Below are 1,153,433 nucleotides of genomic sequence, written 5' to 3' on the forward strand. Positions count from 1 at the left end.
TCCCCAGCTTTTGTGCAGGCTCCACTTACGCTGCTTCTGCCTTCTCTGGTAGAAAGCCTGGAGGACTGTGGGCTCCCTTGCCAGTCCCTGGTGCTCACACTTGAGCACAGTTTTTGCTCTTGGCTTGTGTGACCAGCTCTGGTGACTGTATTCAAGTAGTTTGTATTCAATGGCCTTTTCAAACTTTACTGGCATCATTGTTCTGTTTACTGCAGTAACTCATTCACACTGTAATGCAGCAATAAAACTAAAAATGACCTCTTGCTCTCTCTGGAAGGAATTTAGGATAGACCATAGGACAAAGCCTGATGCTGTCCCATAATAATAGGCCTAGCTCCAGTACCTCTGGGTAGCTGTACCAACCGGGCATGCCCTGGACTTTAAGTCCTCTAAGATAGCAGCTCCATGTAATTTGTGTTTGTGTGACTCAGCCTACATTACCGCTGCACAGAGGAGAGGAGGTGTTATGCCCGAGGTAATTGCCATGTTGCGGAAGCGTCTCCCTTATATAGACGCCAGCTGATCCCAAGGGATGCAGCAAACGGATTTTTACTGCAGAGGAGTTATTTCCCCTTGAATCAAGGGCTTGTGCAAACAAGGATGCCTGATCTGATTTTTTTTTCTAAGCCTTTTCTCTCTGCTTATGCGCTCTTCCTCTAAGACAGTGCTTTGCCTTCTTAGCCCCTTCTCCATTCTTGCAGGCTCCTAAATCCTATATAATCAATCCTTATTTCTTCAACATCCTCTTACCTCTTCCTATTGTTCTTGTAAAATAATCCTACACTTTTTCATAGACGATCCTAAGACAATTTATTTGTATCAAGTATAACATTCTCTTGGCATTTTCTCTTCTGCATTCTATCTCTCTGTGTCTTATTCTTCCTCTGCTGAGTTTGGGCTTTTGGTATTTACGTAGGCTGTCCAGTCTCATTATCTCCTTTTTCCCTGTCAGCAAAGTACTGGTGTATGTGCGAGCAGCATACCCTCCCTCTCTTGCTAAAGCATAGGTTGTCTACCTGCCACTGGGGGGAATTTTTCTCCTCTACAAAAATGAATTGACTGCAGTCTCCCCAAAGGAAACTCTTCTCATACTTTTCAAGATAAAGCAATCGTTATACTTGCCTTTCCATTTCATAAATCTTGGAGTGTCTCCATCCTAGGTGTTTTCATATAAAGATGTGTCTTTCAAAGAATATCTGTTGTTGAGGGCATCCGTACTCCACAGATACACTTTTTAGAACGTAGGAACTTTCTGCTGTGTAAGATCTTTGCTCTGACATAGCAGGCATCCTATATGGGGCAGTCACCTATTGATTCTCTGGTTGTTGGAAGTTTTCACCACTGTCTGCAGAGAGCACAGGGCTGCACCACACGTTTCTTTTTCTCTGCAGGAGAGGTTCAGCCAGGGAGGTTGAAAAAGCTGCAGTGCAGGGTGTACCTGAGATGCCTGTATGCTGCTTTCTGTAAGTCTTCAGTGTGGGTCTGTCTGACCCACACAGGCACTAAAAGTGCAATGTAGGAATCGGTCACAGGTACTTTAGTCATATGTCTTTTTTGGCATGTGCATACAGTCTGTCTGCATCATTAAGTGTTGCTGTGCCTTCAGTAACAGTTCCAGTTCACTAAGCCCATTAGGATTAGTTGAGGTGGGAGCCCCTCTACAGCTGGTGAGCATAACTCCTACAGTTATAGCTATGTGAAACGTAGCCTGGTAAAGCCAGTGAAAATGCATAAATGCTCATTCTGTTTAGCTGCTACTAGGCAAAGGGCAGCTTCTACTTTTTCAAAAAGAATTTGCGTATGTTTTATGTAAGAAGTAGTAGTATAGCTCAAAACAGGAGTTATGTCTGGAATGCGAAATTCTGCAGTTCCCATTAATTGCTCAGAAGTGCATTTCTGTAGGTGAGTGGTACTGAAAATTGTTAGCATGGTTTTTGCTAACTGAAATAAAAATACATTGTGGTTGACAGAGCAGTAGGGTCACAAGATTATTAAAATTGTAAAAGAGCTCAGGAAGCCTGTATTCCAAGCTTCTGCTCCAGGCAGGGTCAGCTGTGAGATCAGACCAGGCTACTCAGGGCTCATCCAGTTTGGTCCTGAAAATCTCAAAAGGACGGAGACTGCACAGCCTCTTTGAGCAACCTGTTTCACTGTTGTCTTCACAGTGAAAGTCTCCTCTTAGATCACCTCTGAACCTCTCTTGTTTCACCTTATTCCTTTCCTTCCTGCAGCTCACCACTGTGAAGGCCTGAGCTCCATCCTCTTCCTTAGGTATCAGAAGGCTGCTACCAGGTACCCCCAAAGCCCTTTCTTCCCCAGGCTGAACCTGCCCCATCCCTCTGCCTCCCCTTACAGGGCAGCTTCTCCAGCTCCCTCACCACCTTGGTGGCACTCTGAGGCGCCTGGTCCAACTTAACATCTTTCCTGTATTGGGGTACCCAGAACTGGACCACTACTTATGGTCCCATTATAGTAGACCAGTTTAAACTCTATTGTACAATTTCTTTCACTGGTGGCAATGCGATTCTGAGATTTTAATGTGTTTCTGGAGAGCTGGGGCCTTCCTGTATGCACTGTGCAATGTACTCTGACAACTCTGAGATGTGAATGCAGGCATTGCTCCAGTCATGTGTCAACATTGCTTCTAGGAACAGAAGAGCCCTCTCCATGCTAGTGAAGTGTCCTTACACCGTGTTTCCACCACTAGAGAGGTGGCAAGGGCAGAAGGAAGAAATGATGGTTTATCTCTGGCTGGAAGCTCTGCTCATCTCCTGCCTCTGTCTGAGCGTGAGTTGGCAGCCCAAGTGGCTGACCAGAGCCTACAGCAGAGCTGCAGTCCATATTAACCATTTCCCTGTGACCTGGGGTGGCCCTTGCAGCCATTATTTAGATAATCAAGAGCTGACTACCCTACACATGAACTATAGCATTGCTGGTAAATCCAAATAGCCCCTAACCACTACAAATTCTGTATTAAAAGAGTACTTATCTTCCATCTCAGAGGAAGAGTAATGAATGCTATTTAAAATGCCTAAACTGTGGTAATTTAACTGAGAAAACTTGGAGTTTATTGTTTCTATATGCCTAGGACCACCAGGTGGCAATATAAGAAAAAGGATAAGTCCCTGTCTCTAGCACTTGCCACGTCTACCCGAAAATCAAGTTACATATACAGGTATTTGGTCTCCTCTGAGTTGTTTAAACACAGTGTTTCAGTGATAAGCATTTCTCATCATGAAATGCTGATTTTGAAAGCATTCTTTCTTCTCATTTGGTCCTGGAGTTAAGAAAACTGTACAGTTTCAGAAAATGATGAGCACCTCCTATCACACAGGGCCTTATGGTTTGTTGCACACATTCTTCTTCTCCACAACATCTCAATCTGAAGAGTATATAAAAAAATTGTAATTTTCTTACTTTACCTTGATGAAGTGTAAAATAAGACTTATTTTCCTTCATCTGTTTCCTTTTCTGTGTTTTGTATTCTGAAGGGTTGTGTAACCATGTGGGTGCCCAGGAAAGGTGCAAGCTCATGAAGTCCCATGCACCTCCGGCAGGCAACTGTGATTTGTATGTGAAGAGTGATCATATTGGATCGTATGGTGAAACTCTTCCAGACTCCACTGACTTATCTTTCAGGAACATCTTAAACCAGAGGAAACCTCCTTTTGCTTATTAGTAAAATTTCCTTTTCCTTCCATAGGTTTGTCCAGTTGCTTTTTGAATCCATGCAAGCCTGTAATTCCCCTAGTGATTAGTGAGAAAGAATTCCCCAGTTTAAGTCTGTGCCAATGAGAAGATGTGTCTGTTTTGAATGTTTAATGACTCCTTGTTGTTGTATTAGAAAAGGATTAGTTGTTTTTCACTGTCTCCTTGTCATTCCTGATTTTATAGACCTTTAGCATATTCCCCACCCATGGATTTCTCCTCTAGTCTGAAGAGTCTGCTGTAATTAAGTGTCCCTTTCATGGCAGCTGTACTCTTCCTTTCGTCAAACTTACTGCCTTTTCCTCAGTACTACCATATTTCTACTAAATATTCTACCATATTCAAATAAATAAAGAAGTATTTATTACTCTTTTTGCAACTTTTGATTTATTGATATTTTCCCAGGAGTGTCCAGTCAACTGAACTGTTTATTTAAAGCATTGGCAAATAATTTTGGTTTTGAAACAAGTCAAAACTTGAGGCATGTAAGGCTCGTGATGCATTTAAGGCTTGAGTGTTTGTGACAGACTGTAGCTTCTTGTCTTTGGATTATTTTGTTCTTTCCTCATTTAAGCCGTAAATTGATTTTTCTAAAATCATTCTGCAGTGGCAAGTTGCAGAGGGCTCATAATCACCACACAGTGGGGAAGGATTAGCACTTAGAATCATAGAACAGGTAGGGTAGGAAAGGACCTTCAGATCATCAAGTTCCAACTGCCCTGCCATGGGCAGGGACACCTCACACTAACCCATGTCACCCAAGGCTCTGTCCAACCTGGCCTTGAACACTGCCTAGGATGATGCATTCACAGCTTCTTTGGGCAACCCATTCCAGTGCCTCACCACCCTTACAGTAAAGAATTTCTTCATTATATCCAATCTAAACTTCCCCTGTTTAAGTTTTAACCCACTACCCCTTGTCCTATCACTACAGTCCCTAATGAAGAGTCCCTCCCCAGCATCCTTATAGGCCCCCTTCAGATACTGGAAGGCTGCTATGAGGTCTCCATGCAGCCTTCTCTTCTCCAGGCTGAACAGCCCCAACTTTCTCAGCCTGTCTTCATATGGGAGGTGTTCCAGTCCCCTGATCATCCTTGTGGCCCTCCTCTGGACTTGTTCCAACAGTTCCATGTCCTTTTTATGTTGAGGACACCAGAACTGCACACTATACTCCAGGTGAGGTCTCACAAGAGCAGAGTAAAGGGGCAGGATCACCTTCAACCTGCTGGTCACGCTCCTTTTGATGCAGCCCAGGATACGGTTGCCTTTCTGGGCTGTGAGTGCACACTGAAGCTGGCCCATGTTAAGGTTCTCAACGAACTTGCTGTTATAGGGTAAACCTAATACTACAATAACAGGGTAGCTGCAACCCAAGACCAAAGGTACTGGCAGCTTATATTTGGGATGTCTGAGCAGCAGCTGATAATTATGCCTCCTGCTTCTTTGCAGCTCCATCAAAGAATCAGTTATGGTGTTGAGAGTGAAAATAGAGGAGACCGGTGAGTGACTCCTATGATTCAACAAGAGCCTTTCCAAGCATGTCAGGAGAGAGTTTTCACACTGTATGGAAGGCCTCCCAACAGATGTGGCAGATGCTGGAAACCTTTTCCAGTTGACCTTGCCAACAACATCAGTGGAAACAGTCTCCATAAGATCTTACAGATTTAAAAACAAATCGTTGATTTTTTAAGTCCAGAGGAAAGTGCTCTAGCTGTTCATCTTGTTCTTTTGCATAACATAGGAGGGATTTGTTGTACCCTGCCAAGTTACTGAGCAGTGCAGTAACTTGTAGGTTTTTTCCTTGGCAGCACTTTGTTAACCAGGAAGATCTTTCAAAAAGCAGATCAAGTTTGAAACATCTCCTTGCTCCTTCACAAATCACTATAATGTGGCTAAAAGAGGAAAGAGGCTTGAAAGATTGTGCTGTTTGTCTTAGAAACTGCTGGGGTTGACTGGTCGTCTATAAGACATCAAAACGTTGTCTAATGACCATTAAGAGAAGTCATGTAAAAAAGGTAGTACCTGCTTGTCTCCATGTGTATTGAAGAAGCAAATGGAGGTTTGGTTTTGATATGCCTCTAAGATGAAACAAATATGTAAATACACTGCCCAGAGTTGTCCCTATCCCTTTCTCCCCCAGCGACTGTTAGACTGAGAATGGGCATCCTGGACACAGGCAAAGAGCCATCCCAAACCAGGCAAAAATGCCTGACTTCAGCCCAAGCACAGCTTCAGTGTGGCAGAACAACAACAGATGAAGATCTTGCAGAGTTTTGAAATTTGCCTGAGTGCTCAGTGGTTGCAAACCCTCTGCCCCACCTGGGAGCAGACTGTACTCTGCTGTGGTGATGACGATGGCGTGTGTGGGGGGCCTGTTCTGCGCCTTGTGCTTCTGTGTAGGTGTGGGAGAAAGGTGAGCATATGCTTTTGAAGAAGCTGTGGTATCCCTGTTTTCTCCTAAAGGTACCATATGCGTTCTGTGAGTCACTGGGACATAGTTTATCCTCTGATAGAAGTATGTCTTGACAGCACTGCTGGTGTAGCAGGCTGAGAGGTCAGTATGGAGGCTGATGTGCTTTTGGATATGAGACTCATAGTCTGCACCATCCCCTCACTAGTGGTGGTGAGAAGCCTGGTCTTCCTACAGCTGGGCTGTAGGGGCTTAGAGTCGCTCTTCTCTGGATATTTTTCTTATAGCTATCTTCCACCTTGTATTGCAGCCTGGTGGAAACCCTTTTTTTAGGCATGTACAGCATTTTGTCAACAGGGTGGTGTTGAAACTGGCCCGAGTTATGACCGTGATGCTGTGCTCATGTTCAAATCTCAAAGCAGTTTGACATGTCTCATGGCAGTGTGTCTGCAGACGACCAATTCACCTCTGCTTCAGAAAGCACACCATGTCCCGGGCAGACATTCTGTTTTTTGCCATCAGCTGCTGGCTAATATAAACAATATTCACTTCCCAAGTGGCACAGATATGCAAATGAGCCTTTCATAGGATAATGGCCATATGAAGCTTTGCTAGCAGGCATTCACGACATGTGGAGGCATGTTGGTGCCAGATGCTTGCAGGGTTTTGGCTGTGCTATTCTCTTTTCCAGTAGGATAGTCAGTACCAGGCTATTTTGGGAGAGCCACTGTGGGCCCAGATCAATGATTGGTGCTTCTTTAAAATCTTCAGTCAATATTACTCTCCAGGTTGCCACAGGATTAACTGGCCCCTACACTGTCATTCTGTCTCCGAAAGCCCTTGGCTTGTCTAACTGCTATGAAGTCTTTTACAAACGCTGAACCAATGTCATGTTGCAATATCTCTGAAATGTGATAGTCTTTCATGACACAAACAGAATAATGCATCATTCTCAGTGAAACCTGGGGACTCATGCTGGGATGGTATGAGCAAAGCTGCAACAAAATCATCAGATTCTTTTCTCTTTTTGAAGTAGGGTAAAAATTTGTATTGGTGTATATTGTCTTTTGTAATGAGGTAAGAGCCAGTCGTTTCGGTATACATAGAATCATAGAATAGTTAGGGCTGGAAAGGACCTTAAGATCATCAAGTTCCAGCCCCCCTGCCATGGGCAGGGACACCTCGCTCTAAACCATATCACCCAAGGCCTCGTCCAACCTGGCCTTGAGCACTGCCAGGGATGGAGCATTCACAACCTCCCTGGGCAACCCATTCCAGTGCCTCGCCACCCTCACAGGAAAGAATTTCCTCCTACTGTGCAATTTTTCTTCTTTATTTGTCAGGTTAAAAGTCTGCCAATATATTGAGGTATGTTGCTTTATCACACATAGGAAAACATCGGTCTGCTTTCCCTTTTTCTTCTTTGAGGCTTAAAGCTTTGAGGCTAAAATAGCTGAATTCCGTCTATAGCTTGGCCAGCAGCAGCTGTACAAATGGGATGGTTCTGAGGCTGGTGTCCAAGCCAAACTCATAGTCTTTGCTTGCATTCAAGTTACTTCAGAAAGTGACAAGGTCCCACCTTAACCATGGAAACCTGGCACTTCCATCCCATCCACTACCAATGCTGCAGGGCAGCAACTGTGGCAGGACAAGACAGCTCATTGCTCTGTGAGACCAGAAACTGGAACTGAATCCAAATGCCCACTGCACAGATCTTCCCCTAATGCCCAGTATTGTGCACTGGGAGGGGGAAAGCAGTAGCAATTGTAATGCAGTGTGGTCCATATGGACTTCCTTGGATTAGGGACACCTCCCAAGACATCTCTAGCTTTCAGCAAGTTTGTTGTCAGGAGGATAGGTACAGCTCTTCTCATCAACTGTTTTGCTATTTGAGTGGCCACAGATGAGTTGTCCTGGGTTTCACCTTGCCATTGTGCTCTTTGCAAAGTGGAATTACAAGAGGCAGCAGGGACAGCAGGGAAGCCAAAATGTGTTGTGGATGGCACAGTGGTTTTCAGTATTCAAAGCTATCCAGAGCTTTGGGCTCTTCTTCATTCTGCTCTCCACAGAGCTAACACTTTCAAGCTAAGGGTGATGATTTTTTTTCATACATAAAGAACAGAACTGTGCTACATCACCCTCTGGCTGAGAAGATCCCTGTCCAAACATCTCTGTCCATGGAGCTGGAGAATCAGTGCTTTGCTTGTTTTCATGTGGGATTGCTAGGGACAAAGAAGAGCCCTGAGTGGTCTCTTTTCTACCTAAATCCACCTGCATGGCCTGCTGTTGGGCAGGCGGCAGAATGATACTGCTTGTCCAACGATCGAGTCCTTCTCAAGTGCACTGGTAATACCAGCATTTTCACACTTATTGTTACCCATAGACACCTCACAGTGCCGCTTTTCAATAGATGATGTTTCCTCTGTAGATGCCTATTTTAAATAGAATACAGCTGACTTTAAGTAGACATGTTTGAAGGGCCTTCTGACAATGCACATGATTTTTCCAATGCCAGTATGACTGTTTTGTTTGTTTAATGCTGATCTATCTGTATACTAGCAAGCCCCAACAGCTTTTCCAGTTGTCTGTTATTGTTTTGAACCACAGTAATTTTTTATTTTCTTTGTTAAAAATGTAGAAGGGGAAGAAGAGGTTACTTTAGTGATCAATATTGGACTATTGAGAATAGCCAGAAATTAATCTGCTGTCAGGAAGGCAGAACTGCAGCCTTGTTTTTTGGTAGTGACTCACTACATAAATTAAGCAGGATGGTCCCCATGGCTTAGACTTTTCATGCACTCTGCATCATGTTAGAAACATTAAAATATTAACAAACTTTGATCCCAGTGCAGCTGAGTGCTCGCTCACTCTGTTTTCAAGCTAGAATGCACTCCATCTTTGGAGTTTGTAGTAAACTTTGGAAAACTTAGCCTGAAAGCCAGAGCATCACCATTCAGCAGCATCTACACTCCCTCTTCAATTATTTAAAAGCCACTCTGACATCCTCTTTGGAGTTGTGTTATAGATATTTGTTGGTATTATATTTTTTCATTAGAAGACACACCAGACTTTTGAACTCTGGCCCTCACCAATTCCTGTGAATGAGGTCAGTAGTATTTCTGTGCAGCAATCCCACCACTTCATTCACCCGAATGCATTGAAACTGTCAATGTCCTTCTTGTCTATATATGTCGTAAGGATGAGACCTTAAATATCTCAAAGGCATTAGTAGGTATCTAGTGGTTCTCACACATGAAAACCACTGAGATCAAGTTTCAGAAACCAAAAGAGGTGGTTGAAGGAATATACCTTTTTCTTTCTCTGAATATTCCAACAGGAGCATTGGGTACTGGCCAGCTTGCAACTCCTTGCTCTTTCTCACATGCTCTTCTCCCTCACAGCCCTTCTTCCAGGGACCTCGGTGATGGCGGCAGTGAGGGAGTGCCTGTGTGAGGAAGACAAGGAAAATCACTGCCAGCTCTGCCTGAGCTGCCAATCCAGCACTGACTGCTTTCTTCTCAGGCTCCTGCAGCCCCGTTGCATAAGGCTGTCCTCACAACCAGATCTGAAGGGCCAGGAGAAAACTAACTGCTTGCAATAGCAGCAGTCTTGGTGTTGCCTGACAAGCAGGTAGTGAAAAGCTAGGAAGCAAAGAGATAGGTAGTAGCCTATGTTCCACTATGCTTTTAAATCTTCCCCTTCTCACCCCCCACTCAAGGCTGATTGAGCCATGTCTAAGGAAGTTTGGGCTATTTCCGAAACATACTTTGTTTTGAAAAGGCCTTCTGAACATTTTCCACCAGTTACATCCATGTGAAATCACACATCAGAAAGCTCTGGTGTTGCAAAGCTACATGTCCATCATCTCCACATTTCTCCCTCTGAACGTCTCTCAGCATTTCTCCTTTACACTTCAGCAATGCCCTCACCCTGTTTTAATTGTTGCTTCTCTTTCATCTTTGCGCAGCAAATATTTTCAGACACCTTCACCAGGAAGCTGAAGTATCACCTAAGGGTGATGGAGAAGGGGGAATAAGTGCACATCTGGGACAGGCATTTAGAAGGAAATAGCTCCTGCTGGTGTTTGGGCGTCCTCAAATGACTAGTAGCTCTGGACTTGTACTTCCTTCTGAGGGGCAGCTATTGTTACTCACCGCTGTGAATTTATAGATCATCAGACAGGCATTAAGAAGCCCTTCTCACTATGGACTGTCTGTGAATTGAATGAAAATGAAACAATAATCAAAATAGGCAATTCTGAGTCTTTTGTTGTTGTTGGCAATCAAGTTACTAGCAAGTGGTTTTGGTGACCCTGGGATTAAGAGTCACTGAAGCTGGTGAGATAATTAAGGAGGGAAGGAGATGTGGAGGATAATGCATGCAGACCTCCAGTAAGCTGAATTGAATGCAGATCACAACTTTCCTATATTTGTCAGAAATTTTCAGTGTGTCACTGAACTTGTTCCTCAGTTTCCCTCAGAGAATGTTCCTGTCACATTTCTGCTTCAGGAGATGGACTAGCTGACTGCAGTTTCAAAACACTTCATATATGTATTTCTAAGTGATCACACGATGCTTTAGTTCAAAAGTACTGACTTCCTTACTGTTGGTCGTACCTACAGACTTGATTGTATTCACAAAGGACATCTCCTACCTGCAGAAGGATGAACAAGCAAGTTAAAACTGCCTGAACAAACCAAGTAACATTAATTAAAAGAAAACGAACCTTAGCAAGTAGGCTAAGGAAAAAGTACCTGAAAGAATAAAATCGCTTTCTTGGTGGTTAAGCAGCTGGCCTGCCAGCCCTGTGATAAAGTGTATTTTTCAGCCTTGGTTGGTTCTATTAGCAATTAAAATCTAAGCCTTTTCACAAAAACATAGGTGACAATGCCATGTTCCTGTCATGGGCAGAATAATGCTAATGGCAGCAGATGAACGAACACAAAGGAGCCTGGCCCAGGCTGGCAGCACAGCTTGCTACATACACACCTTAATTTGCTGAAAAGGGTCCTTGACATGTGGGATAACTCCTGAAAGGGCCAGGTGTATGTGCCCAATGGATGAGTGGTTCATGGAGTGCATCAGACATTTAAATGCTGCACCAGGGTGACCAGGAAAAGGATAAAGCTGCAATGCCGAATGTCCATAAGGGAAGCTGTGGCTCTGTCCTCAGGAGTCCGGCTGCCACAATGCCAGCCACCACTTGTCTGTGTTTGGCCATCAATATGCCTGCCCACCTGCCACCTACCTAGGTGAATAAAAACTGAGGATGAATTGGGTACCAAGCTGAAATCAGCAGGTCTGAGGATTCCTGGCTATGGGGAGAGGCAGACCACAGGGGAAAGAGAACAGATGTAGCTGCAACAAGACCTAACACATGGCTTAAACATCTTCCCCAGGGTCAGCTTTTCACAGTGCTTTCCCCACAGGGCGTCTCTCTCTGAAAGCGAGCTGTCTCTGCTACCCTGGATATGGCAAGCATCTGTGGGTTAATGAGAGTTGCACCTGCTACTGAAATGAAGCTGTAATTATCCTGCATTTCTACATAGAGCTGGGTTACCTGACTGCAGGGTGGCTGTGGAGGTGTTGCTTTCCTGGGGATGCTCTGGAAGCTGCTGCAGGCTTTGAAAGAGGAAAAGTATTGTTTATCTGCTGGATAAAGCTACCAGAGGGCAGGTAAAAAGCTGTGTGTTCATTAGGAGCACAGAATGTATAGGGTGCTCTTGATGAATGCTTTTCTGTGCCTGAGCGTCGTCTGGAAAGCCACTTGTCCACCTAAGAAACCCAGTGGAAACTGAAATGGGATTTTGAAAAGAATTGCAGCAAGAAATATGAACAATTTAGTGATTTTGAGAAAGGCAGGAATGGACAGAAGGACTATATCTTGGTACTGCTATCTTATTTGTTCTGGAGTTAGCATAGTTCTTTTAAGTCCCTTCCTAATATAGGGGGACAGAGAGCAAAGGTAACAGAGATTGGCAGGGGAGTACATTAGCAAATAATTTGAAAACCAATGTAGTGTACCGGGTGTCTCGTCACCAGCTGTCCCAGCAAGAGGCAGGTTTCCTTCTCTTTTTCTCCTCCCAGGCCAGGTGAGGACAACAGAAGCAGTGTGGTGAGGGATCAGCACTGGGACTGGTAAAAGCAGCCCTTTCCAAAACAAGGCTTTCCTGATGAAATGTTGTTCTATGTAATTTAAATCATTTACCTGAGTGCAGTGACTGTTTAGTTACTGTGGATGCCCTGAGTTGAACCATCAGCTGATCTTGGGGTAGTATCATCCCAAGTAGCTGACCACTGGTGGTATCTCTATGCTTTGCTGCCCATACTGTTGCCCAGCACATGGTGAAGCAGAATTTTAGATGCTATGTGGAGCTGCTGTGCTGTTAGCAATTCCCCCCTCCTCAGCAGTCTTTCTTGGCAATGAAATTGTCTTGCTCTTCAACAACAAAATCAATCAGCAGGCTCCTCTGGGGTCTCATCACCACCTTGCTGCTTGCATTACATAAACCAATTTTTAATATTCTGACTTCTTTCTTCTGTTTTGCTGCATTATATAGAACAATTCTGCTTGGTATTAAAAATGAAAAAGTAAGGACGATGTTTTTACAGACCACCTAGACAGATACAGAATCACCCATGAGCCCACTCCACCTTCGACCAGCTGTGACACAGTAAAAGTCCTTGATATTTGGTGTGAAATTGCATCAGGATAATCATCCAGGTGGCAACCAATGTCCATTTAGGCAGAAACCAGTGTTTTCCTGGAAGACTGCAGGAATGCCGGTTAGAATCCTACATCTGAACCCCTCTACACCCAATTGTTTTGCTTTTCCTTAAAAATATGTAAACAGGTGAAGTACGCCGAGAATCTTGCTCCTGTAATCTGCAGTCAGGGATCAGAGCTGGTGATGGCTGCACTTTTGCTACAAGTGAGTGAGACACATAGCGGTTAAATTTTATTTGGGTCACTTGTAACATTCCATTATCGCAGCCAGTTTGGTTGGCAGAATATTTGATTATATATTTTTGCATAACGAAGCAATGGAAATCTGCAGCGGCCCTCCTCGGTGAAAGGCAGTGTGATGTTACATATTTAAAACCTCTGCATGGGCTTTCCTGTAAGCATGAGGCTTGGGAAGGGAGGCTTTTCTCTTGTCAAAGGCAGCAGAGTGGAGCTAGGCCTTTTGAAAACTGTAACAACCCTCAGAGGAAAGAAAGAGATGTAAGCTACAGTGACGTGAGGGAGGCAGGGAAAAAAAACTCCACACCCTGAAATTTAAGTGTGTAAAGGCACAAGAGAGCCAGTCCTCTGAAACAGAGAGCAGGCAGGATCCACCTCTTTTGCTGGGGGAGCAAGAACAGATTTACATCTCATTTGTGCAATCCTCTGGGGCAGGAATCAGAGCTAAACCAAGGCATCTTCGGCACTACAGAGGAAATCACCACTATTTACGTAACAGCTATGTTTTCTTCTTGGTGCAGAGGACTGAACTGCACTGTGCCAATAGCATGCTGGCCAGTCAGTCTCGGCTGCTGGCACTGGGGAAATGCAGCACCCGATGCTGGCGTGCCTCAGTGGCTGGGGTCAGCTGCCAGCCGCAGCATCCAAAAGCATCTCACTGGGCTCTTGGAGCCTTCATGGTAGGGGAAGCAGAAAGGCAGCAGGCTGTGTAAATTCACAACAAAATGGGTATACTGAAATTGCAGTGCTTCTATTTCTTCCTTCTGAGCGTGGGCATAAAAAATACATCTTCAGTAGGCAGGGAGTGGGTGCGTGAGAGCGCAGAGTGTTTGCACCCCATTCCCACCATCTGGAAAAGGGTGGACGTTTCAGGGGAAAGGATCCTGACAGCAGAGTTCATCTTTGATCAGCGCATCGTAGAGAGCTCACACATTGAGTTGCCTGATCTTACATGACTGCTGAAGAGGTTATGGTAGGAATAGACAAAGTGAGCATTAACAGATCACCAGGAGTGGAAGATATTCACCCAAGCCTCCTAAAGCAGACTGTGAGGATGCAAAAGCTGATCTGCATGCAGCAGACTCTAACCTCTTGCCTACAACCAGTTTGCTGTCATAAGCCTGTTACAAGCATGATTCCAGTTCTTGAAAAAGGTTTCTAGGAGAGTGAAGGGAAACTGTAAGCTGGTAAATTTGACACTTATACTGGGAAAACTAATAGGACCTATAAAAGTAAGACAATTAATGAACAGACAATTAATGAACAGACAATAAAAATGACAAATAGAAATGTTAGTGTGACTTTGTGCCCAAGTCCTGTCTCATAAATATATCAGAGTTTCCTGAAGGTGGGTAAGGCTGGGCTGATCCATATCATCCTCCTGGATTTCCTAAAGATTTGTTAAGAATTGGATTGCCAGGTTGTAAGGATAACTTCACGTCTGGTAAGAGATGGTGAGGCTGATGTGAGGGTGCAGCTAGTAAAGAAGGAGACTGTGTAGTGGTAAGAGTGGTAGAGTGCAGGGAGAAAGGCATAGCAAAATGGTGACAGGCGCTGGGGGGGAATAATCCAGGAAACAAGACAAGGAAAGAGACAAGGGAAGGGAAAAAACCATGTGGGAGGCAGCTGGGTACTGTGCTTTTAGCTTCGAATTATGAGAAGCTGAAAATGCAAGGGGCAGTAGGAGCAGTGCTGACAGAGGCAGCCAACAGAGTCTGCTGGTGGCCATGTGCAGGTGTCACTCTGAAGGATATCGTTCCCTGCAATGACTCCAGCAAGTAGCTTGGCATGGCAGAGACCTTGACTCAATGTCATCTCCGAAGGGAGGATGCTGATTCCCAGTGGAAGGATAAGAGGCAATGGGCAGAGACTGAAATATGGGAAATTCTATTTATACATCAGAAGGATCTAATTTATGGTGAGAGTCATTAAACATAGGCACAGGAGGACCAGGGAGGTTGTGGAGTCTCCCTCCTTGGAGAAGTTCAATAGCCACTTGGACATGGTCTTGGGCAGCTAGCTTTAGATGGCCCTGCTTGAGGGGGTGGGTTGGACTGGATGACCTCCAGAGGTCCTTTCCCACCTCAGTTTTCTGTGAAGAAGAGGATAGGCCTCTTGTTTGCTTGTGGAAGAGCAATGGGAAGAGAATAGCAATGGTGAGAATAAGACCATACTTTTTCTCTGTAAGATTTAACTTCCAGATTGCTAAGTGTAAGCTTTTAGTGATGACCTCTGAGGATTGAACCAGCCCTATTTTTGCCAGTCAGTAACCAGTACAAGAGTTTTGCTCTTTCTGAAAGTCATTGGTTACCTTTTTTTTTTTTTCAAATCTGCTATTTTTCCTCCTAGGAATGAGCCTATCTGTTAAACTGTGTTTGACCCCATATTCTGCATTACATATTGACCTTGAGTTAATTTCGTGGTGCAAATGGAAGTACTCCAGAAAGCAGTTAAAGTTCTCAAATACATTAAGGCCCAACTTTCCCTTGAGTCATGTGCTGACAACTGGAATTGCCTGAAGCATTAAGGCTGACATCTCACAGTGTAGCTGACGGAAGTTGAGACACAGGTTATTTACAACAGAGGAGACCATAGCATTGGAAATCACTTTTCTGCTTGTCCTTCAGGGGTTGTACTGGTCTGTCTGAAGAGTTTTGCTGCAAAATTTCCTGAGTGAGAAGAATGGCACAGATGAAAAGAGGCTGATGGTTGGGGCTTAATTGGTTCATGAATGGTTGATGATGGTTGATGTCAGCATAATTATTAATATTTTCTTCTTTTAATATATTTTACTTTTGAGCCCAGAGCTTTGGATAACTTTAAATACCTATTTTATGTGTAGTTTAAAAGCAGACAACTTTGTCAGTAAGCCATTTAGCTAGAAACTTTCTTTAACTCCACAGTTAAAGACACCATGTGGCACCTTGTTAGAAAGCCTAAACAGAGTTGATAAGATCTAGGTAGTACTGCCAACATCTTTGTACAGATAACTTATTTTCCTAAATTAGAAAGCTATCTAGAGAGAGCGCATCCTCCCTTTCTTGAGAGTGAGACCTCCTGCCTTAATTTTTCAGACATGGTTGATGGGTTTTAGATGCCTCAGTTTTGCATGTCTGATTACAGACTACTCGAGGGGTCAAGTGGTTTTGAAAACTGAAATCCCTCAAAATATATTTTGGGCAGTCATCCTCTTCAACTGGTTTTCTCATAGCTGTTAGCTCTTGCACTGAATAAGTTACTTTTTCTAGGTATGTGCTCTGTTATTTTTGCTAATTCTGGCTATGGTTTACTGGGGAATTGTTCACTTACCGCAGGTTTTGAAAGTACCCAAAAGGAAGAAAGCTTCTTTAGGTTTGCAAAAGCTAGCCTGCTGCTTCCAGAAAGATACCTTCCTAAAGGCTCAGACAACCTGCTGTACATCTCCAGTGAGGTAACAGCAGAGACCAGAGACACAAACAAGCAAAACAGTGTCAGCAGCACTAAGGGCTGGCTACCTGTCACAGAATCACAGAATGGTTTGTGTCGGAACAGACCTTAGATATCACCCAGTTCCAACTCCCTGACATGGGCAGGGATACCTCCCACTAGACCAGGTTGCTCCAAGCCCCATCCAACCTGGCCTTGAACACTGCCAGGGATGGGGCAGCCACAGCTTCTCTGGGCACCCTGTTCCAGGGCCTCACCACCCTCATAGTGAAGATTTTTTTCCTAAGAGCTAATCTAAATCTCCCCTCTGTTAGCTTAAAGCCATTCCCCCTTGTTGCTGTAGCCAGTCCTCCTGCTAATACAGCCTCTTGCTTTGAGGATGCCTAGTGCTGCCCAAGCAGCATCCTGCTCGCACATTATATTTAGGTGAAGAAAGCGTTGCCTGTGAAGACATCACCTGAGCATCTCCTGCTAGTTAACACTTCTTGATGTGGAGGTGCTTTAGGCTGCAGAGGCTGGGGGGATTGTTTCAGAAAGCTAAGGGTACAAGGCACTAACTGACCTCCAAGCTCTTCTCCTACTTGGTGTTTCTCTTTCATTAGTTTCATTGGCTGTTTCTCATCCCCAGCAAAGTAACTGGAGCCATTGCACTCTTCAGTAGCTGTTGAAAGAATTAAACCTATACACTTTAATATCCATTATGGTAAAATGTCTTTTAAAATACAACAGAAGAAAACATCTGGGCTCACATATAACGCAGCAAACGTGAATGGATGTCTGAGGAAAAACTGCTTCAGTAGTTCATTCAGCTTTCACTGTGCAGTCAGACTGTCTGGTAGGGCCTGCCATCATGTAGAACCCTCCCATCTGGCTCATCCTTTTGGTGTACACTTCTGCTCTCTTCTCTGAATTTGGCCTCTCTAAGTATCTGTAGTGACAGAACCTAAAACTGGTATTTTCATGTAATTTAGAAACCTTCCAGCTGTCTGACAGACTGTTACAGAGGTGAGGATATGTTATAGATCTATAAATACACAGTACTCTTGTAATAACATCAGAAAACCTGTGTCAGTTTTCTTCTCCCATTTGGCAGGACTCCAAGCATGTGCTAACACCAACTTATTGCAGCCAGTTGGTATACTGAACCAGAATAGGTCCAAATTTCTCATTCCACTAGTGACTGGGAAAAAAAAAACAAAACAGAACAAAAATTGCTACCAGACAAGAGAAGATAATGAGAACTATGAGGTCAGATTTATGTTCCTTATAACATGAGATTCTGGTAATAACGCAGACATCACATTAGATTTTATTAGAAAATAACAAAAATCCCAACCCTATTCATTTTTTGAGCTGAGCATCCTCCCGTGATGGGTCTGGGAGTAGCCAGGTCAGGGTGTTCCTCTCTGTCTGATTAGGATATTGGGGTTTGGCTGCCTGTCATCACTTGTCTGTGCTCCTTTGTGTTGGTGGACATGGAGTCTTTGTTGGTCTGACTGCTCTCCAGTGGTGCCTGGGCATTAGCAATGTCCGGGTTCTGTTTCCTTTACTGGCAGTCATCATGGGGATGAATCTTTAATTGCATAACCTAACAGAAATGATACAAAACCAAGCTCAGTTCTGGTAAATCAGCTGTAGAGCTAAGGTTGTATAGCGAAGAAGTTAAGTCTATGTGAAGAGAACTTGCAGCTCTCTCATTTTGCAGGAAGGCTGCACATTCATAACTGTCCTTGCAGTTAACGGGAGGTGAAGCTAATTAAAATTGCTTGGGGGTTAGTGCCAGCAAAATTACATGGAAGCATGGTATTCATTATTTAGTAAGCTTTGTACCCTAAACGTTACCACATAACCTCACCATTATAAATCACAGTACATTCAAAGAGCAGCTAAAAGGGCTTGGATTTTGCCATATGCTCATTTCTCATGCGTTTAATTCTTGACTCATGAAGCTATTTTTGTTTCACACTCTTAAATTAAAAATGAACTGGCTCAAGGAAGTCAATTTGAAGTTAATGATTAAAAAAACCAACAACAACAACAAAGTAAGGAAAATGTATAAAGGCAAGACAATGAAAACTACTGACAAAGTTAGTTATAAATCTTGGCCTGCTGTGTAGTAACAATACAGGAAATTGTAACTACTTGCTGGTGTTGTTCACCCCACATTTCTGCTTTACCAAAATAGTAACATTTATAAAAAATGTATGAGCCCAGAACATTCTGTCAAAAATTCCTTAATGATAAATCATAATAGTATTTCTTTTATATTTGTTATCAGACTATGAATATGGGACTTCAAACTTTTCCAAATTTGGCAGCAGGGAGGTTTAATTCTGCAGTATAAAATCAGTGTCCTTGTATGAATCCAACGTGTCAATACATCCAGACAGCAATTTGTGATATAAATCTTAGGTTAGAAAAAATGTGGACACTTATTCTGTATTTCTTTATAATTTTTCTGGAAGACTAACTGATTTTCTAAAACTGCTTTTAATATATGCATCCGTACATATGTTTTCCCCCTTCTCCAGACTCTGTTTTGTTTTGCAGTAAACCCTCACCCTGCTTTATGGTTTTCCATCTGGGAAACCATATGAAATAACCACGGTTCAATATTGTAGCGTCTTCTGCAAGTAATGTTTTCTGCCTGGTGACTTGTTTGACCAGCATTGCAGCTGGGAGGGTTAAGCAAATGGTGGAAACCTCAGTCTTTCTTACATTCTTTTATATGTGTTTTTTTTGCTTGTTTGTTTGTTTTTACTGTTTTTGAGATGTTGTTCAGTTTGATCTAAAACCTGAGTATAAAATTGTTATTTCCCAAGGAGAAGGAAGGGGGAAAGCATTCTTCTCCCTTATTTTTCTTTTAATTTTGGTTTCTGGATACTTGCCTGTGTTTAGAGTATTGATTAAAAAATGATCATAATAAGTCTGTTCTCCCTTATAGATGAGATGAAGTTGTTTCAGTAGAGTAAACCTAAGATAAATTTACAGTGGCATAAGCACTAGAAATAATGGTGAGTGATGAGGGGGAAGCAGGAAAGTACTTCTCGTTGTTGTCAGCCTTTTTATGGTGATTTCAGGGAGCACTGAATCATTCACTTTATGTAACTCTGAGGATATAGACTTATTTGTACAGAAAACACCTTGTGTCTCACAGAGCTAGTGAAGTCCACGTTCTCTCTCTCTCTGGTGCTAATGCACTAGAGAAGAAGAGCAAGCAGACACATGCTTTTTTTCAGGTAATTGAACCACTTGAGATGAAAGAAGTTTCAGTTTTTATGTGTTGCTTTAGACTGCATGAATTTTTTGTGGGCTTTTATGCTCACCTTTCCTGTGCCTTTCTGGGCCCTAAAGGTCAACAGCGCTAGATGTCCTTTAGAAGAAAGGGTTTACAGTGAGCTGTTGGTCACCTGGATTCTTCACCAGGAGGAGTTCAGTGTGGGAGTGGGCTCCCTTCCTCCAGTCCTGGGTTGGTTTATGGGGGTTACCTTTGTGTCTTCCTAAACCGTCTGTTTAGCCAGTCTTTCTTGTTGACAAGCTAGCTAGTTTTCTTGGATCTTTACTGTATAGAGTTAAACCTTACCACTGCAGTCAGCTTCAGGCTAAAGAAAAGAACAAGTTAATCAGCTATTAGCAGCTCTTTAGTTATTCTGCGGCCATAGCCAAACCGAGATCAGAGCTGCCGAAAACACAACCCGATAGCAGAGCCACTGGTAAATGCAGATAGTGTATCCCACTACTAGGCATAACAACACTGGTCTACTGGCTTACATCTTTGACAGAGGTTTTGCTCTTTGGATTCATGCCATTTCACCTGCAAAAGAAGGGCTCAGCCAGTAGTCTAGCAAACTGTTAGGTGGCCAGATACTCCAGCTGTGAGGAGCAGTTTTGGCCACCAAAGAAGTCCAAAGAGATGAACAAGATTGAAGAAAACCAAGGAGGATGCTAGGTAGGGTAGGAAGGACTAATGTAATGTATAGGTAGCCAAATGACTGCCTGACAGGTGCAAAAGATAGTTAGCAGACTGTGGGATGTTTTGAGGCAGAAATGTATGTCTTTGGGGAAGTGCAGCTCTACCCACAGCTATTGTACTGGGTACAGTGCCAGAAGGAAGGTATACATGACAGAGGACTGTCACCAGCAAAGAGGCTTCCACTCAATGCTAAGCCAGGGATCCGTTTATTAAAGAAAACTGCAGTGCACAAAGCGGGGTGTTGCTTGATGTACCATAAACATCCAAACAAATCTTTGCCCATTAAGTGAACACATCCCTGAGAAGTGTATCAGGCTACTCTACCCTTCTCATAGGGTAATGCTATCTTACTGGGATGTACAAGTTACAGATGGCAAATTTATCTGTCACAGATACAGGAATGGACTCCTATCTCAGACCACTACAGTTTACATGGTGCAGCTTACAACATCATATGTAAATGGAGACATATGCAGATGTATCCCAAAGAGTGTGGGAAGTTCCATAATGAATAAAGTCCCCCTGGCCAAGGGTGGCTGCCCGTTCAGCATGGGGAGTCTAAGCGTAAAACCAACATCTCATCATACCAGCTATGTCAGGAAAGAAGAGAGCAGTGTCATTCATTGTAGCAGAGGAGTCTCATGATAGGAGTCAAGTGGGGTAGTGGAGTCTCAGAAAAGTACTTTTTAAATAATAAGCTGGTGACTGGTATTAACAAAGCTAAAAGACAGCCTAAAGCTTTCGGATGAGGATCACTGATGGCTGATTCATGTAATGAAGTTCCTACACCAGGGGAAGGAAGATGTTTTCCAAAAGGCCAGTTCAAGACTGGAATGGACTTTTGGAGGAACTAACAATCTCCATAAATCTCTTTCCCTTTGTTATGGTGTGAAACATGTTTCTGGACTTCTGCGATTTTATAGCGTAAGTCAAAAAAAAAGCAACTCCTTTCCTTACTCCTACTTAGTTTTCCTAAGTACAAACATTATACTGTAAACACTGTTCCCCTATAGGGATAGAAAAGGGGAAAAATAGGATGAAGAGTCCTTATTTGCATGACTAGTGTAGTGCTAGTAATGTAATCATTATGAAGGTAATATAACATCTATTTAGAACAGAATAAAAGAACTGAATATCAGTAAAAGGAAAGCATTATTCTGAATGAGAGAGAAATTAATGAGAAACATCTTTTCATCATTTTGAATACACCCTGTTAAATTAATTGGAGCAAGGTTGTCTAAATTCTGATATGTTCACAAATGTTTTCATGCATACCAAGCTGAACTAGTTTCTGAAAGAAAGTGCCTTCCTAGACTCTTTCCGTACACACAGCCAGAGCAGCAGGGTATTCATCAAAGCCATAAGCAAAGTGCATAACCAGAGATTTAATTCTTGAAATTGCATTTGACTACAAAACTTTCAAAGCCATGTGGAGAAGGCCTTTATACAGAGTGCCTTACTGTAGCTTTAGAGTGTGATGAACTGAATTAATTCAAGGAATTTATTATTGCTTGCAGTTTGCCTGTGATGAGGGCTGGGACTGTGTTTTCTTTTTGGAGCTTGGATTTTAATCTATGTTAATATTCACATCAACAGGGTAAGTTAATGAGGCCCAAGCTCATTTTATTATCTTTTATCTGACTGAAGCTCTAAGCTTCTACCCGCACAGCCTGAGATACACACTCTGCATGCTGGAGGAGGAGAAGCAGCTTATACTTTAGCATTTGTACTGCACAGACACAACTGCTCTGTGGTTGGTGTTCTCCATATGGGAAAGTTCATTTTGTTTCTGTCTTGCTTGAAAACAAACAAACAATAAATCAGCAACTTGACCATAAAAGAAAAAACAAACAAACCAACAACCTAACCACCAAACAAACAGAAAATAAGGGATATGAAAAAATAATGCAAGCATGCCTGTGAGGTCTGAACAAGGGCTGGGGTGCCCTCTTTTTCTTTGTAGAAGACAATGAGTGGTTGATGATTGCTGGTGTACACTGGGAAAAAAAAAAAAAGAGGTTATTTAAAAGGAGGTTGTATTAAAATAGGCAGTTTTTGATTCTTGAAGTTATTTTTGTCACATTTGGGACTCCTGAAGTGGGTATTTGCTCCTAATGATTTCTCAAGTAAGGACTGACAGCCTTTTCAGAAGGATTTGAACGTATCAGGTATTCCAGCACCCAGTAACAACTACACAAAGCATAATGGAATTCAAGATGGTAAAGAAGTTGAAAAGGTAAAATAAAAAGAGGAAAATAAAAGGAGAGGGTTGCATTGCAGGGAAATGTTCTTTGGAGGGGGTCGTGTTGGTTGCCTAATATCCCAGCCGCTCTGCCTGCCTGTGAGTACACAGGGTGCAGTAGCAGAGTCAAGCAGGCACTTGAGGATGAAGGAGAGGTTTGACCTTCTTGTTATATTTAAAAAGACTCAGCCAGAAGTGTTTATTAAAGTCTGGAAGCAGAGAGGAGTAGTGACTCTTGCTGCCCTGAGATGAGGTTAGAATAAAATGCAAAGAAAACTTCTGTTGTAGAGAATAGATGGACATCTGATGTGACTGCTCCCATCCTGTGACAAAACAAATAACCTAATGTTCAGTGGGGGGTGATGCCTCTGGATTAATCAGTTTGCCACTCCTAATACTGAATTGCTTTGCCACAGACCAATTAAATTAATGTCTTCATATGCCTTTCCACCCTCATTACAGTTTCACTTGTCCTTAATAGGAGTACTTTTATAACAAATGGCAGTATCATAAAGAGCATAATGGGACAGGAGGCGTGGCAGTCTAACACAAAGCAAGGAAATGTCTATGGAGAATTCAGATGTGCTAGTCTGAATATCACAGTTAATTCATTCATCTTCAAATGCTCACAAGCCAGTTTTTGTGGAGGTGAGGGCAGATTTAATTAGCAGTGAGCAAACAGGCCCCAGAGGGTTTAGTAGTTGGGTTTGTTCTTGACTTGTGGCAACCTGAATCAGACGCTGAAGGATAACCGAGAGCTGACTTTGTCCTTTAACTCAATGGTCAATTAAACCTGGGACATATTTACGTGATTTTGCTTGGAAATTTTCTCATTTGACGCAGTGAAATACCTCTGAAAGTCTTGAAATGTAGCAAGTACTGTTCTTATTTGTTTACATGGATTATGCTGGAACAACTCATGCATTTTTTCCACTTTGCTGAGCTTCACTCTCATCATAAATTGCTTATTGATGTTCAAGTGTCAGTTAATTCTTCAGTAAATAAATTCTTGGGTTTTAAAACTAAGACAAAGCAATAAAAATGGAATATTTAGTGGGTAGAGGAGGAGGGGAAAGACTGAAAAGTCCTCAAAGAATCGGGACATTTGTTAGAGAAGTATTCCTTATTACAACAGCACTATGACAGATATTTAGCTGTACTTTTAGTTGAAGTTGGAGAGTCTCTTATAGAATCATAGAATAGTTAGTGTTGGAAAAGACCTTAGGATCATCTAGTTCCAACCCCCTGCCATGGGCAGGGACACCTTGCTCTAAACCATATCACCCAAGGCCTCATCCAACCTGGCCTTGAACACTGCCAGGGATGGAGCATTCACAACCTCCCTGGGCAACCCATTCCAGTGCCTCACCACCCTAACAGGAAAGAATTTCCTCCTTATATCCAATCTAAACTTCCCCTGTTTAAGTTTTAACCCATTACCCCTTGTCCTATCACTACAGTCCCTAATGAAGAGTCCCTCCCCGGCATCCCTATAGGCCCCCTATATCACAAAGGGAAGCTCTGTGCAGGCCTCTGGAAACAGTAAAATGTGTATATGTAGGGAGAACAGTGAAATATGCTCTCTCCCCACACCATGACTAAGAGAAACCAGTTAAAAACCACATTTCTTCTGTGTGTGAGAACCAGTTTCTCTAAGATTTTCATAAGGATTGGCAATGAATACACTTCATGATTCTGCAGCCCTCCAGTAATAAGGAAAGCCTGGAAATAGCTTGGGCTATTGAAGTATTGAACTGAATTTTGAACTTCGAGCCTACTAGAAGTTGAGGTAAAAATCTGGGGGAAAGTTGCTCCCGTTTTAGTGACTAGCAATACTGAGGTAGTTAGTGATGGTTTTGGCTTCAGTTCTGACAATTTTAACAGCTTCATTTGTACAGCTAACTTTGTGGGATGACAGTGACTATCTTTTCCTGGGGGTGCTTATGTCTGATGCTGACAGTGATGTGTCTCCCTCAGAAGTGATTGCAGCTGAATCCCTTGCTCATTTGCATTTTTACGACTCCCAATCCATCATCTTGCACATGTGTATTGGTTGTTTTGGTATTTTTCCCCCTTTTCTCCCATTAGCTCTGTTACTTTGCTCAAATAGTGTCTTCCAGTGACCTAAGTATGAGGCAAGGCAAACTGAAGAGGATTTCTTTCCAGTGTTAAGAGTCAGGATAAGTTGTGACTCTTACAGAATTGTTAACTTTAAGCCTTTAACCTCAATGTCATCACCTACCCTCTGCAACCCTACTGTGAAGGTATTGTCCTTGTCCCCTGTTATTGTTAGTGTCCCTCTACTCCTCTTATCAGGGGACAGTGGAAGTCTTTGGAAATGTGACTGCCTTTAAGATGAGCAACTAAGACTTTGCTTCCTTTTAACTTTCTTGAGGAGAAACTAATCTATTTGGAGCAATTTGCTTTTCTCAGCAGGTCCTGTGGTGGTACCTCCATCTGCAGGTGCCTCTCAGAACACTCTTGGGTGACTGGTCCTGGCACTGCTGTTCCATTGGCTTTATCTCCTGAACCGCTCAAGAGATGACTTCCACCTCTGCTGTTTTGTCTTTGGCTATCTGCTTCAGACACAGCTCTTATAGGGGATAAAGTGATCAGTTTCTCAGGCTGGAGGAACAACAAGAGCTGTGCTGGTGTTGTGTTGTATAGATGTAATAAGATATCGTGTCCAAAGTAATAAGGTTTCTCAAAAAGGGATGTTCACATGCTGGGGAGGAGTGCTTTCTTCTTACAAGGCTTGTACTTGTTTGTCTATCCAGTTGATAGCCTACTTAATAATGTGGACTAATCATTATGTCAGCTAGCTTATTTGGTGAGGATGTGAGGTTTCTCCATCCTGTAGAAAAGATGTCTCCGTTCCTCTGTCTGCTGGGAGGGGTACCTGCTGTTTGGAAATACTTGAGTACCCTTAGCTAGGGCAGAGCACTTTATGAGTACAAAGTCATGTATGTATTTCCTACCTGCTCTTTTCCAGTTTTTCGTTTCTGCTTTATGCTCATTTTTCCTTAGGCTTGGACAAAGAGGGGATGTTCAGCTACAGAGGCTCAGGGGTTTGCATTGTGTGGCAGAGTGGGCCAGGGCCAAGGAACATTAGGCTTTGTGGTATATGTCCTTAGAATGGGTTTTGCTTTTAGATGGTTGACAAACTGACAAAGCAGGAGGTAGCATGGATGTCTCTGCCTTAGCCCTTATGGTGCTTTCCACACCATTAATGCTGGGCTGCATGCACTTGCTCAGTGTCCTGCCAGTGCTCTCTTTAACACTAACACACACACACAGTTTTCCAGTCAAACCTGGCATAATGGATGACTTCATGTTTGTGAGGTGGTTTGCTACCAGCGGCAGCTCCTCTGCTCAAGCAGGCATCACACACTGCTGACTGCAGTAGCAGGTAGGAGGGTGTTCTAGTCTCTGAAGTGGTTACAGCTGAAGGTTGTAAATGTAGGTGATACTTCCTCAGTTTAAATTGCACTCAGTAAGTGTGGGTACAGGGCTCTGCTACATAACCTCTTGCCAGAAGATACACATCCTCAGTTCCAGCCAAAGCCTTCTTTGTGAAGTCATGAAGATGTCTTCTTTCTCCTGAAGCTCAAGGTCATCTGAGCTCCTTTCTGCTATGCTTCTGCGAGGGAGCCAGCTCAGAGGCTGCTTGCTGCTTGTCCCTAAAGCTGGCGCTCCCACTTCCTGCTCCTGTCCTCAGATCTGTTTGACCTCTACTGAAATTAGCCTTTAAAGTTCAGTAGGTTGTTTAAATGCTTTTGTGATGCTTGGCTTTGATGGCATTAGTAGCAGCTGCTTTCCTGCAAGTGGTGAAGCACATAGTGATTGGAGATGCTTCTCCTTTCTCCTCCTATCTGCCCCTCACTCTTTTTCTTTGGCCCACTTCAGCACCCCATCACTGTGGGATGTGTGTGTGTTTAACACAGGTGTAGTTTGCAAAACTGGTGGCTCAAAATGTTTGCAGGTTAAGAGATGTCTGAGACTACACTAATGTGATGGTACTGCCACCCAGGGTTGCCCCAGTGAAAAACCCAGCATGGGCTCAGTCCATCTCTTCCCCATCTCTCCCTTTGCAGCCCCAGCCCCTCTGCATTGCAGATGCTTTGCAATGTCATTTGGTGACTAGCGATAAGCACGGCAAACTGGCAGAATCCCGATCGGCTCAAGAGGCAGTGAGCTCTTGAAAGTGCACTTGTGAATACTATTCATGCATATTAAAGTAATGGCCATAAGTACTATTCGCATCTCAAGAGATGGAAAAGGCAGTCAGTAACTGAGGACCAAACTTGGATAAAAATCATAATGTTTAATCCACTTTAATAAACCTGTCAGTCTTCTCAGGCATAGAGAAGAAAATCCCCATTAAAAGAATCGGTGACAAGGAGAGTGAGTACACTGAATGGGCAGACTGGCCCATCCTTTGGGCTGTGGTCTGAGTGCACAGTAAAGCCCTGCTGATATCCAGAGGGTGCTGTGGAAGTTCTGAGACAGGTCTTGCTGGGCTGGCTTCCAGCAGCTAAGCAAGCCTGAGCAGAAAGGGACAGAAACAGTAATCCAGTCTTGTGGAGAACAAGAACACCATACTGGGATTTATAATGAACAGGCTCTGAAAAGACCAGAAAAGATTTGATAAACATTTAAGAAAAGCTGTTATATCTTTTAGAAGAAATATAAAACTGAAAAAGTGCCTTTTTTGGTCTTCCCTCACCATCCTTGACTTAATTAATTATTTGAAAGGAGAGCTGCAACATTAGTAATCTTCAATAACAGTTTTATGACTTTGAAGAAAATGTATTTGCTGTGACTGTGGAATCTCAATAGTTCAAATAAATCTGCTCCTCTGACCTCTCCCTCTTATTTTTATTCCTAAGACCTCTTCAAGCTATGTCTTGCTTTGTTCTGGTTTCATATTATTCTTGAGCAGCTCTAAGTTGTTCACATCCTCCCACAATTTCTAGTTGAATATAGGTTTCATAGGTTTCACAATAATGTTGTCTAGATTTTTTTTCCCCCCCTTTATTGAATGAGATGTGATGTATCTGAGTTTCTTCTGCCATCTGGTACTGTGCATTGAGAGCCACAATCCATGCTGTTAACTCCTCACTGGTATTTTCTCTTTTGCTTGTGTTCAATGGGACTCATAAGCTGCATTAGAATTCTGCAGAAAACACGTTTGTGGTGGCTCTGAACTCCCTCATCTTGGACTTTATGTCACTTTTTGCTGGCTTGAGAATGTTCCTGTTGAAAAGCAAACTAAAAATGCTCTTTCCTCTAGCTGGCTCATTGCGCTACATTCCTACCCTCCTGTTAATGCCACGCAAAAGAACCTGGTTTAGGACACAAAACCCACCACATGGATGGAGAGGTTTAGTGCTTGCCTTCATGAAACAATGATCAGAAACTCTCATTTGCTGAAGTGTCAATTTTACTGTAAAGCTAAATATTGGCACAACCAATAATTTATGTGAAATAGTAAAATCTTTGTTTTTCTCCTGAATTCATACTCGCTGTTGTGCAAGAGAGAGTAGTGCATGTATTAAGTGTGGTTTGGATGTAAATGTTCAGCATATGTTTGACTATTTTCCCATTTGATAAAGGGCTTAGACTTCACTAATGAGTACAGAAGAAATTGTATTTCAGAGCAAAAGCTCACCTATCTGCTTTCTCTAGATGCGAGCCCTTCAGCTTCTAGGATGTGTATTTTAACTTTTTGTTACAATGTGGTTGTGTAATAGGATTCTTTCTTCGCCAGTGAGGCTTTTATATGTACCTACGTTTATATATCTACACACACATTAAAGATGGAACCAAGTCCAAAAGCTAGGTTTTATATATTTTATTCATAAAAACAGATTTGCAACAATTTATTAAAAATTGATCTCATGCAGTATAAGGTTATACAAGAAATTCTTCATTTACATTTTATTCTGGCAGTTCCAGTCTAGTTTAAAGCATTTGTGCACTAACATAATTGGAAAATGCCATTGGGGCACAGCCTCTTCATAAATTTACAGTACATTTTTGCTGCAGTATAAAAGAACAGAAACATTAAATAGCTATATTCACTTGGTTGGTCTTGTTATCTGCAGTAAAGTAAAAAAAAATGTTATGGGAGAAACTACAGTATCATTGAGACAAAGAATGTACTGCATGGTTTAAACCTAATAAACGTCGCACAGTCAGTATTCACGAAGTTACAGACACACACACACACACTCACCTCCAATGGTCCAATACTTCTGGTTTGTTTTTTTCCTGCTAAGTTGGAATAATATTTCTACAGAGATCTTTGTGTACACATTATATACAATATTGTAATTTTCTCTTTTTAAAAAGTAACATTCCTTTTAAAATAAACCAGGCCCTGATGATATTAATAAAGCAAGAGAATACTGTCAACACACATTGAGTGACAACGTCAGTGTTTAGTGCTTAAACAGAGTAATGAGTTCTATTTTATCTGTGTTTATACTTACATGTTTTTGTTCTAAAAGCTACAGATATTTCCATATCCTCTCTTACTGTATGTGCCAAGTGAAATATTTTGTGATGCTCCTGATTTTAAGATTTAGATACATATTCATGTTGGTTTTGGCCACTATGAGGTGTATTTTATTTTTAATGGAGATTTATGCTAGCTTTTCATAGCTGTGGTTAAGTCCCTCAGCTAATGAACCTCTACAGCTGTGCTTCAGTCATTGCTGATTTGTAATCCTTTATAGGAATGTCATTCCAAAGGTTTGGTCTGAGGTGCACAGGCACTGGTCAGAGAAAACTGAGAGCCCAGTGGGTGCTTCACGTGTATTCCCCCCCCCCCCCCCTCCCCCCCCCTCCCCATACTCTTAGCAAACAGCCCTGGCAGTGGGATGCCACGTTTCCAGCCTCTTGGAAAAAGAAGCTGCATGTCTGTCTCACCTGTGTCTGATGGTTTGGCTCCAGAGCTGGTCCAGACAATATGCCACTATCGTTCATCCTAATTTTTTTTTAGGGGATGGAGCTAATGTATTAAAACCCATTGCTTTTTTACAGTTTTTTTAGGATTCAAATAAAATATTCTATTGGTAAATTTGATTTGTCCTCTCCATTACCCGCTACAACTGTCACACACAGGTACAAAGCAAACATAGTGTATATTCACATCTATGTGTTCTGCAGGCTTTGCCTGCAGCAGCAAAGTGCTGTGCCCTAAGCCCTCCCCCCAAGTCCACTAAATTAATTTCATTGTAATGTGTAACATAATTCAAACAAACTATGAAAAACAATCCATCCTGTGACATTAAGACTTTACTACCCATCTGTCCTCAGCTTCTTGAACTACCATCGCTAGGACTTCCGCTGACAGTTTAGTACAGTACGGTTGGTGGTGTTTATTCTGAAATAGGTGCAACAACTTTGCTATAAATAAAGCTGCAGATGGTCAACAGTCACTCCCATCGTCCCTGAAGAAGGGTGAAGTGCTCTGCTCCCAACCAGCAGCCCTCCAGCTCAGACAGCTCGGAGCTGGAGCTTCAGCCTCTGCTTGGGTTTCACCTACAGCTGCAGGTTAAGGGTGACCCTGCTCACAGCACTGCAGAGTCTCAATGACACCCGAGGAACCATTTCTCACAATTCTTTCCTATCGAACACCGTCCCTGAAATGAAAACAAGCAAGACTAACCAGTGCAGAATGCTTCCAGTGATTTAACACAAGTCTTGTAAAAATGAGTGGATCTATTTCAATAAATATGGTATAGCTCAACTGTTGTATTTTCCTTACATGGATACAGTATAGAATTGCATGTTCTTAGGAGCCACATAAAGCTCAGTGACATTTGATTGTTTTGTTTTTCCCAGTGTCTTATTCGAAAAATCCATATTTCCCATCCTCCTTGTTGCTAGTAGAAATTTGGGAAGAAACGTTTTTTAGTGACTTCTATGTGAAGAAATAAAAACTCCATGGATAAGGCTACAGATCAAACTCCTTGTGTCCATCTCCTTTGCCTTCCCACATGAGTTACACGGGCACTCCTGTGATGACGGCCTCAGCGGTAGTTCCTCTGCAGTAAGAGCCAATGTTGCATGTTTGTAGCAGAGTTCTAGGTCAGATGTTTAGTCCAGTCATTGAGTACTTAAAAGCAGTTCAGGAAGCACTAATCTCCCTTTCCTACAGCCCCGAAACCATTACTCGGAAGGAGGGCGGCACATGTCTGTGCCGAGGGCTGGCACTGGGGCTTACGCAGGGACTGGCACAACTAGCATCAACTCCTCCTATGGATGGCAAGTAGGCATGATGAAGAATGGGCAGCTGCAAAGACAGCCGACGCTGTATGCTGCGGGACAGACACAGGGAGAAGAGTGTTAGCCAAGAGGAAAATGTTATACGTTACATGCTTGATATGTTTGCTGGGTTGCTGTAAGGGTTTTTTCTGTGCCTGCTGCTGTGGTGGAAAGGGTTAATGCCAAGAGAATTACTTTCACTGTTGTTGAGCTGTGCCACCGTGTTATTTCCCCTTGGAGACTTTTTTTCTGAAAGGCTAGACCTGACAAAGGAAGCTAAGTTCTCAGAATCCCACAACCTTCTGAAATTCCCAGGAACTCTCATGTTAATTGTTTGACTGTTAATACCCGAAAAAGGGAAAACCTTAAGTCTGCAATGAGGGCATATGACTTAGCAACCCTCATGGCAAAGTGATCTCTTGCAATACGGAACCCAGCTAACTGTGTAGACATGCATGAGGTCATGGCTGAGTTTTAAACCATGCATCACTTAGCACGAGGATGTTAGAATGAAGGATGGCATTTTTGCAAGTCCAGCTAAGGCAAACATAGGCATTTGGATGGAGGGAATTTGGACTGACAGCTTTTTCCAAGTGGTTGCTCTTTGCAGTTTGGGTCTGTTCTTTTGAGGTGCTGGATGCTCTTGGGTTCCTGCAGTCAGTGTCATGGGACTGAGGAGCTGTCACTCTGAAAAGAGTCTAACCTGCCACCCAAACCAAAATTAAGTGTTAGGAACTCAACATTCTATATCTGATTTTCCAAGCAGATTGACATCATAACTGGTGAGGTTTTGTTTTGTTTGTGTTTTTTAAAAGGGATACTAAACCATGCTCACAGCTAACCCCTCACTGTAGAAAGCATGGTGCCATGAGACAAGGGCTGTGCTACCCCCATGATGTGGAGGTACTAGCACCTTTCACAACATCAAAATCCAGGTAAGGTTTGTTAGTGCAAGAGATATTTCAGTGATTAAGATGTTATCATACCTGAATGGCTTCTGCATTTGGAAACATTCACTCTTGAGACACAGAGGCACTTTTTAAAGCAAAGACAGATGTCAAAGTGGTGGAGATGAACTGAAGATTGGCTTTTTGATTCCAGAAGAAATATGCCAGTTCAAAACATTGTATCAGCACAGTAGTTTTATATTTATCTGTTATCTGATGCAATGATTGTGCATAGACAGACTTTTATGAAAAGTGTATGTTTGAAAGCTTGCCTTTGGACAGCCTTCCTCATTCAAATGACGTTTGAATTCTTTTTTTCCTTTGTCGGGAAGTGGAGACAGCTACCAAGGCATCTATTGCACTACCTTGGGACCAAGCAATATAGCTTTCAAATTCAAACAGAAAGAAATGTGATGTTACTTCTTACTTTCTTCACTACAAACTAAAGCAGTGGAAGTAGTTGTAATCTGCCTAGCTGGGAAATTCTTTCTCATTTCTTCTTCCCTCAAAAATCCCCTTTAAAAGTCTGATGAAATATTAATCCAGAGTGCTGATCATTGTAGTGCTGGCAATGCATTCCTGGGACTAAAAAAAAATCTATTCATTGTTATTTTTCTACTGTTCCTGACTTTTCCTGGTGCTATCAATGAAATCATGCCTCGCTCCCAAGGAGTACAGAAGTGGCAGGACTAGCTGTTTCCATTTGCTGCATCCTTATGAGTCTGACACTGCAGATTGTCATTCTGTCTCTTGTTGCAGGGTCAAATGCAGAATTGCCCATGCTTACTTTCCCACCAGTGGAAATGCTTACTTTGTTCAACTGTTACAGACTTCTCATTAAAGAGCTTTTTGAAGCTATTCCAAGAGAATCCAGTTGCATAATCAAGTGAATGGGATTTTTTTTCACGCATTTAAGTCTTAGCCATACCATGGACAAAGCATGTTTATTTGGCTATGCCGATGGTGGCTGCAGTGGGTAGCAATTTTTGTTTTAACTGTACTTAAAGTTTATTGTCACTTGAAAGCTTTGTTCCTGGAAATTGAAGCCGAAGAGTGCAGCCTGGAGACTTGCACACAATTAAGAATTTAGGCAAAACTCTTAGGAGGGAGCACAAAACAAAACAAAAAAGTAACAAAATCCAAACAAACCTGCTATTTTCTCCGTAAGCAAAAGTAAATCTTGTACCTTGCCTCACTCTGTAGGGTGTTTTTTTATTCAATATCAGTGTTTTTTCTCTTCATCCACCCCTGCCACATTTTGTCAGTGCATTTGGGGCAACCTCTGGTATTAACTACTGGCCAGGGGATGAAGGGATTTAGAGTACCCCAGAGGAGAAGGACTGGAGGGTACTGGTGGATGAAAGATTTGACATGAGCCGGCAGTGCGCACTTGCATCCCAGAAGGCCAGTTGTATCTTGGGCTACATCCGAACAAGCTCATCTACCGGGTGAAGAGAAGTGATTCTGCTCCTCTATTCTGCTCTGGCGAGACTCCACCTGGAGTACTGTGTGCAGCTTTGGAGTCCTCAGTGTAGGAAAGATACGGACTTGTTGGAGAGGGTCCAGAGGAGGGCCACAAAAATGGTCAGAGGGCTGGAGCAGCTCTCCTATGAAGACAGGCTGAGAGAGTTGGGCTTGTTCAGCCTGGAGAAGAGAAAGCTCTGGGGAGACCTTAGAGCAGCATTCCAGTACTTGGTGGGGGGCTTATAGGATGTGTGGGGAGGGACTTTTTAGTAGAGTCTGTTGCAATAGACAAGGCGTAATGGTTTTAAACTAAAAGTGGGTAGGTTTAGACTAGATATAAGGAAGAAATCTTTTACAAGGACGGTGGTGAAACACTGGAACATGTTGCTCAGAGAAACACCAGATGACCCATCCCTGGATGTGTTCAAAGCCAGGTTGGATGGGGCCATGAGCAACCTGATCTATCTGAAGATGTCCCTGCTTGCTATAGGGAGTGTGGAATGATTGGTCCCTTCCGACTCATACAACTCCATGATTCTATGAATTTGTTTCAAGTCCATACAATATAGATGTGTCAAAGCATATATATGGTCAAGTATGTTGGGGAGGTCAAGTATGTTGGGGAGGGAATGGTTAGTATTACTGGTTTTAAAATCAGAGGATAAAAGACAACTGCTGAAGAAGATGGAAAGGAAAGGTGGTGCCACACACAGTACAGTCACTTATCAGGGTATTGTGTTAGAATAGGGCATATATCCTCAGGTCTGTACAAAAATGCCATTTATTAGGGATAAACAAAAGCAAGTCAAAGCTTGACTTTCAAGTCAGTGCTCCTAGGAACACAATGCAATGGACATGGTAATACATGATTCTACATCATGGGTAGAGGTATTTGAAAAACATTTTAGTTCTGCTACAGAAAACCACTGATGAGATCCATCGGTAAGTGGGGGGGGACTGAAACAGCTGCATTAAAGTCAAATATCTCAAGATGTGCAGGAGTGTGTAAACTGTATCTAAACAGTCAGGGATCATTTCAGTTGATTCTTCAGCCCATTAATGGAGAAGTTCTAAAAGATTACAACGAAGCACGATGTACTAGCAAGTAAACTAGTAATTCTATATCCACTTTTAATGACAGACTGAGTAGGATAGACTAGCATGAACCACTGTCAGGGAAGAAAATGAATAATAGAAGCGTGCTCATGCTGAGCCATATGAGTATCATGCAAGAATCGAGTCATAACTAACTACTTTTGATGAGAATTTTGAGTTGCTATAATTGACATAACTGGCTCCAGCAGGGTATTTTACTGTCTTTTTAAATGCTGCTAAAAGCAGAGCTTTAACTCAGAAAAATAAAAAATCAAGTTGGTTTCTGTTATAATGGTTACAAAGTGATAAGCTGCTTTGAAGGTTACAAAAATGACCACATAAAGGAAATAGTCTATCAAAATGGCAGGCTTTAGTGGGGTCTTGCATAAATCTATCATCACCTTTATTCAGAAATCTGGAAAACTGTTACGTATTGTTGCTCTTAAAAAAAAAAAAAAGTATAAATTTTAATGTTGTCAAAACCTAATTCACCAAACTTAGGTCACTGATGAGATAACATGCAGGAATGAAGATGCATAGAAGAAAGTCTTTAAGGTCATGGAAGATATTGCATTGAATGTATTCATGTAGCCATCTTACAGGTAAGCTGTGTGTGATCTAAGATGTGGTCTTTAGATAAGTAAGTAGGACTGCCAGCAAAAAAGAGTTGACTTTGTGTAAGAGACACCCCACCCTCCTGGGAAATGAATAATTATATGTATTCTAAACTGGTTCAAGCTGATCTCTAGACTTGAGATGAACTGGCATGATGCTGCTTCCATCCATGCAGCTAAGCTCCCCCAGACAGGGTTTCTGAATACCAGGTTGGGCCTGAGCATTACCCAGGAAAGCCCAAGTTGATACAACTGTGCTAGGCAGTATGCTAACAAGCACCATGGAAAATCAAAGTGCAGGGCTCGAGCCTGTTCACCAACACTGCTGTGCCTACCAGAGGAAGTGTTAATTTACACTGTGTAGTTGGTGTGAACAGGAGAGAAAACAGCCAGCCCCAGCTTTTTGCTCCTCATATCTGATGGTCTGACTTGGATATGGCATATTTTACATCACACATGGATAACGTACTGAGTCCTGCCCAGCAGGAAAGGGAGGAAGAGGCAAAGGGAATCATCTATAGTCATGCTCTAAGGCTGTCTTACCATCATGCAGACTGCATTTTTCTTAGGTCAAGGTTCTAAATCTGAGCCAAGCACAAACCAAATGTTTTTCACATTCTGACTGAGATGACTACAAGGGCATGTAGTGGTAGGACAAGGGGGAATGGCTCTAAACGGAAAGAGAGTAGAGTTAGGTAAGTTATTTGATAAGTTGTTTAATTCTGTCGTGTTGTTCCCTCCCCCCCATACCAATGGGTTTCATCAGTGTTTTTTTGTAGCAGATAATAAATGTTTTTCAAATACCTCTGCCCCTGATATAGCATCATGTTTTTCCATGCACATGCCCTATGCATGCAGTGAAATGAAAGAGAAAGCACAAACTAAAGCTTGCCTTTAACTTCTTTTCTGTGTATTTGTTTGTTTCTTGACAAAAATGTTATATTTAATAGCCATAGAAGGAGAGAAGTGCTGCCAGAAAAGTTGAAAATATGCCCATGGGAACAGGACAATATTCTTAAAGATCACAAATTTTGGAAAGAGGCAACCTCTTGTCAAAGAGAGGGAATCACAAAACCCTAGTCTTGAAGATAGCTACAGTTCTCCCCTCTGTCAGTTCCACTGTGGCTGTGTGGTGTGGCTGTGGTATCCAAACTACCAGCTCATCCTCAGGGGAGATACTGACCCTTGGACCTGGCACACTCACAGCTGTGCAAGTGCTGAATGACACAGTTTTGATTTACAGGACTTTATTAATTGCTTTCCACAAATGTCGGTGATTGTTCAGATTTGTACTGACTTGCTCTTTAAGACCTTTAGGAAATCTCAGTTTTCTCATCAGTTACCACTAGCCTAGAGGAAGTTCTGTTATGTTGTTTTTTTGGTGTTTTTTTTTTCCCCTGTATTAAATCTGTATTGGGACTACTGAACTAAGCGTCTGTGTTTTTCTTAGCATCCCTCTTAATGTAAGAGGGCCATGTGCAGATGAAGCTGCATTCACACTACGTTATTTCTGACAAATGGTGTTGCAAAAAGACAGACCTCTAATAGCTATGCATTAAAGCACTCTGCTGACCCCATAAAGTCACAAAGCTTTCTCAGTGAGAGCCCTGGTTCTGTGAAATAACCAGTTATTTCAGACAGCTTTTTTTTTGTGTGTGTGTGTGCATATGTGTGCACTTGTGTGTGTATTAGATCTCGTGCATGTTTGGATTAGGGATAATTTTGAGTGCAAGGACAAAGTGAGGAATCCATGTGCTTTTCTGCACCAGGTAGTACAAGGCAGTAACTGCTATCTGCAATCAAGTTTGCTGTAACCCATGTAACACGTGACTCAGCCTAGTAATTAATTTATTGTGTTTTTAAATTAGCTTTTAAGTTGCCTGTGTACAAAACAGGAGTCTGACAGCTGTTGGCCCAGAACCTGATAAAGTGTAACTAGGCTGCCATGGGGAAATGGCTGATCCAAGGACAAATGAGCTCTGGCCCACAGAAGGCCCTATTGAGCTGGAGGAGAGTAGTATGTGATTTTATTGTATAGGCTCCTGGAGAGAAAAGCTGATACCATAAGACTCTTTTCCCTTTATGAAACTAGCAAGTGCTTTGTGCCGTCCTCTCCTTGTAGCCGCAGCATTGTTTCTAAGGGAAACTACTTGGTGCAGGCTTTCCTGTGCCAAAACTCAGGACCAGCTGCTATGGCAACATTGAAGAGCCCTCAGACTGTTTTTATTTCTCAGCTAGTTTATGATTGAAAGAGAACAAAATGGCTATGTACACCATGAACTCCTCTAGCTGGTGTGTGAAATAACTTGAAATTTTGATAATAGCCATGGCACATGTGTGCACGTATCTTTAGACATCATGTTATGGATGTTTCTAACAAGAGAAAAGAATTTGCTAGTCTGCCTTTGGGGCACCTTAGGATCTAGTGCCCTTGATGTCTTTTACATCTGGTGGGGATGGTAAGCTGGTGGCATGGAGGCATTACAGTACGACACTGGTGCCTCAGAAGTTGCCATTCACATCTGTTGCTGATGGGCCAGGCTTTCTCTGTAGCTGGTGCTGACTGAAAAGGTTTACAGTGAAGGTCTTCCCATAAAAATATATGAAAGAGTAATATGGAGTTTGATGAAATGTAATAATTTAAATTAACATCTTATCAGCAAGACAAATGGTGTCCAAGGTGGATTTTATGGCTAAAACAGCAGAAAGTACACATGTCCAAGCACATGTATGGTGACATTTCTTTCTGAGAAAGGAGTGCCTCTTTCTGTACCAGTGTGTAATGATGTATACTTACTGTTCTGGAGAGTTGATGTCTTCTATAGGATCTTTGCTTGTTCTGGAAGGGTCTGATGAGCCCCATTGTGCTGGTGGATTTTGATCAAGATGATTTTTCAAAATGGCTTTCTCACCATCTGGATGGACAACACATTCAATTTTACCTTACTGTGACTGAGGGACACCATTTTTAAATTGCTTCATCTTAAAATTTCCCAGATGTTAATAATGCCATGAAATAAACTCTTTATGCCTATATTCCAATACAGAGTCAGGTTTCCCTGTGAGTCTTTGGTACTCTTATGTTTTTGATGTTCTCCTTCATAGGAACTACCGCGGGGAAAAAGAAAAGGGACAAAACCTCTTTTGCCCTTCATTTGCTCTCCCCCACCCCACTTCAAAAAAGCCAGACACAAACCAAACCTTGTTGCTCATCTCTCTGTAGTTCTATTGTGCTTTCTCACCCATTCGAGGTTGTGTAAAGAATTAATGTAACTTCAGCATCATATTAACTTGCACTCAAACGTTACCTTTTCTCATGAAGAAAACCTCTTATATTAGTGTTTTCCTAGAAGAGCTACAATCTTATTGATGTATAAAACCTTGGTGCTCTTGCAATCTCATAAGCATTTAAGTGCCGTCATTCAACTATCTGTTATCATTTAGCATGGAAATGTGATTCATATCAGTCGCACTGGTCCATAGGCTGCCTGCAGGAAGGACAGCTAGTGATTTCATTAAGCTTTTTCCTGCTGCTCTCATTTCTGCATAGTGATAATACAGAAGATAATAATTTTCCCTGTAGGTAGCTTCACTTGTTTCCCCTGGGTGTCCCAGGAGTCCCGGGCTAGCTGCGCTGAAGCCTGAGGCATTGGTCCCCCTGGGAAATGTGGACGAACACAGTTGTTTTAAGAAGTCTGACTTCACCAGGGATCCCTCCTGTTCCTGCCTGCTTTTCCAAAGTCTCCTCCTGTGTTAAGCCAAATAAAGTCACATGGAAAACATCTGAGTAATGAGGACAGTGCACAGTTTTCATAAATAATTACAGAGCAGCTCCAAATCCATCACAGGCAGTTGTTTGCCACACACACAAAGAAACAGTGATTGCTGCAGGCACTAAGGCAGCATGGATGAGGACTTGAAGGTAAATTCCTGAAAAGGACACTGGAGGATTTGAATGCAAAAAATGGGTATAAGGAGGAAAAGACAGAAAATAGCACAGAGAAAATGAAAATAGCACAAAAAACCCCAGTGTGCATTGAAGGCTTAAGCTGATTTTCTGTTCTACTAATGCTTAGAAGCCTCAAATAATGCGTAGGTCCCAGCATGCTAGGAATATATACGTTATCAACAAGCACTGGTGGGACAAAACAAGCAGTAGAAACAAAGAACAAGGAAAGAAGCTGGAAGCAGAAACAGAAATGTTTTGAGGGCAAACTCCAATATGTAGAATTGCCCTCCCAGCATGGTCATCCCTGCCATTATTTTGTAGTGTTCACTTTCTGCTGTGAAAAATCTAACAAGCAGCCTGGAAATAAGTAAACAGGTGAGGATGCAAAAATGTGCAGGCATGGGGATGCCTATAGCTTAGAAGAGCAGGAGGGATTATTTTTCACTTATGTTGCATGGAAGTGAAGGGTGGGATTATTTTTCACTTATGTTGCATGGCAGTGAAGGGTCTGAGAAAGGAGGCATCCAAAACACATGAAGTTTCTTCTGTTGGGGCAAGAAAATGTCAGTAAAAGAGAGCTAAGTAATTCAGTTGTAGCATGAAGAGTGCTTAAAAAGATGATATGACAGGATTCAGTGATGGTTTAGATGTGAAGGGAGGACAGCAAAGTCTCAAACCTGACAGTGGCCAACATAAGCAAGTCTATCATCTCGGGGCAGCCTGAGGTTTGCTGATGTGGCATTTGCTGTCACAAGGTTTCAGTTTTTATTTTCCATATATCACATTTCTATGTATATTAAGCTTGATATTTGCATAAAAGCCTTGTGATGTCTATAAACAGACACATAGAAAAGAACGCTTTTTACTTCCATGATTAAAAACAACATTCAGTCCTGAGCTGAACTAAGCTGACAATGAAAAATGCTGACTTTATGATACAAATTAAAGTTGAAATTTGAGTAATCCTTGTAAATAGGGATGGAAATGTATATTATTTAACTATTTTAGGATTCCAACTCCTTTGGCCAAGATAAGCAGTTTAATCTTTTACAAAGCCACTGAGGATACAAATCTTCATCCAATGACTGCACTATGCAACTTTTGGGCTTCGGGAGTGTGTTATTTCGTATCTGTATTGTACGCCCCTAAAGGGGTTTCTTTATGCTGTGTGTGTGTGAGAGAGAGAAGGAGGTGGTCCCTGTCAAAAAGGTGGGGGATTTAGCTTAAAGTAGAGCAGTAATCATATGTTCTCTGCCTACTCACCCCTCAACACCAACTGCCCATATATCACTGTATGTTATTCTTAATAGACCCTTTCCTACCACCCTTGCAGATGACTCTCCCTTAATATATTGCATAAATTTCTGTATGTAAAATTACTATATATGAGTTTTAATGTATATGTATAAAATACAGACAAAATCCACATAAAACCTGCCACAATGTTGAGATTTTTTTTTTTTCCCCCCTGCTTCTTTCAAAATACAAAAAATCTAGGCAATTCTTATTTCTTAAGCTTTTTGGGAGAGGAGTTGTTAGATTTTTATTCTGCAGCTATGGAAACAAGACTATCTTTCTCTTCCCTTTTTTTTGTTTTTCATTTACCTTTCATTTAAATAATGAAGAACAAAATTCTCACTTAGTCATAAGCTTCCAGGAGCCGGAGCTTAAAGAAAAAACACTATTACCATACGCACTTCAAAAACTTCAAGAAACTAATTTTATATACTTGAACAACTGAAAGAAAATAAATTAAGGGTAACGGTAAACATTTGAGTTCCCAACTTCCCCTGGAAAGTGTAGCAGTGCTTTTGGTACTTTCACACCTTTTCGCCCTGTGTCCATTAAGTATGCCACTTGAAAAATGCTCTTGGTTCTTAGGCTAGTGTCTGCCACTACAGATGCGACTGAACAAGTTGCACTGGGATGACCTAGCTCCTTTCAAAATTGAATTTACATTAGCCAGAAGCACTTTCTAAGTAATTTTCACCTTCATAGACCTCAATCTGGAACTCAGAAGTCTACATAAGTGATGCCTGAGCACTTTTTATTTGGAAAACTGTTGTGAAAAAAAGGTAAATGGATCTCAAGGGCCTTGCATGACACTCACTGATAGGTTCATTAGAAAACAAAACCTGCTGCCCAATTGTCAGTGAGAGCCAGAAGGCTTTGGCTCAGGACCTTTGCCTACCTGCAGCAGAGAAACAATTTCCAATTACAAAGCTCTGAGCTGAAAGAGCACATCTGATGTTGGCTGTGAGGAGGCTCAGTGAGGAGGTCACTGTTCCCAGCTGCTTGCCTCTCCCTCTGCCAGGGGTGATGCTCGTTTCAGACCTGCTGTATGTATAATCACCCCACAACCTGGTGCTGTCAAAATTACCTGGGCTGGCTCAAATGCACTGTGCATTTTAACACCTCTTCAGCTGCAGGCAGAAAACACCAGGTGACTACTGCTGCTGCTATTTCTTCCTAGATTCTAGAAACTATTTCTTTAACTAGAAGTGTGTTTTGTTGCTGTTTGTACACTGCGGCTTTATTAAACATCTTCATCATTACACTTTAGTGGCAATATTCCTCCCATGGCTTACAACTGGATGGCAGCACTCCTTTTTGCCCTGCATCCTGCAATTCCACTGTTGTTTTCTCTCTGCTAGAAAGCATATTTTATGCTCCACAAAGAAGAAAATGTGGTTTAATAATGGCTTATAAGAGGTGGCAGAGATAACCTTGCTGATTTACTCAAGAACTCTGGAAACTTTAAAGCTAGAGGCAGATTGTTAAAATCTGCTGTAATTTTTCACAGTTCTGTTTGGACTGGGGAACATGACTAGCCAGGCAAAATTAAAATGAAGGGAAGACCGAAAGGATCACATTGTCTGCTGGGTATATTAGAAAAAAGTCTCCTGAACTAAGCTCACAACACTGGGCAGTCTAAATCGTGACATCTGATTGGTATCTTTTGAAAGGAAGAGTTTTTGAAAGAAAAGCCAGCAGGATTCTTCTCTGATCTGTACTACTTTAAATCAGAAGAAACTCCCTTTACTACAGATTTATTCTGTGAAAGGAAGGGCAGGCATTGAACCTCTGGCAGTTTGGTTTCTCTGTTGAAATAGAAACAAGCTCCAGTTTCAGGTTTGGAACCCATTTGCTAGGCTTCATAGAAACTAGTGTACGTATCTCTATATATTTCTATATACAAGGCATATAATGAACTATATCCATTCCTTAAAACAGTGTTCCTTTAAAGGAGTTATTTCTGAAAGCCTTTCCTTTGAATCTGTGGTTTCAATCTCAGGTTTAATGCTTGAATCACACTAACTTCATAGAAGTAATATTTCTCCCCTCTGTCACAGATGAACTCTGTTTTGCTTGACGTTTATGAGCAACATGCCTTTGAAATCTGTTTTCCTTCGAGCTGCTTTTCCATGGGGAAAAACTAACACTAGAAAACATTGGAGTGGGGTGACAACTGACAGTATGTAGGCATATCTGACATGTAAATGAATGCTCCCAGTCCATTTACAGCAATGAGTAAAGGCTGTTTTCAGGCTCAGAACAGGAAAAGCTTTCTGAACAAGCAAGGGTGCCTGCAGAGAGAGAACCTGAGAAAAGGGCTTGTCCATAAGGGGGGACTGTTGAAAGGCTGCCTCTTGTTTCTTATGTACTTTCCATAGGATGGTTGTCATTCTTTAATTTCCCTAATGTGCTACTCTGAAATGTACTGGCAAAGGTAGAAATAAATGGAGATTCTTCTGCAGGATTTCTTCTGAGCTTGGCTTTGTATGAACCCCTTGCAATCTATGAATCATTCATGTAGAAATAATTTCATATAATAAAAAGTCAAATAGAAGTCAAATGGAGTAAGATTGTACGATTCCAAGCACAGCAAAATTATCCAACATCTCTCTGCCCCCCCACCCCCCAACCACATAGGAAATGTGCTTTTTTCTGTATTTTTTCAACTCTTATTTCTGCAAAGACTTGCACAGTGGAAATAACTTCTACCTTCACAAAGTCTCTCCTGCTTCTGGCACACCAGCTACATGAGTGCAGGGAGCCCTTTTAGGAAGCTCTGGTTTGTGCCCGTGCCAGGGCACTTCTTCCCTGGAGCTGTGCAGCACAACCTTCCTCTTTACACAGCATCACAGTTACAAGCATTTGTCCTCCTTTTTCCAAATGTCAGCCTGGAAAACTCAGCCGTGTCTCCAAGCTTGGCTTTTTTTCTGAACGGCACTGGCAGTAACAGAACTGCCCGAACCAAGGGTTGGTCTCACCCACAGCCCATCCCTGCCTCAAACCCAGGCTGTAATGCAGCCCTGCTGCTCCAGCAAGGCAACCAGATCCCACAAATGCCAGGGGAGAAGTTCATGTTGCACTGCTCACAGAGCTGAGGTCACTAGCAGACACAGTGACTTAAAATCATCTGAGGAATGTATTGGAAGTTAGAGGGATGCTCTTTTAAATTCAGCTGAGGAAGCCACTCGATTGAGGTCCCAGAGAGCCAGTTCATGGAGCTTGTTGGGAACTGCTTGACCATACAAAGCTGTCTAGCAGTGCAGATAAAAAGCCTGCATTAAAAAGTAAGCAATCAAACCATAAACTACAAGCCACATTTTCCTAATTGCTTTGCTTACATAGCCAATTGCTATAGATGTCTCAGGGACATTAAGAGGTTTGTGAACAAGAGATGAGTGATTCTGATAATATCTGTCTTTAAATGAGATCTACTGGAATGAGCCATAAGAAGTCCTTGTGTTGGCAAAGACCTCCTGAGCTACACCAGGAGCTGTTGTTGTTAATAACTAATCAGGAATCCTGAAGTTAGGAAAACTTGCCTGAGGTCAGGCAGTTATAGGAGTAAACAGTTGTGTCTGCATATTTTGGTTAAAGTAATTTAAATTTTGTATCCTAAATCCATATTTGACGCAAAGAAGGGTGGTGGGGAAAGAAGAGGAAAATTCAAGTAACCTCCTTTGGCGCTTGGCTATAGAAGTTAGTAATTTTAACTCTGGACAATGTTTACAGATGAGAAACCCACTGAAGTGTACTATGACATTAAAGTTTTATTAGGACTTGTTTGAGATTCATTGCATAAGTCCTGTGCTATTATCAGTTCTCTGAAGTGCAGTGAATTCGTGTAAGCAATAACAATGGAATACACTACATGAAATTGCCTATATGAACTCCTTAAGAACAGCAAGACATTTTATAAAGGAGACTGACAGGATTCAGCTGTGTCCACAATGCAAATGTGGCAAATGATCTGCTATGATTTTTAGCTCCAAGTCACCTGCTATTTCTAACATCTCTCTTCTCTATCCTACTCCCACTCTCTCAGCTCACATTTTTTTACGAGGTCCAAGGTAGGCACAAACCTTGTCATCACCTTAAAAACACCGGACTGGCTTCCTCAGCTTCACGGTGGAGATGAGAGACATGGTCACTTCCAGAGGTCATGCTAATTATTCACAGTTCCAAAGCTTTGCTCAAGTACCATCAAGGACGTATAATTTCAAGGCTCTGTACTTTCATTTACAGAAAGTTACATGAAATACATATCTACAAACAGCATAGTTATGTCAGTCAGAGTTAGCTTTCCTATAGCCGTAAGGGCCAGAATTTTTTTAAGTACCATTTATGTGATGTCTGTTTGCATCTGCACAGAAGCAGCAGTGAGTCAGCAGCATGAATTCTCCAAAGCCTTGTTATTTTGATTGGAATGGCAAATTTAAATTAAGCACAGAGGTTGACTATTGGGAATGGATGCAGTGAAAGAAATAGCAGATTCAGACGTGTAGCTAAAGGACAGGGAATAAAGGAAAGAGAGAGAACATGAGACAGAAGAAATGGAAATGGAGGGACAAGAAAAGGCTAGCAAGGGTTGTGGTCATGGTGGCTTAGAGCTTGTAAGTATGAATATTTAATGTCTCTTGAGTCAGGATACTTCATAATACTCATGCTTGGGGCATTCACCACCCAGTGTGGGACCAAGATTCAACTAACTGCTGCAAATTGGGATCTAGGTTCTTCCTCATTCCAAGATGAATAGATGCTCTAACCTGTCCAGTATAAAGAGGACCAAGGAAAAAAGTCCTTCTTCACCTCCCTCTTTTGTGTGGAGCTTTATGTAGTAGGTCCATTCAGAAAACTGTGCTCAGTGACTTCAGCATGCAGAAGAATATCTACCCTATAAATCCTGATAATACATAGTTACAAGCTACTCCGTACTTCGTACTTACAAGTGATTTTAAATATATACCTCCCAGCAGAAACGTAGAATTTGGGGAACTGTACTGGGGGAAGTTAGGAACACAGACAACCTGGGTTCTGCTGCTTAAATCAGTGGTTAGGCATCAATGTCTTTTGTAGATATAGCCACAAGTGAGTGCAGAAAGGTTATATTTTCTCCTTGATTTCTTTGCCAGCATCCTACTGCTAATGGAGTGCAACCTGCTGTGGGAAGCATCCCATCCTAAATTTATACCCGTTGTATCTCTTGAGAATCATTTTTGTTTCTCCAACCCAAACTCAGATGGGCATTTGGCACAATGTACTGTATCTTTTCTGCTTGAAACATTATTCATGATTTATCATTTTTCCTGGAGCATCTGACATGAGTGGAACATTCTATGTGTTCCTTTCAAACACTTGGTAAAACTGCCTCATCCCACTCACTGATGTTAGTTCTTGCTGCTGATCTCAGCCCAATAATCACACGCCTCCAGCAGCTATTTATGTTTTCCTTTTCCTCCTTTCCCCCCTTCTGTTTTTTAATTTTAAAAAGGACACTGGGAACTCTACGGAGCTCTTCCTTTTTTTTTTTCTTTCTTCCCCCCCCCCCCCCAAGTTACACAACCAATTGTATATCCAGGCTAAAACAAAAGGCGTGTGAAAAAGCAACCTTATCCAACCAAAACTTCAATAGGCTTCAAAAGCATATGTGAACCATTACTGTTGTTCTAAAATTGTTCTTCAACAACTATATTTGCATGAGGAACTTCTGTTCCACTTAACCAAGCTTATGCTGCCACATCAACAGGAAGCCTGAGCCTCTCATTGCAACAAGCATGAAAGTCTATGACCTCCCAACACAGGGCAACTAGTTTTTCACACACTATAGTAATACTCATCTGTAAAAAGTCATTTGCCAAAAGTTACAAAGTAGATACATTCTAGTCAGAAATGGAAGCTGGGTGTCCCGGCTTCTACTTTATTGCACTATGCACCAGATCTTATTGCTTCCCAAAAGCAAAATAGCCTTAATGGAAGCAATTTTTTTACATGTATTTCTTTAGGGAGCAATGCAAGAGACACAGTAGAAACAACTTAGGAATATTACAGTCATCATGAAATCCTTTTTTATCAGTTCCTAGGGAAGAATTTTCATACATGAGTGCTTTCAAGTCTACATTTAGAGTCCAAATCATCTCTGAAATATTTACATGCTTCGCTTCTGTGTGCTTGTTAGCAGTGTCCAAAAGCAGGATTTGAGCACCTTACTCAGACAAGCACATATTAAAATGGGCTCCTGACTGCTGAAGGCTGGCTTGATTAACTCTCACAAGGTTTGAAACATTCTGTGACTTTCCTTCCTCCAGGCAGCAAAGAAAACTTGACTTCTGACCACAAGTACACTTCCGTAAGTTTTCCGCTTTACCATGTGTATTACACACACAAAGCATACAATAGAAGAAAACGTACAGAGAAATAACCACTCAGTGGGTACCATATGGCTTATTATGTGAATCTGCATGCTTTCTCCAACACAACCAAAACATGGATTTACTAACTCTCACCTTTACTGTCTGTAAAGTTCCGTATACTAAGAATGTCATTAAGATCTTGATAGTGGTTCTGCTTAATGTATGTTGTTTTCTCAGGAGTGTCCTGGAGTTGCATTGTGACCTCTTCCAAGTCTTTGTCCAGCTGCAAAAGAGAAAGAACATGAACCCGTAAAAATTCAAGCCTACATTTCAGGTATCTGCAATGACTTCGTGGCTTTCTGTAATTAGACTAGAAGGCAGGTGGCAATGCAATTTCCACACTGTGCCAAATACACCTTTCTTATAGCACTACAACACTACTATAAATCATATTACAACTAACAAGCTGAATTCAGCTGTGATATTGCACACAGGACATGAGAAGAATAGCTTCAGTAGTTGAAAGTTTAAGCAATTCAGATATATTGAAGAATGAGAAAGAAATGGGCATTAGAAAGCCCAGACTGAAAACCTCTCAACTATCTATTATTTATGCATACAAATGTGGCAACCATTTTGTTGAGTCAAATTATTGATCATACAGGAGAATATAAGTGAACTACAGCATCAGGGGCATGTCCAGCCATGTGAGTGACTGCAGTCAACTCTACAGGTATATTTTCTTTTCCTAAAGATTTATTTTTACTCCTTTTACCTTAGAGAGACAGAGTCCTGTTGACTTCTTTTGCTTGTGTCTCTCTATGTGTGAAATTCTGAAGAAAATCCAACTCACAGTTTTTAGTTTTTGATTTGAAAACTACCCTATGTTTTATATCTTGTGTCTTAAACTGTTATCTGATAGTTAGCACTAAACTGCTGTTGCAAGCATAATTTTCAAAGAGTTAAAAAATGGAAATAAGGCATGGAGGAAGAAACAAAAAAGGCTAATTTGTATTCAGTTGGTTACAGCTCTAGTAGAAAATAACCAGATACAAGCATCATAATGGTGTTTTGGGGCGCTCTCTGTGAACAGTTGTATAGGATGTGGTGTTCAGAGTATATCTCACTCATTACTGGCTTATCTGAATTTTGAAGTGAGCCTAAATTTAAATTTACACTGATATGGAACTTGGACATAACAACTCAAGGTAGATAAGCCAAAGAGATGTAGCTGCCAGCCCACAGTAAGGCATGCTTCAAATCCCCTTGTCAATGAAACACTTATTTGGACCTACTGGTGCTGGGTATTTAATCTATTTAAGCAAAGTCTAAAAAGATCAGTAGTGCACTAATATGGCTCAGTTGGCCTGACCAGACTTAACCTGTGAGCCTTGCAAGGCACAGGCTGAGATCTTGTGAGTTAGGAGACTTGGTAGCAAAAAAACCACAGTAGGGTAAAGAAAGTGAAATAGCCAGTAGCCAGCTGAGCCTTCATTAAAAACTGCAAGGCTCTCAAATGAAAGGGAACTGGCAAAGCTGAACTACATTTCTTTCACAAGGCAGAGAGAACCTTTGCTTTTGGGGTCTTTGTTAGTCTGAGTAAACACCTTTTGGTCACCTAGGCAATTGTTAGTTAAGATCCAGATAAAGAAGTAATGGTTGCAATAAGATACCTTTTCTTCAATGTATAAGAATACTTCATGAACTAGGCAAGAGCAGGTTAGCTTTTTGTAAGATATAGATCAGTTATGGTTATCTTGTCTCACAAAATGGGCATTCTTCAAGGTGGATTATCATCCTGTGAGGTCCTGAGCAAGGATGGATATAATTAAAAATACACGTTATAGTGCCAGTGGAATTCATGCACCCCACGTACTTAGCCTTTCTCTCAGTAGAGACTGAGGAAACTTCACAGCTTTTGTGCCAAAAGGATCAGCTTACATGACCGTAAAGGTTTTTTCCACCTTAACAAAATACGTAATTCTCTTTCATGGTAGATGTAAAAATCTGTCTAGCAAGTTATTGAGTGAACTCTCAGAGAAGTTGAGAAGTAACAGCAACAGCAGTCTCTGAGCTCACCCATAAACAGGAACAAAGATAGCTCTTAAGTTAACACTTGCATGTAAAGGTTATACTCCTAGAGCTATTGCTCTATGGTGCTCAGCACGTCCATGTGGAACAGCAGGGTGATTTGCCTGTTACAAATAAATAGGGAAAGTTTCATTTTAATTTGCCAAGGTGCATTTTCATTTTATCATACCTGCCAAGTATCTGCTGTATTAATTAGTTATTCCTGTAAATCATCTGCTTCTTATTATTTCAGTAGCTTTCTGTTGAGAAACAAGGTTGTTCCTCTAAAAAGTAGATCCTTTAAGCAGATTATAGAATTGTAATGAAAAACAATAATTAAAAAAAGCACCTGGGCAATATATACGCTAAACAATACCTCTGTAATTTTCATTCTCAAGCGGTGGTTCTCTGACTGCAGTCCTTCTAGTCGAGATGTGCTGGCCTGGTTGACGCTGGTGACTGATGTTGATGTTTTTGAATCTTCTTTCTTTTGATTTTGAGTGAACTGAAATCGTCTGTTCTGTGTGGCTGCATCTGGATTTGTCCTCAGTGTAATGAGCTGAAAGGTTTAAAAGCCTTAAGAAACCCTGCCCCCAGTTTTATTTTTGCAGCTATTTCTTTTGTAGCTCAAATTAGTGAAAGACAAAGAGTTCCCTTCTGACTTTCAAGTACAAAATTCTGGAAAGTGAGCTCTGCTTGCCATGTGCAGTACTTAAGACAATTTCTGAGTAACTTTATAGAATAAGTTGAACTAAAATAATTTTGCACAGGGAAGTGTTAAAAAATTAGGAAAAATAATTTTAACTATATTTGAATTATTTTCATTGCATTTAAAATATATTTTAATACTTTATCAAACATTTTTTTCACCTTCTTTGATATCTTTATACACTCAAAGGATATATTCCTTCTTTAAGAAAAAAAATCCCCCACCAATACCATCTCTTCCCAAGCAGTTTGATCTGAAATTTCTCCTTTCCTGCTAAACCCAGGACATACTGTTACAAGTAACACTCAAGCAGAGAAAGGCAGGAAGCAGGAGTATTAACCAAAAGAACTTATGGGAGATTGCACTCTGGAGATAACAGAAACTTAATTAGGTTTTACTGACCCAAAATAAAACAAATCTGTTCATATAAACTAAACAAGTCACCTAAGGTTAACCTTAAACACATTTAATTTAAGCAAATATAAGTAAGAACACTCAGTGACAATGTGAAAACATTACCTCTACATGAGGGAAAAAAGCTACTAGCTGTTTGGCAAGGGGAAGTTCTCAGGTTACTCTAGAGAACACAGAATTACATGTCAAGCAGTGTGCATATATATTTATACAGGCAAAGCTGAAGGAGCTCCCCTCCCTGAGAGCATAGGCATGGCAAAAGGTGTGGAGTTTTCTGGAAAGAAGTGTGGGACAATCTGTCTGTAAACACAGCCAGATTTTGTGGTATAGCCCCATTTTGGAATTGGTTCCTCTTGCTCCTCAGAGCATGAAACTGTTCTGTATCTGCAGTGGCATGAAATAAGGACCTAACTTTTGATCAAGTAGTGAAATAATGATTCTCCTGAAAAATACTATAGGCATGTTGGCCCTTAAAATGGTAATTAGACCTAATTAACTTATAACCAGAAAAATATATATAACGTATGCTTGAATTGTGCAGATCACTTCTGCAAGATATCCTTGAACCCAGAAATCTGTAATAGTTTAAAAAATATTTGGACTTTTTTTTGACCAGACAATATCTACAGTTGCTCAGTTACTGTAAGTAAGATGAAGTCTAATGGCTATAATTTGTATTTGAGGATACCTTAAATGGAAAAAGCAATGAACAATTTTCCTCTGATCTAGTTTACTCTACTATGGGATTTTTCTGACACTTTTCTAAGGAATCTGGTGCTGAACAAAACATCAGTGAATGAGGTGAACATTTAACTGGAGAAGTACAGTAACTGCCATGTTATAAGTAAATAAGTTTAGTAGAGCTGACAAGAAGAAAGGTAAAATGCCATGCTTTGTTCGTTAGTTTGCTTACATTATTGAATAGTTGCCTGGTCAGAGTCCTAAAAGGGCTGCGGTACAAAATTAAATTCCAGCACTGCTGACCCACGAGACAACTGAAGAAAAGTTAACAGAATTACATTTTACTCTGTATAACAGAGAAGTAACTCACCTGCCTCAAAGCAACGTTACTGCTTGCATCTCTCTGGCCACAGTTTAACAAATGAAAAGTGCAGTCTTCCTAGATTCATTATCATCTCCCACATTTGATGAGCCACAGACTTCAGTATTGCACCAGCAATCTCCCTGTCTCCAAATTCATAATAATTGACTACACACTTCTTAAGGGTAGAGATCTGGTGCCTGTGTCACACTGACATCTTACCTAGATGTACTTCTGCAGGGTCCAGGCAGGCTATTGTGAAACCTGTGCTGAAGCAGGTTGAAGGAGAGAGTGCTTGCCAGACATCCTGCTGTAACTGTGTCACAGCATGGCGAGAAGAAACGTGGGGCAAAATATACAAACGTGAGAAGAGCTCTTCAGCTGTGAAAGTGCTCACATGAGCATTGGAAGTGCTGCATTCCAGCTCCTGCTTCAAACTCTTCATTTGTTTTTGTTTTTTTTTTTTTTTTTTTTTTTTGTAGCTTATACAATGACCATTTTTAATGCAAAATAGCTGAGCATTTGGAGACCTGACAATACACAGAATGAGATGAAGTACTTCACACTAGAATGCTACAGTTCATGCTTGTATTTTGGATAGAAAGAACTGAGAGTAAAAATAAGGGCAGGGTAACTGGGGTTTAAAAGAAGAGCAGATGAAGGGGTTAAAAAAGGAAACAGAAAAGTAATTTCAGAGCCTGTGGCAGAGGAAGAAGGATGGGCAAAGGAGCATGAAAGCAAAGGGGCAGAAGAGCATGTTGCAGCATTATTAGTATTATCTCTTTGAAGAGAGTTCTGACATTCTGTGGAGGTATTTTTTGACATCAGAGTTTTAATATGCATTTTCATGCAGCTTACACACTTAAGCCTTGCAGTACTTTGAAGTACTCTCCATTGCTGTGTTTGTGAGTGTACCCTTAATTTAGAAAGAAGTTGTGATTCTTCCCTAAAATACAGAATAAAAATATGACTATGCATGTCTACACAGCTTTTTAATATTTGAGAAGTGAATTGCAGAGCTTGTAAAAACATCCTGGCTAGTTGGCCCTGGAGAATGAATTATTTTGCTATTTTGCAGATCAGAACTCAGCTTCTCTTGCTAGTTTGTACGTCTAATTTCTTTCAGAGGGAAAACTTCGAGATACATTTATTAACTTTTTCCTTTTGCACATATATTTCTTGGTCTCCCTGTTAGAACCATCACCAAAGTATGCCATTTAGCACCAGATTTATTTGCTATAATTTGCTCAATACATGATTGAACATGGACCAGTAAAGAGTCACAACATTTTGATCTCTACTTTTTTGAAAACCTATTATCAGATTCCAGAGGTGTGAGGATCTGACTCTTGACTCTTGCCTTGCAAATATTTCATATACCCAATTGTATGCACACCTAATCTGGGGTAGTAAGCTAGGTCTATGGAAGTCACTTAAAATTAATACAATTGCACATTTTACTTAAAAATATCAAATACATTCTCCAGAACTTGAGACCTTATTAAAGTAAGCTTATGTAGAAACCAGTTTCCCTTCACACAAGATGTGTCATCCTCACGTCTAAAGTGAAATGATCAAGCTCCATCCCTCTGTGGGTAAGTATCTTGTCATTTCTTCCAACAATGCACAACAAACACATCTTCAGGGCTCAAAAGAGCAAAAAGAAATGAAAGTTTATGCCTTCCAGTCTTTGCCTCACTTAGTCCATTCATTTCCGTATTAATAAACATAGTCAGTGTCAAAATTTGCAGCGAACATACAGTTTTCCTCTGAAGGAAAACCGTACTTGGATACCTTAGAGGTTTCAACATAGTTGGCCTTACAGCATGCCAGTAAACTAAAAAGCTTGTAATGTTTTCCAGGTATAGAAGCAGAGATCTTGATTATCTTATTTAGGGTATGTAAGAAACATGGCAGAGCAGACAACTGGACCTATCCCTCCTGAATCCCCACTTATTGCCCTTTCCAAAAAGTTCCCAAAAATTCAAAATGGAGGCTACTGAAATTACAGAAAGCAATGTTTGTTTCCCCAGTCATACATTCAGCAAAGATATAGGCATTAGAAACACATGTATTTACATTCCTCTAACTTTGCATATTCCACTTTCTCCAAAACCTCATGAAACTTTATTCTTCTTCTCAGGATCCGTAGACAAGCAATTATAGATGGGCTTGGTTTAGAATTCACACACATGCTCTATACTTGAAAAGGTAACGAACTTTTACATATTAAATCACAATTACAAAACAGAAGGAAAAAAATCCAGACCCATGCTAAACAAATTCACCTACCTTAGGTACAAACACAAGGCAGAGAGTAATGGTGCTGCAGAATATTATGACTAAAGCAACGATGCAGAACTGCACATTGGGTTGGTCCCGAGTAAGGAATGAAACAGCAGCACCAATAATGCACATTATTCCCACGTTGTATACACTCATTCCGATGTACTTGCTGTCATTCAAAGCAGGAATGCTGACATTTCGTGTCTCCCAGGCTAGGAAGCACCCGAATAACTGAAATGGTGAAAGAAGGAAAAAAGATGATAATTATCAGAAGAAGTGCCTGGCATTAGTTTAAAACTGGTATGTTTTCTAGCTTGACAAATATAGATGATATAACAATACAGAGATAAACACCTGTCTTTTACCCAATATCTAATATCCTCTGTGATTTGTTTTGCCCAGTTAGGACAAATTCCTGCTCTCATAAGAAGAAAGTGAAACTCAGAATTAGTTCTGATGGGAATGTGATTCAGATTCCTCTGAATGCTATGGACTTCATTATATCACACTTTCAGTAATTTTTACAGTCTTTCCTGTTTGTTTTCAAGGATTCCAGTAAAGATACGATGTGCATGGTTCTTTTAGCTATTTTTAGCAGCTGTTCTCAATATACTCTTATCAATCCAGTCATTCATTTTATGATTATCACCTACATTAATAAACAGCAGTGTCAAGATGTGTCCCATGGGAGACAAATATACAATGTAGAAAGTGTCACCCTAATTATTCAGACTGAAATTATAATGTCCTTTATTATAGTGTGAGTTGGTAATGGCCTTTCAGTTGCAGTTGTCTAATGATTTCTGGCATAAAACATCCTTGTGGCAATTTTTTGTTTGCTTTTTTATTTGGTGTACTTTTAAGTTTTAGATGCTTTGTTATTTGCAATATGCTTTTTGCAATTCAGCAGGGGAAAGTCTTTAGTACAAGGAAGCTGTCTGCATCCCTTGAAATTTAATTAGATTTTTCTACATCATGAACTGCTGGAAACAATTATTTTCTTTCTCTTGCATTCCTCAGAGAAATTCTGGCAATGCAGTAGAACCAGAATGAACTCCAGACATAAATAGGTAACCCAGCTTACAGTCTAGCAAAGCATGATAAGAGTATATGGTGCCCTGGGTAGAATGGCAGACAGCAGATGGTGTTGGAAGGAAGGAAAGGGCAGAGAGAGAGACCATCACCAAGATTAAAGACATCATTTCTGTGTTTGCTAGCTTTTTCTGATTACACTGTAGGGACCCTGGCAGTGTTCAAGGTTGGGTTGGATGGAGTGTTGGGTGACATGGTTTAGTGTGTGGTGTCCCTGCCCATGGCAGAAGATGATTGGAACTAGATTATTTTAAAGGTCCTTTCCAGTCTTAACTATTCTATGATTCTATGATGACAGGCAAGAAGATGAAAGAAAAAAGATGCACTCCCATTTGCCTTGGTACTCTTCTTCCCAGACTATCACTTATGCCCACTGCCATGTGGGCAAATCTCTTTTCTTCAACTGCAACCTCTGTTGTAATCCAGGAAATTAGAGGTTTATGATGATGCCATCTGGGGATTAGTTGCCGTTGCCTAATAAAGATTTACCTTCTATTTTTTTCTCCTTTGGGAAAAAATGCGAAAAATGTCAAAGGCAAATAACCTGGACTAGAAGAACACTGGTTTCTATGTCAAGTGCAAGAGGGTAGGGAACTGACAGATTTACGTTTCCTGCACAAGCTGTTTTGCCCTTATGTGCTTTCAAGTGTAGTAATAAATGGACATTAATAACTGCAAATTTCCTTGATTATTTGCTTAGTTTTTACCTCAGCTGACAATGGCAACAAACCCAACCATTTGTGATTCAGCTGCTTTGCACTCCCACAGAAACTAGCAGGCTGCAGCCACCTACCTACTCACCCAGGCACTTCAAACCAGGACTTACTGCTGAACTGCCAGCCCTGCCCTCCCATTGCTGAGCTTGTCTGCAAGCCTTATTTCATTCTCTTGCCTACACCACATATGTTACCCTGCCACATGCTCATGAGTGGAGCTGGCATGGAAGCCCATGAAGGATGGCAGGCTGGAGATGCTGCCTAGTCTAGGCAAGCCTTTTGATCACCCACTTGCCAATGCTGCCACTGCTGCCCCAATCCTTATCATGCTACATAGGCAGGTGTGGCCCTTTCCAGAACAACATCAGCAGCTTTCCTTGCAGTCCTTACCCAAGTTTTCCTCAGCACCATTCGGAGCCTGCCCCCTTCCTACCCAGGGCACTCCCATGCCTCCTTGTTGCAGAACCATCTCTTCTGCTTTACCTATCTCCTCTAGTAGGACAAGACGTCACACTTCAGCCCAGCCCCATGCTTCTTCCCCTGCTCTTCCCAGTAGCCTAAGTGCAGGAAGGAAAGTAGTGGATGTTGCAGGTGGAGCATGGGAGGGAGCTGCTCTTGAGAGGCCTGTAGATGTAGACATCTAGCTGGAGCAGAGAGGGGTCTCAGAGCCATTCAAGTAAGGCAGTTGAGGTGGGTAAGCTGTTTATCAAGATAGGTAACTTTGTGCCAGAGAACAGGTCATGCCCTAATACATTTTGAGAGCTCTCACGTAATCAAGATGATACTTTCAATGAGAATAGGTTGCAGGGGGGACTCCTCTGTTGTTGGGTCTGGCACTGTGCACATATGGATCAGGGAATGTACAGACTCCATTACAAGCCCTGCAGAAGCAAATTGTCCCCTGTATTGACCTGTCTGCATCAGTGACACTGTTTTTCAGGATACAAACATACTCCTCCCAGACTCGCCAGTTGCCTGTTGTGCACTTGCTGCACTCTTGGTCCTTCACTATTTAGCTGTGCTGCAAGCTTACACTTTGCCAGTACCTGAACTGACAAATAGGCTGGTCTGGGCTGAAGTGTTTTGAGGGGTAAAAGGAATGCCTCTGTGTATGTCTAGATCATGTTTTTAAAAGGTTGAGACCTTGATTAACTATGGCAAGATTTCTATCTTCTCTTGCTACAGTTAATTATTAATGAGATTTTTAGGGTTGCAGGTCAATCCACACTCTCCCCCACTTCTCCCACTATGAACAGATTTCCTTCCAAAAGCATTATTCTGGGAATACAGCCAACATACTTAAATGAGGCCAGCATTTATTACAAATAATGGGCACGAATTTATTGCTGAGGCAGTTATAAAGTGATATAAAATATCAATTATAATGGAAAAAAGATCATTTGAACAGCATTGTGGAGGTTATAGTTTGGCCCATTCTCATTTATAATTAAGAACAGCATGGAAAATGATTAAGTATCTTCCACATGAAAGGAAGATATCTATTTACAAGACAACCAAAGAATGGGAGAGGCTTTTGCAGCAAGTGGGGTTCCTCAGAATGATGCACTATAAATCTGAGAGCATTGTTTTTGATTTTTATTAGCATTTTGGTTAAAATGCTTGCCTCAGGAAGAGAGCTCTCCTTTTCTAAAAGTCACAGCTCATCTTTGAGAGTCAAACATGGATAAAAGCTGAGTTTTCTGTAGCCTCCTGCCAGGATATTGGTGATTGCAGAGGTGCTCCTCTTTTGCCTGCTACAGATGCCTGCAGGGCTCCCTGGGGTTGGTAAGATTTCTCCTTTGAGAAAGAACTTTCCTGAGGGAATATGACACTTCTCTTTCCCTCCGTATGCCCTTCTTATTTTCCCCTTTCCTGAGGCTCAGCCAAACTGCACAAATAAAGGATTCACTTTTATGACAGCAAAACTCCTGAAAATATGTAAAATGGCTTAATTAAGGAATAGGATGCAGATGTTGTTAGTGAAAGGTCCAGATTTCCACGATTCCTTGACATGTTTTGAATATGAAACTCATAAGCTCCAGTTCAAACCATGGACATTGAGTGCCCAAGTTCAACTGCTCTTCACTCCTGGTACTTTAAACATTAATCTTCCCCAGATATGTAAATCACACTCGTCATTATGCTTGCAGGCACCTATGTCTTGAGATTGCTGTGCAATTTAAGGACTATTTGATATTTAAGGCTGCCTGCTGGGATTTGCATTGCAGCTGTCTCTCTTCCTATTGCTCCTGGAGAGTTCAAACTGGTGAAGGCTTCTCAGAGTATGTCTACCAGTTTAGCCTCGCCCCCATCCGCCAAATACAGTAGCAGACATCTTTGTTCAGGACAGTGATGCTGCTGATGACCATTGCACAGTGTCATGCTTTGATCACATGGTGCAATTTCATATTTTGCCTGAGGTTTAGTTCTTAGCACCAGAGTAGAGATTGTCCCTTTGGGGACACATCAAGAATGAAGCTTTGGAAGGCTTCCTACATTGCTAGTCATTAACTTCACATCTTTCCCCATTTTGGTCTACTAAATACACATCTTATTGATGTAGAAAGCATCATAAAATGTTGGTTTAGGTTTTCTCTGAAGGGGTGAACTGTAAAGGCAGGATTGCTTTGCTTCATCTTTGAAAGTAGGCAGCTTCCATTTGACACTACACTGATACAGAATATTGTCTTTGTAGCAGTCAAAGGTTTGGGCTGTGTTGTCAATGAACCAAAATAGATTGTGAGACAACCATTGTATGAATTTGGGTAAAACAGTACCTGAAGACAACACGATTGTACCACTGTGACTAAAGATAGAAATCTGGTTACTAAGAAGAATCTGTATTAAAGTCTTAGAGGGATAACAGGACTATGGAGAATACAATATGTTCATTAACAGAGTTTAACAGGAAAACTTTATTTTTTATAAATCTTGTACTGACTAAACTGTGATAGCTGGCAATATAATAGAAGAGTTTGTAGTGAAGTACTGGAAAGTGTTTAACACTATTTTTCAAAACTCTACTGGCTAGTTAATTTTAAATCTTGTTCACCAGAATTACTGCTAAGCACAGTAACAACTGCTTACTGATCCATAACATACATTAATACAATCAAGTGTCTAATTTGTTATTGGGCTGCATAGACTGTGAGATGACAGGAGGGAAACTAGTTATCTTCCTATATTCCCTCTTCCCCTGTACTGCATTTAAAGCATTTTGTCTATATGTTTCATTTCAACGTCATGTCTGCTTATACTTTGAACGTGGGTTGTGAGCAGTATTAGGAAAGAAAGAAACAGAAAGAAAATTATACTGAGGATATCAGACAAGAGCAGAAAAATACCAGAGGAGAAGTCTCCAATCACGTCAGAAGTCATGCTTGCCAATAGCTAGAGCGTATGGTTTTGGAAAGACTATATATTGGACCAGGCTGCTAATTACTGTATTGTAATAGCACTTACTGTGCTGACCTGTGGATCATAGCCTTGTTGTTCTGCGTGAAAGAACAAAAACAAGCCTTTACTTCACAATCTTATATCTTGGGATTTTGTTTGTTGCTGTTATTTTGGGTTTTTTTGTGTGTGTTTGTTTCTTGGTTTTGTTATTTTTTTCTAGCTAGATTACAAGGACACTGCCTATCCTGCCACCCCTTAAAACAAAGGCAGTTCTGGACCCTGGCCTGTAAAGACCTCTCAGTCTGAAGTAACTGTGAAGCTGGACTTATGGGTTTCCCTACTCATGTTCATTCATTAGAGCCAGATCATCACAGGCATATTTTTATTTCAGTGAAATAGCTGCAGATTTTTTTCAATGAGAATATTCAAAATGTTTTTGATTTTCAGGTGCTCACTGGAGAATTGGGCAGGAAAAATACTGAGCAGTTTTCAGGAAGATGCAGTGATTTGTTTTTTAATTGCCAGCACACCAAGTAAGTTTAGCAAACTGAAAGATAAACTATACCCTTGTAGGTCTTCTATCTTCACAGTCAATACAATCTGGTGTTAAGCCATCATCACTTTCTCTCTGATCTGGTATGAGTCAGCTGTGTATTTAGTTCATGTTCACAGAACTGCTCTGGATAGACAGTACTAAAGGGAAGCTTAATATTTATATTGAGCATTAGGAAAATAGCTAAATATTTTTGGATTACAAGATGTGATATTAAGCTATTGAGTGACGCGCTTTCTTCTTGAAGGTCTTGGCAGTCCTTTACGCTGCAGGGCACTTGGCATAGTCCTGGCCAAGGCAAGATGGAAATGCAGCTGCAAAAAGCTATACATGTTAACATGCACCCAGACAAAATTTTCCACGTTATACCTCAGCCTCCCAAATCAACAGGTTAATAAAATATTTTCCCTTCTTTCTATTCAGACTGCATTTGACTTTCATCCATGAAAATCCTTCTTAGTCATGAGGCACGTCATAGTAACTAAGCTGAAACACATATGCACCTGGTTATTAGCAAATATCCATTTGGAATACCTTTATTCTGGCATAAGATTACCACAGACAGTCACACCACCATAAATTGATAGATCATCTCTGATAACAATAAGAGTGTGCTATAATTTAAATCTATTTTTGCTATATAAAAATTGATGCCAAGAGACATGTAAGGGAATACTGCAATATCTGCAATATTCCAAGAATATATTTAAGGTTTCCTTATGGTCATAGGATGGAAAAAGTTATCCTACAAAACCATATGGTAACTTATGTTTTGGATGCTAAAACACTGTCAATGATTTATTAAAGTTATACAAATACCTGGTGTCACTACCCCCTCTACCATGTCTCCCCCCACCCCAAGCTTGACTCTCTTACTTTCTAATGACTGTAAGACAAGACAGATGGGGTGGTGCTAAACCCACCAAAAATGTAAGTTGGAATAGTGCAGATTAATTGAGAAGGAGGCAGTCCCTTCTTCTGAGCACTCTTTTCAGTCATGATATCCACTCCTGGAACACTTTTCTGTTTTGGTCCCTGTTATACAAAAAAGATGTGGACAGACTGGAGAGGGTCCAGAGAAGGGCCACAAAGATGATCAAAGGACTGGGAAACTGCCATGTGAGGTAAGGCTGAGAGAACTGGGTATGTTTAGCCTTGAGAAAAAAAGGCTCAACAACATGTGCCAGTATTTAAAGAGTGGCTACGGCTACAGAGAAGGTGGGGACTCCCTTTTTACAAGGACTCACATGGAAACAGTGAGGTATAATGGGTACAAGTTACTCCTGGGGATATCCCAATGGGACACAGGAAAATTTTTCACAATGAGAAATATCAGCCATTGGAGTTCCCCAGGGAAGTGGTGGATTCCCCAGGGTTGGATACGTTCAAGATTTATCTGAACAGGGTTCTGGGACATCTAGTCTGGGTCATGCTTTGCCAAGAAAGGTTGGCTCAGATGAACTTTGAGGTCCCTGCCTCCCAAACTGGGATTCTGTGATTCTATGAAGAGAATTAGGAAAAAATGCAAGTAAACATGTTAAAAATCAAAGCTGTTTTCAGAAAATAATTAGGAATTTTAACATAATCTGGAGACTGTTAAATTTTTCTACATATAGAATGTATTAATTAGACCAAGAAATTAAACAACAACTGAAATGTGTTTGGGTATGTACTGTAAATGGTCTGCACTAAAGTTTGTAACTGTAAAGAAGCTTTACTTACTCGAAAGTTGTTTTGGTTGTTATGCAATTTAAAACAAATAAGCAGTAAGATTGGCCAAAGGCTAGGCAGAATGTAACAAAAGTTAAACAGAAGAAATTCATAATAATGATTATGAATTAAAGTTCTAAAATACAGATAGTGGAAAGGGCAGTTAAACATATGTATAGTAGAAAATGAATGGCTAGCAGCATTAACAGAATTCATACAGATTTCTAAAAATGTATGTAAAAAAAAGGAATTCTAATAATGATTCATTCCTTGGACGATGACAAATTTAATAGTAATGATGCATGGTAAGATATGTTTAATGGGTATTTTTTTCTTATGTTTATATAGAGGTGGAACGATCCATTCATGTCTTGCCTTGCCAAAACAGCAAAATGCAGTTTATTTCAGCAATAAGAGAGCTCTTGAAGACCCTGTCAAGACAAGCTGTTGTAAACAGAGAGATCCAGTAACTTGCATGCAGAACTTCTAGGGATTGATTTAGAAGTTGTCTGGACTTATGGACTTATTCGTTGGTATTTATTGGAATTCTGGCAAAGATCCACTGAAGATAGAAAGAAGCCATATGGAAAAAGAGAAAATAGAACATCTTCAGTGATTACAGAGCTATTACGGTAATTTTTATCCTAAGCAAATTAAAGAAATGGCTGATACATGAACTGAAGCAACAACAACAAAAAAAAAAGTGATATAATTCAACATGCTATTATTTCTTTTTTTTCAGTGAGGTTGCAAGACTGAATAATTGCATTTATGCAGCCTATTTGGATTTCTCAGTAGTGTTTGTCTTAATACTGTTCAGTATTGTTATTTAAAAATAGTATGTCACAAAACTGATAAAACAAATTTAAACTGATTGAAATCTATGTGATAGATCTCCACGTGCAATTAATGAGAAGCTACTGACAAAAGAGATTATCCTGTTCCGACCCCCTGCCATGGGCAGGGATACTTCCCACTAGACCAGATTGCTCAAAGCCCCCTCCAGTCTGGCCTTGAACACTGCCAGGGATGGGGCAGACACAGCTTCTCTGGGCAACCTGTGCTAGTGCCTCATCACCCTCACAGTAAACAATTTCTTCCTTATATCTAATCAGCAACACAACAAAAATTCCAGCATATGGGCACCTTGGGTCTAATGTTGAATAAACGCATATTAGGAAGAGGAAAATCAAACTGTAGACAAGTCTCTCATGGAGTTCAATCATCCTTAATCTGGTATTGTTCTGGCTGAAATAATAAAAATAATTCAAGCCCTGAAGGATTTTAGTGCATTCACTAATAACGTACCACTGGCAAACTTAAGATGGTGTGATTTCTATCATCCTTTGGAATATATGAAATAACTGTCATTTTCAACCGTGTCTACATCATCAGAAATCAAAGCTAAACATACTGCAACTGATGGTAACCATGTACAAGGAGACAGACCTTGAACTTTGTAGGTAGCCTTTTAGGAGCTGAACCTGAGATGGGAAAAAAGCTGAGACCCGTATGTATGGTGGGACTTGACCAGGGTCACTAAGACTAATACAGTAACAAAGGCAAGATTTAGAATGGCTGTCTTCCTATTATTCTCTGCTCTCCAGTCTTGAGGAATCTGAATCCAATAATTGCGAAGCCTTCCTGCAGTTACTAAGCTTTTCCTTACATCCCTTCAAAGACAATTGAAGAATCATGAATCTGACTTTTAATGTTTGCTTACTTTAATATAGAAGGAACAGGTGCATCCTGGGGAGTAATGCCTTCTCTTATACTGCCTTGTCTTGCCTTCAGTGCCCTTTCCTGTCCTTCTGTGCTCTGCTCTACCTTGAATGACTTATTCTCTGTATCAGTTTTAAGTCATCAGAATGGACAGTATTGCTTTACATCTTCAAGCCAAAAAAGAAAAGTTCTTTTTTAGATTAATCTGATCTTCTTATTTTCATTTAGAGATGAGAGGTTGCTATAAATAATTTTGGACTGAGTAAGTCATTAAGCCATTTCACCTCAAGTATTTCACTGTACTGTAATTAGCAATGCAAGCTCTTTATTCTAAAGTAATTATAAAGGTAAGTTAGAGGTATTTTATTATTACAAACGGCAGAATTTTCTATTAGCTAAACCCTTATAAAACGATACAGTAACATGAGAGTTTCTGGTTTTGATCTGAAGGTAAGGTTTGTGTGATGTACAGAAACATCATTAGTGATGAGATTAAAAGCATCAATTCTGTTATCCTTATATAACTCACTGTAGCAATTATTTAAGTGATTCAGGAGAATATCTTCCTTTTAAACATGTATCAGTTTCTGCGATAAAAGGGCACTGGAGTAATAAAGAGTGTGTATTTCACCAGTGGTTATGAAACCCCGTGTGCCTGAAATAAGTGTAGTGAGTAATGCCAAATGGCATTTGCAAACTTGAACAAACTGAGTCACATATTTTGTAGAAAACAGTCCAACATACATGACAACCAACCAATTTTGGGCAAAGGACTAGTGAGAATCAATGCAGCTTGATTACTATCCAGCACAACTCGAAAGAAACTTAAAGAAAACTACCAAAGAATGTTTTTTAAAAATATATGTTATTTTCCCTCTTTGATTTTTAATTGAAAACATTATTGAAGCTATTTTTACAAAAAATCCCTACTGCTTGAATTCTTCAATATTTTCAAAGGAATGCTATTTGTTCATTTACACCTAAGTGAACCAAACATATTTACCTGTTTACTTTTCAAACAGAAATCCCTTGATGCTGTGCTCCAAATTGAGATTACTGTGAATCCAGAGCCACTCAGAGCTGCGTGGTAAGACATGTTGAGATGTGAAAACTCCCATAATTCCTGATCCCTTTGGGAGGATCAAATAAGTACTAGCTCTTGATTTCACAGCCTGCTTGGGCGTTCTCTGAAAAATAGGCATCTACACCTAAAATGGCTTTTCTTTTTTTTTTGCTTTTTTTTAATGGGAAGGCGGGAAGGCTTCCTTTTGGCTAGTCACTCCAAGATCAGAGCTCTCACCTGGGAACTGGAAACACTTGGTGTAGGTGCCTCCTCTGCCTGAAGGCATTCCCCAACAACCCATTCTGACCGCAAGCCTACTAGAATTCAAAAAACAAAAATAGCCCTCATCTCTTCCTGTTGAGTTTCATATTTCATATTTGAAGATCTTTCAGCCTGAAAAAAAGCAGCATGACTTTATACCCCAGCAGAGCAGTCATCTGATGTGGAGAGGGAAAACAAGTACTTCATTCACCAGCAGCTCCCACTCCCCAGCTTCCCCCAGGGCAGCAGCACCAGCTCCTCTGAGAGGAAGCAGCTGACCCAGTCTTTCACGGGTGTCCTAATGAGCAGGCATGCCGCAGACACACAGAACAGATTGAACCCTTCGGGTAGTGTAAAGGAATGTTTATCTAGATTTAGGATCCAGATGGGACTCAACTCAAGATAGGTGTTCAGCTGGTCAGTGCTGTCAAATTCAGATGTTTTTAAAACCTTCAGGCTAAGGAGCTTTTAATTGCTAATAGTCACCATTACAGTGTTTTAATCAAGGTTCAGGATTCCTGGCTCCCAAAGTTTTAGAAATCTTTCTGTGGAGATGGGCTTTGGGGACAAAAGGGTTATTTTGATTCAGGCTCCAAATTAATATTGTGTCTCCTGCAGCTGTTCCTGAAGGACATTTGAAACTCAAATACAAGCATCTAGAATAATCTAATCCCATCTTTCTGGAAAACCTAAAAGAATTCACATGATTGGGCTTCTTTACTGACAAAGTTGGCTCATTCATGGATCCATCTTTTTACTATTGAATTTCTTGGTTTGCCATATATCTATAGTATTATCTTTAAGTGCTGTTAATGTCTTATTTATTTTGCATATGCATATATCCATATATTACTACCGAATGAATTTAGAAATGGTCCAAATATAAAAGATGTATTCCAGGAAGTTTTAAATCACTCCCAGCCATCAGAAAAGCAAATATAATTCAGTTCATGCCTATCAGTAAATAGCAGCTTGAAGCCAGTGTTGTGCAAAACAAGCTATGCTTACCATCAGCAGCCCTTTATAAGCATAGACTATCCCAAGCCATATTGTCATGTGGGTGTTTTCGCAGTGCTCCAAGATTGGTCGGATGGAAATATCTCTGCCAGCAGGGTCCGGCTGGAAGAAGAAAAGGTGAAATATTTAGATTCAGATTTCATTTGTATCCACACCTCAGAGGTCCTTAAATCTATTATCAGTAGATTGAGGATGTGTAGAATACAGAGTGGACATCTTTAAACTAGTGATGACTGCGGACCCATGAACCTGCAAAAGAATACAGTCAGTAGCAAAGATCTGAAGAAACAACTGCATGCTACCTCCAACTGAGGTCACCTTTACTGCAAATCAGAAACAAAATGTCTGAAGTCACTCTGTCTTTAACGATGTTGATCACATTTATCAACTTTAGGACACCTAATTTTTCTACAAGGCAAACAGCTTGAATGCACAGGCATGACGATAAATGTACTTAAAGCCATCTGTCCTTTCACCTGAGGTTCTTGTGTCACTGGCAAATTGCTGATAAACAATGTATGAAACACTGCTGTGGTTCAGGTGTTTTTTCACTGATAACCATGAGCTAAAGCAAAGACCATTTACTATAGAATCCACAGCAACAGCTCAGAATAGAGTAAAATAATCAAAAATCTGGGAAAAACATGTCCTTTAGAGTGAGTGAACATCAATGAAGAATTTAATACTGCTGGAAGCTTTGCAGGTTTCCATTTATTTTGAAAAGGATATTGTATAGAAGTGCAGAATCAAGACAGCTTGTGGGCTATGAGGACTATTTATGTGAGACAAAAGATATAATAAAGACTCAGAGAAACCTGTAAGAACTACCCCCCTCAAACTGCTTTTCAAAAGTGTAGGTTTTATAAGAATAAAAGGTGCTTTTCATATGACATACTAACAGATTCCGCAGAATATTCCGGTTGGCTATGTGTGTACCTACAGTCTGTTTTAATTTACAGAAAACACTGAAATACTGAAAGCTGTATTTTCTTTCCACTTTGAAACACTGAAATTCAGCTCAGCTAAGACCAACCCAGACCTAACTTTCTGTACCGACTGGGTACAGTGGGCTTTGCAAATTTCCCTTTTTGATGAATAACGTCTGCAAAATGTCTCATACAGAAGTATAATGATTATTATATGTGATAAGGAAAAGTCATGTTTTCACCAACTGAAACGTAGAATTGTATGTGGAAGGACTTCAGAGAGATCTGAATAATCTCCTAAAGCTTCCTGCTGCCTCTGATGCTGCTATGAATTTTGCTATGGATTTCAGTGGTCACAGCATTAGTCTGTAACTCAAGTTTCTTTTATCAGTCTTTTTGTATGTGAGGCATTGCTCCTGACTTCATACAGTGTAAAAAAATAATGTAACAAATAAGGAGGGTAGAAAAACACAAACAACCTTGTGCTGTGCACTGCACCATCAAAGGATTCCCAATTTTCTTTGAAAACCCTGCAGTAGGCAAGACATTAACATTTAAAACCTTTTCTGATCCTGGAAATCTGTAGAAACCCTGAACAGGAGAATAAAGATCTTTGATAAAAGGTGTCCTAAATCAAAATAAGATAAAAACCAAGTAGGAGATTGACTCTCCCAGAGAGCTTATGACTCCACCATAATGGTTGCTGATGGCAAGCAACCACCCATTAGCTGAAGAATTGAAATGACTGCAAAGATTAAGTGGCATCATAACATTTAAGATGCTATGAATGTTTGTCTGGGGATCAGTTGAACTACCTCGTTTTCCTTCATCAGTGACAAAAACCCACTGCTAAAATCTAGGTGCACTGAAGGGAAAGTAACCCTTTCATGTTAAAGACACATTCAGCCTGCTAAGGTAAACACAATTTTTGGTTAGTATGAGGTAAAGTTCACTTGACAAATCATTCAAATATAGCTTTGAATGTGTAACTGATGAGTCAATAGGACTGTACTACAGAGAAGTTCTTCTGGAATTCCAAACTACACAAAAATCTGTTATGTGCTTTTGTGAAACAATAAAATAGTTAAATAATGCTGACTTTGGCCTGGTGCGATGGACAATGTGATGTGGTTTGTTTACCTTGTGCCTGCATAGAAATCTCCATTCACACTCCACCACTTTTAACCACCTGCAAGCAACTGGAAGTATTCCTTATTTTGAAAAACATTACTGAAATGAGAGCTCCTATTTGGTGAGTGGCAGATAATATTTTTCATTTTCATTTTCAGTGTGTGGTTATTCTCAAAACTGGAAAATTTTCTATATATTTATTACTCAAAACTGAAAGACCTGGTCAGAAAAATAATGAAATGGAAAACATAACTTGTTTTCAAATATTGTCACAGAGAAAAAAATAGCAGCATATCCTATAGTAGGAAGGTTGCCAGATTTTATTAGGCAATGATACTTTTAAAATTATGTTAATTAAAATGGTGCTTTCAGATTTCATGTCCTGTGAAGTGCCTAGGGGCAGTAAGAAAAGAGAGAATACTGATTGTGGCATCAGCAAAAGTATGTATGGGGTAGCACTCCTTCCAGTGCACTTCCCAGGTCTGCAAGGTGGTGGTATTTTAAACAAAATCTCGCTGTGGTCTTGTGCGTGTGGAGTTAAGCTTTGGCAGGTAGCAGTAATTTTACAGTGAACTGATTTTGCTGATTACTTATCGGTACTGCAAAATGACATTCCTGCTTTACTGCTTTTAATTTGCCATTCTGTTTCTTCACTGATTTTGCATGAATTAACTAATCACAGCAAAAAGCTGGGTTAAAAAAACATACGATATTTTCTGATGTCAAAAGAATTTTTAAAAACTCTACAATTACAGCTGAATGGGGCACTTCACTGACCTCTCTAATCATCCACCATTTGTGCACTTTGTTATTGCTTTAGAGAGGATGACAACATAAATGCTACCAGTGATTATATATGTACTGGAAATTTGCCCTTTCCTTTTATAGAAAACAATCTAAATGCCCTTCAGATGTCATTCCTAAAAGCCTGAAGACCTCCTATCTTGTGATTAGGCTAAAGCTTTCCTACCTCTTCTGAAACCTAATAGGGTTTCTGACATTGACATAAATTTCCGGAGTATTTTCAGCAGTTGAACATAAACAGTTTAATCTGTTCACTTCATAAAAGAGCTATGTATCATCCCCTGTAAAATGCTTGTTTTACATTAGATCTGCTAGGTCTAGAAAGCAACCCAAACCAGTAAACAGACTGCCTACAGAACGTTTATATCTGTTCTCTGTGCATGTTCAAATCCTTATTAGTCAATTCTGTACTTTTGTTGCCTTTTCATTTTCTTTGCTCTTTAGTCTGCTCGTGGGCTGGCAAAAACTCATCGTAATAGGTGAGTGGTGATTTAGGTGGGTACTCCAGAGGGAGGACTGAAGTTTAAAACCACCTGGAACCAACAGGGAAATTTGCAGGAGGGACCCTGGCAGGGGCAATGACAGAGACTGCCAAGTGCCTCCTGCCTTCCTACACGTCCTCAAAATAACTAGGCAGCAATGAGCCTCTTGTTTTCTTCACATATCTGTGGATTGCAGCACAGAACTACAGGCTGGTTTAAGCTGCTTTTTGAGAGTGGCCTGTGTGAGGGAAGCAGAAAGGCCGTGCTTCAGGTGCAAGTGCAGTTTTCATTGAACAATTATCTCCAACTCCTTTAAGGATCTCGCTTTGCCTGAGGAAACAAATGTATGCAGTGTAATGGGCAGCTTTCCTTGTCTCAGGCTAAGGTGTGAGAAGACAGAGCAAATCACCCTGAGGCATCTGTGCCTTCTAGGCATGATGTTACTTGATCCATATATGTCAGCTCCTATCTCCATTTTTTCATCTATAACTACAATTTCTCAGTGGCTATTATACTATCCAAAATCCTTCTGGAAAAGACCCCGTGTGGTGGGAGATATTTATATGAGGATTAATTTATCACTGACTTATTTTGTGTCTTCACTGCTCTTCCTTCCTTATAGCTCCACATAGGTCTTAAAAGGAGAAAGCATCATGAGGCATTTCATCCAGGAAATCACAGAATCATTAGGGTTGGAAGGGACCTCTGAAGATCATCTAGTTCAACCCCCCAAAAAAACTGTCTGTGAAGAACAGATTGGGCCACCACACAGTATTCAGAAGAGCTTGACCTTCCTAAGGTACTTCTTCTACATGGTCACTTCTTCAGGTCCCATCGTTGGTACAGCAGGTGATCCTTATTTATGGACTTGTGGTTCTGCTGTGTAACATATCTCACAGGTGGGAAATCTCAGCAAGCTTTCCGAGAAACGTTGCAGCAGATTTCCAGTGTGACATTTTGTCATTTCTGCAGCTGCAGTTTCGTGAGAAAATCAGAACATTAGGGCTCAGCCTTTTCTAAAGATGGGTACGAAACGTAAGATAAATAGCTGCAGCTTCTGTTTACTAGGTTTAAAATAAACTGTACAGTTCCTATAGTACAGAAAATACAGGATCTTCAGTCACACTGTTAATATGGCCTTCGTATGCATCCCACTCTCTGTTTTATTTTCTTTTTAAACAGCTTCCATCTAACTGGCATAATGACTGTATACTACTGCTAGTCTTCAGCATGAATTAGACATCTCTGGCGTTTTCAGTTCGGCACATTTAACTGTCAAATGGAGCTCCAGTGTGATTTCTTACCTGAAAAACCAGACTTTGCTAAATTAGAAGATCATCCTTAATTCTTTTTAAATTCACACACACCCCTCAGCCCCCCAAGTATAAATAAAGTTAGTTTATACTGTAAATTCTGTAAAGGTGTTCCACAAAAGGATTTAAACAATTTTCACATGCACTTTGTTGTAGGTGGGCTCTCAGATATTGATGAAAAGAGAAAGAGACGGATCAGAGGCTGTCTATTTTTCAATTACTTAATAATTTGAGGGTATTTCTAGAGGAGAACAACTGTGATATGGAAAAGAGATTTGCCAGGAAATGGATCCTTTTATTTATTTATTTTTTTGTTACTTTGTATATTCATACCTGCCATGAATGCAAAATAGCAAATGCAATGCTATCCTGGAGTAGATCACTTGGAATGTCTTCCAATTAAAAAAATGCTAGACAATGTAGAATAAAACATTGTTTGTCTTTGATCAACACTGAGATTGGGTTCAGATACATTATGAATCAATTGTATGTTATATAGTAGCTCAGTCAAGTACAAAATTGTTCCTAGATTCTTGCAGTCCAGTGACCAATTTCATTTATCTTCAAGATTAATTGAGAAGTTTGGTCACTTCTGTAATACTCTAATGATTCAAGACAATGATTGATTTAAAGACTTTATGTATTTTTCTTTGATTCAAAGTCATGGGACAATATGATCATGGGACAGAAATTCAGCTTTTAATAGCCGAGCACAGTACTATTTCATATAAAAAGGGCTGTTTTCCAGTATAGAAATGCAGGATTCTGTTAATAAAAATGCAGCCTTCAAGTAAACAACTATCCTTACACCCAGCCACTTCATGACTCCTGTATAAGAAACAAAAATTCTGACCTCATGAGAAGGTAAAGATGAGGTCCTAAGCAATCACAACGTGCAGTGCATCCAGCATACATGCCTGATGCTCTCTCATGCAGATCCCAAGAAGAAAATTATTTTAGACTTCAATTTAGATATTTTTTTTTTCAAATCGGTTAAATAATGTTATTTATATTTGCAAAAACATTTACAGTTGATGACTATTGTCTAAAAACACTGGTATTATCAGCGCTGTTCCCAGGCTGAAAGTAAAAAACACAGCACTGCACCAGCTACTAAGACTGAGAAAAATGACTGCTACTGCTGAACCCAGGGCAACTATCAATACATAACTGCAGCAAGATAGCATGCTATATCAGTTTCCACCTGAATAGAAAACTTCTCATAAGGATCAAAAGTTTAGGAATGTTACTTTTAATTTTTTTTTTTCCGTAATCTGAGGTGGAAGACAAAATTTTATTTCATGAAATGATAACAGCTGCTTCAGCCCAAAATCTGTGGATTTGTACCAGAGCAATGGATTAATGCTCATGGCATTATCAGGAGAGCTGTTGCCTCATTTCTCGTTTCATTGCCTAGGAAGTCTGAGAGGTATTCAGCCTGTTGTGCCTTACTTCTTTGAGTTAGTTAGAAAAAATCATCTTTCTTTCCAATAACTATGATCACTAAAAATTCTCACTCCAGTTTTTATTGCTCCAGAGTTAGATTCAGTGCTTTTACAATAAATGTCTAATTAGAATTAGGAATTTCTTAAACTTTAATTCTAGTTATAATTTTAAATTGAAATTTACTAGAAAATGTTAAACATTCTCTATTTGATTTTTTTTAAAGGATCAATTCCAATAATTTTAATAACTTGAAATCATATTTAAAATCAGGTTCGTAATTCTTTATGTTATCCCCTTGCAAAGTTGTTTAAAATGAAAATGTGTGATTTTTAGGTTTAAAAAACCTAAAATGACCTTTTAAAACTGTATTTATTCATATTAATTATAGATACTAAAGATAAATTACTGGCATTTTAAACTGATGCAAAACAAAACCCCAAAGTTGCTGTGTTTTGTCATAGTTTTAGAACCTTAATTTTATCTTAAAGAAGATTCCTTTCCACTTCAAATATGTTAATGAATGAGGCTAAGGGTTGCCCTTTACATTTCCAGTGGTTCCACAGTGGTGACGAGTACTGCAGCAATGCAGTATAGCAATATTATTTTAAACTATAGGCCCACTGCTTATGCTCAGGTGGGAGTTAGGTGGGGCATCCATCAGCCTTGGGAGCAGCATACCCCGAACAGGAGTGTGCAGTTCAGCAAACAGTATGCATTCAACAGGAGTGGCTTGGTGGAGTCCTCCAGAGAAGGATTTGCACAGAGCTACAGTATGAAGTGATTCAGGATGCAGGGTTTCTCACACAGATCTCCATACACCGCACCCCGCCCCTGTGATGTGAAGTAAAGGATATTTTGAAGTTACCCAGGGTGATTTTAGGTTACTTTCTGATTCAGTTGTTTTCTTCTTGTACTGAAATTCAGCTCCCACTCCACCTCAGTCAATGGAAACTTCAAAAAATTAGCTCTTCCAACAGCTCAGAAGAAATCCTATTTATACTGTAACTCTTAAAATCTTCATTCCAAGTGGTATTGTAGCATAACATACTTATGGGACAGTAATGGTTGCCTAACTAGAAATCATTGCACAATGAAACAACATTTGACTGAATACCAACCTGTATGTTCCTATTTTTTATCTGATCACTTTTTTTTCAGTTTGGTTTTCTAATACATGGAAAAGGTGTGCCACATAAGCCAAGGAAAAATGTACTAACACATTTTGGGGTTTCAAGAATATTAACTGCAGTTATTTTATATCACTCACTTGCTGCAAATACAGAATTCAAGTCTAACTTTGTAAGTGGATGAGAGTGAAGACAGAAAAAAAAAAAGAAAACATGTTAGAGATAATCACTATAATTTCTGGTAATACAATCACAGTGATAGTCACACTGTAATATCTTTAAAACAAACCTACTTTCTGTCTCTCCATCTGTCTCTTGTACAACTAATTCCATAAAGCAGGAAATATAAATACTGTAAGTTAGTGTGATTTAAAGATGATAAAATGGCAGAACACCTATTTATAAGTCTTTGTATTTTGATTATGTTCATACACTTACTCATAAAGAAAATCTCTCAGGAGCATTATTTATAGCATCACTTAACTAAATGATTTTTATTTTACTGTTGTGGTGCTTCATTTTTGTTTAAATGAAACAGTTTTTTGAGACCCAAAAGGTTCCCACAGATTTATTGATATTTTTATTAATATCATCCCCTAGTCCAAGCAGTTTCATTTTTTTTTGCATTAATGGAAAATGAAAAATAATGGATTAGACTGAGTAAAGAAACCCCTGTGATCCATGTAAACAAATACAAACAAGCAAAGAAAGGGAAAAGGCAAAATTCTCTTGCATCAGGAAGTGGTTCAAATGACTGTGACTAAGTCTTCCCACTCTGCACCCAGCAGTCTCTCCAGTAGAAATTTTACATTGTGTTATTTCCTCAGAGAACGTTGCCCCAGTTACTTATATAGGGACTGGCTAATGAAATGTTTCTGCGTTCTGCATGGAGGCAGACTTAATAAATCATTCTTGGCAGTAAAACATATGTTTTCTTGGAAGAGAAAGCAAAAGGCCAAGATCCATGAGAAAAGCAGGTTAGAGGAATGAAGACCTTTGTTACCACCCAGAACCTCCTGCACTGCACAGTCTTCCATAAATGTGCACTTCCTGGTATCAGCTTTGCAAACTGAGGAAGATTATTTTCCTCTCCTTTCCCGTGAAGGTGCCCAGAGTTGTGGCTGATAAGCAGAACTTGCCGCTTCTTTCATTTGTTTTTTTTTCCTTACGAGATTGCTTTCTACACTGGAGACCATGCCAGCCACTCTTGTTGGTGGCTAGAGCAATTCAATACCTCCTTGCTTACAGTAATGGAAACAGACAGCATTAATGTGGAAGTACAGCAAATGTGTAAAGAAGAACATTAGAGCAAAAATGCAGCAGGCAGCCAAAGACAAAACTGTAAGGGTTGCCCCAACACGAATGAAGGCGGAAGCTCTTTTTGCAGCTATTCTGTCATTGAGTAGGTTTTGACTTGTAATCAAGTATACGACTTAGCGCTCCTTCTGTGGCATTTAGAGAAACAGGTTTTAGCACTTTTCCTATAAATAAGTCAGATTTGCACCCAGCATCTAACAGAACCTGTCATCCCTTGCTCCTCCCAATAAGAAAAATACCTCAGGTCCCCAGTTCTGCCCAGCAGTCTGGGACAAGAAGGGAAACAATCTCACTTCTTATGTTTGTGTTTAGTGCTGTAATTCCTTTGATTTATGGATTCTGACAATATTTATTACTATGCCTATTTGCATTGCAGTGACAACAACAACAAACAGACACTGTGTTCTTGCCAAAAGTGAAAAATCCATTCCTTAAGAGGATTTCAAAACACACATTCAAGGTGCAGGAGAATAAAGGAACATAAAATAAGGTTGTTATGGCATTTTCAGACGCAAACATCAGTTGAGACCACTGTTCCCTTATGCAGGCACTGACAAATATATTCTTGGTTGTGGCAGATAAAAAGGATAACTTCTCAACATGAACGAGATTTTAATTTCCTCACCTATTCTTTTATACTCTCCAAAACGGTTATATGACAGTCCATCATCCCACTAGTGGATGATTTTGCTGATATTTTTATGAATGAACTAAGACAGAATTCATAAATTGTTGTATTAAGTGCAAGCCTTTGTTTTCAGAAATTTTGAGCAAATCTTTAATTCATAAATGCTAAGAGAGCTTAAGCATATTCTCATAATTACATCACAACAGTTGTAGCAGAAGCACCCACATCTCCTCCAAAGTCTTTCTAGAATTAGGTGATTCAACTTCCCCATCACAATAATTGCTCTGTTTAAAAATCAACTCCCAATTTCTTGTTGGCAGTCAAATGTAAGGTGCATCTTAGTATATGAAAGTACATGAAAAGATTTGTCTCATAAGAATTGTGAACATCATTTTTCCCACCCTGCAACAGCAGCAATGTCTCAGGTATAAGCATTTTTCCATACCATCATCCAAAAACTGAATGGATGAATAAATCAATAAAGGTCAGGTCAACATAAATATTTTGATTACCTCAAGATTCAATTTGGTTTTGAACTTTTAAAACTGTTAACCTTATTTGATATAACCTAACTCCATTTTGAAAAGAAAAGTCATTTTGAATGAAGAAGAGATGTTCTTTAGTTAACAAAGGTCAACAAAAACATTTTTGCACTTTTCTTCCAAAACAATTCTGCATGGGGAAGCTCACTGAGACTGCCTTTTTCTTACAAGTAAATAAATCTTAAGACTACTCAATGTTTTCTAAGAAAAATATCTCAATACCTAAATTAAGGAATATTATCAGCAGTAAGATTGTAAATCAATGGTCTTGACAGATTTCTTCTGAAGGTTCACACTTGAAAGTATAACTGATCCTATACTAGAGCAGAGTGACACCAATGAATGAGCCACACACCTTTACAACTTTTACTGGCACAATTTTGCCAGCAAAGCCTACAGTCTGGGGGCGAGTATAAGTGACTAAAGGCACACAAAGCATGCCTTCATCTTTGGTAGAGTCCTGCTTCAGCTGTCAAAGATGTAGCACTCAACAAACTAAAATTACTCTTGGAATCTTAATACTCTCCTGCCATAGGAATCTGAAATGAGGCTTAAGATTCCATAGTTATACTGGCATTACAGTGGAATGAGACTGTTTTGATAATTGTCTCATCTTGAGCAAAACACAGGATGTAGATTTCTCTCGCATTAACTCCAGTTTGAAATGTAACAGCACTTTCAGAAAAAAACCATTTAATGTTGATGAACATATACAACTCTCACTGAGTCAATTCTGATGACTGCAAAAAAAATGGCCCTCATTTTGCTCCTTATTTCTAAAGTGAATTCACTGTCAAGTTCCTTTAGTCCTTACTATGTTTTGTCTAATGAACTGAAAGGCTATGTAATGAAATTTTGTTTGTATGTATATTTTGGCCCAATAAACTCTTAATGTAGTCCTGATAAGCTAAATATTGAGCTCCTACTGTTATTTTAGTCTTGACGTGTTTTATGTCTTTAAAAAAATCTTACTTCTCTTCACTGGGCTATTGGACCAGCATGTTTCCTGAATTCTAAAGAGTGGAACAGAGCACACTGTGCTGGTCGCGGTTGCCCTGGAGCCATACCCAGGATGAATAGCACTGTAACACCCCAGGTTCAGTTAGATCAAACTGTATGTATGAAACCTGAAATGCCAGAATATTTCTCAATTTCTCTTTTCTCTAAAACCTATAGAAAAGAAAATAGATAATTTTGAAATCTTATTCACCAGGTATTTCTTCTTATTTCATAGGAATAGTTGACATGAGTAAGAACCATTAATAGTTGCATTAAGCTACCTTGAAAGTTACATGCCCCCAAAACACAAAAAGAATAGCAGTTACAGAATTTTTTTATTTTTCCATCATGTCTTTCTTCTACAAAATAGCTATTTCAGTGTTGCCACTTCTATTGACGTTATTCAGTGCAAAGCAGCTAGTCATGGGAATTTATTCTTTCTCTCAGTTCAGTAAAACTTTTATGCAACATTTTTCTTTAATAATTTATCTTCTTTCAGCATCTGTCAGGCCAGATTTCGTTTAACACAAGCTTACCACTTTAAATTTTGCAGGTCCTTTGCTCTGGTATACAACAGAAAGATTTTCAAGAAGGCAAGTTGATATGAAACAAAACCCAGCAACCATAAAACCAATTTTATATTTCCATAGAATTGGTTTTTACATTGTAAGCTCCATATTTCTTGGCTTTTGTAGCATATGCTTGATATATAGGTAGTACAAGCAAATAACTCTGAACCTACTCTACCTTGCAGTTTCTGCATCTTCTTGACAAAAGTAGTACATTTGCTTATTTGTAAGATTATGTTTCAGTGAATTCTTATATTAAAGGATCTGGAAGAGACAAATTGCTTATTTTCAAACCAAAGATTTACAGGAAGCATTGACCTGCAACCATTATCTGACATATTTTTGCATTTTTTCTGTAACTAAATATACAATGTATATCATTAGCTATACACTTTTATCACATGAACTTTAAGTTGTCTTGATACATACAGATGATCCTATCTACAAGCATCTTTCCAGTACAGATGTGTCAGACATCAGTATTTTTCAGGAAAAAGGATTGTTTCAGGAAACAGAATTGTTTCAGGATCCAGTACTGGTAGCAAAGTTTGTAACCTTTACTGGCCTTGGTGGCTCATTGAGGTGGTTATTTCTGAAGCAAAGTGTTTACGCCATCCTCTGAACCTATATCCATCATTTTTTTTCTATTACTTTTTAGTAATGCCTATTACATAATTTTATTTTAGCAGGTGAGCATGTGTAATTCTTCTAGGACACTTCTAAAGATGACATGAAAGCCCTCAAGAACTCTTTCTCAGCACAGCCCCCAGCAGCTTACATTTACACCCAAGTTTTCATTTCTGAGATCAAGGCACTGAAAAGAAACAGTAAGTGGATTCGTGCCTTTGTTCTTTATACCATTTTCACTGCTCACTGAAAGACAGCCAGAGGAAAGATATGCACTGGCTGACAGGCAATATCAGCATGAGGGCAGGAAAAGCAGCCTATTTCTGAATGGTGATGGCTGGTGTCAGCTAAGTTTGTCTGACCTGGCATTCACCTCCTTTGTGGTACCCACTGACAGCCAGTAACCTGTAACACATTCCAGGACAAACTTCTGTTTGAGCTACCAGAGCAATAGACAAGACTTGAGGAGAGGCAGAATTTGCAGCCTTCTGACACACTGGAATGTGTGCTGTAGTGCTAGAGGACTTCCTTGGAGTGGGGCCAGCCTAAGTAGCTGGGTAAGATTGAGTGGCAGCAGTACGACCCCAGGAAATCTCAGCTTTGCCAATGTGCTTTAAGAAGCTAAGGGAAACGCATAATGTTCTAACACAGAGCTCTTAGTTGATCTTATCCAAAATAAACCCACACTGAGGATCTTTAGAGCAGCTATGGCAAGAGCCAAAGGAGCCAGCTTGGCAAGGTAAACATCTTAGCTTCTCTGCTGGAAGAAGCTTTCCTTACCAACGAGAAACTGAAGCTTGAGCTTGTGTTCACAACTCATCTGAAGCTTGAAAAAGTGTCAGTGGTGACAATCCTTTGTCATTTGATTATCTATACAGCAGAGCAGACTTTTGGTAAATTAATCAGAAGATGAAATAAGTGCCACAAATACATCAAAAATAGAAACACTGGGAGAAATTATGAGATCTGATGGAACAAACGAAATATTGAAAACTTCAGAAGATTGAAACATCAGAGCACTTTGCTTTAAGAAGACTGTGGGGAAGAAATGAAACAGTGGTGGAAATGTTCCCTCTTGCCTGCCAGACTAAGAAAGAGAGGAAGGGACTAAACCAGAAAGAGGCCAGGTTCATATGCTCCTCCTGAATAGCATCTCCTTCTGCTACTGTCTGCAACAGATAGTGGAGCATGGTCTGACTCAGCATCCTCCTATACAGTCGCCCAGCTAACAAATATAAGCAAAATATACAAAATAATTCTTTCCATAACTTGATCAATATCTAAAAATGTATTTTATCTTTTAATGAACTTTATAGAAGTAACTTTTGTTTTTAAAATGTTTGTGTAAGTAAATGTGTATTTGCATGGAAACAAGGCCTGATGTTCCCACAATCACCTTGACACTATTTTATGAATACATCTGACATTCAATACAACAAAGTAAACAATAGTAACTATCAGTTAGAAATGGAAAACTGCTTTCTTGGGAGGTGGTTGCAAGCTGTGAAACTCACCTTTATATGAATCAGAAACTATATTATTATTTTAGAGATAGGAACTCCTATCAAGGCAAAATACAAGTGCACTGTTTTAATCTTGACTTAACAAAAACTGCCTCTATTAGCTTGAAAAAAACCCATCCAATGTTCCTATCCAGGGAAGAATGGACAATGAAAGACATATGACAGTTATTCATACACTTCTTTATGAATAAACAAGTGTATCCACCATTGAGCAGTGCTGGAATATCATCAGTGGGATGAACAAAAGGAAAAATTTGAGTGGACCATGATTTAGCTAACCTATTAAAACTCCAAGATTTACATGAGTGAATAAGTATCATGGTTTCTTTGCATACAGTATAGGGATTAGAATAGCTATTGTTCATGAAAAATTTTACAAGCAGCACCAAAGAAAAGTTTAAAAGTATTCATATTTTTGATTCTTTTTTTTTTATTATTTTTGGGGAGGGAAGGGAGACAATAAACCGAAAAAAAAAACCCCAAACCTCATTTCAGAATAAGTTTTCATCCTTTTACCTGGACTTTTTACCAGAGTTAGAAGTTATATGAACCATTTCCTTACAGAGAGTTTAAGATAGCTTTTCTCAGTTGAATAGTATGATATTCTACAAATAATTCTCACTGTAGTAATTTGGGCAATGTGTGGAATAAAGTATAAGCAAAAATTAATAAGGATATCTGAATCTAGTGCTTAGAAAGCAGATAGTCCACGTTACCCAATTTGCATGTTAAATAGTACCTTAGTGCTGTATGAGCAAACTGTCACAACCTGGCCCTGTGAGTTGAAATTTTCATGAAGGCATATTAACCTCTAATTCTTCTTTAAATACTTTTTTTTTTCTTTTCACCCATATAAATGAAGTGTGTGGTATCTCGATTACTATATCTGCTATATATGACTAAATAAAAGGTTTTAATTTTCAATGGAGCATATTTAAATACACTGCGTTCAAGTACTGTACCAAATATAGGAGTCGCAATTTGAACTGAATCAAGCAACCACAAATCTAAACATTGAGATGTGCATTGTTCACACGTGAATCAAGTGAAACCCGAGGACCAGTGCTTTGTGACATGCAATAACAGCTTCTTCAAATACACTCTGATCTGTACTAGCTGTGTAAAAGCTTTCTTTTTCATTAAAAAGTATATTTTCATGATGCAGATGTTATAGTTTAGTTTCTATTCTCAACATATTTTCATGAATATGACTCCTGGTTCTCTCTTTAATAGGTTTTATGTCTGCCAAAATAGTCTCAAAAAAGTCCAGTACCATTTCACTCTATGATTAAAATAATTTGCCTATGCCATGGGTTACAACAACACAGCACGTAGTCTACAGACTGAAATAAAACCCACCAGGTACCATTTGTTGCTTTTGGATTTTTTTGCCAGAATTTTTTACTTGGTGGGGACTTAATATAAATTTATATCTGAAATTTCCCGATTAAACATCTGCCTATATGGACATAATACTATCTTTACTGGCATTGCCCAGACCAGGATGTGGGATTATCTGCACATGTGACTGGCTATCTTCAACCTTTAACATTCCAGCATTATTGAAATGAAACAATAAAAATAGAAATGATAAATACACAGATGAAGGACATGACTGAATATCCTCTTTTTTACCATTATCATGTCACTTATTAACAAATGATGAGCACTCACACCTGTACAAAATTGTGTTTAAAATGGCTATGTTAGCAGGTGCGGGCTGTGGCAAACAACCTATGATGTTATTAAAGCTATCCATTAAAGTAACTGCTCAGCATGGTTAATACTAAGAGGTGCAAAAGGGTGCATTTTTTTTTAGCTCTGCAGAAAAGTGTAATTCAGAATATATGATGATTTTGTATCCAGTGGCCATGTCTAAAAAATAGATTGCTGTAGTTATTCATTCTTGTCACCCAGCTGCCAGGACAGGGAGAGTGTTTACTCTAGGTATGATATACCTTCCCTAAACTGGAATCTTATCTTTCACTTTAGTGTAATCAGGATTAACGTGTGGTCTTTTGTGTTTTTCAAGCTAGTGAGGTTCCTACAACTGCAACTACTTTCAGTCAACATCTGTATCACTTTCTGTGCTAAGCATACCTGTTCAAATAAAGTCATGTGGTCTGAATACCCACCAGTGGCTGGAGCACATTAAGCAGACCTTTGGAGCACAGCTGATTTAGTTTCACTGAAAAGGACATCAGTTCTTGTCTTCATCTCTGAGAACTACTCCAGAAGTGCATTCCCAAACCAAAACATTGACGCAGGCAGGCACAAAGTTCCTTGGGGAGGGAAGCCACTTCATACCATAAATAAGTTAAAACGTAGATTGAACTGCATAGCTTGCATTACCAAATGTACATGTGTGTATGTATCTACAGTTTCATATGACATTTCTCTGACTTTTTTATTTAAAGAGGAAATTGACATTTAAAAGGCTGCAAGTTAAAGATTCAGTTTCTCTTTTAATTTGCATTAGAATGCTAAACTATAATTTAACAAGAAGATCAAAACAGAAAACAGAAAACCCAATCACCTTACAAAAGCTCTTTCAAGCATGTAGAGATTCAGAATGTTTCTGTAAATTGCAGTCTTCAGGCTGATTAGACATTTGCCATGACAACATGACCACAGACAGAAACCTGGAGGGTTATTTTAGCTGTATCCTCACTTTAGATCTGTGTTTTTTAGTGTATGCCAAATAGTGATAGCAGTGTATCTTGTATGGTAAGCCTGACTTGTAAGTCTAGCTCCTATGTACCATAATACAAAATAGCAATAGTAATTCTTGGTAGCTCCTTAGAGGTGCTGCATCCAGTCAATCACTCGTGATATGTAGTATGCGCAGGTATACGTGTGCACCTGCAAGAACTCCAGGACTTGCTGAAGATGATCAACAGAGAAGCCAATATGCTTTCTTCTCCTTAGTGTATACAGTTTACACAGTGAACATGTGGAGCACCTAGTAAAAAGCAAGCCCCCCAAGGATTCTTTCTTACAACCAAAAGAGTGTCTTGTGGAGCAACTGGCAAGTTTTTGAGTATAATGCAGAGTGCATACTTTCAAATCCTTAGTCTATGTTAAATCCACAGTGCATGGGGAATGGGGGTAAGGGAGTGGAATTTAGCACAGTGTGCTTTCCTGTCTTTTTCACTTTATATTTACATCTTCTGATGAACATCAGTAGCTCAGTGGACAGACTGTTGGAAGGGCAACATAATACCAGGCTATTCACATATTCCAGTTTCAGGGAATGAGGAGGTCAGCTAGGGCTGGCCACATACTGTGCTCTTTTGTGGTGGTATGCAGGGCCTTTCTAGAAGGGACTCTCTATTCAGTTTGTTTGCCCATAGCTGGCAAAACTGTAGTGCTGTGAGCGAAGATAGGATAGATGGTGGTACAATTAGCTAAGGCCCAAGTTCCTGTCTTGTCCTGAAGTTTGCATAGAAATACTTCAGTATTCAAGTGTGGGCTTTGGTCTGCACTCAAAATATAGATATGCCAGTGGAATATTCCATTAACAGATCTGAAGAAAAAAATCCCATGTCTTATCTTCTGCTCTGTGTTCATGTATATGGCTTTTCCTTCAACATATGTCCCTGATTCCCAAAGTGCTGGGTATACTGAAAATTTATGCATGCTTTACATTTAATTTAAGCATTCCCATAGCAACTGCTAGGTTTCAGGGTGTTTTACTTTTCTTCCAAGATCCAGAGTATATCCTTCTCAGAACAGTTTCCAAGACTGTGTTTAGCCACATTCATATGACTTTCTCCAATTCAATTTTCAATGAAAATTACCATATCAATTACCAGAAGCAAGAGTTTTAATAAACAGACTGTTTTATGACCTCTTCCATCTCTCTCTGTGCTTAAACAGGTAGTTCTGCATCAAATGTAGCCAATGAAGACTGGTTGTTCAGAATCACTGTTTTTGACTGATAGATACATGATTTAATAAGGTCCAACTCCCAGCTGACACGTTCTTCACTCCTGGAATAGCTCAAAGATGTGCCTCCCCCTCTCCTCTCTCTTTCCCTTTCCCCCTGTCTTTTACACAGATCCTCTACTGTCAGGAGAGTCTGAAGGATGAACATGGTTACCAAAGGCCTGATATTCATAATGACATGAAGATAGGTAAAACAAAAATATGACTGTCCGTATGCTGAAGTCTGGAACAAAATTAAAGGGACTTGAAGTGACGTATGGTGCACCTAGCAGTAATGTATTGACCCATACTTCCGTATGGGTGACCTTAAACCACTTTAAAAAACAAGAGATTCAAGTAGGAATAAAAAATACAATACAGGTAAAAAGATAAAATACATATACAAATAAAGGAAAATGGGGGAGGTATGGGAAAGATCATCTTCCTTGCAAATATTCACTTGCTTCTCATCTGCATTTCACCTTTCTAAATTTCACTTCCAAAAAGGATTCCACAATTGCAAGCTATTCTTCCTGCTCCTTTGCTGTCACAATAGCAAACTTTCATCCCATCTGATTCCTGTTCCACAGCCACAGCTGGTCAGCATTCATCTTTTATACTGGTATACCTCCATGAACAGTCAACATAAAGCACAAATCTAATGGAGGTGAATAAAGAATTTAAGTTTGACATCAGGTTACACACACATCACCTTCATTTTGTTCAAGTAGCAATGCCCAAGCCAAGTGGTGAACAAGCAGGCTTCCTACCCTGTTAGGCAGCAACCTGATGCTTTACTTGCCTGATATGTCACACAAACCTGAGCTGCTATGTGAACAGCAATAAATAACAGAGAAGTGGGTGGCGGCACATTTGCATTTGCCACTTGCATGTTTCTTCCAGTCCTCTTACTTTCATACTAGGAATCAAGCGAGGCAGTAAAGAGATTCTCAGTACTCTCAGGATCCTGGCAGGCTCCAGGATATAACCATCAAATAAATCAATTAATTTATCCCTAATGTAATTATCTGCTTTAGATGAAGGGTGATTTCAGCTTGCTGAATTTACTTATAAGATCAAACAGTTATCCTAATAAGTTTATACTGTTCTAAAGATGATAGTATTCTCAGAGGCCCTGGTACAACTCCTGTGGCTTGAGCGGAGCTGCTATACACTTACATAAATGAGAGCAGCTTTCAGTCAGGCAGCAAGAATTTTCTTTCTAATTTATAATTAAACTAATTATTTTTTATAAGTCTTCAGATATAAAGCCTACCATTACAATTAAACTTTTGTTGGATCTACAGTGAGTTTGAAACTGTAACATTAAAATGATATTCAATTTATGGATAGACATTTCAATAACAGATTCAAAATCAAAACTGTTTCCCCTGTTTTTCATGCCCAATCTGTTACTATTGTAAGTTGCAATGTCCTTGAGAGGAGGGACTATTGGTGAGGATCACAGCAAGAACCTAGGATATTAAACGTTACAACTCAAAGATCGGCTGCCTTGGGGTTTCCTTTTTGAAAAACAGGGTAAAAAGGAGGAACAGTGGCAGATGGGGATTTATAAAAACTGACCACTTCATTACAGGAATGTGGCATTCTCAGCTCCTGATCATGTAAAAGAAAGGCCAAGGTACTTTTCCAAGAAATGCAATAAAAGCCAGGAGAAAAACTGATATATGTTCATTCTATATTCCCATACGTTATTAAAGAGACTGCTGCTGCTATGATATCTGTTTTCAGTCCATTAATGCAGACAATGTGTCCAAGAGTTCAAACAGAAGATCAGGTGGAGGAGTGCTCAGACTGTGAGCAGAGGTGCGGAGAAGCCTGGCTTCTCAACAGCAACCAAGGCATAGACAGTTCTCCCTTAGAAATGGTATGTGGGCATCTGAAAAGTGTAAAAACTAGAATTTCGGAAGCCTGAAAGGAGAAGTGGAAACTATACTAAGGTTGTGAGAAGGCTGATTTTCACTTAGGTGCCTATGAAGCATCTAGGCAATTAATAATTTGGATTAATTTGGCATCCTTACCCTCTATTCACACATACCTCCTGCAGTGATTTACCTGTTGCTGGCTTTCCAAGAATAATACACCACCATGCAACAAATAATGCCAAAGCATAACCAATGTGTCTGCAGCCACCAGCCCTTTTTATTCGGCTTCCCTTGCCACTGTCCATCTTTTCCTGTCCAAAGAGATCCCCTTGTTAGCTCTGAACTTTTTCTATGTAGCTAATTGATTTAATTCCTTGCATTCTTGTCATTTGTGGGATCTTCTCTGTTTATGATTTCCTTATTTTGTGGTGGTGGAGGCAAGAACGAAACACCCAAGTTGCTCTGAGGTTGAGAAAACCACATTGGCTGTGATGTCTGGAGTGGGTCAACCCATGGGAAGCCTCCATAAGCTGACAAGCAATCTTTTATTCGCAGCATGTGGGAAAGGGAAATAGATGTCTGAGAGAAGGTTTTAACAGTAAGACTACAGAAACCTGGTAATAATTGCCTACTGCTTCCAGAGCTCCCCAAGCTGAACAGAATATTTCATGTTCAACTTCAAAACTAAATGGGTGTTCAGCCCGTCTGAAACACAAACTTGGCAGATTATAATGGTGTTCTCTAAATCATAAAAAGTACTGAACATGTAATACCAAAGGAGATAAATGGCAGCTGAAGCTAATAAACTGTTAGTAATGTATTATTTCAGCTATCCACATATAGACTGGTCAAAAGTCACGCTGGGACAAAGTTTAGAGAAGAAATTTCCGAACAAATTAGAAGACTGCCTAAAGCAAGACCTAGTTCTAAGTACTGAGAAGGCATGAATCTCGGCAACAAAAGAAGAAATTACTTCAGTTAGAATGAATTTGGACATTATTATTCTAAAATCATAAAGGCTACACAGATTAACAGCAAAAGAACCAAAGGTAGTAATTGATTTAATTATTTCAGTTCGTGTTTATTTGCCACTGAGTTCTCAGTCCTAAAGCTAGAAGCAGAAGTTCATTTTAGCAGTAGCTAGAATTGAACCTTAAATAATAATTAAAAGCAATTTCCTTGGAGGAGAATAGATAATGATACAATGCAAATCCTATTTATATCTATCATGAAAATTCAAACACATCTCAAACACAGCCATTAGAACTGAAGAGCAAATGGGTATATAGACACAGGAATACATAGCAGGCAATTCTTTTTAATATGTTAGATGGAGGACATTTTATAAGACCATTCTAATCAAGGCTAAAGACAACAAAGCAATTAAGGTGGAGAGAACTGTCACAAAGATGCTCAAGGCTGTACTTACAAAGGGAACAGGAGTGCTGTGTTTCAAAAAGATGCATGTCCGTCATTTTGATTTCACTGGTATCTGTAGCAGGTCAGCTCTGCAGGCACCTGATCCCTGCAACATCCCATTTTCCTTGGCAAACATTTCTAGGAGATACAGCTGTTTCTGCAGCTAGGTTTATGTATGGTACCTGAGGATATCCATTCACTTGTAGCTTGTCATATGGTGAGCCTTACCACAACAGTTTCCCAACTGGCTGACTTGTGGGGTTTGATTTAGTAAAGCTGTGGTACCTATCCCTGTGTATAACACAGCTTGTGGGAAGGAAACGGAGGCATCCTTTTCCCTCCTCCCATCCTAGCTCTCATCTATCAGGGCAGAAGAGAGATTTTCTCAAAACTGTCTTGCACCTAATCAAACTTGAATCAGGATCTTTTATTTGAATACTCTAATCTGATTGAGTATGGTAGTGTTTGAAACCTTGTACTGAAATTGGGAAGAGACAGCATGAAAGAAGCTGCCACCTTCTCGTGTACCCTCCACTATGATGTGTAGCTCTCCACTGGGTGATAGGACATGCAGAAATAAGGTACTCCAAGCTCCAGTTTGGGTTCAGTTCTATTAACTGTTGCAAGTACCTGAAAATAGTTATCTGCAGGGCTGAGTAAGGAGAGGAAGGAAGGTGGCTAATTAATGGCAGGGTATGCTGATTAGGAAGGAGGCTGAGAAATTTTGAGATGGTGTACTGGAATATGCAAATCACTGGCCATTAAGTGTCTGTAATCCTCTTCTATTTTTGGTCTAACATTTCATTACATATGGCACAGAAATCCATCCTGCCAGCTGTTTTGCTGGCTTTAAGAAAGAGAAAAACAAATTCAAAATGTGGTAGAAGTCAAGGTAAATCAAACATTCCTTGACGTACCACTGTATGACTTGAATAACTAAAAAGGTAATAAAATAAAGAGGCAGAATGGCTATCAGCACTATGAACTACCGTCAACAGACCTCTTCATACTTTTAAAGTAAAATTATCTCCAGTGCCTGCTTGTGCACAGTAAACATAAAATTTCTAAATGGCAGTAATGCTGTTATACATTTGGATACAAGTCACTTTTTGAAAAGATCTTAACAAGAAAATACGTATGCACCATCTATACTGACTATTTGAAATCATCTGTTCAATCAACAGTCAGTGCCTTTAATTTGTTTCCTGAGGATGAAGACAGCTTCTATGGCTAATCCTGACTTTAAGTCCTTAATATTTTAATCCTTCTCATACATGGACAACACTTGATTAGAGGTAAGCTGCATTTGGTAGAATATGAAACTGCTCAATTATCTGTGTCATCATTCAGTTGACTGGCAAAAAAGAGGACGAAAGGATGTATTTTTCATAGGAATACTGTAAGAGTGACAAGGATTATCTCAAAAACATTTCGCAATCAATGTTATAAAGTAATAAAAAGGAAAACATTTTATTCCACCCCCATAAAAGAAAGCAATGATTCCCTAAAAGAGAAGGTTTTAAAAAATAAGAGTATCTTGTATTGAAATTTTCCGAATCCTAATCCCAACAACAGAGTGCCTTCAATATTTTGAAGAATATAAAATATTCTTTAAAAAAAAATTCTTTGAAATTTTGAAGAAAATAATGATTGTCTGGTTTTAGTGCTAGGGAACTGTGAAAGATTTAAATAGATTGTCCAAATTCACAGAATCATAGAACAGTTAGGGTTGGAAAGGACCTTAAAATCATCTAGTTCCAACCCCCCTGCCATCAGCAGGGACACCTCACACTAAACCATGTCACCCGAGGCTCTGTCTAACCTGGCCTTGAACATTACCAAGGATGGAGCATTCACAGCTTCCCTGGGCAACACATTCCAGTGCCTCATCACCCTCAGACTAAAGAACTTCCTTATATCCAATCTAAACTTCCCCTGCTTAAGTTTTAACCCATTACCCCTTGTCCTATTGCTACAGCCCCTAGTGAATAGTCCGTCCCTCGTTCCCCTGTCCCCCCCCCCCCAGCATCCTTATAGGCCGCCTTCAGATACTGGAAGGCTACTATATATATCATAACTACAGTAACTGCACTCCAGACTTAATTAGAATTCTGCGTTAGTTGTCAGACCATTACGCCAATCTACTACCCTCGTTATCAATTGCTATGATTGAGTTTTGTACTAAGCATCATCAGATCCTACCTGTACCTTGCTGTAAAATAGTATGAATGGCATTTACTGAACTAACATGAAGGACATACATGGTAGGAAATGAAGCTTCAACCTTACACTTTGAAATCTAAAATGCTTCTGAGAACGGAGGGGTAGGAAAGGAATGACCTAACCAGAAGTTTCATGACAACATATAAGCAGCATAAACTTCTACTGTGGTAGCAGACTTGCTTAATTTATGTAAAGAATTGACATATTGCTGCTAGTAAAGAACACTTCATTTAAGTGAACTTCAAATAGAACAGTACAGAAAAAGTTGGGTCTTTTTTATTGTCATTGCTATATAGTAGTGTTCGTCTTTCAAGAAGAAAGACAGGTGTGAATTTAGAACTGCAAAATCAACCAGGTTGGAAGAGAACTTTAAGTTCAGGTCCAACCATTACCCTAGGACTGCCAAATCCACCACTAAGCCATGTCACTAAGGGCCTCATCCACACAGTTTTTTGAACACTTCCAGGGTTGGTTATTCCACCACTGCCCTGGGCAGCCTGATCCAATGCCTGATCACACTTTTGGTGAAGATTTTTTTTCTAATGTCCAGTCTAAACCTCTCCTTTTTTATGAGGTGGCTGCATGAGGCTGTTACTTGGGAGAAGAGATCATCACCTCCTTGCTCTATCCTCCTTTCAGGTAGACATAAAGGGTGACAAGGTCCCCCTTGAACTTTCTTTTCTCCAAATTTGCACTTAAAGACTCTTTTTTTTTTTTTTGCATTTGTTAGGTTTATTAATTTATCTTTTGCAAAAACATAGAAACTGTCACTGTAGGTATGACCAATAGCCCAGTTAGCTGGTTCCTTGTTGCAAGAGGTGTTGTGAAAATGCAGAAAACTTGTCAGCTAACCTTATTTCCAGGCAAAAAAACCCAACCTTTCTCTCAAGGTGGTGGAACTGTTGTTTTCTGTGAAGGAGCAGTAAAATCTTTATTACTTGTATAAGGTTAGACTCTTTATTTTTTTTTTTTACTTCATCTTTTTCTTCTCTATTTCTTACACAAGTGGGTTCACCAGGTTAATTATACATAGTCTACAAAGTACACCCTTTCATCTTTTAAAAATGTGTTGGTAAAATTTAGGCTTCTGCTGGCAGTTTGCTTATGTCACATTAGAAGATGAATACACTGTCTGGCCTTTTCCACCATCTATTATTTTATATACTGCTATTGTATTAGTTCCTATGTATTTTCTGAGTTCTAGAAAGCACCTGAACTGAACTCTTCACAATTTTTATTTTCCTCCTGTTATTTGAAATTTCTTTTTCATGTTTGTTTTCTTGACCTCCTGTATTTTCTACTTTCACCACTGTGTGCCATTCACATTTACCATTGTTATCAGCTCTAAAATAGCTCTTCGGAATGGAAACTCTAACATTACGTTTCTCTTTGCTGCCCTTCCTTAATCTTCTTAAATTGTCTCACAACTATTTAAATTTAACAGGACTGATGAACTCATGGTCAGTTGTAAAGCTTGCTACCTAAATATTCACAACAAGTTTTAAACTTCCAAAGTTACCGTGATCTTCATACCGATTTTGAGGCATTTCACTGTTAAGTTAAATCTACACATTTTTCTATTTATTTCTAAACAATAGATGTACGAAGCCAGCTTTTTCTGAACTGTTAACTGCTTTTTCAGCTAAAGTAGGAAACCATCTGACTTTCACTATTAAAATTTAAGGTAATAATAACACAATCTATTTTTTTGTATTAGATCAATGATTACCTGGATCAGCAGTTTATATAATACATAAAAGTTCTTTGGTGTCTTGTGATAAGAGAGATAGACACTGTAAAAGAACCTTTTGAAAATGTATGAAATTGTTCAAATCTGTATACTTTCAAATTCTGTTGCTCTTCATACTTTTTCTCATGCATTCTTGAGAAGCGAATGTTTCAGTATAACGTATCTATGCACAAAGTACTTTAAAGAAAATATAAAGGACTGGAATGCTTTGCTGGTTTTGTGATGTCTGAAAGGGATGGTAATCTCATATTCTTTCAGAACACCCAAAGGGTGTTTGAAGGCAGGCTGTTTCACCTTCTGCTGTACTTGAAAAGCAAAACTCCAAAGGTATCCTCTTTGACTACTACACATTTTATTTATTAGAATTACATTTCTTTCTAGGCTTCATACTTGAAAGTGGGAGGTTTGTCCTACAAAAGTGTTTGAAAGTTCCTGCCTTCTTCATATATGACTATTAGAGCATGTAGGATATATTTAGGTTTTTTTTTTTTTTTTTACAACTGGATGTAGTGACTAATGCTTTGTGGCTGTTCTTTTCCTTTTCAAAGCAAATATTCCTGAAAGGGCTCATATACTGAGGTTGTCAGCTAAATATTTCTTACATGCCTGAAAAGAAAAGGCATCCTTGCAGAAACCCATCATTTGACAATTTGCTAGAGTTATATTTCATTGAATATTTCAATTTGGATTTCAATAATTTTTGTTTGTAGGTGCTAAATTAATGACATAACAAATCCAGGACCAAATTCATCCCTGATAGAAGCTTAGATTAACTACCTTAAAGCAAGTCTCTGTTTATTAACAAAACCAGCGTCAAGAACAAGAAGAAACCTTCAGGAAGCACTTCATTGAAATGAACTTCCTTATACTGTGTAGTTAAAGCATAGAGAAAAGAGAAGTTACGTTTAGAGCTTCTTCTGTGGTCGCCACAAATAACCTGTATTTTAAATAAGCAGCTCAACGGTATGTGAAATCTCTTAGCGCATCTCATGTAAGATTTTACCCTGGTGGCTGGGAAAGAGAAAACTGACAGCCACAGCAAAGTATCTTGAGGAGCCCTTTCAGACTAAGCAGAAACAACTCCACTTAATGTGAATCTTACATCTAAATAAAATGCAAATAACTCCATAAAAGGCTGCAGAGCTTCAAAGATTTAGATTCTTCAAGCTAAATTCTTTAAAAAGAATGAGAGAAGCAGAAGCAACCTGTTCTAGTGTATAGCCAGCATTACACAACAAGAAGACACTTTATAAGTTCCTCCTGTCAGAACTCCTTATGACCGTAATTCTTCCTTCCCAATGTCAACCTTGCTGTAGACATTTCCATGCCTGTGACCAGGAGAGGAAATAACATTCTCTTGTTGCTTTGGGGATCATTATGTGTAATCACAGCAAAGCTCCTTTATCTGTACAAATCCAGTTTAGCATGACATTGTTGGAGGTCTCTTGTGATGGCTAAACCTTAGAGGTTTGCTCGTGTAACTCTTACTGTGTCAGTATTGCTTCTAAGTATGTTTCTGACATACTGATAGACAGTTTTCCTTTAAAACAATGTACTGTAGGTTCACAGGAAAATTCTAGTTGAAAGGGACTTCAGGGACCTATCTCTAGTTTAACGCACTACTCAAAGCATGGTCAGCTATGAAATCAAACCCAGTTACTCATCCAGTCCAATCTTAAAATGGACAAAAACTGTAAAATCTTTCTGGGCAACCTATTTTAATGCAGGATTGTGCTCACTGTGAAAAAGATTCTCTTTGTGTCTGGGCCAAGCTTCTCATTTCAATTTGTGCCTGTTTTTTCTCATCCTCCACTATCCACTTCTGAGAAAAAGCTCACCCTGTCTTCTCATCCTTGTAGGATTGGAAAGCTGATGTTAATCCACCCTGAAGCTTCCTCTTCTGGAGGCTGAACAAGATCCCTTCCTTCCACATCTCTCAGGTCAAGTGCTCTGGACCCTGCCATGTTAGTGGCTCTCTGCTGAACTTGCTTCAGTAAAAAGCTCACAGATGTTCACAACCTGATAGTGCTTTACTTCAATTCCTGTAATAATACAGGAACTCTACAAGTCAAAGAAATGGTATTCCAAATAAAATTGTAATTTTTGGTATCACCAGTTATATAGGAGGTATGCTGATTGAAATTTTAATAATTTTAGACATTAACAGCAGGAATTTTAGGACCACAAACTGGTCCTGTTCTAGTTTCTTGCTCCATCAGACTGAAGATCACATGTGACCTAGATCACAAAAGAACGTTAATTTTATAACCTCCATTTAACATGAATTATGGTTGACAGGTGGATATGTATGTTTGCAAAATCAGCAACTCTGCTTGAATGCTGACAGTAAGTAGCTGATTCTGTGGGACAGAACTGCAAGAAAAGGTTTATTCTGAAGCTATGGTTTGTACTTTATCTGAAATAAAGTCCAACATAAGAAATTACCTATTTTATGCTGGTAAACACAGGGTTTTTTATTATCGCTAGTATGAAGATAGTTAGTGACAAAGTTATATAATAATTTGAAGCATGATGAAAGGGCGTTGTGAATTCTCCATCTTTTTTTTTTTTCCCCAAAATGATGAGACGTCTTGTTGAAAGACCTTCTAGACAAAACAGCATCTAAGCAGAGGAACTACAGTCACTGCTACTCTGGCCTTCAGATTAGAAATGCCTCTGACATAAAGTATATTGATCAAAGAATGTATTTTGAAAAAATAAAGAAAGAAAACCAGGACTAAAAATATGAAAAAAAAAAGGAAAAGAAATATGGCTAAGGAGAAATATTTTAAAATCAGAGAAATCTGAAAAGTATGGGTGCTAATATTGGACTGATTGTTCTATAAGTCAGGTGTTTACCACTGCTCCTGAGGCTGTGCGCACCCTGCCAGGACACTGATTCAGCCCAAAGTGGCCCTGCATGTTCCTGGGACCATCAATGTACCACAGGCAGAAAATGTGGGTTAGACCTTTATGGTGAATGAGCAGCAATGTCAAAGCAGCCAGATGTGCACAATGCGATTGATCTGAGGATACGCAGCCCACCTGATCCTTCAGGAAAGCAAGTGGTGTGTTATGTAGGCCCAAAATGGTTTTAATATAACCATGCTGTAAAGAAGGGGATGTGGTGAGATAATGGGTAAATAGCACTGTGAGAAAAGTGGATTGCCCTGCAAAAGGAATCTCTCTTCCAAGAAATAAGCCGCACTATCTTGCACACTCTACTATCTCATTACCATTGTGCATAACTTATTTATTTAATTACATAGAGGCGACAATTTAGAACAATAGAAAATAGAATAACTATGCATACCGTTGCTTCCTGCAAAGAGATAGCTTCCTAGATATTTCTCAGACAAAAGGATGTGTCAGAATTCTGAAAGAAGGATAAAACCTCTATCCTAGTTTCCTGCTTCATCAGACTGAAGATCACATGTGACCTAGCTCACAAAAGAATGTTACTTTCATAACCTCCATTTAATATGAATTATGGTTTCACGATAAGGAGGGATTATTATGGACTACAATATGTGCTATTATAGATTATAATTATCGATTTCACTGTAAGTGAAGGATATCAGTGAATTCTGAAATCCAGCGCCTGAATTTCCAGCGCTCTCTTTAAAGTCTGCTTTAAAATATAGGTGGAGTACTTTGTGAATTCCTTTTTTTCAAATGTCAGTAGGAATATGAGTACTTAATGAAGTATCCCTCACTTGGAATTAGGGCTGTGAGATTTTGTTAAATTTAGCTAAATCAAACAAGGCTTGACTCAAACATCCACATTTGACGTGGATCACATCTTTTTTTGTCCTACTGTGCCTAAAAAAGAGTAATTTTCTGTAAAAAATTGTAACAACATTTCATTTGCCCTTAGAGAAAACACTGTTCAGAAACCTGTTAAAAGAACAACGCTAAAGAAAGCCTGGACTCACCAAATCAGGGAGAAAGGATGGGTTCATTCAACCATTCAGGGATTTGCAGCTAAGGGGCTCCAAGCTCAGATGTCTTTGCTTGAGGATATCCGAATTCTCAATTCCTGCTTCTCTAGAAAGTGCCTTACCCTGCTGCTATAATGGGCATCATGCTTTACATTTTACCTGTTGATGTTCTTGCATTGTATTAATAGATGTTAAGTGTATTAGTAGATACTAACTCATGTGAACACTGATGCATATACTGCCTACCCAGCAAATGTCCCAGCCACGTGACTGGAGAATCAGTCACAGGCTGCTCTCATTTTTGTGTAATTATGTCAGTATTTAATAAGTAATAAAACAACCTCAAGGGGGAAGAGTGAGGAAGCCGTTGTTCAGAGTGTCGTATAATTTGATTATCGGTACCACCTCCTCAGCCTTCAGTCTTGCAGCAGGTGGATTTTAACATTGCTGAATCGAGTGCCTTCCAGTCTGTGACGTTGCTGTAATGCCTGAGCCAGCAGACAGACACTAATTCCCCTTGTGCAGCTCAAACTCCCTTGTCTGGCTGAAGTGGGCTTTTTTCGCATAAAATTGTTTGGTGAAATGGGTTTACATCTGTAAGATATGTCAGACCAAGTGAATTTGCACTTCGGAGTCATTTCACTTTTTATGGTTAAAACCGTCTGCCCAGCTCTGTTATAACAATAAGCCTCGTTAATATATAGTTTGGTGAAAAATAACGACAATCACAAGCCTAAAAAACTAAACACAAAAACAACACAAAGAAAAAACAGCACGAAGAATTAGAGGGCCACGCAGATTTTGCAAATAGAAATCCCAAGAATAATAGCCAAAGGAACATTGCAAATAGAGTATTTTGGGTTCTGCACGTGAACATAGCAAAGCACCGCTGCTAATACCCACCAGGTGGCTCTACACTCTGGAGCATAGCAGGTTGTAAAAATCGCTTTTCATAGGAGAAAGGGACTTGTGCCATACCCCAAATTACTGAGGTTTGCTTTTTGCATTTACATATCTACCTCAGCTGTTGAGCAGATGCTCAGCTTGGGAGACAGTGTGAAAGCCTCACACTCAATTCTTCTGTTTATTTTTAGGATGTTATTTTTGAGTTATTGCTCTGAATCTGGAGGACTGTAACTCCCTGCTTACTCAACTCCATATCCCACAGTATATGCAAACACAATGTATGTTGGAGTTTGCTGAGTGCCTGTCTCCAGTAAAAAAATAATGAAACTAAAGTCTTACACACTGCTAATATCCCAATTGAAGGTTGGTACCACCTGACCCTTGAACTGTGTTTTTGTTTCTGTCTGAAATTTGTTTTTCACTTGAAATCTTTCCTACCTTTACCCATGACTGTTTAAACTGTTCCCATGATTTCTCTGAAATAAAGCTCCTATTCCTTATTCATGGACTATACTGTCACTCTGTTATGGTGACAGCCATTTGTAAGGTGTTGTTTTGTTCCCCATCCCTGCTTACCTGAGGTAACAATGATTGTCAAAGTCATCACACTAAACTGAGGTGTTGTCACTTGGTTAGAGTCTGAAAAGAGTGCAGCAGACAACATCATTCTTATGTGGGCCCAAATCCTGCTTTAATTGAAGGGCACAGCAGAGTGGCTGCTGTCTCACTAACTTCAAATGACCTTGGTCTTCACTATTTTAAAGGAAGACAGAGTTCTAAAGTCTGAGAACCTCATTTTTCACACCTCAGGGCATTAAGCCATCTTTTCCACTCTGCCCATTTAACAAGGTTTTACACCGAGAAACAAGCTTTGTCTGAGAGCAACAACAGTGGAGACACAGTTATGTTTATTTTCTTTCTCATCCTAATTTTTCTTTTTGTATTGATTCTTCATAATGCTGTCACCCGGACAAAAAAAGAGCACTTCACAGCCTGGCATTGCTTCTCTGTGGGGTTATTGCATAGTCCTCATTTCAGTCTTTACAGAGCAGCTGCTTTTAATGTAGAACGTTATCACCAAAGCAAGCTAACAGAAAGAGATTAATTTACTGAGAAACCAAGGCTGTTCTTATAAAACCGGGCATACTTGCTGATATTAATGGGATTGCCATGAAATAAGCTAAATTGAGTATATGAGGAGAGAATCTGTGAACTAGGTGGCAGGTGCGGCTTTTTTTTTCCTCAAAATTTAACTCCATGTTTCATGGGTTGGATATATCCTCTAGGTATAATGTATCATATAATAACTATGTATTTAGAGAGAATATATGTTTATAAATACCTTTTTTCTGTTTGTTTTGTTGTTTTGGTTTGTTGTTTTTTTTTTTTTTTAAGTAATAAGACTCCTAAATTAAGTGCTAAAACGAGGAGCACAAACTGCCTGCAGCTGAAGACAAGGTTCTGGTTTGTCCTCTTCTGTAGTTAAAGTCTCATAAACCTGCTATATTTTACTGGGTGCATCACCAAGAATCATCATTTTGGCACGCTGATGTTGCACACAAGGAAGTGGAAAGTACACAGGCAATCTCCTGGGGAAGCAACATGATCACACTCTTTTCCACTCAAGGATGCTGAGAGAGAATGTGGCCATGGCAACAGCAAAGGGATGGATGGGGCCTGCCTCCTGGGAAACGCAGAAAAATCCCTCTGCCAAATAGCACATATGTCACAGATGGTGGTAGCATGGGCAACCCAGGGATGCTTTCTGCCAGCAGCAAGTGTGTTTCCACACATACACCCGAGCTCACTCTATGGAATTACAGCTGACAGGATTTTAAAGAAATACAAGAATTGCCTCCCAATACTCTGTTCTACCTTAAGGTGCAAAGGCCAAAGAAAAATGTAGAACTTAAAAACTTCATTTATGTCTCTAGTTTATCCCTTCTCTAATCTTAGTTTATGTGTTTGTAAAATGTATATGATATTGACTTCATAGGCACTTAAACAAAAGTTTAAATATATTTATTCTTTTAATGACAGGTCTACATATGTCCTAAGGATAATTCAGGGGACAGTGAAAAAAGCAGCAGTCCCACATTTTTTAGAATGTGCAATAAAAAGCAGACTATGTAATGTCAGGAATGAGTTCATTTCTAATTTCAAAGAAGTATGGCCATGACAGACATATTAATCATGAGAAGTATCCAGCTAAAATTAATGCAACAAAGAAACCATTTCAAATAAAAGCAAAATTTTTCAGGAGAGGAGATAAGAAAGCTGAGAAAACCCTCAAAAGCATGAAGCTCATGAGAACATCATCAAAACTTCAAGGCAATAAGCTGATATTTCTATGACTAAATCCAGCTAGACTTATAGATACATACCTAAGCATCTCTAATATTACCTGGTAATATTTCTGAATCTAGAATATTACTTCTTGACTTTCTGCTTTACCAGTGCTTTTGGATTTGTGATACAGATGTACTAGCATAGTTTAAGCACCCATTCTTCTTGCTGCTTTGCATTGCCATGAGGAAAAATATAAGAAAAAACTGTCTGCAATTCTAATCATTACCAACTCAACAACCCATGGGGTTTATGTTCACAAGAATCTCTGGATGTGGGTCAAGTTCAGACTTACCTCTTTTTGCCTTGAGGCATTTTTCTGCAAGGATAATTCTATAGGCCAGAAGCACATTTTACTTAGACAGCTATTTTTAGTAGTTAGATACTTTTTTTTTTTTTTAAAACAATGAAAGCGGCACAATTTGCAGAGTAATTGCTCTATACAGCAAACATTATGCAGATATCCCAAGTGTGCAGAAATGGCATCTGCACTTGTCCTCTGTCCTTGATAGTGACAGTTGTTGGGTTTTCTTTAGTTTGGTTTGGTGTTCAGAGATTCTGGAGTGCCTAAAACACAGTCCTAGTGTTTTTCATGCCAAACAATTCCAGCAGCAGCTTGGTGTGAAAGTTCTTCTTACAATCAGGTCAAACACGAAGAATGCAATATCCTAATAGTGGGAAAGGCCAATCATGTAGGAAGCACTGTTTTGCAGTGTAAGCCCTATTAAGGCAGCAAACGTTAGAGCAAATTACCACAAAGAATGAACAAATCTGGTTTTTGAGCACTTATCAAGTGCTTTTTCCAACCGCTGCTGCCATTCATTATATCTCTGGGAGATGCACTTCTAAAAAAATGGAGCTGGGGAATTTCACATCTCCAGCCAACAGAGGAGTATCAGACAGGCTGATATCTGTCAATAAAACTGATATTTACAGCAGAACAAAACATGATGAAAACTGAGATACAGATGCAGCTGAATTACCCTTGGTATCCCAAGTAAAGAGATAGAGTGGAGCCCTCCTAACAGAGAAGACTTGCCTGCTGATCCAGGAAGATAAGCATTTGAAAAAGAGGCTATCAAAAGCCACTTCTGAGCAGTCTTTTCTTCCAAAGCAATTTTCCTTGAGGATACAGGAAATCAAGTGTTCACTGATAATGTTTACTTTGTAAAGCAGTCATGTGGGCCAGATTATCAGATCAGCTTCACTTACTTTCACAATTCAACCAGTAGCAAGGATTAGAGACACATTTTGTCAGCTTGAGATTCTTTTGGTACAAGACAGCTCATTATCATCACAAATACAGTAGTATCCACGACTCCTAGCAAAGGAAACTGTATTGGAAGGGCTGTAGTTTTCTTGGACTCTGCTTACTTTGGCAAACTCCTTTAAGCCAACTGTTAATCAGCAATGATCAGAACAACAAGAAATTCTACAAATGCCATAGCCCATGCGGAATCATCCCCAGAATCAGGAACCAGACAGTCTCAGCCATAATATTCAAGAATATGAAAACAAGCTTATCACAATAAGTCATTTTGTTGTATGGAAAATATTAGATATTTTAGTTTTTGCTAGCTCAGAACAAATGCAAATGTTAAAATAACTATTTTTTTGAGGCAGTGTTTCCACCACAGCCTCAAAAGAGATCCAGAGCAGGGCCTTGCTTAACAAAGCTGTACAATTCTTCCCTTTGAATTACAAACGTGATTCCTTTTTTTTTTGTTTTGCATCAAGAGTATAACACGCAGGTTACCCATAGACAGAGAATTTTTGTGTGTGTCTCATCTATATCTTAATTATTGATTTTGAAAATAATTTAAATGTGTAACTATGGATTTATTCCTTCCAAGTGTCTGACTTATTGTGTAACTGTCTTGGTCATAATAAAGAGTTCACTGGGTACAATTCATATTTTCAGTGCCATTGAAAGTCATTTTCAGACACCTCTGGTCATGTTCTTGAAAAAATTATGCTGCCACCAAGAACAATTATAGATGACTGCTTCTTTTTGGTGTCATTCTGATTATATTCACTATTTCCCTTTATTTTGCTCTCCTTGCTGCTTCAAAAGATGAAAATTACCCATGCCTTCAATTAATTTCTCACTCTGCAAATAAAACTTCCTGAAAATTGTTCACTTATAAATGAATTTATTACTTTTGCGACCGGAATCAGTCTGCACCCAGATAATCTCATCTTCATTCTCTCTCACAAATATCCACTAGTCCCAGATGGCTGCACTTTATTATGCCCAACTATGGCATTATGATGGTCATTTAGAAATGGGTGAATTTAGAATAAACAGGTATATTTTTTAAAATCTGATCCCTACATGCAAAGTTGGACTCTGCTGTTTGGAAGATAGTCTTTGGCTATGCGGAGCTTCACAACAATTTGTGAGATGCTAAAGGTTATAATTTACTTTTTGTTGAGACAGAAAAGGGTAAGTGACATTTGAACAGCAAGATTACTGACCTGAGCAGACCCTCAATGTTGTGGACATGCAACCTCTCTGTATGATACTAAAAGTAAAGAAATTGTTTTCAGTTTTTTTCTACAAAGGACTGGAAAATGTCCAAAGCACAATAATGTGTTTGGAAATGATTGCCAGGGGACCTTGTTGTCTTACTTGCACAGGGATTAAGGTGATGTTGACTGGCCTGTGTTTCCCTAGATCCTTCTGCTTGCACTTACTGAAGGTAGTGGTGATCTTTGGCTTTCCCAGTCCCCTGGAACTTCCACCAGTCACCACAACCTTCCAAAGATAATCAGGAGTGGTCTTACAATGACTTCTGGCAGTTCCCTTAGTCCTCATGGACACAGTCAGGTCCCACAGATTTGTGTATGTCTACTTGGCTTAATGTTCCCCAATGTTATTCCCCTAACTGAGCATAAAACTTTATTGCTTCAGACCTTCCTACTAGTCTTAGCAGCCTGCAGCTCCTCAGGGCAAATTTTATCAGTAAAGACTGAGGTGAAGAAGGTATTGGATACCTCATCCTTCTCCATGTCCTTGGTCACCAAGTTCCCTGCCTCATTCAGTGTAAGGCCCTCATTTGCCCAAATCTCTGCTGTTACGTTGATGAAACGATAAAAAAAAAAAGTCCCTCATGTTTCACTTTCTGTCTCTCTCAAGATTCAAATGCAGATGGGCTTTAGCCTTCATAACACCATTCCTGAATACTCAGAAAGCTGTTCCAGCTTTCACCTCTTGTACAAGTTCTTTTTAGGTCTGAGTCGAGTCAGGAGCAACTCCCTACTTACCTGTGCAGGCCTCCTGCCACTATGGCTTGATTTCTTCTACTACAATGGTATGGCTCACCATACCTGGAGAAGGCGACCCCTGAAAACCAGCTCTCCTGGTCTGCTCTTTTCTCCATGACCATTTCCTGTGGGACCCTTCCAGGTAGCCGAAGTCTGCTCTCCTGTAATCCAGAGCTATACTTCTCCTATTTGCTGCCTTTTCTTCTCTCTGGATTGGCATCTCTACCACCTCATGGTCACTGCAACCAAGACCTCCCCCACCTTTTATATCCCCAACTTTATATCCTCAAAATTTCCTTGTTTGTGAGCATCCATTCAAATGGACCGTCAGCCACTGTTGGATCACTGCTAGGAAGTTCTCATCAATGCATTCCATGTATCCCCAGGATTTCTTCCTTAATGCTGAGTTGCCATCCAGCATATATTAGTTCCCCTATGAGAAACAGGGCTTTTGAACATAAGGCTTCTTCCCCTGTCTGAAAATAGCAACACCTTCTTCCTGATCAGGCAGTCTGTAGCAGATGTCTGTCACAACATGGTCTGCCCCCTAATCCTAATCCATGAACCACTAGCTGGCTCATTGTCTGTCCCAAGGCAAGGTTCCATGAATTCGTGCTAGTCTCTTACAAAAAACTGAACGCCCCACAACTTTCCTCATTTGTCCTTGCAAAAGAGCATGTGTCCATCCACTGCAGCACGCTGGCTGTGGGAGTCTTTCCACCATATGTATAAGGGGTCATAGTCCTGCAACTGCATACATGCTTTTCATTCCTCCTGGTTTTGTCCCATGCTACATGCATGCTTTAGTGTAAAGGTATTTCAGAGACGTGCTCTAGGCTGTTGATTTCTCAGGAAGTATGAGAGCTTCCCCCATGATGCTATCATCTTGGCACTTCTGTCTTTGTATATATGTGCTTGAAGTGAGCCTTCTCCACCCTGTTTTGTCATTCTGAGGCTCTGTCTTGTCTACCATACCCTTTGTGCTTTCTTGACAACACAGCCCACCAGTTTCTCAATGGACTGCGGGTCATCATCTCCCTTTTACCCCCTCATTCCTAGTGTCAAGGTCTTCTCAGCAGGCTTTGCTGCCAGTCTGTTGGCAGACATATTTTCTCCTGAATCCACCTAAGAGCTGTTTTCTAGAATCCACCTAAATACTAATTTCAGACATTTGCATTACTAAGTAGAAATCACACAAAGCTAGGCTGAAAGAAACCTCTGAGACAGGATGAAGTGCACCCAGCTCACTCTTGATTACACATTCATCCAGTGTGTCCTCAGAAACCTTCAGTGAAGGAGACTGCATAGTTAGCATGTTCCAGCACAATCTGTCCCTACACTTACTTTTCCTTAGCATCTAACTTAACTCTCTCTTGGGTAAATTAAGCTAAATAACTTTGTCCTATCCTCCAAGAAAATTCCAATTTTTTCTCACTATAATAATATTTTCCCCTTCTTTTTATGACAAGCTTTCTCATCTTTGTTTAGTTTAGAACTAAGAAGGCACAACAAATCAGCAAATTCTCAAATCTCCCTCACAAGCCATTTTCTAAACCTCTTATACTTCTTCTGACTTTCTTCTGGACTCTCAGCAGCTTGTTTACCTTTTCCTGAAATCTAAGCATCTCACATAATGTTGTAGTTAAAATGATGTGCAAAATAAAATACCTCCCCTCTCCCACACTTTACATACAAACATTGCTATTCATCTCCTCCTTATTTTTGTAGCAGCAGTATTAAACTCTAATTTCATATCTGGATTGTGATCCACCCCTGCCCCTTTGTATGGTATTATCACACTTACCAAAAATTTTCTGTTTGGACATTTTATTCTTCCTTAGTAACTAACACTTCTTGCATGTTTATTCAGTGTAATTCCACTGATTTTTGATAAATCTTTTGAACTTCCATGACTTTTATATTTTAATCCTGTCCTCCAAAATATTCCCTTCTTATAATTAGAAAACAAAACAAAACAAAACAAAAACCCGCCCCAAAACCCCAACAAAATACCCACAACTTTTTGACGAGCATTTTCTGCTCATTAATGAAACTGGAACAAAACAGAGGAAAAGTCTGTAAAGCATATTATATAAAACATCTTCCCAGTTTGAAAGTGAACTGTCATAACTATTTGTTGCTACATTTCTGCAACAAGTGGGTGCACCCACCAGATGGCAATTTCATTCAGAACAATTCCCTAAGTTGTGTGTGACAATGTAACTGGTAGTGTGTCAAAAGCCCTATTAAAGTCCAAATATGGCACATCCATTGCTTCATTTGAATCCATTAGGTCAGTTATACTGTCAAAAAGGAAAACAGATTGATCTGACTTGGTATGTTCTTGATGAATTGATGTTGGCTGTTTCATATCGTTGTGTTATTTTATTATCTATGTGCCCATAAACTGACTATTTAATAATTAGTTTCAGTAATTTTTTTTTGCTATTGAAAGCAGGGTGACTGTTCTACAATTTTATTTTGTCATTGGCAATATTTTACAAAATGATCATCATTTCTATTGCAGTCAACACATTCTTGAATGCCCAAGTTCAAAGTCAGCAATTTGTAATGTAACTAAATATTATACCTTCTTTAAATTACAAATTCTAACAAGAACTTGTGTATCTCTGTCCTGGCTTTTGTATTTTGGTTTTGCCTTTTATTTCTTCTACTATTGCTACTGTGCCTGCTCCAAGCATGTCTCTTGGTGAGAAAAAGTAATGAGGACTCTACAGGTACCTTTCTGATTTCTTTCTCTGAATTAGGCCACAAATCCCTTTTCTTACTCTCTTTCAAAGTCCTCCTCAGGAAGATCGTCCTTCATGATCCTTATGCTGAATTAGCAAACTAAAAGTAGTTTGCTATAAGCTTGTCTGCAAACTCCTCACAATGGTTAGCAAAACAAAATCATTGATGACATGGTTTGTCCTTCCTTTGCCAGCCGTCTTTAAACATCAAAAGGGTTCAGGAATTCAAACCATCTCACTGCTTGGACAGTGAAGCCTGACTGAACTAAACAAGAAATCCAGTGAGATCTATGTACAGCAATCTCAATTATAGATCTGCTTTTACTTCCAAACATTTCCTTCATGTTCAGCCTGATTAAATAAACACTGAGTGGGGAATCTGTCACTTCTGAGGGACAACACTTTTAATTAGCTCACAGTACAATGCAGTGCAGCAAAGGACTGTGAGAAATAATAAACTAGGTAGTGCTTCAGCCATGACACAATATTGCCTACAAGTGTTAGTCTTGCAAAAACCTTCAGGAAAAAACCCACTTTAAGGTTGCTGTAAAAAATCTGGATGCTCTGAATGGCAGGTTAGACCATTATGTGGTGTGTGACTCCCAGGACTGCTCTGGATAGTGTTGGGAAGGCAAGGAGTTTGCTGTGGTACACAGACCCATAGCTTCATCTTGGTTGAAGATGCTGGACTAGTGGAGCATATTATCCAATACTTGGATGAATTTAGCACTCAGGTGATATACAATTCACCAAGTCAGAGATAACATATCACAATTTATATTAGAACTTGTTTTAAACAGAAGAAACTCCTCTTCGTAACATAGGGCTTGCTTTCGGTTGGCCAGGCTGCTCCTGCACTCTAATGAAGAGACCAGTCCACTCCTGCATGCTGCTTCCTCTCTACTGCAGGATTTGTCAAAATAAGGTCACTATAATGCACTTTTCAGAAAGAGCTTGCCTGTGATGCCTGAGATACTGAAACCTCGTTACACAGAAGGATGAGTAGGAGTTAAGCCCATTACACTACTACCTTCCGCACCACTGTAGTAGCCTTCAGGGAGCTCCTGGGTGGAAGTGAAAGGGACAATTTAAGCCTATAATGTCCTAAATAGTCTGACAAGGATCTAAATAGTAGCAACAAAGCCCACTACCAAAATCATTATTTTGTACTGCAGCATCTGAGCATACCAGAGAAGCAAAATCTCTGCAGAAGATGTGACAGGTAACTAGAATTTTGCCCTGAGAGATCTTCAGTTTTACTCTCCTCACCCATGCCATTTGTCAAACTTCATCATGCTCTAACAACTAATACAATTCTTCCGTATTTCAGAGGAAAAGGCGAGATCAAAGTTAGAGAAGGAGGTGAATAATTGATGTAAGTATACAATGGAGCACAGAATTACAGTCAGAACACAGACATGTGGGAACCTCTAACTATTGCAGCAAATCCATGTGTTCATACTTTCCCATACCAACATCTACGAAAACTATTTATTCAAACCTACATATAGAAGAGTGCCAAATTTAATCCAAAACTTATTCAAACAACTAAAATCACATTAATGCCACTTCACAAGCATTTCCTCAGTCATGCCTTCTCCCTCTTCAGATCTCAGGCAAGTGATACAAAGACAAGACAGTTGATCAAAGTAAAATTAAACTGCCTGTGGCAGAGATTAAAGAAAAAAAGTAATAATTGCTAAATGAGAGAAAGCACTTCCCTGTTAACAGGCACACAAAAACCTTAGGTCTGTATTTGAAACACTGTGGACTTCACAAGTTGGGGGAAGGCTTGCATGACATTAACTGAGCAGTGCTTGGCACTCAAGGGGACAGAAAAGCTGCAACCATTAAGTATTCAAAAGGCTTTTTTGGTAATTTGAATTTGAAGTTGCAATTGGTGTTTAAATCATTATTGATAGAAGACAGGAATTCTTATGAAACAGAGTGCCAGGGAACTGGCTTGTTTTCAACACCCTTCACATTCCTGCTAAAATTGAAATGGGATAACTTCATTTGTCAGTTATTTTACACTTCCTGAGTCCTCTCCTTCCTCTTTCTGCCTCTGCTATTTACAAAAGAAAAAAAGGGAGCACATAGATTTATTTATTTATTTTTTTCCCCTTCATAGCTGCACACTCCCTCCCACCAAAATCTGCAGTTTTGAAATCCATGCAGTTTCCATAGAGGACAATTGAATCTAGTAATTCCTATAACATACTTCAAAGTGTGTTTAACCTGTGCTGATACTATCACTTGTCACTCCACAGGGAATTGCAGGCATTCCAATACAGAGCATTCCTGAAGTGGTTTTTTTTTTTTTGCATGGAAAAGTGGCCTGAGCTGTTTCTCATCCCTCTGCTGTTTAGCACTGGCCTCCATTCTCAGAAGAAGAAACAAGTCCCAATACTTCTTTCAATCCCCTAAATAAACTATTATATCATATAAATGTATTTATGAATGGAAGACATGCATTTTGTTCATGCTTATTTTAAGGCAAACGTCTTCAAAGAGTCAGGTTTGTCAAATTAACGTGTCTCTGCATGCCATGTATTCTAGAACAACTATACTGTGTTTTAGAGACCATGTTATCACGAATAGATCACCTTGGAAAAAATTCACACTCAGTATTAGAAGAAATCCTCTCCTCTCCTCACCCTTTTCCTGTCTCTAAGATGCCAAAGGAGAGGATATTAACAATGCAGGCAGATGGAATTAGAGAAGTTTAAAATGAACATGTTGCCTTTTGAGATAACTAGAACAGATACTTCTTAACTTCTTTCTGACCTTTACACCACGTATTTTTGTTATTGATTTTATTTTTTAATGTTTCTACCCGATATGCTAACTTTGACAGCAACAAGGGTCCTGTTCTTCTTGGAATGCAGTTCTCTGCAGTGCTGTCAGATGCTACATGCCTTTGCCACTTCTTTCCATGCTTTAAAAAGACGTTGTTGAGTGCTCTTTTAGAAAGATACTTTGAATGTCCCGTGGCAAGGAGGAAGATGGGGGCTGGAGGGAGTTGAAGAAGGGTAGAAGGCCTGGGCAGTAAAAATGGTTAAGGAGAGAGCTGAAAATTATTCTTTGAATGTTTGTAGAAGAAAAGAAAACATTACCATGATTCTCTACTGACCCTGGACAGGTTCTCCTTTTCTACTCCTTCCATATGAAAAAGACAGGTATGTGGCACATAAGGCAGAGACAGTAATGCCAATGTTTCTGAATGAAGGGGGAGAAGCCTCTGATCTCCCCAGGATTGCAGTGTGGCTCTTCAGACTCCACCCCAGTCATAAAGAATTTCCACTTAATTAAGGCAACTGAGATGCCTGAATTATGAGCATAGGATTCAGCTACTGTCAACAGACACTTTACAGAATGTCTGAGATAGCACGAATGTCCCCTTAAAAGCTCCTGCCTCATAAGAACTCTTCAAATATGGGTATTCAGATTAGGGCTTGTATTCTTCTTTCACACTTGCTTCACTGTGAACCAACACAAATTCAGGTCATAATCCAGTCACCTGACTTTGACATAAATACCATGCTATATGTGCCACAGTTCTTTACCCATCTGATGATGAACAATGTATTTTCATGAAAGCAGTAGTTTTCTTGAGGAGTATTTTGTTATGATGAAAATTTTATTCCTTTTTTAAAACATGTTAGCATAAAACTAAAGAACTCAAGTTGTTAAAAGGGAGTAATATTTTGGAGGGTGGATATTAACACTGTACACTGTACACTGTGCATTAACATCGATCATTTGCCGAGGTATCTCCAGAGAAGAGCCTTCAACCCCTGAATGAAGGGAAACACCGTGTTCAGAAGCCTCACTTCTGAGCAGCGAGAGGAAGCTTTGAGCCCTTGATGGCCCTTGCCCAGGAGCCAGCAGAAATGCTGAGGTGAGCAGAGAGACTCAGAGACGGCAGCGTCAGGAGGGACGGCAATGCCCTGAGTGGGGAAAACGCGGCCCAGGGAGCACAGCGAACAGGGCATGGAGAGTGGGGCAGGCAAAGGTGAGGCGCGGCAGTCAGGGAGCCACAGACCAGTCTCACCTCTGTGTAGTGCAGGGTCTTGGAGCACATTCTCCTGGAAGGCATGCTAAGGCACATGAAAAACAACAAGGTGCTTGGTGACAGCCAGCATGGCTTCACCAAGGGGAAATCCTGCCTGACCAATTCGGTGGCCTTCTAACGATGGGGCTACAGAACTGATGGACAGCGGTAAAGCAGTTAATGTCATCTGCCTGGACTTGTGTAAAGCGTTTGACACTGTCCCACATGACATCCTTATCTCTAAATTGGAGAGACATCAATTTGATGGATGGACCACTCGGTGGATAAAGAACTGGCTGGACGACTGCATACAAAGAGTTGTGGTCAATGGCTCAATGTCCAGCTGGAGACCAGTAACAAGTGGTGTCCCTCAGGGATCGGTGTTGGGAGCAGTCCTGTTCAACATCTTTGTTGGTGACATGGAAAGTGAGATTGAGTGTGCCCTCAGCAAGTTTGCCGATGACACCAAGCTGTGTGGTTCAGTTGATACGCTGGAGGGAAGGAATGCCATCCAGAGGGACCTGGACACGCTTGTGAGGTGGGCTGATGCCAACCTCATGAAGTTTAACCATGACAAGTGCAAGGTCCTACACCTGGGTTGGAGCAATCCCAGGCACAGCTACAGGTTGGGCAGAGAAGAGATTTAGAACAGCCCTGTGGAGAAGGACTTAGGGGTGTAGGTCAGTGAGGAAATGAACATGAGCCAGGAGTGTGCTCCATAGCAGGGAGGTTGGAACTAGATGATCGTAAGGTCCTTTCCAACCCTAACTATTCTATGAGTATATTCTATGCTAAAAACGTAGCAAGCAGATTTCATGTCAGGGCTTGAGTTATTATTATTTTATTTTTTTAATTTACACTGGTTTTTTGGTTTGAAACAGAATATCAGTTCTGCTCACTGAACACTATGAAGTTAACATCTACAGGCAATTTTTCTGCAGCTTGGCAATGCAGTGCATCCATCTGAACCCTACGTTACATCAATCCTTTGACATTTCTTTATTTTCTTGATAGAGACCACATAAACAAATTGCAGTATTGTGAAGTATTATGATGGTGTAGGTAGGTTACTTCTAACAGCATTTAAGAATTGCATGAAGCTCATTTAGTATGTCTCTCTGTACAGGCATTTAATAAAATAGAAATTTTATTGTTGTGTAGAGCCCTAAAATAAAATAATTGCTCCACTTTTGAAGCACATATTTTTAACCTGACTTACCTCAGCAAAAATCTGCTGCTTTTCCTTTTAATAACTGTGTTGTTCTGAGACATGCCCTTTCATGTGGAAACTGTACTATATAATATTACTGTTGCCTGTATGTGTGCACAAACACACAGCACAGGCAGGACAATCTATGCCTGTGTATATTCATATAGTCCAAAGCATATATGAAGTGTGTTACATAACTGTAGTTTAAAACATAACTAAACCGATAATCACTAAACACAATCAAGCTTAATTAGAATGATAATATCAGTGAGGAGGAATTCTGTAGCTGGATCTGGAAATGGTATCTTGTACCATTGTACTACTCAAAACCTGACCCTCAGTGCTCTACTGAACCACTGGATGGCATCAACCTATAATATAATCAGTTGCTGTTGCTTTTATAGTTTTACAGTTCTACTGATTTTTCTACCATTTGCAACTCCTTTATGTAATCTGTGCATTCTTCATCTAATATCCCAGTTCTGTAAGTCCATCCCTTTGGGAAAAAAATTATTAGAGTTTATTATCCTAAGAGCGATACTAGCTGTGACCTTATCACCATTGCAGTAACTAATTTTAATTCTGATACAACATACAGCACCAGCTGCACAATACTGGAATAGAAATCTTTTGTTCTCATTTATACAGTTCTAATCTGTATCTAATAGAATCTAATAGACTTGTTGAGGACTCATGATCCCTTCATGCTCAACAGACTTTTAAATAAAAAAATAGTTTTAGATTATGAAAACACGCAGTGTCAAAGAAACTTCTTGTTTTATATTTGGCAATATCTGATGGTAAACCAGAACTATATATCTAGTTATATTCTGTGAAGAAGGAATTCTGAAATTCAAATATGGCAATTTTTTACAGAACACTCCTTTCTAATGGCTGTGAAAAGCCATATGTCTCATGTTCAAAAAGTTCCCTCTTGTCAAAGGTATTGATTTCATAAAACCGTACATCTGGCCATAAAGTTAATGCTGTCAATAGGAATCTTTGTATGATGAGTTATTTGCATGCACGTCACACTTTACAGGAATGGGGTCTTTATGGACTCAATCCTGCCTTCAAGTATATCTGAACAACTCCATTTCAAGCCAATGCAAATTAGAAAGAAAAACTGAGCGCTGTTTTTATAGTTTGGCATCACTGATAATCATCTTCTAAGGAGAAGAAGAGTGCTTGACTGGGATGACCAGATTGTTATATATAAATGTTGAAATTCACTAGCTCAGCTGTAATGCAATAATGTTGAATCTGTACATGAATTTGTGCATACTAGTCCAGTTATGCTATATACATTTGCCATGGCCATGACAAAATCCCCCATATAACTGAATAGGACTAACAGCAGTTTTTATGTACTCCCTATAAAATTACAAGTTTTTTCACTGCCCTCACATGGTCTACTGATAGAAACCTCACAGTTCTAATTCATGTTAGAATTTGCCATCTCATGCCCATCAGTGTGCCCATCAGTGTTTATGCCCTCATGCTGTTTGTGCTTCACTTGAGGGCAGAAGTCAGCTTCATTTATCTCTGAAGTATTCAACAATGAGCATCCAGTAACAGTCCCTATAATTCATTTTGTGCTGTCTTAATTAAAATGAGATTTATTAGAGAGAAAGAATCAAATTAAACTTTAAGCAGAGTAAAAACATAGTTAGATTAATGTCATGATAAATTTAACTCTCTAGGCCAGACTCTTTCTCTTTTTTAAGGTTGCAATTTATTAGATAGATAAGAAGGAATTTAAAAACCTGCATTTCATAAAGTTAATTTGCTGCTGCCCCACAGCAATGTGCTCTCAAGGCGGGATCGAATAAATTATGATCCCAAAAGTAAGGACAGGGATGGCTATCTTTCAGGCATTTGCCTTCACAGGTTTGGTGACTAGATTAGATATGTGGACATAGATAGATATCCTCAAATGGGAACCAGAACAATTAGTGTCTTGAGTGGAAAGCTGCCTAGAGTTAGGCAATAGCATAGCAGGATCATTAAATCTTGCCTTTTAGGCATATTACCCAGATTCTTTTCTTTTTTTTTTTTCTTTATTCATCACAAAATTCACTCATCAAACATACCTCTGAACTTTTCTTTAAAAACAAAATTACACAAGAAGTGGTTTTCCATTTCCCCATAAAAATTGATATCTTAGAGCACCAATTACAGAGAGGGAAACCACTTCCTGGATCATTGAATAAAATGCGAAAAAAAAAGTAACCTTGAGATTAGGGATCTATCATCTACAAAGACAGTTTGTGTCTCAAATCCAATAATGCAAAGTGACATAATTTTCTAGGAGACAGAGAAATGTTCCTACAAGGAGAGTCAATGCTTGGTGATTAGGGCATTGATTGATGAACTGCGAGCTTAAATGCTGTGGAGGGAATTGAACCTGGTGTCCCAGTTCTTGGGCAAACAAGCTTACTATCATCTTGTGCTATATAAATGGTTATGTTTTATAAGGAAGAGAACTACAAGAGAGGTGCGATTTTTTTGATGTCTAAGTTTTTCAGAGTGAGTTAAACCTAATGATGTTTGAATTAAGCTGCTCAAGCTTAACAAGGGAAGTGATACTTCCCTTTAAAGTATGGGGGGAAATCAATGTAAGAGTGCCTCCATTTTGCCTGAGCCATACATTGTGTATGTTATCATTCTGGAGGATTTTAAAGCAACAAATGGGAGAGTTTCTGGTTTAGGTGACGGCTGCGCAGTAGTCTTCAACAGTTTTGGATGCAATTCCAATAATTCTGCTCAAGACCCAATTAATGTCCTTCAATTTCATTTTTCAATATGTCTGTAAGCTTTCTAGGTTTTTTTCTTCATCGTACATATCAGCTCAGCGTTGGAAAGCTAAGAACAGAAGAAAGTAATAGGTAATATTTATTCTGTACACTTAAACTTCTCTTCACAAAGCCGCAAGTCTTAAAATTTACTCAATCCTAATATAGGTCAGTCTGTGAAGTTGGTTAGGCTGATGTCTGTACACAAGAATCCAAGATCCTTGGACTTAAGAAAGCATAAAACAGAGCTACTTCAGAACTGACTAATGCAGATATCAGAAAAAGAGAGAAACTGATGTTGCTGGCCCCAGAGGTTGCTGATATGGAGGGATAGAGCCTCAACTTTGGTTTCCTGTTACTTTATCTCATTGCAGTATGGAGATGCCATTGCCACTGCTGGCTTTTTTTACACATACAACTAAGTAATGCCTGAAAGGATCCCTGGATATGTCTACAGCAATAAACTTGTGCAGATACATACTGCTGGAGCAGTGGTGTGCCTTTTCAGTTGAAAGGGAGTCATCTCTCAGAAATAAACCACCTTTTTTAGTCTGACTTGCTATGATGACTGAATTCAGGTGATGTGGAAGAGGCCAATTCTGCTAGTGTGCAATAAAATATCATGTCAGTTGGTAATGTACTTCTCAGTCCAGAATTCCCATGATATTCACTTCTGCAGAGGTGCTCTGGCTAATTGACTGCATATCATGGTCCATAATGTTCCTGTTAGTAACAGTGTGGTTAAAGACATGCCTCTAGCAATGCAAAGACAGTATCAGAACATGTAGTTGTGAGGTTTCTCAGAAAATCCCTTTTTGCCTCAAAAGTAAGGAAAAGGCTTTTTTCTGCACAGTAAGAATACCTCCCTCCATTTCCCCACAGGAGCTATCACTGGGATGGCAGACGTGCAATAGTTTTAGAAAATAGCCTCAGAATTTGGGAATTCAATTTTTAGGCTGGATTTGAGACCATTAAGGAATTATTATGGCCTTGTATTTTCATCTCAGATATACAGTCTTACTCTTATATTATTTATATTGGGTAAGGGAACACAGATTAAAAACAGATTTATACAGGATAGACAGAGACCAGATTAAAATAGCCTGTCTAAATATTTTATGTAGTCTGACTCTCTGGAAGGCTCATATAGATTAGTTTAGTTATACCGAATAAAATATTACTTTTCTAAGAAAACACTTTTTGCTTGCCCCCCTTTGACCCTTTCAATCTCTCTTTCTGTCAGTTCCTTCTGGATTAAATCCACTTTTCTCCTCAAATGCCAGTCTTGTGAGTCTATGCTATTTGCTTGTAAAAATCTGACAGAATTCATCATCCTATCAGAGAAACTGGAACTCTATCACCATTGCAGTGATACAGTATCTGATCAAGTGCTCTGTCTGAAGTAGGTAGAATAGTTTTTTGTTCCTGGTAGATTAGCCCATATGTCTCATTTTTGCTGACATATCTAGCTGCAGTTGTGCTTCCCAGTTCTACCAAAATTTAATATTTCAAGTGCACCTGTCATACAACTGGTATGTTACTCAGAGAAGAGGTCAAGGTGCATGAACCTAGGATGACATTTCGATTATTCTTGCTTGAAGACAGATCACGTGTTTTGTTTCTGTATCTTAAAAGAGTCCATAACTCTAATTTTTTTTTTGCCAGCATGTATTCTTCTCTTTATTAAAGATGAATTATTTATAAATTTCATAGGTTATAAACTGTCATAGTGTTGAGCAGTTTAATGTAAAATATTCTATTTCTACATTTGCTGAACAAATCCTGATAAATGCTAACACCTTCTCTCACACTAAAAATAACCTGAAAACAAATAACAAGCCACTTATCAAAGTAACAAAGAAATTGTGTGTTCTAATTGATATCTTATCATATGAGTACTATTTGAATTTCCTTCATGGATGATTCATATTTTACAAAAAGGAGAATGAATAGTGGACAGTAACCGTGATGAAAAAACAAATTTGCTCTATTAATACATATTAATTTGCCATAAAATTTAGAATGTTTTTAGATTTGAGAAGAATTTTGCTAAGTATTTTAGACTTCAGTCCAGAATAAATAAGGTCCTCACAATTTTCTAACAAGTACAACAGCTGACGTATTATATTACTTATAAAAATGTCAACAGTATAAATGTCTTTATAGCAGTGGTATAACTTAACAGGAGAGACACCAACAATCACAGAGGTAACATTCAGATTTGCATACAGACAGACTTCAGAAGAGGAAGAGGACTTCAAAAAGAAGAGAAATAATTGAGGTTATTTCTCTATAATGCCTCCTCCCACCAACAAAAGCAGCTGACATCCATATAGTCACTGAATTTACTATAACCACAGGTCTCTGAAATATTTATCTCTAGGTTTCCCTTGTACATAGGGATACTTTCCTATCTCTTATGCTTCTGGCTGGTGTGTAAGGACTTCAAATGTCTCATCTCAGAGACACTAGAAACTTGTATTACATCTTTCGATACAACACTATGAAATCATCCTAGAAGCGCAGAGATGTGATGGTGTAGAGAGAAACAAAAACAGATAATAGGGTCCACATGGACAAAACATTTCAAATGACTTTCATTTCTTAAAAGCAAATAGGTGCAGAATCTGATAATGCATGCCTTTTTATAAGGATGTCAAAGGGCTTCTCAGAAAGGGCCTGGAGTGCAGTCTCTTATGGCATGAAATAGTATGTTTTCAACTCATTACTCATTCTGCTTCTTGTACTGGCTGCACTGGCCTTTCACATTAGCTGGCAGCCTGAGGATTGTTGACTGTTTAAAATAGTCTGGTGGGTGGTTGTTTACACCTGGTAACTGCTGTGCTGTGGAAGTTATTTCATGCTGAATGTATAAGGTTGAAAACTGCTCCCTTACACAGTGAATACAGCCAGTGTAACATACACTGTGCAGTCTGTCAGGATGCAAAGTGTGACTTCTATTTTACAAGAATGAAATCTTTGCAGGTGAATGGGATTGTCTGAGCTTCAATTCATTTTCAGGAAGAGTGGACGATGAGGGCCCACATGCCTTCTCTTTGCGTGTGTTGAGGTATATATTAAGACCATACATTTGAAGGAAGGGAAACACGACACTAAGAATGTATATGTTCACACCCCTATGTGACAGTGTTGGAGAAGTGATAACCACTGCTTCGGACTGACAGCTAGCTCTGAAGTAGCATTACGTGAAATCTTGCACGTGAAGCCATGTGAGATAATGAGTATAATCACATTGTGATGCAAATATTTATGTTGACCATACTGAAAATATTGACCTGGAATCTTGCTGAAAATGCTCAGGATCCCAGGGCTGTTCTTATGGCACTGAGAATGGAGCTGAACTCAAGAGCTGCAAAAAAATCCTGAAATCCTAATGACTGTGAGCAAGGCAGATGTCAGCATCCTGAGCTGAAGATATACATATGGGTAAACTGACTGAGTTCTATTGGTTATATCCTCCCATTTTCTCTTGCATATGCAGTAGGAAGTGATACAGGTAGCAACAAGAAATTCTTCTGTAGCTCTGAGATAGAAGTAAGATATGGGATTTCTTTAAGAGGCATTGTTTTAAAAACCTATTTGTAAATTATTTCAGACATGGGAGAAGAAGAAATAGCAACTGCAAAATGTGGGAAGCAAGAGGTAGGGCTAAACATGCTGCTTTTTCTTAAAAGACGTGTTGTGCCTCACTGTTTTTAACAACATGTTGAAGCATCTATGAGCCATGATGAATTACACCATAACTACAGAGGAAGTCAGTGTGACTTTGAGCAATTTCAGAATAAAGCATTAAGAAACAAGGATAGAGACATTAAATGCAGGAAAGCATTCCGCAGTAAAGGTATAATGTCAATATGATTGAAAATTATAGTCAGTCCTGAGCCTAGAGATCTGTAAGCAACAGAACTAAGTATCAGATTCCTCACTGCTAAGGAGTTCGAAATCCACCTCCTTTCTTTACTTGTCTGGTCTGTATTTTCCAAGAAAAAAATCTATTTAACCAAAGCAGGATTCCTGTGGGCCAGAAAAATCCCACTATTCTTTTATGTGGTTTGAATACAGTGACATGTAGAAAGAGGAGAATCCTGATAACTGAATCGCTATACTGAAGGCAATTTTAATGGTAAATCAGAATATGTCTTTCACAGAGATTGAACTCTCTAAGGAGGAAGTTGCAGAGCAATTAGGGATGCAATTACAGTAAGTCATCAGGACCAGATGGTATTTCATTCAAGGATTGAAAGGAATAATGTGAAAGAATGTACTGAAGAGGATATTTATTCTTCGGCTTCCAAGGAGGCAGGCTTCACTCTCTCAGCAGAATGAACAGTGCACTGAATAGTCACTGACAGTTGTCCAAAGGGACACTGGTGACAAAAGAATGAGCTCTGGTCTCTGGGTCCTTGATGCTCCCTGAGTAAAGGAATGAGTCTTACCCTGTACCTCTGAAAATCAACACAACTGGAATGAAGAAAATTTGACTTTCATATAGAGTGATTTCTGATGACAAAATGGGTTTCACGAGGTCAAGATGAAACTAACTTCACCACAACCTCACACAGCAAAATTGGTAGAAATGCAGAAGTATTGTATATGTTCCTTCCTGAAACAGGCAAGCTGTGTGGTTCAAGATGGATTAGTTGTATCTATGAAGTAAGAACAAAACTCTGGCTAGGTCACCAGTGCAAAGAGACAAACTGTGGCTGATGTGTGATGTGCAAACTGCTGCAATGCAACTCTCATGGCAAGAGTATGCTACAGGTTTACAGGATTACCCAAAATAATATTGCCCCATCCCAGAGCAAGCCATATGATTCTTCTAATTAAAACCATTTCTTCCCTGTGAATTAGAATAATAGAATCGTTGAATCAATTAGGTTGGAAAAGACCTTTAAGATCATCAAGTCCAACCATTACCCCTGGACAGCCGAGTCCACCACTAAACCGTATCACTGAGGGCTTCATTTACATGTTTATTGAACCCTTCCAGGGATGGTGATTCCACCACTGCCCTGGGCAGCCTGTTCCAATGCCTGAACACCTTTTCAGTGTATAAATTTTTCCTAATATCCAATCTAAACCTCTCTTGGTGCAGCTTGGGTCCGTTACCCCTTGTCCTATCACTTGTTGGGAGAAGAGACCAACACCCACCTCAGTACAATTTCAGTCAGTTGTAGGGAGCAATAAGGTCCCCCCTGAGCCTTCTTTTCTCCAGACTAAAGAACCTCTGTTCCTTCAACTGTTCCTCATCAGACTTGTGCTCCAGGCCCTTCACCAGCTTTGTTTCTCTTCTCTGTACCCACTCCAGCACCTCAATACCTTTCTTGTAGTGAACAGCCCAGAACTGAACACAGTATGTGAGTTGCAGCCTTACCAGTGCTGAGTACGGGGAGATGACCACTGCCCTGGCCCTGCTGAAACACTGTTGCTGACACAGGCCAGGATGCTGTTGGCCTTTGGCTGACTGGGCACAAGCTGGCTCATGTTCAGCGACTACCAATCATCACTCAGATCCTTTTCTGCTGGGCAGCTTTCCAGACACTCTTCCTCAAGCCTGTAGCATTGCATGGGATTGTTGTGGCCCAAATTCAGGACCCAGCACTTTGCTTTGTTGAACCTCATACACCTGCCTACAGCCCATCAATCCATTCTTCCTAGCTCCCTCTTCAGATCCTTCCTACCTTCAACCAGAGCAATGCTCTAGCCAATTTGTTGCTGTCTGCAAATTTACTGAGGGTGCCCTCAATCCCCTCATCCAGATAATCAATGGAAATATTAAACAATGCTGGCCATGTACCAAGCCCTGGGGGACACCACTAACAATTGGTCACCAACTAAATGTGATGTCATTTACCACCACTCTTTAGGCTTAGCCCTTCAGCCAGTTTCCAACCAAGTGAAGAATGCACCTATCCAGGCCATGAGCAACCAGTTTCTCCAGAACGCTGTGGGAGACAGTGTCAGTGCTTTACTTAAGAACAAATAGAAAAGTCCACAGCCTTTCCCTCATCAATCAGGCAAATTGTCCCTGAAACTCTCCTTGATTCTGTTAAGTGAGATTTTTTTTGTGGCTGTTGACCGTGAAGAGCTTTGTCTCATATGGTCTAGAAGTCTGGGCTGGGTTTTGTGCATTTGCTTTTTTGGCTGCCCAAAATTTAGCATAAGCCTCTTGTCTGAAATGGTAGAGAATAAAACTTTAGCTGAATGTAAAGGAAATAAAAATAAACACATAAATGAATAAAGAAATTTATTTTATTTTTATTTATATCAGTATCATATTATTTAATGTATCATACCTTATCTGTCACAATGATCTGAGAGGGACATTTGGGAGGCATGATATTTTACTTGCCATAGTACCAGCTGTTAAGAACTAAATATCCTTGGGCTACAATGGCTATGATGAAGTGGACCCAAGTCTGTACAGATAACTACACATGACACAATATGACACAATATTATAGTATTTGGTACTAAAGACTCAATAGGTAAAAAGTAGAATAGATGCAAGTGATGTTAATATCTGGAATTCAGACCTTCAAGACCAGTAATGACTAGTTCAACAGGCAGCATACATAGGATTTTACACTGTATGTGCATATATTTCAACTGTGCTATGCTGTGCAGTAAAAACTGATTAAATACTGAAGATGATATCCACCGCTAACATTGAATAGCTAGAAAACATGTTCCCTTTCTTTTTCTATGTACTTCTGCATATTGAGCTATCTCTACCATATATCTGGAAAACATTGTGCATAATCCAGTGCAATTAAACCCACTGTTTATGCAAGTTATTCTTAAAAACAGCAACTGTTTCTAAAGATAGAAAAGCTGCTCCTAAAAAGACAGTCTTATAAGCTGTAGATAGAAGCAATTCAAATCAGAGCCAGCGAAACTGTCTGAGAATGTAGTTGAGAAGTTAGTAAGACACTGATAGATACAATTTGAGATAATTAAATTTAACGTTTGGTCTATCAGGTAAAATAAACAAACAATCAAAGAAGTAGCATGAACTCTGGCACAGGTCCTCCCTCAAGTGTGACTGTACCTAGAGCACTTCTCCTGTGTGAAGCATCTCTGCAGCAATACCCCAGTAGTCTCTACTCAAAAAAACAGTCCCATTCTTGGGTGTCCAAGGTGTAGCTGATAAATCAACAGAGTGACAGAGTGTGCAGCTTTATACTGGGTTAGAGCACACAATAGCAGGAAAATGCCACTTTTACATTATTCAGCAGGGTTAAAGATTAAAAGGTTATATCCTTCAGAGTTAATGTAAGCCACACTTATTTTACATATTTATAGAAACAGAGAACTGGGCTGTGCATTACTGAAGTTTGCTGATTGTACTAAATGGCTTCAGGCATAAAAATACTACAATGGACTTAAACTACAGAAGGATTTGCACAAATTGGGGGGGGGTGGGGGTTGAGCTGTCTTACACCAGATGTTGCAGAAATGAGCTCTTTGCCTTCTCAAAGCACTATGCTAACATTAACTAATCCCTGGAAAAACTCACTTTGGTTTGGGCTGTGCAGGAGTATGAATAAACAAATTTTACAACACAGGTGGGAAAACAGAGACAAAAGATTATGCTGGTAATAGTATGCCAGATTTTTAATTCCAGCAGTTCCAGGGCACTCATCCATACTTTTCAAGAATACTATCCATATTCGTGCCCATATATTTATAATTTTGAATGCATAATTGGAACTACAAGATGGAGCTGTAAGATAATGCACATAAACAAGTCTGCATTTCTAAATTTTATCAACTAGACCCAAATCTGTGGCCTGCTGGAAGGGAAATAAAACCTTGGGGTGGGTAATACAGAATTCACTAGCCATGTAAACTCTGAAGTCAAACTAAAAATTGTGTACTGTTTATATTCTATTAAAATCCTTCTTATCCCCTCATTAAAAATGCTGAATATAAGTGGACAATTTTCAGAGCATCTGGCATGGAGAACCTGTTAGAAAATAACTATCTGTAACCTGTTTCTTTTAACAATTTACCTATGTTTACCTACATGTTTTGCAAGGGCTGCAGAGGTGAGCAGCCAGAATGTTTCTCTGCTTTGATGGTTACTTGGAATGAATCTTTTCTTCAATACGTGGAAAGGCAGAGATGAGTTTTGCCACTCTTTTTTCCAGCCCTGTGACAGGCAGCTTCAAATCCCTTTTGATGGAGCCTGAGCATGGTACTGCATCTATTCTCTGACTTAGTCCTTCCCTATCTTTGCCCAGTTCTTTCAGTTTTTTTGCCTGGTGGGATAGCCTTCAGTTCTGCAGGACAGCAGGCTTATGGATAATTTGTTCAGTTGTAACCTTATTTTGGGTAAAACTGCTGTCACCCCTGGTCTGAAACCATGCTTCCTCAGTTGTCATCTTTACAGTCTTCAGCTTCCTCACTAGATAGGTGAAATACCACTGGCAGTCAGATGAGACAGAGTTATTTGAAAGACAAGAGGATTTTCCACAGAAAGTACTGCAGGGAAAAGACCATGAAATTACCATCCCAGGAAATATTTTCTGCAACATTAGCAGCTCTAAAGGAAAGACTGTAAGTACTGATATTGCTGACTCACAGTGAGGAGTAAAACCACACTGGAAACATCCCCAAACTGCTGCAGAAAATAACCTGACTGTGACTATATTCTTTTCCATTTTCTGGGTTGCAAACTTCATGTGTGGTCCTTGCTTTGGAAGGGGCAACACCTGAGGCTAGGGGTGGGAAAACTGGTAAAGGCAACATGCACTTCTGCCATATCTTAATTTACCCTTCATCAACTCAACTGGATTAAAACAGCAGGGAAGAAAGATAATCAGTCCATCAACCTGGATGAGTAGTTACATATGGTTTCTCTATAGCATGAACTTGAATACTTCAGGCTAGTTCATCAGACTATGAATTGGTATAGGCAAAGCACATAAATAGATATTTTGCCAGCTCCCCAGCTCTTTTGCACAGCAGAAGGTAGCTTGTGATCTTCTAATGTGATCAGCACTGTAAGAGGTCTGTGAGGTGTTTTTAACTGAAAACTAATATAGAGTCATAGAATCACAGAATCATAGAATAGTCAGGGTTGGAAAGGATCTCGTTCCAAACCCCTGCTATGGGAAGGGGAACCTCACACTAGACCATATCTCCCAAGACTGTCCAACCTGGCCTTGAACACTGCTGAGATGGAGCATTTGCCCCTTCTTTGGGCAATATGTTCCAGTGAGAATGGTTAGCAGCATCTTCTGTTAACGTATATAATAATATAAATCTGCTTGTGAATTACAAACAAAAATGATAATATCTTTCTCTCGTATCCCAAAACACATAAATCATTGCCAATTTCTACACAGTCTTGTAAATCTTCGTTCTAGGATTGTTGTGGCTTGGCAAAGGAGGATGTCAGTCTGTATCAAACCATTTAACCCAGTCCTCATATTAAGTTTTAGGGCCACACTCAACCCAGATGCAGAAATACAGCTTACTGTATCAGTCTTCATAGCACCGAGAGTAAAATTTTAGCTATAATAAAGTTAAAATGGCTACTGTAAAGTAATCTGTGAGTAATTTCCAGATTTTGGATGTTCATGCATGCCCCTGAAACAATAATACTGCTTATTTATTTTTCAGGAGTACTGAGAAACAAATAAAATTATTGTAATTCTTCTTGATTTTTTTTCTGTAAGTCAAAAGTTAATTACTTCACAGATGGCAGAATGGTGAATGGAATCAATGCAGTCAACTTGCCTAGAAAACTGGATTCTAGAACATATGCAGTGAAATGAGACATAAAAAAGGGCTGGCAAACAATAAATATCTATTTCCTTTTTGCTTTAAATAGACTAAGAGGTCAAGAGAAATATATGACTGATATGTATCGAAGTAAGTAGCAATTACATTACTAGGTATATTGGTCCACAAGTAATCTCATACAGAGGGATGAGCACTAAATTGCTAGTAAAAGATATTCCTCCATAATAATTTATTTATTTCATATTCTTTAATCAGAATAGATTGCGATAAATAGTCCTAAAGTTCACTGCTATTCTGCCTTATTGCTAACAGTTATAGAGGTCAAGTTCTTATTACACATTTAAGGGATATAAAGAAAATATTTTCATGGGTTTTGAGTGTATTATATGTAGGAACATTATAGACAGTAATTTGCAGCATTCATGGCTGGCACACATTTAGTAGCCATAGCAAAATATTCCCATTTATTCTTTTGTGGCAAAGTTGTTTGACTATCATCTCAACGATTTAATAATGAAACACTACCAGTAAACTATATTAACAATGGGAATGGATAAGGCATCCCAGAATGAGAAAAGTTAAAATATTATGGAGCTAACATTAGAGATGGGGCTCAACATTTACAAAAGTAATCTACCAGTTCTGGCTAAATTAATCAGGTATGTCTACATGACTGCACCAGAAACAACAGATGCAAGTGAGTGCTATGGTTTCCTTAGTCCTTTACTTAATCTGGTAGGTTTAATTATTCCAAATATTATATTGTACAGGTTTATGCATACCCATCAGGGCCTTCCCATAGAAGCCCACCAACTAACTCCCTTACACATTGCCTGAGGTTAAGGAGACAGTGTATCAGCTGTTTGAATAGCCACTAAGCAGCTGATGTAAAGGTGAATGAAACAACTTCTACTGTTTGAATTGCAACGCTTCATCATTAATTTGTTTTAAACTTGCTTGGATAGGCAGAGTCTTCAGTAAAAGTTCTGGGATCATTTGATTTGATCAGTCAATGTACATTAAATATTTTCCGCATTCACTTTACAACATTGACAGTATTTAGATAGCCACCTATGGATCCCTTATGTTACAGTTGGGACAGTACAATTTTTATTTTGATGTGATACTTTGGCAACTGAAATGATATGATTGACACTCATTTCTAGCAGTAAGTTTTTCATATGTGGTAAAACATCTGTTGGACTTGGAAGTGTATGTACTGCTTCTGTTGTGTTCAGCAGAACATGAGAATGAAGAAAACGTGCTATGCAACAAGATCTACACATGAGCCAGTGACAGTGACACATCCCTTCTGAGCTGAACTCTCAGATATGGCAGTGTTTTCGGGACCCATGAAATCCTAATGGCAGGATGTGGCAGGCTGAAGAGTACAGAGATGAAAACAGAATATTCCTGCAGGGACCCTGGGTCCTCTGCTCAGGATTCATCCTCTACAGTCAATCATTCTTTGACAAACACCTTCTAAAAGGGCAGATCACAGTTTTCATTTATGTTATAATCACTCAGTGCAATAATTTCTGCCTACCCTCAGTACAATAATTTGTACCTTAATGTGAAGCCTTTGTCCTGATGTAATTTCACTGTATAGGTAAGACTGCAAAAAAATCTGGCAGATTTAAGTGCCTGATTCCCTTAACTACCAACTGGGACTTAATACATATTTTCTCCACATCCTTTAAATATTGTAGTCTGGGGAGAAAAGAGTCTGTTTTGGAGCGAGATATACTTAAAAAGTAGTTTAAAAAAAATGGAATCTTATTTAAGCATAACCACAGTTATGCTTGTATTTTTAAAAACTCCAGGGCTTGATCTTGGCAATTCTAGGCCAATAAACCTCACGTCTAAATCTGGCAAGTGGGTTGAAATGATAAATTAAGCAGAATGAAAAGAGACCTGAGAGACCAGGCTTGCTGACATGATCTAGTTGGCATGGATTTTGCAAAGGAATTATCTCTTACTGCTCTTTGACTGTAAATAAAATAGTGGCTATGGGAGAAAAAGTTAATATATTCAATTTAAACCCCAAATTTCTACAGAAGAGGTTACTGCAAAACTGTGAGGTGAAGGGGAAAATACATGCAAAATCAATGAACTGCAAAAAGATAGTACCAATATGCACATGACACAAGGGACTTGATTCCAGACACCTGCTTTAAAAACCCTGTAGGGAAGGGTGTTTGTGAGGGTTTTTTTTTTTTTGTTGTTGTTATTTCAAAGACAGAATAATTCAAAGTACCTAGGTATCAAAGTGTGTGAGTTAGACATTTAAATTCCCAGGGCAGTCAGTGACAGCTTTACAATCTCTCCACAGTCTCTGGGAATTCATGAAGATCCAAAAGGCCACCAGTCTGAGCTGTTTACCTCTGACAGAGGTTATTGGCACTGTAGTAGACATGGTAGAACGAATGATATACTTACTGCAATTCAGTGCACACACCTTAACTTAAAATCACTGCTGACATTCTTTTAGGTTAATAACTTAGGTGGAACACTGTGGCAGCTAAAATGTCATTCTGTCACTTCTGTTAGAGATCTGGAGAGCCCCAGTAGGTATCAGGCTTGGACGTTTAGTGACAGTAGATTGCCCAGAGACCGTCCGCTAGAGCACAGCTGATGGTAACTGAGGTGCTTCTAACAGGCATTTCAATGTTCTTCTATAGTTGAAACTCCTAGAGGCATGCTAAGCTGAGCCTCACCACCAACCCCTCCCAGATGCTCCAGCTCTTTGCATGCTGGGCGCTTTGGTCTGTTCAGATCCAGAACTGAGAATCCTCCTCTACAGTTACCTGCCTCTCCTTTCAAACTGGAGAAAGGCTGCATGTACAGTAAGCAACAGCACTAATAACAGCAGACTCAAGAGAAAAAGAGGAATTCCTAGTATTCTTCAAGTTTACATAGACCTGTGTACACACAAATGCCAAAAAGACTTAAAATGCACCGGTTAGCTAAATCCAAGAGAGACTGTGGAGAGAGCACAGCTGGATTTTGATCATGCTTCCAGAAGCCTCTCTTCTTTCCATCACAAAAAATGGGTGATATAAAATACCAAAAAATCTGATTTCATTAATGGGTTATGCTAAATAGATTACCCTAACAAAATCTCATTCATCTGCTACAATTACATATAAGGAATGCATATGAAAGAGAAGCAGCAAGCAATGATAGATTTAAATCTGTCCCCTTCAAAGTTAATGAGTGAAATGAACATTGAAAACCTAGTGCTATTTTGTGACCTGAATAGAAAGTCTTTGTAGAGCTGTACAAAGAAACCTGGAATACAGCATAAAACACAATTCTGGTTAGTATCTATGTAACAAAACCTTGGTTAGTGTACCAAAACCTAGTATTACTCTGACAGTCTTCATAGAACTCAAACAGATTATCTCTGCAAAGCATTAGTAAACTGTTCATCAGGCCTTCCAGTTTTATAATTTGCATGTGGTTGCTACATCAGCTTCTCCTCTAACCTCACACACATATATAGAAAGGAATCCCTCAAAAAATAGCTTCGTGGCACACATACAGAAAATATGGAAATATGTCAGGTGTCCTGCTCTTCCACACAGTACAATAACAGCAGTGTTGTTACATTCAAGCTTTTCTAGCATGATTTTAGATCCAAAGCAGGGAAAAAACTCCACTACTTAACCATATGCTTCTCTTAAAAGTATGAGTCACCTGTTGACTTCAGTGGGACAACCCATATGCTGAAGGTGTACAACATATTGAAATATTTGGTTTGGAGCTAAAGTTAGAAAGAAGATACATCCTTCTTCTAGAGACCTGAAATGGTGTGAAGTTCACAGTGTGAAAGATTTACAGATTGTATCAGGCTACTGAAAAAATAGAAAATAATTATTGGTGTAATTTGGAAGATGAAAAAGAAAGGGATTACAAAAGGACAAGAAAACTTCTATATTCTGGGATGACTAGAAGGAGATTAATTTATGGTAATACAAAGTTGAATCATTATATTTTTTGAGGTTTGAATGCTACAGAGCATGGCTGAAATGAGGGTTGCAAAGAGGAAGGAATTTACTATCAGTATGGTTTAATGGTGCATTTAAAATGTTCTGCCTTCCTTCTAAATGTGGACGTTAATAATTTTATTGTCATTCAGTAAATCACACTCTTCTTTTTTGCCAGATCGGAAGGATAGCTAACTTGTATCTTTTACCTGTGTGTAGGCATTTCTGAATTTACCTTAATATTGTATTTGAAAATAAGAAGCCCAGGTGGCAGCAACTGGCAGATATATTAGATGAGGCTCTAAAGAACTCAAAAATAAGCACCAATGCAAGACAACATGGCTATGAATTGTGTCTATTTAGGCATTCTAAAATTGCAGTTGATACCTTTTCCAACAGCTATTTATAGCTCAGAAGAATATTTACTGAGCTGTGCACTCTCCCACTTACGTATGGTAATATTTCTGAGCATTCAAATTCTTTAGCATTAGTTAAGACCTCTTAGTGCTGTTGTTAATGAGTAAATATGTATTATGCATCTTATTCATAAGGTTACCTAAGGATATGATATTTTAGGCAGAGCTGAACATAAACCCCAGGTTTTTAATGAAACAATACAAATATTTTCCCTTGCTAAACTGCACCACAGAACAAATTTCCTAAAAGATACGCAATATTAGTGTTGTTCCAACTCTAGTGTTTTAATGACATTGAGAATAGTAGGTTTTGTAGGAGGAGAAAATATATCTTGTTAGATTGACTGGAAAAAACAAATATATCTATGGATTTATGAGCTTGTCTTCGGGTCTGAAAAGGAAGCAAGAATTTTGACCTAATGCAGGAAGAGAAAAAAATGTTTCCAGTTAAACTTAATTTTGTTATGTCCTTAAGATAACTTGAGGCAAATAGACAGTTATCACTAATGGCTAAAACAGGTATCACTTCCTGGATTGAGGGAAACAGGGAAAGTTGCTCTCATTACCTTGGGATTCTGCACTATAAAGGACATCATGCTACCCTGTTTTTAAAGCACCACTGAAAAACAGATAGGTTTTCACTAAAGCAACTCTACTCTGTCTGCAAAACACCCAGATCTCTGAAGGACTCAGGTTCTGTTTCCAGCTTTCACCTCTGGTCTCTCCACTAAAAAAGGTTATTCAGTATGGTTATACTGGGAGTATACACTTGGCTGCCCTTCTCTCCTCAGTGCAGTAAACAACCACAATGAATGTAGAAAACCTGCCTCTTATGAAATTCTTTCCCTTTCCAAGATTCTTCCTTAATTCCAAATGACAACTTGCTCAGTCTTAGGATGGGTGAACATACATAACCAGACTTTCTCAGAAACTGCCAGGAGTATGTGCGCGGAAGTAAACTTTCTCCTTTCCTAGAAACAGACCAGATGATTTCTTTATATCCGTATTAATCTAACAGATAGATTTTAAACTTGTGAAAGCAACAGACCTCATAAAAGCAGTTTTGAGAAGACTAATTAACTAGTTCTATGATATGAAGTCTGTGTTTTGTTAGTATATAATCTTACAATCTATTTTAATTAACTATGAAGTGGAATGTTAATTACTGTTGTCATTTCATTTTAGGCAGTCAGATCAATCTCAGAATGGACTTCAGTGGAAGTTATTGAAAACACATTTCAAAATCAAATGTGTGACAAATTAAAGTGTTTTAAATAAGCACCATTCAAATTCTGTTCTGCAAGTAGGTGGGAAAAATAATTTTGGTCTGCAGCCTAGATCCTGAATGTCATGTCACTATAAGGAAAACCTTCTGTGGCAAGGAGATTAATATACACAGTGCTTTATTTTTCTACTTAACCAGAATTTCTGCAGTAGACACAGGCTGCATAGATATATCCTGGAAGGGCAAAAAGAAGAGGGGTGTTTCTAGACAGAAAGCTTCCCTCAAGAATCTTGGAATATTTCCTTGTCCTAGCACATACATTTTCTTATCTGCACTTTGCAGCTGTCTAGCAGACATTAATGAGAGACTTCATGTTCATACCAATTATTTGAAATATTTAATGTTCTTCTTAAGGTGCATTTACACATCAAAGAAATTACTCAGTCCAAGCATGCCACAATGCTGCACGGGAAAATAATAAAAAAAAAAAGTTTCCACTTTATGCTGTAATAGAAATGATTTGAGTTCTTCTGTAGCTAAGGCTACACCATCAGATTTTTTTTAAACCTTAATTTTCAGAGGTTGATAACCCAGGGCAAAAGTGCTGTATACATACAATTCTGGGTAGATAGCATATCAGGTAAACACTGAAGCCATACTCTCCTTTGCCGGGTAGTGACATTTTCAGGTGGACAGCAATCAGGATCCCAAAACCAATTTGGACACAACAATAGTAAAGTTGCAGTGTGTAACTAATAGGCAGCTGAACTCTGAAGCAAAATAACCAATCTTGTGCTATGCAGCTAGGGTGTTGGAGATCAATTTTTAAGGTCTGAGACAAATCACTAAACTTCTCTTTCTGTAAATACACCCTTATGGAAATAATAAATTATTATCCTTTATTGGTTTTACCAGAAATCACTCGATAACATTCATAAAATGCCTCTATGAAGAACACTGGGTATTAATTAACCTTTCATTATTTAAGAAGAGTTACTGAATCAATAAGTTTCAATTGGTGAGAAAATGACAAAACGTGTAGGCTAGGTTGCTAGCAGTGGGTTGCAGTGATGGTTGCCAGTGACTTTGTTAGTAAGTCCAAAATGTAGATCTTTTAGTGCTTCTTTCCTTTTAAATTTTTAATTGAGAAAAAAATATTCAGCCATCTTTACCACAATCTACATGAATGAAGAGAAATCTGGGTTTATTAAGTGAAAGGATCCAATTAATTGTATATCAAACTCATTTTGTGTACTACTGTCTTACTAAAAGATTCTGATCATGCAGTTCAGGGTGGCTGGTTATAGGTCACTGTTGCTTACGTGTGTACTGAATTGCCCCTGCGTAAGCTAGCTTACAACAACAGCATTTCTAGATGATGAGAAAGGATGTGATCCATACAGAAGTCAGCAGATCAGCTGGGTGGCAAGGGGTGAGCCTAGCAGTGCCTGCATGAACCATCAGGCACTGAAGCACCCTCCCTTCACTGCACCATGAGGCGACCTCTGTCTTGCCATTTTCCATCCAAAGAAATTGGTGTTATTGCTAGAGATGGTTGCTCACAAAGACATCTTACCCTCAGTACATAAACATTACCTGAATTTAGCTTCACATCCTTTAAGGTCTTATTAGATCTGTCTCTGGTAAGAAAACATCTTCAGCTGTTAAATTGAATAACACACATATTTCCTAGCAACATATTTCAGGATCTGAGTTTGGTTCACAGCTAAAACCTGTTTCCCACTTTTTACTGTTTTGAAGAGAATTTTCTGTCTAAAACTAAAGTGCTAGTCATTGAAAAACAATACAGTTCAAAGTATTGCAAAACCCCTGCATTTTATTTTGATAGGTAAGAGTTGATATTCAAAACAGTCTAAGGAAATCTTCTTGATACTAAAACTGACAGCTCTGTTTTTAGTAAAATACATACTTGTCATTCCATTTTAAAAAATTAGTTGCTGAATTTTCAAGAGTAAATTTGGTATTAATAGGACAGGCAGTCTCTGTCTGATTTATAAGTCAGGTGAGAAAAAAGGTCCCTTTGACATCATTGGCAAAATTTCTGAGTATTGGCATGCAAAGGAAAGACCCAGCACAGAGAGGGAGCTGTGGTGGAAAGTGACGATTAATGGGCTGTGCCCCCATGACTCAATTAGAGAAGCTCAACAATCCAGTTGGGTAATTTGGCATGCCTGGACATCATCAGCTTGTCGAAGTCCCTCATCTGAAGGAGACCTGCCCTGCTTGCCTGGTTACCAAACCCATGACTGGACAGGGCTGCCTTAACCTGCTACACACTGAAACAGACAGAGCTAAGGCATTTAGTGTGAGCATTCCTCAATGCACTGATGACTCAAGTGCCATCTTTCAGCATTTAGTTTCTGTGTGCCTGAGATTAAAAATGTAAAGGTGCGTTATGCAATAGGACACAGGCAACAGTGTGAGACCCAGCATTGCAGTGCCTGACTTTGAAGTTGTTGGCATCTGCTTCTGAAGTGCAATCCACAGTCCTGCATTAGCTGTCTCTATGGTGTTCCTCCAAATGAAGTTCAAAGCAGCAGCACGCTGAGCAGTGAGCCACAAACACTACTCGAAGGAAGAAGCTAAGGAGAGAAGTATGTTGAAAACCCCACACTCCTTCAGCCTTGGAATCCCCGAAGAGGATTATCGGGGCTGGGGATTCACACTGGAGTCTCTCCAGTACAGTAAGACATCTTCCTAACTTAAGACATCCAGACATCACAGCTGCAATTGTCCCCAGTTGTGTAATATAAGTCTTACTGAGGACACAGGACTGTAGATGTTGAGAAGCTCAATCACCATCATACTTGCAGTCCCACCTGCAGAAACTGCTGTTGGTCCTAACAAAAGCCATCCTGGATATGCTGGGCTACAAAGAGAAAGAAAAAGCTAGCACAGTACAAAAGGTAGGCTGATGGGAACCATCCCAGTTAGCATGGTTGAACCAAGAACAGTTCCTCTACTTTTTTAACAAAAGCATCTGACACTGCTGTGTCTTCAGTGGACCTCATTCTACCTGCATGCATTAGAGTTGCTCTGACAACATACACTAGTATAAATGCCTAAAGAGATATGTGTAGGAAAAGCCCTGAGGTACAGCGTGAACTTCCACTTACATGGGGTACGCACAGATGCAGAATTCTAGGTGCCAAGGAAATAACTAGTGGAACTGAAGTGTCTGCAGACCAGGAGGCAGGGATTTCTAAGAAAAGTATAAATACTGCAAAGATCCCCAGAAAAAGTCCACATCCTTTTGTCTTCTCAGAAGATGAAATCAAATCATGGTTTGATATGGAATCATAGAATACCAGGTTGGAAAGGGCCTTGAGGATCATCTGATCCAACCTTTCTTGGCAAAAGCACAGTCTAGAAAAGATGTCCCAGAACCCACCCTGTTCAGCTGAATCCTAAAAGATGTTGGGGAATCCACCTCTTCCTTGAATAGATTATTCCAACTGATGATTGTTCTAATTGTGAAAAATTTCCCTCCGTGGTCAATTGGAATCTCCCCAGAAATAACTTGTGTCCATTACCCCTTGTCCTTTCCATATGACTCCTTGTAAAGAGAAAATCTCCATGTTCTTTGGAGCCACCATTTACTGGAACATGGTTATAATACTGGAACATGGTGATAAGAGAAACTGAGAAACAGGAAAGAACAGAACTGAAGGAAATACCAAACAAATAATGAAAGGTAATTCTGACTTTTTGTAAATAGCAGAGGTGCAACTATAGTGTTACATGTGAAGTGTGAATTAGTGTACATATATGTGTATGTGAATATAATAGTTGTGCTGAGTACATATAGGCCATCACAGCCTGCCTTAAAGGCTGAAAAGCAAATAAAATAATATTAAACAGAGTAAGATATGACACAGAAAAGTGAATACAAAACCATAAAACAAAAAAAGGCAAAACTCGCCACTATTTTATGACAGCACTTCAGAAACTGATACAGGATTATATGCTACTGTGAAGAGAACTGCACACATGGGCAGAATATTACTCTTGCTTTTGAAGAGTTAAGCCTATCAAAAACCCTAAATCATGTATTAATTCAGATGTGTTGTAAGAAATGTAAGAATTTATGAGTTTTAGATCTCATTCATTCACCTTTGCCTGTTACAGTAACTAACCAACATTACTGTTGCTGCTACTTCATCTATATTCTTCTTAGTTCTCACTTGAATACTCCTGACTGCTTTTCTACTTGTGCAATGAGGCATAGAGATGTGCACCAACAACGAGGAAGACACTGGTCTTCTCGTAATATTCCAGAATCTTAACAACAAAATAGAAATAAAAAGCTAAGGTTGACATTCAAGGACTGCTTTTTCCGAGCTCAAGATCGGAGCATCCCGACACGTAGGAAGTCAAGGAAGAGGGTCAGGAGACCTGCGTGGCTAAATAGGGAATTGCTCGGTATGCTCAAGTGGAAGAGAAGAGTTTACAGGTCATGAAAGGAAGGGCTGGCCACTTGGGAAGAATATAAGGCTGCTGCTAGAGGATGTAGGAAAGCTGCTAGGATGACTAAGGCCTCCTTGGAATTAAAGCTGGCGAGAGGGGTCAAGGACAGCAGAAAGAGCTTTTTCAAATACATGGCAGGTAAAACTAACACCAGAGGCAATGTAGGCCCGCTGATGAACGGGATGGGTGCCCTGGTGACAGAAGATACAGAGATGGCAGAGTTACTGAATGACTTCTTTGTCTCTGTCTACTCTGCCGGAGGCAGTCCTGAAGAGCCCTGTACCGCTGAGACCTCGGATGAAGATAGGTCAACAGAGCGGTCTGCCTTAGTTGATGAGGAATGGGTTAAAGACCAGTTGAGCAATCTGGATATCCATAAATCCATGGGTCCAGATGGGATGCACCCGCGGGTGCTGAGGGAACTGGCTGAGGTCATTGCTAGACCGCTCTCCATCATCTTTACCAAGTCTTGGGAAACGGGAGAGGTGCCTGAGGACTGGAGGAAAGCAAATGTCACTCCTGTCTTCAAAAAGGGCAAGAAGGAGGACCCGGGTAACTATAGACCGGTTAGCCTCACCTCCGTTCCTGGGAAAGTGATGGAACACCTTATCCTTGGTGCCATCTTAAGGCATATCAAGGATAAGAGGGTTATGAGGGGCAGTCAACATGGCTTCACCAAGGGGAAGTCGTGCTTGACCAATCTCGTAGCCTTTTATGAGGAAATAACACGGTGGATGGATGATGGTAGAGCGGTGGATGTGGTCTACCTTGACTTCAGCAAAGCGTTTGACACGGTCTCCCACAGCATCCTTGCGGCTAAATTGAGGAAGTGTGGTCTGGATGATCGGGTAGTGAGGTGGACTGTGAACTGGCTGAAGGAGAGAAGCCAGAGAGTTGTAGTCTATGGGGCGGAGTCTAGTTGGAGGCCTGTATCTAGTGGAGTGCCTCAAGGGTCGGTACTGGGACCAGTATTATTTAATATATTCATCAACGATTTAGATGAGGGAATTGAGTGTACTATCAGCAAGTTTGCTGATGACACTAAGCTGGGAGGGGTGGCCGACACGCCAGAAGGCTGTGCTGCCATCCAGAGGGACCTGGACAGGCTGGAGAGCTGGGCGGGGAATAACTTGATGAAATATAACAAGGGAAAGTGTAGAGTCCTGCATCTGGGCAGGAACAACCCCAGGTTCCAGTATAGGCTGGGGAACGACCTGTTAGAGAGCAGTGTAGGGGAGAGGGACCTGGGGGTCCTGGTGGACGACAGGGTGACCATGAGCCGACACTGTGCCCTTGTGGCCAAGAAGGCCAATGGCATCCTGGGGTGTATTAGAAGGGGGTGGTTAGTAGGTCGAGAGAGGTCCTCCTTCCCCTCTACTCTGCCCTGGTGAGACCTCATCTGGAATATTGTGTCCAGTTCTGGGCCCCTCAGTTTAAAAAGGACAGGGACCTGCTGGAGAGAGTCCAGCGCAGGGCAACTAAGATGATTAAGGGAGTGGAGCATCTCCCTTATGAGGAAAGACTGAGGGAGCTGGGTCTCTATAGTTTGGAGAAGAGGAGATTGAGGGGTGACCTTATTAGTGTATATAAATATATAAAGGGGGAGTGTCACGAGGATGGAGCCAGGCTCTTCTCAGTGGCAAACAATGAAAGGACAAGGGGTAATGGGTACAAACTGGAGCACAAGAGGTTCCACTTAAACCTGAGAAGAAACTTCTTCTCAGTGAGGGTGATGGAACACTGGAACAGGCTGCCCAGGGAGGTTGTGGAGTCTCCTTCTTTGGAGACATTCAAAACCCGCCTGGACACGTTCCTGTGTAACCTTATCTAGGTGTTCCTGCTCCGGCAGGGGGATTGGACTAGATGATCTTTTGAGGTCCCTTCCAAACTCTAACATACTGTGATACTGTGATACTGTGAAAGAAATTCATCTTGATGGCAGAATGACAAAGGTGATGCTTGGTAGATTTAAGTGCATGCATATAATGCTACTACACACTCCCTATGTAGAAAACCTCCCTGCATTATAAAAGATCAATAAAGCTGTAATGTAATATTTAAGGATAAGACTTTATCTCTGTGGGTGTTATTTGGATTCCTATAACAGCTTGAATATTGTAGCAAACTTTCCTGGTACAGCTTGTTCTGAGTTGAAAAGTCATGCTTAAAACCTCAATTCAAGCACTGCTTAGAAACCCACTCCTGAAATCAGGTGTATGCTTGATGATTGATTAATTCATGCAACAATACCAAGAAGGCAGAAGACACAAAATGAATACCCCAGAAGAACAGAAGGGAAAACTATTAACAAATCCAATTACATTTACAGCAGTAGGTGACAGGTCGTTTCCCTCACAAGTTAGACTTCTAAGTCAACAACTGCTACTGTCTTTGGTGAGAGGCTTGACATCTCAGGCTACTGAATAGTGCTGACAAACACTGACCTTGCTTAACCATGGTCATTAACTATCTTCACAACCACAAATTTGACAGCACTTCTGTTTTACACTGCTTTCTCTGACTCTTTTCTTCCTGGCATCTCAAACCTAGCTCAGAACTCTTCTTTGCCAGGATGAAGCCTCAGGTCAAGTTTTCCCAAATGTTTTTTGTCTGATTTCCCCCCCCCCCCCCCCAATCTATGACCTGGCCTGGATGGCTAAAGGGAAGAAGCTCAGCAGTCTGTCAGGTTTGACAGCTCCCACAGGCTAGAGAAGCAGACGTGGCTCTTTCAAAATGTATTAGAGTGCCGAGGGGACTATTAAGAACAGAAAGGAGAAGGGAAAATAGTCCACTGGGTCCTACTTTCCGAGAATGCAGTGTGGAATAAAACTCTTCATGTCCTAAGTTTTGGAGGCCAAACAGAAAAATGAGCTCTCTACAGGAAAATAACAATGATGGGTTTCTCGCATTCATATGTACAGAGCATACTCATCCAGGTAGTTCAGCTTTTCACAATATACATTTTACTTAAGGAATTTTTCCATGTTACCCTAACTCAAGTATTAAATTATTAGATGCATTTGTGCAAGATTCCACACTAAAGAGAGTGAATGTGTTAATTTGATACTGTTGGTGGCAGTTTGGTGGATGGGAAATGTGAGAGACAAGACTCTAGTAAAGGGAAAAAAACCACCATAAAATATAATACATTAAAATACCATTGGTTCACAAATCTCACCACTGTTGGCATAAGCTGATAACAGTGAGCAGTGGAAATTCTATATTTCAAGGAAAAGCCTGTATATCCTTCCCTACATGTCAGATATTTGCACTCTAATGATAAGCGTGAATAGGTTAATGAAAATAATGTAGCTAAAATGTCAAAGACGTCAAGGTCAATTGGCTGTACAATTTATGGGTGTTGCCTCCAAAACTACAATATTTCTTGGAGCACAAACCAGTGTTGCCTGCATCTCAGGAGAGCCTTGCCAGTGAGGAGTCTCAAGTGAATTATGATGTTCTCCCATTCATCAATGAGGAGGAAACCTATAGCCCATTGTTCAATGTTAATAATTATCTTTATATAGCAACAATTTTAAAAAAATAATTACAAGAATATTTGTGAAAAAAGTCTGATTTATTGCACATTGAGAATATGCTTTGCCTGCAGCAGCCATCTGTCTATGCACTTCACAGCTCTGTTTTCTGTAGGAGACATGCTGTCATATGAAATGTTTCTGCTTTTTATTTTGGGGTTCTCAATCTGAAGAAGTTCAAGTATTTTATATATTTTTTCAGTACAAGAAGACGTATTTGAAGGATGGCTTCTGAATCAAAGGCCCAGGGAAGGTGTTAAGCTTGTACAAGAGTTTAAGTGGAAGTGAAGATTGGGTCAGATACTGTCAATGGCTGGAAAAGCTTTCAAGAATAATGCCTTAGAGGAGGGCAATACTCATGTTCAAATCGGAAAGAACCATGGTGATGAGCACAGCAGTCTGGAAAATCAAGTATATTGCTCCAACAACAATTGGTACTCATTTGACACTGCAACTACAGCAAAAGCACCCTTTCATAATTCTCTCCAAACAAGCATTGTTTGCATGTATGAATACTTATGATGGAGATCTGCTAAGAACGTGCATTGTTAATATCAGAATTTTTTTTTTATTTTGTTATTAAGATTTTGGAATTCTGTGGAAACAGGAGCAGTATTTGCACATCTGTATACCTCACTGTTACCTTTATCTACATATAAATGAAAGGCAGGTTCCTGAGGGAAAAAAAAACAAAGGAAAAAAAAAAGACAGTTTCAGGGGTTGACAAAAATCTGACCTGTCTTGGATGTAGATATTTCAGGAAGAAAATAGAGGGGGTGTTTTACAGCTTGTTTTGCAGCAATATGTCCAACTTCAAAACTGCAGCAATAAAAAAAACAGTAATAATGCACCTAATGTTTCTGCTGTCGAACCACATTATGGAGCATTCAGCTGGGTAAAATCAGTGCATGCCTCGCTAGATACAGAGGTAAAGTAGCAGAAAAAAGAAGTACTTGATTTAACCAAGGACAGGTGTGTCCTCAACAGAGAAAAACAAGGATCTTTCCTTGAAGGAGGTGTAAATGCAAGCTTTCAATGGCAAAAGCTGAGATAAGACATGTATTATGTTAAAAATGTATGAATAAAGAGGAAAGGAGTAATCTGAAAAGGAGGCGGCTGAAAGAATGAAAAGTGAAAATGCAAAATATACAGAAAGAGAGGGAGGAAACCAAGGAATGAGGGGAGGGAAGAAGAACATTTAAATACTTATCTGAATCAGTACAAAGCCACTAATTTCTGTAATACTTTTTCACCACTTTCAACAGGAATTGACTCAGGGTTATAACGAGTTTATATTTCTATTAGACATGCAAATGTATGCAACAAAAGGAATAGAATTTGCAGGATCTGGTTGTTTTAAGATAAACAGGAATGGTGGGCTGACAAGCCACGGGAAAAATAATTCTGCCCAAATAAGCAACAAAATGGCTTCGAGCATATTCTAGGTTTATGTGTGTTTCACATGGGTTCAGTTGGAAAGACTGTGCAGATGTGAATACACACCTCACTGCTCCTTTAGTGGTTGTGGTTTCTTGAGATAAAAATCCATTCAGGACAAATTGGTTATTGGAGGAAAGAAGAAACAGCAGAAAATTCTGGTACAATTTTGTCAGATATTTGCAACATAAATGAAGCAGATGCATCTTGAGATGGAAATGTGCACTGTGTTATGAAGTGAAGAAAAGGCTTGGAAACTCCTCTTCAGGGTTTAGGTACAGGAAGTCCATAGTTCCTTCACTTTAGTGACATGTTTTTATGTTTTTTTTCTGCTCAAAGAAGCAAACAGAATCCATAACCCCTAACCTCAGGTACTTCCTTCAAGGTCAAATCAAATAAAGGACCCAAAGGGCCAAATTCTGAGAAGTTTAAAAGACACTCGTTACATTGGCTTACCAAAGTCCACAGTTGCAGAGAACTTAACTCAGGAGCACATGTAACTTCTAGCAACAGTGAGTATTTATTTTATTCAAATAGAAACAATAAAAAAAAAAAACACAAAAGGGAGGAGAAGAAGAAAAGAAAAAAAAAGGAAAAATATAAAAGTAAAAGAAAAACTCACCAAATAGAATAATCTTAACTCAGAATCTGTAGCAAAAGGAATACTGCATGTGTGCTCTGGGTGTTAAGGACAGGAATTTCTACCAGTAGTTTTACCCTATGTCATGGTTTAAACCCAGCCAGACAGCTTGTTCACTCCCTCCCCTCCCCCCCTTCTTGCCTTCCCCCTACTCCTGGAGGGACGGAGAAGAGAATTAAAAAGAATGCAACTCCCACAGGTCGAGATAAGAACAGTTTAGTAACTAAGGTATAACACAAATCACTACTGCTACCACCAATAATAGTAATGATAAAGGAAATAACAAAGGAAGAGAATACAACACCTCACCACCAGCCTGACCAAGCACCGACCGATACCTCCTCCAACCCTGCAGTCCACTTAGCCCTTCCAGGTAACTCCCACTTACAACCAGGGCATGACGTGCTGTGGTATGGAATACCTCTTTGGTCAGTTTAGGTCAGGTGTCCTGTCTCTGCTTCTTCCCAGCTTCCCTCCTCCCTGGCAGAGCATGAGGCTCAAAAAGTCCTTGGACAAACCAAAACATCATTGTTTTCAGCTCTGTTCCCAGGCCGAAAGTCAAAACACAGTACTGCACCAGCTACCAAGAAGGAGAAAAATGACTGCTACTGCTAAACCCAGGACACTCTACTATTTTCTTTTTCAAGTACTAAACGTTAGGTAGAACAAACTCTACAGTTCGCACTGGCCATGTTGGTGATGTACTTCGTTTCACAATGGTCTTCTACCCAATCTCCAGGAGAAATATTTGTGAAGAGTCAATACTTTCTTTTTAAAACATAAGCAAAAAATTACATTGAAATTCAGCTATATGTAGGACAGCCATCAAATTATCTATTTGCTCTTAAAACAAAACCTAAATGATGGATAATTCTACCGGTCTTATTAATATCCTCTGTGCACACAGCAGATTTCAGAAAACATTAAACTGTGTTATTGTATAAAGATGATACTAGCAATAAACCTAAGATAATGGGGAGAAATTACAGATATTAAAAGAGGGTATAAAATACCAACCCATACAGTTTTGCGTTCAGGCATGCTTCTGTTACTTTCTCAAACATTCAGTGAAGTGAGCAATAGTTTTTGTTTTATTTATTATCAATTTACCTTATTTAGTTCCTCATTCCCCTGAGAAACTACTTGTAGGCTACATTACTTGATTTCTTCTGCTTCTCTGCCTTTGGTTCCATGGCAACCAAGGTAAAATTAGTAGGAGAGAGGAAATCCCAAGCAGCCCTGAGCTATAATCTTAGGAAATTCACCTTTTCATTTCAAAGAATCAAAGACTTACAGAATGGCTGAGATTGGAAGGGATCTCTGGAGGTACTCTGGTCAGCAGGGCCTCATAGAGCAGGTTTTCCAAGACCATGTACAGATGGCTTTTGAGTATCTTCAAGGATGGAGACTCCTCCACTTCCCTGGCAACCTATGCCACTGTTCAGTCACCCTTACACTGAAAAAGTGTTTCCTGATGTCCAGAGGTAACCTCTGTGTTTCAGTTTGTACCCATTGCCTCTGGTCCTGTCACTGGGCCCCACTGAAAAGTGCCTGATTCCATCTTCTTTGCCCCCTCATTTCAGGTATTCATATACATAGATAAGGTACCCCTCAGCCCCAGCTCTCTCAGCCCTTCCTCATAGGAGAGATGCTCCAGTCCCTTTGTCTTTGTGGCTCTTCATTGAACTCTCTTCAGTATGTCCATCTCTTTCTTGTACTGGGAAGACCAGAACCGGACACAGCACTCCAGATGTGGCCTCACCAGTGCTGAGTAGAGGGGAAGGATCACCTGCTGGCAATGCTTTGTCTAATACAGCCCAGGATACTGTTAGCCATTTGGCTGCCTTTTCTGCAAGGGCACATTGCTGGCTCACATTCTTGGTGTTCATCAGGACCTCAGGTTCTTTTCAGCCAACCTGCTTTCCAGCTGGTCAGCCTCCAGCATATACTGGTACCTGGGCTTGTTCCTCCTCAGATACAGGACTTTGCACTTCCCTTGTTGAATTCCATGAGGTTCCTGTCAGCCCATTTTTCCATCCTGTGGAAGTCCATCAGGATGCAACACAACCCTCTGGTGTGCTGGCCATCCCTCTCAGTTTTGCGTCATCAGCAACCTTGATAAGGGTACACTGTGCGCCATCATCTAGATCATTAAGATATTGAACGGGACTGGACCTAATATTTACCCATGGGGTACACCACTAGGTACCAGCTTCCAAGTTGACTTTGTGCCATTGATCACGACCATCTGAGCCCAGCCATACAGACAGTTTTCAATTCACCTCACTATCTGTTCATCCAGCCCCTACATCAACAGCTTCTCTATGAGGATCTTATGGTAGATAGTGTCAAAAGCCTTATTCAAGTCAAGGTAGACCGTATCTACTGCTCCCTCCTCATTTACTAGGGCAGTCATTTCATCATAGAAGTTTATCCTCCTTATTTAAAAAGAATGATGTTAGACTGAATGTGTGGTTTGATGAGATAGCTAGTTCTATATCAGGATTTCTGAGGAGTGAAAATTGGTAGTATACCTCTATGCAAAAGCCAGTCTTTAAAGCATCAGTGTACTTAGAGAGCCACTGAAACTACCCAACTATCAGAAGCTACATTTTTGGAAGCACATTTGTTTGAAAAACAAAAAAAAAAAAAGAAAAAAGTAAGAAACAAAGCTAGAATAAATTGAATTGTTACCATTTAAACAGATTAGGATGGAAAATACCATTTAATAAAAAAATATCTGTAAGTAGTTAGTTTTGTCTGAACTTCTCTCTGGCATATGAAGCCACTGTAAAAAGCTTGCTGTTGCCAGGACTGCACTGCCATATGACAAGATAACATGAAAATTTAAGCATGGAGTTCCAGGGAACAGTTTGAAATTTCTGTCCTTTTCATTTATCAGGCCATGAGCTAATTAGTTAGAGTAAGAAAGAAACTTCCCTCATGGCATATTAATTCATAATGCATATTCATGGGGGTTCCTACTCAACCTCTCAAGCATCCTGGACTGCCTACTGAGAGGCAGCATGGTTTGCCCTCCAGTACTGCCCTGCAGAAAAGTGGGTATAACACCACTTACTGTGTTTTGAAGTCTAATTAGCTGTTTGCAAAAAGAACTGAAGCTGGTAGATGAAAAGTGCTTCAGAAATACAAAATATTATTATTACTATTATTAATAATAAGGAAGAACATGCACAAAATAATTATCGTAGCAAAACACCACCAATGATTTTATAAGGTTTCCAAACTATCTGAAATGAATGTTAAAGGAATTTAGGAAAATACCTTATTTTCTTTCAGCAAAACCACTTATATATAATTGTGTTTTGGGTTATTTTTAATATATTCTGTTAATAATACAACTAGCATTAAATCTTATGCATAAACTAGGTGACTTTTCTAAACAGAGAAAATATGGTTAATGTTTTAGAAACAAGTCCATATTAGGTTAACAAATACTGAAAGTTAATCAGGAATTTCTCCAGATTCTCAAGCACTGAGTTGGCTGGTCTCTTGAAAAACATGACCTATTTTTAAACACTGATCTTCAAAATGCTCTACTTACAGTCCTATGTTCAAAGTATTAGGCTGAAAGGTTTGGAACAATCTAAATAATTGATGATCTCCTAATCAAAAGGGATGTACATCAAAGAGAAAAAGTTACAGTTCTGTTCATTGAAAGACTTAGGCAAACATGGAAAAAATGAAAAGGAGGGTAGTGACCAAAAATGTGGGAAAAAAAGAATTAAATCATTATTGAATGTTTTTTTACAGACCACTCCTATCATAAATCCCACAATTTGTTTATGATTAATTATTCAGTTGAAAATATCAAGAAAACACCAAATCCCAAAGCAAACAAATTTTTTACTTGATTTCTGTAGATCAAAATTTTTATCACCTTGTACACAAACCAATAATGGACCCTAATCTAAGTATTCAAATGTTTAATAGACAAGATTCCAATCCTTCAACTTATTCCACCTAGAGTAAATGTGTCTTTGCTCCAGGTAACTTCCTAGCTTAAAAATTCACAGCTTCCATATATAATAAACATCACTGTTTAAATTTAAATAAGTAAAAAATATTTTGGATACACTGGTGAAAAGAATTACAGAATTAGAAAAAGTTTTTATATTAATAACTGCACACCAGCAAGAGTTCTGATACGAATTAAATGGTTATAACCTAGGTCAAAATCAATTTAGAGATGTCACAAAATATATTCACTTCAGAATACACCTTTACGTAAACCCTCAACTTCATATGCAAATCATGTCAAGGGATACTAAGACATCTTAAATCTTTCAGTACCAATGGAATCAAATTTTCATGGATTCTAATAATAAAAGGAAAACAGTATCAATCTACATAGGGGCAGGGTATTCCTAACACAGAAGAATAATGACATCCCAAACCATGCAATTTTCTGAACAGATCTGTTAAGGCTAAAGTTTTCTTTTTAATTAATATTTACTAACTGCACTAAAATAGTCTGAACTCCAAAACACACTCCAAAACCTGCAATTTTAACGGCTAGACTACATTAACCTTTTAAAAAGAATCTATTAAATTACTACTTTGCAGTCTGTGTCTGAGACAATAAAAAATTATCTCGGTACTTTTTTTACAGGTGTGTCTTAGATATGTCCAGGCACAGCTATTTTCACTGATAGCCACATATTTTTGCCTTGTCATCTTTGCTGGGTATTGGGACTCTGATCCAAAAAAATACTTACCTTTTCTCATGAGACCACCCTGACCTTCACTCCTGTTGCTCTTGGTTTTGATCAAGTAAAAACAATAGAAAAGAACTTCTTGTTTTTACATCAGAGCATATAGGCAGCCTTATCATTCAGAAAAGTTTAAAATATTCTGAATCATTCTAATATTATTTTTTTAAGAGAGATGTAGTTTTTGATCTCTTTTATTGGTTAACTCTGCCATTACAAAAGTAATCTTTTATAAAGATAATTTTTTGTCCTTTCTAGAGCTTTTATGCAGAGCTTCATAATAAGGCTGTTTTCTCAGTGAGCTGAATATGATGCAAATATATGCTGGAGAGTCCATGACATGGAACGTAGGATTGCATGAACACCTATCAAACACTTGGTAAGGTGCATTGAAACCAGAGAAAAGGAAGTGTGGATAGCACAATTCATGTACCCTAAGGCAACCAAACCCATAAGTATTAATACAGAAACCTGGAAAAAAAACTTCTTTTGAGGAAAAAGATGATGAAATATATTTTTGTCCTTTATGCCTTCTACTATTTGGATACAAAGACAAGATTTCCTACAACTCTCCCACATCCACCACAATTATAAAAAAACAAATGTAAATTTTATTCTAACTAGAATGTATTACAGGGTGAAAAAAAAAGCTCAGCACCTACACTTGCCACTTTCCTTGATACACACATGCATGTTTTTTACCGTTTATCCCTCTATATCACTGTCTGGTTTTGAATAACACCAAAATAATAAATGGTCACTTCCTCTAGCTGTCTCTTCTTTCAAAACTGGAATATAAAGGAAGATAGTACAAAATTATTAAGCTATTTTAGAATATGGGCTGAATGTCAGATGCTGAAATCAGATTTTATTCCCAGACTTAAAAAAGGAAAGGTCTTGGGAATAGTCACAGACTGGACAGCCTAATAGCTTGGTATTTCCCATGTCTGAATTGCACCCAAAGTCTAAAATAAAAGCTCTCCATGTAAAAGAGCAAGAGTCTGAAGATCTACAAAGTTGCCTTTTATCACATTCTTGAACCTTTATAATAACTTACTAAAGGGAAAGTCAGAGCCAGACTTCATTTGAAAATGGCACATGCTTTCGACTCCTCTTCAAATGAATGAGAATTGGTTGTCTTAAATTACTTACTAGGGTCCTATTTCTATCTAAAGCTGAATATAGAGGGTCCTAATTAAATTGTAAAGTTTCCTTTCACTTCAGGATGTCAGCATGACACTCTTGTTAACAATGAGGGGTGTTGGAAGTGCAGAAATGCAAGATGTAAGAGGAGGATTCTGACTCACAACTCAGCCTCTTGGCTTGCATTCATCCATTTCCCATTAGATCTCAAGGTAGGCAATATGGCTCTTTTCTTCTCTACCTGCTCCAAACCTTGGAAGATAATTGCTTTGTAATGAAAACAATTAGTTTAAAAATCATGCCATTTTCCATAAACTTAATAGTTGTGAGAAGTCGCAGCCATATTTGCTGGTCAACATTAGGTTCATTCACCAATGTAGTTACTAGCTTGTTTCAAATACGAGATTGGTAACAAGAAACTGAAGATATTTTCCTTTAGCCCCTTCTCATGACTCATGTATGAAATCCGTGACACAAATTAGAGTACACTGCTCATACTTAAAACGTGTCAGCTCTTTGCTGAAGGACTGGATGTATCCTGCTTTTAAACAGTTCTGTCATGCAGTTGGAAGCACCTTAATTCTGACTTTAGGTGAACATGCTTCTCTTTCACCAGAGATTAAATGAAACTTGGGGAACAATTTGGTGCAAACATTGACACAAGTCTGTCACATTGTAAGCCATTGTTTAGTCATTGTTTAGCTTCTCCTATTAGTTTCTACAATATGCTGTGATGGTTTGATAGATTCAAATCCCTAACAGTATCTCAAAAAGCCCTCTTACGTAAGATGAAGATAACTATTTCAAATAGGTTAAATATATTTACAAGTGCACATATATATGAAAGAGGTTTTGAGGTTCCCAGATGTGTATTATTCTGTGTTGGCCTATTGAAAAATAGCTGTGATCTAAAAGAGACTTTATTCAGCCATGCTTTTATTTCTCTGCATTTAGTACAGCCTTTTACTTTCCTAGTCAGCAGCATGCCACCTGCTCTTTCATTTCCTCAAAGTAGGTCAGCAGTCAGCCATCAATCTTTCATCTTCATTACAGCTAAATCCTAAAGCCTGAGGCAAATGAACCGTTTTAAAGGAGATGCAGTGATAGCTGTGGTATTCTGTCTCTTGTGTTAGCCACTTATGGGTGAAAAAATATTACAAAATCCAGATGAAGCTAGCCAGCCTTTAACTGGAAAATAAAAGGAATCCATGCAGTTTTCCCAAGGTCGTTGCAAAAATCTGGGGCCCAGTTCATAAACAGAAAGATGGGTCCAGTCTCCCCATCATATAATCCCCTTCATATAGTTATTAAACTCTGAATTTCAAATGTCAAAACATTAGCCCCCTAAATAAGACAATTCGAGATTTTAAACTAACCTAGAGCCTTAAAACCATCTCACTTACAGCTCCTCTTTGTGCATGACCAATTTTTAACTATTTTTCTTGTGTGTCAGCACTGGCATAAAATTTGAATGGCTCATATCCCCTCTTGTTCTTTAAATTTTCCGTGAAATTTAGATATAGAAATCATATATACTACTGGCATCAATTCTACAAAATTAAGCAAGCTGGACTTTTGCAGACTTCTATAATAACAAATGTTTTCAATTTTTTTAATTGACCCAACATTTCTTGCATGTACCTGTTCCTTTGTGAGTTCATTTTTGATCACAGATTTAAACAAAACACCACTACTAAGAATTTTTAAACAAAGTTATTGGAAATTAGATTTTATGTGTAATAATTGTACATATTTATACCAAACCCTGAAGGCAACATTATTATTTCTCTAAGTCAGTGAAGCACTAAACATTTTGCAGAAATATGGGTATCTCACAATTTCACCAGTTACATGCAATAACTCACTGATCTCTTCTTCAACAGCGGAAGACCAGACAGAATGAGATAGACAAGAAAGATCTTTAAAGCAACAAAATAGGATGGAAGGAAGCCCATGTGAAGCATATGCATGCAAATGCCAGGATGACAGGGGTGAAGAGAACAGTGGGGGAAGCATTCACACTTTTTCTGGGAAGTCAGCATGATGAAGCATCTCTTTGAAGTGCATGTACACCAGTCACAGAATCATAGGATCACAGAATGGTTAGGGTTGGAAAGGGCCTTAATATCATCCTGTTCCAACCTCTCTGCCACTGAGCATCATCATGACATTGACTTAAAACTAGGTACTACTGTATCGAGACTTTTTCCATCCCCCAGCATTTATTTACATTCAGTCCCAAGTATCATTTTTTTTTAATTGAAAACCAAAATCTTGCTTGGGATTTCAATTTATGAGATCAGTGTCATAAGGACTTGTGAAAATGACCTGCTAAAGTTCATCATTTTAACAGCTTAAATAATTACCTTGATAATTTCTGATATGACTCTCATTTCATATTAATTTAAATTTTATGAATTTATTAAAGAAAATCCAAAACCAAAACACTAGCAAAATAGGAAAAATATCCAAATTACCACACTCCTATACCTGCAGTGATTTTTTCCACTTTGCTCCAGCCTAATTCCTTTGTAATACCATTTCTTATGATGTTTCTGATGATCTGCCATCACACATACGTTTCCATACTGAATGCATCTCCACAGTGCTTTCTTCTATATTAGTATATGAAAATGAAGAACATGAAAACTTGCTTTAAAACTTTGCTCACAGCATTATTGGAAATTAGTCTCCAATGAAAACATTAAGGATATATGTCTTCAACCTATATAACAAAGCTGAAGAACACCCTCATGTTGTCAGCAAAAAAATTTCATTTTGCTTTGATCTGGTGCACAACATTGCTTGCTAGCTCAATGGTATTATTGCAGATAGAAAAATTCATAGTAAATAACTTTCTATCATTAGCTCTATAAATTTATGATGTAGGTGTTCAGTTTCACTTTTTGTAGCAAAAGTCCCACAGAATAAGAGGACTAATCAATGCTATTAGGTAAAAATTCCTTTTCTGAAGAGAAGTAACCAGCACACAGTAATATGTAAGACATGGTATATCCAGCTTTTTGCCTACACAATCAGAACCATGGGTTGTTTCCATTATGGTTAGGTTCTATACCATTCCATAACAGATTCTTTAATTTCACATGAGCTAGGAGCATATGCATTCAAGACTGCCAGAAAGCAAAAGAAACATACATGTACAACAAGTTTTAGAAAAAGTAGAAACTAAATAAAAAAGGAGTTCTTTAACTGGACACATGGCCATCTGCGTTATCCCTGACCAGATACCAAAACTGAAACATCTACAGTGAAGATGTGGATTGTGGGATTGAATGTGCCCTCAGCAAGTTTGCCAATGACAGCAAGCTGTGTGGTTCAGTTGATACGCTGGAGGGAAGGAATGCCATCCAGAGGGATCTTGACACGCTTGTGAGGTGGGCTGATGCCAACCTTATGAAGTTTAACCATGCCAAGTGCAAGGTCCTACACCTGGGTGGGAGCTATCCCAGGCACAGCTACAGGCTGGGCAGAGAAGAGATTCAGAGCAGCCCTGCGGAGAAGGACATGGGGGTGCTGGTCGATGAGAAAATGAACATGAGCCAGCTTCAGTGTGCGCTTGCAGCCCAGAAAGCCAACCGTATCCTGGCCTGCATCAAAAGGAGCATGACCAGCAGGTCAAAGGAGGTGATCCTGCCCCTCTACTCTGCTCTCGTGAGACCTCATCTGGAGTATTGTGTGCAGTTCTGGTGTCCTCAACACAAAAAGGACATGGATCTGTTGGAACAAGTCCAGAGGAGGGCCATGAGGATGATCAGGGGACTGGAGCACCTTCCATATGAAGATAGGCTGAGAAAGTTGGGGCTGTTCAAGCCTGGAGAAGAGAAGACTGCATGGAGACCTCATAGCAGCCTTCCAGTATCTGAAGGGGGCCTATCAGGATGCTGGGGAGGGACTCTTCATTAGGGACCGTAGTGATGGGACAAGGGGTAATGGGTTAAAAATTAAACAGGGTAAGTTTAGATTAGATATAAGGAGGAAATTCTTTACTGTAAGGGTGATGAGGCACTGGAATAGGTTGCCCAGGGAGGTTGTGAATGCTCCATCCCTGGCAGTGTTCAAGGCCAGGTTGGACAAGGCCTTGGGTGATATGGTTTAGTGTGAGGTGTCCCTGCCCATGGCAGGGGGGATGGAACTTGATGATCTTAAGGTCCTTTCCAACCCTAACTATTCTATGGTTCGATGATTCTATGATTCTAAGATTTTAAATATGTACATATATATGTACTCTATATAAATAGTACATCTATATGCAACATACTTAAATATTCAGAGAAGCTTTTTCTTTTTCCCTCCTCCACAAATATGTGCCTTTTGGAGTATCTAATTCAGTAGCACATATCAGGAGAGATTCTTCCACACTGGTAAGAATTGCACAATATTTTATTAATTACTGAAAAAGAGGCATAATGATTTTAAAATGTAAGCAGGGTATTTCCATAAAATGAGTCTTCTAGCCTTGTAAAACCTAACATGATATAGTAAGAGTAATAAAGGAACTATTAACCACTGAGAAAGTTTCTCTGATCTTTAAAATTCTTACTTGGGTCACAGATGCTGCATGAGAAAGCAGTAAAAATATCTCAGAATGAATAGGAACTGTTGAATAAAATGTCAATACTAAGGAAATTAGTATACTAAGGCACTTAAATCCAAAATGTTATTTGAGGTAGCCAGGAGTCCCTTATAATATAATAGGTTAATACAAAAAAGGTTATGTATTGTAGAAGAAACTATATGAACAAAATTAGGATGGCTAATACAGGTTTTCAAGAGCAAGTAGCTAGAAGACAACATGGAATTTCTTTAAATATATGTGAAAATAAAAAAAATGGATGCATCATATCCCTGGAGTTAAGGTGAGAAGTAAAAATGACAAAAGAATGAAGTTTCAGCATTTTCTGCTGAAGAGACTGTAGGCAAAATTTCTACATCAGATCCTTCTTTGCAGGTAACAAATTATTACTGCACCAAGATCCAGAAGGTTGGTGTTAGAATGGTATTAGAATGGTGCTTAGGAATACATAGAAGCACTTAAGCAAGCTGTGAGATGACTGCCCTTGTGCAGGGATTCACTTAGACATGGACTTCATAAGGTGTTAGGTAGGCAGCTGCTACAGGTCACAGAACAACCCCTGTGGGGTGCAGTACTCTTGCTGCCTGCCTACTTAGCCTATACAAAGAGGAGACAGTGCTGGCTGGGGAGACTACCACCAAAAAACAAAAGAAAAGCAAGGAGGGCTGCCAGGCAGCTACAGCTGTGTGGAGTGGGTCTCTCTCTTTATGAGATACTCTTTCCACATATCTCTGCCACACAGTGACAGCAGCAAGCCCAGATCTCTCATGTCCCCTCCAATTCTCTACTGTTCTGTTACCTTTGGCCATTATCATCTTCTCAAAGTCTTCAAGATCTTCTTCTCAGGCTTCATCCCAACCTCATCCACTAGGAACTAGATCCACCACTTCCACATAATTAAGTCAGTAAACATTAATATTTGATTCTTACTACAAAGATTAAATCAGGTCTTACTGGGAAGCCTTGAGTTGACTGTCCACAAGCACGCCAATACCAGCCAAGTTGTACCTAAAATATGGCTACCTGCAGTCAGGTCATTGCCAGTCTCAAATAGCTTCTCATGTGTAGGTACCGATCTAAAACTGTTGACAGAAGCCACAGGTTTGCTGTCCTGTCACACAGTTTTAACAATGACCAGCAGATTATGTGGCAGTGAAAGTGAGCATGAGGTAAGATTTGATAAGCATGAGAGTTCATAGACAGGTCCAGGAGAAAGCATTTCAGGAGGGTAGAGAGACATGGAAGGCAGGCATGTACTTGCCAGAGTACAGATGCAGCTGCTGAAGGTATAGGAACAAAGTCTGGAAAGTAGACTTTAGGGTGATTCAAGCCATTACAAAGCAAAAAAAGCCTCCTGTTTTTCAGCTGTTAAGAATATATGTATCAATGAAGCACTGCTGATGCATATTGGCCCCATTAACAATGCGGTTAACAGCCATTATGTGTTTCTTCTCTTTTCTCCAGGGAAAGAAGGATATGCACTGAGATGTTTTAAAATAAAAATACATATGCATAAACACATTCTGCTGAATACTGATACTGGAAAGAACTAATTCAGAAACAGTCCTTGCTCTTGTAGGAGTGTCAGGAGATTTGTGACAATCTGCATTTTTTGTAGAAAAGTTCATTCTAGTGTTTGGCAGGTACCAGAAAAGCTTTTTCTCACTTATGTATGACATATACATTTGAATTTTTAGAGTATGCTTATCAGAGAAGAAATAATTTTACCCTCTAAGGCAAAGCAATCTATGCATACATAAAATATAGATATCCAAAGGTCTTGATTTTCTACTGTATGAGAAATGCATGCAAAGGATGGCCTAAGCCACTTGCAGTAAATATCCTGTGCTGGTACTTGCAGGTTTTTAAAATAGTTCCCTAAATGTCTGTCTTTTCCTGTCCAAATATATTGTATTGGTGCTTTGCAGATGGTAAGATATAAACAACTAAGAATGCATTGCTTTGTCACAGTTGGACAGTCTTCCAGTTTTAGGTACCAATATGGTATAGTATTACGTACGGATGCTGCTTTGTAAGAGTGCTTAGCAGCAATGAGAAACCCAGAACCAAATATGGAAGTGAAATGACCTGAAGTGCATAGACATAAAGAGGATGTCTTTGTGCATGCAAGTTCTTCCTCAGACCCTCTCTCCACCAGCATGAAATCTGTTTTACATGGGTTAAGTTTCGAGCACTCTGCCATCTGCTTATTGCATGCATGTGTGTGCCCATGCTAACTAGTTTATTGAGCGTCTCCCTGTGTATGCTAGAACAGAAGTGCTCTGCATGGCACTTTGCCTCTAAGTAAAAGTGCATCAGTACCTATTAAGCTTGAGCAGCACTGAGGAGATTTCAGTGCTAAGCCAAGGTGTGTCTTTTAGATCTTGCAGTAGCTGAGTAGATGGCTTGCTTCTCCCCATGACAGCAGGACTAATCCATCACTGCCATTAACATGTTTCAGCACAGTGTCTTGGCCACAACTCAGGAAGTTCCAAATAAATGATACTGACTACAACCACTTACAGTATAAGCTGAGGCTTGCCATCTCCGTAAGATTGCTCATGACTAAAGGTATAATTTTGAAGGAGGACCAGGATACCCAGGGTGTGTCTTTTTAGTATCAGCCTATTAAACTTTTGAAGGAACAAGGGAATATTCTTCCCCAAAGAAACATTAAGTACATCAGACACTTTGTTATCCTTAATAGCTATTTTAAAGCAGAATTTGCTACCTTCAGAGAAGCCTGATAGAAGATTTTATTGTCGCTATTGCAGCCTCAACGTATTCTTCAACTAACTCATTGTACTTAGTTTCATCTGAACATCAGCATTTGTTTCCTGACGTAAGCATTAATGTCTTTCTCTATACAATGTTGTTTAGTTCCAGAAAACAACAGGTAGATGTTACAGGGCTAGAAAGTGCTGAACACTGAATGCCCAGGACAGAATGCAACAAGGCAGATTAATTAGATCACAGTATCACAGTATCACAGTATGTTAGAGATTGGAAGGGACCTCAGAAGATCATCTAGTCCAATCCCCCTGCCGGAGCAGGAACACCTAGATAAGGTTACACAGGAATGTGTCCAGGCGGGTTTTGAATGTCTCCAAAGAAGGAGATTCCACAACCTCCCTGGGCAGCCTGTTCCAGTGTTCCGTCACCCTCACTGAGAAGAAGTTTCTTCTCAGGTTTAAGTGGAACCTCTTGTGCTCCAATTTGTACCCATTACCGCTTGTCCTTTCATTGTTTGCCACTGAGAAGAGCCTGGCTCCATCCTCGTGACACTCCCCCTTTATATATTTATATACACTAATAAGGTCACCCCTCAATCTCCTCTTCTCCAAACTATAGAGACCCAGCTCCCTCAGTCTTTCCTCATAAGGGAGATGCTCCACTCTCTTAATCATCTTAGTTGCCCTGCGCTGGACTCTCTCCAGCAGGTCCCTGTCCTTCTTAAACTGAGGGGCCCAGAACTGGACACAATATTCCAGATGAGGTCTCACCAGGGCAGAGTAGAGGGGAAGGAGAACCTCTCTCGACCTACTAACCACCCCCCTTCTAATACAACCCAGGGTGCCATTGGCCTTCTTGGCCACAAGGGCACAGTGTCGGCTCATGGTCACCCTGTCGTCCACCAGGACCCCCAGGTCCCTCTCCCCTACACTGCTCTCTAACAGGTCGTTCCCCGGTCTATACTGGAACCTGGGGTTGTTCCTGCCCAGATGCAGGACTCTACACTTTCCCTTGTTATATTTCATCAAGTTATTCCCCGCCCAGCTCTCCAGCCTGTCCAGGTCCCTCTGGATGGCAGCACAGCCTTCTGGCGTGTTGGCCACTCCTCCCAGCTTAGTGTCATCAGCAAACTTGCTGATAGTACACTCAATTCCCTCATCTGAATCATTGATGAATATATTAAATAATACTGGTCCCAGTACCGACCCTTGAGGCACTCCACTAGATCCTGGAGTTTGTTTTCTGGAAGTTTTTTATCAGGCTTTGGCATTTGATGGAGGGAGTTTTCTTGTCTTTCTTACTTCTGATATTAAAAGCAACTCAATTCAGTGACAAAAAAAAAAAAAGCAAAAAATGTTCCTGTCTGGTTTATAGTGCCTCTAAGTCTTGACATTTAATATGTAGTTCAAGTAAAAATGTGTCCAGAGATCCCTCAGAGATTTACCTCTGAAAGAACATACTTTAAAGCTTCTATGCTATAGGAAAAAGAGCTTAATAAGATATAAAAGACAGAAGAGGAAAATAAGATTCAATAGTAAGCACACAGATATATAGTAATGAATGGTACTGTAAAACTAGATGTGGAAAACTTGGTTCTTCCTTTCCCTAAAAGAAAATAACGTACTTTCAGTGGGACTGTAAAGCAACATTTCCAAATCTGAAAAAGCAAGTTCTTCACACAGTGCCTAACCATCAATTACACTGACCTGTGAAAAGTTAGCAAGAATCAGAAACAACTGACATCTATGGGAATAACAAAAGTATTCAAATACTGAATGTATAAACCAGTTATGAGGTATGCACAACCATACATTTGAAGTCACTGCTCAATGTGAACCACAGCTGATATAAGCATGACAGATGAACTCTCAGATGTGCACTGCACATTTCTAGCATCCACCTCTGAAAGTATTTGTGTCAGTCGTTCCTATAACCAAGATATTAAGCAAGAAAAATAACAACTCTTGTCACCAACCGTGGTTCCTATGTTTCTGAGGTTGGAAAATAGTGTCTATTGGGAAGTGAATAATGGAGGCAGAACTAAAATTCCGGTTGCTTACTGAAGAGGGCCAAATACCAGCAAGCCTCATCTCATTAAGTAGCTGAAGCAACAGCCATTCATCCTGCCATTTTGGAACTGACCCTGCCCTACTTCTTTTTTTTTGCCAATTTGATACGTGTTTCCATAGAAACAGAAGCAGGACTAGCCACCAGCTGAGTCAATCTCAGCTGCTGGCTCCCAGTTCTCACGTTTTGTTCCGTTTCCTTGGAAACTGATGTCAAACAAGAAAGGGAAGTAAACCAGCTTTTGCTCTTTAGTATTTACTCTTTCTTTGGACCTGCTCTAGATCCTCTGGGCTGGTGGAACGTTTACAGATGACTCTAATGGCCATTCATTTTCCTCTTCTCTGGAAAGGCTGACAGCCACTGGTGGGCCCTAGCAGATGCAAGTAAGAGTTCTCAGTTTCAGCAACTGCTGGCGGCTGCCTGATGTGAGCTACAATGGCAGGGTTTGAAAGCAGGCTACAAATTTCAGGAGACATTTGGCTCCCACAGTCTGTAATATTTCAAATTGGAAGGAAAGAAATTAAATTTATTTAAAAAATAGTAGGGGAAACAGATGTATGTAATGATATTTAGAGAACAAATTGACTAACAGACTCTGACCTGCATTAGGCTGAACACCCCCAGAACCTACTTTAGCCAATTATAGTCTTCATTTCATAATGTACGTTTGACAAAGTTCTCTCTAATCCAGCTGTTAGCTAACAGAATAGCCCAACAGCACAATGTAAACACCCCATAAACACATCTGTTTATGCATATATACATATGCAGAAAGAGAAATTAACATGATTTGATTGTTTCAAAATGGCAAAGAGTCTGCATAATTCTACTTAAGCAAGTGAATGTGAATCAGGCGTCTTTACTAATTCCAGACCTATGTTACTCCCATATATTTATCATGTGTATACAAACACACCCATCCCTCCCCCTCTGTATGTAATTTTTGGCCAGAGTATTTTTAGTTCTTACAGCAGCAGTATGATTGAAGATGAATATAAAAGAAAAAAATACAAAAAATTTTAAAACCATGTTAAAGATTATGAAAGAACACTGGAAAAGCAAGGGGGCAAGTAATCTATGGTTTAAGTAATGCTTTCTATGAAAATGATACTTGATCTACATCTGTGCAGTTGAATCCAAAGTTTCACATATTTTCTTGTTTAAAAGTGTATAGACAAATCAATTTCACAGGACAAAAAGCTGTCCTAAAGAAAAGATTTATATTGTATGGCCTCTGATCTTAGTTAATTAGCCTAACTATTAGGGTACTGCACCATGCTCACCTTAGACAAGCTTTTGCCCTTCCTTTTCTTCCAGTGTTTTCATTACATCACATCTCAGTCACATTCAAACAACTCTCACTTATCAGTGGACTGGCATTACTACTGTAAGTAACTTCTATATCTGCTTATTTAGATGAATTCACATGTAGTCCAAATAATATCTCTGGAATGTTCATTTCTTCAGGTACTACACTATGAGAAGTCTCACAGAAAAGACACTCAGATACTCAGGAACAACATTTATTCCTCCAGACTTGTTGAACTTGCATCCATCTACTGTGAATAAGCTGAAATATCTCAGGGCACTCATAGAGTTGTGTCAAGTCAGCTCACACTGTGAGTTTTTTTCTGCATTAATTACTTGAATAAAAAACTTAAGCAGCTGTGATTGTTTTAAGCCAGGCTTATTCTGTTTTATTCAAAGAGATATAAGACATACTAAATTTATCTAGTATTATTTATGGGTTTCCTCCATCTGAATTTAAAATCAAAACCTGAAATCCCATCTTCCTCTATATCAATAAACTTTGCATAGCAAATGAGATAATAATCTTTAGGTTTGTTGCTGCAGCCGCAATTAGGAAAGACCATTTAACTTTATGTTGAGTTTCACAATGTCCCTCCAGAATTCTTCACAATCAATCCTCATTTTTATTTTTTGAAACAACTTCCTATAACTACTAAAATATTGTCATTTCATGATTCACTTCCTCTTCCACTGAACAGCACAAACCTCAGCACAGGGACTTCTCCTAAAGGACTCTACAGGCTACACACCTTCTTGGAAAATTGATATTTATTTATTCTTTAATCTGTTTCCTTGTTCTAAAGAATTTTATATCCGTTTGAGGGCTTCACTCTTTCTCCATGGCTATTAATTTCCATGACAGCCTTTGATGAAAGAAATTGCTGAGTCTTTTTTGGAGGTCTTGCAGGCCTTGTCAGCCTCTGTTCACATGCCTGCTGGCTTCTTCAAAGGAGTTCACTGAGTTTCTGAATAATTTGTTCCTTCACAAGTGCCTTGTCAACCCTTCCCCAATGTAGCATTTCAATTTTTAATTCCACTCCTGAGTTTAATTTTTCTAAGTTGGCCTGCTACAGGCATTAACTTACAAGTTTGAGGCTTCTATTCTGTCTTAAAAACATGGCAAGACATTTGCAACTTTTCACTCAGATATCAAAGCAGTTTTGAGCTAATGATTACATACTGCTCTCAGTAGTTTGACTATTACTCCTCTGAATTTCTTTAGAAAGCCTGGAATAATGCAATCTGTTTCCAGTGATTTATTTCTGATCAGTTTTTCTGTTCCTACCAGCAACTTCAGTTACTCCTCAGTGAGTTCATCAGAAGGCTTCTAGCATAGCAATCTCCACAAGCTCTTCCACAAAGAATTGTGCTGAACAAAGCAGCAAAGCAATCATGTAATCATTTTACAATTGTTTTCTGCAAGTAATGCTCTTCTATTCTGATCAAATATTGTCCCCAAAGATTCCCTGGAAAACCTCCTGCTACCAATATTTAGAGAAGGATTATTTTTTTTTTCTTTTGTTTTGCAAGATTTTTTTTTAAACTGCTTTATTGTGTTCTGCATTTAACTTACTAGAATTTAAGATCCTTCCTATTTTCCCCATTTGGATACAACTCCGTGTTTTTGAAGGATGTCTTCCTGCTGTTTCTTCATGCTGAACCTCTTCTTTTTCAAGACTTACTTGATGTGTGGCATGCATTTACTCTGTGTCTCCAATTTGATATTGTAATACTCTCTAGGCCATCTGCAAAGATTTAACTCTCTACAGTGTCCTCTTTAGCACTGATTTAAGAGGCTTCCTCAGGTTTATGTTGTTCCCCTTTTTGAAGTTGAGTACCACTCTACTGATCTTTTTTTGTTGTTGCTTTTTCAAAGCTAAGAATGATGTATTTGCAGGTACAGAAAAGTCCTTCAGAAACCAACACTTTGGAACAGATTCTGGATGCCATTCAGAATGAAGTTGAGGGTTAATTCTCTTTTTGTGGGTTCTCTGATACGTCGAATTAGAAAGCGGTTGCTGCTCCTAAATGAGTTAAGTCTGAGCAGCAAATTTGTCTAGTTTACATAGCCATTTTCGCTTTTGCAATGTCTATGACTCCCTCGGCATATCAGTCAAAGCTGACATTCTGGCTTGTTGGTTACTAATATGTGTCCGACAGCACAGTCATATCTTTGGAAGTCATAGGAATTCTGCTTCACTCACTGAAGTGAATTATTTGTTAATCTGAATCAACTCCTAAGTTTTCTTTAACAGAATGCACTTAAAATGCCACTAGCATGGCCTACTCAATCTTTCTTTCATATTGATTTTTTTTGTTATGGCAATGTCCTCATATAAAGTTGGACATTCTTAGTTTCTGCATTTTATTTCTTTATCAATGATAGAAGCCCAAGTAGGATGTCTCATTGATCTGCTTTTCCCTTCTGCATCTTCTAAAATGGCACTGTCTCCTCTGTTTTTCTCTCCATTTCACGTTTCTTACCATCCCAGGACAATTCAGTGTGAAACCTTAAATACCGGTATTCCAGATACCACAACAATGTTTATTTTTAAATATCGGTAATGTTATCATAGGATTGCATAAGAAGGCACACTACAGAGACAAGCCAGTCAGAGGCTTTCAAGTTAAAGAATTACTACACCAGTGTATTATGAGCAAGACATGAGTGCGACTATCTATGTCTGTATGTCTACATACAGACTTACTGAACTGTAGTAAGTACCTAACGGAATTCTGATACGGGTATTTCACAGGAAGAAACCGATTCCACTTGCAAAGGATTTTGCTATTTCACTGTGGTTTCATTCCAACACAGGTGTATCAGCCAGCGACTGGAATTAGGGAAAATTGGTTTCCTATGTATTTTTTGTCTTGTGGCTGGATTATCTGTGTCTACTTAAGTGTGAAGACCCCCATACCAGGTAACTTATAGAGTCTGTCTTTAGACAGAGGGATAAGCTCACTCTGTGACCCTTTCTTATGGGACACATTACCAGAACCTCACCTCCACAAAGCCAGCTGTTTCCATCAAATGTCTATCAGTGCTAGGTACTTGAGAGCTGTATCTGATCTGTCAGGTTTAATTGAAACTGGCAAACAACATTTGTCAGGCAGTAGGAAAAAAACACACAGAGCACCCTCTCACATAAACATTGCTGTCTTGAGAAATGAGGACAAAATCCAAACAGTTGGGAAAAGGTGGTAAAGCCTTGCTGCTGGGGTAAAGTTATTCCACAACCACATACACAGAAGCATCAGAATTCCTCATGGCCTGTCGAGCCAAAAAACTGGTTGGCAGGATGGTGGGAGAAGATGTACTCCAGTTCACATAACTGAGAAACTCTTAGTCTGGCAGGAATCTAGTAAAGATTTGATCATATCTGTAGAACATCCTGATTATGACAAAAATGGTGAATTAAGATGAAAAAGAAAATTTAAAGTTCAGCATAGGAAGAAGGAAGTGATAGGTCTCATCACTGGTCTCATCAGGGAAAAGAAAAACAGTTGCAGTTGGTGCAAGAAGTAAACCAAGTGAACAGTGGTAACTTTTTGGACTAATACCCATTTTTTACATTGCTGTTTGAAGTTGAGATGCATTTTGTGTTAGAGTATATTTCTGTGCTATGTGAGAATCAAACCTACAGTACACTTTATGAAGTGTATATAGGGGGAACCTTACAGTTCTTCTGTAGGTGATTAGTGTACAGCTATAGAAATTTTAAAGTATTTCCTGCCTTTATCTGTAAGCTGTTTGCTTTTATCCAATGATTTTACTGACTACTGACTATATATCTTATACCAAATAACTGGCGTACTTGTTTGGAGAATCTGAATGCTTTATGGCTCAGTCATTAAAACATTTAACATGGTCTCTTATGGCAGCCATAGATATATTTTTCATAAGGATACCTGACATTTAGGGTAAGGATGCCAGACACCACTCTGCAAATTTACATACTCAACATCCCATCTGATTTCTTCCTTCCGTCAGGGGCAGAGTCACCACAAGTGCCTTCACTTCCTTTTGTACTTTTAGATGCAGACTGTCCATCCTCAGCTTTTAACGCCTGGGTAGGATGACTTCACAGAAAGCTCTGGAAAAGGAGTCTAGATTTTTAAAAAGTGCTTGGTAATTTGCTGGTGTTTATATGCAAATAAACAATTTTGTGAACAATGCCTAACAATTAAGGACACTGTCAGTTAGCAGAAAGCCACCCAATAGTAGCCAAATGCAGAACTGTCACATAGGAAGCTGATGAGCATTAGTAGCTAAATTAGCACTCTCATAATTCATTAGCTAGAATGGCTAAAAGCGTTTATACCTTTGGAGCCTACATTTAGTTTAGTCTCTATCACTTAGATCAACTTTAACAGAGAAGACATATGCCTTTAAAATTATTTCATCAAAGCAACTGGAACATGGAATATAAGTGACACCTTGTTCCTGAAATAAAACAGAAACTTGCCTCCAGTAGTGTTTACGATGTGGTAAGCACTTTTCAAACACACAAAAGATAGTACCTGCTCAGGCAACATCAATTAAAGAATTCACCATTGCAGAATGCACTCAAAAAACACTAAAACTTAAAAAGGCAAACTAAAATAACAATGACAATAAAAAAAGCAAATAAAATTGTCATTTGCTTTTGCTAAGGAATTTCTGAGATGTGAGGAGGCGTACCTCAGGAAAGCAAATGGCACTTCACCTCACTGCATATATAACATAAAAACATATTTACAGTATTTTAATGACAAAATTTTCTTGCATAATACTTTTATTACCTTCCCTCCTCGAATCCATCAGCTTAAAAAAAACATCCTGCACATCTTACAGCTAAGAGCTGAAACAGCAAGTTTTAGTTCTATGCTGAGTGTTCAAATCATTAAACATTCTTGTGTGTGCAATCATTGACTGTGAGTTTGCATGGGCTTACATAGTTCAGAGAGAATTTCAGTTCTGAATCAAAGTTCAGGCAACTGGTGTGAAGCCCTGTAGTCTAGATAGCACCAAATGTGGAACAAACATACAAGCATGCTATTTTAGTTGTATACATCACATGACCAAAGAACATGCACTGGTATGTTCAGATGGAAACTGCGGTCTTTAAGAACTACAGTAAACATTATTTTCCAAATAAATGATATTTATGGTTTGCTAACTTCACGGTTACTGCTATTGTCAACAGAAATTTCACTCAAGTGATTCTGACAAGACCAGATACCAGGATCTTTAGATATGGTTTCCCTCTGATCAGGGAAAAAAATGTAAAAGTCCATCTAACTCATTCACCCACAGTATTAAAATGAGCATTATTTCAATTGGATTTTATGACTACTTGTCATAATATGTTTGGTTTTATATAAGCAGTGAAACTGTTAAGACCATTAACAATTGAAATATCAGTTCCAGTACAGCTGGAATAAAGTTAAGTAAACAAGGCTATTGACAAGCTGCTGTTTCAAGCTCTGCAAATATAGAGCAGAAGCGTCTCACATGGCAATTTCAGTTACATTTTCCATTTTTTTTGACAACCGTGGTAACTGGAGAGTCTCTCCAAAACGAAGTTTAAACTCTAGGGAATGACTGAGAAGTATCTTTTCAGACCCTAAAATGATTTTTTGAGAGGCATCCCATGCGGTTTGGAAGGCGTCATTATAAGATATCTTCTACAAATTATATTAAAATAATGTATTTCTCTTAATATAATTAAAATATTAAAATAATTTTATTTATCCTAATAATATTCCAGAGATATACTGCAAAATAAAGACAAAGTGAAAATAATGGAATAAAATAACATATCTTTTCTTTCAGACATTAACATCAGAAGAGAAAACTACCATTCTTTCACTTTCTGGTTGCCAACTATTGGAGAATAGAATAACACTTCTAGATTGTCCTCATTTAATCTAGCTTTTAGATATCACCAGTTTCCATGTGGGAGTTAATAAACTCTCAAAGACTGCTGATCCGCATACAAATAGATTTTTTCCCCATAGTTCTGCATTGTTGCTTTCATGTTTCTTTCTGTCAGTTTGTCTATAAAACTCTACTTCTAGCAACCTACCAGAATGCTGGAAATCTTGTACAGGTGGCATTAAGCTATTATCTTTTCCGTATCAAAATCTCTAAGATGACCTTTCTGGGAATGACGGAATGACATTAAAATAGGAACAATCAGCATGTGTGTATGCACATGCTATTACTGAAAATAAAGATAGCAGTAGGCAATGTAATTCCAGAACATATCCACAAAGAATGCAGTCTAAGCAGAGACCTCTTCTGCACTTATCTTGAATGAGCTCTTACTGAAATCTGCTAATGGGTTCTGATAATCTATTATTTATTGCAGCAGACTCTAATAGAAGTCTTAGCAGAGGAGTCTCCTGTGTTTACTACACTTTCATCTAAAATCCCTCACAAGTGACAGAAATGTAGCACATTTAACTGCAAGTACAACTTCTTTTGGTTGCAGTTATTTCATTTCTACTTGTTTTTAAAAAACAAAACCCTTCTTCCACCCCCAAATACGCAGCTTTACCTGCTTTCATATAACCTAGTGCATGTTTATATTGGTCTTATAGAAAGCTGTAGGTACTAATATGCAACCATAAGGATTAGTTGGACTTGAGGACATACCTCCATGTTATACTTTTCCACTGTCCTTCTCAAAGGATCCACAACCTGCCAGCAAATCAGGATGCAAAGATCAATCAGTAGCATCCCTCCAACTATCACCAGTAGCTTCTGGTCTTTAATGATCTGGAGACACAAAAAACAAAAAAGAAAAAAAAAAAGGGGGAAGATTCCCATGAGCCATAGACAGATCCCTGTACAGCTTTATTTATAGGGAGAAAAACACAGGTTGCTAACAAAAAGGTTTTTAACAATGAACAAAGAAAAGTTTCAGAAATATCAAAAGATGAAGGCAAGAGGACACAAATTATTTCTGTTTCATGGTTATTAGAAGTATCTAAAGTGCATTCTGATTTCTAAAAAGAAATTGGGAGGACTCTTAAATATTAATATTGAGGTCCAAGTTTAATATTAACTCCTGGAAAGTAAAAAATACCCCGATTCTAGAGAGCCACTACTGTGATTGTGCATGCAAATGTGGAAACATGTTCAGTACATTTCTCAGAGGAGTAGGAGTTGAGATGGTTTTCAATAAGATTTACAGTGTTCATTTCTTCATAACTTTCTTGGACGTAGAAAACACACTTGCAAGGTATTAAAAGCTAAGTTAATTTTTGAGGTTTTGTGTCTGTGTGTTCAACATTTGCCTCTGTTACCCAGGGATCAGGAAGGGATGTATTTTTTCTATTTTACAAAGGTTAGACACACTTCTATGCACATGCAACTTAAAAAGTTTTTAATTTTGCATGGATTTTAGGCTCAAAAAAGAAAATAAGAGTTGCTAACAAAAATAACAAGCCAAACCATGTATTACAGTCTTGCATAGCTGCATGCAATCCCAAGTTATTGCTACTGTTATACACACAGCAACACAGAAAAAGTACACTGCAAGTACAGTATTTCAGTTGAAATTTGTAAGCATGTTCAAGTATCAGGCTTAAATTAACTTTGTCAGTCCTTTTGTGCCTACATTCATGTTTTTTAAGTTAATATGTACTTTTATTGCAAATGAGCATTCATCTAATATTCAAAAAATTTTGCCAAATTGTTTTAAAATGGACAAACCCGCATATTTTCCCTAGTTTTGGTTCTCAGAAACAGCTGGTTTAATCCAAAGGAAATATTAAAAAATGTTAAGCCTGAGCAGCTTAATGAAATTGTGATTATTTCAATCCAATTTGATAAATTTGTTAGAATTTCGAAAACGCATTTCAAACCCAGAAGTGTCAGCTAATCTTAATACAGGAGAGGCTGGTATTCCTGCCTAGAATAAATTATATTTACACCAAATTCCTACCGAGTTTAAGGAATTGATAAAAATTAATACAATTTGAAATAATGTAAAAGGAGCTTTAGAAAATTTGTTTTTCATATTATTCACTGAGGTTTTTTTTTTTTTTATTTTGAAAGATGTTTCTGCAATATTGTGCCCTGCTTTGTGTTAATCAGCTAGTTTCTTTTATAAATCATTTGGAGTAAACTAAGTGTAAAACAAAGGCTTGCAATCAGAATGACTTAAAGGACTTGATGCATTATTTTCATTTCCTGAGACCAGTTATTTAAGTACATATAGCTACCATCACCATAAAGAAGCAGAAAATCATGCTTTCCACATGTTTGCAGCCGTAATAAAGCAGTACATCCATCTCATCAGAGATAGTATAGCCATGCCTGAAGAGGGCAGGTGAAGGGGAAAGGTGCAGCTTTCCTGGTCTGTCTCACTGATGGTTGATTTAGCAAGGAGAACTTCAAAAGGAAGAGGTGTCTTAGTGGGAAGTGCAAGGGAAGGAAGACTGTTCCAATGTGTTTCTTCATTAAGCTAAAAGGAAAGTGGATATTACACAAAGATTCTCAGGCATAGTTTGGTCCCTTGACTTCTTTGGGAAAATATTAACTATGCCTAAACTTTCATTTACCAATCTGCAATTAAAACTGAAAAGGGACTGTTAATCACTCAGGTTCCCCTCTGTAGAAGCAGCCCATCCATTTTTTATCTCTTTTCTAGTGCCTTTAAACAGGATTTAGGTGAGACATACCTAGTGCTGTTCCTAATATGAGTGGAGATAGGAGAGAAAACCATGGAAAAGCAAGTTCAAAGAGAATTTGGATTTAGGTGAAATATAGACACCTTAACCCAAATTTCTTTTTTCCCCCTCTTAAATGGATAGGTAATTTATCTTATTGGCATATTCTTAGTCTTTCTTTACAACTGATAAGATTTATTTTACTGAAGTGGGCTGTTTAACTGTTATATGTCTAGCCTCTTCCAATACCCAGTGGGCAGATGCAGAAGCCTTTAAAGGACAATTCATCACCATCTATCTTCGGTACAATTTAGGATTAGAGAAATTACTATTCCAAAACATCTCGCTCTTCTCCCTCACCCCCTCTGAGAGGTTGTGAAGACAATTAACTTCTACTAAAAATATGCATTTGAGAAACTTACAGCTATGTGAATAGCTTCAGAAACAGAAATGTTTCCCTCTGCTCTACTGAAACATGAAAGTTCCTTGTAAATCCATGAAATATCAGTAATAATGCCTTAACTTTTCTTTCTCATAAGAATAATGAACATTTTATCTAGCACAGGTAAAACTTGGCAGCTAGCCCACTGTATTCCAAATTTATATGGACTATACTGATAGTGAAGGTAGGGTTATATTAGATGCAGTTTTGCCAACACCTAGAAATATTAATCAAACTTGTACAGTAATGCCAGAAGCAAGACTGAAAGGAAAGGATTCTATTAAAAGAAGCATTACTGACAACCCAGTCACTATCAGGGTCAAAAAAATCTCATGCCTATTCACCCTTCGTTGCTTTTGTGCATCTTCTATTTGTACCTGACCTTGCAATACCACAGGTCGATATTCATGTTTTAGTTCGCTTGTAAGTGTGGCAACCTTTTTGGGTGGCATATAATTATTAGAATGAATGAAAGCTGAAAGACAGCAAACAGTGGAGCTCTTCCTTGAATACCTCTTTGAACATTTTTTACTGCATTGCATTGTGAATGGCCCTTTCAGGGACAGAAGGGGAGAGATGCATAACAGCAGCTGTCACTAGCAGCAGGTATTATTTATCTTTTACTTCTGCCAGCCAGCCAGGAGGAAGGCAAGCAAAAGAAATGCCATAAGATAACCTGAGGAAGTGATTTGTGCTGTTGCAACGAGCTCTGCAAAATCCAGTGCTACCAGTGCTGCATGCAGGGTGACCGGGCTGAAAGTAGGGCTCCCAAAGCTGCCTCACACACTCGTCACAACACTGGTCGGTCCCTTACAAAACCATTGCAGTAGTGCAGCTCTGAAGCAGAACTCTTCACATAAATGTTAGCTTTTCAGACTGAGACATTGGAATTCAATTATTTTTTTCATTTCTGCTAGTGATTAGCAGTTTTTCCTAACATAAATTTGCTCTGACAAATGCTGCTGGGGTATCAGTAGCAGCATTTCTAAAGCCTTGATGATCTCCCCCCTCTACCTTCAGGAAGCCCAGCTTTCCCTATCCCCAGCCATCACTCCCACCCACAGGCACTCCTTAAGATCAGTACATTCACTCCTTGGGAAACACCAGATGCACTGAAGGAGTCTTGACTCAGATCTTGTGAATTCAACAATTTCTGTCTGACAGAAGAAAGCTATGAGCAACTGAGGCTCCTTACAATCAAATATTCTTCTTTCACAGGAAGATTCTTGTTTTTGCCTTTTCATCTTCCTTCTAGTGTAGAGTAAATCAGCCTTGGAAGAAATGCTAATAAAATCCATTTTTTTGTGACTGCTCCTGACTCCTTGCTGAAGCCAAGCTCTCTTACAGCAGCTTGTGAATAATATTTTCTACCATCTGTAGTTGGATAGGTGAATCTGTCTCATCCTGGCAGATCTGCCCACTGTTATAAATGCCACTGTTACCAGTCTGGACTATATATCTGGATATGAAGCTATCTGTCCTCAAAACAAATTCACTCAGAAGAGAAATTGGTAGGCCATTTTCTTCTCAGCAACATCACTGTATGAGCAAAGAAACATGGACCTTGAAGTTTGATCACAGGAGATATAAAATCTGTCTAAAGTTCTGAGGTGAAGTTTCTGCTCATGGAACTCTTGGGCATTTTCTAGAGCTATCACAGCCTGTACTACCTGCCACAGCAACATCAACTGTTCATTTGGTTATAATTTCACAGACCTTTTGTGGGGCTTTTTTTCTTTTGCTTTCTAAAGCACATTCATCGTGCCCCGCGGTATTGTATCTTCAACCAGTTGAGGATAAAACAACAATAATTAAACATTAGGCTTGCTTTTTGTAGCTAAGCTGAGGAAAACCTTTTGTTATCTCTTACATTACTAGAAACCAGCACTGCAAATGTGCATGACCTGGGCCTTAAAGCTGAAATCCATTCTAAACCTTACATATGAAAACTTATCCTCTTCTCCAGGATGCCACATTACTCTCTGAGTATAAATAGCTCTTCAGCATGGACTGAATAGTTCATTTTCTCTTGCCTTTTTTTTAGAGTTAGTCTTTCTTATGAAGAACTTCACCTCTCTTTTTCAGAATAAAATATCTTTAAATTTAAAGGAAGATCTATTAGCTAAATCTTGGTGCTCTATATGCTTGCTTCTTTGTTTGTTTAATTGAATTCATAGAAGCATATCAAGGCCAGGAGTATTTTTGCATCTATTTATAGGTTTTGAGATTTATTTATTTGTTTGTTTTTTACTTGAAAATTTTGGGGTACTTTTTTTTCTGTTTAAGAAAGAAATTCTGTTTTCTCTTATGTAGATCAACCCTTTCTAGTCTCACTGACAGATATGGCCCTTGCCTTCTGCCACTATTTGGATAAGCATTTAATATTATTCATCAATTTATTTTTTTTTCCATTTTCCTCAGATGTAATCTCTAGAGAGAAACCCTCTTTAAAGGATCTCTCTGTGAAGCTTCACAGACCTTATTCCATTAAATGAATAGCACTGACAGCAATTATTGAAGCCCTCACAGTTTCCAGGAAAAAATTATGAAGTCTGCAAGGCTGGAAAAAGGGGCCATACAACCACTCTTAGCTCAGGATATTCTCACCACTGCATAAACTACCCTTTCATTTCTCTCAGTATGATTACTAGGCATCTCAGGGTTGCTCTCCTACATTTGATGGGTCAGCACAAGTAGGATGGTGCCATGAGGCTGATGATACAGAATCAGTGGTAGATTGGTGAACTTTGCCATACATGGGCCTAAAGAAATATCTATCTTAGAGTTATTAAAGCCATTAATATTTTAGGGAACTATTCTGTAATACATTCTTAATTTCTATTGTGTAATGGAATGAGGAAAAAGGATTATTGAAAACACATTATGCGCTGTTCCTAATAACACCACAATGTTTTTTTCAACAGCTATTACAAGTATGTCTTATTAGAGGTTCTATGATTAGTATTGGGAACACTTTTCACACTACAATTACATTAGCTTTAATGCCTGAACGCTAACATTTTGAAAAGCATACTTTGTAGTTGCTAGCATTATTGACCAGTAAGTCACTGGTAGTAAAAATGTAAGCTTAAGACATTTTACTCTTTTAGAGGTATTTTAATTAATTTTGGTTAATTATTTTAATTAATTTGAATTAATGGTAATTGTTTTCTATATCTACTTACAAATTAAAAAATAAATTTGCTTTCTGTGAGGATCTATGGTGACACCTGCAGTCTGAGAACTTGATGATTGTTACTGCTTTCCAGGATAGTGGAGTGAAAGGTATACTAATAGTAATGGACAATTAGATATGATCAAAAAGCTGCAGTCACTAGCCTGCTAAAGCACATATTTCTAGAATGTGTCTTTTCTGACTCATGCTCAGGATAATTGCAAGGCGTTTTTGGGCAGACTCACCCTCTCAGTTACTGCATTGCAAATGTGAACGTGCTGAGTCTACGCCTTGCTGCCTGGAGAAGCTATCCAATTAAAAGACATTTCCAATTCATATAAAAGAAAGAGGGAATATCCTATGGGTATGTTCCCTAGGGGGAGCAGAAGACAAAAACTTTACAGAGATTAGAGAATGTGACAAATTCAGTGGCAGCTTAAAAAAAATATAAAAATCTTCATATTTGAAAGCCTGAGCCTCTATTCTGGCTACAATGCATTAGAGAATTGGAGAGATGACTGTTTTACTAACACTGCTAATTCAACCATAAGGAGCACACAGAGTTATAAAACATGGCTAGTTTCACAAAATCCTCTTGAAAGAAGAAAAATGAAAACCATTGTAGTCTTAAAAATCAAAATGGCACTAAAGAAATACAGCTTGACACCATTAGAACCAATCATTCCTGCTGTACAAGGTTTTGGAGTCTTAGAAACAAACCTCAACATCATGTTAAATTCTACTCACTACCACAAGTAAAGCAAGATATGTTGCCTCAAGAGAACTGCACATCCCATCAGCACAGCAGGTCAAATTCACATTTGAGAGAAATGTATCTGCTGAGACCAAGATTCCATGGGCCAGAAGTGTGGAGGAATTTCTACCAGGGATGTAAATTCTCATCTTTAGTGCTAAACAGGATCCCATCTTCAGGAGAAAAAATGCACAAAGGATTTGAATGGTGTGGAAGAAATATTCTGATTTTGTTTGAGATAACATTAAAATACCTAGACTTTAATATTTTCTTTAATGAACAATTCTGTGGGAAAGCATACTGAATCGTTACCAAATAGCTGGGGACATCAATGCACTTGATTACATTTACAATCCAATTTCAAGCTATTCAGGAATAAATTGCCTCATACTGTAGAGAGACATGTTCTTTATTTCTCTGTCATCCATTAATCTCATAATACATAGAAATTATGGTTGTAGAACCATTTATGAGCAGTTATATTTCGCACAGTTTTCATTGTTTCCATTGCTACTGAGGTTTTGCCTTATCAAACTGTACCATGCAGAAATTTACATACATAAATCACTTCAAAAGCATATTTTTCTACTAGGTGTACAGTTTATTAGCCCGAGTTCTTTCTGTGACATGAGCTTGAGATTTATCTCCATGATCCACATTTATATGAATGTAAATTATAGAAATGTGATTCCTATTGTTCCCTGCCTAGCATTTTGGCTGATTAGCTCTTATGAAAAACAGGATGCTTATTTTACATCTAAATATGGATTCTAGGATTACACTGACTATTTTTGAAGTTTTGGACTTAAAATATATAGTTAGAACTATTTCAGGGGAAAAAACTTATTAAATAATCAGATTTCCACTTAAATCACTTTAGAAAGTACTATATATATATTAATAACACATGAAGCTTTACCTGAATAATTTACACTGCACTATAAGTATTATGGATTACTTGGTCCAGTGGTAAATGTTCATAATGAAAAAAAAGTCTCCCAAACATAAGCAAATTTCAAATCTCTGTTGTCTTTCTTATGCTCAAAGACTGAACAATAATGCTGAACATTTGTTTAGGTATCCATATGCTGGTTCCTTTTCAGCAGATGGTCCCTAATAGATTGTTGCACTGTTGATATGGTTACCCAAAGCACATTTTTGGATCCTGACACATCTCCTTTTCAGACTTATGATCTCTCATACATATTTAGTGAAATACATGTGTATCCTAGGGGAAATCCAGCATATAGCTTTTTGTTGTACACACAAAAACCTCTAGCTAGATTGAAAAAAAAAGTCCTGAAGGAGTATAAATATTTACAGTCTGAAAACTGACCTGGAAAAATATTTTATAGCAGTAATTACAGAAAGAACTAATGAGGTAATATGAACTACATTTATGCTAATACAGAATTACACCTACAAAGGCATTTAAGTGAGTAAATAAGATGTGGCCTGTGAGGTTCTGACTTAAACCTTAAACAATATAATCTGAAAAACTTTCTTCATCTATTTTTAAACTATTAAGATAGTAAGTAATTTTTTAAAGACCTCTTTAGGATTTTTGTGAAAAAGATTATAAATTGCAATAAATTCTAAATTCCATAGGTGGCTTAAAAACCTATAGAAAAATTTACAACTAGAGATTAAACTAATTTTATAAACTTAGTTGCAGAGGTTTAAAAATGAGGGATGGGGATAGCAATAAACAGAGCCAAGTTGTGAGGAGAGGGCTGCTGTGCATAAGCTTGTAATCATGTGGCCTCCAGCTGTTTTCTTCCCAAAGCTCCTTCATCCCCCGGGGATGCTGTGCCATTGCAGCTACTGGCAGCTTCCCTGCAACTGGTTCTGCAGGGTGATAGCACACAGCCAGCTGCTTCTTATCCCGAATGGAGGGGCCGGGACTGGGTGCTACTCAGAGCAACCCACATGCCCCATACTCCAGAAAGAGCATGGATGATTTCTTACCCTTCCCAGTCTTCCATGTGCCTCAGCTTATGGACCATAAAGTATGTGGATTAGGGAGGTGGGGTGGCCAAATTTGTGTTAAAAAAATAGAGTGGGAAGGCAATGAGGTTAAAAGTTTGAGAATTCCTGCACTGCTTCATCCAGGTAATAAATCAGCTTCTCAAAAAACATGTGCTATATTTTCCTGAAAACTGTACTCATAGACACTTTTAAGCATAACAAACAATTATGGCAATTAATTATTTCTCTTCATGTTGGCACTTAACTGTCTTGTACACGACACCACCTTTCTCAAAACTCCTACTGCCTTCTTCATTATGTATTTTTTTCTGGTTTAAGTGAAAACTACTGCAACAGAAAACTGCCTCTTTTATTACCCTTTTCTATTGCATGCCCAGAGCAGGCTGATTGTGCCTGATCCATGACACTGGTATCCTGTAGGGAACTAAGGCTGCACTAGTGTCCTAATAATGCACATGGGGAAACAAACATACACTTCTAGAGATCCTAGCAAGCTGTAGGTTTTCAATTATTAACTTCTTATCCACAACGTAAGCCTTTTAACATTTCCATGAACCCATTCTTTTTAAAGAAAATGAAAAGAAAGAGAATTCAATCATAGAGAGCTGCACTCATCAGCAAAAGAAACCTTTAGATCTTTGCACACCTCATCAGCTGGAACTAAAAGAGTAACTAGCAGCTATCATGAGCTGTACAACAGCATAATGGGACAACAAGGCACATATTTTGCCTCTAGGTTTTACAGATACATAGTAATAGAAAAAAGAACAGTGAAACTCTAAAATCCTGTGTTCAGTTTCTATGCTTTGCCCAGACTTTTGTGTAACCATTCTCGCCAGTCCTAATTTCAACTTTTCCTGCCTGTTATTCCTTTCCCATTCCTATGTTACTTTCCCAGTCTATGTCACTACTTTTCAGCTCTACCACTCTGCCTCAAAATTCCAATCGTAGTCTAATTTTAAATCAGACCTAGTCCCTCAACGAGAGTTTGCCACTTGAATCCCAAGCTCAGGCCCTACATCCCACCATACACAGCTTTTTTGAGGACTGCTTGCAACCCTTTCTGCCCCATTCAACTCTTTGCTGGCTCTCAGTTTTCCTTTAACTCTCTGGGAATTCTAAATTCAGTTCCCTTTTCAACTCTTTCTCCCTGTCTATAATCCCAAGCTTTTCCCTATTCTTTTTATCTGGACAGGCTCCCGTTCCCTCCAAAGCCTTTAGCAGCTAATCTGATTTCTCATTCTCAGTCTCTCCTTTGCTCCTGACCTCTTGGCCCTGTGGCTCCTTTTCAGTGCCAGACTCCCTTCACCCTTCTAGTGTCAACAAAGTAGGCTGTACAACCTCCTATCTGTCTCTGCAGTGCCTGAAGACCACAGGTCCCTTCAGAAGTCTTTTAAGGACTTATTAGGCTGAATGTAAGAAAAGAAGTTTGCCAGACGGCAGCCTGACAGGCATAGTTAAGTCAGGTTAGACTAGTATGTCATTTTTCTGTGTTGCTAAGTCTGTGATAGTACCAATATCTCAATATTTGTTCAAGCTCTTTAACTCCTTCTCGTCTGTGAGGACTCTACAGTCACATAGTAAATTTATGAACAGAGAAAATCTTATGAAATATCATTGATGAGCAGAATAATGTTGGCAAAACTACAGCAATCTTAAAAAAAAGATGCTATGACATATCCCTTGTGCGATTACATTCTCTATTTACCTTGCAACAGCTGTCAACATAAAGACATATGCCACCAGAAGTCTACAGTCGTAGTAGTAACTGATTAGATAATATTTTCAGTGAAAATTAAACATAAACCATCCCTCTCCTGAGGTCATAGTTAAAGAACTAAGTACAAGTAGACAGAGCTTGAATGTATTATGTTAAATGTCAATGAGCTTATAACAGCATCAGCTAAGAAGTATTGAACTTTGAAACACAAAGTACAACAAGCAGCATTGTGACCCAGATCATCATGCATTATTGCATTCACTTACAAATGGTCAAATATATGTCTCTGAATAGAATATATAGGGTTTATAGAGGTTTTAAATACCACTGCTTTGAATTTATTACTATTCTGGTTATTTATTGAAAGCAAACAGTCTTTATTTGACATACTAGAGTTGTGCAGGAGCAGTCACTATGCAGGGCTGTTTTAATGCTCCCTAAAATCTAAGATACTGCAGTTCCCATCAAAAAAGAAGCTTCACAGCTTTCTAAACTTATGCTAGCCAGGGCTTTCACAGGACACCACATGCTCTCCTGCCACTGATATTCTCCAGTCTCTCTCCTTACCCACAGGCAGTCCTTCTGCTGGCAAGGGGAGCATAGAAGTACTCCCCATCTCTCATTGATGAGAGTCCCCATGATCTCAATAGGCAGCAGAATATCTTCTGCTGCCTAGAAAATCAGCAAAAAGGAGACGTATCAAAACCAGAATTGCACCTCAATTATAAGTGTTACGGTTATTTTTAATACTAATTCTATTCCACTTTCATTATCTCTATTAACCTTTATAAAACTAAGATATAATTTATTTCCCCTACTGATTTTGTCATTTCCATTTGACAAAAATTGATTCCTTTGCACCCCTCTGTCTCAGATTCAGCTAGAATTAATACATTTTAATTTGCTTCCTTTGAGACCTAGCAGGATCAAAAATGGTAACAGAGCTCTGGGAATTTTGCAAAATTTGTCTGTTATTAGCCTGATAAAAGAAGGAGTGTATTCTGAATTTTATTGTTTATTTTTTTTCCAATAACAAAGGAGTGGATGTATTAAAGGGTGAAAATGAAAGAGATTTTTGACAGCTTTATAACTAGAAGTTAATACAAATTTTCAACTAATTCAAGACCTTCGAAATCATTTAGTTCCACTTTCCACTGCACTAAAATATAGTGTATTACTATTTATAATTCTATACATTTTCTCACAATGAGAGAGAAATCCACTCATCTCTTCACAAACCCATGTTGTACACTTAAGATTAGTGTTCAATAGAAGTTTGGAAGCAAGCTTGCACTATCTGATGAAGATAAACAGATTCACTCCTAATACCCAGTTCCATGAAATGAATGAACCAATATTTTCAAAAGCTGTACAGACAGTCTTTGTGAAGAAATTGCACTCTTTGGAAATTTTTCCTGATGAAAATATTCAGGATAACAGGCAAAAGTGGTGTATATAAAGGTGAGATTTTACTGTTATATACAGGTAGAAACTGAGGCGATGAATATGATGAATAGGATCCAAGTACTTACTTAATCTTGGAACTTGAAATGACAATCTGTTCTGTTATGACATAATTAGTTCAAAAATCATAAATGTGCTTCTTCATGCAGCACTAACTTTGCTTATTTATCAGTTTAGATATTGTTTCTGAAAATGTCTATTACCTTCCATAGATACAAAATACTTTATCTGTAAACTACATCTGCTGAAAATGAAATGTCCTTCTTGTAAGCGTAAGTAAAGAACGCCATGGTTTTCAATAAACTCTTAAAACCAGCTTTATCTGCCCTGGCAAATCAAAGACAGGAAATGTATGACTAGTAAACATTTATTATGGATAGCTAATTTGTTTTGCATTAAGAAAACTGTTGTCTAATTGATGGTCACGTTCTGGAGTGGGATATCCAAACAGAGCAAATAAAGACAATTCTGTGGAAAAGCCATTCTTTAAAGTTTACAGAACAAAGATGTGTTATTTACTTAATCACAGAATGTTGAATAAGGTGTCCGAATATACTTGACATTTCTTGTATAACTCAGAGTAAAGCATCTCATTGGTTAGCATCCAAATGTCTGAAAATTTATCTCCCTTATGACAGTCAGTGTCTTTTTAACTGATCTAAAATAAACTTTAAAGTCCAGCTGTGAATGAAGAATTGAAATTTGCAGTTGTTGATGGGCTTGTTGAAGAATAGACACTATGTAGAATTTGAGAATTATGCTTAATTTACAGACAACAAAATTTATTGAGTAGCAACTTGAAGCTGTAAAATGAAATGTTTTCTAAAAAACATTAAAGAAAATACTTAGTGACAGCCTACTGAAGTACCTGCTCATTCCGATTTGGAATAGTCTGTATTGTAGAAATGATAAAATTCGCAGGATAATAAAGGTTATAAAGTAAAGGCTTTTATGTGTTATACTGTCAGTCTCTTCTGTAGCTTCACTAATTTACAAAGATTTGTACTAATATAGCTGAAAATATATTTGCAATATAAAATATCATTTTTCAAGAAGGTAAAATACTGACTTAACTTTGGTTAACAATCTTTAACACAGGAAGTGTAAGATCCTTGAAAAATGCACACTGGACTATGGTAGCATAAACTGTATTATGGTGGGTTCTTTGCACAGGTGCAGAAAGTGTCATCTCCACTTCCCTCCATTCAGAGTATCCTGTTTGTAGTGCAGAAACTTCTTATAATCTTAGTTACTTTTAAGTTATTTGTTATTTACTCTTCATTATTTTTTATAATGAAAGATTTTGGGATTTAATTAGCAAAAATTTAAGCAAACTTGACATGAGTAGAAGTAAACGCTAGGTGGTTGTGTTGTTAAGGTGCTGAAGGGGTAGACCCAGTTCCAGCCACAGCATGTATTTCCTTAATTATGTAAAAGATAAATCCTCTTAGAAACTGAATTTGCTCTCTGTCTATCTGAAGTCCAAACCTTTTCAGGGTAATGTGTATCTTGTGGTGACAACAACTCCCTACATGCTGCAACTGTGGAACAAATGACATAGTACAACCAGAAAAATAGTAATACAGCTCTTCCATGACCACACACTGAGGGAAATTAACAGGAATCTGAAGAGGTTTTGGAATATTGTCGCACTCATTTTGAATGTAAATTACTTTTTAACACTTATTAGAATAAATCTATTCAGCTGTATATAGGAAATGCATTTAGCACTACTTTTCTCTCTAATAATAATTTAATTTCTCTGTTTCATGCACATTTCTCTTAATGTTTTTCCATCAAAATGATTTCTACTTACCAGTTTTCCCTTTTTTAAATAAAACCATAGGATTAAAACCATTTCATGTGTGAAAAGAAGCTCCACAGGAAAAATATCAAATGAACAGTACGTACATGAAGTGTTGTACTACTCCTAAGCTGAGACTAACATTTTACAGAAAACGTGCTGTACCAAAAATGCTGGACACAACTACTGTGGTTCAGAACCTATCAGTCTTAGGGTAAGTTTATGCAATTTCAATCCAAATTACAAAGCAAGCTGTATAAACAGCACTTTTTCTGGCCTCCTCCAACCAATCCATGAGAAATGTGTGCGTAATAACTGTATCCCAAACAGACATACACATAAAACACTTCGTAACACCTGTGAATCTACCAGGAGATACCTCTGGATGCTGAAACAACATAATAAATAAGAGGATCCAAATTCACTTTGACAGTTAATAGCCACCTCCACTGTCTACCTCTCATTATAAAGACTGAAGGGCTGATGATCAACTCCACCTCTCAGAGACTGAAAAGGAGACCAAGAAAGCTCCCATCTCAGACCATTCAGGATCTTTGAATGCGACACATGAACAGAGTCAGCACAAGCATGGCCATGTAGGAAAGGCAGAAAACCAGAAATTTATATTAACAGGGCAATAAGAGTTTACTTCCCCTCACCTTCTTCTTCATTTTTACATTTTTGAAGATCGCATGAACTCTCCACGTTTTTGCAAACATTGCTCCAAATGCAGTTGTGTATCCCACTGTAAGAATCCATGTTCGAACCTAAACAAAAAATACATATATATATAAAATAAGACAAAGGTACTTAATTTTCAGTAGATAATATGGATATCATCATTTCAGCCAAAGTTTTTCTCAAGCCCTTGGGAAAAAATATTCAAAGAACTTCAAAACATGTCATTTCAGAATTGTCTCTTTCTTGCTATTTTCCTCCTCCCTCCATCCCCTTTCCAGGTGCAACGAGTCTGGATACTGGATTAACAATCTCTTCCTTGTTAAAATTACAACTCTTACAATATTCTACCTTTTTTTTTTTTTTTTTCCAGCTTTATTGTGTTCTGTGGAGATGGGAAAGGAACTAGTGGAGGAAACCAAAAGACTGAGATGATAAAAAGTACCCAGGGAGCCAATATTAATACTTTGAACAGAAATGGGCAGAGAAGTAGAGATGCTATTCAGACTAAATAAGATGAAATTATACTATCTGAGGTATGCATCACTTAATGCAGACCCTGAGCATTCTGAAAAGAAAAAAAGACTTAAATTTTCATATAGGGAAAAATGGCAAGACAGGAACATAGCCTTGGTGAGCAGGCCTCAGTGACAAGACGTGAATCAAAGATAACACCTGCAATGTGGGCCTAAGAAAAAGCAGACGGTGAGCTTACACAGGACAATGGAGTAGTGGGATCTTGAGCTGGCCACAGCTTTGACATAGACCTATCTAGATGTTTTTCTCATAGAGGGCTTTAAGAGAAAACCAGATTCTTAAATTAAAAATGACTTGATTTCTTTAAAGACTAGAATGACTTCTTTTTTTATTTTTCTTTTTTATTTTGAATAAAAAACCCTCAAATTTCCTAGGAAAGACAGAATATAAGTCATAAAAGCTATTTGTGGAATTTCCCACCTGCCCATAGCATGCTTGTAGGTAGCCCTCACTTTCATACTTGGTTTTAGCTAAGCCAGTGACTGACAGTTATAGTAAGCTCTGCCTGCACAGCCCCTTCTAATTCTGTGGAAGTTTCTCTTTTTGTTTCCCTGGAGGTTTGGCTGTTTGAAGTCTATTCTGCCCTGAACAGACTATTTCCTTCTCCAAAGAGGGACTACAGAGTGTAGCAATGTTGCAAGTGGAAGACCATGAGAGAGGCACAGCCGGGGAGCTGGAAGCCTTGCAGCTGAATCTGAGAGCTTGAGAAATCACAAGGAGGATGAACAATTTCCTCTCCCTCTAGAGATTCCACATGGGCTGGCTGTCAAAAAAGGGAGACTGCACAAAAGGGAACAAAGAAATAAAAATGAAATGCACTGTATACTGCAGATGGAAAAACAAGGGGAAAAACAATGGCTAAAGACAGTGAAGGCAAAGCTAGAAAAAAGGCAAGCCAGCCTTCTTTTAGCCATGTTGACCATGCACCTTTGGCCACTAGAGATAAATTTTGCTATCAAAGAATGTGATTTATGAAAATCAGCACATTCTGAAATAGGATTAAAAAAAAATTCTTTGGATGACCTAGAGGCAGTGTTTTTCACTGGAAACCAGCCTAGTTTCACATCTGACTTCTGCAGTGTTTGGGATTTGAATTTGTAACTTTAGGACATGCATATTGATGAGAAACAATGTGGTGCAGTAGGATGCAAAATTTGGGATCTATTATAAATATTAAGAGTAATCTCAATGTTTCACTTCTAAATACATGTTACCTAGTTTTTGCCTTTCCACACATCTTCAGAATTTCAATTATTTAAATTCAAAATGTGATTTCCTCCCCCCCCCCGATTTTCTGTGGAATAGAAATTCTGATTTTTAGTAATCATTAGTATCCGGGTATCAAGGTGAAAAATAAAAAAAAAGTTATTTGACTCACTCAAAAAGTATTAATAAAGCAATAACAATATAAAATGACTGCTATTCCTTAAAATAAATATGTATGATCAAAAAGGGTGAATCAGTGAGATAGAAGTAGACACAGCACTTGGGTCTTGACAAATAAGAATGTATATGAATTGACAACCAAAAACTGTCTGCAAGGAAATATGCTCAGATCTGGTAACACTCTGCACCACGCAGGGACACCACGCTTCAAGTGTGAAGTGTGAACTCAGGAGGTGTTGCATCACCTGTGTGGGCATTATCAGTTTGCAGAGATACATACCAGGGCACAGAATCCACATGTCTCACAGAATGTGTGTCTGGGGGAACCTTCACCCCGAGAAGAAAGGGTGTGCTGGTATGCATCTTGTGAGAAGGAGGTTCCTGCTTGTAACTCGGCCTGTGTTTTTATCACAAAATTTTGGGATTGCTCGTAGAAGACTCTTTAGATATTTTTATGTATGCAGTAATGTTTTATTAGCATCTAATGGTGTGGTTTATCTGTTACATTGCCAATACTGATCCTGAACATATCATTCACTGACTGCTGGTTAATCTTGTTAATAAAAGCAGTAAACCAATCGCAATTAGATTCAAACCACTTTGTAACATTTTTGAATGTGGTATTAGAAGAAAACCCTGTAACCCCCCCAAAAATGGGAATAGATAAGTCAGTGAAGTATTATTTTGAACAGTTTTTCATGTTATTTTCATGTTAATATGTTAAATATTTTTTTAAGTCTTGCTTGTTATTCATTATCATACATTACACTAATAAATTCAGTAAAACCAAAGTTAGATCTGCTCTGAGGGATTTAAAAAATATGTTTCATATCAACATTTTCATATTAGCCAGTTACATCTTTTTTACTTCACATCAATTGAACACTGATAACCGTACTTAGCATTCAATGTCTTTGCTGCTATTAATAAGTATTCAGCTCTTTTGTGTACAGTTTAGTGATATATTTGGCAAACAGATACATGGTATTTTCATGTCTCTAATAAGACACTGTTTTGTTCTCAATGAAACAGTAATTGCCTCTTAGGAATAGTAATAAAATCAATTATGGTCATAATATGTTTCTAACCCAATATTCAGAAAAATGTTATTTCTATAATTTTTGGTTGAAAAAGTGTTATGTATTCCTGATCTGGATTGTGTAAATTAAAATAATATAACTATTGGCTATATTGGAAACATTATATTTTAAACATACCAGGAGATTTTGTAAAAATGATATCACTGCTGCTAAGAATGAGACAGTAAGGTTCAGATGAAAACAAATCTTTAGTTTTGAAGAAAATGACCTCGAATTTGTCTGCTATAATTCATTAATGCATGTAGCAAAATGAAAAATTTAGAAACCAGCAAAAACCTCTGAAATTCATATATCTGTCTATTTATAATGTTAAATGTATTATACCTACAAATCCCACTCATTTGAAAGAATATGATAAAAATAACACTAATAATTGGAGTGCATATCCATGATGTTATACAGTAGATCAGGAATTCTCTCATGTTGGAAGCTTTAATGATGCATTCCAATAGAAGAAGCTGAGGAAGATCACCCTCCCCTAAATACTTACCAAAAGAACAGGAAGAACATCTCCTTAGGAGATGGGAAACTTGCATTCAAATCCCTACTCCAAACTAGACACAAAAACCTGAAAATATTCCTGTGTTCCTATAGAAGGATAATTTGTAAAAATAGGTTTGGTCATTACAAAATTTCTCCTGCCTGCACAGAATTTTAGGATATGCCTTCAATTATCTGCTTATATTCCTTTATTACTACTATTTTTTTTTTAATAAGATGTCTTGGCTAATCAAACATCTCCTCTTACAAGTGTCAAAGGAGATAATACTGTTTGGTATACAACAACCAAGTATGTCTATGCAAATGCTAAAACGCAGTTTCTTCTTTTTCTTTCCCTTATACTTCTTACACTATATTGGTTTGGGGCCTATTTATGAAAATACTATGTATGCACCCATGACTGGAATTTGTGCTTTTTACAAGTTACGTGATTGAGATCTTGCAAGGTGCATTACTTGTGATAACTGAAAAAGCTAGAAATATATTTTTTTTATTAGTGGACATCACAGTTGAAAACCACCAAAACCACTGAAAGTGTCTCTACAGAGAAAGAGAACATTCTGGGTTATTTCCAGACTTGAAACAGTTATCATGTTTATTTTAAACAAACAAAATTTGCCTTTTTCAAATATTAATGTTTAAACAAATGTTGTAAGGTGTTTAAACAAATGTTGTAATTGTCAGCTAGAATCACTGCATTTATGAACAAGATACTCCTTATGTCCTTACATCCTGCAGGATCCTTTCTTTTCAATTTCCCTTTGCAACAAAAGGCCTGTTTTAAATGTACCCATAAGATACTAAGTAAGACTATTCTTCCATCATATAATAAACACTTACAGCTTAACAGCCTTCTATAAAGTTACTTCCACTGGAATCATATTTCCTCTCAACCTTGAAATTTAGCTGTTCAACCTAAGTTTTGAATGCTGTTATTTGATATCTTCACATAAATCTACCTGCACCTTTCCCATCATCTCGTTATGTGAATGGTGAAATGGTTACTAATTATATATCTGTGTAACAGACCTATAAAGTTATTTGATATTACAACTCTTTACTAATAAAAGAACTCATCTAATTGTGAACAATAAGTTGTTAAGGGAAAATTAGAAAGTGGTGAAAGCATTAGGAACATCCTGAACAAAAACGTAAAAGTCTGTCTTTGTTTATGTACTGTTAAGAATGAAGTTTACAAACAAAACCACTATTTTAGGCACTGCTGACTTCCAGACAAACAGTAATATTTATTTTAAAAATATTTAAATACAACTAAAACTCTACATTAAATTATAAAATAAGGTTATCTTGGAAAACAGACTGAAATGATAAAAAAGTTTCACTTTTAGAGAAGTGTCATTAATTTCCCAGGTTTCGCCACCACTGCATACACATTCAGAAGACCACGGTCATGAACTCACAGGATATGCCTGGGAGGGTACCACACTCATGAAAGCAATAACATTTTCAAATGCAGTTGATTAAGAAAGTGACGTATGATGTATTTTATTCCTGTGTTAAACTGCAAGAAAAAAACCTCAAATCTAGCCTTCTAAGCTGAATATGCTAGAGATTCCTTTTTTTGTTGTTGCTACAATTTTAAAATTGAAAAAAAAAAAAAATGGAATGAAGAATAAAGAAAAACATATGTCAGCACAAAGAACTTCCATAAATACTTGTATAAAAAGCTACAAATTTCTTATCACCTCTCCAGTTAGCAAAACATTTAGATTATGTTTCTGCAAAGAAATCATCCAAATTAAAGATTCTTGTAAGCATTTTTTTTTACCTTCTCAAGATCTTAATTTTTATGGTTTCTTTTAAACAAAAATTGTCAAATCTGTCTTTCATAGGACTTCACATTCCACTCTCCAGCTCAGTTTATGAGACTCAGACTGAATCCTTTGGAGAATATCAATAATTAGCTAGTTTTGCACATGCCCTGGGTTTGAAGCTGCAGTGCCAACAGGGTTAGGCTGCATCTGAACATTAGTGCTGAGTGGCTTGGTGGCATCTTAGTACTAAACTTAGATGCTTAAAAGTGACAAACACAAGAATAAACCGTGCTGTGCATTTGGCCCCTGAGACCACAATTATCTTTAACTAGACAATTCTGTTGATTTCTGTGGACTACTCATGAGCTGAAAATTAAGTGCCTTATATTTTTCTTGGCAAACTGGGAACATAAAGGGTAATTATGATGAACAAAAATGTGTCATCTCAAGAAGTTTTCACAGGGGTTTGATCCTGCTTCTACTAACCATGGCAAAATCCCCTGTGTGAGCACAGGCAGGCACCAAAGTATGAGTTCATCCATTTGAATTATACTTTTCTCATTTTTATCAAACAGTTTTTGACATGTGTTTATGACTTTTAACTCATTCTTCCGAATTTGTGTGGCAGTGGCACAGTTCTTGTAAAATGTAAGTGGCAATAACATTAGAGAATTGAATCCTGCTGTTTTCACATAAATTAAGTACAGCAGCACTTCACATGCTGTGAGATCTCCTGTAGTGATTTCTTAATATATTTCAGATCATTTTTCAGAATTAATCCATGGGTAGTGTAAAAGATACTGCAAGTGCTCCTGATTCTATAAGGGGGCTTTAAAATCTGTCTGTTGTCCTACTGAAGGAGAGGCAAAATCTTCTAAAAACATTATTTTACTAAATAAATCTCTGGCAAGGTTGTGGTGCATTTGCCTCAGCATGTGAATTAATTTTATTTCAAGGATCCATTCAGTGTTGTAACTTTTGTCTCTACTTTTTTAATTTTTCCCCCAAGAAAAATGTCATTTACTAAAACAGAAGCTGATCAGGCTCATGTTAAACGCAGTAAGAGGACTGCCTTTGAATTAAATAGGAGTGAGATCAGTCTCAGACTGAATGACAGCAAGGACAATTATGGAAGCGATTATACAGAAAAGGGAGATTAAAATTAACAGCTAAACAGTCAAGAAGGAAACAAACTAAAGAATACACACAAAATTAAAGTCCAGACTAAAAACACAAAAAAAGTCTATGGTCTGGAGAAACAAAGAAATGGATTAGAGGTCCAGATCCTTTTTCAGTTCAGTAGGAGCTGAGACTCTTATCTGCTGTTTTTCTAATTCCTGGCCAAAATTAAACCATTTCAGGAAAATAATTAGGTCAATATAAAGTCTAAAGAGGGAAAAACCCCTCCAAAACCAATGTCGATGTCTGAAGAGCATAAAGGGTACAAATAAGGAACACATCCTCAACTGCTAACCAAATACCAAGGTCAGATGGAGTTTGGTCACACAGGGTTTTATTCCAAGTGTCACATAGGGTCTTATTACCCAGAGTACACAAAGACAGCACCAGCTTTGAGATGGCACTGCCCAATTTCCTTTTAGTCAGTCCCCACAAGAATGGTCATAAAAAGAAAACTCAAAATGACAAGGGAAGACAAGGCATAAATAAATAAATAGGAGGTTCATACATCTTCTCCCTTTGCCTCCTCTACCATTAAAGGCATGTCCTTTCTTTCAGAGTTACTTTCAGCCACTATGTTCAAATTGCCCAGCATCCCGCTCACCCTGCAGCCTGTCCCCATCGCTAGGAACCTGCTCCACAACCTCTCACTCATGGCTTTTCCTTCCTGCTCCTCACTGCAGTCTCTCAGTCTTTGATGTTGTTTTCAGGATGTCTCTCTACTCTTACACTACCCTGGAGTCTTCATCTTGCACAGGTTCAGGGTTTCACAAGACAAGGTGCAATGTGGACCATGGAGTTCCACCTTGCCTAGCTGTTCTCTCAGTGGTGCAGACACAAGACTATGAAAAGTCAGTAAAGACAAAATCTGCCTTTCACATTGCTACAAGACACAGTGTATAACATATGCCACATGTAGATGTAGGTGTAGAAAATTCAAAAAGACTAGATATTGCAAAGCACTTCACCCTCCAAAAAATGTTACAAACTCTGTGCTATAGGCGAAGTACAAGCAATAGGTTTACAATGTAATAGCTACAGTCTGGAAACCATTTTTCCACAGTTTTGTGGGTTGACTCAGGAGTATTTAAGGACCTTCTATAAGTGTTGTAAAAAAAAATCAAAAAATAAAACAAAGACCATATATAATATATCTAATTATATAAGCTTGCTATTGTGTTTGCACTGCAACTGGTGAGATCTAATAGCTTTTGAAATATAGAAGACAAGGAGGGTGATTACTTGGCTTAGAGAGGGGATAACACTACTGACAGCTTTTTAGTTTTGCTTCTGCTTTCAAAAGCTGAATCAAAATTTTTATTTCCACACAACAAAAAAAAAAGTCTCCCTTCATTTTCATGACTCTTCTCTGTGCCTGAGATGTAGTTGTTATATGTTTTTGGCTCAGTTGCTTTTTATGATCACTCTCCATTGTAGCTGGTTCTTTTAAAAACTAAGCCAGTCTTGCATAAAAAGGGAATTTTAAACTAATCTCTAATATGGGTAGAATGGGCAATCAAAGTAATGCATTTTCAGGGAAATGGATGATCAAGACAGATTTGTGCTGCCCTCATCCTCTAAGAACTGGTATCTGTAAGTAGTCCTTATGAAACCACTAAGTATGTTGCCCAAATGGAAATACAAATGTTCATGATATGAAGCCAAATGTTTATGTTGCACCCAGCACTTGGCGGATGTTTCTGGGGAGAAAGGAGTAGAGACAGAAGAGTTACTAAATAAAAAAGTGGGTTTGTCTCCCATATTTACGAATTCTCCAGCAATACTTCAGAGTTTTCTAGATGCAAGGAAAGTGCATTGCCACAGTCAATGGTGGCCATATAAATGATTTCTAAGAGAAGCATAAGCTACCCCACTGAAAAAATTATAATTGGAGGAAGAAATTTTACAAGAATTGTTTCAATAAGGGGGAAGTTAGAATAGAATTCCCTGGTAGGTTGATTCTGAAGGGTTTCTTGTGTTTATAAGTGTAATACTAATCACTGACAGAACTGGGATTCATAAAGTAAATCAGTAGCCAGGCACGAGAAAGTACAATCAGAAATGCTTCTGTACTGGGCTGAAAAACCTAGAAAACCAAGACTGGGGAGAAATCTCACAGGCCCTGCTCTGTTTAACATAGTGAAATATAACATTTCACTATGTGAAAAAAAAAAAAAATCTTCTTTAAGGCATATGACAATACTTCTTAATCAAAGTTTGGCTTTTGGCTTTAAGAACACAGTATTCTGCCCTACTTCTTTCTTTATTGGTCAGTTAAGTAGTTAGCTTACTTGAGCGCCCATTCAGATATTTCCCTCTCTGGCAGACAGAAAAACAGACTTAACATAATGTGCCAGATATAAATTGAAGAAACAGAAAAAAAAAAAAGGAAGAGATATGTAAGATCAGACAGACCTCACTTAAATTTTGATGTAGAATATGAGAGTAGCAGTTAAATTTTGAGAAGCATATCAGAGAAAAATCAGATAGCAGAAATGTTCTAGCTCAGAGGCACAAAATTTAGGATGATGGTTCATTTTTCAGAGTAAATTCTGAGCTGTTTCACATTTAAAGTATGACATAAATTTAGTTTTATGTAGCTAAATCTGGTTGGAAACCTGTTCCTTAGAACAGCTCCATGATAAGTACCCTTGGTTCCCACTTTCTTTCCTTCTGTTCCACAGGGCTTGGCTGCTTCAAGAGGAGGGTTGTAGGATAGTCATACAATGGCCTATATCCTGACAGTGAAGTCAGGATCTCTGAATACAAGACCCTAAAGACTGAGTATACACCAGGAGCTAAAATTTGCACCTCCTGCCACTATATTGTACAAGAGAAAGCCAGAAAAGAATGGAGATTGACGCCAACAGCTGGTTTCCTGATGACACTTTTGCTCCATTAGAAACTGTTTCACAAAAAAGGCCATAATTGCTAGATAAAAAATGGATGCTGGCATCTTCCACTTCCTATTGTTCCCTATGTATTCAGACAGATTTATACTAGTTTGGGAGAGGTGAACAGGATCACCCTTTTGAAGTCTTTGAGCATCTCTTTCTTCTAGCTCTACAGAGAATTTGTGCTCTAGCTGTAGGAAGACTGGGTATTTTCTCCTTTCTTTTGCTGCTAACACTTAGGTGTCTAAAATACAGCTGTTTTCAGGCCTAAATAAGGAAGCTAAAACTTTGCACAGAAAATCCTATAAGTTCACCTATACTATATCTTCTAGTGCATATTAGCATACACTAAAGTGTTCTCCAGTGTTTTGAAATGGTATAACCGAACAAGTCACATGGTACTTCACTTCTATATCGGTTCTAGTCAGTATGAAGAATTTCAGTTGAAATACTGGGATGTGTCTGCACCACCTAGGTTTAGGCATCAAACTTTCATGCTCTGAAATATTCTCTGGAAGTAAAGTTTCTCTTTCTCTAATGCCACCATCAGAAATTCAGACTCCTTAAGAAAAGGTGCTGTGAAGTGCAGCTTTCTAGAGACTTGAATTTGATCCTTGTTACTCAGGGTACGTCTGAGGCAATAGGCCAAGCATAGTCTTAGAATTTTTTGAGGAGAAAATATTTGATACATTCAAATGATGCTTGTATTGGCTTTGGAAGGAATAGCCTTGCAGTGAAGTTCTTTTCCTTTCTTGGCAATGGCCTCTGTAAACCAAGCTACTTATTACAGCATGCTATTAAGACAAGCTTCTAGGTGGACATGTTTAATTTGGTTTCAGAATAGCTTGTTTGGATTTAACTAGAATATATTTTACATGCATCTATGCTTCTGTGAGTGTATAGTGTAGCCTAGAAATAGTAGAAGTCTTTGGAGATTCAGCCAAAAAGACCCAGACAACCAGCTGTCACAAAGTTTAAAGTAATATGGAGTCCATAAAGAAAATGTAGAGGCTTCACAGATACCACTAGTTGTCATGCTACAAACACAACCTTTAACAAATCATCTTCATATGTAAAATTTCAAACCAAGAAACTACATTTATTCTTTTAGTCTGAGGCCAAATCCCAATGCACTTGAAGCTTTCAATAATAATAATAGTAATATTACTAGTACAGCTTTGTGCATGTTTCAGAATTTGGACCCAGAAATATCTCAAGGAAGAGCTAAGAGAATCAGTGATTAAACAGAATGAGATGTCCAACTAATGAACGTTTCTATTTGCATTTCTTGCAGAGCTTCCTGCAAGACTATCTTCAACTAGAATATATGGAATTACTTACTGTGCAAAGTGTCTCAAATGTCTTTTCGGAGACAAAGGATCCATCAAGACCAAAAAGAAAAATAGATGCATAAGAAAGCATCCCTCCAAGGATAATAAGGTTGTTCATGTAGGGACTGGACATCTTTATTAGTCTATGGACAAAAGGTGATAGTGCATTAAAGAGGAAAAGATTACTACTAGGCTATTAAAAGAATAAAGAAGAGATTTTTGTAACCAGGCAAACAGATAACCTTTCCTGCAGAAATCTATGAAATCTATAGGCATGCACTATAAAACTATTTGCAGTTTTAGAAAGTCTAGCACTGCTTCAGGTTTTTGAATGTTTTGTAAAAAGACCTCCTATTTTACTGATGTATTAATTAGTTATGGTTAATGTGACTAGCAGACAGTCAAACATAAATTAAAATAAATCCACTTTCCAGGTAGTATAAAAGAACTTGTCTTAACACATAGGCAATCTGTTTCAATGTTAATATATTGCAGGGTGATTTCAATTAAACAGTTCTAAAATATCATCTTTCCACATCTTTCCTTATATACATGGCATTTAAATACAAAAGAAGTAGTGATACAAGTAACATGAATGTCTTACTTCTGATTTCTGTTTTTAATGTTAAAGAACAAGAAAGCACTGGCCATTATCATTCCTAGGATGGTGAGGGCAGAGAGGATGCTGTAGAGAGGCAGGGAGATCTTGCGTAGCTCCTCCTGTATAATTGTTTTGTCCTTTGGAGGCTCAAGTCCTAGAATTACAGTGAGAAAAAAGGCTAAAGCTCAGCCAGATTTAGAATTTCCCTAAGAAAATTTACCTCTCAAGTACAATACTGTGATCTGCTAGATTTGGCAATTGTGAGTCATATCAGGAGCTGACTAAATCACTGACTTTGACAGACATGTGTTAGTCACATTGATTTAAAAGAACGTTTGTGGTTCTGGAGCAGGTGAACAACTTCTTTGGAGGAAAAAAAGACATCAATACCTTGATACAGAGCCTCATAAAAATATATTCTAGCCATCCCCATTTTAAAGTGTAAATAAGAACTAAAACTCATACTATGACTTTAAAGCTTACTAGGAGGTTATGCTTTCCTGAAATAAGTGACAAAGCATTGAGTAGAAAACAGAGAGTATTGTTTCTCTGCATAGTGCCAATATTACAAGGGCAAATCCAAACAGCCTGTCTAGATACCTACCACAGCTGTAGGCAAGCCTTGGGGTGGCATCACTGGGACAGGAACTGACAGACCTGGGGGGCTGATATAGGGTCCTGAGCTGTGGCCAGGGTAGTGGAAGGCCTAGGACAGGGGGAGGCAAGGCTGCTGGTGCCCTTAGGACTTTACAGAGTAAAATAATATAGAAAAATGGATAGCAAAGGTTTTATAGGGACAGACCCAGTTTGCAAATCCCTGCAGATGTGGACTTGGATGTCTCAAGTTAGAAACTATGTTTAAAGCCATGTTCTTGATTGACAGTCTGGTCCCACTAATTAAAGGCTTCTCAGTTTAATGAGAATTACTTTCTGATGATTGCAATAAAGCTCTGCATCCCCTAGTTCCCACACTCCATTTTATCTGCTTACTATTTTTTTCCTTGGTACAGGGGAATGGCAAAAGGCCTTTTGCATCACTGTCTTCCTTCAGAAGGAAATTTGTGTACCCTACAACTCATAGCCTATTCTTTCACATCAGACTTCCATGGAGCTGCAAGAATGATCACCCAGGGCCAAGAAGCTTCTTATCACAAAATGGGTCCACAGGCAGAAAGAGCTCTGTTGACCAAATGATCACAGAGTTGTACATACCTGACTAGCACCTGCCAGCACTAAATTTTATGTCTGCTCTTCTGGTTTTCACCTAGAAGAGCATTCAAAGATTTACACAATAAAGTGGGTTTATCCATATAAGATAAGCTGAAACAATTCAGGTAATGGAAACGTGTCATACTTTGGTCTTTACACCCAACATTTTCTGCAAAAATATTCCTTTTAGGTGATCACAATGAAGTGGCATTCAAGTCAGTTACTGATCTGATATTAAAGTACCTGAGATTTCCCCCTTTTCCCTTTCCCACCACAGAGCATGCATTTTCAGGGCAGATGGACAAGCAGTCACAGATAAGATCACTTCTGTGAAACTCCAGTCATGTTCATGTGGACCCTGGGTGTTAGGACACTGGAAGCAAGTGTAGCAGAGTACAGGGTACAGAAGCTTGATACTTATCCATTACTGCCAGGGGCAACCACACAGATCTCACAAAGCTGATTTTTCTTTCTGTTACTAAATTGCACCACAGCAGAACTTCAGATTAAATCTTAATTATTAACTTTAAAAATAATGTATATGCCTATATTCAACAGGAAAGACCTTTAAAAATAATTTCAGCTGAGGTCTGGCTGACATGATCATAGTTTCAAAAGGTCGTGTTTATGCCTGTGCTTTAACTGCTATGAGAGCAGAGTAAGTCCTCACAGTAACTTTGGAGCAACGTGGGATAAGAAATAGTAAGAAGGTAAAACAGCACATCCCATAAGCCTGCCAGGGACCGTGAGAATGCTTCTGGGCTCAACAACCTCTGGTCCTCTTTCACACAGGCCATCTTAAAGCTATCTTTGGTATTTGGAAACCTGTTTTCTAACTGCTTAACAAACACTTCCCAGAGAAAAACAGACACCTTCTTCTTGTTTGTGCAAACACAGCACACCAGAGCAACCCTCAGGTGTGATGAACTGGGAGACTGGGAAATGGGGATGAAATCAGAGCATTATTCATTGGTGTAGATGAAGAAAAGCATTTGTATCCACATATAAATTTGAATTTGTCCTAGTCATTGGAATGAAAAACAAGTATACAATATTAAAATGTTGCAATTTTCTGTTCAGAATTCTCCTATTTTTTTTAAAGCACAGCTCAGTTCCCTTTCACTTTATACAGTGTCATATTTTTTGATATTAAAAATCCTAAACCAATTCTTTACACAGCACACAGTCTTATAAACTACATACAGCTACCCATGACAACTCTGTACGTCTTTCCAGTTTTCCCTCCTACCTTGGAACCTGATGCTGTTGTTGATTATTTCCAGTGTGTCAGCCACAGCATTATACTCTCCCACCTTCACTTCCTTTCTTTCTGCAGAGAAACAAACAAGAGCAATTGTTTATAGCAGTTCACATATTCTCAATTATTCAACAGATTTTGCCTTCTTTTTTGACAGTATGTCAAGAAAACTGCATGAGTTATTAAAGCAGAACGCCAGACAGCTGATATCATTAAAATAAATATTTTCTTTGAAGAAATGCAAAGTATTTCTGAGAACTCATTTACGTACTCAGGGAATTGTGTTATTGGGCACAGACATCTCCAGCTTAAAGATCACATACCTACTTACAGGCTCACACCATGCAGGACATTTTGCTGGGAGAAAAGACATAGCTAAATCAGACTTTCTGCTCTCATTTAAACCACTGGGACATCTTTCTTAGTGAAGTATTTCCCAGGGGAGTCATAGTGGCAGGCTCCAGTCAGTACAGAGTAGACATGCTCTTTTAATACATATGCTGGGAACCTAATCTTTTATGCTGATTAGGAATTAGCAACTCATTACTACCCTGACTGCAAAACGTACTATGTTATATAATTAAAACCAATGTGCACTTGAGCTAAAATCTTACTGTTACTCTCATCTGCTATTTTAGGACTATTGTCACATAGGTGGCCTTCCTGTACCTAATGGAGTAGAGTAATGCAGATATAGGAACTTAATTGGTTTGGCTGCTGCCTTTGCCACTATAGCTGAAACTATATATAGCTATATAGCTGACTCTTTGTTACACCCTCTGAAAACATCTGGCATCAATTAATTTTTGTTCGGGTGCAAGAAGTTAATAAAGTATCACTTCTACACTAAAAGTTTTGTATTTTGAACAGAGCTTTATAAATCACAGGCCTATCAGCTAAAGTTTTGTTTGATGAGCTGTCTCAGCAGAGCCAAAAGATTTCTGTTCACGCCTCTGTGTCTGGGCAATCACAACCCAATTTAGACTTAAATTTTGAGCTCATGACCCTATTTGTGACACTGATTTTGGTAGCTGATGATCTTGAAGTAGATGACAAATTTGAAAAGACTATTTCACCAAACAGTTCCATATTAACCTTTTCTCCTTTCTTGCTTAAAGTGATCGTGCTCATTCAGCTCTGTTGAATGGAGCAGCTACCTCCATTTTAGTAAAATCTACAGGCTGATTAATCCTAATCTGAGAATTTACAGGAGGCAAAACTTTTCCTTATATAAACCGCACATATTATGTTAAAATTGTTTATGCAGAATTGTAGAGGGGGCAGAGATAGCTAGGCATTTGCTGTACCCCTGTGAAAAGATGGAGTCTGTGGTTCTGAAACCTGATTTGTTTTTCACACGAGCATCATCCATCTGTGGGGCCCTAAAACCAGTTTGGAATAAAATCGCAATCCCCTGGTCTGTAGCAAGTTTCACAAAGCACGTTCACATACATACTCTTAGAAGTAAATGTCACAGGCGAAAAATCCTCAGTGAAATAATTAAAAGCATAAATGCTTCACAGTCTTAAACAATAAAATCTTCCCAGAAGTCATCTAAAAGCTAAAATCGTTACTGCAAAAAAATGGACCAATTCACTTCCATCTGTATTTGTAGCATGTCAGCTATCACATGTAGTTCTAACACATCACAACCTAGAGAGGAGACAAACACCTGAATGCATACCAACATACACTTTGCACATTAGATGCCAGATTGTCCACAGCATCTACTTATAACCAAACTGAGAGGACATGCACCTTGGTATTGGTCTAGCCACAACATTACAGCAACAGGCCAAAATCTGATAGCTCTGATGGACAAAGAAGAGAAAAGGGCAATTGCTCCAAAAACATTTCTGTATGGAATACTTACCGGGACTAGACACACATAATATGTGCGGACGCATACACAAAGAGAATCTGTGGTATGCTTGAAGTCCTGCAATTGAGAAACTTTTCTTGTGATTGCTTCATGTGACATACAACATTATTCCTTTTCAAAATTTATAAATTCTTACATGGCTTCCATTACAGTTGAAGCAACATTGAGAATGTGCCTATGATGGTCAGGGGTTGGAGCACCTCCTGTATGAAGACAAGCTGAAAAAGCTGGGGTTGTTCAGCCTGGAGAAGAGAAGGCTGCGTGGAGACCTCATAGCAGCCTTCCAGTAGCTGACCGGGGACTATAAGGATCCTGGGGAGGGACTCTTCATTACCAACTGTAGTGGTAGGACAAGGGGTAACAAGTTAAAACTTAAACAGGGGAAGTGTAGATTTGATATAAGGAAGAAGATCTGTACTGTGAAGCTGGTGAGGCACTGGAACAGGTTGCCCAAGGAAGCTGTGAATGCTCTGTCCCTGGCAGTGTTCAAGGCCAGGTTGGACAGAGCCTTGGGTGACATGGTTTGGTGTGAGGTGTCCCTGCCCATGGCAGGGGGGCTGGAACTTGATGATCTTAAGGTCCTTTCCAACCCAAACCATTCTATGATTCTATGGTAACTGCATTGTAGTGCAGTATAGATAAGGTAGCCTACAGCTAGCCAGCCTGGGTGCCAAGAGCTAGCCCTTATAGGAATAGAGCTTTGTAGAGCTACTTGGAGAAACAAACTTTCATGACAGACTGAACTTAAGAGCAAGAGTTATTTGGACTTTGAAACTTAAGAGTGTGGGAAAAAAAGCATTTAGTACCTAGGAACCACATGATCAATGTCTCATCCCTTACAAATGGGAAAGGACAGTTCATAGAGCACATACCAATGCTTATTAAAGTCAAGAAAAGCAATAAAGATATTTGATATCTTAAAGTAGTTACAGTGGTAAAAAATAGTAATTGAGGGAAATAAAACATATTTTTATACAGCAGAAGTATATATCATCCATACAGGGGTGTTGAGAGGGAGACACAAATAGTCTTTGTGCTCTTTTGTACCTCCAGCAAGGGATACCTCAAAGTGCAAGTGCTGAGCAGTGACAGCCAGCTCCAAATATTAATTGAAGGAAGCAAGAAGGAAGCACTATGGCTCTTTGCTCTCTTGCACAAGGCAACATAGCTAAGGATGGGACAGCAGTCTCTACTTTTCTACATGTCATTCCCTTTGGAAATTCTGAATTATTCAAGTCAGTATACTCTTTGTATAATGTATCTCATATCTGTCAAAATCTTTCCGTGTTCAACAACAAAAGGACAGGAGGAAGTGGAACTCCTTCAAATAAACACACCAATAAAATACTTTGCACAATATTCAGAATATGATGGTTTTTTTTCTGTAGAGCTTTCATTATTTTTAACTTATATTTCAATGCTCATGATCAACAGACTGTATTGAAAGCTGCCTGCTCAGGTTAAAATGTGAAAGAAAAAATATGAGGGAAAATGTATTTGTTTTGTGAAATAGTGTTTGTGAATACCATGACAGGGGTGTTGCAGTTTTAAAACTTGAATCTGCAGCTGTTCTTTCACTCAGGAACAGAAAAGTATGAAAAATAACCAACCCAGAGAAAATTGGTCCAGAATGATATGACTCAGTTTTATGCTTAAAAGAATTATAAACAACTAATCCTTGTTGTTCATTAATTGTCACAGAATATGTTACTTACATGGCCAAGATTAAAGTCTTCTGCTAACAAAAAACTAAACTACTCTTAAATGTTAATTAAAATGTTTCCTTCTTCATGTTTTATAACAGAATTGACAAAAGCGTGACGACACACTACCACTTCATTAATTGGGTCACATTTCACAAAGTTAATTCAACAGATGCTTAATTGTGTATCAGGTAGCTACATGTTCTTGTTGAATATAAGCAAAAGTAATCGTGCAACCGACATCACCTGAGTAAATGAAACTTACCAAAAAGCACATCAGTATTATGATTGCCAGTATTACTGTTACATACTCACACTGATTTTCATATGAGACTATGCTTGGTTTCAGTTCTGTTCACTACATATCATAATTTCTATTTCTACTACATTTTTATAAGTGTGCTTATTCACACCTCATGAAGATATTTTCTACTAAAAGATATTTAAGGATGAGAGAAAACACTTGTAATGTGTACAAGATAGGACAGATGGATTTCCCTCATTTCCCTGTTTAGACAATACTGGCCAGCTCCTAATGACACTAAGACTTTGTATATATATAAAGCTTCTGATGGAAATCGTACAAATAACCCTAGCAGTGATACAGTTGAGCCAACATAAAAATGCTTACACCAGTATAATCACTGCACAAGTCCTCGCATGTTCAAAGACACATCCGTCCTATTTGACAAGTTAGCATTCACAAGCTATTGGCAGCTCATTGTGAGTTTCAGTCCAGAGACAGAGTGAAGGGTGCACACACAGAACTAGGTGATCTTAAGGTCCTTTCCAACCCTAGCTATTCTATGATTCTATGATTATGGTGTCCTGAGGCTTGCTTTTCTCAATTTTGCTTTCTGGTCACATTCTCTTTTAAAGAGTGAATGTTTTCTTCAGCACTTTATCAGTCACCCAGCAATCGTCACTGAGAGGTCTTAGCTCTTCATTCTCCTTCTTTCTATCACCTACCATAAAGGGGCCTGAAGAGCTAATGTGCCACACTGAACAGCAGGAATCGTGTGACCAAGGATATTTAGAGAACAAGTCCAAGCAAAGAAGATGAGGCAAACACAGGTAGTGAAAAATCTAAGCTGGAAACTGCAAATTGATGGCAAATCTGAGAACACTTTCCATATTTCAGTAAATCCTGTGCAAATTGCCTGAAAAGTCTCTTCTAACCTGTTTTGTCTTTGTCTCACTCATTTTGAAAGCTGTTTCACAAAATAATGATCCACCACAAAAGCTGGAAATGCTGTTTTAAATGCCTTTACATTGCTGAAGAAAACCAAGACTCATGAAAGCTAATTTTCTTCAGTATAAATACAGAAAAATTTCATGTTGTGGGTCCTGTAGAAACTCTTAGAAAATTAATGTACTCTTAAATTTCGTAATATATTCTTGTCAAACAGGATGGGAACCTTTTCAGTTTTCCTTATCACATGTCAGCAATAAGCAAAACAAGTTGAAAGTTTCCAATTAAAACAAAACACTAACAAAAAAACAAATCACAAGAGAAGCTTATAAATAATTAATGATCAAAGCCTTTTTCATGAATTTCTATCTACTTGTAGGCAACCATTTCTTTGTTTAAAGACAGAAATGCTGAGATTAAGAATAGCAGTTCAAATAAGGAAGAAAATGTCAGGTCAGATAGAAGATTATTCCTCAGCAGAAGCTGCCAGAAAAGAAAGAAGCAAAGAAGAAAAATATGTTACCTTTCCAAGGATTTGAATTACCTGAGTTTTTTTACCCTTGTAATTAGAGTTAAAAATCTGTTTTGCCCAAAGAAATATTACCTTCAACTCCTGAATAACTACTTCCTTCATCTGAAGATCTGATGTTTTATTTCTGACATCCAGAATTCCAGGACACACAACATATAGAAAATCCTGGTTTATGAAAGTAGTATGTACAGCAAGTAATACTTACTCTTCATAACCAGCTCTCAAGTCCTACCTTTCATTCATCCATAAATCAAAACAGATTGAGAGATAAAACCAGCCAAAGACCAAATAGTGTATGCCAACCTTAGAGTCAGGATAAAAGCTAAGAAGTCTTAACCCTGGGCTTATTTCACTACACTAGTAATGGTATTTAGCCAACAAGACATAGCAAGCAAGTAGCACATAAAATGTCATTAAGTATCCTGAATTCATAAAAAACCTAGTTGTTTTATAGCCAAAGATTTTTCCATAAAAAGTTCAAGCATCTGCATTCTTAAAAGCTTATAAAGTTTATTTTACTAATTCTTTATAACCTTTGTTTTTACCTCCCTGATTTTACATTTGTCTCTTATTTTACTTGTCAGATTGGCTTCTAGCTCCGCATAGAAATTTAGTAATATAGTTCATGTGGATTAATAGCTAAATATCTTGGTTATTTATATATTATCCATCAAACAGCTATAAAATGCAATAAAATATTTACTTTGAGTTTAAAACAATTACTTCTTAAAATCTGAATTGCTAACACCATCATTATACCTTTCATTCAGGAAACTGAGAAAGATTTAAACAAATATACCATAATGAAGGCAGATTATCCATGAAGTATAATGAATGGTGTGATGAAGCAAGTGTAAAGAGATTACATTAATTTTTCTAAAAAGAAATTCCTAGTTTTTAGGATGCTTAATATATTCCTTCGTAGTTTGAAATGAAGTTGCATATAAGAACACACTTTTGGGGGGGTTTAATACTGCTAGCATGAAATCTTAACCAAGAATCATAATCAAAATGTATAACCACTGAAACATATGTCAGTAATACGAATTATCTTCAAATCCCCTAAGGAAGTTAATAGATTAAAAAAAAAAAAAAATCACATAGGTAGGGTATGATTATATTTTAGGATACATGCATGTGCAATATCTGCAACATCTCAATCCAGCTAAGGGTTTTCTGATGCTATTGTTTGTCCTTTTTTTATGAGTAATTAACTTTTCATAGAATTAAAATCCTCATTATTCTGAGAGTTTATTTGTCGTAAGTTACTCATTGAAGTCATCAGCGTCTCAGAGTGCAAGTATACATATGGTGTTTAATATTAATACATGTCTAAATGTAATATGGTCTACAAACAAAAAATGGTATTTATTTCACTTATCACTTGGAATCACCACTTCCTAGCAGAGTCCAAAACCAATGTGCTTTTCTTAACCCAGAATTTACAAGTGGGAAATAACACTGCCTATGTAAAATTACAGGTATCCACCACGAGAATGAATTTTCTCAATTATTAAATAATAACATAATTTTATTAATTGTTGTGTGCCTTTAAGTATCTTTACTGTCATACACTCATCTACTTTCTACAGTGGATATGGCAGGAAATCAACCTGTGCAGACACAGTCTTGGGCTGGCTTCCCGGGAGACTGCCCAGGAGCTTCCCAGGTTTGAAGGAACATCCCGACAGTGACAGGTATGGATATGGATGCCACTGATGTGGGAAGAAGTCCCCTTGGCAGCAGCCCACGGCCCAGCAGCAGCTCCATCTGTCAGAGTCTCTCCAGGAAAGGGACAACTGAAGCCAGGACTGCACAGGAGGTGAGGGTGCCAGTGAGAGAGGCTGTGGCCACGTTTTGTTGCCTCTTGAGCTTGATTACAGAGTGCTGAAATGTCAGACTGAGAGGCACAATTCAAGACATACCATAATACTGTACTAACTCAAGCACAAGGGACAGCAAACCATAGGATGGCAACATATATATTTTGACAACCCAAGATGTCAGAGCAGTAGTGTTTCCAGACCTCTTATCCAAGGAGAAAAAATGCAGTTACTGTCTCTCTGGTGCTGAGTCTAATTAGGCACAGTGCTCAGTATAAGGAGAGTCTGGAAAAGGGAAGATCTGAATCATTAGCAAATGGCCAAAAAATGTTGGTTGGTTGGTTGGTTTGGGTTTTTTTGTTGTGGTATTTTTTTTTTTTTTTTTAGTTAACCCAAAAGCTACTCATGAAGTAAACTTAAATTCACCAAGCAGTGTTATTTAGGGAAGAAACACTGGGAATAGGACTGCTGTCACTCTCTTCTGACTCACCAGGTTAAAGTCTGTCAGTAGCTGAAAAATGCAAAACACCAAGCCAGCAGCCTAACCTCAGCTTCCACCTGCTGGCTCAGCATTTAAGCTTTCCACACAAAGCTGACAGAATTTGTGACTGGCCACCATCAGGGGATGTCTTGATGGGAAAGACAGCCCTGGGAACCTGGATGATCCTGACTCCAGCCTGGTTGCATATGTTTGAATCAGACAGAAGATCAGAGTGATCTTTTCCTCCTCCAGTATGTTTAATATTCTATTTAATTTTAATGTTTCACTGTGTTTGCCTCAACACATTGCTTACCTAACTGAAATTTTAAATTCAATTCAATGTGGAGTTTCGCTCAGTTTTTTGCAGTTGAGAGGACAAATAAAAAAACCCCCAATCAGTAACTTAGAAAACCTCTTTCCCTAGAGACACTTTTCTCATCAGTGTGGTGATGCACAGCACAACCACTGACAGCAGCTCCAGTCTGTGGACAGCTCCAGTTGACCCGAACAGTGCCACCAAGTCTCTGTTGCTGGGATTTTGGTGGCTGCTCAGACATACAGACCAAGCTGCATGATGCAGTCCTCCTTTTGAGGGTTGGGTGGGCCTTCCTGATTAATTTTATAACCAGGGTTAAATGCATAAAGTGACAGGAATAAAAATGTCCCCTGCCACAGAAGAGCCATGCTTGGCCAGAGAACACAAGCAGAGCAGCATGCCAGCTGTTGCGCAGACATGGCGAAGTGACTGAGTGGCTCAGAACAAGGTTGTTTTCCCTCTGCTTAGCAAGGCATGCTTGCTTTCTGGTAATCTCACACAACACAGAGACAAAACAAAGTCTCTATTATAGCACATTTGGATGCATACCTACGATTATATGATTAGGGCCTTCCCTTCCCATCTGTCAGGGTTGTGTTTCCCCTCCCCTGGGAAGCGAGAGCTCAGTACATGCTGAGCAGCTTCACAGCAGCCTGTGCCTGGCCTGCTCCAGCTGAAAGGTCAGAAAACAGCATGCTCCAGCTTCTTCCTTGTGTTCTGCACCCTTAAACTTTTCCAGAGTTAAGAGTGCATTACTTAGAGATTGGAATTTCACAGTTACCATGCCTGAAATGGGAGGAAAGCAGCAGCTGTTGTGTATATTACGAGCGTTGGATCTGAGCTACTCACTATGTCCTTGAATATCTACTCTTGCCATAATGCCAGGTGGCCTGTGAAAACACTGTAGCATGTAAAGAGCTTTGAATATCTTCTTCACAATTCAGGGTCATACCCAAAGGCACAATTCCCACTGCCCTCACCCTGAGACAGAAAATAAGGTAGCTGAGGCAGTGTTAAACACATTTATACAAAGCTACAAACTCCATGCTCTTTTCTGTCTTGAAATTTATACAGTGACTGCCAGGGCTTTTTCCTGTAGAAAAAAGCCAGGTTTGACTCACCCAGGCTGGTTTATTCCAGATACTTTGTTCAGGAAGAACAGTGGAAGGATTACAGGAGAAAAAGATTCAGAGCAACAAAAATCCCACCTGTGTAACAACCTGCATCTGCAAGCGACCTTTTGCAGAAATACAGGAGAGACTATAAAGGCACCGAAGTAGTGATATTCACCTAGATCTCTCTTCCAGCTTCCATTGCTGAGATGAGCAAGAGAGCTGTCACTCGAAGAGGCACTAAAAGCCACAGACATCGAACCTTTCAAGCTCTAATCGTCCCCTGACAATCAGCTCCCCATGCAGAAGCCTAGCTAAGGGGTTAAAGCCACATGGGATCACAGATTGTATTTCCCTGTCCTCAGGGAGGTTTGCTCCCTGTCGGGGTCACTGCTACATTTAGAGACAGCACACCAGGGAGTGAGAAAACAATAAATGTTATACAACCCCAGGATGCCCATTTAACCGAAGAATCGCATGATTCATAGGGTGAGAAAAGTGTGTTCAGGAGTGATACTTTGAGTGTTTTTACAAGTACAAGTGGCTGCTGGGAAATTCCATTTTGAAGTCTGCATTTCTTGCCTGTCTTTTTGACCCCCAAGAGGCTACCTGTTTGGGATACCCACCAGGAGGAGGGGTGCTTGTGAGAATGTAGGCACATATGTGAGGAGCCTAAAGCCTGGGGCACTGGCCGAAGGGTGCAGGTGGTGAGTCCGTGTAGCCTGACATGAAATCTCTGTGTGAAATATTGGCAGCTAGAGAAAATGATTGTGCCCTGCTCAGTTGTCAAAGGCTTTAAGAGACTGATCCAGGACATGAATCTACTCACAGGAGACTGCTGGCCTGCGACAGAAGTGTTGGTTTTTTGAAAACCAGTGCTTGAAATTTTCTGTCTACCCCAATAGACCCTTACAATGATATTTCTCATTTTATGAATTTCAATTTGACACCCATTTTGTTTAGATGTATGTGAATTTTATGTCAGGATGAGGAGGCCAAAACAGTTTTGAAATATAAAATGATATTAACAGGCAAATCAGAATTTAACCCACCCTGATACACATTTCTCATGTTGATAGGGCTCTTTGGCTTCCTTCAGTAAATACCAGTACATTTTAGTACAATACATTCTTATCTTGAACTTCAAAATTTATCACCACCACTATTTCTTTATTTTTCCTTTAAAATTCTAATGGTGTTAAAAAAATCACAGGAAAAAACACCCGAATAATTTTTGCAAAATAAAGCTTATTCAGGAACCTATTTTGGTTTGGTTAGATTTTTTTTTTTTTTTTAGCCTGTAATCTAATCTTGTATTGAAGAGGAGAGGGAACACACTACAACTCGAACTTGTCAAATGTTCCAGAGAAATACTCTATTTTCCTGGTATTTCAGCAAACCTCCACCTGCTTTAAGCTGTTTTGAGTAATCTGTTTGCACTACTAAACCCCCAGAAAAAAAAACAAACAAACAAACAAAAAAAAACAGAAAGGAGATAAAAGCCAACAGTAATCTCTTCTTAGTACTAATTAGGAACAACATGTATTTTAATAAAAGCAAAACAAGTGATGCAGAAGATTGATTAAGATATAAAGAAGAGTTTTGAAGTGATAGTCCCTGATTTTATCTTTAATGATGTCTTCAAAATTTTCCTAAAATATGGTCTGCTTCATTGTTGTGGTGGTTGATTTTAAATTCTTTTGTTTCTTGATGAGATTTTGAATATTAAAAAAAAAAAAAAAAACACAGGCCTGCATTAAAGGAAAAAAACCTCCCATGGAAAACTAGAGTCATTAAACTATAATTACTCTAAATAATAAAAGACTTAATAATTAATATAGAGCTGCTATATAATAAACCTGACAGACAGCTCTAGAATAAAGCTGCCTGACAAAGCACAGCCAGAGCACACAAGCATTTATACATAAGCATAGCATTGTTTCTGTGCATAACATTAAATACACTTATCTAAGTTTCCAGAATCAAAACAGACACGACAGGTACCAAGAGAAAACAGTCTGAGAAAACATCCGTAGTCTGAAAGAAACTATTCTGTCCAGAAAATTGATAGCAGACAGCAATGATGATTTTAGTTTCTACATTAACTTGTGTCATGGTTTAAGCCACTTGCAAATTTAGAAAACTGGGCCCTTCAAGTTCTAGCTACAGTCATTTTCTTATTCTTAATGCTTTCCTCATCTCAACAGTACATCTAGCACATCCTGACTTTCTCAGAGGAATGGAGATGTCCTACTCTTCGTCCTGGTAAAACCAGGACCAGAAGAGAGAAGGGACAACAAAAAGGCCTGGATTTATGGTCCATTTTACATGCCACAACACATGCTAAGATGGGGCTTCCCAGTGCCAAAAGCCCATGCTGCTTAAATCACTTTTTCACTCAACTAGACCATGCTATTCCTCATTTCATCAGTAGCATGTGTAAACATGGGGGGAAAACACAGCTGCTAAACAGAACAGTGCTCATGTGGCATCCTCCTCTGCTCTGGCCTTGCTGCAAGAGGAGTCGCTGGCACCTTTTCAATCACACCATTCAGAGGAGGACACCGCTGCTTGGCAGTGCCCCTGTTTCTCATGTACAGCATTAACACTAAACTGTATCTTGTTTTGCCTCGCTCTGCTGAATAATCCCTGGAACATGTAAGTGGATATACACCTAGAAACGGAAGTTTCTCACTTAAATGGAAAATATTCTGTAACTTCCACAGCCTATTCCATTAGATAGACTGTTACTGCTGATGTTTTTCATACCTCAGCTGCAGAGGATAACAGTGTTGCAATTCATGTAACAACACAGTCCTTTCCAGTTCATCCTCCTAATCTCAAAATACTGAATCCCTTCACAACTTTCACACCCCTCCCCTCCACATACATGAAAAATATCATGTTTATAATGGAGCAATATACCTCAACTATCTCTAACAAGAACAACAAAAATCTTTACCTGTGCCAAAATTTCATTGTTTTTCATGGTCTGTTTTTAAATTCCAGCAGGGTTATAGGGCTGAAAAACATTATAAAGGACCAGGAGGACTGACAGAGATACCAGAGACCATAAAGAGACCAGAAAGCAGCTAACTCATGTACAGCTGCATGACATACACAGCTCAGTGGCCATGCAGGGCAACCACGCTGATTCCAATGACCAGAAGGCACAGGTGGTGGGAGGTGCAGAGAAATGGGGTAAGGACAAGGACACTGCCTTGCCATGCTTCATTACCAAAAGTTATAGCAGCTAATCTTGGAGTGACAAGAGCCCTGAGGTGCATGGAGGTCCATGGTCCTGGCCATGCAGATCCATAATCCTTGTATACCTATCATTACGTCCTTCTCACATGTACAGAGTCGAAGTTCCTCAAAACTAATCAACTGTTTTGGGCTTATCATTATCATTTTTAAGTTTTCCAGAAAAGTTCCAAAGAGTTACAGGTCTTGTTCAACGAGGTTTGGGTCAAAACAAGCAATTCACCAACAAGAACTGTGCACCTTGTGATTTTTCTTTATATATCTGTCCTATTGAGTTACCGATTTTGCTTATAAAAATGAAGTAATGAACAAACAGAATAAACTGATATTGCTTTTTGGATAATGTATAAAATTGGTGTGATTTTCTTAAGTCGGAATGTGATGCTCGCAGGTGTACTGCTTATATTTCCTTCAGTGGGACTTTCCCTGCCTTAGAAGGTTTCTACAGGAAATGCTGTGTAACCTGAAAGGTAAGTGCATTCAGCTGAAAGCAAACACTAAATCCGTCTTACGATCTAGCTGGCACATTGTCTGTTACCTTCAACAATACTTTTTTGTGAAATCTGCCCACTTATTTTAGTAGGTCTGGTTTGAAATTGTCCAACTTCCTGCTCCTATTTTTGTAATAAAAACCTCCTTCTTTGCACCTCATCCAAACCTTTCACTAAGCTTAAACACAAAATTACTTGCTATGTGAAACCCAATAATACGCTTCTTAATTATCTAATACCTATTCACTTAAAATAAATGATAATCATATATTCTATACCTTGACCTAGCACAAAGTGTAATTTAATAATCAAGAGAGCACTATACACATAATTTGAGATGTAAAAAATCCATTTGAAGAATGTTGAATTTCTCTGCCTCTTGCATGAGACATTTTCATAGAAGAATCTGTGTATGACTAATTTAACTCTATATTGGAAAGAAAACAAGTCTTTTATAGATAAAGTTGTACAGAATTGTTACAATTAATTTTTGTTAACAGTATTCCAGCTCAGATGATATTTTTTTTAATTATATTACTATAGCTTTTATAGCAATCACAAATAGTTTTTAAATCCAATCTTAAAAAAATATTCAAATCAAGTTACAAATTTTCTCAGTATTTCAGTGGAATTATCTCATGAAGTAACAAAATCAATTTATAGTTCTCATTACTGTATAAATGATTTTTTCTTTTCTTACTAAAAATACTTCTCTAAAAATAGTTTTCTTCTACTTTTCTTCAAACAATAAATTAATCTTGTAACTTTTTTTGAGCAAAACCAAAAAGTGCAAAACATAACTTAAAATATTTAGCTCTCTTCCCAGATATTAAAAAGGATTACTAAATTTAGCAAAATTTAGTAAACTTTAACAAATAAAAAAATTTCAGATAAGAAAGATTTAAAATTGCATATTTATAGCCAAGCATAGTGGGTTGGTTTGGGGTTTTGCTTAGTTTGTTGGCTGTTTTGTTTTTTTTCCTGCAGAGATGTGATGGTCAAAGTATTCTATGTTGATAACAAATTTGATAAAAGAGAGAAAGACACAGGAGGCTGTACTCATGCCACTAGGCACCAAACTGGCTTCCTGCACTGAACAGAAGGTATCACAAGGGAACATGTCAGCCAGCAAGACCACTCAGAAATGTATGAGAACACCTAGTTTGTTCTGAGGTACTAGGGATTAGATGTGCTGTACTTTAGTGTGAGTTTAGAGCAGACGAATGTTTGTGTAAATATGGGCATGCAGGGAATCAGGCAAATGTCTGAGGAACTGCTCTGAGGATCTACGTTCTTAATCCCATGTAGTAGGATAAAACAAAGTCTCTTTCCATGAACTCCAGTTCATTGAAAATCAAAGGCTCTTTCAATAGCACTCAGTTACTGAATAAAACAAATTTATCATCTGAATTTAGAAGAGCATTTTCACCTGGCAAGCACAGTCAACTTGTACATGTGTCAAAACTAAACCCATCCAAAACCACATTCAAAATGACATGTGATTAGCTGTACAGGTACTTTTGCAAACACTGAATTCTAAACGCACCTTTTGCATTAGTTCTCCTCTGAGGAGGCATTGCAGCAGACTTTCACATGCCTGGTATATCTCTGCATTTCAGGGAAATAAGGATTTGGATTTCATATGTCTCAATAACATAATTTCTATAATTGGGTACTTATTAATATCAGTGCATTTTTTTAGTGTATACAGTGATATAAAAGTAGGCTGTGGAACAATTCCTCAAAAATTAAAATTAGCTATAGCTCCAGATGAATGTTTAAGCCATGTGCAAAATGAGGTCTCTTACATTGTCTGTCAGATTACAGGTCTGACTGCATGAGATGCTGCAAGTCCTGAATGTCTAACCGATTTAACATTTCAGGATCTACTCAGAACTTTGCTGGCTCAGAGTTTACAATGGTGCAACTACAGTGCCTTCCTAAAGCACTGCTTAATTAAAGTATTTATATACACAGCAGTAATTCATCATACCACAAACTATTGCTGATTAAAACCAGTAAGCTGGTTTTAAAAGCTTGTGCACTCATTACAATCAACAGTATGGAAAGACTCCTAAAGGCTTGACCCACTTCCAATGTTATTTGACCCAATTCAGCGTGATGCAGCTCCATTTATGTTTTATTTGTTGATTGAGTTTTATCCAACAAATCAGCTATAGATTTCCACAGAACAACATAATTTATAGAATTGTCTGAGACGAAAAGGAGAAACACCTGTTGCTTGGTTTTGTTTGTCCTTGCCCACTCCATCAGGATTAACTATCTAACATCATCTTTAGTAGAACAAAAGGCAGGCTAGCCTGTTCTGAAAAAAGAACTGTAGATGGGATAAACTTCCTGACAGCTTGTTCTACTGCTTGACTATTATGTAGAGTTACCCAATGACTTGGCTAAAATTATTTCCTGATTTTGGCTGGGGTAGAGTTATTTTTCTTCCTAGTAGCTGGTGCAGTGCTGTGTTTCAGCTTTTGTCTGGGAATAACGCTGATAACACACCAATGGTTTAGTTGTTGCTCAGTTGCGCTTACCCTGATCAAGGACTTCTCAGTCTGTTATGCTCTACCAGGGAGGAGGGGAACAAGAAGCTAGGAGGAAGCAGGGACAGGACTCCTGACCTAAACTAGCCAAAGCGATGTTCCGTACCACAGCACGTCATGCCCAGTATATAAACTGAGAGGGAGAAAGCTGTGAGGAGCTAATCGCTTCTTGGGGACAGGCTGGGTATCCTTCAGTGGGTGATGAGCAAGTTATTGTAAATCACTTGTTTTTTGTTGTGGTTTTGTTTGTTTGCTTGTTTTTGTGGTTTTTTTTTCTCTGTCTCTTTGGTGTCTTCCTTTTTATTGCAATTATAAAATCATTATTATTATTATATTTTATTTTATTTCAATTATTAAACTGTTCTTATCTCAACCCACAGGTTTTACCTTCTTTCTGATTCCCACTTAGTTGTCGGCTAAGGTTAAACCACAACACAGTTAATCTAAATATTCCCTTTCATCTTCATCTAGTCTCATAATAGTGGGCTAGAGGTAAAAATTGTATCCTTAAGAATGGCAACTAAACTGTAGTAAAGGAAGGGAAACCTACCAGGTGTACAAGCCAGGAAGCTTTCCTTCTGTTTTAGACTTCTATGAGGCAGCCACATCTTTTTGTTTAGGTAATCAGTGGCAATTTCATGACCAGCAATTCACAAATCTTAGATGAGGACAATTGCCAGCAAATCTTATCATCCGAGAAAAAGGGATACACAGGAGAATATTCTAGTGAAAGCACAAAGGAGTTTGCCAATATTTCAGTGACTGATTCTTACTGGCCCTCTACAAAGACTGGAAAATACACACATGATGTTGACAGAGGGAATACTATATATGGTTTATGCTGAACCTGAAACAACAGTATATGTAAATCACTATTTTTAATACAAAATTTAACCAATTGAGAATTTCTCAACATTTTTGCCAAAGGAAGAACTGAACCTAGTTTTCAAGGTCTAATTTTCTAGCAGTCCTCTGCTCTGGGAGGGTATCAACAAGGAGGAATGCAAAAGGATTGACACAGGGGAAATTTAGAGAGCCCTGTAATTTGCTTTCCTTTCTGCTCATCTTGTGCAGCCTTCCTGTTTCTATATTAGTCAATGCTGTAAATGCTAAGTGGCAAACCGTTTGACTGAATTAGATGAGCATTATGAAACACTTCAACTGTGTGTTTCCATCTCCATCCTTAGCAAAGTAAAACATGGACAGGATTTCACTTTGTTAATGCAAAGTGACTAAAATCCACTCTATGACCTAATCTTTCACCTAGTTAAAATTGGGTCTGTCAGCATAGAGTATTCCAGTTTCTTTAACTGGACCTCGAATGAGCTTACTTCAGCTGCTTGTAACTTTTGAATTGCTAGAGATTATCAGCATTAGTCTTCTTTATACTTAAAAAGAGAAGGGGAAAAAAATACTCGTGAGCTTTTATGTTTGATCCTGTAATTGCTGACTTTTGAGTGCTTGGTTCATGTCATGCAAATGTCACATCTTCTCCCTCACTCCTGTCTCCCCCTTTTTTGCTTGTTTTTAATAATAGTTGCAAAGCCAAGAAGATGAAAGGAAAGCAAGCAAACGGAATATACCTAGTCTTAAATAAAGCATTTCATATTTCTCTCTAAATTTATCCAAAATGATGAGAATACAAATGCCACCTGGAATGAATATTGCCTGAATGAGTGTAAATTAAAGGCAGTCATGAAATCAATAATATTGTAATGAAGGATATTGCTGAGCCACTTTTATACCTGTTCTTTTAGTGAGCTGGTGAAAGCACAAAGCAACAGGTACTGCTCGGGCTAGAAATCTCTCGCCATCCTTTGCATCCACAGCTTGTAGTTATCTAAAGTTCAGGAAAAGCACTGTGAAATCTGGCCTTCAAACAAGCATCACTTTACTGCATGCCAAGAGTCCATTACTGGCATCAGCTCCTGGGGTAAGTGCACCTTTCCATAGCCCATGCCTGGCTATGACAGAGCTGTTTGAGGGAAAGAGGCTGTACATAATTCCTCAGATCTGTCATGAAAGGGGTAGCGTGCATTTCTGCTAGTATCTGATGCCCGACATGTGGAGGTACGTATGCAGATTGTGAAGGCTCAGAGTTATTCTTCCATGGACATCTGCCCATGGCCCTATAGCATAGGAAGTCCTGCAAGGGGTGCTAGCTGAATTGCTTTGCATAGGTGCAACTGTAGGCAGCAAAAAGAGCCTTTTCTTCTAACTTGTCTGCCCATGCAAAAGCAGCCAAGATTTTGCAAGTGGCAGAGCCCCAGGCCAATTACTGCAAATAAATTGAAAGTGATGGATCATTTATGACAAACTTTTATTCCTTTTAGGATCTCATGCTAGGAAAGTCTCAACATAAAGTTCCACAGGGCAGAGCTAGGAACTTTGCAATGCTCTTATGTAGACTGTTTTTCTTTCTTAAATCAGTAAAAACCCAAGAAAACTATCAATATTATGGCAAGATCTTCTTCATTATCACAACAAATGTCTAAAGGGAGAAAATCTTGGAAAACTGCTTACACACTTAAATCTTCAATTACGATAATGAGAGAGACATTTATCTGACTATTTCATCTTACAAAACAGTTATGTTTCAGACTTGCTCTAGTTAGGGAGAATCCAGTTTGGGTAGCGTTTTCAAAATAACAAGGTGATTCAGGAATGTAAGTCTTATGACTCAGTTGTCTTTCCACCTAACATCTCATTTTTTTATATTTCTTAGATTTAGTCAGCTTCTTCCATACATATAGAAAGATTATAGAGGGCTAAAATTGGAACTTTGGTTAAAAAAAGATTATTGAAGTACTAATCAATAACAGAAACAGAAGCACAAGTCCAAGCCAAGAGTAGGGATATAATATTCCACTGGTCCATGGCATCAGTAGGGCACTCTGTATCCCATAGACACATGTTTATGACTTGTGAGACAAGAGTCCTTCCCAGAACTCATGCTTTTGTAAACACCACTAATTCCAGAGCCTGCCCACAGTCTGAGTTACATGCACCACCGATTTTAGCTATCAGTACATCATAAGCTCGCTTAAAGCTGCCTGAGTCTTGGGAGGTTTGCAGTGGTTAAAATAGGCTTACAGTGCTGACAAATGAACCTGTAATGCACAGGCAATAACCTAGTAGCATTTGGCTGCAGGTTATCACTTAGATTGTCAGATGAATTTATCAAACCTGGATATGAGCAGTTAAAAAGCTTTTGATGATCTATAGCTTCCATATACAGCTGCAACCTTAAATTCAACTTAACATTTCCTGGGTGTGAAAATTCATGACTGATTTTTCAAAAATTTTGCTCTCTTCTCTGAATTCAACAAGTTCTTCATGGTTTTACTGACCCTTGCGATTCACACTTCACTGCTTTTCAATAGTCTTTCTTTCTTGAGGGGGGAAGCACAGACTAAATATATGTGAACAACTTCCTCCTTTTTATCAGGCCCTCTGCCATTTACTAACACAATACAACGTTCACTTGCTGTCACATCAGACTGCCACAGCCATGCTCCAAATGTCACATTAGCAAAGTCAGGTTAAAATCACTTTGTGTTATAACACTTTCCGCACTGACCTTTTGAAGGGGCAGAATGAGAGGAAGGCTTAGTTCCCCTTGCTCTGCACAGGGAACCTCTCCTTATTTTCTGTCCTAAATGATTCATATTGAAGCACTTGCTGAAGTTGCTGGCTTCTATGAATATGCAACATCCCTGTAATCCACCAAACTTTCTATGGCTCCATCCTATAACCTATGAGGCACAAGAAGTCTCGTAAAAGAGTAAAATTGATTGCTCAAGGATTTGGGTCTCTGTATATGTTAGGCCCCTCATTCTTTACAATATGCAGGTTGAGGAATACAGGAGTTTGCTTCCCCTGATGTACTGAGCTTTTCATTTTAACACAGTTTAGGGCAGCCTTCCAGTATCTGAACAGGGACTATAAGGATGCTGGGGAGGGACTCTTCATTAGGGACTGTAGTGATAGGATAAGGGGTAATGGGTTAAAACTTAAACAGGGGAAGTTCAGATTGGATATAAGGAAGAAGTTCTTTAGTGTGAGGGTAGAGAGGCACTGGAATGGGTTGCCCAGGCAAGCTGTGAATGCTCCATCCCTGGTGGTGTTCAAGGCTGGGTTGGACAGAGCCTTGGGTGATATGGTTTAGTGTGAGGTGTCCCTGCCCATGGCAGGGGGGTTGGAACTTGATGATCTTAAGGTCCTTTCCAACCCCAGCTATTCTATGATTCTATGATTCTATGGTATAACAGGAAATCTGCAGTACTAATTTGGATTTATAGCATACTTTTTCAAGGACTCACCGTGGCTTAATTATAGATGGGAATATGTTTCCCAGGGAAAAGCTACTGAGGCTGATCAGTTCAAAATCTGGTGTGCAGCTATGCAGGAGGACTTTAGGGTATACCCTTTCAGTGAGGTATTGCTCTTTTCCTCCTCTTTCAAACTGGCCCTTCTTGGTAGCCCAAGACAATTTGCAGTGGCCCTGACACTGATAAAGTAGGCTGTGCCAGAGCTTTCCATGTCAAGCGAGGCTTCTGAGCCCTCCTAGAGAGACCAAGCAAGTCCCAAATCTGGAAAAAGTAAAGGAAATTGATTATTATACATATATGCTCCTACACAACGGATTAACCAGCAAAGACTGTATGGAGTCTGTCAAGGTCGAGCAAGGCCTGGATAGCTCTGAATTGGATATGCAGAAAGCAGCTCAAGGAGGAAAAACGTGCCCATGGCATAGAGGTTAAAAAAAAGGAGTGAGGATGATTGTGAGGACACAATAAGGTGTCAAAGAGCTTTGTCTCATTAGTTAGGAATCGCATAAAATAACAGTATTATGTACAAATGAAAGTTCCCTATTCCTCTGGCTGACCCTGTTTCTTACACATACAGTATTAATTCAGTGCATTTTTCATTCTGGCAGTAGCTTAAGCCAAATTACTGCTAAATCATCTGTGGTGAAATCAATTCTTTACAGGTAGATGTACTAGATCAATCTAATGAAATAATTTACTCATGAAGAATTCATCCATCCCTTGTGCTCCATAATCATTTAAGAAAATAATTATACATGCACTCCAGTTGAAGATAACAAAACCCAAGATGAATGGAATTGTAAGCAGACATTTTTCTCAACAGTCCACATTCATGTTCTCTCTTCCGTTTCAATTTCTGAACCAATGACTCAAGAGTAAGGAAAGTATGACTCAGTCCTTTTGTTCCAGGGGCAAGAGGAAATTAGGATCCATAGTGAGCTTTTTAAAGATATTTTGCTAAAGTTCTAAACGTCTGGCCTTTTTTTTGACTCCCAGTGTCTACAAGAGAGAACTTTGAAAAAAGTTTGCTGTCAGTCAGCTTATGTGACTAACCCTTTGTGCATACTGCACCAGGAATGAAGAAATGCAAAGCTACTATTTCCTGAACTGGCATCTGCACTTCCATTCCTTTTGAATGCTTGTCAGCAAGTCAACAAGATTCACTGAAAACAGAGAAATGTATAAAACAAACAGAGAAAAGTATAAGGAATTTAATATAGTTACTTCAAGTAACATGTTTTGAGACAGAAAATGACACCTGTGCTGTTAGAGAGCATTACTTAAGGTCAGACATATAGAAACAAAAGTAATTTTTTTTCTCCTTCTAAATCTATTAATTAAATGTGTTCATTTTCTATTACCATGCTTGCATAATCAGAAATCATTAATTTCTGAACTCAACTCCAGTGATCATGTACTGAAACAGGTTGTTTTTACAGAAACTAAAATGTCAGCTTGGAGAACAAGATGCCAATACAATGACTGCATGATCAGGTATGATTTGAAATTAAATTAGCAGTTGTAATGACAGAACAAAAAGAAACTATGATTAGGATGCAAAAAGCGGGACTAGGAAATTTGAAAAGCAAGTTAGTCTTTTTATACGTTTAATAAGGAACTAACATCTGGATTAATCCTGTTCCTGTGCTCTAAAGGTTTAGTACCAATGACTGTATGGATTCTGCAGCATACGATCCACAGCTGTCTTTGGTCACTTATACAGTGAACAAACCAATCTTCACTGTTTTTCAAAGTGCTCCTTCTTTATCTCCCTTATCTATGACAGTTCTGCCTGTCACATCTGTTTTCTCATAACACTGTGGTAATACTGCCGACCATCCCAGAAGTAGTTATCTAAAAGGAATTTTTTGTCAAATATTCTGTTATAAAATTCCATTGACTTGGAGATCTGTCAGGTGTTTTAATCTTATCTCAGTACCTTCAGCGTGCAACTACACAAATCATAATAAATAATATTCAATTTTTTCAAATGCCATAATGTGAAACAATAAATCTGCCTTTTTAGTGACCCAGATAAACTTAATTTTCTTCTCTTCCATTCATTAAGAATTAAAATTGTTCTATTTCATGGGTTTGTATCTCTTGGGGAAATATTTGAACTACAGGTTAAGGACAATGGGTACAAACTGGAACACAAGAGGTTCCACTTAAACTTGAGAAGAAACTTCTTCTCAGTGAGGGTGACAGAATACTGGAACAGGCTGCCCAGGGGGGTTGTGGAGTCTCCTTCTTTGGAGACATTCAAGACCCGCCTGGACACGTTCCTGTGTAACCTTATCTAGGTGTTCCTGCTCCGGCAGGGGGATTGGACTAGATGATCTTTTGAGGTCCCTTCCAATCTCTAAGATACTGTGATACTGTGATACTGTGACAATGCCACTGCAATAGACTGCCCTCTCTATCATTACCTTAAATGAAATCTTTTTCCCATAATATATACCAGAATCTGATGAGCTTCTCGTAATTCTTATGGCTCCTTTAATCCCCCTGTAGCTGTATTACAACTCCTTCCACAAAAAAGTACATCTCTCTGAGATGCTGAGAGGACAGACTCACCAGGACACAGCTCTGTATAGAGTAGCAGGTTGGGGCAGCTCCACAGCCCTCAAGAGATACTCTGCCTCTCTTCAAAAGGTGAGGAGGACTGGGTGCTGAAAAGGCACTGCACAGCACTGTACGTTACCTGAAATGAAGCACCTGAACGAGTTAACTCTAGTAGAGGTAGGATTCTGAATACTGATTGCAAAAAGTTAGGTGTTTTTTAAATCGCACTAAAAGAGCTCTGAAGGAGACAGCTATCAGTTCTTTTAGGCCCTTTCCTGACACCATTTCTTTAGTGATTTTTGTTAACATTCTGGAGCTGGATACTTCAAAATTTGTATCGGTTAATTATTGCAAATTTATTTTCTTATTTCTTATTGCTTTTCAGCCTTTTTTTTTCTTTGATGCTACTTTTGAAACAGTCCTTTTCCTTGGCATTTAAGGCAACTTGTAGGACATTTTTGCACAAAATAGAGAGACCTTTATCAGCTCCTATGAAACACTGTGCCTCAGAGTATGCCAGATAAATTGAAGTGTAACCCTATGAAAACTACAGCCATTTCTATAATGTGTGCACTTGTCCCAGTAATAATTGTTTGCACAGTTCAGACCACTTCTCAGTGGATGAACTTCTCTATAAAACACAAGCACAGACACACAGCAATAAATAGGTCTCCCCTGCTCCTCACATGTGCCTTCCTCTCATGCCTGGGGGGAAATAATGAATCCAAGTCTTCCCAACGGCCCTGTCACACTTACTGCAATTTTGGGTGGTGCAGAAGTACCCAGCTAGCCTTACATAGCTGGCTCGAACGCCAACATCTGCCAAGTTGTGCTCTCCCACAGCCATGCTCCCAAGGGAAAGGCTACCTACCAATATGCTTATTTTGGTCCTGGGCAGATTTCCAGCTTACAGTGTGCCCCATGTTATTGTTGTCATGCTGCTGTTAGAAACGACAGACTGCTGATAGAGAAGGTAGTCTATTGCAATGACATTGTCCCTAACCCTTAGCTCAAATATTGCTCCAAGAGATACAAACCCATGAAATAGAACAACTTTAATTCCTAATGAATGGAAAAAAAAAAAAATTAAGATTATCTAAGTCACTACAAAGACATTGATTTATTACTTGACATTACAGCAATTGCAAAAACTGAATATTATTTAGTAGTACAGCATGCCAACATGTACAGATTTGTGTAGTTGCTAGCAGCACCCCAGTTATCCTTTTTAAAGATAAAACAAAATCAGCTACTGTGAGAACCAGCAGCTGCAGTATCAGTGTACCCTTTAGTATGTCCTCCCTGGCCTTGCAGTTTATATCCACACAATATGGCTTGCTCCAAATGAGGCAACTCTATCAACTCCACACACAATCCCGTTAATTTTCCTTTATAAGCAATATCCTAAGACCACAACAGCTTCTCTCCTTTTTTCAGTTGACAGTACACGTGAACAACTTGGGTACCTGAATCTCAATACATTATTCTGTGCTTATTTATAAAACAAAATAAACAAACAAACCCCAACTACTAGTAAACAATACTAGTAGGATAGATTACAAAAGCAATAACTGGCTCAGGGGAAAACACTGCTGCTAGTACGTATAGAACAAAAAAAGAGAAACTGAACCCTAATCTGACAATAAAGGGGAAAACAGCTATAAAAGTTCATAAAAATACAATCTCCTTTATGTTTACATCTGATAGAGGACTGGTATAAAGGTACCTGAGATACTGATAGCAAAATGTCAAGCAACTTTAGTGCTAGTTAAGGTACAGAGTAACATACAAGAGAAAAAGAATATCAAGTATACATATATAGTGGCTGGTCCTAATTAATTAGTAGCGTCCAGGATGAGACCATAGACTTATGATGGTTTTTTTCTTTAAAAACATCAGTACTGTGCTCACTGGCAGCCAAAGAAGTGAAAAGAGGATGAATGTGGTAGAACAGAATATTCGGAAAGCAGTTAAAATAACACAGAAAGGTCACTCAGCAGTGTGAGGTATAGAAGTGGATATTTCAAAGCTATGTGTGGCTCTCATTAAGCTCTTGCAAAAAAGGGAAAATGAATATCAGGAGAGGTAGGGGATTGTTAGAATTACAAAGCAACTTGTACATGATGAAGAAACTAAAAGGATGACAAGGACTCATATTTCTAAAACAAAGTCATTGAAAGAGATCTGTAAATTGTGAATGATATAAAGAAAATTAATAAGACACAATTATTCATTGCTTCTCACATTACAAGAATAGCGTATGCCCAATGAAATTGTGAGATAGCTAGTTTAAAAGAAACAGATGGGAGGGTTTTAATCATTACATGCATAATTATTTTGTGAAATTCATTGTGTTGAAGGCCAAAAGTATAAATTAATTCATAAAATATATGTCAAATTGATAGAGAATACACATGCAACTGTTAGATCTGACGGTCCAAAGACAGCTTGCAGCTCAGAAAGTCATGAAAACACTCGCTTTGGGAACTCAGAACGTAAAATAGAGAGAAAAAACCAATTATATAATTGCCTGTTTTGATACAGACACCCATTACTTCCCTCAGTATCCACCACCTAGTACATATTGAGCTGGACAGAGCTTGTTAGCTGACCCAATACTGCAATTCTTTACACACTAGACGTACAAATAATTATGGCCAGATTCAAACAGGTTATCAGGTGTTACATCATTAGGCAATGAAGCACCAAAATCTCTGCACTCCAAATACCACAGCTTGGTACAGACAAGGGATAAATTTCACTTGTCTATTTGGGGTTGTCAGGAGGTAAATAGTGTCTTTTGATAGATTTCTTCATATTACGCAAATGCTTTAGCTGAAATTCTCATGTATTTCAACCATCTGTTTTCAAAGCAGCCTAGAACATCTCCTTTTCATAATGAGGTATGTTTTTAATCTTTATACATTTTCCTTATATCAGCATTGGACACAGTAGTTAGCTATGGGATTTTGGCACTGGGTAGTTTATAAAGATACTATTATTTATACATCCCAGTACAGAATTTTTGTTTTTTTTTTCACCTGTTCTTGTTTATGCTTATTCATGTTCAGCCCATGACCCAATGTAACCTCTACTTCCTTTTATGCATAAATGTGGCCTAGTGAATTGCTCCTCTCTTTGTACAGCAGTTTATTCCCAGTGTAGCACCAGACATTTCACCTCAGTAAACAGCATTTTCTTTTTTTTTCCCCTGATTACTTCTTCAGTTTGTTAATATCTTTTCAAATCCCTGTCATCCTTGTCGAGTTTCCCTTATGTTTGCTGGCTCCCTCAGAGACTATATTAGATTTGATAATCACATATTCTAGTTCAGCTTCTTAATCAGGAATGACAATATTCAGTGACTTCAGATTTAAGGCACACCCTTTCAGGACTCTACTTGGTATAACTCTCCATATTAGGAAGCTATTCTTTTTTTTTTTCCTATTTTTTTAATCAGTTTTATGGACACTTTATAGTTTCATATAGACTATGCTATTGCAAGTTGCTCAAGAAATTCTCATTGCTAACTAAAACGCAAAGTGGTAATCTACAGAGGTAGTGTTACTGAAATGTAATGCCCAAAATTCTTGTTGAATCAGCTTGCTCTACATGACAAGTTATAAAACAAGATAACACCAGTGGGTTTTTGCATACCACAGTTCTGACTATCAGGATGAACTGTACTGAAACATCCAGTAGCATGAAGAAAACCATAATTTAGAGGAACTTCAATTTGGAGGGACTTACTGGAGTTCCCACATAGTTGCCACTAACCTCCATGGAACTGAAAAAGCAGTTCTGGGGAGGTGTAGGCAGGTGTGTTCACATGTGTGGTGTGCTGGAAAATTGCTAAAAATCACTTTGAGTACCGTTTAACAGACTTAATTCAACAACAAATTGATCACAAAGTTGAAAAAAAAAAGTCATTAAAATATGAAGGGCAACAATCTAAGTACATGACTCATGCAGGTAAAATTGAATGGATATGGTACACCAAGAAGTCTACCCAAACACACAATTTTGTGATTGCAGCCAAGCACTCCAGTTAGCATGTACCAGAAGTAAGCTTCCTGACTCCTTAATTAATTCCCTTTTTGTGTGCAAAATGCTAGTCCTTAGTGACAGAGTGATCCTATCCAGAAGAATCCAGCTGCTCAGGATAAACAGCATGCAGTTTGTTTTACATCTTTATTGTTCATCACATAACACTAGAGATCATTTACTGTTCGCTATTCAAATTCTGCTCACCCAAAAGAATTCTGTACTACTTTATTTACTTTCCCCTTAAATTCATATGTGGCTATTCAAAGGTACTTCTTAATCTCTGAAAAAAAAAAAAAAAATTTGTAAGGAGATTTGATTCTGATTTTGTAAGTATGCTGCAGAAGCAGAGAAATCTGAATCCACTGATTCTGAATATTTGACACCACAGATTCCAGGTATCTGACACGAAATATTTCAAATTTGAATTTTCAGAGTTGTCACTAAATATTTTCTCTTTATTGGATTATATTCCTTCAACAGTATAAGATACTAAAAATCCATAAGCTGATTTTGTGAGGTATATACTGGACAGACATTAAAATTAGAAATAAACAAACCAAAACAAAACTGAAAGGCAATTAGTCTCATTATTTGTATGAATGTTTATGGAATCAAGAACCTTCAGTAGTTAAGAGTCTGCTGGATTGTATTTAGAATAGTAGAATGATGCTTTTCCAATGTTGGACTGATGTCCCTGGAGAACAAGCTATTGTATATGTACATGATTCTGCAGAATTGCTTCATTAAAGCAGTTGTGGACAGCAGACAAGTAAAAACTAGATAGATGAACTGAGGCTCCAGGAAAGTAATTCTGGATTCTTACGTACATTGCTATTGACTGTACAGTACTTAGTTATCTATTTCTGCTGCGTACACTCAGAGAAGAATAATCACTGGGTTTACTGCAGAAGTTCAGTAAAGCCTTTTCTAAGAAGATCTATGGTGCTACACTTGACAAGCCACGCTCTCAGTCTTGCTTGGCACCCAGATACAATTTCAGCACTAACAAAAGTCGTATCATGTTACCTAGCTAAATGAGTTGAAACTATTAAATTATTCCCAGAAAGACACAGCAGAAGACCACCCACTTTATTCAGTTTTTCTCAGTATGCAGTACTACAGACACTTGTTCTTGTCTACAAGAAGCACGATTTATGCACATTTCAAAGGTGTTTGTTTATAATTCAGCTTTATTTTTCCCTTTTTAACTTGTTCCACCACAGAAGTCTCTTAGGTTTTCTCTAATGCCTGACAGAAATAAGAATATGACTGAAAGCAAGGTGCCTTTAAGACTCCTGTCGGATTCATCAGAAAAGTTCTGCCAAAGAGAGTTACTCTGAAGGACAGATATGTATCTGTTCTTGCAGCCTCCTGTACTACAGCAACATACAATCTCAGTTTTATTCCTGCCCTTCCTGCTCCATGATATACACACAACAGTTGCCAGGACTCTCTTTCAGCTCTCAAGAGCCAAAAGATTTTGGCCATCTACTCTAACTACATGTTTGACAGTGACAATAGTCCTTTAATTGCACCCATGGAAAAACTGCCGTTCATTTGGAAGGATGCCAGCTTCAAACAGCACTTGAATATTTGAGCTAGACTGACAGACTGCTTTTTATTTGCCAGTAAGGTAGGTGAAGAAATGGCTATTACATGTGTTTTGTATCCTCTGCTGCATACTAAATCATTCCTGGGTGGTATTCACGATCCATAAAGCAGTAAGTACTTCGGCCACAGCTATCTCTGGCACCATCTGTTTGACCACTTGCAAAACTAACAAGCTGCACAGAAGCTGGAAAAGAGACATGACTGGCATGAGTCTGAGGGAAATGACATCTAGATTCAGAACTAAACCAGCTATTCAAAATTTCATCTGAGCATGTCAGGCATACTGTGGTTACCCCCTGAACCCTCACAGGCTGGTCTTCCCTTGCTGCTGGCAGACATGGCTGGATGCTTTTTCCATAGCTAAAATGTTTGCAGATAGTCTCGTTAACACAAAAGTTTCCAGCAAAGAATGGAAAATGAAGCTCCTGAGTCTACTCTGATGATTTTCTACCCAAGAAAATGAGGAAGGGTGGTTTTAGCCAAGAAATCCTACTTCAGATATATTTACCTGACTTATTTTTCTGCATTGAGTTATTTGTGGTAACTGTGCATTTTCATCCAAATTGTTAACAAAACTATAAAGCACCATAGATGAAGAAATGACTCTCAAGTTATAGCACACTAAAACTGATGATTCCTAACTATTATGTTGGGATAATAAGCTTCTTTGAATATATGCTGTACTCAATTACAATTAATATCGTAAAAGCATTTACAAGACATCTTGTAATGTAAAAAGACCATTTGGTATGGTCTTTTATACCTCAAAATCAGCATGATTGGTACTGTATTCTAAAAAAAAGTGCAAAGAGTGAGGTTCATCTCTGTCTCAAGGTTGATAGCACCTAGCAGCTCTAACTACAAAAGAAGAGCTGGACTTAATTAACTTCTTTTCATTATAAGGAACATCCCCAGTAGTCTGAAATTTATTAAAAGTTAATAAGAATGTTTCAGGAAGCTTCCTAAACAATAAAGAACTCTTTTGAACAAATTAATAATTTCTACAATTATACCACAAGTACTGAATATAAAAGCCCTGTATAAAAAAAGTATCAATGAAATAACAGAGAAAACATTTGTTAATGTTTAGAATAGAATTTGCAGTTAAAAAAAAAAAAAAAGGTGATTACTTATGGTGTTATATTGTTCCTTAGTTCAGGTTCTCATACATTTTTTTTTCATTTCCAAAATTGGTAAGAAACCAAACAAAACTTAAGGTCAGGCTTCAGATGTGTTGACAGACTATTGCTTGCGTGAGAGGTAATCCAGCCCTCCTCCTGCATGTCTCCGTAGGATGCCTGGGCTATTTTTTCCTGCAGGTTACTTGGAAACCTCTAGTTGGTGATCAAAGTCTTGTGAATGTGCCTGAATCAGTTCTGAAATTTTGTAATTGCAAGGAATTAAAAAATGGGCAGCTGTCTCCTATGTTCTTATTGACCAAACAGTACTTCAACTGATGGTAAAACATTGGTGTTAAATAACAATTGATGTGAACCTAAAAGCATATAAAGAAACTCAATCTGAATGGTTGGGAATAAAAATCTATACAAAATCAGCTATCCTGTAGATTAGTTCAGAAGACACAGGTTGCACCTCCCCACATCACCCCCTTAATGCACAGAGGTAAGGTGCCAAACTTTCTCCTCATTCAGGTCCTCTAGAGGGGTACACATGGCTTCCTTAGGCATAATGCACAACGGCTCCTTCAGACTTCTGAGGAAAAAACACCTCTTGTAAAATCCCCTTACAATATTTTCTCATTATTCTTTCATGTATCTGTAAACACTGCTACTATGAAAACAAGTGGGGAGGGGGAGAGGACAAGGAAGAAGAGGAAGAAATTGATATTTATCACTAATGTTGAGCAAGAATTTCTAAACTCTATTATCATGAGATGATGTCTGCAAAGTTTTAGTGCGTAGAAATGCTTCAGCCAACATGAGTTAATAGCATCGGTTATAGTTGCAAAGGCAAGAGCAATCCTACAGATGGCTTAAGTAATTTAGAATGGGTAAAAGATCCCCTCAAGTGCATTGCTCTTCGTTAATAATAATACACATACAGTAAACAATTTCTGTGGAAAGGACGAGCCTTTGGTCAGCAGGATTATGTTTAAAGTGATCTGAAGACAAAGGGAGTGCAAGCTTCTTTCTCATGCATTGTCTGAAAAGGTTTGTCACCTTTCTCACTACTACTCTTACGAGACCATCCAAATGCAATCATCTCCGGTTTTATCTCAGCCTCAGCTTAGGAAAAAAAACATGAATTGCATTCTATGAACTGTAGGCAAAACTATAACGTCTCCTCTGAATCACTATTTTTGCAGAAAACTCTCCCAAGCAAACACCTCATCCTGGCTGCAAACAACCCTTGACAGATCCCTACAGCTGCATTTGTGGCCTCTGCTGGTGAGACCGTTCCCTCAGGGGCAGCTTGTGCTGAGAGGATGCAGCAGGCTTGGCAGTTCACAGTGTGGAGTGTGTTGCCTCCAAGAGATGGGGTCAGCAGCTTGTGTCCTCTGCACACTGAGGGACTGACTCCTGAAGCAATTTTTTAGCAAGCAGTTGTAGAGTGTCGAGAGCAAGTCTTCAGAGAGCATAAACACTAACTCAAAAGAGCTTAACAGAAAAAATCCTCTCTAAATTTCTCTTCAGATTCAGTTTTCCAAAACAACTGTATTAAGAACTGGGTTCTTAGCTGACCAGTAGAGTTTTTGCAACAGCTATTAGCTGATATAGATCAGTAGTTCCTATAAATGTATAGATTTTCTTCCAGAAAAATTCTCGGAAGTATCTGGGTATACCTCAGAGCACTCAAGTTTCAAAACACAGTATTTGAAACAAGTAACAAGTATATCTAGGTACCTTGCTGCATCTTCCAAGCACTTCCTTTTCAAATTAATTGCACATATTTGAAACATCTTGAAACAAATACAACTGACATACAAGTTTGAAACTGCACACATAACAAATAAAATGTCATAATAATGAAAATTAAACTGTTTGCAACCTACCTTGGAATTGCGTAAATTTGATGGTTCCCATCCTCTCTCCATTTCTGAAAACAACTTGACCCTAAATAAAATAAACAAATAACTTAAAAGTTTTATAAATTTCTCATAATATAGTTTAATTAGCACTGCAATTATTTTCCATTCACTATTAAAATTTTCCAAGCAAGGTTTAAAGTTTGAAGATAGCAGACTCAATAATACACCCTTAAAGCTTTCTTCCACAGACTTCAAATGGCTTTAGAAAGCTGACCAGTGTTATCACTCTGTTTTCATGGTTGGAAATGTAGGTACTATAAAGCCAGAAACTTACTGAATCTCAGATTATGATAGATATGCAAACAATTGATTTTTACTCTGTGACTGTTTTTATCAAGGATATGTAAAAGCTATCAAGACCACACAAGAAAAGCATTCTCCATTTTATTCATCATATTTTTTTTTCAAATGGCTCTATAACCCACTTTTATTGTTTCTTATATACTTACCCTATCTGATTACGGATACTAGTTGCTCCTGTGGCTTGGTTTTGTACTACACCAACACACATGACCTACTATCCTATTTACATGCAATGACTTTTAAAATGTAAACTACCCTTTGTTGTCTACACATTGTCACTCCTCAAAATATAGGTCAGGTAGTGCTGAAACCTCCTCACATATCCCTAGCACATTACTCCCATCTTCCACCCCGTCCTTCCGATTTAATTAAGAAAAGATCTTGCTAAATTTCTTCCTTACTTCAGCTATTTCATAATTGAGGATGAAAGAAAAGTTTTTTATTCATTTATGCTAAGAAGGATTCTTAATATTTTGAACCTGTAGTGGAGTGTTGAGTGCTACTGATACTGTGTTGATGCTGTGTTACTGCATCCCCAGTTTGCTTTATTATTATCTCCATTAATCTTTGTTTTAGCAGATGTAAGGGTAAGAGAAAACAAACAATAAGCGTGTAATGCTACAATATATTTCTCTATGCAAGCCAGCCCCTTTGTGGACAACCCCTTCTGGTCACTAAGAGGATGTACTGAAGGTGACCATTACTGAAGTCACCTCTCTGAAAAACCCTAAAATATAAGTGTAGTACAACAACTCACCCCCCATTTCCTGTGAAGCAAAAAACACCATTTCCTTCTGATAAATAGAAGACACCCTTCAAAAAGTTTAAGCAACCTTGTGCTAAGCATTAAAAGCCAAAAGCCCCAATCTGTGTGAAAAAGATAGCAAGAGAAACGAACACTGGTAATGGGAGAGCTTCTGGCCATAACTGCAGAAGGACACAGGAGCATCTACTGAAATCCAGTTGAGCTAAATCTCATTTAGTGGCTGATAACATAGCTCCAGGAGAAAAAGTAAAACCTTATCAGGAAGTTTTATGTGTGCACCTTAGCAGCCTTCATCCAGATCTCCTTTGGCTTGGAGAAGTAGTTTTTAATATCCCTTAATTTGTTTCAACATAGTTATAATGCATTTGACTACTTGGTTTAAATAAAAAATGGAATAGTAGAAAATATTAAGGAAAAGACTAGTGAATGTGCTATGCAAGTGTCATTGCAATATATACCTATGGCAAATCCAGTCAACCTTGCTAAATTCTTGGTTCTGTGACCTGTATTGGAGAATTCTGTAGCTAAATTTTTCATTTTGTTGAACAATCATATTTTCACTTGATTTTGAATTTACTGCCTTTTAATTTAGTTCTGCCTCTTCTTATTTTTTTATTACAAGTTAATAGGACTGTAAGCTGTAGTCTACTAGAGTGCTATTCTTAGATAAAAGTACAGCAAGCAACACTGATATCATCTTTGATACCAGTCATCTATAATTGGCCCCTGTTACTGGTAGTACAATATACAGCTCACAAAACTTTCTAGATCCAAGTACAACTGGTCTGGAGTATTATCATTGCTTCTTGCAAAATCACTTCCATTTTCATCATTCAGTAGTACAGATGTATACCATATGCATAGTCCACTGACTAGAGAGAAATACATACAACATTATTGACATGTTCTGAAACTACAGATGAAAAATAAATCAGATTTGAATGCTTTAAATAAATGTAAAAATTTGAACTCAGAAATAGAAACAAAGAGAGTCTAGATCAACTTCCCTTTGCTCTAAGATTTTTAGCTTGTACTGATCTAAGCAGTAAATAAATGAAGAGATGATGGCGATGAAAGAGTTATGGAACAACTAATATGAAAATTTCCTTCTTATCTGCAAATTATTCAATCATAGTGTTATGCAGATTACCAGAAAATGTTACAAAGCCAAATGGGTTACAGGCATAACAATTTCTAAATACTATCTGATGAGGTCTGACAGTGTCCTGGGCATTGTTCACAAACTACAGAGTCTGTATGTTACGCATGCAGATACTAACAGGAAACAAAATAACAATTGCGAGAAATTGAAATTGGTTATTTATTCCATGTTCTATCCAATGGATAAAACTACATTTTTTTGGTTTTCAAAGGTAAAATGAACAAAAAACGTGTCAGCAAGGAGCCTCAGAGTGGGAATCCCTAATACAATCCATGATGGTGACAGTACGTATTTATTACCCAGGCATCAAAATGCAACTGCAACAGCAGTTACCGTTTGGTTCTTTGCTCTTTTCTAAAACACACTGCTTTATAATAACACGTGACACGTAGCTACAGCATCTTGAGCACCTTAAAACTCTCATGACTTTAAAATTCCTGTGTGCTGGGTGAGGAAACATTCCTATATTTTTACAGGGGCTTTAGGAAGCCATGGACATAGTGTCACTGCTTTAATATTTGGGTCTGCCAATGTGGCAGAATGGAGCGCCTCTCATGAGTACTGACAAATTGTATAGAGCGATATCTGCATTTCTTAACAGAAGAATAGGAAACAAATTAATGAGAGGCACTCAAGTTCTATGCTTTCACCATTATTTTATGAAAAATAAGACAATTGCATTTGGAGGAAAAAGTGTTCTAAATATATAATAAAATAAACTTACAGCAATGATAGTAAGAAATAAGCTAAATAGTGTTTCAGAAACTTGTTTCTAGAAATTATGTGCTGATTTATGGCATGAGCAATGAGTTATAATATGATGATGTTCTATGGGTCACACCAAGTCATTTATTTGCCATCAAGGTAATATACTATAATATTTAGCTAGAGAGATATCTTCTAGCCTTGAGATTCATAAATTACTAACAGTGTTTTTTCTTTATTTAAAGTAGCATATGTTTGAATAATAAATATTACTAATACACACATTAAGCTCTGAGGTTGCAAAAGCCAATCTTAGTACTATTACGTTTTTTATTTTTACCTCATCACATACTCCAGCACATGTGCTGGTACAGGCTGCAGCTTATGGTGTGACCCACCATAAAATCTAGATCTTATGAAATCCACATGAATATAACAGACAAAATCCTCTTTTACCTTCTACCATGTTTTGGTGTCATTGCATAGGCTTATTTAGATACTTACTAGCAAAAGGATCAGTGATTGTATGGATAAGTAATTTGTTAAAGAAAATAATAGAAGAAATGTGGATACTAACTTCTCCAGAACTTAAATGTCAGACTCAAACAATATTTCTCAGTCAAGTAATTATTTTACTCCAACAGATGTAAAATATAATCTCTGTCCTTAACAAGCATTTAAGTCAACTACACAAGTGAATTACTTGCACTTGATCAAACCACATATTTTACTATGCATTAAATTCAACAAAGCTTTCCTCTTCATTACACACATTACATCCCAGTGGAGACCAATAGAAACCACACTGGTACCTTAGTGTCTATTTTATTTTCTACGATCTACCATGTACAGGGTTTTGGGTTTGGGTTTGTTGTTGTTTTTTTTTTTTTTTTATTTCTTCACCAGTTGCAAAAGTGATGCTAGAGTAAATACCAATTCTATAACTGATCTGCCCAACTTTGAGATGTGGACAAGCAATTTCACACCAGCAGTTACCCTTGAAAAGTTGATGGAAAGGAAATCACATGTAGTTTAGAGTCCAATAGACAGCGATGTGAACAGAGCAGGGAAAAGAAGGGGAATGAGCTCAGTCTGGCACAGTGTGGTACCCACGGATGATGGTGATGGTTTATACAGTGACTGATGCACAGAGCATCCCAATAGCCTATATTTGGGATCCACCACACCTGCATAATTCATAATGCTGCCTTACCCAACTTAGCTGGTTTAGCCAATAGAAATACAGAAGCGTATGTTGTGGGATTTCTAGGTTTTTGTTTGGGTTTGCTTTGGAGTTTGTATTTTTTTCAGACACATCTCTGAGTCCAGCTGCTTTTCCTGCAATTGGCGCTTTTTTTTTTTTTTTCTTCCTTAAAAGCTGCAGTGCTTAAATGTCCTTTACAAACAATTAAAACCAGAACTTGAACAAACATTTAAATGATGTTGGTCTCACAACTGCCACATGCAAGGACATCATCTCCCTGTTTCTTATGCATAACGTCTTCTTCTAGGTACTCTATTTTACAAGCCTAACACTGATTTTTATCCTTCTCACATGTACTTTGTTGTACAGCATAACTGCATTTCATTACTAGAAAGACAGTTTCTAACTTCTCTGGATGTACAATTTTCACCTTTTTCCTTGAGCTGATGTTCCTGAAGCCACCAATCCTTTATCTGTGGTCAGAATAAGAAGTCCACAACAGTCATCCATTTGCACTAACAAAATATTAGCCAACATTAGGTTTATTTTAGACACATGGACCTTTCCCTGTCTTTATAACAGCTAGTCATTTGTGTACACTTAGAAGCAGCTCTTATATTTTATTTTTTCCTGGTGGATAAAATATATTTATCTTTGTTATATCATGAATATGTCATGAAGCTTTTTTTGAGCTACAAATCACTAGCATTTATTAGAATTTGGGTTTTTTTGCATTGTCACTGACAGTATCATTATTCAGCTCTGGACATAGGCTCATGCCAAATTTAGAATTATTTCATTCTTCATCCACTAAAATCCACAGAAGACAGAATTTTCATTCATGTCATCAGCTTTCTTCATCAGTCAATACAACCAGAGTTGAGAAGATTCTTAGCTGCTCTCTGTCAGGGCCAGGTCTGACCTTTGACCATAATTTCTCGTACTGTATATTTTCTTCTGCAAAGTGTCTCAAATACAGTAAATAGATAAATACATAAATAGCATTTATTTCTGTGATTTTCAGTCCTATATCTAGAACAAAGGTCAGCTTTAGACCATGCTGGCTTCCTTCTCCAGCAGTCTTCACCCACATGGTACCAAATATTTTTTTATTAATTTGGATGTGTATTATATACTCAGTTTACACTTGGTACATCATTATTGATTTCAAATGCCATATTATATATTCAAGCTAAATTAAGAGAACAAATACCCCTTCATCAGAGAGGAGATCACATATTGACACACATATCGCAGCTGGATACAAAACAGCTGCATGCCACTGGACTCATGTCCATGACTCATGAGCACCTTCAGGGATTCTGTCTCAACTCCAAGTCACTGTCCAGGAATCTGGGTTACTTTCTTATAGACAAGCTATCTTCCCATATAATAGTGTTTACTCCCAGTGGCTTTCTCTGAAACGCCTGAGCCTACATGGTCAAACTAGTTCCAAAAGTGACTGTCAGTATTTTTTCCAACATAAATTAAGTTGGTGACTTTAGGGGTTCTTGAGTTAGATATTTAATATAAGGAAACCACTTAAAAAAATGTATGCAGAAATTCATGAAAAGCAGTGGGATAACTAAGGCAACTGAATCTATATTTTTAATTTAAAACACAATGCATTGTTCTCAAAGAATAATGAGAACACAATGAGAAATGTCCCTTTAAGTTCTATGACATCTGCTGAAATGACTTGTGATCCTGTAGTGTCCTTAGTGGACTAAGACCAATAAAAGTAGGAGTCAAGGAGGCTGACACATCACAGGGCAGCAAAACTAAGAGCTTGCTAACACTCAAAGAGCAGGAATTACCCTCCCACGTTGCCCCTAGCTGTACAGTCCTACACTGAATGATGGTAACTCAGCATTCGTGAGGCCCCTGTGTGAGCTGTAGCAGCCTATTAAATCAGCAAAATGTATTCATGCTTTATTTTGCATTGTTTTAGGCAAGTGGAAGAGACGTTTCTGAATTGCTTTCCAGTGCCAGAATGAAAGCCAGCACAAAGGAGCCCTGGAAGGATGCAGGTGCTAACAGAAAGACCTAGGAGGGAGGGAGTGAGACATCTCTGTTAGTTCCAGCTTCCTTCAGAAGCTTTTCTATGTTATCGTGCAATCCACACAGCCTGCTACTTGTGTTACACCTGTATTGACTCACAGAGGACTCCTTAGTTACAGACATGCATTTCCTGACAGGCACAAAATAGCAAGCTGACATTCTGTGGGTCTTGTCTCTGCAACTTCTAGATGGTGAAGAGATACACACTGTAATTCACAAACTCTTCCACCCTTCAAACATCAGGTCTAAGCAGTGTTTATAGAGAAAGGGAATATTGTTTAGTCTACCAAATTATATAGTTGAGAATAAAGCAACAAGATTTTAGTTCTGTAAGTCTAACTTCTCTTCTGAAACAAAAAAAAAAACCCAGCTTCTTTTGAAACCTCCAAACACCCAGCTGAGGGGAGCTTGTGCACGAATCATCTGTTTTCAACCTAGTTACATCACTCAGTTACCCAGAGACAAAGAACTAAGCACAGGAGATAAAAGCACAGTGCAAGAGAAGATGCTAGGGTGACAACAATAAAGTTGTCACCCCCTGTGGGATAAAGAGGTAATCGTCACCTTTGCAACAGTGGGAGGAGAGCAGAAGGTAGAGGGTGAGGGAAATTAAAATGCCCCATAAAATCAAGAATGCTCCTGAATCCATGATTTTATATCCTTAGGGCTCTGTGGACAAAATGTTTGTAGAACGTTTGATCTAAGCAGACTCAGTGACTGCTGTTTTTCAAGCTTCGAGATTATTTTCAGAAAAGGTTTTTTTTGTCAAAATTTTCAGTATCAAAGATTTTAATTTGAAATATTTTATGATTTAAAAAGATTTCTTCTCCCTGCCTGTCTTCTCTCTTACTACATTTTCTAAAATATTTAGGTAACTGAACACTGGTGTCTGGAAAGCAGCATTAGAGCAGCTCGAAGATCAGGTATGAAGCACAGCTAAAAATCTGACGTTGGCTAACATTGTCCAAATGAAGGAATACCACCATTCCCATCTAAAAAGATACTTGGGTTCTAGCTATGACACAGCAGGCATAAAACTTCATGAAAAAATGAATACGCTTACCTCATGGGTTTTGAACAAAGAAAGTTAGCAAGAAAGAAGATATAGGGATGGAACAAAGTCCCCAGGAAAAAAAAATCAGAAAATCTGGTAATAATGACAGTGATGGAAAAGATGAATGAAGAAGTGGTGCTCATCAAATCCCATAATAGTGGAACTAGGAGGCACTCATCAAAACTGTTAGGACATCAGTCTAAACCAGAAAAATCAGCGATGTTTTCCAGGTAGTTGCTTTGCACAGTAGGTAGCGAACTTCTGACATTTCCATTGAGTGGGGATTACTTATTTATTTGTTTTACTTAGAAATAGAAATCTGGGAGGTGAACGGATCTACTGAACTCATGGGACATATATTCTTCATCTATTCTTATGTAGCTTCTGTGAACTCCTGGTAGACAGAAAAGTAAGTGGAAAATCAGCTTTATCTCAGAGTTCAGGAAACATTCATGATTTTTTAAATAAGTTACAGAAAGTGCTTCAACACAAGTGAAGTACAGGATAAGCAGATGTACAGGTTCACATCAGAGGCCATTTGGAAATAAAAAACCAGAAGAGAGACATACAAAAGTGATGGGAAAAAATATCCAGCAATTTTAATGCAAAAAATGGTGCCTAATATCTGCCAAGAGAAGATCTCTGTTAATAACAGCTGATGCAAGCAGTCTGTGGCATTGACCAGTTGTGCTTTTTTGGCACACATCTCCCTAAAGGCCTACAGAATAAGTAACACAATTCCTAGAAATTAAAAGAAAATATATAAAAAAAAAAAAAAAGACATAAATATTTCCCTGACTCCATTACTTTGAACTATCTTAAATTAGAAAAATTCCCAAAATGAAGATTCCTCAAAAAAATGGCTGCACCGTGCATTTCCTAATATCATGACACAAATGACAGACTTGTATTCTGCAGCTGAGCTGGAAGAAAAGGCAACTGAAGACCAGCACCTTAAGTTTCAAATTCTGGGAAAAGATGATCAAGTATAACAACATCTTTATCTGCCTAATATTCACACACATCCTGAATCTAGAGTTACGTGAAAATATGAAGTACTGTAAGAATTACCACCATGATTTTATTATGCTGTTGCTTAACTGTCTCCTAAATAAAGACCTCCAGTCCATTCAGGCTCTTCCTCGTAAGTAGAGGGCATTTTTTTTTCCCTTATCTCCACTAAGTTCCTTTCTTAATTTTCTTGTTTCCTGTGTAGGGCTATCCATAAATGAAACACAGATGCTGTCACGGTGTAGAAGTGTGCCTCTATTTCCAACTAATATTTTTGCTATCTGAACTTTACCATAGTTTTGACAAAAGTTCATCTCTCTTTTTTTTTTTTTTTTTTTTCAGGGAAGTGCTGGAATCAGGTGGGGGATTGACAGAATTTCTTTGGATGAAATTTCTTCCCTTCATCTCAGCAGTGTCCTCTGTCATCAGTTGTCTTTGCATGAAAGCATGCTGTTGCCAACACAATGACATAAGCCCAGACTCAGCTGTTCCATTAAATTAGCATTTAGATGCATGTACACAGTTTTACACAGCCATGCTAAAATGAGACAGCACAATGATAGCATTTTTTTTCAGCACAGTAAGCAGAAGTATGATTTGTGAACATCTGAGCACTCTGTTTTACATGGAGAAGCAAGTCCAAGGGATTAATGTTCCTAACTAGGTACCAGAAATGCATAAGCAGGTGAAGGTGGAGAAAAAAGGAAATCATGCATCAAACAGTATTGCACTTGCTGGCCATTGCAGGTAAAGAAAGATGCTTTGTCACTCATTAATGTGGTTTTACACATTCAGCTTATGTTTAGCACAGGGCAAAAAAGTCCGATGCTCTTTTTTACAATTCTTTCTTGCCATATCATTTTAAAACAGTGGTAGAATTTTTCTGCTATGTGAGCCATGTCTTCCAGTACCCATGTAAGCTCTTTGTTGGCTGTCTAAAAAATGATCATCGTTAGTGATTTTAGGTTTAAAAGCATGAAAGGAAAGAAATTAAAATGAAAGATATATACTTGACTTCTTTAATACCTTGGAAACAAAATGTCAGGCACTGGAATTGTTTGCAACACTTTCAAATCCCGTGATGAATGTGACCAAGTCATGACTACTAATAAATAGCTGTTCTCCTGATCTGTGTTTGGCCTCTGAAGCATAAGCAAAATAATTCCTTTACTCTTGCTTCAATCTCTTTCAGATGTGTGTAAAAATGATGTAAACAACCTGCCTTTCAGGGTGGCAAGAGAAGAGGAAACAGAAGCACTGGGACTAGGAATTCAAGCCCTTTTCAATGTCTATTTAAAAGTAAATACTAACTGCCAAGGTGATGTTCAGAATTGTTCTTTTGAGGTTGAGTCCCTGATGATTTCAGTTTCTAGCTCTGTGTGTCTGTAGAAACAGCATAACAGCATATTACAGTTTACCATCAAGAGTTTTTTTCATTGCTTTTGTGAGAATGAATCAGAAGAGATGACATAAAGACTTTTAAGGACACCACATTAAGAAGCAGTGCTATCTCTTCAACAGTGCAATTTCAGATGATGTTCTAAAGTAATTTCTTCCATTTTCTGTAAACTACATTAATCCCAGCAGAGAGCTCAACCACAGAGGCTGTATTTCATTTGTTCTGATGATGACCTGAAAGACTGCAAGAGCCACTACCTCCTCTCCACGCACTTCACCCTGCCCAGGCTCTCTCACACTGGCTGTTTGCAGGAGATTACTTCGTTTACTATGTTATTTCTAATGAGCAGATAGCCTATGCTATTAGGAAGGTCTTTGCATCCAAAGCACAACATATTGGCATTTTTCACCTGCAAGTGCTGAGCACGGTATCTTAAGACTACTATTTTTCTAAATGAGCAACTTTAATTCAAAACTGCCTTAATGGGAGAGAAAGATAATAATAATTAAAAAAAAAAAAGCTTTACAAATCTCTTTTAGAGTACAAATACCTGTCAGTCTTGGAGAATTCTTGCTACTGGCTAGAGAAAAGGCTATGACAGGAGATTCATTCCCTGTGTTATATGGCTGCTCCACATCTGAAAATTCCCCTGCAGGCAGAAGTGTGAGCTGATGTGGATCAGAAAGAGTATTTGGAATCAGCTATAAACGGCTGGGTTTTTTAGTGAACAGCTCTCTATGCCTAGAACAAAAGCCTTGATTTTTCTTCTTTATTCAATATAAGATCTTACACTCAAACTCTTATTCAATACTTATGAAATGTTTCTAGTGATTACAGGATTTTAAACTCTTTTTTGGCAAATTAATTAAGGCAGTTCAAGGTACACAGGAACTGTCCAGGAGTGAAACTTTCTAATATGTATTTCCAGTGACAGTCACTGAAACGGGCTGGTTTTCCATTTCATAACGGAACAATAATTTTCATTCATCTAAATTTACAGCTCCAAACACCCCTTTATTTTAGCCCAGTTGTAGTTTTGGCTTTACTTGAGAACCGTTAGAATTACTATGACATTTCAGATGGTTATTTCTGTAATGCTAAAAAGCCTAGGCTAAACCATTTCTAATCCTAGGACTCTTAGAATTACTTTTCTTTAAAATTTCAGGTTTTGTCTATATAGCTTTCCATCACAAAGCACTCTTGAAGACAGCTCTGTTTGATGACAATGAAGTAGATGTTTCATCCTCTTCCACTTCTTTAGTGCTGCATGCCTCCAGGTGATGCTTTCATCAGCATCAAATTCTGACCAAAAGCTGCAGAGAAGAGCATTAGCATTGCTGGGCACGAGGTTTGAACAGGCTTGGTAGTGGCAGGAAGAAGCCTACCCAACGTATTCTTCATAAAATCAAATCCAACCCTTTTCATTGTCCATTTTAATCCCTCAGGCTATTCTAACCCATGCCAACAGCCTGCAGAGAATCAGTGAGATACGACTGGCATAGTTTTGACACTTTAAAAATTCTCTATTTATATCCTTGTAGCAGTTTTACTGAGGAAAGACAGCAGTCTCTCCACGATCTTCAGAAAACAGACAGATCCAAAGATGTTGGAAAAGGCTCTTTTTGGTTTCTGAGTTGTGAGTGATCATCATCATATACCATCAGATCCTACACAGCATAACAGCTTTCCATCTGGCATATATCAAAGCTCTCAAAGGTATAGCTGTCTTCACTCTCCATAAAGCAATGCTTAAGAGTAATGGTGTTACTTTGGGATCAGTTTTCTTACATTTTCAGAGCACTGAAGTTAAGGCTTACTGATATTTAAACATCTTCCCACTGTGGTGGATGCTTTCAAAAACACTTGTGAAATATTTTGTTGTTTTAAATACATTTGCTGCCTGATATTAATTTAAAACCAATATCATACTAAAGAAAATTGAGACATATCTAGAATGCACACTTACTTAATAGAAAAAGATACTATTTGTAAACTTTGGAAGCTTTCCTACAGACATGATGATGGACATAAAAACATTGTCACCCCTGAAGTCATAGTAGCTAATTTGTGGAAATAATAAGAAAAGCAAGTTATTGGTAAAGTGAGTCTTCTTCTTGCTTTTCTTCTAATTTAAGGCAGTGTGCAAAGTCCAATTAGTGACATGAAATAGCTAAGGACTAGAATCTTCTTTCTCCACCCTCCTTCCCCCTCCTTTTCATACTGAAATCGTACCTACCGCATGTCAGGCAAACTAATTCAGATGCACCCAGGCAAGTGAACTGGTAAATTTATATAGGAAAGCATGATCAGTTTGAATCTGGAAGTATGATCAGATTCCCAGGCTATCAAGCTTGGTCTATTGAATTCCCTTTCTCAGCTCAGACATTATTAAACTGCTCCTGAACCAAAATCTAAAAAAAGCCAAAACACACACACACACACAAAAACTCCATGTACCTTTAAGGTACTGCTCTCAGTTCTAACTTCAAGAGGAGCACAGGCAGAATCAGAGACAGTAAATTTGGAACAGGAAGGGAATTACTACTCACCAATGAATTTGCAAGAGGCTGTATTTATATCAAAGCCCTTTCCTGAAGGTATAAAACTCATCACAGTCATTTTTTCTCTTCCATCATTCGGATAAGAAGACTGCTTCTGAACCTGAGTCTTCTGATCATTTTAAGTTTTCCTGTAGCTTTCAGGTTCCTCTTATTTTCAGTCACATACTTTTAGGCTTACGGTACAATTTGGACAAAACAGCTTTCCCTCTATATCTTTTGGTTAATATTTATGCAGAGAACACATAGTTCTCCTCTCAGCGTACTAGATTTTCTCCAAGCTGCCACTGGGAGCCACAGATATTGGCATTATATCAGAGGTAGACTGTTACCTGCCCATTCTGAAATGCCTCTCTTGTGCACAAAGTGCATAGAGAACTTCATGTTCCAGAATGGAGGTAGGGATTAACTCCAGGGTACTGAAGGTGAGACTAGGGAGGAACCATCCTGGGCTGCTGCAGCTGCCTGAACTTTGGATGTCTACATTCTCTTTAAATGGCTCTGGTATATCTAAAGCAGACAACTGCCTCAGTTCAAATGCTTGCATTTTTTACTTTTATTTCCTCCAGCGTCTCTTACTGGAGCCTTGAAGATCCTTCAGCTCTTCCTACACAATATCTTAATTGTCCCCTTATTTAAAAGCACCTTTCAAATCCATGTTATCAACAACTTGCATGAATAATACCTCTAGTCTAGTCTATCTTAATTCTAATTCTATTCTATTTATAGTGTGAGGCATAAATGAACATATTCATTACTGTAAATTTAAGAGCTGATATTGGTGTCTTGGAGAAGCTGCTGGAAAAGCCCCCGCTCCTAGCCCTTGCAGCCTACCCTAGGGTTACCTCTCCTACAGCTATATTCTAGCTGCCTTTTTATCACATTTTTCTCATGACCCTGCGTTAAAAGACTATGTGAAACCCAGACAGATATATTCTACTACATTTTCCACGCACTCAGGCCTACCATGAGGTAGAGCTGGCTATGTATTGGGTATAGTCCAAAGAACAAAGACCCCAAACTTCCAGACTTGGGCCTGCTTTAGTATGTCTTAATAACACGTAGTTCAAATTATGGTATTTGGACATTACTAATTCAGTTGTTTTGGTAAGGTTTATATCTTGTCACTTGCTCATTGAGTTTTTTGGACATTACTAATTCAGTTGTTTTGGTAAGGTTTATATCTTGTCACTTGCTCATTGAGTGACTAAGGCTGTGCTCTGATAATTTGGCAGAATAGCACAATTTAGTTATTTAATACTTAAAAGACTTTGAAATTTGTATATTTCTCACTGTTACTTAGTTGCAATACAGGGGGAAAAATACATTTCAAACAAAGTACAAAAAATGCTGTAAAACAGGAAAAAAACACAGAATATTCTCACATGCAAAAAGAACTAAAGATCAATTTTCAGATTTCAAAAATAATCTATCTGAAAATAAACAGTTAAATATTTTCTTCTGAAAATGCAAAACCAATTTTCTACATTTTTGCAATATTGAAATATTCAGATATAGAATCATAGAATCATAGAATAGTTAGGGTCGGAAAGGACCTCAAGATCATCAAGTTCCAACCCCCCTCCCATGAGCAGGGACACCTCACACTAAACCATGTCACCCAAGGTTGTGTCTAACTTGGCCTTGAACACTGCCAGGGATGCAGCATTCACAGCTTCCCTGGGCAACCCATTCCGGTGCCTCACCACCCTAATAGGAAAGAACTTCTTCCTTATATCCAATCTAAACTTCCCCTGTTTGAGATTTAAACTGCTACCCCTTGTCCTATCACTACAGTCCCTAATGGATAGTCCCTCCCCAGCACCCCTACAGGCCCCCTTCAGATACTGGAAGGCTGCTACGAGGTCTCCATGCAGCCTTCTCTTCTCCAGGCTGAACAGTCCCAACTTTCTCAGCCTATCTTCATATGGGAGGTGCTCCAGTCCCCTGATCATCCCTCGTGGCCTCCTCTGGACTTGTTCCAACAGTTCCATGTCCTTTTAATGTTGAGGACACCAGAACTGCACACAATACTCCAAGTGAGGTCTCACGAGAACAGAGTAAAGGGGCAGGATCACCTCCTTTGACCTGCTGGTCACACTCCTTTTGATGCAGCCCAGGATACGGTTGGCTTTCTGTGCTGCAAGCGCACACTGAAGCTGGCTCATGTTCATTTTCTCATCGACCAGCCCCCCCCCCAAGTCCTTCTCCGCAGGGCTGCTCTGAATCTGATCGTTCCGACCCAGGTATAGGACCTTGCACTTGACATGGTTAAACTCCATGAGGTTGGCATCAGCCCACCTCACAAGTGTGTCAAGGTTCCTCTGGATGGGGATTTTTTAAATTAAAAAAAAAAAAAACCAACAAAAAGCCAACTCTGTGTGTAACAGAAGGCCGATGTTGGCAGAATATCTCTCTAAAGAACAGATAATTTTTGCTTGATTCATAGCTGCACTCTTTAGAGTATAATATACACAAATGTACATCAGTTTCCCTAACATATTCAAAAAGGGCAGCACTCATTTAAGTACAAAATAAGGTTGTCTTTCCCCAAATTACTGTCTCAACAGCAGTACCCCAGCCCCACACTGAGCTGAGCCAAGCTGAATTGCTATTAGAGCCCCAGCAGTGTTGCTCGAGCAGCCAAGCAAGCCAACACCAGTGCAAACTCACTGGGACAACTTCTGGTGCCGCCTCAGCTCATGCTGAAGGAGGTCCTGAAACTCTGTTCTGTGGAAGGTGCTGAATTGATTTTAAGGTAAGATCTTTGAAGTCCAGCCCGGCAGCCCAGTCCTTGCTTTGCTCATTTTTCTGTTCCCAGAGAAAGAGCAGGTTGCTTCATACTCAGAAGCCTCCAGGGTCGGTGTCAATGTAGAAACTACTATTTTATCAGATTAGCTGCTTTCTTCAGCCCTGTTTCCGAGATATGACCTTCAAGTTCTGGGAAACATTATACTTGAAAGGACCTCACTAGAAAACAATGAAGCCATTGTTTAAAGATGCATTAATTTTCCTACAAAAGATTAAAAGCTACAAGTTGAAGCTCACACTGACACCTCCATAATAAAATCATTCCAGCACCATGCACTTGGATTCTGGGAGAGGGGTACATGAAGATAGATAGCAATAATATCTAAACAGCCTGAAGGAAGACAAATGACAGATTCCATTATTTTCTCTTGCTATCCCCAGTGTTGTAGCCTTTTCTTTATCTTGGTCAACACACTCCCACTGACTTGAATTTCTTTTTAATATTTTGACAAACTGCACTGTTCTGTACAATATCAACAAACCTGGTATTCGCAGCTGTCCTTAAAAATCCCTTAATTCTGTTTTTTTAATACATACTTGTTATCAATCATCTATGCTAATTGTCTAAGTATATGGTATTCCTATAGTGTATTGAATGTCCCAAAATAACTAATGACAAGTCTTTTATTTCATCTGACTCAAATGAAGTGATATTAAAAGAAGAAAGTATTTCCTTCTCTGCCACTGGCATTCAATGAATATTTATGATGTTTTGCACTATGTTGCAGTAATATGACAATGTTGAATTCCAGCTAGAATGAGGATACAGCACTTAAAAGGAGATTCTACTCTCTTTTTATCACTCATAAAAAGAATTAATAATTGCAGAACAGCTAACACAAACAATTGTTTCTCAAATTAGATCTTATTTTATCTTTGTATTCCAAGATGGAAAAGGAATCTCTTAATTTGTAGCAACAACAATCCTTAAAAATATTAATAACATGAACCCATTTATTTAATATTTGTAAAACTATTTTATGCACAGTACTAATGCTGACCGATCAAAGTGCACATAATTAATGGACAAGAAAGCAATCATTTCGATAATGAAATCTTATTAGCATATAAATTATCTTGTTTTCAAAAGCTTGGAATATCCATACAAGGAATACACTGCTCATATTAGGCTGTTTTTCTGAAGTCATTAAACCAAGACAATCTCCCTGGAAGGGCCATATTGTTGTGGCTTATAGTAACTGAAAAAATGTTATCCTCTGGACAGGAATTTGTAGGAAATTATTAGGAAGTTCAATGCAGAAGTATGTACCAGGTGGTACTGTTGGGCTATATTACTGCCCAAGTTAGATAAACAAATTTATGCAACTCTGTTTTTCAGTCCTATTTTTCTTTATTACTAGCCATCAGATAACATGCACTGGTAACCTCTGGAGACAGTGAGCTTCATCTATCAGGCTCATTTTTTCTCATGAGAAACCTTTCCTCTGCAATGTGGCAGGGGGCCTACAGAGGAATGCAAGAGGTGAGACATTTGCTGATGAGGATGTGACTTTTTTGACTCAATGTATTCGGCAGAAGGAACTTTACTTACTAAACTCTGACAATTTCTGTGGCTAAAGCTAGGAAAAATTTCCAGTGCTCTCTAATTTATCTGCCAGGGTAGACACAGTCTGTCCTACAGATGAAAACACAATGTTCATACTCTTTACAGGGTATGTTCATACTCATGAAGAGAGATACAACATTCATATTATTACATTTAAAAAATGCTGAAGACTTACATTAAAAAGACATTTTGCTCCTTATACAGTGGTGCGCACACAGGGAGTAGTGGATGCAGTGATCAAGTTGCTCCTAGTTGCAAATGATAAAGTTGCTCCTAGTTGCAAACCTTTTCATATCTAACCCAAAAAAGACTAATGTCTCCAGTCATTCTAATCTGTATTCGATCAACAGTATCAGCAAAAATATAGGAAGTCCTGTGAAGCCAATTTAATAAAAATTTCTGTCTCAAGACAGCATCTATCTTTTCTTCACATTTTTTGTCAAAATGTGTCTAAATGATAAATATTATTACCTAGAACATGCACTACTTATAAATAAAGACCATAATTTGGAGGTTTTCTGAGCCTCTGAACCTAATTTATTCCTGGCAGTCAAGCTACTACTCAATCCATCAAGATTTTATTCATGGAAGTATTCCCATGGAACATAATGGACTAAATATTCTAGATTACATCTAAACAAATGAAACTTTCTTATTAACTGTTCTCAGTGAGAAAGATGAGACATTTTATTTTACTGGATGGTATATAAAAACCACAAAGTCACACATTACGGCTATACTGAATATTATGTATAGGTGAGGAATAAGGAAAAAGCAGAGAAAGTTATGTTTATAGGTAATGAAATGATTGTAAATTCCATGTTTTGATAGTGTAGTAACACAGCACTACGCTATCATAAAATAAATATGATCTAACAACTACTATGCTATTTTAGGATTGCAAAGTTTTCACAGTATCACAGTATCACAGTATGTTAGAGATTGGAAGGGACCTCAAAAGATCATCTAGTCCAATCCCCCTGCCGGAGCAGGAACGCCTAGATAATGTTACACAGGAACATGTCCAGGCGGGTTTTGAATGTCTCCAAAGAAGGAGACTCCACAACCTCCCTGGGCAGCCTGTTCCAGTGTTCCGTCACCCTCACTGAGAAGAAGTTTCTTCTCAAGTTTAAGTGGAACCTCTTGTGTTCAAATTTGTACCCATTACCACTTGTCCTATCATTGTTTGCCACTGAGAAGAGCCTGGCTCCATCCTCGTGACACTCCTCCTTTATATATTTATATACACTAATAAGGTCACCCCTCAATCTCCTCTTCTCCAAACTATAGAGACCCAGCTCCCTCAGTCTTTCCTCATAAGGGAGATGCTCCACTCCCTTAATCATCTTAGTTGCCCTGCGCTGGACTCTCTCCAGCAGGTCCCTGTCCTTTTTTAACTGAGGGGCCCAGAACTGGACACAATATTCCAGATGAGGTCTCACCAGGGCAGAGTAGAGGGGAAGGAGGACCTCTCTCGACCTACTAACCACCCCCCTTCTAATACACCCCAGGATGCCATTGGCCTTCTTGGCCACAAGGGCACAGTGTCGGCTCATGGTCACCCTGTCATCTACCAGAACCCCCAGGTCCCTCTCCCCTACACTGCTCTCTAACAGGTCGTTCCCCAGTCTATACTGGAACCTGGGGTTGTTCCTGCCCAGATGCAGGACTCTACACTTTCCCTTGTTATATTTCATCAAGTTATTCCCCGCCCAGCTCTCCAGCCTGTCCAAGTCTCGCTGGATGGCAGCACAGCCTTCTGGCGTGTCGGCCACTCCTCCCAGCTTAGTGTCATCAGCAAACTTGCAGATAGTACACTCAATTCCCTCATCTAAATCATTGATGAATATATTAAATAATACTGGTCCCAGTACCGACCCTTGAGGCACTCCACTAGATACAGGCCTCCAACTAGACTCCGCCCCATAGACTACAACTCTCTGGCTTCCCTCCTTCAGCCAGTTCACAGTCCACCTCACTACCCGATCATCCAGACCACACTTCCTCAATTTAGCCGCAAGGATGCTGTGGGAGACCGTGTCAAACGCTTTGCTGAAGTCAAGGTAGACCACATCCACCGCTCTACCATCATCCATCCACCGTGTTATTTCCTCATAAAAGGCTACGAGATTGGTCAAGCACGACTTCCCCTTGGTGAAACCATGTTGACTGCCCCTCATAACCCTCTTATCCTTGATATGCCTTAAGATGGCACCAAGGATAAGGTGTTCCATCACTTTCCCAGGAACGGAGGTGAGGCTAACCGGTCTATAGTTACCCGGGTCCTCCTTCTTGCCCTTTTTGAAGACAGGAGTGACATTTGCTTTCCTCCAGTCCTCAGGCACCTCTCCTGTTTCCCAAGACTTGGTAAAGATGATGGAGAGCGGTCTAGCAATGACCTCCGCCAGTTCCCTCAGCACCCGCGGGTGCATCCCGTCTGGACCCATGGATTTATGGATGTCCAGATTGCTCAACTGGTCTTTAACCCATTCCTCATCGACTAAGGCAGACCGCTCCGTTGACCTATCTTCATCTGAGGTCTCAGTGGTACAGGGCTCTTCAGGACTGCCTCCGGCAGAGTAGACAGAGACAAAGAAGGCATTAAGTAACTCTGCCATCTCTGTATCTTCTGTCACCAGGGCACCCATCCCGTTCATCAGCGGGCCTACATTGCCTCTGGTGTTAGTTTTATCTGCCATGTATTTGAAAAAGCTCTTTCTGCTGTCCTTGACCCCTCTCGCCAGCTTTAATTCCAAGGAGGCCTTAGTCATCCTAGCAGCTTTCCTACATCCTCTAGCAGCAGCCTTATATTCTTCCCAAGTGGCCAGCCCTTCTTTCCATGACCTGTAAACTCTTCTCTTCCACTTGAGCATACCCAGCATACCCTATTTAGCCACGCAGGTCTCCTGACCCTCTTCCTTGACTTCCTACGTGTTGGGATGCTCCGATCTTGAGCTGGGAAAAAGCAGTCCTTGAACGTCAACCAACTATCTTGGGCCCCTTTACCTTTAAGCAACCTAGCCCATGGGATTTCCCCTAGCAATTGCTTGAAGAGGCCAAAGTTTGCCCTGCTAAAGTCCAGGGTTGCGATTCTACTTGCTATTCTACTGAACCTACCACACAAGATCCTGAATTCTACCATCTTGTGGTCGCTGCAACCAAGGCAGCCCTCAACCTTCACTCCTTCAACCAGACCCTCCTTGTTAGTGAGGATGAGATTCAGCAGCGCACCTCTCCTGGTTGGCTCATCCACCATTTGCATGAGGAAGTTATCATCTATACACTGGAGGAACCTCCTGGACTGCGGCTGGGTTGCCGAGTAGTCCTTCCAGCAAACATCAGGGAAGTTAAAATCCCCCACAACGACCACGGCCTGTGACTGTGAGGCCGCTCTCAGCTGCCTGTAGAAGGCCTCGTCAACTTCCTCACCCTGATCCGGTGGCCTGTAACAGACCCCCACAACAGTATCGCCCCTGCCAGCCTGCCCCTTAATTCTCACCCACAGACTCTCGACTCGCTCATCATCTGTCCCCGGACAGAACTCAACGCGTTGTAGCTGCTCTCGCACATAAAGAGCAACCCCACCACCCCGCCTGGCTGGCCTGTCTTTCCTGAGAAGGACATAGCCCTCCATGACTACACTCCAGTCATGTGAGCTGTCCCACCACATCTCTGTAATTGCCACCAGATCATAATCTCCCGACTTAACACAGGTTTCTAGCTCCTCCTGCTTATTTCCCATGCTGCGCGCATTGGCGTACAGACATTTCAGGGAGCGAGCCGAGCACACCGATTTCACCCTAGGATTACAGGAGGCCTCCCAGTCTTCATCAGTTCCAGAGCGCTGTCCCACTGAGGCAAGCCCAACTACAACCCCATCCCTCTTTGAATCTAGTTTAAAGCTCTCCAAATGAGCCCTGCTAATTCGTGTCCCGGCATCCTTTTGCCTCTGTGCGATAAACCTTTCCCACATGCCAATGTCCAGACCGGTGCCCTATAAAACCAGCCGTTATCAAAGAATCCAAAGCCCTGCCTGCAGCACAAGCCTCGAAGCCAATCGTTTATGGACTGAATTTTCCCATTCAGTCCCACATCATCAACAGAAGATGGAAGGAGCGAAGAGAAGATCACCTGAGCCCCAGAGTCTTTCACCATCTGCCCCAAGGCCCTGTAGTCTTTCTTTATCTCCCTCAGACTGCGGGAAGCAGCTTCCCCCTCACCCGTCTGGAAGACCAGCAGCAGGTAGTAGTCTGTCGGGTGCACCAGGTTGGGGAGCGCCCTGGTGATATCCCTGATCCGGGCTCCAGGCAGACTACACACTTCCCTATGATGAGGGTCAACTCTGCATATCGGGCCCTCTGTTCCTTTCAGAATGGAATCACCTACTGCAATGACCCTTCTTTCTTTCTTCCCAGAGGCAGTCTTGGAGTGCGAAGTCGACCGCTTTTTCCTATGTGGCCTTGTAGGCGGGCCTTGCACCACATCCTCACCTACCTCTCCTTCCAGATCCAGAGCCTCAAACCTATTACAGAGGGACACCTGGGGAAGCGGGGCAGGAAGGGAGGAGGGCTGCCCACGATGCCGAACCGGAACTCGCTTCCAACCCTCATCATCTTTTTGGTCCCCTACCTCCGGGTGACAGCTACATGACAGGGGCTGTCTCAGGCCATCCCCCTCTGTCTGAGAGGGCAGGGGATCCATCCTCTTTTGGGGGGTATCTCCCTGGAGCCGTTCCAACTGGTCAGCCAGGGAGTTACTCCAGCAGTCGATCTCCCTTTCACACTCCCTGATGCTCCTCAGCATCTCAACCTCCTCCTTAAGTTCAGCCACCAAGCTAAGCAGATCTTCCACCTGCTCACACCTCACACAGGTGGAATGCTGTCCTCCCTCCCCCGGCATTAGCAGGCTCTGGCACTCCTTACATCCAGAGACCTGAACAGCCACGGTTAGGGCGGGGGTCTCTGTCTGAGTTGCTACAGCCCTCTTACTGCTAGCTCTCTTTCTGGGGACGACCATATTGGTCAGGCAACGACCTACCTGTTCTTCCCTGCACCTGGTGGGCAGCAACGTGTCGCTGCCCTCTCAAAGGCTTTTTCAAGTCAAGGGGCAGGGGAGTGGTTGCTGTTCACCGTGGGAACGCCCCCCGCCACGTCAGCTGCTCTTTCGCAAAGGGCTGCTGGAACTTCGGGAATCTGGAAGTGTTGGGAAATGTCGGGAATCGCGATGGCTCCGCGCTATCCCCTCTGATTTTCCTGATCTCGGTAGAAGGTCGCGGTCGCTGTAGTGTGCCGGCTGCGGCTCTAGCTGGCTAGCTCCAATCAGATGACTGAATTTTCCTCCAATTTTATTTTTTTTTAATCAGAAGCAGTTTCCTAAAAGAATATCTGCATGCATGGCTTGAGATGAAACATCTTGAGTTCCAAATTTGTGTAAGGAATCTATGGTAGGAAAAGCAAGTACGTTCCAAATGCACAACCTCCTACTGGAGTCTTATTTTAAATTTTTCTGTACATCAAATAGTAGAAACTTCTTTCTCCTAATTCTCTTCTCTGCAACAGATATTAGTTATAATAAAATTTTACTTTTTGTTTCTATGCATATTAATTCAAGTCAAGACTGTTCGGTTACTGCAAGCAGTCAAGCAAATTGGTGTTGCAGAATGGTGCTAATCAGGGACACATTATCATTCCACAACTTTAGCCCACTCTGCAATGACTTTAGAGTACTGTCGTAGTACACTCTTTGTGACTCTTTAGTCATTTTGGTTCTTTCCCATTACTTATCTGTTTTACCTAAATGGAGAAACAAAAACATGAGTGAAAATACTGTAGTTCAACATTTAAAATCAACTGCAGATTTCCTGGAACAAGGTATATTAAACAGAGCTAAAGTCTTTGTTAGTTACCCTTTCCCTCCTTTTCCCCCTTTTCCCATTTCACCCACAACTACTGCAGAACTTCCACAAGCATGAGATCCAGCAAAAACTGTCAAGTTTTTCTTCAAGTTTTGTCAATTCTGGCTGTTCATTTCAATGAGAACAAGTGCAAGTAGTTTTCATGCAGACACACTGCACAAAAGACCATTCATTAAAAAGAAAGATCCTTCAGATGTAAGATAATGGGTTTAAATTGGCTGCTGGGTACACATGTAACACACTCAAAAACTCTTAGAGCTGATTCTTGTGTCTGACCTTCAAAACAAAGCCATCCCAACATGCAATGAGTAAATTGTCAGAGACTATCAGAGAATATCCCTTCAGGCAAAGTTGGAACTGGTGCTTAATCCACAGCAGGCTTGACTAGAGTGCTGCCTCTGTAGGTGCATGATTCAAATATACCAGCCCAAGTCTACTGCTGCTGGGTTACTGTACTTCTACATGAAGAAACACCTTTGCGAGTGACAAGAAAGCAGTTATATACAGACTTCCAGTTCTCATTTTACTGTCCATCATAGTGGGTTTGCTGATATCACAAAAGTGAAAAGGAAACAGTAAGACAAAATGGAGGGAGAGTTGAAGAGCAGGCCTGAAAAAAGAACATGAGACACTGTCGTTTGAGATGAATCATCTTTCCTTCTTTCATGTACTGGATGGCTAATATGAAGAAGAATATGACCCCTCCTGCTGAAGCAAACAGTACCATCTGTTTCTAGAGCAGATTTTATTTTTTTCTTACTTTCACTTTTTTTAGCAGCTTGGGGACATATGGCCCCCCAAAAATGATGGTTTGCCAGTTACATTATCTTTAAACTTATACTTAACCTTTGCTCTAGAGTGAAATCAAGTCAGGTCAGGTTTTGTTTTTCAGATAGTTTGTAAAAACCAAATCCATCAACAACTTTCAAGAAGCTGTATTCATTATGTAGCTTTCCTACTTATCGTGTAGGAAGAAGCTTCCATGTTGCTCCTCTTACTTTACGATAAATCTTGATAACCTATCTTGGAGTTTGGAGAGTTTTAAAAGTGGTTTCCACTTCAATCATACTTCAAATAAAAATACCTTACAATTTCTTTCTGCTGACACAAGTAGAAATGTCAACAATAGCACTGTCAGTTTTTTGGGGAGAAATTTGACACATCCCAGTTTGGAAGAAATGTTAAATGTTTAGTATTTTTGGTGTTAAATGTCTGCAATTAGTGAGTACAGATTCATGCTAATTACTGTGCACTTGCAAAGTACTATATAGCAAATATGAGAATCACTCAAAGACTTTGCATGGCCTTTATTAACATTAGGGAGAGATAAACTGAACATACTGTCAGTAAAGGTGTCCTTGTTACCCTGTCTGCAAAGAAACTGCACAGAGGAAGGCCAGGAGGGGATGCCATCTATTCCCACTTACATCAGTACTACTCTTCTGCAGTTAATTACAAGATTAAGTTAACAAAACATGCAGGCTTCAAGAGACAGAAAAATATTCAGTGTTCACAATAAGATACAGTAGATCTAAGCAAACTAATGTGCAATCTGGAGATAACAAGGAAAAATGATGAGAAGAAGTGTGTGTGTCTGTGGAGTAAGCTTTGGAATAACACATATTGAGAAGAGCCCTATCACTTACAAACACTGCCACTGCAGAAAGATGTGAATTAATGAAGCCACATGTGAATCCAGAAAGCCACAAAGCAAAAGCAGCTTTTGCCAACATTATGCATGTCAAATATTATTTCCCCTCTCAGATCACATCATTTAAATCAATGGCCTGCTCACTGCCACATGACTTCTTAACATATGCATTTGTAGAGGAATTAAAATCAAATTAAGTACATAGGGATTAATTTGCTGGGGAGGATTAGGATATTCCCATCTATACAGAATGGTTGAAAAACAAGTGAAAAGAGATACTGCCGAAAATATCTGAAAGAGGCAATCAGCAAAAAAAGCTTTTTCATTTAGGCACTGCAAAGGTAAATAAAGAACTAATGCAGGAGAAACAGATTAGATCTACATCACAAAGAAGGCTAGGAAAGAGAAATATGTCTTTAATAAAGACTTCAAGCTTTGGTCATGACCATTCCATTGCAGGTATAGAAATAAAAACAATAGACAGTGCCATCTTGGAGTGGGAGAGAGATGGTGGGAAGGGCAAATAAAGCGTGCAAGGCTTCAATGCTGTGCAGCACAGCATCTGCAAACTGTGCACATTTGATTAATTAAAATCAGTGTTTTAAGACAAACAGATAATGTAGTCCTATACACAAATGTACACTGTGTCTCATTTTGGCTGCTAATTAACAAAGGTTAAAGAGACATGAACTTGCATTTACCTAAAAGACTGTGGTTATTACAAGCAACTTTTCTCCCCACTATAACCAAAAGACAATTGAAACAACAATAACAGAATATTGTGAACCTAAGAGAGCTTAAATATTTTGCAATGAATTAATTTTACAAAAGTGGAGAAAATAATTTTTACTTTGGCAGAGTAAGATACGCATTCCCATTTTCCCTTCCTAAAATTTCATTAAAACATAATGGAATTGCTGTGTATCAGAATTGTGTACTTATTCTCCCATCCACTGCTGAATAAGATGATACTAGGTGACTCAAAGGGCACTTAGAACAGGTCCTTTCCTGGCTACCCTTATATTGCCAGGTGCTACTGAGCATTGTAGAGAGCAGCCTAAGATGTAGCTGCTATGAAAGACACAAGAGAAAATGAGGTTGAGGTGTTATGCTGGGATTGCATCACATACAATGAGTGAATGGTTTGTACATTTTTTAAAGCATTTGCAGACCTCAGTGTGTAAAGTCAACCTAACACTGACGTTATTATTGTAATTTTATCTCTATTTGAAATTATTATTTATAACTTAAGATCATAAAATACATGCAGTCTGCAAAAGCCTAACACATTATATCTCTGCTAGCACTGTAGTTTGGGTTGCAGCACTGCCTACCATGTCGCTCAGAGAAGTGAAAAGCGTGTCACAAACTAGATATTCAGGCATGACAAGCCCTCAGGCTATATGACATGCCTTTATAGAAGAACCTAAGTCTGACATGCCTTTAATTTCACTGAGATGCACATTAAAAATTGTATAATGCTCACATTTTGTATAAGAAGTTTATTCTCTCTTGTTGATAGCATTTGGGATATTCTAAAACAGTTCCACAAAGAGGATATTAAATGTTAACTCTATATGGAAAGTGTTTCTTTTACTTGGCTAGAACCTACCCTGGAAAACAAGGAACATACTCTTTTAAGAGTTGATTCAACACAACCCTTCACCCTTTGGAACACACATGATTAATATTTAGTGTGCTCTTAAGCACTTTACTTAATCAGAGCCTAAGAGAAAGGTCAGTATAAACAGTTTGAAAGCCTCAGGGAAAATATTTTTGAGAAATAAAATATGAAATTCAGTTATTTTGTCCCCAATATTTTTAATTATCTGTATTAAGAAACAGAGAACGAATATTGCGCAGTCTTTAAGCATTTGGTTACTCATTACATGTTCCCTCAATTTACAGTGGAAAAAATACACAGTCTGAGATTTACACAGGCAATAGTTAGGATCTTCCGTGTTTATTTTTTATGGAGTTCTTTCTAATATTACACTTTTTTTGTCATTCATCATTAGTGAGCCTTTGACTAATTTCCCAATTATTCAAAATACTTATCAAAAATTCCCCAAATGTATAAGGCAGAAAATATAATTATCAGGATATATGTAAGGTGCATCATTCATTTTCCAGTGGAAATATCCCATAGATTTATTTCAATCAGAAACACAACACAGTATGCTTATGTTTAAATACATTCTATATAATAAGTTGCACAAGAAAATCAATATTCTAGGTGCTTAGCTGCATATTTACTTGCTTGAACATTTTTAACAGCTGACATTTACTCATTGATGCACCGTACAAATAAAGGAAATCTAAAATGTCCAGATCTTAAAAACCCCAAATGCCCAAATATAAAAACCAGATCTGAAAAGAAATAATTGGCAAGGTAGTTAAACATTTTCCTTCCTTTCTTCCATATGCTATTTGCAGTAACAGGCAAGGAAATTTATGGGCCAGTGACTCAGATACCACTACTTAGGTTTTAAGGGAGAGCACGCTTAATATTCATGACCCATAACGCTTACTTATCCAAGTGTTTTCTAAACCACATCTACAGGGATTTCTGCTCCCCATGCCACAGCTTTACCTGTTGCCCAGGAGCAAGTCATGCAGGATAGAACTACTTTGGACCATGTTCACTCCCCTCCCTCCCACATTGGGGGTTACCTCTAATAAGAAAAATAGCCCCTGCTGCGTCCCTTGAGGCTTAATGGCTGTGTTATAGAAAATAGACATAAAGTAAAGAAAAAGCTTAATTTGCTCTACTGCACTGTTAGGAAATACCTAACAAAGGATGTCTTCCCATAAAATTTTGCCTTACTTTCTGCAAGAGGTAAAACTGGATACTAACACATACATTAGATCTGAAACATTAGGCTGAAAACTAAGCACTGAATCTTTCCTACAATACTAAATGTAGCCCGTTGACCTCTATAAAATAAACTGCATCTTCAACATGGACACAAGCAGAAAACATTGCCTAGATACAAAGAGATCCAAAGTTCACAGAGCCACAGTCCTTGCATTCAAAAAATAGGCTAAAGGATAAATCCCATTAAAATCAGTAGCTTTAAAATCATACAGAAATTCACAAATCAATAAACAGCTTCAGAGTTACAATGGAAAGGTCCTTACAATGACTTTGTGAAACTGCTGAGATCTGCATACGGCTCACAATGGTCGTTACGTTACCCAGTATTTAATGCTGTGTTGACTCATTTTGCACTCATCCAAAGGGACCAGCAAACAATTATTCCTCAGCTGGACTAATTTATTTCTAGATGCAATTTAACTGATCTATGTGTTGTTACCTGAGGCAAATTATGTGTTTAATCCCCTATAGAGTTTTGTGGTGTCATACTTGCCTTTTTAAAATTTCCACCTTGCTTCTATATCAATGAAATTGACACAATGGGGAAGAAAATGTGTAGCCAGGACAGGTTTCCACTTAAGAAAAAAAAAAAAAGAAGGAAACAATTTTGGGTCTTAATGTCTTCAGGGTCATTCGTAACAAAAGCACCAATAACAAGATTTCTGAGATGTGACTGTGATGACAGGAAACTCAGTGTTAAGAAAGTCAAAAACTTCCAATTGGAAAATATCATTGCTTTTTTTTTTTTTTTTTTTGATATGCTCACATTCTTCTCTGGTATGTAGAAAACATGTGAATCAGTTCTCAAGTCAAGAGCCTCCAGGATACAGAAATTTACCTGTCTCACAGAATTCACATTCAGCTGAGACATGCACTTCTGACCACTGTAACTTCTTCTCCCCTTTGTAACTCCAGAACACTTTAACCAAAGTCTTTCAACTGAACATGCTGAGGTTGCAGTCCCACAGTCAGCATGCAGATGCAGCAGCCCCACCACAGTGCATTAGAAAGCAAGTGGTGGCATGCATGACTAGAAAGCCAGGTGAGGCATGACCTTCAGTTCATGAGACTGCACAAATGATTCAACAAGCTATTTCTTCCACTGCATGAAGCAGGACCCTGTCCTTCTCTGAGGGTGGCTGAGGGAAGGAGGGAAGGACAATTGTCAGGTTCTGCTGCTGTCTCTCACTTCTGAGGCAATATTCTTTACAGCCTCTAGCTGTGTTTTTAAGCTCTGTATATTTTGCAGCACTTATAATGATGGCTACTTAGACACAGCACTATTCTAATTACATGATCAGACACAACGGAACCGCTGTCTAATTCAGCAGCTAGAATGAATGAGGCAGAACTGAAATTGTACAGCAGAAGAATTGCACCAGAAGTTTTGGGGGCACAATTTACAAGGTAGAATCACAGAATACCAGGACCAGATGATCCTTGAGGAAGGGACCTCAAGGATCATCTGCTCCAACCTTTCTTGGAAAGCATGACTTAGACTAGACAGCCCAGCACCCTGTCCAGATAAACCTTAAAAATGTTCAACACCAGGGAGTCCACCACTACCCTGGGGAGATTATTGCAATGGCTGGTTGTTCACACTGTGAAAAATTTTCCTCTTGTGTTCAATCAGAATCTCCCCAGAAGTAACTTGTGCCCTTTACCCTGTCTTTCCCATGTGATTCCTTTTAAAAGAGAACTTTCCATCTTCTCTGTAGCCACACTTTAAATATTGGAACATGGTAATAAGATCTACCCTGAGCTTTCTTTTCTCAAGGCTGAAAATATTCAGAATTTACAAGATATAATCCATAACTATATTTTTCAAAGTTTTCCGACTAAACAGTTGGCTTCTATATAGCTAATTTATGCCTACTGATAGCAGATTTGGCAAAAAACCCTATGTGAATACGTCATAGATGGAAAACCACTGTAGGTCCATGGCAGCTACAAAGCTGGGACTCGGCACAAATAGAGCATGTTTTCCTAGACTGAAGGGGCTCCAGCAAGGACCTCACTGCACTTTCTGCATCCTTATCTTCCATTTTTTGTTCATGTGAAGAAATCCAAGAGGAAAGTCCATATACTGTACTGAAGTGCAAGATCTCTGCTGCGTTATGAAATCTTAGAAAAAGAATACGATCTTAATGTTGCTCTAGCAGAGTATAAATAATTCAAAAACCATCCTCATCACCAGCAACAACTGAGGTAACCTGCTATGAGAAAATACAGCAAAGAAGAGCAGAGAGTAACAAACACAGAAGTCTTAAAAGCTGACTCCAAAAATAATAGAAAACCATTTGAAAATGTACTTTGCATCTGTTTACAATAAATGCCATTATAATACTTTAATTTTTCCCGTGTTTTACTAAAATGCTTGCAGGCTCCAAGAATCCTATTTGCAACTGGAACACCTCTCCAAGGAAGAAAACTAGTTCATCATAGAAATCATGACAGCCAGAAAAGAGGAGCAGTGATGTATGAAAATATAATCCATTGAACATCAGACCTGACAACCTCAGAGCATTTCCAAGCTAAGTCAGCTAATAACACCATTTTTAACATTACAGGTGGATTCACAATCAGCAAAATGCTATACTCAAGTTAAGGAATATTTTTGTCTTGAGCTGTTATAAAGATTAACAACAGCAGACAGTATGCCCAAATGTCAGAAGTACTGCAATGTGAGTAGAGAATTAAAATAATTTTTAAAGTTTTTTTTTTTTTTGCTGGCCAGAAAGCAAAAATGTCATAGTGCAAAATATTCTCTAAGGGAAAATTTTGTTCTTAGGTACACACAAAAATTCCCATGAGGCTGAACTCTAATTCTTGTATCATCAATGTGGGTCACTTTCACTGAAGACAAAAAAAAAAGACTCATTTTAAAAGCTTCTTAAAATTGCCCACTGGTGGGGTAACCTAGTTACCATGCAACTATTCAGCAATGGAGAGAAATAGTCCAAATAACCTAAATCAACAAATCTTTGGAAGCGTGGTATCAAAATTATCATAAAAATGCATTTCTTTTTTTTCTCTTCGTAAAGTTCCAGATCAGTGATGCAAAGGATAAAAATAAGCATAGCTGATTTTATACCTCATAATTTATTTATAATTTCCTAAATTAATCTGGTTTAGGATTTTGGCATATTGAGAAATATATTTATCATTTACGTGTTTTAATCACTCTCTAAACTCCCAACACTTAACATAAAGCAAAACAGATGTTTAGAACATTTTAGAGCTGTATGATAACAGCGCTTCAAACAATAGTAGAAAAGATATTCTTAAGATTTTCATAAACTTGTTTATAAATAATCGTCCTATTTCTTCAACTTTCATAATATAATTCTTAAGCTCTCTGAGATTTCTCCTTTTTTAAAATTCCCAAATATCTGATATCCAGTTAAGAATTTGTTGTGTCATGAGAATATATATAAAGAGCACAACTGATCACTAAAATATTCAGCATTTCTTTGATTTACATGATCTGCATTAGAAGTTTCAGTCTTTTATAGGCATCACTATATGTTACTTTTAAAATTGCTATAATTCACCACATTATTTCAATCGCTCAAAGTTATTTGACATCTGAGTCATGTAATTCCGCATAGTACACTATCTAAAGTCACTCTCCAAACATGTTTGAACAAGTTCTTGTGTCTAATCATTCATTAATAATTTAAAGCACTACAACTGATCAGCACTCTTAAAATATACTTGTTAATTCTAGAAAGCATTTCAGAAGTTTCTTCTAAATTTTCTGTGAGCAAAAATGATTTTAGAATAACATTTTGAGTTATATCCATATATATCCGTTTATTAAAGCTCTCTGCTAGGTAAAGACCTCCTCCTGCTCATGATGAACAGAGGTTTGCCACTGACTGAAACAGGAACAGGATCAAATCAGTTAAATCTTACTATACTTTGCCTGTATAGTGAAATAATAATAAAGTGCAATGCCTACTAAAATAAGGCAGAACAATAATGCTAAAATTTTGCATCTTTATGGCATTTACTGTCCCAGCAGAGTCTTGGTATAAAGCTAGTAAATAATAACTTCCTTATCCATCTGAAATCTCAGTGAGAGTTTTAGGTACACAGAACGGAATTACCAGAGCTGGAACGACCCCAAGGCAGCAGGGCTAACATCTGTTCCCTTGGAAAATAAAACAAGAATTGTAATACCCTCTAGCACTCAGAAATTCCGTTTTATACCATTCCTAAAATATGTCATCTCTAAAATCATAGTGGTTTTTAACTCTAGAGTCATGACTGAAAGGCATTCACTTTTCTAACCTAACTCAGGTACTTCTACAGTGTTGTCTTCTAGGAAGGAAGGGAGCTAAATCAGAATCAGGTCTCAGAAAGTCTGTAGACTGAAGCTGATGCAGGGTAACTAACCTTGCTGCTCTGACCACTGTGCATATCGAGAGAATATGCTGCAGCTGAAGTCTGTACTATGGTGAACTTCATCCTCAAGGCAGCTGAGGGCTTGGAACATGAAAGAAGTCTGCTTGCTGTTTCAAATGGAGGTGTAGCAGATAGAAGCAGTAGCATATGTGAATTTGCCATGGTTTTTTTTCCTCTCTTAGTGACACCAGATGCAGGAATTAACTATACCACTGAAAAATACTGTTACTCTGGATTGTCCATAATTCATAGATTTTTCCCTATATGTCATTGCATCTGCACTCACCTGGAAGCTGTGCCTGTACTTGTTTGAATCACACACCACACAACAATGAAAGAGCCTAGCTGGCTCTTCAGGACCACCATGCTCCATCTAGTAAACATTCACATGGCCCATCTGGGCCCATGGCCCAGTAAAAACATGACCTATGCATATATATCTGTATCTGGACACATTTCTATGGAATGAATATTATCTGTTAGCGATCTGCTCTTCAACAAGGATAAAATCTGTTTCAAGAAAAGCACAGGCAGGTGGAGATGTCATTAAACTCTACATGCTATTAAACAAATTACAAGAACAGGAGGCACTGGAGACTGGAAGTTCAGAACTGCTCAGTGATGCAGATTATATGAAAGCCTTTCAGGAAATCTTTTCCTTTCCCATTATATTCTCCTAAATACACATTTTCCTGCAGTATTCCTTTCCAGACTCATTGCTTTTAAAAAACAGGTGTGTGGGGTGTAAAGACGTAGCTATGGATTTAATTCCTCTCCAAGGGCATGCCCATCCAGAACCCAGAACCTGCAGACCCTTCATCTTGCCCTGTCTGCACTCAAGATTTTTCTCTCTTGTAGAAGGAGCAGGCTTCCCCTACAGGCAAAAATACTTGGAAGGGGCTTGGACTAATTTTAACAGAATTATTAAAGCAGACAGCTACAAAACCAATCACACTTCAGAAAAAAACAAGGGTGGTGGAACTACTGAAATGTGCTTTGCTTCTTCAGAACCTTGAAGAACTAAGCTGTGAAACCTGCACCACCACTTAGGCAATGCAATCGCCTTCACTACAGCTTTGTTTCTTTATTATTTGCAGGGATAGCAACAAAGCAGCTTCTAGGGTGTATTATGTAGTATGTTAAACACTGTCTAGGAACAGACAACATTAAATATAGAGCAGAGAAAGCTAAGAGATGTTAGCCAGATCTGGGAAATATTTCACTAGATTTTCTGTAAATCAATGTTGTTCATTTGTTTTCATCAAATATTGACCTATTAGAATGACAGATGCAGTAATAAGTGTCCTACAACTCCAGACTAAATCCTTTTTCATTTGCCACCTACTATATCTATTAAATCATCAACCGCTGATTAGCTGGAGGGCTAATCTTGAAATGTCACAGTTAATCTCAGTTCTCACTTTTAAAAGTTCGGATTTCCCTCTGCATGCAGTTTTACATTGTTGGCAGATGAAAACATTTGCACTGAATTTTCCTAATGAGCAAACACTGTTTATGACCCTGTGTAAACTTGCTGATGGCTTACTTTATCAGCTATTTTGAGGAGTCTCCTAAATGAACTGGCCATATAGAGAGCAAATTATTTCACCAACCCTCTCTAAAGCTTTTAGTTGCTGATCTGAGTGGATAATGTACTGCAAATCAGGAGGGAGTAAGGAAGTGGGAGATCCATCACATTTATATCCACTGACAGAAGCTGAGATTCAAGGTTCAGAAAAAGCAAAAAGAGATGCAGGAGGTCTTGCACACAGCTAGACCCAAAGTATTTTTCTTTCTTGTTGTAAATATGAAACCCTGTAAAAGGAAGCAAGTTCTGAAAAATCAAAAGGAAACACAGAGCGTCAAGCTCAGAGTAGTTGGGGTCAGGTGTGGAAAAAAAAGATTTGCCAACAGGCACATGGGATTGCAAGCACATGCATATGTCTGCATACATACGTACATATATATAGTTTCCTGACTATGGATTTTGCTGCTTACTGAACTTCCTCATATCACCTGATTATGGATAATGCAAATGCTCAAAATTAAGACCAAGTCAAATTTGATGGAATATTTAAAAGCATTTCTCAGGAAAAGGTATCTCTATAGTATTAGGTATTTCACTGCACAGTAAACCTGCACATCTTCCCCTTCATGTACTTTAACGTATGGAAAATAATTTTAAAGCACTATTCTATATTAATAAGAAGATACTTGATTTAAAATTTCTGCCTTCCCCCCAATACTTTTACTATCAATCAGAAACAAAAAATAAGAAAGTTTAACTCCATATATATATATATATATATAGGGAGTTAATTTAGAGCTGTAAATTGAAAATTAACTGCACTGATCAATGCCACTACAGAAATGTTTGCTAGACCCCCATATTAATAATAAATTGACTCTGCTAAAGTCCCAGACAATTCCATCTGATTCTCTGCCAAAGACCAATGTATTCCTGAATTTACCAGTCTTAGGTTTTGTTGTTTTTCCAGGATGGATGACATTAAATAAATATTTTCTCCCTGTTCCTATTCTGATGATAATTCATCCTATATTCTGAGATTCCTGTACAGCACAGTGACTACTGAAGCCTAGGAAGGAGAGGAAAGCAGCTAAAGTCAATATTTAGAAATAATCAGCATCAAAATATGAAATCAACTACATATCAATAAACTTTTTTCCAGTTATGAAACATGACTGAATCCACTCAAATGCAGGATGCCAGGGACACACTTGAAAGCTATCTCATGGCTGTGGCTTCAAATGTGTAGCAGGTACTGTGATGAAATTTTATCCTACAGTGCTTGAACCTCTGGCTGACAGAAAAGGAAAGACAACACTGTTTAATTTTCTATCTCCTCCACTGTACTTTTTAATTTTTTTTCCACAACACACAAATAACAGAAGGCCATAAGAATGAGAAATAAATTAACAATTCTAAAGCCTGATTTATAATCACAGATAAGAGCAATAAACTCAAGTATGATACCCTACTGCAACAACTGCAAGACTTCAGGCATAAACCAGGGATAATGGTAACATTCATGATATTTCATCAGTGACAAAGGTGAAGTGATTAGAAAATTAGAGGAAAACTTTTTTAAAAATCATTTCATGCTCTGCATAAAAAAATAAATTGAAAATTATGCCCAACACTCGTATCTTTCCTACCACATGGCTACCCCATGGAAACAATACAAACTTTTACCATATACAAACAAATGCGTCATTTAATATCTTTCCAGTTGTAATCAATATTTTTTGCTAACAAATATAAATATTGTTGTAGTTGTAAGGTACTATGTAACCATCCATAGTCTTTACAAAGAGTGAAAAAATAGAAAAAAAAAGCTGAACCAAAATCTTTCTGTTCTCTAGATGTGTTTTGATTTAATATGCGCTAAGTATGACTCAGTATCCTGAGAAGACAGCATTAATTCTTCACTAATTATAAAGTCTACAAAATTGTTCTATGGTAATATTACACAAAATAACCTTTTTGTTTTAATAAAAAAGAAATTTAATTTTTTTTTCACGTATCTGATGGACATGCTACAGGTAGCATGTTACAAACTGCTGTAAAATTTAAATGCAGATATATAGACATCTCATATATATATTGTTTCCAGTCACTTTATCACTCTCTACTGATTCAAAGTAGTAACACTCCAACAGACACCTTAAGAGATTCTCCAACTCTAAATTATCTCCAGTGGCTCTACCAACTACAGAAGGGGACTCCTCAGACACCTAGACTGTCAAAATAAACTGTGTGAGCACTTCTTATCTTTCATTTTATGACACAGGTTATCAGAATGAATGTGTACTACTTGAGAAGAGGGATATATTTAGCAAGGAAATAGGAATCTGGCAGTTTATAAACCACTAGAGTGGCAGGATTGCATTCAGTTTACAAAACTGGCTTTATCTGGATTAAGAGAAGTGGAAAAAATTGTTCAGAATCCTTGAAGAATCTGGGTTTTCTTTTTGTTTGTTTCAATAACTTTCCCATTAAATAGTAAGAGCTCTTATAAGCAAGGAATTAGAAAAAATGAAAACCATGGAAGCCAAATCAAAAGAGCTCTTGTCCTGAAAACTAGTAATTGCAGATGCATCTTTCTAATCATACTATACCTTACACAATTTGAAAGCAGTCAATATTCTGGAATCTGACTGCAAAATCAGGACAGTGATTAACAAAACTCTAGGAACATCCCTGCAGATCTTTTGTTGCTTCACACTGAATTTTTGATCTCAAACTCCCTTCTTAAAACAGTATACATTTTACCTTTCAAGAAGTGTAGCAGATAATTATATTGTTTTCTGATAAAATACCAATTATATGTTTCCTTGCTCTATATTCAAAATATATGAGAAAATTATATGATAATCAGTTTGACTGTAAGTCAGATAAGCATGAAGGAAAAATAACAGATGAAACCATTTTGCTAAGAATAAAAAATATAGGAAATTAGCATAACCTTCAGGAATGTTTAAGGAATAGCTATAATTTTCTTTCCAGTAGATTTCTCACAGTAACATTATAGTAAGTAACACCTATGTACTGAGTTTCTGATGTACAAAACTGGATTAGTCCTTTCAAGTCTTCTTTTTAATAACCTAAACTGTTTTCTAAGTGGTGTGTCCTAGGAAAAAAATAAAGTTAGAATAAAGAATAGAAAATTGAAAGAATGACATTCTGTGTAATCAGGAACTGGCACATTTCACTCCCAGCAAGTCTTCTCAAAATTGTTTTAAAAATTCCACAAAATCCACTAAATAGAATTTTTTTTTTTTTTTTGTGGCTTGCTATAAATAATTGCAAAGAAAATCAAAACTGAGTAAAGGGATTTATGATTTACCACATGACTGTGTTTCTGATACTATATTCACAGAAAGCATAATGAAAGATTCCTCTTAGCAGATTCTAAATATTTAGATTCTAACCTACGGATTCTTGTCTACCTTCTCCTCTTTCCTAATAATTAACAACATAGTTTATTATATCATTAGAAGAGTTTTTGAATATTGCTAAGATTTAGTTCTTCCTTTTATTTCTTCTTTTTTCCAGAAATTCCTTTTGTCTTTGGCATAGATACCCTAGAATAAAGGAAAGCTCTTTTCCTGTTAAAAATATTTTTAAAAAATAAATTTTGCACTAAAATCCTTTTTCTGGGAAAAGAAAAATAAATAAAATGAGATTTGGTACTCCAAGACTTAAAACTTATGTTCCAGTGGAAGTTTTAAATTAGGTCACAAATGACACCAATCTATTAGACTGAAGAATAAAAGGTTTAAAAATATTTCTGGTAAGAAACAATCTGTTCCTTCAATGTTCTGAATACTTCAATACAAAATATTTAGTATCTCCCTGTTAAGAAGTCTTCTTCACACTATCTGGAACTTTGGGTATTGTTTGTTCTAATTATAGCATAAGAAAATGCAGGTGCTACAGATTTTCTTCTTTTCATACCTTTCTGATTAAAATGCATTCTGTGAATGTATTGTAGGAACAAGAAGCATGAACATTGCAAATACCAGATACGGGCTGTGCATTGTCACGATGATTGGTGACAACGTTAAAGAGAAACATTTTACAAAATGCCTCAGACAAACACTAAATGCAGTGAATAATTGTGCAGTAATTTCTTTTTAAAACATTATAACTGAGGGAATAAAGTAAATAAACACGGCTGAGTGCGTTGGTGAAACATTGATTCATTCCTTCCCTAAAGGGGTGCAGTTCATATATGAGGTTTTGCTTGATCTCTGAAATTAATATATAAGAACCTTAGCTTTTGGACGGTTTTTTGAGTTTTTTTTTTTTTTTTTTTAATGGTGGAGCAGTGAAGGACAATTAAGCAGTGCAAATGAAACCTATAAAATTTAATATAAGTGGCTGTCAAGACTAAATAGCAGGAAAAAAGGCTAAGGGGAAAGAAAAAAAAAGGAAGTAAATAGCAGTGTATAATTTCAGCCTTATAACTGTTATAGTTTTATCAGTCCTGCTATGGATGTAGTGGGATACCAGACTCTTTTACTGAAATCTTCAGTCAAATTCAGTGTAAAAAGGAAACAAAACACATACTCTACAGGTAACTAGATTCTAGTACTGTCTTGCCATGTGTTTTTTTTTTTTTTACTTGCAAATCCTAAATTAGTTTCAATTGCATTATGAAACAAAACATAGATTTCTTCAGCAATTAAGAAAGACATCAAAAACTTGAGCCTGCACTCATTGTTGATGTCTACAGGTAGGCATTTCCTCCTTGAACCAATTTGTAATATGTATGACAACCTTAGTTCTGCTACTTCAACATCTGTTTTGAGGGTAATTGATAGGAGATTTTCTAACTGATTTTCAGGTCACATTCCAGCTACTCCTCAACTACTATAAAAAAAATCACTTAAAAGGTCACTGCCACTTGCAGTACCTCGGGTTCCCTTGAGATCACTCTGAGTTGTTAATTCAGACGACATTCATGCTTAAAAATCTGATAACTGGCATCAGAAGACAGGTAATGAGCAAAAGCCTCAAGGCACTAACATTAATTTCCAAGGTAAGGTAGAACTATGGAAGCTCTGAAGATACAAGAAACACACAACAGTGTTTCTTTAAAAAAAAAAATAATTAAAATTTAATACTTGTTTCAGATTCTGACATAAATTCACAAGCCTCCTGCACCCCACAGGTATCTGTTCAGGACTTACCGTTACCCCGAAGAAGTTGGTTTCATTCATAGCATCCAGAAAAATTTTTCCAAGTTTGTGATTTGTGTAGTTAAAATCTTCAATTTTTTGGTGCTTATTGGTGTTATTCAGATACTTCATTGCCCGCTGCAGAGTCTTGGCAATCACCCATATTCCATCATAGGCATACCCATGGAATTTGCTGGATTGACCATCACCACGCTTAGCATTGTATTCCTTTTCATATTGCTGTGGAGTCTGCAGAGGAGAAAAACTTCAGTTTTACTTCAATATTCAACATTTTACAGAGTTGCATCTAAACATACACCTCAAACTGCACCTTCCAATTCAGAGACATGCATGGTTAACACAGAAATGGCCACCAAAATAAAAATTAAGAAACTAAAATTTCAAAACCATGTGCTGCCTAACTTACAAGACTGATGGTGAAACTGGGAGGGAGGTCTAGGAGATAGAGAGACTGAAATGCAGTTGTTGTGCTTGTCTTTATGAAGGACAACTTGCTTTCCTTTTAGACAAAAGGCTTCAGTTCAACAAAGCTACCAGAACACTGGTAAGCCATAACACAAGAACAGAATTAGTCCATATCCTTGCAAATTAGTGGTCTGATTACACTTTATAGGAAATCAAATAGACTTTATTTGAGCAACTATTTGCTTAATATGAGATCACGTGAGTGGCAATTTATGTTTTACAAGTTTCCTATGCTTTTTATGGTGTTCTATCTTATGATGAGTTGCCTTTTTATAAAGTTGCCTTTCATGCTCACTCAGCAAGGCATGAAAGACAGATGAAAAACAGATGAAAAGCAGCAAAATCAGGCATGTTTATTCATTGGTCAGAGTTTGCATTAAATGTTCTGTGATAAAACGTTATGCTCCTCATGGAAATACCGCATATTTAGATTGGATATAAGAAGGAAATTCTTTCCTGTTAGGGTGGTGAGGCACTGGAATGGGTTGCCCAGGGAGGTTGCGAATGCTTCATCCTTGGCAGTGTTCAAGGCCAGGTTGGACGAGGCCTTGGGTGATATGGTTTAGAGCGAGGTGTTCCTGCCCATGGCAGGGGGCTTGGAACTTGATGATCTTAAGGTCCTTTCCAACCCTAACTATGCTATGATTCTATGATTCTATATTTACATACTTAAAACAAGTGCCTCCAGCCCCTAGTTCTGAGAGGCACAAATCACCACTGAAATTAGCCTGGATTAGGTTTAAATATGAAAGTTTCCTGGTTTTGTGTTCAACTAGTGAACCTGACATGACACAGTGCATACTACTGCAGACAATAATTCAAGCTTTACTGTACATTTAACTGTAATGTTCATACAGGGGGAAGAGGACAGATGTGAGGCAAGGGACTTTACTGCTTCCTTACCCTATAGAGAATTCAAATTGACTTCTAAATATTTAAAATTTGAAAAACAGTGGAAAAATAAGACTGACCATGATGACTGCCAGCTCTCTTTGTAGAAGAACCCTTTAAGCTTCACCTCCTTCCTCAGTGCTTTGCCGTGTCAAGACAGTGGTGAGACAACTAACAGTTATAAAAAAATAGATGAAGGAAAAATACAAACCCTTCCTGATATGGTCTTCAACATTTTTGAGCTGAGAGGCTCAAAGTCCACTCCAATATAACCTTCCATGGCTGCAAGAAGATTTTTGCTGAGACACTGTGAGGAGTTAATCCAGGATTCCCACCAAAGATTTTCATACCACCCTGGAATAATCCACTGATATTTGCTGCCATACATTTCTTCTTCATAAGCCTGCAAAGAAAGCAAAATAGAAAAGCTAATAGACACTACAATAGACATAGCGAACATAAAAGTGACTGTTTTCTGTTCATTTTTTTTCATTATTAATGAAATTATGGCGTAATAAAAGGTTACAAAAATATTTTGAACAGTTTAGGATAATTACTTGCTAATAATGAAGACTCCTTTGTTGACGACTCTTTTCTTTAAAATTCAGGTTATGAGAAGAGAATTTACTAAAACTTGTTTTACTTTCAATAGACCATTTATTCAAAAACAGAAAAATAAAATTATGGATTCTAAATCTGCAGGAGATAAGGAAGAACATTAGCAGAAAGCGTAGTATTAACATATAAAATTCTCTATAAGACAACTATTATGTGAGTGGTAAGACCACCATGCTGACATGTTTAAGTTATTATCATCCTAACATCACACCGAAGACCACACAAAAACAAGTAAACTTGGATATTAGACACCACCAAATTATAATGTTGCAAATATGAATTACGTGACTGTGCTAAAACAGAGACCACAGGGATGTTAAGTAAGCAGTTTCTCCTGGGGAGCATGAATCAGTAGTAAATTGATACAGCAATCAAATCTCCAATTTCTTTTCAGCAAGAAATTTCTTCAGGTGAAATTCTATATTGTTTGGATACTGAATACAACCCACTGTACTCCAAGATGCTGAGATGATGGTTATCTCCTTTCAATACATAGCAGATACATATAAAAGGTAACAGAAATACTTTATTAGTCAGGCATACATGTTGTGCCTAAAAGCTTATATATTCACAATAGATATTCTGTTCCGTTGTGAAGAGTGCTCTAGGATAAAATTAGCAAATTTTCTCTCAATGTTTCTCTCACCATCTTTTAACTAGATATTTCTCTTTTGACATTTCAGTCAGACTCCATTTCAAAACAGCAGGCTTCGTGCTTCTTGGCTCCTAATAGAAGCAATACTGGAGATACAAGACGTACAATAAAAATTGCAATTTTTAGAAATACATGGTGCAACCTTAGAGCTCTTAGCTCTTACCCTAACTGCTACATCTTCACAGAAAATGTTACAGAAGGAGGAAATTATGAGAATGCAAACAGGACATATTAGTCATACAGAACACAATCGTTTTGAAAAGTATCCCAAAGATCACAGCAAAAGCCTATCAGGTACATAAAGATGAATAGTAAAAAATACAAAAAAAAAGCCTCCTAAATATGTTAATATCCAAACTAAAATTGTGATTTAAATCTGTGAAGGCTATTATAATGATGCCAACTCAGTTCATAAACATATTGTGAACAAAGCAGTTTTGTTTGGTTCCTGGTTGCAGGAGCTTTTGTTCAGTCAAAATCGAATTTAATGCATTTTCATATGATGTCGCTTGAAAGTGCTTCTGTCTGAAGCCCAATGTCTTGCATCTCACATTTTACTTATTCCATGTTCCACATAAATTATTTTTCTTTCTTTAGATTATTAGTTCTACCTTCCAGAATCACCTCTGCTTTTGCTTCTTGCCCATCTCCACTTCTGCTACAGCTATGGTGACACTGTCCCTCAGGTCCAGCTGTGAGGAAAACTGCAAACCCTTCCTGCAATACTTCCTGATTCTAAAAGAGTTTCCATTACACAATTAGGTCGATCAAGAGCTTTCAGTAATATGGTATCTTTCATTTGACAGTTTTAAAGTCACTGAGGACACAAACTGATATAGAAAAGTGCTTACAGAGAAGGAGTAGCTTCCCTTGTTCTATACAGAGAAAAGTATCAAATCGTGTGTTGAAAGAAAATATTGGCTGTGAACTTCCCTGAAATAGCTGGTACAATTTTTCTGTTTGCATAAGCACTTAAGCCTGTTTCCTGCGTAACCTGCAAATGTCCTGGGATACAGGATAAAAACTGAAAGTTTCAAAATAGCTGGAAATTCCACCCTGGAAACAAGGGATCACTCCCAAAAAAGTTGCACTCAAGCTTTCACCTTCCTGCAAGAATGTGCTCAAAATCAAAAACCAAAGAAACAAAAATTAAACCCGAAACAAAAATTAAACCCAATACAAACAGACAAAAGCCAACAACAAATGCTTTAAGAGCAGGCAGCTCTTCATCTGCTGGATAGGGCTTGAAGGGTAGTCTGGGAAAGACAAAAGGACCAAAACTATCTCCTCCAAAGCTGAGCACCATGAGCATGAACTCATTTTTTGTAGGGACAGCTGCTAGTGTTCAGGCATTTCAGTGTCTGGGTCCCAGGAGATTCATTTCGAAACAATGGGGTTTTGCCTCTACTTCCTTCCTGTTGATTCTGCTAAACAGAGATGATTTTGATGCTTTAAAGATACGTTTCCTTGAAATATGCAGATCTTTCATGAAATGTTTGAATGCAGACACAGAGCCCTTCTTACAGGTTTTACTTTCTAAGGGGAAGATTTGTTGGCACACTAAAGCAGGGCAAAGAAGGTTTACAAGTGCTGTGTGCCATTAGAACAGCATAAAGTAATCACATATCTTCCCTAATCTTTCCCAAGTGCCCTATCTAGGCTGCAAAACACTGAGTTACTACCAAGCAGCCAGGAAATTGTCCTGGACATTTTTTTCCCTTGAGAGACTGAAGTTTTTTGGTTTGGTTTTGTTTTTTTTTAAGTTTTCATTCTTGTTTGAATCCATAAAAAGATGCATATTTACAACAAAGAAATTTCTGTGAGAGATCTTGCTATGTGTAGTAAACAATTACTGGAGTTTGTGTAAATAGGCCTGCAAAATCTTACTCTTACTGAGTTTCTGTTATGTCAGCATGGACACATTCTATATACCACCCTTTAGAGCAAGCCTATAGAGTTCTAAATTGCAATGAATGTCCATCTGTTTCTCATTAAAAACCAGTAGTACTTTTAACTCCCAAACTCAGGAATAAAACTCTACCTGATCAAGGAGAGCAAAGACCAGTTCTGTTGTATCAACAACGCTGATTAATTCTGGCTTTAGTTATTACTAAATGTTTACTAAAAGAACCACCTGAAGCTCATGCAGTGACCTACGGATAATAGTAATCTTCTTTAATTGTCTTCAGACAGATAACTGTATCAGGCAGGCATCAGTCTTGATATGCGCATGGCTGTACTACAATATTTCTATGGCTTGAAGATCAGCTATTGGAAAAATTACTGCTAAAAACTTTTTAAAAATTTCTGCAGAACTGGAGATTTCATTGGGAAGATGAAAAGTCATGTTAATCCAATTTCAAATGGAGAAAAAAGTATGTCTATACAACACAGTTAATCATTTTGATTGTTGAAGCATTAAGTTTTGAGCAAAATAACTTAATTTTCATTCCATGAAAAACATCACATCCATCCCACTAAAATGAAAATAAATTTAGGAAGCCAAGATTTACCATAGAATTAAAACTGCGAACCGTTTACGACACTAGTGGTAAATGAATGGCTAAGCTTATTTAAATCATCAAATCATAGAAGAGTTAGGGTTGGAAAGGACCTTAAGATCATCAAGTTCCAACCTCCCTGCCATGCGCAGGGACACATCACACTAAACCATCTCACCCAAGGTTGTGTCTAACTTGGCCTTGAACACTGCCAGGGATGGAGCATTCACAACCTCCCTGGGCAAATCATTCCAGTGCCTCACCACCCTCCCAGTAAAGAAGTTCCTCCTTATATCCAATCTAAACTTCCCCTGTTTAAGTTTGAAGCCGTTACCCCTTGTCCCATCACTACAGTCCCTAACGAAGAGTCCCTCCCCAACATCCCTGTAGGCCCCCTACAGATACTGGAAGGCTTCTATGAGGTCTCCACGCAGCCTTCTCTTTTCCAGGCTGAACAGCCCCCAACTTTCTCAGCCTATCTTCATATGGGAGGTGCTCCAGTCCTCTGATCATCCTAGTGTCCCTCCTCTGTACTTGTTCCAACAGTTCCATGTCCTTTTTATGTTGAGGACACCAGAACTGCACACAACACTCCTAGTGAGGTCTCACAAGAGCAGAGCAGAGGGGCAGGATCACCTCCTTCCACCTGCTGGTCACACTTCTTTTGATGCAGCCCAGGCTAGAGTTGCCTTTCTGGCCTCTGAGTGCACACTGCTGGTTCATGTTAAGTTTCTCATCGACCAACACCCCCAAGTCATTGTCCACCGGGTTGCTCTGAATCTCTTCTCTGCCCAACCTGTAGCTGTGCCTGAGATTGCTCCAACCCAGGTATACGACCCTGCACTTTTCATGGTTAAACTTCACAAGGTTGGCATCAGCCCACCTCACAAGTGTGTCAAGGTCCCTCTGGATGGCATTCTGTCCCTCCAATGTATCAACTGAACCACACAGCTTGGTGTCATTGGCAAACTTGTTGAGCGCGCACTCAATCCCACTGTCCATGTCACCAACAAAGATGTTGAATAAGACTGCTCCCAACACCAATCCCTGAGTGACACCACTTGTTACTGGTCTCCAGCTAAATATTGAGCCATTGACCACAACCCTTGGCATGCAGCCATCCTTCCAGTTCTTTATCCATCGAGTGGTCCATTCATCAAATTGATGTCTCTCCAATTTAGGGACAAGGATGTCATGCGGGACGGTGTTGAATCCTTTTCACAAGTCCAGGTAGGTGACATCAACACTACCCCTGTCCATTTGTCCATCAATTCTGTAGCCCCATCATAAAAGGCCACCAAATTGGTCAGGCACAATTTCCCCTTAGTGAAGCCATGCTGCCTGTCACAAAGCACGTTGTTGTTTTTCATGTGCCTTAGCATGCCTTCCAGGAGAATCTGCTCCAAGATTTTGCCAGGCACAGAGGTGAGACTGACTGGTCTGTAATTCCCCAGGTCATCCATTTCCCCTTCTTCAAAATGGGGGTTATATCTCCCTTTTTCCAGCCTTCAGGAACTTCACCTGCCTGCCATGATTTTTCAAATATGATGGCCAGTGGCTTAGCAACTTCATTCACCAGCTCCTTCAAGATCCACGGATGGATTTCATCAGGACCCAGGGACCTGTACATGTTCAGGTTCCTAAGATGGTCTAGAACCAGATCCTCTCCTACAGTGGGCCCAAGGTCTTCGTTCTCACAGTCCCTGTGTCTGCCTTCCAAGACTTGGCTGGTGTGGTCAGAGCCTTTACCAGTGAAGACTGAGGCAAAGAAGTCATTCAGAACCTCAGCCTTCTCCAAATCCACCATAAATCATCATAAAAAACACCAGGAAATTCTGCTTCAATTAGTCCTGTCATTGTTTTAAATTTTGACACCTAATTAGACTATCTTTTAGTCCATTTATCTTTTTGAGTTACATGCTCTGCATCTTTTCTGTGTGTGTAGTCAGGGGGGTGGGGAAGGAAATGACCAGGCAAAATGAGAATGAACACATTGTGTGCAAAGAAGATCAATGAAGCTGATGGAGTGTCTAGAGTATAAGTATTAAGAGGAGCAGCTGAGGAAACTGGGATTGTTTAGCCTGGAAAGGAGATTCAATGGAGACCTTATCACTCTCTAAAGATACCTGAAAAAAGGTTGTAGTGAAGTGGGGGTTGGTCTCTTCTTTCAAGTAACAAGTGATAGGACAAGAATAAATGGCCTAAGGTTGTGCCAGGGGAGGCTTTGGTTGGATATTAGGAAAAATCCTTTCACTGAAAGGGTTGTCAAGCATTATAGCTGCCCAGGGAAGCAGTTGAGTCACCATCCCTAGAGATATTTAAAAGGCATATAGATGTGGCACTTTGGGACATGGTAGAATTGGCAGTGCTGTTAAATGGTTGGCCTCAATGATCTTACAGGACTTTTCCAACCTAAATGATTCTATGATTCTGTATGAACTCCAATGGATGTCCTGAGGAAAACTCATGGCATATGATTGTTTAATCCAGACAGAAAACTGAGGCAGACTTTAAAGATTTTCCCACCTACACAAACCATCAGCAAATACTATTCAAGTTATAACCACAACCAGAAAAAAAAACCCCACCCACAGAAACCAAACAACCAAACAAAACAAATGTTCACACTAGTACAATAGCATCTTACTTTAACAAACTCGAAGTTTTTCTCTGGCTGACATCAGCCACCCTCCAAAATCTAATAGGGACCCAAAAGTGCAACCTCTCCTAAGATACACCTGAGGAAGGGGGTTAAAAAATTTAACATGTCTAAATTATTCTGCTTTTGGGGGCACATAGCTATAAAAATGTATGAGCCAACAATATATTTTATGACTAATAACAAGCTTACTGACATATTGCAGTGCATTAATATGTAAATGACCTACTTTGAACTGCCCTCTCCTGCAGTCTTCTGCTGAAACTCTCATATAAATGCATTAATATAAACTGAAATAAGTGATCTCTCAAATTTCTCCAGGTTCCAGAAAAATATGCCTTATTATTTTTGGCACTAATTTAGGAGCAACCATCATTCTTTAAACTGTTCTGAGTTACACACACTTCCCATGTAACTACCAAAGCGTTGCCACAAAAAGATGCTGCGGGTATTTGTATGAAAGAGACATCCCCCACTTAAGGAGGTGCAGGGAAAAGAACACTCTTCTCTTCAAAGGAATTCTAGGATTTCTCCAGTAGCCTCACATGCACACGAGCTTGGAAAAGAATTGTAGAGGAAGGCAACTAGATACTAAGGGCAGTGGCATAAATGAAGCCAATCTCTTGTCTAACATTGGGTCTGACTAAGACCACTCAACTGGGGAAACACAGCCCCACTGCAAGAGATCTGAGGAAGAGCTGGACTGCAGAAGGACTATTCTTTCTTCCAGAAATGGAAAATGGAAGATTACTCTGTCAATCCAGTTTAAATGCCAGAACAGAAAAATCTATATACAAAGACCTATCAGAGATGAGAAGAATGAAAAAGAAAATAATACCATCCATTTCCTTTTGGATGCAAATGGATTTTGTTCCTTCCAAATATACTCGACAACCTCCTTTCCAAATTTTGCCAGCAACTGGGACAGCTGCTGAGTATGAGCAAACGTGTATGATACATATGTAGCACTCAGATTTTGAACGTCTGCCTTTCCTTTGTTTGCTTGGATAGGAAATTGTCTCTCTAAGTGAACACTACAAAACACCCTCTGAAATCAATATTGCTTTTCCATTATATTGTGTTCTGCTCATACAGGATTAATAAGGTTACTTAGACTAAGAATTCAACACCAATAAAAAATTTAGACCACTAAAATCTACCTGTTGTTTTGGTTTGGTTGGTTGGTTGTTTTGAGCAGGTACAAATAAAGATCCATATTTTAGGCTAGATTCTTTCAATGGGAATCATATTGTGTGGTTTTCCACCATATTCACACACATAAACAAATGGAGAGAATTATGTATGCTGGTCTTACTATATTTCCTTTAATTCAAAACGCTTTATTTTTTACAAACTAATATTCACTTTCATGTAAAACATACAGCAGTCAGAAGTGAATGACAAGTGTACAATTAGCAATATTTTGACTAGAAGATATTATTAGGGTTGCTTAGTTAGCATGCATAGGAACTGCTTGAATTTCTTATTCTCTCAAAACAAACCATGCAAAAATCACACACATGCAGACATCACCACCAGAACACAACTCTTGGATAGGATTCAAATCTTACATGTGTCTGTATCTGCTGCTACTATACAAATGTTTCCCTGGATCTGATAAATGCTCAAGATTTATTTGGCATTTAATTCCACTAGAAGAAAAAATGTAAGAAGCTGCTAACCATACAGTCAACACCTAAACTAAGCTGAAGTCAAGTACAAAGTATTTTATTGAAAGAGAAATGGAGCTAAGCATATGTAACCTCTCTTTAGAATATAAACCTTGACTGAGCTGAACCACATGAAGATATTTTTATGCTCAAATTATTTTTTTTATTAAAATGTAACATATTCTTTATTCTGATATGAAATGAAATATATTTACTTACACAGCAGAAAACTTTCACAGCCATTTCCTCATCAAACTGGCCAAGGATTATTCGAACATCATTACCCTGCAGATTGAATAAAATACGTGGCAGTTAAATGCAGTCACAGACTTTCTAGAAACCACTTCAGTTGGACATTCAAATTGTGCAGAGAATTTGCACAAAATACAGCTGCAGACAGCAAAATTAGTTCAGAACTATTCCATTTTCTACAAGTTCAAGAGTTTAAAATGCTTCAAGAGAGCAACTGATGTGTTTGAAGAAAAGGATTAAGCAATAGCACTAATGAGAACAAAACTCCTATGTTTAACTTGTCAAATATTATGATTCAATAACAGTAAAGTGCCAAATATTCATATGATCACTTTCAAAATTTCCCTAATTTCTTTTAAAACTTTGCATATTAAAACCATCTGAAAATATATGCTTTTCATTGCTTACATGAACTAGTGATGTAAAATTGTGAGACAGGAGATTTGAGATAAAATGTCTTGGTATTATTCCTGCTTTAGTAATTTTAAAGGTTTTAATCATACCGCATCTTCTCTACAGTCACTATAACACATTGTCAGTCCCTCCTCTCCTCCTCCCTCCCACCTCCACACATTAAAAAAAAAATTATCACACTTTAAGAATCTATGACTGAAGTCAAAATAAATCATTTTACTTTCATGCTGAGAAATGTATTTAGAAAATATTCCTAAATTCAGGAGCATATACAGAAACATATTATTTCAGGAGCTGGGTTAGCCTTTTGCTCATGTGAAAAATTGCTGCTAACGTTTATAAAACACATAGCAGGTAGCATTTTATGACTTAATATTACCTTTTATTTCACACAAAAGCCAAGTTCTCAAAAAAAGTTGAGCAAATCTAAGTTTTCATTTCTTTAATAAAACACTTAGTTAGAACTACTAATAGCTCTTTCCTTCTCAAAGGAAAAGGGAAACATATGATTCAGTGTGAATTTTGATGTTGAAAAACATTTCACTTTTAATTAAATCAATTTATTTAATATTTTAAATTTAGATAATTTCAATGTTTTGGGGTTTTTTCTCCTGTTCAGCAGAAAATAGTATGATGGACATTGCAAAAAGGTACTAGAATTGTTCTGCAATTAAATGCATGATATTAGTATCATTTTTAGCATGGTTAAATTCGAAAATTGCTTTGCTTCCTTTATTTTTGTATTTAGCCACATATTTATAGAGTAATGTAAATCTTACATAAACTGCTTAGATTCATTTTAATAAATTGGACAAGGTCACACAAAACTAAACAGATTACACAGATTTGTCCATCTAGAGAAGGCCACGAGCATGATCAGAGGGCTGGAGAACCTCTCCTGTGAAGACAGCTTGTGAGAGTTGAGGTTGTGCAGCCTGGAGAAGGTTCCAGGGAGAACATAGAGCAGCCTTCCCGTACCTAAACGGGGACTATAAGAAAGCTGGAGGACTTTTCACAAGGGCAGGTAGTGATAGGACTAGGCAGAATGGCTTTAAGCTTAAAGAGGGTAGATTTAGATTAGGTATGAGGAAGAAGTTCTTTACCGTGAGGGTGGTAAGGCACTGGCACAGGTTGCCCAGAGAAGCTGTGGCTGCCGCATCCCTGGCAGTGTTCAAGGCCAGGTTGGATGGGGCTTTGAGCAACCTGGTCTAGCGGAAGGGGTCCCTGTCTGTGGCAGGGGGGTTGAAACTAGATGGTCTTTAAAGTCCTTTCCAAACCAAACCAGTCTATGAGTCTATGAAACTGCAGCAGTGGTATTACAGTTTTTTAAGGATGATAAAAAGAATTAGGAATTATTTAGTAAGAAATACCTCATCAATTATTTCTATTTTTCACATCTGAAAGTTAATTTTGGTCACTTTTGGAACTCCAACTCTGAATCTCTTGACCTCTCTGAATATAAAAATGCAGATTCAGTGTTTGAAAAAAAGAGCAGGAAAATTTGGTTAAAAAGTAAAAGACACATCACCTAATTATTACAATTGAATAAATTATTTTTCATTTTATAACATGATGAGAACCAATTTTAGAAAAACAGAAGATGTGCAGCTTCATAGATTATGAGTACTGGAGACTGTAGGCAGGGTGTTAGTGAACAACCCAATAGTGCATGTTCAGCAACTGGCTGTTGCAGAACTGCCCACTGGCTGTTCAACAACTTCCATACTGAAATCACAATGCCTGTGATGTGTGGTTCCATGCCTTATGACACTGTTTCCACCCGCTTATCACATAAATCACAGTACAATTCCCATAGTAACTGTTCTGTTACTATAAAGCTTTACAAGAACATATAGTTCATGCTAATTTTTTTCTCAGATATATCCTATGACATTTTAACAGCCTTACTGTCTGCAAAGATTGTCTTATAGCAATATCATTGTGCAATTAGTTTGGCAACAGCACTCAGACCCAAATTTTGCACTTTCAGCCACATAATTATGTGGCTCTAAATTCCTTTGTAGAATCATAGAATAGTTAGGGTTGGAAAGGACCTTAAGATCATCAAGTTCCAACCCCCTGTCATGGGCAGGAACAACTCGCACTAAACCACGTCACCCAAGGCTTCGTCCAACCTGGCCTTGAACACTGCCAGGGATGGAGCATTCACAACCTCCCTGGGCAACCTATTCCAGTGCCTCACCACCCTAACAGGGTAGAATTTCCTCCTTATATCCAATCTAAACTTACCCTGTTTAAGTTTTAACCCATTACCCCTTGTCCTGTCACCACAGTCCCTAATGAAGAGTCCCTCCCCAGCACCCCTACAGGCCCCCTTCAGATACTGGAAGGCTGCTATGAGGTCTCCACGCAGCCTTCTCTTCTCCAGGCTGAACAGCCCCAACTTTCTCAGCCGATCTTCATATGGGAGCTGCTCCAGTCCCCTGATCATCCTCGTGGCCCTCCTCTGGACATGTTCCAACAGTTCCATGTCCTTTTTATGTGGAGGACACCAGAACTGCACACAGTACTCCAGATGAGGTCTCACGAGATCAGAGTAGAGGGGCAGGATCACCTCCTTTGACCTGCTGGTCACGTTCCTTTTGATGTGGTTGTCTTTCTGGGTTGCAAGCACACACTGAAGCCAGCTCATGTTCATTTTCTCATGGACCAACACCCCCAAGTCCTTCTCCGCAGGGCTGCTCTGAATCTCTTCTCTGCCCAGCCTGTAGCTGTGCCTGGGATTGCTCCAACCCAGGTGTAGGACCTTGCACTTGGCATGGTTAAACTTCATAAGGTTGGCATCAGCCCACCTCACAAGCATGTCAAGATCCCTCTGGATGGCATTCCTTCCCTCCAGCGCATCAACTGAACCACACAGCTTGGTGTCATTGGCAAACTTGCTGAGGACACACTCATTCCCACTGTCCATGTCAGCGATGAAGATGTTCAACAAGACTGGTCCCAACACCAATCCCTGAGGGGCACCACTCGTAACTGGTCTCCAGCTGGACATTGAGCCATTGACCACAACTCTTTGTGCAGCCATCCAGACAGTTCTTTATCCACCGAGTGGTCCATTCATCAAATTGATGTCTCTCCAATTTAGAGACAAGGATGTCGTGTGGGACAGTGTCAAATGTTCTACACAAGCACAGGCAGATGTCATCAACTGCTCTACCCCTGTCCATCAATTCTGTAGCCCCATCATAAAAGGCCACCAAACTGGTCAGGCAGGATTTCCCCTTAGTGAAGCCATGCTGGCTGTCACCAAGCACCTTGTTGTTTTTCATGTGCCTTAGCATGCCTTCTAGGAGAATCTGCTCCAAGATTTTGCCAGGCACAGAGGTGAGACTGACTGGTCTGTAATTCCCCAGGTCATCCATTTCCCCCTTCTTGAAAACGGGGGTTATATTTCCCTTTTTCCAGTCATCGGGAACTTCACCTGACTGCCATGATTTTTCAAATATGATGGCCAGTGGCTTAGCAACTTCATTTGCCAGCTCCTTCAGGACCCGCAGATGGATTTCATCAGGACCCATGGACTTGTGCATGTTCAGATTTTTAAGATGGTCTCGAACCAATTCTTCTCCTACAGTGGGCCCAAGGTCTTCATTCTCACAGTCCCTGCGACTGCCTTCCAAGACTTGGTTGGTGTGGTCAGAGCCTTTGCCAGTGAAGACTGAGGCAAAGAATTCATTCAGAACCTCAGCCTTCTCCAAATCCTGTGTAGCTAGTTCACTTGAGAGCTTCCTGAGGGGGCCTACATACTCCCTAGTCTGTTTTTTATTTGCTATGTACCTTTAAAATCCCTTCCTGTAATCCTTAATATCTCTAAGCAAGTTTAATTGTAACTGGGACTTAGCTTTCCTAACCTGGTCCCTAGCTTCCTGAACAACATCCCTGTACTCTTCCCAGGCCGCCTGTCCTTCCTTCCACTTTCTGTAAGACTTTTTTCATTTGAATTTTCCTCAGCAGCTCCTTATCCATCCAAGGAGGTCTCCCGACCCTCCTGCTGCACTTCCTTCTAGTTGGGATGCAACACTCCTGAGCTTGTAGCAGGTGATGTGGTATATCAACCAAGAGTCTTGGGCCTCCCTGTCCTCTAGGGCTATATCCTATGGAACCTTACTAAGCAGGTTCTTGAAGAGGCCAAATTTTGCTCTCTTGAAGTCCAGGGCAGTGAGCTTGCTGCACGCTCTTCTCACTGTCCTGAGGATCTCAAATTCAACCATCTAGTGGTCTCTGCATCCAAGGCTGCCCTGCACTGCCACATTTCCAATGAGCCCTTCCCTGTTGGTGAGCACAAGGTCAAGCATGGCACCTCTCCTTGTTGGTTCGTCTACAATTGCAGAAGGAAGTTGTCTTCCACACAATCGAGGAACCTCCTGTATTGCTTGTGCCGGGCGGTACCGTCATTCCAAAAGATGTCGGGGTGGTTGAAGTCACCCATGAGGGTGACTGTGAGTGTGAGGCTTTTCCTATCTGCCTATAGAGTGCTTCATTCACAGATTCCTCTTGATTCATGCAAGAATCCATTGCATTCATGCAAGCAAACAGACACACAGCAAACTCTTCATGAAAATGTTTTTTTACACAAGGCATAGCTGACTATCCATTTTAATACTGACAGTCAATCCTATTTTCCAACATATTCTGCTCTTATTCAGGCGCCCAAGCAAATGGGTGTATTTGCTGATTTGTCCACTTGTCAGCAAATACCAGTTCTGAATAACTGACTGTCTCAATATCCGACTAAGGATTTTAGGGAAAACAGATTTTCTGTCAGGCAGGAATCTGCATTTTCAGTGTGGGCTGAACTTCAAATGCCAGAGCAGAAAATCTGCAAAGTGTGTGAACCAGTTCTGAAACAAGATCTCAAGAATCCCTGTTGCTCAACTAGAAAGGTCTACAATACAAATGCAAAGATCAGCTATGGCTCTATAACTTGATGATCCATGATATTGTGTCATCTTTGGGATGTATGATTGAATCAGAATGTGATATCCAAATGTTTGGATTTTCTTTGCCTAAACTTAATGAGTTTCCATGTTAATAGATAAATTAATGGTTTTGAAGTACTCAGTACAGTAAGGAGGACATTAAGATGTCTGTGTTCACGAAAAGATTTGGATGATATCCACCACAAACTGACTGAACAAGATCTAAATATGTGTTCTTCCTCTGTGCAATGACACACTCCTCAGCAAGCCTCCTTCTCGTCAACTCTGCTTTTTGCATGCCCTTCCACATTTTTCCAAATTTGTTCCTGAAGAAATGTATAGGAAGTGGTAAATAAGCACATATTCATTTGATGCCAGGCTTGGGTCTGTTGGCTATATCCTCCATAAGAGACACTGAAGATCCAAATTCAGGCAACTGGACATAGCTCAAATCTCTAAAAGAGATTTTTGTCTAGATGGATAAAGGAATCTGTACTGAAGTTTACCGGAGCTGGGTATATGTCAGCACTTGCAGAACAGGATAATATGTCCACTTTATAGTCTAATGCAGAGATACATCAGACATTTACTGAAGCATGATACTTGCCCCCTTCAGTCACACTGTTAACTATCAATCACTATGATTTCCTTGCAAGGCTATGCTATTCCTTTACACCAGCCTTTATAGGACTGATGCAAGTTAACACAGTGTAACTCTCTTGTAAGGATCAAAGAAGCCACCCACTGGACTCCAGCAAGCATCAAGTACTCTTTGTTTCTCACAAGTTGTAAATTCCTTGCATGAAGCTAAAGCATATTTGACAGGAGACATTTGAAACTAGGCAGGTGATTTATGAGATGATTAAAAATATTCTAGGGGGAATGCAACTCCCAAAACCACACTTATATAAAAAGACCAATGTTTAGACCATTTGCCAGATGGTGAGCTGTCATATTTACTCTTCTCAGAGATCAGAGTAGCAATATCAGCATTTAAGCTTTGCCCCTCAGTAAGCTACACATATGTTCCCACATGGACTAAAGTTCAAACAAGAAAATGAAGAACACTTACATTTCATTTACCCACAGTTGTGGCAGACTCTCCATAAAAACGTATTTTATAAATGAAGACTATAGCAGAATCTCAAAAATGAATGAATCTCTTGCTCCCTTCTTTCTTTCATGTAGGTGAGGATATTATTCACCCACCAAAGTGCCTTTGGTATTACTGACAGCTGAGTAGTATAAATCCTGAAGACAGTGAGGATCAAGACGTCTAAGATGTTCCACTGAGGGATGAAGAACAACTTGTCTCTTCCACTGTCATTTCCAACAGCCTCAGATATGAAGCATTCTTTAGCCTTTTCAAAGTTTTTGAGTGATGCACATTATGCAGGAATAGGCAGCTATTTTATTTTTTTTCCTGGCCTGCAGAGCTTCCCTTCTGTGATTGGATTTTAATCTGTCTCATTTCTAATGAATAACACCACAATGTTGTACTACACAGCTTTCCAGAGAAGGATTGCTACAATATCTCATCTGCCAAGAAAAGTCAATGTCTTGGCAGGCTCTTTATGAAATATCTAAATTGAACAGCTCGGATGCTCTGTCTTATTCTCTACCATGTATCTGACAGCCAAGATGTTATCAATAAATGTACTTAATGCTGGGTAACTTTGTCAATAGAGATATCCACATGTTCTGCCTTGTGAATGCCTGGGTGTCCATCTGAAGAACTACAGACGAGCCTCTGACGTCAGCTATGGAATCACTGATGGTGAAGGTGAGCTAGAGGATATTAGCTCCCCTATCGTAACGTTCTGGCAAAACTTGCTGATGTCTGTTAGTGTGCATGGAACCCACTTAGGCTGAGTCCATATGCAAACCTGTCCATGGCCCAAAATTTTAAAATTTAATTAACTTGATTGTTAGAATGAGAGATCAGGTTTGATCAGTATTCAAAACACCTATTATATTGGGGAAATCAGATGGAAACTGTTTCATTGAATTGGAATTCATATATTGCATTTTTTTTTGTCCTATGGACAAGATATAAGAAAATTGGAAGCAGAAGTGTTACTGCTCATAGAAATTGCCTGTGCATGCTCAGAATCTTTTAGACATTAAACTTGATATACAAATACATATCTTCCAACATCATTTTCTCTGAACATAAAAATGAGTTTTAAAGATATCCTTAAGCCTAAATGTTCTTTCCAACTGTAACTCAAAGAGGCTGGAGTCGATGTAACAAAAAGTAAGATGTTGCTGGGAAAAAATATAAAACATGTATTTCTGGCAAATCATACCAGATATTTTTATTGTGCAATGCATAACCATTAATTCATCAAAGCGTGTTACAAAAAAAAAAAGATATTTTATGTCCATGGGAATCACAAGTACAGTAAGCAGATACCAGTTTACTATATTAGGTTCACATCTTTAAAAAAGGAAAGAACATTTTTAGAATTGGATAGCTAAGTTGTGCCTGATGTGTACCTAAGGATTAATAACCTTATATTAATATCAAGAATAAACTGTTGTCTTGATAGTTGCATATTTATTGTTGTAGTAATTTGTTTTGAAGAAGAAATCAAGAGATAACTTTAATACATTGTTTGTTAGAGTCTTCGCATCTTCCCTATAAAACAGTGTATTGTTAGACATACAGGAAGGCTAGGATCAAAGTGCTTCTTCATTTTTTCATGTTTATAAGTAGTTTAAGATTCATATCTCCTATGTTTAGATTATTGTTGGTTGCACTACTTGGTAATGCTAAAATATAGTTTTAATTTTATGAGTTGCCAGGAGCCTCATAGATCATTATAAGAAAAGGAAGGTAGATTATTCTGCTATCAAATTTATTCTTTTTTTTTTCTGTTATGATTCATATGAAATAATGCAGATGATATAAGCAAGGAATTCAATCTAAAATGTGTAATGAAGCTAATGGAAAGATGCTCAATGCTTTTGCTATGTGATAGTTTACCTTAAAGGGGTTCTGGTGCCAAGCCTCAAGAGCTTTTACATGTATATCACTAAGACTGGTGCAATAGGTACAATCATTAAGCCAGCAACAATTTTCTCTACTTAGTGTCCCTATCAGGAACTATAAAAATATTTGTTATATGTATATATATTCATTGATTTTAAACAAGACTAGGCTCTCAAAAAGCCTTTGGTTGACCTTATTATGCAATGGAATTTAGCAAGATATCATTTTTGAGCAAATTTGATTTTATTAGCATTCTTCATAGAAAAAAAAAAAAAAGAATCAAATGCATTGATATAATCATCACTTTCAAACAGCAACACATACCTTAAGCTTCTTTACACTTGTGCAAGGATCATTGGAGAAACTCTCTGTATCCGAAATCTCAATGTCTTCACCGTACAGGACACCAGTCAGATCATTCCTCACCTGTCAGAAGTTGAGAAAAAGGCAAACTAGTGAACTGAGAGTCAGTGAGGAGGAAGCAGATGGACTATATTTATCACTTTAATGAACAAGAAATGACATTAACAGTGGTATAAGCATACACATCTTTTTTTCCATTTCACCTAAAATCTGATCAAGGCACTATTTTTCTATGGCTGTAATCAGCTGTCAATGGGTGTACTCTGTAAAGAGCTTTGCTTTTTGTGATGAAAATTTCACAGCAATGTCCATCCCCCTTTGTATCACTGAGATGGACAATTCTTGTGTATTTCCAGTGCTGTTTAGACCAATAGCTTTCTTGTAGCCTAAGCGATGTCTGAGACTCTATATAGGGAAAAGACTCATCAAGGAAGCTCTTGCATATACTTAGTGCCGAGTACTGATTTGAAAACACTGTCAGCTGGTCCTAGCATGAATCAGCAGAATTTATCTTACATCTGTTAGGGATTATAAAAGCTTAATGAACATCTCTGTATTCTCACACTTTCTTACAACATGCGTCTTATCACAGGGTAGTGAATGGTATGGTTTGCTTAAAGGTAACATATGCAACCATATACCAGCAGATTTTCTCTGGTTTTTGTTTTTTTGTTAGTAGCAAGACTATGTCCTCTTTGTGCTGCCTAATAGCACAAAGAAACTAGATAACATACGATCTGTTTTAAAGATTCAGGGTTTTTTTCCATAACTATTCTAAGGTTTTCTGTCTTAAACATTGCTGGCTTTCCTGCAGTCACATGACTGCAAAAACAGAGTTTCACATCACTCTTCCTAATAGATGAACAAAAATAATTTTAGCTGTATATAACATGGTTACAGACTGAACAGAGTGGCACTTCAATTTTAATTTAATAGAATTACAATCACATTCATTGTACTGATTGTGGTTTTTATGTGTTATAACAGAAGTAGGAGAAGCAAATCATAGCATAAAAGAGGTATACTGAAATGCAAACACAGAAAATACAGTACTGGGAAGAGAAAGATATATGATACTAAACAGGAAAATTTAGAAGTCTATAAATCATACGCAGATACTTTCCAATAAAATTATGTGTGGATTGCTGGAATTACATATTTTAAATATCCCTACTAACTCTCCTTTTCCTTGACCTCCTTTGAGAGAGAAGCACAGTCCATTCAAACCAATCTGAAAATATTTGATATACAGTGATGTGGTGAAGTAAAGAAGAGAAAGTGATCTGTCAGGAGTAGGAACTTCTTAATTTGATTTGAAATAACCATAAAGTTTATATAATGAGAAGACATTTTATCCATGCAAAAGTAAGGTCCAGCTATTGCAAAAATTCTTCTGCTTAAAGTCTATCACACTCCTGCCTAAGTATAGAGTAAAAACAAGCTGATGCAATGAGATATGAAAGGCCACAGGTGAGACTTCTATGTTCTGTTGACAGCTTTACTTTCAAGACAAACTCACCTCCTCATTAATCATTCAGCATTTCATCAGTGTGTGTTTGCGAGCATCCTCCTAATCTATGCATGTCAGGGGTTCTATTAGGTGATTTCATGCAACTAACTTTTTTTTTTCTTTTTTTGTATGCTGTTTAATGTTTTAGGTAGCAACAGAACTTTTTGTAAAAAAAGAGGAACATTATCTTTGTGCTTTTGCAAATTTACTCAAGACAGAGAAGGGTAATCTGGTTCCTGCATTACAGTAATTTCACTACTTGATTCTCAAACACCATTCCACCTTCTTGCTGCTCCCTTTAAGTTGTTTCTGCCAAGTTTCTGGATTGACCAATGAAGTATGTCCTGAAGACCATTACTACACTGGTTGCCCTAATTACTTCTTTCATGGCCACTTTTAGGCATGCTTTAAAACTACAAATACATATTTTTACAGGATAACTTTTTACAATGATTAAAACAACTGGATATATAGCTATTTTTTATTAAAAAAAATATTTTATTTTAAAGAAGCAGCAGTCAATGTTCAGTTCATCAAGATTTAATTATATCTATAACTTTTGTGATGTTATATTCAGCTTTTAAGTTCATTTTGTAAAAATATAGTCACTGACAAAAAATGATCAGTAATGACTCCTTTTTTTATCAGTATACTAGTAAAATGAATGATTGATATTTTAACTCCAGCAATGCCATTAACTGCTCCTTATGATACAGGTCTTGATAGAAAGAAAAATTGCTTTTCTGAAAGAAAAAAAAGACAAACAAAAACATCAGCAATAATAAAATAAAAGGAGACCTCTCTTGATCATAGTTTAGCTAACGTTCAAAATCCTTCTATCTAGTATGAAAGTTCCCTTGGAAAAATTAAAATTTTCCTTAGCTAATGGAACCGTACTTTCCAAAGTCCTACAACTTATCATATAGCTTCTACCCGCTCCTGTTCTACTTTCTTCTGTAAAACAAGATATCTTTTAGTTGCATGTTTGCTTTTCTGATATATTCTTGATTTTCTGGAGACATTTGTAGTCCTTATTTTATCTCAGCGAGACTAGATTAACATTACTCAGCTGATCTGAGTAGAAAACAGCTGATTCACCAGTGCTATTTAGTCAAATTAGACTATTAAAATGAGAAAAATCATAAAAATACACATTAAGTATTATTAAAATAGACTAACAGAGATAGGGTTCAGTGGAGGGTACAAGGCTGACTCGATTATAAAAATTACACTTCAGACTGTCTACTGACTTGCTGTGGTTCCTTCCTTTTAGAACTTGTTCACAAACTCTGCAACTGAGGTATTCAGTTGCAATGATTTTTTTCTGATAAATTATATGATTTTTTTCTAAGCAACACTTACTTAAATACTGAAAAAATACTGAAACAGTTCTTTGACACCTTCCTGCCCCATCTGCTAGAAGCCCAATACTTTGCAGCTTTCAGAGCTCTTATTTTCATTGGACTACTGATTAACCTCCCAAAGGACACACCTTATTAGATTTGGTGCCAGAGAATTTGGCAAACCTTTTCCTCCACTGCCACAAGCAGATGCTGAATGCTTCCCAGATTGCACCTGTGGTAGAGATTTTGTCAAAAGAAAGGTGTTTCTTTCCCATTATCACAAGAAGATATTAGGAGATTTATAAGAATTTACAAGGTTTGTAGTGTTTTTCCAGATAACAATATTTTCTTTTCTCTTTCAATTCTATGACAACTAGTCTCACACATCTCACCTTGTGCCTGTCGGTGAGGTATTTTCACTGGGGGTATTCCAGTCTTTTTTTTCTTATTTCCATACCTTCTTTCACCATTCTCAGGTTCTTTCTTTCTAAATAAGCTAAATACCTCCCAGGATTTAAACTTGTGTTTTTCTTCCTGCAGAAGTTCTTCAGTTCTTTAACTACAGTATCTTCTGATTTGGATCCAATGTCAGAATTTGAAAAGCCTCACCTCCAGTTCTAGAAAATCTTGGGGAGCAGCATAATCTGGCTGCTCCCTAAGAGGAACACAAGCGCAATAGCACAACCTCTGGACTAGGGACCTTATCAGCCAGCATCCCAGAGAGGGGAGCAGGACAGGCTTGAAGAAAACAGTTTCAGCCATGAGGTTATATCTCCAGGTAAGTTTACAGCGATAAGGCAGGTGCAGGGTAAAGCCGGGAAGTCCATCCATGAGTCTGGGACAGGATTTTGTCTGGTGAGAATATTCAGGGTCAGACAGAGTCCCATGATTGCTGGGCATGTCTGTACTAGTCAGAAAGGCCTGAGAACAAGCCAGGAAATGAGTCCAAACGAACATAGTCTGTGCCAGGCACAGCTGTGATGGAGAGGGAGAGAGAGACCAGGAGTCCTGCAGCATCTCTAGGGCAGGGAATGATGGCACCAGGCTGAGCTGAATCAGGGTCCTGGGTCTAGGAAGTGGAAGCTTCAGTGGGCTGGCGAGGGGCAGGAAGGGGAGAGCTCTGACACTGGATTTTGTTGTTGGCATGTTTTTTACTTCCTATATAATCTCTGTATGATGATTCTCTGCATATAATATATATATGATGACCTACCTTACAAGGATACAAAAGCTGCACACATAGTGATTTTGGTTTAGGTTAACAGATACTGCTCACTTCAGTGGGAATACTAGTGAAAGCACCAGCTCACCAGTAGCAAATATCTAGCATCTATTTGGCCACAATATCTTCTTTTTATCAAGACAGCTTTATTCCTTTTTCCCAGGAATATAGTAAAGAAAGGTGATATTCCTGGTGAGTTGATAATCTAATGATGATAGTGGATTCAGGGGTCTCCAACAATCAGTGTTTCAAACAAGGTTTCAGCTTATACATTTAAAGGCACAGTTCGTTCATTTAATCCTAACTCTGCCAGTTACAAAATAAATGTAATAACTTCCAGATTAATCATACTATGTTGCTTTTAACAGGTATTTCTGATGACTTTTTGGTTCACTAAAGCTGCATGTAAATACTGCAAGCTAAATCCTTGTTGTTCAGAGCAGTCTGATCCTACCAAATGTTGATTATAAGAGACTCCTAATGAATGAGAACTGTTGAGATCAGATGGATTTTACAGTCAGGTATTTTACTAAGAATTCCTGTGGCTGAGATTTATACTGTGTACTTTAAAATGTTGCTCTATAGGAGTTTCAGTACAGAGATATAAACGTTTGGTGTACAAAATAAATGTATTAATTATTAGAAAAAATATTTCCTCATTTCATAGACAAGATGTAAATTCTGAGTAATTGCAAAGGGCACATTATAATTTCTGGGATTAGTAAAAATACAGAGATCTTACCATTACAATACATTGTAAGCATACATAACTATCCTTATTTTCATTCCAATGAAACAAGCACATTATATTTAGAGGCTTAGAAACATTGAGTGAAACTTATTTTCAAGAAATATCTGAAGAAGAGAAATTGTGTAATACTGCACCACACTGATGTTTGTCATTGCATTTAGATATAGAAGAAAATTGAGGTATATTTTCATTGATATACACATCACTTTGGATTACAAAAATGAAAGATGAACACAAAACTTATTTTAAGCAGAGAAACAGCACAAAAGATAAATTGTAGATAAACCAAAAGAAAACAGAGAGATATTATTTTAGGTATTATGAAAGAGTTCCATTTATAGGAAAACTAAAAACCTAAATATACCTTATTGCATAAAGGAGAAATAAAACCAGAGATGAATTGGATTTCTTTTTTTTGTTCAAAAGAAATCAGATTTTTTTTTTTAAATGACATATTGTCTGCAGTTTTCAAGGTGAGAGCAAGGAAAAAAGGAACCCTGGGATATTGGGACTTTTAAGTGAGAAAACTGTCAGTACTGGTTTTCAAGAAAAATATGACATTTTTCTTCATTGAAGTAGAACTCCAGCAAATGGATTTAACATGGAAACAAATGACAATATAACTCCTGCCTGCAAAAAGTGTCTGAATGGTTCAGACTGAGTATTTTTGACCAGAGTGATGTTACTACTACTAACAATAATAAAAAAAATAGGATATTGCATTATTTGTATATATATATAACTACATCTTCCAGTTAAGAAATAATAATTTTCCTAATTTCTGCCTGGAATGTCAATGTGGTAAATATGGTTTCACATAAAACTTACATATGTCTGACTACCACACAGATCATACCCCTTTAAACACAAAACTTTGCAAAGTTATACACAAAATGCTCTAATTTTTCCCCATGTTCTCTACAGTAGAAAAATTTCCTTCTGTGTTTTTTGGTCTCAGAAGTTAAATACAATCATGAACTCTGATGTTAACTATAGTTGTAGGTAAGCAGATTTAATAAGAATTTACGGTTCTTATGGTACAGTGAATGTTTATTACAGGTTGTTCAGGTGACATACAGACTGATTGAGTTAGAAGCTGATATCTGTGTAACAAAAAGAGAAAAACAACCCATCTTACCAAGAGGAAGATCACCTGCTATCAGGTATTCCAAGATGACAGCATATTAGAATAAGTAAAAAATTTAGCTAGAAAAAGAAACAGGGAGTTCTGCACTATGACAATGTATGAACAGATTAAGTTCCACTTAATCTACAAGCACATTAAGGACCTACACAACAGGGTCATCAGGATTTTGAGTAGTTTGAAGGTAAAAACTCTCTTCAGTAAGACTGGATCTTAAGACTTAGAGATATCTGCTATCTTAGAGATAGGGCAGAGGGTCAGGAGGTTGTATACAACAGTAATTTTCATGCCAGGAATTATGGAAGTGAATAGGAGACATAGCAAGAATATATTATTTAATAATCTGTAAAGAAATGCCAGAAGTAAAAGTAATTAAGCAAGAATTCAAAATGCTTGTTTATTAAATCAAGTGAATGTGACAGGACTACTGAAAGTTGGTGCAAGTATTCAACTAGGAATGTTGAAATACTGAACATCTTTATCTTGGAGGGAATGCAGAGGCAGAAAGGTGAAGGCACTCCATATTATTATGTGTGGAGTGTAATTATAGTATGCAAAATACAGAATGTATCTGGATCTTCTTAAAAAATGCAATTTTACAAGGTTTAGAGTATGCATTTAGAAAAATATTACTTAGAGAAATAAAAAATCTTCTAAAAACTGTGAAGTACTTGTTAGTATTTCTTATATATGCACAAGTTTCAAACATATTTATTACTCAGAAATAGTCCATTTGCTAAAACATTTTCTGAGCAGAATTCATTGAGAGGGATAATTCAAGCAAAGCAACATGAACAATAATTAAATCTTATTTAAGAAAATATGACCAGTGTCAAAAGAGCTATGATTAAAAAAGGAAATGTCTTTACGCAAAATCATAGCATAGCATAGCAAAACCTTCTTGATTAAGCAGAGTGAAAGCAACAGTAACATTTACACATTTACAGTCTCTCCATTCATGATGTATGAAATACTTTTTATTCCAACACTAACTAGGAAAGGTGTTACACTTATATTGCCAAAGATAAATGAGAATTTCTAAGGAATGAGTCATCTCATCCATAAGTAAATGTCTAAAACAGGTGAGATGAATTGCACTATGAGAGTGTCTCTCTCTCTTTTCTTCATTAACTATAAATGGAGCTTAGGTGACTCTCAGATACCAACAGTTGAACTGTAGTTGAATCCCAGGCCTCAAAATCTAACCGTGTCTCAAAATGGTACTCCAGTACTGGTAGCATCCATTGAAACTTGGAAACCCCAAAGATCCCATACCTTCATAAAATTTTCTCAGGAAAAGTTCAGAGAAGTGGGACTACTTCCTTGCATTCTTTCTCAATCTGACAACCTAAACCTTGAGGGAGAGCAAACAGGTTCTTCTACTTCTTAGCTGGTAGAGAAAGTTTCTACAACCCAGGGGTTTTGTTAAAAGTGTGGAAGTCTTTATCTATATGGGATTTTTTCTGTCTGGGCCAAATCTTAAGTTTTACCATGCAATCAAGTTGCTGTATTGAAGTTATAGTTATTTATTAATGATTTAATTGCATCAGACTCAGGGGACTATGACAACATTTATAAAAACACCTCTGTATCCAGGAGTAAGTGTTGTTAATAACTGAAAACTATGAATACAAGTCTCAGTGGAAAGCTAAACAGAAAGAAACATTTACCTAATATGAAACTTGGATGACATTTTGATGAAGGGGAGATTATAGAAAACATACCTGTGAGAATACAGACAATAAGAAATTATTACTATTTCGATAATCCTCCAAAATAGCAATCCACATTCCCCAGACTTCCTAAGTGTGCAAAGGTCAGCAATATCATGTTAAGATTTAATTATTTTCTATGCTTGAACTATGGGAATAGTTATCCTTATTGCAATACTCTGGGGTGTTTGGGCTTTAGGCCAGTTAAGAGCGGAAAGACAGGTTTGCTTGAAAGTTGAGAACAGTTTAATAAATCATTTTATTAACTTACTCTCCACTTGGCAACACACTGCTCCAAACAGTTTTGTTTAGATCAACTTGTAAAAAAATCCCTTTGGTTTAAACTTTGTAAATGTCGTGGGTTTTTGTTTTTTTTTTTATTTCAGGTGGAAAGGGGAAAACAGACACCACTTCAGAGGTATAAGATCATCACATGATATTGTTGCACGTAATGATAATGCTAATAAAAGAGATGTGAAAATTTTACCACATGAACCATGCTTCAACCCCATGTTCCTTCCTTCTGGAAAAATACAGAAGTTATCTTCTATGGCTTATGTCCGAAATAGGTTCTGCTATATTAGAGAACTAAATTAGATGCTAATTGGAGTGATACTACTGAGCAGAGGCATGTAATCAGGAGATTTAAAAAAACATATAGTTTTTTGTCCTTTTCTTCATTGTCTACCATTTACATTCAAAGAACTTATTTCACTTGCACTGGTTCTTTTAAATTGTGCCATCATTTTCTGTTTTTTCATGGCTGGAATTTTGTAGTGTTTTGCACTGAGTGTAACTTTAATCCATTTGGAAACTAAAGTTAAATGAAACTAAATTGAAGGTACACAATAATGAAGTAGTAATGCATTTCTTACAGTGTTACATATTGAAATATCATAGTAATATTTAATTTTCAGTAAGAATTGAAAAAAATTTTGGAGTCTTTAAAGTAGGAAGCATAACGTACTAATTAACTTTCCTCTGTTTATACACTTCAATGCTCACAAATACCATTCCTGTGATCACTGGGATTATTATCTGAGGAAACAACTGATTTACAAAGCTGATGGTCCCATTCTGCACATGCAAACACCACTGATTGTTCTGGTCAAAATGCTTCAGCATCAGCTCTGTGACAGACACCTTATTTCCTTTATTCATTTTTATAATTCATAAAAATTAAATAATTTCACAAAAGTTTGTGAAACATAATTTTCTTTTGCATCCTTTCTGTTCCTGGGACCCAGTAAATCAGCATCTTCCAAAGCAGTAGTGTAAATCTTCCTATAATTACTGGCACCAAGAGTCTGCACTCATCTGTACTGGAGGAACTGAGGAGTTATGAAACCATAAAGAACTGGGATACTGTCAATGTTACAGAAAAATCACTTTCCTTCTCACTTTCAAGCCTACAAATACATAAAACTGAAATTCAGTTTTAGAAGTGGCAGTCTTCACAATGGGAACCATACCCTTCCGTTTGGATCTCCTCACACTACTCCATATTTCAAATAATATACATACTTTCTTACAGGCTAGCTGAAAGGCTACATAACCTGGGATATATAAGAAAAACAGATCTTCCCTAGATGCCCAACCAAGTTTTACCTACAAAGAAAAAGGAATCTGTAAATCCCAACTGGTGCCCAAGTCTGTTATCTGTTACTACATTCTGACCTATACATTTTACATTACTTTGTACAACAGTCTCTAAAATTTCTGATAATACTTAATAAGTTCAATTTTATTGCCATTTGATGCTGCAAGAAGGTTCAAATGGCCAGACATACCTAATACTTGTTCTGTTTGGGGAATTATTATTCAGTGCGGTAACCTCTGACAAAGTGTTACTTTAGTATATACTATTGTGAATATTCACAGAGCCTCCTATGACGTTCATTCAAGTAAAAATGTTCTCTATATCTTTTGAAGACCTCCTGTTTAAGAACTTAATGCTACAGTTAAAATTTTTGTAGGATGCAGCTGGTGCAGCCTTTACCTGTATGAAAAATAAATCCCCTAACAAGTATTTTCATCAGTTGCAAACAGAAAATTTTGAAACAGAACACTTTTAAGAATGAGTCCTTGATGACTTGACTGTACTGAACAGACATACACATGAGTATGCTGTCCCACTTGAAACTACTATACTTCCTTGAAGATGGGTCTTAGATAAAAATATGGACTTCTTAAGAAAGTGGAGCTGCTTACACGTATACTAATACACCCTTAGTATTTCATTAGTTATCAAACAGATTCTAAGGGCTAAAGATGAATCTCCTGTTCAAGACAGCACAAGAATGTGCAGGAAAATAATACACAAACAACAATTATTTTTAATAAAGTATATTCATATGTAAGATGTTCTATGCCACAGCAAGCAGGCCAGGGGGGTTGGGGGTGGGAAGTCTGGGAAACAAAAGAACAAAAGTATTAGGATCTATGCTCTTCATATAGGCTTAAAGCATACTGCAACAGAATATTTTTTTCTAAGCAACAGCTGAAGAGCCAGATACCATTATGATCTGGCAAAAGTAAAAGTAACCAGTATGACCCATGCCCTTAATTTTCCTTTTTGGAGCCATGAGTGCGCACAACGATACCAGTTGAGATTTTAAATAAATTAACATTTGAAATAAATACTTCTAAATAAATTCTGTGTATACCTTCAACAGCATTTTTCCTCTATCTCACCTGCAGATTAAAATCAACACTTTGTTGAATTGTTCAATAAAGAGTTGTTAAACACCTCTTTGAGGAAGAGGCGTTAACCTCAAGAACATTGCAACATTGATTTCTGTGGAAGCTATCCCTGCTGAACGAAGTAGCAGCCATGTAGGAGCTATATGGTGGCGATGCCCACTAGATCTTTGTCTACTGTTGCCACCAGGTAAGGACAGCAGTGGCCTAAATCTGCCCTACTATTAATCCACAAACTCTTAATCATTGCAGGAAACTTCACTTGAGTTAATGCTTCCTGAAGAAATATTTTGATTTTACTATTGTTTCCAAACCAAAAAGAGGGCAAGCAATCCTAGAAAATGTTAGAAAGACATATGAAGTGGATCACATGCAAAATTTATGATATCTAACATTTAGTTAAGCATGATAATGCCACACATTGCTCAGGAAAAATGATAAAAAGAAAAATAAAGCTGTCAAATTCAAGACTACTAGATGACTCCCAGGCATATGACTTCGTCTACTTAAAAGTATTTTGAAAAGGTGCCATGCACTTCACACGAGATCATGTTCTTTTCTGGAAAGCACACAAAGTTGTCCCCTTGTCCCTTATATGTAGTACCACATTGAAGTCCAAGGCTGCTTAAAGGAGTGAAAGTTGCTAAAAGTCTGCAACAGAAAAAATAGTTGATGTTTAAATAGCACTCTCTGGCAAAAGGTGAGATACAGTGTTTTCTGTCACCCGGGGAGAAGCAAGCTACAGGCTATTGGTTTTGTTTCTAATCTTTCCTTCTTTTGTCCCCCCCCCCCCCTTCCCCCTAGGAACTCATAATGGCACTGTCATCTATCACATTGCTGATTCTCGCAAAATCATAATGAGAGACACAACTGCTGAAGGCTTTGGAGAGTAACCACTTCTGTTAAAAAAAAAAAAAAAAGTAACTTAAAAATGTGTAGAAGCCATAACCACATTTTTTTTGGGTAAAGCAGGAATTTAGATAAGCAAGCTACTTAATAGCTCAGTTAACCCATGCTAGTTAATTAATACAATTAATATATGCTATGAAAACTTTAGATTACATTCACTTTTTAATCTAAGTAAAAATAAGTCAAAGCAAGAGCATGTAGTGGCTTTATTAGAGCATTTTCATCCTATTTTCTAAGACTCCTAGATTGTTACACGTTCTTTCAGAGTTTGGGGATTATCCTTTAGTCCTTCAAGTTTAAGGAAAATGCAGAAACTATATTTAACTTTTTTTTAATATTGAAGAAAACCTTGCAGCAGCATTTCCTGCAATGGCGTATGACTGTTATTTCACACTTTATTTACTTCAGAATCCTCAGAAGGATGCCATATGGTGGTGATAATTTACTGTACTTGAGCACCTCAGTTTGATTCACATACTTCCTCCACCGAGATTTCAATTGTCAGCTGAAGCAATACTCCAGTTACCTGTGAAAGGTCCTTCTAGAAAAGGAATTTTCCCCCAGCTCTTGCACATACCTTTTTGAACCCTTTAATATCTTTAATTGTTCTTGCTCTTTTTTCTTCTCCTTTGGTAGACTTCTGTGTCTAGTATCTTTTCCTGAAGCTTCTTAAATCACAGCAATTCTTGGTGTATCTCATATCAAGTCCCCAATAAATTAATTTTGCACATTATGTTATTCTGAATGGGATTATGAATAGGCATTATGCTGCTTCTTGGCAGCTTGTCTTAAGCAGCCTTACTGTGGTTTGCACTTGTTCTTACAACAGCATAGTTAAAAATGCCATGGTGGCATTTTTTCATTTCACTGGATTCACATTCTCTTTTCCTGCACAGGAATCCTCCAGGGTCACATTAATACAAGCTATTTGGTTAAGAAAGTACAGCAAATTTTATCCATGACTGAAAAATGATAAGAAAACCAGAAGCAGTTTATCATTACTGTCTGAGATGAAGTCCTTAATGCAGTGTGGAAACCAGAAGACGAAATCTTCTAGGTTACCTGAGAATTACTTAAAATATTTTATGCTACAAATTAAGCAAGGAGGTTCATTCGTGTCTTTGGACAAATTGTTGGCAACTTGACATGGTGAGAGTTATGACTGTTTCTTAAGAACAAATTGGCAACCATCTCCATGTGTGCTAACCCTTTTTACTGTCACTGCCCTTTTCATTTTAACATTACAGATTGTGCCCGGAATTCACAGAACACCTGGAATCAGACTTTACCCTTCTGTATGCCCACAAGAACTAACAACAATCTGGCATGAAAAAATGTTCTGTGCCTTCATAAGCATACATAATGTTTTGTTTTAGCTGCCTTAGGGAGGAGAGAATACACTTAGTGTCATTAAATGTTATGTATTTGACTTCACCAAATTGAACAATCTCCTTAAAATTAAGTTCTACCTATTTCAGTTTTAAATAAATTCATTGCCATTTATTATATGCTTTTAATTGGTCTGAAGGATAATACCTATTTATCTTTTTTCTTTTTTTAACCTAACTTTAATACTCTGTAGCATTAATCTCCCTCCTTTAAAAAAGAGACCTAGAAGCACTGGGAATGATCCCAGTAGCCCATACAAGCAGACTCTGTTCAGGCAAGAAGCAGATGTACTGGACTGGTGCTTTGGAGGAAGGCATTCATTTTTTTAGATGATGTATTTTTATTTACAGAGCATTTCTGTGAAAGCTCTATGCAGGCATTTTAAAATTTAGAATTACTGACCTTGAAATCTGAATAATTCTTTAAAGTTTCATCTATTTATAACTTTAGTGCTCAGAGTTTAATAGATTAATTTTCAGCTTTACAAGGGCAAGTGACATGCAAGTGTCTTCATTCAGTACCTAGGTGTGAACAGAACTTGCAGGAACTGAGAAGGGCTTTTCATTAAGGCTGTTTATCCTAGTGAAAACAACATCCAGAGGCAGAGCAACATCCTCACATATGTTGGATTTAGGGGTACTGGATCACGTAAAATATGGAGCCCTTCCTGTGAACCTCTATAAAATTTATGATACATAAACATAGTTTCTCATGTTAGCGTTCTGACAAAAAGCGTTAATGTATTTTTTGGATTTATTAATAATGTAAAGAGGTGTTAATAGTCTCATTATATAAGACAAAGTATAGTGTTGGAGTTTCTGATCTGCCATGGGGATTTCCAAGGTATCTTTCAGAAAGGTATGAATATGCTCTGACCATTCTTTTAGGGAACCAGCAAAACCTTCAACCTCTGTATTTACAATGAGTTGCAGCAGGGAACTAAGCTAACATGCTCTATCTCTATGGCAGTAGTCTCCAAACTCTTTTGATCATGCACCCCTCAGTAAAAAATTGTTGAGCATGCACCCCAAAGGTATGCATGCATATTTATTTTTTACACTATATACATGTTCTTGATACTGTAGTAATATATTATGCTTATTATAAATCAAACAAAAATAAATTAAAAAGGATGACATCAAGAAAACAGTATCTTAAAATACAATTTATTAGAGCTATAACTTCCCCCCTGTTTGGTCTCACTAGAGCAATATAACTGAATGGTCTTCATTATTTTTTAAACTCTTGGTTTAACACTTAGCAATGTGAAGGTCTGGTTTATTTCAATAAATTGGTCCAGTTTATTTCAATACTCAGTTTTAATGGCTGCCAGCTGAAAGCAGTACTTCAGAAAGATATGTAGATCCAAATGGAGGACATACATCGCTGCCTACACTTACTAAACCATAACGTTAATTTTAAATTAAATTATTTAAATTAAAATCATTTAAATTAAATTTAAATGAACTGGGGTTCAGCAGTAGAAGTCATTTTTTCTCCTTCTTAGTAGCTGGGAACAGCACTGACAACACTGATGTTTTTAGTTATTGCTCAAATGTTTAGTCTGACCAAGGACTTTCTGAGTCTCATGCTCTGCCAGGGAGGAGGAGAAACCAGGAGGTAGCAGAGACAGGACACCTGACCCAAACTAGCCAAAGAGGTATTCCATACCACAGTACATCATGCCCAGGATGTAACTGGGAGTTACCCGGAAGGGCACTCACTGCTCGGTCAGGCTTCGTCGGCGGGTGGTATCGTCTTCTCTTCCCTTGTAATTTCCTTTATCATTATCATTATTGGTGGTAGCAGCAGTGGTTTTGTGTTATACCTTAGTTCTGGTACTAAGTACTGGACTGTTCTTATCTCAACCTGTGGGAGTTGCATTCTTTCGATTCTCCTTCCCATCCCTCCGGGACTGGCAGGGAGGGAAGAAGGGGGGAGTGAGCAAGTGAGACTGCGTGGCTGACACAGTTTAAACCATGATTTATTTTTTTTTTGACGCCCACAGCTCTGCACCAGCTACTAAGAAAAAATGACTTCTACTGCTGAACCCAGGACAATCGCATACACCAATTATGCTAAGTCTAGTAAATTTCCATCTTCCTTGATGTCAATCAGTTGTTCTTGCAAGCTAATCAGAAGGTGTTACATTTTTATATACTTAACAATTGGGTTCAAACCCCACTGAAACTCTTGTTGTGAAGATTTTCAAACAGGCTAAAAAATTAAGTTTCCATGTATTTTACTGTGGGGATATAAGAGTTTATATTAGGTGGCTGTCTTACATCATTTGTGAAAATGAAATCACATTATGATCAACACATTTCCAAAGTGTTTTCTCCATAGCACAGACTTCTTCTGAAAAACAGTGACTTTCTCACTCCTTGTTAAAGCCTCACTTTCATGCTGAAGGGACATATAACTGGGGTTTGTTTTTTTTAAAATATCTCCTAAGGACGGCTTCTGTTCATCACAGATAAGGTCAGCAAGTTTGGAACATTTCTCTTTTTGTAAAACCAAAATGCATAACATCTTAAAGTTCACCAACTCTTTTAGGACTTCACCATAAGAAAAACAGTGGACCTATGTGGGGTACAAATGATTGTCATAGTCACTACTCATCTCATTACAGAACATTAGAAGTGTTCTGCTATTTAAAGGGTTTTGAGTTGTTTTTTACTTTAACATATAAAAAAAAATAATAACATCATTAGCACCCTGTAGCACTTCATGCACTTTTGGCTCCAGCTTCTTTGCTGGAAGAGCTTGTTTTGTTTATGAGTGACAGAGTAAACTAATTTCACATGTGGTGCTAGCTCTGTAGCAGTACCCTGGAATACATTTTTTATTCCAGAGGCTCCATCAGTGGTTACACTTACACAGTTTTTCCATAAAACATTACTCTTATTAAAGAAGTCATTTTTGTGAAGAATGCATGTTCTGCAGTACATTTTCCCTTCAGTGGCTCACAAAAAAAATAAGTACTTTTTACCTGATTCATTATTGAAGCAGAATTCAGCAAACGCTGTAAGCTGAGAGATACGGAAACATCTGTACTTTCACCTAGATGTCTTAAATCTTCTCCACTGCAGGACTTGTTCTAATATCTGTTTCTTCAACTCTTTAACTCTTCTGTGCATCTTCCAACAGTATTTACTGACAAAAGAATGGACTTCAGTTTGTCGCAGTGTTGTTCTCCATTTATTATTTCAGCCGTCTTTACAAGAGTGGGAAGCATATATGCTGCCCCAATAGTATGGGGTGGTTTTTTTTCTTTGCTATTAAGACACCTCAGATTGAGTATCTTATGACTTTAAACTTCACTGAAAAAACTGCAAACATTTGTCTTCATGTTCTGGATGCTTAACTTTTAAATGTCTTTCTAATAGTAATGAATTCATTTATTATCAATAGCTAACGTCTTAAGGCACAATATACACTTCATTACTACCAACAGCAGCTATAAATCCATATTTCAAACAGTCTTCTTGATAAGTTTGCCTTTGGGAAGTGGAGGGAGGCAAATTCTTGTCAGATCTGGTTAGCTTGTCATTGTTTGGCTGATGAAGAGCTTGTACTAGCAGCAGGAGAAGTGTCAGCTCTGACATTTTCTTGTTTGCTTGTACTGGCATTATCAGTACTATCTTCAATCTGTAGTTTCTTTGCAGAAATCTTGTTAAGACACTTGTCCGTTTTGTAGCTTAGTAAAAACTAGATAATATGATCCATAAATCTACTTAACTGGGCACATGTGAGTCAGGATGCCACTGTCAACCCCTCCACATTGCGAAGTACCCACACTTTTTTCAAGGAAGCCCATAAACCCAACATGGCCATGTGAAATATGGACTGACTAAATGCAGCAGTGTCAATCTGATACAGACCGCCTGATCAAGGAGAACCTGTGGATGAAACACTCTATAGACAGATAGGAAAAGCCTCACGCTCACAGGCCCTTGTTCTCATGGGTGACTTCAACCACCCCAACATCTTTTGGAATGACGGTAAGGCCCAGCACAAGCAATCCAGGAGGTTCCTCGATTGTGTGCTCCTTCTGCAAGTAATAGAGGAACCGACAAGGAGAGGTGCCATGCTTGACCTCGTGCTCACCAACAGGGAAGGGCTCGTTGGAAATGTGATGCTCCAGGGCAGCCTTGGATGCAGCGACCACTAGATGGTCGAATTTGAAATCCTCATGACAGTGAGAAGAGCGTGCAGCAAGCTCACTGCCCTGAACTTCAAGAGAGCAGGCTTTGGCTTCTTCAGGAACCTGCTTAGCAAGGTTCCATGGGATATAGCCCTAAAGGGCAGTGGGGCCCAAGACTCTTGGTTGATATTCCAGGATCACCTGCTACAAGCTCAGGAGTGTTGCATCCCAACTAGAAGGAAGTGCAGCAGGAGGGCCAGGAGACCTCCTTGGATGGATAAGGAGCTGCTGAGGAAAATTCAAATGAAAAAAGAGTCTTATAGAAAATGGAAGCAAGGACAGGCGGCCTGGGAAGGGTACAGGGATGTTGTCCAGGAAGCGAGGGACCAGGTTAGGAAAGCTAAGTCCCAGTTACAATTAAACTTGGTTAGGGATATCAAGGATAACAGGAAGGGATTCTACAGGTACATAGCAAATAAAAAACAGACTAGGGAGAACCCTAGTAGGCCCCCTCAGGAAGCTATCGGGAGAACTAGCTACACAGGATTTGGAGAAGGCTGAGGTTCTGAATGACTTCTTTGCCTCAGTCTTCACTGGCAAAGGCTCTGACCGCACCACCCAAGTCTTAGAAGGCAGATGCAGGGACTGTGAGAATGAAGACCTTGGGCCCACTGTAGGAGAAGAATTGGTTCGAGACCATCTTAAAAATCTGAACATGCACAAGTCCATGGGTCCTCATGAAAACCATCTGCGGGTCCTGAAGGAGCTGGCAAATGAAGTTGCTAAGCCGCTGGCCATCATATTTGAAAAATCATGGCGGTCAGGTGAAGTTCCCGATGACTGGAAAAAGGGAAATATAACCCCCATTTTCAAGAAGGGGGAAATGGATGACCCAGGGATTTACAGACCAGTCAGTCTCACCTCTGTGCCTGGCAAAATCTTGGAGCAGATTCTCCTAGAAGGCATGCTAAGGCACATAAAAATCAACAAGGTGCTTGGTGACAGCCAGCATGGCTTCACTAAGGGGAAATCCTCCCTGACCAATTTGGTGGCCTTTTATGATGGGGTTACAGAACTGATGGACAGGGGTAAAGCAGTTGATGTCATCTACCTGGACTTGTGTAAAATGTTCAACACTGTCCCACACAACATCCTTGTCTCTAAATTGGAGAGACATCGATTTCATGAATGGACCACTCGGTGGATAAAGAACTGTCTGGATGGCTGCACAAAGAGTTGTGGTCAATGGCTCAATGTCCAGCTGGAGACCAGTTACGAGTGGTGTCCCTCAGGGATTGGTGTTGGGACTGGTCTTGTTGAACATCTTCATTGCTGACATGGACAGTGGGATTGAGTGCGCCCTCAGCAAGTTTGCCGATGACACCAAGCTGTGTGGTTCGGTTGATACGCTGGAGGGAAGGAATGCCATCCAGAGGGACCTTGACATGCTTGTGAGGTGGGCTGATGCCAACCTCATGGAGTTTAACCATGCCAAGTGCAAGGTCCTACACCTGGGTCAGAGAGATCCCAGGCACAGCTACAGGCTGGGCAGAGAAGAGATTGAGAGCAGCCCTGCAGAGAAGGACTTGGGGGTGCTGGTCGATAAGAAAATGAACATGAACCGGCTTCAGTGTGCGCTCGCAGCCCAGAAAACCAACCGTATCCTGGGCTGCATCAAAAGAAGTGTGACCAGCAGGTCGAAGGAGGTGATCCTGCCCCTTTATTCTGCTCTTGTGAGACCTCATTTGGAGTATTGTGTGCACTTCTGGTGTCCTCAACATAAATAAGACATGGAACTGTTGGGGCAAGTCTCTGGCAAGTCTTCCCGTATCTGAAGGGGGCCTATAGGGATGCTGGGGATGGACTCTTCATTAGGGACTGTAGTGATAGGACAAGTGGTAATGGGTTAAAACTTAAACAGGGGAAGTTTAGATTGGATATAAGGAGGAAATTCTTTCCTGTTAGGGTGGTGGGGCACTGGAATAGGTTGCTCAGTGAGCTTGTTAATGCTCCATCCTTGGCAGTGTTCAAGGCCAGATTGGAAGAGGCCTTGGGTGATATGGTTTAGTGCAAAGTGTCCCTGCCCATAGCAGGGGGGTTGGAACTTGATAATCTTAATGTCCTTTCCAACCCTAACTATCCTATGAGTCTATGAAACCTTTATTTCTTTCTTAATTTTTTAGATAAATATAAATATAAATGGAATTTCAACCATTTTCTTCCTGTAACCCAATGAATCGTCTTGTGCACCCACTGGGGTGCACACACACCTGTTTGGAGACCAGCTCTCTGTGGGATCCTTAGTCCTACTCACTCTTTAGCTGCGCAAATTTTAGTTTGCCAGAATCTATCTGGATGACAGCATGCATTGAAGGCAATCTGTGCCCACCTGCAAAAAGACATACACTTCAAAGCATATGCCTATAAAAAAAGACATATGCTTAAAGTACCTAGAGTCCCTATACACTTCCTCTCCCATGACTGAACATAGAAATTCTGTCCAGTTTTCCTACTGGAATGGGAAGCAATGCCAAGAACAAAACCCTTAAAATTGAGAAGAAAACTATAAGATTGATTTGCAATTTGGGAATAGACGGTACAGTAAGAGACCAAATGAGTTCTAAGATGGATTAAGACAGAACCAAATAATGATGATACAGTCTGTACATGATAAATTGTCTACTTAAGGAGATTTTTTAACTCCAATCTCTTTAATCTAGTAGGCAAAAATACATAAAATATAGTGACTGGAAGTTAAAGATGAAACAAGAGACATTTTTTAATGTGTATCGCTATCCCTTAGGACAATGACAAAGAGTATAGTAAATTTCCCAGCCTTCTGGTTTACTTGAGCATGAATACATGACAAACAACAGTATTATATGAATTAGATTCTGTGGCATTTTTATTTAGCAAAGCAAAAAAATACCTAATGTTTGACTATGAAAAAATGATTTCATGCTAGAGATATAACCAAGCTTTCATATTTTGAACTCCTTCCTGGTATCCTCTCTAATCCGCACTCCCTTCATTTATTTACACCTTTGTGTCTGTATTGACAAATGAGAATAAATACCCATAGATAATAGCTACAGCTGAACTCAGGACAATAATAAAAATATCAAGTTCTTTTTAACTATTTAAAATCTACTGATGGAAAACCACCACTTTCATTTCACTGGCAGCAACCTGAGCACAAAGCAGTATATGGTATAGCAAGTCCAGTTGGAATGAAGTTATGAGGTCAAGTTCCTTCAAAGCAGCCTGTATAGTGCTGTGCTTTGCATTTGTGGATAAAACAGCAGTCACAACCCACTAGTGCTTTAGCTATTGTTCAACAGTGCTTGCAGAGTGTCAAGGATTTCTTTCTGCCTTTTGCCCAGAAAAGTTAGTAACTAAGGAGTAGGTAAGATGTTGGTAGAGGACACAGTGAGAACAGCTGACCCAAACTGATGGAAGGGATATTCCATACCGTATGGCATCATAGTCAGCCATAAAATCCTAGGGAAGGATTTTTACATTATATTACCCAACATTGGATTAAGAGCTACTGGTATATAAACAGGATTTTTAAAGAAAAAATACAAAGATTTTAACACCCAAAAGAAATGTATCAGTCAATCTGAACTCCTGCAAAATACAGGGCATAATGCTTCAGTCAGAAAGTACTGCACCAAAACCATGGGACGAAGGTTGACAGATACTCAGCCTCAATAAATATCCTTTTTGAAAGTCCTTTCTGTCTCGGAGACAGGTGAGAACTTTTACTTTTTGCTGCAGAGGTATTCTTAGGATCAGGGTTAGAATCCCAGGTCCCATAGAGCTTAGCATTTGCTTAACAAGTAATCATATTTAGCTTTCTTTTTGCTTAGATAAAAGCTTGCAAATAGGCCTAACTAGAGCTGAGAATTTTTTCCTTCCTTGCACTGAAATGCAAACATCCATACTGTGTACATTTGCAAATACTTGCATTGGTTTTCCTTGTCCATCTTTCATTCTTACACTAAATTTTAGAGGAAAAAGGTCTTTCATACTGATAATAGAAAATGAATGTGAACTCAGTACTATTCCACAGTTTCATTTTAAATTGACACAGAATTTCTACCATAGCATCAAAGGATCTGTGAGCCTTGTTTAACTTGCACCACAGTATCATCCCTACAGCCCTCTCCTCGGATTCTGCCAAAAGCAATTTCTCCTGAGGAGATCTTTTTGTCCAAGCTACTGCAGCACGAGGGTAGCCCAGTCCTCCTCATTCTTTGCCTGTGTTTTCTGTTGAGCTTACTTGCATTCATCCAACACAGCAAACCAACCATGTAAAAACTCTCAGGCATTCCACTGATGAAGCTTGATAACTGCATGTGCAACTCAAGTTCTTCCTGCTTGTTTCCCAGTGCATGCATTTGTGTATCTTTGAGTCAAGTGTCCCTTCACCCTGCTTTATCGTTCCTGAATTCTCTCTTGTTCCCGTCACCCTGCACCGTGTGCTTTTGAGCCCTGCCTGCCATTATCTCATTCAACTGTGGGTTATCTGCCTCCCATGCAGTTAGTAGGTTCGTAGTTTTAGTTAGACAATGGAAAGCAGTATGAATCTGGACAGTATCATCTATTTTTTTTTCTATTGAGACACCTCAACTTGGGGTGAGACATGCCCATGGGCTATGAAAGTAACCTTATCTGCCTAAGGGTATTTGTCAAAAATATACAGGAATCCTGCCTGAGAAATAAAGGCTCAATCAGAGGTAAAATTAAGAAATTGATGACAAGTATTTTATATGGAAAAAACTAAACAAGTTATGCAAAGCATTTTAAGGACACAATATTTAAGCTAAACAAGGCAGTCAAGGTGATGGGATTTCTTTAGTTTTGTCTAGTAGAAGTGCACAAAGGAAAAGCAATTCCAGGAGAAGAGAAAAGCTAAAAAACACTATCTTCGAGGCAAAAGGTTGTTGATAAGCTCTTGGTTTTGCCTTTGACAAGCATTTGTCCTGAGGTGTCTAATATTCATATAAACAAAAGCATCCATGAAAACTATGGGTGATGAAATCCGTCACAGAAAACTTCCTAGTAAATACCATGTTTCTTCATTTCAGCAAGCTGGACAAGCAAATTGAAACTGGTCTGAGGGCAGACCTCAGGACTGACTGCGGAAGGCTGACAAGGGTAACACAGAGCACTTGTCTGTTCCACCAGTGCAAGAGCAAACACTTTTGCAATCATTCGACCCGACAGATGCAACAAAACGAGATTTTTACTAGGCTGTAGGCAAATTTGCGTGCTAGTACATCAGAACATCATATAGGCTGAAATTAAACAAGTAAAGCTAAAGTAAGGAAAATGACTGGAAAGCGAAGTAAGAGCTGAAGGCTACACTGCAGCACATCCTAATCAAAAGGTAATTCATATATTCCCCTACCCTCCTTCTCCAGGGCATACCATTTCAATGTGATGCAGACAGCGCTACAATCTCTCATACTGCAAGGAGTATAATTTTTCAGTATAGCCAAAGAAATATATCAAAGCTGTGAACTCCACAAGCAGCACACTGCATTAGCATGGCAATTTGGATCATCACTAAACTAGGGGTCTCTGAACTCTTCTGAATTCTTACTGTGATTGTCAGGACTGAATACAAAACCCTACAGGAAAAATGAAGATTTCTGCAATTTATTCTAAGCATTTTGAAACAGATTTTCCTCCCTTTTCCTTCCAACTAGTGATTTTAATACTGATATAAATTGCTGTTTATAGTCTTAGAGAAAAAAGACATCTTGAAATGATATGTGAACATCTTGATGAAGCTAGGCAATGATAAAAATTACTTGGAGAAAACAAAAGGATACACTCTTCATCGATAAAGTTGCTGCAGCAGGATCCTGCTGTCCCATTCTGTTTAAAATTAGCATCTCACATACAAAATCGCTTCAGATAAATGAAGCATAGGGTAGATCATACCTCTACTATATACAACCTCAAAAGGCAGAAGGATCTCAGAAGTTTTCAAACTGGAGGCATAACGAGAGCCAGAGTTCAGCATAAAGCAAGGGGGGAAAGTAAGCTAAGTAAGTAAGGTCGGGGGAAAACATACCTGATGCTTCATAGTGACTGCAAATGAGCAGATAGTTATATCCTTTGCTTGAAGGCAAGAGGAACTGTGGAGAGTATTTTTCTATATTGAATAGGAGGGATATTTTATAGACAGATTCTTGCTTCTGTAGGAAGCTGTGGCTTCAGCGATCAGCATGCAAGCACCGCTCCCCAGAACTGCAAAACCACATCCTCCTCTTTCTCATATATGTACGTGGAGTAGTGCATATTCCTAAATACTTTTGTTTGTTTACTTGTTAGAAAAGGCAACTATAATCTATGGTATGAGCTGGCTTTACAGCTTCCCCCGGTCCTTGATAACTGTTTGTTCACTCTGGCAAGCTTCACTTGATCACAGATTATTTTTAAGGAAGATTTGGCCTGATTGTTAGGATCTCCTATATAATGCCATATATCGTCTTGTCTCTCATGGTGCAGTTTTTGTTTCTCTTAGCAACCCCTATTTAGATCAGAGAGGCAAATGTGTCAGAACAAATCTTCACTATGTCTCTAAACTGCAAACAAAGAAAGTAAAGACACTCCTGCTTATGCCACATTACTAAATGTGTATCTAAGGAAGACAGTGTCTGCAGAAGAAAGACCAACATCTGCTCATTTCTCATCATCCAAACAACTGCCAGCTCAGTGTCTATATACAGGATGAACCTTAAAAAAATTTTGTAAGTGAAACAATCGCTACAACACTATCTAATTCTGTTCTGTTATCCTCCTCCCTTCAGTACATGTGTAATTTGCAGAATGAAGTACAGGAATTCACCACCCACCTTCCTCCCTCAAAGCAGTGCAGTGAAAATTTAAGCATTTCTTGTTATGCATCAGTTTAAGGGTATCTGGACACATTCCTTGTTTCCTACCTACTCTGTACCCTTCTGGAACGGGTTGCACTCCATTTATTATGGTAGTTCAAGTAGTTGGAGTTACTGCTAGGAAAGGATGCAGGTATCTGCCACTCTACTGATTAGGGCTCCATCCTCATCATGGGCTGATGTGAGTTTGACCTCCAAAGAGAAGGGAACAGAATTTCCACTTCCTTGGTGTGTTCTTGAAAGAGAAGGTAAGGAAAAAATGCCATCATCGCAGAAGTAGCTCTTCAAGAGTCAGGACTGACTTCGACTCTGCCTTTGAAGTACAGACAGTAGCACTTTGGGGTCCAGGAAATTAATCAGGAATGCAAACGCTGCATGTACAGAACCACATCTCTATAGGCCCATAGGAAGGCTTTAACTTCCTGGAAAGTGGCAGGATTTATAATACACGGAAATCTTGGTGCTGAGTCTTTGCTACCTTTATTAGTTCCTTGGTTTGTGTGCTGTCGTCTCTGATTTTGGGAATGTATCCAAAAAGTACTCCAACAATTGCATAAGGAGGAACAACTAAACTCCACAGGTCTTGAAGCTAGGGACAAGGAGTCTAAATGCTTTTACAGATCTAGCTTTATGAGTCTCCTTAAAGCTTCCTCTAGTGTCACAGCAACAGTAAAGAGCTCTGGAGATGAAGTTAAAACAGACACTGCAATGTTTTTAGTGAATTTATCTCCTATTTAACACGTATTCAATTTAGGTTTTGACATTTACAAAAAAAGTTGTCTCAATTTCTCTTTAGCTGTGTTGACTTAGCCATATAATACTAATACAATATCTAAGTAGTTTGTCTTATTTGGATTAAAAAAAGAGGCATTTAGCAAAAAATTACTCAATATTATAATTATGATTATTATCTTAACATTTGCAATAATCATCAGGTTGATTAATTCTGCATTTTCTAACAAAAAGAAATAAATATATTTTTATTAAATATGTCAGTCGTCCACGAAGTGATGGAACACTGAATTAACAAATCAAATACATTCACTTGTAGAAGAAGCCCATAGTTGCAATTCTGTTTTATTAGATCAGGGGGGAGGGAGGGGGAGGGGGGGTTGGGACAGGGGATTCTTGTAAAGAATGGGGTGTATCTAAAATCCACAAGAATTTATCACTGAAGGGACTGTCTCAGACAACCAAACAGTCGATACATAGAGTAAGATAATCCACACAAGGGAAGTCTCTTCATATGCTGTAGGCTCTAAAACACTTTCCAGAACCAAAACTTAAATCTGTAATAAAATATTAAAGGCTACAGCTATAATTTTCCAAAAGAGTTTAAAAGTGAGAGAATCTGAAAGCACCAACAATGTCTTAAGATCCTGTAGCATCTGGGATCTGTTAAATTCAAATCCTTGAAATTCTAGGAAGTGTAGCACATGTAAAGACCTACCACATGTGAAGCTCTACACTTCATTTTCTGATTTAAGTTAAAAAAAATCATACCAGCTACCCTTTATGATGATCTGCTTCTTCTTGTTATGGGAATTCCTTTATTCCCTTTGTCGTCTACAAGTTTATACATTGTTCTCCTCAAAGTAATGAATTAATACACTGAAAACAATTGGTCTTTCCTTCTAGACTTTGCTATTCCTGCACCCCATACAAACAAAGCAGTCTGTGCAGCAGTCATGGGCTTTGCTTTGGGCTGCTCTGGAGACAAGGTCCAGGATCATCAGGGAACTCCCGGAAACCCTCAGAGGTCACTTCCAACCTCAATCTTTCTGGAATTATCTGAACTCCGAAAAGTGTGCTTCAGAGTAATAGCTGAGATTTCAGAATGCTGCTATAAAATCCATAGATATGTCTAAACTGCCTTGGAAAATAATGTTTTCCTGGGTCTTGGAATTAGAATTGTGCTGTGAATTTTGAGGGACTTTTTTGGTGAAGATCTAAGCCATAAGATTTGGAAAAAGGAAATACCCGGTTGATGTGTCCTGTATTTCTAAAAGTTTTGATACAGGTTAGTAGCTCAAATTATTCTACTGATCTGCAACAAGGTTGATTTTTGTTCACCACAATTTGGAGCCATTTTCCAAATTATTTAATGGTTTAGAAAGTAGTTTTCATGTACTCCATTACTCTTCTGCTAGTCACTGGCACCAAACAAGCTCAGAATATGCCAATGGCAAACAAAAATTCTTAAGTAAAGGGGTAGCAATAAGTAATGTCATTAAATTTACCAGGTCACATCTCGCAAAGAAATTTTCTCACAGGGAAAAGACATTCTGTTCAATGGTTTAGGACACTTCTCACCAACAAATGAACCCCTACTCTGTAGTTGAATGTGCACACACCATTTCTTATATAGATGGACAAACCTAAACTAAAGTTCTATCTCTCTGCTTTCTCCCCATTTCCTGTCCTATAATTGTATAACTTTCCCATAATCTCATGGCCTCTAAATATTTATCAGAACTCAGAAGAACCATGTTAAACCTAGTACTTCAGTAGTGTTCAAAACCTCTAGAAGTCCCACTGTAACTTTGACAACTCCTCCTTATTTAATTTTCATTACATTGTCACAATTTTTGCAAAACAGGAAGAGAATTCACCATATAAGCACTGTTTCCTGGCAAAGTAGAAATGCCTCCATCCACTACATGCCCCACTCCCTCCTGGAGGTGAACAAACATCTCAAAGCCAAAAAAACCTGTTTTCATAATGGTTTTCACACTCTCACAATGCAAAATCTGCACTTTGCACTTTGAGAGATATCCAATAACTCTCCAAGAAAGTTAAGGTCCTTCTTTTCCAAAGGGTATGAGAACTACAAGGGAAGCTATAACCACAGAACCTGAGTCACCTTTCAAACGGAAGATTACCTTTGGACAGATGAGCTGATTCATGACACAGTAGAATGACTGCTAAGAACGTGTGCAACAGAGAAGGCAGAAACTTGGGTGGGCAGCTGCAGGGGGAGGACTGCCCCTTTCATCAGCAGTCTGCATCAAAAGTGGAGTAAATAAAACATGGAACTGCACTGGAAGCCTAACTGTATGGGGATCAATCTGCCTGCTCCACACAAATGAACAAAAGAGTGGCCAGATGTTAACAGCTTAAATTCTTACTTCTCTGGGAGGCTGTCTGCCTGAGACATATGCTACAGAGTGATTCACACTACTGTTTCGCTAAAGATCCCCAGTACAACACTGTAACACAGATAATCAGAGGACAAATGGCATTGCACTAACGACACAACAGATACATTCAAGGGATGACTGGGAATATGTGAAATTTCCTTAGAATTTGGACCCTTTCTTCTTTTTCTATAGAGTGAATTATTAACATGAAAAGAAGGCAGAATTGTGACTGTGTGACACTACATCATACGTTCTCCTACATTTCTAGATTTGATGTCCAAGAAGGTTGACTGATGTCTTTTCTTAAACCCTTTTCTTAGGGAAAAGGTATTTCCAGATTCCATTTTTTACATCAGTAATTCACAGCTTTGAAGTATATATCCGAGCTTGCTGAAAATTTGTTTTTGTTTTTCTTTTAAACCAGCGAAAGAAAAATAAGAAACCTCTGTGTTTAATACAGAATATATTTCAACAAATGCTTAAAGGATATTTCAGGTCATATCAAGGCATCTCAAGCAACCTACACAAATGAGAAGAATAGACTGTGTCAATAACTATTCAGTAATGACGACAAAATTTACAACTTTTGCCTCATAAACTGGGCAGAAGTTACCTGTTTGTTTTGCCCTGACTATAGAAATCTATGTTAGGAAAAGATTGCTCTTTCCCCAAAAGCAGATGAGCACAAGAAGATAGGAGAAATTCCTGGGTGGGACCAGGAAAGGAAAGATCTAGCAGAAATTTTCATTTCCTTTAGAGACAAAAATATGAACCAGTAAAAAGAATTTGAAAGGTGCTGCTGAAGGAATGAAATGATACAGAAAACAAGCAAAAAGATGGAAAGAGTACAGGAGGAAGACACAGCATGTTGAAAAAGTAAGACACAGTAAGAAAGGATTGTTAGGGAAAGTTCTACAGTTAAGCAATTATCTTTGTAATGTCGCAGTTCTCCTGCTCTCGTTCTTTTCTCTCCATGTATCTTCCCATATTTTTTCTTTTACTGCCTCCTATCTCTCATATGTGTTATTTTCTGCCTCTCTTTTCTACTCCTCTGCTCTCAGAAAAGAAGGTGCAGGGGTCCTTCTAGGATTAAATCACTGGGCACTATGCAGAGCTTCCAGCTTAAATATTGCTGTTACCTGGTAAATTATATCCTTCCAAGCTCATTCTTGAAGGAAAAGTACCATTTTTCTTGCTGCATTAATACCTGTTAGCAACTGCAATGGAGAGTGCAAATCTCTGTTCTGTCTTTTCTCAGAAGCCAAGCCTGAGAAGTCAGGGTGTAATCACACCTTGGGAGTCTCCCCAGGGCAGTGGTGGAGTCACCGCCCTGGAAGCATTCAAAAACCATGTAGATGAGGCTCTTAGTGACATGGTTTAGTTGTGGCCTTGGCAGTCCCGGGGTAATGGTTGGACTTCATGAGCTTATGGGTCTTTTCCAACCTAGCTGATTCTACAATTCTATAATGCATACCTACATCCATCAAGCACTGGTCATATTCTGGCTGAAATTTGAAAGGTCACCAGACATTGAATTTCTTTTCCCTGCCTAATTTCTCCCAAACCCTCAGTAAATCTCTCACTGCATCTGCTTATCCAATGAATTAACTGATTGCTAACTCAGATCCTAGTTCACAGACTCCAAAGAGAGAGAACAAAGATACAATAAGAAACATCATCAGGAACTATAGTGATAGGAAAAGAGGAAAAGAGGTAACAGGTTCAAACTTAAACAGGGGAAGTTTAGGTTAGATATAAGGAAGAAGCTCTTTACTGTGTGGGTGGTGAGACACTGGAATGAGTTGTCCAAGAAAGCGATGAATGATCCATCCCTGGCAGTGTTCAAGGCCAAGTTGGACAGAGCTTTGGGTGACATGGCTTAGTGTGAGATGTCCCTGTGCATGGCAGGGGGGCTGGAACCTTTCCAACCCAAACCATTCTGTGATTCTAGATTAATAAGATCTCTACCCTGCTTTCTCTACAGGTCTAGACATATACTATGCTGAGAAAGCTTGTTTACTAGCTGCTTTTCTTTGGAACAATTTTATTTTTTCCAGTATTACATTTCTGGGGATGAGAATTGGAATTTATAGGTGCTAAATGTTTTTAACATGGGTAAAAAGGACCCCGAGGTCCTGCTGATTTTGAAGTAGATATCGGTGCACAAAATGCAGCACAACCTTAAGAAATCCTGAGTGTTAATCATGTCAGCCAGAAAAAGTGCTATTTTGTCCACTTACAAGGGTTTTTTCTCTTTAGTTTTTGTCACCAAAGTACTTTTAGGTTATTAAACTCAATAAAGATCATCAGAGAGTCACAAGAGAGAAAATTTTATCTTTTATTTTTCGTATTGTTAATCTATTTCATTAGCTTACTGCACACTTCTCATTTCTTCTGACTTTTTGAAATGCCACCTACACTGATAAAATTGCATTAGGAGTTCTCAATAGTTCCAGGAAGAAGCAGAGAAATCACATAGAGAGATGACTATTAAGAAGTAGAGAAAAACAGTCACTTGAGACGATCAGTATTTAATTTATTTTAAAAACAATCCCAGACAAGATACTCAGTGGGAGGGAAATACATATTTTTAAAAATCTAGAAATAGCATGAATATGCCACCAAATATGAGGAAAAAATACAGTTTCACTGAATTTTAATGCAAGAGGGAGCAAAGAGAAACTGAAGCCAGCCTAGAGGAAGTGTCCTATCAAAACAGAGAATCCTTCTTGTTGTACCAGTGAAATCAAGTGCCAACTTTCAGTTTGCAGCATGGCATGAACAAAAAAAAGTGCATAAATAAATAAGCAACGTGCAGAAAAGAGCAGTAAAATACTGAAGTAAGGCAAACTAGAATTACTAATTAGGAAATACAGCATTATCTGAAAAAAAGTAAATAATTATGCAATTTTCTGTTTCACAGTCATATTTTGAAGGCTTCAGATCTTCTATAATACTGGTGACTCCCAACAATTTCGAGTTATTCACAGTTAAGTATGACTGTTTTCATGACTCTTACCACTGAAACATTAAACACAACAGGAGTGTTGCTTGTTTTGCCTAAGTCAAAATACAATCCCAAACAGGTAGTGCTAGACAACAACAAAATTGGACATACTGGTTGCTGCATAATTTTCAACCAGCTGAAAGTTCATCAGGGAACTAGAAACAGGACATGGTCAGGACTTTTCCAAGAACTGTGTATGCAACAGCTATAATTCTTCAGGGATGACAAATATTAAAGCTAGCCTTGCTTTGAGCAGCAGGTTGGACCAGGCAACCTCCTGAGGTCTCTTCCAAACTAAATCATTCTATGATTACATGCCATAGCAAATACTTAAAGCTGAAAATCGTGAATATATTTTGTAACCTCATTAACAAATCTTTGCCACAGAATTAACCAACAAGAGTCTTCTCCCAGAGGATGAGAGCAGAGCACAGCAAGCCACAAAATATAAGACACAGGAGCAGAATAGGCATGAATTTGTCCTAGTTAAGTAACAGGATGTATATTACCCTTATACCAGGATGACTTATACAATTTAAAAAATAATCCAATAGAAGAGACCATTGATTTCAGGTCACTTGAAAAGCCATAATCCTTGGGATTCTCCCAAGAAAGGAACCTTCAATACATCTAGATATAAGATACATAGGTATCAGCATCATATATATATACTGGCTTTGTGCTTTAAGAACTGAAAGCATGCTGGCATAAACTTCTCCATTCTCTCTACACACATTTTGTCTCCCTCAGTTACCTGGAGAATAAGGAAGATAAATTTTTTTTTTATAAGAAAGAGGTTTTTCCACCAGTGAAAGGAAATGTATGATTGTGATAACACAAAGCCTCTGCAGGAAGGGTTCCCAAGGGAAATGGCTAAAATAGAAGCAAGAAATTCATTGATATTTTGGCTCCAGAGATAAACTGGAGTAAGAATGACAATCCAAGCGACTGAGGCAACTGTCACATTACAAAGCAAGGTAAACCAAAAGAAACAGCTTTATGACTTTCAGAGGTAGATACCTTGCAGACAAGTTAGGTGAGCTTTAATTATCAACATATAAGATCCTAGTAAAAAATGCAGAGAGACAAGACACAATGATCCAGCTAAAGAAAAAAAGTGATCAGCCCCCAAAACAACAGAAGTTAGATGGCAGCTGAAGGATGCAATTGGAGTTCCTGTTGACTAAACTCTATGAAGTCTTCTTTATATAGCATGAAGAAGGCAATATCTATGCCTACGTGTGTTTAGGTGGAAGGTCATCTGGAGGAAATTAAGACAGAGATCTGCCAAACTGATACAGTCTTTCTGTGTGGGACTTCCACCCATGCCTTTAGTCCTGTATTTTCAGTCTCTGCCATGGACCTGCCCAGCTATCATTATACCTGAACCTGACCTGTGAAATGATTTCCCAGCTTGGCCCTGGACCTGCCTCATTGCCATGGACTTACTTGCCTGACAGTCTGCACCCTTGTCTGAGCCTGGCCTTGAACTCTGGGCCTGCCTTTCCCCTTTGCAGTGAAGCTGGGCCATCTGGCCAGCCATCACATGTGCCCCTCCACTGCTGCTGGCTCCCATCCCTGACTGCTCCTAGACAGACAATTAATTATTTCCTCCAGTTTTTCCTGTGGTTTCACATGGAATGGATAAAGTCTGCATGGAGCTGAAAAAGGAAATGAGGAGCTGTAATAATTTCAAAGGCTCAGGATTCAAAACACTCTACAAAAATCACCTGATCTCAAGGAAGTTTTAACTAGATCTTTCATTACCTGAAAGCTTTAATGAATCACACTAAATTGAGTTTGTAGTCTGACACAGACAGTTGCTTACATTTCAAGAGAAATTGAAAGACTTTGAAAACGAGTGTATTACTCTAGCAAATCCTCGAAAGCTTCAGTTTTAACATTTCCTAAGTGATTCCAACAGACATGAAGTCCATCCTGCCCCAAAGGCAAACCACGAATTCCTATGTTGCACTTATTTAGCCTTATCTTAGCAAACCCTATGTGATGTTCAACAACCTATCCGGTCTATTCCACTGTTTCCCACATTTAATCTTTCGCATAAACATGTTTCTAGATTACTGAACTTTTTTATAGACATCTCTCATTAATTCCTTCTCAAAGACAATACTAGACCTGATGTTCCAAAGTACCTCTAATGAGCATTAATTATTGTTAACATTTAGTCTGTGTATCATAAGTGTCAATATTGCATTATACCAGGGGTGGTCAAATGAGACCTGCTTTCTTTCTACTTTCTACAGTAGGTCAAGCAGTTTGAACTTCTTGACCCTTATTCAGTTTGCAGTTCATTGTGTTGCTTCCCACATGTTTCTCTGGAGATGTGCTGCCTAGATAGCCGTGTTGCAATTTTTAACTTAGCATATTAATTATATTGAAACCTGTCTCTACTTTTCAAGATCATCCTGAAACCTAATCCTGTCCTCTGCAAAGTGCTTGAAGCTTTTCCCTACTAGGTATCAACTGCAGATTTAATAAACATTTTCTCTATCCCAGTATCTAAAGAAAACCTCATCTTTCTAGAGAACACCACTTGACAGCATCTCATCCTTCTTGTTCGACAGCAAACCACTGATAACTATTCTTTGAAATTATAATTCCAAGACAAAGAAAGATAAAACATATCATAGTTTTGGGTGACTTTTTCCTTCAGCATTTGTTTTAAAAACTAATATTCAACATATCTCATGTCAGTTAACCTTGGTGGCAGAAAGACTGGTTAGAGACTGTTCTTACAGAGTCTTCAATATTAAGTTTCCTTACTTTTATTTAGGAATACCTTTAACATTTTTATAAGTCATAAAACATCACACTTATCACCTATGCCATCTCTTTGAAACCTGTTATCTTGTCATAGAGGGAAATCAGATTGCTATACAGGATTTATTCTTGACAAATCAGTTTTGGCCACTGCTTAGCATCTTTTTGTCTTCTAGGTGATTCCAAATAGATTATCTGCCCAAATGTCTTTCCAGGAATTAAATTCATCTTGACTAGTCTATAATTCCCTTGGTCTTTATGTGTTTTTTGGAAAGACAGACACAAAGCTTTCTTCCTTCCCCCTGCAATTCATCTCCTTTTTGTCCTTTAATTCTCAAAGCCCATAAGGGAAGGTTCCAAGATTTCTTAAGTACATTATGACAAACTAATTATGCCAGATGTTTTGAAAATATCTTGCTCATCTAAGCAATTGGCAACCTGTTCTTACCCCTCTTCGCTAGTTTAATTATGCCAGTCTTCAGAACACAGCCATCTTTTTTAATGAAAGCTAAGAAAAACAAAACAAAACAAAACAAAACCCACCACCAAAAAAAAAAAAAAAACAGCAAAAAACCAAAAACCTACAAGCAAGAAACTGGTATGCTTCTGTTAGTTAGCCTATTAATGGGCAAAACTCTTTCCTTTGTCTTGCTTCATTTAATTACTTCTAGGATCTTTTAACTACTCCATTGTTAAAAACATGCTTAAAGCACTTGGCCCATACATTATTGTCATTTCTATGATCAAAATGTTGTGCAGGGTCAAACTCAGAGTATTTGGAGGGTACATAGTATTTGGTCTTATCAATTCTTAGGGTTTCGGTCATTTCTCTCTCAGTAAACTCCTCCAATATTTTCAGCCATAGACTTACCAGACTTTGCTCCCCAGTGTTCAGACTGATGCTTATAATATATCAGAGTGCAAAAGGAACACGATGAAATTAGACTCATTCTCTTTTAAGTGAACCAGTGTTAGGGTACAAGACTCCTTCAAAATCATACACTTTGGCAAGTCACAAAAACATGATTATTTTGCACTTCAGTGCAATGATCATGGGTGTTGGAAAACAGACAAGGAAAAGCATGGGTAATCTTTATTACAAACAGTCAAATATTCCCCAGAAGGGAATTAAGTGTATTCAGTACAGTGAATGTGACCGAGTAAGACAAAGCCAAACACCACTGAAACAGTGTGTCTGTTTCTTTTTACTTAATTGCCATCAACAAAGAAACCAGCTCCTTGGAAGTCTGATATTAGTAGCTCTCTTTGTATAGTGGAAATTATGCAAGCCTTACCTCAGAGAACCTTTGTACATCCTGAGTTAAAGTTCCTACTCTCTTCCACTGATAATATTTGAGTAACTTCAAAATTGCTGGATTCACTGCATTATCAGATGGCACTGTCCGGAAGAAATAAGGATATTTTTTCTTATCAGCCAACTCTGGGGTTGTTGCTGCAAATGAGAGCTGAAAAAAAATGAAACAACAAAAAAAATGAAAGTCACCATAAGTCATCTAGCAGCCAGAAGAAAAACTGTTCTTCTCAATGCAACAAAACACAATCCACACATTACGGTCATGCAGAGAATTTTCATCATCATACAGTTTGGGAGTGCTACAAGCACCATTTACTCATTTACTTTTAAAGGGATTTTTGGAATATCTTAGCCCTACAAAACACCTGCTACAAAATTAACCTAGGGGATGTTCAAAGTCAGGGGTGTAAAATCTTCTGTTTGAGATCACGCATCTTAGAGCACAAAGCAAGAAGCTCTAAGGGAATAAAACTCTATGATGACCTTACCAGCTTCCTTCCACATTCTCTTCATAAAAGTTGAGAATAGCTCTAGGGGGATATTCTCAAACTCTTATATATCTATCTTTAAATTAGAGGACGAACCTCTAGTAGCACTTTTTTCCTATCTTCAAATGATAAAACTGCCCCAGGTAGCAGAAAAAGAGAAAATAATAATGGCAGCCAAGGCTCCAGCTGAGAATTTTATCTGGCTCCCAGTTTCCTCCACTGAAGCAGGCCCCTGTGACCTGTGTCATCAAAGGGAACTCAGTGGTTAATTGTACATGTCTGAAAACATGAGAATTTGTACATGGTTTGAAAATGCTTATAATTAAAGAAAAGATAAATCTCTCAACACACACATACAAGCACAAAACCAAACTGAAAACTTCACTGAATTCTTCTGCCCAAGTTAAAGGCAGTATATCTTTGTCAATGTTTTTCAGGCAGTGTCAGGAAGAGAATGACTGAATATTCACTTTTTGAAAATACTCCTGTTCCAAAGACACTTGTGGTTGTTCCATCCAGTATTTTTAGGTTACTAGGAATATGTTTCCCAAGTGGGTTTTTTTCAGCTCTGGATAGCAGTTGAGGGTTTTTTCTAAGTACTGATTTAATGCAAATTGGTGTGACTGTCCACAAATGATATCCTTAATGCAGTTATATTAAGTCTGTCCAACTCAATAGAGAGTCAGAAATGCAAGCAAATTCAAGACTATATAAGTACATACAACCGTAGTATTAGCATATACGCTATACACATTTTCTTCAATCAACCATTCAGTATATTTGGGATAGATACTCTTTTAAAATTCCAAATAGACAAGTTTAATCTGCAATAACAGTTCTAACCTTTTCTTCATCTTATAAAGTATAGATTTAGCCTGGCAGAGGCAGGACTCATTCTCTGTTTGACAGTTTGCCCAGAGAAGTTGTGGCTGCCACAACCCTGAAGTGCTCAAGGGCAGCTAGATGGGATTTTGAGCAACCTGGTCTAGTGGGAGGTCTCTCTGCTGTGGCAGGGGGTTAGAACTATGTGATCTTTAAGGTCCCTTCGAACCCAAACCATTCTATTATTTTATGATTTTAGACTCAACAAAAAACATATTGCATTGCTATAACCACCTGAATATAATTTGGTTTCCAGATTAAAAACCCTGTTATCCAAACAACTTAAAGTGTGCGTAACTGGAGAGTTTATACTATACTATTGAAAAAGAGATTCTTTCTGTTCACGAATCAACAGCTAGAGAATATTTTTTAAGACATTCTACTGCTATGTAATTCCAAGCTAAAGCACTTTTAGTAAAGCAACTGCTCTTTTACTAGATTTTATGAAAAAAAAAAAAAAGTGCAATATGAGGTACTGTAATACCGTCTTCTTGATTTTCCAAAACCATATTGGTTGGCTCACTTAGAGTTTTATAACATTCAGTATTAAGCAAAGAGTTTGCAAAGAGTCAGTTTCAAGAGAAAAAGAATGAAGGTCTGCCAGGTAGACTTAGCCAGCTTTTCTGTCTAGCCTTTTAACGCTGAACTCCATGTACCCATTGACCAGTGAAAGTGGACACAAGGACCTCTATCTGTAATAAAGAAGACTTTAGAAACCCACCATGAAGAGGAACGTCTCTCAGCAGCCTGGTGACTGCAAAGGACTTGCTTTTCAAGTTATTATGGTTTTGGATCAAATGTAATTTGATTGTTTCTTAAGAAAAAGAAGTAAGGAGCGATGCTGAAATAACAATAGTGACAAGTAACGTCATAAAGGTTCACCTAACTCAGGTTTACAGATTGAACAGTAATTTTTTCTTATCAGAAGTACAAAAAGCCTTAGTAATGAAGAGCATCTCTGTATCTGTGAGCTGGCTTTAGGATGAAGATCTGTGATATAAGCAAGGCAATTCAGATCCATCCTTTGATGTTTTAGTGGCTTAAAGTACCTAAATTAGTATTTTAATTGCCCAAGTTTCCTTGGGAAACAGTGAAGCAAAACCTTACCTCTTCTCATTGATTAAAGAAAGATGAAGAAGACTCATAACTTAGATTTCTGAGCCACGTAAAGTGAAATGAGTTGAAACCAGATTTATGCGTAATACTAATGGCACCTGAATTACAAAAGAACATTCTTTATTTTCTTTTTCAAGGAAGGTTTTATTAAAATATAAAATGGGAAAAATTCATCCTCAAGCAATTCTTGGAATGTAGGTTATGTTCAGAGGCCTTTCTTTCAAGTATCACATATACCACGGTTGATCTCATTCTGCATCACTTTGTCATATTAATAAGAAACTCATGAGAGATGGACAGATAACCTAAAATAGTTATGTCAGTCCTTGCCTTTTTTTTTTTTTTTCTCCTTTCTCACAGAAGTTAGGTCATCGAAAATATTGAACTTTTCACAAAATTGTCCCTATGACAGTTTGGAGACATGCAATGAACTTAAAAAATCATCAGCACTCAGTATTCTGCTTTGAGAAGAAAGAAGGAGAAGAAAAAAACTCATCATATTTCTTAAAATGATAATGAAAGACAAAAAAAAGGTGGTTTGTTTTTTTTTTTTTAATTTACATAAAATAGAGGACACAGTGGACATATACCAGGTAATATATCAAACTGTGTGTGTGCTGTTTGTGTATATGCATATGCATAAGCATAAGCAAACTGGCTTCCTGCATGTGTGTACACAGATCTATAGAAAAATTTATAATATACATATTATAGATATCTATCAGTTTGAATACTGTCACAAAAACTGAAGCTTTTTCTCAGGTTACCCCTGAGAAATCTCTCTTTAAAACATCTGCTTACAGCTGGATACAATTTGTATACACTATGACTCACATGGAGATTTTGGAGATTAAACAGTTTAAAACTTTTAAATGGAAAATAAGCTTTACCTTTTCAAGTAAGAATATTAACTGTACTACAAAAAGAGAAACAAATAGACAAGGTATTCAAAAATGAAAGTTTATTTCTTCATAAAAGGTATAATTTAGTGAAATCTCTGTTGCCTTAATATCACTATTAAGTCTGTTAAAATTCTGAAATGAAATACGAAATATTTTAACAGCAAAAATGCACTGTTTGTGACTTTTAAATTGTTCTTACTGTTTGTGTGATCACTATATAAGTGGATTATAGTTAGCAGAATTTCATCAGAGTGCATTTTGTCTGCACATGTTAAAGAAAAACAAGAATGTCAATGCATACAGTCAATATAAAAGGGATCAGTGCAAAAGACTTCCGAGTACTTCACCTGAAGTTACTTATGCAATGTTTAGCTTACCATGGCATTCTCCCTGTAATATGCTACACAGACCATGCAGGAGCAAAATCACAGCTAACTAGAAAGGTCCATAAAGCCCACTGAAGTTAGTGCCAGAATTTCCACTAACTTAGAATCCAGATTTCAAGCCTGTTATCTGAGTACCTGGAAATCAGATCTAGTTAATGAGATTTAACTACACTAGTATAATTTTAACTCTGTAAGTCATTGTGACATTTTGCAGTATGTCTAGACTCAGATCTGTAGTCTTGCAGATTCTTCTGTTCGAAGGATAAATGGATGGCTGGCTAAACAGTGAGCTGAGCAGTTGTGCTTCATTTCTAGAAAAGAAGAAGCAGAGCAGAAACACAGCTAATGGCTTTATCCTACTCTGTGAATAGAAAGGAAGCAATTAATAACAGTTCTGGAATGGGTCCAAAGCAAAATAATTCAGGATATGGTGTGACTTAGAAAACAACAAAAGATTAAAAGTGATGTGGAAAGGACTCAATAACATTGTGTGTGTAGAAGAATGCCTTAACGGTAAAGAATTATGAAGTCATAAAATGTAGGATATTTTTGTACTAAAAAAAAAGAAATTATCCAAAATTGAAAAAGACAATGAGACAGATTTTACTTTAGAAAACAAACACACACAAACAAACAAAAAAAAAAAACACAAATCCACAACAAAAAACAAATGCAAACAACCAACCAAGCATTATTCCACAGAAGTCAAGGAAATTTCTTTAGCTCCACACTGAGAGTGAAAGTAGAATGTGATAATAGAGAGGACAGCAGGGAGACAGTGTGATAAAACTATTATAAGAAATGCTTCAGCCTATTATGACAGATGGCCAGGCTAAGGAATTTGAACTGGTGGACTTTGCTGAAAAGCTGAAAAATATACAGAAGGATTTTATTAAAGTGTTGAGGGGTTTTTTTGTTTGTTTGTTTTGTTTTGTTTTTGGTTGGTTGGTTGTTTGGTTTTTTTTTTGTTGTTGTTGTTGTTTCCATGTACATGCTTGGATCAATCAGATTTTCTTCAGAAAGATGATACTTTTTGAAAAAGGAAAATCTTAATTTTGCTGTAAATCCATAGTTTCATGGAAGGGACAGCAGACAAAGTGAGATGGAAAGAATAAAACTATGCTAAAGTGTAGAAAAGAACAATTTTGCAGAAGGGGAGTAAAAGCTCTATAACCCTGTATTAAGCTGAAATTAGGTGTGGCAGATTAAACTAAGAACTAGTCTATAGTGCTTTCCAGTTAAAGCAAGAGTGCTCCCATTTGAGGAAGTAACAGTGAAAGAAAGACATTATAGAAGCAGGAAGGGTTAGGTGATAAGAAAATGGGATGCAACACTAATGAAATCAGTGAGAAAGACGAGGAGTTCTGAAACAGAGGATGGGTATTTAGAAAGCTGAAACAAAATTAGAAAAGGAAGGAACGTTATATACATAGTGTATCTATGGCCTGTAGAAGTCCAAGCAGTCGGAAGCTGGAGGGCTGAAGGCACACTGCTGCCTCATGAACTGTAGAGGGAAGGGAAACCACCAGAAATGGCAGACAGTCTTCTGGTATTTGGTTGTTTTATTACCTCTAGGAAGCATTTATGTGCAAGTTTTCACACCGTGATGGTGCACAGAGGCTTGGAAAAATAAGCAAGCAGAACTATCCCTGGGATAAACAGTCACTCTCATCTAAGGCAACAGGTCTGCTCAGGAGCCACATTTATTTAAGACTGTATTAGCTAAACCTAAATCAATAACAGAAACCCTTAGCAAACCTGTAGGTCTGTCAAACCAGTTGGGCAGGAAACCGCACTCTCCTCATAAGGCAGAGTGGCCCTTCGAGCAGGCTAGAGGATCAGAAACACCTCTCTCCCACAGCAAACTCCCCAGCAGCTCAAAGGAGGCACCTGCCATCTGGCAGAAGGTACTAGAGCATCTGGATTTGTCAATCCCACACTGAGAATGAGGTGTCACTCTCCCCACTTGTCTCTCTCTCCAAAGGAGAAGGCTATGGAAAAAAAAAGGTACACTCTGCATTTGTGGAGTGCTATAAGTTTGGGGGGCATAGTGCGTGGGGAGAAGCACCTTAAGTAACAGGGTAATCTCCCTTTAATAAAATGTCATCTGTTGTGACAACTGTTTCATGTTTGCAGGTAGAGAGAATTATATTACTGAGCGCCAGAGGGATTAGCTTAATTTTCCTAGGCGTCTGCATTGTGGCTTGTACAAGTATATTAATAATGGTCCCTAGAAATTCAAACCAGCCCCTAGCTGCTGCAAAACTAGTCTTGATGGAGGATTTCTTATATATGGCAGATATCACCTGTATTTCCTGTAGCTTTTCTAGAAAGCTAGATTTTTCTGATAAATCAGCGCTACTAAACATGAGAGACACTCCTGATTCAATTGGTGGTATGAACTATTATCATTGTAACTAAGATACGAAGCAATATTTTCTGTGAAAAAGGCAAATATAAATAATTAATTCCAAAATGAAGGCAGAATGTCATAAAGCTCTACTGAAAATACTCTTACAATGGCATAGGATTGCACCCATATAAACTTGCCATAGGAAAATAACAAGGACGAAACTCAGGAAGAGGATAATTTGAAGCAATGTGTACTTATGACATACACCATTCCTTTGTGTGCCTTGCCAGGAGCTCTAGTGCTTTGACAAGCCTGTGCCAACAATAATAATACTCGAGAGTGGACACGTGATGACTTGATGGTCCCAGGAGCTACAAGGACCAGAATGGCAACTAATGAATAACAAACGCTTAAAGAGATTTGCCTACTGCAACTCTTGAGACAGCATTAGATGATGTCGCATACAAGTTAAACAATATACTCTTAACTCAGAGACAAAGATCACAGCATAACAATTAAATTACATTTTTATTTGAATAGTAATTGATGTTTTGTAATAAATATTAAAATACACAAAATATAAAAATCTAAGTTAAATGTTAATTCACTACTTAAAGTTTAACAGTAACCTTAGTATAGAAGCCAACTTGCCCAGGTGTGCAGAACTACCACTGACCTTGATCTTACCACTAGTCTAGTTATGAATAAATTTTAATACAATAACAGTACTTGGAATAGGAAAATAGCAACGTAAAATTGAGAAGAATATTAAAGAGAACCTTAAAAAATACATGATAGTATGAGAAGTATCAAAGTGATATATTACACTGCTCCTTCCCATCCCAATGCACAAATGTATCATCTACTTTTAATGGATGATTTAGAGAAAAGGTATGTGAAAATAACATTGCAAAGGTGGTCAAAACCACCTATCTTTTTGGAAAATATTTCAACACAAGAAGCTAAATGAAACAATTTCATTGACAGAAGTTCTGCATAGATCTTCAAAGAGACTGAAAGCAACACAGTAATAAGGATCAAGAAATGAAGATAAGTTTCTTGAGAATCTGCACGCACAGCTGCTGGTGTGAAGAGTGTCTGTATATAGACAGTAAATTAGCTGGTTTTGAACCAGACCTACGAACCAAGTGGCAAGCTGTACTCTGATCCTGACCCCTAAATAGAACAGGTAACACGCTAACATGAATTGAACAAAAAAAGAAGAGGGACTAAAGAAGAAACACTAAGAAGAAATTATACTTTTCCAGCAGTGGTAAATCAGGTACCCTTTTACCTGTCATAAACACTTTTAAATATTTACTTGAATGAAAGCTCTGGAGACTCCACTATACTTACATTCAGAAGAGTTTATGGGATTGGACAAACTTCAGTGCTATAACAAATACAACTAATGATCATTGAAAAAATGTTCTGTTAACTCTGTATGGGCTTTCATTATGACACTTGCAAGAGCAAAATGGAAGTCTGGGAGAATATGTATGATGGCTTACTAGCTGGGTCATGGGCAGTATGCCTCAACCAAATGGGAACCATAAAAATTCACATTGTATTAAGTACACTGGACAAGAATGGATCTTGTGCACGAACATCCCTTTCATCACCCATAACACATTACCCATCTGATTAGAGCTACTGTTCCTTTTAAAAATCAGATGTTTCGCCAAATATTCCTGCCCAATATCATCTGCCGTTACCTTCATTAATTCTGTGTCTGAAATTGCTTCCACTGACTGTCTTTTGGCACCTGTGAGTTTCCAGAAAAAGCACTTCCAGCTGGTCTCAAGGTTGGAAGGCACCCGCCTCCACACTGATGGCATTCCAGTGAACTAATCCAATCACAATAAGACTGATATTCAGCTGCATGCTGCTCTAGAGACATTTCAGGAAGCAATTCTGGCTACTGAATGAATCAATATTTTTGGGGATGGAAAATGATTTGGATAAAATAAAATCCATATGAGGAGTACTTCAGATAAAAAATGTGTGCCTATTGGAAAGGAACATCCAGCCCTGTTTGCTCCCTGCTTGAGTAGCCTTACCTACTCCCAACACGACTCAGTAGGAACTACAGGTGTCTGAATGCAAGAAGTAAAAACCAAGCGAGAGTTTGGTCTTTTGGTGTTAAAATGCTCTACTCTAATAAAGTCCGTGGGCGATGTTGAAGAGTAGTGATTGAATTGTTCATCAGTTGAGGGCTTTTTATTGTCTTCAAGCAATTGAGAGGATACATACTAGCTAAAAATTGTAGCAGATGTGCTGAAAAAAAAAATGAAGAAAATTATCTAGACATTAGTATTACTGCTTCACCTGCCTCTTGGGCTGAAAGATTAAAATATCCACCCATCTGTTCATACCAGCCAGAGCCTACATTTAAGAATTTCTTAGGAAAAAAAAAAAAAAAAGAAATGTTAAATGAATTCCTAGAACAACTTTTCAGGTGAACAGAAAATAGAACAGTTATTAGTGTTCAGAGAAGATAAAACTTACAGATCAAATCCAAGTCATGGGATCCACTGTAAGGTCTAATAAATACTGCCTAACAAACTTAATGCATCCAACTTACTCCTGAGATGTGCCAAGGAAGTATATCGTGAAGTTATGGAGTGTGTCCTTCAATTCAGTGCAACCAGTACTTGATAGAGACTACGATTTATTGTTTCTGTAGGTAGCCAGCTGAACAGCAGGTAGAATGATCTCATACAGATTACCCCATCCGAAAGTAAAAGTTCAGCATTGAGCTTAATGTGATTCTTTCAGTATTAATGGAAAATAAACAACTGCTATCCCCTTTTCATTGCTCTATTTCTTCTGACCACACATTTAGAAAAGGTCTATCACAGTCTGAAGCAGACGGCCAAAAACAACAAAAAAAAATATACTTAAGGAATAACCATGGCAATTCTTAATTCCTTTTTCACTCTCCAGAAAATATTTTCAGATCCATGTTGGGCACAAATCATTTACACCTAACACACATGTCCTGCTTACTGCTAGAGGTTGACCAGAATATTGAAATTAAATGGCAGATCTACAGAGTTGATGAAAAATTTGTTTTCATTTCCAAACTGAATAAAAGACAAAACCTTTTGAGCATTTTCATAAATAAAACTGCACTGCAAAAAAGGGCTGTATATCACTGTCTGTCACAGTCAGTTGCTTAGCATTTGGCTACTGGCCTGGATTAGACCAGAATTCAGCTTCAAATCCCAGCTCTGCTTCAGTCACAGCACTGTTGTTCAACCCAAATCAAGCAGAATCTCCTACACTCTTAACCTCTTCCTTACCTAGCCTCCTTGTCTTTTGCATATAACAGATCATCCTCAAAATTTAGTGAAAAATGACAACTTTGTAAAACATTTCACCTTTGATAAGAGAGGCTATATTGCCATTATCCATTAAAAATAAATAAATAAAAAAAATCTTTCCAGACCTATTCACAACAGAGTGTTCCTGGCTGGCTGCCAAAAGCTATTATCATTCTATAAGTATTGTTTTTTTGTCAGACTTCATTCAGCTAACACGTTAAAACTACAGCTGTTCTGTCTACATTTAGATTTTAAATATCGATTTTACTATTTTCCTCCCCTTCAAATGATGAAAAGGAGGGTAAAACTTCCCCAATACAAAGATACCTTAATTGTGCAATATGGGTGTGTCTTGTTCTTGTGAGCAAATGAACCCTGTACTCTAACGGAAATGGGCAGAATGACCATTGCTGAGATTTAAGATGAGAATTCTCCAGTTCTTCTGTAGAGTGTAGACCCTAATAGTGTACATTCCCAATAGTCCCAATTCTGTCCCATCTTTCATTTCTTTTATTGGAAATATAACATCTAAAGAAATAAAGGACACCATGCTCACTCATGGTTTACTGAAATCCTTCGAGAAATATTTTTTCACAGCCCTAAGTCATGAATTAGTGGTTGGTTTATTTCTTCATCCTTTGGTTTCAAACCTAAGCAAGAAATCCTGGATTTTCCAAACCAAAACAGGTGACATCCTCATTATGCAGTATAGTGATACATAAAGAAGTTGTTTACATGAAGCAGCGCAGCAGAAAGATCCCTTATCAGGTCCTGAGAACAATACCCCAGCACTAATTCTGCACTCTGCCTGCCCTAATTTACTTTTTGTTTCAGCTCTATAACTTTTCTGATATCTCAGCACCGCATGCTGCAGTCATGCTCCATCAGAAGTGTTTAGAGTAGTCCGACATCGGTCACCTGGAACTGCACCTTCTCTAGTAATGGATAAAGAGGGGTTATACTACAGAAATCAAGGGTTTGCTGAGGGGCTGATAATAAAACAAAAATCTCATGTAACTTTCTTTGCCGACAGACGTTGCCAGCAAAATAAATACTGCTTGCCCAGCAGCAAGGACAACTTGAGTTACATTGCCACTCTACAACCTTCAGCAAAAATGCCAATCATAATTATGACTATAATATATTTGACATTAAAATGTCAAATGTGTTGTTGATCCTCCTCTAAGAAAAAATCAAGATCACACATACTTTATGGTTTTCTTAATCTGCAGTCAATACAGATTTTAACAAGATGCTTTAGATAGAAAAATATGTGTACAAAGCTTTTCAGTAATGTATGCAACTCGAAATGTTCACGCAGATTTATTCAGACAAGCTAAGTCACAAAACTGTCAGCTTAGAGTTGTATTCTGTGGTTTCCAACCTATAAGTGGCTGTAAAAACGTCTTATGAAGTGTTTTAATCTACTTTTATAAAAAAAAAAATGGCAAACAGTCTTGGTCTGAGTACAGTTACAAAACAAAAATCCCCTCCTGAATGTCACTGAGGAAGTAGAAGAAAGTGTGAGTGCTTCCTTACAGTGCCAGTGCCTCCAGGACATCAGTTAGTTGTTGCCTGAATAACCCTCAATGTGTTTTTGTCAATACCTATGCCTTGCAGGTCACTTCAGTGGTTACTATTAATTTAATAAGTGTTTCTTTATGTCTGCATTTGATTTTAAGTACAGTACTTGCCCCTGGTCTTAGAATGCATGCTGGGTAGAAAGCATTAACATTATCTACACCATTTAAGATTACACACAATTCAATTAGATCTCTCAACCATTCCTACTTAGTTGCTGCCATCGTCCTAGTTCCTGCAGGCTAGAAGCTGAATGTTTTCTCAAGACCTTGTTATCTTTTTTGTCACTTGCTCCATAAAACTGTTCATTACAATGCCATCTATTCCTGAAAAAAGTCCTTATCAATCTATTTTTCTTCTAATATTTCCCATAACTTACACCGATCCAGGTGAGATAAAAACAGAATTAAATCACTCCACATGCATATATAGTAATAAAGCCAATGCAGTCTTAATTTTTCATGTACAAAGAATATCTTTGTGCTTGATCTTTGTAATGGAGCCAGGAAAGTGCTTAAGAATATACTTTCATTTTTAATATTTCAAGAGTTATTGATTTGAGAGAAGGAACTCTTATATGAAAACTTCATACATGCGTTAGAGTTTGGTAGTGCTTATTAGTCTTGGAAGGCTAGTTTAAATATCATCTTTCCTAATTCAATCTCATGTAGTTCATCATTTATTACTCACTTCTCATGTGCAGTGATTAAGCTGTAATTTTTAAAGTCATTTGCCTTTCCTCAGTACTCTCATATGCAATCCAGTGGTTTCTCAGTTGGCATTTATTTTTATTTTTATACATTTCTGACCAAATTCTTGTCATGCTTGTGCTTTTTTTCCTTTTACTTTTTTTTGTGTTTTGTTGGGTTTTTCTTTCGTTTGCTTTTCTTGTTGTTGTTTTTTGATTTTTTTTTGTTGTTTTTTTTTTTTGTTATTGTTGTTTAACCACACACATATCTTCTGGCTTTGTCTACTTGACTTTAACAGGTTGCTGACATTGGTTTCTGTTATTTTGGGTACTTCTGTTATACTGGCTGAGGAGTTCTGATCTTCTTCAGCTACTCTTGGACACATTCCTGACAAACGTGAACAAGTCTACTATTTTTACTGCCTCTATGTGGAACAAATTCATGATGGGACAAACAGCAGGGCAAATGGAAAGCATATTTGACAAAGGTGACCAGTGTGATTCCAGATCAGAAAATATAAACTGTCAGTATTTAGCTGAAGTTTTCAGAAATCACATTAGTGATTTGGATGGCTTTTCCTGACTGTATTTTACTCTGTGCTAACAAACTTTCACTACGAATTTTGAAGTACTTCCTACAGTTAAAATAATGCCAGCTTTAAGAAGAATACATATCAAGACATGCATTAATAAACTATATTTATGGACTGTGCATCTGGGTGATAAAGAAAAGATTAATTATATTCATTGACTTTTTTACAAGCAGGTTATTCAGAAATTCTCTGAAGTAGAACAGTTAAGTTTGTTAATGATCAGCAATATTTTTATTTCCACCTCCCCCCTTTAAACTTACCTACTGAAAAGAACTATGCCTTTGAGAACTGAGATGACTGGTGTATTTGATTATTTATACAGTGAGAAAAGATAATGTAAACCACAAGTAAGAGACCTCCTCTCTGACTGAGCAGTATTAAAAAAAAATACTTTTCCTAATGTGTGCATGGTATCTTTGCAGCAAGTTCACAAAGTCCTAAGAATTATTAAGCATTCCTTTTTTTTTCTTTTTCTTTTTCTTAATAAGGTTATCAGATTCATCCAGTTTGCTATCAGTAAGTTACTGGAATTTCCAGCTTTTGTTTCTACCATAGCAATAGTTTATTTATAACCCAGCTACCTCGACTCCTGATTTTCAACTTGTACAGAGATTCAGATTACTCTGTGCAGAAAAGTGCCTCCCAGAGTACAGATAAGGAGTGATCAGAAGGTGGCCAGCTTGAATTCAGCCTCTTGACCCATGCCAAAACACGGCTCTGAAGATAAAAAGCAGGGAGGAAATCCTGGCAGGAAATAAGCAACACTGCAAGAACTGGATAAGAGACTGTGAGATAGATGGAAAAACAGCATGAGAGAACAAAAGAGGCGCTGTTCAATGCACTGAAAAAGGAAGACACACTGTAGGAAAAAAAGAGATGAATAGACCAAAAAGAAACACAGAGACACCGTGTATGGGTGTAGTGAACACAAGGCATCTTGGCCTTTTTTGTAGGATCATACAATCATAGAACAGTTAGGGTTGGAAAGAACCTAAAGATCATCAAGTTCCAACCCCCTGCCATGGTCAGGGACACCTCACACTAAATTATATCACCCAAAGCTCTGTCCAACCCGGCCTTGAACACTGCAGTGTTTTATTAACCAGCTGCATGATTACATGTCCACGTGGTCAATGAAGGAATTTCAGATGTCTACAGCTGCTGAAAAGACCTGGTCACTTGGACCTCAGAGAACAGTAAGCAAAGGATAGCAAATGCTTTCTAAGACAAGATTTTCTTAAGTCTACACAGGGAATTTTACCTCACAGTATATTAACAGCAGCTTTCATCCAGCAGTGTAAAGATTCAAGTTTGATGTGGTTTATATTGGTACATCATAACTTGTATTGACTTGCCTGGAATAAACTTTAAGGTGAAATGAATCACTCTCTAGAAGCATCTGCTTCACACTACTGTAGGCACTAATGGGAGACTATAGTGAGAGTATCAGATGCAGCCACCTACACCACACGTGGTTGAACAAACTCCAGAAAAATCACCAGATCTATATAGATATTAAAGTACGTGAAATACTAAGGGACCTAGAAAACACCTACACCTGGGTCAGACCAGTGCCAAGCACAGCTACAGATTTGGCAGAGAAGAGATTCAGAGCAGCCCTGTGGAGAAGAATCTGGGGGTGTTGGTTGATGAGAAAATAAGCATGAGCTGGCTTCAGTGTGCACTCGCAGCCCAGAAAGCCAACTGTATCCTGGGCTGCATCAAAAGGAGCATGACCAGCAGGTTGAAGGAGGTGATCCTGCCCCTTTACTCTGTTGTCGTGAGACCTCACTTGGAGTATTGTGTGCAGTTCTGGTGTCCTCCACATAAAAAGGACGTGGAACTGTTGGAACAAGTCCAGAGGAGGGCCACGAGGATGATCAGGGGACTGGAGCACCTAACATATGAAAATAGGCTGAGAAAGTTGGGGCTGTTCAGCCTGGAGAAGAGAAGGCTGCGTAGAGACCTCATAGCAGCCTTCCAGTATCTGAAGGGGGCCTAAAGGGATGCTGGGGAGGGACTCTTCATTAGGGACTGTAGAGATAGGACAAGGAGTAACAGGTTCAAACTTAAACAGGGGAAGTTTAGGTTAAATATAAGGAAGGAGTTCTTTACTGTGAGGGTAGTGAGGCACTAGAACAGGCTGCCCAAGAAGTGGTAAATGCTCCACCCCTGTCAACGTTCAAGGTCATGTTGAGCTGGGCCTCGAACAACCTGGTCTATGAGAGGTGTTTCTGCAGGGGCATGGAACAAGAACATCTTAACCCTAACCATTGTATGATTCTTTAACACTTCAGTCTCTTAACCCCTGAAGATTTTTAGGTATTTAATCTCTCTAAAGTTTAAATTAAACAGTTAATAAAACTGATCATGCCTTAATTTTTCAAAAATTATATTAAAAAGAGATTACTAGACAAATAATAGAATATTTTGGGTTGGAAGGGACCTTCAAAGCCACCTAGTCCAACCCCCTTGCAATGAGCAGGAACATCTTCAACTAGATCAGATTGCCCAGAACCATATCCAGCCTGCCCTTGAATGTCTCCAGCGATGGTGCATCCACAACCTCTCTGAGCAACCTGTTCCAGTGTTTTACCATGCTCATTGTAAAGATATTTTTCTTCACATCCAGCTTGAATCTGCCCTCTTTTAGTTTAAACCCATTACCCCTCATCCTATCACAACAAGCCCTGCTAAAAACTCTCTCCCCATTTTTCTTATAGGCCCATTTTAAGAACTGAAGGGCCACAATAAGGTCTCCCCGGAGCCTTCTTTCCTCCAGGCTGAACAGCCTCAACACTCTCAGCCTTTCCTCATAGGAGAGGTGCTCCATCCCTCTGATCATTTTTATGGCCTTCCTCTGGACCCTCTCCAACAGGTACATGTCTTTCCTGTATGGAGGACTCAAGAGCTGGACACAGTACTCCCGGTGGGGTCTCACCAGAGCAGTGTAGATACTGCAACTGGGACCATTTTCAGCTGGGGAGTCAGGCACAATTATCCCCCTATGACAGCCAGCTAAATATGGAAGAGAGGCAGATGGGTCGAAGGCTTTCTCACTGTTTTTTGCACAAAATTGTGCACCATAGAGATGAAGTTTCCCTGGAGACAGCAGGAGTCACTACCAAAAAAACAAAGCAGAGTAAAGCCTCAAAACATATGGTGTGGAAGTGTTTTGAATTAGTGGATCCAGAAAAAAAGAAAAGTATATGTAAGTATTATACTCTCCTCAACGTGGGCTATAAAATTTGTTGATGGTTTCAGGATGTCATTCAAATTGTAGTTGTTTCAAGTCCTTTTGTGTTAAAGTGATGTCTACTTTCAAATTATTAATCAAATGAAAATGGAATGGCCTCACTGTTGATGGAAAGTATTTTTTTTCTGCATTCAAACAGAATACATATTAATTCAGAAGTTTTGACACTATTACTTATTGATGTTATTGAGAACTCATAAGCTACACATAAAGATCAATGCATATAATTTTCCTATGTTGGCAGCCTCTATTACTCACTGTGAGTAAACCCACATATTTATTCAAGTTCTGAGCCTGCAGGACTCAATTCAGTACGGTGTCTGGAAGGGAGCTGGTCGGGAGGTGACAGCAGAGGGGAACGACTCCAGAAAGACTACTATAGCTTCCGGGTATTTCTTGGTGCTTGCTTTGGGAAGGTACAGCACTGCTTCACAACAGCTTTTGAAGAGTGAAAGGCCACTCCAATTTTGAGGGGATGAGTCTGGGAATAGACACGAGCCTCCAGTCCATCATATGATTTCTTACTTCTCCCCTCTCTCCTGCAATACACATTTGCCTTCTTCTTGAGAGCCACGATACAAAGGCACAAAACAGCCATCCTTTTATCCATGGCATAACCTCAACTTGCCTCCTCTTGAGCTGCTCTGAAGAGGAAAGTATCAGAAGTTGTTCATGAAGAAAGTGCAGTAGAAAAGCGAGGGTAGATCAAGCAGCCCAGCAACTGAAAGCGTTGGAGAAAATGGTGCCTACCCTGGCTTATCTGACCCTCACTTCCCTCCCCAGCTCCTGACCCACAGCTGCCAACCACCACTGGTCAGCAAAGGAGCAGACACAACAGGGCAGTCGACCCCTGTGTCGCAGCACAGAGGTAAGGCAGGCAGTCCCCCACAGCACTTCTGCTCCTTGCAGCTTTCATCCAAACCTAGCACTAGTGGCATGTGCAAGGTGCTGCTGTTGAGTACCACTGGGATTCACAACTGCAGCCTATGGTGAGATGTGAGCTATGACTGTTGTTGATTCCTGGAAACAAAGTAGTTGTTCATAGTGTCAAATGTTGCCTTCATTCTTATAAAATTAAACTATATAAAAAAAAAAAAAAGATCCTAAGGATTTAATGCTGTGTAAGATATATATATATATATAAGGAAGGTCTCCCCTGAGCCTTCTGTTCTCTAGGCTAAACAATCCCAACTCTCTCAGGCTCTCCTTATATGATAGGTGCCCAAATGCCTCCATCCTTTCAGTGGCCCTTTAATAGGCTTGCTCCAGTATGCCCATGTCTCTCTTGTTATGGAAAGCCTAAACCTAGACACACCACTACTCCAGATGTGCTCTAGTCAAGGCTGAGCAGAGAAGACTCTCACACTTCCCTGGGCCTACTGGTAACGCTCTCCTTTGTGCCACCCAGGTGCTGCTGGACACCTCTGCCACAGGGACACTTTGCTGGCCCATGTTGATGTCCATCAGGTGCCCTGGGACCTTTTCTTTAAAGCTCCTTTCCAGCCAAACATCACCCAGCCTGTACAAGTGAGTAGCTGGGGTTTCTTCCTTCCCAAGGACAGGACTTGCATTTCCTTTTGTTGTGATTCAGAAGATACTTGGTGGCCAAGATCTCCAGCCTCTTGACATGCCACAGGGAGCACAACCAACTCATGTACCAACCAATCTTCCTATTTATGTTATACCTGCAAAACTTCTGAGGGTGTGCCCTACCCCATCATTCAAATCATAGAATCATAGAATAGTTAGGGTTGGAAGGACCTTAAGATCATCTAGTTCCAACTCCCCTGCCATGGGCAGGGACACCTCACACTAAAAGTCATTACTGAATATGTTAAGCAGTATTTGCCCCAGCATCCGTCCTTGTAGTCTAAATACTAAATAATATATTTTGAAATGCCTACATGCATACTTGAATTCTAATCTTTCATCTTCTCAAAATATTCTTGATAAAAATAAATTAAAACAGAAAAAAAAAACCAGTGAAAATAAACAGCCATAAAGATGACGTTTAAAAACCACTAAAGTGCAGTTGCAAGCTGAAGCTTTAAAGCAGAATAATATGTATGGTGTATCCTTTTTTTTCTCCTCTTTGTCAACAAATTTAATAGAGCAAACACATTATTCTGAATGGATGATGCCCCTTAGCCCTATTATTCATACATAGTTATAGAGAAAATATCTTCACTGAATCTGAACTAACAGTGTTCAATCTCAATCCTTTGTATTGCTTCTGTATATGCACTTACTGTGCAGTATTTCAGGCTCAGGTAGCCAGCTTACTGTCTCATTATTTAGATTTAAAAATCAGTGCTATTTGAGTCATTTAATTCCAATACATGATTTCACAAATGTAAATTTACAAATCCCACAAATGCAGTTAGTCATTGCTTCCACACTCAGAAACTGCCATCCCTCTAAGAACTGCAGATAAGAGAGCAGCTTTAGATTTCACCTAAGATAATCAGCCATAAATTTGTTATCATTTCACTCCTCTTCATGAAGCTTGAGAGCTGACAGACTAAGGACATGAATGGGAAAAATCCACACAACACTTAAATGTATTCATTCAGATTTTTTCAATCAGGTTGTTCACAACGGGAGGCAAAGACCTATGCTGGGCTCCATTGCACCCAAACTACATGCTCTGATTCAAGAAAAGCTTAAGAACAGATCAGGGCAATGGCCATACAAAGTCAGAACAAAGATATACACTGCTATTTCCTTCACCTCTGCATCTGCTCTTTCCAGATATCTGCTCTCAGCTACTGTTGGAGACAATCTCAAATGAAACTCCCAACCTCCAGAAATTTGTGGCTCACAGATTTATTTGGAACTTTCTGATGTCTTTGTGCTTAATATGCCTCATGCCTGTATTTTTTTTCTCCTTCCATAATTTTCTCTAGTTCATCTACTTTTTGTTGCAACTTTGGTAACAAAAAAAATAGTATTTTGCATAATAATCCACAGCAAAGAGGTGCACAGCTTAACCATACTTTACTTGAAGAACCATCTTTACTTTGTTTTTAATCTGCTTCTTTCACTTTTCATTTTATACTGTGTAGCCCTTGCTTAGAAAAAAGGGTAAATAAAATACTGGTTTGGTAAAAATTCACAAGATCTTATGACCAACACCATTTTAACTACATGAGCAATACAGTGTGTTTATTATTATAATAAATAATATTTGTATTTAATAAGAAAGTTGGGATTTCAAGATCTGAGTACAGTTGCTTAGCAGTCCAAGAATTGGTAAACACAATTTTGGCAGAGACAGTGAAAATATTCCTTCTACTAACAAAAAAGTAGATGCTCTGACCTGTTACAATCCTAGGTTAATCAATAATTTTGTGAAACCCATTGGTAATGTTTAGAGACGCTATCATTATTTACACGCCTTAGAACTTTCATATACCAACATGACATCTTAAATACTGTAGGACAAGTGACCTATCCGCTGACCTTTTATATGCATACAAACTGGTATCTTTAAAGGCTTATGTTTTATTACTAAGTTTTCCTGTACTCACTGCAGCTTCCCACACGGAAAATAAGCAGAGGATAGAAGTGGCTGGCACAGTGTTGCAACTCTGTCAGTTCTTATTTGGAAGCTGAACCTCTAATCCTCAGACTCCTTTCAACTATACCAAGTTAGGAAACAGCATGGAACTGCTCCCAGGATAAGAACTGTATAAGTGGTTCCCTAAAAGCCCATCCCCACCCCTCCAACAATAAATAGCGAGTGCAGCCACACTGACAGTCCAACCCCATTCTTTCTTGAAAATGCAAGGACAGGTGTAAATAAAAAAATAAAATAAAATAAATTTAAAAAAACAAACCCCCAAAAGCCAAAACCAACCAAACAAAATCAAGCAAACAAGCAAAAAACTTAACAGCCAAAACAAAGCAATTTTAATATTTTCATGTAATGAAACTTATCATCTGATTTACCAGCAAAAATAATTATATGGCCATTCTAAAATTCCTCAGGTTTTGAGGCTTTTGAGGTTTTTAGTAATTGGATTTCACCAGAGCCAAGCAGAGACAGACAAAAGAGATGACATGAATCCTGTATTTCAGGGTTTACGGCTGTTGCATACATTGCTGGGAAGGCAGCAATGCTTGCAGCCGTCAGGAGTCCTGCAGTTCAGTGTTCCTGGGTGTTACAATCTCCGTCAGGCAGCCTGAGATGCTTCGAGCTGACATTAATCACCAACTTTGGGGTTCATAGCTATCACAAGCAGTTCCAGCAACTTGGCGATGCTAGCAATAATTCATTTCACTTAGCAACAAACGCTGGCATATGGGTGTTGCTTACAATTTCTGAGGAGCTTTTTGCCAATGCTATTAGCTACCACAGTCAGCTGGTGCTACAGTAATGGGAGATTTAAGGCATTTTAAGAACATTTCAAACAGCGGTGCCTAACAACAAAGAGTACCTTTGGCTATAGTAACTGCACACAAACATTGCTAATATGTTGGCAACTTTCCTAATAATAAACAAGTGCCTGATACTACCTACATCTGTGGAATCATTAGTCAATGCTTCAAATGGCTGGTGCTATGTCAACAACATGTATAGAGTTTACCAAGCAGTTCTTACAATATCAGGAGATACTGTGCCAGAGCTCTGTGCTACAGCAAAGTCCCTCAGCAGGGTATATTAGCTCAGGCTCAGCACTGTGTGAATAAAGTCACAGAGATTTTGAGCAATGTGAAAATATTGAAAGCTACACCAATGAGAACACAGGATGCTGAGGACACAGAAAGAGGCTCTGTTTCTGAATATTTTAAAAGGTGTTTAACACAGCCAAGAATCTGGATAGAAAATTTTAATACAGACATCGCTGTCATTATTCATGAAGCTGTATAATGATTTATAATTTTTTAAAATCTGAATTAAAATAAAAGGAAGATGCTTGATACCTTGTTGTGGGTTTACGCCATCATGTCTTAATAAAGAGGGGTGCAAAGAAATATTAGAGTGAAATAATTCTCAAAATCAACATATTATGAAAGCCTTATTGTAATTCAAACCCTGAATCTTGTAGTACAGAAGGACATTTTAACACTATTCTACTACAGAGCAGGAAAAAAACCTGACAAATCTTTCCTTAACTGCAAGTTTCACCATACCTACAAATTTCCTATGACAGTTTTTGAAACTTTTTACTTTTACTATTGGCAGAAGACAAACTTCTCTCAAAGTTAAAGAATACTTGTGAAATTCTTTGTTTCAACTCATCTTAAAAATGTATTATTTTCAATTTCTTCTTTTCATGTTGAAAATGTTTACTTGGTTTGCATTTTATACACTATACATTTAAATATGCAGTACTAACATAAATGCTTTGAGATGCATTAAGGTATCTTATATGTCTAAAGATAATTTGGATTTTTTTTAAATTTTGGACAAAAGCGGAAGTACACTATTCTACTGCATAACTGACTGTTTTCATGTTTCTTTCTTTTTCACAGCTGACATAAAGGGCAAATAACGCTAAAGCAGCCAGATCATCTTTTTTGATAGAGAACAGACTTTGTACCTGAAGGAGAAATAAGGGAAGCTACATATCTTGTTTTTAGCAAGGCTTTTGACACTACCATATGATATTTTCTAAGAAGGCTAACAACTATCCTAAGCAGACTGAACTACTATTCAATTGGTATATAACCAGATAGAAAACTACAAAAGAAAATCAGCTGAAAATTTCATAGTATATAATACGGTTTACTCCAATTTCATACAGTCTGTTCCAGCTCTGATATCTTACAGGACTAAATGGTGAAATAACATATAAGCTATTACGCTTGCAAATGACAGCTAAGAGGGGATCCAAAGTACAGAAATGCAGTTTAGAATTGAAAACAATAGTAAATAAGGGAAGCATTCTGGAAAAAAATAAGATGAAATTCAGTAAGAAGAAATTAAAGACCTTTATACATTTAGAAACAATTAACCCCTCCAAATGCTATTAAAAAAAAGAATAAAATGGCTAAACCCCACTTGTTAGTCTTGCGCAGGGGAAAAAATATCTGAGCATATAAGAGTTTACAAGGTTGAATGCAAATGGACAATGGCATTCTGCAGGAAAAAGGGCATGCTGTTGTGTATGAAGAGGAGTGTTATTTGTACTCCAGTGGGAATGGAGCTTGACATCTACTGCTGATATATATCAATATAGTAGCTGAGAACATACTGTTGTTCCAAGTACCAAAAGGAGAGGTGAACCATTTCTTTTGTGCTTCTTTCCAGAGGTTATACACAAAATCAACCAACATCTTGTATCCAGGTAATACAACTAATTTGAAAAGCAACCATTTCAGTTGGTGTCCTACAGTCTATATAATCTGCCTACTGAAATATAAAACCAGACCTTGATCATTAAATCCCATTTCAGCAGTTGCAGGATACCAAGTAGTAAGAAGAATCTAGAGAACATGTGCTCCAATAACCCAAACCCACAGAATATTCCCTACACACTTAATTAAACTGAAAATTTGTTGTAAAACCCCCACCGAGACAGCAACGATGTGCCACAAAACAAGAGCATAGAAACATGAGAAACACTCTTGACCTACATAGAAACTCTTGATGCTCTTGAAACTCAGTGCTCTTGAAACTCAATGTTCTTGACCTACATAGAAACAGGAAATTTATTCTGTGAAACTCCTAATGACCTTTTCTAGAGCTGTTGAATCTGGTGACCTAACAGATGAGACTGCCATAGCTCTGTGTCCCAGGTCTAACCAGCAGCAAGGCTGAGCAGGTATACAGAGAATACACACATATATGTATACAATACACACATACATGTATACATATGCACACATGCACATATACATATTGCCAGCCACACAGATGAACATAGGCTAAAATCACAGCACTCAAAAACACAGACAGCACCAATGGCCTCATCCTGTTTCCCTTTCTGGCTGGCCAAGATGAAAGTGCTTTAGTGGAATATATATATACACATGCACACACACAACATGTACTGTGGGCATTTTGGCCAGATTTTTGCAGAATATCCTAACGATTGAGGTATTACCAATGGTTTGTATTATGGTGTTAACAGTTTCCTGTACCTATTAAGAATCCTTTACTATGACAAAACTGAATTACCTTTTGCATACACATCAAAATGGTGGTTTATACCCACAGGAGGCTCAAGCCTGATATTTGTAGCAGAAAATTTTGCTATTCGTTTTGAAATGCATGATTCCAGAAAATTAAACCTTCCTTACAATTTCTATTGCTTCTTTCAAAAGTGCATGTCTTTCCTTTGGAATTCAGCAAGAACATTCTCTTCAGTAATACAAAATGTGAGAGCTTTCACAAGAGGATATGCAACTTCCCCTAAATTGTTGAACAGCCAACACACTGATTGATTAAGGGGTCTTTGTGAGATGGTGGTAGATAGGGGTTTGAAATCCTTCAGAAGGAGGGAAGTCAAACCTGAATATAACATGCTTGTGAGTCACAACAGTTTTAAAGGAGATGTGTGTCTGCACATGAGCACAGAAGGAATAACAGGAAATGTTGAGGTATGTTGGACAAACTTATTGATATTCATTGCTGTTGTGGAGGAAGTGTAATTTATTGGGATGCTTAAAGCAATATTCCAGTTTGGGGCTACTCTGATTCATACTAATTTGTATTTACTACAGGGCATAAATACAGCAATGGTTGGGTATGATTGTTGTGCCACTTTATCTTATATTTATCCTTTATAAGGAAGGTTACAGAATATTTAACTTTGCTATTATGCATTTAATCATGTTGCTAGGTAAGATTCATTGATTTTACCTGATTAAAAAAATGGGTTTTTTCTCCCTCAATTTAGTTGAAACAGTGTCATGGTTTAAGCCCAGCCAGCAACCCAGAACCATGCAGCCACTCGCTCATTCCCCACCTCCCCTTCCTCCCCCCACTCCCAGAGATTTTACAGAAATACTGCACTTTTTACTGTTGGAGGTATTTTGGTTTAGAAAAAAAAAATCATTTAATGATACTTCTTATAAGTCTTTTGTATTTACATGCTAAGAATTTCCTTCAGCACTAGAATCATGAGCAGTAGTCATTGACAACAACAGAAGGTACAACAGAGAAAAAGATGCATCATTTTTTATACTAATTAATTACAAATGACCAATTAGAGGATCCATTAATTTCATTTTGTGGCACCAAATCAAATGGCCCATGTGTAAAATGTGAAGACTGCTTCTTGCAGGGGAGAAAAAGAACCAGGCCATTAGGGTATAATCTGTTAGCTTTCACACGCACAAGTTGTAGCTAGGATAAAGAGAAATCTGTCTCGCATTCAGTGGCAAGATCTGTCCCAAATTTGCCTAATTGCTTCATAAGTGCTATTGAGACAGGAAATATAGCTGCTACTGCAGTTGTAAAATGAAAAGCAGAGAAGGAAGATGGTTATTGAGTCTATTTTTAAGTTTGAAAAATGCACTCGTGTAGTACAATGATGCAGACATTCAGACACGCTAGAATGGAAATATGAATAGTATAGTGAAAGAACTGGCTTGTGTTACATTTCAGGGTAGTGACAACCACCCTAGACCTACATATTATAAAAACCTAATGGCTGAATAGCTTATAAGGTTTAAAGGTAAGTAGAAGTGTCCTACAGATAATATTTCCTGTCTAAAATATATTTTTGAGAATTCTATGTTACATCACAGTTTAAGAACCACAGGGCCACTGTCCTGTGAGTTCACGTAACTTAAAAGCTGTCAATACTTTCCTGAGGTCCCATTAGTCAGATGAACAAATGACTGTACCAGCAGTGGCCCTTCTAAACAAAGAGTGTTCATTGTGACTTATTTTATGTCCTATTAGAGTGATAGAAATTTTATAAAAGTATTCCTTCAGAGCCAAGTAGCCTCAGAAAAGAAAACATAGCTCTTTTCATTACTTACAACAGGAGAAAAGCTGCGGTAAGGTACACCAGGATCTGGCAAACCACTTGCCTATGAGTAGTCCTGAAACACCAAGCTATGATGGCAGAAGTGACTGAGGAACTTTATCACAGAACTAATTTACCACACCTCCCTACCCCCCAACCCCAAATGGATGGAGAGGGTATGGCAGTGATGCAGTGTAATGGCACTGAAGTGTTTCCAACTACAACTCAGAAGGGCTTTTAAACAAAGGGAAACTTTCTGCTGAAGACAGATTGCAATCTTTCCATGTGTATAGCAAAAAAGCTTCTTCTGAGTGGTTTACCTGGGATGAATCTTAACTGTCATTGAAAAAAAGAACCCAACCAAACCCAAGTAGTTATAATTAACAGAAATATTATCTAAAGTCATTTTAGCAGTTAACCTATTAAAAATCTATCTACCAATGTTGGTGGAGATAAACATATTAAGAAAAAACTCTCAGTAATCTTTACAACATTACCAACATCAAACATCAGAAAACCCCCACTTGTTCCTTTGTTCAATTAAAATAAGATTAAAAAGAAACCACAGTGGCATTCTGTTTTTTCTCTTTTGTTCTATAAGGTTCATAGTTCAAGACTGATCTACTCATCTTGGGGGGAGGGCAGGGATACAAGAATTTATTTTTACAGGGAGGATGGAGGTACTTGCATAACAGCAGCAATGCAGAAACCGAGGTGTTGAGTAAAACACCAGCTATCACAAGTGCTGCAACTGAATCCTGGGGGCTGACAGTTCTGTTCAGTCCATGCCTTCAGGGCCAGTGGAAGCTGAGAAGTTGGGGCTGAAAATGAGGGAGTTTGTGTACAAGTGAGGATCTGATGACATGTACCCACTGACTAGCTTGTGGGTGATGACTCAACTAAGTTTGCTAACCGCTTACTAAGAATAAAGCCCTAATTAACAAGTTAGTGTGAATGTCAATTTATGGCTTTCCAGCAGTCACCAAATTACAAACCTAATGTCGATGTTTGAATAAAAATACTATATTTCAAAAAGCATGCTTTCCCTCTCCCCCCTCCGCCCTCCCCCACCCCCCCCGCCTTTGGCTAAATAATGAAATTCCATTGCAAGTAAACCCTTATCTTCCTAAAACGCTTATGTGGATTTCAGAGAGGTGTCTTAATTAAACTGAAAGAACATCCCTACATGCATTCTATTTGTGATCTCATCAAGTCAGCAGGTTGAGTTCTCCAGGACTGACAGATGAAAGTATCTGCTTTATTCACACCTCCCTCAGACCCTGCATCCACCAGTGGCTCTTTCAAATGCAACCACAAATTACTGTTGTTTTAAAGTAACTCTAACAATCCTCAAGCCTCTGCTCGGGGTAGCTGGAATTCACAGCATAGTGGAAGTGGACAGCCCTCAGTCAGGAGCCATTCACCACTTCTCCTCCTTTGCAGTGTGCTCAGGAGTGTTACCATGAGATGGGAGACTCAGGAATAACAAACACAGATGCCATCCAAGTAGCAATTCCTAATCCTGTTGTGCAGGTATATGGAGCAGAACACATATGTGCCTTTGGCTTTCAACAGGCAGCACATGAGAACAGTCGGACACCTCAGAGCTTTTGCGTAACTCTCTGTAGCCAGAGGGAAATGGCACACAGGAGTGCAGGTACGAAACTGCCTTTCTCTCAAGATTATGTCTATTCTTCGTGTAAAAGCCTAGCATCTAGGATTTCCAGGATGTATGCCTCTCTTTAATTCCAAGTATTCACATCCTCCTCTTCCACCTTCCAGAATATTCCTGTAACCACAAGACCACATCTGCACCAAGGAAGTGCATAGTACTTGCACCTCACAGCAAAAGGTCATCACACACCATGCAAGAAGGTGTTCTTACTTCACTTTCTTGGCCCAATCTCCTCTTCTTGTTACATCTTGGAAGAAATTGTGGAAGCCACTGCATTTTCTAATAGGCCTGACCACACTGATGTGGCACAGGCACTTTCACAGCATGACTTCAAGTCACTGCTGTCAGGAGATCAGGCTTAAGCAGAAGCCAGGTGGGACGCCTCTGAGATTACAGTGGTTCAGATATGGGTACAAACAGAAGTGTCCATGCTGGCAGAACTTTAAGTTAAATAGACATGCCAACCAACTATACATAGAGAACACATGAAAATCCTTTTACAAAAGCTTCTACAGCTTTTGCTTTAGGCACCAAAAGCTTGCCTACATCAAACATTAGGTGTGCACACTATCTCATATTTGAATTATCCCATAAAATTGTTGGAACAAGTTGTTTAATAAGTGGATTTCTCTTGCCTTGGGAGAGTTTATCAATTAACTAGCTATGCCAAGGGCAGAGAAAGAAGTTTGGCCACTAATCCTCCACCTGGTTGTGACAGACATTTCCGCAGCAGCTCGTTGTGATCTTAAAACTAGAACCATGAAGTTATGTGGTGATTAAGCAGGCTCAGGAAAATGATAACTTTATGAATATTCTGCAGGATATATACATCTAACAGAGTATATCAGCCTTTGTCACTGCAGTGCTCTTCCGTGCCTTAGAGAAGTTTGGGAAGAACACAAAATACAACACTTGCTTGAAAAAAATAAGTTAATTGATGTTTCTAACATCACTACAATGAAGCTTAAGCTTATTTTTGTCCATTTTATATATTACTAGAAAGAGCCACAGAGACTTTGACTTGATACAGATCCATATAGAAATGCTTGTATTCTGACTGCCAGTATAAAAGCTACAGATAGCATCACATGAAAAACATGTATAGGATGAAGCAGTAAAATTCTGCTCATTGTAGGAAAGGGACTAAATGAGACAATGAAGGAAGAAATTAAATAAGAACCCAAGAACTAAGGTAATATAAAGAGAATGCTAGTTGGTTTTATAAATGCTGTAGAAGAGTAAAGACGGAATAAAGAACCCGTTGTCTTGCCAAGAGATGTTTGTTTGTATTTCTTTGCTGTGAATGGGAACCTGGTACAGCACACAAAACAAAATCACTTGGGAGAAAAACAAAACAAAAAAAATCTCTAAAGAATATTAATCAGTGACTGCAGACTTCCTATTAAATGAAGCTAGAGGTTTAAGAAGTATTTTCCTGTGATGAAAAAAAGGATAAAAACATTATGCATATAGATCTACAGAAGAAAACGAAGCTGAGGAAGAGGCTTTAAACATGCGAAAGCAGGAATAAGACAGGGATTGAATTCAGGTACAGGGGGATAGTGCAACAGGTGCTAAGACAGAGAGTCCTACAGCAGACAGACTGGCAGACAGACTGATATCCATTTCCTTAGATAGTCTGACAAACAATAAAGTTGGAAAGTTGTTCCTGGATTCTGAGCTGAATCTTTTGCACCGCAGTGGAAGAAAGGTCATGCCTCTGCTCTCTTCTGCCTGACGTTACCTCCTTCGTGCCTGGAGCTTGTCTCCATTCTTCCTTCCCATCCCTCCTTTCATAACTTCAGTGCACGTCTAGTTTTCTGGCCTAATCATAATTCTCATTGCTCACATATGAGCACGTAATCTTCAGCAGTCATGCTCAGACGTGAACACAGGCTTTACTGGGCTTGAGTGCTTATCCCATTATCACATTTCTGCTTGCACTTCTGTTGGTCAGAGAGCTGAGCTAATTCTTTGGGCTTTATTATGCTGTTGACCTTAGAAAGGTAATGACAGGGTCAAAATTCAGACATCACCTGGTGGTTCAAACTGTGCTAATTAGCTGAACACAGAACAACAAAACCGAAAAATCTCATGTACTTGTTAGTTTCTGGACTCTTTTAACAACACGCTTCCATGTTTCTTCAAAAGCCAGTATGTTTCTTGCTGTTTATTGGCAATTTTGCTCCCATTTGTAAATGCTTCAAATTCCAGAATTGCCTTTCCTGCCAGAGAAACTGTTAGATGAGAGAAAACTTCCCAGTGGCAGCTCATCAGTAAGCAAAGCTAACTCACAGGCACAGCAAGTATGGGATTTTGTCTTTGAGTATCGGACTATTGCATTAACTATTCAATATCCTTTGAACACAGACCATACTTATTATATCATTACATGGCACTAGATAAAGATGGGCTGTGATGAACTTAAAGGTCAAAATTAAAAATGCTAAACAAAATCTCAATAAATTGATGAAATAGCTTGAAAATTAATCAGGAATTCAATAGAAATACTGGAAAGCTAGATATTTGCAGGCAGAAACAATCACTTGCACAAACATAAAATGTGAAATGAGTGTTTTTTCTGAAAGAATCATTGGTCCAGTTTAGGGAATAAGGCTTCAAGTAGGCTGTGGACAGAAGAGAGAATGCCAAGAGATGAGCATGAGGAATTACCAGAGGCCAGCAAGAAAGATTCTGGTTAGATCTGATGAGCAAATATTCTGCTAGCCAAGTACTGAAGAAGACAGATTGCACAATCACCAATTTGAAAAGCTTTAAAACCTGATTAGCAAAGTAACTTCGCCAGTAATGATGCAGATATTATTTTAAAGTCCTTTCCAAGTAGGATCGCCTTGGTGACAAGATGATTTCTGGTTTTTTTTCCTCTATTATTAGTTTAAATATAGAAATGAAAAAACTTTTTATTAAAGATCAAATATTCCATTGTACATATAGCCCCACAGGCGGGCAAAATGAAGTGGAAACTGAATTGGCCAAACGCCAGAAAAATCTTGGGCTTTAATGACCAATTGAATCCTGTGATCAGCTCTTTAAGGCCTATGCTTGGCCTGATGGACTCATGAAGATCACTAACCCAGTCTGAATATTTTGTTTTATCCTTACGCCCTGATTAATACATACTAATTATTCTATGATTCTAACATAAGCCCATTATTTGAGCTGAGAAGCAATAAAACAAATTAAAATGAGAAATGAATGAATAGAAACAAAACCACTAAATATGAATAAAAAGTTGAATAAGAAACCATTTCCACTGATTTCACTCCACGTGTGATGTAATGCAGAAAGTGTACTAAAAAAAAACAACCCTCAATCTCCTACTTTTCCACTTTCATATATTGTTTAACCTACACTTTTGCAATTTTCCTTGTTATTTAACTTGCATGCAGAGAGCCATCCATTTTAAAGTACCTAGCAATTGGTTACTCTTTAACTGAATACGTATATAACAGACTAAAAAAAGTACTGTGTCAAATATTTCTTTCAGCTTCCAGCTTTTTAAAATTTGAATTTCTTTTTAAGCAGGAAAAGGAGTAAAGGGTGCTACAAAGACAGCTTTCACACGATTGGTAGTTACAGCAGATACACTCAACAAAATATCCTAATTGCTGCATATTTGTTCAAATACATTACCCAATGTAATTGGTCTGACAGAACATATTTATTTAAACATATAAAAAGACAGATTTTCTTTAATATGTTTTTATCTCATGGTGCAAGAGAAGTTATTTTTTTAAGTGGTTTGGAAATAACACCCATGTTTTACTTTCCCATCTGCCTGCAGGCGTGAGTTGGCATTTGCTCTACTGCAGTGTCTGTGGTAGCCTACCGAGTTGCCATCAGGACGGCATAGGATGTTATATCACATCAGACCAATAGTAAATGCAACCAGATTTTTAATTAAAAATAGCAAACCCAAAGATGATACTTGTATGAATGCATACAAAATGAATAAGCACTTATATAAAGAAACAACTCATTCAAGTACAGTCAGGGCTTTTTTGGCATTTCTGCAGGGGGTAGCATAGGTCTTTTTATTTTCCCTATCCACCTTTTCTTTTCATGTTTGCTTTTCAAATAAATTCTCACTACAACTAGTGGACAAAAGTAATCCTAGCTGTCAATTAAGGCTGAGGAAGTACACTGTCCATAAAGCCCATGCTCCATTTAGCCACTTTAGGAGAAAGCCTCCTGTGACTCTATTTCCTTAATGCCTGCAGTACACTTGATACTTTCAACAAGTAACAGACAAAATATGTTACTTCAAAATATGTCACATTTCCCAAGACCTCATATTCTCTGGCATAAAACTCTTTAGAGGGATCAGTATATTTAACTATCAGGCGTCTTATGGCTTGGGAAATTTTTCTGCCAGAAATGACTGCCAAAGTCATGCTAAAGGCATTGCTTTAGCCTGCAAGTTTGATGCATATGGGGCACATATTGCTTTTGATATTTTTCAAAGACATATCCTTCTGTGTGTTGTCATTAGCTACAAGTGAAGCAAAATAAATGTCTGCAGACATTACGTATAGATATAAACACATTACACACACAGAGTCCAACTTTGCAAACACCTTATAAACACCAAACCCTGATCATTAAAGTGCAATAATGCTAAGCACTGAAGGTCATCATATGTCTGCACATTGTGCTACATCATGACTTAACACTCAGTGTGCTGAGAGTCTATATTGCTTGTGACACTTACCCCTGAAAAGACTGCAGAAAAAATGAGGTTGTGCTTCTTTCGTTGCAAATATCTAGTCATACTGTGCATCCTTCATGAAGCAAGCAAGGGCATTATTGATAACCTCAAGAAGAAGTGGACAAAATGGGATCTTGTAAATTTGATTTCATATTAAAATAATGAAATATTCACTTATGTCTACAGGATTAAAGTACTAATGGATTTTTATGGAAATTACATTTACAAACAATCAATCATGGAAGACAAGTAACTTCACACAAGACTGCAAAATTTAAACATGTAATATATAGACTTAGGCAGAGTATCTGTCTTCAGGAGTCTTGTCTTTCTACTGCAGTGGATTTCAAGACAATTTCAGAAAGACTGAAAAACCTTGAATGAAGATTAATGATAAATTGCAACTAACAGAACAGATTCTGCTGCTGCCTTCTGCTTCCACGGTGAGAACAAAACAGATTATAAAACCATTAAGATATGATTTCCCTGAGAAATGCACCCCTGTACCTGTATACATTGATAGAGAAAAAAGAAACAACTCATAAGAGCCACTTGGATCATTCCTCCTCCTCCCCATCCAAGCAAGGAGTTGCTAGTATCTGGAAAACAACTCGCCCACCAGGTAGCGTAAGCAGAAGGTAGATCACTGCCCATAGTGTTAGGGGCATAGGGCGCACAGTGCTACCTCTGACACACAGTTGGACATATCTGCATTGTCTCCTCTTAGAGTAAATGCTTTTAAGAAGAACTTGAAAGTAGAAGCAACAAAACCTAAATGTGATCGTCCTCAGAGGCTGGGAAGGTGCAATAAAAAAAGTGAACTGCTACTTCAACACTTCAAGACCTCCTGTAATCTATTTAATGTTTAATTACTATCTTATTAACTGGGTATAGAGCAGAAATTTTAGAGGCACAGAATCATAGAATGGTTTGGGTTGGAAGGGACCATAAAGATCAGCTAGTTCCAACCCCCCTGCCATGGGCAAGGATACATTCCACTAGAGCAGGTTGCTCAAAGCCCTATCCAACCTGGGATGGGGCATTCACAGCTTTTCTAGGGAACCTGTGCCAGCACCTCAGCACCCTCACAGTAAAGAATTTCTTTCTTATATATAATATAAATCTACCCATTTTCAGTTTAAAGCCATTCTGCTTGTCCCATCACTACATGACCTTGTAAAATGTCCTTCTCCAGGTGTCTTGTAGGCCCCCTTTAGGCACCGGAAGGCTGCTGTAATACCTCCCCAGAGAGCTTTCTCCAGGCTGAACTAGCGAAACTCTCTTGGATTTCATAACAGAGGTGCTCCAGCCCTCTGATCATCTTCACAGCCTCCTCTTGACTCATTTAACCAAGCCCACATCCCTCTTGTGCTGGGGGCCCCAGAGGTGAACACAGTACTTCAAGTGGAGTCTCATGAGGACAAAGTAGAGGAGAAGAATCACATCCCTCGACCTGCTGGCCATGTTCCTTTTGATGCAGCCCAGGATACAGTTGGCTTTCTGAGTTATGAGGGCACACTGCCAGCTCATGTTGAGATTCTCATCGACCAACACCCCCAAGTCCTTCTCAGAGCTACTCTCAATTCATTTTCTACTTAGCCTGTATTTAGTCTTGGAATTGCCCTGACCCAGTTGCATCTGAATTTAAGCTTCAACTAACATATTTCAAACAGTGTTGCAAACAAAATCTTTAATTACCAAAACTGTGGTTGTGGCTACTTTTTTTCTGCATTTCTATAAGAATGCCTGCCACTCAGCCTTTTAAAAATACTGTGATTTTATCTACCCTTTAATAGTCAAGCCATCTTTTAGTGTTTAATGGAGTGCCACATGAAAAGTTTTGAGGTTTTGTTAGGGATTTCTTTGGTTATTTGTTTGTTTTTTGTAGGATTTATATGTCCCTGAAATGTTAATGCACAGGGCTGCACTGGGTTTTATTAATATACAGAACCAGCCAGATTATACTCAATTGCACATGTGAAATTATATACTCGTGTGGATGCCCCCTGTATTGTTAAAGGCTGATAAAGCAAAATTGCAATTCATTTTTTTATACAGAAGAGAGGATCAGACATGCTAAGCAGTTTTGGTTGTCCAGGCTACGTGGAAATTAAGGAGTTGTATTAGGAGTTGCATTAGGCAGGCTCTTGGTACATACCTTATCCTACTTAATGCACATTATGGCACAACCAATTGCTAGTCATCTACGGTGCAGTAAATTCAAACTACACTTTAGAATGTCATTAGAAGGAAATTTAGACTTGCTGAAACAAACAAAAACCAACAAAAACTTTGGGGGATTTATGCATTCCTTTACTAAATATTCTTTTTTTCTAGGATCATCCTACCTCACTATGTACATTTTTTTCTTTCTAGAAGACTTTTGAATACTGGTTAATTATGCAATTTTGAAAGTTTGAAAGAGCTTATTTCCCTTTTTTTTCCTTCCCCCACCCAAGCTGTTTCTTCACAATGCCCCCTTTCCTTTTTTTCCAAGGCCATCCATGATCAGGTTTTGCTCACTGCAACAGATTTTGGTATGTCAACAGGAAAACAATGAGGGCATTGCCATGCACCGTTGCTATACATGTATTATTTTTGAAATGCCAAAACTTACCTACCATAAAGACTTTAAAATCACTGTTCCTAAGCTGATGTTACTGCTTAATTCAGTATCTTTATTTCAATGCAACCGAAAATGTATAACTGGAAAAGGAAATAAAGATTAAACATATTCACTTCTCTGCGTTTCCTTCTATGCAGATACTGTATTTCATCAGGTGCTGTCAAATGGCTAGATGCTCAAACCATATTTTACTATTACGTTATTACAAATACTTCCTGCAAACTTAACTACTCATAGTGCAGCTGGTGCCCTTTCCTTCTTGGTGGCAGTCAGTCACAGAGGAGTATCTACATTTTTAGGAATAAGCAACTAAAGATTTCAAATCCACTACGCAGTGTTTCCCCATTTATTGAAGACAAACAACATGAGCCAGCAATGTGCCCTTGCGGCAAAGAAGGCTGATGGTATCCTGAGCCACATGAGGAGTCTTTCAAGCAGGTGAAGTAAGGTGATCCTTCCCCTCTACTTAGCACTAGTGAGGTCACACCTGGAGTGCTGTGTCCAGTTCTGGGCTCCCCAGTACAAGGCAGACAGGGACACACTAGAGAGAGTTGAACGAAGGGTGGTGATGATGATGGACTGGAGCACCTTACACGTGAGGAAAAGCTGAGAGAGCCATCTGGCCTGGAAAAGAAGCCTCAAGGGGAATTTCATCAATATATATAAATACCTGAAAGGAGGAGGCAAAGAGGACAGAGCCCACTGACAGAACATGAGGCAATGGACACAAACTGAAATAAGATAACTTCTGTCTGACCATCAGGAAACATTTTTCACTTTGAGAGTGGCTGAGCACTGACTGGGGGTACCCGGCGAGGTTTTGAAGTCTCCATCCTTGATGATGTTCAAAAGCCATCTGGACATGGTCCTGGACAACTGGCTGTAGATAACCCACCTGTAAGTCAGAGGAGATTGGCCTAGATGACCTCCAGAGGTCCCTTCCAACTTCAATCATTCTGTGACTCTGAGCTTACATGCTTTCTATCAGTTTAAATATTTTAATAATGTTGAAGTACAAAATGTCATGAGATCTACTGTAAGAATTTTGGACAATTTTTAGGTAATTTTCATTTAGGACTCTCACACTTTCAAGAACAACATTTTTGTTAATTATCTCAAACACTGCATTTACTTTGTGCTCTACTGTTTCAAAAATAAGCATAGCTAATTCATATTAGCATTTGAAAAATCTGTTATAATTTTACTGATTTGTACCTTGTTTTACTTTCAGGTTTTTAGACAACTTTTCTCCAGCTCGTAATGGATTTGTGATTTTTTTCACTGTTACCAAGCTTTCCAAGCAAAATAAAATCTGAGGGCAAAAGAAGACCATGGAGATGACTGTATTTGGTTTCTGCATAATTGTGTGACTGCATTTTTTTCTAACATAGGACAACGTGTATCACATTTTATTCTGGATGACTACTGGAATTTTAAAATAAAAAAATAACATTAATTTGTCACAACATCTTTCTGACATCAGACTTCACCCAATTTCTAGTGGAGCTGCAGAATCTTGATAAAATAATGCATGTGATGCTGAGTTTAAAACATCACTCTGCTCCAATGCCTAATTGTGGTTTCTTTTAAGCATTTGTATCTAATACTTAATTTGCTAATTTTACTTTCTAGACACTGGGTAGTTATATTTTCCATGACAGTTTAAAAGGCCTTACTTAAAGCCTGCCTTCATATGCACATACAAGGCCAAAAATGAATCATCTCTCAATAGGCACACTGATTAAGCAAATGTTATATTGTACTTTACATTACTGGACTCATATCTAAGATCATAGGAAAAACACAGAGGATTTTAAAATTGATTTAGAGAAGACATGACATTCCTGGTCATAACGACACAGTAGAGGCCAGGTGAATTCTTTGGCTTCAGAAAACAAATTATTTTCAGTTTCAGTTGAATCACTTAAGCTGGTTCAGAAAAGATTTGCAATTCTTGAAAATACTTAATTCAGCACCAAGGGAAATTTCTTACTTCACATTCTCTTTTTTCTGAAGAATTGTACACCTTTGTAAGGCGCATACTCTCAAGAATACACTCAGCTAATAAGTTTACTCAAGAATACTGGGAATAGACACCTAAGAGATATCTGCCTGATTCTGAGGGTTGTTTTGTTTGATTTTGGGGTTTTTCTGTTGTTTTGGCCTTTTTTTTTAGTGGAAAAAATATTGTACAAGTGCTGCAAAGAGAACAGTTCTGGTGAGCTCCAGAGATTCTCTAGAATATGATGAAAATCAGTGATTTTGAGTCACAAGGACTCAGAAATATCTGAGTACTTCTGGGTCAAATGACAAAAGCTTTCTAAAAACCACTCAGGAAATTTTATGAAAACCACCTCAGAAAACTGTGAGCTTTGAAGAACATCATTTCCCTAATGCATACCTTTGTATTTGTATGTAATACATACAAGTAATAAATGATAAAAGCACGTGATAAAGAAGGAGTCTGAGTTTCAAGGCAAGACTAGCCAAAACAAAACTGCTACTTCCTTTTCCTTCACTGCAACAAAAATATCATTTGTAAAAAACATCTACTGCAAGAATCTAGAGAGATCCCTTTTAGGAAGAATCTGGGACATAAGGTGAGGGAGGGGAATGATTATATTCTTCCAGCCTATGTAGAGATGTTTTCTACCAAAATAAGAGGAAAAGCAAAACATTGCATGAGCTACCTTTATGAAACTGAAAAGACTCATATTTGCCAAACACTCCTTCTACAGTTATATATATAGATATATATACACACACACATACATGTATAGTATGGTAGGATTATCAAAGATACAAATGTTAATAAAGGACAGTGTTTTATTCCATGTTGCATTGCAGATACTCAAGTAACCAAAAACTGATATATTGCAGAAGTTGCCAAAACTCTTTTCTGTCTAAACAGACTAATATTAAGCTTATGTTGAAAAATCTAGTTTCCTTGAAATTCTTTCCTTGCTGTTAGAGCAATTAAGAAATACTAAGACACAGACTGTAAAAAATATAGAAGCTTTACTATAATTTTTTCAGTGTAGCATTTTTTCCTGAATTTGATATGTGTATATTTCATTTTGAAGACAGACACCAGCATGAAATTGTTGTGATGCTATAAGAAATATTAACTGTGAAAAGCAGTAATGGAATATAGCATGACTGAATTAAAAAGAAAAAAAAAAAAAGACCTGAGCAAGGACTCGGATTTATACTGCATGCCACAAAACGGTTGTTAGTACAGATCTAAATCTGATTCATGTGCATGTTTGTGTGGAAAACAGCCACTCTTTGATGCACAAAACCACGAGTTAAAACCTTATTGATGCACCTCATTACCCTAAGCGTAGCCAATATGCACAAGAGCACATAACAGAACTGTGAACTCACTTCGAACAGGCAAAGTGCAGTGCCAGGCAGCAGTTCTAGCTCTGGTCCCCAGCACACTGAAACCATCCTGGTATGACACTGAGCTAATTTAGCCTTCCTCTCCATAGGAAATAATTTATGGGGAAAGCTGCATGCTGACTTACAGACCCTGAGTACCTCTTCCATGCCCTGCTTAAGAACTAGCTTAGTAATACTATTTGCGACCTCCATGTAGACGGACCTCTAAGGTGATGATGAAAATGTGTATTAAAAAAGACAAAGGAATTAAGAAAGGTGCAGAGGAAAGTCACTAAGCTTTGTAGCCTTTCTTTGTCCTGCAGCAGGAAGGAGGAACAGAAGGATAACCAAGCTTAGAAGGCATAAAACCCAAACCAAAACAGAAAAAGAACAGAGGCTGTGGCTTATTGGAATCCATAAATTAGAAATCTTGATGGCCAGAGAGCTGAGCTGCCAGGACGTTGGCAGGACACTGGTGTGGTAAGGGCAGCACTGGAAGTAAAAGTGGCAGGCAGGTCTCCAGGCAAATGTCTGCAGGGAACTTTAGCAACATGATGAAGTCTTCCAGATGGATTCTCTCTCACATCTCAGGGGCCAAAACCAGGGGTCAGAAAATATTCTTCAGCTCTACTGGTGAATTTAATATCATGCCATTGTTTTATTTATTGATTTTACTTCTGTCTTTAATACTTCATTTAGGGAAAACTGGATCTAGATATTTTTTATTTAGCTGTATCTATTTAAGAGTAATCAGTGTTGAAAGATCTACTCTGATCTCTTTGTCTAGTTGTAGCAATCTGATTGTCATGCTACAAGTAACTGTCTTTCTATCAGCTAAAATGTTTTTGTAAAATGCAGAGTCATCAAAACTGGTTATTGATGTACAGTGAAGCTGCTTAGTTATTAAGGAGACTTAAACAATTCATCACCTATTATCAGTATTACAACATTTTTAGTCCTTCTGCTTTCACTAATGGGTTACAGATCCACAGAATTTTGAATTATAAAACATCATTTTTGAAATATAAAGCCTCAAGTAGTTTACGACCTTTCTACCCAACAGCTATTCCAGATATATCATATAGGTTGCAGGGATGCTCAGGAAAAGTTATTGCATGTTCTGGGAATATAATTTTGTTGTAGATTCACTTTCCACTCAGGTAGATTTTTGTGTTTAAGCCCTCCGAGTGATTTCTCTTGCTCTGGAAGGACCAAGCTGAACAGGTTAGGCTGTATGAGTGCAACACTTAAAAAAGTTAACCTTCATTACTTTGTAGAAACAGGAGAGAGTATTGTGCATCTATTTCTGAAGCTACCGGAGTCTCTGAAACCTGTTTCCATTTTATTTTACATCACTACTTAACAGCATCAACCTCTTGACAGCTGATCAGAATAAATCACTCTCTAGGATATTGTCATCAAGGTTGTAAATAAAGCACAAACACTAGAAATATTAATAAATGCGATGGCCTAACTCTATTAACTGAAAGAAAAGGAAGTTTCAGAAAGTGACAATAGCAAACTATAATATAAAGAGAACATCTTTCAGATTTTTCCACACTGATAAGAACTTCACAGCACATTGTACTTCAAAGTTCCATCTGCTATCCCTGGAGTATTCTGTCCTGAACATCGAAATTAAGATTTTATTTAATTTCTAAAGTGAGGATATGGCACAAAAATATTGATGTATTTTAAGTATCTATCACTACTTTGTGTTGAAAAACTATCTCCCAGTTAAGATTTCTGTATTTAATGTGTTAGATTTTATTCAATATTCTATATGATAACAAGACATAAATTTCCTAAATATGATTTTCCTTTCAGCATTCACTTTATATTCATCAACTAGAACAGCATATGGGTAATTGAGTAATTTTATAAAAGGAAAAATTCTATTAAGTGATTTTTTTTTATACTTTGGATCAATATATTTGATTGCTTGTTAAACACAAAAGAAAAACTTAAAGCTGAAGGAAGGTGCATTGGACCCAGCAGCAATACCCAGCTACAAATAAGCACTAATGGCAGGAATCAGAACCAGGGGGGGACTGTAGGTGGGAGGTATAGGTATTGTTTTCTAGGTCACATTTAAAGAACAGGAGGGATTTAGAAATAATTTCATTAGGGAAATGAAGATGGTATTCTCCGATAAGGTAAAGCACTGGTGCCTAGTATTATATAGGACAGTGCTGTTTTCTTTCAGTTGACATTAATTGGGTTGGTTTGTCCAATTTCTTTGTTTACAGAAAATAAAAGATGCTGAGTTTCAAGTCTGGATTGCTGTAACTTGGTTGACATGAAGACCCGATTTTAAGACCAGTACTTTTCTATTTTAATTGATATGCATCTGCAGAATTGCAGAAAGGAGACTTCAAGTTTATGCATCAGTCAGTATTAAATTAAAACTAGTACAGATCCTAGAATTGTGTTTACAATAAGGAAATAGCAATCCGAAAAAGGACTCATTCGAATGTGCTACCTAAATGTCAAAGAAGAGAGTGAAAATAAATTAACATTTCTAAAGAAAATGAGCTGCAAGATAGATATGGACTTTGAGGAATGAGTCCAAAGGGCAACAAAGACAATTAGGGGACTGAAGCATCTCTCCTATGAGGAGAGGCTGAGAACGCCTTGATCAACCTAGAGAGGAGAAGGTTTAGGGGAAAATTATCAATGTGTATAAATATCTGATGGAATGGAGCAAAGAAGATGACAGGACAAGTGACAGTCCACACAAATGGAACGCACAGGAAGTGCCATCTGAACATCAGGAAAACCTTTTTTTATTTTAACAATGAGGGTAACCAAGCACTAGCACAGGTTACTCAGAGAGGTGGTAAAGTCTCCACCCTTGGATATATTCAGAAGCTGTCTGGAAATGGTCTTGGACAACCAGGTCTATATAGCCATACTTGAGTTAGACTTTACAATTTACAGAGGTGCCTTCCAGCCTCAAATAGTCTGTGAATCCCACAAAAGTGATTGCAGCTGTCAGATGCTAACTCTACAAGGAGCTACCAGAAACTTAACATCTCATACCAAGAAGAAGGCTAATTAGTGATCTCAATTTACAATCAGTAGGTGGAAGTATGTGCATTCCGAAAACAGAATGCTACAGATGTATTTGGAGAATTACTGGATTAAATAGTTTCTGTTACACAGGAAGCAAGTCTAAGTGATAACTTGGATATTTTTTGCCCATAAAGACCTTCTATGAGGTGTTTTTACTTATTTTACTCCAACTAAACCTTTATCTTATTAGAAGTCAATTTAGTCAAAGGTGATACAGAAAATGTCATCAGACATATGGCTAAAATTTTGGAGTTCTAAGCAACTTTCAAATTCTCACTTTTGAGTTTCTAAACCTCATAATCTGTGACACCAGTGGTTGCTTGGGATATCTTTACGAGCTGAAAGTCAAAGGCTTAACATCAATATAAAATAAATTCTCACCAAAAAAGGGTGATCAGACGTCTGTGCAAAAGATTTCTTTTCTAGAACAGAAGTCAACTGACAACACCATTGCTTTATGGCTTGTATCTTGAAACAGAATGTGCTGCAGCCCTGCAGGAATAATTTGCAATGAAAAATGTATTAAACTGAGAAAGCAGATTCACTTTCCAGTGCTGTTGGAGTACTGGTTAAAGACCAGATAAGGAACTGAAGAGTGTGGAAAACATCAAGGTGAATGCAAAGAGCCAGTGTTGGTAACATGGTGGGAAGATTGTTTTCTTTTGCTCCTTTTGCCAGGACATTTCCTCTACCACTTCTCATGGTGCATGAAGGAATCATACACCTGCCTCACAGGCCAGACACTCTCTTAAGATGACATTCAAGCTATCAGCTGTGGTGACCCAAGTGTAGAAAAGCCATGCTTTACGTCTGCTAGGATGCGGGATGACTTTACAATTGCTACTTCAGTCACACTGATTTAAGTTCTCTATTAACAGACTTCATTCTGCAGCACTACTTTTATCTTCTAATTGAATGTGGCAAAATATTCAGTCTACACCTTGCAGCTGCACAGGTGATAGTATAATAACATGCAATAATTACATTTTACTGTCTCAGCTGTTATTAACACTTGTATTCAAAGTTACACATAGTTTTCAGCTGTCAACTTCAGATTTAGGTGAGAGAAGCAACAGGTGAGAACATCTTCACAAATAACTGCCTTTTAGCTGCAGAGATTTCTGTATCAGGTTTGGGGTTTTTGCTACTTTATTTGCTATCAAATTAAAAATGCAGCATTTGATGCAACATCATAAGCTACATTCAAAGTGCTTTCATGTTAGTGTTTACAGGTCTCTCAAGGATTTCTGAAAATGATTCATAACCCCCACAGATTTCTCTGTCCACATAAGGCAGAGAATTGTGCCATAAATATTTTTATGTTCTGCAGCCAGATAAGAAAGCTTAATATGGACACATTAAGTGCAGTATATCTATACATCTACAGTATTTTCACATGGGAAGCCATATCCATGTAGTAAAACCAAACAAAACTGCAGCTCTAATTAGCTGCATACAAAGTTGCACTCTAAAACATTAATCATCATGTGGTTACGACAGGCAAGACTCTGCAGACATCATGTTAACATTCAAAAGTAGCCAATATTTCAACAGAATAATAAGAATCTCTAGAAAAACATCATAGCCAAAAAAATAGAGGACATCCTTTTGACAGCCTATTTATGTCCGTGATATCACCTTGCCTAGAATACTGTTTCCAGTTCCCTTTTGCATATTCCATATAAAAAAACGAGACTCTTAGAAACAAAGTAGGTATAGCAAAGGTGGGCCAAAAATTATCAAAATGTTGGAGTGATTCCCCCAATGTGACACTAAGCAAAAACCAGATACACACAGATGAGTTTACAAAGGGTTTATGAAAATATAAATGATATTGGAGAAGATGGTGTGAAAGAAAGTGGGGTAAAAAAATGAAACAGATAAAGTGAGAAAAGGGCTACAGCTCTCCAGGAAAAAAAAAAAATCATAACATCAGACAGTTGAAACAAAATCTTGTCAGATGTTGTGGCATTCCACTGCTCTTACTGTTCAGCCACATCCTTGTGGTTATCCAAGTTCGTTCCAGGAGCACTTTATAACACAGACCTCCCACCCCCAGTTCCTGTGCAAAGGCCTAATCCAGAGCCAAGTGGACCCTTTTGCCACCCTAAGTAGATCAGATTCTTTGAACCCAGAAATAAGTGACTACCATCACTTATTACAGCCTTTTCTTGTAGGAGATAATGTTGTTGCATTAATGTTTTACAGAGCTTCAAATGAAGGGCAAGTTCTCATCAAAAGAATGTTGAGTAAAATAAACAGTTCACATAACAGTTTACTTCCTCTGCTGTGAAAGACACTTATACCATTCAAATTAAGGTTTTTCCATTGGAGTTTGCTCATTTCTTCTCTTTCAGTTCTATAAAAAGAAAATATCACTGAGGAGCAGCTGCCTGTTCTTCAAGAGCAAAAACCTGCAACCTAATCTAAATTCTGTTTTTCTTGCTATGTAAGCATTTTTATTTCTCCAATCACATTTTTAACTCATTTAACACTAAACATACATCTAAAAAAGAAAACAAATAAGTTCAATTTTCCATACAATCACAGCAAGTGGTTTAACAACAAAAATGGACAAAACACTTGATATCTAAAAGCTAATTGACCTCAAATTACACTTTACGTATCATCACACTCTGATGTGATTTGGTAGATATCTGTCTTTTGCTGTATTTACCTACTTAGTTGTATCAAGTAAATTTAAGGCAACCCCTGTTAACACATCATAGAGAAAATTTTTTACATGTAGTGCAGATTCACTATGAAGCCCCAGTAATGCAACTTGCTTTATTTCTAGAGTGCAAACCTCTCTAAAGAACCAAGGCAGAAGATGTGTCATATTTATCATGGAGCTTTTCAGGGCCCAAAAGGATTTCTTGAATATCAGAAATGTTAGGTCTGAATGAAATATTTTTTAATTCAACTGCTTAGCTTGACTGAAATTAGGAAAGATCAGAGATTCACTATTCCTACTACAAACTCTTTTCTTTTTAACCACATTTTTTTATTTTTAAACAAAGATGCATGCACTACCATATTCCCTTTTTTTTTCCTGCCTCCACTAATTCTGCAGAAACATTTGTGCACTGCAACAAGGCTTGGAGCAATGAATTTTCTCCTGGTTGACATTTTCTCCAACTTTTAGCTCCATAGCTCCTACACAGCACACATCTTGAAGCATTAAGTTCTACAGCTAGTTATAAAGACAAATTCATTTTCTTTTAATTACAGGCCACATAAGGAGTTGGGAGACAGTTCTTGTTTTTACTAATTCCCTATAGTGTTTAACATTATCTTTTTGAGGTTTTTTTTTTCTATAAATTGAATAGCTAGTAATTGAATTTGGCTAGTAATTTTCCTCTTTCTTCTTGAAATTTCTTCACAATTTAACTACCACTGTTTTGTAGGTAAGTATCCACTACTGTAGAAATATTGATTTCATTCAGTACTAAAAAAGTATTTAAGTACTTATTACTTAAAATAAAAGCATGAACACTGCCAAAAGATTAAAGGCCTGCAGACTGTAAAATTAGGGTCCATGACTTATGCATGCTTTAAAAAGGCTAATGATCTGCATCAACTACGAATGCATCAAATCACTGAAATCAAAAAGCTCTATTTCTATTTTTACCACAAAGTCATTGACAGAACAAAGAGACTAAAAGTAGTGCAACATTCATGAATGATTTAGTAAGAGGAGAAGATGCCGATTGCATAAAGATTCAAACGTCAGTATTTGTCAGCCAAACAGGACAGAAGGCTCTTTATAAATGAGCTCTTAAAAACTGCTGAAATAGAAAATGGAAATGCTGTCAACATTTTTATTCATTATATATAGGTAATGCAAATATCTGGTATGTTTTTCTTGTATCTCAATATATTTTCTTCTGTTTGCTGTATCTTGTCTCATGAGACATAAAAGAATATCTCTAACACAAAAGAAATAATCTTTGCCTGATCAAATGTATAGTTGGAACACCCTCTACAGCTCCCCACCCCTATGCACTATAGAATTAAATCACTGAAAAAAACAAGCACAAGAAAACCCACAAAATATTAGACTTCTCTTTTGTAAAAGTCTGACCATGTCTTCCCACTATGTACTTCAACAGAATTGCCGGGACCATACAGGTTGCAATTTAGTATCACTTTCATAACTTTATCATTTTAACAATGAATTTCTAAAAGTCTTGATTTGAAATTCTCTAACCTGGCCTAAGTAAACTAAAGTAGTTCTCGTAGGGTTTGTTAGGAGGCTTTTCAGTGGATTTTTTGTTCTGTTTGCCTTTTGTTCAACAATGGAAATTAGAATTACATCTTATATTTTAAAAGATATTATAAAATGAATTACTCAGCAGCTATAAAATATCAAAATGAAACTGCTGATGCAAGTAGTATGCATGACACAGTAAGTACTGTTGGGAATTATTACCAAATAGAGCTTAATTATGTTCAGGTGAGGTGTGCTCTCAAAAAGAGCTGAATTGATCTGGATGTAGCAAACTGATTCGGAGCTAGAAACACACAAACCCCAACAAAATCTGCTGCAGAAAGATTTTGGAACAGAAAAGAATAGCATAGCAATCCAAGCAAAAGAAGGTCAAAGTGTAGTATCAGTGATGTTAGGATAAAGTAAACTTCATGTCCAGAGAAAGGCAGGTGTGTGAAAATTCTTGAGGGAGCAAGGTGAATTTCAACAAATTCCTAAGAAAAGAATGTGGCAATATGTACAATGGGTAGCCTGAGGAACTGGAGCCATTAATTCACAAGAAAATAAATCCTAAAAATGGATCATAAACACCAAAGCATCTCTCAATTTTCTTTAGGCACAAGCTAAAAGCAGAGAAAATGATTCCATTATACCACCACTATGAATCTCAGGAATGGAACTAGATTTTCTTAATACTATGATCAACATCAAGACTCCAGAGATTAAAATGGAAAAGACCTGAAAAAAGTTTGCAAAACCATGCAGCACAGCATTCTCTAGAAATTTAAGTAACAGTGAAGTGGAGAAACGTGAAATCACTTTTGGATACATCTAAATGAAACACCAGATCTTGTCTCAACTCCTGCAATACAGCAAGGGACAACAAGCTTCGGATTCAGTGAGGTTTATGGATTACTCGACTCTAACAAGACCCTTCTCTAGATTCAAGGAGTACGTGCTTTACTGAACTAACAGATTGAAGATAAAATTATTTCACTTTCATAAGCTACAGTCTAGGTTTTAAAATAGAATTGGTTTTGCTCATTGCAGCCATGGAGGTCAGCGAGTAACTGCCCGGTAGGTGACTAAAGTGATGTTACTTGTCAATCTGACTACACTGCGACAGAGTCCATATTTGTTTGTGTTGTGTGCTAATTACACGGCGACAGAAATAGAGTACTTCAAAATAGAATAATTCCATTTGCATCTTTCAACCCAAAAGGCACTATTTTCCTACTTCCAGTTCCTTTGCAGGATAACTGAGGTGACATCCTCTTACTCCCTCTCAAGAAATGTGACAGGTCTCACATTTAGTACCAGTGGGAACAGTAAATTGACTGAAAACTATATGGACCAACTGAATACAGAGAATGAATTATAAAAGATGAGCCCATTCTAGATAACTGCAATGTAACAAAATCTGTGATTATGGACAAAAATCGGACTTTGGGCTAGCCAAAAATTCTTGTTTTCAATTCCACTTTTTATACTCCATTGCTATAAACAAAAGTATGAAAACAAAAATAATTTTGAAATTAAAGTGACCTTTCTGATTTATAAAATGTTTAAATTACTAATTGTAGTCCATCCATTCTAATCTCCCTGAAATGATATTGTTTTTTCAAAAAATATACACCATATTAGATAAAATCTTGCACAAAAAAAAATCCTGTAAAGTTCCACACTTTCATAAACAATTTAGCTTCAGCAAAACTGCTTGTTCCAACAATGTAAGTTTCTCCAGTCTGCTCTCCAAAAACTGATGGCATGTTTGAAATTTCTGAGTGACTCACTCAATGATATTTGGAAGTTCATAGTCAGGAAACAACCCACTTTTATTTATGTAAAATCAGTTGCACCATAAGGCCCCTGAGTTATGGTAAGTAACTAAGTAATGCAGCTAAATCACATCTGTGGATTAACTGGAAATTAAATTTATTTCTGACAAAATTGAATCTCAATATAGTAAGGTAACTTGTAGAAATAAGCTTAACTTGGCAGGAAAAGTGTGGGCTTAAAATGTACTTGAAAATGTAGGAGAAGAATGGAAATATCCATAGGTATTTCATGCAACATGCCAGAAAATAATAATAAGAAAAACATACAATCAAAAAATACCAATTGCAGATAAATGAAAGAAATGACAGCTCTTTGATATCAGACTTTCAACCAGAAATTCAGTCTTTATCAAATACAAACTAGAAACAAATACTATGATGAAAGTACAGAGACATATTTCCATTGGTTCTTCAATAAAAGAAATTTATTTTTTTTCTTTTTAATGAGGTTTTCAAGACAAGGTTCTGATATAGTAAATAAACAGGGCAGCAATCAAAAATATATATAGTAGCATTCGCATTTCAGTAAGGCAAAACTTTAAACAAAACTTCATGGAAAAATAAAATTCTGTAATTTGTATTTTAAAAATGTATCATTTTAAGTGAATCAGGAGAACAAAAAATTACATGATTGAAAGCTAAATGTTGTAATGTAAACAACTACACAGGTGTATCTTTTTACAGAACAAGTGAAAACAAGCATGTAAAATCTATTTAGTTGTCTTAAGAATACATTATAACTAGCTCATGGCAGAAAATTCATGGTTTATGTGCAAGTGATGGCTGATCTTTATCAAATAATACTGAGCATGGGTATACATGATGAACAGCTTTCATTTTAAGTAGTACTTTCAGGGTCTGTTTTAAACTAAATGCTCTCAACTGTGTGTGCAAGCTAGAAAGACTGCCAAGCTCCCCGCGAATTCCTTTTAAAATGAACAACATGCACTAAGAGGCTATGTAGTGCTTTACTGCCTCCCATGCAAATGATCTCTACATTTTTCTCAAAAAACAAATTTGGAAGCAGTTTTCAGTGACATTCCTGTATTAATTGAGACACTCATGGAGAAGATACTATGACTAGAAACTAAAAAGCTAAAAAAATAAGAATGAAAAGGTTGTGCAGATGGAAGGTGAATTTATATCACAGAGAAATCTCCAGCATGTTGGTATAATTAAGGCTTCCTAATGAGTTTGAAATTGAGGCTAGTCACACAAGCTATTTTCTCCAGCCTTCCTCTACAGTCTCTTCTTGAAGGCAATGCCTAACTCGGGAGCTGTTCTCTAGAGGGCAGTCTCCTGTTCTATCCTGCACTGACTACAGAAAGAAATTGGAAGGATTAGAAATTAGCAGCATCCCTTTGTTAATAGCCTCACTGCATGCTAAACTGATGTGTAGAAAGACTGGCAAGATCACTTAGCAGGGGAAAGAGAAGGACTCAAACCAGGTTATCAACATGCCAGCCAGTAAAGGTAATGATGCTGATCTCTGTTCTATGGCTGTGGGACTCATCTCTGGAACACACACTTTTAAAATCCTGGTCCTGACAGCATGTGTATACACATAGATTTTTATATCTGAAAGTCATTTTAGCAATGTTTTATTATCTCTTTAGGTTAAGCACCATGACACCATGACTCTGCTCTTTCGCCAATACCCTGTGTTACTTGGGAGCAAAACCACAAAATTTTGATCTACAGGAAGCTAGCCATAGGTATGGATGAATTAATGAACATTTGTGAAGCAGATCAGAAGGGCTGGTTACTATCTTTTACTTCCAGAAAGGCTTAAATAGTTATCATTTGCTCACACCCAAAAAATCTAAAAGGTCAAGCCTGTGAAATTCTCTCATTTCTTCAATTCTACACAGCAAATAGCAACTGTCTTTATCTTCTAAAGGCAGAAAACAGCGGCATCATCACCATCACGGACATTATGGTCCCAATTATATGTTGCACAGCTATGCCTGGCATAACTTGGGAGCTGTTTGATGTTCTTTTGTCTTCCTGAGTTGGCAGAAAATAAAAGTCTGAGACATGAATTTCCCTACCCTTGGTTAATCTAATTGGGTTGTTCACTCATTTCAAGTGCCAGCATTAACTGTTCAATGATCCTGTTTTGGAAAGCAGTTGTGAGAGAAAGTGGAACTGAAACACAGGAGGATCAGCTGGGAGTTCTCAAAAGCAATAAAAAACAGAAGGAAAAAGTAAATGAGAAACAGGATGAACTGGAAAGAAAATGCTAAGAATGCCAGGAAAGAAGACAATAAGTAGCAGCTCTAAAACTGGCTTTCCAGCTCCTTGTGACATTCTGTCTCAAAAAGCCATTTACTGTGTGTACCAGCAGTACATCTGGATATTATTTATCTCATCTTCTTAAGAACTTTCTACTCTCTTTACAGGGAAATCTGTTCTGTGTAGAGGGTTCACAGACTGTGTACAAAGACAGAAGGTGGCCTGCTATGAGGATGTGATCTTTTCAAACTTTTACAGCCCTCTGGGCATCAAGTCAAGAAAAATGTGCTTTTTCTGAACAAAATTGCCTTCTTGTCTGGAACCCGCAAGAGCAGAGAAGGAAGACATCATAAGCTATTGGCTTTTAGGGGCAAGTTAACTTCATAATAAAGAATACTCGGTTACCCATGATGAGATGGCATGCAGAAAAAGTCTAAAACTTTATTATTTACAATGAAAAATAAAAAAGGGAAGGTATGAGCTAGCAGCACCCTATGCAAAATTCTGCATGCTGGGCTAAGTTACTGGAACAATAAGAAGATTTTATAATATTCACTTGTAAAATTATTTTTGACACTGCTGACAGCATCAGTCAGAGTAATCAACATTGCCTAATAACACAGGCAACTGTTCATTAAGTGAGAAGAAGAAACAGCTAAATGTTTTAACATAAATGAGTAGCAAGCAAGTTATCATGAGGAAAGATGTGGAGTTGCAGGCACATTTCAGTTCTAATATACTGAGGTACTGAATGATAGACACATAAAAAGAAACTTTACTACAACTCTGAAATTACAGGCATTCCAGCAAGTAAACCTTAACCAAATATTGCAGAAAAAATTAAACATTTCTCACTTGACACTGTTACAGATAGTTTTTACTTCAAAGCTTTGCCGATTATTAAAAGGAATGACAGCAAAAGCAGGCCTCATACTGTTTGTGAAGAAAGAAAATATTGATTGTTCAAGGTGATATTTTTGGTATCTTTGATATCAAAAATGGAAACCTTCCACTGCAAATATTAATTTCACATCACCCCAGTTAAATCCCTGGTTACAAACAGTGACAATCTTTCTGGTAAAAATAACTGAAAATATGTTAGATTCTTTCAGACTTAATACTGAAAGCAGGAAGTGGGGTGGAAATGCATATGCAGTCTTTTCAGTCACTTTCTCAGAGGAGATCCAAATGTCACAACAGGCAAACAAACACATATTAATAGCGCACATGCATTCTTTAGTCTGCTTTGCAAAACAACCAAAAAAGCAAAAACTCAAAATATCTTTTTTAAACACGTGCTGTCTTGTTCTCAAGAAAGATAAAAACCCTAAGCAACTGAAACTAACATGAGAAAACAAAACTGATGCAAAAAGGATAAAGTCACCGGCTTTAAGTGAGAAGCTGACAGTGCTTATTTATCAGAAATTCTATGTAGTCTACAGTGCCAAAAGAAATTTGTAAAAAATTTGTCCATGTTTTTAAGAATGTACAAGTGCAGTATAATTTTCCCTAGAGAAAGGATGTCTTCTAATTCCATTTAATTAAGCAAAACTTAGCTAGAAACTTACTAGAAAGAAATTATATCACTTTCAGTAGTTTTTCTGTCAGCCTTAAAACTGTTTTCCTGTTTATCCTATATATACTACCACTAAAACAAATAAAAGGTAAAAATTTGTGTATCAATAAAAGAGCTGGGGTACCTAAACAGTCAGGAGGAGTCTAACATTACTTTTACAGCTTGATTTTATTTGCAGTAAAGGTATACATCATAAGACAACATACTAAGAAGCACTTGAAAGAGAATACAAGTCAAGTTCTCTAAATCTTCATTTGATCTCGGAGAAACTAGATTGAGAAAAGAACATAAAACAATCCCCAGAACGTTTCCCGACCAGTGACAGTGCATTTTCATAAATTTTAATTTTAAGGTGTTCTAGTACATGTCGTATCCAAGTCCTCAAACTATTCTGTCTACAGTTTCTGAGACACGCATACAACAGATAACCCAGTAGTTCTATCTGTGCTGTAGGTAGAAGCAAACAATCATCTTCCTTTTCTATTTTCTTGCATTTGCTTTATTAAACCTATTGACGTATATGTTTGGTTCACCTAGCAAGACTCATCAAATGACTTCAAATTCATCAATTTTGAGTCTTTACAAATCTTTACACTTAATATGCAAAGTGTACATAAAATTAGGATCTATTTCATCATGTTAATTCCAAAGAAGTAATCTTTCTCCACCATGGTATTACATGTCAGTAAAATTCCCCTCCTTTTACATTAAAGAAGAAATTCTAGACCCTATAATTCTAGCCTCCATATATGTGAGTTCAAGGGAATATATGTAAGTTCAAAAGAAATCAGACTGGGAAAACCTACCATAATGGAAAAGGCAGTGATATCAAGAGCTATAGAAAGGTTTGAAAATATTTGAGAGAACAAAACAAAACAAAATTAATATTATGAGGAAGACCAAAAGCGTAAAATGCCCAAGAATATACTTTTAGACTTCAGTATGAAAAAGGAATATTTTTATTTTAAAGATCACAAGCACTTCCTTTCATGAATCATCTTCTGTCAAAGACAGGTACACCAGAACCTATTCTTTCCTCAAAAATGAAGTCTCGTAACTTGGGTCTATAGCTCAGCAGGTACCCAATTCCTCTCCTTCTTGTAATCACACACTAAAATCAAGAGGCAACAAGGAAACTAAATAGCAGTGAAGAGACTAAATTTTTAGCACAAATTGGAGTGTGTGCCCTGTGTGTATTTGCCAAAATGACAGCTCTGAATGGTGCCTTTTCTCTTCTTCCTCTTTCTGGAAAGATTTGCCAATAGCTTCAGCCACACAACTTAAGCTATCTATTCCACAGAGATTCTTACATTGCACATGGCACCACAGGCTTGAAACAACCTAATGGAGAAAGTAGTACAGATTCGTGGAAATGAAGAAAAGCTGCTCTAACAGGCTTCAAGCTTAGTCTCTTCTCTTGCACAAGGGAAAAAAGCAGATTCAGACAGGGACTGTGTGTAATCTCAGTGATCAAAGCCTAAGACATGGCCATACTACTCGGAGAGCACATGTGCTGTGGTTTAAGCATGAAAGTAATTGTTAAAAATATTAATCCAACATAAAATTTGTTGATTATTTTCAGCTAAGAGTCATATTTTGTTTCTTTACAAGGAGTAGAAGTGAAGAAAAAGTAGTGTATTACTTATCAATAAAAGAAATTGATATCATCATGGAATGAATCATCTGTAAAACACAGAGGTTTCTACAAGGGAATTTGATGCTATTGTGCAGCAGAATACAAATGGCTTCAGCTACATTTCAAACTATCTGTATGAAAACCTTCAAATTTATAAATTGCTTGCAAGACCTTCAAACCACATGTGCATTGCCCTACTCTGACCAGTTATTTATGAAAAGACATTATTGTTCAAATCAAAATATTTCTTAGTCAAAACCCTAGAAGATCACTCTATGTAAAAACAAAACAAAGCTACCCACACACAAGCACACAGAACTGCATATAACCAGCACACACTTTCTTCAGCTTCTGTTATGATGTTCCAAGCACATTCAGACAAAATCAAAACACATAAATAAAAGAACAAATTACACTCTCCTGTCATAGAAGAAAACACATTAGGAACTGATAAGCATTGTGATTTTTATTTTTTTTTGAGATTTTTTCAGTTGGGACTACTTCAAGAAAACAGAAATATCTCTTTCAGAAAAAAACCCAGTACTACTTTGTTCCCACATACAAATAAGGAAATACTGTGTACAAGAAGGATGTTAATAACGGTACTAATAATGTAAAAGTAAAAAATATGGGAAGTTAGATGTAAATAATTTCTTAGCTTTAGTCCCAGGGATCTTCAGAAGATTATGGGAAAAATGGAGGAAAAAGAGTTTAGCGATAATTAACTGAAATATGATTTATAATTACACATGGACAGAGAAGACAAGTGAAAAGAAAGAGGCCTTAGAATTAAGAGTTGAATGGTGTTGGGTTTTTTAATGACTATATTTGATAAAATACCTTGATTAGATGACCCTTGCTGTTGCCTAGGGAGTTGAAAATTTTGTTGAAAATATGTTTACTATAGAACCATAACTGCTGAAATATTTGACCTTGATAAAACATTCCAGCCAACCAATCAATCCACCAGTTATGATTCTAACAATGAGAATGATATTTAATAAAGTGGAATTAACACATGTGTGTATTTAACAACTACTGCCAGGTTCACTTTTATGCCTAAAAGTTATGTATATATACTTAATAATTGCTGAATCAGGACCTTATGTAACAGATTTATTTTTATCAGATGCATATCTGAGTGTATGATCTTAGAGACAATTTTGAATGCTGACAACCTGGCTTCTGACTTAAAAACTCCTAGAATTCATAGTTTATTTATAGAAAAATTACAAAGACAGTCATATCCTTCGTTTGATTAAAAAGAATGAACTGAGTAATAGAGGAATACTTGTTTAAATTTTGTGACAATACATTGTGCTAGAACAAGAGATTCATTTTTCTCTTAGCTATTAATTTGCATTGCTTGTATATTGGGTTGTCTGATAGAGGTAATATTTTTCTAATGGCTAGAGAACTGGGAGACAAACTGCAAGTGAATAAAAATGAGTTTTATTTCTTGATTGTTAGTGTCTTTCTGTGTAATTTTTAATAAATGCGAACACCATGCCTCAATTTACTCATTAAAAAAACCCACAAAACAGTGGAATTAATTTTAGGCATCACCATCTACCCAAATGTGACTGACTGTCAAAAGATCAAGTTGTGAAATGGAGATTCAGTAATCAGCAATACAGAACATGGGTACTTTATTGTTTCATGTCAACAAAGTTGCCAATTTATATTACTCCTTCAATAAAACACTGTTTCACATGCAGCATGTGCTTAGGTGATATGGATAAATGGGGACCTGCTGTCTGTTTTGGGCATTCCTGCCTAAGGAAGTGAAGCTTAGCTGGCCAGCCGTTGGTTTGTGGGTTTGTTCACCAAACCTCAGACACCTCAGTTTTCAACAAACTTCAAACAAATACTCAACCAGGTAAAGAAAGGAGCCCTTACCAACTTCTGTCAACGAGAAAAAGGATGAAACACTCGTGTAAGCCACTTACAGTGTTATTTCACAGAACTAATGAAGAATTCAGGGTGGAAGGGATGCCTGCAGATCACGCAAGTCAACTTCCTGCTTTGAGCAGTGTCTTCTAGATGAAGTAGCTCATGGCTGTGTACAGTGAAATTTTGAGCATCTTACAAATAGAGATTCAACACCCCCCCCCCCCCTTTGAGAACCTGTTCAGTCTCTGATCATCCTCATGGTAAAAAATAAAATAATTTTCTTTATATCTAACCATGTTGCAACCTGTCCTACCACTGTAAACTTCAGGCTGGAGAGCCTGGCTCCACCTTCTATACACTTCCTATTAGGTTTTTCCAGTTTTATCATCTGGGATGAAAAGAGGTTTGATTAGTAGCAGCTGCAACAGGAAACCTTTGAGACATAGCTGATTTAAAATAATCGTGTTTATCTCTCTGAAAACAATGACATCTGAGGTAAAAGGGAATGCTATTCCAGCCTTTATTTCAGTTCATCGCTACGGTTTGGTAAAAAAGCTCTCTCAATATCTTGCAAAATCATTATAACTGTACCATAGCAAAGGTAACTCTCTTTTCCTTGTTATTCCTCTGAAATTGGAAAGAATTTAAAAAATTATTTAAATTAGAATTTAAAATAGCATTTTAAATTTTTATTTCTTTTCTTTCAAAAAATTTTGAAAATGCATGTTGCTTTTACTGAACTATTTCCCCAAGGGCAGCAAAGTCTCAGTTTGTAAGTACCTATGTATTAAAAGATTTTTCAGTGGCAAGCAGCTCCTTGACAGACAAAGGCAGAAAGATGAATGACTGGAGACTGAAGCTAAGCAAAGTCTGACTGGAAATATTTTAAAAGTGAGTGCAATTAATCAATAGAATACCTCACTTAGGGCATGCCAGATTCTCTGTAGAGCATTTTAAATCAAAAAAATGATGTAGTTTATAAAGATATGGTCTAGCTTAGCAATAAGTTACTAGACTGTACAAAGATGTACATTAGATGACAAAAAATTGGACTGAGCTTTAATTGGATGTCAAAGTAAATGTCGTAGTTGCTTCTTCTGACCTGAAGATTTTGGACTGTGCAAATTAATTTTCAACTTCAAAACCCAGCAGTTTCAATAAAGGTTTGTAAGGCCCAGAATAAGAGTGTGAAAGCCCTCAGATACACAGCAGGATAAGGTCTGTGCGATAATTCCATCCATATGGTCTCATGTTCCGTATCTGTGAATATTCAGGACTGTAGCTGCAAGATTCAGGCTTCTAAAGATGCAGAAGAGAAAGAAAAAAAAAAGGCACAATAGCTGTTCAGAAGCAATATTTACCAGACACAGATGATAGCAGAAGGCATCATCCTATCCTCCTTAGTAGTTTATGCTCCTCTGCCACAGAAAAGGAACAAGATATCTGCTGCATACTTGCAGTTCTGTCAGCTTGTGTGAACATAAGCAAACAGTTGGTGTTGAGGACCCGGGGTCCACCACATCATACAAATTAGCTCTAAACTGGTCCTGCAGTTGAGGACAAATTACTAGAGAAAAAAAAAAAAAAGAAAAGAAAAGTTATGTTTCTGAAGAACACGTGGTTCTTGGCTCTTCCTCGTGGAACCCAGGTCATACATCCCAACATCTCCCTTTGGTAAGAACCAAAGCATGGTAAGTGTGGACAGCAGTAAGACTTATTTCAAAACCACGTTCCAGACCTGAACCACAATGCTAATGGAAGTATTGCCTTAGAGTCCTAGCCAACTGGGCCCAGATGCAGTAAAAAAAATAACAAGGACAAGATTCCTGAGAGGGTACTTCTATATCTTCATAGCTGCAAAAAAATCTGTTACAGCTCTGATGTCTTTGGGCACAGAGACAAGCTTTCCTTCACAATATAAAAGCTATAAAATTACTAATTATGAAAATGGAGTCTATCGTTTTTGTGTACGATTTAAGGAACTGGTATTCAAACATTTAATAAGATTATTTGTTTTGAGAACAAAGTAAAAAATAAACTTATATAATTCCTTCTTCTCCATGGAAGCTAATGTGATTTGGAACACTATTTCCTTTCTATCTTCCCCCAGAATAGAGATCCACAATGAATATTTTTCCCAGTTAAAAATTATAAATATTGTGTTCCCTGAAAAGGCTGAAAATTGTCTCTTTTTGCAGAAAGAACAGACTCATTGCCATTTTTCATTGTGGATTTCTGACAAAAAAGAAAAAAAAAGAAAAAGAAAAAAAGAAAATCTGCTGAATTATTTAAAGATCTGAGCTGAGCAAAGAACTTAGTCATGCCTATTTTTTTTTTAATCCAGTTACTTTGTCTTGTGTACAATGAAATACAGTTTTGCTTCATGCAATTTCCATATGAATAATTACCTTTTAGTATTTTTTCATCAATTTAAGAAAATAAGTAGCTTTCTCCATTATTGAAGGAATCTTTTCTGATTTGTTCTTTAAAGTTCATTTTCCATGCTTTCACACTATAAATGGTAATACTTCAATTTTCCTTTAAAAACATCTGTGTTCAGCTGACTTGTAGATAAGCCTGGACCAAATAACTTTGAGGATCTAAGGTGACCTTATATGTACGACATGCCAAAGGACTGCCCTGATTTTCTTTAACCTACAGCAAAGCATTAGAAAAGTACTTGCTCTTAACTTGCTAGTAAGGTAGAATTGAATGAAAGCTTTGGTAAATCATTCTGTGAAATGTCTCTGTTGTTAAAATTGTATACCTTATTTCTAACCTTATTTTGTCTAGCTTCCATTCTGAATTATCTTTGATATATTTCTTTGTAGTCTGAGGTGATTATAAAAAGTTTTTACATAGTTCAGGTGACAAAATTTCACTGTCATCATGTCCAGGGGAATGAATAGAATCCTTGGAATCTCTCCTGATAAGGAGATCTTTTTACTGAATGTACAGATTTGCTTAGCTGTTCTCTGAAAAAATTGGAATTTATTAATATGTTCTGATATGGGCACCAGAACCGGACACAGAATTTCTTCTAAAAATTCCCCTATTTATCTGCCTATCCATCTAAGAATCCTGTTTTGTTGAATGCAGCACCACACTAATGACAGGCTAATTATTTAACAAGATTATAATCCTTCTCATGAAAACTGCTTTACAGAAGAGATGAGTATGATCCAGAAGAAGGAAGTATGAACCTATTAAGACATCCTGTTCCCTCACTAATCAGGATCACTCTGTGCTAGTGACATGTTTTCGTTGCTTGCAAGGAAAATGCCTTATGACAGATAACTTAGAAGCTAAACTCAAGTTATAAACATTTTTTGTTATTTTTTTTCTTAACAGAAAAGGTAGCTTTAAAACCAGACAAATTTGTCAGTAATTTTTTATAATCCACGTGGGTCACCTTTCTCTTCCCTCTGTCTGCTTGTTATTAGTCAAAACCTCTGTGTTCCATTTTGTAGGACTCACTTCAGCCTATATCAACTCAAACTCATTTATAGCTTAAAGAGTTAAAAGACTCCAGTTTTTTAACTTTAGTGCAGTGTTAGCTTCCTTCCAGTTCCTCTGAAGTTCTTCAGTGGACCAAGATATTAAGATTCATGAGAAAGAGTCACCAGGTTCTTTGACCATTTTTTTTGGAAAAAAATAAATACAAAACTATTCAGAACAACTTGTAAAATACTTAACCACCATCCTCACAGGTTACTGCAAAAAACCTTACAGCATTTGTTTTGTCATCTGTTCCCCCAAAACCTACTCATTTTCATCAGTTGGTATCATTTTCTCCTTTTTTAGTTTGTTTTCACTAAATGTCAGACAGTAAGCCAGTTAGATTTTTGTTTGGTTATTTTTTATAATCAGGGTAACCTGTAGATATCTGGATATGGAGGAATAGTATTTAAAAATTCACAGCTATAAACTGCGTTAATTTAAACATAAACATGTTCAATAGTCTTCTTGCTGTTGTTCAAGAAATTGATATTTCTACTGTATTTCATCCAGACTCAAGTGCTGTATCATACATCTTCATTTTCCTCTGTATATATCATAACTACATCACGGGCTTATCATCTTGTTTTCTAGTGGGATCTGATGGTCTTCTGCAAACACCAGGAAATAACTTTATAACAATTATTTGCTTCATATTTCTCTAACCTGACAGTAATCTCTTAAAAACTTCTTTTTCCCCCCTCCCTCTCCCCCCAGGAGGTATCTGACAGCAATGAGAAATGCTACTTCAGAGTGCTCCCTCTTGACTTTTGCTAACTTGATCTTTTTCAAAGAATCTGTGACTGCTGAATTTAACACTCCAATAACGTCAATCTTTCCATCAGGATTCAGTGATATATAAGGTTAAGGTTGAATTTGTTTATAGATGAGCAATTATAGTTCTTCTCATTTGAAACTCAAGTACAATCAAGAGAAGAGTGTCTTGACCATTGATACTTTGATTGACTGCAAAATATCATCATTTTGAACACTTTCTCTCTTCCCTATATTCTTCTTTCAGTGCAGTGATCTTCTGACCATCTTAGTCAACCTATCTCCCCTGGAGTTCTATCCTTGCTTTAATGAAGATGAAGTCACACAATTTATTCAGTCTCTGCTCAGGATAGAAAGCTGCCACTGTTTCTGTACATTTCTGCACATTTCCACCTGGTGGTTTTGGCTTTTGGGCTTGACAAGATAGTTCTGAAAGATTTTTTAAGAGTTACTGCCTGTCATTTTTTATTGTTAGGGTCAATTGGTAGCTAACAAAGAGGTCCAAGACGTTTATTTTATAACAATGGTTTTAACACTTTAATAACCACCAAATATCATTATGACAAGACAGGTTGCAAGTTCTGCTCATCTGCACGTAACCACTATTATTGCAGTTTTTGAAAAAGGGCTTATTATCAACTGGAAAACAGTAAGTTTTCAGTACTATGCAGTTTCTGAAGAGCAGTTTTTTCTTGTTTGAGAATAATTTTCAGCCTACATAAGCCAACATCCCATGCACACCTGTTAATATTAATATCTACCTGCAACAGGGAGTTTTCTGAAATTCATTTACTTTGACAACTTCTCAATCCTCTTGCCAGTATGCTCAGCAAGAAGTTATACCCTTCATACCCAGCCACAGAAGGCCACATTAGTGGCCAGAAATGATCATACACAACTGAGGTAAACAAATACTTTCCATATGCTCCAGAAGCAGAGTGTGAAATAAGCAATTCTAAAAGCCTATTTTAATTTCACACTCCTTTGTAGAGTAAACTGGTTTGGATATTTGATAGGAGTTGAACTTAACTGATGGTAAAGCACTTCAAGAGAAGTATTAGAAGAGACTTCACAACAGATACTTTGCTATCTTGAAAGTCTTTGCTGTTGCAGGAGTTCTCTGCTGGAACTACTATAAGAGTTATCTAGAAAACGGCACTAAAGATTTCATGGATATAATGGCAGCTCAAAGCGACGCATGTACATAGTTATTACAGAAAATAAAACTCATTGATGCAGAAAAGCTCAGTATAAGGACTGACATTATCCATAGTTTAGACATCATTCCCCTCTGTCTAATACAATCACTACAAAAATCTTATATCCCTTTACAGAAAAATAAATAAAATCTTAGAGCTATGATAAAATTAATCAGTTAATTGTATGTGGGGGAAAAAAAAAAAGGGCAAATAGATCACCTTACAAAGACTCTGCTATGATCTAGAAATACATGAACCCATTATTAGAAATTTCAATGCTCTGGCAATTGCCAAAAATGCAACATTTGCAAAATTATGATGTGTGAAAGATAAACCATCTTTAGTCAGGAATATCCATGGCTCAGCAATTTCACTATCACAAGATCACAGGACAACAGGGAGCTCAGGAAATAAAAGTCCATCTTCCTACTCAAGGGAGGGTCAAACCAATGTTATTTGTGTTATTAAGATCTTTGTTTTTCAGAATTACTTATTTGTGTGTGGAATCATATTCAAATCAACTCAGAGATTATAGCTCTCTGTTTCATTGTTACTGCTTTTAAAGCCTGAAGGAGGATTTGGAAAAAACACAGTAACAATAAATGCATACCGAATTAAGCAGGATTAAAACAAAATCTGTTATCGTCTTTAGCTGATAAGGGAATCTCTAGTGACTTCAGCCTAACAGTGTAATTTCATTGCTGTTCCTTACTTTTTTTTAGTCTACAGTGTGAAAGCCAAGATTAAGAGTAGGGGCTGCATTCACAGAATCACACAAAAGCTGAGGTAGGGTGGCACCTCTGCATATTGTCTAGTCCAACCTCCCTGCTTAAAGCAAGGTCTCCTCGAGGAGGTTGCTCAAGGCCCTGTACAGTCAGGTTTGTAAATATCTCTAGGGATAGACTTTCCACAATTTCTCCATGTCTTGTCACCCCTACAATGACATGGAATTCCCTGCATTTCAGTTTGTGCTCATTTCCTCCTGTCCTTTTACTGGGAACCACTAAGAGTCCAGCTCTGTCTTCTTCGCTTGCCCCCATCAAGTATGCATACACACTGACATGATCCCCTCAAGCTCTCTCTTCTTCAGGCTGAAGGTAATGGTGAGTGCCAAATCCCTCTCTCTGCAGGGACTAGGCACATCAGTCAAATTAGCACATCCCTACATCCATCCATGCAGATCACAGGCTGAAAGAGAGATCCAATACCTTCTCTGCCATAGCTGCTGGCTGTTTCATTATTTTTATCTAGACATGCTGACTACCAGAGTACAGGTGTACCCATATTTTAGTGGAATTCCTGTTCAGGAGAAAGGAAGAGTAGGTGGGGTGCTACCCTAAGCTTGAGGCACTGGGGCTGTCTTTACCATCACCGTAAACTCAGGGTGCCGTCTGCCCTGTGTAGCCTCCTCCTTCCTCATGTCAGTAATGCCCCACTGCACAGCAAAGTATTTAAAAGGTCCATGTGGTCAGAAAACCAGAGCAGGTGAGGGGCCTGGTTACGGCACTCAGATGTGATTTTACTGTCTAGGGGAGAACTGTAAACCTTTAAAAATTTCAGGGAAAGCATTCCAACTATATTATTTTAACAGTCATAAGCACCAGCATCTCCTTTAATAACTTATCTGCTGGAAACAACTTTAACGAAAAAGTGTATTTTATTAAGGCTTATTTCTACTGATAAGTTACAGCAGCCTGTATCAACTACATCATCATCATCATGGCTTGACTTCGCGAATGAAGATTTGGGAAGGGCTTTTACCCACGCTTACTACAAGCGTGGTGATGACTAAGAAGGCCAATGTGGGATAGGCAAATCAGGCTACAAAAAGCACAGCAGAAGGTCTCCTTGGGTGGAACAGCTGGGACACGATTCTTCCTGCGTTGTCTTTTCTCCTCGAGACTAGTTCTGCGTGAGCTCTCAAAGGAGTCAACAGCATGATGTATGGTGTGCCTCCAAGTCTCCCGACTGGAGGCCAAGGTGGACCACTGATGGTAGTCAATATGTCCAAGGCTAAGGTATTGTTTCAGGGAGTCCTTATATCTCTTCTTTGGGGCACCTCTCTTGCGGCTACCGGTGGCAAGTTCACTGTAAAACACGATCTTGGGGAGGCAGTGATCCTTCATTCTAGAGATGTGCCCTGCCCAGCGCAGCTGCAATTTCAGCAATATGGCCTCAATGCTGGTGACCCCTGCCTGTTCGAGGACAGTGACATTAGACACATAGTCAGTCCAATGGATGTTTAGAATTGTACGGAGGCAGCACTGATGAGAGCGTTCCAGGAGTCGCAAGTGATGACGGTAGATGCATAAAAGCAAATTCATACATATCCAGTACCTGGAGCCATTTGAGATAAAAAGGAAGCTGTCTTGCACATTTAAATCATGCAGAATCTCCCTGAAGGAGATTTCTTCAGTGTATTGGTCTTCAATACTGGCTTCAAACCTGGCTTCAAACCTCAGTAGAGGCACAGAACTTCCTCTGTACTGAGCCCATAAAGTTATAACAACTTTGAAGAGATTTCTCCAGATGACTATTAGATTGCAGAGCAGGAAAAAGAATTTGGCTAATAACTTTTCATTTTGTTCAATATAGCCACTTCCACGGCAGCCAATTGTGATGTTAAAATTAGAACTGCAATTTTCTATATGGTGATTAAACATAGTGAACCGTTGCGGTATGATAAGACAGATACGGTTTCAGAAATACCTGCCAAGCACACATACTCTGAGAACATCAGTGCCTTTTCAGAGTAATGGAATACAAAGTTAGGCTCTTAAGCTTATTGTACACCACACAGGGAGAGTTAAGTGCCTCAGATGGGACTCAAGCGCATCAGGCATGCTGGGCATGGAGGTGGTTAGAGCTAGAGTAATGAGCCATTTCAAGCAGAGGATTGCATTTGAAATCCCACCCTCTGCAGGGCTTAGGCAGCAGACTCTGTAGCTTTATGCTCTTGGGGACTAAATTGCACTCTGAAAACATGTGCACTTCACTCTTTGTCACTCTTCTGTTTTTAGCTGACCTGAAAGGTGAGAATGCTTATTATTTCACACAAATATTGGTTACAGAACCCAAAGGCATGTGGAAACCCATCCCTTCTCTTCAGTGGTTCAGGTACTCACGCAGAACTTAGCTGTATCAGTAATCACCAAACAAGAAGCCAAGACAGTACCACTTCAAAACCCTGCACATTAATTTCACCAGGGTAAGCACTGAGCTAGGACCACTTGAGACAAATCACTGAACCTTTGATGTTTTGTGGCAAGACAGAATTGCCTTCCTCAAAGGCCAAAAGCAAAGGAGACACAAAACCAGAAATCATTACATTGGCCACAATAATCTTGATGACAATTCAGAAAAGTTACATTTGTTTTGATCTCTATTCTGATTTTTCTAAATAACAGAAGAATAAATTGAAGTCTAAAACACTGGCAAACTCACAAGCAGTACCATCTGGGACTGGACCTGACATGCAGAGTAAGACACGTTTATGCTCTGAGGTGGTACAGGATCAGGCGCCAAGTCTGATGACAAGTTTATGAAATGAATGTTGGGACTGCACCTCAAGGTGTTCTCATATAATGGGGTTACAGAAACCCATTTCATACATGGACAAGCCTGAGGCTCTGTAGAATTCACATGATCCACATTTCGTTATTCAACTAGGGAGCCAAAGCAATAATGTTACTTACACTTGTATGATTCCAGAAAGCAAACCTCACCCTCATCTTATAAATTCAACTTTTGGGGAACACATTCAAGTAGGGTTTATATAGTCTCTGGGCAGGCAGCTGAGACTTCCAAAGTACTGCTCTCAATCAACTTACTCTCCGTAAACAGGAGTCATTAGATTTACTGCACAGTGCCCTCTCCCCTTTACTGCTATTCTAACAAAGTCATATTCTGTGTGAATTCATTTGTGACTGGAGACATAAGGTATCTTTCCAAGGTGATTATAATATTATAATAATCTGTCTGTAAAACACTAAAATATTGGACAACAACACTTAAAGTTTCATTTTCCTGGTTCACATAGCCAGTTAAACCATTGAACTAACTATGAAATTACACCCTGTTGGTTCATCTGCAGTAATAATTGTGGACATCTGGACATAAAAATAAATGCCTACTGTTCAAATGAGCAGTCCACAAGACATGACTAATTGACAGCACGTTGCCTTTAAGTCCTCGTAGCATTGATTGTGGTGATAGGAAATAGAAAAGCTAAGAATGAGGCTAACAGGAAGAGCAAGCCACAGAATTATTTGTAAAAAGATTATTACTGTGTTTTGTTGTCTTCTGTTTTAAAGATCCAAATAGGAAAAAAAAAAGAAAACAACAAAAAACAAAACAAACAAACAAACCTCAAAAACAAACTCACTCTCTTTTAAGGCAACACAAGTAGTGAAATCATAAAACTCTTACTGTGGTCTAACCATTAGACAGTAAATATGAGACAAATCAAGCCAACGCAAGCACATTTGTTATGAGAGAAGATATGGGTTATAATTGAGGACACGTTTCTTGAAACCTTGAGTACAACCTATGTAGAATGTGACTATGATAATTATAGTTGTAAAAACAGTAGCTCAAGTTCTTGATCAACAAAGGTGGATAGGTAAGACAGGGAAAATAAAGGCCCCGTAACTGTGCCTTTCTGTCCTTTGCTCTAAAAAACCAAAAAGAAAAAAATTTCTGCATTTTCCCTCTTCTTCTCAAGATAAAACCAGCATAAGGACATTTATCACACTGTCAGAAAGAATTGTAAAAACAAGGACAAAAATCACATTGATCACAAGAGTTTTCACACTGACAATTCAAAGAACTCATTATCAGCATTAATGTTAACATCACGAAGCATTATCAAATCTGGCAACTTTAACATTACTGAATTTTAATAGATGAGTCTTTGAAAAGAGTGAGTAAAATTTGCTAGGAAAGAAATGTTTCTACAGCCAAATTTTTCCAGTCTTGTCTGATTAGAGCCTGTGCTTCTACAATCTGTAATTCTGACCTCCTTTATCAATATCGGCAAATAATATGCAGGATCTTTATATAACAGTGGTTCTGAACCTTCCTTCTCTTTGTATTTACAAATGTGTCATATTTTTTTTTGTAACTCTTTATAAGTAAGCAGAAAAATGTGAAATGGGTGAAGGGCAAAAACAACTAGCAACCAAAAAGTTACAGGAAAACAACTTCAAAGCATGCTGCTTATGTACACCTACACATGCCAACCACATTTCTGAACAATAATTAATCCTAATGTGAGGTAAGAGAATGCAACTACATTTATCTGAAACGTAACAGTACTTGTCAGGAACATACAGCCATAAAAAATACTGAAGACAGTTTTAGATCATTTTAAATATACATGTGTGTGCACATAAATATATAAATAAGTATGCACCACAGAGAATCAGCACCTTTGTTTTCCTTATTATTTGAATTATATTTGATTATTTGATACCTTTATTATTTGATTAATTTTGTTAAGAGCTAGGCATAATACTGATATTCTCTATCGCTTGCTCAGTCACTCTGCTTTTCTCAGTAGCCTTCAAAAGAAAATCAATAAAAATCTGCTTACCTAAATAAGTCCTCGGTTTGATTGTTTAAATTAAAAAAAGACACATTAAGAAAATTATCTCTTTAACATCAATATGCCTTAACAGCAAAATGCCCCATTATTATCAGTGACATAATCCTATTCCGCTGTCCCAGAACTGATCTCTTCCTTGCAGCTATAGTTGATCTTAAAGAGAACAGTGGATCCAATTTGGAAATTTGTTTACAAATGCAAAACCCATCATTCATCCTTTGGTTTATAATTGTATTGAAATCAATTTCAGATTGAGATTGTCATTAGTCTTTTACAGGCTTTTATTTTCAAAAGGGTTATGATGAAGAACTTTCTTGCTCAGTTTTATAGGGCAAATTAAATTTTTCTTTATGTCAAGATGGCAGTGTTTAGTAACGAATATAAAGTTGTAGCTCCCAAGTACTTCATGCAATACTTTAGACTGCTGAACTAGAGATCTTTCATTCCCTAACCCCATATATTCTTGTTCCCTCATCTGAATATTGAGGGACTTGAACAAACCCTTCAGAAGCTGTGCCACTAATCTTTTTGCTTTCAGGAAGCAAATCAATGTAATGAATCCACATCCCAATACATATTGTGCCCTCACAGTAACTTAATTATAAACATTGAAGTTTCTTAGCTTAGTGTTGTAACAGAATACAAACAAAGCTTGTAGTGGTAATAATGTCAATCCTTCAGTAGCTTATTCATCAGCTTGTGGCAGGCTCTCTATTGGATAACAAAGTCTAATGGGCTTCTGCAAAACAAGGAACTACACTGGGGAAACATTTTCCTTTACTCTGAGAATTAGGAGCAGAATGTATCATAGCTTTACACAGAGTTTGGAAATTTTAAGCTACTCATCTCTTAAAAATTAATTAAACCAAAGCAAGATGAGATATCAAAGTAAATCTGGATATGCAACCACAGTTCTGAAAAACTGGAACTGCCAAGAGACAAATGCAGTAGTGGTTGCAATACTAGATAAACCATATGCCAAGAACACTGCGATGCACTTGAGGATCAGGTCCTTAGAAGAGCTTCTATTACATGCGAATTTGTATTTTAGCGCTTACTTTTCTATAAGTATATCAGCAATACGTTACTTCTTCAATGGAGCATAATTATGCTTTTTCCAGTTTTAAAGGCCAATAATTATTTTATTTCAGTTTTGAAATTATGAAGAGGTGTGTTTTTTTGCAACTGCTTGGTTTACAAGTTTGCTCTTCAGGAAGCTGCTGTTGCTGAATTTGTATGAATTATACTATCATTCAAAATAAGTAATCAAGTAACTGCCACCAAAACAACATTCAGGGAAAAACAGGTTAATTTGCCACATGAGAAAGCTTTCCTTGTCCTATAATAGGACGTTAATATGAAAGAAAACATTGAAGTAAGAGGGAATTAAATGAAGAAGTGGATTTAAGACTGCTGAAGCAATGGTATGAAACAACAAATTTTATCACACCAGTTTTGCCTTGACTTATTTGTATTGACCTTCTTAATGTGGCCAGGATTGTATGCTGCAACGACAGCAGCAGCTATAGGAGAGGGTGTCACTTTACAGAGGGCTGCTCAGGACAGGCTGGTCAAAGGGACTGCAGAGACAGCAGTAGCAGAGCTTTCCAAGGTAGATACCAAGAAACAGGTCAGCAAACTGGTCCTGTAGAACACACACCTTTCAGAAACAAAGCAGTCACTCTGGCAAATAACATACCAAAATAACCAACTCCAGCTTCACAGAAAGTATAAGAATAGTGAAAATAATTAGAAGGACCACATCTGGGGAAATGGTGTTAAAAGAAGCTTGAAACCTACATTCTAGAATATTTGAAGTTACACAGTAATCAGAGAAATACAATACTGTAATCTGAACATTTTGGAGTAAATTAATAATGATTGCCAAGAATGAACCAGAAAGTGACAAAGTTATATTTTGAGTGAAGTAAGATCGTTATAAATCAATTTAACCTTTAAAGCAGAAAAATCATATACAGATGGGCAACCAATTAGCATCTGATTTCCCTGAGCTAGCTTTCAAATGAGAAACATAAAAACAAGATTTGTGTAAAGTCAGAGGGAAAAATGCAAAGGGGAGCTAAAAATTCAGTGCTTCAATTGCCAAGAAACTGTAGTAATGCTCCCATTTAAAGTAGGAGACTTCAAGCCAACGTTGTGGGTCACAGAGTAATGAAAACTATGGGATTAACAGACCAAAAGCTGATTCTTTGGCCTGGCAGAGCTGTGAATAGACTCAAGACTATCAATGGGATGTTCGTATCACACAGGTATATCCCTACAAATCACATGATATTTCCCAAAGGCAGTCAAGAGAAAATGTGCTGACCAGCTATGGGCTGGAAGGAAATTTAGCAGCATTACTGCCCAGTGGATTGAAATCATACACAGTAGTAGAAAATGTGACATAAAACAGTTAAAATAATAATCTCAAATCTGAAAAAGAAATCAGTGCATATCATGGTCCTCTTCATTCAGCATAGAAAAGATACCAAACTACATGTGATTTCCCAAAGAAGCAAATGTTAAGTCTGTCTATCATATAGAGACAGGGAAGAGAAGAGAAGGCAGAGGTGGCAACCAGAGGTACTGTCATGGTTTAAGCCCATCTGGCAACCCAGAACCACACAGCCGCTCAGTCATTCCCCCCCCCCCCCTTTCCTCCCCATGCTCCCAGAAGAATGGGGAGGAGAATAGAAAGAGTGTAACTCCCACAGGTTGAGATAAGAACAGCCCAGTAACTAAGGTATAACACAAATCACTGCTGCTACCACCAATAATAATAATAAGGGAAATAACAAGAGAAGAGAATACAACCGCTCACCGCCCACCAACCGATACCCAGCCCGACCCGAGCAGTGATCTAGCCCTTCCGGGTAACTGCCCCCAGTTTACATCCTGGGCATGATGTGCTGTGGTATGGAATAACTCTTTGGCTAGTTTGGGTCAGGTGTCCTGTCTCTGCTTCCTCCCGGCTTCCCCTCCTCCCTGGCAGAGCATGAGACTCACAAAGTCCTTGGTCAGACTAAGCGTTTCTGAGAAACAACAACTAAAGACATCAGTGTTATCGGTGCTGTTCTCAGGCTGAAAGTCAAAAACACAGCACTGCACCAGCTACTAAGGAGAAAAATGACTGCTTCTGCTGAACCCAGGACAGGTGCCCATCACTTCTCAAAAACACCTCCAGAAGAAGCAGCAGCAAGTACTAACAAATCAGCTTGAGGTGGCATGAAGGAATACAATTTGTAGCAGTGGGGGAAGCTGCAGCAATAGCTGTAGGGTGCGATACTGAAACGTTTTTGTAACTGAATAAGATTCTACCTGGCAGCTCTAACCTAGCTGAGGGGCTACAAAAGCCACAGAAGATGAAGACTTCAATACTCTTTTACACAAATTACCAAAGGTAATACAAGCTGTGAAACAGAATACTTTGATAAAAATTACACAGGAAAATTAAAAAAAAAAAAAAAAAAAAAAAAGAAAGTCCCAGCAAAGCCCAAGCCATTATTTATTCTGATAATAAATTAGACTGGATATTTTAAACACCTTACCAACAAATTGAGCTAGCATTAAAACACAAGGCTTTGTGTTCACAAAAGCATCAATATTTGTTACAGTATGGGTTTGGTTTGTGTTTTTTAAATGCATTTTATTTTTCTTTGAGGAAAAAAGAATAAAAAAAACGAAAAAATCTTTCTGTTTCAAGGGAGGAGTACATGGAGGACAGGGAATACATGATTAGCTCAGTATTAAATTGTGTTCTCCAAACCTGAAGTGTACTGCACACAAAGTGACGCCTTGCCTCTTTAGTCTTGGTCTCTTCCCTAAGCCATCACTCATTCATTCTGTATTATTGATTAAACACTAAAATGGAACTGAATGAATGATTATGGAAAAACTGCTAAGGACAACAACAAAAAATAGTCAATAACAAAGGAATATTTTTTTTCTGTCAGAACATGCAGATCATTGTTAGAATAAATATACAGGTTCAGCCTTCAGCAGCTTCGACTTAAGTAGAACCATATTGAAATGCCTTTAGTCATGCTTCATGTAATGAACTGAACTTGCCGACTTCAGATCAAAGGAATATTAGACTGTATACTATTGTCTTGCTGTTTTCTCCAACAGTAGAAATACACAAGACAAACAAGATGAAAAAGAACAGCTAATCATATTTAAATAAAGTGATACTGAACAGAAGCCAAATTCAAGCTGATGGAAAGCAAGGTTAAGCCATATACATCAATTTCATATGTTCAGGCAGAAGACGGAAAGAAGGGAAGGTCCTACTAAATCTTACCAGTGCATTTGGAATATAGGATGTGCGTTTCTTACCATACCTCAGCCTGAAAATCTTTTTAAATTTCCAATTTAAACTTTATGGATCAGATTTCTGCTCTTAACAGCTATGTAATGCTAATATCTCCCCTGCAATACAGCTGAAATTATGCACTGGGTATCAAGGTCAGTGTTTTTTATCACCATGAAAGAATCTTTGTCACTAAATTGTGCTCTGCTCACCTCTGACGCATTGAAACATACATTTCTTTAAGTTTGAGGGTGAATATACAATTAGTCTCCAAGTCTGCTCTATCTTGTGCATATTTGCATCCATTGACACACAGACAGACATGGTCTAATTAGGAGACATGGTACTGCTGCTATGCTTTAACTCCCCATACATTTTCTTCCCCAGCAACAACCACAGAGCTTCAGGGGGACCACATCAATAACAGCAGAGCTCCTGCTGGCAGCTTTTATCAAAGGGAGGATTTGCAGAACTGAAAGGTCTGTCTCCCTCCAAATTTACCAGAGCTTCTCTCAAATGAGGAGACAATTCACATGCAATCTGCCTGAAGGTCAGTCCTACTGTGCTGTCTTCCTGTTCAGGAGCTCCCAGGCATTCTTAGGGCAAAGTGAGCAACACTTCCTTATGTGCTCAGCTGACTCCCCAAAGCAGGACCAGAATGTCATCAAAGTGTTTCCCCTCACCCGCCTTGCCTATTAAAAGTACAACACAAGTACAGAAAGTCTATAAAATCCCTCCAATCCCAGGAGATAAAATAGGAAATCAAAGGGGGAAAAAATAAATAATTTTGGGCCAAGAAGCCAAAGACTGTAGTTTTATGGTGTATTGGGTCATATTCCAGTGGGAGAAAGGTCTGTTTAAGTTGAAGTGCCTGCATCTCATAGATAGAAGTAGCTAATCTTCTTAGCCAAAGACTAGTTTAAATGCCCTTTTCATTGCTCAAACTAATAATACATGGAAATCGTGTAGTGAAGGCAAAAGTAGCACAAGCTCACTGTACTGGAACAAATGTGACAAGGAATTGGAAAAAGAAAAAGGAAAAAAACACCAGCATCCAAACCCCCATGTTTTTTATCAAATGTTAAAGTGCCCATGCCAGGTCTCCATGTTGCAAGCATGAGGATTTAGAAAATTCAGATTTTAACAAGAAGTTTGATTCAGTGGCAAGTATAAACATGTGTGTGATTACTTGCATTACTTATGTGTTAAAGTGTTAAAAAACACCAGCTGTAACCTGCATATAGTTGTGAAATTCTGTATTAACAAGAATTTTGAGGAGTAACAGGGCCAGCTAATAAAGCCTGGTTTCCTGCAGATACACGTGTCCTACGTTTTTACACACACAAACAAACACCACAGCTCCTACTTCATATCCTTCTGGGTTGCACCCTCCTCTGCATTTTCCTAACTAACTTTCTGCTGGTTCTTTTTTAACTCTGTTTTCAGTGCAGTCAGTCCCCTTCCCATAATCAGCACCTGGGAAAAAAGCACCGCAAGTCATGGCTGGCTTGAACTTCTCTGCTCATGCTGCAAGCCTCTTGTACACTGAATCCCTCTCTCAGCAGCTCATTTTCACAGGAATGTGTAGCAGCTAGTAATCTCTGGGAAATCCGTTGTTAAAATTTGGTTGAAATTGGCCAGTGGTCAAAAGTTATTGGGAAGAACTGATAATGCAATAAGATCTGCTTTGTTTCAGAAAGAAACCATAGGCTAGAAGCATCACTGATTTTCTTGAACACCAGCAGTCCTTCTGGTAATTCAGACCCGTGATCTTGAACACCTATGTATCTCTGGGATAATAAAGCAAACCTCAGGGTAAGCTCTTTAATACTCAACTATACAACAAGCCAGATAACTAAAGCAGTTTTTCCTTTCTAACACATGAACTTGCCCTATATTAACATGCCCACAAAGCAAATAATGTATCATGGTTGGGGTGCCTATAATTTTCTTAGAAAAGTTTACAACACAAGATGTTGAATCCAAACCAAGGTTTCGCTGTTTTGAATGTTATTACTATCTAAGCACTGGGTCACCAGTAGCAGTTACTTGCTTAGAAGCCAGCAGTTATGACTACATTACATTAAATATATAGAAATAGAAGATACTCCAAGGAAGCACTATTTTTATACTTCATTTCTGGCAGAGGTTTATTTTCCCGAGTTAAAGGAAACTGTAAATGAAGCACGTTACAGGAGAATTTAAACAGCACCAACAAAAGAAAAAGACAAATCTCCAAACTGGAGGAAGAGTTCTGCAAATTAAAACAGATAACAAAATCCTCAGGCCAGTTAAATGCTTATGTTAATATGTCAATCAGGAAAAGTGAGATATCACAATGGAAAGCAAGAGAAACAACAATCAATACAAAATAGATGCTTTTGCCACTGTAATAAACTAACGTGATGAAGTAAGCAGTTGATGGATATCCTGAAATACAAGAGAAAAACTGAATTGCAAGCCATCTCTGTTTTGTGCTACTTGGATACTAGCAGTAATGCTTCAGTGTATAAAATAAAGATATATGACTGGTCTTTATGCTATCATTAATAGTATTGTAGATACTATTAATGATTCTTCATCACTCTATTGAATTGTCTCGAACACACACTGAAATGGAATGATGAAGAAGATGAATCCAGAAGAATATGCCATTCAAATATTTCCCTACAGCACAGCAGCTGCTGAATATTATACCCTCATGCCTTTATGACCCTCTGCCAGATGCACAGAATATTGTTGTCACTTTTTAACCAAAATACCAAAGGTTCAAATGGATTTTACACCACAGATCGGAGATCAAAGCCACACATGCAGCCTCCAGCCCATGCTTAGACTGTCACTCAACAAAGTAAGGACATCTGGCACACAGAGATTACTCACAGGGAAGCTTTCATTTGAGAAGCTAAGGAATGGGTGTCTGCATCTGTCCTACTATTAATGTGTGTTCAGAAAACAGTTTGCTGGTTGTATCACGTAGCATACCTCAGTGATAGCCCTTAAGGATGACAGAAGTGTTTGCAGACTAAACCAACTTACTCTTTCCATGGACAGAAAATTCTCCATTAAAAAAAAAAATAAAAAAACATTAATTTTGTTACAGTAAGAGAGAATTAGACAGAAATTCAAAGCAGCCAATTGAGAACAGAATCTCTCTTTCTACAAAGGGAGGATTTGCAGAACTGAAAGGTCTGCCTTCCTCTATACTAAATCAAGTAAATCAGAATTTGTCAAGATGGGGGAGGACAAATACTCCTCTTAGCTATGGTACCCAAATAAAGCAAGTCACCTTTGACTAAAACTCTTTTCAACCTCTGATAGTCTTCCCTATTTCACATGTTGCAGGCCATCAATGACCTGAATTAGCCAGTTAAGTCAAAAAGACAGTATCACTATCAGCAACATACAGTAAGGAGACTGAGACTGAAGGGGTCTTGTGAAAATGTTTTCTTTCCCCTCTCTCACCTCCCATCACTACTATAAAATATTGCCTGAGTAGCAAATGCCACATGGCACTTTCCAGGACACTTCTACTATTTGCCTTTTATTTAACTGGTTTTGGAAACTTCTTATTGCAGAGAATGGGAAAGAGACAGAAAAATTTCCTCAAACAGCCACCCAGAAACTTGGAATTCAAAGCTAAAAAAGGCTTTCAGAAGTTTTCAGCCACCTACTTAGCCTCATACTGTATTTGCCAAGAAAAGTAATTTTTCAGTTGTAATGTTTCTGTTGTTCTTTTCTACCCTATCCTTAGTATCAGTACCATCAGTACCATCCTGCATTTCTCCTGCATAGAAGACAGTTGTCAATTTGCTCCACCACATGACATGAGTAAATCAAATCAAATGTTCCTACTAGGGTCAAGAGCTCTCTTTTCTAACTGTCTGCTCAGGGACAAAGGAATGGATTCAAGCATACAAATGCATATCCTCTATTCAAAACTACAATGCCAGGTTAGGTTTTGTCTGTATGCTTTTTTCTCTCTTCTTGACTGCAATATAAGATGAATTCATCATAATCACAAATTCATATACCTCTTTATGTGAGTCTGCTGTGAATCCTTGAGATGAACTCTCGGTTTAGAGGGAGGAATGTCTTGTATTTCATCAAGCTACATATTGTTGCTCCACTTCCAAGAACTACAGATTTTTATCTATTCCTTCCATTGAAGTTATGCTTTTAGTCAGAGATGTTTATAACACTAGATCCTGAGGAGGATTTGTACTCCATCTCTCCATCTTGTACATGCTATATCTGCTATTTGCAGATGCACATTGCTGTTACTGTATGACATAATACTTTCACAAAGTTTACTTAGACTGTTTCCAGTGCTGCTATACCATCCACTAGGCCTCACATTACTTCGGAGCCATGCTTGTCATTTATGTTCTCTCATAATTCAATCAATCAACATACAAAAACCTGACAAGACATGGAGTTATGCCATGTGAGGATTTATCTAGTGCCTGCAGTATACTAAGCCCAAGCAGCAAAGGATCCTCTGATGTACTGATATCATTAATAATGTTCGAGGCTTAGTCACAGCTCTAGTGTTTAAATACAAAGAAACAGATACTGCCTCGTAGTAATGCTTCATATCATTATATAAGTTAACACCCATATTGACAAATTCAGGCATTTAAAAGCAAATAGAAGCCTTCTAATTGCCCTTCCTATTGACTGAGCAACTTCATTAACAAATTGATTTTCAGACCTTAGCAGGCAGAACTTGACAGTAAATGAAAAAGATTTAGCACAATGAAATCCAACTCCTGAAAACGTTCTACATCATCTGGAAGTTCCATGTGACAAATTCCAAAAAAAACACAGCTCCAGCCACATATTTCATTATAGGCCGCAGACTAGGCCATTTTTAAGAGAGTGTTAAATGACAGTTTCAAGCTTTCTGTTGCTTTCTCCATTCTCCCTAGAGAAAAACTATTATTATATTTCCATAGTAGAACTGATGTTTTTCACATCAGAAAAATACTGACGCATAAGGAAAAAAAAATATCTGATCTGACAAGCATTGCAAATACAGTTAACAAGCTATTTTAATTATCCTCCCAAGATTTTCCCATTTGTACTCTGCTCATCATCTTCTTCACAAACTTAATTATGCCTCGTTTGTTCATTCTGCACTAATCTCAGTGAGTATTCCAGGTGGAAAAGAGAAGCCTGCTTGTAACTGAAACCTCAGGTAATTGTTACATTATTTTGCTACAGAATGTTTCTTTATTTTAATAAAAATGATACAACGTGTATTTGGACATTTGAATATTGAGAATATCAGGGCATTCCCACACCTGAAAAACAAAACTGGCTGGCTACCTTGCATGAACAGCCATCAACCCAAAGATCATCAGTGGACAGATGATGGAAGAAATGAATTAAATCACACAATTATAATCTGCATTTTATAGATTAGTATTAATAAATTCTGATTCCTCACTAGAGGGAACTTCTCCACAAACTTGACCTTTGAGAAAGTCAAAAAGAACAGCTGTGAACAAATGTGTTTTGTGAGTCAAGTACTGAGATACATACCCAGTTGCTACTTACAATTTATGTACTTCCAGCACTTTCAAAGTCAATAGGAATTACCGCATTATGACTGAGAAGGGACCAAATAAGGACCCTAGTGTATCGTAATTTAAGACCTGATGAGTTGTTTCTGTTAACTTTGGATAAATCCTAGATTTGCTCACCTACCATGACCGAACTTCATTTCATTTAGGTTGCTTTTTGAGATACATTAAATTAATTGTATTTAATTAATCTACTGAGACATGACTGCTGCTGCGTACTCTCAATCATTTTAAGCCAAATACCAGGCCTTAAAACCTAGTTCTATATAGAAGTAACTGTTCATTACACATCACTGACCTTCAAAACTGATATGCTAATTACACAAAAAGTTAGCCTTGAAATACAGCAAATACTAAGTTTCTAAATTTTAAAAAGAGACACAGAGATACAAAATAGTCAGCTTTTGAATAAATTCTATTCCTTACCTGAACCAAATTCCATCCCTTTAGAGACTCAGCAATGATAGATGTAACTGTTGCACATACACCACCAAAAACCATCAGATGATTAGGTCCATATTTTATTGCATCATAGAAGGCTTTGAGTCCTTTTGCATTGTCACACTGGAAAAATAAAAGAAAAAGACAATATTCAACACTACAGATAACATACTCAGCTACTACTGGGCAGGGGAAAAAAATCATGGGATTACATTGACATAAAATTTGTACAGTGTGTAACATCTAAGACCCAAACATGAAAAACTGGACCTTTAATGTGCTGTAGCAAAAGAACAGGAATATCCCTCAATAATCATTCAAAACCCCTTATGTCTTCCTTCCAAGACAAAGCTGCAACATCTGAATACTGATTTCAGCATTTGACAAAAACATAGTCTCCTACCCTCCCCCAAAAACCCTCCAAACAAACAAACAAACAACTGTTTACTGAAACCTTTTTTACATTCAGAGCTATAATTTTCCAAAGCAAAATTTAAAATCTAACACCAGATGTCAGCAGGACATCCATAGTTGGAGGAAAGATTGACAATACCAATGGTCTCTGTAAAGAAAGCTCTGTCTCTAATGAAAACTCCTAAGTAACCTATCCTAAAGGTCCAACTTCAGTATTCTGTGCAATATTACATAGTAGAGAGCCTCTCATTTAGGACAATACAAAGTCTTAAAGAAGCATCAAGAAAATATTCTTTTAAAGTGTTAAAAGTGAATTGTTATGTTCTCATAGCTTGCACTTCTCTGAGCAAAACACTGGACCAAATAACCTGAGGTCCCTTCTAACCAGATGTGTTCTGGGTTTCTCTGGTAATTAGTTAGATCATTATTTCAGGTGTAAAGAATTTTACCACTAATTGAGACCAGGACTGAAAACTAAGAAACAAAGTGCGATGCCAATCAACATTGCAACAGATATATCAGTCCTTGATTAGAGTAGCATCAATCATTCATAATAACTTATGTAGTCATGACTTAACTCCTGAGCTTGCAGAACAGCATTCATGAATTATGTACTGGAAGTTCAGAATCTGATTCCAAACCATACTGGAAGTTAGGATTGCCAAGAGACTATCATGGTAGCTGCCACTGCTCCACTAGAAGCCACTTTATCTCTCTTTTTGAAACAAAATTTTACCTCCCCTACAGAGTCTTCCCCATATATTGTGTTCATAAGAAGGATCACACATCAGGCTCCAATATTTCATTATGATAATTTAATAAAACAGTTCATTTACTATTGGCATCAAAGTACTGATTGTATAGCATTCTGTGGAGAGAATAAAGATTTTGACTAAGAAGGTTGCAAGCTTATATTAATCTCCTTACTGAATTAATATCCTAAAAGAAAAATTACTCAATTTGCATTCTATCTGAAAGAACAGAATTGTTACTCCCACTTACTCAAATGGTATGGATTCTTATTACATAAACTTTTTTAAACTGCATAATATAGCACATTTTCCTTCTTATTATAGGTAAAGAAAAAAAAAAGAAAATATTAAACCCCCTCAAAACATTTGGTATGGCAGAGGGTCCCTTGTCAATTTGACAGATTGGTGGCAAACTCACATTATGAAGGAATTAAGATTGCGATTGCTGCAACAAGCACCACCTCCATTCTTACTCCTCCACCCCCTAGGTAAAGAGCAGTTTATTCAAGAGCAACTAGAATACTCAAATACTTCTTTACTTTTATAAGCAACTAAGGACACAAGAGCTTCAAGTATCTGAACTTAATGGACATTTAGCCAATTTTATGCCACATATTTTAAATATATCACTAACAGTTTAAGAATACAAATCATATATGAAATAAGGGAGATGCTGACAGCAAAATAAAAGCCAGAAGTGTGAACCCCTGAAGGGCTACATACATAAAATGGATGGAGAATTAAAATTGTTCATTCTACTATAAACAATAAAGACCTATGGTCTATTATCAGAAGTAAAAAATTCATACTAAAATTCACCATTACATCACAAAAGACTGATGCATTTTTAACTACTATTTTCCTACAGATTGTTTCTCACTGCAGTAAAATTATGCAGTTACAGATCCCAGTAGGTCAATTCACTGGGAGGTCCAGAACTGCTATTATGATAAGTTTTATCTTTCCTATGTATTTATTTATACTTATGAAGACACTTGCATAACAACAATCATTCTCAATCACACAGTGAGTCTCTTGGGAAGGTGTGCTGAAAGCTTTATACATCTCTCCCAAAGTGATAGATTCACCCCACTGAGATACGTCACCGATCAATTCGAAGAACACAAAATAACACATGGGCTTCAGTTGAAAGCCTACCATGTTTTCATGTTTGTACTTTCTTCCTGACTATGCTCAGCTCTCTCCATTTTAGACAACCACAAATAATTACAGGACTCAATGCGCTCCTTGAACAGAACTCCCAAAGTGGTCGAAAATATGTGTCAGAGATCAAAGAAAAAAAACCTCAATACTGTGGCTACCCACAATGGGACAGAAACAAAAGCAAAAATGAGAAAGATGGGAGAAAGCAGACTTTCACATTTGTTTAACATCACCTTTCACAACATGCAGTGCTTATAACATTCTTCCCTGCAAGCAACAAAACAGTTTGTCACAAGCATTAAAAAATAAGCATTCAGATAGAAATAGTAGCCATACCAAGCCAGACAGACAAGCAGTTAGCAAAGGTTTCTTCCTGCCTGTAGTCTGAGGAATATATCCTTAGTGAGCTTTTAACAAGCCCTTTTACCAACTTTACTTTTTCAGAGGTCCCAGAAGGCCACCATTGCTGTTCATGATCTACTGCCAAATCCTACATATCTAATCCTAAAAGAGGGCAACACTGATGAAAGGCATCAAGCACACACCACTGAAATTCCCACCATATACCCACTGAATGAATTCCTGAACTGTCACGAAGTGACTGCAACTAGGTACACAAACAACGCTATGCAGCAATCCAATTACAGTACAACAAAAGACTGCATAAGAAGTAAAATCCACATTAAAATGCACAGATTAGAAAGTAGAAAGTCCTGGCCACAGGTGGATGACAAGAAGCTGACTGGCTTATTAACTGGAGCACAACTAAGGGCAATGAAGGAGAAAGAATCCATCTTAAAAAGGCAAATTCAAACAATAAAAAAAAATGTCACCGGAAGGAGCCAACACTGCTTTTGTTAGCTAGTTTTTCTCTCACCTAAATTGTCGTCAACATCTCTATTTTACTGAGCTGAACTGCAGCCAGCTCACTTTCAACTCATATAATAAACACTGACAGCCATGCTGTGCTGCTGATCTTGACTGCACATTGGAACACCGAGGATGGTTTCAATACCTTTCACTGGAGAAATTTAGTTTTAGCATAACTGGAATTTCAGATACATGCTATTTGGTGCATGCTACAATTTTCTTAAGAGGAAGGGGCTTAAAACTACTTACCCCAAACATACTAATTGCTGTGCTTAGTCTCAGCCAAAAGCTGGTAATAAGCCACATATAAATAGCAAATAGACATGTTAAAGAAATAATTATATTAAATGCATTGCTTCACACACTGACTTGATACAGACTATATGAACAGTTCACAAGGAGAAATATCGGCAAATCACCAAGCAAAGGTCTGTGGAAGGTCCTACCTCTCACTGTGACAGACATTAATATCACATGTAGCACCTGACAAAAGCATAGTTTTCATTTTCAAGGAAACCAAACCACTTATTTTAACTAACAAATATAACCAGATGAACTGCTACACAGGAGAGGAGTCTAATGAGCTTGGGGACTGAACTGTTAACCCTCCTGAATCCTCTTCGGAAGGACAAATAAAAAACCCTATCATCCTCCACCAAGGATGTGGATACACAGGGAGGAAGTAGTGGCTGAAGCATAAGGGGTGCACAAGGACAAGAGACCTTTCTGCAGAGAACAGTGCAGCAGCTGAATACATAAGTGAGACCTTTCTCCACTGTATCTAAAGGCCCTCTGCAGTGGAGAGAAAGGATGTCTTATGTGAAGGACACACATCACTGAAGTCAGAAAAAGAAGCAGAACTGACTTGTGAGGGCTTCTGTCTGCCAGAAAGGCTGTCTGGCTGACTGTGACAGAGACACCAGGGTGTGTACTCAAACCACTCATGGCCATAAGTATAACAGTGCAAATCCTTAGTGCACAGAATGGAAATTCCTATGGGTCTCACAGATAAAGCTTTGCTGATCCCTATAACACTGACACATTTGAGTAATTACAGGACTAGCAGAAGAGCAGATACTTGTAACTTGTTAGATTCGCAGAGCAATGAGAACTATTGGGAACGGATGCATTGTTAAGATCAGTGATTATAGTGATATCCAGCTGTTGGATAGCTATGCTCAGCTGTTTCTCAGTTAGTTATATCCGGGCACAACCTACTTATCTGAGTAAATGTAAACCTGAGGAACAATTTTGCTATCTATTGAGCTACTGACTACTGAAGTCAGAGATCCTTTATGATGACAGGGAATCACCAACACCTGTCATCTGCATAACAAAATCTCAAACTTCAAGCTTTCAGCATCACTCCTCATTAATATCATCAGAAAGAGAAGCAAGTGCTCATAAATATATTGATGAGAATTACTTGAACAGGGAGAACATAAGTACAAAGCTTTATTCCTACCCTCTGCAAAGCCTTTCTTAAGGACTAACTCTACACTGGATTATCAGCTTGAAAGGAGACAAAAGGACATCAACTCCTTTTTTTTTAATTATTGTTTATTTTTATTCACTTCTTTAAAGACATCAAGCAATTTAAACAATTTTGTGAAGAGCATATAGACAATTGCTCTAAGCTACAATAATAGTCAATCAGGTTAACATCCTCTACCTGGTTTTATAGGCAAAGCATGCTACCCCTGAGGTATCCTCTCTAAGTACCTGCAGCTTAGGTACTTTCAAAGACGGCAATTTTTACTTTTGTTTGGCTGGTTGTTTTTTATTGCTGTAACTAGATTTTCTTTCCACTGCTCTTGGAACTACCACTTTGACAACCACAACATTTGTGGTGGCATCAGTTACCCATTGAAAGACAAAACACTTCATTTAATTTGTTCTAAATTTCGTCACACTGCACAAAGTAGGTGTGAAACTTCTTACTAGGGTTTGTTACAAATCTTAAAAAGTTCACAAATGCATGAAAAGAAATTGGACTAGTTCATAGAGCAAAACCAAGTCAAAACTTCTTAATAGAGATACAGTGATTTTCTCAGGATATCCCTGAATCTGAGGTTAATGGTGGCTCAGACAGTGTGTTGGGGATGGTGGATTAAAAACTTGCCCTGTCCTGGCAATCTACTGTTCCAGGATAACACTGACTATTTGCACCAAGTCTGGTCTGAAACGCTGTAGGAAAGCCTGTGTTCTGCATTTGAAAAACACAAACAAATATGACACACCTTCCAACTACTACACCAAACTTCCATATATTTAAACTAAAGTTAATTTATTCCAAACTGTGGGCTCTTCTGTATACAATTTCTCTATCATCTTTGAATTTAAGCCACTAGCAATGAGATTTCATTTTGGTTTAGAAGGATTGGACACTGCAGAGGAGGACTTAATTCAGTGAAATATTTCCCAGTAAATTAACCCTCTCACCTTGACAACACTTGACACACTTTGATACTTTAACTAGCAACCTGTTTATATGATCCTGCCTGCTGTACAGGGAATAGTTGACAGAGTGCTACCGCTAAGGCATTTCTGCATGGCATCCCATTTAACAGCTAGTATTCTGCCTCAGGTGTTACTTGCCTCTTAAGTCACTGACTCCACAGCAGGGGTGACTACTCACTCTCCTGTCACCTCACTTCTTAAGACTGTCTAAACACCTCATGAAGTCTCATCTTCATTTCCAGTCTCTCCTTATAAGAGGAGTATATATACTTTCTACATTTTTCCCCCATTTATTCTTTTTTAATTTATATGACTTATATTTTCTGTCTTGTTACTATTTATTCGAGTATATATAACATTTACACTGGATGATTCTAATTTAAGAACTCCAATATGAAATGGAATTGAAGTGTAGCAAATGGATAAATCCTGTGTAACCAAAACTGACTCTGCCTAAGTTTCCACCAGGAATAAATATGCAGTAATAGCAAAGATCAAATTGACTTCCTCTTTTCACAGTAAACTTGTATTCAGCTTGGAAGTTGGTGTCTTACCATAAAGAGGAACAGCCCTGAGGACACTAAGGACAGTGAAGTAGGATGAGGCACTCTTGGTGCCAGAGCAGAGACTCCCCTGCAGGCCATAGTGAGGACCATGGTGAGGCAGTGCAGGCTGTGCCCCTGTAGCTCATTGGAGGACCACAGTGGAGCAGATGTTCACCTGCAGCCCAGAGACGATCCTACACCTGAGTAATTTTAGGTAGGGTCTACTACATGTTTTTTTCTGGCTATACAACTGATCAAACACAGGAGTTGCTCCAGGGCTGAGCAGCAATGAAATTTGTATTTCAGGCAACACAAGCCAGGATGTCTTCAGGAAGGTGAATATTAATTCACAACATTAGCATCTCATTCTGAATTGCTAATGGAAATCTAACATTTGAGCCTCAGAGAGATCCTATTGTGCAATATAAGCAATTAGTCAGATCACACAGCATAAGTTACTGAGTTCTGCTGGATTATTCTGCAGGTGGACCCATCTTTAACCAGAATCAAATTGGTGTTGACTGAAATATTCCTGGGCCAGAGGACATTTTGTAACATCCACACAGTTATTTCCTCACCCACAACATACAGAAAATTTTATTTAACTCGTCCAGTTCTGCAACAATCCAGTACTACTACACAAGACAATTTTACAGATGTTTTCCAATCAACAGCATTGGTTAAAATGAATGAATGTTCACACACACAATGCCATCCTGAATTAAAGGTTTTCCAAGTAGCCTTAAAGCTGTATTCAGACATTCAGTTTTATGCCATAAATAAAAAAGCACTTATCAGATATTTTGGTAGATTGAGCATTAACAGGGAGACCAATGCCTTGCTTGCTTCTGCTTCTTCCTTCCTACATAATCTATACTGCTCCATGGTTAACATCTTTCATGGAAAAAAGCGGAATTCTGGGAAAACATAAAAGTCCAGAGGTATAGTGTTGGGAAATATATTCAAAGATGCTTAGAAAACAGATAACATATCCTGCTATTGAGAATATAAGCTGACTCAGGTTTCTCCAGGTTTTCCAATTTTTCTACCAAATAAGATCAACTTTACAGCGATTTCTAACAAAACAAAGAATTAGTTGTAATTACTCAACACATGAGGAAAATATCTCTGTTCTTTATTTCCATCAAAAGGCTCTTTAAAATTCCCCAAGGAAATCAGTTGTGGATTTGCATTTAGGCAACCTCAGAGTTACTAATTGTTTCAGGTACTTGAGTCCCAGGATCATTATCACTTACGTTTCTTGTTGAAAACTACTTACTATTTTGTTGCTTCTCATACTTAAAGACCTGTGCTGTAGTAGTTTTACAAGGCATTTGCCAGTTGCAACTCAAGTACAAAATGAAGAGCTAAGGAAGATAATTTTGGCAAGCTCAACACAGTCACTAATGTCAGTTGTTCAATTTTGTACTTGCCTCATCTTTTTCTTCTCATCGTTCATTGCCATTTATTCTTACACTACCATAAATAGCCTATGTTTTCATAATCACACTCTGTTGGACTATTTTCATTAAATTCGCTCTCATTCCATTCCCTGTACTTTTTAGAACAGAGGGAAGAAGTCACAAAAGTGGAAAGATGCGTCATTTAAACACGGTGTCTGGTTTTTTCCAGATCTGGTGTATGAGCACTGCAAAAGATATGACTTTCAGCATGAACAATCAAAAATAATAAATCAAAACTTAATACAGAAAAACTTCATTCTATGTTTAGTAAAATAGATTTTCTGAAACTATCTTTAAGAAGTTGATATTTTTGCAGTGTGCTCCTTTACTCATATTTTTCCAGTGTGCCCCTTTTCTCATGTCTAGTATTGGCTATGTACTTACTAGGAGGACTGGGGTTTTACCCAGGTCATTTTTGGAGAAGGAAATATCACCTCCTGCAGTGAAGGGTCTGAACTGTTGGCTCTCTTCTCAGCACACTGAAAACAGTTGCATACTGAAAGTGTGAAAGTACTTTTAACAGCAGCTGTGCTCTTTGCAGCAAACAGATAGTTGGGACTGTAATAAGATACTACAGAGGGAGAGAATCAAAATTTATAAACAAAAATCAGGGAGCTTTTGTAGATGAAAGAAAATGGAAGTGTAGCAGTGTGAAACATTTGAAGTAACAGCTATATACACCAGAGTATGCCTGGCATCCCACTCTCCAGTAATAAGCTACAATTGAAACCAAGATAGGAGTGCAATGATATTTCAAAAAATTGCTTGGCCCTCAGCAATCAGCAAGAACCAGTTGTTAGGGAAGTCTGGTGTATGAATTCTTTCTTTCGTATTACCTGCTTACTCCTGAAAAAGACTCTAGTTTTACAAAGGTTTAAAGAAAAGAAAAAGGAATATTTCATGACAAAAGACGGGAAAGGTAATGGTGGGAAGGGTAGGACCTGGCATGATGTGAATGGTGTGGAATAAGGGGTAGATATTGTCCTGGTTTTGACTGGGATAATTAATTTTCTTCCTAGTAGTTGATGCAGTGCTCTGTTTTGGCTTTAGCCTGAGAATAATGCTGACAGCAATAACTGAAACATCGGGGTTCTAAGTAGCACTTACACTGATCAAGGACTTTTCAGTCTCTCATGCTCTGCCACTGAGGAGGGGCACAAAAAGCCAGGAGGAAGCAGAGACAGGACACCAGACCCAAACTAGCCAAAGAGGTATTACATACCACAGCACATCATGCCCAGTATATAAACTTGGAGGAGTTACCTGGAAGGCCCAAATCGCTGCTCGGGTCAGGCTGGGCATCAGTCAGCTGATGGTGAGAAATTGTATTATGCATCATTTGTGCTTATTGTTTTTTTTCTCCTTTTCTGCTTTCATTTTCTATCTCTCTCCTTGTTAATCCCCTTAGTAGTAGTATCAGCATTAGTATTATATTTACTTCAGTTATTAAATTGTTCTCAACCTGTGGGGTTTGCATTCTTTCAGTTCTCTTCCCCATGCTGCCTGGAGAAGGGTGGAAGGGGAGGGGTAGTGAGCTAATAGCTCTTAAGCTATCACGGGATGCTTGCAGCTGTCTTGAGAATATATTTGAATTTTAATAAAACATCAGCAAGTATCTGATATTTTTTGAAAAACAGATTAAAAACTCTTGAGAGAAAACTCTTCTTAATGAAGAGTGCCAAGTGGTATAAGGCGCACAAAGCATGGCTTTTTCTGAAGCCATATTTTTTATAATTATTTTTTTTAATTTTAGTTCCCCAGCAAAAAAAGTTGGAAATACAGACACAGGTCAGAAGAACATTAGGGTTCTGATAAATTAAGAGATTAAAAGGACCTTAATGAATCAATAATAGTTGCCCTCGGTTTAGCAGTAGCAGTCATTTTTTCTCCTTCTTAGTAGCTGGTGCAGTGCTGTGGTTTTTACTTTTATCCTGGGAACAGCGCTGATAACACCAATGTTTTTACTTGCTGCTCAGTAATATTTAGTCTGAGCAAGGACTTTGTGAGCCTCATGCTCTGCCAGGGAGGAGGGGAAGCTGAGATGAAGCAGAAACAGGACACCTGACCCAAACTGACCAAAGAGATATTCCATACCACAGCACGTCATGCCCAGGGTGTAACTGGGAGTTACCCGGAAGGGCAGGGACTGCTCGGCCAGGCTCGGTTGGCAGGTGATATCTTATTCTCTCCCCTTGTTATTTCCCTTATCATTATTATTATTGGTGGTAGCAGTAGTGATTTGTGTTATACCTTAGTTACTGGACTGTTCTTATCTCAACCCGTGGGAGTTACATTCTTTTGATACTCCTCCTCATCCCTCCGGGAGCAGGTGGGAGGGGAAGGGAAGAAAGGGGTGGGGGGGGGAAGTAGACTGCGTGGCTGACTTTCTGACAAGGTTTAAACCATGACAACTTTAAAGATATATTTCTTGACCCAAAGGTCTTCATCATGTCTACGATTTTTAATTGAAGTCTTACTGTGATGTGAAACAGCTGAACTTCATCTATATTGAATAAAACTCTGTTATGCTTATTTAACTAAGGAGGATTAACATGTGATCATTTGAGTAAACTACCATTTAAGTTAGCCCATAAAAGCCAAATGAATTCATGGTACATTTTAATTTGACTTAAGGTAATATATAAACATTTTATAGAAGTCTCAGGCTGGAAACAGGCAAGAGTGAATAACAGCACAGGTAAACATCATACCTTTTTTTTTCCCTTTTAATACCCAGAAAAGTAATAGTATAGAGAGAATACAGTTTCGTTTTAACCACTACCCAGATGCATGACATTCAGGGTGTGAGTAGGCACAGTTCTTCACAGTCAGCAGGTACCAAAAACTCTTAACATCCAAGTATCTCTGCCTTGCCTTAGTTATGTCTGACACCAGATTTCTGCAGCAGGTGGAATGTGCCTGTAGTGGCTACAGGACTCAAACTTTCTCCCGATCCCATTGGCCACCATATTTCATGCAGTGAAAATTGTCACAATAAACTCCATTATTCACAGGAGAACTACACGGTCCAAAGAACTTCTCACTTCTGTAAACATTTTGGAAAAGAGGGACTTTTTTGAACAGTAAAAATCTGAGATGCTGAATGTCCTTCTGGTTCAAACTCACTGTGACAAATTGTGTCACTGTGAATAACAGCATTGTGCCAAAATGGTGCACCACCCCTTTGCCACACACACAACACTTCCTGTGTGCAGAACAGGGCAAGAAGGCAGATAGTGGTAAAGAGACTCCAAAAAGGAACCAGCAGACTAACACAAACCTGAGTCTGCAACAAGGAGCAGACTCATAAGCCTCAGAGGCAAAGGAAAGAAAAAGGAGCAGCCCTGAAAATACAGGGATATATTGGAATGGAGATATGTTTTAAAAGGATTCAAACTTCATGAACCCTACAGGCAGGTTTTTGCAGGTACTTCTTAAAGTTTTTTCTTTAGTAACTTGTCCAACTTAAGTTTTCCTTATTTAAAGTCTCACTTTTACCTAGTTGGTTTTTATATTCCAGGAAACTAATTAGTAGAAATTAGGAACCACTTCAGAAACACAGAATGGTAGATCTGTCTGACTAATGGTCCTGTCACATTCACATGTGGACACTAAATTTTTCTGGCTTTAAAGCTATGCAAGAAAAATATTGCCTTCATGCTGCAAATTGCAGCCCAGTAAGCTAGCAAAGAGCTGTTCTTTTGCAACACCAGGACAGGCTAGCAGACTGAAAAATAAATCCTCCACACTCACATTCAACAGCATAGTATGGGATTTCTGCAAGCAGAATGACCAATACTCTTCCCCATTGGAGCACCTACAGAGAATCTTAATTAAAGTTGCCAAGAGCAGGGTATTACTCACCTTGATGTATCAATCCTTGGGGGTTCCCCTCCTTATGCTTCAATAAAAATAGGACATGTGGAACAAAAGTGAGATAGAGCTGTGTTGTAAGCAGGCGAAATGCCCACAGAGTACATAGATCAAACCTGAAGTCAGCCCCCGATTAACCTCCCAGAGGTTTAAAAGCAAGTCTGGAAACTGAAAACAATCCATACTAGAAGCTAAGACCTGCTAGCTTGTCCATCTCAGCCTGATTAAGTCACCCCAAGTCTCTTCCTTAGTTACCTTATTTTAGTTTGTTAAATGTATATGCTTGTAACACATTCACAACAAACCCATTTGTTCTTCCATTCCTTGCCTGCTTATCACCCAAGGTCATAAAAAAAAAAAAAAAAAGACTTTTTGTCTCTGTGCATGCTATTCTCCTTCATGATGAAATCCCAGCATGAACTCCCACAGACATGTCTCACTGAACTAGTAATTCCTGATGGCTGTGTACTACCAAACTCTACGGAAATCTCACTGATGCACCATGAAGAATTTCCAAACCACCAAACCCTCTGCCATTTGTCCAGATACCCTCACACTGTAGTTATATCTGGCATCTCACCAATTGCTGCTATTCGTTTGGCACCTAATGCTCTGCTAGGCACTGCTACCCTGCAGGCAAAGCACATATGCACAAGTGTAAATTGACTTTTTTGACTTGTCTAAACCCTACTAAAAGTGGCTTAACTAAAGTCTACTGAATCATAGCAGAAAATTCTCAGATTAGATTAGTAGCTGGATAGACAAACAGAATGGTTTTAAGATCTGTCTACAAAGACTTCCCTGCCTTAGAAATCTTCATGATTTTTCCTACACTGGGAATTGTGTAAGTATCAAGCTCTTTGAGACAGCCTCCTTTCTGCTACACTACGTACTCCAACAGAACTAAATTGCTTTAGCATTGCACAGGGAAATGAGCAGATTTTTTATATCCCTTTGCTAAGTAAGTACTGATTGTCACCCACAATCTTAACAGGTTGAAATGGTATAAAATGCTAATAGGATGATTTTAATCATTTCATCAAGCATGGCTTACACTACATTGTCAAGTGAAAAAAAAAATAATTTACAGCTCTGGATCAATTTTATTTCTTACTATGGCATCATAAAAGTAAAAGAAATTGTGTGAATGAGAGAAAATTTTCTTACATCTTTTTAGGCAATAAATGGAAGGACAAATATGCATGTGCTGACCAGTTGAAATATTAAATTGACAGAGACCCTGCACAAGGAAACCATTCTCAAAATTAGCCAGTGGTCTCAATACCTTAGTAGGTTTCAAATGTCTTTCTTAAATACAACAGTCAGAGTGCCTCAAAGGGAGGAAAGAGGTTACTGTCATTATATCTTTAGGTACGAACTTGTCATGCAGCATGAGAGAACTAAATAGGTTTTCTGTTTGTTACCTAAAACTGCGTAAAAATGGAGAGCTGTAGAAAGTGTTGGTGCAGGAGGGAGACATAACATTTATTTCAAAACCAGTAGCAAGAATGCATACTAGCAAGCTTGTATTAGGATTTCAAGTCTTGTCACAGTAGTACCAAAAAAAATGTCTTCTACTTAGGCTGTGGTTAGAAATCATGACCTGGCTGCTACCCTTACACAGGCCAGTGAGAAGACTTTACGTGAGTGACTCCCACCTCAGGTAAAGCAAGCTGACAACTTACAGCTATTATTTACAGTTCTTCAAATGTAAATCTGCTGACCTCACACTAAAGTGGATGAAAAGACTTCACACCATATTTTCCACTTTGGCAAATCAGGATGTGTATGCGTGCTAGCATGTGCATGCAAGGGCAGGGACAGAGGAAGGAGAAGGACAACAGCATTGCTGGTTACCACGAATCTTCCTGCAACATTTGACTGCTCTGCTTTGAGGGTGAATAACAATACAGCAATCCAAAGTAGATGCTCTTTTCAAACACCCTGTATCTCAGCTTCAAGAATGGCAGTTTACCAGTAGCCTTCTACATATTAATTATTAAAAAGGAAAATCACAAGCAAACAGAAAATCAAAACAAACAAAAGAAAAACAAAACAAACAAAAAAAAACCACAAAGGAAAAAATACAACCCTCACATCAATATAAAAACAGCAAACGAACTCTACAAAAGAACTACCAATCTCTCCAGGAAATTGAGCTGGAAGCGCAAGTCAACTTGCTGAGCTAAGAAACACATGGTGATAAATAACATCTCAGGCATCAGTTCATGAAACCATGGAACAGCCCATTCCTCAAGCACAGTAGAGACTGTATTCCTTAGCAACAGTAAAACCAGTGGAACAAGGATAGATTCTCCCACTGCCTCTTACTTACACAGCTAGATGCCAACTGATGGGAGAGTTAGGGAGCACCAGCTTCGAGTGTGCTCAAAATGTAGTTTAAGCTATTACACAAGTTGGAAGATAGGAGACTCACACCCACACCACAGAAGAAGAAATACAAGCAAAGACATGTATTAATCATAAAACACACAATATTAACATGGATTTGGGTGGCATATGGCATGTTAGTGTGCAAATACATGCCTGAGTTGGGGGAAAAGCTGTCGCATGTCTCCCTTAACCACAAAAGCTTAATCACTTCTTTCAGATCAGCTTACCAGAATTTTTCAACAGATATCAGTTAGAAGCAGATATGACAAAACAACTACACCTCCAGATTTCAGAACTCCTCATGCTTTAAATTCACTATGATAACAAAACTCTACTGAGCGAAGGAAAACCAAAAATTTCCCCACTGCTTTCTTCATTGTGTTGTAATTACTTGTGTGAATTTGATTTATTAATAAACCATGAATGGTGTGTTCAACCATACACATCAGAAATAAATAAGAACATAATTAATTGAGATCACAACAGAAAACAAATTTAGAAAAATCAGACTATAAGAGTTATTTGCAGTGTTACTCATGAATTATTTCTCAAGTTAGTATTTTAACATTCAAATCAACACACAAATGTTTTTTCAGTACTTAAGACTTTGTACATAGACTACTGATAATCAGCTTCTGCATGTTGTGTACTTCCGCTCTATACCGCAACTTATGAAAACAGAGATCAACTCATAGCTAACAAAGTATTAACTCTTCTTTTGACAATTTAAAAAATATTCTTTTGAGTCTTGTTTTGATGGTTTTTCAACTTGTTTGTGCATTAAATCCATCAGATGTATTATGAGCAACTTACACTAGTCTCTCTCATGTTCCTCACAGAGCAGAAATAAGGTGCCTTTTGATGCGATACTTGGTTTCTCGCTGTCAGTGAATTTGCACACACATCTTGAAACGTCAATTAACAGCCTAGTTTAGACTTTTCAAAAAAACATTCAGCAGCATTAATTCCTGAACTTTGTCACCTTCAGTAAATATTAAGTTCTCAATTACAAATCTTTAGGGTCCAGCAAATGGGATGTTATGATTCTAAAGGCCATTTAATCAAAAGCATGTAAAACAATATGACTTCTTTTAAAAGACATCTCCAAATTAATCTAATATGGAGTACTGATTCAGCATAGACACAACCCTTTTTTCCAAGAAAATGCATTTTCATAAAACATATACATCAAAAGGGACACACAGATTGTGCACAATTGTGCAAAAGCATGCAAAAAGCATTACATTCTGTTCAGAAATAACAAAACAGAAGTGATATTGGTATAGCCTTAATCTGTAATAAATAATATAATTGCCTGCCATTTGCAAATAAATCCCATTTTAAAATCTTGCAGAGTTTCTGTGAGCACTCCTATTGACATTACTCACTCTGGAACTTCAAACTTTAAGAAAACATTTGTGATTGAATGTCTTCAAAATAATATTTCTTCCAGTTCATGAAATGTATTTATTTTGCATGGTGCAATTTTGTTGTCTTTTAATATAAGCCACAAAAAAGGCATCAAGAACCTGAGTGGAAGATACCTTTTTTTTCCACCTGAACATCTAGACAGAGTAATGCTCTAACATAACCCAAATAATTTCAGGACACCTTTAGCAGAAAAGTAGAAGCATACTTTGTCCAGATCATCTTGGGCCTGGGAGTTAAATAAAGAAATAAATAAATAAATTGAATCTTGAGTGGCAGGACTGAACTACCTCAAGCTGAGAAAAGACACAAACCTGAGTCTCTAAATATGAGCTAATGCTTTAAACACAAAGGTCAAAGTCAGCTAACCCTCCTTTTATGCTGAGTCCAACCCCTGCCAGCAAGTGCTTGTCAAACTGATCCTTTTTGGACTCAAATCTAAATGCAGTAACTCCTTAATGCCATTGATCCCTGAAGAAAGAGTTCAGTGATGTACAAATATAAAACCCCCTTTTGATGTCATTGATTAAATGTGTAAGAAGCTAGCAAAGCAGAGAATATTAGCTTGAAGATCAGTAAGTTATAGTAATGATTCAAAAACTCCCCAGAATGTACAAAAAGGCAAAGGCTGAATGAGCTAAAGGGAACATCAAGGCAACCCCACAAAGTGTGGAGCTAGTGGAAAAGGGCAGAGGCCAAAATTTCATCACACCAGCTCTCTGAAAGACACAGCTTTGTCCTTCAAGGAAGCTCCTGGAAGAGCAAACTGAAGTGCTTTGCTTATAACTCATTTACCTAAGCTCAGCCAAGTCAAATTCTTATGTTTGTACACTCGTGGGCTGGACTGCCTTTCAGTGGAGCCTTGACAAGGCTATGGGTTGACAGCACCCTCATGAAGATCATCAAGGCAAATACAAAGTCTTGCATGTAGGAAAAAATAGTTCCAGCTGGGGACTGTTAGGCCATGTAGCACTTTTTAAGAAAGGAAAAGTGGGAGTCTGGTGAACAAGTAATTGAATGTGAATCAGCAGTGTGCCTATGCAGTAGTGAGCGCTAACTGCTAATGCATTTTTTATGCATTAGCAAAAGCATAGCCAGTGGTTTAGAAGGCAATAGTCACTCCCATCAGTCGTCATTGTTAAAACTGCATTTTATGTTGTGTACTCATATTAAAGCCTTCAAATACAAAAGAAATATTGATAAACAGAAGAGAATCCAAGGAGGGACAATGAAATGGCCATAGAGGACATGAAGAACAGATGAGGAAGCTGGGATTCTTCAGCCTCAGGAAAAAAAAGGTTACCAGGGTATCTAATTGCAGTCTTCTGGTCCCTAAAAGAGGGAATACAGATGGAGCCAGACATTTCTCACAGATGCACAATGGAAGAACAAGAGGTTACAGTCTCACATTACAGCAAGACAAACTCTGATTAGATTTAAGAGGGAAAAGGCAAACTGAATAATCAAGCACTGGAACTGGTTAAACTGCAGAGTGTGGGAAATCTCTGTCCTTGGAAGTATTTTGACACTGAGCAGGACAAGGTCCTGAGTAATTGGCTCTACTTTGAGTAGGATTTTGGACCAGATGAGCCCCAGAGGTCCTTTTGAATCAAAACTAACATGTGATACTTCAATAGCAAGCAGCGAAAAGAGCTGAAGCAGAGCAAGAAAAGCAAAAATCAGCCTCACAAAACCATGTCCAGTCACAGCAGCACCCATGAGATGGGGGGAGGGGTGGACAATGCAGGGTCTTCATCCCTGTCTTTGGGGTGAAGCCATGTGGTTAAAGACTGCATGGTTTCTTGGCTAAGGCTTGCATCACATTGCTTCACCACTAATAAGAATCACTTTTCATTGGGAAAGCTGAAGTTGACTTTGGCTAGCATTTACTTAAGACAGCAATAAGAACACATTCATAAGAAATGGCATAAGAAAGAATGGCATTGCTAATTTTAACAGAAAAGCAGCATGATCTCTGGCTTTCATGTAAGATTTTATTTGAAATCTTGTTTCTTGTTTTTCTTTTTTAAATTACATTTCCATCATGATTCGTTCTCTGCTAGCATAAAGAGAATTATTTACAAATTGCTATGGGTAGTTGGACAATTGGTATCATCTGCTGTTCTCTTTGTACTAACATCACACTGTTTTGCTGCAGTTTTTCTAGCTAGATGAATTTCAATTTGTCTAGTTAAAAATATTTTTAAAACATCATTTAGACAAGTGATATCTATATTCATTCATTTTTTTACACACTTCCTATATTCACCCAACAACTTCAAAATGAGGAAAAACACAATGTGACAATATTTAGTCTACAAACATGGGATGTGTCACCTTTTGCTGAGGTCCAGAATAATTCCTTGGAAGTCAGAGTTTGTAAAAGCTCACTGAAAGCAATGATAGTAATTTTCCTTGTAATCATTTAAATGAAATATTGAAATAATATAATCATTTAAGGTATTTATAAAACCTAATGTAATTACAACTTCCCCTAGAAAACACCAGATTGTCTAGGCTATATTCCTGGAAAGAAAGCATCTGCTAATCTTGGTAAACAGAGTGGAAAAGTGACATCTGATTTAGAATAAACATTTTTAAAATCCATCCAGTGCTTTTCACAGGACTATTCCTTGATCTGGGACCAGCCCCAGAAGTTGCCAACATACACTACACCCTTGGAATCAAACCCTTGCTCTGCATCACTTCACTCCCCAGCTCTATGGTGCACAGTATTTCACAATGGAGTTACTGCTAGTCAGGAGACACACAAAAGCCTGCAGCTACAAGAAAACACCACTTGAATATAATTATTGTGCTTCAGCATCAGGATCTTCTCTTTCAAAAAAACTACTATATAGGTCTAGAAGGTGGAAAAACAGTATTGGGAAGATATAGTTTGGGATAATTAAATGGGTAGGAAAAAGGATGGTAAAATTAGAAAATGTAAGGCGATCTGAAATTATCCTGGTACACAAAAATTTAGAGTAAATCTGAGCTAAAGTACTCTTTGTGTATATTGTGATTGTGAGCCCTTGTCCTTTGAGGACAGATCTCATTTGAATGACTTCATTTTGGTAATCAAATAAAACACTTTTGATTCCCTTCCATTTGATTAAAATAGGAAGGAAAATAGTAGCTTAGTGTGCAAGAAAATACTATCACGTCAAGTTCCTTTCCCTTCTGAATGCTGCATAACCCTAGTACCACTTCTGCCCCAAGACATCCCAACTACCTCAATCCTTCTCCTTTATACTCAGCTGAAAATTGTTCCCCATTCATGCCTTCTATATACTCTTACTCCAGGGCTAGGCTTACTTCCAGAGCCCAATTGAAAATAAAGATAATCATAATGTTTTCTGATGAAGAGTGACAGAAAGAAGCATCTGCCTATATGGCTTCTATATGCTTCCTTGTATATCCTAAAGTCTCCTGTGTATCCCAGCTCCACAAATACTTGACTCCAAGCTTAGATCTGTGTACACAGCACTCTTGGTACCTTTTCAATACTTCCGTTCTGCATTCCCACTGACTACTGCATCCCTTTTCAAAGGGTACAACCCAAGGCCTCTAAGTAGAAGAGGCTGGGCATGCTACTGCAGCAGATATCTTCTGAGAAACCACTTCTGTGATGGACTTTCAGGAACCAATGAAACCACTTTATAAAGGTAGCCTTGCCCACTGGTAATTTGGATTTCTAACAGACAGCCAAAATTGTTTTACTGAGCATTCATTATCATTTTCACTTGGGAGAACATCATGTATGTTGCATCGTTATCATTATATACTCTGTTATTCAGTGTAGTTTACACAAGGCTTTTTCAGATCTAGCATTCTCAAATGTTGGCATTCAAATAGAAAGGAAGCATTCCAACATACTGCAGTATCAGTATGGAAAACGTATTTTTACAGAAATTTATATTTGAAATTATTTAAGTACAAGGAGATGAAAAATGGGACATGCTATCCCTGTGCTTTATATAGTATTATCACCATGACCTTTTCCTTCTTTTCCAATGAACATCACATCAGTCCCAAATATTCATGACATTAATATACTGGTGAAATCAATACAGGCGTGTATGTTATCCATGCAAGATAATTACAGAGCTTCAAGAAAAAGTATCTCACACTAGATGCGTCCTCTTGCTTCCTCCTCATCTTTGTCCTAGCCCACTGACCACAAAGAGAGGGAGATAAAAGCCCTTGCATCCGCAAACTAGTACAAAGCCACTGTAACACAAGGACCTTTAGGACTGTCACCAGACAATTACCTCAGCAGAGTACAGCAGCATGCACCAGCTGTAATAGCTCCTGTACAGTTCTTCCCCACTTCACATAGTGTTCAGCAAACGCTGTAAGACCAGAGTGTGAAGAACTAGCATTTTCTTGTATGTCAGAAATAACCAGGATCCTAGCACCTACCTTGTGCAGGCAGTACAGGTTAAACAACTCCAGATCTTTAAAAATTAAATTAAAGGAGGTTAACGTATTTAAAGGACAAGTAAGAAGTACAGGCAGTCAGCAGATGAGCAGAAGAGTGTGGTAAGCCCAGCACTAAAACTGAACCTGCTAAACTGCAGTGTACATGTTCTTTTGCCTGGATTATTCTCTGCAACAGAGGACAGTTACTGTTGTATTTCTGATTGTCATATTGCCCTGTAATTGTCATTAGGCCACGCATTTTATTTCTATATAGACGCTGAATTTGCTAAAATTCAGCCCTTGGTTGTTAATATAGAATCATAGAATAGTTAGGGTTGGAAAGGACCTTAAGATCATCAAGTTCCAACCCCCCTGCCATGGGCAGGGACACCTTGCACTAAACCATGTCACCCAAGGCCCGTCCAATCTGGTCTTGAACACTGCCAGGGATGGGGCATTCACAACCTCCCTGGGTAACCTATTCCAGTGCCTCACCACCCTAACAGGAAAGAATTTCCTCCTTATATCCAATCTAAACTTCCCCTGTTTAAGTTTTAACCCATTACCCCTTGTCCTATCACTACAGTCGCTAATGGAGAGTCCCTCCCCAGCATCCCTATATGCCCCCTATGGTGGATTTAAGTTCCACAAAATCATGTATAGGCTTCTCATTCATTGCTAGACCCAATATTGTTATCAGCACAGGCTAGAACATTCTTCTGGGCCTGAAGTAGAAGATGAATTTCTACAATTCTTAACATTTTTAGTTAGTGGTAGTGATTAATCACTGGCAAAGTTAATTCCTGTTTACATACACAAGAAAAGAGTTTACTTCTGCTAAAAACAGTTTACTTCTGCTACCAGCTGTTCTTTGTTCAGGAGGTAAAGATTTGTACTGTGCTTTGAGTTTCTCCTTTCTAAATATCATGCTGTCTCATCAGGAGCCTGGAACTCTGAACTATTCAGGTACCAAAAAATCCTTTTCAACCTATTGCTCAACATTGCTCATGAACAGTCAACAAACACTGGGAAGATTAGATGCATCCAGACCAACAAATCTACTGCTACTACTCAAAGCCCATGAAAACTCTTTTCTGGCATAACAAAAGGGGGAATGCAAAGGGAAATTAAACAAAACCTGATGCTTGACATCTAACAATGGACAGAACTAGAAGGGTGATCTCTCCATTTAGCTGTCTTTAAGAAAAGTGCTGTGAGGACATACTACATGGCCCAAGGAACCCAACAGACTCAAAAGACTGATTCTAAAGCTGCCATCTACCACTTCTGCACACACGGGAGGTTGCAGAAGGAATGAGGCACGGCTTGGGCAGTATGACCAGGCTGGAAAAGAATCAGATAGCACCTCCATGGGAAACACAACACACTGCCACCTCCTCTGCCTTTCCTTAGATCACAAATGCCTGGGAAGCAGCATCTATGTTCCTGCTCTCCCAAGTCTGCTACCTTCTGCTACTTAAGAGTCTCACATGTCCAGCAATACTCTCCTCACAAGCACAAGCCCTTTAATAAAACTACTGTGAGCCTGTCCTCAAAAGGACAAAATAGAAGGAGTTTTTCAGGTCACTAAGATCTCCTCTGAAGACAGTCTAAATGTCCATACTCACCTGTGGGGGAGAAATACTGGGTTTTAGGGTGAAAGCTATCTTATAGAAAGGTAGAAACTTTGTTCCTTTTTTGAGTCCTTATTTAGAAGTGTTGGTACTTAGCAAAAAAATACAAAGTTACAACAAGCAGAAAAAGCCTAAAAGTTAATTTGTCATAACAATCTATGTGCACTTATCCCAGCTATGCCCTTAACTCAGCCAAGGGTACAGCTTATCCCGGTGACTAAAGCTGAACTAAGATCTTGCTGCTGACAAAAGCAAAAGGCCCTGACCTTCTGCTCCTGCCGCCCTCTCAGTGCATCTGGTTTTGACAGTCATGTGATCAGACAGTGGATAAACTGAAACTATGAAAGAGCAGAAAAGTACACAGGTGACTTATTTCCCCCCCCTTGATCAGCTAGTTAAATCAACTTATCCTGAAACTAGGGGCAAGCAGGTGGGGGGAAGGTTCAAGCAGGGGAGACACAAGAATTCTCACCTTCCGCAGCAGCAAGCCCATAATTGGGCTGGCTACGCTGTGACCACACTCTTGAGGACAACTGGAAAGCTGCCTCTGCTGTGTGTTTTATTACAAAGGGCACAACTTTGCGTTTACTTGTTCATTTGCTGATTTCCATTCTTCCTGCTCTTGTTTTTTTTTTATTTAAATGCTCACACACGTGCATAGCCTTTCAACATATGTCTTCAGCTTACAACTGTAATAAAAAATATAATAATAATAATAATAATAATAATAATAATATACTATGGCTTTACTAGGCAGTTAGCTAACTTCCTACCATGTCTAGGTATCACTGAAGAAGGACATTTAATTCCACTTACATTTAGCTTGACTAAAATATGATTAAACCCATAATTTTAACCAGACCCATGGTTGTGCACACATCAAATGGGAAGTGAGTGATGGTGATTAACACTACCAACAATAAGAGGGATTACTGTTTCTAACAACATTTCTGAAATTTGTGTCTTGTGGCCTAATTTTTAAGTTGCAGCTTTCAATAGTTCCTTTTAATAGCAGTTTTATGAACAATTATTTTGATATTACTCTCACTGCCTGATGCATCTCTTCCTTACAGTGGTTATTTGCTACAGTAATTTCACTGTCTTCAGAGGACGTGGTTCTAGCTACATTAATTTAAGTAAGTTCAAAAGTAGGTCATGGAAACAAAATGAAGCATAAGCAAAGCACAAAAACTCTTCAATGGTCTCAATTTGACATTTAATATAAATATGGATTTTATTCAGGGATGTATTGTCACCTTCAAAAGATTGCTAATCCTAGAAGTCATTATGTTGAGTCTTTGGTTGGTGATTTTAAAGCAATAATTTATTTCAATTAAATGAGAACATATTTTAATCACAAGGAAGTGACTTGACAGGCAAGCAATTCTGTCTTTGGAGCCTTCATACATTTATTCATCTTCCTGAATTTCCCAAGACTTTGGAGTTCAGATGGAGTTCCATCCTGAATTAATGATGTGGGGAAAGCAGTCTGTTTCATCACAACACATAAGAAATGAAGCAAAGTGAATGTTGTGGGGAGAAAGGGTAATGTGATAACTTCCTGCCTGAAAAAAAGCAGATGCGAACCCACCATGCTCACTAGCTAGCACACCTCCATGTGCCAGAGTTAAAATTAGCCCACAATAGCTATGATTTTTATGTCAATAAAATCATTGCTTTCCCTGAAAAGTATACATATGTCATACAACGCTGTTGGAGTCTTTCAAGCAAGCAAAGGTTTTCAGCACTGCTGATACACTTAAGCATCTCTGTGCCTAGGAGATAATGTTAATGTCACTTCATCATAAAGTCAGGCAGAATAATTAAGCCCAGTAGTAGGACCTAGATCCTGGCACCCACAGTAGTCTGAGCATCACTAAAAGGGCTTGAGGACACACAAACCTCCATTCACTTACAGCAGGCTGCCATGAATGACTGTGACCTGCTATAATATTTCATTTTTTAAATATTTTTGCCTGAGTATCACTGGAAAAAAACAACAACAGTGCCCCAAGCTTCCTGATAATACATCTTCCCCCCCTCCCCCCCCATTGTGTTTTTCAATTTGGAAAGAGCCCAAATAGCTCTATTTTCTATAAATGGATGTTTTCATTTGGCAAAGGAGCCGCCCTTAGACATCAGGGCACTGTTTTGTTGTTGCTGTTGTTCTGATGAAAATTGTTCTGCTGGAGTGCATCAGGAACCATCAAAATCTCCTTATGCAGTTTATTACATTTGCTTTCTTCAGCCACCAATGAAAATAAGTTATAAACTAAAGAAAACTAAACCAGCCTTAGAAAGAAACACAAAATGAAGTTTCACATTAATAGACAGTGTTGTAATTATAAAAATGCCACACAAACCCCCGATTCCTGGTCTTATTAAAATATTATTTTCGTATGTTACGCCTGCAGATTATTGATCCAGGCTAAGTAGTGTGTTACTGTGTCACGTCCCAAGAACAGAGATAGAAAATAGAAATAAATGGATTTCAAAATATGCAATAGGAATATCCATGAAAACGTTCAGTATGACGTAAGATAAAAGCATCTAAAAAGGCTTGTTGACCACCTCTCTTGCACTCAATCCACAAATACACCTTCATGCTACTTAGGCTAGCAGTCCAGTTTTTATACTAATCCACACATCTGTTACCAAAAAAAAAAAAAAAAATTAAGCCAATCTACCATGAACTCTTCTCCTCCCTGAATCAAGGATTTATCTCCAAAAATCTGTGCAAAGCTGAGCACCCAATGTACAGCACTGAAATCCTGAAAAGTGTCAGGTTCACTACATATACAATTAGAGGAGCAAGAAATTGGTACTTAAAAAGCTTAATACCTCGATGCTATGGTTTACAGGTGAGCTAGCTCTCGGGTGAATTAGCTACACAGGATTTGGAGAAGGCTGAGGTTCTGAATGACTTCTTTGCCTTGGTCTTCTCTAGCAAAGGCTCTGACCGCACCACCCCAGTCTTGGAAGGCAGACGCAGGGACTGTGAGAATGAAGACCTTGGGCCCACTGTAGGAGAGGAATTGGTTCAAAACCATCTTAAAAATCTGAATGTGCACAAGTCCATGGGACCTGATGAAATCCATCTGCAGGTCCTGGAGGAGCTGGCAAATGAAGTTGCTAAGCCACTGGCCATCATATTTGAAAAATCATGGCGGTTAGGTGAAGTTCCCAACAACTGGAAAAAGGGAAATATAACCCCCATTTTCAAGAAGGGGAAAATGGATGACCCGGGGAATTACAGACCAGTCAGTCTCACCTCTGTGCCTGGCAAAATCTTGGAGCAGATTCTCCTGGAAGGTATGCTAAGGCACATAAAAAACAACAAGGTGCTTGGTGACAGCCAGCATGGCTTCACCAAGGGGAAATCCTGCCTGATCAATTTGGTGGCCTTCTATGATGGGGCTACAGAACTGATGGACAGGGGTAGAGTAGTTGATGTCATCTACCTGGATTTGTGCAAAGCGTTTGACACTGTCCCACACAACATCCTTGTCTCTAAATTTGAGAGACATCAATTTGATGGATGGACCACTTAGTGGATAAAGAACTGGCTGGATGGCCGCACACAAAGAGTTGTGGTCAATGGCTCAATGTCCAGCTGGAGACCAGTAACAAGTGGTGTCCCTCAGGGATCAGTGTTGAGATCGGTCTTTTTAACATATTCGTCACTGACATGGACAGTGGAACTGAGTGTGCCCTCAGCAAGTTTGCTGATGACACCAAGCTGTGTGGTTCGGTTGATACGTTGGAGGAAAGGAATGCCACCCAGAGGGACCTTGACACGCTTGTGAGGTGGGCTGTTGCCAACCTCATGAAGTTTAACCATGCCAAGTGCAAGGTCCTCCACCTGGGTTGGAGCAATCCCAGGCACAGCTACAGGTTGGGCAGAGAAGAGATTCAGAGCAGCCCTGAGGAGAAGGACTTGGGGGTGCTGGTCGATGAGAAAATGAACATGAGCCGGCTTCAGTGTGCGCTTGCAGCCCAGAAAGCCAACTGTATCCTGGGCTGCATCAAAAGGAACATGACCAGCAGGTCGAAGGAGATGATCCTACCCCTTTATTCTGCTCTCATGAGACCTCACCTGGAATATTGTGTGTAGTTCTTATGACCTCAACATAAAAGGACATGGAACTGTTGGAACAAGTCCAGAGAAGGGCCACGAGAATGATCAGGGGACTGGAGCACCTCCCGTATGATGATCGGCTGAGAAAGTTGGTACTGTTCAGCCTGGAGAAGAGGAGGCTGCGTGGAGACCTCATAGCAGCCTTCCAGTATCTGAAGGGGGCCTATAGGGATGCTGGGGAGGGACTCTTCATTAGGGACTGTGGTGATAGGACAAGTGGTAATGGGTTAAAACTTAAAGAGGGGAAGTTTAGATTGGATATAAGGAGGAAATTCTTTCCTGTTAGGTTGGTGAGGCACTGGAATGGGTTGCCCAAGGAGGTTGTGAATGCTCCATCCCTGGCAGTGTTCAAGGCCAGGTTGGACGAGGCCTTGGGTGATATGGTTTAGAGCGAGGTGTCCCTGCCCATGGCAGGGGGGTTGGAACTTGATGATCTTAAGGTCCTTTCCAACCCTAACTATTCTATGATTCTATTTTAATCATGTCAAGAACCTGGCACTATGTCACTAGGAACACTTGGTACACCTAAATAAGTATGAAATTATATGGGGGAAAACTGTATTTTCAAAGTCAAAGTGCAGCCACTAGACGCTCTTACAATTTTTTACCTGAGAAAAGAGGTCATGGTGCTGTGACACAAAGGGGAAGGGTGGGGGAAATACAACCACCAAACAAAGAAGCAGTCATCACTTTGAGAAACTGCTACATGGCCTGAAACCTAGAGAGACCCACAGCTTTTTGCTAGCAGCAAGAAGCCATAGTAAAAAGAGGTGCAAAACATCCTGCAAGGAGGATGAAATATTAGAACAGCCAGTAGGATTTTCACTTTGATGTGTGTGTATGAAGCTGAACTAGAAACTGCAGTGCTAAATAATGAAAATAAACAACCTCACAGCTTTAACAGCCTTTGTAAAATAACTGTGCTTATTTCGACAGTGTGTTTGTAAAATCCAAGAAATTTAATCTCTAGAGTAATAGTGCTTTCCAGGGTCAGCTTGTAGCATAGGCCAGAAAGTCAGTTCTGTATAACCCCAAACTTTACCCTAATTCAAACATGCTTGCAAGCCTTAGCTGCACAAACAGCTGGAGTATCTGGACAACTTACACACTCATTAAACAATAGGAAACATTGACTGAATGACACTGAAATAAATCAGACCAAAGTTCAGAATTGTAAGATGTACCTCAGTATTTACTGAGAAAATAATTGCCTACACTTGGTTTATATTTTAAAGGCCATATTTCACAGTATGTATCACAGTATCACAGTATCTTAGAGATTGGAAGGGACCTCAAAAGATCATCTAGTCCAATCCCCCAACTTGTTTGATTTCCTAGCAGTTACATAGTTTCAATGGCTACCATAAAGAATATTTTATGGTTATATAAATACATGCAGACAGCTGCAAACTCTACAAATGAGGTTATATTTCCTCACATATCTTGACGTTTAGAAATTCTTACACATTCTAACTACTATACCCTGTGTAAAACATTTAAACACCTCCAGAGAATTCACTATGATGATTTCCATGCATATCAGATCACATTTAACAAATCTCAGTAACACAAAAAATATCACCATCTCTGGAATTAGCTCCAAATTCACAATTTCAGACTTAAACTGTAGTAAAACCATGCCTCCTGACTCTTCCCCAACAACAAGTCAAGTTGTTTTTACACTCCTTTGCCTAATACTAAACAGGGATGACATCTTGAATGAATAATTTCAAGAGCACTGTCTTAGTTCCACCATTATGCAAGTTAACTTTACTCACTTGTTTTCCCATGTGCTGTTGCACAGCACCTATGAGGCAATCATAGAAAAAGCTTATTTATGTAGCAGCAGAATATTAGAATATTTCACCTGTGTTTTGGTCAGGCTCTTCAACTGGGGTGGGTTTTCTTTGTTTTTCTGACATCTTTCCTTACCCCTTAGTTTCCTTCCACCAGAGAAAAGCTGCAAATCAAAACCACAGCACTGTGCCATACAAAATTCATGGGCAGCATATGTTCCAAAACACAGGTGCAAAGCACATAAGCAAAGTATCAGTATAAAAGGAATTCGCTGGAATTAGGCCTGTAGGGGCCAATCTTCAACCACTATCAATTCTCTTATATGCCAATGAAGTAAGCTCACATCACTAGTTTAGTCTACCCTTTAGTCATCTTAAACACCTTTAATTATTCAGTGAAAAAATCATGCTTCGTAGCTGACACTAATAGTTTTCTCTCTGCCATATTCCTTGAAGTCAGTATTTCTCAGCCTATTTTGGAGTTAGATCACAACTGCTCATTAAACACATCTTAAACATAGCCTGGTATTAAAAAAAAGGTATCAGTTACTTCTGATTTAGTTAGAAAAATCTCTACTTCTTGAGTAGCTCAGGAGATAAATATATTTTTCCTGACTGTTAACTCAGCTTTAGAATTTAATATTTAAACCACCTCTCTTCCCCAGTTACAATTATAACTTCAGGTTAAAAATAATGAGACTTTACATTAAAATAATGTGATACTTTACATTAAAACTACAGTATATATAAAATAGAGTGGTACCCATTAAAAATGTTTAAAAGACTCAACCGATTGCTTCCATGGCAGTATTGCACACACATTGCTACTGCAGTAGAGAGAGACTTTTGTCTCTCCAGAAAGCAATAGGATTGTGCAATGGCAGATATAAAACTGCCTCATGGCACAGGACTGCATACTATGCTAGCTGTTACTAATAAAATAAGCAAAGAACTATCCCTCCCAAAACTTCCTCAATAAATTTGTCTTTTTAGCCATATTTGTGTAGTAAGTTACCAGCACAGCTATTTGCACTGCACTGTGCCCTTGTGAGAAATTTCTTCAAAGAAATTTGGTCCTTCACTGCCATTAAAAAACAAAACCAAAACCAAAACCAAACCAAACACAAAAGAAACCACAACCACACCTATCAACCTATCTAACGAATAAACTCACACTATTTGTTATTTAATCTTATAAATGTAATGCATGAAGCTTATGATGAATGCTGTAGAAAATGAGGATGCACTATTACAGCATGCTAAAGTTGGCGGTCAGTATTTTACGAAATTAAACCTAGAGTTGTACTGATTAATGTTATACATGTCATATATTAATTCTACATTAATCTTTTGAGCAGGCTTAGACATCTACCCCTTAATCCTTAAAATTAAGGACAGAAATAACACTGTTTAAGACTGTATGTGTCCCACAGTAGAGTCCTTCTCAGAGCAGTTTCTGAGTTGAGAAATTCAGAACATTTTTCACTGGAAAACCCTCAGTCACAGAATTACCTATTGTAAAAGTTGTCTGCAGTTGCTGCAGTTGTATTTTTGATCTACTAAGTAAAACAGAGATTAAGATAATGTTTCCTTGCTTCCTTGCCCCTTCCCCTAAGTCTGGGTTGGCACCCCTATCCAACTAGCCCCTCTCCCAGCTGGATGCCTCGGCATTGCCACATAGCTTTCAAACGTAAAGCTCAGGGACCTGTCTCTGGAGCTGCCAGGCACACATAACGAAGTTAAGTAGGTTAATGCTAAGAGACTGCTGAAGTCAAATTATAATATCAAATAGATTTAAGAGAGCAGAACTGATGAACTCTGTTCTTAACAGAATAGCTCTGATCTTGTTTAAGTAAGTAAATGCACTGACCTCTGTGTGTTGACCTGAAGGTAACCACATTCATATCCCTGAATGAGTCTCTAGTTTCTTAACACACAAGTGATAACCCCTTTTCTAATAAAAGGCAGAGATACTTTGTTGTTGAAATTGATGCCCTTATGAGAATCTTAACTACACTGCCAGTATCTCCATTTACTGCTATTTATAAAGAGCAACCTGAAATTCAGTTCCCCAGAGGCAGGTAGAGGTAGGCCATTGCAAAGGTTAGGAAAATGGGGTAGGAAACAAACAGCAAATCTCTTTTGTTTGCCATGTTCTGTGAGAAGTTTATGTAGTTGTGTCTCATCTCCTTAAATGTATAGTAATGCTTATATCCATCCACACCCCAGCGCAGGACAGAAATCATTTTTTAATGTGACAACTTATTGGTTTAAGTCCAAATTATACTGGGGTATACAAGTTCATAAGAAATAATTTGCATAACACTGAACTATAGGGTGGAAGTTGGCATAGGTCTAGTACTCCATCGAGAGGTCAGGCAAGGTAACAAGGAAACTGGATGTCAACCATTCACACGACAGAACAAAACCACTACTTGTGTCCTTGATCTACAGTTAAACACAGCACCATTTAGCTGAAATACATGTTCATGTTTGAGTTACCTCTGCTACTTCTGACTTGTGTTTACTGCCCTACTTCAATCCCCAGTTCTCACTCCTCCACCTTCATGCCTGTTCTCATTCCCCCAACAGAAGCAATTATGAGCTTATTAGTAATGCATGCCAACATAAGTTATTTCACTTAAAAGTGCTCCAAACTTCTCTCATAATTCCCCTCACAAGAGTATCAACTGCCTTTTATGTACAGACTACAGGATGCTCCAGGTTTGTTTTGAAAAATTTGGGGCAGGAACGCACTTTTGATTTTTACATGACTTTTACAGTCTAAAAAAAAAAAATGTAAGCATGCACTTCTGACACTACAGCATAAATTAGCCCCATTAACTCTAGATTAATATTCCTCCAATGAAAAGTGAGAACAGCCAGAGACCTAGCTACCGAAACAACAGATTAAGGGCTATCTCTGAAGTTGGATCACACAGAATTGCTTCAAAAAGAGAGTTGTCTCCTATTATTATTATAAAAAGAATGTTTTTTGCTTAAAACAGTAATGATCAGATTTTTTTAAAGAAAAAATTCATTTAGTTGTCACTTTTATTTTCACCTTGTACTGTGTTATTATACAAGATAACACAATTAAACAGCTTTATTGTAATTGAGGTTGTAATTTTTTTTCCCATCTTCTCAATAAGATTAAGCTCATCTCATTATTCATTTGGATTAAAACATCTTGATTTACAAAACTGGGAAAAAAAAGGTCTTCAATTTGCTCTCAGAAAGCAGTTCTGAGGTTACACTGCAACAAAAGACAATAGCCACGCCAACTAATTGACATTAGGTAGCAAAATGGAAAACGGAGAGAGTACTTTTGTATGTAAAACCATAGTGGCCAGTTAAAAATTGACAAATGTACAAAGGGATGAGATCATTAGCACCTCCTACTTCTCTTTTTGGTCTCTAAATTACAACCTTCTTCCTCACACTGGCACACTATTAAGGGTCATTTTGTTCTTGCAGTAAGCAGTAAGTTAGAGATCTGGTGCTGCACTCCCAGCTACTATCATTTATTATAACAACTGGAAACACCTTAGACATAAAAAAACACCCAGGCCACCCACTGTCAGTTAATATGAGACTACATATTCGTAACACAGAAGAAGTTGTTGTAATCTTAAAAAACTGATGAAATGAGAAATGAACCTAAGGGCTTCCACATACTGAAAATGAGAAATTAGCAGCTCAATATTTTTAAAGTTTTAAATCCAAATCTTCAGTATTAGAGTCTTTGGCCTCTGAATCTCCAAGCTGATATATATGAGGACCCTGACCAGTAGACTAGGACGCTATATGTCATGAAAAAAATGCCTCACAAGTCCTAAAAATGTCCAAAATGCCAGAAACTAAAACAATAAAATGATTTTTAGAAAAGTAAGGCTTGCATGTCTAAGTCACACTCCTTTCCCAGATCTTACATTCAGCATTTGAAATCAGCATGTCTGGTTCCATACATAACACACCCAGTATCACTTGCCCTTTCAGTCTCCATCTGCCTCTTGTTCTAGTTTTCTTTTTCCTCTATTATGGGGGTAGCAGCTTTATATATCAGTTATACTTGTTCCTTGAGTAACAATATTGTTAACAGGTCCATTTTGCAGAAGGAAATAGTAGATTTTGTCAGTAATCGCTTTTTTTTTTTCTTCATCAGCACATATTCAGACACATTCCTCAGCTTAGGGTTTCCTTAAGCATGATGGAACACAAGAGAGTGTGAAGGTGGGTTGGGGTTTTGTTTTCTCCTGAAGGTGAGAAATTCCTTTTTAAACAATCATTCTGAAACAGCTTTTGTAGTATGCATTTCAGAATAATTTATATACTCCAAAAGATATTTTGGAATGACCTATGTTTCAGAACATACAGATATCCCAAGCAAATCAGACCTGGCCCAATATGTGAAGAGTGTCACGCTTTCATATATGGTAGCAATACTAATTCCGAAAAACATCAAGATGGAACTGCAAGTCAAAGGCATTCAGGGAAATCGTATGCCTGATAAGAAGAGGGCATGAAATGAGAAGAATTTCAGACCAAGAATTTAACATTGGACTGCAATTCTTTTTTATATTCACAGCAGTAAAATACTATGTAAATGCTAAATTTTAAACTGAAGCTGACTCATTTAATCTTAAAATACCACTTACTAGAACACATTATCTGGAAAAGCAATTTGTATACTCAAGTGATTTGTATGATTCAAATACATGAAGTACAATTCTGTTTCTTCCCCAAAAGGAGTACAATATACTGCAAACAAGAAAACCACCCAAATTGCTCAGCCTTCCCTTCTGTACAAAATTTCACTAATATTAATTGAGAATTTTTAGTGGATGTTTTCCGTATAGAAATCAAATAGATGAATTACAGAGTTACAGTACTAGTAAGTGTAAAATGAAATAAATGCTATAGTTTTCACATAAATGTTTTCATGAAATGTGTTCTTATGAGCAGCAAAATCTCATTGAAGGAGGAAATATTTCTCTTATTCTCTCTCCTTGTAATAATCTTACTTCTAGAAAAATCTCATTTACAATATCAGTTATAATCACAGTATTGGCTGGCTGACTAGACATGCTGTTATTATATAGCACATTCCTCCTGCAGTGAGCGAATATTTATGAATTATTTCAGAAGTATTTTTAAAAGGATATACACAAATTCTCTATCACAAAGCTGCTTCATAGAAGTATTGACATGGCAATTCTTGCAGAAGGAAACCCACATTTCATTTTCAATGCAGAAGTACCTGGTACATACCTGCTATTGGTTCTTTGCATGTACAATGACAACAAAATATCCAAACTTAAAATGTTTCATGATAATATAAAAATGCAGCTGCAGTTAAAATCACAGAAATAATTCCACTTACTAGAAAATTCATTTAAAGAATCCCTGCAGTTGCCATATCTTATAGCTTAATGAATTGGTTCTTTTCCTTTAATTTAAAATCAAGCATGAGATACATAATAAAATGGAGATGGTTATACATTTTATAGCTACGTTAAGGTTAAGAAATAAATATGCAAATAAGGAATTGCAAATTGCATTAGAGACCATGAAAGCAGGCAAGATTTATAAGCTGGAGGAAGTCAGCCCTGGTGAAAACTCATGCAGCTCCACTGACATTCTTAATAAATGTGTATTTTTAGAAACACATTTATACCAGTTCTGTTAACACTTTGGACTCTTTCCAGTACAAATACACATTTCCATATTCATTTTTTTTCCTAAATTATTTTCAAGAATTATCCTGAGCTGTCGCTGTGACTCTTCTGTTTACTTTAAGATGAATTTAAAATTTACCACTATTTCAATGTGACAGATTTTCCTTTTGGTGCTATTTTTCCCTCCTCCATACTGTTCATTGCTTATGTTATTGTTTGCAAATTCCAATTCTGTGCTGATTGACTGAAATCCAGAAAAGATCATCCTGTTCCCCAAAATGGCAAGGTCCGAATCCTGCCCTAAGAATCGACCCGTTAATCCTTAACAAAGGTGTTAGCGCAGAGTCTTCCCTAGGCTGAATGCATTACATGTGGGGACGGTTGTCTTACCAATAGCAAACAATCACAGTGAGGAACAGCTGTTTTTTAATCCCCAGACACTAAAACCTAAGGCTCTAAGAAACGTGACTTTTGTTCTTTGCTTTTTCATTTCTTGAATGAATTCCTAAACGCACCGGTTGTTTTCAGCCTAGTTTTAGCCCACACCTCCAGGAATTCATCCTCTCCTCTTATCCATCATGCTCCTTTCACCTTTCTGAAGTCCCGAAGGATTATTTTAAAGTTGGATGAAAACTAATGACCAATTAGCAGGAAGATGTAAACTAGAGCACTCTAACTTGTCAGGTGAGATAGTAGCACAAGCTCAGTCATCTGCCAAGCAGTCAGCACACAGGTACTGTCTGGCCACACACAAACAACCCATTAGCCACAGCTGCCTCTTCCCAAGATATTAGGGAAGATGAGGTGGCTGCCAATGCTATAAAGGCTAAGCAGGAACAAAATCACTGTAGACACAAAAAAACCTTGAAATTACACTTATCACAACAGATGCAGAGATCAGGCAAAGGGACAAAGGACTTAAATCTCTGAGACACCAGGCTTTATTAATATTTTTTTTTCCCCACATAACTTATTTTTAATGGGATTCTACACATTCAATGAGAAGTACACTATGGCTACTTCTTTCTTCACAATTATATCACTAGTTATCGAATACCAGGGTCTTTCTTACAGAGGAGGACAACAACAACCACATAACATCTCCAGTGAAATTTAACATACCTTTGAGTACTTCCTGAGCTTTCCCCACTATTTGTGCTATAATGAGTTTACTAGCATAAAAACCCTGACTCTACTAACCGGCATGATAATACAAGGAAATAGTAAAATCACAGCTCTACATACCTGCCAGTGTGGAAGGTGAGCTCAATTTTTCTCTTAACTGATTCAGTGGAATTTCTTAAAACAGAAATATAAGGAAGGCAACAATCATGGTGCCATACTGAGCTGTTTCCATTAAGCTTTCTGAGAAGTTTCCTTGCTATGAATCAGCACAAGGTAAGAATCTACAAAGCCAATGTCCCATCAATGTCTCATTCTCAATAGAGTACTGTAACTGCCCTAATAGAAGACACAAATGGCTGAAAAGATTTTTGGAGTATGTCAGAGATAACTTGTTGATACAGGTACAGGATGGGCCAACCAGTTATGAGGCACAGATGAATCTGCTGTTCAGTAACAGGGGAACAACTGGGCGGGCATGTGATAATCTGTGGTAGCATTGGCTGTCATGACCCTGAAACAGGGTTAAAGATACTGAAGTGAGTGAAAAAGACCCCAGACCTGGGAAAATAATGGGGTAAGTTCTCTTGGAACACATTTCTGGGTGCACAAAGGAGCAGGTTACTGTGAAAACTCAGCATGGGCTTAACAAGAGTAGGTCCTCTGGATCAATCTGATTGGCCAAACTCAGAACCCAGAGGAAGAGTTGATGGGTGAGCATAACACCAGGAATGAATGAGCCAAAACCAGAGAAGTTTGTGCATAAAAATTTTAACAGATGGCATTATTAGTCTTGCTTTTTCTACAATTAATAATTATACTCATAATATTTCAATTATATTAAGAATAAATGATTGTCTTTACTTGCATGAAGCATATGCTTATCTGCTTACTTATATGCATCCTCTTTGCCCATAAACAAGATTTTCAGCATAATAGAAGCTTACACTGTTTCAGCCCTAGTCAACATTGGCCACTGGGTCCATACTACTCATTTAAGTTGCTAGAGTTGTGGATTCCCACATACACCTTTGTGTGCCTTAGCTTTGTAGAAAGCACAAGTGGAACGTATCCTGGGAGTCTGCCTTCTAAAGGCAAAAATTTACCACTTCTGTACAGGATTTATTAGATACAGTAGATGTGTCTTGCAGATGCAAATGATAAGTATGCACTGCATATTTATGTATGTATAACAATTTCATGTAAATGAACACCAGCCTTCTGCATATTCATGGAGTGTCCTTCTGGGTTCCTAGCTGAATAGGAATGCCTTGTGCCCAGGAACTGGGCCACCTGAGCTGCCACCTGCAAGGGCAATTCAGGGCAGAGGGTAACTGAAGTCAAAAAGAAAAAGAACAGATGGAAAATCTGTTTAAATAAGTTCTGGGCATAACCCCCACCTCTTCCACACCCAACTGCAAGGAGAAAGGAAAAAAGAGGTAGGACGGACAAGGAAGCAACTGAGGCAACAGAGGCATGTAGTGATACGACTGAAGCCAATTTGGGGTCCTAAGGTGGAAACCTACAATTCTGGCCTGTGCTGGTCTGCCCCTGTGAACAAAGCTCCGTGCTCATCATGCATCACTGCTTCCCCATGGTCCCCTACCAGGCATTCCTGGAGTTTCCCCGCTTGCATCCTTTCCCTGAGGGCAGTGTAATATGCAGCCTGCCCTTCCGGCAGAAGCATCTTCACCCAGCTCAAACCATAGCAGCCAGCACACAGGCAGCCATCCCCTGCCACTCAGACCCACTACTGTCAGCAAAAAATAGACTCATAGAATTGACTAGGTTGGAAAAGACCTTTAAGATCATCAAGTCCAACCATCACCCCAAAACTACCGAGTCCACCAATAAACTGTGTCACTAAGGGACCACTTTTTTCCCCTTTTCTTTAAAACGCAAAACTGAAACCAAGCAATATTGCAGAATAATTTATCAGCATGAGAAAAAGGTGGGTATTTAATATACACTGGAAACAAAAAGTGCAGCAAAGCCTCCAGTGAAGCTGGTTCACAGTCACCCAGTTCCAGAATGGGCATGGACTACACCCAAAACCAGAAAGGGAGTAATGTGCAGATCAGCCTTTTACCCAGGTGTCACAAGCCTCTCAATAATTCCACCTGATCAACAAGGGCTTACTTATACATGGTTTTCTGAATAGTTGACAGTCCCATCAACAGAGCCATTGTCATTGTGAGATTATACAAAGGCAAGCATGGATGCAGTTCTCAAAAAAACCTCACCCTTATTTGCTTTTTGAACAAAACAATTCCTTGTAAAAATATGCTGGTTTATACATTTCAAGACTGAGTGTTCTCCTCCTCCTGCCTGTTACTCAGGGAGACTGTATGATGGCATGGTCACCATGGAAACAATGGACAAACTTAAGATGTTTTCGTTGCTGTAGATAAAAGCCATCTGCATCGTTTTCTCATTCGTTTCTCACACCACCAGCACAGACTCCCAAGCCAAGCCATAGCAGCTGTGGTGCTGCACAGCAGCCAGGAAGCCTGCAGCTCTCCTAAAGCGTGCTCCACACTGCACCCCTGCACCAGCTGGTGGGGAGCAGAGTAAACCACCTACCATTAACAACAAAGTGTGCCCTCCTTCCTCTCCCACTTCGTAAAAGTCTACCTTGAAGTTCTGACCTTGTTCTAATAGGGAAACATACATAGTTTGCCTAAACACACACAAAGAGGTTGGAGAGTGTTTGTGTAGGTTTATACAGAATATATTCCAACTTGTATTTTGATTCTTTAGCAACAGGTCTGGGTTACGTAAAAAGTAACATTACCATAATTTTAGGAAGTTTCCATTTTCCTAATTATTAAACCAAATTTGTGGTATTGTTACATGAACATAACCTTTCCGTCTGTTAAAAAAGTTACATTATTTAAAAAAGCTGATTTCTTCACAACAGCATTTTCATTAAGAAGACAGACAACTCAGAGAATGCTTCTAAATTTCAATAATCACTTGTAATTCTGTTTTTATCTTTCAGTGGGTAGAAACATACTGTTTAATGTTACATGCCTGTTGCCTGATTACACTGCCTGTAGCCTATAAATCCTCTGAGTCCTATCAAAAAAGTATGAGTAATTTTCTCATTGTATTTCATTAAAGGTGTGAGTTTTCTACAAAACCAAGACCTGCCTGTAATTTAAGGACAGTCACCAAGGAAGCAGCTGGTGTTTTGTACAGCAGAAGTTTCTTCTCTGCTTGTTTACAGCCAATTCTACCCTGAACAGTCTCCAACACAATTCTGCCCCATGCTATGATCAGGTCACTTCTTAAGCAGCTTTTTAGTAAGAGAAATACTTTCTTTTTGCTCTCACATGAAGGTTATTTTTCCAAATGACACAGCTTCTTTTCTGAATGGATAAACCAGAACCAGGTATACTCTTGGAGTAGAGGTCTTAATGTTAAAATAAAAATGGCTATAAAATGTTCCTGTCACCACTTGATATTTTCATTTTTATTCAGCCACCAAGTGATCCCCAAATCCTTCTTCAAGTTGCTACATCTATTGTCAACATATCCAATAACCCACTGATATTGTACATAAATCAAAAAAACAATAACCTGTGATAGCTCAACCCTCTGAATTAAAGAACAGAAGTAAATTTCTGTTAGTTGTTTTCAGATCCCAACTTCAAAACATAACAATTTAATGTTAAAATTTATTAAACTTTCAAATCAGTGAGACAGCCTGAAATCAGTTGACAGCCAGAACTATCTAGGTTAAAGAGAAGTCAATATAAGCTATAGAGAAAAGATAACTGACACTGAGGAAAAATAATATTGAAATTTATGGTTTGCAACTTTTCTGCCAAGATTTGCTACATCCACTTACTTTTGTTTAAATAAATGGAGGCAAATAAAGGGAACATTAAAGTCCTAGTACAATGGAATGGTGATTCCATTCAGATAAGGAATCTGCTATTGGCAGATGCAGGACACTGGATGTTTTGTCTTTCCTTATCAGCTTCCTAAGAATGCAGCAGTCAAAAAAAGTCAGTAGTACGAAAATTGCTATAGGACTTTAGCAGGTTTGGGTCAGTGTGACACTTCAGGCCCTGTAGACTCCTGAAAGAATGTGTATCTTAAGCAGGCAGAGATCAGAAAGAAAGTGGGAATCTCCATAAGATGTTATAATTTTTTTTCTCCAGAATGACAAAAGCTGTCCTTAAGATGATTGGCTCTTCTGCAATGTTATCTAACAAGCAGTTCTGATTATTTAGTTTGGTTTTGGGTTTTTTTGTCCCAGCATTGTAGCTGGAACCAGGGACATTTTCATCCTTTTTGTAGACAGAATACTATAACTACAACCAACCTCACTAATCCAACCTGCAAAGTGAATGTATCTTATACAGGCTACTCCTAACAAGTTTAAAGATCTCCTTCCATTTACCTTATCAAAGATGAAACCATGAGACATTCTGTCACATTTTGTAAAAGTCCATAGCGAAGAAAGGACTTATTTTTAGAGACCAATTTACTAGCCAGAGTTTAATGAAATATAATGGGTGCATGTTTAATAATATAATACAGAGTTTTTCCAGGCTCCCTTACATACTGTATGCAGCAGAGACCACACAAGCTTAGGACTTCCTCAATGGAGCAGAGGTGATATGAAGATTTAAAATCAAAGCATTTATGATGAGATTTAGCTTATGATTTGAAATTCTACCTGCTATTTGAAGTATAATAATTTCTCGCTCTTTGATAAATCTTCTTTATCACTGTAGAGAGGAGAAACAAGTTGTTTTACAAATATTCTTTGTGACACAGGCTAAATCAAGGCAGCTAAACGTCTCCAAGTTTCTTACTGTAAGTCAAAACTTTATCTGGAAGGCTGGCTGTGGAGAAATGAATGGTGTTCGGGAACACTGATGCTATGTTTTTGAAAACATGGTAAGGTGCAGAGCAGGATAGGACCAGCACAGAGGTCAAGGAAAGGAGGTGACAGCAGACCAGTTGAAGGAGGGACTATCTGAAGAACTGTCATTAAGAAAATAGAGGTAAACCAGCCAACTGTAAAAGTCAAGGACACTAAGCAAGCAAGTCCAGGAAACATCATTGTTTACAGAAAACAAGATACACAGCACTGGAAGGCCTTGCAGCAGGGTGCTTAAGAGCTGTTGCCAATGAAACAGATAGATGAATACTTCTGTTTAACAGACCTCCTCCTCATTTTGTAACTACAGATACTTTTGGATACAAAAGACATCCATCAACACCACAACTAATTCTGGGAAAGCAAAGGGCGAGGATGCGAAAGAACGTTTAGGATCTATCACATACAACATTAGGAACTAGTGAGAGATACATAAACATTAATGTTTAGGTGCTATCACATACAACGTTAGGAACTAGTGAGAGATACATAAACATTAATGTTTAGGTGCTATCACATACAACATTAGGAACTAGTGAGATATACATAAAACATTGATAGTACTTTGGCACTTAAGTACACATGCTAAGCACCCCGGGCAAAAAAAAAAGTCAAATTATATTTAAGTGTTATTTTTCACCCAAGATATACATACGTTTATTGTCACCTTATTCTGATAGCAAAATAGAGTGCTTTCAGACAACCTACATCTTCTTCCGTTACCTTTTATCAGAGTACTTATTGTGATACCTCAGACCAAGCAAGCCTCAAGCCTGTCTCCTTCCTTCTACTCTTCCCAAAGAGTTGCATTTTCTCTTTACCTGCTACTACACCCAAGAGCAGGATCTGAAACATTTACAACAGTTGGTTAAAAAATAAAATAAATAAAATAATAAAATACAATAAAATAAAAATGGTGCTTTAATTACACTATAACTCCCCAAACCAGCACTCCTGGAGCTGCCCATGTCTCCCCAGACATCCCAGTTCTCAGGATGATCTGTACATCTATCTGGTTGACAAACATGCTTTCTGAAGTCTCCTAAGGATTAGCTCTATACACCTTAAAATACAGTGCCATTATATTCAGTGATAACGCAGCCTTGTGACTTAAAAGGACAGTCAAGCCTTTAATCCTTTAAAATTACAAGATGAAAGAGAGGATTGCAGCAATATTTTTAAAAATGTCAAAGTGATTCACGTCTAGTTCTTTCCTGAGATTTTGAGAATGTAGGCTTTAAAGTTGCTTAACAACTGAAAGGACCCAAATCTCTAAATAATGATAAGCATGCTCCAATTATATAAATATTAGCTAAGAGAACATGCTCAGAACTGATTTTTCTTAAAAACACTTCGAATAAAGAAATCAGAAGATAAAGGAACAGTAGTGGTCAGATTTTTCCAAAGTCTCAGTACTGAGCAGCATGTATTAAATTTCAGTAATTGGATCTCACACATCTGATAGAAAAGTAGATTGCTTAGAAGAAAAAGGTTTGAGGTTTTTTATTTTTTATATTTGCAATATAAACTTTTTCTCTATATTTGGAGAAATTATAAAGCTACAGTTGGCACCCAGTCAGCTCACTGCTGAATACCAAATAACAAAGGAGACTGAGAGGTCTGGAGAAATTAACAACAACAACAACAACCAACTTAAAACAAACAAACTTCTGTCTGTTGATTTACTCATCTCTCCGAGCAGGAATCAGAATTTCTGATCGCAGAGCATTCAGCCTTTTCTCATGCCATCTGAAAGCTCCTATGACCTACTTCTCCTTTGAACCATGACACAGGAGATTGATCCTTCACTTCAACACTCCTATGCCTGCCTGACATAGGAGACAATCTGGATGGTTTCTTAGAGATTTTCCCTTCTAACATACATGCAAGTATTTCTTTACTAAGTATTATCCCCTGTGCTGGACCAGTTACTAAGCAACTTCTTGCTACAAAGTCAAATTCTTGCCTTCCCTTTTGGTGGCTATTTGGCTTTATGCAGCAGCAAGGAATGCATCTTTCACTGAATCTTACAGTTTATAACACTGTGAATAAAAACTACATGCAATACATACATTTTAGTAGTCTAACTGTAAGTAGTTGATGTGATGATGATCAGAAACTTTTCAGTGCCAGCAGCATTGAGACAATTGTAGACATTCTGCAGAGGACAGGAGCCTCCTAAGTCTTACTACCTGACTACAATCTACATAAAAAAAAAGTTGAGAAGAAAGTAGTTATTTATCAGTTGCCCTCATATTGCATTTTTTCTTCTGTGTCTCAAGGAAAAGCTGTTCTTTCATAGACAAAAGTAAAATGAAAAAAGTACATATACTTTTTTCTCTCACACATTTCTAAGTAGTCTAAGAATCTGGTTAGATCTTATCAGGCTGGCATCCATGCTACATCTCTAAAATGCCATAAAGCCTGTGTCTATTCACTTTTGCAACTTATCTTCATCAGATCAAACAAAAACTCACTCACTAGATCTACAGGCCAGCTCCTAGAAGGAAATCACATCTTCATGCTATGCAACAGCCACGTGTGCTGAAAAGACATTTGCTTTTTACCTCTCACAAGAAATCAAAGATAATTAGGTAATCACCATTGTTATTTAAACAAATTGAAAACAAAATAAACCCCACCAATTTCTTCCAATTTGCATAATTCTTAAATTCTAGTTTATGACAGAATACTGAGTTTTAATAAGTTCTATATTCAGTTGACTTTATCATCAATAGAAATTTTTTAATACATGCATTAACAAATTTTATCTCAGAGAAATAATACTCTGGAACATATCTAACCTAGTTAAGAAATACAGGGCTAAAAGACCTCATGAGATTACCTCCTTGATCCTCAGTCAGTGCATATTCACAGCTTTACATTGCACAAATAGAGAACTTGCAGAAGAATAAAGGGAGCCCTATTTCTTTTTTATATATATATATATATATATATATGAACAAGCATAAGAAAGTCTATGTTAGTTTGGTTTGTCTTTTTCCCACTGTTCTCCAGAATGTAATTTAAAGCTTTTTGTCTGAGCTATTTTTAAATGTTTCACTTCATTGCTTCCATTTATTTCCATTAAGGAAAAGTTTTCTTTACTTTGCTTAATCCAATTGTTAAACAAGTGTTAAATTAAAAGGTTCATCAGGGGATTAGGTTGGCAAAAAAAAAAAAAGACTGTTCAGCGCTTAATGTTTTCTGTCTAAATTTCCATTTGTATCACGTTTCTATCTATAAATACCATTGATTGCACATCATGTTAGGTTTAACTAAGGTAATATTTCTGCTTTTTAGAAGAAAAAAAGTAATCATTATTCCCGACTTCTCTATATAATTACAAAAGTTGCTCCACTTTCTCAGGAGGGAGACATATTTCCTACGTTTGTAGGGTACTAAGTCAGCTACTTGACTTTATGCAGTGATACTGAAGTCTTCTCAATAGATCACGCCTATCCTGAAGGCACTCAACCAAAGAGCAGGACTTCACCCACAGCCTAGATCTCAGCTTGAACAAATGAACAGAGCAAGAGATCAGCTCTGCCTAGTACACCTCAACAGCAGGAGAGAGCACTGCTCCTGCTTGCTAATGTATCATGCAGCAAGTCAAGGCCAGACTAGAGGGCTGGAGGGGCAGTAGCTTGTCTCTGAAACTGGGAAATCATCACTGGAAATAAATCATGCATTCTTACAGATCTTTTGGAGAAGTATACATCTCAATTCTACCCATAGTCTAGTGCATAGGCTTAATTTAGCTTTACATAAATTACCATCTGCAAGATGCCCCTAAACATTTATTATTTTTTTTGTCTTTGTAGCTTTCCACATATTGTTCATTCTGGGCAATATGCTGGGTAGCTACACAAACGTTTTTCCATCACATTTATTAGCTAGTATTGTTTCAGAATCAGTGGTAGTTTGTTTTCCAAGTATATCATTGCATCACAGCATGATTTAAGAACTAAATTGTAACACAAGTCCAACATTTTAAATCCTAGCTCTGCTTTCAAGTTCCTGGATTATTTTACACAAGTTGCTTAATTGCCAGAGCTTCTACTTCTTCACCTTAAATCCTGTTATCAGCAAGGTTGGACTCTTGCCTTAAAGCTATGAGATTCATAGCTGATTAACTGAGTCTTCCTAAATCCTTTGCAGATCCATATGTATTTTTCTACTTAGAATTTTTAAACTACAGTTTACTAAGGCAGATTATGTGAGAAATTTCCCCCTATTCTCAGTTAAGTGTTTTGTATATTTTAGTTTAGCCTCCTCTGTCTTGGCTTGGGGATTCAGATAACCTCATGTGTGATAACTGTATCAAGGACACACGTGATAAGGAAAAGTCTGTTTCAACACAATCAGTTAAATGTAGGAAATATTTTTTAGGAAGTGTGGAAATCTAGAAGGAAGGAGATATTGCAGAGATGTTTACAGAAGTAGTTAATTAAGTGCTTTATAAGATGCTAATAAAAATTGTTAGTGCAAAGACAAACACAGATGTAGAGAATAATTTTTTGTCTGCATAAGTAGTAATGAGTTTACTGGGAATACTAAGGGTTTTTGCATGTTCATTGCAAGTGATCCAAGAACCTCATGTAGCACATCAGAATCATCACCAGCAAAATCACTAAAGAAGGCCACAGACACAAAAAACTTCAAGGTCTTTTGCATTTTCTGTCTTTATTTGATTATGTAGCAGCTTGATGAGATTAAAGATGCCACTCAGTAAGTTGGCAACAAATAGCTGACCTTTGTCTGAAGTAAAGATGCTTCTTACTAAGATCTCAGTGCTGACAGCCTAAAGTCAGAATTTGCGGACAACTTCGTGAGTACCATATCCCAGATGCCACTCAGCTGGAAAACTGACAGTGTGCATGGACTCAGAGACAGATTTATTAGCAAGTTTCAAAATTAAACAAAATAAAATAAAATAAAATCACAGAAGATTTAGTTTGCAAGTATATAACAAAGATAACTTCTGGTCTGAAGTAACACAGCAAACATACGTACACTATGTTAAAGAGCACATGAACAAATGTCTCACTATGAAAGACATGACTGGGTTTCAGGAGGCACCGAGTAGTCTATTCCCTGCCTTGTTACCATAAATACATCAAAAAAGTCCATGTGCAGTTGTACAGATATTGGTCTATGAATGCCATTTGTTTCCCTGTGATACCATCTGACAGCAAAGCCTTCATAAGTCCTCACCTGAATTATAGACTTCAGTCAAATGTATTTTGAGTTCATCTTTTGACACTTCATTTTTAATAGTTTAGAAAAGAAATAATACAACCCACATCCAAATGACTGAAAATTAGCACTCTTGCTTTATGCAGGAAAAATAAGAAAAAATAAAAAATGTAGTCCTCCTCACTGAACAGCTTACAGCAGCAAACCTTCTAGGGGTTCCCATTCAAATCATGGGCCTCTATTTCAATTCAGTAAGAAGGAATGCAAATGTTACATTTTCAAATCTACGGATGTAGGATAAATTACTATGCTAGGAAAATAAAAGGTGCAGGTGCTGATCTCTTTTCAGCTGATGATGTATTGTATACTTAATAAAAATATAAACACCATGCAGACACACATGCAAGCATATACGAGGCAGAGCATTGTCCATAAGACAACTGAAGCAGTCTTTTTGCTCTGGGTAGTACTAGCAACGTCTTCACCAGCACGTCTAGTTGTTATTGCTACTTGAAGCAATACCCAGACTTTCCTGAGCTGATAGCCAGTTCTGGAGACAATGGGACCAAGCAGAAGACTAAGAGGCATAGCTTGTAAGGAAGGGTTAAAAAAGCGGTAACAGTTTGCCCAGAAAGTGAAAATTAGTAATCTTCCAGAGTTTTCAAGTAAATGATAAATTAAAGGAGCTTGAGTATCATTTTCTCCTCTCTGTCGCTTGGCGGTAAAGTATGCACTTGCATCAAAATTTAAGGTAAAACATTTCCTGTGCCCAAAACTGAAAGCCAGAATATATATGACTAGAGGAGAACATGAATCTCTATCATAGAAGGGTTTTAAGAATAGGCTAGACAAACACTTATGAGAAGTGACAGTTACAATAGATCCATTTATATCTGGATGGATATATGGAAAACATAGCTTCTCAAAGGCCCTTCCAGCTCTCTTCTCTCCAATTTGCCTGACAAGAATCTGCAGAGTTTACATCACCAGCCTAACCAGAACATCTGGCATTTTTGCCCACTCCACAACCAAGTTTCATAAAGCTTTCAAGAAATTATTACCCAGGCAAATTGGGATAGGAGACAATAAATAGCAGAACTGAGATCCACCAACCAAAGGAGAAGGCAGCAGTATGGCACCGCACCTTGTTTCACCATCTACGGTTTCTAGCCCAGAGCAAATTAGCTTATGAACTCAACAGTAACAAAAAGGTGAGGAAAATATTTCAGATCTGGAAAGATGTGACAGGGTATTCAAAAGCTCCCTTCTTCACTGAATCCCAGGTGCCAGCCAACAGCACTACAGGCAGACGTAGGGAAACACTGATGCAATGCTACAGGACCCCAGTAAGTGCTCCAGGCACAGGCCAAGGCTAGAAACTAGTGAGAACTGCAAAGCTCAGTTCACCAGCAACTGACCTTCAAACCTTGACAGATTTGGCCAGTATGAAAGTCTCTCAGTGACAAACATCAACAAAAAGTAGAGCAAAATAAGCAGTGAGGGCAGCCAGGATTCAAAGAAATTTTACAATAAAAGGAGCAACAAGGATACTTTATATTTAAAAAAGCCAGCATATAAAAAAGCCATAATCTGATGTAACATTATATACATTTCTGAGCAAGGCAGTAGGCGGAACATAACATTTTTCTTAATGACTGTATGTACTTTCCTTTCCATAGCCATTATAGCTACCAAGGATGTGTTGCTTCTAATACAATCAAGGCAAATGAACCTCTAATTTGAATTGGGTCAAACCAGATGAATTGATGGTGACTCATTTCAGAGAATGTACCTTAGCAAAGTAGTAAGAAAAGCTGGCAGAATTTATTCTCCCATCTAAAGTAGAGTCTCCTTCACTTGCACTTTACTGAAAGCACGCAATCTTTCTTGTGACTGCTGTCCCAGTTTTCAGGTATTGTTGTCCTGCTGCATGGGGTGACGCTTGGAATCGTTTCAAAGCTGAAATCCAGGGAAACAAAACTCTTTTCTTGAAACACTGGGTGGTAGGAAGACTCAGAGCCGTTATCCAGTGTTTACAGTGGCCTCTGCAGAAAACTGCTGAAGTATACTCAGTTTACTGCTAATTAAAAGAGCTGATTATCTTCTCAGGGACATACTGCCAATGTCAGAAATAGTTTCTCTCACTGGCTCAACTGCGTCTGTGTGTGCTTTCAGACCTTTTTATTTTAGCTGTTACGTACTAGATGATATTGAGTTTGACTTCTCAGACTGCAAAATCCTGCTGATATTCAATAGTTGAATCGTTTAGTGGGTAGCATGAAAAAATGTTCAGCTTTAGAAAGTATTCTCTAGACATCATATTTTATCGGCACTCAGCAGGAGCATTAAACCCACAATGACTTTTGTATTAATAACGTATGGAGATAAAAAGTCACTGCATCAATCTGCAGGCTGGTATCACAGTGGTAATAGAACTTTGGAAGCAGAAAATGGAGACTGGCCGAAAACCTGTAAGTTAGCACTGAAGCCTGACACTTGGGTACTAGTATGAGCACCAAGCATGGATGTTCTGCCCTTAACTGACCCTTAGCAAAGACTTGAGGGAGCAAGACGTAAGCTTGCAATTCAGTTTGTCCTGTTTACAGTCTGGCTTCTTGCCAAAAATCCACTCTCATCAGCACTTCAGTCTAATACAGGTTAAGAAACAGAGAGGCTGAACCACAGACACTTGCCTCATTCTTCTAACTATAATGAAGATGGTAATTTTCAACAACCAGAGAAATCTTAAAATCAATACAAGCAGATTCATCAAACTCACCTTCCAACTTTTAGGCTAATTGCAATGCAAAATTGCCATAAAATTCTAAGCATAAACAGTCATAAACAGACTGACTGCAATTAGGTTCATGGATACTAATCAGAATCAGCTACAGCATTTCTCACATCAGCCACATCTATGCAAAAGAAAGAGAGTGCAAAACTTCAAGGATTCCTTATCCTTTGCCAGGTCACTCTTTCCCCTCTAACATTTTCACAAATAAAAGAAACCCAGCAATTCAGGCACACAGTTGTTTTCTCCTTCTATCACAGGAGGTGACCTTATTATTAGCCTGCCACATCAACAGTTCTTTGATGCATCTCTGTCCTTACGCTGTCCTGATAGTAAACCAAAAACATCAGTAACCACAGAAGCTAAGGATAATCACTATGCCATGTTTTACATACTTACAGTACTGTTATTTATAAGCTACCTCTAATTTCTGAAGCTAAAGCTTTGACTGTGGTGTTCACCTGGCACTACTGCAGGCCCCTTACATGAGAGCTAATTGATCGTAATATGCTGTGTGCTCTTACAAACCACATTATGGCCCATGTCATTATATACCCTCTTTGCACTGGGCTGAAGGACTTCATTCCTTCAAGATCTTTTACTTCTCATTTACACCACAATAAACTAACAGTAATTCAAATCAAGTGAGTTAATACAACATGGAGAGACTGTATCTGACCTTACAGTTCCTAGTATAAATTTAAACCATTTCATGTGGTTCTGAGAAAAAGACAGAGGGAAGGGAAAGTGATAGCTACTCTTTATCCTGTCCTACTTAATTCAGCACACAGCTCTAGTGTATTCTACTTCCATGAATTCTTTTAGTGAGCTCAATGCAAGTTCACACTGAAGACAATTAATTTCTTCTATGATTCTTTATAATTTCATTATTACAACATGTACATACTTTGCATACATCAGTAAATGTTTCCACAGTACACCTATAGCAAGAATTATATCATCTTTAACATAAAACTAAAGCCCAAAGAGAAAGAATAAAAAATGAAAAAACCCACCCCACATTTACTACTAATTTTGGGTGCTCACTCTGAAAGTGCTGAAAACTGCTTTTTCAGATGACTTCACAGTGCTCTTCCATGTTCTAAGCGAAGCTACTATTAACTTCAGCTGCAGCTGCAAGTACTCAGTGCTTCTGCAAATCAAACACTGAGGTCGCAAGTCAGCAACCCAGAAAATGAGAGCCACCTGTGAAAAGCTGTGTTCCTCTGCTGTGACTGGTACTGCATTAGCAGAAATGCTTCTTCACAGCCGCTCAGCTGTGACTGAGGATAGGTGAGAGAACTGTTTGCTTTGTGGAGGGCTGTTTTTTGTTTATTTTTAATAAACAGTAAACTATTTACAAACTCAGGTTGTATTCAGTTAATACAGAGCAAGTGGGAAAGCTCTCCTGGTGTCTTCCCACCAAAGCAGCCCTGGTTCTGGGGTGGAGAAGTACTTGGAGCAGCCAGCCTTACTGCTGCTTAGGCATCAGCATTGCAGAGATGTTGGCAGGCTGTCACCTGCCATCTGACCTTTCTTTCAATGAGGAACCAGGTTGCAAAGAGTTAATGCAAGCTCTTGGAAGTAATTCTTGTTTCCTACATTTGGACAACTTCCTGTTTCGTGTCCCTGCCTGTGGCAGGGAGGTTGGAACTAGATGATCTTAAGGTCTTTTCCAAACCATTCTAAGACTCTGTGGAAGTAACAGTGGTCCGGACTGGGGTCAGCCATGGAGAAGGAGCTTAGATAGCCCTGTGAGACACTCACCAGCAGCATTTAGGATCCAGCAGGATCTGTGCCAGCTTGCAGGTGTGTGGTTTTACTTCAACACAAAAATTGCACTTGGGCCACCTAAAAGTTGTGAGCCTCAGGAATTCAAGAGCAACAAAAGTTTGTGTTCAAGATAAGGCAATGACAAGCTAGTCTACCTCAGTTGTGTTCATTCTCTCTCTACAACAGAAAAACAAAAAAATTATTAGTTGGATATAAAGTCTGTAGAGGCTTTTAGACCATTTTACAGTTCACTCATGATTTTATTCCAGATGATGTTCTTCATTTCAAGATTGCTTTCAAGATGCTTTCATGCTTTGATTTTTATTTTTCTTGCATCATTTTTGCCAAGGCTTAAGACTTTTAGTAAGTAAACTCTCCTCGTAACCAGGCCGTAGGAATAATTCAAATATGCCCCTAAGGACAACAGTTTTAGCGTTTATTCTGTCAGAATTATGGCTGTAGAAGAAAATGATCTGCACTTCGATTATATATAACATCACTGCTACTCACTGTATTTATGTCTCAGCTTTAAATCTCTTGTCTCTGTCATTAAGTGCTAGCCGATGCCTCTGGCCACACACAAGGAATACAGTAGTAAAATTAAGCTTACTTCTGGCAATGTGCTGAAAGTAAAATTTTCAGAGGAGTTCTTTATGGTTCAAGGAGTTATTTGAAGCTTAAAAAACTACAAGAAGCTGTGTTACTTTGCCCCTTCTACTTCCAATCTCTTTATTAATTGTCCTTTTATTCATAGTTAAATATAATGGCGTTATGTAGATACCAGCTGCATAAAATCCAGACTGAAGAACAGCAATTTTATGTCAGTAGGCTTCTGTCTTTTACATTCATCATCACATCATGGCTTGACTTCGCAAACGACGATTTGGGATGCGCTTTACCCATGCTTACTACAAGTGCGCTGATGATTAAAAAGGCCAATGTGAGATAGGAAAATCCTGTTGCAAAAAGCACATCGAAAGGTCTCCTTGGGTGGTATAGGCGGAGCACGGTTCTTTCTATGCTGTCCTTTCTCCTCAACACTAGTTCTGTGTGAGTTCTCAAAGGAGTCAATGGCATTATGTATGGTGTGTCTCCAATTCTCCCGATTGTAGGCCAAGGTGGACCACTGATGATAGCCATTATGGCCAAGGCTAAGGTATTGTTTCAGGGAATCCCTATATCTCTTCTTTGGGGCATGTCTCTTGCGGCAACCAGTGGCAAGTTCACCGTACAACGCGATCTTAGGAAGGCAGTGATCCTTCGTCCTAGAGACATGCCCTGCCCAGCACAGCACAGCTGCAATTTCAGCAGTGTGGCCTCAATCCTGGTGACCCCTGCCTGTTCAAGGACAGTAACATTTTACACATAGTCAGTCCAATGGATGTTTAGAATTGTACAGAGGCAGCACTGATGAAAGCTTTCGAGGAGTCACAGGTGATGGCGGTAGAGGACCCATGATTCAGACCCATATAAAAGAGTAGACAGTACAATGGCTCTATAGACACTAATCTTTGTACTTTTTTTCAGGTGTTTATTGCACCAGACTCTTTTATGGAGTTGTCCGAAGGCTCTATATGCCTTTGTTATTCTGTTGTCTATCTCTTTGTCGATCATGGCATCCGAGGAAATAATGTTTCCCAGATAGCTGAACTGCTGAAATGATTTAAGCTCTGACTCACCAATGGTAATGTGGGGATGATGGTAATCTTCTTGTGGTGCAGGTTGGTAGAGAACTATTGTCTTCTTCAACCTGACTTCCAACCCAAAAAGCTCAGCCACCTCCGCAAAGCAAGATGTTAAACACTGCAGATCTGCTTCTGTGTGGGCATCAAGGGCGGCACTGGCAGCAAAAATCAGTTCACAGACAAGATGATTTAGGGTCTTAGTGAGGGCCTTCAGTCGCCTCAGATTGAATGGGCTCCCATCAGTACGATATCGAATACAAATACCTTTTTTTTGTCGAGGTATACCGTAGCCCTTCATGCTGAAGGAGATTGTGAATAAAGTTGGTGTGAGAACGCAACCTTGTTTCACACCATTAGTTATTGGGAAGGGCTCAGAGAGTGCATCGCCATATCTGACTTGGCCTTGCTGATCGTCATGTAACAGAGTAATCATTTTGAGGAACCTGGGGGGACAACCTAATCATTCCAAGATCAGCCACAGGCCTTTTCTGCTCACAGTGTCAAAAGCTTTGGTGAGGTCAATGAAAGTTACATAGTGCCCCTTATTCTGTTCTCTACACTTTTCTTGCAGTTGTCTGAGAACAAATACCATGTCTGTGGTACTTCTGTTAGCTCTGAAACCACACTGACTTTCAGGTAGAAGTTCTTCTGCGATAGCGAGTACCACTTTCATAAAGGACATATTCATTTTTTCTCACATTGCTTTTACTGGGATACAATGACTTTTTTTCAGTTATAAATACAAGGTTTACAGTTGCTTTATTCAGCTCTTTATAGGATTTTATTTGTTACTTTTTAAATAGTTTTCAGGCTACATGTCTCTTGGTATGTTGTCTGGAATAATTTTATTGCCTTATCATGGTCACATTGTCTCAACCCATTTTGCTAGGTCACTGACAAACTGGTCACCTGTACATTTAACTCGGTCGCTTGTTCTTTGTTGCTAGAAACCACTCTCATGTGTGTCTTACTGTGCCCTTCACACCTTACCTCTGTTTTCAGATGCTAGTTGCATTCTTGGCTAGAATATTGGAAGACCCAGAAACCTGCACATCTCTGCATAGTAGTACTTGATTTGCTACCACTGGCTTGATGCTTATAATCACATTTTCAGCTGCTCCTTGTCTTCAAAGCTTCATTTGCTATAAACAAGACAGTCTATATGCAGTGTGACACAAGCTGTAATGGAAGGCTGCCTTTGCCTTCTGTTGATGTTTTTCTCTAGACTACTAATTCTTTCTGCATGCTTTGTTATTCTGATATGCTCCCACTTACCTATCCGTCTCTGTTGGGGCAGGAGGGAACAACAAAAAACAAATCCAAAACCCAGATTTTTGGCAGTCCTGAAACGTTTTTCTGCCTTGTCATGGTGGAAGCTGCACTGCAAAGAGCATTATTTATGTTCAAGCTCATGACAGGAAAACTTGAGGCCCATTGACTGCAATAAGACCTAGCACCTGTTGTTCGTTGTGCTGTCAGGTTACAGAAACTTCCCTAGTCAAAAGTTAGTGTATCTGTGTTTATATATCCCCCCCACCCCGAGGTCTTGTCCAACTAAACTAATGTCATTGGCACTACTATGTCACCAGGAAAAAAAAACAAAATGTCCTTCAAACTAGGTGCATCTGCCAAAAGGCATCCAGAAGGTAAAAAAAATACTCATGTTCTTTGTAAACTGTTGCTGGAAAGCATTCTAATGGAAGCATCTAACACTGAGTCTCTTGCCTGCATGACTGCTAGCTTTTTAACAATTTTCACTTAGGAATAAGTCACTGTGAAGTAAAATATCAGTGAGTCAGTAGCTATGAATTTACCTGTGTTTCTGTAAAAGTTATTATACTGTTGATTCCATCTGAAGACCGTATGATCTTATTTTAAAGCTTCTGCTTCCCCTAGGCTATCAGTTTGGTTTGATTTCTTCTTCCAAAGACATTGCTGTTGTATTATTTCTGCAGGGGTGATCTTCAAATGACATTTTCAAGCAGATCACTTCAAGCCTTTGCCCATTGTATCCATTTTTTTTTATAAAGGACAACCTACATTACAGCAGGAGGTCATAAATATTTTTCTGTACAGCAGACATTCAACATTATTAAAGACATAGACCTGGATATGTCTCTAGTAGTGATATCAGAGTATTATTACCCCACTCCTTCTTCTTCCTTCGTACATATTGGCAGTATTTAATTTCTTAACTCTGAAACTGATGTCCAGATTTTTATTTTTATAATTACTTTTTTGTCTTTGTTTCACAGCTCCACCTCAAGGAGTAAGAAGCTTGTGTGAGTTAATTCATCTCCCATGTAATATACACCTCGTGTCTGCTTCTGCTGCTAAGGGAATCACTGTTTAATCCAGATACTGTACAGAGTTACGAAAATGTCATACAAGGGCTGGCCTTCTGAACAACAGGATTACCAGCAAGAAAATTGTTTCCCTGTTGCATTTGCACAGATTAGCCACCTTGTATATAACAAATAGAATAGCATGGCAAAACCAAGTTATCTAAAATACTTGAGTAGCTTGCAAGACAGTCACTGCTTCCAGAAATTAGTTATTTTCATCAAGGTAAAGAGAGATGATTCTAAAGCTATTTTAAATGATTGTAACTTCACCTCAACATTTGCATCTGCAGTAATGCAAGTACTTCTATTTATTTATTTTAAAAACCTAATTTGCATGTCATGTATATTCATATGCTTTCAAAAAGATGCTGAAATGATAAGAAGGAAAACAACAGGCAGTGTACTAGTGTTTAGCTCTTCTAGAAGATAAACATCACATTATCCTAGAAGATAAACATGTACAAATAAACACTTGTTTTGATTGGGGGGTGGGGAGGGTTAAGGAGAGGGACAAACACAACACAAAAAAACCCAAACCAAAACAATAACAGAAACCAAATTATGTCTGCCTTGGTAAACTGGGTTCAGCCATCCCTCACACCAGCAGCTTGATAAGAACTGAGCCATTGGATGAGCACAAAGACCTGCTCAGGCCAATAACTTTTATTAAGCAGTGGTGAGGAGACTTTGCATGGCAAATGTAGCTTGAAGATTGGCCTTGGTATCTTTCCAACTGGAAGGCAACAATATATGAAGAGTTCCAAAAACCAGTCAAATCTTATTAGATTGCAATTAATTTTTTTTAGGCATAATCTTTCCTCCTTCCCTCTTTCAATTACATTAACAGAAAAATTTTAGATGGCCAAAGTTAGTTTGTATTAAAACATTTTTCTGTGAAGAAACACTGAAAGAGCAGTAAAAGATTTAGTAAGATGTACCCATCGCCATCCAACCTATGTCACTTTAGGGTGGGATGGGGCCAGGGGTGCACTATCACCTCAGTCCTCTTGCGCTCCAGTTTCTGGTGGAAGGATAGCTAAGCAAAGGGCTCCATGCACTTTCCCACTCTAACCCCTCTGCACAGTTGCAGTGCCGGTACTTCAGAAAGTGAAGCAAACATGCTTGTCAGATAATGCACAGCCAGTGAATCAATTACTATAACCAGGGTCTTCTCTAAAAGATGTGAGTAGCCTCTTAAATCAGAAAGCTTTGTTACCCTTGCTTACAGCATTGCAAACTCTACTGATATGTTTAAAGAGGTGGAGAAAGCATTGGTATTGTGCCTTATCTCAAAAAGAGCCATGAAACTGGTCCTGTGACCATTATTTAAAAAAAAACTTCCCATCTAGGGCTTCCTGTAAAGATTTTGTTTCTTCCAACAAAATCTTGAAAAATTATCTGAAGACTGTTTTCGGTCATCCTTTTTTCAGTCACTTGTCTTCACCAGCAACTAGGGTTAAAAATCAGCACTTTCATTGGACACTGAAAACAGTCAATCAAAAAACCAAAGGCTGTTTTGTCAAATGGAGGTTTCAAGGAGTAAAATGAGAAAGCCTTTAAAAAAAAAAATAAAGTACAAAACAACCAAAAAACAAAAAAGACAAAGAAAACACTTTATAATACCAGTAGTTCCTATTGCATCAGAAGCTTCAATACTTTAAATCTGAAGATTTTTTTGTATATTAATTGTTTGCCTGGTGTATTCAAATTCATCTAACTGGGCTACAATGACTTATGGAGCACCAGAAGGAGAAGACTAGCCTGAAAGCCACAGAGACTGCTACATCCCAGGTAGAATCTCTGCTGTTATTTATTCCAGCAGAGAAAGAGATGACACAATTTTCTGACTACATATTTAAATTACTTAATTTTTGTAACTAGCATTGGAATTGTTAATAGAAGATACTGAATGTCTTGGGAAGAAGAAATCAAACAAAACTGGTAGGCTAGGGGAAGCAAAAGCTTTAAAAAAAGATCATACAATCTTCAGATGGAATCAACAGTGTAATAACTTTTACAGAAGCACAGGTAAATTCATAGCTACTGACTCACTGATATTTTACTTCACAGTAAATTATTCCTACCTGAAAATTGTTATAAAGCTAGCAGTCATGCAGGCAAGAGACTCAGTGTTAGATGCTTCCATTAGAATGCTTTCCAGCAACAGTTTACAAAGAACATGAGTATTTTTTTTAGCTGTTATCATACATCTTGTACAAAGAGAATGAGATCTCTGGGATAGGAACACTTTTTTGCCTACTAAAGTTACATCATATGAAAAAGTTGTCTTTTTAGGACCCTGCTTGTTATCATAAGATTAAAAAATTTAGCATTTTCGGTATCAATTCCTAACCTGTTGTGTAATTGTAAACAGATTGGACACTGCCTCTTTCTGCCAAGTCATGTTTCATTTAAAAACCAGTTATGATCTGGTTGCTCACAATACATTTCTAAAGAAAACCAATATGTTTTGAAGTTGAGTTGAAAGAAAAAGCAAGCAAAACAGGAAATATGTTTCCACTTTTTATTAGAATGAGAGCTGTAGTAAATGTCAAACTGGACAAAGGACTAAAAAAAAACCCAAGAGATCAGAAGCACAGAAGAGAATCTGCTCAAATACAATTGACACATAGAAGTTTACACATGTTTTACAAAGTTTGTGATAAGATGCATCAACTGTTTCCTTTGTATCCTTAAAAATTATAATGTGTGCTGTATGGAATTAAGATGGATTTCTGCAATTGCTATTTTTGAGCAATTAATCATCTCTGCTTTAAAAATACAATTTTTAATAATATTACTATTTAATTAGACAACCCAAAATGGATGTCAAAGGTATCAGTAAAACAAATCTCTCATTATCACCTTCAGCACCTTTGTACTGAATCTCCCCTGTGCAGTCCTTCCTGCAAACAGCACTGCAAGAGATGTGTATCTTGTAAGTCCACAGCCAGAAAGCAAAGATGAAACTAGCCTGCAATCACCTTCCATGTTGTCTTTCTTCTCCATCCTAATCAAGTGTGAATTTCAACTAAAGTTTTAGGAAAATAGGCCTTGCATTTTAAAGTAACTTTTTTAATATTATGATGAAGACTCATGTATCTCAGATTGCACAGTGCTCTTTATGCTGGCAAGACTTCTTAAAAGTATACCCCTTTTTTTTTGTGGAACTTCTAAGAACAGCATTATTTTAGAAAATATCTTACCATATTTCTCAACATTTCTCAAACACTATGACACGATGCAATTAGCCTGTAATGTATTTAGATGTAACTAGACTAAACGAGGGAAGATACTCTCTTCCATTTGGCACTGTATACTGAATACTCTATCCAGATTTGAGTCTCAATCAAAAGCCCAGTTACCAGGCTGATCAGGAGCCTGGAGCACACAGTCCAGCATGTGGAGAGGTTGAGGGAGCCGGGCTTGTTTAGTTTACTGGAGAGCAGGCTGTGTGGCAATGTAAAAGTACTCCAAAAGGAGCTACAAAGGTGACGGTCCTGGCAGAGGTTATAACTGGGCAATAGCTACAAACTGCAGCATGGGAGATTTAGTTGGACATCAGGAATAACATTTTCACTGGAGCAGTGCTGGGGCAGGTGACCCAGCAAGGATATGGAATCCATACCCTGGAGGCTGCTGAAGTTTGTCAAACTGACCTGTGATGATCCACTGGAGTGCAGGCAAGAGAGCTACTTGGAGCGGGAAATTAGAGTATGTGACCTTCTGAGGTGCCTTCAGACCAACATGTCTATGATTTTAATGAAGTATACACCTAAACTGGACAGAGCCAATACTATCAGATTTTAAACCAGACTTCTACCTAAAAGTTAAGTATGCTATAAATACCTATTTGTTAAGAAAGCTGGTGAAAATGTCTACTGAAGTACTTTTGCTTTAAAGACTTTAGTATTTTCTGTACCCATCTGCCAGTTTAACTGTTTTGCTGAAGTCCGTTCAGCTTTTTGTTTGAATCTTTTACCTAATGGCACTCAGTAGGAAGGGACCCAAGAGAATATTTAAATCCGTAAAAGGTGCTACAGAGCCTGACTAGTTACACATGAAATATAAATATACCTTACCTTTGACCAACCCTAAAGAGGTACTTTGAAATGTGAGTGCTATCTAACTTTAATAACTGTTTAAAATTAAAATGGAATAAAATTGTTCTGAACTGAAACTGGAGTTACACACCTCCTCACATTGATGTTCATTCAGAAAGAATTAAAATGTATTTATACCTTTCAATGGTAGTACTTTCTCTGAAGACTGATTTAGAGATTTGCATAAGCAGGTCTACTCACACACTTAAAGCCAGTTATCCTTTCTGTTTTCTACCCACAACTGCTTTAATTTTCATTCTTCCTTTTAAATGGAAGGAGACATGAATTACATTTCACTCCAGTTCCATCATGGCTTTGATAGCTATATGCTACTCAGATCTTAAGCTAAAACTAAACAACGGAAGAACCCACTAGCATAAATTCAAACAGTATACATTTGCTATGGATAAAAAGGCTAGGAAAATAAGCAGCATATGCACCGTCTCTGAAGAAGCAAGGAATAGGTCTATCATTTTCTTATATATTTCCCACATGCTACTCCCTGAAACAAAAAAAAATGTAAGTACACAGCAAAACCTTCATATCAGCAGTACTAAAGGTTGAAGAAAGCATGTTTCAGAACCCTCTCTAGCATCTGTCATCTGCTCCACTCTTCCTGAACTTGCTGCTGCTTTCCAAATCACTTAGCCTCTCTATGAATTACTTGAGGGTCCAGGCTATCCAGTTTTCATGTCATAGGACATTGAAAGGAATGCTATTAGTAGACATGAAAATACGCTTTTGAGGGAGAGAAGGAAAGGGTCTACTCATCTTGGGGCACCCAGCAAGGTCACCATTTAAAGGAATCTGAAACAAGCTGTGCCTACAAGATGGACACTTTCTTATAACTTTTGTACTATATTTTTCTTTCTAGCACCTTGGCATTTGAGATTCAGAAAAGAAATCTTGGGGGAGCTGGCTGTTGCATGAGAAGCATGGGTAGAGCTGAGGAAAAAGAGGTGCCAGGAGAGGGAGCTTATCCTGTATGAATCAGTCAACTCAGAACCGGGCAAGTTGTTGCAAGCTGTCAGTAACAGCGATGTAAATGAAGGCTTCCTGCCTTATTGCGCACCATTACCATAGATACAGAAAATAGTTCAAGTTTTGGGGCTTTTTTACTTTTATTTGGCTAGTAAAGTGCTTGCTGTGCTTCACTGCTGAAATCACAGAGAGTTCTAAAACCATGTTGCACTGCAGCTGCCAGACATAATGATGGAGTCTGATGCATAGCTGTTCAGCTGGAAACTGCCAAGGGACAAACAAGGAAAATAAATTGTGCTACATTTGCAGATATTCACACAATTGCATGTTGCGTGTAAGCGGTTCCTTTTCCATACATTTCTATATATTTATTTTTCAAACACTGCCATTTTAACCAAAATTATTTAAATGACACGCTCAACATCGTCTTCCTGTCAGGCAGCAACACCTTTCAATACTTTCTGGTAGTATGCGCTATTTTTTTAAATGTCCATATAGTAAATACATAATACATAACTAACATGTTCTATATATATAATTATGCTACGTATCTTCCTTAATGATCTGGAGCCTTATCTCCCTGAGATACAGCTTTGCCAGTGGCAAACAATGATCAGCTCCTCTGTGTGTGCAGAAGAGGTATACATATTTTAGCAAAAACACCAATGGGAAAACATTTTTATAGTGTATATCTCTTCAGAAACACAGAATGAGATAACCACTTACATGATGCAGGAACTGGAGCACCTGTATCCACTTAATGCTACATTTTCTCACAGTGTAATTTTTCTCCCCAAATTAATCTAGTGGGCAATTCTAGTACAGAACAGGAATGCAGTAAATTATCCCACCTCCATCTTACAGATAATGGAGCAAATCATTACCCACTGTAACTGACTTTTAATATGTTACAGAGGAAAATGACAATTACAGGTCAACCTGTCAATGGAGTAATCTGAGCAATTGAAACTGGTTGACCTTTCTAGTACACTGTTCCAAGACCAGAACTGCTCCCCCGCTAAGCAGCAGCAGATGGCCAGAGCTGTGTAGTTCTGCTTCCTGGTGAAAAGTAATTTGTGTTTTAGGGCTGTTAGGTATGTAAAGAAAGATTCAGGGAAGCCCTTATTTAAGAATCCCAGCCTAACAAAAAAGCATGTCTGCAAAAGGGGCAAGAAAAGAAGCTGGCTCTCTGGGGGTTGTTCAGCATAACTGAGTTCACCTGCAACTCACAGAGGCACTTGGAGTATCCACAAACATTGGAAAAGAACATCATGACTGAAAAACATTTAATTCTGTCCTATTGAAATACACCCCACTATTAGTCTGGTTTTATTCCGTTCAGATTTCTTTTTGACACCATGTAAAAGGAGTAACAGTGGTGTATTAAAGGAACCTTTTACAGGGAACACTTATGCTACCCCAAAACCTGAATATTTTTTTCTCCCTAATATTCTTAAGGCATGCAGTCTTCAATCTCAGCAAATACCTTTACTGATCACCTTAAATATTAACTTTTTGGAATGTTTATGTAGTATATTGTACGCAGAATGACAGTGCATGGTAGTATGTATTTGTACCTTAGGCTGCCCAAAAAAAAGTACCTGAGGATATTCTGAAGATACCTATTCAGAAGTTATTAAAAATTTAGATATTTTTTCTTTAAGTATGCTGCATTTTTTAATGTGAGATGATGTTATATTGCCATTTGGGCAAGAAGCATTTTGTTAATATGGCTGTTTAAAAAGAATCTGTATTCAGCAGTGCTTATAAATAAACAGAGCTTAAAAAAAAAATCCACTCATTAGTGCTGAGTGGGAAGCCACTAATTCCCTGTTGTAGGTCCTAAGCCAACAATTCCTGATAGTTTTAGACTCTCATTTTTAAAGCTATTAAGATTAATCCTTTTGAAGCAAATAAAGCATTTCAAATGAATGTATGAAAACTAAACGAGCAAGTTCTTGATTCTGCAAAGAGCGTATGTTCTAGTCATGTTTTTACCAGAAATTAATGTTTCATATCAATTTTGTTGTTATTCACTTGAAGAGATCCAAAGAAAAAACTAATGTTCAATACTGCTAATATTCCTTAGACACACACACCTGGTGTGCGTACAACATTAGAGTAGTTATGAAAGAGGTAAAGAAATTAAGATCTTGCATTTGAACTTCTTAGTTCTGATGTATGACCTACAGGTTAGCTTTAAGTCCTTTGTTTACACTTAGCCATCCATGTAAGAGACTAATCTGGCTATACACACTTTTGGCAAACTCTTCCCAGACAGATGAGGGGATTTTCCATAAGGAGGTGTGAATTAAACTTTTATGATCTGCTGGTGACGCTTACTGGGTCTAAGGTCCAAAAAGCTTTGCTTTTTTAAATGATGCATCGCCTTAAATTTATGCTAAAAATTCTTACTACTATTGACTTTATAAGGCATTGTGACCCAAATTATTACTGTGTGTTGCATCCCCTGCAGAATGCTCACAGGCATTAATCTCACTAATTCCTCTTGTGCGTGCATAAGAATTTACGTAGTGTAGCTCAAAAAAGCCTGTGTTAAATTAAATTTGTAAAGCAAATGTCCAGGATAAAATGATCAAGCTTAATATACACATTACATCTGATCTTAATAATAAAAGACAGAAATAGGCTATAATAGAGATTTAACCCATTCTTTGGTTAGCAAATGTGGGGTTTGGGGGAAAAAAAACTGTCAAGCATGTGAGAGTGAGAATGTATATGTACATATATGCATATGCCTACAAATGCACACACAGATTAAGTGCTCAATCTGAAAATAAGCTACCAAGGAATTATGCAGGCGGTTCATGTCGCTTTAACTTTTGCCACACAGGTAGAATAGGAAGACTTCGTTTCAGGGCTTCACTTGAAAAAAAATCAGAAATATTGGTACTGAGGAGTGTTCAGGCATCACAGACAGTCTTTGTTCTCTCACTTAGTTTTCTCTGCACACATGAGCCATCTGCTTGGAGGAAAACGGGAAGATGTCACTTTTAATAAACATACAATGCCTGTGGCAAATTAAGATTGTATTTGACAATCCTACAAAAGTACAGAGGAGGCAAGTGTGTTAATGCTGATTATCTTCCAGATCTTCAATAGATTTTCAACAGTCATTAAAATAGGCATCTTCAAAGAACTTGTCAGGGGAAAAGTAAAATATTGTTATGTGGAACAAATTCTGTCATGCAAAAATACTTTTTACATGGTTTCCTACCCAGGATCATCAGTCTTTCTGCAAGAAGAGGAGAATATTTTGGATCAAATTTCCTACTGCATTTGAAATTATTACTGTTTAATTTTGTGACAGTGTTCCCTTAATTGTCAAACATTACATGTCATTTTGCATTTCTTATTGCCTGAGCAAAACCACTAAACTTGGTCTTTTAAATCATCCATCTTGAAAGCAAAAGCATACATGGACTGTTAAGCCTGTGCAAATACAAAATTATACCAGGATCTGGTAACATACAATGAAATTATTATTATTAATTGCTCAATTAAAAAAAAACGCACAAAAAATTGTTATTGTTGATAAATAACATGTTCCTTGAGAACAGCTCATAGGACAATGAATCTTTGAGATATCATTATGCTACAATGTCTGCCAAAACCACTCTTCCATCTTCTGCCAAATCCTTTGATCTAAGTTTTATTATAATTTCCACGTTGTAAAAGAATTTATCTTTCTTATACATTTGCTGAAATTAGAGTTGAATTACACCAAAATAGCAGGATGAGAAAAATGTTGAAAACCATCTCTATGCCCACATCACCTGCGTGTCTGGACTTAGATCTCTGCAATCCAGCCAGCAGCCAGCAAACCATGACTGAACAGAAGCCTGTGGAAAGGACAACTTCTGCCCATGGTACACCTTGCTTGCACTGAAATTGGTCCCAGAAGAGCAGAGAGCAACTGGGGAAAAGGTTTCCCTTTGGGAAAGAGCTTTAATAAAAAGACTTCAGTTTTAGAATCACACTGAACTGCTCAGAAAATATTCTCAGATCAAGATCAAAACATGCATTCTCTAAAAACACATCATGGACATTCCTAAAAGAGATAACGGACAAGTTTTCTGTTGCTGACAGATGATCAAGCAAGAGCCTACCACTGTGACCTGCTGATGTAATTGATCTTCTAACATCACAGAGAAATTATACTTCTGATGTCAGAAGATCCAGGTTTAGCCTACAAAACAGACCTGGAGAAAGCTGCACAAAGGAAACTGCAAAGGAGAACCCTACTGTCCCCAAAGGTTCTGTCCCACAGAACAAAGTGTTCCTGGAAAGATTTTCATTTGTAAGAAGGCACAATGATGTAGACTCTCTTGGAAGCTGCTGGTACTGTCAGGCTTGCCTTCTGTTTTCCTGAGTCTTTGGTCTGGACAATACATCCTTTCTGATAACCAATGGATTACCCATGTTCTTCCCTTGTCCTTCCATCATGAGCTCATCCCTGAGTGACTGAGGTATTAGAAGTTCCCCTACCTCATAAATAAATTTCTATTTTGCCTCTGTAATACCTGACTTTAGAATTACAACATTTTATAGACCATACATGCTCCAAAATACAGAATTCCAACTGCATACAAAAGGAAACCTAGTTCTGGTCAAAAATAGAACAACCACCACCTTTGAGCCACCTTTCTGTATTAGCTCACACGTACATCCAGAAAGTAAAAAATACTCTGAACTACCTCCTTAAAGGTGCTTGAAGGTCTGAAGTAATCTCTGACACTATTACTTTATATTACTATAACTTCATCTTATAATAAATGCTGCAATATAGTACACTCTATATGGTGTACATACCATACTATTATTATTGTCTTCTGACAGATCAATGTATTGGCGAGAAGATAATACCCCATTAAGTGCATTATAAATGACAAAAAAAGTTCATGAGGGCAATGCAGCAAATGCCTCTGCATAAATCTGTGGCTGTCTTATCTAGTCTCTGCCCATTTCTTTACTCCTAAGGGTAAAGAAACACTTGGAACTTCTAAGCAGCTCTCTGGCAAACCTCTGTTTTTTCATTCAGATATTATTTTCTGTAACTTTCCAAGATAAAAGCCATTTCTATGCAGATGTAGGACGTAAAGCTAGCTGCTGAAGAAATGTCCTTTGTTGAAAAAACTTTTTTATAAAAATCGATATAAATTAAGCCAATCTATGCAGATCAGATTATAAAAACCTTTCACACAAACAAAAATTTGCTATTTCACACACACGAAAATACTACCTTGGGCTTCGGGCTTCAGTTCCTCCATCATCAACTAGCACAGCATACAAATCAGTCACACATCTGTCTACATTAAACATAAACCTCCAGCAGGAAGCAAATAGTTGCCTCTTTTAATGAGGCAACAGGCAAGGCACAGGTGACTTCTTTGTTCTTTCTTGCTGGTTTGAGGAGGCTTTGGTTTGCTTCATTTTAACTAGAGCTTCTTACTATCCATTCATCAATAGTACCACAAGGACACATGCTACCCTAAGTCCAAGACACTGTGAAGTACTGTTCAGGAACAGCAATACAAAGCAAATCCTGGAATAAGGTTATTTTGGGACAGAGTATTTGTTAGCTACATGAAGACAGAAGGAAGGCCTCTCATTTCTCCAGCTCTACCTGGGATTTGGGGCTGAGAAGGAAGGTTTAGGGAAGTTGGTGTTTTTACATGACTAGGTGTTTTTACATGACTAGGAACAGTGAGATGTCCATGTGACTGTGGACAAATGACGTTGGTGGAGCACCATATGACAGACTAACAGATGGGAATAGGTATGAAAAAAAATACACAGAAAAAAGAGTGAACAATAACTAGAAACTTAACTGAGGTCTTAACTTGGGATCATTACACCTCTCCAGCTCCTCCACCTCTGCGAGCCCACTGCTTGGACTTTTCTGGACAGAAACACAGCCTTTGCCTTTTGGCTTGAGGAGCTGGGAGCTCACTGCTCCCAGCTGGGAAGTAAGAACTGTGATTGCTGTGATTGCTGTGTATGCAGTCAGACTGTGTTTCCTATTGGAGCATTATGTTGTTATGGTCCTCTTCTCCACAGAGAACAAGGAAAAATCAACCTAGAAGGACTTTTGTTTGACAAAGGGTTTTGCTCATGTTTCCTAAAGAGATCTGAAACCTCTCTACAGGGACAAATGAATGCAAGAGTCACTGCTTCAAAGACATACGGAATTTGCAAGTATCAGGTAGCAGCAGAGATGTACAGGATAAGCCTTCCTATCTATTCAAAACTTGGGAACAGAGCTGCATGCAACACAAATCAGAATAAATGCAGAGACTCTCAGAAGAAACTAAGTGGAAAGGGAGTAGAGTTAAAAGCATTTATATGCATTTACATAGATTAAGCTGGGCAAATTGACAACAAGCCAATATGCTCTTATGGAAGTGACTGGCGTCAATGGATTACAGGAAAAGGAGGGAGGAAAATCAGAAATTTCCCAGTGCTTCTAGGATATATGCATCCATGTAACGAGACGAAACAGCTGAAAAGAAGAAAGTGTTTTTCCAGGGCCACCAAGACAATCTCTTTAGGAGAATTTCACTTGTTTAGCTCCAGGGAGAACAGAAGTTAGATTACACATACACACTCTATCCTATGCATTGGGCAGAATATAGCACTAAAAAAATAAAAAACTGACTTCAGCTCTGTGGATCATATAAGCCATTTTTTTACCATAAATTTCTCACACATAAAACTAAAACTTACTAAAATATTTTGGGTTTTATTTTCAGTCCTCATTACTTTTAAATAAGCTTTAAGGCCTGCTTTGCATGAAGACTTGACCTGCTCTTCTGAAGAAAATGCTTAAGCTTACAGAGTAAAGTGGCTGGAAAGCCGTCCTTGTGCCTGCCCAAGCGGCCATAGTCAGGAAGGTGCCATCCCAATGCACTGCAAGAGGCAGACCTAAGGGATACTGTAAGACTAGAAATAGACAACAGAGAAACAAGGATCTTTTATTACCTACTATCTTGAGACTGGCATCATCATTTTTTTGTACTGGCTTCCTGCTGTATAACAACCTGCCTCTGCTGTGACTTGGGTAATTTGACAGGTCACTTCTCAGCCCATTTCCTCTGATGCTGTTGTTATTAGCCTTCTTCTGCAACCTACAAGTAACATCTCTACACACACCTGTCAGCACTACTTCTGAATACCATGGTGAAACCCTATTTAGGCTCTTTCAAATTATAAGACCCATGGCATGGTTTTTCCTTGACTGGTATGCTTTACCAGAAACTTATTCTGGAAAGTTCTCAACTAAAAATTGATTTGTGCATCCTCTATTCTAGCTAAGACTTCCAGCCCTACCCAGAAAGGTCTCAGAGGTCCCTGTTCTTGCAAAGCAGCCCCTAACAGCACTCCAGACCTTCTTCTTTCTTAGTGCAAACCCCCGAAGTCAGGACAGTCTTCCATAATTAACTTTTAATCTCAACTTCCTACCTCCCTATAGTTCATTTTTCTTTTAACACCACTACAGGTATTCCAAGGAGCGGGTTTTGTGTTCATCTCCAGAAACAGCAGTCCAGACTCATATTAACCTGTGTCAGCCACCGCAATGTTTGCACATTTACTTATTTAGTGCCTTTATTTCTCAAAACCAACAATTTTATGAAAGAAACAAGAAAAAATAGTAATGCTATAGATGATTAGGGTGCAAAACTTAAAAAACAAGAACAAACTTGCTGGTCAAAATGTCATTTTTGGTCTACTCCTCACTCTTCAATTTATAAGTCTGTTGTTGATTATGAAGTCATTTACACTACTGTCTTGTTACACCTATGAAGATAAATAAATTGTTAATGTATGTAGATTTCAATGATGCACACATTTTGTTCCATTAAAAGCTAGCAGCAGGATAGATTGCTGCAGTGCTAATAGAAGCACATTGTTCCTTCTTCTTCCCATTTTCTTAGTTCTAGCAGGAATCTGTCTTTTGACCTTGAGCAAGGCATTTAAATTCTTTGCACCGGTGTTTTCTCATCTGTAAAATTAAGGCTATAATACCTACCTACTTCACAAGAGGGACAGTGTTAAATTTAATGTATTAATATTTTAAAGTGTTTTCAGACAGCTGGATCAAACGCACTACAGAATGTAAGCTATTATTAAATTATGCTTCACGGAGTTAATGCTGTTGCATTACTGTATCTGATTAAATACGGAAAAATATTCAAGTGGCACCTCCCGGATTTTTTTTTCCCAGAGGATAAAACTGATGTTCTTTCAACCAGCCTACAGGTGGACTTGAAGGCTTATTTTGGAGAAAGAAAGAAAGCAGGTGAGGAAACGTAGCAGTCAACAGAAGTGAGAGAGTCCTGCAGAGCAGATGATTATGAGGGCATTTAAAGCAAGCGTGAGGTAGAGCAGAAGGCAACTGCGCCTTGTGCCCCACTGTGACTCATCAGTCTCTAGTAACAATACAGTCTTCATTCATCTCCATGCGAGTGAGACAAGGGACACCCCCTCAGTACCATCACATTAACTGCTGCAATTGGCTTCCACTCGGAGAAATGAAGTGCAAGATCTGTAGCCTGGAGTCACTTTCCTGGTGGAGCCAACCAGCTCACAGGCACAGTTCAAGTAGACTTTGAGTCTGCTCAGTCATGGCAGCTAATCCATCTGTGATGAAGGTGGCACACAAAAATGTCAATTATAAAAAGGGGGGTTTATTGCAGGAGGGTTGTTCATACCTGATGCCTCTCCTACATCTCCTCTTGACCTGATGCGCAGATGCCTGGTCTTGTCCTGTGATCTCACATCAGGATCTTGTTGTGGGGGGGGAAGGGGAAGGAGTGTTTGGAGCAAGAGCTGCAGGAAGATGAGAAGGGTTTTTGACAGCATGTTGAGTTGGATGTTGTACTGGTGTTGATGCCGCTGGTTCCAATGCCATCAAGGCATTTCTTGTGGATGACAAGGAATCTAGGAAAGTAGTGATTAACATGCATATCAGTGTGATTGACAAGCTATGTTGTCTGCTTTGTGCTAATGTATTGCATGGACATCACCTATTCTAGGCATATCAGAATCAGCATATAAATTTAGAGTACAGATTTAAATCAGAAATATTTAGCATCTTTCCCAATAAATAAAGAAAAACTATTTGATGGATCCATCAGCACAATAGACCGTGGAGATCAGATTCTGTATGGCGAGGGAATGTTCTCTCCTCACAGGGTACAAATGGATAGTAGACAACATTCTTTCAGATTGCAGAAGGATCAATTCATTTGCTTTCCCATTCCTCCATCCCCGATTCATCACTCCAAAGGCAAGAGAAAAATAAGTACAACATTAGGTTCAATAACCTTCTGATAGTGTGCAATTAAATATACACAAATCAAGGAGCTTGAAAAAATACAAGCAGGGAGCATAATGTCTACCATATCTGCCAAGGATACTGAAATGAAAGTTGCCAAGTCCAAGGTTGTATATATTTTATGTCATTTCTGACACCATGCTGCATACATCAAAGTATCCATTGTTGTCTTTTTTTTTTTTCTTATCAGATCTGCAGAGAGGCTATAAACTACATGTTTTATTATACTATACTGTACCAAAGATCATACAGCTTTTTAAACAGCAGTGATGCTATGTCAATTTCTTGAGAAAAATCTGCGGGATGCAAAAACTTACCACAAAAGCAGTAATGTTACTTTTGTTTGCTTGAATTCCTGCAGAACTGCTGATGTGTAAAATGTGCAGCAGCTCCTAGGGTTAACCCTCTATGTTAACTCTACTTTCTGTTAGTATAATGCTTGCTCTCGATTTTCCTCTCTTCACCAAGACATGTGAAAGCCTTTCACAATGACTTTGCTTTTTTCCCTCCACCTCATATTTTATAAAATTTAAGCCAAGTGCCTGAAGTTGATTTCAACATGGCATCTGTCATATTTATTTGCTTATTTGGCTGCCTGTGAATTTTTAAGTAAGTCCCTGTTGTAACTCTAATACATGATCATCCAAAAACAGCCTTCTGTTGCCAGAAATTTTCTATGTCCTTTGATTTAAAGATTAGCTACTTCCTTTGGCATTTTCATGCCAAATGTTAACATGGATGCTCTGTCAGCAGCAAAGAGGTAACATTTTGCAGTCTATTACATATGGAATAGGCTACCTCCGCACGTTGCATGTAATTTTTATCAAATGATTAATGAACTGAATAACCATATTCCTGAGTGGTAAGCATAAAAATGTATTGTCAGAACATCCTCAACTGGGAGATCGCTACCTGATCACTACTGCAGGAGAAACCTCTGATTTCAGTGATGCCATATCTTCTAATATTTACAACTCTACCCTAGTGCCAGGCTGGCTGGAGGAACAATGATGTTATTTATATGAGAAAGCCATTTACCCAAAATAAACTATGATAAAATAAAGTACTCTCAAAAGCATAATTTAAGACTACTATTGTCATGAGAAGATAAAGCACATAAATTTGTATTTCATTTAGGAATAGCACAGCAATCAATGTTTACGGTAATATTCCAAGTGACTAATTCAGCAGACTGTTGCAGGGCAGTGGGGGTGTGTAAGGAGGAAGCTAATATCCTGATATTAATTTTATGTACAGAATATAAAACCTCATAGATAATCATCTGGCTAATTACAAGGGCAGAATGAAATGGCACTGTGTGTGAAAGAAAAGGTGTTGAGAATGAAAGAAAGAACTAGAGAACAGATACAGTGAAAACTAAGGATGTCAAGATATGAGCAGAGTTAGAACATGGGGGGCTGCTGTCAGAGGTGAAAAGAACAGAAGGAGGTGCAGCAATGATGATCTCTCTCTGAACAGGTAGAAGCATAGCCTCCTACTGTGGATTTTTTGTAATGATTTAGAAGTGAACTGATTCAAGAGGTTTCCATGTTTCACTACTCTTATCACAATAAAACCCCACTCTATTTAATACTTTAAGTTCCACACGTTGGGAGGTTTGTTCCACAGTTTTTCATCTTCTTCCTACTAGTTGTTTCACAAGACAAAAAGGAGAGGGAACGTGGGGTTGTTTGTTCTGTGTAATGCAGCAAGTACATTTGTACCTCTGGCATTTCCTTTCCTTTGGCAGCTCCTCTACAGAGCAGCCTGTGCGTGAAGAATATAGAAGCAGCAGGACAGAACATCACAACAATCTGTATATCTGAAGCTGATATAGTATCTCCAGCACTGAAGCTAAGAAGCTATTTTAGTGACATCTGGCAGAATTTGCCAGATGTTAATACATTAATTCATGCATGGTAAGACAGGAAGAAATGCAGATCTTCAGTGAATGAGGTGTACAACACTGAAGAACTGAGAAAAAGCAGCAGAAATGAGCTGTAAAGGAGAGAAGCATTTAAAACAAACAAACAAAAAAAAAGTAGGTCCTTCATATGATCATTTCTCAAGCATAGTTTGATTTAAGTGAACGTCTTTATTTGTCTTTGTTCTTACCAGACAACAACTTCTCATGAGACTTAGGTGCATTTAAAGTAAGACATCTTGATCATATATACAAAAAGGAAATTAAAAAATACATGAATTGAGATTTAGGGATGTGTTATAGCAAATGTAAATACGAGACAATTGGTATAGAAAGAACTGACGGTCCTAAACCCTCTCTAAATATCTTTTTGTTAAAATATATGTCTCCTTGTCAGTACTGAACAAAGATATATTTTAAAACCTATCCAAAACTGACGAAATCTGGCAAATTGAGTTACACACATCAAAGGCCTACAGACTTGGTCTGTTGCTAAAGCTGGAACTCTGCACTTATCTGTGTGGAATTTTACCTATATTTTCCAGACTGTTTCTCCAATTCATCAAGATCATATTAAATTTTAATTCCATCCCCCAGCTAAAACCAAGGAAAATACATCAATATAAATTTACAGATCATGTCCTGAACTTCTGTGCAGATGTCAAAAAGGAAGAGTATGTTGCATTTTTACTTTAGGTTCCAGTGGAAATGTCCATAGATTATGGCCCCAAGTTTGCCTGTTCCTGACTTTCAGAAAGATTTAAAATGTATTCTCTAAAATACTCAAGTCACTTCAATAACTGTGGAAGTCCTACTGCAAAAGCAACTTGAAGCTACAGGGTTCCAACAGAAGTCAGTTACCAGACCTGATATCGATGGAGTCTTCGATAAGCGAGCAAAGGAGCCACTGTTCACACAGACTCTGTTTTGGACCAGGCATTCTCCAGACAGGATAAATCTATAGACTTTCGGGGTCTGGTCACACCAGCTTGATTTCCTTCACACAACTTTGTGTTTATTTCGTGTCTCATTGATGCACCTGTTTTGCTTTTCAAACACTGCTTATGCAAGCTCTTACCAGACTTGCATAAACCCATTGTTTAGGTTCTCATCCTCCAGTGCCCCACGAGAGTATCAGATCTCACCTCTAATTATACCAGACGATGGCACCACCATTGCCATACACAGAGCACTGTGTAACTGTAGACTTCTGTGGTCTACGAGAAAGCCCATGAGAGTGTTCACCTGAGCACCTGCTTGCCAACCAACACATGCCCTGTATTTTGGGCTCCCCTGTACAGAGGAACTGAACAGTAGTTGTCCAGTGGTTCAAGACGATGGGGAATTTGACAACTGTTTCTCCACAGTACTGCACGCTCTGTAAGAATATACTACTGCTGCTGCAGCTACAATGCTACCAGTACTCCCACTCATACTACTGCCATTACTGCCAGAAACAATAAATACGTAATAATGATCTCCCTTTACACTGAAATGCCATTCCTTCAGATTTGAAGAACCCTGACTTCCAGACTAGAAACTCTTCCAAAATAACCAGGAGAGTTTTGTTTTGGTTTTGGTGTTTCTTTTTTCTTATATCTTAGTTTTAAAAAATAAAGATTTTTCTACAGTTTTGTTTGATTTTTTTTTCCTTGATTTAGTTCAAAACTTCTACCTTAAAAACATTTGGAGCCTCATGATGAGTAACTGTGATTCTACCACTGTTAAGCTTACATATAGATTGACATTTAAGTCAGGTTTAATATAATAGATGAACCCAACTGCTGACTGATTCCAGTTATGTGAAGGTGTTCAGTGACTTTTAAAAGTGGAAAAAAATACTCTAATTCTCCAGCAGGCTGAGAAATTAACAGCACACTGAAACACAGATCTCTTCTCAGGTTATTTGCTTTGTTGGGGGGAGCTTTTCATCCACTTGTTATTAAGAGAACTTGTTTATGTGCCAGATGAATATTGCGACACTGAGTGCAGGAGTACTGAACAATTAACTCATTTATCTTACTGTGCTTTTGCAAATTATTTATGGCAAAATGCAGATTTTAATATTAGCAAAATGAAGGTTTGCTCATTAACTGATTAACCTCAATCCATTTTCATTTCTACCATTCTTACGGAATTCAAGTTATATATGGATTAAAAGGATGCAATGTACCTCCTTGTATTCACTTTCCTATGCACTTTTCTCCCTTATCTTGCCATTTGGTTAGGTGTTCAGTTTTTTTTAAGTGTTACTATTTCACATTAAGAAGACTTTCCTAATTTTAAGATGAGAAGGGAATGGGGTAACATGCATAACTTTGACTCTTTAACATGGTCAAGTGAAATATTCAATCCTTAGCAATTTAAGTTATCTTTCGGGTTTCCTATTGAAGAGCAAATTCAGATATCCTCATAAAAACTTCTTATGTAGCAGTTTTCACCACAGACAAAAAATGAAATTATCAGTCTGCCATTGCTTCATGCACCCAGATATTCCTGAAATTTCTTCAGTGTTTCCCACTCAGGCTCAACTTACCTCATCTTGCTAGACAATCAGAGAATCACAAAATGGATGAGGTTGAAAGGGACATATGGGGATGACCTAGTCCAACCCCCATGCTCAAAGCAGGATCATGGTGTTACTGCTCTCTGGGGGTAGGACTTTGCACTTCCCTTTGCTAAACTTCATGATGTTCCTGTCTGTCCATTTTTCCACCCTGTCAAGATCTCTCTAGCACACCCACCTGGTATATCAGCCATTTCTCCAAGTTTTGTATCATCTGCAAAGTTTTGTATCATCCCAGTTTTGTATTCACATCCACAAACAAGAGGGTACAGTCTACCCTATCATCCTGATCATTAATTGAGAGGTTAAGCAATACTGGAGCCAGTATTGATGCCTGGGGTACACCAGTAGTGACTGATCTTCGGCTAGGCTTTGTGTCGCTGATCGCTACATTTTGAGCCTTCCAGTTCAGACAGCTTTCAGTTCACTTCGCTATCCACTTCACTAGCCTGTACTTCATCAGCTTGTGAGCTGCTTCTTGTTGTTAGGATGTTATCACCAATGCTGTCCAGAAACTTCCTGAGCTGCTCATGCCCTTCTGTGTTGTCTCCTTAGCAGACGTGAGAGTGGTACAAATCACCCACAAGATGAAGAGATGATAGCTCAGTATAGTAGTTACACTTTACCTTCATACTAGTGACTCACCAAATATAATCTGTTTTGCCTTCCCTTACATATAGTTATGAAATGAAATTTTAACCTAAAGTTTGTACATCAAGTGTTCCAACCCACTTGATAACCCTCTGCTGGACTCATGTCATTATGTCCATGTTTTATACCCAAGACCTTCTGCTGTGCTTTTTGTAGCCGGATTTGCCTATCCCACATTGGCCTTCTTAGTCATCAGCGCGCTTGTAGTAAGCGTGGGTAAATGCCCTTCCCAAATCTTCGTTCGCGAAGTCAAGCCATGAATGAATACCCAAGAGTTCCACGTTAGTTCCTTTTAATGTGATGTTGTTGCTTTCCCTCTGTATAGAGCCCTGCCTCCAGTCACCAACCACTCCTCTAATCTGGTATAACTGACAAACTTGCTAAGGGTGCACTCAATCCCATCTTCCAGGGCAGTAATATATGCATTACACAAAATCAGCTCCAGCATTGCTCAGCCTCAGAAGGACACTGCTGCTAACTGCCCAGTCTTCTCAGTCTATAGGAGGAACATAGAGGAAAAAGTTCTAAGTGCGTGCCATGGTTTAGAACTGAAAAAGAGTATTTATAAGTTGTTTTTCAATTTAGGGATCTGTCTCTGTATTTTTACTGACCCATAAAATACATTCACTAGAGCAAAGTTTATGAAGCGTTATTACACTACATTTCTGTTTTCAGAAATTCTGAGGACTTTTATCTCTTTTATGAAGTTTGTTTATAAACTACTTGTCCTGTTATACACAAAATTTCAACGCATATTTCTGCTTTAGCACTATTAGACCTACATGAATTGCACAGTTACCAGAAGTAAATTCAAAAGCTTCTTAAGAAATATATGCTCAATCTCTTACCATTACAAAGAAGAAACTCAAAATAGAGTTTCAGATAGATAACTACATTCATTGAGTTTGAAATTGTTAACAAGGTAGATTTCTTCAAAGTCAAGTGGAACAATATAAAGGAAACATCTACTTCACACAGAAGAGGAGGAATTTAGCCTGCAAAAGGGCTGACAGGTACTATGCTCCTTACTTGAATGCTACATATTATGAATCTCTTTCATATTTTTCTAGCATCATCCATTACAGATGTTTAAAGTCATGAGTCAGGCTCCAAGATACCATGAAACTGAACCTAACCATAATGAATTGTTATTGCTTGGTTGTCTTTTGATTGCTGAATGCATTTCTATTGCCTTTTCATGTTTTATTCTGCAACCACACAAGAGGCTGCAAGTCTATTTTTAAATGAAAGCATTAGAGTAGCTTCCTGACCATTCATCTCATCACCTTCCTCACTACTTCCAGAACCCACTTCAGAGCTCTCTCCTATTTGTTTCTTTTTTTTTTTTCTAGTATGCTGTGGAAAGTGTCCAAGACATCAGCTTCATTTCAAGGTCCCAGAATTTTCCCACATTTCCTTATGCTCTAAAATAGCTGTGTTTGGGCAATCCTGAATCAAAAGAAGGAAAGGATGAGCTGGGCTAACCTTTACACGTAATAATAATAGGAGCAGCAATTTTATATATCATTTCAAGCAAATCAGAGGAACTGCTACAGGCCAGAACTGTCTGGGTGGTATGACTCCCATGTGCATTATGCATTGGGTGATACAAATAATGGACTAACACTCAAATACAACCAGTTTTGTGGGTTTCTTTTAAAAGGAAGTCAATAGAGTTAATCTCCTGAAATGTGATACTTGGATTGACCTTCTCTTTCAAATGAGGCAGCATGGGGATTCAACTGGATTCCAGTTGTGCAAGTGTTTTTTCTGACTGAAGCATCAGCAGGGCTCTGACCAGCCTCATCACCTATATCTGAACCCATTCTATTACTCCTGTATTCATATTTATGATGCAGTACAACTCATATGTAGACGTGTCACTGATTTATCTATTGTCTCTTTATAATATTGTATCCACTATTTTCCATTTCATTTGTTATGCATTGCATTTTGATTTTACTGTGCTTGCTTTCATAGAATCACAGAATAGTTAGGGTTGGAAAGGACCTTAAGATCATCACGTTCCAACCCCCCCTGCCATGGGCAGGGACACCTCACACTAAACCATGTCATCCAAGGCCTCGACCAACCTGGCCTTGAACACTGCCAGGGATGAAGCATTCACAACCTCCTTGGGCAACCCATTCCAGTGCCTCACCACCCTAACAGGAAAGAATTTCCTCCTTATATCCAATCTAAACTTCCCCTGTTTAAGTTTTAACCCGTTACCTCTTGTCTTATCACTACAGTCCCTAATGAAGAGTCCTTCCCCAGCATCCCTATAGGCCCCCTTCAGATACTGGAAGGCTGCTATGAGGTCTCCATGCAGCCTTCTCTTCTCCAGGCTGAACAGCCCCAACTTTCTTAGCCAATCTTCATATGGGAGGTTCTCCAGTTCCCTGATCATCCCTGTGGCCCTTCTCTGGACTTGTTCCAACAGTTCCATGTCCTTTTTATGTTGAGGACACCAGAACTGCACACAGTTCCTGAGGCATCTGCCCACTAAGTGGGAATTTTAATTGAAAACTAAACTTGAACTCACTTTTATTTGAAATCTAGCATATCATTTTACATTATCTCACCAAATAAATTACATACGATTACATATGTGTGACAGGATAATCTGAACTGTGGCAGAAGCACCACAGTGATGCTAAGTTTGGGAAAGCTGATTATGATTAGACTGACAAAGGATCAGTGTCAGAACAGTCCCATTTAACATTTTGATTTTTATATGGAAGGAGCAAACAACTGGTTAGTTTGCTGGAAATTTGCTGATGCTATTAAACTGGGTGCTCCTGAGAATACTAATGAAGACAAAGAAATAATAGCAAGGAACTTAGTTTAGAAATATGTTGAGAAAATAATGAGATTAAAGTTTCAAAGCTGCAAAATTATTAATTAGCAAAAGCATCCTGCAAAATGAAGATACTCAATTAAAAACCCCAATCTGAACACAATGCTGGAAGCAGCACTGGAAGCAGAAAATTAGGCAAACCTGAAATCTACAATAGAGGTAAAGAAAACATGTATTAGGCAACACAGGCAGATTCTGGATGGTAGCAGTCCCTCAGGTGCAAAGATAGATTTCCATTAGTAGGCTTAATTCTCACACACTAAATGGATGGTCTCTCAAGTAAAAGCCTACACAGTATCCAGGCACTCCATTACCACACAGACTTGAACGTATTTCCCAGATTAAGAGATTGGTTCATTAATAGAATAAAGTAAAAAACCTATAAATGCACAATTTGCAAAGCAGCTGGTCAACAGTACAGTTGACAGTATCTAAACAGTACAAACAAGAAGTCTCTACCTATATATCCATATACACAGTGTGATCCATTTGACCTTAGACAGCTACTAGATATTCTTGGTTAATTCTATAGACAGCAGAAAGAAACGGACTTTTCTAGGACACGATTCATCTCATCCTAAAGCAGACATATAAATGTCTTTACTATGAATGCTGACCATCTCAGACACATATATCTAAAAGTAGGTATGATGAATCAGACATCATCTTTATATACATCATCACCTGTCAGTTCAGCTCATCTTTGACAGGTCCTATCCATAACATGGATCCTGATTATGGATCAGATCTTAAACAGGGAGAGGAAGCATTTAGGAACTTTATAAGGTTAAATTAGCAGTAGTTAGATAAAAAAAAAAATAAAATACAGTATTCTCCATAATCACCAATGCAGAAATCCATACAAGCTAAGTGTATTAGAAAGCAATTGTTTAAATAAGAAGTAATGGGAGGTTTTGAAATGCCATCATTTCAAATTAGATAACAGTAGTTCTTTTGCAGAGATTTAAAGAAATATCTATAAAGCGTAAGAGCTCTTATACAGAAGAGGTGAAACCTAAAGAAAGAAAACAGTCATTTGGATTTTGTATTCAGGACTAGCAGCAATCCCACACCTTTTCCTGTGGTACTAGATAAGTGCACAGATTTACGAATTCAGGCTTTTCAGCTAAGCTTAAAGTATGCAATATGTCTCTCATGTCTGTTGAGAGAACTGCATATTTATATACGCAGTGTTCTGTTGTCCTGGGTTTAGCAGCAGCAGTCATTTTTTCTCCTTCTTGGTAGCTGGTGCAGTGCTGTGTTTTGACTTTCGGGCTGGGAACAAAGCTGATAGAGGTGATGTTTTGGTTTGGCCAAGGACTTTGTGAGTCTCATGCTCTGCCAGGGAGGAGGGGAGGCCGGGAGGAAGCAGAGACAGGACACCTGACCCAAACTGACCAAAGAGGTATTCCATACCACAGCACGTCATGCCGAGGGGGGAACTGGGGGGGACCCGGAAGGAGAGGGGGTCGGCCGGGTCGGACTGGTGGTTCGGCGCGTGGTATTGTACTCCTTTCCTTTGCTGTTTTCTCTTATCATTGTTGTCGTTGGTGGTAGCAGTGGTGATTCGTATTGTACCTTAGTTACTAAACTGTTCTTATCTCAAGCCGTGGGAGTTGCATTTCTTTTTGATTCTCCTCTCCGTTCCCCCAGGAGTAGGGGGAGGGCAAGAAGGGGGGGGAGTGGGTAACAAGCTGTCTGGCTGTGGGTTAAACCACGACATCTGTAAATAAAGATTAACAATCTTTCATGGATATCTGAAACTGTAAAATCTTAAAATATCCTTAGTTTCTCATGCTAATGAGTTTTTTGTCATCAGGGAGAAGGGTTTCAAATTTCTCTCAAGCAGAAAAGGTCATACTGCAGTTGTCTATCACGAAAATTCAGACTGAAACAATTACATTTTAAACTCCTTATACTTCATGAAAGCAGCCTGTATCACAGCATTATTCCAAGAAGGGAGTTGTCAGAACATTTCTATGAAAAACAACTAAAGAATGTCAGAATTTCCACAGATACTTTCATATACAATTCATATGCAATTTAAAAATAAATAGGGCTCTTTTCCTGTATCATATGTGCATCCCTCTTGTTCTTTGGACCTCAGCATGTGAGTAGGAAAAGTAGAGCCAGTTGGTGTGGGAACCACACTTGTAATACATGAGAGTGAACTGGGAGTCAAGTAGAGGGATGGAGAATGGTGATACTCTTCTGTTCTCTCTCCAGAAAGCAAATTCAGTTAATGATGCAGCTCCTGGAAAAATACTGCCTTGAAGGATGGACATAAAAGCACTTTGTCTGTTTATCACAGCAGATAGAATGTGGTGAAATGAACATGATCCACAATCCATGGATGACAGAGATGACAGTATAATCTTAAACCTAACACAGAGAGCATTATATATTACAACTGATATGTGAAATCAGCAGTGTTTAACCAGAAATAACATGTGAAATGGCTTATTGCTGCAACTTTGCAAAAATGCAGTAAATTCTTCGCCCTTGGAAGACTAAACAAATATTGCCCATCTGTCTAAAAGATAAATTATGGTTCTGGGAGAGACTGGTAAACCTGACATAGGAATTACTTCACAGATAGAACAAGTGGTCCATGAAACTTTGGGCTAATGAAGTTTGCCGTATTTTGTAAATTAATCTACTGGTAGGTTTTGACCAAGTTAGGACAGGCAGCAGTAACAACAAATATTAGAAATGAAGAACTAGCAGTTCTTGTTATAAACATACCACACTCAGCCTGCTGACAACTCTTAACACCATGCCCATCATTGCCAAGATTACTATATTAAAACTATTACTGATACATTAATATCTATATGCAAATATCCCTTTTGTCACCTGCATGTTTTGTTTTTCTTTTCTATCATCCAGTTTTCTCTGCTGTTTGGTATGTGCTACAAAGGAGACACTTTCCCATATTCCTGCCAGTTCCTCCCACATTTTCCCATATAGAAAGTTCTTATGATCTTTTAATAAATCAATCTTAGTCCAAAGGATGAAGGCTTGGCACTTCATTTGGCTTAAATGCTGTATTTTAGTACCATTTTGTCTGCAGCTACCAGCATACCAAACTTAAGACAAGTGACCCTCTAACTGTTACATCTTATCATTGCATTTCTACCCATCCCACAGGTTATCTTACTTACTGTTTCTCAAGTTTTGTGGAGAGAAGATTACACTGAAGTTTATTCTGCTGGCTGTGGTTGTGGTTTCTGTTCTATGTAGACTTAAAGATTAGACCTTTTTAAGGCACTTTTACCTTGTCAGGATTCAGTAAAACAATCCCTTATGTAAACGAGAACTGGATCAAGAGTATTTTTCCCATTGTAACACAAGTATCTACATGATTGAATGTATCAGTAAGGTTTTAATAATTCAATAGCTTTCGCATAAATATTATAAACCAATCCCAGCTACCTGTCAGATCTTCATGTGAGTTTTCTTGAGGAACTGTTATTTCTATTAGCATTGGTTCAGAATTAGAACATCATTGGAACATCACTGGAACAAAATAGTGAATTCAATAACCCTGCTTTCATAGTAAAAACAAATAAATATTTAATTCAACATCATTTAATCACAAAACTGAGAAAAAACGCAAAAACCTCATCATTTTCTTTAACATTTTTTTTCAGAAAATTTTCCATTCCAGCCTGCAGTCTACGAAATATATTCGGTAAAGTGCTGTAGCAATATTGGACCCACTCAGCAAAGAGAAGCTTATTCCAAACAAAATGTGAATGAAATGTATTTCTCTCTTATTCCTGTTGCTAAATACCACTGGATTCAACATGCCTCACTACAGCTTCAAACCCTACTTCTTCATATACAGCACTCTGTTCATAACATTTGGGTCTTTGCGTTTCTTGCCTTTTTATATGGTCCCAAGCCATACACTCCTAAACAACTCCTATGCTTGAAAATTGTTCATAAGATATTGGAGAGGCACTTTTTCCTGTTCCTTCTCTTTTTAAAACCCTGTGAAATACCTACTTCCTCTTCACAACATTTCATCTGCCTCCTGGTGATGACTCCTCTTGGATGCCTGCCTCTCCTCCTTACTGTGGGCAGATGAGAAATCACAGAGCACACAGAGTCAGTGGTCATGGGCGGGAGAAAGGAGCTCTGAAGCAGTAGTGATGTGAGCCCAGATAATGTGTATGCTAACTGTAAGCAGGAAGACTCCTGCAGCAGGAAACAAGGATAAGAGCCACAGATGGAGGAAATGGACAGCAGGACTCAGTACTGTGATGGACATAGAAGATTTGGAGAGTATCCAGGAGAACAGAAAATGAACAGGCTCAAAGAACAGCGCTTCATTCCTTTTTTAAATTCAAGATTCATTCTGTATTTTGAAAATGTCTACTGCACCTTTGTGTCAAACAATAAAATGCTTCTAATGATATTGTATCAGTTGGTATCTGACATGGATGGATGGTACCTTAAAGTGAAAGACATTTTTATTTTAGAAGATTGCCCATGCAAAAAAAATGAATAAATGTAATGCAAAACCAAAATGTTTAATATTTCAGTGAAACTACTCAAATCTGTTAAGTACCTTGACCATCTCGCTTACTTTGAAAGAAACCCTGATTTACTTCTTCTAATGATGTAATAGTTGCCCAGCAGTTCACCATTCTCAGAGCCTGCCATACTTTAGCCTTGTTGCAAATAATCCAGAACTTCACAATTATTGTTTTTTAATCCCTTGCCTTCAGAAGCAAAACAGATCCCTGCATTATTTTATCACTGCTCTACAGTGAAATCAAGATGTGTCTCAGAATAACAGCAGAATAAAGACATCACTGGTGGTATTTCTTTAGAGACAGACTGCACAAGTCACAAATCAAAATCATGTAAATTGCCCCAAGAGCAATAGTATTCACCAGAGACTTGGATTCATTTAAACACTACACACCAGCATAAAAACTTGTACTGAAGTTGCTCTAAACAAAGTGTACTTAAATGTACTAATTTTCCCAGAATCTTGTTATTTTGACAGCTCTCCATTTTCATTTTAGAATCCAAAAAGAGGTATTCTATGAAAATTTCACCATAAAGATTCCATTATATATGCCTGTGTAGAATTTCACACAGGCAAAACATCCATAAGCAGACATGAGCAGGCAGATGCAGAACAGAAGAAAGTGGCTCTGTGAAGAATTTTGCAAGGGTTATTCATGTTAGTGGGAACATAAAATCCCAAACATTGAATTTATCCATGCAAGCGAATTCTGAAAAGAATCCATTTTGTGTTGACTGAATTGTTCAATTTTCATAAAAACAGTAATTTAAATTTTGACCTTTTTATTTTTAATTTGAATGTGTAATATAATTCAGAACTCTCCCAATTTAAATTAATTTTGAAAGGAAAATATAAGTGCATGTGATTTAGACTATCTAAACTATTCTTTCTTTGGCTTTTGAAATTAAGGCTTGGTGATAGGAATGTGATTTCCCAGTCTTTGTGATTTTGAAAGAAATTGTGCTCTGTATGAATAGTTCTCCTCACTATTTTCTCCTTATTCAAGAGTTAAAAGCAAGACCAGAGGGCAGCATCACCAAATTTCATCTATAAATGTGGACGCATACCCATGCAACAGACATGCGCTACATGGCAGCAGCAAGCCCTTCATCAGCTCAGGTGAGGCGTGGCCAGGGTGCCTACAGGAGCGGCCCAGAGAAGCTTCTCGGTCTTCACTCTTGTCGTCAGCACTGCCTCCACCCCGGTTCCTAACACATGACACAGCTCTGCTGACCTGGTTTTCTGGTTTTCTGGCTAGACGTGAGAGACCAGAGAGGGATTTTTGGAAACCGATGAAGATGAAATGGGGGTGGTGAGAAGTGAGTTCCCTGGAAAGCCTGCTGAAATCCCACCGAAAGCCAGAGGTGATGGAAATGCAGTGTCACCACACTGTTTTACATGAAGATTCCCACAGACAACTAGGGTAAGCTGCAGCTGATGTAACACAGATCTCCACATAAGAGACATCTACTTCTATACTAGTCATTTGAGGCTCCCTTTATACTTCACAGCGAGAAATCAGCTTTCTCTAGGATACAATTCTTTTTGTCTTAAAATAGTTTCCTAAAATAAGTCACATGATTTTTTCCACACATAAGTGCCTACTTCTGGACAGAATAGGAAACCTTGCCACACTAACCAAAAGAGATATCCCCAGCCCAGACCTCCAATCCCAGATCAGATAAAGCAGAGTCCTAGCTGAGTCCTTCTGCGCTAGACATGCCTGCAAACACCCCCTGGTTTCGCAGCACCAAACTCCTCACCTAGGTTGTCAGCCCTCACTCTGTCCACCAACCAACTCCTCTGTTAAAATTCCTTATGGCTCAGAAGCAGTTACAGGTATATAAGAAATGATTTGGTCAAGCCCAAATCATTTTTCTCAAATCTAATGTCTGCATCTATACCATCCATATGTATAACGTGCATTACATCAACCAACTTCAGGGTGACACTAAGAAAGCATAATAAAAAGACAGAATTACATCAGTAAATACAGACTGAAACCTTTAGGGCCAAAAAGTAGGAAAGAGCACATTTCTTTTTGCTATATGAAAATTAGCTCAAATAACACAGAGAAAGGGTTAACATAAGGTAACTGCTGTGTTCTCTTTGTATATCTCTGAACCTTTGCTGCACTGAAAAGTGGAACATCAGAACAAAAGTGAAACTGGATACCTTTTGTGGCAGTTCACAAGAATAGCTTATAAGGAATTTAAACTAGGATCATCTACTTACTCTTTTTCTTAAATATATGATTTGGAAAACAAAGAGCTCTTGCCAGGAATCATAATAAAGACTTTTTTTATGGGGAAAAAAAAAACAAAAAAAACATAGATAACGGAACACCCTTTTTTCTTGTTTTCAGTTAGACAGGTCTAATAATAGGGATAGTAATAATGGTAATTCAGGAAAGCTAAAATTAGCATTTAACAAGTATTTTATGGTTCACAATTTTCATGCCTACAATACTGTATTGAGAAACTGTATTCTCTAAGAGGCAAAATACAATACCTTGCTCTTGTGAATGTTAGATGGCAAGAACTGACCTACCAAACACATGGTCTTCTAGTAACTTCCTAGGGCACCAGTTTAAAGTTTCCAAAATCATGTCTTTACCAGACATGAATGACATGATGCTTTTGTTTCCTGTGCCTATGCTGATGGTTTCATAGAGCATCTCAGAAGGCATGAATGCACAAGATGGACTTACAGATCACACGCAGTGAGTTGTACACAGGAAAACCAGTAGCTGTTTTTTTTCTTTTTTTTATGAAATAATAGTCAAATTAATTAGTGAATTTACATGCAAACGCCATTACAAAATGTCTCTTTTTCTCTTTCTTTTAAGCAGAAACTCCTGTACACATCAATCCAGAAAACAGTGCAATGCTTCAGTTTACTGCAGACCCAGCCTGCAGCAAAATATTTTTCTTGTTTAGGTAGGATAAGAAAACAAGCACGCCTTGAGATTTTCCCTGTAGAAATAATTTGCTTACCAATGTCATGTTCAGTGACTGCTCCATTGCTGTTTGTGGGGTTTTTTGAATAAGCACATAAAGATATGCCTTAAGTAAGCTGACACACAGCTATCATGTTATTGTGTCATTCCATTACAAAGGAACCGGTTTACTACCAAAGGAAATACAACCAGCCTTTAAGTCAAACCGGGACATGTTGTATCATCCCTGTCAGAGATGATACACATTAGGATAGACTCAGCCAAGTGTCAACAAGCACTGTGAGTACAAATAGCACTACTCAGAAAATCACAGTGGTAGAGTTAAGTCTATTTGTATGCTCAAGCCATGTCCTAGTTACAGCACATGAGTTTCCTGTTAACATCATCACTAATCATAGCACTGGCTACACAGTTCTTGTACTGGCTACTAACTCACAAAAACCCTAGGTAAGAACAGAAGAATAGCTCTGAAGGGCTAAAATATTGTTCTTTATTCACCAGTAAAACTATTTTTAGATTTGCTTAAGCCTGAAAGAATCCACCAGCCTGGTCACCCCGAGGAAGGCATAGAAGGAGAGCCTCCAGATGTCAGCCATACGGTGAAAGACAGAAATAAAGCAATATGCAGACAGCTCAATTATACCTGGCTGCCCTCCCCCACAGGTAAAAATCTCAAGGGCATAATTTCCCTTATTACACTAAAAAGCTGCTCCATGGTTGAATTCACAAGTCTGCAGAAGCATTTTTTCTGCCTTCCCACACTCTCTGACCAACACTTTACAGATCAGGGCGCTCCACACAACCAATTCAGCCCTGCTTCAGTTAGAAGGGGGAAACACATCACACCCTTCTTCAAGATGCCCCTACTTAGGATGGCTGGAAAATAGGGACTATCAGTCCCGTTAACACTGTCCTTGTGGCATAAATAAATAAACATTGCAGGCATAGATGTAACATTTCAGGGATAAGCAGCCATCTACCAAACTAGAAGATCATTTTCACTTGCTTGCTCTCTATTCTCAGCAAATATTTAAGCTTTTTTGTTTTGTTTTGTTTTTTATGTGGAAGTGCTACACCATGAGTGTTCAAGGGATTCCCACTTGCAAGGAACTGGCAACTAAGGACACACAGTCAATCATAGGAGACCTGAAAGAAATGAGTTACAGAAAGTATTCAGTTCTCAGCTCAGCTCCAAAGCCACCAGGTTATAAAGTACTCTGCTTAAGAAAGTTTTCCCAAAGGCTCCTGCTGAAACAGCTTCATTTAGTACAAAAGAACTCAAAGAGTTCTTGCGAAAGTACTCCCTTTGCCTCATAGTTACCATTCATATTCCAGAATAGTGAAGGCTTAATTGAAATAAAACAGTAGCAGAGCAAAAGACAGAGAGCCCTCCCCAAAACACCCTACTGCACAGTAGGGCAATGCTCTCTCATGGGAGGCAGAGGACATGGATTCAAAACCCCAGGGGCACACGACAGTGCAACCCTATTCCCCTGTGCTTATAAATGATGTTACAATGCTGTTCAAGCCCTCTACAACATCCAGCAAAGGCACTGAATCTGAACAAATACCAGAAGGTTTTAAGTGCTGCCCACTTAAACTCACATCTACACTTCCCAGATTTAAGTTGAACCTTCATCTTTTCACATGAGGAACTAAGACGTATGCATTTTTCAGGACTGCATATCTATAATTACATTTACAGTAGGAACTTACAAATTAATAAATAAACCAGTGAATTGTATTAAAAGTAATTTACAAGACAGACGTTTTCTTAATGAGTATGTGCAGTTGATACATTTGTGTTACATTATTAACCATGGAAGCTATCCTCAAGTAACTTTATAGCATATGGGATCATGTTTGTTATATGTTAAGCACTTCAAAAATTACACATAAGTGCTTAAGAACCAAATGCACAATTAAAATTACATTACTATTTCTCCCTTGGATAATTTTTTAGAGCTTCAAAGGAAGACATATAATACCTCTGTCTCGTTATAGTACAACTGTTATTGGTGTAATAATGTCAAAATTTAATAACTTAATCATAACAGTATAATCCATGTTTAACGGTTTACAGATAAGCAAATATTTTTCAATGCACTACTTTGCAACTTCCAAATATTAAGTGGCTTTCTACTATATATGGAGCGTGTACGCACATATGAATGTAAGTATGTATGAGCCTGAGTTTAGCCTCAACATGACTTCAGTGAAGGAGACACAAGTTCAAATCAATGAAAATCTCCTAAAGGACAGGTTTGCAGTCCTAGATCACCCTGTTATGTGAGTCCCTCCTCTTGTTTTGGCCAGGCTGAAAGACAAGCCTTAGAAAGTAGTCATCTTGATTTAATTTCAGCACAGAAGATAGAAATATCTCAGTCCTAGAAGGAAAGGTAAAAGCCACAGCTTTTCTCAAATTTAAGAGCATTATGATGACAGATATCATCTCAACACTCTTTATTGCGAGATAGCTCAGAACCCTCACCTCTTGGCTCTTAATTTTTCCCCAACACAGCAAGCAAGGTTTTACATGAGCACTCTGTCCTGATGGCTCAGCCCAGACCTCTCTTGTGCTTATGCAGAAGCAGAAATCAAGGGCAGGGATCTATAGAGATGTTACCAGAGAAAGCAGGAAGAGTAAGACACAGAAGACAGTGCAAAAGAACAGAGCAACTCAGCAAGCCATGGATTTGGGGAACACTTTTTGGGTTCAGAAACACCTGAAGAACAGTAGGTATTTGCTATCCCACTTAATTCACACACTTTATTTCTGCTTTTACTGCCAGCAGGGCACAATTGCACTGCAAGATCCCTGTCACAGACAGGCAGACACCTAAGAGCCCAAACTTTTTCAGACAGCCACATTTGCTGCATTTCAGCTGAATGGTTTTCACCAGGAAGGGAGTCAGCCGCAAGCTTTCAAAAGCACGCTCACAGAGGAGGCTCAAACATTACACAACTCTACACCTATGCCCATTTACCTGCGTGTCATGGAAGGATACCTGAAGTTCATAGTTCTTCAACATCCATGAATGCTTGTATAAATGTTTCAAGGCTAAATGGACAGCAGGCAACACACCCGCTGTTAGGTTTCTCCGATCAATCAGGCAGCTGGTGGGTGAAAGCCCAAGAAGAGAGAGGCGGGTGCGATCCAGCTCCTCAGAGCACCTGACTATTAGTAACACAAACAGCACCACTGTGTCTAGTTTCCAGTTCCAGAACACCATCTTTCCTGGTGCTTTTTTTCTTCCTTCCCTTCCCCTGCAGCCCACAACCCTGAGGAGCAGGCCTTAGATTTCCTCGTTGCCCGACATTTTGTGGCTTTCCTTCGCTTCAGTCAGCTGTGTCCCTCTAAGAAAGGAGCTAATTGCTATTAAAGGATAAAGACCTCTCTACGTCTAGCTTTTCCAATTTGGACTGTAATCCAGCTCACAGCAGTGCTGTGAATCAATACTTCACAAGAATAATCTCTAAGCAAATTGCTCTGCCAAGTCTAATTTTAAACATGTCATTTTAAGCTTCTATAGCAGAAATATTCATCTATAGGTGACAAATCAATAAACAAACTAGTATGATTCTTTTGAAAATAAATGTTCTGTGGGTTGATCGATGTGACTGCACACTGCACTCTCTTATTGGCAGCAACCTGTATGCCTCTGGGTCAGAAGATTGCTTCAGTTTATTTTATCTTGCACAGATCACATATTCAATCGGCTTCATATAGGCCAAACAAAGAATATAGTCTTGAGTACTGATAATACCTTATATACTTCTAGTGCAAAAGCTGCATCATCTAAAAGTTGTATATCCTCTCCCTGATTCTGCTTTTCTTAGAAACCCCATGCTTCCCTTAAAATCAATGCTGGCTGTGTGAATATACAGAATTCAGGCCTGTTCCTGCCATGTACAGTCGCAGAGCTTTTGACAGGCGTTTCACATATTGTCGTGGCTAGCTAAGTAATGTCATCACACTATTTGCAGTTTTCCAAGTAATATGCCAGGCTATGGAATGAAACAGATGCTGTGCATGCCTAAATGCAGAGAAAATAGTAATGGTGGAGAAAATCTTCTTTGCTGAAGGATAAACAAAACTCAGCAGGGTGAGAACAGAATATATGCACCACTACACCAGAAAAGAACCTGCACCTCTGTTCCCTGGCATTCACAGCCTACCTCACCCCTCAGGAAAGCCACATCCTCCTTGCCTCTTTCACTGCAGCAATGCCACTCTTCTCTCCTGTAAACAGGCACCTGGGTGATCCTTTCCCCACGGATTCAAGCAGCCAGCTCTCCCCATGCTCAAAGAGCCCTTCATGCCCACTGGGATGCTGCAATAGGCAGGGGATGGAAATGAAAGAGCCAAGCCCAGGGAAAGGGAGAGAACATCTGGCCTGGGAGATGCTTGTTTGTCCAGGAAGAAAAAAGCTCGGATTTTCAGCACAGTGTTGTCATACATGCAGCTGAATAGCAAATTGTTTTGCCATCTTGTGGAAATTCAGGATTTCAAAAGAAATGCCCTGTGCCAATCTGAGATGGAAACCCAAAACCTCAAAGGTTTTCATAACTTAATAATCTCAAAGGAAAACAAATGGAAGGGCTCATAACCAGAAGTTTTATTTGTTATAAATCAAATTTTAAAGTGTATGTTCGGAGCTTGCCAATTTATTTTGTGAATAGTTGACACCTCAAAACAAAATATTAGCTTGCTGCAGAAAGTAAGGGTGGCTTTTTAATTTTCAGAACACAGAGTTTCAGGTTAACAAATTATTTTGCAACTGACGTGCTACTAAAAAGCTTCTACAGAAAATCTCCAAATAAAATCTAATTATAAACATTCTAATTAATAATTACAATCTATATATTGCATGACACGAGGGCATGGAAGTAAATAGATAAATAAACATAAAAAGAGCAAAATAATATTAAAGAAAGAAGTGATAAATGCCTGCTCTGTGCACAGCAAATAGCCCCAAGCAGGAGATACGCTCAGTTTACTACTAACTGCCCACAGTGACTTGCCTGCCAACTCAGTTGTGCAACTGGGTGGGCAAAGAAAAGAGCCCAATCAATCATTATTCCTCTCTGTGCATTCTTGGAGACAAGCACGAGGTGAAACAGAAACACCTGATACATACCCTTCCTTTTCTTTGTCATGATTGCCTACAGTCAGAAAGCAGCAGGGCTGTACAGCGCCCTTCATGTGGGGAAGGAGATATTGGGTTTTTTCCTATATAAGACTATACCCAAATCAAATACAGCAGGGTCAGTATTTATTATGAGAATTCTCTAGACTAAGAAATCTAGCACATTATCTGGGCACAACACTAAGTAGGAAGCACACCCTGGTAGCACAATCCAGCATAGCAACAATTTAACACAGTGACTTGACAGGTATTTTTTGTTTCTTAGTCTTACGATTCTATAATGTGATTACTGAAAACATGTTTTTTAAACATTTTTTTTTAATTTTTAAACTCAGCTGAAATTCTTCTGTGAGCAGAGGGCCAGTGTACACCAAGATGTTGCTTAAATCCCATTTAATACCTTTCTTAGAGGCTTAAATAGGATTTTGCTGGTGAAGAGTCCTTGGACTAGCCTTCTTTACCGGCATTATTTCAGCATTGACTACAGTAAGGGAGATGAGTGGTGGAAAGCAGGAAGCATTCATGCTGCCAAACCTGAGTAGCTAAGGTGGTCTGAACTGCTCTTCTTCCTATGTCTAAATCTTTTCACTAAGTGGGAACATAGGGCTCCATTAGTCATAGCTTTGGCTCATGTTTAGGTAACAAAAAAAATGTGGTTTGAATATCTAATATCCTCTTCTGTGTCTAAAGACAAATCTGTCACCACACCTCATTCAACACCCACTGCCCAACCACTGGCTTTAAATTCATAAGAGAATTGTCATCAGAGGCTATAAAAAAAATTTCAGCACCATTTGGGAGGACAACCTTTTTGAGGACATACATTTTAGGGAGCATCATCTCATTCTATAGATACATGACTGGATTCAACTTACACCAGTGTTTTCTTCCTTGTGCTACTTCTGGGTCTCCTTAGCGTTGCTGCGTTTAAACCATGACTGACAAAGGACCAAATAAAATCGTTCAGCCTTTTTTACTTGCTTCCTTAAAATTTGCTTTCTAACAGAAATATTTAACTATCCAATCAGACAGTTGTTTCTTACGTAGTACTTTTATCACTAATTCATTCTGTAGTACTTGTGTCAAAACATGCCCATAAGTTTTCAACCTGATGAAAAAGACAGTCATGTTTGCCATGCATGTGACTGATCATACAGGCACAATTTGCAGGTTTAGAATAATATCTCCTGAGGCTTAATACCTACAAAAGTGTATTGTTATGCCCTGTCACACATTCAAAGATGGAGTCTTTCAACTGAGTTTAATCAACACCCTAAGAATTTACTACCTAACATAACAAATGTGAAATCTTAATCTGATAAATCAACTCTCTGCATCTTATATGCATTTCTCAAATGTGAAGCTGAATTTCTATGATTATTTGAAATAGTATTAATTTTGAGACTTGGATTCAGGGTCAGAAAATGAAGGTCACTTTGTTTTAAACCCTGCCTTCCCCTCGATTTTGGGAGGCTTTACCAAATGTAAGTAACTGTTCTTCAACATGGTAAGGATCACTGTAGCTGCTGTCTGCAAGAGCTAGCTGAAAAACCTTAGGACAGAGCTGGTGACCAGATGACTCACTGTTGTCATCTCCTCTGTGAGAGCTGCACAAACTGAGTAATTTTCGGAGAGGAAAACTGGAGGAGGAAATTGTGCTCCCTCGTAGGAGCACAGTCCCTGAGAGCTTAAAAAGGAAAATACCCAAAGACCTGGCATAAATGTACTACCTATAACCAATACTTTCCAAAGGCAAAAGGAGAAATCATTTCTGTTTTGTCCTCCTTACCACATTCTCCTCTGCATTTATAGTATTTTAAATTGAGTTCTCAATCCCCTGATCAGTATTTCTGAACTATAAATCATTCAAAGAGTTATTAGTTCATGCAAAAGGTTGACTATAGACTGTATTAACTGTGTTAAAGGCTGGCTATATGTTTAAGCTGTATGTCAACTCATGCCTCCCACATAAAACTTCCTCCCCCTTGAGTAACACCCATTAACATTTATAGGATGTTCTAATCCCAGCCTCAAATGTTAGTTTTTTCAAAGTAGGTTATCATTCACCCTTCTTGTCCCATGTGTCTCTGTTCTTGCTGCTTAATTGCTCAGTGTAATTAGAGTACAGAGGACTCACACATCCTAAGAAACCTTGGTAATGCATTGGAAACCATTGTGATTTATTTTGGACAGCAACTCCTGTTGTTACATCAAGACCAAGCCTCTACCTATACCAAGAGCAGCTTCAATACTGAAACACTATTCATCTCCTCTGACATGTCCCAGCTTTTTAAGAAGCTGGCTGTTCAGCTAAAATTATGTACCTCCTACAGCATCACCCAAATGACCAGGCTATCTTCTTCAAACTGACTGACTGACCAGATTTGCTTGTAGCTAGCGACAGTCATCTGAAGAACGTAAATGAAAACTTATTTTTGCTGCAAATCCTAATGTGTCACTCCTCATATGTAGCCTGAAAATTTCATCTCTGCTTCCTCACCCTCTTCCCCAGCATTGCAGCACAAAGATCAAATTCATTTCCTTCATTCTGAGTAGAAGGCTTGAAGAGATAAAATTACTAGTATACACATCATCAGTCAGATTATTCCTGAAGTAATAGATCAAATTCTAGTGGTAGCACTTTGAGAATGAAGATTATAAACTGTAGAAGATTCAGAAGAAAGCCAAAGAAATGCATAAAAAGATGGGGAGAACAAAAAACAAAACAAATAAAAAAAAGAGCAGCAGCTTAGTCTATCTAGTTTAATGTTCAGAGGTGACTTGATCTGAAATTTGTTCAATAATGGATGAAAAAGTAATTTCTAATAATACCAAACTTTTGAACTCATTGGTCAAGGAAAAGACACTTTCTACCCTTCAGAAACTATTCTTTTTAAAAGAAATAACTTCTATTAGATCAGTTAACTAAGTGCTGATGACGATACTGAGATAACACCTCCTGTGTGACATGATTGTGCCAGTGGTATAGACCTGCCTTGCATAACAAGGCCCTTGGGGATGCTGCAATCCCACATCACTCCTTTTGTTTACATTAAGAAGCTGTTATTTTTGCCAAGGTCAAACACCATTTTCAAATATGTGTTAATTACAAAAAGGATTATGTATTAAATGACAGGTTTTTAAAAATACCATACTTTGCGTATTTCTCAACTTCAAGGTCTTTGAGATGCAAGAATCTAATTCTAAAGGATATTTAATTCTGATAATACTGACACAGATCCTGAGAAGATCTGTATCCCAAAGGCTGAACAAAATCAGCGTTTTATTCCTCCAGGCAATTTTAGATTTACATTACTTACTTAAAACAAGTAACTATGAATGCCTTTGTTCTTAATTAGAAGTGGCAATTCTAGGTCTTCTCCTCATGGAAGCAGGTTGCATTTTCATAGGTGGGCTGGCTTTCTAAAGTGCTGAGTATTCAGCAATTCCCACTGATATTTACAGAAAATGCAAATCACTCGGTGCTTTTGGTGCAGTTGAGGGACATAACTTGAAAACCTCCTTGGTTTCAAGAAGTGATCTGAAACTGATACCATTAACATTGTTCACAGCAAGAAACAGAAATGAGGAGCAGAGGGGAGAATGACTAAGTTTAAAGACCTATAATGCAAAACTTTTTGGATCACTATCTCTACATAGTGGTTGCTATCACCCTTTAATTTCTTTTACTACATTACACAAAGTCTTCCTGCCACTAGCACATTCCTTCAGATTAGATTTTCACCAACAACATGGAATTTGGTCCTGCTTACAATTTTTATAAAAGCAGAAAGTGAAAGGGAAAAAGAAAAGAGAAACTTGACTCTATCTCAGTGAACCTCCTATAAATTATTAATACTTAGGGCTGTCCAAATTCACAGGGAAGAGGGGAAAGCAAAACCCACAGTACTTTTACATAACTTTAAAGCTCTATCAAAGACCCCACAGAAGGGCAGAATTTAATATTTTTATACTACATGTGTATACTAAACATCTCTATATGGTGCTGTTAAGATACACAAGAGTGCACATCTGCTAATCACACCACTTAAAAAATGTTATGAACTATATTTTGTAGCACACCAAGTGTTAATTTGACAAACCTGTTGCTTTACATAGAGTAAAAATTGTAAAGTAAGTTATGTGTTCTTTGCTACAAAAACCCCACATTAGATTCACTGTGAAGGCAGGAGCAGTGAACAGTGGAAAGGAAGTTAATTAGCATTCCAAAAGGGGCCTCTTACTACTTCTCCCGGAGGTTTTGTATGTACAATGGTTACTTGAGGCAGCTATTGTGTATATGATTCTTCACATAATTCTGTAGTTAAATGAAGCTTCGGCAGCAACTGGAGGCCTACTGTAGGCAAATAGTAAATTGAAATACATAACTACTTTAAGGAAATAAAAGATTGAACAAATACATTTTTTTAATATATATGGTCATAATTTTTTAATCCCCCCAAAATGAGGTTCTGGAAATAATCAGGCATACAGGATGAGTTCCTCTAATGGGGACTGTTGTCGAGGAACACGTGAATCCAGCAGACCCAGCTTGCCATGAAACAAGTCAACAAGGTCTTCACATATGGTCTGTGACAATCTGAGGAAGGGAAGAAGACTCCTGACTCCAGCAGCATCTAATCCACCAGAACCCTTCATAGGCTGGATCCCTTGGATAGCCATAGAAAAAGCAGGAAAGCTTTGGTCACCCTGCACAGCCTACCTTGTAGTGATTTCCTAACTCCATAGCCAGGAAGGGATTACAGGGAGAGCAGCTGTGCAAATGCTGGGAGCTGCTACTCTCACAACGGTTACAGGGGCAGCGGTTTAAGCTGCACATAGCAATGGACTTTTAAAGGGATTTCAAGCAAACCACAGAGAAAAGTTTTCAGGGAGGAGGATTTTGGGGGATCCTGAAGACAAGAGCAGAAGGTTTTCTAAGGTACATATTCTAGTTCACAGTGGAGCAGGCAGAAATCCCAAGTTAAATATATGGCCTATATTTTAAGATCTGAATAATCCTGATGGTCCTCTGATCTTAGAACTCATTAATTTCTCAAAAGAAATACTATAGCCATAGTAGGAAACCTAAGTTTTCTAATCCTACCCCTCAAACTCGTGATGTTCCCTTTAAAGCAATTAGTTCATTATCTGGGCCTTCATGTCTCAGGAGCCTCAATAACAACAATTTGAACAGCTCTGCTGAATTAGCCCTTATGTTCTTCGTTCTTTGTGACTATTATTTTCGGAGAGAAGGTGGATATTTGCCTTTAATTTGTTAGCTTTCATTTTCATGTTTGGGAATACTTATTTGGAAAATACTATGCCCAAAATTGTCAGAACTAAAGGCCCCTGATAATGAAAAACTAATGGCACAGGGATTGGACATCAATCACTGGCTTGGCAATGAGAGTACATGGTTATTTCATCACAAGGGAAAAGAAACAAGTGTTGGCTGGTCAGTATGTCCTGTTTCCACTCAGCAGGCAGTACGAGGTAGCCCCCAGATCCAGCAGATCTTACCCACAAACAAAACCTCTGCAAGAAAGACATTTCACAAGTGTCAGTGTTATGGCAAGCGGAAACACAGCATGACTGAAAATATATCCCAGCTATTCTTAGGGGCATTACCTTCTTTAAGTTGGAGCAATGCTGTGACTGAACTACTTTGCTTCAGGCAGGAGTCAGTCCTAGTACATTAGTGCTGGAGGCAGGGGACCACAAAAGTACTGCAGATCTCATTTCTAGCTCAGCTAGACCCACGAATCAGAGAACAGTACATCTGGCTCCTGAAAAACTTCTGTCACTGGTTTAGTTCCAGGATTCCTAGTACAAAAATAAGTTTTTAAAAACTATGATGTATGTGCAGTGTACCCTCTCAGTTTGGAATCCCACAGTCGGAAATAGAGGTCTTTCTTTGGATAAACGGGGCTGTTGCATATCAACATGCATCTCCACAGTCACACCTGTGCCGACTGGCTTCCGTGTACCTCTCTGTAGAGGTTCAGCAGCTCCAAAAATTATTTGAGCCAAAAAGGATCATGGAAGGTTTTGCTCTGCTAACTTCCAACACCCGATTCCCTGAGCCAGACTGCCATATGCAGTGATTCAACACTTCCTAAGGAGAAGTATTTCCTTTCTTGTGACAGCAATGGCCTCCACTTGAGTTTCATAAAAGAGTTGTTTGGCTCCCAGCTTCTGCGGTTTGCTCAAATACATTGTTCTTCCATCATATACCATGAAAATATCCATAAGGCAATGAAATTGAAAGCAGAGAACAAAGCTCAAGACATGCATGCACCATCATGCATAGATCATTAATGTGGTATGGTGCTTTGTAGCCTTGACATGTGATGATATTTATGTTGTCATCCCAAATAGTTAAGTGTATTTAATTAAAACAGTATAAATATTAAATTGACAACTTTTTTGTGCAAATGCTGTCATTGAATCCCTCTTCTAGCTCCTCCTCTCCCTTTTTCCATCACAAATATTTTCTTCACAGTTATCACAAGGATATTATACCCCATCTTTTCCACAAACTTGAGTAATTCCGTCTGGTTGATAACCATATCAGAGGATAGGGCCTCCCCCCTCTTTCTCCAAACATAAACGGAAACTCCTTCCTGGATTTATTCAAAATATATTTTTTTTCCCTGCTGACAGAGCATGTTTAGCATTTGAATCAAAAGATTCCATAACAGTGTGTTTTGCAGTATGCATAGGATAAGTTATACATGAAATTGCAAGAAATATGCCAGAAAATGATACAGTGGCTTTAATCTCTTTGCTGAGATATTTAGAGGATATGCATTCTGCAGGTCTGGGCTCCGCACCCAGAGGAGTGGGTGCAGTGAATACATGATTTCTCTCCTCTCCCCACCCACATCTTAGCATCAGCAGAGAAGCCAGCATAAAATTAACATAAACACTTAACTTTTAGATTATTCCCTTCGAGTTTATAAAACTCTAGAGCAAAAAGAGGCTATGTCATAAATGGAGCCGTATTATGAGAAAGTCAAAGGGGACACTGACTATTTAAAGCAATATGTCCCTTCCAAGCAGAACATTGCCAGCAGAGTAGACAGTGATCATCATCCATACACACAGCATACTGCATTTTAATGCTACACTCTGCATATATCAGACAGTGCAGTACTTGGTAATATTTAAAGGTAACAAATTACCCAACCACTTCAACATATGCCAGACACAAAGTCATCTGATGTGACAATAACAAGTATCAGCCTGATCAGTCTGCTATAAACTGGACCCTCTTTCAGACCCTAATATCTCCTCTGTATTCAACTGACTGTTACCCTTAGATGACCCAGCACCACCTTACCTGTCCCATTTTGAGCACTACCTTAAAAATGAGAATAAAGCTCCAGACAATTTAGTACTTGGAGCACTCTCAAGCATGTCAGGTCAGAGTCCCGACTTGGCTTTGGTACACTTTACTTTACCACACAAAGCCAGCTGCTGTCAGAGTGACTTGAACCTATGCCTCCGAAGACAAAGAGCTTAACTAACACATCATGTGCACTTCTTTCTAAGAGTGTGCCCTTGCTCACTTCTGTTAGGGCAGAGTTGGGTAACTGGTAGCTGTTTGTCCCTCTCTGAGGACCATCAGCTATGATTGAATGCTGTGCTTCATGTCCATGGACAGACACCTTATTTTGCACCACTGACAACAAACCCACTCTCCTGTTTTCAGAATGTGTTCCTCATCCTTAGTGAAAGTAAATATGATTCTTACTTCCACTTGCAGGAGGAAGATATGAGTCAACTTTGTCAACACCATTCATGACTGGCCTTTCTGGAAGAGGCATTTTTATTTGGATGCTGAGGGTTTTTTGTAACTTAGAATAGCTCTAGGAATGACCCAGACTGGTGCACGGCCTGTAAAACTTTCTTAAACTTTGAGGGAGGAGGGTTTTACTGAAAATACAGATAATTTTTTAGTAAAAGAAGAAAATAAAGAGAAGGTCGACTCATACTTAGCCTGTAACTTCCTGTCAGATAAATTGGGCAAGGCACTTTCTACTTAATCACAGAATAGAAGGCAAATATGTATTAAATATCAGTAAATTCACATTTTCCTTCAGATTATGTGGAGTCCTATGCATTTTCCAGAGCTCAACCCTTCTATGCCAACCTGCTATTTAAAGGTATTAGAGTGTATTATTACACGAAGATGAGATTATATCAGGATTATGAAATACTGTTTGTAGTAGTTAGAGAAAATTACATAATCTCATCCCCATAGCGTGAATATTCTTCCGTCTTCGGGATATTATACCCACTTACTTCTGGAAGGTATTTTTTTCAGCTTGTCAAGGCTCATTTTGGTCTTCAGAAACAAGTGAAAGAATTCTAACTTGCATACAAATCTCTCTTGGCTATACATGTTTAGATGTAAAACAAATTCAGACTCTCTGTGTACCACTTGCAGCATTTCTCCTACAAAATATCAGAAAATACATTCCATATTTGAGGGAAGATGTCCAGCTGTTGAAAGGCAGACATCCAGCTTCCATTAAAGCCCTTGTTTTCCACCATGCCTCTTCCTCTAGTTTCTGCATCGTCAGTTTTTGCCTGATGCAAATGAAGTACTGTTGAAACTGATCATTTGTCTACTAGGATGTTTAATTCCTTTATTTTAGGGATATTCTGCTTTTTTTCCTCTAACAGATGTGTGTCAGGTTCTCAAGTGTGTGTCAGGTTCTCAAGCAGAAATCATCTTTCCTGATTTACATGAAGTTACCAGCTGCATCTAGTTTATGTAAAACTTTTTATTTCCTTATTTTTCAAAACACTTATTTGCATTCTCGCCCAACTAAAGGTACAATCATCGGGACAGGAAAAGGAAGAAATATAATACCATGGTTATTGATCAAAAGCCATAAACTGTCAAGCACCCTTAACTTCTAGGACCTGGTCCAAGGGCAGTTAGTGCATTACTGCCATTAATTTCAATGGGTTTTGGATGAGACTCTTCACAGATGATCACTTTATAAATGCTCTAGTTTCTAAAATAATGTTATTATGAAATTTTGCCTAAGATTCTCATCTAGAGTTTGCTCCTGCTCTCATTGAAATGGATAGCATACATTAAAGCCACTAACTCAGACCAGAGTTTTGCAAGTTCCTACACCTGAGCTTTTTTTTAATTGACTTAACCTACATAGAAATGTCCAAATAGATCAAGATATGCTCATAGGGTAGCAAAGCACAGTTCACTGAACTGGATCAGGATCACACTCCAAATACATTTAATCATAAAAAATAGTCAAGACAGAAGCCTCTGCATTTTTATTACCAGTGGCCACAGTTTGTAACAAAGACGTACTTCACACAATCACTACTGGTTGAGACATAGATTAAGGATTGTACTTCAGTGTTTAATTTCGTTCAAACGTTTTGAAAAGCACTAGGGTTGTGGCTCATGTACTCAAAGGTTAGTGTGCTTGAGCACTGACAAATATCACTCAAACTTAGAAGGTACAACTGCAATTTTTCACATGGTTGGTTAGAAAGTAAAGGCCTTATAAGGCTTCATTATACAAACCAGAAGTACCAAACAAATGAAAACATTCAGTTCAATGCTGACAGAAAACTACCTGAATGCATAATTAAAAAAAATAAAAAAGAAACCAAAACAAACCCAAGAAATCCAATGGTTATTTTAAATATTATTTGCAATACGAATATCAGGTTGTAACAGTGGGAGATTTTGGAAAGACACAAGGGAGAATATAAGAGTTTCTGAATCACTGCCATGCGTTTCCTACAAAAATATACTACAATTATTTCTTAGACTATTAAAAGATCCCATGTGTTCAAGTCTCCGCATTTTCTTTTTTCAAGAGCCAACAATGTCACAAGCACCACCTGCAAAGCCCAGAGATGAAGAACTACTCCCTAGTCTGTGATTATGCAATGATAAAGATCCAAGCCCTTCAGGCATATCTGCTTATTGGTGACCTCGGAAAATAGGCTCAGGACCTAAGTGGGAATGATGAGCTGTCTACCCTTCTGCTTACCATAAGTGCAGTGAAGGAATAAGGTAATGTCTGAACACGGTGAAAAAGTTTGTGCTGCCATTATGTATTTAATGGCTATTCAAGCCATTAGCCTGTTCCGCTTTGGTTCAGTCAATCTAGTGCTCTTCATGAATGCCGAGTTATTTACTTGTCACTACTAAGCATGCAATCATGAGCCAACCATACTCCAAATATATACATTTGCCTGACTTAGCATTCCATAACCATCCATGTATTAATTGCTTAAAAGCATTCAAAGCTACAGAGCAAGCTGGCAATATGACCCTGATTCTTCATGTCCCTAGAGCACAAAACAGTCAAAATGCAATTTTTATGAAACTGATACTCGTTCTAGAACAAAAGGTGCATTTCTCCACTGAATATTTTAACAGTAACTACATAGTTCAGAACCTAAAATCTGTATTAAGAACTTCAAAATATTTTGACTGCAACAAAATGCAGCACCTTATTGATCATGATGTTACTGTATGAAAAAGGAAGATCCTGTCTAGGCTTCTCTACTTTCTATGACTGTTATTTTTGTAACAGTTCCACCCAAGTGAAGGGTTTAAATAGAATAATGTAATGAGAACAGGCTTAGGAGAACTGTGATATTTTTCTAACATGTACCTCACTTTATGAAACTGGCAACACCATTCAGAAAATCCCCCATAATTGTTTTCTTTACAATTGCAGAGTTCCCCGAGATTCACTATTTTTAAGGAAACAAGCAGTTACTCTAGGCTGTTCTTGCCTGTATTCCCTTTCAGTACTCAGTCTTGTTCCCACAACATAACATGATGGCAGCACGCTCTCTGCTAAACAACATCTTCAACAATATTGCCCTCCATGCATTTATGTTCAGAGGTACCTGAAAAATTACTGTGACAAATTTATGTCAATAAAAAGCCACCTTAGATGGAGAGGCTTCTGTAGAATTTTTGGGATGGAGACACTGTCACACGAAGCAGTACAGCCTGTCATTGCAGCTCTCAGCTTGCTCCCTTTATACCCTGAGAACCGAAGGGGAGAAGACAGGGGCTTCCTTAAATGACAGCCAAAAAGATTTTCAGTAGTCACTGGATTGTCTTGGAAATGAGCACCCGCCGCCAGCATTACACGGGGAACGACTGCCATCTTCAGGAACGCCTTGATATTGAATCACCAGGTACCCTTCGCAAGCACACGGTTACTGAAGTTGTGACCAAAACCAAACGCAGTTGTGGGTGGTTGCTGGTGGGAACCAACTCCTCGCCTCTCTCCCTGCCTCTTTCTCCCCCCCAGGTAAAGCAGAGATGTTTCCCCTCACCGGACCTCACCGCGCAGGGCTCCTCGCCCAGCTCATCCCGCCAGCCCCGGGCAGCGCTCCGGAGAGGGGCACCCCGCCGGGCTCTTCTCGGGAACGGGCACTGCAAATTTAACTCTTTCCGAGGGGTACCTCCGCGCCCCGCAGCGCCAGAGGACAGGCGGGGAGAGAGGGAGGGAGACCCGGGAGAACCTGCAAGACCCTCTCTTCCTCCTTAAGCACGGCTGCTGCCGCTGCCCTTTGCGTCCCGGCGCTGCATGGGATAAATCGGGATGCCCGTTGGCGGGGAGGGGGAGTCAAGCGGCCGGCATGCATCTGTTGCTGAACGGGCAGTGGCGGAGAGAGGGATGGGATGCGGCCGCAGCTTTGCTGGGCAAGGGATCGCCTTCCTCCCACGGCTGTATGTGCGAGCCAAGGGCAGCGGATCGCGGTCGCCGCCAGCCGTCCCCCCGGGCCCAGCGCAGCGCTGCCAGCGGCCGGACAGGGGCTCCCACAGGGCGGCGGGGGGAGCCCTGGCTCCTGGGAAGCCGCTCGGGATGTGCGGGGTGAGGAGGATACGGCCCGCCAGCTCCACTTCCTTTCCCTCTGCCGCCGGTCCCTCCACATCTGCGGGGCCCGGCCGGCAGGGCGAGCTCGGAGGCGCCGCGCACGGCCCCGCCGCAGCCCCGGCCCGGGCGTCCGCGCTGCCCTTGCGCCCCGGCACCCGCAGCGCCCCGGGACCGGGCGGCGGCGCCTCCCCCTGCGCCCGGCGGAGCGGTGCCCGCGGCGGTCCCTACCTCCGTGTCGTAGAGCCGCAGGTCCAGGAAATAGGGGTTGAGCAGGGATTCGTTGCGGATCTGATCCATGGCAAGCTGCACGGCGGGCAGCACCCCCCGGCCGATCTTGCTCTTCTGGTCCTCCTCGGACTGGCTGAGCGGCATCAAGCCCATGATGGAGATCGGCGTGGTGGCGTTCGGGGGCAGCCCGGCCGCCCCCCGGGAGCTGCCTCTTGGCCAGCCCCAGCCCGGCGGCGCCCAGCCCAGGCACAGGAGCAGCAGCAGCATGGCAGGGCTGGAGGTGGCAGCGGCCGGTCTCCGCGGAGAGGGATGCATGCTGCTGGATGGGGGGAGGAGGAGGAGGAGGACTGAGGGAAGGGGGGACGGGCAGAGCGGCGGAAGGGAGCCGAGCCCCTCTTAGTCCGGGCGCATCCCCCGGCGGCAGAAGCCAAGGCGGGAGGAAAAGAGCCGCCTGTCTCCGCTTCCCCTGGAGCCTCGGGGTCTCGTCTCTCTTCTCCCCTCTCCCCTCCCCTGGCAATAATCCTTCTGGCAATGGCGCCTACTCCTTCTCAGGTCTGCCAGCTGCAGCCACCAGGAGCAATAAATAAATAAATAACCCCCACAACCACGCACACATAGGCACGCTCCCCACCACCCTCCTCCTCCTCGCTCTCAGGCGGCAGAGCAAGGGAATGGGACCTGCCTGTGCCTCCCCGGCTGCTCTCCCCCCTCTCCGCTCAGGGAGGGACAGCACCTCTCAGACGCTGAAGAGGGGGGCCCGAGCAGCCCTCATTGAACACCTCCCTCCCTCCCCCTCCTCCTCCTCCTCCTCCAAAAGGGGAAAAAAAAAGGATGCTCCGGCACAGCAAACGCAGAAGAGGAAAAAGCCTCCCCCCTCTCCCCGAGCAGCGGAGGAGAGGACGGGAGCGGTGCCGAGGAGCAGGGGCGGGGGTGCTACTGCCGCATTCCTGGGGAGCTGGGGCAGCGTAGCGGGCGTCCCGCGGGCCGGGCAGCCCCTGCCGCGGGCTGGAGGTGCCGCCTGCGCCCGTCCTTCCTTCGGGTCGGGGTCGGGGAGAGGCGCCGGGCTGATGCGCGCAGCCCGGGGATGAGGGCAGAGCAAAGTGCGGCGGCGGCAGCGGGGCCGGGCCCACGTTCCCGCACGGCACCGGCTCCAGGTGGGGCTCTCGGCGCGGGGGGGCTGGGGGGAACAGCTCCCTCCCTCCCTCCCTTCCTCCTTCCCTCCTCCGGGCGCCGGGTGCCGCGCTCACCGGACCGCGCGCTCCCCGCGCGGAGGCGCGGCCGCCCCACGCGCGACCCGCCACGCGAGCGCGCGTACCCCCGCGCACACTCCCGCGCTAACCGACCGGCGGGCTCAAGGGAGCGGCTCCCCCCCGCCCCACGCGCTGTGTGCCCTGTGCACCCCCCCCCCCTTCCTCTTCCCCGCGCACACGCGGTACGCGAGCACCCTCCCACGCGTGCCTTGGCTCCTCCGCGCCGCTTCCGCACACACACGCACACGCGAGGCGCGGCGGGCGGGCGGGGGGGATGCGTGTGTGCGCCCGCTTCCGCCGTTATCCTTTCCCCACCGAGACCTGGCACCGTGAATGGAGGCCGCAGCAGGACTCGGGGGTCCCCCGCGGGCTGCCCCCTCCCCAGCTGGTTACTTGCGTGTCTCAGAGGATGCGGATCGTGCCCCGCACACTGACCGAGGCTCTCGGCCCCGCTCTCGGCATGGGCCCCCGCCGCCCCCAGGAACGCTTTCACGTTGCCCACCCTGCATCGTGGTATGCAAAATGCCCTAGGAACGGCATAGTGTGCTCATTTGTCCCGAGGCAGGAGGCGAAACGGGAAACTTTCCCTAACCCTGCCTTAGGCACCTTGCGTTTTATACATGTTCCTAATTTTTCCTGAAATCACTCTCACCAGACCTTTGAAGATCAACCTAATGCATCTAATATCACATATATGGCACCTGTGAAGTTAACTGGAAGGAATACGGATTAATTAACTCTAAGATCGTGGTCTGACTTGAGGGTGAAAGGCTTTGTGGCACTCGCTGCTTTGCAGCCTTTCCCTCAGAATGGCATCCAACAGTGTTGGCTTCAAGACATCAGTGATGAAGAGTCCACCACATCTCTTGATAAATCCTTTCAGTCATCAGTTTGCTAAGAGGTGCATCCTCTATTCAGTAACAATTTGGCTTACTCCAGTCTCTAATCACAGGTTCTCATCATACCTCTATCACCTTAAGGGGACAGAGCATCCATGATCCTCTTCTATGCACAGGGGCTAAGATTAACCATGGCATTTTGCTTCCGTGAAATAATGAGATCAACCTTCCTTTGCCTCAGGAGTCATTCCTGGGGGTATTTCCAAGGCACCTCTCCTTTTCCAGATTTATATGTGGTCTGTGAGACACAGCAACCTGTGAGTGCGGGGCACTAGCACACCTGCAGCACCTCCCTCAGCACCGGCCACCCCCAAGGGCCAGCAGGTTGGCAGAGCTCACCCTGCAGGCAAACCAGCCAGCTGGCAGGCCTTGTGTGGCTGCCTCTTAATGGAACACATTTAGTACCTAAAGTACCTTACAGGAAATCTAGAGAGGGACTTTTTACAAGGGCAGGTAGGGATAAAGCAAGGGGGAATGGCTTTAAACTGAGAGTAGATTTAGATTAGCTATAAGGAAGAAGTTCTTCACTATAAATGGTGAGGCACTGGCACAGGTTGCCCGAAGAAGCTGTGGCTGTCCCTGGCAGTGTTCAAGGCGAGGTTGGACGGGGCTTAGAGCAACCTGGTCTAGTGGAAGGTGCCCCTACCCATGGCAGGGGGTTGGAACAAGATGATCTGTAATGTTCCTTTTAACCCAAACCATTATATAATTCAACAAATAATCTACACCATGTTTTTAACCCGTACTGCCTAAAAGCATGAACTACTTGTTCCTTTCTGTGCACACAGTCTTGCTTTATCTGCACAAATGACTTGTCCAGCAGTTTGTCACCTGAAAACTTACCAGTATCTTACTTTCCCCCAGAAAATTATGACACCAAGAACAGATCTTCCTAGGATGCCAACAGGAATAGGTGCCACACAGAATCTGTATAATGTTATTTTAAATCAGAACTTCATATGCTAAATGATGTTTCACCATTCTCAGCTTTCTCTGGAATAGATACGAAGTTTATTTGTCAAAATCTGTTTCACAGAAAATCGTTCTTCACTGCTTGTATCCCGTACCATTCTGTGATCTTTTCCAGCACTTGGCTACCAGGACCACAGCTACTTGGATCACTATGGTTATCATTTTACAATACTGGCAGCTTATTAACACACATACTCACACTGTGTCTGGAATGTCATCAGCTTCCAAAGCTTTTTTGTATTTTTTATAAGCCATTTTCCAGCACTCAAGTCTTTCTGAAAGAAAGCTTTAGTCCAAGTTCTGTGGCACAACAGAATTAATATCTTCAATATTAACAACTGCTTGACATCCTTCTTTGTTACTGATACAGCAGCAGCAAGTGTCCCTTTGTTACTTTAAGAATCAAATGCATCTCCTCACTTCTTTCCAAACATAAGTTATTTCACAGTACCATTCTGTGTAAACCTCAAGGCTTGCCCTCATGTGGGAGGCAGAGCCCAGCTGCCAGGGAGATCCTGGGGAGCGACACACCTAGAAAGTGCTGTGTCATTGAGCTATCTCTTACCACAGAGTACAAAACCAGTTCCAAAATCAGGCCCAGAAAACCAAGATTTACCTTGCTTGCCCAGAAAGTTAAGGAAGACTTTTCAGAGGTAGTCTCTGATGATACCTTCCTCATTTTGGAGTCACTGGGCAGATCACAGAATCATAATCACAGACTCACAGAAAGGTTTGGGTTGGAGGAGACCTTAAAGATCATCCAGTTCCAACCCCCCTGCCATGGGCAGGAACACCTTCCACTAGACCAGGTTGCCCAAAGCCCCATCCAACTTGGCCTTGAACACTGCTGAAGATTCATTCACAGCTTCTCTGGGCAACCTGTGCCAGTGCCTTACCACCCTCATAGGGGTCCTTTCTATACATCATTCTGTGCAGAATGGGAACCCTATGGTGGCAGTCCATCTGTATGTGCAGATCCACCTTTGGACAAAAGAAGTCCCATCTCCTGTGGCTGACCTGCAGAAGTCCAGAGTATTGATGGATGTCATTTACACCCAGCAAAGCCACACTTTAAATTGAAGTATTTAGTAATGTGGTACTTCATACCTTACTCTTTTTGTCATTGCATTCCCTGTCAGTAAAATAGGGGTGTTCTTCCTTTATGGTCTTGCTGTGAAGATGGAATAACATTTGGGAATATTATAATTTGGGAAAATTATAATAGCTGGAATAATATTTGGGAAGGGCTAAAACAGTGTAACATTCAAGTTCCATCGAAAAAAAAATGCTAAGAACCTTTATTTTTCAGGCTAGGGATTTACTATTGGGAAGTAAATAAGGCTTTATATTGAACAATGAAGATTAGGCAAAAAAAGCCTTTCAAAATCATTCCTGTATACTCAGTGAGGCATGAAAAAGACAGTCTCTCCATCTTTTGTAAAAACAGTAATGGGGAACATAGTGCAAGAAAATCATGTAATTCAAGGCAACGCTACAATAGATGCACTAAGGCTAAATTCAGATTTAATAAATAACTTTATTTGTGACATATTCATGTGCAATCCTACAAAAAACTGTTATGTGACACACATGTAAGTTTCTAACGTGATGTAAACATGTATTTTGTAAACCCTGCTTCTTTTGAATTCTCAGCACAGAGAAATTTCTTCTTTCATAGGTACTGTCCCTTGCTTAGGCATAACAGATGCCCAGGGAACAGTTCATTCTAAATACAAAGCCTAAAGGAGAACTCCACTAAACTGCTTATTAAAGATTGTGTCAGACACGGCCACCTGCCCAGATGCCTTTTTTCCTTTTTTCCCTAGAAATCCAAAGAATGTTTCGCTACCATGAAATTGGTAAAGTGCATCCCATTGGATGAAATGCTTTAAAGTAGCACACACATCCTTTACCTGCTACACAAAAAGGCTTTATATTCTTACTTGGTGGCCTACACCAGACACCCTCTATATTGGCTTACCCCTTGTTGGCTAAAGTATCAGTTCACAAGGATCACAAACCCTATTCTCTTTGCTCAAAACTCAATGTCATTTTCTTCCTGGCATGTCACCCAGTCACTTCAGCATCTCAATCATAAATCCTTCAACTGTGTTTCAATAAAAACAGTTACGTTAAACATCTTCCTGCTAACGATCATGTCTAATTTCTCTATTAGTAAGTCTTCTCACAGTGTACGCACAGCTAAATTTTTGGGATTTCTATATTCTTTGTATTTGCTTATCATCACAGAGTACCTAATTCATGACTTTCAGGTCTAAGTACATGTATTGGTATGAGTCCCTTGACCACCTTCAGCTGCAAGTATCTTCAGAGCATAGGTAAGCCCAAGAAACCCAGAAGCTGATTTTTCCCTCACCATCAAGAAAGAAAATGCATTTTCTGCAAAAGTCCTCTCCCAATCTGAGATGGTCTGATGTGACAGGAAACAGGTCAGCGACTCACTTCCTGCATCTTCCATCCTCCTTCTTAATGCTCTGGAGTTAGAAAAAGTCACTCATAAGGTCTTAACCTGTTTTTGTCTCCAACTGCTTTTGGAAATCCTGGAAGCCTCTAAAAGTATGCCATCCATACCTATGCCATTCCTGACAGTGCTGACTAGGGCTGGTCTAAACAGGCTTTGCCTATTCGTATAAATGTCAGTGAGAAACAGACTGAAAGATTGAGAATATCCAGGCAAAGTAATCTTAGTACTGCATATACATACATAGTCTTTTTTCTCTGAAATGGGAAACTGAATAATAATGCAATGCTTTAATTCAAACCAAGCTACAACTGTTGCACCCCAACAGAAGTCAGGGTGCTCTGCTACCTCTCTCTTCCCTCCTTCCCAAGGACTTTTCCACTTACTTCAGCTAACTTGCTAGCACAGTCAATATTTTGTGCTTGTGACAAGCCTACACAGCATTCTCCACCAAAACCCAGCACAGTTGCAAGCATGTAGAATCACAGATTCATAGAATCAACTAGGTTGGAAAAGACCTTTAAGATCATCAAGTCCAACCATTACCCCAGGACTGCCAAAGCCACCACATGTACACAACTGCATGATCCTAACCCTACAGTCTCTCATCAGAGTGTCAGAACAAAGCTCAAAATCAAATTAATTCCCCAATATAAAGGCCTTAAGAGAGCCAGTGTAATTAAAATATCAGATTCTGAATTACCAACCTAGCTGTATCACTGTGTAACTGCCTGTGTTGTCATACATAGGGAATAGGAGCACAATCCCATCAGTTGCAGTGTTATCAACCAACATGCATCTTACCTTCCAGTAAATATGACTGCCTACAACAAAAATTGAACAGTTTTCAGCCCTTGTTTCAGCAAAGCTAGCAAGAAATACTGCTTCCAATTCATGTTGACTGATGCATATACAATGATGACTGCTGTTCCTGGGTGTTTGTGCAAGCTCTAACAATCCTCCATTATAATGGTTTGGTCAAGACTGCACATACAGAGGTTTCAGTGGTTTATTTCTTAGAAGGAAGGTTCGTACACTGGTTTATGTTGATGGGAAAATCCAGTGAGTTCTATCCCATGTTGAAGAAGTGCACTGTTTAAATAAAAAGACAGCAGTGGAAGAGTAAAAGAAAAACAAAAAAATCAAAAAGCCTGATGAATTCAAAGAAATAAGATAAAGCTTTAGGCACCGGACTGCAATCTGGGTTGCATTTCTTTTTTTTTTTAATAAAAGAATACAAAGCCTAAGAAATACAAATTTTTTAGTACCTTTTAAAAATTATTATTGTTCAAAAAAATCAGCAAGTTCTATCACTGCTTACAACCCCAAATTCTCAATTTTGGGGATAACAGCACCAGGTAGTTTATTAAAAGTTAAAGATTCCTTACATATTACTATTCTCATAAGGTGTATTCAGCATAGGATATTGAAAACTGGGAAATCATTTTTCACAGTTTTGTGATATATTTCTCCTATCTTAATGGTTTCTGCCTCAACCATGACAAATATGCTCTATACCCAGGGAACTTCAGAAAAGAGGAGGGGAAGGAACCTGGGAAAACACAGAATCATACTGACCCAGTATAATGCCTAAAAAAAGGGGGGGTTGTATTTGCAGCTAGACAATGAGGAAGGACAAATTTCTTCACCTTTATTCTAGAGTTTTATATGGTGTACTGTGTGCTGGCATGATACCTTCCTTCTTAGGACAAGTTGTTCAGTTAATCTCTTCAGAGCTAAAGAATATCCTTTTTTGTTTTGAACAGTGATGGCACAAAATGGAAGAAGGACCCTTGATATTTCCTAGTTTGCCCTGCCACTGTTCCACCGTTTTAATCTAAGATTATTACTAGGCTTGAGCTGGAAGTTTTGGTTTTATGAGTGCTTCACACAGTTAATGACAAAAGGGAAAAGAAACATGTGGCTCTAATACTAAGAAAGGGGGCACCTACTGGTACTCAGTTTGTACTATGTAGAAAGTGTTTACCCTTCTCTTTTTCAAAGAGAGCCCTAGGAAGCCAGAACCAAATGAAGTTCTGATTTGTGACTGAAGTCCTCCAGTTTTTCCATTTCTGTGAGTCATTCAGCCCCTTCTCTGCTAGGGAGAAGCCCAGAATGCACAGACTACCTCACCAGGTAGCCCTGACCTCCCACAAAAGGAAGTTTGAAGATGTGCATTGTGACAGAGTCCTTCATCCTTCAAAGCTAAAGTCAGACATTAATACAATTCCAGTGAACTGAGAAGAAGAAAAGGCTACCAAGGAGAAAAATGCTAATTAGATGGACTAAAAGGCCAACATAATGGGAGAAAGCAGGTGACATTGGTAGATTCAGTATCTACTTTTAAAATCAACTTGTGTTTGTTTGCCTAGCAAATGTGTAACCCAGGCTAGAAGGTTTGCTGGTATATGGGAAAACAGCTCAGCTGCATGTAACTAGAAGCCCAAAACACCAGTACTTCCACCAGTACTTCCCTCTAAACAAGTGCAAAATGGGAAGACATATGGAAAATAATTTCTAATTACCAAGGTTCACTTGCATACCACGCCTGATGATGAAAAATACGTTAAGTCGCAAAACTAAGAAAACCTCATTGATCATGGAGGTCAATGAGAGTTTTGTTTCCAGTTGCAGTAGCTGGGCTCTTATTAACTTACTAATGTAATTCAATCAACAGTAAAGAAGGCAAAGCAGAAATGAACAAAGAATCCTTGCTGTGTTGCTGGAGCTCTCGTGGTTCTCTTGTGCAGCCACCCAGTTTTGATTTGTGGCTCCACAAAGCGCACAGCACTGCTGCTAGCAGGTGAACAGAAGCATTACTGAGTTCAGAAAAGTGAACTTGAGAGACCATAAAATAAAGCTGTCTTCTCTCAAGTGCTGCAGGGATCAGAACCTAAGAATCAGAGAAATGATTAAAGAAAACCACTGATCGTAAGAAAAAAATATTTGTAAATATAAAAAATAGATATAAAATATATAAAGGTAAATATATAAAAATAGTTGTAAAGACAGTTCTCACTGTACTGAATCACAAGATATTTTATTAATTCTAACATCAATCTCATCAGTCTAGCCCACAGAGTCAAAACTTTAAAGGTGCTCACAAAATCATTCTATCTAAATTTGTTTAGATAGACCTTGGAAGACCCTACATAGGCATCTCCTACAGGCAGAAACCCTCCCCCCCCCACCCTAATCATATAAATAGGTATGCCAAAATGGCACAAGCTTATAAGGTTTCAAAGGAAAAGATGTACATTTTTTATTGAAAACATGAACAAAGGCAGGTAACAAAATACATACAAAACTAGCTGGAACAGATGGCAAGACTTCTGAGGGAAAAAAAGGTTGACATTTTCAGGCTTCTACACATAAACATACTCCCAGCTGATAAGGAAAGAAACTTTCCTTATGAGCTGACACCCTTTTAATCAACATTACAATGACTGATGATGGTCAATGACCACGTATATTGCTAAACATGCTACTTGTCTGATCGAGTAAAGCGGATCCCACATAGCACGGCAAAACACATGCTGTACTGGTGCAGATTGAACCCCATGTTTTCAATAAACTGTATGTGTTGACACAGCCAACTTACCACAAAAGGAGTTCCCAGACAAAATGCAAGTTAAATCTTAAAGATAATTCTTTTCGTAGTGATATCAGCTGTTTATTGTATCAATTAGTTGCAAACCGATTTTTATCTAATGATTTTTTATACTAACTACTTAAACATTTATAATTTAATTAGAGATACAATTTCTTAGATTCATTTTCTCTAACTGCAGTTTTGAAAGTTCTCAGAAGAATTATAGCTAGGTCTGATCTTGCAAGTTTTACACGTTGGAAATCAACATAATGTTGAATTAAGTTGTGCACTCTGGAACACAGCTGCATAACTAGATCCATGTGAATGTAAATCACTTTCCCTAGAGCATCACCTTTAAATATTGTTGCTGTATTTCTTTAAGATGAGAAAAATCCCCATTTTACTGCAAAACCAGACTTAAGCATGTTTAGAAACTTGTCAAGTGCCATTAGAATATGAAATTGTTGCAACATTTGATGCACAGTATTGTCAAGCATGTGCAATCTGTAAGCATCCAGATTGTTATTTGTGCAAATACATGCAGACCTGCTCTGCCTTCATGTGCAAATCTACACTGTCTCCAGTGACAGTTTTGTGGTAGTCACTTAGGGCAGAATCTGGCCTACATTTACCTTCTTGGTATTTAAAAGACAAGAAGAATGATTAACTACTATCTTCTAAAAGGCCCAACTGCAGAATGCTTCAATAGAAAAATAAACATTTTAAGTTATTGGCAGATAACATTAGTGCAATTATTTTGACTGCCTTACTTTCACACAGTAGATTAAAAAAAAATATATTGTCACTTGTGAAAAGAACCTAAGACACTTCAGAAGCAGTTATGTAGCTGCCAAATAAAGAGTAAAGAAGAGGAGTGATTCTGTGGCATAACCACAAGCTCTCAATGCCTTTTAATGCTCCAGAAAATGAAATCCAAGGCTTGTAAACTAATTACAGTTCTTTCTGTACAAAAATGCATCACTTATGTGATTTTCCAAAGGCTGACTAACTGCTGAATAAAAAGAGCACATTTTCATATTCAGCTGTAGCCTAGACCACATCTGGATCAACTTCTTTCTTTGAAGAACCATTTTTGGTAGTCTGAGTCTGTACACGGTCGTAACAATGGTGCTGGGTTACCATTGTAAGCATTTGACTCTGCTTGTACGCACTTCTGGGTTTGAAGATGAAACAAGGTACCATCCTACAAAAGACAAGAATAAGTTTTGCTTTTTAGGTCTTAAAAATTACAGGCATATCACTGTGTCTTAAAAGTAACAGAAGACATTCGCAACAAATAAATGTCACACATATCCTTCTCATGGGGCCATCCAGTGAAGCCAAAAAGTGTAAGTAGAAGATCTCTGAAACGTTATCAAAAGACCCTTTTAAAGTTGTATTATCATTGCTTCAGAGCGATTCGTGTCTTGACATCTAAGCCCATAAATGATGCACTAACTTCATTCACTTTCATTGCCTTTTGTTACTGTGCTTGCATATGGGCAGAGAAAACCAAAGTGTAGACATTACCCAAATTCACCAACTTACTGCACATCTTGCAAGTGAAATGTAAATGTTGTTAGTTAAGTGTAGATGTTGGTTCTATTTTTAGCAAAGAAAATTTCCGTTTCTTCACAGAGTATATTTTTAGTGGAAAAGGCAAAAATATCTAAGCATGTCCCTTGCCTGCAGATATGTGTGGAGCTAATCACACCTCAAGCCACAGCCCCTAATGCCCAGCAGCATGTGCTTGCTCATGGCTTGCTGACAGGCTTAGCTGCTGAATGACATTTCTATTTCCATTGTGATAATTCAAATTTTTGAGTGGACTAATCAATATCTCCCGCAGTCATTTTTGACTTGGTGCCCACAATAACTTAATTCTTGCCAGGCTGCTGGGAAGGCTGCTCAAATCTTTGATTATGTTACACCCATAAGGACCGCTTTTCCAGTGTCTGAAATTTCTCTGCACAAAGCAAGAGAAATATGGTATTGACACCTCACCCACCACTTACCTTGAAAAGTGGGGACCAGTGATTTTGATTTAATGCAATAGAAGAGGAGGAATTGGAGAAGAGCAAAATGCTCAAATTGCACCCAGGCACAAAGTGGTCACGAGAAACAAAGAAGATTTGAAGTAATTCCTGAAGTTTCATATGCTAAAAGCTAATGGTTAGGAATGCAGTGGAAACAAATGTATTCCAAAACTGTGTTTTCTCACGCAGCTCCTGAAGTGACTGAGGGTCTTTCAATATATGTAAACTTAGGGATTAACAGACATGACCTTGAAAAATTCTGTTAAAAGTCAGCATTGAAAATGAAATGTCATTTATTTATAAAGTCAGCCTTTCAAATATTTTGTTTTACTCAGTAATACCACTATGAGCTTCAGACTGGACTAGATACAGTGAATGGACAACAGTTTTCATATTTTTCTTTTGAATTCACCCTGCCACTTATCACTGGTGGTAGTATCCAAGCATGACATTTGTCAGCCTGTAAGAGTTTAAATGCATTATGCAGACACATTATGTAAACACCCCATTTTGATATATTACATGACCTTTTCCCTTACCCAAATAATATCACTCCAGAACCTGACCAAGGCCATCATTTTTCATCCAAATTATTTTCCCTTGGGCATCCAGGAACTCCTTCAGAGATTAAAAACTAAACACAAGGTTTTCTAAGATCACATTACATGTCTATTAAATATACTCCGATACTTCTCAGTATTTCTCCCCTTTAGGAGTAGGCATTAAGGCTGAAGAAGAGAGGTACAGATTTGCTGAGTGCCCACAGCCAGGAAGATTTGTCCTGTGTAGGGGCAGGAGTAGGGCAGAAGGTAGTTTTTCAATGGTGCAGCAAAGTACCCAATGACATAACACTGCAGAAAAGCTCAGGGAGCACTTCTGGTGTGCATAGTGCACATAGGGAGGATGGTGAAAGATGGTTTGCAGAGGAGACGCAGCAGCTCTCAAAAGCAGGGAAGAGTGTAAAGTAATGGTGGTATGTGAAGTATCAAGGATATATGGGAAATAAATGAAGTCAACGAAAGAAGAGCAGAGATAGACCAGCCACAAGATTGATTGGGAAAGGGCTGTAATTTCTCCTCAGTTCTCAGGAAAAGGCAGTACGCGTGAGATGCAAGAGAGCTGAGCAGCCCAGAAAATACTAGATATGGACAAGGCAGAGAGACCTCTTTTAACATTCCCAACTTCTCTTGGGTGAAGAAGGGCATTTTCCTTTCTCTCATCTTCCCGTTCTTTATGCTGCCATACTCTTCACCTGCACACTGCTGCTACCCTGCTTCTGTGTTCAGATATTATAAGAAAGACAGCGTATCTCAGAGATCTCTACTGAGGTTGTGGCCTGTATGATGTGTAGGCAGTAAGTGAAAAAGAAAGAGAACCTCAACAATTCTCCTTCAACTACTTCCAGAAACCCCAAACCCAAGCAGGCACACTTACCTCTCTGAAAACAAACTTCTGGTTTTCAGGAATGTTGTGGACATTTTCTTGACACAAGTACATTGTCAAGTAGTCAGTCCCCGAATCAACTGCTGCACAGACTTCTGGCTGTCGGGTATTGTAACGTATTTCATTATGGGATGTGTACTCAAAAAACTACAAACCCAAAAGAAGCAAAAGACAACAGTCATTTCATATGTACACAAGAAAGTATTTATAAGGAGGCTATACTAAGATACTGTAATTAAGCTCACATATTAAACTTGCCACTGTGAAGAGAGATTCTGCCAAAAATAGTCAAGGAGCCTCAACTTCTGCCATTTGCTATTTTACAGAAAATCTATCTTAGCACAGCACTGCTTTACTCTGATAGCACTTAAAATTCATGAATTGCTGAATAAATGCCCTGGAAAACAGACTTTCCAGCACTAAAGAACTTAACAAAATTTGACTGCAATATTCTACTTGCACATTCTAGATAACGCTTAAAAATAGGATGGAAAACATTTTGTAGTCTGACATTTTGCTTTCTTAATTCAGCTGTTGCAAACAATGTTACTTTTAATTAAGGAGTTGCTCACTGCATAGTTCAAAGCAGTTTGGTCAAGGTTCATTTCCAATTACAAAGTACTCCAAAGGCACGGTGATAAGCATTTTGTTATATAACATTTTTAGATATTATTTGAAGCAAATCAGCTACAGCTGCTTTTAAACACAAACACTATTAAAGACAATCTACTGGCTTTGCTTGATGCACAATATTCTACAGAGGTCCTCTGAACATGCTCTAAAACTTTTTGGCTTCTGCAGCCAAAAATCACGGTTGAAGACTTCCTTAAAATTTTTATATTTATTGTGGACATATGCCAAATTCTGTACTTCATTAAAGAGCGGCAAAGCTTGAGAGCTGTTTCTATTTAGCATGCTTGTAAATAATTTAGATGACTATAGTGCACGGATGTGTGTTTTGATCTAATTTAGATTATACTCAGTAGAGCAGAGTTTTATACACATCAGAAAATTGCTTTTTACCAATAGTATAGGTGCATTAGTGGAAATCAATAAAAGGATGGAGGGACAGAAGGAATCCTCTTCTGTTTTGTTTCACCCCTGGAGAAAGAGACTGTAAGGCTTTGTGAAAGGGGGTATGCCAATTCAGAAATATTGCATACACCTGAACTTAGTGCAAAACCATCCTTAACAACCACCAAGGCTAATTAACCTTGAAAGAGAAACTGGAAATTGAGTTATAATGTAAACAGAACTGTGTGATTACAAAGTCTGAAGTCATCCATTTCCAGGTGTAAGAGCTCTGATTTAGACTACGCTGATGGTAGTTGTGTCACGAAATCTCCCCAACTTTTAGCACAATCGGGTATTTCTCTGCTGAGGTGGCTGTCGCAGCCATACTCAGACCAATGCTGCCCATTGAATCATGGCTTTGGTTTTTTTGGCAGTGGTACAAGTGACTGACCCCCTATAATTAACCTGTTTGCCACCATTCATTTGTGGTATGCCGCAAAGGGAAGTGAGTGTTTTGAGAAAGCAGCTTCATCCAGGAGACTCTGATTTCACCTTGAAATCTATTGCTAGGACCTGTTCCTATGATATAGGATGAACTGCCTTTACGACATTATGCTCTATGCCAGAAATGTCGCCTCCTCAACAGAAGTCAACTGTGAGAACATTGGCCTACTACTATTATGAAAAACAGCAATGTGGTTGGTGACAGCCAGCATGCCTTCACTAAGGGGAAATCCTGCCTGACCAATCTGGTGGCCTTCTGTGATGGGGCTACAGAACTGATGGACAGGGGTAGAGCAGTTGATGTCATCTACCTGGATTTGTGCAAAGCGTTCAACACTGTCCCACAACATCCTTGTCTCTAAATTGGAGAGACATCAATTTGATGGATGGACCACTCGGTGGATAAAGAACTGGCTGGATGGCCGCACACAAAGAGTTGTGGTCAATGGCTCAATGTCCAGCTGGAGACCAGTAACGACTGGTGTCCCTCAGGGATTGGTGTTGGGACCAGTGTTGTTCAACATCTTTGTTGGTAACATGGACAGTGGGATTGAGTACTCCCTCAGCAAGTTTGCTGATGACACCAAGCTGTGTGGTTCGGTTGATACACTGGAGGGAAGGAATGCCATCCAGAGGGACCTTGACACGCTTGTGAGGTGGGCTGATGCCAACCTCATGAAGTTTAACCATGCCAAGTGCAAGGTCCTACACCTGGGTTGGAGCAATCCCAGGCACAGCTACAGGTTGGGCAGAGAAGAGATTCAGAGCAGCCCTGTGGAGAAGGACTTGGGGGTGCTGGTTGATGAGAAAATGAACATGAGCCAGCTTCAGTGTGCGCTCACAGCCCAGAAAGCCAACCGTATCCTGGGCTGCATCAAAAGGAGCGTGACCAGGAGGTGGAAGGAGATGATCCTGCCCCTTTACTCTGCTCTCATGAGACCTCACTTGGAGTACTGTGTGCAGTTCTGGTGTCCTCAACATAAAAAGGACATGAAACTGTTGGAACAAATCCAGAGGAGGGACACAAGGATGATCAGGGGACTGAAGCATCTCCCATATGAAGATAAGCTGAGAAGTTGGGGCTGTTCAGCCTGAAGAAGAGAAGGCTGCGTGGAGACCTCATAGTAGCCTTCCAGTATTTGAAGGGGGCCTGTAAGGATGCTGGGGAGGGACTCTACATTAGGGACTGCAGTGATATGACCAGGGGTAATGGGTTAAAACTTAAACAGGGGAAGTTTAGATTGGATATAAGGAGGAAGCTCTTTACTCTGACGGTGTTGAGGCACTCGACTGGGTTGCCCAAAGAAGTTGTTAATGCTCCATCCCTGGCGGTGTTCAAGGCCAGGTTGGACGAGGCCTTGGGTGGCATGGTTTAGTGTGAGGTGTCCCTGCCCATGGCAGGGAGGTTGGAACTAGATGATCTTAAGGTCCTTTCCAACCCTAACTATTCTATGATTCTATGATTCTATTTACCCCAGTAGGAAGGGGCTATTCCCTGGCCTTCATGCTTTCGTTCCCATATGCAGTATCTGATTGGCACATGGAAAGCCTACTACTTCAGGCACCACAGTGAGCTATAAAGGGCACTCACTCATTTTAAGCCTACGACTTGTGAATAATGAAAAAAAAAAAAAAAAAAAGAAGCTTCAATTCCTCTCATTTGTGTCTGGATGGACATTTTTTTACAGCTGTCATTTTTACAGGGGCACATGTAGAGCCCTGCTCATTAGTAGATTTATTAGATACAGTAACTCCTTTTAGCAATTTGCATTCAGTATCAGTGCAAGCCTGCCGATTGCACCAGATGCATCAAGAGTAGATGGAACAGCTACTAGGACAGAGTGCTCCTTACTATTGACATCTTCCTTGAATGACCTCTCAAGGACTTGTGCCAGATTTTGGAATAGAAGAGCAAGTAAAATGCTTATTTCTGAATAACATTAATGTTATAATAACAATAATAAGTGTTATTTCTGGATATTAAGGATTGGGGTTGTAGCATTAGCAACTAAGGACTCCTGCCTCCTTGTCCAATTAATATTAGACAGTTCTTTAACCTATACTCTTTCAAATGAAATAAATACTTCAGGCTTCAGGCTTTTTCAAGCTCCAATAATACGTGAGATAAACCTCTTTGTCCTCAAAAAGTAAAGTGTTCTTTAGTGCCCTTTCCTTGCTCAGTTGGTTCTGTGGACAGAAGGGAAGCATTTTCACACTGATCCATAGCTCAGCAACTAGTAGCTATGCAGCATTTCTTTGCTTCAGAGAACCAGAAGACTCCTTTAAGTGCTCCTGAAAAGCTTGATGAGGCCTTTTATCCAGTGCCTAGCACTTCTGGGCCAACTATCAGATATGCCCCAGCTGTATCAGTGCTCTGCAGAAAAAGCAATGGAGGCAGATTTCCGCTACCTCACCACACCATGTAACCTACTCTCATCCCTCCCTGTGCCTGGATACTGCTCTTCTGCACATATGAAGAAGTTTGCACTTGATGGGTACAACCAGCAGAGAGGATACCAGGTCTGATACCCCTTTCACAGAAAACCCAAGGACTTCGCTAAGCTATTTGCTTCCCTCTCCCTATTTGCCTCAAATCTATCAGCTGAAAATGGGAATATTGGAGGAAGCACTGCCAGATAAAGCAGGCTGTTCAGTGGTTTCCCATCCTCCTACCACATCAGATCAGCTTCCTGCCATCATATGTGGGTGCCCTCCATACTGCTTCCCAGCCATACCAGGAAGGGCAATGGGCTTTATTAGTGTTGAATTTCAAAGCCTTCATTCTCATTTACTGGGGATAGATAATCCGACAAAACTCCAGCAGCCTGAGATGCAAGCACCAAGTAGCCAACATTTTGTGTATTTTCTGCCTCTCTTCCATATATACACAGGTCCTACCCCTGCAGCTGTATCCTCATCTTCTTGCTACAACGGACTCACTAATTTTAAACAACCTACTTACACAACAACTCCTTACACAAAAGCAACTCAAAAGGACTAAAAAGAACAGTCTCACTTAGACCATGGATTCAAGGAAAAATGTCAACAAACTACCAGGGACCTTAGTTTTCTCAGAGTAGTTTTAGTTACTGAGACATAACATGGGAGCAGGTGCTGGCCTTTATAAATAATCAAGAGCCCAGAGCTCTCCCCTCTCAGCACAGTGCACACAGATATTCAGAGGTCACTTTAAGTGGAGAATTGCTTCCAGTAAAAAAAGCTTTTGCAGTTGTCCCCTACAAAAACAGCCACCTGCCAGTAGCATATCATGCCAGAAGATGAGTGTACTGGAGTGTGAGACACAGATGTCTGACCAAGTTAACCTTCATTAATGTTAAATCCTATCAAGATGGTTTTGAATATAACTTTACTGAGCTGTACTCTGGAGAACAAACTTCATTCCTTTGTACCATGAAACATAGTGAATGTGCAGCAGGGAATACTGTTTGAGGAAGAAAGTGATGAATCGTGGAACAAACACTGCAACTAGAAGAAGAGATGAGAAAATGACTAAAGGATTCAAAATGGGAGCTAGCCAGGAAAGAAGAAAGGCATCTGAAAAGGAGCAAAACATGACCTATTCTGGGTAGTAACTGGGGAAAGAGTAAGTGAGAACAGAGACAGAGCAAGGGTGTTAGCAAAAGGCTGTGAGACAGCCAGCATGGGAAGGAAAGTGTTAAGTAGCATGGAGTGAAGAAACTGCAACTGTCTATGATACATGGTGCTGGACAGGTGACTGCATGGAAGCTTTGTAATGAGGGTTTGCCGCTAAAGCTGTATATAGGTAATGAGTGATGAGAACGGATTGGAGGAGAACAGGCAGAAGAGGTCTATATTAGGATGCCAGATTCCCTTCCAAGGACAATCAGAAGTTAAGAGCTACCTGCTGTTAGCAAACATCTGTGAAACTCTGAAATGCCCTGCTCACCTTAACACAACTAGAAGATGAGAAACCTGGTCACCATCAGCTCCATCAGCTGACAGTTATGGAGGTACACATGGGAGATTTGACTGTTTCAATCCTGCCACTGTCACCTGCCAACTGAGATAAGGAATTCACACCACAAGGAGCAGCCTGCTACCTTTGAAAAACAACTGTCAAAAGGTGGGGGACAGGAAGGAAATAGAAATATCCTGCTGGTAGGTTTCACAGCTATTTGTGAGCCAGAAAAAGAAGGTGCAAGTTCAGCAACCCTGACTTTCATTTCCCGTCTCACTTGTGCTTCTATGTCTTGTCTTATTTTAGCCTCCCGCTATTCCTGTACCTGCAGTTCTTCCTGCTGTTCACTTCTTCTCTTGCAATTACTACTCATACCCCCATTTGCCAATTGGTATCTCTATTAAAGGGGTCTACAGTGATTATGCTTGTTTCATGGTCCTTCCTTGTCTTCCTCTGTCACACATGAGGCTCCTCGCCTGTTGCCCCTACCTCTGTCGCAAGCTTCTTCTGCCCCCTGTCACCTTGGCCCCCTTTCCCTGGTTCCATGCCTTTTGCCCATTTCCTGTGTTTGGCATTCCCTCCTCAGGCTCTGTAATTCCCCGTGTCGCCTCCTATTTTCTTTCACGGGTTTATATTGCAGTCAGGCAGCTTCTCCATTTCTCCTGCTCTCTGGATGCCAGCAGAGGGAGCGCTAATTGCACCGCTCCCACAGCATCGGTGCTCAGCCCGGTGCTGCTATTGCAGGTGTGTCGCATCATCAGCAGAGATGTCAGAGCATTACTATCCAGCAGTGTGGTCTTTGCAGCAAATTCAGTTAATCTTTTAGTGCTAGCTAAACAAAAGATAACTGTAAAAGTGTCCTCTCATGACAACCCACCTCTCAGTTGCACTGTTGCTTTCACCTTTTGTCCTATATCATTATTTTTTCTTGGTGGAAGAGAAAATTCAAAACTTTTTTTTTTCCTCAGAAAAATACAAAAAAGATTCAACCCCTCTACTCTTGTAATCTAAAAAAATAAATAAATCTATAAATAACTTTTGTGTTTGAGTATGCAATCCCATTCTTGAAATACTTCTTAATCTACAATAGCAATCAACTCTTCCTCATAAGGAAGTGGCTTAACTCTGTTGCCTGATTATCACCTTATCTTCTATATAGGTGTATATAAGCGTATTAGCTTGTGCATGGAGCTGAACTGGAGGAGTAAAATGGGGTGGGGTGGTGTGACTTACTGCACTTGACATACATCTGTCAGTACTGAGATCCTTTGGCTTTTATGATGCAAGATTCTCTGCCTGCCCTACCCTGCGTCTTGGTCTCCAGGATACAAACATTAGGAAAGTTAAGACATGAACCGATAAATAATACTAAAAACCAGATAAGTTTGTTGTTAGTACGTAAGGCAACGAACTTGCTACCAAAACCAAATCTACTTTCTTCTAAGATACAAACCATAGTGCTAAGACTATTGTTTTCCTTTCCTTATTTAAAATGCAATTCACATTAGAAGCTTCTTTCTTAATACAGACTTGTTTTTCACTCCTCAAGCTTGTATATATTTATAAAGCAAAGTTCAGAAAGATAACAAATACAATGCTTATCTGACACATCTCTGGTTCTTTCCCAAACTTTCCTAACTGAATGTTTGGACTAATTTCCTCAAGAAAAAAAATAATTCCGAAAGAGTAAAGTTACACAAACAGTCAATTTTATGTACTTACTCTCAACAAAGACCTTGGTTATTTCTCTACCCCTCCCCACTAGAAGCATGCTATATAGTCAGTTAGAAGCCAAAAAAAAAAAATCAAGCTAGATAGGGAAGTACATGTTACATGCCACAGAAACACCAAACCTTAATTCTAAAAGGTGGCCACTCAAAGCTACGCAAAACAACCATTGTAAATTGGCACATGGTGCCCATAAACACGTTTAACATGGCATTATGCAGAGAGCTTTGTGGGTATCATAGCTAACCGTGAATGCACACACTTTCAATCAGCAAGGAGAAAGACACCAGCAAGCATCTTCAGCTTCAGAAGTTAAAACCAGGAAAGGAATAATGAAAGTGTTAGAGGGATCCCTGCTCCCCAGGATTCTGGAGCACAAGCCCAAGATGACATTTCTCTACTGTGGAGTTCAGGAGAAGATGCCATCCAAAACCACTTGCACAGTTAAAACAAGCATGAAGAGGAAAAGACATGATGATAGACACAGGCAGAACTAGGTGAGGTTTGCAATATTATTAAGCGCTTTGGAGACATGGACAGACAAAAGCTCAGAGATATGCTGGTCTGCCCAAGACCAGCTGGAGGTGAACAAACACTGGCCTAATAAACACTACAGCTGCAGTGCTGTGCTTATATTAACCCCTGCTAATGAGCTCTGTGGAAAGGCATAATTAAGGTATGCATGAGTTCCCTCATCTGGGTAGACACATCTTCAGAATGAAGCAAATCTGATCTGGAGATACATCAAAACTACAGGCATTCAATGCAAGAATCAAAATCAGACCTAAGATTACCTCATTGTGGCAACATTCTCTCAGCCCTACTGCAATGCCTTTACCATACTTTTTTACATTATAACTGTGTTAGTCAGAATTAAAGTAAACCAAATCTTACCTGATTTTGTCCCATGCCATGACATGGGTACAGTATGATCCTGTGTCCGGTTACTTGATGTTCATTTGTAGGGTTATAATCAAAACAGAAGTTTGCCATTCCTCTATTCTTCAGCTAATCAAAACGAGAAGTTTTAAAGCATTAAACTAAGGAAAATATGCTGTAGTCACTTTACACCCATCCTGCTGGGCTGTGAGGTTTATATCCTAGAGCTAGAGCAAATTAACTTGATTAGATCAAATGGATCCAATGGCAACATCTCTATGACTAATGTGAAATAAAACTGTTGGGACCATCTTGACTTTGGGCATTGAAGCACACAGGCTTCCCCTAGGAATGACACCGTGTTCCTGTGTATTTGCAAATGAAGTAGGCAGGAACTGTGAAAAGCTGTGTTGAAACCCAGCAAGCCAGCAACTCACATGGAACAGAAGAGTCAGCCATGTCTTCCCCCACCCCCAGGATGCACTTGTTCAATTTTTTCTTATGAAGACTACATACTTTTCTGAGTTTGTCAAATGGGAGATATTACAAGGATTTGTTCTAAAAAGGATTCCAGTACCCTCTTGAGGTTGAACAAGCAGACAGATTTTAAGACAGATTTTAAGAACAGTATTTTACACCTCAAAGTGGGTAACATACATCTTTGGAGACAGACACTAGGTGTGACATTAAACATTCCTCACCAGTGTGGCTGATCTCTGACACACAAGGTGCATAACTTTCAGATTAAATTTTAAAGTACTAAGTCACCTCATTTTAAAAACATCAGGCTAATTAACAGGGACTTGTATTTAAGTATTCAGGAGGCAAAAGTAACTGAAAATAAGTTAAACAATGTCATAACAATTACTGACTCCTAGTATTAGCCACTTAACCGAATTTAAAATTACACAAGGCAAAAGAGGTTCTGCAAGCATAGGTTCAAGCTGAATGCCCCCGTTACTGAATGTAATTGTATCACAGACAAAAAGAATAAGCATAGTAAATCTCAGAAGAGTTAGCTCAGCAAGGTGTAATTTCACTGCTCTTAACTAGTCATGATAATTGCATCCTCAGTTCTCAATGGGGAGAATGGATAGACACAAAGGAACTGCAGAAGGCTAAAACCAAACAAACAAGACAAACCCTGCAGGACCCAAACCCACCACAGAGCTAACCACACAAGTTGAAAAATTAAATATATGTGTTCTACATACATTTTTCTTTCCTAACTTCTGTTTTTATTGCTACCCAACATCCTCCTTCCACTGCTTTGTGCCTATTCCTGCTGAACGACAGCCAAGCTCTCGGTGCTCTGTATGCCTGGGCTGCTGGCCCAAGGCAACAGTAATACAGAAGGTCTCGGGAGGACCACCAAGGGCTTCGGGCCGTTGCAGGCCTGCTGGGGCTGTGAGACTCTCCTGTCAGAGCCAAATGTATAAATGTAGGAGTGAAGCCCTACCCTTACAGGCTTTGCCTCTTAATTCCTCTCTGAACATGTTTCCACTAGCATTTGGTGGAATTTTTCAGTACAAGATAAACCAACATGTGAATTTGGTGTTTGATGAAATTCATTTTTACTTTACCAGAAGCAAATAAACCTCCCTGGGCACCAAAAGCACTCCCTGGTTTGTTGGGAACCCATGAGGCTGCTGCACCCCTCCCTTGAGCTGTCAGAAGACATTTCATTTACTTTGATAACACTAGGCAAGTACCACACCTCCAAAAACAGGAAAGTTTCTTTTACAGATGTTTTTTAACACAACCGTATAACTATGTAAACCAAACAATAAGCTTCACAACTTTCTACACTCTACATCAAGAACATGCAGACATATTCCTAAACATACATGGCCCATATCTCAACCTATTTCTTTTAGTTTGTTTATTCAGACATCAGTAGATATTCTTCTACACCCACACTTCATCAGGAAGCCTAATAGATATTCAAGATATAATTTGTGGGAATAGTCCATACTAAGCTGTCAGATGACCTGATCAGCAATGATAAAGATTTTAAAATCTTATCACTGAACCATTTAGGCAAAAAACTAAAACCTGCCCTCTGTTCCTAGGCAGAAAAAAGAAGTATGAGAGAATTTGTGAAAGTACTGTTTTTCTCTTGTTAAATGAGAACACAGTTTAAGTTCCCTTTATGTGCAACAGCTCTATCAAAACAGTAATCATCCATTCATTTCTGAAGCTATCTTTATTCCCATATCCACCATCAACTCATCATGCAGTAAGAACAAAATTTTCTCTGTGACTTACCTTAATTCTTTTGCAGAATGCTGCATTAGAGAAACAGAAGCAAGAAAAAATGTTGATCACCTTGCCATTAAAACACACAGATCTAAAAAGTTCTACTCATGCAGGATTACTGGCTGCATCTTTCTACAGTGTTTGTCTCCTGTTGAAACACTGCAGGTGTACTCTACGGTGCCACTGAGTTACCACTCATTTGCGGGCTGGGACACGTAATAAACAGCAGCTACTGAGATATTCACCTCAGACCTTTATCCCTTACTGCTTGGAGAAATTCAAATCTATTTTTTGCTAACATCTTCACACTTGCATATATTGATAGAATACAGGAATCAATCTGGTTTGGGGGTTATCTTGAGGATAAAATCTATGTCATGTAACTGTAAGCAACACATCGACAACAGACTTTTGACATTAAAACTTCATTACATTAGTTGGTAAGTACAGTCAGTGGAGTACAGCCAACTTCTCATCCACAAAACAGATCCACCACAGTGGCATTGCTGCTGATGTATTAATGGAATGGGCAGATTATACTGTGGGACACAGTAAATTTGTAGCAAGTAAACAGCTTCATGGTCCTGACCAGTCATAAGCTTTTACCTCAAAGGTAATCTGAGCAGTCACAGGGGATGATTTTTCTGAGCATATGATATTTTCATATCATGATTTTTTTAATTAAAAATAGTGAATATCCTCAGATTTCTGTTAACTTGTTAAATGCAATGCTGAAATGGGTATACAATGCTGATGACTAAGAGCCTTTGAAGGAATCAAAATGATCAGACACTGCTATTGGAATCCAGTTGCTCACTCCACCAAGTCCAGATCTCCCTGGGAAACTCAAGAACATACAAGCACATGTCTCAAGTAATGCTGTATTCACTTGAGATTAGCATCAAACACTTGAACTTCTCCCACTTCCTTTAAAAAGGTCTGTCCCAAGCTTTCAGAGGCTGCACAGCCAATGGAGTGGTGCGTGTTTTGCTATGACGGCCATCAGATCTCCAGGTCTAGTCAGCCATAACACTGGGTACCAAATCTCAAGTGGTACAATAGAAATTGTGTTATAATTCAGTTTTAGAGGTATGCCCTAGAGGAGGCTGTTTTGGAGCCTGATGCCTCTGAGGACTTGTAACACCAGACATGCAATAGTTTTCTTGATTATATAACTTAAGCCATATAGCAAAGATAGCTTCTGTAAGCTTGTCCATATATACCACGTGTTATTTAGATAAATTACAAAATCCTCTCTTATACGTCACAGCAAAACAAAATTATTTATCGTTTTAAAGGATTAAAATCTTTCTTTCTGATCTTTTTTAAGGTTATTTCTGGCCTAAGTTAAAATAAAATTATGACTAAGCATTTGGAAATTCATTGAAGATTAGATTGTCTTGAGGGAAAATGTGGAAGAAAATGGCCAACAGAAAACTCCAAGTTTTTGATCTCCCAACTGATTCAGTCAGTCTCAGATGCCTTTAAGGACAGATGATGAAAGAGCCATCAGCTAGATAGCCACAAACATCTATCAGCTTAGTTGCTTCACATCAGCTAGAATAAAGACCAGATAGAAATGAAGAAGAACAGAGGAAAACTTCTCATATCTGAACATAACATGGTCTCACTGCCAAGTAATAAAACTTACAGAAAAGGAGAGGTAAAATCCTGATTTTTATGTCAATGCTTTTTAAAGCAATCTGGATGCCAAGTTCAAAACCAAATTCACTGGCTGACCATAATCTTCAATCTCAGATACACCAGCAAGACTTAGTATGAGGGGAGAAGAACCCTGGGCTACTGAACCCTTGCTTTGCAGCCATGTATTTCCACATTCATCAACAACATGAAAAGATCACAGAGCTGTGCGGTTCCTCCATTTTCACCTACCCCCATGATGCAGCACCATCACAGTACTAATATCGGACACATAAAATGGCTCAAAGTTCTTCCTAGAGGTGTCCACACCATCCCATCCCATAGCAGCTAAGATTTTTAAGCAGATCTAGTCTGGGCTGTGAGGGTGGGCAATCTGCACAGGCCTGGGGTTCAAGTCTTTTTAAGATTTCACACCAGCTGCAGCAGAAGTATACAGTTCACTGGTAAATACAAGCTCAAGGATAGACAAATCAGGTGCTCTGCCAGCACGAAAGAGACATCAGTGCTCTGCAAAAGAACCTAAAAAGGATTTTCAGCCTTTCCAGAAATGCCGACATCTTAATATTTTAACCCACTAAGTGTCTACCAGCTTCACTCCCTCCTGCCCCCCAAACAAATTCAACTTAAAAGGTTTAGATCATACCCTACACAAAGTTCCAAAGCTGCATGGAGCTCAAGAACAAGTTAGACGTATTTGCCTCATTTCTAGGGCTCAAGACAGTTTATAAGAATGCAATCATAGTTTGAGAATTATTAAAAATTGGTTTTTTTAAATAAAATTAACACCAGTATCTATTTCTCAGTGCATGGCACTGAATGCTGCTCAATAATTCTTGCATTTATTTCAATAAGATACGGTTGAGCTATGGGTAACCTTAGAAAGCTTTCCAACTTCAGTGTAAAGATCTTTAAGGGAGGGAGAAATCCCCATATTCCTTTGCAGTCTCTCTGAACAACTGAATAACCTCACACTAAGCTGTGCTGTTAGCAAAGCCAACACTTTGAAACACAGTATTTTTGTGAACCAGAAAAACACTACACAGCTAAAGCAAGAGTAAAGAACATGATCAATGATTCACTGAAGTTAGCAGATGGGACTCAATATCCACAAAACAGTTGAATCACTAGGTGTCATTTTTGCACTGTCACTTTCTTAGAGTATAAATGTACATTAATTGCATTTTAAACTCTTCCTAAAAAAAAAAAAAAAGTGCATTCTTATTCTGCTCACAACTAGATGACAGCATTTAAGGATTGATTTTAGAGAAATATACAGAGCACACCTAAATTACAGCACAGATACCTCAAGAAGCACTGAACAAGAATTATTATTTCTAGGTATTGCCAACACCTTTGCTGAGGACGACGTGCAGTTAAATCGTGAGAGAAGCTGCACAAATCCCTTCACCTCTGAGTGGGTTGAAGCAGTGTCATCACTGCCACCAGTCTTGGCTTTGCTTGAAAGGGCAAAGGACAGAAGTGGGGGGGAGGATAAGGTTACCGAAATGCTTGTGGAAGCCAAGTCTCAACATGCTATTGCTTCAGCTGTCACTGACCTTGTCAGTTAGCAATCCAGCACAAAACAACTGAAAACAAACCAGTGCTGTACTGGGGACCATTCAAAGTACTTGACTAATGGTGGATATTGCCTTTGATGCCAGTGACCACACAGAGATACCAGCTCAAGTGCAAAGCTCCAAGACAAATGGAGGAGGGTGGCTACTCTCTCAGAAGCTCACAAGAGCTTTGCTGGCAGCTGATGCACACCCCAGGGGAGCTCCTACAGCTCCCCAAGGAAAATACTGCTCTCTATGGAAAACTGCAGCATTTCCACATTAGGAACTTTTCCGTTCAACAAGTAAAAAAGCCATTAGGAAGACTGTGTGGGGACTTGGTTCTTGTGTGTTTTGTACACCCACAATGATCAGGTTCTTTTCCTCCACTGAAGGAGATCCAGCAGAGACTGAGTAATTGAAGTGCAGATGGCAGCAAGACAAGATTGTTGTGACACGGGCTGGATGTGATGCAGCAGTGTGGGAATGCAGCTTAGCTAGATCTGCAGAGTGATCGAGTTACCAGTAGAAGTACTTCTAAATCAATGCGGCACTGGTAATCAGGAACGCATTTTATACAGCTTTGCCTGGCAGAAAGGTGCAGTCTTGTCTTGCTAATAAGACACGCAGCAGATATCTACTTATTTTTCAGACAAGCAGGTATTTGCTGCATCATCTCTGCCTTCATCCCTTTCAAATGAGATTACAGAAATGTGATATACACAGAGCTAGTTTATATTTATTTGTAAGCTGCAAACAGCATAGAAAGTTGTCAACTCTTAAAAAAGGAGAAGGGGATTCTGATATTGAACCAACAAAAACTACTTGTGAACCTGTGCTGGTCTGAAGTGACCTCCACATTAAAAATTAACACGTTGGTTTTGACATGTAGAATCCTGTATGATCTGTGAGCTCACAGCACCAGCTCCTTCTCCCATCATAATTTTCATCAGATAAAATGTGCAAATACATGTTTCAATGCACTTTCTATTGGAAGTGTTCAAAAACTGTGTAGATGAGGCCCTCAGTGTTATGGTTTAGTGGTGGACCTGGCAGTCCTGGGGTAAAGGTTGGACTTAATGATATTAAAGGTCTTTCCCAACGTAGTTGATTCCGATTCTATTTTCAAGTCAACAACTAAAAATTGAAACACTTTAGTGTTTTTAGTTTAGTTTAGTTTCAAGAAATTAACAAAGTCATCTTTTGTTGCCTTTAACACTACCAAAGCATCAATTGGAAAGTGTAATTCATGGCCACATTGCCTGTTCTTCTCCCTTCTCACAGAACTGCTTCATGAACAGCACCCCCTAGATGAAATTCTGATAGAAACCACATGTTAAAGCCTACCTATTTTAACTGAATTTGACCAAAATCCCAAACTGATTTTAGCTTAAAAATACCTTGACACTGAGTTAGTAGGAGAGCTCAGAGAACCGCAAGGAAGCCCCTTCTCAGCAGCCACATACCATTCCAAAGAAGCCTGGTCTGTCCTCAGGTACATGAAGCTCTGGGTACACATTCTCCAAGAACCATTTGAAGTCCTTACATTTCAGCTTCTCTCGAAGGAGTCTCCTTTCTGTCACATCTCCATATGGTTCCTGAAAGAAAAAAAAGAAAAAGAAGAAGGAAATGATTAAAAATAACCCCAACCAGAACAGATGCTTTCTTTTAAATTATCTTTTTACATTATTAGGAACCGTATGCTAGTGATGAATAGGACTTTTAGCCAGGAAAAATCCTCATGTTTGGGTGCTGGATTTGATTTCATTATCCTTACATTTGTTAAATGTTGACAAAAAAAGAATTGGAACAGTGTACCTAAAGTTTTAAAATATTCTAGAGGACAGTTTGTCTGAGAAAAGTCCTCAAATCTGCAAGTAAGGAAGTCCTTAAATACAGATTTCTGGGAAGCGAGATGATGTATTGGAAAATAAAACTCCCTTTAGCTGGATAATTGAAAATCTCAAAAGCAGTGAATGAATCTTGAGAATTTTAAACCATTACACCATACATTTGCAAATTACCTGAAGGAACAGTTTTACAATTAACTGATGAAATTTATAAAATCTGCTAATGTTTCCTTAGAACTTCACAGTTTTGGTGGGTGGGGAGCATGAAGTCTTAAAATTCCAGAGAAAAGCTTCCATGGCAGACGTTTCCCTGTCTACAGATGGAGCAGAGTTCACATCTTTTCATGTCCGTCTTCAAAAATATGTCTTTATATTGACTATGGACTTCAAACAATCAGGCATGAGATAGCGTTTGCAGCCCTCAGATTTTTATAGGTCATTTGACATACTCTTTCATCAAACCACATATATATTTGCATTTCTCAAAGATGTGGAAATATCACTGGAAACACAAAGTTGATATAGAACACAGGCAAAGATGCGTGCTTGAATAAACAAAGAGCACGACATATTAGCTCCAGGGTCTGAACATTAATCTTGAAGTGAAACTTTATGGAACCAAACTCTGCAGCCATAGCATCAATCATTTTTTCATTATGCCATGGAACTGAATATTTGGATTAGATGAAGTAAAAGGATCTGAACTCAACCACTGCAACAACTGGTGCATAGAGTACTATAGAAACCAGAGTGCATCAGCAGCAGCTTTGATACATGCAAAAAAACCTACACAAGTGTCACCTCACATCCACACTGTTACAATAAGCCAATATGCATAATTCCCAACAGTAACACACAAATATCCTTTAAAGTTCTGTCATCACAGACATAAGTTGCCCAGAACTTTACAAGAAAAACTGTCAGTATTTATTGCTGTTTTCTCATTGTATACGACAAGCAGAATCAGGCCGGCACTGCCTGTGAGCTCCTGTCTTCAGATATACAAACCCCATATTTCTCATAAAGTCAGACACCAATAATAAAACCTAAATGGCTTTTATGATGTTACACAATTATTACAAATGCATGGACTATAATAACCTAATTATCCAGTTTAATCCAAAGGAACACAAGATGGAAGCTAACCAAATTCAGCTTCCCCAGTGTCCTCCAGCACATTATTTAAAAGCCTAATGGTTTCAAGAGCACTTCTTCCCCCCAACACATCTATTGGGGCAGACCACCCAAACATGTGGGGGGCTCCCTGTCCCCCTGCCTGGTCCCTAAGCTCTGCTCCAGCACAGCCAGAGGTGGGCGCCCAGCAGCCTACCCATCACAACAAAACCAGAAAGCCAGCACTTAGGAAAGTTGCTGTGCAAAGAGAAGTGCCTGGGGAGATTAAGCACCTCCAGAAATAAGAAACAGCAACGAATTATTTCTTTTAGACCTGAATTTTGAAATCTGTGCCAGAGGTTCATTTAAGGCACTACGTGGATATTTCAGCGTTAGTCTCACAGCCTACGGGCCCCTCATGATAAGTATATCCAAGCTATGAATTTGCACACTGGTTTACTGTTTTAACCTACTCAATTTTGATAGTATTTATCGCCTGAAAAATGTTGTATTTTCTTCCTCACAGACAACAAATATATTAACTGGTTGTTTTTTTACAAAAACCACCAGAACTGACACTTCAGACATTTTATTAGGGACATGTTCATCTGAGTTCCCAGGACTGACTTTAATTACTTTAATCTTTGCAATATTGATTTTATTGGGATTTGTTTTTAATCAAACATCGCGCAGCAATAAATCAAACAGGAAAATCCATTTTGTCTTACACCAGTCCAAAGCTTTACAATTATCACAAGATAAGTAATATTGCTAAAGATCATTACCATGCTGTTCACTTAAAGAGCTACTGCTCATGGAAACTTGATGATTAACATTCAGTAAGTGTGTCTCTTCTATAATTCTTTATTGATAGAATCCTGTATGAGCTGTTTCACAGAAGTGCACATTTTAGGCTAAACAGCACCACCTTCCACCTTACCTGAGTCACCTTGCTTAGCTTTATTCCTTCACTTATTCATTCATTCATTTAATATTGACAGAGATTTAGCTGCCTTCTAGTCTTACAGAGTTTCTGACTTTTTTCTATATTACTATACATACACTGACTCTATGTTTGGAAAAAGTTTCAGAAGAAATAAGAAGCAAACATAACAAGCACTTAACGTTAAATATTAGCTTAACTAATACTTATTACACTGAAAACAAATTCTACTGAAATTCTAAGAATAAGGGACTTGAACTCACCAGGCGAGCATGTGGGTTTCGGTGGTAATAAAGTTCTTTATATTCATCCATCCACACTTCAGCTGCACGCACGCTGTTTGCCAGAGCTTTGGACCGTGAGTAGGGAGCTTGCTTGGGGAAAACGTGACCTACATGGGAGCAAGGGTGGATCTCAAGACTTCCTCCACATTGCCATATCTGAGCAAAGAATTGACATTGTGAGTCGTTACTTTGAATCTCTGCAAGCAGAAGGATACAGTAAGTCTCTGTAAGAATAAGACCCCAAGAATATCACAGCACAGTATAAGCAACATGGACAATAATTTTGTGTCTCATTTGATAAATAATCCTTGTGGACTCAGAGCAAATCACTGGGAGTAACAAGGAGATAAATCCACCTCTGGTTTTATATGGTGTGCAATTATTGCCTCTTTAGATTTATTTCTCTGAAGGCATGATAAGAAATGGTCCACAATATTTCTGCAGGTCTCTGGTCTACAATTCAAGTTATACAGGCCTTATTTAAAAGCAAACAAGCAAACAAAGAAAGAACAGGAAAAAGATGAGAGGCATGATTTTTGTCCAAATTAACCATGCAAATAGCAACCTTAGAAAGAAATTGATGATCAGTAACTGATTTCTTACCAGAAATCTTTGCCCATATTCTACTGGAAAAACAGGGTAAGGTTGTCATAGCATTGAAGAATGGTAAGTTGTGTTCCCATTTCTATATGCACTCTTTAGAAGAGAGGCATAGGTACCTGGTCATAAAATAAAACTAACTTTTTTCATTGGAAAGCTAGGAAAGAAACTGAAGGCCCAACACATGAAAAGAAAAAGACAAAATTCTGTAACTAATTCATGGTGGTTAAACCAGCAAGAGTGAAACAACCTCCCCTATTTAAAGCAATATTCCTATTTGCTGTCAAGGAAAATACTTGAAGCTTAATGTGGAATTGGCAGAACTCATTCTGTCCTTCTGCTCATACTCATGCCTCTGGCTCCCCAGGTCAAGCTCCATCCCTGGCAGTGCGCAACGCCAGGCTGGACGAAGATGGGGTGAGATGGTTTAGTGTGAGGTGTCCCTGCCCATGGCAGGGGGGTTGGAACTTGATGATCTTAAGGTCCTTTCCAACCCTAATGATTCTGTGATTCTATGAAACTGTACACCCTTTGAGATACAGCCCATAAATGACAACTGAGTGAATACACTAGGCCTCAGCACTCTACGAATTTTTGTAATTGCCTCTTTTCAAAACCACAGATTTTTGTCAATTCATCTATACACCTATACTTTCCCATCAGCCGTTCTGTTCTCAAGTTTGATGTAATGAAAGGAAAGCACAGATAGGTATTTCCTATGCAGTACTGTGCGCGATCACAGTTTTGTTTCTGAAGGGTGCCCAAAACACAGTTTCTGAAACTTAGTCATATGGAAAGAAAGGCAGAACATGCACTGCTCCTGAACAAACTATCACCAACAGCTTCAAAAGGCTTCCTACAGAAGATTTTTGAGAAAACTAGCAATCCAGCAAGTTAATTCTCCTAGTGTATTCAACCATGCACAGGTGGCACCTCATTTTTCCTTTGTAACTGGAGGACACAGGAAATTAGTTGGAAAATGCTTAAAGGATAGAGGTCTGACAACATTCTTATATGATACATATGTTTCTAATTACATGCTATTCAAATAAACACAGCAGGAGTGAAAGCTATGAGAAGGCAAATAAAACTTCTCTACCTAACAATGACAAAAGTTCAGTAATGGGACTCTTTTCACCTCTCTCCCTGGGACTTTCAGGGGCCTAGAAAGCCACTGCAGTTGAAGGCACTTCTTAAGTTACTCATGATTTCTATTTTCTTAATTTAGAAATCAATTAACATCTCCATTGATTTGGTTTGGGATAATGACATCAGACCTTCCTGTATGGCACAATACTGTGCTTAACAAAACTGTAAGTGCTTTAATACACCTATTTACTTTTAAAACAAACCACTTCCTTAAAGGTACAGGAAATTCATTATTCAGCTCTAGGGAGTACTGGATAATCTTTACTTCCTGGATTTAAAACTTTAATTTGTTGCTTTTCATGTGAGGTTTCTTTTTTGTTGTTGTTGTTGCTTTTTAGGTAAGTAGTGTATTTGTCATTTGAACTGGAAGATAATTAAATGAATTATACAAGAAATACAGATTTCTGTACTGATCTTTTAAGCAATCTGCATATTTGCGCAGATAAGTTACACTACTACCATTTTGAAAGCTGATACGAAACCAGCTACCTACTTTTACTTTAAGATCTCCCTTTTTGAGATTCATTTCAAAACAATATCTTTCTTACGTTATTTCTGTATCCAATGTTACTTTTTTTTGAAGTTGAAATTTATCACACAAGGATATGGGGAACAGACAGACCATAAAGACTACTGAAGTAAAATAGTACTGAAGTTAAGAGGAAAGCACATTATTCTACTCCCCTGTGATAAAGTCTGATTTAAATGGAGTAATATAGGCTGACCATACCTCTGTTAAATTGCTGGCACAAACAGAATTTCACAACAGCTGAATTTTCATTAATTAAAATTCTAAATTTCTCTACAAAATAACCATAGGTTGCTAAGCAATGCTTGTTTAATCCTGCTTCTTTCATCAAAACAGTTCAAAACCACTCATCTTCCTATTTCCAAAAAAAACCCACCCAGATTACATGTATTTCAGCTAAACAATCCCCATAAAGGTTTATTTTTACTTTAATGGAAAACATTTTGGCCTCTCTCTAAGATCAGGTACAAATTAACAGCCTTAAAACCTAGGAATTCAATAGAGAAACTAAAGTTAATCACTAAATGCTAAGTAAGTGACTCTGAAGATTTTCCCCTATAATGATTTCAATCTTCTGTAACAAAGAAACACATTAGATTTAATGTATACTACCATGCTCATGTGCATGCAAAAGTGTTTCTTTACCAGGTCTGGCTACCTTGCAGCTCTCGTTATAAAAGCGTACCTTTTTCCTTCACTGCAGAAGGAAACGAAGGTGACATTCCTTTTTACTTTCACTTTCATCTGGATGCATGCAGACTATCGATATTTTCTTCTTTTCTTTTCAGAGACAGACGGTGGAATTAGGAAAAGCTACAATAAATGTTCAGGTCTTGCCTTGGGTACCCATCTCTGCCAGGGTCTCTGGTCAACTGATCTAATGCTGGGTCAATGAACTCCAAGTTAGAGTAGCTCTGTAAACTCTACCATCTCCATTTTAATGTTTTAGAATTCTGGTAGAATTAAGAAATAAAAAATAGATGCCAACTCCTGAACAAACCAGAAAGCACTCAGTTCCATTCCCCCTCTCAGCTACAATTTTGCTGGCTGGCTGGTGGCCATGGTGCTCACCCCTGATCTGCTGGGAGCTGGGTGGCCAAAAGGGCCTCCCCAGCCATTCAAACCCATCCTGGGTGCTCCCACCACAAGACAGATTTCCAGATCCAGGCAGAAGAAAGCAGTACTAAATACCAGAAAAAAGATGATCCAAAGCGACTGAAAGCATGTGATTCAGGCTCAGGGGCTATGAAGTTTACTTATCAGTTAATAACTTTCCCTTTTTGCACATGCCTGGTTTTCTCTCATGCTGCAATGGTGCGTTGAAGGACAGACCGCAAGGGTATCAAGCACTGGTTCCCAGAAACAAACTAACACTGCAGTGCCGCTATAGCAGGAACAAGAACAGAGTGGGGGAAACCTGGTTGCAGCTTCCCCCCCCACCTCGCTCCATGTACAGGAGGGAGAAGACGAAAGGGCATGTTTTGCATCCCTCAGAAGGAGACATTTCAATGCCCATTATGCTCATGAAGTGAAATTTTATCTACCCTAATAGCATTAAGCAATACAAAATCAAGGCACATTGACTCGATCCTGCATTCAGCACACAGCTTCCATCTCTCTTAGTCATCATGCTTTTAGCTGAAGCTATGTCCTTGTTGCACCTCTCAAAACCACAGAGAATTTCTTCAGTTTAGAATAACTGAAATATGAGAAGGAGAGGCTTGAGGAAAAGTCCTTTCATTTCATCAGGAGAGGGTGGTGCTTTCAGAGACACTAAGAACAATAATGTACAGTGGTTTTCAGTACACCTGCTCCTAATTTTCAGGCCTGGTAGGTCTAGAAACAACAGAATTAAAACTGATTTATCCCTCTTGACCTTGAGCACTGTGAGCAGCCAGAAGAACACCATTAAGCAATACCACTGCATTCTGCTCTCTTCCACTGTAATCCTCACTGCAGGAAGTTTAAGTACAGGGGCTCTATATCAAACAGAAGAAAGCATGTTGTGTACAATGCCCACATTCCACTGGCAATCTGCACTAGTAAAATTAACACATCCAGGCACATTTACTGGCCATCGCACAGCCTGTCCTGCAAAACTCTTGGCCTCCCAGAAGAGCAGCTCCATTCACCTGCAGCTCTCAAGCATCCACATCCATCTCTCTGCCTCCTTGTTTGAGCACTGCTCTTAGCCTTTGTGAGCCATTTTCCCACTCTCAGCCTGGTGCACAGCACACTGCATGCCTGTGGAGGCTGGAGGACTGCCCTGAGACCCCAGGCTTTAGCACCCATGTGCCATGGGGTCTGCCTCTGCAGGGAACGGCAGGGTGCTCATGCAAACCCCACAGTTTGCTGGCTCCTGGATATTCTGCTGCTGCTGTTTTTGTGCTTCTCCACGCTGAAGGAGTAAAGGCACTGCTCAAACATGCTGCTCACCCCTTGGGGTCAAACACCTGGTTCAGGGGAACTCATGACATCAAAAATGATACTTGCTGTCCGAGCCTGGTAGTGGTCAACGGATAATGGTACCTTGGGTCTAAAGCAGCAGCCAGTGCAGGGGCACTCTGCGACATACAGGGCAGGGTCAGACCTGTTCTGTCTGCAAGCCTTGGTCTCCCTAAAAGTAGAAAGCTAAGTACTGGATGCAGAGAGAGCCATCTTCAAGGCTTTCTATAAGAAGCTGTATGAAGCTCCTACAATCCATTTCAGGGGAGAACCACTGCCATCTAGGGCAGTGCTACTCCTAAATACTGCTAATTAGGAGGCAACCATATTGGTGTCACCAAAACTGAGCCAGCCAGGGTCACAGAAGACTGCAGGCATTTCAGAAACATCAAGTAGATTTTGTGATGAGTTGTCAACTGTGGCTGTTGTTGTTTCCAAGCTTGCTGCTTTGGGAGAAACATGCATTGGTGCAAATTTCTGCTGAGGCAGAACATGTATGATTCTATGATTCTATGCAGTACCACTTTCAAAAGCAGCATCCTCTCCACCTTATGGGTGCTTGGTCTGGCTGCACGTGCAACAGCAGACACAAACAAGAGCCTGAAGAGCCAGCCTTGTTCCGGAGATGCATGTAACAACATGCTTGCTACTGTTATGCTGTATTCGTGGGAGGTAATGTCATGCTCTCTGGTGTAGGTTGATGCAAAACTGGCAGTCTCCCGTCTCTGTTTAGTTTTCTGCTGCAGGGTGTCATAGCTGAGAAACCAGAGAAACACAGCAAGCCCCAGGTCAGTAAGCATCTGTACCCAAAATGCGTGACACTGTCATCGCCTCTCCCCGTCCTTCAGTAAGGACGAAAAACAGGGATGGCATGCACTGCCAGGATGCTTTCCAGTTTAACCTACCTTGTGCTGCAACTGATGATCAGCACAGCTTCTCTGGGCTTCCAAGTAGAAGACCAATCTGTTGCTACTGCTGGCTCCCTGAGCAGTCTCTCAAAAGGACGTATAACAGTAATTTCAAGAAGAACTATTTCACAGAACCTGACCTTGTGACTGAGCAAATATCCCATAGAAAGGAAATCCCTTCCAGTAGAAAGAGGGGACCCACTGAAACAATCTATGCGGGCTACACCAGAACTGGAGACAGCTAGGAGACTCTTGCTTCAGAAGGTCACACTGCTGATGGAGCTGGATAGGCTGTGCATTTGGACTTACAGGCCAGAAACATTTCCCTGTGTGAGTAAGGAGGTGGTCATAAATTCAGATCAAACAGCAATTCCAGCTGAGAAATCCCTCTCCAAACAGAAGCTACGTCAACTCCAGGTCTGTGCTTATTATCCTCCCATATCCTTATCCTTTTCTCATTTTTGTGCCCTCTTTGCTAGGATTTATGCACTACAGGCAGCAGGAGACAGGTACAGCAACCCGGAAGACTCCATGCTTCTCTGGTTAACAAGCAGACATCAAGTGAGACAGCCTGCTGATACCTCCTTTCTCAAGAAAGCGGTTTTGTAACATAACAGTACTACTTAGCCCTGAAAACTGGTGTCAGGTGGTAAAAAAAAAAATCAACACAAAGACATGAACCTGCTCACACCTGAGCACTGGTCCCCAGTGGGGTACAGCTCTACAGTTCCTGGAGATTTTGCCCATCATCTTTTATAGCTTTTATACAAACCTTTCCTGAAGTGAAACAGAAAAAGTCTTGAAGAACTGCAGGGACTGGTGCATCCTGCCCCACTCATAACTGCCACCTGCTGCCTCGTGCTCATTCCCATCAATCACAGTGAGAGCCATGGGTCACATTAGAGAATTATACACATTTCTTTCCAATGATTCTCTTCAAGCGCAGAATACAAGCTTCATCTGCTAACATCACACCACTACTTGGATTCTATACCGGTGTTCAAAACAAAGGCATGTTTTTAAAGACTGTTTTTAAATGGCTATTGGGAAGGAAAAACAGCTACAACAAAGTGTGGGAACAAGGAAAAGATTCATATAAGTATCTCCCAAAATACTCTCTTAACACTTGCTTACATAATATCTATCTCACCAAGTAAAAGAGCGTGAAGAAACACACAAGAAGCTTGTTTTCATTCTCAAGGAAAAAAACTCTTTCAATTAAGCCACTTACCCTGAATGAGAATTCAAGGTTTTCTCCTCCCCAGACTTCCATTCCTGTGTCATATGAACCAAGGTAATCAAAGTACTTCTTGCTCACAGAAAATAATCCACCTGCCATGGTTGGAGACCTACAAAAGAGAATAGTAACTCTGAATTGAATAAAGAAAGCAAAACTAACAAACCAATGCAACAGATAAAAAATACAGTATATTTTTATTTTCCATTTTCTGTCGTTGCTGGACACAAAGTAACAGCTATCGAATGATTATTATCAGGCCATTTAGGTTTGATTTTGTAGTAAAAAAACTGTACCTGAAACAATGAAATCAGAGAAGATAAACATTATCTTAATATAAATTTTTGCAATCACAGTGTCTTTGCGAGTGACAATAAATGACTTGTTTCTCACCTTCACACAGCAGAACAAACTTTTTCTGTGGCAGAATTATGAGTCAGCTCTGAAATTTTAAGTGCAATATCCTTATACATTTTACTTAAGTGATAAACATTTTACTTAAGTGATAAGTAAATATTTGCGCTTTAGTAATTAATAACAACTTTATTGATCCTATATCAAGTGGAAAATCTCTCAGACATCAACTAAGCAGGATTAAGTAAATATAACCCTAAAGAGACTTTTCCTTCTTAGAAGATCTGCCCATCTGTTTTTTTTCTGGGAAGGGGGAAAATCAGGGGTCAAGACCAGATCCTCATCAGACATTGTAAGGCCCAGAGCTTCAGCAGACTTAAGGGATGTGCTTTCAGTAGGCTACTGTGTGCATATATATACATAAACTTGTATTTGTGCAGTATTGTCCCTAATTGTCTGCAGTCTTAAAAAATTACCCTCTTTAACGTGTCAAGCATAGAATGCTGGTTGGAACTAAATTCATCTGACACTTCATGCATTTTACTGAACTGCTGTTGAGGTAAATACTAACAAATCCTATGTGCAGTGATCAGTTACTCTTAATCTGTCAAAACTAATTTTACCAGCCATCTTTTTGAAGCAACACTGTCTTACAGTGTCATATGTTGTTTCAAAGAATGGAACGAGATGAGGTGAGACAGAAGGAAAAAAACCAAACTCCATAACCAGGCAAGCTCTTCTGTCTCATTCCAGATTTCATCTTTCCAAACATAGCTGTCAGTGACACCACTCTCAGCACTGCTGCGTTCTTCAGACACTTGCTGAGCTCACAGTAGTCCCTGGGCTAACCATGAAGATTTATTCCTCATCATTTTCCCCTTGGCATGCCAAAGATAATTCTTCTTGTCATGGAGAATAAAAGCATCATATTTATATCAAAGGCATTAAAAATATTTACTCTATTTTGAAACTTTTTTTAAGGAGGATGTAGACTAATATATGTTGAGAAGGATTAAATTACTGCCTCACTTTTCCAACTGAAAAAGCCCCCACAGTTGAGGATAAGTTCATTAATATTTGTGAAGTACTGGGTGTTACTATCATCATAAGTAACCTGGAAAAGACTGAGAAAAATTAATCATTCTGTATTTGTTGTAGTCCGCAAGATATTATAAATATAAACAAAGACTAACAAAATCATGATGTTAAAAATGCCAAACACCTGCTTAATTTCTTACAATACACTTCTGAATACAGGAACCCTCAAGCTATCAGGCTTTTTTCCATAGTGCCCATTTTTCAGATGCATTGCTTGTACTCTTACCTTACCTCTCCTAAAAATATAGCATGGATTGATAAATAATATTGACTGACTACAACTTGTCTTAACACAAAACTAAAACCCCCAAGACAGACAACCACGTGAGCTCCTGAGCTCTTAATAAAACCAATGGTGGGTAGAGCTGTACCATTTCCTCTCAATAAAGAACTGGCAAGCCAGTTCACCTTTGAAAAGAGCTCAAGAAACTGCCACTATTACTACAGCTTAAAGTCTTCAAAACTACTTCTGCCTCCTTATTAGTTGATGATTTTTGTCCATTTTCATCATTGACCATGATACATTTTTTACAACATCGGTTAAACTGCTACAACCTTGCCATGTTCGAGTTTGCCTGCAGAAGCCAAGAGGTCACTTGTGCAGTAAGGATTCTATACGGAAGATTACAGAGGAATTTCAGCTTTATTTTTCCAGGAGTATGGTAAGCTGGAGCTATTTTTAAAAAAAGGAAAAAAAGGGGGGGGGGGAACTAAAAATATGTAATTTTTAGTAATACATTAATTTCTCAAACATTTTTCAGAACCTGGCATTTCCAAGTGAAATCAAGAACGCTTGCAACATTCACAGTTTCAGAAGATGCATGAAATGTAACCTTATCACATCGGTCTTGGACTTCCTCCGCTTCTGTTCTCTTTCAGGGGTACTATGCCAAGTGAAGACCAGCCTCCAGTCAAAGCCACCAATCTGTGGCTCACCAGCATTTCCCAAGTACTCAAATGTATTCCAGTCAATAACATCAATAACAGGGCAGACGACAGCCGATTCTTCTTCTGCAATCCTAGTATGGTTTTAAAAGAAAAGGGTGACTTCCATTAGAAACTTGTCCCAAAAACTATAACTGTCAAGAGCAGATAATGCCTGAATACCAAACGGAGGTTTTAACTCCTTTACAGCTCATGCTGCAATACAAGGAAATAACGGCTACCAGAATAACTACCAGCTTCTTGCTGAGGATGCATCAGGAGGATACATCAGGATGGACTGAGCCGTAGGCATCTGGCAACCATCAGTCTTCCTGGACAGTGGAGGCAAGGTATGCCAGATGGCTTGAGATAACACATTCAGCATCTGGCTTGGCTGCCATTGCTAACACCACATTCTCAACAAAAATGTCTATTTTGTTTTATACAGGCAGCTGTGTTTAAGATATTAAGAGAGCAGCGTGATTATATAGTCCTGCAAAGTTGAATAGCTAGCTAGCCTCTTGGCCCTTAAAGTCACGGCTGTTCTTGTAGCTGTGATCATCTGCAAAAAGTTATACTGAACACTACAACAGTAACTCAGAAAGAAGCCATGAGCTCAAACAAAGAGCCACGCAACATGGGATATAGATCTCCAACAGTGAAACATACACGAAGGAGGCCTCCAGAAACCCTGGCTACATAGGTGATAAAAAGGAGAAACAAGGTAGTATTGCAGAATAACATACCTATCAGCAAGGCCTATATAAAGATAGTTAAGATCTTTATCATACTACAGATACATCAGAGCTGACAACATTTCCTGTAGGCCTACTTCTACAAGGGCATAAACCCCTTCCTCCCTTTTCTCATTACCATGCAGGGCTTTCTGGATCCCTTTCCAAAAGCATTTCCCTTACAAAAGCCAGTGGGATTCTTTTGCCTCAACCTCTGGAAAGGATCCTCTCAATACCAGGAGAGAGAAACATCAAGAATGCAAGCTCAAGCTATGTTCTCTTAAATCACTCTTTAGCAATCTTCTCTACACTAGTCTCAGACATCTCCCATTAGTTCAATGAAACAAAGTGACTTATTTGACTTTAAGATTCTTGTACTTATTTTAGCCCTGATTTTCTGATATGCGTATTCCAGAGAAGAAGGAAAACTGAATTCATTATATTGCCAAACAAGGAAGAGATGTCAGGTATCTGTCATTCAAAAGGAGCTAGTTTCTCATGAGATCATTAAGCTTAAAACCCGCAGGCTGACCAAAGGGCTCCAACTGTGAAATTAGAGCAGCTTGTGATGGTTAAGTGCATCAGAAAAAAGCAGTGGCTCCAAAGAAGTATTGTCTGAGCTGAAATAGAATGCCTTAAGTATGAAATGGTCTCTTGTTGCTGGAGGGAAGATGCAACACAGCTGTTCTCTTCTTTAGACTCTCCCATTGAAATCTTGTTTGGTAGAGCACACAAAAGGGATTATACAAATATTGCTATCTCCTGTCTCACTTGCATACAACTTATGTACAAAGCAATGAGAATGATACGTACACAGAGGGAAAAAAATACCAATAAAACGTAAAAATGCTTTGTTGTTCCTGCAAATGAAAAGGAGTAAAGATTAGTAGCTGGCACATTACTTCAGTTATGAAAGGAAACAGATAAGTGAAAGGGCATCACCTTTTCTGTAAATTAAGAATTAACTAGATGATACAATGCACAGGCAGCTTACAAATACAACTATGTTTGCACTGCAAAATGCTAACACTGTTGTACTGCTTCCACACATTTGAGTTAGATACACCATGAAAACACCCCCTTAGAGATGTATGTCTGCATCTGTAGCTAGAAGGGCAAAAATTCCAAGACACATCCTATGCTAACTTTTTACAGCAGGTGAATTATTGCACTTAAAATTATCCCAATCCTTCCTCAAGATTGCCATCTAGTGGTTCGCTAAAAAAGTGAATAGATTGCAGAACCCTCTCCAGAGTTATGTACTGGTATTTTTTCAGAAGACAGTGTTTAAAACTATGCTTATTCTTTGCTTTTTACCCCTTTCCTGTGTTCACACTATCTAAATTATTCATAGCTAACCCAAAATAATCTGGAATATACTTGGTGTGAAAGTCAGAAACAAATTAAATATGACAATTTATAAATTATTCCAGATACGATTTCAAATGGGCATGGAGAGTTTGAGAACACAAGTTCCACTAGGAATCAGAAAGACTTGCATGCCTCAAGACAGTCTCTTCTTTTGAAAATCTCCAGTTTGCACAGGGCTGTTTTTAATACTCCTTCTCTGAAGCTTACAGAAGCTGGTGGGAAACTTTATATGATGCAAATAGAACCTCTGACCTTGAGGAAAGGACTGTACTGTATCTATCACTATCTGCTAATAGGTTTATGCTTTCAGCACACAGGGCAAAAGCAACACAGAGTTGTGCATATGATGTAGGTGCAGCAGGGTGCTGCAGCGAGGTGTAGCAGTGGCTAACTGACAGCAAGAAGTGCATGGCTGCTGACTACACACGAGCGAGTCTTTAATAGTAATTATTCTGAGTTGTAACAGAGAGCAAGTATTGACATGTTAACTCCCCCTGTCCTATCAGTTCTGATGCTTCATATTCAGAACTGGTTTGGAAAGATGAATTCGCCCAGGATTTGGAAGATGAAGTTTACCAACTTCTATTCCAATCTGCTTACGTGCATGCTGCCCTGCAATAGGGGATGCATCTTTTCAGACCTTCTTATCCACCATCCAGGCTGAGAGAAGAAACTACACTTCCCAAGACAGTTTCAAAGCTGGGGGAGCATTCCTCTGACTCAAAATAAAACTCTCTCTTTTCTGAAGAAAAAGAGCAGGCTGGAGCAAACAAAAGTCCACCTCCTGATCTTCCACACTTCCATTCGCTACCCAACCTCCAGGAGACAAACACAGTGCCTCAGGGACAAGACTGTGGTAACCTTCAGTAAATGTCTGCACAGAGTCATTTTTTCCACCTCAGAAGCATGCCAAACTGTCTGTTCTCCCAGAGCATCACCTCACCTTGCCAGCAGCGGCTCCAGCCAGCCCTCGTGGCATTCACAGTGGCAGTCCAGGAACGTCAGTATGTCTCCTTTCGCCACAGACGCACCCAGCAGCCGGGCTCGAACCAGCCCCTCTCGCTTGTTTGCACGGACAAGACGCACCTTGCGCAAGCCAGCCACGTAGTTTTCCAAAGTCTCCTTTAGATGTTCTGGAACAGCAACAACAACAGAAAAAAGAAAAAGTAGTTCTGGAATGACTGGTTTAGGTCATGCCACAGAAAGCTCCTTTTTTCAGTAGCATATTACTTATGCAGTGAATCTTAAAACTCTGATTCTGCTACACTATCTGTGTTGGGAAGGGACAAGGAAAAAGCACAGAACTTGGATGGATGCAGATCACTGTTACGTTTAAGAAACTGAGTGCTCCATATTCCCCTCTGTGATTAGTTTTCAAATTGTTAAGTGCTTCTAAAACATTATGTGAAACTTTCCACGTTAAAGTTCTATTCTTAACACAATTCATGTGTGGCGGAAAATGCCAACATTGTCTTTGTGCCCATAACTGAAAAAAACATAACCAGGTAGCTCTCACTATACTAGACACCAGGACAACCTTAGAGCAATTGAAACTTGCCCAAATTAGGAAACCTGAAATGCTCTGATCAACCTCTAGGTTACCTATTCATGCAAGCAGTCATGTTACAACACAGCAAATGTGCTTCCCTATTCTAAACTAAATTTGGTCCAGAAGTGAAATATTTCACCGGCATGCTACAAGAAGAACTATTTTCCAGTTAGATGCCTATGTTGTACCATTTTATGGCATGTTACTCAAACTACCTATCTTTTTCTCCCATGGACTGACTGACTAAAAAAAAAACCATCAACAATCAATATTATTTAGGATTATTCTTCCTACCTTTGTCACTGTAATCATCTACAAGGATAATTTCTTCCAAAAGTATATCTGGAGATGTCTCAAGAACACTATGGACAGTTCGCAAAAGTGTTGACCAAGCCTCATTATAGAAAGCTATCACAACAGAAGTCTTCGGCAGGCTGTAATAATCATACTTTTTCTCTCTGCATCTGTAAGGGAGGGGATTACATTTAGTATAGTGCAAAAACATTTGATAACCTTCAGAGAACTATTCTCAAATGCAGATTTTGTATGCTACTTATTAACTGTAAGCAAGAACACATAAAGGATATTAAAAGAACCGTATGTACATGGAGAAGACATGCTAACACCTGCAGGAAACTGGTCTTCCAGAAGTCCCATTTCTGCAGCACCATTATAACTAAAATTCTGCAACCCCCTCAATGTCTAAAAAGAAAAATAAAAGGAGATATTCTGGGCTGGTGTATGTGCAGTAGCTGTCTTTGCACAATGTTACCTCAAGCAGAACAAGCAACGGCCAAAACACGCCTCAAATAATAGAAAGAAAAATAAAACCTAAGTAGTAGAAACAGTAGCATAAATTAATGATAATTTGTGTTTTGGAAAATAAAACAAATTCTAGATGGCAAAAATATAACCATGAAGGAACAGCAACATAGAAAGAAATCATCAACAGAACTACGACGTATGTACACTGAAGCAGAATTTGGGAAAACCACAGAATTGCCAAGATATAATAGTGAAATCAGCAAAAATCACACAGACATAAAAATGCATGTTTTGGTTCTGCGGAAAGCCAGAAAGTTTGCAAACCTTTGGATTAAGCTCCAGAATGTATTTCCTATAAATACATACATATATATGAGTTTCCCTAAATGAACATAAGGATGCCAAGAAACTTACAGCTGCGCCAAATGTGTAAATTGATAAAGATTTCCCTTGTCTCAAAGGATTTAAAAATAATGACAGTATTTATTACCATTTCTTCCTTTTTCTTGAAGCATTCTGTATGAGCAGCTTTCTTTAAAACCAAGAGAAATGGCTTAGAGATGCTTGATTTTTCTTACACCTTAAGCTATCTGCCTGGACTCAGTGGGGCTTGTAAGGGGCAGAAGGACACACTTTGGCTTCTTCTGACTGCTAGATCACAATAGATACTGAAGCAGGTAGGACATCCCTCCTACCAAACCAGAACAGCAGCAAGTCCTGCAAAAGAACAAAGAGGGAAACCAGAGCTGACCAGTAGAAAATGTGACAGTAAAGCCCCTTAGGTTGATTTAGGGGAATCAAAATTCCCCAAAACACCCAGAAAATTGCATTACAAGAAAACTGCTTACTGACAGCATATTGAGAATATATTTACTAGCTGTTTGATGCTGATGTGTTTGTGATAAAGACTTACAAGTGTCTTTAAAGATTAAGCAATACCTATTAACATCTGAAAGAAAATAAAGTCTGAATATTCATAACATTAAAATTCCTATGAGGAAAATATCAAGTACTTTGGTAATATATACCTAAAATGCCATCCAGAGGGACCTTGACATGCTTGTGAGGTGGGCCAATGTCAACCTCATGAAGTTTAACCTTGCCAAGTGCAAGGTCCTACACCTGGGTCAGAGCGATCCCAGGCACAGCTACAGGTTGGGCAGAGAAGAGATTCAGAGCAGCCCTGCAGAGAAGGACTTGGGGGTGCTGGTCCATGAGAAACTGAACATGAGATGGCTGCAGTGTGCGCTTGCAGCCCAGAAAGCCAACTGTATCCTGGGCTGCATCAAAAGGAGGGTGACCAGCAGCTCAAAGGAGGTGATCCTGCCCCTTTACTCTGCTCTTGTGAGACCTCACCTGGAGTATTGTGTGCAGTTCTGGTGTCCTCAACATAAAAAGGACATGGAACTGTTGGAGCAAGTCCAGAGGAAGGACACGAGGATGATCAGGGGACTGGAGCACCTCCCATATTAAAACAGACTGAGAAAGTTGGGGCTGTTCAGCTTGGAGAAGAGAAGGCTGCGTGGAGACCTCATAGCAGCCTTCCAGTATCTGAAGGGGGCATATAGGGATGCTGGGGAGGGACTCTTCACTAGGAAGTGTAGTGATAGGACAAGGGGTAATGGGTTAAAACTTAAACAGGGGAAGTTTAGATTGGATATAAGGAGGAAATTCTTTCCTGTTAGGGTGGTGAGGCACAGGAATGGGTTGCCCAGGGAGGTTGTGAATGCTCCACTCCTAGCAGTGTTCAAGGCCAGGTTGGATAAAGCTTTGGGCTACATGGTCTAGTGGAAGGTATCCCTGCCCATGGCAGGGGGGTTGGAACTCAATGATGTTTAAGGTCCTTTCCAACCCAAACCATTCTGTGATTCTATAAAATTAGGAAGTAATGAGGATAAATGACACTTGGGCAGAGGAGGCAAACAGAAGGCTGCTTCTCAAAGATGAAAGGAATGCTGTGCAACAACACTCATTGTATATGATGTGTATGCATGCATACACCATACAGATATACACAGACAGGTAAATACACATACACACACTGATACAATGAAGTACAAAAATTCCCATCCTTCCAAGCTGTAACCTGTCCTGAAGCAAACAGGGACATCCACACAGAGAACTGCTTCACACCAATGCCTGGTGACAGAAGTGATTTATTTTGCCAAATGTTCCTGTATGAATACATGAAAAAGGAGTGACATTTTGATTAACTTTTTTTAACACAGAAAAACCTACTGTGTGAATACAGTTTTAGAAATACATGTTTACTTTAGCCTACTGAAAAACTTTTATATTCAGTACTGCCAGGAAAAAATTGTTCTTATATGTCACAGTCACTTATACCAGGTAATTTCAGTTAATTTCTTGATGAAAATGGGATAATCTTTACCTACCCATTTTAGAACACTGAAAGAAAAAAAAAATAAATCAAAAAACTCCAGGAAAGCTTTCTCTGGAAAATACATCAGAAAGATTCATGGAATAATAAGGTTGTATTCCATTATTTAAAAAAGGAAATCCAAAAGGTCTAAAAAAGTTGATAAGCCTAATTATAGACTAAAGAATTCAATGGATTTGCCTGAAAATTATATGCTAGAGATGGGAAACATAATTTGGCACAGAGAAAGGTAATCCCCAAACTGTTTGTGATTCACTGTGCATAGCTGCCTCCTTCACTGTGTATACAGCACACTGTGGGAAAAGGTCAGCCTCCTGGGGGACATACCAGAGTACACATTTCTTAGGTTTCTGAATTCAAGAAAGAGGACTATTTAATAGCTCCATGGTGGAAGGCAGCACACAAGTGCATAGAAGTGTCACTCCAGGGCAGCAGGGCAGGCTGCTGGCTGGCATAGCCACTCTGCACGGAGGTGTGCCTAGATCCCTTGCTGCCTACTTACCCCAACAAGATGGTGGGACAAGGCCAACAACAGTCTGAAGAAAGAAACTATCTCTTACCTCGCTTATTAAAATACAGATAGCAGAACTGAAAGCATAGCCCTTTAGTATATTTAACTTTATTCTGGGGAAATACTGCATTCAGTTCCCAACATAAGGAGGGCATGGACCTGCTGGAACAAGTCTACAGGGGGGCCATGAAGATGATTATAGGGCTGGAGCACCTCCCCTGTGAACACAGGATGAGAGAGTTGGGGTTGTTCAGCCTGGAGAAGACTCTGGGGAGACCCTAGAGGAGCCTTCCAGTAACTAAAGGGGTCCTGAACAAAATCTGGAGAGGGACTTTTTATAAGGGCAGGTAGTGACAGGACAGGGCAGAATGGCTTTAAGCTCAGAGAGGGTAGAATTACACTAGCTATGAGGAAAAAAAACCTTTACTGTGATGGTGGTGAGGCACTGGAACAGGTTGCCCAAAAAAGATGTGGCTGCCCCACCCCTGGACGTGTTCAAGGCCTGGCTGGACGGGGCTTGAAGCAACCTGGTCTAGTGGACTGTGCCCCTGCCCATGGCAGAGGGGTTGGCACTAGATGATCTTTAAGGTCCCTTCCAACCCAAACCATTTTATGAAAACTAATCACCACATATTGACAAACTGAAACTGCAAAACTTTTACTTAAACAAGAAGAAAAAACAAACAAACAAACAAAAAAAAATACAGTTACTCAACTCCTATGCATATTTGCATGTTTATCTCAGAATTAATTTCCAAGACATAAATTCCTTACTAGACCGATACAAGATTTCAATTGTTCGTAGTCTCAAATGTTGTTGCTGAAATGAAGCATGCTTTTCCTCATCTTTCTCTACTGAAAGAAATTTCAAAGACTTTTGCTAAATCTTAAAAAATAATCCCACTGGGGAGATCACAAACCGAAAGCATTTAAACCCTGGAAAAATAACAGTGTAAGAAAATCTAAAAACCCCTAAGGAATCCCTGAAATGGAAATACTTAGAAGTGTTGTTGAACAAAAATTAAGTGGCATGCACACGGATACTAAACGTTACCACTTCACAAGATACACAAGCTTCAAAAAAAACACTACAAGTATGAAACCTGACTTAAAGCCCAGTAGTCATAACTCATCCTTCCCATTTCCCAAGTCCTATTTACAACAGAACTACCTTAGCAAATCTGTATCCACCTTAGCAAACTTCAGGATGTATTTTTAGTCTCTGTGTGTATCCAAGCTCCTACCTTTCAAGTGAATCTTTTCACTCCTACTTCAAGTTATTTAGAAAAACAAAAGCATTATGAGTTACAGTATGTCATTAAAATGACAGGGAGGATACAAACTAGTAACAGCACTCCCAAAGTATGTTTTTGCAGATACCGGGAATGTGTATTTATACTGCTTGTACTGCAAGCTGCTTTTGGCTTCTGACTAAAGCACTCTTCAGTGCCACCCTTAGCTGTGTAACACTGTCCTTTCCCAATACAGGGAATCATGTTAAGACAGGATTAATTCCATTTCACATTAGGCATCTAAAAGCTAGGTGCTAACTTTGATATAATCATCTGGACTCTGCATGTCCTTAAAGACAGATCCAGAAGGAATTCACCTCACCCTCCTTAAGTCATTGGCACAGACAACCAGACCTTTGTGGATCCCCTTCTCCCCCTTGTCTATAGAACAGATAACTTTCCTATAACTAAAGTTAAATGACAGGAAACCACCTATAATCCACAAAACAAACATCCAAGTGAAAAAAAATGTATGCACGTTGAGTGAGTTCATTGTCTTCAGAGAAGTACACGTATCTGTAGTGATAGGACAAGGAGTAATGGGTTAAAACTTAAACAGGGGAAGTTTCATTGGATATAAGGAGGAAATTCTTTCCTGTTAGGGTGGTGAGGCACTGGAATAGGTTGCCCAAGGAGGTTGTGAATGCTCCATCCCTGGCAGTGTTCAAGGCCAGGTTGGAGGAGGCCTTGAGTGATATGGTTTAGAGCCAGGTGTCCCTGACCATGGCAGGGGGGTTGGAACTTGATGATCTTAAGGTCCTTTCCAACCCTAACTATTCTATGATTCTATCTCCAGTCAAGCCGATTTTGGAAAGTTACTAGGTAACAGAATTAGTTACATAGGAAGATCTTATTGTCATCACACATGAGCAACCTTTTTTGAAGCCAGCAAAAGAAAGACATAAAGTTTTAAATAGGACTCAGATGTCACTGAAAACCACTGATACAGAACAGATAACAATGATAACAGATAATGCAATGCAAAGGAGTGACACCTGCTCAGCCTCTGCCCTCCAACAGCTTCTGTTCTCTGCTGCCCCACAGGCAGAGCCCTTGTGCACAGCAGAGCTGCACCAGAAAAAACACAGCCGGGATGGCCCTAACCACATCCCAGGGAGTGGGTTGGGACACTGCCCTGCCCCAGCACCAGCCTGCTTCTGCATCCTCCTCCATTTCCCTCAGGCACTCTTTGACACACTGGGTGGATGTTACAGGAATCCTCCTGCTTGATCACTGTGGCTTAAAAGACAGGTATCAAACAAGAAATTCCAAGAAGACATAGCTTTTGTTAATCAATGCAAACATCTACATTTTTAAATTCTAACTGTATTCATCCACAAATCTTTAAATCTCTAGATGGGGAAAGAGAATAATGCTGGTACATACCTGAACACAAACTTAAAACCACGTTCACTATGTATCATATCTCCTGGATCTTTCACTATAGCATCTACTCAAACATCTAACTCCATAAAATACAAACTGAAGCAAAGCATGTAAAGATGCATCATCATACATCCACATGCCTGTGGGTTGTTTTTATCTTTTTACACTGCATTTGCAAGTCATGGTCTAACTGAGACTATACAACTGACAAGTTTAATAATTTAACCTTGGAATCTACTACACTACAAAGTCTTCTGTTAGCAAGTTTTAAAATAGGTTATTTATTAGAAACTGAGGAAACATCAGTCAGGAAATGCCTAAACAAAATTAAATGGGCTATTTTGGAGTACATTTGTGCCAATTAATGTAGTCACTCAATTTATTTCATTGTAAGGAGCTGTTTCTCTTAGAGATGTGTATCTATACACAAGGAGAGAGACTATGAATGTGTGCACACCGGGCATGTTGCCATGAGTTAATTAGGAGTGGTTGCTGACATACTTTTATGTAAGACTTTCACCACAAGTGCAACAATACAGCAAGAGAAAAAACATTTTTAACCTCCAAATTTGATGCTTTATATGCAAAGTTCCTCATATTTTAAGAAAAAATACAAAATGTTTTGCGAGTTCTCAAATATTTGTTACAATCTGTTCATAAATTTAATGTTTTCTAAAGATATGCTAAAGTTTTGCTTTTGAAGTTTCAATGCAAATGCCAGAGAACACAGGCAAGTTCAAGATTGCATAGCTTCTCTCAAGAAGATCAAAACATCACGTGTCACTGCTGTATCTGATTTAATGTGATTTAAGTGACTAGGGTATGTGACATTGCCATATGTGCACCATCACAGTGTCATGTAGCAAACACTGCTAGGGTCCTACTTCAGGCTGGGTTTTACACAGTGGGCCAGGAACCAGGGTTGCTGGGTTTGTTATGGTGGGTTGTGGACATGTTGACTCACAACACAACCTCCTTTTCCTTTGAACAGAGTTAAGGCATTTAAATAAACAGCAGATGCCCTTTTAGTAAGAAGTGTGCTCAAACGTTGCATTTTGTAGGCTGAAAATTAATATGACTGACCTAGAATAATGGCAGTTTTACCTTATCATTTAAGTTGGAAAAGACCTTCAAGATCAGAGTCCAACCGCTAACCCAGAACTGCCAAAACCATGTCCCTAAACACCACAAGTCTTTTAAATACCCTCAGGGATAGGCACCTTCTCCACTCCCACCCCGTAAACTGCAGAGCCAGCAATGAGGACTCAGGGGTCTGCCAGGTATCTTCACCCAAAAGAAAACACCTCCTCCCACCCTCACAAAGCCACAGCAAAGGAAACAGCTGTGCAGTGGTCCTCTTCTCCCCCTTTCTCTATTCCTCCCTTTCCCCCCTGCTTCCAGCAGCAGCAGCAGCTTAGGGTTCAGCAGGTCTACCCGTGAGCATCCTAAGCTTCCGACATAGGTCACAGAGCTGGTTTCTGAGCCACCATGCAGAGTTACCACGGCTGTGTTAACTGCTCCAGGCTGACCATGTATTTGAACAGTCACTCCTCACCCCTCCCTGGGAGAAGGCAACTTAGCACATGAGCCAAAAGCGACACAGCCCTACTGCATCAAAACCTGAGATAAAGTGTGGCGTTTCCAGTGAAATTAAAGGTTATGATAAAGCAAATTATTCTTATCTCCTCCAAACACTACCCAACTTTTCATGCTCCTTTTTTTTTTTTTTTTTCACATAAAAACTACCTTGAGCCAACTGTCAGTCCTGGGGTTTGAGAGGGGGAGACACCAAACCCCAAAAGTGTCTTAACTGCGCATGGAAAGGCTGCAGCTGGTTTTGCACACCTGATTACCCCAAGTGTGTTCAGGTATTACAGAAGAAAGTAACGATGTTGACAGAGGGCGTGCCTTGGTCCAACTAGCAAAGCAGATAGCAGCAAGGTACTGATAACAGGATGGTTGAATTACTGGGGGAAGGCTGGAACACGCAAGCAGTGCAAACTTCAGCAGTGCTGGCCCATGCTTCCCCACCACTCAGTCCCAGCCTGAGCAAATGCTCCCTAAATTGTGTCTGATGAAACAAACCACATTAAGAGAGAGCCCCCCAGTAGAGTCTATGACACCATGATATGATCAAGTCTCTGAAAACAGAGGCTAGGCAGGCTGTGAAATGGCTTCCAGATTATTTGATGTTTTAAAGAACAATTCTCCCAGTGACAGTAAGATCTTGACAAGACAAATTGCCAAACACCATTTTAAGATTTCAGACAATAAAGGGCTGCACTGGCTAGTAAAAATAAAACAAAAAAACCCTACAACAAAACATTGTGAGAAGCAAGGAAAAAGCTGGGGAGCCTACAACTGAAGAAAATATTTGCAAATAAGTTTTTTTAAAAAATCTGTTTAAGACAGATTAAAAATGCATTAAGAAAAACTTGTCTAGAAAGCTCACTCAGGAGGGTGGACTAAGTCTGTATCCTAAAATCCACAAATTCAAGAAAACCATAGTTCCTCCTAAATCAAATTTGTTAGGAAAAGGCAGTGGAATTCCCCACCTAGGAGATGTGCAGATAAGAAGGAATTTCTGCATGTGTTTGTTGGAAAAAGCCTTTTTTTTCTTTTGCTGGTTTAAAACAGTGGTTTCATTTTGCTCAAGCAGTCAAATTGGTTTGCAGTTTTCTTGTAGTGAGATACATTTGCACAGAGCCTTACAATTTCCTACACCTACATTCAGAAACGTACTTTCATGCAATTTGATTCAGGGCAAGAAAAATATTTTGCAAAGTAATATAATAACTGAAATAGGTTACTGTACCTGTCACTAACAGTAGGTTGTGAATGCACCTGATCCTGACATGAAATTGTGTACGGCAAAGGCACTGTTTGAATAAAGAAAAAAAAGAATCTTAACTTGTGGTTACTGTCACTGATTTGGGGACTTTGTCAGGTTAAAAACGAAGCCAATCCAGACATCAGAGGAAGCTGAGAATCTCTACCGGAAAGTGTAAAGAAAAACAGTCAAAAAAAAAACCACCCATTTGAGCTCTTGTGGAAAATGTCTGCAAGTGACTATTAAATGAAGGCACAATGACAAAGCAAACTGACACATTTTTACAGAAGACAGGAAACAAAAATAGGCAAATAACCTAAATACATCATGCTTTGCGTTTTGGAGGGAAGGGGTGATCTGGAAAGCTCAAGCTGCCACAGGCAAGTTCTCCAAAGAGCTCACTTTTTCCTACACGCATAGTAAAAAAAAAAAACCAAAAAAAAAAAAAATATATATATGTATATAAATAAATAAAAATCTCTGCAGTTATTTCACCTTTAAATAACAGATGAAAGAGAAGCTCCTGGGTAAAGTCAGGCAGACAGGGTGGGCTGAGGAGGAAACACCCGGCTGCTGTACCACTTCCTGGAACAGGTCAGGTTAAACTCCTGGCAGGAGCAGCATGCCCATCAAAATCAGATGCTGAGATTTTTGTAGTAGAAGAGGGACCAAAACCTAGTCTTGAGGATTATTCTAGGAATTGGCTAGCAAGATACTATCAGACGAGTAGGTGCATTATTGGGTATTTACAACCCAGTAAACAAAACAAACCATGGCAGCAAGACTGTAAGAGAATGACACTCAAATCTGGGAACAGATAAGAAAAGCAGTTTTGAAAGTCAGAAAACTCTTAGCACAAGATTGTTACACTAAACCCACAATATCTCCAAACCTAAATCATAAGCATAAATCATAGTGACAAAGAAATGTAAGCATTTGTGTATATCTATTGATATAGACACTTTAATTATACAAATACTTAAATACATATAAAAAACATAAACATATAAAACATATATATAAAACCAAACTCTCTCTCCAAGACATACAAAATTATCTAGAATTAAAGAACAGATCTCTAAAGCTTTTTTAACTAGCTGCTGATTACACAGACCACATTCAATATTTTGTGGGCTTCTGTGGCTACTCAAAACCATTTGCCAGGTAAGGAAAGACAGAAAAGACAAATCCATCTGCTTGTGAGTACAAGTGAAATGATGCCAAAGGGCTGATTCAGGCTTCTACTATGAGACAGCACAAAATGCTGAGTCGACACAAAAGTGCCTATCCCTGCCTTGTTCCTTTTGTAACAAGAGTCAGACAAAGGAAGGCTGGTGTGATTTTACAGAAACCATTCCTAAAAAAGGCTTGCAATGGAACCCTACTGCGAGAAACGCAGAAAGAAAAAAGAGAAGGCAGAATGTTTAAAATCAGGAACAATGCTTGAGGACGGTCCTTGGTCTAAAAGAACCCAAACAGAAAACCAGGAAGAATATTTCTTACACACTGCAATAAACTATAAAAGGCTATCTAAGAGACCTTATCAGTTTGCTGCCTAATCCTGCAGTCTTGTAAAATAAGCATGCAACAAGAAGCCCCACAGGACAGGATGCAGCTAGGATGGTGCATCGGACGAGCAAAGCAGCAGCAGGCAAAATTCACAGCTCAGAGCTCATCCTGGTGCACTTCGAGGGCATCAGTCCCAGCAGGACCCTCAGTAAGCCAACGTCTGATGGGGGATGATTGCTTGATTTAAACCTGCTATAATTGCTGCTTCCCATATGGCATAAACTCAAGAAATGAAGGATAGGCACTGGGAAGACAACCTGGGCCATCTTGACATTATGATCAGGAAGTGAAATTCAGTGTGGCAGTGATGTAGTCTTGAAAGAGATGGCTAGGCAGGCTGCTGAATCTCCATCCTTGGAGACTGCTCAAATTTGACACGACAAGGATGGTCTTTAGCAACATGCCCTACCACTCAAGTTGCCCGGCTTCAAGTAAGAGGTTGAAGTAGACACTGAAGAAGTTCCTTTCAACTTCCTCCATTATCTGACCCTGTGGCATGTTTCACTTCCAGCATTGTACAAACTGTATCACCATTTAGTAATTTCCTTACATTCTTAAGCATAAGATTTTACTAAAAGACCATTTTTTATAGTTTCTGTATATGTTTATTTAATTTGGTTATATGCTTAAATGTATATATTTATGTATACATGTAAGTACATACATGCATATATACACATACATAACTCTGGCCAGCAATAAAACTAATAAGTTCCTGTGTGATGAAACACAGCATTATCAGTTGCTGACCTTGAGTGCAGACAGTTAAAGGAAGCAGGAACTGTCTAAAGGAAACAATAGAAGTTGTCAAGTTCACCATATCTGTTTCAATAGAAACAGGATCAGTTCTCAGAAAAAAAAACAAACAACAACATTACAGCAGTCTGAGAACAAGAAGGAATAAAGGCCTTCGAATATTTACACTGGCAAAAATATATCACTAGGAGAAATATCTGAAGCTGAAACTTTATAATAAAGTGACATTTTGTATAGGTTTCATAGTCAAATATGATCAAACAATACATTATTTGGGGAAGTAATCCCAGTCAAACTATTCTTCTCTTCCTGCACAGTATTAGCAGGCAGAGTATTAGCAAATAACTACTAACAGCATCAGCAAATAACAGCATTAGCAAACAACTACTGCCACATTTCCGGTCTGACAGCAGGTCCAGGATGTACAACATGTAGTGGTGGAAAAAGTCTTCTGTCATCCGTTTCTGATAAAGCAACACCCTGTATCACAGTTTCACAGAACCCATTTACAGGCTTACTGGTTCACATACTCTCAACCTTATCAGCAAAATTCTAGTTTCCCCTAGACTGCAATGTTTGTGATTTTCTCAAATTCACACCCAGACAGCAAGTTCACTGATGACTGTATAAGGACACTAAGGTTAAAAGGAGCAACAGGGCATCCAGGTGGTGGGGACACTGCCTCTCTTCACTTCCCTTTCTTTCATCCTCCCATTTTCCTGGTATCTAAAATTTCCAGACTCACTTCCACACACATAAGAATACACTGAAACAGACAAAACCCCGTAGCCCAGAATAAAGTCTCCAATTATAGTATCTGTCAATAGCTCATGAATACTTAATTTTCTAGTCAATAGGCTTCCTTATGCTTTACAGTAAACAGATTTTCAGAACAAGAAGGTGGGAGAATCTGGTTCATGCATTCACCTAGCCATGCTCTAAGCTGAATGTCATTGGGTTCAACACAGATTTCTGTGGGGCTTTACCAAGGACCCTTCACTAAGAAAAAAAAAAACAAAACAAAACAAAACAAACCCAAACAAGTGCTTCCCAGCTTTTATACAGTTATTTATAAATGCAGGAAATTTTCACCTTATTTCACAGCCTTTTAAGGAACTCATCAAAAACCTCTGCAAATAACACCACACTTCCTTATCCCTAAAATTACAACCTGAAGAAATCAAACAGGTGTGAGAGACATGTTATCCTTGATAAAAGCCAGGTTGACTCGTAACATATCAAACCTACCTATTTGCTATTAATTCTTCTCCTACCACCATTTCTAAATAACATGCCTGGAAGAAATACAAGGCTTGGCAGCACATAGTTCACTGGTTCTTCTTCAGGACTGCACTAAAAAAAATAAAAATGGTGTATCTGTCAAATTCTGGTCTACAGGTACCAAAATTGTTTCATTGATCATATCTCAAAACTTACTGCCTTTGCATTATTTCTGTGGGCAGTTGAAGCCTAGCTGAAGTCTACCATTACTACTTATTCCCTACCATTGTAGCCTCACCCATCACTAAATTAAAGACCACAAATGGTCCAGATTTACCAACCTCAAAAAAAAAAAAAACTTTACTCATATTTTCCTTAGAGATGACATTTCAACCCACATAGCCTCTACATGCAGTGAATTTTTTATCCCTATGGGCTTGGCGATACCTTTTTCAATACTTTTTTTTTTTTTTTACTTCCATCTCTTACATGGTCTTCCTTCTTAAGACAGGCAGTAAACCAACTTGCAAAACTGCCTTTGTGGAAGTTATTTTTTACATTTGCTATGTGAGCTGGATAGATGTCCAGTGATGTTTCTGCCATAATTTAGATTTTCTGTGTGAAAAGGCATGAAGCACCTGCTAGCAGATACTACAACATTACAATACAGCCCAGCCTCAGAAGGCAATTATCTCTGAGATTGCGTCACTGATGCTTTGCAATCCTTTTGGTTTGGATACATTTTGTCATTTCAACATCCAAATATTCCAGTCAAAAAGGGTATGTCACTGTAGCAAAATCCATCTGCCCATTTACATTATTTTCATTTCAAGGATTATCCCCACCACATCTACGTCCCCTGCTCAACAACTATGATTTCCCACTTCCTCTAACATCCTGTCATAGAGCAATGGCAGGAATCCAAAATATTGCATTGAAACAATTTAAATTCTTCCCACAGAAAAGCAACTAAAACAGTACTTTTCAGCCTATAGTCTACAGACTGTATATAAGGGGAGAATAAAAGATGACTAAATAAAACAAGCCTTGTGTCAGGCTTAAACTTACAATAAAAAAGCCTTGCATTTTCATTGCAATTTTTTGAGCGCTATCATTGGATTCATGTTCTAGATTTGGCATTTATAACTAGAGTTGGGTGAGCAACCAGACAGGACATACAGACGTTAAGTAAACACACATCAGAGACAGAGCCCTCCTTTTTCCACAGCTCTCTGCAACCATACTGTACAAACCCATTGAAATGAAATAAACCGGCTGAAGCCAAGCTCAGGCAAAACCGAGGAGCAGGCGCTGAGGATCAGTAGCAACCCCAGCTCCGTCCTGTCATAGAATGATTTGAGTTGGAAGAGACCTTAAAGATCATGTAATTCCACCCCTCTGCCACAGCAAAGGACACCTCCCACTAGACCAGGTTGCTCAAAGCCCCATCCAACCTAGCCTTGCACAGTTTCCCTTTGGCTGAAGGCACATATATGTAACCAGCCCACAGGACAGCCCACAGTGAGATGAACCACTCAGCTAAACCAACCATTTGCGTTAGGCCCAGTCAGACTCGCTCGGCAGCGCTGACTTTATAACTGCACTGAACCACTGCCTGTAAACTAGAATCATCTTATCAAGCAGTACCTAATCCTTAGATTCAAATTTCTTATGGCATCATCTAGCATTTAGTGTCATAACTGTAAATGTAATTAGCAAATGTAAACTGTCCCAGCAACTAAGTACAGAGAAACAAGCGAAGCGCTAGTTTAGGTTATGCATCTCTGGGAGCATAATGCTCCTCGTAAATCTGATGATAAAACAACCTGCTCTATTCTGTGTGGCATAAGACATCTGAATTCAATGCAAAGCCAAAGTCTGGAATCATCACAGAATCATAGAACAGTTTGGATTGGAAAGGACCTCTGGCGATCATCTGGTCCAATCCCCCTTCCAATGCAGGAGCCACCTAGAGCACCTTACATAGGGACGTGTCCAGGTGAGTCCTGAATGTCTCCAGACAGGGAGACTTCACAACACCCCTGGGCAGCTGGGAGTGACTGGAAAAGTATGCTGCTGTCCACGGTGACTTACCCGGGGAACAGCAAGAGGAGTAACAACGCACCAAATCGCTGCGTACGGGCTGAACCTACACCGCTCGGGCTTCCAGAGCAAAACCGGCTCTCCCGACTCGCACACGCACCACCAACACTCTACTTTTCCTGCCTTGTGGGGGAGCGGGAGCCAGAAAAACCCATGGAGGGCTTTAACTCTGTGAGCAAACGCCGTGATTTGAAAGCTTTTTGGGGGAAAAGGTTTTAAAAACCTCCGCGTTTCCCAGCGAGCCACGGCTGGGACGCGGTTATCCCACGCTGACCACTGCCACCGAATGCTCCTCCGCTCGGAAGAGCCGCTCTAGGGGCAGGCACCGACCCCGGCCCGGGTACCCACGGGACCACTCGGCAGCGGGTACTCACAGCGGGTTCCAGCGCTCGGGTAGCCGGCGGTGAAGGGAGATGCGGTCGCTCAGGTAGATGTTGATCTGGTGCCCGCGGATGCTCTCCTCCTGGAGCCGCTTCTCGGCCGGGCTCAACTCCAGCCGCACCGCCCGGCCCAGCTCTCCCAGTGCTCCGGGGTCCAGCGCCGGCTTCGTATACACCGGCTTCCTCAGCAGCTCAGCGGCAAGCGGAGGCTGCGGCGGGGCGCGACGGACGGCGAGGCGGGGCGGCGAGCCGTGCCGCCAGGCGAGGAAGCCGACGGCGGCCAACACCCCCAGGGCGAGCAGCGTGCTCCCGCCACGGCAGCCCCGGCCCCGTTTGCCCCAGCACATCCCGCGGCCGAGGCGGCTAGCCATGCCGAGCAGGCGGCCGGGCAGCTGGTGGCCTCTCCCGGACACGGAGGCGGGCGCGTCTCCGCCCCAGGCGGACTCAGCGAAGTTCTCACGGAGCTTCCCACACCGCGGCAACGCTGGCCCCGCCAGGAAACCCGCCCGGCTCCTCCGCCGGCGGCTCCTCCCTCCTCCCCGCCCCGCTGCCGGACAGCCCCGAGGGGCGCGGCGCGGAAGAGCCGCACACGGGGCGCTCCGCACTCCGGAGCGCGGAAACAGCGATGGGTCTGTGTTGCACCCGCGCCCCGGCAGGCTCCCCGGGTGAGGTGCTCGTCGGTTTCATAGAATCATAGACTCAAGTAGGTTAGAAAAGACCTTTAAGATCATCAAGTCCGACCTTTACCCCAGCACTGCCAAGGCCACCACTAACCCATATCACCAAGGGCCTTATCTACACGGGTTTTGAACACTTCCTGGGATGTTGATTCCACCACTGCCCTGGACAGCCTATTCCAATGCCTGAGCAGCTTTTTGGTGGAGAAATTTTTCCCAGTATTAGGTCTAAACTTCCCCTGGCACAGCTTGAAGCTGTTAACACTTGTCCTATTACTTGGGAGAACAGACCACCCACCTCCTCTCTCCATCCTCCTTTCAGGTAATTGTAGAAAGTGATAAAGTCCCCCCTTCTCTTCTCCAGACTAAACAACCTCAGTTCCCTCAGCTGTTCCGCATAAAACTTATGCTCCAGGCCATTCACCAGCTTTGTTGTCCTTCTCTGGACCTGCTCCAGCAACTCAACCTCTGTCTTGGAGTGAGGGCCCCAGAACTGAATGCAGTACTAGAAGTACAGCCTCACCAGTGCTGATTCATGGTGGTCAGTGGGCTCCACCCCAAGGGTCCCAGCATGCTGGGAAGACACCCAGCTCCTGCCCAACTCAGTCTCCTATTGGGAACACAACTGGTGGAGCCAGTCACGACCTTGACCCAGCTCCAGGCATTTTCCCCACAGCTCCCAGAGCAAGGCAGGGTGAGCCTGGTGCTTCTGGGTCATGCACATCCAGGATGTGGGGAGGAGGGAGGAAAGCATGTCCTCTTCATGTTCTTGCTGTCACCTGTAAAGGAACAGGTGAACTGGTCACCTTAAAGCTTGAGGGACTTTCATGAACACTGGTAGCTGTATGACAGATACACAGGGATACCCCCAACAAGGGGAAAGTTTGGCTGGCACTGGGATGGCATAGCCACAGCAAACTGCTTTGGCCATTGGAGATCTCAGGGATGGCCCCAAGGCTTGCCATCTGCTGACAGAGGTAGCGTGGGCTACAGGAGGACAGCAAGTGAGGTTATTTGCAAGGGGCCAGGAGGCCATGGGAGTTACTGACAAATTCTGTCACTGAAGAAAGCAATGTTCTTGGTGGAAAAAAATAAAAGTCAACCAATGTGGCATCAGAGAGAAATCAGAAGACAAGTGAAAGTCCCAAATTTATTACCCATATAATGTGCAGGCCATTTTGTGGCTTGACAAAATTATGGGGAAAAAGCAACTGTGGCATTTAATCAAAACTTTCTAATTTGTTTCATGCTCAATAGCACATCCGTACCTCTTCTTTAGTCAGCCCCCTAATAGGATGCAGCCTTATCTGTCTCAACTTGTGATCTTGAGGCCCTGAGATTACATGCAAATTTGTGATTTTACATCTGAAAAATCTTGGCATAAATGTAACATGACCAATACAGTTTCTCTCTCACATGCAGCAAGGAGCTAAAATTGTTTTTTAAGTGTCACTTGCCCTATGCATTTAACAAAGAGACTGTTTACTACTCTATGCTGTAATGTTGGAGATTCATCAAGATCCACCCAGCAGACTCCCTAGAGAGGGGCTGCAAGCGGTATTGGGCAGCTCTTACCAGCATTGCTGAGGAATGGATGAAAATATGTCTGACATCAAGGAAGGGGAAAAACTTCATCACTGCCAGACAGGGTCACAGCATACAGCTATGAGCTGTTTCTAGATTTACATGATAATAAATATTGTATTTGACAACAAACATAGAGGATGGCAACTACAGTGGAGGCCTTGCACTGGACAGAAGGGTGCTGAATAATGAGTCATCCTGACACTGGCAACCTAGCGTAAATCAAGCAGTTTAGGTGGATTTGCAGATGAGTGTGTGTGTAATTTCATTATTTCTTGTTCAGCTATACAGTTATCTATCACAGATGATTACATATGCATAATATCTAGATTCAAAGCATACATACTGGCTGGAATAACTTAAGCATAATAGTAGTGAAGTATGTGTGTGTGAATATGCACTGTAGACAACTACTAAATACCAATATGCAATGGCAATATGCACTGCATAGAAAGGAAGCCATGCCTAGGAAGCTTTGGGACTGAAAAGTTACGTGACACTAGTAGTTGCAAGCCCAGTGACTTCACTGTTTCCTTGATTATCATCCTTCTTGCATAAAGGAAGCCTAACTGGTGTAGTTATATTGAGTTTATGGCAGGAGCTCGCTAGTTTCTGGCTGGGGTAGGGGTAAACCCTGAAGACACAGCCACCATTTCTGAAACATCCTGCTGGGTTAGATTTGGTTGTCCAGAACAAATATTCTTGGGTTTTTTCCTTTGTGTAATGTTGCAAATTACTTAGAATAGGGTAACAGCATCAAGCATGAGGAGCCCAGTAAGGACTTCCTGGAATGAAGGAGACAGAGATCCTTCCAGACTTCCTAAATAAATTACTGGGGGGGGGGGGGGGGGGGGGAAGAAGGGGGAGGGGGTTGGGAAGATGTGAAGAGAAGAATATAGGATTGAATGTTAACTAAGAACAGTGAGAAAGAAAACAGGAAGGTTCTGCTGCAGGGGTTCTTAAGTATTAGAAGAAAAAGTATTTTGTTTAAATATTTTAAGTATTAGAGCAATATGGATGAAGCACAAGAGTATGATCACATGACTAAAGTTTTCAGATAAAAAATATGGGAAACTGAGAACAGATTGCGACAGGACAGCAGGAGGCATGCTGGAATCAGTGGCAGAGTAAGATCAGACCAGACTGCTGAAGAAGATAACCATAGCAGTCAGATTTTGAAAAGGAAGACAGGCTTGAAGAAAAGGTCGGAGAGCATCGGGTTGCTTCCACAGAAGAAAGAAAGGTTACAGCTCATGGGAAGCCACAGGAGGTGGCACTCAGCAGTGATAATGAAGGTAATATCAGTGAATGGTAGCTCCCCAGGGATGATGTCCAAGCACATAAATCTGAGGAAATTTGTCAAGGTACAATAAAGGTGTTAATGCAAACATTAAGAATAGATCAATTGCACTGACAAATAATTTTGGAAAAGATGTAAAGAATGTGAAGTCAGACACTTCTTAAATCTTTTTAAAAGTTTGTGGTGTTTAATTAGGATGGGAAGAGTGAAATTTCTGAGCTGAAATACTTAAAAGTATAAAGACTTCTGCTCTGAATTCAGAATTAGGCTCCAGAGAAGAAAAATCTACAACTAATAACACAAATTAGTTTCCTGCTAACCATAAGGCTTGTAGCAATGTTTTCATGGAAAAGTTCCATTTAAGAAATTCTGGTTTGGGTTTTTTTTAAAGGTTTAATAACAATGGAAGTCAAAACAGTTGGGGTTTAGATTTTTATTTTTTAATATTAGTAGAACATTTAGTGAACTGCAAATTCAGTTACTTCAGGTGTTTCATTCAGAAATAATTAGAGTAACCAGACAAATCATATAAAACCTGTAATTACTTATCTAGAAAGATCTATTGTGCTCTCAGTTCTCAAAATTAAACCAGAAGATCAGTAGATTAATAGATTTGTAAACTTTATTTTTAAAAAGCTAAATCTTATTTCCTCACCCCAAAAAAAGAAAAACTATTAACTAAACCTTTCAAAAAGAACTAAGAAGACTAAACACAACAATACGTAATTGTCCATAAGGACTTACATTATAGCGAATGAAATAGCTGAAAAAGAGTGTATCTGTTGCTCACTGAAATACCCATTACTGAAGGAACTGGTCTACAGACAAGGAAAACTTAAAGAGGTAAGTTAAGATTATTTTACATATCTATTATTATTTATTCTTATTTGGTAGTGATGACATACACATTACAGGAAAAAAAAGTATTAAATTTTGCAAAAGCTTTAAAAAAAGAAAACATCCAATGGTTTTTTTTTTTAGATTTTATTTTGTTCAATCTGTATTTTCAGTCAAAATTCTAAAATGGAAATGGGATGTGGAGAAGTATCATCTGATAGAGACTGCATTTTTAATAAACCCAAAGTTCAAATAGTTTTCTATATTCAGACTTTCAGGTGAAAAAGTACCAAACAATGTGTTCCAGAATAATTTTCCTAGTTTTAGTAACTAGGTAGTTACAGCCAACTCATATTAAAAAAAAAAAAATGGAAAAAAATTATCAGAGGAACATGATGTACAAATACATTGTAGGAAATTTATTCTAGGAGAAGAAGATTCAGACAAGTTATATCATATAGCCACTGGAGATAGCTTTGGACCTATGGGTCGTTTGCCACCGCTTTAACTGGCCATAAAATAACACTGGCCCACAAAGAATCATCCCCATGCTTTACTACTACCTCGGCTGCTCTTCCTCTCCTATGACAGCACACGTGTACCTATATTTTTAAAATATTATTATTCATCCCATTGTCCTCCCAGTGCCAAGGATTTTTTAATTAATGTGTCTGTGTTTAAAGTGTTTGTATTTAAGACAGCTGTGTAGCTCAAGCAAAACGTGAAATGAGCTGCATCTGCTTTCCCAGCTGCAGGTCTGTCTCGAAGGGGGGTGTTGAGCTACTTGGTGCTTCAGTGTGGGAACCTTGTTTTACAGGGTAGGCTTTGGGACAAGAGGGAAGCTTGGTGCTTGGTGCTTGGTGCTTAGTGCTTAGTGCAGAGGCAGAGTGTATCAGGAACTTAGATGAGAGGAAGAACAGTGGGTGCAGAGGCCTTAAAATAAAATAAATTGAAAACACAGACTTGATGAGTGAGATAGAAACTGTCAGCTATTTCAGGGATCTTTTACCAGACTGATGAATGCTCTGTAATTTTCATACTGTGACGCCAATAAAAACAGGCATCATTCAGTGGATTACTTGGGCAAGACCTAACCTGTACCAGTTTGCAGATCTCTGTAGTACATGTACACATGTATGTCTACATATATATACATACACACGTACAAAGTACCTTTTTTTGAGAGGTCATATGCAAGCCCAGATAGCTTAAAGGTAGGAAGAAGATGGATTCAGTTGGTATATTTGCTTGCTACAGGTATGTACTGTTGATATATAAATGTTCTTTTCAGCTAAATAGCAAGCATGAACTAGAGACAGTAGAAGACATGTTGTACATACAGGAAGCCATGAGTAGCAATCTTAGCTGTCAAAACTATCGGAACAAAACTGCAGTTTTATGCACAGAATATGATATGACATGACCTGTTACTTTTACATTGGAAACCTCACTGATTTTTCATACATTCTTTTGTGGACACAGTGAATTAAAATACTGAGTTGCAAATAACTTTTGAAAGCTTATTCAAAATTATGGCATATTCTGAGACATATAAGTGAAGTAAATTCCTCACAAAGTTATAGCAGATGGTTATAGTAGACAAAGTGGAGACGTGCTATATATACCATGACTAAAATTCTGAACCAACAACTCAAGGGGATATTACATGGTGGATTTAATCTTAATAATCCTATACTGTAGGCACTTACCACCATTTTTGTTTTTTTTAGTAATTTATTCAAGGTTATTTCTGTTTCTCTGCCTGAAGGAACCAAAGTTAACATATATGAGTCTAATGATACTGGAGAAGCATCTACTTTTCTGTGACACTATTTCTAATATTTGTGCCTGTCTTTTCATTAAGGCAGAGATAAGAATCTTCACACAAAACACGTTAAACTTTTAAGTTTTCTTTTTCTCAGAAGAATGACTTCCTTGTGATTCACAGCATAAGGGTTTTCAGTAGAAAAACAAGCCTTTTGCTCCTAGAATCGCCATGAAAATAATGCTATCATGTTCGGGGATTCGAGATGCCGTTATCCCCAGATCTTCATAGTGAAGATTATCAGAGTCAGATATCTCTATTTTTCTGGATTTCTTTGGAACAGATAGCTTGACTACTTTCATTTTCCCCTTTCTGAAATGTTTTTGATAATGATGATAATTTTATACTCTTTCATATTATGAAATCCTGAATTATATATGGGGTAGAAATTTGCTCGTGTCATAAGGATATAAAATCACAATCACAGAATGGTTTGGATTGGAAAGGACCTTAAGATCATCTATTTCCACCCCTCCTGCCATGGGCAGGGACACCTTCCACTAGACCAGGTTGTTCCAAGACTCTAACCTGGCCTTGAACACTGCCAGGGATGGGACATCCACACCTTCTCTGGGCAACCTGTGCCAGTGCCTCACCACCCTCACAATAAAGACTCTTCCTCATAGCTAATGTAAGTCTATCCTCTTTCAGCTTAAAGCCATTCTGCCTTGTCCTGTCACTACCTGCCCTTGTAAAAAGTTCCTCTTCAGATTTCTCATAGGCCCCCTTTAGGTATTGCAAGGATGCTCTAAGCTCTCCCGAGAGCCTTCTCTTCTCCAGGCTGAACAAGCCCAACTCTCTCAGCCTGTGTTCATAGGAGAGGTGCTTCAGCTCTCCAGTCATCTGTGTGACCTCTGCTCTGGACTCGCTTCAACAGGCCCATTTTCCAGAGCTGAATGCAGTACTCCAGGTGGCGTCTCAAGAGAGCAGAGTAGAGGGGCAGGATCACCTCCCTCAGCCTGCTGGCCCTACTTTTGATGCAGCCCAGCATACAGTTGGCTTTCTGGGCTGTAAGTGCACATTGCTGGGTCTTGTTGAGCTTCTCCACAATCAACACCCCCAAGTCCTTCTTCACAGGGCTGCTCTCAATCCGTTCTCCACCCAGCCTGTATTTGTGCTTGGAATTGTCTTGATGCAGGTGAAGGACCTTGCACTTGGTGTTGTTGAACTTCATGAGGTTGGCACTGGCCCACATCTGTCAACGTCCTTCTGGATGGAAGCCCTTCCCTTCTGTGTGCTGAGCACACCACACATCTTGGTGTTATCAGCAAACTTGCTGAAAGTGCACTCAATCCCACTGGCCCTGTCATGGACAAAGATGTTGAACAGCGATGGTCCCAACACTGATCCCTGAGGGATACCGCTTGTCATTCGTCTCCACTTGGACATTGAACCACTGACCATAACTCTTTTGAGTGTGGCCGTCCAGCCAATTCCTTATTCACTGAGTAGTTCATCTGTCAAATCCATGTCTCTCCAGTTTAGAGACAAGGATGGTGGAACAGTGTCACATGCTTTTCACAAGTCCAGGTGGATGTCAGTTGCTCCTCCCTTATCCACCAACACTGTAATCCCACTGTAGAAGGCCACCATCTTTTTTCAGGCACGATTTCTCCTTAGTGAAGCCATGTTGGCTGTCACCAATCGTCTCCTTATTTTCCATGTGCCTTAGCATAGTTTCCAGGAGGCTCTGCTCCCTGATCTTGCCAAGCACCAAGGGATACTGACTGGCTTGCAGTTTTCTGGGTCTTCCTTTATTCCCTTTGTAAAAATGGGTGTTGTGTGTCCCCTTTTCCAGTTAACAGGAACTTCATTGGACTGCTATGACTTCTCAAATATGATGGATAATGTCTTAGCCACTTCATCTGCCAGTTCCTTCACAACATGCAGATGCATCTCAACAGGTCCCATGGATTTGTGCAGCTCCACGTTCCTTAGATGATCTCAGATCTGATCTTCTGCAGTAAGTGGTTCTTCTTTCTCCCAGTCCCCTGCCTTTGCATTCTGCAACTTGGCTGGTGTGGCTGGAGCTCTTGCCAGTGAAGACTGAGGCAAAAAAGTCATGGAGTACCTCAGCCTTCTCCATGTCCCAGGTAACCAGGTCTCCCGTTTCCTTACAGAGAGGGTCTGCATTTTCCCTCGTTCTTCCTTTTATCACTGATGTGCCTATAGAAGTTTTTCTTGTTGCTGTTTATCTTCCTGGCCAGATTTAGTTCTACTAGGGCTTTAGCTTTCCTGGCCTGATCCTTGGCTGCTCACACAATTTCTCTGTATTCCTACCAGCCTACCACCTCGGAGGTTCTTGCTTCCGCCCTTTGCAGGTTTCCTTTTTCTGCTGGAGTTTGTCCAGGAGCACCTTGTTCATCCCCACTGGCCTCCTGACGTTCTTGTCTGACCTCTTTGTCAGGGATGCATCGCTCTTTACCTTTGGGGAAGGTGATCCTTGACTATTAACCAGCTTTTGTGGGCCCCTCTTCCCTACAGGACTTTATCCCATGGAACTCTACCAAGCAGGTCCCTGAAATGGCCAAAGTCTGCTCTCCTGAAGTTCAGGGTAGCAAGTTTGCTGTGCACCTTCCTCTAATGCTGTGGGCTTGCTGAACTTGCTCAAACTCTACCACGTCATGGTCATTGCAGCCAAGGCTGCCCTTGAGCTTCCATTCCCCACCAGTCCCTCATTTGTGAGAACAAGGACCAGCACAGCACCTCTCCTCATTGTCTATCACTTGGAGAAAGAAGTTGTTTTAATAAATAACTTACAGGGACATAACACAATATTCTTAAGTGACTGGTCAACTGCAGTTCAAGAGTGAGTGCTTTATTTTCTCCCCTCACTTTCACTGTTGTAAATCAATATAACCTGAAATACATTTCAGGTTACCTGGGACGCTGAAGCTACAGATAAGATAAAATCTAAATTTTACTCTCAAACTTTTTAAACTGAAAGACTAACTGATCAGTGCTACTGGAGCATGGGAAATACGATTGTTAGGGAACGACTCACCTTACTAACTTCCTTTATCTCGGTGAGGGAAGAGACCGGTTTGGAGCTGAAAGCCAAGGTAGGAAGGTACAAGTAAAGACTGAAGTATCATGTAAGCAGAGTGGGGCTGACAGAGACCGCACCAGGCGGCACAAATCATACTGCAAGGCAAGAAAAAGGGGCTGTTCTTGGGACAAAGCTGAATAAGAGAAGATTTGCTGCGATGACCCTGGGCAGAAAACGAAGATGCTTCTTTGTATGGGAGTCGGTAATGATAGCAGGCACGGTGTGGGAAACGGCTGCAGGCCGTGAAGTGGATGACAGAAAACATCTCAGGAAGGGGGCAGGAGCCGCACTGACCCCGGCGCTGGGGCGGGAAGAGGTGACATCTCTGGGACTGCAAGCTAGCGCAGGGAAGGGAGGTCGGGCGGAGTGGCCACTTGCCAGCTTCGAAGAGCGTAGCTCAACGCTGCTTCCCCTCCCCGCCCTGCGAGAGCGGCCGGGGCGCTGTAGCCGCTCTCGGCCGGCCTCCTCCCGGCGGCGGAATCCCCTCCTCCCCGCTGCCTTCGCCGGCGGCGGGGCGGTGACGGGCGGCGGAGCTGCTCGGGGCCCGGCGGCGCTGCCCATGGGGGAGTGCGGAGTGCCCCCCCAGGTCCAGCTCTTTCTCCGCGCCTGCGAGCAGGGCGACTGCGAGACCACCCGGCGCCTCCTGGGGCTGTCCGGTGCCGGCACTGCAGACCCGGCGGCCCCCTCCTCCTGCGGCACCGAGGAGGCAGCGGTGGCGGAGCCCCGCGGCGAAGTATCCTCCCCGCCGGCCTCTGCCGTGCCAGTGGACTGCACCGACGAGGCCGGCAACACGGGTCTGCAGTTCGCTGCGGCTGGGGGCTACGAGCAGCTGGTGCGGTTCCTGCTGCGGAAGGGGGCCTCGGTACAGAGCACGAACCACTACGGATGGAGTCCCCTCATGCAGGCGGCCAGGTAGGGCAGGGATCAGGGAGAGGCAGATGGAGGGGAGGGGGAGTTCGGTCGCCGTCCTGCGTCCCCGTGGGGCACCGGCCTAGTAAGTGGCGAGGCGGCTGCCTCGGGCAGGGGAGGGCTCCCAAGACGCGGCTCTTCCTTTCCCCGCCCCGGGGCTGCCGGCGGCGCCCGGTTGCTTCGCCCTCAGAATCCCGCTCCCCAGGCCGGGGGAGGACGCCCGGGAGCGCCGTGGAAGCTCCGGGCGTGTGTAGGAGCGGGCGGGGAGGCGCCATGTTGTAGGCCGCGGGCGGTCGCCGACGATAAAGCGATGGTTGGTTGTCTAGGGGGGGATCGGAGTGGTCACCTGTTACCTTATCCGGGGTGGGGTGAGGGGGTGTTGAGTTTAAATCTGGGTGAGCATTATGCTGTGGTGTTAGGTTTTCTCTTTCCGTACTATGGTTGAGGTGATTGGAGCTGTGCATGCTATTTCTTGGGTAAAACAAAGCGTAGAATCACAGTCAGTGGAAACCTGAACATGAAAACGCTGCTCCTCAGTTATGTGGAAGTAAGATATATGCACACCCTTACTTCATTCTTTGTCTTCTTTTTTTTTTTTTAATCTTTCAATTTTGTGTGTGCATCTTACCTACCTCTTGAAAAGTCACCTTTGACATAAGCTATACTGAAGCAAATTCGTTGCACTCTGCTTTTCCATGTTTTTCTAAGTGGTTCGCTGGATGATGCAGAAAATCATTGCTGAGGGTTTTAATGTTGAAACTGGGTTTTCTGCATCAGTGATGCCATGCTTTACGCTTATGTTGTGGGAGACCCGTGTTGCAACACCCATATTGCTAATGCTGGCGTTTGTGTTTGTTTTTACATATACAAGCGCCCCTTGGGTTTACAAGGTGTGTTTACAGAAGTTGGAGGGCAATGATTTCCTGTAATAATTGAGAGGAGAAATGATTTTTGGTTTTGGTTGTTTTTTGTTGGCCTTTGTTTGGGTTTTTTTTTGTTTCGTAAATGCTTGGAAGAAAAGAGTCTGTTTCAAAGTCAACATTTCTCTTTTCAATTAAAGCCCACAGAAAGTTCCCAAAGAATGAGTCACACAGCTGGTTTCCCAGTAAGAACAAGACAAGGTTCAACAATTTTGTTATTTTATGAAGGTTAAAAAAAAAAAAAAAAGGGAAAAAAAAAGGGGGGGTGAAATTGCAGAAACAGTCTTAGATTTATTTTTTTTTCCCTTAATGAAAACCGTACAGTCATTCTCTAAGAACAACACACTCAAATCACTATAATTCTCTCACTGTTTCAAAGAAGTGACTTGCTGACATTTGAAAAGTAGCGTAGGTATCACTGAAATCTGTGGAGAAACCATGAAGTGAAAGAGCACATTCCTTTTTTCTTTTTAATGGATAACCAAAAAGCAGACATAGTGTTTGTACAAAGGTCGGCTTCATGCACACGTTTAATTTTCTGGCTGAGGCTAGTCCTGTTGAAGTTGGACAGGAGTTAGCATATATGCATAAAATTAATTGTGTGTACAGGGGTTGCCAGCACTACTGAGGTGACGCAGTGAAGCCTACCAGGATAGACCTAGGGACAGGCCCTGGAGGCTTCCTTCTGCAACTGCATACTTTCTGAATGGAAACCAGGGCGTTCTGGTCTCACGTCTACTGTTAGTGGTTAGTAGCATTCTTCGGGATTTCCTCAACTCACATTTGCTTTACTGCAGTGTACAAAGGCTGCTTTCAGGATCAGAGTTTGATTGTGTTACGCACTGCACAAGTATATAGTAATGCCTGATATCTGCAGCAAGAGCATGAAGTACATGTTTTGTGAACGTATTATGTTTATTAACATATGGAATTTCTCAGCTGAGGATCGTCAGGGGTTTCTGTTTTCTCACAGTTAGCTAGCTGGTTGGTTGTGTGGCTTGCATGATTGCCTTTGCTTACTGACAAAACTACCAGCGCCTCTGATAAACAGATGTTACCAAAGCTGCATTACCGGTGAAACCAGAGTTCAGTACTCTGATCAAGTACTGTTAGATATTCCACATAAAGAGGGTTTAATGCTTTGATACCAAGTTTCCTTATTGGAAGATATTTGATGTTACCCAGAAATTTAATTCAGCCTAGTGATACAGCAACTTCCTGAAATTATAACACAAGCCTAACATAGCAACTGCAACACATATTTGAACCACAGGACAAATGGCGTGCCCATTACCAGTCCCTATATGGTCACCAGCACCATGATGCTGGATGTCCCCATTTATGAGAGAGGAATATGTGACTGGAAGCCAGCTTAAGCCTTGCTCTCTTTAAAAATCCCATTTGTTGTGTTGGGCTGAGCTCTGTAGGTGCTTCTCCCATGCTGGCTTGGTCTGGCTGACTCAGGAGGATAATACTTTCTATTGATCGTTTTGGGGAATGCCATTCATGCAGCCACTTGTCCCACTCTGCTGATTGAGCAGTTTCTCTAGATCAAAGGCCACCTTCTGGCCCCTCTGTGTCGAGAAGTTCAGCTCACTCTACAACAGCAGTGGCCACTGCCTGTGTTCTCTAAGCTTCATGGGCACATGCCTGTCTTCTCTGAGCCTTCTTCCATTCTGGGGCTTCACAACTAGAAAGCAAGGAATGATGCAAGCACAGAAGATTGGGTATCAAGTTTATAAAACAATTTTTTTGTTCAGCATTGACTCTGAAGCTTTAACTCATTCAGTAGTAATCACTGTACTTAAGATCTCTGCAAACAAACTGGCTTTGATTCTTGAATGTGATGCTGGAAATAGGAGGATTAAAGTGACTGTAGTTTATGGAGGTCACATGTTGGTGTCATGCAGTTGAAAATGAGGCTAGCATGTCGCTGCTTTGAACAGAACATTCTTTTAAATAGGTGCCTGATTTATGAGTATGGTCACTGGTTCATGTGAAATGGTTTAGTTTTCAAGTTCTGAGCTGCTGATTGGTCCCCTTCAGTAAGTAGCCACTGTAACATTCAGTGATGTGTGTATGATTAGTCAATAGGCCAATTTGATAACAGTTTTCTGTGTTCAGAATATGTCAGTTTTCTTTGAGAAGCCTCTGCCATCTAAGGTGTTAATTCTTCCCTTTGTCTCTTTCTCTCAAGGTTTGGACATTTAAGCGTTGCTCACATCTTGCTGGAGAATGGTGCCGATCTCAATGCGCAGAATAAGTTAGGAGCCAGTGTCCTTACAATGGCTTCCAGAGGTGGCCACGTCAGCATGGTGAAATTGTTGCTGGAATCTGGAGCTTATGTAGACAATTACGATCATTTTAGCACAAACATACTTAGCAGCAGAGAAGACTTTCCTGACATCACTCCACTGATGGCAGCTGCTCAGCATGGACATGAGGCAGTGGTACGTCTGTTACTAGACTGGGGAGCTGATTGTAATTACACTGTGAAGACTATGGGCTGGAGTCCACTAATGCTGGCAGCTGTTAGTGGAAAGGTGAGCTTGGCACAGCAGCTCATGGAGAAGGGTGCCAATCCTGATCACCTGAATGTGCTACATAAAACACCTTTTGAAATCTCTGTTGGCTTAAAACACAAAGACATGAAGGATTACTTGGAGTCTCTCACAACAATCAGACCCCAGGCAGGTAAGGAATGTTATTTTTTTGTTTCACTTTCTTGAAGTTTAGATTGCACGTTTAGAAATTAAGGAGGTTATTTTGTGTGTATGTTTTCTTGTAATCAGACTCTTTTGAAAATGTTGGAGTAGGTACACCTACCTTGCGTGAGGCAGAAATGCCCTACTTCCGCAGATTACCTTAGCATGACAAAATTCCTGTCCTGCAATAAAAATCACATGAAACATTTTAAAATGTTTAGATGTTTTAAATGCGGGTTTTTTTTCTTCTAAAACGCATGATCCAGGTGCTCATTGAGGAAGAAAATTACAAAGGCCTGCTTGAAGTGGCACTAAAGAATGGGCATAAAAACCAGAACGTCAAAGAAAGGGTATTGCTGAATTAAAGACAACTTAGAAGATCTGAAGCTAGAAAACCTGACTTGTGAGGAGAGACTTAAAAAGTTCAATCTGTCTAGTTTCATGAGGAGGTGGTTAAGAGGAGTGATTATTAAAGTTTTCACATTAAGAACAGTAAGTCCAGTACTGGAGGGCCTTTCTGGGAGCCAAAAAACCCCCACAAAACTGTAAATTTAAAGTTAGAAGAATTTGAATGGGAAATAAGACACTATGTTTTGTGGTGAATCTTAGTGTGCAATCTCTGACAGTCAGTCAAGGTTAAATGCCTTGGTCAAATTCATCACTGAATTGTCTTCACTGGGTGTCACATACAAGACCTGTGACATGCGGAAAACCAGATGCGGTTAACCTAATGCTTTTTTTCTACCACTCTCTATGAAACCTCCCCAAAGTACTTTGATAGTGGATTGTGTATTCTAAGAAAACAAAGTATTCATGTGGATGAATAGCAAGTTGGCATGTCCCTTACTTTTCTGTTCCTTGCAGGAGAGGGTAATACTTAGTTAACTTAAAGGCTTCATAAAATTTATAAGCAACCTTCTCCCTTCAGACTTAGAATCATAGATTTATTAGTTAGGGTTGGAAAGGACCTTAAGATCATGTAGCTTCAACCTCCCTGCCACGGGCAGGGACAGCTTACACGAGACCATGTCGCCCAAGACTCTTTCCAGCCTGGATATACGTGCACACACACACAGACATGCGCACTGCTCATGTATGTACAAAACTAGATTTAAAATAACATTATTTCAATGCAAATCTCAATTAAAATGAAGTTAAGAAATGCTGCTTTTATGGTTTTTAGTTTTGCCCTGTAATGCATTTGTTATGTGCAGTGAATGAGATGAGAACTGCTAAAGAAACATTTTTGTCACAATGTGATTAAAGAATATGCAGTGCTCATGTAACTTTAGCCATGAGCGTGGAAGGGTGTAAGAAATCCAGGATTTTGTAGAGAGAGGTAATACCTTATACTAGGGGATGTGAAGGCTGAGAAAGGTGTGAGCAAACCTAAGGCTACAATACTTTTCATTCAGTCTTAAGTGGTATATCTATTATCATACAGTCAGCCAGAAGGACAGAATAGTATATTGTGTGTCTTTACCAATTATTTCCAATTACTAAAAAAAAAACTTGTACTCAGTTAACAGGGTTTTTTTGTATGTAAATTCTAGGATTTTTGCTTAGTAGTAGGCTTAACCTACTTGCTGCCACCTGTCTGTTTAAAATGTTAATGAATTTAGGTTTTAGACATTTTTTACTTATTGCAGCTATCTCTACCAGCTATTTTTTCAAGTTAGCTTTTCTTTCTGGCTGGTTCGATAACATAATGTTACGAATACCATATATTAGTGTTGTTAAAGTATTGTGGATTTGCTTCTCTTTCTTTCTCCAGGAGTTTATGTTAACAGAAATGCATTAAATCTGTTCCTGAAATCAGATAATTTAGTTTGGACATTGTGTTGGAAATCTAAGTGTCAATAAGTGATTTCAGAGGTTGAGACCTTTTTCTGTATGTGGCTGTTGGGGACACTTTTCAGGGTATTTATGCTTTATGATGCAGACCAGTGTTGGGAGGTGCTTAACACGAAGGTTTGGAAGAGTGTCGTCTGGATTTTTTAGCTATGGAGTACTTACTATAAGATCTAAGGATGTGGGTAGGCCTAGAAAGAACCTTTTCCAGGTGCTAGCACCCATCTTGCCATGGTGGCAGAAAGCCCGTACAGTGGGATAGTCCCCTCTAAGCTCTCTGCCACATATGAAAGATAGGCTTATTTAAATCTTGCCTAATTATGTCAATATTACACTGCTGCATGAACATTTTTCTATATGTTTGCTGTCATTCCAGGTCAAGCTTCCCTTGTACTTTTAAGAAGAAAGTTAAAAATCTGGCATTTGTTTCTGCTTTAGAGAAGGTGTTAACTTAGTCAGATGTTGACTCATAGGTTAAATTGGACCTAGGGCTTTCATAGCTGTGCTGCCAGCCAGAGCTGGCTGACTGTAGAAGTTTGCTCATGACCAGTCTCTGAGGAATAGACATCAGCTGGTTGCAGTACACAGAGGGAATAAGACATCTCTGGGATTCACTAGTGCAGTGCTTTATGCCTTACCCGTGCATTTGGACGTACAGAATCTGTATGCATGCGAAGTTGCCCTGATGAGTCTTGAAAGTCTTCTGTACTCACAAGACTTCAAACATTGGAGACGTCTGTTTAAGCTAGGAGAGCGGGCTTGCTTTAAAGCAGATGAGTGAGTGTTCCTTTCACCTTTGCTGAGGGGGAGTTTCTATCAGCAGAAGGGTAGTAGGTAATTGGGGCAGAGTTGGAAGTAAAAATGTTGAGCTTCCACACAAATTTCTGCATTGGTTTTTGACCACAGCTTCAGTCTTCTAGCACTGAAGTCTTCTATATCCTGGGAAATAAAAAAGATCCTTTCTCTTGTATGGAAGGCAGCAAAAAAGGAACTTGTCTTCCGATCCATTGCTGTAAATAGCGTGAATTGCCTCCCAAAAGAAAGCAACTCATTTATCAGGGCTGTTTTCAGTAGCAAATTAAGAATGACCTGAAATAGTATGGTTGTTGTCTGTTCTGCTCCTGTCCTTGCTTTGGTTTACCTGAATGGCAGTTCTTCTTTCTGGCATGTCCTTGTGGTCTCCTGCTCCTGAGGCTGCCTCTCTTCCAGCCTTTTCACATGGGAAGTATGGAGTCTGGTCCTTTGCTAAACTAGTCTTTTGAAATCTGTTTTCCAATGGTGAGCTCATAAGAAGTTCCTTCTGAGCTCAAATGACCGCAGTTTCTGAAACAGGAGAAAAAGTAGGACCCACCATTCTCTTTCTCCATCTTAAAATAAGTTTTTCATGTTTTTTGAGGGGCTTTCCAGCAGTTACGTTTGTTCAGTATTTTCAAATTACTTCCTTCGAAGTCAAGCTATGAAAATTAGCCTTTGTTTGTATTACCATAAAAATGGCAGAATTTGGCTCGGGAAGTCTCTCCAACATCTTGTTTTCCTTAAAGTCTTTTTACCTCAGTGATTCTGTAGTGTCAGTAATGCTTTGGAAGATGGAGGGGGATATATTTTTCTGGCTTGTGGAAAAGTGGAAGGTGCAAAATATGTCACTGTTTTTAACTTATCTTAGTGTCAGCAGTTTCAAAGCACTTTGAAGGCATGTCAAAGGAATGGTCCTTCACTCAAAATACTAAAATTTGTAATAATTGGAGTTGTTACGGGGATGGTGATCTGGGAGCTGAAAGATACCTATTAATGGACAAATAGCAAGCTGTGTAGTTAAATCATCAGTATTATTTTTGTGACCTTCATAAATTAACCTGGCAGTCCTCAAGAGGAAATAAAAATGGGACTGTTTGTAAAACTCCTTTTGAGTCACCTTTCAAAATAATCCTGAACTATTAGAGTGTTTGCTGTTGTACAGAGGATTATACCAGACCACAGAACTATACTGTGGGTTTTTAATTGATATTTTAGTCTTGCAGACAGGAAACAGCAAAGTTTCCAAATACAGTTTTCTGATGGAGAATGGAGGTTGTAAGGAAAAAGCCTATACTGATGCTTTATTACAGTCTGTAGCTTTAGCTCTGCACAGAGAACCATATAGGTGACTCATTCTTCCCCAAAGAATAAAAAGCTTATCAGTGCTTTCGTTGTTCTTATTAAATGCATATCTAAACTTATGTTTTATAGTACTATGGTTTTTTTAAACAGTTTTTGCTATCAAAACTTTAATAGATTTTTTTTTGCCTTTTTAAATGATTGCTAACAGAAATACTTCTATTTATTCCAGATACTGAAAAGAGGCAACCTGATGTCTTTCATGCTTTGAAATTGGGTAAGTGCTGACAGGATTCTTCCACCATGTCTGGTTCTTGTAACTTCAGAGCATGTCTGTTAACATGGGAAACCAAAACATGCTCTGTTTTTACATGTGATTTTGGTTTTTCCCCTGTTTTGTTTTTAATTTTAAAAATACATTTTTTCTGTAGTTTATTTTTCTTCACATTCCAGTAGGAGAAAGAAAATCTTTATGAACTCCTGGCTGTGCCCTTCGTACCAAAATGGTGTGATGTAGTAGTTCTAGTAGTTCGAAGACAGTGCTACCTTTAATATGATTTTTCTTTTTCCTCCTCATAAACCTGAAGTATAAACACAAAAATGCTAACTGATGCAAAATATATGCTGGCCTGTACTCTGTATGAGCATTGTAATTGCTCTTTAAAGTTGTTTCAAGAAAAGAATAAGTGTCTTGGATCTTGCCTGTTCTCTCATGAGTAAGAATTAGTTTCCTGAGCACACAACTGGTAAAACTGCTCTGGGGCAGACAGAGCCAGTGCCATCCTGTTGATTTAAATTTGATCCAGGCTCTGATGGATGTACCCTTTGTGGACGGCAAGCTGCTTTGTGGTTACCTATTTTCCTACATCTTCCAGCATAGGAAAAGGTGCTGAAATGAAGTGTTCGGCCTGAGGCTTGCTATGTGATGGCTTTTGCATGGGAAACGAAACTGTTGATTTTCTGCTGAGGTTCCTGATAATGTTACAGGTCAGAAAACTCTTTGCAATCTCTTTGGCAGGTTAGAGAGATTCAATATTTGAACCTATTCCTGCTCTTACTGTTTGTATTTTGCCATTTGAAAGTTTTCAGCTGGTTTGGAACTAGATGATTTTAAGGTCCTTTCCAACACTTAACTATTCTATGCTTCAGTGATTCTGGGGTAGAATATTTTGCCTTTTACTGGCAGTCCTAGCAATATAGGCAGTTAGAAAGAAAGAGTAATAAAATTCCTGATGGAGCTTTTTTTTTTTTTTTTTTTTAATAATATTGGAAGATGTTATTCCCGTGTGAGATTAAATTTTATATCCAGTGAAGTGATGAGAAGTGTCCCATGAGACCTAAGGGGGGCTCTCTTCTCCAGTCAGCCTGTACTTGCTTGGGACTTAAGGATTCACCTTCAATGAGGAAACGTAGCTAATACAGCCTTGCACATGTAGTGGACCTAATAATCCTTACTGATACTGTGCTTTCTATGTCTGTGGCATAGAAAGTCTGATCATAGCACACTGAAAGCTGGCTCTAACTCCGCTGACTGTGATATGTGCATATGGAATAAGTAGAGTTAAGCACAACTACCTTTCATTCAGTTTTTTTGTCCATGTACCCACTCCACTCCTGACTGTAACATAATCATGAAGCCTTTGGTATGGTTCACCTTCTTGCTTTCAACTGGGAACTGCCACCTGGAGAGTTCTGAGTGGCTTTCACAGTTTCTGATGGATTTTTAGATCTTTTTGTATTACTGTTTGTAAATGAGTGGGGTTTTTTGTGTGTGTGTTTTTTTGGGGGGGGAGTGTTTTTTTGGTTTGGTTTGGTTTTGTGAAGGAAAATGTAATTTTTTCCTGAGCATCTGTCCAAATGGATTTCTGTGATGCATCATTAAATCAACAATTATTTTCCAGGTTTTATTGTCGCTGCATTCCTATTAAAAGTTAGAGGTGTGTTCTAAATAGTCAAGCCTGGCCTTAGTGTTCATATCTCATCCTAGGTTTGGTGTAACAGTTGGTTTTTAATTAACCATCATAAGTCACCTGAGGAACTTCATGGCTTTTCAGGCTACCAGAATGGGAATGGGCAGACATAATAGAGGAGAAGAAAGAGGTGATAGGTGGCAGTACTGGAAGCTCTCTCTTACATGTCATCTTTTCATATATAAGCTACCAAAAAATCTCAGGTCTGTCAGATTTTATAGTTCAGCTGCCCTTTTTCTACCCTTGTGACTTCTAGTTTGAGATTTATAAATGTTGATGCTGCGTCAGGAGTCTTGGAGAGGTGCCAGATCAGCACCCCAGGTCAGCATACTCCTTTAGGTTTTGGGTTTTTTTTTCTTAAATACTTGGCTATTGATGGCAGCAGTGTTAAAAACCCCAACATGCTAGGTTAAGAAGTGTCCATGCCAAAGTTTAAAGTCAATTCTGGAGTCTGTGTAGGTTCCAGGGTTTCTGTTTAACAAAGTCTGTGATGCAGGTCTGTGTTAGAAAAAACACCTGCTGTCTTTTGCTAAACTGGGAGATTAAAAAGTAGTTTTGTGCTTTTCTATCTTTCCTGTTCCAAGAAATTAGCTGGGTGGTGCAGGTGGGCATTAGTTTTTAGTGAATGCATGCAAGTAACCTGCAGTTTGGGGTCTTGGCTGGCTTTCCAAGGCAAATGTTCATGCCTGTGATTTGAGTTGAAGGCAGCCTATGTCATGAAGCCATTTACCATTTGAAGGTTTTTTAAAAGGTGAGAATTTTTCTGTTTGCATGGCAGTTGATGGTTTGCTGCTTCTTGTCTCTGTTCCTACCAAGGTAGATATTCAGTCACCTTATCTAGGTGTTCCTGGTCCGGCAGGGGGATTGGACTAGATGATCTTTTGAGGTCCCTTCCAATCTCTAGCATACTGTGATACTGTGAGATCTTTTTTTTCTCCTCTTCTTCCCTGATTTTGCCTACCACATGTTGTAAAAAAGTAGGGGAGGTGCGTGAGCTTAAGCTCTCTGCTTAAGTTAACCCTGACTATCTCTTAAATTTTTAAAAAGTGCATGTTCCTACTTTTATTGAGGTTTGGAAAAAAATGGTTAAAATATGTTCAGTATCATGTTTTGTATTGGAAACGGAACAGGGATCTTTGTCCTGCTGAAGGACAAATCATGGTGTCTCAGCATCGTCAGTTTTCCTTGCACAACGCCATCTTACAACAATTTTACAGAACTATTCCCTACTTGTGGCTTCACATGTGAGGTACCCTTCAGTTTTAACAGCCTTAGTTCATTTCAGAAAATGATTCTAGTGATGGAATTGTACTGCAAGGGTACAGGTAGGGAAAATGAGAGAAAACAATGCCTCATGCTTATGCTACTGTTTTATGTAAGGAAGATCGACTGAATAGCTGAGACCAAAGATCAATACAAACACTTAGCTTTAGTGTTGCAATTGCTCTAGTACTTTATTTTTTCTGTTTTAATTCCATTAAATGTAGACCAATATCTGCATATCAAAATACATTTTAATTCTGTGGCTAAGCTGAATTAAACTCTGTTGCTCATGTGGATTGTTTTATCACTGTCTTGCAGGAAACTTTCAGCTGGTTAAAGAGATTGTTGATGAAGACCCAAGTCAGGTCAATATTACTAATGTTGATGGTGCGTCTCCATTAATGATTGCAGCTGTAACTGGACAGCTGCCCCTTGTTCAGCTCCTTGTTGAGAAAAATGCTGATATTGACAAACAGGATAATATTCATGGTTGGACAGCACTTATGCAGGCCACATACCATGGGTAAGAGATACGCTTTCTTTGGGTCTAGCAGTAAAAAGTTTCTTCTATCGGGATGTAGGAAGAATGAAATCTTTTTGATACTGACTCTGAAACCAGAGAGGTTTTAAAAGGCTTTGAGAGACTTATGACCTCAGTTTTCCATGACTCTTGCACTGGCCTCTGCTTTTCAGAGCAGACTTCAACGCCATTTAAATTTTGGAATGAGTGGCACATCTGGGAACTTGAAGCTTGGTCAGTAAGTGCTGGGAACATAGTGCTCCAGGCAGGCACTAGGAGCTTTGGTGCAGATTTCAGTTTCCATCCTTTGATGTTTTTTAGTCTTTTGTAAGAGAGTGTCACCCCCTGCCAAGGTTATAGGCCTACATCAAGTTGTGAAACTTTAAAGCAATGACCCTTTTATATGCCATATTTTCCAGTCTTAAAACCCTTCATATGTTCCCCTGTTCAGTCTTTAGTTTTCATGGCATTTTCAGAATTGCACCCACTGGACAACTGATTGCCAACTTCTCTAAAGTTACTTTATAAATGCAGGTAGGCACTTAAGAGCCAGATCCTAGAAATTGGCCTGGTTCTTCAGATGTGATCTCTGTCATATATTTGACACTGTCTAAATACAGGATATTCAATTTAGGAACTTGTCTCCATTGCTGTAGACGAGGCCCTCAGCAAGGTGAAGATTCACTTCATTGCTGGTTAATGCTCACATTAATTGTACAAATGCAGATATTCTGGTCCAGCATTTATATTTAGACATCAGATCTTACTTGACTATGAAAGTGCAACAGAGGGGAAAATAGGAGGTCAAGTTGTCACTGCTTTGTGAAAATTTTCTGATGTAGTTTGTGGGACCTGCGTAAGATAAGATTCTCTGCTTCTTCTCTATCGCAGTACTTGTAGTAGCGATAGGCATTTAATGGGAAATGCCTGAAAATCAGTTTTCCTGGTGCAGCCATTTTCCTCATCAGCAGCTACCCGAGTGCACAGCTAGAGTAGAAGCAGCCAGGCCATGCTGTCATGTCCCCTTGCTGGTACTCAGGCACTCCTCTTGTCTGTGGAAGAACAGAGTGGAGCTGAGTGCTGTGTGTGTTCATATACTGCCCTTTCAGTTTCCATGAGGGCTGTGTTATAAAAATACCCTTCCCTATTATATCAATCAGTCTTTATAGTATGAAATGGAGTAGACAAGTTGAGATCTATTTGTCAGCTTTAGTATTAGAATTTGCAGTCACCCGTTGCTACTTAAGAACATTTTTTGCTCTGTGTTGCTTATGCATGTCAGATTTTGTTTTTATACAAAGTCAGTCTCTGCTCAAGAGGAGTTTTGGAGGCTGAATTACAGTATTGTTTTTAATTCACAAGGCAAGTCCTGCTTATTTATTCAGGTGCTTGAGAAGCGAGAGGGGCTAATGGGAACAGGATGGTGAATTCATGCAACTAGCTTTTATGAGCCTTCATAGGAAGGTATTTGTGTTGGATATCATTTAATGCTGATTGGTTTGGCATTTTAAACACCTCAAAGAACTAAAGTACTAATTAACTGTTTGGAGTTTGTAAATTATCTTCAGACAGCTTGGCTTTTCTATATGCAATTTCTCATCTGTTCTGAATATGAAGTTGTGTTGACATATTAGTGATGGTGTATAATGACTACTGGACTGAACTTTATCTTTTCATCCCTTTTTTTGCCCTAGGCATTAATGGCCTTTCATTGGGAAGGTGTTTGGCAACAAATTCCAGAGTCAGTTCTGAAAGGTCAATTTAAGAAACTTGACTATTCAGATTAGGGTTTTTAGGCTGACTTTCTGCATCTTGATTAGTATAATTCGCAGTGAGTAAACAGTCATTGATAAAGGAATCATGAGAGCTTTTGAAGAGCTTATGAACAAATTTTAGACTTGGTGAGCTATAGGAAAGGTAGAACTGATTTCTAATTGAGGAGCAATGATATAAAAGGATGAAAATGGAGTATTAGTGTTTTATTTTGTTCTGTTTTTAATATGAGCAATGCCTTTTTTTCTTCCCTTAAAGAAACAAAAACGTTGTCAAGTATTTGTTAAATCAAGGAGCTGATGTCAATCTTCGTGCCAAAAATGGATACACAGCATTTGACCTGATAATGCTTCTTAATGATCCAGGTATGTTATTTCAAAGAGCTCTGAGAAAACATACAAAATAAACAGATAAACATCCCTTCCAATCTGGAGTATATGTTAAAGTTGATAGGAGTATCCTCTGAGGACTGGACTGGACTGGACCAAGAAAGGATACTGACTGAAAATGGTGGGTTTGAGTTAATGGGTTAGATGAATGTACATATTTATGGGTTTCATGCATTCCTCTTGCCTTTGCTTTTGAAGATGCTCCAAAATGTGATGTTTGTGTCACCAGAGCCAATTTGGTGGCATTTGACTGTAGTGGCCCAGGTATTCTGTAGTGTCATTAGCACAGAGGTGTGAACTGGAGCTAGAAATTTCAACTGGGTAAGCAGCAGTAAAGGGACAGAACAAAGAGAGTGCAATCAGAACAAAAACAGTGAACTCCTGGCTGAACCTCCCACGAGCTCTGTAAAGTCTGAAAATAAATCACACTTCAGGGTTCAGGCTGTTTTTATGGTAGTGCTTTGGAAAAAGGCTGCATGTCTTGGGGGAACTTCAATGAAACTAATTTAGTTTTTGTGGTAGTTTGTTTAGCCTAAATAATTTGTTTAACCTATGTAATTTGTTATTGTTAACCTTGCCTAGTACCTGAATTGCTTTATCTGAAGCCAAAAACCACTGCTGTCTATGGAATTAATGCTTCCTCTCTATTTACTCATTATGGTGGTTTTGATTACTAGCAGGTACCTTTTCTTTGTCAAAGTAATTTATTAATAGTATGAAGTTTTAGAAAATAAATACAGTGGATTATTTTATAATTTCTTGTGTGACAGAGGAGTTTGTCTTATTACCTGTCAGTATGTATCTATAAGTCAGTTCTATCTGCCCTTCTGAAAGTACTGCTGGACTTACATGGTCTAGGGTGAGGTGTCCCTGCCCATGGCAGGGGAGCTGTAACTACATGATCTTAAGGTCCTTTCCAACCCTAACTGTTCTATGATTCTGTATAAAATACAGATTTACAGAATGTTTTTTTGCTTTCCTATCCTCATCTCATGCTCATTCTTTTTTCTTCCTCTTCCTTTCTTGTGTTCTTTTTTGTCCTCCTTTTTTGTTACCATGTCTTTTCAGTCCCTTCATTGTCCAGGCTGAACATCTCCTTTCTCTTTGGGATTTAATTTCAAGCTTCTTTTCTGCAACCTACGCTTGAAGAAAGAATATTTGTTTTTCTCTACTCTCTTCTGTGTAAGGTGAGAAAAGGGAGCATCACAGTATCATTCTTAACTTCTGTGAAGTGTGACAGGAGGCAGTTCGCTTGGTTACACATGACTGATTCTGACTGAATACCATGCTAATTTGTATTTATAAATACCTTTACAGAGGTGATGCTAAGACTGTAGCTCACTGTGCTGGGAGAAGGTGTGGGAAATGTAGCTTGAGAAAGAAGGCTTTGGGGATTCAGCTGCTTTGTATTATAGACCTATCTATAGATAGATCTATCTATAGATAGATCAATCGCAAATTATATCGGGATTTATAGGAAAAGTGTCAGTGTGTCAGTCATAATTTGGGAAAGCAAAACAGACTAAATGTTATTTTGTTTTCTTTTAGACACAGAGCTTGTACGGTTACTGGCATCAGCATGCATGCAAGCAGACAAAGACAAGAATAAACTGAACAACAGATCATCTTTGCCTTGTTCCAGAAGTAGGCAGTCCTTAAATGTCCCAATATTGCCAGATGACAAAGGAGGTCTAAAGGTAAATATCTTCACTCTTAATAAATAACCAATGCATTGTTTCCTGTAATGTATGAAGCAGAGAAAATAATTTCAAAGAAGTACTTTGGATCTAATATGTAACTTGTGTGTGTGTGTGTGTGTTCTGAATTCCTCGTTGACAACACTTTTCTGGGGACAGATTGCCCAAAGAAGTGGTAAAAACTCCATCCCTGGCAGTGTTCGAGGCCAGGTTGGACAGAGCCTTCGGGGACATCATCTAGGGCAAGGTGTCCCTGGCCATGGCAGGGGGGTTGGAACTGGATGTTCTTAAGGTCCTTTCCAACCCAAACTATTCTATGATCAAACTCACCTCTCTTTGGACCAGCATGTGAAGAGAGTGCTGTGGTGAGGGACCTCTCCTGGGTCCTCCCTGCTTCTGTGTGAACAGCTGCTCTGTGCTGAGCCAGGACTGTAAACCAGAGATGGTTAGGGTGACTCAGCCAGTACATAAATTCTGTGTCCATATTGGTACAAATGACAGAATATGTGGTCTGCAGAATTGTGGAAATGTAAAAATGAAAGAGAACTCAGGAGACTTGCCTGCCTTTACACAGGGGAACAGAATCAACATGTCAAGAATATCCTTGAGGGAAGTTTCTGTTCTCTCGTCCTTATCTGTGGTGAAGAAGATCCCTTGGTCTCATGATCTCTGCCAGCACCCAGTTCCAGTGCTTGTTGTTTCTTGTGGTCAGGTTTTTTTTTTGCCCTGATCTAATCTATATGTCTTGCTTACAAAACCATCCAGATAGATGTCTTCCACAAAGTCCGTCCTCTCAGTTTGAGATCAAATTCTTGTTAATTTGTCTCCTAATATGTTAGGGTTTTTTTTTTTGCTATGATGCTTTCCCTATATTAATTTTACTTGAGCCATGTTTTGCTCAGTTGTTTGAATGTTACGTGAAATCAATAAAAGCTTTGTTGAAGTCAAGCTATGTTACAGCTTTTCCTCCCTTCTGCCCACTTGACCAGTTACTCTGTCAGAGAGGGATTGATTTGGTGCAGTTTATTCCGAGAAACCAGTGCCATCTGTCTCTTACTGTGATGACATCCTAAGTATCTTCAGTTATGTCCTTCGGAGTCAAGCTTTGTGCAGTAAATCTTCAGGTTTTCCCCTTTTGGATGATTATGTATTTGCCTTTTGCCTGATTTCTGTAACTTCTGCTGTCATCCTAACTTATTTTGAAGATGATTGATACTTGTTCTCAGATCGTGTTGTCTATAATTACTCTAGGGTAATTTTAGTAAGGCTTATCAGGTTTTAATTTGTAAGCTCATTTAAATATTCTTACTCTGTTATCAAATGCACATATATTCCTACCTTCCTCCTGTTAATGGTATTCATACTAAAGTAACTGATCACAAGTTGTCTGCTTTTGAAGTTATAAAAACCCTTTTCTGTGTCTTCTGTTTGATTACTTTTGTCATTAACTAGTTGACTTTTTGTTTTGTTGTGTGCTGGTTCTATTTGCAATTTACGCATAACGCAGGACCTTGCTCTTTTACCTACTGATTGTGTAGTGGATAACCAGGATCATATTCTTTACCCATTTCACACAGGAACTGTTAATATTTTTTTTTTCCTCACCATTTTGTGGACTTGAAAGCAAAGTTGTATCTTTTCTGTGTGAAAAAATTTCTTTTACTTTCTGTGATTCTTCAGTAAGTTATGTTGTCAGTGTCAGAATTAGAGCAGTGTGAATTATCATGTTCAGTTTCTGGTTTAGATTAAAGTTGTTTGCAGGAAGAAATTTCCAGTTCTTCCCCTTAGTCTCTCATTCCTAACATTGTTACAAATGTCTAAGGTATTTCTTCAGCGGCAACACCATTTTTCTGTTCTTTGATACTATTGCCTTCTCCCACTGCTACTAGATTTCAGCCTTTTGACAGGCAATATTTTTACCCACGGATGCATTTTTGTTACTCAGCTGCTTCAGTCTAGTTTAAAGCCCTTTATTCCAGCTTTTGTCTGTGTGTGATGTGGTAGCTTATATAGGGAGGCCAGACTTTCTACAGCAACAAACTGGAAAATCCCGAACTCAGACCACCATCCTTGGAACACCAGAGTGCAACATGAACCGCTCCATTATCATTCTTTTTTTTTTGCCACAGAGCAGTATTGTTTTTATATGGTAACATAGTGGCTGTACTTACTCTATTTTGGGTTAGTCTGTGGTGTGAGCATATGTTAATGAAGCAGAAGCACCATGAAGAAGAATGACAAAGATGACAGGAACTTAGAAGTGATCTTTGTTACAGAAGCAAGCTAGCTTCAGGGAACAAAAAACATGTTTTGCAAGCGGTCTCTTTTGTAAGGTCATTGTACTCTGTATTAAAACTAGATGGATTTTTTTCCCTTTCAGTTCTTTTTGGAAGGTGAACAAATGTTGAATGGTGTGAGGTTTATTGCTTTCTTGGAACTATTTGTCTCTTTTGCCTTTTTCCATCAGTTCTTTGTTGTTGAAAGTAATGTAAACATTTAGTTATGGCTCCAAAGAGATACAAAGGTCTGAGAAGTCTGTCCATTACTAATGTTTCATGAAGTTCAAGAAAATCTTTTAAATGATCATCTGCTGGAAGGATTGGTTTACAGGGAATAAGTTTACAGTTTATACTGTATCTGCCATATGACAGTCAGGAAGACATATCGGTAAGCAATTGAAAAATGTTAAATGCTAAGAAGAAAGGGGAATATGTATGTGGAGAAGAAATGGGCAAGAACACAGGAGTGTGTATTATCTGGATGGGATATCCCATAAAGCTGCCTTGATGAAGTATCATCACTTTTACACAACTTTGTTATTTTTTTTACAGTGCTCTGGAAAGGGAAGACGCAGCTTTATAAAGAAGATATTTATAATCTGATTGATTTACAAGACACATAGGTCTTCTTAATATAGCCTGTAGATCTTATATACTCTAGAGAAATGTCCTACTAAATATTTGAAGCATCTTGCACTGTCTGATTATAAAAATGTATAACTTTTTTGAATAGTTTGATAAATTTTCTTTTGAGCAAAGATGGTCCTTTTTTGTAACAGCTTTCATGTATGTGGTACCTGTGTGCTTGCAGGTTGTAAGTGCAGTAGTGCCCATCACAGCTGATGCTTACTTGTTTTGCTCCTTTTCAGTTTACAGCCTTTCCAGTCTGGCAGAGTGAGTTGTCTGTATAGCAGCACTGTAAGGACTGTGGATCTGTAGTTTATCAGAACTCTTCCAGTTTGCCACTGATTTTGAAAATCTTAAGGAGAAACTTCTTGCAGATCAAATAAACTTCTATGCACACTTCTGAAAGGCAGAAAATACACATGCCAGTTCCTTGATGTCAGGGAATGTGTAAGAATATGTGATGAAATTGAAAGATAATGGGAAGAGTAAATATTTGCAACGTAGCTGTAAAGATTTCCTGTTCAAATTCTCCTAAATGTTTTATTTACCTTAGGTAATGTGGGAAAACACTGTAAGGCATTTACCAGATAAAACATTAAGGAAAAATAAAATTATTTTGCACATAGAAAGTATGGTTAAGGATTCTGTTGATAATTGCAAACCACTTTAACATTGCTTTTGTAGTTGATAATAAAACTGTCTTGATAGATTTATCACTGCTGTAAGGATTACTTAATTGTGCATTTTTTTCCTCTTTTTTTCTTTGAGTTGGAACTAAATTGTTGTGTCTTCTTATCAATCTAGTCCTGGTGGAGCAGGATGTCCAATCGATTCCGCAAACTGAAGTTGACTCAGACGTTGCGCCATGGATTTCCTTCCAATCAGTTTGCACCTTTTCCTGATGAGCCTGAACCTCCATTAAATTCCACCATAAAAGCAGTTTCACAGAGTGACACAGACACCTCTGTAAACCTTGATGCTGCTGCAGCTCGGATCACAAATAACAAAGCTAGCGGTAAAGCCAGAATTGTCTTGTGGGAAGCAAGTTGTCATGGGCTAGCTAAGATGATACTACTTCTAATCTATTGATTTTGTTTTTATTTAGCTTGATATAACTGAAAAGACATGTAAAGTATCTAAGATATAGAAAGATGTTTGTACTCTGTATTGTTGATCATGCTAATCGTTCAGCATAGTATCATTTAAGCAGTCAGATGCTAACATAACCATGTTACTGTTCTGTAGCAAGCACTATTAGATTGGACAGTAGAGACAGGTTGTTCAAAATCTGCTAGTATCTTTGATAAACTAATTTACATAGTGAAAACCAATTTATTTAAACAAATAAATAATTCTCAGAAGAAAGAAAGATTGGAGAAGCCAAAATTGTAAAGCGGATCTACGGAAATTGTAGAGGTCTCCATGCAAACCCCCCCCCCCCCCCCCCCGATTGTGATGGGAAATAAGACTATTGTCCGAAATTTAATTTAGCTACTTGACTGTGTCACTGGAAATCTTACTTCTGTGTGCTTCCTGAGGGTAAAGCTGTTGAATGTTTGAAAACAGTAAGTTATCCTTGAGAACAAAAGTAAGAGCATTTGAACAATAAAACATCATTTATGTATTTTTCAGGTGTAAACACTGCAAAAGGAGAAAAGGATGATGAATTATTGACAACGATGGTATGTCATAGTGTTCTTGGGGTGTTCAGCTTAATTCAGGTCATGAAGCTCCCATGATTCGAATTTTTTGTTTTTAATCTCATATTCAAGTCACTATTAGAAAGAGAAGTATCATTTGTTTATAGTCACTAGGCAGGATCTGACAGTCTGTGATATATCAGTAGTTCTTAGACTAGGAAGTACTACAAGAAGTATGGTATGGAAGCTGTTCACAAAAACTGACTTTTTAAAAAAAGTTAGCCTATACCTCTGTATGGTAGCAATGAATTAGTAAAATAGGTAGAACAGCTGATTAGTTGCTGACATGCAGTATTTTGTGAGGAAAGCATGGATGGAACATGGTACCAGTGCAAAAGTGAGAAATCATTAGTAGAGGCAACCATGAAATATTTAGTTAGGGATGTTTATTTGTATTATTCTGTTTCTTTGCATGTTATGCTGTAGCTTTAAATTCCCTGGCTTAGTCCCTGGAGATGTCATTAAATTTGGCTGGTTATACTTTATGTTCTTTTTTTAAGAAGATTGAGCAACTTCTGATGTGACTGACAGAATTCCAGGGAGCCAAATCAGTTGTATTGTTTATTTCTCTTTCTGGACAATGCATGCCGCAGGAACGGGCAGCTATTCACTCTTTCCAGGTGTCCTGTCTGGGAATAGAGAGGACCACCTTGTTATTTCTTTGGAAATGAATTGTTAACATTCCTGTTAAAATCAGTTTGAACCAAGATTCATCTCAGTGAAGGAAGAGACAGTTTCTGCCACTTAATGAACATACTTATGGGTGCTGGGATGTCCGCCGGAATTGGTTATGTGTTATACATCTTCACAAATACTACTTTTGTGTCTTGTTTCCATTTTATTAAAAAAGAAAATGCCTATAATTTTGATGCTATATCATAAGCTCCCAGTAATCTTTCTTAAGAGGAGACTCTTTGTTTTCCCTTTCTTTGTGTCCCTCACTCAGTTGAGAAGTAGTGCTCCTTTTACCAGGCTGCCCAGCGATAAACTGAAAGCAGTGATACCTCCTTTCTTACCACCCTCAAGTTTTGAGCTTTGGAATTCTGACCGAACACGATTCAGCAAAGATGGCAAAGCTGAACAGATGAGAACTGCCTGGCCACAGAGAGCGATCAAGCATGATTTTAACAGCAGTGGGAACTCTGACATAGTAAGCAAACAAAATATGTACAAAAATACTGTGTTACGTCCAGGCCATGCTGACATGGTGGTAAGCCACACTGTGTTTCTGATTAGAAGTTACTTTAAACCTACTGTCTCAGTAATAGCTTGCCCTTTTAAGTTTTGCTGTGTAGGAAGAATACACATCTCTGTGGAAGGAAAATAAATGGAACAAAAATGTTGTATGAAATGACTTGTTTGCTGTTAGCCAGAATAAAGTCAAGGCCTAACACAAACTGTTAATGTAGCTGCTGGTTCCACCTGTATATTGTAGTTGCCAAAGTAGCTACAGTCATTGGAGTATGGTGGAAACTGCTCTGATTTGGGAGAAGACTAGGGACAGAAGAAAATAAAGTTTCTCATTTTTTTAGCAGTTGGGGGAAAAAAAGAAATATCAGTGAGGCATAAATATACAGATATAACATTCTGAAAGCTTAGTAATAGGTAAATGTGTAGCAATTAGTGATCAAGTGGGCTTGAAGGCATACTGCCTTAAAGCTTAAGTACTGTAAAAAGAAAAAAGTTTGAATAAGTCCTATTTTTTGTAGAAGGGACTTCTCTGATTCTTCAGTTTTTCTAGTGAAAATGCAAAACAAAACACAGAAGAAAATGGCTTGTTTGTCTTGAGACAGGAATCAAGACAAACTTGACCATGTTTACTTTCATGATTACTAGGAGGAAAAGGAGAAGTGCTTGCTCCCATGAATTTAGACTCTGATAGTCAAGGGTAGAGAAGAGTTTATTGTATTAGTCCAGAACTGTATTTCATGTCAGTTCTAGAAAATGGGACAATGAAAACATTTTAGGAGAGTTTTTTCTGTCTTCCTTCTTTGAGTGAAAGTTAGCTTAATACCAGCTGAGGTAATTTAGGTGTGGACTAAGGGGAAGTATTAGATCACAGGAAGGTAAGTTTTCATCATCCTAAAAAAGGTGATTATAATAACTTACATGGATAATTGGCACCCATTTATAAAGTGAGGGAAGGAGAGAAACTTGGTAAATCAGAAGAAGTAATTTGAGCAACAGGGTAAGAAACACAGAAAAGATGAGTTGCAGGAGCCATATGTCAGATGGTTGGCAGTGTTCTAAAGTCAAAAGAATTGGAGAATGTGAATGTGGCAGAGGATTTGGCTAGTTTATAGGTAGATCATTAGTGCCTCAGTTAACAATAATCAATAAAATGGTGCAGGGATATTAAAATGCAACTGGAGGAGAGAAAGTTCATGTTGCTTGTTGCAGTATAGTAAGAAACAAGGGTATGGATGATAAGTAGGTGGTAGCTGTTTTGTAAGACAGGAGAGTCAAAACCAGGATTCTGCAGGAAAGAAGTTTCACATATGACAATTCCCCCCACCCCCTGCAGTACTGTGTATATTGTGTCTCAGGTGTCTCTCAAGTTTATAGTCATTTTATATTGGCCAAAGGTTAAGGAGTATTAATGCCTTTACTATGGTGTCATTTCTGTTTTTGAATATACATATTCAGAGGGTAAATTTAGATTAGATATTAGGAAAAAAGTCTTTACTGTGAGGGGGGTAAGACACTGGCACAGGTTGCCCAGATGATCTGTGGCTGCCCCATTCCTGAAGTGCTGAAGGCCAGGTTGGATGAGTCTTTGAGCAGCCTGGTCTAGTGAAAGGTGTCCCTGTCCATGGCAGGGGGGTTGGAACAAGATGGTCTTTAAGGTCCCTTCCAACCTAAACCATTCTATGATTCTGTGATTTTATAACTGTATATTCAGTATATATGTAAAATAAGACTATTTCTGGTAATCTCTGTTCTTCACTGGAAGTTTCAGAACTTACAATAAATAAAATAGCAGTTAAGTTTGATCTTTATTTTGCTCAATAAAGAAAGATGAAAATTCTTTTTATCTCTGTTTTCCAGACATCTGTTAGCAAAGGTACTAGACCAGTCAAATTACCAACATTTGCAAGAAGACCTGCATCTCCTTCAAATTCCAACAACTTCAACCATTCTCCCCATTCTTCTGGTGGATCCAACAACACTGGGGGAATTAACAGGCATGGAGGAGAACTGCATAACAGATCAGGTACCTATTTTAATAAGAAAGTCATTTGTATCTGGTTCAGCTAAAAAAATACTGTTTATGATGATGAGGGCTCCTACTGCCACGTAAACAAAACTGCTCTGTAAATTTTTGTTGGATTGGACTTCATACACCTACCTAAGGGAAGAAAAGCCTCACATCCCTTGCAGAAGTCTCATAGGTTAGCCCCTGTCTCAGAAAAAGTATTTTGATATTGTTGAGTCCACCCAGGATGTATGAGGTGAATGATGGATCTATCACAACATACATTTCATAGAGCTGTCTCTTAACCCATATTGCTTGCTTTTTGTTTAAAAGAAAAATCAGCTTTTAATTAAAATAAAAGCTGCAAGCATTGTATCTGGCAGCTGTAAAGACAAGATGGTGAAGCAGCTCATGAAATGTGTATCCAAGAGTATGAAAGACAGCTTTTTTTGTGTACATAGACAAACCTGACTTCTCTCTTCTTCTCTGATTGTTTTTTGTTCTCTTTCATGAAAGCTGCTGAACAGGTCTAAACCTTACAATTCTCTTACTACATCCAATCAGTTTTTAAAAGGAAGTGAGTAGTGAAGAGAATTGAGAATTCACAAACATTTTAAAATGATGGTTTCCTTGACTCTGTTTTTATTTGATTTTTTTTTTTTTATTTAGGTGGCAGTGCAGATAATGTTTTGTCTCAGATTGCAGCTCAAAGAAGAAAAGCAGCAGGCTTACCTGAACAGAAACCCAACCAGCAGAATAGTCCAGTCCAGACAACTCCTTCATCCACTCTGCCTGATTTGCAGTGTGCTCAAGTTGTTGGCAACGGACATGTTGTAAAGGTACAGAAAAAATGTAAATTTTTGTGCTTCCAAATTGGCTAGTTTTAATAGGTCATGTCTCAGTCATAGATGGTTGATAAATGTAACTGCAAGACCTCACACAGCCTAAAATGAATGAACACTTATTATGCAACTTCTCAGCTCCACAACCCTTCCTTTTAATTACAAGTCTACAAAAGGTCAGACCTAATAATAAAACATGATTTTGATTTATTATTTATTTCACTCTGTTTAAAAAAAACCCAGCAAATGTAGTACTTTGGGTAGATAGATCCTCACTATTATTTTGATTTCCTGTTATGTTCCTGACTGAGTCCTGTGTTCTATATTTGTGGTTCCTGGGCTTTACTTTTAAGTGGTATAGATAGTTTCCCTCCAAAGGCACAACCTGAGTGCTCCACACTCAGATAGTTTGTACCAAAATCTGTCATCCACAACAGTATGTGTGTATCTGGTGTGCTCCAGAAGGTGTTATTTTTAGACAGCATGGACATCGCGGTCAGGTTTTGCTTCTGTGTACAAGCTGTATTATATGTGCTGACTTGCCTGTGAATTTCCTGGGATAGCATTGCCCTCATGACCTGCCCATTTTAGTGAATGTTCTTTGAAGTTAACAACTGCTTTGTACAAAACTTTTTAAAGATTAAGATTTTAAATCTTAATCTTTAAAAGACACAGTTAGAGACACAAGTTAGAAAGCAACGTCATCAGGGAAGACATGATACCCTGTAGTGAAATGTATGGGTTTATTCATCCAGGAAAGCATTGCATTTCAGAGATCAAGAGAAAGAAGGAACATAATTTGGGGGGTTACTTCAAATGTCTGGTATTCTGACAGTGTTAGAATACATGACCAAGAGCAAAATTTCTCAGCTTTTTGATTGTGTAGTCTCCAAACAGCTTGTTTTGCTTTGTTTTGTTTTCTTGGCATTCTTTAATGAGATTCTTCTTGAAGTTTTGCCCAAAGAAATAAAAATGGTCAGAGTATAAAATTACTACATTCGCTGTCTCTTTCTGTGATGTCTTATAATGACAACAGTAAGCAATATGTATATTTAATCAGTAAATATCAATGATGAATTAAGTTATGAAGTTGTCCAGTGATTTAATGGAAATTTTTTAGAGGACAAAAATCAGAAAAAGTGAGAAATTACCAATGCCAAAACAGTTTCCATGAATAGCTATTTTGTCTCTAATCTGTCAGTCCTGATTCTGAGGGGACTAATGGTTTCTTTTCAAATATAAGATTAGGAGCTAAAATGTATTACTCTGCCCAAAAGCTATGGACTCATACTGATGCTTTGGCACATGATTATCTTTCCTCCCTTTCTGTCCCACATAGCTGCTCCTGGGGCTATAAATGATATGTCTCTTTCTTTCCTGTAGACAAAACCACTTTATTATCCTTTTCCCTCATTAAAGTCTCCTCTACTAAACAGTTACCAAATGCTGTTTCTTTCAGAGGTGGTCTGACCAATGTATTTCTAATAAAGTTCTCAGCAGTTACTCTCAGCTTATTTTTATCTTGGAAATAATTTCAGAAGAGCTGCTTGTGTGCCCTCCCCAAATCTTATTTTTCTCCAGTTACATTAGTTAGGGTATTAAGAGATAATACCTGTGCCACTGAGCTTTGGGCTGCAGCTCTTGGGGCCTGTTACTGCCACTAGGAAGTTTCACTGTTGTTCCCACAGTGGAAGACATTAGGGGATAAAGAATAATAATGAGATGCAGTGCCCTGCCGATCATCTTCTAGGAAGGGAGTTCATTGTACTTCTGAAAAGATTTTTGCATAAAAATTATGCCAGTATGTTGGAAAAGCAACAGCTCTTTCAGTGCTCCTTGCTTAGATACCTAGATGAATTTCTGTCTGTCCAACAATAACAAAACATGTAAGCAGTGTATCACATCTGAGGTGATATTGGGACTCCATGGCTGTTGGGAGTACAGAATTGTGTGTGGATCTACTCTGGTTGCAAAAGCTTAAACAGACTACTCTGTAATCAACATTATAAATGCTGAAAATTTAATATCCATTGTAGAAGTGCTTGTGCCCTCCCATTAGGATCATGCTGTCTGAACTTGGAAATAGCTGATCTAAAAATGTGGCAATATTTATACTAATCAATTTTGTAGACGTTACCTGTGAGGGGTGGGATTGTATAAGCCTTAAAGGAAAACTGTGTAACAGTTCACAGGGTGATGTAGTTTAAGTAAGTGCAGACAGTGCACTTGAGAGGGAAGACCATTCTGAATAACAAATGGTTAATAAGAGAATACAGGGATATTTGGGTCAAAAAAATTGAAATGAGTTCACATGGCTCTTCAGAGACTTCTCAGATTTGTATCATGCTACATTGCATTTAGTCGATTTAATGCAGGGTTAAGGAGATAGTACATTCTGGCATAGGGTAGAGTAATAGAAGCATGTTGCCACTCAAGTAAGTTTTATCTTTTAATATGCATCTCTTTGTAGAAAAGTTCCATTTATGCTGTAGCACAGAAGCAAAATTGTGCAGAGGCAGGAACCACTGCATTTTCCCTTCTTGTCTTGTTTCTCAGCTCAACTTTGTCAATGTTTTCCTTCTAGCAGCCTGACTGACCAAAGGTACTTAAGTTAAACTAAGTTAGGAATCGAGAAGAAAATCACCTAGCACTTCTTTTTAGGTCACAAAAGGCCAACATTGAAATTTGTGAAGTGATACATAGATTGAGGAATTCAGAAGATTCAGGACATTACCTTGTTTTGGAAAAGACTGATATAGAAACATATATATACATGTGTGTGTGTGTGTATATATATATATATATATATACACGTACATATATATTCTTATTCCTCACTTTAATTCATGTATTTTCTATGTTTGCAAAATATCTAATAAACTTGAATTATTTGACTCATGTCAAGTTTAAGGTTTGACTGGAAACTTTCATTCCAGTGCAGCAAGAGGTTTAAATGCACAGAGTAATTTATGCTTGCTACATATTGCTGGTTAATCCAGCACAAAGTGTTACTTTAAATTAGCGTCTGATGTACACTGAAAAGCCTTAATTGAGGCTTTATTTATTTAATTAAATCTCTGAATGAAAAAGACCTGTTTTCAGAGTCAAAGTAACTTCAGCTTTTATAAAAAGAGTAATTGTGCTTGTATATAGTATTGCTTTGTAAGAAATCATTTTCTCATTCCAGAATTACAGCCTTAATAAATGTACTTTTCTTGATGAATTTAAGGAGACAGACTCACCTGGGATAAATCAGTATTGCTCAAATTATTTCAGTATGTATCAAGCAGAAGCTTCTGATTATAACTATATGCTCTGTAGATATTATAGAAAATTTAAGTAATATTGAAGCGTCATATATAACATAATTTTATCTGTTTTTTTATTGAAATGAATGTATCATTAACTACAGCAAAAACTGGAAATGAACAAAAGACCTCCTTCTGGGACTTCATCTACGTCTAAAAGCACATCACCAACTCTCACACCTTCCCCGTCACCCTCCCCGTCTCCTAAGGTTCACAACACAGAGTCCTCTCTCTCTTCTCACAGACAGGCCAAGAGCAATGGTTCCAGCAGTGGTACTATTACAGATGATGGTGAGTCAGTCACTGTAATGATAGGAGATTTATTCATCAAGAGCACAAAGTGTTTAAAGGTGTAACTGTACTGGATTCGTGTGTATCTGCATGTGAATCAGAACTTTTTTTCTTTCCAGACAAAAATACTTTGGTGTTTCTTATTGCGGGATTGGCATTTCTGCAGTAACTGGCTATTTTGCCCCATTTAGATGGAGATCGATGACACTCTAAAGCTAGCATAGAGCATGTAGGTAGGCCACTCTTATGTGGCCTCCACTCTTCCCTCCTTCCTGGATTAAATCATGTTTTACACACTTTGCTGAGGGTAGAAAATGCACTTTATCCATATTCAAAATGTTTTTGTGTTTTTTGGTTGGTTTGGGTTTTGTTGTTGTTGTTGTTGCTTTGTTTTTTTAATAAAAGTGGTGAAGCACATCACTGCAGACATACAATTTTAATTCATACTATGTCTTAGCTACATGCAAATAATTTTTAAGAGCTGTATTGCATTTATTTTTTTAAATTGCAAAAAGCTAGCCTTATTTTGACCTTACTTTTAACTTCAGATCATAATAAAGGGTAATGATGTCATTACCTTTCCAATAAAATTAATGTCATTTAAGTCAAACTTTTAGGTCTAATTTACAACATTTATTTTAAAATGTCTTATTACTGTATTTGAAACAGAATATCAATTACTTTTTCCTTCAAGTAAACTTAAATTAGAAAATTGCATTGAGTATTACTGTGAAGGAACAGTAGGCAGCAGGGTTCAAGAGGTGTGCATGGTTTCTTCTTAGGCAACCACTTGGTGGATCATCAACAGCTTGTCCCTCTGCTGAGAACCAGTGATGTAGAGAATCATGACCGACGAAACCATGTGAGAATAAAAGGAGGCTCTGAAAGCTTGGAGAAAGGTAATCTTACCCTACTTCTACAGAGTAGTACAAAAGGAGGTACTAAATAGGAGTAATATGGAAGAAGAAGCAAGAGCTCTGGGAACCTTTTGCTTTTTCCAGGGATGTGGGTAGGAATGCAAGATATGAGTAGAGCAAAAGAACGACATGGTGAAAAAGCCAAGGAGAAGCAATGCTCTATGCAAAAGCTGTAAAACAGAGAGGTTTCTGATTTTGTTCAAACTTAATGTGTCATACAGACACTGGAAGAGGGAGAGAAGAAAACACGGAAGGCTGACAGCTGAATACATTGTCTCTCTGTGTGAAGTGGTAAATATTATAGTTGTTCATGACAGCAAGACTCTGGGCTCAGACCCTGAATTTTTCCTCCCGTATCACAACCTGTAATTTAAGCACACTAGTGTGATGAAAAAGGTCTAACAAACAATCTAAAAGAAAAAAAGTTAATAATATATCTGAGGTGTTCTAATGAAGTTTTTACTTTATTTCTGTAAGATGATATTTTTCATCAAACTTCCTGGAGAAATTCTCATGCTGTTTTTAAAGCTGGTTACCTTTTCCCATAGATTAACCTCAGTTAGGGTACCTAGACTTTTAGCTTGAAACTGTGTCAACGTCTACAAATTGTGTTAAGCATGTTAGATTAATTGGCCTTGAGGTAAAAATATCAAACCCCTGGCAGAAAATAAGACTCAACTAGAATTTTTTCACTTCAGTTTTCTGTGGAACCTTCTATGTGTAGAAGGGGGCTTCCAGAGTGGTGCATAGAAAAATGTGTTCGTCGTAAGATGCTGGATGTCTTTTGACAAGCTTAGAGAGTGAGATTCTCTTCAAAATTTCTGCTGATGATGAAAGAAAAAAAGTCAGTTAAAAGACAAAAAAGTGAAATAAGTGAAACTTAAATTGTGTCCAGGTTTCATCTTAGCTAGACTTCAGCTATATGTGTTCAAGATGCCTGAATGTCAGGTGCTTAAGGAGAAGAGATTCAGATATACCCTTGTTATTTCAGTGGTTTGAATGAGCAGCTGAGTGGTTACTTGCTCTACACTGTGATTTCTGGATCATAACGTGGAAGCGTGCCATTCAGTTCATGGCCTGCTTGAGGAGTTTTGCTGTCTAACCTGCATGATCTGAGTTGTTCTTAGTGGTTTGGTTTTTTTAAGATACTTCTAATGAGGAAGAAAGGCCAATACAACAGAAATATTTTATCCTAGCAAGGTAAGACTTATGTGAAAGTAGGTAAGAACACCTTAAACCAATATTTTAATTTCTGATGCAGACTAAATGTGATTGGGTTTTTGTTATCATGTTTGCAGAGATCACTAAAATCTTTCCTGATCCATGGAAGGGGTTTCGTTTTGTTTTCTGTTATTACAGATGAGCTGACTGGCATCCTTAAAAAATTGTCACTTGAGAAGTATCAGCCTATTTTTGAAGAACAAGAGGTATGTCTTTTTTGAAAAATTTATTTTTTAGTTTTAGAAAAAGTAGTGTGTGACACACATTACATCAGGACTGTGATCCAGAATTTCAAATTTAAGGTTTTACAGCCATTTCTGGTTCAGAATGGGCCTCAAAACGTGGAACAAGTATTGTGGCATTCTCCAGGATACTGCTAATAGCAACCTACAGTTTTGATATAGGTAGACTATATTGCCTCAGACTTCCCCCCCTCTTCTGTTTTTACACTCTGCTTTTTCTGTATATGGCTAAACAGTTATAGGACGCACTTTATCATCCCTAGGGTCACAACTGGAACATCATTTGTAGATGGAGAGCAGCAGGTTGTGAGTCACTGAGAGTGCTTCTTTTCCTTTTGTATCTGCTATGAATATGCAACAGGAGAACTGGGGGACCTAAGCATCATTGTCGATGAGGCGTGCAACGGTGATTTGCCTGAGGGATGCAATGAAAGGAAATATGGCTAGAAATAAGTAAAATTAATTAATTACAATGTTTAAGACAGTATCAGTTGTGAGCAATAATTGTTTGGCCAAAGGAAGAGAGTAGTGAATGGACATACAATAACTTGTCATTGCTTCAGAGTTCAGGATTCAGCACCACAAACACAGATTATTGAGCTGCATCACAATACACCAAGTTTATTATTGTTCCCCTGCATGATAGGGAAGGGAGGGAGCATTTTATAGAAATGAATATGCTCTGTATGGTATCAGTATGAAAAGTTTTAGATGTTTATTCTTAGAAAGTCCTTATGGATGCGTTGATACAATAAAAACTGATAGATGAACAAGCTCTAGGTTTTCCTTAGGAAACACTGAAAGAGTGCATACAATATTCTGAAATTCAAAAAATATTTGGTGGAGGGAAGAGGGAAGAAAACAAATGAGAGAAAATTTAGGATTATTCAGCTAGCTGTTGCTGTAAGTAGAGGAATTGTTGTGGAGAGTGTGGTATTTTGTATTGATAGAGGTTATCTGAAAAGAAAGGGAAAATAATATTTTAAACATACTGTCATAAATAATTGAGTTATTAACAGCCAGTTCAAAACCTGACAGTGAGTGTTAAAGTAGGCACCATTTGGTGTTGGTAATTCAGTAAAAATCGTGGTGTGCACAATATTTAGAGTAAGTCTGTACAATAAAAAATGAACCAAACACTTAACCTGTAATAGTTAATCTTTGCCTGGGTAAATTTGCCGTGTCTTTTTTTTTTTTCTTTTTTCATGCAGGTGGATATGGAAGCCTTTCTTACACTTACTGACGGTGATCTGAAAGAGCTGGGTATTAAAACTGACGGATCAAGGCAGCAAATTTTAGCAGCTATTTCTGAACTGAATGCAGGAAAGGTAGATTTTGAAGTACTGAACTTAGTAACTTAATTCAAGACTTGGTTATGTTGTTAATTCGACATACATTTTTAGGTTCAGTTTCTGATGTTAGTTAGAAACAACAATTTAATGTTTTCCAAACAAAATATTCAGTGTATTTGATTAGTGAAAAATACCTTCCTTTGTGGTACTCCCTGTTCTCTTTAATTAAGTCTTTCCAGTTACTGGAATTTGTACCAAAAGCTACTAGTAACACAAACATTGGAAACACTGCAGTTACTGAATATTGATTTTTCAGTTTTTTGATGCTAAAAATAATCAGCTGGCCGCTGCGGCCCAGCTCAAAAATGTAATGTCTCCTTTGTTTTGCCTAGCAGTTCTTGATTTCTCTATGACTAGGTAAATAGTACTTCTGTCATTCCTTACACTTTTATTGCTTTTCAATTTTATATTGACATAAACAGATTTGCTAAGCATGGCATACAGTGAGAAATGTTTTTGTCAGAGGGATTATGGACTGGAGCATCTCTTTAGTTAGGCCTGCTGACACTTCTCAGCTGCTTTTTCGGTTTTGAGCTCCATTCTCCAATATGGGAAGCTCAGGTAAACAAAACATAATTTTCCAAAGTTAAGATCAATAGCAGCAAGTGATGAGGCTAAAAATTAGGGAAGGTACATGATGTGTTTGATGTGCCATTCTATAAAGCTATGAAGAAAATCATGAAAATGTTTACACTACTCTCTGATAGTTTTAGGAAAAGATTAGTGCAAGGTAAGGATTTGATATTATTCCTGGTAGTACAGTGTGACTGTCTGGGCATAAACTCACATATTGACACTTTTTTTGTGTGTGAACTCTTGAAGTTTTTAAACCAGAAATTTAAGAATACTTTATTCTAATCTATTGTGCTTTTACAGGGACGAGAGAGACAAATCTTACAAGAAACTATACACAACTTCCACTCTTCCTTTGAGAGTAGTGTTAGTAACACACGACCTCCAGGTCATTCCCAGTGTAAGTAGCACCTGAAATTAATTGAAAAATGTATGGATACTTTTAATTAATACTGGCTAGAAGACAGGATATGGCAAACAATCTGGTTAACTATTTTCAGGGTTAATGACTGATGCATGCCTGTGTCTTTTGCTGAGACTGTACACAAGATTTCAAGGTAAAAAGTTAGATCTATCTGTGAGATTTTTATATGCACTTCAGTACTATCTGAAATAAGCAAATTTTTGTTTTGCGCTAATAATTGCAGAAAATGGATGTAACTATTGCAAACTGTAGTGTACAGTATACCGTAAATTGTATATATGTATATATATACACAGCAGTGGGAGGTATGTTTCTGTATGATTCATAACTTACTTTTGCATACCTTATAGGAGACAGTTTTATTCAGTGCAATCAAGTAGATTAAATACATTCAAGGTTTACAATTTGCTGGCTTAGCTAGCTATGTTAATTATGTATTCGTGTATGTATACATTTAGTTATTTTGTATGGGTAATATTTTTTTGCCTATCCCACATTGGCCTTCTTAGTCATCAGCGCGCTTGTAGTAAGCGTGGGTAAAAGCCCTTCCCAAATCTTCGTTCGCGAAGTCAAGCCATGATGATGATGATGATGATGGGTAATATTTTACTGTGATTGTCTATAGTTGGTTTCTTTGGAACGCACCTATTCCAACAACCAGTGTTAAAGTGCCTCTTAAGCTCCTTCAGTTGCTTACTTTGCAGTTTGCATCCACTCAAAAAATCATTCAAGTTCTTTAGTGGTTATATTAAATAGTAGCTCAGGTATTGTGTGCTTTAGGAGGCCTTAATAATGACCAAGTCCCAGTTGTTCATTTTGAGTCAGCTGAATATCACTAGATAAGTGAAATTGGGCACTAACTGTGTCTTGAGGAAAATGGCATGCTGGGGTAGCTAGTCAGTGTGGGCTACTTTCTGTAGTCTTCTTGGGTGAAAGCCACTATCAGGTGTCACTGTGTGCATTGTGTAGCTTACTTCCCATTCTCAGAGTAGTCAGCGTGTGTGGGAACTTCTGGATGTCTGTCAGTAACATCCCAGACTTGAGGAGCCTTTTCAGTAGCTACTACTAGGTGAGCAGAAGCTGCTATTTGGGATTTGCTAACACAGTGCAGTGAACTGGAATTACTTAAGAACTGAAGAGACATACAGATGTAATGTCTTCAAGCAACTTGATGAATTTTCTCCTAGGGCATTTCTTAACCTCATTATGAAAAAAAAAGAAATCAGCAGATTTGGAGGTAAAGCTAACTGCTGTTTAGCTTAGTTTACTTTCTAATATAAAGTTCATTGAAACGCTTGAAAGAGCAAGATGAGCCTCATCACTTGGTATAGACATCCAGCTGCCTCACCACCTAAACATAACACTTCTCTTATAACAGGTGGGAAGAAAAGAGAACAACCCCAGTATCTAGCAGGGACATTGAACAATGGCTTTTAGATATCAAAAGAATAAGTGTTCTCCAGATACAAGTTAAATGAAAAGTAGCTATGCCTATAATGAAAAAAGAATATGATGCCATTCAATCTGTAATTCTGTGCAAAAATTCTGGTCTTCCAGTTTCTTTCTACACATGTAAAAATAAAGAGCATTTTGCATATTGATACATAATTACACATAGGTATTTGCAGATACAAGTATTTTTAAAGATGTGACAATAAAGTGGAAGAGAGCAAGGAGTTGTTTGTATATTTACTTTCCATTTTTGGATTCAAAATCAAAAATATCAAATGGAAATAAATTATCCAGAGGAGTGAGTTAAAGAGTTTGTAGAGTGAGAAGTAAAAACAGGAATAAAATCAATATAGACTTGCACATAAATATTGTGCAGGATTCAGGTACTTGCTGGAAAGGTACACATTGAGAAAGGAATGATTCTGGAAAAGTTTGTGGCAGTAGGTGAACTTTTCACATGTGACTTTGACTTTTCATACGTTCTCTGTACAGGAGAGGCCTTAAAGTGAGTAAAGTGAATTACAGAGTCAAATGATTGAGTCTGGTCTAATATTGATACTGTGAAATGTGGGCCTGTTTCTAGTAGTTGTGAAATTATTGTCTCTTTAAAGTCTTGTCTTGCTTGTCACTGTTTTTCAGATTTCTTTTCTCTTCTTTTACAGCACCTGGCTGCTCTATAAAACCACAAGAAGCTGTTTCTCCTAAAAGGTAGCTACTGGAAAAAAAAAATAGTTTTTTTCTTGTGGTGAAGTTTGGCCTCTGGCTGAGTAAGTCCAAGTGTACAGATGGAAATTTGAAAAGCTAGTCCTAACTACACCTGCATAGGACTTTCTGCAGTAATGTGCTTAAAATTTAAATCCCTCAAAGAAAATACCAGAGATGGCTTTAATAGTTCAACCTAAGTGTTGAACGGTTCAAGGCATCAGTGGTCTGAATTTGAGAAGAATGAAGTCAGAAGAGCAGGAAGAATGAATGACTATGTAAAAAGATTTCTGTTTTCGTTCTACTCTTGCCCATAGATGAAAAACCCCACAGGAGGCCAACCTGGGCACAGTCAAGAAAAACAGAAGCTTGGAAGAAGCCATGAAAACCGTCACAAATTATGAGACATGAAGAAATATGTAAACCAATCACACCCCTATTGACTGGATACAGATAAAGGAGTTCAAATTGAAAATGTAATGGTTTCATGAGAAGGAATATGAAGGAAAAGTAATGCTGCATTCTTCATCAACCAAAATATACATTTATATATTCAATATTAAGAGGTTAGAACAGCAGTAAAAGTAAATATGAAATACCTATTTGTAAAAACAGCACTTTATTTAATGAAATGCATAATCTGTCACCAATATTTAAACAGAAATAGTGTTAAAATATTTTATATTGCTGATTGGGTTCTGGGTTGTTTTTTTTTTGAGAATAAAAACATCTAACTGGTATTGGCTGGGTTTTTTGAACAGTGACACTATCAGATCCAAAAAATATATTTTTGTAACTTCTGTAATAATTTTGAAAGGGCCAGTTATAGTAATTATGAGTGGAAATGATTTTCTGCTTAATAGGAATTATTGTACAAGAATTATTGTACGGCAATTAAAATACAAGTCCTCAGAGGCTTCTGACACTAGACCTGGCTTTCTGAAGACTCACAAATACATAATTTTATCACTGGCTGAAGTATACAACTCAGGAGTACTATTGCAAGTGAAGTCAAGGTCTTAGAGCTCTAATGCAGAAGAGTGATGTCAGGTAATTATTCTGTGCTGAATTAAAGAATTTACATTTCTCTGTCCTTCTCACTGCACTGTTTTTGGTGGAGTTTAGCAAAAACAAGAGAAGTGAGTTCAGTGATAGAGATCAGATCATCAGCAGTGATGCCCCTGCGGTCCCTCAGGTGCCTCTGGGCATGTGACTTGGTTCTATGATGGTTTCATTGTTTGGCCATCTGAGGTAGAGCTCTGAGTTGCTGACAGCAAACAGCAGAGCAGCTGAGCTGTACCAGGTTATGCAGTTGTGCTGAAACAGAGCTGAACTTGAACACAGGTAGCTAAATCCCTAGGACAAAGAGGAGAAGAGATTACAGGGGTGTATTGCAGAAAAGAGATGTTTATGAACTGAGGAGTCTGATGCTGTCAATGCCCTGAGATTCATGGAGTTCATGCTGTTAACATTTCAGGTGTTAAGCTAACAGGCCCTGTCCCTTCCTGAAGAAACATGTGGATAGTCTTGGTTAATACACTTCAAAATGCAGCAGAAACTTAATTGTGGCTTCTTATTAAGACTAGGAGGCAGTTGGTTCTGAGCCAAAAACATGCAGTGGCACCTTGGAGCTGCTGTTGGTGTAACTAGGAATAAGTGATCTGGAATGAGCTGAAACATCTTGCCTACTACCTAGTACCTGTGGGTCAGAAGGTAGCACAATTCTGCTACAGTTTTGTGCTTTTAATGTAACAGGTGGCAATCCAGACATTCAGTTACACTGCAGAGTCACCTGAAGCTTCCTGATAGGAAAACCTCAAGGTGAGATGGGTTCAGCTATACCCTTTCAGGGCTTTTGGGTCTTACTCTTTGAAAGACGTACTCACCTGAATTGAGGGTCTAGGTGGTGGTTTTTTCCTTTTTGGGGCCCTTTTCAGTAAGCCATTGAACAGTTAGTTCAGTATGAAAAACACTGCAAGGTTGCAAGATGCATTCTTTCTAGAGTCTGAGAGGGTTCAAATTCATACATACCACTGCCTAGAAGATTGTAGGAACCTTTAGGCTGTAAGGCAAGGTAGAGGCATGCTTCATTCCTGTGGCTAAATCTTGTTTTACTGTGAAGAGAATAATTAAAGATTCACAGATTGTGGCCCCATATGGCAGACGTTGGTCTAGGATGGCCTAACTGAAGGCTGTAGGTTCTCTACTTGCTATTTACAAATTCCTAAGCTATATAGTGGCTGAGGATAAATAGTGCTATAAATTTGGAAATGTTAGCCAAAGTGCCTCAAAGCACAAGCAGCAAAGAGATTTAAACAGAACACAACAGTGTCAGAGGAGACCTTGCAGTGCACAAGGACAGGCTCTTAGCATTTACACGAAGGCAGAAAGGGTTCCTCAGACTGGCCTACCATCAACATTCTTTCATATTTTCTTCTGCATCTATTTCTTAAATGTGGTCTGTTTCTTCTGCCTGATTTAGCTGCTATCCTATTGAAGCACATTGTGTACTGTGGCTGCTTTTTGTGCCTCTGAGAGGAGGTGAGTTTGAGACTGTCATCTATGTTTATGTGTCTCTGTGTAAGGCCTGACATGAGCAGCTATATAAACTCTGCTGTAGGTAGTGGAGGTCAAGTCAGTACCATCACTGGGGCACCAAAAGCCAGAGTCTGACCAGCTTAGACCACAAGCTTGATTCAGTTGTCCAGGTATCCACTGGCATTAGCATGCCTTAAGGCATCCAAAGCACCCATAAGGGATGCCAGACATGATACCATGTGGAGGTTATGAGCAGTTTGTTAGAGTCACTTGGACAAAGAGACCATTCAGAGATAGAGACTGTCATTTCATTGACCTCTCCTGACACATGCAAGGATGAAAAGCTGTTTACTGTTAAAGTTCTACCAAAAAGTTCCTGACAACTGCAAAAAGGGAAATGTAACCCCAGTTTTCAAGAAGGGGAAAATGGATGACCCAGAGAACTACAGACCAGTCAGTCTCAACTCTGTGCCTAGAAAAATCTTGGAGCACATTCTCCTGGAAGGCATGCTAAGGCACATGAAAAACAACAAGGTGCTTGGTGACAGCCAGCATGGCTTCACTAAGGGGAAATCCTGCCTGACCAGTTTGGTGGCCTTCTATGATGCGGCTATGGAACTGATGGACAGGGGTAGAGCAGTTGATGTCATCTACGTGGACTTGTGCAAAGCGCTCGACACTGTTCCACATGATATCCTTGTCTGTGAATTGGAAAGACATCAGTTTGATAGGTGGACCACTCGGTGGATAAAGAACTGGCTGGATGGCTGCACACAAAGAGTTGTGGTCAATGGCTCAATGTCCAGCTGGAGACCAGTAATGAGTGGTTTCCCTCAGGGGTTGGTGTTGGGAGTGGTCTTGTTCAACATCTTCATTGCTGAGATGAACAGTGGGATTGAGCACGCCCTCAACAAGTTTGCCAATGACACCAAGCTGTGTGGTTTGGTTGATACACTGGAGGGAAGGAATGCCATCCAGAGGGACCTTGGCACACTTGTGAGGTGGGCTGATGCCAACCTTATGAAGTTTAACCATGCCAAATGCAAGGTCCTGCACCTGGGTTGGAGCAATCCCAGGCACAGCTACAGGTTGGGCAGAGAAGAGATTCAGAGCAGCCCTGTGGAGAAGGACTTGGGGGTGCTGGTTGATGATAAGCTGAACATGAGCTGGTGTCAGTGTGTGCTTGCAGCCCAGAAAGCCAGCCATATCCTGGGCTGCATCAAAAGGAGCATGACGAGAAGGTGGAAGGAGGTGATCCTGCCCCTCTACTCTGCTTTCGTGAGACCTCACTTAAAGTATTGTGTACAGTTCTGGTGTCCTCAACACAAAAGGACATGAAATTGTTGGAACAAATCCAGAGGAGGGCTGCGAGGGTGATCGGGGGACTGGAGCACCTCCCGTGTGAAGATAGGCTGAGAAAGTTGGGGCTGTTCAGCCTGGAGAAGAGGAGGCTGCGTGGAGACCTCATAGCAGCCTTCCAGTATCTGAAGGGGGCCTGTAAGGATGCTGGGGAGGGACTCTTCTCTGGAGACTGTAGTGATAGGACAAGCGGTAATGGGTTAAAACTTAAAACGGGAAGTTTAGATTGGGTATAAGGAAGAAGTTCTTTACTGTAAGGGTGGTGAGGCACTGGAATAGGTTGCCCAGGGAGGTTGTGAATGCCCCATCCCTGGCGGTGTTCAAGGTGGGGTTGGAGAGAGCCTTGGGTGACATGGTTTAGTGTGAGGTGTCCCTGCCCATGGCAGGGGGGTTGGAACTAGATGATCTTAAGGCTCTTTCCGACCCTAACTATTCTATGATTCTATGATTCTGCATCCTTTTCATTTAAATGAAAATCTTTGTTAGCAAAGTTTGCTTACCTCATAATGAAAAGTAAGACCTTCTGGATTTTGCCAAAGAAGTAAACACTACAAGAAACCGTTCTTGTTCTGACTCAGTCTAGAATCATTGACTTGACTCATCTGCAGTTGTTAACCCTAAGACATCTTACTTTGCTGAGGGGTAGTTATTTCACAAAAAGCTTCTATAAGGTTCTTTGAATTTAATTTCCCCTTTTTCTGCACTTTGAGCATTAATCAAGATCAGATTTTAAGTAAAGATACTTCAGTAGTTCTTGTGCTTTAGCAAATGCTTCAGAAGCCAGGTAGCTTCTCAAGGGAACAAGTTTTGTTTCCAGACTGAAGGAGAACACATGCCAACAGAGTTCCTTAATACCAAGATTATCTTAGTTGAGAATTGCTAGGCTGGTCTGGCTCTGACACTAATAGCCTCAAACTTGCCACTTCAAGATTTTCATTTTATTTCAAAGCCCTCTTGGCAGTACAAGGGTACATTTAGCGGGAACAGGCTTTGTCCATTAAACCCGAATCTTCATATGCTATTTTTAAAGCTCATTTGGAATACTTAATTTTCAGCCTCTCAGAAGTTTGTATTATTGAAATAAACTGTTAATGCAATGTCCTCCTTCAAGTGTCAGGGCAAAGAACCGTTTCAAAGCAGTTTTTGTCACTTGTCATTCACAGCATTCCACTGTGCATTAAAACTTTAAAGTTAACATGCAGTCATAAAACCATATATGTCATAAAAATCAAGTAGATTTTGAAGTATGATTGCCATAATTTCAACTTTGCATTTTATTGCATTCTAATTGGCTTCTCATTTCTCTCAACACTCTCAACACAGGTTTATCTGGTCTTAAGAGGAGTGCCATAACATGGCTGTTAGCAGAGTGGCTAGTACTGTACTGGAGCAGGCTGCTTGATGGGGATAAACGGGTAAATGTTAATGTAGAAAAACAGGCCTATTCAGGACACCTACTTATAAATGGTCTAAAAATACTGTGTGTTCACACATATACTTGATATGCATCTCTGAGTTCTTGTTTTGAGTGAGCCTGAGTGATTTGTTACACCGGAGAATCAGTGGCCTGCAATTAGCTGGAGCAGAGATTTATGTCTTGCTGAGTTGTGGAACAAAATCTCTGCACAGAGAGGAGCCAGCAGAGTGCGATGGATTTGATACTTTGGGTCTAATTTCAGCTGTTCTCCACAGATTTCTTCATATATTGTTTTTCCAAGTCACTCCCTGCTATCCTAAGAAGGGGATGGTGGCATAAAAAGAAAATAATAAAAAGTTCAGGATAGAAGCACAGATAGTATTTTTACTAGATTGGGATTACCAGTTTTTCTTTCCAGGATCTGCCTCTTCTTTAGGCTGTTTCTTGAATAGTTAGGATTAATACTGAATGCCCTTGGATTCAATTCCTTCTGTAGCTCAGGACTCCCAAAGCATGCCACAGTCAAGGCAAAGCTGACTGGCTCTAGGTCTCTGCATCCTCTTTCTTGCCCTTCCTAAAGATAGAGATGTCATAGGCTTCCTTTCAGCCCTCAGGAATGTTGCCCAATTGTTGCAATGTTTCAAAGATATTTGAGAGTGGCCTTGCAATGACTCCAGACAGCTCCCTCAGTACTTGTGGGTGCATTCCAATCACGTCCCATGGACTCGTGTATATATCACGCAACGTCTCTTGGAACGCCATGTAAGGATATTCTGTCACCTGCATGTCCCCCTCAGACAATACCGCAGGTGTTCTGTACACACCTCTGCTAGTCCTTTTCTGTTTTACAGATATCTTCTTACTTCATATGTTTGTCCATTATATTACAAACATCCCATCATTTCAGTTGCACAGCAATAGTATTCACGGTTCCCATTCTTTGGACATGCTGTGTTTCTTTTTAGCCTACACAGTGATCCATCAGCTTTGGGGTTGTCCTTTTACTTCCTTGGAAAGAGTGAAATTTCCCAACTCTTTTTTTGTGTTACCAGCATTCAAGCAAACTCAGCATCATAATGAAGTGGGTGAGGATCTGTTTCAAAATGCTGAAACATGCTGAATAATTTTAAGGGAAAAATACCCAAACAACAAAACCACAACAAACTAGTACATACTGAAGATTGTAATACCCTGTATTTCCTAAGCCATCCTAATAACCATTCCTGGCGCTCACCACATTGACAAGTAAAAAAAAATGAATTCATTCAAATAAATACAGAGTTGGGGAATAAGCTATTAGGTATAGAAACAGAGTAACAAATCCTGTAATGATATAATATGTCTTATTAGTGTAGCCACAGGTGTTTTATCCAGATAACAGACAGTGAAGTCATGCTCACTAGTAGCCAGCAGACTTGGGTCCAACTCTCAGGGAAGCCAGTTGCTCCAGGTGCTGTTTTCTGCTCATCAATAATTATTTGCAGCTTTTCCTTATTTCTTCCACCTGAGCAGAGATGCACATTCTGAATTATTCCAAAATGCTAACCTTGATAATCAAAGATACTCACAATGTTACTATTGTGAATTTATTGCTCAGTTTAGAGGACAATGATGTTTTCAGATTAGGCAGTGTCCCTTGACAGCATCTAAATGTGCTGGGGCTTGAGATAGCACTGCTTAAACATAATGGTTTTCTACTTGGGGCAGATGTGCTTGCTAAGAAGTTCTAACAAAAAAGAAATGTACCTTTATCGCTTCCAGTAAATAAGTAATGAACTAAAGAGCCACATGCTGTCCTGGTTTGTGCTGGTGTAGCTTCACCAAATCCACTGCTGATTTAAGTGCAGGAAACTGACAGAATCTGGGTTGAGGTAATCTAGAAATGGAAGATCCTGCCCACCATGTTTGATTGCATCATTTCTGTGCAAGCATGATGTGTAACAGGGAGACTTGTGTTCTTAGGTTCGTTCTTGGACAAGTAGCTGCAGAATGTGTCTGTCATGTTGTTTTAGATACTGCTTCAATTTGTTGGAGTTCACTCACCTCCCTGCGAGTTGGTGTTCACTGTGCCATTGTTTAGCACCTTGGAAAGCCCTTCCACTCTCTAATCTGATAAGTAGTAATTTGATAAATATTACAAATGTTAATAATGGACTTGCTTTATGTTGCTGTTCTTTTCTGTTGGATCAAAGCAACACAGAGCAATTTGTACATAGAGATGGGTGGGCAAAGACGAGAAAAGAAACCTGAAGAAGAAGCCCCACCAGAAAAGCCTGACTTGACTGGATATAACAACAAAACTAAGCAACTGATTTAGCCTGTTCATTATGTAGAAATTAGCAATAGCCTTGTCATGTGTTAGACATTATGTACATGTGTATATTTTAAATTAACTTGGAAGAACTGTGCATAAGCACAGCATGACTAACACCTTCTTTTCTCTCCTGGAGACAATGCGCAGTATACAAAGGGTCACACAGCTGTTTCACAAAAGCATTCTTGGCTTTGTGCTGCAACTTGCTGCTTCCTCACAGGCAGGAAAAGCCAAGGAAAAAGCAAATACAGGAGCCAGAGCTAATGATAGGATGGTGTCTTGGGTTCAGCAGTAGCAGTCATTTTTTCTCCTTCTTAGTAGCTGGTGCAGCACTGTGTTTTTGACTTTCATCCTGGGAACAGAGCTGATAACACCGATGTTTTTAGTTGTTGCTCAGTAATGTTTACTCTGACCAAGGACTTTCCGAGTCTCATGCTCTGCCAGGGAGGAGGGGAAGCCAGGAGGAAACAGAGACAAGGCATCTCACCCAAACTGACCAAAGAGGTATTCCATACCACAGCACATCATGCCCAGTACATAAACTGGGGGCAGCTACCTGGCAGGGCTAGATCACTGCTCAGGTCAGGCTGGGTATCGGTCAGTGAGTGGTGAGCGGTTGTATTCTCTTCCCTTGTTATTTCCCTTATTATTATTGGTGGTAGCAGCAGTGGTTTGTGTTATACCTTAGTTACTGGACTGTTCTTATCTCAACCCGTGGGAGTTACATTCTTTCGATTCTCATCCCCATCCTTCTGGGAGTGGGAGGAGGAAGGGTGGGGAGTGAGTGAGCAACTGCATGGTTCTGGATTGCTGGCTGGGCTTAAACCATGACAGATGGAAATCCTCATTATGCATTTTCCACCTTCTATGGATGGTTCCTTGAGTTATGCTGGATTCCTTCTAGTGTACTTCCACACAGATACAATAAAAAATAAGACTCTCCTTTTCATGTCCTTAAGAGGACTTCTCACCAAGATACGCTGGTGGTTTCTTAGATGGAGCAAGGATGATTCAGGAATGGAGAAAGAGAAGACATGCTCCTCTGCTTTTTGCATTTTCAAATAAAAAATTTCATAGAAAGTTTTAAAATATGACTGACAGCTGTGTAACTACATTTCTATTGAAAAGTAGTGGGGTTTTAATAAAACAAAACCCATCCACATTTAGAAATTTCCCATAAAGCCTCCAAATAAAAATATTTTGCTTTCCAACACAAGTATTTTTGCCAGGTTTGCTTTCTTTAGTTCGTGTACTTGTTTTTTTCAGCCTGTCATCCTAGGTTTTTTAACATTCCCCAATGAGCTCGTGTTCCCTGTAAGTGCTTATTATCAGAGCCAAGTGCATGTTACAATGCAGGTAATACACTTCACCATTGTGTTGCTTTCTCTGTTTGTAAATTAGACATGTATATTTCTAATGCAATGAAACCCCAGGCTGAGGTCACTGGATGGAAGAAGCATTAGTCTCATGGGTTTGAATGGAAGAGTATGTTCTTGGTGATAGTTGTCGTGATGGATTTGGAGATGAGTATGTGACGGGGAGCACATCCTGAGTTCTGCTTCTGCCTTGAAAACAGGCGTGCTGTGTGATGTTGACTAAATCAACTTGCTGCATGAGTTTCCCTTCAGCAACAGTCAGCTATTAATATTTCATCCTTAGCGGGTTATGCAGTAACCAACACTGCTGACAGAAAGCTCCAGGAAGAATTACCATTGGCATTAGTGGTAAACTGCTCTTTGACCTGGCTGTCAGTATTTTCCGTGTGTTGAAATGAGAAAATAAAACCACTATAAAAACATTTGCAAGTGTGTTGATGCTCAGACAGAAACAACACCATCGCCCCCGGCTTTGGATCATGCTCCTTTCCAAGATTTGGAATGAAAACTGGGAGAAGAAAGTGGGAAGGTTCAGTATGAGTTTACTGACTGCCTGACCAACCTGATTTCCTTCTATGACAAAATGGCTAGGTTTATGGATTCAGTGGCAAAAGCTTGGATTTAGAGAGGCTTTTAGCACTGTCTCACAATATTATTATATCCAAGGTGAGATACCACATTTTGGATGAGTGGACAAATAGGTAGAATGTGGAAGGTCAAGCTCAGACGTCAGTATTAAATCATGCTTTACCCGTCAGCGAGCAGTGACATCCTAGGCTGTAGCAGCCACAGGCTGAGACACACGGTTCTAATTTACCAGCTTGGCTTAAACCACGACGACTTTTGAAAAACTTGAGTGTCCTCTGGTCGTCTCTGGGTATGCAGCCTTACCAGTGCACCTCAGCGACAACGGCTGCAGTTACTCGCGGCTATTGACAGTCACAGAAATAAACGTTCCCTCCCAAAAGCCTCAAGAAAGAGCACTGCAGCACCCTGATAATAATGGCCAAAGATTATACGCGATTACGGCCGGAGGAGCCCTCACCGCCCCTCGTGGATATACCCCCCCAGTGCAGGCCCGACCCCGGTCCCAGGCGCGGGCTCGGCCCCCGCTGGGAGGAGCGCAATGACAGCATCTGCCCGCCAGGGAGCGCTGCTGTCGCGGCGTTGGAGCCGCGGCGCCCGCCAGCCGGAGCGAGCCGAGGCGGAGGGTGGGCAGCGGACGGGATCAGCCGGCTGCGGTTGGGCTGGTCCGTCCGCTGCGCCGCGTCCCGCAGGGAGACCCCGCATTTGCCAGCGGGGATGGAGCGGTTTAAACACACTGTGTCTCCCACATACAGTGGGGGAAGCTGATGCGAACATCTGCCCCACCCCGAGAGCCGGGGAAGTGTCACTGGGTTGTGGGTCCCGTGGTCACCCTGGTGGCTTCAGGTGGTGAGAGAGCCTCGTAAAGTATTTGCAACGTCCCGTTTTGTTGTCCAGCTCCTGGGAGAAGGTGGCTGAAGAGCCAACCTGCAGTGGCATTGTCCTGGTTTCAGCTTAATTGTAGAATCACAGAACGACAGACTGGTTTGGGTTAGAAGGAACCTTAAAGATCATCTTGTTGCAACCCCACTGGTTCTACAAGACCAGGTTGCTCTAACCCCCGTCCAACCTGGCCTTGAACATTGCCAGGGATGGGGCAGCCAGAGCTTCTCTGGGCAACCTGCTCCATGCTCATGCCACCACCTGAACGTTTCTGACTGCTGCTCTCCCGTTTAATGCAGTTGCTGCAACGAGAACTGGTGTGCTGGCAGCTCAATGGGAAGCTGGGTGAAATCACTGACCACTTGAAACAGATGAGGAGATCTAAGCTTCCCTTTTTTTACATACAGGAAAGGAGAACCCACAGAGTAATACTGGTGAGTGGCAAGCCAAATTTTGTGTGCTAAAATTGCCCTTGTGCATTCTTTACGGTATGTGTTCACTGTAGAAATAGGTTACAGAAATCACAAGGAAGGGAAATGTGAGAGGAACAGCATGTTATCATGTAGGCCCCAAAACACACCAGGGTTGTTCCCCATGGCAGTCAGCATCCCCCTTGGAGTGGGAAGCAGTTTAACCCATCTGAACCCGACAGATTGAGTATCTGTTAGTTTAGGCTATATGAATCAAAAAAATTACAGTAGTGAAAAAACTCTGATCTGCTTAAATTTGTCCGAGTTTAGTTTCAGCGTTGAGTCATCATTATTTCCTGTCAAGTGGCTTTGTGAAGTCACCCAAAATAATGAGATGTCACTTGCCCGGATACATTAATAATTAGAAGGATTTATTATAGCAGGCATCATGGGAAAGTGTAACTTTCCCATTAGATGTCCTTAATTAGAAAAGAATGTGTCAGATTTCAGATCAGCGTAGGGGAACTACAACTATCCATTAAAAAGCGAAGGACAAATAATGCAAGTGACAGCCCTTGCAGAAGAACAAAGATTTAAATACTTTATAAATTAAGGGGGTTGAAGGCGCTCATTTTCATCACTAAAACTCTATGACCTGTCTTCATCGTTAAAAAGATGCAGTCTCCAGACTGAATTAAACAACATAAAGTGCAAATGCTGTATGTAATCCTGACAATGGAATATTTGTGTAATCAGCAATTATTCCTTTTTATGTCTCTCAGCAATGTCTCCTCAGGGTGGGCCAACTGCTCTGGAAAGTGTTCAATTATGCTAATAGGAAAATTTTACAGTGACAGTGGTATCTCTTGAACCACAAGAACCGTAGCTAGTACATTTGTTCAGCTGGTGGCAAGATGTGGGGTAGAGAAATGGTCAGACTGGATTTTAGATAAGAATTGGAGGGCTTTGAGGTAATTGTAATGTGTTACTGTAAATGTGACGTACTACTGTAAATCCAAGCAGAATGAGGTGCCTAACTACTTTGGCATGTGTGAAGGGTTAATTTAAGTACCTGGCTTTTGTGTCTTCCTTTGGCTGTGGATAATTCCTCACAGACCCAGGCCAAGGGTTTTATTGGGTGGTACAAAGAAGCTAGAATGTAAGTCTTATATTTACTTAGGGTCACGAGTGGAACCAGTTTGAACTCACAATTTTGCCTGGTGCTTGGTTAACGTACAGGCATGTATTTTGTTTATGCAAATCTTAAAATCATGTCATGACTGACATCAGAGCTGGAGTAATTTAAGAAAGAGAATGTGTGTCTGGAGTTTATTTCAGCTTGCAAAGAGATGATGTTCCAAGATGGGGATACTAAAATTTTGCATCATAACCAGCCTTCTCCTTCTGGCACATTGGATCTATTCATTCCATGTCAGTTACACCTGAAAGTTACTACAAACTAATGTGTTTTCTGCAGCCTCTATGAAATCAGTCAGTAACATTGGAACAGTGCCTAACAGACAGGTGGCCACATTACCAAGTTATCAGCTCATTTGCTGCTCTTGGTAAGTGTTTCATTAGGGCTGGTTTTGGTAGGAAAGCTGAATTTGTTTCTTCTGGGGAAAGAAAATCCTTTAAGAAGCAGGCTGAGCTGCATAGAGCCTTGTTAGATAAGCTATTCACTTTGAGTGACCATTTTATGCAGCATTTTGCTTGCAAAATATGTCTGTTTTTTATGACTGTTTATCTGAAGTATAATTATGAACACTAGGTTTGGAATTAGAAAAGTGTAAATCTAGTTTGCCAGAGGGCCTGGTGAAGACAGGCACTCAAAACTTGCATAGTTCAGTGGGATTGAAAAATGTGCATGTATTTCACTCAGAAATTAATTAAAACATAAAGTGTAGGTAGAACTTTAGAGGCATGTCATAAATGTCCTATTGAAGTACTATGTAGAAGTCCTTTTTATTGTTAATTTAGCCTTTTCTTTTCTAAATGGAACCTTTCATCACATATTAAATCCTAAGAGGGCTAGGGAACACAGGGTGTGTTCCAAAGGGATGCATAAAAATCACCTTGCTTCCACAAGTTGTTTGCATCCAGCATTTGTGCTTTTAATGAGCTGAAATGAGAAATCTTGTAAACTAATTTGAACAAACTACAGAGTCTTACAAAAAAATGCCTCAAACATCAATCAGCTCTTGAGAGTTTGTTTGTGAGATACTTCTCTAAGAATCTTTCATCCTTAAAATGACACTTGAAAACTCTGCAGTAGATCTTGACAAGATTCACTGTGAATGCCCAAGAGATAAGCGATGCATTGTTTCACTGTGAAAAGTGTTATAAATATTCCACTTCTGAAGCTAGGTCTAAACAAAGCTTACCTGCTCTTGAAAACATAATGAAACTTGACTATTTTACATACTGCTTTGTAAGTGAGATTTCCTGAAACACACCTTTATTTTCAGACCTTCCCTGCAAAGCCTCTGGGGATAAGCAAAGTTCAGTGTGATAAAGAAAACATTTTATTCAGCTTTAAGAGCTGGAATGCCTGCCTCTGAAGAGCGTTATGTAGGATGGCTACATGTCACACCATCAGTGGAGTTGACTATTCTCTTTTAGTAGTAGTAGTATTTTTAGTTTTACATTAAAATCTGCCTGAAGCCACACATGAGTTCTCAGCTCACTGCTCTCTGAGTAAGGATACAAATCAAAATTGACACTTTCCTCAGAAAGCCATTTTGAAGGTTAGCTGTCCATTTGGACTGAGTGAAGCCCCTTTGACTTCAGGAAGGCTGCTGTGCCGCAAAAGCTCCCAGGCCTGGAGTGCTGTCAAGCACTTCAGAGCAAGAGACATCCAATGTACCAAACAGTAGCTTTTTCAGCTCTTTAAATATGGGACAAGTTATGCTAGAAAAAGAGACAAAGAAACAGATTGAATTGAAGCCACAACTTAATTTTGCCACTAAAGGCAATGTATTGCGCAGATTATACAATGAAAAAGTTGCCCAAACCAAACAGATGATATATCTGTGCCTGCAAAAATTGCAAATCCAGTCATTCAGACAGTTTAAGGGTCCTTGAAATCAAATCCAGTATGTCAAGTCAGTCTTGTCTGGTTTTGGTGGTATACCCTGAACAGCAGTCTTGAATATATGTCATTACTTGTGGGTAGCCATGTATACTCATATATGTATACTTTATATATGTATACCCATTCGTATGGGGTATACATATATACTCATACACATATACTTTATATATGTATACCCACTACTTATGGGTAGCCATGTATACTCATGGCCAAAGTAATTGCTCATATACCAAACACCTTCCCATTTACTGGGCTTTCAGGAGCCTCTTTAGGATTAACGGTGGTAAGAATGATAGTAAACAAAGTCAGCAAAACAGGGCTGAGCTACTGAATGCCATCGTCACCTTAGTCTTTATGAGTAAGATCCACTCCAGCGGCCAAGGGACAAGTTTGAGCAAGGAGGACTTCCTTGCTAGAAGAGGATCAGGTTAGAAAGTAGTTAATCAAACTGCACATACACAGATCCATGGGCCCTGATGGGGTGCACCCACAAGTCCTGAGGGAGCTGACGGATGTCATTGCACTCCTAAAAATTTTTGAATGATCATGGTTACTAGAAGTGTCTGAGGACTGGAGAAAAGAAAATGTCACCCCTGTCTCCAAGAAGGGCAAGAAGGAGGACCCAGGTGTTGTGGTTTAAGCCCAGCCAGCAACCCAGAAAAACACAGTCATTCTCTCACTCCCCCCCTTCCTCCACCCACTCCCGGAGCGATGGGGAGGAGAATTGAAAGAATGTGACCCCACTGGCTGAGATAAGAACAGTCCAGTAACTAAGGTATAACACAAATCACTGCTGCTACCACCAATAACAATAATGATAAGGGGAATAACAAGGGAAGAGAATATAACTGCTCACCACTCACCAACCAATACCCAGCCTGACCTGAGCAGTGATCTCCCCATTCCAGGTAACTCCCAGTTTACATCCTGGGCATGATGTGCTGTGGTATGGAATACCTCTTTGGCTAGTTTGGGTCAGGTGTCCTGTCTCTGTTTCCTCCCGGCTTCCCCTCCTCCCTGGAAGAGGATGAGACTCAGAAAGTCCTTGGTCAGACTAAACATTACTGAGCAACAACTAAAAACACTGTTGTTATAAGCTCTGTTCCCAGGCTGAAAGTCAAAAACACAGCACTGCACCAGCTACTAAGAAGGAGAAAAATGACTGCTACCGCTGAACCCAGGACATCAGGGAACTACAGGTCAGTCAGTCTCACCTCAATCCCTGGGAAGGTGATGGAGCAGCTGATCCTGGAAACAATTTCCAGGCATATGAAGGACAAGAAAGTCGTCAGGAGTAGTCAGCATGGATTCACCCAGTGGAAGTCATTCTTGACCACCTTGAAAACCTTCTACAGTGAAGTGGATAGCTTGGTAGATGAGGGGAGAGCAGTGGATACTGTCCCCCTTATCTTCTTTAAGTCTTTCAACACTGTCTCCCGTAAGATTCTCATGGAGAAGCTGATGAAGTGTAGGTTGGGCGAGCAGGAAGTGAGGTGGACTGAAAACTGTAGAGTCCAGCGAAGTAGTACAAAGGGGATCTCATAAGCATGTACAGATTCCTGAAAGGGGGTACAAATAAGATGGAGCCAGGTGGTTCTGAAGTCTCCATCCCTGTAGTTATTCAGGAGTCATCTTAACAGAGTTGTGGGCAGCCAGCTTTAGGTGGCCCTACTTGAGTGGAGGACAGCTGGACAAGATGACCTCTAGAGGTGCCTTCCAACCTCTGCCATGCTTTAATATGCGCATTATGCCATGCTTTTATTTCAGATATGAAGACAGATTGAATGAATAATTCTAGTCTGTATTTACAACCCAATATCTGAATCACAAAGTGTAAAATTGAAGTGAGGAAAAGAGATGCAGAGGGTCATGACACTGGAACAAGTAGGGTTGTACTCTCTAAAAGTAACCAGTAGTTTTATTATCTCAGTTTGGATTTCCTTTGAGTAGTAAAATGGCTAAAGAGTATCCAGAACAATGGGGATTTAAATGCCAAAATGAGAGATTTATTTGTTACCATCAGTTATGGAAGGAGAATAAACAAGATGTGTAAGAGGCCAAAATGAAGAGACAATACTTCCTGGAAAGTGTGTTGTGTCAGGAGTTTTTACCTGTTGCAGGCAGTCAGCAGAGACATTGCAGATCTTTTCTGGCTGTGCCAGCAGGAATGCCCTTACTGCCTACAGACCCAGTATGCTCCACACCAGGATTCTGAGCCAGTGTTTTGGTAGAGCAGAAGTTTGTGTGCTCACTCCCTCCGCTGAAGTCTTATACAGTTTATAGAGTAGTTGTGTGTTTTCACAATGAAGAAGAGGTCTGAAAAATGATGCCACAGGAAACATATGGCTACACGATTAGCACAATTATCTGATGTAACACTCGAGCTACATCAGTTTGCAATCATCTGCAAAGAGGGCCTCAGACTGTAGGCCAGATGAAGTTGTTAGGTGCAGATGGGGGTCAGTCTGAATCCTGTGAGAAGTGAGTTTAAATATCTGTCTCAGTTCTGTAGAGCAGGGAATGTAGAAACTAGCTTCCCAAAATGCTGTGGGACAAACCAGGGGCGCATGAAAAGGATGTTGCAAGGAGACTGTCTTTCTTTGCACTGATCTGTGAAGTTGATAGCTCCTTGCTCCTCAGTGTGCTGGCCAAAAATGGTCTCTATTCAGAGGTAGGGGATGTTGAAGGAAACAGTTAACATGTGCCCAGGCTCTTTTTAACTGTATGACTATAAACATCCATGGATATTAGCACAGTTTGTGTATATTTTTCCAATTATATTGGAAGTGAGCATTGCTGAAGTATAAAGCATTTTCATCCATTTGTCTTTTGAGTAAAACCAAGGAAAATAACCAACACCAGAACATCGAAAACATTGCAAAACCAGTAAGCGTTCATTACAGGTCACACAGATATCCACTTTGACCTACTGTAATGCCATGAGTAAAGTTGGCAGGCTTCATTAACCTGGTTTCATTATAATTTCAATCAAATGAGATTTCAGCTGTGTATTTCTAAATTTGATTTTATTATTCTTTTATTCCTTATATTATATATATATATACACATATATATATATGAATGTGACTGGAAGGATTGCAGCTTTTTGGTGTATCCAGTAAATGTGGTCTGAATTGTCTTCATATACAAAACAGCTCAAATATGATTACAAAAGCATTTTCTGTATTGGCTATCATTGTGCTTGATGACTGAAGCTTCTGCTTTGAATCCTCCATTTTTTTTTCAAAGCATAATGCAGTTTCTGTTTCCCTGTTGTTATGATTGTATGAGACAATCCCTAGCTTTAGAAAAGGCAGCAGCAAGTCAGGGCATTAAAATTAAAGGGGAAAAAAATCTACACAAACCACTTAAGCACACTCATTATTATGGACCTTGCTACCTCAGGCCACTGGAGAACTTATAATTTAGTCAACATTATACAGTTTGAAGTGTTTTATGTTCTGCATGGGAGCAGGCTGCAATTCAAATATCAGTGGCCATGAAAAATATGCACATACGTTTAGTATGAAAATCTCCAAGGGCATAACAGAAGAGACGGGCACATGTAGCTGCAGTGTGATGCAGAATTTCTGTGAATTAATCATTTGGACATAGTTTATCACCATTTTATATTTTGCCAGAGTTGCTTCCTCGCCATTTGTTGGGAAAACTTATTATACATGCACATCTTAGAAAGATAATAAGGCCAAAGCCTTTGATGCTTAAAGGCAACAGGCTTTGTTAGATTCTGTTATGACACAGACAACTTCTCCACTGACAGAGCCATTCAGATAACAAGAGTAATTGCTTATTTTATCGAGTTTAGGGAATTGTGCTCATTCTCCCTTCTTGCCTATTACATCAGCTATTATAACCCATCTTCTACCATAATTTAGGGGGAGTGGAGTATGTGCATTTTGAAAGCTTTCTTGAAAGAATAGTGCTGTATTTACATATTCCCAATTATACCAAAGTGCAAATATTTTCATGTATTCCTTTCAAAGAAGCAGGGTGGCGTGCATGTGCATGTGTGCATCCGTTTATGTGCCTAGGTGTGTGTGTGTAGTTTACTGTTTGCAGTGGGTAGGGGAGTAAGAAGGGTTCATTTAGTTATTCATTTCTATCCTCTTCTGACTGCAGACAATACCACTGTAATTTGTATTAGCGAAACTACAAACACAGCAATCGCTTCTGACACTTTAAAAGAACTTTATTGGCATCGCCAAGCACATGGGGAATTTTAAAGTAGAACTTTTCCATCTGTAAGACTTCGTATGATCAAAGGCCTGATAGCAGCTCCAGATTACTGAAAGTAAGGCTACAGACCAGATTCCAGCTCTTTTGGAAACAAAAAAAAAAACCAACAAAACAAAACCAAAGCCAAAAGTTTTAAGTTTGATTCAGCCTAATCCTCACAAAACTTTCAGAAAACTAGCATTGCAAGGAGAGAAAAAACACACACAAAAAAAAGGAGATTATTGTGAATTTTATATGCTATCCAAAGATTCTGAGAAGTACAAAAGCAAAATGTAAGTGTAGGATTCAGTTATCTTAAAATGCTGCTGTACTGTACAGTTTTATTATCTATAATAGCCAATTCTTCCCACTTCTAATTCTGAAGTAGAATTTTTAAAGTATGACCACTCTAGCAAAATCATGAAATGGTCATAGTCTCACTTCCGAAGTAATATAAGACAATACTGATAACAGAAGGACAACTTCCAAATGGAAGTTGGGAGTTAAATGGAAACCAAAGAAAGTTAATAACTTTTCCAACATGTAAAATATAATATTTTTTTCCAAAGTGTAACCAAATACAGAAACCAGTTCTGAGCAAATTCTTTCAACTATTTTAGGAAAACAGATTTCATTATTTTTACCCCAACAGGACAGTGAACTTTCACACTCCAGAAGCATTGGTGGAGTCTGTGAGTCATAAGTGAGAACTTTGTGTTTACTAACATTTGTTTTCCTGGTTTACCTGGTAGAGTATCTGAACTCACTTAGCTAGCACCACTGCTATCAGCTGAGTAGATTTGGACACCAGCTTCATATCTCCGATGCTTGTTGTGTTTTTTCCATAAAAAGGTCGGCTTAATGCATCCACCTTTGTGTTTGTCATATTTAAGAGTGAAGCCAGATTCTTAGTTTTGCAAGGATCTTTTCATCAACTTTTGAAGTCCTTCCATGGGGCTGGTAAAGAATGAGAGCTTGCCAGCTACAGAATGGGTATTAACAGTGAATTTTCCACAGCAGACATTCATGCGTTTGACTTGTGACTGGCTAAGAGTACACAATTGCATTCTGCACCTCAGTGGAGCATCTGGTAAGATAAGCAGTGTATCTGGATTAATACGGCCTGCTGTAATTTGTTCTGTAAAGAGGCAATTGGCCTAGGCAGAGGCCTGTGCTGGAGCAATGAAAGCACGCTTTTTTTCAGGACACTCTGCATAGCACTGGTTTGTGTAAATAGACCAACTCATTTGGGCCAGCTTATTCATGACTAAACTATGCTACGTTGTGCTTGGTACTTTGTAATTTCCAACTGCAACATAACATTTCTGTAGACTTGATATCCTTGGCAAAATTAGACATAGCTGTTGATAACACTTTGTACTGAGATCAGATCATGTTTGATCCAGTTGCTTCTTGACAATACTGAAATATTCTCTGGCTGAGTCACATTCTGCATTACATTGCTGGCTCCCAAGCTTCATGTACTAGGGGGTTCAGTTGTTGAAGCCCTACACAGAAATAGCATCAGTAGCTTTTTAGGTTTGCTAAGAGTCATGATTTCTGTATCAGGATGTCACTCTACGGCAGAGCTACTTCAGGAATGTCTGAAATGTTGGAGATGCTTTATTGCAGGTACTGTTGAGTTGCCCAAGGTTACTTGGAGCACTTGCTTCACTGTTTAACCTTCTCCTCAACATTCTCCTCCTTCCCACTTCCCACTCAAGTCTACATTCCCTTCTTTCATGTTTCTTTCGATACACACTGCTTCCTGCTCGGTTTTACTGCTGGTAATGAGGCTAAATGAACAGCATTTAAGTACTGATTCAAGTAGCAAGCAGTGTATGACTTGCCAGAGGTGACATTTCCCAGGCTTCCTAGGACAAAGGTAGAGAGAACAGGACAGAATTTTTGATGGGGAGCTGAGGAGGATATTTCCCTCCACAGTGCTGACTAGTGTTCCAGGGCACTCACAACCCATGGTCTTTCTCATACTTTTCTTTTTAGATGCAACATCCAGTGAATATATTTTGAACAGGAATCTTGGAGAGTTTATTAATGTTTCCATATTGCCACATCCTTTCCAGTTTGTATCACTGTAGCCTCCTTGTTGGGAGTACATTCTGGCTCTTTCAGGTCATTTTTCTGGACTTTGCTGCCCAGTTTCCCATTGTTCCTTTGTTCTCTGTTGGTAGGCTGAGCTCTAAACATTTTTTTATGCCTTCTATTTACAAGCTTAGCATTGTATGTTGCTGTTCCTTCTCTCCAAATTAACTAACTGCTACTTTATAGATTCTCTAAAAAATGGAAAATCCACGTCGCTTCTGTAGCTGAGTGTAAAGACTGTAGTCTGACAGAGCACAAGGCCTAATAGAGCAGAAAGCCTGTGGCCTAACTCTATTACTTAATCGAGGTTATATATATTAATAACAGAAACTGCAAAGGTAGCAGAAATTGCAAGTAGGGACAGGCAAGATCAAAATGGCTCTGGCAAAAGTTATTTTAGTCAAGTGAGGTGTTTTTTTTTTTTTTTTTAATTTATTGCCTGGGACAAAGTATGAACGCAAGCTAAAATTGCAACAGCAAATAACCCCAGAGCGTGGCGAGTTATACTTAGCTGGCATTAAGGTAATGTCATGTAGAAGCAGAATATTTGTGGTTAGCTAAAGTGACAAAAATACATCTGCACTGATATTAATCCTGCATTAATCTTGTAAAGAGATGGGATTTTGAGAAATAGAGGTCCTTGGAAGTGATCTACCTGCTTCCTCTGCATAGACCAGTTTTCTCTTTTTAGGCATTAACTGAACTTGTTATTCTGATTTTGTTATTGATAACCTGCCTAAGTAGAGAGCTAAGCTTTACTGCTCACTTATCTGTGAATTTTATGAGTTTATTTGAAATCCTCATAACAGCCCTTAAATTTTACTGACCATTAGAGGTCCCAGTTTGAGAGTTTTACTGATGTTTTAATATCTGGTCAGTGATTCAGGATATGTTTTTAAAGATGCAGCTGCTGGCTAAATACTTTTCAATGGCAATGTGAAAATCTGAATGGATATAATGTGATTTCAGAAAACAGTCCTAACTCAGGAGAGGATGAACTGTATCCTTTGAGATATGTGAGTACATAGACAGCAGTTGAATGCTTCAAAATTTAGTGTATATATTTTATAAACAGATCCTGGCTTGAAAGAGAGCATTGCAGGTGGTATAATTCCATTCTGCAGAGGGCAGTAGTATATATATGTGTCTAATGCATAAATATGAACAAAATTAGTATTACTCATTATGAAGTCACTTTTATTTAAAAAAAAAGGTGATAAATTGTGTACTAAGCTGTTATTCCATATGGCTACAAAATTTTATTTTACTGAGGTATAAACAGGAAAATGCTAATATTTGAAATAATTTGCTATACAATAGGCTAAATTGAATCTGTGAGAAGTCAATCAGCCTGTGCAATTGATGTAGTGCTGTCATCTGTTACAAAAATTAGATTGGAATTAGGAAGCTTTAATGTTTCTTTTGTTGGTATAGGAGAGGTGTAATAACCTGACCTTGAGAAGAGGTCCTATGTATTTGAAACGGAATAGCAACTCTCATGTTTTTACCCTCTACTAAAGGGTTAATAGGATGCCATTTTGTTGTCATCTCTTAGCATTTGTTTTAGTTCTTTATTTCCCTGGGAAGTGCTTAGGTGAGAAATGTTGGTAGTGAAATGGAGACAGCTCGGGTAGGTCTAGAAACCCTTGAGCTCACATTACTGGACATCAACCTTTCTAGCTAAATAACTACTGAGCAGTGTTTGCACTCAGTGGAATATTTTCCAACAGTAAAAGGGGAGGAATCATGATCTTCAAGGTGTTTATAGCTTTGGCCAGCATCCTTTTTCAGTCTTGCAGTTTCCACTCATGCCACTGTGCCTTTGTTGTTTTTTCCCCCCAGACAAACACACTCTGCAGTGTTTAAAAACTGTCTGCACCATCATTCTTTGAAATACCAGTGGCTGTTTGCTTCAGATCTTTTATTTTCTGTATTACTGGGTTCATGGTTATTGTGTTACTGGATTACAAAAAACAGGCTGGTGATGAATATCAGGGTGTTCATGACTTTTCCCTCTAGGGAAATACAGTGCTGAAATGTGATTTCCTTTTAGAGAAGCAAATGTTGCACGCCTCTGTTGAGTTTTCAAAGGGAAATTACAAAGTTTTCAAAGGGAAATTACAAAGCAAATTTGGGACTTTTCATGCCTACACTGTCATTTTAAAAATTGTAGCATGGATATCCAGCATGGAAGTTCAAATTTTATCTTGGACATCAATCCTCATGGAGTTAAAGTATTGCAGAGAGAAATGTTACTTGATTTGGAGCATGTGCCTTAGATTGTATCTTCTATAGTTTAAGTGAGGTAACTGGTGAAAGGATATTGTATTGCCAACTATTTCCACATGACTTCCCCTGCAGACTCATCTGCTCTGGGATGAAACAGCACTTGAGGAGAGGGGATTTTCAAGGTGATTCATGCTTTAGAAGGATAAGAACATATTTTAGATAGCTGTACTAAAAGAAAAATCTACAGGGTTTGTTTTTTTTTGAGGTGTTGGTGCTGTTACTGCCACTTGCTGACCAACTAGAGATACTAATATTTGATTATGCTATCTAGCACAGTAAATGCATACTCCAGTTTGTTTCTGTTTTGGTTTGTTTCCACTAAATAATACGGAAATTCTGGTCAGTGCTGAGAATCTATCACTGATTTTGAATTAGGTTACTTTAAAAATGGAGGAAAGGAGAAACTAGGTTATTTCAGGTTGCTTGAAGAAACATTTTAAACCCAGCAGATATCACAGGAAAAGTGAGGATACTGTGTTAAAAATGACCATATGTACATAGTTATTTGGACTGCTCTATTTCCCCCCTTTTTTTTTTTTAATGTGGGCTTGGGTACTTGCCTACTAGTCACCTACTTCTCCACAAGGCAAGGGAGAGCATTTTCCTGTTGCCCATGTAAGCCACAGAAGCATAAGAGAATGGTGAATGGCTCTGCCTTAGCCTTGGTTAATAGAGCAAATGGCTTTATTCTCATGGAGCTATTCCTTGTTTATCAGGCAAGGAGAGGAGAGATACTAAGGATTACAATCAGATATGTCTGCAAATTGACTGAGTCTTCTGGAGGGAACATCCATTTAGGAATTATTCATATTCCTTGACCTCAGTGTCACTACAAGGTGACCAATCAAGTTGTCACTGGTGTTGATCTTGCGAAAGAAACACTTACTTGAAAACTGGAGGAAGTACCTTCATATCTACATGGCTAGCAACCAGTTTTAAGACTGTTGATGTTTTTTCCTGGTGTTGGTCAGTCTGACCTAGATTTAAGTTACACATTTAATATAGGCATCACAAAGGAATTTGAAAACTGTGTCTTGATACCAGTGAACATTAGAAGTAAAAATAAAATCGGCAGTTTGGTGTTACTGCACTTTGTTTATAACATAATATCCTAAGCTCGCCATGATACATTATAATGCAATTGTAATAAGATACAGTACAACATTAACATCTTCAAATTTTCTAGTTAAAACATGCTAATATTACACAAACTGTGTCTTTTGTGTTGCAGAGTGTTTAGTTGTAGGCAAACACATTGAAATCAGAGGAGCTTGCAAGGAAAGTAAGAAAAGTATAAGGAGTATTGTTACAAAACAAGCTACAGAAGCTTTAGAGTAGATGGATTACTTGGAGGTCCAGGTTGCGTAGTAGTTAAAGTTTTCTTGTTCATAGAATCATAGATAGAATCATAGAATCATAGATAGAATCACAGAATAGTTAGGGTTGGAAAGGACCTTAAGATCATCTAGTTCCAACCCTCCTGCCATTGGCAGGGATGCCTAACTATTGCCATTTTATTTGTGTTTAGAAGTGCTGATTTATGCTTTTTATAAAACATATTATTTTTTGACTGGGGAAAGTCTGATACATTCCAAGTGCTAACTGCATGCCACTGGAGGCTGGATGCAGCATAAACCTTTTGCAGCCATCTCATTACTAGAGTTTTTATGTGAGAATGAAGCAGAGCATGTAAGCCAGAAAAAATTCTATTGACTTTAGTGAATATTGGCTTATGCACAGAGAAGTTTGCTGTAAAAAACAGAGTCAATAGAGAGAAGACAACAGAGAAAAACTGGGAATGAGAGTTTTACCACAACTTCCCTACTCCAGACATGTGAAAGGCCCATGCAATGCTGACCTTTCCCTGTATATGATCCATTAAGGTTTGAGGTAAAAGCCTTAGCTGAGGAGCTGCACGTCCAGCCTGCACCCACTGTGTAGCTAAAAAGAAATATGTTTTTCTCAGAGCTGTCAAAGCTATTGCTGCTCATAAGCAGTAAATTTATACAAATTAATTTTAAGAGATGGAAGAAGTTGAGTTTGCTCACAGGTAATGTATTTGGACTTCAACAATGTGAAAAATTTAAGAGCAAATGAAAAGAAAGAGAGAGAGGAAGCTGTATTTTTTCCTAATATTTAATGAAGCACTATGAATTTCTGGCTCTTAGGGAAAGGTGTATTACTAAGAGTAATTACTGGAACTTAGGCTTAAAATACACTCAGCTGAATTGCTGACTGAAGAAATGTCTATGTAATACTTAATGTTTTCCTTTTTGTGAATATTTTAGAATCTTTAAAAAAATTTTTGAAGAAAAAAAGAAATCAGTGTTACACTTCTTACCATTTGCTTTAAAAAGGATTTTCGACTTGCTCATTTCCAGAAGGTCATCTCTGAGATGTACAAGCTAGCCCTTCATTTAGGTCTCCTCTTACATTCATATTTAACTTTCTTTCATTCTGTGGCCTTTATTAGCTGAGCTCAAGGAGCTTGTAGCACATTTTAAACAGCAACACTGGGAGGATGTAAATGCAGAATAATGTATCAGGACTCAAATTTGCATGGTCAAATGTCAAAAAAATTAGGCCTTTTCCAGAACCATGTCAAGAGAAATAACATAAGTGGCCAGCTCAACAGCAGGCATGCCATTATCAGTTAGTTCAACCTGTCATCACTGACTGGGAGTGGAAGCAGTGGTCATTAGGTTTAACTCTGCCGGGGAAGGTTGCGCTTCTTTTTATTTTATTATATATATTTTATTTCATCTGACAGTATTTCACAGAGCACCACAATGTTATGGTCTCCTCCTTGACAGGGGAAGAGGGGGAGGTGCAGGTGGGGGAGCAGAGAAGAACACTTGCAGTCATCTGTTGTCACCTGGAGGAGGCAGGAATTGCATTGCCTATCGGATAAATACTCATTTGGAGTAATCACTTTATTTCAGCCCTGTAATGACATTAACAAGCTTGGAATACAGGGAATTACATGAGTCAGAACAAATAATTGAATATTCCACTGCTGGGGAATGCAGCACAAGTCTGTCTTAATGTCATGCCATCTCTGAAGCCAGCACTAGCATGCAATTAGATGATAAGCTTAAACAGCATATAATTGGCAGTACTAGTATGAAAAACATACTATTAATTGTTAAATTCTTACCTGCTTGTAACTTTCACGAAGTAAAAGTATCTTGCATGTCTTTTTAAACAAAAATAACCAGAGGAAACATTTCAGTAAGCTTTAAGAAAATAAGAATTGCTAGCAAAGCAGAGGGGAAGAACTGTAGTTCACGATCTAGAATTCTAGAATCAACTAGGTTGGAAATGACCTCCAAGATCATCAAGTCCAACCTACCCCAGGACTTCCAAGACCATCACTAGACCATGCCACCGAGGGCCTCATCTACATGATTTATGAACACTTCCAGGGATGGTGACTCCACTACTGCCTTGGCAGCTTGTTCCAATGCCTGAGCACTCTCTCAATGAAGACATTTTTTCTAATATCCAATCTAAACCTCCCCAGCTTGAGGCTGTTATCTCTTGTCTTATTGCCTGTTGCTTAAGAGAAGAGACCAACCCCCACCTCACTACAATCTCCTTTCAGGTAGTTGTAGAGAGCAATAACATCCCCCTTGAGCCTTCTCCAGACTAAACAACTCCAGTCCACTCAGCTGTTCCTCATAAGGCTCAACTTCAACATGAAAAAAACTACAAGACATATTTGGGTAATATTTTTATTTTTTTTAACATTTGATTATGAGAAGGATGAGAATTATTTAGTATAAAAAATGCCATCGTATTTCATATCCAAAGAGAAAAGTCTTCATTTGTTCTTTTTAATTCAGTACCTTTGGTCAGGCCACTGGTTTTCTGCAGATATTGTTGCCCCACAAAGTGTGTTTCAGAGCTCTTAGTGTTTTTTTCAGTCACTTACTGTTCTTGGGATGATCTTAAAGGTCTTTTCCAATCTAGTTGATTCTATGATTCTGTGATGTGGTTAATAATGCAAAGGCCTATACACACAAATTTGCCAAAGTATCCAAAACTACTCTAGGCTTAGGTAAACAAGGAGGCAGAGGAATCTTAAAGTAATTGATTAACACAACACCTCATAATCTGTCTGATTTATCACCAAACTCTAGGTTTAATTTTTGCCGCATTCTTACAACATCCCAAGTCATATAATTTGGCAAGTTCCATCATTTTAAGCATCGACTATACTGACTCAGTGGATCAAATTATACACTCCATGGTAGAATATGAAAAGGATTCAGTTGCGTATATTGTATACTTCAAATGATTTGATAGCAGTTACCACAGGCAGCACAATTCCTGAAGTATGTGTCAATTTAGGTAAAGACTAATGTTGAACAGATAGAATGTAAATACAGAAGCAGCATTGTCTCTGTCACCTACCTAGTTTACCTCTGAAAATCACAGTCTTATCCAATAGATAATACATTAGATTTGCAACACTTGAACTAAGCAAAGTGGAGAGCTTCCCACATTTATTATAAAGATAAAAAGATCAGGCCATCTTAAAACTTAAATCCTGTTGTGGATCTTTGGCCATTGATTTCAGCAGTGTTGGAGCTTCCTTACAGTTAAAAGAGTAATTGGCTCTGCAACTGCTTTTTGTTTTTCTCACCAGCCTATCATCAGGGCACCACTGAGCCTTCCTGTTGAGAACTGAGAAAAAGACTTTGCTGTAGGAGCATGGTAGGCCTGGGAAACAGCTCCTTTCTCTAGAGGTGACTTGTGGGGAAGCCCAGGCCCTATGCAGTAGTTCAAGCTGTCAGGAAGGGATTTTTTTTTGAAAGGAGAGAGGAATCCAAGCTGACAGAGAATTCTGGGTTCTGATAGGTGAAGCTTTGCATGGCTAGCTGAGTCTCAGAGATCTGAGACTTGTCATGTTGAACACCTATTTCTGTTTTCTTAACAGAATACAATGACCCCACCTCTTGCTTTCCTGAAGATAAAGCACTCTGGGTGATCGTACTGCAGATTATCTCTGGCATTTGGAAAACGTGACCCATGTGTTTGACAAGTTGGCTGAAAGAAAAGCTGGCTGTAAAGTAGCAAGCGCAAGCTTTAGATTAGAAGGTCAGGTGAAATATCTACTAGAAAGGGATGCAGTTGATCTCTGAATAGAATCCAGGTATGCCACTCTGGTAATGGGTTAAGTTTGAAATATATGAAGTTTTTTTAAAAGGAAATATTTGGTGCATTGCTACTAATTAATAATACAATTTTAATCACATTTGCATTATTATTCCTACTCAACAGATAGAATACTCTCAAGTACTTCCATTTATTCTAGCATTAAGAATACTGGCATTTAAGAGACCTCATGTCTCTTGATTTTAATAATGATACTGCAATTACAGAATATATTCACAATTGACCTATTTAACAAAATTTAACTTACTAAAACAATATTAACACTTAAAAACATTGCAATTACTATAGGCAATCTGAACATTTATATTAACTTGCTATAATTCTCTACCTGCTAATATGTGTATTTATTTCAAGAAGGCAACATTTCTAATATATTTGTATAATCCGTGCTTGTGCCAGGATTTTATATTCTTATGCTGGTTCAGTTGTTTCACCTTGGAACTGTACTAACACCCCTGAAGGGGCAAATAAAAATGTTAACTTATGCCAGAGTAGGAATTTGCAGGTAATATTTCTAAAACGCCACAGAAATATTAGGAGGTACCTACTGAAGAAAGGTAAATGAATGTAAATGACTGGTTTCCATGCCACTTGCTAGAGTATTTGTTGGGTTTCTGAGTGTATACACTCCCCACAGTGGGTCTGGCAGCCTGGGCTGGAGATCAGTGCTGATTTGGCCCAGCTGCAGGGCCTTGGATCCAACTGCTTTGAAAGAAGTTGTCTGTATGAAAAAGACCTGTAAGAAGTTTTACTGGGGTTTGTTCCTGATTTGCTTGAGTGCTCTATTTAAGCTCAGACCCTTGCTCATTGCTACTCTCGGACTTTTATTGCACCTATGCCTGTGCTTGGCCACATTCGCTCTCAGCCAGGTACTGACTTAAGGACTTGACTGCCTGGTTTGGCTGTGGAACTGCTTCTGCATTACAGATTTGTCCAGTCGCCTGGACTCCTGCTTCCATTTGCTGCCACCAGACCTGTTTTGTGCTTCTTTTTCAGGTACTATGGGTCTGTGCTCTTACTGATGAAGTCTCTGCCTGTCTTGCTGCCTGGTTCCTCTTCCCTTAGGAGCAGCCAGCCCTTGTTCCTCCCTGTTGATTGTTTTGGACCTTAAGTCCTGAGCCAGACACTGTAGAGCCTGGTCGTTGGGCTAGGTACAAAAACTTTCCCACACCTTGCAGTTTGCACTCAGTGTTCTAACATCATTCTTAAATCCTTAACAAAGCAGATAACTTAGACAGCAATGCACGTTTGTAAATTACTTCAAAAAGACCAGCTATTGCCTTTCCATCACTCATATGTATCCTACCCCTTACAGATAGCAATATCACTTTTGTTTTTTTTAATAAAAGCTTTAATGATTTGGACTGTAGCATCTCAGTTCTTAAAATCTCACCTGAGAGCTAACCTGAGTGTCTTCTTCTATCATTGAAGGTGATAGCTTTCTGTTTCCCTCCTGCTGATTATGAAAGAGTATTTCTAATTTTAAGTTTTACTACAAATCTTACAATGCTTCTAGAGATTCTTCTCAAGGCTGGACGAACGTAATTCTTTCCACCCATCTTCACAGGCCATGTTGTCTAAACCTGTCACCATTCTTCTGAGCACTTAGTTCTCTGCTTACTTGAAGTATGTTGATGGGAACTGGCCCCTGTGTTCCCAGGCTGACTGAACACAGAGTAGAAAGACCTTTATCACTCTGGTCATATATATGACAGTCCTGCCATTATATGCTAAAGATTTTCCTTTCACAACAGCAACAGCACAATGTTGATTCTGTCAATTTATGGACCTGCATGCTCTAGCTATGCTGTTGTTCTTTATAGCATATTAAGCACTCCACATCTTCAAGCTGCAGAATCTTCTTTTCATTTGACTATTGAATGTCTTCCTGACTTATTAGATTAATTTTAATACCACTTCTATCTCTGGTGCGAGGCATTCCAGATCAGTATCATCTGCAAACTAGTAATTTATTTTTTTTTATTCTGCCATTCAAGTTTTAAATTAATGTGTTGAATAGAGTTTGGATGACAACTAAATCATGTTCTACTCCAATTGAACAGTATTCCAAATCTGACCCTTGTATTTCCTAATGTGCACATTTTCGACCAAGTGTGTGGTCACTCTTTTGTAACTTAATCTCACTAATTTTGTTTGTTCATTTACAAGACTATCATAAGAGAAATATCAAGTTTTAAAAAATGAGTTTGTCACAGCTGCTGTTTCTCTCTTTCCATTATGCCAGTTATGCTACCAAAGAGGGTAAGTAGCTTGAGTTGCTGCTGCAGGTTCTTGACGTGTTTGCAAAGCCTTTGGCTTCTGTGTGCTTAAATACTGACTGCTTAATATGTAGTTCTATGGTCTTGAAATTGGGCTGTTCTGCAATTCCCTTCATCTTCCTTTTGCTTTCTTATAGGTATTCTGTTTCTCTTTTGCTACTTTACCAATATCTCAAAGTTCTCAAAAATGAGCAGTTTAGAGATCACACTGACTCTAAATGTTGCAGGGGACTGATTCCTCACCAGGGAAGCTAGTTTTCACCAGGCAGTGAGAGGTAAGACAGCAGGAATATGCTGAGGTGTCAGGAATAAGGTACCAATTCTGAGCTAAGAAATCATTGCCAGACACATTTTTTTGGTAGATGAAGCACAGCAGCCATGCTGAGAGTGAAACAGCAAGGAAGGAGAGGTGAGGAGTCCTCCCTGCAGATGTCAGAAATGGTGCTAAATTTCTCAAATACAGCTTCTCACTTTGTTATTGTTGGGTTTTGTTTGTTTGTTTGCTTGTTTGGGGTTTTTTGTGGGTCTAGTATTCTGTCTTTGATAAGCATTAATTGTATTGTTTTGCAAATGACTGAAGTTACTATGAAGAGGTAGACCATACTCCCTTTAGGGGAACTGAAGATAAGATTCCTGGAGAGGGAATTAATCTTTCCTCCCTCCTTTTGTTTTGATGTTTTTCAGAGGAGAAGCCACCTACTTGTGTAGTTGTTCAATGTTCTGATTTCCTGCTGTTTCTCCACCTTTCCCCTGCAGTAAGCAACCAGAGCAGCTTTGCTTCCTGCTTATCCTCTGATAATTTGGCATCCAGGGGACTAATAATATGGGTATTGAGGAAGCCTGGAACAGAAAGTCTGCTTGCTGACAAAGCATAATTAAGCTTTAGCTTGGTACTTACAGACAGATGTGTATAGCAGCTGGATCTGAAAGAAGATTTGGAGTGCTCAGCACTTGTCTGAAGGCTTCATCCATATATGGTTTTCATGTCTGGGTGAACAGCATTTTGTGCTGTCAAATACTGCATGGGGGAGAGACGGAGGTATTATGGCAACATTTGGTGCTTAACTGTGGGAAGGCACTGATGCCAGAAAATATTTCAACATCAAGAATAGCTACATTTCTGTACAGGCTTGAATAGGATCCAGGGGGTCAAAACATCAGATTCTTGTTTTCACTGCAACTTGTGTAATAGTGAACATCAACACAGGACCAGAGGAGTTTTAAATTTATAAATTAAACTTTCTTTTTATTGGGAGTGACCTGTACAATCTAGTGTTAGGCATGATTCATTATGAATCTTCTCTGGCTATTCAGCTGTTGGTTATGATAGATTAGCTCTTAAAGAGAAGAAGCTTTTGTTCTGCAGCTTTTCTTTACTGCAAAGGTTTCTGTACCCTCATGAAAAGAAGTAGCTTGACTCATCACATGCCATGCCACATCCATCACATGCAGTTGTGGAATTTTCTACAAGAATGCCAACATTTTAAATTAAAGATACTTCATCTTAGAGTGCTGTTACAGGTGGAAAAGCCAAATTTTCTTAAGTTCCCTTTGTCACAGAAGGAAGTGACAGTAGCATAGTTTCCTTCTTTTTCCAGGCTGGGAGTAAACCCACCATTTCTTTATAACTCCCCAGGTAGTCTCAAATCCTAGTTGGTTGTTCATCAGCTAGCCCTCTCCACCAACACAGTGGGGGACTGGGGATGTGATCACAGACCAAGTTCACCTTGTAACCTTGTGATGTATCATTACAGTGGAGATTTGCAGAGTGATTCTGCCTGTCTGTATCCCCAGGCAGTAAGATGGAGGTTCGGAGAGTGTGCCATCATTCATTGAACTCTGCCTGGCATTAGGAATGCTGTGGCAGCTGGTTGCCCCTGCAGGAAGGAGTTTTATGGATCAATTTTGCTACAAAATTATGAGGATTAGAAGAACAAAAGGAAGAAGAGGTTGAGGACAAGAAATCTTAAATGAAGAGAATTGGGTGACCCCTTTATGAAAACAGAGCTACTATAGGACTCATGGGAAAAGTCACATCTACTATGTTTAATAATGTTTCACCCAGTATTTGTCTTTTGTGTTGAAATAATAAAAATACTCCCAATAAAAAGTAGTTTCCAGCTGGCAAAGAGCAATAACACATTTGTATGTTTATAGTATGTCAGCAAAGTGTATCAACTTAAAAACCCCTAAAACAAGTTCTGTAATAGAAACAATATACATATAATTAATATGGAGCTCTTTGTGCTCACAGGGACTGAGGATATATTTCTGAATAAGAGGTGGAATTTTCAGGGAAATGGCAAATTTTTTATATCAGTGTCAGACTGGCAAAGGACTGGTGAGATGAGAAACCCTGCTGATGAATTTGCCCAGATAGATGTTTAAGAAGAAGATATTTCAAAGACATCTGCATTTCTGTGGCATTCTGAGGTTGTGTTGGTTTAGGGCTGTTCTGCCTGCTGGTTTAAAGGAGGCTGACAAGGCAGGTAAGTACAACATTTGGCTTACCTGCTCTTCTATTTTTCCTCAAGTTATGGTTTATTTTTAACATTTTTCTGACTTTGGGAAGACTCAGGAGAAGGGCTTTTAAATGTTGCAATCCTCATCCTATCAGGTTGAGTAAACTAGTGTGTATTCTTGCAAATGTCTTTGATATGTCATCAATTTAAAACCTGGATATAAATATTTTTCATATCTATACCTTAACATAGGTGCTGTTTCCTTTATGCAAAAACATAAGCCACTTTCTTCCTTTCTCGATTCCTGTAAGCAGAAGAGTTTTATAAAACATATAGTACTAAACCCTCTGTATTAAGTTGCTACCTGTAGATGCTAAAGAGATGCGGTATTTTTCATGTTAATGATTTCATTAGATATGTTTTCATCCTCTTCTCTGGTATAGTTTTATAGAACACCAAAGCTGCTGATACGTGAGTCATGGTCTGTTTTGTATAAATTATCTCTGGCATTAGACATTTTATTCTATGGCAGCGTTGACTATCAGTCCCAGGTTTGTTAATGATTTGAAGTAGGAACTCCAACACATGGGCATGGAGTTCAGGTAAAAGCTCTCCAGACATACTGATTTTATTTAGCCTAAAGTCCAAGCCATTATTAAACTTGATTAAGAGTCAGCAGACCATTCCTGCTGTTCAGTCCTAATGACTTCAGAGTATTTGTGTAATGATTTGTCCCTTTTGAGATCCCCATAGGTTAACCTAGAATCCATGTTTACAGATTGTAATCCTTTGTACTGTACAGGCCTGAGTAATCAGATTACAATACACCAGCTTTAAAGAGACTTGGTTTTTAAAACTGAACAAATTTGAGACCAGAATTTGGGACCAAATTTCTTGTTAATATTTTTCCATTGACTTGTTGAACAGTTGCTGTAGACAAGATGTTGTTATGGTAGTCACAGAAGGAATACACCTCAAGAATTGTGCAACCTGAAAATGTTTTCTGTTAAAAATAGATATTTTTTCCATTTGTTTCCCATTTGTTCTGATGTAGAAGTGCTGTTTGGGGACATCTCTAACAGCTGTAGGGTCATTTGAGTTATAGCTTATGACAGGCACACAGGTAAAGGTTCCCAAAGAATGGATTGCAGTGAGCATAAAACACCCTGAGTGTTTAGTAATACCTTCTCAGTGCACAAAATCAGACTTTAATATTGGTACAAGAGGGTCTTCCTTCCGCTGCCCTTCTGGTTCCAAACAGAATTAGGACATCCAGAGTTTTTTAAACCTTGATAGATGTGATACCACCCTACAGATAAGTTCATATCAATAATTGCAATAGGGCCAGGGTTTTAGTCCCTTGAACTATTCATTTCATATTACTACAGAAAGAAAAAAAAAGTAGTTTCAAATCCCCCAACCCTCCAGATTTGTGTTAATGTTTGAGAAATGTGTAAAAAAAAATTAATAGTATTTATCACTAATAATCTGAAAGCACAATTTTTTGTTAAGGGTCTACTGGCACATGAAACTTTACGTAGGTGGTAAAGAGATTTTTTTAGTTAGTTCTGAAAGCACATAAAGCACATTTATGTGCTTTTATGATTCAAAGGATAGTCCTTTGGGGGTGCTGCCTTGTCTGTGGCTCTTCTGGTTGCTTTCATTGCAGATATGGAGGCTTAGAAATACAAGCTTCCTGCTACATACAGTTCAGTCTTTCTCATTAGAATATGAGACCTTTTCAGGCTATAATGCTGAAGAAAATGAGGGACTTTTACCCATGAGTAGCTTTAGAATGATCTTCAGTTTTTCAGAAATTAATTTCTCATCAACTTTATTAATAATTAATTATTCTATTTCACAACAGCTGTAGTTTTCCAAGTTAGCATTAAAAAGATTCTTACATTTTCTTTCTACAATTTTGTTCAGCTGATTAACTGGTTTATCACTGTGCCATCCATTTAAATTAACAATCTGCAAAGAAAGCAGATAAAATGCTTCACATGTCCCATTACTGGGATAGTAATAGTTACTCAATTAGGCACAGCTTCTTCAGTTTCCAATCTGTTCTTTAATGATCAACACATTAGTTTAAAATATTATTAACAAAAAAATCTATTTAAAGAGATTTTTAGCAAGTAAAAGCATTATTAATGGTGAGAAAAACATGTTGTTTTACTTACTAACATCTGTACTACAGTTGCTATCATATCTGTGAACCACTACCATGTTACAGACTTCTAATCGTGACCTCTATTTACAAGAGTATAGCCTCATCGATTATCCATTGACTTTCACAGCGATGAATGAGGAACATTTCTTAATACTTTTTCACATCGCATGGATAGGGTAGGACTGGGAAGTTGAGGATAGGGACATTCCCTGTCTTGCTATGAAGTTTATCTAGCATTTGATATGTTCTGGGAACTCTTGTGAAATAATGATAATAATTAATCTTAACAGTTATTTAAGCAGCTGTTGTGTTAGCAATCTGATAACAAAATTGGTCATGAGGAACATAACTCAGAACAGGGAGACATTAAAAAGACAGTTTGATGACATATAGCAAGTCCTGTTCTTAAGCATTATCATTTTTACACGCTGGAGAAAAATAAAATGGAACATGCTGACAGTCTTTCTGTCTCAGAAGCATTACTACAGAGCTGTATTTATACCTTAATACAGTTCTAGTATATTCAGGGCTGCATTAGCAAAATGGCAGCTCTGACTTGGAGAAATACTAGCATATTCTGTCTCTAAAATGTGAAAAGCATGACTCATTAATGATTTTAACATTTAAAAAGTGGAACTATGCTCCATTTTTACCACTCTGTCAATGCTGCCACCATAGGAAATAAAATGTGCTGGTACTTCCTACATACATGCTACTAGGATTCCAAAGCTGAGTGCTTCTGTGAAGGTTGATTAAACATCATACTAATTCTGCACAATCAGCATGTTACACAGTTTTTGTAGGTGGGCAAGCCAAAGCATGGAGGATCTGCTTTGCCCAGTGTTACACAACTAAGTTGATACCCTTGAAAACACCAGAAAAAGAGTGAAGTAAGGAAAAAGTACGTGGAAGGATGAGATTAAAAAAAGATAAAAATTTGCCACAGCAACTGATAATTGGAAAAACATTTTGTGGTTTATTGAAACTAAAACATACAATGGAATGCTGTGATGAAAGGAAAAAATAAAGGTTAAACTCCCTTGAAAAGATAGATATCATTAGATCAAATTTGCTTTTGAATTTATCTCTCTGTTGCCTTCTTGCAGATATATTTTGAAAGTATGTTCTTTTCATCAAACACCCCATAATACTTTAGCTATAAAATGATTGGTATCATCATTATTCACAGTTAAAACAAAACTGCGCTTGTCAATATTAATGAACAAAGTACACTCTGTGATGCAGTATCCTTGACTTTTTTTAATCCTGTTTGTTTATTTACACACTAATTGCAAAAATTGATAATCCATATGAGGTCACCTAGGTCCATGCAAATGAGTTTTTACTGTACGTTCTGATACTGTCAATATTTATTTAGCTGTCCAAGGTATTGCAACAAATCTCTATAATTTTTCTGTAAAGGGCAGATTTCTCTCTACAAGCTTCCTCAAGGGGAAAAGACAATAAGGGAAGAGTTATTTGGGGAAATATTCTTTTTAATGTTAACATGCGATATTATGTATGTTTTCTATAATTATAAAAATGTATAATAAGAAGATTGCATACTATTACCCATGTATATCATGGTATAATATTCCATGATATAACCAGTTTTATTTCATATGTTCAAACAGTGAATTGACAATACCAAACGAAGTTGCAGCCACCTTGAAGTTTTGGGGGAAATGCATGAAAATATATTTCAGAATATTTCTAGATTCTCCACTGGCTCATTTATTAGGTGCTATAAACAGCCATTTTTACAATAGACCAATGTAGATAAAGTCTCAGACAGTGATGCATCTAACTTTTTTATCACAAAGTTGCTCCAAGTGTCATATATATCTGATGAACATACACTGATAATGGCAGGTCTTATTATTTTTAATAATAAATAATGACTTACAAAAGCCATTAAGCTTTTGTTGTGCTTTTTGTCCACATTTCTATCTTGACAAGATGGAGTTCTATAGGAGATTTATGAAAACCAAGGCTTCTGTAACCTGACTGATAATTATCCTTAATATTTCTCTTATAAATATGCAAAGTAAGTCATACTATGTGGTTTATATTAAAATATGTCTATGAATTTCAAATGTTTATTCTTTCTAAAGTATTTCAGCCTTTATAACTTTAATATGTTAATAGTGTAACTATGCAGAATGAAATTGGCTTCGGCTTGTCTTTACGTATACTCAGAAATTAATCCTTGAAGAAACTACAGATTTTCTGTTAAAAAGAAGCATCACATCTTTTATTTAGGAGAGAGTTTCAGTCTCTTTTTATTAAATATCAGAAGAATTTGCAAAAATGATCCAGTGTAAGTATTTCTAAGACTAAGTTTATTGTAAATTAAGATTAAGTTTATAAAAGGGGCTTCACTGCATCTGCATTAAAATATTTCAACTGCATGTCTGTATGGGGAATATCTGCATTCATACACACTAGTGCACTGTCATTCTGTAAAGTAAAGGCTGTAAATCTCTAAGTGCCAAGATATTCAATCTAGTTTTAAAGAAACAGTGTGTGTTTGAACTCAGATTTGCTCAGTGGTAGACACATAAACAGTCAGGCAAATATTAGCATCTGTGAACATCTTCCTTAACCTCTAAATATAGCAGAATTGTTTATAGTTATTTTTTGACTCAGTTGTTGCTGTAATGGCAATTGCCTTCTTCCACTTGGCTACTAAAATATATTCTGAGAGCCAAATATACACCATGTTCTCTCTTGTTACAGCTTTAAAATGTCAGGTGTAATGTTCGTGACATTTTAAGTTCCATATTCAGTGTACTTAATTTATGTTGTTGACACATATTGGATTCAAGTGCCTGTCTTTAACAAAAATAGCTTCCAGATCCTCCAGCCATTTTCAAAGGTAATTATCTACATGTTGTCTAGTTCTGAAAAGACATGGAATCTATACTACCAGAATTGATGTTATGCCTCTTGATCATGCAACTTAATATAAAGCAACAAAACTTTATAATATTTACATCAGTATAAACTTGATACATAAAGAAGATCTTTCCCTTCCTCCCCTGAGGTTACCAGCTAATGGTAAAATGGGAAAAAAACCTTTCTGCTAAAATCTGCTGCAGAGAAGGGGAATAAATGAACAAATAGGCATCAGTAATATATTGATATATTGTACTTTTTCAGGAGGAGTGAAGTCACCATCTTGCATGTTTCTTTTGCTCATTTTGTTGCCTTTCCTGGGGAAGATTTTAGTTTTATAACTTCGGGTAGCACAGGATGATAGTTGCAGGGATGAGAGTAGACATTTCTTTTGCAATTTCAGTAATATTATGATTTGTTAGATTTGGTTCATTCACTGCTAAAGGCACCTCTTGAGCTGTAGGTCTGACATTTGTGTTAACTCTGATCCACAGAATCTTGTGTAGATCTTTGTGTGCTTCGTGCTGTGCTTGACCAGAGATAAGTTTTGGGAGTTACCCTTACTGCTCACAGTTTTCTTGCAGACATAGGAAGTTCCTTGAGAATGGTCTTAGAGTCATACATTGACCTTTTCCTCCCCCAAGTCCAAGCATCGAAGTCTCCTTTGTGAAGCTTTTGAAGTTAAATTCTGAAAATTGTAGTGTGCATAGGCTTCAAATCTTCACCTCCACTATTTCATTATTTAGCACTGTCTTAGGTCTGACATAAAGGATTTTGTTCATCATATGCAAAGGTCAGAGCTGTTCAGACTAATTTCTAACATGTAATTAATTCCATGAATTCTGTTTGCAAATTGCTGAGTGCAAGTAGCTTGGTTTTGGATATGCTTTGCTACATGGACAATTTTATATGAATATAAATTTTTATGTGAAATATTGAAGTACTTGCTTCATCTGTTTCACTCTGTGCTATTCATTCCTCATGCTGTGAGTGACCACCTCAGCTGCCTAGGACTGAGTTTGTTCCCTGACTGAATGACTGAAACTTTCAAAATGCAATAAGAAATGAATAATATATGATAAATGCTCATGTTCACACATGGCTAGGCTGGTTTGCATGCAAATATTGGAATTTAGATTGTTCTCAGCGTTTTAGAATATCTCTAGGAGTGGCCTGAGAACAGGAACATTCATTTTAAGCATTCATATCACGTCACTGTTAAGTGTAAGTGCACTATCTGTGCACCAGACCTTTTGTGGTCCTGCATGTTTTAATGGGCTCTTCTTTGCTGCCATTGGAGATCCATATCCTCCATTGCTCAACCCAGTTAAAAAAATTGCCTTCAGTTTTGTTTCATAGTAGGAGATGGTACAATTGCTGTGCTGCTACTTGAATATACAGGGGTGATGGCAGCACCGGAGATCAGGTAGCACTGTGACTCTTGACTAGTGAGCTCAGAGTGGTACGTTATGTTATGTTGTCTTCTAGAAAAGCAGCTCTTTTGCATAACTTCAAGGGAGAAATCTGATTGATAAAATGGCAGTAATGAATTGAATTTTCCTACACCTTGAAATAGATAAATGCATACATATAAAAATACATATTCATATATATACACATACATATATAAACAATACGTAGGTTGTGAATGCTTCATCCCTGGCAGTGTTCAAGGCTAGGTTGGATGAGGCCTTGGGTGATATGGTTTAGTGTGAGGTGTCCCTGCCCATGGCAGGGGGGTTGGAACTTGATGATCTTAAGGACCTTTCCAACCCTAACTATTCTATGATTCTATGATTTATGAGTATGTGTGTATATATCTCCTGGTGGAGAAAACTAAGAGGCAGCTATGGCTCAGCCTTCAGCAGTAATTTGGAATTCTTTACCCTCCAGATAAAGTGCACTCTCATGAGTAGTGTTTCTTCCCTAGGTATCTATCCATCCCTGATGGTGATTGTAATGGGCTTCTGGGGTTATAATGGTTGCAAGGCATGTCAAGGAAGGTACACAGGACCTTCCCCAAGGTTTTTGCAATGTGAAGATGTTCCTCAAGATGATATATTTCCTGATGACTTCATTATAAGCGGGTATTTTTGAAGTCTGAGCTGACCTTCAAGAACCTGTCCTAGAAATGCTTAATTAGCTGCAAGTTTGCAGTTATTTTGTCTTGGAATGAATTCTCCTAGCTCATCACTAAGTCTTAAATCTGCAGGGGAAGCTTACAGCAAGTTAAAAGAATTTCTCAACCAGTCTGGACGTGAACACATGCTTCTGTACATGTTCAAGTTAGGCCAGAAACCCAGTTCAAGAAAATAAGAGAAAACTGTGTGGTAAAGAATATTAGAGATTTCAAAATTCTGGCTCAGTAGTATTGCCTTTTCCTTCAGAAGCCAGGTACAATAATGTCAATGAAAGCTGCTTCATCTTTTATAAAGGAAACTTTGCCCCCTCTAGTTGAGTGAAGTAATTATTCCCTGCATGTTCCACATTTTTTGACATTGAGATGTCTTTTAATTTGAAACAGGTAAATAAGTCTACCCAGAGCATTGGCATGGCACATGGGATTCTTATGGCCTTACCATCTCTCTTTGTGAAAAAATCTACATGATGCTTTACATTATACATAGATGTGTATGCATAGTGCCAAATAACACCTTTAATTATATCAGCATAAAGAGGGCTACAACAGCTATCAAACATCAGAAGTTTTTACCATCGTACATTCCTAGCACAGTTAGATGTTGACTTCTTGGACTCTATTTCCTTAGTACAATATATCTATATTCCATATGCAAATTCCACTGTGAGTGATTTGCCTGTTTTGTAAGCTAGACTGCACCTGTAACATGTGGGATTGAGTTAAAAATGACAAGCAGACAAGCACAAGGCACATTATCTTGACAAACTCAGGCTCCGAAAATTAGCCTGTGCCTGAATTATTAAAATAACAAGGAATATTTCACTCAGCTGTGGAGCAATGCTCCTAATTGTCCACTTTAGCCAACTTCTTTCAGACTTCACGATCGGTCAATTTACAGTAGCGGCTTGCAAATTCCTGAACTCCCATTAGAGAAAAGTGCAACAGCAGTCCAACACACCCTCATTTATTTTAATAACCTGCCAAGAAGACATGAAAATGTTAAAGTTGGAAAGCTACAACATGACAGGAACCTGACTTGTCACAGCCACATTATAATCTAGTTAAACTACTTTCTTTCTGCTTTTCATGTCTTTTCAGGTAAGTGGAAAACTAATTGTCAAATTACTAATTTTGTTGGCATTAATATCAATACTGAGGCTAGAGAAGCATGAACAGATAGGCCTGTGGTTTTCCTTTATATTGTGCTTGGATGCTGGAAAGCATTCTGAAAATATAGAAGTATAAAATCAGAGCCCAGCCTTCCTATCAACACTGACCTATTTATTTTAAGAGGCATTGAAGCTCTATAAAAAGGCTAGTTAAAGTCTCTGGGTTCTTTTATTATTATTTAATGCTTGGAAATCTTGTTTACTTCAATCTTGTTTCCTTTGTGCATAATAGTGTACCTGATGTAACGGGGCCAGTATTCGCATCTAAAGTATTAATGACAGAGTCTGATCTTGCAGCAGAATACAAGGAACTGCACTACCAAGATAAAAAAAAGTCTTCAACAATGTCAGGGTCACACTATCTTTCAAAATCAGCTGTAAGTAGGTCACGCTTCCACTGCAGGCAGGGTCAAGAACATTACTGCAAAAAGTGCTTGGGATGGTTGAGGAGCATGTTGAGAGACAGGGACAGCTGAGGTGAATGAAAGGAGGACCTAACTGTGATGAACATGGAGATATGAATCCAGCTGCAGACATACTGCTGGACCCTTAAACCTACAGGCAGTTACTTGCCCTACATGACATGAAGGGTCCTGGGTGCTTTCTCATGGCAGGACTGAATCTGTCGCTTATGTTTTCAACCCAGTTTTCTGATTGATGGTTTTCAGTTGTTTTGTTTTTTAGGGGAGTTGTTTGTTTGCTTGCTTGCTTGTTTGTTTTTCTTGCCCATTTGATGATAATCTTTCTGGGAAATGGGTCTTGACTTCATAAGTGTTTGCACAGATCTTTCTGACCATCATGGCACAGATAGCTTGGTATGAATAATAAGCCTTCCACAAAAAAATTGAGATGCCTTAATAAGAAGCACAGCATTTCCTAACGCTACATGGATGCTTTTCCTACCGAGCTTTGTCTCTATTTCATCTGGAACAGACCTCTTACACAGGATCTAGAGTACAACAACAAGTCTTATTAACTGTGGCTTTGCAGGAAGCTGTGTTCAGATTGTAGAAACATAATACTGTTTCTTGTACAATTTGGGACAGCAGTTATTTTCTATTTCTTTTATCAGTTTGTTGTTTTCTTTTTTTTTTCTCTGCTGCTGCAAAGGAGCATACAGAAACCCATTCCACAGCCTCTTAGCATGTCAGTTCTGTCCCAGCTGGAACATGAAAATGTAGCCTTATTGCAATGAACAGGAAAAGGAGATGAGAAGGGAAGTAGGTCTGCTGGAGCACAAGCAGGGAAGGGCCAGCTAAGTGGTACAGTTAGAATTTCTGTTCCCAGAAGATAATAAGGACCATGTGCAAACTTGGGATGGTATATGAGGCAGCTAAGGGTATAAGAGCAGTCAACCAGCACTGAGACTGGGTCTCACAAATAACTAATTTTCCTATGTTTCTGGCAGAGCAGGGAAAGTTTCTGTAGTCCCCTGAGAACTGGGTCACCTGGGAGCCAATCTTACAAGGTTCCACTCCAAGTAGGATGGTAGCTACTTTGAGATGTTAAACTGGCTTTTGAGAAAACTCAGATTCCCAGAAAGACTGATGGTTTGAGTTGTATGGAATTTTTGTTAAATCATTTTCCTGCCTAATTATTTTTTTTTAATAGTTAGAAATTAATATAAATACGATGATTCTGTGTCAGTGACACTGCTTTTGTGTTCCCATGTGCATGTGTGACATGTACTCTCCTCTACATAGTTCTTCCTGTCAGCAATCTAAAAAGTACTTGTAAATGTGCTTTTTACTTTTCCCATTGTCTGTTTTAAAAATGTCTCCATTTTGGGAGACAAGAAGACAGCCGTGAATGTTTAACTTGCCATTAGCATCTATATTTTATGTTTGAAACATTTAAAAGCTTCTGTTTTAAATAAAGATAAACACATCCCCAAACAGCTGTGCAATGCATGACACGGAACAATTGAGTAAGCATCAAAGTGCTTAATAGATAAAACAGTGCTGGATGTGGTAAAATAAACAGGACTTAATCCCTTTATAACTTGAGTAAATAAATACAGCTTTAATTCAGATACAGTTTTGCCTTCAGGTTGCTCTGTTCTGTTAACACCTATCTGTCAGCGGTAATACCATGTAAATGAGCCACTCTGAGCTTTTCCCCTTGCATCTTGTTTAATCCTCTTCCATTCTTCTAATCATCCTACACACAGAGGTCAATATCTATTTTCATCTGGCAAGATAGGATCTCCTAAGGAATTAAAGATGGTTTCCACTTAGCTCCACAGTAGGCAAAGGCTGGGCTGTGATCTAGGGCTTTAGGGACTTCTCATAATGCGCTGGTGCTCGCTAGATCGAAGAATTGAGTTCTGGCTACTGGATTTTTAATCCTCCTGTGCCTGATGTTGGGAGCTCCAGTGATTTAAGATCTTTGATTACTCAGAGCTTGGCCCTTTGATTGAGTGAACTTCTGAAGACAGCGTGTGACTGATTTCAAGTTAGTGGTTTTAAGTAACTACTGGAAAAAATAGGTAGGAAAAGCCCTGTGATTAAGATGCACCATCTTTCTTTTTAATTGACTTTCTGAAGCTATCTGATGCTTTACTCTCTATACACAAAAGAAAAACTGTATTTGTTCTAATGAAGAACTCAAATGTCACAATATTTGTCTGCACCTGTTTGCAATGACATGTCTGTTAAAACTGTAGACACTAAAGGATATATTTTAAAAACATACTTCTCACAGGGCATGCACTAGAAGTAGCAGTAAATGCAGCCTTAATGCACAGGGCTAAGTTAAGCATTTGATATAATTTCAGCTTGCAATACGTGTTCAGATACTATATATTTGCCAGCAGAAAAACTGTACATGCACAAAAGCAAGTAGGAGTCGTGGAAAGCTGTTTATGTTGGCAATCTGAAGTGTTAGCAGTTTGGGAAATTGAAAATAGTTGGTTTGATGCATGTAACCATATTCCTGAAGAAATGTTGAATGGCAGTCATCTGAAGCAGGTGAAACTTCTCTGCTGAGAAATGTTCCAATAACATTTCCCTTTTTTATAAATAAGCCAGCTTTGTTGTAAAATACAGTTTTAGTGCGGTTACCTTGTTTCAATGTGATCCTCAAGAAACAGACAGACAGTGCAGATGTTAGCTATTTATATCTTAGATGCCTGTTAAAAGCAACAATAACTGTCTTGTTCAAAAGGTGAGATATTTTACTGTATAGTTACTGTTTCAGTGGAAGCATTGCAGGAAACTGCTTGTGTCTCTTGTTTGAAGGTGCAGCATCCCTACCTTGGGAAATAAAAAAGTAAGGACAAGAAAACTGGCTTGTAAAAAAGAGTGAGTATGTTCATCTTATGGGTGAGCTTCAGGATTCTTAGGAAGCATTAATGAGCTATGGAGTGGTCCTACATTTAGTTTCATGTTCTCAGTAAGATTTTAAATATAAAGGAAGTGAAAAAGACTGCGTCTCTGACATATTTCTATCAACATCATTCAGCATTTAGGTTCATATTTAAGCAAAGCCTGAACTCTGGTCACTCTCTTGGAAAAGAAAGGGAAAAATCTGGGAAGTATATTACCTCTCCAGGGGAGGGCTTGGCCATGAAAGAACAGAGTGCACATAGACTTCTCCAGAATACTGTACATCACTTGTTTTCCTGAAAGTGGAACCCCGCAGATGCATGGAGCAGCTATGCAAGTGCAGTTCCTTTGAGTCTGTGGTATAAAATCCCATAAGCTAAAGCTTGACCTTACCAAAGCTGTTTAATTTTGACATTAGGATTATGAACTATCACTTTGGAGCAACCTCGCATATTCCTTTAATGATAAAGCTAGGGCTTCAGGAATAGCACAGTGGGTGGGAGCTGTACTGTTTTGCTAGCTATGAGCTGAGTTTTTCTTCTCCTGTCTTACTTGCCTTTTAATTGTCAGGTTCAGAAAGCCTCACAGAAGGATGCCACTTTTGCTCAGTCAGTCATAGGGTATTAACAATGTTTCAGGACAGCCACAGCAGTTACAGATACTATTCCTATTCACTGGGTATGTAATTTCATTCTAAGACTTCTCTGCAAAGACAATAACATCAGGATCTTTTGCTTTACAGCAGTACAGACATTTCAGGTACGCAACATAAACAACTGGTTGCTTAAAAAAGTAAAAATGACACTGCATTTCTTTACTGAGCCTTGATGAAGTTTTTTGGGTTTTTTTGTTGTTTGTTTTTTTTTTTTTTTGGTATGTATTTATATAGGAAATATTATGTTTTGTATATCCATAAATCACATGTGTGCACATCCTCTTACTCCCATATATGTGTTTAAAGGAATCTGGAAGCTTCAGGAACTATGACAATGATTATAATTTCTCATTTAGTGAAACGCAGTCTCGCTTGTCTTCTCCAGTGAGGGTTTCTGGTGTACTTCCTTCACCCATTTTGTCTGCTCAGAACAAAATGTAAGGGTTTCCTCCATTTTTCACTCCCTTGTTGCTTTTGCTTTGTGCAGTCTCTGTTAGCTTACTGTTTTGGGTGCCTGTCTCACAGTAGTTTTATGTCTTTCCCACAGTTTGCTTTCACAAGCTAATGTTTGCAGTCCTCCTAGATTTCAGCTTTTGCATGGGAGCTGCGCCAAAAGGAGAATGGAAGTGTTTAATGCTGATACCCTTTTGTTCTATGTGAACATCCTCTGTAACCTTCTCAAGCAGGTGTTAGGGAATACATAACTTTGTTTTTGCGTTTGAAACTGGGCTGTGTGAGTATGCTAATAAACATATATCTCATTCATATAGTGTAGACTGTTCTGCTGCATTTCTGATGGGCCCATTCTTGGTCATTTGGGCATGCTTTTTTGTGAGCCCATGATATGGCAAATCTGCATAACCAAATACTGAAGAGTATAAAACTCCCTGTATAACCATGAATTAGTTTTATTAAAGCTGGGCTGGGACTGGAATGAGGACTAATTAGAAAAAGTAAAGGGCATAATTAGGAACATACATTTCCTCTCTTAGCTTTCTTTTTCTCTGGATTCTTTTTCATGGTGTCTAATGAATTCCCATCTTTTAAAATTCACTTTAATTTTAATTTAACTCTGTCTGGGCACGCAAGTGGGTTTTTTTCTTTTTCTTTTCCTTTTTTTTTTTTTTCCCCAAAGTTTGATTGACAGCAATTTCAAAACTGTCACAGTCCTAATTAAAACCTTGAGTATATGTCTTTATGAAGCCTGAAACACTCCACACTGCTGCAAAATCCTGGATCTTGTGTTTTTATAACAGCTAATATGGAATCATTATAACTTGCCTTTCCTCAGGCTTGATATCCAGCTCTCTCTTTCACACTGAATTTAGAGCTTGTATTGACAACATGAGAAAGAGAAGACCTCCCAGGGCATGGTACCTGCTCTGTCTAGCCAGTGTCATTTTATACATTGCCTTTTGTGCTTGGCAGAACTGGGCATCGTTGGCCCTTACTGAAATGCAGCATAGTTTGACTCACAGTCCTGTGGGTATATGGGCAATTCATGTTATGGATGCAGTTGTCATATTTTACTGTCTCTGTACTGACTGACTCTTCTGGAACTGTGTTGTGAGGAAAGTTCTACTTTATGCTTAAAAACTGAATATTGGTAGCATAAGGCTTTGATTGCTCTGTGCATCAGACTTGGGTCCTGCTTTCTAGTTTACAAATTTTCTAGGGACCAGAGTATTTCCAGATGCTTAAGAAAGGTCTGTCTGGAGGCTAAGGCAAGTATCTGCCACTAAGCCACAATTGTAAAGGCAAGGTAGGATAACAGTTCTTGCATTCAGCTGCAATATAGCTGCATTTCTGACTCTAACCCTGTATTAGTCAGTTTTCCTGTAAAGCAGAGAAAACTATATGGAGGCAAGGTGAAGATTCTGCATCCCTTTCCTTATGGCAATCAGTAAAAATTATTAACTGTGCAAAACTGTATGACATATCCTGCAGCAAGCATATTACCAGTCCTGGTCAGAATATCTAGAGCAGGTCTTGCTGCTTCTCATGGTCACAACAGCATTGTGGTACCTCTTTGTAAGTATAGTTCATTTAATACAAAATACTCCGTGTGATAATAACTGAAAAGTGAGCTCATTTTCTCATTCTGTTTCTTATTGTCATAAACATTCTGAAAGATTATTGTATTTAAAGAGTGATCAAAAATAGGAAATATTATCCTTGTTTAGTGTAAGTATTCTTGTACTAAATTGTGTGACAACTGGAAGTTTGTTGATTATTGCTACTGGCAATAATTCTCTCAGAAAGAAAATCAGAATTTAAACAGTTTGGCTAAAAGATTTTTCCTTTCTTAGACACTAAACCTGATTCCTTAGCATTAACATTGTGATTGTTAGTTCTCCCAACCACCATGAAGCTTAGGCCCTATTTCCCTCCTGGACAAGGTGCTGGCTTTTCAGCTCCTGAGACCTTTTTGAATGTGGTGCACTATCTGTCAGACTCAGGCACCTCATCTGTGGCCCTGAATATCCAGTGTAAATCTTTTAGTGTGAGTGCTTTTGTTCTGTCCAAATGGCTATGTTTTCATCCTCATCAAGGTCAGCAAGACCGTCCAGAGGGAAGGGCAGAAAAACAGCATAGTGACAAGAGTTAGCAGAGCTCAATATGAATTGATTGGTGAAGGATGATTTCAAAATATCTCAGCTGCTGTGAAACCAGCTACTAAAACCCACAGCACCTCCTCCAGTTAATGATAAGGATGATCTGACTCTTGCCTTTCCATCCCCCACCCTATGCACACTCTTCCTATGTATTCAGAATGTATGTATTTCTTAAGTCCCTGCCTGCATCACTCCTCTGTCACAGTAATTTTCATGGGAAAATTTGTTATCCATCAATTTGTGAGCTGTTGGACTTTTTAGGAATACATCATAAGCATATCAGGGTATAGAGGAGAGAGTTGAAAATGCATTTAGCTGTGGAGGGCAAAAAGCAGATATCAATGATACATTTTTTCCCTTCCCTATGCAGAAACCTTTCAAGCAAAATTATTAAAAGGTGCTAACATGGTTATTCTTAAGTAACTGCTTTTACCACATGTGTTCAGTCTTGGGTAGAGTGGTTATTGCTTACACTTCAGATTTTAATATGAACATTTGCACAAGAAACAGTGTCTGGTGATAGCAACTGCCTCCTGTAGCAGTGATTGTGCCTAATTGCAGACAGGAGGTATCCATAGGTCCATCCCCAGTTAAAAGCTGCTCAATTGGATCCCTTCCACTCATAGAAGTGGAGTGGATTATCAGATTTTTTGTCTTCTTTTTACCTCAAACGAACCTTTATCACTTTAACCCCTTTCAAATAGAAAAAATATAGCTGTTTAAATATAAAAATATGAATTTTCTTTTCCCCACTTCTGAATTGTCAGTAGTACTTGTAATAAAAGTGCCCTGATTAAAAAGTGCTAGGCTCTGTATAACATGTAATATAAATACTCTTGTCTACAAGTGCTTGTAAGGTAATTTTATGACAAGCACAATAGATTAAAACCAGCTAAATACAGGACTAGAAGGTGGTAGGACAGCATAATGATCTTGTTTTGCATGAAAAGCAATATTATTAGTTAGTCACACTCTGAGACAGACTATAGTCCCCAAAACAGAATAACTGTTAAATAAGACAGAAGATGGTAATTTATTTTTCCTGAGTAGGACTTTCTTATCAGTGAGCAGACACTGGAGGCTCTCTTTTCGTCTTGATGGGTATCAGAGTGCAAAAGGTCTAGCTGATAAAATTCTTTAATGATCTAAAGGTAACTTTGGGAAGTAAAGGATATCAGATATTGGAGGCTGAATGAACTATTGCTCTCTGTATAGTAGCAGTGGCTTACCCTATAGACAGTGAAAAAAATTAGCAAGATTTGAGGCAGAATGACTGTTTATTTGGCCTAGTAAATCTGGATTTAAACAGCAGGTGGAACGGAAAGAATGGAGCAGTGGGAATCGTTGTGATTTTCATCTTTTCTCAATGAATTTGTTCCTGTTAGTGTTTTTGGGGAAAAAGAAAAAAAAATCCTAACATAGTCATTAATCATAATTATTATTGCAATGGTTAAGGGTCAGTCAAATATTGATCCCCATTTTGTTAAGCACTGTACAAACACAGAGCTGGCAATCTAACTAGACAAGTTGCAAATAATGTAGAGCATAGGTTGAGTAATGTGGTTGTAACAGGACTCGTCAATTCTACTATTAATTTTAGTAAGAGTTGAATCATTTGAAAAGAGAAGCAAAAGGAAGTTGGTTAGGAGTGATTGAAGGGCAGTAATTGGAAGAATGTGGAAAAAGCTAAGTATGTGTTAGAGTCATAGAGCTGCTTACAAAGTAAGAGCTGCATTAAGAGACATTCAGCTAATGCAGTCTCCTCTCTCCTCCAAAACAGAAAGTCAATCTCCTGATTAAATATGTTCAGAACCTAATTCAAACATATATTTCTTGAAAGCAACATACATTTTTGTGTTTCCAGCTTGCAAGCAGCTTGATTTCACTGATTTTTGCAGTATCACATGGTAACATCCAGAAAAGTTGAAAAGAACCTGGGGCTGATCACAGCTTTTCCACTATTCTCCACCCTGTTCTTATTTCCTGCAATAACAACCTGAGCCAGTTTCTAATTTTCCAGATCAGTTCATCTGTATCGCTCACACTTTCTACCCCTTCAGACTCAGGCATGCTAGACCACCTCTACAAAGTCTTCTCGGGTTCTGGTGTGGCCACGAATTGGATATGTTTGCAGGGTCTTGTACTCTTTAGTCATTGCGAAAGCACTACTGCTCCTGTACATAGGCCACTTCTTCAGAACCCTCTAAGCAGTTCTGCATGACAGAGACCTGCATCACTACTACTGGAGAGGAAATCGCCAGTCTCCTAGTTGCTGTTAGACACCTCCCATTGCTTCCACTGTTTTTCCAGTACTGTTACTGCATTAATGCACAGGAACAGTTTGACTGGACAGGTTGTGAAATACCCATCCTCAGAGAGCTTCAAAATGTGATTGGACAAGGCCCTAGGCAATCTGATCTATCTTTGATGTTAAGCATGCCTTGAGCCATATATTCAACTGGATGGCCTCCCATGGCCCCTTCATACCTAAATTACTCTGTGACAACCCAGATTATTCTGCCAGTACATCAGTAAATTCTCTAGGCAAAAGTTTTAATTTGATCATCTTTTAAGTACTAAAGAAGGAGTGGAAAAGGTGGGGACTGAGTTGCTTCCAAATGATACCACAGATCTTCCAAAACTGCATTTGGATCAACTGTGACTGCTTCAGAAAACTTGTCACTAATATTAGAGGCTTTTTTGATGAAGTCTTATGGATTTAGTTTTTCTTGTCCATGGAGTCTAAAACAGCTGGTGCACAATTCTTCATTACAAATGATGTTTTATTTAAGGACTTAGGTGGGTTAAAGGAGTTCTTAACAGACCTTAATTTTATGCAATCTATTTCATGGGACCTTTACTAGCCACTTCTATATGCCTTTTTCAGAGTTTCAGGGAAAAAGTTTTTGATTTAGAATTCTACATTTCTAGCTACCAGTAAGTAATGTTTTGGCACAAAACCAGATTATCACCTTGCAATGAATATATATTTGTATATGTCTTAATTGTTTCCTCCCCTGAAATAAACCAGAACAACATTTGTGGTTTTAACTGATATAGCTTCAGGTCCATTCACAATGCAGCAAAATCTGATCATTTAATCAAAGCTCTTCTCCGTATTAACCTGTTTATGCCTTTCAAACCTTGCTTTTTTCTATAATTATAAAATATATCAGAATATATTTTATGCATGCAAGATGTTGGATGGTTGGTTGGGTTTTTTTTCAGTCTTACTAAGGAAATGTAGACCAGACACAGGCACTTTTCAGTGGTGCCCAGTGGCAGGACCAGAGGCAATGGACATAAACTGAAAGACAAGAGGTTCATTCTGTTTTGCTCTATTCTATTACATTCCGTTCCATTCTGAAGTTCAACAGTGGGTGCAGAAGGTTGGACATCAGACTTCTTGAAGTCCCTTCTAACCTGAGTTGTCCAAAGAATCTATTCTCCTATCCAAAGAATGACTTACACAGTGGACAATCCCAAATATGCAATATCCTTTTGAATAAGGATATAAGATTCATCTAAAATTTCATCAAGAATATTAATGGTGATCTGAGTTTACCAAAAGCTTGGTTCCTTCAGAAGGAACTTGACTAAAGTTCTATCTTGTGTTTTTTATATGTGCTCTATGTGAATGTTTTTGCTATGTTTATCTTTTCTTCTAAGGAGGATGAAGAGACCAAAAATTATTAATGACTTGACAAAGGTAAATTACTTTTCTTCCCCTTCCTGGTTGACTCAATGACTTTTCACATTCAAATGGACCTGTGACAGCTGCATTTTCACTTGCCCAAGTTAGTTTTGACTCTTAGGCCACTCAGCAATGAGTGATACTATAAATTTTTAACTTACTTAGCAGTTTCTATAAGCAAAATAATTATGAGGTACAAAAAAAGATATGGATTTGACTGAGCTCATTGTTAGATCCATCTGCAAATTCCCTAAATTATTGGAACTTATTTGCACTAAGAAAGCTGAAAAAGCAAGTTTAAATTTTGTGTTTCTTTAAAAATCATGTAATATACAAGCATGTATTTGGCAGTTCTCATTAAAACATTTTCTGAAGATGCACTAAAAAAACCGCCTAGTTTTTGTATGATCAAATTATTTTCTTGAATAATGAGCTGAAGGGTCAAAGTGATGTGAAAGCAGCTACAAAAATGAGAGAATGACAACTTGAGCAAATGCTGTCTCGCTTCCTGTTAAGATGTACATTACCTGATGTCAGCACTGATTGGTCTAATAGCTGAAGCTTAGTCAGCAGGTATCTTTTGGATTATCAGAGAGGGAAGGAATACAGGAGGAATGTACTCTTTCTCAGGATCTGGATTGTTCCCTTTTAACTTTTCACACAAAATCAGGCCATAGTTATAGTAGTGAATGGCAGAATAATTCTAGGGGCCAAGCCTCAATGAAGGAGGGCAGCAAGTGGGATACAAGTTTGTTCAGAGGTTTATGAATAGATGGGAATGCCATGCTGGGTTTGTTTTGTAGATCTACAGAGATCATGGGCTTCTCTTATTGAGGAGACACAGAGTCATGCAAAAGGTGTTTTTAAAAGCACTGATAAGTACCAAGAAGTTTCAAAGTTAGGTGTCTAATTTTGTATTTGAACACCAAAGTGAGTGAAATTGTTTATCTGAATGACAAACAAATAGAAACTTTGAGCAGAATTGGGCTTCAACTACACTTCTTAAAACAGGCAATTTTATTTCATCTCAGTGTACGAGGTGCTAAATGATTATACATTATTGATCTGTGTAGCCAGCCTTCAAGATTGCTATTAATAAAGCAAAGTCTTCACATTGAACCTTTTTTTTTTTTTTTTAAGAGAGCATAGTTTTAGTCTTTTTATTGAACTAGAAGCAAATTCTGAATTTGCTTTCTTATCATGTCCATACTCTGGCTCTGTAATAGGTTTCAAGTTCTTGAGGTTTTAGATATGGTAAGAAAAAATGTAATTGTCACTTCTGGGGTATACAGTAGGTAGTTTACTTTGTAAAAAGCCAATAACAGCTTTTTTCTTCTCCCTCCAAAAACATAGGTGACAGGTTATTTATAAAAGCACATCTTAAACGAGTAATTCAAACCTCAAATTTTTATATTCTTTAAGTGTCGTTTTTTCCTAAAGGCTGTTATCGAAATAATCTAAATCACTTGCTTTATATTTATCAAAGAATTACAGCACTTAAATTTGTAGTTGTCACTCACATAGTTTGCGCCTAAAGCATTTTGAAATTGTTTTGTGTGGTCTTTTCAATCACTGTGTTTTTTTTCTTAAGACATTGTCAACATGCACAAAAAATGGGATCACAATTGTAATGAATTTCATTCCTTTGGGACTTTGAAGGTTAGGTGTAGTCTGATTTCCAAGGGTTTTAACAAAATAGTCATTGTTTCATGAATTTGAACATTAAGCACAGTCAACAACTACTCAGTCATGGAACATCTTTTCCAACAAATTGAAAAATAATAAAACCAAGAGTTTCCTACTCAGTTCAACAAAACCTAATGAAATCTGTAAATGAGCACCTTCAAGAAATAGTCTCTAGTTTTCATATTGAAGTTCAAAAAACAGTTAATACCTCATCATTACTTTGGCATTTTATATTATAGCAAAATTCTTAAAATACCACCTGCATTGTAACTTTAAATTAGATTTTTCATATTATTATTATTATTACTAGGAATTTTTTTTTTACATTGTAGAAACTTGAAAAAGCAGGATACTGCTATAATAAAGAAGGCATAAGCTTCTTGAAATAGGTATTTTTGCCTATAAATGGAAAGGATTGAGAGAAAAGATGAATAGCTCAATGACTGAATAGATGCATTGGATTATTAGAGAGTCATGCATAAAATAAATGTGAAAATAATATCTCCAATACAGGCTAATGTAAACAGTATAATAATTTTAAGTAGACTCATCAATTAACTAGATATTGTTGAGCTACCATATTTATCTTTTACTATGTATCTTAAGCAGCTCAAATTCAACAAACAGGATTAATCTAAAGACTTATAGCATAAATAAATACAAAATTTAGCACGGCATCTTGAATATATTTCTGGGTTGATACAGACTTTTTTATTTACTCTGAGTTTGTGAATTAAACTGTAAAGGACAAAAGAGGAATATTAATTATTATAACATTAATAGAATATTATTTCAGATCCTATATAAAAAGTCTGTTATACATTTTCACACTTTACTTAGCTCACTAGAGTTATTACAGTTAACAGAGACATAATTCCCAATAGAAATAGTAATTACTAATATTTAGCACTTAGTGTGGTATGTTTTTGTAGAGCATAATAAATATAAGTAAACTGAAGTTGGTCACAATTTGTGTAGTCACTCACATCCAGGGTATTTATCTGTGACAAGTAATCTCCTTAAATTACACTGAATTAATTAAAAAAATCAAGCAATAAAATCAATAGTGGTAGAAAAAGTCCAAGAAGGGATTATATTTGGATTTGGACAAGTACATCAAAATAAATAAAAATATAAGTGAAAGAAGGAAATAAATATGTTCTTTTTTTCTTCATTTTATTCAAAGAACAGACAGAACTCTTGGGTAATTTTCTCCACTTTTTTTGACAGCCCTGACAGAACTGAATGTTGTGGTTTGATGCCCTTTTTTTTTTAATCAGTAGGACAGCAACTAAGAATTTTACCCGTGACAGCCAAAGAGTCAGAACCAGACAAGAAAGATAAATTTCCTCTGGTTACTTTTATAACCTTAGAGGCAAGTCTTACTTTGAAAACTTTATTTATTTTCATTTGTTGATAATGAAATAAAATTGTAGGTTAGAATAATTAAAAATAAAATTCTTAGTAATTTATACATCTGTTTTAATTCTGAGAATAATGAGGTACTGAAGCTAATAAATTACCTTGTTTAAATGGCTAAGTTTGGAAACCCTTTAGCATATTAGTTGAGAGGTGGGGCAGTTCCATTTCTCAACCCTGACTCACATCACAATCAAGATATTAATAATAGCATCTTTTTTAATAAATTATATTATTTGCTATTTCTTCTTGGTTTGGTAGTTCATTTAAATTTAACAAGCTGATCTTATTTTTTTTTATTTCTCCTTTTTTGTTTCTTTAATGATGTCTTTGATATCTCTGGATGCTGTTGCAGGGAGAGGGAAAATAAGAGAGAAAATAGGGAAGTGAATACATTCACTGAGTAAGAAAACAATTCGGCAAGCAGTTGAATTAACTGTGCTTAGTAGGTGGCTTGCATCATGTTACCCTCTTCCCAGACACAACCCTGTACTGTTCTAATGTATATTAAGGAAAATATCTGAAATCACACAAAGAATTGAAAGATCAATAAATGAGCTTTGTTGCTCAACCAGTAAAAATCAGTTCTGTGGTGTCTTGTTTTCTAAGGGAGATTTGTGGAATTACACTGTAATTATGGACAAAGTATGCAAAAAACTAACCTCCATGAAAGACAACAAATAGGCAGTTGTATATCTTTCCTTTAACAATCAGTACTAAGTTCCATTCTTTAATGAAATTTTCAAAGGTTATCACTTAATACAGTTATCCACCCAGTAAATAGGTTTTTTTCTTCCTCTATATATATTTTATTTCCGTCATAATATAATATGAATTATGTATACAGTATTCATCTTCATCCTTTGTGTCTTTGATTACAGTTTTTACTCTTATTTGAAGCACAGACCTTTCCTGTCATGAGTGGAACAGATATGCTAAGGAGGGCAGCAGCCAATTTGTTCTGATTTTTTTTCCAGCAAATTGAGAATGCATCTGTACCACCAGTGACAAAAGAGAATGCATGGTTACAAAAAAAGTCTGGATCTCAGACCTGTTGTGTTCAGTAAGAGACTATCCAGTGGCCAGGATTCAGTGTACTACAATGAGATTTGCATCATTATCTTTCAAATTATACATCCTCTAGAAGAAACATACAGGAAGGTTAAAGACGCCTCACTCAGTTTAGGTATGTGTCACACCTATTTGTGAATGTGAGATAACAGCTACTAAGTGACTGTTGTGGGTTTGATGGATTCTGGATATTTTCATGGAAGACAGATGTCAAAACTCGCATCACTTACTGGATCACCTTACAGTAGACTACGTAGGAGATGATAGAGGTTCTAGTCCTTAGGCTGCCTATAAAAAGTTTGCTCAGCATTTTTAAGGAGATATTATCCCTCTTCCTAGGTTTATTTTAGAGAATTATCCTGTGTCCTGGCATGCCCAGGAAAAGGAAACACTGACTATCCTTACCTCTATGCCAGGCAAATATCTGTATCTTCTAGGTAAAATTTAAATACTGTGTACACAGCACTATCACTCTTGAACCATTATAGTTCCTATGGAGTGTGAGAATAGAAAAATAATCAGAGTGAACCCTAGGGGTGAGATATGCAGAGATGCACCTAGTTTGAAGTTCTGGATGATGTGTGAAGAATGGCTGCAAGACTGCTGTGTGCCACAAGGAGATGGCTAGTTCACGGCTGGTAGCAAAAAATTAGAGAACACTTAGCATCACTGAAACCCTGCTAGACTTCTGTGTCTTTCGATGTGGCACCAAAAAGTGAAAGGGTCAGGTAAATTTAATATTTAAATTTTAGAGTGTTCCATGACTCTGAGAGTATTGAAAACTAACATAAGGCTCATGTGAATGAGGCAGTTCCCTACTCCCATACAGACAGTACTGTATGCACTGTGTACGGTATCCTACAGCCACAGGGTCAGAGGTTTTAATCTCCTCATCAGGCCCAATCTTACTCCCTGACACACTTACACTGCTACTGCAAACACCAGGAAAAAACAGTGAAAAACAGTGGCCCTGTGTGAGGGATGCAACTAGCAGCTGGGGGGTTGGCTGTGTCTAAGCCCTCAGTGCCTCCCACCTAGGGCTGTTTTTTCTTTTGAGAAACTTCTATCTGTATAACCTGATGGATGTAAAAGTGTAACAGTGGATAAGGTTCATAGTTATAAGCAAACATTTCACATATTTAAAGAGGTGGACAAACTGTAGTCATCATAATGGTTTAAGTGTCTTAGTATGCTTGTTGGTTGTGATTTTAGAAAACTTACTCAGATTAAACTCCAAAAGGATTTTAACAGAATAAAAGGTTCACAAGTAGCAGTTCTTAGTATTTAGAATATAAGTGGCCTGCTCAAGCCAGTGCATCAATGAAAAAGAAAAGCCAAGCTTGCTTTTTAGAGTTCTTTAAACAGAAAGACTTATTTTGATTGTAACAAAAACACCCATAAATCTATGCACATATCTATTGATCTTTCCTTCCTCTTAAAAATGACTCTGTCCCAGTAAGTTGGCATATTTCATAAACAAACCAACAAATTATTGATCCATCATATACTCTCAAAATCCTGTGAAGAATCTAGGTTGCTTTTAAGTTCATGCTGTACCTAAGGGAATGAGAAACTCCAAAATGAAAAATAGATATTTTAAAAAAGCACAAATAATAGAAGATGTATAGCTATTTTTACTTCTACTCAATCTTTCATTGTAATTCATTCTCTGTTCATCAAAACTATTCTTTATGAGACAATATATAATGCAATTTGGCAATATGATTCTTTGTGGTGGCTATTAGTTATTAATTAATTTTATAGCCCTGCAAATACCTCTTTCCTTTTTGTCAAATGCCATGATAGTGCATAATTTTTTAAGTAGGAATCATACAAAATTAAGACAGCCTAGCATCTTGGTGCTGCAAGCAACGTTGTATTCAGTTTGGATTAGAAATGGATTCTAGTCACATCCTTTTAAAAGAAAATGATTAAGTAGATTGCAGATGTTTATTAGTACTAAGTAAGTGAACAATGCTATGAAATGTGAGAGCCAGGTAGCTTTTCAGTTAGTTATTCAGCCTATATTTCTTAGACTGTTTTAAAGAGCTCACATGAAGATAGGCTGAGAAAGTTGGGGCTGTTCAGCCTGGAGAAGAGAAGGCTGCATGGAGACCTCATAGCAGCCTTTCAGTATCTGAAGGGGGCCTATAGGGATGCTGGGGAGGGAGTCTTCGTTAGGGACTGTAGTGACAGGACAAGGGTTAATGGGTTAAAACTTAAACAGGGGAAGTTTAGATTGGATATAAGGAAGAAGTTCTTTACTGTAAGGGTAGTGAGGCACTGGAATGGGTTGCCCAGCGAAGTTGTGAATGCTCCATCCCTGGCAGTGTTCAAGGCCAGGTTGGACAGAGCCCTGGATGGAATGGTTTAGTGTGAGGTGTACCTGCTGATGGTAGGGGGGTTGGAACTTGATGATCTTAAGGTCCTTTCTAACCCTAACTATTCTATGATTTTATGAAGCACAGAATCACCAGGAGCCTAACTGTGAATGACTTCCCAGTGAGGAATGGGAGTAGGCTAACATTGCCTTTTGAGAAGGAGAGAGAATTAATAATATTAGTTAGTGATAAAAATAATCCATTATTAGTGGCTATTCAGACACTGATCCATTATCTACAGATGCAACTCTTCATTAAAGTGTAGTAGCTGGGCTGCAGAAGCTAGGTCTATTTTTGCAAAACAGCTCCCCTGAAGTAGCTGAAATTCCTGTACTGAGGAAAAATATAAAAAAAATTAATGAAAATTATATCTTGGACACCTTGGTGCAAAACTGTCTGATAAAGACTTTCCTCTTGGCAGCTGTCCCAGTACTGGAGATTCTTTCCAGTTTGACCTGAAAGTTCCTCATGTTCCTGCTTTTGTCCTTTTGTCCTTTCCCTTTTGTACTTGCTCCCACCTGCACAGGTAAATATCATACTCTGATAGGGCAGGAAACAGTAACTCCATGAATAGCACTTAAATCCCCTGTTCGATCTTTAATAGTAGGCATGTTACAAAGTCACCTATACACACTCACAGGGTTTGGCATGAACTAGGTGCATGAATCACCTGGTCCTACCTGCGCAATGGCACAGCTTCTACGAGAAGAGCAGAAAGTACATACAGTTACTTTCTGCCCCCTCTTTCTTTAATTTCTTGCTTTGAGCAGTGCCTTACTTTTAAGGCTTTTCTTCTGTCTATTGTGTGAAAAAGGGGAAGGTTGAAAAGATCAATCAGACCTTTGCAGAACAATGTAGGATTTGATTAAAGATGTTTTCAACCGTAAGTGTAAAGAAACCTTAAGCAGAGTACAGGATCCCTATGCTAACTAAAAAAGAAAAAAAAAATAGAAAAATAAAAGCTTCTTTGCACTGATCTACTAGCACACTGAACTACCTGAAATACAGATCATGGAGTGTATCCATGAGATAGCAGTTGGTAGATCTTTTTCCCTCACTCACTACAGTAGAGTAGAGCTGTGCAAAGGAAGAAGCCTTTGTGACTAATGGTCGTGTGAAATGTGAATGTTTACTCTTTGTATTTTACTGCAAAGATCAAGTGAATACTATGAGTAGGGGAAAAGCCAGCTCCTCTGACTGCAACTTTAAAGGTCAGGGGCCTTAACTGAGTTTTCTGAATTACCATTTGTTTGCCAGCCTGTGCATTGAAAGGAATCTCCAGCCTTTGTGGAACTTCACTTTACTATACTGCTACGGATGGAACTTTAGAGAGGAGTTTCTGAGCTGTGATGTGGAACTGGGGAAAAAAAATTGTCTTTTTCTGAGCTTACAGTAAGGCCCAGCTGAACTTTTCAGAGAACTCTGGTGGAAAACTTCCTTCAAGCTGGATACAGATTAATTTATTGAAGCAATATGAGAAAAGAAGCATAGGGATTTTCCTCACTTGTTTGAGTGAGGGGAAAAAGTCTCAGCACAACAAATAGGGAGAATATTAGTATTCACTGCATCAGAGGGATATCAAAATGACTCAAACTGAGCTGCTGCGCTGAAGGCTGCTTTATATTCTCAACCTACCTGGTCTAAGATTAAGGCTTCCCAAATAGGAATGTTTTATACTCATAGGCTTAACATACTTTATTCTTGCATTGACTTCTTTAAAAAAAAGGATCTTAACTTGAAATAACCTGTGAAGCTATGATTACTACTACCATTGAAATTCAGAAAGATACTTTTGGAATGTATTTGTTGACCAATTGTTGCGTACTCAACGTACTGACTATATAAAGATAATTGTACTATATTTATTTAACATGGCTATTTTATTTACTATTGTCATATTGGTTTTGTGGGACACAATACTTTGAATGGTTATTTCAGTGCTCCACACACTGTCTGATAATGATATGAAGCTAAGCCTAAGTATTGTTTAGGTATTTTGATTGATAAATAGGATGTGAATATATCATAACTTTGATGGTAAATATAAAAGTAATGCATCAGTCTTCAAAAGCGAAAGAAGACTTACTGCAACACAGAAAATTTTAGAGTAACAGATACTTCAAAATAGAAAAACATTAAATGTTCCTGATATTTTTTTCTGTAGGAGATGATCAGAAAGTGTAAACTACTTTTTGGTTAATTATTTTTGAGGAGAAATTTTGGATTTCCCAGAAAGATAAGCAAGGCATTTTTCATGACCAAGTTCACAATGACTGAGAAGTAGTTGTATAATTCCTCACAAACGACTTTCAGATGAAAAAAAATACAAACATAAATCATAAAAGTAATTCTTACACAGTTAAGAGCACAATTATTAAAACAGCGTTGCTACTAAAAAATTCCCAGGATGTATGCTACCAGCCACTCTCACAGAGGAACTATGTGTAACTGCAGTTTAGTGAGTGCTATAAATCAATGTTTAAGAAAGAGAAAAATCTGTGTATTGTCAACAAAATGCAATTCCTTGTTTAGGTGGGGAAATAAGAGTTACCTTGGTTAGAATGTGTTTCTCTATTGCTGCTAATACTTCAGAACAACTGCAATATGTAATGTTTCCAACTATACATAAGAATAATCCACCCTTTTTTTAGACAGCAATCAAATTGCATTGGAAATATTTGCTAAAGTAATAAGCTTAAGTGAATTTAGACAGTTTTTGGCAGTTTTTCATTATTTAGTGCCTACTACGCTACTGCTAATTTGGGAGGAAATCAGTTTGTGATAAATAATGGAAAAGATTTGTTTCCAGCTAATTTCTTAGCTCATATGCTGTGTAATGCAACAGTATATATGATTAAATTAGTCATCATTTGATCATGTAGAAAACATAGTAGAAGTTTTCGGTTACATTGTATTGCAATGCATTTTATAGTTGCTGGAAACAAACTTAAATTTCCTAACCTTAAGTATATGGAAGTGTTACCTTTATGATCTTGACAGATTTTTGATTATTTTCTAGCTGTTAAAAGTTCAATATCAAATGTTAGATGAGACTGAGATTTTTCAGGTCTCTGACATGAAGAAATGGGAATGATGGATTCGCATCTGGTGCCTGAATACTAATTATTTATTTTTCAAGAGTATGTTAAAACATAAGCCAGGAAAAATATAAAGTCTCTCCATTTAATTATATACAATTGCTCTCAAATATGTGACTTCACTTTTTGATTTGTCAAACAAAACTAGCCTTACCTGATCCAGTCAGCTTTTGAAAAAAAACAAACCAAACCCATCAAGAATTCTTGAAGGCTCAGTAATGAAAAAGACAGGTTGCAGAGTGTTTGTCAGGAATACTGTAGTGAGATGCTTAGTAGAGCATGCATACAGCTTCAGAAGTGTTGTGTTAGGAAACAGCATTTCAGTCTTCAAATCTTGAGTATCTTAATCACTTAAAACCTGTGGAATTTATGTTCACTCTAATACAACAGTAAGAATAATATTTCCTCAAGTAAACAGGTTTGCAGAAATCTGATAAACATGGATTCTATAGAGACTGTTTAAATTTAAATTTTGTTTGACTTATACATGACTAAAGTTTTACGAATTGATTTACAGCACCTGTTTGCATGGAACTGTATTAAGCAGGTATTTAAAATTATAATACTTGTATGTCTGAGCTAAAAGACGATAAATATGTGCTTATGCATGCACACATGCGTCTACTTGAAAACAACGATAAACTAAATTGTGTTCCCATCAATATTCCTTGAAAGAAACTTTTGAAGAAAAGTAATTTTCTTCTTTGAGTTCTCTTGATCACACACTTGGGAAGTGGGAAGCATGGGAGCATGGGAAGCAGGTGTTTTAACCTGTTTTAACCTGTTGTAGGTGTCATACCTGCAAGTCTGGGGCTTCCTCAGGTAGGCCAGCACTGTCCTGTGTAGTGGATTGACCCCAGCTGGGTGCAAGATGCCCAGCTTTCACATACTCTCACTCCTCTCTCCAGCCACTGTTTGTTGTGCAGCGTTGACTGCTCACCCCTTCTTTCTTAAATACATTTTCCCAGAGACACTACCATCACCGTGATAGGCTCAGCCTTTGCCAGTGGCAGGCCCATCTTGGAACCAGCTGGCATTGGCTTTATAGGACACAGGGGAATCTTCTGGCAGTTTCTCACAGAAGCCACTCCTGTAGCCTGTCTGCTACCAAAAACGTGCCACACGAACCCAATACACTATGGAAAGCATTTTAACATTGTGGCAGATGTTATGATTTGTGCAGCCTGTACACATACAGATGCAAGTATAAATTCATACCCTTGTGCCCACTTATCGAAAGATGACATTTAGATTTCCATGTAGTTAATTTCCAGTGAAATTTCAGTAATAGTTGTTGTTCAATATTTCACAACAGATAGGTATTAATAAACTGAGTAACAGTATTGTTCAGATGTCTGTGTCTCCTTCTGTTGCCAGTCTTTGAGTATGAATCTAGTTTTCCATGTTGCAGTTCTTTCATATATGTTAGTGGTGACCAAACCTTCAGCCTGGTTTTCTATTGTGTAATAAAGAAATCAGACTAAGCATGAGCTTAATAGTTTAGTACCGAATGATTAGTCTTAGAGGAAAACTACATATATATATGTGAGATCCATTTATTTAATAGATCAGAATGATTCACCTCTGGAAGAATAGTGAAAAGGCAGCAGAAGGAAGCTCCTCAAAAGATTATCCTGTTGGAAAAAATTTCAGTACATGGGATTATCTGTAATGAGTTTAACCACTGAGAGAACAATTCTGAAAAAATGCTTCAGGGAGACAAAATGCCCACTAAAACAAAAGAGAAGTGGAAGGTAAAAGCTACAGAATTTAAGATAAAACCTGATCCTGAAAGTCCAGTTCTTCAGGCAGCAATAATAGGAAGAAGACTGGTTGGCAAACATTTAAGAGACCAATGTTAAGAAAAATATTTCTAATGAATAGAGCAATGTGGAAATGAGATAAAAGCTGGCCACTGGTTCTTCTGCATCAATGGGTGGCTGAGAATTCTCATGTGAGCAGCAAAATGACGCTGCAAACAATCACAGTATGTTTGACATTTTGCCTATGATTACAGAGATCAGCTTAGACAGAAACCCAGACTGGAGGGCAAAGCTGCAAGACATTCTATAAAGAATGGGCAATAGTTATTCTTAAAATCACCCAGAAGGTTTCAGAGAGATATTTGGCAGACTATTAGTGTTTCTAGTAACTAATCAGTAAACAAATATCTGAATATCTTTTCACTGGTGCAACATTTAAACAAAACAGAAAGTGGTTTTGGGGGATGGAGCTATTAGTATATTGTAAAAACATAGGGAAAGGAATTGTCACTACATCTAAACTTAGGTAAAAATCAGTATCTACATTTTCCAAAAGTTTCACTCCAACCCAGAATTTTGGCACTTCTAATTATCAACAGATGCTGCCAGTGGGTTCGTTTGTATTTTTGAGGCATAACCCAAAGCAGAGGTAGAGATTGCACATTTCCAGATTCCAGAGATTGCACATGTACAGATTCCAGAAGTGCAACTGTAGCTTTGCCACTCAAACCTTGGTAATTCTGCATACCTTTTCCTGCTCTTGAGGCAGTAACTCCTGTGCGGCATACTTGCTCTGCGGTAACTTTGACATATCTAGTAGAGAGCGCTGAAGGCTAGTTTTAAAAAACCCATGGAAGACTACTGTGTCTAAACAGAACAATATTGTGTTCACAGACATATTTACAGTTCCACAAGTTGCAAGATATGGGACTTCTGTTTAAGGGAGAAATTGAGAAAAACTGGATTGGAATCCAGGTCTGGCCTGGAGTCCTTACCCTGCCCTGTCTCCATTATCCATTACTCACTCTAGTAAGATGTGTCAACACACAGCTGCAGTTTGTGGTGTGCTCCTCTGCTGAAATGTCCTTAGCTATTCTGTATGCCACATATAGGAAGGGATAGGATGTGTCTGATTCGTGTGGTAAGATTTTGACAGTGGGTAGGCTACCAGGGTGGCTTCTGAGAGAAGCTGTAGAAGATTCCCCCACGTCAGATAGAGCCAATGACAGCCAGTTCCAAGATGGACCCACCGCTGGCCAAGGCCAAGCCCATCAGAGATGATGGTAGTGGCTCTGGGATACCATAGTTAAGAAAAGGAAAAAAAATCTGTGGAAAGCACAGAATAATGTCCTGAAATGTAAACTACACAGCTAGATATAAATCTTAACTGTAGTCTGCAAGATACAAAGGTATAGCTGTGTTCAGAGCATTCTTTCAGCAAATACTTTATGTGTCTTGGTGTGTGAAAATAGGATTTTAAAGCTCTGAGCAGTCTGAATCTGCTTTCTTGTCTGAGTTATCCAAAGTATATGGGAAATGGAGAGCTAGTCAAATGCCATAAAGCATGTACAACTTACCAAAGAATAAGGCCAATTTTTGTAAACAGAGTTTTAATTATTTTTAATTAGGAGATGTCTTAGATTTTATTGGAACTTAATGGAGCTTGTCAAATACTTGAAAAGATATTCTTCGAATAAATTATTCAAAGGGTATTGCCATTATACACGGATTAATTTATTCAGTGAATAATATTCAGCCAGCTACAGAATTGGTCAAATGCTGCTAAAAGCTATTTGCTGAGGAATGGTTTTGATGAATAACAGCACTACTCTCTGAGTAACACATTTAACAAAAACTACCTGACCAGTTCTATTTTTATCAGGTTAGGGATTTTGAAGTGTTACAATTGAGCAGCCACGGAAACTCCAGGTACACAATACCCATGGGAAACTCAGTTATTTGAGTAGTTCTTGCTGCTACAGTGAACTAGGGAATGGTGAATGTTTTGCAGTAGTTCACATTCTATTAGTAGCTTCTGAAAATTAAGCTTGCAGGTCTGTTGACTCCAGAGATAAATCATCTAATTGTTTTGCCTATTTAGTGTAATACCTAGTGGATGATTGGTTCTTTGGTCTTTCTTTTTCTTCATAACCTGGCTACACCCTCCAAGAGATTCAGGGCTTCTGCTGTCCATCCAGCAGCTCCAAGAAAGCAGTGGAAGATACTGAATGACTGTTGAAAAGCAAGGGCATCTCTAGTTGTTTCAGTTCAGACTCATCATGGGACTGACTTCGGGGTCTCAAAAAGAAGTGTTACAGATGTGGAAGACTTGGAACAAGCTGCACTGACCTGCTAAATTCAGAGACAGTGAGGAGCAGGCATCAAAGAGAGACACAGTCCCTCCAAAATAGGCTTTACATGATTTAGCCCCAGAGGGCAAAGCTTTGAGCTTCATTCACTACGCTATTTGTGGACATCAGGTAAACTGCTGCATTCAGAGCAGCAGCAAGGTTAATTAATCCAAGCCAGTTCAGATTGTGATTGCCTGGCTATTCAGCTCTGTGCTTTTGTTTAATTTAGAAGGCCAGGACTCCTCATGTTGCACTTCCTACTCTGCGATGAACATTTGTCCTTGCTCAGTCTTCAGAGAGGGACTGATTGCACTCAGTGTGTTTGAGTGATACTGCACAGTCCATTTGAACTATGGTCAGAGCTTTTGGACATAACTGAGGAAATTGGATTTAAAATACATATAAAATAGATATAATAAAACCCATCTGGGAAGTATGGTACTCACACATGGATCTATGCCTTGCTGGACTCCAGCTCCCCAGGCTGTCCTGTTGTTACATGCAGTGTCTTATAGCTGTAGCCTTATGGATCTATGTCATTAAACCTTAAGCATGTCAAGAGGAACTGTCCTCAGAAGTTGGGCCTATAGACAAACCTTTACAGGCTATGTCAATCTTAACCATTAAATCAGTCCAGCATAATAAAAACAGCCTTCCAGGGCTAAAAGATCCAAAATCCCTTCTATACACATTTCAGTGGAATTTACTTTTGCCTAGTCCCAATTTGCTCCCATGGTCTGAATGCCTGATTTCATCTGATGTGCATTAGGTGTGTTGCAGAGGAGTGTCTTCCAGTTTAATTTCATCCAAATAGACTCTCTGAGACTGCTACACAATGCAAATGAAAATACTGTTACTTGGATGGATTGAGAGATTTGCTTCAGTTGAATAAAATGCTAAGATAGACACACTCCTTATTGCTTAAGGAAGTAGGCTTGCTGTGTGCTGGATTTTAGATAATCATAGAACCAAATTAGATTTTTATTATACTTTCTTATTAAAAAAGCAGAGAGAAAAGCAGCTACAGTTTACTGAATTCTACCCTTCAGATATCTTTGAATGAGCTTCCACTGGTGAGTGGGTTGAGCAGAGAGAAGTGAGGTGTTTAGGATTTGAGAAATATATTTATTTCACAAATTAATTAAATCGAGAATTACAGATGTTTATTAGTGTTTGTCAAAGTCTCACAGCATTGCATATACTATAAACTGTGTTAAAATTAGCATCTCTTCTGAGCTGCATGATAGTGTTACTAGGCTCAGTTACAATATCAAAATAAATATATAATTTAAATCCTCATTCCTGCAAGTATATATATATATTTTTTTTCACTATCTATGAGAAAATCCCAAATGGTATGATGAGCAAAGACCTTTAAATCTGCACTCCCTCCGGAGTATAACAGTTTTACTGTAATTGCATCCATGAGTGAGAAATATTATGGGTCAAAAGCAGGCTTAGGAGGCCCTCAAGTCTGACCTAATTATCTACAGTACATTTCCACTCTTCTCCAGATACAGTTCTATATCTGGAGGCCAATTAATTTTCATGCTATGTACAGTGAAGCATATTTTTGTGTCTCTTGTAGTCACTTGGGACTTAATAATAATATACTATTTCAGTATAATAACAGAACACAGTTGAGATATTGTGATTTAGTAATATAATAGAGCTCAACATCACAGCTAACTACTATATGAACTACACCAGAAACATACAGCTTTGTGCCTAACATTTTAAACAGAATTTGGGGTGAAGAACACTAAAAGCCAGTCCTCTTCATCTCCACTCTACTTGTCTCCATTTTGTCTGTGGTCTGTGTGACACAATGGCTATCCTGCAATGTGTGAGCCTGCACATCGGGACTCAATCTGATCTAAATGTCCTAGAAAACCATTATTTAACTGTTTTTGTAATTATTCTACTGTGTAACTTTGAGGCATTTAAACCTTCTGTGCCTCTGTTTCCAGGTGTCAACGTTCAATTCTGATCTCACAATGCTTTGACATTCCACTGTGTACTACCAATGTAGAGGAACTAAAACCTACCAGTAAATCATCCTAGTTATTCCCCTCTGTTTATAAAATAAGGATCCTTCTCAGTGCATTGCCTCCTAACATGAAGCTGTTTCCCTTCCTCTGCTAGTGGAATGGGTTCAAGAGGGCATACACAATGCTGCTCACCAGGAGTGGGTCATACCACGTCTGTGCTGGAGCATGTAAGACCTGAGAACCAGAAAAATAATACTTTAGTGACAGTACTGAAAAACAAAATAAAAACAAAAAAAAAAAAAGAAAAAGAAAGCAACAACAACCACAAATTAAGGAGTGAACAGGGGTAATCACATTTAAGAGACAGAAAAACAGATGTGATGACACAGAAATAAAACCCAGGAGGTGTAATTTCTAAAGCACTGAACATTGGACTGGTGCTATTCCATCAGAAGATAGTTCCAAAAAAACCCATGTAAAGCTTATTTAAATGCACTTTATGTTTGGTATTGTCTGCCTTGCCTGCTGTGATGACCTTAGGCTGTCCAAAGTAAGACATACAGTTTCTTAGTGTTCAGCCCATATAGCTTGTCCACTTTTGCATGCATCTTAGACTGGCATCACACTTGCTCACTATTATTTTAAAATTCTGTGAAGAACAGTATGATGAATGGTCGAGGTCTTTATTTTGCTTGCTAGATACACACTGTGTTCTCTGCTTTTTTAACAAGCCTGTAGCTAGGCAGAGCACATTGTGCTCAGGATCATGAAAGCTGTATAGATGAAGGGGGGATTGCGCCTTTCCTTGAGAATAATCTTGTGCAGCTGGGAGAGGTATCTGGGCTGTGGGGTGGTACAGCTGAGGATGGCTGGAGGTGGGCTGGATTTTTGTAATGTGGGCTTTGGATGAAAGGCGGGCAGACATGCATCCAGACCTTGAGGTGATGGAGATGATAAGATGCTGCTGCAGAGCTCCAGAGGGTACTGTAAGGTTTGTGCGTGTTAGGAGTTTGTTATTAGCTTGAATATCAGGAAAAAAAGGAAGGGCATCCCTGCAAGCAAGAGTAGGTGAATGTTTCCAAACCTCTAGTTTCAAGATGCTTTATTCAGTAGTCCTGAGTTTTACCTTAGAGCTTGTGCTATATTAGGCCTACCTTTAGTGTATGGGAGCTTCCTGGCATCTTTGTTGTGGAAAGGAAAATTCTTTTCTGAGTGCTGTACTGGGTGCTGTTACAGGTCGCTCTAATTTTGCAAGCAGTCCTTGGGGTGCTTTGGGACCAGATTATGTGACTTTGTGGGACTTTGTTTAGTAGGGCACAATTTATGTATTTTAATGCTGGTTAAACTTTTAGGTGTTATATTTGTTTCTTTTGAATAAAGCTGTTATCAGTTCTTTTACCATATCTATTTCTCTTTATTTCACATTTGCTGAAAGACACAAAATAGTGAGTGGATGTTATTGTATAAACACTCTGATGGGTTACTTCTCCCCAGCCCTGTAGGTGGCAATATGATAGAGAGATTTTGATGTTTCTTTTGATTTTCTACTTCTTAGTGCCCATAGAGAAGTCATTGGTAAAGAATTGAAAACTGAACAAATGATTATACAGAAAATGATTCTTCCTATAGTGAATGGGCCTGTAATCTCTGTGGGAGAAAAAAGAACATGCTTCTACAGCCAGAAGCTCAAGAGGAGGTGGCTGCTGAACTGAGTCAAACACTGCCTGGAGAGTGAGAGATCGGAAACACGAAGGTGACAGCCCCTCACCTAGAAGTCTTTATTTCAGCTATTTCAAGCCTAGTGAAAAAACAGTAAAATTGGTGACAGCTGAAAAAAGAGTGACCAATGTTATGCTGTCAGAGATTTGCTAAAGTATAAGTAATACTGAGAAATTTGGGAGTGAATGTAAGAACTTCAGGATGCCCAAAGCAGTGTAAATGTAGTGCCGGCGAGACTGGAGCACCAGGATAGCTGACATACTGTTTTCTTGTTAATCACAATGAGTAGCTCAACTGAAACCAGTCAAGTTCAGATGAAAAATAAGGCACACATCATGAACGGTGAAATGAAGTAAGTTGATGAGTGATGCAGTCTCAGTCTTCAAATCTGACCACCTTCTGGAGCAAGATGTCCTGTAAATGAATATAAGTTTCTAGGCAGAGTGGGAAATATCTGAGTAAAATGCAATACTTCTTGTTAGACTGAGCTTTCTGCTGGTTTCTTCTGACCTTAATATGTGTAAATTCTCACCTTTTTGACTGTATTGGTGTGAGTGCCCAGGTGGTGACCCTGCAGTGTTACGGGAGCCTCTGTAAGGAGAGGCTGGAGCTGCCCCATGCCAGACAGATGATTCCAGCTGGGTCCAGCTGCCTCCAATGGATGCACTGAAGGGCACAGCCAAGCTCCACAGTCAAGGTGGTGGTGGCTCTGAGACCAAAGCTTGAGTAAGGAAGGGTGGAAAACACCACACAGGCAGGTTCCTGAAGGACTGCAGCCTGTGTGGAGAGCCCATGATGGAGCAGGGGGAAAGAAGGGAGAAGGAGCAGCAGGAAGGACGTACTGTGTACTGCCCATTCAGCCGCCTGACCTCACTGCTCCTGCACTGCTCTGGGGATGGGGAGTGTAGATGAGTCTGGAGTGAAGGGCTTTATGCTGCATATGGGAAAGGGAGCAGGAGGAGGGGTTTCTCACCACCTGAATCTGTTTAATTCGCCACAGTAAATGAATTTTCCCCAACTCAAGTCTGTTTTCACCACAACAGTAGCTGGTAAGCAATTTCCCTGTCTTTATCCCGACAGGGAGATTTCTCATCCTGTTTTCTCTTCCAGCCCCATTGAGGAGAGTGTGTGAGTGAGCAGCTGGGTGGGTATTTGGCTATTTCTCACAGCTGACCCAAGCATTGGCACACAGCAGTGAAAGTCTGAGTGTGCGACATGAACCTAGGGTATACTTTTGAGCTGTAACCTTTGCTGCAAAAACTGTGCATAAGAATGCTTAGTTAGGTCAGATTTCCTCTAAATTTGAGACATATATATATATCACTTAATTAAACAGGATAAAAAGTTATATTGAAATTTTAGGTTCAAGGAGAAGTAATTTAGGCAGAGATCCTAATAGAAGACTTGGGTAATTCTGAAACCAGCCCAAAACAGGAAAAGTCTAAAATTTTCCTGTAAGACAATGTCAGAAAATACATTGCTGTGACTATAACAAGAGTGGCTGGAGAATGTGATATTGCAGGTCAGCATGTGTCTATTTCCATGTAGGTAGTATAACTACAGTCTGCAAGCAAGATAGATGAATTTAATTGAGAAATTGAAATGACAAATGAGAAATGGTCCTACCTGTATGATGAGGAGAAAATCACAGAAATTGGAACCTACGTACATGTGTGGCTTTTGTTTTTCCACTATCGCTTTGGAACAGGTATTAATCCACATTTCTATTATGTTTTATCCAGGTAGAACCAAAAGAGCAATGCAACATGGGGAAATCAGAGAAGAAAGCCTAACCAGAACACAGGCTAATTGGTAGATTAGTGATCTTGCAAACAGTCAACTACAACAAACAAATACAAACCCACAACAAAACCAGAAAACACCAAACATTCAAGAGAAGTTTGAGTGGGATTTGATTGGTTAAAGTTTTATTCATAAACTCTAAATGGCCACAACAGCTTTTGTGACATGATGTGTTCTGCTTTCTGTCCACCTCCTGGGCATTGCAAGCAGCTGAAGAAAACCTTGCCTGTGCATGCCTGGCAGCATATTAACTATCCAAAGCTTTCCAGAGTCCTTAGGGAAATAGGTTTCTGTGTGTTTTAGAGGGTGGCCTTCTGCTTTGCCTAGGGCTTCAAGTCTGGGGTTGCTACCTAGATAGATGGTGAATCCAGAACTGAAGGGAGAGGTCCTTTCAAATGACAATCTGGATGTACCTGTGGGGATCAGATTTTCATCTGGCAGGGCTGGACCTGTGAACTCTGCAGTAGTTCTGAACAGTAAGCAGTATTGGGTATGTGATATTAAAGGTTACAGACCTATACAGTGCATTATGTTCCACTCGCAGCCATTCAGTTTTGTCAGCTTAGGCACTGTAAGACATCTACTACACTTAGTGCCTATTCTAAATTTATTTTGAGTTTTGGGGCCCCTAAAATATGACAGTAATATGCTGGCCATGATATACATGTGCTGCAGAAGCTGTAGCAAAAGAATGGAGAACAGAAGGCTGCATGGAGACCTCATAGCAGCCTTCCGGTATCTGAAGGGGGCCTACAAAGGTGCTGGGGATGGACTCTTCATTAGGGACTGCAGTGATAGGACAAGGGGTAATGGGTTAAAACTTAAACAGGGGAAGTTTAGATTGGATATAAGGAGGAAATTCTTTCCTGTTAGGGTGGTGAGGCACTGGAACGGGTTGCCCAGGGAGGTTGTGAATGCTCCATCCCTGGCAGTGTTCAAGGCCAGGTTGGAAGAGGCCTTGGGTGATATGGTTTAGTGTGAGGTGTCCCTGCCCATGGCAGAGGTGTTGGAGCTTGATGATCTTAAGGTCCTTTCCAACCCTAACTATTCTATGATTCTATATTGGAAAAAGCAGGGAAAATGGAAGATGGGATTCCAGGTGCTGGAAACAATATAAAATACAAAAATATTACTACTGTGGACATATGGCAATTTTGCCTCTGGAGATATAGTGTGCTTCTAGCGCATATGACCAGTCTCCAGTTTTCATGAGTGCTAAAATCTAGCAAATTCTTGATATCATTCCTGTCATAGAATCATAGAATAGTTAGGGTTAGAAAGGACCTTAAGATCATCAAGTTCCAACCACCTCACACTAAACCATGTCACCCAAGGCTCTGTCCAACCTGGCCTTGAACACTGCCAGGGATGGAGCATTCACAGCCTCCCTGGGCAACCCATTCCAGTGCCTCACCACCCTAACAGGAAAGAATTTCCTCCTTATATCCAATCTAAACTTCCCCTGTTTAAGTTTTAACCCATTACCCCTTGTCCTATCACTACAGTCCCTAATGAAGAGTCCCTCCCCAGCATCCCTATAGTCCCCCTTCAGATACTGGAAGGCTGCTGTGAGGTCTCCACGCAGCCTTCTCTTCTCCAGGCTGAACAGCCCCAACTTTCTCAGCCTATCTTCATATGGGAGGTGCTCCAGTCCCCTGATCATCCCTGTGGCCCTCCTCTGGACTTGTTCCAACAGTTCCATGTCCTTTTTATGTTGAGGACACCAGAACTGCACACAATACTCCAAGTGAGGACCTCAGTGTTCTTTGAGGAAGAGAATTCTTTATAGCACAGTAGCTCTTAGCAAAGGGATAAAGCAGAAATATTCAAACACCTTTAAGTACCTGTCTCAAGACAATGGAGATTAAACTATCATTTAATCTCTGCTCTGGTGAGACTAAAGGCCTGAGAAAGAATTTTTGTCTAAAGCAAAATTGGTGAATTTGGACTTTTGTTCCTTTTCTGTGATGACAAAATGCTTCCAGTGCTGTTGTGAAAAATACACAAATTTTGAGACCAAATAAAATAATCAAGATAGCCGCAGATACAAAGTCTAGTTGAAATAAAACTGATCTAATCTAGTAATGCTAAAAGGAGTAATTTAAAAGGCAGTGTCTCAGGATTCAGGAGCACAAATGTAGTCTTCATGACCCTTGTGTTCATTAAAAATGGTTTGTTTTTCCCTTTGCCTTCCAAATATTATAGCTTTCTGTCTTACCACTTTCTTGTGTCTTGTGTAGGTGACTCATTGTCAGGTTGTACCCTGCAGTCAGGTGTCATTGAACTAGCTTGAAACCCACGGAGCTGGGTTTTTACTGTTACATTAAGCAGACCCCAGCTTCCTACAGAGAACTTATCAGTTGCAGCCTTTTTTGGTTTTGAGTATTTTTTCTCCAGCTCTCATAAAGTGGCCAAGTACAGTCTTTATTAAAACTCCTCCATGTGGGCACTATGACAACATACATGCACCAGTATCAGCGTGCTGAAACCCTCTGATATAATGGTAATAGACATGGAGATTTCCCCAGCTGTACTCCAAGATCACAGGCTGTGGAAATCTATAGTACTTTGTGGCTGATGAGCTACTTGGTTATATTCTTTAATTGCTAACTGTGATAATTGGTAGCAGATATTGTCATATAACGAAGAAATTGGTAATTACTGAACAGCAATAGTTGCACTGTAGTGATTGGTGCTTGTGAAGCTCTACAGCTCTTGTGTGATTGATGTTTTCTGGCTCACTGTGTGCCTGGCTGCTAAAAGTTCACATGTGCAAAGGCAGCCAGCTCATGGCAGGGAGGCAGCACAACTGTTGCTCCTTTGCAAGTGTAGCTAGGGAAAGGATGCATGAGAGTGCATGTAGTGGGTGATTGTCACCAGTAGAATGTGAAAGGGGCTAAAGATTAAGAGATGAATGGGACTGAGAGACTGTCAAGTTATGCAGGATGTGTACTTGCTGAAGTGCTCTGCATCACAATTTCCTCCCTGACCTTCTATATGGCCAGGTCAGGTATTTATGGCAGATGATTTGAGGAGATGCATTGTTTGGCTTGTTTCTTTTGCCTGTCGTGTGGGCATCAACTTCCAAAAAACCTGTTGCGGCTAAACTCATTTTAAATCCATCTCCATGCAATGACAGCCTGCCACAGAGGAGGATTTTTAAAGCTCTGTTCACCCTGTACGTATCACAGGCATGGTAGAATACATAGCATAGTGCTTTCTGACCCCCTTCCTCCCCATAAGGACCATAAGGACATGCATGCATGCGTAGTGCAGAACAGCCACTGAATAGTCGAACCAGCTGGACTGCCCTTGTACTCCTCACGCTCCTTTCTTCCTACCCTGCTCTTAATTTAAAGCTCTTCATGGCTCAGTCAACCTTTTCTAAGTATGGGAGTTGTCAAAGGAACATATCCTCCTCTGTAGGATTTGTAAAGCTCTGCAGAGACTCTGCAGTGTGTGTATGCTGGTGTGGGGACACATTCTCCCATGCTGGCGTGTTATGTGCTAGTCAATGAAAGTGTGTTATAACAAAAAGTGATCAAATGTATTTTAATGTGGTAATTAGAGCAGGTCCACAGTTGCCAAAGTTATTTCTTCTAAAATCTGTCTCTACATGCTCTACTTCTGTTTGAAGAAGAGTATGAATAAGGCGCATCTATGAGATTCTAATTGTGAGAGTTTATTATTTGTAACTGAAATATTAAAAAACATTTATTTGGTGGGCTATTTCAGGGAATTTTACTTAAGTAAAGATTGATGTTTTGGCTTTTTTTTTTTTTTTTCTGAAAGCTTTTCAGGCTTTTCTAGTGTATTCTATTCTTTGATCTTCTTTTGTAATAACATGATAGTCTCACATTTCAATAGAGAAACTGGAACTAAAGTATACATGAAAACGTCCATAACAGCTCTCTTGCTGTTTATTTCAACAATCTTAATTAAAGAAAAACCTAATCCTACAACAGACTTGTGATTTGCCTTTTCTTTGAACCACAATTAGTTTCCATTCATATCCCTTGATGGCAGTGAGGGAGAACTATTGGTGGGCGCATCAGTGCTGAGGGGTTCAATTAATTTTGTTTTTTTTTCCCTGAAATGTATCTCACAATAAAACCATGCACACAACGCACGTGCACACACACACATATGAAAGTAAGCCCTGTATTCATTCTGCCTGCAAAGCCATGTCTAAGTCTCTCTTGGCTGCTAGCCAAGGTCTCTAAAAACCCATTAAGGCTATTAGAGAAATTATTTCTCTTCCTTTGTGAGGTGGGTAAATTTCACAGTTATCATTGCAGGAGGAAATGAATTGGGAATATATCTGTCTGGGGATGGTTGGCCCTTTGGTGGGAATTGAGCCAACTCAATGTAAAACAGCAGCTGTGTGTCAGCGCACGCACTTACAGGAGAGAGTCAGTGGATGGCACTGTAATATAACTATTGTGCCAAAAAATATCTTGCAAAAAATTGTGCTGTCTGGTATTTGTGAGAAAATTTATATCTTCTTGCAATTACAGGCTTTATTGGAAATCAGCTTTTGCTTTAAAATTATATGTAAACCAATATTTCCCATGTGGTGTCTTTTCCAGATAAAGGAGAACTAAGCAATTCACTAGCCTGTATCAGACACATCGTAGCCAGCAGGGCCAGGGCAGTGATCATCCTCCTGTACTGGGCACTGGTGAGGCCGCGCTTCGAATACTGTGTTCAGTTCTAGGCCACTCACTAACTGGGGTTATTTAGTATGGAGAAAAGGTTCAGGAGGCACCTTATCTGAAAGGAGGTTGTAGTGAGGTGGGGGTCAGTCTTTTCTCCCAAGTAACAAGTGATGGGACAAGAAGTAACAGCCTCAAACTGTGCCAGGGGAGGTTTAGGTTGGATATTAGGAAAAAATTCCTTCGCAGAGAGTGCTCGGGCATTGTTCAGGCTGCCCAGGGAAGTAGTGGAGTCACCATCCCTGGAGTGTTCACAGCTGGGTAGATGAGGCCTTTAGTGATGTGGTTTAGTGGTGGCCTTGGCAGTGCTGGGGTAAGGGTTGCACTTGATGATCTTAAAGGTCTTTTCCCAACTCTGTGATTCCCAAAATAGTGCAGCACCATCATGTATGGTATTCCATGTTGACCTTGTCAGACTATAATAGCAATATAAAAACATACAGTACAAATTCAGGAGATATGCTGGACTTGGCTTGTGTCCTCTCTTATGCTTCTCAGTTTTTGCATTTGGAATCACCCATTCAGAGAAGTTCTTGGTCAGCATGGAAGTCAGAAGCAGCAGAATTTGTTTCTGATTTGTCAGCTTCGGTAAGTAGAATTTACACAGTCTGCCATGTCAAAGTTCACAAGAGAATAGAATTGCTTTTCTTGGTTTTAAAATCTCACTTTTCAAATGCTGTGCAACTTGGAGTTTCTGGAACCCACATGTAAAACATGCAGTGGAACAGGTACAGAAACACAAGTAAACGTACTTAATCACGCAAAAGGTTTTTATCTGTCAAGTGAAACAAACAAGATATAGAATCACAGAATCATAGAATAGTTAGGGTTGGAAAGACCTTAAGATCATCAAGTTCCACCCCCCCTGCCATGGGCAGGGACACCTCACACTAAACCATATCACCCAAGGCTTCGTCCAACCTGGCCTTGAACACTGCCAGGGATGAAGCACTCACAGCCTCACTGGGCAACCCATTCCAGTGCCTCACCACCCTAACAGGAGAGAATTTCCTCCTTATATCAAATCTAAACTCCTGTTTAAGTCTGAACCTGTTACCTCTTGTCCTGTCACTACAGTCCCTAATGAAAAGTCCCTCCCCAGCATCCCTATAAGCCCATTTCAGCTACTGGAAGGCTGCTAGGAGGTCTCCACGCAGCCTTCTCTTCTCCAGGCTGAACAGCCCCAACTTTCTCAGCCTATCTTCATATGGGAGGTGCTCCAGTCCCCTGATCATTCTCGTGGCCCTCCTCTGGAGTCGTTCCAAAAGATCGATGTCCCTTTTATGTTGAGGACACCAAAACTGCACACAATACTCCAAGTGAGGTCTCACGAGAGCAGAGTAGAGGGGCAGGATCACCTCCTTTGACCTGCTGGTCACACTCCTTTTGATGCAGCCCAGGATACGGCTGGCTTTCTGGGATGAAAGCACACCCTGCAGCTGGCTCATGTTCATTTTCTCATCAACCAACACCCCCAAGTCATTCTCCGCAGGGCTGCTCTGAGTCTCTTCTCTGCCCAACTTGTAGCTATGCCTGGGATTGCTCTGACCCAAGTGTAGGACCTTGCATTTGGCATGGTTAAACTTCATGAGGTTAGCCCACCTCACAAGCGTATCAAGGTCCCTCTGGATGGCATTCCTTCCGTCCAGCGTATGAACCGAACCACACAGCTTGGTGTCATCGGCAAACTTGCTGAGGGCGCACTCAATCCCACTGTCCATGTCAGCGACAAAGATGTTAAACAAGACCGGTCCCAACACCAATCCCTGAGGGACACCACTCGTTACTGGTCTCCAGCTGGCCATTGAGACATTGACCACAACTCTTTGTGTGCAGCCAGCCAGCCATTTCTTTATCCACCAAGTGGTCCACCTATCAAATTGATGTCTCTCCAATTTAGAGACAAAGATGTGCTGTGGGACAGTGTCGAATGCTTTGCACAAGTCCTGGTAGATGACATCAACTGCTCTACCCCTGTCCATCAGTTCTGTAGCCCTATCATAGAAGGCCACCAAATTTGTCAGGCAGGATTTCCCCTTAGTGAACGCATGCTGGCTGTCACCAAGCACCTTGTTGATTTTCATGTGCCTTAGCATGCCTTCCAGGAGAATCTGATCCAAGATTTTGCCAGGTACGGAGGTGAGATTGACTGGTTTCCAAACTTCTAGCTGTGTTTCCTTACCCACATCATATAATCATTCTGAAAAAGCTTGTTTATTTATTCCTTCCTTTAAAGGCTGCCCTTTACATCCTGGCCTTCTGTCTTCATCTGTTTGTCTTCCTGGCTGCTAGTGACTACCAACAGTTTGTGCAGAACTTTTTTACTGGTTTGCTTTTAGGTACTGCAGGTAGCAGAATTATGCAGACCCTCTGATGTTATACCCTGTGTACCTTCTGATCCTGTAAATTTTTCAGACCTTAAGATTATGGTTTCTCAGAGGGTCTTGCATGTTTTCCAAGCTTCTGTTGTAGAACTGCAATGTCACAGGACTCAAAGGAGCAGGACTATGGCAACCAAACGGAAGTGAAGCTCTCACATTACATTTTAAAATGTAAATGCACATGGGTCTTTCCAAAGAGTGCATACTTTTTGTAAGCTTTGTTATAAAACTATGTGTTTTATCTAGGTCTGATATCAAGATATTATCCCAGTATGAAGCCTCTCTTTTTCTCCAGAAGGCTAGATATAATAGCTAGAAGAAATTAAATTAAACGTGAGAACCACTTAAAAAAAAACAAAACAACAGCCAAATGTATGGCTTGTGCAGTTACTAAAGTAATACCTGGTATATTTGCCTGAATATCTGTCTTTTTTCTCTGCTTCTGTTCTCTCCGTTGTTGAACTCATTCAAAAAAGTTTTCTGTAAAATCCATACATCATTTATCATAGAATATTTGATTATTTACACTTATGTTCTCTCCAAGGCTCATGAGCTATTAAAGTGCAGGCTGTTTTTTCAACTTATACTTTGAAGGGTTGTAATAAAACAGTCATAATTTCGAATTAAGTAAGTCATGATGCCAAAATGGTGTATATCCAAGAGTCTGGAGGAGTTTTAAGTATGACTCTGCTGAATTTCTAACAAAACCAACAAAAAAATGGGTTAACTAGCCAGATGACGAGAGGGTAGAACTGCTTACCATACCTTTTAAAAAGGTTCTAGAGGAGTTCTGTGGGACTACTTGTTGATAAACCTCACTGGGTACTTAGCTAAAATGGCAATGAAGTAGAAAAAGGAGTTGGAAGATAATAATCTATAGGTAATCATATAGTTCTGCAAAGTAAACTTTGGCCTGCTAATGTCATAAAATTCTTTGAACGTGTCAGTAAATAAGGAGAGGGGATATTTCAAAAGGCTTCAGACAGGGTCATAGGTGAGAGACTAATCAACATTACTCCCAGGGTTTCCTCTTAACCCGTATATTACCTAATTTTGTTTCTTCTATATTCTTCAGTATGAAAATCAAGAAATTGAATGAGAAGCATTTGCAAAAAAGAAAAAAAATTCTAAACCACGACCAATCTAGAAGCTCATGAATTAAACCTCATGGTCATGAATCAGTCTAGCTCAGAAATGGACCTCAGGAGAAACAGAATTGCTATTATGTCTTAATATGTCATGATTTGTAAACTATTGGATGATTCTGTGGCTAGCCATGCATGGTGTTTTGAAGGCTGTGGATTGATAATATGTCTCCTAAAAGAAATCAAGTAGCCGTGAGGCAATGTAATATCATGGATCAAAAATTAGCTGAGAGGCAGGAGACAAAGCAGGAACAAATGGTCCATTTTCATCATGGCAAAAGGTTAATAGCCACAAGTTTCTGTACGAGGTCTGTTACTGTGTAAGGTATTTATTAGGTATGTGGAAACAGGAAGGAGAAATCAAGCAGCAACACCATGGTTTTGGTAGATAACCTCTTTGTAGGTTACCTGTTAATCAAGTCCAGAGAAGCCTTAAGGAATTTCACATGGACTCAGCCAGACGAGGTGATTGTAAGCTACATTCTTTTTGAAGAAATATAGAAAAAATTAAAAGTAACTGCATACACAGTCATTGTGTCATCCAGCAGTAGGTGTTACATCAAATTTATTGGGCATTAATGGAAAGTCCATCCTGGAAAAAAAAAACCTGCAGGATTGGACAGGCACAGATGAAAGTAAAGAGAAAGGGCAGTGACATAAAAGTATCTGAGAGTGAAGTGATAAAGTATGTGTGTTAAAAAAACACAACAAGGAAGAAGAAAGTAATACAGCAGAGAACGAAGGTCAGGAGACTGGTTTTCCCTGTCTCTTAAGAAGAAAGAAACATTTAACCAAAAGGTGTCTATATAAACTGTGGAGCTCATTGAATCTGGATGAAGGTGAAATCAAGAATTTTTCAAGCTTCAAAGAAGGAAGGGGCATTTATATGGATAACAAGAATATCCAGAGTTATGATAGTAATGCTAAAAAAGAGTATTTGAAGGGATAAAAATCCCCATGCATCAGGATTTAAGGGAATCTATAACTAAAAGGATTAGGATGAGACCTTCAAGGGAGACAGATTATCCTGCATCTATGGGGGTTTCTTGTACCTTTCACCAAAGCATCTGGTGCTGGTTACTGCTGGAGACAGTGTATTAGGTCTACCCAGGCACAAGTTTGAGCCAGAACAGAAAATCCTGTACACATATCTGAAAAAGACTTAGTGTTCATCGCTTGTGTTTGTGCCCACTTACAGTGAGCTTTGCCTTCTGTTTAGTTGCATCATGATATTGTCCTAGCTCAGGTTCATGTTTCTAATGATATAATGTTAGTTTGGAATCATTGCAATGAAGAAGTTGTGCAAGCTAGCGGGCACCACACATGTTCTGAGAAGCAACTAACATGATATCCAGCCAGAGGGAAGTTCCTCAGTCTTTCCCTAATTCTTCAGCTATAAAATGGAAAACAGTAACATTTATTTCTCAAGGGGAATTATCAAGGGGCATTAATTGACAGTTACTCTTTGAAAGGTATCATGAATTGGTATTTATGTGGCATATATCATGAAGTACCATTATGTCCTGACCATTATGTTCTGCCTTCTTTCCTAGGACTGTGTTTTGACTGTATTCATTTTTCAGATGTACTGAGCAAAACCCTTTTAAGAAAGGGGAAGGAAATGTGTGCTGCTTCTTTCAATACAGGAGTACAAATTGTAGGGGCAAATATTTCTAGTTATACACATAGTGGCTGTGTCCAGCCCAAGCACGTTAGAACGGTTTAGCTTTGGGCAGCTTCCAGTTTTGCAATTTCTTCTCAGAATCTTAAAGGAAGAGAAGTTAAACCTCAAAAGCCAGTATCAAAAGCACGTTCCCCCCCCCCCCCCCCCAAAATAATAAAAAATCTATCTTTATATTTAATTGGGTTTTTCTGACTGCAAAATATATCTGAGAGAATTCTGTGGCTGTGTCCATGTTTCTATCCTGAAACATATTTCAATTTTATTGCTACTTCATTTGTCAGTGATCCTTTTCTTTTGTATCTTCATTTTTGTAAGAGTATTTTGCCATAGTTCCTGATTTTTTTTTATTGAACTATAATATCTTTGATTTAAATATTAAGACTTCTGTATTTCAAGGGCTTCATTTGGCCCACGTGTCAGTAAGACCTGAGCATGATTTTGGCTGCAAAATTGTAAGAAATATTTGAGAAAAAGCTAAACAATGGTGCAACCATTTATTACATCACACCTTTATGCAACCATATAACAAAGTAAGTTAGTACTCATCAAGTAAGTTTTCATTTCCTGGATTTCGTGGGGCTTTGTAGTGTTTACAGCTACTGTATGGTACAAATTAATTGTTAAGGTGTCACACCTGATGCACAGGTTAATTGTGCCAATTAAGCTTTTCCTGAAGGACAGATAATATTTCATCCCTATGACGTAAGATCTACAGACACGATAGCATCCTGTGACTGCATCTAGACTTTCTGGGTTTTCAGTGTACATTTTGTCCTATCCTCTTTGGGACGTCATGATTCAGATGCTCAGTATTAACCACTGTTAACTTTGTCAGATTTCATTTTTAATTTCCTTCTTCCAAGAACCACAAAATTTTCTAGTTTGAACATAGATCTGCTGCCTTCTTTTTGTTTAGATCAAACAGTAATTTTTATTAATTTGTTTTATTTTTTATTAATTATGTTTGCAGATTATTTTGTGAATTGATGGGCAATTTAACTGCCTTGTCTGGGAAGCAATAGTAAAGTTTGGCAAATCATTTTGCAGAGCTTCTACAAAGAATTAAGGAAGTTCAGCTTCTATGAAACTGTTTTACAGTGGTAAAATTGGTAAAATCAGAATTAGTTTCACTTTTAAATTCATTTTGGCTCAGTGGTAAATTCACATATTGTAGTCTGTCTGGCAATTTCCTTAAAATTTTAAAATTACGGTCTATCAACTGTTTCACTGGGGTATATGAACAATCTAATCTTTATTAAAGTTGGGTTGAAGTCAGTCAGTAGTTGGTGGTAAGATTTTAGGGTTATGCAGACTTATTTGCAGCCACTTCTGCTATAGCTTAAACAGCAAGAACTACTTATTGATAAAAGTAGTCTTTGGAAATACTTGACTGCTTTTGAGAAAAGTTGTTTAAGCTTCTCATCTCTTCCTAGGTCTTTCATGCTTTTGATGAAGCCAGGTAATATGTCAGTAGATTGTGTTGAAAAATGACAGAACAATTTCACCAAAATAGGAGCAACTTCAGAATTTTTACCTTTAGCATGATATAAAATGGAGCAATTTTTATCTGATTTTTTTTTTTTCCCCCCATACGGTAGACTGATGAAATGGCAACATCAAAATTATTTCTCATCCTTATCTTTCTTCTTGCAACGAAATCAATAACATCTGTGATTTAATCTCTTCCTTTTTTTTTCCTTTTTACTGCTCTGCAATTTCAGAATCTTTTGCAGTTTTAGGAAGCTGCAGAATAACAATAATGAGTAAAAATACCTATTTCTCATTTTGTAGTTTATTTTGAATAGGCAAAAAAGAAGGAGGAGAATGCCAAACTTCATATTTTTTCTTCTGCCTGTGACATAATTTCAGTTTGAATCTTAGTAGCTAGTTTAATTTACCATTTGCAAGGATGATAATATTGCACTAGTAATATAAGAAAAAAAACTCTCAACACCATTTCTGTTGCAAAGCTTTGAAGCCATGTCAACAATGGGCTTCTTTGAAGGACAGGTGTTGAGCAGTAGGTACTGGTATCCCATATTCCCCTTGAACATTCCCAGTGCTATGTGCAGTCTCTCTTGTGCCATCTGTGTGAAAAATAGTCTATTTCCCATGTAATTCTTGTAAAAATATTCTCCCCTAGCAGTGAAGTCATAATCATCTTGTAGTGTAGTCTTTTGGCTGCTAGTTGACCTCATTGTAGTTAACCCCTTCTCTGGAAGAAAATTTAAACAACTTTCTTGCAACAGCTTTTCTTAAATATATTGATCATGTAAGTAATACCTAAACTGATATAATTGAGAGACAAAGGGAAAACAATATGGAACCACTTCCCTAAAACCAAAGGTTAAATAAGGGATGACAGCTCTTTTAAGCTTAAAATATGTGGGAGGATGGGGATATAGAAAGTGACATATGGTGTGTGGATCTCACATTAAAACATGTGCCTGACAGTAAACAGTAATTAGTTACTATTTCATACAGCACATATCCTGGTTTATAAAGTTAGAGTTTGAAGAAGCCTACAGTACAAACCCTGTCAAGATTATCCTTGCTGGGACCGTGTTCTTATTCTTGGTGCAATCTTGTGGTGAGAAGGGCTGGTTTATTTCAATAAAGATGTGCATCTCTCTGTTCCTTCAGAGAGGCCATCTCACCTGTCAGTTACAAAAGTATCTGCTTCACTAGACACCAGCTTTGAGTATATACTAGCTTGGAAAAAGCACAGATACTTGAGAAAATGCAGGTCATGCCCCCAGAGATGCCAATACAATAGTACTTCTCTTAGCAGACACATGTTTTGAATATAACCTTCCAACAATTCTGTGATCCTGGCTCTTGTGGAGTCCAGGAGCTCTGGGCATCCTGAAAGAACTAGAAGTCTTTTAACCTGACTTCATTGTGCACACTGCTGTCATGCCAGTTTTCCCATGCTGATGGATGATGACTTTTGGCACATGTAGTAATCCTAACTAGTGTTGTACAGTTCGGTCCTGTCTTCATTGCTCCTGAAGTAAGTGCCAGACTACCCCTGTCACTTTGCTGTTTCTTCCTTAAGTTTCTCTCCCACAATTCTCCTTGAATTTGGTAATTTATAAATAAATAGATAGATAGATAGATAGATAGATAGATAGATAGATAGATAGATAGATAGAATTCCTGTATTTATCACTTCCTTCTTCCTTGGTACCCTAAGCTGTCCTGTCTGTGACTGACTGAAAGTAAAATGTTTTCTATGTGTGTTCGTTTTAATCAACACCGTGTGTTTATGTTGATAATAATAACAAAACTAACTGAAGTTTTCCTGGTTTGGAATAACGTTAATGATTCACGGCAGAAAGAACAAACACATGCTTCAGGCTCTTTGTGTTGTTAACAATTAAAATACCTTATTCAGAACAAACCCAAGGTTCTGTATGGGATGAGTAGTCCAGCCTTTTTCCTATTGCTGCTTTCCATCTTTCTCACCTGGGAGTCGTTGTGCATTGTTCCTTGCTGTAAGGAGAACCATCTTTTTAGCTGACTTCATCCCCCCAGTGAAAACAAACAAATTTAAAAGCTCTCCAAAATCAACATGGAGACTTTTTGGAAAAAAAAAAAAACAGTCAAAGGGAAAGTCTGTTGTAAATCCTGAGCTATTTTTACTGTCACAAACATGTCTAAATCATGTCATGGGGAATGACATTAGTTATGCATTGCTGGTATCAAATGAGTTGACTGCAGACCAGACCCCGTCAGCAGGACTAACCAGCTTCCCTAGTGAGGCATACTGATTCTTCTGCTATGCTTATTGGGCAGTGCTTTCTTTTATTGCACCAGATAGATATTTAAAAAAATTGGAGCTTGTTCATTACTTTCTAAGATGTGCCCAATTGTGCTGTGTGGACATGGTTTTCATCATCTTGGAAATGTGAACCTTTCCGAACCACATCTCTTCTTCTTCCATATAAATATATTTTCTATTACTGCCTACGGCCTCTTCTGTTACATGCAGAATTTCCCTGAATTGCCTGTGATTTTTCTTGAGGTGTGGTGCTTCAATTATAAAACCATAAACTAAATGAGAGCCTTATTTATAATGGAAAACAGATTAGAATGTTTTCATCTGCCTTGCTGAGAAGTCAAAGGGAGATTAAAAAGGCAGTGGCCTAAATTTATGTTATTTGTATTTCTGTGAGTCAAACCTCAATCATGTAAAACAGCCAGTAGGCCTGTATTAATGGGGGAGGCCAAGAGAAGTGAGTCACAAAGGGTTGTTGCCCTTAGGACATGGTGCATTATGATAATGTGATGAAGAATAATTACCAAATGTGAAATATGTATTGTCAAACATAAGAGCAAGCTATTCCTTACTGAAAGTGAGGATGTGAGAAAGAGAGCGAATGCCAGTCAGCCAGGGGTAGGTTTCTAAAGGCACCTTCACTAAAACTGAGCGTAGAGGCATTGAATCAGCCCTCAGTTTTCACAGGTTAAGACAAATAAGTGTAGTGGAGTAAGCTTGTATTGTTTGTACTGAAGCCAGATCTTAAAACTTACTGCAGAGATTATAGATTTATATTTACGGCAGATTTAATGAAGGAATTTCTGATGATGACCATTGTTACTATAAAGCCCAATGAATGGCAGTGATGACAAAAGTGTAAGACTTCACCAAAGTATATTAAAAGATGATGCAGAAATGGAATAGGAACAATTATACACATGTTACTGATATTGGTTATTTCTGACAAAATACATCAGTTCTTCCACGTTCTTCTTCTAAGTGTGTTAGGATTCTTTTTCAAAAGCTTTTTTGTGGCTATTGTGTGTGATGTAGTCAGCATTAATATTGTATTTATGACATGTAGGGTGGGACATGGAACATGAACAGTCCTCTGGCAGCTTTTCTATTCATACTTGTGTGGTGCCAGGCAGCACTATAGTCTCCATGGTTCTTCAGTCAAAACAGTAGCCTTCTTCAAGGTGGCACGTAACTGGATTAAAGCACAGGACATATATATTGTGGCTTTCGTTAAAGGGCATATACATAGGTGTAACCTCAAATATATAGCCAACTGGATAGAGATCAGTGATATTATTTTCATGCTTCAATTTACGCAATGAAGTGTTTACTGGATCAAGCCTTTATTATGGGTGTATGTACAAATTCTGAGTGAAATCTGCCAGTAAAACCTCAGGTAAGATGTATAGGTCAAAATAAAAGCATGTCCAGCTAAGTTGTGTGAAGGTCATCTACCAAAATGTACTTGTGACAATGAGGCACAATTAATTTGTAATTAATTCTCTGTCTTGGGAGAGAACAGTGATTTGGCAGTGAATGTAGCCAACTATAGATGAAAACTGTTAGCAAATTTGTCAAGTGTATTTTACTTCGTTTGCCGAATACCACACCTGTGAAATAACTTCCCCTTGAGGTATATTATCTGGTTTACGTGTTATATTGTTGGTATCCTCCCAGCTCTCAAAGTTGTTATATGTGTGCCTCATGTTCTATAATAGCTGTAGCTACACGCTGCTACTGCATTGTAGGGTGGAGTTGTTGGCCCATTTTAAGACAGCTGGTATTCAGACCAGCTTTGTCAAGGTCAAATAGAAAATTTCTGGCAGAGAAGACCACTAATTCTATGCTTCAGAAGTACATTCAAAGTACTGCTTTCTGTGCCTCTTTGCCTATCTGGCAAATAAATGTCATCAGTAAATCACTATGAAGAACCTCTTTTTGTTGTTAAGCTAAATAGCTTCACACTGGCCCTGATGAAAATTATATATCTTGTAAGATTTTCCATGTCACTGAAGGAATCATTTGAAGAGTTTTGGAATCTTGCCACTAAAGAAAAATGCACAAATATATATCAGTACTTTTAGAATCTGTTAATCAGTAATCTTGGATTGCACAGATGTATGGATCCCAGGTTAGGCATGTAAAGTGATGGAACAATCAAAGTAAAAAGACGTTTCTAAAAATACTGACTTTTTACAAGCAAGAGATAGAAATATTTGATCTTAAACGTGCATTTCTTATTTTGTATAGTATAAGCAAAATCAACAAATGAGATTTTAAAAGACTGTATCAAGTCTACACATCTTTTGTCCTGCTCACTTTTCTGCATTTCCTGTATAAATCATAACTACATGATTTGAAGCTAAGAGATTAAGTCATAGAGAGCGAAATATTTTCCTTTTTTTCTCTTGAATTTTGTAATGGTTTAAAAATCATGGGAGGGTAAAACATTGACTAGATCTAGTCTTCACCTGTCTCTGGGTCTATTTCTAGGTCCGTGTTGTAGTTACAGTATTTAATTTTGGTTCTTTTCAGTTGAATGGAATATAGAGCTTTTCTGTTTTGAAGTCTTCCAAATGTTACCATACAGCTGAGAGAGGTAGATGTTGAATAAAATCATCAGGAATCATAAAATTCTTCCACAAACCTCTTCCTCTACAAGGAAGAGTGGTAAAGCAAAAGCTGTAGTATATGTTTTGGTCTGAAACCATCTATCTCTCAATTTGACCTTAGGCCAATGTTAATTGCTGAAAAGCCAAATGGTATGAGCAGGTTTTGAGAATACAGAACTGCTGCTGAAAAGTAAATGTAATAAGAAAGCAAGATAAATACACAGTGCTAAGAAATGATGATTCTGTGTATTTCCTCAGTCAAGCAGTATTTATCAGGTGCATTGATTTAACTAGCGGCTATTGGCAGTTACAAATGGATGATGACAGGAAACAAAAAACCACCTTCATTTGCCATAAGGGGGCTTTTCATTTTAATGTAATGCCTCTTGGAATTACCAGTGTCCCGACTACATTTCAAAGATTAATGAACATCATCCTGTCAAGTTTAATATATCATACTTCTGTAGTACACTCGGACAATATGCCATTCTCATAGATTCCCAGAGTTTTCAACAATGCTTAAGAGATCTTTTTTAGACATAAATTCTGAGAGGAACTAAATATTAGGATTTTAAAAGAGAGCTTTCATTCCAATCTGGATACACAGTAAACAGAATAAAATTAATTTTTATCTCTAGAAAACAAAAGCATATTAAAATGCTGCAAGAACATGCAGAAAGTTGCGTATAGCTGTGTCCTGTTATACTGGAAGAAGTACTCCTGTGTAAGTGGAAGGAAGGGAAAAAAACATTACTCTTAAACATCAGGAATTATTTGACAACCCCATGAAGTCTCATGGGTCTCTTTCAAAAGTGGGATTAAACCAGGAAAACATCTTCCTTTTCTGTAATTTGAAGAATACAACACAGTATTTTCAAAACCTGATATTAAAGCTGATATTAATTAACAAATTTAAATTGGAAATGTAATATTCCAAACTTATAATGATTTAGGCTTAAAATTATTTTGTTTGAATGAGTTTACTCAATGTCCCATGAGCTCAGAAAGCACACAAGCACAATTTTTTATATAAAACACACTATATGCTATGATGAAATAGCATCAAACATGCCTTCCTACATGAGAATAGAGAAATAAAAAAGAGAATAATTTTCTTTTTCTTGAATACATACTTGGAATGATAGTTTAAATATCATTAACTATTACTTATTTTTAACACATTTGAAAGCATATTCTAAAATGATAAAAACAAAAGCAACAGTATTTTTTACACTTCACGAACAAATTTTTTTTGGTTTCTTCTTTTACACTAGAGAATATCTTCATTTCTTAAGTGAAACGGAAAGATTTTTCCTGACCTCTTATGTCTCACAGGTCTTCCTCATAAATGTGGTATTCAATAGTGAAAATTTGTTTAACCAATGGAATTGAAAATTAAGGTCCCCTCCAACTCTAACTATTCTATGATTCTATGATTCCTCACAGCGTACACAAAATTTGATCCTCGAACAACACTTTTCAGTGGATGGATATACATGTTATATATGTGTTAACTTAATTAATGTGTGTTAATTTAATTAATGTGTGTTTTAGCAATTTTGCATAGAGTGTTCCATTAGCTTCCTGTAGTGTATAAACAAAATATTCTATGGAAAAAGAGAAATGCATATGCAGCATGATGTAAAACATGTGAAATTTTAGTATAAAGAAAATTAAACCAAAACACCTGTTTATCACATATCAGTAATTTTTTTTTAAGCCTAAAATTGTTTGGGTTTTGTTTTGTTTTGTTAATATTGTGTCCTCAGTACACAAAAATAATATGTGATAAGAACATCTAACGCAGCTGAAATTAAGCAGTCTGTTGTATTTCACTTCAAAATTCTTGAGACCGTTAGCTTCTTCTGAGTTTTGAAATCTGTAAGGAAATGCTGGTGTTTACAAAAATGCCTGGCAGAGAATTCTTACCCTGAACAAGCTGTTTTGTGAGCTGTATGAGAAAAAAAGCTTTGAATCTTTTGTCTATGGCACTCTGTCTTAAATAAACAGCAATGCAAACTGCGATAAGACTGATCTACAGCTGTGAAGGGTGGCTAGCACACAGCACTACTTACCTTTGCTGGGTGCAAAACCACTTGATCCTTATTCCTCTTTACCATCACTAATTTTTGGGAAGGCTTTTTAGAATTTTTGCATTTTTCACATTGAATTCTGCTTCCAGGTTGGCTACTGGAAATCTAATGAGGGAAGATGTGTAGGAAAAAGGAATGTGATAGTAAGTACTGATAAATTTAATTTCTTTGGGTGAGTGAAAAGCTTGATGAATTAAAATGTGCATTTATTTTTGCAGTAATTTTTTTGCAAACCAACAACAAATTGTCCAAACCCCCAAAAGAGCATAACCTTTAATTAGACGTACGATGAAATCTGCGGTGATTCTTCAGGTGTTTCAGAACCTTCACAAATTGCCAGAAATAGCTCTTAAATGCTGTTTGTTAATTCTGCTGTGTAAGGCTTGTTTTGTCCTTCAAGGTGGAAATAATGATCATTTCTTCCATTACAGTTGTCCAGGAGATTCTCCACAAACTCATGCTTTCCAAGAAGTATGTCACCTCCATCCTTCCTTAGCTATGCCTCATTCATCTCTACTCTTGCATATGAGGTGTTATTAACTGTGGTGATAGTGATGAGCCTCCTTCCTATGCTGTGATGCTATGACATTTCTTGATCTTGTGCTACTTAGCATGCCAGCTGCAGAAATTTCTGCATACTGTGATTGGGTAATATTGCTTCCAAGAGGTTTAAGTCCTGTTTTCAGCCCTTCCTTACTTCCTTAGTTTTCCTGTATGACACAGGTAAATCTTGATCCAGTCTGTCTGAGGTGTAAAAAAGTCTGAAACTTCAGGTGTCTATCAACTCATAATGAAGCAGAGCAGGAAATTGAGTCTTTCACTTGTTCCACCATTTCCTCCTCTCATTTGCTAGAAAGTATGTCTTCTCTTCACCTGAAAGACTAAGGTCATCTGCTCAAATTTCGCAACTAAATTGTTGAAAATCTCCTGTGTAGATAAGTGACTGTTTCTAACTTCCGTGCCTTGAGCTAGTATACTGTAAATTATTCTGGTGTCTTACAGAGCCCATTACAGCTTTAAGTCATTATTGTCACTGTTCTCAGTGGTGCACTGAGATGCTGAAGACTCAATTTATCAAGCTGAAGTGACTCTATGATGTTCTCTAGTTTCTTATTAAAAAAACAAATCTTGAAAAATAATAAACAGGAAGTGTGTTGTGTTTTCTGGACTGATTTTGAAGTTGTCATTCTGTTCTGCAGAGTTCTTTGGGATTTCTATTTTGGGCTGCCCAAAAACCTTTTGAACTTTTACGCATGGCTTTTTAAAGCTGACAAATTTCAAATGCTTTTCTTTATATTGCCATCATCCACGTGTACCTATTTGGGTTGTATGTTTGTTAGACCTGGTGCACTCTGTCTATGCAATTAAACAGTGTTTAGAACAAGGACTTTCATTGGAAGATGAATTAGTGGTATGCTGGGAGGACAAGAGGGAATAAGCCTAAGTTGAAACATGAGAAAGTCTGAGCAGATGTAAGGAAAATCTTTTTCACCATATTTTTCAGTCAAGTATTGGAACAAGTTGGTTAGAGAGGCTGGGCAAACTCTCCTTGGCATTTTCAAAACCCAAGTGCCTAACACCCTGAGTAACCTCTTCTGACCTCAGAGGTGACCCTGCTTTGAGCAGGAGGTTGAGCTAGAGGCCTCCTTAAGTCCCTTCTGACATAAACGATTATCATTCATACATACAGTTCCTACAGTAGTGGGAACTGTTAACAGTCCTGTAAGCTCTCATATTTCATCATATACTGTTTCATCCTATAGTTATTAATTTAAACATTTAACTAGTCATCTAAAATTTCTATAAAGTTCTGAAAATATAATAAGCATATAATATATATAATGACCTTTTCCTCTGAGCCCTGTGCCACACAGAAAACTGTATTTAAAGAAAACAACAGAACTAAACATAATGTGAAATACTTTGTTCAGGGTCTTGCCTGATATAAAGCAAACTGAGTGTACCCAAATTTAGCTCAGAATAGTCAACAATATTTTAATGCAAGTGCAGACATTACAGTAAACAATCTGTGGGTAAGAGGTCAGGTTATCAGTCACTTATATATATACAGTATGCATTGCTCTGTGCCTAATATTAATAGTGATTGGAGTGAATACATGTGCATATGTAAGTTTCCTTCCTAGCTCTAATTAATTTAGAGTATGTGACTGTGTTACTCCAGTAAGGTGATGCATTTGGTCACAATATGCCTGTTCAGTGAGCAGCCTCATTTGCTCATGGAATTGACATTACAGCATTCTGCTTTCAAATGCATTATCCATCCCGAACAGAACATGAACAACATAAAAACCTAAGAAAATGATTCTTCCCCGAAAGATAATGCCACATAATTGAGTCTCTGTATAGGTTGTTTGGAGACAGTAACAAAGAAATGTAAAACAGGATCCCTGAAACTGGTACAGCTTGTAAAATCTTGTTAAGCCATGTTAAAAAAAATACATTAATGCCCCCATTAGAAGCTGCAGTTTATTTATTGCATCCTATTCTTTAGCCCTAGTAGGCATAGGCTTTTTTTAATCTTCCATCCGTCCTTCCCCCTCCCCTTTGAAAGTGCACTCATTGAACTCTTGGCAATTAGTGTAATTGAAATTTATTGACAATGCGGCTGTCTGCTGAAGCTTCATTGTTCCGAGTGCTTAGTGCACAGCGCTATTGAGCAATGCCATGGCAGTGTCAGAAAGCTCATACCTTGCTCAATTATATCAATGGACCAGTGACTGCCAAAGGTTCCTTTGGGGGTACGAATGTTACTTAGTGATAAGAGCCTTTCGAAACAGAATCCCTGGGCCCCATCTCTAGTGGGAGATGGAAATGAAATATGTATTTCTCTGCTGTGGAAAATTAATGTAATTGGCTCCCTTAAAAAGCTTTGACAAGTTGACCTGTTTGAAATCTGAGGATGGCTTATACTGCGGTATCATATTATCTCTAGCATAAAACCCCTTCTTTGGTGGCAGTGACAGTGGGATAAAATGGAATTTGGATAGTAATATTAAACTTCAGCTCCATTGACCGCATTCATATGTTTTTCCGTTTATAGCTGCAAGATGGGGGTCTTGTGAAAGTAATACCTTATTTTGTATTGCCATCTAATCTTTTTTTGTTTTGATTAATACTGATACAAGAGAGTGTTCGAGTAACAACAATGTGTATGAGTAAGATCTCTATACTTTGTTTTTTCTCTAAAATATATATGTATGGAAATTTAAATAATATGTCAAACGAGAATACCGATTCAGGCTAGTTCAGAAATCAGAGTTAAACTGTCAGACAAATTAATCAGTATATTCCTTATAACTGTAAGTTTACACACCGAAAATAAATAAGAGCTTGTCAAAGCATTCAAAGAACAAAGCTGAATACCCAAATATGCATTTTACCTTGTGTTTGAATATAAATGCATCAACAGTTTTGTATATATTTGGAGTTAAACTACCGTCATAGAACAGGAGGCATTTACGGTGGACCATATGATGCCCAGGATTAAGCATCCTGCACTTCAACTAAATTCATTGAAAGAGTGTGTTCAAAAATTAAGCAGAGTTGAACTAATGGTTTTTACTTCAGATAGTATAATGACTTTATAATTCACTTTATAGAAAATTTTTAAAGTTTGAGTGGGAAACCTTGACATATAAATCCAGGATTGTATTAAATTATCATTCATTTTACTATCTATTTGTTTTCTTGTCAGAATCAGAGCAAAATCTTTTCATGGTAAAAGATAGAGGAGTAAGTATACACTAAATTTTCATGTTACAGTTGTTTTGACCTTCAGCACATAGATGAATATCTACTTCTTTTATTCATGGGAGTTCAGGGAATATAGGATTCTGGTCTATGAGGGTTTGGGGAGCTAAAAGATCCTCTTTTGTCACCTAAAAATATTTGCAGGTAATGAGAAGTGTTTCTGGAAGACTGAGGCACCTGCAGTGCCAGAATCTTGGGTGAGAAAAGTGTAGGACAGAATGGAAGGGTGAGTTTATTTGATGTAAAAAAAAAAAAACCAACCCAAAACTGAAGGAGGGAAAAGAAAGAGCTCACAAGGTAAATTGGTTGTTATTGCTCTTTAAAAAGGAAAAGAAAGAAAAATTAAATTAACAACCAAAAATCAGATAAAACAAAGAAATCTTCTTTGATTCATGTGAAGACTGAGCTTGGTGATTACTCTGTGATTTTACTTGCTTCATCTTAATCATTGCTTTTTTGCTTACTATTGACTCCTAAACTGGAAGAGCTGCTTTCCTGGTTTCAGTTTGGATGCCACCAAAGCCTCTTGAGAATAGCTTTCAAGATGCTGAGTACTGTTAAATCAGAGTTAAAACTCTAGCCAGGTTTTGGCCTCAGGACTAGAATAATCCTACCTTTCTTCAATATGTCCCTTCCTCAGCTTGCTGCTGCTCAGAACATAGTAACATTTGAACTCACATTTCTAATGTTAAAAGCTTTAGAAAGAACTCTAGGCTAAAGTAGCCTAAAAAGTATTCTACCAAATGTAAAATGCTCCCAAAAATCCCTTTCAGTGTACAGAGCTACCTCCTATTTTTGGGAAAAACCATGGGGGAAGGAATGTAAGAATTTGAAGAATTAAAGTGTCAACATTTGAATGAAAATACTTCAAGGACATTATTTTAAATGAGGACATAATTATTTTAGATAATTATTTTAAAACATTAAATAAGTATTTTTAACATTTAGTATTATCACATAATACATTTGTATTTCGTTAACTGAAAGTCTGCCTTGATAAGGTAGAGTCTCGCTGAATATTACACTGAGTTCTTTATGTAGTTATCACCCCTTGGTTGCTGGATGGTAAACTAATTAGTAAAGAACAAATCCTTTATATCTGAAACACGAGACATAATCAAAGCTCATTCATCAAACCCACCCTCATACAGATTTTCCAACCGTGATCATCTTTCTTCTGTTTCTCCACAAGAGAATCTTACAGAAGATAAATACATATAATACTGGATTATTTATATAACTTTAAATAATTTCCTTTAATCACATTAAACTTTAGTGAATGTTGTGCCTGTGATGGGTTTAAAGCTTTCATCCTAACTTCATAAAAGTTCTTTTAGATCCTGTACTAGGGAATGATCATTCTGAATTGCTACTAACTAATGTAAGCATGCAATTATTTTAAATGTTCCTCCCAGGGATTCTCTTGGTAAAGTATTTTAAATTCATATATAAAACTTTAATGATAATGCCAGTTTAACATCCTCTGAATCTGGGCTGACTGCAGTAATTACATAGAGAAAGTTATTTTAATATCTTTATTAAAAGTACAGTCTTGAGATGCACACTTTTTGCTTAATAAGTTGCTCTTCTAAACTTCATAAAATTGCCATACAGCAAAATACACTTTACATTCCAAATCAACAGATTACCAGATACTCATTTAAATAGTCTGTTCTTAGTCTCAGGAACATACTCATTCTACACACTGGCTCATTCTACACACTGGCTGATATAAAGATTAGGCAACTTGCTAGCAGCTTTAGGGGATAACTATGGTGTGAAATAGTATATAGTAGGGCTTGAAGTATTCTAAAATACTATTAATTTTTTAATACCCCCATTCTTGCAAGCACTGTATATTATTTTAAGCATTTTTTATTAACTAAAGTGTTTGTGGCATTATCAACTCAAGAAATGTATAGGGTGGGGAAAGGAGGCAAAAGAGGGAGAGAGCTGAAACTACGTGGGAGAGGTATACATGAGTACACATACATCTGGAGGAAGATCCCCATAGCTCTAAACCTGGTTACATCTGTTTTAAAACCTCATAAATTTGTGTGTAGCAGTCCAGCTGGGCAGAATCTTAAAAGAACATCAAAAAGATACTCATCTTGATAAAGCAATTATGTTGTCAGTTCCCTTGATCAACACGAGCTTGACAAAGCGTGCTCCAAACTTGTAATTTTAGCCTAGAGCTCACAAAACTTGAAGAGGTGATCTATCGAAAGGAATGAATTATCTGAAGGTATGGGTTTTCATGAATTGTTCCTTAAGCACCAAATCTTGGCCTGCAGTTATTCAAAAGCTGGGCGGTACCAGCCCTGGGGTGGACAGAGGGAAGAATATTTAGGCAGTGAATGTGTTGTCACTCCCAGCTGACAGCTCCATACCATAACTGTCAGCCGTGACATCTATCTTAAGAGTGTAGCACTTTTCAAGTTCTTTTATGTCTGTCATTCAGCTATTGACACACTGTGTGAATTCCTCGCCTTTCAGACAAAACTCTTGCTGGCTGCCCAGATTTCATGCCCTCCATGTGGAACAGGGGAGAGGCTATTTGTGCTGCGAGTATTCCTGAAGTTGTATCTTGGCCTGAAAGTCTAGATTCTCTGACCAAGGTGCATGGGGACATGAGTTAAGCAGTTGAACAAGAAAGAGGAGAACACTTTCTAGAACCTTTTGTCCTTGGACTGGAATTGGGCTGGGCAACTGTGCAGTACTCAATGAAAAAGGAAGAAAAACTATAGGAAACACTGTGCATGAGAAATGTAACTTGTATTGATGAAGTGTGTATAAAACAGAAAGAATTTGGGGGGAGGAACTGGTATCCACATGCTTAGGCTAAGTGTTGTTTCTCAAAGAATATACGATAGTTATAATTGTGGAGGTTTTTTTTTTTGTTTTTGTTTTTTTTTTTGTTTGTTTGTTTGTTTTTGTTGTTGTTGTTATTTTATTTTTGTTTTATATTCCTCCAGGAATTAGAAAATAAATTTCTAACAGAATTTGAGTTACAAAAAATAATCAAATTCTATTTTCTGAGCTGAAACAATTGAAATATTAATTTCTAATTTTTGCCTGAGTCTTATTTTAGCATCATGATGTTAAAAATATCTATAAAGACAATCTAGTATGCTTCGGATTTTGTGACATGCAATGTTCCATTGAACCAATGAAAGATGGCAACTTGACAGAGATACACATATTATTAGATCAGAATAGCACTGTATGTTTTGCTTGAAGTTGTGGTAGTTCACTGCCTGGTGCTTTTTAATTCATGCTAGTACATAAATTTGACATATTGAAGTATTGAGTATTCAGCATTAGGTTTCTGATAGAGCAAATGCAGTCCCTTGGCTGTCCAAGAGTATAAGTGGTTTGAAACATGATCACAACGCCTGGGAGAAATCCTTCTAATAGGCACTAGAGAGAGTTGACAATTTTAAAGGATGAAAGCATATGGTAGTCATACAAGAAGGTGTTTCTTTGAGATAGAATTAACATGAGATATTGATAGTAGTTCTTTCAGATTAACATGTTGCACAGTCATTACTAGTTTCATTTGCATTTACTTAATGCATTTCTTCTAAGGTACTTACTTTCTTAATAGGAATTGTCTTCTAATAAACACTGGCCGAGTGATGTGTGATGTAAGACGTGTTCCAGCATATTCTCTGAAAAACATGCCAGAAGGGCTGAAATACCATTGCTTGTTATCAAAGTGCAGAAACAACCTGTTGAAAGATTTAACAGTTGGTAGAGTTCTCTGTAAAGGCATATTGAAAAACTTACAGTGAAGCAGAACAGTGGGATTCCTAAGAGTTTTTATCTTTTGGCCTCACATCATTTGAGAAGATTTTACATGTTTGCCTGTGCCTTTGCAAGCTTTGTTTGAGCACACTGTTGGAGTGGTCTTTGGCAGAAGACAATGACAGAAGCAAAAACGTCATCAAAGATTTTATAATAAAATAAATGTTCTGTTTAGCAAAAGGTTGGTACTGTTTGTTAAGCAATGGGTTTTGCCTTCTGGAGTCTAGGACAACATCTGACAATTTATGTAACTTGCACAAAACAGGTTACACATAATTTAAACTTCAGCAGGGCTTAGTAGCTCTGCTTCATATTGGAACCTTACTCTTCATACAGGTATTTAAGAAATATTGCATTGGCCTGAAAAACATCCTTATGGCTTTATGACAAAATAGAAATGGAAAAGATTCATATGAATGAGTTTAAACAGCGTACTGCTATACAGATAAAAACGCTACTGCCATGCTGCATAGGATTCCATGGATATTAAAATACTAACTTATAGGAACTACTTAAGCTTAAAGAAAAAATAAATTGTCAAAGAGCTTCAAAAATATACATAAAAAAAGGTGCACTACATTTGGTGGGCTAGCTGTTCATGTTAACATGAAATGTGACAAATATTTTAAATCTGAAATGCCGATTTGACTGAAAAGGAATGAATGATTCTATAAACTCCTGCTAGCGTGAGAGTTTTATTTCTTTTTTTGACTCATGCTACAGATCTTTTGCAGGTCTATGTCATGGGTTCCTCTCTTCTACCCTATAATCGGTTCTGAAACCCTGTTAGCACAGAATCCTGAACACTTATTTCTTATCATAAGGCAGAAAGAACAAGAATTGCATTGCAGACAGTGATTATCATGCATTATGCAGAACTATATGTGTTATGGAAGGGTAATATTAAAAACTGGAACAGCAAACAATCATCCTACAATATTAATAAATTTTCCTAAAGCTAAAGCAGACCAAAACAAGACTCAAGATAGCAAAAAAAGAAACAAAAAAACCAACAAAATACAACAAAACAAAACAATTCAAACCCCAAACCCAAAATACCAAGGTAAAACAAAAAACCAAAACCAAGTCACAACAAAAAGTGCTGTCATGTTTCCTTTTTGGGAGATCCAGGGAGGTTGTATCATTTCTGTGTGAAATTCTGATATATCAACACGTATGCTAAGTAAGTGTAGTGGGAAAAACAAATCTAATGCTTGTTTTTCTGATTTGTTTGGTTTGGTTTTGAGTTCTGTCTTTTGTTTTGCTCACTCTGATAGACCCTGAAACTTCCCAGTTTTGAGCTGAGAACAAGAAAGCTGTTCAGGTTTGCCAGTCAACTATATCATCACTTTCTCTATAACTTCCTACCATAATTTGAAGAAGTCTACAGGGTGTGTTGCTTGCCATAATGTAAGAAATAAAACCCAGTGGTTTCTTTACTGTGTGTCTGTATTTGCTATTACATGTTTCACAAGAGATATTGGTAGCATAAGCAATATTATATGTTTGCTAGTATATGAGACAACTGTATGGTGTTTTTTTGTTTCCCTGATTTAAGAGAAAGGAAAATCTGATTTGTGTTTGGAGTCCTGTCATAAAGGCATATTTTAGTTTTTAATAGTTTGTAAGGGAAGTCAGAGGAAAGTGTTAACTGATTACTCTTTTTGTAAATTACATGTAGTAAGAAAGGATTTATGTAGTCCTGCTTGCAATAAAGTCAGAATTCTGTTTGCTTTTAGGGGTGTAGAAGTAGTCCATTATATTTTCAGTGTTTTTTCTCTTCAGAGTCACTGGAGAAAGGCAAATAGTTTTGAAAGAGGTAGGTGAATTTAGAAATCTCAAAGAGAATATTTATAGCCATTTCTTAGCATATAGTATTCTTATATGAATTAGTATAAACAGCCTGGCTTGCTGAGATGTGGATTACAGTAAATTTACTGATTTTATATATAAGAAGTCTCATTTATGTAGAAAAAATAAACGCATATCAATGTGACTAACCTGCTCTGAATTTTCTCCATGTCATTTTATAGGAACTATAAATATGAAGCAGAATTACATTAACCTGATTTTTTTAATACCAAAGACAGCAAGTGGAAAAATGTCATAAAATCAGATTTTGTATGACTGTCAAAACTTGTCACCTACGTAATTTATGCTGTAAAAATATGAATACAGCAGGATGCTATACATGATTTATAAAGATATAAATAGTAAACAGTGCTTGAAATACATATATATATATATTATTGGTAGCTATTCTCTAACCCCATTGTGTAATGCTGAAAATTGAACTTGTTTCACAATTTTTAACATTTTGTCTCTAGCAAATCATTTACATTGGAGTGGGGCATGCTGAACTGGTAAGCAAACGCAAAACCAGATAGATTCTGAAACCCAACAATCAGGGAAAAGAGTCATGTAAATACATCCTCAGACTATTAATAGGTGACATTGTGGTCGTGTTTTAAACCACAAAAATGTAGAAAATGTAGGTCTTTTCTGACAGGTGATATTTTGTCTGTGCTGAGAAACTCTCTGGCTGTATATTGAAGCAGCATGAATTTCTGAAGTCTAGGGAGGAAATAGAATAAGGTATATTTTTTGGGGAAAGGGGTAGGGGTAGGAAACTGCCATGATTTTTAGAGGTGCAAAACTTTGCAACTTATGAATGTCCTCAGTGAGTTGTGAATGTGCTTTTTTAGATACTGAGAATGTACTGGTATATATTAAATACTAGATTGTGTCTCTTTAGACTGATATACAACAACTGATATGGTATGGATCATGGGATCTTTCATATCAGGGATAGGTAGGCATGTCAGTAAGAAAAATTGATTCACTATGGTTACCCAGTCTCATTGTTGATTTCTGCCTAACTTTTATATGTCTTTGCTTGGCATTAAGACCAGATCTTGGTCTTAGACATCGAGTAATTTAACTATTTTTTCCCCATATGTTTTTTTTACCACTTTTTTTTTAAACCAGGCTACCTCTACTGCTTCCCAAGACAGTGTAAATTACTATTATAATTATTATTTTTATTATTATTATTATTTTGGAGTAGGTTTCTTGAGCTAGGTTATCAAATGCTGTATGTCTTGGGGAATATTTTAATGTCACATTATTTCCATCTCTGGGTAATCATCTGTCACTTTAAATACCAGTGTCAAGTAAAGACTCCAAGTCCCTCAGGCCAAAAAGCTCATGCTTTCCCCTTCTATAAATTGGGGCACATTAGGACTTACCTGCTCTTACAGTTTGTATTTTATCCCATTCTTGTTGACAACGACCATCTGAACAGAAGTTCTTCCTTGAGGTACCTAATATTTAGCTGTGTCTAATTGGTGGAAGAGAAAAAGGATTCTTGAATGACACCCTGGTATTTGGAAGAGGGCCTAAGAAATCCTGCTGTTGACTTTCCCACAGCTGCTTCTGAAGGCCCAGGTCACTGTATTGCTGCACTCTGGATTGCTTGTTCCTTTCTAAGAAGAGCCTCCTAATGCAGGTGGGCTTATGGCTAGGTGCCAAGAGAGAGGGGATTACTCACCTGCATAGAGGACACTTGCTGTATGAGAGGGATCCCAAGGTCTCTCTTTTCAGATGTCTCTCTCATTTTCGCAATCTTATGTTGAGAAGCCACAGAAGAGTTGTCATGAAGATATGCTGCAGGTGTTACTGTATAGGTCATCCTTTCTCTCTTTCACATTAGTGTCAAGCCAAGCCTGAGGAGGAGAAGAAGAGGATAATGGAGACTGCTGAAAATTCAGGAGGAATGAGTACATTATCCACAGGGAGTGCTGGAAAGCCATGTAGGAACTCTGAAGGTTCTATTAATTATGGGTCTTTGATGGGCATATGAAGAGCAGAGAAGCTTCATGCAGTCAGTAATTAGTTTTAAGTTTTATGCTCCCTGTTAATCAGCGGGAGCTTCTAAACCAGGGGACAGGTTTATCTTTGTATGTTAGCAGAGCTGACACAATTACATGTATATGCCTTCATTAATGGGAGGTCAGAAGACTTGCAAATGTGTAATAAAAATACACTCTTTTTTTTTTGGTAGGATTTTGGCATTGAGGTAATGATTTTTTTCTTTTGTTTGCCTCAAGATATGTGAATGTTTGAAACTAGCAATAATGGTATTCAGTGGAAAATGCTAAGGCCTCAAGATTTAAGAGGTCTCCTCACATCTCAGGAGAGCTAAAACAGTAAAGCAGTTTTGCAAAGGATATTCTTTACCTGAATATCTCATTTTATAAAGTATCAGGGTAACTTAATACAGTTGGAAGGTCTTGGACATGAACTAAAACCTCTGGTGGTTCTTTCAGGTTTCCAACTGTTCAAATTGGTATAGATTATGCTTTGTGGCCATGGTTCTTCCTCTTATGAATATGTATGGAGATCTCCCTTGATACATTCCTGTAGTTGGATATTCAAAGTAACAACACTGTTTTTAGGCTTTGCTCTGTGAAATGCTTCTGTCCAGAAGCAAAATGGATTGCTCTAATGAATATGACTGAGAACTCCACAGCAGAGTAAGACAGCTAGATTGTTATTAGGAACCAGTAGACCTGAATTCACCCATGACCAATTCTTCGCTGCTCTGATTTTTGGCTGCTTTATAGCAGAATACTGAAATGTTCCTGAAATGTTGGCTAGATATAAGCACAGGATGTGTTGAAAAGATCAGCATTGATGCAGTGTATTCTTTATGCTATTAGCCAAAATTATTTGCTGGTGTTTAAGAAAAGTTTTACTTCAGTGTATTAAGAATGAACTCCTGTGGTGACTGAATACAGTATGCAGTTATACTACATGTGCATGAATGAGTGGTGTTGTTGCGTGAGTATGTTAATATGTTTGTCTTTGAGGTGCCACAATTTTTTCAGCATGTTGCTGAGTGTATGGTAACCTTTTTTCATGCTGTCTTTACCTGATCTGTGACTTTTCCATGGCAATTCTCACAGGTCTGCATCTCAGGACTTTAACGATGCCAGGAGACAAGTCAAGACAAATAAGGAGATAATGTATTTATATTGTCTTCAAGGAGTACCGATATCATATTTCTGTGGTCTGGAGAGGTATGCTTTCAGAAGATCTGCTGGTGTCACAAGCAAGTTGCCCAAGTGGCAGTTTTTAGCCATTCTTCTCCCAGTGTGTTCAGCTAAGTCATAAGAAGGGGCTGATAAAAGTTTCTCTTCCACAGCAACCATTAAATTTCTTGCTGACTCTGCAAACCACTGAAGCAGACAAGTCTTAGAAACACCATCTAAAAGTGTTCTAATGTGTCAGAGACGAATACTCTATCACTGGAAACAGCACTGGGAACTTTGCAACCAGGATGAGAAGGCCCTGAATTAGTACGATTTTTGGTCCCATTTAGTCCACTTGTTTTCTCCACTGATTGAGAAGTTCTGGTGTGTATAGCAAGGAAGACAAAATTAGTGATTCCAGCTAAGCTGATGGTCAGGGCTTTTATCCTCAGGTCCCATCTTTTAGCACTCAGTAGACAGATCGGTTCTGTGGTCGATGACTTCCTTGCACAGGTCAGCTGGCTGAGGTAAAAAGTTGCCTCCAGTTAGGGAAGTTGTCTCCCTATAAGCAAGTTGAAGGCTGCTGTATTTTCAACATGAGCACTGGGGGTACTACACATGCAAATGACAAGGACTATATTTTTGTACATTGCCTCTTCTAGGTATCATACTACAGTCCACTAATATCATAATAAAAAAATAGCTTTGTCTTTTAGCATGGAGATAAACTTGGGAAGCCTTGAAATGCTCGGAATTCAGATTTTCTATACTTCTTTGTGGCTAACGAATATAGAAGTACTATGGAAATCCATTTTCCATGTATGTTTAGCCCACACTTTGGCTGCCTGTATAAACAGCATGAGAGTTTAAGAGGATGTTTAATATAAACTAAGCATAGAAGATTTTTGGAGATCTTGAGTAAATATTTAAATATATATTTAAACGTTTTTTTCCCCTAGATCTCTGTGTGGTTTGTAAAGTTGCTTCTCTTTAGCAGATAATCATAAGTCAGTTTGAATTTTACCCTCAGGGGGTTTAAAAATGCTAACACCTACTGAAACTGCATTAAGAACCATTGTCTTCATTGTCTGAATATTTTGTAATCTGTCTGAGCCGATCTTCAACTTAAAGGTGGTTTATTTTGTACATCTAACATCAAAAGAGGTTTCTTTGGTAATATTTAAAATATGTGCTTTCTTAAAAGCTGGCACAGTGTGTTGAATGCTAAAATTATTTCAAGGGAAGATCTTCCTTTTAGAAACTCACTCTTCAAACATATGCCTGAAGTCAAGAAAAATATAATACTGTTTATTCCATTAGATCACACAGCCAATTAATCAAGATTTGAATGAGTATCAAGATGTAGCCTTCAGATTTGAATGAGTATCAAGATGTAGCCTTCATTCTGTCTGCTTATTAACTTTCATTATGTGTAAATCTAAGGTGTAATTGTTAACAGGATGGATTATGCTGTAAAGTTTTTTTCCTATAACAGCATTCCTTCACAGGTCCCCTTATTAAAACATACCAAGGGTGATATATTATGTTAAGAAGGTTTAAAACATAAGGTGACAATGACCTTCCCTTTAATTAACTATGATTGAAATAAAGGTGAGAACAATGATGATGAAGCTCTGCTGGAGACCATAAATCATTTGCTGCACTGGTTCGACAGGACACAGCTACACAAATAACCTTGCAATTCACAGGTTAAATGGCTGTTCCATTGTGCTGCATTCACTATTGTTTTTATTTACATACATACAGATAACTCATTTTTTTGGCAGTGTAAAAAATGTCTTTAATCAAACATTGAGTTATTTTCTGAATATATTTGAAAACACTTAAGTATTTTGTTTGTTAAAGTGTTACTCAATATTCCCGCTTTAGTCAGCAAAGTGGTATATACAGCAATGGAAAGTTAGGATACTCATGTTTTCCTCTAGGAAGCTTGTGCTGTAAAGGACAGAAAGCAATGTAATGTTTTATTGTAAAATGGTTCTTTCATCCTTCTAATGATTCTGAGCTTTCATCTTACTATGTGAGGTGAGATTACCATTTCTATTTTTCATGATCTCAGGAATGTTTTCTAGCCTATTTAACCAGGTTTAAGAGCATTTCACACACTCTTAGAAATAAGACTGCCCTTTTTTCCTAAATACATCACTTTACCTGAGAGTTATAGTCCTGCACCATTAAGTATAGCAAGCAGAGTTTACAATATAATATAAATAGTTACAGTTCAACAGAAATTATAAATATAGTGAATATTGTCAACTGATGCACAATAAAGTGAGCAAGATTTTTGTCACCTTGAATATTAACATTACAGAGAGGACATTAAGGGCTTCATGTTCAAACTAATATGCGTTGGATAATCCTGTAAGATTAGAATAGATACTGAAGCCTTACTACTAGCTTAAAACAACCCCCCCCAACCAATCAAAACCCAACAAAGCAAACTAGTAAAAGTAGTATAGAATATTTTATAATTCCTTTATGTTTTATATCTCTTGATTTGTTTACAAAGATGTCCTTGAGACTGGTAAGGCTAAACTTGGAAAGCAGACAGTTTGGTGAAAAAAAAAAAGATAGAATATTTCAAAGTTGATGTTAACAGGCATTAAGCCACAGAATTTTGGGATTTTTTTTTGCAACTGATAAGAAAGAGGTAGGTTTCATATAACACCCAAAAGAAATGAGAAAAGAAAAGAGCATAACAGCACAAAGCCCAGAATTAAGTGTCCATTCTTTTCTGTGTTGTAATACCAGCAGGCATTGCTCGGGTAAGTTTTGGGTGGTAACATATTTTTTTTTCAACATAGGAGCATGGAGTTTTATCTTAGGCTATTTCCCAGCTACCTGAATTTAGCATGTTAAGATAAATCATCAGAGAAGTTTGGGCTTCTTGAACACAAATGAAGGTAGATGGATGGAGAACTAGATGTCTGGGAATTGCTTTTGAGTAGACAGACTTCCTAGGGCAGAGAAATGCTATTTAGTTAGGTAACGTTATTATACTTATGTGTTTAAAAAGAGTGTGTAAGAAGGGGAATAGAAATCCTTATTGCTTTGGTATATCTTGTGCATAACACTTCAGCAGAACAGTATTTTTTAAAAGTATGCAGTCTGCATTAGTCTTTGCTCTATGTAGGTGGCAATGTGCATAGGTCTTGAGACTATAGGAAACATTACTGAGCATGAAAACAAGTTTATTTTTGTCCTGGGAAATGTGCAAGTGATGCACTCAACATTCTGCAATCATCTTTCCCTGGGTATCTAGTTCACAACACAGTGGGAACATAACTAACAGTGGTTTCTCTGGTGCCTTCCTGCACATGTTAAACAAGTAACAGGGGTGACTGGGACATCATCAGTTCCAAATGTCTTGGCAATAACAGGGAAGTGATGAGGTAAGATACCTCCAAATGGCCCCAGTATTAGTTGGCATTGGGTAGTCCTGTATATGAAAAGATAATAGTGATAATTCCTTCTCAGCACACCTTTACTGCTTGGTGTGAAGTTTGCTATTTAATCGAATATCACACTGATGTGGGGAATAATGCTCAGCATTCATCGCAGCTCATGCTCTTTGGTGCTGTTCGATACTCTGCCTTGGTCAGTAGGTGGTCTCTGATGCTTCTAACCTGCCCTGATCTTAACACAGACAATGAAGGAGAAAAATCATTTCCAACTCTACAGGCTTTTGACCTTCAAACAGAAGATTTGTTTTCATGCTTTAATGTCTCATAGAACAACAAATGTTCAGACCATCTTCGGGACAGAGAAATAATAAAGAGGACATGCTTAGGGTAGGCAGAAAGGCCCAGCTACTGCCCAGTTTCTAACAGACTAACCTCTTTCTAACAATATTTGCACTCCTAATGTGGCCCAACCCCTTTGAATGTCATTGATCCTCTTGACACTCTGAAGAATTTTTTTTGAATGAGTTATTTGAGCATTTCTATGAGAACTGCAGCCTCAACCTGCTTTTCAGTCTTTGGATCTTATTGTATATTTCAATAAATTTTTCCAATGGAGAATATTTTTACCATACAAATGTAAACCAAGATTTCTAAAGAGTCACCAAAATGACTATTTTCAAGTCAGTGGAGAAAAATGCCAATGTCAGAGCCCTGTTGATTTGGTGCTGGGAAATCAGAAGTGCAAAGCATTAAGCACGAAGCTGGTGAGAGGAAAGCCAGAGGCAAATCTTAGCTTGACTTCTTCTTGCAAGAATCACAATAGATTCAACCATTTCGGGCCAGAATGTAAAATTCGTTAATTTGTCGAAGTATCTGGTCAATAGTCAATCTCCTATAAATACTAAGAAGGGAAATGAGAAATTATTTTCCTGCTGCTGCTGTTCGTCTCTGGGTCTGCAACTGATGTGACTGTTGAAGCTCAGTTTGACCTAATCTTTTTAGGAAAAGATTAATATCTTATTATTGGTGTTACTTCTTTATAAAAGCACTTAGGTGTGATTCCCTGCTCTTACTTTATTGCCTTTTTGGCTGGCCTTCCTATTAGAATGGATAGATTCCTACAGGATGCTTTAATTATCTGTTTTTCATGGTCTTGCATTCATGCCCTAGCCTAATTAAGTGATGAAGGTCCATAACGCTTAGTATTTCATAGGCCTCTCATGATTCCTTACTGATTTTTTCTTGTATGTACATTGTTTCTGCCTGGCTCCAAAATTTCTCTCAGTATTTCATTTTCTCATTTCAGTAAGTGCTCCAAGACTGAAACCCACACCTGAGCCAAAAGTAATTTGTAATTAATGTGGTGAAGCTGAAAACTTTTTTCTTAATGATTTTGATTTCCATGGTTTTAATATAAAGGGTGATTGTTGTTATTTTCTGTATTATAAACTTGGAAGACACATGAATAGTACTGAACAAATCATAAACAAGGTAATGAGGAGACATAAACAAGTGAAAAAGATCAGAAATTAGGGACTGAGCCTAAGTGGGGTTACTTTTTAAAGTGTCAAGCTGCCTTGTTCATGACAAGGACAGGGTAATGAAAGAGAGAAAGAAATTGTTGCAGGTTCACCAAATTAATGACTCTTAGAAACCTAGGAAAAGTTCCCATGAAGATGCATAGGTATACACTTAGGAAATGTGGTTTGACTTGTTAAATCTAAAATAAATATTACTTATTGTTTCTCTGCCAGAGAAACATTCCTTTCTTATGCCTGGTTTTTTGTTTATTTAGCTTCTGATTTATTTATTTTATTTAAATGGATTTGAAAGGAATTCTCTTGTCCTACATTTGAATCCCAGGTCATTAACACTCTTGGAATTTTGGACAGCCAAACTGAATGCATATTTATAGTCACATTCGTCTTCCAGAAATTTTTAAGTAAAAAACCAAAAACCCAAAACAAACCCTAGACTCAGAATCTGATTTGGATCATGTCATAATTTTTTCCCAGAATATCTGTGAAAAGACATAAGCGGTGTATGCAGTTCAGTGGCAGAAATCGGGTTTTGTAGCAGTTTTAATGAAAGTAGTGACATTTTTTGCATTTTTAGAAAGGTGCAAAAATTGTAAATAAACTTTTCACTACTTTGCAACAGGCGTTTGCATAATGTTGTCGAAGCATATCTCAGTGTATTGAGCTACCTCTGTGAAAAGGGTCTCGGGCAGTGAGATGAGGACACAGCACATGAATTGTGTTCTTGACCTGCACATCTGTGGGTGGCCATATATTGCATACCAATTGAGATTAGATTCTCGGTATATGATATTCAAGTACTTTATCTGTATCCTCCTGATTACTTAAGAAGAATTAGACATAACCGTTGTTCTAAAGTTGGACTAGGTGCTAGTAGTTTTTCAGGTAAATTGTTAGATTTTTCAGGTAAAATGTATTGTCAAAGAAATGAAATTCACCCTAGTGAATTCTGTAATGTAGACTCGTATTTAGGAAAATGAAATGAAAAGCTGGCTTTTTATATTACAGATGGAGGGAGATAGTTATGCAGGTTTAAGGCTGGGTTTGGGTTTTTTTTGGCTTTGTTGTGTCCTATTTACGACAGAGGGCAAGACGAGTTAGTTTCATAATTCAAATTCTAGATATCAATCTAAAATATCTTTTAGGTAAATATTAGGGGTTTTACTCAAGATATTTTAGGTTACCTTGAAAAATGAAGAAAATAAGGATTAGTTTAGATCAACAGAAGAATCCTGTCCCTTTGAGCTCTTAAATATAATTGAATTTGGTTGTAACTTTTTCTTTCATTTCACACTAGGATGAGAAAAAAGCTTTATAGGTTGTTAATAAGATAGAAAACTATTGAAATCACTGACTTGTGATCAATCTCATATTTTTAAAACAGGAAATTTGTGGAGTTGTTAACAAAACTTATTTAGCTAAGGAAGTGGGAAAATGAGAAAACCCCACTGACTTGCACTCTGGGAAAAGTTTACTCTTATAGGACATCTAGTGTCCAATTTTTATCCAGTTTCCTGACTGGGATACAAAATATTTTTCTAGACTTCCCAGAAAAGTTTGCAAGAGTCTTACAGTTTTTCTAGGAGATTTTGAGGTTTTGTTTAAAATACACTTAGTAAGTCTAGATGTTGCATAGTATAATGGCTGAAGATTTTAACATGCTCTTTTTTTCAGTCACAAGCTGGTAGCAGAATAATTCAAGTGACTTAGAATGAGAAGAGCAAAGGGTAAAACAACAGCTTGATTGTAAAGTCCAGTAAATCAAAACTTCCCACCCAAATACTCAGTAAAATTGTCTGCATTATAATATTAATAGTACTCATGGTGCCAGTGGGATGGTAAGAAATCCTGTTCTGAATCATTAAATTAAAAAAACCCAAACAAGCCCACAGAAGCAAAACAAAGATGGCAGGAGTTACAGTTTGTAGTTGAGCAAGTGAAAGTCAAATCAATTTGACTGTACCTTTTTAAAAGCAGATTTTACTTCGTTTGTTACCTTTTTAATTTTTTCCCATACTTGCTGCTAATCAGGCATGACAAATAGGCTCACCTTTGAACACACTTTGCACTAATAATGTCATAAAGTAACTCCCTTTAATTGGTACCTCAGGCCACTGTCATCAAACAAGCTCATAAAAAGAAACTAGTGACAGCTTTCACTTCTGCTAGATTTATGAAAGACTTCTCACCTATGCCCAGCTGGTGTGTGTTTACATTACTATTCTAGGTTTGACCTTTGATCAAAGAAGCAATGTATTTTGTGTTCCACAATGAACCTGCACCATCACTTCAATCCAGACATTTATTCTTGCAGTTCATGGCTACTGTGAAAACTTTGCACTTAGAAAATAAAAAGAGCAGTCAGTTTACATTCAGGCTTACAGTCCACTATAATATAGCAACTATGTTTTGGAGCCAGATACGTGATTTAAAATTAGTAACGTATTCTACAACTGATATTTTTTTCTTCACAGACTCTATAAGGAAAGACTCTCATATGTGCTCATTATTCAAAACCATTCACCTGATAACTTTTGTGAATAATTCTTGGTCTTGGTCTGTAGCTCATTCTCAAGGATCTCATTGTGAATATTTGATCATCAAAATTCCAGCTCAGTGACTCATCACCTAAATCATATGGTATGCTTCTGCCAAGATGAAGGAACACAGCCCTTAATTTTCCACTTAATGATTCAGAAAGTGGTGAGCACTTGTCCTCTGAAAGTCAAGGCCCTTTATCAAATATCCAGAACCTGAGTTCTTAGTCATGGGTTTTAGCAGGTATTGGAGGTAATAACCAGTAAATGCAGATTCAAAATTATTTTTTTAACTACTGAATTTTAAATTAGATACTTGGATGTTCTTACTTTCCTGTTTGTTTTTTTTTTCCTGCAAGTATTCCAGGCAACTAATGGATAAGAATAAAATTATTCAAAGTGTGTTTCTGCAAAATATAGGATTTATAGGAAGAGAAATTCTTGCTAAAGTTCAGTAATACATGCTTATAAATTTTATTATGAAAGGATTTATTTTGAGCTTTACAGTATAATTCTGTCTATATTTGGGGTTGCTGACAGTAGGATTTCTGATCTTGATTCATACTAAATTTCAGAGAATAAGCAGATTTTGATTTTTGGATTCTACAGACACATACCTGTTGTCATGATATCTTTAATATTAGAAAGACAGAAAAAAGGGTTTTATTTTAATTCTAGTTCATCTGTGGTTTTCCTCTTTAAATAACACTAATTCTTCAAATGACAGTTTGTTTTATGATGTAAATTTCACGTGACCTGCATTTTGCCTGCACAAGTGCTTGCTCTTAGTAATGGATACTGTTAAACTAAAAATACATTTATTAGGTTTAAATTAAGGCTGTTTATTTGATCTGTCCGTAATACCTTGCTATTGAATCAATTTGCTGTCTTTCAAACAACTTTATTTCAGAGGTCTTCAATGCAGCATAACATTTAGAATCATAGAATTATAGAATAGCTAGGGTTGGAAAGGACCTTAAGTTCATCTAGTTTCAAACCCCCTCCCATGGGCAGGCCCACCTCTCACTAAATCACGTCATCCAAGGCTCTGTCCAGCCTGGCCTTGAACGCCGCCAGGGATGGAGCGTTCACAGCTTCCTTGGGCAACCTCTTCCAGTGCCTCACCACCCTCACAATAAAGAACTCCTTCCTTGTGTTTAACCTGAACTTCCCTGTTTAAGTTTGAACCTATTACCCCTTTTTCCTACCATTATGGTCCCTAACGAATGAAAGAATTCAGCAATCAGTGCTACCTATTATTCATAGGCACGTGTATTAAGAGTTAACAGTGTGTTTGGAGTATAACTTTGTATAGTTTTATAATTTGCCATATACCCAGGCCTTTATAGTTGACTTTCCTGTGTTTCAGGTTCTCAGGGTTGTTAAGGACCTAAGTTAGTACACTGAGTGATATCAGAAAGGAATTAATGATTTTCAGAGTCCTAGTTCTTCCTCTTTTCTCTCCTTGTCATAGCAGTGAGCAAGTTATTTCAGTGTTTTCTAATTTACCTATTCATCTGCCCTTCTCTCAACAGTCTATATAGATCAAATCAGCTTTGGTGATGCGTAAGTTGTGACTCTATTAACTTCTTTAAGAAACACATAAATGTACTATCAAAATGACAGTTTGGATGCTGTTCTGAGTGTTGTTTATAAGCACTGTATTCACTATCAGTAACTTCTGGTTTATAACCTGACTGAAGTTGCTGTATATTCTTATTTACTGAATAAGTAAACTATGCATGCATCAAACTTAACTTAGACCTAGTTTTGAAGAGAATACATGCTATTATAAAACTATTGCTAATGAATTAAAGCATTTTAAACATGTTTTGCAACCATGCAAAAACATCTCATTATAAGGAGTATACATATTTGAATAGATATAATGGGAGCATTCTGCAGTCCACAGTGTTCAGAAAGAGTAAAATTAAAAGATTTTGCTCTAATTTAAAGATTTCTAGTTGTATTTTAATGCTGTTTGGTGAAAAGCTGACATAGTGACTTTAAATGAATGCTACAAAAATAGCTTGTAAGTTACTACATATTTCAGGTCAATACAGATTTTTATTAAGTTTTGGTGTTTTGTTTTGTTTTGTTTTTATTTCCCTGCAGGTACAACTTTTATGTAAAACACTGTCACTTGCATAGTTTATACTTGATAAAAGTTTAAAGCAATATTTCTCCATTTTTGGGCTTTGTGCAGGAATTTGCAAACCAGTCAGGTACTGATGGCAGTAGACTCATTTGGGAAAAAGCCCCGGCATTATTGCCACAAAATATTATTTCCTTATGTGTTCTGAGGTTTCGAAATTCAGCCTTCCAAATATGTTAAGAGTCAGTATGGAATAGAAATATCTAGATTTTCATACTGAAAAATTCAAAATATTCAGTTAAATAACAGTTGCCTTTAGATAGATGAATTCATTTGAATAAGTTCTTTCTCAGATCCAGTAATTCCCAAGTGGGTTTTATGCTGTGTTTGATTTATGATAGATTTACTGAAAAGATGGGAATAGCTTAAGAAATTCTGTCTTCCTTTTTCTAATAAATTTCCTTCTTCAGTGTTAGACAACATTGACTATTTTCTGTTGATCAGCACTGTTTTCAAACAGGGGGCCTGTCTTTACCTTCTGGCAAATAGATAAGAGCTATGAAGGGAGGATGGTGCAAAGCTGCTGCTTTGGGTTGGAAGAGAGGATGATTAGACTGAACAAAACTGAAGTTTAAATTCTTATTATAGAAAGCAGCAACTGCACCTATCAATACACAAGGTGTGCAGCAAGCAGCTTTAAGGTGACCTCAGTGGTTATTTCTATTTGCAAATTTCGTTTACCTCACAGGCTTTCTTTCTAGTGAAAAGAGAGGATGGGAAGGGACTGCTAATCATGAAGAAAAAGGCACTAACTTCCTACAAAGCCACCAGACTGGAAAAGAAGTAATTTTGCCTGAATCCATCCTGCTTCACTAAGCCAAATAGCTTGAAAAAGTACATTGTGCTCTGATGTTTTCCTGTTCTAATTTATTCAGTTGACATTGGAAATATAATAAAAAAAACAGTCAAGGATGCCTTGCTTTGTAAACAGTGCACTAACAAAGTTAAAGATTTAGAATTAGAAGCTAGCGCGCTGGTTTTGTGTCTCAATTAACAGGTGCTGTTCAAAAAAACAGATTTCAGTCTTTATTAGTTATGCAAAGAACTGAATTTGTGGTAGTTTAAAGGATTTCTCTAAATTGCTCCAGGTGAAAAGGTGTGTTCTAAAGTTAATATAGTAAAATCCTGATTTTCAGATATAACTCAGCTGAGATTTGTCATAAATGTAGAGTATTAGGTGTATGAAGTTAAAGCAAGGTAAAACCTCTCCCATTTCCTCCCCTTATTGAATCTTTTCAGAATCAGGTTTTTTTGCTAGGGCAGATGGCTCCTTAACTGCAGGGCTGGTGCAGCTCCAGGTCACAGAGGGAAAGGTTTTTGAAGGAAAAATCCTCCAAACAGATGGTGAGAGTTTAAACTAAAAAATATTTTCGAACATCCTGTTGTGTCTGCAGGACAGCAACAAAGAAAGGTACGTACGGTCGGGGCTGGCCCTACTCCTCCTAGTGTGGAGGAAGGTTCATGTACAATGGTTCATGAATTACCATCCTTCTCTCCTTTACAGTACTATGCAACTGCAGGTGTGGCTTGTGCAGCCTTAGTAGCCGCAAAAACTACCTGAAGGAGAAATTCTTTTCTTCTAAAGCTAATGTGATCTAGTTTTCAGGTGGTGTCCAGATAAAGAATATTTGCCCTTTGATGTTTTTAATTACACGTAGTTAAAGTAATGCTTTCAAACTCCTTAATTGGAAGAATTCCTGCTTAAGTATCTAAAAATTGTTTGCCTTTGATGAATGCAAATATGATAAAACACTTAAAAGTATGTTAGCATTCAGAACTGTCATAAACTCGCCTAAGTACTGTTTGCAGTGAATATGAATAATTTTTAATATATGTAAATCTATAATGCACTTGTAAAAAGGCAGTCTCAGTATAGTCTCCACATAATAGTTTAACCATATTCTGCATCCCCACACTTGTTCATACAAGTGACAGAATTTGCGCAATTAAATACATTTATTCCAATGCAGTACCGTGAGAATTCTGTATCAAAACAACTACTTCATATCCATTATTTATAACTACTTTTTTGCCTTTTCTGTATTTGTGCTGTGTCATAAAGAAACTCAAAGTGCATCTCCAAGTGCATATAATCAAACACTGAAATAAAATCTCATTGTTAAAAATGCTTTGCTTCTCTGTTTTTCTTCTGCTACTGACAGATGCCCTGGATTGTTTTTGTTTTTCAGCTCTGGTTGAAAGAAGTGTCTTTGCCCAAAATTTAACTTTTTTCTTTCTGGCAATATTTCTAGGTTTATGAACAATAAATGTTTAGGAAGAACCCCCCACAAAAGACCAAAACCTCTCATAGTAAGCGGAATAGTTGCCAATAACTTGTCAGGATATTTTTCTTAACCTTCAACTCCAATAATCAGTTATGAGGCAAGAGTTTTAAGTGGATTTAATGCTTTTTCTTGAAACCTGTTGAAATTATTATCTTCGTCTCTGCAAGTGTCAAAACATAAATTTGTGTCAAGAACATATGCTTTCAGTACTTAAAACAAGCTTGGTTTTGTGCTGCTGCTCTGCCTTGTTAGTTCTTACACTTCGATTGTCTGGAAAGGTTGCCCCTCTCTACTACACAAAAAAAGGGCCAGGCATAATTTCACTGCTGATTGAATGCATGTAGCGAACAGTTATTCCTGGCAGAGAAAGGCTGAGCCTCCTGCCATTGTTCTCTTGACAAATAGCGAGTGTCCTCCCTTTCCACTGTCTGACCTTGACTAATTGTGTAGAATTGGTGCAGCTGTCCCTGTCTCATTCAGCATCGCAACACAAGGGCATGTAAGAAACTTTAAGCTGCCATCATAAAACTCCAGTTTGAGGACTTCATCACAATGCGCAGTGCTTGCTTCTTCTGCTGTATGATGTACAGTTTGCTGCCGTTTACTTCCTCCGACAGCATGTTTTATAGTCACACTGTGTTTTCTTCTCACTTGCTTTTGTATATATTTCAGAAATTTGTAGAGACAGTATTTCTGAAGTAGCTAGATAAAAGTCACATGGAAAAATACTTGCAAAACTGTCAGTTAAAAAATATTATATGGGAAATTAATCTTATCTAGAAAGTGAGTGGAAGAGCATGTTTGTACTTTTCTTCTTCCTCATTACTGGCACAATCTATTGTTGGAAATTCTTTTGGTAGAAACCTTCAGTATATTAATTTGGAAACTGAAGAATATAATGAGAAAAACAAGTACCTTGTGCATGTTAATATAGGGATACAATTTTCTGGTGCTGCTTTTAAATATTAAGCCTAACAATATTTTCTTTAGCATGTGCACCAAAGCAAGCAAAGTATTTTCTTGTACAGGTAATTTTTTCCTACAACAGGTATTGGTTAAATACATACTAATGTTGATATAATAAATAGGTAATGTAACATGGAAATTTTACTAGAAAGCTCCTGGGAAATGTTATTTTTTTATTTGATCAATTAGGATGAAAATTTGCCTTTTGAAGAGGGAAAATTCAGTGTACATTTTAAGTCATGCTTAGCTTTTAGTATTATGGTTAAATGTACTTAGGTTTGAATGATAAATAGGACTTGTATCTACGTAAATTCCATTCACATAGAAAACTATTGGCTTGCTTTATTTAAGGTTGAACGTAGTTCAGTAATGCTCAGTTTGTCATCTACTGTGTCTTTCAGTCACGCTGCTTCTTGGTGACAGATTCTTTTGACAGAATAAGCTGATTCCTATAAAAACATCATACAAAAGTGAAGGGCCTTATTTGTCTACCCAACCTATATTGTAAGTCTTTCCAGAATAAAAAGAACTTCTGTGTCCTTGGATTGTGTTCCTTCAACAGGATAAGTGTTTAAGTTATGCACATGGAATAAATTAAGAAAATCAAATAAAACCTCTCCAAGAAGTATCTGCAGAAACACAGATCTCAGATCAGGTGGGAATATACTTACTGAAGGAAATGCAAGTAGTAGATGAATGTTCAGAATTGATAAGTATTTAGTGGCTTATATTGACTTGGGCATGTCTAAGTCAGACAAGGCTGGCAATATAACACTTTACCCCATGGAATATTTTCCTCCTATTGGATCTGCTCCAAGGACTGTGACTTGCTGCAGTGAGTAGGAGGCTTAAATGACTAGGTTCATGAGATCTTTCTTCCCCAAATACTCTTCCACTGTTACCCATGTTAACAGGCAAATTAGGTATTCCACTTGGCATGTGGCTTACTGCAAGGAGAGAGTGGTAACATATCGCCTGAAGTACTGCAGGCAGACATTTAAAGCACGCATGTTCTGTGCTCCTAGTGTTGCAATATGGTAGCAAACTTTTAACAAACTTTTAAGAAACTCCCTCCTGTCCTTGCTACTCAGTCCTGTGGTAGGAAAGCATTTTGCTCCAGCTTGTGACCTGTTTGAAACATTTTCAGTGATACTAAAATCTAAGAAATGTGTTGGTTGGCTAAAAGTACCAGTTCTCATAGCCTGAATGAGACCTGGTAGTCTCACAATGAAGTTGCTCAACCGATCTGCAAGTTCCTCCTTGGTTTGACTTGAAGATACATGATATCTACTTCAGCAAGTCTCAATCATGATTTGCTTAGAAACATTGGACCAGATGATCCTCGAGTTTCCTTCCAACTTGGTATTCTATGATCCTCCCCTCTCACCCTATAAGAACTTTCTGTCAGACTTTGATCTCTCTCTAACTGTGTGATGGACTATTCATTAGGGACTGTAGTGATAGGACAAGGGGTAACTGGTTAAAACTTAAACAGGGGAAGTTTAGATTGGATATAAGGAAGAAATTCTTTACTGTGAGGGTGGTGAGGCACTGGAATGGGTTTCCCAGGGAGGTTGTGAATGCTCCATCCCTGGCAGTGTTCAAGGCCAGGTTGGATGAAGCCTTGGGTGATATGCTTTAGGGTGACGTGTCCCTGCCCATGGCAGGGGGGTTGGAGCTTGGTGATCTTAAGGTCCTTTCCAACCCTAACTGTTCTATGATTCGATGATTCTATAACAACCTTGTTGTTATCAACAACCTGATGGCCTATTTTTGACTTCTGAAAATGATTCGTTCTTATTCAAAATTCGGAGCAAGCCATATTGAGAAGACATTGCCATATGTTGAAGGTTGTAGAGTAATATTTTAATAGCTCATGTAGAAAACAAAGCTTGTTTTAGTTTGCATAATAGCAACAAAGTAAAATAAATATAAAGAGAATTGTTATTAATGACTACCTATGGTATCCCTTAAGAACAGTCAGGACATCAGTGCCCTGGTGTAGCTCTGCTGCTGGGGGTGAACTGAGAAATGAACCCCAACTTCTTGGACTCCCCCCAGCTTCCTAATAGGCAGATGAACAGTGTGGCCCTGGTTGTAGATCCATGCTACAGAGTCCTTCAGAAACTGTGCCAGTTTAAGTCCTACTTGAAGCTGCAGGTTTTTGGTTTTGCATGGCAGCGTGCTGCCTTCCTGCTTGTGCCAGCACAGATGTTGCAGGCAGTGAGCTGGCTCAGAGACATACCAGAAGCTAACCAGTGAGGCTTATGCTTATTCTTCTCTCTTTTTATAGGGACTTAAAAAAGATAAAAGGCTGGAATATGCTCAAAGACGAGGGATATTTTCAACCCTAGTCACACTGACAGTCTCACAGTTGCAAAAGAACTGCTGGGGCATGTGAGTATGTTGCATGTGGATAGTAATTGGAAGGTGTTTTGAAGAAGAAATCTTTAATCTGACTTTGTTGCCAAACACTTTGTTCTGTGGAAATTCACACAGTGGATGGGTTTAACTGCTGGTGTTTTAGATATTCTATTGTGAGGTAGATTAGTATATGATTAGTGAGACGCCACCCTTGTGCTGCCTGTCTTCAATCCTGTGTGGATCTTGATTTAGGCACACAGGAACAAGCTTATTCTCTTAAGTGGGTGTGAAGGGATGAAACAGAAACCCTGCTAGGGATTTTTTTTGCCTTTGCCATTTCTGTCTGCCCAGCAGCAAGCTAATGTGGGAGAAACAAGGAAACAGAGTGATAGTATTTCAGGGTTGTGTTTAGCTACGCCTTTGCACCCTTCTCAGCTGTGTCTTGCAGTGTAGTACTGGCTGAGTGGTATGTGATTAAGGCTGTCTTGCTTTTATTCCTCTCAATCTTAGAGATGTAAACTATCAAATGGGTTTTTCTAGCTTGTGGCATCGAAATGCTTCCTTCTTTCTTCTTCCATAGAGCACACAGAAACTTAAGAGAAGTAGTGCTTCTAAGAAAACTTGCAGGTCTAAAATAAGTGGGACAGGAACACAGAAGAGACAGGGTAGTAGCCATCTTATTCAAGAGAAGATGGGATAGGGCTTGCTTTTCAGCATGTGCAGGTATGATTGCTCTTTCTCCAGTGACCCTTCTGCTCCTTTTCCCTTGGGTATCTAGTCACTAGTTCTTTTCATTCCTTCCTTTTCTGATTTCCTCCCTCAGCCCTGGTCAGAGAGGTCAGCAAGTCCTGTTTCAGCTTCTCTAAACTCTGCCTGCCACAGGAGGGAAGAGAGAATCACTAGAGACCTAAATTAGAGCAGCAGTGAATGAAGGCTGCGGGCAACAGTGGAACAGCTGCCAGGTTTTACAGCTTGGCACAGTGTAAATAAAAAGTTTAATCTTTTATTTTTTATTTTTTTTTTAAATAAAGCCAATTTAAATACAGGTTTTCTGTGTTGTGTCTCAGAGAAGCTTGTTTACCGTCTTAGTAGCTAACCTGCTTCTAGTTCTGTGTGCCCGGCTTCACTCCTTGGGAGCAGGGCTGCAATCTTTGTGTAGCAGGGCTTTGCACAGGCTCCCCAAACTCTCTAGTTATGCTTGGAAGCACTGGTGGACAATATTCCACAGCCAAATTCTGATTCACCCTCAGTTGGTTGAATACCCTTCCTGAATGCCGACTGTCTGCCGTACATATGTATGGCGTCTTTATGTTTGAAAAGAAACTAAGCCAGAACACAACACAGAAGCTGCAAACTGGAGAGCTTAATTTTTTATTTAGGAATGAACACTTCCATTAATTAGTTAAGCCCTGAATTAGATAACAGGTTTGTGAGCTTGTTGTGCAGCTGGGCACATCTAAACTCTTCTATCCTAAGTGGTTTAGAAAAGCTTTATTTATCAAGCGAATGCAAAAATCAGGAAGATCACATATTTTCCTTGGTATTATACTGCCTGCAGTATTTATGGCATTCCATGCACAAAGACAGATATGCATACAAAAGTATGGATAATGTGCAAAGCATTACAGGAGAGCTAGCTAAACTGTTTGATTTTCATATGTTCAGGCACATGACAGGACATGACTTTAGTACAGTGAATGCTCCCTAAAATCCTATGCACCATACTAACTAGAAATTAAAATAAAGCCTTGCCTTTGCTTTCAAATAGAAGAGAGATTGGCATATTTAGTTTTGATGCTTTTATGTTCTTTTGGGGAAAACAAAATATCAAACAGGGTTGGAGTGCAATTTTCTGAGTAGGAAGACAATGCTGCTCAGAGACAGAAGACAAATTATTACGTGTCTGATTTCTGCAAATCTTGCTTCACAGTACTTGGAAAAGCCAAATGCCGAGGAAGACATGCAAGGGTTAATATAATTTCCATTCCAGCAAGTTTTGCTTGCCATTATTTTCTTTTTCTTTTCTCCCTTTTAACTGATTCATAGCATAAAATCTTCCTGGACACCTAATTATCAAGCCAGCTCACAGTCACAGCTGTCTGCTTGGAGAACCCATTAGATGCAGCAGTTGAAGCCTCCATAATTCCCCAAACTTCCCGGTTGTGAATATTAAGAAAAGATTTTTACATGTCATATGCAATTCGGAGGTGGTGTGAATGGCGTTGGAAATGACGAGCTCTGAATGCTTGTCCATCACTCCATTCACTGGTTACAGGTGGTCTCATTTTCCACTTTCAGATATCGGCTAGCTATGACAGCAGGCACTTAATTTGCATGTTCGACAGACAACAAACGGCCCTGTGCATGTCAAAATAGGTGGTGATGCGTGACAGTTCCTACACAATACTGTCTCCTCTTTGCTTGACCTTTGACCTCCCTGCATGTCTTCTTTCACAATCAGAAAAAAATGCACTTTTAGGCTTTGGAATAAATTTGATACCAAATTGATTATTTTCCTTTCTTCTTTTTACTCTTCTCTTTCCTCCTTGCCCACTTTTAAAGTATGCATGCACCCAGGCTTTCATCTGAACAGCTACAAAACTCTGCCAGAAGAGTCTCATAAAATTTAAAAATACATAAGCAGTAAGGAGAGGAAGCAGCCTTGTTAAAATTCATTGTAGTTAAATTGCTTGAAAGTTCTTTGTAAATGCAAATGTAACCTTTATAAGAGACCTTAAGTTGGGTTAATATTTGTTAAAAATAAAATCAAGTTTAAATAAAATATCTCAAAAGTGCTTTATGTTCATATTTCCTCAGGCCATATATCCACCTCTATATGTGCAAGCTGAGTAGTTTAGTACACATTTCATCAAGACATTCTTCCAGTGTTTTTATGGCTGCTGTGACTTGTACTAATGCTTAGTTACAAGAATCAGCCTTTCAGCATCATTAGAAGCACACCTAAAGTTTTCAGTTTTATATAAGTGAAAATGCTGATCAGTGATTAAGGTGCAAAATGTTTGTATGATGGCAGCTCTGTGCAGTATATTGGGTTACTCAGTGTTTGGTTCCATGAGATTGCAGATTTTTGTGTGTGCTGCCTCCTGGTTAAATCATATCAAAGGGAAAACTAAGACAAGCTGGATTCAAGCACAGTTCAGCATTGCAGAGTTCCCCCAAGCACCTGAATTTTAATTCCAAAGATACACGTTCCCCCTTGTCTAACCAACAATGACCATAATCCTCTCACAGATCTTATCTGAGCTGCAGCTCTTGTTTTAATTAAGAATTAGAGCACGACAGCAGATAATCACACCTCTGGGGTGTTACAAGATTTGAGATGTGGTTGTGTACCCAATACCCAAGGGTGTGATTATTCTATGATAACCCCATCCCTACTGAGTCGTCCTGTCCAGGGCCTCAGTAATGGGCAAAGCCCATTACGGTTGGCTTCAAACATTGAGCTGGATCAGCAATGCACAGTGGGCTGATCACAAGCCGTAATGCACTAGCATATCTTTTTTTTTTGGGTTTGTGTTTTTTTTTTTTTTTTTTAGCACATCTTACCTTTTTCCATAGGCATTTCAGACCATTAGGAAACTTGGCAAGTTGTAGGCATTCCCTCCCTCCCCAGGATGTAAAATCTCCTTCATGAAGCAGCACCTGGTGAAATTTGATGGATATGGAACTCCAGTGTTAATTGAAGATATGAGATTATCTCTTTGATGTTTAGCTGAAGTGCTTACAGCAGTACCTTAGTGAGCTTGTTCTGGCTTTCTTGTTCTACGACACCTCACTGTCAATTTGAACAGTGGTTGAGGACTAGATCTGGCTCCTCAGGAGCACGGAAATATTTGAGTTAACTGATTAATTAATAGCTCATACTCACAAATGCAATTTACAGATGAAGTTAGTTATAATATACAGCAGGGCTATTAGCAAAATCCATTCCTACTGCTAGTGACAATCATGCTACTGACCAATGGACTCTCAGAGTCATGTTTTAGGTATCAACTTGCCTAAACCCCAGTTGTATAAGGAACGGGGAAGGAAGTAAGTGCTGCTGAGAAATGAGGCAGTCCCAGCTTTTAGGTACAAGTGGTGTGATGACAGAGCTGCAACAGAATGGCTTCTCTGTGTGGTTCAGTCCGTATGTACAAACACTGGTTTCCTTTCAGTGTGAAAGGTTGTTAGGAAGAGTAAAATGAAAGGGAAGGCAGAATGGTTGTCTCTGCTGTCAGTCAGATTGTCTACTGACAGCTCAGGAAGGCATTTTAATGTTTACTTTTCCTCTGTCCACTGACATTAGCAAAGATGCCGGCTAAGCAAACAACTGTTTTGCTTTGAGGGAAACAGTTGTTCAAGCTGGGCTACCCTTCAACAACACTAAAGAGCTGACTGAGCTGCTAGCTCTGCTCTAGCCCAGGCAGAGACTTGTTTCTGAAGGTAGATCTTAGACTGTGAGATCAGGTGGAGTAATTCAGGATGGGGCAAGTTTCATAGAGAAACCAGGTCCAGCATGCACTGAATAGCTTGCTGTATTGGTCACTATAAGAATAGAAAGGCTTGAATTACAGTAGAGTTGAATGAAAGCTCTCACTTCCAAAACTTTTATATAAATTTTATTCTTTATATGTCAAGGCATTGTTAAATAATGTGGTTTATCTGATGTATTTCCTCCTGATAATGGATGTCTGAATAGAAATTTCATAGGTGCCAATATCAGCTTAACAGGCTGTACAAGAGCAGCTGACACACAGAATATTGTAGACTAAGGCAGAGCTGAAGTATCTGCCTGCATGGACATGAGCCAGAAGCCGTTAGTCTCTCAGTGGGGCTTACGAACTGAGGCTCCTTGCTCTGCTAATGGCTATCCAGCTTCTGGATCTGACTTGTTTATGTCCAGCCAGCTCACAGCATAGGCAGAGGCAGGAGGCAGGCACTTGCTGTGCAGTGCTGCATCCAAAGTGGGAAGATTAGAGAATTATATCCTTGGAGAAGACAAGGTGTATTCAGAGAAATAAGGAAGGGAAGATGGATGCAGATAGCCCTGTAATCATGACAGCTAGCTTATTTTAATCCCCCCTCCCTGTCTATCCCATTGTAACCCAGCCAAAGGTGAATGAGGTGGAGCATCAATAATGGAATAAAACCTACAGTGATGTTCAAAGACTCTGTGCTCCATCAGTTGTGTTTTCATACGTGTTTGCTTTGGCATGCATCCTGAGGTGCTCTGGATGGGTACTCTGCTTTCCCACTATAAATTCACACCTGAATTCAGTAAGAATTCAGTACAAAATGTCAAAGCCTGAGTGAAATCTCAAAGAAAAGGGAAATTGCTTCTCCAGAAATCCCTTCCAAAGTGTTATGATGATCAGCTTCTTTGTTTATGAAATTTGATTTTTATGAATATAGAAGGATGCAGGCCCGACATTCAGCTACCGAAACCTTACTTGGGTGAAGATCTTGGGTGAAGACTGCTTGAAGATCTGCCTTTACATATCATTTCCAGGATTGTCATTTCTCAGCCTTACTTGGGAATATATCATTTATGAGGGCCCAGGTTTCTAAAGCTTTTTAGTGTTGGAGGCCTGCTGAGTTGTGCAAGACTTGAATGTCTGAGGCTGTAAGGTATTTTTCAAAATTATGGGACACTTAGGCCTTATCACTTGAAATGGAAACAGCTGAGAAGATAAACTTACTGCTGCTAATTCAATTAGTAGAAAGTGATAGGTAAAATAATAGGAATAAAGATTAGTCTAGCTTATTTTCTCCTTAGGTCTCAGGACTGTGGACATAGGTTCAAAAGTTACTGGTAAAGTTTCTGTTACAAAAACCCCATCCTTATTACAATGCTGTATTTTTTACCATTTAATGCACTGAAATACAGCATTTAGTTGCATTGCATTGCTCCTGGATATATTTGTATGTGACTGCTTTTCATTGTGCAGTTTTGATGCTTGGTAGAAGAGGGTAAATTTTATGATATGCTTACTACAAATGTTATTATTTTATTTCTTTCTAGTGTAACTTTTAAAGTTAAATAAAGGGTAAAGGAAAACAGTGTAAGAATTGCTGTTGAATCTATGGGTGACATAAGTCTATCTGTCTCCCTCCTTTCAATTCAAGGATGAATGCTGATTCATTATTAATTTACATTAATTGACATTAAATCTCACTGAAATATATTTTGCCTTAAGTTGAACATCTTTCTTTTTGATTTCTTTTTAATTGTAATTAAAAAGAATTTACTAAATTAAATGTACTAAATTTAAATTAGTAAAAAATAAATTTTCATTCTACTTATAAAGTACATTGTACTTTACATTGTATTAAATAAATTGACAATGCACATACTCTTCAACATGAAAGAGGACTAAAACAAGAGAAGTAAAAAATAGAATATCTAAAAATTATACAAAATTATATATTTTTTGTTTTATTCCTCTTGGTGAAAGCTGGCAAAACACAATTTTAACACACCTGGGTTACGTTTCAGGTTGGATTCCATGTTTTCTTTTCTGAGACCTGGAGTAGGCAGCATCTGTCCAGCACCTGGCTCAATGAGCCCAAGGTCTTGAAAACTCTTTCATCAGGGAGAACATTCTCAAAAGTTTTAACTTGTCCTTAAAACTGGCCTAAAGCATATTGCTGCATCAAAAGGAAAGATCGGGTTTTTTAGTTGCTCTAGCATAGTTGAGGTTTGTTTTCACTTGTTAAAATGATAAGATCATCTCCAATTGTCTTTATTTGTATATACGGTGTGAATGAAGGAAGTACTTCTGTTCCTCTTTCTTCTCTTCTGTTTGACATAGAAGCCCTGGAGCTTCATGCTCCAGATACCAAAGCTACTGTGTAACAATTCTGGGAGCCTGAACAAGATGCAGAATTTGAGTAAGAAAACTGTAATGTGCATGGGTGGGACTTATCTAACACATTTTAAAGTCCTGTATCAAATTTAAGTAAGTTCATTAAGCTCCCTCTGTAATCAAGAGATAGAGTGTGATTTGTTTCAGGATAAGGACAAAACTACTGGAGATAAATCTACCATTGCCTAGTAAAGATGTGTAGAACGCTGTCTCATGCTAGATGCAAAACATTCAGATAGCTGTTAGGTCATACACTTGCACATATTTCTTTTCAGCATAAACAATTTGTACTACTCTGTAACAAGAAAATCCTGGGTAGAGGATACGAGATAGATAGCTTGCAATCATGGGATCACAATAACTTTTTAGGCTCCTATGCCTTAGGTTAGAGACATACACGAAGGGCATGAGAGATGCAATCACAAAGTGGCTGGGAAAGGGCAAGTGGCAGACTGTCTTAAGTTGCATTATTAAAACACCTAGGGTTGTCATATCAGAAAGTCTGATAATGGCCCATCACGATTTTCAAAGGGGATGGAGACAAAAGACTTCTCCCTCTTTGTGTATTGTCCTTTCATGAATGGAAAGGATGCATTTTTTGCAGGTTGCTCTTCCCAACTTGAGGTGTAGCTTTATCACTGTTTATCCTGAGGCACTGCGTCTGGCTAACTGACTTAACAATACATAACTGTAAGAGCCTTTCACCAGGGCAATACATGAGCAATAGTGTCCAGATTAGACCAGTTCACATCTGCACCTTTACCTTAAAAAAACGAGTTTCACAAATGACTGTGTCAATTTGGATTTTCTTTTTCCTTTTTATTATTTTTTTTCAGTTCTATTTGTCTGTCTGCTTTCTGAAGCAGGGCTCCCCTGCCCATTTTGACAGTACATTTAAATTGTGGCAGCCCTAGAACTGCTCCAAATTTATTTGCAGATATTCTGCTTTTTCTGTTTACTGTTTCTTGACTGTTGATATTTCAGCTGTCAGCATGCACATAGAATGAATATATTTTTGGTTTTAAAAACTTGAAACGGAGGTAGAAGCTTTTTTTTTTTTTTCTTAAGTGTGATATGTGATGACAAGTAGATCATGTACAAGTCAATCTGTGGTCAGCCACATCTAAAACTCATAACCTTACAGCTTCATGTTTCAGGAGACCATGATAATCCTCCTGAAGTAGCCTTCAAATGCATATTCTGTGTATATGTACTGGGGCTACCCACTCTTAATTCTTTTGCATGGTACATACAGTCCTTGTGATTTAGGGACAGCAGTGATTCTATTTGTGCTCCATTTTTGTATGAAGTCTTAAAAGTGAATTAGAGAATGGGGCTTTGCCTAGACCACTGCCCTCTTTGCTCCAGCTGTGGCCACAGGTTGTAACCAAGCCATTATGGCTGGAAAGACAGCATGGCACTTTATATTTCCTTTGCCTCATTAAAACTTTTTGTAAGGGAGACAAGAAAACCCACTAGTCTGACTCTGTAAACAGCTAGTTCTTACTAAATCTGTACTATGATATTGCTAAGTTTTGTATTAATTTATTAGTAACTATTAACAACTTTGTACTACTAGTGATGACTATATTATACTATTTCTATTGCTATACTACTAGTGACTATACAAGTGCCATAAATATAATGACTCTACTCCCTAAATTTGGTCACCTATTTGATGAACTTTATATTGAAATTGAAAACATGTACTTTGTTAAAAAAACCCTCAACAAACAAACGAATTAAAAAGGTCTCTTTCTTATATTCAGCCCCAAAAATATACATTTGGAAACACAGCCACTTTTTAAGCAAATCTTGCTCTAACTACACTGCCTGACACATTTCATTATGAAATGTTACTCAATGACTGTAATGGGGTTTTCATTTAAATTTCAGAAGGCTATCTCAAAAAGAGATTCTGTTTTTTTATACAAAATTCTTTACTTGTACTTTGAACAGCTCTTTCCAGGATTTCTGAAATTTTGAGAAACAAATTGTTTTAGTGGAAAAAAAAAGAAAAAAAGGAGAAACTGAGGCACTTCAAGAGTTTCCTTTGTGTGTGTGTGTGTGTGCGAGAGAGGAAGACACATCTTTTTGCACATTTATGAATAACTTTGAATAAACAAAAGCCTGTTTTCCTGTTGACCCCTGTAAAGAAAACCTTACTTCTTATGTTTTACTTCTAATTTTCAGCCTTGCCCAGAATCAGTGAGAGCAATCACTAGCAGCATAAAAACTGTTTCTCTTCTAGCTTGTAATGAAAAGCACAAACAAGTAGAGACTGTTCCAAAAGGAAGAGGTTTATATAAATCTATATCCTTACTTTCAAACCTGATCAGGTAGACCCAAAGTGCTAATGAGCTTTATTTCCACTTCTGTCAATGCCAGGCTCAGATGGAAATCCAACCTTTCAGAGTTAATTTCTAGTTTAGTGATTTCAGGTAATCATCCAATCTTTTGCCTTTGTTTAAAAACTTATCTGTAACACAGTTTGTCATATCTGGGCCCTGATTTTAGGAGAGAGTTTTTGTGATTAGAGTCTCAAGATGCTGAAAATGGGTAAGTTCTGATTTCAATGTTGCTACATTTATTAGAAAACCATAGCTATCAAAAAGGCATTTTTGTTCTGCTGACCATTTTACATTGGTAGAAATTTTAACATGAATTAGAAGTTCCGTCCTTACCTTACATCAGCCAGTTATGAATTTCCTTTTTTTCCATAATATGTCAGACTTTATGTGTATGACCCAGGCCAGAATTTGAGCATCTGAGATCGGATCTATACACAAACTGTCTGTGGCACCATGTCACCTCAGATTTAGGTTTCCTCTGCTACTTGTCCACTTGTGTACAGCATGGAGTTCTTGACGTTGCCAGTAAATACTTACTGGCACAGATGGGGCCTAAACTAGATTCCTAAATCTCCGAGGTGACCATATGGCCGATGAAAAATCATTTACTATTTAATGATCTTCCTTACATGGCTCTTAATCATACAAAAGTTGATAACAGAAAAAAATTTAAACTAATTGTTTAAGAATCAACACAAAACCAGAGAAAAAAAATCCTACAAATCTTTTCTGGAATTTCTAGTGTGATTTATTGCAGTTCTCATGAGCAGTAAAACTATATCATAGAATCATAGAATAGTTAGGGTTGGAAAGGACCTTAAGATCATCTAGTTCCGGTCCCCCTGCCAACAATTAATAGTTATTCCATGCCTGTTTCCATTTTACAATGTAATTCCAGGGTTAATTTTAACCCTCAGAAGATATTATGACACAAAATGATTTTAAGTTGCACTTAATTTTTAAAAGAGTAAATAATTTCCAAGGATAATGTTAAAATCTTATAATACTGTGCAATATAAATATGAAACAGATCTTAAAACATGAAATATTTCATACTGCTGGCAGTTAACTCCTATATCATGTTTGAATGAGAAAGAAACACTTTTCTTGACTCTCAGGTTTACTTTTCTCTTTCTCCTTTATTTTCACATCAAGTGCTGCTTTTCCTATCAGAAATTTGCCACCTTGACTCATGGACTGAATGCAGTAAAATCATATCATTGTATCTCTGTTTCTTACCACTGTCTGTATCCTCTTTTCTCCAAGCCTAAAGGAAGCATTTTTCATTAGAAAATATCAGTCGGTAATGCTGTTATTAAAGTAATAAAGATAATTGTTCTTATTTCCACTGAAAATGAAATATCCAGGAATTCTAAGTAGGGCTACAGTGTTCAGGTCATTTTTAATAATTAATGGCTGCGTGATAAAACAAACTGTGATGTTGCAGTCATCTCCACATCTCTGTTTATAAAAGTGCTTTCTGTAGCAGTACTGAAGCATTGTTACATTGAACTCCTGGAATGATTGTAGAAATTTGTATTACATATCAAATGTAGAAATAGAAAGATGAATGAAAAATATAAAGCAGCATAAACATGGTCCAGTCATAATTCCTGCCTTTTATATGTCATTGTATTCAACAATGCAGAAAAAGAAAAGAAATGGTATGCTGTTAGACTACTTAAAATATCTTAAACATTAGTAGGTTTCAAGTCCTATCCCTCATATATATTGCATGATAGCTTTGTAGCCATGCTTTTTTTTCTTAGTTTTCATTTGTACTTTGTGCTTCTAATTTTTATCAGACCAAGCTGGACCTTTTGTGTTCCCCATTAGCAAAATTCACAGAATAATATATAGGGATTTTTAGGATGGAAATCTTGATTTAGGCAGAAATGCCATGTAAGACCACTTGTGTTTCTTTGAAGTTAAAGTGCCAAAGCACCTGAAAGGAAAAAACTCAACTGTTTTGGTTTTGTTACAACACATATTGGAAAAGTGTCTATTGAAATGGGGGAATTCACGTCTGGAGAACAAATATGGATCAGATAGCATGCCAAACCATTTCCAAAATTGGATTTTGGTGAAAAGAACAAGGAAAAACTTTGGTTTAATAATTTCCTTTTCCGTACTTACCTTCTTCAGCTTATTCTTAGTTTAGGTCTTATACCTCAGACTGAGATTGTACCGATCATGTTAAAAAGCATCAATTAAAGCAAGACCATAAACTTAGCTAATTACAAGTCCATAAATTACTATTAGTCAATAAAAATGTCATAAGGACAGACATAATTTTTGTTCAGTGTTAACTTTGTTAAGCCTTGACTGTAGCTACAGAGTACTCAGAATAGAAGAAAATTGAAATGCATGCATATCAAGACATGAAATTATTTAAAAATAGTTTTTATAAATCAGCTGTATAAGTGGCAGCATTATTTGTTAAATATTTTGTAATAAATTCAGTCTTCCTGGTTATGAAATATTATTTGAACTGAGTGGTATCTATATTATGCACACTAAAAATAATTTTGAATGTGGTTTCATCTGAAAACTAAGCAGTTGTAAGTTTAGAAATGTCAGAATTAAAGAATAAAACTCAAAATTAGCATTTTAGATCTCAGAGCAGCTAAATGAACATATAAATATGTGAGCCTAAATAACAATAGATTACAAAAGTTTGCTGTAAAGCCATGCCAAAAGATTACTTAACAGGTAGACTGATCTAGTTTGAGGTCACTAAAAATGCTAGGAATTGCCAACGCAGCTGAATCAAATTTCAGTTGGAAAGGCATGTGAGCTTTTATCAATAATGTTTTGTACTATTACTGGGCAATGTAGTGGTGGTCTTAAACCTATGGTGTATGAAATGGTGGGATTAAGTGTAGAATTTAGCATGCGCTGGGATCTCTTCAGCAATACTCTTGATCAGTAACTAAGGAGATGGCCTGAAGGGGTTTTGTCTTATAGAACTCTTTTCTTTTTTTTTTTCAGAAAAATGAAGTATCAACTGGAGAGTGTGTGTGTCTGTGTAGGGAACACCAAGATAGGATGGGAGAGGAGTTCAAGTAGCTACAACCAGGTGCAAACAAGAAGTTATCAAGTATTTGCAACCTTGAGCCCAGCAAGTGCTTCCAGTCACCTGAAGGGAGCCTGGGTTATTATACTCGTCTTGTTAGCTCCTGGGGTGAAAAGAGGACAGATAAGTTCTGGAGGCCAAATAGTTCTCAGCAATTTATGTGACATCTCCTGTGTCTCAAATGAAAATAACCTCAGGCTTGCTTTCCATTTCTGTGTCATGTTGTTACCTGCATTTTGATTGTAGTTATCCATGACAAAGCTGAAATTTGAAGTATCGGAAGATACAACACATTAGGGTTTTGCTTTTCCCAGTATTTCTTTATCAAGTGATCTTATCATTTTCTCATCTCCTGAACCTCTCCCTTGCAGGAATTGGTTACCCACTGTTGTTTCCCAGTGGTAGCTGCGGTTTTCATTACCCTTTGTTGGATATGTCAAAACTACATAAACTTAATTTGTTTGCGCAGCTCACGCATTGATATAACCTTTCATGAACCCAGTTAAACAAACATAATTTCAGCCTTTTGATCTTTTATCTCCTCTAATCCTACATACTTTTTCTTCATATAAATTTGGCTTTAAATGGGAAGGATTTCTTTCAATGCCTTAGTCTTGAATACCCCACTCCTTTGCTGCTACTGTCATTCACAGTGATGTTGGTTTTTGTTTCATAGAAGGCTATTTCATGACCACCCTGTTCTTCCTTTTTTTCATATTTGTTCTTTTGTGTGCCCAAATATTCAGCATTGGGTTCTGAAATAATGTTACCTCTTAGGAACTTGCTCTTCACATTATGCTATTTCTTCTGTATTTCTTCTATTTCTTCTGTACTTGAAACTCTGCAATGCAGTGCCCTGAAGGAGGGATTTTCTTGTCTGCCCAGGCTCAGTGATATGCTGTTTGCTGAGAAGGTGTAATATTATATAATAAACACGTTTATTTCTCACATCTTGTATGGAATTGGGGTAGCAGGTAGCAAATGTGAACAGCGCCTACAATCTGCTTTATAAGAAACTTGTTCCCTGTTTAATGTAAATTATAAGAAAGGGTTATATTTGTACTAAATGAATGGCAAAGTTAACACAATGCTTAAAAAGATGAATCTCAGAAACAGAAAAAAGTTCCTTTAAAGTTCTGGTGACTTTCTCTTAATGGATATATTTAGTTAGATGCACTTAGTGATTCTCACCTATGGCTCCTGGATGACAAATATGCATTGCTAGTTTTACACCAGCTCACATGATTTCAGCATAGAAGGGTTTTGCATTCAAGTCTTATTCTAAAACTGACCTTCCTATCTTCAAACTTTGAATGCAGAATTTCCTGTGAAAGATGACAAGGTGTGTGGTTCATAGTGCAAGGCTGCGCTGATGCAAACTGAGTGCCTTCCCTAGTTCCTCAGCAGTTAGTGTCTTGTTTATTAATGCCTGAACAAAACAAAAGCCCTGCCAGTATGTGGCTGCTAGCAAAGAAAAGTAGAAATGCTTCAGATACCTCATTGCCATTGTTAATTAAATGACACCTGGCTACAGATTCCTCTTCACTGCTCTATCCTATGAGCCTGCCAGTGTTGCTGGGATTTAGCATCCATTCAAATTGTTTCTCCCAGTCCTCTGAGTCTGATATGATTGAACTTGCCAGTCCTTGGACACAGCTATATGCAGAGCTAGGCTCTCTGAGAAGGTAGGGTCCATATATGATTTTGGCTTGGTTTCAGATTAACAAAGCTGTAAGGAAGAGGTGTATGCAGCAGACTGCTGCTGTAGCCTTGTAGTTTCTTTCACTGCACACTCAGCTTCAGGGATGACTCTTAGATATCAACAGCGGCTTTTTACCTATGATTCAGAGGGTTTTTTTTCTGTAGAAATGTCGATGAGATGAGATGCAACTAGGCAAGACTTAAAAACCCCCATATCTTAAGAGCTGTTGCTTATGAACGTTTCTTATCAGAGATCTTTATTGCAAAAGGATTTTTGTTGCAAGGATGAGGCACCCATTTTTCTGCTACCCTGCGTTAAATCAGAGTAGTGCAGAGCTCTGTTCTGATAATGTTTTTATGTACCGGGGTCTGATATGAAAGAAATATCAGGCAATCGGGCAGCTGTTTTGAGATGACCTGCAGCACACGAATCTTGCTGAACCAGTTTTGTTAATTGAGATACTGCTGAAGAAACTCTAGAGGAATAATTCTTTGTAATAAATTATATTTCTAGTCTGATCATTCTAAACCAAAAGTTTCCTTACATACATTGTATCCATAGACAGGAGCAATGAAATAGAGGGAGTGCCAGCTAAAACAAATTAAAAAAAAAATTAAAAAATAGAAAAATATGTAAAGAAAAAAAAAGCCAGAAAATGCTTACTTTTGCAGGAAAATAGAATCCTAAAAAGAAGAAAGAGAGGCATTGTAAAATGACAATTTGTGACAACTAGCCCTGCCATAATTGTTACTGCAGATAACAAGAATTTCAGCAAGAATGTGTAGATTGCTCAGTGTGTAGTTAAATTTGGAAGCTAGTATGTAAGTCACCCCTTTTCTATTTTTTTCTTGCTAAAATGATTTTTTTCAGATTCCATTTTGGCAGCGATGTAAAAGTTGTGTCAAATGCAGGAAACATGTTTCTGGGGAGAATAAAGAAACAGTGGAGGGATGCTTTTCTAATCAATATAAATTTAGGGGAAAAAAATTAATTTAAACGCTAAGTGTTGACTGCTAAAATATTGTTGTCTGCTTTCTATCCACTTGTGCTGAGAATGGACATAAGGAGATGAAGCCCTACTGTAAAACTGAAACTTCTCCCCCTAGCCCCCATTTCAAAGGAAACACTACATTGTCAAAAATAAAATTTGGAATAAGTATATTCTGGTTAAAGATGAGGTCTTGGGAGTTGTTTGCTTGGAGATATCAAGTGCCTACTGTAAACATGTTTATTTTTATATTGCACAATGAGTCCTGTTTTACACTTCATTAGTTGTGGCTCTGAACAAGAAAATAATTTGATCCTCATTTGCCATTAATTAACAGTTGTGCATATATGTTTTGAAAAGATATTTTTGTGTTAATATATATTCTGTCTTTTCATTCTTTGATATTTTGTAGAATGTCAGTCTTCATGCTAAGCCTTAGTAGTTTTTTTGTAATGGAATTCTTGTTTTTAGAACATCTAGTAGTAATTACTTTGCTGTATTATAGAATTATTTTCCTTAAATGTTTATTCTTCTAAAAATATTTTGTAAGCAATTTCAGAAATGTTCCTAGGTTTGAACACAGTGCTATCTAAATAAATTTATTTCACTTTGTTCACTTAACAGGCTTGTATGTGAGTATAACTCACATGCTCAAAGTTTGGCTGTTTCCATTTCAGACCTGAAGAAGGGATTGTGTGCTTGAACACCTGTCTGCTTTTTCGATTGCATCAGTTAGTGAGATAAAAGAGATTAGAACAGAGCCCATGATTACTCTATGATTTACTGCAGATGATACAAAAGTGGTGAAAACTACAGGTTGACTGTTTGAAAGAAAAGTAATAAAACAAAACTACCAAATGTGTTTCCAGCTTATTTTAATGGCGTGCATCTGTGGAAACAATAAGGAGCCCAGAATGATGTAGTCATAAAGTATCAGTAAGTGCTTCCTAAGAGTAGTAATTGATAATAATACTTTAGAGATTGCTCAAGACATCACAAAAATAAAGGCAGCTTAGAATTCCCTCACCAAATTTTAATTAGGAGGGGTTCTTTGTAAAATTTGAGACTGCCTTTTAAACTTTACCCTTTTCACAGCAAACCACATCCTGAAATATGTATGTTGTTTAGATACTTTCTGTATGAATTAACCATTGAATTAACATCTGTTCTAATCAATGCAGAAAACAAGAAAAACCAGTAAGATACCTTTGGATTTAAGTTGTCACTGAAAAAACTTTTTTTGCTACGGGTGCCTTCCTTAGCAATATCTGTAAATATGATGCAGAGTGTTTACCTCTTGCAGCATCAAAATTTAATGTTTATAATGGACGTTGGAAGCAAATCAGTAGTAATAAAATGCAGCACACAAGGTGATTCAGTACTGGTCTTGTAAAAGAAGTACTCGGGACTTTTAAATCTTCAAGGCAAATGTTTTTCCCCAGCTCTACATAGACAACATCCAGCCCTGATCTCAACTTGAAGGGTCCAAATAGACAAATAATATTCATTATCCCTGACAGAAAGAGGTAGATTCCACCTTGAAATCTATACCATGGGTTACAGATGTCACAGAAAACCAGATTTTCTGCAGCTTCTAGTGTACATAAGTCTGGATGATTTTTCATTGAACTGGGCCCTTGGCTGCTAAAGAAAAGCAGTTTAAAATGTACTTTGGCAGCTTTAGTATGCTCAAAATGTACACTTATTGCCATATCATATCAAACACATTTGTAGCCTCTTTCACGCTAAACTTTTCTTAATGTGCTTTACAGAAACAGATCAACATATTAAAGGGACACTGTCAAGGCTGTTAGTCCTAAAAATTGACCTACTTTGACACTGGTCCCATATCAAAGCTTTTACCTCTGAGATTTGTTCTGTGTTCTTCTTCCTGGATGCCTGTTCTACACAAGAGCTAGACAGAAAAATATACGTTCGTATTAATTTTGTATTAAAAGGGTAATTTGAAATAAAGGTGGTGTTTTGGGCAAAGTTTAATTTTAGGATCTTCAGCAGTGTTTTTTTCTTAAGGTTCAGATGTAACTGCTTTGCTCCTAGTATGAGATTTTTGAGGATATCTTACTGCAAATAGAATGTATGACTCAAAGGGCAGACTGTTTATGTGTTGGCAGGTTGATACATGCAGAAGTGACTAAGAATGTGTGCATGGAGTAAGATGTCCATTTAGACAAAAAGATTTTTCTAGCTTCTCAAACTTAATAGCCGTTTTCCAAAAGATGACTTACTTGCACTTGCTTGAAGCAGGTGTTCTCTGCTTTCCCACACATCAGGAATATATTACAAGTGAGCTACTAATTAACCACTTAAAGGCTTGGACCAGCCAGGAGCTTAGCTTATGTATACTGATTCAGTAAAGCATTCATTCATTGCTTGCCAGACTGATAAAAATAATATCACAGACTGTTGAGTTTATTGCATGACTATCTGTCCTGTTCACATACTAACTTTTCCCTATTGCTCTCTATTCCTAGGGAATATTATTTTTGAAAAAAATTCGTTAAAATTCCATACTCTTCAGGATCAAGTATGATATAGGGCAACTCTGTAACTCTGGATTAAACCTGAGTACCTAGCCCATATTGTTTGCTGTTTTCTTCCTAATTGTCAGTTATTTTTTAATGACAGGTATTCTCAAGTGCTGGGCAGGTATACTTTTAAATACAACGTGTACTGATCCAAAGTGTGGATCAAAATCCAAACTTTTCTATCATAATAAATATTTTTTATTTCTAGTCTGGGCAATTGTGTTACCAAAATCCAGTCCTGAATGCATGGCTGCACATGACTGACATCTCATCCCCTCTCTATTTGTATTGGCTAGTAATATTAAGAAAAGAAATTACTCATAACTGATGTTTTCAAGACAACAGACCTGATGTTTTTACAGGAAAGCTGACATTTGTAAAGCCTTGTGCCAAATCCCATGCCAAGTGCCACATTTCCCAGGAGGTGTGATCTGGCAGTAGCTTTGCTGGATCCATACCAAAGAGAGAGTGGAGCATCCTCTTGCAAATAATTTGCAATCCAATGCTACTGGAAAGCAAGTGAGTAGGACCTATTAATCTGTATTAAGCGGTTTAATGTGTTTAATAGAGAAATATTTTATTTCATTATTCACTCATACTGCTTCTCTGTCACACCTGTATAGCTAGAAGAAAGAGATGCACTTTGTTTCAAAAATCTAGTTCAAAGAAATCAAACATTGCTGTATATTCTGCTACTGTATTTCTTTAGTGGTTCAATATCTAATAACGCTTCACAGTACTAATATTTGGGGATTTGGCTGTCATCATAAATGAGGTACTTATTTTAACAAAAATAGTATATTGAGAAGGGTATAAGACTTGCACTTCATTTTGTAATGTCAGAAAAATATGCTATGTTTGATTTTTTCCTTTGCTCTCTTCTTTGGGGAATTAATTTCTACAAAAAATGGACATTACAGTTGGATTTCAGAACTGATTCTGTGCAGTTTTCGTGGACGCCTCTGGCTAGCTGAAGGCTGCCCTTGTATAACTGTTGCTACCAGGCAGGCTACTTGGTTGGTCTCAACTCCCATTTTCCCCCTTCCCCTCAGGAAAATTCACCGAAGTTTGTATTATCCCTTCTGGCTAACCTCGTGGCTGTCTTAATAACCTGAAGCCTGTCCCCAGGCTAGCTGTCTTGGTGCTATCTTATCCTCTGTCTTGCAAACCCAAAGGTAGTTAAAATGACTTCAGCAGAAGGTCAGGATTATTCTGGGTCAACTGTCAACTCTCTTCTGAGTTTCTGAGATGCTTTTATTTCTAACACAGGGCTCCAGCAAGAGATGTACCTAATTTCTGCTAATTTCTACATGCTGTTTCTAACACCTCTTCTGTGTCCACCTGGAGTGTGAATAGCTCCTTAGCACAGGGAAAGAGGAAAGTGATCAATACAGGTTCAGATATAGTTATGGGCTAAATATAAAATGTAAACCTAACACTTCACTTGGAGTATCTCTTTGGATGAATGGACTTGTCTGGCTATGTCTATGGCAGAGGCAAGAAACAACATGCTATTAAGCTTTCTTTACCTTCTTTGAAAACCCTGGTGTACAGTCTCCATAATTTTGAGCACTTTATAATAAACCAGTAACTGACAAAATATGATTTGAAAACCAAACATAAATACACTGAAGGACATTTTTTTGAGATCTGTTTTCAGCTTGTTCCGCTTCTCATCCTTAATTTTTGTAACTCCATCCAAGTGCTATGGCAATTATTGTTTATACTCTGATTTCTCGTGCTTTTTCAACACTTGCCAGAAAAAAAACTTTCTTCAGAAAGACTTGCTTCAGAGTGTGTGTAAACTGTTTTCTAATCTCAATACTGCATGTAAAAATCTTTATGTATCTGTCTCATTTGAATTATATTTCTCAAGAGCTTAATATCATGTTTGTAAATTATAGTTCCACACCCTTTTTGTCTTTTCTGATTGTTTTGGTTGCAAGAATTAACACTGATGCAAAACATTATATCAGAGAAATCTGTGGTAGGGCAGAAGTCAATATGTGTTCAAGCTTTAGTTGATGAGTGTTGGGAATATCATTACTACCATCAGCCCCACAATATAAGATCATGTGGGACCCTGCTACTTCTGTAGTACACTGCCAACTTCTTACAGATATTGGTTTTGAGAGGTGCTCTCCAGTGGTGAACAACAAGGAGCTTCACAATGTGAGTTGTTTGCTTGTAGTTTATAGGGAAATAAACACTGTAGAATTAGAGAATAGTTGAGGTTGGAAGGTTACTTTTGAAATTGTCTGGTCTAGATTTCTGTTCTGAGCATATCTAACTTCAAAGTTAGGTCATGTCACTTTCTCTTGCTCTTCATATTTCTTGTTTATATACTGTTTATGTGTGTAGTATCTCATATATATAATGTTTATTACATAGGACATTTTTAGTGTGCATGGATGTATTGACACAACTTTCAAACTGTGGTGTATCCTTATAAAACTATAAATATAGCATAAATAAATTATTGGTTTACTAAGTCTGTGAATAATAATTACCACAATCCTGGATGTTATTGCTTTAACTAAGATTTTTCAACTTATTTAAGTAAATTTCTTTCTAATTTAATGGCTGGAATGACTGAGGTCAATGGACTTCACCAAAAAGTATTTCCAAAATGCAGAGCTGCATTTCATTTCTTGCATGTTGTTTTGGTTTTTTTTTCCCCAATGTTTTTCAAAGTTCACCAGTTATTAATGATAATTCTCTTATATGCTGTTATTAATATCTTATTTTAACTTTTCTTTGAGTTCCAGGTTTACCTCTGCCTTGCCACTTGAGCATACCCCCATCACTAGTGAAACTAGAGCATGAGCCATCTTATTTGTGTCTGTTATTTTTGGTTTATAGAATGTCCAATCTGCCTCTGAGTTTTTGTCTTAATCTAGGATACTTTGTTGGTTTAATTTCATAGTTCTCTGTCTATCATATTTAATTATTCACTTGTTTCAATTTTAATGCCCTTTTTGCAGCTGGACGGAAATTTGTGCTCTCCTGAGATGGTCCAAGTGCCTAGTGCTGTGTCTCCACTGCCAACATATTCTGGGGTATTCATAGGAAAAAGGAAAGCATTCTCAGTGATAGGAAAGAAAGAAATGACAATACTATCCTAGCAGAAATAAACTTGCTCCTGTTTATATATTTCTAGTAGAAAGAACTTTTGTTCATATTCCAATGGAAAGAGTAAAACATGCTGTTCCAAGCATGCCATTCAAAGACAGATGCTTCTCTTTCAGTAAAAGGGGTCCGGTGGCCCTCTGTGACAGTGATGATATAAAAATACCATTTACTTGATTTTTAATGAAAGCATCAAGTGCATATTTCACATCCACTCAAAGAGAAGAGCTGTCTTGGTTTTGCCATCCTGTGTATTCACAAGGAAATGTAACTGCATTGTTCTGAGGTCTGACTCTGCGTTTTTGCCTAATCAGAGCAATTTTCCTGCTTGTCATGCATAACATTACTACAGCTTTAAGCAATTAATTGGGTAGTTCTGTACTAAGATATCCCCAAACTGAAGATTTGTGGAGCATAATAGATGAGCTGTCTGCATCAGAACTGCAGCTTTAAAGATGACAACCTGCAACGTCCAGCAAAATTTCTTTCTTGAGTGGCAGTCCTTATTGCTGACATACATTTGATGTGTGCTAAGCACTATCCATTGTGTGTCAGTTTATAGACCTTTAATTCTGCAGACTTTTCAAATTTGTTTTGAAATTCTCAGTATGAATTTTAGGATAAAGCCTCATAGACTGAGATCCTGCATAGCTCTGCTTGAAGATTTCAACCTCATTATAAACCTCATTTTGTGAAAAGTAGAATCTGGCTGTCTTTGACCAAGTTTTCTTATCTTATCATGAAATGTATTATGCACTGACTGCCTGTCATTCCCAGCTTGAAGGAGCTGAGTTTTTTTAAAACACACAGTAACAGTTTTGGTTGGGAGTGGTAACAAATGGCACAGCAGTAATGATGAAAAATGTGATATAAAATGATCCAAAGTGAAAGGGTTAATTTTTCCAGCGGCTCACAATTTCTATGCAAGCAGTTTATGCCAAAAGTTACTTCTAAAAATTTCTGCAGCTACTGAACAGTAAATGGTGAACATCATATATTGCCTGTTTGCATAACATTGGCCTTTCCATCACAGGTTGAGAACGAAAAGTTGCCAAAAAGTTAAAGCAACCAGTCCCCAGTTCAGTTGATGTGTAAACCTCTTATTCCAAAACTGCCGAAACCAAATTTGGGTCATATTTAACCTAAATAAGAAAATTACTAATACAAATTATTATTAATGGAATAATTTTTGTTATTAGAACTTCCCTTTTGAAAGTCTGTGGACATGATAACTGTAATCTTTTTCTTAATTTATACAGTGATCTGGTAGCACCTCTTCAGCGTACTAGTTCTTTCAGCTTTAAGTAGGCTGAAAATGGAGTAAGACAGTTAAATAACCACTAATACATTTTGGATGCGTATATCAGGATTTTCCTTTTTAATGTTCAGTTAAACCAGCTAGTTTAAGCTGGTTCTGATGTTCCAGGAGAAATGGGATTGTACTGTGGCCATGTAGATGCTGAGTGTGTAAAAAAGTCTCTACCTGGACTGCTGAAGTCTTGCCCAGAGAAATTCAAACTTGCCAACATTCTGCTGTAATTTATGAGTCAAGTAATATCCTTTCCAAAACAGCTATTTAGCAACACAAAATCTTTTGAAACTTGATTGAAGGCAGCCATTGTCACATTAAGTCAAGTTCCTCACAGCAATTAACAAATGGACTGGTTTCAGTAGAGCCCACCCCTGGCTTTGCAGTCCTGTTTTTTAGGAATTAAAATTGTGTTTGCTGTCAGAAAGGTTTTATCTGCTGTAGGCAAAGGAGCAAAAATTAGAAAGTGCTAAGAAAAATTGCTTTCTCTTGTGTTGTGAATTAGGTGACTAAACAAAAATAAAGAGGTTTTAAAAAAAACCACACGAAAAAAAACACATAAAATTTAAAGCAAGTTAAAAATAAGACCTATCTGGCTGTGCTATTTGCCTTGGAATATTAATTTTAATTAATTTTTTTTTTTTTCAGTTGGAGCCTAGTGACTATGGGCATACTGTCATAAAATTTCAGTGTGATATCTGAAATGACAGATACTGATATTCTTCAAAATAATGGATCTGGGTTTTTGTTTTTTTTGCAACTTAACTGGAATTTGAGCTCTCCTGCACCTTCCTGGTATCTCTGAAGGTTGTGCCTCAGGATTTTCTTGCCCTATCTTTCCCTTTATAGAAGCTGCTTCTTCAAGCTGCATTCCACACCAATGTATTTTTTAGAATTCACTGAAAAATCCCTTTGAGATGTAGCTTGTGAAAGGGAAAATAAAAAGAAATTATAGAAGACAGTTGCTGTGAATTACGAGTTTAGAAGTGAACCTCTCAACTTCAGGAGAGGCCAGACAGCAGATCAGTTGTGAGGGCAGAGATTTATTTACAAATAAGAATTCAGTGTAGGCAACCAGTGCCAGAATAATCTAAATGGGTACTCTATGAGTCAGAAGTGTCCTTTGGCAGGGGCACTTACTGAACTTGCATAATTGGCACTTCAAAAGTTATTTACTCTTAGAATCTTCCTACTGAAGGTCTGGCTACTAAAACTATAACAAATGGTACTTCTTCTCTTATAAACTTTACTTCATAGCCAGATCGATACACTTATTGTTTAGCCATTTAGTTGCTGACCCGGTTTGCTAGCTTTGCTAAAAACACGGAATAATGTGACCACTAAACTCCATCAAAAAAAAACCCCGACCAACCAACCAAACCCCAAAACCCCAATCGTCCCAAACCCCCTTAATTTAATTAACCTCCTTCTTATTGCATATCCAAAGAGACAATTCCACTTCACATACAGAAGATAGGATAGGATAGGATGAGTAGAATCTGCAAACCCCACACATAAGGGCATTTTTAGTGATGAGAAAGAGGTGTGGACAACCTGAATATTTAAGAGGATTTCCTGACTTGCAGTTTAAAAGAAAAGCTTAATAATGGGAAAAAGAGACTTATCAGGCTTTGTCAGTACAATAATAAACAGCATTTTTTGCAGCTACTCTACATTTCTGTAGTTAATATGCACTTAACAGTGAAACAGAATCTTCCCATGTCAGTATTCAATAACAGTAGAAAGCAGAATCTTCCCATGTCAGTATTCAGTAATTGTAGAACTAGTGTTTTTTTTTAAGGGGGTTACCTCTCCCTTGCTGGTGTCACATAACACATTGTCATAATCTACATTTTGCCCCTACTGCTTTGCTCTGGCCATAATTGTTTGTCAGTTATCATTTTTCCTGCCCCTGTTTCACAAAACAGAATTTCAACCCATCTGCTTTTTTTTTTTTTTTTGTGCACGTTGTTCTTGTCCAGTCACTCTGTAACATCTGACACTTTGCTTTTCCCCTTCCTGTTCTCTGTCTGTCTCTCTTTTGTAAAAGATTGAGATGTGTTTTATGCCCTAATCCTTTCAAAATACTGTTTCCCTTTCTAAATGATGGCAACTTTCTGACAAGGCAAGAAGATGAGAAAGCTGGAAACCACATCAGGAAAACCTGCTATATGTGTTGTGACAATAGGGAGGAATGCTCTGACTTGCTCCATTTAGGTGTAAAAGCCCTGTGTTGTGTTTCTGACAGAGAGGGAGAGAGGGTGAGGACCTACACTGCTGGTCCTGTTCTTTGCTGCCACTCAGTCCAGCCCTCATTGCTCGCCTGCTCTCCATCTCTCCCTTCCTCCCTATCTCCCTCTCTTCCCACTCCTTAACATCTGAAGAAAGGGTAAAACAGCAGAATTACACAACTCATACTGAAATGGGCAAATTATCCATTCCTGACTGAAAAAGCAGAGAGTCAGAGAAGCTAATTTGTGCCTCTGTGCCACAGGTACTGCGTTCCTGGATTCCATCCTGGATCAGTTGTTATTTTAGTCCTGAATTCGCTTAAGAAAAAGAAGCATCCTCTTCTTTTTTTGCCTAGTAAGGTCCTCATTTACATGAAGCTGTCAAGTGTTATGACATTTAATGCTAATAATGCCACTTTCATTATTTTTCTGTGTGTCGACTGCACTCTTGTAAGAACCAGAGGTATGAAACATAAATGTTTCTGATGGTACTGTTATAACTAAGGATACTGAAAGAAATGCAGCAAAGATGCCTGTTACGGATACCACAGGAAAGGCAGAGGCCTTGCTATCTCTATCACTCCATTCTTATGGGTCAATACTCAGACCATTTGCTCTTGCATTGCAATAATATTCTCTAATGCCACTCTCTGAATCATACTTTTGCCAGCAGTGATAACTACGGAAAAGAAAGCTTAAAGTGAGATGCTCAGCTACTCTAGAGATGCTATTGCTGAGGAACAGGAGAACACCTTCAAGACCAAATGGCAAAACCGTAATCTCGGGGATTTTGCTCAACATACAATGTCATAAAGGGAAATTTGAATGTCATTTTCTGATGCTAGAACTTAAATCGTTAGCTAAATGGGATACCTGATACATATGCAAACCTAAATACTGACAAACTTAAATACAGGTTTTACAACTGTTATCATATGCAAAAAAAAAAAAAAGAAAAAGAAAGAAATAAAAATTGGCTCCTTACATTGTTTTATTTCCTGCACTGGCCAGTCTGGAACTTCTGGCACTGAAATGCATTAAGATGTAACAGCGTTGTCATATTCATTCTCTATAGTAATGCATATGCAATAGCTTATGAATTAAAAGCCTCAACAACTTTCTTGTATGGGTAGGTAATTTCATTTGTTTCATGAAAATGATACAGAAGGATGGTCAACAGAGTTTTCACAAGCCAGTAGTAAGTCCAAGGGTATAAGTCAGTGTTTTTCTCCTCTTATTTCTGCATTCACTCCAGTACATGTAACTACCCTGTGAGACAGAGACTGTTCTCATAAAATTCCAGCTCATGTTTGAAAATCCAGGTGTCCTGGATAAGCATAAAATTTTGCGTGCCCCTTCTAAGGGAAAGTTCAAAAGACTTAGAGGTTTTGTGTAATTGGGATAAGTAACTAGAATTTCATGCTTATCCAAATAGTGCTAAACCTCTTAGTCTTTGAACTTTTTCTTAGAAGGGAGCACCAGAAGAAAGTTAAACGGATGGGAGAGGGTGTACATAGAGGGATTCAAGGAAAAAGTACAGAAAAAAGAGGTGTGTGCGCGTATTTGTGTATGTGAATATGGAAGTATATTTTGCAGTGGCAGGGAAGATCTACTTGAAGGAAGTAAAGAAAAAGGTCACAGAAATACTGTATAGAGTCAAGTCTTTTGATCCAGCCTTTTGAAGGAGCTGAACTTGTATTTCAGAACAAAAGTATACTTGGGAAGTTTATCAAAGTGAAAATCACTGCATGTTTTGTAGAGTACATTGGGAACAGACTTCAATTCTGCTCTGAAAATAGACATGATAATTATGAAGTGGTAACCTAAATTTCTCCCTTGCATTGAAAACAACAAAGTAATTATGGTAAGACATGCTCTAGCAAAATAACTTCAGTTAAGGGTTGTTTGTCCTTTAGCATGTTTCTCACTAATGCGGATTTTTTTGCAGTGATATATGGGCTTGATGATTATTAATCAGAACAGAAATTATAATAAAGTGGTTATATATTCATATTTACAATGGCTGAAAGAATGATTTCAATACAGGATGTAGCAAGAAATAATAAATCAAAGTAATAGAGTAAAAATTGTTTTAAAAAGGCAAGCATATTTGAATCTTATATCAAAATGATCCATGGCTGCTTTATTGAGCTCTTTATTAGTTTACCACCCAAACTGGAAGGTCTAATAGAAACTATATGTGCTACTGTCTGAATTAAAGTAATTCAGAAGTTGGAAACTGCAATTTAACTGAATACTCATTTAAAAGAAACTAACTCAATTTAGCTGAAAACTGTTTTCCCAAGTAGTGTTTGTTCACAGCTAAACATTTTAGTGCCATCCATTAAATATTAATTTATAATCTGATTCTGATTTCCTTTATGCTAATAACAAGGTTTGTACTGAATTCAGTGATAAGAAATTCATGTACCTTTAATGTTGAAAGCAGTTTGTAATTTTGAGAAGTCTAAAATCAGCACAAAAGTAGTAGTCCACATTTTTGAGAATATATGTAAAGTGTGCTAGGTGTTGTTTGGTCTAAACTGTATGTTAAATCAGTGAATTCTTAATTAAACTCATAAATGTAAACTTAAGTTTAGAGAAGTTTACATCTTCACATAACATGGTAAACTACCACAATGGGAAAAGCCTCTGGTTTCAAACTACTTTTAAGCGTGGATACTCTAACTTATCTTTTTTGTATTGCTATAGTAAAATAATTAAACTGACTCTGTACTTGCAATTCTTGATACTTACTGATTTACAGATATCAACGTTTATGAGCTGAAACTTGTTACTGAAATTTAAGAGTGTCCTATACTAATTGTTCCATCAACTCAGTAAATTATTCTAGGTAACATAACTTCAGCTGCCTTGAGCATTGCAAGCTCAAACCCTGCCTGAGAAGCTCCAGTAATCAGTTGCAAACAACATCAGGATGCTGTGTTTAGACTGCTTCTGGTGTTGGTGCTACCTAGTGTGACATTTATTTACATCTCTCTTCAGTAGTCAGTGTAACTGCAGGGGAGATACATTCTTATACTTGGATTTTTATAAAGTAGCTTAAGGAATTTAAACACCCAAATGTTCTTAAACGTCAATAGAATTAGGATGTTTATATACACAGAGCTTTTAAAATTATTATGTTTTTTAAATACCCACAACTAGGGCATCAGGTAAGCTTCATGAGAAGTGGCTGAACACCAGTCTCAATGCAGGAAGGAATTTATGTTCCAGCTTCCCAGAAAGCAGCAAGGAAATTTTTCATCCTTTTTCTACCTGCACAGCGTTGCTGTAAGAATTACTCCAGATCCTGTTATAATTGAATATTGAATCCATGTAATAATTTAATATCATGTGACATCCTGATTAACTGAAGGCAAAGCAGTAGAGTGAGAAAGGAGGCAAGGAGAAGAGTAAATTAGAAGAGAAGAGGGGAGGGAGGTTTCATCACAGTTCCCTTCAGACTACTTGGCAATCTTGCTTTCTTGCAGATTTGACACTGAAGCAAAAAGCACTTTGGAGGAGCATGCTTGTTTCATAGCAGTATCAGGGAACTTTGAACATCTCTCTCCCTCAGCTTGCCACTGGCTCCTCACACTTCCTTGTAGTTGTTTGCATGAGCATCAGAGAAATGGTTGTAGTATTGCTTATGCTTTTCTTCATAGTGCTTCAGACAGAAGTCATCTGGCATTCTGTATGTCTCATTTTGGAAACGAGTGTGTGATCGGGGCAGAGGTTATTAGGAGTAACAGTACAGCAATCAATTATGCTTAGGGTGTCTTTTGTTCCCCCCTTTTTCAAAAGCTTAAAGACCTTGCTAAGTTTCTGCAATGACTGGACTCCTATAGTGTGGAGGTCTATCACTGAAGGTCTGTACCCTTGTGAGCTGGCACCTCTCTGCAGTATTGGCCTTCCCTCCCACAACACAGGGCTTGCATGGAAAGCTGCAGTGACATCTGCTGTGATACAGATAACGTATCGAAATAACATAGATGTAGATATTTCCAGTCAGCCAGGAATACTTCCAGGGTTAAATTGCACATTCTCTAAATAAGACAGCCACATCAAATTGCACTATCTTGCTTAAAATATATTCCTATAGGAATAGCAGCTCTTTGCAATACTTTTAGCGATGGACATTTATTTAATTGAATTTCATACTTCGGTGGGGTTTGCAGCTAAAAATGACAGTAGCAGTCTATTCAGAGTGAAAAAATATATAGAGAGTGATAAGGTGTAGGAAGGATAAATTTACAGTAAGATTAGGGTATTTGAGAGTTTGCACAAGTTTAGTCCACTGAGAAACAAAGATTTACTTCTTTGTTATAAAGATGTGTTAAGACACTGCCATACTTTTGTTTCACTTCTATTTTTTCATCTATTTTTCTTTCTGAATGCGTGAGAATACTTATGGCAAGATGATTAAATAGAAAAAAAAAGTAAACATTGATCTCGTATCATTGCTTTCCTTCTGTGAATTTTACCAATCTTGCTGTTTTTAATTCAGTGAAATGGTACTGAATTATAATGTGTTTTGCTGAGATCAGGCTGTACCATATGTACTGACAGAAAGGGTAGCATCTAGCTGGATCAGAAAGATATTCAAGATGGAAAACTATAATTGCCAAATAATATTAAACCATAAGCATACAGATATATGCAGATTATTAAACCTAGCTCTGGTGCTTACTAATAGCTAAATATTTTTGCATGCATTGAAAAAGGTCTTGCACGCATGCTGTACAGGACAAAAAAGACACTGAAAAAAGGAAATTTAAAGCTCCACTATTGCATGCAGAAACATATTTTATACCTCTTGTATAATGCATATGCCCCATTATGATCTTCTGTCTCCAGGAATAGGTTAGTCTTCAACAGCCCTCTCACATTAGTTGTACATTTTATACAGGTCTTTACAACTTCTTTTCATCACCGTGTTATCTAACTAGATGTTAAACCATTTTTACTGCAGGGAACGTTTTTGTGATAATTTTTAAATTATTTTCTGTCTCTCATTGTGATATTTCCATTTTCTCTTTAATTCTTTTTTGTTTCAATTTAGGGTGCCAGAAATTAACTACCAAGAAAAACAAACAAATAGCTATTTTCCCTTGTTGCTCATCCAGACTGCGTACTTGCATACTACACTGTTCATTAAGGGCTGAAGCACCTCATTTCTAGAAAAGGTGCTGTCATCAAAATGAACTGTCCTTGCTTTAAAAAAGTGTATAAAATATTAGCAGTTTCATCAAGTCCAAAGATTTAATTTCATAAACACCTCAAGTTCTTTTAAACCAGCAAAATGAAGTTTGGAAAGTGATATAATTGATCTGCCTCTGTTGCTCATTAGGGATGAAGGGAAGCCGAGAGTAACAGTTGACACTGAGGGGATAAAGAGCTTTTGGGATACAGTGGTAGCTAAAAAAACAGTGCTTATAATGAAAAAATAATAATATATAAAGCATAAATTATAAATTATAATTTATTAAAAAAAATTGCTTGGAACAACTTAAGATTGAAAATCATGTTTTAACTTTTGGGCACATTTCAAAGTTGAAACTGTTCAGCTTTGCATGAAACCGTATGAAGTCATTTAAGTAGATTTGATAAACTTGATAGCCAGGCTGGTTCCTTCAAGACCTGTATTTTGCTTTAGCTCTATGGCTTTAACATTTTTGTTCTAACTCGAGAATGTAAATTCACAAAAGATAGAGCATAAGGAACAGCATAGGAAGAGCAGCTACAATAGTTTCTGGCACTTAGATGGGTTGTATAAAGAAATCTCTTTTGTTGTTGTTGTTGCCGATTGAATATGCGATTTACTAATCTTACTTCTTGCCCCTAGCTCCTGTATTGATGAAAAAAGATGGAAAACTTCTCTCAGTTCATTGTTTTCTGCCACTTCTGGTTTTATAGACCTGTTATATCCCTGTCAGTAATCCCTTTTTCAAGATGAAGAGTCCTAGTCTGTGTATTTTTTTTTAATTGTTGTTCACAAACTGTTTTTTACCACTGGATTGATATTTTTGTAAAGTTCCCAGTATATTATCAAGACTTTTTTATATTGGGGTAACAGTAAATCGAGAGAACCCCCCGTCCCAACTGTAAGTAGGGAAAGTTCTTTCCCCTTTTTTAATGTTAATCTATCTTGAAGTTCATCTATTATTCTATCACTATTTATAACAAGGTTGGTCTGTAGTTCTTCGCAGTCAGTCCAGATGAACAATAAAGTTTATCAGCTCATCCCCTTTCAAGAGTATTTACATTGCATAACATATGCCATTACATGGCATAGGTCTTTGACAGACAAGTGTTACAGGCACTTGAGACAGCAAAAACTGCTCATTGTTTCCTGCCTTTTAGTTGGTTTCTTTGTTCTGTGGTGCTCTGTGTATCTTGGTTCAGACACATATAGTCCTACTGAGTTTTAGCCTCTTTAAACGCCTTTAATGAAGGACATCATCAAATGAATCTATATAACCACCTGTGTTAACATTATCCTTTATCCACATGTTTGTTCTAATGATAAATGTAAACATTATTTCATTTTGTATGCAGTATTTGTTACAATTTATCGCATATTTTTTAGCTTTATTCAATAAAGCTGAGACATATCCTGCCTTCTGCAGGTTCATAATAGGTCCTGATGATTCGCAAAACAGGAAGAAAGGGACATCTGGGCCTTGAAGTTGGGTTGGTAGGACCTAGCAAGTAGTGGGAATTTTAGCTGTAGGAGTAGTTGCCAAAGGATTTGCAAAGTTTGCAATAGTTTGCCTTCTTAATAACACCTAATTTTTTCTTGTTTGTTTAATTGTTTTTATTAACTTTTCAATCTCCTGCCTCTCAAGTACAAAGCTGATTAGTGACTTGGCCTCACAAGTTTATGCCCTTAAGACAGCACTTCCAGTTACACATATCTACTAGTACTTTCTAAGCAAGCCTCGCTGTTACCTTTATGTTAATTTTCATAAAGTCTAAAGCCACAAATCCAAAATTCTTTGCTTCTGTTTTACTTTAGATCTGAACCCCCTTGAGAATTTTTTTTTGTTTGCTTCAATTGGCAGATGAGTTAATATCCCTTCCAAGCAAGCAAAGCACATAATTACTTACATGAAAAGCAAGCTCTTTGGAAGAATTATCAGCTAAACCCACCCCTTAGAGAAAAATAGGAAGGGCACTGGCAATTAGATAAGCCGCACTTCAGACATGAACAAACACATTTATCAGATAATTAGCAGATACTTCTCTAGGTATTTCTGGCACTGAGATCCAAAAACAGTGCTAAGGCAGGTAAGCCCATCTGATGAGAAAAGCCCTGTGGCTGCAACAGACTGCTAACTTGAGGGGGAGAAATGCCCTATATTGTAACTCTTTGCATTCTTCAGACATTCAGTGTTCTTTGTCTTGAGTCTTCAGTCATTGTTATCTATTCTTCTCCCATAAGCTGGAAGGCAAGAAATGTCACATTCAGAGAAAGAACAGCCTCCTGTGAACTATTTGCTTCTTGCAGGAGAGAAACCCCACCTTGAAGAACTTGAGAGGTACTTGGTGCAGAGTAAGGTGAGGGTGCAGACGTACTGAACAAAATTGTCCAGAAATAACTTATAGTTCTTTTTTCTTGTTGGAAATGGGGACAGGGTGTACTATGGTACTAACATACTCAACAGTATTGTTTTAGTAGAAGCTGGCCTACCAGGGATTTTACTACTGAGAATGATGACTCCACACAGTTGGCAGTGAGCTCTGGAGGCTCCTGGATTTCAATCTGAACCCTTAGAAGAAAATCCTGTGATGTTTTTGTATGGAGAGAGGACAGTTAATTTGTTCTTAAAAATAATAATGTTCTGATAGTTGGAGTAGAAAATGATGGAAATATTGTCTACTCTTTACCAGTGTAAAAAATAAATAATAAAAGATACTGCAGAGATGTGATTTCTGTGTTTGTGGATATGCATATATATATATATACATAGAAATGTGCATATATGTTAAAGAATACACATGACAAAAGCCTAGCTGTCTGCTTTCAGACGAGAATAATCCTTTTAATGACCAAAACCATTAAAGGATTGAACAAGCAAGTGACTGAACGATCTTATGCCTTCATGCAATAAGTAAAGCATTCCAGGCTAGTCAATATTTTTGTGAATTAATTTCTTTTTCAAAATACAAAGCACTTGTGATACTTCAAGGCACAAGTTTATGAAATAGTCTTTGGAATGTTCTTCTGCAGTGAGATATATGCATGTAGAAAGTTATTAGGAACATTCCTCAATGATCAAATAATAAAACACATTCTCCTGAAAATTTTAAGTCTCCAATGTTACTGGCTTTTTTTTCTGCATCTGTCTGGATATATGTATATATTTGTAGGCATGCACATTATAAAATGTACAGAATACATGCTTATCTAATGGTATACAACTATAAGGAGGTTTTGACACTTGAAAATAAATGATTTTTTATGAGTACAGGTAAAATGTACAAAAAAAGTATTTTGGGAATAATTTTGATTTTTTTCTAATTCAGAATAAAAGTTGGTCAAAAAGTTAACATTTTAAAAACAGTGGTGATACCTGTTTCACAATTAGTCTTATGATATACACTCACTATACTATGCATAATATACTATGATGGAAAAACTTATGTCATGTAGTAAGTTGCAACCCTTCCTTCAAAATGCCTCAGACATATATTTCTGCATTTTATAAGATTTTAAAGTATTTCAGCATGTCTGATTTTAATCTCGTTATATGACAGTTGTCAATCACAGGTTGCACAAAAATGAGAGACAATTGTAATTTTGGCACTGCTGCCAAAACTATTTCCCAAAAAGCAGCTTTCGAAAGCCTGGTTTTCATATATACATTCATAAGTTGAACATTAAATGAAACTTTGTAGTTCTCAAGCACTAGAAACTATTCCACGTGTACTGTTGTAATTTCAACAGCTATATAGGTAATACATTAATACTATTGTGCTCAAAGGGAAGTTAAATTCATTAATGTTTGTAAGATATCTTGCAAGCCACACACAGCTGGTATTAAATAAGTGCCTATGTATGAAGACAATGAATATTACTCTAGCTGTGTGGCTTTCTATATACTATAACACAGAAGTGCTTTACTCAGACTGACCGAAAAAATAAGGGTTGTCTAACATGTTACGGAAAAAATAATGGTGTTGAGAGATGCATTACCTTCTTTGCATGCATCTATACATCAGTTTTAATACATAACTTGTTTATTCTGCATTTTTATTTTTTATTTTGAAGTGAGATCACAGGACTTTATAAAATAGCTACCTCTAAATATTTATTTGGAATGGTATTTGTTTAATGTAAAGTTAGCTATCTGAAAGCCAGACATCTAAGTGCACAAGTCATTTGTATTTTCTCTATAATCAGCATAGAAAAAGCATGCATCTCCTGAGGGCAGTTCTTCCTTGGTATACATTAAAACTGGGTGTGATGAAACACCCTCTGGAGATGTCTATCTGCATCCATTAACTATAGAGGGAGACTATTTTAGATTAGCTTTATCTATCTAGAAGTCGAAGATCTAATGGAGCCAAGGCTCTCCCTTGCTGCTCCATTAGTGAAAGATGCTGCCAATTATTTTCCAAAAAAGAAAGAACAAGACTCTGGCCCTACTAATATCAGTGACTCCATAAACTGTGTGCAAAGTATCTAACTTCGGTCTAGTCTTTCTCCTCCTCACATAAAAGTTGTGATTGTGTAAACTTATTTTACAAACACAGAAAGCCCCTGCAGCTGCAAAATACAGAATCTAGGAAGAACTATAACCTGTGCGATGTTTGTGTTTTACTAAAGTATTTATTTACTGCATTTTTTAGTTGTACAGTTCAAGCAAATGCCTAAATATTTCATGCTTTTGTTCAGGTACTTAAAATACTGCTACTCTGTAAACAAAGACAATTAGAGGTAGCTGCACCTAGCTTTAAGTGAAGACTAAGCATGAGTAGAAGACGGCATCAGTTTTGCTGCAATAAAAAATTAATTTTGCCACCCCATGAATGAAAATAAAATCAGTTATTTCTTCCCTATCTTAAATATGACAAATTCAATTTTGCCTAGGCTACTAAGAAACTTTGGGTAGGCCCAAAGATTGGTTCTGGTTTGCTTTCTAACTTCTGCCTCCTGTAAAAAATGTTGATGACTGTAAGTGGGAGACACCTTACCTGACTTAAGGCTGTCACAGAAAATAGTCAGACTTGTGGCAAGCAAATGGAAGGCGATAATGGACTTTTACAGTAGTGACTTTTCTATCTGATTATTAGAGAAATATTTATGCCTTTACACATTCAGACAGCATAGAGCATTACTTATATCAAAGGATACCTCTAAAATGGGAAATGTTCTTGAAACACAGGGGAGTGCAATGCCAAATGAAACAAGAATTCCTAAGGAGTTTAGAGTAAGCCTGTTCACAGAAGGAATTGAGTAACCAATACCAACCTCAACAAAAATTGCAACAATAAGAGGTGTACCCAATATTCTCTGAAGAAAGAAAGAATCCAGTAATGTGTACTCATTTTGATAGTTCATTAGCTGTGCAATAGATATAAAGGTATGCATAGTATTTAGCACAGATGGGCAGATTTCCTTTACTTCTGTGCTATTCTCTCCGCTATTAAAAAAGGAGCAATAAAAAATAGGTAATAAACTCTTCTGGAGCCTGACACCAGTGTTGGTTCCTGGTTATTCATTCTTTTTCTTCAGCCTCAGTGAAAATCTTTGGGTAATGTAATTTTCATGCTTTTTACGCATCTGTTATTCAGTATATTTTAACCTTATTCAATGTTATTCTTATTAAGCCAGTGCATTTTTTATTCAGTGTTTTAGGGGTTTCTTAAACTGGCTGCTTTGGTGAGTTTCCAAATAGTTGGCATGTCATAGCATCAAGGCAAGCCTTGATAAAATGTCAGAGGTGTACATATATTCATGGCAGAATCAGCTAGTCCTATAACAGGAAGTATTGGATGACCCTAAAGATGATGATACCAGTTCTATCTATCCTTAAACATGCTTAAAATCCTAAGAAACACCCTGCATGTTTTAGATTTCTACTTCCTTAAACCATAAGACTCTTACTATCTTAATTTGAGAAACACCTTAGGAACAAAATTCTGGCAGAACATATAGAGGAGGCATGTGTATATTGTACTTTCCACAGGAGTCTTATTATGTAGGAAAAATCACTTTTTAATATTTGCAGTTGCTGGGAAATCTCAGGAAGTTCATATTATGTTTTTTGAGCTGATATTCCTTTTTTTTTTTTTTATCTTTCTGAGAGTGAACCAGTCTTGTCTTTAAGCAATACCAATAGCAGCTCTCAGTTTTGGTGGTTTATTTTTACCTTCTCTCCTCCTGCTAAGCTGAATGCTCTGAGAAATACAGAGCAGTTGTAAGTGTCCCCATTTCTCTTTTTGTGTGTACCTTTCGAGGCTTTTTAATAGCCTGTGTGCCTCAGCAGCAGATTGTGTGGGGTCAGGAAGGCCAGGATGATTTGCAAGTTCTTCCTTGTGCGACAAGTTAGTTTCAGCTGCAAATGCACTCAAATACCGCCTTACGCACTGATGCCTTTCTGAAGTTGTTCTGCCCTCACACCCTGAAGAAGATGGATTGTTCCTGATCTCTGTGTGAGATGCCACTACTGTAGTCTGTCTTCAGCTCCAGCTCACATATCTTACCTCTGGGCAACAGCACTGTGTAATTGATGTTCAGTATGCCTCAAGGGGTTAAAAGATTAATGCACCACAAAGGTATCCTGTAAGCTGAAGTTTTAAGGAGCTAGACTCTGATCTGCAGTATTAGGTTTCATTAAGAGGTTAAAAAAAAAAGTTGTACCAGAATGTATATTAGGCCAGCAGCTGTAAATATTTGAATGGAGACACAGCTTTCTGAAAGTTTTTGTCACTTGGGTGTATGATTTCACCATAAACGCTGAGTAGGATTACATTTGGCAGCAATATTTTCTTTAATACTGGTAGGGAATCAGTATGCAAGAATGGCTGTTATTTTAAGAAGTTCCAAACAATTTATGTAATTGTAAGAATTTTAAAACTGAATCCAGAAGCCCTGATTTCCCTGCTTAGGTTATACTAAGTTCTTATGGCTTCAGTGAGAAGCTGCAAATGTCCAGAGCAGAAAAAAATCAACTCTAGGTGTATATATGCTTATACATACATACACTCAGGCCAGTGTGTGTGTGTGTATATATATATATGTATAAAAATATATACATATCCTCTTACCCTTATTTCTGATTTTTTGGTAAATGATTAACTCTGCGAACATTTTGTCAAGGACACCCATAACAGGCAGATAATGTGACTGTATGGAAAGCTGAGTAACATTAAACTTTGAATGTGAATGGATTTTTTTTCCCAGTAACAAGCTTAGATTTCATATCTGATTCAGGGTTAACAATAGCAATATAAGGCAAAAGAGAAAAAAAACACAACCGTTTTGTGTATATTCTGTTTAAATTAAGTGTTCTACTTTTTAAATTAGATGTGTAGATGTTATTTCACTGAAGCTGGAAATTAGGTTCACTGAAAACATTTGGCCATTAGCATAGATATCATAGAGGATGATACAAAAAAAAAAAAAAAACAAACCCAAACATGAAGAAGTGGCATGACCTGGATAAGCCATTAATATTAAAGCTTCAGTCTGGCAGATATTTAAGTAAAGTGAACATCACCCTTCTGGCCTGTCTAGCTTGAGAAGTTTTCAGTAGAAGCAGAGTTTTTGGTCTCATCTGAATCTAAACTCAATTCTAACTATTTATATATAGCAGTAATATGGCCATATCCAGTGTAGTTTGTTAGGCATTCTCAAGGAAGTTCTAAAAGATGGTTTGGAACAGGTATCCCTGGTCTTCAGCCGAAGAAGTTGAAGCAAAGAATATGTCATGTGCCTGCATCAAACACAAAGTTTATTAACTCTCATACTGCCAATACGTCTTTCCTACCTCTGCTTCTGCTACTGATCTGCAGATATAATCTGCATTTACACTAATGTTTGGTCTGGTTATAGGCAATTAAGTGCTTGTACAATCCAGGCATGTTGGCAGAATTTGTCAGTTTGAACTGAAATTCCTATCTCCTTGCAACATTTAGCAAAACTGAACAGAGATGGAACAAAATTGAACAATACACTCAAGTGTGTAGGAAAAATGAAAACACTGATCTCACTGATAAAAACTGATGTTAAAAGGCACCATGAAGCACTGGGGACATTTTTTTTCCTCCTGGTTTCTGTAGAAGAGTGTGGGATGAGAAGACCCTGAAAATCCTGTGTTTTAAAATTCTTCTCAATAAGTGAATGAAATGAAATGTCTAGAGAAATGGAGTGGGAATCTTAAGAAAAAAATAAACAGGTTGAAAACTGGAGCAAAGAACAGACAATATGGAAAAGTATGGAGCTTGTAGTATGTCAAAACCAGACATGTAGAAAAATTAGAAACCCAGCATATTCTGACACATGCAGTGCTTTGTGTATTGAGATATGTTGAAATTTTCCTCATAGAAGAATCCATGTATCTAGAATTTGTATAAGCAAATTCTATTTGTTTATTCAGATTATAGAATATAATATAGATTATATATAATTCTATTATTATAGACAAATTCTATTTGCTTATATACAAAATAATTTGAGAATGTATAATTTATTCACAGAAACATTCGGTTTTGGAGGTTTTAGAGAGATTGTTATTATCCATTTAAGTATGATAGTCACCTTCAAGCTGACTCAGCTCCCATTTCAGTCTCCCAGTTATGACAAACTATCTTGCAAGCCCTCCAGATATCATAAAGTTCATAAGTCTTCAAACACCACCTTTTAGCAGTGTCAAAGCCAACATGTGCTACTTTGTGGTAACAAGGTAGCAATCATCTAACAAGTTGCTGGAAACAATGGTAATTACATAGTAAGTTAATTATACAATTATCAGGAGATACCTGCCAGTGGTAATATGAATCATATCACCACTATAATGCCAAGGGATAATGCAATCTGGAGTCGACTGGTGTTAGCATTAAAAAAAGCACAAGAATACAGAAGTCTGAGAGGACAAACTATGGAAACTGAAATACCTCGCAGTTACGTACTACAGCATTAGGGCAAACAAGGATATTTGCATGATCACAAATCTTGTCTAATCTTGTCACATTGTTTGCATCAATTATTTTAAAGACATTGGTTTGAATGACAGGCTACAGATTTCACAGAAAATGTAAAAGTGAACCTCAATATTAGCCAGTGGTTAGGGACTGATTTTTTCAAGCTTTATTTTATTTTCTCTTTTTCATTTTACTCACTGTAATTCTAAGAATTCACCCTAGCTTGCCCATAAAATTGTACATTCACATGACATCACCCAAGGGATTAAAAACATAGACTTTATTTGAAAAAAATGAAACTTTACTAGAGAATTTAGAATTTAGTAATTATATGTTTGAGAACCTCTTAATAGATCACTTGCTGCTTCATGAGGCACAAGTGCTGAAACAAATACACTATACTACTGTAAGTACTAGAACCACATTAAACTTTTGAAAAGAAAAAACCCAAACCCTGAGAATGATACAAACTCATTTCAGTATACACAGCATCAAGCTCCTTGTACTGCCTGAACAATTTTGCTGCAGTTGCCAAAGGATTTCGAACAAACTCATCTGTACCTCTTAGTGAAATGAGATAATAAGAATTATAGTATCTGCTTCCCTCTTCTGTGGTCTGATTAAGCTTATACTGCAAACTATGCATTGGGGCTGTTTATTACTATGGGTAGAGATGATGTCCGATCTCACTTGGGGCCTGTAGTCATGACTATAAGTAAGCAGTATTACACCAAATAAAAATTTATTTTTAACTTTTTCAAATGTAACATGACAGATATTTTGGGCTGGTTTTATGGCAGTGCTTTCTGAGATGTAGCAAATCTTTCACCTTCATTGCTGCAGTACAGACGGGGAGAGGGTTGGCTTTTGAAGAAAGCATTACTCTGGGGGCTCTCTGGATCATATCATCTATAAGGACTGTGGCTGTAGGAAGAATGAGTGAGGAAGGAGCTAGAAGAGATGAAAGAGATCAGTACAGGCAGTGAGGCAGCTCAAAAAGAGGAAAAGTATCAATTTTAACAACATCAGGGAGGAGGCTAGAAAAGCTGGAGAAAGGTGGAGGCTGTTGAGGAAATCAAGTTGAGGAGAAACTACAGGAAAACAAACTCCCTCTAACTTGAGGAGAGCACAATGACCTGTTTATTCTTACATGTGTGAAGAATACAGCACTACTGATGTCACTGATCCTTTTGGCACCAAAATGCTACAGTGGTAATGGAAGAAAAAGTAGTTGTCTGACTTGAAACAAAATAAAGGACACAACGACAGCTTTCATTCTAGCCCCTAGAGTTGTCACCAAGCAAAACTATATTGTTAATATTTTATTGTTATTAGTCATAAGTACAACAAGGGAGCTATTACAAGTGAAACACTAAAACAGACTGAGCTGACAGTAAGCTAAAACATGCCTAGGGCAACAAACTTTTTTTTAGTGTTATGACTTTCTAGTTTCTGCTTGTGACGAATAATGTGTCAAAAGAATCCCTAAACTCCTTTACTGATTACTAGAGTCGCTGAACAAATGATCTGGAAAACAGGACAGCTCTAGGATGACTATTTGAAAATAACCACTTTTGTTTTGTTAAAAATTCATGTTAATTTGATCTTTCAGATCCTTCATTCATCTACTGCCTATGCATTTACTTTTCCAAATGAACCTGAGTTCCCAAAACGAAGAGTATGTGGAAACCTCAGTCCTGATAATGTGAAAAAACCCTTTCCCCCCCCCCCATCCTTTGGTTTTATGCTCTGTCACAAATTGCGTAAACCTCAGATTCTGTCTCCTAATGAGAAAAGAGTGACGGTGACTGCTCTCCAACTTAGACATTGGTGAAAGTCCATCTAGGGAACTGTGTTTATTTCATGAGGAAATGCTGAGACATCTGGGGTTCTTTAGCCTGAAGAAGGCTCTGGAGAGTCCTTATTGGGACATTCAGTACTTAAAGGAGGCTTATAAGAGACATGGGAGACCTGCTGGTAGGGCCTGTTGCGACAGGACAAGGGGTAATGGTTTTGAACTGAAAAAGGATAGATTTAGATTGTACATAAGGAAGAAGTTCTTTACTGTGAGTGTGGTGAGGCACTGGCACAGGTTGCCCAGAGAAGCTGTGGATGCCCCATTCCTGGCAGTGTTCAAGGCCAGGTTGGATGAGGCTTTGAGCAACCTGGTCTAGTAGAAGGTGTTCCTGTTTATTGCAGGGGTGTTGGAACAGATAACCTTTAAAGGCCCCTTCTGACCCAGACAATTTTATGATTCTATGTTAAGAACAGTGCTTATGACGTAATCTGGGAATGCTAAACTGAGACTCATCCTGATGACTGAAGGCCAGGTGCCTGCAGCCAAGAGTGATTCAAATTTTGTTTTTCCAGGCTGTGTCTGAGTTTTTTGTGAGCTCCAGCCCTTGTCTCTGCATGAGCTGGAAACTTTAAGTTTTTGTATGCTGTTACCTTCATTTTTGGAAAATTGAGTTGGTTGGAAATTTCAGTTACAATGGCTAAAACATGTCTGGAAACCAAGGACTCCTGTATTTCCTCCTGATGAAGGGCTTCAGAAATTTGTTTCTATTTTCTGTCTACCCTGGCTGACCTCATAAAAGACATTCTTTCCTCTTAGGGATATTATTTTACAGATTTCTGTTGACATCACACATAGTCTTAAACTCCTCATAAAGTCTCACTTAACGTCTTTATTTTAATGTTGTGAGAACAGCAACTGACGGGCCTCAGCTCCTTCACTCCTCTGGTGTTAATGCACATACAGTAAGTAATCGCTACTGATTTCCATATCCTTTTGGATAATGTAGTCTGCACACTTCACTGCAGTTAGCCCTCTCTGCTGAATGCTGTGTGTGAAAGAGAAGAGCAGGCTGACATTAGTGGGGATAAATGACTTTTAAAAGTGAGTAAGCAGCACAGACTAAAGTGCTTGATAAGGAAGGGACATATTTTTTTCCAGCTGGAGGAGCTGCTGTTCTCAGTTGAAGCCATCACCTGCTAAAAGCTTTTAGGACAGTAGTACTGGGGATGTTTCTTGTTTTTTCACTGGTGTGAACGTTATTTCCTGTAATATAGTTCTTGTGGGAACTGAAAAGGGCTACTGTGAGCAAAAAGAAGCTTACTTCTGCATCCAAAAGATGAAATTATTATCCAGAAACCAAAAACATTTGGAGTAGAAGAATTACATATGACACTGCAAATAATGAACTATTTTCATAAAATGAAATAATCAAAACATTAAGTGTTAATGCTTTTGCATTGTAGGTTTTTTCAAAGGAAATTAGAAAATGAATTTATGTAGGGTTTGTTTTGTTATTTTTTTCTGGCTGAATTCTAAAGAAAGGAATTTTCAAATTTTATGAAATATGCCAATTCTAAATCACTCAAACCTATTAAGAAACTGTCAATGAAATATTCTTCAAGTGAGACAGCTTTTACTCATTTATTCTGGTTACCCACAGGTACAGAAAAATTCAGTTTTAGTAAATACTGAGCTTTTATTACCCAAGTGAGTCAGGGATGGGAGATAGATAAATCTTCAGTGAACAGTCAGATAGATACAGCAATCTTAAATCACTTCCATGTGATTCAGCAGGGAAACAGGTATAGGCAGCTGCTTTAGTCTTGCTAGAGTTCTCTCTATGTCAATAGACTATCTCACAAATGAGTCAGCAAATTAGCCAGTGTTTACCATTTAAAAACATATTGCTCATCCTTCTGTTTTAGGAAAGGTTTGGTTACATTTAATCCTTCTAATCTCTTGATTGTACAGAATTATTCTAAGGCACGTTGCCTTCCTCCCCACTGAACTCAGCCAACATGACACTATCTTGTTTTTCCTGTAATCAGAAGCTAATGGAGACTATACAAACTGCTCCCTTCCCTCTACCCCATTCTTCTCCACCTCCCTCTGAGGCAATCAAACTGTGTAATCATTAGAGAAACTAATCGAGACAACAGGATTAAGATCCAGAATCTCCCTCTAAGCCTCCACTGAATAGTTATCTCTAAATAGGCCAAGAATACAAGCCTGAGTAAGTCAAAAGTTCCCTGACAAAATCATAGGTGAAGTATGAAAGAAAGATGTAAGCTTAGTTTTTGGTGACTTCATTAGCTTGCGTGTGGGGCTTCAGCTACAATGCAGAGAGCACATGCACTTCCATTTTTAAAGGGTACATGTTCTTTTTGAAATTTGCTATCAATCATTTATATTTAGTAGTTGTTTGTGCTGTTTCTTAGCTGCCTTATAGCATTCACTGCTATGTAAGAATTCCTTTTGTATGTGTATGCAGCGATGGTCTAGCAGTAACCTTTCATGTATGTGAGTGCTTATTCAGCAGAAGATGTCTCAGAACCTGAAGTGTAAAATGAATTAGAAATATTCAAAAGCTTTGTGACATGTAAGGAATATTGTATATAGAGCACAACTTGAGAAGAAAAGGAGAATCAAAACCCAGTTCTCTGTGTCTCTGAGAGAGTGCATCCATGGTGGAATGCTAGTTTTTATAAAAATTTTGTTTAAGCAGGATAAGGTGAGCTCTGTGTAAGAACTGAAGGTATACAAGGGAATAAAAGGATCCACAAAAGCTAAGGGAGGATACCTGTCAGCTGTTCATTGCTGAAGATATTAGAAGTAAATAGTCTGGATTGCCAAAAAATCCTTATAAACATTTATTTATTTGTAAGTGAAGGTATGTTTATAGTTGGCTACACTTCTAAAAGAAAATAAATGTATAAAAGAATTTAAAAGAAGAGAAAACAAAGATACAATGTTGATCTTTATTTTTATGTGTGTGTCTATTTGTGTTAGAATATGAGTCTATGTTATGTGAATAGAAGATGGACTCACTGTGTATACAGTAGATGCTAATGGGTAGTGGTAAATGTACTGGCCAGACACTAATAAAAGTGCAAAGTTGGTGTTTGTTTCTTTGTTTATTTTTTATTTTATACTAATTAACTCATGAGTTATTTTGCAAATGTGTGATAGTAATTCAATAAAATTGCTAATTTAGTGCTAGGGGAGTTTATTTCTAACTATCAAATATTTTACTGTGCACACCTGTGTCATGGAGAATTTTGCCAATATGCTATTATTTCACTCATTTCAAGAAATTTGTTGCACAAATATCAAGAGGAAAGAGAGTCCAGGTTGTTAGGAAACTATAGAGCTGCTGTACTAACATGCATAGACATGAGAGGGTATTATAGGCTCTGCCGAGCATTCCTCGGAGGTGTTAACGACTTTAAGCCTGTCAAGAATGTCTCCATCTTGTACAGCAAAGACAATTCAACAGTTTAATAAAAAGGTGTAACATTTCCTACAGGTGAGCTCAAGTGATCAAAGGATATAATAGAGCTTTTGTTGCTTCATTCAAAGAATGCATTCTGGAGTTTAACCTTTGCTTTTGATGTAATGTCATCTTTGAATGCTAACAGACTTTTCTAGGAAGGATTAAGTTGTTTGAAGTGTTTTTTGGTCTTTATTTAGGACCTGGCTTTGGAAAATAAAGAAAGTGTGGAGCAGCATGTTATAAATCATAGGCTTTAAATAGTAACATGTAGAAGAATAACTAAAACTTATGAAGAAGGTCAGGACTGGATGGTTGAGTTTGATCATACTAGGTTTATGTTCAACATAGATGTCTAGAGCTTCTCTGTATAAGAGAAACCTTTTAGATGAGAATATTTAGATGAGAATATTTGTGAAATGGCACCAGCTGGTCCATTTTAGTGGGTAGAGTGTGTTTGCATTTCCATTTTGAAGTAAAACTTGTAAAACAGAAACTGGATAAATAACCAGAAGTAAGTAACAGGAAAGCTGAAATTATTCAGGCTTAGTATCTCCTCCAGTTGTATGTCAGATGTTTCTGTTCTTGGGGCTGAGATATCTTATTTTTGCCTTGATCCTCACAGGTTTCATGTCAACTTTTATATTAATATTACCAAGCCTATGAGTGTGGCTGCTGACAACCTATGCAAAAATGTCCTTGCACTTGGGAGTGGTGAATATGGCATGGCTAACAAGGAATGGTGACTTTTGCTGTCTTATTTCAATCCTATTTCAAATACCTGTTGGATTCCATGGTCGTACTTCCACTGTAGTGGCAGATGCAAAGGTAGAATCCATAATGTCGCTGAATCTGCCCAGTTTTGCACTGTTCCAAATAAACACTCTCTCTTTCTACTTAAAAAATGCAACCCAGCAAGCAGAGCATCTTATTTGCTTATGCTGTGCTCGTACATGACAAAGCACAGATACTGAAAAGTAATATGAGACCTGACTTTTAAATAAATTCAGATGTATTGCTGTCTAAGATTAAGCAAAATATATATGAAAGATGAACAGAAGTGACAGCAGAAAAGAGATGTTGATGCTTTGTTTGTGAGTAATGAAGCCAGATGGGCAAAGATGGTTAATTCTAGTAGTTATTACCAATTAATTGATTGTATTGGCTTGGAAGTATAAATACATCTCCATCCTCTAGTTAAGGTGGTTCAGATCTCTTTCAGGAGTGGCTGTCCTGACAAAGAAACCAGAAGGTTTTTGAAGGTTTCAGAATGGTTTTAGGCAAGGGTGAAATTTGGGGGCAAATTCAAAAATTATTTTCACATTTTGAAGCAACTAGATTATTGTAGCACATTATATTTCCAAAATCTGAAACAGGCATGGGAACGGGTAGGGAATAGTCAATGTTTAAAAAAGCCCTTTTGTCTGATATTTGGTTGTGTCTCCCCCCTCCAACTTTCCAACACAATAGAGCAAATGGGGAGCCTAGGACATCAAGAGAGAGGTGCATTTCAGATTGCGAGAAACACAGCAGTGTGATATGTTTTAAAGTTCAGAGCAAGATGCCCTCTCAAGTCTTTGCCTTCAGAGAGCATCTCAGTTTTGCTACAAATACTGGCTTACAGTTGGTGCTGGAACTTCGGTTCAAACCAAGCTGTCGCTGGTTGCACATCAAAACCTGTCAACTGCCACAGCTCTGAAGTGTTTCATAAATAAGCAGTGGAATTTATTTGTGTCTTTGAAGTACTTCCACACAAATGGAACACAGATATTAGACTCCATTCACCTCTGCTGGCTTGGGAAGGTGCAGGCTGTGGGGTCAGTGCAACATGAAGCTCTCCTGAAGCACTGCCATGGATGGAAGGTACACTGCGGAGACGTTCTGAGTGAAGGTCACAGGTTAAAATGCAGTCCTGTTCAGATAACAGGACTCCCCAGATTTAAGGTATTTGCCTATGCAGATGAATCTTAACATGTGAAATAGATTAAGTTGCATTTATAATATCTCTCTAGAGAAACAAAACTTTCATAATAGATGGGAAAGATGAGGGAAACCCTATATTTCCTGAAGCCTGATATTGCAGAATATCATTCTAAGAGACTTCTCCATAGCTCTTCTGTCAATGCTGGATGGATCACTTGCCAATGAAGACGTGCTGAATACTGGAGAATAAGTTTAATACATGGGTGTACATATAGGAAATGTCAGAACGTATGTATTCCAAAATCTGTGGTCCAAGGGAATGAATCCTACTACTGCAGTTCTCAAAAAATCTCCAATACTTTGATTTATAAGACTTTCTCCAATGTATTACTGTATTCTGTTTTGGACGGGGTTTTTTATAACCCATATATGTATTGCCCAAAATATGTCAGACAACATTTTCAGAACTATTCAGTTGAAATTCTTGGTCTTTGAAAAACAAAAATATACTATGCTCATTTTAGACATCACTTTATTTCCATTTCCATAACTATTAGAGAAAATTCTCTACAGGATTAGAAATAAATTAACATTTATATCACTGTTACCTATGATTCTAGTTTTTGGATAGTGCATACATACATGCATATATGTTTTAGAACCACATATTAAAATATGTTTGTTTTCTTCTGGCCATACCAACAAATCCATACATATACTGCTCAAATGAAGCAATTTATGATGCACAACTTTCAGGGATTACTTTGCTTTAAATTGAGACATTATTAACCAGCATATGTAGTGATTCATCTTTATGAACTCTGTGTGTTTCATCACCAGTATATTTTTTTTCCCGTTTTATGAAGAGTGGTAGGTTTTTTATGAGAAATGACACCTGATCCTGTGAAACAATTGAGGGAATAAAATGAACATATATCTCGAGTGGATGTGTTCTTTATCTTATAAATAAATCTATGCTATAATTTTGCTTATAGAAGCATCAGTGAATAATAAGCAGTGTTCACTTTTTTACATCTTTACTTCTCTAAATAATTAGAGAAGTGGATGGTGTTTCTGATCAGACAATGAAAAATCTTGACAAAAATTTGTAAAAGCATCCTTGAGATCATTGGTGTAATTCCAACTTTCCATGGACTTCTTAGTTAATTCTTTTGAATTTGAAGAGAAAACATGAAGAAAACTCTACTCATCTTTCAAAGTCCATGCTCTACAGGCAGCAACTTGCATGGTTTTCTACTGCAAGAAGAATTTCTTCCATATCTGATCTCTTTTCCAAATCAGCATCTAATATAGGAAGTTGTCGTGGTTTGACCATGAGGCTTAAAACAGAAGTTTAGCTTAAATTTGCACAATTATATTCACTGGAATTGTTATTGGACATTGAATGGAGGAAAAAAATTAACATCTGTGGGTCTTCTTTCATAGTTGATTTGTGATTAAATATTTGAGATTTGGCAATATGTAAAATGCAGTGGTCTGCTGGAGACAAAAAACATACCATGTGTATTGGCTTTGTGCGGAGTTTATGTGCAGTAACAGTTATTTATCTGTTTCTTTTTCATTAGAGCCAAACTTGTCATTTCAAGCTTCAGCTATGGCCTGAGGTTTTGTGTCAAAAGAAGAGTGGACAATGAAATATATGGTATTTCCAGGTGACTTTCATGAACCTCTAATATTTCTTTCTGTATGAATAAAAAATGACTAATTTTCAAAGAGTACTAGCAGGTTTAAATTCCCGCTCTCTAGCTTCTGTCTTCTATCTATCTGTTTTTGAAGATCATGTGATTGATCTTTGCCTTTCTGTCCTTGTTTTTAATCATTCTACATGCAAATGTTATGCTGGGTCTCATTAATGTTCAATTTGCAGCAGGAAAACATTCCCATGCACTATGAGAGTTGTATTTAGGAAAGTAAGCATTTAATCTTGTATGTGTCAGAAAATGAACTCCAAGGGAAAGATGAGATTTAGCACTTCTGTTAATCAGATGTTCTCAGTTCACCTCTTAGGGAAAGGAGACACATAAAATAAATGAGCATTTATGTTTTGCTATGCGATTTCAGAGATTCAGAGAAAGAGACTAAAGGCTGAGTGTGCTTAATAGGTTATCCTTTCCTAAAACTTGCTCTGCTGGCCAAAATTAGTGGGCAATCCCATGAGGGCTCATACTCCCCTTGTCCAGACTAGTACTGCTATCTAAATTCTGTGGTTAAATTTCAGTTTAGATTCAGTATTTCACACACCTTGGGTATAGAATAAATTTTCTTTCTCATGCCCGCTTTTGGAATTAGAGGTATTAGTCATTCAGTTGCTGCTAAATCATGATCTTATCTCACTGGTTTTTGCATAAAAATACAACATCTTTTCAGCCAAACTACTCCACTATTAAACTAAATAACAAGAGGGGAGTTAGGCCACAGTCTGCTAAGTACTGGAGAAGAAATACTGTTGAAATTAAGCGTATGTGTGTCTGTACGTGTGTGTGTATGTGTATATATTTGTATGCACACAGCATGTAAGAGTATATAGCAGAAGACTAGGGAAGGAAATATTAGTTCAACAGCTTTGCTGAGATAGTTTCCTGGGAGATAATCTAATCTAAAGAGGTTAAATGGGAAATATTCTAATTGGAAAAGTATTTAACTATTTGCAAATGCCGTAACAGTATCTGCTGTAAACAGACACTGAATGTGCATCTGATTCTGAGTTTGTATATATGAATGCACAGGTTTCTCTAAAGGTGGAAAGAGGAATTATTTTCTTAGCACACAGTAATTCAAGGCCAGGACATTTTTTGCCCCATTGCCATTTTTTCTACAGTAAGAAGTTAAGCAAAAAAAAAAGACAGGATGTTAAATCTTGCAATTTAACAGTGTTGTTCAGATATTCATTTTACATACTGATGTTATTAAATTTGTTTACACTGTTCATTCCATGAAGTCAGGTGTAGGTTTCAGGTACTGATTTTTTATCCAATGTATTTCATAGCTGTATTCCTTTCTGGTAAATATACTATTTTGGAAGACTTGGTGATACAGCAACACTAACACAAGTGGAAATAGTAACACTGGATTTTAAGGATAGCTATGCCAGACTTTCTTCCCTGTGATACAGACTTGACATACGGCTGACTGTTTTCATCAGACATGCCAGTAACAGTGTTCAAAATATGAGAGCAGGATCTTGGCCTATATTTATGATATTAAACCCTACCCACATGCAACTGCATCAGGCTGGATGTGTCTGTTTTTCTGAGTCCTTACAAGCAGAGTACTCCAGAACAAAAGACTTCATTCAGAGAAACATAAATGTGCTGAAGAGAATAGACACTTTTGCCTGCGAGTTGTAGTTGAGTCTTGTTTCTATGAAGGTAATACCTCACTTCTTTTGGTGAGTTAGGATTTACTGATTTGTTCCCAGGGTAATGTCATGTAATATCACGGTGGGACAAACAACCAGTCAGGAGCAGATGCTGCTTTTCCAAGAAAAGTTAGAAATCTTGGATCTAAGAGCTTGACGCCTGGAAACCAGCAGGTAAAAGATCAGAGACCTCTCCATATGGATGATAAGGTTTATTGAAATTGACATATAACCCCTGAACAAAATGATGTGGAGCAAATTTTTCCTTTGTGGCACTACCCTCCTCCCCCATCAAATGACAAACAAATCAGGTAACTTTGGATGTTACCCTTGAGGAGGTATGGCATCACCTTACAATCCCTTCTGTCAGTAGATGTTGAATGGGACAAAAGTACAGACTCAAGATAGCAAAGTACAATATCACTCCAGCTTTGAAGAGGTTTTGCTGAGTCTAAGCCTTAGATGATGCACCTCTTTCTTTCTGTGCAGCAGTGTTCTCACATGAAATGTAGGGCTGCAGATTTCCAGTGCTGAGGGATAGGCTTCTCTGGAGCCTGCTGTATATCTGTAACATCAGCATGGGTTATTAGACTTCTTTGCTCAAAGAGGGCAGGCAGCAACACCCAGATAAACAATTTTCCAGCTGCTTTCACCCCATTAGAGCACTAAAAAAAGGTCAGAATCTCCTTTGTGTTCCTTACTGAGTCAGTTTGGGCTCTGAAGGGGTGGCAGGTAGTCTGCAGAAAGGTAAGGGTCTTCAAGCATTGTTTCTGACATAGTCATTCACAAAGAAGGATAAGTGAATCTGTACACTATTATTTACTTTTCTTATGAGATATTTCAAGGTCCTGCAGCCTCCATCTGTGGTACATGAGCAAAGCGTGTCACTGAGGTGGGCTTACATGACTATGCTAAACCTCTTCTCTCACTCCTTATGTGAGGCTGAGGTGCTGCAGACTTCACCGAATATTCAGTAAAATGAATTTACGCTCTTCTATCAGATAGATTCAGTAACAAACCCAGATTTAAATAATGGTATTAAGTAAGTGTTCTGTGTCACAGGTTAGTCTTCTAGCTCAGTTACAAAACCAGAGGTGTTGCTAATGTTCATAATGTGAAAGAAGTCAATTCTTGTAATAGAAAATACCAAAGGCTGATAAAGAGAGAGGCCTGTAGGGCCTGAGAAGTTGGATTGAAGTTGCTTGTCCTGTGACATAGGGTCTCTCCAAATTCCAGTACACAGTCTTTTTGAGAACTGCTGACTGATTGCAGTCTTGAGATGTTGGAAGTTTCAGAGAAGTTAATGTTCTGGCTTAAGTGTATTCTGGGTCATGGGAGTATGTGAGGAAGGCAGTACTATATGTCCATATGTTTGTTGCCCTAAATCGCTCTGCAGCATTCCTTTATATTGTTAAATAGCTGTTCCTGCTAAATAGCAAGCTAGGGTTAGATGCTGTTCTTAAACCAGTAACTGATGTTGCCAACCAGCGTTCTGGTAGCATTAACAAGAGCAGGATAGCTGATAAAGTTTATAACGTGCTTGTGACCTCCTGGGCTAAAAAGCAAACATTAAAACTCAGAATTTAAGCAGTGGTTTACAAAGTCACAAACCATTTGGGATCTGTGTTGTGTTTACTCACATACATCACTGTTTTTTAACCAGTGCTAGTGTACCTTCTGAGAAACATTAATTTAAAAGTAGCTGCCTGTAGGGTGTTTTATCTGTTCTTAGGGAAATTAAAGTGGGAGGTATTACTTCAAGTTGGGTCATTCTAAGGAGCTTTTCATCATAGCTTCTTTCTGACAAAGTAGGGCAATTCTGGGCAGTGTGAGAGGATAAGGGGAGATGAGAGAGACTATAAAGCTTTCCACCTGGAGGAGATGATTTTTTTCTCCCACAGTTGTGTTAAAACATGTTTTCAGCTTCTGTGATTTTTCCTAATCCTGTGTGTTCCTTTCAGCTGTTTCATCATGCAGAGCATGTTTACAGACAAGATAATGCAGGCAAGATCACTAGCTGGTTATGAGAGTTATTCATAGATCTCTGCATAAGTAAGGATAAAAAGAAGAGTTTATTTTCTTGACAACACTCACTGCGTTGTAGTCGAGTGGAGTAGGTTTAGTGTTACTTGTTACAAACAAGTTATTTATTCAGCAAATCTCTTGCAGTGGATTAAAATCTTAAGTTTTTTAGTCCTTTAGCATGAAGATAAAATCACAGAGGTAGCCTTGAAGCTATTTGTTTGTGGTATTTAAATATTTGAAAGAATGTTTATTTAGCTTAAACCAAGATCTAAAAAAAAGTTTTTATAGTATAAGAAATTGAACATAATGGCAAAAAAAAATTGCGTGAAAAATATATGTTAATTATTTAAGACATGAGAGTATTAATGGAGAATTTCTAATCGAGAGCTAAAAAATAATACTCACTTAGGACTTTTAATAGGTCAAGAAGAGCTACTGACAACTCAGGGTAGCACTTTACTGTATAGACAAATGATCAAATTCATCTTTCTACCCCCAAAATTCAGTCACCTCTGCTTTTACAGTGTCTTTAATAGTTAGGTTTTCTCCTGATGAAATTTCTTCTTTTCTTTTTTACCTTTTGGGTAGATTTTTTGTCTTTCTGCATGCTAGAAATACAGTATTGCTTTATGCTGAGGACTTTTTCTACAGAAGCTTGCCACAATGAACAGCTTATGACGTTTGTTTTGAGACACATTTTACAAAATCTAATCTGTGTTAAGAAACATGTTTCCCTTTCAGAAGAGGTGAATATTCTTCTCTACATAACAAAGTTGTGCTTGCACAATGAAGAGTGAAGTTCATGGAGGTGAGATATAACTACAGGTATGTATTCAGATTTGAAGTCAAAAGTTTGAGATCTAAGCCATGTAGTAGATCGAAGCGATGCTGCCTTTGACAAAGAAACGTCTTATTGTTCATCCAGATGGGAGACTCCGGAAATATTTCAGGAAGTAATCTGCAATTCCAGTGATTATTCAAATATTGCTGAGTTTTAAGTTTCAAGAAAACCAAGAGGACATACAGCAGAGCTCCAAACGAAGACAGTGGTAAAACACCAAATCACAAAGCCTGGCCAGCTTTTTTTTTGTGCAACAAAGCTAAACTAGCTTTGTTTAGAGTTTATTCTTGTGCCTGTTGGTCACAAGAGCTCTTGCTTTCCTTGTACAGTGTGTGGGTTAACAGATTTGACCCTTTTTTGGGTTTTGTCTATTGGTCTCTTATTCTCTTGCAGAGATTATGTAAGTAGCAAACCACAGCTTCAGAGGTGGCATGTGAATAATTGCTATTGAGCTGTTGGAGATGCCAATCTGGCACACAGGAAGGTGCCTGCTGAAGAGTGCAGCCATGCTAGGAAAAGTCATCATTCCCTTCCTCAGCTTTTTTGTAGGCAGGGCAGGGAGATTCCAGTACCCATTAGGCTTTTTGTTCACTATCACTATCACTCATAAGCAGCTGTCATATATCGTATTTTCCATCCTTTCAAGCATCAGATGTGGTACTATTGAATAGCTGCAGCGCATTGATTCTGGAGCGGTGGTTACACTGGATTGCTGAGTGACTATTAGCTGTGGCAGGTCGACAGACTTCTTCCCAGTAGTACTCCTAAGGGGGTCCTCAGCAAAGAGGCAGAATGATTTTTGAAGTTTCTTTTCCTATCTGACTGCCAAGAGCTTCCAAAAATAACCCCTATTGCTCCTGCTATTAGAGCTGAGGCAGGAGCTATGCACTTGGGGAGTGTTCACTGGGCTCAGCGTGGATCCTGGCATTTCAAAGCCAGTGCTGCTCCATGTGTAATTCAAGCAGAAAAGTATTTACACCCCTTGCCCTGCAGTGGGCTTGGCCAGCTGTCCTGATGAATTTACAGCCTTTAATGTTTCACAGCTACTTAACATTAAACATGACTCCTCCTGACCCCCAGCCCTCCCAGGCTGGAATAACAGGCCATTCAGTGCCTTACCTAATTGTTAAGGCAAGATAATAATGAGAGTAAAAGAGACACGAAGACAGATCATGCTTAAATGAACACAGGGGAGTTTAACCAGCAGGAATAAGAATAACTAAGATCTTGTGCTTATTGTTTGCATAACATTCTGCTTTTATAAATACGGCTTCCTATCAACACTTCAATCACACTTACAGACGTACAGAAAAGGATGAATGCAGATGCTTGTGACACAGTAGGGATGACTGCACAACATAAGCTGAGCTGCTGTATATCTTTTCAGAACAAGGAAAAAAATCCTGTACACTTTTTTTCCCCCCAAAGGCCTCAGTATAGAACTGCTGTTTTTTCAAAAAGTAGTCAATTTAACAACACAAAGGAAATCAAAATTCATCTTTGTACATCTAAATTTATTTTAAAATTGACACTGCAGAACCAAGGTCTCTATAACTTATAAAAGCAATATTCTAGCCTTTTCTGAGTTCCTTAAAAGTGCTTATCAAGACGAATGAGAACAGTGGTGTGTAATTTCAAATATGTAATTGCTTTTCTCTCTAGCTTTCTCGAAGCATTTTCAAGGTCACCCATAAAAAGGGACAGATAAACCTATAATCCAAGTCTTCTCCTGGTGTTCCATGCTAGTGCATATTACTCCCTGAATAAAAGTCTTGTAACTTCTTCAATTGTTCACTTCTACTTTTTCCCTCTTCTCAAAAGAGAATACAAAAATCCATATCATGTCATAGCATTAAAACTCCAAGTGACCATGGAATAAAATACACTTACATGTATTTTGAAGAACAGCTGCAAATGGATGAACAATACTTATTGCCTTGTCATCCACAGTGTGTATCAACTCTGGTTTGTTACTTCAGTCTCAGAGGAGCCCACAAGGAGAGGTGCCATGCTTGACCTTGTGCTCACCAACAGGGAAGGGCTGGTTGGAAATGTGATGCTCCCGGGCAGCCTTGGTTGCGGCGATCATGAGGTGGTCGATTTTGACATCCTCATGACAGTGAGAAGAGCGTGCAGCAAGCTCACTGCCCTAGACTTCAAGAGAGCAGACTTTGGCCTCTTCAGGAACCTGCTTAGTAAGGTTCCATGGGATACAGCCCTAGAGGGCAGGGGGGCCTAAGACTGTTAGTTGATATTCAAGGATCATCTCCTACAAGCTCAGGAGTGTTGCATTCCAACTAGAAGGAAGGGCAGCAGGAGGGCTGGGAGACCTCCTTGGATGGATAAGGAGCTGCTGAGAAAAATTCAAATGAAAAAAGAGTCTTATAAAAGGTGGAAACAAGGACAGGCAGCCTGGGAAGAGTACAGGGATGTTGTCCGGGAAGCTAGGGACCAGGTTAGGAAAGCTAAGGCCCAGTTAGAATTAAACATGGCTAGGGATATTAAGGATAACAGGAAGGGATTCTACAGGTATGTAGCAAATAAAAAACAGACTAGGGACAACATAGGCCCCCTCAGGAAGCTCTCGGGAGAACTAGCTACACAGGATTTGGAGAAGGCTGAGGTTCTTAATGACTTCTTTGCCTCAGTCTTCACTGGCAAAGGCTCTGACCGCACCACCCAAGTCTTAGAAGGCAGATGCAGGGACTGTGAGAATGAAGACCTTGGGCCCACTGTAGGAGAGGATCTGGTCTGAGATCATCTTAAAAACCTGAAGGTGCACAAGTCCATGGGATCTGATGAAATCCATCCGTGGGTCCTGAAGGAGCTGGTGAATGAAGCTGCTAAGCCGCTGGCCATCATATTTGAAAAATCATGGCAGTCAGGTGAAGTACCTGAAGAATGGAAAAAGGGAAATATAACCCCATTTTCAAAAAGGGGAAAATGGATGACCCAGGGAATTACAGACCAGTCAGTCTCACCTCTGTGCCTGGCAAAATTTTGGAGCAGATTCTCCTGGAAGGCATGCTAAGGCACATGAAAAACAACAAGGTTCTTGGTGACAGCCAACATGGTTTCACTAAGGGGAAATCCTGCCTGACCAATTTCGTGGCCTTTTATGAAGGGGCTACAGAACTGATGGACGGGGTAGAGCAGTTGTTGTCGTCTACCTGGACTTGTGCAAAGTGCTTGACACTGTCCTGCATGATATTCTTGTCTCTAAATTGGAGAGAGATCAATTTGATAGGTGGACCACTCGGTGGATAAAGAACTGGCTGGATGGCCACATGCAAAGAGTTGTGATTAATGGCTCAATGTCCAGCTGGAGACCAGTAACGAGTGGTGTCCCTCAGGGATTGGTGTTGGGACCGGTCTTGTTCAACATCTTTGTCAGTGACATGAACAGTGGGATTAAGTGTGCCCTCAGCAAGTTTGCCAATGACACCAAGCTGTGTGGTTCGGTTGATACGCTGGAGGGAAGGAATGCCATCCAGAGGGACCTTGACACACTTGTGAGGTGGGCAGATGCCAACCTCATGAAGTTTAACCATGCCAAGTGCAAGGTCCTACACCTGGGTCAGAGCAATCCCAGACACAGCTACAGGTTGGGCAGAGAAGAGATTCAGAGCAGCCCTGCAGAGAAGGACTTGGGCATGCTGGTCCATGAGAAACTGAACATGAGCTGGCTTCAGTGTGTGCTCACAGCCCAGAAAGCCAACTGTATCCTAGACTGCATCAAAAGGAGCATGACCAGCAGATCAAAGGAGGTGATCCTGTCCCTCTACTCTGCTCTCATGAGACCTCGCCTGGAGTATTGTGTGCAGTTCTGGTGTCCTCAACATAAAAAGGACATGGAACTGTTGGAACAAGTCCAGAGGAGGTCTACGAGGATGGTCAGGGGACTGGAGCACCTCCCATATGAAGATCAGCTGAGAAAGTTCAGCCTGGAGAAGAGAAGGCTGTGTGGAGACCTTATAGCAGCCTTCCAGTATCTGAAGGGGGCCTATAGTGGTGCTGGGGAGGGACTCTTCATTAGGGACTGTAGTGATAGGACAAGGCGTAACGAACTCAAATTTAAACAGGGAAAGTTTAGATTGGCTATAAGCAAGTTCTTTACTGCAAAGGTGTTGAGGCACTGGGATGGGTTGCCCAGGGAGGTTGTGAATGCTCCATCCCTGGCAGTGTTAAGGGCCAGGTTGGATGAAGCCTTGGGTAGTATGGTTTAGTGTGAGGTTTCCCTGCCCATGACAAGGGGGCTGGAACTAGACGATCTTGAGGTCCTTTCCAACCCTAACTATTCTATGGTTCTATATGTAGAGAATGGGCCTGTTGAGAAGCGCTGAAAAGTTTGAGCTTGTTTTCACTGTGTGGTAACTGCAGGCCTGCTTTAGGAGGTGGTTGCCTGCACTGAGCTTGTCCTCCCCTCTGCTTGATCTACATTCTTCTTTAGTATTAGGAAAAAACAACATTAATTATCACAACTCAAGAAGATTTGCAGCATCTTAAAAGGGCCTGAAGAGCAAATTTCCAGTTTTGCCTTGGTATTTTCACATCACAAATTAATTCTCACTGTTCTCTGACACTTTGGTCTAACCTTGGTAGTCCTTGGAATTTGTGACTGGTGACTTGTTTTCTGCTGGTTGATGACAACTGCTGAATGCTCACATATGGAATCAGGAAACAGAATACTTCTCAGCTGCACTTGGCATTGAAGAGAAGCAGCCGCTGCCACAGCAACACTTAAGTTTCTTCACCACTTAGGTGCAGAATGGCTCGTTCACTATGATCTTTATAATTCTGTGGTGAAGCACACTGGTTTGAGTCACATTTGAGTCCTCTCCTTGCACTGGTGTCAGTGAGTTACGGACCTCTGTTCAGGTGGTTCAGTCTTCTGGAGATTATGTATTCTACATAATCTCTAAACACTTGCTTTAATTTCCTTAGATAACAGGGCACCTTTCTTTAGATCATTTTAAATGGAAGTGAAGCCAGGAAATCTGATTACATTCTCTCCATGTAACTTACTTGGGATTTGCTTCTTTTTTGTTAATCATCTACTGAACAGGAAAATCTGCTTCCAGGATGAGCCACCAGGTACCAAATTGGACAAGGCTTTGAACAACCTGTTCTAGTGGAAGGTTTCCCTGCCCATGGCAATGGGGTTGGAAGTAGATGATCTTTACGGTCCTTTCCAACCCAAACCATTCTATGATTCTATGACTGTTCCAGGAGGGATTTCATTTTTTTTTTGCCCTACAAAAACAAAAGGGCTACTGGACCATCATAATTTTCCAAATATTTGGCAATGTTGCAGTGTGTGGCCTATTTCTGAATAAATGTGTGTAAGAAGCCCAGCTGTTTTGTACACAGTTCAGTTTCTCTGATGCTTTATAACTTCATGTAGGAAACTTGAAAAACTGGCTAGAAAGACAAACTGGATAGAACTAAAGAAGTGGAAACAACAGGTTTTTCTATTAAGGTCCCTTTGGGACCTTTACTTCTTTGACAGTAAAGAAAGTTTGAAAAGAGTAATTTTTTGGTAGCCAGAATTTATGTTCAGTACCAGAGGTCCGCTACACCACCTCTTCTGGTATGCATAAGTAAACACTTTCTAGGAATACAGGACAGATGCATTCTCTGTTCAGCTATCTGCATGTCTGTAAGTGATCCCACATTAAAAGTCTAACTATGTTGCAGTCATCAATTCCAACAGCAGCAACATCATCATAATAATTACTATTATTAGTAGTCATTAAGAACACATGTCGCATCTCATATTGCCACTGGTTTTTGTTTTTTTTTTTTCATCTCATAATGTACCAATAGGCTCAGTTTTCCTCTAGAAATCTTGGAATTGCTAAATATTTTGCAACCTGGGGCCGTACTTCTGTTATTGTGATCAACAAAGATATTCCAAATCCAGTAACAAAAACTGCATGTGGGTACAAGTTACCAGTGAGGGTTCTTCTGGAGAACTACTTGTTTCCTATTTAGTATCCTACTCTGATCTACCAGAAATCTGATTCATTAATCTTCTAGACATACTGGAAAATCCCATCTATTTTAATAACCACAGGAGAATAGAAATGGTTGAGGGTCCTGTGATTATGATTGATCTTTGTTAGGTAATCTATGGAAGACACTCTATTAAATTATGTTGATTGACAGTATTTGAGTTTGTAATGTTCAGTTAATTTTTTTAAGGGTTCCAAAGTCTGGATTGCTGTCGATTAGCATTGTTATAAATGGATATAAATATGTTCCACAAACTGTAACAAATTGAACTTTGAGATTTTTGTGAGTGAAATTATTCTTAAATCAATTATTCATAAGTAGTTCGAATTATGATCAAGTTTAATGCAATGCCTACTCAACAGAAGTAGGAGAGCTATTGAGAAAGCCTTCTTTGAAGAGACAGTTTGCCTTGTTTCATGGTAATCCTAAATTGATTACTAGCCATATTGCTCTGACTTTCTATTATGTTTCATGGGCTTTGCTTATGTGACTTATATTTCATCTGCTGGCATGGATTTCAGTTATAGATTTTAATGAATTTGGCAAGGGAAGTCCAAATAATTCTCTTCCATTCTCGCTGTAGCCAAGGGGATCCTTATAAATTGAAACTGTCAATAATTTTTAGCATTGTTTTCCACTTCCCTGAAAAACTATTGCTCCTTCTAAACAGAAGAGATTTAGGGAACTGTAAAAAACAAAACCTTCATGGCTTGCTTTAGGAGTAGGTGCGAGGCCATTACCTGGAAGTCAGCTACCCTTCACAAACTGGTGTTTGGTCTCAGTCTCCATTTTGAAGTCTGTAAAATGACTAGTATTTCAGAAAGCAGCATTAAGTTGTCCCTTCTGTGTCTCACGGCAAGCACTGTGATGACAAAATAGTGCCGGTAGATCTCTGGGGGCAGGTGACAAAAAGATCCATAGTGTTGCAAGAAAAGAGGAAGGCATCATTGCAGATAACATCCACTCTGTTCCTGGTCTTGTAGGAGTGTTTTGTCTCATCTGTGTTCTCTAAACTCTGGTCAGTAGAAGAGGATATTTTTTAAGAACAGTGGGTTTTGCAGGGAATGTTTTCAAGGCTGAACAGGGATTGAATTTTTTTGCATTTCATGTATTTCAGAACATTCAAAGCTATTTCCAATGCATGGAAATTCTTTCTTGTCCAGGACTGGAGAAAATGGAAATTTCCAATTTCATTCAATCAGCTTGGCAGAAAAGGAGCTTTTGTCTGAGATGTTTCCCATGTTAGCTACTAGTGTGTTAACCCTAAACAAAGAAGGAAGAAGAAGACACTGATATTCTATCTTTTGGATATTTGTCTACTTCCAAAATCAGATGACACAGTGCACCTTCACAAGCCAAGTTAATCAATTTAATTATGAATATCTTGAGGGGCTTCATTTTATTAGAAAGAGCCTGCTTACATCATGCTGTTCCAAAATAATCTTATCAGTGCATTTACTCAAGCAGATGAATCTTGAGCTGTCCTCTGGTTTCAAAAAATATGTAATAACTTGCTGTAATAATATTAACAGAGAAGTGGGGAAAGGTTCAGTTACTAACACTACACAATCCACCTCAAACCTTGTTTTTTTCAATATTTTTTCAGTTCAGAAGAGTAATTTAAGGATAAGACATTGTTAGCTATCCTGACTTGCTTGGGGCTTTGCTGCAGACTGACAGGTCTTTCTTCTTCCATAGAGTGAATGCTCTAATTACACCTACTGTAAGTCAGAGCTACACTACTACAGCATCAATGCAAATGTCAGATGTCTTTTCACTTTAAACTGTCTAATCTCTAATAACAGTGTCTCATTTTCAGGAAGAGTTTTTAGGAAATTTCTTTATATTTAGATACCCTTTATTTGTCTCCTTCATCTTTATGTCACTAATTGTGTTCTGTATCATATTTCTTTTCTGAGGTTTGAGTGTAGTGCATTGAAAGTTTATATGTTAATTGCCAAGGTCAAAAGAAAGAGAAACACGCTCTGATTGTTTAATGACAAGTAGAGTGATCTGAAACAGAAGTTTAATGGAGTGCTCTTTGTTCATAAAAGTACTAATTCAGGGACACTGAATGTCTGCAATTTAATTCAAACCCATTCAGTATACTGCAACAGGTTTAAAAATACTTTTTTGTAACACAATTTCCCCCCCTTGTTTCCGTACAGTTTGAAAGCTTGGTGAAAGCCTCACAAGCAACTTGGCCTGATCATGCAAGCCTTTCTTCGGAAAGTCATCTATAATGCCACTCTTGCATATGCTTGTAAAGCTGTGGTCTTTGATATTTTTTTTTTTTCCTGCTGCTAAAAGCCAGTGTCTAAAGCTCATGGTTAGATTTTCTTGCTATTTCTGTATCTCTGTCAAAGATGATGACTATCTTTGGTAAGTGTAAGAGAATTCAGAATTGGCTTGTTATCATTTCTAACTGAGCACCAGATCCTGCCTTCACTGGAATCAATAGTTATTTACAATACCTTAAGTAGAAGCAAGATCTGTGTTGCTACATAAAATTTCATTACATTACACAGTATTGAACAAACTTTAAAACACTGCATTGAATCATAGTGTATTCTGCAGAACAAGAACAGTTTTGATCATAGCTGGGTCTCTTCTCATTCTGTTCCTGAAAAAAAGTAATTAATCCAGTTTCTTGACTTATTTATATCTGTTTTGAAGTAATAAGTATACTAAACCCATTTTGATCAGTACATGGATCACCCATAATGTATTATCTTACATGTATTGGAGATAAGCAATTAAGTGCTGCCCTTTCAACTGGCTTAAATGGCATTTTTAATAAGCATATCTCCAATCTGGCTACTCAGTAGGAATAGTATGGTTCAGTTTGAATAAATAGCATTCAAACACCTTCATAAAATATTTCCACTGGTTCAAGGTGATAAATGTGCATAAAAATATTTTCTTGTGTGTGTGTAGTACATGTGTATATTAGAGGGTTGTATCTTGTTCATTCTCTATCTCAGACTAATTTCCAGAAAATAAAATAGTTTTCCTATTCTCTTTATCCTCATTAGAGCTATGTCACAATACCAGTCTACTGTTCCCTGTACTGTCCTGATACTTTGGCTTTCAGTCTCAAGTATTAGTGTTTGGGATAAAATTAAAGGACTGTTGATTTTTTATTTTTTATTTTTTTCAGGAAAAAGAAACCGTTCTCTTGGTTCTCAGCCCATGAAAATATAAAATGTAGTATGAAATGCTCATATGTAAAGATGTTGTTGATCTGCTGTTACAGACCCAAATGCAGTACTGCAGGTGGGGTCTCACAAGAACAGAGTAAAGGGGGAGAATCACTTCCTTCAACCTGCTGGTTATGCTCCTTTTGATGCAGCCAAGGCCATGGAGCAAGGTCCTGCATGTGGGTCAGGGCAGTTCCAAGGGGAGAATGGGTTGAGAGCAGCCCTGAGGAGAAGGACTGGGATGAGGCCCAGACAAAAATTTTAAAGTTAGAATTTATCTCACACATCAGTCTTATCTGAACAAGGGAATGTTCAGTTCTGGACTTCTGGACTGAGTCCTTTGTAATCTTGAGAATCAGAGGCAAGGAAAGTCATGTTTTTCCATTTGGTATCACAATTGCCAAAGCAGATAAGACTCTTGCCAGCTGCCAGTGGCTCAGTTACAACATTTGACAAAAAATAATTTTCTCAGCAAGAAAAATATATGAACACTCTCTTTGACACTTGTTGATGTCAAAGTTGAGTGGTATCTAAATGCAGATTCAGAATCATATGTAGTGATGCTGAAGCTGAAGTGCATAAACCTACATTAGTGTTAACAGATTTTTAACAGTGAGACCCATAGTTCAATTACACTATTAGGATGTACTGGAAGCTTAGGATGTTGGAGGCATTGGCATTGGTATCTTTCTTTTTTTCTTTTAATTTTTTTTTTTTTAGTTTAAGAAACAAAAAAAAAAAAACCAACCAACCCTAAAACATGCTCTGTACATACATTTATTGTTATCATATATGTTTGCAAACAATATTTATCCACAACTTTGTAAAGCAGATAAAGGTGACCTTTAAATGCTGGTATTTTTTTGGTGGCAAATCTTAAGATGTTATTATATGTTATAGGTATGAAATATTTCCTTGAGAAAGTACCATGCAGCCCACCAGAGAATTTTTATGTAAGTGAAAACTGTGAGAGCCACTGGAAAAGCGTGTCTTTACATTTCAAGTGGGCAGGCAGTTTCAGAAAAGAAAGCAGCTGGTAGAGTCGTTCAGGATCACATCAGCTAACCTAAGCAGCAGCTCAGTTATGCTATTTTCTGGCATTTTAATTGTACTGTTATGTAATTTTTAAACAGCCAAATCATTATGCAAATGTATTTTAAAGTGCACCACCTTAGGTACCTTAGCTAACCATCGGGGCTTGTCCACTGCTGGAATTGTTACCCCTACTCTGCCTGATAATGATTAAACATAATGTAAGAAATTTAAGGGTTTAGGCCAAATAATTGCTACAGAAGGTCTTCCAAGGGCACCCTTTCTCTGTCTCTTGCTCTGTTAGACACGATTTTCTCATGATTAAAATTCAGGTGCAAAGTCCTTAATCAAGCACAGAGAAACAAGAATTATGCTTGTGCTGGGCTGACGGCGTGGGAGAGTTGGTGGTTTGCTCTGAGGACAGGTACTGTTGCTGCTACCACATGCTTCCTCTTGGATTTTGACAGCGGTCATTACTGTAGGTCAATGCAAGCATTTGCAGTGCTAGAAGGAGCCTTTTCTTCACTTAGTTATACAAAGATGTGTTGATTTCTGCAGTTGCTTCAAGCTGAAAGTATGCTTGGTCTTGGCCTAGTTGTAACTGCAGCAGAAGCAGACGTGCTGGTATGTGCAGTGTCTGAACATGAAAGTTCAGACATATTTGCAGAAAAGTGCAGAGACCAGATGAAAACTTGGGATGCCATTGTCCAAAACAGTCTTGCACACATAATTACACAAAATCAACATTTCTGGGGAGAAGGGTCAAGGTAGCCCTTCCAGAACATCTTATGGCATTTTTCAATAGTTACTTGAAAAGGCATGTGTGTGTTTGCATGTGCTAGAGAGGGGCAGTACACACAGAACACACTTAGCTGGTGAGTTAATTTTGAGAGTTGCACTGGAGATTGCCCTGAAACAATTATTTGGAAGGAGCTTTGCTTCAGATCCTTCTTCACAAAGAGACCCCCATGTGATATGGACATACCCACATAATGGGACTGTACGAGCATGGAAATGGTGTAAGCAATGCATTGCAGAATCCTCTGCAATGCTGTCCCTTGGGAGGGGGAGTTTGGGAGGACGTAGACTGATCAGGAGGCCATCCCAAAAGCTCCAGACAGTGTCTCTGCAAGGGAGGTGTCCCCTTGAATAGGTGCCATTAAGGACTGTGGTTGTGATGTACTCCTGTTTCTTGCTGGTGGAGAGGCTATTGCATCCCCTCTTGCTATCCAGGCAGGGCTCTTGAATGAATCTGAGAGGCAGGTGATGCTGCAGCAAGCACGAGGATGCTTTTGCACTGCTGTACTGTTGGGCAGCAGGAATAGTTGCCAAAATGCTCATCCTATAATTCAGCTGTTTTCCCCTTGATGCTTGAGTGGTGCCTGAAACCCAAATGTGCAGAACAATCCATTGCCTGCAATGAGAATGCTGTCACAGTGTTTTCCCTACACTTTTTAGCTTGAGCTACATGAATTGTCCAAAAAATTTAGCAGGAGGATTTCACAGAGGGAACATTTCTTGAATACAGTTAGGTTATATCAAAGGATTATTAAAATGATTTTTAAAAATCCTATAAAAGGATTAAAAAAAATCCTTTTATTACTCTTATTTGCCTCTGTATGCAGGTTTGTGTGTGCATTTGTATGTATTTATACATGTCTTTGTGTAAAATTTATAAATAAGACTGATATTACAAGCATTTTCATTAAGACAGTTTGATGTACAAGTTTGTGTACATTTAAGGAAAAGGCATTTTTATAAGAAAATAGTTCTCCACAGTCTGATAACTAGGCAATAAGAGTCATATCAGCACGAGTGTACCGTCATCCTCAGCAACACAAATGCTGGGAGTGAAAGCTCTGTTTAGAAAACGAGGTTATATTTTTAAAAGGCAAGTGGTAGCTGGCTAACGTGTTTGCCTTTCCAGGAAGGATAGTGAGTTCTCAGCTGAGAATATGCCAAACTGACCCAAGCAGGTCCTAAGTAAGTTCTATAATTTCAGTAACTGGAAAATCTGTGAGGTGATGAGAAGAAAACCAGTGTAAGTTATATGCAGAAACAGCGAGGCTGGAAAAGCCGAGCAGAGCCTGGAGAGGAGTCTCAGAGGACTGCCTGACATCGGCAGGTGGCAGCATCGTCCCAGAATGGCAAGTTTTCCCACCACAAGTTTTGCATATAGAAAGTTCTTTGACCTTTCATACATTTATTGTCGCCCGGGTTGAGTGGCACTGAGTGCAAATAGTCCGCCCTTCCTTCAGTGTTTGCCTGTGACTGGGTCTGGTAATTAGAGATTTCCAACTCTCCGAGCTGCTCGACTAATTTGTTCCACTCATTGTTTTTGTTACGTGACACAACCTAAATTCTCCAGCTTGTATTTACATGAGCCCATTCTCAGCCTCACACAGGGAGGAACCAGGCTATAGTCCATTGTAGCTGTGTGAGGATGGGTTTATGCAAGGGAGTGTGGAGTGGAGGTGAAGAGATTCGGGCTCATTCCTGGCTGTAATGAGCCTGAGTTTGATGTTCAGATCCATTATTCAAGTACCATTGTTAAAATCAGTAACCGTGCAGAATTTCAAGGGCAGTCTTTTAGAGGGATTTTTAAAATAATCTGTTTTGTCTGTGCTAACACTTCTGTCTGATAAACACATGCACATAAATGTTTGTTAGAGGTAATGCTATACCTGTACAGTTAAAATGAGTGAATGGTCCTGACCTAGGCATTACAATCGGCCTCCTAGTTCTGACGTGAAATAGCAGCTTTCAAGGAGTTTTCCTTTTTTCTGTGTCCCCTCCCCTCTTCTGCCCAACACTTTCTGAAGAAGGGTGCTTCTTTTCAGGTTTTATCAGACTCAGGAACCAAAAGTCAAGCCCAAGATAATGAATCCTCCCCAGTTTCAACTATTCAGTTCACAGTGAAGTTGGTTTATCTTCAACTACAAACCAATTAGACTTTCACCCTGACAACACTGGTGAAGTGGTAGTATTATTTTTGCTTTTGATTGTTTTAAATCTAACTGCTACTGTAGAGACAGAATTATTCAACCTTGATTAAACATTTTCAATCTGTCTCACTAAGCCAATCATGTGCGCATACATTTTCACACACCTTTCTCACAGTAAATTAGTAACAATTGCTTATATTGTTAATAGTTCAGAAAATGAAGCTCTCCCTTCAGAGGCGTATTGTTACTGCCATAATGTACACCCCAAATTGACACTACATTGTTGTGTATGCAGGTTCTACTTAAAGTGATGGTAGACTGAAGCACCAGGATTCATTAAATCAGGCAGAGTTTCTCATTAAATGTGTAGATTGACACTCGGAACTGACTGTCATTTGGTTTTTTTTGCAGCTGTTTTTTTTTTACAGCTGTTTTTTATGCCATCAATGCTTTATTTGGAGTGAAACTTTACCACCCGGTGGCTGAGAGGTAGCTGATTTGTGGGGGGAGAAAAACAAGTAGAAAAATATTTTGCATTATTATTTTTCTGGGAAAGACAACTGGAAGCTTTTCAGATTTAAGTTCTTGATCTTCTCTTCTGCTTATTTTTTTCTCTGTGTCTAATTTATACCCTGAACAATGTATGCTATCTGGTTTGCAATGTGCAGTGTATACCTGTACATTTGTTTTGTAAAGGGAACCAAGTTAGTCCTCATCTATTTTCTAATATAAACTCCTCTGCAGAGGTGTTAGCAAGTATATTTCATTTTAACTGTGCCCTATAAATCCTTCATGGAAAATTCCAATTAATATGGCTATGCAGCAAGCTGGGCCAAAAAATTAACTGATCTGTTCTTCCTCAGCAAAGTGACTTGATGAATACAGGAATGGAACAGACTCAATACAAAAATACTGTTTCTCCTCAAGGAGCTGGAGTCACCAGGTGCCACTGTTTTGCATCTCAACATAAAAATCTATAAGACTGCACCTTCTGGTATTAACAGATAACACCAGAATGCTCTACCCCATGGCAATTTGCTGAGATGCAAGATATCAATGCCCTGAGACTCTCAAAAGATTTTTTTTTCTTTCCATAAACATGGGACCTCAATCACTGAAGAACATAACTTGAGGAAGACTCTCGCACCATGAATCAGCCTTCAGGGGGGAATGCTGAGTTCAGGAAGAGATATTATTCATGGCAGACATTCATAAGATGGAGAACTCGGAAGGGAAATCCTTCCAAAATGGAGGGAAATCTTCAAAGAGTGCAGTACCTTTGTTAAGGACATAAAAAATATGAACTCCATGGAATGCTGAGTCTATGCATAACCTTGTGAGGAAAAGTCTTCAGTGCAGGGGGAAGCAAGGGCATGCTGCATCTACCTCCCATGTTATAGCCTGATGGCCTCCTGGGTGAGTCCAGGAGAGGTTATACACATCCATACTTCTGGAACATATCTCACAGTATCTCAGAGTAGTCAAAGTTAGATAGGATCCCTGATGGTCATCCAGTCCAACCTCTCAGCTCAAGTAGGGCCACCTAGACCATGTCCAGACAGCTTCTGAATACTGTCAAGGCCGGCAACTGCGTAACCTCTCTGGGCAACCTGTGACCATCCTTAGTCACGCTCAGAGGCAGAACTGTGTTTCAGCTTCCAAATGTTGTCTCTGGTCTTCTCACTGGGCACTGATGAAAAAAGCCTGGCTCCATCCTCTTTACACCTTCCTCTCTCAGGAATTTATATACACTGATGAGCTCCCCTCGTGAGCTTCTAGTCTTCAAGCTGAACAGTACCATCTCTTTCAACCTCTCCTCATAGGAAAGACATTTTAGCACCCCCACCATCTTCGTGGCCCTTATGGTAGCTTCCATCTCTATTGTACTTGGACAGACCTGGACAAACTACTTCAGATGTGGCTTCCCCAGAAGGATCACCTCCCTCAGCCTGCTGCTACCATTCCTTGACCAGCATCACCAGGAAAACTGCATCACAGGATTGACAGAGGTGGGCACTGAGCAGTGTAAGTGAGCTACTGTTCCTGGTTCAGGTGAAGCATTAGAAGGCTTTTTTACCCCCTGCTTTTGTACACCTAATGGTCCTGATTAGAACAAGGGCCAAAAATGTAACTTTAGGTATGCAGAGGTCCTCAGAGGCCACACATATGGCAGGAGGGTGAATCCCAGACAGATGGTTTCAGTATGAAATCTTCCACACACAATTTCTGTACAGCAGATGTATGGGCTCAAGTCCTGATTTGCTTCTAATAGAACATTATAGTTTTCTGATGTTTTACATAATGCTTTTCTTCTAAATATTTTGAGAAAATATGGTACCACTGCATAGGACAAAATATCCCCAGCCTGTGTTCCCAAATAGAGTGGCCGAAGTTGTATGTGTTTCTTTTGATAAAAGAAGTGTGTTGAAATTGTGGTTATGTGATTTTTCCGGTCATTATTCATTGCCCTTTTTTAAAATGGAATATTCACGAAGTCTGTCAGCCCCATAATAAAGAAAAAGAAAAAAAAAAAACTTTTCCCCAAAACTTTTTACATAATAAAATATAAAATCTAAGTTAAAAAAGAACAACTCAGGAATATGAAAAGCCATTTTCTACAGGAAAATGGCCTTAAATTTTCCCAGTTCAGACCTGTCAGATTTCATAAACCCTCATAAGCTAAGCTTAACCATGTGTTAAGAAGTCAGACTAATGCTTAAAACTTGTTCCACTGATACTTGTTATGCTTTTACCAAGATTTGTATCTGCACAGTACTTAATACAAGTGCTACTTATGTGTTTGTAACATTAAGTCAACAGACATCATAATATACTAAAGATATTATGCTCTATGAACATAATGTGAGGAACTGAGAAAACAACATTTACAAAATATCTTCTGAAAATGTAGTCATTGGGAAGTGGGTGTTTTAGAAGGATAAAGTTATGAGGAAAAAATATAACAGAAAGATTACTTAACACTGCAACACTTGGAAATTAAGTAACACCTTTCAGAAATAGATTTCAGTGTGTTGGTTTAGGTATCCGAGTTTCTTCCATATTGACCACGTCTATTTTAACTGTTTAGGCTGAGCTTTAACAGAAAGTGACTGAGATGGACCAAAAATGCCTCAACCTGAATGGGCTCAAGCTCAGTTTTCACGTCACAGTGAGATGGATTATAATCACCAGACTGCACAAGGCTGGCTGGGAGGGACTGATTCTCAATTTTCTTGTTGAAGCTGGGCAACAGAGCAGTCATCAGTGCTAGATCTTTGGCTTCAGAGGAAGTGAACACAAGAGGGTGTATGAGTAGGTGGCATGGGGCCAGAGAGCTGTACTGGCAGAGGGAAGCAGCTAGGATCCTCATGCTGGGTTCCCAGGGCTCAATTGCTGCCTGCCCAGGACTGAGTGCATCACAGTTCTCACTATTTCTTACTGGCTAGTTCAGATTCTTTCTTGTTCACTTTATGGAATTTTTGAGCTAATCTTTACATGTTTGTTATGATATTTTGCCATACACACAGGGTATATAAGGTATTCTTAATTTTAGGGAGTGTGGTAGTTCAATTTTTATTTACTCTGCTGTACATTTTTGCAAAAATAAATCTGAAATTTTGTGAAGCTCTATTTCTCTCCCCATAGGAAAATAAATTTAAAAGAAAATATGTACTGAAAACTTGGACAGCACTGCTATGTTTAAAAAGAAAAAAATAATTTCTCACTTTATTTTAGGCACAATGTGTTCTCAAGAAACACATCTTAGGAGGAGTATGAATAGCAGGATTATCACCGCATTTATACATTGACTGAAAAACTCAAAAATATCCTTCTAAAATGCTTTCAAATACATTAATGGTAACTTGTTATAGCTTTTTAAGGTACTAATTAATTAAAGCTAGCTAGAAAATGATTATTATGTGTTCATGTCTGGAAATGACAGCTGTAAGATAAATTTCAAGTATATTACCACACACAGTTTTGTTCATGATGTAAACATTTTTCATATCTGCCAGTAGTTAGCCTACACTGGATACTGTTTTGAAAATCAGCATGTCATTAGCATATTACAGAAGATAAGGCATTTCCAACAATAAAAACTTACTATATGGACTCTTAGTACATAACTGTGCACATAATAATCATATGTCATTTAATTTTTAAGATTCTATTCTGAATCAGTTTACCTAAATTTTTTTTGAGAATTTCTTTTGTCATTCTTTTATCCCACTTCCTTTGTAAATGCTGTTTTACTGCATGTTTTGTGTTTGTTGGTCATTAGATTATTGAAAGAATGATACTAGAAAGTCATTGTAAGAAGTCAGCACATTCAATATTTATTTAATGTTTTACTAACAGTTCTCTATTTATTTGAGTAATTTTTGCTATAAAGCACAAAATGCAACAAGGCATACTTGGAAAAAGATAATGGGTCACTGGTCAGCAGAGCTGAAACAAGGGTCGCTATCTAAGTTCTGTCTACCAGGAGTGAAAATGCCCTGGCTGAAGGGACATCACATCTAAAGAAATTCTGCCAGAGGTTGTGTTCACCTCCATGGCCCAGAAACACATAGAGCTTGGAGGTAATCACAAATCATTATTCCTTGATGCATACATGAATGCATGATACTGCTTTACTTGGATTGTCTTAGTCTTGGTTTAGTGACAGTACTTTTCTTCTCTAAATTCGTGTCTGCCCCACTCCTGCTCTAGAGCCAGTGCCATCTGTGAAGGTACTGGTTTCATGTCTTGCAGACAAAGCTAACTGCAGAGGAGGGATTGTATTGTGTCAGGTACTGGTTTATTTCACAACCGAGTAAGACTACCTTGTCTTCAAAACTAGCATAGCTGGTTTATTTTATTCTGAAGAGTTACATCGGCACAGAGACCTGCTGAAATGTATTTGGTGACATGCTATTATCACACTTTCCTTAAGGTTATTTGGCTAGGCAGCATGCACAAAGGAACCAATTTAGAGCCTGTCAATATTGTCATATTTGTAAAGTATCCTGGAAGTCTGACTTGCTTTCTAGGCCTTAGCACATCAGCACATCAGCAATTTGCCTCCAGATCTGGCTCCTTAAAGATTATGGTGATGACTACAGCTTTTAAGTAAATGATGCCACACTTACGTTTCTAGATGCAAGCTTCAATTTTGTGATAAATCAAAGCAGTTCATGCTCTGTTTCCTGAAGGTCACAGCAAAGCTAAAGTGGATTTGCTTCATTTATGGTTACTGAGATACGTATTTTGTGAATCTCTGTATTTTCTCCTTCCTCCCCAGTGCACCAGCACAATCACTGGATGCATTACTCGTAGAAGAAGGTGCTTGCATCTTATGCCAAGAGGGATCTCAGCTTGCAGTAAGTACATTTTGATAAATACTGTACTCTTCTTAGATGGTTATTTTTATATTTGAAAGTATTAAACAACTTCCTTTATCATTTCCATGAACATACAGAAATTTTCTTGAGCTTTGGAAGGAAAATAGGAGGAAAGGAAGTGCATCGCATGAGGGCATTTAATCCCACTTTCCCTTCATGACTCTTCTGTTCTACTCATTGCCCAGAAAAAGTAAAGTCTAAACACATACTTCAGAACAGAAAAACACTGTTTGAGAGGGCAGGATTATGCTTGTTTGCATTTTAATTAAAAAAGGGGTAAAAAGATTCAGACAGAAAAAAACCCCAAATATTTCCTTTAACAGGGCAAGAATATGTTTCCTCAGCAGATACATGCTATGTGTGAAGTGCATAAATGCCTATTTCTTATTACTGAAGAATTTATACAAGGTACCTGAATGATTCTCTCTAAGGCATTTTTTTTCTTTAAGGGTTGAAATACTACACGGCTTCTCTGAGGGAAAATTAATCTACAGTTTTCTATAGAGTACCATGGGATAAAGTAAACAGTGCTTTAATATGTCTTCTAAAGGACATACTATAAAAATAAAAGTGACACATTTTTTACTTGTTTTGAGTGCACAATTTTTCACACCACAAGTAACTATGTAATTTATTGGAAATTACACATTTACTTTATTCATTAGTACTTGTAAAAAATAATTGAATTACTTCTAGCCTATTCTAATTTTATGGAAAATGAAGAATGACTTGATTCAAACATTATTAACTAAATTAAGTAATTCTTTATGAGGCATTTATTTCTAGACTGCTAGGACTTTCAGCTGCAAATAAGCCTCTTAGACTATGGTAGAGATTAGTTCAGTGAAAGCACAGAGCTTCCCATTCTCACTTTGTAACATTCATCTCATCAGATCACGCAAGATCTGTAACTCCCATAACAAATGAAGAAAAGACAGACATATGGCAAGAGAGAAGGAGAGAGTTTTCCTTTTTCTGTAAGAAATATATCTGGCCAAAGCTAGGAGAAAAGTAAAACAATATGGTTGTCAATTAGAAAAAATGAACATACTCTTATTAGTTTAGTAACAGCTTACTCTGCAGCTCTTCCATGTTTTCACTATTTGCTGTGGAGGGACTCTTCATTAGGGACTGTAGTGATAGGACAAGGGGTAATGAGTTCAAACTTAAACAGGAGAAGTTTAGATTGGATATAAGGAGGAAGTTTTTCGCTGTGAGAGTGGTGAGGCACTGGAATGGGTTACCCAGGGAAGTTGTGAATGCTCCATCCCTGGCAGTGTTCAGCGCTGGGCTGGACAAAGCCTTGGGTGACACGGTTTAGTGTGAAGTGTCCCTGCCCATGGCAGGGGGGTTGGAACTAGATGATCTTAAGGTCCTTTCCAACCCTAACTATTCTATGATTCTATGATTTACAAATGTGCTGCAACACAAAGGCTACTGGAAAGTACAGCAGTGTTCCACAGGGCAGTATGCTACAAGCTTTGCTAAAAGAATTGACTGTAAGAACAGAGTTAACACCAACCAGTGTCAGGGTGAAAAAAACCCAACAAATAATGAGCCTACAGTAGGGGACGAACAGGTTAAAGAGCTCTTTTGTAGGGTCCGTAAACTATGTGAACCAGGTGATACCCACAGATCCAGCTGAAGCAGTTGCAGACTAGAAGCCATTTTTCTCTGAGACCTTGTGGAAGTTTCATGAGCAGGTAGATAGCAAAGAAGATCTATAGATACAAACAAGAAAAGGAGGATGAAATAGAAAATATAAGTTAGTTACAGAAACTTCCATTCCTAGAGAAAATGGTGCATAGTGAAAGAATTTGCAAACACCTGAGTGGTAACAGAGAGGAAGAAACACTCAGTGGGGATTTTTCAAAATCAGCCACAGTACACTGAAAAAGAATGAGAAGAGAAAAATAGCCACATCTGTTATTGGTAGTCATGCCTGATACATAGCAGTCTTAAAAGCGTAAAAGCGTGAATGTTCCTATGCTCCTTATTGTAGAGATTAAATCAACTAAGGAATCTGCTTGTTTTGTTTTATACTCATAATGTACCTGTGTAATAATCTGCACGTATATGCAAAGACTCATTAAAAATGCATTGCAAAAATACATTTCAAAAGTCAAAGTTTCAGCATTATAACTCAGCTCATTTTTTCTTGGTTAAGTAAACTTGCTTAAGACACATCTTCAGGTAAAATTTGATACCATAAAAGTCTTAGGTGGATGAGCAAGATTGACAGCCTGAGATTTCATCCTATTCAGAGCTGACAGAACTCCATGAAATTCTCTCTTACAGTGTTATTCATGTCCAATCCCTGCTGCTACACAGTTGCTTTGGCAGAGTACATAGAATAGTTTGGATTCCAGTCTAGAAGGAACAGAATTTTAAATACTGCTGCTTCTAGCTGAAGATTCCTGGAGGTCATACAATGGATTCATGGCTGTTTTTTCTCTCCTTGCTTTTTCTTGCTTTCCTGGCAGTCTGACCTCCAGTGAGGTCCAACTAAAAATCTGTTTGCCAGCTGGATTTTTTTCGTTAGTTGTTATAGTTCTAAGGGGTAATAGGTTGATCCAAGAATCTTCAAACATTTGAGAGTCAGCATGTCCGCAGCAAGATGCATTTTTCTAGGTGGTACAAGGCTTGTATTTCCATAACTGGAGGTGCCCTGTGGACCAGACCATGCTCAGACTTTATGATCAGTCTTAGTGTATATGTGAGTTTTATTTTGCTGACACAAATTTGGTGATTAGAATATTTTCTGAGAGAAGGCCATGCACATCAGGTATGTGATTTCTATAGCTATGAACTGACTATAAGCCAAGGTAAAAGATATTGTAGTATTTAATTGAAATAAAGTACTGGAAGATTTGGAAATTATTGTGGGTAGCACATCATATGACCTATCGGGAAGGAAGTATGCTCTCTGAGTGACTCTCTGAGGCACATTGTGTCGTGTAGTTTTAAAATGAATTTACACAATTCCTTTAGCTCACCAATGGAGGAAGAGGTAATGGGGATTTTTACTAACAGTTGTTGACCCAGACCTTATTTTCACTTAAGCAGGATTTTAGGTTTGAGCACACTTTTGATATTTGTAGAGAAGAAGTGGAAAGCCCCACATTATCAGAGTAGTTATTATACTATCTGTCTTCTGGTATATTTGCAAAGAACAGACAGCTGAACAGATTGGTTAGCAGAAAGGTTGCCTTTCACCTCATCAGCTGTAAAGGCTTGAACCCAGAATCTATGCTCTTCTCATCACAATTTACACTTGCACTGTCTGAATAATTTTACTTAAAATTATGCTGCTTCATATGAATATGTTCTTTCGAGAATAATTATGCTCACCATTCCTGATTAGAACATCACTGGGCTAGTTCCCAGGAATTGGATTGTCTTGGTTGTACACATATTGCAACCACAGAAATTCAGTTTAGTATCTTCTCCCTTTAGGAGACACTATGGCAGATAAAGTTGGAAAATGGTTATGGTATCATAAATTTAAAACAGACACTGACCATATTTTTGTACCCCCCTCATTTGTGTCCTCTCAGGAGATTTCCACATTACTGCAAGGAACTGTAGTGATTAATCCAGCAGATGAGGGCTATGCAAGTGAAGTGATGGAATCCTCTTGATTTTATGCTTGTTCATCAACATTTAATGAATCATAGGAAAACCTAGGGTGGTGTACACAGATGGGTTTCTTTGTCAAGGTGCAACAGATGCTGTCCACAGGAAACTGAAACACTGTCTGTCTCACATTGTGGTCAGGCATACAAGCAATCTAATCGATTTGCCAGGACATACTTTTCCTTACATTCTTTCCAAGGGCAAAATGACTAACATTACATAATGACTGTGTGTGTAACATTTTAATGACATCATAAAATTTCTTGTTCAATACAAAGGATCGCTTGATGATGATCTTATCAAAGGAAGCAAAATATTAAATGAAAAATGATTAGGCTTACTCTTCTGTATAAATATTGCTTTGACAGTATTATACATATTCTGTTTGCCAAAGAATGTATTAGATGATAACTAGCATAAAATCCCTAAATATCATCAAGCTTTCATCTTTGTTAATACTGTAGAAATCCCGAAAGATCTTGTCCCAGCTTTATAAGTCCATGTTAAGTGCTATAAGTTTTTATAAATCAGAACTGTACAGTCACCCTAACCCCCCACAATTTCTTGTCTCAGACATTAACGTTTCACTGATAATACTATTTTCATAAATCTTGGCATTGCTGTTAAATTATTCATATGGTGTTATATGAAAACACATGACAATTTTTTAAAATTTATTCGTCAAGCATCTTGCAGTCAGCTAAGATGCCACTCTCCTGGTTACTTTTCTGAATCTTGCCATCTGAATGCTCTGAATAAATTTTATTTTATTCAATAAGTTTCAGTCTTGTTTCCAAGCATTTCTCTTATGATTCCTACAGCTTCACTTATATTGTATTATCCTTCTATTTCATTTTTTTTCTTGTCTTGATTTCCCTTTCTATGTGCCATGTGCTGTATTTTACCATTCTTGCAATCTATCGTCTCAGCTTTGAAAAAGATATTTCCTATTATCTGATCTTCCTTGGATGTACTTAACTTTGTGACATTTTTCTTCTCTGAGTGACCTTTGTAATATAAACTTTCATTGCTGCCTCCTAAAAATGTATTCTGACAGTAAAGGCTGACACACCTTTAATTCTTAAATACAGAAACCACACTTCTTATCCCTCTCCAATGCTCACATTTCAGCAATATGACAATTACATAGTGTTACTAAGTTGCATTATACATTTCCTTTTTCCTTTTTTTTGAATTGTCATACATTATTCCTTTGGTGTTGATCCAGGATGTCACGAATTACAGGGTGGATTTTCAACTGAGAAAATAATTCATGGCCAGAGAAGCAAGCAAAAACCAAATTCAACAATAATAATAATAATGAGTCTTTGTTAATATCAGGTTGAACTGCAAATATCTAAGTTTCTAAAATCTTTTGGTTATTTTTAGCACAAATCTCTGAGTGTACTCTAAGAGTTATTTTCAAAAAACAGAAATAATTTAAAGCATGAAAACTGCACAGGATAGTTTCACCTTGTAAAACACTCAGAGCATCATGAATATGGAGAAGAGCAATTAAGGTAACTGAAACAATCTTAACTCTCTTCGTACATTATCGCTTTGAGAAACGGAGTGAAACTTCAGTGTATACTTATGGGAATGATACTAACGTACACCCCAATATTGATCACAAGCCAATGTTACTCCTTATCTTAATAAACCTCTCCAAGACTGCATAAATTAAGAACTTGTCATAGTTTCAGTTTATATTTGTAAGATATTATGTAACAGCCTGGGACTGTTTCTCAACCCTTCAAAGTTCAGAGCCATCTTTTTACCAAAATCACTAAAGTATGGATTAGGAAAAATATGTTGGTAAAAAGAAGATGAGCATAAAAATCAAGACAATCTAAAGAAATTGTAAAAATACATTTCACTTTATGATTTATTTTTTTTTCCTGGAAGAGCAGAAACTTCAGATTAGAATTCCAGTCTATTATAGAGGTGTGACAAACTGGTCTGAAAATACCCAGCGATGATCCTTACACCAGAATTCATTTTGTGTCTGTTAAGCATGAAGTTAACATGAGTGAGACATAGGTTTATCTATTTTATTAAACAAAATGATTGGGGAAAGAAAATAAAAATATATAAAAAAACCCTGAAATGATTTCATTATCATGATCTGAACTTTGTGTGAAAATCCTCATGAACATTTCAGTAATTTTCTTTGAAATATAATAAAAATTACAATAACACACAACAAAATAAAGATTAGTCTTCAGAAAACACTTTTCATGCCCAATTCAACAGATTTACAAGGTTCTGGAATAGGTTGCCCAAGGGGGTTGTGGAGTCTCCCACATTGGAGATATTCAAGGCCCGCCGGGACAAGTTCCTGTGTGATGTACTCTAGGTTACCCTGCTCTTGCAGGGGGGTTGGACCAGATGATCTCTCGAGGTCCCTTCCAACCCTTGGGATTCTGTGATTCTGTGATTCTGGACTCTATAAAGGACATAGAACTGAGCCAATGAATATTAAGGTTCATGATTTGTCTAGATTGGCACAAAAAATCCTAAAATATTCAAAATAGCAAATCAGATTAGAAATATCAGGAATATCCATGTATATTTTTTCCCCTGTTCCAATTGAATTCTGATGGAGTTTTCCGTGGGTGTCAGCTGACCAAAAAGCAATTAATTCTTGCACACTCCTCCAACGGGTTATAAGTGAAGAACTGAAGCTCTGTACAAATTTGTTCACTTCTTACCTCTTCACGACAGTCATATTATTATTTGTGACTTATCATCAAGCTTAAATTTATTGCTCTTGTTTATTCAAATAATGTAATCCAATTCAACAGTGTTACTTACCTGAAAAGTTCTTCTTTTTTTTTTTTTAATGAATCCTTGGTACTAAATAAATGGATTCAATAGCTATTTCATAATCCTCAAGAAAATACATAAAAAATATTTAATAAGAAGATTGTGAAATTTTTAGATAATGCAGAAAGAACAGTCTATTTTAATTATATATTAAAAAAAGACACCAAACATTCACTTCAAGACAAGCCATTTAAGGGAAAAAAACAACCCTTCTGAGTCAAAGTACTGTATTTTTGTTATACTGAAATTATATTAATTGACATGCATGCATTGTATTTTTCTCTAGCAGACACCTTAGCCAACTATGCATCAAAACAAAAAATATTTAGGCAGTAAACAGAAAAAATATCATGACCTTATATTGAAATTTAATTTCTTTATACGGGGTCAGCTAGATGATTTATAAAAATTTATGTAGAAGACCTTAAAAAATCTCATACTAAAGCTTTAAGGTCAGACACTATGGCTTACTTTTATTCCTTAGATATTTGTGTTAATAACATCCTTTAAATCCAGATGCTTGAGATAAACACTGTATCTCAAACATATATCTTACTTTTGTAACTGAATTGCCACTAAAAAATTGAAAGAGTATACCGGATTATGAAAATATATTCCAGGTTAAGTTACTAGTTTTTAAATCTAAACAAACACCTTTTTAATGGAAAAGAATAATTCCTTCTAATTCAGAAACTACTCAGGGAAAAATGTTGTAACTGGATAGCAACGGAAATTACTTCGGGAAAACATAATAGCGCTTTCTGGCCTTAAAATTTACAAATGTATTAAAAATGTCTCATAACCCAGATCATAACCCTTTTGTAAGTCTGTGGCAAAACATGACTTTACAGCTTCCCCAGAAGCTAACAAATCCTCTCTTGGTATTCAAGGAAAGCAGGTAAGAGCAAGAGAGAACACCCTGACACCAGAACTTTCATTTTATGACCTCAGAAGATAAGAACATAAAATTACCATGTTAGGTTAGGCTAAATGTCCATGTAACTCAGTACTGCATCTTCACCAGTGCCTACTACAGGGCATTTAAGTTCTCTGTGTAAACTTTGACCCTCCTTTCACTTCATAGATTACATATCAAGCTTGGAAAAAAAAACCCAACAGTTTCTTGTTTTGTCATTAATTTTTATTGCCTTTTTTTTAATATGCTTTTAGGAATTATTTTCAAAATTCATTTTATGTGTTTTATTGTGATTTTATTTGTAATTTGTCTCTGTTAAGTGAATATCACCATTTTTAAGTACCCCTTGAAAAAATACCCCATTTCCCCACTTTTTGCTATCACCACAAAACTGTTGGCAACGTTGTGGTTTGCAGGACACCAATAAGCTTGCTGTGTGATACTCTAATAAGCAGACTGCCTTATTACCTATTAGTTCAGATTTCTGAGCATAGCGCCTAAGTGGCCAGTAAAAATGTTCAGACCCTAGAATCTTTATTTATTTGCTGAAGTCCTTTACTTTGAGATTAGTTCACTTAACCAGAATAATGGCCAAGGAATTTTATCGTGTACAATAGTACTAGACCCCTTAAAATAGGAAGAAGTGGATAGGTCTTGCCTCTTACCCTTTGCTCCAAAGGGCATTCTCCATAAGCCATATACAAAAGATCTATGAGACTCATTCAGAATTCCTTGAGGAACTATCATCTCAGCTGCAAGGCAGGTTCAAGACCAGAGATTCACCCTTAGGGAATTTCTTAGGTAAAATTTTCACCTAAGAAACATTTCTTTAGGAAACCACATGTTAATATGGGATGAACCAAAAGACAGGTGAAAAAATTTGTGTCTTCCTAGTTTCAGCCCACCCAGTATATGCTCAACAGCACTTTCAGTTACAGTTTGGAATCTGTTCAGTTTCTTTGTGCTAATGTGGCAAGGTGCAGGAAAGAGCATAGATCTGCCTGGTTTTGACTCAGAGTTAGGAGTTCCGCTTTCAGATCCCTTTCTTTCATCTGAAGGAAAAAAATCAGACTGAGCAAATTAGTGCTGATCAATACAATACATGGCTGAGAACCCCTGTTTACTGACAGCTCCATTTAAGAAAGGGAAACTTCAGGGCTGATACATTCCCTTCAAAATTCTCAGTAAAAAGAATTTTGTTCGGTTTCATTGCATTGGTGACTAGCTGTTGTGGAAAATTTAATAGTGATCTCTTATGTGAATAGTGTGCTCTACAAGTAAAACAAATAAAAATGAGGAAATGTACATATTGCACCTTTGAAGGGTTGCAAGCAGTGGCGCAGAAGACTTGGGTTACAATAACATCTGAAATGAGCCTGGGAGTGGGAATGTAGCAAGGGTTGTTTCGAATGGGAGCCAGTTCACTAAGCACTAGAGTGATTTAATGCACCATCAATTATTTCCTGCTTGTCACTTAAACAGGCTTCACATATGCATGGCAGGTCATGAGTGCAAAGAGGAGGCAGAAAGCATGATTTATTGGCTGGGGCAAACACCTGCGAATTAAGCAGCTCAGAAATTAGCCACAAGTAGCATATTAGTGCAGCTAATCAGGCACGGTTCAGTATTTCAGTTTCTTGATTTCCCCATAAATAAGGCTGTATGTGGCTGCCCTAGGGCGTTCTGGTGATTAACAGCCCTGACCTACAGTAAAGTGTGCAATCTAAACAATTTAGTGAGGTCTGCAGGTGTACATTGTAAGCTTGTTGCTTATAAGGTTGCCACATCCAGTATGCAGAAGGCTCCAGGTATCTGGATGTCTTGTTCCTACCTTTTATCATGCCATTTAATGATCAATTTTCTCTTCATTCATTTACCAGAGCCCAGTAACATTAACGAGTTTTAAACTATGAGGCACCGATGCACAACTGTGAAAGTTGTGTTCTTTGTATTCTTTGGATGCCAGGAAAACAAGATCATCCGTCTTTGCAGCACACTTTCATATCTCACACCACAGTTGTTGACTTTCATCACAGTTGAAATGACAAGTTGCTACTTGATTATTTCAGTGCCTGTGGTTGGCTACCCTACCTGTTGATTGCAGATGTAAAAGCATTGTGTGGAAGAGTCTGTACGCAGCCAACAGCAATCTGTGGTTCTGATTTTGCAAAACATTGAAACAAAGACAGCCATTTTTTGATCACTGCATACTGACACGTTAAGCACACATACTGGAGGAGGTTTGAAGCTCTCTTGAAGTGTATATGAATCCATATAAAGCTCAGCAGTAGCTCTATTGACTTTAACTGTTAGAAAAATGACACTTATGGGAAAGAAAAGGAGGAAAAACACCTCTCAGGTAAGCATGATAAGGCACCCTGGTTACCCGGAGTACTCGCACTAGCTTACTAATTCCTCACCTCCGAAAGAACACATGAGGACATGGGCAAGGATGAAGATGAATGACTGGTGGAAAAGTCATATAACATCATTTGTGAAGGAATGACACTGTAAATTCTGGAACTGTCTACATTTTCATATAAAATAAATAAATATGCTGGGAATTAAGCACAGAAGAAGAGTCGTAACAGGGGCATGGCTGAGAAAAAATAGGGTGAAAATTGCTATTTGCCCTTTTTCCTAATACAAGAATAACACGGTACAGTTTATTGGACCAAAAGGCAACAGATTTTTTTATGCAACAAATGATGCACTGAGAATCCAGAATTATTTGAGGAAGAAATATTAAACATAAAAAAGTAAGCACATTAATAGATAATTAGAGTCCACAACTACATTTCATGAGGCAAAACTTTACAAGGGATGTATCATCTCCTGTTTCATATTTAAGCATTAAGCATTAAATTAAGCTAGTGCTCTTTTCTTGCTAGGCCAGCTGACTTTCCATTATACCATACTGATGACTGCTGGGATACGTAACTTAGCGTGACACTGAAGCGATCTGGAATGCCTTTGCTTACGTTTATAGATGGGAGACGTCAAGGCCCACATCCTTAAAAGTATTCATGTGCCTATCTATCTGTACAGATACCCAATACTGCTCTCAACACTGCTTCCTAGATGTCACCCAGAGAGATGGAAGGCTCTGACTGAAAAAGTCAACTCTTTTCTTGCTGAAACAAAAACAGGAGTTGGCACCTTTAGCTCACTGTCCCCTTCCCCTGAAACTACGTGGGTTGCTTCCCACGTAGTAGGAGTGGCTGGACAGTGTTCACTTATGAGCTGACACAGTTTAGAAACTCTTATACGAAGGTAAATCCACATCTATTTAATTTATAACCTCAGATCATCAGCTGCAGCTTTTGCTTCATGACCCTTATCAGATTTAACATAGGCACCTGAGATGTGACTTCTGCTGTTTGGCTACCCTCACATTAGCTCTGATTGCTCCGGTGTATCATTACATCTCCCTGGTGTGTTGAGTGTGGGTAGGTGCCTGGCTCATGGCCAGCTCCTCCAGCAGTGTTTTGATTGATCTGCATGGCACATCTTCTCAGTGATCTCATTTGGTATCTGTTTCATAGCCCCTTGCATGTACACCTGTAGGACTCTCATGCCACTTACAGCACTTGTCTGTTTTGCTACATGATCTTATCAACTCCCACTTTAATGGAGTTTGGGATCACACTGTTCAGAGCCCTTAGCATGGAACATCCTGATGGGTTCTGCTAGACAAGCGTGAAGAGCATGTCCCAGTCTTCTCACCAAACCACCCTGTGCCCTGCATCTAGAATAGCTAGAAGCCCTTTTCAAGGTTGGTTTCCACCCTTAGTCTAGATTGTTTTTTAATTATTGAGTCTTAGACACTATGAAGTTTCTTCCAGAACTAATACAACTTTACATTGGAACAAAGATAGTTACAGGGCTGCTTTCCATCACTGCATATACCTCTTTTAATAGCATGAGGCTGAGAATAAAGTACCATGAATGTGGTTTTAAATGTAATGTGCTGGCAGACTGGAATGGGTAATGGAGCAAGCTGTCTCCTGGTACCTGCCTACCAGTTTTCAACCAGGCTTGGGTTCTGCCTGGATAAGGACCTGATCGCTCCATTCTAGGAAATATCTGGCAGTCCTGAAATGTGGCCTGTCAAAAAAGCAAGAGCTCAGAGTGAAACAGTAATTAAGCCAATGCCATAGGCACACCTTCTGCATTTCTCTTTGTTTAGTTTAATCAGACAGAAAATGGGACAAAATAGTTCTGCTGGTTGACATGAAAGACTGTTTTTCCTGGAAAAAACTTCAAAGAAGTGCTCTTTCCTAGCACATTTTATTTAGCATGTTGTCATCCTCTTACTAGTATATTATACACCCCTCATGTATGTATTGAGAAGTACAGAGTTAAAAATGGTAAGAGAAGATAGCAGAAAAAATATATGTTACAAGGAAAAGTTACAAGGTATGTGTGAAAGAAAGCACTCAAAAGTGTTCGCAAGTACTGTTAACAAAAAATAATCAAAATATAATGCTTAATCTAGAATGATAAAATGTCAGTGTAAGGACAGAATCAGATCTATTACGATTCTTCAGATGGATCGCAGGATTTCAGACTATGTCTTTGGGAAAGTTAAAGTAACAGTGGAAGGTGTATCTATGATTTTGAAAAGCATATAGTATCATCAGATCACCGAAGTGTCAGAGCTCTTGTTCTAAAACAGCTTTTGCCTTTTGGTAAAGGGGATGTTAAATTTCAAGTACAGAAACTCAAAATGGCTACATAAAACCAAGTACAAGTTAAAAAAAGCAGATTTATAGTGAGAACTCTGAAATGATATCTAGATGATCCCCTGAGCAGCCGTTGAGATGTCAGAGATGATAATACAGTAACACATTTGGGAAGTATTTCTAGTTTTGCACTTAGCCTTTTGGCAGGAATTTATTAAGACAGAATAAGCCTGTGACTTTTCAATTCCAAGTATAATTTGTTTCTCTAATATATCTGCAGGAGTAATGTGTGATGGAATTTTTCCTTCTCTGGGCCCAGTAGTTGTGGGTGATTATGTGCTGTAATAGGTTCTCCCAGGCTATATCTCAACAAGATAAAACACAACACATGTACATCTGTGGCCCAGTGTCAATGCCTTAAATGTACATCAGAAATGCATTAAATCTTCTGATTGCTATTTTGTTTGTACAGCATGTTGGTTCAGAGTTTCCTCTGTAATGTACTCTGCTGATTACGTTGAATTATTGGCATATCCTTGGTAGAATAAGCACACCTTGTTCAGAAACACAGCATTACAGATGTGGCTGGAATCTTTTCCTTTATTTGTAGAAACAGAAAAATATTATTCAAGTTATTCCAATACACTTCCTGAAAGCACATATCTCTAAAATCAACTGCGTCTATCAGTGCTCAGGACCAAAAGGAAAGGTGCCTGATATTACATTAGAAATTTACCCACACAGGTGTCTCTGTGTGTGGGCTTCTGCAACTGTGTCTACACATAACAGTGTAGAAAATAAAGTATTATGGACAGCTACGGAAAATGATGGATCAGAAGATGTACTTTTAGTTTTGGACACTCTTTCTGGACTAGATTCCCTGCTAGTTTAAAGCTTTACATCTCATATCAGCTTCCTTGCTCATATACGAAACTTTTTGAAGAAAGGAATGTTTTACAAGTCATCTTGAGCTAGATGTTGATGGAAGGCATAAAAATGAAATAAATACATATAAATAAAAGGATATTTAACACCAGACAGCTTGCTGAAAGCATACACTTGGGCACAGCTATGCTTGAATTCATCATTAGGGTTTCAGTTTATGTCTAACCAACTTGTAATGTGGCCAGGGCAAGATGGTGCCTGCTTTTGCAGATAAATTTCCCCTTTTTTCCATGTGGTCATCAACATTACGTGTGAGAGTTGTGTCTCTGTACCTCTGTTGACACCATAAGGCTAATAACTACTCCATGAATGGCACACCTGTGGCCTTTGGTCTGTTGTGGTTGGAGAAATTACTGCAGTGGCTTTCTTCTTATTCACATCCCTGGGTTTCTTTTCAAAGCAGATCATGGGAGAGTTACTCAGGGTATAGCAGAGGTGTTTGCCTAGAGACAGGCATTTAGCCAGATTGCTGAACTGCACAGGATTTGAGGTGGAAGATTTTTGGTCAATTCCACATGATTCGTCATGTAATACATCTTGTTAAAGTAGGTCTCAAGAAATAAGAAGTCATGCTTTTCCACTGTGTGCTCAAAGCAGTGTTTTAATTATTTTTTTATGTGGATGGAAAGTAATGTATACTTGTGACATTTCTTCACCGGTGGTCGCAGCTTCTCACAGGTGAATGAAAAAGTCACAGCTCCCAGGAAATGGGTGAGTACTGCATACTCTACCACTCACTTCCAGTTGTTTTTTCAAATGACAGTGAAGAGGTCAGATCATGTTGACATTACTGCAACTCAGATTTAGTTCATATTGGTGTTTAGAAAATAATTGTTCTTTGCATAGATGAATGTATTATTGCTGTTGTGGTTATATCAATTACTGTCTATATATTTTAGTATCCAGTTCTGAAGGTGAAGTATGATCATGTAAGATCAATGTTACATAGGAAAGTCAAAACATGATTCTTGGTCACTCCTAATACAAACTAATTTGCATAAACTCTTTACTGTGTATGGACGAGTCACCAATATATTCCTATAGATTAAAATATGCATTTGTTCTGGGTTTTGTTCTGTGTTTTATTACAGTTAATTGGACTGCTTTTAGAGGTGAAGATAACAGAAATGAGATACTGTTTGTAACAGTTATCTGCTAATTATAATAAGCAACAGCTCCTGTTTCTGAAGGAACTGAATGAATTTATTAATCTGCCAGGTCCCATGGCTGCCAAAGGTGATTTTTATATTGAATTAAGTGGAAATAAGAGATTAAGGCTGCAGCTAAGTAAAAGAATACTTAAGTATTCTAATAATAATATTATATGTTGAATTACTATATAGAAATGAACAAATACAGCTGACTGATACAACTTAAATTGGGAATACAGGCTTAGGTCTTTCTAATAAATGTATCCCGAAGTAACTGAAAGCAAAACCAGCTCTATATTACAGATGCCCAAGTGCAGCTGTTTTCCAGTACAGGTGCAGGGGTTAGGGGGAGGCAGGCAAGTGTGTCAGTCTCATGTTAGGGTCAGTGTGGTTTCCCTTGCAAGGAGTCCCTACAAGCTCTACTTTGAATGTAAATAATGAGTCATATATTGTAATTTTATGCTAAGATTTTATACAAAATAATTTAAAGGTTGGGTTTTATTTGTTGGTTTTTGTTTTTGTTTCTTGTTCACTATAAAAAGTGAAAGTATTTCTGTATTTTTAAGAAATATATGCTATAGATCATTTTTTTAATCAAGTAAAAAGAAATGCACTGTAAATGTTAATCCTGTACTACCATACATGTACTTGCTTTGTAGATACAAACTTCATTAGTGAAATAACAAAGGAAATATGGTAGATAGATAACAATGTTTTAAAGTGACCACAAAGTAATATGGATAAACAAATAATTAGGTTAAAATTGCTGAGGAAATGTGTAATGTTGTTGCTGTATTATGAAACAGATACACTGGTTTTGAAAAAACAGCTATTTTCACTACATAAACACCTCAGTACAAGTGAAAAATGAAAACTATACAGATTATAACAGAAATAACTGACTTGTTTAGGAATCTGGGCTACTATATAATTTACAAAATTCTTCTGGTCCTTAAGTCTTTAGTCTATTCGTTGTATCCTACTGGTTCATTATTACAGTTTCCCATTTCTGTTAACACTATATTATAAGCATTGCTTCCAAAATGTTGGTCCTCTCCCAGGACATGAAGAAAGGTGAGGTAATGAACTTTTTTGACTCAGTCTTCACCAGTAAGTGCTCCAGTCACACTGCCCAAATCGCAGAAGACAAAGGAAGGGTCCAAGAGAGTGAAGAACTGTCTGCTGTAGGAGAAGATCAGGTTCAAGATCATCTAAAGCACCTGAAGTCACACAAGCATCCATATGTCCTAAGGGAACTTCTGGGTGAAGTGGGCAAGTCACTATTCATCATATCTGAGAAGCTGTAGCAGTCTGGTGAAGTTTCCACTGAATGGAAAAGGTGAAACATAACGCACATTTTTAAAAGGGAAAAAAAAAAAAAGATTTGGGGAACTACAGGCCAGTTACCTTTGTGTTTGACAAGATTATAGAGCAGATCCTCCTGGAAACTATACTAAGAGATGTGGAAAGTAAGGAGGCTATTGGTGACCATCAGCATGGCTTCACTAAGGGGAAACCGTGCCTGAAATATTTAGTGTCCTTCTATGACAGCATTACAGCATTTGTCGATAAGGGAAGACCAATTGGTATCATCTACATGGACTTGTGCAAAGCATGTGACACTATCCCACATGACATTCTTGTCTCTAAATTGGAGACATGGAAATACGGAGGCATGGAGTTATGGAGGCATCAAGACATGGTAACAAACAAGAGGAATTAGAGGTGTATGCACGTCTACGGGGGTATGATATAATAGGCATCGCAGAAACACGGTGGGATGGCTCCTATGACTGGAGTGTTGGAATGGAAGGTTACAGACTCTTTAGAAAAGACAGGCCTGGCAGGCACGGAGGGGGAGTTGCCCTTTATGTTAGGGGTAGGCTGGAGAGTATGGAACTCTGTCTGGGGACAGGTGAGCAGATAACTGACCCTGTGGGTCAGGGTTAAAGGGAAAACAGCGATGGGAGACATTACTGTGGGGATATGTTAGAGACCGCCTGATCAAGAGGAATCTGCGGATGAAGCACTCTATAGGCGGATAGGAAAAGCCTCACGCTCACAGGCCCTCATTCTCATGGGTGACTTCAACGACCCTGACATCTGTTGGAATGACAGTATGGCCCAGCACAAGCAATCCAGGAGGTTCCTCGATTGTGTGGAAGACAACTTCCTTCTGCAAGTAATAGAGGAGCAGACAAGGAGAGGTGCCATGCTTGACCTTGTGCTCACCAACAGGGAAGGGCTCGTTGGAAATGTGGCACTGCAGGGCAGCCTTGGATGCAGTGACCACGAGATGGTTGAATTTGAGATCCTTAGGACAGTGAGAAGAGCGTGCAGCAAACTCACTGCCCTAGACTTCAAGAGAGCAGACTTTGGCCTCTTCAGGAACCTGCTTAGTAAGGTTCCATGGGCTATAACCCTACAGGGCAGGGGGGCTCAAGACTCTTGGCTGGTCTTCAAGGATCACCTGCTACAGGCTCAGGAGTGTTGCCTCCCAACTAGAAGGAAGGGCAGCAGGAGGGCCAGGAGACCTCCTTGGATGGATAAGGAGCTGCTGAGAAAAATTCAAATGAAAAAGGAGTCATAGAAAGCGGAAGCAAGGACAGGTGGCCTGGGAAGAGTACAGGGATGTTGTCCGGGAAGCTAGGGACCAGGTTAGGAAAGCTAAGGCCCTGTTAGAATTAAACATGGCTAGGGATATTAAGGATAACAAGATGGGATTTTACAGGTATGTAGCAAATAAAAAACAGACTAGGGAGAACGTAGGCCCCCTCAGGAAGCTCTCAGGTGAACTAGCTACACAGGATTTGGAGAAGGCTGAGGTTCTGAACAACTTCTTTGCCTCTGGCTTCTCTAGGAAAGGCTCTGACCGCACCACCGAAGTCTTGGAAGGCAGATGCAGGGACTGTGAGAATGAACACCTTGGGCCCACTGTAGGAGAGGAACTGGTTCGAGACCATCTTAAAAATCTGAATGTGCACAAGTCCATGGGATCTGATGAAATCCATCCGTGGGTCCTGAAGGACCTGGCAAATGAAGTTGCTAAGCCACTGGCCATCATATCTGAAAAATCATGGCAGTCAGGTGAAGTTCCCTATGACTGGAAAAAGGGAAATATAACCCCCATTTTCAAAAAGGGGAAAATGGATGACCCAGGGAATTACAGACCAGTCAGTCTCACCTCTGTGCCTGGCAAAATTTTGGAGCAGATTCTCCCAGAAGACATGCTAAGGCACATGAAAATCAACGAGGTTCTTGGTGACAGCCAGCATGCCTTCACTAAGGGGAAATCCTGCCTGACCAATTTCGTGGCCTTTTATGAAGGGGCTACAGAACTGATGGACAGGGGTAGAGCAGTTGATGTTATCTACCTGGACTTGTGCAAAGCGTTCGACACTGTCCGACACAACATTCTTGTCTCTACACTGGAGAGACATCAATTTGATGGACGGACCACTCAGCGTATAAAGAACTGGCTGGATGGCCCCACACACAGAGTTGTGGTCAATGGCTCAATGTCCAGCTGGAGACCAGCAATGAGCGTTGTCCCTCAGGGATCGGTGTTGGGACCGGTCTTGTTCAACATCTTTATTGCTGACATGGACAGTGGGATTGAGCACGCCCTCAGCAAGTTTGCTGATGACACCAAGCTGTGTGGTTCGGTTGATACGCTGGAGGGAAGGAATGCCATCCAGAGGGACCTTGACACGCTTGTGAGGTGGGCTGATGCCAACCTCATGAAGTTTAACCATGCCAAGTGCAAGGTCCTATACGTGGGTAGGAGCAATCCCAGACACAGCTACAGGCTGAGCAGAGAAGAGATTGAGAGCAACCCTGCAGAGTAGGACTTGGGGGTGGTGGTCGATGAGAAAATGAACATGAGCCAGCTTCAGTGTGCGCTTGTGTCGTGGTTTAACCCCAGCCAGACAACTTTTTCACACCCCCCCCCCCCCCACTTCTTGCCCTCTCCCTACTCCTGGAGGGACGGAGAGGAGAATCAGAAAGAATGCAACTCCCACGGGTTGAGATAAGAACAGTTTAGTAACTAAGGTATAACACAAATCACTACTGCTACCACCAATAATAGTAATGATAAAGGAAATAACAAGGGAAAAGAATACAACACCCCATCACCAGGCGACCGATAACTCGCCCCCCCAGCCCGGCCAAGCACTGACCCATACCTCCTCCAACCCTGCAGTCCCCTCTGCCCTTCTGGGTCACTCCCAGTTACATCCTGGGCATGACGTGCTGTGGTATGGAATACCTATTTGGTCAGTTTGGGTCAGGTGTCCTGTCTCTCCTTCCTCCCAGCTTCCCCTCCTCCCTGGCAGAGCATGAGGCTCACAAAGTCCTTGGCCAAACCAAAACATCATTTTTATCAGCTCTGTTCCCAGCCCGAAGTCAAAACACAGCACTGCACCAGCTACCAAGAAGGAAAAAAAGACTGCTACTGCTAAACCCAGGACATTATCCACCCCTTATTCCATACCATTCATGTCATGCTCAGATCCTACATTTTCAATATACCATCACTCTTATCTAAGTGCACTCGCACAGCTTGCAGCCCAGAAAGCCAACCGCATCAAAAGGAACATGACCAGCAGGTCAAAGGAGGTGATCCTGCCCCTCTACTCTGCTCTCGTGAGACCTCATCTGGAGTACTGTATGCAGTTCTGGTGTCCTCCACATAAAAAGGACATGGAACTGTTGGAACAAGTCCAGAGAAGGGCTACTAGGATGATCAGGGAACTGAAGCACCTCCCATATGAAGATAAGCTGAGAAAGTTGGGGCTGTTCAGCCTGGAGAAGAGAAGGCTGCGTGGAGACCTCATAGCAGCCTTCCAGTATCTGAAGGGGGCCTGTAGGGATGCTGGGGAGGGACTCTTCATTAGGGACTGTAGTGATAGTACAAGGGGTAATGGGTTAAAACTTAAACAGGGGAAGTTTAGATTGGATATAAGGAGGAAATTCTTTCCTGTTCGGGTGGTGAGGCACTGGAATAGGTTGCCCAGTGTGGCTGTGAATTCTCCATCCCTGGCAGTGTTCAAGGCCAGGTTGGATGAGGCCTTGGGTGATAAGGTTTAGTGTGAGGTTTCCCTGCCCATGGCAGGCAGTTTGGAACTTGATGATCTTAAGGTCCTTTCCAACCCTAACTATTCTATGGTTCTAAAATTTTGTACACAGAGTATTTCACTGAACTAGCTGATATTTTGCAGTATTTCATTTACATAAATGTGATGGCATTTCTGATACCTAGGAATAGCTCTTTTCATTTCAGCTTGCTAGTGTTAATATGGTATCCAAAGTTGGCATGCCAATATTCGGTTGCAGTTAAAAACAGTGTTTCAGAGCTGTAATTTTGGAAATAGGCTGTTAAATCCACCTAGATTCCAGTGCTTCAACTTTAGTTCTCTTTCAATCTGGCCATCAGATGGTAATGTCTCTGGGACACAGATATTTTGCGTTGTGTTGATTTTGTGATTGCTGGTTTGTGGTGTGGGCTTATGGAGACTGTTGCAAAACTAAGCATACATAACAAGACGCATGTGTAACAAAGATGAGCTCCAGAAGCCATTTTGTTCAGCTCTAAGAGGTAATCTTCGCAACAGAGTGTGGTTTGTATGACCCCCATGGAACATGCCACACTTCACTTTGTAGTTGATTACTCTTAAATGCAGCAAAGAAGGTAGATTATTAGAATTCAATGTTTTGCACAGTCCTCGTGGGGAATATCTGCTTTTGCCTGTAGTACTACTTGGTTGCTTGCTGAAGTTTTATCTCATAAGTGACTAATTTTCCTTTACTCTCACAAAAAAAGACCTCCTTCTGTTGTAGAGCTTCATATTTGTATGGCACGAAAAAGTCATCATGATGAAAACTCAGTCGGAATTGAGTGTGTATGTAATGTTAATGATTTAATTCCATTGCCTTGATTGTTATTCTCTAAACTGATTTGAAACTCTTGTTGCAAATCTCAGCACTCTATGAATTACAAACTATGGCTCTTAGCTAAAGTTCTATAACCTGACCCTGTATTACCACACAAGAAATATTTCATTTACAGCTGAAAGTGAACATACCATTTAATGGTAATACAAAATTATAGTGATAAGTTATCTACCTTTAAATCAAAGGAATTCAAAGCTAAATTGCACTCGGGAGAAATCCAAAATTATTAGAGTACAAGCCACCCTAAAGATTTCACTTTTGATTTCTGATGATTCCTTGCAGTGGCCAAAAACTTATGATTACAGAGTACTAGCCCTGGAAATACAAATTACATTAAAAAGTTTTTTAAAGTTGTTAGATTCCTTCTGTCTCCTTTTAGTTCCTCCTGATTGATAATCTCTTTTTCGTAACTAAGGGGAGATCTGTATCAACTCTGTTTCTAGGAGAGGCCTTTTTTGTCGGGTCAAAGTATTTTTACAATTGCAAGAACCATAAAGGAAGGACATAACTAAACCCAGTAAAATAATAGAGATGGACACTGACATTCGTCTGTTTTATGTGTTTTAGACAGCCTTGATCTCTAAGAGCTTGTGGTTTTGGTGTCAGTAATTTAGAAGAAAAAGCAAGTAATACCAGGATTCTATGGTTGGTTTGTTTCTAAAATAGGTGCTCCTACAGTGAGCTTGGATGGGTATATCAAAAAGATATGTGATAACCCTCCCTCCCTCCCCCCTCAGGATGGACACAGGGCTACGGTGAGAAGGACTGCATTTGGCCAGTGTGCAGGATCTCTGTGGGAACTTCTGCTGCAGTCTTGTATGCATTCCAAATAAAGCAATTTAGTTTAAGAGCATCTGCTTTTCCCTGTTGCAAGATACTGCTAATCATCCAATTGACATTGTTTTGCCTCTGTAATGCCAGGGGCTCCTGAATAAAAACATTAGTGCTGCCATGCTGGATCAGATGAAAGAGTCCATCTTATCCTGGTTTCCTTTCTTCACTGATGACTAGCAGCAGATGCCTAGGGAAGCATACAGTGATAATTCCCTTTGTGTACCCTCCTAGCTGCCAGTAATGTGTGGACGCAGTGAGTCAGAGGGAGTATCTTTCTGATTTTTTCTTTCATGAACATATCTAGGATTTTTTGCTTTTGCTTTTTGTGTTCATTATGTGATATGGTATCACATTTTTAAATGTGCTATTTCATTATTTGGATTCACCCAGGCCACTCTTGATTTTATATCAGTCTTATAAATCAATTTGCAGATTTATGATACAGTGATATAAAATAGATATATATATAGATATAAATCTATATATAGATTTATGAGACAGAGATATAAATACATATGAGATATATGGACAGACCTACCATCTTTCTTCCAGACATTAGTTATTATCTCTTTAACTATTCTTTGTATGGAAACTGTGTCAGAGTTCTCTCCACACTCGCACTCTCTTTTTCCAATGATGTTTCACTCTTTTTGGGACCAAAGTAGAATCTGATTTGATTCTCTATTTTCCCCTTAATAATGGCTAAAGTTTGTACTAGGCATTTCTACTTATCTAGTCTAACTTGAGAACCTTGGATAGCTTAGTAACATCAGCTTATTTTGAACACTGTGCAGGTTCTTAATCAGACTCCATTGTTGACCTACCTCTACAGAATCACCATTTATCTTACTTTTTGTTACATAATATAGAAATGAATATATGTGTCACCCCTTGGAATTTTAATATCTTTTAAAGCCTACCATGAGATATGGCAGATAAATCCAAATATAGTATGCCAATCAGATCACCCTCAATTTGAGTCCTACAGAGATAATCAGTAAACAATAAACATGGTGATTCCCTATGAATACTAGTTATTTCTTCCCTACTGAATCACATGCCTTTGAGGCTGTTGTTTCTATACTTTATTGATAGTTTCTATAGGTTTACTCAGGTTTGGTGACATACTTAATGATCTGAAGTTCCCCAGACACGTCTCTCCACTGGAGCCATTTTAAAAATTTGGTATTCTGTGTAAATTGGTATTATGGATCACGACCGTTGACAAAACTAACATAAACTAAGAACAGATGTGTAAATCAATATTTGGAATGCCTGGCACTGATTTCCCAGCAGTTTAATTCCTTCCCTTTCCATTAAGCACATTGAATCCCATTTATTTACAGATTATTTTTTTTTCCTGTTCCTTTTCCTTTTCCTAAAATGCAGAATTTTAATTAGAAAAATCATTCATTCAACTAAATTTCTCTGTGGAAAGTCCTGTCTATAAAAGAATAGAGAGAGAGAGTAAAAGAAATACTATTTTAAAAGATGATCTTACAGAAATGGTGTGTTACTGTATTATAGAGACTTACAAAATAAAGAGGACTCTATAGCATTATTTTTTTCTTTTCACATTTTATGGTAGGTTTGTCTGCTGGGCAGTATCTAGTGAACGTGATGTAAAGATGCTTAATTTCCTTGGAATATTTGCTATTTCTTCAAAATGGTCTATTTATATTGAAAAAAAAAGGTACATGCTTTTAAAAAAATCAGATAATTTTACTACAGGGAATGGAAAAAGAATGGGACATGGTTGACGCTAGGTTAAATGAAGTAGTAAGCCAGACACTCTGTGGATGTGAGGAAGAAGAGATGCATGGTTTAACCTTTGCCCAAGACTCCCAGAAATGTAGCGCCAGCATATGGAACATCTAGATATCTGTTGAGTACACTGTGCTGATGCTTCATATCTATCTAGCCTCTTTCTCAAACCTGGTTAGATATAATGGAGTCATTTTGTCAGTTATACCACAAAGATACAGCAGCTGCAATAATGTCATGGTGAATATATAATGGCTTCTATTAATGAAGCTTGGAGTTAATAAAGAAGTTTGCATCTTGAGAAATGTGAAAGTTGTTTCAGCTGAAGCTCAAAGGCTTCTGCAGACACATAGACAAACCCAAGGCAAGATGACTGAAGAATTGAAAAGATTTGTTATAATCTTATTAACCCAATCTTGCAGCCCAGCTAAAGCTACTTTAAACTCCTTTTACATTCCTGAAAGAAGACAAAGTAAATAAGTATATCCATGAAAAAGAAGCCATGCTGGCTTAAGAATGAACAGCAGAAGCCTGTGGATCAAGAATCCTCCCATTTTCACTCAATTCTTCCACTTTCGGTTTGGAACAAAGAGAGTCTTTGTTGGAATGATGCATATTAACAGTCTGTGACAAGTTATAAATACACTGTGGTTGAATGTTGCTTTTTTTTTTTTTTCTTCTCAATAGATTCTTATAGTGTTTTTCTATCAGAATTATAAGCATGGATTTTAAACAACCTGAATACATTTCTGGTATTATATCTCTGAAAGTTGACATGATAGGCAATAATGCATATTCAAGATGATACAATGTAAAGTCATTTGGCAAGTCTATGACCCAATAAGGCAGAAAAGAAAGTATGCTAAATAAAAAAAAAAAAAAAAAAGCACCAACTAATTTTTTATTATGAAAGAGATTTGAGAAGTTAAAAAAAAATTTCAATTTCACTCAATTTTCACTACCTTTTGTAGCTTGGATTTAAGTAAGGAAGAATAACTGATAGTATCCTGATTTAATATTCTGTGCTTTCAAAATATAATGTCAATGAAAAAAGGATAGCATTATCATGCTTCCTTGACAGTTAACCCATAGTTACAGCTTTCTGTAGGGACAATAAAGTTTCCTTCACAATACTCTCTTAAGTTTCCTATGGAGGAAGCATGTTAATGCTTGAAAATACTAGCATACATCTTTTATTAATTTCTTATAATTAAGAGTGGATATTTCTGGTCAGTATTATTTGAATAATTTGAGAAAGCTTAGATTCTAGGAACTCCTCCAGAATCTCGGAGAATGGCTGCAGTAACCAATGTTCAGATGATTTAATTTCTTTCCAAGGGAAAAATGTGTGCCTGCAATTTGAATTTTATGACATCCAGAAACCGGAAGACTTTACATATGAAAACCAATGAAAAAAATACTAAATGAAAACAACTGGTTTTGAATATTTTCAAGTGATATATTTTCCTGCAAATATTTAAAAAAAAAATGCAAAAGTTCTTTTGAATCTTAAATAGTTAAATTTGAAACTGTCCTCAATAAAACAAAAAACAACAAGGTTTCATAATTAATAAGATTGTGATTAGCATTCCATCAGAAACCTGGTTTTGAGCTTTCTCAAATCCTGCCTCTGGCTGAATACTGAATGTATTAAATGTATATTATAATGCATGTTACTTGAATACACCCATAATGCCATGTGATCTGGATATCTGTGAATAAACAATGTATTCTTATAATTATTTTTAGTCACCTAAACTCTGTGTCATCAATAAATTTGATCAATTATTTCATAGGAATGATGGAATTACTGAATACACTGACCAGCATTATTCACTAGAAATAACCCCACCAATTACTTTGTCAGTGTGTTTGCTTAAGAGATCTGCCAAATGGTTGCTTTTCAATTCAGGTATCATCGATTATTTTGATTTTTCTTTATACTGTAGTTATTTAAATAGTGTTAATATCCAACAATAGTTCAAATATCCAACAAAAAGGGAAGTATGTAATTCGATCACCTTATATTTTTATGGCCGTTTCCAACTTTCCAATTATGTTTAATCAGCAAGTAGTCTACTGAGCATATTCTAAAAATAATTGATTTTATTAATGGTCAGTTTTCTGTTAAGTGTGTGAGATAGACAGCAACCTGAAAGAAGCATTACTTACAAGAACCATATGTAAAATGTAAAATTATACTTATTAAAGGCTTTAATTTTAGTTGCAAAACTGCAAATCTATTGCAGGATGTTTTTAAGTAAATGGAGATTAACATTACCTTACAACTTTCATCAATTTGGTGGTTTAGATGTTGGGAAGAAAATGTCCACAACCACTTCAAAACAGATTAGTGCAGCAAATTTCTACTATTGTCTACCAGACAAAGAAAATATGTTGTTAGTTACTAAGCTTACTTCAGGGAAAGTGTAAGGGTAAAAGAGTGGTACTTTGTTTTACTAATCTTGTTCTTAATCTGTTGAAAATTTTATCCCTGCCTAGTAGTATTTAATATTTTAGTTTGTGGTTTGTGGTCCCCATAGATGGTATAGCAACTTAAGCTTTTGAGCATGAAATGCAAATTGATTGCTAAGGAGGGAGCTGCTGAAGACTAGACCAGACAGATATGCTGGAGCATATGCATATGAATGTCTCTTTGCAGAGTCTGGGATCCTTGTCCACTCTGGAATCACAAAAGAGAATTTTAAGCTTTATTCTGGAGAAATAAATTAGACTTGATTCTTGAAAAAGATAGCACAAGGACATAGCCTTACATTTAAAACCTTTGCATGGCATAAGAGTGGCCTGGTATTCCTCAGCCTCAAGCTGTTCAGACCAAGATACCAGACTATGATCATTGCCTTGGGCTGAAAATGTTCCTCTATGTGGCAAAACCTTCAACATTCCCAGGGTTTGAAGGGTAAGAAAGAAGACAAGAAAGAACAAGTTCTGCAACTTGGCATTTATGTAGGACATTTTGAAATGCTGCTTGCCAGCCCTTGCTTCAATGGTTGGTTGTGCATTCTATCCAATGACCATGTGATATATGCACATTGAAATAATGACATTTTCTAGTACTAGGAATTTTCAGGGAAATATAGACTGAGAATTGTAAAAGTAAGCTTGATGTAAAGGTCATATGATCTTGTGAATTACATGATTTTGATCAGAAATGAAGATTCTGAATAAATGAAAAAAACCCAAAACAACCCAGACCCAAACACCTGACAGTTGAAGGGCTCAACCCTTCACCATATCAACAGTTTTTACATAGTAAATATTCAAGATTAATTGGGGAAGGGACACTTTTTGACTTTGCACCTTGTTTTTAAAAATGCACCCCCAAAATTTTGCATATAAAGTGTATCTGGGACAGGAGACTGGTTTATTAACTAATTAACCTGTTTTTTAACCTGGTGTTCAATCATTTTTTTTAAATTGCAAAAGCTTAGCTTAAATATACCATTTTCCTTGTTCTATATCAAAACAATTTAATAACTACCATATACAGCATTTTCTGTGAGCAACTGTGCATTAATACAGTTTTATTTAAAAATGAGTTTGGATTGATTTAAAACTCACCCCAGATTTTCCTAGAAACTTGGTCACACTCCCAAAAGCTTTCCAGGGGAGTGTGGCAGTTTTTCTGAAGGCTTGAAGAAAACACTTTCTGGCTTTTTTTTTTTTTTTTTGTATCCAAATAGTCAGGTGTTATTGGCTTACTGAATGTTTTAACAAACTGGTGATGCTTTCAAAATGTTTTTGTTTTAACATGGTAAATGAAGAGATTGAGGTAAACCGCATTTCAATTTTTTATTTACATAGGAAGTGCAGACTGCAATTACTTTAACAATTTTGGACCCTTTTACCCTTTTTAAAAACATATTTATTTTTCTGGTAGATTTCCTTTCGGGGGTGTGTGTTTGGGTTTTGTTTTGGTTTTTAAGTGCTGACGACTGTTACGTCTTCTGGGTCTTAGTTATGACCTACAGGGCATGTGGTTCCTTTGACATGAAGTTTATTTTTCTAAACCCACAGCTTGATATTTTAGCACTTAATTTCAGAATGCAGCTTAAATCACAGAAGCCATAATACGTCAAATGATCCCACACTTGCAGGGGGAAAACAGTAAGTAATGAAAAAGCTATGATTGCTTTTCTGTCCCTCCAAATGACAGTTATCACCTCAGTGACCTGCTCCGGGCGGACCCATCTAAACATGACACACTAAGGGATAACGTCATCTAACAGGGTAGTTACAAAAATCAATACAAAACCCATTTCAAAGATACTCTGTGTAAGAATCCTGGTGTAACGTTTATTTATTGAATAGGCCTGAGGAAAAAAACCCGCAACTTTTCTGATAGATATGCTTTACCTCCCAAGCAAAGGAATTCTGTAGGTAAGCAATAATTGTATTTTTCAATCTATTATTTAGTCTTGCCAGAGCTCAACCTAGAATCTAATATGTGGATGACTGCTATAACTCAATTATGAAATCTAAGCAGAGCTCTAATGCATCTGTAATGCAAAAGGAACATAACAAGACAATTGACTGTACTTTTTTCAGTTGAGGGGTAGCTGTCTGTGTTTGTGCAGGGTCGAACAAAAAAAAGGAGGGAGAGTTCAATATTGTGTTTTTCACTGAAGGATTAGGAATGTTCTGTAGTCATTTCTACTCATGAATATAGAAGGTATGGTTACATTGTTGAACCAACTGCTAGCTCACAGCTGACTGAAAACAGGTTTCTATTGTTTGCTTTCTCAAATGACAATAAGCCTGGAGCAATTTTATCCAGTCATATCCCATACTCAGGAGATGCATTCTGATTGGTTTAAAAGTCATCTAAGAAAACCTAGTATTTATTTTCCTTATGTTTATCCAACTCTTTTCAAATCTTCATGAGCTTTATCCCCTTCAGGAAATAAATAAATAATAAATATAGTATGGATCTTCAGTTTTGATTTCTTACAAAAAGACGTAGTACAGCTTGATAGTTAAAAAAAAACATAAAAATGGTGTTGCTGGCTGTTAAAGTAAAAACATTTTTATATTTGGGAAAATACCTTCTTTTAGAAAATAAGATCATTTTTTATGTTAGCTTTTATTGCCATTTAATCACTGTAAAGTTGAGTATTATTTTATAGTCAAATGACTCGAGATATTTTGCAAAACAATATGGGATCTGCCTTAGCTTCACACTGAACATAATTCTGGAAATTCCACACTCATACTGAGAAGTGTTTGATCACTGAAATTGATCAAACTTGAAGACTTCCAAACAGAAATGTAGGAGAGGATTGAAAGAAGGATAGGGAGAAGAATTTAAGAAAATAATGTCACAATTCTTAGGACCACTTAGAAAAATGTAATGAAAATCTAAGCTTCTGGTAAACAGGGGTTGCACTTCTAGTGCAAAAAGACACACGGTCATCATCTTCACACCTAAAATATCAATAAAATTCAGGAATGGATGTCTCTAATCACAGAATTTGAACGGGAATATTTAGAAATGTTCGATGCAGTGTTTCCTCAAGCACTGCTCTGCTAAAGAGCTGATCTGATGCTCTTTGTATCCCTCCTAAAACCAAGCACTTTTGTAATTAACAGTTCTCTGTTTCGGATCATCTCTACTTTCTGTTTCTTGCTGCAGACCAACTGCCATTTTTTTATACAGAATGAAACTTGGCAACTGAAACAAAATTAACTGAAGCAGAATTTCCTGTGAAACATGGCCAGTATTCTCTTCCTGAGTAAACCATACCTTAATTGTGTCCTGTGTTTCCTCCAAAGACATGAACTGCTTGGATAATTTCTGTGCGTTGGCCTTTTGTATTCAATTTAGTCTGAGAATGCTTGAAAAAATTAGCTCCTGGAAAGCAGTATCCCATCCAAAGCATATCCAAGTATGGAAAAGAGATCTGTGACAGTCCATGAATGTGCCATTCAAGTGCCATGCAGAAAAATACCATTTTGATTGTTTTCAGTGTACTTTATTAATTGGCACAAAGGATTTTTTAAAAGGTAATTTTTAAAGAAATTAGTAGGTTTTCAGTATCCATCTAGCATGTTTTCCAGTTATGTCAGGGAAGAACAGAGCTCTTATAAAATTGGCAGGGTAAAGCTAATACTGGGAAGTGTACCCCAGTACTGGATACTGCATCCCAGTATCCTAGTATTATACTGGGAATTTGAATCTCATTAGCAGGTGCTAATGAGGGGCAGCAGAACACTTTCTTAGAAGGGAGAAGATCCATTGCCAGTGATCAATGACTAGGATAAAGCAGTTTATGTTGCCCCGTAGTTTAATGGCTGCGGTATGAAGTTCTGTTTCCTATGTTACTCAGTTACAGATGTGAGAATACAATTTTTTCCTGCTTAGAAACAGCGACTGCTTGCTTTCATCTTCCAGTCTTTTGTTCTAAGTGTTATACAACTGTCAGGAAAATCCTGAGCATAAGCCTGCTCTAAGACATTTCAACCATCATCACCAAAATCCTTTCTAACTAGGGGTCCAGTTCTCTGGAAATTAACTGATGTTCTGGTTTTAGGAGACCTACAGACCTACAGCACAGCTCAGGCAGGGACTGAGAGCCTGCAGGGTGGAAGGGAGGGTCTAAAATGTGTTTCTGGGCCATGGGCAGGGTGGGGGAAGGTTCTGTGAAGGGTGGCATGGACAGTTAGGGCTGGAAGTGCCTCAGAGCAATTACACTATATGTTGGAAGTGATATCTTTCCAAATTGGTCAACATTTTTACAGTTGTCCTAAAGGTCTATATCATCTGTAAACACCATAAGATGGGATATTTATGGGACTACGGCTTTTCTTTATAATAGTTAGATACCTGAACTGGAACAGAGAAGGCACATCTGGCTTAAAGATGACATTTATTACTCCATAAACTTTCTTTTCAAGTAATTAGAATAAGAATTTTGGTTTCACAAGGTTTTTGTATTAATAAAACTCTTATGAATAAATGACTATGGCAGTGTGCTTGTTGAAATATCTTAAACCACAAATATCCAGCTGGCAATGGTGTTTGGAAAAGCCATTTCAGGCTGTACCAAGTTGTGAGTTCAAGAGAGGAGTCATTATTGTGAATGCACAGTTAATGAAAGATTGAACAGTCCCTTCTAGTTTGTTTCTCAAAACTCTTGGAGGAGAAGGGGTCTACAGCTGTAAACCAGCCCCATAAATAAACAAGTTAGAGCCTGCATGACTGGTTGTCCACAGAGGGCAAAGTAAAATCTTTAGTACCTTTTCTTTTGATGTGCCAGTGTGTCCTCTGAGAAGAGGAAATGGCTTTAGGGGAATAAGCACAGGCAGTTGCTTAAGCCAAGAATTGCTTTAGAGAAATCACTCTGTAGTCCTGCACTGCTGTGAAAGAGTAGCTGATTGTCATGTGGAAAACTGGCTTGAGAAACCTGTGTATCTATCTTGGACCTTTCTCACCATAGCTGTAAGCATAAGTCCTAACTGAAATTTGAAGATATGGCCTGATGACTGGAGACACAGGCTGCTTAACTGAGCTACATTTATCCTTTGGGGTAACTCATCGGAAATAAAGTAGTTTAGCAGTCAACTTTGAGGTGGATATAGTCTAACTGAAGTGACACTTCAAGTTCAAGACAGAACTGTTTTCACCTGTGCTTTTATTTGGTCTAAGTGACCTTGGCACCTTAATAATGCTAGGAGGGAGGCATAATAGAGTCTAGATTTTAAAAATTGGAGTCCTCTTGATTTACCAAGACGGTTTCATTTGTTTCCACAAAGTTTTGCAGGACAATATTTGGGAGAAAAATTGTGAACTCTAAAAAGCGTTGACTTTGCAGAGAATAAATTTCACCCACGCTTTACCAAAGAGAGCCCACATTTCTCCAGGAATGCTGTCAGATGCTACAACTGCCAGCTTACTGTAGAGCACACGGGTTTATGGGGAACAATTGCAAATACATGACTGAAGCACTGCGACTTGGGTATGCCACAAACTCATAAACTGCATGTCCAAGAGATCAAATTGAAGCAATATTAAAACTCCTTTTGCCTTATGAAATAGATCAGCTTGTGCTGATCCTCACCTCCTTGGATGTTATTCTATAACTTGATCTCAGTACTGAATTCTTGTCTTATTTTGGCATTATATTGTTGCCTTTGATCAGAGTATCAGAGGGATTCCATATTTGCTGGAGCTCTTACAAGTTTTCCTGGTTTCATCTGGGATAGAGTTAATTTTCTTCCTAGTAGCTGGTGCAGGGCTGGTTTTTGGCTTTAATCTGAGAACAGTGCTGATAACACATGGATGTTTTAGTTGTTGTTCAGTAGCCCTTACCCTCATCAAGGAATTTTTAGTCTCCCATGCTCTGCCAGTGAGGAGGGTCACGGGAAGCTGGAAGGAAGCAGAGACAAGACATCTGACCCAAACTAGCCAAAGGGGTATTCCATACCACAGCACATCATGGCCAGTATATAAACTGGGGGGAGTCACCCAGAAGGGACCAATTGCTGCTTGGGTCAGGCTGGGTATTGGTTGGCAAGTGGTGGCTGTTTTCATAGGACTGGCAGCAGTGAAGCCAGCATAAGTTCCGAAGATGCATGTCAAGACATTGGCAAAACGTGTTCCATTAAATAAAGGGGAGAAGTAAACACAGCATATATAAAAAGACCAGGATGTCCTTTACCAGAAGTAGCCAATCAGCCAGTAGAACTAAAATCAGTTGAACAAAAACATGTGTGAGCTTCAGGTCTCTAGCTCAACATTTCTGTTATGGGAACATCCTGAGAATTTTCAAGTACTATGATGAACATCCAGCTCATATTTGTTAACCATAGTTAGGGACTCATTTATATTACAACTCTGTGTTTACACTTTTGCCCTTATTAGCTGAAAAGGAGGTGATATTCTACAGATAAGGTATATAACCTCATTAGATAAATCACAAAGCTTTTTTTCCTCTGTTTTTAGCTGCTTTTTAGTAGCAGTGTGGAGGTTTGCATTTTCAAAAGGTAAAATTGTGTCCAGAGTGTCCATGATTAGGTTGAGCAGGAGGGGTGATAGAAGGCTGTGCAGCTGAATGACAGGTCAGTGTCATGTGAACTGAAGCATGCAAATTGTATTAGGCCACGGTAATCAGGGCAGAGATGCAACTCCCTTTGTTTTCTCTCCTCACCCAATAAATCCGTGCTTGAAAAATGTCTTGACAGAAATTTTAGATTTACAGATATTTTAATGCATTTGTTAATTTTTGATCTAACTGGAGATACACATAGAATATTACAGTCTTCTGTGTTTTACCAGTTTAGCTCTGTCTGAGTGGCATAGTGCTTTCATGGTGCACACCAGTGTTTTAGAGTAGGCTTTTCAGGAATCAGTGTCAGCCAAGTCAGATCAGGTCATGGTGTTAACTATACAGTATCTTGAGGGAAACTCAATCAAACCCAACAAACTTTTTATAAGGCATCACAAATCATCCTGTATTAGCATCACATGGATTATTTATGAAAATGCTGTTGCTTGTCTGACAACCTAGGTGACATTACCTCTGGAGGATGAGCATCACCATGGCAAAACAGACATGTCACCATTAGACATTAGTCTACTGTAACTAATTTATAAGGCTGTCCTGTAATTTGTTTTGATCAGGCAGCCTGAATGCAGTTGAAGGGGCTGAAAGGGAGGAGGGAGTGCAAGGAGGGAGAAGGGAGAAAGAAAATCCAATATTATTAACTAGAGAACTCAAAGCTGTAAAAACTCAAGCCAGCAGAAAGTGTAACATTTTTTTCACCTCCGTAACTTCTGTCTTTACACACAGACATAGCTCAGAACATCTAATACAAGGTTTCTCTCTTGGTTGTGGAATTTTTCCTAGAATATTTCTAACTGTGCTTTCTGTGCTTTTAATTTGTTCAAGATACCATACAATATTCATCTGCTCATTTACAGTTTTTTTTTTGTTTTTTTTTTTTTTTTTGTTGTTTTGTTTTTTTAAGTACTGATATACTTTAAAAGCAACTTTGTAAATATGGCACCAGAGTTAATCACGGTACAGTAAATGTCACATCAAGTTCGTCTACCAGGACGGAAAAGGGAGTGTTTCAGACTGGAAGGTTTACAAGTCAAAGCAAACACGTAAAAGTAGCTTTGAGCTGTGCCCCTTCTGACTTATCAAGTTCTTCAGCAGAATATCACAACTTAAATGATCTTTTCTAAATGTTAGTTGATAAATCAAAATAAATAAGCAAGAAAGAATGGTATGCCTGAATATGAAATAGTGAGCATTTCTTTTGCTATAGTTGATAACTGCTAAGAACAAATTTAAAGGTGCCATAATTACATAATGAAATCTCTGACCATATATGATCTTGAGAGGATCTAAGCTATCATAGACCTTCCTGTGCCTGTGCTGGGATACAAAGTACTCTTTTGAGCTGAAGTTTGCATGGCTCCATCCCGTATCCCAAGTTTTGAAGGAAGGTATTTTCTCTAGCAAAACAGAAGATTGTTATTCTAAAAGGAAAGATATTCTCTTCAGAGTCAGGGGCAATGAAGGAGGATATCAGTGACTTAGGGAAATTATTAATTTTTAAGAGACCCCAGAAAAGAGCATTACTGAAGTATTCCAAAGACAATTTTTCATAGTCTGAGAAGATGCTCTGGTTGACACAGAGACTAAAACTTGGAGCCAGCAGTCCCCTGGTTAGCTGTAGCAAGAGAAAACCAAAGCAATCCAATCTTGGGTTTTTTTTTTTTTTTGCAACATACACACCTTTTCTTCAAACTCCATTTTCAATATCACAGCTGAAGAGGAACTAAAATTATAGTACTGTATCCCTATTAATTCAAACAGTAGTAAGTAGAGAGTTAGAAAAAAAAGGTTTTTGTTTTGTATCTGGAAACTCTATGGTTAGCAATATGGATGGAAGAATGAGATCATTCATTTGGAAGATTTCTCTCACTTATGAGCAGATTTCAACTTTGTTAACATTTTAAGTAATCCCACCAAAATTTACCTCTCCTTTACCTCAACCTTTACCAGACATTCTGCAAATCTGTTTCTGTCAGTGTCTAATCTAAATGGAAAAATGATACAGCAAATAATAGGGATGAAAGATGGGAGGTTAAACAAAGTATCAGGAGAAAGGACTCCTTATACTAATTAGATTTACTTTTTCCTTGTATTATGACTGCTCTGATGAACTCAGGAGGAAAGCAGAAGGACAAATACACAGGCATAATTTGTCTGGCAGTAGTGTGAACTTTTTCTCTATAATCATATGATAATGATTTCTTTTCCTATTTTTACCTGCTAGTATCTCAGCTCCATGCTATGGTCTCTGGCTCCTACAAACATGTCTGGCACTGTCTCAGCTCTTTAAAACCTTATTAGGCAAATCTGAAAGCAAAAGAAAGAGACTGAAGAGGAGGAAGGATGTTCTCATTGCTGGTGGGTTTTTTTCTGCATTAGCACCTTGAGCAGTTTTAAAAAAGAAATTATTCTATTTCAGTGGTATTATAAAATATCATTAACTGCTAGAACTGGAAAACATGTATGTTTCCATCATAATAACATCATTTTATTTGTTTCAGCAAACCATGCTTTCTGGTCAGCTGTCTCTTGATTTTGGTAGGTCCAGTTTTTATCAGTCCCTCACAAGTTTTCTCAAATGCATTATTCTTAAGTCCTCTCAGTAAACAGCTGACACCATTGGGAATGACGAAGTGTTTCTCCCCCCCCCCCCCCTTTTTTTTTTCTTATTGGCAAAATATTAAAACTAAACAGCAGCACAGTACACAAATGTTTTCCTTCTGCCTCTTCAACCCCTTCAATTCTGGTCTACTTGCAGCACGAATCCTATTGTGCATCAGTCATATTCTTAAGACTAGCAATACCTCCTCTGCAGTTACTATCTAGAGTTCCTCTGTAATATCAATTAAATTCCTTAGTAGCAAGAAATCACTTAATATTTCCACTGAGTCCTATACAGGCAGCACTTTTGGAATAACAGTTATGAAAATATTTAAAAAAAGAAGGCAGAAGTTTTTCTTAGCTCAATTAATGACTTAATTCATCATTTTTTTCTGAGAATTACATGTAAAGTAACATAGCTCCTACCTAGCTATTGCCCTTAGGGATTTTAAAATTCAGGTTTAAAGTGTGCTATGCAAGCAATCCAACATTCAGATATCCCTCAATGTATCAAGTTATGACATACCCTTGGCAAATTTATGTATTCTTTAAAGAGTGACCTTTTCATTGGACAGAATGCAATAGTAGCAGCAACAATATACCCTACAAAAACACATCTGTGATTTAGTAGTTTTCTTGCATTTCCTCATACACTGAGCTTTCATTGTTGCATCTTGTAAAACCTCTCCATAAAACAAAAAAATCCTACAATAAAACATTTCCCTTTATGGAATCATACTTCTGATACAAACTTTCTCATGCAAAATTTTAATGCTATGCATTTTTTCTGACATTTGTACATAACAGCATATATAAATATACATGCATACAGTGTTCTTTTAAATTTTGTACCTTCCTCAAACTTCAGAAAAATAAAATTATGCCTACACTACACATACTTAAAAGTAAAACGTAGTAAATTAACCTTCACAAAACTCCACGACATTGCAGTGAGGTTAATTTCAGTCAGTAGCTGAAATAGTTTGTTTGAAATTAGTCCAGGTATAGTTGCATCTTGAAGTGCATATAGAATATTAGAAATACAATAATACTTTTGCAAATCTTTATTATTTTTCTTTCTCTAACAGCATGATCCAATACTGCTTTTTTTTTTTTTTTGCTAATTTTAGCAGTAAATTTAAGTAAAAATGTAAGTTGCTTGTGCTATATAAATTTTCTTCAACATATTTAAGCCCATAGTGAAATTTCTGGTTTATTAAAAAACTGGATTATAAGATATTTCTGTAAAGGTGCTGATGGTCACAGTAAGGTTGAAGAATGTAAGCAATAGGTTCAGAAAAGCTTTTTCATGCATTTTAATAAAGCCATGTAGTATGAAATAATTACCTTTTTGAGTAGGATGTTATCAAACTTCTGTTTATGGAAGATCTCTTGAACTTGAGTTATTCATAAAGTGAGAAGTACTGACAAAATGTTTAGTGGTAAAAGGACATGAAAACATTGGGATTTTTTTACTGTTTACTTTTTACTTTTAATAGAAGACTATCACAATTATTCCTTCAACAAATAATAGCTACTATATTTCTCTCTAATTTGAGGCCCTTTCCTAAAATTCCCAAAATAACATTTCTGTTAAAAAGACCGGTTATCAAAGTATTTTCACCAATGAAATAATTTTACAACTACCAGCCCAAAGAGAACTTGTGTGCAATAAAAATTATGGTGGTGGGGGGGGAAGGTTTCTTTGTTTTACCTATCATAAGCTGTCAAGTTTTGAAAATGCATACCAGCCTTAATAGAGCTGCTGCATTTTTTTTACCTGTCTCACTTCTGAGTTATTTGAAAGCTAAGGTTTTTGTGCTGTTTGTTATCAGACCTGAGTTAACCTTTCAGAAAATGAGATTCTCATTTACTTTTTTCTATTTCAGTTAGCTGCACAGTAAGCTGTAGAATATCTCCCCTTAAAGAAGACACATGTTTATGACAAGAAAACAGCAAATAATGCTCGATTTAAGCATGCGTCCCATAAGGTTTATGAGATTTGACATTCTGCTTAATGCAGAAATGTTGAAAACTGTCATTTACCCCATTAGAGGTATTTGAGAACTTCGTCTATCCCAGGTGTGAACAAGTGAGCAAACATCTCCATTCTCTATCTTTGGAGATATAACTCCAGCTAACCAGTTAGGAAACCTTTCATTAGAATGATCTGGTGGAGATGTTCTTTGTATCCTTATAGGTAAACCAATGCAATTGGCTTGTGACTGAGTGCTTAAAAGCTGTTTCATAGTTTCATTCAAAATAGTTTCATTCAAAAACCAGTTTCATAGTTTTACTTCATGCAGTAAGGCAGCATTAGGCATTCTGTGCAGTTTGTTCTTGATTCTTCTGTGATTCTACTGAATGAGGAAAAAAAAAATTAAAATGTTTATATTGCATTCTTAATTTAGATATTTTCATAGTTCTTCATCATCTTCCATGACTTGAAATTCTGCTGATCCTCTTAATGACAAGGGCTGGAAAATATGCTCTTCAAAGGTGTCTTTCTCAAAATAATGCTAAGAAAATGAGGAGCTAAAACAAACAAACCCCCCACCATTAGGTCATATCCAATAGAATCATAGAATAGTTAGGGTTTGAAAGAACCTTAAGATCATCAAGTTCCAACCCCCCTGCCATGGGCAGGGACATCTCACTCTAAACAATGTCAGGGAGTGATTTTTATTTTTTTTAAATGCTTGAGAAAAATGGTAACAAAATAATTTATTAATAAAAAAACCCTAATTATTAATTCATCAAAGGAAATGAACCCAGAGTTCTTGTTACCTACATCATGTTTTAGTTCTCTATTTAATATCTTGGTATTTGTAATCAAAAAAATGTCTCTCATTGGAGAATGTGACAGAATTATAATATTAACTGTGCAAGTGACTGAGAATAAAAACCTGGATTAGGTCCTTCCTATGTTGAGGACACCAGAACTGTACACAATACTCCAAATGAGTTCTCACAAGAGCAAAGGGGCAGGATCACCTCCTTCAACCTGCTGGTGATGTTTCTTTAGATGCACCCCAGGTTATGGTTGGTTTCTGGGCTGCGAGCGCACACTGCTAGCTCATGTTAAGTTACTTGTTGACCTTTGAGACCTTAGCCTCTGTGCTGAATTTGGCTGAAATTGGCCAATTGGTTCAAAATTTATTGTAGAAGGGAAGACAATTGTATGCCAGATGAACAAACAGGCAAGTCAGTCATAGAGTCTCATTTTCTGAGATGTAAGATGAAAAATATTGGTTATTGTGTTGTTATTTTGTGTCATACCTTGTCTTTCTGGCTCCCTTTTTTTTTTTTTCTTTCCCCAAAGAAGTGATGTACTTGTCTGAGATAAAGTAAAAAATTGTTACTAGTATTATCAACTGTGAGATTTTCCTGTTTGCTGTGTTACCATAAATGAGGTTGCAAAACTACTTCAAAACAGAAAATGCTCAGGATAACACACCATTGGATTGATAACTTTTATTCTTTTATTAGGCCATGTCTTAGACAGGCCACACTGGTAATATTATTATTGTAGCAGTACTGTCAAACAAAGCTTCCTTCAGTGAACCAAGGAGTTTCTTACATTTCATCTGAAATGTGAAATATAAGAAATTGATTTATATTTGAAATGGCCATTGAATTTGGACCAAACATGTTTAGAAACCCATGGGTTCAAGTTCCATCGGCTTGAGAGCAACCACTTAGGACATCAAACTTACTTGGGTCACCAGATTTGTCTGTACAGTAAAAGCAGTGATGCAATTTAAGCATCTGTTTCTGAGCAGTTTCTAGAAATTGACCTTTATATATGAGACACATATAAGTAGAGTTGTGTGCTCTGCTTTACCTTATCCTCAGCCCTGATTATTTTTTAATTCTTCACAAATAGGTGAACTTCACACTTCCTTTTCCTTATCCTTTATCAAAACTCTTAAAAGAGAAGGGAAAAAAACCATCATTGACTCCTACAGCAAGGTGAACCAGTAAATATATCACCAACTTATGTTGTACTTGTTCAGCAATGTGATCCTGCAGATGGAGCAGGTAGTCTGTTTCCTTACTTGAGCTAGTTAACAATAGTGTCCCATCTTCCAAACCAAACTATTCTGTGATTTTATGATTATATATGTTGTTTTCATTCTTTCCTTTGGCATTTTTATTTCCTACATTTCTGACAGGCATAGGTTGGAAGCAAGTCTTACGAATTTAAGAAACGACAGTCTTTAACCATAAATGTGTGGGAACAAAGCATTTAGAGGTTCAATAACATAACTGTGCTGTTAGAGGAAAGGTGGAGGAGCAAGTACTGTCTGTCCTAGATATCATGGGACAAACTGAAAATGCTGTAGGCAACTCTCAAGACCATCTTCCTGAGTAGACCATCTTCCTGAGTTTTAAAGCAATGCAACACAGGAATTAACCACAACTATTCCAAACCCAAGTATGCCTACTTAATTTGTCATGCCATCTAGTGTGCTATGATCCAGAATTTTCTTAGAATAAAATGAAAAAACACAGGGTTGGTTTATCAATGCATGAACAATTTAGAATGTTCAAGAGAAATACCAACCCTAAGCGAAATAATTTCTCAACTGGGATTTATTTTGTGTGTGATAACGGAGTTTTATCTCATTTTATTACTCCCTTATTCATATAAAATTTTTTTTGTATCCTGTGAAGAATGGGTGCATTTCATCAGCTAATGAAGTTGCATAGAAATATAATACCATTTCTTGTCTTCAAATTTGTCATACTTAGAATTATCTTCAGCTGGTAATTTAATATCTCCTTGCTGCTGTTTTGTGAAAAAGGCTGTACAGAGGTGCCCTGTGTGTGTCTTTTAAACTATTCATTATTTTGTCCCATTTCATTACTTTTCTCTGTGAATTAAATAGCTTCAGCCACTCTTCCTACTGACTTCCTACTGAAATGAACATATTTCTAATGATTTACATTGATTCTCTGTGACTGTTTTCAGTGATCCTTCCTCTTGGAGCTCCGTAGTCTTCTGTCTGTCATACAAATTTTTTCCCCTTTCAGGAGATGCAAACATTTGCCCATGCAATCAGGATGTTGCTGTTATGCACACAGAATTTACATCTAGAGAACTCTTAGAGCCACCATTTTTTTTGCTGGAACAAGTAAAACCTATTCCAAATGCCCATACAGGACATGGAATTGTTATTATGCACAAGCTACCATTGATACATGTCAAACACATATACATGCATTTAAATATGCATACAATTTTCCTTGCAAGCTGCTGGAAGCAGTTGTATTTCTCTTTATATTTTTGCATGTCTTCAAGGTATAAAAGGTAGTCCTAGGATTTTATAATCTTTGCTTCCAGCTCTGATAGCATGACTGACCTGAGGCTGAAATAACACATATTTCAAAGGAAAAAAAGATCTGCAGTTAAATGTGTACTGAATACCAAAATTAAAGTATTTCATATAATTATCATCAATGACTCATTAGTCAGCATTCTTGTATAGGGGAAAAGCTAGATGAAGTTGATCATAGAGCTATAACAACTATTGCTGTGTAGATCAGAACAAGTTTATTTAGGGCCTTGGGTGACATGGTTCAGTGTGACGTGTCCCTGCCCATGGCAAGGGGGTTGGTACCTGATGATCTTAAAGTCCTTTCCAACCCTAACTATTCTGTGATTCTATAATTCTATGTTTTGGAGAACTGTCACCTCTGTAGCTGTGACACATCCCAGTATGGAGGGTAAAAAGACATTAAAAATCAAAAGGACAGATCAAACACAGTCTCTTATTTAAGCAGTGCTTTAATTAAACTTACGACTTTAGGTATCTTGCTCATTATTTTGAAATTTAAGGGTTGGCAACTCAGGTATTTGCATCCTTAAAATGGCGAAGACTTCTTAAAACGTTTCCCAATTTTTGCTATGAATTTGAGACCTGTGTTGGCATTTGCCAGCTGACAGTACGGTGGAGGAAAAATGATATCTGATCCTAGAGACTATTTAATTGGTTTGTGGGTTTATTTAATGTTTCTCAATTATTTTGCATTTCTGTCTACGCCACAAGTTTTTCTAGTAATTATGCAGTGCCAAAATCATAATTTTGGATAGGTTTGACACTTTTCTTCTCAGTGTTGATTGTAGTTTATTATTGCCAGTGTTTATTATTTTAAGTATAATTAATAAAATATATCATAAGCAATTAAATCTCTTTTTTTCTGATATCAAAACCCTATTAATAGACTGGGAAAACACAAGGGGGAGTACAAGGCAGGGAAAAAATAAAATGTCTTTCACTAGCATATATTCTTGTGAGACAATGAAATCTGAATATTGCCTATACTGATCTCCACTGGGATCCTTGAGTCCACAGAATGGTCCTAATTGAATTTTCCCTGCCTAAATGGAGTATGCCCTGATGTGAACCTGCTTTGAACATGATGATAGGATGGGACATCTCAGAGCATCACTTCTGTGAGACCCAGGGCCTTCCTTCTATTACCTCTATTATCTAAACAAATAACCTTGGACAAATCAATTTACATTAATCCAACCTAGTGGTTTAAACCTTCCTCCTTTCCTTTAAAATATCTCAATCAAGATTCAAGTGAAATTGCTTGAACATCTGTCTCTTAAAATGTGCTCGTGAATAACAAGAGAAATCTGTAAATCTTTATTGAAAATATAGAGATGTTTAAGAGTAAATTAATGTATGGGTCATAGCAAGTTCTTTCTGCTCCGCAGTGCCAAGGACAGAAACTCTTAGCAACACTTGTATTTTTGTTTATGTTAAAATTAGTTGGCAAAGTATGATTAATCTTGGACTCCTTTTTGTTTTCTTCTTTCATTTATCACATGAAGAACTTAATATTTCAACATTTTATTGAATAAAATTAAAAATCTGCACACATAGTGAGCTTCAGCGGTGCTTATTGCAGCAATCACACATTAGTTCTTTACCGTGCTTCCTGTGTAAATACTTGAAATAGATAGCAGTATGAGCAATGATTATTTACATTTATGGGGAAGCTGTTTGAAATTAATGAATTTCAATACTCTATTAGATAATACGTCATCTTTCAAGTCTTGCTCTTTTTTTTTTTAATGTGTAAGGGATTTTCTGTAGGTAAAAGAAATCTAATTTAGCTTTCTCTTATTTTAAAACTATGGATCACTGCATCATTATTTTCACACATGCCCTGAGTTAATCCAGTGTTTGTGTAATAATTCTAGCATTTTATAGAAATTACAGTAGTAAGTATGCCTTTTCGAAAAAATGATGTAGAATCACAAGCTATTTGGATGACATCCCTTTAAATTCTACCACATTTTTTTTTCAGGTTGTTATTCCATGAAGTTTATGCTACAATATGACAGTTTCAATTCCAAATTCCAGGAGATTTGGGTTTAGATGCATTGAACTGCAAATAAAAAGTGTTTTGCAATGCAACTGAACTTTACACTTAGGAAAAGCAGTACTTTGAAAAGAAAGCAATAGTTGACTTTCTTAGAACACCACATGAAAGCTGTATGAGAGTGCACAACATAGTATTTCAAAGTTCTTATCTTTCTGATTTTTTGATCTTTATGGTTAGGGTTTCATGCTGACTAGTTAGAATTTTTAAGTGCCGGATGCATGTCCCTCATTCATAAGCAGGGATATTGTTTGCTAGGTGGGGGTGCTCAAAGCCCTGTCCAACCTGACCTTTAATACTTCCAGAGATGAGGCATCCACAAATTCGCTAGGCAACCTGTTCTAGGGTCTCACTACCTTCACAGTAAAGGACTTCCTAATAGCTAATCTAAATCCATCCTCTTTCAGTTGAAAACTGTTGCCCCTTATAAAATCATAGGGTGGTTTGGATTGTAAGGGACCTTAAAGATCATCTACTCTCAACCCTCCTGCCATGGGAAGGGACACCTTCCCCTAGACCAGTTTGCTCAAAGCCCCATCCAACATGGCCTATCAATATAGTCCTCTCCCTGTTTTTCCTATAAGCCGCCTTTATATATTGAAAGCTCACAATAAATTCTTCCCACAGTCTTCCTCCAGCTGAACAAGCCCAACTCACTCAGCCTTTCTTCTTAGGAGAGATATTTCTCTGACTACTTTTGTGGCCCTCCTCTGGATGCATGTGTTTGCTTTCTTCCTTTAGAGTTAGAGAAAAGAAATTGTGGCCTTATCACAAATATTTTCATGGCCACAAAAGAAATTCAAAGATTTTCTAAAATGTAAATAAATTAATCTGTCATTGTAGTGTTTGTACTCTTACAGATCTTTTTAATACCCCTGAAAGAGGAAGTATCCTTTGAATAAAACCAAAGGGCTCATGATTGAAAATTTAGTATTAGCTTCAAATTTCTCTGCTCTCCCTAGTCAGTTCAGCTCTCATTACGTTTTGCCAGTGTCACCAAAATACTCTTCAGTGACCATTCCTCCCCATTCCCAAGCTCGCGGGCCAATCTGCACCACAAATACATATTTCCTGTGTTCTGGCACAAAGGACAATCCTTGGAAACCCTACTGAAGTCCTTCCAGAAATATCCCTGTAGTTAGAGAGCATCTGTGGAGTGAGAAAGAACCCAGTTGGGAGAACTGCGATCACCTTGCTCCTCTTACCACACTTAGAACTGCCATGGCTCAATAGCTTCATATAAATCTTGTTCTAGTAGCCCTGCACAGCCTTGCAGAATGCATTGCAGGCATAAGCCAAAATTATTATCATAAACCCGTCAGTTGATTCCTTTGTGCTGCACTCCAGTCTTTATAGGGAAAGTTTTATCACTTCCCTCACATTTTAATTGAATCCATTCTACAGCTGGTAGCAAGATGTCCGAACAAGTGACATGAGTTGACAAGCCTTTAAAAAAAATTGGAGTGGGTTTTATCTATTGGTGTGAGAGAGAACAGAAAAGGAGAGCAAATGAGAAGAAAAAGTAAAAACAATTTCTTCCCATGCACTTTTCTCCCAAGTAAAGCAAAAAGGTGAAGATTGTATAACCTCTCTAGCCTACTGCCTGTTTATGAAGTAAACCTATACCAGTAGGAGATTTATTAATTTAACTGTGGTCTTGCATGTAAGAATGATATGAGTAGTCTCAGATCATATTTATTCATGTAATAGAGGGATTTATTGGCAATTCCTGATAACCATATTTTGTAATTTAGATATTTTTTTCCCTTCATATTAATAGTTCTTCTTTATCTTGCTGTTCAAATAAGACATGTCTGTAGTACTGAATATCAACAAAAAAACCTCTTTAGCTGGATGACATAATTTGGTAATCAGCAAATTAGAACAGCATGTAGTTTCTGATGAAAAAATATTAAATGTGTGTCTCATAACTCTGCTGCTGAGGTTTAGCTAAACACATAACCTTTATTTGAACTTATCTCATTAATCATGGGCAAAAATGTAGCTATTTCACATATGGTACTGTGGAAAAGATAACACGGTCATTTACCATTTCTGAGTGCTCAGTCCTCACAGAAGAAAGATAATTTCTTTAGGGAGAGTTGACAAGATGCAGGTTAAATACCCATATTAGCTTTCCCCAAAAGTTCCTGAAAATTGCTTCTTTTTTTTTTTTTTTTTTAACTGATAAATAAAAAAAAAATACTCACCATATTAGAGATTGTTAAAAGTTGCTAATAAGAACTCAAGTTCTTTAGGATTTTTGTCTTTTTAATGTGACTTTAGCTTCCTATTCTGGACCCCAAAAATGTATTCTTTTCATTTTCAGTCATTCCCTCCTTGTTGCTTCTACTTAAATCTTCAGTCCTCAGCCTCACACAGACAGCTAGAAGTCTGATAGTTTCTCAGCCAATAGATTTTTACCCAGCTTGATATCCCACCAGCTCATTGTTTTGCAGCATCCGCCAGCCACCATTTACTTGACTTGTTCTAATGATCTTTTGTTCTTGAGTGTTAGAGGGTGATTTGATCCTATCTATGGGGTTTTGCTAGATGCTGTAACCTTAAAGAAAGCAATGCTCTGTCAGTTTCAAAAATGACCCTATGCTACCGAAACACTCTTTATATAAACCCTCCCCTGAGGGGCAAACACAGTACAGTGTTACACTGAAATGTTGCCATTTCTTTCCACCTAAAAATACACAAGGTCCAGGATTCTCCTAACATATCAAATCCCTGGCTTAGTCCACTGTGACATATGTGAAGATTAAATTTCATCCTCCAGATGATGTGCGAATTTGGGAAATTAACATTCAAAGCCTCTAATTATAAGAGGAGCGGTGTGCCTGTCAGTCTCAAATGATGACATGTGTGATAAGACTATGATCTTACTGAGTTTTCTTAGGAACCCAAAGCATGTGTATGTTAGATATATACACCTAACACTAATCATCCCCTCAAGGTACCTCTCATAGGCTGCCCTCCCTCTGTGAGGAATGTATATTTGGGCTGTAGGAGGGACATAAGACTATCTTGATATAGTGGACGGTTCTGGGGTACAACCACTTTCTTCCCTTCATTATATGCTCCAGTTAATAACAGCGCTGTAAGTATGTAAAAAACCTTGTAGTATTTTGAAAACCAAGCTCTGTAAATGCAAAATAGAATCAGAGAATCATACAGGTTGGAAAAGATCCTTAACATCCTCAAGTCCAACCATGAACCTAGCACTGCCAATTCCACTGCTAAGCCTTTCCCCTAAGAGCCACATCAACGTGCCTTCTAAATACCTCCAGGGATGGTGACTGCACCACTTCCAGGGACAGCCTATTCCTGTGCTTGACACCCTTTCGGTGAAGAATTTTTTTCCTAATATCCAATCTAAACCTCCCCTGGTAAAACTTGAGACGATTTCCTCTTGTCTATCAATAGTACTCTGATAGTACTAGAAACATAATGCTTTGGGCTACGTATTTTGCCATTCCATTCACTAAGTTAACTGTATGTAAGTAACAGAGCAGGCCCATGAACCATGGGTAGGCTGGGATTATATGAGTGAAGACTTGACTATGCATCAGCAACTGCATGCCGGAGCCAAGATGTGGGGTCTTCTGCAGGAACTGCCCCAGTGAGTATCTGGAAAGCAAGGATTCAATGCCAAAGTCTCTCTCATTGCAGTTGAATGATCCAGTTCACAAGGTTGTTGAGTCAACAACTTTCCTCTTGGACTCAGTGAGTGTTGAAACACTGATATAACATGGCAGAGTGCCACTGAGGCAGAGAATATTGCCTACAATACTCTCCCAGGATGGAGATTCAAGTCTGTTCTCTAAAACAGAGAGCGTGGGTATTAGAGTAAGGATATCCACCATCTCTAGTGACTTACCATGGGTTCTAGTTCTTATCATGAATTTTCTGCAGCTCTGGGACTGTTTTCTCTTGCTGTTTGCAGAAAGAAGGTTTAACACAGTTCCTACTTAGGGAAAAAAAAAAAAAATCCTTGTGGAAGTAGCTGCCTTTATTCTATTTTTTCAGCACAAGAAACTTGCATGGTGATGCATGACCACAGCACTCTTACGTGCTACTTCCAGGACCTAGGAGGTGACCCCCAGCTTCCAAATATTGCTCTTTATTTTCCTTTTCTTTCTAGCCAGCTAGAAGAAAACCAGAGATTAATCTGCAACAACTGAATATTGAAGCCAAGATCTGAATGAGTCTGGCAGGCATGAGTCGGCTGCTGCTTTCTCAAACTGCCTGGGCAGCTGCAGGTCCATAAAGCACCTAAAAGCCACATACTGAGAACTACCCATGTGTCCTGTTGCACAGAACAGTGATAGTCTCTGATTTGTTTTCAATGTTACTACACATGAATGTCATATTAGAAATAATAGTAAATGTATGGCCAAAAAAGTTATGTTCTTTTCATATGATCAAATTCCTACTCTGCAACCTCCTGCATACACACTGAGTGCCATGCATCAGAAGCTACAACAAGAGCAAGCAAGGGTAAACCATGCAACTGCCAAAGTGTTTCCATGCATCAATGGATTCCTAAAAGCTCTGGAATCACTGCAAGCCCAGACCTGGTCACTGAAACACGTACATCCCTGTAGCCTCTGGAGGTGGCTGTACTTAACCCCTTTCACGTTACCCAAATCAAATCATGAGTGTGGGCAGCAGGTGGTGTCACCTGCAGGTTTTGCAAGAGAGATCCAGCTGGGAAAGACTGATGCAGGTAAGTGCTGAGGGGTTCATATCATCATGGGCCGAGCCTTCGGGCTGCAGAACAAATGTGCTGAAATAGCCTGCACTCTGACTGGCTGGACTATCATTCCCTACTTGTCAAGACCCTTAGAATTTGGCTGCTCTAGCTGGTGGCAGAGCTGTTCCAACCCACCTCCCAGCTGCCTGGAATAACAACTGGTGAAACTGTGCTTACCCATAGCAGCACGTTTTCAGTTTTGTGAATACCAAATTCATCATTTGCTCCTTTTTTGCTTGGTGCTTGTAAAGAATTAAAAAGAACAGCAATGCCTCATAGAAGTCTTTAACATAACTCACATTGTAGCTGTCATAATAGATCAATGGAATGGGGATATTCTTTTCCTTACAAGTGAAATGATGCAGAGAACAGGAGAACAGAAAAAGGATATAAAAATACTTTAAGGTTTCTAAGGAATTTGAATATGTATAGTATTTGAAGACCATATATAAATAGATGCAAGCTTTTATGCCTAATTTCGGAAGCCCTGGTTGGTTTTCTAAAGACACCAAAATTATTTATAATCATTCATCAAAATCTCTTGCAGCAGGCAGTACCAGATGTATGGGTCATGATGTAGACAGACATCTGAAACTTGAAAATCACTGCCCAAACAAACCCACTGGCTCACATTTTGAGTCACATCCAGTCCTGTTTAAAGAGACAATTCAGACATGACAGGCTAATTTACAATTCTTGTTTATTTGTTTCACCCACTATAATAAGTGAGATTATAAAATAAACTGAGGTGATGAAGCTAGAGTTGTGTCTCATTTTCACTCTCCCAGGCTAGTCAGATGCTTTATCTGATACAAATAATCCTTGAAAGGCAGGTTAAAATTAGGGTTTTCTGAAGGAGTCGAGGCTGTGTATTTGTGGTGAAGTGTAAATTCTTCAGAAAGAAAATTCCACACTTAGAGAAATATTTGTAATATTATTTACTGTTCTGTTTGTAATGACCTCCTGATACCTTACTTCTTTGCAAATATTGCTGGGGTAATCTTTCATTTTAGCAAATTTAACGAATTATGCTAAAACTCTGGCAGGTTATAAAGAGCACATGTGCTAGATGACCACTGATTTTTTCCATTAGTGATCTGAAGAAGAGAGAAATTAACTAGCAAACAGTGGGATTTTTCTGCTGTACACCTCCTGCTCAGCCAGTTTTGAAAATGTCTACCAGGTGAAACTGTTAAATTAGGCAAAAGACAGGAAAAGTACTGAAAGAATCTGTTTCTTGTTATTTCAATATTTAAAGACTCTTTGTTAGTCAAGTGGAACAAATAGTCTAAAAGGAAATGCAAAAAGTATCATAATTCAGGAATTAGCATAGTCTAAAATCTGAAAATGGTGGACTTATTAAATGAGTTGCTCATGAGCTTCCAAAGAAAAAAAATAAATCATATGTGAAACATGTATCTGTGTCTGTGACTTAAGTGGCAACTGACTCCCTGGGTTGTGTTCTGTTTATGTGGTAGTATATAGGTAGCTGAAGAACATATATTTCACTCTGCCTTTAAACCCATTGCTATATGTCCTGAACCAGGGTTGTGCTTGTTGCTTTTTGCCTTTGAAATGAAGAAGTAGTCCTCCTCTGAATGTAGTCACCTGGATCTTCCAAGCATCTTGTTTCAATGAGTTTCCACAAAGAGAAGTGAAAAGGGAACTGAAGTGTTATGTTCAGGGTGCTCCACCAAAGAAATGATAGGATAAAAAGAGCTAAGAGTGAGGTGTTTCCTATTCTTGCCTTTTCTGTCGAGGAGATGCTGAAAATGCTTTATTGATCAGGCCAAATAAGCAAATAAGGAGAGGCTTAACTGTTGAATCATGGGATAATACATGATAAAAAGTAGCTATTTTGTAGCTTATACTCTTTGACAACCTTAGGAACTTAAATTTTGAAATTAAGTACTTTCTGTGTTTATGCGAGTTAGATGGCAGCTGAATCATGGCTTCAAGATACCTCTGTTATGGGCAGAAGCAACTACAGTAGCTCCTGGAATGAGCTGTCTTAGCCAGCTGTGGATCTAACCCAAATGCTACACTCCTTTTTCACACTGAATAGTACCTGCTCACCAGTATGAACTAATTTGAAGCAGACCTTCCCCATGGGAAAGCTGTAATAAAAAAAGGAAAAAGTAAAAATACAAAGAAAGTTCATTTGTGCTAGAAAAAAAAAAAAAACACCAAACCCCACCAACAACGTAGTAAGTTTAAAATAGTGAAATAAATTAGGATTTATATTTAGTTAACAATGAGTTATCACAAACTATGCCCATATATTTCCTGATGGCTTACCATTACATAACCTGCTCTATATTTATAATGTACATCTGGTAGACTGTACTTCTATTCAGGTCACTTTAATTAAACCAGCCTCCAAGCTCCCATATAAAACAATGGAAGTTCTGAAATGCAGGAAAACAGCAGCATGAATTCATGAATAGCCCAGTATGTGAAAGCAGGCAATCTGCAGATTAGTGCAGTGGTTTCCTGTTGTTAACACCATAAACTTGTAGAACTTTGTTAGCTAAATTCTTCTAACTTCAGCCCTTTTGCTGCTGCTACCACAGAAGAGATGGGCCAGAAGAGAAAAGGAAAAGATTAATAGCTTTTTTTAGATTGGAAAGAAAGAAAAAAATAAAAGCTAGCTTTGTTGGCTAGAAAAGAAGCACAGTGCTTCGGAACTCTCTGACTACAGTATCAGTGACCCCTCTCAAAGACAAAAATTGCTTAAAATAAATAATCAGTAATAGACAGGCATGACAGGCCAATGGCTAATGTTGAACCGATTTCTAAAAAAGGCTTGATGGGTGAGGCTTAATTTTCTGTGAATGTCTTGTTTAGCCAACAATCGCAGAGGGACTGAAAAGTTCCCAGTAGGCAGAGCTCTCCTCATGAGGACCTCAATTATACGTGTTTAAAAATAAATGATACTGCAGTGTTTGGGTGCAGAAGGTTATTTCCAGTCTCTAAAAATCTTGATATCCTAACAAGCTATATAAACCCTTAACCAATTACCAGATATTAATTTTAAAAGCTCCAGGAATTATATAATTCATAATTTTTAAACTTTGTTGCAGGCCTCTAATATATTATCGCTATAGAAAAGGACCCTTGTACAAGTAAATAAGTTAGCTGATTATAGACTTATTTTTCTTAGCTCTTCATCAATGCTGCAGAATCTGTGAACAACAGTCAGAAAAACATGAATATAGGATAGTAACTTTTATACATTTATCTTTATGCATAATATATTAATATATTCTACAATAACTATAGTAGAATAATATTCTGCTACAGGGTCATATTATTATCATAGGATATATAATTATCATAGGATAATTGAGGTTGGAAGGAAACTTAGGAGGATGCTAATCCAACCTTATGCTCAAAGAAGGATAGACCATGAAATTGATAGGTCCTCCAATTAGATATCTGCAACTAATAAAATATAAACCAGCTGAAATATTCCTACAGAACCCAGTCACAATATAGCTTAGTGGGTTTAAAATGTTGGTAAAGTTCCTTTTGCCACCACCTGCTTAATTCAGCTGAAAGTGAAAATAATTGGTAGAGGCTAGGCTATCTACTTCATGAACAGAATGTGTGACTTAAGCCATCAAATGAGTTCTTAGTACAAATGCTCACTCTGTGAACTACTTGTTATATAACTGATCCAGACTGCTATATCTGTTTAACCGTATATTCTTTGTCAAATGCTTTGCCAAATGGTGCAGTTTTCATTTTTACCTTTCTTTGCACTTTTTTATCCTGTTCTTCCCTTCTGTGAGAGTGTCCTAAATACAAAGCCACAGACATGAAGGTATTGTTTTCTGATCTCTTAAACAGAAAGGGCTAATTTCACCAAATTAATTATTTGCAATGCTTAATATGACCAGTGCAAATAACTATATAAGCTCCAGGGGAGAGAAATTTCTCTTTTTTCCTGCTGCTTCTGTTGTTCAGGAAGAATTGAAAATTTTAGACATTATGAAGATTATCTAAAATGACATTAGTCTAGTCACAACTGTAGCAAAATCCTCCTGTGTAATACAAATTAATTTGCTGTGAAAACCTGTATAAAGAGATTCTGAACAAATAGAAGACTGCTGAAATCTTACTCTTTGTTGTACAAATAAATTTTGTAATTAAGATTTATGAAGGAAAGCTTCCATTTCTGCTTTCAACATCCCTTCTCCATAGAGCACTGATATCCCTTTTGTTTGAAGATTCAGGATTCAGAATTATTTTATTGTCAATTACAGGATGTAATAATTAACAGCATAATGATTCCAAAGGGAAATAATTTTGAGGTAATGATACAATATTCATGTAAGGCAAGACTCTGGCTTTGTGGAGATGAAAGGTACAGGGGAAGAGAAGGAAGGGGAAAGTGGAAGAAAAAGGAAGGAAGCCCAAAATTAGGATGCTATCTATATATTTAAATGCATATGGCAACTCAGAAGGAGCAACAGACAGCCAGGAGTCCAAATGCCTTACCCCTGTAGTAGGCAGCTGAACAGCTGCTGAAATAAGAGGCAACTGTTGTGTCCTCCTGCCAGTCAGAAACCTGGAGAATTGTTCCTTGTCCTGCTTTGTTCCCCAAACTGTGGGTGTGGATTCACCCATGATTGCATGGTCGTTGTTCTTTTAATTGGTACCTAATGAAGAGAATGACTGCAAATGCAGTAGAGAAAATACAGCTATGCACAGCCAAGTGTGAATTTTCTATCACATTATTTGGCTTGATACTGCACAAGCCAAGCTTATTCTGGAAATCCTGAACCTCTATAATTCCAGGGGAAATAATAACACATTGATCTCCAATAGGAGCTATGATTCTCATTTTAATTTGCTTTTAAATTCAAATCTTAACATTGGTTACTGTCCTAATATTAAATACTATTCAACTGCCACTCAAGAGAAGGATGAACAATGCTGATTTTTAAGTCTTATATGTCATGAAGGCAAAGTGGTATACACAACACTCAGTGTTGCTTGGTCATGAGGCAAACTATTCATCAACAGAGGTGAACAAATGCATCAGTGTATTTTCTATACATAGACTTCAAAAATGCAACAGCAATGACCTGCCTGTGTTACTGAAGTGAACTCATGAGTCCATGTGGGCTTCTAATCAGTGGAGCTGGCCAGTGATACAGTCCTGGAATGGAAGAAACAGGTCCACTAGAGAGAAAGACAAATTTGACACTGAGTTCAGGTGCATAAGTCACTGCTGAGGTACTGGGAAGAATAAAAGAATGCAGAAGATCACAACCAAAGTCTAGCTCTGTAAAAATAAATGACTCTGTGATCATCAGTAAAGAAAATGAGGGTACTTCTTTAGATGAGCAGTAAAGCCCATCTGCAGACAGTTTATAGTGCACTTCAGAGTCCTGTGGAACTGGACAGGAGAATAGCAGCCAGGTGAATAGGAAATGGGACAGAAACTACCAGTGATCAATTATTAGCCACTAACACAGAAAAGCAGAAAATAAACACTTGTAGTGCTGCTGCTGCCTTTCAAATAGTGCCCTATAAATCCTGCTGTTTTCTCCAGGTATTAGTCTTTCTGTTTTCACAGGGAAAAGAAATCAAGAAAAACATGGAAAGGATCATGTGTAAGTTATGGCCATGTAGGGAACTGAAAGCTCCCTTGTGGACATATCAGTTGACTTAAAATAACTGGAGATTAGGTGTCCAAATTCCTCAAGATGTTTGAATGTCTTAGTCACTTCATTAATCACTGAAGCTAGGAAGGGGATATGGTATGCTTGCTTCCATGCAGAGAACTGTAAGGGGGTTTTCTGTGATTGACACAGATGTTAGATGTTAGATACTGAGAAAGGTTTCTTTGGACTCATTGTTTATTTGATGAAAATTGCAGCTTTAGAGGAAAGAAAAGAATGTAAAGCCCCAGATTTTGTTTCAATATTTGCAAAATAAATTCCCTTGATTTTTGAAGTAACACTTCATCTCAATATTGCCTGAAATTAATGCATAAAAAAGAAAATAAGTCATTTTGCACATACAGGTGTGCTAATAAGATATGGCATTTTTATGGATTGCTGGTCTCATGAGGTTTTCAAGGTCTGAAAGGCAGGTAAAGCATAATGTGCTGTGTGGATCCTTTAGCTGTTAGCTTGCCTCCACTCCCTGGCACAGAATGGGACAAATATCTGACATACTTTAAGATTTGCCTTTGACTCTGCAAGAATGAAATATACTTAATTGCAAAGGAAACAAGATTTCCCAGCAGAAACTAGCGAATTTTAAGTTGTGAATAAAGTACCAAAATATGGGTAGAATTGCAGGGATGTTTTGTTGTGTAATTCCATTTCCACAAAAATTTTCAACCAGTAGCAGTGACTAAGAAGTCACTGTTTGTGTGGGGAGCACTTGGGTAGAGAAAGATACCTTATTTCTTAGAACTGTATTTAGATTAGCTCTTCTATGATCATGATGAACTGCATGGGTTTTATTGAATACTTTAGCATGTGAAGAATTGTTACAGCAGTCAGGCGGTGCAGAAGGAAAATCAAGCGAAAGGGGCAGGTTGAGCACAGCTGTGAATGGAGTGAATGCATTTAAGGCAACTCTTTTACTGCAATGTTTTCCTCTTTATTTTAATATTTTTTAATTGTTTTATCAAGCAATTTTCACTACTTGGAATGGTGGTTAACAACCTGCAAATGTTGCATCATTGTGTATTCTGAGATTCTGTGCTAAAGGTAAGCCCCATAGCCAGTTGTATCTTCTGCAAAATGTCCAAGTACATGTGATATTAGATTGTATAGTTATTTGTTCATTGCAAAATCAACCACATTTCCAAAAATGTTAAAAGCCAAACTGAGGCTGGCCACAAATTACCTAATTTGAGACAATGGATTCATTGTGGTTTTAGGATATGTTCATATATTTTTCTGTTTCTTTTTTTAACACTAAAGCTCCATGCTGAAAAGGTCTAATACCTGTGTTTTACAGTCATGTTAACCATTCATTAGAGGGGCTTCTCTGAACCATTTGTTTCCTTCCTCAACATGGAGGCTGAGAAACAACCCACACATAAACCAATTATAGTCAACAAATGATCAACCCCATTGTTCTCTGTGGGGATTTGCTCCAAAGAGTACATCAACTGGAATTATTGAGAAAAATAAATTTCTGCAAGATGGAGTCAGAAGCCTACTGGCAACTCTTTGAAAAATCATCTTGTTTGTTCTCTGCTTGCCTTTAAAAATATTTTTTCATTAAAAACATTAGTGAGAAAATATTAATAGAAAATTGTATACAGCAAGTTCAGTGTAAGAATGAGGCCTTATTACTTGACTTTTGTGTTCTGCTGTAACCTTATGTTTTTAATGAGATTTTTTCATGAATGCAAATCTTTTTGTCTGGACACAGTGATGTACAACATGGCACCCAAAACTTTTCCCCATATTTGCTTGTATCAAAATTTTATGGATATTTGAGTGAGAATCAATCTGACTGAGGATGATGATCAGCTCTTTCAGTAACAGGTTCCTAAAGCAAGTGATCTGGCATTCCTCAGTGAGTCAAAAATGGTAAAGAGAAGACATTCCTGATGCTGCTAATGATATTTTGATAAATTTAGTCTCTGCTCTGCATGCTAACAGCTGATGTCAGAACCTGGATTCACACAAGATCATCATGAAGATGAAGACACAGTGTGTGTTCTTGGCCATTACTTTGAAGAAAATGCCCAATATCTCTATTTCAGAGAGTCATAATGAGCAATTGTTATCCATAATAAATAAAAAGTGCAATAGTCTCATTACCTTTCAACAGATCAGGATTTCCCCCAGACGCTAGTTTCAGTTATGACACTGATTTACACAGTTACCAGCTGCAATTAGAGAACCAAGACAGGTCAGTACTTATCACATAGCAATATCTGAGACAGTATTTTTTTCATTCCTAACCTGATTCTAGTAAGCCTGAAACATAACAGTTATCACAAGATAAGGTTGTAAAAGTCATTTAGATTACAATTTTCAATCAGTAATGATTTTGCAGTTTTGAGAGATCAAAATTAAGTACTAGATGCCTATTTAGGTACCAAATTAGCCGCAGGTTGCTTTTAAGCCTGTGTCGGTGAAAGGTACAGGCATTAGCTTAGTTTAAGCTAATGATTTAGCTGCTTCAAAGAGATGGGAATGGTTAGCTAGCCAAAAAACTGATGTACAATATGTATGACTGGAAAATGAAATACTAGGGAATTAGTACTTGCAGTAACATTTGTCTTTTAAAGAGGTGATGATGCAAATGAAAACTCTAGGCTGATGTTCATATCAGTTATCAACTCTTTTGATCTGAAAGCAAAATACTGCCTGGAGTATTTTTCAGTATCATAAGTGACTTAAGTATGGCAGGTAAAGCAATTAAAACACTTTGGGACTGAGCAAGAGAAAACCCATTCTTTGCTTCTGAGCACATAACAGGGCAACTTGGCATTATTGGATTTTTTCTTTTAAAAAGCTAGTTTTCTTTTGATTCAGAAGTTATTTAATTTACATTGTGTCTATGGCACACATGAAGTAATTAATCTCATCTGTAATTTCATTGTGAATTTCATTATATGAAATTATTTCATGTGACAACAATCTATTCTGGAATGTCGTAAGTATATCCCAACAGGGAATGCTTATTCTCTGGGCTGGTAATATTTAGAGACTTTCATGTGCAGGAAAGCTACCATGCATAAGAAAATTGAAAGTGCACATGTATGTCCAACATGATGACTGGAGAGCTGATAAATCTGCCAGGATAACTCTCTTTACTTCCAAGAATTTTTTTAGTAGTAAAAGTAGTAAAGCTTCATAACTGAAGAAAATGAACAGCCACACATCCAGCTTCAGCACTGTTAATCTCATAGGAGAATTTTATGATTACAGTTACACTTGACAAAAAAAAAAAAATAATTCATTTAATTTCTAGTGGTAGAGAATTTAGGGATTTTACCTGTTTGCTTAGCATCTTCTCACAGCAAATTAAGTGCCACTCTGATATTCCACTTTTTTTTCTCTCCACCCAATAAAGTTTGAACAAAAACTCATTACGTATTTAAAGTAGACTCCACTTGCACAGCTTTTCGCTATAACGAAGGTTAGCTTTCTAATACATAGAATTTCAAACTCATGGTTCTATAACATTTGAGAATGGAAGACCTTAATATACCCTAGTCAATGACAAAAATCAACAAGGTACCACAATGTCTAGTTTTATATCAAATAGGAATAACATTTTAAGTTGCAGATTAATATATCATATGATACAATACTATATGATAAAATATAATAAATAAAGTTATATACATACTTACAAAATACGTACTACTAATGAAACTTTAGTGAGGCTGAGTTAAAAATTATGATCAGAGAAGACCACACAAAAGATTTGTATGAATACAAATGTACCATTAGGTACCTATTGAATAAAAAACACCCCAAAAGAACAAAAACAAAACCAAACACATAAAATCCACAGTGCACAGATCCAGACTAATGAGGGTGTTAAAAAAAAAGTAATATATGATTTTTGTTATTTGGAATCAGTTAACTGATAGGAAAGAACAACAACACAGAAAGGTAATTTTCTGTTTCTTGAATGATCATTCCTTGGGACAGCAAGTATCAGAAAAGAGAAGAACTTTCTCATGTCTGAGATTAGTTCAGAAAATATGATGCACTCACATCACACAAGAAACGATACAGACTGCAGCACAATTAAACAGGCTTCTAAAAAAGATCTAATAAAATATTGTTAATATGGGACAAGCTGTGCAAAGGAGAGTTTAGAAAAGTAAGATCCAATAAAATATTGTTAATATGGGACAAGCTGTGCAAAGGAGAGTTTAGAAAAGTAAAACAGGACAACAGAATAATTTATATAAACATATATGCAAGTAAACATATCTATTTAAAACTGTATGTCTGAATATACACATGCATATATGTATCCGTCTGAATATACACATGCATATATGTATCTGTTATCTCTATCATTACACATGCACATATTTGTATGTAGGAATAGAACTGGTATAAAAGGATTAGGTTTTAGCACAATGTGGAATCAGATAGCTTTCATTTACAAAAAAAGAAAAGCTGGAAAGGGCTCATGAGGAGCAAGAGGAGAAAATAGCATACATTTTTAGCTCTTGGGAAGGAAGACAGCATTAGGAAAATTTGTGAATTCTTTGCTTTACCGTGGAGTAGAGGAAATATTTAATGCAAACACTGACTTAATAAGTTAGTAAATTATTCCTTTGTCGTCATTTGATCTGCAGAAAGTGGTGACAAATAGTTTCAAAGATAAAGCATCCCAAACGAACAGATCTATTCTAACATTATAAACTGTCAGCATAAGCTCCACTTAGATCAGAAAGGTTTAAAAGACCATTAGTTTCTGGTCTTCTAATGGGTTTGAGAGGGAATTGGTATGGCCATGGTAGCAGAGGGGAGAAAGGTCAACTGAGGGACTGAAGGGAGTCATTTGACTAACCCAGAAGGCCAAAGAACACAGAAGGAATTGGTCAGAGGATACCACTGTTTTAAAATATACTGATCCTGAAATATCTCATCCCAAGATATTTAAAGAATTCACTGTTTTTGAGGTTGTTACATTTACTTTTTTGAGAACTTACAAGAGCAGATGTGTCACAAAAAACAGGGAAAATAAGAGATATGGTACATATCTGTAAAAATAGGGGGGAAAACCCCAGAGAGTTGTGGACTGTTCAACTTTAAAAAAAAAACCAACGCACTGGAGTAAGTAATGAAACTATTTAGCTGCAAAAAGCAACAAGATGAGTACCAGTCAACATGGGCCACTTAAGTACAAATCATATCAAGCCCATGTAATTTTAACTTGTGACAAAGATGCATTATGAATAGAGGAGAAGAAGAAAATTTCATACATATGTTGACTCTAGATTTACTAAAATATTGACTCTGATACTGTATCTCATCATATTCTCATAGAGGAAAAAAATTTAACACTGAAACTGTGCTTTACTAAGTATGCTTTAGGATAGTGTAAACCCAATCAGAAAATCATTGATATGTAGTGCTCATTAATGGGCTACTCCTACAATGAAAGGAAGCACTGAGTCCAATTCTGCATATGTCTGTTGGGGATCTGGCACTATTCATGTTTTCATTAATGACCTGAATATGAGAAGGGAGTGGTAATAGAATCTGTAGGTGGCGCTGAGATGGAAGGCACTGCATTATACTGATGGATGGGATTTCAGTTCAAAAGGATCCTGACAGATTGAAAGCATAGTCTGAAGAAAACCAAAATGCAGTTCAAGAGGCACAAGTGATACAGCGCAGACAGTCCCAATCAGCCACACAAATTCAGGATCTAGAAAAACTGGCTGAGCAACAGGCCAATAGACAAGGGTTTAAAGGTATTAGTAGATCACAAGTGGAACAAAAGTCAATAATGTCATGCTGTTGAGAAAAAGATAAGCACTACCCTGGGAAGATTAAAAGGAGCAGAGTGAATAAACATATGTTATATCTTTCTTTTCTGCTCAGCATTTGTAATTGTTCAGGAGCAGTGCGTGAGGCATTTCAACAGAGGTGTGGGAGACTCTGCAGGAGAGAAAAGAGAGCTGCCACAGATCAGAAAAGCAGCTCCTGTGGCAGACAGGCTGAGCAATCTGCTTTTTTATGTTCTCTGTATTGCACAGAAAGGAAGAATAGGGAGAGTGTTTGACTCATACTGGTGTTAAAAGGCTGCTGGAAGAGAAACAGAATTGTCTTTTCTCCATGGACACAACAAACAGGAAGAAACAGGCTCTATTTACCAAAGTTTTTGGTCAGATATCAAAACCCAGGATTAATAGGTGTTGAAATAAGTTACCAAAGCACGTGTGGGCTCTTCATCACTGGTGCCTATAACAGCTATTAGCGACTTTATTAACTGTTTCAACAAGGGTCTGTTAGGAATGGTATACTTAACCTTATCGTGTGGAGGGCTAGAAATCTAGAAGGATCCCTTAGAAATCAAGTGTCTAAAGCTTTAGTGCCTCCTTGTATAGTTTAAGCTCTTTGAAAGCATAATCCAAAGTATTTGGTGTAAGAGTGGAAGAAACAATATGATGATGGAGTGGTGGGATAGGAAAGCTTACTTTACTAATATTCCCTCCCATTGGTAAATACTTTTATTACCATCAAGTTAGGGAAGGAAAAGAGAATTTATTACAAACCATCCTTGCACTTACCATTGTTTGCACTGAATCTTTTGCTGCTATTTCAGTCAGTTTTTTTGCTGAAGGTAAAACCAATAATAATGATCTACTTACATGGCCTGTTCTCTGTATATCTGTCATATTAAAGTCCGTGCTGTTTGTTTATCATGCAGTGATCTATAACTCTCTATTAATTTAATTATACTAAAAGATCTTAAAAGCCTTGGGCTAAGTAACATGTCAATTACAAATGAGTTTAACTTGGAATAAATATAAACTTAATACTTGTAATTTATTGCTTTAAATATAAACAAAGCCCTTACTATGACACAATCTATTATTAAATGCTCCAATGCCCCAAGTCCAATTAAGCAAATCCATTTACATTTTCTTCTGAGGAAGTCGATGTTCATTTCTCATAGGAAGTGCAAGGAGCCTACCTTTCCACTTCTTTTAAACCTCCTAATGTATCAAAGCACTTCTGTGTTTAATGAAGTGTATCATGTCGGGGGTGAGGGGACTGCTGGTGGTGTGGGAGGTAAAGCCATGTGGGAGGGCTTGTATTTCCTCGAACAAAGTAACTTTCAATGAAGTATCTGGTCTTATACAATTATTTCTTTAGGTATTAGTAATGAATGCATGTGTTCTAGTTGAAAAGTCTCTATTATCTTTCTTCAGTACCGTTTCAGTAACAAGCAGAAGCTGTTTGAATTTATACATGTATATATGTGTATATGTGCATGTATCTGCATCTGCATTATATATGTTCAAGTGAAAAGTATCTTAAACTTTTTTATATTAGTTATACCTGCATGTATGAAAGTAGAAAAGCTGATTTTTTTCTTTTTTTTATTTTTTTTATGTGTGTGAAAACATATACATATAAAAATGTCAGCCGCTGTGCTGAAACCTGGTACTTCATGCCTGGGGTAAAATTTTATTGCCTAGTTGTAAAAGAGAGGGTTTATAGTGGAAACCCTGACACAACATTAACTATGGTTATACTATCAAAGGAGTGCAGCATTTAAGAATTTAGGGCCTATTTTTTTTGTGTGTGTGTATAGGCAGTCATGTGCGTGTCTGTCTAAAACTTCAACTTTCACGTGCAGTTTATGTCTATTTTTGAACACTTTAAGAAACAAAGTCACAAACTGGCTCTGACATTAGCATCTTCGCATGTGCATCCTTCCTGCTTGTTGTTTATAAATAATAAAAACATTAAAAAAAATGGAAAAAAAATCACCAGTAGCACATGTATAGCTTAAAAGTGGATGGGTGATGCTTTCTTTTCCTGTTTTTTCAACTTAGGGAACCGAGTAATGAGCAGTGAGTTGCAAGAAGTCACATACAAATCAGTTACAGAATGGGACCAGGGTATAAATCTTCTGAGTTCCAAACCTATATTTCAGATTCATGGCCTCTTTAATGATATTCATGAAAAAAAAAAAACAAAATGAAATTAACAGAATGGAGATTATAAACATTCAGTGGACAGAACTGAGATTTTTTGTGAATGAGCTCAGTCACAAACCTCTGCAGTGGCTGTCTGTCTAGTTACATTAAATTCAATGGGCTAGACAATCATCCTTGGACCTATCACTCCTCAAGTTATAAGAAAGATATATTTTGTAAACCTGCACAGGGTCTACAGAATTTCTCATGGGACTTGCAGCTAGATCACTAACTCTTCTGAACATAAAAGGTTGAGTAGGAGAGGTAGAGACCATCACTTGGGTTGCCTGTAGCAAGAAAACAATAGAATATAGAAAAAATGTTGGTTAGGCACTATTTCAAAGGATTGCAAGGAAATTAGGTGCCTTAACACTATTCAGTCTTGATGCAAAGCTATCTTACTTCCTAGCAAAGAGCTCCTGTGTTTTCTTGTGTGTAACAATGCTATCAAGAAGAAAGCAAAAACAATTCCTGTCATTGCCAAAAAAAATCTTGTTTTGAATCTTATGATTCTGAAGGCTAATAATATACCACAAATGCAAAACATCATTACTTTTTCCATCTTCCAGTATGTGGCATGACAACATGCCAATCCACTACAGGCAAGATTTTTAATTACTAGCTATACAAGAGTAGCTGTCTTTAAGCTATTAAACTCTGTTAACATGAGCTTTTAACTGTTGATAACACAGAAATTGAAGGAAATGTAATAATTCAAGATTTTGTCCCTAGGGATGGTCTTTTAGTGAACAAAGGGAAAGAAACAAATTAGCCCCAGTGATGTTAGATATGCTATTCAGGTACCTGTACTTGAAATGTTTTTCTCATGTTATTTCAAATATGGCTTTAGAATCATAGACTCATAGAATAATTTAAGAGGAGACACTTGAGGTCATATAGTCCAACCTCCTGCTCAGAGCAGGTGTAACTGATAAAGGTTGCTCAGGATCTTAACCTGTCAAGTCTTCAACACCTACAAGGATGGAGACTCCACAACCTCTCTGGGCAGAATTCTCCAGTATTTGACAACACACACAATACAATAATTTTGTGTATATCTAATCAGATTTTTTCAGCTTGAATCTGTGGCTCTGGACTGTCATGGTGCACATCTGAGAAACTTCTGGCTCTTTTACTGGCATTCTTTGATCAGTGCAGTTGCGATCTGCAATAGGGTCTCCCTGCAGTTTTCTTTTCTCCAGACTGAATAAACTCACTTCTCTCAGGCTCTTCTCATACATGCTTCAGCTCTAAATCATTTGGGGATCTCCACTAAACTGGCTGAAATAAGTAATTATTTTACTCATAATGAGGAGACCAGAACTAGACAAAGTATGCCAGATGCAGCCTCCAAATACTGGGGAAGGATAAACTCATTAGGTTTGCTGGCTGCAATCTTTGTAATACAGCCCAGGACTGCTTCTTCCTTGTTGCTGCACTGCTGACTCATGTTCAACTTGCTGTCCACCATGACCTGCAGATTCTTTTCTGCAGAGCTGTTTACTGGGGAGCTGGTCCTCAGCCTGTATTTGCGTGGGCAGCTACTCTGTACCACATGCAAGGCTTTGCATTCACTCTTCTCAGACGGGATGGGGTTCATGTCAATTTTCTTCTAGTTCCTATTAACTTTATTCCAGTTCTTATTAACTTTGCTCAATTGCCATGAGCTTTAAAAGATAGTACAGTGTTCTTACAATAACACCGGTGGATTCCTCTTGCTTACATCCCATCTGATCCCATGGACCTCCATGCATATGTTGTGATTGAATGATCAGATGTCGTTTAATAATTTCCATTTGTATACCTACATTTTTTAACTGTTTCAGAAATGTCCTCTTTCTTCCACATTAGTAGCAGCATAAACGTAGATTATATTTAGACTCATTTAATGGCTCTTTGAAGAGCAAAGTACTGTGAAGGCCTTTTGTGTACAAGAGAATACAATTCTCAAACTGTAACTAGAGGAGTGTTTCTTTCCATGGAAGGCTGGCTAAGCCATTCTCAATCTTTACCATTCCTTCATGGCTCCAGACAAGCCCCTCTGTTGTGCTGGTACAACTATTTGTGTGGCTGTTTGGTGAAATGGTTTCAGGGCTTAAAACCAGCCTTGCTTTTGCTGCAGGTTTTTTAAATCTAGTTGTCTTATCGTTCTACTTCCCCACAGAACAATTGCCACTGCCAGAAATAAGGGGAGGAATAAACATCAAGTTGCAGTATTGAGGAAAAAACAACAAAGCTGATGGTGAAACACTTGTCATACTGCGCCCTCAGAACAAGAAATAAGAACAAGAGTGATACAAGGCAGGAAAAAAAATCAACTAACAAAAAGTAATCATGCCACCTTATTTCCTACCTTTATTGCAGCATCCTACCTTTCTGGCATACCGAAAAATCTCTCAGCATAATGATGACATTTCAAGTAGCAGGATCAATTGTTTTTGTTATGGTGCTTGTATACATGCAATGCAGATGCCCAGCAAAACCTGATTGCACTTCCATTGTTTGGCAATTACAATTTATGAAATTCCTAGCATAGATAGAAAAGTACACTTTTTATTACTCCATTCTAGCTATCGTATCTTAATGAAACAGCAGGCACACAGAAATGTGTTAACTGTAGTCTGCTCTGGTATATGTGAGGTGCTCTTGAGCTGAGCCAGTCTGCACCAGCAAAATGGACTTTAAGAGGAGCAGAGGTAAGACAGAAAGCAGATTGAGCAATAAAATATTCACAGAATATATGCCACAACCACAAATAATTGAATTAAGCAATCACAAGGCAGACACAGGGCATTTCCTGGGGATTAATGACTGCTTGGGAGAGTTGATGGTCCACGGCGGTCATCAATTCCCTGGGAAATGTCCTGTACCAAGGTCATCGTTGCTATTATGTCCCTCTTTTCTCATCAAAGAAAAAGAATCCCACATTTCACCTGTTTTCACACAGTGTCATCACTCTTTCAGATGACTGTGGAACAGATGAGTTTGAATGGCAGAGCTGCTGAAGGATTTCTGTGCAACTGATGTCCAGTGCCACACTTTTCCACCATTGAATTTTTTATTGGGTTTACACAGTATTTCAGTTTTTGACTTATTTAACTCTTGTGAACCTCCAAATAACAACTTTATTTTGTTGTGGGCCTGTAACACTGACAAATCTATGTCTGCATTATAACTAGGTGAGCTGGAGGAAGCCGGGCATATTTTATTCCTTTAGAACTTTTCCTGTGGCATAAAGAACCCGCTGAGAGGAACGTCAGAGAATTTATGCATACTGCCTGCTCTTTGGCAATAATGTGTGGATTTATAACATAAAGTACTTGCTTAGAACAGGTCAATAATGGAGATAATTAAATCTGTCTTTGCTATTCAATAACAATTATGAATTAAAATTTGTTATGCCAGGTTTTTCAATACAAGGCCTATCATGGCTGAATTCCTCTAAGTCATAATTTTATTCAGACATGTTTAAGATATTTTTCTGTGGCAAGTATGTAAATCTTTAAAATCTATTTTTTAAACACTAAAATAAAAAATAAAGCGCTAAATCCAAAGGTCCAGGAGATAAAGGAGCTTATGATTAGCTGCATGCTCTTGGGTCAAATTTATTTTACTGTTACTCCAGTAATCCTTAACCCACTTATCTTCAAGATTTGTGAATCTTAATCTATCATTCCCCCCCCTTAAACTAACATTTGACATTCAATTAACCTAATCTTGAAACAGAACACTGTAGACTATACATATTTTTAAGTTACTGGTTATGATCCTTTATTCATGTTCCATTTATTCACACTCTCTGTTACTGTTGGCATTTGCATAGTTGGTGGTGTGCAGCAAGTTGTTCTTTCTTTCAGCATGATGTAGTTAAACTGCTTATTTTCACATGCCTGGAATTTTTTGGCTCTGTATACACATATTAATTTAACTGGCCAATTAGTTGTTATTAAAATATTTTAAAAGAACATACAACAACATATGCACAACAAATTATTTCTTTCCACAATTTTATTAACATTTTTGTAGGTAGTTTCCAGTTTCTCACCTCCTTTTCCCACCAAGAGAGAAACTCCAAGTTTAGGAATACAGACTGTAAGTTAGATTCAGGGCCCCACGAAGTTTCCTTGAATTCATTTTAGTTACATTGAGAATATGGAAAAAACAGGCTGAACTAATGAAATCTTAGATCCCTTTTTTGTCTCTCTCTAATGTTAGGAGTTGATGCCACCCTTTCAACATCATAGATTCATATCATCTATGACAACAGGCCCCTGGAGTTTTCAGGAGGGGCTGAGAGATTATTATCAGATTTAATTGTCAAACTTGGTACAAGTCAAAAATCAACATATTAAAAGGGATGCAATATCAGGCATTTAATCTCATTCTAATTTGGTCAGTATTAACCATTTACCATATGCTGCTCACAAAGATGATCCTGGAAGATAGATGGAAAATCATGGCAGTCAGGTGAAGTTCCCGATGACTGGAAAAAGGGAAATATAACCCCCATTTTCAAGAAGGGGAAAATGGATGACACAGGGAATTACAGACCAGTCAGTTTGACCTCTGTGCCTGGCAAAATCTTCGAGCAGATTCTTCTGGAAGGCATGCTAAGGCACATGAAAAACAACAAGGTGCTTGGTGACAGCCAGCATGGCTTCACTAAGGGGAAATCCTGCCTGACAGATTTGGTGGCCTTCTATGATGAGGCTACAGAACTGATGGACAGCAGTAAAGCAGTTGATGTCATCTACCTGGATTTGTGTAAAGCGTTTGACACTGTCTCACACGACATCCTTGTCTCTGAATTGGAGAAACATCAATTTGATGAATGGACCACTTGGTGGATAAAGAACTGGCTAGAGGGCTGCACACAGAGAGTTGTGGTCAGTGGCTCAATGTCCGGCTGGAGACCAGTTAAAAGTGGTGTCCCTCAGGGATCAGTGTTGGGACCGGTCTTGTTCAACATCTTCGTCGCTGACATGGACAGTGGGATTGAGTGTGCCCTCAGCAAGTTTGCCAATGACACCAAGCTGTGTGGTTCGGTTGATACGCTGGAGGGAAGGAATGCCATCCAGAGGGACCTTGACACTCTTGTGAGGTGGGCAGATGCCAACCTCATGAAGTTTAACCATGCCAAGTGCAAGGTCCTCCACCTGGGTCAGAGCAATCCCAGGCACAGGTACAGGTTGGGCAGAGAAGAGATTGAGAGCAAACCTGCAGAGTAGGACTTGGGGGTGCTGGTCGATGAGAAAATGAACATGAGCCGGCTTCAGTGTGCGCTTGCAGCCCAGAAAGCCAACCGTATCCTGGGCTGCATCAAAAGGAGCCTGACCAGCAGGTCAAAGGAGGTGATCCTGTCCCTCTACTCTGCTCTCGTGAGACCTCACCTGGAGTATTGTATGCAGTTCTGGTGTCCTCCATATAAAAAGGACATGGAACTGTTGGAACAAGTGCACGAGGATGATCAAGGGACTGAAGCACCTCCTGTATGAAAACAGGCTGAAAAAGTTGGGGCTGTTCAGCCTGGAGAAGAGAAGGCTGTGTGGAGAACTCAGAGCAGCCTTCCAGTATCTGAATGGGGCCTATAGGGATGCTGGGGAGGGACTCTTCATTAGGGACTGCAGTAACAGGACAAGGGGTAATGGGTGAAAACTTAAACAGGGGAAGTTTAGATTGGATACAAGGAGGAAATTCTTTCCTGTTAGGGTGGTGAGGCACTGGACTGGGTTGCCCAGTGAGGTTGTGAATGCTCCATCCCTGACACTGTTCAAGACCAGGTTGGACAAGGCCTTGGGTGATATGGTTTAGTGTGAGGTGTCCCTGCCTATGGCAGGTGGGTTGGAACTTGGTGATCTTAAGGTCCTTTCCAACCCTAACTATTCTATGATTCTATAAGAGTTATTTACCTTGCTAATCTTTGTCTAATGATATCATATTTGAGATATGAAATTTACAGAAAACAAACAACCCCCCAGTTTTAAAGAGATTAAAAGAACTTCAGACACAAGTAACAAAATGTCAGAATGGTGTTCAAGTCTTTCTCCCAACAAATCTGCTCCATTTTTGTCTGCAAGTAGAAATAAAAAAATAAAGCAACAAAAAAACACTGAAAACATATTTTTGAATATGGGAAGTGGTATCAAAATTAAAAAGTAGAGTAGAAAGAAGCTAAAATAGAAAGAGCTAAACTACCATTAGCTGTTAATTATGGCCTAAAATTTCCATGTACTGTAAATTTAATAGAAAAATCTTTTTTACTTCATGGGTTTACACTTTTGGATTTAAGACCATAGAGCAGGTATGGCCAACCTTTTAATCACTGGAAGTCAAGAATGTATAACGTCAGTGCTTAATTGAGTTTTGGGGGGGTTGGTTGTTTTTTGTTTGTGTTTTTTTGTTTTCTGGATATCTTTCAAGTTTGGCCTCAACAATTTTAATGAGAGGAGGAGCATATCTTCTCTTAGGATATCGTATTTCACCTTTGTGTGATAGCTGACTGATTGCCAGCAATTTCAAGGCCACGGTCCTGCAGAAATTAAAATTATTCCCAGTGCAAGAACAGTTACTGTCATTGCCACTATTACTGTGCTTTACTTTTGAAAAGAATGGTGTGTCAATAAACTAAAAAACAAGCCATGTTGCTTCAGAATTTGCCAGTGAATCTCTTACATATTGATTCCAAAAGCATAGCCCTCTGCTTCCTGGCTGCTAACACATATAGGTAAAGATTATATTTCTAGATGTCCATTTATGTCTCCAGGGTCTTCTACTGTAGATGAGAATGGAAGCTCAAAACCACTCTATAGCATGGCCCAGAGGCAGCAAAATGTCTACAAGTGCTTTCCTACCAAAGTTGTTTCTGTCCAAGGAATTTCTGCGATGAGAAATGGAGAGAAGTTGGTATGCACAATTACAGGCAAGTTGAAACGATGCTAATGAGGTATCTTTATACCAGGTGCATTGCCAACGAGCAAAGTGAAGTGTGGAAGGAGAAAATACCATGGACTAAGTGGGTGCTTTCTCTGCTGGTGGGAAATGAGATGCAATTGAATGGCTGCATGGTGACCAAGCACTCTTCACCCTAAAACAGCTTCTTACCACTTCTAACCCACACCAATAGGCACAGAGGAGAGCTATAAGTGAACTTCCTGAACTGTAGCTATCTTCTTATGCCTGGTCCCACCTGGCAGTTCCCATATAATGGATATTGGTGGCAGTCTCTCAGTGTATCAGGTGATGCCAGTGGCTGCTGCTGCTCCCAGCGCTAGCTAGGTCCCTGTATTTGATCAGCATTGACTCCTTCCACAGGAACGTTTCCCTATGCCCAGAAACTCTGATCCCAATATAGACAATGTGTGCTGGCTGCTCCCACAGTTGGCTGCATGGGCCATGCTTGTATGTGGGACCCAATAACAGCTGATTTGCCATTTAGTAATACAAAACTGAACAGGCCAGGAGAGTCCAAGAAGGCTTAACTTTACCTCCATGCTCAAAGCACTTTGATTTAAGTGATGGAGTGCAGACATACACACTGAGCATGCAGAGGTGTTTCTGAACAGGTGAATTCACTTGTTTGTTAGCTGTCCAACTACTTCTGGGAATACTGTAAGATATTTTTATACAATTCTTGTGTTAAAGAAATATTTTAGTCTGATAAAACATCACACCTGTGTAAACATGAGGTATGATGCCATAAGCTTTACTTACAATTACAGTTGTTTTTCTTAAATTACATGAAGTATAATCCACAATAAGACATTTTGTTGTTGGCAGTTATTGCAGATGTATCACTGAAAAGTCTGATTGCTTAATTACACCACTTTATTATGACTACTTTGGCAAATTTCTAAAAAGAATCTTTAACAAAGAACCGGATGAATGTTTCCTCTATATTCTTCAGTTAAGGTTTGATTGTTCAACTGTTAGATTTATTAAAGTCAATCAGTTCAGCTTCTATTTTCTATTCAGTGTAGTTTTACTTCAGGCAAATTTCACTTATGTGGTATTTAATCCAAATAAGTAATATTATTCTAAACCTTCTTTCTATTGCATAAGGTTGTTAAACAACTGTCTTTGAAAAATCGTCGTTAATATGACAAGTCTCAATGTTAATGTTATCATTAGCATTTGTAGTAAATTGCCTTTCTTACTCATAAATACTTGAGTTAAACGTTAAACAGATTTTTTTTTTTTTTCTGAAAATGACTCTTCAGTTAGTTTTTACTCCCTAAGCACAAAGAGCTTCCAGTTAGGTAATAGAAATTTCAATGGATGAGTACATTAGGATTTGGGTCCATGCAAAACCAGTACCAAGTTTATGGGCATCTAACGTCAGTTTTTGTATCAGAATCATGATGAAAAAGTCATCATTTATGCAAAGAAATTTGCACACAATTTGAAAATAAGGATTAATATCTCTGTTTACTTTTTTGTTATTTTCTAATCAAATAATTCTTACCTTCTATGACTAAAAGTAGAAATTATATTTAAGGGCTTCAAAACTATTTTCTTCACTTAATTTCATAGGGATTTTTAGCAGCTGGATTATTCCAGTGGAACTACTCCTAATCCCTGAATTTAATTAGACGTCTGAACCTTTTCAAAACCGAGGCTAGAGTAGAAATACGTTTTATCATTTCTGGAGAAAAAACTGCTTTGATGAGTGCTTCTTCTGAATGACGGCTTAAAAATATGACAAGCAGTAGACTCAAAACTTCTTATTTAACTAGTAATGTTCCCTCTTTTCCTTTTAGACACTGAGTAAATTATAAGTATTTGTGAAATACTTGAATAGTATTCATTAAAGTGCTTGTCAGTATTGATTTGGTCCTATTCAGAACTGTATGTAAGCAGAAGTCATACTGCAGTGAATTAGTTGACTTGAAGTAGTCTATGTTTCTTTAAGCTGTGTCTTTGGAAGAATTACCACTTTTGTTTTTCTAAAACCAGAGACTGGAGATGGTTACATTATAGAATCATAGACTCGTAGAATAGTTAGGGTTGCAAAAGACCTTGACATCATCTAGTTCCAACCCCATTGCCATGGGTAGGGATGCCTCACACTATTCAGTTGGGCAAGATCCTGATCAACATGATCTAACCTGGAAGTTAGCCCTACTTAGTTAGGAGGCTGAACTTGCTGAGGTCTCTCCCAGCACAAATTATTTCATAATTCTAAGATGAAATTTACATGGGTTGAACATGAGAAGCACTACGTGTATCAGGGCCTAAACAAGCTACAGCAGGAGAGAAAATGTGGCTTCCCCTTATTGAACAATAGCCTCATTACACAGAAAGCTGCTTAGGAATGACAAAAACCAGAAACCAGCCAAAACAAAGATGAAAATGGTAACTGTAGTAACTGCAAATGCACTGCTGGACTGGAGAAATTTTCCTGCATGCACTTTCCTCCTCACCAAGGTGGCAATAAGAACAGCAGAATATACTTTTTAATGCATTTGTTTCTATATGTACTTGACATCAGAAGTACCAAAAAGGTGAAACTAAACAAAACTCAAGCTATATTAACTGTTCCAAGTTAAACCCCTGCAACTGTGAAAGTGACAGCACATGTCACTCAGCAGAAATTGATCTAAAAAGTTAAGAAAAAATGCTTTTTAAAATATACATAACAAACATGTAATGATGAAATCATTCACCCGAATCCTGGGCTGTTAGGAACATCGCCAATAGCAAGTGAGGTTCATAATACAGTGATGCATTTTCCTACAGTAAGAAAAATAATTTCCCTGGTAGCTGAAAAAAAGTGTTGACTCTTCTTGAAAATTAATTAGCACTAAAACACAACAGAAAAAATTGAAGGCTTCTTGTTCCTAAAGGTTATTCTGTAAGGAAATAAATCATACGAAGGCATGAAGTGTGCTCTCTCCTACTTTATGATTAAGTGCTTATAATATAGACAGCCTCTAAGCCTCAGCTTTTGCTAGGAAGTTCACATCAAAGGTGAATTAAGTCTTTATTATAAATACATGATAAAATATAGAAACCAGAACTGCTTTAAGTTGGGAGATCCTCTGGTTTCAGCAGAAAGACCTTTCTTTCTTTTTATCGACTCATTTTATAAGTGATGCCCCAAATTTATGCTAAGAACATTTTCATGAAGCTTTACTCTTCTCTTGGCAGAAGGCCTTGAAATTTGTGTCAAATAAATTAGAACTAATGTCTTTGGCTAAAAAGAGAAGCCTGTTAAAGGGCAGTAGTAATCAAGACAAGATAATCATTTATCTGTGATTTTGTGGGTATTAGTCTAATATCCTGTCTATTCACAGCATGTCAAAGATAAGAGCAGTCATTGGTTTACTGTTTTTCTGCCCTCTCCTTCCTCCCTCCCTCCATCCTTCAGGCCTCAGGAGATAAAAGATAAAAAACACATATTAGGCCAATTGCAATCTTATTCCACTAAAAGGGATATATTGTTACTATTATAAATTAATGCTTTAAAACCTGAGACTAAAAAAAAACTACTATTAGATAATTATCTGTCCCTCAGATAATTATGCACATAAGTAATTCTGCCTCTCTGAAGAGTTTATAAGATTTACTGGAAGTCCCTGGAGGTATCACCAATGACATGTGAACATGTTTACAGGACTGTGACTGTAGTTCCAAATGACAGTCATGATAATGATTTCCAGAAAAGTTTCAGGGTGAAAAATAATCAAGATAGATACCTCATGGGTATTTTTGTCGGTTCTTTTGTTCTTGTATGTAACAATTTAAACATTAGAGTTTAAATCTGGTACGTGCTCTGGCTGCTACAGGTATTTGGGTTAAAAAAAAAATCTTAAATGTGTTGCTGAACTTCACTCTAGATGTTAAGAGATTTAATCCTGTTGACTTTGCCAGCTTGCTACTTTTGAAGGCTTTCTATCCTGATGGGGAACCATACTTAAAGGTCAAATAAAGAACGTAAGTGTGAATTCTTTAGTCTTTATGGCCACTTTCCTGTCACATAGTGACACAAAGCAGCCTTGAGAGATGATTCTAAGAGCTTCCCCAGCTTGCAGAAACTTTAGACTCACCCTAGTTAGGGAAGGGAAAATGGTTTACAGCCTCACTTTTTTTTTACAGTCCGCCTTTTGGCATAAGCGTGAGTATTCTCCCTGAACTAGGTTAGGAACTGAGGCTCAGTTCACCTCCTAATTAATTAAGGCAAAGTAATTTATTTAAAATTCAATTATTTTGTTATTGTGCATAGTGGCTAACCCTTCACATCTGATGTATTGTATAGATATTTTATTTGCAAATGTGTGTTTAAAGAAATGATTAGTTCTCTAATTTGTTCAGCAAGCCTTCTTTGTAGCAAAGCCCTCTTGGGAACTCTTATGCAAATAAAATCCATCTGGAGATTGGAAGTAATGCAGGTAAAATTATAAACAATATACTTAATTTTTAGGAGGATTTAAAGGGATATAAAAGCACACTTCATTAGAAAATCCAAACTACCAACACATATAGTAGTCACTTTTTTCCAGGAGTGCTCTACATACAGCACCAGCTGACCTTTGAGGTCCAACTCAAAGTATTGAAATCTGTCCCATATCAAATATGGAAGTAGTTCAAGTATTTATTATTTTTCCCAATTTAGTGACTGACTTGTATTTTAAAGGCAAGATTCAAATAGGAAATGGAGCTGTGCAGTGAGGATCTAATATTCAAAAGAAGTGATTACAGCATCAAAAGAGGAGGTAAGGATGCATTTTCTCTGATCCACCTTATGCTCCACAGCCTCGCACCAGTGCTTTTACCTTCTCCTACATGCTGGGGATCCTGTTTGCACAGAAAGCTGCTGTGCTGGGAGTAGACAGTGAGAATTAAAAACTGCTCACAATTAGTAGAATTTTCAGTGTTTTAGTTCATTAGATTATGTATTCTAGCAAACTGGAATCTATTATAGTTATTAGGAAACCATTTTGTTTAGTTTCTTTCATTTCAAAATTAAAAATGGCCTATGACTGGATGTTATCAGGATCTGTATTCCAGAAATTAATTAAAAGTTCGTAGCTATTGTTTCCTGTAACTATGGAAGAGAAAAATAGCATAAAAGGAATGCCTTAGTTGTCTCTACTTTAGAAGTATATGTGCCTTGGTAATTTCAAGTCAGTGTCACAATGTGGTATTGTGTAAAATTTAGAAACCCAGCTTACTTTCACGAGTAATTTACAATGTGTGGAATCTATAGGATCTAGTCCTACTTTATCACTCCAGCACAAGGTAAGCCCCAAAAGAATACAAGGCATTTCCCTCCCCCCCATGTTAAAAAAAAGGAAAGGAGAGAGAAGGGAAAGAAAGAGATATGAGGTAAAAACCTGCTGACATTTGCAGGGGGTATATCTGCCATTAAAGTACATTTTTGGGACACATTTTCATTTTCATATGATTCATTTCATCCATCATTAGCACTGGCAAGAATTTAAGGGAGAAAATTTTGAAAGGTTTGATAAATTTCTAAAGGTAAGTGCATAAAAAGTAAAAGAGAAATGGTGGCTTTCTTTTGTGTTTGTGAAGACTAACTGAGTTTCCTGGGGTTTCATCTTAAGAATGAAAAACTGTAACTGAACAGTTTGGACATTTCTGACAGCGGTACCAAACTAATCTTTGTTCCTTTGTTTGCTTAGAGTCACAAGCAAAGAAAATTCTGGCATCAAGAGGCACCGTTAGTAATATCAACATTTTATCAAAATATGTATTGTTGAACCAGTGTTTCACCTTCAATATTGAGTCATTCACATTTGTCTTTGTGGATTAAAAGTTGCTCCTTTTCCAGTAAGATCAACCTCAATAGTTTCTTGATATGTTTAATTTAAGAAAAACCATACATTTCAGGTTATGAATCATGCTTCTCAGTACGAAAGAGGTAAGGGATTGTGCTCTTTGGGCTTCTGCATAAAGCTAGGGTCTGCAGATTGTTGGAAAGGTAAAATGAGTAGTAGGGCTGCCAGCAATCAAAAAAGTCGGAGAGGATAAAAGATGTATCCAACCACTGTTGTCAGAGAAAAGCACACTACTCTTGCAGTTTCTTGCAGAAAAAAATGCTATAGAAGGAAAGACAATTGTAGTCAGCTTGTGTCATCAGAAAGTGGGGCTGCAGTCATGGGTTTCTGACTTGAAAAGCTCTTAAATTCAGCCAGATCTCTCAAATCTTGGGGCATATGAAAGATTCATGGTATACAATGTAATTTTCTTCTGTAAAGAGGAAAACTTCTCATCAGTAGTGAAATCACTGGAAAATCCAAGAGAAAGAATCTTCTAGGAATTAATCTTAACCAAATTTTCAATTAAAGATATTATTGATCCCTAAGATGTTTGAACTGTAAGGTGAGCCATCCAAAAAAGGAAAATGTGGATGTTAACGTTATCTTTGAAACCTTTGTATATTTGCTTCACAGCACATGTCTCATCTGAGACCATATCACACAGTGTTTCCCTCCTATGGAGGATGTGCCAGCTGGGAAAGTCATGCTTTCTTGCTTCCTTTTTAATTGCAGTACAGCAGCATGTTGGCCTGTATGTAACTGCCCATCCTTAATCTTTATATACATTATATTCTGCAACTTTTGATTAATCTTTTAAACATTCTATCACATCAAACTACTACTCTTTATTTTGTTTTAATCATTGCTGCCTGTGATGTGAGTCAGAGAGCGCAGCTGTTTCTGACAGTTCCTATGAAGCTGAGCCATGTGCCATATTTGTTTTCTATTTGTAATTCATTTCTCTGTTTCTCTGGATTTTTTATTATCATGTGTGTTTGTGCATGTGTATCCCTATGTATGCATAGAATATTTCTCTGTTATATATCTGAGTAAATATGACTTCTATAATATGTACACTTTCTTCTTCATAATATTACCACAGACTTATAAATAGAATGTTAGAGTCTATGTCAAAAAGAGAGGAAACAAGCAAAAAAAAGAAATTTCTTTCTTTTTTTTTGGTGGTTTGTACTGCCCACAACACACTTTGGAAGGTCCTAAATAGGTCCTAAATAGAAAGTTTTGCTGCATGTGAGGTAAATTACCAGTGTATCTGTTAGCGGACTTCACATAGCTCACTAGAGCATGTGGCACTTGCATATGAATTTCAGGCCTGCTTTGATCTCTGCTGAAGCCCAGTGCTGTCCTTCCTAAGTGGCCTGTTTTCTGAATTTCAGATAAAGTCTTGGGTAAAATGCACTGCAGACCTGCATTTCTATTTTCTAACTTTCTAGCTTTAGAATTTTTCATTTGACATATTGTTCAAGTAAATGCAGTATCACTTGAAAGTTATAAAACATGTTTTTCATTCTTCTTGTGCTTAAAAATGGCAGAAATATTAAAACTGGGTTTTGGCTTTGATTTTTTGTTTGTTGTTTGGTTGGGGGTTTTTTAAGTGTTTTTACAGGCATAAGAAGGATTGGAGACCAGGAATAAAAAGTGGCATGAAGTCTTTATGCCTTATCTCAAGCAAACACTGTCATTTGCACTGTAACTCTACCATGAAAATGTGGCAGGAAATTCTCATGATGAGAGGGACGGGTAAAAAAATGTCATTTCTACCTGCTTACGTGAAGGTTACTATAATATAATAAAGGAATTTGTTTGGTAATTTACCTAAGAGGCTTTTAGCCTTCCCAGTAAATAGATGGATAACTGTGTACCAGTAGATTTAGTGTCAGAAGTCGCTCTCACATTAGTAGCTAATAAAATTTGTTTCTCTAGTTGTCTCTTGAGAATGTATTTCAGAGTAGAATAGTGACATAAAGACTGGTACTGGCTTGCACCTTTTTTGGACATTTCATAGATAATCCAAAAAAAACAACTGGATTTGGTGAATAAATTCTATTTCTTTTAGAAAAAGTAGTTTCTTCTGTCCAGGTAAAAAGCATGTTGGCTCAGCAGTGAAATAAACTTGCAATGTCTATGCTGTATATAGGCTGTCAATAAATAAAGAGATTCAATTTCCAGGGCTGTCAATAAATATATTATGTATGAGGTTTTTCATTATGTTCATATGCAACTTGAGGTATTGTCTCTGCCTTCTTGGAACTACAGCTATTTCTCTCAACTCCAATAGGATTTCCTTACTGCATATTTGCAAATACACTGTTAATAAGTCAACAAATTGCATTTAAAGACAGCAAACAGGTTATTTTTCTTTTTTCTTGATTCCTTCTGGGTATTTTGAATGAATTAAAAGGTGATCTTAAACTTCTTTTTATGCTGACTTGATATAGTGAGAAACATTAACGTTTATAGATAAACACTCTCACTTTTAATGAAAATTATTAGCTATTAACATTTTGCTTGGAGGCATAAGCTATAGCCCAAACTCCATTCAAATCCATTAAATATGCTTGAGACCCAGCTGTCAATAGGCACCATGAAGTAAATTTAATTTTCAGAGTCAATACAGAGCACAGCTGCATTAAGCATAGGATAATTCTGGCACATTATTAATTTGAATGGCCATGTAAGGCATTGTCTAGACAAGATATAAGCCCAAGTTTTCATAAGCAATCTGTACATAAAATGAAGTATGTCAAGGTTGTAAAGAATACTAATAACACAGATCTGGCCTATTAACCAATATTGATTGGTCTTACTGTGACATGGTCGAGTAACTTTAGAGGTGAAACAGCAAGACATTCAGCACTACTGCTTCTTTTTGAAAAGCAACACTAAGCATGAAGTTTTTCAGATGAAGCTTGAGTGAATGCGATCTCAAATGTTTACTAGCATTATGTATGATTTCTAGTAATCTGTTTCTGTGTAGTAAGCTATTTTAAAAATAGGTGACTCATCAGAAATAGCAATTAGACTTGGGATATGAGGCATTTTTATATAAAATGCTGTCAATATTTGATTTTTTTTACAATAATTGTAGCTGTGCTAAGCATAAATAACGTCCGTTTTAGAAGGTTAAGAAAATTTATACCTGATACTTATACTATTTATGCATAGCTGTACAGAGGCTATGTAACATTTCCAAAAGAAATAAAAAAGGAAAATCAATCTTTTGAAAAGTGTACAAGTCTATAGTAAAATCGTTTAAAATTATTCCTGTGGTCCTGTATGAACTCTGTTAAATGACTGAGTATTTTGGTGTTTGCACACTGTTCTGTGTGCCGACAGGAAGGTTTTCTAAACCTTAATGAAGTAAATCCATTTTCAGATGATACAGTAACAATATTTGATCTTTATTTTGTGGATTCTTTCATAAAATGAGCCTGGAGACTTGGAATCATTACTGTCAGCCCTAGCTGTGTCCACTTCAACGAGTAACATAGACCAGTAGGAGGGGATGCACAGAGCACAGCAGTTGTTGATCAACATCCTCACTGTACATATTTTCAGTATGTTTTAATTTGGACTAGCTCTGGTGCAGTCCTATGAACTGAATGCCTGTTGCAACTCTATAAGTGCACTCCTAGGGTGTGTTTTCCAATTTTGTTTCATTCAGCTCATAGCTCCCAGTGTGAATTAAAGCACAAGAATGCAAGAAAATTGGGAGACAAATTTCAGGAACTGAACTAAACCATAAATGTGGACGAAACCTTTGGGTAGTTAAGATGACTAAGGCAGATAGAATAATTTATACTGTGAGGTTAGAAGGGATCTCAAATGGTTGTTTAGTCAAGTCAATCTAGCAACTTAGACCCACTGCAGTGGAGAGGAATAACTACCTTCACAGTGCAAGTCAACACATGCTATGATCTGAAATACAGCCTTTTGGGGGTTTTATTTTGGTTTTGTTTGTTTGGCTTTGATTTTGTTTTGTTTTTTAACTAACATAGTTGGGCATTTGAAGTTATCTGGGGTTAAATACTTAATTCCCAAATTCTATCACAATAGAATAAGTCCCATTTTCTGAGATTAATGGGACATTTTGTTTCCTAAATATAAGTACGATTAATACCTTTAGTTCTACATTAGTTAGTGCAAACCAAAAAGCTATTCTTAATAAAATTATTTTATGGCTGTTAAAAATTTTACACATAATTTTATGCATAAATACAGCATTTAGGATAAAATGTACTGCAAGAGTCAATCCCACAAGTTAATTTTAAAAGTGGTAAATCGTTTTCTTGCACTTTCATAAAATTTGTGAAATTAAAGAAATTGAGTGTTCCTTTATTCTTCTATTATATAAAAAAATTAGTTTTGTGTGGAATGAAGACTGATTATTAAATTATATGCTAGCCATTAACTAGCTTCTTATTCTTATGTTTTTCAAACAACCTTTTATAGAATCCTTTGTCTTGCCTCATTGCCAAATGCAAACATTCAGAAAGGCAGTTAAAAAAAATTTCTAAATAAGAAAAAATAGTTTCAGCATGTAGGACTTTTTTTTTTTTTTTTTGGTCAGATGAGGCTCTCAGGAAAAATGTCTGACTCCAGGAATATAAAATTTGGAAGGAACAAGGTCTGGAGCACCTCCTGTATGAAGACAGGCTGAGAAAGTTGGGACTGTTCAGCCTGCAGAAGAGAAGGCTGCATGGAGACCTCATAGCAGCCTTCCAGTATCTGAAGGGGGCCTATACGGATGCTGGGGAGGGACTCCTCATTAGGGACTGTAGTGATAGGACAAGGGGTAATGGGTTAAAACTTAAACAGGGGAAATTTAGATTGGATATAAGGAGAAAATTCTTTCCCGTTAGGGTGGTGAGGCACTGGACTGGGTTGCCCAGGGAAGTTTTGAATGCTCCATCCCTGGCAGTGTTCAAAGCCAGGTTGGACAGAGCCTTGGTTGAGATGGTTTAGTGTGAGGTGTCCCTGCCCATGTCAGGGGGGTTGGAACTTGATGATCTTAAGGCCCTTTCCAACCCTAACTATTATTCTATGATTCTATGATTTGCAAAATAATAATTAGAACTGGCAACACTTGAAACTTTTCTTCTTCTGCTGATAACTTTCTTTAAGGAAGCTGGTGTTCCTTGGAACATGAAATAAAGTCCCTCAAGTGCACTGTTGCAGTCTGTAGTTTTAAAGAGTGATTAAAATTTTCTGTGTGTTTGGGCTTGCCAACATTGTACCTTTTTTAAGAACATCTCTTTTATCATATAGAACAATCAGATCACATAATATTTACTTTCTTTGTTCCTGCTTCATATTTGTCTTTTGGTATGCCTCGAAGTCTGCAGCTAAACAATATTTGTTATTAGAATACAGTTTCCTTTTTAATTCCTGTTTGTATGTATTTTCCCCTCTAGATTATTTTCCTTAGAACATACATATCAGGTTAAGTATGATTGCATTTTTCTCCTTAAAAAGTTCAAATTGCATAAAAGGTATTACAAAATAATCACTATTTTCTGATTTTCAGATTACTTTGGTGGCATATTACAAATATTTTATGATTAAAAGTTTTGACTTACATATTTGGAATTCTGTAGTAACAGTCAACTGCTTCTGACTGGCTATTGAAAAATCTCCTTTTCAGGTTGCTTCACATACTGTGTTCTCCTCATGATCTTTCAAGAGTAGTTCATGATATCTATAATTTTCCTACAGTCCATTACAGCAAAAAGGATGAACTTAACAATTTGCAAAAATCTGCCTTTTAAAATTTTCTAGTTTGCATTTTCATACATAATTGGATCTGTTGATTTTTACAGGTAGTTTATTTCTGCCAAGTGTTTCATTTTTTTGTTTGTTTGTTTTGATACCTGCCTAGGTCATTATGTTTTCCTTTGGAACTCTTTATCCCACTGTTATCTATCACAGATGATTTTTGTAGGCCTGTGAATCTGAAGTCCCATGGCCACTGCTCCTGCAAACTCACTGGGATATTGACATGGATGTAAATTTAAGGGAACAGATTCACTCATTTCCCATTTGTAAGAAGGAAATCCTTCTGGAGCTTCAACTGGAATAGTCTGATTCTAGTATCTGAACTGTTACTGCACAGCCTTTCTCAGAAGGAGGGAGGAAGTTTCACAGACATAGGAATCTCCCTCTTTTCTTTCTGTGATGTGTAACCTGAACCTTCGATCTGAATACACATGAATATCAAAAGAAAGTGATTTTTGATAAAAACCTGGACATTTTGGCCAAACAGTGCTACATTTACCAAACATTTTTCTAACACACATGAGCATTCTTTTTTAAAAGGAAGTGAAGTTTTTTTACTATTCTTACACAGTGATGGGAAGTGTCACACTCACCTGGTCAATTTGGAGCTAAAGAATTGTAAGTTCCATTGAGCAGAGAAATAATCAGAAACAGAAGACAGTAAAGGTCTGTTAAATGATTCCTATTTGTATCAGCAGTTTTCAGCAGGTAGTGCACTTTTGAAAATACTGAACTTTATAGATCTATTTACAGCAGGCCTTCTCAAAATCCTGCGAATGGGATATAAGCCCAAAAGCTCTTGTATGAAACATACTGAGACGAATAATTTTGTGTTTACCATCAGCTACCAAACAGTCTGGAGGTCTGAGCTGCTGCCTGGAATTTAAAACTTGAAGAGAAAAACTTGTTAAAATAAAAATGCATTAGTCTGCTAACACAATACTACACCAGTATTACCACTGAACATAACCAATAAAATTTCCCATACACTGACAGTATGTTTGTATTCCAGTAATAGGAACAGGAATCTTGTATTTTAGAAATTCTGACCCATGGATCTTGTGAAGAAGGCTCTATGCCTTCTGACTGATTTAAGCAAATGCAGCTGAAACTTGAAGGAAGCTTAAAAAAGATGGTTATTAAGAAAATAACACACAATCTACTACTGGTTTGGAGAAAGTAACGTGAAGTGTCTTCTTCCTGCAAAGAAAAAACAACAAAATAATTTTAAAATCAAGTAGATCAGTTAATATCAGTGTTATCTGATGGATGCTCCCCGTGCATAGTGATGTGATAACAATATGACATCTTGCAATGGACATACATTGCTCACATTTGAGACGGAAAGGCAGCAAAAACCTCTAAGCTGACTTTAAAAAAAAAAACTTAGACCAGTCCCAATAAAGTTTTTATATTCTTGAATCTAGGAAAAGCTCAGTTGTGCCTTGGACATACTTTTAATTCCTCTCCTGCCATGCTTTGGTTTCTTCTGCTAGTAAAAATCCTAGACAGATATATCAGCAGGAACCACAGCTACCCGGAACCACTCTCCACTTTGAATAATGAAAAGACTGGGAGTAGAGAGCTCCCTGTTGAGTGTTGACACCCTTTTACACCCACTGCTTCTTTAGTTGTAATGGAGCCTCTCAAGTCCTATCAAAATGTTCATTTTCCTTTCATGACAGTCAGGCACAAAGCACAGGAGGAGAGAGTGAAGAGAAAACAACAAAGAATAAGACACTAGCAATTAATTAGTCCAGGTATTGTTCACTCCCATTAAGCATTTTGGAAGGTGACCCATGCTGAGAAATTGCCAGCACTTTGCCACTGGCTCCAGTGGAAATCTTAGTGAAGCTAATGAGTACTTTCATGTACAGACGGCCTGTTGGATTAGTATCATCACTCACTGTACAACCTGGAAGTGTGGCTGCAGCCAAGACAGGCACCCTACCAGGCTATGTGCTACACCAGCACATCGCAAATAGCAGATATAACCCTTGCTACTTAGAGTCTAGCTGTAGGCAAAAGAGAGGAAGAAGGAAGAACATCAGCTCTGTTTAGCTCCAGGCCACAGCTGAGAAACAAATAATCAGACGAAGGTCATAGAGAAAGTCTGTAGCAGAGCAAGAAAGCAAATGCAGATCTTTCACACTGGTGAAATCCAGTCATTTCAGTACCAGACTGCTGTTTAGTCCGAGCAATTCATACGAGTGAAGAAAGAACATCTTTTGAGCAACACTGTACAGGGATTAAGCCTGCCCAGCTGCTATGTTTTTCACAGCATATCTCTTTCACTATAGTTTTCTTTAATAGCCTGTAAGTTACTGACTATATGCAGGTAGCAATAATGAATGATATAATTAGCTAGATAATTCTGTTTTCCTTCAGTAAAAGCTTAATTGTTTGTATAAGAAAGAACTAGATTTCTTTCAACTGTTGTTGTTATTTGCATATGCTGAAACCCCAAAGGACATTGATTATTTTAACTATGCTCAATTTGCCTTTGAAACTGACACTCTAAAAAGCAAAAGAGCTTAACCAAACATGAAAGTAATCTAATACTGACATAAACATGAAAGATAATAAGATTACTATGAATTGATCTAAATATTACTTAAAATAATTAGAAATTATTTTCTCATGGTATACCATTTAAGTCAAGCTGCTTTTTAATGTTACTTAGAAAAACAAGGAGAGCATTTTTTTCAAAATTTTACTTATTGATGTTTATGTTTATTACGTTATTCAGTAAAACAATGGGCAAATATGCCTTTCTCTTTATTGCTTTATATTTTATATACAGCTTGTAACCAACTAGTCTAGTTTTCCACCAAACAATTTTGTGAGGGCAGGATTGTTCCCATTTTAATGCTGCATCATTTTATTACTTTAAATCATAACCCTTTTTTTTTTTTTTCTTTTTTTCCTTGGCACCATTTCTGCTAGGTAAGTTAATGAAAAGCAGTAACATGAAACAACCCATGCTAATAACCCTTACAGCCACTAAACAAAAATGGCAAGCATAGAAAAAAAATACCAGTTAAATTTCAGTGACATTTGACAAGTTAACAAGAGGGGCCAACCACCAGATTAATCCAGTTTGTCACTGCTTTCTCTGCCTTAGTCCCAAATGGTTTATTGGAAGTTTGGGTCTCGAATGAAACATAGCATTTAGTTTTCCTCCTAAGGATTATCTGAGTTACCTGAATATGACTATATTTTGGAAAATAGATTAAAATCTGATAAGACCTTGGTTTCTCTCAAGATTTAAAGATCTACCTGGCTTTAGCGAGTCTGGAAACTGTTTTCTCTTGTAATTTAAGAAGCATTTTTCCTCATTAGAAGGAAGATCTTTGGATAAAAATAATTTGGATAAATTATTTTCCATTGATCAGTTGAATATTTTAAATGCTAAAGTGAATTTAAAAATAAATCCACAGAAGAGAGATATCTGGGCATTTTGGTAGAAATATGAGGACTTATACTGTGTTTCTCATTCAGCTTTTCAGTTTGTTTTTATGAGGTTTACCTTTGCATGACAAATCTGAGAAAAAATATGAATGTTGTTTATGTGTTTGAAGATTTATCAAGATGTTTCATTAGATGTAATTATAGTTTCTGTACAACTGTATTTGACAGTCAGGTAGCAATGGCCTGAAGGGAGATCTCAACAGTTGCTCATGGAGCACAGTGTAGAAGTAGTTTAGAAGAAAGTTTTCTGACTTGAGTGTAAAAAGAAAGGACACTGACACATGGCAGCAACTGTCCATCTCAGTGGGAGAAACAATAATGGGTTCCTGGCACACTCTTTCCCCCAGCTTGCCATTTGACTCATGATGTTGGGACCCCTCATAATGGACATTTGACATTCCCACACTAAGGAAAGTCAATGGCTTTTAGGCCTACTAAAACCTAACAATAGCCTTATACCAAGACAAATTTTGAGGCAGCATTATCTCAAAGCGAGTCCCATGAAAATGTCCCTTAAAGCAAATAACTTCCAAGGTCAGACATGGAATGTGGTAAGGAAAAAATAGAAGTCAGGGCCAGAAGTGTACAACGAAAATTAAAGGAAAAAATAGCATAGCACTATGTTGCCATAAATTCATGGGGGAATGCAGAAAAATTATCTGCTTCTTTAGAGTCTCAAACAAAATATTCTCCTGTCTTCCTTCCTCCATCCTATCCCACCATGACCTTTCATAATGCTGAAGGTATCTGCATTTCTGACGTGCCTGTTTCTACCAGATAAACTCCCAAGACCTCAGAATTTCATAGAAAGGGCTGTCACTTTTGAGAGAACTGAGCTGTAGTGCTAGTCTCATGCTCAAGACCTCACAAGCTTAAAAAGCAAGGTGCACTTCTGCCCATCTCACTTGCAATGTCAAAAATTACCCAGGGGTCAGGAGTAGAGTTCCTCACACCATGGCGATGAGCTCTTTACTACCAAGGAGCACTCACCTTTCGAGTGAATTAGGATCAAATCACAATTGTCTCTGAACACAAATCCCCACAAAGGTGACTTAATCCATGGGCTACTAAATGATCTTAATCTTTCCCGCTGGAAGTGCTCTACTTCCAGTATGTAATTAACATTCATCTGAGCAGGGACTGTGACTGGAATCTCCCACATCTCAGGGGAGTACCCTAACCACTGGACTGTAAGATTTGTTTGTCATTTTCCCATCTTTCTTCTAGCCCAGTGAATATTTAATTATTTTCATATACATTTATACAGGCATACACACAGCGAATCATACATTCGCTGTTTATAGCATAGTATATATAATTACAGCCATAGTAATACATGCTTGCTTTCTAGAACTGGAGAACTGAAAAAAAAAAAAAAATTACAGATGCCTGACACAAGTGTACTGTGCTCATTTAAAAAAAAAATAACAAAACAACAAAAAAACAACAACCCCCCCAACAACCCAAGAACCCTCCCAAAAAAAACCACCCCCCCCCCCAAATCTTCTCCCCCAAACCCAAATAACAAAACACCAAACCAAACCGATCAAAACAAAAGTACTCCAACCCACCAAACTCTAAAATGGAGGGATGAAGAATTTTTATGTTAGGAAGCAAATTTTTTACCTATTAACATTACTACCTCACAAGTGGCTGAAACACATCTTTGGTTATTGCAATGACTCCCAGTCTGTGTATATTGAAGCTGTGCAAAAATCCTAAACCACAAGTAACTCCCTGGGTTTCAGTTTTTCTTATAAGCTCAACACTCAGTTCAGGTTCACTGAAAGGACATTACAAGGCTAGAAAGTCCACAAATGATGTAATGCTGACTACTCATGCAGCGTACTGTGTTGCACAGCACAGAATATTGACAGATAGCATTTGCTTCCTATTTAGGGATTACTATCATCGTAGCACTCCAAAGATGCAAAACTGTTTCATGTAGACAACATTAAATGAAGACCTGGTTTTTGTTGGCAAAATGCACAAAAGATACGGAGGCAAGAAAACTATTATTTTCAAGTGCTTGAAAAATAGGTCAGAGAAATGATGCTTAGGGGGCGAACTCCAGAAAGAGCAAGTTGGGCGAGGTGAAATTTATGGTACCCTGTGAGATCTTAATTCTGCTCCTGTGTGTACCCAGGCTGTGCTCTGAATGAAGTAGTCTGATGAAAAAATAGTCTGCCACTACATAATTAAGGTCTGTATCATAATACAGATTCACAAAGGGTCAAATAAAATTTTCTGAGACATTTTCTATGTTCTTCCTTCTGAGATGGAGGGTAGAGCCCTATGAATCTATTCAGCTAATTTTTTTTACATATAAGTACCTATTTTTTTATATAAAAGAGGTAAAAATCAGCAGTTTGAGTGTTTTGGGGAAGAGAAGGAGGTTGCCTTACCTTACACAAACTGTTCAGTTGCTTGTTACTAATACTGTAAATGTCATTAATTCTTTCTCAGAAATTTTATTCTTTCCAGGGACAAGTCCTCAGTCACATAAGAAGTACCCAGTGAACAAAATGAGAACTGAGTCAGTGAGACAGGATTCCTTCACAGTTATCATGGAGAGATACTGTGCAGCCTTGCAATGACTATATTTTGCTAGTCCAGCTGAAATCCCCACTTCAGAGGAAAGGGAATATCTGTAACATTGTTGTGGTGGTGGATGCCTCAGTTCTACATTGTATGTTGGCTTTATAGCAACTACTTAGGAGCTTTCCTAAGTTGGACACACCAGAGCACACAAGGGATGCTCCCGTTCTGCAGTCTCTTAATCCAACTCCTTTCCTTAGTCAGAGAACAGAAGAGTAGATTTGTCACTAAAGGAGGTATAGTTTGCCTTTAATCATCTCAGAAGAGAGCTACCTTTGAAGCTTCTGTTTCCTTATGCCCCTGGCAGAAAATAGTGGATAAATTTAATCTAAGAAATGAATTCCTGCTTATAACTGTTATTTGAGAAATCTTATTATTCTGACTATTCAACAGAAACTACTCCTGCATGGTAGTTATTATTCTCACACAGTTCTAATCCATACCATGTCGCTTTTGTACACAGATTAGTATTTTATTATATCTAAACTAAACATTGCTTGTATAATCTAATTAAACATTTTGCAAATAAATACATTCTGACTAGAGTTACACTATCAGAACAGTAATGTAAAGGTTTGAATACTTAAAGAATAAAATGATTGCTTACCAGAAATTTCTGTTGCATTAACCAAGCTTCCAGCTGGCTTTGCAAAAATTAAAGAACCCTACTTAGTCTCCTTTATATGCATTGCATTTCCTTTCTGAAAAATATTTTGAGCAGATGTATGAGATAAAACATTACAAGATACACGTTTGTAATTCAAAAAATGTCTTGCTAATGCTGAAAATATTGACATTTTTTCCTGAGGTTCTGACAGAAAATACAATACACTATCTTATGTCAATTGAATAATTAGAGATTATAGTAATTCCTGCAAGGCTTTCATATGTGGCACATTCTGGAAACATTTCAAAAGATGAGATTTGTGTAAAGGTGGGTGTCATGAAATACCAGGTGCCTCTTCTCCTATAACAATGACATACTACAGACAAAAAAATGAAAACTCCTCTGGGGAAACGCGCTAGCAATGCTCAGGTAAATGTTGGGAAAGCCCGGCTCGCAAGTGCAGAAAGGAGTTGTCAGTGTGCTCCATACCGTGTATGGGAAGTAGTATACAAAGACAATAACAGAGCTTTTAGCATCTTTGGATTTAAAATCCATAATAAAATAAAATGATAACCACTTGCAATGATTTACAAGATCACTTCTAAAATTTTTAAGCAAAAATAATGTATTTGAAACATCAGTGACTCAATGCTATTTCCACTCTCCTTTTCCCCTTTAATATTGTGTATATATTTTATGTTCATTTTATAGACATTTGTCAGGAGAATATTAATGTTCTGCTTTATGATTACCACCACCTTTCTAATCACTGCTTTTTATTATTCTTGTTCAGTACAGCTTAGCCGCCGAGCATGAGCAATGAAATGGAGGGAAAAAGAAAAGCAAATACTGTATTATATCATCATCTGGGGAGCATGATTGTTTCTGCTGTGTTAATTTACACTAAAATCTATGACCCAGTGAGTCTGATTGATTGCCAAGGGCAGAAATCCAGCCCCTGGCCTAGTTTATTTTGTGAACTGTAGCCTCAGATATCGCTGCAAGCCACAATGATATTGATTTGATATACACTAGATGGCTCTTTATGTTCTTTGGGAAATTTATTGTGCAGAGTCAGAACTCAGACAGATGGGGAGAAGCTGCTCTTCAAATTGAAGAGGGTTATCATGGTTTGACTCCTGGGTCACTCAGGTTATCAAGTGGCCTGAGCATGGCTGGGTCGGAGCAGGCTCGAGGGATCAGGGCTCATCAGTTTTGAATGTCAAATCTCCTCGATGGACTTGAATTATTGCTAATAGGAACTTTCTTGGGCCTATAACATTTGGATGGCCTATAAGTTAAACATCATAACCCTTTCTTCATGTCACAGTCCTTTAAATTATGTCTGAGCATACCACCTTTGCTCTGGACATTTAGCAGGAGATGGCTGTGTGTTATAAAGAAACCTGCCTCCGAGGTGGACTGCACCATTACAGCTGCTGTCTGCAGAAAAGCTGTACCCCCATGCCTCCCACTTGAGACTGTGCCACAGCCGTGTCCTGTGCCTTCTGCTGCTCACATGCTGTTACCACCTTGGCTTTGCACAGGAGATACCATGAAAGCTACAGAACACAGTTGTACTTGTCCCTGAATATAGTATTTTTCCTTCAACAGAAGAGGAGGAGTTCTCCTGAAACTTCTGGTTGTGGGATGAAAAAGACTGGTATGGCAGGAGATGCCATATTATCTGGCAATAAATTCTGGGCAGTGAATTCTGGGCTATTCTCTGGGCAATGAATGCATGAGGAAAATAAATGTGCTTCTAACTTTGGATGAAGTGTTCTTTCAGATTTTAGATATTTCTCTACCCAAACCAAGGCCAGGTCTACTATGATTAGCCTAAGTATAATCAGCATTTTCACTAAAGCACTCCTAATCATTAACCAATACTTCATGCTACAGTAAATACTGAACAGACCAGGGAAAATATCTGTGAATCTAAAAAGGGACATTTTTTATATCGTAATACAGTCAAAATTTTTAGTTACCAAAGAAGAACCTCACCACTTTTTAACAGTTATCTCCAACAGAGTTATAAACCATACACAGCCCACATTTCCACACTCAATGTGCTTGTATTAGCATTTAAAGAGAAGGGTTTTCAGTCTCATTCAGAGAGGCAGGGAATTAGCAAGTCTCACATGTATCCAGGAGATGGGGTAGGGCTCCGTGTTGCTATAATTTTGCTCCCACTTTTACAAATAGCTGCTGGCTCCCTACACACAAAAATTAAGAGTTCTCCTCTATTTTTCTTCAACTAGTATATGATTCACACAGGAATGAGAGAAAGTAGAGATTATTTTTCTTAAGTAGTTTTTCTTGATCTGATTTTGGTGAAACTGGGAATTAATGCCTTTAAAGAAAATATAGTTTCCCACAAACTAACAGTGCAACATTTCCACTAAGAAAGAAAAAAAAAATAACACTAAACCAGACAGAAAGCAGAAAAGCACCTTTTGGAAACACACATCTATTCTATTCCATTCTGCATACCCATCCAAAACAAAGACCTCAGGAGGTTAATGGTAAAGGGATTAGCTTAGCCTTTTGGACTCTGTTCTTGGCAACACACTGCAGCTCTAGCTGCATATTATAGATACACTATTACCATTTAAACATAATACTGCCTGGCTTGTGTTCTGAGATTCATGGGATTTTATTCTTCATTTGAAGTGAATACTAATTGAGAAAGTTACACATCTATATAGCTCCTGAAGAGTAACATCCACTTCACCTATCTCTCTATTGTAAATTAATATGTAGCAGATGGTGAGCAGAGATAGTTTGACAGCCTACTTACAGTACCATCACTTTAACCCCTGTCTGAAAAAAAAATCCCATTAGCTGTTCTGCTGTTGGGCTCTTAACCCCCCAAAGTATCCTTAGTTATCATATCATGGGATTTGCTGCTATGCCAAGGAAGAAAATAATTAAAGATACCCTCTTCCATTTAAATGCTTGTTCTAATTTTACTGGGCATATCTTTTCCTCTTAACTTCTCCAATAATTTCAATTTAAATCTTCGTTTAGAATGAGATTTTTCTTCCAAGGGGGATTTTTTTTTATCTTCAGGGACAACTTAGTGCACTGCAGATGCAAACGCAGAAGCCCTTCCATATATTATGATTAATGTGGTGTAAGGAGCTCCCCTCGCTAGAAATGCAGAATCAAAGGAAGCTGAGCCCATAAGTAGAATTTAAATTCAATACACATTGGAATCTTTTGGTTCAATTCAAAGTGGCTTTAAAAGAAGTAATTAGACACTCACCAAGGCTTTCAGTAAGAAAGAACTTTCCTTAAGAAGGACCTGCTCAAAGTCTTCATTCAAGGTACTGTCACTCTTTTTTTCCTTTACTCTTCCTGATAGAGAAAGAAGGCTTTTTTGAAGATTTATGAATCCATGTTAAGAGCTTTAAGTTTAAGTCTCCTTTAAAAGGAATGGTCTAATTGAATGATTTCTTCTGATGGGCTGATAAAAGTGTTTTATTTGTTGCAGAATATAGATGTATAGATGATTGTCAGAGATTTGCAAGAGCATTGATAGCATGTATTTAGAACTCTTCCACATGGGCTGAAACAAGATAATGTTCAGTCCTACAGTATTGTTCACATGCTGTTGTATGGGGTTTTTGAAGTCAAAGAGGAAATGCTCAGTGACTCTCAGAATAATATCTGGCCTGGAACCCTCACTCTTGCAAGTTAAAAATAATGACCTGTAATTTGTGGACTTAATAAAACATGATTGACTTAGGCCGGTACTTTCACCAAAGCTTCAAAAATGTTGACTTAACTCCTTCACATTTTTTAGAAAAATGGACCAAAAATTTACTTGTAAAAGGGTGTAATTTCCATTCAAGTCTCCTCTTACATGAGAGTGTGAAGGGAAATTGTCAGCTTCATCATTCAGTCCATCTCCACAGCTCTTCTTTTCTTTGCCAATTGCAATGCACACAGATGAACACAAAAACGAAGGCCCATATAGATTAGTTCGCTCTTTTTCCTCTCTCACAAATATTTACTTGAAAATAAAACCTGACTTACATATGCTAAAATAAAGACTGTGTCTTTCATGGATAGAGAGAAGAAAATAACAGTAAAAATATCACTGTGACTTTCTGTTTTAATGTCTCTTGTCTCTTTTCCTTTTCACTTGTGAGTGAATGTTAAAGGTTTCTACTTTTATGTCTGACACCTGGAAATCAGGGATGTTCCAAGCCATTACCACACCAGTGTCATCTACTGTGGTGCAATCAGAAAAATGTCTTCCTTTTTCACTGTTTTTAAACTCTCTTGTGAAGTATGGAGCACCTTTTTCTCTGGATAGATATTCAGTCAAAGAAGGACAAGAAAAGTTATAGACTGCAGTCACAGGACATCAAAACCAGTTCCAAGGCTCTATAAGCTGCAGGGAGAGATTGCAACTGCCATTCTCAACCAAGCATTGCAAAGGCACAGATGAGAACAGCTGGCTGGGGAACTGGAGAGGTACAGAGTAGTCATGAGCCTCAGAGTGGGAAGGATGAATTTCACCTCACCAGTCCCTTTATACAGCCATTGCATAGATCCCAAGTTACTCTGGCTTCATGTGAGTTAGGGGATTGAATTTCACCCAGAGAGTTAGAAATGCAAATAAACATTTCATTAAACAATTAGAGCCCATAACTGTGGATTACCTTTCATGTGTATTACAGAAAGGCACGGTATAGTTAGACCCTGAGAATCTTGTTTGCTGTTTACATCACACCTGATTACTAACTGGCATTTCAGGACTGTCTCTATTTTCTTCCACATTTTTATCTAAATTGATTCCAGAGATCAGAAATATAATTATTTTTCACTCACCCTATATTGAGATAGCAGGCTGAAATAGCAGATTGAATACAACTTTAATTTTGTTTCTAATAAGAAAATACTTTACTTTTTAAATTGGTCAATTTTAATACCTTCTTTTTGCAAGTCTGAGAGGTAACCAAAACATTTTTTAGTTGTTTCCTCAATTTTATGTACTATGGAGAATGTCAGTAATGTCCCTTAACACACAGCCAAGTAACATAATAAACTCCCATCATATTTCAGTACAGCAGGAGGCTTAAATATGACTTTGAAATTCTTTCAGTCTCTTGTTTTTAATAAGGGAAAAAGGTCATGATTTTTAATAACACTTAAAGTACCTGTGGCTGATTAAAACTTTATTCCTTATTTGAAAACCTTAATTTGGATCTTGATCCACATTTTTAGATGAAGCCCTGCTAAAAGAGTTTCAGCTGCTGTCTTTTATGTAGGACTGGCACTGTGTTTCCCAGGAACTGAGGAGGACCAGGGACTCGGTCACTTGGAAAGAGTGTGGAAAGATCTTGCCATTTCTGGGAAGACTCACAGGCAAATTTCTCCATGATTTTCCTGGTTGGAGGGGAAGATAGTGAGTTGCCTCCTGCTGTCAAAGAGCACAGGCCTATCAACTGTGAGCTAAGCAAAGCACTTTAAACAGTCAGTAGTGAGGTTTGTGATTAAGACCTACACATATTTCAGGCACTTAAGGACAGACTTGTACCCAGGAAACAGATGGAAGAAGCGAACTAAAACCCCCAGAACAATGTCACTTGTAGCACTGGTGACACCACTTCAAACCCTCACCTAGGTTTGAAAATACAGTATTTGTTATTAACCATGGTAGCTATTCAGAGCTGCATTAATTGCAGTTACCTGACAAGAACAAAATCCTTCTCATACAGGTAAATCAGACTTGATTGACAGAAAACAATTGTCAACGTTGTCAAAAGTGTGAATGAAGGCATTAGCCAAGAGCATGTAGAATTCAGAAATAATACTCATGGAGTGAAATGATTCTGTATGGTCTTTCATGCAACATAAGCTGCCCCTGAATCACCCCTATTTGGCTCTTCTCATTTTTTAGGGAAAAAGAAATTTCTAATAAAATAAAAAGCAAGTTACCAACCAAAATTTTAAGCCCTTCTATTTTAGAGAATCAAACCTTGCTAAGCAATTTCAATAGATTTATATACTTTTACTACAGAAAATATGTTTTGTTTTTCACTCTGAATTTACTAAGGTTTAACTTCTAGCTATATAATCTTATAATTTGGTAGATCAAAGAGTACTCTGTTATCAAATTTCTATTAATCTTGGTACAGCGTCTTTCTAAAAACTCTTGTTTAGCTGATTATCTTCCATCGACCTTGCCTTCACCCCAGGAATCCTTTTCATCATCACTACTTTATACAGGACAGTTCCCCAGCCCACAAACATGTCCTTCACTCTTTGTGAGTTCGTGTAGGATTTTAAAAATGGCTACATATAAATGATCCCCTATGGCCAAGCAATCCAGATAGTTCTGCAGCAGTGACTTGTGTTCTTTTCTATGCTTTTGTCCCATCTGTAAACTTCATTGGTTACTATTTAAAGTTGTCTTCTCAATCACTGATAAAAATGTAAATAGAATAAAGTCTAAAACTATCTTTTTCAAGCTCCATTTAGAAGCATGGGCATTTGATGATAATTTCTTCTTAGAAGTACTTTTTGAGACTTACTGGTTAGCCAGTTTTTAATCCATTTAATATATTACATGTTGATTTTGTATCACTCTCATTTCTTAATCGAAGTGTTATGGGGTAATAAGTGGAATGCCTCACTGAAATCTCAGTACTCTATATCAACTTGATTATCTTTAGCAACCAAATTTGTAATCTTATTAAAAATAAGTTAGCTTGAAAAGATCTATTTGTGGTATATCCATATTGACTGAGAGTAGGATTTTTTACTCTCTCTTTTTATTCTTTATACATCAAGTATCCTATCAGTCATCCCATCATCTTTCCAGTGTTATTATCATGACAGCAGGTCCACAGCTACTGACGTCATCCCATTTTCCCTTTTGAAATATCAGTATCTCACTGGCTTTCTTCTAGCCTCCAGGAAAACCTCAATATTTTAAGAATTACTAAAACCCAAAAATAATAACACAGAAAATTAATGCTTTCAAATTATTGGAAGCAAATTATTTAATACTACTGATCTTAAAATGCTCTATCAGAGGACAGTATTCCCTTGAATTACTATAGGGACAGAAAATGTGTCATGATCGTGATCATGAGGTGATTAATAATACCTCATCCTTTTTCTCCTTACAATATACAGCATTGCTGTATTAATATTTACATACCTCCCATTACAATCTGCTAAAAGCTCTGTTCCTTTTTTAAGACACCCTTCATTCCTAAGCTACTTTCAGACAAGCACTGCTATAGTGTCCTTAGCTCTTCTGGTCAGTGATTTTTTTAATGAGGTTTTTGGTTTCTGGTTTTTTTTTCCATTCTTTGATTCTCTCTCAGCTTTGCACAATTCCTAGTTTGTATTCATTGTTCTCTACTTCTCCTCCCCTTTACTTTTATCTTGTTTCTATATTGTTTTTTTATTCCTTTCTTTATAGCTGCCTTCACTTCCTTACTAAACCAGGCTGTTTTTTAATTTCACATAGCCTTTTCTGTCAAATACAGAATTGTGGCTTTTTGGACATCTAGTAAAACATTCGTAAACAGTTCCAAACTGCCATTTATGTTTTTCTCTTTGATTTCTTTCTCTGGCCTGATGTGTCCTGTAATTATTTTCAGCTTTGTGAAATGGTCCTTTAAAAGCATCAAGTACATATATTGCATTTTGGACGCCCTCGTGACTAGTCTAGCCAGCCTGTCTCCGAGCACGTTGGTCCCCCTTCTACTGGGATGGAAACCATCCAAACTCTGCAGCATGATATCTCGTCATACACAGTGAAGCAATTTTTTAACAAATAAAACCTGTTCTATGAACTACTCAATTGATTAGCTATTAAAGCTATTACTGGAAATCTGTTTTCAGAATTTTCTGCTTTACATTTCCTTTTTCTTTTGCTACAGTTTATATTCTCTAACAAAAACGTTCTCTCATTCCAGCACCTGCTTTGGTACTATAAGAGTCTGGCAAACCGAGAGGTGTCTTGTCTAGAACAGTGACCATTTGACTTGCAGAATTCACTACTAATCTCAGTCACATTTAATCTGGCTCTCCCAAGACAGAATCAATCTACTTTTTTGCAACATTTCCCATGCAAGATGCAATCTTTTAAGGAAAGAATCCCTTATGAGGACCATTCCATGAATCGTGTCTGAATTATATGAATATAATTTGTCAGGCCAGGTTCTCAATGGCATTTCTGTTATTTTCATGAGAACATTAGTGTACAACTTTAGCAATGCTGAGTTTACTCTGGGGCTTCTCTAGTGAGACTTGGATCTGGGTTAAGATTCCTAAATGTAGAAAGGAAAATTCACATGATGGTATCTAGGTGTGCTGCAGGTATCTGAAACTCCTACACATGTCCAGCCAGGACAGCCAGTGGAGCAATAAGGAAACAATTAGGATCACCCTAAAGAATATCTTCCTAGTAGTGAATAGTCAGTAGAGTACATAAAAGAATAAATCCTGAGATATCTGAAGACAATGAGGCATTTCTAAATCTCACTGAAAAATGACAGGCAAAACTCAGAACTGTTTTAATATTATTTTATGGATAAGCTCACAGGACTTCCCAGCTCACTCACAAACTTATTCAACCTATCACTTGATTTGACAAAAGTCTCAGTGTAGCTTTATGGTAAACACCACACCATCAATAAATACCTTTGGGATTTTAGTGGTTGAGAGTACATACATAAATGGTTACAACTGTGAGGTGAGAAATGACATGTCAGCCAACTTTAATAATGCATTGCTCTTGACCTACATTGCTTATCACTTGCTTGTTGGCAAGACAAAATACTGGTGGTAGAGTATCTTAAGTTTCATTTTCATTACAAAACTAAATGAACACATCTAAGATGCAGAGAAGAGAAGGAATTCAGAGCAGCCCTGCAGAGAAGGACTTAGGGGTGTTAGTCGATGAAAAAATGAACACAAGCCAGCAGTGCGCGCTTGCAGCCCAGAAAGCCAACCGTATCCTGGGCTGCATCAAAAGGAGGGTGACCAGCAGGTCGAAGGAGGTGATCCTGCCCCTTTACTCTGCTCTCGTGAGACCTCATCTGGAGTATTGTGTGCAGTTCTGGTGTCCTCAACATAAAAAGGATATGGAACTGTTGGAGCAAGTACAGAGGAGGGCCACGAGGATGATCAGGGGACTGAAGCACCTCCGTATGAAGACAGGCTGAGAAAGTTGGGGCTGTTCAGCCTGAGAAGAGAAGGCTGCGTGGAGACCTCATAGCAGCCTCCCAGTATCTGAACAGGGGCTATAAGCATGCTGGGGATGGACTATTGTCCTGGGTTCAGCAGTAGCAGCCTTTTTTTCTCCTTCTTAGTAGCTGGTGCAGTGATGTGTTTTTGACTTTTGGCCTGGGAACAGAGCTGATAACACCGATGTTTTTAGTTGCTGCTCAGTAACGTTTAGTCTGACCAAGGACTTTCTCAGACTCATGCTCTGCCAGGGAGGAGGGGAAGCTGAGAGAAAGCAGAGACAGGGCATCTGACCCAAACTAGCCAAAGAGTTATTCCATACCACAGCACATCATGCCCAGGATGTAGAACTAGGGGCAGTTACCAGAAAGGCCTAGATCACTGCTGGGTGGGGGCAAGGTATCTGTCAGCAGGTTGTGAGGTGTTGTATTCTCTTCCCTTCTTATTTCCTTTATCATTATTATTACTGGTGGTAGCAGTAGCGTTATACCTTAGTTACTAAACTGTTCTTATCTCAACCCGTGGGAGTTTAATTCTTTTGATTCTCCTCCTCATCCCTCTGGGAGCAGGGGGAGGGCAAGGGGGGGGGTGAGAGGGAGACTGCGTGGCTGACTGGGTTTTAAACTGCGATACCTATTCATTAGTGACTGTAGTAACAGGACAATGGGTAATGGGTTAAAACTTAAACAGGGGAAGTTTAGATTGGATATATGGAAGAAATTCTTTACAGTAAGGGTGGTGAGGCACTGGAATGGGTTGCCCAGGGAAGTTGTGAATGCTTCATCTCTGACGGTGCTCAAGGCCAGGCTAGACAGAGCCTTGGGTGACATGGTTTAGTGGGACGTGTCCCTGCCCATGGCAAGGGGGTTGGGACTAGATGATCTTAAGGTCCTTTCCAACCCTAACTATTCCATGATTCTATGATTCTAAGATAATGCTAATGAAGTCAGCATCAAGTTTAGTTTACAAGTTTAGTTAACATCAAGTTTAGGAGTGGCAGCATCCTTCAGCTCTAAGAACCTATTCATATTTTTACATTGTTTGGACTTGAGGAACAGCAAGACAGGTATGGAACAGCTCCTGTTTGGATAGTCACTCAAGGTATCTAATGATCCAGTTGATTTTTACTTTTCTAATAAACTGCAAATTATATAATTTTTCATTCTTACCAAATGAGACAGTTAAAGCTTGTATAGTATGTAGCTGTTATACTCCATTTAATTTAGGCAAAATACCTACGGAAGGAAAATTTGTGAGGCCAGGCACAAATTTCATAATCACAGTAGACATTAAAAAGCCATTTCAATACTCTCCTACTTCCTTTAATTTTTATGCATGAGGAATATATCCATAGCAGCCTTATCTCCTGAGCTTAATACCAGCCTGGAGACTGCACTCCCTGCTGAAAGCAAAGAGATTTATTTCTCTGATTCCTAACTTAATGTTTATTTCTTCTCTATACCTCTTAGGTCTTCTTTAAGTTGATGATTTTAGATGCCTAGACTTCTGCAGCATCAGTCAGACCTTTCTACTTACTGCAGTTTCTTTGCATCTTTCATCAAAAAAATAGAGACTCACAACATAAAGTGCTTCAAATATGTCAAAAAGATACTTTTGCCCCTTATCAAAACATGAAAACTTAGCAGGCCTGATTAAGTTACTTGTCTATTGATAGACACTGAAAGCTTTAGATGTCTTTTCCCAAGTTTCCATATGAATCAGCAATTCAAAAATTTTATGTTGATTTACTTTCTCACTTTAAACAAAAGGAATTTGGAAATTATAGTTATTTTAAATTAAAACAATGGAGACTGAAACATAGTTTAATCAGGTTGTGTCATCCCTCATATACTTTTACAAACTGCTGTTCATTATATTATAATGAAAATGTATCTTTGTGGTAGAGACTGCTTTCTAGCTATAAAAGTAACCATAGTTTCTAATATAGCTTTGCAATGGTTCCTGACCTTGAACCATGCAGACAGCATTTCTTTTGTGCACCCACAGTAGCTGGTGGTTAGTAGATGCTGAGTTTTGTATAATGAAAATCATTACATTTAGAAAGCAAATTCACCCCTTTTTTCTCTTTCAATAACTTTAGAATTACTCAGTCTTGTTTTTCCACAATATCATTAAAACCTAAGTCCCATTAAAAAATAACATAGAAATCTATGTCTTATTGACAACCAGCATGATTTAGCTTGCTCAGTACCAGTTCTGAAGCTGCATTTGTTGCCAAATTGGCCTTTCAAAAGCAGCTAAATACGGAACTCCTCCAATCAAACAGACAAAAACCCTATACAAGACTCCTCCCTAGATCCATTCAGTAAAGATTCTTTTCTAGCTTGATGACTACCTAATGTTCATAGCAGTCTTACAGGTATTTAAAAAATTGAAAGTACATGGTTGTGCAAGTTAAAACTAAACCAGATCAAAACAAAATTTTGGAAGCGAAGAGTATGAAGGTGTCTGCATTCTTCTCCCAGAATACAGAACATCTGCAGAAGTGGTCTGTGGGACAGAGTGTGGGAGATGCTGAGGAAACATGGTATTAAGTGAAAGGTCTGCTGTACTGAAAATGTCCTTTGCTTCTGTGCTTATCGATGCAAACTCTCTTGGCCTGTCATTTGCAGGAGGATTAAACGGATATCCCTGTTTTGAATCATGCTACTGAAAGATGCTTGACTGCCTTCTGCGTAGAGGTTGATGGATCATTTTTAATAAATCTGTTTCCAACTGGGAGACACAATAAGGGTGCGAGAGAAAGAAAGCTGGGGGTAAGCAGAGAGGGTACTACAGCATATGGAAAGTTTGTATAAAACTTATGATGTTAACATGACTTCTTTCACCTTAGGAGAACCTATAAACTTACCTATTTTCTCAGCCTACAAATTCCTTAGTATTTCCCTGGGGACGGCTGAATGGTTCAATTCAAAGGGAGTTTTTTTAATTCTTGTAACCCTAATCTTCATCATTATTTCTAATTCCTCAGTACGAGACCAGAAATATTGATGATCTAATACATTTTACAGAGCAGCACACAACCTTCTTTATGGCACTTACATCATTATGTAATATGTTATAAAGCAACTTGCATGTTGTAAAACTCATTAAAAAGATATATTTTTTTTCTCTTAGCTTGAGTTCACGATGGCCAAAATTGAGGTGGAAAGCTATTAAAGTTCCAGAAATCCTAGCAGTACATGTTCCTTTCAAATGTTCTTTTCTGCGCTCTTACTTGGTATTTTCTGTCACATTTTCAGTATTTCTGATGTGGGTCTATTGAGAGGTAATTTCTCAGCACGGCAGCTGAAGTAAGACTCCTATGGGATTAGTAACCCAACCTTATAAATCGTTACCTGGTTTCTGTCATTTACCCTGATTTGGTAAGGACAGTTGCTAACTGAATGAAAGTCGTGTAATCCAAAGTGAAAGAAGAATGAGACTGAAATACAATATAAAAATATAAATTAAACTTTTTTTCCTAAATGACTGAACAGATTTTAACACCTGTCAGAGCTTTATCACGAGTGAGCTACTCTCCACTTTGGAAAAGTCACAGAAAAGGACAGGATAGTATGTTGAGCATTTTTAAAATTCATTTAGTGTTTTTAGCTTCTTATAGTTTTCAGCAATTCTCATGTTCCTCTCCTCTTGCATACTGTATATACACATCTTGTCCTGACTTTGTGGGAATTTTTGGCTCAAAAATAGACAATTACCAGGGCACATGCTTACTGCTCTAGTGGTTGGGAAAATTAGGGACTGTTATTACATTGGATTATCAGCAGGAATATGGTTCAGTTCTGTTCCCATTGAAACTGGTTGATTTCAGAAGGGCTATGCTTCACACTTACGCTGTAATTTGTTCTACTGAAAATGGCTACCCTGCCAACAGCATCCTACCTCACTTGTAATTTAAGAACTAGCATAGCCTGTCAAAGCTAGCAGTAAGGAGGCAAATCCTGCTTTTGTTAAGGTAAAGCAGAAGACACCAAGAATAGCAGCTGTTCTCCTTAGTGGTCAACCCAACTTCTAATACAAACTTGCTCATATAGGCAACAATAAAACACTATTGCCATGTCTTCCATTTAATTTGAAGGCAACCACAAGTGTTGCACTACTAATTTACATGCTAGTTCACCGATTTTTTTAATCAGGTTACTGAAGAGAGCTTGTCTTCACCTGGGAATGAAAGACCCTATCACTGCATGAACATTACCCTAAGTCCCTATAACGTTTTGGTAGGAAGTGAAACTAAGGCAAGTCTTTTTACTTTTCTAAGCCTTCACTGTTGAGATTAATTTCTCTTTCTCAGTCATGAAAATAAAACTCCGGGTATTCACAGAAGAGAAAAAGCCCAGGTATATAGTAGGTAGCCTTTATGCAGGATTCACTTGCTGGACAGGGAGATAAATGATTAAACATATTACAGTATATTAAAGAACAGGAGTATTGTTTCTGCTTTCTGAGAAATAGTGCTGTTTATTATAAGCAATGCAGCTGCTTGGAGAGCTAAATAGATACAGTAAACTACAGGCCATACCCTCTCAGTGCTAATTAAGGTGTTAATTAAGAAATGTTATCTTGAGGAGGCCTGCTTGAGAGAGGGGAACCTTCATACATTTTTGTGTACCACTAAGCCAAGGATAAGAGATAGTAATGTTCTCATCCCTAGATTTTTTTAAATGAGAATATTGATGGTGTTTATTGTTGTAACTAAAGTTCCAGTATATAGAGCCATTTAGCTGCAGAAAAAAAAATCCTTCTATTGTTAGGTAAAGTCTACTCTTTGTGACTGTGAGAGGGAGATGGAGTATATTGACTGTTTCTGTTCACTGGTTTGTATTGGTCAATAGTGCTCAAACCCTATTTTGGGAGTGCAGTGGATCTTACCTACAGTTGTCTCACCAGAAGATGTGTTCTAGGGGTTCTCAGTCTCCCTACATCATTGTGAAGCAAAAAGCCACTCTGCTGCAGGAGACAAGTACAAGGGAGACAATTTCTCTGCTTCCTTTCATGTTCTGTAAAACTTCTTCCAGAGACAGCTAAGAAATGCATGGATTTGAGAAGACAGGAGTAATGATTTGTTCTGAGCTTGCAAAAGAGATGCTATTTTTTTTATTTAGCTCTATAAAATTAGGAATCTGGTCTGAATTATATCCCCATATATAAGTGGTTATACATATAATGAGCTTTTCTGTTTAGGTGTGGGGTGGGAGGTGACCAGAGCAAACAGGAAGATGATGCTAAACACCTGTAATCTGACTTACACATAAAATGACAGCTGGCCTTCACACTGGACTTTCCACTTGGAGGCCTTCTTCAACTTTCCTTCACCTCCTTTGCTTTAATGTTAACTCTGTACAATACTCTCTCATTTAATCCATGTCAGTCTCTAGTAACTTGACTGCAGCTAATTGAGTTAAATGTGATTTATGTGGTGCAACTGAGAATACAAAATGCTTCTGAACCGGTTTTTAAATAGCTGTAATGGCTTTAGGATGCCTGCAAAGAGCATGCTGAATTGGAATTAAAACTGGTGGGTCTGTCCTGCTCCGTAGTTAGCATTAGTGCTTATGTACAAACCTCTGTGCTACACAGTGGAGGTGAGTGGTGGAATAATCTGTGTGTGAGTAGGAGAACCCTCATGGACTGTCAGGTTAGAGAAAGTTTAGCCTGAGACAATTTGTTTGCAAATGTGTGGCACCCGTGGAGAGCATACCCTCATCCCCTACACCTTCACTGTAGATCTAGTGGGACGAGAGGATTATGCTTTTACCACCCTCTCTTGTCTTTTGTGTGACCATTGCTGTGCTAAGATGCCTGTTTAAAGACCAGGTCTCTGTCAACCTGTGCTTTTTTTTCCACACAGGCCCCGTGTGAAGCCACAAGTATTTTAATTAACTCACGACCTCCTATTTTTTTGCCCAATTCCTGTCAGGACATGGTCAGCTGTAAGCCACCCTGCCGCCGGGCAAAGGCCGCCCAGGACAGGACTCCGTGCCCGGTGAGGAGGCCGGCAAGAGAAGTTTTCCTCCCTGTTCTCCTCTTCGTCGAGAATACTCCTCTATCCACTTTTTTCCCCTCTTTGCATTGCTGTTGGGATGTTGCTCCCCCCAAGTCGCCGCGGCCCCTTCCCGGTGAACTGCGGGCAGTCGGACTGTAGGGGGTGCAAGAGCTCCACTGAAGTCTGCAGGTCCGCCTGCCTCCGCCGGCCTGACCCGATGTGGAATAGGCCCTTATGGCGGCGGCGGAGCCGAGCGGCTATCCAACAACGGACCAGTGAGAGCGGATGAGATCGGCATGGGTTGTGACAGCGTGAGCTGCAGTCATAAACCCGAAGCTGGAAGTGAGATCTCAGAACAGGGAGCACGCCTGTATTCCTTCTATGAGTCCTGTCCCTCTGCAAAAGCATGGCGTGCCAAATGTTGCGTCAGTGGACTGCAGGAAAGGTGTATCTGCCCTCGACAGGAGTGCCAAACTAGTTTCTTCCGCAAGAAAATGTAATTAAGGGACAAATACAGTGTGTTAGCCATCCGGGGAGAAAAAAAAAGGGGAGGGAGGGGAGGGCGGATAGAATAAGAAAGTACTGTTGATGAGGATTTTCTTTGTAATTATAATTCCACTAGTATTTTCTCAAATCTGGTGGATCCTGTGAATGTTGTGCCTTGTCTTTTTTCTTTTAAGTATTTTCCTACACCCCCGCCCCCGGGATGTATTATCATTACTATTCACTTATTTTTATAGTACATTTCGCTTTTGAACTCAGTGTTTCTGTATGCCACTTAAGAGACTGCTCTGCTTCAGTGATATTGTCACTCAAATTAGCCCTATTGTTTTGTGATATATAAGTACTCTTCTATACCGCCTGGATTAGTCAGTTCAATGGCAGTGACAAACATGCATTGTTTGTTGTTGGGGAGAGGAGTCTCACATGGAAAATCACATGTACATCCAGTCAAGACACATGCGTTTCCCACCAGAGAGAGGGGGAGAGTTTAGCAACCTGGTACTTATTTCTTGTTCTTGCATGCATGTTTTGTGTGTTGGGTATCACAGCTTGACAAGAGGAAATAAGGAATTGAAGAAATGTTCAGGCATGTAAAGATGTGGCTCTCAAAGGATTAACAGAGCTCCTCTGCAGTTAAAGTATGAACTGATTATTTATAGTTCCAAATTTTGTAACACTGAAATTAGGGTTAAGCCTGAAAATAACAGGTACAAAACGAAGGATCCAAATCTGTGCAGCCTGAGTTGGCAGTGTTTAGAGGGAACTAAAGCCAACGGAAGCTGTGTGAAGCACTTGAAAAAATCATTTTGTTCTCACAGAACTGCAAATGCATCAGGGGAGAAAATTAATTCAATACTTGTATTTGATGGTATGATATCATATATTTAGACAGAATGTTAAGAAACATTATATAAGGAAGACTTCATCAATTGAACGTATTAATGCAATGGGTGCTTTTATGAGGGAATATTACAGAAATGTTCTTAAAATGCTTTCACTCTAAAAAAGATTGTTTCCACTGTGCTAACTTTAATAGTTGCTATGCTATAAACTGGCATTTCTTCTCTGAAGAAAGTGGATTTCTTAATGTGTAACAATCCACTCTACCTGGGTAGAAAAAAAACAGTTAATTTCTCCTCACTGTTATTACTAACTATTCCAGAACAAAATTACAAATTCAGAAAACATGCCAGAAATCAGTTTTCTGTAGATAGACAACATGGGAAGAGGCATCTTTTCAAATCTGTAGTGCCTTCAGTTTTCCCAAGGTTCCTATTGAAAAATGAATTCCAAAAAATAAAACAGTTTTTACTACCAAAGCAAGGGGGATCATACTGTAACATTATACGGTATTATAAGAACTCCAGTAAACTTCTGCATCAATTTTCCTGTTATTTTTCCCACTGAAAAGTGAATTGCACAAGGCTGATCTGACCAAAACCTAGGTGAATAGGCCAAATAAATTCCCTCTTGTATTTCAACACAATTTTTCTCTTATTTTTCTTTTTCAGAAACTTCCTGTGTTCTCTTCTTACAAATGCTTGTAAAAAAATCCATGCATATTTATCTGGCATAACTTTGTACACTAGAAAGCAAATTTTAAATGTGTTCTGTGGTCATTTGTATAAAGAACAGATATCAAATTGGTAAAATAAGAAGAAAAAAAAATCACTACACACTACATTTCTTTGGGTATTCAAAACTAAGCAAGATCACTGAAATTTCAAATGTTTTGGTTTTGTTTTTATTTTTGTTTTGGTTTTCTTTGGTTTTTCTTTTCCCCTTGATTATTAACCTATTGCAGAAAATATCTTATATTCCTAGGTAAATAAGAAATTGGATCCATTTATAGACATGAGCATAAGGCAAAACATGAAGAAAAGAATGGAGTTCTCAGGTCTGTTTGTTTAAATCAACAGGACTGCTACAGTAGAAATTAAGGGGTTTACATGTGCATGTTACCTACAGTGGTTATATGGGATGTTCTGCATTAGAATATACAGTTCTGTTTCATCAAGATTCTGTTTCCTTAACAGATTTTGCATGGGAGAAATGCTACTTTCAGATGTCTGGTTTTTTATTGCATCCCAGAATTTCATCTGTTGTTATTATTTTTTCCTGGAAGTTAGAATTGTTTCCCATGTGCATGATTTCATTTGTAATTTTTCATCAGAAGCTGCCATAAAATACATTCTAATCTTATTTATTAAAAGCAGTTGCCTCTTACAATAAAACTATTTTTCGACAAGGCTATACAGGCTTTTCTCTAGGAACTACTCATGTTAACAATGACATTGGTTTCAGAGAATATAATTATTTGAATGATGAAGTTAATAATTTGCTAGATGGAAACATATCAAAATAGATTTTTTTGAAACTTGCAGTCTTTATTCTGAGTTTATTTTGTTATGCATTGAGCTTGTGAGCAGAAAGCATCAGGAGGACTTTTCATCTTGATTAAAGATTGACATGCATAACTCTTCATGCACCGAAATGAACATATGCCCCTTAGAGCAATGGCACTCGACTTTTAACAGACGAAGAGCCATTTAAAATCACAAAGAGGCACACAGTCAAAAATCACAAAAATCAGTGTGACAATTTCATTAAAAATTATGAATGAATTCATTCATCAAAATCAGTTAATAAAATCCAAAGGCACTCTGCAATTTGTGTCTTAGGGCAAAGTAATTGACTGAGTAGATTGTATGTTTTTACAAGAAGGAAAAAAGAAACTTTACATACGTAAATGGAAGGAAATGGTGAAAGATATCATCCAACAAGTTTGCAGGATAGCTGAAAAGAAACACAACTCAGCCAGCATGTCATGCGATTTCTCACTCAGACCCATGATAAAAGCCTTATACAGGCCTCTGAAGAATGAATTCCATAGGTGGAGTACCACTGCCATTAAATACTGTAGGTGCTGAGGTTGTTTTCATTTTCCTTTACTATTCCTTTTGAAGTTAATCACTGTGTGAATATCAAGTAACATTTTTAATGCTATGGTGGTAGATTCTGCATTTAACAGTATTTTGCAACTAGGACAGCCTTTCCATCTCTGAATGCAGATTTCGCTGTAGGAAAGACAAAACTCCCTTCTCTGATTATATTCAGTTATCTAACCTGAAAAGCCCTGCTGCATATTTTGCATTTGTTCTGTACAACAAATTCCCATTTGGTTTCCAGAGTAAATCTGCACAAAGGCTGAGTCAAGAATTGCAATAGCAATCCACAGGGGTAAGGAAATTTTCCCTATATGTTCTGCTGCTGCTGCAGGTTGCTTCACCAGGATGTCATCTCTGAAGCATAGAGCCAAATTCAGCCTTGTGCTACCTCCTTTTTGAACTCTATGAGGCTATGGAGGGTAAGGAATTTGGTTTCTACTTATTATGAAGCTATTTAATGCAAGATGTATGGCAAGAAGTACCAGCTATGAAATGTAAATGTTGAAAAATGGCATGGCTCTGTTTAACTCCCTGTTACTTTACAATGCTATGGACAAAAATTGGAGCTGACATTTCTCTTTGATCTGGCTTACCCATCTCGCTCTGCTGCTATCAGCAGTGTGTGACAGCAGCAGACATTAGCTAGGAAAGAGGGAATAGGGAAGAAAGAAATGTAATCCGCCCCATGGCCTTCTTTGGAGAATAGTGAATTAGAGCCAGACGCTACACTTTCAGGTGGACTTAGAAAATTATGCCCTTCTCCCAGCAACTGTGTGCACATGCCAGGATGTTGGGGAATACAGTCAAATGATCTCATTTATTTACAAAATCAATAAATAAAGACAAAAAGACAGAAAGCAAAATTGAAAAAGTGGAATACACCTGAACCCTACTAAAACCATGGTATTTCCTTTCATTCAGCTTAGATTACATAATATGAATCAGGATGTGCAAGTTGTCCATGCATGTCTCCTTTTGAATTTTGCCATATTTTTGGTCTTTGTGGCACAGAAGAGGATCAGGGATGGTTAGATGAATGGAGTAACTTGTGTGAGTAAAGACAGTATTCCCTTCAACTTCAAAAAGAGGTGTCTAAAAGGAAATACAGCAGGTATTGATGAAATTGTGAGTAATTTGGAGAAGGCTGATTAGGAAGATACTTCAGTATTTCAGTACAAGGTTTGCAGGGCACCCGAAGAAGTTATCTGTAGGTTTAAACCGCATACACCAAAAAGGATGTTACGAACTCTCAAACCAGAGAATTCAAAAAAGAGTGAATGCATTCAACGAAGATTTGCCTAGTCATGCTAGAAAGTGTCCAGCTTTTCAAGCATTTCTCTTTTAATTCTGTGTCAAATGCCCACTACTGCTCTTGGTTGGGGACAAAATTCTCTGCCAACTGGCTGATCAATATGATGATGATACTCTGACGTTCCTATCACGATTTCAGCAGTTTCAGTGTAGGTTACTGAACAGTGTTTAAATTTCTGAGACAAATACATCATGTTTCCTTATGGGGCTCTGCTTCTGTTAATAATAGTTCAAAACAAGGAGTACAAACCCATATTTTATCTTTACATTATATATTTAATTTTAAAAATGTTTATGTTCACATAACCTGCTACTCCCCCTCTGATCACCTCCCAGCTTTGTGATGATTTCTAATGCAGAACACTGAATCCCAAATACTGTAATTCATTCTTCTTCTGTTATTCCCCATTTTCATTTTCCTTACATTTTAAGAACATTGCAGACTATCAGCAGAATTAATACTTAGCATTTTAAATTATTATTTTCTTTAGTATGCCATAATTTCTAGAATGTTGGACAGTCTGGTTTACTGTCTGAAGTCAAGCCTCATATTTGGTTGGTTGGTGAATCAAGGAGGAAAAGGAGACAGCAACTTCTGCCTCTTGTGATGGTTGAATACTGCAACTTCCAATGATCTTTGTAATAAAGGACATGGAGAAGCCTCAGATACCCAGTGTCTTTTTTGCCTCACTCCTTTACTGGTAAAATTCTCCTTCAGAGATCCCAGGTCCTGAATCACTGGGGAAAGCCTGGAGAAAGAAAACCTTACCCTTGGTGAAGGATCAGCTTAGGGGACACTAAATAAACTGGACGTAAGTCTATGGGACATAATAGGATGCACCCACAAATGCTGAGACCTGTCTGATGTCATCATGAGGTCACTCTTGTCTTTGAAAGGTCATAGTGATCAGTGCGTTTCCTGACAACTGGAAGAAAGCAAATGTCCCTATCTACAATGGCAAGAAAGAGGATCCAGAGATCTATACCAGCCAGCCTCATTGATTATGTTCAGCATGATGCAGGAATAATTCTGGAAAATATTTCTGAGCATATGAAATAGACGAGGTGATTGGGAGTATTCAGGATGGATTTAGGAAGGGTATATCATGCTTGACAAGTCCAATAGTCTATGGGTAGATGACTGACTTGGTAGGTGAGCAGACAGCAGTGGCTGTTATCTTGACTTTATTAAGTCTTTCAGTGCTTTCAGATGTAAATTCCTCATTGACATACTGATGAATCACAGGTGAAAAGACAGTGAGGTGGATAGAAAAGTGTATGAACTATTGCACTTGAAGGGTTGGGGTTTTGGGCATGAAGTCCAGCTGGAGTCTCGTCACTAGTTCTGTAATCCAGTGCTTGATTGTAGGGCTTGCACTGTTTAACATCTTTGTTCATGACAAGGGTGATGGGACAGAGTGTACCCTCAGCAGGTCGGCAAGTGAGGAGTGGCTGATAACACCAGATGCCTACACTGCCATTAAATGGGATATTAAGAGGCTGTTGAAGTGGACCAACAGGAATCTTCAGAGGTGGAAAAAAGGGAAGTGCCAATTCCTGTGCCCTGTGGAGGAAGAAACCTGCACTCACCCAGATAGGCTAGGGCTGACTTTTTCAGCTTTGAAGAAAAGGCCACAGGGCTCCTGGTGGACACAAAGTGGAATGTGAGCCAGCAGCAGCCATAATGTGTTAGAGAGAACTTCATCAGCAGGTCAAGGCTGGTGATTCTTCTCCTCAGCCATGCTTAGAGCATATCTGGAGTGGTGTTTTTGGGCCTGGACTGCCCAGTGCATGAGAGACTTGGACATGCAGGAGCAAGACCACTGAAGGGCCACAAAGATGACGAAAGGATTGTAGCTTCTGACATGGGAGAGGCTGAGAGAGTGGCAATCACTTAAGCTGGGGAAGGGAAGGCTCAGGGGCAAATCTTACCAGTGTAGTAGCAAGTAAAGAATACTGAGGCAGACTCTTCTCAGTGCTTTTCATGAAAAGGTTGAGAGGCAATGGGCACAAAATAAACCACAGGAAATTCTACTTAAGCATAAGGAAAAAAATGTTGTAAGGGTGATTTTCCCTGGAACACATTGTCCAGAGAATCCCTGGAGTCTCCATCTTTGGATATATTAAAAAATGCAGTATCCTGAGTGACCTGTTATAGTTGACCCTGCTGTGAGCAGTGGGGTTGAACTAGATGTTCATGAGGTCTTTTCCAGCCTGTGATTCTGCAATAATAGCCAGCAACACCCACTTGAAAGGTAACATCAATGAAGTGTTACATGGGCAAACTAAGAGCATGGGTGTGTTACTTAGCAGAGTATTTTACATGTAGTGAATAGCGATAGCAATGACCAGGACCCAAAGCAGGGCATCTACAATAACCGGGTTTCTGCTTGGTGCTGCACTGTACTGTATGGACATGTCATGTTTTGATAGCACACCTCCCTGATTTGTGTTATATGGATATAGCTTACGCAGATTTCAGAATGCCAAAAATGTCAGTAGGAGACTGTGGTTTCATTGACTGTATCTAGAGAAAAGCTTTCAGATCTAGTAATATTCAAGACTTTGATCTGAAGTAGATACAGAACTGTGCCTGGAAAAGTCTTGGGGGATTAACAGATTGACAGTGCTGGAGCTAGGTAGTCATGTGTTGATGCAGTAGTGAAAAAGATGCATTCATGGGGAGGGACACACCTACAGAATTACTTGTCAAGGAGCAATGCATATGACTACATTAAGGAAAGTTGCATCCTGAGAAGCAGCTGACCCTGATAGTGTTTGAACACAAAGTTGAGGCAAAAGAAGAAAATATGCTCTTATGATAACAAGGAAGTAGTGAACATATATGTAGATGTATCCACACACTCAATTGTAATATCCACATTTTAAAGTATGCTCAAAATTGGAGAGGACCCACAGCAGTTGAAGCTGAGGAGGAAGCATTTCACTGCAAAAAACATAAAGATTATTCTGCTTATTGTATTAAGAATGTCAGAGGTGATTTGATCTCACTGTAAAAGTAATGTCAGGAGAGATAGTGCAGGATACTAAAGGCTCTTTAATCTCATGGAGAGAGGCATAATTAAAACCAATGGCTGGAGGCTGAGGCAAGGCATACTCATCTGAGAAATCAAGTGCATGATTTTACAGTAGGTCTGAGGCGCCCTTGAAACAGATTACTGGGATAAAGTGATGGCCTTTCCTTCTGATGGTGTCTTCAACTCAGGACTGGATGTCATTCTGGAAGATATGTTACTCCAAGGTACTACGTTGCATATGGTGAAAACAAGATAAAAGGAAGGCTTGTTGCTAGTAATGGATGCCCTACAATTGAGCTCCATGTCACTGCAACTGAGGAACGAAGCTCTCAGCCCTGTTACTGATTGTGTGAAGTTCTTTTAAGAAGAACTGGATGGTACAGCAAAATAACTGCTTTTGGACTTAAAATTTATGGTTTGTATTAGAGGAATGACGGATGTCTTTAATATGTATTTCTAACGTTAATTATCATGCCCTGCTCTGCCCAAACAGCTGTAAGGCAACATCAGAGCCACCAGCTCTATTGCCTGATTTAGCTGTCTTCGAACAACAAGGTTTGTGTGTGTTAAATGTTAAATGTATTCTAAATATTATATAAACTGAGTTTAGATACACAGAAGTGAAGGAGCAGTTTCAAGGCACTTTAGTTAGAACAGTGTATAATGCTTAAGTAAAGATGATAGAACTATTATGCTCTAAAAATCCATTTTATTGCAAGGTGTCAACAGGTTAATATTTTACAGCCTAAATACTGGCAGACAGTCCTCACATTCTACTCTACTTACATTTTCATGAGCTTAGTAAACTGAAACAATAATAGTAAGGAAAGCCAAGACTAAATTACAAGTTGCAGAGGCTTTTGTCAATTTTACAAATCCAACAATAGCCTGCAGGGTTCCAGGTTTGTTTCTAGCTGCTCAGGAAGCTTGTGTGATTTGCTCACACATTTTTTTCTTATACCCCAGAGCTGTGCATCTGCTAGAGTCAGGGATCTAATATTCTCTTTGAACTTCCTTAGCATCCTAGTACATGCTGTGATCCATAATTAGTGCATGCACACACACATACACACACAAGCTATATTAACTCCTAGATGTCAGAAGTTCTGCTGTGTCCAGCACCTGGTTTAGAAGCACATGAAGAATACACTTGGTCTAATCTCAAGGTTGAAAGTCTACAGTTACGACTTGCATCCTTAGAGGGAAAGAAAATAGAAAATAGAATTTCTGGTTTTCATATGTGATAGTCTGACGCAGTTTTTCAGATGTGAAAAAGTACTTATGTAGGATCAAGGCAGCAATTGAAAATGGCACAGAAAACTAATTGTTTTAAAGTTCAATTATGATAAAAGATGTGACTGCTAATGCCCCTGGAACACCAAGATGCTTTCTTTGTCTGTTTCGAGGGCAGCATGGCTAAGATGTATCACAGAAACATAGAATAGTTAGGGTTGGAAAGGACCTTAAGATCACCTAGTTCCAACCCGCCTGCTATCAGCAGGGACACCTCACACTAAGCCATACCACCCAAGGCTCTGTCCAACGTGGCCTTGAACACTGCCAGGGATGGAGCATTCACAACCTCCCTGGGCAACCCAGTCCAGTACCTCACCACCCTTACAGTGAAGAACTTCTTTCTTATATCTAATTTAAACTTCCCCTGTTTAAGTTTTAACCCATTACCCCTTGTCCTATCACTACAGTCCCTAATAAAGAGTTCCTTCCCAGCATCCTTGTAGGCCCCCTTCAGATACAGGAAGGCTGCTCTGAGGTCTCCACTCAGCCTTCTCTTGTCCAGGCTGAACAGCCCCAACTTTCTCAGCCTATCTTCATATGGGAGATGCTCCAGTCCCCTAATTATCCTCGTGGCCCTCCTCTGGACTCATTCCAACAGTTCCGTGTCCTTTTTATGTTGAGGACACCAGAACTGCACACAATACTCCAAGTGAGGTCTCATGAGAGCAGAGTAGAGGGGCAGGATCACCTCCTTTGACCTTCTGGTCACGCTTCTTTTGATGCAGCCCAGGATACGGTTGGCTTTCTGGGCTGCGAGCGTGCACTGCAGCCAGCTCATGTTCATTTTTTCATTGACCAACACCCCCAAGTCCTTCTCCACAAGGCTTCTCTGAATCCCTTCTCTTCTCTGCATCTTAGATGTGTTCATTTTGTTTCCTAATGAAAATGAAACTTAAGACACTCTAGCACCAGTATTTTTTTTATCCAGTCTAAACTTCCCCTGTTTTAGTTTTAACCCATTACGCCTTGTCCTATCACTACAGTCCCTAATGAATAGTTCATCCCCCGGAACCCTATAGCCCCTCTCACTCTGGAAAGAAGCCTTTGGAGCCAGAAGGCAAGGTTTTGGGGGTTGGTTTGTTTTCTGTTTTGTTTTGTTTTGTTTTGTTTTGTTTTTGGGGGTGGTGGTGGTGGGGGGGTTTTATTTTTTTATTTTTATTTTTTTCTTTTGGAGGGGGGTGTTTCTTTTCTCATGTGTGTGCATTTTAAACAAAAAACCACTACCATCGACTACCACCAAAACACTTGGAGTCTGCAATCAGTGGGATAAGAATACTGGTAAGTATGACAAGTTATGCCATGTGTGGGTATTTTTACAAGGGTCTTGAATGAGTATATGTCAGCCTGTCTAAAACAACTGGATAAAAGTTACCAAAATCCATGTCGGAGACCCCATTTCATGGCAGAGTGAAGTCTGAGAGGGCTGCCTGGTGCTCGACTATGAGCGCTTCATGGGTTAGGTAAGAGCAACACTTATTGAGTAATTGCAACAGCTGAGAGCGCCCTCATTTCTGTTAGTGACAGTGGTTCACAGAAACTTTCATTTGTTTTGCAGTAATGAGCAAGACATTAAACACCTCATATTCTCAAGATACCCAGTCTGTTTCAATGGCAATAAATAAAGATAAATTATAATCGGAGGGAGGGGGAGAATCATATATATGGAAGGGCACCGATCAAAGATTCACCATGGAGTATAAGAAGTAATGTAGAGGGACATTGCCTCTGTGAACCTGAGGAGCTTTAACTTCTTAGTTACTGATATGTTGCATTTTAATTGCACCAAAAGAAACATTATGTTCAGTCATATTTAGTGACACAGTTACAAATCTGTATTACATTATTGTTGGGGACATCCCAACAGCTATGTCTGAAGCTTTTTGCAAAGACTAAATAAGGATCTCTGTTAAGGATCTTTGAGATTATAAACTATAGTAAAACAAGAGCCAAGACCCCAAGTTAGCAGAAGGCTACATAGTCAATAAGGAATTCAGTGGTCAAATTGCATTAATATCTCAAATGTCTAAAATAATTGCAGGGCCCTTTATTCAGATTCCTGACACTGGTTTTATTTTTTCAACAGACCACTGAAGTGTGCCAGGCTGTCATTAAAGTACCACGACATGTATTTGTGTGAAAATTACTGTACAATGTTTTGCACCAATTTGCGCTTCTGTCAAACATGTATTTTCAACTCTGTCTCAGAAAATTCCTGATGCAACAGGCACACATTACTTCCCAGTTTATTAGATAACCTTTCACACAAGATGAGTTTGTTCTTGCTTTTATCCATTGTTCTCTGATACAGTAGTAGGGCTTTGCATACATATAAACATAAACAAAAAGAGACTTTGGTTAGCAGATGCCCCAAAGTCTAGTGAGACTGGTGTTGGGCATGTAGGATGTGTAGATATCATGTATGCTTAGTTTTCCAGAATGAGCAAGAATGGTTGCATTAAGCACACTCTATTATTCCAAGAGATGAGCACTACAGAACTGTAGTTTGATTTAAAGCCAGCTGCCTGGCTGAATGTCCAAGTGTTAAGGCAGGATCAGAAGATGCATTTCTGGAACACGTATGAAGTTATTCACTTATCCACTCCGTGCTGCCTCCTATAATCCAGGCTGTAGCTGATTGTACTGCTGTTCAGACTTCTCACAGGTGTGGCAGAGAAAGACCTGAGAGTGATATAATGGTTAGGTTGCCTCTCAGCTGAGCCGCAATCTTACCTTAAGCACATTTTGAGGATGTTGTGAAACTCTGTCAATGCAATGTAATCACAGAATTCTTGCATTTATTTACCAGCTGCAACTTTTATACATTAGTGTATAGTAATCTCTTTTGATGATACATGTCCAGGTTAAGGTTCTGCCTTCTGCAACTAGCTGCAGCAGAAATCTAGAACAAAAATATGACCATTCATTATTATTATTTATTTATGCTTTTATAGTACTTCTGAAAGGTCCTACAGTTGGTTTCTCTGTAGATGGCAATACTATCTTCTAATCTGCAATCCAAGACAAGAAGAAAAATAAATAGAGTTTAAATATTATGTTAAAAAGGATTTTATCATGTTATAACTTGTTTCCTGGTGTCAACTGGCCCTGGTCATAGTTTGATTTCCTATTGTAGTAAAGGTTAGATGTAATTTGGTATGGTTTGCTACAAGGCTATGCAAGTATGAGAGACTGAAGTACTGCTTAGAACATCTGAAGTTCAGAAACATGTCATCTGCTCTTACTGATGACTGCACTTTTGCTCCTTTCTGGAAGTAGAAAAGAAGCAAGAAGTTCTGACTATGTTCTTCTTGGAGTAATACGGAGAAAAATCTGGACGTAAAAGTGATTCCTTTGTTTATTCTTTTTTTAAGATTAGAATCCCTTATTAAAACTGCTGAATATTGGTTAGATTGATGTGCTTGTGAAAGTACCAGTGAAATAATGCCCATGATAAATTATCAGCTGCTCAATCCACTAATTGAAGCAGAACATTTTTTTTTTAGGCTAGAGGTTTTCTACTATCATGCAAGCAATGCAAATGAATGGTTAAAATACACAAATGAAAAGATATTCTAATTTAAAGTCCTGAAAGACACATTTTAACCTAGAATGAATGTGTAGCAAGTCTTACTTTTTTTAGAATTATTAAAAAAATAAAGTATACTACTCACATGTGCTTAAGATGCCAAGAGGTCAAGCCTTTGAGATAAAGCATTCTTCTAGGAAGACTTGTAGTTTGGCCAATATGTGACTTAATAGTAGGTAGAAGAAAATTTTACAAGAGACTCACATTGGGTGCAGCATGATGTATCATACAGAGCCAAGCTGCACACCAGGGAAGGAACTCAACTTCTGTATGGCTTTCATCTTCATCAAGACTCTGAGGTATGAGTGCGCACATAAACTGTCAGAAAGTTTGTGGGTCAGTTGGTTGTTTGGGAGGAGTCGATTTGTAGGTTTGGTGGCTTGGTTTTTAGTGGTTTATTTTGGTTTGTTTTGGTTTGTTTGGTTTTGGTTTTGGGGTGGTTTTCTTTTTTAGGAAATAATCTTCAGCAAGAAAGCTACCTAAAAACAAAGAAACTACAGTCCTCATCTGGTGCAGAGAGCTTTAAACTCACTGCCTGAAGATTATTTGTTATCCACTGCTCCATGGCAGTTCTGAGCAATTCATGCAGGTTTGGAGGAACTCTTGCAGCATGTGTATGCAGTCTGCCTACCACATCATCTTCCACCTGTCTCTGAAATGTGGATTAAGAGTAGTTTATTTAGATGTTTTCAGGTGCTGGGATGATTGTAAAGCAATAAATTATCCCTCCAAGCTCCACTCTGAAGCAATAAATATATTCCAATATGTATTAACATGTTATTTGTCTCCTCTCATGTGCAAGTTATTTCAGTTTGCTTAGAAAAGCAAATGTAAAATTGTTTTCAATCAGAAAGTATATGTGCGTTAGCTCTACACATATATCTCTGTTTGTTCTACAGTTCTTTATGAAATGCAGTGTGGATATCTTTATAGTTTTTAGCTCCCTACCCAGTTACAGCATATCATAAAGCCTAAACTAGATCAGTCAAGGAACCAAAGGAGTTTCCAGCTCTATTTGATTCAGAGAACCAGCTGAAAATTTCCTTTTCGACTTCAGTACATTTGGAACTTCAGCTACAGTGAACTACCACTGGAAAACACTAGTTTATCATTCACAGCAGTGAAAAAGGAGATCATACAAGGATCACCTCTCCAATGACATAAACATGAGATTTTCCTCACAAGTTGCAAAGCTTCAATTGTTGGTGAGATCTGTTGTGTCAGTGTTTCATAATAATTGCTTCTAAGTCTTGTTAAGAGTCTAAAACAAATTACCTGAGTGACATGCTTTTGGCACCAGTGAAGGAACAGTGAGGGTAATACATATTGCATAACAGACTTGCCCATCAAGACTTTGAGTTTATTGCAGCAATTTTACTATTACGTCCCATTATTTGAAATGCCATAATAAAAGTTGCAAGTTATCTCATGCTCACAAGGAAACGTTTGTTCCCTGGATGTCTAGCTGGCCAACATAAACTCATTCATAACAATGGACTTCTTTTTAAGAAGAGGTGTTTTTTGAACAAAATGAAAAAAATGTTGATCCTTTCCATTATGAAGCCCTTTCCTTCAATTTAAAAAGTAATATTGACTGTCTTTGCACTGTAATTCAGGTACTATTTCTTTTTCATCATATGCAATAAGTGGACGGCAGGTTATGTATATTAGTGAAAATCAACAACACACGTGTCCTAATCTACAGAGATGTACTTGTCTGCAAAAAGATATCAAATGAAATATATTTTTATATATAATATATACATAATGTATTATACATATTTCCTTGTTAACAACTGTAGAGGAAAGTGAATGACTTAGTGCTTGCAAAACACTGCTGCTGTTTGATTATCTATAATGAGATTTATATGGGAGTGTAGAAAGGGATTCTGTGATTGAGTTTGTCTTGGTTTTGTTATTGGGATTTTTGCACTGACCAAACAAGCATACAAAAACCCCACTGAATGAAGAATGGGTCAGCCTGTCTCCTTTCGACACTCATAAGCATATTTCACACATAAGGTCAGATAGGTTAGCACCATACCTTGCAAAACTTACAATGTCAACAATGAGTCAATTTAAGTGTAAAATAACTCAGAGGCAGACAAGAGGGACAAATACCTGATTACTTACTTGTGACTGCCACTTCTTCAGGTTTTTATTTTAAAAAACCAACTAACCAAACCCCTCTCTGCTTGCAGGGCCAAGTTTATTTTTTTTCAGGCAGAAACTGCTTTTTGGATTTGATAAACAGGACACATCAACTAACAATTTAAACTCCAAGGCCGTAATAATAGGTATGTGGCTTTTTCCCAGAGGCTTGAAGTTAAAATGCTACAAGCGCTGCAGAATGGCAGCAAAACACATGTCCCTTGGGTTCTGCAAGGCTTCGTTCTGAACAATGATGGAAATGTGAAAAACAAGTTGAATGCAGATTTGGTTATTTCCACTAGGCTGCAAAAGCCTAGAGGATTTTGTTGCTTATGTCAGGGATCAAGCTCTCATTGCTCAGTTTAAAGCAAAAAAGTTACTGTGATGAACTTCACTTTTTACTTTGTCCAGGGCCAAAGAAATCAAACTCTTAATTGCGAGCTTGCAGACATGGTATTATCCTTAAAATAGGCATAAAGCATTGCATAAAAAAATAAATAACATTTCTTTGTAATTTTTTATGGTAGTTTTTCATTTGCTATCATGCTACTTATTATATGGATTATGTTGGCAACTGACCGTATAAACACCATCCCAATATATAAGTTTCAGGCAGTCTTCCACTCAGTTGTTTTTATTAGCGGTGCCCTTTACTGTTACTTGTTATTTTCAGTTTCAGAGGACTGAGAAATTACCACCCTGGCCTTGTGCCTCCATGCCAGCACAAACAGGGCCTGGGATGTGGCGGAGATGCTCTTTGACCTGTGCAGTGAAAGTCTTTCTGAACATGCAGAGGTCACAAAAGGCTTACTCAGCAGTGCTGCTTAGTTAGAAAGATGGGGGCTCTTAGGGAGAAGCAATAGTTCAGTTTCAATGAACAGGTATTATTTTAAGCTTTTATATAGTCACATAGCTGATGATTAGCAATCACATAATTCCCTTAGAACTGCATTTGCTGGGTGCCTTTAACAGAATGGGACTAAGGGCTTCTGCCTTGGCTGGGGTTTGAATTTGCAACTTGATTCTGCCTTGTACCCTACTGTAAACAGCATAAAAGCTGCAGTGTGTAGGGACTGATTAGTATTCTAAAATAGTTTAAGAGCCCTCTGATGCACCTCCTTCACATGTATTGTGTAAGTCATGAGTGCCAGTGCCAAAGGAGACATAAATTAAGCCATGTATGTTAGTGTGTAGTTGGCAAATGCAGTTACATGGACCTTTCTCTGCAATATATTTTTAATATATTGAGTCAGCAGCAAAGGTACAGCAATAGCCTTTCTCTCTAGGTAGAGAACCTAATTTCATTATGTGTTTGCTCAGTACAGGAAAAAATGTTGACTGCAGTGTGGTTTCCATTCCAATGGCTGTTCTGAGTATTACTGCAAGATAATGCTAATAATGCTAGAAAGTGTTTGACATTATTATGGTGGCAATGTGTATGTGAAGTTTCAAAAACAACTCTTCCCATAGTCCTTGGCATCAGACTACAATTCTGCAGAAACAAAGTCATTCCATTTGATTTCCAAAATAAGACAAAGCCTTCACCTCTTGCTGAGAAAATACAGTCCTACAAAACTATGCACCATTTATCACATATGGCTTGTCAACCCAAACCAAGCACTCTTCTTAGCTGCCCACAAACTGACAATAAGAAATATTGTACCATCATATTTTATTTTCCACATACATTCTAGAGACAGCCCTATTTCAGATCCATTGTTCAGCTATGATCTGGACAGCTCAAGCGACTCTTCCCACCCTCCAAAGTATATAGTGGCTGTAAAAGCACTCAACAGCTCCCTGGTTTACCTCCTGATATAGATTAAATGCCACATTGTAAGAACTTTATGGTACATGATCAGTTTCATGCCTAATTACTGTATTTCTCTGTGCAAAATTAGAACCTCAGTCTAGAAAATTTTTGTCTAAGTTGTTTCAGAAGTTGGCTTGAAGGGTATGGATTTTCCTTTTTATTTTTTTACTAATACTGTTTTTCAACTCACGTGGGCTGGAGTCAAAGTCATTCTTTGTGTAATGAATTTTACTTACAAATTTCTCATGTTCTAAAAGAAATATTTTAAATCTTAAGGTTAGCTTTATCCCTGTAGTGACATATATCTTTGTTTGGGAGTCCAAATAAGGGTCTTTTGCAGTTATTTAGAAGCTAATCTTTGTAAATCTGTTAAAAAGTAAGAAAAATATTAAAATATTTTATCACAATCTAGTCTTTGCATTTCAAAATTACTTTGCCTGTTAAATAGGAGTCACGTATTCTGTGAAAAGTCTGGTCCTTTTTGATAAAGATGATTAGCAGAGAGATGAAGGCCAGTGAATTCCTCTAGCTTCAGGCTAGGCTAGAGGAATAGCCATCACCTTTTGCATCCCTACTCTGCTGAGTAAATTTCTGAATAAGTGTATCTGTGTTGTTCATAGACTCCATCATTTCAATCCCATTCTTCCAGCAAGGAGGCATGATGAAGAATAGCTCTTTGGCACAAAATGCTTATGGTGTCATGGTATTGTCTTACTTATTAATTATTGCCTAGCATTGTGGCTGGCTCAATGATAAGTGGTCCATCCTGTGACTGCTGAGATTTCATGATTAGTTCTTATTTCAGAGGGAGCAGGCTGAGTGGACAAGTGAGGAGGGCTGATCACATATTTGTGGTGCTTCTACCAGTGTAGTTCTTAATCTTAGACCTGAAATTAATGTAATTTTACCCTGCATTTATGAGGAACAACCTTTCTTGCAATAATCTGAAGGAATGATCAGACAGGCTGCCAAATATCAATTAAGTCCTATTGACTTCAGTGACATGGGATATGACCATACACCTTCTGTGATTTATATGATGCTGCAAGCTAAAATATCTTTTACAGAATGACAATCAGTGCAGTTTTCTGACAGCTAATTATGTGACTCTCACGATTTGGAAGTACTAAACAAGATTTCTGTCATAAACAACATCATAAATCTAGAATAATTCAAGTTTTATTGTAATGCATTACTTGGAAGTTTAGATCACCTGGTGAGTTTTCTTTGCGTCTTTACCTCTCTCTGCACTAGTGGAGTTCTACTGGCTGGATTTCAGCCTATCATACTGTTACTGCTATCAGAAATGCTAGGTTTTACCAATGAAATCCTGGGAAGCAAAGCAGTTAATTGAGTCTGTAACTTTGTCAAACCAACTGAGTTGAGAAGATTGCCTGCTATAGAAAAAAAGATTAAACAGAACATTTTGGATATTATTCTTTTCAATTAACAAGTATACATTCATAGAACATTCTAGTGACAGAGCTTTTGCTTGCTTCAATCCACTGTGAAATCATGTGGACAAGCATAGATGGGTATTACTTGTCCTTTTTTTTCCAACATAAATCAACTTTTTTAGAGTCTGTTTTAACTCTAGCTTAAAACTAATCTCATACTGTGACCAGGTAAAACTTTTAAAGCATGTTGTTTGTACAAGCTCACTAATCAGTGATGATGCACCATAGTGTTTGCCAGATCAGCCAATCAGACATTTAGTAAACTTATAAGCTAAATGAAGTCAGACATTGCAACTACAAGGCAATTTCCTTTTCTGAATTCAGATCAATATTTACTAGCTTTCTACAATGTTGCCTATGCTTGCTTGATCAGCATCTGCTTCTGAAGACCATTGATTGTCCAGAAGGCCTTTTCAAAGGCAGATAATGCTCTTTTCAAATACACTTTGTATTGATCAGCAAAAAGAAAGTTTTTGAAGGTGCAGAGTGAAAAAGCCATTTATAAAGATTAAGGACAGTGATATGTCGCTGTGGGTCACAGCGAGGTTGAATTAATATGGGCTAATGCATGTTCTACCTTTGAAGACAATAGACAAAAGTATTTGAGGATTTAAGTGATAGTATACCTCCACCTGCAAAATACCTGGTATACCATCACCAGGGAATTAAACCTTTCTCCTTCAAAAATGAATCACTTGTACCTACTCTTCAGTTCCTCCTCACATGACTTCATATTCATATATGTCCAATGACAAATTAATATATTAACTTGGTGGACCATGGAGTTTGATAAAAGCAAATAATTTTTTTTTTTTTTTTTTTTTTTGTGGCATAAGCCACAGAAAGGGAGATTAATGCAGTCAGGATGTTCATGGCAAAATAAATAGGTGAGGGTAGTGGAAAATCTTCACAAAAACCCCAAGATTAATCCAGAGAAAAAATCAGATGCTTTCATAAACTTTGCATTTGATGCTTCTCCCTGTTTTTTTTTTCATGTTTGAGGAACAGGATGCCTCTGAATTTTGCCCTAGAAACGTAAGACTGTATCATCCTGAAAGGAAAAGATGACAGCATATTCACAGATGTTTTGGCATAAGAGTTGGTCCTATGAGAATTTAATACAGGAGATGAGGCTGGAAAGAATTAAGAGGTCTTCTTCAGGAATTTCATAAACCAGTTATGCTGCTAAAATAAACAAAATGGAAAGAGTGTATATGATCTGCTGGTGTCTACATCTCTGAAAGAATAATAACTGCAGCGTATCTGTGAAATAAGCATGTGGTTTCCTAGCTGGAGTTCTCTGCAAATGCCAAGATTGATCACTGGAATATGGCACATGCCTCCATTAAAGTAAGCAGCCATGGCATATATGTTCAAAGACAAAATGTTTAGCAACTTCAGTAGCATATATTTTACATATGTGTCTCTCCTGACCCTCTTGTCAAAATAAAAGTGATATCCATAAAAAGCAAATAACTCTTTATTGTCTTAACTAAAGTAAATTGATAATGATTACATAATTGACTGAAGCTCACATTCACATTATTTCTGAGGCCTTCTGCATATTGTGGAGTTCTTGGCTTCTTTAATGGTCCCTTTCTCTCCTCCTTTGGTCATGATGCATTAAAATAGTCTTTGCTCCAACAGGTGAAACTTCCTGGTGACACTTCTGAAGACAGAAAGTACAAAATAAACTGGTACTATATATCCCTAATAGTCCCCATAGTGCAATAAACTGGTACTATATATCCCTAATAGTCCCCATAGTGCAACACACATATATATAGGTATATATATACATACAAAAAATAAAGAAAATACAAGCTGAAGAGTTATTAAATTCTAGTTTAATTATGAGTGTCCAAGGAAACGGATTCTGACCCAAAATGAATAGTCACACTAGAAGGAACCTGGGAAGGATGAATTCTGTGTGGAGTGGCCAAGTAACTCTGTGATGAGGGCTTGACTGAGATAGAAAAGAGGTTACTTTTGTTTTGCTTTCTCCCTTTCTCATACAGAAGCCAAGGTTTTTTTCCCAGTTTGACCCTGAGGCTTCCTTTGACAGTTTACTTTTTCTCTTTTAAACTCATTGAGGTTTTTTTTCATAAACTTTTCTTGGTTTTGTCCACCTCAGGTCCCTGGAGGAGGTTGCTCCTTCCAAATGTTTTATAATTTTTTTTCTTGTAACACTATTATATAATACATTTAATATGGAGGATCCTGTGAAAATGAAATCTGAACCGGGTTAGTGTGAGAATTTTTCCTTTATGTTTTCTTTTTTCCTGCTGTCTAGTTGGGGAGATCTGAATTTTATCTGTTTTCAGATAAGGTTTTCATTCCTGTTCCACAAGGATGGCATGTCCTTACCAGATCACAGTTTACAGCCTCACACCTTTCTACAGATTTCAGCTCATACTTTGATTGCACTTATTTTTTTCTAAGACAACATATTTTAATTACAGGGGATAACTAATTATTTCACTTCTGTATGCATATTATTCTTTTTAGAATAGAACTTTCACTTCTACACACCCTTTAAGATACCTAGTTTCACTTAAATGATTTTGAGATTTTATGAGAAGAATTTTTTGAGTACGCTGCATTATGCATTTTAAAAAAGTCTGTGTTTTTTGCATTTAACACCTTAGTGCCTTTCAAAGTGTCTCCACTTGTTGTGAGAGAACAAATATCTACTCTTGGTATCAATAATTGTCATATTAGTTTTTTTCACAAAGGTTTTCTCTATTTTGCACATATCATAAAAGACAATATTAAGATCTATAACAAGTTTTTTAACAACTGTATATCTCATGTCACTGAAAAAAGTATCAGCTGTCACCATGAGTAATGAGCAAACTCCAGTGGAAGAAATAACATGAATACCCTGTGCACAAAAAGGTATTGCAGTACAGATATTTTATTACCCATGTTTACAAATGAACATCTCATAACATGTGTTTATGGTTGATATAATTGAAAAAAATATGCCAAGAATTGCAGTTTTCACAAAAACAATGTTTGTTGAATATGTAATGCTAAAGTCATTGCCAGTAAAAAGACAAAACATCTCAAAGAAAAAAAAACAAAACAAAAAAAAATCTGAAACCCAAAAAACTCATATTCTGCATCTCGACTGAAAAAAGGAACAATTTTTTTAAACTAAAAAAGACATCTGAAGACAGTGATATTATTGTTGTTGCTACTGTTATGCCATTTATATTCTTATAAAGGGATATGACAAAATAATGTAATTTCAATCTTTATCTATTATTGAGCAAAAGAAATTTTTACAATTTAAAGCAATGTTTTTTGTCTGGAGAAAAAAACAGGCATTGTTTATTTATTTAATGGGGCAAAAAGACAGCCAAAAATGTTGTGGTTTGATTTACAAATCAAGTTAAAAAAAAAATAATAGAAAGAATAATGTCTACATTGTAGTATAATCTGTGGTTTTATTTTTCTTATGACTTGGCTGTGTGGTAATCAAGACATATGAGAGACTCCTTGACATTATTGTAATGAAATAAACCATTTAAAGGTATTACATTTTGAAAATGTTTTTTCTGCAAGCATTCTTGGGCATTTTTGTAGTGCACTTCAGTTTCTCAAGAATTAAGTCATATAGACTTCTCTGTAGTATTTTCAGGGATTTCTTTCACAGCTCTTTTTTGTACTAAGACAAACATCCCATTATTTCTCAGCTCCTTTAAATCCACTGTAGCAGTCAGCAGGCAAAGGCAGCAGTTGGTGAACCACCTCTCCATACACAGATGTTTCTTGTTGAATGCTTCTGCTCCAGGATGTACAGCTTGAGAAAGTCCAATGTAGTATATGATCAGAACAGTTCTGAGTTTTTTACTACCCATTCTGAAGATGAGGCCTCCTGAGAGACTTAGAAATTGATAAATTGGTTTAATCTGGTGTTAACATTTTTGTCTAGCACTCCTCCAGATCCAGAAGAGAATCTGTGCTTTTTTGGCCATTACTCAGTGGCTTCAACTGCAGCAAAGTAGATGTACCATAGAGAGGTCCCAGGACAACCTTTCCTGGAAAGATATATGCACTTGGTTGAAGCAGAAGTGGACTGCAGCCACACATCATGCGTAGTGAAAAGCTGCTGGGAGGAACAGTCGTACACCACAGTCCTCCTCCTCTCAGCCTGAGCTCATTGCATTTTGTATCCAAAGTGTTGCACCACTGAAGTTCCTGCTCCAACACCCCAACATGATTCTAATATTGCCACTAATTAATCAAAATTTGCTTAGTCTATGAAAGTAGATAATGTTCAATTGTGTGGGACCCAGTCCACATTTCTGGTGTATGCTTACCTGAACCTATCACACTTGCTGCCAGCTACCGTACAGGGTGTTTTCAAGTGCGTGCTTAGATATACAAATCTCCTGCCTCATTATCAATAGATGCTGGCCTGACTAGATGTGTGTATCTGAGCAGCCAGTCTGTGTAAGAACAATCTCAAACCAGAAAAAAATGAACAACAGTGGGTTTCTTTAGGTTCCATGAATGTTCTTGCAATATACAAGATTAAAAATTCTGCAGTGTGAAGCCTGCATGTTTCTCAGACATTGCAAAGCTCACAGCCTTGCAAGGATTAGGTTCAAGATGGTGCTTTTGTTATAGGCTTGGCTTCTCAAGGTCAGAAGCTTGGTCTGAGAAATTTTCTTTCAGGAAGGTGGCCAAGATGCAGAAGCAAACTTGGCACTTGTCTCACAGTAAAAATGTCTCTGTCTATGCCATAAACATCACTGCATGCTGGAGATGGGGCCAGCTGGACCTTTTTTGCTGACTTTATCAAGAACAGTCTTGACAAGGTGGCATTGAAACTATCTCAGGTTGATTAGTACCTTTCTGGCGTTGCATGAGCATAACTAAAAACAATCATAAAGCACTTGCTCCAGCCTCTTCTTTGCTCAGACACTGTTTGTTCCTTTGTTTACTCCTGTGAGAAAGGAGACGAGTATGAAAGTCGGTGCAGGGACATTTAGTCTAGGTCATGCTTTAAGTAGAAAGTTTGGACTAGATGATCCTTAAGGTCTCTTCCAATCTGGTATTCTATGATTATGTGATTCTGTGAATGAAAGATATGGAAGCATGGTAGGAATGCATGCTACCCATGGATCACACTTCCTTACTCATATTTTCCTTTCCTTTTTGTTTCTGCTAGAAGGCATGACCAAATTTCATATGCAGGGTAGCACAAGAAGCCTTTGAGTGTATGTCAGTGTCCCTGTGCCAGGCTAGGCGTGCCAAACAGCCCATGATGTGAGAGTAATTCATCTTAGGACATTTTCACAGTGGGCAGCTTTAATGTATGTATGTGGACATAGCCATGGCAAACATATTACAGTTCTCAGTTGGGTGTCCCTGCCCCTTGTTGAATATGTTTCTGACTATATTATGTCCTTCACTTTAATTTAATTCAGTAACTACTGGTCCTAACTTTTCTGATCTTTCTATTCCTCTTTTCATTCAATATGCCATGCCTATGCTTAATAGCCTCCCGTTCCCTCAAGAAAAGCAGTCATGGGTTGACATTTTTTACATTCATGCTGTTCAGTTTATGAATTTTGTTCCTTTCTGTCATTTTTACATATATTGTTTAATTTAATTGTAAGCTGTTTAAAACTGGGACAGCTTTTCTGCTTTCATACAATGCCTTGCTCAACGTGTCTGTGACCTCTATAATTACTGAGGTGCAATTATAATGAAGAGTTATTATCAGCTATAATAATTACTTTAGGACCAAGAAAAATACAGTCATATCCTTAGTGCATTTGTTTCCGGTTCTTGAGCAATGAATGAGCCTGAACACAGTTGTGTACTCTGTCCTGTGTTCTGGTGATACTGTTTTGGAAATGTCTTTGAATGTTTACAATACAATAAGCCATTCAGAAGTTCTGCTCATCCAGTACAAAATATGATATTAAACAATTGCTGACCAAGGAATAAATCTTCCTATTTTGTCTTACATTGGCATTGTTGCCATTATTAAGATTATTTCAGAGATCTTTTGTGGATATTTGCATTTTTCATCTGAGACATTTTTTAGAAAATAAGAGAGGTTTGAAACTGGTCAGAGAACTAATTTAGTTTAGATCTAGGGACTATCAGCATAAAATGGCCTAGAATCTCCTCAAAACAAACAGTGGAAATGTCCATGATATTGTCACAACATATATCTAGTCTGAGGAACTTCAACCTGAAGATACTATTAGTGCTAAAATACCTACAAAAAGATCAAGAGGTGAACAGCTGAGCGAATGACAATGAAAACGTTTGTTAAGTACAAGGATGTACTGGCTGGTAAAGCTCATGTTGCAAATTGTTCAAAGCTGGAATGGTGTTGTAGGAAGTACTACAGTGCGGTCACTATTCTGTTGTGCTTAGGCAACCATTTCTTGTTCCCATGAGACACCATTTATGATTTGCCTCTCGGGTCTGGCCTACTACAGCAAGTTTTATATTCTTTCATTAAATTCTTATGAAAATTGCCTGAAACTTCACATAGGAGTAAGAATGCGGTATTACTATCAGAATCAAGCACTAACATTTCAGAGATGTTTACAAAGCTTAAACATGCCTTTAAAATGACATCTTTTTCTGACTTTCATTATTATTCCAATGTTTCTGATCAATAATTTCTGACATGTAGTCTACCAATGATATTGTAAGGACTTTGTTTACTCATATACTTTGATGAACTACATCATAGCTATTATACCGAAAAGACAAAGAATTACACTTTCAATGCCAGAGATCTGTTAAATCAGTGTCATGCACACTTACAGAGCACATGGAAGGCAGTGGTTTCCGAGCATTTTTGTTTCTTTATATTATCTATATCAGAGAGCAAATATCATACTTATCAAGGCAGCATGTTCTCACAAGTATATATTCTAATTATCTCTTAATTAATAGGCAGAACCCATTATGTAGATTTTATCTTATAATATTTTTAATATTTAGTTTTATTATAGGTGCAATTAATAGTAATAAAAAGTACCTTGTTCATTTTCTGGATATAAAGCATTCAGATAGTCACACAGGGGCTCTGCTTCTGCTAGTTATAGTGGGGTGTCCTGCTGATCACACTGTAGTCGTCATTCAGTAACCTCTGCAACTGCTGCAATAGAATAGTTGCAGAAAAAAGCAAAGACTTAAAGAGCTGGCACAAAGGAAAAAAAAAAAATCACAGCTACATTTTATTCAGATTTTCCTACTCTGAAGTGGAGCTGCTTTTGCACTCAGTAGCTTCCCTGTTGTAGCTGATCCAGCACAAGGTTTTCTAAAGCTGTTATGTTCCCATGGTAATAGGAGTTGTTACTCTACAGAAGTCCCATTGCAGGAAAAAGCTGAATGCCAAGCTAAAAAAATGAATTCTGCCTTCCAGATCAGTTCAGAGTCTCTTCGTATGGCAGAGCTCCATAGCTCTACTCTTTATACAAAGAATGCGTCTCTGTACATGTAAACGCAACACATGGGTAGAATTGAAAAACTGCTCTGCTGCATTGCAGGGACAGCAGACCTGCCTCTGAGATCTGAAAACATTAAAAAGCTACATCACATGGACAAAAGCCACATATCCATGTTTGACTCATTTTGTAGTAAATATGTATTATATAACTAGGAATGGTTGCCCACAGATGAGGCCTTAAAAGGGCAGTTTTCAAAAACAATGTCCACAAAAAGGTAAAAGCAAAGAGCAGTACCTTTCGGAAACCAGTTTTATTTGGCACTGGCTACTAACAAATACTTGCTTACAGCTACACCTTATTCTGAGGCTTGAGCTCTTGCCCAGTGAAGAAACTCTGGGCCAAGGATCTCAAATCAATGCTTTACCCTGTTCTTATGCTCTGTTCACATTCCAGGCTTCTGATACTCCCTTTTTCACTTTTTCCAGATAGATAGGCATGCATCCTAATCTCTGCTCCCACAGTCTGAAATGAAATGTGGATAATTGCTCTGTAAGCACTAAACATGTTCAGGCTCCTTCCATTGCAAAAGTTGTGAGGAGCTGTAGGATACTCAGAGGAGACTGACTGCTGAGGGCATGAGATTCTACATCTACAGAAACTGATTTTTCCAGAGATCATGTTTGAGTGAACATTTCTGGGAAAAGCAGAAGGTAAACCTATCTTACCAAATTACATGCTCTGCTATAAAATCTGAAGATATTAAGCTTTAATCAATGTTGTAACAGTGTGCGTGTGTTTATTCTTCTGATATACTCAGGTTAGCCAAAAAAATCTCTTCTGAGCCCATTCCCAAAATTTTCTCAAACATTTATTTTTAGACATTGTATCACTGACTCTTTTTTACCTTATACCTGATTTTACTCATAAATCCGTCATAAGAAATTTTAGCTTACCTTATCCTGCTGTGGGAACTGAGTCAAGGCTCCACATTTATTTACTGCAAAATTTCTTTAAGATCAGCGCAAGTTCGGGTCTAAACTGATTGCTTGTAGTACCTAGTTTAGAAACATTTCTTATCTCAGTGTTTTCTGACTCATTGTCCATGGCTTAAAACATGGCTAGGTCTGAATGCATGTCAGCTGAGAAGCGGGTAGGCACTATTACCTTGAAGCAATATGGCTTCCTTACTTTGGATGATTAGGGTTACAGAACTGTGGTATGAACTATGTAGTGATCTAGCCCTACTAGCATGGTATACAGATTTGCAGAATCAAGCTACAGTTCTTTACCTTCTGAAACTTCCAAAGAACAAGCATATTATAGGAGGCTTCAGACTGCATGAGTAATAATACTAACAATAATAAAAAATGTTCATTAGACTTTAAAAAGTTAGCATATGTTTTTTTCAATTATAGGATATTTATATCATAAAGAAGAAAATTAGTTAAGACAAAAAAGCTTAATTTTTTAGATCTGTTTTTATACATCTCTTATGTTTCCTGGAACATTCAGATTACATAAAGATGAAATGTTCTTGTTTTATGATTATAACAAAGCTAAGTGTTAACTCTAACTTGAAATAAGTAAAAAATGAGGCCACTTCAGTAGAAAAAGACATGAAGAATCAGTAGATAATTCAGACATCTCTAACCTTGAATTCAGGTGTATTCTCAGTGTTTGACTTGATTTGAATGAGGTCACTGCCGCGTTTGGGATTTATATATTGACTAGTTTCAATTTTTTTAAATATAACACACAATAAAATATATCATAAATCTCTAAATTCTATGAGTAAAATAATAATAAAAAAGGTGGAACAAAAATGTTAAAATATAAGAAAATAACATTCCCTATATTTCTCATCTGAAAATTACATCTAAGAAACTCAAATTTAGCAGAAATTTTGCTTTTAAATGGCTCATTTTTTATTTTCCTATTAAATTTAAACTCAGCGGTTCCAGGGACACCTTTCACTATAGCATTTTCAATTGGATGATAGACTGCAGGACTGCCAATGTGTTGATTGATTGCTACACAAATCTATACAGCAACTTATTGATACTGGCAGAACATTGGAGATGAATGAAATGACACTAGTCAGTGAGGTCTATTACTTTCTTATTTTTCTGGGTCTGTGACTGGAGAAAGGAGGTTTGTCTGTCACACTGCTACAGTGATTTTTCTACCTCCAAACTCTACCACTTAGGCAGGAAGAGGGCTGTCACATGTCATATGACCAGCAAAGTTGAAGCAGTAGATAAGTTCTTAGCAAGTCTGAAATGCACTTGAAAGCTAGGCACAGTGGTATTAGAGAAGAAGTGTTAAATACCATACAAAAACCATTTTTTATCAATCCTATTTTGTTTATTAAATGCACCTTAGGATGAAGTGGGACTTACAAATGGCAGGAATGAAATTTCAAGGAGTTATCCTGGTCCCGCTCTTTGAGTCAATACAGATTTTCAAGGGCTGGGTTGTTATTTATGATTTCTCCTGCAAAGAGCTTATAGCTGCAAGTCCTGATCTTGCTTTTACTATGAGTAATTCAGTTTATCTGTAAATATAGCATTTTTATAGACTCCAGTGGATCTCAGTAGTTGCATGATGTTAAACATGTATTTGCAAAATTGGGACTTAAATGGATTTCAGCAAGAAGTGAAGAGAAAAAAATAGATGATCATAGATGGAGCCCAGAGCTGATGTGTTTGTTTGACCACTGGTTGTTTTACAGTCTTTTCTATTTCTTGTTGCTTGTAATACTGTGAGTGTTCCACCAAAGTCAAAGTGAGATTCATCACAGATTCTACTGGGTACTTATGGACGACCACAAGGTTTCTGTGGTTAGGCTGCCTTTTTATTTTCCAGGCCTTTCTTTCTTCGCTAATACAGTCAGTTTTTTCTCATGTTTGTCATTTTCACTATTTTTTTCCCCAGTTACTTATTTAAAAGAAAACAAAACCTCCAAACCATTACATTAACACTAAAAAGTACTCATTCACTCCAGCCCTCAGCATGTATGAGGTAGTTCAGTCCAGTTTTTCTTTCTTTGTCTTGAAACAACTCCACCATTCTGATGGGAGGATGAGGATTTGTGGCCATGCTTTTTCACTTGCCAATGTGGGATCTGGCATTCTTCATCAATTTCTTGTGCAGTTTCTGTAAGTCATCCCAGATTTTCATTCTCATAAATAAAGGGAGGGCCTTTGGGCCTTGAAAAATATATGTATGTATGTGTGTGTATATATATATATGTATATACACACACACACTTACACTCACATATATATATATGTAAAATTCTTTCAGAAAGATGATCATAATGGTTTAGGTTATGGCATTATCCAAAATAAACTGCTTTCTTAACAAATATAGACTTATTCCTTGCAGAAAAACTGGTTGCTATCTGGAAAGACAAAGCATATAAAATGGAAGAGAATCATACTAAAACCACAGCAGACAAGTCATTTGAAAAATTTGAACAGCCTTGTTTCCATTTCTGTTAGGATAGCTGCAGTGTATAGGAAAACAGTAGGAGGAATAAAAGAAGAAAAAGAAAGAAAAGGTGACGGATAGAAAGTGAGCTTAAAAGATATGGGAGAGCAGAGCAGACAAGGACATGGAAGGCTGAAAGGTTAAGAGCTGTCAAAATTTCTGTGAGAGTCTGAAAGCCCTATTTGAATACTTTTGCTGTAATCCCCCCTTAAGACAGCTGCTTAGACAGTGTTCCACTGCAAGGGTAGACAAAAAAAAGTCATATTCCTCATTGTTTCAGACTCTGTTAGTAGATGTCAAAAGTAAGTAAATAAGTAAATAGCAGTCTTGCGGAATCAGTAGAAGGGACAGAAAATTTTATGTTCTTTGGAAAAAGGGGAATCCGTGTGAGGTGTATCACAGAGCATTTCTGTCCAGGAAAACTGTATGTATAACCTGGCAGTTATAATAATGTCCAACAAGAGGGAAGGTGCAGATTTCAATTCTCTTATGAAGTAGAAGTCTTTTATAGCCTGGGTGGGTCTTCTGCCAGAGGCCCTTCTAGATGTGGTCCTTCATTTACTAGCCAACTACAAGGCAATAGTATGGCTCTGCATAAGATCTGTAGAAGTGTCTGAAAGTCAGGTTTGATAAGGGATGCAATAATTGCCAAGAAATGTAGTTTACAGCAGACCAGCATGTTCAGGATCTACTGTTGCAGCCAAGTTGCTTTTTCAAGAAAGGGGATCACCAACCTCTGACACCTGTGCTTTGTGAGAAAGGCCTGTCTGGAAAGAAAGTTATGGCTTTGAGTACCAGAGATTCATCTGTTCCCCAGAAAACGCCTTCTTTAATGGACTTGAGCTTCTGTGATGCTTCTCTCTGTGTGCTGTCAGCAGCTTCCCAGTAAACAAGCCAGATTTGCTGGTCACATTTTTCACTTTTTTCACTTTGCTGAATAGGACGCTTCGTATCTTTCCTTCAGATAGCGAGTATGTCTAGGCTTATTTATAGAAAACACTACTGGAAGCTTTCAAAGGGGGCTTCTAGAATTACAATGAGGTTCCCTGACATTTAATTTTTTTTTCAGAGTTTGATGCTTTCTTTCTAGAATATCTTCCTATCATGTTACAACTGAGAAAGGCTTTCTCTTTGCCTTTTTCCCCCCTCAGCTTCCAAATATGTATCAATCAGTATCACATTTTCTAAGTTAGCTAAAATGCAAAACTGAGAACAAACTGTTCACACCAAGATGCATTATTGTTTCGTTTGCTCCTGCCTTGCTTTGCTTTATCTGACTTGAGAATAAGTGACAGTAGCACATGACCTTTTCATCTGTGATTTTGGTTCATTTGCCTGCTTACTTCATAAAATAAGATAGTAGCCTCTATAAGTAAGTACAGATGTCCTGGAACTGTGCATTTACATTTTGAGATCATGCTGTTAGCTGGAGGGAAAACCTCCTGTTTTGTAGTCATTTAAGGGAAAGTTAAGAGTAAATACCCACTACTTAAATCAATAGAGTACTCTGTAATCACCTTGAATAAAAGCTTTTTTCATTCATGAATCAGAAAAGCACTATTTAACATTCTTACACTGCATAGTGTTATGTTCTGAAAATGACTTATCATGAAGAACAAAATAGGTGGTTTTTTTTCTAAGCCAGATTTACGCCAAATTCTGTTAACTTTGCTTAAGAACCAATGAATTTTCTACCGAAGTTTTAGTCAAACTTTTTTGTAAAAGTTTTAATTTAGTAAAGCATCCCAACAGGCTTACTCCTTAGTAATTCACAGTCTTTTTCCTACTTAATCTTGCTGAGACAGATACTATGAGCTGAGACATCCTGCATGTGACATTGTAGTCATTAAATATAATGTTAGTCTCCCCAAAATAGTATGCAACATCCCTATTACATTACTACAAACAATCATCAGAAATTGAGATAAGCATTAACGTATCAAGCATTATGCAGGTACTATTTGTCAAAAAAAAAAAAAGAAACTCCTAGAAAAATCTGTATTAAAAATAAATTTCACTTTTGTTCTTCTGGCTTAAGAGCTGACTTCATTAAAAGGGGTTCCTAGCAAAAGAAAATGCATTTGTACTTCAAGTAATTTCCTTATGAGTTTACAGAGTATATTATGATATAGTTAGCAGAGTTTGCTAAAGAAAGGAAGAGAACTAGGCTGCAGTAAAACTGAATTTTTCTTTTAGTACTAGAGAGGATGTTTTCTTCTCATATTAGGAATGGCACGGAAATTCCTCTCTCATGCAAGCAAATTTGGAGTAAGCCTCTAATACACTTTTGGGATTCTGGATAATGGAATTTTTTTAGCATTTATATCAGTCAAGTGATGCTTTAAAGACCATTGCGATCCTTAAAGACCATTGTGGTCTTTAAAGTTTCTTTTCTGTCTTCACTGAAATCACTTTGTCTAGTGGCTTACTCATTACTCATGCTCTGATTTTGAATTCATTGGCACTAACATTTTCTGCTCTGGGCTTAACTCAAATTACGCTGAGCATCTAACACTTGAAGCCAATGTGAGACATAACTACAATAGGAAAATAATAGTATTTAGGATATAACTCATAGGTACTGAGATGAGAAAACAGTTCAAGCTGAGCTGGAAATATAAAATGTGGTATTTGCAGTGAAATGTTGGCTTTACTAACTAGCAATATTCATGTTTTCTATCCCAGAAATAAGCAGCTGAAAAAAAAATCACTTTTACTGTACCAACTTGAAACAGAATTGGTATCAAAATAAAGGAGACAAAAATTATAAATAATCTCTTTTTGAAGAAGAATAATTGTGGAAAATAGTGCCTTAGTGTTTCAGACTTATTTTCATGCTTGAAGAAATCATAATTGATATTGAATATAATATAGCAGGTACTTAGGTTTGCCTGGAGACTGCAATGGTAGTGTTCACTGTTCCCTTTTTGATGAGTATTTCAAAACTAAACAGCAGGCATATACCACAGCATATGATACTCCTGGTCCTTGCTCCAACTCACATATCTTCTTTAATATGTCTACCTGAAGTGTACAGCTGCTATCACCGAAGCATCAAAGTGCCCAACAGCCCATAAAGCTCTGGTTTGTTTTTATGATTTTATGATTAAAAATACCCGAGCTTGTAAGACAGAGGAACTACATACACAGTTGTATTTGGCTGTGTTTCTTTCCTACTGAAAGTATCTGCCAGAACCCCATCCCTTCCTTCATTTTCCACAGAACAGATATTTGTGTACCATTTTCAATCTATTGGCTTCCTACAGTGGGAGGGATGCTGGCTACTGTCTGACTTCTGACAGTCTTAGAAAACCTGTCTCCATCCCTGAGAGTGATAATGCAGGTGGCTGCTGTAGGAGTCTGCTTCTGCTTTTAGAGGTGACTAATGAGAACTCAGGGTTGAAATGGTGCTGATTCTGCTGTTTTCTTTTCTTTTTGTCTTGTGATCCCTTCCCAAACATCTTTTTGTATTTCTAGTATGCTTGCATGAAGATCAGATAAATGAGAAAGTTGTTCAAGTATCAGACAGTGCCATAGACTATGTTCCCTTGACAAACTATTCCAAGTGTGACAGACCATTCTAAAATAATGTAAAACAAGTAAAACTGTGGGGTTTTTGTAAATACTACTGCTGTCTTTCACTGTACATGGAATCCATGGTACTATACGTATTTCTATCAGATCTCTGATACGTAACTGTCTATCTTTTAGTTACCCAACAGTGTATACTACACTATTTAAGAACAATTTTCCTATATAAATTCCTCTTTTTGGTATGGTGCTACTTTTACTCCTATGTATTGACTTTGGCTTTGTAAACATGATAGAGAAGCAATTGTTTTCTGTCCAATTAGCCCAACCTTTGCCTTGGTCATAAAACTTTATGCAAAATATCCTTGCAGTCTTTGCAGTGCAGTGAAACAAAGATAGACTTATAAGTCTTACAGATTTTTTGGCAAACTGCTAATAAGAGCTTTTTAGAAAGTATAAGACCTTCAGCTGATGGAAAAGTATGAGGAGAAAAAAGACTGCAGTCTTGCACAGGCAGTAATGATGACAGCACCATTAATAACATGGATCATTAAAATTTATAAAAAGCTATTCTTAATATAGGATATAAATACATTTCTCAGGCAGAGCTATGAAATTTATAACTTTTTTATTGTCACCAGAGGACCTTCCTAATGCTCTGCACCCCTCCACTGTCTGCCCTCCCTCATAAATCACTGTGTGGTTAATAACCTAGATTACAACTACCAGTTGCATTTACAGAATTAAATATTGACTATGTGAAAATGTTATTATATTTTTACTGATCGGAAGACCACAGAACAGCCCTGCAGGTCATGTAGCTGGACAGAAATATCAGTGTAATATTTGTTAGAAACACAGTTATGGGATGCTTGGTAACAAGTGATAGAGTTATCAGAAGTGGAAAAGAGGTGGTGGAATGCAAACTCCTTAATTTCATACCAGGCAACACATATCAGCCAGTGTAACTTATATATTAAAGGCCACCTCATTTTTTGGATGAGAAGATTCAAGGGCAAATCTGTGAAGTAACTTTTGAACATATATCCCTGTGGCAGAAAGTTACATCTGATAACATTGCTTCTCAGGTCTGAGATCTTGGTGAAACTGAGCTGCACGTATGTCAAGTAATGGGGCTTCTGTCAGGTTGGTCGGGACACTGGCTTAGGTTTTAATAATCAGTGAACTCTTTCTCATCCAACTTCGTGTCTCTTTTTCTGTTTTGTCATTGGATGAATAATTCCAATGACCTCTTCAATTTCCTGTTCTTCACAAACATAGAATCATAGAATCATAGAATAGTTAGGGTTGGAAAGGACCTTAAGATCATCAAGTTCCAACCCGCCTGACATGGGCAGGGACACCTTGCTCTAAACCATATCACCCAAGGCCTCGTCCAACCTGGCCTTGAACACTGCCAGGGGTGGAGCATTCACAACCTCACTCGGCAACCTATTCCAGTGCCTCACCACCCTAACAGGAAAGAATTACCTCCTTATATCCAATCTAAACTTCCCCTGTTTAAGTTTTAACCCATTACCCCTTGTCCTATCACTACAGTCCCTAATGAAGAGTCCCTCCCCAGCATCCCTACAGGCCCCCTTCAGATACTGGAAGGCTGCTATGAGGTCTCCACACAGCCTTTTCTTCTCCAGGCTGAACAGTCCCAACTTTCTCAGCCGATCTTCATATGGGAGGTGCTCCAGTCCCCTGATCATCCTCGTGGCCCTCCTCTGGACTTGTTCCAACAGATTCATGTCCTTTTTATGTTGAGGACACCAGAACTGCACACAGTACTCCAGATGAGGTCTCAAGAGAGCAGAGTAGAGGGGCAGGATCACCTCCTTTGACCTTCTGGTCACACTCCTTTTGATGCAGCCCAGGATATGGTTGGCTTTCTGGGCTGTAAGCGCACACTGAAGCCAGCTCATGTTCATTTTCTCATCGACCAGCATCCCCACGTCCTTCTCCGCAGGGCTGCTCTGAATCTTTTCTCTGCCCAACCTGTAGCTGTGCCTGGGATTGCTCCGACCCAGGTGTAGGACCTTGCACTTGGCATGGTTAAACTTCGTTAGGTTGGAACCTTGTTACATGAAATAACATGACTTAGAATAGAAAAGTTCCCTATTAAAATAAATTTAGGATTTGTTCAGTGTTATTTATCTAATTTATTGGTTTAATCATCCCTTAGAGTCCTTTGATATAACTTCATTATTATTGCAAAGTTTGGCTAGGATTCAAGAAAAAGTCATGTGTTGACAAACTGCCATTTTTTTTTGACTCCATGTCATTATCACACTAATGAACTTCTTCATTCCTGTTTGGCTTTTTTTGTCTCTTCCTCCTGAGGGGAAGTTCAGTGAGCCTCCTGCCTTACATCATGAAACCAGAGAAAGAATAGTTACTTTTGAATTTTCCAAGGCATAATTTCTCTGGAAACAAATCCACACTTTTGTGCTGCAACGCATTTTAATAATTATTTCAATAGAACTAAAATAATTATTTTTCAGTAAATTGTTTATTTGAATATTTATCAAACTGAAATCCAAACAAACAAGTTTTAACTTAACATTTTTGACCTGAACTTCTGTGATACAAAAGCTTTTATTAGGCATAAGTTTTCATCCCCACACATTTTAATGCTTATCTCCAAACTGCTTTTAATTTGTTGACAATTTCTCTATTACTTTGCTGGTAGAGTACTCACTACTCAAGGAGGTGTTTCATTTCATTCATAAGTGACAGGATATCCTCTTTCTTTATTTTATGGAACTCTCTAAATTGTCCATAGTCTCAACAACATGTTAGAGTTTCAATCTGTAATTGACCCAATTTTTGCTTAGTTTAAAGGTTTGTAGTAAGCCCTTGCCACATGTCAATCATACCACAAAATGTCTTCATGATAATGAAGACATGTGAAAACTCTTTGTGGTTTGAAAGAAGGTGGCGGTTATTCAGGAAGGTCTTCTTGTAGATGTAATTGCAAAAGTGCCAGATATGTGAAGCATTTCATTTTTTTGCTTTGATATCTGACCCTGCTCATAACAGTTGTGGCCACTTTTCAGATTGCTTTCATTTTGATGCCACTTTCCAGATTTACTCCAGGTTATGCTGGCATGGAAGTCTGTAAGTGAATCTTTACTGCAGAATGTTTTTGTAGGTAGTAATTAACAACTGATACAGCATTTTCAGAAAGTTTTGCATTTTCTGTATGTTAATGTATTGAAGATTAAATATCATTCCTTTTTTCCCAGTAATAATAACACTTTAGTAATACTTGACTTTTCCCAAGTTCTGTAGCACATTAATACAGTTCACTTTTATAAGGGCTATAAGTGAATTATCATTGAAGGATTTGTTGAATTTTATTCTACTTTGTGTATAGTTTCTGTTAGATCAAATGTTCTAGCATTATTTATCAGTGAAGAGCTTGATGGAAAGGGTTAGAAGCCATGCTAGAGGGGGTAGAGCATCAGGGAAAGAATTAGGCATGTGAGGTGTTATTAAATGGTTAGAATTACAGAATTATACACAAGAAAAAATTATATTCCTTTAGATGCATGCAAGAAACAGTGAACAGTTCTTACAAAAGAGAAGAAAATACTTGCCCTGCCTAAGAGTCTTGATGTCACACAGTTCTCTGGCTGTGTATATAAGTATGGGAAATCTTTGTCTTATTAGTGGCATTTTATATCTCATTCTTTGAGACACTGACATCTGAAAGCCTCCTTCTCTGTTTGCATGGCCAGATCACTTACTGCACTGTCCTTTTGATCATGGTAGCATCACAAGAGAGGGGTATACTTAGCAGAAAGAAACACAGAAGTCAGTAAGAAGCGTAGAAAAAAGATATATAAGGGAAAAGATGACATCAAAACTATAATTTTCACAATTGAAACAGAACTACAAATTTCACAAAAGGAGATGTCTAGCATTTTAAAGCTCCTGGAAATGTTGTATAGGGCCTTCTGGCATGGTTCTGGCAAGGTCCTAGGAAGGAATGGGTTGCCCAGGGAGGTTGTGAATGCTCCATCCCTGGCAGTGTTCAAGGCCAGGTAGGCCAGAGCCTTGGGTGAGATGGTTTAGAGCGAGGTGTCCCTGCCCATGGCAGGGGCATTGGAACTAGAAGATCTTAAGGTCCTTTCCAACCCTAACTATTCTATGATTCTAAGGGCTCACTACAAATCTTTAAATGAGGCAAGACTTGGGTTCTATTACACAAAAAAGATGTGGGCAGGCTGGAGAAGGTCCAGAGATTAGTCACAAAGATGATCAAAAGCCTGGGAAGCCTGATCTGTGACAAAAGGCTGAGAGAACTGTGTTTGCTCAGCCCTGAGAAAAGAAGGCATAGGGGAGACCCTATCACTATGGTGGCTACAAAGAAAACGGAGACTCCCTTTTTATAAGAGTCATATAGAAAAGGTGAATGGTAATGGTACAAGTTACTCCTAGGGAAATTCTGATTGGACAAAAGAGGAGAATTTCTCATAATGAGAACAATCACCCACCAGAATAATCTCCCCAGGGAAGTAGTATTTTCCCCAGCGTTGGATACTTTTAAGATTCAGCTGAAAAGGGTGCTGGGGCATCTTGTCTACATTGTGCTTTTGCCCAGAAAGTTTGGACCAGATGATCCTTAAAGTCCCTTCCAACCTAGTATTCTAGTAGTCTATGATTCTATGATTACTGTAAGGTTTCTTCAAGTCTCAGTCTGGTGTTTGTCCAAAACAACTAAAACAGAGGTAAATTTAAAAGTAAATTAGAACAGTTGTGACTGTTATAGGGTTTAAAGTACCACATATGACACACTCAGAACTTGAAGTATTTCTTAGCTTAGAAAAGTGTTTGAACCATTAATTTTGGGGGTTATTTTTTTCATTTCTCATATTAGAAGAATAATTCTAAGAAGTTACGAAACTGTAAACCTGAGATTATAAAGGGAAAACTAAAATATAAATCCAAGATTTTTTTCCTGAAGCTTACTTTTTCAAATACTCGCACATATAATTTTCTTTCAAAGCATTGTAACTGGCATGCAGCAATACAATTTAAATTTTTTGAATCACTACCTTCCTGCTTGATGATGATAAATTTGTATTAATTTGAACTGTACTGTGATAATTATCGTATTTCCACTTAGACATGTTGCAGAAGAATTCTAACTAACTAATGTTATCTATCTTACTAGATTAAACTATTCAGCCCACTTTCTTTTTTTTTTTTAACTCAGGTTTTGTAGTTTTTGGATGATTTTCACATTAGTAACTTGAGACAAGCTACTTAACAAGGCTCATTAGCATCTTCTCAATACAAATAAATCTCCATAAATAACCTGTTAGGTTTCTTATTTCTAAGTAGAAGTATGATGAAGTCCAACAAAATTGCATATTGAATGCATTTATTCTTCCAAATTTATGATAGAAATTAATAATCTTTTTTATTCTTAAGAAAATAGTATGTGGATATTTATATCATGACATTTCTTGCTCTTGTTAGAAAATACACTTGTAATGGTGACTGTTAGGAATTCATTGTTCTAGTCTGAGAGTGGCAACATTCAACAGTGGCCTACAAGAGAAAAATGCCACCAAGAATTCACCATTAAAAAAAAAAAAAGAAAAAAGAAAAAAGAAAAAGGAAGAAGGAAAACAGACACTCTCATGAGAAAAATCAAGATAGATTTTTCGTTGGAAGACTTTCCTCTGGCCTCAGGGGTATTTCCTTGCTTACAGATTATTCCACATGGCTAAGGACATAACTCCACTTCTTCTTCTCTCTATCTGCAGTCCAACAACTGCAGTTAGTGCTTATGTATTTTTTATTCTGTAAAAAAGTGAAAGAAATATAATTCATCTATAGCTCAAATACATAGACCTACAGAAGCATTTAAAGTGTTATTAGGTCAGAAGAAAAATAACAAAGATTAGAATTATTTACAACAAGGTAGAAATTTACCTCAACTTTATTGATCAAACAGCAGCAAAACAGCTAGAGTACTGTCTTAAGAGTTTTGGTGCACAGTACCCATTCTCCTTTCCTAATATACAGCTGTCTGGTTTTACAGGTGTTGACTATTAGAAAGTCTTTCCTATATAAATGCAATCATATTACCTGGTTGACCCTTGACAATTTGTTTCCCTCTTCTCCACAATTTTTGACAATTCCCTCCAGTTGTTTTTGGTTTTTTGGTTTTGGGGGATTTTCGGTGGTGTTTTGTTTTTTTTTTTGGGGGGATATTTGTTTGTTGGGTTTGTTTGATTGTTTTCTTTTGGTTTTTGTTTGTTTTTTTTAACTTCAGCAAATTATATTGTCTGTATTCAGAAGACCCTTTAAAAGGTAGGGTTTCCCCCTTCCCTGGTCTTTCATGTTTGTCCATTAATCACTTTGTGGAGCTGAAGAATCATCTCTACATTTTCAACACTTGCTCAAGCTTCTGCTCAGATTATATCACATGACAAAAATATCTCTTCAAGAAAAATAGATATCCAACAGTAACAATTAAAATCAATGCAGTTTTTTCTTACAGTACAGGGGTAAAAAGCCTGAATAGAACTAGCTGGCTGATGTTTCACACAACAGTTAGTAGCTTATTCACCTCCTACAAAAGATATAGAGAATGGGGTATCTATTGGACAGCTGAGCACAGTCAGCTCTCAATTTTATTTGCACAATGGCATCCTATTAAATGGTATCCCAAATTAGTGTTTCTATCTCTCAATTGTTGTATTCCATCTGAGATGGCACTATGAAGTCTTTGCATGATCAGTAGAGTTTCCCACCACCTGCTCACTTTCAGAGATGAAGGAGGCAAACAGGAACAGCATTCCGCTGACAGGAGGGAAAATAACTACCTGGCAAATTATAAGGAGTACAGTAAAAGTTGAAGCAAAGTATCTATTCTAAGGCAGACTATGTGCTGTGCTACGTCTTTCAGAGATCCTAATGGGATTGTGATATTATCACAGATGAGGGCAGAACACAAAAATGACCCACAACCTAAGTACAGAGCTTTCCTTTACTTGTTGGAGACCTTACATAGCTTTTGGAGCCATGCCTTTCTCTATGAGTGTGTGTGTGTGTGTTTGCACAGACAAGCACACAACAGGAGAATTACAGAATAAAATCTGTGTATTTATTTTGCTTTGATTCAGCCTTCAAAATGAGCCAGTTATCTACTAACTCTTTTCATTTCTACCTTACAATCTGTGAGAAACTGGGGAACCTGTCCTTCAGAAAATATGATTTACTTCATGAAAGAGTAAAACTACTAAGACTTACTTTTTCTTCCAGAAGAACCCAAACACTTAAGCCATCTGCATTCAGCAGTTCTACCATGCTGTTTATTCAAATGAGAATTCTTAACAAAAAGGTTACTTCACTGGGCCAGTTCAGCTTGTTTGCCCAGCAGGAGCTCCACACTTTATTTAAGCTTTTAAACTCCATATCAGTAGCATGAGTTGATGTTTAGTGCACAATAGGGATACAGTATAGCCTAATATATGCATTTTTCCTTCAGAATTCTAATGGTTTAGTACTGAAGGAAATTTACACAAGCCTTATAGAAATTAAAGCAAAGCATTTATTTCATTCAGAGAATGCAGTGACTTCGAATGGTTGCATTGCTAAGGACTCTCAGCTTTGAAAGGGACCTTTTATTGTGCAGGAAGAAAGCTCAGATATAGCACTAAGTGAAAATTTCAGAGTCCAGATTAGCATGCCTAGCAACTCATTGCTGTGTACCGTTTTTTCCCAGTCCCCTACTAGCTGAACTCTTTCCGTACATCTTTAATTGATTGGGTTAATATAAACCCTCAGAACTACCACTGTTTGTGTGGCCCCATAATAAGGCTATTGTGTGCTTCTCTCTACTCTTGTGTTCCCTATTTAGGAATGTGTCGCTCTGAGCAGTTCAAAAGTGTGAGCAAATGAAAAAAGCCACAATCACTTCATTAATGATTTGTAAACAGAATATCCAGTACTGACGCCACCTGCATAGGCTTTCAGAAGAAAAAATACTGGATTTGCTGAAGCCCTGTGTAGAATCACTGTGGAATTTAGTTCGGCAGAGTAAATAAATGCCTCAATTAACACTTTTACACTCAACCAAATGGTTGTATTTAGAGGAAACAGTTTCTTTCTTCAAGGAAATTTTCAAAGGAGACATGGGATACAGATAAAAAAGAACACCCCAAAAACAAACAAACAAAAAATAACCCTTAAATCTCTTCCTGCAAGTTTTACAGAAGACAGCACACAGCAGTAGCTGAAGTTATAAAGGCAGACAGCAAAATGTGTTTAAAAAAGGAATGCAAAGAAAAAAGTTCAGTGAAAATTTCAAAATAGCAGCAAATGTGTTTATAACTTCAGTTTGCTGCTGCTGTAGGCCTCATTAAAGCAAGCCTTTGTTTTTTCCTTTTCAAAAACTACATATTATGACAGCTAGAAACAGCTTACCAGTTGCATACTGTCATCTTGGCCTGCCAAGATATCATGTAATCATTCTCAGAGCCTGAAAACGGGTACCCACCACCGGCTTTGTGAAGATGTCAAAAAGCCTAAAATTGCTCTGCATGCATATAGTTCTAACTACACTGCATAGCTGTTGATTTAAGAAAGACTTTTAGTAAACCCTACTGAGGTAATATTTATCTACTGTATCTATCTAAATTAGAGGCAAGCTTCTTACATGGCAGCAGATACACACAGTTTTAAGAGCTGTCAAATACTGTGAAGTTCCTTCAAATGCAAGGAAAGAAAATAAGAGTCAGGTTTCTTTCTGAAATGCCAGGCATTCAGTCACTCACTGGTGCCTGCAATGACAACGTAAACCCCTCATCAGCCACGGGATCACCTGGCTCTTGTATCTGATCTGCTATCCTTCTGTACTCTGCCTGCTGCTAAAGGAAACATATTTCAAAGGAAGGAGATATAAAGAGGAAGCTCTGAGTATTTTATCCTCCTTTTCTAATACTGACTGTGTCACCTAGCACCACGTCCTACAGGTAAACGGTGCAGTGGGTCCACAGTTTCACTGGGGTGCGTGAGGAGAGATTTTGAGCATGGTCAGAAACTTCCTGTTGCAGAGGAAGTCTTTTGAGGGATGAATGGCCTCCAAGTGACAGTATGACTTGTACACCAGCACTGTTTTCTTTCCTATAGCCAGGAAAACAAAAGCAGGCTTTCTCCCTTTAGGGAAGGTTTTTGAAACACTGATTCTTATTCATCTTCATGGAGATGAAACAGCTGCCCAACCTGAGGTATGTATTGCCCTTTCCCACTATCCTGTTTTGCAGTGCTCCATATGATGCACTTGTGGGCAGGGTGAAACAGACTTCAGCACCCTGAAACACAACAGGAGAAAATATTTTCTGCAAAAAGATCAGTTCAGAGTTCAGCCACAGCCAAAAAATGCACACAGAATCTCAGGAATTTGGAGCAAAAACCAGAACAAAGCAGAGGATATTGATGGAGAGGGGAATGAAATTAATCTTCACTATTGTAGGCAATACTCCTCCTGCCCCACATTCATCTGAAACAAGAAAGAGTACAGAAAGGAAGCACAAGTTTAAAATTTTATTAACCTATCTACATCAATGAAAAAGTCCGAATTATGTCCAGAAGGACTTGGGAAGTCCTGAAACTCTGCAGAAAGATCAGTCGTCTTCAGTGTGTAAGTATGGGATGTCATCAATTTCCTGAATGTTTGAGTATCCCTCATTTTAATGGTCTACAGACCATTGACTAACTGTCCCATACAAAGATGTAAAGCAGGAGTAACAGAAATGGAACATAATTCCAGGATCCAGGAGTTATATGTGCTTACATCAAGAAAAATATTGTCATCATATTACTGTGAAGCTCTTTGTCATTATTGGCTTCACACTCAGTTCTCACATATAGGCTTATGGTAGTTTTATGTTCTCCTCTCTCTGTTCAGGAGAGCTCTGAAGCATGTTTCTGCAAAGTTTTGAGTTCTATTTGAGAGATAAAGTATCGTAAAAAAGACTTAAAGGTCCACAAAATTGCTCAAACTGCTATACAAATGACGGAGCAAGGAGAAACCTGAGGTAGTCTTAGCTAGTATTCCTTGCAAGAGATGCCACAAACATTATAATAATCATAGAATCATAGAATAGTTAGGGTTGGAAAGTACCTTAAGATCATCTGGTACCAACCCCCCTGCCATGGGCAGGAATACCTCACACTAAACCATCTGACCCAAGGCTCTGGCCAACCTGGCCTTGAACACTGCCAGGGACAGAGCATTCACAACTTCACTTCTCCAGGCTGAACAGCCCCAATTTTCTCAGCCTATTTTCATATGGGAGGTGCTCCAGTCCCCTGATGATCCTCGTGGCCCTCCTCTGGACTTGTTCCAACAGTTCCATGTCCTTTTTATGTTGAGGACACCAGAACTGTACACAATACTCCAAGTGAGGTCTCAAGAGAGCAGAGTAGAGGGGTAGGATCACCTCCTTCGACCTGCTGGTCACGCTCCTTTTGATGCAGCCCAGGATACGGTTGGCTTTCTGGGCTGTGAGCGCAAACTGCTGGCTCATGTTAAGTTTCTCATCAACCAACACCCCCAAGTCCTAAGAGTTAGAGAAAGTGTGAAGTAAAGGACAAATAAAGCTGATATGTATTATTAACAATTCAGTCTTCCTCCAAATAATAGTTCTGGATGGAATAGTTAGAAATCTAGCCATTTTTCTTGCACACTGTCTGTAAGATGATGCAATGCAACTGCAGAAAAACCTGTGCTCCCTGAAATGCTTCAGAAATATACAGGCAAAATTATTATCTAGCCTACCTGCTGGAAGTCCAATTAATCACCTATTATAGGGCACTTTCAGCAGATGTAACTGACAATCTCATTATTGTGCATGCCTCCGGCACCATTACAAAGCAAAACAATACATATAACCAACACCATTGCCATTTTAAGAATGTGTGCAAATTAGGCATGGATTCAGAGGATCCTAAAGTGAGCAATCTGATCATGTGCTCACCTGATACTCATGATGATCATCTATGAGAGGTCTGTTTTGTGACATGCTTGCGGTTTTAGTTTCTTGGTGCAGTTTGTTGCATTGGGACCTAAACACAGAAATCTTGGTTGTTCTGATTCTTTTAGCAGGAAACCCACACATAGGTAAGAATGGAGCTGCAGTGTGTTCCTGCTTTAATTGTTCAAGAGACAAGAACATAGGGAATACCACAGCCCCCACGCTCCCCACTGACTGGATGCATCTCATAGAATCATAGAATAGTTAGAGTTGGAAAGGACCTTAAGATCATCAAGTTCCAACTTCCCTGAAATGGGCAGGGACACCTCGCTCAAACCATATCATGCAAGGCCTCGTCCAACCTGGCCTTGAACACTGCCAGGGATGGAGCATTCACAGCCTCCCTGGGCAACCTATTCCAGTGCCTCACCACCCTAACACGAAAGAATTTCTTCCTTATATCCAATCTGAACTTCCCCTGCTTAAGTTTTAACCCATTACCCCTTGTCCTATCACTACAGTCCCTAATGAAGAGTCTATCCCCAGCATCCCTATAGGCCCCCTTCAGATACTGGAAGGCTGCCTTCCAGTCTCCATGCAGCCTTCTCTTCTCCAGGCTGAACAGTCCCAACTTTCTCAGCTGATCTTCATATGGGAGGTGCTCCAATCCCCTGATCATCCTCGTGGCCCTCCTCTGGACTTGTTCTAACAGATCCATGGACTTTTTATGTTGAGGACACCAGAACTGTACACAGTACTCCAAGTGAGGTCTCACGAGAGCAGAATAAAGGGGCAGGATCGCTTCCTTCGACCTACTGGTCACGCTCCTTTTGATGCAGCCCAGGATACGGTTGGCTTTCTGGGCGGCAAGCGCACACTGCCGAATCATGTTCATTTTCTCATTGACCAGCACCCCCACGTCCTTCTCCTCAGGGCTGCTCTGAATCCCTTCTCTGCCCAGCCTGTAGCTGTGCCTGGGATTCCTCTAACCCAGGTGGAGGACCTTGCACTTGGCATGGTTAAACTTCATAATGTTGGCATCTGCCCACCTCACAAGCGTGTCAAGGTCCCTCTGGATGCATTCCTTCCCTCCAGCGTATCAACCGAACCACATAGCTTGGTGTCATCGGCAAACTTGCTGAGGGTGCACTCAATCCCACTGTCCATGTCAGCAATGAAGATATTGAACAAGACCAGTCCCAACACCGATCCCTGAGGGACACCACTCGTTACAGCTCTCCAGCTGGACACTGACCATTGACCACAACTCTTTGTGTGCGGCCATCCAGCCAGTTCTTTATCCACCAAGTGGTCCATCCATCAAATTGATGTCTCTCCAATTTAGAGACAAGAATGTCGTGTGGGACAGTGTTGAGCACTTTACACAAGTGTTTTGTCTCTCCAATTTAGAGACAAGAATGTCGTGTGGGACGGTGTCGAACACTTTACACCCCTGTCCATCAGTTCTGTAGCCCCATCATAGAAGGCCACCAAATTGGTCAGGCAGGATTTCCCCTTAGTGAAGCCATGCTGGCTGTCACCAAGCACCTTGTTCTTTTTCATGTGGCTTAGCTTGCCTTTCAGGAGGAGAATGTGCTCCAAGATTTTGCCAGGCACAGAGGTGAGACTGACTGGTCTGTAATTCCCCGGGTCATCCATTTTCCCCTTCTTGAAAATTGGGGTTATATTTCCCTTTTTCCAGTCATCAGGAACCTCACCTGACTGCCACGATTTTTCAAATATGATGGGCAGTGGCTTAGCAACTTCATTTGCCAGCTGCTTCAGGACCCACGGATGGATTTCATCAGGACCCATGGACTTGTGCACGTTCAGATTTTTAAGATGGTCTCGAACCAATTCCTCTCCTACAGTGGGCCCATGGTCTTCATTCTTACAGTCCCTGCGTCTGCCTTCCAATTTTCTCTGTTGTATGTAGGGTACATTGGGGAAAAATGCATGATGATTTTTCCAGAAACAGAACTGCAACTCAAACACACTCTCAGTTTTAAACTTCTAGAAACCATTTCTGATTGATAACCAAATCAGCATAGCCCTCTTGCCTAGGAGAGTTCTGATTATTGTAGGCACTAAGATCATCTGCTCACTAGAAATAGTGAGTTACAGCATCCTATTCTAAGGTAACTAGCTAGCTGTTGAATAATTATTTGCAAATCATTTAGAATGACTAACTTCTGATTGTTTGTAAAGTGTCATGGAAACATAGTATTTAAGTCTTTCAGAACAGACATTCAAAAATAGATAACAGGCTTCCTTGTAAGTTTGTGAATGTAAGCTAAAGCTTCTTATGAATTGGTACTATTAAATTCTATGCATAGTGATAAGCTCTAGAGTAACTATAATTCTATGATTCTATAAACTATGTAATTCTTATGCTTCAGTAGAGAAGCAAAGAGAATTTAATGTGAAGGAGGTATGATTCCAAAATTAAACATGTGGGTTTGGGAAGAATGTCAAATAACCGTTCTGACCCAAAATACTCTCGGCATATTTATTTGTCTGACTTTGTTTCTTTCATTAAAACCCAAATATCTCAAACTGGCCTGGTAATAGTTACTGCTTTTTTAGGAGAAAACACAGAAAATCACTTTGCAGAAATTAGTGTGGTGGTTTGGTTTTGGTTTTGTTTGCTTTTGGGGGGGGGGGGTGTTGGATTTTTTTCCTGCCCCCCCTTTTTTTCTCCATCTCTATCTCTTCTTTTGACTTTGCCACAACTGTTCGTTCCCTACAGTGTGAAGAGAAATTATATTTGTGGGATTTCAAATTATAGTAAAAGGAAATTGCACAGTGACCCTTCTTTACATGCAAGTAAATCCTATAATTTTCTGCTGGAAAAGGACTATGTGAGAGTGTGGGATGCCTTTGAGAAAAGAAACAGCCTTTGGCAGTGCTAGCAAGCTTTAGCCTACAAAATAATGTCATGAAGCTGAGCATTCAATTCATTTAGGAACTCATGCTCATCATTATTTTAAAATTTGTGCTACACAATCTTTATATACCTCAGCTTAGGCACATAGTAGAATGTGACAAAGTCAATTCTCTGCACTATAACCTTGAAAAAACTTGAAAAAAATCCAAAATCTTAGCTTTTCTAAGGAGTGAGGTCAAAGCTTTACAATTCCACTTGGTAATACTTTCTAATCTACTACTGAAGGTAAATGGAAAATTAGAGACAGATTTTTCCATTCCAGAAAGGCACTGAATAGGGAGGAAGATTGCTGTTCTTTGCAGTTGAGAACAGTAACAGCTAAATTCACTCATCTCCTTCCACTTCCTCCATCATGAATTCATATTAATTCATATATTTGTCTCTTCTGTTAAGGTGTAGGCAAATATAACAAAGACCAGAGGAAAATGGCATAATGAATAATTTTTCAAAATGCATGTCTGCTCAAGTCTTCTTTCTTGACTCACATTTTTATTTTTTGTGTTGCAAGACTGTGATTCACAGCCATAACCTGCCTGATGGACTCCAGAAATCTCACTGAAACTGAGAAAAAAAACTATTTAAATTTGCAGTATGATTTTTTTGACATATCTGAACATCTTGAAATTATCTTTGTAAAAGGAGCTGGTGCTCAGTGGAAAATAGTTCAAACTTGTCTGACTTCCGTTTTTTCTCACAGCGATGCAATATTTGGTCAATAAGTGTAGTGTTAAAAATTGGCTTTGTTAAGCTTTGTCTTAAACTGTGAAAAGGACATTCATACTTCCCCTCTCTTATTAATAAAATCAATGCTAATGATTATGATAATAACTAAACACTACTTATATTTTTGGTGTCTTTTATTTAGTTTTGAATTGAAGAAAGGTTGTTTGACAGCCTCTAAATAGTACAATCAAATATCAACTTCACTACTTCAGTTCCATGATGAATAAAATTAGGAACTGACAGTATTTAAATAAGACTACAATAAATTTTCCTGAAAGCTAAGACAAAGTTTTGGTCTAAGGTGGACATGGCCACTGTGGGGCACAAGACCTTCAAATAACCATTAACCTGGGTGTGATCTTGGTTCCCCTTGAAGGTGCCACTTAATTCAATCTACACGCGAAAGGGGGTGCTATTGGCTGCTGAAGAAACTGCTTTGGGAGTAGGGAATGAGTAGAAGATGTGAACTGAGTTAATTATTTAATTGAGTTTTGTCATATATGTCTGCTTGCTTTTTTTAATACATGTAAGTAAGTGAGAATGGAAGCTTGAAGACAAAACATAGGTTTGGGATTTTTTTTTTCAGTATAAGCAGTTTGCAGCATTACTTAATATACTACATAATTAAAAGATTGTGAGACTCAATGTATATCTCATTATTTTATTTTGGCAGGTTGTAGATGTTTGATTGTGCCTTCTGTATCTCCTATCTTTCCCCAAAGGTATAGCTTAAACACATGCTTTGCATGTGTATTCTGCGTCTCAATTATCAAATGTATTTAAGAGGTAGAAGCTGTGCTGCCATTATATGTTGACAGAACTTGTCTTTCATAAACAAGAGAAAAGCATTAAATGTGGGCTGGTGCATTTTTTTTTTCCTCCACCAGGAAGGAGTCCTTTGACATTTCTGTGTTTTTATTAGTATTTACTTTTCTTAGTTTCACTAGAAAGCTCATTATTCTTATGGTAAGAAAGTTGGAAAATAACATGCGTCAAATGTATTTTACTTTCTGATAGTGAGTGGCACTGCTAGTTTGATCCTTACGTGTTAAAATATTATCATCTCTTTTCTTGCCAACAGTAGCTCCTTTAAAAATGAAAACTTAAACATGGTTTTCACTTCAGACATTTTATTGTGACCCTGCAAACAGGAGGAAAACGCCCTCACCATGGAGTTTACAGTGAGAAGAGTAATCAAGAGGTCTTTTCACATTTTTATCTGGCTTTTGTCTTTTTTAGCTGTTTTGGTGACGTTTGCTTTGAAAACGTAGGTCTTTGTTTTTATCATTCTTGAAAGATTATAATTGATTCGGTTGCCGTCTGTGTGCACATGATGAGTATTTGTTGTGTAAATGGAATCAGTACTGGCAGAATATTGCTGCATGCTGCATGTTGCATTATTCACTTTCATCTGCATGCAGCTCATGGCTGGCAGGCTCCTCACAGTTACCTTTAAAGTGGCTTATCCAATATAAAGCTCTGGCTTGTTCAGTAGGAAGTCTAGTAGATCAGTTGTCACATTCGAAACCTCCTGCTGAATTCAGGAGAGAATACAGGAGAGGGGGCATGGCAAGGTCTGGTAGAGGATTGTTTGAGATGGCATTACTGAGCTCCAAAAAACTCTGGTCATTTCTCATCACGTTATCACTTTGTCTGAAGAGCAAAACAAGGTTGAGTTGAGCAGGGATAAATCCTGGGATAGAAACAACCCATATTTTTCCATTCATGGTCACTATTATATCCTGTGCAATCCAAATAACAAAGTGATGTCTTGGAAGGCAAGTACTGGTAACTGTTTCAAAGCACATAAATACCGAAAAATAAATTTAGCAAGCATCACATTTCTGCATTTGACCTTTTGTGAGAATCGTCCAACTAACTTCAATAATACTGAAAGTCGATGGATATGCTTTTTAGCAGTATTCTGTGCAGTCAGTCTGAAAATTTCATTGCAAGACCATTTTTTTAACTTGGCGATTTCTGTTTTGGCATTGAAAGAAGACCTGTAATTAATTTATAGGCAGCAGTTTTGAGTCCCTGTCTGACTTCTCTAACTGGGAGGTTACTGCCTCTTCTACAAAGTGGGAACATGTGTCTGCACCTCAGCTGCAACTGCAGAAAATCTCAGAGCTAACATCGCCAGTAGTGGTGGATTGATGCTAAGCAGCCACACTTCTTAGTCAGCTTTGCCCTTTTGCTGGCTTCCATGTTGGGGAAGAACAGACCAGTGGGGTACTAACATCATAAGCTTCTGCACAGCATGACCTGGAGCTTATCTTGTATTGAGTCTGGAAAAGGTCATGTGGGAACAAAATGCATTAAAAAATTTTTGCATTGGAAAGCATCGTTAAGCTTTGCTGTTTAGCTCTGACTGTGGTACTGAAAGCTTACTTGCATCAAACTTGCTCCCATGACCTATGGCAGCCAGGAAGATTACAGTTTTGCCAGAATTTTGATATTTTTGCACTGGCAAAAAAAACCTCTTGACAACAAACATTAAAGGTCTAACGTAGGACTGTCTGAAAAAATGTAATCTTTCAGCTTATGCATGTAGTCTTTTCTCTACCCAACTGCATTAGGAGAATTTGTGTGGGGGGGGAGCCCTCCTTAGGGTATAGGAGGTATGAATGAAGCAGCTGGCAAACAAACAAACAAACAAACTCACCACCACCTCCCCCCGAAAAAAAAAACAACAAAAAACAAAACAAACTAAAAACAAAACCAACCCCAAAATAATAAAAAAAAAATGGAAAAAAAAAAAGCACAACCAAAACCCCCCAAAAAACCCCAAAAAAACGAAACGAACAAACAAATAAATGCCTTAAACCAGGGAAATAGAAATTTTTCTGTTGTTTTAATAAGGCTTTGGAAACAGTAGCCTGACCTAAGATATAAAAGGAAGAAGAGAATTTATGATGACAAAGATTTTAAATGCAGTGTAATGCCTATTCCTTACACTGAATGTATCCATGCACTATATTATATTAAGTTTTACCTGAGACCTAAAATTTTAGAAGTCTCTTTTAGACAGATATGTTAGTTACTTTGTCACTGGTCCTGTTACTTCCTTACTGGTGTATTAGCTGCCATCCCGAATCCTGCCCTGCTGCTCATCTTGGTTTTCTAATCTTGACCTAATTCCCACTTGTTAATAAGTGAGAGTGTATTGTGTCTCTTTTTTTTTTGTTGTTGTTGTAGCTCTTTTACACCAACTGTTGTTACAACTTCTTCTGTGTTGCCATTGCATTACTTTTTTTTATTCTATTACATATTTTTACAGTTTGTTTAGCCATTAATGACTAATTTACTTCATGGAAACCACCTAATACTATTTAATGAGTGTTTGCAATTCAGAATGTTTCAGCAGTAGGTTAGAATAGCTAAATACGCTATGGTATCCTGACAGAAATAATCCTTCAGTACAGATGGAATGCTAACCACCAGAGATTTTCAACAAGAAACCAAATATCACTAGTTATAGTTGCAAGCTACACTTGAAGGATTTCAACCACTGAGAGGTTACCATCTAGATGTCCCTTCAAATGTATTGCTATTGCCTTCAGTCAAAAGTGTGTAATGCAAGTTGTGATAGGGAAGGAAGGAAATATTGTGCATAATAAGAGCAAAAAACGTTTATTCACAGATTTTTCAAGGGCCACTCAATCAAGACAGTGGTAGGATTTTTTTTTTTTTTTTTTTTTTTTTGCTTAAGGCTGAGTTTGTAGCCTGAGGTTTTTCAGCTTTGCTTTCCTTTCCTGCAGAAAATATTAGGCCAGGACATTCTCAGCGCATACACTTCATTGCCATTTGACCAATTCCTGTTTTTATGTTTGAAATTAAATTGAATTTAAAATACATTGAGTCCCATTAATTACTGTGAGACAGAAAAACTGTTGTCTAATCATAAGAAGCAAGAAGTAGGTAGTTTGTTTTGTGCATACCAAGTATAGAGACAATAAAAGAAGGAAAAAACCAAAATTACTATAAGGATCTAAGTGAGCACAAACCATTGAAGAATGAGTAACAAAAAAGAGCATTTGCTAAGATTCAGATGTTTCATCCATTTGCATTTTTCAGAGAAAAATAATGGCTTAAGAGCTATATTTCAGTTTATCTGGGGGAAATTTCATTTATTGCCTCCTAGGCAAGGTTTCACAAGAAATTTTCAGTGTATTTGTAGTATTGTTGGAAATTAATAATTCATGTTGGTATTATTAAATTGCTGTCAACTAAGGATGACTGATAATCACTTTGCCTAAAGGAACACATCCTGGCAGTATATCTATTTGATATCAAGGTGCCAATTGACTGTTAAATATTCGGACTTCTTTGACAATTCATGGATTTCTAAGGATCTATAGTTTTTCATGAAGATTTTGATTCATTTTTGCACCCTCCCTTCCAAGGAATTATGCATATATGCAGGTACATCGCTCTAGTCTGGTCACAAAAGCTGGAAAGTGTTGTCTGCCCATATATCAGGTCTTTTAGTCTCTGTTACACATCACTGAAAATTTCAATCAAAATGTACCACTAAAAAATACTCTAAAATGTGTACTAAATCCTTCAGAATAATTTCTCTTACTTTCCTTGTGCTTGATACAGTATTGAATCACTACCGGGGTTACAAATAGTAGAATAACAGAGAATAGATCAATGCTGAACTGTCACAAAAAATTATTGTGGAAATCATACAATCTTCTAATTTAATTTACAGCTCAATAAGTGCAGAACTGTGTGAGAATATAAGATTTTATTCCAAATGTTGCTTAAACCAGAAATTGTTTTGGCATAAACGTGTCAGATTTTAGAATGATAATGGCAGTTAGTTATAATACACTTTCCATGTCTGACATTTTCTTTTGCTGTATAGTGTTGCTGGAATTTCAGTAACCAGACCCAGGAAAAATTCTAGAGTACTGCACTAAGTAGAGAGAAAAAGTGTCTTATTTTAAGCTCATAGGAATTTTCTCCTTTCCTTTCCTTTCCTTTCCCTTTCCCTTTCCCTTTCCCTTTCCCTTTCCCTTTCCCTTTTTCTTTCCCTTTTTCTTTCTCTTTTTCTTTCCCTTTCCCTTTCCCTTTCCCTTTTTCTTTCCCTTTTTCTTTTTCTTTTTCTTTTTCTTTTTCTTTTTCTTTTTCTTTTTCTTTTTCTTTTTCTTTTTCTTTTTCTTTTTCTTTTTCTTTTTCTTTTTCTTTTTCTTTTTCTTTTTCTTTTTCTTTTCCTTTTCCTTTTCCTTTTCCTTTTCCTTTTCCTTTTCCTTTTCCTTTTCCTTTTTCTTCTTTTTCTTTTTCTTTTTCTTTCCCTCGTTCACCAGTTCTAGAGAGGTGAATTGTAAAGAGCATACGATCTCTGTCCACTGTCACCCGTGTTCAGATCCCCTCATGACTGAAATGACAAGGTCTGATCTATTGCAGCACGGGCTGTGCTCTCTGACCTGATGAGACCCTACAACAGCATCATAGATTAAGGGGTTTTGAGCTCTCTTTCTTGTTGCTCACTTAGCAGTGCCATTTTTACTTCATTTCTTATAGTTGTGGGGCTTTGATATTGTAAATGTAAAAACATGTTAATAGGAATTAAACCTTAAGCCTTACACAGGGAAGATCTTACCAGTTCTGACCATGGGAGCACTGGTTTATCCACATTTTAGTTGGCAGCTTGAAATGTGTAGCTTTCTTTAATTGATAGGTCAGCACACTTGTTATCAGTCATTTCCAACACACTATTTCTAGTCTTACATTAGATGCCTGGAAATCACATCACACTGTTGTTGTTTAGAAGTCATCCCCTACCCTGCAGGTTACATGTACTCAAGACTAATTCTGTGAAGCCTGTATAGGAGGGAGTGAATGGTGCTAAATAATTTTCTCTCCAGAATTTTATTTACTTACCATCCTCTGCTCTGGAGATAGACTTTGTACTGAGCTACAAAAAAAGCCGAATTAGCAGGTAGCAACATCCCAAATACCAAAGTCAGCATTACACACACTGCTGCTGATCTCTTGTCTAAATAATTTTGACTACTGGGGGCTAAGCCTAACCTCTTCATGTGGCATGCAAAAGAAAGAGGCATTTGTCATTCCAGTGTTTCAAAGAGCGTTTCTGAAAAGCTATCCTGCTTCAGCCTCTCCTTTTTTTTACTACAGAAAAGCACTGCTAGGCAGAGTTAAATGGATTAATTACCTTTTCAGTATAGGAGAAAAGAGAAATGAGTCTTGTCTTTATCTCCTCTGATTTCAGAGGCTGACTAGAGGCTTTTCAGATGTGCATATCCCTTTAATGACTTAATCATCTAATTAGGTGACTTGCAAAGGCTATTGGCAAATGAGCAGAGGGTTATTTTCTAATTCCCATGTATCTGTTGATAGAGCAAAGGATTCTGGTATAGTCTCTGTCCTTTTCCCCCGTTCAGGATTCTGGAGATAGAGAGTTAAGATTAAAGATGAACAACCACTTTGAATAGGAAATGCAAACAGGCTAAGAATGTGTTATTTTTATTTTAAAACTCTGCAGCTTTTTAGCAACAAAGTTGGCTTAGCAGACAGGTTTAAACCACTTAAAACAATCCCTCAGTTTTCAAGTTGCCTTTTCAGTGCATCCACTTAGTATGTGTCAAACCAGCCTTAAGTCTCCATTTATGTTGCATTCACACATTTCACTGTGTGCTAAAAAGGGTAATTAACAAATGTTCCTTACATGTGAATACTGCATCATAATACACTAAGTGTTATTCTATGTTCATGGGAAAGCCGTATTGCCTAAAGCAAGTGGCCAGGAAAAAAAGCTTGGGTTTCTATTTAACTCAAGCATGGAGCGGATGCTACTTTTGTTAGTCTGGGATGTGTGGGCTTCATTATGTGATAAGCCCAGCGTCAAACATATCAATATCACCTTTATACTAAAAGCCAGGAAAATACTGTGTTCTTTGATGTTGTTTCGGCATTACTGCAAAAATAACACTTATGGGGGGCAGAGAAATTTTTCTAAACCATGACAATAATATGGATGAGAAAATAATTCAGAATGTTGTTCACAGTGGGAAAATTTCACATGTAAAGCCAACTATTTTTATATTCCTGAGGTTCAGATGATGCTGTCAGGTATGTGACAATCTCAACACTGGATTCTTTAGTACAACTTTTGGATAGTAATGATATAGAATCATAGAATCATAGAAGAGTTAGGGTTGGAAAGGACCTTAAGATCATCAAGTTCCAACCCCCTTGCCATGGGCAGGGACACATCACACTAACCCATCTGATCCAAGGCTCTGTCCAACCTGGCCTTGAACACTGCCAGGGATGGAGCATTCACAACCCCCTTTGGCAACCCATTCCAGTGCCTCACCACCCTAACAGGAAAGAATTTCCGCCTTATATCCAATCTAAACTTCCACTGTTTAAGTTTTGACGCGTTACCCCTTCTCCTATCACTACAGTCCCTAATGAAGAGTCCCTCCCCAGTGTCCCTATAGCCCCTCTTCAGATACTGGAAGGCTGCTATGAGGTCTCCACGCAGCCTTCTCTTCTCCAGGCGGAACAGCCCCAACTTTCTCAGCCAATCTTCATACGGGACGTGCTCCAGTCCCCTGATCATTCTCGTGTCCCTCCTCTGGACTTGTTCCAACAGTTCCATGCCCTTTTTATGTTGAGAACACCAGAACTGCACACAATACTCCAGGCGAGGTCTCAAGAGAGCAGAGTAGAGGGGCAGGATCACCTCCTTTGACCTTCTGGTCACACTCCTTTTGATGCAGTCCAGGATATGCTTGGCTTTCTGGGCTGCAAGCGTGCACTACAGCCAGCTCATGTTCATTTTCTCATCGAACAACACCCTCAAGTCCATCTCTGCAGGGCTGCTCTGAATCTTTTCTCTGCCCAACCTGTAGCTGTGCCTGGGATTGCTCCAACCCAGGTGTAGGACCTTGCACTTGGCATGGTTAAACTTCATAATGTTTGCATCTGCCTGTCTCACAAGCTTGTCAAGGTCCCTCTGGATGGTATTTCTTCCCTCCAGCGTATCAACTGAACCACACAGCTTGGTGTTATTGGCAAACTTGCTGAGGGCCCACTCAATCCCACTGCCCATGTCAGCAACGAAGATGTTCAACAAGACCGGTCCCAACACCGATCCCTGAGAGACACCACTCATTACTGGTCTCCAGCTGCACATCGACCCATTGACCACAACTCTTTGTGTGCAGCCCTCTAGCCAGTTCTTTATCCACCGAGTGGTCCATCTATCAAATTGATGTCTCTCCAATTTAGAGACAAGGATGTCATGCAGGACAGTGTCAAGCACTTTGCACAAGTCCAGGTAGATGACATCAACTGCTCTACCCCTGTCCATCAGGTCCGTACCCTCATCATAGAAGTCCACCAACCTAGTCAGGCAGAATTTCCCCTTAGTGAAGCCATGCTGGCTGTCACCAAGCACCTTGCTGTTTTTCATGTGCCTTAGCATGCCTTCCAGGAAAATCTACTCCAAGATTTTGCCAGGCACAGATGTGAGACTGACTGGTCTGTAATTTCTTGGGTCATCCATTTTCCCCTTCTTGAAAATGGGGGTTATATTTCCCTTTTTCCAGTCATGAAGAACTTCACCTGACTGCCACAATTTTTCAAATATGATGGGCAGTGGCTTAGCAACTTCATTTGCCAGCTCCTTCAGGACCTGCGGATGGATTTCATCAGGTCCCATGGACTTGGGTACATTCAGGTTCTTAAGATGGTCTCAAACCAGATCCTCTCCTTCAGCAAGGCTAGGGTCTTCATTCTCACAGTCCCTGCATCTGCCTTCCAAGACTTGGGCAGTGTGGTCACAGCCTTTGCCAGTGAAGACTGAGGAAAAGAAGTCATTAAGAACCTCAGCCTTCTCCAAATCCAGGATAGCCAGTTCTCCCGATAGATTCTGGAGAGGGGCCATATTGTCCCTGGTCTGTCTTTTATTCTATACGTACCTATAGTATCCCTTCCTGTTATCCTTAACATCCCTAGCCAAGTTTAATTCTAACTGGGCCTTAGCTTTCCTAACCTGGTCCCTAGCTTCCTGGACAACATCCCAGTACTCTTCCCAGGTCGCCTGTCCTTGCTTCCACTTCTTATGAGCCTCTTTTTTCCCTCGGAGTTTCTTCAGCAGCTCCTTATCCATTCAAGGAGGTCTCCCGGCCCTCCTACTGCACTTCCTTCTAGTTGGGATGCAACACTCCTGAGCTTGTAGCAGGTGATCCTTGAATATCAACCGTCTTGGGCCACTCTGCCCTCTAGGGCTATATCCCATGGAACCCTACTAAGCAGGTCCCTGAAGAGGCAAAAGTCTGCTCTCCTGAAGTTCAGAGCAGTGAGCTTGCTGCATGCTCTTCTCACTATCCTATCACAGGGTGACTCTGTGATCTCCTGTTCACATATAACATGAAATAACAACTTTCACCTCATGCAATTCACACCCAGAGAATGATATTGATAGGAAAAGAGGAGTGTTTCAACATGGGTACTCAAAATAGTGACCTTCTGCTCCAGCAGTTAACAGAAACAAGTTTTGCCTACTTTTTCCCCATAGGTAGAATGGTTTAAAACCAATTGCGGAAGAAAACCTTGTTTCAGTACTATGTATTAATTCTTTAGCATCTGGAAGAAACCAACTATTCTCAGACCTTGAGGACCCGTATAGAAGCACAGGCATTGAACTACTGAGCTTGAATTTTGACAGTGATAAGTGAACATGTGCTGTGAAGAAATGTTAACCTGGGTGACCCTCAGGTGCACATTCTCCCTGAGACTGGGAGGAGCGTGGGGAAAGCATTTTCAGATGTTTTCGCAGCAAGGGCTGAGCCTGCCAGCAGTGCCAAGATTGGTAGGAGAGAACTCCATGCCAGGCTAATAAATCCTTTGGCTCACAAAATCATTAAACCACGAATCAGCGCAAGTGGGGAGGGTATTCTGGGGAAGTACTACTATGGGATTTTTTTAGCATGTATGCTGTATCCTGGACAGGTATTTCTCTATGTACGCATGGTATTTCTCTATTTCTCTCTTGCCAGCCTTCATCCACTGCCATTAGAGAGCCTGTACTAAATGAGGCATCACAAGTTTGCACAAATATAGCAATTTTTCTGGGGGTTTTGTTTGTTTGTTTGTTTGTTTGAGTTTTTTAAAAAATATTAACAGTACTGGAGCATCAGCAGAAGATCCATAACATAATCTGTCTGCCTGTGGGAAACATATCTAATTTAATATACTTTCATTACTTTACAGTCTCAAAGCCAAGTATCTCAGGCCCATCATATACATTTTAGTGACTGTAAGTTTGCAGTCTGCTTGTCTGCAGATAAGTGAAGTGGTAGAGGTATGCATTTAGCTAGTTATTGATAGGCAGATTAAAATAACAGCTCACAAATTCCATGTAGTAACCTGGTACTCTCAGAACCATTTGCTGAGTGTCAGAAGATGCTTGGAAAGAATTAAAAAGAATGAAGTGCACCTAAATGAAGATTTCCTTTTCGTGGGGTGACACAGTAGAAGCCTGGTCCCCTTTGTTCCCTATTGAGGATCCTCCAAGCAGGAGCATTCAGACTTGTTTGGAGTATCTAATATCCGATGTGAAACAAGGACCGCATGTATTGTGCTTGTCGCCAGTGGCTCTATTAGAAACAATCAGTCCTTATCCAAGGCCACATGGCGCGTGATGTAATTCCATTTTCTTCCTGACTGCAGGAAAGGAAAATCAAGTAATTAAATGTGAGAAATCACCAACCAGGGGGGCCCTTTCTGCTTGGGTGGATTTCCCAACACAGTTGCCCAGCCGCAAAAGCCAGAAGCCGACCTGGGGAAAGACTGCACGTCTCTGAACAAAAGCATGACACTGCCTATGAATGCACCGCGTACCAAGCACAGTTTGTTGTCAGGAACTGACAAGCCAGCCATGTCCAGCTCAAGTGGCCTTACTTCCCATCAGCTTGAAAAGGCCTGCTGGTGAGGAGGCTTTGGTCACAGCGCTATGCTTTACGCTCCTGGCCCATTGTCCTGGGGCAGCAGGTCCTGGGCAGGAGGCGTCACTGCCCACCAGAAGGAGACGAGGCGTGGTGGGACTAGAGGTTGGAAATGGGCTGGGGTTGTGGCAGGGGATTGTCTTGAGGGAAAAAAGTCCCACAGCAAGGAGCAGCCTTGGTCACAGCAATCTTGTCTCGCAGTTTTGGCTTAGCCTTTAAACCCATATTTGCACCACATCTCCCTCTCCCACAAGCTACAGGACATCATGGTTATGTCATGAATAAAATCTTTGTGCTGAGAAGCATTTATCTGCGTTCTGCAAAAACCTGTAGCGAATTCAAATGTTATGTATATGGGTAATAAAAGTCATCATATATACCCTTAACTTTCAGAAAGCCTGTGCTGCCTAGAGGAGAATGAAACTCTGCAAGCAGGCAATGAACCTGAGGAGCATTTAAGCCACAAGTTTGGTGAGAGAACTGAAGTCATTTTAGTTCACTTTGATTACTCTTTTTAATAGGTAGCTTACGAGGATCGTATCACCTGTTTTTTTGCAAGTAACTATGTTTGACATTTCAATTCCGTTCTTACAGCTTTTAATACATTTTTTATCTTGTACTCTTCTACAGATAATTTACTTCCCAGTGTTTCTTTGTAATAGCAACCGGAATGGAAAAAAATGTTCTCATTTATGTGTAAATTTTGTTAACAAACTCATCTGCATAAATCACATTCCTTCCCAAGGATTTTATTGTGCTGTAGCTGCTTTTTCACTAAAGTTAGAACTTTAAAACAGCTTTAAAAATCAGCTTGAAATTAAATTACAATGAAAATAAGAGCAACACAACAAAACATTTTGATTTTGGCTTTAAAAAATAGAGGAGAAAGAATCAAGGCAATAAGGGGTATTAAGGCCAAGGAAATTGTTTAATGCTTACGCGCTGTTTATGGGGTTTTGAGCGTTATAAAGCATGTGGCTCCATCCTTGTGCATTTTTTAGCAATAGAAATGTCTGATCCATTGTATCTTGTTAAAGTACACTTGAAGAACATAATGTGGAAAAAAAAAGAACTCATACCCCTTTGTTCTTTCCGGCTCTAGATACAAGATTAATTAACACAGAACAAGTTTCTTTACCAGGGTGGCAAAGTGGCAAAAATTTGTTTCAGGTTAGGACCTTTTGTTCCATCACCTTCATAAAAAGTGTGAAACAGTGTGGATATGATTCAAATCAAGCATATCTCAAACTGTAAATCAAATTAATCAAGGCTGCTTACTGTTGTTGCTGTTACTTGTGCAGAGGATCACTGATTCTGATTGGAGAAAAGGCTATGGAAATCCAAAATCATTTTGGTAATGATTTTTTTGTTGCACTTAATATTTTGTTTTTCAGCAGTCTGCACATGACATTACGACTGGCACACACTGCTTCAGGTTTCAGCTAATCTTCTGCAGAGTGCTCTGGGCATTGAGCAAAGATGTTAATTTAAGATCATTTCCACAGATCTCTTAGAATTATCAGTAAGTTATCCTATGTGATGATATCAGAGAGGGCAGTATCATTTTTCTGGTGCTCACTCAGTGGTAGCAAAGATGGATAATTTGAGAAAGTCACAGTTTCAGGTATTTCTTCTCCCAATCAATAAATAAATAATGCATCCCTGAATAGCAAAACTATTCCTTCCCAGTGAACACAGCAGAATACGCCTTTTCATGTACAACTTTACCGTGCTAAATATAAAATACTAATGTACAATACCGTGGTGAAAGCTGCAATTTCATGTTATTTTTATGTACACATAATACTGTTGTGAATGTCTTAGTATAGTATCCAGTCTTGCCATTCTAGAAATGCACAGAATTTATAATTGGCCTGTAAACACTTTATTAGAAGCTCTAAGCTCATTTCCTCCATAGCCTTCAAAGATCTAGCATAATGACTATCTGGAATGAATTCTTCTCCTTAAGTAGCAGCTCCATCTGTGTATGGTTAAACTTAACTATTAAATGTTACATAGTGGATTTACTTTTTCAATAACATAAAAATATAAGAATTTTGGCTGCTTCTGGTTCAATGTTTCATTTACAAAGCAGTCGCCAAATATACCTGATCTGCAGAAAGCCAGACCTATGTTTTTTAAGAATCTTAGATATTTACAAGACCTATTTCACCTTGGCAAACCAGTGACTCAAAGCAAGTCATATAAAGCAAGGATCATAACACTGCTCAACTAGTAAAATATTCTATACCGTCAGCCCTGCCCTTAGGACCAATTGTCATCAGGGGGTCAGTAGGTTGACTGTGAACAACCTTTTTCTTGCTGTAGGAAGTGCACAGAAGACTTGCTGGTAATCTGGACTTGGACAAATCAAAATTTGGACTTCGAAAGTCAGGCAACACTGTTCCGTGAGCTAGAACTTACATGTATTACCTGGATTCTGAAATGCAGTAGGAAATACCGTATTATGATTGTCTTTATAAGGGGCTTTCATTGTTTGTGGCTCTGGCTCCATGAACACCTACTCCTCATTTGTCTATGTTTGTCATTTGCTGGAGCAAAAGTGGAGGGGAGGCATAGGAGTCAAATCTCTCCTGAAACTGTCAACAACAGTGGAAGAGATGTTCAAATGTAAAAGAATTGCAGTGACAGATATAAAACTCAGGGGTTTCTGACTTCCAATCTGTATTTTGCTAAACATATGTGCTATTTTAATTTTTGTGACTATATATAATGCGAAAACTGATTTGTGTTATGCATGGATCACCGAATGTAGTTTCTGTAGCACTGTAGCATTTTGAAATTTTTAGAAATGCAAATGCCACCTAAATTAAATCAGAATCTTTTTTCCTAAACTTTATTTTTTCCTGTAGGATTTGTCCAAAAATATTGGACTGCTGAATACTTCAAGACAATTTAGTGTTGATTAAGCTTATAACAAATGCATATGCGTATTGTACTGGAAGAGTGACTGGGATGGTTAGCTCCATGAGAAAATAATAATAAAAAAAAAGGACGATAATCTGAAAAATCTGAGAGTGATAAATTGTGATTAATCCCAAACTTTGACCCACTATGACCTGATTTTAGTTCCTCTGTGCTTCATTATTGCCATTGTTATTCTAAACTTCTAAGTGTTTTTAATGAGTTTTCTCTAAAATGGTTGTTTCATGGTTAGATTTATATATTTTTCCTTTCAAGTGCTTCAAGCTGTTCCTACAATTTTTTTGCTTTCTTTACAGTCATATGCTATGCAAAAGTGCATGGGTCATTTCCATATCCAAAAGACTCTGGAGTGAGAGAAATAATGTGTAGAAATTCTACCTTAAATCAAATGCAACTTTTAATGTAGTTACTTAAGATTCTAAAGGGACAAGTAGCAGTGGAAAGCAAAAGACTGATGAGAGATAGGCTCTAGTTTCTAAAATCTGAATTAAGTATTTATTAGTAGATGAGTTTCCAGAGCTGATAAGCCATCACTTCTTTTTTTTAAAACAAGACTTTTGGGTCTTATAAGATAAGACCTTTTGGGTCCCAGCATTTTAAAAATGGATTCCTGCAGTCTGCTTCTAAAACTCATGTTAGTACATTTGCTCTGAATACTCGTCTTTTCCAACAACTGTAAGAAATGCATCTTAGAAAGAAAAAAAAAGGCAGCACACTACTTTTTTTCTCTTCCTGTATATGTATCGATGGGAACAACTGTCATTTTTCCTGACTGTGAGCATAAAGGAGAAGCCTGTTTTTGCTGACCACAGAAAAATAAAGGGAGAATATTATGTAATCAGTTTATTTTCTAAACATTGTGCTTTTAAAAAGTTGAAATGGAATCTATCTTCAGGGTGAAGTGAGACATATTTTAGTTCTCTGGAAGCTATGCTTCAAAATCAGCTTCTCTGCCATTTGTCTGCTATTGTGCACACTTAAACAAATGTGATTTAAACACTGCTCAGCTCTGTCATTTACAGGACCTAGTGTGTCATCTCTGAGCACAAAGAGTGTTCAGTGCTACATCGAGGCTACTCTGGCACGAACGGTGATGAGCTAAAAGCCTTTGGAAGGGTGTGAAAGAACTAAGTAGAAAACCAGCCATGAGGAAATGGACTTCTACTTAATTTTATAAACACATTGTTGAGTAGCGTATGTACAATAAAAGGAGAGAAAGGAAAGAATATCCCCTTTCTGTATGCTTTTCATTGTTGGCTGAGCCAACTTTAAGATTTCCTTTTGTTCTTCAGTATATGACCCAACTTTAAAAAGACCTCTAGTTTTTGGATCACAATTGTGAGTTAAGATACAGTAAAAAAATGAAAGGCAGATGTCTCACACCTTAAGTCAATCTCCAAGAGTGTTTTAGAGCTGTTCAGCATATCCAAGGTTTTGACTTTCCTTGGCAAAGCTACTTAATTTTCCCACACCTGCACCTTTTTGCTGTCTTTTTTTTAGTCTCACAATAAGTGTAGCTAAAACAAGCATTCCAATGTGCATGAATAGAGCACACAGTAGGCAATTTGGGGACTCATTCATCACCAATAAATAGAACCACTTGGATAGCGGATGAGATAGCAAACCATTTGATTTATTACATCCAATGTAATAATACACGATTTTAAAAGAAATTAAAACCACAAAACTAAAAACTTTTATTTATTAACTACTGGTAGAAGTAATAAATAAATACTGCCATTTCTTTAAAAATATCAGTCAGCTGTGTCTGTAAAATGTGATATGTTACCTTGAGAAATGTAAAACTGATAGGGTTTTTTAAATAATTGAGGATTTTTCTTGTTTTAATATTTTTACTATAAAGAGGTCACTGTATATAATTAGTAAAATTAATATATATTAAAAAAATGCAACAACAGGGATTCCACACATAGTAGAATATGACAAAGCTCTTTGGTCTCAGTTTTTTCCTATAGAATAATTTATCCCTCCTGTATATAACATTAAAATAATGAACCTACAGCATATAGTATCCCATATAAAAATATCCGAAATTAATGGTCCCTAAAATATGCATGAAGGAATCTGAAACAATAACTACCAGTGATTATAAACATTTCTTTTTGAAAGCAATGGTTATTTAGCTGAAATGAAAGACTCATATTCAGAACATTTTGTCAAGACTTCAAAAATGCCAGAAAAGAGGAAGCATGAGTTTGACATAACCCCTCCCCCAATTTTCTCTTCAAATTACACTTAATTTTAAAACAATGTGGCAGCTAAATATTGCAAAAATATTTCCATAGTAATCTGAGTCAAATTTATCATTATTTTTTTAATAAACTGAGGAACTGAAGGCTCTCTCATCTTTACATGTGATTTGGATCAGCAGTGCGTCCCAGCAGAAGAAACCAGTATATGGAGAGCCAGTGGCATCTTCACTCACAAAGAACAGAAACCATAACTAATGATGTGCCTAGTTTGTGGTTTTAAACAAGGATGTATTATTTTTCATCAAGAATTATCTTTAAAAAGGAGCTGTTTTGTTCTACTATTTCAAAAGTGACAGAATTAAATTTTGCAGGAGGGATGGAGAGAAATTCTCTCAAGACAGAGACGAATTCTGTGTCCTAAAGCTAACAGATATTAAAGTAGATATAACTGCAATGTGTCTGCCACATGTAATAAATGCAAATTATATTGTAAAAGATTTATTTATTGCATACAGAAGTCTTCATGACTTTTGAATTTCTTCAAATTATTCCTTCTTTAATTGTGAGTGCTCACTGAGTGACTTTTGAATATTCTTTTACCTGAGGCTTCTTTGATGTTTTCAAAAGTGTACCAAGGTGTTGTGCTTTTTTAACAACTAAAAATAAGTACATTTGTCACTTTGCTTACTTGCTAATTTAAGGCTATTTATTTGCCTCAGATATTCCGTAATAAGTCTGCAATTTACACTTCCTTTCTTTCACACATCAACATTTTCCACTTGATGTCTATTTTTTGTTTATAGAGAGATTTTTTTTAAACTTCAGCAATTTCTTTTTTACAATTCTTTAATGAAAAATGCCAGATGATACACCTAGCGCAAAACATACATTTGGCTATAAATAGCTAGGACTGATATCTGTCATGGAACTCAGCTTCCTCGAATGAAAAATGGTTTTGATGTTTTCCAGGGAAAATGTATTTTGGAAGTTTGGTGACAAGACTAAAAATCATATGCTGCCTGTGAAACAGTTTTTGAGTGTGTTGTTGCTAAGAGGTTAATCTTGTTGCTAAGAGGTTAATCTTGCCCCCACTCTTTTCAGTGATACAGTACTGACAGTACTCCTCTTTCCAGTAGTACAGAATCAGGTGCCAGACCAGCAAATGCACACTGAGGACATTGGTAGACATGTACATATATATAATGGATTTGTAGAATGCAAATATCTTAAGTGATTTACTTCCAAACTTGTTATAAAATTATCAGATCTCATGAAAATAAACTCTTGCAATGTGAACAGGGAAAAATGTCCTGTGGATAAACCTGGGAGCAGGAACTTTTGGCTCATTCTTTGCTGTTCAAGCTCATCGTTTACTTAACCTAGACCTTTGGGGAAATGTTTCTTTTTTGGTTATTTTCAATTAGTACTTAGCTTTTTATAGAGCACAGAGACAATACAAACTAGTGCAGTTTTCCTAAAGAGCCTTCCTAAAAGTCTTAAGATCTTGCTGCTTTGAAAATGCCTTAGAAGATAAGTGTTTTTTTTTTTTTTTTTTGTTTTTTTTTTTTTAAGATGATTATAAGCAGGAACCTTTCCATATAAATCCTTTCTATAGGAGAGTAGGGAGAACTACGACTTCTTTTTTCATTGTCATATGTTCAATAACAGTGTTGAAAAGAGAAATTGCAGGAATTTTCTATCTGCCATTTGTTTTTAATCCAATCTGGGGTAACAAAATATTTCTGAAGTTTCTCACTGTCTGCATTCAGTGGAACCAAAATGCTTTGTGGTGAGGGCTCTGTGAAGCTATCAGCATTCCCATGAAAAGTTTTGATTTGATGAAACAGTATTTTCTGACAAATCGTTTTCTGACGTGATCTCTGTTATATCTAGACTAGTTCCATATCTTCATCATTAATACTTGCTAGACTTCAAATTAAAAGAACTTAGTATAGTTTAGAAGTATCCTGCCATTAGTTCAAATACTGGCTAATGGCCCTTTCTTAAAGAACTTACATACCAATTTACTCTGATTCCCAGTCACTTTCAGTGGAATAAGACACATATCCTGAACACACAGCTGTACTCAGGAAGCTTAAGAGCTGATTGAACTGTTTTATGTGAAGAAACCACTTTCTACTAAAAAGACATAGCATTATAAATGCAGCTATATTTATAATGATTTATTTTATGCATACCAGATTTTTCCAAAGCACATATACAATAACAAGAACTGAGAAAGGTTTAGAAATTTAGAGATAACTTTATGAAATGGAAGAATAGACTCGAAGTTCAAGTTGAACTATGTGAAAATAATTTTAGCCATTGTACAGGATTTTTTTTTTTTTGTTTGATTTCATTATAAACTAACGAACAAGTTGTCTTGAGACTGAATTGACAGAGTTAATTTGTGGGCAGAACTGTAGTGTTGATTTTTTATTTAAGAATACCTGAATTTTATTACAGATTGATATAGATAAGAATATTAATGCTGGTCATAATAAAGATCAGAGAAGTTCAACTTTAATTATGTGAAAAATCACTCCTCCTTCACAGTACATCTCTCCTACATGTAAACTCAAGTGGTACATCGTATATTCTCTTAATTGATACATATGAACTGAAGATCTAATGTTATTTGTAATATAGCATGCTCCAAATAATTTCTTGTGTAAAAGGAAATAATAGTACACTGCCTACCTTATTGTTAACCAGTTGTCTACACACAGCATCTGTTTACATTAGTAATGTAATTGCTGTGATAATAAGCTCATTGATTTAGTATCTAAGGATATAATCAGTCAGGACATCACATTTGTCTTGCTTTACTTGACAGCTTATCTTCTACACTGAATAGACAATGTTAATTCTAGACATTGTTTCAGAGAAATGGAGCAGCAGAAAAAAAGCCAAAAGAGACAGCTCTCTTTTTTTTTGCCAAATATTGCCATAAAAAGGTTTGCTGCAGCTGACTTGTATTGGACAAATTTAATTTTAACAATGGCACAAGGCCAGTACAGTTTAATATAGGAAAAATTTATTTTGTTATTCAGGAAGTATGACAACCTTATCTTTCACTTGACAGTTAAGCAGAAAAGGACTGAGAAAAACTAAAGCTGAAATAAAACAAAGACACAATGAGAAACTTTGGTTAGCAGACCAACTAGGAATTTTTCCTTTTTCTAAGCATTTTTATGTGAAAATGTATAAACGAAGTACTTACTAAGGGGCAAGAAGCACTTTACAAGATTGTAAGATGTCTATGTACTTGGGCTCTTTGGCACTTCCCAAAATCACATGGGGGGGGGGGGGGGGATCAATCAGGAATAAAGAACAACCCAAGTTTTGTGATTTTTTTCATTTTATCTTATGAACCTTAATATGTCCTTCCTGATGCAACCTTGAACTTTACAAGATCTCAAACATCCGTGGTCCACAGAGTGAATTAATGGGCTGAAATCATAGAGGATCAGGTTGTCTTGACCCAAGCTAGGGAGGAGGGCAAAAGTTTTTCTCTTCTGTTTGCCACCCATAAAGATCAGTATTCACTGTAGGGCCTGCAGGCAGTGGTGCTGAATGTATTCTGTGCCTGGACTTGGTTGTAGATGGAATGGAGAGAAGAGAGCAAAACAAGCCTCATACCCCTGTGGAGATGAATCTCTATGCATCAATTTATAGTCAGTACAGTAGAACTATATAGCATGAAAGGAATAATACTGGTCTCACTATATAGCACCAATACATTCCAAGAGCTCTTGGTTTTGAAGGATGTCTTAAAAATACTGCTATTATTTATCATGTACTGAGCAAAGAAAGTTAATCTCTAAACTTTTTAGAGAGGAAGGGAAGGAGTGTTCTTCCTCTTTCAAGGATAAAATGAAAAATACATTTGAAATATTCTATACCATAGTGTGTTCTCCATGAAATGAACTGAAGAAGTAAATTTACCTCACTTCACCTTAACATCAGAAAAAGTTCAGGTTTCCTCTCCTTTGCATAGCCTTTGCTTTAATTGCAAGTGGGAAGAAGACTTACATTGTGGAAGAGTTAGTAGAAATGAAGATATGCAAAATGAAGCCCTTATCATGGACTGTTAATTACCTACACAGTAGTTGTACTTACAACATGAGAGCAATCAAACACAGGTTGTTCTTTGTTTCCAAACCAAATGCGGGGTAACAGAAGTGTGGCCTCACAGCTCATCTAAATTCTAAATTCCAACAGGCTGACAGATGCTCCCTTTCTGCTGATTAAGAAATACTGCAAACATTATTTTTTTTTCTTGTTTTCCTTGCACAAAGACTTTCTTGGCTGCTTCTACTTGCAAACTCAAAAATGGGCTCTTGTAACTCAGTGTTTTTAACTGAGATTACTAAAAAGGAGGTCTTGTTAGACTGAAGAGGAAATGCAATGTTTGGATGAGATGTTCTAGAGGTATAATCATATACCACATATTTACTGATGTATCACAAAAAAATACCAATCACAGATGAAAAAAAATTCTATTTTTTTTTTCCATGAATGTCCTGGACAGAAGCCTTAAAAGGTCTCTCCAACACAAAGTCCTTTCTTGTCAGACAAATGAAGTCTGTTCAGTCATGGGCTCTTAGGGGACTGCTGGCAAAGTTCAGAGCTAACACAGGTCCAGAGCCCCTCCTGCTCTACAAAAGGTAGAAAATCTGTGTTTCTGTTTTAACTTGGAAAACTATTCTAGGTCTCTTGGTGTTTTTCCACTTTTCAGGAAAAAAAAAATTAAAAGGATGTGATGCTGATGCTACACAAAACAGTTTGAGAAATGTGGATGCGTATGGATATTGTCTCAGTGTGGCCCATGTGCTGTTCTAGATCTACATTCACTTGCCTTCGGGGAGAGATTTGGTAGAATACCTTCATATTAAGGGTTGCACATCACTTGTTGTATTTACACAGATGTACTTGTTCCAACCCCAGTTGAACATTCATTCTTTCCCTAACATTTCCTTTTGGACTGAAATGAAGATTTGCAATAGTGAAGTATTGTGTATTTGTCACCATGAAAAGAGTTTTCACAGTGCTCTTTCCTGATTATCTGGTTTGAGGCATACAACCAAGCTATAAATGAATATCTGCTATGTGGGTAGGCTACCTATACGGGGTAATTATTTATATACATGCATTTGCATCTGCAAACATTACAGTTATAATCAGAAAGAAATTACATATCATCAAATTTAAAGATATTTATTTCAGTTTTAGTGTTCTTCCTCTTTCCCAGAAAGTGTGCCAACTAAAGTGGTTTTACTGGGATACAGGCATGCTAGTCATGAGATTCTGCAGCTTACACATGTACAGCCTCATAAACTGTGACTGGAACACAAGTTTTCTTCCTCTGGTTTGTACCTAACCAAAATGGATATCTGTAGTGGATAGCTGGTAGCTTAAGCTGTAGTGAAATACAGCTAACAGTTACTAACCACAGAAGTGGAAGGCACCCAGATCCAATTCACATCCTCTAAAGGCATCTACTCTGATCACAAGTTTAATCTAATGATTTCCACACAGGGAAATTCTGGAGTAATATTAGTTTGAACTTTTTTTTTTAATTTTTCTTTTTTATTTTTAACTTAATATTTCCTCTGAGAAAAAGAAAATTAGTGGGAGTGTATCTCTAAGAACTGCCCCCTGCCAAACACCTATGGGAAAGTATGTCTTCAGTGTAGAAAAATTAAGGTCTCTGTGAGGGGACTGAGTGTCAGACCTGAGGTCCTATGTTAGAGATGCTTGTCTGTTGCCACCTGAGCAGAAACGCTGAGGGGGAATAATAGAAAAAAAGATGAGAGAACAATTTTCTCCCCCGTTTTGAGATGCGTTTCAGTTTGAGATGTCCTGTGCCAGTCACACGAGACTATGACATTAGTATTAAGTCACCTCAGTTTTGTACAGAAACATAGAATCATAGAATAGTTAGGGTCGGAAAGGACCTTAAGATCATCAAGTTCCAACCCGCCTGACATGGGCAGGGACACCTCGCTCTAAACCATATCACCCAAGGCCTCATCCAACCTGGCCTTGAACACTGCCAGGGATGGAGCATTCACAACCTCCCTGGGCAACCTATTCCAGTGCCTCACCACCCTAACAGGAAAGAATGTCTTCCTTATATCCAACCTAAACTTCCCCTGTTTAAGTATTAACCCATTACCCCTTGTTCTATCACTACAGTCCCTAATGAAGAGTCCATCCCCAGCATCCCTATAGGCCCGCTTCAGATACTGGAAGGCTGCTATGAGGTCTCCACACAGCCTTTTCTTCTCCAGGCTGAACAGTCGCAACTTTCTCAGCTGATCTTCATATGGGAGGTGCTCCAGTTCCCTGATCATTCTCATGGCCCTCCTCTGGACTTGTTCCAACAGTTCCATGTCCTTTCTATGTTGAGGACACCAGAACTGCACACAATACTCCAGGTGAGGTCTCACGAGAGCAGAATAAAGGGGCAGGATCACTTCCTTTGACCTGCTGGTCACACTCCTTTTGATGCAGCCCAGGATATGGTTGGCTTTCTGGGCTGCAAGCGCACACTGCCAGCTCATGTTCGTTTTCTCATCAACCAGCACCCCCAAGTCCTTCTCTGTAGGGCTGCTCTGAATCTCTTCTCTGCCCAGCCTGTGGCTGTGCCTGGGATTGCTCCGACCCAGGTGTAGGGCCTTGCACTTGGCATGGTTAAACTCCATGAGGTTGGCATCTGCCCACCTCACAAGCATGTCAAGGTCCCTCTGGATGGCATTCCTTCCCTCCAGCGTATCAACTGAACCACATAGCTTGGTGTCATCGGCAAACTTGCTGAGGGCGCACTCAATCCCACTGTCCATGTCAGCGAGGAAGGTGTTAAAACAAGACCAGTCCCAACACTGATCCCTGAGGGACACCACTCGTTACAGGTCTCCAGCCAGACATTGAGCCATTGACCACAACTCTTTGTGTGCAGCCCTCTAGCCAGTTCTTTATCCACCGAGTGGTCCATTCATTAAATTGATGTCTCTCCAATTTAGTGACAAGAATGTCATGTGGGACAGTGTCGAACGCTTTACACAAATCCAGGTAGATGACATCAACTGCTCTACCTCTGTCCATCAGTTCTGTAGCCCCATCATAAAAGGCCATCTGAGAATAATGTCTTTCTGTGGTTATGCCAAATTCTGTTCACCTACTTGCCTCAGAACAGATTTTTTTTTTTTTCTGAGTGTCAACCAAGTATTAACTGGTGTTTTTCATTATCACAAATCATCAGATAAAAGGTAGGATGAGTTTTGTGCTGATTCTTTCTCTTTTTTTTTTTTTTTTTTTTTTCTAGTTCTTTCATACCCTCCTTTTTTTTTTTTTGTAAGTGCTCTGCCTCTTCCTGGGCTGCTGCTTATTGCTGCACTGATGTGTGGGAAATAAACAATAAACACCTATTCCTTCAAGTAAGGCAGAGAATTCAAGGTATTCTAGGATTACTATATTAAATCAAGAGGCTGTGTGGTTACTGTTAACAGAATAATACAGAAATTTTACATGCTCACTGCAGCTCTTACTTGCAGGTGGTTTTACACTTTGAGAACACTTTTTCAAAATTCTACTCCTAGGAGATCAAACAACATGAAAATGATGGATTGTTGGGGATATCTTGAAATGAAGAGTGTCTGTTCCATTTATAAATGTAACAGTCTACAGGGTTAGAAATGAAAGCTGAAAAATCTGTAGTTAAAGCTGTTTGAAGTACAGGAACAGTTATGGAATGGATTTATATATAAGCTGCTTCATATATCACTCTTTGGTATGCTGTACAATTTGAGTGTAGGTGTGAGCAACCACTTCAGCTAGCCATGGAGATTAGTATTTCAGTCACTGAGGTCATACTGCATGGTCTGAGAACCTGTTGAGGTAAAATTAACGGAATCTTTATCTTTTAACTACTTTGGTTAAAATCCATTAATAATTAACATGCCAATACTTGTGAAGTCCACTTTTTAAAGAAAATCAGGCTGAGTGTTACAGTTTTCTCCTTAAAGCTGCTGACTTCATGTCTTGTACCAATCAGATGCTTCTGAGCTATCTCAAATGGCATTTTCCATCCCTACCTTTGGCTGTCATGGAAACAGCTGTGCACCCTCTTATAAAGATACTGTAATACTGTTGAGCCCCACACAAATCACATTAACAGTGCACTTAGAATCAACTTAGACATAATAATTCTTGTAGCTTAGGGAAAAAGCCCCTCTCCTTTCCTCTAGACAGCTCAAGTCTGAGCACTTCCTGGGACACCAGGTTCCATTTCCTGGACAAAAGCCACCCAGAGGGACACCAGCAATTCTGCACTGTGGTGATAAAAACAGCAGGTATGAAATCCCTGCATTTACTATTAGCTGGAGAGGAGTTTCCCTCTGAGATCTGTGACTTCTGAGTGGCACTTAGCTCTTACCAGCAAATACCTTTCTCCAAGGGTGTAAGAGTTTGTGATGAAATTAGAGAGAGATACAAAATGCTGCACTTCAGACATCTAATTTCTTCTAATAGCACACAGAAAAGTCACTGCAAGGCTCCAAACTTGCCTTATAACGTAGAGACTGTAGCAGCACTTTCCCCTTACCCGCAATTACTGTCTTGATTGTCATCAACAACAGGAGCAAAATTAACAGTTGCATGGGGGACAAGTTTTTTTTTACTTTATTTTATCTCTTTCTGGTTGTGAGCTCCTTTTCCTTACAGATAGTTACTTTACTTTGTGTCAGACTTGGAGCCAAGAAAAAATTGAGAATGAGGAATGTCCATGTCCCCTCTCATAGTCAAAACCCCACAGCTGTGTTCTTAACTGTCATTCCAGCAGAAATCCTGGAAATGTTACTCTCCCACCCTGTCCTCCCTCTTCTATTGAATGAAATGGCAGCAACCGCTCCACCATTAGGATCAATATCCAGGCCATTATGTTGGCAAAAGGAGCAGCAAATCACATTTACGTGGATTGTCAGATTCATTATTATAAGCAGATGGCAGTCCTTGCACTACAATGCAGCCAAGAAAAGACTGACATCATTTCAAATTAAAATCTATAATGCTAATACATGTCTCTGACTCTTTGTACAGGCCTAAGTGCATTAATCTTCTGAATGATTTGCCAATGTGTGCACTGCTTTAGGTGTTTTCACTTGAGTGGAGCTAAAAGGAGAGCTTTTAACTAAGAATGGTTAACATTTATTCATGCAGATTGATAAAAGTTAACATGCAATTTTCTTTACTAGTAGCTCCCTAATGGGAATTAATGGGACATTTTGAAGAGAAAATGCCCAGTTCCAGTTCAGGAGGCCAGTTTAAGAAATGTTTTAAGCACTGAAGAGTAAAATATGTTACTAGCATCTCCTTTATGTAAACAGATCTCAAAATAATTACTCGTAAAAGAAAATGGAGCACTTTTTAAGATGTTCCACAGAATTTTCTAAAATATGCAAAGAAATGTCATTTGTCAAGTATGGACAAAGCAAATTAGATTTTTTATGATCACATCATCATCAAAAGTTTAAAAAGTGAACATAGCATAAATCCACATTTGCGATACACCAAAAATAGAAGACAGCTCCTAATTAAAAATTATTTTAAGTACTTGGGGTCTGGTTTTATCTGCAGCATCTAGACTATGTAACCTGTCACCATATTTTCAATAGTGTGCTCTGGAATATCAGAATTTCAGGCACAGTTTGTAGCGATGCAGAGGCTGATTCCTCAATTTTTCTGCCTTTGCCCAGAAAAGATATACCTAAGAGGAAGAATCTTTTTGTAAGTATAGACAGACTGCTGTCAGGCTGTCCAACCATGAAAATGTGCTACATTTGCTTCTAGAGGAATGTTTGCATATTGAGGGGCTGTCCTACATTACTTTTGCCTGTACACCGGATCCTGAATAACCTCACTTTGGATGCTGTATCATCATAGTTTTTATTCTGAGCTAACTACCTTGCCATTTTTGAAGGGCTTTACATGTGAGCAGCATTATGCAGATGCAGCTGCTTGGTTTCATGGGGCAATTATCCCTAAAGAAGATTGTTTTGGAACATCCAGATTAACCACACATGAACCTCGTGAATTCTTCCATCAAAACTGTGATAAATACACGTGCATTGCAGAAATACTTGGCTGTGCCAAAGAAGCATACCTCTAAAAAAAAAAAAAAAAGCAAAGTTCATTTTGTCAGATCCAGTCAGGATCATTTGTCCCATTTATTGTTATCCAGAGATTTAATTTCAAAGGAAATGGAGTCTTCAGTTTTACAATATGCCTTGCCTTTCAGTACACCAGTGCCATGTGCTAACATGTTTTAGCAGATCTCTGAGATGTGAATTAGTGACTTTAAATATAATCATTGATATTGTTGACTTTTTCTGAATTCTTTTGCTTTAGCACATTTCAAGCCAGATATCCTTGCATTTCATTCATATTTTCTCACCACACTGGCAAAAATTGATTTATTAATACTTTCCTATTTATTTCCTCGACCCAGTACTAATAACTAGTTTGACTTTTGCAAAACAGGGGCTATGTGCAGCAATAAAAATTAACACATTTCACTGATATAAACAATAGCTTAATAATTTGTTTACTAAGATATTTTCTTCTGAATAGGGATATTTTTATTTCATTAATTAATTTATAGAAAAAAGTAGTTTTTCTATTTGGGAAGTTGCTTAAAAACATGCAGGGTGGGGAGCTGCGCAGTGAGATTCAGAAAATGATAATGAAAGACAATTTCATTTTTCAGAGTTTAAAAAAGGAATTTCTTCAAATTAATTAAACTTGAAACAAAGATATGTAACCAATTACAGCTATATGAATCTGATCCTCCTAAAATCCTTACTCTTCCATGAAAAATTTTGTGTACTTGAAACTTCCCATTTTTATGGATAATGAAATGAACTGATTAGCATAAGAACTTTAGATCAGCTTTAACACTGTGACAATGAGAGAAGAAATTAATAAGAATTCTGAAAAACTGAAAACTCACCAGCTTTCTGATATGCTGAGCATGGCTCATAGTCTTTTTTGAATCTTTTAAATCTGTTTTTTTTGAAAGTGCTCTACCAATGGATGATTGCACTCCTAAATCCCTACCACATCTTTCAGGATTATTTTTTAAGGTTTGAAGATGAAAACAGGTACAACCAACTGGTAAATTACGTTGAAATCTATGTTCTTGGTTATTTAAAGTGCATGGATTGCATCTGATATTTGTTTAAGAATTTCTTTTCATAGCATAATATTTAAACTGGTTAATTAATGAATAATGGCAAAAGATAGGAAATGTGTCATTTACAAATTGAAAAAAGCTCTTAAAAGTTTTGCAGAACATCTGGAAATTTTCCACAACAGTCTTGACATAATATTCTCCAAGCCATAGATCCCATTATCACATCTCACATATGTCACACCACATCTACTCAATGAATTGATTTCTCATATGTGCATTGCGTGGATTTATTGAGCACAGTACACACCAACATTCCCCACTCTTTGTTCATTGGTCAAGTTAATTTTAATAATTTCCAAACGAATACTTCTGAATTAGCAAATCTGAATAGAATCTGTGAAATGTAATTTTGGAGTTTATTTTAGAATATGGCCTATTTCTCCTGACCAACACTCAGTGATACAGTTTGAAAATTCTAGTAGTTTAGTAGTAAACTGTAAATTAGTATTTTTTGAATATGCAAAATAATAACTGGTTTCAATCTGTGGCTGAAGAAGTAAGATACAGCATTCATGGGTTGTGCATGCTGTATGTTCAGTCTGAGCCCTACAGTGTATACTTTCCCCATCCCCCTTCCTTTTGCCTGCATTTCGGTTTGTTTTACTGACTGAACACTTAAAGAGATATCTACTTAAGGGTGCCAAAAGGTGTAGTAAATGGGAGACAGACCACTGGGAGACAAAATAGGGAGGTCATTCCGCGTGACCTGTTTTTTCCCCACTAGAAAGCTGCTGCTCAGCTGATTTAAGATTGAGAGACAAGACAGAAAACCAGCAAAACCAGTATTAACCTGTTTGATGGCATGCTTTCTGCTTGCAAAATGTTTTGCTTCATGCTTAAAACTGGTCTCCTGTTGTAGTCATTCCCTTTAGAAATGCTGGAGTATTTTGATTTTGCCTGTTATTCACCCTGTGTTCATGTTGTGTAAGTGAATTGTAATCCAATAAAGTTTTTTGTTACATATATTACTTATTAAAGGATTAATTTAAACAGTTAAGCTAAGTTTCTTAGTAGCTGGTCATTTTGTTGACATTGTGAAGGATATTTTATCATTAGGTGATATACAATAATTCTGTAATTTCTTATCATGCTATTAAGATATTGGGGATGGAAACCCTAACCATTGACCTCACAGCTACATTGATGAGTTACAAATTGATTTCTTGTGTCTACTGAGTCTCTGAGCTAGTTATAGAGGGTTCCAAAAGTTTGGCAATTGAACATTTAATGAAGTACAAGTAGTTGTCATCATGAAGAGAAACAGTAAGTCTACTTCTCCTTACAGCTATTGTGTACCTCCTCTTAGTTGCTTGATGCCAGATAGATCATGCCCACTCTAACAGCAATTTGTTTTCCTAATGACTAAAAATGAGGAATATCTTCTACACTGGAGTCCACTGTAACTAAGAGGTACTTGTGGTTTGTGGACAGCAAAGGCTTCATCCCACCAGACTGGAAGTTAACCCTGGGAACTTACTATCTAAAGAGATGTTTCGAAAGAATTTGTAGTTTTTAGGTGTCTATATCAAGTAATTCTCCTTAACCTAATGGAGGTCACTCTGCAAAACTCTTCCAGTGTTTACTATGAATTTGTAGCAAAACTAGTTATATAATTTACCTGTAAAAGGAAGAAAGAGGAGCTCTCCCCAAGCATATATCAAAATATCATATGAAGTCCATATACAGCAAACCAAAGATAAACGAAATGCATTTCATTAAAAAAAAAAAAAACCACAAAAAACTAGTCTCAGACAAACATGAACAGTCAATTTCAACTCAAACTTTTTTTTTTTTAGTAGAACTATTCTTGCTGCCTAGAGTTTACATTAAAAGTGTTTTACTTATGTTTTTGTTCTACTTAGACACAACTAAAATGCACATATTTTGAACTAAAACGCTTTCTGGTAATGAAATTTATACATCTGAGAAATAAAAGTTTGAAAGTTTCATAGATGAACAGCTACGAGGCAAAGATAGAGAAAAAACCTGTAATTCAGTGTAAGGTCTGACCAAAACTGGGCAAGTAAATGTTTTTTGAATTCTTTCTCCTGTGCACTTTCTCTGGTGCAAATTACCCAAGTTACATCAGGCTGCATTTTTGAGTTATGTCAACATCTCTGAGAAAGAGTTCAAGTTCATGATTCTGGGATTAGCAAAACAACAAAATTCTAGATTGCAAAGTAGAAAGGCTCTTTCAATTGCACTGAAGAGGGAAAAAAAAAAGAGAGATATTTACAGGGCACTTATAGCCTGATTAGATTTCCAGTCATGGATTTTAGTTTAAAGACTTTGTTGGTTTGGTTTTGGTTTTGGCTTTAGTTTTTGTTTTGCTTTTTTGTAGGTTTGGTTTTTTTTGGTTTTGGTTTGTTTTGTGTTTTTTGATTTTTATTTTTTTTTAATAGAAGCAGATAAATTCTTAATAAGTAGTTAATTTGTAGTTTTTCATAAATAGGACTTTTATTGCAAACTTGCTGGCATATAGTTGTGATAAAGAATAGCAAATAGAAAATGTTTGGAGTCCAAGTCTATCTTCATGAAGCAAACAAAAGTTTAAACATAGCAAAGTCTACTCACATTCATTTTCTGTCAATGACATACCACTGCCAATCCTTAGTTTTTCAGATCAGCTATACTGCTTGCTATATATCTTGCTATAGTTAAATACAGTCAATATTTCTCTTCCCCTTTTCTAAATTTGAGATCTTTCTGTGATTTATTCTCACATATATAATTTTAAATAATGAATAAGCTTATATTATTTTAAAAATTCTCTGAAAATCTTTGGAAAAAGAAATTAAAAAAACTCTTAATGATAAAACAATAACAGATCACAGGGATCCAATAGCTCACTTCCTGTTGTATGTTATTGTGCCAACTTAAGAATAAACATTTCTTAAGGTTTTTTTTTGAGGGGCACCACATAGTCATTGATACTCTCAAAATGGTGCTGGTTCTATATCCTTATAGAATAAGCAGTTGGAGAGGTGATTTTAAAAATCTGAGGTTAGATTTTATTCAAGTGTCATATCAGTAAAAGCAGAGAAAAAACAAGAATTATGTACAAATAGAACTGCACCGAAATTGAATGTTTTATCCTGTTCTCTGGAGGACCTCAAAACATTCTAGTGCCATATTAACAAGACCTTGTACCTAAATATGTGAAAAGGGTTAATACTTAATAATGTTTTGTGCAGCAATTTCAGAAACAAACTTTGCCAATTATAAAAGATAAAAAGTATAATTTTATCTATCTGCATTGTTTAATATGGATTAATTAACGTGATTTTTTTAATGAGCTTAAAAGCAAGCTCTTGTCATTGGGATGCTGACATTTAGGCATGTGAAGCAAATGCACAGAGCATCCTGCAATACAGGGCAAGTGCTTTTCTTAAATGGCAATTAGTTTCTCACTGTTACTGATTCACTAGATTGCTTCTGTCAAATGGGGGAAAAAATGGGGCTGGCTTATTGGCTGAAGCACTGCAAATGAGCATGATAAATGTGCTTTAAACACATTTATCACATTATCACATTAGTTTCTGACTAACTTTCAAAGGTGCTGAACTAGTGATCTTTTTCCACTTCCTCCTTTTTCATTTCAGATGATACACATTTACACAAGTACAGAATCTCAAGTGAATGGCAAACTGGTATGCGGGCAAAGGTTTTCCTTACTAGGAAGAGATGAGAATGGTGTAAAGTGAAAAGTTCATTGTATGATTGATGAGCCAGTGAGTATGAAGGTCACTTTGTCAATGGTAGACAAGAGAGGATTATGGGTGACAACAGCTTTAAAGAAATGGTAGATACATTGTTTACAAAATACAATAATAGAGAGTTGCAAGAAACTTCCCCAATTCTGCTATTGACAAAGGATCACCAGGACAAATAAGCTGAAAAGTATTTGCATATCTTGGAGAACATTTCAAAAGTAGGGAGACATTGTTAACTTGAAAACTAAGATCTGTTCCTTTTCAAGTTAAATTATCACTAAGAGACTAAGAAGTTACAGCTCAAACAAACACACTAGGAAACCAGCTCATAATTCTGGGGAGGAAAAAAAAAAACAACACAAAAACAAAAAAAAAACCCAAAAAATTTATATTAATTTTAAATTAGCATCTGGAAAAAAAAATTAGAAAAAGCAGAACTTTACAAGATGCCTCAAACTACTGTGTGCTGGATGAAAATAAAAGTCTTATTTTGAAGTGAAAATTGTGCAGAAGTATTACTCTGTTTAACAGATTATCTTTTAAAGTAAATCAGTTAATGTTCTAATAAAAAAATGATCATAGGCATAACTGAAAAAGTGACCCACAAATGCCCTACTATTTGCATATTTTATTTTATGCAATTTAAAAATAATATAAAATAACCAGGGGTTATTATAAATTGTTAATCCCATTAACATTATAAAACCTAATATCTAATTACTACTTTCTGCCATTTCTGACTTGTTTTTCTTCCAAATGAAAACAATTTTGGGATGACTGAATTTTATATTGATCAAAATTGGAATATGGAAAATGTTGCATTTAACATGGTAAAGTTTCATTATGATTCAATCTTGTTCTACAAATGTACCTTTTCAAGTCCCTTATTTTGGAAAGCAACATATCTTAAAAACTTGAGCAAATAATGTATTAAGTTTCTGCACAAATATTTTCCTATACAAAAGAACACAGCTTCAAATAAAAAAATCATCCTGAAGATATATACCAACTTTTCTCCAGCTAAATTGAAGCATGTACTCATATATTTTCAGACACTCACCAATGTGAGATTATGCCAGAAGCAATAGTTTCCAGCCGTCTCAAAGTAGTGTGCTGGATCATGGTTTTACACTGACTTAAAACTGTGATAACAGGCCCTTTCAGATATGCCATTTCTTAAATGAGGCAGCCTTCATTTAACCAAGTGCTCAGTATTGCCAAATCTATAAAGCTAAATTGTTTTTTTATAAGGTAGAACCTTACCTGTTGGATAAAGTATGTGCAGTGAGGCTTATAAATGCTCATAAAGGGAAAGTATGGAAGGTAAAAGTATCCATTACCTTTTGGAAAAAGGATGATTATTTCAAAGAAAATGCCAGCAGTGGGAGACATATAATAGTAATTTAGGAGGAAAAATAAAACTGACTTTTTCCCAGTACCACTGTTAATAATACAACTACTTCTTTTATATTAATTAAAAAGTGTTTCTTGCTTGCTATATATTTTTAGTTAGCTGCCAACTATTTTGCACTTTATAGCAAAGACTGGATTTCAACCAAATTGGGAGCAAGTGTGCTTTGGAAAGCTACTGGGGGAAACTTTATAACATAGTGTCTCTTAACGAAGAACAAATTCATTTAATAGATCTCCCTGTAAAACTACATCTGTGGGTAAATTGGCTAGTGGGATTGCTGCGGGTGAAATTCATTTTTCTATACTAAATGACACAGTTAGACTTTTGAGTTGAGTTAGGCTTTTTACCTATGAGTAAGATACAAATAAGTGGCTCAAGTGCTTTTTCGAAGATACAGTACTACCTACTGGACCAATACAACCATGTAAGACAATCACAGGAACAGAAAAAGCCAACTCTGCATTCAGAGCTCAGGTATGTATCAGTTTGGTGCTACTTCATAACAGATAATCCTTTTTCCTTTGGACCAGTATGGGGGAACACTTGTGTGTGCATTGTACCTTTTACTTTTTCTCCAAATGAAATAAAAAACTCAGCATTTGTTCTAGAGCAGTGCCCCTGAGGAGATTTGTTATAGAAGGCTCCTCAGATACTGGGTTTTGACAAATACACCTGACTACAAGTGTAGGGCAGTTATATTTTCTCTCTCCTGTCCTGCTGAGGAGGGGGGTGACAAAGTGGCTTTGGTGGGCACCTGGCATCCAGCCAAGGTCAAATCCTTCACAATAGGTTTTAGGGTAATTCAACAACACACTAACTGTGGTAATTCCAAGAATGAGAATAATTTGATTTACTCCGTAGACCTTCTGAGATTGATGAAGTGTCTTTGTTTATTCTGTAAGCTTCAATAGGCAGTATAACTCACACTAATTTCACAAGCTTGAGCACCAGAATATCTTTTGTCTTCTTGCCTTTGTTTCAAAAGCTAGTAAATTAGCATCATATCATATTCTTAAGGTGGTCAGTAAGAATAAATTATTTCCTTACTCTACCATCACTCTTAAGGGACGCTGTCTTCCTTCCTTCCTTCCTTCCTGCCTGCCTGCCTGCCTGCCTTCTTTGTGCAAAGATTAAAGTTTGATTTCAGAGATCTCTATTTGCCCACAAGGACACTGAAATCTTGAAATTCACTATTGTCAAGATTATCTCTGAATATTTTTTTTGAGCTTTAACTACAGTTTGCCAGAACATCAGAAACAAAAAGTAGATATGTGATCCTTATTTCAAGAGAATGTTTCCCTTGAAGGATAAGTTTGACAGTCATATCACTTTAGGTTTTGCATCACGAATTTGAGTAGATTACACAAGTTTGGAAGAAAAGACTTCATTAGAGTATAGACAAAATTGAAGGATAAACTGAAAACAAAAGAAAGTGACATTTCAAAGAGGATCTTGATAAATAAATATTTTGGTTTGGACACTGGAAGCTTTCATGTGTTTGTACCCAATAAAAATCCTCGGTACATTCAGCAGCACTAGCGATAATTGACTACTCTATTGAAAGACCTTCAGTATAGATTGATATAGTAAAACGTCAGGGTGATTATAACTCTCTTAACTATGATGGAAATCCCCAGTCAGTTAATGGAAGGAAGTTAGAGGGAATAAACCAGTATTGTGTATCTTCATGGCGTGTGATGCATAAAGGTCTTGTTAATGCAGAGCTTTCATTTTACCCCATCCCTGGTTCAGAAGAGCATTATGTTCTTTCTCTTCACAAAACAAATGAATTTTTATATATTCTTATTTATTAATAAGTGTTCCCATGTTATTTACCTTTGTAGTACCTGACGGGCTCACATATTAAAGTCACACATTACCTCAAGCAGCAGGGATGCCCTGTTTATGTTGTTTTGCTGGGGGGGCTGTGTAACCCCTCTATCCTTGCAGTCACTGTTGATCTGTTGGGTGATGCTGAGGAAATGTTGGCACCAGACTGGAGGCCCAGGAAACAGTGGTGAGTCTCAAGCCAGCTTCAGCGGGCAGTTCCCCCTGTTACCTCAACCAGAACTTTACAATTTCCTATTGAGGAGTCTTTTCAGGGTGTATTGACAGGAGTGGCAGACAGGGTAATGAAAGACAAATTCCATAACGCAAAAGGCAGAGGCGCTGACAATGAGATCAGAGAGCTGACCCTTGACCCAAGTCAGCATTTTCTTTTCTCTCCTTCTCCTTCCCTCTCTCTTCCTTAGTTTACTGTTTCAGGTTTGCTTATTATACGGAGCAGTTTCAGTTGTGACCCCGAGCCCATTATTGCTTTAGCTTTTCCCCTCCCCTCAAACAATTGTTTGGAAAATGGCCCCAACAATGTGGAAAAGATGCTGATAAGTATAGAAAAGAGAGGTTAATGAGAAAAGCTCAGAGCTGCTTGCAGTATATATCAAAGAGAATAAAAGGAAGAGTAGCGTTTTCAGTGCTGGCGATAACAAGAAAGATTAGTACAAGTCTTCTCTGCCTATTTATGTAAGTGTGTGTGTGATGTGTGTGTGTGATGAAGTCATTCCGTCAGCCACTTTCACCAGAAGGATAGGACAAGGACTGTCATTTCATTTTCCACAATGATTTAAGGCTTCAAGACATAACACCAAGTTATGAAAGACGCGTCTTTTGTAATTTTTCAAACATTTCTTCCCTTTTTTTTTTTACCCTTTTCCTAGACACACATTCATTAATTAAAATAATTCATGGTATATATTGTTGCTGATTTAGCTCATGAAACCAGTAAAATATACTGGTCTAACCTAGAGGTGCAAAGACTGGCATTCTACGGAACATTAGACATCTCATTTCTAAGGTACATAAGTTTAGTCCTATATTCTTTGCAAATATGCTGTCTCATCACTGGTTGTGTTATGACATTCATGTACTTCAAAAATCTAGATGTTTCCCCACTCTAAATTTTGAATGATAAATAGTTGAAATAGCTCCAGCTATGGAAAACATAAAGATGCTTGTCAAGACTTTCAGCTGACATCTCCAGAAGGTTTTCTTCCTTTCAGGATCCTCTTCACATGTTATGTGAAATGTTTCTGTTATACTGTATCAGTCTTACTGATGCTCATTATTTCCATCTTCATGCAACTAGCTTCAGCTTCTGCAAACAGTGGGGAGGTCCTTTACATGTGAAGGATGCATTCAAGAGCTTCCTAAATGGATATTTGAATAATTGGGAAATTGAAGACCAATCACATCCGTAAAGATATTAAAAAAAAACAAAGAAATTTTTTGTGTTTGTGGACAAGTGTCCTGGGTTTAGCAGTGGCAGTCATTTTTCTCTTTCTTGGTAGCTGGTGCAGTGCTGTATTTTGACTTTCAGCTGGGAACAGAGCTGAAAAACAATGATGTTTTGGTTTGGCCAAGGACTTTGTGAGCCTCATGCTCTGCCAGAGAGGAGGGGAGGCCGGGAGGAAGCAGAGACAGGACACCTGACCCAAACTGACCAAAGAGGTATTCCATACCACAGCACGTCATGCCCAGGATGTAACTGGGAGTTAGCCGGAAGGAGAGGGTGGACTGCAGGGTTGGAGGAGGTATCGGTCGGTGCTTGGTCGGGCTGGGGGGGGCAAGTTATCGGTCACCTGGTGATGGGGTGTTGTATTCTCTTCCCTTGTTATTTCCTTTATCATTACTATTATTGGTGGTAGCAGTAGTGATTTGTGTTATACCTTAGTTACTAAACTGTTCTTATCTCAACCCGTGGGAGTTGCATTTCTTTTTGATTCTCCTCTCCGTTCCCCCAGGAGTAGGGGGAGGGCAAGAAGGGGGGGGAGTGTGTAACAAGCTGTCTGGCTGTGGGTTAAACCACGACAACAAGGCTTGCTTCTTAGACTTGTCATGAAAAAGGAAAAAAAAAAAAAAAAAAGGAAAGAAAAATATGCAGTATTAGATGTATCAGTATTTATTCTCCAGGAATGTCAAATTATAATTTCCACAAACTACAAGGTGTTTGAAGTCAAACAGGAAGGGATGGAGAACAAAAATATCTCATGGAGTAGTGCAAAGAATTTTCAAGTTGTTGGCCATTCTTTTTTCTTTCACGCAATGAGCACATTGTAAGAGTTTGGATGCTATGTAAAGTTTGTTCTGATGAGAAAATCCCTTTTGTTTGATAAATAGAAGTGGAAAAACATTGCCTACTGTGTTTATTAAAGTCATCCCCTGCCAATATTGGTCTGAGCATTAAAGAATTCAATCATAAGACATGCTGTATTAGCTGCAGTGCTGTTAGTAGCAATAATTTAAATGTAGAGAGCAGGTTCAGAATCCCAACATTTTAGGTGTTACCAAACTATAAATGAAAATATAGATTCTCTCCAGGACAGCTTATAATGAAAAAAAGAAATTTCAAAAAGTTATAAAGTCTATTAAAATGCTTTATAAGCATAAAGGTAACAGTGTTTTAACTAAACCCTTCCAAACCTGCTGTTAGTTAATAAGATAATTACTGGGAAGATTCTGTTCTTTATAAAAATTTATTATACCAAGTTATAAGACAGTAAATAGAAGAAGCTTGAAAAGTCATCTAATTGACCTTTCTTTTTCTCTTCCTCTAGCTTGTTAGTAGAAATAAGTTGGTTATTGAAAATATTCCTTCTTAAAGCAACATATCCCTTTGGAAGTAATTTTGTTCTCTGGCCAGCAGACTTTGTGTTTCTCTTACAGGACATTTATCAGGTTCAAGCATGTTTTGCCTCTTTTGCAGAGGACCATAAGTCAAACTGAATATCACAAAGTACCTAGGGATTACCTATGCCTCATGCTGAACCTTATTATAGGTACTCTTACACCAGGATCTCCCATGCAAAAGTAGCCTTATTAGCATTCTCCACTAATGCTTTAAAGCAGGCCACTGGATAAGGGAATAAAGAGAGAATCTTTATTAATAATAAAAAAGTCTCCTATATTATATCAATTAAAAAAAAAGGGGGGAGGCAATTTGCTACAGTGGAATAGGCATTAATTGAAAGGTTGACCTTCATTCTGTGCAACTTAGACATGATCAGCAGAGTGGAGGCACTGGCGAACTACAGATCTCCAGAGGGCTTCCAGCTTCCTGTTGTGATGCTTTGGATGAGGCTTTGCATTCTGCCACACTTCAGGGACTTGTTAAACTGCTGAAATTTGTGAAGTGAGGAAAAGAGCACTATTCATACACAGGCTTCTGGCATGTTTCAAAGGATAGGGCCAGCAGGGTCATACCTTTCAGCATCGACCTGTGAGCTTGCCTGCACACATTCCCAAAGCATCAGTCAGAATGGGGAGCCATGTGTGGGTAGCAGGATACTTCTACATAAGGCACCTAAATTTGGATTGTTTATTGATTTGGTTTCATCAAGGTGAGCAGATAAAAGTGTTGTCCAGCTTTCATGCAAGTGCTGGCAATCAACAATGGACTGTCAAACAAAGCAAAATCATAATTTCCTAAACATGCTTTTCCTGGGGGAGTAGATGTTGCAAATATTGCTTCTGAAAGTGGAATATTTTTTTTTCTAAAAAAAAGAAAGAAAATATGAACATGACTTTATAATTTTTTAAATAAGCTGAGACTAGAAATACAATGTTTTTTTGAAACCCTTTGGAAATGATGAAGCATGTGCTCCAAACTTGCAGCATATTTCTGTATCATCTCTAAAATAAGTATTTCAATCCATGTTTTATAGTTAACCAGTGGTTAACTTCTTAATTTTTCCTCAATGAAGTCTTATGACATCAGGGTCATATCTAAAGAGTCATCTTCAGATTCTTCACCTCTCAAGAAAAGGGATTCGCCAGCTAATGCCAACCAAGGAAATGGCAAAGCTCTAGCTGAGTGATGGAGCTACACCTGCTGATATACCATATTACAAAAAGACTAAATATAGGGCTCTTCAGTATTACTTTTCTGCCTGAAGCAGAGGGTAGTTTGCCAAGTTAGAGCACGGAAGAATGAGCATGTGATGTTCAATGTGGCTGACGTTGTTCAAATAAGCCAACAAAAGAAAACCAGTTACTTTGCACAAACTGTCAAAAGGTTTACGTTATATGCATCTTCAGAGGAAATAAATAAATACCCCCCCCCAAAAAAAAACCGAACAACAAAAAACCAAACAAAAAATCCCAAAACCAACAACAAAAAAAGAGGTAAAAAAACCCAAAACAACACACTAAAACTCTGCAAAGTGATTACAAAACCATACAGATGAAACATTTTCATTTAAATATGCATGGAAATGGAAAAAAACCCCAACTATATTGTTGATTGGTTGGGGACATGGGGACAGGTTTACTACCACTGAGCAGAAATCTCAAAATCAAAATAAAAGCACTTGCAAAATATCAGACAATCCCCATAGCATATCAAGTAGAAACAGGATTATTGAAAACATTCTTCGCACAGCTGTCAAGATCACAGAGTTAGGTGATCTGTTCATTTTTTGATATTTTGTCATAGCTAGTTCATGGTATGACATCATAACAGAAGTAGGAAGGAAATAAGGCAATTTTCTAAGTTGAAGGAAAATGGTATGATTAATGAATTAAAACTGGGGAAATGGGGCAGTTCAGCTTCTGTGCTATTTCTGGAATCGTAGAATCATAGAATAGTTAGGGTTGGAAAGGACCTTAAGATCATCAAGTTCCAACCCCCCTGACATGGGCAGGGACACCTCGCTCTAAACCATATCACCCAAGGCCTCATCCAACCTGGCCTTGAACATTGCCAGGGGTGGAGCATTCACAACCTCCCTGGGCAACCTATTCCAGTGCCTCACCACCCTAATAGGAAAGAATTTCCTCCTTATATCCAATCTAAACTTCCCCTGTTTAAGTTTTAACGTGTTACTCCTTCTCCTATCACTACAGTCCCTAATGAAGAGTCCCTCCCCAGCATCCCTATAGGCCCGCTTCAGATACTGGAAGGCTGCTATGAGGTCTCCATGCAGCCTTCTCTTCTCCAGGCTGAACAGTCCCAACTTTCTCAGCCTGTCTTCATACAGGAGGTGCTCCAGTCCCCTGATCATTCTCATGGCCCTCCTCTGGACTTGTTCCAGCAGTTCCATGTCCTTTTTATGTTGAGGACACCAGAACTGTACACAGTACTCCAAGTGAGGTCTCACGAGAGCAGAATAAAGGGGCAGGATCACCTCCTTCGACCTGCTGGTCACACTCCTTTTGATGCAGCCCAGGATATGGTTGGCTTTCTAGGCTGCGAGCGCACACTGAAGCCAGCTCATGTTCGTTTTCTCATTGTCTAGCACCCCCAAGTCCTTCTCTGCAGGGCTGCTCTGAATCTCTTCTCTGCCCAGCCTGTAGCTGTGCCTGGGGTTGTTCCGACCCAGGTGTAGGACCTTGCACTTGGCATGGTTAAACTCCATGAGGTTGGCATCAGCCCACCTCACAAGCGTGTCAAGGTCCCTCTGGATGGCATTCCTTCCCTCCAGCGTATCAACCGAACCACACAGCTTGGTGTCATCGGCAAACTTGCTGAGGGCGCACTCAATACCACTGTCCATGTCAGCGATGAAGATGTTGAACAAGACCAGTCCCAACACTGATCCCTGAGGGACACCACTTGTTACAGGTCTCCAGCCAGACATTGAGCCACTGACGACAACTCTTTGTGTGCGGCCCTCCAGCCAGTTCTTTATCTACCAAGTGGTCCGTTCATCAAATTGATGTCTCTCCAAATTAGAAACAAGAATTTTGTGTGGGACTGTGGCGAACGCTTTACACAAGTCCAGGAAGTACAATAGTGAACAGTAGATACTTTTTTTGGAACACATTGTATAATTTACATTACTTTGCGGACTTTGTTTCCGTTGTTTTGACTTTCTAGAAATTGAGTGCTTTTTAAACTCAAATAAAACTACTGCTTACTTCTCTCATTCACTAGAAACATGGAAGTGAGTGAAAAGGGTAGATAAAGTACTGCATGTTTAAAATAACTCTGAGTTCAGTACAATTCAGAGGCTCTTTAGAAATACAATTTACAGAACAATTTATTCATTTTTTACTGTTCTTTTGTAGTACAGAATTAGGACGGAGCACAGATGAGGCTAGACAGTTCACATAATGAAACAATATAGCAGAACTGAAAAATATAAGTGAAACTGGTGACCAGCCTCACAGGAGAGAAGGCAAATGGTGTCCTTTGTTGCTCCACTGCAGGAACTGAAACTGAATACAATGCCTCCTTGGGGGAGCCCCTTAGGTAGAGTGGGGAGTGTAATTTGCTTTAGTTCTTTAAAGGTGAAGCATACTCCTGCTACTCTTTGGGATATTAAGTAGCCAAAAGTAAGCCAGAAATGTACTTCTCCTTACCCTGACTCAGTTCTTTCCCCATTACAAGGTATTTTTCTAATCAGAATGCCCTTTATGAGGTTTTGATCTTGTGCTGGGGAGTCGCACAATCATTCCTTCCGTCCTCCTAGAAACAGTTATATATAAGATAAAACCAGAGCCCTTAATACTTTTACTTCTGTATAGATTCTGAAAAGGCCTAAAAATTCTGTGTATAGCACTGAACACAGAGAAGGATAAAATAGGACCAGCTGAAGCTTGTTCCTTATGCTTTCTCCTGTGTTACACTGCACAGGAAAGGTATCATTACTGGAAGTGATTGGATCCATATGACATATCTTTCCCAATCCTTAATATCTGAGGAAGAAAAAGAAAAAGGGAAAAGCCACCCAGAAACTGTAAGAGTTTTATCTATTTCCAAAGTACTCGGAATGTGTAGCACAATTTGGACTAGAACTTCTCTTGCTCTGTTTGTCTGTTTGCATGCTCCCTTATTCGGACTCGGTGTCTGAGAATTTTCTTACTTTTCCTATCTTCCTCTTTACCTTTCTCACTTTTTCAATCTGTCTAAATCTATTCCATCTAACTAGTTCCCTTTTCATTATACCTCTTCCTTCCACCAGAAATATGCTAGCTAGCTGACATGAGTCATCATCTTATTGATCATCCTGCTTTATATGCTTTATCCTTCTTCATCTGTCTTTATATAGCTTGCAAGGTAAAAAAAGGGACTGCCTTCTATACTGTAGTATAGAAATATACATGTACAGTTCTAAACAAAATTACAAATGTACACATTCCTTTTGTAACAGCATCAGTTAGATTGACATGCAGTTCCACTTCCAATTGTGAACATAAAAGTAAGCATATATGATGTATATATTTGGGATATTATCAGTTTTCTAAATGTGTAAGCTAATACAAGATTAATTCATGTTTTCATCATTTATATTCTCTCAACTACTTCTTTATTGCTTTCTATAGCTTCTGTTTTCTTTATTGTTTTCCTTGGCCTTCTATATTGAATTCTCTCTCAGGCTTTGTCTCCTTTCTATAATAGTGGCATGTCAAGAACAGTAAGACCATATTTCTCAAACTGTGTTTTAACTTGTATCCTATCTTGCATCACTGTTCATTGTTAAACAAGTTGTTTTATCTCAAGAGTGGTCAAAATTGTTATTATAACAACATTTTAAATAAAAAATAGTTTGATTCATACTACACACTGGACTTTAATTTTTTTTGTCTATTTCCAAATGACTATAACTTTCTGAAAGGTACTATCAGCCTTACAACCTTCGAGTAAATAAAGACGGAAAAACTTTTGGGTTTTTTTTTCAGTAAAACTTGTAGAACAATCCTAGTTGTATTGTTTTTAAGATACCTTCTCCTCTCCACTTTCTAGCTAATATTTTTTTACATGATCCTATCACAAACACTCTGTGAATTAGGAAGACTAGTAAAATAATTGATGGAATTTGCCAGTGATTTTTTTTTTTTTTTTAGGGTTGTGTTGCTTTTTTTTGGTCTCATTACCAAGTTTTTTGCTGTCTTCTGCCTTGGATAGCCTATGAGGATGTTTGGAGTTTTTCCTAAAAAAATCTGCTTGCTTAATGCATGATCCACAAAAGTATTCTGGAGAGCCATCAGGAAGCCTTGCTAACAGCTATGCGGAATAATGGTACATGGTGCCTTTATGGCAATACGTATCATATATTATTACAGTGATAAATTCTGATTCAAGCTAAATATTTTCTCTTGGCAATAAGCATTTAGGATTAGAAATATGTAATAAAACAAGTGCTCTTAGATTAAAAAAAAAAAAAAGTAAGATAATTTCTTCTACAAGAAACTGTTTCTTTCACTCCCATTTTCGTGTCTGCAAACCAGAAATGAAAGTGCATGTATCCCCTATGGGGAATTGCAAAGACATTCTTCATAATAATCTATGCAAATATAGCTTAAAAGAGACTGCTAATATGAATAAAGCCTGCGCAGACGTGAACATACGCACTGGTAATTTAACAGGACTACCCATGCGCGTAACTGTTCCTTCACATGAATGAGACTTGCACACTGAATCCTAAAGTCTTAAAGGGTGTTTAATAAGTTGATGATTTCTCTTCAGCATATCAGTACAGTCAAGAGCAGGTACTATCTGGGAAACCAACAAAATCTTCCTGTTCATTCCTATTTGGCCTTCTACAACTCAGGTTACCTGCTTTGTTAGCTCTGAGCTGGTTCATACTGGGTACCACTGGGAGCAGGGAGATGCAGGAGCCCATTAAGCTGAGCAGACACAGTCCTCTCAGAAGCTCTTTTGCTGCCTGTGGGAAATTATAACCAACAGAAACAGAAATAAAAAGACCAGCACTACTACTTCTCCTTACTAACCCTCAGATTTAGTTTGTTAGCAGGAGCTAACATTCAGATGAGCTCAGGTAGCATTTCTCTTATCTAACATTATTTAGTTTAGTTTTAATCTGAAACAGCCCAGCTATAAACCTAAGCCTCTGCTTTCAGCTGTGTAGTTCTGCCTTCCTGCCTTTTTAGTAAACCTTCACAAAACCACCTTCAGACACACAGCATGCCAATTTTAGGAGGATACTCTCTGTGTGGTCTTCTGGAGAGAGGTGGTCTCCTTCAGAGTACATATAGTACTCTACAGTTTAAAAACTGCAGTGTCCTACTCTGACTGACCCATCTGATGCTATCCTCACTCCTTTGGCCATACAGCTCACCTATACTTGCAAATAAAATGTCCAGTGCCTGTTCTCTGATCCAGAGTGTGGGTGGCACACTGTCCCTTTATGTGGCTAAATCCTTTTCTTGTATGTACTATTTACTTTACTGTCCCTGGTCTACCCCAGAAGTATGTTCCAAATGTGTCTGAGAGTATGCCATTTGCACAGACTTGCAGCTGTGCCAGAATTTTGTCAGGCAGGCTGGAATAAAGTTGTATGGATGGTTGCTCATCCAAGCTTAACCACAAAGCATTTTACTTTCAGTTAATTCTCTGTCAACAAGACTGTTGTCCCCATATGTAGGCGGGCACAAGACTACACTTCCCTGTGGTTCTGTGGTGTCATTTTCCATCTCTCATGAAAACATCATGTAGGACAAGTTGGATAATATTAGAGCTTGATTTATATGTCAGAACTCATATCACCCAGCTAGTGTTATGCTGTTGATTGAATTCAAAGCTTGGTTTTAAACTGTATTTTAAGAACTGCAGTTGTATTGGCAGTATTATGAATTTCTCTGCTGATGTTAGGAAGGCTGCTCATTTTCATAGATACCCCCTGATAAACCAGAGGAGGTAGGCATGTGCCATTTAAGTTGAGGCCAGATTCTGAAGACTTTATTTCATGTTGGTAGGTCATTACATGGCTGGTTGTTGCTCTTGGTAACTAAAGAAAAAAACAAGAGATTACATCTTTAAACCCACTTCGAGGCTTTTTTCCTAATGAACCACTGTTATGCTTTTTTGACCTTCAGTTTAAGAAGGAAGACCCTAAATTACTCATTTTGATCAGCATCTCCTTTTGGCCTTCATTCTCCCCCATTCCTCTTTCACAGTCTTTTGAAGTTTAAAAAAGCAAGATCTGCACTTAACCTGCGGTTCTTCCCAACCCCACAATATTCTTTATAAATCTTTGAGTCTCTCATACTGTGTTCCCTACTGTATAGAATAAAGTGGAAATTGACTTCTGCAGAGTCCATTACCAAGATTTATTGATCCAAAAGGATAACATTTTCTTAGGCAAAACTGAAGCTAAACATGAAGGGAAGAGACTAAACATATTTGGTCCTCTGAGATTTGATTGCTGAGGTGCCAGGACCTTATTTCCGTTTTGGAATAATCTATTCTCTTTCTTTCCTTCTTTTCTGAGCTCACAAAAAATGTCCATATTTGTTTTCCATGTTGTAGTTCAAAGCCTCTCTTTTTAAGTTTTAGTAAGGACACATCTCTGCAGGCTTTCCCTTAGGCCTGAAGTGGGTTTGTTGTTCCTGAAATTTCTGCAGTAGTTCTTTTTAATATCATGCCAGCTTGGAATTGAATTGCTTTTCACCTCTGGCATATGTGACATGAAAAATATACATTTCTGTGTTCTGAAAATAAGAGACAATATTTTGACATTTAATGAGTCTAGACCTACCAGACTCAAATCTTTACATTAGTATTTTTTCAGCGTGTCTTTTAAAGTCTATTTTTGATGTTTCCAACTACTGTAATTTAATATGCTTTAGAAACTTATTTGCCAAATTTTGTGTTTTTTCAGGATAGGACATATATTTTTCAGAGAGGTTAAGAGTTGCATGAAATGAGTAAAATGGATTTGTATATACCACATCCCATTTGCAAAATGTTTGAACCTTAATGTGTGATTTGTCCTTTAAATATCTAAACAAAGCCTAAATTTCAATGTATTGTTAAATGCAAGCAATACTGTGATAGCAGAAAAAGAGCATAATATAAATTATTTCTGGGACAGTGGTAATCAGTCCGTTTGCTTGATAAACAGGCTGTCAAACTGACATTTGAAACTTCTTAGAGAAATCATATTGATCATAACTGTAGTTTTCTCTTATTTATAGCCAGCTAGAGTTTGAATGTCGAGTTGTCAAAAAAATTCATTGATCTTACTTAATTTATTGATATTTGTAAATGCTGGTTATTTATCGGCTCCTTTGATTTGAGCTCATCCACCATTGCTAACAGTTTCCTAATGTAAATATCTCCTTTTTTTTAAGACACATGGGGATATATTTTCTCACATTAAGCTCGTTTTTGGTATGTGTAAGAGTTGGTTTTCAGGCCAGAAATCAGCTTGGATGGAATCCAAAGCTCCTTTGACTTTGAAAGATCTTTGTACAGGTGTCTATCCCCATGGATCTGATAGGACTCAACACACAAGAGGACTACTGTGACCACGCTGAGCCAGACCGAAGCAATTACTTTGAGTTGCTCCACTTGCAAATTTATTTCATTTAATTCAGCCGGTTTGACTTATAAATCTAGAATGACATAAAATCTTTGTCACTACAAATCAAATTATTCCAGTCTTCAGAATTAGATGTTGTTTTGACTTTCAAAATGTAGGCAAAGTTCTGTTTTGTGGAAATTGAGCTTTAATACAAACTGGTTAGAGTAATGCATAAGTGGTGAGAAGATTCTGTAATTAATAAACTAACCCATCTCTTGGTTAAATTAATTGTTTACAGAAGTAGATAAGCTCTATTTTGCCTTCCAGCCATGTGTATGGAGATAGACTGATTCCTTTACCAAACGCACTTCCTGCAACCTGCTGCTCCATACAGGCTCAGTACAGGTTGGATTCTCATGCTGTTTAATACCTCTTAGTCTTGCCCAGTGTTGATAATTTTAGAGCTGGATTTTGAAGTATGTGATTTGGTGTTGACAGCATGGACTTTAATTCCCACTGTGACCATTATGACTCTTAAAGACGTATCATCAAAATGCCTGTTCTTCAAGTTATCCTCCCATGTAATTTTTCTTACTTCAGCTCTGTTACAGTTTCATGTGTATTGTTTTTTACCTATTCTCAAGTTTATCATATATAAGACCAGGTGATGTCCAAAGAAGCTTTTTCAAGCTGCTCCTTACAGAAAAGAGAAAGAAAAGTGGTCCTTCAGTCCTCAAGATAACTAAGCAGTTCCTTAGCGACTACAATCAGAATTACAAACTGCATGTCACTTTTGTCTGTTCTTAAAGACTGAAGTAGTTAACAAATGCTCTATGTGGCCCAACCAATGGAACATTTTTGGAAAGGTACATTCTTCATACTCATGATAGTTTGCCCCCTGCTGCTGTCGCTTTGGTGTACTGCCTTTTGGAGTGGTTTGGACTACTGTCTCTCCTTTTAGGTCAAACTGATCCTTTTAGTATTTTGTCAGACTGAACCTCAGAGTTTTAAGCTTTTATTATTTTTTTAATGTGAAAGAAACACTGTTTCTTTTTGATCCCCATTGCTCTCTCTACTCAGACACATACACACCCTCTCACTGTCCAAGACATTGTTCTTCAGGGTGAATATCGTCCAATTCAAACTAGTGCAAATGGATGTTAGGCTATTTTGCTTCTCGTCTTGGGTGAAGTTTCTTTTTCACACCATCTTGGAAACATTTACCTGAGAGAGAAATCAAAGGCTATGGGCCTGAATCTGGATATTCAGAGTGTCTGGGTAAACATTGAGGTTGTCTGTGTAAGCTTTATTTCATGATCCTTTGTTTTAAACAATCATAATTTTAACAATTATTTGAAAAGACAGTGTGAAATACTAAAGCAATGAAACATGGGCTTCCTAACAGCTAGTCTGAGCATTACTTTCCTTAACTGCAAGTGTAACGGTCTTTTAGTGAAAAGGTTAACGTCAGAGTGTTGCAAAGCTTCAGAAAAAAAAAACATCAGTGCACACATTCTTTAGCACTCATGCACACATTCACACCTTGACAGTTTCACCTGTATGTCTCAGCCTTTTTCACACACATATGTATACACTTCCCTCCCATGTAATGATAGGTGCAGTTATGCTTAATCACTTTTGCTATTTCAAGATTGCTTCACACTATTTCTTGGCCCATTCAGTCACAAGCAGATAGAACTGTAGGAAGAGCCTTGTGTTTTAGGACGTCATACTCAAGTCTTTGAGATGAACTTTTAGATCCCCTATGTTCACATGTTCTTATTATTTGGAGACAAAGGAGGAAAAGTGAGAAGGGTCTACTTGTTAATCACAAATATAAATGTAAATATTTGTTTTTCTTCTCTTGTAGGAACTGAAGCTGCTTCCAGCCATTAAAACAAAGGCATTCTATTGCACACTCCTATTGCACAAAACTCTTGCCATGGAATAAATGATCTGTTGTCAACTATTTTTTTCTAATTCTTCATAAATTTAAGACCTTCCTTTAGAACCTTAAGTTCTAGCCCACAGATACTCTGGGAATTATAGTTACTAAGATTACATTATTCTGAATTTTAAAAAACCTACCTACAAGTAGAGAACATGAAGTGGAGGTAATATCTATGTGAGAAGGCACCTGGGTATTTGGAAGTTCTAGGATTAAGTTGTGATAGTGAATCTTCATATGTAATATTCCAATCACTTGGAATCCTCATGGAAGAAAAATAATCTAATTCATGAATGCCTGTATTGTTTGTGAACTCACAGAAATACTGGGAGGTAGTCAGGAAACTCAAAAGGCAGACTTTAAAACGAACAGATTTGCACTTTGATAAGGTCATCAAGCAGCATTCAAGAATAGCTCTAACCATTTTCTCAAACCTTGTAGAGAATACTTTCTCCTACAGGACACAAGCTAGAAAATCATTATGGTAGCTTGTATGCAGCTATAATATTCCCATTGTCATGGTTTAAACTCAGTCAGCCACGCACCTCACTCCCTCCCTCCCCACGCCTCCCTTCCTGCCTCCACTCCCAGAGGGATGGGGAGGAGAATCGAAAGAATGTAACCCCACTGGCTGAAATAAGAACAGTCCAGTAACTAAGGTATAACACAAACCACTGCTGCTACCACGAATAACACTAATGATAAGGGAAATAACAGGGGAAGAGAATACAATTGCTCACCACTCGCCGACCGATACCCAGCCTGACCGCGCAGTGATCTAGCCCTTCCAGGTAACTGCCCCCAGTTTACATCCTGGGCATGATGTGCTGTAGTATGGAATACCTCTTTGGTCAGTTTGGGTCAGGTGTCCTGTCTCTGCTTCCTCCTGGCTTCCCCTCCTCCCTGGCAGAGCATGAGACTCAGAAAGTCCTTGGTCAGACTAAACATTACTGAGCAACCACTAAAACCGTCAGTGTTATCAGCGCTGTTCCCAGGCTGAAAGTAAAAAAAAAACAGCACTGCACCAGCTACTAAGAAGGAGAAAAATGACTGCTACTTATGAACCCAGGACACCCATGTTTCAGGAACTAACAATGAGAAGTGTATGTTTCTTCCACATTCCCAGCTCTACATAACATTAAGTTGTTATCATTATCCTCATACACTTCTGCAGTACCACTTTTATGCAATGATGAGCACCTTATTTTGCAACGTCTAATGTTATTTTGCAATGTCTAAAACTGACAGTTTTAAAAAATATTTCTATCTTTGAATAAGAAAAGGTTGTACTTTAAGAGTTTTACAACGTTATGATAGAAATCAATATAGTGAAGTTCAAGCTATCTACAAAAAAAATTTTGAATATTTTATGCATTGTTTTAAGCCTTACAAATAACACACATGGGGTCCACCAAATTTGTCGTGGTTTAAACCCAGTCAAACAGCTCATTCACTCACTCCCCCACTTTCTCCCTCTTTCTTTCCTTCCTCGCCACGCTCCCCGCTCCGGGAGGGATGAGGAGGAGAATCAGAAGAATGTTACCCCCATGGGTTGAGATAAGAACAGTCCAGTAACTAAGGTATAACACAAATCATTGCTGCTACCACCAATAATAGTAATGATAAGAGAAAATAACAGGGGAAGGAAATACGATACCACCCTCCAAAACAAGTCCGACCCCCAAAAAGATCCCATTATCTGGTGTTATCAGCTCTATTCCCAGGCTGAAAGTCAAAACACAGCACTGCAGCAGCTACTAAGAAGGATAAAAAATGGACTGCTACTGCTGAACCTTGACAAAATTTTAATCTGTTGCCTTTCTAGGAGTCAAAGAAATCCTCAATTAAAAAAGGAAATCAGGTAAAATTTTAAATGCATTATGAGAGCTAAACATTGATTCTATATGGAAGCTAAAGACACAGAAGTTATTGCTTTGACTATTTTTTTCTTATTCTATAGAATATTTTTTTCTTATTGCTATAGAAATGAACTATATTAAGATGATGTGAAGACTCTGAAGTCAATAACTGACATACTTTAAAGATGGGATTATTTAATTTGATGAATTTATTGTTAGGTTGTCTTTCAAAATCCCTTTTTTTTCAAGTTTAAATGTCAAATATTATCCAATTTATATCACCTGTTGTTTATATAGTTTTATCTGATACAATTCCAGTTGCTTAGAAATCATTTTGTGTTGCATTCACGTATGTTAAAATACATACACAGATTTACTTTTGTTACTAAGAAGTGCTTGCCTATCCTTTAGTGAACACAGCTATCATTAAGAATTTTAATGATCAGTTCATATATTGATGATACAAAAGGAAGACATTGTAAAATTAATGTACTATGCTATTTTTTGTAAACAAATTTATTTGGATAATATTATATTTTTTTCCATTGAATAAGTATAGTTTTTCAGACAACAGGTGAACACATTTAACAATCTTACCTTGTAATTTGGTATTTACTCTATTAAACCTGTGGATTCTGAAATTCTTACCTTCCCTTATACCACTTTTTTTCTGTTGATAAGATGAATTTTGTAAAATTTAAAGTAAATATTAAAAAAGTGGTCTGTAGATGATTAAACAAGAATAAAGTACAGCAAAATGTCTTCACAGATAGTCTAATGAAATTATGCAGGAAGCTCAAAAGCTCAGAAAAGCAGCAGCAAAAGAACAGTTTAGTAATCCTTAATTGTGCTCTCAAAACGCAGTCTGTTCTATGCAAGCTTCCAGAGATGTGTTACTTCCTGACATTGTGGGGTTTCTGCACAAGGTTTTTATCTCCGTGAGGGCTCTGAATAGTAATGCTGAATGTTGTCTATTCAATATTCAAACAAATTATAATTAGAACTGAGAGAACATAATATGAAGAATGCAAGTTAAAAAATAATAAAGAATTGCATATATATAAAAATTATACATATGTCCATATGTATGTGAAGAATATGTACAAATGAGGGAAAGCTGAGGGGGTAAGAGGAAGTGGAATGGATCTGAAAAATGTATGAAAGGTTTATGTCACTCTTATTAGAAAGGACATAGAGACAGGATTACTAAATAAATTTCTCTGTTAAACGTTTATTTTCTTTTTAAACACTGTTGATTAAGAAGCATAGAACCAAGGTGTTTATACTAAAAATAATAGGCTTTGACTGTGTAACTGTCATGTGTTTCCAGAAGTGAAGCTCGCATTTCTTTGAATGAATACTAGAATAGAATCCTGAAAACTTAAAAGAAACAAAACAAAACAAAAACCTCTTTAGAGCCACAACCACCTATATGTGGAGAAAAAGGAGTGAAAATATATTTTCTTATGACAAAACTTGTTTTATCCAAAAGTTGACAGGCTGAGAAATTAATAGTGGCAGTTAAAACCAAAAGAAACAAATCAGAGCTAATGATAGACTTGTTGAAATTACATCTGGTTCCTTTGAGCACCTCTAAAATTAGCATATGGACACTTCTGAATTTTAGACCAGCTCTACTGAAATAACTTGCTTACTCCCGAGGTTCCTACTTAAAAGTGCAGTGAAATTAAGACTACTTGCAAAGTTTTGCTTTATTCTTTTAATTTGCTTGAATGAAGTGTATAATTTCTGTCTAGGGTCATGTTTCAATAGCTTTTCTAAAATGTAATATCCTTACTAAGACATTCTTGAGAATTATTATAAGGAAAATATTTATGTGAGGAAATTTCGATAAAAGATAGAATGATGGCTCCTATGACTTCCTATTCAGTTTACAGTTAATATGAAGGCTTGGAAAAATAGTGAATTCCATACACAACAGCAGAGATTTTCACCACCAACAACTGGAAAATTCAACAACAGTTGTAATGTATAGATATATTAGATGTGTAGAGGTTAAAAATAAATTCATTTTCTCATAAATAGTTTTTGAGAAAAAAATTGGTTTATGATAAGCTTATTGGGGCTCCTTATTTAAAGCACCTCATAGCTCCACTATAAATGTCAGAAAACTTCAGTTCTCTGAAGGGAACATTGTTTTTCTGATAGACCCTTGGACTGCAAATTTGATACTGAAGAATGAAAAAGGAACTACTGTATTTCTATCACTAAGAAAAATCCAACTGGATACACAAACCCCCCAAAATTTGTGTATGTATATAATGAAATTATACTATCGTTATCTGTGTATTGACTAAATGTAGAGTTGCAACATCAATGTCTTGTCAACCAATTAATATCTATGTATTGTATCATATGCACAGCAGTTGGATTCTTACAATATTACTTGTTCAGGCATTAAAGGGCTGAACTGCTTATACAAGTGAATGCTGTCAGCACATGCTTCACTGGGATTAGAAGCAGAGAAGGGCCATACTAATGTATTGTATGATGGTCCTTGATGGAAAGAAATGAGACACCAGTTTACCAAGAACTGGAGAAAGCCAGGATCTCAGTAACTTAGGCAACTAAGATGATTAACGGAGTGGAGCATCTCCCTTATGAGGAAAGACTGAGGGAGCTGGGTCTCTATAGTTTGGAGAAGAGGAGATTGAGGGGTGACCTTATTAGTGTATATAAATATATAAAGGGGGAGTGTCACGAGGATGGAGCCAGGCTCTTCTCAGTGGCAAACAATGAAAGGACAAGGGGAAATGGGTATAAATTGGAACACAAGAGGTTCCACTTAAACCTGAGAAGAAACTTCTTCTCAGTGAGGGTGACGGAACACTGGAACAGGCTGCCCAGGGAGGTTGTGGAATCTCCTTCTTTGGAGACATTCAAAACCCACCTGGACACGTTCCTGTGTAACCTTATCTAGGTGTTCCTGCTCCGGCAGGGGGATTGGACTAGATGATCTTTTGAGGTCCCTTCCAATCTCTAACATACTGTGATACTGTAACTTTTTTTGCCTTGTCTTTACCAGCAAGTGGTCCAGCCACACCACTGAAATCACCTAAGGCAAAGGCAGGTGCTGGCAGAATGAAGAACTAGCCACTGTAAGATAAGATCAGGTTCAAGACCATCTAAGGAACCTGAAGGTGCATAAGTCCATGGAACCTGATGAGATACATCTGCAGGTCCTAAGAGAAGTGGCAGATGAAGTTGCTAAGCCATTATCCACCACATTTGAGTTGTGGCAATTTGATAAACTGGAAAAAGGAAAACTAAGCCCCATATTTAAAAAGGGAAAAAAAGAAGACCCAGGGGGCTACAGGCTGGTCAGTCTCACCTCAGTGCCCAGCAAGATCATGGAAGACATCTTCCAGGAAACAGTTCTAAGGCACATGTTAAATAATGAGGTGATTGGTGACAGCCAGCATAGCTTCACTAAGGGCAAATCATGCCAGACATGTCAGGTGGCTTGCTATGACAGCAGTGTGTCATTTGGTAGATAAGGGAAAAGTGCTGGGATTTGTGCAACGCATGAAATCCTTGTCTCTAAATTGAAGAGACGTAAATTTGATGGATGGCCCACCCAATGGATAAAGAATTGGCTGGATGGCCATGTGCAGATTTGTGGTCAACAGCACAATGCCCAACTGGAGACAAGTAACAAGTGGTGTTCCTCAGGGGTCAGTGTTGAGACCAGTGCTGTTCAACATTTTTGTCAGTGATATGGCCAGTGAGATTGAATGCACCCTCAGCAAGTTTGTTGATAACACCAAACTGTGTGGTATGGTCAACATTCTGGAGAGAAGGGTTGCTATCCAGAGGGACCTTGACACACTGGAGATGTGAGCCAGTACCAACCTCATGAAGTTCAACAAGGCCAAGTGCCAGGTCATACACCTGGTTCAGGCAATCTGAGTACAAATAGAGGCTGTGCAGAGGCTAGATTGAGAGCAGCCATGAGGAGAAGGACTTGAGGTGCTGGGCGATGACAAACTCGACAAAACCCGTCAGTGTGCACTCGCAGCCCAGAAAGACAACCATATCTTGGGCTGCATCAAAAAGAGTGTGACCAGCAGGTCAAGGGATGTGATTCTTCCCTTCTACTTTGTTCTTGTGAGACCCCACTCGGAGTACTGTGTTCAACTCTGGGGCCCCCAACATATGAAGGAGGTGAACCTTTTGGACTGAGTCCAGAGCAGGGCCACAAAGATGACTGGGGGGCTGGAGCACCTCTCCTGTGAAGACAGGTTGAGAGAGTTGGGGTTTTTCAGCCTGGAAAAGAGAAGGCTCAGGGTAGACCTTAGAGCAGCCTTCCAGTCCTTAAAGAGGTCATGCAAGGAATTTGGAGAAGGACTTTTTACAAGGGCATGTAGGGATAGGACAAGGGTTAATTGTGTTAAACTAGAAGAGGCAGATTTAGAATAAGGAAGGAATTCTTTACTGTGAGGGTGGTGAGGCATTGGACTGGCTTGCCCAGTGAAGTTGTGGATGTCCCATCCTTGGAGGTGTTTTACCATTCCATGATTCTGTGATTCTCAACCTTCCTTTCCACCACTTGAGAAATAAAATGAAACTAATTGCCTTCTTCATGTACTGCAAATGTGTAACAGGAGTGCAATAAATACCCTGGCTATAAAAACTGGCTAAATATGTTGCTACTATGGCTTATCACCTACTTGAACATTAAAATGGATGTCATATAAAGCTTTGGAGTTTCTTTTTGAAATCCACAAACCAAAAGGACTTCTGAAAATTTGACCCTGTGACTTGATTTTATAGGAGCCAAGACTAGTTTCTTTAATAAATGGCTGTGTTAATAATATCAAAACATTTTGACCCTTGCAGATTTTTAGTGGCCATGGGCTTGATGGATGTGTTTGGAAGCACAGAAGTGCCTGCAATCACTGAGTTCTTCTGTACCATCTTAACTTTCATTTTATTTTGCTATTTTATCCTTTTAAATGTTATAAATATACATATGCATAATATATAAAACTGTACCTCGAGGATCTGAAATTCAGACAAATGTCTGGGGACCTGTTCCTCATATGGAGTTAACTGCAGCCACCCATTCGCTTATAAAAACGACTCCTAAGTTCCATTCTGGTCCAGTCTTACAGAATGATCTCACATCCTTCCCCAGTGACTAGTTAAGCATAATATGTACATACATACATATACAGAAAAAAATAGTGAAGTAATGTAGTCAGGATTACATCATGTCTATGGTTAACGGGAGACAGGGCGCTAGGTTTTCTCTGCAAAGTTTGTGGCAAGAAGCTGCAGGCCAAAAGGTCAAGAAAAATATTTGGAATTGAACATGCAAGGGAAAGGTGTAAGAAAAGATGGCAGTCTGAAAAGGTCTTGAAAGAGTTCTCTAGAAAATGCACACTGCTGTTATACTGATCTCTCACAGTTTACAGAAGAAACAAATTGGTAACATTGAAATCTGAGGGATTTGTGGGAAGTAGCTGTAGTAGACCAAGCATGACACAGCTCTTTTTTTTCCCCACAGTAACTTCATTGTCAGTCATAGCACAAAAATTATTTTTCCATTTGAATAGTAAATCTACTAAAAAACAGTTAAGGTACTGCAGATATGGAATAAAATTACCATGAAGTACCACAATGAGAGAATGATAACATCACATATTTTTGGTAACAAGTTTCTTTGCAAGTTTTTGCATAATTCCTCAGAAATGCATATTACTCCAAATACCACCAAGACTAGGAGAGGCTCAAGTGTTTTGGATCAGTTGAGATCAAAATATTGAATGGTAACATTATTTCCTATATTTGTAGTCAAGTCTGCTTCCAATAAACCTTCCTAGTGAGACTTCCCACAGCTAAATGGAACACACATTTGCTGTCAGAGCTGTCATGGGGTTCCCCCCAAAAAGGACTTAGAGGTCAGGACATATCTTTCAGATACATCATGGTAAGCATCCTGTGTAGGTTATGTCTCAAGACTCAGAAAGAGATACCAGTGTAATACATTTGCAATTGAAATCTTAGAGGATATTTTCTATTCTAAACTATATTTTCACAGTACTTTAATGGCATTTACTACACAATGATGTAGTGGTAATATTGTAGTAATATATATTTATTATTTTTGTTAGTTATTTAAATAGTTTTTCACGGTTTCACTGGAAGAAAAGGTTATGCAAACTTCTGTTTTCTTTGGATATTTTTTTCTCATTTCTAAGAAATTTCCCTCCTTAAATGCCAAACTGATATACATAAGGGAGGACTTATTCAACCCTTACCAATTACTCTACTTACAGTCCTTTGCAATAGTCAAGGAATGTACAATTTGATACTAATTTAATAATTTGCTTAGCAAGTTTTCTCCTGTTTATCATTTCTCTATTTAATCTTATGCTTCAGATATTATTTTTCAATTTAAACATACCGTTTTAATTGCAAATTTAAAGCCAGTACAATGCATTTAGTTTCATACACAATTTCATGTGACCTTTGATAAACAGAAAAATGATATGTGTACATAGTTCAAGAAGTAAAATTTAATAAAAAGAAAGGGAAATTAATATTGTTTTTTCTTGGAATATGTCAACAGGGCACAGGTTTCTTGATATTTTAAAAATTATGTAGATATTGTTGTAGAACTGTCTAATTTATCAAATACAGCTATCCTTCTCTTCATTTTACTTTTACAATTCATTTATAAATCCCAAATGATGCTCTTCATATTAGAAAAGATCCTATCCCAAATTTCTGTTTCTACTTCTAATTAATGGGTTTGTAAACTATCTACAGCTGTATTACTCTCATAATATATATTTGGTATATTTAGCATGTGCCTCCAAATTGTCATCATCTTGCAGCAACACTCATCAAACATTTAAAAGGAAACGGCTAACTTCAAAGTGAAGCATTTTGTGCAAACATGACCAATGTATTTGTGACTGTAGTTTTTATTTTATTTTACTGGAATGGACACAGAACTGTGTTCACAATCATTCCTGCTTCTAGAGCTTCATTTAAACTACCAAAATGGGTCCCAATGGCACAAATAGAAGGAGAAACAAATTAGAGGAAAATATGAAGAAACAAATTTCTTGTTACCTCCCTACGCAAGTCAGGGTCATGACATGAGATTAAGTCACAAAAAAGTAGCAAGCAAAGGTCAGGAAGGACTGTTTCAGGTATTGTGTGCAATGCAGATGTGTTCCATATTCTATGTTCCATCAGTTGTCGGGTTTTGTTTTCTGTGGTATACAGCTTTGTTCTTACTGAAATATATGCTTTTCTTATGTAATTATGAAGGGCTTTTTGTCCAACATACTCCTAGCTCCACTGAATTTGTAATTATCAGAAAACGATGTCTACTCCGTCATCAGCATTGCTAGAGAAAAGATTCAGTATTGGTAGGCACAGGATAGCCCACTGTATAAGTCTACTACCATTTACTTTGATAGTGAACTATTGATAACAGTGATAACCTGGCTTTTGCAGGCATCAACCTACTTAGGCTGAAGCTATACTGTTACTACATTTTGAAGGACATTTATGAGTACAGCATGAAACACAATATAAGAACCTCATCAAGGCCCAAATATGAGATGCCCATTGTCTTTACTGACTGAGAGGTCTGTTCTGTTTTTGCAGAAAGCCATAGTTGGCTTGATTGAATTTGCTCCTGACTGCTCCATGTTTTCTGATTCCTTTTCCTAGGTGCTTCAAGATGGCAGATATCCCATGAATCCCATTCCCATTAATGGAATTTAAGAACTTATGGATGCTTAATTTTCTTTATGTATTTATTCAATGCTATTATATTCAGTTTTCTAGCCTTTCAATACTTCATCACTTTGACCCTTCACAAATTTTCAGGATCTCATTAGTGTGATGACTATTGCTTCGTCTATACATCTTTAAATAGCCACAGAAGTACTTTATCAGGTCCAGAGAACTCATATTCCTTGATATTTAAAAAGTTTATTATCTTTATTTTGTGCTATTCTTTCCTATTTTATTTTGAGAATTCTTTAGCCATGTGAAAACCAACCAAACTAACTAACCAAAAGAAAACCACCAAAACCCTCAGAGCTCTAATTTCTTAGTATACTCAAAAATCCAGTTTTTCATGTAGAATGATATCAGAGGCAAAGGCAAAAGCAATGATACAGACAACAAAGAGAGTGAAGCTGGAGGCTGTTGTGAATAAAAAAGGACAGGTCTGGAATGATGTCCCAGCCCCAAGTTTCCAAAATTCAATTAAACTCCATCTTCTCCTCACTGATGTTTGGGAAGTTTTTTCCACTGCTGGTAAGCTCTAATTTAAGTGATATTGTCGTAAGGGATATAATTTTGAATCATGAATCAATGTGACAATATAATAAACTATCACACTTCCACATTCAGAACAAATGCATTATTTATGTGCTTTTTACAGGCAGATGTTTTGATGGTTTGGAATAGCTTCTGTGCTGGTACACTGTTGTACCTTCCACCTCTGGGAGGCAAAGAAATAATTGTGTGTTGCACCTGTTGAAACAGGCATTCCCTACTTCCATGGATGCTCAGCAGGAAGTGAAGGAAGATGACTACCAAGGCAAATAATCAAGGACTAGATAATCTCTAGCATCCTCTTTTTTGGTTCAGTAATTATCTGGATAATGAATCCACCTATCTACTTTCTTCTTTTCCTCTTACAATTTTACTCTTCCATGCTATAGCTTCCACTCAAGCACCTAGCTATAATGTGCAGGAAGAAAAACTATTTTATCGGGGAATAGGAAGGGGGGTGGGGAGGAGTTCAATCTACCTGACATATGCTGGGGTTTTACAGACTGCTAGTACTGAAATGTCCTAGGGATTTCTAAAAATTATAGATGACAACTGCTTAACTTAAGAGTGTTTCATCCTACACAGAGGAATTCTGCCTTATACCTTATTTTGACAGGTAAAGAGGACCTGATCACAGAACTAAAAAATAGTGGTTTCTTAGGTGCAAATGATTACAACTTGATTTCACTAGTGTAAGCAAACAGAATAAAAGACAACAATGAGATATACACTTGGTACTTAAGAGGGTCAGTTCAACAAAGCTGAAAACAGTTATGAGACAAATTAGCTGGGAGAAAGAGCTTGATTGGAAAAATCTAAATTATTTTTGCAAATTAATAATTTGAAACTAGATGTTTACAATTGTCTATTGGCAAAAATTTAACCTAGTCAAACCTCAAAGCAAACAGGAAACTAGCTTAGAGGATGAGGGAAAGCACTTAAACTGGCGACTCCCCAAACAATGAAAAAGCTATGAAAAGAAATTAATAAATGAGAGCAATTAATATTAATTAGATCAACTTTATTAGTAGAAAATTAATTAGAAATAAAAGTGCACAAATACATTAATAAAATGAGCTCCCCCCCCTTAATATTTTATGAACTTGATTTGCAAAAATCAACATACTGAGTGCTGATCCTGACACTGATGAGTGAAGGTGCATGAACTATCTTTGGTTGGTTGGTTGGTTCGCAGGTGACAGAACATAGTTTTCATGCTTTTGGCCCCACTGTAGGAGGTAATATTCTCTTAATATCCTACCCTGGTCTTCACAGCCCCCAGTACATCTCTAAGTATGTATTTGACAAGAAAATTTTAAGCACCATTAATGGTGCCATTAAACTTATAAACAAATTTGCTATTGTGACTGGGTTTGGTGGATTCTCCTCTCTGTATGATTTTCTTTCAGGAACACACTGCCTTTTTTTCAAAGCTGTTCATAACATCTTGGTACTAGTTTGTTTCTTAATTAGTAATAAACATAATACAATCTATATTGTGTGTATGCGGTCTTTGCACTCATCAGGCAACACAGAGCATTTTCATTAAGAAACTGTGGGCCAGCTCTCATCACCAACTGTGCATCTTTGGAGGAGTACTACTGACATTAGTGCTCATCCTGCCTTATTTAGGAATTACATTAAGTACATAGAAAAGAAAGTATTATGACTGGTATTGACTGCAAATACAAAAACTGAGGGTTTGATACTAATAAAGAGGATAGCCTACTTAGGCAAAGTACACTGGTTTGCTGGTAACTTGACCATAACCTTTTGCAATCCTTTGATGTTTAAGCAGTGAATTTGAAATAATTGTATGCAGCGAGTTTACCTCAGTATTTAATTTTTATAGTTTGACTACTGCAAACCTACACCTACTGCTTGCATCCACAAGAGAAGAAGGCTATTGATAAACTGGAAAGCTTTCAGAGGGTGTTGAGTCATGCCATGAAAATAACTGAAGGACTGGAAAATATTCTTCCTCCTGTAAGACTCCATCTGTCTATGGACTGCTCTGCTCTGCTTCATTCCAGTGCAAAAAGAATCTGATCTATTTCTTGGTAGTAAAACAAGAAAGAATCAGACTTGAAATTAGGTAGGAACTGTTACTACTGCAGTAGCTTATCAGTTTTAAAGTAGATTCAAGAGGATTTTTTTTAAAGGTCTTAAAACATTCATTCAAGGTGGCTGTCTGGCTGTGCTATGCAAATGCTAAGGCTAAATGATCACAGTGTCTGGCCTTTCATTTCACTTGCTCACAAACCCCCAAAAGAGGAATTGCCTCCTCTGTGAAGTGACTGGTAAAACTCTAACACTTGGAATAATTTACCACCTTGAAAGGATGCTTTTATCTTTCAGGAAAAAGCAGTGCAGATCTTGAAGAAATCTGATGGTTTGACAGTGTGATGGCTGTCCATCAGTTTATTTCTGTCTGACAGAAAGAAAATGTCCTGGGTTCAGCTGTAGCAGTCATTTTTCTCCTTCTTAGTAGCTGGTACAGTGCTGTGTTTTCACCTTTAGCCTGGGTGGTTTAGCTTAAACCACGACAGAAAGTGATAGGAAAAAGGTCCTTAAAACTCTGCCTCAGGTCTTATTTTCTGATGCAATTCCTCTGAAGTGCCCCAGATATACCTTGGATAAGCTAAGAAGAGTGATACTGCTAAAAAGTGTGGAAGCATAATGCCTGTGTCATATCGTGCTCATGATGGTGTTTATTTCTGTCACCAGGGGACCTAGGTTTAGAGAAATACAGTTATACAGTAACCTTCATCCCTTCTTCAGGGCTACTCACCACACTCAGATGTCCAGCATCTCAAATCAGGGCAACAAGTCAACCACAGAGCGGCTTATGAACAAAGCGCCTGGAGGAGACAAAAAGGCCTGTAGTTTATGAGCCACCTGAGTCCTCTAGGTTGAAAGCAGTAACACAACAGGAAGCATCTGTATTCAGGATGGCAGTGGCAGCGGGTTGTGAAGTAAAAGCATCCTTTCTCTGAGGTGTCTAAAGAGTGGAAGTTTTGGAAGCTGGATAAGAAAGGAACTGTGGAAATCAAACATTTAGGTTGAATGAAATCACTATTCCACAGTTTCTTTCTGAACATCTTTTGTGTAAGAGTTCAGAAAGGTGAGGTGAGAACCAAGTCAAATCTAAGGTAAATTACTGACATCAGTGCAAGAAGCTGACAGGGAAAAAAATGAAAGAGGAATGGAACTTCAATAAAGTACCCACTACTGAAAGAATCCCTTGAATGTTTTTGCTTTTGATTTGTTTTTTTTTTTAATGTTCCAAAGACAATGTAGGAAAAGGTATTAAGAGAAGGGGAGTTTGAATGTATAGAAAGGGTCTTTTTTATCTTTTGTTTTAATGTCAGTTACAGAACCCTTTTCTCCATATATATTTTAACAAATCATATTTCCAGATACAGATTACCAATGTAGACAACACCTTTATGATAAACACTTTGATATGAAAACACACTGGTTTCTAATTTAAAATTATCATAGAAAGCTATAATTATTTTGGAACTAGAGGGGGGGGAATGCTCAAATATTTAAAATCGTTTCAATTTTGGGGAGGTATAATTTCTTCACTTTTAAAAATTATTATGGATATTTGTATGTAGAATGACAAACTTCTATTTTTAATCTTCTGATGATGAGTAAGTCTTGTGGGAAGAGAAATTGAGTCACAACATCACAGTGCTGTTCCCTGGATAACTTGTCCAAGACAGCTGAAAGATATACTACCATGAGCAGTGGGCTGCATTAATCTGGCTTCACGCTTTTTCATTACTTTTTTAGCTCACGCATCGTTTTTTTGGCATCTTCAATGTGACATCACAATGGACTATTCTAAAAAGAATTACATCACCACAAACAGCGTGGGTTGATTTAGTATATAGATTGCAAATATTAGACCTTCTTGAATCAATAGACTCTTTGTTATATTTTAGGTATATAAAATGTTTTTAAAACATTACAACATAACACTACATGTGTAAAGGCTTGGCAAAAATTGTCAATGCATCCTCCCTTTTGCTGTATCTGATTGAGTCAACCATTGTATGACCTTTGAAGGTCCCTTCCAACCCAAACTGTTCTATGTTTTTGTGATTCTATATGGTACTGGAAAAGCACAGTCAATTTATAGAGGCAGATACAGCTTTAGTCTAGATACGAAGAGATGAACAGCAGCACATAACAGGATTAGAATCATACATGTCAGAGGGAACAGCATCAGCAGAGCCTTAGTCAGTCATTCCCTAAAAAACTACTCATGATTTGAAGAGTTTAAACCTCATTTTCCACTGTCTTGGACCTTCTGTGGTCTTTTTGTATCCTAAAAGTCTGTTATAAAATCATATCAGGTCAGAGTAATATGGTTTTCCTGTTTCTTTTTAATTCTCTATGGATGGATTCAACTTATGGGGCTAGGCAATAGAAAGACATGCTTTCAATAAGCAGCCAGTTTCACCAGTGGAGGAGACTGTACTGAGTAGAGCTCTTCTGCATTACACCCATTATGCTTTGCCATCTTCTTCTATAGTCTCCCTGGGAGATTACATGCCTCTCTACTGCCTCAAAGTAAACCGGTAAAAAATGACATACACTGAGAATGGAGAGGACTGTGGCTGAGTCTTCCATAACACAGAGAAGTAAAGGCAGGAAGATTTCTGCTAATTTAATGAGATGCAGCATGCTTTTCAAGGACTCCAGCTCCAAAGATATAAAATGTCTCCGAGTTTCCTACTGTTTGGGCATTTCCTTTTTCACCCAAAGCAAGTTGCACATAATTTGTCCTCTAAACAGTAAGAAATCTGTTTTTCCTGCCAGAGGCCTACCAAGAAAAAATGCTAAGCTAACTAGAACCTGGCTTATTTGTATTGAATTAGTATAGTCATTAGAACTTTAACTATTTTTATTTGGTGACAGTTTGCTACTGATACCACCTTTGGGACACGCACCTCTCTCTTTTATCTTGCTTTTCTTATCACTGACAGAAGAAAATGACTGATTGGCTTTGGCCCTTGCTTGAAACTCCTTTTCGTGACTTTATTGAGTGCATATCCTGTAGCAAATAGATATTGCTAGTATGCGCCAGTCTTCATTTACTAGCCTGAACAAGTGCTGACAGATGAGGGAGCTGACAGTCTGCCCTACTGTTGAAGCTGGAAGATATAGTTACATGTGAATTTGCTGGCTTTTTAGACCTGAATAACTGCAATTGTGTATAAGGGTCACCTCTGAGCTCAGTTATCATTCTGAAGAAAAAATTGAGGCTTTTTTTTTAAATTGCTGCATTTTTGGCCTTCTGATAAGTGATGCCCAAGGAATGCATGGCCTTGGAAAATCAGATTTTCACAAAATGGCACAGAAAAAAATTACACTAATGCTATTAACACAGCAAGCAGAAATGTTGGGTATAAGTATTACCCAATGTAAACCACTGGTATTTTTTCCAATAACAGTGACTCTCAAATCAGTCACTCTCTCCCTCTCTAATGTTTGTCTGCCTGCTTGTGATCCCAAAGATTTTTGCACCATTTTACCTAATTAAATGTGTCATTGTCAACTTGTCCGTTCAGCGTCTGCTCCTCCGTTGACTTCAGCGGTACTAAACATGCAGGGCCCTGTTATGGAAAAAAAGTGGTCATGATTAGGTTTATAACCCTGAACCACTGCTCGCTCTTGAGAATTTGTGATAGTGGTTTGCCATAACAGTATAAATAATCACAGAGGACAAACACAAAACTGCATGTTCTGCACTCCACAGTTGTTTTTTAGATATATGATGTTTTAACAATCTTGGGTGTGGGTTAAAACTCTACCTCTTTTCCCTATATTAGCTTAAAATCAAAATTTCAAAGCCTTAGCAGACAACTTGCAATTTACAAGAAACATGCTCACCAAAATAGCTCCCTAGTGACTGTAAGCTTCTTATTAGGATGAATTTGAAAAGTAGTAGAAGAAAATGTTCAGTGTTTGCTCTGACTCCCCTTAGTCTCACAGCAAGAGGTGATAGACTATAGGTGGTCACTGAATAGTGGTTGCCTCTCTCTCTTCATTTTTCTTCATCTCTAACATCTTTCACTTTTTGTCTTTCAGCTTTTATTTCTCTTATAATGTTGCAAATATTGCAAATCACCAGTTCAGCATATGATTCCTTGCAGCAGAATGGATTCCCATATTATTTAAAACACAGTTGCTCTAACACAGTATTTTCTGAAAACTTTTTGAAATCCTTCAGAAATGTTTCTGAGTTCACCTAAAGCAAGTTCTACTCTGTGCAGGTCATATGTATCTAATTTTCTAGGCAGGTTGATATCTATTGCATCAGCATACACACAAAAGTGGTTTATTTTAGCCCTTTAAAGATTTATACTTAAGTACTTCAATGGCACAGAGTTTATCTACAAATCTGCTTTGGGTACTGCTCTGATCCAGTCACAGAGAATGGTCCTATTTGCATTATGCTATGAAGACTTAGGAAAAGGAAAGAAATCTTCTGCCCTGATCTCATTCTTGTTTGTTATTGACATACATAGCCAGAAAGAGTGTTTTCAAGATTTTTTGGGTTTTTTTTGTTTGTTTTTAGTGATGACTATAAGTGCTTTCAATCTTATAAAATTCTAATGTGACTGATGAACCAATAAAAGGATCACAGGAAAGAAAGTTGAAAGGTGGGGGACTTATAGACGTACTCTTTAAAACTGTTTTGTTTTATTTCTTGTTAATATCCATATAGCACAACACCTAATTAACATTCTGGATAAAATGCAGCATTATTAAGGCTTCACAACACTCATAGACACCTTTCGATTAAGGTGCATGAGTTCACATAAAACATGCTTTCCAATCCTCAGAAAAAGCTTTTAGATCAGTAGAGTCTTGACAAATTTATTTTAAACAAAAGGAGAGAAGCATTTGGGAATTTGTTTGGGTCCTTTAAAAAAAATCTATGAAACCAGTTTTCAGGCCTTTTCCAGAAAGAAGCAAGAACTCTGTAAATGCCCAGTTTTTAAAAGGCTCTGGCTATCTCCAAAGATTGCTACCTTTTTTAGAAACAATGTTTTTCAGAGACTAGCATTTTCATCACGGTTTCTTGTCTTGCCGTAACCTTGTACGGAATTTGAACCACTGAATATTTTTAAGGAGGAGAAAAGTAGATATGGATTAATACCTGAACAGATCAGTGCTGTCAAGCCAGTGGAACAAACTGAAATTTTGGAATCAATTATATTATCCCCAAAGTTTATGTACCCTCTTTTTCTTGTTATCAGTTAGTTGACATACCTTTCCTGTGCTTCTGTGCTAGACTAATGACATTTTATTAGGAATTCTTTGTAAAATGAAATTCAGTAAACATGTAAATGAAATTAAAATAGAATCTTAGTGAAATTTTATGGGGTTTTGTGTTTGTTTTTTTTTTTTTGGTTTGGGTTTTTGTGTTGTTTTTTTTTGTTGTTGTTTGTGAAACACAGATTATTATTCAAACACAATGCCAAAAAATATTGATTTACAAGTACTTTTTTTTCTGTCTTTTCTCACTTTTTTCAATCTAAACTTTCTTTCCGCTTTTTAAATAGACAAACTATCTTTCTTTCTAAGCACTACTTATGGTTTAAAAAAAAATGGATGTAATCTAGAGTTCACTTAGAGATCAAGTACCATAAGCTGGTGTTTTCAAGTATCCTGAAAGTTTATTAATGCTTTCCAACTCATTTCCTACTTCCCTGCCAAAAGCACTCTTTAGTGGACTATAAAGTTTTTCAAATAATGGACATCTGATCCAAGTTTCTTATGATTTTTCTATTCAAGAGATCACATACTTTCAAAAATCTGGTAAATTTTTATTGTAGTACAAAAATCTGGTATCCTGAATGGGTGCTAAGAGCTGTGAACTTATTAGCCTTTTAATGTCTGTTAAAAAATTCATTTCCTTATCCTGAGAGATTCAGATTTGCTTTAATACACATATTCATATGATGTTTAAGTCAGAAGAAGAAAAGATTGGCGAACCTTCTGCTCACAGTATCTGATACCAAAATGGTCATGACCTTTAAAATATAAGCACTCTTTTGAAGTACAGTGCAGGTCTGTAAAAAATTGTCATTTGTATGTATTTTATGGGCTTGACAGCAGCATTTGCATCTCTAAATAAAGGATCTCTTTGATCGTGTATGACTTCCAAAAAGGAGGCAGACCATCTATTTGTGATCAAAGATCTCACGGATGAGATGCAAGCTTACACTCCCTAAAATACATACTTGACAGAGTCCTAAATAGGGGTCTCAGCACAAGTTTCCCCCTCCTACCATAAACAAATTGTGATCTCAGAGAGAACTGGCATCAAGAAGAACAAATACAGAGGGAACCTGAAAAAAAGTTAATCTTTAGCATCTCATGAAGGATTAGGCTGTTTGCTTTGTGACTCTTGTGTAGCCACAGAATTTTTTGATCCTTTTGGATTCTGTGACAATATGTAGGACACCTAGGCTATAAAACAACATTAAACTCCATTTTAGTGTGGCACAGTTAAACCTACAAACTGGACTAGCAATGAGGTTTAGAGCAGGGTTGGACATTTCTACAATCAACAATCTTTTCTGTGCTTTTGATTAAAATTTAATAAAAATGCTTCAGTGAGGTGAAGACTTGTGCAGAGCAGGTGAGGAAAGAACAACATTTATTCAGCCCAGGTCTAATCCAGCCACTTTTTCCTCTTCTCATATTCCCCATTCATACAGAAGGGCCAGAGTGTCCCATCTATTCCTGAAACAAAACAGGCAGCATGACATGGTCTTTTATTCAGGAAAGAGGATTTAAAAAAAGCTCCTATTTGTAGGACCTGAGGGATCTAAAACTCTATCTGCATGCCTCTACCAGTCACAGCTCACCAATTTAAGCCAGAGGTTTTTCTTTGACTGCAAGGATATAAAATTCCAGTAGGGTCACAGTAAGTCCTATTCAGAAACCCACCACTGTAAAATATAAGAAGGCAGAATTCAGTGATGATCTATTCAGAGCCAAAGTAAACCAAAAAACCCAACACTGCAAAGTCCCAGTGTGACTGTGGAGTTCAGGCTATGTAAACTGTTTAGACCAGACAAACTCTGCAGCTCTGTCTCAGGATACTCTTTACTGATTAGGAAATGGTGCTGGTGAAATTATCACATTAACATTCTAAAGGAATAAGAAAGAAGGACAAGAAAAGGGAGAAAGAAAGGGAAGCTGTGGGCAGATTTCTTCACTATGCTCTCTGAAATCATTGCATTGCCCCCAGAACCAGGACTGTATCTTGATAGGCTAAAGTCTATGTGACTGATTAAACACTAAAACAAAATAGAAGGTAAGTAATAAAGCATGTGGTTAAATATTGATTGTATATTGTGATTTTATATTGTGTGCATTAATACTGTGTAAATGTCTTTGTTGCTGCAGACTGTTGGATATACCTTACTGGTAAAGGCACACTAAAGCCCTCCTGCTTCCCCATGAGATATTTGAAAGGCCAGGATTTCAGCAATGAAACACTGGCCTTCAAAAGTCTTATGTCATAAACATATAAAGCAGTCCACTATGGAAGGTCAATCATCAATCACTATTACACTGCTCTTCCTGTGTAGCACAAGCAACTTCATAGCATAAACCATTTTATATTGCATCCAAATTCATCCTGACATTGGGCATGCAAGTTATATCATTACAGAAATGCATGGCTGTAGTCAACATGTACTGTGATGAATCATAGAACCGTAGAATTATTTATGTTGGAAAAAACCTTTAAGATCATCAAGTCCAACTGTTAACCCAGGACTGCCAAGTCCACCACTCAAACATGTGGCATGTGCATGCCACATCTACATGTCTTTTAAATAGATGACTCAATCACTTACCTAGGCATCTTGTTCCAGTGCTTGATACGTCCTTTTGCTGAAGAAATTTTCCTAGTATCAATCTAAACTTCCTCTAACTGGAGTGAACTCTAGTAGAGGATGTGTTTGTGACCTCAATTTCTTTATCATTCCTTCAGCAATTTTTTCATTAAATCAAAATTTTAGATATTGAGATTTTTTTAAGACAAAAGATTTTCTTTTTTTGTTACTAGTACTCTGTTTAGTCAAAAGAAAACAGTGAACAAGACCTGCTGAATAAAGATTTCTTTAACAAATACATTTGCCTTGTATGATAATGCAAGGAGATTTTCTTATGTCTATGCAGGCTTTTAAATCCAACGGGTAAAGACATAGAATAGTTTAAACAGAATTTGTATAAAATGGAATTCTGATATAGCTAGTATAATCATGCAACAATTATATGGAAAGCATAAATCAGAGTGTGTGGGAACTCAAAGCTGACCACTCCTACAATATGAATAAAATATAGGTTATTTTAAAAGTTGAAAATACATGTAAATTATCTATAAAATAAATGTTCAGAATATCAATAACCTTATAACTAGACCAATTGGTACTACAATAATCTGGTGAGTCTTGAAATTCAGTGTGGCATACAAACCTTGAATGTGCTAAATACCTTTTTTATTTCCATTTTTGTCTTGCCAGCTTAGTTCCATAATTAATTGGAACATTAAATTATAACTCTGTAGAACTGAATTTTATTTGATATGTTACAGAAAGGGGATCTGGATTCCAGACTGAAGATCTGTTTGGCACTCGGGTGAGTCTTTTTTAAGGACAATTTACTCTACGGTAAAACTTTTCCAGGAAAGTAGGTAATGCTTTTGTCATACTATGCATCATTGCTAAGTACTTGGCCCACCATTTTTGATTACCCATAGACGTTTTTCTTACTGAACTTCCAGTTATATTTTTAAAATGGTCTGTTGGTCATGTCATTGACTCCTAGTAAATCTTTAATGTGTTCTAGTAGTTATGGGAACTGTCAGAATAGGAAGAGTAAATCATTCATACAAGGTGCTGCCACATTTACTCATATAGGATAAAATGAATGAAATAAAAAAAAAAGACCCAGTTAGGGTTACAAGTTCACTTTGGCTTCATATACAAGCACTTGATTTAGTAAAGAGTCAAAAAAGGAAGGTTATACTGATCTCATTTATCTGCTGTTTAAACGAATAAAATAAATTTAAATTAATATTTGAGTAGTTTAAAAAATTGCTAAGAATTTTTTGTTTGGCACTGACAAAATTACTCAGTAAAGAATATATCATCGATTCTTGACAAAAAAGAAGTATGAGAAGTAATAACAGTAATTAAAAATCCTTGTTTAACCGCCCATTCTATTAATGAGTAGACTTTAATGGAAAAAAATTCTTTCTTTGGAGATTCACATTTATGCCTTTCATAGGCTAAATTTTTTGCTTTAATCTTCAGCCACTGTTAGTAGAAAAAATGTTATCCTACAGAACTGATCTTTGTAGTCCCTTCTAAATTTTGATCTAATAATAATGTAATAAAAAAATAAAAACTTGCATAGTAAATGAAAAAGTCATTTATTAAAGAGCTGCAGCCACATAGACTGCACATATGTTAAAATTAATATTCAAATGTTTGCCTAACAAAAAAAAATTAGGCACACATAAATGCATTCTGTTTCAGAACTACATTTTCTATTACCTTATTGATGCAAAAATGGTTCAAGGGATTACATGAAATGCTAATTTACTTTTTCAGACTGCCTGTATAACTAAAGAGCAATGAATTAAAATTGACTCATTTACAGCAGTCACTTTTTTCTGTACTAATCTCTGATTCAGGTGGAATAAGGGACTTTTTCATTCATGCTCTGTATTCTTTTATTTTGTTTTGTGCATTCATAATATTTTGCTTTTCTTTCCAAATCTGTCAGATAGAGTATGGCATATGGCACAAATGTTTTTATGTAAAAACAGTGGCCTTAGTATTTCTCTATAAAAATGTAACATCTGCTTTTTGGACAAACAGATACCTTTCAGCCCTTGAAGAACTCTTGTAATTGTAGTAAAATTCTCATTTTGCAAGTACAAAATGCTATAATTAGAATTACCTCTAGATGGCTTAAAAAAAAAAAAAAAAAAAAAAGTAGAATTTACCCTGTGCAAGCCCTTGCTCTGGTCTTATGTGCATGACAAGCTTTCATACCTGAGACACAGATATTCTGAGGGAACAAAACAATGCTGATAATTGGAGTCTTCTTTTTCTTCTACTGCTAAGTAGCAAGATTTAATACTGCTCTGAAAAGTAAAAATCATTTTCTCTCTATCAAAGGACGAGTCAATGACAATTTATTTATATTTGTTGTATGATTTCAGGATCTTAGGGCACTAGTCCTAAACGAGGACTGCATTTTTTAAGGACATTTCACTATATTGTGCTAGAAGCTGTGCAAACATTGAAGATTAAAAAAATAAAAATATAAATAAATCCACAGAATACAAGAGGAAAACCATTTTCCTCTTCCAGTAGCTTGTTGAAACATGAGTTTCAAGCTGCGCTTTCATAAATTCTGTGCAAAATATTTTAAGCATTCCAGTGTAACAAAATAGAAGGTTCTGCAGTTATAGAATAAGTTTAGACATATAAACCACCATAAGCAAATTAATAGCATTGCTTTACTAGAGATTGTGCTTTTCCCTGAAAATACATTTATATTTCTCATCTTTTAAGGCAAAACAATAGCATAAAATCCCTGTAGCAGATATATATAATGAAGTACAGAAAGTGAAGGATGAATAAAAATTGTCTTATATGTTCTCTATTGGAAAGGATTTGCATTAAACAACATTCATGTCTTGTCATTCAAAATTAAAACTAGCTCTGCCTTCTCAGTATAATATTTACAAAGAGAATGCTTCTTGTTTTTTCTTGTATTGTGAATAGCATTGTACACACATCTTTCTGGAATCAGGCAGGTAAAGTCATCCAGCTAGATTTATTATTTACTGAGGTATAAATTCTGAAGAATAATTATTTCTCTGTTCTCCAACATAAAAGTATAAGCCTGATCACATGATGTAGAATTAGACAAAGAACATATCACCTTATTTTAAATACAAAAGTAAGATTTAGCCTAAAAAGCAGAAAACTACCTCTTCAGAGGAACATAAGTTAGCATTTTCATCTGTCTTTTTTATAACTAGTGATAGGACAAGGGGTAACGGGTTAAAACTTAAACAGGGGAAGTTTAGATTGAATATAAGGAGAAAATTCTTTCCTGTTAGGGTGGTGAGGCACTGGAATGGGTTGCCCAGGGAGGCTGTGAATGCTCCATCTCTGGCAGTGCTCAAGACCAGGTTGGACGAGGCCTTGGGTGATATGGTTTAGTGTGAGGTGTCCCTGCCCATGGAGGGGGGTTGGAACTTGATGATCTTAAGGTCCTTTCCAACCCTAACTATTCTGTGATTCTATGATTCTATGGTCACAGTGAATCTAGTGCCACAGTGTTGCCTTCTCAATTCCATATTCATGCTGACAATTGACTGAGTGCTTTCTTTCTTGATTTCAATTTCTAGCTTTTCAGCAACAAATGAAAATTTCCCAAATGGTACTTGAGTATTTGAATCAGATAACAAAAGCTGTGACACAAAATTAAAAAAAAAGACTGTTTTATTTTTACCTTTAAATATTGCCACTGTTTGATCAAGATCTGACCACTTAGATGATCATAAACCTGAGTAAAGTAGTAGGCAAGTAGCTGATCTGATATAGTCTTAATTGAGCTGCTAGGATAAAGCACAGCACTTTCAGGTTATGAATTACTTTTACTGTCTTTATGTTAATGGTTAAAAGTTGTAGGAATAACCTGGAAGATTTTTTTTTTTTTTTCACTCGGAAGCCTGCTAGCAGCTGTTTTGTGAAATGAATCACAGAAAAGAAAGGACAACAAAGGTTACACACAATTATTTTTTTTTCAGTTGGCTGTGCATTACAGATGGGCTTACCTCTTTTGTTTTGCAGGGGTAAAATATAAGGCCAAAGTATAATTTTGTAATTGTTCTAAAATAGTTTGCAAATCTGTTCATTACTTGTAGCATGTTTTAAGGTGATTGTCAGTCACAATTATGTAGACACTAACATAAAATGCTTATACATGTATTTTCTATATAAATGTAAAGGAGAAAGTTCAATTTAAATAAGTATATCAGAAAGCAAAGAAAACAGCATCTTTTATCCAGCTGCATTTACATACATGCATGTTCTCTGTTCTCCGAATTACTTAGGTACAGCTAAATAGTCTAGCTTGAGATAACATTGGATATACGCACATGGACTCATATATCCCAATTGTGTTAATCTCACTGAAACTATTACCTAGAAATGAATGTCTGCAATAAATACTGCAAAGCACAGATCAAAATAATAAAGACAGCAAAATCACACCCTAATTTATACTCAGATGGTGATTCTCATCTGCTAAGATTTAGATACCTACTAAGCATGCATCTATATTTGAGCTGTTTACATGGATGGCCATAAAGAAAGGCTTCTAGGGCAGAGTTCATCTCCAATAGCAGGCATCTAAAACAGGCCAAATGAGTCATGGAATTAAAGTGCCTCTCTACTGCCTACAAAGAGAGTCTAGATAACTAGCTGAGGTGTGAAAGTCTATGCAGTAGTTGTCTGAAGTTAACAGATAAATCTCACTCATGGTGAATTTAAACTAGGCTGACACAGGTGCCTTTATGCAACTCTTTGGGAACGATCAATTCAAACTTTTGAGAGTTGCATCAGTTCCACTGTGTTTTAAAACAGACTTTAGTTTTGAAACGGTGCGATGCTGACTTTTCAAAATTTCAGAGATATTTCATTACACTTCAGTCTTAATGGAGAATCAGCTTCTGACGAATATGTGTCCATTTCATATTGGATTAATTAATTTTATTTTTTTTTTTAATTGAGGGTTTAGTGTGCTTAGTTTTGTTTGGATATAGGAAAAGTTTCAAGCTATTTTAACGTGAATCTGAATCACTCTGATTCAGACTGAAAGAAAAAACAAAAAAAACACTTGTAGGAAGATTAAGCTCATCAGCAAAACCAAGCCAAAACCAGGCTTATAGAGAACAGGAAAAAAAAGAAGAGGGGAAAATACTGGCTTTTACTTTGATAGTAAAACAAAGTCACCTTTTTCCCCCAAGGCTTTTGTTTCTTTTTTTTTTTTTTTTGTAAGAAAAAAGTGGAAAACTTCTCAGCACACCTCTATTTAGGCATCTGAAACTTTCATGGGTGTCTCTGTGTAAGCAGATCTAATGATATACTCAAAACTCTAAACTATAATGCTATAGAAAGTGTCTACAAGTTTGGCCTTGGCAGTTCTCATGATAGCAATTCAATTAAAGATTGAGTTTGAAAGCCTATACTTACTAATTTCAACAAGAATTTGGCCACTGGTTTTAAAGGGACCTTAGCATCATGATAAGCCTCTGATTTCTGATACTACATTTTCTGTCAGATTTACTCATTCTGTGATTTTGGATTATGTCAATGAGGCTGCCAGATAATGTTAAGAGATGTATCACCTTTGAAATCAATGGAGTTACTTTGATTTATGCCAGCTGGTACCCCAGCCAGGGATGCTTACACTGGGCATACCACGTTCAGCTATTTAAATGAAGGTCAACGGTGTAACTTCCTTGTTGTTCCTTGTAACTTCCTTTTGCTTCTACAGATACTTTGCACACTGATTATTTCAACACTATCAGAAATCAGACACCTATTCAAATTGTATCTCTGATTCATATCTTTTGAGATTTGCTTGCTATCAAGTAGATGCATTAATTAAAATGTACTCAGTTTACAACCAGATGCACTCAACCACTGAAATAACTCATCAGAGGCAAATTCTTTTTGTAAATGAAGATGCTGGCTGCACAGCAACTGTGGCAAGCTTCAGCCTATCACTCACATTGTTAATGACTCTGGAGTGCATGTCTATGCAGAAGGCATAAAAAGAATTCACGGCACCTCCCTATATGCTACTGAATGGCCCAATAACCTTGAAGTGTCTTAATTTGTCTCTTTATTTTTAATGTTATACACAAGAATGGGTGTTGCTGTCATCTAAAAGAAAATGAAATTTCAACTAACTTTAGTAATCCTAAGATTGCAACTGTAAGTGGATATTTCTAACATATATAGAAAACAGTGAATCTTTCCGTACTTCAAATGCCTGTTCTGCAGACCTGAAAATGCTATACATTTAAAAACCAAGCACAGACTGGAATAGCAATAATCCACCTTATAAAATCTCTCTTTAAGTGTGCAGGAAATAAGAAAGGTGACTGCAATTATAACAGAATTAATAAAATATTAATAAAAAAAAAAGCAACCCATACAATATAACTTCCACCATGTTTTTGGAAAACTTTCAAGAATGTCCAACAGTTTTTGCTCATATTTCCCTCTGGACTATTTTTAATAACTTGCTATTTGTTTCCTCTTTGCTCTTGTGTTAATACTCTATACTTAGCAATTTCTATAATTCTGCCCAAAGAAGGGCAGAAATAGATTACTAGCCACTAGTAATCAGTGACTAGACTGTAAAGCTGCTACAGACTATGCTTTTCCTATGCTTAAGAAGAAAATATCAACATAAATGAGATGCCATTTTCTAGCATAAGTGCCACAGAAAATGCTGTGACACAAACAAGAATGTACATGCTTAGCCACCTGACCTTTGTACAGGAAGCATGTGTTGGGTATGTGAGAAGAGCTAGGTCTTCAACACCAGTTTTACAGGTCTCCACAGCATTATTCCATTAATGAGGAACACATGTTTAGTTGGACTTTGGGACTATTGAATCAGCTAACTACTGGTGCTGAAGATATTGTTGATTTTTAGTTTTCATGGGGGGGGGGATAAAAGTATATCAGGTGCCTCTGACAGAATAGTCATGTTATGAAACATTGGCTATCTAGTTTTTCTTTCAGAAACAAGTAACAGTGTGAGTAACCACATATTGAGAGAATCTCAACTTAAATGCATACTATGAGAGAAAGCCTAAACATAGATAGGCTCTTCAACAACCACTTGTGAGGTTATCTAGCTGCCAACAGCACATATTAAAGGTCATGTGCATGTGTTATGACTGCGATATGTGGAGTGTTAATCCTGATTTGAAATAACCCTCTGATAGAAGTTGGCTGGGTGCTCCTGCTTTCACCGTACCCACTATAATTTACCTGCATATTTCTTGTTCCTGTTTTATTTTTTCATTCTGGAAATTATGTGTAATAAATCATATTTTCTTTTTAGACTGTCTCTAAATTATTTTCATGGAAAATTCAGTTAAGAAGGGCTCCAGTCAACTGGGTTTCCTTTTTCAATAAAGACTGTTCATTTCACCTCTGGTCCTTGAAACTGCTTGCCAGTAGTACTTCAATGAGAAATGAGTACTTTTGCCACTTCTTTATCACTCTGTTGGATGAACAGGTCCTTTGATTGACCAGTAGATGTAAAAATGTAAGCCTCAGTTGGCTGCTGTTAAAGACAAAGTTTTCACTGATGCCTTTAATGTGAAAAAGTTTAGGCTCTGAGATCTTTCAGCTCATCTGCCTATTTTCTACTTATGGATATTTTTAATCTTTCTTCTTTCTTCTCATGTTACCAATGTGACTAACTCTTAGCAGTTCTAGTTGCCAAAAGTGCCAAAAATGACTGGCAGTTCCAGAAAAAGAACTACTACTTTGCTTTCTAATGTGGCTGACATTGACACAATCACATTTCTGCTGCAAACACTGGCATATCTTCTTAGTGAAGACAAGAAGGAAATGTTTCATTTTGTTGCATGTCTTCCTAACAAAATTTTGTCACACCATTCTGTGTCTTGAGATGAACTCTTCTGTTCAGGAAAACCTACTACCTGTACTATTGTAAAAGAGGAAAATTCCTGTGAGTTTTCATGTTCAATGTCTTTTGCTATTTCATCGAAACAAATAAGTACTGTATTTAGCCAGCTTATATAACACAGTAAGCTAAAGCTTGTCATTAAGTGGATTTTGAGTTATGCCCCTGCCTTCCACCTAGGTTTGATTTCAACATATATATTGTGATTGCAAGCATATTTTTAATGGACAACACTATTATTTTCATTTATAAAAATCCTTGTCACATTGAGACTAATGCCAGAAGTTCTTAGCATTTATGCCATCTTTTTAACTTCTTTGTAAGATGGTGAATACCATGATTTGGTTACTAAAAATAGTTTATGTGTAGAATAGTACCAGATTTTACTTTTTTATTTGCAATAATCCATCTTTTACCTCCTGCCTTTTTCTTACTAAAGCTGATGAGCTTTGATCTTCAATCCCTACTCATATAGATCTCCATTATCTAGGGTCATATCATTCGGTTGTGACAACCATTTAGGTTGGAAAGGAAACCATTTAGGTTGGAAAGGACCTTTGAGATCAGTGACTCAGTGAGTGCTTCTACCAGCTCGTTCAACACCCTTGGGTGGATTCCGTCTGGTCCAATAGACTTGTGGGTGTCTAAGTGGTCTAAGGTTGATGACTATTTCTCCTTGGATTTTGAAGGCTTCATTCAGCTCCTCACACGTGTCTTCCACCTCAGGGTTCAGTACCTGGAGAGCGACTGGTCTTACTATTAAAGACTAAGGCAAAGAAGTCATTAAGTACCTCAGCCTTTTCCTCATCCTTTGTCAATAGGTTTTCCCCCACATCCAATAAAGATGAAGATTATCCTTAGCCTTCCCTTTGTGGCTAATGTATTTACAAAAACATTTTTTAGTGTCTTTTATGGCAATTGCCAGATTAAGTTCTAGCTGGACTTTCGACCTTATAATTTTCTCCCTGCTAACCTTACAACACCCTTGTAGTCCTTCTAAGTGGCCTGCCTCTTCTTCCAAAGTTCATAAACTCACCTTTTTCTCTTGAATTCCAGCCAAAACTCTCTGTTTAGACAGGTAAGTCTTCTTCACCACAGCTTCCTCTTTCACACAGGAAGACAGTTTGTTCCTGCACCTTTAAAACTTCCTTCTTGAAGAATGTCCAGCCTTCCTGGACTCCTTTGCCCTTCAGGACTGCCATTCAAGGCACTGTCAACCAGCCCAAGGAGGCAGCTCTGCTGATGTCCCTAAAAGAATCAAGAACTCAATCATTTTGTGATCACTGTGCACAAGACGGCCTCCAAACATCACATCACCCACATGTCCTTCTCCATTCACAAACAACAAGTCCAGCGGGGTGCCTTCCCCAGTTGGCTCATTCACCAGGTGTGTCAGGAAGTTGACACAGTGGGCTATTTCCTCTCTGCTGTACTGTATTTCCAACAGATATCTCTCTGGTAAATTGAAGTTCCCCATGAGAAAAAGGATTAGAGATTGTGAGACTTCTCCCATATACTGATAGAATATTTTATCTGCCTCTTCATCTGGGTCAGGCAGTCTATAACAGACTCTCACTATAATATCTTCCTTGCTGGCCTCCCCCCCGTTTCTTACCCATAAACACTCAACCCTATCATCATACTCAAGCTCTAAAGAATCAAAATGCTCCCTAACATACAGGGCTACTCCACCTCCTCTTCTTTGCCTATCCCTTCTGAAGAGTTTATAGTCATCCACTGCAGCACTCCAGTTGTGTGTCATCCCATGAGGTTTCTGTGCTGGCAAATATATTACAGTTTTTCTGCTGCACAGTGGCTTCCAGCTCCTCCTGTATTGTGCATCACTTATTCCTCTCTCTCTTTTCCCTATTATTTTTATTATTGCAATTTTATTATGTTTTACTTTAGTTATTAAGCTGTCCTTATCTCAACCTGCAGGTTTTACTTTTTTCTAGTTCTCATCCCCACCCCACTGGGAATGGGAAGAAGTGAGCAGAAGGCTGTGTGGCACTTAGTTGCCAGATGAGGTTAAACCACCACGTTGAGTTTTATCATTACATCATCTGTTATGTTCTTTTTAATAAAGTAATGTCCGAAATCCCCTGACAACACTTACAGTATGCTATATAGTCAATCACTTCAACTACTAAAGCTGAGTGATCACTTGGCCTGGGATTTCTTGTAGTTTGGCAATAGAAAATTGGGAAACAGTTTACAGTCTGCTCTCCTGTTTCTGAGTTTAAGGAATCTATTTTCATCCTGCTGTAAAACACATCCTAAGAGGTTTGGTAATAAGCAACCTGATATAAAATGGATGTTTTTGTAGCATTGCAGCATGTGATTCTGTGACCTCAGTCTATCTCAATCTTCTTAATGGAGCCCACAACTTTCCTAGAGGTGAGTGAATCAAAAGCACCAAAGACCCATAATATCTAAAGCTAAGTTCATTAGGGTACAAAAATATTACATAGAATAGGGTAACTCTAAAACCAAACCATTCAGCACTCTTGACTAATATCAGATTTTTTGGATTTTGTTTTGAATGATGCTGCTCTCTTTCTACTGTAGCCTTTACAGGTCAGGTTCTCTCTCCAATCTTGTCTAAAATGCCAACATGTCTCAGCATTGTTCAGGCTTGCACAAAATTTGACACTGGTCCTGGATTCCTACCAGTGCCTCCTATGCACCATGCTTTGTTCTGCTGGTTCTCTATGCAACAGTTTCCTTGTACTGATTAGATCTCCCAGTTCATATTGAGCTACTTAAGCCTCACTGCTCTTTGCTTCTGTCTCCCTTCACTGCATGCTCTATTCACCTTGTACTCCAGAGAAAGCTCCCAGCTGTGTTTTCTTGTTGCCATTTTCTCTTTCCCTTATTCTCTCCATCCCCAGGTTGCCTCTCACCTGTAGTTCAGTGGCCAGGAAAAGGCAAACAGGTATCCTTGTTAATTACTGCTGTGCCACAGCCTTTAAAAGCTGTATGCCATACATACCTATATTAGGTTTCCATGGCAAGATATTGGTAGCTGAGGGACCACAAGGGTGGCTTCAGTGAGAAGACACCAGGAGCTGGCCCCATGTCAGATGGAGTCTGATCCACCCAGCTCAAAGAGGAACCCATTGCTGGCCAAATCTAAACCAATTAGCAAGCCTGGTGGCACCTCTATGATAAGATATTTAAGAAAGGGTAAAAAATGCAGAAAAAGAAAAGGGTAAAAAATGTGAGAGAGGCAAATGAGAAAAATATGAGAGAAAGAGACCAGCAGACAGCAAGGTCAGTAAAGGAAGAGGAGGAGGTGCTCCAGGTGTCAGAGCAGTTTCCTCTGCAAGCCTCAGAGAAGACCATGGTAAAGTATGTCATCATCCTGCCGTCTATGGAAAGGACCATGCCAGAGCAGCTATCAACACGGCAGGACCCCACGCCAGAGAAGGTCAATAAGCACTGAAGAACAGTGCATCCTGTGGAGGGCCTACACAGGAGCAGGGTCCTGGCAGGATCAGTATCCCATGGAGATGTGCCCACACAGAAGTCTGTGCCTGAAGGGCTATACCTCATGGAAAGGACCCACACTGGAGCAGTTCTGGAGGAGCAGCAGCCCATGGGAAGAACCCAGTTGGAGAAGACTGTGAAGAACTGTATCCAGTGGGAGAGACCCAATGCTGGAGCAGGGAAACAGCATGAGGAGGAAGGAGCAATAGAGATGAAGTGTTATGAACTGACCTTAACCCTCATTCTGCACCCACTCTACACTGCTTGCGGAGGAAGATGAGCTAGGAGTGAAGTTTTGTCCTTATTTCTCACCACCTTACTCTGTACTGTCAGTAAGTGCAATTATTCTTCCCAAGTTGAATTTGTTTTACATGTGATGTTAATTGATGAGTGATCTCCCTGTCCTCATCTCAGTGCATGAGGTTTTCAGTATATTTTCTTCTCCTGTCCTGCTGAGAAGGGGGATTGAGAGAGTTGCTTCCTGGGCATATGGCAGCCAGCCAAAGTCAACCCACCACAATATCACATAGCAAACTGGAATTTAAAATAAAAATTACATTTTCTTTCATCACTAAAAAAAAAAAAAAATTGATCATTTAATAGGAAGGAGAAACTGATTCAGTGAAAAATGATAGACAACTTGAGAAAAAGAAAACTAAATTAGAACAAGAAAGAAAGGATATAAACAGAGAGTAAGAAGGAAATACCAAGGACAGATCTCAGAAATTATGTATGCAGAGAAAATATGTAAGTATTTTAGCAAAATATTTCAGCTACAGCCTTGTTTTTCCACCAAGTAATAATAATTTGACATAGAAATTGATTAAAGCGTCCTCATACTGTTTTTCACAGCAATAGGTTTCTTATCATAAAACAAAGCTGTGCTGCCAGTCTTCCTGGAGTGTGGTTCTACAGAATATTACAAGCCTACTGTTGCCTTCTCCCTTTCTGTTCTCAGATCCTACATATTGTCTGACAGGAATATCAATACGTTACACACCACAGAGAGCATTATGTAGAAGTCTGGGTGCAGAAACCCTGTAATTTATGTTATAGGGAAATACAGCAAACTGCAGCACTGAAGTTATGTTCTTGGGTATAGTAGGAGATGGAGTATAGCACTAAACTTAGAGAAGGTACAACAGAAAGTTCAGAGGGGCTCTAAGCAAACCCTAGCTGGTATTTCTGAGTTGCAGGCATATGATTTTCTTCTTTTCCGTATCTGGTGCCTCATGTGACACATTTTTCTGGCAGACTCAACAGCTTGCACCCAATGGAAGCTATGCTGCGAGTCAGACAGTTTGAGAGACAGTGAGCCAGAAACAAGACAGTGTGCTATTTATGTTGCTGTCTGGCTTATCTGTTTATATGCTAAAGTGTGTAAACTGCTCAGCCTTAAGCTGGAACCTCAGATGAGTATAGCTCTGGTAGTAAAGACTAATCATATAATCCAGTATTTTAGGAATACATAGTTTTCTTTAGGACTTCCATATTTACAGAGAATGCTGCTTCTTCAGTGATAACTGGTGAAAGCTGATGATGGTATACTGATAGAAATGGTTTCTCAGGCCTAATGATGCTGCATCTACTGTTTTCTTTAGAGGCATGGTCAGCAGTGCCAGCCAGCCATACATTGTCCCAAGGTGAGAATCTATGGGAGACCCACTGAGACTCTGAGAGCACAGCCTGTCTTACTGTAAAGGCATACATGTAAAGACGTAGCATGCTTGCTTTGTAGGGAGTGTTGAATGACCTGCCAAAGTCATGATTTTCCCCTGCAGCTCTAAGTCTCGTGAAGGGAAAGTTATTTGCTGCATGTGGGAGAAAGCAGGAGAGAGAGCACAAGCAAGTTAGTGAGTGAATGCTGAGCCCTTGCAGGTGATCCATTACCCTGCAGCCATTATAATTTGTCATATATGCTTCACCTAGCATCAGCTGCAAGACAAAATGTTTTCAGCTCACTTGATCAGTCTACCTAGATGTGTCAGGTCAACTTCCTTTTAACCCACTGTTCTGGTTCACAGGCTTTTGGAAAATATGGCAGAGCTGATCAGACCTAGCAGTTGGTTTTGTTTTGTTTGGGCTTTTTTTTTTTTTTTTTTTTTTTTTTTTTTACTTCACAGTGTGAAGCAGGGTTTCCTGTACACAGATAGAATCATAAATCATACAATGGTTAGGGCTGGGGTACTGCTAAGAGTTTGACTTTGAGATTAATCCAGTACAGTTCAAAAATCCTAGCATATGCCTTCTTTTCTGTTCCAAATGATAATTAAGAAAACCTGCTATATTAGAAAAAGGTTTCCTCCTTTGCAGTTATATTCAAACACATACATATATATATATGTAAATATGCATGTATACGCACACACCTGCCGACATTTGTGCATTCTAAGGAGTTAAAGATTATGAAATAAAACCCAGTAGTCTCAAAACTATAGCAAAATGCTATGCTGATTTTTTTGGAAAGTTGGGGGGATTTTTTTGTCTCTGCAGTTACAGGGACAAATCACGGAATGTGCTACAGCAGCACTCAGAAAGTTTTATTTGCAAAAAGTTTCACAAAAACACTATTTGCAACATTTCTGAAGGTGCCCTATATATGGACCAGTTAGAACCTAAAGAAATTAATTTCTGCTTTTACTGTTAGATGTAACTGGCTACATTCCTATGCACATACAGTAATTGCAACATAGAAATTATTGAAACTAAAGTTACATTGCCAGTCAATTCACAAAGATTACATTGCTTTTCCATACTGAATGTCCTAAGATACTGCTGCCATTGTATTGGTCATTGCTCAGTCCCATGTTCTTTGAATCATCTTGTTCCCAGAGCTTAAATATACTGAATATATATATAAATATACTGAATATATATATATACTGAATATATATATAAATATACTGAATATATATATATACATATATAGTATTGTGCTTGCCTATATTTTTCATGCTGTTGCATGCTATCCGGTGTGCAACCAAAGTAGGATACTGCTATCAACGGCAATTATTGCGTAGCTTTGTAAACCTTACCATTCCTCTGTCCACTTGACTCTCTAAGATGTCTTTTGAAATTACAAATGTATAAAAATGTCATACAGTTGACATTATTTATTTTTCTAATTTATCTTCTGCCTTGAAGGGAATGTGGTGCTACTGGAAGTTTTAAATCTAGTATCTTATTTTCTTATTCTGTCAGAAACAGAAGTCTATTGTCGTTGAACCCTGAACACTTTATTTTTATTATTACTGTCTAGATTAATGGGTGTCTAATATCAAATGATTTAACACGGATTACAGCATCTGTTTAGTTACCACAATACAATGCTTGAATAGTAATTAGTTACAAGCCTAATACAATGATAAACATTACTAACATTACCTCAAATTATTTGTGATCTTTTATAGTTACCCCTTTCTTTTTCTGTTTTTTTGGTTTTGGTTTTTTTTTTTGGAGGGGGGTTGGACTACAGGTTGCTAAACATATACACTCTATTTTGGAGGAAGATGAAAGCACGTAAACGATAGTTTTGCTGTTTTTCTTGTTAGACCCCTTCTCTAAATTTCCCACATGTGGAAGCACAGTGAACAAAATTAATTTTGCCATGGATAGTGTAATGTTTTAATCTTTATTTTTAATTGCAATTTCTGTGATGTTTACTTTCAGCCTTTGTGCTGTGTCCTGCAATGTAACAATTTCTCACCTCTGCTCATTTTGCCTCATCCTCAAGTTCTTAGATGGTTACTTATGAAACTTTCAGCCTGGGATGTCTGCTTTTCTGGAACACATTGTCTTACTGGATTTAATGAAGCAAAGAATGCTGTTAGGCCTCTATCAAATATGCAGTACAGTATCCCTCTATCAACAGTAAGGGAGAAGCTGAATGTGAATCATATTCACTTGAATAGAGGAATATGAGGGAAAGAAACTATCCCTAAGTGCACGTCAAAAGATGATGTAACATAAAGAACATCTAAATGACCTAAGGAGCTTAAAAACTACACAAAACCCCTTGATGTGACTTGTCATGCCTGAAGGACTAAACTTACTGATAGGAAAAAGGAAATCCAACTCTGTAAAATCAACTGATATTCACTGAGTGGCTCTGCCTCTGTTTGTTAGTGCCACATGTATGCCTAATAGCTAAGGCTAGGTTGGAAATCCTAAATAAGCGACAAAATTTATTTAAACTATGGCATGTTCTATCACTGCTGTCTTCACTGAAACAAAGTATTAATTGAGATGATGTAGCTCGAAAATAATGAAATGTGCTAGAAGGTGGTTTCATTAGGCATTTTCACAGTTGGAGGGCACAAACCAAATCTGACTCTGGATCCGCAGAGCAGGAGAACATTTAAGTGTAACATGAAGTCTGCTTCAACTTTATAAATGTAAGGAACTAAAAATCAAAAGAACATTAAATTATTAGCTTAAAAGGGCATATTCATTATGGTCTGGAGAAGACTTTTACAGATAACTGATTCAGTTCTTTTCATATGTCTCTTCAATAAACACTGTCAGAAATTACAAGAAGAAATTCTTCCACTTAAATAAAATTATTAAAGTTGTGTCTTAAATGTACTTAGAAATGGTTCCTTTGCTGTAAGACCTAGGCATACCTGCAAGCACACTAACAAAATCATGTAAGGCTAAAATTATTGTAAACTCAAAACAACAAACCACGTAAACCAACTGTGTTAAATAGGGGAAATGTCACCATACTATATAAAAAGTTCTTTGTCTTTGTTAAACTTGATAGAAAAACAGCAGCATAAACATCTTCACACTATTGTTTTTTCATCAAGTCACACTTTTGTAAGTGTTGTCCAAGAATGGGAAGAAACATAAACTCCTGTCTTTATCCAGGGAAAAAAGAATTGCAAATTCTCGAATGAGAGGAAACAGCTAATATCTGGAACTGTCTGATCTTTCTCTGTCTTCTGATTTCAATGTTTTGAATTATTCATCACTTTCCTCTTTGACCTGTCTTGTTTCAAAGTGAAAGGGCAACAGAAATGGAAAAGAGAAACAACTGCAAATATATAACCACTTTCTTTCAAGTCACAAAAGCATGTCTATACAGGAACACATGTACTGAGTAAAATAATTTCAGAATCAAAATAATATATGCATCCAATCATAACTGTAAAACCTGAGAGAATTTCAGTGTTAAGAACAAGGTGGTTTTGATTAGTGATATAAATAACATTTGTCTATATCAACTTCCTTTCCCTTATTGTCTATTATTCGTTTCTTAAAATGATCCTCTGAGAATTTTTTGTTTAATTGCTCTCTCTAGCAAATGGTTTATATAGTTTGAAGTGACAGGTGGTTATAAGCTAATAAAACACATACCCTAGACCACAGCTTTAAAAGCTCCATGCAAAATGAAGTAAACTGGCTTTATTTTGCATTTTGACAGTGTTTAATCCTTAGCAGGCAGTCTCTCCCACCAACCAACCAGCCAACCAAAACTTTCTAATATCACACAGCTTTGAGGAAAATAGCCAAGACTTTCAAGACTTTACTGAATTTTGTTAAACTCTTCCCTTTACTAATGCCTTTTTTCCTGCATGAAAAGCAACACTGGGAATTTCTTTTTAATTTCTTTATATGCACACATTTTCAAGGATGTGTACAGAAAGATTGAATTGGTTCAAGTAAGCAAGTTCTGACAGCATGAGCAGATATTTTACTTAAGCACTAACACTCCTAAGTTACAACAAATACTTACATTAGTTCATTAGTTAAAGCTGTGTCATTATTCACTGAGTTATAAACTTTATGAGGACATAATGCATGTTACATGAATTTAATTTTTCCTGAGCTTCAAACTTTCTATTATATGAAAGCCTAGTCACTATGCATAGATGTATAGTTTCTTGATAGATGAGTAGGTTAAAAAGGGTTAAGTAGATACAAGTGTAAAGTAAATAAAAGCCTCAATCCAGAGCATTCATATTGCAGACAGACATTCTTAATAACTGTTTACTTTAGCATTAATTACTTTGTCAGAAGTTTCCATCCAAACTGTGAAATTTGGGCTCAGTTCAGGTGGATGGGAGGGCCATTTTTATATTGTTAGATTTTTTTTCACTTTAGTGAGAAGAAGAATAAAAAAAGGCTCTAAATCGAAGGTGTATGTCTCATCAGAGCACAATTGCTACTGAAGGAGAAAAAACGTGAAAACAGACATGTTGAATATGTCTAAACAAACATCAAATACAATAAAAGACAGTATCTTGGACGTTATGACAGCCCTTGGTCGTGTCACTTTGGGTTTTCCTGAAGAAGTTTGGCTTTCAATCTGTGTGTGTCACTAACTTTACCAAAAAGGTCACAAATTTTATAAGCCCTGTGAAACATTCAGCATATTGTAGCTGCAGCATATTTCATCATGAATGTTTATGATAGCTTCCCATAAATTTAATTTGGTTCTTTAAGATCTTAAACACAAAAAGACAGAAGAAATATTTTCATTAGACTCAAAGGCAAAGTGAATAAACAAAACTGAACCAGGTGCTGTACAGTTACACATTGCTGTTTGCTGTCTGTGTTGTGCTCTTCCATCATTTTGGTTTAGTGATGATCACATGGCTAGTGCCCTTATAAAGCATATCATATCCTTGTTGATCTTTTCAAAGACTGCTTAGAAAGCTGTTTTAATTTTATACCTGGAAACAAAGAGGAGTTTGTTGAAAATCTAAAAACAGGTGATCCACTTTACCTTTAAAAACATCTTTCACAGTGTTTTTAGATAGCTGTGATGTGCCATTTCTGATAACATTTATTTTGGGTAAATTGCATGTTAGTACAGTAGAGAGATATTTTTGCAAGTAAGTGATTATTTATTTTGTAAAATAATTAATACTTTTTTCTTCATATGATTGTGTAAAGGAAATGTATCAAAAGAACCGCAATGAAAAAAAAAATTAAAAGACTTGCTAGTTGAAATATTGATTTATAGCATAAATGTGTAACAGCCTATCTCGATGTGTATGTCTATGGGCACAAAAACATGCATTTGAGAAATAATTTAAAGAATGTATAATAATTCAAATCTAATTGGTATAGCATACCCATAAGAATTATCTTAAATATGCACATGCAGCTGTGTCACTGAGAACTTGGTTTCTCTGTATAGCTTTGAAAGGATAAATTCCTTACTTTGACACACACGGGGTTTTTCTTTTGTAATGCCGAAGTACCTTGTGGAGAGTTAGGTGTCAAAAGAGACTCTAACTCAGTAATTAAAAAGCAAGGAGAGAGGAGTAACTACAGAGGGAAAGTCCAGCCATGCTGGGATGGAGTAGCCACGGTATCTGTTGCTTTGCCATCAGACCCAGAGACATTCTTTTCCCCTTGAGGGGGAAACATTGAATAGTGTTGAGCAGGGATCTGTAGGCATAGTCCAAGCCCCATCACATTGTGGTTATTTGTACCGTTCCAGTACTGCCAGGATGGCAGTATGTCTTTTCTAAATGTTTTACTAGTTTTTCTGGATTTTGCACTTCTTCAGGGATGAAGTTCCAAAGCACTGAAGGGGCCAACTGATCAAGGAGCTTGCCCATATGATTCCACACACCCTGCTACCCATGGCTATCCAGCCTCAGAGAAGATGTCTTGGTGGTATTCTGAGATAGTTGTTTAACCTTAAACAAGACCTGAATCTTATTTGACAAAATGGTGGTTCCAGCAACAGGAGCAGGCTGGTTTCAAGGGTATTCAAAGGATATTGAAACGCCTTAAAATTCTCAGATGCCATTGTAAACATCCTGGTGGCGGAGCAAAAGCTGTGGGAGAGCATCTAATCCATAGCTTGGCCCTCTAAGGGGGAAAAAAAATAGACGTAATTATTAATAATTCCCATTACATGGCTCCCAAAGTATAGAGGTGATGGCAATGCTGAGAACACATACCAGATCAGTCTCCTGACCAATGATTCTATTGTATCAGAAGTCATTACCCTAAAGTACAATAAAATGAGAACTGTATCCCAGGCCCTGAAGCTGATAAATGCTAAAACAAAGACTGGTTGCAAGTAAAGTGTGATGTAACGAAACCGTGAGATAAAGTGCAACAACTCTGAGAGCAAATAAATAAACACTGTGATGAGTGATTATTAATTGAAAACAATGAATGCTTATCACAAATACTATTAGACACACTCTGGTAAGATCTGTCATTACCATTTGGTCAATTGCTGAGGTGAGTAGCTCGAGAGCGGACGCCTTCAACACCGGAGCGGGGGGAGATCAGCGTCCAGGAGCCTCAACTCAGAGTGACAAGAGCCACCGAGGGAGACTCAAGTCCTCGACAGGACTTGCCCAGGAGCCGGCAGCTCAGCTGACGCGGCCAGCTGACTCACAGGGGGTGGAGCCAGGAGGAGCGGCACCAGCCCTGACTGGGTAAAAACCTGCCCCAGGGAGTTTGAGTGACCAGGAGTGGCGAACAGGGTGGGTTGAGGCAGTTCGTGCGGCAGTTCAAGCAGGATGGTGAGTAGTTGCTTTATCACCAGGGCCTGGTCTGGGAGCTTTGCTCTGACTGCCCTGGCAGTGGCCACCATAGGCACCCAGACAGAGTAGATGAGAGGGGAGGTTGCAGTGCAGAGCTTGGAGTGTAGAGTGCCTGCACTGGTCTTGTGAGGGGAGGGTGCACAATGGGCAGGGCGGCGCTCGGTGCTCCCTGGTGGAGGTCTTCCTGCAGCAGGTGGCTGAGCTGTGGGTTGCTGTCAATAGGCTGAAAGATGTCAGGGAAGCTGAGAGGAAGCAGGAATGCTTGCTCCAGGCCCAATCTTTGCAAGGGCCTCAAGTGTCTACCGTAGCTGATGGAGGAAAGGAGGAGGCTGTTAACCCAGGAAGCTTGGAAATAGTTAAAAAGAAACACCAAAACCAACCAACCAAACAAAAAAAAAACCAACAAAACAACAACAAACAAAAAAAGGAGGAAGAGGACAATTAAAAGCAAGGGGCTTCCTCCTAAATCTGTTGTCCCCACCCAGAACCACTTTGCTGTCCTGTAGGGGGCTAATGAGGAGACAGACTTGCACCAGAAACAACCAGCTGGTGCACTGGTAAAGAAGATCTCTACTGGTGCTGCCAGCAAAAAACAGCAAGTCATACTATTAGGGGACTCTACTTTGAAAGGCACAGAGGCACTGACCTGTTGGCCTGACCCATTCTCAAGGGAGGTGTGTTGCCTACCAGGGTTATGGATCAAGGGTGTTGCAGAGAGGCTGCCTGCTCTAGTAAGCCCCACTTCTAGTGATCCATGTGGGGGCTAGTGATATAGATAACAGTAGCTTGGAGAATATAAAGGACTACAGAGCCCTGGGAGGGGTGGTTAGGGGCTCTGGAGCTCAGATAGTCTTTTCGTCAATTCTCCAGCATACAGGGGAGGACCCCCAAAAGGCTAGAAGGATTGGCCAGGTTAATAAATGGTTAAAAGAGTGGTGCCATACTCAGGGGTTTGGGTGTCTTGAGCACGGGACCCAAGTTGTTAGTGGCCAGGTCTACTGGAGGCTGGTGGAGATAGACCGGTCTGTTTTGGTAGGAGGCTTGCCAGACTGGTCAAGGATGCTTTAAACTAGATGTGTTGGGGGAGGGGGGCATCATTCCATCTCAACACTCCCAGTCAGTTACCAGCACCTATAATAAATGCTCGGAGCAATGTAGAGATATTCCAGCTGCTCCAGCCAATGATCCAACTTCATTTGGAGCTTGGCTCAGATGCCTCTATACAATCGATCAGCCCTGCTCACTGTGCACCCTCTCCTCAGGAGACCAGCGCAGGCACTCTCTACACTCCGAGCTCTGCACTGCAGCCTCCGCTCTCATCGGCTCTGTCTGAGTGCCTACGGTGGCCACCGCCGGGGCAGCCAGAGCAGAGCTCCCAGACCGGGCCCTGGTCATAAGGCAAGCGCTCACCATCCCGCTCGCCCTGGTCGCTCAAACTCCCTGGGGCAGGATTTTACCCAGTCAGGGCTGGTGCCGCTCCTCCTGGCTCCGCCCCCTGTGAGTCCCTGCTCGCGTCAGCTGAGCTGCCGGCTCCTGGGCAAGTCCTGTCGAGGACTTGAGTCTCCCTCGGTGGCTCTTGTCACTCTGAGTTGAGGCTCCTGGATGCTGAGCTTCCCCTCGCTGCGGTGTTGAAGGCATCCTCTCTCGAGCTACTCACCTCAGCAACTGACCCAAAAACTGATCCTTCTGCAGGAAGGGTAATTTATAAATTATATAAGTAATAAATATATATAAATATTTATATAATAACTATAATATAATATAATATAATATAATATAATATAATATAATATAATATAATAAATATAATTAATATAATATAATATAAAACTACTAGTAGTGTTACTAAAGATAAGGGAAATAATAAGGGAAGATAATATAAAATTAAAAGGGAAAGGAAAAACACGCCACAAACACAAGTGATGCACAATACAATTGCTCACCACCTGCTGACTGGTGCCCAGCCTGACTTGAGCAGTGATCTGGGCCTTCCAGGTAACCACCCACAGTTTATATACTGGGCGTGATGTTCTGTAGTATGGAATACCCCTTTGGCTAGCTTGGGTCAGGTGTGCTGTCTCTGCTTCCTCACACAGTATCACAGTATGTTAGAGATTGGAAGGGACCTCAAAAGATCATCTAGGCCAATCCCCCTGCCGGAGCAGGAACACCTAGAAAAGGTTACACAGGAAGGTGTCCAGGCGGGTTTTGAATGTCTCCAGAGAAGGAGACTCCACAACCCCCCTTGCAGCCTGTTCCAGTGTTCTGTCACCCTCACTGAGAAGAAGTTTCTTCTCAAGTTTAAGTGGAACCTCTTGTGTTCCAGTTTGTACCCATTGCCCCTTGTCCTATCATTGTTTGCCACTGAGAAGAGTCTGGCTCCATCCTCGTGACACTCCCCCTTTATATATTTATATACACTAATAAGGTCACCCCTCAATCTCCTCTTCTCCAAACTATAGAGACCCAGCTCCCTCAGTCTTTCCTCATAAGGGAGATGCTCCACTCCCTTAATCATCTTAGTTGCCCTGTGCTGGACTCTCTCCAGCAGGTCCCTGTCCTTCTTAAACTGAGGGGCCCAGAACTGGACACAATATTCCCGGCTTCCTGTGCCCCTATTCATTGGCAGAGTGTGAGAGAATGGTAAGTCCTTGATCAGAGTAAGCGCTACTGAGCAACAACTAAAACATTAGTGTGCTATCAGCATTGTTTTCAGACTGAAGCTGAAACACAGCACTGCACCACCTACTAGGAACAAGAAAAATAACTGTTACCTCTGAACCCAGGACATTATGAAATTGAAGAGTTGAATACCTTAAAAAAGTCTGTAGAATTTCTTTCTAGAAACTGTACAAAGCTTCATGAGAGACCTTTCGGAGTATTCACCTCAGAGCCTAATAAGTATAATTTTCCCTCCACACACCAAATTAAAAAAAAAAACCAACAAAACAATAAAACCCTCCAAAAACCAAACCAAACCAAAACACATGCACACACACAAACAAACCACAAAATCAAAGCTAAAACAAATTCATAATCTCTGGAACAATGGATCACTTGGCAAATTTTTTTTTCTTTTGCATAAAATCCTATTGTCTTCCAAACCTATCTTTGAAACCCTCATGAAACGGGTTTTAAATGAGGATTAGGAAGGTAAGGGGTAGTAGAAAAATGCCAATAGACAGGTGGCAATAATGAACCGTAATGTGGACAAAACCTTTGATAATATAAAAACATCAGAAGTAGTATGCCAGTCTGCAAAACATCCTGCTATAGGTATATTAATGCAAGAAGTATGGGAAGGAAAGAAGAGCTCAGATTCTTACTAGATGGTCAAGTTTATTACTTAATTGATATAACAAAGACATGGTAAGATAATTCATATGACTAGAATGTTAATATAAAAGAGGAATAGCTTGTACAAGAAAGGCAGGTAATGAAAAGAAGGAGGAGTATTGCTTTGAAGATCAAGAATGGGTGTGCTTGCTAAGACAGAAAATAAAAGGAAGGAAGCTTGCAGAAAATCTCTGAGTAGAGATGAACGGGGAAGAAAACTATGGAGCTATCTGATTAGGATCTACAACAGTCCAAAAAGTAAAGAAGTTTAGGTGGATAAGGCTTTCTGTGAAAAGATGACAAAACCATTCAGAACAGACAGTTTGTTTTCAATAGTAATAAGAGTGTTGGGGAAAGGATACAGCAGTTCAGAACTGATTGCAGCCAACATGGAGACACTGGATAAGAATGAAAAGGTGAAAGGCCATCTTAATGTGATAATCATAAAACAACAGTATGCAAGACCTGATAGGGGAAAGAGGTAAAATGGCATGAAAAAAAAGAAATGAAAGAAAAAGTAAAAATATCAGGCTGTCAGGAGGATGTATATATACTCAGAGGGCTTCCAACTATTGGAGGTGAGTGTAAAAAAAAGGAGATACAAAGTATAGCTGGCTTTTTCTTATGAATGCAAACACAAACTAACCAAAGGAAAGAAAGACAAATGGAAACTTCTCTGAATTGTTTTTCATTGATCTCAGATGTATGGAGAAAGTGCGCAGGAAGCAAAAACTAAGTTAGTTTACCAAAAATAAGTTTAAAAGCACAGAGCAAACACATAGGGTCAAAATCCCAAATGTCAAGATACAAAATGAGGTGCAACTTACGAGGAATGGTATTGATGATGAAGGAAAAGTATGATATGTATGATAAAATGGGAAATGAGTATCATTAGTTATCTTTTTCGTGGACATGAAAGGTATTGACAAACGATGCTTAGAAGGCCATATATTTTAATGGCTTGTGGGTCTTCATAAGACATTAAAATAATAAACCACCATTTGCTGTTAACAAATTTATTTGGAAAAAAAAAAGTTGTCAATCTGGAACAAAGGAGGGATAAATGAGAACGCTTGAATAAAAGAGATATTTCCAACTCATTTGTGTGTGATAATCTTCAAATGAAAACACTAAGCAGATATTTTTTGAGACTGGAAAATGAAGAGTGATTAATTTTTTTGTGGTTTGTTTTTTTTTTTTTATAGAAAGAACAGGAGGTACACATAAGTTATGTACATCTATTGTTGTGACAAAAAAAACCAACAAACCAAACCATCTGTAATCATCTGAAAGAGTGAGGAAATAAACAGCAGCTAACACATACTTGTAAAGAAGAAAGCACTCTAAGACTATATATATAAGGAGTACAGACTTGTGAGTCAGGAATCTAATGTGGGTTTTGACCTTTCTGAGGATTTTCCCACTGTATTTTGAGACATCCTCTTAACCTAAATCAGGAAAACGTTTTAATAAAAACTACACTATAGTGTAGGTGCAAATCATTTGGAAATATATTCAGAGAGATTCTGTGTTTTTTTGTCTCAAGGAAAGTTCTGCAGGTATCTGTTCTGAATTCTGTGCAGTCCAATATTTTTATTAATGACCTGGATGGTGGAAGACATTATACTTAACTATACTTACAGCTAATACCAGCTGGTGGGATGAAGTATTTTGAAGAACAGAATTATAATTCAAAATACTCTTGGTCAAGAAATGTTCTTGGAGCCATAGGACGCAGCAAAGATTACTTAAAGGAACAGTGCTTTAAGATGAAGTGCAATTATTCAAGTATAGTATGTTGGTATAGGATAAATTTTACAGAAAAAAATCTATGTATCCTAGAGGTCACATGCTGGAACTGAATCACTGACATTATACTGGTGAAAAAAAAAAAAAAAAAAGCCCTTATGGGAAGCATTAATAGTAATGCAGCTGGCCAAAAAATTGACAGAATCCTGCTGGTGTACTTGCTAATAGTGAGGCCTCATCCTGAGTAGTTTCCATTTTAAGCATCTCACTTTCAGAAAATTGTGGGTAAGTTGGAAGAAGTCTGAAGGAGAGTGACATGACTAATCAGAGACCTGAAAAAGGAAAACTGCAGGGAGAATTATAAAGCAGATAATATTGAAGGGGTGGTCTGAAAGCAGTCTTCAAAATTTCAAAAAGCTGTTGCAAAAAACTGTTAACTTTGTGCAACATGGCTAGTATGGAAAGATTGAGCAAGAAGATTCAGGAATAAGAAACTCTCTGTGACAATGACAATGAAGTGTCTGCAGAGATAGGGCCCCTCTCTCTGGAAAATCCATCAATAGAGGAAATTTTATTAACAAGTTTGACAAGTGTTTCTTAGGAATGATATAGGCGTAGCTAAACCTGTCTTTGACAAAGTGTATGGATAGGATGACTTCCTGAGGTCCCTTCAAGGACTCTTCATTGTGATTCTGTAATTCAAAGAGAATTCCACACTTACTTTGCTCCTTGTACAGCTGGAGATTTGCAGTAATCATGGAAAATCACATGAGATTATTTGGCCGCTGTCAATGTTTTTATCTCTCTGCATTTCTAATCAGATCCATAACTAAAATTAATTTTTCCAAATAAATGTGTAATTCCACCCAAAGTGAGATATCTGATTGTTAAGAATTTAGCCATTACAAGTGAATTATGACATAGGTATATATATTTAAACCCTATGTGCTTTTTTGTAAGTACGATGTTAATTGAATCACATTTTTTTTCACATAGTTTTTTTCATGCCATTTACTTAAATACATTTGAACTTTTGAATTTTGTTAACAGGAACTTTTTCATTACGCTGAAGAAAATAATAGTGTAATTGATAGAATGGTTTGTGCTTGAGAGACAGAAATAAAGAGTGATTGTGCAACTACTTTTCTTTGGTTTCATTTTAAGGACAAATGAGAATCAAATGCCTGCATGAGGTAGTTATAAATATAGTTAAATTGTTCGACTAATCCCACAATATGCTGTCAAGCTAATAATAGCTCTGAGCTTTCTCCATTGATTTCTGAAATAATTATTATTATCTAAAGGAACCTGCTTACAACTGGTTAAAAATGAAATGCAGGTTTGAAACATCCACTATTTCAATAAATGTTGTGAAAATTACCCTTTTATTCAAAAAGAAAGCAAGGAAAATGAGAATTAGCATGTCATATGTGTGCCATCTTGAACTACAAGATGGCACACCTTACAAGATGTAAGGTGGACGCAAGATTTGCCATGAACCACATACCTTTTCATAATTGCTTAATCTTGGAACTGTCCATGCACAGACTTCTATTTCATAGCTCTATTTGAGGCTTAGAAATTTAAGCTTTTTCCACACTGGAGCAAACTGTCACATCGCTTCCAAAGACACAACTGTGATAAAACAATGCTCTTAGGACCAAACCAACAGTATTCCTTGGCTTAGATTTTTCTTCTTCCTTCTCTATCATCAGAAAGCTCTGGAAGACAAAAAACATCTCACTATAATTTATTAACTCCAAAAGGCATTAATTAAACAAAGTATTTTGAGAAAAGTGCATTTGTCAAAAATGTATCTCTTAATCTCTAGAGTGCAAATTCAATCAGAAGGAGGCAGGAATGGCCTAAAACCTGATGTTGAGATAGCAAATGTGTGATTTGCTTTGTGCATATCTTCAGGTGTGTGGGTTGGGGAAGTCCTTTTTTGCTCTGAAATACATCTATGGAAAAAATCTGCAGAAAACTTGTTAGTTTGAAGTTTGATGTCAGGTTTCTTACCTTATGTCATATTTGACATGGTAGTATGAGCTTCTATCAAAACTCTCAGATTACCCATTTTACAGATTACCCATACAACACAAATGCTGAATGGAAGGGTAGATGTCTTAACAGATCCTATCTGTAATAAGAACTGTAATCTTGAAGGACTGCATTATTTTTCAGAAGACTAGCTGCCTCCAAAAATTATGGTTTAGCTACAGTGCTTCCTTTTCATCAGTTTAAGTAGTTTACTGGAAAATATTATAATTCTTCCTGTATAAACAGAATCTGGAATATTATTTCTGGTATCACGTTTGATGTGTTTCTGGTGTGTTGTGACCCAATAAGATGTTTAGACTTAAATTACATTTGGTAATTTTTACTGCTTCTGAAAGAAAACTTTTTACCCCAGTTCTGTTTTGGAAAATGTCACTCCTTAATCATGACTGATAGTTTAAAACAATCTGTTCTGAAGAGTGGGAGTTTGAGCCCTCTCAGGCTATCACCAGTTGCTCATCCATCTATATTCAGAGAAAATACAAATACAGTTATTTGCACTCAGGGAAAAATTTAGATCCTATGTCAAGCAGAGGCTTTGAGCTGTAAATTCCAGTTTCTAGAGGCATGCAGCTCAGGACCATGTGTAATTGCCTAGCTCTGGGCAGTGTACAGCATTCCTTTCATCATTGTTTCCAGATCACCTTGTTATGTGGCATCATAAGGCTAGAGACACACACAGTATGCTGTGGGGGAGCTGGAGAGATGGCAGTGCATAAAGGTCACACCACAGGTATTATGCAGCACTGTGTGCATGTATAGCACTGTATCACAGGTTTTTCAGAGGTGCTCTACAACATTTAATGGAGGAATACTGGGTGATCTTAGGCTGAATGCATCAGGTAAAGTACAAGCTGTGAAAGTATTTCTTACTAGCTGGCTTTACTTTCTGCCTACATTAGAACATGCAACATTAGGAACTTCAGCCTTAGTTACCCATTCATTCTGGATGGAAAATAGGTTTCTAGCTTGAACTGCTGAATTTAATGAATTGGACATTGAACAGATAGGTGTCTTTTGTCTAAAATGAGTTTTGGCATGGCGATACTGTATTCCAGTCCTTAATTTGTACTCAGGGGTATCTGGTTATGCTTGCACACTTTTAAATTTCACAGTGATCTGCAATACCTTGTATGTAAATATCTGAAGTAGTTTGGGAAGTTCTTCATAAAGAGTTCAAAAGACTATTCAAAAGACTTAAAGAGTTAAAAAAAATATTATAGATTGTTCTGATGTATCTGAAATGTATATCGTGTAGGTATTTGTCACAGCATTCATCATGTAATGAGAAAAGCAGCACCATATATACCCTCATACTTAGTAGTATGTACTACTTATGTTGTACTTTTTTCAAAATTGGTACAAGAAAAATATTTTTATTTTATTTCTCATAAATATGATAAGTATTCTCGTGTTTATGATAATTTCTCATATGCTGAAGGTTGTCTTGAAAAGAATACCAAAAAAAAACCAAAACAGTTAGCTAGCAAATTGGAGCAAGTAGGTCATGCTTTCTGTTAATACTGGTTCTTTATATCCTGCATGGTCATGTTTTACTGCCCTTTATGCATTATGGTTTCAGTATGCAATTTTCATCAATGTTGTTCTTTATTTAAATGAGACAAATAGGATACTGTCAAGGACCATGATCCTAGTGACATTATTATTCTGACCTACTGCAAATATCACAACCTGTCTTGAAACTCTTGTGGCAAATGAAAGGGTTCAGGCATCAAGGTGACAACAGACTTGTCCATAAATCAAGCTTTGACCTTACAATAAGTTTTAGTAAAGAACAAATGGATTTCTTGACATTATGACTTGTATGCAAGAGTCAGTTAATGTAAATGTAGCCATTTTTAAAAAAAGGTAAAAGAGATTATGTTGTAAGATGAGTGGAAAATACTGCTGTACTTTTTATTTGCATTTATTTGCATGTTGGCTGTAGGACTTCTGCAGTACCAGAGATGGATGACACACACAGAAGCCCACTTATTCTGAAAGAAAGCAGGAACCTAAGTTGATGAACATAGCCACTGGTACAGATGAGTGGTTTAATTATTTCAATACTCTAACCATTTTTATTTGACATAAAGCTACATGCAATTATTTCATGCTTCAGAAAGGTTCCATTATATCTGGATATGAAGTTGATAGGAATTCTTAGGAAAGCTTTAAGGAAATTTACTCAGTGCTTTTTCTTTAAAGCAACTGATCTAAAATCATGTAGTCCATCAGTAGGAAAGGATGGGTTATGGAAACTAAGATGTACTTTTACATCTACTTGTAGCTTTTTACATCCTTACTGTACAGGTTTAAATTTTGCACAGCCATAAAATACAGAGTTCTGTGTCAATTATAAAATTTTACATATCAGAAAGCAGTGTCAGAAAGCTTTTTTTTTCAAAATAATCTTATATTAAAGCATATGAGAAATTAAAAAGGCAAGTTTTATGTACAAGACACTTTTTTGTTTAAAAACATCTATAATAAATACAGCAAAAGTGCTAAAATTCACATTTGGATAGTCAAGTATAATATATTTATTTTTTAATATTACAAGAAAAATATGTTCATTCAAGAATAAAATCTGATCTAGAGAAAATGATTCCCTTCATGACTCTCTTCTAGTTTTTATGCATAGCAAATCTTAAGTGCACTCTGAGTCCACATGGTGCATTAAATTTTGAAAAGTCACTTTCTAAATCTTCACCTTTACTGTAACTGTTATGTTTCTTGCCACTAGGACAGAGCACTAGCATTTTGATAAGTATGGGCCACTTCTGTCTTCTTTTGTTTCACAGTGACTGTGCTTTCTACTTTTTTTGTGTACTATTGATTTGATGATCAAAAAATCAGTGTTTGTATTGAAAGGTGTCTTTAAAGGAACAGCTGCTCAGGGCCTGAGTAAGACAATAAACTAAAGTTAAAGAACAGGTGACAATTAGTGTAAGGCAATACAATACCAGAAATAAAAGGATTACATGTGAAATAACACCCGGCATAAAAGACAACCTCCTTCATGAAGTTATCCATCTTAACATCATTTTGTAAGTTCTGAAGTGGAAACTGCTGTTGATTTTGTATGGTACATTTCAGTTGGCTAACAAAGATTGCCATAGTGAGACTAAAACCAAATTACTGGAATGAATCCCAAACTCCGAACTCGAGAGCCATTTATCCATCCACAACCCAAAAAAACCTGAGTTAAACTTCATCCTTTTTCTTGTTCTCTACTTTACAAATTTGAACTTGGTACTGTTAAGGTATTTGGAGCGAAAATTACGAATGACAGAATTTTGATTTTGATTCTTTTAAAGACCTTTTATTCATTTCCTTCTTGTTTTTTGTTAAAGATTGTACTCCAAAGTAGCAAAAAGCACTCAGAAATTCTCTGTAGCTGAAGGAGGCTGAAGTCTCTTTTTGCCTTGGCCCCACTCTGCTACTCTGAAAATAATCTTTGAGCTGTCCATGCTGACTGTGGGGGCATTACAGACCCTGGATCATCCTGGAGTGGTGCCTGGGAATTTTCTGAGAGAAAGTTACCTGATCTGTGTCAAAACCAGAGTGAGAAACATACTGAGAATCAAATACCTTGACTGCATCAAGATAATGTTCAAGCCCATACCCAGTTTGATTTGTTAATGTGAATGCATCTGACACTGTGTAGATACATTACCCCTTTCTTGCTTTCACCTTTTAATCTTCCGGTAAAGTTAATAGTTTTCTGAAGTCTCATACTATTCAGCTGTTTTTCTCCACTTTCTATCTACCTTTTTCCTCATAGTTAACCATCTCCTAACACTGCTAGATTTATTTCCACCAGCATACATTTCAAGTGACTTTTGTACAGTGCAATCTTTTCAGGGGTCAGATGCATGGAACCAAAGGAAAATCAGTTTTCTCCTTCTTTGTTATTATGATAGTGAGTGGCAACTAATTGATCAAGCTGTCTTTCCTCATACTTCAGTCTTGCCTGTCCAGAAATGTTAAGTCAGAGCACTGTTAGAGAATTTTTAAGATTTTTTTTTCTTAGCTTTGTAACTTCTGCCAATGAAAGCAATATGAAGAGCTTCAGAACCTTAGATGGGGAGTATAAATGCGCAACAACAATTTTTCAGGAAAAAATAATAATCTTCACTACTGTAGTGTGAACCAAAGACATAGATTATTTCACTGGGAGGCAAGAAAAAGAAAATTAAGAAAAAAAAAATCTTCATTAAAATCTACTGATGTTTCTACATCTATGTAATCTATGTATTAAAGTCCAATTTGCCTTACGAATTCCATATGAAACTTGTTTACATCAAGCATCTCCCATTTGTTATCAGTTACAAATGATGTGACAGTAGTGAAAGCTTGACATAAATCTATAATCTAAAAATGCGACCTCTTGTCAACGTCATCAGTGAAATATAAGTCACCTGAGCAAAGTTCACAGCACTTGTCATTCTGTATTTAGTAACAAGAATTTCCCTTTCTATAATTTCACCTCCTTTTAATTTGTTCCTGCACTTTTATTGAAGTTCCTAGATATTTTCTTGATCTTTGTCTAGCCCAGCCCTTATTTTCCTTATGTCTTATCAGATTATGGAGTCAGGACCTAATGTAATCATGCATAAATGTGTAGTCAAGTGTATAATACAGATTTGGTTCTTATGGAGTGATATTGACATTTGTGTTCAAACAGGATAGGAGAAGCCATATATTGATTTAAAAGAAATATCCGGTGATTTGTTTTGTAATATGCTCTACACCACTGAAGTAAATTTGCCGCTGAAATCTTCTATGGCATAAATCCTGATTACGAAGTTCCTGACAGACATAATTTGAAAAACTTTAAAATACTGAATATAGTCAAACTCAAACAAGGACTGATTTCAAAATTGTTGATGATGAAAACACTGATATTTTTTAAAGGAACTGAATGAAATCTATATATGTCTGAAATGGAGAATGGACATGTTCCAGGTTTTGGAACTCACAGCTGCTCTGCAGTGACCTCTCCACTACGATTAACTTCATCTGGAAGTTTGTATCCCAGAAAATTAGAAATGGAAAGAAAACATCTCAGAAAAATTAAGAAACTGAAAAAAAATGGAATTGAAGGGAAAGTTGCATCTTATAAAGAGCAAAAGCAGTGCCTATTATTTAGGTTAGCAATCTACAACCAAAACGCAAGTGGAAATGGCCGTCCTTGGTTCTAGAAATTGATTCTGAGATTGCGAATGCTTTTTTAGAGCTGAAGCCAGTGTGATAAAGTGCTGCTCTTTCACCAGAAAGAATGTTTGCTTACTATTTCATCATCCCCTGGAGGCACAGAGAAAGAAAATAAGCACATCAGTTGTCATTATGACAGGATAAAAATGGAGCCATCATATTTCAATAACACAATGCAATGAGCAGCCCCATCGAGTGATGAATTATGGACTCTCTCTTTCACACTCAACTATAAGTTAATATTATCTCCCCAGGATAATTAGAGTGAAGTTCAATTACTGACCCTGAATTACCGTGTGGGCCACTCCATGGGTTCTGACACAGCGTTTTACACATTTATCTTTTCACCTAATGCGCTAAATCTGCATTGCTCTGGTGATTAATCATACTGGGTCCCATCTAGCTCACACTATTCTTCTTGTATGGATTGGCTGGTCCCTGGAGTCCCCTTGAGCATAATATGAGATGGTCTATTATGCTGTGTTTTTCTACCAATTTATGTTCTTCCTTGTCTTTTGAGATTGTGGTCACTTCTGATGTTTCCCAAAAAAAGCTGATTGTAAAAATACAAACACTTTCAGATAGGGAATTATCTACCTCCTTACAAACAAGAAGACAGATAACTCAGTGCTGTAAAACATACCTATAAAACTCCAGCTGAAACAGATAGGTCTTGTTATTTCCATGTGTAAAGATGAAAGAAGAGACATTCACAATATGGCTCTGGAGACATTGATCAATTTCCTGAGTTATTTCTTTCTCTCATGAAGAACGAATCCCGTTCTTATCTATTACTCAGAATAAGTTCCTTGCTAATTTTTCCCATATCTTTTAGGGGCATATAGAAGTAACCTCAAATGTTTCACTCTACAAAAAAAAAAAAAAAAAAAACCAACTTTTATTTAGAAGGCAAAGGAGACAAATAAACCTCTAGATTCAGAATTCTTAGCACAGCTTATCACAACCATGTATTCATCAACCCAGTGTCTTGCTAAATATATGTTGATGATTTGAGAAAGCTAGATAATTCAACCTCACTTAAGGAAAATCCTGTTTTACTTCATGAGCAGTCTCAGTTAAATGAAGGAGAAGGGATTATTAAAGAGTCAGAGGATCTGGATAATCAGCTATCTAAGGGATAGAGATTGAGGTCTTATGCTGGGAGGAATAAAAGAGAATGAGACCCTCTTTTATGTCACTGTCCATAATACTTAAATCTCAGATTGCAGGGCACAGGAATAAGTTGTAATTCCCTTACCCCCAGGCCAGGGAAATGGGGACCAAGGATAAATGAGAGGCAGAGAACAATTTGTGCAAGAGACAACACATAACACAGATCAAGATATTATCATGAACAGCAACTTCGGGCTACAAGAAAAAGCTGCACTTAGAACAGAAGCAGGAGAAGTGTTAAACCTCAGAAGTACATCTGATTCAAACCTCTTCCCTGGGTATAACCTTCTTGGGTTATATATCAATAATATGATGTCAATGAATAACTGTTTATTTTTAGCAAATATGTTATTTTTATTATCATTAACTTCATATTATGTTATACCTAAATTTGTTACAGAAGTTAAAACATTGGCTCAGAAGTAATTTCTAAACCTCCCCTTTTTTTTTTTTTTATTTGGACCACATCCAGATCAAATGTTATAGGTGTGTTTGTTTTCTGAATGGATCCCTCCAGTTCTAAATTTGTCTGAGTCACAATTTTGAAAAATATAATTTATGTTAAAAAGCAATAACTGCTACTAAAATGGTTCTACACACACAAAGGAAGAAAAATAACACATCTAATATCTGACAAATGATAGGTAAGAGAAGAACAGAAGAAATAAGGGTGGCAATATCTAATCTCCAAGAAAATGATGGAAAGCATCTGGAAACTGAATAAAACTAGGGAGTGAATGAGGCACTCGTTTACCTTTTCTGCTGTGTCTGAATTGTTTCTGTGGCTGACCCATTTGAATTCCCTCATTAAATCCTTAAAACAGTTTGCATACAAAAGTATCAGAAATTAAATCTAACATTGTAAGTAGTCATAAGTTTATAATAGAACCAGTAAAATTGTGTACTGATAAATTACACCTGCTGAAAGTTGGTGAGCTTTCCAAATTGGTGTGATGGAACTAGCTGGCATGCTTTGAATTTCATATTGATTTATTTTGCACTTATTTGCCTTTCAGGGTCAAAGCAAAGTTATGAGACTTGTGTCCATAAAACTGTAATCAAAGCAGCCATAAAGGTGGTGTGGATGCAGGAATATGGTTTTCATGTAAGCATAATAACAGGCTGGTATGTGGCAAGCTTTTCAGAAGAAATCAGATATCTTCAATCCTCATCAATAGTAATTTTTAATTACTCTTGCAAAACAAAACAGCAGGAAACCCGACTTCTACAACATGCTGGGTATCCCTCATGAGATTTGTAGTACTTGTACTAAAGCTCTGCACTTTGCCTTTTTCCATTTCATTAATATATATTAATAAATATATATTAATATATATACTAAAAAAGTATACACAAATAAAAAGCCCTTCTTTTCCCTTTCTCTTTCCTTTTCTCTTTTCCTTTTCTTTACCCTTCCCTTTTTCATTTCCTTCACCCTTTCCCTTTCGCTTTCCCTATCGTCTCCACCTAAGACAAGTTGTCATCATTGTGCAAATGAGGCTTTAGTGATCCTCAGGTGTTTTCAGAAACCGCATAGAGAAATGGCTTAAAGCCAACATTCACGCAGTCCCTGCTCTGTACCAAGGGCAGGTCAGAATGGCAAGAGAAATTCTCTCTAACAAAATGCAAACATCATCCTCTCTCCACCTTCATGCTGTAATACAAGAACGTGCCTTCCTAATCACCTGGAGAAGCATAACCAGAATAATGTTACTACTTTAATTAGAGTTTTTGCATGAGACCAGTCCTTTATTCATGTGGGACAAGGAATGTTTTCCTGAAGTCTCATAAGGATCTGTATGTACTGTATATCTCTGTCTCTCCTAAACTGTGCACTGAAAAAGCCTGTGGTTGTTATATGTTTTTTCAGCTACAAGTCGTATTCTAAGTACAGATCAGCCTAGATGATGAGCTTCAGCACAACTACAAGTATAAATTATATATTTTTTAATCACTTGATATGATGCAGAGATTTCAGCATATAACCCTTTTGGACCTGAATATTCTTTGATTTCATGATGTCATGAACTTCACTGTTGATTTGACTTTTTTTGAAACATATACTTGAGAAAGATAACCTTTTTTCCCCCGTTCTCCATGCTTTGACTCCACTTTTCAGTCCATTCAGGCCAGCCTTCATTACTTTTTTAAATGTACCACTGCCTTGAAAAGCAGTCCAGGATTAGGCCTTAACTGTCTACAAGTTGAACTGATTAAGAGCTACATCATTAATATCAACAGCCAGAAAAAAACATAGCAAAGAGTATCTTCTGACTGAGCCAAACTTACAAAGTTCTGTGTTGGCTCACCTGACAACATTGCTACTATTTTAGCATTTACTATTTTAGACCATAGTGGTACTGGCTTGAGTCAGGCAACCGTGATGTGAGGAGTAACACTGCAAACCCAGACACAGGATGAGGGATTGCTAATTGGGTAAATCTGGCCACCATCTGGCAGTTGTAGCCTCTACCTAAACTCTCCAGATGCAGCTCTGAGCAGCTGTAAATAAAGTCTTTCAGTAGTCAAAGGTAATTTATATTAGATATTCTATTCTGTTACTTAAAGTCCAGAGAATTTTGTGCGTCTGACAACCTTCTGTGAGGCAGAGGAAAGAATCTGAGGAGGAGGCAGAAGATGGCAGTTAAAACTATACTGCAGTTGTTTTCAAGACACTTGAATCACTATGCCAGCAGTTCAGTCACATTTCCAACATGCACTTGTGAAAGCAGCTGTTGAACTTTGTCCAGCATGTGTTAGCATCTGAAAAACATACACAGCCCCTGCCTTGTCCTCCATGAGGTTGATGCCATCTATTAAAAAAGACTTGAAAAATCAGGATGCAAGTTCTGTTGCGGTGAATAGATAATACTATGAAAAGTAGCAGTGAACTGACCCCTTTCTAATGCTCCTAGTCTTAATTTTCTTCTATTATCTGCCTTACCATTTTCCCATACTTTTATATTCTTCTCACAACTAATTTTTTTTTTCGCACTGTACAGTAATCTTACCCTACATCTTCCTCTTGTTATTCTTCTGGGAATCCACTCACTGAGTTTTCTTTGTCTCTGCCATTTCTTTTTATTCTTTTTTTGCATTCTCTCTTTTCCTGTGCTCAATTTTTATCAGCTTCAAAAAATCTACCATCAGAAAGAAGCAATTTTTCTGCCACTTTATCTTTGAAACCAAATAAGAACACCCTAAAAGTGCCCTGGTGTCCACTTAAAAGTGCGGTGCCCACAAGCAAGACACAAACAAGCATGCCTCCTGACCTCCTTGAAGTCACAGTTCCTAAAGACTTTCTTACTCAGGTAGCCTTCTATTGATATATTCATTTTTGTTCCCCATTTCTTCTTTTTTTTTTTTTTACTTTACCACTATATATGCACAACATGGAGAATGGGCACATGTGCACAACTTACATATTGGTTGTGTTCTTTCCTATATCTCTAAAGCAGGTGTTACTGTGTTGATTTACTAAAAGAGCAAACTCCTACCCTGCTAATAAGAAGAACAGCATGTGCTATAGCTGTTTAACTGAACTCAAATTCTATCTCATAAATGGTCCCAAGGGTTTCTTTCAGTTCCACTCAGGGCCACTTGCTCAGCACATTTCCTTACTGAATCAATAATACCTGGTCAGGATGGATTTTTTTCTTTCCTTTTTTTTTTTTCCCTCTTTTTTTTTTTTTTCTTTTTCGTCTGCTCATACTTTGCGTATAACCAGACACACTGCTTAGCTCTTTCGCAAAACTCCACATTGCAACCAAATTAGGGGTTTGGTACAATACCTGTCCCAGTGAAGCAATTTGTATAAAAATCAGGTTTGTGCTTGTGTTTCTCTGTGCAGAGAAAATTTCTGCAGGAAAGAAGACTGCATTATTCTAGAAAGAAAAAAAAGGTTTTATGTCCAATACCAACATATGTGATTGCATGGATAAAATACGTTGCTCACAAGAAGATTTGCAGACAACAGTGCCGTCTTGCTGTCAATTTTACAAGTTGGCATTAAATAATTTGGGACATAGGCTTCTGTAGACTGGAAAGATTTTCTGCCAGCTTGGTAATCTAGTAATACTCTAAACACCTACAAGCTAAGTTCCAAAGAACACTGTGATATTCTTCATTTGGACTAGACTGGCTCTACTGATGATAGGCATGAGAAGTGTTCTCTCTCTCTAGGAGGGATTACTCCCCAGACACAATGAACTACATCATCTCTTGGAATGATGCAGGCTGCTCTACAGAAGATTCTGTAATCTAATGCACAAGGGAAGGAATGCTTGAACTCTTTCCTATGTCCTTTAGATGGTAACCACAACTTTCAAATAGAAAAAGGGATGTGTGTTTCTCAACAGCAGGTTCTACAACTCTAGCTAGTCTTCTAGATTCTACTGCTAAACTTGTTCTGGTCCCATTTAGTTGGAGGAGACCACATTGACATACATGTCAAATTGTAGTTTTGCAGTTGTCCTGGGTTTAGCAGTAGCAGTCATTTTTCTCCTTCTTGGTAGCTGGTGAGGTGCTGTGTTTTGACTTTCGGCCTCGGAGCAGAGCTGATAAAAATGATGTCTTGGTTTGACCAAGGGCTTTGTGAGCCTCATGCTCTGCCAGGGAGGAGGGGAAGCTAGGAAGAAGCAGAGACAGGACACCTGACCCAAACTGACCAAAGAGGTATTCCATACCAGAGCACGTCATGCCCTGGATGTAACTGGGAGTTACCTGGCAGGGCTAGGTGGACTGCAGGGTTGGAGGAGGTATCGGTCAGTGCTTAGTGAGGCTGGGGGGGGGGGGCGAATTATCGGTTGGCTGGTGGTGAGGTGTTGTATTCTCTTCCCTTGTTATTTCCTTTATCATTATTATTATTGGTGGTAGCAGTAGTGATTTGTGTTATACCTTAGTGATTTGTGTTATACCTTAGTTACTAAACTGTTCTTATCTCAACCTGTGGGAGTTGCATTCTTTTTGGTTCCCCTCTCAGTCCCTCCAGGAGTAAGGGGAGGACAAGAAGGGTTGGGGAGTGAGTGCACAAGCTGTCTGGCTGGGGTTAAACCACGACAGCAGTCAAGTGTCTTTCTCATTCACATACTCATATATACCAACAAAAACCCCAAAACATCTCTCAATTATTTGCTTTTTCCAATAATACAAAAATGCAGCTTTATGTGCCTGTACTTCCTAATGTCCTAATGCACAAGAGCATTTCTTTAAATATTTCTTTAAATTCCTCTTTTCTCATATTAGCTTTGTTAGTAGAGGGGTGTTTATATTCTTCCTTTTGATGATACTCCCTAGCACTTCGTCAGTGAAATATGAGTCGTGAAATGTCTGATTCATTAGAATCTTCTAAAATGTCTAGAGCATCATCAGAAAGTCATTGTAATAAAAGGCTAGTTAAGAACTAAGAATGTACCTTCAGTGTCTATTTCTCTCTCAGACAATGGATACAAGCATATTCAGATTTTTTTCAGTTCAGCTCTGAAGCTGTCTCAGCCTGGAATCAATACTACAGCTATTTCAGAAACACATTTTTTTAAGGAACATTTATGTCATCATCGATTCTTTTGATTCTTTATAACCAAGAACCAGCCAACGCGTACTTGCTTCTAATACTGTGCATTTATTGGTAGGTATAGTACAGTATGTTTTATAGGGTTGGTTAATCCAGGAGAAAGGTTAGCCTGAATTGACAAGACTGAAAGAAGTATTGAAAAGATCAGGTCCTACCAGATTTCTAAATATATATTAATGATTGACTGAGCCTATAGAGTACAATCTAATGGATTTAGATGAGTTATACAGTTTTCCTCAGGCTCTTCTTGGATAGTTCAAAACTGCTGCTAGTTTATGTTAAATCATATGTTACAGAAATTCAGTGCCTGAACTATTTGTTTAGAATCCACTTCATTTTCTCGCAGCTGAAGAATCTGAACCCCAAATTGATGAACATTATGGGAAATGAGTTCTGTGTTTCCTTTGAAAATAAATACCACAAAGCATCCAATTTACCATCAATTATGATACAGTAAAGATTATACATGAAATTAACCTAAACAATCAAGTCATCTTTTGATATTATTTCAGTAGCTGACTGGCATTGTTGCATTTCAGAAAATTGAATTCAGCTTTATGAAACATATGTTTAAAAGTTGTACCCTTTCAATAATTATGCTATAACATCCTTATTTTATGCAAAGCTAACTAGATATTGTCATATTAAAATAGCAAATCCAATTCATTGCTTATGAAACACATGTTTAAAAAAATAAAAGGCACACTTTAATTATTTCAAGAGTGTTCAGACTGGCTCACCAGCCTACTGAATATTGCATTTGTTTAAAACTCAATCATGCAAAATGAAGACTCGATTTGAAAAATTTTAATAAAGATAACCAGACTATCATTATATCATTTGAATGCTAATCGGTACTTTCATTCAGTGGAGGGAGCAGCGATAGTGTCAACTTTGCTGGAGGCTCTTTATTTTGCAATAAAAACATTTACATTCTAATGATTTTATTAAAGCATAGTAGCTGTCAGCATCCCCAGATGACTCCCTGGCAAACTGTATCAGTTATCAACTCATATTGCCTTTATCAAAACCACCCAGTGGTGAGTCTAGGCCTGCCACAATGAGATGTCTATTGCTCGGAGAGCTGGTATTTAATCATTTCTTCTGCAGTATTGTTCTGCTTACAGTGCATAAATAAGTGCTTCAAATAACCCCAGAGTGCTACTGACAATGAAACAAAGTATCAGTCCTATTTATCTTTCCCACATTCTTCAGAAACCTTCTTCTCCACTTCTTTTTTTCCCCTTTTTTATTATTTTGTTGTTGTTGCAGGCACTTTTTTATTCACTCTAACCTATCATCATTCAACAGCTCTGAATTTCTTCATGATGAGCGGTAGGACTCACAGATAGAGTCAAGGAAGGTGATTTTTTTTTTTTGTGCTAGGAAGTGATATAATGAATACTGTAAACAACTGGATTAGAAGTGATATGTGGACTCTGAAGCAATGTTAACCTTAAGAGAAAAACCTAGGGGGAAGAAAGAAAAAAACAAAACCAAACACCAAGATCATCATTTTATATCTCAAAACAGAATGAATGTTCCTTATGTAGAGAGAGAAGGAGGGGAAAAGGGTGGGAGTGTTAAGCACAAGATTGTAAAACTCCTGGGCAGACCTTGTCAATTTTCTGCTAAGGGACACTATATATGAACAGATGCATGCCATGCATTGTCAGATATTTCTTTTCCTGACTAAGCAATTCTGATCTAAGGACAGCTGTCTTAATGGTGATAAAAGTGTGTCAGCCGCCAGCACATATACATGTCTGTTTTGAAAAGAAATTCTTTCTCTGGCTTTCATTTATTTTGTTTTTCACTGAGAAAACCAGCATAGATAATAGTGCTCTGAGGACTCCTTTTTCAGCTGAGCCAAATAAAAACATTTTATCTCACTGTATAAAATGTGTCTTAATTTAGTGGTAGTGAAGCTCTCTCTTTGGATTGTAGCTAAATAACTGCTTGGAATAATTTTTAAAACTTTCAGTAGAGATTAGCTGTAAATGTTTGCTTTGTTTTGGTGTCAGATCAGCTCACTCTGACAGATGGCAGAGTGACAGTGTACTAGGTGGGGGCTTTTGAGTTCAGTGTCCTAACATCTGACTTTCTGCTTAAATTGCTGAATGTCAGCTCTGATCCACTGGGACATTTTCCTTGCAGAAATGTCATCACATCCTTTTGGTTTATGGCAGCTGTCCATCTACCCAGTCATATTATTATCCATTCTCCAGTAAAGTGTTTAGTATCAACATCAGAATGCACCATGCAAATCAATAACATATTGTTGTAATTACATTTCTCAGGCTGGAAAATCAAATACTGTTTGCGGTATTTGGCTGAATTGGCATAAATATGCAAAGTCTTTTGCTCGGCTAGTCTACTGGTAACAGATCTATTTTAAATCTAGATCCAGATTTTGGTTCTGAGTCTGCTTCTGATTTGCTCCGAAGCCTTGGGCAAATCACATTGCTTCCATCTGTAAAAGCAGATGATAACTGATCAAAGGCACCATCTTGGAGTGGTGTGTGTAATAGCAGCCTAAAATGAGGTCAGATTTTTAAAAGACACATAGAGACAGAGAAGCAAAGAAAATCAGAATTTCTACTTGCTGAGCAAAGGATGGATACATCTAGACTTGATCATGAGTGTGTTTGGAAGCATTATCCAGGCTAGGAATATGTTGTGCCAGAAGGAAGTGTGATTTTGACTTCCACACCTGTTCCTTCTAACCTTACTCCCCTTCAACATCCTTTTATAAGGTTTTAAAACCTGAAGACGATTTTCAAACTTTGAAATGTTCTGTTTCTGCTCCTAATGTTTTCCTGTCTTAATACTTCTGAAAGTTACCTTTTCTTTATCTAGAAAAAGACCATTTCGGTCAACAACATCCACCTGTATTCAATGAAGAGAGAAAGACAATTGGCCCCTTTCAAATGTACTTCACATTTAAAATCATAGAATCATAGAATAGTTAGGGTTGAAAAGGACCCTAAGATCATCCAGTTCCAACCCCCCTACCATCAGCAGGTACACCTCACACTAAACCATGTCACCCAAGGCTCTGTCCAACCTGGCCTTGAACACTGCCAGGGATGTAGCATTCACAGCTTCCCCAGGCAACCCATTCCAGTGCCTCACCACCCCCACAGTAAAGAACTTCTTCCTTATATCCAATCCAAACCTGCTCTGTTTAAGTCTTAACTCATTACCCCTTGTCCTATCACTACAGTCCCTAGCGAAGAGTCCCTCCCCAGAATCCTTGTAGTCCCCGTTAAGATACTGGAAGGCTGTTATGAGGTCTCCACGCAGCCGCCTCTTCTCCAAGCTAAGTAGTCCCAACTTTTTCTTACCTGATCTTAGTGTGAGGCTCAGGGCTTCTATTTGACCCTGTCTTGCTCATTTTATACTGAAACACTATTGACCTGACCTCTTTGGTATGTCAACATTGACAAACATGCAGTCTGACAAACAAGGTCCTGCTACATATCCTTTCAGATATAGCAGGGGTACTTCAAACACCCTTCAAGCTGCTGTTCAGATGAAGGTGCTGACAGAACACATTTTTTTTTTTTTATAAGGTAGAGAACATAACTCCATTTTAGAAATAAAAACCACCAAAAAAGAATTGAAATTTTATCAAAATGTATTTATTATTTTTTTTTTGCCAGATACAGCTCTGAAATGTTATTTCAGCTGTAGCTTTACAAAGAAACGCATTTATCAGTATTGAACATAATTGGTTTTATAATGTTGGTGAAAGTTATTGTAGAGTCGACTAAGGATGCATTACCAAGCTAAACACCATTTTTATACAAATGTCATTCCTTTTATTAATTATCTTTTTTAATAAAAATATGCATTACTTATTTTCAATACATACATTCGTTATTCAACAGAAGAAAAAGGCATACATTATCCAGGTATTTGTTGGCTTCATAAGCTAGAACAGCTGCTGATTTCAGTTATTTAAAACAAAGAGATTAAAGAGATGGAATCACGCAAAAGTGATCTGCAATTTAAGTTTCTTATGTATGTGGTCTTTGTTGAGGAATTTATATTTTGTGTTATGTATTTTTAAAAAATGAGACTTGTGAAATTATCTGTGAAAAGAACATGTCTGAGATAAAAATTTCTTTCATATATTTAAGTGTTTATAACTTTATCTAAATAGTGACCTTTCTTTTCTAAATGCATGATTTGAACATCTAGCCCAGAGTTGCAGGTTGTGTTCCAGTGGATTTCTGTTTAGAGTACTTTCAAGGCAGACATAAAATGAAGCGATCTGTTATTACTCAATAAAGCTCAAACAAACAAGTATTGATAGAAATTTATGTTAATTGTATAGAAATCATGCCAAGAGAATTTTGAATTTGGCAGAGTGTGCTACTCTTCCACTAATAGCTAGGACCATCCAACTGAATTGCATTCTTCTAAAATGGACCATGCTTCATCAGTAAGTTACAGACTTCAAAAAATGTGACAGGATATGATCTCTTGATGTGTAACGCACTAAATAACTGTTTCTCATTTCTTTATGGATCAGAAAAGCTGTAAGAGACTTTACACAATCTTTGCATCACTAAAAAAAAAAATGTTTGTGCAATGGGTTCAAGAATGGAAGACATTCCAGAAACTATTTTCCTTTTGGGATAAATCCTGAAACACCCAAGAAAACACAGTTTTCTCTAAGGGATAGCAGCTTGGGGCATACAACGCTGGTTAAGACTGATCTCTAACCTCCCTTCTACTTTCATTACTAAACACACTATCATCAGGCAGATGCTTAAGAAGGAGAAGAGAGCCTGCAAAACAAAAACTGTTCTCATTCTATTTAGCTGTAACTGAGCCAATGTAACAACTACAGGGAGCAGAATCTGGAGGCAGGTGAGAAGTGGGACACTGCTCATTCAAGGAATGCCAAAAGCAACTCTTCTAAGAGAAGCACCAAGTATTCTCCAGGTCTTTATCTCTAAACATACGAGACTATTTTATTTGACATTATCTATGACCTTTTCCTGTGAAACTTTATTGCTTGCAACACTGAAAAGTTTCACAGCTGTCCAAGCTGCTGTTGGGTGGGAAAAATTTAGATGAACACCACCTGTCAGGTGAGCCTCAAAGATTCTCAGAGCTTTCCTGTGTGATTTCAGAGGAGGTTATTGTTAGAGCAGTTTTTGACTGAAAGATGTAGATTTATAAAACTGAAATATTTGGTGGAAATATGTCAATTTCAAAACTTTTAACTTGAAACAGAATATGGGAAAAAATCATTATTTTTGTCCCTTGCTATGAAACGGGATAAAATTAGCACTTTTTTAAACTTTTTTGCTCCATTTCTCTGAAACACAAATTATTGCATTCATTTTAATATTATAAATATGTATGTACTGATATTTATCTATATACTTTGTACATATATTTAGTATATATATTTAATATTCACATGAAGCAGAAAACTTTATCAAAGAAGATATTTCAGTGTTTTGGACTACACTTTGGAGATAATTTTTATTTTGTAAAGAACTTTAGAATGCCAATTTTTTGTTCTGTTTGGAACGAAACCCCTCAAATGTTGCAATTCAACTGAGTTCTAAATGATGTAAAATTCAGTTCTGAAAATGACGGGTTTTATTTTTGTACATATGGGTAAATGTCATAGTTTTCCAGGTAAAATCCTTCCCTATTATATTCATACAAAGTAGTCTTGATTAAGTGAAGTAACTATGGAGGATGGATAAAAATTACCCTGTGTCATTCATCTGCCCTCTTATTTAGATGGAACTATTTTCATTAGCTATGAAAAAGGCTGTTTTTTAGTTCATAAACCCTAGAACTACAAACAGTGGAGTCGAATAGCGTTTGTGATGGGGATGGTATTCATTAGTCCTAGCTTCATTTGGGAGACACAGAAAATGTAATGACACTCTTTAGGGTCATAGTCCCTTTCCTGGAGCTCTGCCTCTGACAGCACAGGAATCCCACCGGTAAGCCAAAGGTAGGACATGCTACTGAGAACTAGTGTCATGATTAAGCACTTTCTGAAGCCAAGTTACCTTCTATGAGAATGGACACTGTAGAGCATATTGAGCATAGAGTGATATAGCTATCACAAAGAACAAAACCATGCCCAAATGGAGTAATTAACATTTCAGTAACATTTAGTAAATGAAGGGACATGAGATTTAAAATTTTGTTTCTTTTCTTGTTGTCTGGGAATGCAGAAATCTACATATGAAAAAATCTGGGACATTGCATACAGGGATTTATCTCATAAATGTTATTTTTAAACAATTATCAAAAGGTCTTGTTCCACTAAAGCAGTAATGATAATTTTAACATAGTTTCATTTGAAGCTAATGAGACTATTCATATGACTTAGGTAACTGAGCATTATATTGTGCAAACCTTAAAAGAATAAAAAAATCCCCAGAAACTGGCTTGAAATGTGTTCAATGTTTTAATATAGTAACATTTAAAGATCTTTTTATGGTAATTCATTTCTAAAAACAATGTTCTGAATAGTTATGAAGAAATTTATAAATATATCCAAAAAGCTAGCTGATTGATTCACATCCATCTTTTTTCTTCTTAACCCGTCTTTTCATGGGTTTTCTAACATAGTCAGATATGCCTTAGAAAGCCATAACATGACATTGTAAACACATATAATCTAAATGCTGCTCTTCCACTTGAACTAATGATGTACATGACTCCAGCAGACAAAGAATACTCATTTGCAATAAATCAAAAGGCTCTGCACTTTATATAATTGCACATAAAAATACATTAAAAGAAGTTATTAAGGTTGCAAAGTCAAGCATTCAAAAATTAGAAAACCCCAGAATTAAAATTGCTCATGCAACCTTAATTTACTCTGCCAGTGTATACATTACTAAAAAGTTGTTAATAATATGAAGAGATTATATTTTTTTCTCTACAGATCTTTGCCTCATAAAATGGATGTTTTCTTACAAATAATTATCCACTATAGTGTTTTCCCCTTACCAGAAAATGTGCAGTCTGCAGGACATACTTATTTATTCAACTCCCTTCTGAAGATGCAATGATGAACATACTTCATGGCTTACCTATAGTGCTAATCCAGCCAAGAACCCATTAGGGTTATTTCACCAATAATGACCTCTCAGATTTTAAACTTTCTTGCCCAGGAACATAGAGGAACTCTTCAGCATAGTCACAAACAGTCTCCGAAGCTAGGATTTGAATCCTGACAGTGTCAGCCTGTGAGTGGAGTCTTAAGAATTAATCAGCTCATCCTGAAGGCGATGCTCAACTGAGTAGCCCTTCAGTTCCCATTAACTGTATTGAGTATATCATAATTACCTGAGTACAAGGGGAGCTGCAGCACCTAATTCACATGTAGTCACCTAAATTTAGCTGCCTCAGTCTGCAAGTTGAAATCCACTCTGGTTTTCTAGCATTGTCCTAACAATGAGATTATACTGTTTCTTCCTTCCCTTAGCTTCCCTTCCTTCACTTTCATTAGACATCTTCCAACTTCTACAATAAAAGAAAGATCCTTTGGCATCCCTAAGGTAAATTTCTGAACATGGTATTATATTAATTAACAAACCTTAGGTTATGTTTATAAAACAACAGACTGTTCATGTAGCTCACGCTTTCCTGGAAATTCCTGGAAATCTTTGTTTAATGCTGTCATTTCCCAGTTAACCTCTTTGTCCTTAGCTAAGTTGAGCCCTTATAAAGGCCTAACCACATTTTTCTTTGCCTTTCCAAGACTTCCTGTGAATGCCTTCCAGTTTTCTTTTGGGATCTTTCTCCAACCTTCCTTTGACTCATTCTTCTATCTCATTCCTAATAATTTTCAATTCATCAAATTTTCCTGTTCTTTTGACAAAAAGGACATTTCCACCCACTTGAACCAATCCATTCTCCCATTCTTCAACCCCAGCTTGTCAGTCCTTGTGTTCTGTCAATCTACTATCTCTCATTCAGAACACAGTCAAGTTGCTAGATAATTTTATACTGGTCATACATAGTCAGAAGTGTCCAAAAGTATATTCCTGTCATAGTGAGAATTCATAACATTCCATAGACAGCTTTTGGGTTCTTCTCAGGACTCAAGGCTGAGCTAATGGAGAAAGTGGTAGCAATAATAATTGTCACCTACGTGAGACTGAACTCTGTGCTAGAACGCTTTGCAGGTGATAAAGGCATGATGAGACACGACAAACCTGACAGTCTGCAGCAGCCTAAAGCTACATTTTCAGGAAAAGGCCTACTCATCCGTCAGCATAGATGAGCATGCCCAGTTTCAGTGTGGGGAAGTGTGTTTTTTACCAGAATAAAGATAAATTTGGAAAGGTTTTCAAAAGGAAACAAACAGCATGCACTATTTTCCTGCCATTGTGACAGTCCTTCCTTCAAATCCTGTAGAAGATACTGTTTACCATATAAAAGACTTCTTAGCCTGGACTAAGCAAGTAATCCTTCAAATTTTAGAATACTTCTAGAATGACATGTTTTAGTGCAAGATGTCCCTGCCAATGGCAGGGGGGGTGGAACTAGATGATCTTAAGGTCCTTTCCAGCCCTAACCATTCTATGATTCTATAATTATGGCTAAAAATTTTGCAAAAGAATTCAACTTCATGTATTCCATCAGGAAAATATATTTCATTCCAGATAACACTATAAAGTTACTTACATGCAATAAGGTCTTGTCACAGATGTATAGTAGCTTTAATAATATGCAGTACTATCCACCCCACTTGTAATTACTGAACTGCAGTGTATATTCTTGGCTTGTAGGTGAGTGAAACCTAATTAAAATTACTGTCTCTGCTATATTCCTGCTAAAAGTCTGATCCCATATCTTTTAAAATAATTTACTCTAAGGGCTATAGAGCATGCTCTTATGTGTTCAAATGTCTTCCATCCAGAGGACAGAGAAAACAGGGATGTGTGCTGAACTCTGATCTCCCACTCTGATTTAAAGCTGTAAACATCAAGGCATTTAAAGTAAGTTAATACTTGTTGAAAAAAAAAAAAAGCAAATGTGCTTAAAAGATAATTAGTGAATGATTCCTTTAGTTACTTTGCTCTCTTCCTTTCTCATTGAACTTGACCCTCTTGTCTATAGGAAGCATTATAAATTTTGAAAGTCTCCCATGAACTGGACATTTTAATGAACTACTCACAGCAGTCACCTGTCAGTGGCCAGTTTATTGGAGAGAGTGAGTGAAAATTTATCTCTCCTGCACAATATGTAACACTACTTTTCACAGGGACCTGGCCTAATTTAACTCTGCTGTTTTCTGAATTAACAAGGCTTGTCTTCAAACCTTTCGACATAGGAGCATTCTGTTCTGTTATTATTTTAGCACTTGCCTTCCCACCCTCCCTCAGGATCTGTGTTATTTAATCCATCTGGAGCCTTAGTAACCAAGTTCCCCTGCTCTCTCTGACCCCAGTGATTTATGTTTCATATTTCATGCTGTGGTTGGTCTTTTACCACTTATATTCCCCCTCCTCCTCCTGGTCAATCTTTTTTTTTATTCCCTTTCCCCCCCCCCCCTTTTTTTTTTTTTTAAGAGGAAGGATGAATATCTGACAAGTGGACTGTTTGTCATGCAAGCCCTAACACAGTTACAGTTAGAGAGGGGGATAATTCAATCTGCCAAGACTTAAATGCTGATAGATCATTGGCTGTTGCTAGGCCAAGGGTTGTGCCACTCATAATTTTTCCCACCGATACAACTATTTTATGGAGTATGACATACATCTTTAGGTGTTAAATCATCCCTAGAATAATTTGTCTGTCAGGAATCAAAGTGAAAGGAAATAAAATACCACAGAGTAGTATTGCTAAATCTCATATTCCACAGAGCCTCAAGCTTGCACTTTAGTGTGTGGCTGTATCTGTGTCTTTAAATAAAAACAACAGGCACAGAGGGGGAAAAAAAAATCCACGAGAGAGGTGTGCGCATTTGCATTGTGAATGTTTGATTCACAATCAGTCTTCTTTTGCTCTCTGCCTTCCTTACTCCCCATTCCTCATATCCTTCTTATCAGATTTCATGTTTAATGCCCACCCTGAACCCCCCGTCCCACACCCACAAATCTGACTGAACACAATAGTGCTGATAAAACGGAAGCAAATTCCTTCTATTAGTGACTGACAGCAATTTGAACAAAATGAAGTTGTACCATGATATCGTTATATATACAAGGTGCAAATAACCTAGTTTGAATAATCACAGCTTCTGTCCTTTTAAATGATTTTTCTCCCCCATTTAAAAGGAGGCCTTTGATGTGATAATATTAATTCCCTCTGTGCTTGCAGGAAGAAAAAAAACCAAACCTAGGAGAAGCGGAAATTAAATGAGTAATGCAATGTCAGTCAATCTTTTAAACCGGGGCCTTATTAACAGCTAATCATTTTGTCATTTTGTCGCTCAAAGTAATGAATTTGATAGGAGGAGAAGGGAATGTTTTATGTTTATTTTTATTAGTTTTAAACAGAAACAGTTGTGGAAATATTATATTATCGAGAATTGCAGCATTTAAGTGGTTTCTGTTCCGCATACTCCTATTTTTCTTCTGTGCCAGTATCTGATTGTCATAATTTTGAATAATCTGCTTGTCTTTCAAAAAAAAATTAAAAAGGATATTCATCTCAGGCATAGAATGGGTTTCCATCATTGGAGATGCATTAGGCTTTTGTTAGGTATTTCTTTACATCCTATTTATTCAGAAGTATCTAAGTAATTAATCGCTAGCAGGACAGTTATGCAGCTGAAAAGAACAGTGTATGTTTCTCAGACGACAGCGTCTAAAGATGAGAAAAAATAGAGGGAAAATCCCACAACTAACTATTTTTAGAAGTGCAATGCATGGTTTTGTTTTATTTTAAAATTCTGTAGTCTACGGCTACATATTGAGCACATATTAGTAGAATGTATGTTGCTGAGGATGGATTCTCTATCAATGTCCCTGTAGCATTATCCTTTGAAATGGCAGGGGTCACCTCTGAATTGGGGCTCCAGAGGACTCTCAAATTAAGTACTTTGAATATGGTGCCATTGTAACGTTTATGGGAATTTTCCATCAGCAAAAGTTGCAACATTGGTCATATAGAAAATAGAATCTACTATCACTTACAGGGTTACAAATCTGCTTTACCTGAATGTTTCCTTTCATATGCTTCCATTACATTTATATATTTATTTATTTTGTATTTACTTACTATGTACATGGTTATTTTAGAGCTATATTTTGAAGGCAAAAGAATGGATCATGACTCTCAAGAAGTAAAGCAAAAAATAGTTCCTGTTCTCCAGCTCAAGGCCAGCCTTCATTTACCATGAGTTAAGGTAACAAGCAAATCAATGTCTAGTAGCCTAGTGATATATCTGGTGATTTACTTGTTGACTGAAAAATAATTGAGTGAGTTGGAGTACATGTGAAAATACTTCTCTAGTATTAGCAAAGATTCCATTTAATTTTTATTTTCAAACATGAATGTATGGAAATTCTCTCCACCAGGATGGAAGCATTTACTGCATAAACACATGAAGGTGGCTAAAACAAACACACTCCTTAAAGCCTGAACAGAATGTACTACTCTATTCAAATTTTAAAATGGTAGCTATAGCCATGCCCTACTTCCAGATAGTTTGAAAGAAATGAAGGAACGTACCTTCTGTTGACTTTTGCCAATGACAGAGAAAAAAGGTACCATATTGTCCACAATTTCCAGTTACAGAGCTAAAGTAGGAACAAAGTGATTTTTACAAGACACTGAACTGAAGGTTATGTCTGGCTCCCGCTTGAGCCCTAGTGTTTGGTTGCTTTCTGCCCTAAGAATTCAGCCATATTCACAAGTTTAATAAATTGATACAGCTCAACTGTGACCATAGTAATTGTCATCATACCCACTCAGCCTGTGGCAAATATGAGATAAAACCCATTAGCTAAAATATCAGTAACAGAAAACTATATGAATTTGTTGTATCTTGCATTTGTCATGGTCTAGGAATACAGACAGAGTTCTTAAAGGTCAGGTGACATACAGCTGACAGCTGTGGTAGTGAACTGGTGTGTTGGAGTCCTAAACATGGCACAGCATTTGAGCAAGAACCCTTCCAGCTTCCTGGATCAGATGATGTTCTGGTTATCTTGTTTCAGGGATGTCAAAAAAATGGAAGAACAGGAATACAAATTATTCCTATCGGTTTATGCATTTTAAAGATATTGTTTGAGTGTAAACCATTATCATATGGCATATTTCAGTGAAAGTATTACTCAGGAGCCCATGTGAAATGCTGAGTCCTCCTTTTCACTATCTTTACATATCTATGTGTCCTTTGTGCTGCAGAAGAAATGCCCTTGTGGGTACTGATTGCTGCCATTAGGTTGTTGATTCAGCTGATTGCTGCTTTACACTATACATTCAGTCTCTGCTCTACTCAGGAAAGCTTGTCCAGAGACTTCTGTAAAGCAGTTTCTTTTAAGAAAACAAAAAAATCTTCAAAGCATTACCAAGGATATTATTTCCTCTCTGTTTGTAGAGAACCAAAGTGTCAAAGAAATAGCTGAATCCATAATCTACAGCATATTCAGAAAAGACATAGATTTTACAAATTACTCTATAATTAATTGGGAATTAAATTTTTGCAACTGAAGAAAAAATAGTTACAGAATCACAGAATAATTTAGGTTGAAAAAGACCTCTGGAGATTGTCTAAGGGCCAACATAGATAGGAGGCTCAGGCCTGCTTCCAGTTGAATTCTCTGCTCTGTGGGTGGAAACTTCACAGTCTCGACAGTCACTCATCAGTCCAGTGTTTGGCAGGCCCTCAAGACTGAAACCCAGTTTTCAGCAACTCAAACCAAATAATTTATTTAGAATGAACTGGGGGAAAAAATCCAGCTCCAAATAATATTTTTTCCTTTTTAACCAAAAACGTGTAAATTTTACTTCAGACTTTTTTACTTTTTGATGAAAAGGTATTCTCTGACTCACGTGTTTCTGATAGCATTGGTCTATATTTTGAACATTTATACTTCAAGTGTTAGGAACAATCAGCAAATATCACTTCTAGGTTAAAAAGCTCATTTAAAATACTATTGATGAAAAGCAGCTTCAAATGTCCTTGTGTTGTAAGAGAATTTCAAAGTGACCACATGACTCTGAGAAAAAATATATATAAAATGTCACCACTTAAATTCAACATTTAGACTAGAATTTGGGATACGGAGACTTAAAGTATGAAACGTTTCTCAACATGAGAATGATCAGGGGACTGGAGCACCTCCCGTATGAAGACAGGCTGAGAAATTTGGGGCTTGTTCAGCCTGGAGAAGAGAAGGCTGCGTGGAAACCTCATAGCAGCCTTCCAGTATCTGAAGGGGGGCTATAAGGATTCTGGGGAGGGACTCTTCATTAGGGACTGTAGTGGTAGGACAAGGTTAAAACTTAAACAGGGAAAGTTTAGATTGGATATAAGGAGGAAGTTCTTTACTGTAAGGGTGGTGAGGTGCTGGAATGGGTTGCCCAGGGAAGTTGTGAAACCTCCATCCCTGGTGGTGTTCAAAGCCAGGTTGGACAGAGCCTTGGGGTGACATGATTTAGTGTGGGGCGTCCCTGCCCATGGCAGGGGGGTTGGAACTAGGTGATCTTAAGGTCCTTTCCAACCCTAACTATTCTATGATTCTAAGAGTATCCACATTCTTCTCCTGAATGTTTTCTTATCATACATACACATTCTCCATTTAAAAATCCATATTTGATGCAAATATTCAGTGCTTTCTTAATAGCCAATTTACCACACATACAAACTCTGTCTCAGAATAAAAAGTCATTATTAAGAATGCTGATATTATCAATAAAATATAAAATGTTAGGGATAGTAAAGTACAAAAATAATGCACTGATTTTTACCTAATCATTCCTCAGTTCTGCACAATCAGGTCTTTCTCTCTTCAAGTATCATTGAATCATAGAATCAGCTAGGTTGGAAAAGATCTTTATGATCATCAAATCCAACCATTACCCCAGGACTACTTATTCTTGCCCCAATCTCTTTTTCATATGTAAAGATGGTTGACCTTATAACTACATGGAAGTTTGTCTTGGAAATTGTCTTGCTAGGAGGTAAAAGTTTAAGAAACAGGACAGCAACTGGGACATATACATTTGTAACTGTTGCAGCTGAACCCAGGACATATGTGGAATTGTATATTCCTATATTATGCCCAAACACCCACACACTATCACTACAGTACCTCGTACTTCTAGAGCTTAATTTTTTCTAAGCAAGTAATTTCTGGTTTATACTTTTATACCAATATATTCTTGCTTGATTCCTTCAGATTTTCCATCTGAAAGATAGGAATTAGTACATTTTACAGAATATAATATTATTTACTCACAATTCACATTTTCCATAAAATGCCTATATGTGTGTATGTGTTTATAGGTTTCAATATTATAATATTGAAATCTCTATTATAATATAAAATAGGTATATGTGTAAATAATCTGTGAGCAGGGATATACACTTAAAAGAATACTAGAGCAGAACACATGCAGAGATAAAAACTGGTATGGTTGGAAGATTAATATCCAAATATTTTGTTTTTATATGGAAAAGCACCATAATTTTTACTAATTTATTACAGCATTATTATTTTAATAACTTTTATTAAAGCCAGGCATATATACATGTATTTGGTAGTCACTATTGAAAAAAATAATGCAGGCAACTAGAACTGGAACATAAGATACGTTGAGTATAGTAGTATCTCACTGTTCTGTAAACAGTGTGTTGAACATTTCCATAGCATATAAGCCAAGAATTTAAAAAAATAGGAGCCTAAATTTAGATTCTTATAGTCTATATTTAGATATACAAATAAATGACATATTTTTTGGTAAATATTGAGTTCCCAAAGCATTTAACTCAACAAGAGTTCTTGGGTACTCAGTAGTTCTGAAAATCAGGCTATTTATTTATATGACTGAATATTGGGTTTTAGCAGTTAAATTCAGGTTTATCCTTTTGAAGATCTTAGCCATTGATCCAAATTTCTATCTAATAGAAATCAAAATCAGCTTTGTCTCTGTTTTAAATAAGACTAGGAGTATATCCTTTCCTAAAATATAAATCTATTCACAGCAGCATAATATATAGACAGCTTGTGGAAATTTGAAGTCATGCCATTGTCTTATAGGCAAGTGACTGAAAAACTGAGGCTGATAAATCATAAAACCAACTGAGCTTTCTCCTGATAACTGGACACACTTTAAATGCCAAAAAGATAAAATACAGACTACCTTGTAATTTTTTTTTCTCTAATAAGTAATATCTCTCTCTGAATAAGTAATATTGTATGGAAAGTCATGGTATGATCCTACTTTAATGGAGAATAATATTTCAAAGTCCTTATTCCTTGAATATGCTTTGTTTAGTCATTCAGATCATCATTATGGATGAGTTTCTATACAGAGGCAAGGAGAATATTTATTCCCTACACTTTAAGAATCATAACATTTTTTATGTGTGATGTTTAATGAACTTTTCCCTACAAAGTGCTCCCATAATGTTACTAATTAAATCAGACCCCAAAGATGCTAATTTATAAAAGACAATATTTAAGGAATCATACTGGCTGAATAGGTAACTTATTTAAGAACAATTCTTCTACTTTGAACAATATATTTATTCTGTAAAATAGTATTCCTTTTCATTTTTTTTTCTTTATACTGTAAAAATTACTCAGTGTGAATTGAGAAGTGAGAAGCAACATTGGTCTAAAGTTATTTTACCAATCTCCAGAAATACCTGCTGCATGCCTAGACCTTTATCCATGTTATTCTCTGGTGAACAGGAGGGAGGGACTCAGGTCTATCTTAGTTAAATGTTTATTATAGTCTCTGAATCAGAGTACGACATTCTCCTTGAGAATTATTTGAAGCACGGTTGGTTAAAATCCTTTTATGCACCTTTGTCACATTAGAGACACTCAGAAAGCTTTGTAGCTTGAGCAGTTTAAGTAAGAGCTAAATTTTGTGTGCCTTGCTAGGTTGATATGCTGATAGACTATTTGAAGCTGATTACTTATTCTTTCCCTAAAAGTATCCTATTTTGTCTCATTCAAAAACCAAACAAAACCCAAAGACTCTTGAGATATTTTTTTAAATATTTCAGACCTTTTTTTTTTTTAATTTATACACGCAAGTCATTTTTGTGAATAAGTCATTAATGTGATGTTCCTAAGTTGTGAGTTACGGAAGACATGTAGGCTTCCAGTAATGTGATAGGACATGGTAACCTCTAAAATTCTTCAGGTGCTGTCTGAAAACAATGTATATACTTACATATAGTTAATTACAGAAATGCACACTTATGTTTAAAATATTAAAAATATTTAAATAGGTTCAGGGGAAAAAATAATTCATTTGTAACTTCTGTGATTTGAAATTTAAAATAAAATACCTACTGCTCTAGTACAAGCATTTCTCTATTACTGTCCTCTATGCCTTCTTTTTGGGTGTATCTAGAGATAAGCTGTCTTTAAATCTGTTGTTGCTAGTCTATTAGAGCACTTAATTGACTGGATTGTGGTCTTAGTTCACAATTCCAATAGAAAAATGATGTAGTATCTTAAGCACTTAATTAAACAAGCAATAGCCACTTACATATTTATGTCTTATGTTTTATTGACAAATAGAATTATATTACATGGATCATTTTCTGGAACATGCCTCAAATAAAAAAGGGCATCCTCTGACAAGTACAGCAAGACCTTAAAAATAGCCCATCTCTCAAATTAAAACAAAACAAAACTGGTCTGTGCTAGACAAGAACAGACATAATTTTACAGAATGGCTACCATAGAGACAAACTGGTAAGCACATAAAGCCTACTTGCTGGCTTCTACTAGGCAGGGTCTTAAACAGCCACTTCCTCACTTGCAGCAAATGAATTCTGGAACAGCCCCTTGCCAGTGAGCCAGAGGAAAAGGAGTCAGACTAGCCATCTTAGAAGTGGATGATATTTTGGTTTAATTTTTATACTTAGCACTGTCCCAAAGGGCTGTGTCCATGCTTGTAAGTAAAATGATTGGGTGTCTTCTCTGATACCTGAGGGCATGTGATACAGCACTGCACATGTCCACACAGTTGAAATCTCATCACCTCAAAAAGCAATACAGTATCGTCCATACTGCCTCTTGGTAACATTTTCTGAATTATTCACTTCTCTCAAGTATGCCTGAGTGCTGTCTGGAAAGGATGTAAGTTCAACCAAGGCAAACCAACCTAGGGAGTGTTAGAGCCTGTACTTTGGCTCTGCCTGATTTAGTAGTACAGTGGTAGGCAATCTGAATATATTGCGTTCATCAATACAAACAGCTCACATCTTGATCCACACATGAAAAGTTTTTAAACATTTGAAATAAGTTCATGAAACTTTATGACGACTATAATGTATGCTATGTACAGAGAAAGTGAATGTAGGCATGAACTACGTCTCTCTTTTCTGTGCAATGCATAGACATGCATTTAAAAGGGAAATTAATATCTTTCCATCTGTTGAGAAGTCATGATATATGATTTCAAACTTGCTATTTTCAGTCTTTCTCCACGGAGCTATGCTACATAATAAATGGGCAGCTAATTGGTTTATAAACTGCAGTGAATAGTTGCAGATCTAGGATAGATTCCAATAATTAAACTCATTAAAATATTTCAAAAATCCATTAGATAAATTAGATTGTGCATGATCATTTAAAAATGTCATCTTATGCTTTTTAATTTTAAATAATTATATTTTATTTAAGACATTAGTAGACATAAAAAGTAGCAATTTAATGTTGAATTCAATGAGGTTTTTAAAAAGCTTTTCCAGAAATGTTCCTGCCATTTAAGAAAGCCTGTGATACACAAAGGTGGCATAGGTGGCATAGGTGCTTATGGTACTCTGAGGGGCATAATACATGAGGCAAGAAGCCAAGTACCTCCAAGAAATTTAGTTGTACTAATAGCCTAGCATAAGACCCCTCATAATTTTCCTTGCTATGATAGTTAAGTAAGATCATTTCAAATATGATCGATTTAAAAAAAAATGTGATCTTAAAGAAACTGCTTCAATTCTAGGCATTTTTATATCCTGAAAAGATGGATGAAATCTATTTTCTGCCATAGCAGGTTGTTTGCGCTACCATCTACTTGGAGACATATAATCAAGCAGTTCCTACTACAAATCTTGAGGGGCAAGGAAGCTCATGTTCACACCAAGAGCAAATTATTTAACTAACAATCACCCCTTCAATCCTGTTGGGGTTACTTTGGGTAGGAGACCATCCAGATGAACAACACTTGGTTATTGCACTAGCTCTTCAAATAGTTCTGACTGTGGGAAAGATTTATACTCTTTGCAAAGAAGTCTGAGCTCCAGAAGCTTAGCAGCATGTATCAGAGCTACAAAGCTAAGCCCTTTCAAAACGTTAAGTCACTAACTTAGTCTCAGTGAATCCATCAATGCTTTGATGGACTTCTAGTGCAGTTTGCCAGGGTAAATGGCCATCTCATTACTATGGTGACTCAAAGAGTATAAAGAAACATGCTGCAGAAGCCAATGCAAGTAACAGGTAATAAGATGTTACCTGAAAAAGAACCTGCTCTGGGAGTGCTCCTCAGCCTCATTTGCAGAATGACAATTTGTGCAACAATATATTATATTGTGCAACTGATAGCTGTTATTATTTTCCTTTGTTGTTACAAATATGGCCCTGTATACTGCTAATATCTTCTCTGCATGAGCTCACTTAAGTCATGAGGGATAGGGAAGGGCCTTCTCTATTTTTCTTCAGTTCTGTGAGTGAAGGCTGACTCTTAATTTAGACATAAACAGCAGAAACTGAATTTTCTGTTTCCCTGTATCTAGGCACTTGCTTTTTTCTTTTTATGTTTACTGTTATGATTACATCAGGCAAAAAATTCCCCTCTATCTTCTCCCAGCATCTTGAAAGCATCATGTATAAATGCTTGAATTGTGTAGCTGCAAATGAAATAAATAGGATTTTGTCTCACACTGGGCCAAGGTGTTCTGTGAATGTTAGCTTAAGGAGAAACCATGGCAAATGCTGAATATGTGTGGAAATTGATAAGTAAGACTGGGAGACATTTGGGTGTGTAATAAAGGCACGTTTAATCTTAAGTGTTGCCCAGGGTGATATTTAAACTAAGCACTACTGAGTTCCAGCAGCTTTTTTTTCTCTTTTCCTTGATCTGTTGGTACTGTTGCTGTTGTTTTAGGCTTAATTTTGCTTTCCTCTGAGCAGTTACTCTGGGAATAACATACAAACTGAGTAAAATTGTCCAAGTTTCTGAATATGTAATCAGGATTTAGAAAACTTCCCTGTCACTAAAATGAAGTTTTGTCCAGCTGTAGACTGCAGGTTGAACATTTTAATTACATTATCCATTGACAGGATACATGACCTTTGGGTTTAATACACACCTTTGGACCTTTGGGAAGAGATAGTTATATGCTGAAATACCCATGAAGCAGACTGAGTGTCAGTAGATACCAATGACTCACTGTCTCCTTCTACCCACCCCCATTTTTCTTTTCTGCCAATTAAGTCTGCAGTATCTCAGGCTAAAATCTTAGGACTTAAATAGACTTCATTTTTACTTATTGTCATACTCCTCAAATGAAATTACCTCGCGAAGTACTAATGGATTTCACAAAATCTTTTCATTTCAAATACACTTGTAATTTTTTTTTCCTCTACCTATTCCCTAATCTTTTCATTGTGAAACAAAACTAATCTAAACTAATCTTTTTTAAATATATTTATATATACTTCAGTGCCTTACAACTTGACTTCTCTTTAGTAATATTGTCAACTAAAATGGGCAATTACGTTTTATAATTTAACAGTCCAAGAACCATTGTGACCCTGTTGGAGAGAAGAATGTGTAGTTAAGCACTGAGGAATACTTGAGCTGAAGTAGTGCCATCAGCCTTTGGCTTTGGCAGCATAACTGAGAGAAGAAATCCTGTCACTCTCTGTCCGTATTCCCAATAGCTCACTCCCATCCCTGGAGCTTAATCCGAACCTAAAATCTGTGGTTTACAATACAGGGATTACCATACAGGGATATAGAGATAACATATTGAGATGGGAAATGGGAGACAATAAATCATTAGGGCAAACAAAAAGAGAAATTAATTTACATATCTACAAACTTGGACAATACTTCTTTACATGATACATTAAGTGCTGTACAAGATGGGATTCAAAACATAACAAGGATTTCTTCAACAGTCCTAAACAATTAAGGCTCTTCTTATTCTTAGTGTGCAGATTGATCTAAGCAAAAGGTGGAGATGATGAGAGAAACACACTGGAATTAAAATTGAATGGATGACCCGGTCACTCGATTGGCCAGAGATATCTTGTTTAGCTTTTTTTTACACATATATATATATAATCATACAATCATAGAATAGTTAGGGTTGGAAAGGACCTTAAGATCATCAAGTTCCAACCCACCTGCCATCAGGAGGGACACCTCACACTAAACCATGTCACCCGAGGCTCTGTCCAACCTGGCCTTGAACACCACCAGGGATGGAGCATTCACAACCTCCCTGGGCAACACAGTCCAGCTCATCATCACCCTTACAGTAAGGACTTTCTTCCTTATATCCAATCTAAACTTTCCCTGTTTAAGTTTTAACCTGTTACCGCTTGTCCTATCACTACAGTCCCTAAATGAATAGTCCCTCCCCAGAATCCTTATAGCCCCCCTTCAGATATTAAAAGGCTGCTATGAGGTCTCCACGCAGCCTTCTCTTCTCCAGGCTGAACAGCCCCAACTTTCTCAGCCTATATTCATACGGGAGGTGCTCCAGTCCCCTGATAATCCTCGTGGCCCTCCTCTGGACTTGTTCCAACAGTTCCATGTCCTTTTTATGTTGCAGACACCAGAACTGCACACAATACTCCAGGTGAGGTCTCACGAGAGCAGAATAAAGGGGCAGGATCACCTCCTTCAACCTTCTGGTCGCGCTGCTTTTGATGCATCCCAGGATACAGTTGGCTTTCTGGGCTGCGAGCACACACTGAAGCTGGCTCATGTTAAGTTTCTCATCAACCAACATCCCCAAGTCCTTCTCCACAGGGCTGCTCTGAATACCTTCTCTGCCCAACCTGTAGCTGTGCCTGGGATTGCTCCAACCCAGGTGTAGGACCTTTCACTTGGCATGGTTAAACTTCATAAGGCTGGCACCTGCCCACCTCACAAGCCTGTCAAAGTCCCTCTGGATGGCATTCCTTCCCTCCAGCATATCAACCGGACCACACAGCTTGGTGTCATTGGCAAACTTGCTGAGGGCGCACTCAATCCCACTGTCCATGTCAGTGACGAAGATGTTGAACAAGACCGGTCCCAACACCGACCCCTGAGGGACACCACTTGTTAACGTTTTCCAACCGGACATTGAGCCTATATAAATGAAGCTTCTAAGTGTTGGTGCTGTCTGTTTTTTGGTTTTTTTTTTTTGTTTGTTTGTTTGGTTTTTTTTGTTGGGTTTTTGTTTGTTCGGTTGGTTGGTTGGTTTTTTGTTTGTTTTGTTTTGTTTGTTTTTTCATTTTCTGGTGGTAACAGCCAGAACATCACGTGTCTTTGCACAGTAAAAATGGGGTATATGACATCTCTTAGTTGCTGCATTTGCTTGAGTGATCAGCCCCTATGTGAGTGTGTGCATGCATCCTCTATGTGTCACAGCACTTCATTGACTTCTAACTTCATTACAGACTAGGTTAAAAAGAAAGACATGCTACAAAAGCAGCATCTTTATTCAGATGTGTGACTTTCATGCTTTCTGATTTATTAGCATAATATAGTATAAGGCCATATCACATAAACACAACATATTTATCAATCACATCTTTCCAGTAACTTGTGATAAACATAAAATGATTGAATACATATCTTTCATAGGAAGCCTCTGATACCAAGGCATGAGCTTTTAAATAACACTGATAGAGGTACCGTGGATATTGTTATTCCAGAGCAATTTCTTCTCCCCAGTTAACATTGCTTGTTAACTATTTTACCCTCTCACTTTCTTAATCATTAATTTCTTCTTTAAATATGGTGAACGTTAAAGTCTACTTTGGTTACTCTGGGGCTGTTCTTCCAAGGATGAGGGTAATGGATAGTTTCCCTTCTCCTGTGATAATGTAGAGATGCTATGCTGTATCATTTGGTATTTTACCTGAATGATAATTAACCGAAAGTTCTCATATCACTAGTATAGCTTTTCACTAAGGGAGAAAGTTCAGATCTTCTTGTATACACCATTCACAGTACTTTGGCACAATTAAAACCCTCAATTATAAAAGCTGCCAAACCCCAGTATTTTAAGGTCAAAGAAAGTAAGTGGAAAAACAGTAAGTAAACTTGAGTCAAGAGTAGTATTTACTTCAGTATTTCTTTTTACCATAAGATACTGCTCTGGTAATTTGATTTCTATTATATTATTATTATAGGTTCACAGATACATTTGATACTTCGTGTTTGACATTTCAGAATTGTATTTCATGTAAATTATCAATATACTAACCAAATATTTTCTGCTCTTCAAATGACAGTTTCCAGGTTACAGTGGAGGTATCTAAATTACTAATTGCTGTTGAGACTTTTACATGTTGAGCCACAGACCTATCAGACTTCACCATGGTTTCTTCTATATTTATAAATAATGTTTGGCATATTTCTGACATCAGTTTCTCATTTGCAGTGTAAACTAATAACGTAAGATGGAATGGAAAGACACAGAGATAATCCTCAGTGACCCTTGGGGTCACTCTGTGCTTTGCTATAAAGATGAAAAGAAATGAGCTGCAGCTCAGCCCTTTAAATTAACAGCTAAAGATATCAAATCCTTAAACCATTTAACAACTTAATTTGACTTGGTTTTGTTTTTCTTTTATTTCTTGTGGGAGAAGGAAATGGAAAAGCCTGATTAGAGTGGGGTTCCAATTCTACCAGTCTTTGAACTAACATTTAGAAGCATAGGCTCACTTAATATTTAAATTATTTTACTATATATCCAGTGAGTTTATATATACTGTCATTAGAACCATTCTCTAACAAATGTGATGCATGCTACAGTTTAGCTCTAGATAGGTCATTATTTTAGATCAGTGCTAGAATTAATATTGCTAATGACTTAAATCTTTTAGATTCTCTTGTTTTTCCTATGGCCTCTTTAAAGCAACTAAAATAAAACACACTGCAATTCCACAACAGGAAATTTGTATTTTATTGAAAGATACTTCTCAGTCTTTTCATGTTTTCAGTCTTTTCACAGAGTTTTGGTTATAATTTAAGTAGCTAAAAATGTAGTTATTTCTCCTCCTTTCAGATATTTTTATTATTGTTTTTCTGGTTTACCACTATGATGATTATAATTTAAATTGTTATATTTATTCATATGCAGTAAAAACATAGTTTTGGATCCAACATAATCATTACCACACAGCATTAGATTATTATGTCACCAGTTTAGGATTGCTTTTGACTTCATTATAAAACCTGACAGGAAAATAAGATGGATTGCATGGCTACCAGCTGAGCTAAACTTTAAATTATTTTTTTTACATCCTTGGGAATGAAGCTTCCTCCTCTCCCAAATTAAAAAAAACCCCAAACCAACAATGAAACAACAAAACAGCAACAAAAGAGAAAACAAACACACCAACATGTGATCTAACAAAAATGGGACTAGCAATGATAAAAGTAGTTAAAATAAAATGTACTCTGCATCTAGCAGAAGATGTCACAGTGATGTGAGTTTCCAGCATGAAAAGGAGGCAGGTTTGAATATTGATCTTTTGAAGATCCATTAGCTGTATGCTGAGCATTGCTGACATCACAGATTGATGTCTCTTTAAACACTGTCTCATATTGAATCACTTGGGGAAACCAGCTATTGACTTTGGATGTATGTGCCGTTCAGCCACTGGAGAATGCTCTTTTTCTATTTCTCCCTCTGTCTGTCTGTATCTCTCTTGAGTACACACATGCACACATGCAAACACAAAGACATATGCTTGTTCTTTTTGTTAGGGAATATTGTCCTCATTTTTTGTGCAACTATAAGTTGCCAAAGTACTCTTGCACTTCTTTATTACATCTGTACTTTACAACATCTGGTTATGATGTTTAAAGTGAGGCAAAGCTCTTCTTTCTGATTTAAGGCATTGAGACAGTGTGCAGGAAGGTCTAAAGGAATGAGCATCATCTTGTCTGTGCAGACCTTCAATTCACCCTGTAAACTGAGGTGACTATAATAGCCTCCAGAGGAGTGCTATAGGAATCAATAAAGACGAAGAAACCAAACCCCTTCTGAGGTGCTGGTGGTAGTGATTTGTGTCTGTATGTGTGCATGTCTCTATACGTACAGATGAAGAGAGCTGGCTTCTGATGAAAAGGAATGCAAATGTTAAAGACATTGATCAGCACTCATCTCCGTTCAACCTCATGCCCTCTGTTACATCAATACATTGGAAACACAATTTGTATCAGCAGTTGTTTCTTTAATTAAGATATCTTCCAAATCTTTCTCATTGATTCATGCCATTAACTTATTGATCACCTTGCTTATGCTGAGATGGTATTTTTTGCTGAGAGAGGTTATCTCTCGCAGTTCGTGATGCTGGTGCACTACAAACATCTTCTTGGCAACTAACAGGAAAACTGGACCTCGCTCAGCTTTGGCACTGCTTCAACAGTACACAGAGGCTTTTGGGGGGTAAGAAAAAAAAAGAAAAACAACTCCAAAAATAATCATTTACTATCTCAGAACTTTGAAAACCTGCCACAAAAGGGAGAGTACTTAATAACTTTTAAAACGTTGCTTAAAAACTAACTTGTCTAAAGACAACATGCAAAAAATATAGCCATCAGGTATATGGCATATGCAGTCTCCATATGTTAATGGCTAATAACCAGGAACTAAATGACAATTTGAGCTGAAATGTGAGATATATTTAGGGATTAATGAAGAGTAACTGATGACTCATTTAATCAAATAGTTGGTAAAAAATACGATGACCACTGCAGGGTGAGGTTAAGGTTAGGTAAAATTTGAGAAAGGAAAACTCCACAAGTATTTCATTGTAATTCTGCATATTTCAACTCTTTGCATGGTCTTTTTATGTTAATTTGTCATAAATACTGTAGCCAACAGGCTTACTGGTCAGTATGTTCATAGATACAGAATTTCATATGGATACCAGAGTGTCAAATTGAATGTTTGTAGAGGAAACCTGAGTTGGGCAGAACGGAAATCAAACTATGTCATTTCTATCTCTTTAGATAGTCAAGTAGTGGATGTTGCACACATTTGAAGTGGTTATGAATTCATGAAAGGATGAATCTGCAAAATCCACAGATGAAGATTTATTCAGTAAGATTATTTAGTTCTGAGGTTCTTCTTTGACTCACATGGACTTCTTGACATCTTGCTAGAATTGCAGGGAAGTGCATGTAAGTGAAAACAGAACTTGTGTGGTTTTGAATAAGTCAACCTGCATTTGTACAGGATATGACTTTCATAAATAATGTGCTCTCCCTTGAAAGCTTCAACAGAAACTATGTCTAACTGTATGAATATTCATGCAGCTATATGGGTAAAATGTGGGAAAATATGCCCTATATTTCTCATAAACCTGATTTTCTGTTAAAGTATCTATTTACCTGGAGATCCCTATCTTGGCCATGATAGATCAGTATCTACAACCGTCTCTGTCCAGAAGCAGCAAAGCTAGGCTTGAGCGTCTGAACCTAAAAGGCCTACAGTTTATAAGGTAGCTGGAAGTTGTGTGGATTGTGCCTTGTGCAGCTTCCTTGGGGATCTGAAGATGGAAGCCTCTCACTGCCCTTCTAATCCTGTTGCTAAAAACTGCACCTTCATGGCTGCAAGATAGCACGTAGTGCAATGATAAATGAGTTGGAGAAGCCACAGAGCACATAACAGTCATCAGTTCTCTGCTTTTTGGCCCCCTAATGGAAGAATGGATGAGAGCACAGCTAAAATTCAGTTTCAAAAGCATGGGTGGCCCATGTAATCCACAGTGCCTGATTTACCTGGTGTGTGGCAAAAAGGCAGAATTTATGGTGCACTTCACTGTAACAGGAAAAAGCTTGCAAATTCCTTTGCTTTTAGAAGTATATGCTTCAAGAATAGTACTCAGTAATAAATAAGCACCAGAGATATAGCATATCCACTGTACAGCAAATTGCACCAAAATCTCATTTAGGTTCAGACTTTATCAGTAGAAGAACTGTTTGCTTGTTGTTTTCTTTGATAGTTTGTCTCCCAGAAAAAGTGAATACTAGTTTGGGATTGCAGGATAGGAAAATCAAATGAATGTGGTGGTTAAAATGATCAGGAGCTAAACAGCTTGGTTTTGATAAGATCTAAATCTGACCTAAATTCAGTCATTTCTCCTACCTTAGATCTTTAAAGTAAATTCTAGGGTATGTGAATTGAGGAATGGAGATGCCCTTACCAGAGTTTTCAGGTGAAGTCTGGGGGATTTACTTTAGATTTCAATGAGCACAGCATTTGTCTATTATTTTAGTCTGCAAACAATTTAAGATTTGATCAAATTATGCCAATTCAGATTTTCAAGGTTGTTTTTCAGAATGGGTGAAATCCTGGCAGAGAACCCTTCAAAATTAATTTAGCTAATTGGTGGATTCTCCTCTGCAATCTGAAGTAAGAGGGAGTATGGATCACTGTTTTCATTAGGCTGCTTTCTAATCCATTTAGTTAATTTGGAGTTTGAACTGCATATAGACAAGACCTTATGTTCTGCTACAGTATTCATCTCAAAAGGAGAAAGCATGTGAAACTGCTTACTCAGAGGCTTACAAAATATAGTAAGAAAAAAACAAACCTCAGACTAAGAATCCTTTAAGACAACGGATAAATTGTTCACTTTTTTGTTTTTTTTTTTTGTATTTGAGCCATACAGGGAAATTTTATGCTATTTACAGGGTAGCCTGATCTGCAGGCTGTGCAAGATAGTCTTCTCTGACAGAAATGTATTAATCCTGATGGGCATAAGGATGCCCTAGTAAGAGAAGTCTGTGGGGCTTGCTTGCTTAAGCGTACTTCGCATGTTCTGATTAGATAAAGTTTTCACAGAAACAAATTTGTATGAGAAAAATGAGAGAAAAAGTTTTCTTTGAAATTGAAAATACTTCATTCCAAAAGAGGTAGGATGAGATTTCAGGGGAAAATTGAGACTTCACTGCAATGGCTACCATTTATAAAGTTTCTATGGTCAACTCTTTGTCCTATTGCTCCTTATGTGGGGCAGGGGCATTCAGGGCTTGTGGTGCCCCCACAGCCCCAGTAATAACTGGGATACTGCATACTCTCAGGAAGCAGAAGAAATATTTCAAAGAAACTAGGACAATAGTACTGGCATGTTCTATTTCTTTAAGTATGTTCCAATAAAAGATATTTAAGTAAAATTTTCCTGCTCAGCTTGAGTTATAAATGAAAAGTTGGAAAAAATAAACTTTGTTCACCACTTAGAAACTGACTTCCAACTGACTTCCTTTTCAGACACTGATGAATCTGGCTATCTTTGTCCAGTAACTGAAAAAGTAGAACTAATCTGTAATATTAGCAAACTATTTTTATTGATGGAGTGAAGAATGGATTTCTTATTGGTTGCCAGGCACTGAATTTGAAACTTAAACACTTTAAGATAGATAAATATTACAGGAGAAACTTTCTTTTTCTTATTCTTAGAAGAAATACATTTATAAAAACAAACTTGTGGATGTGCAGGCAATGTTATCAACCATATACTGGTTTTGTAAACGTAGCCAAACCCAGCTATTAGAGCTCCTGTTGTGTAGCTGATATTAACTATTGTTCTGTTGTGATCATTTGGATTGTAGCTCAAACCTGCTGGTTTTATATAAGGAAGTAAAAACATGGGAAATTACTGAACATTGGGGCTTATATTGTGATCATTCAACTGGGGTTTTCTTGTAAGGCAAAAATTTTTTGTGAACACTGATACCGTCTTTTTAGTGTGGTGACAATAGTTTCATAGAGAAGGGACTTTTATGTTTTTGAATCAAGGAAATGTATAAAGATAAAATTCTGTTTGAAATTCCATATTGACTTTTCTAGAAATCTATAAGGCTTTTCTAGTCTGTATTTTATTGGGAACTGGGAGCAGTTGTGAAGATTGATTAATTTTGCTGTATCTGACACTGTAAGAACTGTACAGAACTGTAACTGGCAGAAAGGCTGGCATTCATCTCAAATCACTTAGATGTTCACAGCATAGACCTTGTCTAGACTTCCTTTAAGTCAGTTCTTTACAGTTGGTCTGTATAAATTGCAAACAGAATTTAAATGACTAGGTTCAATATACATGTCTACAGGAGTTTAAAGATAACGCTCTCTGAGAATGACTTACATGTTGTGAGTGCTAAAAATTTTGTGGAATGCAAGGGGCCACTGGAAAAATTAATAAAAGGTAAATCCTTTGAGGATTAGAAAATACATGGACACTACACCTGGTTGAGGAAAGCTAAAATACAAGCTTTTGAAGGCTAGGAGACTACTTGTCCGTGTATGTTCAAACACTTACTTTGTTTTCATGCTCCTCACTAGCAAACTACTTATTGCTGTTGGCAGGGACATGTTAGGGGGTGACATGAACCTTTGCTTTCATTCTACGCCCAGTCTCTTGTTATGACTTTGCTACAGTTGCAAACAGAAGGGGGGGGGGGGGGTGTTTGCTACTGTAAGGTTATCTGCTGGCTACAAGAATTCTTTATGTTAAAAACATCTATCAAAAGTAAAAACTAAAAAGGTGTGATGGATCCTTAAAGGATGTTAGCATATTTAAAAGGCAGTAGGCCAGTTTACCAGCTAGAGCTTCTTTTATTCCATCTGTAGGTGCCTAGGATTTTTACCTTATCAAAGCACATTACCAGCTGCTGGCATGTGGCCAGGATACAAAGTATTATGGCATGAACTAGAAAAGAATACTGTTTCATCCATTGTTTAAGCACTGGTTTCCTCTAAAAAGTTTTTCTCCTCACCTAATAAAAATACAGTGTTCCAAAGTCATCTGCTCACTGATGTTAATTCCATGAAATCACCTCCTGAGGTAAGCTATGACAGATCTATCTGGTCTGTCATCCAGGGCACAGCCTAGAAAGGGAGTAATTATATGTTCCCATCCTGAGAAAGAGGGAACAACTAAAAACTGCCCAAGAAGTACTGAAAGCAGAGAGGTCCAAGAAGTCCAGTGTGAAAGTAGCCTACAGATATGATGCAAGCAATGCCTTCTTCAGGTTCGACAGCTATTCTGTTACACTGAAAGACATTGAGACATTTCTCACTTCTATTGCTAGAGAAATTATTTCTATAATTAATTTAATTTCCACTCTCTATAAGTAATCAAACATTATTTATTTATTCAAGATAAAGTGAACTTTTGAGAGGTTGACTCAATAGCTCTGTCATCAGGGTATTCTTATTTTTCAGATGTAGAATTTAGTCCTACAAGTCCCAATAGCTCTATGATGTATAACTAATTCCAGCCTGCTCCCTAATAAGAGGGAAGATAATCATGATAAAATAATATTACTGTTCACTCTTGGAAAAATGTGTTTTAAGTTATAGAATTCTTTTTATATGTTTGTGGGGGCTTCATTTCACTATGTTAGTGTTAGAAAAAATATCTGTGAATATTTCCTATGACTGCTTTTAAAAGATGATATGTGACTACTTTTTTAATATATATTAATTTATATTGTTTTCCAAAGTACACATACTGTGAAAATATTAAACTTCGGCACTTTGGATAAACAATAGGATAAAGCTAAACATGGTTTCATCTATTTATTTTTTAAGACAAACAAATTTACTCTTGATTAAAGACAGATCCATATAAAGCATATATGCTTTACTCTTCCATATTAGAATAAGCATATCTTGTCCATGCATTTCCTTGTTTTGCATATGTTTTGGTTAGGGTGACAGATACTAAGGTCAAAGTTTCTCATTACACTTGAGTTTATCTAATCCCACCTAAAAGAAGATGTGTAGGCTAATTGCAAAGGCAGTATTTTAAATTTTATTACTATGTCCTCTGTGCAAGTAGTTATGGGTTTTTTTAAGGTCTTCCAAATTAAAATATGGGAATATGAGGTATTTAGAGCTATTAAGTTCTGCTGTGATGCCCCTACACCCTCAAATTTCAAAGGTCTGTTCTTTACATTTCAGATGTCATTTTGGGCAGTCATGTATTCTTTATTACATTCATCACATAAGTAAAAAGTTGCAGAAATCAAGCAACTGTTCCTTACATAGTTGCAGGCAAACATAAGAAATACAACTCTTGATCAAATTTTGCTTTCTTATGAAATTAAGCCTTAAGAATCCTAGGATTTTAAAATTAATAAGTTAACAAAAAAGGTTGAAAAATATTTCTTCTTTGCCATTCTCCAAATGTTTGATTACTCTTGCTAAAATCCAAGCCCTCAGTTCCTTTTTTTTTCAATCAGGCTGAAGAAATGGCGAACTTTCCCCAACTTTCTTGGGAAAAAAGAAACCCAAAAGACAACTTAAGAGTTGCACTTAACTGTGCAAGTTTTTTTCACGTATGAGAACTAGGCTTTTTAATCATAAATTTCGGTGAGCTCTGTGGGCAAGATAAAGCTTTAAAACATGATAACGTAGCAAGATTTGGAAATTTCTAGATATGGGATTTACTATAGCTCTCAGAAAGTTTTTTTATTCAGACTTATCAACCTATAAATGTGGGTCTTTGGACCATGGAAGACGTTGTGATGCACTGCATCATCTTTAAAAGCACTGTAAAAGACATTTTCACAAATGTAATTTGTATCTAGAATAAGATCGGATTCTGTAAGGATTACATGAGAGATTTTGAAGAGATCTAAACTTTAAAAAAATTAACTTCTTCAGATCCTTTGCTGATACTATTACTTGTATAAAGAATATGCCAAAGTAAGACAGAGGCCTGGGGAAAGAAGCCCCAAACAACCAAAAACTTTATTTTGGTAAATATGGTGAGTACATCCTGTTCAAGCAATGTTTCTGACTGTATAAGTCTAACCATTTCCTCAAACCGTCTGGCTTTCACATGAATATTACTTGATCTCAAAAAAACCCTTGAAAGAGTTTATGTTAACAAAAACTGATATCAGCTGTCACGAAAATGCAAAACAGTGAGTGTGAAGTGGTTTTTCAGAACACCACTTTTATCTATTCCAAGGAACTTCAGCTAAGATATTCACCATTATGATATCTAAAAATGTTTTTATTCTACTTATTTGTCATTGTATAAATAATGGTTAGTGGGAATGCAGTATCTGGAAGCATTGGCTGTATACACAAGGATGGATCATGGCCAAGACAATGACTTTAGGTGAGGTCTTATCAGCACATCAAGATATCCTCTTGAATAAAATAAAAAAACCCCATAATCTTGAATGAATGAATAAACAGTTTTGCATGGATATATACAGATACTAAGAGTGACCTAAGCTTCAGGTTACACAGATAAAGTTCCTCAGTATTTTGACTGCTAGGCGTGAAAAGTATTTGGTAGAAGACAGGAAGCAAAAGAAGGATCTATTTCTGTCACAACTTCAAAGAGCAAAGCTCTTGAAATGCCTTCTCAATAAATCCATATCTATATAAATGAATATCTTGTGAAGTTTATAGAATCATTTTAACTTGAGAACCCTCACCAAAATAACCTTAAATTAGAACCACAAATTCTACTGAGGAAGCACACTGATTTTCAAAGGAGAGTGAAATACAGGTTTCAGAGTTATCGGTGCTCAAATATTCTTAGCTTAAAACACAGTGGAGTTACCACTCAAAAATAATATTATCCTGGCCCTGCAGGTCTTTTATGTATTTAACTACCATTGTAGTGAATGCAGCATTTCGTCAAGATAGTTACAGAGCTGGACTTCAGTATGTTTTTGTTTCTTTGTGATGATTTATTTGGAAAATGTTGTATTTGGCAATAGTAAGAATAGAAACATGCTTTGCCTCTTAAACTGGAAACTAAAACTCTAACTGTGCAAACACTTAGGCAGGTGTTCATTTTTGTGTCTTATGAATATCTCTGCAAAATTCAAGACTTCAATACTCCACACCTGAGCTTCTTTTGTACAAGTTTTCATATGTTTTATGAAAGTACACCCTCTAACAGGTATCCTTAAACTCTTCTTTTTCATATTTGCTATGTTATAATAGATACACCCTACTATTGTCTTTAGTTTCTTTTGCAAATTAATTTGATATAAGAAGTCGAATGTGTGCTACATTTGCAATACATCATGAACATAAGAACCATTATTTTAAGAAGTATAACATTCAGTTTGCTTTTTATTACTGCCACACATCATCAGACTATATTTTTACTTAATGTGTGGGATTTGTACCCACTTTCACTAAGGCTGAATCTAGCCCATCATGACTGGCCAACACTCACTGTACAACTGTGGGTGGTATGAGATCTACATTAAGGATCATGTAGCCAGCACAAGTGGACACATTATAACAGATCCCTGTAAAGTGCCATTGCAGAAACCTTGTAAAATTGAGAAAATCTCACTAAACAGTGAAGGAATGCTTCTTTTCAGTCTTATTTGGGGATTTTTTTTATGTGGTATTTTTGATGGATCCTCTTACTCAAAATCCATCAACACATCTGATACCACTAGAACCTGTGAAGTGTTAACTCTTAACCTCATCCTTTTGGAAGATGACTTAAAATGGGTAAAAGGATGTGTGTTATGTGGAGAAGGGGGAGATATATTAAAAAAAGTAAATAATGGTGTGATAGGGATAAGGGGCGGGGGGGCCTATGGTTTAAATCTCCGTGGGCCTCGGAATCGAGCCTGTTTCAGTCAGATTGTGGCCCCGCTAACAAATCCAATAGCAGCTAATCTGATCATCTGCTCTCTAGTTTTCATGCTGTGTTTTCTTCAGAGTTCCTTCTCCTAGTTCAAGTCTGTGACAGTGTGATAAGACACAAGAAATTTAGTCATCATTGCTGCTGTAAAGGAGCTCAGAGAAGGGATTATGATATTCCATAACCCTTACATTAGACACGGACAGGGCCAGCCACTGCTGTGATTACAGGCCTGAACATTGCTGTTATTTTTTCCACCTCCCTCCTGCTACTCATTTATTTATTTATTTTGGGTTTTTTTTTTTAATTTATTTTCTTTTTTTTCAGAGAAAGCTTTAAAAGATTAGCTGAGAAATAGTCACCATCACAATCATCATCCTAAATCTTGTTGTACAGAACTCAGAAGTTGTGCAGCTCAGAAGGTTGTTACACTTCTAACCAGCACTGCTGAGATAACTCTCAAGCAAGTTATCAAAAACACTCATCTACTATTGCGTCATTATTAGGAAATTCAATCAGTGCAAGCTGAACAAATCAACATGGAATACAGAGAAGATGCCACAGGGAGCACTGATTTGGGAAAAATATAGTTACTGCTGAGGCAAATCAGAGATTAGGTAGCCTTCCCTTTGTTCTACACATGGCAATTTTTGTGATGAATATATTATTTGTGGTACTTCTTGCTTCTGGATGTCAAGTAGGTTTGTAGTGCTGTCACTGAACCAGTAACTATGCTTGTGTTAGCTGATGTTCCAGCACTGAGTCCCTTTACACCATCTGTGACTCTTATTCCCATAATGAAGGATCTTCCTTGAAAAAAAAAACCCTAAAAAAATGGGTGACGATAGAAGTTGGATTGCCCAGTCTCATAGAAGTAATAAAATAGTCTGGAAATAATCTGTTCTGTTGTTTGTTTGCATTAAAAACAAGAAATGAGAGAGTTTTAAAATTGGCTTAAGCTGATATTTAAAGACTGCTTCTTGCATTTCAAAAGGAATCCCCATCACTGGCATTGTTATTTGGTTTGCAGCATTATTACAAGGAAAGGTACTGAATAGAAATGTAAGCCATATGCCTGAGTCCAAAGAAAGGGAGTGCATGAAACAACGGACAGAGACACAGCATTCAGCTGGAATGTTCTGTGTTTCTGAACACATGTGGTGTGCAGTGTTGTTCTGCTCTGCTTTCCTAGGAGGACCTAGGGAGATCCAGAAATAGCTGTATGACAGTTACTGGACTAGCTCAGTAGCTGCTTTTGAGACTGTATAAGATTTCATAGTGCATGAGCCATCTGACAGGACATGCCTAGTCACCACCAATCTCTGAGCAAAGAGGAAAGGTTTTAATTACAGCAGCAAAAGGCAGATCTGTAGACTTCTCCGTGGCTCCATTCAGGACAGAAAAGAGGTGCCTGATGGGAGCACCAGACTTCCATTACTTACATGCCATATCATTCAGGTTATGTTTGCCTTTTGCCTGCAAGCAAAGGCCAGCAGGGCAAACTCGAGAGCTCTGATAGCAGTGGAAACTGGAGGCCTGGTATTTGGTGAGAGATTTTTGAGTTTTTCAGAGGGGATTTTGACTCAATTTCTACAGCGATAGTGATCTACCATACACAGAGACTGAGACTTCAGCACTCAGGCAAGAGCAAAGAATGTGTTTAAGTGTAACGTACTTAAAATATGGAAATGTAAATATTGTGTTAATACTTCATATTTGAATATATGTAATCACAATGACAAGGGGAACATTGATGGGCATATTATCATCAGTAATCCCTACCAACATGTTTTGTTTAAAATTTAATCAAAGTATTTCAAATATGGTTTAGAGTATTTGATCCTATTTATAGTGGCTTCTGTGTGCAATAATTTTCTTTCTAATTGGAAGACTTATGTGGTACTACCTCTTTGAAATTTGACTGGAAACTATTAATTTTGACTTATCAAATTTTTGCATACAGTTAACTGCATATAGTTAAGGAAATCCAGCAGTGTTTTCTGGAGACAGTTGATACTTTCTTTAAGCAGAATTTCTGTGTATTCTTTTACAGAGATGTTTGCTGAGACACAGAAAGAGCAAAGGCAATACAGAGGCATACATAGCATTGCCTTAGTGCTCACTCACCCCTTGACAAACACAGCTTTATTTATTTGGGCTTTTAACAGAGAATATTGAAAAGATTAAATATTACAGCAGAATAAAAATTCCTTTGTAAAAGTAAGTTGAGAGAGAAAACAATGCAACATCTTCCACAAAAATAAACAAAACCTTACAGATGGCTAAGACTGATGGCAAAATATTAATTTATGATATTTTGTATGAGATTCAGCATGCCATGTGTGCAGGGATGACAAAACAATAGTATTTTTTGTTAAGTAGGTATGCAATTATCCTTAGAAAAAGGGGAAAACCCCACTAAAACACAACAAAAAACCACCATCCAGCATGTTCTGCATTTTGAACTTCTATGTTGAAGCTGATTGCCTTAAGTATGCCTTAAATATTTTAATTTTATTAAAACCTTTTGGCATTTCTTCTGCATATTTTCCTGTATTTGCCCCTTCCATCTCTGCTGTTGCTGACATGCACAATCAAAATGATTCAGCCCAATGGATTAGCACTCCCTGAGTTAGTTTATCTCATTAAGGTAAATTATAACTGATTTTTTTGTTTGCTTGCTTTTGATATTTTGTGTTCCTCTAGTCCAGTAAAAATTACAGAACAATATATCCAGAAAGTACTTTGATATGAAGTCTTATTTGGCCTTGAGCTAATCAAATTGGAACTCAGCCTGCAAAAGGTCAAGGTTGTAGACTACTTCCTGTTTCCTTTAAAACGAAAAGGAACATAAAAAGATCCTAAACTTTTGAGCCATCACCATGGGGATTTCACAAGATGACTGACGATGGAACAAAGCATACCCTTTTGCTTCTGGGTATCAGAAAGGACTTTAATAATATTATGACATTGATCATCGAATTCAAGGTCACAGTCACGTCAATGTTAATGAATTCCAAGTTTGATTCCAGAAAATATTAGTATATAGCAGATAGAAAGCAGTGCATCGTATAAATGCTTTTAGATATTTTTTATAACAACACATAATAAAACTATATATTGTCCATCCATGGTAAATTTATGCAATTTTCTTTCAGATCACATGAATCAACATGAACAAACAGCATGCTTAAATTCTACACAGATTTTTCTGTATTTATTGCAGGTTTTGGAAATTGTATAAGTTTCTTGAAACCAGAGTTAGAAATTTCTGAAAACTAAGTAAAATATTGATAATACTCTGATCTAAAATGATTTTCTGTCTTTGCTGATTTTTTCAGCCTGTAGTCAGTTCACATTACCTTGTGATTTGCACATATTCAAAGTCAGATGAAATTAGGGCAGAGCTGTCTCAGTGAAGCCTACAGTGACAGAGATGTCCCCAGATGCAGGAATTTCCAGTTGTGACTGCTTCTTTTCTCTGTCCACTATAAATATTTCAGTAGGTCACAAAAGAAGCCTTCTTCACAAATCACAATTATAAAGTATTTGCCTTCGCTTGTTTTCCATTGTCTTAAAACAAGCCAATATTTTTTTCAAAATTCATTGTTATGAAGTATGCATTACATATATTTTAGCTATTTAAAGAACATATTTTTCATAAGACTTTATTAAATGGATTTTCTTTTTGGTCATAAATGAAGTAGAATTAGAAATTGGAAATGCAGCGAACTACGGTGAGATTTGTAATCCCACTTAGAACCTGTTCTTATTTATAGCATCTATCAGTGTTAAAACCAGATCTTTCTTACATGTTCCAGTACAAGTGAGCTATGCTCTTCAAGATCTAAGATTCAGACTTTTTGCTTAGTGGTAGTTCAAGCAATGTTCTGTATCAAATAAGGAAGAATTATTGGCATCGACACAAGACTGAATTCTGTTTTTTTTACACAAGCAGAGACCAAGCCAAGGTGATAGCAGACATTTCCCTGTAGTTTTATAGATCACTGAAAAAGCTCAGAGTTTCTGACAGTGCCCATGCATTACTAATAAAAGATAATAATCTAGAAAAGGTAGAGAGAAACAGAAATGTTACACCTGTTATTTGAATATAAACATTACAGAAGTCTTCTCTACTGGGTAATATCAGATATAGTCTGAGTGACAAAGCTTTCCCAGCAGCATCAGTCAGATCAATACTAACCAAAAGCAAGTGGTGACACTGTGAGAAGTTGTGGCAGTTTGGGTGAAGTTCCTGCTGACTGGAAAAGGGGAAACATAACCCACATTTTAAAAAGGGAAACAACGAAGACCCAGGAAATGCAAGCCAGTCAGTCCCATCTCAGTGCCTGGTAAAATCATGGAGCGGATACTCTTGGAAACTGTGCTAAGGCACATGGACAACAAGGGCATCATTGATAACAGCCAACATGGCATCACTAAAGGCAAATCGTACCTGACCAAATTGGTGGTCTTCTATGATGGGGCTACAGAACTGATGGATAGGGGCAAAGCAGTTGACATCATCTACTGCAATTATGCAAAGCGTTTGACACTGTCCTGCACTACATCCTTGTCTTTTAAGCTGGAGAGACTTAATTTTGATAGATGGACCACTCGGTGGATCAGGGATTGGCTGGATTGCCTCATGCAAAGAGCTGTGGTCAACAGCTCAATGTCCAGTTGGAAAACAATAACAAGTGGTGTCCCTCAGGGGTCTGTGTTGGGACCAGTATTCTTCAACGTCTTCATTGGTGGCATGGACAGTGGGATTGGGTGCGCCCTCAGCAAGTTTGCTGATGACACCAAGCTGTGTGGTTTGGTTGATACGCTGGAGGGAAGGAATGCCATCCAGAAGGACCTTGGCACGCTTGTGAGGTAGGCCAGTGCCAAACTTATGAAGTTCAACAAAACTAAGTGCAAGGTCCTACACCTGAGTTGATACAATCCCAAGCACAAATAGAGGCTGGGCAGAGACTGGATTGAAAGCAGCTCTGCTGAGAAGGACTTGAGGTGCTGGTCAGTGAGAAAATGAACATGAGCCGGCAGTGTGTGCTTGTAACCCAGAAAACCAACCGTATCCTGGGCTGCATCAAAAGGAGCGTGACCAGCAGGTCGAAGGAGGTGATCCTGCACCTCTCCACCTCTCTTGTGAGACCCCACCTGGAGTCGTGTGTTTATCTCTGGTGCCCCCCAACATAAGAGGGACATGGACATGCTTGAGTGAGTACAGAGGAGGGCCATGACGATGATCAGAGGGCTGAAGCACCCCTCATATAAAGACAGTATGAGACAGTTGGGGTGGTTCATCCTGGAAAAGAAAAGGCTCATGGAAGAGCCTAGAGGAGCCTTCCACTACCTAAAACAGGCCTAAAAATGTCTGGAGAAGGCCTTTTTATAAGGGTAGGTAGTGACAGGGCAAGGGGGGTTAGATTTAAGCTGAAAGAGAGTACCTTTAAATTTGATATAAGAAAGAAATTTTTTACTGTGAGGGTGGTGAAACAGTGCAATAGGTTGACCAGATAAGTTATGTCTACCCCATCTCTGGAAGTGTTTAAGGCCAAGCTGGATGGGGCTTCAAGTAATATTGTGTAGTGGAAGGTGTCCCTGCCTGTGGCAGGTTTTTGGAACTTGATATTTAAGGTCCCTTCCAACCCAAAATTCTATGATTCTATGATTCTTTCTTTGCTAAAATGTGTAAAAAATGTAAAGTTTTGACAGCTGAGGAGGTAGGCATTTGTGGTTTACCACCTAGCTCCTGACTCTGTGCAAACTAGAATCAGATAATAGAAATACCTTGATTTGCAGAAAAAGAAAATAATCAAAAAATGTGTTTCCATAAAATGCCAGATAGGAATCTTATTAATTGATTTGGGGGCCAAGAAATTAATACGGTAACATAACTTAATTGCTGTCTGATAGTTTATTGTAAGGTGCTCAATTAAGCTCAATTGATAGGAGACTGGATGTAGTCTGCAAATATTAGCACAGGTCTAAGACACTCATGACTGCCTTCCTGAACATGATGTCTTTATTTGGAGTATCCTTGTGCCTCCATTTTCCTCTTCTTCAGAGTGATCACTCTGGGGAAATGAATACTTTGAAGAGGAATAGATTTGACAGCTGGCCAGTTAGTAACAGAAATGTTTATAAGCTAAGCATTTTCTGCATTTTCACAAGCGTAAAGTTGTTACGCAAGATTGCCCTTTAGTAGATCACCTCTTTTAAAACAATTTGAGAACCACTTCCTACAGAAATAGCTTAATGATAAGTAATTCAGGTTATCACCAGATGGAATAAATGTGACCAGTTACAAGGCAAATTTAGGTGTGTTCACATTTTGAAGAATCTTACCCCAAACAAGAAAAGGGCCTTTAATGCATGCTGTGTCGTAAGGAAATATATGGCAACTGGTGTTTTATTGTCTTAACACCTGCAGGACTGAGTTGTTTGCATTCTCTCTGGGATATTGAATTGTATTCAATTCAGCAACTGACCAAAATCTGTGATTTTTACAAAACTTAGGTAACTCTTTTCTTAATCTAAGAATTGCAAGAATTTCTGTCAAAATCACATGAATTTTCTGACATAAATGCCTCCATCAGAATATTTTATAAGCTATTTACTACTTTGCAAAACATTTGCATCTAGAGATGACATGTACTATAGAATTTCAACTCAATGTACTTGTATACCCTGACCTATATATTGCATCATTTCTGAAGTACCTGTGTATGCCTCAAAAGTATGTCTGAACAGATGAAGTGGAAATAAACTTCAGTAGGTTTAGACTATCTGTAAAATCAAGACATGGTAAAGAGGTATTATTTATTATGAAATTGAAGATTTGTGTTTAATGTAAATTTAATTAGCTTTTCTATAGCCATGTATAGCATAATAATCTAGTGTCAAGAAAATCTGGTGTCAGAAAGGAACTGAGAAACTCTGTCTTGGTTCTTTATTTTCACTGATCAGAATGGAACTGGAGAAAAAATATCAAAAAAGCCTCAATAGGGAAGAGAGATGAAAATATCACCTGCTTTCTGGTGCAATTGTATTTTCAAAATGACTCCAACCATCAATGTTTAAAGATTGTGATTTTAAACCTAGAATATATAATAATTTGACATATATTGCAGGAAAGTATGACTTCCCTATACCGGTGGCACAAATTTTACTGTATGTTTTTTGCTATTAGAACAGGTAACTAGAATCCACTTTTTATATAAGTTTCCATATATTACCATAATAGCAGCTTTATGCCTCATAGTTACTTGCTTTGTTTTTCATTCCCATTTTATAATACCATGCCTAAAGTCCATCAATATTCAAGTTAGCACTTTAAAATGAAACTATAAATTTCAATTTGGAGAAAATAAGCCCTTATTCAGGCTCATAAGTTTTAAATAACACATTACCATTGGCTACATTAAGTTTGCATTTCTAATGTTATTTTATGCATTTGACAATAGATGTTCCACTCTGCTCAGTAGTGGAGAGCAAATGCATGTGAAATGTAAGTCTGCTTAAAATGTAGGAATTTATTAGAGCTGTCAGTCAACAGTGACATGAGAGTTAAATTATTTCTGAAGATATTTGATTTTTACACTTTCCATTGTCTTTATCCTCTGAAGTTTGAGTATATATAACTCTTTTTAAAGGTTTTCTTCCTAGATAGGTTAGTGTTTCCTAAAGTCAAATAAAATAAAACTGAAAATAAAATGCGCAAACCTCTTAAGGAAATAGCTAGGTAGCATTTGGGAAGGGGGAAAAGAAATCAATCCCAGAAGAACCAGATTGGTTTACTTCTAATTTTGTTGTTGCTTAATTTTTTCCTTTAGGGAAAATGGTAACTAATTTATTTTTTCCTTTTGAATGCTTCCTGTTTAAGTGAAAGGTATGTACCGGTGGTCAAGTGGCATCTTTGCAACTGTCTGAATATTAACTGGGATGCAAATTAACATAAAATTCCTGCTGCTGCAGGTCTAACTGAAAGGAAATTGTGTGAAACCACTAGTTTTCCTGCCAGGAATGATCCCTTTGCTTCATACAGCTTTTCTTGTTTAGTGAGGATGGGCTATTAGAATTGATCTGAAGGAAGAAGTATTCCTTTTCACTTGCCTCTCTTTTCATGATCATCTGCTGCTACTGCCGGTATTTTAAGCCCATTTTCTTCTACAGAAATTAGAATGAAAAACAATTAGCTTCCTTATAAAACATTACATGTGTTGGCCAGTGAAATCATCTTACTTTGATTCATTTTGGTTGTTAACTTAAGAGCTTTTGCATGTCCAGAATAACAAATGTCAAGAGTGAGATTACTTTGCATGGTTTCCTAGAACTGAGAAAATATTTGCATAGCTCCCATGTACTATGTCTGTAAAAAGAAAGAGTGTTTTTTGCTAATTGATTAGTTCAAACAGTTTATTCATGGCTCAGGTGTCAAGACATAACTAAAAAGTTAGCAAGGAGGTGTAGTGACAGATTTTGGACTCTTGCACTCGTGTAAATATGATCATGTTAAGAAGAAGAAATTTCCACAGCACTGGCACTATTTGTACTTTATTGCTATGTGATGACAGGAAATTCCTATTGTTACTTAGACTCCTGAGATGTTTTCACATGAAAAGGTCAAAATTCAGTCATGGCATAGAGAGATGAAAATTCGCAATGTAAATTTAGTCTGAATAGAACTGAGTAAAGTAAATGAGTGTATTTTCTTCATTCAAGTTAATGATTCTCACACAGCAATTTAGACTGAATACATAAATTTGTCATGCATTTCTCTATTATAGGCATAACTCTCTCTTTAAAAAGGGTAATATGACCAGAAAGAATATGGTATAACCTCTAAAGTAGCTGGAAATGCCTTGCTTATAATTCTAATAGAGAAATTCATCAAAAAATTCCGTAACAAGCTAGAAAATCCCAACTTCCATCTTGCTGAACAACTGGATTTCCTCAAAACTCACACTTGATTTTCCAGATACCTTTCTGAATGACAGAAATCTGGGTAGGATTGTTTTTAAGTAGACAAACAGATGCAGGAGGGAAAAAGGCTAAGGTTTTGAACTCCGCGAGACAATTAATGGGTTGATACAGAATTGAATTCGTGTCCACACTAGAGCTGATGCATACTACTGATTTAACATTCATTTGTACTCTATCAATATGTAGACTGCTATAGGGTGCCTTAAAATGCCTCTCTGTATCTTCATAGATGTCACAATTGCAATTCTGAGCCTTTTATAAACACTAAGATAACAAAATACATTTATTTGAGGCTAATGAACTGATGGGAGTCTGACATACATATTTGAACCCGAGTTACACTTAATATCTGTTGAGGAAGAAGAAGATAATTTCTCAGATATTAAGAAATTAATCTGTAATGGTGTAGAAATATGGGTCACTTGTAAGTGATGTTATTAATTTATTCTCCTCTGATCTTATTCTAAAAGAACGTGTAAGAGTATTTCAGGACTTTGAAATGAGCACAGCTGGGACACTAAATATATGAGTTCTCAGACTGGATTTAGATGTGGTAGGTGTCCACATAATGTCGAGGAAATTCAGGCTTTGTGTTTTATGGCTACGATAATCCAAAATTCCCACGTAAGACATATCATCAGCATGGTGGAATATTTGGTGTTACAGCAAGAGGTTTCTGCTTCAGCCTCTGTCCTGGTGCAGAAGAAAGTAGAATTTAATTTCTCAGTCAGACCTTGCATTCCCAGCAGACTCTGTTGAAGCCCTATTTAATTGATATTCTGCTACTCTCACATGCCTCTCCATCCAGGTCTTTGGGCAAGGACCCTGGCAGAAAATGGGACTGGCTTTTCAGTAGTGTGGACAAAACTCACTCTGGACTCTGTGAAATTATCTTGAGCTTCAACATGACTACAGGGCAGTACACAGGTGTCTACAGACTTGGGATGAATCAAGGTCTTCAGAGGAGTTATCCCCTTCATACTGCAGATATTTTTACACAAGGGACTGGTTCATCCATTTATAGAAAATAAAGGAAGATCTCAAGGATTAGGACGTCTAAAAGAGTCTAATAGTAGTTACCTTTCAAGTGCAGGAGTGATCATATCTGTTGTGCAGTCTGAATGATATCCATGGCCAATGCCTTGAATGTCTGTGTTTTCATGGTTAGATTATCATTCTCTCCCCAAGACAAAATACTTAAAATGCAGAAGTTAAACTTCAATGTGCAAGTGAAATCTGGAATGTTCAGCAACAGCTATAAATTAGCAAGCACAAAATAATGTGCTGTATGACCCCAATGTCTACATAAGGGAAATTGAAATGTTTTGACAGACTGATGAAACAGGGAAAGTTGACCAGTTGAAAACTTCATCTTCAGCGTGCCCTATTCAAATCATTCAACCAATCTCTCAGCCAAGCTATTTAATAGAAAATGGCATTATCCAGATATTGTACTGCAAACCCATCATGTTTGCAAAAACCTGCCTGGCTGTAAATCAAAATCTTTTTCAGGCAGCAGAAACAAGGATAACTTGCTTGAAGTGATGGAAATACAGCGTACATGGGAATCTGATAATGCCAGTAATAGAGGTCACATCCATTAGGATAATTTCAACCCATTTGAATAAACACTGCTCCAAGTAAAATCCAATAATAGATGTTGCAAAGCAAGCCATATCACATGAACACTTGAGTCTTTGATATTTACTGGAAAAAAATCAGGACAGGAAAGGAAACTGGAAACAATTCTGTAAGCTGACTATTTGAGACTGAATATATCAGAGTGTGTACATGTATCTTCTTTTTCTCTTGGTCTTGAGACATTCAGTAATACTGCCTGTTTAACACTAACAGTACTATCACTTAGTAGTTTCATGGTAGCCATGTTTACTCCAGAATTTTCTGCTGTCATTTTCTAGGGCTATCTGTAGTTATAAAAGATACATAGCATTCGGAGAGCAGGGATGTGCTGTTGTAGCAGTGGTTTAGCTCCTGAAAGAGTTCCTGAAGAAAGGAGCTCCTCTTTACCTGAGGTATACCTTTCCATGCAGGTGTTTCAGTACTGCATTTCAAAAAAAGAGTTCTGACTGGTAGATATGAACAATTTTAGATACAGTTGACTGCCACTAAGTCAGTTGTTCCACAAACTGAAATAAGGTCAAAGAATGTAGTATTATTAATCTGAATTGGTCAGAGAGGAGAAATATCTTAGCTCATCAGGAACAGGCATGAAAACCATGTCTTATTCTCAAAGCCCATTTTTCTTAATTTTGTTTAAAGACTTGTAGAGAACTTGTGGTAAAAGTGCTAACAGATGATGATAGCTGTCACTTCAGTTCCTAAAAATGAAATTATATAGGTCAAGAGCTAGGAAGAGTTACACAAAACCTGTGAAGGTGTGAATGCTATATCACTTTTTCCTCTTTCTTAGCTATTTTTTATGTATTCATCTTAAAATGTGACATATAATGACATTTTCTTTTATAAACCCAACCTAGAATGTCAATATGAAGACAGCAGCTGGAAATCTGATGTGTTTGCTGCATGTTTGAGAGCTGATGTAATGTGGAACAGATATATCTGGTCAGGATATGTACTCTGCCTGGAAATCCTATGTCACAGTGCAACACAATTCATTTTTAAATTACCTCATATGCTAAGTCTCTTCAATCAGTAGAACAATACTGGCATATCTAATAGATGTTTCCAACCACCCTTTCCTGTGATCAGCCTGTCACTGATCCAACACAGATGTGTAGATGCATCTTTATTCTTGTTAAATCCACTATTAAATACTGTAATAATCATATTAAAGTTAATGGCATTAAATACATAAAATAGTATTAAATACATCAAATTACATTAAATAATGTCAGTGTTAATTGGCTATTGGAAAGGAGACACTAACACTTTATTGATATCTCTTCCTCACAAGCTTTCCTTAACAACAATGTCCCCAGATTATGAAACCTGAGCAATATCTGTATTTAGATAGCCATGCAAGTGTGATATTCATCTTTTCCCCCTTCTCCCTGTGCTATATTCACTTGTCCATGCCCTCAAGGAACATTTGTTCTTTAAGTTGTTGCTCAGAAGCTTTGCTTAAGGTCTGAAACTGATACTGTGGAACAGTATCTAAAAATAAAAGGTTCTAGCCTGAGCTATTTTCTGATGAGATGGTTCTGTATCATCTGAAAATTTTTAATTATCAAAAAACGTATTGTCAAAAAGAAAGAAAAAGAATGAATTTTTATCTTCCTTGTAACAGCAAGTTATTAACCTCTAATAAAAGTATGGGTAAGGCTGGAAAAAATTAGAATATTTTGGACATTTGGAAAAATGTAGACAAGTGTTTCCTTCCATTAATCAGAATAATTGGACTTTCTATCTTCCAAATTTCATATAAAGCTTTTAAAAGTGATTTTGTTAGGTTTTTTTTAATTTCTAACTACTGCAGATGAAAAAGATGATAGACTTAACAGTAAAACTGAAATGTTAAGCACACTGAAAAGTGATGCACTATAGATCTTGATTTTTCCATTCTAGCACCGAGATGAAATACGGCTAATTCATTGGAAACTACAGAGTGGTTCCTAAGAGATCAGAACTAGATTGATAGGACAAAAGGTAATAAAACGGATATGATCTAAGACTGTAGATGAGGCAATACTTTTAAAGGTATTTAGGCACTTTAGCTGCTTTAAGGTCACACCTGAATACCTTATTATTTTTGAAAGAACAGTGGTGGAATACTTCTCTACTGGATACATATATTCTCTAATATGTCTGATCTTTAGTCGGCATAGCAAAAACAAGCTTTGCTATCAGACTTTATTTTCTCACTGGCTGCTTTCAAATTAATCTGATGGACGCTTCTCCGAACTGAAGGAACAAAGTGACAGATTCTTCATCAAATGGGCATGTTCCAACACTGCAGGTGAAGAGAAATTAAGACTCTCTCCTAGGAAAACTTCCAGAGTAAAAAATGTGATCCATTACTACATTCAAAGGTTTATAAAGTTCTAGACAAGCACATAAATTGGGAAAGGTCATGGCTCAATAAAGAATTACACATCTAATGATGAAAATATGCTTCTTAGGCTAAAACCATAAAGGGTATAGGAGTTGCACTGCTGAGTATTGCACCATCAGGTTTTAAGAGATTGACCACTGATCTGATAGCATGATGATTATAATAGTACTCACCAGAATGTGAAAAGAACTTGGATCAGCTTTCTCCCCATCCTTAGCTAACCCTAACCCTAACCCTAACCCTAACCCTAACCCTAACCCTAACCACCCTTCCCTCTGAACTTAACAGAATCACCACACTGCAAGGGAAGATTCCTGTGCCCTCAAGTTGAGGCTGTTACAGTGTTGAAGCTATGGAGTAGATTAACATTTGTTGTATGCAGGGAGAATGTGTGTGTATGCGCTGTTTGGGGATCATAACACAGATTGCCAAACCAGTTCTTGGTGTATGTTCATGAAGCTTTTTATATTCTTATGTCAAATTTTGGTATTTTGAAGAAAACACATGGAGATTCCAGACATGATTCTAACTAGTATAAGGAAATGACTGAAAATAAGCAGATGGAAGGCAACTTGAGCTGAAGTCTCCATAAAATGAATACACTCATGATCTTGAGGAAAAGGGGAGTGTAGTAGGGTGGAAGAAAGACAGTATAATAGGAAACAGCATAATAAGAAAGTGGATTTCAAGAAGTCAAGCTTCTACAAATTCAGAGAGTGTTTTTAGGGAATTTCTTATAGGGAAAAAAATATTAGGGCAAAAAAGCATTTAAGAAGATCTTTTTATTTTTTTAGTGATACTAATGGCACAAACTATCCAATTGCAGAGAAAAAATAGACATGTGATGAAGATTAAGCTGACTAAATTATGAATATTTTATTGACCTCAAAGATAGTAAGGCAGTATTCAGAAAATACAAATTTTAGTTTACTAAGCATGAGTACAAAAGGTAACTCAAATATGTAAAATTCAAAACATAAAGTGTGACAAAAAATAGTAAGTTACATTGAAGATTGTGGCAGTTGCATATGTATACCAATAATAATAGCAAGATCACTTAAAATGTCTGTTGACCAAGAGGGAAGACTCTATATATGATGTATAAGCCTTAGTTGCTTCAGCCTCCCTTAAAAAGTAAACCAAAATGAGAGATTGGCAACTAATGAAGCACAGTAACCTAGAGCAGGAATAGAGAATACTTGTGGAAATCAGATGCTTTGGGACACATGGACCACGTACTTCACCCTTAATTACTGCAAGGTCCAACTATAGCAATAGGAGAGTTATCAGTGATCTCTGAAAACATAATAGGATGGGAGAGTTACTGAAGCCTGGAGCAATGCAGATGGACTGCCCATCTCTAAAATGAGACAGGCATTCTAAAGGAGGAACAAGAGAATTATAGATCAATCAGTTTAATTTCAGCGCTCAGAAAACTACTGAACCAAATGATCCAACAAACTATTTGTAACATGGAAGGTAACAGAAAACTGAGTAACAGCCAGCATTGATTTGTCAACAGTAAATAATTTCCTTCTATTATAGAATAGTAGGCCCTGTGGACAAAGCAGAAGCAGTAGATATATTTTTACATTTGAAATCTTTTAACGTCGTGCGTAAGGCATGTTCCTGAGCCAGTTAGAAAGATACATTTTAGAAAAAAATGCTACAATGTCAGTAAAAAAAAGGGGTATCAAAGCTTATGATTCAGTGATAAAATCAAACAGATCATCTGTTGTTGTCTTCTTCAAGATTTCATTTTGTCACATAGATGATAGAATGTTTATTAAGTGAGTGAGAAACACTCAAACACAAAAGCTTCAGAGAACAGGAAGACAATTGTAAAATTGTCTGGAAACACTAGAAAAGCTCTCCGCAAAAAGGAATAGATTCATATTTATACAACAAGGAAGGTAGTTATCCACAGTAAAACCTATACGGGGAGAAAATTGGTCATATGAAAATTTTGTTGAAAGAAATTTTGTGTCACAGTAGATAGCAAGACAAATTTTGGTCTATGTTCAGAATTGCAATGCTCTATCATTGGTAGACAAAAAAAAAGGAAATAGGAGCATAACCCATAAGATGCATGAAGTTATTCTTCTGCTTTTTTTTACTTCTAAGCCCTCAAAGGATCAACTGGAAATCGTATACAGGAGAAAAACATGGAATTTAGAGTTTTAAAAAACATTATTCACAGGACAAGATTGAAGCTACTAGTCTTCATCAGGCTGCAGAAGAAAGTGAAGGCAAATCATTTATCTTCGAATAACTAGAAGGTTACTGCAGCAAGAAACAGAATAATCTCTTTTCCTTGTCCAAAATGAGGAACACAAGAAGTAATAGGCACAAATGAAAGCATACTTAACATTAAAGCTGGAATAATGGAGATGTAGGTGCGTTCTTTGAAACTATATTCCGTGGGTATAGTTTTCAGCTATGAACATTTTTAAGAACAAGCTAGAAAATGACATATTTGCAATGACATATTTGATCTCAACTACAGTAGTGAAATGTTGCAATGCACATCCTGTCATACTCTTTCCTACAAAGAAGGGATGTTACCAGGGAGAATGGAGGTGTGATATACGCCACTCCTAATCTGTGTTTTGCCTATTCTGTGAACAAATGGAAGGCATGGTCCAGCAGGACTTTGCTTATACTGTAGCAAAAGAAGATTATTTTAAAGTGAACACCTATGGAGTAATATTACATTTATAATAGAAAGGAAAACAACAAACAGCACTATTAATTTGGCTTTACTATGTTTTCTTTTTCCACTTTGCTATTTCTATCTTATTAGCAATGCAAAGATATGAATACAGAAGTGCTCATTTTATCATGACAACATTCAGTTTTGAAACTAATCAAAAATAAAACCCAGAGTATGCACAGAAAACTCAATTATGAAACAAAAGGCATCCAGTATGAAATTAAGGTAGTACATTCCATGTTTTATGTTCTGGCATTGTAGATTGTTACAGGGTTTTTTGCTGATAAACCTCAAAAAGCTTACATAGCCAAGAGCAGCTCTAATGGACTGAATCTAAAATTACTTACTTTCATCTGCTGAAACAAATTGGTTTAATATGCAGTTGTTTGTTGTGAAATACATTTAAAACACTTGTGCCAAATAAAGTTACAGCCTGTGTTTGTTGTTTGCCTAGTATATTTTGGGAAGGTTGGGGAAGGGAAGTAAGAGGAAAGACAGTGGGTGGAGTTTTCCCTGTACTTGCCAACATCAGACTAGCTAGCATTAAGAAGTTGTAACACACACAATATGCATGCAATGTGTCCGAGTTACACAGGCGTAAAGCTTTTTCCTTCCATTTTTTAATGTTTGACCATGCGTAACTAAAAAGTTCTAACCTGTTGGGCATTGCAAGATAGTATGCAAATAGGCCAGCTATTGACAAAGGACTACAGTAATTCACTTTTTTGTTAATCAGGGTGTGATTATCATTCCATTCTTTTGAACTCCATCCAGCCTCCTATTCTGTCTCAACTTCAAGCAGGTGTTTTGTTGTTGCCAGGCCATGAACACAGCCCTGTACCTCAGTCTTTCATGTGTGCTAGCTGTGCGGATGATTTTTGCCTGCAAACTTTCCTCAGGCAATGAACTGACTAGTGCAACATGCTCACAGCAATGTTAATCTAGCTCAGGGACAAGCACTGCACATGAAAGACTATTTTTACCCTAATTTTTAATCGATATATTTTGTCCACTGCAAGCTTCCTCTCTCTTTCTCTTTCTCCTTCTCTTTCTCTCTCTGTCTTTGTATCTATCTACTTTTTTCTTCCCTTTTTTTTTCTTTCTTTGAGGCAGCAAATGGATTGAAGTGAAATGAAACTGCAGTAGCTGGCGGACACAAAGCAGAAACAAGGGTGAAGTTAAATAAAATATGAGAGAGTGGATGCTCAGCACAGAATTCAGCTTTGATTTTAAAGATTAGATAAATTGGAAAAGTAATAATCAGTAAATTGAAAAGTGGGGACTATTATGCATTAGCATTGTGACCAGCATAACAAATCTCTTTTATTTATTCATATGTTCAGGATAGTACAATATTTTATATTATACAATAGCTTTGAATGTCTTCTGGAAAGGGGTCACAATGATACCTTTTAGCTCTGCAAACCTAGTAAGAAATCTTTGTAAAGTAATATGATTAAATGATATTCAACACAAACAGGTTTGAATATCGGAATCATTCACACTTGTTCATAACATGCTTCCTAAAAAATTAACATTTGACTAATCTATTTCTATACCTTAACTTTTATGCATTGCTTATTAAGTCTATATTAAACTGTAACTGAAAATGTGTATATTTTATTATTTTACCACTGTGTATCTAAAATCCTGTCTAGAATGAAAACAAAAAAATAGCTGTATGCTGATTATATAAACTCCCTTCCTAATTTCTAATATACTATAGTCAAACTCATAAAACAGAAGTCCAAAAAGATAATTTGATGAAAGGGTTAGGAAAAATCAGGAACATAGTTTCAGAGCTGGTTTTTGTACTGTTAATGAATTGGGAATCTCCCATCTCTCCTCAATTTCTACATGGGAATTATTTAAAAAGGGAAATATTTCTTAGAATTGCAGAAGTTTTTGCGGCTGTCTTTCCTCTCCTGGCTACAGGCAGGAACACCACTGACCCTCCCTGGCCTTGCTGTGTGAAGAATGTCAGTGTGGAAGGATGTCTAGCTCTGTCTGTAGGGAGCAAGGTGGAAAGCTGAAAAAAGAGATGACCAGTTTTGATTTTTGTTTCTGTAAAGGTGGAAGAAAATCAAACTACTTTATGCGGAGAATGAACAAGGGAAAAGGAAGATTGGTAATATAGAAAATTTGACATAAAAGAGAGTAAAATAGCGGAACTGACGTGATAGTACTGCTAGATCAAGACAGGCTGGGTGCTCTTGCAAAGAGGAACGATTAAATATGAACAGGGGAAAAAATAGCCATGTATTTTCTATGCTTAAGAAATACTAGCTTCAGAACTTCTAACTATTGGTCCAAGCTGATGTGAAATATTTGGGGAAGAACTATTTGCTGGTGGGGGTTTCTTGTGTTTCAAAACCCATATCACTAGAGTAAAAGAGATTATTAAATTCTTTGTTACTCCATGTGTGCATCAGCATTACAAACATATTCCACACATTCTCTGCTGATTGCTTGTATATTTTTAGATATAATTCTTCCAGTTTTGACACAAATGCAATGTTTATGACCTCATGCACTTAGGAAATAGTTGATTTCAGACTTATTTGGGAACTTATTAAAATCAGAGTGAGAATAAGAAAGGAAAAAAACACAACATTATACAGACTTTTAAATGGTACTATCTATTAGTTTGCTCATAATACTGACTTTCACATTGTATAAATTAATATACATCATAGAATGGTGTCTGTGCTACTGAGTTATTGTATATCCATGTACGTGACTTATCACTTAGTCAGTGAATTAAGAAAATTCATTCAGTGTCCATCAGTGTTCACACAAATATCATGTTCTCAACTGAAATAATTATAAAAAGGTTTTCGATTTTTAGAAATTCAGCTCATTTCATTAATTGTTAATTGTGAATTATTCCTATCTGCAATAATTGCCACAGAAATATACCCCCAGTTTCATGACTGACATTCCTGATCAGTCAACCAACATTGTTTGGTTACAAAGGCAGGTAGACCTGGACTTTAGCTTTACAGTAATGGAGTTAGGGTGGCAGCACTGGTTGAAGTCATCCCTATCTGTACCTTCCCCTGCAGCTTGCCAATACTGTAGGTAGAGGTTCAAAACTGATCAAAAAAAACAAGATCTTCAAAATACCCACCCTTTTTGTACATTTTGTATTCACTTGCTTTGTGTTGCTTTTTTACATAGATCAGTTCTCTAATCCACTGCACAGTGGAATCGCATCCCTAATGCAGGAGCATACAAATAAGCTTCCTCATCCCATTCAAGTGCTGCGGCCTTGAGTTTATGTTGGAGGTGTGCCACAACACACTGTTCTATGATACAGCTAATCTGATCTGACAGCTAACTGCCACGAGATAGAGTGATCTTCCCTGCCTTTCCTCCTGGCCCTGCATATGTGTACCTGTCTCTTCTCTTGCTCTGGCAGTGGTGCTTCTCCGACTCCCTAGAAGGATGGCTCAATGCAGTAAACTGACAGAAAACTATTCCTCCTGGGATTTTTTGCATCCTGTCTGCCCCACAGACTGGCTCAGTGGAGGACCAGGTGAGTGCCAGAGCCTGACAGGGGCTGGCAGAGGAGTGCAGGACGCAGAGGCAGCCCATGGTCAGAAGTGCACCCCAGGATCCTTCCTCTGTACCTACACTCTCCCCTGACGCCATACAGCAAATCAGCAGTACCACTGCTGACCTCCAGGCAGCTGTTCTATAGTGTTCATCATCCTCAGAGTTGTTATTTTAGAAAAAAAAAGCCACTCATAAAAAAATGCTGAAGAAGAACATAGTTATAAGCTCTCAACAGCAGAGCAGTCCCAATATGGATTTAAGACTACGGTAAGATAAGCACGTTATTGTATTGGGTATAGCATTAGATATTATAAGCACAATTGTACATTCTTGGCTTTTATCAATCCTCTCTCAAATAAAAAATGGGCGATTTGGAATGGTTCGAAACTGACACAAAATACATTCCAAAGACTGACAAAAATAATTTAGGCCTATTAGGAGCCTCAAGGAAGAAAAATGTCCTATTCCCTCTGAGTATGGTGTCCTGTGAACTGAGCCCTAAGGTTCATCAATTTCACCATAGGCTTGCTCACTGTAAGTTTTCACCCCACAAAGTTTTCCAAGGGAAGGTTAAGGTGAATTAAAACAAGCCATGACATGGGATTGTTTCGAGTAATGTGTGTAATTGTTCTTGGCCAAACATCTCTGTCCTGGTTTCAGCAGTAACAGTTATTTTAATTCCTAGTAGCTGGCACGGTGCTGCGTTTCAGTCTGAGAACACTGCTGATAATACACCAATGTTTTAGTTGTTGCTAAGTAGCACTTAGTCCCAGGTGAAAGGCTGTAAAAAGTGTTTTGAGTACAAATTCATCACTTAAATACACTCTTTAAGCCATTACACAGGGTTGTGCTTTGGCCTGCTTTGCCTTGTGGACTTCTGTGACTGCAGAATTTTCTTGATCCACGCTGAGAACTTCTAAACAAAAATTCACCATAGCTTTATTTAAGGTAGCCTAAAGATTTCTTTGGAGTACTCAGACAAAAAGCCAGTATCAGGAATACAATACTTTTTCTTTATTCAGAAACAGTTTTTTAAGCAACTGGAGTAAGAATGGCTGTATAAACTAAGGTCTAAGTCCTCGTTTGGGACATTATTGTTGAAGCAGCTATTCTGTAAGTTTTTTCATTCTTTCTCTGTGATACTAGTAAGTTACCGACAGTGGTCTGAATCACGGACCAATTGGTTTAAATCCTAAATCAAGAAAGCAAGGGTTTTCACGCTTTTTCAGGGAAATTAAAAGCATTTGAAAGCTGATGCTAGTGATCTTCATTTTACATGTTCAAGAAGATGAACAAAGATGAGAAGTTACTAATACCTAAACAAACAAATATATAATTATTTGTGTAAACAGAGTGACTGAGAAATGCAGTTAGCTAAATTGATATAATAATGTTAGCTGGAAAGGCCTTCACCATAATAAATTTCACCAATTTAATGGTATAAGTCTCACTGTTTTCAATTCTATAGCCAGGATCATTAGGAACCACTGGAGAATAACAATAATACTAATAACAAAACCAACACAAATATCATAAAAATATATCTCATTGTCATAAATGGACTTCTCAAATGGCTGTTGGAAAATTCTGAAAGTTATTTCCATTATCATATGGTGTTACAACACTAAACCAGATTTTCTGGTGTTCTATATTCAAGACAAAAAAAGAAATTAAAAAAAATCCCCCAAACAAATGACAAGGTAAAGGTAAGAATAAGACTAAGGAAACAGGGAAAACCAGCAGAAAAAAATAGCAGGAAAGGAAAGAGTTGTCAGTTAGTACCAAATTAAAGAATAACTGGTGCAGTATACAAACAGATGTACATTTTCAGCAGTACAAGGCCCTCAGAATTATGTGTAGTGCTGTTAATCACGAAGAGCTCTCTATATAATATTTTAGAACCTGGATTAAAATTTACCTGTGATAGTTATCTCTGATTTTTTTAATGTTAAACTCTGCTTTTAAGGGCCTGAAATATATAAACATGTATAAATATGAATTTATACACATATTTATTACTTTTTACATATATCAACATGAAAATTATTCATTATCAAATTTTAATACAGCACAGCAGCATGAGAATAACCATATTCTTCACAGTGCGTTTTATACGGCTTCATATTTTGCACATTTTGTATACGTAAAGTGAGCAAGAACTTGAAAGCTCTTTTCATTTGTGTCTTAAACATAATAATTTTAAAGTATATATTAATTCTGGAATTTGCTTACATAACAATAATGCTAACCCACATTTACTTAGCAAAGGTTTAGAAATACCATTATATCAGTGTTCAGCTGTGGTTAACAAGCATTCATATTTTTCTAAACAAAAGTTGATGTGCATGATGGGGAAACAAATATTAACATATCTAGACTGAACATGGCTTGTAGACTCCCTGGTGAGTGCTGCTTCTACAGCCAAGGATTGTTCACACGATATACAACTAAGTTTTCGTTTAAGACTGACTTTTATACTGCAGGTAAAAATGAGAAAATACACAAAGTTTTCTAAAGAAATAGTCACATATCTTTAATAAAGAAAGAAAAAAATGTAGCTCATCCTTGCAGGCCAGACAGATTTAGGGAGTTTTATTTTATCTAGGAATGTCAAAGAGCAGAATTTGGCATACAGTCTGACCTCTTTGATTGTATTTTGAGGTTGTTATTGTACTTTGCTGTCGGCTCTTTAATTAATCTTGCTGGGTCTGTAATATCATTGGGGCAGAAATAATTACTTAAATATAAAAGGACCTGTTAAGACAGCCACATGGGAAACAGTGAAGTGGTGAAAGAGTGCACTTCTAAGATTTCCTTATTGACTGTTTAGTAAATAAATCGTATGTTTTAATTGCTCTGTCAGAAGGATCTTTCAATGAGGGAAAGGTGACTGGAGCTGAATATGGGAACACCACAGGACAGCTGTTTGGTCTGGCAAAGGGCTCTGTGCACTTGTACTATATATCCAGAGCGACCTTTCAGATTCCATGTACACAGTAACAATTAAAAGTACACAATGACTTGACAATGTTCACTGTGACAGACTGCAGGTTGGCTGCTTCCCATAACAGCCTCCCAGGCAGAGAGGAACAAAGAGCCTGGGCCCATCTGTACGCTGCTCTGAATGCCTCATGTTCCAGAGAGTGCGCTTTGTTTCTCCAAACGCCCCAGGAAGCTCTTCAACAAACAAAACTCAGAGGTCCAGAGGAGCCCAGTCAGGACATTAATATGATAATGAATTCCGGATTACCCTGACAGACCTGACAAAGAAATAGGTCCTTTTTGATAGTAAGTTATAAGGTTGATTAGTCGAAATTTGTCTGACTCCACGACTGTTTTGGGTGTTTCAACAAAGTCAACAAATTCATGCATGACATCACTTCTGTTACCCTGTTTCCCATTTGCTGTTGATTTTCATCAAGTCGACCCATGCCACTAATTTAAGGCGTCTTCATATACTACCTGTACAGGAAGTGATTGTAAACTGTAAATGTAGCAGCAACTCCACTACTGCATGAAACAAAGGAAAATGGATGCTTCTCGCAGGCAGTTCAGAAGAAAAATTCCAGTTAATTCAGAAACATTACTTTGTTTTTCAGCTAATGTTCCTAGGCTGAATTACCTCAATAGACAATAAACAACAAGATTAATTTCTAGTCATCCCACCCAACAAGGTAAAGTACTTTCCTTTCTGGCCCATCAAAATAAATCTGATTCTGACTAAAATTGTACTTACGGTTGATTACTGCAAATGGGAGATTAGGTGAAACTTTTTCAGGTAGCTCATTGCTGCTTGATCCATACTGTTCAAGGAAGTTGCATGATACTCCCTTAATGTTCAGAAGTGGTGTACACTGCTGCTCATTTTAACTTCAGCTGAGATTGTCATAGCTTTTGGAAAGGTACTTATACTATTTGTATTACTATTGCTTTCTGTGGCAATTATGTCTTCTTGGCTGGATTCTCCAAAAGGCTCTAAGATAAACTTCTGTTATTCTACAAAGGCTCAACAGCAAGAGGTTATCAGCAGTATCAATACACAGCAAGAGGATATCAGCAGTATCAATATAGATACAGTAGATGACTAAGGTCGAGGTCACACAAAGTACCAAAATTGGGTGGCACCAGCCATCTGTAGTTAACAGCTATTATACAAACATAAAGGAATGTGCCCTGTGTTGTGAGTGATGGAAAAAAATTGGTCATTAGCCACTTGGGAACACCCCATTCCCCCCACAGCTTTCCAGCTGCGATCCAAGTGTATTTAAATAAAAACTTAGTGCACTTAACAAGAAGTTTGATAGAGTGTTAACAATCCTCAACTTCACATTGAGCTGTTAACCAACAAAGTAGTCATTAAATGCTAGTAATGACTGCATTTCTTGGGATTATTGCTTAATTATAAACTTGATAAAGTGGGTCCTGCCTTCTGAGTTCGGGGGGCATTTTCCATTGCAGAGTTTTAGCTACAAACTTTTCTTAATATATCACCTCAATTATAAACTCTTGGATATAAACTACAGAAAGAACACTGCCTTTAAAAGCAGTTATTTGTACACTTCCTATGTTCAAACCATAACTGATCTTAGATTCACCTCAGACAGTGGACTAGCAAAGCACAGCTGCTGGTAACAGATGATTTCTCAGGGAATATGGCTTTCTTGTAGAATAAAATAAGCATTTCAGAAAAGGAATTCTGCATTCTGGTTGACTGGAAGGAGTCCGGAGCATAGGTAGAACTTCATTTCAAAAAACACCATGAAAGTGATGTAAAACTGCAATAAATGTTTTCTCTCTTATTCTTTCAGAAGTGACTGAATACTTTTTAGAGTGTACAAGAAATTATTTCAGTAGCCATGACCTTGAAAGTTCTCTAGCTATTGCTGGCTGCTGTGCCTTGACATTTAATAATTATTTCCCCAAAAATCTGTAGATACCATGTTCTTATGTATGCAAACATTTATAGAAATGTATTCAGGAAAGTTTTCTCTTCTGCACTGATATCCAAGCATTTAAGTATATACAATCCCTAATCCACCAAGAAAGATAATGGGTGCAAGGGGTGCAAAGGGTGCAAAGTATTACAGAGACACATACTTCAAATCCCAACACAAAGTGGCCACGCACAGACACAAGGAATCTAGGGTAAAAGACAGTCCTATTTTTATTTCTTCACTGGTTTCCTGTGCAAAATTGTAATTCATGTCATCATATATATATATATCATATCTATTATAAAAATCATTAAATAGCTGGGTTTTGAATATGTGAGTCTACTAAATTTATTCTTTTTCTTTCCATAAAAAAATAAAATATTTAACATTAATTTAAAATTCTTAAAACTCCTTGTCACTTTAAGGCCACTTAGCATTTTCAAGAAGGGAGGCAATTGGTGGAATAAAAAAAAAAAAAGGATTTCATCCTTTAAACTGAATCTTGTTCCACAATTGACAAAATACTGAGTCTTTTAATGGTACATAGCTAAGCAAACTAATACATCTTTCGCCTTTTTCAGACTGTTCTTTTAGGTATTAAACAACAAGGAAATCAAACAAGATTCTGTCTTTAGAAGCCATTAGATCAAACGTTCTTTGAAAATAACATATAGAATATATTTATTTGGACAAAATTTTAACTGGAAGTTGCAATGATAGATAGTTTCACAACTAATTTGTCTGCAAAATGGCATTTAAGTATTTTTAGAAGTGTTTAGAAGATGGTTAAAATATTGCATTTTCAAGTTATTATATTATTTAACTAATCAGTGACAACTGTAAAGAACAGTAGCATCTTTTAGCAGGGAAAATTATCTAGCTGGAAAAGACAGACAAGACTTAGACCATGCAAGTATTTTTAGGTTTTGCATTTTATTTCAAATTATTGCCAGTAAAGGAAAGGAAGAGCTGTTTGTTGGAAATCTGAAAGGGAAGAGACAAGTATGTTTGTATGTTCAAATTCTCTTCTTTCTTCATTCAAAAACTCAGGTTTGTGTCCACAGTGGTTTGTTGGCTCAGCTCATCAGAAAGCCTGCAGCAATTCCCTGAGCCCTCATTTGTAGACATCACTTTGGCAATGGAACAATGCAGCAGATTCTCATTCTAAGGATTACAGTACTATATATAAAGAAAACATAAAAAGATTTGCATATATCCCATGTAATTTCCTCCATTATATTTTAAGCAGACTTTTGAATCTTTTAATTGGTAGATGGCTCATAAAATATATTGTTTGTATCACAACACTTTATTTTCAAAGATAATATGCATCTCATACATTGCATTAGATAGACGTCCAAGGACCTGAAACCTGGGAAAAATGGGCAAGAAGGAAGCCATTCTTCCCGGGCTAAATTGCTTATCTTTCTGAATGATTGGGGTAAGCATGTACACTTTCCCAACTCCACCAACTGGTTTGCCTGCATACTGTAAATGGGCTATGGCCAGTAGTCATCCTTGCCTAGCATTTTGTCCTCATGAGCAAGAGCAGCAGGGATGAAATCTTACCTTTGCCATTTGTGGACCGGGCACAGGTGGGGAAATATTTTCCACCATTCCCAGGTTTGCAATATGCTATATTCTGACACTTTTCCAGGTGTTTCAAGAAAACAGAGGGGGACAGTTCCTGTGAGAAATGTCTCTATCATCATAGCTTCACAATCACAAAGATCTCTGCTTCAGCAGACAAATGTGCTAGTACTGTTCTGTTCTAGATGAGAAGTAAGCACATAATCAGAGAGCATTGTTTACAATGGAAAGTACCTGAGCCAACATAGAGCCCACCAGGTAGAAGCTCTGTGGGATACTTTCAAACCACCATATTTCAACCCAGACTGAATGTACCCTAAATCAGCCCCAATTTGCATCATGCAGCTGCTCTGGAACACTGATTTTGGGAGCCCCAAACTCCTGTTTGCTGTATTGTTGGATTATATCCTAATAAGCAATGCCTTAATTTCTGAGGATGTACTGTCTGCTATCTTCTTCTTCCTGGATGCATGATTAAACTTACAAACACCTCAGCTTAAAATAAAATTCCCTCCAAAAAGCTTGATTTACGACCTTGATTTTAAATGTAAAATCTCCCATTTCCTTCACAAACCTTTGGATCAGAATCCTACTGGAAAAGATGGGAGGAGCTGGAAAGGAAAGAAGCCTAGAAACTTGTTAGTGTTTACAACCCAGAGGTTTGTAAGAGAAAAAAGTCAGTGCAGCCAAATGACTAAGGAAAAAACTGGCTTCTGTATGCTCTGGGATACCAAAAAGACATTTTCCTATCAATATCGTTCTCTGGGTGTGAACTGCATGAGGTGAAAGTTGTTATTTCATGTTATATGTGAACAGGAGATCACAGAGTCACCCTGTGACAGGATAGTGAGAAGAGCATGCAGCAAGCTCACTGCTCTGGACTTCAGAAGATCAGACTTTAGCCTTTTCAGGAACCTGCTTAGTAAGGTTCCATGGGCTATAGACCTAGAGGGCAGAGTGGCCCAAGACAGTTGGTTGATATTCAAGGATCACCTGCTACAAGCTCAAGAGTATTGCATCCCAACTACAAGGAAGTGCAGCAGGAGGGCCAGGAGACCTCGGATGGAAAGGAGCTGCTGAGGAAACTCCGAGGGTAAAAAGAGGCTTATAAGAAGTGGAAGCAAGGACAGGCGGCCTGGGAAGAGTACTGGGATGTTGTCCAGGAAGCTAGGGACCAAGTTAGGAAAGCTAAGGCCCAGTTAGAATTAAACTTGGCTAGGGATGTTAAGGATAACAGGAAGGGATACTATAGGTACGTATAGAATAAAAGACAAACTAGGGACAGCGTAGGCCTCCTCTGGAAGCTATCAGGGGAACTGGCCACCCTGGATTTGGAGAAGGCTGAGGTTCTTAATGACTTCTTTTCCTCAGTCTTCACTGGCAAATGTTCTGACTGCACCACCCAAGTCTTGGAAGGCAGATGCAGGGACTGTGAAAATGAAGACCTTAGGCCCACTGTAGGAGAGGATCTGGTTCGAGACCATCTTAAGAAGCAGAATATGCACAAGTCCATGGGACCTGATGAAATCCATCCGCGGGTCCTGAAGGAGCTGGCAAATGAAGTTGCTAAGCCACTGGCAATCATATTTGAAAAATCATGGCAGTCAGGTGAAGTTCCCTATGACTGGAAAAAGGGAAATATAACCCCCATTTTCAAAAAGGGGAAAATGGATGACCCGGGTAGTTACAGACCAGTCAGTCTCACCTCTGTGCCTGGCAAAATCTTGGAGTAGATTCTCCTGGAAGACATGCTAAGGCACATGAAAAACAACAAGGTGCTTGGTGACAGCCAACATGGCTTCACTAAGGGGAAATCCTGCCTGACAAGGTTGGTGGCCTTCTATGATGGAGCTACAGAACTGATGGACAGGGGTAGAGCAGTTGATGTCATCTACCTGGACTTGTGCAAAGTGTTTGACACTATCCGGCATGATATCTTTGTCTCTGAAGTGGAGAGACATCAATTTGATGGATAGACCACTCGGTGGATAAAGAACTGGCTGGATGGCCGCACACAAAGAATTGTGGTCAATGGCTCAATGTCTGACTGGAAACCAGTAACGAGTGGTGTCCCTCAAGGATCGGTGTTGGGAGCAGTCTTGTTCAACATCTTTGTCTTTTTTGGTGACATGGGCAGTGGGATTAAGTGCGCCCTCAGCAAGTTTGCCGATGACACCAAGGTATGTATTTGGTTGATATGCTGGAGGGAAGGAATGCCATCCAGAGGGACCTTGACACACTTGTGAGGTGGGCTGATGCCAACCTCATGAAGTTTAACCATGACAAGTGCAAGGTCCTACAGCTGGGTCAGAGCAATCCCAGGCACAGCTACAGGCTGGGCAGAGAAAAGATTCAGAGCAGCCCTGTGTAGAAGGACTTGGGGGTGCTGCTCAATGAGAAAATGAACATGAGCCGGCTTCAGTGTGCGCTCAAAGCCCAGAAACTCAAAGGTTTCTTGGACTGCATCAAAAGGAGTGTGACCAGCAGGTCGAAGGAGGTGATCCTGCCCCTCTGCTTTTGTGAGACCTCACCTGGAGTATTGTGTGCAGTTCTGGTGTCCTCAACATAAAAAGGACATGGAATTGTTGGAGCAAGTCCAGAGAAGAGCCACGAGGATGATCAGGGGACTGGAGCACCTCATGTACGAAGATAGGCTGAGAAAGTTGGGGCTGCATGGAGACCTCATAGCAGCCTTCCAGTATCTGAAGGGGGCCTATAAGGATGCTGGGGAGGGACTCTTCATTAGGGACTGTTGTGATAGGACAAGGGGTAATGGGTTAAACCTTAAACAGGGGAAGTTTAGATTGGATATAATGAGGAAGTTCTTTACTGTTAGGGTGGTGAGGCACTGGAATGGGTTGCCTCGGGGAGCTGTGAGTGCTCCACCCCTGGCAGCGTTCAAGGCCAGGTTGGAGAGATCCTCGGGTAACATGGTTTAGTGTGAGGTGTCCCTGCTGATGGCAGGGAGATTGAAACTAGATGATCTTAAGGTCCTTTCCAACCTAACTGTTCTATGATTCTATGAAATAACTCTCTCTGAGAAGATCTGAGCCCTTTTGCAAATCTTTCTCTTGACACAAAGCGAGAGTAGCTTGAGCACAATGTGTCATGATATACTTTTACATAGACCTGTGTGGCTCAGGAGCACACTGGATGAGGAACCATTTCTACTGCAGCAGAGATCTGAAAAACTACAATGAAGTGCAGGGCTTCTCCTGGAGCACACCCACTGACTTATCTCTAAAGCTGTAGTACTAGATATTACACTCAAAATTACGTTGGGCCTCAGAGCCTCATCTCTTGCTGAGATCAAAACTGATTTTCCCTTTGCTGCAGAGTACCTGTGATGAGTTAAAGAGGGAGCAGCAGAATATAATTCATTTTACACATCCTCAGTTGCCTAGTACATCAGCATATGAGTGGCAACTATGACCTAGGACTTACTGGAAAGCCACAGCTGTCTGGACTGGCAGCAGAAAGCCAAGAAATTCATTCTTACTGTCTGAAAAGACACCTGCATGTAGGACTGTGAATCTCTTTCTCTATTTATTTTTTTTTCCCACAATTTCCTTACTGGGTCATTAAGACAGAATTTCCACCCACGTTTGTCAGTCAGAATTAGTTAAGTTAGTTCTCTGGGCTACTTCTTCAGAAACAGTCAAGGGAGATAGGTCTCTGAGAGGCTGATTAATCCAACCTAATTGGAGAAGCAGCAAATTGGGATGCAATTGTTTGTCATTTTTACATATGTTGCTTACATGAAGTATGGTGAGACAAATAGACCAGTTTGTACTAGAAAATTTATTTTCAGGTGACAAAAGGGAGATTAGATGAATCACCATTTATGTAAAATCACAGAAGGTCTTGTTCAGCTTAAAGGATTTCTCAGGAACAAAAGAATTTTAAAGGACAAAGCCTTTTTCTTAAACTTTTGATTCAGATTAGAAAACCCAGAGGTATCACCATATTTACAGCAAGCGAATGATGGAGTCAGTTTGGAGTCATCCAAACTTGACAGTGTCCTTATAAACTGAAAACTCATCTATGCATACGTTTTCTGAAAAAAACATCAGTATGGTGGAGTTTCTATTTATTTATTTATTTTGCTTTGTCCTAGTAGAGACAATTTATCATTCAAACAGATTAGCTTTGTCACCTTAAAGTCACACTGCCAAAAGTCCTAGAGAAGTAATAAAAAAATTATGTTCTCATTTAAATGCTATGTTCCACATTACATCCAACAGCACATTAAATGTAAGCTAAATAAATGAATTTGCAACAATAATAAATAAAGCAGAAGGATAAAAATTGTGTATCTTTTACTTCTATACATTGTACAAGATTTTTATAAATTATACAATAATTCTCTACTCCATTTTAAAAATTTTTGTTTACACGGTTTTTATCCTTAATAAAATATTAGTGGTAGCAAATTTTGATCCATTGCAAGTAGAGAGATCTTTAATTTTGTCTGTGTTTTCTAGCTTTGTGCAAATCCTTACATTACTTATTACATTTCAAAGACAAACAATCTTGAATTTTAATCTTGCTCAAACCATCTTCTGGAAAAAAAGAAAAAAGCCTATATGTACTGAATGACACTGATCCTTGTACTCTCTAGCTTTATAATTTTACCATATTAACAATAATTGCGATGTTTTCCTAGGATACATATTAAGGCACACAGAAAGGAGAATACCATTGTTTGTTACCTGTGCATTCAGATCACTGTGAAAGCAACTCCCAAAGTTGTTACTTCTCTCTGCACCGTAATTATATTGTACAGTGCCTTTTGGCTCTAGCACAATGTGTTATGCATCAGTGTTTAAGAGCATATTGTGCACCATTATTGCCCTCTCTCTAGAGGACTACAAACTGCATTAGTTTGAATTACCAAATCAAAACTTTATGTGCAGCAGTTCCCCCACAAGGGCTTTAGCATTTTTATGTCATAATCCCTCTATTATCCCCCTCCTCACATGCTTTATAACCATTAAGTTATTGAAAAATTCTCAACAGATGTCATCTTAAGATGAATGTTGTTGTGCCGACTGGTATCAAGGCTGGAATCTGGATATTGCTCAACTTTACTAAAAATGTCAGGGAGAGAATAGTCAGCTGTAAAAATACAAGATATGCCAGCAGTGGTTGTTTTCATGTCAACTGCAACATGACTTGTAGTGTTCACAATTTTAGCTTCTAGATGATGCAGTTTTCATTTGATGGGTTGGCAGTAATGGCTTGAGATATGGAGCAAGAAAAAGAAAAATAATTCAAGGGCTTTTTTCCCCCTCTCCTTTTATGATAAAAGCACATTTGTGCTTTAATCTGATTTAAGCCTTAAGTCTTACCTTTTAGCATATATTTTTCATATTGAGAATTTTGTTGAATCACAGAAACTTTTTGCATAAGTGCAACAAATACAAGAGTTTATTGGTGATTATGTTTTCTCTTTGCATCCTGAGTACTGAAGTAACAAACATGATTGCTGCCATGGTGATATTAATAACAACAATTTATTTATATCTTTTCTCTCATTCCATTCGGTCATTTTTAATTTTAAACAACATAAAGACGTAAAAATATAAATTGTGACATAATTTAGAACCACATTAAATTTGAAGCAAACAATGCAAAAGACATCTTCTAAGGAGGTGACAGTATGGTATTTAAATAATAGGAGATACACACAGTGCACATACCTGTCAAAATGAGATTCAAGAACAGAGCAAGGGCCCCCATTAATAAGAGTTTTAAAAAACAGTGGTTCTGTATAGTAAATCAGCTGTTTAAGAAGTAGTTACAGTATGAAAAAGAGGAACAGCGTAATATAGTTCTAATTCATTAGAGTAGCACAATAGTTGAGATCCTATATTCAAAAGTGATGTCACAAACCTGATGAGAGCTTTTTAAAGAGAAAATTACAATGATTAAGTCCCATGATGAAACAGGTGCATTTTGTTGTAGAGCTGGCAGTGAATATAGTGAATTTGTGAGGATGGAAGTGGTAATAAATCTGTTAGTATTGCATCTGAGACATGAAGAGTTTTAGTCAAGAATGAGGCTTGAGATTCTTAATGTGGCTCTCCCTTCATCTGTGACCTTTTACAGAGATTAATTAACAAATGGTCAAAAACCTTCCGGTTTTCAGAAATCACCCTAAAGGCCTCAAAACTGGCTAGTGGAAAGTTTTTCCATGGTGTTAATGAAAAAATTTGTTACTCTCTCTCCTGTTCTCAGCTGTATCTGATATTTTAGTTGTTTAGAACCCTACAATTAGGGGAAGATTGGTTTCTTGTCAGCTTTCCAGCGTTTTGCTAACTAAGGTCTTCTCTCTCCTATGGCTTAGCTCCTAGCTTCTGCTGCTGCAAAAGACGAGATGCAGTAAAGAAAGAAAATTGTTTTAGCTGGTAATAGCTGTCACAGACAAGAGGCTGATCAAGCCAATCTTTCCTGTAAGCAATAAAAAGTGAAAATGCCAAATCAAGGCTGAACAGAGCAGTACAGGTCTTACTCTTCACTATAAACAATGGTGTTAAGAAAGATGATGCATTCAAATTGCAAGATATCCAAAACACCAAAGCTTGAAAATTCCACTGCTGTAATTGGAGATGCTTTTGAATGTCCACCCATCTTTAGGGGAATAGTAAAATGGGAATTTTGGAAATAAAAGGTGGTGAACTCCTTTTTCAAGAAGTATCCCAGAAACCTCACCTTTTATTTGTCTTTTCAGTCACTGCACTGTATACTATTCCTATTTGCCTCTGTTGTAATATTCTAATTCATCTCATTATACTGTGGATGCTGCTTTTGTTCTGTAGCATTTTTTTGAAACTTATACCATATGAACATTTCTGGTTCTTTTGAATATGATACTCTGCCTGAATTTTACTCAGTTTTTAAATTGAGATGGTTAGTGTATTCATTTGTATGCTGTGATACTCTTTCAGCTCAAAGCTTTAGTATTTCATTGCAGTGCTGGTATCTGATCTGAGGAAACATATTTCCTTATATTTTTGTAAGAAACTGTTTTTCTCAATAGTTTTCCACACAGATCTTCACTACAGGTTTGGGCTGATTCTGCTTTTCTATTGTATGTTCCCTCCCCTGGATTTGGGCAATATGTATTGGTGTATTAATCTGCTGCTAACTTGGGTAATTTCTAATACTTCCCTTTAGAAAAGCTTGTGATGAGCTGCACTGAGGAAAATGATTGTATAGGTATTTGTGTTATCCCAGAGATATATGATACTTGGCATAAAGGTTACATACAAAAAAAAATTGATAATAAGCTAGAACCTCCCTAATTTATAGTCAATTAGAGTGTATTTCCTTTATCTCTTACAGTTCCCTCTGTGACACCAAGGAAACGTACATTGGCAGCCAAATGACTCATTTACTTCCAATTTTACCTGTGCCTTATTATGAGCTGACCTATCTTTTTAAGATATGCAACTCCTCCCAAGCAGTTTTCCGTCTTCTTCTTCAGCTGTAATAAGAGAAGCCAAATAATATTTAACAAATTCCTATTTCCTTGTGCCCTGTCTTCAATCCACCATCATTGTTTTTAATGGGAGAATTTAACCTTTGAACTTGTGTCTCTATTATAGCTGAAGAGCCCTTAATTGAAATATCCCATACAACTTGACATTCAATATAGTTTCTTTGCTCCCCTAATTATCCTTTTAACTTTCTTCTGCTTATTTTTATAAACCCTCCTCAGTCTGTCTCTTGACCAGACTGTTTATATATTTTCCAAAAGCCCTTCAATTATTTGCTCATTCTACTTTTTACTCACTACATAACTACACTTGACCTCTGTAACCCTCCGCCCTGTTTAGATTTCACTGAGATGAGTTTCAGTTGCAGGCTCTGCAGCCATTTCTCAAATTATTTCCCAGCGCTCATCAGGAGTGCTCATCTCTGCCTGGGAGAACACCCAAACAAAAATATCTTCGGAAATGTGACACATCAGACTTTTTATAAGCAAAAAAGAAAGTGCCAATCCAGAAATATCGGCAATACACTGGTTTATTTCAATGCAGGTTATGAGGATCCATGGGGAGGGACTCTTCATTAGGGACTGTAGTGGTTGGACAAGGGATAGTGGGTTAAAACTTAAACAGGGGAAGTTTAGATTGGATATAAGGAAGAAGTTCTTTATTGTAAGGGTGGTGAGGAACTGGAATGGGTTGCCCAGGGAAGCTGTGAATGCTCCATCCCTGGCAGTGTTCAAGGCTAGGTTGGACAGAGCCTTGAGTGACATGGTTTAGTGCGAGGTGTCCCTGCTGATGGCAAGGACTAGATGATCTTAAGGTCCTTTCGAACCCTAACTATTCTATGATTCTATTCTATGACTCCAAACTGAGGGATAAAAATTCTCAGTTGTGAGACATGTTCCATTTTTAAGCTGTTGGTTGCACTGAGTCTGTAAAATACAAAGTAAAATTATACAGAAATGCCAAGTCAAACATTCCACCAAGCCATGACAGTATACCTGTCCTATAACTTGCAGTTGTTTCTCTTCCCCCTTCTCTGCTGGAGATTAAACCTCTTTTATCTCTGTGACAATTCTTCTTGCCCTCACATTCCTAAAGACAGAATCAAAAACACCTTTTTCTTTCAAATCTAAACTGAGGGACAGTGGTTGACAGTGGCTGGTAGTTAAGGATGGCTTGACTATTCTGCTATTTGCTGTTTAGTGTAATCTTGATTTCCAGATAATGTCTGGCAACCCTTACCTTTTCCTTTGCATATTTCTATTTGATATTTCACTCCAGTGTCTAAAAAGTTTGTTTTCTACAGACAGTAGTGCTTTGTATGTCTGAGATTTGGTGCAGAATGGAGACTATGGGTCAACCAAGAGGCTTAATTTGTTCCCTTTAAGTGCAGTTTTCCGAGTTACTTTCTCATCAGGTGGCAAAGAAAAACTTCTGGACTTTATTGCTGTCCATGCTGCAAGTACCCTAGAGAGTATTACTTGAAAGCCATTACTTTTACTGGGCATATTTGGTGAAAATATTAAAAGTGTTACCTGGAAGTCAAGAACGTTTCCATAAAACATTGGCCTGTGACAGGCAGCTAAGATCTTCTCCAGGAGAATATTGCCCACCCAACCTTAAAAATTGCCAAGACTTCCCATGCTATACAATTATTTTTTTTTAACATATATTATAAATCTTATGCAAAATTTTCTCTGCAGTTTCATTCCCTGAAATTATGACTGAATGGCTTCTTCCCACACAGACAATTCAACAAGCTCAGTAGTATCCATTCTTGCAGTATAAATTCATATTATCTTATTTGAGATTTACATAGCTGCTTTCCAATCATTAACTATGTAATCAAAATCTTCCATTATCACAGATTTTGTCCTTATTAATCATCCTCAATAATGTCACTTAAAAGTAGATCTTTTTATGAAATTGGAAAATTGTAGAAAATTCATCAAAGTTTGAAAATGTTGATTTGTTCATATGATTTGTTTCATATGAGTAATAGAGTAATGCCTTGAAACATTTTCCTTATTACAGTAGGACTACTGAGTTGAATTTTTATCTTCTAGTGCACTGCCTTTCCTTAAAAATAACAACAAGAAAGATACCATATTGCACTGGGAAACATTGTCTGACCAAACACAAAAGATGAAAGGAAACATGGTTTACTAAAATGAGGAATTATCACAAACATACACTAGTTTTGATTGCAGAAATTTTCTCTTTTCTGAAACTTTTTATAAAGATATTTTCTGACTGTATGTAGGTAATGTCACACAGGTGCAGATCTACATGGGCAGACCTAAATGAGAGCATTTGGCATTACAATTGTTTAAGAATGGGAGCACACATGCAGCCAATTATTAAAGTTTAAGATAAACGGTAACTATTTAAGATGCAGTAACTTGATCACTTCTAATTGGCACCTGTGCTATAGAAGCCTGACCTTCCTTAAACCTCACATCTTAGAATGAGCAAGTTAATACATAGCAAACCTTTGTCTCTCTTCTGCAAAGTTAAGAATAAAGCTTCTGCAAAGGTAACTGGCTTGTTTCTTTCCACTTATTTTTAACATACTGACTGCTCATCAAAACAGATCTGCAAATACATTAAAAGAGAAAACCTTTAGAACCCCCATAGAAACCTTTCTTATATTTTAAATATTTCCTTAACAATGAACACACTTTTAAGCCCTTATAGTACCCTAAACATATAGCAGGACTGTGTAGTCAGACAGAAACTACAGAACCATTTTTCATTCAGTATATGATGACCAAGATTGGGACTTTCAGGCTCACTTGCAAAGAAGTTTAATGCTAAACTTGGCTATTATGTGTAAAATTTAACAACAACAACAAAACAATTTTTATTTTTCATAATGAAGAACAGTGAGTTTTATCAATAAGAACATGTGAACAGCTGTGCTAGATCAGACCAAAAGCCTGCCTGGTCCCATATCCTGTCCCTGACATTGGGTAAAAGCAGATGCCTGGAAAAAAGTGGAGGAAGATGACAAGTATCTTGTGAAATTCCCCTAAATATTCACACCCCACCCAACAGTTACATACTTAGGAAACTTTTGAAGGTAGAGATTGTACCTCCGTTCCTCACAGACTCCAGTTACAGTTTCTTCCTCATCTTCTTCCAATGCTTTTGAATCCAAACAAATATTTGAGTCCCACTTTCTTTTACATCTGGTCTTACCACAACTAATTTACATACTGTGTGGAGATCAGCCGTTTATTCTTGATTTGAACCTTCTACCTCCTGGTTTTGTTTGACTTCATATAGTTGTAGAACTGAAGGGAAAGTGGTCCCTATACTGCACCACTTCTGAATTTAGAGATGTCATCATACCTCCCTTTGTGCTGTCTAGCTCAAACCATCCTATTTTCTTTAGCATTTCCTCACTTGGAAGCTGTTGCACACTTTTGAATAGACTAGTCTGCCATCATTTTGTGCTGCGTTTCCTGACTTCCTGCAATATCTCCTTCAGGATGGGAGGGTCAGATGTATGTAACATTCATGTGCATGCATGCTGGAGGTTTGTATAGTAGCATAATTACATTTTTGGTCTTGTTTTTATGTTTTACCTAGTAATTTGTAATATTTGTTTTCTTTCCTTTTACTGAACACTGAAGTTATAATTTTGTGAAATGATTCTAATTGATGAGCTCATTCCTGAGTGTAACAGTCATCTTAGAACTCATAATAGACCCCATTATAAAATTAGGTTGTTTTTTCCATCTGCTCATCACTTCAAATTTCTTTGCATTAAATTCCATCTTCCAGTTTATCATCCAAGACCTCAGCATTGTGTAGTCCTTCTGCAACTCTCTGCTGCCAACTATTAACTATTCTTTTAAGATCCAAAATAAATCAGCATGATCAGCAAACTTTTTCACACCTCCTTTTCATGACGGTTTATTCAGAACTCCACTGGTCACTTCTTTTTCTGAAAAATAACCGTTTTTCCATGGCCTCCTAATTTATATGGAGTTATTTATCCACTTTGGACTCTTTCGTCTTATACCATGGCTGCTTAGTTTCCTTAAAAGTCTCTGTAGGTGCTCCAGACTTTGTCATATTTTCTAGAAGTTTAATTCAGAGTACAGGCTTATTGATTTGTGGTGCCCTTGATCTCTAAACAAAGTCTCCTTCTTGTCCTCTGGTAGTAGTCAATTTTAAAAGTGAATCATAGAATCAACTAGGTTGGAAAAGACCTTTGAGATCATCAAATCCAGCTGTTAGAAGTCACATACCTCAGTCCTGAGTTCAGCCATTTCTTTCTTGAATTTCAGCAAAGCTCTTGGATAAATGTGTTTGGCTTTGGTGATCTAAAATCATTAATTTTGTCAAGTTGTCCTATAAGCTGTGGTCCCAATATTTAAATCTGATATTTATATTCTCATTAGTGTTTTCTGTGAAAAACAGTTCTGGCTTTTAAAAAAATCTTCAAACACCTACCTTATGCAGTGAGATTCGAAATAGTAGTTTAGTTCTTTTGCTGTATTGCCATGTGTTTTGTCATCTCATCCAAGCACTCATATTATGCCTTGACTGTTCATCATACCTTTAGACTGAAAGACTTTCTGTTCCTAAAAAGACATTTAAGCTACCAAATTTCATACCCCTTTTTGCTTTCTTTACTCAGATTGAAATTCAGGTTTTTGAAAGATGCCTTTTTCTTTCTAATAGACTTCCATACTCTGCTGTTTGCCCATGACGACTTTCTTTTGTTCTAAAATATTTGAAAACGTGCATTTGTGTTGCATCTCCAAGATGAGTCTCCAAAATTATTCTATAACATAAAGTGAAGATTCTACTTTTTTTTTTTTGCTGCTCTTTTCAGTCTCTTTTTAAGTAGCTTTCTCACTTTCATGTTGTTGCCTTCTAAAATATCACATGACAATAGAGTATTTTTCAGGTCTTCTTACTTACACAAAACTGTTGAGATCAAGTATGTTGTATCTATTATGCCACAGTGGCTCTTTGACAGCAGCATTATGACAGTTTCCTATGGACTGTCTCAGGACCAAGATAATTATTTCTCCTCGGAGATTTCTCGTATAGCTTGGCCTAGGAATTATTAGTTGTCCAGGAATCACTCGCTGTTTCTAAAAACACAGCCACAGCATCTCTGTGTTTTTTAGCCAGTCTAGGGTGAATTAGTTGACATTTCGCATTCCTATTGAGATTCTTGCATTGATGCTTCTCTGATCTCCCTTCAGAAGTTGGCAGTCACTTTAGTCTGGTGGTTAGGGAGTGTATTCCCACAAGTTTATTTTTCTTATTTAAACCTATAATTTAAATTAGTAATAATTAAAAAAACCTGCTCTGTGAATGGCTTGTTAGTGTTTCAGACCAAGCTTTCTCTATCATAGAACACCTTTCCTCCATAACTTTCCTCAGTACTTTCAACTTCTATTCTACTGTCCCACTGATTTCTTTTATTCCATTTTCTGACGTGTATTCTCCGAATTGTATGGGTGCCTATCAGTTAGAACAGTGCACATAAAAGGATCTTGTATAATATGTATAATATATGATTCTGTAATACCCCATTTAGAAGTATCAGTGGCAGATAAGCCAGGAAGGCTTCTTTGCCCACAACAGTGGTCTACTCGTATTTTTTTGGTGTAAGAACTGTAACAGATGATCCAAGTCTGTGGGAAAAACTACATGATAAAAATGTTCTTATAATGAAAACACACTCATGTAACAAGGAAGTTATTAATATTAACTGGGACATGTGCTTAATTTCACTGCAATATAAACACACTTTTGATGTTCATTTTCAAAGTATGCATTTGTATATAATTATGCTTAATGCATATCATATGCTGCAGACTTATGATTTTACAGTAAGTCTGATGGAAGTGTTTGTTTTTTCATCCTTTTTATTTGCATTGCAAAATATTTCTTTGTCTGTATTGTTACTACCTACTGGAAACAACTTTTGTTTTTCATGAATCATGTGGATAAGTATTTCCAAGAGTCATCTGATATGCTGTATTTGGAAAATTAGTAAATATTTCCTACTTTCATGTAAGTAAAGCACTGCAGTAATGCACTGATGTTGGTGCAATTTAGTTTAATATTTATATGATTTAGCAACATGAAAGAAAAAAACACTTACTTGTTATAATGTAGATTAAAAAGAGAATTCTGACTACAGCCTTATCAATAGTACTTTTAGACATATTTAATTTTCTTTTTCAGTGATTGTTGTCACAACAACTATTGTTTCCAGAAAGCTTCATATCACCCAGCATTAATAATGCCATTTTAATCTTGTAATGATGTGTCTTCTCTAGCTGAATTAATAAGGAAACCAACCAAAAGATAATTTGGGATATCTCTGAAATGTGTGCTAATAAAAAGGCTATGATTAGTCCCATTACATGTTGTTCTTAATAACATTATACTAATAATAGTAAATAATAGTCTTTTATTTATGTCCTTTTTCTTTTTCTTTATAAAAATAAATATTGGTAAAATTGCATAAAATAATACCAATGGCATTTCCTTCTGAAGTATACAGGCATGGCCCTGCCAAACTAGACAGTGCCAATCCTGATTCTGTCAACATATAACATGCTCTCCATAGCTTTTCAATGTATGTCTTCTCCAAAAAAAAACAAAAAGAAAAAAAAAGAAAAGAAAATCAATGCTTATATTTATTTATTAGCTATTTGCTTATTTAAGTATAATAATACCACTATACAATAAATGTCAACATGCTCACTTATGAATGCTAAAAGTATTCCCTACCAAAAAATCCCGTGACCCTGTGCTGGGTTTTCATGGCAAGGTTTTTGTAGGGGGACGGATCTAGAGGGGTGGCTTCTGTAAGAAGCTGCTGGAAGCTTCTCCTGTGTCTGAAGCTGCCAGACAGCTTCAAGATGGACCTGCTGCTGGCCAGGGCTGAGCCCAGCAGCAATGGTGCTAGTGCCTCAGGGATAACACAGTTAAGAAGTGGGGAAAAATATAAAAATGCACAACAGCTTTTGGAGCCAAAGACAGAAGTGAGAACATGTGAGAGAAGCATCTCTGCAAATACCCAGGTCAGTGCAGAAGGAGGGGAGAATGTGCTCCAGGCACCAGAGTAGAGGCTCCTCTGCAGCCAGTGATGTAGACCATGGTGAGGCTGCTGTGTCCCTGCAGCCCTTGGAGGTCCATGGTGGAGCAGTTACCCAGGTGCAGCCCATGGAGGTCCATGGTGGAGCAGATAACCCCCTGCAGCCCATGGAAGTCCATGGGGAGCAGAGCTCCACCTGCAGCTCATGGAGGTCCATGGGGGACTAGATATCCTCCTGCAGCCCATGGAGGTTCCCAAGCCAGAGCAGGGGGATACCTGAAGAAGGCTGTGATCCCATGGGCAGCCCACACTGGAGCAGGGGCTTGACAGGACCTGTGGCCCCATGGAGAGTGTGGAGCCCACGCTGGAGCAGGTTTGCTTCAGGACATTTGATCCTGCAGGAAACCCACACTGGAGTAGCCTGCTCTTGAAGGACTGTACCATGGAAGGGACTCACGCTGGACCACGGAAGGAGTATGAGGATTCCTGCCCCTGAGGAGAAAGGAACAATTGAGACACCGTGTGATGAAATAACCACAACTCCCATTGCACATCCCCCTGTGCCACTCAGGGGCAGAAGGTAGAGAACCTGGGAGTAAAGTTAAGCCCAGGAAGAAAGGAAGGCTGGGGAAAATGTGTTTTAAGATTTGTTTTTTTATTATTTTACTCTGACTTGATTGGCAATTATTCACATTAATTTTCCCCAAGTTTGTTTTCCTATGAAAATAATTCTTGAGTGATTCCTGGGTCTTTACACTGACCCTTAAGCCTTTCCTTGTATTTTCTTTCCATTGTCCTGCTGAGGAGGGAAGTAATAGACTGGCTTTGGTTGGCACCTAGCATCCAGAAAGGGTCAACCGACTGCAGACCAACAATTAGTGCAGTGATAATTAGATCACTATTTCTACATCCAGATGAGGACAATCAATAGTAGTGTGAAAACAACAGATGTGCCTTTTCTCTGGCTCAAAAATATATTTTGAACCTGTGAAACGGGAGCTTTGCTCCATAAAAAACAAATAAAACTTATGCATCTCCTTAATGGTGAAACCTCTCTTTCCTCATGGGGCATAGATACTTTATCATGAAACACATAAATTATGCTGGATGAAGGCAGTCTGATTATTGTATATGAACCTTTTTATACTTCAGAACTTTTTCCGTCTTTCACTGCTATATATAGATATATATGCATTCTCTTTACATAGTCTGGAAGGTGGTGCTAAGGCTACAGTAGGCTTCTGGTTTTATCACTGCATTTTTGGCCAGAGACCACCTGGTACCAGCTCAAGGGAGCCTCCACCAAAAGTATTTTTTTGGACACCTCTGCCTACCCTGCAGACAGGCTGAGTTCTCTGTAAAATCCTTGTTTTCCCCATCTGCATTTGCAGTGGCAACTGGGGTAAATAAGACCTCCAAAAAATTAAACTTTTGGTTTAGACATAAGAAAGAGCCAGAAAAGCAGGAGCAGTTCTCTGAGAAGTACAGTGTAAGTGTAATATGGTGTAGTATCTTACTCATTGGATGCTACTGCTGTGAGCCACAGAGCAAGATATTACACCTCAGGAAAGAAGGTGGCTGAGTCTGTGTGATTTTTTTCACAGTTGTAGTGTGAAAAGAGATTGTAAGTGCAGCTGTGAACACTCTGATGAAGAAAGTCTTATCAAGTTAAGGTGTTTTTCTTTTCTTCCCAAATATGCTTTCTGTAAAAATATATAAACAGCTGTAAAATCAAGAAGCCACAAAGAAAACACTGTAGTAAAATTCTCATACAAATATTTTATGTCCAGATTACCTGGAAAATATCAAATGCATATAGCATATTGGGCACAAAACACAGTTTCTGGTTTCTTTTTTTCATTTTAACAGAGTCCCTAAACTACTGTAGAGAAGATTTCCAAATCCTTTGAATCTTGCAGAAAAGCCAAAAGTTAAGTGGAATGAGGCCAAAAAGAGCACATTATTATTAATTTTTTTTTTGGTATATAAAAGGGAAAGTAACAGTATACACTATTTTTTGCTCAGTTCCCCATTCCTGTATCAGAGAACATATCTATGAAAAAAACCCCAGAGAATAAAGAGATATGAAAATTATGTATCATTACCCAAGGGCTAAAAACTCCCCTGTTTTCTTAACTTTGTATGTCTTATGAAGAAATGTGCCAAATTACTCACTGCACATACAGTATTTATAGTTGTTTTTTTTTTTTTTTACTCCACTTCCTGGATTCTGAAGCAATCTTATTGTTTGGTCTGCTTCCAAATGCCAATTTTAGGCTGAATCTTAGCACAGAGTGGAAATTTCATCAAAGAAAGCATTTATATCTCTGTGTTGGCATTGTGCTGTAGGGCTTACATAGCTTGGCATTGTGTGGTATTGCATTACTTAATCTTCTGACAAAACAGAATCTCTTCCCACTATGTAACTTCTTTCAGGAGTATAAGTAGGGTCTACTTGAAGACAGGATTCTCATGTTCTTGACTAGAGCAGTCCAGTCATATGTTGTGTAGTCACTGTGCATAGAAATATGAAAACTGTAAGAGGGAAAATAAGCTGTGGTAGCACAGCATGCCATTGTTGTTTTACATATATCCAAACTGTTTCCTTTAACTGGGACTTGCTAATTTCAGTCAGTGTATAGCTCCTTAAATCAAGTAGTATTTAGCATTTAGTATCTTCTTAGAAAGACTTGTTTCTGTATATCTAGAAATTTTCATTCTTTATGTGAAAACACTAGAGAAGTTTAAAAAGGTCCTGAACTCCCATACGAATTAATTGCACAGCCATTGTTAGGATTACAATGAAGAGCATTCTCTTGGAACACTTATGAGAAGATAAGTAAAATGAGGTATGGAATTGCAGCTCCAGACTACACTCTACCATTTTATATTATTATTCTTTTTTATTTAGAAGACAGTTCACAAAATCCAGATGTTGAATGTAAATTATGTTTTTGCAGTAGTAACATGTGGTTACGTGCTGGGTTCACATTTACAGGCATTTTTGTGTCCATGCCTTTCATATAGGTAGGTTGAAGATGTGCTTCTAATCTTCTGTCTTTCCGTGTAATATATCATAATTTAATAACTTTCTATTCTTCTTTCATTTGATTCACATGTGAAAGAAATTCTTGGCTAATCCCAGGTGAGATCTATAAATAAAACTTTAAGTAGAAAAGTGTGTTTTTTTTCTTTCCAGTAGCTTTGTTTTATTCTTAGAATTGTGTTCACACTTTCTGCCTAAGCAAGCAACCTATATGTCTGCTAAGGAGCTGCTTTGATAGGTCAAAGAAAAATGTTTCACGTCTTCTTCACATGTAGGAAACCTGAGGGTCTTTCTGTTCACTTAAATATGTTGGGCAATAAGTCATGAAACATTATGATCTTATACATAGAAGTGCTTGCAAAGCTTATTCTTACATAGAAAAGGACTCATGAATCTTTCTTAAAAATGCTTCAACTACGGACATGCTTTAAATGATATTTCATGGTTTTGCTAGTTATGAGTTTTCTTAAGCTTCTATGCTTGTTGTACTTACAATACGAAGAAATCTGCAGGAGTACCACCAACCAGAAGCCAACAGGTTAAGGTATTTTCCTGTATGAAATAAAACATCATTGTTGTTTCATTTATCTGTAGCAGAGAAACAATCACAGACACTTTTGCGATAGTTATTGTCTTACTGGGCTCCCTTACCAGACAGTAAAACCTTGTGCTTGTCCCAGAAACTTTACCAAATCTAAGTGTGTTGACACAGCACAACTTGTTTATAGTTTCGTGATTCAGTCTCTACAGTGAGAAATGTGGATAATATTTTACAAAAGCACTCTGAGATCTACAGATGTGAATCACTGAATAGCAACTAAGTAATCTAGCTATGTGACCAATTCTCAGTGGATGGCTTTATTTTTCTGTTGTTGTTGGATACACTGGATCCATCTGTATACACAAGATACATTTAAGTATGCTTAGTAAGATGCTTGCTGTCAGAAGGTGTTTCCAAAGACATTTAATCAGGAGTCCAGGCATCAAATGAGCAAGTACATATTTTATCAGAGTCCTGGCAAGTGCCTTCTGAGCACTTCTGCATTCCTAATTTGGCCAAAAAGAACTGTGTGGACATAGAAATTGAGGAACAGCTTGGCTTAAATCAAACAAGCTAAACACTAGTTATAAAATGCATTTTACTTCTATTTCTGTTTTAAGGCTATGCATAGATTCTGGTTTATGCAATAAATATGTGTTGTTCAATAATTAATATGTTGTTAATATTTTTATATTAAAATATATATGGCACCAGGAACGCACTTACAGTTTTACACATGAAATCATAGTGTCTGTTTCCATAAAGTTTTAATGACACTTCTGCCCTGTGCTGCAGAGTACACAACACATTTGTGACGTTGTCCTCTCTTCAGGAAGGGCATAAAGAAAAATATAGTAAGATTCAACCATTTTGCACATGACATAGAAGACCAAGAACAATCATAACCTTGTGTTATGAGAAAACAAAATCTCTCCAGAGTAATTTCTGGGCAGTGCAAATTACATTTTTTCTCCTTATACAAGATAAATCCACAGTCTAGGTTAGTGACCTAAAGAAATAAATACAAGATGAAGATGCTAAGAACATTTGGTGGAGACAGGATCATGGACAGAATAATGGTTTAAAAATTGTGAGTTTATTCAGTGTGTGTGCTGCATGTCTCAAACCAGGATGGTCTTCAAGAAATCATACTGCAGAAGTAGCTGGAGAGAGTTCAGTGTTGTTTTCCTTTCTCCAGGTAGCTTTTTCAAACCGTGACTTACTGAGTGCTCCAAGAGATTTAAGTAGTGGTTGCAGAATTGCTCAATATCTATTGTGAGCTCTTCTGCTCGATTGTGTGCAGCTCCCTTTTAGCCCAGTAATTTTGGAGTTGCTATTGTTTGCAAGAAGCTGCAATCTTCTCTTAGACCTCAGGACCTGTCAGGCTTGGACTTGTCTTATCCTGCCCGGAGATTTGGTTTTAGCTTGTAAATTTCTTTTTGTCTCATTTAATAATCAGGTGACTGTTACCTGCTTTGGTTTAGTTTTTGCTTAACATTGAACAGTTGCTTTTGTTCTATATACTTTCTAATTAATGCATGATAAGAACAGATTGTTACACATTGTCATATAATAAAAGGCAGCACAGAGGAGTGGATGATAGTGGAAATACTGAAAATACAGGGATAGGGTGACACCCAAGATTCTAAGGCTATAAGAAATGGACCTATGGCCAATTATCACTCATCACAGGAATGTCACTTTGGAGTTATTTAAAACCTGGTTTAATTATAACAAAAAAAGCAAAGTACAAGTATCTAATGTCTGTAAAACACATAGTTATATTAAAAAAACCCCAGGAACTTCAGAACAATGAAGAGCAATGTGTGGAGCAGGTTAGTAAACACATAAAACTGCTCTAAGTGGATCCTAATGTCAGGAGGAAGGCATTATTCACATCACTACCATATTGCTCTTAATAAAGGACTAGGGATGCCAATGACTTGCTGTAACACCTTCAGTCCCCAGAACTTTAGCCATTGGCTTTAGGCTCTCAGAGGGTGAGCATAATTTCATAGAAAGGAGGAAATACTTGAAAGTTTGTATGTGTATCATTTTGACTATAACTGGAACTATAAATGTTAGCATCACTACTACTAGACTAATATTTATTTTCATTAGACTTTATTTTCATTTTATTTTAGAACTTTAGTATTCTAGTGGTTTAGTATTTTAGAGTTTTTTTAATTTTAGTATTTAAAATATTTGTATTTAATTATTCTAACAGTAAATCTATGGATTTGTATGTTCCTTTTGTCAAGACTTTGAGTGTGACACTCTCTGGCAAACTATTCTGTAACATTGGACCAAAAGAAATCGTAGTGTAAGCGACACAAAGCAGAAAAGACAGGGTTCGAGTTTATTCCCCCAGATTCTAACATCTGATGGTTTTTAAAATAATATGTTGCTCCTGCAGACTGGAAATATATGTGGCCATTCATTGGAGCAAATCCAACAGGACATTCAAAAACAACTAAAGTTCACTTTTGTGTCAAAAAAGTCTATAAAGCTGATAGAGAAAGAGGAATGATGTAGTAATAAGCATTTCTATTTGCATATTTTGTAAAATTTACAGGATTCTCAGAAACCTACGTATCCCCAGAGTAGATGACCCTAACTGTGGCAGGAGACAAGCATTCATTATAATCATAAGACAGCTGAACTTCCTTTTGTTGCATACATGTTTTCTGATAGGCCAGGAAATGGTGCTTAGCTCTTTTCAACTTTACTAGGCTTTTTTTTATCTGTCCTTCTCTGCTGTTATTTCCTCAATAGCTGTTGTTAAGGGTGTTTTCCTTTTTTTATTTTCTTCAAAGTTCCTGGAAATTTTTAGCATTTTTCTTACAATTTCATACCCAGAAATGCAGGCAATATTCCAAGTAAGGCTGCATTGCAGCTGTAAAAGAACAGCTGTTCATTATTTCTCTGCGTTCAGAAATGAAATCTCTATGTGGGTAGTTGAAAATTCTTTCATTATTTTTGTACCTAACACACTGTAAGATCAAGTCTACTTTACTGAAGACTCACACCCTTCTTTCCAGAGAGCTTTCTTCTTTTGGATTTTTTCAAATAATGTAATCAGAATGTAATTCTTCTATTTTTCAGACTTTGTAATATTTGCATCACTCTTTTTTCATTCCATTTTTATTTCCTTGTGATTAAAATCCTTTTTCAAACTTCAAATGATTGAAGGCAACTATTCTATATTGATATTATATTTTTATATTCATATTATATTTTAAGGCTTTTGCTACTTTTGATAGCTTGCCAACTATCTTACTATTTTTTATAATCATCATGTCTTCTTAGTGTTATTCACATTGTAACAAAGGTATAAAGTGTAACAACCTTCTGAATGGCCATCAGGTATGACAAATTTTTTATAACAAAGGTCTTGTAGGCTATGGGAAGCTGTCTGAAGTCAGAACGGTTGCATCAGAAAATAATTTCATAAAACTTTCCCTTTTATAAGTAGAAAAACACAAGATATTCATTCCAGCATCTATAAGACAATCATAATTTGTTGCTATTTTTTCTTAAATCGCACAATGGAAATCAACAGCTGCAAGTCTATTCTTTGCATTTGTCTAACTTTCACATACACTGTATGTATATTCAAAAAACCCCCTAAATGAACTAACATGAAGAAGTGCTTGTAAATTACTTTTCCCTGTTGAAGCTGTGGCTGATGCCACCATTGCAGTTGAGGAGACAGAAAAATGATTGACCACTTATGGTTGGGAAACTTTGATTATTAAACTAAAAGGGAATTTCACTTTATTTTTTGATAACATGCTTGTGATTATGCTTCTCTTCAAGGAAAAAGCAGCCCACAAAAGACCTAAATCACAAAACTATGTATCATTGTCTTGACCTTCACATCTGACTTTCAAACTGTATCTTCCATTTAAATAGGAAAATAGCAACCTGGTTTAACTAAGATAAAGCATACACTGTAGCTGACTCCTGGAATAAAAAGAAGACAACTATGATGTTAGACAAAGGCATATGAAATAGATAAAAGAAAGATAAAAGCTTTAAAAAAATGTAGACAATAATAAATACACAGGAGTGATAAAAATAAAGGGTTTAGGTTTTTTTCTCCCCAAAGTAAAGGGGAGAAAACTTTTTTCTAGAAGACAACAATTTTCCTGAGAAGCAGAAATCTGGCATGCTTCTTCAATCTTAATAAAGCATTTAGACAGAGGGAGCTTTCTGACACTTGAAGGGAGCACAGACTGAAATGTTTTACCTCTAACATAGAGACCTACAGTAGTGAGTTTTTATATTTAATGGGATGCAGGGTCATTTCCCGTGGGCTATTTAGTGGACCTTTGTAGCTTCAAAATGTGATTCTTGTCTCAGAAGGGCCTAAAGCTGATTATTAACCATGATTCATAAATTCTTCAGAAGACGATCAAGTTAGGTTTATGAATTCAGACTGGGACAGAATGCAGCCACCTCCTTTCTGCCTATAAATACCAAGAAGTACTGCAACTTACAGAAAAATAATCTTTTTAAGTCTATTTTGCTTCCTCATTGTCCTTTTCCAACAATGAGACAGCTGTTTACATGAAATTTTAGTGCTTATAAAGAGAAGTGAAAAGAATGAAAAAGAATGACATGTATACCAATTTCTCATTAGAATGGCACCTCTGGTGAATTAGTTTTCGAAAATAGTTGTGGATTTTAAAGAGAGGACACAAAATAGTGGAAGGTTTGGGAACTGCATGAAATCTGTTCTGATCTATCAGTAAAGGAAGCACTCCATGATACTTTACTCAGTGTATGAGACACTACAAATACATGGAAGGACATTTATACAGAAATCCTCTAAAAATCATTACCACACTGAAGGGAGACTTTCCCCAAGGCATGTGGTTGTTCTTTTTCTCTAGGGTAGAGCTACAAATTTGTAGGGCCAATATTCTAAATAAATAAAGCCTGGACACAACGTTTTGACTTCTGCACTTCTGCAGATTTTCTACCATTTTTGCTTTTCCAGAGGTAGTAATTATGAAACAGGAATATCAAAGCCTTACTTATTTGACCACAGATTCATGATATTACAGACTAGAAATGACTGCAGTGCATACAGGCACAAATGCCATCAGGACCTGTAGCACTGGTTCTAGTCTATTCTGGCAAAACCTTTTGTTCTATGTAACTTAGTGGAAGTCTTGTTAATGTTAAAGGTGGTTGTCTTGTTTTAAGTATTTGGTTCTATGCTTATGTGATCTTCTATCCTCCTTTGATTGAAATCAGCTAGAGAACTCATATTAACTCCACATATGACAGTAGTTCCATTTACAGTGTTCTTTATATTTAAAGTTGACTTATCACCTCTGCACCAGTAAAATAATTATTTTTGTCCAGTAAAATAAAGTCACATGTACTTGTATCTAAATAACTCAGATAGAGTATTTAAGCTTGGGATATTAAAGTAACCAATGACAAATTCAGGTTACTTTGGTTTGGATTTGTTGGTTTGGTTGGTTTGGTTTGGTTTGGTTTGGTTCGGTTCGGTTCATTTTTTCTCCCTGACTAAACAAAGCAAACAAAATAACCTAAAGGAACTCGAAAGCAATGCATGCTAATCAGAGATTTATTGGTGCACAGCTAGCAATCTCTGGCAGAATATGAAAAAAACAAGCAAATGTGGCAACTAGTTAATGCATCTCCTTGCTATGTAGTTAAACTCCAAAGCGTGTTTTGTCCTGTCCTGGCTTTGTGCAATTCAGGGTAGAATGATCAAGAAACTGACATATTATGAAAACTCATTTCAAGAGGATCTCCTAACAAAATGAATGTCATTGCCATTGATACACAGGTAGAGTTTACTTGGAAACAGGGAGTCTGTATAGTCTTCATGATGGAACTTCATGATTTCTTGGTGTTTGTGCTTTGGGCTCACAGGTCTGTCACTTAGGTTCAGACTTCATTGCTCCCAAACCATTTCCACCCATTTACTTCTTTGTTCTCTGCTATTTAGTAACCTTATTTATCATTTTATATCTGGTCATAACCTGTTTTGTCGCTTGAAGGTTTGCTTAGAAGAAACACATTTTCTTTATCAACAATTACATCCCTGGAATCATTTCTCTTGAGTACTTAAAATGCAATAAATCCATGGAGAATCAGCACTGAAGAGGTTAAATATTTCACCACAAAAATATTATCTGGTGGAAAACATCAGACTTTGATTTGTGCAATTTATTATAGTCTCACGTTCTTCCTGTCTTGATAGCAAAGCTGCCAGTTCAGATCACAGTGGAAGATAGCTGTAGTTTTTGCTGTTATTACATGATATTAAATTTACATTTTGCTATTATTAGTAGTATTATTACTTGTTATTAAACTAAAACACTATCAAGAAGTATGTTTAAGTGTGTCACCATCCTTGTGCTGTCCCACATTTCAATTGCTTTTCCTCTGCATAGGTATTTAAATAGACATATAGTGGAATATTCAGAGGAGGTCAAGGGAAGTTACAGGGAAGAATTGGGCAGGTACATTTTTCTTGTTCAGAATTGTCATAGGCTGTCCTTGCTGAAGTGGAAGATGTCTGGAGTTTGCCATTTCAGTGTACTGTTTATTAAAGCTCAGTAGAACTAACCTGACAAGATATTTTTAAATCAGTTATCTATATCTACTTTTTTGTCTAATGTCCTTTTCAGTTTCTTTTTTTCAGCCTGCTGACAGCAGTCTCATAATTATCCTAGTGTAATCTAACTAAATTAACACCAAAGCTTCCATTCTAATTTAGTACAGGTGTGGATTAAGGACATTGTGCTTAATGTGAGTGTTGTTTTTAAAGGGACTCCACAGAGGAAGGGTAAGGATTATTTTTTTTTTTTTTAAGTTAGAGGAGGAAACCTGGTATCTACAATGAACCTACGTAAAAAAATTTTAGGTAAAAATTTGCTACAGCTGTAGGTTTAATAGCTACAAAGGGAGGTATATGTCCAGCTTCAGAGAATCCCATGCCACCCGAGCCTTCGTCTTCTGATTTCATCTTTCTAATCTTCTTCCCCATTTTGATAAGAAGATCCATTCCTGCCACTGTGCTTGCACACCTTTCTCCTTGTGACACTTTTTTTCCTGCCTGTTCCCTGTAATTTTGCAGCCTTGCACATTCACACATTTAGGACTCCCTGTACAAGTGCTGCTTTGTCCTTTCTTCCATGTACACTCTGCTCTGTCCAAAAACTTCTGATACTTCTCAAAAATGAAGACAAATACGACAACCAAATAAGTATGCTTAGTGGTCACCCTGAAGAAAATTCTGAGTATTGAATTCAGAAAGGTTTTGTTGTGGTTTGACTTTGGGTGATCTAAGTTTCATGAAGAAGGAATCCTGCTTTACAAACAGTTGCAAAACAATTCAGCTCTTCAAACTTATAATAGAAATTACCTTTAAAAAGATTTTCCTATAGCTCCTACTGATTTAATTTTTTTACTATTAGATAGGTTTCTATGTAAAATATCTAATATATTAGAATTTTTGAAAAAAAAATTTTGAAAAGTTGAAATTTATAAAAAAGTTTACAAATGTCCTCAATGACATTTTAAATTTTAAAATAGCTATCTTAAAATACCTTGGATTTGGAGAATTTTTTGTTCAGTCCTTTGCAGAATTCGATAAAATGTATGTCTGCATTTCCTCTAGTTCACTCAATCTCAAATTAATCTTGATGATATAATGGGCAATTATAAACATATGCAAAGGTCTAAGCATATACTTTGAAACACTATGTTTTACAAAGTAACAAGTAATATTGTTCTTTTAAAATAATGCTTTTTCACACAAGTAATTATGTATATCGGTTCTTAATCATAAATTTCAGAATTAAAATTAAACTTTTAATAAAATCTTTGGGTCTGTAGGCTGTCCTTATCAGGATGCAAGTAGCCCAGTTAGGTCCTGATTCTACAAAAAGCAAACTTATATTATGCAAGTGAACTTGCAAACTGTAAACCTATACTCTATAACACTAAAATCTTGCAATCTATTCTGTAGGCGTTTGGCCAAAAATAGCAGAACCTTTCCAGAACATCCTTCTTTAAATAGAGTCATGAGACTGTCTCCTTTTTTCTTCCCATAAATTAGAGATTTAACCTTGCAGATCTGGGAAGAGAAACCAAGACATTCTGGTCTAGTCTGAACCACAGCCAAATGATAGGCTTGGATCAAAGCATTTGTATCTGCACCTTACCTGCATGTATTGTGGGAGGGCGGGTTTATGTGTATGTATGTATTTACACATTGCAAGTGTCTGGATGTGTGATTTAATCTCTTCATCTTCATGCATTGTATGACTTTATTTGCAGTCCACAAGTCATCTGAATGATGAGCTGAGAATTTTAGATATTAAAATAAGTTTTAAGCCTCAGTGATTTGTTTTTTTGCATCTACTGAAAGTATGCGAAAGCCATAGTAGCTGATACTTATATAGAATTTAAACATACAAAGCATGAAATGCTACCTGTTTGTGATGCAGATTTGATCTACAAAATATATATTTTTTCCCATCATTGCTGAATCTATGCTGCAGTATATGAATCACAAATAAAAAGTGAAAAGGTAAATGCATGGAATATTTTTTGAAGTGCAGTTCGCTTTAATGCAAAGGAAAGAGAAGTGGCAGGAGGACAGATTTTTTTTGTTGCTGTTTCTTCAAAAGTAAAAATAAATATTATGGAGTTTCTATTGTTTAGCTTACATTCTTCATTTATGCACTTTAAGCTTCATAATTTCATAAATGGGGATAGCAGACAGAGGTCAGTTATATTTTGATTCTTACATTTGTCAACTTTGATCCACAGCTAATATTCTAAAATGATGAGTTCTCTCTCTTTTATCCTGTCCGCTCATTTAACACTGAATGTAAGTTGATCCACTGTACATTTTAAGATCAAGCTTGGAGTTCAATTTAAATTCTAGCACATTCAAAATTCTTAAAAATATAAGTTCCATTTAAATGGGGGTTTTTACACTGCACACAGAGCTCTAATCAAAAGTAGAGCTGTATAGAATGCTTTAAATTTAATCCAAATCTCAGTGAATTTCATGAATCTGACTATTCAAGCTTTACATGGCTGGGTTCATAAATGTTATTTCTGCTTTTATGCATGATAGATTGCGGGTTGCTGCTGCTTCTGGGCTTCACAACAGATGCCACAAACCAGAGTTCGCCTCTGCTTCATGCATTTTTCATAACTCCAGCTAAAAAGTAAAAGTGTATGGATTGATAATAGCTAATGAATGTGTAAGCTGTTAGCGAATGTTTTCCACAGGTTACTAGTTTGGGTCACAGGCAGTTGAACTGGATAACTGATTATCCATAAAGATCATATTAATGCATTAAAGAAGAATATGTCAAATACCCAGGCAACAGAAAAAAAAGAGTCAAAAAATGTCAAAAAAGGGTAAAAACCAAAAATATTCATTACTTCTCTTATTTGTAGTATCCTTGCACACTCTAAGAAAAAGTATTTTACACTTTTTACTCCTCATTTGTAAATATTCCCTGTCGTTTCTTCTTCCAAGGCTAAAAATATTGTGGAGTGTCTATCCTAAATGTATTTCTTACTTGAGAAATTAGCACTGTAGGCTGAATTATACATTTTTTTCCCATTTTTTTCTTCTAACAATGCCAAAATTCTTCATTTTCCCAAAATGTATGAAAGTATGAATGGATGAAAACTGACAATTTGTTCAGAATTCTGTTGTTACACATTTCTACAGATAATTCTTTGGTCTAGTTGCCTTTGTAAAATAAACAGGCACTACAATAGCCTTTTTTACTCCTGCTGGTATTTAATGGCTCAGTTTCTCACCATAGCAGGTTAAATGTTTTCTCCTTCATGACAGGAAGTTTCTCATTTCAGAGTTGATAATGTTTGGAAGCAAGTATCCATGATAAGGTTTTAGATTAACAGTCACATTTGTAGTAGGACAATATCTGAAAGAATGGGTGTCAGATATATTCACTAGAAATATGGACATACTTTTTGAGAAATGGTTAACCAAAATTAACATGGAAATCTACACCAAAGAGAGCAGTTTAAGCTTCTTCACTATCATTTTAGGTTGCATGCAAACTCAGGAGAACATCACAGCATTACTTACTGTTGGAATTACACAATTAAGGAGCTCATTGTTGGATTCTTAAAGTTAGGCATTGCAAATAGAACATGCTGATCTTATTTTCCAGGCTTTCATGACACCTTCAGTGTTTAGAAATGGGGTCAGACAGTCAGATGTGGAAAAGACAGTGATTTACTCCATTTGAACCATAATACTTTAGAAAATTAAGTGGTTTTACAGGAACATCTGAAATGGCCACAGATTCTTGTACTGCAGAAGCTGTTCTATAAGCTGCAGAAATCACAGCTTCTCTCATTCTGTGTTGGAACATGATATCTGATTGGTGTAGAGTTAGCTGAAGGTGGCGTTACAGCCTGAAACTATGATCTTGCCTCTTATTTCAGATTAAAATTCTGTATAGGATAAGACCATATAGAGAATGATGAAGCTTATCACTTACTTACAGCTTCTAAAATCAATATGAATGAGAAGGCAAGTAACTGGTTAAGTATTTACCTGGCACCAAAAAATTAACAAAGATTGGTAATTGGAAATGGAAAGGTTTCCACTTCACATGCAGTCATTAGAGTGCTCTTTTCAATGATGCTAAGATTGTCTACACAGTTACATGAGATTCCTCCTTTTCTTCCCTATGATATGTGAGGCTCAGATCTAGCTGATACTGGAAGTACTTTCACCCAACCTTTTGTAGAGTTCTGAAGTAAAAGGTCATGGAATTAAAAGAAAATTTTGCTACCACCAGAAAAAAAATGAGGCAGGGACAAGCTCTTGTTCTCCTTTCACTGTGAAAAACCTGTTTCTGAATAGCCAATAAGTTATTATGAATTTCCAAAACTGAAATTTCCTTAAACGTTTCAAAGAAATATGGATGCACTTTTATACTACTTGGGAATATCTCAGGTCAATGCTTGCCCAGATACATACGATACTGTCACTAAAATATTACAACCAATTTAGAATTATATTCTGCTGAGATCTAGACTTATGCTACAGGTCTACTTGTAGCAAGTAACGGTGCGTGCAATTGTAAAGGACGTGGTGATGAGGTTCCTATATCCCCCTTATACCTGATTTCAAGTGATTTGTTTTTTAACAAATTTAGTCTCCATTGCACATACTGTTTACAGCATTTTGAAAGAAATGTAAGTGTGTGTCATGGATCTGCAGGTGGAGCAGCCCACACATTGGTTCTGAATTTAGTTAAAAAAAAACAAATGTCATGTTAAATATTCAGAGTAATTTCGGAGTGAAAATTCTGATTTTGTTTTCTCAAAAAATGTAGTTTGCACATCTCAAAGTTGGCCCCAAAACTGCCTTGATATGTAGTTAATATTAAAATGACGGGAAATTTACTTCTAAACAGAAGCTTAGTGCTATTTTTACAGTATAGTTCTAGAAGACATATTAGAGGTTGCATTTTGTATGCAAATTTGACTGTGTGTCTGGAATTGTATCAACCTAGGATTATGGCAACGCCTTATAATATTTGAAGAACCTATCATTAAAATAAGAAGTACTTTGCTTCCATATTTTGCTGCTTTTGTTCTCAGATGAATGTGAATTGATGAGAAGGAAAGTACAATTCATTTTTGTTCAATAATAGGTTCAACTCTATAAACCTGTGAACTCCTGCACATCCAGCATTATTAATTATATAGAATGATTTGGATCAGTTGGAGTTTCATAGCCAGGGAGTATGAGGCGACTTATGGAGCAGCTAAAATACTTGCTAATTGAAACAAAAATTCCATATTTCATGAGGTTCACCCATCTTTCATTTTGAGAAGACTGATTTTAATGTTTTGAACTTTTGAGTTAAATCTATCTTCTTGAAGTATTTTAGGCAGGATGGTTAGATGTCTAGAGCCTGTGGCAGACCACTAGTGGAACAGGAATTTTATCACCCTAAAATACCTGGATTGAAATTTAGAAAGAATTTAGTAAGCTTGTGTTTCTTGACCATACCACATGAAATTTTGAGATGGAGTGCTGAAAAGTGTGAGAAATGACTGCTGAAAAAAAAGATGACAGTAATTTTCACTTAAATCCTACTATTTCTTTTAATTTACAATATTTGCAGTTGAGTATACTGAATTTATTTGATGTGTTTCTCTCATTCCTTTTACAATTTACATGCATCAGTAAACCTCTTTTGAAACTGTAATATAAATCTGGCTATACTAATTAATGTTAATTAATTGATGTTAGTGGACAAAACCAGCTTTCATGTCCTTTTCAAAATACTGACTTTCTTTTAAAGTAAACTGTACAATAAGAGTTTGTGTTAATGATGTAATGGTAAAACTGGTCTGTTTAGTCAGTTGATATCCCTTTGGATAGGGCTGAATTTATGTGGAAAATACAGATTTGCTGTTTATTCAAAGATTTATAAAATTACTACTGAGTTGCTACCCAGCACTCCTCCTGAGTTTTCCATTACCTCCTGCAAGCACATTAGTAAAAGTTGAAAAAGAGTGATTTCATAGAAATGATGGTAACTAACTCAGTCCATAAAGATTATGTATTGGGAGGCAGAACAAAGAATAGAATGATTGATACAGAAAAAGGAGTATACCTCAGAAGGGGATGGAGAGTCATGAAACTGAAGAGATAGGTTTGTCCCCTTATTAAACTCAAGCAATATGTTCTTTGATAAAACCTGAAAAACAGAGATCTGTGCTGTCTGTCAGGAGCAAAGCTTTATACCTATGTCTAAGAACAATCCTGAGGAAAGCAAGAAAATACCTTGCGAGCGATGGGTCAAGCAGCATTATAGAAAAACACAGATCAAGAATGGCTGTACCAACTTTGAGAAGACAAACAAATGGTATATAAGGTGGTCTTTGAAGACATAACGATGGTTAAGGATTATTTTTAATTAACAATACTTTACGGAAAGTTTTGGAATGCTATGAGATGCATTTCTGGAAAAATAACATCTCACTGAAGTAGACTGTACTACTTGGGATGCAAATCTTTAAGTAGAGACTGACTCCTCTATCAATTATCTATTCATACTAAGACATGGAACAGAATATGAGGCAAAATAATGTCAATTTGTACACAAGACTTTGCATCACATAAAGACAAATCTAAAACCTGAAATGCCACTGTTTTGCAGGCTACTAAAGGGTAGATTAATGTTCAGAAGAAATAAAAATATTACTGATGAGAGCAATAGTCAAGAAAATTAAAAATGTGATGATAAGTAGCCTAATAATTATTGATGAAGGAATTCAAACTCTCACTGTGAAATTGTGTAGAAATAAAGGTCGAGCGTCTTGAGTTTTTTCCACATAAACATGGAAGCTGACTATATAACATTTCTAGTTTTATGGGATTATTTGTAGTCCTAGAACTGACTATTGGCTCTCGAGTGTCCTTGGCTTAGATTCTGTGAACATGCTTTAAATGTGCATTGGCATGATCAAGGAACCACAAAATAATTCAAGTTGGAAGGGATCTTAAGAGGTAATCTAGTCCAACTTCCTGCTCAGCAGGAGGGTCAGCAGAGTCAGCAATGAGATCAGACCAGCTTGCTCAGGATTGCATCCAGCTGTGTCTCTGAGGCTGCAGACTGCACATCCTCCCTGTTCCCCTGTTTGACCTCCCCTACAATGGAAAAGCGTTTCCTCATATTGAGTTGAAATCTCCTATGTTGGTGTATAAGTCCATAGGTAATCAACAAAAGAATTAAACACAGCAAACTGAAAATAAATAAAAGTGCTTTGGAGTACTTGCTCACAAAATTGGAAGATTGCATCAAGTTGTGGAGGGTAGACTCTCTTTTGAGCAGGATGAACTCCTGAGATTCCATAACTATGACTGAGAGTCAAATTCACTTTGAGGAAGTCTGGAAAATTAAGCTTTATTGAGGACTGTGAAAGACCTGCTATGGAAGCTTGAGATTTTATTTGCATTTGGATAGAAACACCTGCAATGATATTAGTGAAAGAATTACTAACAGAAATTGTTTAGGGATGGTTTTAACTTATAGCAAGAGTCTTGCAATCTCCAAATACAGAGTGCAAAAATAAATGCTATTTATATACAGAGGATGCAGAAGTTTATGAATGTGAAATTTCTGTGTAGGAGAGTTCATAGAATCATAGAATAGTTAGGGTTGGAAAGGACCTTAAGATCATCTAGTTCCAACCTGCCTGCCATGGGCAGGGACACCTCCCACTAAACCATATCACCCAAGGCCCTGTCCAACCTGGCCTTGAACACCGCCAGGGATGGAGCATTCACAACTTACCTGCGCAACCCATTCCAGTGCCTCACCACCCTAACAGGAAAGAACTTCCTCCTTATATCCAATCTAAACTTCCCCCGTTTAAGTTTTAACCCGTTACCACTTGTCCTATCACTACAGTCCCTAAATGAATAGTCCCTCCCCAGCATCCTTATAGGTCCCCTTCAGACACTGGAAGGCTGCTATGAGGTCTCCACACAGCCTTCTCTTCTCCGGGCTGAACAGCCCCAACTTTCTCAGCCTATCTTCATATGGGAGGTGCTCCAGTCCCCGATCATCCTCATGGCCCTCCTCTGGACTTGTTCCAACAGTTCCATGTCCTTTTTATGTTGAGGACACCAAAACTGTACACAATACTCCAGGTCAGGTCTCAAGAGAGCAGAGTAGAGGGGCAGGATCACCTCCCTCGACCTGCTGGTCATGCTCATTTTGATGCAGCCCAAGATATGGTTGGCTTTCTGGGCTGCAAGTGCACACTGAAGCCGGCTCATGTTCATTTTCTCATCAACCAACACCCCCAGGTCCTTCTCCGCAGGGCTGCTCTGAATCTCTTCTCTGCCCAACCTGTAGCTGTGCCTGGGATCGCTCCAACCCAGGTGTAGGGCCTTTCACTTGTCATGGTTAAACTTCATAAGGCTGGCACCTGCCCACCTCACAAGCATATCAAGGTCCCTCTGGATGGCATTCCTTCCCTCCAGTGTATCAACTGAACCACGTAGCTTGGTGTTATTGGCAAACTTACTGAGGGCGCACTCAATCCCACTGTCCATGTCACTGACAAAGTTGTTGAACAAGACGGGTCCCAACACCGATCCCTGAGGGACACCACTCGTTACTGGTTGTTATTGAATGACTAATTCAATAACACTCATTATTGAATTAAGGCATTAATATCCTTCAGCATTAATATTTTTGTAACAAGAGACTTAATTGTAAAAGTGACCCTTTTGTAATATATGATTACAGTATTATTAATTTTAATTTAAAATAAAGATAAGCAAAAAACATACTGAAGTTTATAATTTTATAATTTTAAAAGGGTGAAGTGAGAAGTAAGAAATCAAAGAAGTAGTTCATGAAGAAATTGTCTAATACTTAGAGAGTTGAAAAGGAAGATATCTGAAATTTCTCTAAAGACAAATGTGTAAAAGTATCTGAAGCTTCAGTTTAAGGCAAGGAATATTTTGTGGAATGGGTTCCAAACTATAAACACACCTCAGAAAGGACACTTGGATCAGCCAATAAGTGTATAAATATCAGAAAAAAAATGATTAGTTAATAAAGGAAGCTGTAATTTAGAGTTGGTGGAGGTGGTGAAGAAAGTGAGCAGAGGGAGAGGAGAGAATAGTTGGAAGTGGAATTTAGTTTCATCTTGAAGAGAAAGTTTTAGTTAAAACAGTTTCTTGGAAATATCATAAAAAACTAAGGCTTCTATGAAGTAAGCATGAGGTAGGCATTGAAAGCCTTAAATGAATATATCACCGTGGTTTTTTAGTAAAGACAATAACAATGAGCAGAAGGGCAAAGGTAGAATGACTAATGGGGATGAAAGTACGGAAACTGAAATTCCACATCTGAGGTTAAGGAAAAACTAATTGTTCTGGTTTCAGCTGGAATAGAGTCAATTTTCTTCCTAGTAGCTAGTACAGTGATGTGTTTTGAATTTAGTCTGAAAGTAGTGTTGAGAACACACCAGTGTTTCAATTGTTGCTTAGTGTTTATCCCAATCAAAGACTTTTCAGTCTCTCATGCTCTGCCAGTGAGGAGAGGCACAAGAAGCCAGAAGGAAGCAGAGAAAGGACACCTTACCCAAACAAACCAAAGGGGTATTCCATACGACAGCATACCATGGACAAACTAGAGGGAGTAACCTGGAAAGGACAGACTGGTGCTCAGGGATGGGGTGGATATTGGTCAGCAGGTGGTGAGTGATTGTACTGTGCATCACTTAAGCTTTTTTTTCAGGGCATGGAGTTTCTTCTTCTCTCTCTCCACCTTCTGTTATTGTTGTTGTATTATATTTTACATTTATTTCAATTATGAAACTGTTCTTTTCTCGATCCATATGTTTTTACCTTTTTTCAATTCTCCTCCACACTCCACTGTTGAGTGGGGAGGAATGAGTGAGCGGCTTTGTGGTACTTAGTTGCCAGCTTGGCTTAAACCACAACAGCGTGTAACAACATATTTTGAAGGAAAATGCTATAGTACTTTAAAAAATGTAAAGGAAAATGAAAAACTGGGGAAAAAGAAGTATGCATTAAGAGAAGGCAGATTTTTCCAAACTAATTTTCCAAACTAATAGCTGTCTTTCTATAGCAGAAAAATGTGATAGTTCTCATATAACTAGCATGCAAGTAAAGTTCAGATATTGTCCTGGAGAGGAACTTTATAGTTAAGAATCATAGAGGCAATCAGATATAATGCTAAACAGGAAGTTAATACCGAAGATGATAGAGATGATAATTAAATCCTAATATGAGCAACAAACTGGCTAAGAGGTGACCCAGACTGTCCTGGAAAGAGAAATAGTGGTCTGGCACAAAGATGCTTGCTAATGTTTTCATCACTGAAGTCAGTGCTAAAAGTTAAGCTGTGATGTTGAAAATTCTTGTGACATACCATATGGTGTTGCTATCAATAGAAAAAAAAAAAAGAACTTAATATAGCATAGAAAGAATAGTGTGTCTGCATTAGCATATTTCAGGGCAGCAGAGAACTTTGAAGTCAGTCTCCTGATTTTCTCACTTACCAAGCTGTGTTTCACAACATGAGTGCCTGGACACAGCTGTAGTATCAGGAAACTCGCCTAATTCTCTCTAATCACAAATGGGTTCACTGTGCCAGTCCAAGCTATATCAATTTTTTTAAAAAAACCATACCCCAAAAGGTATGACCATCAAATCCTCGATACCAGCTATTTCAATGTACAGGTCCACCCATACTAGTCTACATTGCTCACTAATTTAGGCATATAATGTAGAGGTAGCCTTGTTATTTATTTATTTATTTATTTATCAATTTATTTGTCTGTTTGCTTATGGTTACTGTGAAACCATAAACTACATTTTTTTAGGTAAAATTAAACTGAAGCCTGAGCTCCAGGACAGTACCTATCATACACCAGCCAGCCCTTAATGTTCACTCTGTAGGAGCAGACTAGCCAAACCTGAGCTAAAGCCTCAAGCATTTGTCTTGGGTAGACAATGGGGTCTGAACACCAAACATTTGTGATGCCTGCTGAGCAGCTGTACTTTCTAAAGCAGATCATAGGATCATAAAATCATAAAATACCAGGTTGGAAGGGATCACAAGAATCAGATGGTCCAACCTTTCTTGTCAAAACATGACCTAGACTAGATGTCCCAGCACCTTGTCCAGAAGGTCATCCTTCAGGTTGGTTTTCCTTTAGTGTCCACTTCCCCATTCAGCAGGCTTGGATGGGGTACACTTGATCCCACCTTCCAGATCACTTATGAAGATACTAAACAGTGTTGTACCCAACACTGATCCCTGGAGAACTACGTGGGAAGACCTGTAATAGTAGTGACAAGTAGCCAGTCGAAAAGCTATTTACCACCATCCTCTGGGTGTGACCAGTGAGCCAGTTCCTCACCCACCACACAGACCACTTGGCTGTAATGCATCAGTTTCTTAAGGAGGGGGCTGTGGAAAACCATATCAAAAGCCTTGGAGAAAACCAGGTAGACAACGTACACCACTTGCTCTGTATTGTCTGAGCAGGTAACTGTCATAGAATGTGATTTAGTTTGCCAAGTATGATTTGCCACTGCTGAATCCATGCTAGCTTTTCCAAATCACATGCTTGATTTGACTTGTGATAGCCCCCAGAAAGTTTCACTCCATAATCTTAACAGGGATTGAGGTAAATGTGATGGGCTTATAATTTCCTGGATCCTCCTCTGAGCCCTTCTTGTAGACGGGGGTGACATTAACCTTCTTCTAGTCTTCTGGGATATTCCCAGATCTCCATGACTTTTCTATTATGGAGAACAGCCTTGTAACAGCATTACCTAGTTACAGCATTTGAGACACTCGTAGCTGGAATAACAAAGGTTTACACTGTAAAATGGGGATTTGTCAGCTGGAACTACTTGGAAGGAGAAACTGTTTATATTAGTTCATCACAGAACAGTATAAGCCATTGAAATGATGTGATCATGGAAAAAGAAATGTGAATGAATCAACATATTTCCTATATTGTTGTGTAAAACAAAGTATTTATTTGTTCTAGAATCTGAAGGCTACAGCTTTCAAAACTAAAATGTCTTTAAATATTTCACTTTTTAAGCAATGTTTATGATATTGCTTGGATCATCTTTTTTTTTAAACAATGGTTGCTATTCAGGTTAACCAATTACAGTGTCTTAACTTGAGAATATAAAATTGAGATTCAGAATAATGGCATTTTTTATTTGTCCAAAATTACAAATAATTTAAATAAACAGAATGAAAACACATTAAACACTTATAAAACAATATTTAAATAACTCTATATTAATTTAAATATAATGATCTGGCTGTGGATCTTCTGTTACTGAGGGCCTAGAGTCTATCAGGTCTCTCTGAGCTCTTTGTTATGGATGAGTTTGAGTGGCAAGTTATATTAGCAACGTATTTGTACATATTTATGCTAATATACATAGAATTATAGAAAGCTTTGGGTTGGAATGAATCTTAAAGATAGCCTAGTTCCAAGCCACCTCCCATGGGTGGGGACACTTTCCATTAGACCAGCTTGTTCAGGGTCCATCCAACATGACCTTGAACACTGCTGGGTTTGGGGCATCCACAGCTTCTCAGGTCAACGTGAATATATTTGCGTTAAGTATCGCATTATGTGTAGGTTTCTTTTTTTTTATTTCGTCATTACATTTATTCTTATCCCCCTTGCATACTTTGCAAGAAACTATTTTGATGCAAATCATCATTATTTGAATTTAAAAAGTGAATAATAAGGAACTCTTGTTTTAAAACCGTATTGTTGATCATTATGCAAATTACAGAAAACAAAATGTTACAGGATTATATGAACATTGATGTTTGAATCTTGATAAGAACTAAGTTGAAAGCTGCTTCTTGAAGAAGCTTGACATTAGATCAAGGTTTTAGTTGGACCTAACACAACCGTTTCAATTTCTTATGCTTTCCATTTGAGGTAGAAGTGGTTACTTCTACTTCCTGTTATTTGTTGGGTTTGCATAAAATCTGGTGTTGAATGGGCTGCTCTCACTCTGGGTGTTCTGAAATTCATATCAAGTTTCTGACTTTTTGCACGAATCTGTGTGCCATGCTTTCAGTGGATGTGAAACCGAGCATGTGGAGTGTCTTACACTTCAGGGAGGGGCAGAGTTGCTTCATCTCTTTATTGGTCATGAAATCCTGCACAGACATTTTGGTAATGGTTATTCTTGAAGATTAACATTTTCAGGTTCCATTTTGTATCTCTATTTCTTTGTTTTCCAGATGTGAAATTTAGTAAACGTTGTAGAAACTTTGCCACATGTGAGAGGAAACTGTTCTTGAGACAGATTGTTCCTCAGTACCTGCTAATTATTAATAGCTTCCCTGCGCTTTGAGGCAGTTACTTTTTCCAAGTTCTGGATGCATCTGTTTCCTTCCAAAAATAGTGGTACAATGATGTTCCAAGAAAACCTCAGTGTTCTGTTATAAGCTCTATTCATATTGTATCACTCAGTACTAATTACCAGGTGTTTCTTTAGGCCCTCATCTTTTAAAGATGTGATCATCTGCACAATTTTATATACTGTGAATATTTCCATTAATGGCACAGGGCTTCTCACTGAGATTAAAGGTAAAAGCACATGTTAGTCTTTATGAGATGCCTTTGGTGCTGCTATTATTAGCTTTGATTTATCTACTGTCTATTAAAAAAAAAAAATTGAATAAAAGATATATAAACTCTTATCATAATTTTTAAATCTCAGTAGAAAACAAGTTGGCAAGTTATTCCTTTATTTAATTTCTGAAACATAGCACACTAACAAAAATACTTTTTGGCCACTTTATTATGTAATATGCACTTGGGTTTGATGCCATTTTAAAATCAGTACTCCATATGTACTTTATTTGCTGTCTTTCAAGATTTTAGAAAGATATTATGTCATATTCATCTGTTTATTGCTATTTTGGGATGTCAGGAAACTAAACCAATTAATGAATCCAAATGCAACTTACATCAAATTTAGGATGACTGAGGCATTTTTTACTTATTAGTTATGTACAGTTTTATGTAAGGATGAAAAATCATTGAAGACTGATCCTACTATTATTGAAAGGAGCAAGTTTTATTAATTTCACCAGTAGTGGACCTGGATTTTGCACAAGGGGGTTTGTCAGCTTAGTTTTAGCCAGTATTTATACTGTAGAAAATATACTTCCGTTACACCAGTCTACTTTATGCTTGTGCCACATGCTGTATTGATATGCATCCAAAAATAATAAAACACTCAAAATGTGAAAGGAAGAAACTATTATGCATAAGTCATTGCAAGCACAAAGCCAATTTTGTATTGTGGGATGGTGTCCAGAAACATACTCAAAGTAAGGAAAGAGTTTTCTTTCTCTAAAAACAAATCTGAACCTTAATTTAAGCAAAGTTTAGTTGAAATTATTTTCTTTTCTTTATTTTCCCTGAATGGTTTAATTTCCATCATGATACAGGGATTAGGTTTTGTTTCTTTTTTTTTCAGTTACAGTACTATTTACAGGTTTTGTTATTTACCATGAAACAAAATTTCTCTTAAATGTTCCAGGCCCAAAACTAAAAAAAAACCCAAAACACCAAAACCAAAACCCAACAAAAAAGCCTCTTTGATTATCTTGATCTCAGAAACTCTGTTGCTGTCAAATCATTCCCTCTTTTTTACTTTTTCTTCCAGCACCAAAGGACATGGCAAATTCTGAACTGCTCTGGAGAAGCTGCTAGTCCGACAGTTAGGACATGTGGTAAGCATGTGCGAGACCAGTTTTTAGATGTATTTTATTGGGGAAAAAAAATTTACTTTCTGTTATGCTCAAACTGTTTCACTTCCTATAAATAGTTAGATATTCTCTGGACCAGAGAATGAAAGGGAAATTTATCTTCAGTAAGGCAAAAGTCCAGTATTCAGCTAGCAGATGGAAGAGGTAGATCTACGTTCTGCAACATCCCACTTCTCACATGGTGGCTGACAATGTTTTCTAGAAAGTTAGTTCTTACTTCTAAACAAATAGATGAGCTTCAGCAGACAAATTATATTCTGATTCTATTTGTCAAATAAAGAAGTCCCAAGGGATAAGGACGAGTAGGCAGTTAGAAGAGGAATCTGTCCCAAAAAAAGGACTTTTCTGAACTTGCTAAAAATTTAAGTTGCCTGCACAGTCAATGTTTGTTGAAAACTGTATGTTTTAAAAAGCTTTGATTTCAAACTTGATGATTTTATACAGGAAAGAGTTGGCCATATATCAACTTTAAAAGTGCAATATAGTTAATTTTGACATAATATTCTGAAAGTCTGATGAAAGATGCTGCGTAAATGTAAAGTATGTCTTAAATTAATGAAATACACATTAATGTAAGTCATAAAACCATATATAATGCAGCAATTTTTTTGCAGAATGAAGGAGAACAGAAACTTTTTATTTATGTATTTATTGTGGGGTTAATATTTTAACCAAGACCCCAAACCATTATTGAAGTGAGAAACAATATTTTCTCAGAGAAATTCATCTTTTTTCTCAAAAAATTATGAACAAGCCCACACTCTGAATGAAGAAATATAAAATATTGCATAAGTTTGGTAGTGTTTTCTTTCCGCTCCTTATCTTGTCTGACACACCAAATACGATGGTGAAAAAACATGCTTCATGAAGGTGTAAGAAACTAAATAAAATAAAAGATACTTAGAAGGTTTCTACTGGGATGGCATGCATTTTCCCACCCGTTATTGGTTCCATTTACAATTTTTATAGATAAGGTCACAGAAGTTCATGACAAGAATTCTGATGTTTAGATGCCATAGTATGGGGGTTTGTAAACACTTGAAAATGCCCTCGCGTGCTCACACTCATATATAAAAACATGTGTAATTGAACAGAAGTTGGTGAAACACCTGCAGACAGTAGAAAACTATTCCTGCTTTGCTCTAGATAGATGTAATTCCCCAGTGCCTCGCTCTGGTGCTGTATTTGTATCTGCAATAAAGAGTAAAGTAGCACCAATCTTGTTTGGTGATTTCTTCTTGCATCAGCCCTGGCACAAGAAGCAACCCCCCCTCAAAGTTTTTGCCAGTGAAAATAAAGTCCCAAGATTTAGAACAGTCAGTGGATGAAATACACCCAAAATCACATGAAGCAAAATGGTGCGAGAAAATTTTATCGGTGACATTCTAAATCAACTTCAACAGCTAACAAGTTTTCAAAGCATTACATTTCCAAGCACAGCAAAGGTCTTGGCATTTTGTCACACACTGAAGATCTTGTTCGGCAGTGTGGGTGGAAGCTCACAGCAAACAGTGCAAACACGCAGGTAACAGTGCAGCCTTCTGCTTGCCCTGCAGGGGAGAGTTTTACAGCTTTAAACCAAAAACTGACTCAACTTCTTAAAAATTACAGGCCAGATCCTGCCAAATAACAGCATGGAAAAAAGCACAGTGGCAGCAAGAACTGAAGGATCACAGGATCAACTTTACCAAGTGTGCTGAAGGGCTCCTGGGACCCTGACTGGCAGTGATGGGCACAGCCACACCTGCACGCACTGGAAGCAGCATGGACATGGCTGCTCAAGCCTCCCATTTCACTTGGCCTGCATCTGGCTGGAGATGAGGCTGCAAAATTGGTTCCTTTCAAAAACTTTAAGCCTTTGGAAAGCTTCAGTGGGTTGTTATTTCCTTCTGCTTCTAGTTAGCCCTTACAGTTGTGCTATTTTGATGTGAGCTGACTTTGCGAGGTCAGGCAGGTTAAATGGTGTTTGATTAAAATCAGAACACCCAACAACTACTGTTTCACAGTTCGACTCTGTTGGCTTCTTCATCTGGGAATTCAGGAAGACACTTTTAGCTTAAAAAAAAAAAAAAAAGAAAAAGGAGCTTTTTTTTATCTTTCTTTTTTAATATGGCTTAAAGAGAAACCAAGAAAAAAAGCCACATTGTGTATGTTTTTCTGGCAATAGGCCTGCCACTGTTTATCAAACCAAGGCAAATCCAATTAGCCTGTGGCCTGCCTCCCAACCTTATTAACCTGCTCAGCTGTGAGAAACTCAACAGCCCCTGCCAATATCTCATTTCTCCAGCAGCTGATAAGATCAGTTCAAGATATTCAATGGGGTTTCCTTTCACTTCGGCTTCATCACAGTCACTGGCATCTTAACAGTGGTAGCTGGATCTTATTTTCCTCTCATTTACTACATGAAATAGGATGGCGACTCCAAGGCCTATGCAGCTTGTTGGAACAAACACTGATCAGGCCTTCGCGGTGTTTGACAGGACGGGCTGATTTTCCTTATCATGGCTTGCCCACAAAGGCCCGGGCCAGGCCGGGGTTATTAGCATTCCTCGGTGAGATGCGTCAGGCCTATTTCTGTCACGCAGACAGATTGAGCCTTTCACTCAGGCTCGCGAATGAGTGACACATGGCCTGACTGGGAGGACAACATTGTTATTTGAGTTAAGAAATCAATTTGTATCAAATGTACACTGTAATTTATTTGTTGGCTTTGAAGGGAACCTGGCTGAGATAAATGGGAATGGGCTTCTTTCTTCCCCCCTATGCTGAGCTGATAAAGTTCTTGTGAAGCTCCAGATAGCTCCAGTCAGAGCCAAAGTGACAAACATGTTTAAAGTTGCACAGTGATCTTTAAATCTCAAAAAGAACACCTTGTCGGACATGATAGAACATTTTTTACCTTTTCCCTCTATCTGTCAGAAAGCTGCTGTGACACATTGCTTTAGTATTTTTGCTGACATTTTCTTTATCAAGCACATCTGTTTGTGGTCGAAAGATGCTTATTCCTATTTTCTTCAATCTACAGCAGCCTAGGGAACTGCCAAAAGGAAGGAAGAAAATGAGACATTCTTTCCAAGAATAATGCTTTTTTTTTTTCATTTTCTAAATTGTGACTTTTCCTAGTCACTTTCCAGTCTTCTTTTTACTTTTGTTAAAAGAGAGAAGAAATGTGGGGGGAACGTGTGTCATGAGACCCTGTCCCTTTCAAGAAGTTTGGTTGTGTTCAGAGTGAATGGTGCATTAAGACATTGGTGTTATATGTTAAATCATGAGCTATGAGATTGACATTCTCCTCTATCAGAGTTATAAATATGAGCTCTATGCATAAGTGGTTTTATCTTTGAAATAATATGAATAATCAAAAGTTACATCTATGGTTTCACATATGATTGCAGTTATGACTCCATAATGAAAAAATGCCAGCAAACTAGCCACAGGCAGGATAGCTCAATGACATTTCCATGCAGTAATCTGGTTGTTTAGTTTTGGTTTTCAAAAGTGATCTAAATGTAACATGTCATATTAAATTATAAGGTACCTTACCCTTCCTCTGCGTTATAGCTTTACACCTGCATATAGGCTCTTTTTTTAACAGATGTGTAAGTGTATGAATGCACATACACACAAAAAATATAAAGTGTTATAGATTGCTATATTCACATTAGTCCACACAAGGTCCTCAAAGCAAGGTTAAACTTGAGGTAGTCTGAAGTGTGCAACCAGAATCAAACAGTCCTTCCAGAAGCTAGGTTGAATGCAATTAGAAGCAAAAGCATTTTTGAGATGTTAGCTTTAAGTGCTAAACTCATTAATGGCCTGATCACACGATCACCAAAACAGTTACACCATTCTCAGAAATCCCAGGGAGGGCAACGCATGAGGATTAACTCTTCTTTCAGGCTGCCCAACCAATATATTTCATTCTCCTCTTTCCTGCCTTTCCTCTGGGAATGTTGCAATCCTTTAGGCTGTGCACAGCCTGCCAGCCTTAGATCTTGTTATACCTATGAGTACTGACACTGTAATAGTGTTAAGCCTTGCTCTCAGGTTTCTTCTGTGCCATGCCCTTTGGGCAAGGACTTGCCCTTTTGCCTTTCTGCCCAGGTGCGTAATGACAGTGCTGTTATTCTGACTTGCCTGACATTTTTTAATGTGGTGCTTTTTAAACCTTAACTCCATATTTCTATATTTAGGCAATAGCTTCAGATTATGTCTCAGTTTAGCAGCACAAAGACAATATGTCATTTTAAATATCTTAAACGGTTTCTGATTTTCATCCCATGGCACAGCCTAGAGGTGTGGCTTTTGATTTTCAGATGCTTGGAGTAAGAAATACTGCAATCTAGCTCTAATTACCAAGAATAAAGTGTTCCCTGCTTGCACACATTTATATTTCTGCATAAACATGTTTCATAAAACATGCACCTTCTCAATAAGAACAGTACTTTACCATGCTCTTTTAGCTATATTTATACAGCTGTTTACAATTATTACAACCTAAGCACATCAATCAACTCATTGTCAGATCAAACTCTTCAAGAAATCATACCAAATACTGTTTTAACCTCATTGCCTTAGAAATAACCATTGACAGTGCAGTAATTTAGACCTCAGAAATGGCAGTGCAAAATAAAACACCCTCTAGCTCTGATACAAGAGCACTCTGTCATGTCTACAGCTTCACTCTATTAAAATAATACATCCTCCAAAGCACTTGTTTCGGCCTTCTCCTGCCTTATCTTATATCCCTTAATGACAGAAAATGGAAAACACTTAATTTCTCTTCCAGGTTTGCATTATGAGCACTGTCAGTTTTGTCTCTGCTGTGAGCAGGCCTCTGGTGATACTGTAAAGATGAACCATTTGCATGGAATTAGGAGGGGAAAAAACAGACACAACGATGTGCCAGATTTGTTCATGATTTACTGTTGATTATGTTCTCTAAAAGTAACAATGGTTGGTAGCAGGGGCAAGCCTCCATTTATCCATTCCTCACTAACTCAGAGGAAATCAGAAAGAATGCTCTGGGTCAAGGGACTCCCTTCTGCATCTTACCTGAGAGCAAGTGAGTGTCCACAGATGGGAAAAGCTCTTGATGAAAACTGTGAGGCAGGTGGTGTGAGAAACCTCACAAGCAGAGAGCCTGCAGAAGGAGCAGTGGCTCCTGGGGAGATCAGGAACACAGATATAAGGTGACCAAAAAAAAAAGTCCCCTTTTTCTCTAGAGAGTATTGCATTGAGTTTGTTCAAGAGCACCCTGAAAGGTGCTGGATTCAGAACAAGGCTGGAAAGAAGCAAGGATACAGTGGGCAAAGGAAGATTTATTTTTATATTTTCATACTTTTATTGTCATAAAGCAGGCCTTGCTTCTCTCTTTAAAAACGTCCATTGTTTTAGTCTGAACTAAAGTAAATCATAACTTTGGAGTTCACTGGATGTTTCTGGCATGCTTACTGTAAGAATAATATCTACCTCAAAACTCTAGTGGACTCAGGGTCACTTCCCTGAAAATACCTTTGTGTATCTTGAAAGCCACAAGAAACAGCAAACTGGATGACAATTAATAGAGAGTCCAGCTATTTCACCACCAGTTAGTAATCTAAACTTCACATGTTATTCTCATCTGTGAATTAAGGAAAAAGAAAACTCTAAATAAAATTCTGGTTCTAATATAACAAAACACAATCTGCATCCTTAACACTGCACTGGCTAATTAGTCATGTGAAGTGTCCTGCATTGTGTAACCTGTACTCACACAAAATGTCTCTCTGTCACCTTTGGGTAGTCAGACCACTATTACGAGGTACAGACTGTGGGTATTGTCTGTTTGAACCTTAGTAAAATGTTTGACACTGTCTCCCACAGCATTCTGCTGGAGAAATTGGCTGCTCATGGCCTGGGTAGGATTATCTGCTGGGCAAAGGCAGTGATAATCCCCCTGTATTCAGCAAATGTAAGGTCTCACCTCAACTGTGTTCATTTCTGGGCCCCTCACTACAACAGAGATATTGAGGTACTGGAGCGGGGCCAGAGAAAGGCAAAGGAGCTGGTGAAGGGTCTGGAGCACAAGTGTGATGGGGAACAGCTGGGGAAACTGGTATTGTTTAGTCTGGAGAAGAGAAGGCTCAGGGGGGACCTCATCACTTTCTACAACTTTCTGAAAGAAGGTTGTAGTGCGGTGAGGGTTGGTCTCTTCTGCCAAGTAACAAGTCATAGCAAAAGATGACAATGGCCTCAAGCTATGCCAGGGGAGGTTTAGACTGGATTTTAGGAAAAAATCCTTCACAGAGGGGGTGATCAGGCATTGGAACAGGCTGCCCAGGGAAGTGGTAGAATCACCGTCCCCCAAAGCATTCAAAAACCATGTAATGACATGGTGTGGTGGTGATCCTGGCAGTCCTGCGGTAATGGCTGTACTTCATGATCTTAAAGGTCTTTTCCAACCTAACTGACTCTGTGATTCTATGATATTGTTGCCCTAAGTATGATAAGATGTGAAGCTTTATCTCAGGGTATCAGTGACCCCTTCTTAGGTCTCAAGCATAACACGGCTAGAAGTGGTTATTATTTTTATAAAAATACCAGGCTTCCAGAGACAATGTTTACCTAGATTCCTCCTGGGAGAAAAGGAAAAGAGAGGAAGAACATATGCAGTGTACATCTTCCCATGTTGCTACTAAATCTAATATGGAAGTAACTTTTCTGGGTGTATAGTTAGACACATAAACCACAGTGTACAACTTAAAGATCAAGGCAAAATGAGAAACCAGTCTGCCTCCTTTGCCCCCAGCTCTGAGTGCATCAGGGTGAAGGGAAGTTGAATATGGGAAGCAACAGGCAGTGCAGAAATGAGGGGGTTTTACAAGTGTTGTTTCACTGTGTTTGGGAGACACACCTGCTAAACAGGAGGATACACTGTGAAGTGGGAGAGTTGTTAAAACTATAAATATAAAAGCTTGGACCAAAATTAAACATGGCTGGTAGAAGGAAATACTCTAAACTGGAGGTAGTAGGATGAGGCGTAAAAGTTAAAGCCTCAGGAAAAAAAGAAAACACAACTTCTACTGAAGGGTATTTTAAGAATGGCAAGTATGTCTGTCTGTAACTCGCATCTAGTGCCTGCATGCTACACGCTCACACTGACAAGTGAAAACAGCAAGTGCCCTCAGCAAAGCTACAGAACATAGCTAAACCTAAAATTATGATATTCATTCTGGGAATAGGAAAAATTGGGCACTAGAAAAGTCAATTTCATTTCCCTTGGTTTCTGAATGAAGGTTTCAGATGGTGTTTATTAATTAACCTTAAGTTTTGAATCATTTCCTTGTTCATGACAGTCCTGGCTAATACAAGAGAGAAGTCTATCACCGCTTATTAATATATGTTGAAAGAAAAGCCTTGCAGATATTAGGTATCTTTAAGTTTGCTGAGTATATCCTTTCAGACAGAAAGTATTCATATAAATATTTGCTTCACACTGAATTATTTCGGACAGCTTCAGCCAAAACAATTTGGTGAATGATACAAGGCAAAATATGTTGGTTTGCTTATGCTAAAGGAATTTTGATGACCTTTTAGTTAGTCCAGTATGTACTTCCAGTAAATTCATGCCTTTGAAAATAAGTAATGTGGTGGAAGACAGACCACTTGGCAGACTGTTGGTTTTCACCAGTTTTTCTTCTTTTTAATAAAAACACATAATTGTGATGTTAACATCTTATTAAAAACTGTATGATACTATACACAGAGTAGATAGCAGGACCAAGGTTATAAGTAAACTTTTGTATTTTTATAACTGTGGTAATTTTAACTCTGGATTTGAAATAATTGTCTCAAAATATTTTCTGTGTACATATATCAGACTTTGTGCAAGGGTTCTGAAAGCAGAACACAGCAGAACATCACCCTTAGGTGGACATAGAGATGCTGCTAAGATATTTGTTACATCACATACGGTTACATTTAATTATTAGTTAACCTTCACTAAGAAAATCCTTCAGGTTTAGCAAGTAGGAGATTTTGATATTTAGTAGCAGAATCTGCTTTTGTTAACATAACAATATTCAAGATATAAATGAATAAAATCAGCTCATCAAAAGAATTTAGAGTTCCCATAGATTTAATATTAAATCTTTTAGGGGATTAAGTGTTACAGTGGTGCTGCTACAGATCTAGAGAGTCTCTTTCATATGGTCTCCTAGTCTTCAGCCTGTCCAACTCTGCAGGTGTTAGACATATTCTAATCTGTATGAGATTAACTTGGTGAAGATCATTTCCCACCATCATATATTGCTCTAAAGAACATCCTTGCTCAACTGTAATTCTTTAATTATCAGTTATAGAAGGCCTGAATAATGGAAAACCTCATCTTGGCTGGGCTCCTTAAATCAGAATTGTTAGGAGGCACCAAATGAATCGTATTGCTCACTGTAATTTAAACAAATGAAAAAACAAGCCCAAAATAACAACAACAACAAAAAAAAAGAAACAAACAAACAAAAAAAAAAAAATCTAGAAATGCCATAATTCTCCCAGGTGCTTTACACACAATTTTCTTTTAATTATTTTTACTTTGGCATCAGACTTTTTTGACCTCTCTCAGTGAGCCACAGAGAGAAAGAGAAGTTGTTACTCAAGACCAACTTTCTCCTCCACAGGCATTCAGACAGCACAGGAAAAGGACTGAGAAGGTCCTGCCATAGCAGTCCCTGAGGCAGCTGCAGGCCAGAGCCACAGAGGCAGCTTCCCGTATGCCCAGCAGGTTGTTAAAGGAACATCTTGAGGTGGATGGCTCCCAACATGGGTTTCTGTGGCCCATGGATCTCAGCAGCTAAACAGCTGGTTGTTGGAGACAGCCTAAACTACATGTAAGGCACAGCCTGTGTAACAGTCTCAGATTCTTTCTTCTTACTGTTCAAGCCTGAAATGAAGAAGAAAAAGGGTGTTAAAAACACGCAAAACCCTAGACACTGAAAACTGGGAAGTGATCTCTTCCAAATCCCTTCTATAATTTGACTTTTGCTGCATGGGTAAAACTTAGCCCTGTACTGCTGCTTTGGGTGCTAGCATGAAAGACTAACGTAACTGTCTTAGAAATCTCAATCATACTAAAAATAGACTAGTTTACTAAGGCTGTAGGTAAGGCAACCATGTATGATACTATTCAGCAGTCAACAATACACTCCGCAGCCCCTTTGTAAATGCTTGCTTTGGGAATATCTAAGGTATTCTGCGATATCCAGTTGCCATTGTTGGGTTAAGTAAATTATAGCAACTTGTTTCCAGCAAACTCACCTTTGAGTGATGTGCTTCCAAACATTTTCTGTTGAAGTGTTTGAGATAAGAAGATTTAATGAATTCCCCATACACCAGGGTCATACAGTTTAGCATCAGTGGAGGATGAAGCTGCTTCCTGGAGTCGTTTTTTTCTGGACTGTGTAGGGTTTGAGAATAAATAAAGAGCTTGTGCAGTGCTAGGAATGCTGTAAAAAACACTTGAATAGATACAGGCATGCTCATATGTTTTAATGGTCATAAATCCCTGTAGTTTTCTATATCTGTGTGAATAAGGGTTGCCTCCAGCCTTCTGATTTTTTCTAGATCTCAGACCAAGAGCTTTTATCCACTTTGACTTTGTGCAAGTCATTGCTCTTCACATGAGTAACAGGGCAGATACATAGAGGGCAGATACATAGACAAATGGAGACCTCACATCAGCCTTCCAGTATTTGAAGGGGGGCTATAAGGATGCTGGGGAGGGACTCTTCATTAGGGACTGTAGTGATAGGACAAGGGCTAATGGGTTCAAACTTAAACAGGGGAAGTTTAGGTTGGATATAAGGAGGAAGTTCTTTACTGTGAGGGTGGTGAGACACTGGAATGGGTTGCCCAAGGAAATTGTGAATGCTCTATCCCTGGCGGTGTTGAAGTCCAGGTTAGACAGAGCCTTGGGTGACATGGTCTAGGGGGAGGTGTCCCTGCTGATGGCAGGGGGGTTGGAACTAGATTATCTTAAGGTCCTTTCCAGCCCTAACTATTCTATGATTCTATGATTCTATGATGTTATGAGATTTTTAATAACATATTTAGGTTTAGTTAAAAATAGCAAAGGCAAACACACTACTCATCAATAACGGGATATACTGTAAGTGATAGCTTTCAACGGAGTAATAGAGCATAGCAAACAAAGATGAGCAGCAGAGGCAAGTAAAAAAGGAAATAACTTTGAAACTCTACTGATTAAGATGCTAAAGTGGTTTCCAGTGTTTATTACAAAAAAAGTTAATTAAAGAGTTTATATTTTATCATGCACAGTAAAGAACTCCTGACAGGCATTGTTATAATATGAAATGATGCAGTCTCCAGTAGAGTTTCATTTAGAGCAACAACAAAGGGAAAAAGAAGAAGTAAAACAATTGAAGTGTTGCAAACTGACTGCCTTAAGCTCAAGGGAGGCTTTTCAGAAAACCGTTTGGTAGAAGTAATGCAAACTGAGCTACTACCCTGGGAATAATATTTTTCCTGAGATTGTTTCAGGTTGAAGTGTTTATAGGAGGCAGTATATAGATTGTATAAGACACCAGCTAAAAGACTGGAGAAGTATAGCTTTTCATCAAAGGCTAACCACACTGATTATGCAAGATCCAAGATGCTGGTGTTAACCATTCACTGAAGGATTAGTGATTCCTGCATCATTACTGATCAGATCAACAGATGTCCATACTGTCACTAGTTATCAACATTAACTTGCTAATAAAGAACATCATGTTTACTAAACATATTCAATTAGAACAAAATTTTAGCATCTTGTACAAATGTGTTAATTTCTTCCAAGAAAGAGCACCTTGGAAACTGTATTGATTTCACTCTTGCCCATTTGCTTTGTGATGAATAATGGTAGATTATGCATGTCAAATGCTTTAAACTTGTCAATTATTGTTTATTTACTTTAACTACAATATTTTGTTGTCACACCTGCAGACTTGAGGTTGAAAAGATTATTCTAGTTTTGGTTAGTAATTTTTCTGCAGGAGATATGAGAAGGCAACTATTGTTTGTCATTAGCAGCCCCTGGGATCTTCATATTTTATTTCCCTGGCAGTCAGACATATGAACTGCTACACAGGACAGAGTTGAGTTATAGGACACTGAATACACAGAAGACACACTGCTCTCCCTCATTTTCTGTCACCGATACGGCTATATGATTTGCTTGCCTAATATTTGACTTGGTGTCAGAGTTGGAGGAAAATTAATTGGCAGAGAACCAGCTGAGATAAGGTGGCAGCATGAGGAAGGACCACAAGTACCTAGTAGCAATGTTTCTTGCTCTGCACACTGGGCAGGGATTTCCCATCCCTTGTTCAGCATACCATAATGAGAGCAGTTCTGGTACACTACTGCTGGAATCTAGTGGAGCCCAGACAGTCCAAATATATATGATTATAGCCACATGATATATCAACACAGACATCATTCTTTCTTTCGGATTTTCCATTTTAAATTAGTGGAAATGAATCACTTCAGAAGTGCCTGCAAGACACCAGTACAACTTACTGCCACAAGAGTGCATTCACACTTAGTACATATCTTATTTATGAAAAGGTTTTCTCATATAAGTGCAAATCAAAACACCATCATTTTTACTAGGCAGACTTTCTTCTGTTTCTAAAGCTGCTTTCTTCCCATAAACTTTTTGTATTGTCTTTGACTAAAAAAAATAAAATTTAAAAAAAGGCTTTTTTCACCTTTTCTCTGAAGTTTGACCTGGCTGCTTATCTCTGTTAGAAGACAGTACAAATCTCCATGAATCACAATGTATATCTTTCTGTCACCCAAGCACTGCTGTTGTAGCTTGTCGATTGAATTATCAAATGTATTCTACACTAAGACTGCTAGAAATAGCTGGGCTCTCATGTGGCTGCTTGGCTGTGGAGCGATATTTGTCAAATCATACCGTCCCAGATCTCTGAAAATTTTTCCAGATATAGATCACAGTTTAGCTTTTTTCATCTGTAGTCTCATAAGTGGCACCTTTCCCTGCCTTCTTCATGTACTGTAGCATTGTGTTAATGCTGATGTTAATAAGCATTAACCCATGTTAATAAGATCCTCTCTTTACTTTTCTACAGACTGTAGAGCAAAACTTTTAATAAAATGAATTTCCTCCAATGAAGCTCAAGTCAGTAGATAGCTCACAGCATGGTGCAAAGTCAATTTATTCACTCTGCCTTTTCAATGAATTGGATTTGAGATGGCTCCTTTCGTGTGTTTACTGGAAGCTAAATGCTTTCCTTAGAGCAAATGCACTCATATCTCCCAACAAGGCCCCTTTATTCTTAGGTACTGCATTATGCTGTTTTGCCATACATGCCAGCTTGCATTGTGGATACCTTGTATTATGCACCTCCCAGTATGTATCAGCACTGCCGTCAGCATTGATGTAGGGTGCAGAACACCAGCAATGTCAAAGCTGATTGCACCATTGGCTGTATTTCGCCACAGTCAAACACAAGGTTTCATGCTCCTATTTATTTATGAAGTGCCCACTCCAGTTTGCTGTTTAGGGTCTAATCCCAAAACAGTTAAAATCGACAGAAATTTGTTCCTTTTGTACCAGTTAATTTTAGGATATTTTGGATATATTTACAAAGGTGTTCACATTCTTTTTAAAATTTGCCTTCTCCTTGGTGACTGTAGTATATAAATAGCAACTTAGAATCATAGAACCATAGAATAGTTGGGGTTGAAAAGGACCTTAAGATCATCAAGTTCCAAACCCCCTGCTATGGGCAGGGACACCTCGCTCTAAACCATATCACCCAAGGCCTCGTCCAGCCTGGCCTTGAACACTGCCAGGGATGGAGAATTCACAACTTCCCTGGGCAACCCATTCCAGTGCCTCACTACCCTAACAGGAAAGAACTTCCTCCTTATATCCAATCTAAACTTCCTCCGTTTAAGGTTTAACCCATTACCACTTGTCCTATCACTACAGTCCCTAGCAAAGAGTCCATCCCCACCATCCCTATAGACCCCTTCAGATACTGGAAGGCTGCTATGAGGTCTCCACACGGCCTTCTTTTCTCCGGGCTGAACAGTCCCAACTTTCTCAGCCTATCTTCATATGGGAGGTGCTCCAGTCTCCTGATCATTCACATGGCCCTCCTCTGCAGCTGTTCCAACAGTTCCATGTCCTTTCTATGTTGAGGACACCAGAACTGCACACAATACTCCAAGTGAGGTCTCACGAGAGCAGAATAAAGGGGCAGGATCACTTCCTTTGACCTGCTGGTCAAGCTCATTTTGATGCAGCCCAGGATACGGTTGGCTTTCTGGGCTGCAAGTGCACACTGAAGCCGGCTCATGTTCATTTTCTCATCGACCAGCACCCCCAAGTCCTTCTATGCAGGGTTGCTCTGAATCTCTTCTCTGCCCAGCCTGTAGCTGTGCCTGGGATTGCTCTGACCCAGGTGTAGGACCTTGCACTTGGCATGGTTAAACTCCATGAGGTTGGCATCAGCCCACCTTACAAGCATGTCAAGGTCCCTCTGGATGGCATTCCTTCCCTCCAGCTTATCAACTGAACCACACAGCTTGGTGTCATGAGCAGACTTTTGCTGAGGGCTCACTCAATCCCACTCTCCATGTCAGCAACAGAGATGTTGAACAAGACGGGTCCCAACACCAATCCCTGAGGGACACCACTCGTTACTGGTCTCCAGCTGGACATTGAGCCATTGACCACAGCTCTTTGTGTGCAGCCATCCAGCCAGTTCTTTATCCACAGGGTGGTCCATCCACCAAATTGATGTCTCTCCAATTTAGAGACAAGGATGTCGTGTGGGACAGTGTCCAACACTGTGCACAAGTCCAGGTAGATGACGTCAAGTGCTCTACCCCTGTCCATCAGTTCTGTAACCCCATCGTAAAAGGTCACCAAATTGGTCAGGCAGGATTTCTCCTTAGTGAAGCCATGATGGCTGTCACCAAGCACCTTGTTGTTTTTCATGTGCCTTAGCATGCCTTCCAGGAGAATCTGCTCCAAGATTTTGCCAGGCACAGAGATGAGACTGACTGGTCTGTAATTCCCCAGGTCATCCATTTTCCCCTTCTTGAAAATGGGGGTTATATTTCCCTTTTTCCAGTCATTGGGAACTTCACCTGACTGCCATGATTTTTCAAATATGATGGCCAGCGGCTTAACAACATTTGCCAGCTTCTTCAGGACCTGCAGATGGATTTCATCAGGACCCATGGACCTGTGCACGTTCAGATTTTTAAGATGGTCTCGAATGAATTCCTCTCCTACAGTGGGCCCAAGGTCTTCATTCTCACAGTCCCTGCCTTCCAAGACTTGGGTGGTGCGGTCAGAGCCTTTGCCAGAGAAGACCAAGGCAAAGAAGTCATTCATAACCTCAGCGTTCTCCAAATCCTATATAGTTCACCCAAGAGCTTCCTGAGGGGGCCTACGTTCTCCCTAGTCCATTTTTTATTTGTTATGTACCTGTAGAATCCCTTCCTGTTATCCTTAATATCCCTATCCAAGTTTAATTCTAACTGGGCCTTAGCTTTCCTAACCTGGTCCCTAGCTTCCCAGACAACATCCCAGTACTCTTCCCAGGCCGCCTGTCCTTGCTTCCACTAAACTAAAAGCTTCTTATTAGTAAAATTATAAACCACTTGCTTCCACTCAACTAAAAACTTCTTATTAGTTTATGTCTTTATTTTCCTAAGCTTACATATGGAGAAAATTTGAGGTGTCTTCATGCAACACTGGGCTTAAACATACCCATTGCCTGGCTGTATTTCAAACAATCAAATTTCCTTTACTCCTTTCACTCTTGCTGTCTGTTTCCAGACAGTTCTCCATTCACACTTATAGTATCATCATTTTACATGAAAGGAAGTTTTTCTTCAGCTCTGGGCTCATAAAAATAAAAGATAATACAATGAATGAATATCACTGAAAGCCAATTTTTCTCAGCTAAACTTTAATGCAAGTTCAGGCTACCTAGAGTGAGCTGTGATAGAAGACTGAAATGAGACTTCAAGCAGCTTTCTAAGGAATAAAACCCATTTTTCTCTTGCTGTATTGTTGTTGCACAGGGCCAGCAGGTTAATAGAAGAGGAGCTTTATAGCACACAGAATTCACTGGCTGTGGAGGAGAAAGAGACACATGATCAGGGATGTAGCCTACGGATTTGTGTGCTGGTATTAAGTACCCACAGGTGCATTGCTCAGTAGTAGAGAGTAACAGCAGTTGTTGGTACCAGACCATACTGGAACATAGCAGTGTTTTGTCTCTAACAATAGCTGTGGCTAGATGTCTATTTGCTTGGCTACTTTTTAGAGGAGTTTTGGTTGATTTTTTTTTTCATTTATAATAATAGATTGCATTTAATATACGATAATTGAGGCTACTGCAGCTTTCTATTTGATTTTTTTATTAGATCCAAGAAATTTGGGGTTAGCTTTTGCTACAATGGTAAAAATCTCAGAACTGTTACTAACTGCCAAGAGGATATCTATGTCTCAGTGCAGAATTCATTCTGTTTATTCCTATTTACTCAATGTCTTTCAGAAAGGAGGTGTCATTGCCTTATGGCTTGATAAGCCATGTGACTCTTCATGTACAGACACTATTTGACTATGAATTGCAACTCCAGCCAATGCCACTTTGATTTTCCTCTTATCTTTTATTTCAAGAAAAATTTCCACAACCTTTACCCCTTCCCCCACATAGTCAAACACTCTGAAGCACAGTGTCAATCATTAGACACAAAAATATTTTAGTAATTTTAAAGCTGGAGCATTTGTCATAACACAAAACATAGAGATTCAATGACTTACCAGGGGCTTTGCTTATAAACACACACCTATGCTATTCTCAGAGCTCAGTGTTATTATTTTTTTCTTATTCTTCCACTTAAAACAGAAACACATTTTCTCCTGGAAAATGCTGACATTGTGTCTTGGTATCTCAAGGCAGAAAGGCTGTTTTCCCCCAGGCAGTGTGCTGGCATCTTTCGCATGGACACAAATGACTGAGCTGCCTATAGGTACCCTCACTTTTGTTGTTTCCATAATTCAGGGTCTTAAAAACACCCATGCTAACAGACATTAGAAAGAGGACTGGGAAGTGAAATTCTATGGGATTGAACTTCAGAAATGTAGTACAGCTACAAGAAGAAGGTGTTCAGAGTAAAAACACTGGAGGGATTTGTTGTGCAAAAGTAGGACCTCATCTGAAGCTGAAAAGTTATTACATGCAATCAAAGTGAAAAGCAGTGCTTAAAACAGTAGAGATTATTCTAATGTTCTTTAACATGTGGTTTTTAAGTAAATCTTTAATAAATGACATATTATCAGAAATAATAATTCACTGGTTGCTACCTTTTGCTGCATTTTACTAATCCATTATGTACCACACACAAAGCACTCCTGAGTGTGATACAACAAGGATTTAAAGATATGTTCTGAGTCTAAATATTTATCAAAATTACTTTGGTCTCTTAAACAAGTTTGGATTACAGTAAAAACAAAATTAAATTAATATATTTCTAAGCTGGCAAAGTTAAAATTCAGGAGATAGAGTACACATTAGATAAAATGGTAAATCTCCCATATTCATGCTGAACAAGAATTTTGCCCTTGTGTAGCTGCAGGAAGAAAAAACATAATATGTATAGCAGAAATAATTTTACTTGGGTTACTAATTACTTCTTAATTACTTACTATAATCTCAGAATTAGATCAGTTTATAAATAGGAAGTGCAGATTTTTAAAAGCAAGCAAATTGTGTGAGATAAAAGGTATACAGGCACAGCTCAGTACAGCTTAGCCACTTAATGAACTGGCAGAGGACATGACAACTGAATGATGAACTGAGATACAGAGAAGTTATTCCCTTTTCAGTATTAGGCAAGAAATTGTATCAATCCCTGAGGTAATTCTGAAATATGATTACTAATGCAGTATGTTAAGAAAAGCCATAAAAAAGGGACACGATGCTCCTTCTTATCATATAGTTGGTGAAAGAGCAAAGAACATGGAGATCTATGGAGGCTGTGAATTTCCACATACATTTTTATCTCTGCAAGAATATTTCTTTCAAGATCTTTTGAATGCACATATACTGTGTATGATGTCAATGGCTTTCATTTGAACATTTGAACATTTCCACCTTTCCTGTGTCAGCATTGTTTTGCTCTTGCACATAGATATGATGGTACAACAGAACCACATCATGGTGCAACTGCAAAATTTGAGCCCAACTTGAAAGCTGCAGCTGATGATTTATTTCATTACAAGAGGAGTTGCTTATTTCTTTTATTGTTTGACTGCATAGAACATGACACTAACACTTGACAGTCTCTAAGAGAATTTTGCTCATCCACAGAGAATTTGAAAGATCACCTGTGACTGTGGAATGTATTTTTCTAGCATTTATGTTATGCAGAGTTCTTGTTAATGCCTTGGAAAATGCTATTGGAAAAGATCTTGCACAATGTTTTAGAGCTAGCTTACCAAAGAGATTCATTACAGATCACTACATTTTGTGAAGTAACATGAAAAATTGCCGTAGGGAATAACAGTAGAACTGTTTCACCAGGTACACTGGACACTTATTATGAAAAGCACTGCTTCAGTTATTAGCATTCTAATACAGTGGATGAGCTTCCTGTAGTATGTTTCATAAAAAAACTTCATTATAAATTAAATCTGCAGTTAAACCCTAGCTACAATTATGCATTTTAATTAATATGTTATTTGCAGACCAAGAGTGTAAATTAGGTTGTTTGGGGGTTTTATTCATTACAAAATGGTTACAAAATTTGTGAATATTTTGGACCTTCTACATTTGCGATACCTCACCATGGTGATGCTGAACAAGTCTTACTACTGATAACACTAACCTTTATAGGAATAATATTAATATCTTAGATGTAGCAAATCATTAAGGCTATTTTCCAACCTAATGGTTCTATGACTCTGTAGTTATTTCTAGTAGTGTCCTGACATTATATGATTACAGATTAATGGAGGGGGTTTTTGCTCATGTGCAAAAGAGAAAAAAAAATGTTTAATCAAGAATTAAGGTGATTTAGTGCATGTGGTTTTAAATGTATCCACATGAGATAGTAGTTTATGGGAAATGAAATTGGGACAGTGTAAAAACTGTACATTGCCATATATCAGATGCAAAATCAGTGATGGTCTTATTGTATTTTAGAATGCCATCTGAAATCAAGTTGGGTATGAAATACCAAACTATAATTATGGTGTATAAACTCAGAAGCAACTTCTTATTTTTCCAGTTCAACAGCTCATCTCACTAGGAGAAGCTTTCAGTTATTACATGAGCTCAAAATGTAACTCTTACACACTAATTTTGCTCTGTACTAATACCAGATGTGTGTATATTATATGTTCTGGTATGTTTGCTTCTTGCTTAGCATAGAATTTATTTAGTGATATACAGTCCTTATATATTACTAATATACTGTAGTATAGCACCAGCAAAGCATGAGACAATATTCTGTCTAATTGTTTTGATCAAACATGACATAGACTTTGTACTTGTGCTAGACATATTTCGGTAAGTTATAGCTTTCACAGTACTTGCTTTCATTTTTTTTGTAATCCTGTCTGTTTCAGATCCTGAAGAATGCAGCACAACCGTTCCAGTTTTCAACCTGTCAAGACTTTGCACAAATGATTTGTCAAGAAAAAGTCTAATTATGTCTGGCTTAAGGCTTCCATGTTAAACAGGAACAATTGCAGTGACTGTGAAAGAACCACCTCCTGGCACTTGAGCAAAATGTGAAAGCAGCATGATTGTCCTGCCTTGTTTCTTTCCATCAACACCCTGTGGTCAGAAAAAGAAACCACCAAATACTTCACTTCCATTTCTATCAGTTTCTTGTGACTGGCAGCACCTTGGCACTTGCCTTGTACTGTATGTGAGTCATACTACTAAGGCAACAAGAGAGCCTGTTGAATACAAAGTCTGAAACTAAGCAGACATCAAGCCAAGAGCTGCTATAGCAGCAATCAAGCAGATTAGCTTAAGTAATTCTGATGAGCATGTAAAAGCTCAAAATGAATGAGACTGTTTAGAGGAAAAACATATATCAGGCCAAGTATGAGTGACCTGGTGCTGTGAAACAGTTTATATACTTATTTTGCTGTGGGTATTTTTCTCAATATCCTGACATATCAGCAACCACTTAATTAGTATATCTATTTCAAAAAATTACTTATCTATCTTATATATCTTACTTATATATCTAGTTATCAATAAAGTCTACAAACAACAACAAAAATTGTGTTCTTTACTGAGGAAATGATCCACATGTTCATTCAGTGGTTTCATCACCAGTATCAGTGGAATACTTCCAGAGACATTGTGGTTAGGTGTTTTGAAGTAAAAGCCCGTAAAAACAATGCTGGTACATGGCAAGTAAGGAGATGCATGGCAAAAACAACAGAGCATGGACAGATTGCTTCTATGGAAATCTGGCCTACATTCAAAATATGACTGCAGCCTCGGGTGCCTTCATTTTGTAGTGTCTATCTTAAGACAAATAAAAATGTCTGCTGAGATTTTACAAAGGATTGATCACCTACACCCTGAAAACTGTTTTTAAAGTCTTAAGATGTCCTTTAGGGAGCAAGACCACAAACATCTCTGGAGGCTATCCTGTCCAGAGGGAATGTTTGCCACCATTAAAATGCTAACAAAAGCTAGACTCCCCTTTGCCACCTGCCTCGTGAAAGTGCTTTGAGATAACAGCAGCTGCAAAGTTCCAAGCTCTTAGGAAGCCACACTTTATTTCCTACTCCTCTGCATCTGCTGGTTGTCAACTCCCTCTAGTCTGTAACTGAATAAGGCATAGGAGAAGACTGGAGGTCTTACTGACGCTCTTTTTTCTCCTAGGAAAATATGGGCTGACAGCTAGGAATTCTTCCCCTTTTATTTTCAAGAATTCACTTCACTGTTGACCTGCAGAAAACCAAGGAGATACCAAAATACTGGAAAAAAAATATGATGCTCTCATTTTGTGAAAAAGAAATAAAAATAACTGGCCATTCTATAAGAGCAAGACCCTCATAAAAACAATCACTTAAACTGAAATTTTGTGATGTCAAATCTCAGAGTGGTGACAGGACCTTTTGTAGAACAGGAGATTCACAGAAGCATGATGGTGACATTGTGCAATATAGGAAGTCCTGGATTTATGGGAAATCTGAAGTCAGCTGTTGTAGTTTCTAGTATAGACATGATATCACTGACCTATATCATAAACTGTTTGTGATCAGCATCAGCTTACTGAAATTTCCTCAGGAGTTCCAAGCAGGACATGTGGAATGAGTAGTCCTGTGATAAGTGATGCTTAGACAAGTTGTCACCAATCAGTAATGATATAATAACTCTCTACTCTGCCCACATGAGACTTCACCTGGAGTATTGTGTGCAGTTCTGGTGTCCTCAACATAAAAAGGTCATGGAACTGTGTCCAGAGAAAGGCCACGAGGATGATCAGGGGGCTGGAGCACCTCCCGTATGAAGATAGACTGAGAAAGTTGGGCTATTCAGCCAGGATAAGAGAAGGCTGCATGAAGACCTCATAGCAGCATTCCAGGATCTGAAGGGGGCTTATAAGGATTCTGAGGAGTATTCATTAGGGACTGTAGCAATAGGACAAGGGGTTATGGGTTCAAACTTAAACAGGTGAAGTTTAGATGGCATACAAGGAATAAATTCTTTCCTATTAGGGTGGTGAGACACTGGAATGGGTTGCCTAAGGAAGTTGCGAATGCTCCATCCCTGGCGGTGTTCAAGGCCAGGTTGGACAGAACCTTGGGTGACATGGTTTAGTGTGAGGTGTCCCTGCTGATGGCATGGGGGTTGGAACTAGATGATCTTTAGGTCCTTTCCAACCCTAACTATTCTATGATTCTATATCAGTACTTGCCTTCTGCTTGATCTGAGGAGAATAATGATTCTAGTTATGATTAAAAAGCTAATAAAAGTCTCTGTTAATCTTTCGATGCCATGAGCTGACACCTGGTGACAGATACATGGATTTCCGTGCAACCAAGTATATTGACCAGAATATTTAGAAACAGCTTTTATCACTGCAGCATTCTGGTATATTCCCTCAGAACAACTAACAAATTGTGTCTCACTAGTCATGTTTCCATAGGTTTCTGCTGCTAGATATCAGCTTATGCACTACAGCAAGTGTGAATTTTTGTCTTATTCATCTAACTAAAACATGAGACAGAACGTTCCTCTCAGTGTTTCAAATCATTCTATGTACAAAATGGATTTGAAAGTGGTGTCTTAGGTCCTGCATTAGGGTACTGATATTCTGGGTATGGAAAGACCTGAGTTAATGTCTGATCTGGTAGGTCTACTCAAAAGTGTTCAACTGGAGCTCTCCTGCAGGCAATATAGATTCAGATGCATTAAATTCAGTCCTTTGCTTAACTGCTCATTGTGAACCATTTCTAGAGTTCCTTTTAGGAATCAATGTATAGTCAACAAGGACACATGCCTATACTGTACAAAATAGTCAAAATTTCAAAGCCAGCACTTGTGCAAAATCCACACTGAGATTCCATACCGTACAATTAGTGGATTGTGCTTTAACATCCTGATATGATGTGTGCTATCTTCCCCATGGAACAAGGCCCTTAGGGCAGGACTAGAGATAATTATACTGGCATTAGACCTACAGTAGTATCTGAGAAAGTTGCATACAGATTAACATAGTGAAGATAAAGAGCCTGTGGTCATGGCTCAGGAGACTGCTGGCCTTGAACACCGCCAGGGGTGGAGCACCTACAGCTTCTCTTGGCAATTTGTTTCAGTCTTACCACCCTCACAGAAAAGAATTTCTTCCTAATATCTAATCTAAATCTGCCCTTTTCTAGTTTAAAACCCAATTATTCTATTGCTACATTTCTTTGTAAAAAGTCCCTCTCCAGATTTCTGGTAGGCCCTTTACGTGTTGGAATACTGTTATAAGGTCTCCTTAGAGACTTCTCTACCCCAGGCTGAATCACTCCAACTCTCTCAGCATGTCTTTATCAAAAAGGTGCTTAAGCTCTCTGATCATCTTCATGGCCTTCCTCTTGACTCAGTCAAGCATGTCCATGTCCCTATTATTTGGGAGTCCACAGAGACCCCAGTACTCCACATGGGGTCTCATGAGAGTGGAGGAGAGTGGGAGAATCACCTCCTTCGACCTGCTGGTCATGATCCTTTTGATGCAGCCCAGAACACAATTGACTTTCTGGGCTGCAAGCGCACATGGGTAGCTCATGTTGAGCTTGTCAACAAATAGCCCCAGTCATTCTCCTCAGGGTTGCTTTCAATCCATTCTCTGTCTAGCCTGTATGTGTGCTTGGGATTGCTCTGACCGAGGCGCAGGACATTGCACTTGGCCTTGTTTAACTTCATGAGGTTTGCACAGGCTCACCTCTCAAAATTCACTTGAGCCAGAAAATGTATTCTTAAGAAAAGCAATTAGATGTTCCTGATTAGTTCAGAGCTTAGATTGTCTCTTGATATGTTTGAATAAGTAAGTAAAATAAACAACGGCACTCCCAGGAAACAGGGTTTGCAGTTCTCAGAATCAAATTGCTGCCTTGTTTACCACAGTTACTTGCCTCTTTCTGTTCTCCCTCTGCCCCCATGTTAGGTAAATGCTCGTGTCATAGTTCAGGTTGTAGTCATGCAAGATACCTAAGAGGCCTATGTTAGTAACAGATAAGACTGCTTGAGGATTTAGCACCGCATAGAAGCAAGAAAAAAATGAGAGACAAATGTCACAGGGCATAAAGGCTGATAATTGCTTTATGGGAAGAAAGCCACAGGACACTGTTCCTCTCAAATGGTTGTGGGGGAGCATGGGAATTTGCATAGTATTTCTCCTATAAGCAATGTTTATTATGAAGCATGCTTTGGCTAATATGAAATGGAAGAGATAAGTAGTTTGATATTTGTTTGTGTTTAGTTTGCTTTTTAAAAAGTTAACCCTGATCTATGTCAAATTTCATGCTGATTTATTTTTTTTTCCTGCTGCTATGTAGCTCTGGGACAGAAGGATTGCATGCCTTTGGTGTATTATGGTGATTGTACAATGACTAGTAAAACTAATTACAATAAAAGAAACATTCTAAAACTAAAAAAAAAACAAACACATGTATTTGAGTATAGTACGTTTTATGCATATGCATTTGTTGTTATACATGAAAATGTTACTAAATACAATTAAAGTTATTTAGCTTAAGCAAAACTGTCTGAAGGGTTAAAAGATAAAATACTACATTTTGTGCTGTGAGTAAAAATTATAATTTACACAGGAGTATCCTTTTATTATATGCCTAAGTGCAACAAGAAAGTTTTGGAAATTCTGTTTGAATTCTTTATCTTGCAAGATTTATGGCTCAGTTTTAAATCCAGGTTGCTCAAAATCTTCACTTGCAAGTCCTATGAAACATTTGTCATCTTACCATAAAATCATGAAACAGTATTTTAAGGTGCTTATATTTCATATAGAACAAAATATGTTTCTGATCGTGTCATTGCATGGTGAGACCCTAATGTTTGACTTACTTATGTAAAATTTATAAAAACAGTGCAGTAAACAGTAGCAAAAAAGAATCATAACAGACATGGGCATAACAAGTTTCAAAGTGCAGATGTTTATCTTTGAAATATATCTATCTGAAAATGTTCTTCTTAGCAACTGAAAAGATAGATGATCTTCCTTGAGAGTTTTCTAGCCATTTATCATTTAGATAATGTTGGTCACTTTTTTGAGTGAAACTGACTCATGAGCATATGGTACAGAGCCCTCAATTAAACAGAGAATTTAAGGACTTGCTGAGCTTTCAGGATGTAAAGGAAAAGATAGAGATGGCCTATTTGACCAAAAAAAAAAAAAAAACCCAAAAAAACCCAACAATTGGGTCATTCTTCTTTGTCCGTGTGCATGATTTAAGCCATAAGCAGAAGAAGGGCTTTAAGCTCTGAATTCAGTCTTAGAGATGCATCAGCTATAGACCTGAGTTGAACACATAAGCGTGGGCTCTGAACATTAACTACCTATGCAATGTTTCTTCAAAGGTAAGTGCAGTCAATGGAGTTACTCCAGATCTATATCAGATAGTAATTCTATTTAGATACAATTCAACTACAGAAATTTAAAAATCTCTATTTGGCTTTATTATGTATTTATAATTGTATTTATCGGAACAAGAGCTGGATGTATAATACCTTAAATATGCTATGTCAGCTTGCTTAAAAATATACAGTAGTCTTAACTGATAAAACATCTTATTATTAAATGATTTAAAATCCAAACTGCCTATTGCTATCTTCATTTTTATATATATATTGTAAAACAACTGAAAGCATTGTGATGTATGCGCTTCAAGAACTTCTTGCTCCTTTTAAGAAGAGGAAAAATAAGGTAGGTTAGGTTAAGGTATGGAAGGGAAAAAGAATCCATCATAAAAATTCTCTGCCTTGATGAGCAGTCCAGACTTGGTCTGTGATTCCCAGTTTCAGTCCTGAAAGTTTATTATTTTGCAGAACATTATCTTGAATGTCCAATATTCTCAACAACTGCAAGGCTAAATTAATCATGGGTAGTCTGCAACTTCTTGTGACAATCAAAAACATTGTCAGGACCCCATCTGTATGGACCCAGGCTGGTCTATTGCTGCCCAAGTTGTTCCTTGATCCCTGATCTTTTCTTTATCACTCAAGGTTCTCTAGTGAAGATGCAGACAGAAAGATTTGACAGTCTGTTTCAGTAGTTTACAGTAAAATTATGCAGAAGCCTCCAGCTAAGACCCTAATGACAGATAAACCTTTGACTCAAAAGATGCCTTCCCAGATGCAGAGACTTTCTCCATCTATTACCTCAAACCTGGCTTTGGCTGAGTGACTTATTGGAAAAAGAAGGGGGGGGGGGGGGGAAGGCAAAATTGATGCATCCTGTAGTGCACTGATGACAAATTCTAGGTTGCCATTACCTGTTTCAAGTGATCCAATATCACTGGAGTAGCCTTGTCTATTGAAGCAGCAAGGGCTGCAGACAACCGAGAAGCCTCTAAACTTAGCTGGAGATGGTTCAGCATAATTTTATCTCCCTCTCTGGTGCAGCATGCTGACATGTAATTATAGCATTCTGTTAGTGGGTTGCAATGATACAGTGTTTCAGAAGGCAAAACACAACAGTGTCACAGATTTGTCCTTTGAAGAGTGTTAGGTCTTAAGAGTCCTGCAAATCTGAGCTGCAGTTTTCTGATTGACTTCATTTCTGTACAGGTTAGTGAGTTTTGCCTGAGAAAGCACTAAAATAAAACCAAGTAAGCCGTGAGGATTTGAGCATTTTTGCAAGAGTTACAGTTTGTATGACATAAGTTTACATGAAGCCTTGACATGTAAAGCAAAGTTTCAGCGAGTTCCATCCAGTTATTATAAAATTTGTCAAAAGCCTTGTTAAAGTGCACCTCTCATTCAATATTATACAGTATTAAAGATTAACTCAAAATTATTTTCAAGGAAAACCAAATCAATTCAGGCTCTAAAAATTAGTTTCTCCATATAATATTAACTGTGCATTTATATCCCAGACCTGTTGGTGTCCAACTGAAATAGGCTAAAGGAACTACTGTGTGATGGTAAACATAAAGAAGAAATGCTAACAACGCTCTATCAAGACAGGTGCAACTCTGAAATAAAATTTCCTGTTATTTAAAAGTCAGAAAATCTAAAAGCAAAACATAGCTAGTTTAACAACTCATTCAGGACAAGACAAACTTCCTCTCTGAGTTACTCCATCAACTATAGGTCTGTGTTGCAAACTCTCTGATGTTGCACAGAAGAAAAGCTGCAAGTATTTGTGGGATTACATACAAGCTTTGGTTATCCTGGACTTTTCGGCCTGGAAATACACCCTCATTTGCCAGGATACTGACTATTTTTGTGCTAACGTTGTATCACTCAGTGCAATTCCTGCTTTCAGAAGAAAGGATAATTTAATAAGCTTTTAGATAAATGAGTTTCACTGAATATTACTTTAAACTTATCTCCAGTCCCCAGACCTGGTCTTAGCAGTTATTTGTTCATAGCAAATGCTTCAACTGCAGGTCAAACTAGGTCAAAAGCAGCCCTTGAGCAACAGTCTTTGAATGCTGGAGACATATAAGGCTCCTTTTTCTATTACTCTTCCTTTTTTGTTATAATTTACCAGTATCTTCAGCGTGAGGATGCTGTGTATCTCTTTGCCACCAGGTGTTAGTCCCACTGGTATTGATACCACCTGCAGAACTCTTTTCACTTAGTTTCTCCTATGTAAAGGTGATTCTATATGCCTCTAGTGGAAGGTGTCCCTGTCAGGGGAGTTGGAACTAGATGATCTTTGAGGTCCCAGAGGTA

General features: G+C 38.1%; 3 protein-coding genes across 7 annotated transcripts; 1 reads left to right on the forward strand and 2 right to left on the reverse strand.

The window, feature by feature from the left end:
* Window positions 1–29,570: 29,570 nt before the first annotated feature.
* Window positions 29,571–484,415, reverse strand: GABBR2 (gamma-aminobutyric acid type B receptor subunit 2). Of its 3 annotated transcripts, XM_061351452.1 has the most exons (20): window positions 483,621–483,760; window positions 450,214–450,442; window positions 383,537–383,674; window positions 308,743–308,913; window positions 274,740–274,841; window positions 266,031–266,096; window positions 257,920–258,111; window positions 256,344–256,580; window positions 218,137–218,197; window positions 187,207–187,287; window positions 184,752–184,902; window positions 184,158–184,290; window positions 173,426–173,533; window positions 159,398–159,520; window positions 64,752–64,862; window positions 53,237–53,461; window positions 49,156–49,338; window positions 46,863–46,992; window positions 37,915–38,032; window positions 29,571–31,050 (listed from the first exon to the last, which is right to left on the reverse strand). In XM_061351452.1, the coding sequence occupies exons 3-20, from the start codon at window positions 383,609–383,611 to the stop codon at window positions 30,885–30,887; spliced, it is 2,433 nt and encodes an 810-aa protein (XP_061207436.1). In that variant the 5' UTR covers window positions 383,612–383,674; window positions 450,214–450,442; window positions 483,621–483,760; the 3' UTR covers window positions 29,571–30,884. The 3 variants fall into 3 exon arrangements, with proteins under 3 accessions (XP_061207436.1, XP_061207435.1, XP_061207437.1); XM_061351451.1 differs by lacking the exon at window positions 450,214–450,442 and having other exon boundaries at window positions 483,621–484,415; XM_061351453.1 differs by lacking the exons at window positions 450,214–450,442; window positions 483,621–483,760 and adding an exon at window positions 431,622–431,724.
* An 8,070-nt stretch (window positions 484,416–492,485) lies between these two features.
* Window positions 492,486–542,549, reverse strand: GALNT12 (polypeptide N-acetylgalactosaminyltransferase 12). The gene is made up of 10 exons (XM_061351462.1): window positions 542,130–542,549; window positions 527,216–527,385; window positions 526,316–526,505; window positions 523,177–523,362; window positions 520,886–521,003; window positions 514,003–514,179; window positions 511,300–511,431; window positions 504,375–504,488; window positions 496,286–496,441; window positions 492,486–494,019 (listed from the first exon to the last, which is right to left on the reverse strand). Exons 1-10 carry the CDS (start codon window positions 542,504–542,506, stop codon window positions 493,882–493,884), a joined length of 1,758 nt encoding a protein of 585 aa, XP_061207446.1. The 5' UTR covers window positions 542,507–542,549; the 3' UTR covers window positions 492,486–493,881.
* An 8,837-nt stretch (window positions 542,550–551,386) lies between these two features.
* Window positions 551,387–587,361, forward strand: ANKS6 (ankyrin repeat and sterile alpha motif domain containing 6). Of its 3 annotated transcripts, none has more exons than XM_061351463.1 (17): window positions 551,805–552,319; window positions 555,434–555,930; window positions 560,119–560,163; window positions 563,438–563,642; window positions 565,671–565,777; window positions 567,350–567,498; window positions 571,209–571,419; window positions 572,037–572,086; window positions 573,051–573,254; window positions 575,153–575,318; window positions 575,970–576,139; window positions 579,555–579,741; window positions 580,524–580,640; window positions 582,018–582,085; window positions 583,333–583,449; window positions 584,350–584,446; window positions 586,585–587,361. In XM_061351463.1, exons 1-17 carry the CDS (start codon window positions 551,967–551,969, stop codon window positions 586,632–586,634), a joined length of 2,793 nt encoding a protein of 930 aa, XP_061207447.1. In that variant the 5' UTR covers window positions 551,805–551,966; the 3' UTR covers window positions 586,635–587,361. The 3 variants fall into 3 exon arrangements, with proteins under 3 accessions (XP_061207448.1, XP_061207447.1, XP_061207449.1); XM_061351465.1 differs by lacking the exon at window positions 551,805–552,319 and adding an exon at window positions 552,642–552,711; XM_061351464.1 differs by lacking the exons at window positions 579,555–579,741; window positions 580,524–580,640; window positions 582,018–582,085; ... (1 more) ...; window positions 584,350–584,446; window positions 586,585–587,361 and adding an exon at window positions 576,822–577,141 and having other exon boundaries at window positions 551,387–552,319.
* The last annotated feature ends 566,072 nt before the right edge of the window (window positions 587,362–1,153,433 follow it).

This window comes from Neopsephotus bourkii, unplaced genomic scaffold (assembly GCF_033783945.1).
Source record: "Neopsephotus bourkii isolate Nb327-2 ecotype Australia unplaced genomic scaffold, CSIRO-AGI_Nbou_v1 NB_591, whole genome shotgun sequence".
Classification (NCBI taxonomy): domain Eukaryota; kingdom Metazoa; phylum Chordata; class Aves; order Psittaciformes; family Psittacidae; genus Neopsephotus; species Neopsephotus bourkii.

Excerpts from the sequence above, each read along its gene's own strand:
- GABBR2 (XM_061351451.1), bottom strand. The coding sequence starts at position 483,935 with ATGCATCCCTCTCCGCGGAGACCGGCCGCTGCCACCTCCAGCCCTGCC. Across the intron at positions 184,291-184,751 it reads ATTAAAAACAGAAATCAGAA|ACTAATAAAGATGTCCAGTC; the intron begins GTAAGACATTCA and ends TTTTGTCCATAG. Across the intron at positions 49,339-53,236 it reads GCCTTGTGTTTGTACCTAAG|CTCATTACACTGAGGACAAA; the intron begins GTAGGTGAATTT and ends TAAACCTTTCAG.
- GALNT12 (XM_061351462.1), bottom strand. The coding sequence starts at position 542,506 with ATGGCTAGCCGCCTCGGCCGCGGGATGTGCTGGGGCAAACGGGGCCGG. Across the intron at positions 523,363-526,315 it reads CTGGAGCCGCTGCTGGCAAG|GATTGCAGAAGAAGAATCGG; the intron begins GTGAGGTGATGC and ends AAACCATACTAG. Across the intron at positions 511,432-514,002 it reads GAAACCCACATGCTCGCCTG|GAACCATATGGAGATGTGAC; the intron begins GTGAGTTCAAGT and ends TTTTTCTTTCAG.
- ANKS6 (XM_061351463.1), top strand. The coding sequence starts at position 551,967 with ATGGGGGAGTGCGGAGTGCCCCCCCAGGTCCAGCTCTTTCTCCGCGCC. Across the intron at positions 565,778-567,349 it reads AATGCTTCTTAATGATCCAG|ACACAGAGCTTGTACGGTTA; the intron begins GTATGTTATTTC and ends GTTTTCTTTTAG. Across the intron at positions 572,087-573,050 it reads ATGAATTATTGACAACGATG|TTGAGAAGTAGTGCTCCTTT; the intron begins GTATGTCATAGT and ends TCCCTCACTCAG.